At 43.3% G+C, this 1,037,499-nt stretch overlaps 9 protein-coding genes, 4 long non-coding RNA genes and 1 other non-coding gene across 28 annotated transcripts; 8 read left to right on the top strand and 6 right to left on the bottom strand.

The window, feature by feature from the left end:
- Positions 1 to 10,378: 10,378 nt before the first annotated feature.
- LOC132251439 (uncharacterized) lies at positions 10,379 to 25,392 on the top strand. The gene is made up of 2 exons (XR_009463497.1): positions 10,379 to 11,206; positions 23,430 to 25,392. It is a non-coding gene; the product is annotated as an uncharacterized LOC132251439 (long non-coding RNA).
- Positions 25,393 to 47,137: 21,745 nt separating this feature from the next.
- LOC102576310 (caspase recruitment domain-containing protein 8) lies at positions 47,138 to 82,203 on the top strand. 4 transcript variants are annotated; one of them, XM_059731088.1, is made up of 17 exons: positions 47,147 to 47,449; positions 57,658 to 57,689; positions 60,400 to 60,447; positions 61,265 to 61,312; positions 61,817 to 61,846; positions 65,017 to 65,064; positions 65,153 to 65,196; positions 65,309 to 65,358; positions 66,251 to 66,471; positions 68,238 to 68,488; positions 69,722 to 69,856; positions 71,412 to 71,550; positions 72,609 to 72,749; positions 76,735 to 76,788; positions 76,898 to 76,969; positions 79,379 to 79,651; positions 80,695 to 82,203. In XM_059731088.1, the coding sequence occupies exons 1-17, from the start codon at positions 47,412 to 47,414 to the stop codon at positions 80,712 to 80,714; spliced, it is 1,644 nt and encodes a 547-aa protein (XP_059587071.1). In that variant the 5' UTR covers positions 47,147 to 47,411; the 3' UTR covers positions 80,715 to 82,203. The 4 variants fall into 4 exon arrangements, with proteins under 4 accessions (XP_059587072.1, XP_059587071.1, XP_059587074.1 ...); XM_059731091.1 differs by having other exon boundaries at positions 61,262 to 61,312; XM_059731089.1 differs by lacking the exon at positions 69,722 to 69,856 and having other exon boundaries at positions 47,138 to 47,449; positions 61,262 to 61,312.
- A 3,224-nt stretch (positions 82,204 to 85,427) lies between these two features.
- LOC109284187 (uncharacterized) lies at positions 85,428 to 88,578 on the top strand. Its single transcript, XR_002091544.2, has 2 exons — positions 85,428 to 85,526; positions 87,936 to 88,578. It is a non-coding gene; the product is annotated as an uncharacterized LOC109284187 (long non-coding RNA).
- A 2,449-nt stretch (positions 88,579 to 91,027) lies between these two features.
- IL12A (interleukin 12A) lies at positions 91,028 to 94,504 on the bottom strand. The gene is made up of 5 exons (XM_006269629.3): positions 94,223 to 94,504; positions 92,414 to 92,521; positions 92,258 to 92,299; positions 92,049 to 92,153; positions 91,028 to 91,264 (listed from the first exon to the last, which is right to left on the bottom strand). The coding sequence occupies exons 1-5, from the start codon at positions 94,427 to 94,429 to the stop codon at positions 91,097 to 91,099; spliced, it is 630 nt and encodes a 209-aa protein (XP_006269691.1). The 5' UTR covers positions 94,430 to 94,504; the 3' UTR covers positions 91,028 to 91,096.
- Positions 94,505 to 95,184: 680 nt separating this feature from the next.
- Positions 95,185 to 126,560, top strand: LOC132251935 (uncharacterized). Its single transcript, XR_009463680.1, has 3 exons — positions 95,185 to 95,324; positions 96,831 to 96,958; positions 125,915 to 126,560. It is a non-coding gene; the product is annotated as an uncharacterized LOC132251935 (long non-coding RNA).
- Positions 126,561 to 137,109: 10,549 nt separating this feature from the next.
- LOC132251438 (uncharacterized) lies at positions 137,110 to 140,791 on the top strand. 2 transcript variants are annotated; one of them, XR_009463496.1, is made up of 3 exons: positions 137,110 to 139,758; positions 139,850 to 139,963; positions 140,178 to 140,791. XR_009463496.1 is itself a non-coding variant. In XM_059731087.1 (2 exons), the coding sequence occupies exons 1-2, from the start codon at positions 139,328 to 139,330 to the stop codon at positions 140,178 to 140,180; spliced, it is 639 nt and encodes a 212-aa protein (XP_059587070.1). In that variant the 5' UTR covers positions 137,110 to 139,327; the 3' UTR covers positions 140,181 to 140,791. The 2 variants fall into 2 exon arrangements, 1 of the variants encoding a protein (XP_059587070.1); XM_059731087.1 differs by having other exon boundaries at positions 137,110 to 139,963.
- Positions 140,792 to 155,872: 15,081 nt separating this feature from the next.
- Positions 155,873 to 707,015, bottom strand: SCHIP1 (schwannomin interacting protein 1). Of its 9 annotated transcripts, XM_059731077.1 has the most exons (10): positions 706,924 to 707,015; positions 617,687 to 617,751; positions 616,453 to 616,533; positions 603,228 to 603,378; positions 267,067 to 267,639; positions 185,073 to 185,191; positions 172,174 to 172,291; positions 170,764 to 170,961; positions 168,399 to 168,522; positions 164,598 to 164,695 (listed from the first exon to the last, which is right to left on the bottom strand). In XM_059731077.1, exons 1-10 carry the CDS (start codon positions 706,930 to 706,932, stop codon positions 164,598 to 164,600), a joined length of 1,536 nt encoding a protein of 511 aa, XP_059587060.1. In that variant the 5' UTR covers positions 706,933 to 707,015. The 9 variants fall into 9 exon arrangements, with proteins under 9 accessions (XP_059587061.1, XP_059587063.1, XP_059587065.1 ...); XM_059731078.1 differs by lacking the exons at positions 603,228 to 603,378; positions 616,453 to 616,533; positions 617,687 to 617,751; positions 706,924 to 707,015 and adding exons at positions 155,873 to 160,946; positions 344,541 to 344,726 and having other exon boundaries at positions 164,602 to 164,695; XM_059731080.1 differs by lacking the exons at positions 603,228 to 603,378; positions 616,453 to 616,533; positions 617,687 to 617,751; positions 706,924 to 707,015 and adding exons at positions 155,873 to 160,946; positions 297,970 to 297,994 and having other exon boundaries at positions 164,602 to 164,695.
- Positions 241,179 to 241,292, bottom strand: LOC132251950 (small nucleolar RNA SNORA17). Its single transcript, XR_009463695.1, has one exon. It is a non-coding gene; the product is annotated as a small nucleolar RNA SNORA17 (small nucleolar RNA).
- Positions 707,016 to 858,991: 151,976 nt separating the features above from the next.
- Positions 858,992 to 860,077, top strand: LOC132251924 (P2Y purinoceptor 3-like). Its single transcript, XM_059731863.1, has one exon. It carries the CDS (start codon positions 858,992 to 858,994, stop codon positions 860,075 to 860,077), a length of 1,086 nt encoding a protein of 361 aa, XP_059587846.1.
- A 4,136-nt stretch (positions 860,078 to 864,213) lies between these two features.
- MFSD1 (major facilitator superfamily domain containing 1) lies at positions 864,214 to 894,552 on the bottom strand. 2 transcript variants are annotated; one of them, XM_006276857.4, is made up of 17 exons: positions 894,393 to 894,552; positions 892,600 to 892,652; positions 888,575 to 888,687; positions 887,991 to 888,033; positions 886,683 to 886,750; positions 886,137 to 886,245; positions 885,360 to 885,462; positions 884,595 to 884,693; positions 880,762 to 880,873; positions 879,406 to 879,462; positions 877,616 to 877,772; positions 877,082 to 877,179; positions 875,912 to 876,024; positions 875,275 to 875,322; positions 873,161 to 873,221; positions 865,909 to 866,020; positions 864,214 to 865,565 (listed from the first exon to the last, which is right to left on the bottom strand). In XM_006276857.4, the coding sequence occupies exons 1-17, from the start codon at positions 894,547 to 894,549 to the stop codon at positions 865,506 to 865,508; spliced, it is 1,563 nt and encodes a 520-aa protein (XP_006276919.3). In that variant the 5' UTR covers positions 894,550 to 894,552; the 3' UTR covers positions 864,214 to 865,505. The 2 variants fall into 2 exon arrangements, with proteins under 2 accessions (XP_006276919.3, XP_014458358.1); XM_014602872.3 differs by lacking the exons at positions 864,214 to 865,565; positions 865,909 to 866,020 and adding an exon at positions 866,199 to 867,078 and having other exon boundaries at positions 894,393 to 894,547.
- A 9,112-nt stretch (positions 894,553 to 903,664) lies between these two features.
- LOC132251437 (uncharacterized) lies at positions 903,665 to 938,392 on the bottom strand. The gene is made up of 4 exons (XR_009463495.1): positions 938,349 to 938,392; positions 920,408 to 920,572; positions 907,346 to 907,446; positions 903,665 to 905,657 (listed from the first exon to the last, which is right to left on the bottom strand). It is a non-coding gene; the product is annotated as an uncharacterized LOC132251437 (long non-coding RNA).
- A 33,401-nt stretch (positions 938,393 to 971,793) lies between these two features.
- On the top strand, positions 971,794 to 986,065 carry RARRES1 (retinoic acid receptor responder 1). The gene is made up of 6 exons (XM_059731075.1): positions 971,794 to 972,108; positions 981,904 to 981,966; positions 983,084 to 983,258; positions 984,020 to 984,156; positions 985,303 to 985,365; positions 985,448 to 986,065. Exons 1-6 carry the CDS (start codon positions 971,866 to 971,868, stop codon positions 985,610 to 985,612), a joined length of 846 nt encoding a protein of 281 aa, XP_059587058.1. The 5' UTR covers positions 971,794 to 971,865; the 3' UTR covers positions 985,613 to 986,065.
- A 373-nt stretch (positions 986,066 to 986,438) lies between these two features.
- Positions 986,439 to 1,036,042, bottom strand: GFM1 (G elongation factor mitochondrial 1). Its single transcript, XM_014602826.3, has 18 exons — positions 1,035,905 to 1,036,042; positions 1,034,659 to 1,034,811; positions 1,033,927 to 1,034,059; positions 1,030,902 to 1,031,106; positions 1,029,791 to 1,029,907; positions 1,026,208 to 1,026,358; positions 1,019,254 to 1,019,408; positions 1,018,448 to 1,018,532; positions 1,015,270 to 1,015,407; positions 1,014,341 to 1,014,442; positions 1,013,515 to 1,013,571; positions 1,012,098 to 1,012,235; positions 1,011,255 to 1,011,337; positions 999,967 to 1,000,129; positions 996,015 to 996,159; positions 994,409 to 994,569; positions 993,005 to 993,058; positions 986,439 to 989,389 (listed from the first exon to the last, which is right to left on the bottom strand). The coding sequence occupies exons 1-18, from the start codon at positions 1,035,959 to 1,035,961 to the stop codon at positions 989,258 to 989,260; spliced, it is 2,229 nt and encodes a 742-aa protein (XP_014458312.1). The 5' UTR covers positions 1,035,962 to 1,036,042; the 3' UTR covers positions 986,439 to 989,257.
- LXN (latexin) lies at positions 1,000,299 to 1,011,229 on the top strand. 2 transcript variants are annotated; one of them, XM_006276858.4, is made up of 6 exons: positions 1,000,299 to 1,000,536; positions 1,002,706 to 1,002,768; positions 1,003,467 to 1,003,644; positions 1,004,857 to 1,004,993; positions 1,010,089 to 1,010,151; positions 1,010,929 to 1,011,229. In XM_006276858.4, exons 1-6 carry the CDS (start codon positions 1,000,408 to 1,000,410, stop codon positions 1,011,019 to 1,011,021), a joined length of 663 nt encoding a protein of 220 aa, XP_006276920.1. In that variant the 5' UTR covers positions 1,000,299 to 1,000,407; the 3' UTR covers positions 1,011,022 to 1,011,229. The 2 variants fall into 2 exon arrangements, with proteins under 2 accessions (XP_006276920.1, XP_019347241.1); XM_019491696.2 differs by lacking the exon at positions 1,002,706 to 1,002,768.
- Positions 1,036,043 to 1,037,499: the final 1,457 nt, after the last annotated feature.

Here is a 1,037,499-nt window from a genome sequence, read left to right as displayed (position 1 = left end):
TGTACCAACATGCAGAATTCACTAGATAGCATGGGAATCTTGACTCCATTTCTTCTATGCTGCTTCTTTTTTTTCTTCTTCATCTTCCCATGCCCTTGTCATTAACTATATGTTTTTCCAGAATCATGCACAAGCAATGGCTCTTCCCATTGCTGCAGCAAAGTGCCCCTTCATACAGATCTCACCAAGGAGTCTTCAAATGAGTAGGTGCTCCATTGTCTGCACTTCGTTGCGCTCACATATATTTGTCATTAGAGTAACCCCATTTGATCATGTTTGTTTTTGATCTTCCAGATTGTGTTTGCAGGCTATTCAGGCGTTGTCATGTTGGCCAGTCTGTATCAGCCCCCCTAAGAAGGTCCTCCTGGGGGTTCCAGGTCCATTTCAGAGCATCTGATCGCACGTAATCTTTCCTTCCATAATCTCAGTCGCACCCTGTCAGCTGTTATGTCCAACGGTGCAACACTGGTCATAAAATGTTTTCACACTTTAAGCTGTTTAGTTACTTCAGTGTGACCATAGGGTGGATGCCTGGGATCTTCCATCTGCCATGAACTTTGTTTTTGGCTCACTACCTTTCTTCTCATATCAGGTGGTGCAATGCCAGCCAGTAAGTACAAACTATCCTTTGGTGTTGGCTTTAGACATCCTGTTATTTCATGACAGCTGTTGTTTAGAAGTGGGTCTAGTTTCTTGGCATGAACTGATCATTCCCATACTGGACATGCATACAATGCTTGAATATACAGTGATCATATAATCACAACTATATATTTTTAATAGAACACTTTGTCATATTGTATATTCATTGGTAGCTTGTTATACCTACCTAATTTTAAGATTCCCCTCCTTTTGTTATAAAACAAAAAAACTATGTAATTTGATTTTGAGCATTGTTCATTTTTTTTAAAGCCTAGATTACGTGAATTAAAAGCAAGAACTTGAAAGTCTCTATTTTTTACTTTTCAAGCACATCTGTAAATCTCAAAAGATTTAAGAAACAAGAAGATGACTCTGCATATGTTAAAAAAGGCATTACCTCACAGTGCAAAAATCCCTACTGCCAGCAAATATTTTCTTGTAGACTACTAAAGAAAAAAAGAGGGAGAGACTCAAATACTCATGCATGATTGTGATTCCTTCCCAGACTAGGTCATTTCTGCTGCTTAACAAGTTTGGATGTTCTCCAGAAGCAAAATGTATTTTATCCAAATAAATTTAAAGTGGAAATATTGCAACAAAATTCTATCAATAGCAAGTGTGTTGTCAATGTTCTCAGTTTCCAAGAGATTGCCAGGTTGTAGTTACCATATTCCATGTTCTTCTTCAGAGTTTAATCATTAGGAAGATTTGGTAATAGTAATTTGGAATAATGCAGTGCAATTAGGATTTGATCCGAGGCCCACTGAAGACTCCCACTGATTTCCATTAATTTTGGAGCAGACCCTTAATGTTAAAAATAATAAAAATATCTGCTACGTATTGTCATCTAACAGGGAAGATTACCTAAGTGGCATTTCTCAGAAGCTAAACATGATTCCAGGGTTTATAGACCTGATTCAGTTTAATAGTAAGCCCCTGGAATTAGGGCTTGAATGCCTAAAATATTATTAGTGTTCTATATTAGCAATTAGAAATATAAATGCTAAAAAGCATCATACTGTAGCAACAAGTAAAAGTTAATAACTAAATTGTTATAGTTGGAAAGATCACGGCAGTGGTCTGCAGTAATGAAAAAACTATTTTTTTACAGGGGCAAAATTTTTCCAAACCACAGTCTTAGTTAGTCATGCACTTTCTCAAGAGGCAGTAATGATATAGTCATGAATTTCTAAGAGATGATTTCATTTCACTGTTATTTACAACTTAACCCAAAAGCTCACCCTCTTCCTATTATTTGTGGTTAAATATAGAAACAGATTCTTTCCCATTCCTTTTGCTCTAAGAGTGTTTTTTTGTTGGTTTTTTTTTGCCACCCACACAAAGTGCATGAGTCAGAAACCATAAGAATGAGTGGTTCCCATCTGGCCAGGCCACTTTTTGGCAGCCGTGTTGACTTTGCTGATTGTATTCACACTTCTCAAGGTCACCTCAAACATCAGGAGGTGAAATAATGTCTGTCTGCAACAAAATTGCTTTTATGCCAGAATTTCTGAAAGTAATAGTAAAAACCCAAACTGGAGGCACAGTCCTCTGTGTCCCTAATAAAGAAAGGTATCAAGCACATGCATGGGAAGGTGAAGAGCTGGGGCAAATTCACTTTGGCTGTGCCTGGGATATTTCAGTTTTAGTTTGCCTCAAATATTTTAGTAAATGAGCTTCACCAGCATGATGAATCTTAAAAAAAAATGAATTCCATGCTGGACCCTTTCACAGATCCCCCACCCTGCCAAGTGGACATGAGTTTCACCAGGCATATGAGGGCAATATATTGACTCAGGAGGAGTTCTGTACACTGTCCCTGAGCCTGCAAAGCCAGGGAAACTGGCTGTGGTTACTGTTTGAGATTATAAATGGCACTTGATGCTTTTGCAGTGATTAACTCAGCTATGGAATGATGAGTTTCCCATCTGGGATAATGGATATGGATATGTCTGTAATAAAACACAAGGCACAACTGCTAAGCAGAAGTTCTTTGGTGCCTGTGAGGCCCATGTACTTGGACAGGGGGCCTCCTGTATGTAGGCTGTCTATGTGGCATGTGGAAAGGGGCTGTGTCATCCCCATGTCAGTGTGTCTTTTCCCACTTCTCTGGCCCCTTCAGAACCAGAGATCCAGGCAATGGCCTGAGGGGAGGCGGTTGGGTGGATCTGGGGAGAAGCAGGCAATTGGAGGGCTGGCTGAAAGTAGATGCACCCATCCCATAAAGGTGAGGGAGGGGATGTGATTACCCAGAGACCATCCTACATCTCTCCATTTCCCTACACAGAGGGATTCAACTTCTGAGAGAGGAGTCATGGAAAGAACTGTTGTAGAGTAGGAGGTGTAACTCAGAAACAGCTAAAAGGCATAAAGTTTCTTCTTACATAGCCCTGGCTTCTGTTTTACTCACATGGATCAACAAGGCTTGGAGGCTCCTCTAGGTATAAGTTCAAATCTAGCCCCTACCGTGGGGGGGACTGAGAAGAAAACTGCAAAGATAACTTTAGAAGATTTTCTTTCATTTTAATTTATCCTTTGGCTATCATGGAAAGATTAGCTACACAGTCATCATTATCAGCTATAGTACAATTGACTGTATACATGACAACTTGTAGTTGTAAAAAATGTGACAGTTCTTGGATCATGTAAACCAGAAGCGTCAAAACTCCAGCCCGTGGAACTATATTATCCAGAGCACAGTGCTGCCCCCCAGTCCTGCATGCTGCATGCAGTGCATAGAGCTTGTCTAGCACAGGTTGCACATCTGCACATGGCACAAGGCCAGCTTGGGGCATGTGTTGCATGTGGCATCCACACTGGACTAGCCCTGCATGTTGGATCCAAGTCCAGTCTGGATTGGGCCCACAGACAGGCTGCCCTTGCCAGATCCAGCTTGCAGAACCAATCTGGCACAAGTCCTGCATGCAGTGTATGCCTCTGTCTGGCCTCATGCACAATATGCCATGTGCCATGTCTGGGACCATGTTGGGGATGGTGTATGCTGCAAGCAAGATGCATGGCTGTTCCAGGGCATGTACTGCATGCAATGCCTACATTGGACCAGCCCTATGGACTGGATCTGGCATGGGGGGGTCAGTCTGCGGGACCTATCTAACCCACAGACTGGCCCCACATGTCCCATCCATCCCATGGGGCCAATGGATTTGATACCCTTGGTACAGACCGTAGTCAGATTCTGCCCTCACTCACAGCTGAAGGCAATGGGGTTGCACAGTTGCCCAGGGAAGAGAGAATCTTTGAGTGCACATGTTTAAGAGGCATGACAGAGTGATTTGAATATCAGCAGTATTTTAATCCAGGTAACAACAGGATCTTGAGCTACAGTCTTTGTATAGCGTATGACTGGAGGGCCCTGATTACAGTAAGGGGCCCTTCACAGTCAACAGATATTCAGGGCTGGAGCAATCATTTTTGAAGGATACTGTAAACATATATGTAAACTTATTGCAACTATGAAGCCCAAAGAGGTGAAATCATGTCTCCCACTCCTTGCACACATACTGCATTGGAGCTGGGAGACACAGGTGAAACTACATTATAGCCTAGCCCTGTCTTCTCACTAGCATGTCCTGTTTTCAGCATTTTTTGTGGGTTCCATATGGCTTTGTCTTTGGTTCCTTCTACACTTATCTCTGAGTAATCTCATTCAAAAACCCTATTTTAACTACTATTTCTAGGTTGACAGCTCACAGATGTACCTCTGAACACCAGACATTCTGACCAAATTAAAATCTTGGACATTTCTTTGACATATTCTTCAGGATATCAAGCTATCAGTTGAAGCTCAACATGGCTAAAACAGACCTCTGTATCTTTCTTCCCTCTCAAGCTCTACTTCTCACTGTCTTTCTTCATGGAAAACAGTACCATCCTGACTGTAGCCTCTCTGCATTTTTGACTCAGACTTTTCTTGAGGTCCTCACATCCAGGCTAGGTCTAAATTTTCCTGTATAACATCTGTAAGATATAGCCCAGTCTTTCCTATCCATCTTGTCCATAAAGCTAGGTTTTCTTCCTGCTGTTACTCAGTTTTTCCAACTTCCTTGAAAGTTTGGCCCAACAATTTCATTCTTCCCCTGGTCATATCTATCCAGAAAGCTACTGCTGCTGTGAACATAATTTTCCTAGCTTGTCTTTTGACTGTCAGCCCATTCTGTGCAGCTCTCCACTAGTTAGCTCTTTACATATCCAACATAAGATATCATGAGAGACCTTGAAATTGAAGACATATCTTGTTATCTCTCCTATACTACCGAGGCATCAACACCCATCTCTAATAAGCCTACAATGCCTGCCTCCATCTGTCATTTAGTATATTTTCAGACAAGCATCTTTCTGCTTTTCCCATTCTGCTCTTCGCACTTAGGGGAACTCCCTGTGGACAGTGGGAAAGCCATTTCGTTAATCTCCTTCAAATCCCTCCTTAAAAATTCTCTATTGCTATTTTAGCTTCAAGAACATTGACAAGGGTTAGGTTGCTGTGCTGAGACCCCAGCCTGTCATGCTGATCTATCTTATTGCATGGTTTCCTACTCTATTTATATCCATCTAGTGTCTCCTGTGTTAGTAAACTTTTGGGTAAAAGTACCTTTTTGTTCTATTTGTGCAGTGACTAGCATAGTGGAATGACTGTTAGCATTCTTCATTATCAGTATGCTTGTAGGGTTTATTATTTTTGTGTAGATTTGTGTAAAGATTAGTTGTGTTTAGAAATACTGTGCAAAGCCAGTCTGTGTATGTCATTTTTCATTGTTATTTTTGCATTTCATTTCTAATAGATTGCTTTCTGGAGTCAGCATCCAGTATCACATGGATGGGAATCTCTTTAAGATCAACAAGTTATGTTCCAAATACAAGATAACCAATACCTTCATTACTGATCTTTACTATACTGATGATTGTGTAGTGTGTGCTCACTCAATGGAAAAGCTCCAGGTCACTCTTGATCACATCTGTGAAACATATTAAATGTTTGGACTTATTGTTAACTTCACAGAAACCAACATACTTAATCAGCCAACCAGCTTGTCCTCTACACATTACCATTAGAGCATAGGTGACACGTGCCTCCTGAGGCCGGGGGTTATGGTGACTGCCCTCAGGGGGTGACACAGGCGTTGGGGGTAAGGGTGGGCCAAGTGGGGACCATCCGCAGGTGGCCACAGTAGTGTTGGTGCTGGCAGGGGGGGTGGTCCCCTTGTGGCTGATCACCAACTGGGGGGTCGCCTCCCGGCCAGAAACTGAGCCCAGAAGTGCTGGCGGCTCTGCCTGCACAAGTGCTCTGCTTGCCCCCCCGCCCATCCCCTAAGCTGAGAGTGCTCTCTCTCAGGGGGGTCCACCAGCACTCTCAGGGGGTGCATGTGCAATCCTGTGCATCACCTATGCGTCGCCTATGATTTAGAGGGTAATCCTTGGAGAATGTTGATCATTTTACCTACCTGGGTAGTCATCTTTTCAAACAAGTAAACAGATGATTATAGTCAACACTGGATAAAATCTTCCAATGCTGCCTTTGGAGGTCTCTGAAGTTGTCATCTACAATCAAAATATCACATACCAAACTAAGCTTCTTGTCTGATAGTCTGTTTTCATCCCTACCCTGTTGTATGGGTGTGAAATTTGGACAGTATATCAGAAACACCTGAAAGCTTTAGAACTGTATTATCAGTGTTGTCTTCAGAAAATCCTTCATATCAATTGGAAGACCAAAAGAACAAATGGCAATATTCAGGCTCAAGCAAACACCACCAGCATTGAAGTAATGTTTATATAGCACCAACTGTTGGACAGAATGTGTCATAAGAATGCCTGACAACTAGCTCCCAAAACAGGTCCTATGCTCCCAATTCAATGATGGTGACTGATTTAGAGGTAGGCAAAAGAAGTGATTCAAGGACACCTTGAAGGCCAATCTGAAGAAATGCAATATTAATATCAATACCTGGGATACTCAAGTACTGAATCATCCCCAATAGCTCCATGATATTCAACAAATCATCGATCATATTGAGCAAACTCACCTCACTATGAAGGCAGATGAGAGACAAAGGGAAAGAGATGTGACCCAACATCACCAGCATCTACTGCTTCCTGCCAGAACTATTTGCCACATCTGCAGATGAACATGTAGATCTTGAATTGATCTTCTCAGTCATCTATGGACTCACCAATGACATCCCTATCTACCGGAAGACTGTCATCCTTGGAATGAGGGACTACCACCATTGCTGCATTTGCTAGGATGGGTCCTTGAAGAGTTAAACCCAGTGCCTGCAAGAGTAAAATTTTGGGCAAGGTTGTGGTTAAGCTACTGGAGAGTCTGGAAGGTTAGCACTAGCAGTTGGGCTACGTGGCCCCATTTCAAGGGAAGGATAAGAGACAGAGAGTCTTTGTCCGAGAAATAGGTTAGTGATGCCAAAGGAATAAACAGTGCAGCAGCCCACTTGAGTAAAATGAAGCTTAAGAGCACAGAGATGCAGTGGACTGGGACCCAGTACAGCAGTTTTTTGGGAGAGATCTACCAGGACTGTGACAGTGTGGAATGGGACCAGTGTTCTGCCAATACCTCTAGCCTATGTAATGAAACATCCTAATGTCCAAACCTGTCCATATGTCTTTCATTGGTTTTTGTGTGAGGGCTAAGAACATTTTCCTATATACTTATCAAATGAAAATCCACTAAAATCTCACAGATACAGATATATTTAAGCTTGACTTTCTTTTTCAGGTTCATTTCATAACCAGGAAATACTTAATTGTTGTTGCTCAGTAATTGTAAACTGTGTATATTTTTCATTAATCATTTCTTAATAACTGTGCTGAGTCTGTAACTTTGCTCTGTTACTAATTACTGTGCTCTGATTTGTGTCTTACTCAAAAGGTTTAGCATTCTTTCATTGTTTGATATCAACAGTGATTGTGGGTGCCTGGTCCTATTTAGGACCAAATCCATAGTTTTCAAACTGTTTTGAGCAACAGAAATTCTGCCTTAGGCCATGATCCAGCAAAGCACTTAAGCGTGTGCTTAACTTTAAGCGTAATAACAATCCCACCAAAGACAATGGACCTACCCTCCTATGTAAAGATAAGCAAGTATTTAAGTGCTTTCCTGGATTGGGATATGCATGTACTTAAGTGCTTTCCTGTTTTATATGAAACAGAAAAACTACCAAATTTCTATTTAAAAAAAAGAAAAACAAAAGAAAAAAAGGGAAAGTATTTTAAGAAGGTAGTGAATCATTTCCATGTTTTTTTCTACTTCCTCTCATCCTACGGTTTTCTCTATCTGATCAGGGAGCTGTGATCCTTGCAGCTGCTGTCATTCACAACTATCCTTCAAAGCTCAGGGTAAACAAAATTAGATTGCTTTTACTTTGTGTGGGAGCAGGAGCCCTGTGGGCCTGTAGGAAAGAAAGAGGGTGAGGTGGGAAGGAGGTAAGACAAAGAGATGAGATGAGGAAAAAGGAAGGGACAAAGGGTTTGGAAATTTCTATTTTAACTTCAGAGTTTATTTGCCATAAATAACCTTGGCCCCTGGCCTTGGAGTTTATTCAGCTCAAGACATAGTTATTACCTCATAAACAGGAAGCACTCTCTAGTTATCCTTATAATAACAAACATCTTGTTTTGTTTTATTGCTTAATCACCTCAACTGGTCAAAACAAATTGTATTACATTGTCTGGCTTTAATTAAGTACTCCCAGGATTAGTCACACCTGTGCAAATACATTCACCTAGGCCAAACAGATCTGATGTCATAAGCAGCCTCCTTTCCTTCCTTCAGTTTAATGCCAGTAACTGCTAGAGGAAAACAGCAGGGATAACATTAGGCACCAACAGAAATGACATTTGTCATGTGATCGGCCTGTCAAAACAATTCTAAAGTTGGGCCTAAACAGAAGAGCATGGATGCAGAGCCCTCTGATTGCATGACAAATTAACCCTCATTGTATGAGGGTTCAAATGAAGCCTCTCCTAAGTGGATAGACGTTATTCATTTCTGTCTGCTCTGGCTGCAACATAGCAAGCTGCAGCTGCTGTCTCTGGATGGGAGGGGGAGAAGGCAGGGGAGGGAGGTCTCTTCTGGGGTTTTCTCTGTCTTGCTGGAGTAGGAGGGCCTGTGGATTTCAACTCCTCACCTTGGGGGGGCTCCAATCTACTCATCCCCTCCAACTCCAGTGCACTGAGAAAAACCCAGAAGGGACCTCTCTTCCTTGCCTTCTCCCTTCTCCCACCCAGAGACAGCAGCAGAACTGGAAATGGGGGAAGGGGGGGGGGCAGAGCCAGGGAAGATGCAGCTTCTCACCCTGGATTAGCTGCAAATTGGAGCCATCCTCCACCCTCGCAATCCAGCAGCTAACATCTGTTAGATAAGAGGGATCAGTTTAACTCATAGCGATTTCTGTGAATTGCCATGAGTTAGACCAGTGTTTCCCAACCTTTTCTAGCTCAAGGCACACTTACATTAATACATTTTTTCTGCAGCACAACTGTTAAGACATTCCCCATCCTCATACCTATTGTAGCTCATTGCCATGGCAAAATTCCATGGCACACCTGTTCATTTCTGACAGCACACTTTTGTGCTTCAGCATACCGGTTGGGAAACACTGAGTTAGACCCAGGAGCTGCACTTTTGTCTGTACCTGGAGTTGTAGTTTTCTGTTTTTGCCATCTTCCCAGAAGACCCTTAGGTACACTTATGTGAGTGGTCTTTGTTGGATTTATTTTAAGAAAACTATTACATGGTAAGCATGAGTGTAAAAGGGCAAATACTCAGCATGGTGCCTAGATAAATAGGTCAGTCATTCCCATTAACCAGAGGTAAACTGTAGAATGACATAAATGGTTTGCAACTCTTCATATTACAACTGTATCATATTTTACAGTGAGCCATGGTAGTTATGAATGTTGTAGACTTCTAAATCAATCCTAATTTTCTGTTGCAGTATATCAGCCACACCTTATTATATTTATATATTATTGGATTTATGTTTATCAAATTTTGTCATATTTTATTTCAGTAAAATCTTTGCATGATATTTTGGATTTTCTTGTGTGGGGAGGAGAAAAAACCCACTGAAACCATGATTAGTAGGGCTCTGCAAAGCTTTGATCCCTTATTCAATCTGGCAGAGATTCAGCCCAATTTGGTGCCCAAATCTCCCAATCTGAATCAAATCAGAGGATCCTTTAATCTCTCTGAATTGATTTGGAACCCTTCCAAATCAATTCGGAGAGATTCAGAAAGATTCGGCGATTGGGACATAGACACAGCTTTAAATGTTTTTTCTACATACCTCTAGGTACCAGGAGGTTTGTGAATGCCATGATGCTGGGGCACATGGAGTGTCACACAGGAGCATGGGGGGTTCCCCAGGGCACTTGGCAGCAGACCCGGAAGTGGACCAGAAGCACTTTTGGTCCACTTCCAGGTCCACTGGGGAGCACACTGGGAGGCCCCCCCATACTCCCGGCTCAGCGACAGGTGCCTCCTGGGTGTGGCAGGGTCCCCTGGGGTACTCCCGTGGCCAATCACCAAGACTGGAAGTACTTCTGGTCCACTTCCAGGTTCACTGCTGAGCACGTGGAGGGCCCTCCTGCACTTCTGTGGGATGCTCCATCCGCCCCAGCATCGCAGCGTTCACAAGCTGCGGTGGTATCTCGAGGTATGTAGAAAAAACTTTTAAAGCTGTGTCTGTGTACGAATCGCTGATTCTCCAAATCAGCATTGAATTTTCAGATTTAGATTCAGCCAAATTGAATCAGGGACAGTGATCCGAATCAACTAATGGAATCATTGTCCCTGATTTGGGCCGAATCCGAATCAAATATGGCCCGCTTCGCATAACTCTAATAATTAGTTGTGTGTAGAGATCTGATTCCCTCTTCTCTGTCCTTAGCTTTTTCTCTTGAATTCTGCAATAGTCAGCTGAGCAAATAGGAATGGGAGGTGCAGACTAGGGTATATGGCTACAAAATTCTATTAAAGTCTGCAGAAAATATGAGTGTGAATGCACTGTGTGTTGAAACATTGCTTGATGTCTCTAGAAGTCAGATATTGACTGCCAAGTAGCTCCTTTGAAAGGGCTGAGAGCATCCTCCATTTTTATTTGTCACAGGTTTCAGGTCCTACAAAGTGTATAAGAAGGTACCCTGTACCCAGAAGCCTGAAGTGTAAGCACCTGAGTCAGTGAGGTGGCAGGTGCTCCTCAAGATGTGTGATGATGGTTTCACATTGGAATGGTCATACCTTGATATCCCCTTATTTTCAGGAAGACTCCTCAGATGATAAGAGAGTGCATGGGAATATGAATTGACATGAGTGATCATAAAACAAGTAACTGTGAGAGGAAAATTTTGGAAATTTTTGTTTTAACAGACTTTGGGCCAGATTTTCTTCTTTATATTTGAATGCAAAGTCCTATTTAAGAAGGGACTGAGAAGTCTTCATGTGCTGATCTCCCTACCACAGACCATGTGGAAACATGACCACAAAGTCCAGGATATTGATACCGTCTCCCACAGCATTCTCACAGGCAAGGTAAGGATATATGGGTTGGATGAATGGACTGTAAGGTGGATAGAAAACTGTCTGGATCATTGGACTCAGAGGGTAGCAATCAATGGTTTGATGTCTAGTTGGCAGGCGGTATCAAGTGGAGTGCCCCAGGGGTCGGTTTTGGGGCCGGTTTTGTTCAGTATCTTCATCAGCGACCTGGAAGATGGCATAGAGTGCACCCTCAGCAAGTCTGCAGATGACACCAAACTTGGGGGAGTAGTAGATATGTTGGAGGGTAGGGCTAGGATTCAGAGTGACCTAGACAAATTGGAGAATTGGGCCAAAAGGAATCTCATGAGGTTCAACAAGGACAAATGCTAGTCCTGCACTCAGGACAGAACAATCCCATGTACTGATACAGGCTGGGGGCTGACTGGCTGGGCAGCAGCTCTGCAGAAAAGGACCTGGGGGTTACAGTGGACAATAAGCTGAATATGATCCAACAGTGTGCCCTTGTTACCAAGAAGGCTAATGGCATACTGGGCTATATCCATAGGAGTGTTGCCAGCAGGGCAAGGGAAGTGATTATTCCCCTCTATTCAGCACTAGTGAGGCCGCATCTGAAGTACTGTGTTTTGGAATACAGTTTTGGGTCCCCCACTTCAGAAAGGATGTAGACAAATTGGAGAGAGTCCAGCAGATGGCAATGCAAATGGTGAGGGGGCTGGGGCTCATGACTTATGAGGAGAGGCTGAAGGAACTGGGCTTATTTAGTCTGCAGAAAAGAAGACTGAGAGGAGATTTAATAGCAGCCTTCAGCTACCTGAAGGGGAGTTTGAAAGAGGCTGGAGCTAGACTGTTCTTAGTAATGACAGATGACAGAACAAGAAGCAATGGTGTCAAATTGCAGCAAGGGAAGTTTAGGTTAGATATTAGGAAGAATTTTCTCACTAGGAAGGTAGTAACACACTGGAACAGGTTACCCAGAGAGGTTCTTGAATCTTCATCCTTGGAGTTTTTTAAGACCTGGCTAGATAAAACCTTAGCTGAGATAATCTAGTTTGGGGATGGTCCTGTTTTGAGCAGGGGGTTGGACTAGATGATCTTCTGAGGTCCCTTCCAGCCCTCATTTTCTATGATTCTATGATCTGAGTTTGGGAGAGGTTGGAAATGGGGTTAGGCAAGAGGCCTGGGGCAATTCAAAATGAGACTGGGGAACATGGAAATGTACCTCTTCCTTTTCTCCCCATACTACCACTACTGTTACTACTACTACTACTAGAGATGTAAAATATGTTATATGATTACTAATACTAGTAATTATTATTACTACTACTAATACTAGGAGTGAGGTGGGAATTGTGTGATGTGTTTTGTTGAACCTCCCTACCCAGTTCTGGGGCTTCTGGCCAATAGGAAGAATCTCATTGATCTTGGTGAAACAAAATTACTGGCTAATCCTCTGGACACTTGCACAGAAATAAGTTAGGACTAAAATACGCAATGAACTCACAAAATGAATTAGGTCAGAAACATTAATGGAATTACCTTCATATATTATAGACATTTTGGCCAACTTGACAAAGGTGCCTAATTATGTAGATAGCTTTCTATGGGAGTTAGGTGCCCAATAAGCTTAAGCACTTCTTAAACCATTTTAAAGCTGAATTACAATAGATAAATAATTTTAAAATATTCCTGCCTTAAGGTATTTTTGACAACTAGATGAAGTGATTTTAATTAAAAAAAATAAATTAGGATGATATGATGGAAGTAGACTAGCAGGCGGAGGTCTGATTGTTTCCAAAGAGACATTTTTATGGTTTTTAAACTTTTCTTTTCATTTGAATTTTGGACCTTTGAACTCTGAAACCCAGGAACTACTGAAATCCTTTCCTCTGAGTATGGTGTAACTGAGCTTTCTCTAAGTTCCCACCCCAGAGCTAAAGGCACAATATATAAGTTAGGCAGAGAAGCAGACTCCGTAGGAGGCATGATTGATGCTCTGCAGTCAAGAGACATTACACCTGGAGGTTCAAAATGAACCTTGGCTTGCATTTATGTATGTGGGAGCTTTTTGGAAGCAAGGAAAATGAAAAACACAAACTCATCAACCACTAATAAACATTGCTCCTTTCTGAGAAACCTCAGGAATTTTAAACAGTTTTATGTAGGGGGACAGTTTGAAAAGGCAGTTGTTAACTTCTTTCCCATGACACCCCCATGGTTCTCCCAGGGTCTTTCACATGATCATCAGGATCCTTCCTCAATGTGTCTGAATATTCTTTCAAATGATCAAGAGACTTATCTATAGTGTCAAGAGTATGTTTTAGAACTCTTATTTAATATCTTTGTTAGCTGCATTAGCACCCACATCACTCATCCTCTGTAGGCACAATATTAGACAGTATTATATCTGGAGTAAACAGTTTTTGGCTGCTACAATTAATGCAGGGGTTCACAATCTCACCTGACAAACAGTTAGACTGACTATGTAGAGCTTCCATATAATTTTTCTACTGTATATTGCATTTTCATACACACTGAAGCATTTTAAAAAGAAGTCCTGTACAGGTGCCTATGCATGAGCACAGAGGCTGCTCTGACTCATTGTAATTACAATGCATTGGAGCAGACTTGATTAATTAATTACCAAGCTTGAGCATGGTAATTACCATGCTCCAGCCAGCCTCTGTGTCTCATGTATCAGTGTCCCTGCGCTTCAGCTTCGCTGCCGGCAGGGGCGCTTTATCTAATGACCATCAAACAAGCTTTAGATAAAGTGCCCCTGCCACCATTTTGAAGTGTCCCCCCAAGCACGTTTGGAGGCCTGTAGTACCTAAAATTCACACTAGCTCATACAAGACTCCTGCAGTTTGTATGTCTAATTATCTTCAAAGTGGCCTCTTTCTCCTGAAATCCAAGATAAGGATATTAAGTGCTTTATGGATGAGTGTACAGTGTGGGGTAAATATGTAGTGACCACTGGGCATATCAGAGTGAGATGCAGGATAGCAGAAATAGAAACAGTGGCTAGTTGTCATAATCATGTCTCTTCTTACTCACTAAAAGAGGATGGCTGCTTATCATCATCCCTTTATATTATGAGAATATCAGAACTTTGCAGATTATAAGTATTTCTTTTCAGTTAAAGCTTTAAAGGTTTCTGGTCAAAGTTAGCCATCAGGAAAATCTAGTACTGCACCATGGTGACTGCCAGGAGCATAAGTAAGGATGGGAAAGTAGGGTGCCCGCCCCGAGCACTGACTTAGAGGGGGCAGAACGGAGTGCAGAAACAGCTTCTCATGCCTCTGGTGATAGCAATAACATTTTGTGATAAAAAGTGGAAATATTTTTGGACTATATTTTTCTGTCTTAACTTATACTGGTGCTATCTTACTTCATTTGTGAGCTAATTGAAATCAGTGGAATAGACTGTAAAGTACATGGCAAACAAACAATTAACGTAAGAGTCACCTTCCCGTCCAGTTTAGTGCTTATGAGAGTCCCCGACTCTCCAAAGTTCTGCCTAGGCAAGAACGTTCATAGCAAAGCAGCAGCAGCCTGTGCTCTCCCCACACCATGCACGGACCGCTTTACACAGCATGCCTAACTGGTGAAAAGGTGTTCACTGCCCATCTGGTGGTAACCACTTTGGACCCATTTACATGAGACATTTATTGCATAGCTGCCTAATTAGCTCCACAGTAAAGTCTCAGCATCTACTCCTGCATGCATCTAGGCTGCAGCAATATGTGCCAGAGTTTACTGCATCACATTAATTTCACTCATAGATGTGCCTTCTGTGATATAAATTGGTGATGTAGAGGGGGAAGGCTGGTTATCCTTTTACAAATTCTTTACTGCACACCCTAGGAAGGGAGGGAGAAGAGAGAGAGACATAAGATCTTCATTATACATAAATTTTAGGCACTGGTATAGCTACCAGCCTCAGATCCTGCGTACTAAGATACTTTGAATGGAAGCACATCAGGAGACAGAGAGAAGAGTACGGAGGTGATGAGGCCTGCTTACGGTTAGGGGCAAAAGCCTAGTGGGGAGCAGTCACAAACTGAAACAGCAGAAAGGAATTAGAAATGCAGTTTGTATTAAATTAAATTTCTGTCCAGACATCCCAAATGTGGCTGTTGGAAAAACATGCAATTTAAGAGTATATTTAGTTTCAAAAAAATTATCATGCCCCTTTCCCTTACACACACACACACTTGCCTTCTTTCACTTATCTTTTATTTTCAGTTTTTCCACATTTGGTCAGGTGATCTGGGCCTCTGCTATCACTCCTGCCACTTCCTGGTGCCTGAATTGGCTGGTCTCAAGACAACATTTCCTGTTTGTGACTGGTTACTGTTAAAGTTTCTGGCAGGGCAAGTTGTTTTTTTTCTCTTTCTTTTCCTTTGTATCTAGCAATTCCCTTTGATTTTCTTCCTGTTTTTTTCTCACTTCTGTTTTCAGTTTCCTCTCTCCCTTTTGCCATCTCTTTGGTTATTATTTTACTGTACTGCTTCAGTTTCCCAAATTTCATATAGGGGCTGACACTGCTTGCAGTGGATAGCTCTTCCCCTCTGGGATGGCCTACTAACTTTTTTGTGAAGAAAAAAACCCAAAAATAAACTTTGTATGCAGCTGATTTCATTTGTTAATGAACAGTGAGAGATAAACGTTTGCTCATCTGCTGGGAAACAGCACTGCAACCCAAGATCACATCAGTAGTTCAAATTTCAGATGGCATTTTTGGTCTGTATCTGGAGTGACTCAGCACGTTTTGGGTTACACAGACAATTCAAAAGGGATGAAGATTTTAACTTATATTTTTTATTGAACTAACTGAAAGCATTAAGGGGTAACACCAAACACTGAATAGTCTGTGTTTATATGTAAAATTCATTTGGAAAACCTACTGTAAAAATCAATTAATAGAAACTAAGAAAATAGATGTTCATATACAAATATACTAGATCACTATTTTAAGGTACAGTCCTTTTTTGTTCAGAGAGCCAATTTAACTGAAGGATGTGTGTGTAGACCAGTGATTCTCAGCCAGGGTCCACCAGCAACATGGAATGCTCTGAGATAAATTCAAGGGTACAGTGGGGTGCCACACAATGTTAATATTGTTAGGTTTACCAGCGTGATTCACAAGATGAACCCAGAGGTTTCACATAAAAATCCAAAGTTGTAGTTTTTCTGGGTTCTTTGCAATAGAAAAACTGCTCTATTATTTTGTTTGTAGGTAAAAAAGAGTGAAAGCTAAGAGCTAGCATTTTCCAAGGGGTACCTTGAGTCTATCTATGGGTGCCTCAAGTCTAAAAAGGCCATTTTGGGGACCTTTTAAAAAGCGTACATTTTAAAATATAGATTAAAAGGGTCCATTAACATTTGTAATGTCTGATTAAACCAATCTAATAAGATCAGTATAAAAGAAAACAGAACATTTATTTTAGCCAGTATGGTATCAGCCATCGCTAAAAAATAAAGGAAATAAAAATCTACCCTACTACAAAAATCTCTTTATTTCCTCACAAATGAATGTAACTTGTAAATAATTTATAATGTATCCACAAAGTAATGTTTCATTTTGTTGATGTACAGCTACTTGGCAAAAATCTAAGCAAAAATATATGGACTTAGTACTCGACTCTTAATAGAAAACTACACCTGATTTAGGCAGACAAGGTTCTTTAGGTAAATCCGATATCTGGGAACATTCTGGGACCTTACACCTGCACCTCCAGAAATGTAATATATCTCATCCAGTGCACTAAATGTCTTGATGGAAAATATGTAGGAGAAACCTAACAATAACTGCATACCAGAATGAATGCACACCGAAAATCTATCTGGCTTGTTATGCATGGCACTGTGATATTAGAAGATCAGGACAGTGGAAATCATATGCTCATAAAGCAGGCATTCAGGGGTATTGGTTGTAGCTGTGTTGGTCTGATACAGGCAGTCAAGATTCTTCGGGTAAATCTGATATCTTTTATTAGACCAACTAAAATAGTTGGAAAAATTCTTCTTTGCAAGCTTTCAGGCACAAACACCCTCCTTCAGGCTGAGGAAGTATCTGCAGTTTTTGTGTGCTCTTCCTGGATGGGATAGAATAGTATAAAAACCATAGGCCAGTATGCAAGAATGCCAATCAGTGAAAATGCAAATGGATTAATGGGTGAGAAACAGCTAGGGGCAGGGCTGACTTAGTCATAGGATGTAGCTAGTAAATAGTAGAGAGCTTACCTGTGGTATCAGATCATAGGAATGTTATAATGTGCCATAAATCCAATGTCTATATTTAGTCCATTGTTTTTTGTATCCAGTAGGTTGGTGAAGTGAAGTTCGTAGGCTCTTCTGTGAAAGGTGTTTTGTAAATTCCCTTTGAGTATTAGAACAGAGAAATTGGAGAGATTCATTGTCTTGTGAGAAATGTGCCCCCACAGGTCATTGGGAATTCTTGTCTTTGATAGCTTTTTGGTATGCATTCATTCTGGTATGCAGTTGTTGTTTGGTTTCTCCTACATATTTTCCATCAGGGCATTTAGTGCACTGGAAGAGATATATTGTATTTCTGAAGCTGCAGGTGTAAGGACCCAGAATGTTCCCAGAATGCAGGTGTAAGGTCCCAGAATGGTTTTATTGTGAGGTGTATTTATTGTGGGGGTGTTAGAGATGTATTGGCAGATTTTACTTTATCAACCTACTGGATAAAAAAGTTGTGGAGTAAATATAGACACTGGATTTATGGAACATTACAACCTGTAATGTTGTAATGTACCTGATACTCCAGGTAACCTTTCCACTATTTACCAGCTGCATCCTATCACCAGGTCTACATTCTCTTTCCCTCTTCCCCCAACTGTTTCTCACCCATTGACTACCTCAATTTGCATTTTCACTGACTGGCATTCTTGCATGCTGGCCTCTTGCTTCTATTCTATTCCATTCTATCCCGTCCAGGAAGAGCACACAACAACTGCAGGCACTTTCTCAGCCTGAAGGAGGGTGTTTGTGCCCGAAAGCTTGCAAAGAAGAATTTTTCCAACTATTTTAGTTGGTCTAATAAAAGATATCAGATTTACCCAAATAATCTTGTCTGCCTGTATCAGACCAACACAGCTACAACCAATAACCCTGAATGCCTGCTTTATGAGCATATGATTTCCACTGTCCTGATCTTCTAATATCACAGTGCCATGCATAACAAGGCAAGGACCCAGATGACACTTATAATACAGATTAAAGGAATAGTAATATTCCTTCAACAAACTCTCAAAGCAGATACTGACATTATGGGCTGCCAAAATATGGAATGGGCTTCCAAGGGAGGTGGTGCTTTCCCCAACCCTGGAGATGTTCAAGAGGAGATTTAGACAGGCATCTGGCTGGGGTTACTTAACCCCAGCGCTCTTTCCTGCCTAGAGCAGGGGGTCAGACCCGATGATCTACCAAGTCCCTTCTGACTCTAGAAATCTATGAAATCTATTATCCACTGAGTTGAGGAGTAAAAGGCAGGGCAGGGTGGCAAACCGAAGAGCATGTAGAAGTCAGGCAGAATTCCTCAGTAGTGATGAACTATCGCCATCTGCTGGGTACGCTTAGATATTAAATAATTGCTGTCCAGCAGAGTTACTAGTTTTATGTAACATAAAACATAACAAGAACCCTTAATAGTTTCCAGTCAAAACACAGAACAAATATGGGTGGGGAAAGAACCTGTATCTTGCTTTACCTTTTACTTCTGCTGGCACCTTAGCTAAAAGCTGCCTACCTTGCTTGTCTGATCATAAGTGCTCTAACTTCAGGCTTTCTTTACTTAGGAAGGATAAGCAAATGTTAACAGTGTGTTTCCCTTTGGTAGCATTGCTTAAGTTGCTTCTCTTGTGGTATTCTGGTGTTTCTCTCTGCTGCTTAACAAATATTAGGGTTAGAATGGATAGGAATGATAGTTTAGTCTGACTACCAGGACAACATAGGTCATTGTAATTCAGCCAATAATTTCTGCATCTGGCCCCTGACTTCCAGCCTTAGTTTAAACACTCCGTGAGGTGGAGGATCCCCACATAAGTAGAGAGAATGGATTAATTACCCCTACTGCCAAAATGCACAACCTGTTTCCAGTCTGAACTTTACTAGCCTCAATTTACAGTCATTGAAATCTGTTCTGTACTTGACTGCTGGATTAGAAGCTTTTGTTTTCAAAGGTTTACCCCAGCTTTTTGGAGAATATGCAACCATTGACAGTATAGGAGAATTTGATCTCTTAGTGCTGGCCAATGTTTTTATGGCTTCTACATGATATGCCTTGATCAAATCACTTTTTAACCTCTTATATAAGCTAAATTGATTGAACTTAAGTGTCTCACAGTAAAGCAAGTTTTCTAGATCTTGAATCATTTATGTAGCCATTTCTGAACCCTTTCCAATTTATCAGCCGAGCACAGTATTCTTGCTGTGCTCTCACAAATATTGCAAGCAGAGGTGAGGCAACCAACATCGTTCTACTGACATTTCCCTCCTTATACTTCAAAGGTTCACATAATCCCTGTTTAACATCCCATTGGAGGATCCTATTTAGTTGGTTCTCTACCATAAACCCTATCAAGCCTCCTGGCAAGCCACATCTGCATAGCAAGAAACTCAATTTTTGAATCAGGGATCAAATCTGTCCTTTCTACTTGCCAGTGCAGGGGGAGTTCTGGATCATGATCTTGGATTCCCTCCTGGACTAGCAAATTGAAAGCTAAGTGCCTGCAGCCTGGCATGACCTGGTGCGGTCCAGGGGCTGGGGCCTCAGCCTTGGGGCAGCCCTGGGACATGCCATACCTTCTATTGAAGATGCCATACAAACCAGTCATCAAAATGTTTTATGTTATATGTAAAACATTTGTATGTGTGGTCTGCTGTTTTATGGCACCTTAAATTGGGTGTAAATATAGCACCCTTGCCATTCACATCATGATTAACACATTAATTATAGCATAAATGTAATGTACAGAGGGGCTCTTAGTTATCCAGTATCTAATACACTGAATATACCTGCACTGGCTTGTGTAAAAAAAGGAAATGTTTACCAAATATGACATTTTAAAAGATACAGACCCTTGAGCACAAACTTTGCAGCATAACCTGAAAGCCAACTATTTAAACTGCAAACTATTTAAAGGCAAATTATGTAAAAGGGACATGGAGTCCATGGTGGTTACAGATTTCAGGATGAAGTACCCATCTTAATGGAAGCAGACCTTTTGGATCAGAATGGAGCATTGCCGGGCTATTGAGGACCTGATGTTGTACACGATGGAAGCAGCCTGCTTTTTTGTGTCCAAATGAAGTGTAGGAAAGTGAAGGGAAGCAAAGGGAAGGGAAGGGAAGTGCTCTGCGTTTAGATTCCTGTCATGTTGCCAGCATGGCTCTCAGTTTCCATATCTGGACCTTTGGATTCCTTTGGAGGTTTTAGGATGTATTGTAACAAACAGCTAGTCTACAGATTCTGCATATGAAGGAAGCTGCTCATACAAAAAGATTTTGTGAAATGAGAAGTCAGTGCTGAGTACCTTATGTGGAACAGCTGATTTTCTAAGCTATGCTGACCATATTTTTAATACCAACATTAAAGAGTAAATCCTGCAAAGCTCTTCCTTGGAGCCATGGCTCTAAACTTTCCAGTACTGTGGCTGTGTTCATTTTCTAAGATCTACTGAGCACCTCAGTTCCCATTGAGCACTCTGTTATGGATGCTCATAATCTCTCTGGATTGGGTCCTTTTTTTCAAAATGGCCAATTCCAATGCAAAGAGAGAGCAGAATATGTACATAATAAAAGCAAGACAAAAAGTAGCTTGCAAAATAAATAAATAAATAAATAAACAAAATGGGTTAGGGGAGGAGAGAAAAGAAAAAATAATGTGGAGCCCCCAAAATGGAAGAGAAAAGAAACAAAAGATGTACAAGTGTATCTGAAGTGTATGTGCATATGCATGCTGCTGGCCTCTGAGAAAAAGCATTTCTGTTATCATAAAAATACATTGTTTCCAATAAGATAAAAAATACTGTTTCATCTCAGCCACTGAGTACTTGGGGCTGAGTGGCCTGTAGCATGGAGAACTCTGTAACTGGAAAGGGTATTTGTCATGCACAGTGCCTTGCAGGAACCAGTTTGTGATTGAACAAATGAATGTTGTCACCCCTCTTGCCATGTACGGTAGGACTGAGGCACCTCCTTTTTCTTGTTTTTGTTACATCTTTTGTTTCCTGGCAATTGCTCCCAGTTTTTTTTAGCATATCCTGTGGCACATTGGCTTTCTAGTGCACACCTATCTCTATAAACAAATCTTGTCAGCTGCTTTGTTTGACCTTGCCACTGTCTACAAAGCTTCCCCCTAATGCACTCAGCATTTTTTGCTGTTCTTTGATATTCTCGAAGGGAGAATAGATCACAGCTTTCCTGAAAATCTGCATTGCTCAGCAAAAGACCAAGAAACACTTGAAGAAAAAGAAAAAAGGATGAGGTTCAAAGCCAAGTTGGGATGAAAAAAAAGAGAAGAAGAAAAGTCAGGGAACTGAAAATAAAAAGAAGCTGGTGGACAGGAAATAACAGGAACTGCCCCACCCTGCAACTCTTTCTAAGCCCCGCTCGCTGAATTGAGGTGCAGGGCTGGGAAGTGCCCCTGACCAGGACAGTGCTCAGCCTCTGCTTTGTGATCACAAATCTGCTCCCTGTCAGCTGGCAGGGTGGGGGGACCGGCTGGAGAGCTTGTTCCCTGCTCAACTCGATTGTGGAACTGAGTGGGGAACAGACTCCCCAGCACCTGCCAGCAGGGCCCTTCCAGTGTCAGCCCCATGACCGCAGAGCTGGCCCTGGGAAATAAGGATTCCTCAGCACTGTGAAGTTGGCATTGGGAGATAAGAATCTTCCAGTGCCGGTGATTGCCATCTTGGGGTGGGGGGCTTGCAGCTCCCTGCTGCTGGGGCAGAGTGACATTGTCCCTTCCTGGGCTCCGGTGGCAGAGCTTGCCACAGCAGCAGGCAGTTCCTGGGGGCAGGGAGCAATCCCCCGCCTCCTGGTGGCCAGCTGACCGGGAGCAAATAGTTAGGCGTCTACACAAGCACTACTGTGCAGTTAATAATTTCAAGTAAATTTGCATATGCAGGTAGCAAATTTACTCATGATTAGCAAGGTTTACTGTGCAGTAAGCATGTGCATGTGTAGACACACATGCTTACTGCCCATTAAACTATGCTACTTTGCAGTAAAGTGTTTCATGTAGATGCACCCAGTGTGCTTTATTTACATATAGGTGCCTGTCCTAGAGCAGAGGTGGTTACAAATTGTACTCAGGAAATTCCTTTCTTTGCAGATCTCAGCCCAAACTGGTTTACAGATTGAAAATTTGTCTCAAAAACTAACTCTAGATCAGGACTGTTGAACTTGAGGGCAGCCAGGGGCCACATACTGCATGGGCCATGCACTGTGAGGATGAGCTCCCAGGAACCACCCCCCCCAGCCATGTGTGTAGCTGCAGAGAGGTGTGGTCCCCCACTCTGCACTGTACAGGTTGCATGGGTGGTGTCCATTGCTAGGGGAAACCAGCTGCAGGCTGGCACCCAGCAGCTTGATTCTCCTCCCCACTGGAACCAACAATGAACCTCTGTTTGGTCCTGGGGATAGTTGTAACTCAGCACTCTTCCTGCAAAGTGTTCTCAGTTACAGCGGGGAGCTGCATGTCTGTCTGCACCCTAATATTCTACCCACTTTTGCAACCATCCTTGACCTCCAATTAGTCAATCTTTGAGGCTCAGATTATAGTTTGTGGACCATGCCAGAGAGAAGTAACTAGCACAATTGTTTTAAGACCATCATATGACATATAGACTGTTCACCACAGCATAAGTAAAGATTAAGATTTTTAAGGCAGATTTTGGGCCATGGAGGGAATAATTCCCTTGATTCTTGATTTTTAAAGACAGATCTCTTATATTCTATAAAGACTTCCAAACTTCCTCATTAAGAAACATAAAATGCTTCCTCTGAACTTGTGAGACAGCTACAGAGGTTATTTCATAAGTAAAACTGTGCAGAGTTCCCAGAAACTTATTCCTCTCCAGCAGGATTTTCCATTAACATGAAATGATGGAAGATTATACTCTTGAAAATTCCTCCAGAAACTTTTATTAGGTATATTTTATAAATTGATTGATTTGCTTATTTATGCAGTTATTAATATACTGAACTTTTGTATGTTCCTCAGTCATAAAGGTATCAATATTCATGGGAGTGCACTACGTATCCACATGCACCACTGGTGGACTGAAGCAGTCATGGAACCTCGATCTAGATCAGAGATGTTAACGGTCCAGCCTGTGGGCCAGATCCAGCCTGTGGAGCCTTATGGTGTGATCCGTGAGTCTCAGATCAACCTGGTGTGCTGCATGTGGTGCATGCCAATCCCAGCCCCATGTGCTGCACAGTTGTTACTGCACAGTCATTTAGTACTTGCATAACCAAGTACTACATGACTGCACAGTAACTGATGTTACTGCACAGTAGCATCTCTGCATGGCTTCCAGGTGACGCTGACTGCGCAGTAGCTTGTTACTACTACACAGTAGTGTTGCATCACAGTTCATGCCCCATGACGCTGCTGCGCAGTACTAATGGGTACTACTAGTAATTAGCTACTGTGCAGTAAGTGTTTCATGTAGATGCGACCATTGACTATTTAATGTGGCAGAGACACAGTGGAAAAGAGGCAAAATAAAGCAGAGGTATTCATTCTAAAGGGGAATACCTGGTAGCATGGAATTCACTTTGTATAGGGTTTATTCTGACATGGGTAGAATGGAGAATGGGCTGCATATATTCAGTGTATTCAGGTATAAAAATCTGATGTAAAGTATCAGATAAGTGCACACAAAGGTCTTCATCAAAAACATGTAGGTGTTAGGTAACCTTGAATCAACACATCCAGGCATGCTATGTTAAAACACAAAATAGCCATTGCAGTTAAAAAATGGATAGTACTAAAACTGATGGCTGTTTCTTTTCATATGAAGAGTTTAATAACAGTACTATAAATAACTAAGGATTTTTAGCTGTGTTAAGATCTTGTCTAGTTTGAGAAACAAGAACTCCAAGAGAATCATATTTTTTATATTACAGTAAAAATGGTGTGGGTAGCGCTGCAGGCATTTGTGTTGAATTACAGGGCTTTTAAGTGCATGATATAATAAGAAGTAAAAATGATCCCAGACCTAACAACACTAGCTAGACTCAGCTTCTGAGTATAACCAGTTAATATCTTAGGCGAGTTGCAAATGAGTTGCATTTAAAATACAATGACTCACTTGTCATTCGAATGAAAGGATCCTAGCTTTCTGACAGAACACATTCAGCAAGACATTGTGACATACTGTACCAAAGAGATGATTTAAGTCATGGTACTGATAAAGTGGTGAATTCTGTGAGAGGCCTAGATTTCTTAGGGTGATATCTTTTATTGGACCAACTGTATAGTGGAATAGAGTTAGACAAGCTTTAAAATGCAAGAGTTCTTCAGAAGAATGTCTTGCATTCAAAAGCTTGTCTAACTCGATCACAATCTAGTCAGGTCTGTTCAGATGCCTGATGAATCCACTTGTACGGAGTCCTGCAACCAGCACATCAAGACCTTCAACACATACACTTAGGCAAGAGTATGGAGGAGTAGAGCCTGTCCAAGACCTGCCATCCTCCTTTAGACCATTGAGACAAAATCCAAAGGCCAGACTGAGTTCAGGCATTCAGTGCCTCAATATTTGTAGCTTCTGCCAGAGAGCAACAGATAACAACTGCTGCTGACTACCTAACATTTCAGTAAGGATGCATTTCAGTCAGGGTGATGTCCCTTAGCCTTTCTCCAACCAAAGAGTATCCACAAAACAGTGGAGGCTAGGATTTTGAGGTGCCCTGTGCTCACTTTATTCTGAAGGTTGCAACATTGTGGTATTTTATAGGAGCTACCCCACAAAAAATAGCCCCACCACATTGCTGCCAGGCCACTCAGTCAGGTGAAGTTTATGGTCATACCCAGGACCAATGTAAACACAATTTAAATGCTGAAAAGTAAAATATTACATTGTTACTGTGTAAAGTGCCTTAGTGGAATCCTGGAGACTACTACAGCCCATTTTCCATGATTGTCAATTTGAATATTAAAACAAAGTTGAATCAGTTTTCTTTGTATCTACTTTCTGTTTATTTTCTGTATATTCTAGTCAGTAGATTTAGTGGCTAAAGCGGGGGTGGCAAAACATGGCTCAGTGGGCTGGATCTAGTTCACCAACTGATTGGATCCAGCCTATGGTTGGGTGCCCTAGAAGTGAATGGATCTAGCCCATAGGTGGGCAGCAATTCTGGCAGCCACATGGTGCCAGGCAGCCAGAGCTGCCTCTGGTGTGCCGGGCATGCTCTCTTTCTCTGGGCTGAGGCTACTACCATTGCGGAAGTAGAAGCACGAACCTGCACACAGCTATAGCCCACTGGAAGTCATGATGGTTTGGGTACTCTACCACCCCTGGTGGCATTTTGGCACTAATAAAAGATGAGGGTTCTACTTAGAACCGTTAGTAGTGTACATGTGGACACTTCTGTCCAGGGACAATTGTGAACCAACTCACAATCAGTGCCAGTCTTGGAACAGTTCAAGTGTTATGTCTGTCTGCACCCTAAGCTTCACTTTTATCAGAGAAAGAAGATGTCTGCAAACATACCAGGACAAAGAATAGTAAGTGTAACTGGCATAGGTCCCTTGACATCAGTGGAACTACTGTAATTTGCATCAGTCGAGAATCTGGCCCAAGAGCCACTAACTTTCACCATATTTTACATCCTGTATATTTTGTGGTATATCTTCAGAAACATATAACCTGTTTAGAGGAGTTACAGGATCAGGACCATAAATAGAAGTAAATCAAACTATTCATGTAACAATATGGGAATAGAAATTATTATATTTTTTCAAATTGGAAGCTTATATTCAGAATTTGCTTGCATTGTAATGTGTGAATTGCATATTTTTGAAGCTTTCAAATTTACTTTTCAAAATGTTGGATTCAACACTTTCAAGAAACGTTTGGATGCTTATCTTGCTGGGGTTATCTGACCTCAGCTGACTTCCTGCCCTTTGGGCAGGGGGCTGGACCCGATGATCTCACGAGGTCCCTTCCAGCCCTAATGTCTATGAAATCTATGATTGCATCTCTTTCAGTGATGTCCCAATGTTCGAGAGGCCTGTTGGAAAGCAGAGAGCCTGTCTCACAAAAGGAAAAGAAATAAACTTGACTTGTTTATCTTAGCAAAACAAACACTGAGAGGGGGTATGATTGTTCTTTATAAACAGATCAGGGATAGAGAAGAGCTGTTTAGACTAAAGGACAATACTGGCACAATAACAAATGGGTATAAACTGCTCATGAATAAATTTAGGTTGGAAATTAGAAGAAGGTTTATAACAATCAGCAGACTAAGGTTTTGGAATAGCCTTCCAATCCAAGTACAGGAAGCAAAAAATCCAATTTGCACTAGGGTAAACCCTGGTAACTTTATGAATCAGATTATATAACATGATTGACTGTGATAACAGAGGTTGGATTTGATGACCCTGAAAATTCCATCCCAGTCCTATATCATCACCTTCATTCACAGCTTATATGAGGACTAAGCAACATTTCTGCATCTGTTCCTCCTCTAAGGTCCCAGGGGTGGGCAGTTATTTGCATTGGAGGGCCATTTAATGAGTTTTATTGAGCTGTTGAGGGTCACACGCACACATACATGTATGCAGACACACAGGCACACACAGACACATGCATGCAGATACACGAGCTCTCTGTAGCTTTCCCTGTACCCCCTCCCCTTCTCTGAGTCCCTAGCACAAGGCCAGGTCAGGCAGGAGCTGCGCCAGCTGCACCACATGTCCCAAGGCAGCACATGGGAACACAGTGTGGCACCTGCCTGTTACCGTGTGAGAGCGGTAAAGTTACAGGGCTGAAGGGTACGGCTCGTTTGGAGTCGGAATGTGGGAGTGCGAAGGGTAAGTACTGAGAAGGACTTGAGACAGGTTTAAGTTTTAATTATTCAGGAACTAATTTACCACTCTTTAGATCGCTTGTACAGCTGCTTAACTTTCATAAATAATACAAAACACAACATACACAAACACACAAAACACCAAAATACGAGAGAAATTGCTGCTCCTGTTTCTGCTGATAGCGATACTACCAAAAAAAAAAAAAAAGGATTACAAGTACAGTTACAAGTTACAACTACCTTATTGATTTCTGAATTATTTATATTATTCATATTTCATACTTACCACACCAATAGGTGTAGCATACTTGGTTATTCTATTCTGTTACCGAGTCAGATGAAACATTGCTGGCTTGGTGTTCTGTGGCTTTCAGGCGAGACAACTTGTTCACTTAAAGTGAGATATTTGTCTCGGGGACTCTGCACAGTTGATCAGGCTGCAACGCGAACTACTTGTGATTCTTCCTTTGATGCTCTGCAAGTGAGTTCTCCTTCTAAATGGGATCGCTTATGCTCGGCTTATATGGAGTGAGTTGGTGTCGTGGCCCCCTCCTACTCTGCCTCGCCATAAGTCCCATATTCGGGTGCAGATGCAGCATCTAGCGCCCCATATTCGGGTGTGGATGCAGTGTCTAGTGCATGCCCGTTTCACTCCACTGACCCAGTTTAGAGCAATTTTTTCTAGTCCAAGCCGGCTTTTGGGACCTTCCAATTGCTGTAAAGTAACCCTGTATGCTTAGTACCTGATTGGTGCATTAAGTTTCATTCTGTTACTTAGGTTTCTTTCTATTATAAATCACTTACTTTGTTAGGTTTTGTTTCTATGTATTTATATACAGGCCTTTTCAACAATGGCTAATAGGCAACACACTTATTACTATGACACTGCCCAGCCCAGCTGCATGCTGGGGACTCGGGGTAGGGATGCAGGGAGAAGGGGGTCTGGAGCTGTGGGTTATTCAGGGTGGGCTGGGTTGGTGCCGTGCTGTGTTCTCCCCTTTTCCCTGCACCCTCTCCCCTGCCCCAAGTTCCTGGCATGTGTGCGGGGCAGTGTCATGGGGGTTGGGTTGGGGGGCATGGTAGGCCAGGCCCAGGGAGGGGATATGCTGCCTGACCACTGGAGCTGCTGCTGCTACTGCAACTGGCTACAGCACAGGGAAGGGAGAAGGGTGAAAGGTTGCTGAAAGTCAGGGTAGCCACGGGTTAGATACAATTCTCCTTCAGAGGAGCATCCCCACGCTGGCTAGAACCATTTGGTGGGCTGGATTTGGCCCATGGGCTGTATTTTGCCCACCCCTGGTCTAACCATTAATTGAGTTTCACCTTTCAAACCTTACTCACCTTTGACACAGTGTTGATAATTGTAATATATAGTTATAGTTATATATAGTTATAATCTGTTGAGATAATTAAAGGTATTTCTTCTTCTTTCATATGGCATCAGATATCAACTTCCAAATCTATGAGCCACTCTTGCATTATCACTCAGTGTGCAGACTCCATTCGCCCCATCTGGGCATTTGTAAAGACTGCATCTTTTGATTAAGGGCTGTGCTGTTTGTCAGGCACTGCATTCACACAGGGGGATGTCATAGAATCATAGAAGTAGGGTCGGAAGGGACCTTGTAGAACTTCAAGTCTGGCCCCCTGCCTGGGCAGGAGAGAAACTAGGCTCAAGTGACCCCAGCCACGTAGGCATTGAGCTGCATCTTAAAGACCCCCAGAGTAGGAGCCAGCACCACTTCCCTTGGAAGTTGGTTCCAGATCCTAGCCACCCTTACTGTGAAGTAGTTCCTACAGATGTCTAATCTGAACCTACTCTCCAACAACTTGTGGCCGTTATTTCTTGTTATCCCGGGGTGCACTAGGGGAAACAAGGTCTCCCCCAAACCTTTCTGGTCCCTCTTAGTGAGTTTATAGATGGTCACAAGGTCCCCCCTCAGCCTTCTCTTGTGAAGGCTGAACAGGTTCAGGTCCCGTAGCCTCTTATTGTAGGGTTTGTCCTGCTGTCCCCAGATCATGCGGGTGGCCCTCCTCTGGACCCTCTCAATGTTGTCCACATCCCTCTTGAAGTGGGGTGCCCAGAACTGGACACAGGACTCCAGCTGTGGCCTGACCAGTGTTGCGTAGGGGGGGAGGATCACCTCCTGGGACCTACTTGAGATGCACCTGTGGATGCATGATAGGGTCTGGTTAGCCCTGCCGACCGTGACCTCGCATTGTCGGCCCATGTTCATCTTGGAATCAATGATGACTCCAAGATCCCTCTCTGCCTCCATGCTCTCAAGAAGGGAGTTTCCCATCTTATAAGTGTGTTGCCGGTTACTACTGCCCAAGTGCAGCACTCTGCACTTGTCCGTATTGAAACGCATCCTGTTTTTGTCAGTCCACCCTTGCAACCTATCCAGGTCTTGCTGCAGTTTTTCCCTCCCTACTAGCGTGCCCACCTCACCCCAGATTTTGGTATCATCAGCGAATTTGAACAGGTTGCTTTTCACCCCATCGTCCAAATCGCTGATAAAGAAATTGAACAGTGCGGGCCCAAGGACCGAGCCCTGGGGGACTCCGCTGCCCACTTCCTCCCAGGTCGAATATGACCCGTCCACCACCACCCCCTGAGTACGACCTTTCAGCCAATTAGCAATCCATCTGACCACGTAGGCATCGATGCCACAGTCGCCTAGTTTTTTAATGAGGATGGGGTGAGAGACAGTGTCAAAGGCCTTGCTGAAGTCCAGAAAGATTACATCCACGGCGACACCTGCATCCAATGCTTTTGTGACCTGATCATAAAAGGCAATCAGGTTGGTCTGACATGACCTGCCCCTAATGAAACCGTGCTGGTTGCCCCTCAGCATCACCCCTGATGCTGGCCCATCACAGATGTGCTCCTTGATGATCTTCTCAAAGAGTTTCCCCAGGATTGAGGTAAGACTGATGAATCTATAGTTGCCCAGGTCCTCCCTCCTTCCTTTCTTAAAGATGGGGACCACATTGGCTATCTTCCAATCATCTGGCACCTGGCCCGAGCACCACGAGTGCTCGTAAAGCCGTGCCAAGGGCCCTGCAATAACCCCTGCTAGCTCCTTCAACACCCTGGGGTGGAGAGCATCCAGACCTGCTGACTTGAACACGTCCAGCCCCTCCAGAAGCACTCTAACCCGGTCCTCCTCAACCTTAGGTCTTGGGGCGTTCCCCTCGAGTCCGTCTTGAATCACGGTGGGGGAGTCCCGGTCCCTGCACATGTCCATGATGTTCATCTTGTGAAATGTTGTTTTGAAGCATCTGTATCTAGATCTCAGTTTGTTCAGCTTGACCCATGCTTCTCTGTTAAGGTTGTGTCTAATGGGGGACTTGTTTGGTGTTGGTATAAGATACTGTAGGACAAGGGTGGGTAAAATACGGCTCATGGGCTGCATCCAGCCCACCAGGCATTTTCATCCAGCCCCCGGCACCCACCAACAAATGGTACCCTGCCCAGCCTGGATCTGCCATTTTGTCCACCCTTGGTCTAATGGAAATCCTAGATAGGTTGAGGTATGCTCATGGGGAATGATGTTGTTGCTTACTCTGATACTTAGCATGCTCTTGGCTCAATGATTGTCCAGGTGGAAGAGTAATGATACTGATTTATTGACACTCAACTTTAAGTACCACTTGTGGAAATAGCCAGCGATGTGTTCCATGCCAGTACGCAGTACCTTTTCCAGTTCTGTCATGTCTATTCCCTGGGCTGCTATGGTGACATCGTCAGTATACATGCATTGTTCAAATGTTGTATGCTGGAAGTCTAAGATATATATTGAAAAGTACTGGTGCTAGCACTGACCCTTGGGGGACTCCATTCTTCAGAGTTTGTACTCTGCTTTTTCCTCCTTGGCTGATAGTGCGTTTGAATGATCGGCTGGAGATCATGTTAATGATGAAAGTGCATAGCTTGCAGTCAGGTATTATACAGTACACTTTATATTTGAGGCCTTGGGGCTATATAGTGTTATAGGCAGCTGTTCGGTCAATAAAGACTACACCTGTTTTCTGCCTTATTTCAAATCCATTTTTTTTCCAATTCCAATGCAGGTATATTTTACCTGGGTCTGACATAGTATTAGCTGAATTCCTATTTAGAAAGACCTAATGTTTCCCAATGAGAAACTCTTCTTTGAATAGAGGTCAAGAATGAAAAGCCTCAGACAAATCATGGGTCAAAGCAATCCATGATATCAGTGGTCATTATTGCCACTTCTACAGAGCCCTTGGCCTGGCTGCTCCACAAAAACACCCAGGCCATATTATTAAAAACAAGGATGTGATCTCAGTTGTAACAGTGTGTGTGCAGTGCCAGTCACCTCAGCTTGGAAAGGGTTTGGAGTAGGGTGATAAGACTAATCAATGTCAAGGAATAATTCTCATGTGAAGAGAGACTGAGAAGACTGGGATTGTTTATTTCAGAAAGGAAACAAATGAGAAAGAGCATAGTAAATATTTAAAATATTGAATGGTCAAATTCTAGTACAAACAGAGTCTCCCTGTCTTCCGGTATAAGAACACGGGAAATTCAATGAAATTAAGAGAAGGAAAATTCAAAACAATATTAGACTGGTCCTAACTGCCACACGGAGTTGTTTAGGCTAAGAATTAATCAAAATGCAGGAGGAGTTGGTCATGTATATTTAGATTAAGAATATCATGACAGTTAATAACATCATCATTTTCAAAGGTTTCCTAAACTGGATGATTCAGGGCTTACGTCACTTTCTACAGGGGACTAGCATGAGACCTAAGGGTGCAGACAAATGATCCCACATTTGCCTAATGTAGGGTTTTTACAACTTCCTCTGAGATTGACGCTGGATGGGATCAGAGATAGGATGACGACTAGGTAGACATTGGTCTAAGCCTGTATAGCAGTTCTTGTTTTCCACTGAAATCAGTGGGTGTCTGATGCTGACGATTGCCCACAAGAAACTTGACCCTGGGTTAGAAGTTTTTACATTCGATTGACTGTGGGCCTAATTCAGCACAGCAGCTGAATGGGATTATTCACATGCTGAAAGCAAACCCAGTCAGAGCCTGTGGGAACAGTTACCTTTATTTTCAGTTGCACAGAAGTGATGCATCACTAAAAAAAAAAGCAGCAGTGTTGGTTATCCTGTTACTTTTAGGTAACAGGATAAAGGTTTTGGAATAAAGCATTACAAAAATACTGCAATATTATATAGCAATGGCCCCAACCACTGCAGAGACACTCTTGGAAACTGGAATATGTGATGGTTAGTTAATAGCATTTGTTTGCTTTGCAATTTTTAATTCCTGAAATTAGAAAATGCTGACACTACCCTCTAGTCTTGTGACAAAATAAATCTTCCATGATTCTCATTTAGCCTGAGGTGTTTATGTGAAATAGCCACTGAAAGTTACCAAATACATCTCTGAAAGTTACTGCATTTATGTACTTCCTTTTGGATTCTCATTTCTTTTTCTCTCCTGCTCCTCCTCCTTTTTTGCTTTTTAAAAATATTTACTTTCCATTGAATCCTGTTACCCTTTGTTTTCACTAGCAGGAAATTGATATGCAAACTAATATCTTTGTTTCTCTTTTAGACTAGGGATTAAGTCCTTCCTGTTCTCCTTAGTGTATTGTTTTACACTGAGCTTCCTGGTACAAATGATTGTGGGTAGGGTGGTTAAATGTAGGGGATTGCTGTTGGCAATTGCATAGTCCATGTCATTTAAAAAAAAACCAAATCCTTCAGTGTTACTTTGACAACTCTTCTTTCTTAATAGAGGACATTTGATGGGATCCATTAATATGTGGGGGTTTTTACCCACCATTTGGGAATTTTGTAGATTTAGTTGCAGTCCAGTCGTTGTGCTGTGTTAGGTTCTAGAGGAGTTTGTTATTATTGACAGGGCATGCAAATTTTCTGGTTATATAGATACTTCTTTCAAGATATTTTTATTCTGCTTCTTGCAAATGTAGTAAATGACACAGGTAAGTAGTAGGATGAAACAGCTCCACCAGAGCATTAGCAGTCTAGGTTTATGACAAGATTCAATGAATGAATGGGGGCGAGCAGACAAATTGGCAGGAAAAGGAGTATGATTTCTGTATATTTCTCCTATCATATTGAACAGGACAGGATTTCAAGGCTTATGAGCCAATCACTTGGCAAAGCCGTTGGAACAGGGCTCACTCCAACCCCGCCTGTCTCTTATTACTTATCTTTGTGTTCTGGCCAAATGCCTAAAGAGTGTACACAGTAAGCAGCAGAGACTGGCTCTGAAAGAAACAGCAAAACGGTATCTAATCTTTACTGAAGATGATGTATGTGTAATATAAGCAGGCTGTATGTTGTAGACAGCTAATTCACTGCAGTGCTAAGTAGCTACAGAAGAAGGATTTGTGACAAGCTTTTCAAGGTCTGAATTTGGCCCAGAAATGTCAACAAGTAGGATGGCCAGTCGTTACCATTTATGGGTTAATGTCAGTAGGAGAAGAAGAGGTGGTCTTATGATTCATGCCCAGACCAATAAATCCAGAGACATGGCTTCTATTTCTAGCTCTGGCTGAGACACTGGGTGTGTTTACATGTTCATTAATGTGCCATAATTATGGCGCATTAAGTTTAGTACCTGTAATGATAGGTACTAACTTAATGCGCTGTAATCCGTGCTACTGAACATTAGCACAATCAAATGGACTTTTTGTGACATTAATGTGCAGTAGACTAAATCTACTCCGAATTAGTGCATTGATGTGTTTTGCCCGCCATGCTAATGCACAGTACAATTAGTCTACTGCACTTGAAATGTCTTATGTAGATACGCCCATTGTGTTGGTGATTTTAGGTAAGCCTCAGTCTCAGTCTGTGCACCAGAGTTATGAGGTATTCTAATCAATGAATATGCATATACAAAGTACACGGAGAGCCTGGGTAGGCAGGTGTTAAATAGCTATAATAAACTTAACTGCTCACTCTAGCGGTTGCCCTTTATTACACTCTAGGTGTTTGGCAGCTTTCCAGTACAATACAACGTGTCTAGGAGAGGGAGATAAATTGGTACATAAGAATGTATTTATTTTCCTCTGGAATCAGATTGTATCCAACATGCATGGGCTAAATAAGTAAGGATGGGTCCAGAGAGCTGAGTTTGCTGGGTGTGAGTCTGCTGCAGACTCATTCAGTTCGATCATGTTGGGGGACAGGTCACCAGCTGGGGAGATTCTGTGCAGAGGACAGTTAGCATGGGGTTGCACAGACTCCTGGGTCTCTAGAAAGAATGTGACATGAAGGCTATTAGTGGAGGAAGGTTTGGGACCTACTTGGTGTTGGAACCTAGGCAGCCTTAGCAGCTGAAGTATCTGACACCTTTGCCTCAGTTATGATGACTAGACTCTACTGGACACTCTTTGGAAACAGAGATTTGTGCCACAGCATTATAGGACCCACAGAAGACTTTACATGTACATTTTACAGGATGTGTTGTTACTTTAAGGCAGGGGTTCTCGATCTTTTAAGACTCAAGGCATCCCTCATTAGACCCACGGCACCCCTTTGAAATTCCAGCACTTAGCTTTCACTCATTTTTTGATTAAAGAAAAATAGTAGAGTAATTCTTCTGTTTCAAAGAACCCAGAAAGACCACAGAGGATCAGAACATGTTAACACTACGGATTCCTATCTGAAATCTCTGTGTTTATCTTGTGAATCATGTTTGCACGCCTACCAGTAGTAGCATTGCATGATATTCTGCACCACCTCCGAAAGGATCTCAGGGCACTGTAGGGTACTGTAGCACTCTGGTTGAGAATCATTGCTCTAAGGGCAGAATGCAGAGGTAATCAATGCTGATGTTTATTGTGTATAACAGGTACAGGGTTGGCTGCACCTTTGTGTCTTCCCTCACCAAGTGCATACTCTTCAGGTATCAGGGCTCCTGCCTTCACCTCTCCTGTGGTAGAATTTCACTCTTAGACCAGATCTTGGACTATGGTACCCTGGGCGCAGTAGACTAATTCTACCGCACATTAGTGCTGTGGGAAAAACCTGTGCTAATGCGCTAATGGCAGCAGAATCAGTCTGCTGTGCAATAGCATCACCTAAATTGGATGTGCCGGTGCTACTGCTCAGTAGTGCTGGTTATTACACATTTGGTTAGTACCTGTTATTTTAGTTTAGGTACTAAACTAAATGAGCAGTAACCACTCATGTTAATCCACGTATAGACATGTCCCCTGAGTATTAGTCATGCACACCAAACAGATCTAAGTAGGTCAAGCAGATCCCTTCCTTTTGGGATACTATGAGCAGTGGTGAACAGAGTTACCAGACATCCTTCTTAGATCAAATATTGTTGAGAATAAATGGTAAGAACAAAAAAAAATAGAAAAGAAATGGATTTTAAAACCACAAACAAACTCTCTATATATTTATCTTGCCTAAAGGCTTATCATTCTCCTGCTAGAAACCTAGGAAAGCCTAACATCTGTAGAGATCCACAGCTGGTCTCTGTGAATGTCAGCCTGAACAACTTCTTTGTTGCAACTGCTTGACCTCTCATCTGATCGGCCCAAATCCAACTTTTCTTTAGGCAGATAATTAGCACTTAGATGGCTAACTTAGCTGTAGATCCTATTCCCCCCTGTTTAACTTGCCTTCCCCTTCTGAGCATGCTATAAAGGGTTAATCGCTTTTGATCTGCTGCAGTTCTGTTCCACCAGGAAAGGTGCATAGACTCTGTGTAACTCCCCTCAAAAGATGATTCGTGATGGGGCAGTGAGACCTTCTTTTCTTTTAGCTCAATAGCTCAGTGGTTAGGGCACTTGCCTAGGGTCTGGAGTCCCATATTTTTGGCCACACTCAACCAGAAGGGAAGTGGGGGAGAGGTGGTTGAACCTACCACTCATGTCTCAACAAAGTGTTCAAACCAGCCTGTGGACTAGGCACTACCAGGAGCATATTCTAGTCCTCCTGTTGAAGCTGGCCTACTGAACAGTCAACAGGGGAAACTATATAGGAGACAGAAGTGGAGCAAGTCACAGGTGGCCTGTCTCTGTGGTTGAGTAAGGAGGACAATGTCTTGGGAAGAAGGATGCCTTGTATTTTGCTTCCAATAGAATCTCTCTATTTTGCAGTTACTAATTGCTGGATAAGATGGATAGACAGCAGTGAAATAGTTCCAATGGAAGCAGGAGCAAGATAGAACTCAAGGCACTCATCTTTGAGTTGACAATGTTTTCTTCTTCTGTTGTTTTACAACTTACGTGGAATTACACAGAAGTGGATCCAAAGGGGGAGCAGGAGCAGCAACCAGGGCTGCAGGGGTCACTTCACCCCCACTCCCAGCCTCCTCTCCCCTCTTCCCTCCACCAGGGTCAGCAGACTGCACCACAGAAGAAGCAATTGAAGGTTTTTTTAAGTGTTCAAAACAAGTAAGAACTCTTCCTCCCCTATTTTCCTTCCCTGCTCAGAGGAACCTCATCTGCCCTTCCTACCTTTCCCCTCCTCCATCTGCCACTGCTGCTGTCACTGTCTTGGAGGTGCTGAGAGCTCTAGGGCTGCTCCAGCCAGGCTGCATGGGGGCTGGACTCATGCCTGGACAGCAGCAGTGCAGTGGGTGGGTAGGTGGGTTTCCTGCAGCCATTACTTCATTAGTTGTCGTGTCACAGTCTCAGTAACAGGGGTTGGGACCCCTGTTACAATGGAAAGTGCCACATACAAGACTAATATTAGTTATGTAACTGGCATTTTGAGCTCCTTAAGATGGATTCTAGATTTCAGAGCACAGTCCATGGGGAGGCCCAGCAGATTGCATAATCCAGCCTGCAAACTGGCCCTGTGCCTAGTTCTAAGAGGCGAACTGCAGGGTTGTTAGCCTGTTAGTGAGATGCAAGCTGCAGGGGCAAACCACAGCCTGTAGCGCTGCAGTAAACATTGGGATAGAAGAGTAGCAGCATCTGGCCCCTGTTGTAAGGCGACAGGGTGTTGGGTGACTGAAAGAAGGAGTCAGGGGGATTGTGGGCCTGGCTGCTGGGCTAGAGAGTGGGGTCTGGCCCAGGTTGTGGTAGCAGGAGCTCCTTGAGAGAGCAAGTCTCAGAAGAAAGTGGCTATACTTGCATGTTTGCTTTTATTTGTGCTGGGGGACTTGGGAGTGGCGAAGGGGAGAAAAGGAGGCCGCAGTAGGTGCCAGGGAGGCATTCTGCATGTTGAGTTGTGGCCATAGGGGCCCAAGAGACCAGAGAAGTGTGAGGAAGGATGTGGCCTGTGGAGGGGCTGTTACTGTGCCCAGAGAGAGAAATAGAGATCTCAGCAGGAGTCCTGCAAGGGCCAGGGGGATGAGACGGAGGCAGAGGATGAGATGGAGACCTGAGCAGGCAGAGCAGGATTAATTTAGTTGCCAAGGGGCTCCAGGACTGCCCTCTGAGGTGAATCCTGTCTCAGTCATCTAAAGGTGGAGCTGAATTTGTCCCTCAGGTTCTTTTTAGCTGATCATAATTCTTTTGATCTGCTGGCTCTGGATTAGTGAAACAAACTCTGTAACTTGGCTAGAGCTCAGATATACATTCATCACAGTTAACAGCTTTGAGCGCTGTCCCTTAACATCTCTGAAGCAGTTATTAGGAGATAGCTTATCTTGAACTATTGTTTTACTTCCTGCTTGTTTTGTTTTTTTTTAACCAATAGACCACTATTATAATAACATATTCATACTGTAATCATCCCAATAATCATGTTATATAAATGTCTATAAATTGCTATAAGAAGAGTGTTTGGGCACAAAAGTTTGCAATTGAAGATTTTTTTTTTGCAGAAATCTAGTTGGTCTAATAAAGGATATCACCTCTACCATGAGTCCTGATTCCTTTATAAATTACTACAGAGCAGTCCTCCATCACATAGCTGTACAGTTACCACATTTGTGAAATGCCTGTGAGATATTTACATACCCATGACAGAATATATAATATGTATACAGTTATTTTACTCAAAGGGCCCTATAAAAGTAAGAGTTATACTAAATTTTTAAAAAACATGTTATCTTTTGACCATAACATTTTATTGGTAATTTTAAAGTAATGGCAATAAAATAAATAATAATCTGTTTATAGCACTCTGGCAAGGTTTTATTTTAATATATTACCAGAGCTTTAGTAGGCGTGGAGTGGAGAAAATGCTCTCATCAGCTATAACATCCTATTAATACTGGATAGTTCCTTCATTGCTGTTTAGCTCCTGAGCCTAATTCAAGAAATGACAAATGACTTTTGACACTCTACCTTTTAGTCTCTGTTCTGAATTGTTGATTAATTTATTAGATTTGTTATTGCATAAAAGATCATAATTCCCAGTGAGGTAAGCTCATGTGCCTTTCCGGTACCTTAGCTATTATAACATTTTAGCTTGACATTTTATTTTAGAATTAACTAATTAAGCAACAGATTCTGACAGGGTTAGATTACTCATGTTTGTGTAGTGTCTTGCTTTGGACATTATCCTGTTAAGTTCAGTGGTCCAATCTATGTCACAAAGTACAACTCAGTGGGTGCTTCAACATGAGACACTAACTACACAGTGGCCTAATAACACTGTGCAGTAACTTGCCAGGTGCAAATTACTGTGCATTGATTTAGTACTTAGTTAACCAAGTACTAAACTTAATGTGTAGTAATTACGGTGCATTAATGAATGTGCAGACCTGCCCAGTTTGAATAAAGGTTTTGAAATAGATTTCATAGCTTTTTAGGGTTGGAAGGAACCACAGTATGTCATCGGGTCCGACCCCCTGCCCTGGGCAGGAAAGAGCGCTGGGGTCAGACGACCCCAGCCAGGTGCTTGTCCCATCTCCTCTTAAAGATCTTCAAGGTAGGGAAAAGCACCACCTCCCTTGGAAGCCTGTTCCAGATTCTGGCAACCCTTACTGTGAAGAAGTTATTTCTAATGTCTAATCTTAATCTGCTGTCTGTTAGTTTGTGGCCCTTGTTTCTAGTTACTCCAAGGAGTGCCTTGGTAAACAGAGTATATCCTATTCCTTGCTGCCTCCCACTGACATATTTGTAAACGGCCACAAGATCACCTCTTAGCCTTCTCTTGTGGAGGCTGAAGAGATCCAGGTCCCTCAATCTCTCCTTGTAGGACCTTTCCTTCAGGCCCCTAAGCATATGAATGGCCCTCCTATGAACCCTCTCAAGGTTATCTACATCCTTCTTGAAGTGTGGTGCCCAAACCTGGACGTAATACTCCAGCTGTGGCCTTACCAATGCCACATGGAGGGGAAGTACCACCTCCTTAGACCTGTTCATGATGCACCTGTTGCTGCATGATAGAGCACAGTTAGCTTTACTGATCACTTCATCATATTGTCAACCCATGTCCATCTCTGAGTCAACAATGACTCTGAGATCCCTTTCTGCTGTTGGGTTGCTATGAAATCTAGCCCTACTTTTGATCACTGGAGTACTTTTTGGTTCTTTCTCTCCACCTGCCTTCTCTCTTATTCTTTTCTTCTCATCTTGTCAGCTTCCATCTTTTTAGTTTTAGTTCCATTTTTTTAGTTTCCCCTTTTCCTTGGCTCTATCCTTTATGCCCTTTTACTGAGTTTTGCTTTTCTTTTTCTCATTTATATTCTTCATTCTTTCTCTCTTCTTTCTCATCTTGCTTATCCATTCATCTTGTTCTTCAGCCACTCTGCTCCTTCCTTTCTGCCCCGTATCTTCAGTCTTTTTTTTTTATTTCAGCCAGTTTGGTTTCTATTCCTCGTGTGCTATCCACCAATTAAGTCATTGCTATACTCCCATATTCACCTTTTACTAGCAGAATTATTTACCTGTTGATCACTCATTTATGTCTCTATATGATCCTAAATGTATTTTGGGGCATTTCATTAGCATAAAGGTCCCCACATGCTAAACCGGAGTATTTTTATACAATTGTCAGGGTTTCCTTTAGGATGTTGCCACCCTATCATATATTTGCAAAGGTCACCAGGTACAAATCCATTTTGAAGGTAATGCTGCAAGTTGATGCCTATCTTGCTGGGGTCATCTGATCCCAGCTGTCTTTCCTGCCCAAGTGCAGGGGGGTGGACTCGATGATCTGTAAGGTCCCTTCCAGCCTCTAACAACTATGAAACTATGAAAACAAAATAGAAATGTCTCTTTTTAGGTTAATGAATTATACTAGTCTTCTTACCAACTGTTATGCACTTTGGCTTGTCTTCATATAATTTTTAGATTGCTGTGGGGAAAGAAGGAAAACCGGATCCCACTATCAGCATATAATATTCAAATATTAACCTGCAGCAAACTCAGCATGCCAAGTAATTCAAATACCACATCAGGTAAAAGGAATAAAATTGCCCCAACAACAATAGGATTAGAATATTCTGCAACAGAAAAAGTCCAATAAATATGTGTTGATTTAAATAAAAAGACAAAAGCTAGATTCCTGCTGGAGAGTAGCCAAGACAATAGATTCATAGATGCTAGGGTCGGAAGGGACCTCAATATATCATTGAGTCCGACGCCCTGCATAGGCAGGAAAGAGTGCTGGGTTCAGATGACCCCAGCCAGATGCCTATCTAACCTCCTTTTGAAGACCCCCAGGGTAGGGGAGAGCACCACCTCCCTTGGGAGCCCGTTCCAGACCTTGGCCACTCTAACTGTGAAGAAGTTCTTCCTAATGTCTAGTCTAAATCTGCTCTCTGCTAGCTTGTGGCCATTATTTCTTGTAACCCCCGGGAGCGCCTTGGTGAAGAATAAAACCTCACCAATTCCCTTCTGTGCCCCTGTGATGAACTTATAGGCAGCCACAAGGTTGCCTCTCAACCTTCTCTTGCGGAGGCTGAAGAGGTCCAGGTGCCCCAGTCTCTCCTCGTAGGGCTTGGTCTGCAGGCCCTTAACCATATGAGGGGCCCTTCTCTGGACCCTCTCCAGGTTATTCACATCCCTCTTGAAGTGTGGCGCCCAAAATTGCACGCAGTATTCCAACTGCGATCTGACCAGTGCCCGATAGAGGGGAAGTATGGTCCCATCTCTATTGAAAGCAGATGCTACATCTCCTACTGGATCACCAGAAACCTTTCATTCTGCTTTCCCCGTTACCGTACACTACAGAATTAAACTGAGACCTCAGGGAGATATGTACAGATATCTCAACTATGTTGTAAACCAGGGGTGGGCAATTATTTTGGGCAGAGGGCCAGTTACTGAGTTTTGGCAAGCCATTGAGGGCCGCATGACAGGCAGCCCAGGGCAGATTAATATTAATTTTCTAAATTTTTACGGGCCCTGCAGGCAAGATAGAATGGCCTGGCAGGCTGCATCCGGCCCCCGGGCCGCACTTTGCCCACCCCTGTTGTAAACATATGCATACATGTGTAATTCTTTTAGCTGGCAAAATCCCCTCTGCTGAGGGCTGGTCAGACCTGGTGAGGTGGGTAAGGCTGAGGTGCTGAAGGCCAAGGAGTTGGCCCCAAGCACATCTCAACTGGCTCTCAGTGGTCAAGCAGCAGATGGCAGAGAGGTTTAGGACAGAAGGGCATGCTGGAAGGTGTGGAAACACCCCAAGAGTCTCTCAAAGGTGCTCCTGGCTGTATCTGGGGTCAAGGTGTGTGTGTGTGCATCTCTCCCTCTCTCATACACCTGCATAGCCTGTTATGTTAATGTAAATCCAGAGAACGATTGGCTTCAGCATGCCATAATGTATCTTTAATTTCAGAAAGCTTTCTGTATCAGAAGAAGTTGCAATCCTTGTGGAGCAAAATACTTGCCTAACAGACATACAGAAAAATGCTCTAACGGCTAAATGATTTTGCGTTTATTCTTTTTTATAGCAGTAACATATAATGAATTCTAGCTCACCCAATTTATGTCTGGACCACAGTTCATTAGTCATTAATTTAGTGGAAGCTTTTCAAATGATATTAGTGAATTTGGGATAAAGTCACATGGTTAATTCCACAGCATTATCCTTAGTGCTTTGCTGTTTTACTTTTAACACCTCAAATGCTACACTTCTTACATTATACAGAGAGAGCCAAGTTCTGCGCTTAGTTACTGAAAGTAAATCTGAAGTAACTCTACTGACTTGAGTGGAACTAAATTGGGTATAAGTTATGTCTCATAACATTTATTTTTGTACGATGGTGTGTTGCAAGTCTGAATGTCCTTTTCTATTATTTAAAAGGACATCTGATATTTTTTGCAATATTTAAAATAAATTTTTAATATACTATTGTTATTATATCAACTATTTGAAAGCTGGAAGTGAAAAATCAATAACCTTGCTGTTTCCATCACAAGAGCACACTGGCTTGTTATTCCTCTCATGGGCTTCTGGCATCGGTTTTAAAAGAGAAATAATGTAGATTTACTCCAAAAAGTGCAGCATGGAGACATCCTGTGTCTTATTCATAGATTCATAAATTCATAGATGTTAGGGTCAGAAGGGACCTCAGTAGGTCATTGAGTCCGACCCCCTGCCCTGGGCAGGAAAGAGCGCTGGGATCAGATGACCCCAGCTAGGTGCTTGTCCAGTCTCCTCTTGAAGACCCCCAGGATAGGGGAGAGCACCACCTTCCTTAGAAGCCCATTCAAGATTCCGGCAACCCTTACTGTGGAGAAGTTATTTCTAATGTCCAACCTAAATCTGCTCTCCATCAATTTGTGACCATTGTTCCTAGTTACTCCAGGGGGTGCCCTAGTAAATAGAGCATCTTCTATTCCCTGCTGCCCTCCACTGATGACTTTAGAGGCAGCCACAAGATCACCTCTCAGCCTTCTCTTGCAAAGGCTGAAGAAATCTAGGTCCCTTAGTCTCTCCTCATAGGGCCTTGCCTGCAGGCCTCTGCCCATACAAGGGGCTCTCCTCTGAACCCTCTCAAGATTCTCTGTATCCCTCTTGAAGAGTGGTGCCCAAAACTGGACGCTGTACTCCAACTGTGGCCTGACCAGTGCTGCGTAGAGGGGAAGCAGCACCTCCCTGGACCTGTTCATCATGCATCTGCTAATGAATGATAAAGTGCGGTTAGCCTTGTTGATCATTTTGTCACATTGATGACTTATGTTCATCCTGGAGTTAACTATGACTCCAAGATCCCTTTCTGCTGCTGTGCTGCTGAGAAGGTCATCCCCCAGCCTGTAAGTGTCTTGGTGGTTCTTTTTGCCCAGGTGCAGCACTTTGCACTTATCTTTGTTGAACTGCATCCTATTTCGTTCTGCCCATTTTTCGATCCTGTCCAGATCCACCTGGATCCGTTTCCTACCCTCTGGTGTGTTAACTTTGCCCCATAATTTGGTATCATCTGTGAACTTGGACAGGGTGCTCTCCATGCCCTCGTCCAAGTCACTGATGAAAACACTGAATAGCACTGGTCCAAGCACTGAGCCTTGCGGGACTCCACTGCCCACATCTTTCCAGGTCGATATCAACCCGTCCACCACCACTCTCTGGGTGTGACACCTAAGCCAATTTGCCACCCACCTGACTGTGTAATCATCTACATCACAGCCTGTCAGTTTATTTACGAGAACAGAATGAGATACCATATTGAATGCTTTCTTAAAGTCTGGGTAGATGACATCTACCTCGACTCCTGCGTCTAAGCATTTTGTGATCTAGTCATAAAAAGAAACAAGGTTAGTCAGGCAGGATCTATCTGCAATGAATCTGGGCTGATTTCTTTTCAGCATTATTTCCCCTGCTGGGCTCCCACAAATGTGATCCTTAATGATTTTTTCCAGAGTTTTCCCAAGGATAGAGGTGAGACTAACTGGCCTATAGTTTCTTGGTTCTTCCCTCCTCCTCTTCTTGAAAATAGGGATCACCTTGGCCCTTTTCCAGTCCTCTGGGACCTGACCGGAGGACCATGAGTGCTTGAACAGCTATGACAGCAGCTCTGCTATGACACTGGCCAATTCCTTCAGCACCCTGGATGAAGTTCATTGGGCCGGCTGATTTGAACACCCCCTCCAGCCCCTCCAAGTGCCCCTTCACTAAGTCTGCGCTAACAGTTGGTGGGCTGGTGTCCCTCCTGTGTCTATCTATGATCCAGTTGGGAGATTGATCCAGTTGGGAGATTTGTCTTGGTCTGTGTCTTATGATGCTATTGTTTCTTGTTATTTGATTCCCCCTCTTAAAGCCCTATCTTCTGGAGTCATGTAATTATATGAGATTTTTCATTTTTTATGTGATAAAGGAGTAAGTTTCTTGCTGGGTTTTTTTTCTCTTTTTTTAGTTTCTAGCCCTTGTAATTAAAGAAAAACTTGCAGATGGAAGCCCTGGAAGCCCCAAAATGGGGCAAATGAAAAGCACCCACATTTTGTTATTTCTAAACCAATATAGCTCATTATTTTTTGTATACACAGGATTGAAAGTACTCAGGATGACATATATTTTTACATTATCCTTGACAAGTGAGGTCAGGTGATGAGCTCACAAATCTTTAGGGTCTCTCTGAGAACATAGACTCATAGGGCTAGAAGGGACCCCAAAGGATCATCGGGTCCAGCCCCCTGCATGAGCAGGAAAGACATCTGGGGTCAGACGACCCCAGCCAGGTAACCGTCCAGTCTTCTCTTGAAGACCTCTAGGGTAAATGATTGCACCATCTTTGGGGGGAGCTTGTTCCATAGTGTGGACACCCTAGTTGTAAAGAAGTTTTTCCTAATGTTCAGGATGAAACTATCTTCCAGGAGTTTGTGACCGTTGTTTCTAGTTTTCCCCCAGGGTGCCCTGGTGAACAGTTGTTCACTGAGCCCCTGATGTACACCTCTGATATAGCAGTAAGCCGCAATCAGGCCCACTCTCAGCCTTCTTTTCGTTAGGCTGAAGTGTCCAAGATCCCTCAGCTTCTCCTCGCATGACTTGTTATGCGAGTCTTTGATCATATGGGTAGCCCTTCTCTGGACCCTCTGGACATGAAACAAGAACAAATATTTTACTTAGCTTATTGAATAAACACTATTGTGCCCCAAACAGTTCAAAGTAGAACTCCATCCACTCCCATCCCATCCCTGATGACTTGCTTGAGGAAGGGGGTAGCTGGTATACCTGCCTACTTTGCAAGCACACTTGGGTGCCAGGTGTGAGAATGCTGCTCAGAAGTTTAAGGGGGAAATTTTATTTCCCCTTACTTCCCTGCATATAGGTTAAACTAGTACAGTCCTTGGGAATAAAATGTGATGATGGAACAAATTAGATAGAGCAAATTTAGGCTGGATATTCAGACTGTCTTCTTGATCCTTTGGATTTTTCAGTTTCCTAAGGGACATTGAAAACTAGCCTGGAAAAAGCACCAGAAATGTTCTGTTGGGAACAATCCTTCATTGGTTGGAAGAGAGATGGACTAGATCGGTTAGAAGGATGTTTGCTTCTCCAGCTTTTCCATGGAAAGAGACGCAAAGAGGGAACTGAATGCCTTTCTGGGTATAATCCTAGCCCAAAATCCAGTTCCTTATTCAGGTCCAGATATTTAGCACAGTGTCTGGGGGGTGGTGACAGTTGGCAACCTGGAGCAGCTAACCCGCGTCTTGGGCTGGGCAAGTCTCTGGTCAGAGGTGTCCAGGAGTGTCTGCCAGTGGCACAGAGACACGTTCTGGGGTGGTCCAAGAAGGATTTGTGTATAATCCCAGCCCAAATTCCAGTTCCTTGTTCAGGTCTATTAATTTAGCACGGTGGCTGGGGTGCTGTTAGTTGGCACCCTGGAACAGCCAAACTGCATTTTGGACTGGCCAAGTCTCTGGTCAGAGATATTCAGCAGTGTCTCCTGGTGACACAGAGATGTGTTCTGGGGTGGCCCAAGGATTTCTGGGTATAATCCCAGCCCAAAATCCAGTTCCTTATTCGGGTGCATACAGTTAGCACAGTGGCTGGGGTGCTGTCCGTTGGCAGCCTGGCACGGCTGAACTGCGCTTTGGGATGGGCACGTCTCTGGTCACAGATGTCCAGGACAGTCCCCCAGTGGCGCAGAGGTATTCTGATGGGTGGCCCAAGCAGAATTTCTAGCTATAATCCCAGCCTGAAAGCCAGTTTCTTATTCAAACCATTAGATTTAGTATAGTGGGCACGGGGACTGTTAGTTGGCAGTCTTGCATGGCCAAACCATGCTTTGGGCCAGGCGGGACTGTAGTCAGGGTTCTTTGGGGAAGTCCCATGGTGGCATCGCCATGAAATTTGGGGTGGCCCAAGAAGTATTTTGCCCCATAATCCCATCCTAATCTGACTTTTGTTTAGGGCTCTGTACTTAATGTGAGATATTATTTTACATATTAATTAGTATATATGCATAGCTAATGAATTTGTCTCTTTAGGATGTGTAATTCATTAATAACAGGTTTTTATTGGGTCTAGATTAGCTTTGAAAAAGGAACTGGGAACCGGGAATAAGGAACTCTGAATAAGGAACTGGGAATAAGGAACCAACTTTATTGGGTTTCCCTGCATTTTTAATCTAGCAAATGATAGGTGCTGCAGTCTTGAGAAACACGTGGCAGCCTGTATTATTAATTTATAGTAACTGGACTCCATGTCAGACTTTGCCAAGGCATGCAGTATGCGCAGCTTTCAGTACCTGCCAGTAGTTTCCCTTCTACTAAAAGGACTGAGCACCTAAATGGCAACAAACAAACAAGCAAGAAAGGAAGCTAAAGCCGGGGCCACTGGAAGGCTTGAAAGGCAGACGCTCTGCCAGCAGGAAGGCTCCATCCAAAGGGCTGCTTGTTATCAGAGCCGCTTGGCTGGCTCCTGGCGGGACCTGCTCTCCTCGATAACTTCCCGCTCCCAATGGGGCGAGGGGCCGGGGGGGAGCGGGCACCGGGCAGATCCCGGCTCAGCTCCTTGCTGGGTGGGACTTTGCGGGTGAGCCCAGGCCATGGGGGGCGGCTCCGCTCCTCCGAGGCATTCAGCCGCCCACTGAACTGTGCCTTCCTTGTGCCTCGGTCCCCCACCTACACGATGGGGATGGGGGCGGAGAGCGCTGCAGGCGATGCCGGGGCGGCGCCCATGCAGCCCAGGTGCCACCTGCTCGGCTCCCGCAGGCTTTGCGCGTGGCGGAGCTGAGCGCGGGGGTGTTGCCGGGGAGCGCAGAGCCCGGGCTGGCCGCCACGCGCCGCCCCGCCAGCATCCGCCCGCCCGCCGCTTTCGCGCCAGCCCGCCCCGCGCCCGCGATGAGCAGCCTGCAGCGCCCGGGGCCGCTGCAGCCCAGGTGAGCCGGGCCGGGGCGCGCGGGCACCGGGAAAAGGCGCCGTGGGCGGGCTGGGCGGGAGGCGCTTTGTCCCGGCCCCGACGCGGAGCGCTGGCGCCGCGCCGCAGGTGCCCGGGGCCTAAATGGCTGCAAACACAAAGGCGCGGGAGCCGCCGGGGGAGGGAGGCCGGGCCCCGGCCCGTAGCTCGGGACGGGACCGGGGGAGACGAGCCCGCGCAGTGATGGGGCCACCGCCCCCCCGACACAAACACAAACACAAACACGCGCATGCACGCGCGCGCACGCCCCGCCCGCGCCAGGGCGGGGTGAGGCGCTGGCCTGGGCTGCGGGGCACGTCTGTGCAGCGCGGGCAGCGGTGGGCCCCTGGGCTGGGCTGGGCTGGGCTGCGTGGTGTGGCTCCTCCAGCTCAAGGGGCAGGCAGGCAGATGGGCACCTCCGCTTGCCCCGGTGCCGCACGGGGTAGGGAGGGCACAGGCTACTGTCAGGTGTGGAGTTTATCCAACAGATGTGTCCTTAGATGGGCGTCTCTCTGCCCCAGGTGCTGCAGCACACGGGGGTACCGTGAGCTCCTTTCCAGGGTGCCTGGGGGTGCCACGCCATGTTACCGTGTTGAGTCACAAGATAGACCCAGAGATGTCGAGAGTGCTGCAGCCATCTGCCCGCTGTGGCCTGCTGGAGTTGGCAGCAGAAGGCTCGCTCTGCGGTGTTCTTATAGTCAGAAATGAGTGAACCCGAAGTGTGGACGTTTCCTGAAGCACTGCACTTGAGCCGTGTGACCGTGAGCAGCTTGGCTAGGGGGTGTCCCTGCCATGGCGGTGGCGTGTTCTGCCCAGGCGTCCAGAGCACACCCCGCCCTCCCACTTCTGGAGAAACGCTCCGACCCTCAAATGCACCAGCAGAGAGGCTCTGGGTTGTCTCCTGTAGCCATTCTTGAGACTTTGGCCTCTGGCACAGTTGAGAGCGGTTGCTAGGGATCACCCTGGAGCAACTGCACTGACAGGAACAGGCTGGTGGCAGCTTAGCTTTCTGTCCCCCGTAACACAGGACTTCACCTGCAGGATGGAGATGATCATTTCTCGCCTCACAGGCATGTTGTGAAGATAGATTTATTATTATGGGAGATGCTTAAATCAGTGATACTGCTTTTTTAATTGAATTTGTTTTTGTATCCCAAGCCAAATCAGACAAATCAATTCCAAATCCGTGAGTCATTCAAGAACTATATGTGGCCCTGCTACCAGCAAGCATCCTCCACCCCTACCTGGGACTTCAGATGCTTCCAAATCCTTCAGCAGGCATCCTACATGCAAGCCCAAACCCGGAGGCTGGGCTTTTGGATGCCCCCGAGTTTCGCTTGCCCTCAGCTATATGGCCGATCAAGCTAGGGAGAAGTCTCCCATTTCCATAAACTGGGCATATAGCCATGATCTTCCCACTGGAAGTGAAAGTGGGAGACTGTGCCTTACCTTGGTCAAGGTACTACCCCCTGTCAAGAAAGTGCTTAAATCAGTGATTCTTAGCCAGGGTGGCAGGGAACACTGGGGTGCCTTGAGATCCTTTCAAGTGTGCTGCGGGGTGCCATCACGAAGTTAGCACTGTTATGTTTACAAACATGATATATAAGATTAGCCCAGAAATGTCATTTAGAAATCCATAGTTATGGTCTTTCTGAGTTCTTTACAAAAGAAAAACTCCTCTATTATTTTTCTGTAGGCATAAAAAGAGCGGAAACCTAACAGTGGTGACATTTTTGACAGGATATCCTAAAGCCTAAAATGGTTGAGAACCACTGACTTAGATACTGAAATAGTGGGTACCATAAAAAATGCATGAAATCATATGGACACACTTAAATAGAAGACTAGTTTAGATTTAGGTGGGGAGGGTGAACATAGGAGTAAAGTTTATTTTACAGAAATTCAACCCTTTTTCTCCTGAGATAAATTACACAAACTATTTGCAGAAATAAATGAAGTTTCTGACCCAAAATGTTTACTTTTTAATGTCTTTTTTTTTTGATCTTGCAGAAAAAAAATCTTCAAAAACCATTAATATATATGTGCCTATACACATTTCTCCTCAAAATGTTAGTAAGGCTAAAAATTATATAACACTTCTATATTTCCAAAGAATATTACACATTTTCTCTTTAAAACTGGCAGGTTAATGTATAGATTTCTTCAATTTACTTATTTATATTTTAATTTATAAAAATTATTTAATTTTAGGGTTGTAGGTACACATATAAAAGCTATGACAATAAACGACTCATAACAAATGTCAGACTGAAAGGGCTCTTTCCCCTGAAGGTGGTGAATAACTTCGATCAGTTCATGCCTGTTTCCTGGTGTAAGAATAAGTAAATGGATGAGTCTTGCAAATATTGTGATTTATTTTTATGACCCAGTCTATCAACTTTTCAACTTAAACTAATAAAAATTTTACTTAAAAAAGAATGACCTGCCTCAGTTCTTCGTTGTTTACATCTAGCAACTGCTAATCAAAAAAGCCACTGCACAACGAGCAAAATGATCTTTCAGTTAGGGGTTTTTTTATATTATTTTCCAGGGCTTTCCTCCTTAAGAGTTAAATTTCATGGCCTGCTGTAGTGGCCAGGATTTGGTATTGTATATACTTTATTTTACAAAACATCAGAATAAGAGTTTGTAATAGTATCAACTTCAACAACTTAAAGGCATAGATATAAGATTTGTCTGCAAAGCTATTACATCTATTTAAAACTGTATGCAAAACAGTTTCAGTTTCTATTTTAGAAGCCAGAAGAGCAGAATGATCCTCTGGTTTATTTATTGAAGATGATAAAATACATGGGGCTGGACCACAAGAAATATAGTTGAAAACCTCTTTCTCCTCTTTCTGAAATAGCAAATGGCTAATCTTGGGGTAACTGCTCATTATCCTGAGCTCTTTAGATGTGTCTATTTTGGGGATATTTTTCAGATGGGTACCTTACTCTTCACTTTAAAAAGGGTGGGAGGATGCAGCAAAAAACGGGAACCTTGCAATAAATTTCAGAACTTACTTAGAGAAAACAGTGATTAGAGTCTAAAAATGAATGTCAGACTTGGTGCAGGGCCAGACACAGGCATGGGTGAACCGGACGACTTCCGGGGCCTGGACAGAAAGGGGACCTGAAAACGATAATTTTAAAAATTATTATTATTATCTCTGATGATGAGGGGCCCGATACTAAAAGTTCACCTGGGGCTTCCAGGAGTCTAGGTACGGTGCTGACTTTATGGCGTAATAGAATATGAAAACCTCAAATACCAGTTGAAGGGCCTATCAAGAAACAATTTTACCTTGTAATTATATAAGTGTAGGAACTGGTTATGTGACAATGTTTGTAACTAAACCACATAATGTGTATAGTTTATCCATACCCACTGCAACTGTGATTAGCGGAAGTAGTATCTAGTAGTTGTGATCCTGTGCTGGAAATAGATATGGGTGAGAGAGGGAGCTGGGAAGTGAATGAAAGTAATCAGTCCTATGGTAGATGAAGATGAAAAGGGCCACTCTTGTCCTCAAGCCTCATTCCTCGCTTCTCAGATTTACTTCACATCTGAATCTTTGCTGACAGATGCTTCATGCGAGCAGGAGGTGCTGGCAATCCTTGTTCTGGGTCTTTTCTCTTTAGTATATTAACAAAACTAAAGAGAATTGTATTGCTCCATTGAACTTCCCACCGAAGGGTTAACATACAGAAACAAGAGTTTGATGTGTGAAAGCTGCTTATTGCATAGGATATTTTGTGAAAATAATAGAGGGAAATGAAAATGCCTTGGGCATTCAGACATATTGGGCACGTCCACATGAGAGCTATTGCGCAGTGGTTATTGCACATTTATTTAGTACTTGTATAATCAAGAATTAAATACATGCGCAGTAATGAGTTATTGTGCAGTAGCGCCGGTGAACGCCTTTTAAGTGATGCTACTGCGCAGTCACCTAATATTACTGTATAGTAGCATATTAGCACTGTTGGTGCTGTGACAGTTATTTGGCTACTGAGCAGTTAGTGTATCATGTAAACTCCCTCACTGCATTTCAGATTTTACATTGATTTTGCCCTTTGTTTATATAATACACTGAGCAGATTTCTTGGGGTGTGATAAAGCTTCTATTAAAAAAAGTAATAATATTTTTAAAGAAAAGTCATGTTAGGTTTACAGTATAGATATGCCCTAAGAGATGGACTTTTTTATCTATCCACAAACCTAAAGCCTTCATCATCCAAGCTTTCATTATATTGTGTCTCCATTTCCTCACAGTTCTTTTCTTTGGCCTTGATAAATTTGATCTTGCCTTTTGCAATACCTGCTGGAAAGACTGTTTTCTTAGTCCATCACTTTGACTGTGTGATCCTTTTCTTTGCATCCCTCCATTGGCTCCCCTTCCTTTTTCGCATCAACCATAAGCTACCTTCCTTTCCTTTCCCAACTTGCCACACTTAACCAGTGATTTCTTATTCATTACCAAGATGCCAGCTCTCATTTCTGATTGGCCAATATCAGCCTCCAGATTAAGCCTTCAAACTTAAATGTCCGTTCTGTCCCTTTGGCTTAGTAAAGGTTTGTGGAAACATCTGCAAACCCACTTTACTCTTCTCCTTCAGATTCTTGTTTTTAAATATCACTGCCTGCAAAATCTTGATAGCAGTTAGATTGCTATGCTGACATCATTCCATATCATATTGATCAATATTGTGTCATATGAAGACTGGATAGTGTTTGGGCAGGGACCATCTCTTTGTACCATGTTTGTACAGTGTGTAGGTGTCTGGAGTCCTGGTCCATGATTATGGCTCCTAGGCATTTCAGCAGTACAAATACATGAAAAGAAAGCCCTGCCTTAGTTGAAAGTAACAAGTCTAGGGCATCTCAGCACATGCAGCTCAGTTGCTATCGCTTACAGGCAAGAGCACAGGGAAATGACTGTTAGATATATTGTACTCAGATGGTAAAGGGCTTATAGGTCAAAACCAATAACCAAAATGAGTTGGGAGCCAGTAATATATCTGGTATATTTAGGTAATTTGTTCTGAACATGAAATGCCTCTGAGTAAACCAGCAGTTGTATTCCAAAATATCAGGTGGAGTCAGAGGTAAGGTGCATTACGATAATCCAGTATCAAGAAGACAAAAACCTGGAAGAAAGTGGATAGGGGCAAATCAACTGGCAATGTTACCATTTTCTTGCCAAGTGAAATTGGTAGAGGGGGGAAAAAACTTCAAGAGAATCTGAGCTACTGCTGCAGTCTGCATGTCGAAACCACCCAGGGTAAAACAGAATTGCCAAAGTGAAACTAAATCACTGTCAGAGTGACAGATTAAATTAATTTTTCTGTTTTATCCCATAAAGGGTTGTGGTCCAGTGCCAGCTGGACCCAGGAGAATCAAGTTATGGACAGGACGTGAGGACAGGATAAGAAGTATTTGTCTTAAATTACAGCAACAGCAATTTAGGTTGAATATTGGGAAGACCTTTCTAACTGCGAGGGTGGTTAAGCAATGGAACAGGTTCCTTAGAGAGATTGTAGAATCATTCTCCTTGGAAGTTTTTAGCAGCGGGTTATATAAGCACTTGATTCATATAGTTTAAAAAGGGAAGATTCAGCCCTGAGCAGTGGATTAGATTATTTCCTCAGGTCTTCTCCATACTTATTTTTCTATGATTCTGTTTGATTTTGTTGTAAAATAGGTCTGCATATCAACTGCATGCTGTTGAGAATATCAGCCTAAGCACATTTTGTCAGCAATGTGTTAGGGTATTAGATTAGGAGCTGTGATGTTATGGACATTTGTGAAACTCCACAGAAGAAGGTGTTCTGGGCTGATGAATATTACCTGATAAAAGGTCTTCTTAAAGTGAAAAGAGCTGAGCTAATTAAAGACAATTCCACCTAACTAAGCCAGGTTCAGCAAATGCATCAACAGTTCTTTATGAGAAGTATCAAACTCATCTGAGAGATCTAGAAGAGTCATCTTTGGCTGCCTGATCCTTGGGCATTACTAGAAGGTGATTGTGCTGGTTTCTTTGGTACACAGTCTCTGTGCTGTATCCAACATAAAAAAGAGATTGAAAAAGGTCAAGGAAATCTAAGGACATCAATAGGATTATATTCTTACTCCTTTATTCTTCTGTCCCTTTGCTTTCTCCCAGGCTTCTTTCCTTTCTTAGCTATTCTCCTTATACATTTATGGTGCCATACTATAATTTTTTTACTGCTACTACAGTTTTGGGAAATATGTTAATCTCCCAAAAAGTAAAATTGATACTCTGAATGACATATTCTCTTCTTTCCATTGCTCCAGGCTTTTTCACTCTATAGAAGTAGCACTCTTTTGGTGCTTTTGGCTGAGGGCTGTGACTTTTATTTTTGTGTCAGTAAAATAACAGTCTCAACTAACAATCAAAATGTAGCATTACGTGTAAGGTCACTACTGCAGTGCAAAAATACTCAGCAAAGATCTAGTACCTGGAAAAGAGTATTCAGTTTCATAGACAACCACTACAACAAAACCAAACATCCCTGGCAACAGTAAGCAGGGAAGGAGGAAAGCCTGTGGTTTAGATTGTCCCTTGCGTTCCTAAGAGATCGATATCCATTATGATACTGATTATATCTGAGAGGACATGCTTTATTCTTTAATAAGTAAGAATTATCTTTACTTGTAGTTTCTTAAAACAGTTTGTTCATAATTTTAGTTTCTTATACCCTGAAAAGAACAGAGAAAATTGGACTTGTGGATTACAAAGGCATATATATAGATCTAGGGGTGTAGGTTGTAGCCGTGTAGCTAAGGACAGGCAGACAAGGTTCCTTGGGTGAATCTGATATCTTTTATTAGACCAACCCAAATAGTTGGAAAATAGTTATTAGGAAAGCTTTCAGGTTCAAAAACCCTTCATCAGGCTAAGGAAGTTTCATTTTCACTGACTACCTGTCTTGTGTGCATACCAGCCCAGCCGCTGGCTTCTTCACCTTTCATTCCATCCAGATAGAGCACACACCAGCTGCTGAAACTTCCTTAGCCTGACGAAGGGTTTTTGAACTTGAAAGCTTGCCTAATAACTATTTTCCAACTATTTGGGTTGGTCTAATAAAAGATATCAGATTCACCCAAGGAACCTTGTCTGCCTATATATAGATATATATATTATATAAGAAGCATATTTTGAACAATAAGTTTTCTATCTATGAAGAATTGGAAGTCCTTGCTGCACAGTCACGAAACTATGATGTGATTGGAATAACAGAGACTTGGTGAGCTCGCATGACTGGAGCACTACCATGGATGGATACAAACAGTTCAGGAAGGACAGGCAGGGGAGAAGAGGAGAAGGAGTTGCACTATATGTAAGAGCCATATGATTGCTCAGAGCTCCAGTATGAAGCTGGAGATAGGCTTGTTGAGAGTCTCTGGGTCAGGGTCAGAGGTGAGAGCAACTGGGGTGATGTCTTGGTGGGGGTCTGCTATAGATCACCAGACCAGGAACAAGTGGTAGATGAGGCTTTCTCCAAACAGCTAGTGGAGGTTTCCTGATCACAGATCCTGGTTCTCCTGGGGGACTTCAGTCACCCTGACATCTGGTGGGAGGGCAGTACAGCAGTGCACAGGCAATCCAGGAAGTTTTGGAGAGTGTTGGGGACAACTTCCTGGTGCTAGTGCTGGAGTGGCCAACTAGGCACTATGCTCTTCTTGACTTGCTACTTACAAACAGGGAAGAATTGCTGGGGAATGTAGTAGTGGATGGCAGCTTAGGCAGCAGTGATGACAAGATGATTGAGTTCAGGATCCTGAGGAAAGGAAGGATGGAGAGCAGCAGAGTAAGGACCCTGGACTTCAGAAAAGCAGACTTTGACTCACTCAGGGAACTCATGGGCAGGATCCCTGGGAAGCCAGACTGAGGGGGAGAGGAGTCCAGGAGATCTGGCTGTACTTTAAAGAAGCCTTACTGAGAGTGCAGGAACAAACCATCCTGATGTGCAGGAAGACTAGGACATATGGCAAAAGACTGGTTTGGCTTAGCAGGCAACTCTTCAGTAAACTAAATCACAAAAAGGAAGCTTATAAGAAGTGGAAACTTGGACAAATAACTAGAGAAGAGTATAAGAGCATTGCTTGGGCAAGCAGGGATGAAGTCAGGAAGGTCAAAGCGCAATTGGGGTTGCAGCTAGCAGGGGATGTGAAGGGTTTCTAGAAGTATGTTGGTAGCAAGAGGAGGATCAGGGAAAGTGTGGGTCCCTTACTGAATGAGGGAGGCAACCTTGTGACAGAGGATGCAGAAAAGACTGAAGTGCCTTTTTTACCTCAGTCTTTACAGGCAAGGTCAGCTCTCAGACTACTGCACCGGGCAGCACAGTTTGGGGAGGAAGCGAGCAGCCCTTAGTCGTGAAAGAATAGGTTAGGGACTACCTAGAAAAGTTGGACGTGTACAAGTCCATGGGGCTGGATGGGATGCACCTGAGGGTGCTGAGGAAGTTTGCTGATGTAATTGCAGAGCCATTAGCCATCATCTTTGAAAACTCATGGCAATCAGGAGAAGTCCTAGATGACTGGAAAAGGGCAAACATAGTGCCCATATTTAAGAAAGGGAAAAAGTAGGATCTAAGGAACTACAGAACAGTCAGCCCCACCTCAGTCCCTGGAAAAATCATGGAGCAGGTCCTCAGGGAATCCATTTTTAAGTACTTGGAGGAGAAAATGCTGATGAGGAACAGTCAGCATGGATTCATGAGGAGCAAGTCATGCCTGACCAACCTGATTGTCTTCTATGATGAGGTGACTGGCTCTGTGGATGTGGTGTACCTTGACTTTAGCAATAGCAAGGCTTTTCATTCAGTCTCCCACAACATTCTTTCAGGCAAGCTAAGGAAGTATGGGCTGGATGAATGGACTGTAAAGTGGATAGAAAACTGGCTGGAGGATCAGGTGAAGAGAGTACTAACCAATGGCTTGTTAGCAGCCAGTATCAAGTGGAGTGCCCCAGGGGTCAGTCCTGGGGTTGGTTTTGTTTAATGTCTTCAACAACCTGGAAGATAGCATAGAGTGCACCCCCAGCAAGTTTGCAGATGACGCCAAGTGGGAGGGAGTAGTAGATATGATAGAGGATAGGACTAGGATTCAGAGTGACCTTGACAAATTGGAGGATTGGACCCAAAAGAATCTCATGAGGTTCAGCAAGGACAAGTACAAAGTCCTGCACTTAGGACAGAACAATCTCATGCACCGGTACAGGCTGGGGGCTGACTGGCTGGGCAGCTGCTCTGCAGAAAAGGACCTGGGGGGTTACAGTGGACTAAGATGAATGTGAGCCAGCAGTGTGCCCTTGTTGCCAAGAAGGCTAACTGCATCCTGGGCTGCATTGGTAGGTGTGTTGCCAGTAGGTCAAGGGAAGTGATTTTTCCCCTCCATTCAGCACTGGTGTACTATGTTCAGTTTTGGGCCCCCTATTACAGAAAGGATGTGGACAAGTTTTACTACCCTCACTAGGAGGGTAGTAAAACACTGGAACAGATTACCCAGAAGGATTGTGGAAGCTCCATCCTTGGAGGTTTTCACTTTCAATGACTCCTGATTTGGTAAATTTCAAAGCTGTCAAACACCTTTCTTCTGCACTTTAAAAATTAAAAGTTTAATTTTTAAAATTTGAAACACTTGTTAGATGAATTGCAATTAAAATTACCAGTGGATCTCAGGGCTCAGACCAGCCACTCAAAGCAGCCTTCAAAAGACATTAGATTGATGACTCAACATCAGGGGTTGGTAACATAAAGTTCAAGGGCTGGATCCAGCATGCAGGGCCACTAGATCTAGCCTGTGGGGCTGGAGGTATTTGGTTTTGCCTGTGTCCATGCTGCGACTGAGCAGCAAGAAACTGTGTTAGGGTTGGGCAACTGGAAGCTGCATCTATATGGCCACCACTTCTCCATACTACCCAACCCCATTCCCTGGCTGCAATGCCAGGAGCAGCTTCCAGCTGGTGGGGATCTGAGCTGAGCTGGCCTTCTTCTAGCTGCACCCGCACTGCTGCCTGGGTGCAGGGAGAAATAGTGGCAGTGGAGATGTAGCCTCCAGCAGCTGCACATTTTTGTTTTGATTTTTGTGTTGAAGATAAGGCAAATGTTGGTTTTAGTAATATGTAAACAAAAATCACTCAATTGTTATTTTCTCTTTTAGTGGAGATGACACTTGCTTATCAGAAGAAAAAGGTACAGTAACTTTTCAAAATATATGGTAGTTTCAAGTAGATTTGTTACCAGAATAACCAATCTGTTGAAATAGAATCTTACTCCTTATTAATGCTTATTTTTACAATTATTTTGTAATTTAGCAGTTTTGTAAATAGGAATGTGTAGGATTATCCTCATTCTGATATTTTTCTTGCTGTTCCTATTTTTCAGTTATCTCCTTTATCTTAATTTATATAAAATTTAAATATGTCAAGAGGAAAGCTACTTTTGCAATACGATTCAGTATAATGACTGGCTATCCTCAGAGTATCACATTTCAAACATGGAACATTTATATAGTGTCACATCCTGCAGTCAGTCAGTTTAAATAAAAAGAGGCAGAATCTGACCTATTGTGGATTTATAATTTCTGTTACAGTTAACGTGAAAACCAAAACTCAGATTTTTTTTAAAATCACCATTATATGATAAAATTATGACCAAGAGAACTTGAAATTCTGATAAATACAGTAAATACAGGCTTTTTCTAATGGTTGCCCTAATGCGTTAAAATAATTGCTGTAATTGACCTGAAAATAAACAGATTTCCCATCATATATCTTCATTTACTGTACATCTTTTTTTCCCCACAGCATAGATGATAGCTCCCTCCTATTAGACAGGTGCTAAGGGGAAGAATAAATAATGAATCAATGATTCTGCTGTCATGGCGTCTGTCGTTTTGCTATGAGGGAAGAGTGAATGACTTCCTTCAGCATGATTCTAAGTGATTGTGCATCAGCCTTTCAGTGCACTCGCTGACAGGCGTGCCTGTGGCAGTGGTAAGAGTTACCCTCCTTCCATCTTGGAAGTCTAATATCTCTCTTGCACTTGAACTTGAGCTTTTAAGACTGAGAGCAGCAGTCTTGATACCAGTAACACATTTTGAATATTCTTGTAGGAGGATATTGTGCTTCCTTAATCCACAGCACAGGCAATTCTTAAAGGATGCATTAAATACTGAAGAAGTTTTTAAAAAGGAAGGTTAAATTAGCATGGTGGTCATAAATTGTAAAGGTAAATTGTAGTCAAGGCAGTAGCCAAGTTCTTTTCCCTGAAGAGGACTCAGAGGGTGTGGCCATATACAGGCGTTATATTTCTACCAGGAGTGTCACCACTCTCCTGATAGGAATTACAGAGTACAAGTATTCACTCAATTTATGCTGGGATAAGCATGCCCTTTCTAGGAGAAAGATCTTCCCAGTTTCGACCTGGAAAATGTCTTGTGAAAGAAACTCTTCCAAGAGAGAGAGTGCCTTTTCATTTGTATTCTCTCCTTCTGGTCTAGTACAGGCCCTTCCTCTGCCCGGCATGTTCCCTAGGGATCCCCAGTCTGGGGAACAGGTAGGGAGCTTAAGTGGACTGGTCTGTGGTTAGAGTAGAGCAGCTGCCCCTTGCCTCTCACCCACTTCCCAAACTGGGGTCCTCAGTAAGATCATCACAGTGAATCCCTACCCACATTCACTCTCTCAAGCACTTGCACTTGCCAAGTTTAGAAACGAGGTGGTGAAGCCATCTAGAGGGCATTCCCCACTGCCACTCAAGCATGCCAGTGAGAGCTCAAGAGCAATGGTGGGAGGTTTCCTTAGAGCATCCTCACTACTTCATTTCTAGGTTTAATGTATGTGAGCGGGAGCACCTCAAGAGTGGCCCTCCCTGGGAGTGCAGGGAACAAGGCGTAGCATACCCAGATGGTAGAGCTGTTTGTTGCAAAGCAGAGAGACACTGTGTGTGTTAGCTTTGAAGCACTGTAACTGCATGAGCCCAGGCGCAGCACTGTGCTAGCGGCTGAAAGTCACAAAGTATCTAATGTCACAAGTGACATAAAAATATCATAGGATGAAAGCAAACACATTTTCCACACAAGAAACTGGTAGACTTTTGAGACAATGTTGCTAGTGTTGCAATATTCGTACAAAACCCAAGTACACGTTTTGTTGTGCCTTGATATTGCTGTACAGACCTGAGAAATGCAGGAAGAGTTTAACATGTTGGCACACTGTATGTGGCTTGTCCCCTCAACAGAAATAATAATGGCAAGGGGAGCTGTCACAGAAGCCTCCAGGAGTAGGGAAAATTGGGGGTGGGGGATCCCAACATGAGTGGAAGGCTGTAACAGAAGAAACATAGAGTCCTTGCTGGGGATGATAAGAATAATAATAAGGGGAAAGAGGTCATGTGGGATCCCTGGCATGAGATGGGCAGCGTAGACTATAGTAGGCCTTAAACTACTTCATGATAGGATAGTATAGAATTATTTGTGTCTGCTTGGCTAATGCAAAGGAAATAGATGGATGAGATAATGTCACATGGAAGGTGACTTCCTGGGCGCCTCTACATGTGATGCTACATCCCCGTAGCAACATGCTACGGTGATGTCGTGTCCACGGGTGTCTACATGTGACCAGAAGCTACTTCACCATATCTGTGCACTCCCTTATTATAGCATGCTGCTATGGCAAAGTAACTGCTAAAAAAAATAACCATGTACCACACCTATGGCACAGTATAGGTGGTTGCTCTGCCATGCTTTAGTACTTCCAAAAGGAACTTCTAAAGTACGGCACAGTAACGTCACCATAGGGTAGGCCTAGGCCCCAGGAGCTTTGACTGCATGGCTTGAAAACTTCATTTTTTTATGTGCAGCATACATGTTTAATCCCCAACTGCCTTTTCCCCTCTAAATTAGAAAGTTACAGTGATAAGGAGGAGGACTCTGCTCAAGAGTGTAAATCAGGTAAGTGGCAATGTGTTATTTTTATCCAAGCTTATAGACTAGTCAACTGGATAGTCTGTATTATGACTCTCTATTCCTTTCAGGTGGGGGAATAGCTACATTTTGGTTGTCACCAGACATAGTACAGGTTCCCTGGTGTTCTTTGCAGTGTAAGGTCAATCGTGTTGCCAAAGTTTTATGTAAAAAAGGAGTTGCATACACTTGAAAGAGTAAACTTGATATTATCATTTTTAAGCCAAATCCTTAAATTATGTTTATTTTGTAGTGATGCTTTCTCTTCAAATTTCACATTTTTAGAAGTAAGTTGAGAAAATGTTTTGCAGCTCCCTGTTGAACACCACATCCTGGCTGGCCTGAGCGGTTATGCTGTGGGGGAGGGTGTGTGTGTAAGAAATCCTGTAAGTCCTTGTAGGCAGCCATAATTTAGGTGGTTGAACTGGGGCTCTCAGGAGTCATAGTGCGGTCTTGAAGGTGGGCAGGGCCTAGGATACTCAATGATGTAGTAACCAGTATGTTACAGTCTTGTTATAAATTACCAAGCAGCCAGTACAGAATCTGGACCACCAGTGTCATTTACTTCTCTTATAATACCCCAGTAATAGCATATCCAAAAACCAATGGGGGGTGGTATTTAGAGACCTTTGGTTCATGCTGTATGCGAGCTGCTTGTGAGCACTCTCATTCTCTTCTTCTGTCATGTATTTAACATACTGTTTTATATAATATACTTAAATACCTACATTTATGTTTTGCTTATCTGTGAAGTTATGTTATTTAATTATTTCTGTGGCTAATGGAATATAATTTTGTTAAGGAGATGACAGATCTGAAAGTAACTCTGAAAATGGCTCCGAAAGTGAGTCAGGTGAGTATTATGTTGCAGCATATCTATATTCTCTGACTCTTTTAAACATGTAGACTTAGATTCAGTTAAATCCTTAAATAACACCAGCTTATGTGACTAATTTAAAACCAGTTACATAACATTATTAATATAGTGGTTAGATACTAAAAAAGATGAATAATATTTATATGAACAGAATATTAATGTGGTCATTCACAAATGAAGATCTAAGCAAAGGAATGATAGAAAAACAGCTAATATTTTATTCTAGGTGCAGCAGTTTGAAAATTTCTTTTTTTGGACCAAAACAATAATCCAAGCACCAGGCGGTTATTAATATATTTGAAAATTGGTAGCAAAAGTGACAAAACACAACAAAGAATTAAAGGAAGTGTGTGCTGTTGCAAAAAAGCATGCTTTTTTTTCAAATGTGTGTGTCATATTACATTAGTCTACTAATAGCTCATACAAGTTGTTAGTATAGTTTGTATTTAAATAATTGGAAAGTTGTTTTTTTTCCTGCAGATAATGAACAGTCTGATACAAGACAATCAGGTGAGTGTACTTTCCTATTCCCATAAAAAGACAAGTTCCATATAAGTAATTTACAGAAGGCAGTGGGATGCAATAGCAAGCAAATGATGGAGTGGAATGCTGATAAAATGTGTAACATCACCTAGTTTTAAAGCATTTCTTCCTATAAAAATATATAGAAAATGGTTAGGGGGTGGGAAAGAGACAGAGAGAGAGAGAGAAAGACTGTGTATTTACAGATGAATAAAAAAAATAAAAAAATAAACTGTTAATACAAAGTTAAGGTTACCATTCAACCAGAGGTTGGGAAATGTCCAGACTAGGAAGTCTGTGCTTTAACTATGCTCCCTTGCACATAGACTTTCCAAATAGCTATGGGAAAAGTAACATTGTAACATTAGTGATGAGAGTTTCCTCAGGAATGGTTGCAAGTCTTTACTCAGGTATCCAAGTTGTAACTTTCATAGATTTCATAGATTTCATAGACATTAGGGCTGGAAGGGACCTTGGAAGATCATCGAGTCCAGCCCCCTGCCCGAAAGCAGGAAGTCAGCTGGGGTCATAGGATCCCAGCAAGATAAGCATCCAATTTACTCTTGAAGGTGTTCAATGTAGGTGCTTGAACCACCTCTGATGGCAGGCTATTCCAGACCTTGGGGGCTCGGACAGTAAAGAAATTCAGCCTGAAATGGTCTTGCAGTAGTTTATAACCGTTCGACCTCGTCATCCCTTGGGGCACTCTAGTGACCAAATGCTCCCCCAGATACTGGTGGTCAACCCTGATAAACTTATAGGTGGCTACCAGATCACCCCTGAGCTTGCGCTTTTCCAGGCTAAAGAGCCCCATAGCTCTCAGCCTGTCATTGTGAGGTCTGTTTTCCTGACCTCTGATCATGCATGTGGCTCTTCTCTGCACTCTCTCAAGCTTCTCCACATCCTTTTTGAATTGTGGAGCCCATAACTGGATGCAGTACTCCAGCTGCGGCCTCACCAAGGCCAAGTACAAGGGGAGAATGATGTCCTGGGATTTGCTTGAGAACCATCTATGGATGCAAGCCAGCGTTCTGGTTGCTTTACCAGCTGCAGCATTGCATTGAAGGCTCATGTTCATCTTGTGGTCAATGATGACCCCCAAGTCTCTTTCTTTCATAGTGCTAGCCAGCGTAGCACTGCCAAGCCTATAAGGATGCTGCAGGTTTTTCCTCCCAAGGTGGAGAACCTTGCATTTTTCAGTGTTAAACACCATCAGGTTCTCGTCCGCCCATTTGCTGAGCCTGCCCAAGTCAGCCTGGATCGCCCTCCTGTCTTCAGGTGTGGATGCTTTGCCCCAAAGTTTGGTGTCATCGGCGAACTTGGCCAGTCCGCTTCTGACTCCAATGTCCACATCATTAATGAAGATGTTGAACAGTATGGGTCCAAGGACAGAGCCTTGGGGGACCCCACTGGCCACAGGGCACCATGACGATTGACTTCTACCAGTTACCACCCTCTGGGTCTGACCACGGAGCCAATTCCCCAGCCAGCGGATCGTGGTGGACCGAAAGCCATAATTGGCCAGTTTTGCCAAGAGGTGATCATGGGATACCAGATCGAAGGCTTTTTTGAAGTCAAGATATATGACATCAATTTCTTCTCCCTTGTCCAGGTGGTAGGTCACCTAGTCATAGAAGGAAATGAGATTGGTCAAGCAAGACCTACCTGCAACAAACCCATGCTGGCTATCCCTCAGTATAGCTGTATCGGTGTAGAGGAAAAGGCAATCAGGGCTTGTGGTAGAGGTGATATCTTTTATTAGACCAATGAGATTTTTGCAAAAAACATTATTTAATTGCAAGCTTTTGGGCACAAACACCATTCATCAGGCATCAGAGAAAAGACTGAAAAGTTTTCCTGGGTAGAAATGAAAGTTCATATTTTTTAGGATTTCATAGACGAGTCAATAGATGGAAAACTTCTCTGGGCAGGCAGTTCTTAGCTGGTAAGGAGTCTCTCAGCTCTTGTGAGGCTCTGTGATGATGCAGATTACCTTAGAGAAAGGCAGGGCAGTATCTCAGGTTTCAGGTGGTCAGAGTTGCTTCCTCCTTGGGAAATTATGAAGATTTCATTAAAAAAATATAGGCTAAAATTCGATATCTTCCATGTATCAGGTATCCAGGTTGTAGCCGTATTGGTTGAGAGGAAAAGGCAATCAGGGCTTATGGTAGAGGTGATTATCTTTTATTAGACCAACAAAACTTTTGCAAAAATAATAATAAAACCATGTATACTGTTGGATTTCTTTTGCAACAGGAGCATGTTGTTGGTTCCTATTTATGCTCCACTATAGCTCTCAGGTCCTTCTCTGCAGTACTGCAGCCTAGCCAGTCATTTGCCAGTCTGATTTGTGCATGCAGTTATTCCACACCAAGTGTAGGACTTTGCATTTGTCCTTGTTGAATCTCACCTGATTAACTACAGGCCATTTTTCCCATCTGTTCATTCTGGATCCTAGCCCTGTCCTTCAGAGTGTCTGCAACTCTACCCAACGTGGTGTTGTCCAGAAGTTTTCTAAGCTTGCACTCAGTGCCATTGTCCAAATCATTAATGCTGATGCTAAACAATACTGGATCTAGGACAGACTTCTGGGGAACCTGACTTGATACCTCCTCCCAACTAGGCATTGAGCTATTGATGACCACTTGTTGAGCACAACGATCCAACCAGTTACGTATCCACCTTTCAGTACTTGCATCTAGTCTGCATTTCCTTATCTTGGGAGAGGCAAGGATTTCTTACAGTGATATCTTTTATTGGACCAACTATGGTTGCATAATTTTTGGACCATTCTGGCTACAACATCATGCTTACAGTACAGTGTCATGACAAACTGTGAAAAACTTTGCTAAAGTCCAGGTATATCGCATCCACTACTCTCCCCCCCCATCCACAGAGCCTGACAACTTATCATAGGAAGAAATCAGTTTGATAGTGCATTACTTTGAAATACCAGTGGATAAAGGAGTTGAAAAAACTCAAAATTCATGAAGGGAGGCTGGAATATCTAGAGTTGACTGGAGAGCTACTGAAAAGGTTTGTTCATGAAACCTTAGTTTCATGCACAAACTTCGAAAAGCAGCCCTTTTAGGTTGAAAAGTAGTTCGTTATACATGTGTATGAAATATATGTTTTATAAAAGCAATTATTTTTGGTAGATGAAGTCCTGGAGAAGGGAGAATTACTGCCACGTGGTATTGAATCAGGTATGAATAGCTATCTTTGAAATTGCTTATCTGATTATTTTAATTATCCTTCATTTCAAAGAAATGATTTTTTCCTCTCTCTTCGTAGAAGTTAATAGCCAATCTTGCTGTGAACATTGCAAAACTGAACATGTATGTATTTAAAAATCACATTCATTTTTTCTGTTAGATATTTTGTAAATTCTAATACCAGTATTTTAAAACTGTGTTTATTTACTTTTTTGTATTTAATATATTTTTACAGATTCAGAAGGAACAAGTGACTCCCAGAAGATTTTCCGGAGAACAATTTTGGTAAATATTGTTTAATGTGATAAATATATGTTTATATGATTTAGGTCAAACTTCTTTTTTTAACTGAATTACTTAAAAGATTAAGAGCCTTATATCTCCTGCTCAGTAATATGCTTGTAATAATGATAGAAGATGTACCAATATTCATTTAAAAATAAGCAGTATATTGCCACCATTATTAATAGTATATGACCTTCATGCACAATGCACCTAAGCACATTCTTGGCTTTAAACTTGGAAAATAATTAAAGTTAAGTAAGTGCTTAAGTGCTTTGTTAGATGGGGCCTCTATAAAGTGTCTGTTATGCTTTGTGAGAGCAGATGTCATTCCTTTTGATCATCTTCACTTGACTAGAAGTTAATTTTGTTTCCAACTGAATGTCAGCCTTACTGCATTTATTATGTTTTTCATCTTGGGATTGCATTGCTGTAATGCACTTTATGGCAGAATTAGATCTCGATATCACTTGCACATTTCATTCTAAGGTCTAATTCAGCTCCAATCTGAAGTCGGTAGCAGTTACATCAAGCCCCCACTTCAGAAAGCAGCTCTCTGCTTTACTTTAGTGGAAGTTTATGTGAATTGCATATTACATTTGCGTTCCATAGTCTGTATTGGTTTGGCCACTCTCCAGGTGCACTCATTTTGCTAGCAAGCTTTAAAAAGCCTCTGAGTTTCGGTCTAAAGTAATAAGTGCTAGACAAAAAGTTATTTGTATGATATTTTCTATGCTTGTTTGTTTGTTAATAAAGATTGTCATCGGGGGAGAAAAATCTCAAAAGCAAAAATCCTTCTTGAGGATAAATTATCTCACCTTTTAAAACATAACATTATGCAGTGTTTAATATGCAGGAAAAACTAAACTACATTTGCCACATTTGTGCAATGCAGGTTGAAGCTAGAAGCAGAAGGAAGTTACCAGTGTGCATTTACAAGCTTGATTTTTGAAGTCAGCAAGCCCGCTGAAATCAAGTATAACATATTGTCCTGGAGCAAATATGCTGATTATATTAAAAAACCGTGGATTGTTGGTGGGCCCCTCTTTAATGTCAGTTGTGACTCAGCCTCTGCTCTTACTTCGATTCAGTTCCCACATTCCCTCTGCCTACATGGTAAGTACTGTACATTGGGTTTAATGAGTGTATGTGTCTCCTGCTGTTCTTTAGGGCTCAGGACAGAAGTTATTCATAAACTGGTTTAAGTGATCAGAAATTGGTTTAAACTTGTAACAGAACATAAGTTCAGTGCACATAAACCAGTTTCAAAATGGCTGAAACTGGTTTAAGGTAAACTTGGTTGGATGTACTATCAGACTTAACTGATTTGGGTTCAACCAATTTATGCAACTTCTGTCCCAGACTCCTTCCTGGTTTAAGTTAAACCAGAGACCTCCAGCAGCCCAGATGCTTTGTAGCCCTGGGTGGGGCTGTCCTCTCTGCTCCCAAGAGCAGGGCTGGTCCCTCCCCTCTGCTCTCTAGCCAGAGCAGGGATGGGGGCATTGCTAGACACATGGCCCCCTGACACAAAAGGAGCAGGGAGGGGGTTTATTCCCCCCCCCGCCACGCTACTGGGGGACTCCTGCCCCTGTCAGCCATTTACCTACTTCCTACTCCAGTGGCAGGGGAGGGAGCATGGCTAGAGCCCCCGTCCCTCCCTGCCCCGAGTGGTGCTGTGTGGTGCTGTGTGGTGCAGCAGGAGTCGTAGCTACAGGTGAGGGGAGAAAAACAGCCCTGTCAGGCCTGGCTGCTTCTGCCCCGGTTGTGGAGCTCTGTCTGAAGCCCCTGGACACCTTCCACCCAGATGCCTTGGAAGGTGGAAGGTGTCCGGGTGGAAGGCATCCAGGGGCCACAGGTGGAGCTCCATGTGCAGGGCAGAAGCCGTGGGGCTGAAGCTTCCTGCCCTCCCCACCCAGAGTGGTGCGGCTGTGGCAGCAGCAGTGGTAGCTGGAGGCAAGGAGGGCAGAACAGCCCCCCTAGCGCCTTTAGCCCTGGGGGCTGCACAGCACATGGGGCATGGTGGCAGCAGCTGGACTTGGGGCTCACTAGCACCTCTGAGCTAGCCCAGGAAGCCCACTTGCCAGCCAGCCCCTACCTGTGCTGCTGTGCCGGGCTTTCACACAGCCCCAGCGGGCTGGGAAGAGCCCTGTCCTCACTGGCTGGCCCCGCAGGGCCCTTCCCAGCCGGCTTGGGTGCAGGGAGCCAGGAGCAGTCTGGCCGTGCAGCCCCTGTGGCCCCAGCCCAGGCTGCCCCTCTGCCCCTGCCCTCAGTAACAACCCGAGGCCAGCTGGGCTCAGCCCCACAGCTTCAGCTGCAGCCACAGCCCCAGCCCTGGGAGGCTATCAGGGCCATGCTGGTAGCTCTGGCCAGGCCCCTGCCACACAAGCAGGAGAAGTGGGGAAGCTGGGCAGACCTTGACTGGGGTCTGTGCCCCTGGGAGAGAGGGGAGTCTAATCCCCACCTCCTGCCTCCCATTGCCGGAGGCACTGTCTTGCCAGTTTTTGGCCTTGGAGACAAGCCTGGCAAAGGCTGCTTCCCCCCTACTCCTCCAGGCACAGCCTAACTGCGGTCCCTACAGGCCAGGGTGTCATACTTAGCCCCTGCAGGGGCCTGGCCACGCCCTGCAGGTCAGCTTTCCTCCAGCCTTGCCGCTGCTGCAAAGGGAAGGGAGGGCTGCTCTAGCGCCCCTGGCTTCTAGCCTGAGTCACTGCAGGCATGTGTCTACATTTCTAGAATTAAACGTGAATGTCTGTACACTTGCAAATCAATTCAGTCTTTGCAGATTAGATTAACCTTTAAAGAGTGAATCAATTCAGGCTCTGGCTTTTTGAATGTCTGTCCCTAGCCTACAAAAATGTTAATATTTCGGTGTCTCTTGGCAGATCATGGATCTAACATGACATTCAAAGTTCTACATATCAAAAGTACTGGTCCATCAATTGAACCCTCTGTTGATCATTCATCAACACATATCAAATGGCACGTGAGTTCTCTGTCTCCAGTGGGACCGGTCATTCAAACACAAGAGCCAGTTGATTATCATGGAGCAGTAATTTTATACAAAGTTGTTGATAATCATCCATCCTTGTCATTTCGTGTGTACATAGCTACTAATAATGAGTCATTTATAAAGGTAAGTTCCACTTTTTAAAAACAATAGCATAAGACCCAAATCAACATATGATCGTTAAAAGCATATTTTCATGTAGTTCAAGCCTATGATTTGGCATGTATCAAAGTTACTATATGACCAAGAAGTTGTAGCCAAAGAGAAACTGTTCTTTGATCAGGAGTTTTGCATTTAAGGCTTGAAAAGTCTCTGGAGATTCCATGCACAGAGGGCCAGAATGATTCAGCTGCCTTTTTAGCTTATACTCTGTCACTAATACCTTCAGTGGAAAATGGTATTAGAAGCCATTTTGCCATCAGAGTGATTGGAATACAGGATTTATGCCCTCTCTCTTTGCATGACCTCTCTCCTATCGTTTATGTTGACACATGTAGGCAGACCCTTGCATACATTATTTCAAGCTGCAAGTGACAAGTAATATAATTGAATTGCTTTTTTTTTGTGTTAGGCTTGCACTTTGACCCTCCCCACATCAGACAGGAAATTGCAGAATGATGTTTGAAGTTTGCAGAGAAACAAACAGCTGGCAGGACTTTCTCTGCAACAGTCAGCTTTGTAATGCTATATGGTAGGGAGGTGCCAATAGCTCTTTGCTTTATTCAGTATTTGACCATGCAGCCCCACAGTAGTCTAAATATGAGTGAACACTCAGGCAATTAGTACCCAGCTCTACCCCTATTACGCAGGAAAAAAATATTTTTTTTCTTCAATGAGTTGAAAGCACTTCAGAGGGCTGGTTCCAACAAAATGTGAGATGTAAAAATGGTTTGGGGGTGAGGGGTCCTTTGCTCAGGAATGCTTTTGGGATGAGGGGTCCTTTATTATTTTTTTTTTATAAAGTTTAAGTTGAGGAAAGGTACTTGTCCATAAATAAATATCAGTAATGGGCAGAAATGAAAGTTGAAAACCACACTGAAAAAGCCTTATGGTCAGTCAATATTTGTATAGTAGAAAGTTGTTTGCATACAAGAGCTGTCAGTTCTGCACAATGTGAGGACTCCATTAGTGTCTGATTGGACACACATGCTGGTTCAGCTGTGAACTAGAATATACCCCATGAACTATAAATACTTAAGTCAACCATTTGTGTTTCCAAGGAAAAACACCACAATCTGTTTATCAAACTAAAGACAGAGAAAACCACAAAGACTAGAGGCACAGTAGTAACTTGTTTGTGATTTTTTAAAATCTGTTGACGAAGATAAGTAACAAGTAAACTGTGTTTTTAAATTTTAGGACATCTCAAAAGCAATAAGACATTCTGATAAAAAATTCATTAAAATTGACAAGCCCCCTGTTTGTCAAAAATTACTACAAAATGGAAAGAGATATAGACTAATTAGTGAACCAGAAGCTGACATAATCCCTGAGGTATGTTCTTTTCAAATGCGTAATTGGATTGTCAATGTATGTGTCACAGTTTACTTGCAAATATTTTCTAAAAAAATAGAGATTTTATAATTTGCACTCCTGCTAAGATCAGGGCAAATAGAAGCATAAAAGAGTTTTGACACATTCCTTGATCTTCATCATAGAAAGTCTAAGCCTAACTGATCTTGGAAGTGCCTCAATTTAGGCATCAGCTCACTTAAAATTTAGGTGGCTAGCCTAGGAGGGTGATCCAGGACAAATTGTTAAATGCATAGGTTTCCCTGTTCACTGTAGAGCCCAGGTGGCTCCCAAATTCAGGAAAGCCTACAGCTACCACTAGGAGCTGCTAGTCATAGGGTTGTGTTTGAACCAGTGTTGCTAGATTTGAAAAATGGAAATAATCATATTGAACTTGAAAATTAACATGTAAAATAGTTAAGATTATGAATGTGTATGGGATTTACACGATCATATTGCTGCAAATAGCAAATATTTTTATTATTTTGCTTACTGTCTCCACTTAGAAATCATATTTCACTTTGGAGTCTCTGCTGTCAGCTGTAATGGTCCTATGAATGTAGATTGGCTGGGATTATTCTTTGAGGTTCTGAAGACCCAGCATTCGCAGCACTAGGTGTTTACCTTTAGAAGCATAACCATGTGTGTAACATGCCTCTGAGCAGATCCATACTTGGGAGAGGTGGCACAAAGGCAATTTAAGTTTGTGTGTAGATGAAAAGTTGATCAACTATGAAAAATTTATTTCAGTATACAAGTACTGTTTAGATATTCTAGAATCGGTGTACATTTTGACCACTTTTGCAATGATCTATTGTACACTGTACAAGGGTTGGGTTTATTGTACAGATATGTATTATTGTACCTATGGACGCACCAGTCTGAACTCATACTCCTCAGAACTAAGACTTAGAGTGGCCAGGGAGGCATTTGTATCATCTTGGGATCCTGAGAGGAGATACCTACCTGAACGAGAATGCCTGACCGACGGCAGCATTGAGTTCAGAGTAAAGCACTGCGCCCTACTTTCACATGAATGTGAGTGATAGTGATATTGTTCAGCTTTTGCCCAGTAGCCAACAGGCAAGAGCTTTTGACCAGCAATTGAGACCTAGATTCTAGGCCTGTCTTACTCTGACAGGGTTCAAACCCATATCTCCTACTTCCAAGAAGAGTTTACTAGCCACTGGGCTAGATTGAGAGGGGCTAAGGGTGCTAGATTCATGGGGCTAGAAGGGCAGTAAGCAAGAAGCAATGGACAAAGGCAGCCTTCTGAGGAGAGTAGTCCCTTGGGAGGTTGGGTCATGCAGCCAGGATAATTTCTGCTTTTTACTCAATGACTGCATGAACAGTTGTGGTAGCAAGCAGCAGTTATTTTGGACATAGTCTGGGAAGGGGGCAGCCTTTAGTATGAGTCCCTGCTGCTAGGCCTCAGCATTTTGCATTAGATGGTCTTTTTTTATAAGGTATTTTGATATGGAGTGTTTGTACAAAATTCACTAAAAGTTTTTTCTAAAGCTGAATTACATTCTTTTAGGAAATGCAATTTGTTGATGGCTCTCTCTTAAAATTAAAAAGTTATATTGAAGTCTATTTGGAGCAGCCTGTGGAATTTACATTATCTCTGGTTGAACTTGAGTCTGAAGTAATTGTATGGAAAGCGAAACTAAGAGAATGTAAGTATTATATGCTGCAGCTATGGTTTGTTTCTGCTGAAAACGTATATAATTTTTACCAAGTTCTGCCTCACATATATTTCTGTTATTTTCGCTCAAAGCTGCCAGGTCTGGAGCTGAAAGTGTCAAAACACCATAAAAGAGATCATTGTTGTTTCTCTGGATAGAAGAAGGAAAAAAATGAAATGCATATTACATAAAATGTACATTTTATATGTAATTCAAAATAATATCCCAATATTTCTTAGCTTTTATTACTTTAGTTGAACCAAGTGTTACAGTAGAAGTTCTAATATGATAGTGAAACAACATTAAAATGGGAGATATTTGTATGGAAAAACTTATTTTCAATTTGGTAAAATTAGATACATTATAAAATAGAAGGCTTGATATTTTTTCTACATGAGCAGTGTGTGTGTGTGCGTGCGTGCACATGCATGTATTTATCTAAAGCATCAGTAGGTCCAGGGCAGTGAGTACTCTGGCTAGTGAGTGATACAAAATGAAAAAAAATGTATTTTGCTGAAGAAATATTTATTTATACTGCAGTTATTAATGTTACATACACTTCCAGACAATCAAAATTAACATAGGTAAATAGTTGCTTATGAACCAGGTGTTGATGGCCCAGGATCAACATGCCTAAAAAACGCTCAATCCTTTAAACATAGGTAATTATGTAACAAAATCGTGCAACGTTGTAACACTATGTCCAGTGATAAGAAAAACAGTAAAGTTGGAGATAGACAACAGATTTTCAAAAGCTAGCAGTGCCTTTGGCAGACTCTACAAATGGGCCTGAAATAGTCAGTCTCCGGGCACAGACCAAAGTCAAGGTGTACAGAGCTATTGTTATTTCCACCCTACTGTACAGTGGTCAGAGATGTGGGGTGGAAAATTTTCCAGTGCTTTATTTTTCCGTAGGAAATTTTCCATTTCTAAAAATTAATAGTTCATAAAATTCATTAGTAACAATATGCCAATACAATGTTAGGCAAGCTTGGAAGTTTCAAAGTTGTAATTAAGAGAGTGACAGAGTTCCAACTATTGTATTCAAGGGATCGGTCAAGCAGAATCACTGGCTCTACTTTCAGAAGGATGGACTGATATACAAGGAAATCCTTTATTGAACATTATGTTAGCAACACCTGAACCAATGTTCCTGAAAGCAACTACTACCAAATCTTCTCGTCAAACAGGTGAATACATAGCCAAATTACTGAGTGAAGAGATTGAAAGTGCAGGTCCCTCCAGGGTACAAGCCCTTGTAACTGATAATGTGAGTAACATGAAAGCTGCATGGCAAATATTAAAGGCAACGTATCCTCATTTACTAGTATTTGGCTGTCTTGCTCATGGGTTGAATCTTCTAGCAAAGGACATAGTAAGTGTGAATACAATGAAGACAATATTGGCAAACTGCAAAGTGATTATGAAGGTATTCAACAATCATTATGTTGCTAATCAGACTTTGAAGAAATTACAGAAAAGAGAAGCAGGGGAAGGAAAGTGCACTTTTATTGCCAGGAGAAACTAGATAGGGCTCAGCTATGAAGTGTTTACATAGTTTGCTGTGCACAAAGAACTGTTTGCAGTGTGCTTCAATAGATGACACAGTATCCCAGATTATTCCCATGAACTTTTGGAAGCAGATTCTCGACAACAATGCCTTGAACTCGTGTTCAAGGAGCATTCAATTTGCTACTTCCAGTTTCAGTGGCTATTAAGAAACTTGAAGGAGATACACCAAGCCTTTCAAATATTCCAGAGATATTCAGACAACTGAATGAAAATCTAATTGAGCTTTTGCCATCTTCACCTCTATCCAAGAAAGAAGAAGCAGTAAAACAAACATTTACTAAGAGATTTGAGTTTTGCTCTCATCCAGTTCATCTGGCAGCAAACCTTTTAGATCCTCAACACAGAGGACAACATTTGTCAGAAGATGAAGTATCTACTGCTCTTAATACAAGTAGCTAAGAATGTCCCCAACATCGACGAACTAGCTATGATAGCAGACATTGCCAAGTACCGTGCAAAAGAAAAACTCTGGAGGAAAGACATCATTTAGCAGGCAGCAGAGAATATGTCTCCTTTCACATGGGGGAAGGGATACTGTAACACCCGACTGTTGTCCAGGATTGCTGTAAGTATCCTAAGCATTCCACTAACAGCAGCTTCTTGTGAAGGGAACTGGAAGGCTTTCAGCTCAATCAAGACAAAAAAGAGGAATAGACTAACAAATGAACGCACCACTAAGCTTGTTTCCATTTCTCAAAATCTCTTGCTTCTGGAGAATCAGTCAGAAGCACAATTAGTGAAGAAGATGCAGTGTGATGGTAAGTTGCCCTTGCCTGTAGACTCATTGGTAAAATCATCCCTTAGCGAAAGAGAATGAGGTTGTAGTAGTTCTGAATCAGATTTGCCTCAATCGGATTCTGCAATGGAACTAATCAGTAGTGCAAGTGGTTCTACAGATAGTGACAGTGAAACTGGAGGTGCTGCAATGACCTCAGTGGAAGAGTTAAACTCTATTGAAGTAGATGAGTGGACAACCATGGCATATCATGCACAGTTTTTTGGGTGTGCTAAAATTAGTGTCAACAGTTTTCAGCGCCTTCATTTTTTTTCTTGAATTTAAGCAAACAATGTAAGTGCATGCTATTGTGTATTGTCTTTACATTTTTACAAGTATTCCAATAAGAATAATTTCTTTCCACATAAAGCTTTGAATTTAACATTTAAACCATATTAAGTGTTCTGTATTTAATTTTTTTCCTAATAAAATATGTCAGTTCAAATACTTGTGACTATTCAGACTGTAATAGGGGGCTCTTGGGGCCGGTCTGCCATTGGCCCGCCCACTTGTTTCTGGGCCAACTTCCTGCCACGACTTGTTGTTTCTTAATTGGTTCTGATTAGGTGGGAGGCTACCCATGCTTGCCCCAATGCCAGGGGGCGCTATCTGCGGCTCCGTTCCTCCCCTACATTGCAGCCCAAGGCCTCGCAGATGGCATCTAGGTGACATAATGCTCCCGGCCTATAGCTGTACCAAGCTCAGCCCTCCTCGTCAGGCCTCAGACACACACATTCGTACCGCCCTCCTCTCACTAGGGCCTCTCACACTCCACCCCATCTCGCAGGGTCTCTTTCATGCATCAACAACGTATACCGCCTTGCTCCCTTTCGGAGCGGGTCCTTTTGGCCATAGGCTTTATCTAGTGCGTACCTTGGGTGGCAGACGTACTGTCTTTCGGGCTTCTCTTGCAGCCCTCACCTGGGTAGTGGCCAGCCAGTTACCTGACTGGGTCCAAGCTTGCCCTGGGAGGGGCCAGGAGAACTCTATACACACTCACACACACATACTGGGCTCCCAACCCTCTAGTTTCCCCCTCACTGGGGCTCCACATCTACCCCCTCACTGGAGCCATGGGGCTCTCCTCCCCAGTGGGGGCTTAGGTGGCTCCCTTGTACCCATTTCTGGCCCCCTTGTACCCACAGTATTGTGGGGACTAGGGGTTAAGGCACCCCAACCCACCTTTCACCAGGGTGGTAACTGGCCTGGCATTTCCTGGGGGCTCTTGCACCACTGGGAGCCCCACCAGGCCACCCACTCCCAGCAGGGTGCAGTTTTAGGTCATGCCCAGGACCAGGAGCCTCCAAGCCATCCCCCTAAGCTCCCACCCTTACCTCCAGGATGCTGCATACAGCCTTTCAGCCAGGTGATGTTTCTGCCTGGCCTGCCGGCAGCGAACTGCTCTGTTTATATGGGCGGCTGGCCGCCGCAATCAAGCACCTGCTGGCTGTTTGGCTCCACCCTTAATGTGGCAGGTACCAGCAGTGCCCTGGCACAGAGACATTAAATTAGCCTGGGGTACTTTTTTAGTTTTGTTTACTAAATATAAGTCAAATAAACATGCTAAATCTGATCACGCTCCATTTAAGGCATTAGGAAATTTTCCAATTCAAAATTTTCCGGAAAACCCACATCTCCGACGGTGCTGAGTCACGGGTCTTGTGTTGCTGCCACATACACTGCCTTGAGCACTTTCGTCAGTGCTGCTTCCGCACCATTTTCAAGATCTGCTGGCATCAATGTGGAGGTGCTACTAAGAGCCAACACCACCGATACTGAGGCAATTGGATGGATGACAGCTGCCGTTGATGTGCCAACTGCCAAAGACCGTGATGTGGGAAACATGACAGAGGGGCCCCATGCAAGCGCTTCAGTGACACTCTGAAGAGGTCCTTTTCTGCCTGTGGTATTGACCACAAACTGTGGGAAACACAGGCTTCAGATTATGATGCCTGGTGGCTCCAAATCAAAAAGGCAATACTGTTCTTTGAAAGTCAGCACAGAGCCAGCATCAAGGAGAAGAGGAGTAGGAGAAAAGATACACCCTCATCTAGCAGCAATCAGCCATACATGTGTAAGCATTGCAGCAGGATTTGCCTCTCTGCAACTGTACTGATTAGCCACCAGCAGGCCTACAAATGGTGTGGGCAGTTACCTTCCTAACATCTTCGTTCGTGAAGAGCTGCCAAGATGAAAGTTATGTTTTGTCATTTTTTTCCAGAAAGGTGTCTTTCTTGTTCATATGGAACTAGCTAAGTCTTTTAACAAGTTGCTACAAAAATTGGCAGTGGTATGCATCAACTTTGGTAATGAAATGAATATAGGATACAGTAGGTATTAGAATTTATTGGGTACTAAGTTTAAAAGAAGATGTAGGTGTCTGTCACCAAATGTTCTGTACTTGCCACACATTACATTAAAACAATACTGTAAGGAAACCTTATTCATGGATTATATTTGTTTCTGATGGCCAGATTTAGCCAAAGACTTGATACAAAGCCTGGTAAAATCTGTAGTAGTCCTTCCATTGACTTCCATGTTCAAGTCAGCAAACACTGTAAAAAATGAAGGAATTCCACATTGCAGAGTATATGCTATGATAATTTATTTTGGTTTGGTTCTAATTATTAAGGATGATACATCATGAACATGCTGTAGACTATTTGGTAAAAGTAACAAAATTATTTGATTGCAGTAGCCTGCTGTTAAATCTGTGCTGAGTAGTGGGAAGAGGCTAATAATTTTTCTGTGAGAAAGATTAATTGTATGTGTAGATTAGCAGTGAGAATTACTTTCATTTTCTCTGGAAAACATTTATGTTTTAACAGGTGACTGGACAAAACACAACCAGAACAACAATGAGCAGAAAAGAAAGCCAATCTGTAAGTAATTTCAAAGAAAAGTGTTTACAGCATATCTATTTTTATATTATTCAAATATGTTCCTATAGCACAGGAGAAGAATTAAAATCAGTTATCATATACTCCTTAGGTAGAAGACGGAGATCAAGCATCAGTTTGTCTGACGAAGAGTTGTGTAATAAAAGGCTAAAGGGCATTCCAGGTACAATTTTTATAAGGTTTAAATAATTGTTTATGGTAATTTTTAAATCTTATTTAATCAACTTTTGAAATGACTTATCAATTTGACCGTAGAATTTCTGGGGACAGATTGCTGCATTTTTTTGTGCGGAACTCACCAAGCTACCTAATTTATATGCACAACCGCTTGCTTGTATATTTGTGCAGATGCATCTGCAAAGAAAGTGAATACATTTAGAGAAAGAACTTGAAAATGCAGATCATAATTTTTACTAAACTGGTCACATCTAGACATACTCAAGACAGAATATCTGATTCTGAAAATGTTTTGCTGTAGGGTTAATGGTTTTTTTTTTAGAAGATCTCCCCAGTTACAATAGGAGCTGGAATTTCCAAAAGTTTAAATCCCAGATGGGCCTCAAAATATAATGACTGATTAGTGGCTCTAAAGGCTGTGACCCAACATTCCTAAAAGACATCTCCTCCCTTACTTTCTATCCTGATTCCTCTTGCAAATACTGTCTGTTGAGTTGCAAGTTTGTTCAGCAAAAATGCATGGGAGGTCGCTCTTTGTAGTCACTCCTTAGCTTTGGAACTCTTTTCTCTTGAGGCCAGTTGCAGCCTGAGCTTGGACATCTTTTGAAAGTGAAGTAAGACTTTTTATTTGGGCAGGCTTTTAATGAGAGGGTTATGTTCTGGGACATTATTTGGGGAATCTGTTTTATTATTTACTATTTTAGTTTAATATTTTATCTATTTTTATGACTTGTCTGGTTTTAATTTTAAGCTGTAATGAGCCTTTTGGGAGGGAGAAGGCAGCATGTACATCTAATAAACAAATGAATACATTTTCAAACAAGTTCATTGCCCTGCAACTGCCATTGAGAAGTCAGAAGGACTCAAGTATAATGCTTACATGCTTCGCTGAGTCAGGGCTGCAATTTAAGAGGCCTCAATATTCAATATACATAGTACATCTAATATTGCACTGCAGGGGAAGCTTCTGATACAGAGATTCCTAAATGTCTCTTAACTATGATTTCCTTCCAAAGACATTATCAAAATTTCTACCTTACTGACTTTCATATTAGTTGCTCTGAAAAATTATAGACAAAATAGGGTTTAGAACAAAAAATCATATAGGATCACAATAGATATTTTCATGGTTGAACCTTTGGTTCCAAGTTAAAAACTTTGCATACAAAAGTTTTAACTCATGCCTGTACATGTATGCTGTTTGCAGATGTTTAAAAAAAAAAACAGAACAATTTACTTTACCAGAAGAAGCAACATGTTACTTCAACCCGCCTCCACAGTGTCTATATAGATTGGGTGAGGCTTTTTGGTACTTTTTAGCTAAAGCTGATTCAACCAGCTATTCGATAAAAGCACCAAAAAAGCCCCACTAAAGCACCCAATCTGTACAGACATCAGGTGAGCCAGGTCCAGCTAACCCGCTGCCTCTTCTTGGCATGCGCAGGGCTTGGCATGGGAGGGTGCCAAGTTTAAAGCACCAAGTTTTTTTTTTCAATTGTCTGCAAGCAGCCTAGATTTTCACCTCACTTTAAAATGCTTGAATTCTGTCCATTGAAAGGATGCTTCTTTTGTGCCCACCAAGTACTTGCATGGCTTTTTCAGTTAAGAAAACAATTTTTTAAAGCTTCAATAAAAGTATATTCAGGAAGTGCTTCAGGCTTATAATGCAGAAAGCACCAAGTTTTACCTTCATGTCAGGAAAAAAGGCTGCAATTATTTCTGTGGCTGCCTATAGCCACTAGAGGGAGCCATTTAATTGATTTTGGCTTTTTTCTATGTAAGAGGATCATATTTAAAAGGGAAATATGATTAGTTCATTGAGGCTCGTGTTCAGGTTCTAGTTCAAGACAGCTCTTATTGTACAGGTTATGTCTTCTTAACTGAATTAATACGAAATAGTAAAAAAAAACCCCAAACAGTAGCATATTCTAAAAAGACAGTTTTGCTAGGGACCTGATATTTTTTTAAGTGACTGACAGAAGAAAGTGGGAGGCAGTTTAATGCTCCTACGGTTCTGCATAACAGCATATGTAGATGGTTTATATTCAAGCAGTTTTTTCCTGTTAGGCAAGTAGCTGTTTACAATGAGAAATGCTTTTAGTGGGCATAGGCATGACATTTTAAAACATGTTGCTGAGCTAGAGGGTCTTGCACTAGCTTCCCATATCTCCTGGCTCTTACCTTGCATCTGTTTTTGCTCCTTCATTGCAGTTTTCATTAATCAGCATGATAGCAGCACCAGTACATGAAGCGATGATGCAGTTTCAACTAACTTGTTAATATAATCACTTCCATTGTATGTCTCTTCTTGAAGTACACTGAAATAATAGAATCATTTGGTTATGAATCCTATGAAAAAGTAATAGGAGACCTGATTTGTTTTATATGTTTTTAGATGAAACTAAAGCTAAAAGTACATTAACTGATCAGCAGCTGATGACCATTGCACAGAAGATGGGTAAAGACTGGAAAGAAATTGCCATTGGATGCCTTAACTTAGAAATGAAAGATATTGATCAGATTCAGGAAAAGGAGGAAGAAGTTAACATTTATAAATTCAGGATGCTGAACAAATGGAGGGAAAGTGAACAGAATAATGGAACTGCACAAAATTTGTATGACAGTCTCAGGGATCACGTGTCATATGAAGTACAGCAAGTACTAAAAGGTAAACACCAGTTTCTCTTTATGCTTCATTATGTAATTATGCTTCAGACATTCTCATGGATTCAGTATCAGAGAATTCCTTAAACAAACACAGGGTGAATTTATGCTATATAAGTTAGAACAGTCTTTTCTCTAAATTAATAATAAGCATTTTTCATTCAACTTTATAATTGTGATACTTCATACTTGCTTTTTTAAAGCTGATATAAAGAAATATATAAACACCAGTGTTTGTTAGGGACTAATACTTAAAATATTGATACAGTTTCCCATCTGTCCATAGTAACCAAGACTGTTATACTCAAGCACATTCTTGTTTCTTATTATGGTGCTCAGTACAAAAATGTCAGTATATTTGTTCCTGTATATTTTAGTAATGTTAAAGGTATATCCTTATTCTAGAAAATTAAGGTCTTGATAATTTGACCCCCATAACATATATTTGGCCAGGTGCAGACATTACACTTTTATCGGTATAAGTGATCAGAAACCGGTCTATACTCAATTAACAGAAGTTTGGCGCACAGACTGGTTTAAAAATGGCAGAACCTGGTCTAAGATTCCTACCTCCCGCCCAAAGGGCAAATGTGTGTTCTGTTTGCTACTGATCTATACGATGCCACTTATAAAATACCACGTAACTTAGATCAATTCCACCTTGAGCTTTTTGAATGTCTGTAGCTAGCCTTCCTGCATAGATGTAACCTTTTTTATTTCAGTGGAACTACTTGTAACTCTAGGAATCAGTCACAAGTGTTTAGAGGACTGGGACTGTCCTCCAAACTGTTTCAGGAAAATACTGTCTGAAGAGGAAACATTAACATTCTGAGAATACATACTAGGCTTCTTCTCTTCAACTTTACAAAACTAGTTGGCATCCAAACTGAGAGCATTTGCTAATGTCCTTATATATTTGTTTTAGATAAATGCATATGTTTGATACATCATTATATTGTTTTGTAAAAAAAATAAAATAAAATTATTTAACTGGTTTGCAGTGGCATTTAAAGGTCAGACAATCCATATGTGTATTCATTTCCTCAGGTTTTTTAGAGCACGTATGAGTTCATGGCGAAACAGCAAAAAGGGAACTCAGCAACATTCATCTGAATACTGGTTAACCTTTTCGGACTGTTTAAATGGGATTTTATTGTGGACAATACAGTTTGGAGCTCAGGAGGTAACTTATGAAGATGCAGGCCATAAGCAATCTGTGGAAAACATTTAATAAAATACAACTTTGGGAAAGGACTGAGAGTGGAATTTGTATCAATGTAATGAATGTAACATGTTCAGGAAGAATTTTCTGTGTGATTGATACCAGTTATATTAACAGTCTATAGTGAAGACTTGCAGTAGCAATTGTAATGTAGTTGAAACTTGAAACTTCCATGAACTTCATGCCGTCGTTGACCTAGCACTTCAAAGTGCGGAGCATTGCTCAGGAATTTGAAGTAATCTTAACTCCCATGAAACACTGCTTGCCCTTTCTACCAATTTGGCTGTCTTTAAATATTTTATCTAATTCCATGGGGTTTAATCCATAACAATTAGAAAGATCTTGGAGACCTGGTTACAGTTATATCACCACATAAAATAATTCTGTTAATTGTAAATAATTCTGGGAACAAAATATTTCTCTGTATAAAAAACTTGATAAAAATAAAATGCTGGTTCTCCAGTGGGAGCCAGCAGTCCTTACTGCTGGGAGGGGAAGGTACTGGCCGGTGGAGCAGCACGAAGAGCAGCAGACAAGATGGTGGCTCTCTGCTCCTCCTTCCTCCTCCTACTGAGGCCTCTCTACCAATCAGTGCCAAGGGGTGGGGCCTCTGTGAAATACCTGTGAAATCGGCTCTGTGCACTGCAAGCAGGCCACAAAAAACCCTTTGTCTCGCTGTGATTTAAGTAGGTCCCTACTTACAATGGCAGGATTGATTTTCCTATCCATGTGCATGGCACATCAACTCTACAAGTATGTCCATGATTGTCATGTGTACATCCCTATGCCTGTGTACAACTTATGTCCATGATTGTCATGTATGTGCACCACTCTGTTAGGATGGGATTATGTTTATTCAAACAAGGTAGATTAGTTTCAGAGTAGCACAGAGTAGCACTAAAGGCAGCTTTGATTTTTCTCTGTGAGTGTCATGTTGGCTTCATGTGTCTATAACTGATTGCATGTTTCTAATTAGATGATTTTCTGTGTTGTGCACTTTTTGTTGTATTATACTTGGTTTAGAAATAAATACAGATTTTTATACTGTTTTTAACCTAAATTGAACTTTGTGATGACAAAGGCACAAGCTAAAAATAGAAAAGTTGGTGATATCTCAGAAAAGCAGGTGCCTATCACTGACTGCAGATAGAAAACACATTTTTAAGATTTTTAAGGTTTTTAAAGGTTTTAAAATATTGTTTTGTATTAGACAGAACTAGTACCTTTGTTCATGAGTGTGTAGTGAACATGCTAGGGATGTCTCTCTTTTACTCTAAATGTTTACTAAAAAAAATGTCTTTTTAAACAAGAATTAAAACTTGAAAATGCTTAAACTTGTTTGTTTGATTTTTTGAAGTATGAATATTGTATTCCTCAATCCAAATATTTACGTAAAAGATATCATATACTATTTTTTTTATCATTGTTTTTGTAGCCCTCTACTGGTTGAAGGTTAGATGTATATTAGGTTAGTATATTAGGCTAGGTAAGAGTAACTCTTATACTTTTTCTAGTTAGGAGCCTAATATACTTTTTCTAGTTAGGAGTCTTTGTAATCTTAAAACTTCAGTTCTCAAACTTTTGAAAAAGTTATGTATCTCTGTCTACCTAATCTCAGTCCTTCTAACAATGGATCACTCTCACCGCTTTTTTGTGTTAACTATATTATATTATTCAATGCCTTGGCTCAGTCTCTTCAGAACACTCTGTAAAGTCCTGTAGATAGATAGCCTCCTGGGATTCCAGACATAACTGTGAAATAACTAATGATGTGGCACCTGCCCAAAATATATACTTACTCAAGTAAATAATAGAACAGTAGGAATCTAATCAGGAAACTGTGAATAGTCATATACCATATTTCCCTAATCCAAGACAATTTCAAATTTAAGACGACTCCCCCACTAATTAGATTCTAGGCATGGAAAATTATAAATCTGTTATAACTTTCCCGTACAGACTCCAGTTATAGGAGGATCTTATTAAATTCACCCCTCACGTTGTTGCGGCAAAGGGGCTAACAGTGATAAAAGCAGCAGCAGGTGGGTAAGCAGCCTGACCCCCGCCTTTTGCCCCCTGTCACTTGCCTGCCCTTGGTGGTCCCCCTGCCTGGCCCCTGCTGCCTGTCTGCCCAGCCACTTGTGTCCCTAGCCACCTTATGCAGTGGCTCTGACTTCAACCTGGGTCATGGACTATCTGGTGGCTTCAGCACTGGGTAGGCAGTGGTGGCAGCTCCAGCCCTGGCCCCAGGAGCTGAATCCAGAGCTCCTCTGCCACCACACAGTCTCCCCTGTGCTTCCCCCAAGCTACACACTATGCTATTTTCCCTGTGATCCTTTCTCTGCACCGCACAATCTCACCTGCCTTTCTGTGCCCCTCTTCTTCCCCCACAGCTGCCTGCTGCAGGCTGGTACATGAATCCAAGACGAGGCCCCCGCCCCCCATGTCCAATAGGGAAAAAAAAACTTGTCTTGGATTTGAGTTAACATGGTAGTACAGATAGATTTTAGGGGCACAAGTTTTATTGATTCTATCTGAAGGTGGGAACTAGAAAACAAGCCATGCTATACATGAATGGAGCACAGCAACCATGGCAGTGCTCCTTCCCCTCGGTTTGCAACAGGTCTAAGAATCCACTTTTTGGGAGGAGGTAGATTGTGACTACTAGAGCAGCTCTGGACTGGTTGGGACATTAGAGGTATTTTCCTTCTCCCTCCCAAATATCTGTGCTGAGTGGTGCTCAGGGCAAGAAAGTAATAACAGCAATATTATGTTTCTATGGCTCCTGTTCCAAGAGGGAGTTCCCCTCCATGGGGAACCCCAGGGGTTTTGTCAATTGAAGAAGGATCTTCAGTGCCAGGTCCCAGAATGGTATATGCCATTCTCTGGTGGTTTTCTTAGTATCTGTTTAGAAATTTAAAAGCCCATATGGCAGTGGTTGCCAACTTTGAGGTCGGGACCTTATTTTGGATTGCAACAATAAAAAATGGGGTCACGCACTCCCAGGGAGGGAGGTATGCGGGGCACGTACCCCCAAGACTTGCGCGTGAGGTGGGGGTGGATGTGCGCTGTGGGCTCGAGTCTCCTCACCCTCCTGCCCTCTGCCCCAGGGCCTCCGTAGCCCAGCAGGTGTGACATGGCGCAGGAGGTTCGGGAGGCTCCGTGCCACTGCTGGGAGCTCCATGCCAGCTGCACTGCTATGGCGAGGTGCCCCTGCCTGCCTGGCAGCAACCGGGGACACAACTATCTTCAGTAGCTTTTAGCATGGGTACAGGGCTCTGCCTGAGTATATCTTGTTGGAGGATTTGGGCCTAAACTATGAGAAGATGAGAAATAAAAAATAAAGGTATCCTCTTTCCTGATAGTCACCTGAGGGACATAAGGGCAGAAACTAAGGTCCAGCTAGGAAGTGTTGGAGGAAAAAAAATCTGTTTCAAGAGTGTTTTAAGATATAGTCATTTTTTCCCCAGTTGTTGATTAAACAGTAATACTTTGGTTAATGAATCGTCTGAGAACAAAGCTTTATAACAAAGTCAGCCTTTTTTTTGCAAAAAAATTGAAATTTTTTCGAAGCAAACACATTATACCAGAAACCTGCAGATTTTGCAATTTTGCAATGAACTCCCTGCAGGCTGGCAGAGTTCCAGCCTGCAGGGAGCTGGGAGGGAGCGGGAGGAAGGCAGTGAGACAGGGGGCACCACATGCATGGATAGGCATATGGCCCCAGGCTGCCTGCAGAGCAGCTCCAGCAGGTATGTGGGGAAGAGAGGGGGATTGAAAGCCCTGTAGGAAGGGAACTGGGTAGGGCTAGGGATGCTGCTCAGCTGGGTGGAGCTTGGGGCCTGGGGCTGCAGTGTGTGGTTCCCAGTGAGGATCAGGGCTGGGCCATGGGCGGCTCATCCAGGGGAGGGGGAGGGCGGGATGGCTCCCTGCTGCAGACCTACACCCCCCCAGATCTGTATGCGGGGCAGGCACAGGCTGCAGGCTTGGGCTTTCACCCTGCTTCCCTCCAAAGGGACCTCCGCAGCCCAGCAGGCATGACCCGGCACAGCAGGGAGCACTGGGGCTGCACAGGGATCTTGTGCCTACGAGCTCCGTGCTGCCCTGGCGACGCACTCCCTCATGTGCCACTGCTTTAAGGGGCACAACCCTGTGCTGCTGCTCTCGTGGCAGCCTCACGCACAGGGGGCATGTTGCTAGGGCAGCACAGAGCTCGCAGCGGCGAGGAGATCCCTGCACAGCCCCATTCCTCCCTGCTGTGCCGGGTCATGCCTGCCGGGCTGTGGAGGCCGCAGGGGAGGGAAGCAGGGCAGGAGCCTGAGCCCACAGCCTGAGCCTGCCCCGCATATAAATCTGGAGGGTGCGAGTCCCCCTGCCCACTGGGAGTGTGTGTGGTGGTGGGGCGCCACCCCACCTGAACCCACGGGGGAGTGAGGGCAGGGGGCTGCAGACCTGGGTCCATAGCCCTGGCAGCTGGGTATCTTTGTGAGTATTTATCATTTATCTTTGTGAGTATTTAATGATATTTTCCTACTGTACTCCTCTTCTCTGAAGTCCTGGAACGCATCCCTATGCCTCCTATGTTATTTCAACCTCTGGTAACGAAGTTTCTGGGAACCAAGTGACGACATGGAACGCATTTACTTTGGCAACCGAGGTATTACTGAATTTATTTTATTTATTTTTTAAAAGTCCTAATCTTTTCTAATGTTACAATACTGGAATATTTGGGTTAGTTTAGATAGCACTGGCACAATGCTAATATGAGGATAAGAAAAGAGACCACCTTAACTGTATAAACAAGAGAAACTGATGGTAACAGGCATTTATTTTTCAGTTGTTAAAAATATTATTATGTAAGGAATGTTATATTGAGTGTTCTAAGGTTTTCTAACAGACTGGATGAATTTCCTCCAATAATCACAAAATAATGATATAAAAAGTGGGAAATGGGTATTGAATTTCAGGTATATTTTCAGGTTATAAGAAGGTTTCCAATTTGATAGTGCAGCACGTGGCTCCTTGTGCTGCACTATCAAACTGTCAGGGAAAGTGTAATGATATACAATATGAACTTTCTCCCATTTTAAACTAAATAATATTGTGATCTTTATATGAACAATTTACAGTGGTACCAACAGTAAATCCTGTAGCCAACACCACTTCAGGAATTGTAGTAGTGGCAGCACTGAGTCATTAGTATAATTGTACTGAGGGATTTCTCTCATGCTATGCTGGGAAGCTAAGGTTTGTTCCTGAGTCATGAAGGTTAGTGGAGGCGTTTTCTAGGAGGGTGAAAAAAAATAATTCCTCTCTGCATATAGTATTAGAGGATCTCCTTATAGAATTAAAAGAAAGCTGCTGCTTTTCTCTGTATTTAGAATTAAGAATATGTTAAGCTATATCCCACCTGATGTTATTAGCTTCTAAAAGGGTGGACAATTATTTGGGCCTGGGGGCCATATAGGGAATTTTGGTGAGTTGTTGTGGGCCAGGTCAGCACTCCCCCCTTCTTCCCCACTGCAACAACTCACCAAAACTCCTTATGTGGGATGGGACCATGAGCAGGGATGGGGCAGTGATGTTCAGAAGTGAGATGAATGGGCAAGGCTGGACTCATGAGGTGGGGTTATGGGGTGGCCCCTTCCCTGTGCGGGGGTGTGTGTGTGCATGTGTGTGTGTGTGGGGGGGCAGGGCTGCCTGGGTGCTAGGTCCTGGGAGCTGGCTGGGGGTGCGGTGAGGGAGAAGGGTGCAGGGGACACATGCAGCAGAGCTTGCCCAGGCAGTGTGGTCTGCAGCACTCTGCATGGTGCCAAGCCTCACCCAGGGCAGGCTGTGCTGCACTCCAGCCCACGCTCACCACCCCAGCCTGTGCCCACCAACCCAGCATGCACAGCTTACCAGCGGTGCGGCTCCCAGTGAGGCTGCTGCTCAGCTTCCCTTGCCTCTAACAGTGGCTCCTCGTGCTGCACTGCTCTAGGCTGGGAGGTAGCTTCAACTGGGTGGCTCCTGCCCCAATCCATGAGGCTCTGGTTCCAGGTCCGGGCTGCCTTCCACCCACTCTGGTTCCCCCGGTACAGGCAGCTGAGTGGGTGGAAGGCAGCTGGGAGCTTCAGTCTGGTGGCTCCTGCCCTAGTGTGTGGGGCTCTGGCTCCAGCTCCTGACTGCCTTCCACCCACTTGGCTGTCTGCGCTGGGTGGGTGGAAGGCAGCCAGGAGCTGGAGCCTGAGTCCTGCGCACTAAGGCAGGAGCCACTCAGATGAAGCTCTTCCTGGGTCAGAGCAGTGCAGCAGGAGCAAGAGAAATGATCGCCACTGGAGGCAAGGGGAGCTGGGCAGCAGCTGTGCTGGGATCAGCCCTGCTGGTAAGCTGTGTGTGCTGGCCAGAGCTGGGCCAGCAGGTGCAGGTTGGAGCATGACACAGGCTGACCCAGGGAGAACTGAGCCCCATGCAGAGCGCTCTAGGGGCAGCTGCGGGCAGGACCCAGTCAATTGGGGAGCACCCCCCTTGGGCTGGATCCAATCAGTTGGTAGGCCAGTTTCGGCCCATGGGCTGTATTTTGCCCACAGCTTTTCTAAACAGTCTCATGTGCAGAGTTAATTAACAATGTTCTTTGGCCAGATTATATTTTTGTATCTTAAATGTTACTTTTCCGATATGCTCAATAGTAACTCCCGAGTATTTGACAGTTCAGTCCTCTGTACAGTCCTTCAGCCCTGACCATGCCATAACCTTGAAGGTGGAGGCACTCAGCAAAATTCTTTTCTGCAATTCCCTGAAGTTGAGATCAAGAAAGACTATGCGGCTTGTACTGTCAATGCTTTGTTCCAACTTGTCTTCAGACAGTGAGGAGTTGGAAGCAGTCTAATTGAAAGGCAGAGGAGACAAGTATTAGCTTTTTTAGAGAGGCCCCTTTTACTTGTTACAGGTATTGCACAATTAACTGGTTACTTGTGTAATAACCTTAAGACCAGCTACAAGTGCAAAGTAGCTATCACACAATTAGCTCTAGCCAGCTATAAAAAGTTAGACCTTGAAAATGTGTACTAATTTTATTTTTATACAGGTCTTCCAGCTGCAGGGGTGTACCATGCCCAATGTGAAACCCCTGAGCCTTGGGAATTGTGGATACTGTGTTCTCCAAGATCTGGGGAGATATGAAAGCCCCAGACCACACAGGGCTCTCGGTTCCAGCCTCACATGCAACCAGTGTGGAGAGTCCCACAATCGACAGGGTTTTCAGTCCCCACTGCGCCTCACACACAGCTGAGACTGAGAGATCCACAGTTGATGGGACTCTTATGTAAAGCCAGGGTCAAAAGCCCCATCAGTTGTGGGACTCTCAGCCCCAACTGTGGGTAGCCCCTGCAGCTGGGAGCCTCTTTATCAAAGGGGGCTCCCAGCCATGGGAACCTGCTTCTTGACAGTTCAGGGGGAGTCCCCCCCCACACCAACAGTAAGGCACAATAGTATCTAATGCATGATCCCACAACCATGTCTCGTGCTTCACGTGTGTGACATGGCAAGAGGCACGATTGGGTAGATCATGAATTAGACCCAGTCATGCCTTTATGTGCACATGTAGAGGGGGCCAGAGAGAGATCAATTGCTTGTTACTTCTGAACTGTCAGATCAAATTTAGCTCATAATTTAGATCACTTGTGAGTCTCTATATTAAAATCAGGTGTCTTTTATACACATAGACTTTAGTGAAGCGGCAAGTTGTGGGAATTTGTATGTTAAATCGCATTTACCAGAACTTCTGTATTATGTAAGCACAACTTTTAAAGTGCAACAGGTTATAAATCCAAGAAAGGCAATCTGTCACCGAAGAGTGCACACTTCTAGCTGCCTTTCCATACTGCTTGGGGAAGATCAATTGATTACTGGCCAATTAACATCATGCTGAATTAACACTGAATTCATTACTCTATTAAGTAATTTATTAAATGATTTGGAAGCTGTTCAGACAAGCAATGGACTTTACTAGTATAGCACTAATAATTTAGCACTTTGGCAGATAGAAGTATAAGGCTATACAAAGCATACATTTCTTAGGCTTCTTCCTGTAGTTTCCCATTGGGGTTATGAAGCAGAACAGTGTCAAATCCAAAATCTGTTTCTAAATATGTTTGAGGACCTAATTTTATAGTGGAACTAGGCCATAGGCTAGAAACTGTGGAAAGCCTATGGCTTTATTCTTGGACCTTTTGAAAATCAATCTAAACCTGTTTCTGTGTGGTCCTTGGAAAGTGGCTGTTAGACAAGATATAATGCTTAAATAATGTGGCCCTAGCAAGAGAAGTATGCCTGATCTCTGCTGTACACTTAATTATTAGCTGAAGCTTCTGAAGTTGAACAGTGTCCTTCCACGCCTGACATACTTAATGCATTTTACACTAAAAAAGGTTTAGAAAGCTCATTTGCTTTTTCCATCTCATTCTTGTTTGCTTTCATTACAAATAAAAATAGAAGCTCGTGGGAACACCTGGATAAGGTCTTAGCATAACTATGCAATTTCAGTATAGCAACACTTAAGTTATGTAAGGTTACACAACTGACTAAATGTTATCAACATGCTGCAAACTAGTTACAGTAGTCATACAGTTTGGATGGTATGTCTGCTGCATTTACAGTAAAACAGTCAATTAGGGCTGCAGTGGGAGGTGGGAGAATTCTTAACTCACCACTAAGAGCATGATACTGTTCTTAGGAAGTAGGTAAGGAGGAGCAGAAAACCCAGCAGCTGAGTAGCCCACCTCCTCCTTCCTCTTCTGTGAACAACAGGATTGTTCTGCTTCTTCCTCCTGTTCCCAACCCCACAAAATCCTTTCCTACAACATCTGGCTTGGGAAGAGTGGGGGCAAGAACCCCCCTGGAGCTGTTCCCTTCAACCTGGGAAGGGCAGAAAGGTCCACTGAAGGCCAAGGAGAATTGAGATGGAGAATCTCAAAAGAAGGTGAGTTTGAGGGGTGTAGAGGGAGAAGGGTTGGTGGGAGACAAAAGAAATATAGGAGCAAAATTGGAGAGGACATGATGCGGGAGGATGAGGGGGTAGAGGCTGGAAGGATTAAACATGTAGGGGTAGAAACGATGTGGGATCAAAAATGATGGAATGGGATGTTAGGAACTGATTTGGGGCTGAGAAGGGCATAATAGATGTGCCAATAGATGGTTATAAATGAATTAATTGCTAGATGGGTTGGGAATAAGTGGGGAATAATGATAGACAAACCTCCCACCCGCTCTCCTGGCAGTTACTTTTTCAGACTACGTAAAACACTCAATTGAGGAGGTTGAACTGGATGAACCAGTGGTCCCTTCTACCCTTAAAATATATGAATGTATATCTATGGATCCTTGGCCAGCTAAAGTCATAGTTTTCATTCATTTCAGTAGCTCCAGGATTTCACCCTGTGACTTTATGAAATTGCCTGGAAACTGACTATAAGGATATAAAACTGACTAGTCTATTTTAATTGGCCATTTTGAGAGGGAAGCAAAAAAAAAACCACACATTGAACATAAATTGTGAGGAAAAATTAGATTAAAAAAATACCTTGCAATACCTTCATGTGTGTTCTTGATATGCAATTTACAAAAAAAAGAAGCAAAAAACCCACTAACAACATACTTTCTAATCAGACAGTATCCCTTTTGATTGGTTTTATTTCACAGAAAGAAAAAATAACCAGAACTGATTACACAAAATATAAATTTTATTAGATAATAAATATAATAAATAAGTCAGGAATATTATAACAAATAAGTTAGGTATAATATAAATAGTATATTTCAATGTATACAATAATTTAATGAAAAACACCACTGAACAAATAAAATATTCAATATAAATAAATTATACTTGAGTGTTTGGTAGTTTGAGAACATTTTGGTAAATTATAGCTTATTTTGTAAGAATGCAGGAATTTAGAATCTCAGCTTGGAAGGCACAGATAGCAATTTGTTCAAGAAGACTTGTTTCATAAGACACTTTGTAACATACATGCTTATTCCCTGAAGAGCTTTTGTAGCTATGTTATTATACCTTTAAATGCAGGTTCCAATCCTGAAAGTCCTGTGCGTCTACACGTTACACTGATTTCAGACACAGAGGTCTGGCAGTGAATGGAACCTAGCATAGTTCCCACCCCCCCACCCCACCCTGATACTTAAAAAAAGCTTTACTCAAATATAAATAGAGAAAGTGCATCTAGCTCTCAGTGCTTATGATGAGTTTTCAGGAGAATTCAAGTAGTTCATCATTCTGTTTATGGTCATAGCGCGAATAAGGAAAGCCTGGAGAACACTGCATAGCCTCAATCTATCGTTAAAAGAAGGCAATCCTGTGTTGGAAGCTGGTTGTGGCACACTCGCGCTGTTGATATTCAAAGCCTAAAAAACAAGGGGGCCAGGTGGATTAGATAATTTAACCATAACTAAATTAAAGTCTACATCTGTTTTCAAACATTTTAGCTTAATCAAAGGTAATTTATACAATTTAAAATGAAACGTTCCAGTAAAACAAACAAACATTAGTGTTCAGTAATAATGAAATGAGTAACATGCTGTACAGATACACTGATGCCAAAAGCTTCTTTTCAGTCTAGAAATACATCTGTATTTCAATATGCTATCTTTTATGAGGAAGAGCGGATTACTGTTAATTGGAGAGTCTATATTAATATAAAGCCCACTATTTTAAAATACAAACATGACTGCTAGCACCTATTAGTATGCTTTCATAACTGTGTTACAACTATTGCCCATTTCTTGTCAATATATTTTACTGTTCAGTCTTACCAACTGGATCATATTTGTGATATCTGAAATAAAAATCACTTTTACTCTTCTAAATCTAGCTTTTTTCATTCTGGCAAAAAATACAATCATTTCATGTAGATAAGGGATACCTAGTGAAAAAGTCAAATATTTTTAAATGGTATGTTCACAGTACTGACAGCTAGAATATTCTTTCGATAAGGCAATACACAGTATCAACCCCCTACTTCAACATTTCTAGCCTTGAGGAAAAACCCCATCAACAATCCTTTAAATTATCAGATTTCAGAAGAGCTCATTATTTGGCTAAGTACAGAATGGAACACATAGAAAAGAACTTCATTCAAGATGGAAATAATATCAAGTAATCATTTCTGTAATTGGTAGGGAGACAGACCTGCATCATTTGGTCAATAGCATCCAGTATCTTTTGATTACTGAAACTCCTGAACTCTCCCTTGTATAGCTTCAGGTCTTCAGAGATACCTTTCAGGCATTTAGTCTGCAGAAGATACAGGGATTAGGAAATATGGAAAGTGTTGTTTGACACTTTATAAAACAAACAAGAGGAAAATAAATTGCTCCCCTGAGAGACTGGAAATTTACCTCATCAAAATCAGCTTTTTCCAGTACTTGACAATTTCCATTCTGAAAAGCAAAGACATCAGACATGACATTTATTAAGTGATGATGGTATACCTATATGATAAATTGCATATGTTTCATATAATGATAAAACTTAATTTTTATTTATTGAAATACCTCTGAAGCCTCTGGTATACAAGCTTTTATTGTGTTGATTTGATTCTTAGTGATATCTTCAAGATCAACCTCTTCAAGGGTACATTCAAATCCTAGTGTGCCAAGACCCTGTGTAAACAAGAAGGATCACCAAGTAAATAATTGCACAGGATGTACTGAATAGCAGGTGGTCACTGGTAACTGTTGTTGCCACATTATATCCTTCTATATCTTCCCTCCTATAAATTCTACTCAGTCATTAAAGGGGAACAAATATCCAAGCTGTAAAACCAAAGTTAAAGAGATTTTTGCCTTCATCCTCAATGGGAACAAGTTGTGGCTTAAAACAGATTTCTATTTGTGGGTGTCACACAGGAGCATATTGCCTTCATGTTATAAATTACTTTAAAAGGATGAATGTCTGCCTTCAAAATACTGTCCTACACATTTACAATTTAAAACATTATAACTTTGTGAAAAACCAAATGACCTACTATTGTATAAAAACCCAAAACAAATCATCACAGAGACGGAAAGATACATAGTTTTAACACACTAAGAAGAGGTGGTGTATAGAGAATGCTTGGAACCAATCCCTGCCTTGGACTCTCCAGCCAGGGGGATCCAGGATTTGGCAAAGGGGGATGCAGGAGCAACCACCCATGCCATAGGGGTGTCTGCACCCCTGCTGCCAGCCTCCTTTCCCCCAAGCCAGATGGACTGCTGCAGGAGCCTCCAGGGACTATTTAAAGTTCCCAAAGCAGGTAAGCATCTCTGCCTTCCTCTGTGCTCAGAGGCATACCCTTTCCCACCTCTCTGTTCCCTCTCCTCCTCCAGTAGTGTCCCGGGTACACGGGAAGCTTCACAGAGGCTGCTGCCTGAGGCAGCCGGGCTACACAGGACCTGGGCTCAGCTGAGAACAGCAGCAGCAGCAATGGGGAGGGCAGGAGCATGGTTCCCCCAGGAGCAGGCAGGGGAAGCCACTGACACCGTTACTGCTCTAGGCGAGACCCCCGCTGGAGTGGGCAGGAGCAGCTCTGAGGATTCCCCTGCTCTCAGGACAGCAGGGAAAGCAGCTGTGGCAGGTGTGGGGACAGAGGAGGACAAGGGGACATGCCTCTGAGTAGGGAGGAGAAGGGGGATTCTCCTTCGCTTTGGGGACTTTCTAAAAGTCTGCAGAGGCTCCAGCGGCATAGACCAGTCCATAAGGTAGGTGGGGGGGTGCACCCCTCGGATCCAGGGCACCTACTCATGCTGCCCTAGCCATCACTTCTGAAGCGGGCCCAGTTAATTTAAGCACCTCAGTGATGGAAGGAGACTGGCTGAGCCCCCCCCTTGGGGAAGGGGTAGTTAGCAGCCTTTTTCTGTTAACGAAACGGAAGGCGACAAAACAACTATTTGGAAAAGAAAGGGAAAGAACAAACCACAGGTTAGTACAAAGCAAGGCAAAACCCAGGGAAACGGAAGTGAAGGAGAAACTAGAGCGAGTCTGGAAACACTAAAAATGAACACGGTTAAAGCACAAAGGAAAAAAGGACGCAGGAAGCGAATTTGTGAGGCAGCAGGTCCTGGCTCGGGACCCCGCACCTCGCGCCACATTGGCCGGCTCCTTCTCCCAGACGGGTGTCCGGGCGCCTGGCGGCAACATTTCTCCCCCCCCCCCTTTTTTTTTTATGGCCCAGAGCATCCCCGCACCAGGGAGCGCCTGCCTCCCTCGCTCCGCTTTGGAGACGGGGACTGCGCAGGGAGCCGTTCTGGGCCGGGCCGGGCCCGCCCCTCCCCTGCGGCCGGGCAGGCACAACACGGCTCGCGTGTGCCCCGCGGACCCACCTGCAGCTGTGCCAGCGACTCGTTGGCGGCGGCCACGAGCGCGGCGGAGGCGAGGAGGCAGGCGGGCAGGCGGCGCCCCGCTCCCGGCAGCGGCGAGCCCCGCGCCCAGCCCGCCTGGCCCAGGCACAGCAGAGCCAGCAGCCAGGCGGCGGCGGAGACAAGGGGCGCGGAGGGCGACCGCATGAAGGAGCCGGCGCTGGTCCTCATGGCGGGGCTGGATGCTGCCGGAGCCGGGACGCGGCCGCTCTTGTAGGCGCCTCCAGGACTTTCCCGCCCTCATCCCGGTCCCCCCCGCAGGGAATCCCCGCCCGCCCCGCGTCCTGCAGGACCCGGCGGGGCTGGAGAAACGCACAGGCTCCTAGTATAACTTCCCGGTGATGCAATGGGTAAGACCCTCCTCGGCAGAGGGCCGTCTACACGGTCCTTAACGCGCCTTAGGCACGGGAATCAGGACCCGCGGGAAAGGTGATCTCTTTTGTTGCTACATTTTTGCAATACATACATACATACATACATTCTTTAATTGCAAGCGCTGGGGCAATAAAAGAGATCGCCTCTACCACGAGTCCTGATTCCTTTTGCCTCTAGACCAGGGGTTCCCAACATTTATGTGCCCAAGGGCATGTTTGGATTTAGAAGACAAAGCGCCAATATGACAACATTTTTTATTGGACTCATGATTTTTGCTGATTGTGAAAATGCACGCGGGCACCTGAACAAACCTTGGGGGGTGCCATGGCGCCCGCGGGCACTGCATTGGGAACCGCTGCTCTAGCCCAATAAAGCACTTACTACATGCACAGTACTTAAAGTCACTGCGCAGCAGTGCGGGCGCATGGTTATTTAGTGATGCTGACTGTGCGTTGGCTTAATAACACTGCGCAGTAGGCTTTTAGGACAGTTTTTGCCCTGACACACTAGTGCCAATGCGCAGTAAGCATCTCGTGTATCTTGCAGGTGAATCAGGGCTTACTGAAGACAGGGGGCAAGGCTGTCCTTCTGTTTGCTCCAGCCTCAAACAGCAAAGCAACAGATGTAGAAGACAGGAAACTTTATTTGAACTCCCTATATAATCTTGCTCCTTCCTTGCTACCTGCTGAAGGTAAGTAATGGTGAAAGACTTCTGGTCACCTTGAGTCCCCATGACAGCTGGAGTCGTATTCATTTGTAGAGTTACTTAAAAAAGAAATCATTAAAGAGCTCTTGTCTGTTTTGGGGTTTGGACCACTGCGGGGGCCGTGTTATCTGGAAAAAAATGGTCTAGGGACAAAGCTGCTTGCATTTGGGAGTCAGTGCTGCAGTGAAATGGTGCAGGTGTCGTTAGATGCTTGGCATGAGGCTGTCATGAGCATCTAAGGAGAGATAAGAAAACTTCCATAGGTTGGAGGCACCTTCCATGTACACAGTGGGGATTCCCCAGACCAACTCCTGTTTCTTGAATTGCCACTGTATTGCTGTGTAGACTTGGCAAACCATTTGATCTCTCTTTATCTCGCTCAGTTTACCAATCTGTAAAATGCCTCCCTATTTCCTGGCGGTACTTTGAGTCTTAAATCATTAGTTTCTAAGCACTATGAAAGCCTGAGAATAGCAATCTCATTGCATTGTCACATAATACAGCCTTCAGTAATGACTATTTTATTAGGGGTTAAAAAGCCCCTCCAACAAACTAGAAACAAGCAAGGACCTGATTCTTCTCCCCTTAGCTTTAGGTGGAATAGCATCAGCCCCTAAATCTGATGTTTGCAGAAAATAAAGGATAGCATTTTTTGTCGAGTTTGACTGTGCCATGAAATGCAGCACCTTACTTCTTTTGCTAGCAAAAGGCAAAAGTAAACTTGTTTAATAGCAAATAGATAATAACAAATCCGGGGTTGGGGAAGGGAAATACTCATAAGGTATGAACAGCATAGTTTTTAAATATATATTTTAATCTTGGCCCTCACTTCAGCTGTTTATTGCCAGAACCTGAATCCTTAACATAATGAGGTACAGTGTTAAAAAAATTTAAGTAAATGTAATGCATCTAAATGAAAGACTGATTTCAGGTTATCAGTCTAACAATAGATTTTTTGATTGAATCTTGTGTGATCTGGGATCAGCTTCTGATTAAAAGGAGTTGCAGGGGGCAGCAAATAGACTTCTTAGACCCCTTTAAGGAATTATGCCTACTGCTGCTGATTTACTTAGCTGTCTATCAATTAAAGTGCTTGGGGCATTAAAAAGTATTTAGAGCTCCAAGCTATATCACTGCTGAGAATATCTTTGCTTAGAAGAATCCAGGTTAATGCCTAAAATCCTATTTAGCATAATGTCCTGAGAAATTGTTTATTCTGATGCCTTTAAAGCCAACTAGAAGAGAATTCTGCAAGCTGGAGTCAGACTCCCAAAAGCAGATGTCCATTATACCTCTCAGTGGTTTAACAGGTGTGCTGAGTAGCATTATTCATAATGGTTATGAACATTTTAGCACATTATGCCTCTTCAGAGGCGTTCATTTTACTTTGCCCTTGCTTTGACTGTGTTTGTTACTGCACTTTTGCTCCTTATAGTTAACAAAATATTTTTGTTCAGTAGATTTATTTTTTTCTCTTTGTCCATCTGCTAGGGTCCAGGCTCCTGCTAACCCTTATTGGGTTATTGCTTACTTGACAGTAATAGAGGACTTCTTGCTCCCTGGTTGCCATAGAACTGGACTCTGTGCCAACGTCACATAAGGCAGTCTTGACAGACAAGGTCAGTCGTACACCGCTACTCTTTACTGCCTTGCACAGTCATTCACATGCCCCTCTGCACATGGAGGCTGTAAAAGGCTAGCTAGTTAGAATGGTAATGCTTTCATAAATGGCTGCACAAGTTGTAAAAAAGTTGAAAGGGAGCCGCTGGTTACATACACTCCTGACTAGCAGTTATGTGGGGAGAACCTCTTTTTTTAGCTACCAGCTATGGGAGTGATGTCAGTGGAGAGCCTGCTCTTTGCCTGCAGATTAGGGGATTAGGGGCCGGAGAGGACTAGAATCCATTCTCCAAGTAGTTCTCTTTACAAAGCTAATTTACTTAAAGAACAGAGTAGGGCTGGGATGAACTTCCCACAGCCAGTGGAGATGAATGCTGAAAACTCGTGGCTGCTTTTTCAAACTAAACAACAGAAAAAACAAAGCAAAATCTCAGTGTGTTAAATGATAAATCAAAAGCAGACATCACAATGAACTACTACATGGTAAACTGCTGGGAACCAGTGGCTTGAGTTTCTGAACTAATATTCACGTTCTTGTTTGCTTTGTACCAACCCCCAGTCTGTGACTGCAGCTAATTCTAAATTTTCATATAAAAAATGTAAGGAGTAAAAATGCCTACATAAATTGCACAGATATAATTTTATTTTTCCTTTATTTATTTATCAAAAACTGTCACAAGTTACTGTGATGGGCTGTTATGGAATTATGAAAAAGCATACCTGAAAGCTATTTTGGTAGCTTGTACAGTCACATAATATCATAATACTAGATTATTGTGTATACATAGTCTGCGAATATGCTATGTGTGTCAGAGGTATAGCATTATCTCTTCTTGGTATTGGAGAATCTTTGGTCCATTCCTATTTTCAGTGACATCAGTGGGAGTTTTGTGATTATCTTCAAAGGGAATGGGATGAATCAAGAATCTTACACATTATATATTGAATTTCCAGATTCATACGCTTTCTTAATTGACATCTCCTTTCCCATAATGTGTTTGTGATACGTTTAGAGACTTACTTTGGTAGAATACCAATACTGTATAATTTTCCAGTTTTACTCTGTGTTTTCCACGTTTTGGCTAGTCATTGAGGTTGTGGGCTGTAGTTCTAATCTAGTGTAGGAGACTTTTTTTTTCACATGGAAGTGAAACAGCCTTTGGAAATGCATGCATGTGTGTGAGTGTGTGCATGTGTTCTTGAAAAGGCATTCATTAGACTTTCCAGGTTTCTCTGCTGGTGATATTAAGCTATATAATTGTCTTCAGCAATAATATATGAGGTTTCTCAGGACAGAGCCAAGCCAATATACTGTGGGGGAGAATTGGGACGATAAGTCTTTGGGCCTTTGACACCTTTTTGCCTCAGTTCTTGTATAAGACAGTACCCAACAAAAATATTTCACTTGACTGAAAAGGATAATAGTTTATGCAAATAGAATCTGTGTCTATAATGTCAGTAGAGCTTTGCACAGAATGCTTGTGTCTTTATTGCTCCATAGAGAGTCATCTATGGAGGCAGCCCTTTATGTATACTCCCCTCTCCTTATTGAAAGGAGATGCTTCTTTCTTAGCAGTGCCAGGTCCATGTGGGGAGGGGTAATGACCAATGGTAGGGAGTATGCCTCGTAACTCTTCACCTGCCTAGCAAAACTAAGATTGGAACTAGACTACAGCTTTGACAGAGGGAATCCTACTGCAGAGAGCACCAGAACAGTCACCAACTACAGGAGCTCTGTCAGTGCGACTTCTTTGGAGCCAGGCTGCAAGGGAGCAAGTAAGGAGCTACTAGAGACTGAGCGTCAACACAAAGGCACAGATCCCCAGGATGAATAGTACTGACCTCCTGCTAATCCCCTGTCATCTGCACAAATGCCACAGGATCTGTGGCGTTTGCGAAAAACTTCCCAAGACATGTTTTCCACTGTAGCTTTCTCTGTGGGATAGTAAGGTCCTTAGGGTACGCCTACAGTGCACCTGGGAGGTGAGATTGTAGCATATGTAGGCATATTCAAGTTAATCTAGCTAGCTCAGATACTAAGAGCAGTGAGAAGCTAAGACAACTGGGTTCTACGTAGCCAAGGTTAACAGGATGTCTGTGGCAGAGCTGGAAATAGAATCCTGATCTCCTGCATCCCAGTCCACTGCTTTAACCATAGAAGCATTCTTTTTCTCAAAGCATTATTATAAACATTAGTATAAGATTCAGTACTTGAGTTATAAGGGAAATTAAATGTGATTTTTATTTGGGAGAAAAGGACTGACAAGATATTGTGCTGATTACAACTAGACTTAGTAAAGTCTAGAAAAGAAACCCAGATGATATCATTGTCCTTGACACTTGACAGTTATCTTTGTGCTGATTATTATGCACATTTTCATCATGCTTACTAGAATGTCGTATACCTGTGCAAAAGCCTTCTGAAGTGATGCTTGTACTAGGGGGAACTGAAGGCCATGACTTCCATGTAATTGCATATTAGAACATTTTCTCAAACAACAGCAATGACATGATATAATCCTATTGTTAATTTTAGTGTTGAGTGAGCAGCTAAAGCCATTCACTCTGCCAGCAAAGGAGCTTTCTGTCTAGTCTTTACGTGGCTAGTCTCCCCAGGACAACAGGTAACATGAAGCAAAAGCTTGAGATGCTGCTGTGTAGCTGTGGCATTTGTGTTACTTCTGCAGTATATACTATGGCTGCTTGCAGATGTGGGGGGAAAAAAGCAACGCTTTACTTTAAACTCGGCATAAGCGCAGTGCAAGCCCAGAAGAGGCAGCGCCTTAGTTGCACCTGGATTTCCCAATATCTGTAGAGATGATGCGCTTTAGTGAGGATTTTTTGGTGCTTTTATCTAATACCTGATTGAATCAGATTAAGCTAATAGCACCAAAAAGCTCTGCTGAAGTGCCCAGTCTATACAGACTCTGTGGAGCCGGGTCAAAGTAACATCCTGCTGCTTCTGGTAGAGTGCATTTTTCCCCATGTCAGCGCACTATGTTACCCTTAAATTTACAAGGGATCTTTATTTGTTGGGCATTTAATCCCTAAATAGAAATCACGTTGTCATTAAGGTGGCTGTTTACACCTTTTCTGTGGTCCAGTGTATAATGTAATGCAATATTTTAAAACTTCTGTTTTCAGTAAAAATAAGTATTTTTCTTATTTTCTCCAAACACTGTTGCGAGGATTTTTCTTCTAGTTCATTAGTAGTTATAAACATATCTTTAATCTCAGAGAATGACATAACTGAAGAAATTGGCACTTATGCGGCTTGACAGGGCTGTGATATAGCTACTGTTATTAATCTGTCTTTCAGATTATACATGAAACTGAAGTCCTAACCACTTGTGGTTGTTAAAGATCCCTGGGCACTTTTCATAGACATATGGGTATTCATTCCAGAGATGTGTCAAAATTCTGGTTTCAATAATTACATTCTGCTTATCCAAATTCCCCCTGCAGTCTAAGTCCCTCAAATAGTTTCACTTAGATATGATGGGTTATATTCTGAGCTGCTGAAAAGTGCTGTAGCACTAGTACTTTTGCCAGTTTGGCTAGGTACAGGTGTTTGGAGAGGCTAAAGGGAGGGTAGATTATATTAAAAAATGGCCACCCAATCTTACTTAGTTTGCCCAGTTGCAGACCTTACACTGAGCTCTCTAGTTAAGTCAATCTAAATGTAAGCTGCACAGTTCAGGAAGGTTAGATCAGTCTAAAAATGGCTGACCCGATCTAATTTAAACCTACCTCAGAGTAGTCTAACTTAGATTGAGTCTGGCAAGAGTGATCTAACTGAACTTCTGAACTTCCCATTGCATCCCTAGAGCTGGGAAAGGCCAGATGCTGGCCCCTGCCCTGGGGCTATGCTTTTCCTAACTCTCCTTCCACTTACATCTGGGCTATTTGTAGCTCCCTAGCCCCTTGCCCCACCCCCAGTTTAACCTCCCCCCATTGGACCAGCCAACCCCTGCTGAGCCTGTCAAACTTCCCATCTTTTAAGCTACTCCTAGTGCTGGTTTTACTAGTGTTCAAAGGTTCTGGGAGCCGAGGAAATAAGTCGGGGGGGCAGGGTCTGGGGCGGGGGGGGGGGTTGGTTCACTGCAGGGGTGACCATCTGGAGGTGGGGGAGATTGGGGAGCTAAAAATTGCCTCTGAACCTTGTGGGGAAAGTGCCCCCTTGCCAAACCTTCTTTGCCCCTTCCCCTGCCCCAACTTGATTCAGTCAGGCTCCTGGGACCAGTGAATGCTGGTAAAACTGGGCTTGGGATTGGTTTGCAGGATTGGGGCCAGTTTGATGGCATTGGGGAGGGCTGGGGGAGTCCAGGGGGGTTGGTGGGATTAGAAAGCCTCTTCAATCCTGCCAGCCCCACTCCTGCCTTGATCCCCTCAAGCATTCCCATGGACCTGACCAGCCCCCTCATCCCTCCAAACCTTCTCAGACCCCACCAAACCCACGCAGACCGCACTACCCTTTCCAGTCCCTGCACAGACCCCACTAGCCCCCTAATCACCACAACCCCCATCACAGACCTCACAAGCCCTTCTGATCCTGCCAAGCCCCCAGGGAACCTTGCTAGCCCCTCAATCCTGCCAAATCCCCCTGGACCCTACCAACTGCTCAGAGGACTCTGCTAGCCCCTGCCAATCCTTCCAACCTCCCCCCACCCATGGAACCTACTGGACCCTGATCCCCCCCAAGCCTCCCTAGTAGCTCCTCCATCCCAATTTATCTTAGATTGGGTGGCCATTTTTAACTTGGTCTGACCTCCCTCTTACTTCCCCAAATGTCTGTATGTACCCCTCACACCAGTGCAAAATCTGTACAAATGAATTACTTTTCATCCTGCCTTAATTTGTGCTCTCATGTTACTCTACTTTAATTTGCTTGCATAATCATAGAATTGCCTGAATACCTTTCAAGGCTGAAAAAATATCTGTGTGGGGTCTTTACTAGTTTGTAAAGAAGTCTGAGGTAATTCAGAATATACAAGTTATTATTTAACAATTCTTGGGTATGGTTCTCTTTTGGTTGAAGAAATGTGCAATGTAGAATAATAATGTGCTAGAAGTTTTTCATATGTATGTCATCCAAATGAACATTTGTCTGTATATATGTATACAACCACAATGCGCTTACATACGATGACGTGATTAACAGTCAGCAATGTAAAATACCTGATGTGGAGCCTAAACATTCTAAAAAGAGCTAGGAATAATAGTTTACATTTACTTTACTGTTCGAACATTCTAGCCAATAGTTCCACCATTTTAAACAAAGGCAGACATTTATTCTATTTTGCCCTTTCATCCTCTTGCATTTGGCTACCATCATTTCATGTGGTCTAATATTAGGACAGAGGAGCCAGAAGTAAGTTTCTTGAGTTGTAGTCCAGCGCCAGTGACTAGTCTTGTGACCTTGGATCCTTAACCTCTTTGTGGTACAGTTTGTAAAACAGACTAATTTCATATCCCTTGATTGTCCTGTGTGCTTGCTTAATGAATGAGTACAAACATTTTCCAACATTCATTAATATGGTAATTTTTTTAGGATAGTTACCAAAGGGATATATGGACTGTGCTGCAAAGAAGTTATAATTAGGGGGTCTATTCAACTCAAGGAGATGGCTGGCTAATTTCATGGGGAGATCACAGGGCTGACCACCATTTTCTCAGGCTGATTGTGGTGGGGCTCTCCATGCCTCTGATTGGCTGAGGGGCCGTGTAGTCCACCATACATCCCCACTCCTTGCCATTGACTGGAGAGAGGGCTGTCTGTCATGCAGCCCTGCCCATCACCTCCAACTGGGGCCAGTCAGCAGCAAGGGCTTGGGGCAGTAGTCATCTTGGGCATCCCTTCGTGCTGGCAGCCCCCTTCACCCCCGGTGGGATGCACAGCCAGGCCACAGTGCCATGAGGACTGCTGGCTTCCTCCTAGGGAGTCAGCATTTTATTTTCAGTAAGTTTTTTTTCTGTGGATTTTGCAGGCATTGCCTGATTTTGCGATTTCTGCAAAATCCATGAAATCGCGATTGCAGTGGGTCCCTAGTTATAATCTCAAAATCACATATTTAATGTAGCATGTTACGTGTCTCAATCACAAGCAGTCATTTCAGCATGCAAAAGAATCAGTATTTTAGAAGGCTGAATACATACTTAAATAGATACGATTTTATTATGACATGAGATGCGTTCATTCTACATGTAGCACAAAAATGTAGATTTGGGTGCTTTGTTGTAGACTCAAGTTGATCATAAAGAATGTTAAGTCAAGGGAAAAATAAGAATTATTTTCAGGGCTAACTATCAAGCTATAACAATCCAGCAATCAAGAGAGACAGGGTGTCCTTGTTTACACAGATGTCAACCAAACAGTACTTTGTAACAATGAAAAGAAAGACAAAATAATAATAAAGGAAACCATATAGAAGCAACCAAAAACAAAAAAAAAAAAGCCTGAAGCCATAGTTTAATTTTGAGGACTAATTTGTGAATGCTGAGAAATAGGATGTTTTCACCCACAGGTTTCTAAAAAATTTAAACAGTTCCTGGAAATGTATGATGACATACTATCAGTCTGATGCTCAGGTAATTTTTTCATGGTTTGGGTACTGCTTGTCAGGTTATGAAAAGGAGTCTGATTTACTTTTTAATGCTCTGCCTTATTATCAACTAAATGAGCATCTTGTTTCTGGAGTTTTGCCACACAGGGAAAATAGCTGATGTGACCTACAATTCTCTTCTTTCTCTTTGTGGGTGCGTTCTTTCCATTTGAGATCCATACGGATTCTCAAAATGCCTAGACGACACACAGGAACAGCAAGCAACACTGAGTGTTCCATCCAAGTTTCTGTATTTAGCAATGTAGGAATTAAGGCCCAGATATTTAGGTATCTAATTCTCACTCGTATCATGGGGATTAGGTGCCTGCACATCTTGGTGATTCTGGGCTTAAGTTTTTTATTCTCTAGCGCAGACATTTTCTGGCAGAGTGCCTAGAATGGCCCAGCAGAAGCAGGCAGGTATTGCAACTCAGCCACTGCTGCTTCTTTCTGCTGCTCAGCTCTCTTCTACTGCAGCCTGTGCTGCCTGACTGGCATGGGCAGAACTCCCCCTCCACCACAGCCCCAGTTGCCTGACTGCCTCGTGATGTAGGAAAGCCCTTCTTCCCCCTGCTGAACACCACTGAAGCCATGGCAGTAAAGGCCAGATCTAAAGGTTCTGTGGACTGGACCTGGCCTGTGGGTTGCCAACCCCTGCTCTAGAATAAAATATGAAGAGCAAAATATAGGGCCCAACTGAAACTGTCATGATGCAGTTCCTTCTTTTCCTTAATGCAATTTGAATAGGTTAGTTAACAGCTGTAAAAGTGGCATTAGCAGAGTTATCATTTACAAGCTTCCATTGTATGTGGAATTTTAATTTAGTGTTAGGCTGGATGTCTCAGTGGATAGAAATTGGACAAGAAGGCAGATTCCCAGCTGGTGTCAAATCATGTCCTTCTACTGTAATCAGTGAAACTCCATCAATTTAAACTAGTTGAAGATCTCAAGTAAGGAGCCTTGCTTCTAAATCACTGGACCGAATCCAATTCAGTTAATAATTGACTTACAGTAAGTATTGTCTCGCGGTGTGATATGTGTTGCTAGTCTCAGCCTAGTCTCTAGTCTAGAGGACAGAAAGTTGCATCTCAAGAACCAGCAATGTGTTTGGGAAACATTTTGGTATCTTTAAGCATAGGCTTGTGCTAAGTCCCATTGATTTCAAAATTACACACATGTTTAAATGACCTTTCTAAATAGTGATGCTTTCCTGAATTGGGGCTTTAGTGAAGTCATTGATACTTTGGGGGTTGGAGTCTTATCTTTATCCTTCCACTGTCACACTTTATAGGTCTTCATCGACCACTATGGTTCCTTTGCAAAGATGCTTCTGTGAAGGTTCAGTGAACCAAGTTTCTGATGGGACTTTTCCTTCTGTTCTTTAATGCTACACTGCAAGATAATATCCACATCTCAGATATTAATTATGGTTGGGGCCTTTACCCTTTCCAGGCTTGGCTGACAGCCTGATATCTTTCACTTGTGATTATAATGCAGCCCAACACAATGGAAAGGCAATTTGAAGAAAAATTAAACAATGCCATTATAAACCACAGATTTAAAGTTTAAGTTTGTGTATAAGAGAATGAGCTTTATTAGGAAATTGAGGGAGTTGATCATGGCCACAGGGTAAGTGTCTTGCTGCTCAAATAAAAAAAAAAAGAGATTTGGTTTGAACAGTTGCTGTTGTTATAAGCCAGTATATCAAAACAAGCTCCTGTAACAGCAACCCTGAAAATGAGTCATGTGGAAGTTTGGTATTGAGTAAATCTGCTGTACAGTACTCAATTTTTTTTCCACCTGCAATTTTGGCAGAAAAGGCAAATCTGCATCAGACAGACCAAAAACGACTACAATGAAAAATAAAGCAGAGCCAGGGGTACATGTTTCAAAGATAAGGGTTGGTTATTTATGTTTGGAGCTGTCTCTATTCCTCCTTTTCGTTTTCTTTTTCTTGTATTGGCCTCTTTGAATAGGTTCATTTCTAGTGGTCCCAAATAGAAAACATATGTCCCAGATGTTTTTCTTTTGCACTACGTGCCAGTTGAATCTATTCTTATTTATAGTAGGTTTTATGTAAAAATTCTTGATAAAATTAGTTAAAATTATTATTTACACCTGATCATAATTTATGTGCAGTGTGCTACAGAAAAAACTTACACCTTCACAGGGTAAAATAAACCAGATCTTACCACCTTTATTCACATATGTATGGATTTTGTTATATGAGTATAGGTATAGTTTCATAGTTTCTAGGGTTGGAAGGGACCTGAGCAGATTATCAAGTCCGCCCCCCTGCCCTGGGCAGGAACCAGTGCTGGGATCATAATACGCCAGCCAGATATCTATCCAACCTCCTCTTGAAGACCCCCAAGGTAGAGAAGAGCACCACTTCCCTTGGGAGTCCATTCCAGAGCCTAGAAGCCCTAACTGTAAAGTAATGCCTCCTGAAGTCAAGCCTGAACCTGCTCTCAATCAATTTGTGGCGGTTATTCCTTGTTATCCCAGGTGGTGCCCAGGGGAACCTATTTTCTGCTGGTCCCCCCTGGTGAGTTTATAGATGGCTACCAGATCCCCTCTCAGTCTTCTCTTGTGGGGGCTGAATAGATTCAGGCCCTTTAGTACGTCTTTGTAGGGCCCGGCCTGCTGCCCCCTGACCATGCGAATGGCCCTCCTCTGGACCCTCTCAAGGGTCCCTCTTGAAATGCGGCGTCCAGAACTGGATGCAGTACTCCAACTGCAGCCTGACCAGATGCACGACAAGGTGCGGATGGCCTCACTTCCTCGCATTGGCAGCTCATGTCCATCCTGGAGTTAACAATGACTCCAAGATCCCTTTCTGCCACTGTGTTGTTGAGAAGGATGTTCGCCAGCCTATAGGTATGTTGCAGGTTCCTTCTCCCTAGATGCAGCACCTTGCACTTGTTTGTGTTGAATTCCATTTTATTCTCATCTGCACACTTCTGTAACCTATCTAACTCTAGCTGGATTCTGTCCCTCCCCTCCAGTGTGCCCAGTTCTCCCCACATCTTTGTGTCATCAGCGAATTTGGACTGAGCTTTCCACGCCCACCTCCAAGTCACTGATAAAGATGTTGAATAGCACAGGACCGAGCCCTGGGGAACTCCACTGCCCACATCCCTCCAGGTCGAAAACAACCCGTCCACCACCACTCTCTAGGTGTGACCATCGAACCAATTTGCCACCTATCTGACTGTGTAGGCATCAATGCCGCAGTTGCCTAGTTTTTTTTAATGAGAATGGGGTGAGAAACAGTGTCAAAGGCCTTCTTGAAGTCCAGGTAGATGACATCCACCTCCGTGCCCGCATCCAAGGACTTTGTGACCTGGTCGTAGAAGGAAACAAGGTTAGTCAGGCAGGATCTGCCCGCAATGAACCCGTGTTGGTTGTCCCTTAGCATTACTTCCCATGCTGGGCCCCTGCAGATGTGTTCCTTGATAATTTTCTCAAAGGTCTTCGCAAGGACTGAGGTGAGACTAACTGTCCTATAGTTACCCGGGTCCTCTTTTCTCCTCTTCTTGTAAATGGGGACCACATTGACCCTTTTCCAGTCCTCTGGAACCTGGCCAGAGCACCATGAATGCTCATACAGCCGTGCCAGGGGCCCTGCTATGACCTCTGCCAATTCCCTCAGTACCCTCGGATGAAGAGCATCTGGACCTGCTGATTTAAACACGTCCAGCCTCTCCAAAAGTTGCCTAACTAGATCGTCCCTGACCCTAGGCATGGTGTCGTGTCCCCTGAGCCTGTCTGTAATCCTAGTGGGGGAATTGTCCCAGTCCCTGTTCAGAAATATAGAGGCAAAGAGGTATTATATAGAAGTCCATGGGTCTTGCTCAAAATATTATTTAAATATAGTAGTCCCATGAAGTGATTTGAGGGAAATTGAGGGAACATAAGAGAGCATCCTTTTCCTGCTTTCATTGAAATCAGGGGCATAACTCTCTGTGGTCCAAACAGGCGTGTAACTTGTTTTTCTTAAAATATCATTGAATAATGGGAAACTCCTTCAAAGAGCAACATTATTCATGTGCAAGACCAGGTTTTGGGTCTTTGGTGAGAGGACTGATCAACGGAATGACTGTTACTGTCCTTTCACTTTCACTGTTCCCTTTGTAGCAGTTTCTCCTTCAACCTGTAGCTGTATCTTTTTCAGTTTCTGTTATTACTCTGTTCTCAGGGTAACTTTTCTACAATGTTTGGCATTTTCGCTAGAGATGTGCCCATACATTGGTTCAATATCAGATATAAAGAAAATTGACTGTATTGGAAATTGGCCTGATGTGGCCAATAATTTGGCCAATAAATGTCCACGTGTGCACGCAGCTGCAGTGCAGCATGTAGGCATCGAGGACCACAGCCTGGCAGCTTGGAGAGCTGCATGTAGCTGGTAAGTGTGTTGTGGTAGAAGGGGAGGAGGGAGGGAAGGGGCACAGGGGGACAGATCAACGATCCCCGTGGTGAGGGAGGGAGTGGTGCTAGGGCTGGGGCAGGCTCTGCCCAGCCAGGGCGGGGCACAGGATGCAGTGGCTGCTCATTTCGGGGGCACAGGGGGCAGCGCCTACTGCTGTGTGCACCCCGGGAGGGCATGGGGGGCATGTGCCCCCTAATCTGCACGGGGTGGGGCATAGTGGACTGCAGCTGCAGGCTGGGGCCAGGGCTGCTCCAGGCTCTTCCTGGTGGGGGATGGGCCAAGCTGTGCTTGGGGTGGGCAGCAGCATCTGTGGGGGGCTATGGCAAAATTTGGGGTGGCTGCAGCCTCTCCTGTAGTCCCACTCCCAGTGCCACTTCCATCTTCCTTGACCACAGCCCTGCCCAGCCTGCAGCTGCAGCCCACCCTGCCCTGCCCTGCCCCATGCAGATCTGGGGGCCCACAGGCCCCCCCTGCCACTGTGTCCTCCCAGAGTGTGCGCAGCAACAGAAGCCCCCCTGTATCCCTGGGATGAGCTGCATTTCCATCCCACACCCCCAATGCCTCTCCCAGCCCCTGCCCCACTTCTTCCTCACCACAGGGGCCTTGATCTGCCCCCCCATACCCCTTCCTTCCCTCCTCCCCATCCACCACAACACACTTACCAGCTGGACGCAGCTGTATCAGAAATCGAACCGGTTTTGGCTAATATGCCTCCTTAAAAATTGGCTATCAATATCAGCCCCCAAAATCTCTATCGGTGCACCCCTAATCTTCTCCATTCCCTTCTCTCTTTCCTTGTGTGTATGCTATATCCTGCCTTTCAGAATGTATAGATCTTTTTGTGATGTCACATGCGGCAAACACAACTATGTCTGAGAAGGATAATGAATTTATTTTGCTACTTTTTTGTGACATTTTTATGGATCTCTTTTCTGTTCAGTGTTATATCAAGAAATGCAGCTGCACACGTTTTATTGCAGATTCATATTTACTTGAAAGTGGTTTTAACTTATTTTGAAATTTTTAAGAGAAATGTTGCCCTTTGGACTAAGAAAAATGCAGAAAAAACACAAGAATGCTAAACAAAAACAATTAACCCAGACATCTCCTGAGCAGTAATCCCTCTGTTGCTACCTAGCATGCAAGCTATTCTATAAGGGTGGGTCCCTGAGCTCAAGTACGTGAGCTCTGTTGACAGTGTTGGGTCTCTGTCACAGGTGCAGGAATCCTGCCCTGCAAAGCAGCATGGAGGGTCAGAATCCTGATTTTTAAATAGAAAGACTATAAAAAGAAGGAAAAACCACACAGAACAAAAAAGAAACTAATATCAACATACACAGCTTTGACTGCTGTTGACTCAAATGGATATGTAATATGCATTTGCAGCCCTGTTTTTCTATGTTCCCTGGTGCAATATTATTTACTAAATGAGACAAAATCTTGGCTTGTGTTAGAAAGTTACATTATTCACAAAATAAATTAATCACTTTCCACAAAAACCCCAACCAAACATAGTGGGGAACCTGCAAAGTGTGTGTGGTTTCAGCATTGAAGTGTGGGAAGATGTGAAGTACTTTTAACTGCTTAGCACCTGAGCATTTCTCTTTAGTTCCTCTAAATGAATGGGACAGATTTTCTTGTGCTAGAATTGGCATGATGAGATACAAGATTAGATTTACAAGTGGGGCTTAGGCATGGTAACATCCAGCGTAGCCCTATTTTGCGCTTTAGGAGGGAGTGGATTCTAGTCTTTGATTTAATTGATATTCCATAATTTTTCTTAAACTGACATGAGACCAGGGATTGGAACCCAAGTCCCTCACAGATGCCTTGACCTTTTGTCAGTAGAGGCATGCTCATTCTCTGGCCCAATGAATATTTCAAGTGTGTTACAAAGTGAAACAGCTTTAACAGGGACTGAAGAAGCTCCCACTACTGTAGTCTGGTGTTTAGCACACTCTTCTGGGAGTTGGGAGATTCAGGTTCAGAACCAGTGTCTTTCTCATCCCATGTGGATTCTCTGAGAATAGAGGTAATTTGATAGGAAAGGTCATTTGATTCCTCTTGTTCTGTTTTGTATGGCGTTAGATGTAGTCTCAGTGTGTCTAAGACCTCAAGCCCCAAAAGTAAAAGAGGTTGGCAGGTGGTCTGGTGCCTATTTCATGTAGCCTGATGGGACTTAGGTATGAGATGAGCAGAATGCCAGCAGGAGAAACTTAGATGCATAGGAGACTTTACCCGTGAAACTTAGGCACTGTGGGATCCCACATGTCTTCTGGAGTTAGTGGGGATATGTGAATGCTAGTCGCTGGTAAGGTTTGGAGATGTAGGGGTCTTAATCACAGGAAAGTAAGGCTGGAAGTGACCTCGGGAGGTCATCCCTCTTTTCAAGGCAAGATCATTTCTGATTGAAATATCCCAGTGAAGTGTCTGTCTACCCTGCTCTTAAAAGCATCCAAGGGTGGAGATTCCACAACTTGTGTAGCCTGTTTCAATGCTTAGCCACTCTCATACTGAGCAAGTGCTTACTAATATCTAACTTAAATTTCCCTTGCCAGAATTTACAGTCATTGCTCATTGTCCTGTTCCCTGTAGCCACAGACAATAGTTTATCTCCATCATCTTTATAACCACCCTCAGGTATTTGAAGGCTATTATCAAATCTCCCCCTCAGTAAGGAGACATTAGGGCATCTGAGTCCTTCTTGGGAATCTAGCCCTCAGCAATATTTTTTCATCACAGTTATCAAGGAAATCTGTAGTAAAGCCCAGTAAATACATAACCAGTGTATTAGTCTAGTGCTTTAAACATAAATATATCTTCTCTCTCTATGATGCATGCAACTGTAATTTCATGATGTTGGCTTGTAACTTAAATTGAATTTAAAGTCTCCTAATTTCCCAGTATGCCTCCTGTCATTTGCTTTTATACCTTCTTAATTCAATGCCACTGATACTATGACTGTTGGAATGACAGCCAGTCCATTCATGGTGATAACTGTTGGGAGTGAAAAATTTGGGTGTAAACATTCAACTCACATTTTTGTAGCTTTGCTGGCAATAATTGAAATTAATTACTTAATATAAGTGTGAGACTATTTGGGTTCCATATAAATCATATCATTATCTTCAGAGGGATGATTTTTGTAAGTAATGATTTTTCAGGGAGTACAGATCACATGATTAGCCTTTAATGTATAAAGTAACCGTAAAATGTGAAGCAGAAGCCATAAATTTTCTTTAGTCATGTTGTCTTGTTGGCAGGAGTATAATTTATTAAACTCACCTTGATAATATCAGAAAAATTAAATATCTAGTAATGAAAAACAGAATGTAATTGAATTTTCAAAACTAAGTTAGTGTTGGCCTGTCTTTTTACAATAATTTTCAACTTGCCTCCTAAGTAAAAGTAGCAAAAAAATATTCTCTGAAGAAAAAAAGAGCTAAAAAAGCAAGGAAACCTTCAGAAACTGAAGAACCATAGTCTGATTTTTTAAATATATGCCATGTGTAGTTACTATGTGTACCACTAGCTGCATGGCAATAACTAGTTTCAAAATATGTGAAGTTCTGTTTATGAGACTTCTTAATATAAGAAATAATATATATACTGTGTGTGTGAGAGAGAAATATAATAGTGAGCAGTAGATTCAGATTTAGTTCAAGATAGTGTAAAAAATATTTCAGTTCAAGATACTACAAAAATATTTTCTACTACACTGTACCTTTACAATGAAGACTAGATTTTCTGAGAGTTGCTTCTGGTCTCTCATGATTCCATCATTTATCTAGATCAAGCTGTGATTTACAACTTTTGAGTGCATCTATGTGAGAAATCAAGGTAAAGCAATAAACTCTGGAGCTGTCTGAGCTGGAGTAAACTGCTCCAGGGTGTAAAGTCTACCTGTGTGCATGGGACATCAGCAATTTGAGCCAGGGCAGAACAGGCCTGGACTGGCAGGGGACATGGGGGGTCAGCCCTAGGCTCTGGGTGGTGGCATTGGGCGGCAGAAGGGTTGGCTGGGGCACAAGGGTGATGACCCTGCGGATCCACTGTGGAGTCTGGCCCCTGCTCAGTCACCATCTACGTGTGCGTTTAGTCGCAGTTAATCTGCCGTAAAATAGCACTGCCACTGACAGTACTATCTTATGGTGGAGTTAATTAATTTACTGTGCCCTAATACTGTTGCATGTGTAGATGGTGATGCTTTACTGCTGAGGTGATTAGTCTACTCCACAGTAAAGTGCACATATAGATTCATAGATTGTGAGGCTGGAAGGGACCTTGGGGGATCCTCTTGCACCAGGCAGGAAAGACAACTGGGTGTCAGGTGACCCCAGCAAGGTGACTGTCTAATTTCCTCTTTAAGATTTCCAGGGTAGGCAATTGCACCACCTCTGAAAGGAGCCTATTCCACAGTCTAGACACCCTGGCTGTGAAGAAGTTTTTCCCAGTGTTGAGCCTGAAATGGTCTTCCAGGAGTTTGTGGCCATTATTCCTGGTTTTCCCCAAGGGTGCCCTGGTGAACAGTCGTTCATCGAGCCCTTGATGTATGCTCCTGATGTAGCGGTAACCCGCTATCAAGTCCCCTCTCAGCCTTCTCTTCTTCAGGCTGAAGAGTCTCAGGCCATAGGTGACTGGTAGGAGGTGCACGGGAGTGCATGTGCCCCCCGGCGGGGCTGGTGCCCCCCTGACAGCCAACATTGATGCTGTCAGTAGGGCTGGTGCCCCCCCAACAGGGTCAGTGGCTACTGCAGGTGCCCCTCAGGTTCAGGAGGCACCAGTCAATCATGCCAGGTCCCTCAGCCTTTCCTCATATGGCTTGCCGTGCAAGTCTCTGATCATATGGGTGGCCTCCTCTGGACTCTCAAGCTTTACCACATCCTTGTTGAAGTGTGGCACCCAGTCCTGGATGCAGTACTCCAGCTGTGGGCTCACCAATGCCAAGTAGAGTGGAAGAATCACTTCTCTAGTTTTGCTGGAGATGCATCGATTGATGGATGCCAGGGTATTATTTGCCCTGTTGGCAACAGTGTCCCACTGCCGGCTAATATTCATACTGTGGTCTATTATTATCACCAGTTCTCTTTCATTCGTGGTGTTAGTCAGTTTGGTATTGCCAAGCCTGTAGGTGTGTAGGGATTTTTGTGTCCAAAAAACAAGGGTGTAGATGCACCCTTTTTGTTCTTTTATTCAAAGACCTATTTAGTGGCATGGTTTGAAAGTGCTCTCCTTTTGAGGCAGACTGCATACCATATGCCAATTTAAAAATAATGATTTGGGACTATAGCCTATACGGTTGCCTTCCTCAGGGGAGGCTTCAGTCTTCCAGTGAGGACAAGTAGGATTTAGCATTAGGAATTACAGATAAGAATGAAAAAAATACTGTTTGAAGGACAATGTGGTATGCAGATTTTACTGATTAGGGTTGTACCAGACTGAGTATGTGTAGGTACACTTTCAGGGACATATGCTTTGTGAAGGACCCTGTCTTTCTCCAAATTGTGTTTGATTTTTACACCCAGTTAAAGCTGCTTACTTAACTGCTTAAACAAATAGACTTACTGTTGTTTAAATCCAATCACAGTAGCATTATACTGCTCAGCTAGGTTTTTTCCAAAGATATAATTTGTATATCAGAGATGGTGCTGATGACAATGGGCTCGTAATCATATAGCTGCTCTACATGAACTTCCAGGTTCTGCATCAGTCTTTCAGGATCCAACTATTTTGGTGGTGATATGACAACACAAAATACCACGAATGGTGATAAAAATAGCTTATGGAAGTTTGAAAACAGGGCAAAGCTTTGAAAGCAGAACTTTGAAAGAGAAAAAAAATAGTTACAAAAATGATAATGCCAGAAAATAGAATTAATTTTTTTTAAGTATCCATTGTCAGAGGGAAGTTGCCCATTCCTTTCTGATATGATTAACATTGTCTGAATTAGCATAATACTAAGAGCAAGAGCATAAAATAGATAGTAGGAAAAGGACATATGGTGTAGTGATTTAAGCACAGAGCTGACTCATGTTCCCAACTCTGCTAATGATACATATAGTGATCCCAGACAAATGTCTTCTCTCTCTCTGCCTGTTTCTCCAGCTGTGTAACTAAACTAATCATATCCTTGCAGTGATGGTTTGAGGCTTCATTAATTAGAGTTTTTAATTAATGTGACCCTTGGCAAAAAGTCCATTGCTATTGTCTGGTACTACTACTGTTATATTTTAAATGCTATTTCAACATATATGTGAAATTATTCACTCATCCAAACTAATCTTTCTCATACTTTGATCTTACATTTTGTTGCCGGTACCAAAACACAGATTCTAAATTCCTAACGCCTTTAGTACTTTGTTGGTTCCACGGGCAGTATTTAGGGACCTCTCTGGTTATGGAGATAGGCAGAAAACCCCTTGCAAACATTTGAATAATTGTCCTTAGGTGACTTGTGTAAAACTAGCACCATCTGATGCATCCTCTGATGTGAATTTCTGATGTCCCTTAGCCCAGAAATTCAGGGAGTTCCATTTTATATGCTCATGGCATCTGAGTAATACTCAGTATGAGAGTCCAATTTTTATTATTTATCATTAATGCCTGTTTTATTGGCTTCCCCTGCTCTCATTACCTTAGTGTGCCTAAATATTTGGTGATTTTTCTGGTTGTTTCCCTCTATTGTTTTTTTTATGTATATAGGACTCTGTAATGCTACAAAGAAAATCCACCACTGCAGATAATGCAGACTCCAGAGAGCAGCCAGCCCCACTTCCTTTTGAATCACATGTGTAATTATGTTTATTTTGTACTTCAACTTAGCTGGGTGCTGCTGTACTTCAACTTAGTGTATGTCTGCCTCCCTTTTTTCATTTTTGGAGTGACACAAAAGCTGTGTACTATTTAATTAACTTACCGGGACTTGTGAAGAGTACTAATCACATTGGCCTGTGTTTGGGCCTCATGGCTTACCATAATGCAAATCATAATTTTACTACCTGGAAAAGTTTGGAGTGTTAAAATAATTTTTTGGCATATGGAAATACAGCAACTAGAACTCTGTTGGCATGACTGGCCACCAAGATTTATCATTTCTTGAGGAAATATCTAAACAGTGTACCTAGTCTTTCAGTCTGCTCTCCCATTGTCAGTCCTAGCTTCTCAAAGATATAGGACTATTGAGAAGTTAGGCCTAACTCCTAATGGATTCTGAAACATGCAGAAGAGGCAGTCTGAGGTCTACCTGAATGACCCTTAAGCCCAGCTCTTGAGATGTAATTAGTTGCTTAACTTCCTTTGAGCCTAGGTTCATTCAAGATGGCCTCAGGCCACCTTCTCCACACGCTTCAGAAATAGATCCATATCAGACACCTGTAAGCATGAATGATGTGTGCCACCAGCAGCTGGGGGGGTACGGCAGCAGCGGAAGCCGGACGGCGGTAAGTGTCAGCAGTGCCTTTTTGTAGGGGGTGCAGTGCCACACTCAGGGTGTGCATGTGCACCCACAAGCATCCCCTATGTGTTGCCCCTGCCTGCAAGGCTGTCTTTTGGAGCAATCCTCTCAGTTTTGTTTGGAATTACACCATTTGCTTGGTTGTAAGATCAAATGCTGGGTTTGAGGGAGACAGTATTAGAGTAATTTAGTTAGTTAGAGACAGATAAGTTTCTGAAGTTCCATATTTTAAATGGACATACAAAAAAATAGAACTCTTGGTTCCAAAATGATACCTTTTAGTAGACCAGCTGAAAAATGGCAAGGGATCAAAGTCCCTTCGTCAGGCTCTGGGAAAAGTGTAGATGGTACAAGATGGTAAAAAGTCCCCATAGGTAGGAAATAAACTTCATTTTTGCACAGGGGGAGCTGAAGATGGAAGGTTGTCCCTCTGGGTCCATGAGAGTGTCTTTGTGAGCTGTGTTGAGTAGCTCTTTGATGTGTTGATCTGGTAGAATTCCTTCCCTGGAGGTGTCAGATGGCAGGCAGGGAGGTAAAAAAAAACTTCCTTGTTGTTCTGCAATGAAGTTTAAAATCCCAAATCGGCTAAAATTCGGCATCACTGATGGCCAGTTGCTCAGTGGGACCTACATAGACAAACACATAAAGAAGACCAAACTTATTTTGCAGTAAGTGTGGTCCCGGGATGTGTTTTGCCCCTGCAAGGTTCCACGAGAACTAACCATCTTCACTTATTTGAGTTCTTCATTTGCCTAGATTCTGATTAGATGAGGAAACTCAGAGATACTGGGGTTGCTCTACTTTCATGCCATCTGGTATTGGACCTGGGGACATTCAGGACTCAAGACAATGAACATTGTTGTTCAAATATTCTGATCTTGCATGAATGAGATATCTATCTAGAGATGGATCCACATGGGAAGAAAGAAACATAAACTAACTTCAAGGTAAACAACTACTCTTCATTATTTCCTTCCCTCAGCCATTAATACAGATACATCTTCTTTGAATAAATCCTATTTAATTGGCAGATAATTGACTTTGGAAAACATGCTTATATAAGATCAAGCAGACAGTAGGTTGTCTTGTTCGACAGTTAGCATTTAGCTTATATTCTGGGAAGTACTATGTCGTAGTGTAACTGGGCAACCATAAAAACCTCAGTCTCAATGTAATGTACAGTGTCTTATGTCATAACATTGAATCTAGAGTATACAGATCGGATGTGGCCTAGCGGTTGCAGCAGGAAACAGGAAGCTTTCTACTTGACAGTGCAGGTTTCTTTACATTGTAAAAGTCCTATATACTTATAAGAACAGGACAGTAAGTGGTAGGAAATGAAACAGAACTTGTATTCTCTGGATTCATAGTTGAAGAGAATTCCAGAGCCTTGTTTTGGGGGAATTTTTTTCATGATGATGTGGGGGGCCGTTATGTGAATATGGATAAAGGATTATTTCAGCCTTTTCTTTTGTCACAAATGAAACTTGGACATCAGGCAGGCAGCATATTCCATTTTAAAAGTAGGATACTCTAAACCTTGACAGTGTCCTTTCAAAAGAGAAGAATAGAATGAAATGGATTTACATGCACCAGTGCCTTCTATGAAACACTATTTCTGAGAAAATCTTTTATAATGCTCCACTTCAAAGATGTTGTTATTAGATGATGCTAGTGTACCCCATTAGTATCTCTCGGTGCTTTACAAATCTCGTCAACAAAACACTTGTTCAGTTCAAACTTAAATCTTATAATGGGTATAAAAATGGTTAATATTAATAGATAGCTAGATAGCATTTATCATTTATTCATAGCTCTAAAATCTGTCTCTTTCTATCTAGAAATCCAGAAGTAACATCCAAGTTCTTTTCATATCACTCATAATCACCCTCCAACATCTGCTATAAACTAAGATAATTTTCCTTGTCTGGTCTGACCACATCATCTCTGCTCCTTGAAAGAATCCCTTTCCTGTGGATCAAGTTTAAGTTTCTGTGTCCTCTCCTTTGAGACCCTGCACATTTCATCCCTCCTTATTTTGTCACCTCTTTCATTCCTTCACTACTCCATGTTAACTTTGACTGCCTGTATTACATTCTTCTCTTACTAGCAGCCTTCCCCACATCACTGATGTTCTCCCTAATTGTATTGGAAAGCCACTATTTTCTTTTGCTTTGGACCCATCTTCTAGTCAGATTTTTGCAGTAATGCTGATAAATCCAAGTTAGTATTTTCCAAACTTTTGATACTTGAGGCATACAATTTTTTGGATTGAGAGAGAGAGAGAGAAAGATAGAGAATGTGTCTTGAGCTTAAGAAGGTATGCAGACAACATGAAACTAGGAAAGATTGGGAACATGTTGGGGGATGCTAGCACAATTCAGAAGGATCTTGACAGACTGGAAAGTTGGGACTTGGGAGTCTTGGTATACCACAGACTCAGTATGAGTCTGCTGTGTAATGCAACCACACAAAAGATGAATACAATTTTGGAATGCATCAATCAAAATATTAGATGCAAGACACAGAAACATTAGGTGCTCTCTGTTCGGTACTGATTAGGCCTCATCTGCAGTACTGTGTGCAGTTCTGGGCTCTACTTTTTAAAAAGGACATGGAGAAGTTAGAGAGGGTCCAGAAGGAGTCAACAAAATGATCAAGGGCTTGGAAGGCAAGTCATATGAGGAGAGGATGAAGGAGCTAGGCATGTTCATCTTGTGAAAAGGTGCTTAAGAGGGGACATGATAGCAGTCTTCAAATTCTTAAAGGGCTGTCGTAAAGAAGAAGGAAAGCACCTTTTCTTTCTTGCTGCAGAGAAGAGGATGTGGACCAATGGTTTGAAGTTGCAACAAAGTAAGTTTAGATTGGCCAACCGGAAAAGCTTCTTCACGGTCAGAACAGTGAGGCAAAGGAATAGACTGCCATGGGAAGTTGTGGACTCTCCATCACTGGTGGTGTTCAAGAAGAGGTTGGACAGCTACTGGTCAGGGTTCATCTCGGTGTAGCTATGCCTGTGTTCTACTATGGGTATTTCCTGAGCTTCTGGGCTTCCTCCCCGCACTTTTCTGTTCCATGTGTCAGGTGTTTTTAAGCCTTCCCAGAGATGTTGGATGGTGGGCACAGCCAAGGCTAAGGACTTTGTTTCGGGTGTGCCAGTGCTCCTGCTGGGACCAAAGCCAGAAGTTCCTGGTTAGAAGGTCTTGCCCCACTGCTCAGGGTCAGACTGATCACCATATTTGGGGTCAGGAAGTCATTTTACCCCATTGTCAGAGTGGGATGGACTGTGGGGTTTTTTGTCTCCCTCTGTAGTAGGGGGAGAGGGGTGGCCATGTACCTGGGATCTTTTGATCATATATTGACAACATTTCATAGGCTAAGGACAGACATTCAAAAAGCCCAAGCCTGAATTAGTTCAGTCTTTGCAGCTTAGTCTAACCCATAGTTTCTTAACCTGTGGTATGTGTACCCCTGGAGTGGAAGGCAGTTAACTTTCAAGGAAAATGGTCATTAAAATCTTTAAATCATTTAAAAAAAAAAATCAAAGGCATTTTCAGCAAATCTTTTGTTTTCAAGCTGGAGACTACTGCATCCTCAGAAGTGAAGTGGAAAGAAGGGAAGTTGCAAAGACACATGAAAGCGAGTCACAGTTTCAAGAAGCATGCATTATACTGCACTTCATTTGCATCAAAAGCAAAGAGAAACCCTGTGCTACTGTGTGTGGCAGGCCATGATAGTGAATTCAGTTTTGCATGAGTCACACGTAGACTTCTGCTAGCCTGCTGAAAAATAAAATAGTATTCATGCAAACACATGGATTATACCCAATGTGCACATTTGGAAGGATTGGAAAGTATTAAACAGGATTGAATTTCTAATAATTTTTAGGTGAAAAAGATAATTCCATGAATTTGGGGCATGTTTCATGATATCTAGATGTGTGGGGCTGGTAGTGAGATAGTTATTGTTACTACTGTTGGTATAATGTAGGGGTATCATCCCCACCAACTAGGTAAGTGTTGTGGGGCCAGTCCACAGGTCAAAGTTGGACCCCTGGTTCCCCTTCCCCTCCTGCATACTGGATCCAGCTCACATAGCGCATACCCTGGGATCTGTGCAGTGTGCATCCAGGACCATAGAACTGGTTGAGGGGGAGTGGTGCCACACATGTTGTATATCTTGGATTAGCCGGAACGGGTGTCACATGTAGTGTGGGTCCTGGGATGTGTGCTGCATGTGACACCCACTTCACCTGACCCAGCATCCTTGCTGCATATGGTCCTATTCCTGCTGGTTTGGGATATGTGCCACACACAGTGCCCCCCCCATTTCCAACCAGTCCAGGATGTGTGCATACATAGTCCCTACACAGTGCAGTTCCAAACTGGGAACAGGATATGGGGAGTGCTCTGTGCAGCACAGATCTCAGGTAGGCTGGATGCAGGCACCATGTGCAGTGTACATCCCAGGCCCTGTGCTTGGGTCCAGTCTAGCGGTGCTTGGGTCAAGTTAGACCCAGAGGCAGCACTAGGGCCAGAGAATGGGGCTCCACAGGCCTGATGAGGCCTGTGAGCTGTATCTTTGACACCTTTCATTTAGTGAATTTGGACTTCCAGGCAGAAATAGGGGTATATTAGTGTTAGACACTGTATATGGATGTATTATACATGTATATAATATACTCCCCGTCTCCAAGAGTTTACAGTCTACATGTAGCAATAGATAGCTACAATAAGGTAATGCAACTGAGTGGATATTTTCAGGGCTAATGCAATTTAACAGACTAAAGTAAGTTTGTTCTAAATGCTAGGGACAGATAATTTTCTCAAAAATGAATTTGACACTAACAGTTGTAGACTATGTACTGGGCATCTGTATGAATCACGTTTACTAAGAACTTTAAAAATGCCTAAGAAAGGGTATGTCATAACTGAAAGCTGGTGTACATCTCTCCCAATGATGCAGTTGTTCCAGTAAAAAATATCACCCACAAAAATCTTTGCCTCTTGCAAAAAAAAAAATCCAGGCTACTTGCTAGTTTTTTAGCCATGGATTTAGACATTTACTCCTAATCATGAAGTTATAAGGTCAGTCTCATTTGGGCCCTACTTTACCACTCACTGAAATTAACAGGAATCCTTTTCTTGACATCACTAGCTGAAGAGCATCCTTGGCTATCCTTTGTGAAATCAGTTTGACTACCTCACTCCATTTTTTTTCAGTAGACAGGGTCCACAGCCATAGTGGGGACCCTTTGTTTTGATGATTAACACATTAAAATTTATTGTTACATTAAAGCACAGTAAATATCCACAGACATGTTTTATGCAGGGACTATTTATCAGAAGTCATGCATCCTAAATTTGAGGTGAGATAATCTTGAGACTGAGAAAAAGCACAAGAACAGTGCTATCATTGCTAGCTGAACAAAATCCCATAATGCAGCTGTAGTACTAACTTCGGTTTACTTTTTTTAGATAAATTGTATAAAAAGGGAAGTACTTGCAGAGAAGTTTCATTCCTGCATAAACAGGAGTCCACATTATCACATACTGGTGTTGGCAGTAGATGGCATATTTTTAAAGAAAATAGCATATGTTAGATCAGCTGTGGTGGTAGATCTGTTTGAAGCATGGGAGGTCTTGAGAATGAGGAAGGGGCTGCTGGCAGTCTGTTTTCAATAAAGGGTGTTGGAATTAGAATTTGACTTCCCACCATTAAATTCCCAGTTGTTTGTCCTATTTATCCATATATTTATTTAATTTTTTAGATTCCAACCCTATTCAAAAGGCCCAGAGCAACTACTGCTGGTGCTGCTTGCAGGGACATTTATTCTGTAGACACCTGTACTCTGCTAACTAGACTAAGAGCTATGAACTTATTTCACCATTCCACTGAATAGCTCTCAGGTGGAGAGCTGAAAATGTGTATTTCTCCCCCACAGCCCTCATCTGGACTGTTAGGGCAGAATAGGCAGTTAGGCAGCCTCAAACAGAAATGCAAATGGCTTGAATATGAATTACAGACTCAGCAAATGGGTCAGAAATTGATCTCAGATCTGTACCCGAGTTTATTGTTTTCACTTGCACTGAAGCATCCTAGGGTATTTAATCAATTGTGTAATGCTTCAGATGGGAGAAAATGTCCTACCTGATCCTCATAGCTTAGGCCTTGAAGTATGGGATTTAGTTTATGACTATTATAATTCACAGTACATAACTACTAATTATTGGCCATAAAGAGACCCAGCCTTTTAAAAAAGGCTCAATTTGCTTGCCTTCATTTGATTGTGACAGAGATTTCCTTAGATGAATTTTATGAAAAATAAAAATATTACAGTTTCAATACTTTTCCAGGCATGTTTTAATTGTTCATGGACAAAATCCTATTGTCATTTTCCACAGAAAGCATATTCTCTTCCTGACTGTGCTCCTTTTGATCTAAATGGCAGATTTATGTATATAAAAGATTAATGGAGTTCAGATTTGCTTGTAGCTCAGAACAGAATTCTGCCCTGAGCCTGGAAAAAAGATGTAGAAAGCCTAAGGGCAGAGCTGTTTTAAGTTATTGCCTTATGCAGTGCTACTTCTCTGTCTTTGTGGTTTTGAGTGAGTGAAAAGTCGTATCATCTTATTTGCAACATTCAGGATACAGAAGAGATAATCTCATCTCCAATGAAACATGCAAAGCTTTCTAAAGCATGTAATCTTATACTGTATTATAATACCCTGCAGCCCCATAGAAAATGTACTTTGTATTGCATTTATGTGAGAATACATGCTGTCAATTTGTTAGGGGGTCTGATCAAAAACTGATTGTTATCAGTGAGAGTCTTCCCATTGACATTGATGGGCTTTGGAGTAAGCCCTGAGGGATAGGATCTGATTTCAATCATTCTTCTGTAAGCCTGTGCTTCACTGAAAACAATGGCCTTATTCTAGATTTGGCAGCACAGTGAGTTCAGAAACAGGCTTTACGTAGAAGAGAAAAAAGATTTTACAAGACCTGGTGGTTTTCCTTGTGGTCAAATTCTTTTTTCAATGAGGGAACTCCAGGAAGTAGCTGTGGGTAGTGGTGGGAAGGGAATGGGAGGGTGAAGATGGGCATAGTAACATTTGTAACTTGTAATCACTTCACTGTTGATGTTTTATTGATATAGCTACAGTGTTAAAGCAATGTGGAAACCTACCAGTGTCTCTTATCATAATAATAAAGTGAACTCTAAATATATGTTTCATGAATACATGAATATATATTTTGCTGCCCTCCCACAGGGCTATGGTCCCCCAACATGGGATTCAGCCCCCAGACAGGAGTATGGCCCTCACACAAGAGCTGTGGCCCCCAAACAGGGGCTATGGCCCTCCAAAAGGGGATTTGGCCCCCACACAAGGGCCACAGCCCCTGACACAGGGGTTATGGCCCCCCAACAGGGGATTTGTCCCTGAAATAGGGGCTATGGCCCCGCACAGGGGCTGCGACCCCCCCAATAGGGGCCAAATGGTCCCTGCAGGAGCTACCACCCCCCTCTGAAAGGCCCACATGCCCCACCCTAGCCCCAGGTTGCTGCCCCACCTGGCCCCATCCCCCACCAGCTGCTGCAGCCTCCCCAATGGCTGCCCCACCCATCCCCGCCCCCTGCTCCTCCAGACCCCCCCCAATGGCTGCCCCGCCCAGCCCCATCTGCCACTTGTACCCTGTGTCAGGGCACTGCGGGTGCCTGCCACTTTAAGGGCCTGGAGCTCGCAGCCACCAGGTGCCTGATGAGGGCAGCCATTTTGTAGTCAGGGGCTGTCTATATAAACAGGGCAGTCCTCCTGCCTGGAGTCCAGGCAATAACATTGCCTGGCCAGAGGGCTGCTGAGATCATCTAGAGGTAAGGGAGGAGCTGTAGGGGATGGTAAGGAGGCTCCTGGTCCTGGACATGACCTAAAACTGCACTGTGCCGGGAGTGGGTGGCCTGGTGGGGCTCTCAGTGGTGCGGGAGCCCCCAGGAAATGCCAGGCCAGTTACCATCCCGGTGAAAGGCGGGTTGGGGCGCCTTAACCCTAGCCCCCACCACTGGGTGGGTAACCCTGTTTGTGTGAAGGGCCCAGAGGGCAGACCCCTGGAGAGAGTGAGGGGCTAGAGACCCAACCCGAACGAGATAGTACCCTCAACTGGCCCATGCTGGGGCCAGGACCAGGACGGTCAAAAGGACCAGGGGCCCACCGCGAGGGACGCCCAAGAGCCGGGGGCCTGGGGTCCCGACTGGCCTGGAGGTGGGCTAGGGCTGGTAGCCAGAAGTCCCGGGGGGAACCACACCCGAGAGGGGAAAATAGTTTGGGGGGCTAGGTAGCCTGGATGAAGGTGGAGAGGCCGTCTGAGTGGAGGGATCATGGAGGGGTCCTGTTAGGATGATTCTGGGGCCCAGCGTGGGGGCCGGTGAGGATGTGAACAGCAAGATGCCATCTGCGAGGCTTGGGCTGCGGTATAGGGGAGGAAAGGAGCCGCAGAGAGCGCCTCCTGGCATCGGGGCACCAAAATAGGTAGCCTCCCGCTTAATTTACATCAATTAATGAATCAATTAACATCAAGGCATGGTGGGCAAGAAGGCGGGTGGTTGGCCCAAGAGCAGGTGGGCGGGCCACAGAGATCGGCCCTGAGTAGGCCCGCTGTTACACACCCCCAGGCCCCCATGGCTGCCCCCACAACCCCAAGTACCATCACTTAAAAAAAAGAAAAAAAAACAGTAAAAAAAGCCTCTACTTATCTTAGAAGCAGGGGCTGGGGGGGCTCCAGGGCCTCTTGGCAGAGTCTCCCCAGGCAGCACAGGGCAGGGGGGCCTGGGATGGGGCCACTGGGGCTGTCCCTCTGCCCCGTGCTGTGCAGGCGGGGCCCCAGTGATACAGGCGGCAGCTGGACTGCCGGTAAGTGCTGGGGGGGGGGGTGTTTTTTTTTTTCCTATGGGGGTGCTCGGGGGGGGGGCTGGGGGAGATGGGGCCAGGCAGAGGAGGGATCGGTGGAGCTTGAGGGGCAGGTGGGGGGTGGGGCCGGGCAGGGAAGTGATTGGGGGCATCAGGAGGGCAGGTGGGGGATGGGGCCAACAGGGGTCCCCCCCATAGTCCCCTCCCCTCTCCCCCAGCACCCCTGGTCCCTTACTTACTGGCACTGGAGACCTGATACTTCAGCACGTGGCCTGGCAGGCTGCATGTTTCAGCACCAGGGTGAGGAGCCAACCACAGAGATGCTCTGGCCGCCAAATTATCTCTGTGGAGGTCCCAGCCTCCAGTTGCCTCATGGCACGTGCCCTGCTCTGCTTTTTTTAAACTCCATTTTTTTTTTTTTTTAGACCCCTGAGGGCATACAGTAGGGGTGGGCAAAATGAAGACCATGGGCCATATCCAGCTTACCAGTTGATTCTTTCCAACCCGTGGGTGGGCAGTGTGGGCGGTGGCTCGGGCTCTGGCCTCTGCTGGCACTGCAGGGGACGCTGGGTGGAAGCAGCCCCACCTGCTTGGTACCGTACGACAGGCACTGGATGAGCCACACAGGCCCCAGAGCCCCTGCTTGGGTTGGGCCGGTGGTGCCCTGCCTGCCTGTGGGTCAGAGCTGGTGTGAGCTGTCCCAGGTGCTAGGACTGTGTGGTGGGTACTCCGCACCTATGCTTGGAGGTGGTAGAGCTTTGCCAGTGCCTCCCAGCAGGTAAAGCCCCAGTCCTGGCCCTGGCCCCATTTCCCATCTTGCCCCATGCAGTGCTGTGAGCAGCCCAGCCACCTGCCACGTCCCAGCTGCAGCCAGCACTGCTCTCATCCCTTCCACTCAGGTGAGGCTGCACCCAGTGCTCTGAGACTGGCACTGGGGCTCCTCCTGCAGGAATGGGGACCCCTGAGCTGTGGATGGGACCAGCCTGTGTGGCCCTGGTGGAACTGGTGCAGGCTGGAGGGGGCTGCTGGGCTTCTATAGGCTTTATGGGGGCAAGTGTGGAGGGGAAAGAGTGGGGGGCAAGTGGGTTTGGGGTGCATGTGGCTCTTGAGGAGTGTGATGGAGTGCAGGCTGAGTTAGAAGCTCCCTTGTGATTTGACTGGGGGTGGCAGAGCTCTTTTGGGGGTGGGGCAGGGGCATTGTCCCTTGGCTTGAATGTCCTGCTGGCTGGTTTTGGTTTGCTTGGAGGAGAGAAACTATTTTGAGCTATTAAGCAATCCTATATGCACAACTCAAAACAACATAAAGCAGGACAAAAATTATTTTTTGAAATAAATGCCCATTTATTTCAAAACCACCGTCGGGTTGTGACTGGAATAATCCAGGCCAGGATTAAGCCCACCGATTACTACCCCATGGTCCTAGTCCATGTGGGTACTAATGATGTGGCCAGGAGAAGCCCCGATCAGGAGAAGTCCCGATCACCTGATGACAGACTACCATGCTCTGGGCGGCATGCTGAGAGAGATTGGTGCACAGGTGGTATTCTCTTCTGTCCTACCAGTGAGTGGACGCGGAAGACGGCATGAGAACTGCATTAGAGAGATCAACTGGCGGCTTCGGCAATGGTGTCTCGAGGCAGGCTTTGGCTTCCTGGACAACGACCCGCACATCACGACAAGGGACATGCTCAGTTGGGATGGGCTTCACCTGTCCTCCAAAGGTAAGCATGTGTTCTCTTCTAGGTTGGCAGATCTCCTCCGGCGGGCTTTAAACTAGGCTCACTGGGGGGAGGGGAAGATGAGGGCAGGGGAAGCTGTGGACCACCAAACCATGTGGCACCCACAAGGACAGCCCAGCCTGAAGAAGGAGAACATTGGGAACCTGCAATCCATGGGACGGCCAGCACTACAGCACAGGTAAGCAATAAGCAGGCAAGCAATAAGGGGCCCTTTGGGAATCAGAGCTGGGGGTCAAAAAAGGCACCAGTCACAGGGCTCAAGTGCCTATACACTAATGCTAGGAACATGGGGAACTAGCGCTCCTGCTTGCAGAAAACACCTACGACTTAGTGGGGCTATCTGAAACCTGGTGGGATTCTTCCCACGACTGGGTGGTACATATTGAGGGTTATAGGCTGTACAGAAAGGACAGGGTGGGGAAGAGAGGGGGAGGGGTTGCGCTCTATGTCAATGAGCAATATACTTCGACCCTCATCAAGATGGAATTGAAGGAGGAGAAAGTAGGAGGATTGTGGGTTAAGTTACATGGGGGCAAGGAGAAAGGGATTTGGTGGTAGGGGTCTACAGACCCTACACCAGACCGCCACACCAAGGGGAAGAACTAGGTTCGGGGCTCCTGAGGCAGCTCTCAGAGACCATAAAAACTAAGGAGGTGGTAGTCATGGGGGACCTAAACTACCCAGACAACCGCTGGGAGATGCAGACAGCAAAGTCCCACTGTTTACGCACGTTCCTATCCTGCGTACAGGATCTCCACCTGACACAGGAGGTACACGGTCCCACTAGGGGGAATGCCTTACTGAACCTGGTATTGGCAACGGGAGATGATATGGTAGGGGACCTACAGATTGGTAGTCACCTGGGGGACAGTGATCACCAAATAATAGAATTCATCATAAGTTGTCGAGTGGGTAAGGTAACTAGTAGGGTGAAAGTGCTAGAATTTAGGAAAGCTGATTTCAAGGAGCTCAGGAGATTAATCAAGGACGCACTGCAGAGTAGGAGTTTTGAAGTGATGGGAGCCCAGGAAGGGTGGCTGTACCTTAAGGAAATGATCCTTCGGGCATAAAGGGAGACAATCCCGATGCTGGGGAAAAAGAGGGAAAGGGGCCAGGAGGCTTCCTTGGCTGACCAGAGAAATCCAGGGCAGACTGCGGACTAAAAGGGGAGCATATAAAAAGTGGAAACGGGGAGAGATTACCAAAGAGGAGTATACCTCCTCTGCTCGCACTTGTAGGGAGGCAGTTAGATGCTCCAAAGCTACCATGGAGCTGAGGATGGCATCCCAAGTAAAGGATAACAAAAAATTGTTTTTTAGATATATAGGGAGCAAAAGGAAGGCCCAGGATGGAATAGGACCCCTACTAAATGGGCAGAAGCAATTGGTGACAGACAGGGGGGACAAGGCTGAACTCCTCAACAAATTCTTTGCCGCAGTGTTCCTAAGTGAGGGGCAGGACAAGGCTCTCACTGGGATTGTAGAGAGGCAGCAGCAGGACGCCAGACTACCAAGCTGGCGGTCCAGTCCTGGTGGACTCCAAGATGAACATGAGTCGGCAGTGTGACAAAGCCATCAGAAAAGCTAATGGCACTTTATCATGCATCAGCAGATGCATGACGAACAGATCCAAGGAGGTGATACTTCCCCTCTATCGGGCACTGGTCAGATCGCACTTGGAATACTGCATGCAGTTTTGGGCGCCACACTTCAAGAGGGATGTGGATAACCTGGAGAGGGTCCAGAGAAGGGCCACTTGTATGGTTAGGGGCTTGCAGGCCAAGCCCTATGAGGAGAGACTGAGGCACCTGGACCTCTTCAGCCTCCGCAAGAGAAGGTTGAGAGGTGACCTTGTGGCTGCCTATAAGTTCATCACGGGGGCACAGAAGGGAATTGGTGAGGTTTTATTCACCAAGGCGCCCCCGGGGGTTACAAGAAATAATGGCCACAAGCTAGCAGAGAGCAGATTTAGACTGGACATTAGGAAGAACTTCTTCACAGTTAGTGGCCAAGGTCTGGAACAGGCTCCCAAGGGAGCTGGTGCTCTCCCCTACCCTGGGGGTCTTCAAGAGGAGGTTAGACAAGCATCTAGCTGGGGTCATCTAGACCCAGCACTTTGTACTGCCTATGCAGGGGGTCGGACTCGATGATCTATTGAGGTCCCTTCCGACCCTAACATCTATGAATCTATGAAATGTAAAATAGTTTATAGCAGATGTTAGATGTTTTTAGCCCATGGTTTGTTTTTTATTGATCATTCATTAAGAGTATATCTTCACCATGAATTTTATGTGTAGCCCTCAACAGCTTGCCAAAACTTAAGTGGCCTTCTAGCCAACATAATTGCCCATCCCTAGCATACAGTCACATTTCTGCTAACAAAAAGAAAAAGGAAACTTCACACAACTGGCCAATTCAAACGTTCAGGGACATGCTGTGTTTTTTAAGGCTTTTACCCCTATTGTGAAAGGTTTGTTTGAGGGTTGGCTAGTATTGCAAAACTTGCACAAGTTAGGTGAGAGAGGGAAATCAGGTCACTAGAGTGTGATTTAACATTTTCAGAATTGAGAGAGACTCTGGGGACTGCTCCTATTTTGGATTACTGATGTTTCATAACTGTTTTCACATAGGTTGCAGAGGCTAATGCTTGAAGTTTGGGGGCAGTAGTGACACCGCAATGCAAAGGACTTAAGAGAGTGGTGATAGTCAAAGGTCTCTTCAGCTATGATATTTCAGAACTGTTAGATATTTGGGGGTTGCAAAAACCTTAGACAAAAGTTTGTTTCTATTAGGGAGATTAAGCAAGGTAAAGACAACTGGTGCAGATAATGTGATACTTATACTGAGAGTCCCTGTGCAGCAACTGGGGGTTTACTGGTGGAACAGTTTTTGTTGATACTTATTGAGCATATTGTTGTTGGGCCTTTGGCCTGAGACAGGACAGTAACACAGGTTCAAAGTATTTCAGCAGGATTATGGAATCTACAAGACAGAGTACCCCCTCACAAGCCCCCAGTCTGCTGGGATCTTTGAAAGGTTCATCAGGCCTTAGGAGTTATGCTATCTGCATTTATACAACAGTCACCAAAGATACTGAGATCAGCATATCTTGTTCTTTCTTGGGGATTTATAGTACTGTAGTCAATGGCCATACATGTATTTACCAGGACTTCTTATAGGCTGGTATGAGCCAAGTTCCCTAGTAGACCTTGGGGTGGTGAATCAGTGATTATTTGGATAGTGATATGAAAACATTTGCATACTGTATATATGTGCATTATAAAACTTGTATCACTTGTACTAAGCATTTTTTTTTCTCTCTGCATGGGTATTTAGCCTGTTGCCCTTTCAACCCTCACCTAGCTGTCAACGATGTCCCACAACAAATGGGGCTAGTGTGGGTGTGGAGACATTGTTAAGATGATCACTGTCAGAAATTAAGCTCTTGAATGGAAACAAGTAGCTAAAAGTACCCATCTTCAAACCCCAAAAATATGAGCATAGCTCTCTGTCCAAAACAAAGGTACAGGCAGATCAAACGGGGTACTTGGCTGGGCAGCTTTGAGTAGGGTCTATGTGTGTTTGCTCAAGGCTGAGAACCAACCTGAAGCCACAGGCACAGAACAGGAAGATCCAGTGCAGCCTGAACAAGCAAAGGAGCATGAGCTGCTGGAGAGGCCTAGAAACAATGCATTGGAAAGTGCATTGAAAGTGGGTTTGGTGCTTTGGACAGGGAAATCTTTCCTGGTTGCTTGATTCTGCTGTATTTAAGAAGCCAAACATTGTACATTTTATAAATAAAGTTACCCAACACTATCAATTTCTCTATCAAGAAACTTGTTTTTGTCTAGCTCTCAGGTCAAGAGGGGTAATAATGATCTTTAGATAAACAAATAATTAAGTTAGTTGACAATGTCCTGTGAAAAGTAGATTTCCAGGAGTGACTTTACACATTATGATCTGTGAATGCTGTGGCAGGATAGTGGCTTATATGTACATTCCATTTCTCCTCTCTCTCTCTCTCTCTCTCTCTCTCTCTCTCTCTCTCTCTCTCTCTCTCTCTTTACACACACACACACACAGCTGTGCTGCGGCAGCTCAAGGAGGAAGTGAGAGTAGTTAGCTGTGAGAATTACTCATCCTTTCCCGGCATTCTCTGAAAAACTCAGCTTTGTGTTTCATCTTTTTCTGAGATGCAAGTGGGGCTCGATTTTTAGTTTCATTGCATTGCTAAGCAATAGGTTCTCTGTTACAGCATCAGTAAACAACCTCCAGGTCTGAAATGATTCTGACAAACTGCAGGCTCTTTGGTTCTTGCCAGTCTGAACTGTTCTTTGCTCACAGGTTGTGGCAATTCTGCAGGCTGTCACCTCTCCACAGCCATTGGTTTAATTGAAAGCAGTAGCAGCTTGTGCTGGCCAGTGAGGACACAGCTATGTGTCTTAACATCATTCCAAAAAAGTCAGATGCTGACACCAGTCTCTGAAAATTTGACTTGTGCACACACAAGGATTTTATTCTGCGGATTTTATAGATTTAATAGATTTTCAGGGTCGGAAGGGACCTCAGCAGATCGCTGAGTCTGACCCTCTGCCCTGGGCAGGAAAGAGTTCTGGGGTCACATGACCCCAGCCAGGTGTCTGTCCAGTGTCTTCTTGAAGACCCCCAGGGTAGGGGAGAGCACCACCTCCCTTGGAGCCAATTCCAGATTCTGATAACCCTTACTGTGAAGAAGTTCTTTCTAATGTCTAGTCTAAATCTGCTCTCTGTCAGTTTGTGGCCATTGTTTCTAGTTACTCCAAGGGGTGCCCTGGTACACAGAGTAAGTCCTATTCTTTGCTGCCTTCTCTCCCCCTCCCGCCCTTTTCCCACCCAACAAATTTGTAGATGGTCACCAAATCTCCTCTCAGCCTTCTCTTACAGACCCTCAACCTCTCTTTATAGGACCTATACTGCAGGCCCCTAACCATACGAGTGGCCCTCCTTTGGACCCTCTCAAGGTTATCCACTTTCCTCCTGAAGTGTGGCGCCCAAAAGTGAATGCAGTACTCCAGCTGCAGCCTTACCAGTGCTGCATGGAGGAGAAGTATCATTTCCCTAGACTTGTTAGCGATGCACCTTCCGGTTAGGGTGGTCAAAATCTAGGACCAACTTCCCAGGGAAGTGGTCCTCGTCCCTACCTTGGGCAAATTCAAGAGGAGGTTGGATGATCACCTGTCTGGGGTCTTGTGAACGCAGCATTCATTCCTGCCTATGGCAGGGGTCAGGCTAAATGATCTGTTCAGGTCCCTCCTGACCCTAGATACTATGAAAGCTGTTAATGCATGATAGTGTGGTTAGTTTTATTGATCATTTCATCACATTGCCAACTCATGTTCATCTTTGAATCAACTATGATTTTGAGATCCCTTTCTGCTGGTATACTGCTTAGAAAGTCCTCCCCCAATCTGTATGTGTGTTGGTGATTCCTTTTCTCTAGGTCAGGGGCGGGCAATTATTTTGGGCAGAGGGCAGCTTACTGAATTTTGGCGAGCCATTGAGGACCACGTGACAGGCAGCTAGGGGCAGATAATTTTTTTTTCTAAATTTTTTTAGGGGCCCTGCAGGCTGGATAGAGGCCCTGCAGGCCTGGTGGGCCACATCCAGCCTGCAGGCTGCATTTTGCTCACCCCTGCCCTAGGGGCAGTACTCTGCACTTAACCTTGTTAAACTGCATCCTATTTTGTTCTGCCTACTTTTCTACCTTGTCCAAATCCACCTGAATCCACTCCCTGCCCTCCAGTATGTCTGATTTGCCCCATAATTTAGTGTCATCCACAAATACGGACAGTGTGTTCACTACACCCTTTTCCAAATTGCTGATGAAGATGTTGAACAGCACTGGCTTGAGGACCGAGCCCTGGGGGACTGCACTGCCCACATCCTTCCACCACCACTCTCTGGGTGCAACCCCTAAGGCAATTTGCCACCCACCTGGCTGTGTAATCCTGTAAGTTACAGCTGCTCAGTTTTTTTATGAGAATGGGATGTGACACTGTATCAAAGGCTTTTTTAAAATCCAAGTAGATGACATCAACCTTGATTCCTGCATCTAAGCAGTTTGTGACCTGGTTGTAAAAGGAATCGAGGTTTGTCAGGCAGGATCTACCTGCTGTGAAACTGTGCTGGTTGCCCTTCAGCGTTAGTTTTTCTGCTGGACTCACACAAATGTATTCCTTAATAATTTTTTCAACTGTTTTCCCAAGGATAGAGGTGAGACTAACCAGTCTATAGTTACCCGGATCCTCCTTTTTCCCTTTTTTGAAACGGGGCCACACTGGCCCTTCCTTTTCCAGTCCCCTGGGACCTGCCCTAAGCGCTATGAATGCTCAGACAGTTCTGTCAGTGGTTCTGCTATGACACCGGCCAATTCCTTCAGCACCCTTGGATGAACATCATCTGGGCCTGCTGACTTGAGCACATCAAGCCCTTCTAAGTGCCCCTTCACTAGGTTGACACTAACCTTTGGTGGGCCGGCGTCCCCCCTGTGCCTGTCTGTAGTTCAATTTGGTGATATGTCTTTATTTTTGTTCAGGAATACCGATGCAAAAAAAAAATCATTGAAGAGCTCAGCTTTGTCCCTCTTATCCATCACTAAGTGCCCTAGCCTGTCCTGTAGGGGTCCTGTGTTACCCTGTGCACTCTTTTTGCTTCCTATATACCTGAAAAAGGACTTAAGATGAACACTGCATTGTATTATTATTGTGAGTGCTGTTCTTCAAACAGTACCTATAAGTTGCTAGGCACTGGACAGACTTAAATGAACAGCAGTCAGCACCCCAAAGCACAGTTTATAAATAGCATATATTATAACTGTTCATTATTGTAAAGGCTGATCCAATTTTGTGCCCAGGGTAGTACATAGTCATGAGCATTTTGCAATTGCCTAAGATGGGAAACAATAGTACCTGTCTCCTTATGGTAGGAACAGATCAAACATGGCTGGATTGATTTAAAAGGGAGTCCATGAGAGAATAACTCTAATTTGAAGTAGGCCAATTTCAAATTAAATCCTTGTATAAATTTGATTCTTCACATTTCATGCATAATTCTCATAAGGTGCAGATGAGTTACATAACTGTTTTAGCTGAACCTACTTCTCACTCTTTAGTCTGCATCGAATGGCATAGAACCTGAGCTGGAGCTACATTTCCTGAGTTTTGCAGCAAGCTGAAATTGTTGCATCATAAGGATCCAAAGCAAATGATACAGCATTGTAATTGGGTACATCGGATCAGGACTGCAGCCTTTACTCTCAGATCTCTTCCAATCAGACCCTCTCATTTGTAGATATTTTCCAGTATATTTTGGGCTGTCAGAGCATGGCAGTTTGAATGAAATTTGCTGGCAGCATGAAACTGCAATGTAGAAGCTGAGGAAGAGGATTTTTGTTCTCTGATAGTAATAGTTACCAGAGTATAGGGGAAGCAGATTTGGAGGTGTAGATTTTTAATAGCTGGGTGGGTTTTTGATAGCTGGTGTGGGGAAGTTTTCTTTTTCTCCAACATCCTGCACTTTATGAAATGTTCTTACCTTAAGCTCCTTTTTTTCTATTTGGGAAGAAGATGTTAGGTCAAGACACAGGGAGTAAGTACCTCCCCTCAACCAGGGCTCAGGAAACTCCATATAGCACAAACAGTGCTCCATGTAGAAAAAGTAGCACTCTGACATGGGTGCGAATTGAATGGGTGTTTCATGCCTGTGTGTTCATTACTCAAGCAAAACTCCCTCGGGAGTCGGCGTAAGTTTTTCCTAAGTAATGACTGCAGGATTGGGTCCCAATGTTTGTCATTTATACAGCTAGCATAGGCTAAAACACAGTTGGGAAAATTTATACACCCACATATTTTCTAAATGGTTTTCGTTGTCAAACAAACCATTAGAGAAATGATATGAGGGCTAACTGGAAATGCTGATTTGGGAGTTAGGTCACTATCTGAAACAATCTAAATGAAACTCTTCAATTTCCTTTTTCATATAATTTTATATATTTCACTTTTACTTTGAAGACATGATTCTTTCCCAGATGTTCTGTTCTATATAGATCCCTAATTTAAATGAATATGTGTAATAACAAATAGAACGCCAGTCTGTCTTTTCCTTCAGCTCCCTAATTTGAAGGTGCATTTTGCGGCATTAAATTGGGCTTTTTCCTGCAAAAGTTGTAGGATTATTCTTTTTGCCACTTAGTGTTGAAAGTTGTGGACTGGAAGCTCTAGGAAGGAGAAAGAGTGACAATAATGTACCAGCAGAGGATCTGGTCTGATTCCCTTTCATCACCAACCTCCTCACCCCCTGAGCATAGGATGAAAACACTTGAGGTTATAGTGCATCAGCATTTTCAAATGATGGAAATGCACACAAAAGCATGACCTTGTAATACAAGCAAGGTACCACAATTAAATAGTGGTTTGTCATAGACCGGACTAAAGGCACAATGGGGTTTTTCAATGAAAATCGAAGGCCAGGTTCAGTGGTGTTACCTGGAGCTAAAACTGCTGCATGTTGAGGGGTTGTAAATTAATTTGTGTAAGGTATACCAACATTACACTGATGCAGATCCAGAGTATTAAACACTCATTAGTGTGCAGTTATGCAATATTTACACTGATTGATAGAACAAGGACCAGTTTTGTGGTTTCCAGTTTGATGTTCCTCAGCAATTCCAAGCCCTGGCTGGGACTAGAAGCAGAACTGCCTCCTAATCCTGTCCCTAATTTGGCGTATTTTAGCCAATTTTCCAAGCCCAAAGCAGTTTGGCAGTTTGGGTTTTAGTGGATTCAAATTTCTGGTATTTTTTGATAGCCCCTGCCAGTATTGCCAGCTCCAATAGACCTACTTCAACTTCCCCTAGTGTCAAGAAAAATATATTGCCATGGTAGCAAGGTTGAGCCCTGTAAGAACAAGAGAAACTGAGTAAATGGAAGTCACTGATATTTTATGAATACACTGAATATTGGCAGATAATGTAAATATAAAAAGGTACTATTTTAAACATTAACAAACTGACTAGTATGTTGCTAATATTAAATAGTGTTAGAATTTCAAAGTGCAGTTCCTTAAATATGCAAGTTTGCATTTACAGACAGATCCTACACATACTTGAATGAGTGCTTGATTTTTCATGTTCACATGTATCAAATTCAGCTTGTTTAGGAACAAGGTGTGATAGGAAGTACAGTGGACAGTACTAAATGTCTGAGGGATCCAGACTTCATGACTACATTTTGTTTTACAATAACAAGGAAGAGAAACTTCCAAAGAGTTCTGCATTAATGAGTGTAGGCTTCTATAGGAAATTCGCCTTTTCAGACCGTAAGCCTCCTCCGCTGAATTTTTTTGGGGATGCCCTGTGCTAGAGCCTACTCCAAGGCTTAATCAGGACTGAAACCAAGACCTATAAGCTGTAGGACATTTCTGATGTTCTTAAATTTCTATTTAAAAAAATCCATTAGTAAATGAGAAAAAAATTATATTCTGGGAGATGGGGATGGAAATTTGAACTCCTACGGGCTGAAATGCAGTTCTCATACTAGGGATGGGTTTTGTTATTTTTGTTTTGTCTGTCTGTCTATCTATCTATGAAGGGCTTTAGTAGTGGCAACACCATCACATCACCACCTTTTCCAGTGGTGTTTTAAGAGATAATCAGTCAACAGAATCCAAAGGGACTACTAGTACTTCTTAAGCCCTTAAATGCAGCAAGGGTTTTGAACTGTCAATCCTATTCTCTACATAGATACCTAAGTAACTCATACTTTCAAATAGGCACTTAGCAAAAAAAAGTAGTGTTTCAGACACACTCTGGATAGTTTAAGCATTTTCCCCACCTTTGCTTGCTAAGGTCCTGGTTGTTAAGGACTCCATTCTGTGACGCCTGACTCATCCTGGGCACCTAACCATCTCTATTTCTCAGGAATCAGGGCTGGGGCTGCCACTTATAGGGCCAGGTACCTCCTAGTCAAGTGTCAGCTACTCGGTTTTACCACACCCATGTATCTAGCTCATGAAGACTGAGACCTTGGCTGAGAAAGCGAAGCAGGTAGTTTCTAAATGTTCTCTATTATACGTATATACTTATTATAGTAGGTCACATGAAACAAGAGATTTGTAGATAAACTGACCTGTGAAGTAGGGCTGTGTGAAACTTTCGGTGGTGATTTGATTTGGAAGAGATCTGGCCTGATTCGGTGGCCGAATCTCCAAACCCAAATCGAATCAGGGGACCAGTTAAAAGGTCTGAATCAATTTGAAGTTCTCTGAATCAATTTGGAAAAGATTTGGAGAGCTTTGGTGATTTGGGCAGTCTCCACTCGCTGCAGCAGGGAGCTGAACCCAGATTCCAAGCTGGTAGGTAAGGGACGGGGAAGGTGGGGCCAGAGGAGGGGGGAGGGGACCATGGGTGGCTCAATGCCAGGCTCCATCCCCTGCCTGCTCCCCCAGCCCCCCCAAGTTCCCCCCAACCCCTGCCCACTCCCCCAGCTTCATCCATGGCTGCCCCACCCACCCCAGCTCTGGCCTTTTAAGGAAACAAAAAACCCCCAGGCTCACCAGCTCCTACAGCAGCCTTGGGAGGCTCGTGGAAAAGCCCCCCACATGGCATGGGGCAGTGGGGATGGCCCCCTTGGTGGGCAGGAACCAGTGAGTTCAGGGTTTTGGGGGTTTTTTTTTTGCTTAAAAGGCTGGAGCTGGGGTGGGCAGGGCAGACATGAGGTGGGGAGTGGGGAGAGCTGGGGTGGTCAGGGGGCTCATGAAAGAGCCCCCCATGCAGTGGGGGGGCAGTGGGGATCACCCCTCGCCAGGCAGCACCTGGTGAACCGGGGCTTTTTTTTTTCAGAGCTGGGAGCTGGGGCGGGTGGGGCAGCCGTTGCTGGGCTGGGAGAGTACTGGGGGGGGGAGGGGCCTGTGTGATTCGGAGATTCAGTTGATTCGGCAGTGGTCAAATCTCCGAATCAGATTCGTCCGAATCGATTCGGGACAGTGATTCGAATCGCTGAATCATATCACTGTCCCCCGAATCGGCTGAACCCGAACCTGAATCCGAATCCAAAGTGAATACTAGCCACTTCGCACAGGCGTACTGTGAAGTTGCTTTTTTCAATCTGTCAGTAGAGAGACCTAATACAAATTACTTTTATTTGCAGAGGAGGGTAGAGGAAGACAAATACCACCCACCCATGCACAGGAGCAGATACAGGATTTAGCAATGCTGGGTGCAAGAGGGGCAGCTCACACTACAGGACTAGCTGTACCTAGCTTCTTCCACTCCTACTAGTGCAGGCAGAAATTTTCAGTCCCTAAACCAGGTAAAAATTCCCCGTCCATTCCCCTTTCTACTCAGAAGCATAACCCCTCTCCTTCCCTTTTTCTTCCCTCTCCCCCCACAGCTTTCCTGCCTGCAACTGCTGCTTTCTCTCCACAGCTCAGGGTCAGGTAAGCTTCAGAGCTAGCTGGGATGAGCAGGGGCTGGGCTCAGCTTAGATGGTGATAGTGGCAACAGCCCAGTGGGAGAGTAGTTCCCCATATCATGTCCAAAGCAGGAGTAGGGAAGGAGAACCCACCCCCCATCCATCCCAGCTGCCATTGTCCCTGTCACCAGCTGATGCCAGCCCCCACACAATGGGCAGGAATAGTGCTGGTGCTTCCCCACCCCCAGGGACAGCAGAGCAGGGGAGAGGAAAGGACAGAGAGAGAAGGCATGCCTTTGAGGTGGAAGGGGAAGAGAAGCAGGGATTTTTCACATGCTTTAGGGACTTCAAAAAGTCCCTGGAGGCTCCTGTGGTGTGTTGCAATGCAAAGGGGGGTGCAGTGTGCACAAGTGCACACTGCACCCCCTCTGATTCTGTCCCCTGCCCACATGCAACCCCCAAAAACAAAGTGAATTTTCTTATTTTATTTTTTATTTCACCAGGCTTTATTTTTCTAATGTGTTCATCAGAAACTCATGTTGCTAGTTAAGCAAAAGTATTTTTTTCCATAGAGAAAATGTTTTGTTGATATTTTTTCAATTGCCTCTTGTGTCAACAGAAAACTGAGACATGGATGCTGTGTCAGTCATAGTAGGAGCATAAGCTAGCCAGTTATGGTCAGACTGTTCCATGAATCCAGCCCTTCTCACTATGTCAGTCCTTTACTTGGCATCTGATTAATATCTTTGTGAAGAGGATGGATTATGAAGAATTTTTAAACATCATGAAGGCAGACAACTGCAGATCCAGGAACATTAGAATGAGGCACATGTCTGTTGGCTCTCCTGTTTTTGTTTACTAGGTCCTTTCACTCCAGCAATGGATATATATGATCCTATTCCCCTACACCCATTTATCAGGGGCTTTATACATTAGCCATCACATAATGAAATACAAACCATGCAGACACTGAGGGACCCATGTACCCAAACAAAGGGCAAATGATGAGCATTAGATAAAAGGCAAAATATCTATGGCCAGAAGAAGTGTCCTTCCTCCTCAACTGGTGCATGATGCTTCTTGATGGATACAAATAAGGAGCCCATGCTGTAATATCTCTTTGATCAGAAGTAGCTAGGACTGAAGTCTAGATAGTTGTAAACCATGAACTTAGAGGGGGTTGTCTGAATTTGAGAAAGTAGCTGTTCCCAGGCAACTATGTAAGTAAAACAAAGCAATGCAACTGAAATAAATATTATTTCTTGTATGTAAAAGAAAAAAAAAACCCGCACCAAAACACACAGCATAATTTTCACCTCCACAGAGGTGGCTTGGCCAAAGAAATATGTATTTGGAACCAGAGACAGCACTCTGAAATGAAGTAGGTGAAGAGATGCTGTAAGGAAACACTGAACTGATCCAAAGCCTCTCAGTGCCCCTCTTACCAACTGACTGACTGGAGGCGGCAGCGCTGGCAGCAGCAGCAGAGGAATCGGCAGCGGGGGCAGCAGCAGCTGATCCCCCGAAGGTAAGTGGGGAGGAGGGACCCAGCGCAGCTGAGCCGGATCCAGAGGGGAAGCCCCCTGGGTCCCATATAGCTGAGCCGGTAGGGAGCCGCGTTCCCGAGCCGCGCGGCGCGAACAGAGCGCGCAAACAGGTGTGCTCTGTAAGAGCATGCCGGTGTTTGCGCAGGTGTTCGCGCCGGTGGGCGGGCCGGGAGGGCCAGGAGTGGGACTCCTGTAGGGGTAGGGCGTAGACACCACTCAGGTCTACAAACAGCAGCTTATAGAATGGTGTCTACGAGGAGTGCTGCTAGGGCCTCTGCCCAGGGGGACAAGGCTACCCGGGGCAGGTCTGAGGCCTCCACCCAGACCGAGCCCATGGGGGAGCTGATGTCCCCCTACCTCCTGGCCTGTGGGGGATCCCCAGCAGGGCCGGGGGGGGCCGAGATTGGGGGCCCCCACACCTGTCTGGCAGGTGCCCATCTTAGGGCTCTGGAGGCACAGGTGAGGGAGCTCCGGGAGGAGGTTAGCAGGCTGAGGGGGATCAGGGAGGCGGAGGATGAAATTGACAGTTATTTCCTTTCCCTGCAGGCCCAGGCACCGAAGGAAGAAGCAGCCCAGGGAGTGCCCTCCGCAGCAGAGTGGCAGACGGTCACAGCCAGGACCGGAGCAGCTCGCAGCGAACTGGTACCAGCTTCTCCAGTCCGACTGGTGAACAGGTACAAGGCCCTGGCGACCCTGCAGGAGATGGAAGGGGAGGAGGAAACCCTTGGGCAAGAAGAAACACCGCGTTCTTCACACTCCGAACAGATCAAGAGATCCACGAGGACCCAGAGGAGGAGGCGACGAGTGCTCGTCATAGGCGACTCCATCCTGAGAGGTACGGAAGGACCCATCTGTCGCCAGGACCCCTCGGCACAAGAGGTATGCTGCCTCCCTGGAGCAAGGATTCGGGATGTGACGGAGGTAATCCAGGCCAGGATCAAGCCCACCGATTACTACCCCATGGTCCTAGTCCATGTGGGTACTAATGATGCGGCCAGGAAAACCCCTGATCACCTGATGGCGGACTACAGTGCTCTGGGTGGTGTGCTGAAGGAGTTCGGTGCACAGGTGGTTTTCTCTTCCATCCTACCAGTGACCAGACGAGGAAGACGGCAGGAGAACTGCATCTGAGAAACCAACTGGCGGCTTCGGCAGTGGTGTCTCGAGGCAGGCTTCGGCTTCCTGGACAATGACCCGCACATCACGACGAGGGACATGCTCAGCTGGGATGGGCTTCACCTGTCCCCCAAAGGTAAGCGTGTGTTTTCTACTAAGTTGGCGGATCTCCTCCGGCGGGCTTTAAACTAGGCTCGTCGGGGGGAGGGGAGTACGAGGGCAGGGGAAGCTGTGGACCACCAAACCATGTGGCACCCACAAGGACAGCCCAGCCTGAAGGAGGAGGACATTGGAAACCTGAAAGCCATGGGGAGACCAGCACTACAGAACAGGTAAGAAACAAGAAGGTAAGAAACAATGGGCCCCTTGGGACTCGGAGCGGGGGGGCAGCAAAGGCACCAGTCGCAGGGCTCAAGTGCCTATATACTAATGCTAGGAGCATGGGGAACAAACAGGATGAACTAGCGCTCCTGCTTGCACTAAACACCTATGACTTAGTGGGGCTAACAGAGACCTGGTGGGATTCATCCCATGACTGGGTGGTACATATTGAGGGCTATAGATTGTACAGAAAGGACAGGTCGGGGAAGAAACGGGGGGGGGGTTGCACTTTGTCAGTGAGCAATATACATCAACCCTCATCAAGACAGAATCCAAGGTTGAGGAAGTAGAAGGATTGTGGGTTAGGCTACATGGGGGGCAAGGAGAAAGGGATTTGGTGGTAGGGGTCTGCTACAGACCCCCACACCAAGGGGAAGAAATAGATGCGGGGCTCCTGAGGCAACTCTCGGAGACCATAAAAGCTAAAGAGGCGGTAGTCATGGGGGACCTAAACTACCCGGACATCTGCTGGGAGACGCAGACAGCAAGGTCCCATCGCTCACGCAGGTTTCTAACCTGTGTACAGGACCTCCACCTGACACAGGAGGTGCATGGTCCCACTAGGGGGAATGCCATACTGGATCTGGTATTGGCAACGGGATGACATGATAGGGGACCTCCAGATCGGTAGTCATTTGGGAGACAGTGATCACCTAATAATAGAATTGAACATAAGACGGCGAGTGGGTAAGGTAACTAGTAGGGTGAAAGTGCTAGACTTTAGGAAAGCTGATCTCAATGCACTCAGGTGATTAGTCAAGGACGCACTGCAGAGTAGGAGCTTTGAAGGGATGGGAGCCCAAGAAGGGTGGCTGTGCCTTAAGGAAACGATCCTTCAGGCACAAAGCAAGACTATCCCAGAGCGAGGCAAAAAAGGGAAAGGGGCCAGGAGGCTTCCATGGCTGACCAGAGAAATCCAGGGCAGCCTAAGGGCCAAAAGGGGAGCACATAAAAAGTGGAAACAGGGTGAGATCACTAAAGATGAATATACCTCCTCTGCTCGTGCTTGTAGGGAGGCAGTTAGGCGGGCCAAAGCTACCATGGAGCTGAGGATGGCAACCCAAGTAAAAGACAACAAGAAATTGTTTTTTAGATATATTGGGAGTAAAAGGAAGGCCCAGGGAGGAATAGGACCCCTGCTAAATGGGCAGAAACAATTGGTGACAGACAGGGGGGACAAGGCTGAACTCCTCAACGAGTTCTTTGCCTCAGTGTTCCTAAGCGAGGGGCACGACAAGTCTCTCACTGGGGTTGTAGAGAGGCAGCAGCAAGGCGCCAGACTTCCATACGTAGATCCTGAGGTGGTGCAGAGTCACTTGGAAGAACTGGATGCCTTTAAGTCGGCAGGCCCGGATGGGCTCCATCCGAGGGTGCTGAAGGCACTGGCCGACATCATTGCAGAGCCACTGGCGGGAATATTCGAACGCTCGTGGCGCACGGGCCAAGTCCCGGAGGACTGGAAAAGGGCTAACGTGGTCCCCATTTTCAAAAAGGGGAGGAAGGAGGACCCGGGCAACTATAGGCCAGTCAGTCTCACCTCCATCCTTGGTAAAGTCTTTGAAAAAATTATCAAGGCTCACATTTGTGAGAGCCCGGCAGGGCAAATTATGCTGAGGAGAAACCAGCACGGGTTTGTGGCGGGCAGATCGTGCCTGACCAATCTAGTCTCTTTCTATGACCAGGTTACGAAACGCCTGGACACAGGAGGAGGGGTGGATGTCGTATACTTAGACTTCAGGAAGGCCTTCGATATGGTATCCCACCCCATACTGGTGAACAAGTTAAGAGGCTGTGATGTGGATGACTACACAGTCCGGTGGGTGGCGAATTGGTTAGAGGGTTGCACCCAAAGAGTCGTGGTGGATGGGTCGGTCTCGACCTGGAAGGGTGTGGGCAGTGGGGTCCCGCAGGGCTTGGTCCTTGGACCGATACTCTTTAATGTCTTCATCAGCGACTTGGACGAGGGAGTGAAGTGTACTCTGTCCAAGTTTGCAGATGACACAAAGCTATGGGGAGAAGTGGACACGCCGGAGGGCAGGGAACAGCTGCAGGCAGACCTGGATAGGTTGGACAAGTGGGCAGAAAACAACAGGATGCAGTTCAACAAGGAGAAATGCAAAGTGCTGCACCTAGGGAGGAAAAATGTCCAGCACACCTACAGCCTAGGGAATGACCTGCTGGGTGGCACAGAGGTGGAGAGGGATCTTGGAGTCCTAGTGGACTCCAAGATGAACATGAGCCGGCAGTGTGACGAAGCCATCAGAAAAGCCAATGGCACTTTATCGTGCATCAGCAGATGCATGACCAATAGGTCCAGGGAGGTGATACTTCCCCTCTATAGGGCGCTGGTCAGACCGCAGTTGGAGTACTGCGTGCAATTCTGGGCGCCACACTTCAAGAGGGATGCGGATAACCTGGAGAGTGTCCAGAGAAGGGCAACTCATATGGTCAAGGACCTGCAGACCAAGCCCTACGAGGAGAGACTAGAGAAACTGGACCTTTTAAGCCTCCGCAAGAGAAGGTTGAGAGGCGACCTTGTGGCTGCCTTTAAGTTCATCACGGGGGCACAGAAGGGAATTGGTGAGTATTTATTCACCAAGGCGCCCCCGGGGGTTACAAGAAACAATGGCCACAAGCTAGCAGAGAGCAGATTTAGATTGGACATTAGGAGGAACTTCTTCACAGTTCGAGTGGCCAAGGTCTGGAACGGGCTCCCAAGGGAGGTGGTGCTCTCCCCTACCCTGGGGGTCTTCAAGAGGAGGTTAGATGAGTATCTAGCTGGGGTCATCTAGACCCAGCACTCTTTCCTGCTTATGCAGGGGGTCGGACTCGATGATCTTTTGAGGTCCCTTCCGACCCTAACATCTATGAATCTATGAAAGCCTGCTGGACTCAACTATGGTGAACTTTGGCTCCATTAAGTCTAGCCAGGAACCCATTTGCTTCAGTGGCTTTGCAGCAGGCCTATAGACAAGGTGTGTTTTTGTGTGTGTGCACATGCATGCACAAACTTTCCTTTTTCAAGGCTTTCCAGAGTTCCAGCATTCTTTCTCTATAGTTTATGAATTAGTGTATTAAGGTTTTTTTCCCCCTAAAGTTCTGCCACTTCAACACTTCATTTGAAAACAACATTAAACTATTTCAGTGGTGGGTAGCAAATTGGTTTTGTAAAGCTGCCTGAGCAGAGAGAAATGGAATGCAATCTATCTTTTTACTTAGTTTTAAGATGCAACCCCCCCCGTCCCAACTCATTGACTCATTCCAAATAATAATAATTATTATTATTATAAAAAAGCTGCAGGCTGCTTCAGGCATAACTTATTTTTGAGACGAACAGGCTTTGGACCTATTCCTCTGTGCTCTCTGATGAGCCATATTTTTTTTTAAATTTCTGTCAAGGTAGTACCTGTGAAGTTTCACAAGCCCTCACAATGCTGCCTGGGTTAGCCCATGGTAAGAAGACCAACATGATGGAGTTAGACAGCACTGATAATGCTAGGGGCAGGCAAAATATGGCCTGTAGGCTGAATCTGGCCCACCAGGCCTTTCTAGCCAGCCCATGGGGCCCCTAAAACATTTACTAAATTAATATTTATTCTCTCCCAGTTGCCTGTCCAAGCTGCCCCTCCCCCCCCCGGGCCCCCAGTATCCTGCTTTCCTGCCGTCACCCTGCTCTAGCACCATGTGGTCCCTGGCTGCATCACCAGATCGCAGAGCACAGGACCGCACTGGTACAGGGGGGGATGAAATTGAGTGTGTGTGTGTGTGTGTGTGTGTGTGTGCAGGCTCAGGGGCAGTGTGTGCATGCACAGGCTCGGGGACAGTGTGTGTGTGTGTGTGTGTGTGTGTGTGTGTGTGTGTAGGCTCGGGCAGTGTGTGTGTGTGTGTGTGCGTGCGCGCAGGCTTGGGGGCAGAGTGTGTGTGTGTGTGTATGTGCAGGCTTGGGGCAGAGTGTGTGTGTGTGTGTGTGTGTTCATAGGGTGAGTGTACACCCCACCATATGCACCCACACACCCCCTTGCACTGCCATACACAAACCCCAGACACCCTCCCCCGCACACAGACCTCATACCCACCCCCAAAATATCCATACCCACACGCTCTCTCACGCCACATACCCACCCCGCACAATATACAAGAGCAAGACTTCATTTAAGCTATTGTGCAATCACCTCTGTGTACACTACACAAACACATGTAAATCAAGACAAAAAACATTTTTTTTTAAATCAAATTAATGAATGCTGTAGGTGTTCGCTTTTTAGAATATAATTTGGTATATTTCTGGTTCCAAGCTGGCAAAACCACTTGCTGAAAGGAGTACTTCCAGGGGCAAGGGGAGGGACTTCTGGTGGCAAAGGTCAGGGGTTAGGGGTAGGACTTCCAGTTGCAAGACAGCGACCAGGGAGCGAGGTACCTGTCAATGGGCAGGGCTACCCATGCGGCCCTCGACAGCTTGCCAAAACTCGGTAAGCGGTCCTCTGCCCAAAATAATTGCCTGTCCCTGGATAATGTAACACATGAAGACAAGAACTGCCAATGCTTGTTAATTCAACAGTTGTGGAAGTTCCACATCAATACTTTGTGCCAGGACCACTTAAAACACTTAATTACAGTAGTTGTTTTGGCTCCAATACACAGATTTCTGTTACAGGCAATTATGAAGTAATTTCAGGCAGGGCAATTTTTATACAAATATTAAATCTAAGAGTAGATTACAGTTGCTCTTTAAATCACTGAAAAAGAGTTTGGCCATATGTGTGTGACATCGCCAATACATTTTATTTCTATACGATGGTTGTTTCATAACTTAAGCAAGTTATTTGTTGATGGTAGTCCAGTATCTTCTAATCACTTTTTAGCCAGGCAAGAAGCAGTGAAGGGTTTACTATGTGTAAGATACCTTGATGGGAAAACTTGCAGTAAACCTGTTTGCATTGAATATGGATATGTTTGCAGAGCACAGTGCAGTTAAATGAGATGGCTCCGGTCCCCAAAGCAGACTGCCATGTTAACCAGTCCCTCATATGAGAAGTTACCTTTTATAGCTAATGCAGTGATATTGCTTCTACTATTACTTGAGGTGGCTTAGGTAGCACTACACAGTACTGTAAATTGCCACATCAGCATAACCAACCCCCCTACTGCAGATAAGTCATTCTTTTCTGGGATGTCAGCCCATGACTTTTCATACTAGCACTGAATGGGCATGGATGGAACAGGGAGAAAAAAAGATGAGAAGCAGCAACCAGAGCTGGGAATGGATGCGGAGCTTACTTGTGAGCCATCAGGACACCTGGCTTCAGAGTCTTGCTGCTTTTTGGTATTCTTTAAAGCACCCTGTAGAGCTTTGTTCAGCTCCAGCACTGTGGGATGTCTTAGATGGATCTCAAAATGACAAGTGGCAGCTAGAATTTTTTTTAAGCCCTTGCACTTCAGTGTCATGTAGGACATGCAGAGGGCTCTTTTATTCAGCCAAATCCAGCCTTTTTTTTTTTCCAGTGGGCTCCAGAGCAGTTGCAATCCCTACATGGTTGGGAGGCAGCTGCCCGGTAGCCAGGACTGTTCTCTGAGCCATGTGGAGATTGGGTCACTTCCAAATCTCATTGTGGCTGAGAGGCAAATTCCTGCTGAGCTGGAACAGCTCTCCCTGCTCCTTGCAGACCTGTGCTGCCAGGGCTGACTGAGAGCAATTTTATGCACTGACAGCAGGTCATGGGGCTGGAGCCAGTGCCCACAGCAGTGGAGTTGTGCCCCTCCCCTGTTAAAATTTAGGCATTGTCTATGGCATAAATACAGGCCTTTATAAATCCTGGCCCTACTCATGTGACCTGAGGCAGTGCTGCAAGGGAAAGCGAAGCCTTTGGAAAGAAGTCTGACAGGATAGCAACTACCACTAGCTCCACGTATGGGAGAGGGGATTCATGGGCAGGTGAGGCTAGAACTGGGCAAAGAAAGAGCATGATGTTAAGAAAAAAAAAAATCCTTTCCTTTTGTAAGGAAATCTCCAGCAGGCAGAAGGCAAGGCCAGCCACACCATCACACCACTGCTCCCTGCCTCCACACTCCCTTCTAGTTGGCCTAGTGGTGATTGCTCCCAGTTGGGCTGATGAATGGTGGCTGCAGGCTCTCCATGCACACAGGTGGAGGCTATCCTCTCTTATTCCAACTCAGCAGATTCATATTGGTTATGCATACCATACCTCCTCTAATCACTAGTGAGCCCTGCTCCCCCTCACCCTACCTTCCATCTCAGTCCCTTCTCAGGTTACACTTGAGTACATCTTGTGTGTGTGTGTGTGAGATAGATGACTAGAGGGTCATAGACTGTATTAGCAGCTAGAGGAAGCCCTCCTAGGGTAAGTAGTATGGCAGTCAGTGGAACTGAAACCACCATCCAACAGCAAAAAGGCTGAACCAGCTTTTCCTGCTTTTGAAGTAGAGACTGGACAATTCTCTTTGGAGACTGACTGTGTTCAGCTATCATGAAGGTAGTTTTTCTCTTTTGTAAAATAATAGCATTTAGGTGGATGACTATAATAGGTTTCGTATAGTCATTCTTGTTCATGTGTGCACGCGCATGCACTCACTAATCTCATAATAGATACTGCTTATTAATATATGTGCTTATCTTGCTGTACCAAAAGAAACTTTCTAACCAAGAGCTCCTTGAATTTCTTATAGGGATTTATTTTGTTCACCCTGTTTAGAGTACTGATAATGTAAAGTCTTATGCCAGAATTAAAAATAAAAGTTCAAACCACACCTCCTGAAATAAAACTTCATTAGCTTTCCTTCAGATAAGTGCACCTGTCTGCTGTGATTCTGGAAACTTTATGTTGCTGCCACTGAAGTGTATGAAGAGGAGGGTATTGAGCCTGAATTTGTCAATGAATTGTTTTAACTTTTTTAATGAAGAATTTAAGTAGAAAAAAGTAAGCTGTCAATTTGAGCACTGAGAAGTTGTATTAAGTTTATGTAAAAATAAGTGTTCTGTACCTTCTCAGAGCTGAGTTCTGTCCGTACTGTGCCTGGAGCAGCTGAGGGAAGATGTATAGGTGGTTTGGTACCAGCTTTACACGCTATGCTTTTCTGGGTCCTGAGACTGGGGCCTTGTTTGGGCTCTAGTACAACTTACCATGCAGCAATCATAGTGGCTCTTTCTGCTCAGTCAGCCGCTTATTAAGTTCTTTACACACAGGAATTAGGGTGGTGGCTGATTCTTTCAGCTATCCCGAATCAATAGACACTCATGCTGCCTCCAGCTAGTCCTCAGGTAGCTGATTAAGATGTTCTTTAAAGCCTACCTTGTGTTGAAACTGACCTTACAGGGACTGTTGTTCAAAGGTGCTGAGGATTCTTAAATCCTGTTGATTTCAGTGGGAGATACTTAAATCCTGATGATGTTTTTTTGTTTTTAAAATCAGAAAATTGCATGCTGCAAGGAGCAGTATATCCTCTACAAGGCTTCAGTTAAATCAAAGGTTATGGATTTTACAGCCCTCCTTTATGCAGCGGTATAACCCAGAAATAAAGCTACTTAAATGTTTGTGACTTGATTAGCTCATTCCCAAATGTACTGCACACCTGAGATAGTAGCCTGGCAGACTGTGCATTGTGTTTAAAAAGGACTCATGATGGGAAGGATTTTGCAGGACCTTCTTCCTCTAATAAGTCCCATATTTATGGAGTTTGGGGGATGATGATGATGATAATAATATTATTTCTGACCACATTAGGTACTTCTTTGTAGTCTCAATAGGTATTTTTTTCTGAAGTAGGAACACTGCTCTGTCACCCAATGATTGGAACAAGGCAGTTTGTTATCGGAAGATACGAAACACAAAAATCAGTACTGTTACATAGATTCCAGGTAACCTTGTAGGTTGGATACTGATAAGAGAGGCAGAAATAGGCCTACCACCTGACCTCTTATTTGCTTTCACTTCAAAATGCAATAACAAACATAATTCTCAAAGTCTGTTTGGCTATCTGCAACAGGACAACATAGATTCTCACATAAGCTGAATGGGGAAACTTGAGAAATGAGAGGAGGGTGGCACTCAAATTGGCAGTAGGCCTTCTTGAATTTGCTGAATTTTTCAAATATTCCTCCAGCCTATACCCTATATTTATAGATAGCTGGTTCTAATATTGTAATAAATGATCTCTGATTAGTTTTATTTAAATGTCTTTGTTTCACTGAAGCTTTTGGAACTGAACCGACAGTTTTCTTGTATACACAAAAGATGTTGGTTAGTTGGGATTTATGTTACTGTGAAAATGACACTTCTAGAGGAAAGGATTCTTATCTCCTTTCTTCACCGTTACATAAAACTGCTTTCCCTCATCTTGTTTTTCTTTTCCCCAAAATTTATGGTCTTCCATAAACAAGGCTGCTTTGCATTTATTTTTTATTTTTTTTACAATTTATCTAGAAACTTAACAAATGATCTATCAGAGCAAAAAAGAACTTATAGCAAAACAGTATCTAATACATTTGGTTACTCAATTACTATAAACTATAGCTATGGTATAGTATATACTGTCTTTTTTCAGGCTTTATGCTCTGGAGATACAATTATACATTACCGTTTTAGTTAGACATGTTAATGACTTGCTTTACTTCACTGACCAAGCTAGTGGTCATGAGTTTGCAAAGGTTTACTCTTCAGTCTCCCAGAAATGGACTTTGGGGCCCTTCTGCTTAGCCACACTTCTGCAGCTTGGCCCAGGGCCCTTGAAAATGGTCACGGCTGGGAACAGTGTCTTGTGCAGGTTTATTCACATTTGCTGGAAGGCACAAGAGGAGGAGGAGCTGAAGATAAAATGGATGGGGATGAGAGAAGCCCCACTAAGTAGGTGCAAGTATGGAACAGAAAAGATGATTGAGCACACACATGGGATAGTTTTGTTTTAATTGCACATGGATTCTGGGCTCCACAATTCAGAAAGGACATGGAGAAGCTTGAAAGAGTCCGGAGGAGAGGCACACATGTGATCAGAGGGCAAGAGAATAGGTCTTATGAAGAGAAGCTGAGAGCCATGGGCCTCTTCACCCTGGAAAAGCGCAGGCTCAGGTGAGACCTGGTGCAGCCCATAAGTACATAAGGGGTGTGCATCTGTTCACCAGAGAGCCCCAAGGGCTAGCAAGGCCCAACGGTTATAAACTCCTCCAAGACTGTTTTAGGCTGGACATAAGGAAACATTTCTTTACTGTCTGAGCCCCCAAGGCCTGGAATAGACTCCTTCCAGAAGTGGTGCAGGCACCTACTCTGGACGCATTCAAGAAATGTTTGGATGATTATCTTGCTGGGGTCCTTTGACTCTAGCTGACTTCCTGCCCCTGGGGCAGGGGGCTGGACTTGATGATCTTCAAGGTCCCTTCCAGCCCTAATGTCTATGAATCTATGGATATGTACATCCCTAAACACACATTTATTTTAAGTGCCGTTTGGGTGCCACAGGGCATGAATAAAACACTCAAAACTTATGTTTGGGGGTTTTGTCAGTATTGAAACTATTCACTGGAATTAATGCAAAAATCTAGAACTCTTGGTTCAGAGATGATACTTTTTATTATAAAAGGTATAATCTCTGAACCAAGAGTTCTAGATTTTTACATTTTTTTTCTCGGACCAACACAGCTGCCAAAAACATCCCTGAATCATTGGAATTAGAAATTTTGCAGTCTGAAGTGCAAGTATATGATGTATCTAGGTTATTTCATGGATACCCAGACTTTGATTTCAATCCCATAAATACAGTAATCAACACTGTTATTGGTTCTGGGGCATTGAAAGCAGTCTAGTATTCTGCAAAGCCCATAAAAGACTAACATTGCCAAAAGTAATAGTAGTTTTGAATGGCCAGCTAGATGCACCTTTAGAACAGTGGGTACTCGGCACTTTCTGGGCATGGCTTGAGAAAACAATTAGCCCGGAATCAGATGGAAGAGGATTTTCCACGTGTCAAGGTGACGCACTGTAACTATTTGTTGCATTTGCTCTATGTTGCAGTAAGTGAAAGCTAAGCCTCAGTAATTTATCAGGTTTTGCCATTTAGAGAGAACCAGGCCCAGGCTAGCTTCCACTTACTGGTGAATAGAGTGGACGTGAAACAGTAATTTCAGATCAGTTAAATGTGAAGTAAATCATTCCCTCCCTCACTTAACTTGGTATAAGTCTTTAATCTAGCTGTACCTTCTGAAACTCAGTCACTCTATGGTCTTCAGTCACTAGTCACCTTGAAATCCAGGCCAGGGTCCTTATCTCCAAGTTTACAATCCTCATTAAGAGTGTTGGTAACTTGTTTTGTTTATTAGAGGAGGGGATAAAATAAGGGGAATCTGAATAAAGGTTATATGAAGAACAAGTGGTTTAGGCATGTGCGTATTTTGGTCGTGTACGTACCATGTATCTCATATACAGGGTCTTCGTAAAGTCCTTGTATACATTTAAACTTTAATAACTTAGGTTGTAGGTATGATGGAAACAATCTGTAAGAGATATTTAAAAGCATATTTGTTAACGTTTTAGGACAACTAGAGTACACAGTGCTAGACTTCAACATAACCACCATCCATCATGATGCAGCGGCAAATCCAATCTTCCAACTCTTTGAAAACGTTTCCCAGTTGCTTTTGAGTTACTGCACTAATTGCATTGGTGATCTTAGCCCTATGTTCCATCAAAGAACATCGTTTTGACAATTAAACCACACGTTTAACGTGTCCCCATCAAAAGGAGTCCAATGGCGACAGGTCAGGTAAATGAGTTGGCCAAGCAATTGGTCCACCTCTGCCTATCCACTTCTCTGGGAAAACGTCATTTAGGAACTGTCATACATTCAGAACATAGTGGCATGGAGCTCCATCTTATTTAAGAATAAATTTGTTATTGCTTATGAAGTCTAGCATTGTGTGCTCTAGTTGTCTTAAACCTTTAATAAATTTGCTTTTAAATGCCGTTTACAGATAGCTTGTAGGTATGACAGAAACTAAGTTATTAAAGTTTAAAAGTGCACAAGGACTTCATGAAGACCCTGTATTTATATTAACTCCATTATAGGAAGGAAAGCAGTAGATTTTAGGAGGGACCTGCATGAGGGGATGTGATGGCCAGAACCAGAGGGATTAATAAGCAATAAATAAGTACTTCTTGGAGGCATTTGGTATTTTGCCTAATAGGCAATATTAGCTAATATAAAGCTTGTACGTTCATAACCCACAACTGTAACTTGTCTGTCATAAATTTAACCAAAATGATAAAACTAACTGTTTGTATTAATCATGGAACTGACTGAGCCCCAAAGGCGAAGGTGTAGCTAGCGACAAGATTAGCTGACCTAATGGTTTTTGCTCAGGGTTCAGCCTTGACGACAAAAACTGGATCCAACTGCCTGGCACACCTAACACATTCCAGGAAAGCACGTCTCAAGAAAGTATATTCAGAAAAACCTAAAAGGGTTGGGTTTAGGAATGTTAATTTCAATCCTAAAAATGCTGCGTTATAATTTGCTTATTGGATAAACCCAAGTCTGGGTAGTAACCTTTTATGATAATTTTTAACATCTTTCAATCCCATAGGGTAACAGCTATAGGGCAAGATTGTGAGTGGCTCTAAAACCAACAGATTAGCATAAGACTAGGTATAAAAAGCGTGCGCGTCAGGTGACCAGCAGGAAGGAGGGAACAGAACAGTCATTGTTGTTCCAAGCCTGGACTCTGAACTCCTGGTGTGAGTGAGGATCGAATCCTGATCAAGGGATCTTCCCCAGTAATCCCTCCAACAGCATCGATCGAGGATGCCTGACTTCGCTGAAATCAGTTGGTGTGCACCTGGCATTGAGGGACTATCGATAAGTTGCCAACCCATGTCTGTCTATCTGTTGTTTTGAACAGCCCAGTGGCTGATACCCTCGCAGTGCCCAGTTGGCTTGCAACAGAATTGATCCATCTATCTGTTGTTATTATCTGTTATTATTATTTACTATTAGCTCTTTAAAACTGCATTATCTGCTTGTCGCATTTATTTTTCTGTTAACTGTTGTGTGTGTAAGCTATAATAAATTTGCCTTTGCTTCACCCCCAACTCTGCCTCCTCGATCCCGAACCAAACAGCCCAGTGGCTGAAACAGTTGCAGCACCCAGTCAGCCTGCAACTAAATTGATACACTCACAGTGCCTAGCTGGCCTGTGACAAGGGGAGATGGTATGGTCTCAGATAAAATGCAATGAAAATTAGATAGGCTTAGCAAACAGGGAGGCTAGGGATTTTCAGACTTAGGGACCACATGGAAGAAAGCACTGAAGCACAAGTAGGAAACAAAAGGATCTTTGAAGCTGCTGTCATTGTCAGAGTGAAGATACTGGGAAAAGTTAGGTTAGAGATGTAGACCAGGCACTACATTTTTGTTCAAGGGTAAGTTTACACAGTTACTCAGCATCAAGTTACACTGTTGGAGAGCTGACAGTAACATTCACTCCTACTACCATATTTACTTGAATACAAGATGAGGTTCTCCCCACCAGTGGCATGGGGAGAAGAGCCCCTTCTCTTATAATTGCATGTAAAGGAATCTCAATAAGTAATTCTTATTGTTAAACTGCTGCCAAAACCAGCATGTGCTCACTAATAGAAACCAACTGTAAAGTTAATTAAATACAGCTAACACTGAACATAATGAGAACCTACCACAAGAATAGGTTAGTGTGGTCCATCTCTATAAAACATATGGTAGTGCTCATTAAATGCAGTCTCTCTTACTGCTGACTTTTTTAAGCCATGGTGAGCCATGATATTGCACACAGTTTACCCAGAATCCCTCTGTCCCCAATCTCTCAGCCTGGCATGTAATGATTAGTGTGGCCCCATCCTCCATGAGACGAAGCTGGACCAGGTTCCCCTACACCTCATCAGCATATAAGTTTTTGGAGCATCCCAGGACTCGTGACAAGGACACCCAGCTCCAGACAGGAAGTTAATTAGCACATGGATCCTTTGTGGGGGGGCAGAGGTATCTGGAATACACATATGCAACTGAGCAGTGCCAAGCTGTGGGGTCAACTGGGCTTGAAATATTGTTGACTCTGGTGGGTCCCAGTCCAATAAACTGTGGAAAATAGTGAGTCTTTGGCTTCTTGACCTTTTGGCTAAGATCAAGGCAGAGGGCCATCTGAACCCGAAGGTCTCCAGGCCTACGGCTTACATGTAGGATTCCTGCCTGCCGTTGGGGAATATCTGAAACCCCAGACAGATGGGTCTGGGAGAGACACTACTTGCCCAGAGGTAGTGCCATACAGACTTGATGATTGAGCTCTGCTCAGTTGAGTTTTGGAACTTGACCAGTAGGCTTTGCCTAATTCAATTTGGAACTGATTTGGCCTTGAACAAGATAATAAAAAAATGCATAGTTTATACTACATATAAGTGGGTGTATCCACACTGGAAATTGCAGCACCTGAATAAACTGTGGAGCTTAATTGCTCCAGAGTTAAGTGCTCCCAGGTGCACCATTTAAACTTGTGCCTGGGTGTAATTAATTCCAGAGCAATAAATGCTGCAATTTATTCAGGCGCAGCATGCGGGGCCTGGACAGGGCAGCCCTGGCTGGCAGGGGGCCCCATGAGTCAGCCTACCAACCTGGGGCTGCTCCCCTGAGCTCAGTGTGCTGCAGAAGGGCTGGCTGGGGCACAAGGGAGATTCAGTGCAAAGCTGGCCAGCAGGCAGCCCCTGCACGGAAGCACCCTCATGCCCCAGCCAGCTGGGCAGCATCTATATGTGCACTGCTGTGGAGTAAATTAGTTTACTCCAGCCTAATAGGGAAACACATGTAGATGCCAAGATATTAACTGCACAACTAATTAGGCAACTGCACATTAAATGTCTTGTGTAGACATGCCCAGTAGGTGCCAAACTGCTGCTCAGAAGTTTCTATGGAGTATCTAGGCTAAAATTTACAGCAGTTTAAAAAGTTGACACACAGTAAGTCTGGATAAACTAAGTGCATAGCTACTATATGCAAATTTCTACAGTCGTGTTTAATTTCAAGGTTATTATTTTCATATTTGCTCCTCACTTCCATGTGCTCAGGGTGAGCAGAGTCTGACAGTAAGGAGAGGGGGAGGGGGAGTGGGATGCCAGGGGAAAAGTTTGGGGTGGGGTGGGGAACAGAGAGCAAAGGGCTACTTGACTCCCCAGATTTATTTTCCCTGTTGTAGCAGTGAGAGGCACACAAATTCAAGGCAACCCCCCAGTAATTAGATTCTATACCTGGAAAATGGTAACACATTTATAAAGTTTCCATATATAGAATCTAATTATTGGGGGGGTGGGGGTGGGGAGGGGCTGTCTTCAATCAGGACTGTCTTCTATTTGAGTAAGTTCAGTATTTCATAGACTCATAGAATAGTAGGGTTGGAAGGTACACCTCAGGTGGTCATCTTGCCCAACCTCCTGCTTGAGGCATGACTGTCTCTGACTAAGCTATCCTGGTCGTGTGTCTGTGTAACATGCTTTTTAAGTCTCCAAGGATAGAGGTTCCACAACCTCTCTGGGTCATTTGTTTTAAAACAGTGGGCAGTGAATGGCAGGGGTAAGACCTATACCTCTGGCCCAGCCAGTTAACATCAGGTAAAATTCTGGAGGGGTACAAAGGGACCTAAAGTGAAACGAGTCCTCCTCTGTAAAGTGCTCTGACATCTATGGATGAGACGTGCTATGTAAGAGTTGGATAGTACTATAATCCCTGGCTGTGGCAGAGACAGAAGCCCTAGCAAGCACAGCAAGGTGTACAGTTGCTTCCAGTGTGGTGTGTCGAGGAGCAGAACGGGCAGCTGTGTATTGCAGGCACTCTGTCAGCCTAGGGAAGTTTCTATAACTGGGACAGACCTTCGGGTTTCTTTGCCAGGCCTGCTTTGACCTCTGGAGCATGGGGAGTGATTTCAAACCCTTTCCCAGGCTAGGAGCAAACCCCAAGAAGTAACTGGAAGAAAAAAAGCTGTTGCAGGTTTTCACTTAGTTAAAGCAGAATTGTCCTTTCTTTTAACACCCAGGTTAAATTTTAATGTTTTAAAGCAAATCTTTATCCAAAATAGACAAAAATATGAATTTTCCCTGCTATTCTGTGCTGGGAAGTGGCTATTGTAAAAAAAGCCCCAGCAAGAACCACCAGCAAGGTTGAAACACCAAATGATACCCATTTTGACCACAAGGAGGCATAAGCATGCCAACATTGTGGAAGCCTGTGTAAGGTTATAGAGTATCACAGTTGCAAAAACTCAAAACAAACTTCTCTTTTAGAAATGTAATTTAATCCATTAATTCTACAGCATTGTCATCATACACATCAGCACAATACTTTAGTACATTGGACAGATATCCAAGAAAGATGCAGTAACCCAGCAATATTCTTTTGTTAAAAAACAAACAAAACTAAAGATGTAACAAGAAAAAATATTGGTAATAATTAACAGCAGGTTAATTGAATAAACACATTTCACTACTTTTCATTATCAAGTTAAAGGCACTTATCAAGTTAACAAAACTCCAATTTGTCTAGGCTTCCTGTCCCAAGTGCCCTAAAATCTAAAAATCTAGATTTGACTAAAGGCCAGATTTTGATCTCTGTTACACTGCTGTAAATACAGAGTAACTCCACTGAAGTCAACAGAGAACACAAGATAGCTAAGATCAAAAGGTGGTCCTTGATGTGCAAGCAGTGTTAAAAATTGTTAGCTCCTGCAAGTCATTTTGGTTAGAAGCAAATGTTTCTCGTCACAACTTGTCTGCATTGATAAGGTCAGCAAGTCTCCTGGCATTTGGATGGCATAGTGACTGCAAATAACAGGCCCAATTCTCCTCTCACTGGTGTCCACTTTGCACTAATGTAAGTCCAAGATAACTCTACTAAAATCCAAGCATTATATCAATGAAGCTGAGAGCACAATCAGGACCACAGTCTCTGGGTCAACAGCTGTGTCTGTTGCTGCTCCCAGTTGTCAATAAAACATGCTGCCTAGACCAGATGCATCCCCTTCCTCAAAGCAATGCACAAATTTTCATTTGAGAGCCCCTCTCTCACCTTTGTTCCAATTATCTCATAGCAATGAACCAAAACCAATAAAAAAGGGCAGGCTCGCTGTGTGTCAGTGCAGAGTGGATAGCTGTTGTGAGTGCTGCTGCACAGATTATGTTTTCTTCCTGCAGTGTTGAGTGCTATAGTGGGCCACATTTGGAGGGCAAGTCATTAGCTGCTGTTGAATTAGAGCCCAAATGCTCCCCTTAGGCACTCAGGAGGGGCACAGATTGTGCTTATTCTACAGGAGCCAAAGGGGAAAGTACCTGAATTAGGACTGAGTGAAGACTGAGTATTAACAGAGATCAGACTGCCCACTCCCTTATAAAGCCTTGCAGAATGGCCTGGGATGCAAGCAAAAACTGTGGGACGTGCCCCAAGATTTCTTACAGTTTCCCAAGGATTTCTGGTTGAGGAGATGGGACAGGATTAATTGACTAGCAAAAGAAAAGGGTGAGGGTGAGTGTGGTTGACTGCTAGGTCTCAATTCAGTCAGGGCCTCCCACCCCTGTTCCTAGACAACTGGGCTTCTGTGCAGTTAAGCTGATGCCTTGGATTCTGTTACCCTCTGGAACAATTAACTGGAGGGAGTTTTGTGGCCTTAGGCAGTATTAAGTTTTGAGGACATTTCCTGGCATTTCACTGGAAAGGAGGGGAGAGACTACAAGCATCTTCCTTTCTTATTGCATGCATAACTATGACCCTCATTAAGGGTACTTTGTGGAGTCAAAAACCATGCTGTGGCTGAAGTGTTTTTCTTCATCACCCAGTACTGGGTGGCAAAGTGAGATCTACCTGTTTCAGCAAACAGCCTAAGCATGGACCCTGGGATTTTCATCTCTGAAAGCCAAGACAACTCTGCACTTTGGATGGCTGGAGTGAATCAGAAATCTGAGATGGAAAAGGCCTGATAGGTTATGGAGCTCACCCACCTTTTAGGGAAGGATTGTTCCATATAATTTATTTTCTAGTGCACCATGAAAAAGCAAATGCTTTTCTAGAGTTGCTGGTTCTAACACTTGTAATCTTGGTGCTCCCTGCCTCTAACAAATGGAAAGAACAGAGTCCCTCCTAGGGATATACCTTTTGGTTTGACACAGGCTTGTGACTCCAATTATATTTAATAGCATTTGTGCATGTACATTGCAGGAAAGGCTGCCCATTAAATGTTCAACTCTACACCTAGCAGGAAATTAATGCTTTATAATAAATCAATACATAATGACTGAGGGTTCAATTTCTTCTAGAGCACAATAGCACTTGCAGTCAATTTGCCAAAGACATTCAGTTTTGCCTTCAAGTTCATCCAGCTACACTGCTCATGAGATGTAATTTGTTTCAACTGCACGTTAATTTTACTATAGCGTATCAGTAGTGTTAAATAATCTGAGAGTCTTATCACAAATGAAGTTGCATTTGTGAGGTATTCAGCACTACTGTGACATTACTATCATATGTTATTACACACACCTAGAACGTACCAAGGTTGTTGTTGTTTTCTTTTAAAGCTTAGGCCAACGCTTTTAAATTTGGGGTCTCAAACATATTATTTAAATCCACATTTAGAGTGCTAAATAAGTGGCCCAATTATTAAAAATGCTGAGTATGCACAATGTCTTTAACAGAAAATGGTGGCTGCTCAAAACCTTTAAGAGAGCGGCCACTTATTTAAGCAACTACATTTTGTGGCCCAATTTTGACAATTTTGGCCCTGGAGCACTGAAAACATGGACATTTTATAAACCAGAAATATAAAAACACCAGAACTCACAACAGTGTCAAGACAACCAAAAGACATAGGGAAATTAACACCCCAAATATTTTTTTTCTGCATAGATTCAAAGAAAGCAAAATAAATAATCTTAGTTTTACATTCCTATCTTATATGTATTCCCTATGCTAGCTCAGTGGTTCTCCAGCTCCTTATGTATTGTGGATCACTCCTTAATAGATATACTCCTGGAAACTTCCCCCTTAACCATTTTTTCATCTGAATCCCAATTCAAATTTTGATTAGGAGACAAAACAATCTCAGGACAGAATTACGAAGACAAAATGTTCTTGGCACATTTCCACATTTTGTACTTGTGCTATTCATTCCCTCTCTCTGGATACCCAGAAGCTGTGCAGAGGTGTAGTTTTCAAGGGAATCCAGTACTGGCCTCCCTCTGTTCTCATATGAATCAACAGGAGTAGTAGTAACATCACTGAACACTTCTACAAAAATCCCACTTTGTTTTTTCAGTTCTAAATCCCTCTTTGGTGCCTTTCAGCAGCCTTGACTTGCTTTCACCTCTCCAAGTGAATCTGCATTTTTGTTGCTGCTTTTCCCTGTATGCTGCCCTCCACATTCAGTGTCATCTTTAGCTTCAAACTCACAGCAACACCAGAGAAACAGCATCACAAAGTGGTCATGCAGAGTCTATATGATTATTCAGTTTAAAAATGAAGTTTTGGAGTAGACAACAAATGGCAGGCAGTGTCAGATATCAGGGACTGACAAGTGCTTCACCAGAAATAGGCAGCTGCACTATGTGATCCACAGAACGGTCTGAAAACCACTGAGCTAGCTTCAACTAGGTAAAAAAAATGTAGTGGCAAGTTCAGAGCAATGACATTCTTCCAGTTAAAGGAAAAAACTGTGAACATTTTCCTCATGGAAAGCTGCAGAACAGTACACGCTTTGTAGCAGTAAAATACAGAATGTGCACCAGTGCTGGGAAGTGTGAGGCATGGTATGCCTACTGGTGTAAAGGCAATTGCCAACTGGAGACCACACATACACCCCAAAGAAGTTTCTTACAAAAAAAGTGGGGGACTACAGCAAGATTTTCTTAAAAACAGGCCCAAATTCCATGAGTTCAGTGTTTCATTTGGGGACTGCATAATTTCTATGAAACAGAATTTTATAAAATACATTCTTTGTATGGGGTAAAATTGAATGTGTCACTTACTTCTATGAAAGCAACTTGAATATATTGTTAGACATAAACTTGACTCAAGAAAAATCTATCATAAATTAAAAAATAAAAAACGTAAAAGACAACCTGATTTGCATGATGTACATCGTAGCTTCTGGCTACTACTATCTACACTGGAATGGAGAGCCTGATGTGGTATTTGAGCATTAAATCAAAGTTCAAGAGAGAACAGAGTTATTGGCTTGCGTAGCCAATTCTCCTGCAAATGCAGAGTAGTGCCCAGGAAAGAGGCTATATAGCAGGTACATAGCTGAGGGAACAGACATTAAATGTGATCTTAGCCAACAAGGTAGAGAAGCGATCAGTTACCACACATAATACATTTAGTGTCGGTAAAAGTCTTAACACAGATTTATATATTTTTGACAGTTATATTAAAACAAAAACAACACCCCCCCCACCATGTGTGTCTGTTGATTCTAACAATAGTCACAATATTAGGTCTCCCAGTGAATGTTTTATATAAGAATATCTTAAGTCCATGCCATCCATCCTTTATGAACTTACAAATAGGTCTGTAAAATTCTGTCCTGTCTCCATACCTTTTTTATGTTATAGAGCCTTTTTTTGCCTTTCTGGTGATGAGAAATTAAGAACTGCACATTTAGTAGGATGAATATATTACTGGTGCATCACCGAAGTCAACCACTAGTGAACAAAAAGACATATCATATGAAACAATTTCTTAATTTTTATTTTACATATTTATACATAAAACTTTCAAGGTAACTCTTGAATCCAACTGAATGTTAATAGCACATCTAAAAATGAATGTCAGGTAGTCAACATTCACAAAATGTTGAAAACTGATTAAAATATATATATTACTGAAAGCTACAACTTCACTACGAGGCAGGCATGTATTTTTTTGACTTTTATAGCACCGTCAATTACAGTTTCTTTGTTTAAAACTACAGTGAAGAATAAAAAGTAGTCAATGGTAAAATATTGTTCAACTTAAAATCTCTAAACAGACAAAAATAAAAGTTAAACTACGCTCTCCTCTTATCCTTGACTTATTATAAGTACTGTACACTTTGTAATAATAATATTAAAATGCCTGATATTTAGTGGCACAAGTAAAAAAAAAAAATAAATAAATTAAGTAGCAGAGGCCAATCACTGGACATAAAGCTTCAGACATGATCAATGACTAACACTGATTTTCTTGTGCACCACCTTCAGCATCAGCATTTGTACAACCACAGAAGCAAAATCAATTCTAGCTTGCTCTCTAGTCTGATGGCTTCTCGTGTTATTTTGCTGGCATTTTCTCTGCCATGTGCTTCTGCTGACTTTCAGCATGTCTGGGGAGGGGAAAGAAAAGCTATGTTACTTACTGCCTGGGGGGAAAAAAATCACAGTAGATTAAGACGGATTAGTCAACATCTTAAATATACTCCAAACCAGCAAACAAAGAAATGGCTTCCCTCAATGAAGAAAAATACAGAAAGTAAAGATTCAGTTATTTAGTTAAGATTAACTCAGTATAACATTCCTTTGATAAGCAGAACACAATCCTGATGTGCACAACAAATTCAAAAGGAAATTTCTCAAACTAAAGGAAATTCTTAGGCGTCCTATAACACTGTAAGTGGGTTTTGTTTTGTTGTACTAACTTCCTCCTCTTCCCAAAGAATGTTTTTCAGAAACAATTCTAGGATGTGGCAAGGTGAAGTTAGCCCAGACACTGCATCCTTTATCTTACAACAGTATGTTGTAATATCTCAGACTGGAACAATGAAATACAGTGCACAGAAGATATCACACAGGTAAGGTGCCAGACAGTCCAAACAGCTTCCTTCAGTCATTATAGGCCTGTTCAAATCTGTTCACTGCAGGCATAGAGGTCTCTTGGGCAGGCATTGATTAACCAAGGAGGAAAGTGCCTAAAGGCCAAGTCCAAACCCTCCCCCTTGAAGGATCTCCTATCATAGTGGTGCTTACATTGGGTGGGAGGAAGCCTGGTATCTGTGAAGGTATAAAAAGGAAGTATGTAGATGGCACAGCCCAGAACCCTAATCTGAGGGAGTTCCCTGCAGCATGCAGGAATGGACCAGGAATCATCAGTAGGCAAGTTCTGAAAACGTGGAGAGTATAACAGTTCAAAGCTGGGCAGAGAATTTGGGTAAATAAAAGCCAGATTTTCTGCATAAAGATCCACTGTAATGCATTTGAGGCCTTAAAAAGACTAACTGGTGTGTCTCACAAAGGAGATATTTCTAATTGTTCACCTCTACTCTTAACCCCAAATCTGCCTCAGTTTAATGTTGATGGCCACATAGTAATTGTACACCAGTCTTATTTCATCATTCATGTGATGGCAATACCAAAAAAGCACACAGATGTGGCATAAAAACTGCTCCTAATCACATATTTGACTCAACTGTAGTGCAACCAATAGACTTCATTTATGACCCCAACTTTTCCCCTGTACTAGATCGCCCCATTTAATCAAATATAATGCAACAGAAGACATTTAAAAATGGGACATATTTTAGACCATTCACTCCTTCCCTACAATGTCAAAAAGGAATTCTGAAAAGAGCTTTTTAAAATAGGCTTGATTTGAAAAATGTTTAGACAATTTTTAAAAACTTTAATACAAGCAATTTTTAGCATCCCATAAAATTATATGTGGGTACTTTAATATTACAATTCAGAAGCTACTAGTTATGCTCCTTAGAGAATGGAAATAGAATTTTATCAAATACATTCTTTGTAATAATTCATTTTTTTAAAACTTTGTTATGTAAGCTTTCACATAAGAAAGTCTAGATGGACCTGTGGTCTTGACCCAGCACTTTCTTATGTGAAAGTGTCTGTCTGTCTCACAGTGGCAGAGAGTGGCTGCTAAGGGAAGGAGTATTTATGCACATCCTTTAAAATCTTTTAGACAATTACTCATGATCATAACATTGTACAGATTAGAAATATCCCTGACAGCATGTAAAATACGACAGGTTAGAGATAAATATCTTTTGGAAACAATGTATATTTTATGGCATGTTTTTTCTTAATCTACTACTAAACATTTAAAAACTCCTACATCCTTCCACAGTTTTTCTGATGGTTTTCCTCCTTTAGCTTGTATTTCATAAGCCCCAATATTGGCACTTGCTAAGGCTTTCAAATTTAGATTGGCTTTTGGATGTGTCAAGAGTTTGGATCGAAACTTTATGAAAAGCACTAAAACAGTCTCATAAAAGCTGCTATTTTTTCTCCAAACAAAATGAGAGCAGAGTTTTGGTTTTCAGGGATATGGAGGTGGAACTGCATTTGAAAAACTACTGATACTTCTTAGCAGAAAGTTTCTGAAAGTATTTGGGATTATTTGAGACTGAATTTCTTACCTTTATGGCAGAAATGGCCTTATAACACTAAGTTTATGAGGACTACACTGCAAAAAAGCATGGGAAAACAGTCTCATTGCCTGGTTTCATTTGTCTTTTCTGTGTCTGCAGGTAGAGTCTATAAAAAAAGTTTATGTGATATTATGCAAGAGGCAAGGATTTATTTGGGTGATGTCTTTTACTGGATCAGTCTGCATAGCTGGGATAGTTAGAGAAGCTTTTGAATGCAAGACATTCTTCAGTTCTGAGGTTTTTCTCCTCAGACCTCAAGAAGAATGACTTGCATTTTGAAAGCTTGTCTAACTGTATCTTAACTATGCAGGCAGGTCCAATAACAGACATTACCCAAATAAATCCTTGCCACTTACATAACTCCTAGACCATCACAGCTATGGCATCACTTTAATAACAGCATAACACAGAATATATGAAATCATTCATTGTATCTGCCAGGATGAGTAAGGAGGATAAAGCACACACTCAAAGTGATGACAGGATAACTTGGCAAATTAACTCAGAGATTCTGTATCTTAAAATATTATGGAGCATGAGTTGGGGTGAGGAAGCAAGAAGGAAAGTGCAACAAGAAATAAAGACAAAGGGAAAAGGTGAGAAGGGGCAGGGGATATAGAGAAGGGGATAGGGAAAGAGTGAAGTGAAGGGGCAGAGGGGTTATGAGGGTGAAAATGGTCAGAGCGATTAACCAGAGAGGAAAGACCATCCAGAGCCAGAACTGAGGAAGAAAACAGTATCAAATGATATGACTGATGGCTAAGGGGCTGAGAGTCAGTCCTACCCCCAGGAAGGAACTCGTTGTGTCCCTGTTCCTCCTTGCTACCTAAAGTTAACCAAATAGCAGTCAGTTCTGACGTGTTATTCACCCTGCAAGTTTTTTTTAAACAAAACTGGCTTGGTTTTAGATGTGAAGCATGTCAAGGAATAAGGAAAAAAAGAGCATTTTTATGGTGAATCACTAATCAAGAATGATTAAACAGAAGTTACTGCATTGATCTGTATTTGCTCAATTGTTATTTGTTGATTTAAGCAGTCAGATGGTTCCGACGCAAATTTCTTAACAAAATAAGTGACAGCATTGTGAATTTCAATACAAATATATAACTAGTGATCAAAGCAATACTTTAATTTTTTTTATGATATCTAAAAGATGTCTAGCTAGATGACCCACTGTGGCAGTGGTCCAGAAACTTTTTAAAGTTGTGGGCTAGACTGACACCATTCAGGTCAGGGGTATGTAAGGCAGGCTGGGATCTAGCCAGTACTACAACTTTTCCCTGTGGTGGCACAGGAAAAGCACCTACAGCCAGTGCTTTTCCCCCTGTGGTGGCAGGGGAGTGTGCATCTGCAGCTGAAGCCCCCTGCTGCTGAATGCCACTGGAGCCCTACGGCCAGATCTAATGGCCAGATCTGACCCAGGTGTGATAGGTTGCTGACTCCTGCACTACGATATTTGGCAGATGAAAGTTCTGTTCATAATGGCTGTTGTGAAAGAGTGTATGAATATATGGATTACCGATCACTATAAGCCAAAATACAAAACTTCAGTGCAGCAGTTGTTAGCAGCTGAATACCATAAGAAAATGTTACTTACCTGGTCAAGTCTTCAATGTCTACCAGCATTGCATCCTGCTCTGTGTGCAATTCATCTCGAATAAGTAGCAGCTGCACTAATTCTTCATTCAAGCCTGATACCAGAGAAAAAGGAATTTAATTTCATTTAACTGCATCCCTGTGAATAACAGGTGTGGAATGTGTTAGTTAGTCCTTTAACATAGTAAACAACAGCTCGGAGGGAGCAGCTGACGTATTTACCAGTTTTGGTCTGTATAAAAGAAAGCATGTTAGGTAATGCAGTAAAAGCAGTGGCTATTCTTATTACTAAACAAAACTGTAACAAATACGGAAGCGAGCCTTCTACCCCCTATTAACTATGATGGATCTCATGAAATGACTGAGTTTAGTATCCTGAACCCTAAGGGCCAGCTCAGTGATTCTCAACAAGGTTGCCATAACATCTTGGAATGCTGTGAGATCCTTTTAAGGGTGCCATCCAGTATCTGCACTGTTAGGTGTGCAAGCATCAACACATGATTAACAAGATAAACCCAGAGATTTCAAATATGAATGCATAGTGCCAAAACCATCCTGTCCTGTTGTGGTCTGAATTCTTTGCAACAGAAGAACTATTCTTTTTTTCCATAGTTAAAAAACCAGGGAAAGGTAAAAGCTGGCATTTTCTGATGGATGTCTGAGTCTAAAAAGGTTGAGAACCAATGGTCTAGCTAGTCTGTTTCCTTAAAGTGAAAGTCTACAAGGCTTGGGTTTTTGGGCAGAGTAAAATGTAGGTGCCAATAAAAAATAATTGGTTAGGACAAAGTGTGTGAAAAATTAACCACCACCAATTTAAAAAGAAAAATGTTAGAGCACAGTGGGCATCTTTACATGTGCTCCGGTAGGTGGGTGGTTTAATTACAGCAGCTCTTGGGAACCACTCTAATGAAAGTGCCTGCAGTGTCTTGTGTATTCAGTGTCTCATGCTTCAAAATGGTGGTGGGGGTGCTTTAACTAAAGCTCATTCAATGAGCTTTAGTTAAAGCACCCCCACCACCATTTTGAAGCACAAGGAGGCTGAATACACAAGAAGCCGAGGCTGCTAGTGAGCTAATTAGCATGATCCAGCAGACTCAATGAATTGAGTCCGAGATGTCCTGCACATCTACAGGTACCATTGGTGATGCGTAGGGGGTGCACGTGCACCCCCTGAGCTTGGCAGTGCACTCCCTACAAAAAGCGCTGCTGGCCTGCGGGTGCTTGCCGCTCGCCACCTCCCCCTCACCGCCGACGGAGTCTGTAGGTGGTCCCCAATCGCTGCTGGCCACCGCTGCTACTGGCGGCATCTGAGGGTGGTCACCAACTGCTGGTCGGCTCTTGTCACCCCCCCCCGCTGCCGACAGTGCTGCAGCCTCCATGCTCCTGCCGCTGACAGCGCCTCCACCGTTGCCTGTGGGAGTTTGCTATGCTCCCACACCCTTTGGGGGCACACAGTGTTCATGACAGGACAGGTACCCAATGCACTTCAAGCAACTCTCTCCTGCTGAATGCCACTGTGACTGCCCCATAGGGCTTGTGCTGTCCTTTTGCCCAGAGAGATCTACACCTTAATCTGAAAAAGGGTCTTTTCTGTTCAAAGTGTAAGAGGACAAATGAAAGAGTGAAGAAAGAGGGCAACATTTCAGATCTCTCAGGTAGCTCAAAGAGCTGTGCTTTAACAAAGAGAAAGCAAAGTAAAATAGACCTGTGGTAAGAGCAACATTCCTGAACACTGCAACAGGCTTCCTGAACTCTTGAAGTCTGTAATTAAAACCTGTGGTTTGCATGGTTTCAGGTCTAATTCCAGGGTAAGGATTTTACTGAATTTGAGCAAAAATAAGACTGACAGGCCACTGTAGTAGCACTTGGTAACAATATCAGATGTTCTGGGATAGTGATTCTGCTTTGCATGTAATGCAGGATACCATATGTCAGAATAGAGTGCAGGGTCTCACATATATGGGGTACTTAAATGTATCAGAAGCCAGAGTGTGACTTGACCATACAGTGACTACTCTGCACTAACTTCCCTTACAGTGCACTAAGTATGAGGTATTTTGCTGCACATTTAAAACTTTCTTCACAAAAAGAAGCTTGGGCCTTTTTGTTTTGTTTTCTTTATTTTACCTCTAAGATGCTGGAGAAACACTTACAAATGTGAAGGTCCTGTGGTGTGCAGTCTACAATAATAGAAGTTATGCCAAAATGCAATTTTAGAAATGAAAGCTATCAATATAGGTTGAAGTTCTACTGTGGTTCACAGAATGCTCCGCTCAGGAAACAAACGTAACTGAATAAAAGTACAACTAATGTTTAATTGCTATTATGTATGGCATTCTCAATGACGTGTTTTTATACATGTCAGCTGTTATCTGAGCCTATGAACAAGAATTCCAAAAAAACACAGCCCTTTTTGCTGGACTTCAGAGAAAAATTACTTGCACTTCAGTCAACTGCTCAACATCTTTAGCAGATGGCTATAGGGTCCCTTCATAAGTGACACTAATTAAAGAACACAGGGAGCTAAGGAACAGTACGGTAGTGCCCAAATAATAAATTTACCCTAAAGCAGTGGTTCTTATCTTTCTTAGACTTGAGGCACCTCTGGATAGACTCAAGGCATTCCTTGGAAAATGTCAGCTCTTACTTTTCTCTCATTTTTTACTATAGCAAAACAACAGAGTAGTGTTTTTGCTGCAAAAAACCCAGAGAAAAACTACAACTATGGATTTCTATTGTAAAGTTTGGGGTTTATCTTGTGAATCGTGTTTTCAAACCTGACAGTGCTAACATTGGGTGGCACCCTGTGGCACCTGTGGAAGGATCAAAAGGTACCCCAAGGGTGCCATGGCACCCAGGTTGAGAATTGCTGAACTAGAGCCCCCATAGCATCCCACTCCAATAGCAATTCATTCTGAATGCTAAAGGTTGTATCCAATGGACAGGCTAAGGAGAGATTAGGAGGCAGGGTACTGTCATCCCATGCTCATACAGGAACCCATTAAAAACAATGCTAAAGTATAATGTCTGATTAACAAAATAGGGGATGTATTTTGTTAATGTTTCTGGTGCAAGGCTGGATGAAGGAAGTGAAGAAAACAAGAGAAGAACATATTGGAAACAGTCGAACAGAAAAGGTTTGCACTGCATCCACTGTCATAGAATAGTGGCTGTTTACCCATATCCTGTACCACAAAACAGTTTGAAAAAGCACAGGTTTTCCTTTCCAGGTAGAGAGTCAAACAAACTACTCTCCATATAAAGAGTCATACACTTCATGCAGGTATCAGATAAGTTTGAAACAAATGCAAAGATTACAAATTAAACTCTTATGTATGGATTTTGAACCAAAACATCCTGCTTCTTCTGAACAGGTACTGGGAACCCCAAACTTTCCCTGACAACCAAGCAACCAGCTGGGACATCAGATCTTGCAATAGCTGTGCCCTACTTTATTGGATCTGGCCAACATTTTACTGGATCTCTCACTGTAGATCAGAAGGGAAAGAAAATTTATTTTTTTAACCTATCAAATCTTGCTTAACCAAATGAATTGACATCCTCAATAAGGCAGAATGAATGTGGCTCAAACTAATTTCAGGGACTATCCATAATGTACTAACCACTGCATTTAATTTTATCACAAAAATAAATATGACTTTTATTTATGAGTGTTATATATAAATGAACATAGACAGTATTTTCTTCCCTTCAATGGCAATAACCCCATCTTTATTCATATATTACATATACTGTAGCCAATTTAGGGGGAACTACAAAAGAATAAATACCACTTACTTTCTATCTGTGAATGGAGATCATTGACTATCACTTGTAGCTGTCCGATAGTCATATCTCTCAGATCTGTGGGTTTTAGACTTCTTTTCATCAGGCACTCACTTATATGAGGCATGTGTGGCAGCTAAAGATATGTGGTAGATTTAAAAAAAAAACTTTTAGGCTATTAGCACTTCAAATGATTCTTACTTTTTGATAAAATGATGAAAAATGGCTTACATTACATAGGACTCTCTCTCTCTCCAGCTCCCCCTTCCCCCCAACAAACACACACACACTACTTCATAAACTAATCTATTTGAGACTTCCAAAACAAAAATCTCTGATTGATGTTTAAAGCCAGCATTTCAAAACTCACCATCACAACGTAAAACATATATTATTATATTACATATATTATTATGTATTACGTTGTGATGGTGGGTTTTGAAATGCTGGCTTTAAACATCGATCAGAGGTTTTCACATATATTATATAATGACAATGTGATATAACTTAGAAAGCAATGATGAAGTTAAGTAAAATTATTTAAATACTGTAACATTATTCAGAATCATTTTTGGAAAGACCAAAGAAGAACTGATTGTTATATGATGATGTCCTAAATATAATCATCCTCAATGTAATCATAACCTTCAAGCTTTATCATTTAATTTCCTTCACAGATAGCACTTTATAAATGACCTAATAAAATGATCCATCATGACTCTGCAACTACTGATTGAAATTTCATACCTGAATCTCTTGGCTTGCAACCAGGGACATACAGTAATTGCAAATATACTTTGCCATATATGAATACTCTGGACTAAGCCATATCCAAAACACTAAGAACTAACTTTTACAAAATTATGTAAATACAGCTCAGTGTCAACACATTACCACTATATAAATTCTGATGATGCCTGAATGAGGCAGGCTTCAAATTAAATAGAAAAAAAAATTGAAGAAATGCATAGTCCTTCTCTTTTCCATGACTTAAGTGGCCAGTTATAAAATAAGATACAACTTTAATTTTCAACAAATTTCATGCATAACAAAAATGAGCTGGCTGACCATTCAGTCTTCACAGTAATTATAAAATACAGAATAGGAGACATTTATCTGAAAACATACAGAAACCATTTCTGGTTTATGCTTGTAGGTCTGGTATTAAAATATTATTACATTACTGTATCAGTTGGAAGAATGACTATAAAGTCTTTAAAACATGCATCCTGTCCTCAACCCACATTTTTTCTTTTCTTTTTTTGGGTGGTCTTATTTCCATTTCTGCTTAGCAGAATTTTGTTTCGTGCTGACTTTACTGTATCTTCAATAATAGGGCTGTATGTATGTTTGTGAGTACGGACAGTAACAACTGTATTTCTCTGTACAAACATTAATAACCATCTTATACAAATCCACTGTCTAACCAAGTAGTTCCCAGTCTTTTTGGGTTTGAGGTATTTCTTGCTGGACTCGTGGCACTGTTCCATAACTTACGTAAATGAAGTGGGAGCCGTTTTCAAAAACTAACATTGCTTGCTCCCTTGCAGAGGGGCTTCACAGTGGAGATGAGGGGTCCAGCAAGGCATGGACAAGCCTGAGCCTGCATTTAATTTGCTCATCTGCTAATACCTCACTTATCTCCTCACACCTTGGGGCATGCCCCAGGGTGCCACAGACCCTCGGTTGAGAATCATGGGTCTAACCCAGGGGTTGTCAACCGGAGGTACATGAGAGTGGGGCTGGAGTGCTGCCATCCCGTGCCGCTGCTCATCACAACCCTGCTCTGCATCTGGCCGCTCGCTACCTCCCCACCCCCGTCAGCATCCAGCTGCTCGCCCCACTCTCCCCCACTCAGCATCTGGCCGCTCATGCCCCCCTCCACCCAGGCTACACTTATTAAATAGGGGGCTTGCTGGGGATACACTTATTAAAAAAGGTTGAAAACCCCTGGTCTAACCTATGAGCAAAACTACAGTCAACTCTGACAACCACAAGATGGAACATCCTAATATGCCACAGATAAAGCAGGGGGGCCATGGAGACCAATTTCCTGCTGCTCCAAAGGTTGTAAAATACACTGGAGAGATCCATGGAAGGCCATGAACCACACTTTATTATGTGGAATGTATTTTCTGTACTTGTTCTGCCTCTAATTAATATTAAAATACTGACTTAAATGTAAGTGTATTAAGTGTATCTTTGTATATAAAAGTTTCTTTGTCAAACAGCTTTGGATGTTTGATGCAACGGTACAAAGTTGTGATAATAAGAAAGAATAGTTGAAATTAAAAGAGGACATGCTGGAACAGTAAAACAACAAACCATTAATATTTGGTGGCTATTTCATGCTTTTGGATCTATAATCCATACTTACAAGATCAGCTACTGGAGATTTTTTCCTGTTCTGTTTTTCCACTTCTACTTGCATTTTGGCCATTGGTTTTGCCATAGCCAAGGCCATTTTGGCTTCAGCTTGCAGTTTCTTTTGTCTAGTGAGGAAATCCATGTCATCTAGGGATTCAGATTCCTCTTCAGTAGTATCTCTATCAGAGTAGGAAGAGCTTTGCTTGCTCTAGGAAAGGTCACACAAACAGCCAAATTTTGAAATATGTAATAATGTTCACACCTCAATGCAAATAATATCACTGTAAAAATGTTTTGTTTTAGGTTTCAAAATTTTCATGCACATAAGAGTGAGAAAAATATCTTCTGGAGAAATGGAGATCATGTCATTTTATTTATTGGTTTCCTTCACTTTATGTGGGTCCTGTATGTGCAAATTCACTCTTATACGATGAGCCTTTTTATACCAAAAATTTGTTATATGCGAGGTAAATTCACTCTTATGCGATCGGTGTGGTGGAAGCCTGCAGTGAGCTGCTTTGTGCAGTGCACTGTAGGAATGATGTGCACTAAAATAGTTTCCTGCGTGGCTCTGTGCTCCTCATTCGTCTGCAACACGTGTTTTTGTAATTGTCATCCCTATTATGATAGTGCCCTGTGCTTGTGCATACTGTCCTGCTGTTGGTGAGTGCCAGAATTGTCCTATAGAAATTGTAGAAATGGATCTGGAGATCAGTATAGTCAAGGTCTTGGAACATATCCCTATTTTTTACATTGTAAAGCGGGTTCCCTTTATGCAAATTTGAGTTATGCACCATTTTCCAGGAACGCATGTACAGCATAAAGTGAGGGAAACCTGTATTTTATCAACAAGATAGCTTTTAAATATCAAACACAATTTTTCAAAACATTAACTTTTACAAGCTCCTAGCTCTTACAAGCTGCTAACAACTTGAGCATTTTTAATTGGAGACTGGAGCCTGACAGATTAGCAAGTGTTTGAAGGGAATGTATTTGTTCTGATTCTAGGAAATCCTGCCAAGGAACGAGGGCCCTCGTGTTATGTTTATATGTGGGAGCAGGGGAGAAGTCAGGGATCATCTAGTTTCCTTGATTAAGTACTCTTCAGAAGGAAGGGGTGTTAAGGTGATGCTATTCCACATCTTTCCCTTTCTAGTGTTACAAATCCATAAAAGGGAGAATGAACAATAGAAGAGGATTTATTCATGTCAAGTATATCTGAGCTACCTACGGGTAATCTGCCCACCTTACTCAGTAACTAAAATATTTTTACTGATGGAGTGTGTGTGTTTTTTTTAATATCCAGATTATTTTAATAGGTTTAATGACAAGCTTTTTCTTAGCTTATATTTTCTTATAACTTTGTGCTTTAAAACCTTTTTCTTCTTCTGCAAGGCCTTTTATTAGTTTTCAGAATTACCATTGGTGACAAAGGTGTATCCAAGCTTGTTTCAGTCTTGCTATCATCGGCATCACTATCCTTGTCACTGCCACTGTCATTTACAAAACAAATCTGCAAGTTCATCCCACTTTGTAGTCTGGGAAAAAATAAAGATAAGCATCAGCACAACCTATTTCAACAGCAAGTCCAAAGTACTTGTACGTGGATACCAATAATCGCTGCTTTCTTGACAATAACCAATATGGTGACTCCCACCTACACCCTCTTGTAAAGGCTCTTTTTATTTCTAGCAGGAACAGTAAACTCATTATAAATAAAGCTAAACTGACTTCATTGATTCTGGAGCACTGAAGAGAAATAAAGTACAATTAGTAAACAAGGAACATAATAAGCAAGTATATTTCTTTCACTTTTAGTAAATCTAGGGTGCCAAAGTAACATCTATAAAGCAGTATGTTTAGTATAGAGTGCTAGATTCCCTGATGGGATGTGGCTGAGGAAGTGCATGTTCAGCCCCAAAATAAATACAAGTTCAAAGGAGATCCTCTCATGTCATAAAACAAATGTAGAAGTGCTTTTGTCATCCTCCATCCCTGCTTCTTATACAACATCCATTGCATCCATTGATTCCCCAACAAGGTAAAGTTGAATTCCCAAATTCATCAGCCAAGTCAACAGCAAAGTCAAAAATAAGACCCATCTTTTTCAGCTGGTTGTCCTTTCTTCCAGCCCAGCACCAAAACATAATTTTAATGTTATTATTTTTTCAACTAAAGTAACTGCATTAAGCCTCTTTTGCTGTACAATGGAACTACGGACTCACATTGATTTGTTTGCTCCACAACCACCAAATCTTGGAAAGTAGACAGCGTTGCAAGGATGACCACACATCCTGTTTTCTCCAGGATTGTCCTGTGTGAAACATTTGTCCCAGAAATCTGGTCAGTTTGAATGCTTTTCTCCCATTTTCAGTTGGTATGCAGCAGTGGCTATGTTCTTCAGCCAGGGAGTGCAATAGAGGGTTGCCAGTCCTCCAGCATCCCTCACAGTGCTCTGACGCTTCTTTCTCCCACCCATCTCTGGTGCACTCACCAGCTTGGAGAGAGCTGAGCATGCCCTTAGAGAATGGGAGGGATCAGAGCATCCTGTTTCGAGACTCAAGAAATATAGTCACCCTAAATGTAGCTGTGTTAGAGTGGTCTTATGGGTATGTACGTTAAGTGCTCCTGAGAGCACCCCTGGCTGCTCTGGATAGCTCAGTATGTCTTCCCTAGCCTCATCATTATTGTATCAATGTGTCATGCAAAATTTATCAGCATCTATTTGAATATTTATGCTGTCTCAGATCACTGATGAAAATAATGAACTGATAATAATAACAAAGCTGGTTCCTGTAGATCTCCTCTACCAACAGCCTCACTGGGGGATGATTCTCCACTGACAACCACTTTTTGAGATGGGTCTATCAGCTGGTTACTAATCCATTTAATATGCATTTTACTGATACTGGTTTGTGCTAAAATAAAAAGTGCAATAAGTCAGCTGCCTTAGAACAGTCCAAGTACATTATATCCAGGTAGTTACCTTTGTAACCAAACTTGTGATCTCAAAGAATGAAAATCAGATTTGCTTGGCCAGGCTCATTTTCCACATAACTACGCTGATTATGCTGCACAAATTAAAGTATTAATTTAATGATAGGAATACAGCTGTCCACTGACTCCTGTAACAACTTTTCCACCATTTTACTCTAGTTTTCAACAGGCGATCCCACTATTCCTTTCCATAAGCCATTCCCTCTTCTAATCTTTTGCATTTCTTCAGAACTTCAAGATTTATTAAAAATTAAGATCAGCAGGCTAGAGGTCTCTGGAGACTTATTTTAGGACCTCAAGATGCAAATTCTACAGTGAACTTAAAACTTATAATTTAGGCATAAACAAAGAAAAAAAAGACAATAATTTATTCCTTTGAACCAGGACACCAGGGCACATGGGAATAGGGAAATCTCGTAGGAAATATTCTCTCTTTTATGTGCAAGAAACAATGGGTATAAGTTCCCCTGGCTCAAAATGGGAACGCACTATACAGGCAGAGGCCATCAGGATTTAAGAATTCTTCTGACAACAAAGTTCGTGTTGTGCTTCCAGAGGACATATAAAAGAGTCTAAAGGAAAAGCAAGGATGGCCTGGTCGCAGCGAAATGGGAAGACACCTGTAGAAAATGTATAAAATTGCTCTTAGAATCACTTTTACAATGGGCTTGAGGTATCAAGCCAGATTTGCCTTCAATTTAAGTACTATGCAAGCTGACAGCTGCTGTGCCTACTGCCTATACATATTTTACTAACCTAGAATATTATGAACAATAGTTCTCAGGAGTCCAACATGTAAGCTGTTCATCTTTCAGGGAGACATGAGGTGCTGTCCATCATCAGGACAGAAATATTCCATTGCAAGATCAGCTACAATTGCAATACTTTACACACAGGCGGGTTGAGGATACAGATCCACATAACTGAACCATTCCAAAATGTTACAAAATGGAACCATTTCACAATTGTGCATAAAATACTGTGGTTTGGGAGTGAACACCCATCCAAGCAGGCCTCACAGTGGGCTAGTGGGACAGAATGCTTGTACTCGTGCAGGTCTTGTAACAAGAGAGCCAAAGGCTCCTGTTATTTTAAGGGTGAAGGAGCAGCAGGGAGAGCCTCAGGCTCATTATGAGCCGACAGGGACCAGGTATCCAAGGATTTACCAACTACAAATACTTACTGCAGAACTAGCTGTGTTGCAGTGGCACAAGGGGATAAGAGCCCTGCATGGAAGATGAGATATTGTTCCAGCAGAGACCAGCAGCAACAAGCCACCCTGGGGCTGAGCCAGAAAGCTAAATCAGGAAACACCTGCAGCAGGGCGGGACCATGAGAGGCTGAGAGCTGCAGAGGCAAGAGCTCCAATCTGGCACTGGGGACTATCTTGAAGAAGGCAAACAGAGTGCTGCTGCCCTACAGAGAAACATCACCTGGGGCAACAGGAAGCCTTATAATGCAGGCAGTTATCCACTGTTTCTGTTTGGACCCAGAGGGGGCTTAGTTTGTATTCTAGCCAGAAGACCTACTCCTTGGTTACAGCTTCAATCTGTGGTTTGGGCGTGACTAAAAGAGGAGTGTGCAGAGGCCATGGAAGGGATCCTAAGAGGTGCAGGGTGGTTTAACCCACAGTAGGGTACCAGGGGCATGCCAATTGTTGGATCCCAGCTATGGGCCTTGATTCAGGGCATACTGTAGGCTTAGGCCCAAGAGGAAGTTTGAAGCCTAGAAAGAGAGAGGCTAAAGCCTAGCTTGGGCAGGAACTGGACAAGGGACAGGTAGCCCAGTGCACAGGAAGGGCAATGCCAGGGCCAGGGGGTCCTGTGCATGAAAGGGACAGAGACAAGGGCCAGGGGACCCAAGAGCCGAAGCAGGCTCAGCAAGTGTACTGCCCAGGACAGGACGACAACAAAGCCAGATTAGGTGGTCAAGGGCTGGAACCCAGAAGCCAGGTCAGTCACAGCGGCCTTGGGCTAAGGGAACCAACGAGAGAAAAGAGTCTGAGGCTCTGATAGGGGTGTTACTGCCTGAGGTGACCTGATAGTGGATTGGGGCCAAGTGCACACTGGAATTATTAAATTGTAACAGCTGTGAAGCATCAGCACTGCTGTAGGGAAGGTTGGCACTGTTATTAGCCCGTAGGGCTAAGAGGTGCCATGGGGTGGGACACTGACGGGACATCAAGGCCCACCCAGCAAGGGCAGGGTGGAGACTAGCAGAAGTTCAAATGGACTAGCTGGTATCTAGAGGAACTGGGGCTTACTCTAGGCCTAATTAGGCAGCTTCCCTTCCAATCAAACAATTACATCAAGGCATGGCAGGCAAGTAAGGGTAGGGCATCCTAGAGCTGGAGCAGGGTAAGGGTTACATGGCCACCAGGGCATGTCTCAGCCACCCCTGGAGCCCAAACAATGCTACAGGTCCCCAGTAGGTGGAGAAATATTTTTACTTTTCTGCTTTTCCTTCTTCTAAACATGAGCTCAGTAAAAGTTAATAGCTTGCAACTGTTCCAGCAACATTTGCAGGGTTTTTGCCTGACTGTAGAGAGAGAGAAGGTGCAGATGGGAGTACTGGGTCTTGCACTTTTTTGTTCCCAGGGACTGAGGAAGTATGAGGAGAGAACACGGTCGAGGATGCAGCTAGTTGTTAGAAAGATGCAAGTCCAAGGGAGCTCACTAATAAAAAGTGCCAACAAAAGGAAAAAGGGGGCAGCACTTGTGTACCAGAGTGGCAAGTGCAGCAGTGTGAGGGGGAGAGGAAACAAAGCAATGTGGGATGCCTGGAGGACTGTCACAGAACACTTGGTGCCACACAGAGCACTTAACCAGTTCACAGTGAAGAGGTTAAAAGCAGTACTTGATTTTTCCCTGAATACTTTTGAACCATTCCAAGCACTGATCTAAGAGGCTTTTATGTCTGTCTGCTTTAGGTTTAAACTTCATGTTAAATGTTTTCTGAACTACAGTCCCTATCTATTCTTCAGAACTCCCTGAAAGTTTCAGGTAGCTCTCTAAAAGAGACACAGGCTAGGAAGGTAATGAGTTATTCACGCTTTTCCCATTTTTTAGCTTACTCTTAATTTAAGGGTTACCGTGCCTTGAAGTACTGAATTTGATTACACGCACTGTAGTGTCTGCAGGGACAAGAATGACATTTAAAAGAAAACTAATAACTGGGCATGAGCTATGCATTTGTTCTCTCTTCTTCTAAGACACATACATAATTTCCAAGAGGAAGTGCAATTTGTAGAACTGTATCAAATTTATATTTTCTTATGTATTTCCAATAATAGATGAAGTAAATGTAAAACTGCACACCCAAGATGTATACATTTCACCCACACAAGCACTGGTGCAAGATATTCCTTTTCATGATTCCCAACAGATTTGCTTATATTACTACTTACTAGAAACTGTCAGTAAATTATTTTCTACTTATTTTAATAATTTTTGATGTATTATTAATATGCAATATATATATATTATGAATAATACTTTTAATACCATTTCTTGTGTTACATGAGATTTTCAATGGGCTTCGGGCACAAAGAAGCAATTATAGCTACTGACTTTTCAGTGTTTCCTACACAAGCATAAGGCTCTTTTAAAGTGAACTGTAACACACTCAAATACTGATGAGATATTTTTCATATTACAGCAGCACCTACAGCAGGGGTGGGCAAAATGCAGCCCGCAGGACGGATGCAGCCCACCGGCCCATTCTATCTGGCCTGCAGGGCCCCTAAAAAAATTAGAAAATTAGTATTTATCTGCCCTGTCATGCGGCCCTCGATGTCTTGCCAAAACTCAGTAAGCGGCCCTCCACCCAAAATAACTGCCCACCCCTGATTTACAGGCTTTAATAGGTCGGCAGGACAGCATATTAGGTGACATAGAAATATATAACAAAAACAGCCCTTCTCTGATTCTGCAAAGTTATGTACATGCTCAAATATACTAATGAATGAGACCATTCACAGTAATAAAGTTAAGGAGGCTTGCATACCTGTGCAGGATCACATAATAAAGTGGGAAGCAAACACCTAGGAGTACAACGGTAATGTGAACACCTGTGTAACTGTAGGCATAAAAGGTTTTTTGTTGTATTAATGGAAAAATATCCATGACCTGCAGTTTGTTTTGAATTCTTGTTATGGAAGTTTAATACTCCTTAAAAAGTGTCAGATGGACAAATCAGTTAATTCAGTCCTCTCCTGACCCTCAAAACAGGTACACTATGGGAAGAAAGTACAGAAACTTCTGGTCAATGCATCTAAAACCTGAAGTGAAAAAAATACACACAGGAGCTCAGAGGTTAGGTCAGTCTACGTTTCCAGTCAATCCTTGGCCTTCTGTGCATACTACAAGAAAGGTCCCTAGCTAGTGCTAACTGCAAGTGGTAATTTTTGTGGTATTATGGAAAAACATTCCAACAGCTGGACATCTGTTTAAAGGATAAGTTATATCTACTGGCATTATAGTAATCTTTTTTTACTATGGTTTTATTTCCCATATAACATTTCTTTCTTCAGTAAGAAAAAAGCCCTATGAAAATTCCTCCACTTCCTATCATAAAAACCAGTGTGTATTAATGTCCTGACTAGTGTATAAATATTAACAAATTTTCAAAGTATTTTAGTACATGTGGTAATTTCACTTAGTAGATCTGCCAAATTCTGCTTGCACAATGTTAATTAGATGATGTATAATTAGAAGATGGGGTTACTGGGTTTGCTTTAAAGGAAAATAGTTACTACAGGGTAATCTTTTTCCCTTTCAAATTATTTGAAATCCAAATCTGATTGTGTAATTGTAACCTCTCTCATATAATGATAACTTCTCTTCCATTTTTGTGCCTCTTATACCTTTCTTCTGTCACCACACCATGGCAAGATGTGTACATCTACTCTTAACAAGAGAGTTCATTCAGAAATTTCCGAAATGAAGACATCTTCTTTATGGGAAAACCACTGAGTCTATTCCTCACTTTTTGGATAAACCACAACTTCCGGAGTATTTTAAAACCTACTTTATACGATGGCACTGCCATTTTAGTGTAAGTACTGCAAAGACACATGGGAGTCCAGAACAAATATGATTTGATCCTCGTCTGCGGGGCAGTACACCTGGTGCGAAGGAAAGAAAGGAGGTTTAAAGTTCATTATTCCACTCTTTGTAATCTGGTGCTGCTCTGTGCAAAGCTAATATTCCTGGAGCATGTCAGAACAGCCAAATAGCTGTGCTAATGCAAGTCATCCATGACCAGAACCAAGATGCCAAAACAAGGATCAAATATGCAAGGACTAATTTGCCTACTAGTCCCCTTTCCTGTGCCCATGCCTCCTCTCTCTGCTATACAGCAACACACTGTACCTCATAAGTACCTACAAAATAAGTGAAGGGAGACAAGGGCTAGGGAGAGACATTCAAAAATCCTGAGCCTGAATTGATTCAATCTTTGCAGATTTGTTTAACCTGCAGAGCTTGAACTGATTTGCAAGTGGACGCACATCCATATTTCATTCTGGAAATGCAGGCACATGCCTGCAGTGGCTCAGGCCAGAAGCCCAGGAGCACTAGAGCTGCCATCCCTTTGCATCCACAGGGAAGCTGAGCTAGGGGTGGAGTGGTGCGGCTGGCAGGCCTGAGTATGATTGTGGAGGGGTTTAAACCCCTACCTTGGCCTGCAGGGTCTGGTGGATGGGGGATCTGGAAGCCTGGCTAGATGGGGACATGGCCAGACCTCAGTGGCAGGGGAGAAGGATGGGGGTAGAAACCTGCCTACAGCAGCGGCTCCCTGACAGCTGAGAGAAATCTGGGCAATGTCCAGACACATGAGCTACCGTGAGCTACCGTGGCACCTCCGAGACATCCTGGGTAGCCTGCTGCCTGGCCAGCCACCACCCATACATGCCAGGCCAGGCCAGGCTGTACTCACTGACAAGCCACTGGGGAGGGCCCTGCCCCCATGGCCCAACCTGGCCACATGCGGCTGCCTTGGTCAGGGCTGAGCGGGGCTGGGCTGGGCTGTGGGGGCAGAACCCTTCCCAGCAGCTGCAGCTCAGTGACAGCCTCTCCCCATGCACAGGCTGCGCAGTGCTGCGCAGAGCACCCCCCCCCCCCCAATTCCTGCCCTACAGGGGAGAGGAGGTGGCGGGGAGGAAGAGGGGGAAGAAGTCCCCTCTGGGGCCAGGCAGTGCTGCACAGAGACCCCCTCCCCACCCCACTGTAATCCCTGGTGGAGGGGGGGAATTAACCCCCACCCCTTAACCTTAACAGGGCCATGCCAGGACAGCTCCAGTCCCCGTTGGTGGGACAGGGAAGGGGGGATGGAATACATCCCCTCCTCTCATAGCTTCAGCAGTGGGGGAATAGCTAGATGCTATCCCGGCATGGCCTCATTAAGGCAAAGGGGGCAGGGAGGGAGTTAATTTCTCCCTCCTTCCCTTCTGCCCCCCAGGACCACAGCTAGGGTTTGCCAGCCCTGGCCTCCACCTCCGCAGCTCACTCGCAGACAGGCAAACGCTGGCTGTAGCGGAGGGGATGGAGGGATGATTTAATCTCTCTCTGTCCGCTTTGCTTAATGCGGAAATGCCCGGATGTATCTGGCCACACGCCTGTCCCTGCTCAGGCTAGAGAGCAGAGGGGCAGGTCCAGCTCTGCTCTCTGGAACAGAGTACAGCTCAGCCCAGAACTCCAGAGCAGGCTGGAGGACTCTAGTTTAGCTTAAAAGAGGAAGGGGTTTGGGACAGAAACAGCATAAACCGGTGTGACCCAAATCAGTTAAGTCTGATACTACATTCAATCAGGTTTGTCTTAAAACCATTTTCAGCCATTTTGAAACTGGTTTATGTGTGCTGAACTTATGTTCTGTTGCCAGTTTCTGATCACTTAAACTGGTTTATGTGTAACTTCTTGTCCCGAGCCTAGGAGAAAGGCTCCTATCCTGGCTTTGCATACATAGCACCTTCATGAGTGATTTGTATTTCAGCTCCTGTACAGAATATTAAAGGCTTCCTTAAAACAAGATTGCTAAAGTATGCACGAATTGTTGTTGCCCCAGGTCAATGCTAGCATTTTGGAAACCGTAACCATAATTCTTCAACCTCCTCAATTAGATCGTGTCTCTTAATTCCAGCTAGGGAACCACCCATGTGTTTTCCTTTTGCTCATTTCCTTTCTAGAAAGTACCTGCAAAAAAGTAATATATCTTAACAAGTACATTTCTTCCATTGCCCAGTTTTTTAATGACATGCCTCAAGAGAGACAAAAATCTGGTTCAGATTTTGGGAATGCAGACATCTTGGTGGAACTATGCCCACGGATATCTTGTAATATCTTGTGAGTGCTAATGCTACTTGCATTTGACATGAGAAGAAAAGCAGCAATATTCCTATTGTTCAGAGCAATGCTATTAATAAGGCGAACTACTGGGATGAGATTTGCATGTGATTTTTAATTTATTTTGGATATGCTCAGAAAAAACATTTTGATATTCCCAGAAAGGTCAGAGTAAAAAATGAATCAAAAAGAGAATTTTGCATATCAAGCAGCAAGTCATTCTACCACCATTCTGATGTTTCATAGTTAATCAGTGGATTCTTCCTATAGGCAGCTGAGTCTAGGCAATCCCACTAAAATCAGCAGAAGCTAATGTGTTGAAAATGTTTCCTGCTGCCTAGCTTCAGAAAAATAAAATGTGGTCAACACTTTAAAACAGAAATTCAACTTTGTGAAATGCCTGCTGGAATTATGTCAATTTCTGTATAACAGGGAAGATGGAGATAATTGTTTCAAAACTCTCAAAACTGAGCAGGCCAAACTATCTGACTCCCTAACTCAGGGGCCAGAAAAATCCAGCCTGCCAGGCAATTTCACTCGGCCTCCAGGTGCCCACCAACTAATTGTACCCTGCCCAGCCCACACACCTCACTTCTACCCGTGTGCACAGAAGGGCCTAGCCCAGGCGCACGCAGCTTCCTGGCGAGGTCACTGCTGCAGCCACCAGGGAACCTGCTTGGCTTCACCTGCATCCAGCAGCTCCTCCTTTTCTCCCTGCTGGAGGGCTCGCTCCAGGCAGCAGGCAGGGAAGCAACAGGGGCAGGGGAAGGGGGAGCTGCGGCTGGGTGGAGTGTGGGGCTGGGGGGAGTGCAGAGCCTGTGCCCAGGGGGGCAGCAGGAGTGCAGAGCTTGGGTGGGCAGGGTGTGGGTGTGAGGGAGGGTGGGGGCAGTGTGGGGAGCCCTCCCACACCCCCCCTCAATGGCACATAGCCCCTGCTGCCAGTAGCAGCAGCAGCAGGCGGCACTTGTGGCGTGGGCAGGTGCTGCCACCTGGCAGCACGTGGTTCTGGCCAGCGCTGTATGTGACGGCAAGGAGGACCCTATACCAGGACTCTGCCAGGCTCCCCTCCATTTCTGGTGGAGTCCTGGGATCTGCATGGCGGGGGGCGGGGAAGGCAGCCGGCTCTATTGAGTGGAGCTTCCGCTGAGGGTGCATGAGTGCCATGGGGAGCCCTGTGCAATAGAGGCGAGCCAGCCTGGCTGTGCTCTTTGCTGCCACGTGCAGATCGCAGAAATGGATGGTGCCATGTGCTGCAGGGTGGCAGCGCCTGCACAGGCCATGAGTACACCTGAGCAGGGACTGTGCAACACAGGAGGAGTGTGGGGGGGGGAGGGTCTTCACACCCACCCCAACCTTCCCTCACTCCCCACAAACCCTATACACCCACACACTGCCCCCACAACCACCCCTGACATGTACATCCTTCCGACATACCCTATGCCCCCCACACAGTCACACCCCCTCATAAGTCCCACACCCCACCATACACCCCCACAACCATACCCCGCATAAAACATAAAAGAGTAAGACTTAATTTTGAGTAATTATGCAATCATCTCTATATACACTATGCAAACACAAATCATGACAAAAATATTTTTTGTAATAAAATTAAAATATGTTATAGTAGATGTGTGACTTTTAGTATATGATTTGTTTTTTTCTGGTTCCAAGATAGTAACCTTCCCCTCCCAAAAGCAGAACTACTGGGGGCAAGAGGAGAGACTTCTGGGGACACAAGACAGGGGTTGGGGGGGAAGGGCAGGACTTCCAGTCCCAGTTGGTGCCTGACCAACCTAGTCTCTTTCTATGACCAGGTTACGAAACGCCTGGACACAGGAGGAGGGGTGGATGTTGTATACTTAGACTTCAGGAAGGCCTTCGATACGGTATCCCACCCCATACTGGTGAACAAGTTAAGAGGCTGTGATGTGGATGACTGCATAGTCCGGTGGGTGGCGAATTGGCTAGAGGGTCGCACCCAAAGAGTCATGGTAGATGGGTCGGTCTCGACCTGGAAGGGTGTGGGCAGTGGGGTCCCGCAGGGCTCGGTCCTTGGACCGATACTCTTTAATGTCTTCATCAGCGACTTGGACGAGGGAGTCAAATGTACTCTGTCCAAGTTTGCAGATGACACAAAGCTATGGGGAGAAGTGGACACGCCGGAGGGCAGGGAACAGCTGCAGGCAGACCTGGATAGGTTGCACAAGTGGGCAGAAAACAACAGGATGCAGTTCAACAAGGAGAAATGCAAAGTGCTGCACCTAGGGAGGAAAAATGTCCAGCACACCTACAGCCTAGGGAATGACCAGCTGGGTGGCACAGAGGTGGAAAGGGATCTTGGAGTCCTAGTGGACTCCAAGATGAACATGAGCCGGCAGTGTGACGAAGCCATCAGAAAAGCCAGTGGCACTTTATCGTGCATCAGCAGATGCATGACGAATAGGTCCAAGGAGGTGATACTTCCCCTCTATCGGGCGCTGGTCAGACCGCAGTTGGAGTACTGCGTGCAATTCTGGGCGCCACACTTCAAGAAGGATGCGGATAACCTGGAGAGGGTCCAGAGAAGGGCAACTCATATGGTCAAGGGCCTGCAGACCAAGCCCTACGAGGAGAGACTAGAGAAACTGGACCTTTTCAGCCTCCGCAAGAGAAGGTTGAGAGGCGACCTTGTGGCTGCCTATAAGTTCATCACGGGGGCACAGAAGGGAATTGGTGAGTATTTATTCACCAAGGCGCCCCCGGGGGTTACAAGAAACAATGGCCACAAGCTAGCAGAGAGCAGATTTAGATTGGACATTAGGAAGAACTTCTTCACAGTTCGAGTGGCCAAGGTCTGGAACGGGCTCCCAAGGGAGGTGGTGCTCTCCCCTACCCTGGGGGTCTTCAAGAGGAGGTTAGATGAGTATCTAGCTGGGGTCATCTAGACCCAGCACTCTTTCCTGCTTATGCAGGGGGTCGGACTCGATGATCTATTGAGGTCCCTTCCGACCCTAACATCTATGAATCTATGAATCTATGAAGATGGTGACCAGAGGGCAGGGCTCCTGTCAAGGGGTAGGGCTACCCTTGCAGCCCTCAACAGCTCACCAAATCTCATTAAGTGGCCCTTCAACTAAAATAATTGCCTACCTCTGCCCTAGCTCCTTCCATGCCAAAGACTGATTAACTTGGGGGTGGGCAAAATACGGCCCGTGGGCCAGATCTGGCCTGCCAGGCAATTCCACCCAGCCTGCATGCACCCACCAGTTAATTGTACCTCACTCAGCCCACACATATTGCTCCCACCCTGGTGTGTGGAGGGTCCTGACCCAGCCAGCATGCAGTTTCCTGGCAGGGCTGCCCCTGCCACTGCTGCAGCTGCCAGGGGAACTGCTCAGCTTCCCAAGCCTCCAGCAGCTCCTCCTTGTCTCCCTGCTGCAGCGCTCACTCTGGGGAGCAGGTGGGGAAGCGGTGGGGTGGGGGAAGAGTTGCAGCTGGGCAGGGGCAAGGTGCATGGAGCTTGGGTGGGCAGGGTGTGGGTTTGAAGGAGGGTTGAGGACTGCGGACCCCCGCCCACCCCCACCCAAGTTGGGGGGATGTAAAAATGATTCATGTAGGATAACTAGGCGGACTGGGTTAATTACAACAACAACCCTTTCAGTAACTGCAATTTCAAGGCTTTTTGTAAATTATTTACAATTTATGTGACAAACATCAAGTTTGTGTGGAGCACAGGAAACTGTGAGTTTAAAATGAGGGACAATTAAAAGATATGCCTGCCAATAAAAATCAAGGGAGGATACAGAGAAATAATGGTGTCTAAGGCAGCAAGGATCTTACCTAAATAATTCTCTGACAGGATTTCATGCTAGAGATATCACACATGGCATCCTTCAAGTTGATTTCCCCTCCCCCCCATATTTCTCTTTACACTCAGTTTGATGCTATGTATTTCACAAGTCAGAAGAATCAGAGAAGTTTCTTATGCCATTTCACTTACCGAGAAGAAAGGCTTGGCTTGCCGCTTTTGCTACAGCTGGTATAAATTCCTGGACCATCATCAAAGAAACTTCCAAGTGCCAGTTTCTGCCTGATAGATTCTCTCTCATTTTTCTGAGCCTAAAATGCAGGAGAACAAGAACGTATTATTGCATCAGTCACAATGAAGCTAATTTCTTTACCTGACTCAAACACAAAATTAGCTTTGCTCATATTGTGTATAAATGTTAAACCCATCACCACGCTCTTCTGGTATACTCAAACCATAGATGCTGAAGTCTCTAAAAGAGAACACTCAGGTTTCAGTTGCTCCTGCTGTACCATTCTACTATTTATCTCACACTTCTGGGCCCATTCAGCCTGAAAACTGCCTTCATACTGGTTGCCAACACAATATCCAGGGTGAAGACTAGATCATTTTTAATTTGACTCAACTTAAATATGGTTTTGTTTTTGCAAAGAAAGCCAAAGCAGAAAAAGGCCTAATCCATCTTCCTGTTCTCACCGAAGAGTCCCTCATATCAGTCAGCCTAGAATTAAACAAAACTCCTCCTTACTGTGGTGGGAGAGACTTGTCTAGATTAGAGATGTCCAGCTTCTAAGTGGCTGCAGGCTGCATGCCCACAGGGTGCTCTAGTAGGCCACATCACACGAGCCATGGGTACCCGGGCTTCATGGTGCAGGGGTGCCCTGCTTTGCTGAACCACATAGCTGTGGGCACCCCTCTTCCACCCAGGGCACCCTTCACTACTGCACCGCGTACCCCCCTTCTCCACTGCACAGGCGTGATTACACTACGCGCAGCACCAGACTCTCCCTCAGCTTCCCCTGGGGAGCTGGGGCAGAGGCAGGGGCAGGGGCAGGAAGCAGCAGCTGGGGGAGAGAGAGGGGGGCGTGCAGAAAATGTGGCTACTCTTGCAGTCAGAACTATGCAGAAAGGTAGCAGCTACGTTATCCCCTGGGCTCTCATGACTTACCACCTCACAGGCAGCCTGTGGGCTGCAGTTGGACAGCCCATGCTAGATAAATATTTATAGCAAAACAATTTACCAAGCAACAACATTCCTGTTTGAAAGTTTCTTTCTTCTTTTGTAAAATGAAGACATTAACAAAAATAGGATCATCTCTTACGGAGGCTGCTTGCATCATACTACCAAACCTTACTAGAATTTGGACTTTATTTGTAACTTGATCAATTTTTAAGTACCACAACTCTGACTTTAAGGACAGACTTAGGAGTCTCATGTTTTGCAAGGCAGATCCTCAGGTGGTGCCACTATTCACTGACTCCACTTAACATATATAAATATAGCCAATAATAATGATGATGTTGATAACGATAGACTCTCTTACTATAAATAAGTCTAAAACAATGGCTAAAAAAAGATACAAATAACTCCCGTACATGTAACCAGACAAATCTAAGTTTCACAGTCAATTTTTCTGCTTATATTTTCTTATGCAATTTTTTTTTTACTGCTATAAACAATGCATTAATGAGATAAAGAATGGCTATAAGTGTGTGTGTGCGTGCGCATGCACACACCATCTTCTATATAAGTTGCATTAAAAAAATTATGGCTACAAATTGATTTTTAAAAATAATCACCAATCAATGACTTTGGACCTGATTTTATATTGCAATAGCATGAATGAAAACTATATATCTATATTCAATATTAATATAATAGTGCATTAGAGGACTATAATGGTTGTGCATCAGCAGTGAAAGCAAATAAATCATGACCTCGGCCTTGGATTTTTAATGTTACATTATTATATTATTCATTATACTATCAGATCCTTCCTAGATTTGGGTCTTAATTTGGAACTGGATCCATCTTATTGATCTTCACAATAAGACTAAATATATTACAGGAAGACCTGGTAGCACTAACTACAGCTAAGACTGCATAACATTTTCAAATATAATTCACCATTTTTAGATTCTTAAAAAGCGTTTAGTCTAGTAATTTCAGAGAATCTGCTTAAGGAATGATAGCAGTTGTATCAATATTAAACTTTTTCTTCTTTGTTACTTACTTATGTCTCACTGGAATCATGAAAAATCAGAATCAAGCTGTACAAGAAACAGACTTGGAGATGGAGTCTTTCTGTGATGGATAGACAACTCCCCCTAAATCTTCTATATAAATATAAAAATATACCTCTTGAGAACATCCTTCTGCAGCCTCCAGTAATTACTAGTGGGCTACATCCTGCCACTGATTTTTATGTCCAGCTCTTATGTTATTTCTATGGGAGTTCCATTTAATAAAGGATGGCCAGATATGGCCTACTACCCTTTTTCCAACACAGAACTGTGCAGTCCTTTTGATTTCTAATTGTAGCAACATAACAGCAGAAAGAACTTATGGAGAAAGAGTACTAGAAAAAAAAATCTGAATGTAAATACTTAAAGATGTCAATGCAAATTGAACTTCAAAACCTTCATCTAGTGAAGCAAATAAAAGCTTTTAAGGCAAAGCACTTTATTTTTAAAACTTAATATTATCTTATTATATTTCACCACATGTAAGTGAAAGGTCAATAATTCCAGACTGTACAAATAAGTACAGGTTGTGGTGGCTCTAATAAACAACACAAAACATGTTCAGCTAGGCAACTAAATAGTTTGTTTCATAGAACACAAATATTATAGAATGTGAAAAACAGCCACCTTCAATTCTTTGGTTGTTTATCTTACTGTTTGTAGCTGACGCCACATTGTCTGCTTAGAAGTAATTGCATTAATCCCTTAGCTTCAGTGAAACCTAGTGTCTCGTGATTTCTGGTAGCATCATTAGTAGCACTCATTAGCAAATATAACTGTATTCTGGTCTGCATAGTGCAATTAGCTCAGTAAGTTCTACAGGAATATACTGACTTTGATTTATCTATTATATAGCATTTCTGTCTAAAACATGCAGAAGTAACAATGTAGCACTCCCCCCCACCAAAAAAAAAAAAAAATCAATAACTGTTAAAAGCACATTTACTCAACTTAATAAACTGGTATATTGGTTTTCAGTACACCAGCAGTGTGGGTAACATAAAACTAACTCCAAATGACTCCTTTAGATTTTTTTGTGCAATCTATTATATACTGACGATGCTTTCAAGCCTTAATCTGTAACAACTAGGTTTTCTAAACTCCTAACAATGTCAGTTTGAAGAGCAAATCAAGATGTGACAAAGGTATTTACTATAAAGTAATGTAATATTCTGTATGCTATTAAAAACCTTAATACAACAAACAGAGGCAAGTTCAGGCAGCAATAAAAATAAAAAGGATAACAAGACCGCATCACTACTTATCTGTCTTTGGTGCACCCTCCAATAAGAACTTTAGACCAACTAGGTCATGCTTCAATTCCAGCAGCCAGACCATCCCAGATACCACTGCATGTTAATACCTGGGCTAGGTCTGGACTGCAAAACTCTTTGGTGGGCCAGTCGGCGGGGGTTGGGGGGTGGGAACAGCCACTGCAACAGTGGTAGTGGGGCAAGCAGTTTGTGGCCAGGTGGCTGCTTGCTGTGATGGAGGTGGTGGGCTGAGCAGCTGCAAGGCAAGCAGGGCTGTGGCACAGCCCTTGCTCACCCCTCTGCTGCTGAGTTTCATGTCCACTGGGGCCCTCAATTTTCTGCTCACTGCTAGCCACAGCACAATATTCCACGGCCCACTGGGTCAGGTGGAGCAGCCAGATCTGGCCCACAGGCCACATGTTTGACATTTCTGCTCCACAGTAGTTGTAAAACTTCATTAGCTCAGGTCTGTGGAACACTTTGAAGATGAAAAGCACTAGACAGATAAGTGTCACATGAAAGGTAGCTATAATTAGTAGTCAACTACTCGGATGAAAGAAGCCAATAAAAACGCTACCACAGCATATGCTGATAGTGTGTTTAGCATGGGGTGTACACAACACAAAATTCAGTAAGTAAGTTAATGTAGAAACAGACATAGCGAGGGGGGCAAAGATGCCAATAGATTACCTAGCAGGTAAGCACTCTAATAAATATGGAAGGCTTCAGTAAGTAATTTTGCAGCAAGGGAGGTTGAGGGAAACTTTCCTATTACAAAGAAACTACGCACGCATGTTCTTCCTTCAGAATATAGGACCTTAGCACAGTAGTTAATAATACAACCCCCCCCCCCCAGAAAACCCCCTGGGTCCATAACCTTTGTAAATCTGGGATACATTTCTCTAAGGCATTACGTCCCAACAGTGGAACAACACTCATACCCAGCTTCTGTAAGGAGCAACATTTTCCTTTTTATAACCTGCCATTAAGCCTCTTCTGGAAGACAAAAGTGATGCTCATGAACTGATTGGAAATGGCATGAAAAACAGAAGATACTGCTGAATGCTAAATTTATTATTATTATATACTTACACAAAGAACCTAATGTGGATTTAGGCCCTATTGTCTCGGGCATTGCACAAGTGGAGAAAACAGAATTATTGCCCCAAACTGTTACCTAAAAGACACTGGGATTTTTTTCTTTAAAGTAGGTCTATTTTTAATTCCTCTCAATATTATAAATAACCTAGCCAATTCATTTTAATACATTACTTCAAATATCTGTACTCAACTATCTTATCGCTTCTCTCCAACTCACATAATCATTTCCTTATATTCTAATTAATCTATTATTTTTGTGGCCCATCACTGGATTCTTAGGTATTCTTGCAGAAGTGAGTTGGCAAAGATGTATGCCTTTATTGGTGACATCTTTATACACCAGCAAGGAATGCCTTTTTGAAGTTCTACTGTTTTGAGTTCATGTCCCATTTGTCAATGTACTTTTCTATCCACCCATCATTTCTTCTAGATTATTGGTACTTCCCTATTTTATATTTTATGTTGTAATTTTCCATGCATTTTTTCACTTATATATATTTTGTCCCAATTAGAATTTACCAAGTCTCAAAAGGTTCCAGACCATTCTGTATATTTGCTCTGTTCCTCATTGTGACTGCAATTTCTCCCAGTTTGATAACTGCACATTTGATCAATGTGTAATTTGATTTCTCCATAAGGTCATTACTGGAGATATTAAGTAATACAATTCCCAATACTGAGGCCACAATATCTCATTTTGTTTGTCACTCTCAGGATAATGACTATCAAGAAATCAATTGTACTATTAGTTATTATAAAATAGGGAACCATTACTAAAAAACATAATACATATAAGATTTAATGATAAATGTAGATACTGTAAAGGGTACATCAAATATTCTGAGACATATATTAAAGAAATATGAATTCAGATGGAATCCCATTCAGCAATTACAGTCTTTTGCTCTCATTTACAGTATTTTGCATATAAAATATCAACAAAACACCTCATATAAAAAGTTTAACAACAAAAATAAAGTACTGCATTATTTACATAAATAGTTGAATGCGTCTTTTGGTTAAAACTAAAGTGAGAAATATAGCTTCACTAGAGAATCAATTTTTTAGCTAAAACCAATTGTCTAACAGGTTAAAGACAATGCTCCTGCTACAATTAAAATAAAACATAAAGAAAAAAAAATACTTAGTAATGTTTCCTAGGGCTAGAGACATTACACATAAACTGGTTTAAGTGATCAGAAACTGGTTTAAACCTGTAACAGAACAGATGTTCAGTGCATATAAACCAGTTTGAAAATGGCTGAAACCAGTTTGAGATAAACCTGGTTGAATGTAGTTTCAGACTTAACTGATTTGGCTCAAACTGGTTTATGCAGAGTCTGTCCCAAACCCTTTGCTGGTTTAAGATAAACCAGACATCCCCAGCATCCTGGCATGCACTCTGTGCTGGGCAGAGCTCCCTAATTCACATCAGGCCTGGCCCTTCCCCTCTGCTCCCTGGGCAGAGCTCCTTTGGCACAGACTTGAAGACACAGCAGGGTCTGCTGGCTTCCCTGTGCCCCTCTCTCCTCTCACTACTTGCTGCTTAAGCAGGGATCCCTTCCTCCCCTCTCCCACAGCACAGACCATAGCCAGCATGTGGTATGCTAGCTAGTGGTTTATAAGGCTCTGGCAGAGACTGCTGACACAGCAGGGACTGCTGGGTTTCCCCTGCCCTACCCTCTCCTCCCCTTGCTGCTCAAGCAGGAAATTGTCCCCTCCCTCCCTCCTTCCCGCCACCCACAGCATGGACCCCAGCCCATGGACCCTAGGCATGTGGTATGCTAGCTAATGCCAAGATGTGTTTGTGTGTCTCTCTCTCCAATTTCATTGGGACAGGCAGACAGACAGAACAGGGCTTTTAGAGCTAACCAACAAGTCACCCTAGTAAGCTGTTTTAAGAAGAGTTTGTTGAAGTAATGGGAGAGAAGCTATTGTTTTACTAATCAGGTGATAAAGACTCTTATCATCTCCAGGCTACCTTGCTCCCCTGTCAGTTTGCTGCAGACAGTTTTACAAGCAGGGAAGGAGATTGAAAAGCTCCATATATCAACAGATGCATGCACTGCATGCCTCCCCCCCTTGCCTCATGCACTGCACCCCCCCGCCCCTTGCCTTGCTGGCAACGGTCTGCGGGTTGACAACTCTCCCACCGCTTGAAAAGCCAGCAGGAAAAAGCCTGGGACAGTGCAGGCAGACCTCCCTAATGAGAAAGTCCTGCTGGGCCTGGCCATGCCCCCCTCACCTCAACTCTGCGCAAGGGAAGGGAGGGCTGCTCTAGTGCCCCCCCCTTCCCCCAGCTTCTAGCTTGAGCCACTGCAGGCATGTGCCTGAATTTCCTCAGTCCATGTGGTTGGAAACCGGTTCAGCCTAGCCAGGTTAGACTAACCTGCAAAGGTTGAATCAATTCAGGCTCAGGCTTTTTGGATGTCTGTCCCTAGCCTAGGAGAACATAAAATGCCCCATTTCAATACTCTCACAAGTAATCTCTATTTCTCCCATACCACCTAGACTTTTCCTGAACCAAACAGATCTGAATTCCTAACTTTCAAATAATAAATGAAGTTGTACAATGCTGAGCACTACATCCTGCCAACAAAAAAACCCCCTAAATAAAGGAAAAGAAAAAGTTGCATAATCTTTTCCTCCTGCATTTGTTGTAGGATCTATTTTTAAACCTCAGAGCTAGAGATTAGAAGTTTGCATTTTAATAATGAGATCCCAAATAAGCGTTTATAGGAACATCCAGAAAAAGATATGTTGCATTCATCAGGAAATTTAGATCTAGTAACAGAATCTTCTACAATTCAGAGCCAATGCACAGGTCAATTTCTCAAACCCCTGAGTGTGCATGACCCCTGCCAAATTCTCAAGTTCCTAAAGTCTTCCTGAAAATTAAGTTTGAGGGCACATTTGACTGAACTAATGAGGTATCCGTGATTTATCAAGGACAGGCAAAGGCATGTGACAGCAGGAAGAGGAAGTGAAAGCTATGAATGCTATGAATCCTGCTAACAGTGATATAATTTTTTTGTGTGTCTACAAATGTATAACTAGATAATCTGATGTACAAATAAAAGGTGTACCTCTTATCAATTAAGGACAGACGTAAAAATATGTTATATTACTGTTCTTTGAATCACCACATCAAAAAGTACTAATTTCAATTCAGTTTATGAAAGCTCAAAAGTTTCTTTGGTAATTTACCAAGTAGACTGCTCTGACTGCATCATTATCATCAAATGTGATTGCATTCCATCATGCCACAAATGTACAAAATCATTACCACTTTAAATAAAGTGTTTTAGGTGCCTACAGATGTGCAGTGAGGCTGCTCTGATGTTGGTAATTACCGTGCTCCAGCAGACTCCAGTGTCATGTGTATCAGCGTTCGTGTGCTGAAAAATTGAGGCAGGGATGCTTTAACAAAAGTTCATTCAATGAGCTTTAGTGCCCCCACTGCCATTTTTCAGTGCAGGGATGCTGATTCACATGATGCTCTGGGCGCTTTAATTAGAGCAGCTCTTGGAGAACTGGCCTAATTAAAGCCCTCCCGCTCCTCCCCTTCCCCCCCCATGAAGCATGTCTATAAATGCCCTTTGTTTACCAACCAACAATGTGTTTAAAATAATCTCCACCCAATGCACCTTTTCCAAGATGAACATGAGTCGTCAGTGTGACGAAGTCATCAGGAAAGCCATTGGCACTTTATCGTGCATCAGCAGATGCATGACGAACAGAACCAAGGAGGTGATACTTCCCCTCTATCGGGCGCTGGTCAGACCACAGTTGGAATACTGCATGCAATTTTGGGCGCCGCACTTCAAGAGGGATGTGGATAACCTGGAGAGGGTCTAGAGAAGGGCCACACATATGGTTAAGGGCTTGCAGGCCAAGCCCTATGAGGAGAGACTGGGGCACCTGGACCTCTTCAGCCTCCGCAAGAGAAGGTTGAGAGGCGACCTTGTGGCTGCCTATAAGTTCATCACGGGGGCACAGAAGGGAATTGGTGAGGCTTTACTCACCAAGGCGCCCCTGGGGGTTACAAGAAATAATGGCCATAAGCTAGCAGAGAGCAGATTTAGACTGGACATTAGGAGGAACTTCTTCACAGTTAGAGTAGCCAAGGTCTGGAATGGGCTCCCAAGGGAGGTGGTGCTCTCCCCTATCTTGGGGGTCTTCAAGAGGAGGTTAGATAGGCATCTAGCTGGGGTCATCTAAACCCAGCACTCTTTCCTGCCTATGCAGGGGGTCGGACTCGATGATCTATTGAGGTCCCTTCCAACCCTAACATCTATGAATCTATGAAACATCTATGAATCTATGAACCTCTAGGGCTGGGCTGGTGACAAAAGTATAATCATGATGGCTACAGAAAAAACTTTTTTAATACACAAAAGCACAACACTATCTGCAGATTTGTAGCATTATGTAAATAAGTAATGCGTGTATCTTTCATTTTTTATTGTTTAGTTTTGGGGGCCACTGGGTCTTTCCAACACATTAAAAAGGCAAGTGTTGTACACCTGGAAGTCGGTGGATTGAGAGTTATGATATCAACTTCAGGGCTCCTACTCTGGCTAAACAGAGGTATAAAAGTTAGTCTGCCTATCCAAAAAACTTTTCATACTGATCACTGTGTTGGATCTGTAAGGCTGCTGACCAAATTAACATTACTATATAACACAGCATAAAGAATGTCACATGGGTCATTTACTTAGCATTTAAAAAGTTTAATTATGGTTATAATTAACCTACTGCCAAAACATCAGAACTGGTCTGAATAGCTGAGAGGAGCAACTTCTTTAGCCTTTAGCAGCTTGTTCTAGAGTCCTGTCAAGCTCACAAATATAATAATTTTCTTTGTTGAAGGGGGATGAGCAGTTTTCTGGCTGCTGGAATATCCAGGAGGATGACAAGACCAACCTGGAAAGAATAATGTAAGTTTCAGCAGAGCTACTGCATACTGCATCTAGTAGAAGTGTAAGTCTTCGTGATGTTTAGGCATGAAGAGAACATTTAGCATGTAGGAAGATGAAAACCTGTATGGCAGTCTTTTCCAGCAGAATGTGTACATATACAGGTTTTTGTAGTGCACCCCAAGAGGGTCCAGGGAGCGCACTGCACAATTCAAATTTTTTTTTCATGGTATAGCCAATCTTCGAAATATTCTATGTATCATTTTGATCCAACAGATGGCAAGATCTGTCACTGGTTACGAGGGCAAATTCTAAGAAACTCAACCAATGGTATTTATACTACCAAAACAGATAGTACAGTGCAACCTATTTATTCTCCATCCATGGTTTGAAAAACATATCTAACTATACCAAGGACCTACTACACCAAGGACTAAACAAAGTCAAAAATACAAATGCTGTCACGCCGCCTGTAATTAAAGGATAAAGAAAGTTGTGTAGATATTGCCAACAGCTTACTGAATATTGCCTTTGGTACATCTTTCCTTTTCTGGATTCACTACACATTTGAATATCCTTTCATTGCTTTAGTTTCCTTATAATGGGCTTTGGATTACCACAACAACAACAAGACAAATCCCCTCAATTTAAAAACAAACAAACAAACAAACAAACCAACCATTCAGTGCCATAATACTGCTATCAATTCTTATACCAATTACTTTCAAGTCTTTAATATCATGAAATTTAAACAATGAGAACAGGTAGGTTTATCAGACCAAAAAAAGGTCTACATACTCCTGAAAAAGGAGAATTTTAACAATCTGAAGACTGCACTGGAAGTAAAGGAGAATTCCTGAGTTCTGGTTTCAACAGGAACCTTTCTTCACTGAATGTTTCCAAGAGCACATTGGACAGCATTTACTGGACAAGCTTTTCTGCCCTGCTCAGTTTTATTGTACTTCATTATGTTGTTTCTGAAACATCACTGGCTTACCTCCATAATTTATACAGTATGTTATGAAGAGCCTAAGTACCACAAAAGCTACTTGGATCATTAGTTGATAGCTATCCATTGGTGGTAATACATTAGACCATTATCTTGTGACCAATTTTTATGTACCCTTTCTTCCACACGTAGCAAACAAAAACAGAGTGAACTGAAGTTTTAACAGTTTGTATATACTACACATTCTGCACATATGTATACATATACAGCATATTATTGCTAAAGTCATCTTCTCTTGGACAACAGCCTGAAAACATGACTTTTACCATGTAACAAGACCTTTCCTGCAGTAGGTATTAAATGTCTTTTAACATGGTCTCTCAACCTCAGACTCTTTTCCTTCTTGGCACTTAGACAACATTAAAAACAGAAGATGTAGCAAGCAAATAAACTGTAACACAGCAAGTGTCATTATCATCCATACAAATGACAAAAGTTCATGTTCATATCACCCAAGGAACGATCATTAGCTAGCACTGGTGTATTTGGCTGACTCAGAGTTCAACCTACTCTATTAATAGCCTTTACACATTAAAGATGCCATTTACAGGAGTACTTGTTATGAAAGAAAATGTATTAAAATAACATTTGGAACTAAGGGGTAACAACAAGGTATATTATTCTACAGTTATTACTAGAATCTTTAATTTAGAGATACAGCCAACACTGCTAAAAGATTAATTTATACAAAATGGTAGCAAATATTAGCCATTCTGCGATAAATAGTCCAACATAGAGAATTGTTTCAAGGTAAAAGTATTTATTCCTGTGACAGTTTAAATTACTGCTAGGACTACGGCAATTCTTTATTTGATTTTTACAGATACAACAACGTGATATATGTTGCAAAGTGCAGCCCTCTGCCTGAAGTTAGTGGAAGCTGAGGATGCTAAGCACTTCTCAGGATGTTAAGACTGGTATTGATGGAGATTTGCTGTACATATTGTGAGACAATATAGAACAGCACTTGCTTCCCGGAAAAAATGAGTAGCATAACATCCTGGCCCTCAAGGGACAAGCACATACTAGCAGTTAACATCAGGATTTCAACCATGCAACTAAAGCTATTTTTACCTAGGTCTGTTATTACCAGATGTAGACAATCACTATATTTAAAGTTCCAAAACTGTATAGGCCATTTTTTGAAAAGGATAAAGGCTGTTATAAAATTTTTGTAAATACTGTAACTCCAGAACACTTGAGTTTATATCTTTTGTTTCAAGATGCATTTATTACAAAGTACAAACTTAATAAAGTCAAACTTAATTTCTTAAGCTACATTGTACATTTGCCTCAGGAACTGGAGGGCCAAAAGGAATCACTTATTTCTGAAATGGTCCTTCTTCTGTGTAAAAAGTAAGTTGTACTTTTGAAAGCTAAATGTAGTAAACTAAAAAATATTGCAATAAACCAAAAACTGAATATTTTCATAAAAATTAGGTCTTAAATGTTAAATACAACAGACTGTTTCAATATTTTAACACATCAAGAACACACACATTAAAGACTGTTTATTTAGTTTTCAAGGGTACTGTGTATGGTATTTGGCAACCCTTCAAGATTTGATCTATTTCTCTTCTGCAAAAGTACAGCAATTGTTAGAAGACAAAAGCGTTCTTTTTGTCTCTTACCTTTTTGTAATTCCCCTCCATATCCAAGGTGGATATTTTACTGCTGATGTCATCCATTCCATCACTGTCCAAATTCATCCTTTAACTCTCAACCCCCCGAGTTACAGATAAAATGCTCCCTATAATAAATCACTCTGAATTGTATCCATACTCCATGGTGCTTTCTTTGGATTTCTCATTCTTTAAACTGCAGTATCACATGAAAACCTAAATTCAAGTCAGCGTCCTAGCTCTTCTTTTTTCATTCAGAGAAACTCTCCAGTGTTTATTCTCTGGTCTCCCTCACTTTGGAGTGAGGACAGTTGTCACACTGTGCAGTTAAAATTTGACGTCTTCCTGATACCCAGGCCTGTCAGGACTATACACTTCTCACCATCTGTTATCACCTTTCTCTGGATAATTCTGCTAGAATCCTCTCCAAAGCATGCTTCTTTTCCCTAATAAAGTCAAAGGCTTTCTCTGAGCCAGGGCCAGCTGATTACACTGAGTTCATTGCTTAGCAGTGTGTTGCAGCTACACGAGTGAGGCAGCAGTCTTCCTGCAGCCACTGGTAGTACAGGATAAAAATAGCTGGAAACTTGCCTAGCAGACTGTACCAGGGTAGAAGGAAAAAACTGGTGTCTTATGACAACATGAAAACAGTATAGTTTAGTTAAGGCTATGCAAGGCAAAGCAAGAGGCTCACTTCTGGGATCTTTTTACACAAACCCCTCAAATCAGAATGAAGCAGTCTTTTCAATATAGGTAGCTTTTGCCATTTCAGTATCCAGACTTCTAGTTTATTAGCAGATTTTTTTTAATACCTCTTTCACTCCAAACATGACAGACAGCAGCAAATTTAAGAAAAATGTTGTAGAACCTAGCTCCTCAGGGAGCCACCACATTCCCCACTCTGCCCCAGCTTCCACATCTGGAATCCTTTAGAATTTCATCAAGCCTTCTATTGAATCTAGACTTATGGGGATAGGAGTCATATAACGGTACTGCATGTGTGAAGCCACAGATCCTTCCATTTCTCCCTCTTTCTCAAACCCAGCAACTTTCCATGTTTTACCTTTGTTCAGATCTAAGATATAGCACTGTCATGAGATGAGATAGGTTGTTCAAGAGTGTGAAAATTTTGCTGTCTAGGGAAAAGAGAAGATGAAAGCATGAGCATAAGAATTTCTTTACATCCATTCTATGGGGAATGTGAAGATCTTGCTGAATGCAGCAGACTGGTGGCAAGGTGCTGCATATGTTCCCTTATGCAGGTAAGCTGAAAATTATAGTGCCCCTACAAGGAAGGGGTTACTGTTTCCAAACTCCTTAGGTAAATGAATACTGAGAAGACGGTAAAGAGGCTGCTATCAAGAAAAGGCTCAGGTTGAGACAGAGAAAAAGTGAAAGCATGAACAGAGTCCTCTTTTCCCCAGACGTTGTATGGGCATTAAGTAACAGGACTCTTGCATTTTTCTCAGCACTTCCACGCACATTTAAGATGCATCATCTCTCAGTTGTTCTCTATTTTCTCAAAGAGGAGAGAGAGGGATTGACAGTTGCAGCTGCTGGCACAGACAGCCGAGCCTAGAATGACAGGAGCGCACCAGGAATGAAGATTTCCTTAACCCCATCCCCTCTGTCCTCTGGTGGAATAGTGGACAGAAAATGCTAGAACAGGTCTGGAGTTAGGAATGCTGGCCACTCCTGGTGGGAAGCAGGCTATGTGCAATGACTACTTAGGACATTCTTCACTTGCCAGAATGATTTATCCCCCACCCTTTTTTAACAAGGAAATCTTTAAATTAGAGACTATGGCTGTGTGAAGCTTTGATCCTTGATTCAATCTGGCAAAGATTCAGCCCAATTCAGTGGTCGAATTTCTGAATCAAATCAGGAGACCCTTTAATCTCTCTGAATTGAATCAGAACTTTAGACACAGCTTTAAATGTTTTTTCTACATACCTCAAGGTACCACGTGGCTCGCTAACGCTGAGACGGTGGGATGGATGGAGCATCCCACAGGAGTGTGGTGGGGTTCCCAGCGTGCTTGGCAGCAGATCTGGAAGTGGACCAGAAGCACTTCTGGTCCACTTCCAAGTCCACTGGGGAGCCCCCCTGCACCCCTCTGGCTCGGCAACTGGTGCCTCCTTGGTCTCAGGGGCACCCAGGGTCCCCCTGAGGGCGATTGCCGAGCCAGGGGGTGCGGGGGGGCCCCCCTGCACGCTTGGCGGCGGGCCCAGATGTGGACCAGAAGTACTTCTGGTTCACATCTAGGTTCACTGCCGAGCACATGGGGGGGCCCCAACTGTGCTCCTGTGGGATGCTCCATCCGCCCCAGCATCACAGTGTTCATGAGCCGTGCCTGGTAACTTGAGGTTCGTAGAAAAAACATTTACAGCCACGTCTATGGCTGAACCGCCGATTCGCCGAATCAGCATGGAATCTTCAGATTCAGATTTGGCCGAATTGAATCGGGGACAATGATCTGAATCAACGAATCGAATCACTGTCCTCGATTCAGGCCAAATCTGAATCAAATACAGCCTGTTTCACACACCCCTGTTAGAGACCTGTGGGATTTTGGTACCCCTCTTACTTTCAAGTGCTTCACTCCGTTAAGCCTTCTGGAAAATCTGAGGTTATTTCTTATCAAAAAACTTCAAGCAAAACACTTTTGTTGTTGTTTTTAAAGGAAAAGCCTTTTCAAAATATTAGAGGAAAACATCAAACAACATACACGTGAGCATATATGCTAGGAAGAGGCATATAGTGGAAGAATTTTTAAATCATGATCATTGTTGCCTCCAATTACACAAATATATCTGAATAAAATCAATTTGTGCTAAAAACAATCTATTGGTGTCAAGAGCACATAGGAAATAGTTGAAGTGGGAATGACTTTAAGGAAGAACATTGTAGAATTTGGCATAAAGAGAAGGCAATCTTGGTTTCCAACAGAAGATAAATCTCTATCAAAGCCAAAGGCAAATTTAAGATTTTCTACAATGTAAAAACTAGACACTTTTTTTAGTAGTGTGACTGACACTCTCCTTTTGGACTAGTTTTAGAAGTATCAGAGGTCAGGAGGGAGATGAAGGAGCTAAGCTGTTTGCTAATGCTTGTTCTGAACCTATCACTTGGCTTGGCTCCCATTACACCATTAGTCTATCACTTTCATGAATGTCACTAAATTATCCCTACTAAAACCGTGATTCAGCAAAGCACTTGAGTCAGTGAAAATCTTCATGTGCTAAAAGCTACTGTGGTGGCGAGATGCCCCCACAGGCTCCTGAAGGGGAGAGGGCAGTCTCCGCAGGCCCCAAACCCCTCAAACAGCCCCCCCGTGGGGGGAACTTACCTCCCGGAGCGCAGCCAGAGCTGGAGCAGGAACCACGGCTGTGGCTGCACAAGCTGGTGTTACGTCAGCTGTTTAAATCAGCTGTTCCCCGGGTGGGTAAAAAGCTGAGCCAACTGTGGTGGCCGTTCCGGCTGCCGCGGAAAGATTTAAAAGCCCCACCGGAACCCGGGGGGCGGAGGAAGCGAAGAAGCATGCTGGCATGGAGCACACCAGATACGCTGAGGCTCCTGTAGCAGGGCAGAGCAACGCAGCCGGCTCAACGCGAGCAAGCAGAGCAGGGGAGGCGTTTGAGCCCCCTGTAGGAGGCTGGGGGGAAAGGAGGCAACTCCACACCCTTCTCCTCCCCAGGGGTCTATTTCTTTTGAGAGAAAAAAAAAACCCAAGAGAGAAGAGGCGCAAGACCAGAAGCACCCTACTCAGAGGTGCTGAAGTAGGTGCCAGACAACACATGTACAGCTTGCCAGACTCCATGGTGGGAAGGCTACTCGTGGTGGGGAGGGGTGGGCAGCTTGACAAGTGCCAACAGAACCCACCTGGACGTGGGGTCCCGTGAGTGAACGGGGTGTAGGGGAGACGGAGCCCCATGGAATATCGCACCCAAACTGTGAGTACTGCCGTCCCACTGAACCCTCCCTTTATATAATAACACCAAGTCGTGGCAGGAGAGTTGAAGGGAGGGGCCCCATGCCAGACGGATAGTGCATCACTCAGGGAACCCTACTTAAGGTACCTTCCGTCACAGCTACGTATACACTTAATCATGTCACTGGATAAAGGCCTACATTTCTAAAAGAAAAATCCAGGAAAGGGCAGAATCACATCCCAAGCTATAATGTTCATATATGTGATGGCAACAATGATCTTCAAAAGGTGGAACCTAAGCAATTACCATTTAGGTACACAGTGCAATGTGGCCGGGTTGTAAATTAGATTACTACTTTAATGTTCCTAAAATGCTTTCATAAAGGTCTTCTGAAGTACTAAAGTTATACTGACACATTTTCATCCATATTACATTTGCTAGTTATTTTACTCATTTTAAAGCTGAACAAATTATGAATTGTAATATTACCCTAACAATCTGTTCTGAAGTTTCAAGAAAAAAAATTAATAAATAGGGCATTTTAAGCTCAATTACTTTCTCAGTAGTCTGATTTGTAATTACTTGGTTGCACAAGGGATTTATACTTACATGCTTTATTATTTTTGGTTCTTCTCCAAAGCTCATGTTATTTCCCAGTGTTACTAAAAATAACTTATTTTTGCTTTTAATAGGGATTTTGATGTTTTGTTTAATTCTGACAACATAATTTGGGTTCCTCAATATATTCTTTCAATATATATTTACACCAGTCACTTGGCAAAGCAGAAGAAAAGTCCTTCACTGTACTGTAGTACTTTAAGCATAATCAAGTTTTTCAAAAAAGTGTAACTTTCCTGAATAAGTTTCATGAACTATACTTTGAAGTTATTACAGAATGTTCATGCCATATAATTTGATTATTCTTAAAAAGTACAAAAACGTATTTCCTACACATAACAAAGAGAGTCTGTGTGTTGGGGGAGTGGGGGGGAGGGAGAAGGCGGAGGAAGGGGGAGGTGCAGTCAACTGGTAGGAAAAGCTTTTTACCTCCCTCAATGGGAGTTAAAAGAAATCCATTACAATTAAGTGTGACATCACTCAAGGTGAAATCACATTTTACTCCTTTTTAATGTGCATAAATTTGGCAACCTACCCATTAATGACATCAAATTCTATAAAATGCCTATTTAGAATCTTCCCATTTGGATATAGAGCACTTGAGTTATAATCACTGCAACATTCTTTAGAAACACTCAACCTTTTAATAAGCAAACATGTCCTAAAAATTACTACATATTTTACAGTGTTTAAAATTCATTTTGAATAAGGGACATAATGCTTTGTTCAAAAAGTGCCCTAGGTTGTCCTACCTGAATAACACAAGATATTTACTAGATAGCATAAGATTCTTGGAATTATACCTTTAAATTTACGGAAAGTAAATAATTCTATCATGAAATGAAAGTCAATTTTAACTAAAATTTTCTTGGAAGCCCTCACTCTTCTTGTATACATTAAAATGCTGCATTTATACTTATATACAGAATAAATAACAGTTATACCAAATAATTCCTTACACTGCTGCTCTATCATTTCAATATAGATTCATCAGTATGAAGAGGTGGTACTTATTCAGCTATTCTGAACCTGTTTCCAGTGAGCTGAAATTAAACAGCTCACTGTTAACAATGATAACAATGATAATTACTGTTTCTTCCTGTTACAACTAATTCTCAGGAAAAGCCACCAAAACAGTTTCTACCCAAAATTAAAATATATTATCCATAGGACAAAATTCTGTTGAAATAACTAATGGATTGATTACCACTCCTATATAAGGAATGTGTTCATTTTACTTTTTCCAACACAGTAATATAATAAATATGAATGATTAAGTAAAATAAATGCCCTGGGAAAGGGCAGGGAACATTTAAAAAAGATTTATAGAGATCATAAAATGTTCTTTTGTAACATTTTCACTTGATCTGAGAGGAAGTATAATTTGTTGTTAAACCACTGGATTGAGATCTGAAAGGGTCAGTTCCTGGCTTGGTCACGAACTCCCTGTTTGACCTTGGGCAAGTCACTTATTCTCTGCATCCATATTTCCTCATCTGTAAACAGTCCTTCCTTTGTCCCATTATTTATTTGGTTGTTTATTTTGGCGGTGATCTATTTATAGCAAGGAGTCTCTTTTATTTTATCTATATACTGTGACCAAATAAACAGGTGTCTGCTGCTGTTGTACCAATAATAAATATAACCAATGTATTCAAGAAATGTGATGTTATTTATTTTACTTCAAAGTAAAGTCAACCTTTCTGTGTTTCATGTCTAAAAATTAAATCAAATTAAATCACACACAACTCCAGCTATATTCACCTAAGAATATTCTCTTTCTTTAATTAGATAAAAACATGTTCTACTGAAAATATACGCAAAATCTTTCAACTAAATTGCTTTCTTACCCTTCACTTAAACCTTCAGGCCAATTAACCTTTAATTTATTATCCAAGTACTGTTGGAGAACTATCTTTGCTAAGAATCTCTTAGGACTAAACTTGTGAAAAGAACTTCATAGAACAGTGAGTTATATTAGTTAATCATTCTAGTTTTGGAAAAACACAGCAATTAAAATCTTTTGTTCAATACCTTCTTTCAAAGCAAATTACATAAAAGGTCAAATCATAGTGCTAAGGTTGAGGAGGGTTTTTCATGAAGGTTCGTTTTGCCTAACAGAAATACCCCTCTGGGGTCACAATGCAGCCACCTCATACCATCCTTTTTCCGCAGCAGTTTCTCAAAAGCTCAGGGGACTAGGGACATGGTATAAAGATAGCTTTGCAGTTTGCATCTATTCCTTTACCAGTATCTAGGGTTACTCTGAAAACCCTGTGCTATAGCCAGAAGACAAATCTTTTTCTGGGTTGTCCCAATGTTGCAGCGACTGAACACTTTGTTCAGCTACTTTTTAAATTGTACTTTTTGGTGATAAGGGAAAACTGGAGATGATTATACCACTGCTGTTTGTTCTGTATCTATTCAGATAAATAGATCAGTCCCTCAAACAGTAACTCTGCCAACTCCTTATGTGCTCTAAATAGACACACTGACAACATTTGCTGTAGCCAGTTTGTTTAGAGAAAAATACTGTGCTACATAATAAGCCATGCTTAACTTCAGTATTAGGATGATAGGAAAGTAGGGCTAGAAGGGACCACCTAAGGTCCACCCCGTTCAAGGCACGATCATCCCTAACTGAACCATTCCAGCCAAGCGTCTGTCTACCCTGATCTTGAAAACCTCCAAGGATAGCAATTACACAATTTCTTTAGGTAGCCTGTTCCAATGACTGACCACCCTCACAGTCAGAAAGTTCCTCCTAATTTTCAACCTAAACTTCCTCTGCTGCACTTTGAAGCCATAGCTTTTAGCTCTGCTCCCTATGGCCACAGACAATAGTCTATCCCCATCCTCTTTGTAATTTCCCTTGCAGTATATGAAGACTTCTATCACATCTCCCCTCAGTCTTCTCTTCTCCAGACTAAACACCCCTAGTTCTTTCAGCCTTCCCTCTTAAGTCTTAATTCCCAGTCTAAGGTTTACTTTTGTGCAAGAGAATAGCTCACATCAAGCTTCATTAGCTATGAAACTTGAATCTACTGGTTACACCTACAAAAACTGTTTCTCTTTTTAATGAATTTATATGGTAGCATTAGGAGAGAGGTAGGCTAAACAGCTGGAGGTTATATTGCAGGCAACTAACAAAAACAAACAAACAAAAAACTGTAACAGTGCAGCTCTGTTCAATAATAATGATATGTATTGCCACAGCACCTAGAGGCCCTAACCTCTCCATGGACTGCTACTTTGACAGGATGGAGAGGAACACTGTCAGGAGTCTTGTACTCCTGGTAGGGTCACCCACAATGGCAAGGTCAAAGGTGAAGTATCAGATGAAGAGCAGTCCAACACAACAGAAACACCTCAACGGTGGAGCAGGTGGATGCAGAAGGCATACTTCTCAATGGCTGTGAAGGCAGATGAAGGCTGCAGTGGAAGAGTAACCCCAGTTATCTTGGATCTCCTTGCCACTGGACACAGGTTTCTCCTCTGCTGAGATCTGTGCGGTTGCTGGTGGCCAACGGCCTCCTCAGATTCTGCTTCAGCTTGCAATTTAAATGGCTCAGAAAGAATGAACGGAAGAGGAAGCAGAGACAGGAAGAGAGGAAAAGACTTGCCTACCCAGCTCAGAGACTGAATCAGGAACAGAACCCTTAAGGTCTTTCAAACTCCCAATTCAGTGCCTTAGCCACTGGGTTAGAAATAATTAACTTTTACTCATCTTTAAAATTAAAATTTTAATATTTGAATTGATTATAGACATGAAACAGCAAGTCCACTCTGCTATTATTTTTGAAAGGGTTACTATAAATGAGCAATGATATTGCAACTAAAATTTCACAGGTAGTTTAAATATGCAAATTTAACTATGCATTAAATTGTTGATTTGTATCAATGAAATTAACTGGACAGGTCCCTATTAATGGCTAGAAATAAAAAAAACCCAGACATTATTTATTGATCCAACTTCCTAGACACTATACATTATTTAGTCTGGGGCGGCCAACCTTTGGAGCATTTCACAAGTGGCATGGGCAACCTGTGTATGAGATGCATGACAGATCAGGGAAGGGACAAGCAACGCAGTGGCAGATAGGAAGAAAGCAGAGAAGCAGATGGGGCAGAGACAGAGCAGGAAGCAGAGCAGTAGATCGGGCAGGGGAAGGTGATCAATCAGACTTGGGGAAGACGAGGAACTAATCTGTGGCATGCCTGCCAAAAAAGTTGGCACCCACTGATCTAGTCAATTTATCAATGTAACCAAACCAAACCAAAGCATTTAAATATGCTTAAAACTTTCACCTATAGCTCTATGAAACATGCCCTCTGTAAACACCTTTTTTGATAGTCTCAGGAATTAAATCAGGGTCTGTTATACAGGCTCATAATGGTTTCCTTCGACCTTATAATCTGTGCATATAAGAGCGGTTGCTAGTTTATGGTTTCTAAATGGAGGTGTAGCAAGTTCTTGATACAGGAATAGTTTATAGACATTTCCTCAGCAGTCCCTCGATACGAGGATGGTAGTCTTCTAATAAATAGGGAAGTCATCAGGAAATATGAGGAGGCCAATCTGAGATCTACACATATGAGTGCAGACATGGTAAATAGTTCCAGAAGGAAGGAGTAGATCCAGGTGATGTTGGGTCACAGCTCTTTCCCTTTGTTTCGCATCCATCCACTTCCACAGTGAGGCAAGGTTCCTTGAAATGATCCATGACTTGTTATACATCACAGTGCCATTGGGGAGTCTCTAACATCTCAGGGTCAGCGCTGTGTGAGCCCCTCCGGGATTCAGCTCCGGGTCTTGCTAGGCTTCAGCAGTCCTTCACTAGTGAAGGTGTGCCAGCCTTAGTGGGAATGCCCACCAAAGGTGACTCCATTCGGGAGTCTCCCTGCACTCCTCAGTCACAGCCCTGAAGCTTTTTTCTTGGCCCCACAAGAGCTCTCCCCATTCCAGCCATCAACCAACTCCCCCCGCATACCTAATGAGGGTATGCAAATTATAGAACACCTTAGTGAGGCACACGACCAACCAGGCCCCTGAGCTGGGTTACATGCGGGCCAGAACGGGGGCATTTGTTCTTCTGTCCTTCCAACTGATATGAAGGACTTTCCAAAGACAACGCTAGTAGTAACGTTGCAAAGCTTTCAGGTGCTTCTGATACATCATCCAAATTTCATGTACAACAAGGTAGGGATGACAACAGTCTGGTAGACAAAACATTTGGTTTGGGTCCTGATATCACAGCTGTTGAGGAAAGTTTGGGAGGTGTCCAAAGGCAGGAATGGCACATTTTATTCAGTGTCGAATATTGTTATCTATGTTTATTTTTGGGAAAGGTGGCTACCTGGTAGGGGAAATCCTCAATGAGAATTTCCCAACATTGGGTAACTATTTAAGGAACATTTATTTTACTGTGAAGATCAAAACAAGCTACTGTGCTACAAAAGAGTGTCTTTAAACTAAGCCCTTAGGAAAGAACAAATCTGAAGGCTGGTCTTCATCTGCCTCCTCAGTCAAGACAGCTATGTCTAAAAGAAAATAAGAAAGCATTTCTATATAGTAAGGCACAGTTTCTTTCACACTTCCAGAGATAAAAGCCAGCCAAACCCATCCTTACATTTTAAGAAGTCTGTGATAGGATTCCTGCAACCCTAGGTCTATGACAGCAAAGCAGTTTGATTTATTTCACTGGTAACTTTTTTTTGATAATCATAACTGATGATCAGCACAGTCTGCTCCTAGTGTAATCCACTCATAGCATTTCCCAAATACTAAATCTGCTAAACAGCAGAATGACTTTCAATGGGAGGATGGATGAAAGTGACTGCCAGATTATATGGGCACAAAATTTTATCTTGAGTTTTGTGGATATGACTTTTCTTAACACTCCCCCTCCCCACTCCTACAGTCAACAATATTCTAGGGGTGCACCGATAATGTTTTTCTTGGCCAATACTGATGTCCAATTATTAATCAGCCATATTGGCTGATACCAATCCGATAGCCGATTTACAGGAATGCAGCCCAGCAGCTTGGAGAGCAGCCTTCTGCCAGTAAGTCTCCAGTCCTCCAGCAGGAAGCGGGGCTGCACCAGGGCTGCACTTAGGGCAGGTGGGGGGGGCAGGGCAGGCAGCGACGGCACTGGGAGGGTTGGCTACAGCCACTCAAAAATTCCCTGTAGTTCTCACTCCCAGCATCACCACCACCTGCCCCAGCCCCGCTTGCCCTGAGTGATGCCCTGGCCCAGACCCCCTACTGGGAAGAGACTGGCACAGCCCCTGGCCCTGAGCTGGTAGTTGTCAGCCTGCCCTTGCCACGTGCACAAATCCAGGGGGACACATGCCCCCCATGCCCTCCTCAGGGGAGTGCACAGTGGCAGGAAGCCGCCCCTCCCACCCCTCCCAAATGAGCCTCCCATGGCTCCACCCTGTTCCCAGGGTCACACTGACCACATTGGCTGGGCAGTGCTTCCCCTGCGCCACTCTTTCCCTCATTGTGGGGGCTCTATCTGTCCCCCCGCCATGCCCCTTCCCTCCCCTAGAGCCCTTCCCCCCCTCCCTCCCCCAGATTTAATGGCAGGAGGCTGCTCTCCAAGCCGCTGGGCTGCATTCCTGGCTGTGTGCATGCTGTGGCTGCGTACATACATATACCATTTATCGGTGACATTATCAGATACACTGGCCAAAAAAGACTTGCCAATAATGTTAATTTTCCTTTTATCAGTGCCAATCTGATATGCCACCAATATATTGGTGCGCTTCTACAATATTCCGTAAGAACTTCAACATTTAAAGAAATTTCTAACATTTAGAACAGGGATAGGGAAAGTTCAGCCTGCGGGCTGGATCCAGTTGGCCAGGGAGTCCATTTCCCAGCTGCCCCTGCCCGCATGGCTTGTGCCAGTCACCATGAAGATTTCAGTCATGTCGGCAGTGTGCGTGGCTGAGCAGCACAGTGGGTTGCTCCAGAGCTGCTGGGAATATGGGGCAGGGGCAGCTTGCTCCAGAGCCAGGGCAGTGCCGCATTCTGTAGCCTGAACGCTCCACTTTTTTGCCAGCTCCTTACAGCAGCGACAGCCTGTCTGGAGCCAGGTCAGAGCCACGATCCCCTGCATAAGGGCCCCTGTCTGGAGCACGTAGGCTACAGATCATGGCTCCAGAGCAAGCTGGCCCCATCCCACATTCCCAGCAGCTCCAGAGCAGCCCCCTGCGCTGCTCTGCCATGTGCACTGCCAATGCAGCTGAGGACTGGCACAAGCCATGCGGCATGGAGACTGGTATAAGCCATGCGGGCAGGGGTGCCTGGGAAATGGAGTCCCCGGCCAAACCAGTGGCCCAGAGGTTCCCCATCCCCGATTTAGAAGTACAGAAAAGGCCTGAAAGTACAAAATCTAAAGGGGAGAAAGCAAGAAAAAGGAGTCCAAATTTTCAAATCTAGCATTTTATAAGCCACTAGTTTGAAAAGACAGTGGGCAATCACTGACATCTGTTCCATAATGCTTGTGACCTGAGGTCCCTTCTTCATTTCCTGTTGACATGTCTTTGGTCTACAGTTCTATTGAAAAGATGCCTTTCAGAAAAATCATTTGTGGTTTACAAGCTAGTCAACTCCTTGTGAATATGCAGGGAAAAGGCACCCCCTCCCACCCACCTTCTATCACTTGCTATGATAATGCACCCATTGAGGGGTGCAACTGAGGGGATGACCTGGTCTTTGAGCATAAGCACATAACTGCAAATTCTGTTCAGTTCTATATGTAAGTTACATTATTCAATGAGATTGTCTGCGTATTTGCAAACAATCTGCATGCAACTTTAAACATCAGCTTAAGAAATCACTTGATTTAGTACTTGTGAAAGATGGTGAATTACTGTGGCAGGACAAGCCACATGTGTGAGCACATGTACACACCTTCACAGATAGCGCATTCTGCCAACACACTTCAAAGCTGACTGGAGGAAGAAGAGACATGAATGGCAGTATGATCTGGGATACAAAGCGTGTTGAGGGTTTGGCCCCCTTTTCAACTCATCCACTATTCCATTCTTTTTCAGATCCCTTGCCCCTGCTGATCTCTTTAGCCCCTTTCTTCTCAGATCCTCCCCTAATAAATGTTGAAGGAAATAAGATGAGAGTCTGACTAAAATGGAGGTCTGGCAGTATTGTCAGGTGGTTTAAATGAGCTGCTGCACTTCTCACTCACAGCCCAGCAGGGCAAGGTGGATTCTGTTGGGCTGCCGTTCGTTGTGAAACTTGACTGCCCTGCCTGTAGCAGCTGTCCACTAGACCCATTCCAGCCCTGTGATTAGGACCAGCTGGAGCATTCCCTCCTCCCCATATCTGGGAATGAGAATGAAAAGAAGCCACTGAATGCTGCTCTCCCTTTCCCCAGGATTTTGAAGTAGAGGTTGGAGGTTCCCTCTTCAAATCAACTGAGGCAGCTGCCCCCTATGCAAGGAGAAGAGACCTCTACATGTAATGGGATGGGAGATCATTTGGAAAGCACGGTTGGGGCAGGGGAATAAACGCTGAGGAAGAGGGATCTGAGAACTGAACCAAGAGACACACCAGAACCAAATTAATGCAGAGGGTGGGAAGGACCAGACCAAGAGCTGAAATTTCAATCATATGTTTTTTTAAATGATGCTGAATATATTTTAAGTCTGTTTAAAGATGCAGCTAAGATGGGTTTCAGTATGCACCAGTATTATACTTGTTAGCAACAGTTACAGTTCCTAGTGCAGACAAAACCATAATACCAGAAGTTATCCTCATCACATCTTGTCCCCAGTGAATTCTTGTACCCTGTGCCATTCCTGAGACACCTGTTTTTGAGCTAGTTCCAGGACTTCTAAAAAACAAAATCAACTAATTATTCATATAAGTTTCTTAAACCTCCTTATGTACATGAAGCCCAGTAAAATTTCCCAAGGTGACCTTTCAATTAGTAGAAACAGTTACATATCCAGATTGATGCTAGTCTGCATAACTGAAAATGGCTCCCATGGGCAATTTTCTGTTTAGGGACTATTATATTACACGGGGGTTCTGTCTTTCAGTGTTCTGGTGTTCGGGGATTTCTCAATTTTTAGAACATCAGAAATAAATCGGAGGTGATATTTAACACTGCATTATTAACTATTTGCATTTCAGTAACACCTAAAGGCTGCATTGTGCTAGGCACTGTACAAACATATAACAACGAGCTAACTCTGGCTCACAGGGATTAAAATAGTCCCAGTCATCAAGGTGGAGGGCACATGTAAGGACACAACACGTTTGACATCTCAGATTATTCCATCCAAGTAAGTACCTAAATGATTTAATGATGAACTGATCATAATGCAAGTTATAAATTAAAATCCTGAATCACAAATCAACACATTGAAAAGAAGTGCAGATAGTAAGAAAACACTGTCAGTATTTCCATTTCTATTTATCTAGCTTAGTTCACATTCTGTGTTTCTCCCACGTGAGTTGATGAGATTACAAATACCTAAAATACTTTAAATGAATGTAAAACCTGTTTCATGCCAAACTTGCAGGAGAAAAAACAGAACCCTATACACAAAAATAGGCAGACTGTCAGAACCACACTTATAATTTACTTTTAAATGTTACTGATTCATAATTTTCAGAGTACATCTCTATTTATTTAAATATCTCACATATTTTAAGTTTTTGATGTAAGTTAAAAAAAATAATTTCAATTGCTTTCAATCGTGCTGTACTGCAGAAGACTGACATGCCAATTCCAACATGTAAAAGGGTTTATGCCTCTTCAGTACTGATAAGGATGATAATGGTTTGTATGGCAGTTGAAGTAGCTACTACACAGACATTAGATGGTAATATCTTTTAGCCATTATTGACCTGGCCTAGATTCAAACTGATGATCACAAAATGAAAGGATTCATATCCCATAACCAAGACTATAAGCTATTCAGTTCTGTTGCAATAAATCTACTGTCTCCAATTTCTTTAAAAAATCCATATATTAAAATAACACAGGTATTTAGCCTTCAATGTTTTACTCATTATTTATAGGCTGTATTTAGACTGTAGATCTAAAAATGATTGCTAACCATGTAGCATTTTTGGAATCATTAGTTTTGTTAATTTAAAAAGAATATGGTTCATTTTCTCAAGAATTTGAGAAAGCAATAGCAACTGTTGACTTAAAATGTCATAAACAAGATTTGTGAGGCAAAATGATAGGAATAAACAAGTTTGTTTTTTTCCCACCCTAGGAAACAACCTAAATCCTCTCAATCATTCTCGCCTTTTGCTCTCATGAGGTCCTCTACAGCGTATGTATTATCTTGATACAGCCCACTGCACGCAAGCATCAGAGGCTGAACATAGACATTACATATTTCTCAGACGATGAGTACATCTTAAATTTTCTCTACACTCTGAAATATTTTTAGATTTTAGTGAGAGAGAGACACCAAAAAGGTATTGAAGCACAGATGTCACAAGAGACTACAGCAGCACTAACACCGACATTCTCCCTTCCCCCTCATAGGCAGTGCTTAGGGAAGCAGCCCTTCCTGTCTGGCATACTGAAATCCAATCATTTATGGCTTCTAGTTTGATTCTAAACCCTGGATTGGTGATCTCAAAAGGATTAAAACTTGACCTTAAGGTTAATGGGTTTGTGTTTTTCCCTGCTCTATGCAATGCAGCAGAAAGGTTTTTGAGCAAATGTATCTGAAAATACTTTAATGGATTTTTTTCTCCTAGAATGAAGATTCACATAGTACTGATGCTACATAGAATGTTTTGAAAGCACAAACTGTAAGCAAGAATAGATTTAAGTTATTAAAATGAAACAATATTATGATCATAAGTCAAAACAAATGCATTAATATGCAAGGATGCTATCCAAGCTCATATCAGGAGCCATTCTTGACTGTTCTCAGTCACTGTTCCCAGAAGACTGGCTTCCATTTGAGATGAAACAATACATGGCCTTTAACCCTCCAGTTTCTAGAACTATGCCAGCAAAACATTTTAAGGGACAAAACAATGATGCTATTTAATAAAGAGCAACAAAATAATGGCTTCAGAAAAACTGGGCCACTGAACAAAACAGACTTTGTTTTTGTTTTAAGAAAAGGGAAAAAAAGACTAAAATATTTTAAAACTATTTGTTGGATTAAAAAAAATTAATCTCTCCAAAAGTATAACTGTAACTATTCTATTTGACAGGTTGCTACTTTAGTATCCTTTCCCCTTTCTGCTGTATGTCACAGGTTTTTTGCTTACACAAGCATGGCATTAGAATTATTCATACTACATTAAGTGGATATAAGTGGATATAAAACATTGTCCCTTACAAAAGCCTACCTACCATTTCTTAACTTTCTGTGCATGTCTCTCTAAGTATCTTGTAGAATGCATTGCTCTGCATACGCATACATGCATTACCCAATTATACTGCACAGAAAACACACACACATGCATGATTAGTAACCTACCAATAGAAGCATGCTCCAGATGTGGAATTTGCAGCATAAATGTGTATAATACGGTCACTTTCTTCTTACAAAAGTGCAGTGATAAAAAATGAACTTCGAAACTCTTACTTTCCCCTACTATAATGTAATATATTGGGATTTATTACTCCCCATAATCAACTGATTAGTAATGCAGGGTACTGCCTGAAGATCTGCAATAGCACCAGGATCCTATTGTGCTAGGCACTGTACAAACATATAGCAAAGGCAATTACTGGCTCAAAATGCTTGAAATCAATCTATTTGTATTTTGATTATTCATCAGAAAAGTAAGCCATGTTGTTTAAAATAAAAGAGACACAGAAACTGACAATTACTTTTTCATGCATCTACCATATATATGAAATTATTGAATATGAAAGTAATTATCTTTTAAAATATTACAAGTTAGTAATAGTTCTTCAAATATTGTACCTCCCAAAGTGTAAAACAGCTATGTCCTATGAATAACTTAAATCAAAGCTCATGCTTCTAGTAACTGAGTATGTTTTAAGGCATGCCACCAGTAAAATTTAAATGAAGTTTGTCCGCAAATACTCAGATGAATACGTATCACTTCGTACTTTCTCCCATATGAACATGTCACACAACACTGAATGTGAGTGTTAAAATAAATTCATTATGGATCAAGTATCTTTTTATTTTCCACTCATTTTCACTGCATTAATGAGCATTATGTGCTATATACAAAAACTTAGGCATTAAACACAGTTAAATTAATGGTAGAGACTATTTTACAGATATTTCATGTATGATGCTATTTGTTCTATAATTTTGTTCACAAAAGGGTTTCTTTCTTATACCTTAACCAATTTTTCATTAAGAGAGTCCCTCCATCCATACAGGCAAACAGATAAGGACATAATATAGGTGCATAATTCACATTTTAAAAGCCAAGCGGGCATTATGCTCTGCACTGCTCATCAGATCTAGGATAACTATAGCATAAACAGGGCTATCTTATTTAGAAAGAAAAGAACATGATTCTAATAGCACCATAGGAGTCAAACATAGGCAACCTGCTGCGCTGTTAAAGGCAGGCCTTTCTCTTCCAAAAGGATGCCTACATTGTAACAGAGCTTTAATTCTTACCTGATACGAACAGTTTTCCTGGTGTACCATCTCAGTGCATCATACAGAGCAGACACCAAGTCAGGAATGTTTACAGAAGCTGCACAGTTAAAATTTACAGCATCTGAAGGAGAAAAGAACGCCCTTGTAAGGCGAGAGGCTTCCCGCAGATTAAAATGGATGCTGTTTCTGCTGTTTCAACCTGCGCAATGGCACTGCCTTTGCTAGTGAGAAGCGTAGCAGAGCTGTTCTCCTCAGGGAACCAGCAATGAGGTTTAATAACATGTAGCTGAGACTGTGATGGGGGAGGGGGTTCACTCATCACTAGCACAATCAGCCAATTATATTTTAGACACAAAGAAAAGGATCAGTCTGAGGCTGGTGTGACCTTCTGGTGCTTCATGAAGGCAGTTAACTGATGTGGAAACGTTCTAGCTCTCATTAAAAGGGAAAAAGGCAAGAAAAAAACACCCCAAAAAACAAATCAATGTTTCTCTTGAACATTTTTGACCTCTGGCACCACCAGTATCACTCCCTACAGCCATTCTTCGATTAGTGCACGTAAAAGATGACTTGAAATATATTTTACTCCTGTTTTAATACAGTTTGAATACAGCTTTAAAAAGCCAATCATAACGTTGTAGTACAGGAATAAAAAACAGCTGCCTTGGCACTTTAAAAAGGGGGCATCTATTTTAATCAGCGGAGAATATTTCACTTTGAACAAGTGTTACAGCTGAAGAAACCCAAACTTGTATTAACATTTCATCCAAAAGAGACTTGAGCTATGTACTTTCTTTTACCAAAACTTATTTAAGATATTGAATGATTAAATCAGAACTAGAAATGCATAATAAATATAACCTATAAACATTTTTACCTTGTTTTGGAGGAACGTTTTCTTTAACAAAATACTTCATCTTATATTTCCTGCTGATCATTACTCTAAAATGCCATGTTGTTAGATTTTAAGGTGTAATGTCTATTTTGGTCTGGAGTTTTGAACACAAATGTCTGATTTATGAAACAGTAAATGCCACCCATGGATTCAAATGAGACAAACATCTGCATTCTCTGCCAGAGTCCAAAACCAAAACATTACAATTGGGTATCCTATAATTTCCATAACTAAATTTAACTGATTGCAAGAAACATGAAGACAAAAGGAAATTGGGAAAAAACCCTTAATATTAGGGGTGCACTGATAGCGAATTTTGCAGCCAATACTGATAGCTGATTTTTAAGGAGACATATCAGCTAATTTCCGATACTAGCCCGGCAGCTTGGAGAACTGCCTCTAGCCGGTAAGTCTGGTGTGGTGGGAGCCGGGAGGGAAGGGGCATAGGAAGACAGATCAAGGTCCCCACGGGGAGGTAGGCATGGGGCTGGGGCTGCCCAGCTGGAGTAGGGCGGGACAGAGTGGCAGCTCATCTGGGGGATGCAAAGGTGGGGGAGTGAGGGGTGGCTCCTGCTGCTGTGCACCACTCATCCAGGAGCTGCTGGTCTGGCAGCTCATCTGACACTTGCCTGCTCATCCAGCAACTCCCGCCGCTTGTCTGGGGGGGGGGGGGGGGCAACATGCCCCCAGATCAGTGCGGGTGGAGTGGGGGCCAGGGTTGTGCCAAGCTCTTCCCAGCAGGGCAAGGTTGTGCTGGGAGGGGACTACGGCAGAGGGGAGGGGGAGGGAGGACTGCAGCCACAAATTTGCTGTAGCCCCTTCCCACCATAGCCTGTTCCATTGGGAAGAGCTTGGCATAGCCCCAGCCCACCCCGCACAGATCCAGGGCCACATGCCCCACCATCCTCCCGGACAAGCGGCGGGAGCCACCGGATGAGCAGATAAGCGCCAGACCAGTGGCTTCTGAAGGAGCAGTGTGCAGCGGCAGGAGCTGCTCGCCCCCCCGAAAAGCTGCTGCACTGTCCCGTGCCCACCCTGTCCCGGCTGGGCAGTCCTTGTCCCAGCCCCTGCCTCAGCCTCACTCCTCCCTTCCTGCAGAGGCCTTGATTTGCCCCCCAAATGCCCATTCCCACCCCCTCCCATTCCACCACACCAGACTTACCAGCTGGAGGCAGCTCTCCATGCTGTGGGGCTGTGCTTCTCGCCACCTGTGCTGTGCTGCAGCTGCGCCCATGCACCTGCCATTTACTGGCCAAATTATTGGCCTGATATGGCCGATTTCTGATATATTAAATTTTCTTTGTATCGGTGCCAATCCAATAATCGGACCAATGTATCACTGCACCTCTACTTAATATGCAGCCACGCAGCCTGCAGAACATTTGGAGGAACAATGGCTCAGTATCTTAGAACTGCACTAGGTTTCTGCTGTTTTAATAGTCTGTTACCAGAGGCATGAAATTCCTTAGAGCATGGACAAACATCCCAGAAGAGTGACAGTTATATAACCAAGAGAAACTAATTTGCACCATTTTTGGTAATATATTTTACCTCAACTAATATCTTGAGGACATACAGTGTTGATTGCTATTAGTGCAGGGGAAGCTGTAATTCTTGACGTGTAAAAAAAAGTGAATAATAGCAAACACTATATTCCACTGAATAATAGGACTACAAATGACAGTAGTGAAAGGAGAAATACATGGTTACTTTGTAATTTCTTTGGACCTACAATCTAGGTGTTTTGTTCTTTTTAAGCAAGTAGATCATGGATTTTAGTTGCTTCCATTACAGGGCTCCTTGTTTTCCATTTAGATCAATGGAAAATATTAGGAAGCGATCAGTAACATGCCATGTGGGTATTTATCTATACAACACTCCGGGCCAGACTGTGCCTGGATCCTGTGCAGATGACAGACTTAAAAGCAGTCCCTTCATCTTATGTTCAGCTCCTGTTGTCTCCTGACAGCAAGAGGATCACATGCCATTCAAAAAAAAGGAGGGGGAAGGGAGGAGAGGGATGAAGATATTCAGCTATCAAAAGAAGAGCACTCTGCTACAGAGGGGGAAACACACTGGCTGCAGTCTCCCCACCCCTCTACCCATATGCCGGAGAAGTCTAAGGTTAGGTACAGACATTCAAAAAGCCCAAGATAGAATTGATCCAAGTTACACAGTTTTCTGAAAGCAGCATAGTTTAGATCTGTAGCAAACAGAACACACATTCGCCCAGGGAGGGCGCAACTCTTAGACTGGGTTTTGCCACTTTTAAACCAGTCTGTATGTGCTAAACTTCTGTTCTGTTATGGATATAGACTGGTTTCCAATCACTTATACTGGTAAAAGTGTAATGTCTGTACCTGACCTAAGAGACTGGGATCACTTGGAGGCCCCTTCCAGAGCTCCCCCTGGGATGATGGGACTGTACCAAGCTGGCCTGTGCCTATCATGTGTAACCTAGACCTTTGTCAACAACAGGGATCCTGCTTTTATCTGTTTAAAAATCACAAATTGTCTGATTTAAACCCTCCCCCTACACAAATTCTTATTAAAACCCCTAAAATCTGTGATTAAAATGAAATGCCACTATATATATATATATATATATATATATATATATATAGTTTTAAAGCAATTTGGAAGCCTACTAGTGCTCAAGCACTATAATAAAATAAATTCTAAGTACCTATACATTTTGGTATTTGATTTGGGGGTTTTTTATCATGGACAACCCAGATTTCCCCCTGCCTGCTTTGCTCACCAGGATACATGTCCAGGCCCCTCACTCCCAAGCCACAGCCCTCAGCCCTGCCAGTGCCCCACACTCCTTACCCACAGCCCCCCCACTCCCCAGCAAGAGGGGGCCCCAACTGCTAGGGCTACAGGGCTTGAGCCTAGGGACCTGGGTCCACAGCCCCCTTCAGCAGCACTCAAGCCCTGGCTGTCGCCTGTGGGAGGCAGCAGCTGCCCATGCAGAGCAGTGCGTGGGGCCTGGCTCCCTCTCCCCCACAGGCAGCATGGCCAGAGTGGAGCGAATGGGGGTATAAGGGCAGGTGTGGGCTGTGGACTCAGGCTCCCTGCCTTGCTGCCTTTCCCCTGGGGCCTCCGTGACCCAGTGGGTAGGGCCTGGTGCGGCAGGGTAGAGTGGGGGCAGGTGGGGAAGTTCGTTGCCACTGCTGGGATCTTGGCGAGGTGCACCCTGCCTACCTGGCAGCTGTGAGGGGCACAGCTGCATACCACCACCCCATTGTTGCCAGTTAAAAGGGAAAAATCTTTGGGTTTTTTTTCCATTTTCCCATGGGGAATGGAAAACCTGGATCCCTGGTCAACAGAAACTTTCAAAATCTGTCATTTTTTGCATCAGGACACTAGATAGCTGCTGGCCTTGTCAAATGCCAGCACCTGGGATTTTCCACTTCATATCATACATATACTAGTCCAGGCTCCTGTTACCCCAAGTAATGAAGCACCCCATGAACCATATTTGTGTATAACCAATGGAGAACATGCTGACTTGAAGAAAAGCATTCTGAACAAGAAGAGCTTGTTGCCTGAATCCTTCTAGACTAGATGATTAGTAAAACATGGGAAAAAAAGTTAAATTTCTCAATTTTTTTTTCATTTTTGCACAATATTTTGAGTTAAGAAAATGACACAAAATACAACCTTGCAATAAAAAGAAACAAAATGCTTCTCCTTCCACAATTTTATATTTCTATTAATTTGACAATGCCAGTTTTAGTACTAGCAGATATTATTCATCCCTTCCTTTTTATTGGCAGCATTTCATAGCCAGAGAAGGTAGAGGTCACAAATATAAGTGTCTATGGGAAAATGGAAATCCTGAGTTCTCTTACAATGTTGTCTCAAGAGGAAAAATACTATCCCCCCCACACTAGATTCCTCTCTCAGAAATGGCCTTGCCCAGGAATCTCTCCACCCCCTTTTTCTCAGCGTTTTACTTTACAAATATGTACAAAGAGCAAGGGGAAATGTAGGCGGATGGAGATTCAGAGTTCTCACATAAGTGGGAGAGCAACGAGCTGAAGGGAAAAAAATCCACAAAATAAATCATATTCTCATTTTTTTTCTTTCAGCTACAGTATGTTAGCAGAAAAATTGGTCTGTGGTAGTCATCCCCTCAGTCCCCACAACCACTGAAGCAATACTTTACCTCTGCCATTTTGACAATATAAAGAGCCTCAGAAAAAAAATAAGGCTTTCCTCCATACCTCTGGAACCATTGCCTAGGATAGAAATGTTACATGGCTGCAGTTTGTATGGCTTGTGGGAGGAGAAAACCCCCAAAGGATGTTCTCAGGACTTGGAACTGAGCATAAAAAAGAGCTTTACTTTACCTTGAAAAGGAAGATTTCAGCAACCTGACTGCATACTGCACAGGCACTTGGCAAGGAAGAAAAGGCCTTACAAAGCTTTAGCAAAAACAAATGGGGAAGGCTGGTTGTTAGTATGGATGGAGAAAGAGAGGTATTCTTCAATGCATATCAACCTTTCCTTCCCCTCCTTGGCAAAGCTCAAAAATGCAAAACAGATGCCCAATAATGGCCAAACAATGGCTTCTCCAGGGGACTGATGTTTACTCAGGTGGAGAAGCTTTGGCTACGATCTATGTACCTGGGGCCTTGCTGTTCAACAAATCCTATGACATATTATCAAAGATGTTATCATAATCATCCAAATCTAAGATGCCCCTGACTTTAAGATGATCCTCCAATAATTAGACTCTATAAAAATTTACAGAATTGTTATACATTTTCCATTCATACACATTAATTATTGAAGGGTCATCTTAAATTCTCCCTGCCACTTCTGCAGTGGAGAAAGCAGTGGTGTGGGCCATGCAGTAGGGAAGAGGTTAAGTTGGGGAGGCAGTAAAGGGGCAGGCAATGGGGAAAGTGGTAGGGGGCAGGTGGTGGTAGGGAGCAGGTAGAGTGGAGAGCAGTGGGAAGCAGGCAGTAGGGAGCCAGGTGGTGGCGGTAGCAGTGGGGAGCATGTGAAGGGGGTGAACTAGCTTGTCCCCTGGTGCCTGCCACTTCCACCACCTGCCCCCCTGTAGCTTGTCCCCCTCTGCCACCATGGTTCCCCTAACCCCCACTTCGCCCCCTGTAGCCTCTGTCCCCCAACTCCTCCAGCTCTGAGGCCTGGCTGGAGCTGCTACCGCCGAGGCTGGGGCTGTGCTCCAGTCCCCAGCTTGAGGCAGAGACAGAACCTGCTGGAGCAAGGGTAAGGGGGGGTTTGAGGCTGCAGGGGGAAGAGGAGGCTCAGGGTCGGGCTGGGACTGCAGTGGCTGCCTGCCTTCCTCTCCCCTGCTGCCTCCTACTCGATTCCAAGACAAGGGGCTTCCTCCCCCCCAGTGTTAAATATGGAAGAAACCTCTTGTCTTGGAATCAAGTAAATATGGTAATTGCCATGAGTGGGATAAGCAGACTAAGGTGACTTGCAGATTCCAGCTTTGAAGAAGTTGTGAACACAGTCCTGTTAACAAGCTATGGCACAGGTGAGAAGAAGGGAATGATCCCTCTGAATATAAAAGGCAGCTCTTTGGAAGAAGAGCTGGGAAACCCAGGAGGGTGAATATCAGCCAAGGCTCCTTTTTTTGGAATCTGATTTTTCATTTCACAAATTGCTTTTTAAAATTTTAACCTTTTATTCTCTCCCACAGAATGCTTTAAAAACTAAAAGTCTTTTCTGTTCTGAAGAAACAGCCACTACTTGGGGCATAATGACTGCATCAGAAAAAAAAGACAGAGAAGGCTTTAGAATTTAAAGCTCTTTGTTCCTTGCTTCATTTTAATCTACCAGATGAGCAAAAACTGCCATTCAAATCGCAAGCATTTCCCAACATTAAAACAGATTACCATACTTCCCAATCTACTACGTGGATTTTGTACTTAATTTGAAAAAGGAATTTGCTAAATGCTGAAAGCAGCTTCCTAGGTTACATAATCTCCTGGTGACATTTATCATGTGTCTTAAGAAGAACTCATGAAATTATCCCACTTCACACATTACCAGCCTATCTATAGTTGAAGTGATTCACGGCTGTTTCCCACGGCAGATTTTTGACAAGCATGAATTTTGTTGAACACAACTTTGATGTAGCAAGGTGCAAACAAACTAAAAAACCCTACTCTAACAGCTTACTCATTTTATAGGAATTTGTATTTAACTAGTATAGGTATTTGTGAAAGAAAATTATTTTCTTTCAAAAAGGCTATTTTTTGTTATGCCAACAAGTCTGCTTGGCAAAAAGTTTTTACTCCTGCAATGAATCCTGTACAGACACAACCTGAAAGTCAGTAGAGACCAAAGGCTCTGCCAGGGCAGAGCTCACTGAAGGCTTAGATTCCACAGTAACAAAAAAACAAGAATCCCTTCAATCAATTACAGAAACGTTTAAACTGAAAATGAAGATCAATGCAGAGTCATGTGCACTGGGTTAAAAATGAGGGGGATAACCTCATTTCTACCTGTTTGGTTCTTTTCGTTATCAATTTGTGATTACCTACCCAGATGGCAAGTCAGACAGGTAGGTAAGGAATCCGGGTTTTCTGTTTACCGTGGAAAAACATGCATTTTCTCCTTTAAAGGAGAAAAACATAGGAAACAGCATTCCAGCCTGCAAGGGGCTGCTTGGGGCTGTGGGGAGCGGGAGGTGGGCAATCAGAGGCACATGGCTAGCAATACAGCCAAGCAATGTGGTGGAGAGCAGCTCCCTGCAGGTAAGTCTGGGGGTGGCATGGGGGGAGTCAGTGTGGGGGGGAGGTCGGGGGGGCCAGGGGCACAGGCAATGCATGAGTCACAGTGGGAGGCACAACTTGTGGAGAGACTGAGGAGGCGGATGCTTATGTGGTGCCCAGAGCAGGAGGGAATGTGTGGCCACAGAGCCCAGTTGGGGAGTGGGATGGAGCCACAGGCAGGTTCTCCCATTGTGGGGTGGGGGAGGGCTCCTGCCACTGTGCGTATTCATGGCAAGGAATTGAGCCCAGAGGCAACATATCGTAGGGAAATGGGGGGGGTGCGTAGGGAGTTTTGGGTGGCTGGTGAACTGCTGCACCAGAGGCGGGTGGCAAGTGGGTGCTGACCCAGCCTGCGACAGCTCATCAAAGCTCCCTATGTGGTCCTCAGGCCCAAATAATTGCCCACCCCTGATGATCTGACATAACTACACACAGGACTGCTATACTGACTGTTTCAGGAAGAAAGCTAACAGTGAAGGACGTGTGTAGACAAAATGGGGGACCTAAATTAAAGCAGTGGGTTTTAAAAAACATTGTTTCAATGTAGGGCTGATTAAACCTCCGTGTTGCACACACACCCCGCTGACTTACCTGCCTCTCCAGTGGGGAGGGGAGGGCAAGCTGCTGGCAGGCGGAGCAGTCCCTGGGCTGCAGGATGGGTTGGTGCTTCCTTCTATGGCAGCTGCGCCCCCCCCCCCGGTGGCACTCCCCCGCAGGAACCTGGATTAAGTGGTCCTGGGGGAAGCACTGGGCCCCCGCACAGCTCAGGCAGACAAGCTCTGGGGGGGGAGATCAGGCTCACTGCTTTTCTTGGGTGGAGCTGCTTTCCTAGGCTGCTGTAAGGTTGCCTGCAGACCTTCCTGTAGCACCATGAAGCTGCATGGAGGCCGGTGCTTTGCTCTGTGGCTGTAGGAGCAGCAAATTAAAACTCCTTGAAGTAATTTTTGTTTGTTGCACCCCAAGTTATTTTAGGTGCATTATGCCGCTGAATTTCCTACAGCGCCTGGAATTAATGTGCAATAGGCCACTGAGGTGTGCAAATACAAATACCATTAAAGCGGTGCAAAAGCATTTATCTCGCTTTAAAGTGCCGTGCACACATGCCTTGTTTCATTTATGCACGGCCGAAATTCTCAACAAAAGCTAAGACCACAACAATCTCTCTGCCATAGAGAGAGAAGCCATACAGTCCCCAAGATTGAAAAACAAAATAGTAATCAAATCAGCTGGCAAAGGTAGATCTACAGTCATCCTCAACTGTCAAGAGTACATCAATAAAGCCAACAGACAACTCTCTAACACCAAAGAACTTGGAGAGGACTCCATGTGAACATTCACTATAAAACTAGAAAATACAGAATCCTTCCCATACCAGATTCAGGAAAAAAACTACTTCCACTTATTCTCTACTCTCAAAGATTCACAAACAAAATAACCCTGGCAGACCCATCATATCCCACTGTGGCGCCCTCACTAAAGAGCTATCAAGATTCATAAAAACTAACATGAAACTACTCATCACTCAAAGAGCAAGTTTTCTACAAGACACCATAGACTTCCTCAACAAAACACAGAACATGGATCGCTTCCCATGGATGCCAGTCCTGGAATCATGGATCTCACCAGCCTGTACACTAACATCCCACACCGTGCCGGCATAGCTGCCTGCTGGAAATATCAGTGAGAACATGGAGTGCACTCAGATTTGCAATAACATGTTGCAGAAATCGTTCACTTTTAACCACAACACCTTAATTTTCAACAATTAACACTTCCTCCAAACCATGGGCAAAGCTCTGGGCACAAAGATGGCTCTTCAATAAGCCAACCTCTTCATATGCCACCTAGAGGAGGAATTTTTAGAAAACTGCATTCTACCTGCGTTACACACATGATCTTTTCATCATTTGGACTGAACACCTGGACTCATTAATTGACTTCCACACAGGTTTAACAATCATCAAACCATTACAGTTTACACTTGACAAAGATCAGACCTTGAGAGAAATATTCCCAGCTCCCCTGCTTCTGACTTTCAAACAACCCACTGACCTTGCCCAAGTCATCATTAGAAGCAAACTTTCAACAGACATCAAATGAGACACTTTGCAATAAATGCTTAAACTGTCAATTCATCTCCACTGCTACTACAGGGAGTTGACAGACATGCAACTCCCTGCTCTAACTAATAGCACTTTACAGGAAGCGCCATGAGTTAAAGCGACTCCCCCCCACCCCAACCCAACGGACATTTGCTGTTGGGTGGGTATGGAGTGGGGGCAAAGCTGAGTTCCACTTTGGAGCTGATCCAGTGGAGGAACTGCCTGGTTGCAGTCTCTTCCCCCTAGGTCAGCCCCCTCTCCCAGCTCCAGTGCTGTTTGTGGGAAGGGACAGGGGATGGGGGGAGGAAGCTGTGGGCTGGGGTTTGCACAGGAGGGGGGGGCACGTGGGGACTCCAATCCATCTTCTCGCCCCCCTCCCCCTCCAGCTCTGGCTGGGCAAACCCCAGCCCTCAGCTCCTTCTCTCTTCCCCCCTGCAGACAGTACTGGGGGCAGGGTTGGGCTGCATCACCCCATTCCCGATCACGTGCAGGGACTAACAGAAGTTACCCAAGGCACTCTGATTTGGAGTGCCTTCATCTCATCCCTCATTAGAAGAGGGTTAATTTGTTGTGAGATCGGCCACTTATAAAGTGCTCTGCAACTGTGCATGCATGTCACAACATGGCTGTCGAGCATTTTTAGGGGGTTGATTGAGCAAAAGATGTCAGTTCTGTCAGCATCTACAGCCAACACTCCTCACACCAAACCCATCAGAATTCATGGAGCCTGCACATGCTTTTCCTAAAGCGTGATGTACCAATGCATCAAATGCACTCACGGCAACTACGTGGGTGAAACTAAACAGAAATTATGCACTAGAATGAACTCTCACAGAAAAAAATGTAAAGGGCAGAGACATACACCATTAGAAGCACATTTCTCACAGAACAACCATTCCTCCTCTGACCTCAGTATTCTTGTGTTCAAGGAAAATTTACCTAACACCTTTAGAAGGTGAACTTGGGAACAAACATCCATAAAATGGATGAACACTAGGAACCAAGGACTTAATATTCATATTGGTTTTATGGGACATTATAATCTACCTGATTCCTGAATAGTTCCCACACTTGAAAGGTGATAGTGACCCCTTCTCCCTTTTGAGAGGACCTTGATCTCCCAGTAGTCAGCTTCTTTCCTTCTGCTAATTGTTTGTCTGCTTTTCTCTTCCCCGTCCATTTCACAGGTCTACTATTTTTTCACTATCGCTATGCTTGCTTTTTTCCCCTCAGACCTGAAGAAAAATGTCTTACCTTTGAAAGTTTCTCCAACTGTATTCCATTTTTGTAGTGAATCCAATTAAAGGCATCATCCAAAGCAATCCTTGCCTCTTGCATGATTCCTGGAGCATTCCGGCTACAAAATGATTCTAACTAGGGGTGCACCGACAGAGATTTTTGGGGCTGATACCAATAGCCGATTTTTAAGGAGGCGTATAGGCCGATACCAATCCAATTACCAATACACAGCTCTTCAGCTTGAAGAGCTGAATTCAGCTGGTAAGTTTGGTGTGGTGGAAGGGGAGGAAAGGGGTGTTGGGGGGGCAGATCAAGGCCCCTGTGGTGAAGGAGGGAATGGGGCTGGGGCAAGTGCTGTCCAGCCGGGGCGGGGAGGGGCATGGGACAGAGCTGAAAGTGACTCATCCAGGAGGGGGCGGAGGCATATGCCCCCCCAGATCTGTGGGCCACGCAGTGAGCTGCAGGTACGGGCTGGGGCGGGCACAGGATGGAGGCTCATCTGGTGCTCATCTGGTGGTTCCCGCTGCTACTCCCGCCACTTGTCCGGGAGGGCATGGGGGGGGGCATGGTGTGCCCCCAGATCTGCCTGCCAGGGAAAAGCCCGGCCCCAGCCTGCCCCATGCAGATCTGGGGGCACATGCCCCTCCCCCCCGTGCCCTCCCAGACGAGTGGTGGGAGCAGCGGTGGGAGCCACCAGATGAGCACCGGGCGAGCCACACGCAGCAGCACAAGCTGCCCCCACTTTCCTTCCCAGACCCCGTCAATGAGCTGTGCCTCCATCCTGAACCCACCCCGGCCTCAGCTGGGCAGCCCCTGCCCCAGCCCCAACACCAACCCCATACGCTCCCTCACCACGGGTGCCTTGATCTGCCCTCCCATGCACCTTCCACCACACCAGACCGACCAGCTGCACGCAGCTCTCCACGCTGCCAGCTCTGCTTCTCACTGCCTATGTGCTGAACTGCAGCTGTGTGCACACATGGGCATTTATTGGACAAATTATTGGCCACACTGGGCTGATTTCCGATACAGAAAATGTTCTTTATATAGGTGCCAATCTGATATTGAACCGATGTATCAGTGCACCTCTAATTCTAACACTACCATTCATGGACAAGGAAACTCTTATTAAGTACTCTTATTAAGTACTCATTAATTTTCTTTCTATTTTATAGGGGAAAAAAAGAAGAGAAGCAAGCATCTAGTTTACAAAAAGAATATGTGCCTCATGGGACAAAATTCTGTCTCCATGTAGAAACCATCTGACTTTCAGAAACCTGCTTACCAAAGTGGGAGCCTAGGTCCAAATCATACCATGGGGTCACTCATTGAGATAATGACCTTCTCTTATACACCATTCCAGAAGACTGAGTGGGATGTTAAAGAGGTTACTAAATCAACCAGACACCTAGGCTTGTACCAGCATAAAGAGCTCTACATTAAAAGCCCACTTTCAAATCTGCTTTTGCGTCTTTGGGAATGCAGAAAAAAGTGAAAAAATTCTCGAGGGTAAAGACTGATCTTTTGACAGCAGGTTTGGAAACTGATAAATTAGTTTCATTTATAAAGACTGCTGTGGCTGGTATGAGACACTAGAAGAAATCCATGACTAACTGGGTATTTTTTAGATAATGTTATGGATAAGGAGAAGAGAAAATCAGTTTCATGAATTAGGAGTAAATTTCAAAGGGATTGCCCTTGGGTCAAGGAAGCTTTGTCAGTATAATGATGGATGAGTATTCTCTGGTGAAGAAATCAGAGCAGTTGTATGAGCAAGAATTGGGAACTTTACCAAGAACATCAAACTTAAAAAGATTTTTTTATCTGTCCATCTACTAAAAGAGGAACATGACTTTGTTATTTTCGTTATTATCATTTGTGCCTTCAATGCAAAAAAGTAATTTGACAGGAAGGCCTTATTTTTAACTTCTAATCCTGTGTACACCTCTATGCCCTCTTATTCTCAAAAGGCATCAATTCCTTTAACAGTCATATATCGGGAATACCCTTTTTAAAGAATAAATTATTCTGCCCTGTAAACCACCAGTTAAACTCAAAGGAGCATTTTTGCATCAGTGACTCTGTAAAGGACTACTATGCTGCTCGGTAGATTGAATTTTTGCTTACATTTGACTACCACAGAGCTGGATTTACCACAATTTGTGCTAAACTTGTCAGAAGTTCACACTGCCTTAGCAGCCAACAATAGACTGGGGGATTGCTTCATTACTGAATCAGAGGGAAGAGTGCCACCTGCTGAATCACCCATACCATTTTCTACTGCACTTGTAGTGAGTGTTCCCTGAAGACTCCCCATCCAAACACTGACCAGGCCCAACCCTACTTATCCTATGAAATTATCTGAGATCACAATACAAAGTGGCACAAAGGCTGCTGAGCTGTTTCTGACCTGATGCCTCTTGGAATGATTTAGAGTCTGTGCAGACTCGCCACTCCTCCCTATCCTGGAATTCAGTTATGTCTTGACTTGAAAAACTTCAGGGCTCATTAAGCATCCGAAAGGCAGAGAAAGGGGATAACGCGTGGCAATTACCTATTGTTCTTTTTAAACACCTCCAGCTAGAGAAAATCCTTCATAAAAAAGCCTGCACAGTAAAACAAAACACTCGACAAGTTAAAAAACGTTATTAAAATATTGGAGCAGAATCCCAGAAGTAGTAAATCGCCTCCACTCCCACTTTTGTCACAGAATGGAAATGCAGACAGGTACCTCACACAAGAGCTACCCTGTCACCTCTATTATGTTTACTTTAGTGTATAATTTACTATATGATTTGGCTGACTTACACCACCTGCAAGAAACCTGAATTTGCTCACACTATTAAAAACTTTTTATCATCATGGTGCAAACACAAGGATTTTTATATACCTGAACTCTCCTCTGCTTTTTTTTTCTTATTTAATAAAACAAATGAAACAACAAAAGTCCTGGTCAGTGGCTGTTTCAGTATTTATCAATAACTCAAGTCTTAGTCCCACCCAACACTAGGTTTTCTGGTTCTAAACAGAAAACAAGAAGCTGTCTTCCCTACCCATGGTCATTCTGACAAAGATGTTGCTAAACATTTTGATGCCCCAACTTATTTTGATTATCTGGTACAACTGGCAGAACTCATCCTCATGCCGGTTAGTGGTAGAAAATGCTACAGTTAGTTTTAATTTTTTTTTTTTTAGAATTTCAAAATCAATATATACTCAATTCATTTAATGACCAAGATTAACATTAATAATGACTTTAATGAGTCAAACCATGTACTTCAGGAATAGGCAACCCCCAGCACGGGTGCCAGAGTGTGGCACGTGAAGCCATTTTGCTTGGCACATGCGCCTTGGGGAAGATGGTGGGAAAGGGGTTAGGCCTGCCCTGCCACAACAAGGATTGGGCCCCTTGCAGCTCCCCCTCCCTGCATCTGCCCCAGCACACCAAAATCTAATAAGTCAAGATTGCGGGTATTTTTGGCACTCTGCCCAAAAAGTTGCCAACCCCTGATGTACTTGTTGCTTGTCTGAGACAACCATTACTCAGACAGATGACATATTACATCTGCTATGCATACCTACCCATACTTGGTCACACTGCTTTTTTTATCCAGCAGTTGCTAGAGTTTCCACAAACACTAGAGACAGTGCTGTTTACATAAGTGACAGAAATGCTTGCATTAGCACAGAAAACTTCCAAAGAACTGTGAATGGGCATGTGGGACTTTATGGTAATCTGTTCATGATTTACTTAGTGTTTGGTACTGAGCTGTACTTTACATTAAGCTACAGATTTTTTAGGGTTTTACCAACCTGGGGAAAAAACCCCCAGAAGAACTGCTGAAAACTAAGTAATGCTAGTAATCTGTTTTTAGAACACTTCCTTGAAAACAGGAGTATTTCCTCAGTTTACTTTCAAAATTAATACTTGAGACTCTTTTAGTTTTTATATTACAATATGTATTATGCATAATATTTCAGAATATTTTACAGGAAAACCTCAAAAAGTACTATAGGTCACAAGAAACCTATAAAGGCAGAAGCTCATAAACGTGGCACTAAAACTTTTTGTAAATCTAACCACTCATTAAGTATAACTGCTGATCTAGCAATAGAGACCTCTATCTGTTTTCAGTAGTACAATTTAAATAGGCTTCACCATCCACAGTTCTAAAAAGGGGGGAAAATGTATGTACAATTATATGGTTATATTACCTGAACAAATCATCACTAAGAATATTAATTATTTATGCTTGTTCATTTGCACTGACTAACGAGTGGTGAAATGATAAGAGGAAACTGTGGTTGATGGTTTACAACTTTACTTCTCCAAACTCCAAAAAGTATTTCTTGCAATATTTAACTAGCATACAGCCTATATAAAAGGATATGGAGCACACATACTTTGTCCAAGACTACATGAAAATGTTGCTGCCTGGACTACATGAAAATGCTGCTGCCCTTTATACTTTGCCTCTTGGCCCTACAGCATTTCCCATTACACTGAGGTAGGAAATGCATCACAATTTTAATGTCTATCACAACGAGGCAATTCCAACATCTTTGCTGGGCACCTAGACAAAATATGGTTATTGAACCTGGACAGGCTTGAGAGTTGGACAGACCGAAACCAGATGAAGTTTAACTCTTCCAAGTGTAAGGTGCTCCATCTGGGGTCAAACAACCCTCAACATACAAACAGGCTCAGTGGTGACAGCTTGACTTGCACCATGGCCAAAAGGGACCTAGGGGTAATGACTGACCATCACATGAATATGAGCCATCAGTACAATGCGGTGGCCAGCAGGGCAAATAACACACTGGCATGCATCAACTGATGCATCTCATGTAAAACAAAGGAAGTGATACTCCCGCTGTACTCAGCACTGGTGAGACCACAGTTGGACTACTGCATCCAGTTCTGGGTGCCGCACTTCAATAAGGGTGTGGAAAAACTTGAGATGGTCCAGAAAAGAGGCACCTATATGATCAGGAACCTGCACGGCAAGCCCTAAGAGGAAAGGCTGAGGGACCTGGGCCTCTTTAGCCTAAAGAAGAGAAGGTTAAGAGGGGACTTGATAGCAGCTTACCGCTATATCAGAGGAGTGCAACAGGAGCTCAGTGAACAACTGTTCGCTAGGGCACCCCTGAAGAAGAACAGGAGCAATGGCTACAAACTCCTGGAAGGCCACTTCAGGCTTAATACCAGGAAAAACTCCTTCACAGTCAGGGTGTCCAGACTGTGGAATCAGCTCCCTCCAGAGGTGGTGCAGTCACCTACCCTGGAGGTTTTCAAGAGGAGACTGGACAGTCACCCTTCCTGGGGTTACTTGACCCCAGTTATCTTTCTGCCTAGAGCGGGGTGGGGTGGGGGGGGAGGGGGCTGGATCCGATGATCTACGAGGTTCCTTCCAGCCCCTAACAATCTATGAATCTATGAAATTTGAAGTAATATGAAAGCAGTTGTACTTGGGGATTAGCAGGCACGTACCAAAAGTCATTCAATCATAGCCTATTATTTATACATCATCCCATCTGAACCAGAACTAAACCTCTTTCATCAGCTTCTCCCTAAAGCCCTAATGCAAAAAAGCATCAAAAGTGTAAATTAAAACCAAGCAGCATTTATAGCTGGCTGATAGGCCAAAATTTACAGTTTTCAGCACTACATCATGCCAGTTGCACCAATATTTATTGCGTTTTAACAGAAAGAAGCAAGTCCAAGTCAAAAAAGCTATACATTTTAAGTGTCAGGAATGCAAGTTGGTTCCCATCAGGGTAACTGACCATTCAGAACCAAAACAGTAGTTCTGTTGCACATTTTAAAGAGATTACATAAAATGGAGAAAACAACTTATTAATAAATTATTTTCCCTTCGAAATCTCACAACAAATGCAATGCTATGCTGTGCCATCCCTTCCCTTAGCAGGGTGTATCAAGAAAGATTCTCTCAAAAAGAAATTAAAAAGTCTTAGATTGGAGTTGAAAACTACACAAGACTATATATGAACTTAAGACAGGAAGGAGACACATTATCATAGAAGTCAACAACTGAAACAAACCTGCAGCCTGTATCACAACAAGCAGTAAATTAGTCATATGCAACAAAAGCAATAATTTTTCCAATTGACGTAATAACATTACATTTAGTAAAATAACACCTTATTAGCAGGGGTTGGCAATGTTTTTGTGCAAAGTACCAAAAACACCTGCAACCTTGACTTGTAAGATGTTGGTGTGCTAGGGGTGGATCATGGATGGTGGGGGAGCCACAAGGAGTCCGATCCTTGTTGTGGCAGCACAGCTCCAACCCCTTCCCCACTGTCCATCCTGATGTGCGCTTGCCAAGCAAAATGCCTTCGTGTGCCATACTCTGACACCCATGCCAGGGGTTGCCTACTCCTTATAGAAAGGTGTTCTAAAGCTAAAGCCAGATATGTAGAAACACACTGCCCCAAAAAAGTTATATGGGAAAGGACTTAATTATATTCACTCTGCATTGGTGTTAACCTAAGAGCAGAAGAACATGCCTGTGTTCCTTTTCCTCTTTGTGAGGCAAGTAATAGGGGGATACTTAGCCAGGCAATTACACTAAGCCACTCAAAGCGTTGTTGAATGATTTACACGGCACTATCATCTTTTCCTATTACCATTATCATCTCAAAGAAAAATAATTAAATTGCTGAATTTGTAGAACAATTTATCTGAATAAAAATGGATGGCAGTGTACTGGTAGTCTGTGAAGTTCTTAAAAGGGGCCATAGTAAAACACAGAATTTGCAAAGCTGAAAAATGAGATAAATGACATTTCACATTTAGCAGAAGTAAATGGAAACAATATAGAGAGAAGGTGCAAAGAGATAAATGGCCCCTAAAAATTATGCTGAATTTTTTAAAGCATCCCAGTCTATCTTCCCCTAAAACTGGAACTGCCTTGGTGTTAAACTTCACAAAAGACTTCACAACTTACTTTTTTGCTTTTCTCAATGGGGTTGATTTTGGAAAGATCAATCCCAAATGGAAAAGATTTCTGTTTTCAAAGTCATATTTAGGAAAAATAATCTTCCGAGCACTGTACTCAACTTGCTCACAAGAATAGGGAAGGCTAGTGAAAGACAGAGGCATGACAGGGACAAATATGAGAGCTGAACATGACACCAATATGTATACATATGATTTTAATTTGTTAGCTGTAGTAGTATTTGGCTCAGGTCAAGAGCTAGGAATGCAGCCCTCCTCTTGTGCTCTAAAGAAAATATTTGAAACCTTAAAAAGAACAATGATGTTTTCCTAAATGGTTATCTGCATAACATTTTAGAGAATAATCTGAAATATTGCAAGCTATTCTGTTTTAAGTTTGTATTTTAAATAACATTTTTCATGCTTAGTATCAAATACATTTAATAGATCCAGCAGAGTGGCAAACCCTGGACTTAAAAACGAAGACTTTTAAAACTGGATCAATAAACCTATTTAATATTTCTAAAATCTCATTTTCTGAGCTGAACTGACTGCAAACACTGCAGCTGTATTTATTATGAATTACTGTGACTTTTTAAAACAATTCTTCTGATTGAATTTTTTCATTTTAAAAAAGAAATTCTGCTGGAGCTATAAATCCCTAAATCTTAATAGAGAACAGATTTAAGAGTCACTCTGTAATGGCAAGCATAATTTATTTTTTCCAACCTCACTCCCTAGTAGTGTTCACTGTTCCCAGAGCAATCTTTCCCTACATGAAGTGCTCTGGCTATTCGCCTAGCAAATGCAATACAGTTGGAATCTGGGAGGACTGGAGGTGCGAGTGAGGTCATGAACACGTTATCTGTCTTGAGAGAGGGGCTTTTGGCTCTGTCCTCCCTCCAGCACCATCCACTCTTCACTCTTGAAAGCTGGTAGATGGCAGTTCCTACATCTTAACCAAAACTATTGGAAAAAAGAAAACAATATGAAAACTTATTTCATATAAATGTGGGGTAGGGGTGATGGGAAGGAATTAAAATATGCATTTAAGATGATGCAAGGTGGTGTGGAAAAAAGTTGAAGTTTGGGAAAAAGACAACAAAAAATTGTTCTGGCTAAGGCAGAGAGGAACAGGACAGGGTGGACTTTCAAAACCCCCCAAAAAAGAACCCGCATCTGATTTAGTAAATCTGCTCGTCCCATTGACAAAGCATATACAAGAGATCTCTCACCCACATGCAAACATACCAACCATGTCCTAGAGCAGGTTAAGGGTATGTACAGACATTCCGCCTCTACCGGGAGAATTGCTACTCTCCCAGCAGAAGCCATAAGTGTGCAGACATTCAGACTATTTCTCCCAGAGCAAAAATGGCTGCTCTGGGAGAAAATAACCCAGAAACAACCAGGGTTAAATCACCTCTAGGACTAATTTAACCCTGGAGGAAAGTGCCTCCTGTTACTTCCTGAGACCAGGGTTACCCCAGTCTGGAAAAGGTATGGGGTGCAGCTGCTCCCCACCTCCCGGAGACAGGAGGGGAGGGGAGCAGGAGCCCTACCTGTTCCCTGCCTGCTTCTCACACCTGAGTCCCCAGTGTGAGAAGTGGGCAGGAGCTTTGCAGTGCTGCTCCCTGCTGGTCAGCTAAGCGAGGGAAGCAGCAATTTTAAAGTGAGCACAGCTGGGAACTAGAATCAAAAGGGCGCGTTCAGATGAGCGCGCACGTGCCTCTTGCCCCATCTCAAACCCCTTTGAGATGGGGCAAGAGGCATGTGGGGGAACTAAAGGGGTCTAAAAAAATGGAGTTTAAAAAAGCGGGGCAGGGCACAGTCCTGGACCATGCCATGAGGCAACCGGAGGCTGGGTCCTCCACACAGATGCTCTGGCTGCCTGTGTAGGGCAGGCTATGTGCTACAGTACCAATTCCTGCCCTGTTCAGCTCCATCCCCGCAAGGCCCCCGATCCCTGTCCCCCCACCCCAGCATCCCCATAGGAAAAACCCTCAACCCCGCCCCGCCCGGCACTTACTGGCAGTCCAGCTGCCGTATCACTGGGGCCCTGCCCACACAGCACAAGGCAGAGGGACAGCCTCAGCAGCCCCAGCCTGGGCCCTCCTGCCCCCTGCTGCCCTGGGCTGCCCAAGGGGGCTCTGCCAGGAGGCCCCGGAGCCCCCTTTAACCCTTGCTTCTAGGGTAAGTAGAGGCTTTTTTCATTTTTTTTTTAAAGTGACAGTGCCTGGGGTTGGGGGGCAGCCATGGGGGCTTTGAGGTGCAAGTGGAAGATGGGGCTGGGCAGGGCAGCCACTGGGGGGGTCTGGGGCAGTGGGGCAGCCATCGGGGGGGCTGCAGCACCTGGCGGGGGATGGGGCCAGGTGGGGCAGCAATCGGGGGACTGGGATGGGGCATGTGGGCCTTGTGGGGGGGGTGGTATCCCGTGTGGGGGCCATTTGGCCTCTGTTAGGGGGCCATAGCCCCTGTGTGGGGGCAGGAGCCCCTGTTGGGAGGGCAGTAAAATATATATTCATGTATTAATGAATTCATGAAACATGTATTTAGAGGTCACTTTATTATTATGATAGAGATACTGGTAGGCTTCCCCATTGCTTTAACACTGTAGACATATCAATAAAATACTGCCCAACTGATTGCTGTTTCTGTCCCACTCTCTCTCTTTATCGTGGTCTTTTGTTTTAATTGTGGAGGAACATGGATTTTGGCGTATTTTATAGAGTGACTTTGGGATTTTTTTTATCTGGGATTTTTCAGTTTTCCAATAGGGAACACCAGAATTCCTGCTAGGGAGGCCAGTGGCAGGACCCTGCCTGCTCACAGCTGGCACCTTGGACCCAGCTGGCTGTGGCTGACCTCCTGGCCAAACGGGGACAGGAGGACATGCTTTGACAGTTCAAAGCAGGCCACCACACCTGGAACATCTTCCAGGTGATAGCTGCCCAGATGGCGGGGCAGGGGCACACGTGGTAGTAGTGCCGCACAGAAGCCAACTGCGCAGAGGGGCAGATCCCCATCTGGATCTGGCAGGTGCGCAGCAGGTCACAGCCAGTCGGTAGCCCCTACTGCCAGACTGCTGCAATGGGTAAAGGGTGCAGGGAACTCTCAGGGCTGCTTCAGCAGTCCAGCTGGCACAAGAGGTAGTGTCCCCAGGTACCAATTGGCTGGGGCTGAGAAGCTCCTGAGAGCGAGTAGCCCTGAGGTACTTGCCAGGGCAACTTTTTGTACTGATGGGGCCAGAACAGGGCAGTTTTTTATTCTGCTGGGGCAACACAGTTGCTGGCCCCAGGCTCTAGCTCCCCCTGGCTGCAGATCTGGGAGGAGCCAGGCAGGGTTATTTTGCCCCAAATGGCACAATTTGCTTCACAACAAAGTGCATGTCCAAGCACGTGCGCTGAGGCAAAAAGCCCTGGCTCAAATTTGCACCACTTCTATTTGAGCTGCTGCAAGCGCATGTGCTTGCATGTGTGGACACACCCAAAGAGGCTTTATCACACCCAGTCTCCCTCCCCCCACCCTGCTACCCAGCTGAATGACAAAAAAATGGGGGTGAGGAATTGATGAAGGGAAGCTGGCTGGTGGGGAACCAGGCTAAGGGAGGCTCTCCCTGGGGTAGTAGTACAAAGCTTTCTTGCACTCCTTACATCAAAGTCCCAGGTATATGGAGTGGGCAGAGGCTTTGCCCCACTGCTATGTCTTGGCATCAGAATTCAAGCAGAGAAATCAGTGCTGCTTCTCACACTGGAGTTTCCAGAGTGAGGAGTGGGTGGCAGTTTGCCCCACTGCTCCACCCCTTGGAACAGAGCAGAGGAGCAGATGCTCTGGGTGATGGGCTTTTCCCTGCTGCTCCTCTCCCACCAGGGTGATGGGTCCAGGAGAGGAAGGAAGAGGTAAGGCAAAGCCCCCAACTCTTCTCCCAAACTGGGTACTGCCTGGCTTGGGGTAGAGGCTAGGAGCTTTGCCCCAGTGCTTCCTTCCTCTGTGGAGAAGGCTGCTCCCCTGTTCCTCAAACCCTAGTCTGGGACAGGTGTGGAGAGTCTTTCCCACTGCTCTACTTACCCCGGAGACTAGGAGGAATGAAGAAGGATCACCTCAGTCTCAAGCAGAGCAGTGGAGAGTTTGAAGACTGAATGTCTATACTGCTCCCTTTCCTGGAAGGATTTCTACCAGTAGAAATGAACGCCTGTTCTTGGCCCAAGTAAAAGCAATAACAGTGCAAGTATCCCACACTGGTCTGTCATGGAACCCAACCTAAAAGGCCCAGCTCTGAATACCACAGGTCAGATTTTGCTTTACTCATCCCCCGGTCACTGTGTACAAAATGTCAACAAGAGAAGCCAATTGTTTCCAAAAGAGATGATCATCTTAGATGTAGACACTATAAATGGAATATTTTCATAAGAGTCGGTACCATCAGAGAACTGTAGCATAGGTTTTTAGAGCTAGAATTCCAGGAACAGTATCTACAAAATTAATGAAAAAGAAATTTATCCATTAAATAAAGTAACATATTACAATGGAATTTTTTTTTACTTTGTTAATTCATTATTTAAGATGCTGCATAAAATTAGAAACATTCTCAGTATCAAATTAGCTGATTCAGTTTTAAGCACTAGAGGTCCCTGTGACACAGGAGCACAACACAAGTCCTTAATACGCTTAAGTAAAAGCAAATACTTTTAAAAAGATAACTTCATTAACTTAAATCATTAATTTCTTATGAAATATATGAGTTTTACTAATTGAAAACATATCTTCATTTTAATTAGGTAGCTTTATGCATAAGTAAAAACTCCCTTTCTTTCTTTTATGCTTGACTCTAGAACAAAACACACTGAAGCTAAAAGACCAAAAGATTTGTGTTCTGATCTAGTCTGCAAATACCCTCACTGACTTAAAAAACACTACCACATTCTTCAGATGAAGCAAGTGCTCAAGTTCTCTGTTGGACTAGGTCCTAGTTACTATTGACATTTGGCTAAACTTTTACACAAAATACACAAAACCCCAACTTACAATATTAACTATTACATATATAATGTATAAGAAGGCCCAAACCCTAAGTACAATACAGACACCAAGTCAGTTACTAGTCTGGGAGGCTATCAAGGTAGCCATAAGCACATTATGGATAAAACCATCAAAGGCCCTTTAAACGTAAATAATCTATTGCACACATACCTGGCAGTACAGAAAAACAGAAGTGTGTGAAAACAGGTTTGCATGCATCTGACCTATTTTCTTTTGATTAGGCATATGTCAATATGAGTCTGAAGATAAAAAATGCATAGCTGTCACACTGATTTTTGCAATACAACTAGTATCCATGAAGATGTCTTCATAGGCTCAATAGATTTTAGGAGAGATAGGCAAGTACAGTAGTGACCTTCACTACAAAACAACAATATACAATATTAAGGGAGACCAGCCCAAAAATATAGCCTCTATAAATATACTGCCTTTGTCTATTTTGAGTAACGAGCAATGTATTTCTCTAGCACAAAATGGAATTAGGGATTATATACATTTGAAAACCTAACATTATATACATCTGAAAACCTAAATTATATACATTCTAACACCACAATATAAGCACTCAATAGTAAATACTCTATCAACATAACTTCATACCAAAAACAAACCTAGAACTAGAGAAAACAGACTTGAACCCAGGCTAGGATCAGAACAAAATAAATGGAATATAATTCCTGATGTAATACTAGAAGTTTGATGTTCATATTTTAAATTCTGCAACACAAGCTGCCATACTAATATATATTTAGATGTTGTTTTAATATATGTCAACCCATATTAAATGCATACGTAGAACGTTTCATTACTCTATTTTTCATCAGGTATGTGTGCAATAGATTATTCTACTGCAGAGGTTTAGCACCTCCAATCTCAGCAAGCCTAAAAAAACTCAGTGAGCTACCGTTTACATGGATAGTCCTACTCTCTGTGAGCAAAGGAATCAGAATCTGTGCCTTAAATAACATATATTCTGCCTTTTAAGTCTTAGTTTTGTCAAAAATAAATGCAAGATCATTGTCCAATTTCTACATTCTCAAACCCAACTGTCAGTTGACAGCGGGGAATAAAGCATTCTTTTGCGTAACTTATACAATAAAGTTCTGTGTAAATCAGCCATCAGATTATTTAATAAATTTAAGTGTAACAAAGTTTCACATTTATTTTGAAACTGATGTTTCAAGCATATTTGAGAGCAATATTATTCATATTAAATGTAAACAACAACTCTCACTTTTTAATCCACAGCTAAATTGAATTCTTGAACTAAGAGAAACAACACTTAGTATGAATACAAGACTCTCAGGTTGATTCAAATCCATTTGAAATAACAGTGTTACATTATGGGAATGATGATGGAAAATGCTAAAAACAACAGGGTAAGCAAGGGTGGGTCTCAAGAGAGCCTTATGAGTCATGGAATGAGTGATACACTGGTTGCTCATTTGATGACAAAGCTCCATATAAGAGCAAGAGACAAGCTCTTTCTTCCTTCATTTTTTCTCTTCATCTAATTTGACTGGTATAACATTTTCCTTTTAGTATAAAGCTATTTGCCTCCAAGATGTGAGAAAACTTCACATTTTAGTATAAGGGTGCCTAAAAATGTTTACATACTGTGCTCTAACTCATATCACTTTACAAAGAGCACCATGAGTTAGAGCCCCTCTACCCCTGACCATACAGACATTTGCCAGTTGGGGAGGTGAGGGGGAAATCGAGCCTGCTTACACCAGCCCCTGCCAGCAGGTGGGGGTGCTCCAGCAGCCTCCAAGGAGGCTACTGAACTACCCTTCTCTCCAGCCCTGGCACTCCCCGGACCAAATTCTGGGGCTGTCAGCAGAGGAGGGAGAGGGAGCAGCAGGGAGCTGCCAGCTGGACTTTGCGTGGCTGGAGCTGGTGGCAGGGTATGTGTGGAAAAGAGCCCCCATGCCTCACAGACCCCCCGCCCCAGTTACCCCTCCTGGGGTATTTTGGGTATTTTGAGCTAGGCTCCATTCCACAACCCCTTACTTCCAGCTCTGGCCGTGGCAAAGCTGAGCCAGCAGCTCCTGCTGCTGCTGTCAAGAGGCCTGGGTGCGGGGTGGGGGAAAGGAATGACCCCTTGCCTCACAGGCCCAGCTCCCCTCTATATCCCAGCTGGGGTAGCTGGCGGGGAGAACCCACAAAGCAAAGGGGCTCCTTGCTACCCTGCTCCCCCTAGTTCTGGCCAGGCAATGCCCAGTTGCTCCCTCCCCCTCCACCTCCCTTTCTATCCCCTGCTGACAGCCCCAAAAAGGTACTAAAAATTAACCCTCAAAGGAACACAAGTTCCCCAAGGCACTTTGTTCTATAGGGCATTCAGCTGATTTGACAAGGCTTTTTTGTGTGATTGGCCACTTTAAAAGTGCTCTGTAGCCATGCACGTGTGTTTACAGAATCATAGCAAATTAGGGTTGGAAGTGGGTCAGGAGGTCATCTAGTCCAAATCCCTGTTCAAACAAGGACCATCCCCAACTAGATCATCCCAGCCAAAGCTTTGTCTAGGCAGGTCTTGAAAACCTCCACAGCCTCTCTGGGTAACCTGTTTCAGTGTTTTACTACCATCCTAGTGAGAAAGTTCTTCTTAATATCTAACCTAAACTTCCCTTGTTGCAACTTGAGACCATTGCTCCTTGTTCTGTCATCTGCCACCACTAAAAACAGTCTAGCTCCGTTCTCCTTCAAACCCCGCTTTAAGTAGTTGAAGGCTGCCATTAAATCCCCTCTCAATCTTCTCTTCTCCAAACTAAATAAGCCCAGTTCCCTCAGTCTTTCCTCATAAGTCCTGTACCACAGCCCCCTCACCATTTTTGCTGCCCACCGCTGGACTCTCTCCAATTTGTCCACATCCTTTCTGTAGTTGGGGGGGAGGGATCCAAAACTGAACACAGTACTTTAGATGTGGCCTCACCAGTGCTGAATAGAGGGGAAGAACACTTCCTCTGACCCGCTGGCAATACTCCTACTGATGCAGCCCACTATGCCATTAGCCTTCTTTGCAACAAGGACACACTGTTGGCTCATACTCAGCTTATTGTCCACTAAAGCAGAATAAGCTTTTCTGCAGGTTTGTTGCCCAGCCAGTCAGCCCCCACCCAGTACTGGTGCATGGGATTGTTCTGTCCTAAGTGCAGGACTTTGTACTTGTCCTTGTTGAACTTCATGAGATTTCTTTTGGCCCAATCCTCCAATTTGTCAAGGTCAGTCTGAATCCAGCCCTACCCTCCAGCTTATCTATGACTCCCCCCAACTTGGTGTCATCTGCAAACTTGCTGAGGGTGCACTCGATGCCACCTTCTAGGTCATTGTTGAAGACACTGAACAAAACTGGCCCCAGGACCGACCCTTGGGGCACTCCACTTGATACTGCCTGTCAAGTAGACATTGAGCCATTGATTAGTACCCTCTAAGCCAGACGCTCTAGCCAGTTTTCTATCCACCATACAATCCATTCATCTAGCTTGTATTTCCTTAGTTTACCTGCAAGAATGTTGTGGGAGACCGTATCAAAAGCTTTGCTAAAATCAGGGTATATCACATCCACTGGTCTCCCCGTGTCCACAGAGCCGGTCAGCTCATCATAGAAGGCAATCAAGTTGGTCAGGCATGACTTGTCCTTGGTGAATCCATGCTGACTGTTCCTAATCACCTTTTTCTCCTTCAACTGCTTAGAACTGGATTTTTTAAAGATCTGCTCCATGATTTTTCCAGGGACTGAGGTGAAGCTGACTGGTCTGCAGTTCCATGGATCCGTCATTTTCCCTTTCTTAAATGTGGGCACTATGTTTGTTCTTCTCCAATCATCTGGGACCTCTCCAGATAGCCATGAGTTTTCAAAGATTACAGGCAGTGGCTCTGCAATCTAATCAGCCAACTCCCTCAGCACCCTCAGGTGTAGCCTATTCAGCCCCAGGGACTTGTATATGTGCAGCTTTTCTAAATGGTCCGTAACCTGTTCTTTCACCACTGTTGGCTGCTCATCTCCTCCCCAAACTGTACTGCCTGGTGCAGTAGTCTGGAGCTAATCTTGTCTGTGAAGAGTGAGACAAAAAAGGCACTCCAGCCTTTTCTGTATCCTCTGTCACAAAGTTTCCTCCTTCATTCAGTAAGGGACACACACTTTCCCTTATCCTCCTCTTGCTACCAACATACATGTAGAAACTCTTCTTTCATACTTGTAGAAATGTATCCCTTGCTAGCTGTAGCTCCAATTGCACCTTGGTCTCCCTGACTTCATCCCTGTATGTCCAAGCAATACTCTTATACTCCTCCCTAGTCATTTGTCCAAGTCTCCACTTCTTATAAGCTTCTTTTCTGTGATTTAGTTTACTAAAGAGTTCCCTGCCTGGTTTCCTACCATATTTGCTAGTCTTCCTGTGCATCAGGATGGTTTGTTCCTTCACCTTCAATAAGGTTTCTTTAAAATACAGCCAGCTCTCCTGGACTCCTCTCCCCCTCAGACAGGCTTCCCAGGAGATCCTTCCCATGAGTTCCCTGAGTGAGTTGAAGTCTGCTTTTCTGAAGTCCAGAGTCCTTACTTTGCTGCTCTCCATCCTTCCTTTCCTCAGGTCACTGCTGCCCAAGTTGCCATCCACTTCTACATTCCCCACCAATTCTTCCCTGTTTGTGAGTAGTGGATCAAGAGGAGCATGGCTTGTAGTTGGCTGCTCCAGCACGTGTACCAGGAGGTTGTCCCCAACATTCTCCAAAAACTTCCTGGATTGCCTGTGCACTGCTATATGGCCCTCCCAGCAGATGTCAGGGTGATTGAAGACCCTCATGAGAACCAGGATCTGTGATTGGGAAATTTCTACTAGCTGTTTGAAGAAAGCCTCATCTACCACTTTTTCCTGGTCTGGTGGTCTATAGCAGACACCCACCATGACATGACCCTTGTTGCTCTCTCCTCTAACCTTACCCAGAGACTTTCAACAGGCCTATCTTCAGTTTCATACTGGAGCTCTAAGTAATCATATGGGTCTTTTACATAAAGTGCAAATCCTTTTCCTCTTCTCCCCTGCCTGTCCTTCCTGAACAGTTTGTACCCATCCATGACAGTGCTCCAGTCATGTGAGCTATCCCACTGAGTCTCTGTGTTATGTCATGGCATTAGAGTGCTTTCAGGGGCCTGACTGCATAAAAAATGTAACTTGCGTAAGCACCCCAGAGCTATTTGCCTGCAAGATGCCGGAAAACACTGACAAGATGCTATATTTTGCTCTGTAGTTTTCTACAGTTAAAAAATATCACCCACAAAAATCCTTGCCTCTTGCATTAATCCAACAGGTGATTAAATTTCAGGTCAGTGTGTTAATGAGAATAAAGTTGATTAAATTTTGTGAAAGTTGATTAAAGTATGTGCAAGTATAAAACTCATTTCAGTTTGGTCCACACTTAAGGTCGAATTCACACCTGTCCTTGGGCTTTAATCATCAGCTGCTGCAGACACCCATGGAAGGCACAATCTGGTGCTTTACTTAGGTGGGTAAGAAAGGGGAAGTAACAGGGTAAGATAGCTTAAGTTTAGAGGAAAAAAATGCAAATTATTGTTAAAGATACATTTCATCTTAATAATAGAATTTAGAGGTTTAAAAAATCTTCTCCAAACCTGATCTGAGGACAGCCTACCTGCAAAAACCTAATTATTCCCATTTCCACCTAATCCACTCTGCTTGCTCCTCGGTTTTCATAATTAAAGCAAGACACTCATTCCACATACTCCATCTTTGTTTAGCACAGGACCAAAAGGAACAGCAAAATAATTAATTGCCTTGTCACTGATGCAGCGCAGTAAGGTACAATCTCTCTTCATTAAAATCAGTACAAAAAAGGGTGCAGACCTGTGTTTACACTGACAAAGTATCTCCTAGAAAAATACTTGTAAAGCCATAATGCATGCTTTCCTAACCAAAACCTGGAACTAAAATATCTGAGTAAAACTACACATTATGAAGCTTCATTTTCATGGAAAATCTAGCTTGGTGAATGGTTCTATACTGTCTTCTAGTAGCTCAACTGATACAATGTAGCAGAAAGCTCAGAAGCCTGACCAAGGGTTTTTGAACCCGAAAGCTTGCTTAATAACTATTCTCCAACCATTTGGGTTGGTCTAATAAAAGATATCAAATTCACCCAAGGAACCTTGTCTGCCGAAGTCTTCTTAATCACTCACACGACTTCTTTGAAGGCATTTAGGTTGGGGAGGAAGGAATACAAATGTAAATCCTGTAGACAGTTAATAATATTACCCTACTAAATAATTCAGGAAATATATTCTGTCAAAATAACAACGAGCCTTTCAAAACCTAGAACTTGTCTTACACAGCATTACAATTTTGTTATTCCAATGTTTATTTGCATTTCAATATAAGGATCACCCAGAGTATGATATATTTGGATCTCGTTAAAGTACACTTTACTGTGCAAATGATCAGACAGGAAGACCCAAGGCTTTAAAAAGGGTCCCATATGTTCTTGAACAATTTACGGGTTCAAATATTACCAAATAAGACAAGAAAAAGTAGGAAGTATTACTGCAACAACCAATGCAGAAATACAAGATGGAAAAAATGAAAGCTGCTAGACAAACTGTGGTACAGAAACATTTTTACCATGACATAATTTATGGAACTATACATCCCGGGATTCCTGTAATTCAAATGTCCCAAATATGCAATTGATTCCATAAGGAACATATTTTCATCTCAAGGGTGTACATCCTCAGTTCCTCATCATGACCTTTCCTCCAAAAGTGCTTTTCATGTTCACACATCAAACCAGGATTATCACATTTCAATTATAAGAGCAAAATGTGGGACTTTGTACTTTGCAATTTTCTGTTAGCAACAATTGTTCTGTGCCAAAGGTAGCACCTGTGGTGCTGCGCCCCACTCCAGGTCTTGCACTTTCTGCAGTGTGTAGGCTGGACCCGGTGCCAGGGGCACTACCCATGGCACAGGGGCTGATCCTAGTGGCATGGGGGGCCGTTACAGAATGCACGCTGCTAACAAGCTCTCCCAGACCAGCACTGGCTTTGGCACAGCCTGATCAGACCTACGGACTGACCCAGAGAACCTCAGCTGGCCCATGAGGCTGGATGAGTTTGACACTTCTGCTGCAGAGGAATGGGAGGATTAGAAACTACAAATCATCCTCAGCTGACACACGCATACTTTTTCTCACACACCCTTCAGTTTCTGTTACAATGTCTCCTGGATGCCTAGCAAACCAGCTGGTGCAAGATTTTAACATTTTTGCCTGCAGCAGCTTTTAGGATGTAATGTCTTGGCATATGACAAAATAGGATTAACAGGGTACAACTGGCTTTGTATTCCATATTCTTAGTTTCTGTATTACCATCATGACTAGAAAGCCCCAGTCATGAAGCAGGACTCTGGAGTGCTAAAGCAGCCCATTTATGCTAAAATTTTCCACAGAAGTGATATGGGTTAGAACAAATGATAGCAGAACTATTTCCTATCTATGAAGAGTAGAAAGAGGAATTTGCCCTGAAGAAGAATGGTTGTTTGTGCAGCTATAAGAAAAGTCTCCATCATAGCAGCCATAAGGCTCTTGTAAAGACGGAGGAGGTAATTCAGAAACTCTGCCTTTCAGATGCAATGGTGACAGGAAAGGCGAGTCAGACTGATCTAATTTGTCCTTCTGATTAATTTTGGCACCTGAGGATACTCAGGGAGTGTGATGTGACTACCTACAGAATACCCAAGGGCTTATAACCTTGTTTCCATGATGCTTGGCTGTAAGATTGAAACCATTCTGGAGAAACTCTGACCTAGCTGAAATCAACGTTTTGTTTTGTGGTACCATGTAGAAGTTGAGGCCCTGAACACTGCCCAAAAAGGCAGTTTCTGCCTCAGAAAGCTTCTATTTGCTCTAGCAGCAGAAATGTACTTCTAATTCAGTGAATGAAATCTCCTGGTCTAGATACTAAAATATAATTTGTTTAATGGGAAAGAATCCATGCTAAACTAGAATTCTTTTCCAATGATCAGGATGCAATCTGTAGACTTTAGGACTAGGTATAACAGCCTGTTTCTTCTTTTGTACCATCTATGAAAGCTGTCTTAAAAGGCAGCAGATTCTTCTCTGCCAGGCATTATTTTGATTGCTCAGAGAGAAGTTCTACCTCTGGTTACTTCCGGATTTTGAAAAGGATTTAAATCTAGTCAGGTCTTTACCATAAGACCACTTCTCATGAAATATAGGGGATTTCCCTTGCAAACGCCACAATTGCCGACAAGATAGTTTTTATATCTTCTAAAGTAGCTGAAGTTGGCAAATGTGGATTTGATAGACCACTGGTTTATACCATATACTTATTCTTGTGTATTTTGGATGTTTTGTTGTTTAAAGCCACAGACAGATATGCCAAAGTGAATTGAAATACCCTACACATTTGCTTCCAGTGACCATGAAAGAGTCAGAAAACTGGTCCAAAACATGCTTTTATTCATCTCTCCCAAAGGACATTCAGATTTGATCCAAGAATGATACCTAATATCACACTGAATAAGGTACATGGTTCCATATGAGAAGAAGGAACTTCTGCTTCTACATTTCAGAAACCCACAGAGGGGATGAAGTCATGGCATCAACCCTGGCACCACTGAAGATAGTCGGCTAAGGATGACCACTGCCTGGGAACAACTGCTGCAGTGATGCTTGGATTTTTGAAAATCTTTGCCACAGTGGTAACACTAAAGTCATTCTTATGTTCTGAGCCTGGCATGAGCCATTCTCTGTACTGGGTGAAAAGGCTATTCTTGATTTTGAGGAACTAGTGGACATGAATCCTTTCCAGCTGTCCAGTTATAAATGGGCCTGTTGCTCTAGACTGGGCACTGACTGGCACATTGTTTTTGCTTTGCTATGATTATCACATGTTGCTTCTTGGAAATCTTGGTGTGGAAGGGTCAGAACTGTGAGCTTGCATATACAAATACCTATTTGATTTGTCATGTTGAGGCCATGGAATAAAATTTATTTGTATCTAGACTGCCTTGGAAGCATCTAGATTTTTTTTCTCCTTCTGCTGGGATAATAGTTTTTTCTTGGTGCTGGTAACAAACAATGAATTGCTGTCCTAGTTTTGATAGCAAGGACTGAAAACACTCATCTACTATTTTCTTTGCTGTTTTCCAAAAAGCTCCTTAACGGTATGGATATACAGATTTTATTTTTAAGGGTGAATACTTGTAATTGATAGATGTCACATGAATTCCATTTAGCCAAAGAGTTAAAAGCCATTATTTTTGTCACAAATCAGGGATTTGATCAGAACAGGACCCAAAACATCTTGCTCCAATAAAGCATCTCATACATAAATAATGCTGTTTTGTGACCAACTAGGCTTATCTTGTATACTAAATACATAATAGTTGTTTGTTCTAAATGGCTGTACCTGACCTTGAAAATTGCTATTGCTCTTTTATGGTTTTTAGGGCATTTTGGAAGAAAATCTTTCTGAAGGTGTTTTTCACTGGTGGAACTACTAATGCCCCAACCTTAGGTTAACAAGGCAAAATAAATTTTATAACCTACAACTACATTTGCTTTTGTTTTTAAATCAGAAATCTTCAACAGAAAGTATTTACAAGAAACAGTGTATGTAATAATACTTGAAAGGGATATGATTTATTATTATGTATGAGTTCTGTACATATCTGTCCTACAAAATCGCCAGCAACTCTTCTTTTCCATTAGGTGATATTTGCTTTGGCTGTTTATAGGAAGGAAGTAGCACATTCCTCAACCTGGCCTGGAGATCACTGAGCCAAGGTACAAATACCTTGGTTGTGACATGAGGCTTCTACATGCCCCCAAGGACCTGAAATGTTGTCTGCATGGTTCCCAAGCACCTGCATAAGTTTTGTAGAAGCAACCTAAAGCTACTTGGGCTTTACTTAGTAAGTTATGAGTTACCTGACATGTGAAAAGAAACCCCCGCTCCCCACTCTGGAATCTCTCGGTGTCTAGCTCTGTGGAATTCTGTGCCTGTGATCCAGTCTGACTGCCCAACATGTCACTTGCTTTAATGTGGAACCAGCCTGTGGAGCAGAGAGGGAGGAAGGAGAGGAGACGCACTCTTTCCCACCTTTCTGACTCTGGATACTTTCCCTGGCAGAGAAAAAAATTCATGACTGATGATCAATGGAAAAATACCCAATTTGCCATTGCCTGCATCTGAGCCTCATTCCTTGACAAAGTGAGGGTCTTGAAGGGGAAAGCCAGACAGGCACAATTACCATTACACTACAACCTGAGGCAAGAGTAACATGTCCAATCATGCTAACAGCTGGGGGAGAAGTGATGAGCTCCATAAAAAGCACTGCAAGGGGTATAATATAAAAGAAAGGCCTCAGATATTCTCTCAAGGAGTACATAGACAAAGGAGAACAGTCAACCCTACACAGTTCATTCCACATGATAGTTAACCTTTGCTGAAGCCATACAAAAATCATGCTTACCTTTCAGACCAGAGCCATTAGGGTCTGCAAGCCCTACCCCTAATCACCATGCAACTTTCCCTCAGATAGGACAAAGGAGGCTCTATGGGAACCCTTTTTTATGCAGCATGCTAGGGACCCACCTCAATGTGTAGGGACCCACCTCCATCTCCCAACATAGTCAGTTGTACTCCCAGCTTGCTGGATAGTTTCCTTATTCTTAAACTATCTGAAATGGACTGGACATTAGAAAAAAGTTCTTCACGGTCAGGGTTACCAGGATCTGGAATTGGCTTCCACGGGAGGTGGTGCTTGCCCCATCCTTGGGGGTCTTCAAGAGGAGACTGGACAAGCAGCTGGCTGGGATCACATGATCCCAGGTTTGGTGACCCTTTTCCTGCCTGCCAGGGGCAGGGGGTCGGACTACATGGCCCACTGAGGTCTCTTCCGACCATGGAATCTATGAATCTATGAAATATCCCTGATCAAACTGCGAGGCATTGGAGTCATGACATCTGGGGATTCAAGGGATCATAATGGGCTAACTCTGAATCCAATGCCCTGGCAATGCATGGGTTGGCTGGCTGCTGTAGCAACCTGCATGGAGCCTGCAGAAAGGAGCACAGGTTGTAGCATAGGGTGCTTTGGACCAGCACTAGAAGTCAGTCTGTATGCACATAGCTAGAATGCTAGCTGCAGCTGCAGTGTCCTTGTAAAGATTTCACTAAATAAAGAACCAATTTAGTTTTACAAGCATGAGATCCTTTCATATTATGACACCGTATGTGATGCATGGAACATCTGTGAAAAGGCAGGGCATAATTTAACTTCTGGGGAGCCCATAAATGCTGCCTCACATAGGCAACAATGCTTTGATTTAGCCGTGTTTGCTGCCATGTATTAGTTGTCAGAGCAGAATCCTGGACAGCAGACAGAGCCATGATGTATCCTGAATGACTGTGGCTAACTGACTATCAAAGCTGCCAAATACCTCAACCAAGGAGAAGAAGGAAGTTGGATAATCATTACTGCACAAAAGTGAATAAGACCATAAACATAAGAACTATGTATGAAACATACATAACATCAATATTCCCCAAATCTCACTTTAATAAATTCAATATGACAGAGTTACAGTAAATAAAAAGTTAGGATTAAATTTTTAATAACTCACTAAAAGCATTTCTATTCTCTGTGGACTATGCACATTACCACTGAAACAAATTTCTGCACATATAAAAATATTCAGGCCTTTATATATCATAGTTTCCTTTTTTCAGCATCACCAACTGTCCAACTTCAATTAGTAGCTAAGTTGTGTTTATTTACATCCTTCCATGATATTCTTCACCCTTGCTGAAACAGACATTTTTGTAGTTTGTATGAATATACATACCTTGAACGAGGAAATTAACATACAAAACCAAATTATTTAACAAAGCAGCAACCCAAACTGGGAGCACAGAAAAGATTTGCTACCTCCAAGACTTAGATTTACCATCACACAAAATTCACTCCATAATACGGAAATAGTAAACAACCAAAGACAAAGTGTACAGAATAATATAAATATTCAAAAAGCTGCAAACTCTTGGAAACAATAACATTTAGCACACATTGGGTCCTCCATAATATAAGTCAACAACAAAAGATCTGTGAAATCATAAGATACAGCACATATGCATCATAGTTGTCAAATATTCTTCTTTAAAGGTATTCTTCTTTACAACTACACAAATATTACTTACTGAAAAAATACTGTTAAACTGTCGCTCATTTACCTTAATCATATAGGGAATAAAAAGTTTAAGCCATGATGTAATGCAAAGACTAACTTATCTGAACATTCAAAACATTTTAACACCATTGCTAGGAAACACTAGATACACCTTAAAAAGATACTACTGTATCATGTAGCTGATGTCTACAGTGTGGCTATGTTTAACTAGAATGACCTCATCATAAGTGTCACGTATCCATAGTAACTCATGGTCTCCAGGGACAAGTGTCAGGAAACACAAAGATACTCGCTCAACAAGATCAGTTTAAATAATCATTTGTTTTCTAAAAGAAAACAGCTATACTGAGTTGCAAAGAGAAACTAGGAGTTATTTCCTTTCTATTATAGATATATGGAAATAATTGTTTTCCAACTAACTGGGAATCTTATGCAAGTCAACACCAGAAAGTCCTAATAACAGAAAAAAAAGTTTTTTCCCTCACATTGTTTCAATAAAAACATCAAACTACCAGCATGAATATGTCATAAGAAATACAGCTTATCCCTAGACTCAGATGGCTTGAAATAGCTTGTCTGCATTTGTTTAAAAAGATCCTCTGAAGTATTTGCCATTAAAAACAAAACCTATGATATTTTGAATATTTTCCTGCAATCAACTTTTATTTAAATTTTGTATTAAAATGTGATTTAAAAAAAGTCACATCCTCAAAATACTGAGAGTAATTTACTTTTTACAAGAAAGAAACTAATATAGGATTCAAAGGCTGCATTGATTAATCAGAAGAAAATAATCTTCCTTGTCTTATTTAAGTACTCCACATGGCCGCATTCTTTACTCAGATCAAAAAAGGCTATTTTACAGTATTATATGTTTCTGATTTGACTTCATTTTACTATTGCACCTGGAAATTTTATACATAAACACTATTCCCCTACTCCCCCAACTAAACAACAATGGTTTTGCAGGAATCTGTTAACATTCAACTTAGCACACATAAGCATTTACCACAAATTGGGCATCCAATTGTCACACCAGATTCCATGATAAATATTTAATCACTGTGCAGGAATATGGACATAAACTACAAATTCCTTCTCAAGACAACATGCAATTAATAGGAAAAAATGCATTCTGTGGTGCCATTAACTTTTTATATTTGAAAAATAACCACATTTAAAAATCACACAAATTAATACTATTTCATGCATTTAAAAAGAAATGCAACTTTTGTATATTCAGCAAAAGTAGTAAGGTTTTATTGAGCACCTGATACTGGAAAACGCCTACTTCTACGAATACTCCCTTTCTTCCGAAATCTTTGTTAAACTAAGGTTTGAATTTCTTCATTCAAAAAATGAATCCAGTTATTTCAGCAGGATGATTCAAATAAAGGTTTGAAAACTGAAGTTCTTATTTTTTTCTGTTGGAAGTTTATTTGGAAATACTTACAGAGAGATTAACTCTCACATCGCAAAATGGTTTGGGCACTTGCTAGGGAGAACTGTGCTAGGTATCTCTGCCTTAAATACATTACTTGCTTTTTCAAGAAGAGCAACTGCTCTCTTTGCTGTTCCCAAAAATGTAAAGATATTCATAACAGAATTAGGTGAGAAGTGAACACTAAATTTTCTTCATTCCAGAACTTAACTGCACAAAAATTTAGACTTTGACGGGATGGGATGCAGACAAGAAAAAAATATTGCTGCAGGCGATCCTGGGAAGTTCACTGTAACAAAGTATTCATCCAATGATCTGGTCTACTGAGGCTCTGTTTGCTTTCATCATTTTAACACAGGCTGAAGTATACCAGAAGGAAAGTTCATTACTACAGCAAACTGAAAGGAAAAATAAAAACCAAACCAAACCAAATTAAAAAGTGCCTCACTTTATGTAGTTTTTATATGCAGACTCTCTGTTCTCCTGTCTCTCCTTCTCTATTCTGCTCTGGTGAGGCCTCAGCTGGAGTACTGTGTCCTATTCTGGGCACAGCACTTCAAGGACATGGATAAACTTGAGAGGGTACAAAGAAGGCCCACCCATATGGTCAAGGGCATGGAGGATAGGCCCTATGAGGAGAGACTCTAGGAACTGGGTCTGTTCAGTCTGAATAAGAGAAGGCTGAGAGGTGACTTGATAACTGCCTACAAGTACATCAGGGGTGAACACCAAGATCTAGATGAGCAACTCTTCAGAAAGGCATGTTAAGGTAGGACAAGGACCAATGGGCATAAGCTTATAGAGGGTAAATTCAAGCTAGATATAAGAAAGAACTTCTTCTCTGTTAAGGTCGCCACACACCCAGCAGAGGTGGTACAATCGCCCTCCTTGGAAGTGTTCAAGATGAGGTTGGACAGGCACCTTGTTGAGCTTGTCTGACCCCAATAACTTCCTGCCCATGGCAGGAGACTGGGCTTGATGCTGACACAGGTCCCTTCCGGTTCTACGATTCTATGATGAACACAGAAACCTGTGCTTCAGGTTAACTGTAGCCCAAAGGATTCATTCAACATGTACTACCTCTCTTGTATTCCATAAATAAAGGAATTTGGGGAACAAAAATGGTGTGTTTTTTTTTAACTATGGTGGAATTTTTGTCAAAAAACATCTTGTACACAGAAAAACTATGCACCAGTTTTTCAGATATTATATAGATGTACCAGAGTAAGGAGTGGTCCATGAGTGTCCACAGGGCTCAGGAAAAATGGAAGAACAAAGAAGTTCCTAGTGTAGATAAGGCCAATGAATACAATTAATTTAATGGATAACATATATACAGCATGTGTCCTATCAGGCAAGACATTCAAGCTGATGACCCACACCTCAGAGATATGCAAAATCAGTTGAAGTAATTGCAGTATTGACCAGTAGGAACTCTCAGTGGAAAGGTATTTATATTTTCCAAATACTATAGGCCAATCAATATTGACAGAAACATATAGTCTAAGATGTACCCAAATCTTCAATGTCAATTTTCATCTCTGATTGGATCATCCTAGGATCTCATGGGTGGGGTAGACCTAAGGACATTATCACTTGAAGAAAGACATATTTTTCAGGTAAGTTTTTCAACTTTTCATTATGCTAAGGTCCAAAGATCTGCAACAGTTAGAGTCTTACATTAGCATATTTCTAAGGTAGAGAGATTGGATTATCCTTTGCTAAGACCATCAAACACAAGATATGTTCATCCTCTATCTTTCTGTTATCAGGGCAGTATGGCATGAAGATGACTGCTACAACAAACCAGCAAGAACAAACTGGGGTGTGGCAGTGGGGTATGGCAGTGAGCTCTGAGTTCAACCTCCAAACCTGAAAATTAATTTTTGTCTGGCCTCTACTCTTCAACTTGTCCTGAAGTAGAACTCCTGCCAGCACAGCTTACCAGGTGACAAAGACTTGCAAGTAGTCCCACTATGCCAAGTGCCAGTAGAAGCTGAAACTAAAGAAGCAACTTTAACTTGTGCAAGTTTTTGACTATAAAAGGTACCAGCCAAGGATAGAAATGACCTTATATGCAGATAATTTTTCTGTCCATTAGATTCTGAGACCTTATAAAGAAGAGGCTCTGCTATTCGACAGAAGTTCAAGTATTTCTTGAGACGGGTGACAAAAACTCCCTGCTAAATTAAAAATATAAATACTGCATTCTCTCAGTAGAAGCTTGCAACTTAAAAACTAACCTGACTGGAAATAGCAACTACTGAAACAATTATTTTACAGTTCAGAAGTTGAATGATGCCTCCAGCATATGTATATGGAGTAGTGCTGACAGACCAGGAAGAGGTTCAAAAGTTGTGCTCTGAATCCATGAAGTAGCCGGGCAATTTATCTAAGAAAACATTTAAAAGAAAAAAACTCTGCAAGTCTTCCTTTTTTCCTGACTATACTGACAACTTGGTATAGCAGACACTTTATAGCTAAGACACTCTTACCTGCCCATATTACAGACTTCCACAAGGAGCATATAAATTTGCAATGCGTTAGTTAAACCAGGGCTGTACAACTTGGGACCCACAGGCCACATATAGCCTATATAGGCTCCTGCCCAGCCACCTGGCATGCAGTTGTCCATCATGTTGTCTCCCTCTCCTCCCCTCCCCTGTTGTGCCTGCTGCAGCAGCAAAGTTCTCCAGGTTCCCTTACCTTGCTCCAGCTTCTACTTCCTGCCCCTGCTCCTGGGGACAGGGTGGAGCAGTGCAGCAGGAAAGAGTGGGGGTGCCCAAGCTGCCCACACTGCATATACAGCCCAAGGGAAGAGCCAACACCATAGCGAGGAGCCCTTGGGTACATGGCTTGCTGCTCATGTGGCCCCCAGGACTGTGGTCTGCCTGTCCAGAACGTGGCCCCTGGCTGTCCAGAACTTGGTCAGCTCTGAGTTAAACCCTGAACCTTACTTCAGCCTGTAGAATAAGCTCTGTTAGTTGGCTTCTTTCTAGGGTTCATACAATTGGCAATGTACACTGGGTGGGTCTGTAGTTTCTCTGGAGACCGCCATCTGGAGTATGAGTAAGGCCTTGGGATGTCTGTCCAGAGGTGGCAGGGGGGAAGGGAACTGGGGTTACAGCCCTACACTTCTCTCTCCAATACTGGTAGTGTTTAAAGTTCCCCCTGTTTGCAGTCCAAGGCAGGACTATCTAGATGTTGGCCCATGAGCTACATGAAGCCTGAATTAACTAACACCTGTCCCTTGGACTTTTCTTGGCCACTGCTCCTCCAACCATTCTTGCTGCAGCTGGGTCTCTGAGCTCATCCCCACTCCCCCAGATTCCTGGTCTTGGGCACAGTAGAAAATGAGAATGCATCTGGGCATTACCAATTTAACACTGGGACTGCTAATATGACTGCCTCCTGATTCCTGGGTTCTGAAGAGTCGGGGAGGTGGGAGGGGGATTCAGCAGTGGTCTTGAGGTAGCACTTTGATACTCTGCTGGATCTGCAGATTCACTGAACCAGACCTACTGGGTCTGGAGTAGGAGCAGCTGCCACCAGAGTTCTAAAATACCAATTCAGGAATCCATGGGATTTAGAACAAGCCCAGGCATTTCTGTGCATTTTACTAGCTTTTTCTTATCTCAGTTGCTTCTCTTTTTGCATTAGCTACAAGGGCAGTGACTAAGGCAATCCCACTCTGACTATTTTACAACATGGCACTCATATGTGAACTAGGAAAGCCAGTCTTTTTAGTTCCACCTTGTTTTTTTCTTATGCAAAGGCATTTGGGCCATCGTGACCCTACCTGAACTAGGCTGAGAGAAGGCAAACTGCATTCACCCCACAGAGGTAGCCAAGTTCCACAATTAGACACTGATATGGGGATACAGCAGAATAATACAAACTTGTATTTACCCTTTTTTAATTTCTCAGCCTAGTTCCTTCTCTGAAGATGTCAGAGACACCAGCTACTACAGCACATTCATCAGAAGGAAAGTGAAGTTGAGGTAGGGAAAACCTCCCAAAAAGCCAGCTTGGCTCTGGGACACAGCCAGGAATTAGATAGACATTTCTGAGCTGAGTTGTTAGCCAGAACATTGAAACTAACTTTTTTGATTTCCTTCAGAAGAGCTCTACAGCCTGGAGGCAAGGTCAAGACCCAAATGAAATGGAGAAAATTTCAAGCGTGGCAAATTCCTCTGTGATTAGGGCCAGCAGATTTATTCTAACCATAACGGAACTGACATATCCATAATAAAGGATCAGTGGACTTCATTCCTTTCTCATGTCCTTATGTGACATAGTATTTAGCAGAAATTGTAAATTCAATAGACTCTGATAGGACCGCACCATAAGCACTTCTACTACAGCCTTGAACTTACAACCTCTGGACTACCAGCCATGTAACATAGCACTCACACCACCCAGTTCCCTCCACAGACTAAAACATGTTTATTCATTGTTTAATCCTTACTATTATTTACACTTAAACTGGCATCAACATTTATTTTGTTCAGAGGTTTTTGCAATTAAAAGCATACAGTTATTGCTTTTCTAAGATAGCCAATTTAGAAATCTGACTTGACTCTGAAAAATAACAATACAAGCACTGCTGGCAAATAAATCATTGCCAGGAATCCTGATTTTTCCTGATTTAAAAAAAAATTATATATATAAAAAACCCCACAAATTCTCTGATAAAAATTTGCTAATTCTCTGATAAGCCCCCCCAAGTCTATGATTCAAATGAAAGCCACCCCACCCCCCAGCCCTGCTGGTGCCCCTCACTCCCCTTCCCCCAACCCCTCAGCCCTGCTCCTGCTCCTCACTCCCCTCCACAACCCTCCTAGCCCTGCTGGTGGCCCTTGTCACAAAACTGAAAAATTCGCAACAGAAAGTTTATCCGGTAAAATGAGAAATCCACGTTTGCCTCCAGTAAATGATAAACTTGGTTTACTCTGTTTTTTTCTGTGGGAAATGGACAACCTAGATCCCTGATCAACACAGGCAAGTTACTACAAAAATGCTTTATAAACTGTAACAGGGAAATGAGCAAAAATGATTGTTGTTGCTGCTGTTACTCTAACCTAAACCATGTTTGTTAAAGCTTTCAGGATCGGGCTAAAATCATTTAAAACTTTTAACAGAAAACCTGTCTGCTGGCCTGTGTCCTATTCTAGCAACTATGATTGACTAGTTTTGGAGCTACTGACTGTCCCATGATGCAATAGGGAAGAGTGGAAGAAGCCCTGGTCTTCTCCACTGAAGACCCATAACTCTTGAATGCTTGCTTTCCTTCTGGCTATACTCCAAAGTAAATCTGTACAATCCTTCTAACTGAGGCTAAATAGCAGTTTTTGATGGGAGATTGTTATATTTCATTTAACATAAGTGAAATAAGATTGTGAATTTATGTTTTGATTCTTTTTAGTATCTTTCTCTAGATACCTGTGGGTCATATTCCTTTTTGTCTGCGATATTTATTTTATTATATTCTGTTGCGTACCCAAAGAGTTTGGACATGGGAAGTCTTACTTTTTATTACTGAAAAGTTTTGTCAGCAGTAGTTAAACCATTTGCTGTGAGCATATCATTACTCCCATTACAAACCTAGCCTGTAATTTTGAATGTTTATTGGAAGTGCACGGATATATCAGTTGCATATGAAATCAGCAGCAATAAAAAGAAAATTAACATTACTGGCTATTGGCTCTTTTTGGCCAATGCAGCTGATAATGTTCACTGATCTATAATATGCCTTCTGGCCAGGGCTACCAGATGCCATGTGCATGCATGCACCCACATGCATGCACATGGTCAGGAATGCAGCTGGGCAGCGGGGAGAGCAGCACTCTGCAGGTAAGTCTGTGGAGGGGAAAGGGTGTGGGGGAGATCAAGGGTGTGTGCAGATCAAGGGCCCTATGGTGAGGGAGTGGGGCAGGGACAGGGGCTGGGGTACTCCACAGCCAGGGTGGTGAATGGGACCCAGGGGCGGGGTGGGAACCAGGATGGAGCCATGGGCAGCTTGTCGAGGGAGTGCCGGGGGGGGGGAGGGGGGGAGGAGCAGCTCCTCCCTGCTTCATGCACCCCCTGGGGGAAGCATGGGGGCTGTGGAAACGTGCCCTCCAGATTTGTGCATGGGGCAGTCGTGGGCTGCTAGCTATGGGCTTGAGGCTCTCCGCTCTCCTGCCTTTCTCTCAGGAACCCCACACCAGCCACGCATCCCCTGCCTGCCTGGCAACCGTGGGGACATCGAGCTGTGCCCCCCACTGCCAAGTGGGCAAGGGGCGCACAGCTGGTGCAGGGCCTCAGGGGCAAAGGCAGCGGGGTGGAAAGCCCTGAGCCCACAGCAAGCAGCCCGCATCTACCCTTACCCCAGTTAAAAGCATCCCCATGCTTAAAAATGGTGGCAGTGGTGCTTGAACTAAAGCTCATTTGGCAAGCTTTAGTTCAAGTGTCCCCACCACCATTTTTAAACACCTGGATGCTGAGTCCTTGAAGGAGCTGCCTGCAGCTTTGTCCAGTTCTCCTCCCTGGCCCCCATTCACTGCCCTGGCTGGGTAGCACCCCCAGCACCAGCTCCTACCCCTGCCCCACTCCCTCCCTCTCACCGTGGGGACCTCAATCTGCCCTTCTCTCACACCCCTTCCCTCTCCCCACATCCCTTCCCTTCCACAGACTTACCTACAGGGAGCTGCTCTCCCTGCTAACCAATTTACAGGACTGCAGCTGGGCATCAGATTGGTATCAGCTGATATGGCTGGTTAATATTTGGCTATTGGTATTGGCCAAGAAAATCTTTAGTGGTGCGCACCTAATATTTTTTCCTAGATGCAAAAGACATTTTAAGACCTCTTGCATGAACACATTTCTCTTATACTTTTCAACATACTAGCTTCTGCTTACAAAACATTTTTTAAAAGATACTATAATTTTCTGTAATGCCGGATGTTATACATAACATCCAATTTTGTTGAAAGGCAAAAAGTTACTGCTTCATTTCAAATTTTAAAATAACTGTTTTACATAGCAAGTGTCAGTTATGAGCATTAAAAACTGTAACCCTTTCATTTATTGCACCCAGTGCTCAAGTACAAGATGCATAAATAAATATCAATAAATTACTCTGATTTCAAGTGTGTATTTCTGCTGTCTACTGCTGTTTGCTTCTCTTTAAGTGGAAGTCTGAAGGAAACATTAGTGTTTTCTTTTTAAGACACTAGACTGCAAAATATCTTGGTGCCAAAATTAAGTTTTAAAGTAGGCTTTACCCTAACAAAATGAACCAAGAGAGCCTGATTTAGAAAAACTGTTAGTCATTTCAGCAACATATTAAAATCGTGTATTCTATTTTCTACACTGAATGTAAAGTACTCTATTTTTAAGTAGTACTGGGTTACTTAGCTTTCAGTAATTTCAGTAAAAAACAGCAGTTTCCAAACTACAAGCAAACATATTAAAAAGACACTTTTTGCTAGAAGCAACTCAAAGACTTTGCACAATCCAACTGTCTGTCTCAATTCATTTTAGCTACCCCTATGAAGTACATGAAACGTTTACTTACCCAACGATTATGAAGAGTTGCCAACTTATCCATAATACAGAACGCTTAACCTAACATGAATACATATGTACAACAGTCATTTATCAAAACTTTTAGCTTTCCATGTGGTTAGCACTTTCTTTAATGAAAGGCTTTGTTGCAGAAACAGAAAGTAAACTAAGGCAAATGTAATAACTAGAGTGGTTTTGCCAAGAGTGGTTTCAGGGGGAAAAGGATCATTCCAGTCTTTGTAAATCTAAATGGTCTTCAATAAGCACACACACTCCAAAGTGTGCATAAGAATGTTTTCTCAATAAATGACACTGCACACTTTGGTAAAGTCATTAATATATTGCCAGCCTCATCTAACCTTTGATCTGGGTGGAAAGTGGCCAAAGTACACTGCCACTTTGCCACATTAGTCTGTGAATGAATCAATGATGCATCAACCATTACATTACCTCACCTAAACTATTACAGCCAATTTTGTAGGAAAAATACACATGCAAAGCAAGCAAATTCATTTTTAAGTTGAAGTCATAATATTTTCTATGGTTAAGGAAAAATATTAATTTTTGCTGTCATCCAGAATGTAAATCAGATATTGACTATGCCTTGTAAAGCTCTCTTGCCAAAACAAATCATTTTTACCATTCAAAACAGCTTGCTAAATAATCTTGTAAAGAGTTAAAATGATTCAAATGAACTAATTTAATCATATGATAAAGCTCTGATCACAAAAATGATCAGATGAAAGATCATTCGATATTCATCCTTTCTTACTTGTAAACTGTAGGGACAACAAACATACAAAGTCATTCTAAGCTTAGTATTTTAAGGCAGATGCTCATTTTCAAAATGAACATCAAATACTGACTTCTCGGAGACCAAAACTGACAACCGTATGCTACAGAAGCATGACAAATTCTTGCCTGTTACTCTTATAACTGCTCCGTGATCTTCTATCAAAGCACAAATATCTCTCAAAAGAACAAAGGAACTCAGCACTCCAGAGAGGCAGAATTGTACTAATACTCTTATTAAGATTCAAAGATCTGCCAATGAGCTCATGCACAAGTGAACTTTTGCTGCCTATGTAACACAGATAACATACCAAATCAGATGAAAACTTCATTCATACAGCAATAATATTGTGTTAGGCCAAAACTAAGCTAAACCAACTATATTAATAAAATTCCAGTTCTCACTACTTCCTATCCCCCTCTGACCAAGGAAGGGCTCTAGAACACCTTGCCTGCAAAGTATACAGGAACACTTGCTTTACCTTTTCACGTGTTTCGAGACAGAGGCTTAATGGCTCCCTTAATTGCTTCTGCCAATCTTAACCTGCATGTGGGTGTTCTTCCAGGCAGTCCCCTGTAGCTTTAAAAGGAGGGTTGAAGAAACCCGCTCTTCACCTTGAACCCAAAGCCAATAAACTGTCAGATTATAACTCTACACTGCAGTCTCTCCTAAAAGTCTCAGTAACCAGAGTAAAAATTAGCAAGATGTGCATGTACAACCCCAACATAAAGGAAGCACTTGGTTCTATTGTCACAGACATGCTTCTCTCTCTCCCACAGGTTATGTTTTCCCTTCTGAAGGGGACCCTGCAGCCTCCAGAAGAAAGAAACTCTACTAGTTTATGCAAATCAAATATGACTGTAAGACCTGACTGATTTAGGAGGCAGATCATGGGATACACAAGATTTGGCCTCTTACTGTATAAAGCCTGATAAACTGAGTAGTAACCAAGAACTGTGCGTGTGTGAAGACTACTCAAAAGTCCGTAGGAAGTCAGCAGATGTGTATACCACGCTGTAAGCAGTGTGCTTCTTGACAGTAAAGCAGATGAAAATGAAGGCTGGGAATGGGAAAAAGGACACAGGAACTGCACCAGCCTCTTAACCTGACAGAAGGCTGCTCTAGATCAGGGTTGAGGAAGAATCCCAGGAGATGCCAAGAATAAGCTAGTATCACCACTGCCCACTTTAAACCGATCCTGAGGACAAGAGAATTATTACTGTTGTGGTGCCACCACTCTCCCAACTATCACAAGCACCAAAGTATTTTTTACAAGGTAGAAGTCATCTAGCTATGCCAGCTTTCTATTTTTCAAGTTTTTATGGTCTATGCAATGTGCACACATCAGAAAATATACTCCATTGATACTAATTATCATCCACAGAGGCATAATGAAAAAAACAGCATTAAGTCCATATTGCTGATTTTGTTAGACCCATTAGTGAAGCTGTGGATAGTAAGGAACTGCTTCCCATTCACAAAAGAAGGCTGTATTACAACAGATACTCGGTACATAAATCACGCCATGACACATTTGTTATTCCTTCTGACACAGCTAAGTCTCAGGACTTGAATAGAGAACAAGAAGAAATATTGGCAGCAAACTTCCAGCAGCTGGGTGATGAGATTAGCCCAGATGTATTTTCAAGGAGTATTCTGAGAATTAAGTATCTTCTGAAAAGATGCAATTTCTTCTTCATCAGCTAAAGGTTTAGGAAGCTGCAGAGGAGTCTTAAAGCAGCAGAAACCATAGCATGATCTATGCAAGTTAGAGCCGGTGTATAGGCACGTGGGCAGTCTCTCTTCAATATGTGATTAATGCTGTAGTTAGAAGTGCTGCCCCAAAAAGAAATAAATGTGTAAAATTTGTTAAGTCAACACTTTTGCATACATCCACAAATTAGCTAAATGTTACAAAAACTTGAGGGGAATTAACCTCCCAGGCCCAGAAGCAATGATAGTGATGCTGAAATTATTGAGCATATCATGCCAGGCTGACATCCTGGTATTTAAAGGAATTTAAAATTTCTTGGCGAACGTTTATTATCCTTTAAAGGTGTTCCATTATTCTTTAAAAGAACCCCCCCCCACCCAACTTGCCACTTCACAATACAGTCAAGCCAACACTTACAGATGTTTCAAAATGAGAAATCAAGCTTTTCTTACAATTGTGGAGAGCCCATGGACAGCACAAGCAATTGACCTCATCTCTACACAAAGCTGGTCATACTCTTAGCTCTGATAGACATGGCAGTTGCTGATTTTAAAAGTAGAGTAAAAGAAAGCAGTAATTTTAGTTAGTAAATTCAGACTGACGGCATTTCTAAAACTGTGGCTATCTATCAAAGAAAACATTTTTTCTTTCCTCCTGAGACACACACAGTGATTTACCTGTTCATCCACATGCCGAATATCTGATGGGGATCACATGGAAAAGCTGTAAGCAAAAAGATGTAAGTAGAGCAGACTCGAGCAGTAAATGGAGCATACTCTGGGGTGGGGTGAAACTGAGGGGCAGGGGAAAAATCTCTCTCTTTTTTCCTTCCATTACTATATAGATTTCTTTTAGGTTCTATTCTTGACCTTTTTATAGATTTCATAGACATTAGGGCTGGAAAGGACCTTGGGAGATCATTGAGTCCAGCCCCCTGCCCCAAGGGCAGGAAATCAGCTAGGGTAAAAGGATCCCAGCAAGGTAAGTGTCCAAACGCTTCTTAAAGGAGTCCAGAGTAGGTGCCTGCACCACCTCTGGAGGGAGCTTATTCCAGGCCTTGGGGGCTCACACAGTAAAGAAGTTTTTCCTTATGTCTAGCCTGAAACAGTCTTGGAGTCTGTGGCCATTGAACCTTGTCATTCCTTGGGACACTGGTGAACAGGTGTTCCCCCAGATCCTGATGCACACCCCTGATGGACTTATAGGCTGCCACCAGGTCCCCCCTGAGCCTATGCTTTTCCAGGCTCATATATATATTCTCATTTAGCATTTCACTACTACCATAACCCTCACACCAGTATTATGAATACCATATTGAATTACTACTGCCAAAGCAACTTTTAAAATCTAATTTCTCCTTTTATCTTTTGCATTTCTGTGAAGAGGGAGAAGAAAGTGAAGGGAACGTGCAGTATGCATGACTGATCTGGCTGGAAGCAGCTCACGGAGGCAGTGCATGGCAGATACTGCAGCACTTCCAGAGCAGCCTGACGCTCCGGATTGGCGGAGAGTGGATGCCAGGAAGTATTTCTGGCCCTGGAGAGGGGCAGAGGGGGTCACCTCATGACAAGCAGCACAGACGAGTGGCAGAGCAGTTCCTGGAGCAGGAGCAGTGCACGTTGCCTGTAGCGCTGTTGAGAAGACCTAGAAGACGGGGTGCTTGGAGGACTGCCTGCCCTAAGACACAGATACCATCAGATGCAGGAGCAGCTGCTGAGGACTGCGGCATAACAGATGGCAGCGATTCTTCTATAAGGTCAGGGGAAACCTTGGTGGTGGTCGATTGGGCAAGGGACCCAGGTGATGGGACTGCTCCTCCTCACAGTGTCATGCTCTGTTCCAGAGGGGAGAGAAGCAGAGCAGATAGATTAACAGGATCAGGGCACTGTGAGGTCTTTGGCTGATCAGCTAGGCCTCGAAGATAAGGACTAAGAGACTGTGGATTACTCTATCATTTATGTTGTTAGAAATCTGACCAAGGACCCTGGACTGTATAGTTTAGTGTAGACACAATCAGAGCCAGAATTATGGTCAGCCTGGTTACAGGCTGCTAGCCACTGACAGCTTTATATTTTGAGCCACTGGGGCACTTGTCATCAGGTCTTGGCCAAATTCAACTCCATCAAAGACTGGAGTGGTTAGGGGAGGTAAAGGGGGAATTTGGAGTCCCACAAAGACAGAGATTGGGACCAGGAAGATCACCCATGGGGAACTGTCTCCTAAGAAGTTATTACATCATGTCATGGCAGGCGAGAGAAAAAAAGATTACCCTCTAGGCAGGTCAGGCAATCTTACCCTAGGGTCCACCCTGCCACCACCTGTATATCAGCGGTCTCTTGGTAGGGGTCTGAGGCCATATAACACCTACAGCCGGTACAATTTCACTCAGCTTTGCCAATAAACTAATCAATTCCATGTTTGTTTAACGCTCTTTTTCTAACCAGTTTCACCTTGGGATTTTCACATTCAAAAAGAATGCAGAGACTGATCAAGTTTCCAGCTTTACAAGAGAAAATTTTATTTAAAAATCCCATGCACCTGACAAGATGGAAAAAACACAATACACATGATCTTGTTCCCATCTGATTTAGTCAATTCTTAAGGGACAGAATAATCCTATAGTCTGTGATCACTCCTCAGATTCTAGTTGGAATGATTATACTTGATGGTCCAGTCTGACTTTTGTAAACAACTTAGATCTAGTTCTGTCATATGTTATCTGAATTTTAATTAAAACAAAGGAAATTCTCATCTTTGTGGTATTAGTCTGAGACTCAGGAAGCTTGGATTCAATTCCAGGAAGCTTGGGTTCAGCTCTGCCACATACTTTCTGTATGACCTTGGACAAATCATTTGAACTGCAGTTCTTTACTTTCAGTAGCAATTCGACTTTAAAACGTACCCCCTCCCCACCACACCACATTTTCTGTATAATCAAAGGGAAGCAGACTGGAAGGTGTGGAATAGAAGGCACCCTTGTGCTCTGCTGCTCCCTCATCCTCTTAAAGAACCTAGGGAGATCGGGAAGATGCCTGCTTGCCCATTTCAACATGGAGAAATAAAGACCTGGATGGGGATCCTTAACTATCCCCTGCAAAAGGAAGGGGTATGTGAAGAGAAATACTTCTACAATCAGGTAGCATGGGGCGAGGGAGGGAATGGATAACCATTTCCTCTGCATGATATGAAGCAGTACAGGGAGGCTAGAGAGTCTTCAGCATCCAACAGTTAGCCGAGGAAGAACCTGAGATTTCAGCCTATAAAAAATCTGAATCATGGAGAGCCTTCCCTAAGCATGCACACTGGTATCTAGATAGATGCCAGCAGCCTTTTAAATTTCCCATGGAAAATGAAGAAGAGATACAGAATGAACACTGTCTGTTCCTGCACACCAACTCAAAGGCTGAATCCTTCAGAGGTACAAGGTTTAGTGGAGTGGAGGAGCACAGAACGCTTTACTTATCCCTTGTCTTCTACCAGGGGATCAGAGACCTCAGACAGCAAGGTTATGTACAGTCATTCAAAAAGCCTGAGTCAGAATCAATCTAAGTTACATGGGTTTCTATAAGTGGCATAGTTTAGATCAGTAGCGAACAGCACTGGGGAAGAAGGGAGGATTAATTCTTTCCAGCCTTCACACCTATCTGCATCATACCCAACCCCAACAAAGGTATCACAGACTAACTCTACTCTGAACAGCAAGAGTAAGATCAGATGTTTTCTCACCCTGCCCCTCTCAAAAGTGTGGGTCAGTAGAAACAGGAGTCTGTCTACACTTTAATCAGTCTGTAATACAATGAACTATGACTGTACAACAGAAATACTATTTAGAAGCAAGACATTCAGGGCAAAGAACCAGAAAAAATTCTTGCAGTAACTAAACAGGTTTATAAAGTTTGACTGGACATGTAGAACTGAAGAATATGCGCCAAATACAACACCCCAGAAAAAGGACTGAACGCAAAATCTTAAAAGGCTATATAAGATTACGAAAAATAATCTGAAAGTAGCCTTATTTGGATGGACTTTGCTCCCCAGTTGGGATTTCTCATAAATAGAGATGTATGGGGGAAGGGAGAGAGAGAGACCAACAAAGCCTATCATGACAAGCTACACATATCATCATTCCTTGGAATACCGAAAAAAAAATTGGAAGAGAAAAGAAAGGTTGTTACAGTAAGCATACACTCCGCCTGTGCCATGCACATTTGTACAGGGTGGGAAGCAAAAACTGATTGTGGACTTCCACTGATAGGCAACCCACTAATAGCCAAGAGTGTTTGTGCCGTGTCTCTGAAAGTATAAACCCAATCTTTGTGCATCCAAGCACTGCACGAGTGCCACGCATCCAAGTGCAACTTCTAGTAGTAAAACAGCAGCATGGTTTCTGCACAAGCCACCTAAATCACAAGATGTGTTACTCCCCCTCAAATCCCCAACATGCTGCTATTGGCTTGCCTTTAGTTTCAAATCTGGTCTTGAAAAAATGCTTTGCAAGGCAGTTGTCATGCAAATGGATTGGCCTTACTACAATATCTAATAACGTCAAAAAGATGTCTCAGAAGTCATTTCTATAGTTTAAAGAATCAAAAGGCATTTAAAAACTATACAGACAGCTGTAAGGGTCAAAATCTTTGACTGAACTCCTCTGGTTCCAGTGACTGAGGAAAGAGGGGAGTACCTAGTGTACACCCTACAGAATCAAGTCCTAGAAGAGTGAAGATGTAGGGCGAGATTAATTAGTGAGCCATACTAGTCCTGTCCAAGGACAAAGCAATAATTTGACATATATTTAGTGGATTTAGAGAGTACTTTTTTGGAATTTACATATTATGACATCTAATTAAAAATCTTGGTCAAATACCCTGCTGAGAGTGTATGCCCTGAGCCTTCGCTGTAACCTCTTTAGTAAAGAATACAAGCCAGGTTTTTGTCTTCCTTAAGGAGTCTATAATTCATACAGTATAGCATTTCCCAATATACTGCATTTGTGTTTCCATACAGTTAGTTTCTCAACTTGTTTGTGGTTCTTAAAGCTTTGGAGTACTGGGTTACAGTTGTGATTTATGCCATGGGGAAAAATGTGTTTTAAGTTTCTATCCCTAGTGGCTGGTAGATTTTGTTCATTTTACATGAAATAAGAAAATGTCATTATTCACTGACAGCCTCCACTTGAGAGGACAACTTTTTTTTGCTAGTCAGGCACACAATCCATTGAACTGTGCAGGAAACCTGCTTTCATCATATGCCTGGTACTAGTCAAGGCCATTTGGTCCCTCAAGACAGACACTTAAATTCACCCACGAGACAGCCTGGACAGAATATATAAGCTTTCCACCAAAACCTATGGCATACTTAAATGTCAGCATCTCTTACTGCCAACATTGAAAGTCACTGTACTGTTATTACAGCAGCAAAGACATACAAGCAAAGTTAGGTTCTTTAGCCTCGCACTTCAGAAAATCAGTTTTACGCAGTCCAGAAACAGAGCAGGGTGTGTTCCTCTGGCCCTTTCATTACATCCTATCTAACCAGGATAATTCTGGATGTTGCTTACAGATCTTTCCATGGCTGTACATATTTTCTGAATACTGATGGAAAGCTCCTACCATGCAGCAGCGATTAAAGGAAACATGTCTGAAACTCTCGGCAGGGAACCTGGAGGCGAAGGAAGCCTTTCTTCCCCCTTCTCCTGGCAGATGCCCTGCCCCTACTGCGCAAGGCTCTCAAGCCCGAGCAGGCAGCTCCGTTTCCAGTAGCCCGAGGTCCCAGATGCTGAGACGACACCCCGAGGCCAGGTCCCAAGACAAGCCTGCTGTCATGCCAGCACATGCAGCAGGCCGCCCTCCTCAGCTAAGGGACTTGCTCAAATGTTGGCCAGGGCTGCAACAGTTGCTCTGCTTCAGGAGACACCCCCCCCCCAAAATCCCCCCATCATCATCACCCAGCTGGGGATTTTGGCTGCCAAAGGATCCCTGCTTACGAGTCTCCCCGATGCCCCCCCAATGCCTGAGTGCAGCCAGGTGTCCAACCAAGCCAGCGGGCAGCCCCGGCCCCGGCCCCGGCCCCGGCCCCCGCCGCGCCGCGCCGCTCCCGCCCTGGTAGGGCCAAACTCCCGGCGGCGGGAAGTGAGTCACCGCCTCCCCCGGGCCCGACTCACCGAGGTGCAGTGCGTGCGCTGGCCCCGCGCCTCCTGCTCCCGGAACTGCAGCCCCGCCAGGTGCTTCTCCAGCGCCTCCCAGTCCATGGTGGGCAGCTGCAGCTCCGGAGTCCCCGCCGCCGGCGGCGGCCGCGCTCGGTGGCCGCCCCCCGCGCGGCGCCCCGTCCTGCGGCCGCTGCCATTGCGCGGCGGGTGCGGGTGCGGCAGCGGGCGGGGATGGGGCGGCGGGTTGCCGCTGGGGGCGGGCGGGGGCATGGTGCGGGCGCGCCTCACCGCCTCCAGCTCCTCCGCCAGCCCCCGCCTGCCGCCGGGCTGGGCACGGCCGCGGGCATCGCCGGCGGGGGGCAGCTCGTCCTCCTCCTCCTCGTCCTCCTCCTCCCACTGCTCAGCCGCCTTCCTCTGCAGCGCCGGGTCGTCATCCTCCTCCTCCGAGTCGCCGAGCGCGGCCAGGTCCAGGCTGCTGGGCGAGGACTTGCAGTCCGAGCAGGGCGTCGCTTTGCTGGAGTTGGACTCGGAGCTGGAGCGGCTGCTGCCGGCGTCGCTGCCTAGATCCATCCCATCCTCCCGGGAGTCCTGATGGAGACACGGAGCGGCGGGTTAGCGCGCGCGGACCAGCCGCCTCCCGCCCCGGCCCGGCCCGCAGCAAACTTCGCGGCGACCCTCCGCCCCGCCCCGCCCCAGCCCGGGACGCCCCTGCGGGGGCGGGCACCTCCCCTAGGCTTCCCTGGCGCGGCCCAGGGGCGGGTGTCCCCCTCGCGCCGCCCCGCCAGGGCTCCGGCAACTTCCCGGGGATAGGCCGGCGGTGCGACGGGAGCGAGGGCTCACACCGCCCCCTGCGGTACGGCCCGGCCCGGCCCGGCCCGGCCCGGCCCGGCCCGAGCGAGTGCGCGGGAGCAGGAGGGCTCCGGCTCGGCTCAGTCCATCCCCTCACACACGCGCGGCCAAGGGGCGGAAGGGCGACGCTGCTCTCCAAGGCCGCCTGTCGGGGAATGGTTGAGGGCCATCGCCGCCCACTGGGTATATTACACAGGCCTCTCCCTTGCTGTCTGTCCTCCTCTCCAAATAAAACCTTTTCCCCCCAGCCCTGACCCCCCCCCCCCGTTCCTGTTCCTCTCTTTGTATTTATACAGGATTTGAGAAAACCAATACATCTTTCGTGCCCGTCCCCAAGATAACATCAGAGCAAGTCTCCCAAGAGCCCTGCGGGCATGAACCCGTGAAAGAATCCTCACTAAAAAGATGCAGCAAACAGGAACAATGCTCATCTGAAGGCCTAGCCTAAAAAGAATTAACGTCCTATGTCTGACCTTTAAATTGGGGTTACCAAGTATATTGCTTAAAGCATTACGGAATTTACCATATACACATACGCATGCGTGCGTGCCACTAGGTCATTAACTGGTACCAAAGCTTCAAGTTAGCACACCAGTCCAAGCAGTTTAGTTATATTCTTGTGTCTTTCTTGGCCTTTTTTACTACAACTAAATTGAAAAAAGCACAGTTCAGCATATAAGACACAAGATATGAGTTCTATTCCCAGCTCAGTCAGGGATTTGTCTTGCAGGTTTTCCCCTCTGTTCCTCAGTTTCTCTACTTGTATGTCTATATTGTATTTCTTTACTTTAGCTCCTTGGAAGAAGAGCACTCAGTGATATACTATTTCATATGAGTGAAGTAACAGCTTTAGTGGTTAGTATCTTCTCTCACAGATTTGGATTTCAGCAGAGGGGCACTCTAAGGCCTTTTTAGTGTTCAAAGTTTAACCACATTGTAAGATTCCTAACTCTTGAGTCCAAAGATAAGTGCTTTTGAAATGTCTATGCTTTAAGTCGCTTAAGAGAGTAACTCCCATTTACAAAACTACCTAAATCACCTAGGCGCTAAAGTCCAACTAAAAGTCATTGTAACTTATATTGTGAAAGCTCTTTATTTTGATTGATACACATCAATTAAAACACTAACCCACCTATTCTGGGTTCTGGGCATCTTGCCAATTTTTTAATCACTTAGCAAATACAGCTCCAGCTGGTAACTCAACTCCCAGAATAATAATGTTCCTTGAACAGGTAGGGATTTGAGAAAAAATAATACAAGCACCTTCAAACAAAATATATCCAGCAAAGCAATTCATAACTTCCCCCAAACCTGAATGAATGGAGAGGTTTAGCAGTATGCCTACAAGCTCAAAGGCTAGAACCACTTATAAATCAAGGGACCTACAGCTAGGATGCTTTTGCTGGTCTCCACTGCAGCTATCATACAAAAATACAGTATCTCAGGTAGTTTACAACAAGCATTTATATCTTCATAGGTCAAACTATCTTCATAGGTCAAACATAGGTAAACACTACCACAAATCAGTAGATGGTAAGCATGGAATCTGGATCGCTGGCATGATGCGATAATCATGGAACAACTATCCAACTATCCAAGAATATGAAGATGTAATAATTTTATGAAGGGGTAAGTGGTAAGTGATCTTGTCTGTGAGGAAGAGTGACTTTGTAATATAGTGATTTATTGAAATTTCCCATATAACTATAAATATTCTGCCATGTGATGTGCTATTCACATGATATCATGTGATAATAACAGTATGCTATTTTATAGCTACACTGCTTGAATTCAAAGGGATCTCTACTGAAGACAACAGAATTACTTCCCAGATTAGGGGACCTTTTATGCATACTGTTATTATCACATGATATTTGTCCACAACAGTTCTCATTCAACAGTAATTTGCCATCCTCTGTGTGGACTATCAATAAAGAAGGATGACACAATTTGCAAATAGGTGTCAAAAGAGATTTTCTGACAAAAGAATCTGGTAATGGCGTAATTCAGGAATTTTATTTCTACCTGGTGAGGAAAGTGTGCTCTGTTGTGCACAAAAGACTGCAGGCACTTCCCTTCAAGCTTGACATCTGCACACCTAGAGCACATGTAGATGAAATGAGGAGCTTTTACGCTGCTTTAATAGCATTGGTGTTTGCATGTGTTGGTGGTATATTGCACATTAATTCCAGCCGCTTTAGCACAGTTGGTGGCATAATGCACCTTAATTGACTTTAGGGTGCAGCGATCTAAAACACCTCTGAGGAGTTTTAGTTTGCTGCCCTACAGCCACAGAGTGAAGCACCAGGTGGCCCAGGGGTTGTGCAGGCAGCCCGTGCAGGCAGCCTGGCAGCAGCCCGGGAAGGCAGGCTCCACTGAAGGAAAAAAAAAGCGGTGAGCTTGATCTTTCCTCCCACCCCCTGGAGCCCACCTACCTGCATGAGCTGCGTGGGCGCCAGGTCCTTCCCTCTGCGCCTGCAGTGTCCCCCAGGACTGCCCAAGCCAGATGCCTGTGGGCAAGTGCCGCCTGGTGAGGGGACCACTGCTGCCGCAGTGGGAAACACCAACCTCCACCCCCACACAGCCCAGGGACCGCTCCACCTGCTGGCAGCTCGCCCTCCCCTCCATGTCACCAGAGGCAGGTAAGACACGGGTGTACACGACATGGAGATTTACTTTGCCCTAAATTGAAGCAATGGGTTTTTAAAAATGCTGCTTCAATTTAGGGTGAAATAAACCCCTGTTTCCTCTACACAGGTTCCTAGCCTCTAGCTAAACATTGGTCGCATGGCCCAGCCATGTGCTCTGGCTCAGGGGACAACAAAGTGGCTGGTGTTGCAATCCTGCTGAAAGGAGACCGTGCGCCCCCTGCAACATAAAGAGATCGTTGCACGCAGGCTGCTACAAGCCACCCTGGAGACACAAGGGTGTCTCCAGGGTGCTTTTGAGCTACTAGCAGTGTATGCACTGGCCAATAGAGAGGCCAGAAGCCTGTTCCTGGAAAAAGTGGCCATCACAATGCCCACTGGCTGCTCAGTGATGCTCGTGGGAGATTTCAACTGTGTCATCAACAAGGAGGACAGGGTTAGCAGAGTCAGTGGGACAGGCATGGACAGATCCTCCAGGCAGCTAAAGCAACTTGTCCACAATCACAGCCTGGTGGACCCAGCCAAAGGCACCCAGGGACCCAGGGGACGCTTCACCTGAGTGGACCCCATGGGCAGCACCAAGTCCAGAATCAACTTTGTCTACCTCCCAACAGGGTGGAAGGCAGAGCAGGCCCGCTGTACACCTGTGTATTTCTCAGACCACTGCCTCCTCACCCTCTGGGCTGACCTGGGGAGACAACTGGAAGGAGGCAGAGGAAGCTGAACACCAGCCTCCTGGAAGACGAGCGGACCAGGCACAGCTACAGAGAGCGCTATGCAGGCTGGAGGACCCTGCGGGACCTGTACCAGAACCAGACCAAGTGGTGGACCAGCGTGAAAGAGGACCAGGGGCTTTTTCCAGCAAGCAGGCAAGCAGTGGGCCCTCTTCCACCAGAAGTGGCATGAGTGCCTGACCTGTAAGTTACAGGACCTGCACAGGCAGACAGTGGTGGGACGGGACATGAGGGAGGCCACTTGGCAGGTGAAGGCCCAACTCAGTGCCTGGTATCGGGAGGAGGCCAGGAAAAAGATCTTTCAGGCAAGGGTCCCCTGGATGGCGGAGAGGGAGGAGTGGTCTGCTTACTTCTCCAGGCTGAAGAAGAGCAAGGAGGAGGTCATGATGTGCCTGAGAGATGGAGTGGGAGTGGAGCACCAGGTGAAGGACAGCATGTTGACCGCAGTGGCCGCCTTCTACCAGGAGCTCTACACTGAGAAGCTGGTGGACCTGGAGGCCGTGCAGCTGTGCTTGCGAAGCCTCATTCGGACCCTCAGGGAGGATGAGTAGAGGCAGCTGGAGGAGGACTGGATGCCAGAGGAACTCAAAAGGACCCTCCAGAGTTTCAAGAACGGTAAGACTCCTGGGTCAGACAGCCTGCCCAAGGAGTTTTACCTGACCTTCTGGGAGCTGGTGGGCCCAGACCTGCTGGAGCTCTTCCTAGAGTGCCTGTAGGAGGGCCGGCTGGGAGCGTGGATGGAACAGGGCCTTGTGACCCTCCTGTACAAGAAGGGTCCGAGGGAGGAGTTGAAGAACGAGGCTGATCATCCTCCTGAACTTTGACTACAAGCTGCTGGTTAAAGTCTTGGCCAAGCGATTTAAATCTGTCCTAGGTGCCATCCATGAGGACCAGTCATGTGGGGTGCCGGGATGCCAGATCCACAGAGCCCTGGTGTAACTGAGAGACGCACTCCAGCTGGAGAGGGAGAGAGGGCAGAGCGTTGCCATCCTAAACCTGGACCTGGAGAAGGCCTATGGAAGTGTCCCACCAGTTCCTGTTCCAGATGTTGGAGTGGATGGGAGTCCCCCTGACCTTTGTCAGCTGGATCAGGATGCTGTACATGGAAGCGAGCAGCAAAGTGCAGATTAGCGGTTTCCTGAGCACCCAGATTGCGGTGGAGTCAGGGGTCTGGCAGGGTTTCCCACTCTCCCCGATTCTGTTCATCTGCACTATTGAGCCCCTGATCCAGCACCTGAGGCAAAACCCAGGGATCTGTGGAGTCCACATCTCGGGTAGCAGCAACTGAGAGGCCAAGGTCCTGGCCTACATAGATGATTTGAACATCCTGTGCCGGAACAAGTGGTTGGTAGGGAGAGCCCTGGGGCACATGCAGGTATACAACACAGTGGTGGGGGCCAACCTCAATGTGAGCAAGAGCACTTGGCTTGCTGTGGGCAAGCTCAGGGACCTGGAGTCCCTGGGGGTCTCTGTCCCCTGCAAGGGGGCCAGAATCCTCAGGATAGTTTTCGACCGCAAGCTGAGTGGCAGGACAGCATGAGAGAAGACAGAGGCAAAGGCAAAGCTGAGACTGTGAATGTGGCACATGCGCTCCCTCTCCATGGGGGGGTGCATCGCACTGGTGAAGGTGGTGTTACCAGTGCTTCTGTACACCACAGTGGTCTTCCCCCCTTCTGAGCATGTTGCCCACAGGATCCAGAGGGCCATGTGCATTTTATTCTGGGGCTCCAGATGGGAAAAGGTTGCTAGGAAGACCTTCTACAAGGACAAGAGGGCCGGGGGCAGGGGCATGCCAGAAATCCTCCTGTTCCTGTGGGTCAAGTATATGAGCCAGATCTGCAAGCTGGCGAGAGGCACAGAATCCAAAACCACGTGTAGTATTTTGAGTTACCGCGTGCAGTATTTTGCAGTAACTCACCCTGACAAACAACAAACTGTGGGTCATGGGCTCGCTGTGGTTCTATGAGATCCTAAACCAGTGCCGCAGCTTGTACAGCCTGCAGAGCACAGGCCCCACGACCATAAGCAACCACAAGAAGATCCAGGAGACAGTGAGGCTGAGGGACATGACGTCGCACGTGGATCTGCTCCCAGGTGACGGGTGCCAGGCTGTGTGGGAGCGCATCGACCACAAGGACCTGCGCAAAAATCACAAGGACCTGAACTGGCTAATAGCCTGCTGAGCCCTGCCAGGAAAGGCCAGGAGGCATAGAGAGGGTCAGCTGGGGAGACTCAGCTGCCCATGGTCCAACTGCCAAGGAGCCACCGAGACAACTGACCACCTCCTCTGGCTCTACACCTACACCAAGGAGGTATGGAAAAGGGTGAAGCAGCTCTGTGAAGCGGTGACCGGCATGAACCAGCTAACCAGAGAAGTGGTTCTGTACGGGCACCTCGCCAAACACCAGGGGAACCCATTGGCCCATTTCAACCAGTTTGCATCCTGTGTCAGGAGCACCCTGTGGAAGGCCAGGAACCTTCTGTTGTACAGGCACATGGGCGTAGAGGTAGTAGGCTGTGTGAAAATGGCACTAAGTGAACTCCAGTCCTACTACCAGAAATCGGTAGTGGAGGATGGAGAGGACGCTGTCAATGCCACCCGGCATAAAGACACATTGCACAGGATCTTCCAACTTCCTTCTAGGAGGGAAGGGGGTGGTAACAGCGAGGAAGAGGAAGAGACAAATGGAACTGGGGACAGTAACAGCGACAGCAGCAGCAGGTCTTCCAGCAGGAGCTGGAGTGACAGTGACATGGACACCAGGTGAACTGAGTATGTGACCCGCAAGCAGGGTGGGGATGAAAGGAAAGGGTTGCCTGGCCTGAGAGACCAGAGTTTGTTTGTGTGTGTAGCTCACAGTGCAGATATTGAAACGGGTGCGGATGGCCAGCAGGTCTTTGTATGGGTGTGCAGGCTGCACAGGTGCAGTTTTTGTAATGGGTTAAGGTTTTCACTGAGGAGGGACACTTGGAGTATATCTATCTATCTATAGATATAGATATACAAACCAAAAAAAAAAAAAATCCCTGTACCATTTCATTTTTCACCTAGCCAGTCCAAATCCCCGCTCCTCAGGCTTTGCATCCCAGTTTCCTTGCCAAGCTCACCCCACTGGACTCTCTATGCAAGCCCCTATTCCTACTCTATTTCCAGTCTCCTCTCTCAAACAAATCTCAGCTTTCCTTCCTTAGTCTCAGTCTTTTTGCCCAGTTACTGGTAGTTCCATTCATTTTTCCTTCCCTCTCTCTTGCTTTTAGGAACCTACAAAATAACTCTGACAAGAAAGATCCACAAAATAGGAGCAATCCTTACATGGTAGTCTAATACAGGGCTGTTCATTTGGTGGCCCATAGGCCACATGTGGGCCACAAGAGACCATGTGGCCAGTGGGCTCCAGGCACTGCTTTTCCTACTGCCTGTGGCACCACTCAGAGGGCAGGGGGGCACAGCGATGGGCTATGCTCCCCAGTAGTGCTCCCTGGAGGCGAAGGCAGGGTGTGGGTGGGAAAGGAAGCCATGAAGGGGTAGGGCCACGTGCTGGCATCACTCCTTGGCCTAATATATAAACTAACTCATATTTCTAACTTTTAATTCAGGATTAAACAACATATAACTTTACTATAACATTACTAACTTTTTAACATGGTGGGCTTTAAAAAGAGTCTTGATTTTTTTTTTTTAAATGGTAAAAGGCATATACAACTGAGGCAAAAATGTATATATACACATTTAAATCAAAGCAATGCCTTTGCAGGTCTTGCCATTCTTTTGCTTAATCTTGGATTGTGTATAATTTTAAATTAAGATGTAAATAGTGTTTAGATTGAATTGTACAAAAGGATGTAAATAGGAGCATCATTATAAATTATTCATTTTAGTAACTCTCCCCCATATATATCTGTGATTTTAATTATAGTAACTAATTAACAGAAGATCATAAATAATTATGTTAAAAGGCTAATCTGTTTTAATACTTTCTGCCTCACTGAACCCAGCTTTATTATACAAATTTGCCATTCCAAAAACATTTAAAATAGATGACTTTTATATAGTGTAAACTTAATAAATATTTTTCATTTCAAACACACTAGCACCCTCAAAATTAAATTTTTAAAAAATATTGTAACCCAGCATGGATTTATATTATGCACGATTCTGGGTAGCATTGACAACAATTTAAAGCAAGAATTCCACAGATGCCACACTAAGGAAGAACATAGGAGGTATTTCTTTCCAAGCCTTGAAATTTACTGGAGTAGAGAGTTGCAAAGGTTCTTATTTCTAATATGGTATTACATTTAATTGGACTAGAAGTATATTTAAATAATAGCAGATACCATAATCCAACTCAAAACTACATTCATACACCATTATTGCATATTTAATACCACAAAATCCTGAAATACAAAAAGTCATAACACCATCAGTCCTGATCCATGTTCTGTGTGATTCTTTGTATTATGGACAAACAATAAAACATATTTAAGTACCTTTAATACTTCTTATGCATAAGGTAGCTAGCAACACTGCTCTTAGGCTGTTCCACATTTGCTGACTTTAATTTAACTATGTAACTTCAACACATGTACTACATTTTCTAGTTTTTTAGCTTGCTTTTCAAGGAGGGTAAGAACAGAGAAAGAATGACCAAGAAAATTCTGCAGCTCTGGCTCATATGGCTTTTAAATTCTTTGTTATGCAGCTATTTATCCTGAGGAAGGAAACTTAGAAGTGTCTTTAAAAAATGTACATCATATGGTCTTGATTGTGCAAATACTTAGGCATGTGCAAAACTTTACACATGAGGAATTTGACTTAAACCATGTGCAAAAAATTAAGCACAATTTTGTTAGCTGTACTGTGGACTCATCTACACTTATATGCAAACATACCTCTGTTTAAATATGTACCCATGAATTTCTATTAATATTCCCTGGAGCATGTTCAGTATATAATTCTCAAACTATTATCAGAAACATTTTTAACTGATTGAAGACATAATATCTCAATCACCTTTATTAAGAAGCATACCTTAGCAATATTTGTCATTATTAATAGTTAAAATAAAAATATACTTTTCCATTTTAAAATAAGAACCTTATATCCTCCCCCTTCTCTAATAAAAAGCCCCACAGAAAATATTATTCCTCACGTTTCCCAGAAGAAAACATTAATCATTCCCAGCTAGAGATACAGTGGCTTTGAGCCAGTAAGGTGAAAGTTTTGGAAAGCTGAGTGTGTGAAATCAGAATAGTAATAGAAACTGTTTTGCAACTTTAGCAGTCACTATGAGGGATAATTATAAAAACAGAATCCAGTACAATGTGGGCAAAGGGGTGGACCGTGAAAAGCTAGAGCATGAAAAGGAAGTGCAAAAAAATGCAATTAAAATGTGTGAATATCAAAATGGCCTTGTTTTACATGTTACCGTCTCTCAGCTCCGACAGTTTTCATTAAGCATAGGAGAAATCTTTGCCTCACTGAAGTCAATGGAAGTTTTGCCAGGCTTTCATCTTTTATTTCTAACCAAGACAGCTGCAGAAAATCTGTAGAAATTCATTAATACAGCATGTCTTGCATTGCAAACTCACAATATTTTTTCCTGTACTGGATGTAGAGCAGGGGTGGGCAATTATTTTGGGCGGAGGGCCGCTTACTGAGTTTTGGCAAGCCATCAAGGGCTGCATGGCAGGCAGCCAGGGGCAGATAAGTATTAATTTTCTAAATTTTTTAGGGGCTCCACAGGACGGATAGAATGGCCTGGCGGGTCATATCTGGCCCACAGGCCACAGTTTGCCCACTCCTGATGTAGAGTCATCAAGGCGGGTATAGCTCAGTAGCTTCCACATATGGATTGTTAGTCTCTGGATGTGTCTTAGAATTACATGGTCAGCCAGGTGGTTATGCCATATGGTACTAAGTTCAACCAACCCCTTATAGCTGATCATGCTTTAAGTCTAGCAAGTGGGTGAGGGTTGGAAATGGGAGGATTGGACATCGCACCTTACACTGCCTCAGTGCCACAGTAATGTATGCTACCTCTAGGAACAGAAATAATGTGCATCAAGCACATGCTAACAAACTGTCTCTGTCTCTCACAAGCCCTTGCTAACTAGTATTAATGCATCTTTGAAGAGGAGAGAATGATAAATACTTTAAGCATGAACTCAGAACAGAACATATAATAAACAAGGACCAAAAAGTCTTCCATGTTAGGATAAGAATGTGGAAAAGACTGTGGCAAGAGAACTCTCAGAGAATCTGAACTCTCACAGGAAGCTCTGACTTCCTTACCTCTGGTCTATCTGGGAACAAATGCTGCTTTAAAATGTTAATTTGCTCTCTTGGAAATGGAAAAAGGACAGTGCTTATGTGGAGTTAATGGCATCCATGGTTGATCTGTAGTGATACATGAAGTCTTGTGAATTTTGTTCTTTTTTGGTGAACAGATCCCAAAGGTTGTTATTGATTATCACCTATTTTGCCCTAAGGAATCTCTCATGCAGAGCATTAAATGGTTCTTTGTTGTCACTTCTCTTGTTCACTGTGTTCTGTTAAGAGAATTAGTAAACATGATGACAACCTTCTTTATATCTCCATTTCATCCAGTTTATCAGATATGGGAGAGGGTCTCTCCTAATACCAGGAAGACATTGGGTTATACAACATAAGCCTCTCAACATGGCCTTCTTTAACCTCATAAAGCCTTTGACTGTCAACCAAGAAGCCCTGTGAAGGATCCTTCTGAAGTATGGATGCCTACTGAAATTCATCACTATTCTTTACCAGTTCCAAAATGATATGCAAGCAGTGGTTCTCAATAACGGATCTATCACAGATCCCTTTGAGGTTAAGACAGGAGTTAAGCAAGGCTGCATCATTGCTCCAACACACTTTTTCACATTCCTTACGGTGATGCCACATCTGATCATCAACAAGGTTCCAGTCGGTGTGGAGCTAAACTACCGAATGGATGAGAAGCTGGCTTTGACTCGGAGTTGGCTGAGATTAAACAAGACCACCCCGACTTCAGTCACAAAGCTCCAGTATGCTGATGATACTGTACTGTGTGCTCACTTGGAAGCAGCCTTTCATGCAACTGTCAATGTCTTTACCAAGACATATAAGAAAATGGGACAGTCCCCAGCTGAATGAAATGGTCATTCAGATTCATGGTGAGACTCTGGAGAACACCGAGTATTATTCCCTGTCCCTTGAAAGCCATCTCTCACAGAAGGCTGACATTGATGAAGAAATCCAACACTGTCTCAAATGTGCAAGTGCAGCCTTCGGATACCTGAGGAAATAGGTGTTAAAAAATCGTGACATCAGATTTGAAACTGTCGCAGAGCACTTAGGTGCCCTGCTTCTAAAGAGGGAAAAACTGCCCAGGAAAGAGCCCTGGCAGTGAATAAGGAGCCCAGCTGTGGGTTGCCAGGGCAACTGGAGCTAGAAGAGATCACACCTGCCAGTGGTCAGCTGATTGAAAGGGGCAGGGCCTGGCTCCTATATGAACTGCAAGCAGGAGGCCAGGCAGCAGTTGCTGATCAGCAGCCAACAAAGGAGAGGCCTGAGGAAGGAGCTGCATCAGATACTGAAGAGAAAGGAAGAATCCCTGTAGGATTGAACGTTGTTATGGCCGGGCGGCTTCTGTTTATGCTGTAGCTAAGAGGCTTGTGTTTGTGTTTGCTATTTGTTACATCGGTGGTTTGGGTGAGGCTATTAGGGGTTGGAGGAGGCCTCATAGGGGACCCACAGTAGTGTGGGGACCCCAGTGCCAGTGAGGGCACAGCATTTGGGGTGTACAGACCCCAGCCCCAGAGAGGGGGTGTTGCTAAGAAGCCCCAGTGTGGGCGTGGTGAGCCCCAGAGGAGGGAGCGGTGCTACAGAGAAGGCCCGGAGGAGGGGGCGGCGCTACAGAGAAGGCCCTAGAGAAGGTAGCATTACTGAGGAGCCTGGAGGGAGGGCACGGAGAGAGAGAGACAGGGCTGCGGAGAGTCTGAGTGCCAGAGAGAGCGTGAGAGAGGGACAGAATAACGTCCATTACATCTGTGAGGCTTGGGGCATGGTATTGGGATGGTAGGAGCCATGCATAGCCCCTAAGGCTAGGGTGCCCCTTACAGCACCATTTACAGAACGGGACCCCCAAGGGGTCTGGGAAACCACGGAGTCGTAGGATCCAATGAGAAGTGACCAAGAGGTCACAAAAAGGCAGCCTCCCTAACATATTTGAATGTGAAAGACGTGGTGGGCGAGAAACTGAGGGTGCCCTTGGGCCAACTTGGCATGGGAAGGGGCCTTGAGGAGATCACGGCCCTCCTGCAGGACCTTGCCGTGACAGAAACCAAGCTCAAGGTTTACCAAACAGTCATGATCCCCACCTTACTGTACAGACTTGATATATATACAATGTACAGGAGACATCTCGAGCTGCTGGAGAAGTACCATCACCACTGCCTGCAGAAGATTCTTCAAAGCCAATGGGAAGATAGACGCACCAACATTAGTGTCCTCTTGCAAGCAAAGACCATGAGTATTGAAGATCATTGGATATCAACTTCGCTGGGCCAGCCACATCATCTGACTATAGATTCCCAAAGCAGGTTTTATTCTCCCAGCTCAGTTACAGGATATGCTCAAGAGGAGAGCAGAGAAAGTGCTTCAAGGATGTGCTCAAGACCAGTTTGAAAAAAAATGTAACATCGACATCAATTTGTGAGCGATTATCGCTCATGACTGCCCCAAATGGAGGAAGTCACTGCTGCAAGGATCTCAGTACTTTGAAACCTTATGACGACAACAACAGGAGACAGAGCATGTGAGGGAACATATCAAGAACCCAGAGCCACCCACCTTGCACCAAAACATGTGCCCAAGCTGCAACAGAGTCTGTTGATCCTGGATAGGCCTCATTAGCCATCTTCAAACCCACAGATAAGACAATCATCCTCATCTACAAAGGACTGCCAACAATGATGATGATGATGAAAGATGAAAACAAGCTGGCTGAGATTCAATCCAAATAAAACAAAGGTCACTATGGTGGATTGGGGGAAACAGGACAATTTTTAGCTGAGATTATGAAGCCCTCCTACTTTAAAAGGTATAGTATGTTACTATTATTAACAATATGAGGTCATAGTTTCATTCCCAGCCCCTCTCAAGTGAAAAAATAGCTCTTTTCATCCTACTTTATTTGTACAAGATGTATTATTTTTTTTTCTTTTGGGATGTAGATTTTGCCACTGTAATCTCTGCCTTTGTCAGCACTAGAGTGGACTACTAAACTGTACTGTTGATGTACATAGAGCTTAAACTGATTAAAAAGCTGAACCTAAGTCTGTGTGAGGGAACTATCGGGGTACTGCCCTCCTTTTCATAGTAGGGAAAATCTTCGCCTGCATCCTCCTGTACTGTCTTCTACCTCTTGCTGAGGAAGTCCTGCTGGAAGTTCAGTGTGGTTTCACAATACAATTGACATGATCTTTTGTCACCTGTCAGATCCAAGAAAAGCATTGAGAACAATATCAGGACCTATGCCTTCATTAACCTGACTAAGGCCTGTGCCTCCATCAATCATAAAGCGTTATGGAAAGATCTGGATATGGAAAGACTGTCTAGATTTGGATGCCCTGAAAAATACATCAAGGTCCTGAGGCTTCTCCACAACCAGATGACTGTGACCATTTTTTGTACTGGATCAGAGACAGATCCATTTGTCATCTGAACTGGGTTCAAGCAAGAATGCACCATCATCCCAATTGTATTCTCCATTTTGTTGACCATTATCCTGATTCTTGTTAAGGACCTCTTCCCTTCTGGAATCAACACTGAATACTGAACAAATGGAGGGCTCTTCTATCTGGGACATTTTTGCTCAAAGACCAAAGTATTCAAAACCACCATCTTTGATCTTCAACATGCAGATAACTGTGCTACACTTCTAAACACTGAGGAAAACCTCCAGCCCATGTTGGATCTTTTTGCAGAAGCCTATCAAACTCTGGACCTCTCTCTCAACACTGAGAAGACTACAGTGTGGTATCAGCCTGCTTTAGATCATGAATGTGACTCCTGCCCTCCTCAAATTGTCACTGAGGAAATAACCTGGAGGTAGTATTTATGAGCCACCTCTCTCAGAGTGTAAACATTGATGAAGAGATCCAGCATAGAATCCAACGTGCAAGCAGTATCCAATGTGTATTTCCTTTAGGAAATTGCTCTGGTGCATTTTGATTGTAATCTCTGGAAAGACACTATGATCCAGGTCTACAATGCAGTCATCATCTCCACTCTCCTCTACAGATTTGAAATATGGATGTCCTCCTGCTGTCAAGAGCCTGGAGAAGTATCATCAGTGATGCCTCCAGAAAATCATATGCATCAGATGGGAAGATCACCACACAAATGCCAGCATCCTTCTTGAAGCCAATGTTACCAGGACTGAGTTGTTGATCCTCAAGTACCAGTTTGCTGGCAGACTCTCAACCTCCAAAACAAGCTCTCTGCTCTCAGCTTAGTTGCAGCCTGAGATCTTGTAGCTGCTCTCAAAGCAGAGAAAAGAGAGTAGAGGAAGGAAAAGAGAGAGAACCCCAGCCTATGGCCTACTCTTCCCTGTGGAAAGACCTGCAACTTCAGTGGATGGATCTGTGGCTCAAGGATTGGACTCCTCAATACACATCAATGAACCATGGTTACATCACCTCAAGATGCATCAATGCACCATGGTTAGGGACCTACCCATATCAAGGTGGCAGATGGGTGATTCTGCAGGCTGATGGTGACACTGGCTGCCATTTTTGCAGGGTTATTGCAGTAGGCCCTCCCCACACCTCTGATTGACCAAGGGGGGCCCAGCAGTCCTGCCCCTTCCACCGATTGGCTGAAAGGGTTGTCTGTCATGTGGATTCGATCACCCTCAAATCCAAGGATTACCAATGAGTTCAGTTGTTAGGTGGAGTATCCAACTATGAACCTTTTGTTCTTTCAGAGAGGCTAGATGCCTGTTGGCTTCTGAGTTAAAATAAAACCTTACATGATCTTGGATCATCTTCCCTCAAAAGTTACATTTGCTCTAGAGGAAAAGAATAATTTACTTGTTAGGATTCTGGTCTAAAACTTAAAAGACCCAAGTTGAATTCTCTGACAGATTTCTTGGACAACTTTAAGCAACTCACTCATTTTCTGTATCTTAAACAGATCTGTAAACATGGGGATAACTGAATTGCACAGGAGCATGGTAAGATGTAGCACTGATTGTGCAGTACAATAGTACCCTGCTCAGTCATATCAGATGGCTCTCAATCTGTTTAATTTGCAGTGAGTTGTTGAGTGAAGTACCACAGCCTGTTATCTGTGCAGCTGTTTGCTGTAGTTTTGTTTTGTTTTGTTTTGTTTTTTTCAAATGGCACCATTTTCCCCCCCCCCCCCCCCCCCTCATCTGGATCGCTGTAGCCACCCTCTGCAGCTGATTACTGGGACTATATTGCTTTGGTTGGTTTGCAAACCCTCACTTCACAGGGGCTGAAGAACATAACCCAGTAAAACATCCAGGCTGTACTATACAAACATACTGTAGTAATGGGGTCCTTATAAAAGTGATAAGTATATACTGCTACCATCATATTGCAGATGATAGAGGTGCTTGTCTTGAATTACCTGGGCGTGATTGATTCAATACCTCTGTGTTTGTGACTCTGCAGCTCAGTATCCATTTAGTCCCTTGCACAGTTCAGAGGAGAAAGCCTATTCTGCGTGCGTGCGCACCCCCCCCCCCCCCCCAAAAATGACTTTTGAACCAGTAATGAAAGAAAGCACTTGAGTTCTACAACTCTTATTTTGGAACAAAATAAGCCAGCTTCATTGCCACTGAGTCATGGAAAAAAAAACCCCAAACAAAAACCAGCGCTTTATCATTAGAGGCATCACGTTAGTTTGACATGGCTCCCCAGCATCTGTATAGATTGGACATTTCAGTGGGGGCTTTTTGGCACTCTTTTATTTAACAGCCGATTTTCAATCAGCTATTAGATAAAAGCAAGAAAAGGCCCCACTGAACCACCTGATCTATATAGATGTTGGGTGAGCTGGGTCAAACTAACGTGATGCCTCTTTTGGGTATGTGCTATGCGTAGCGCAGGGGTGTGCCAAGCTGAAACTAAAACTCCATTTTTGGGGGGGTTTTTTCATATCTGTAAGCAGTTACTATCAAGCCTCTATTTGTAAGCAAACATCTGAGGAGGTATCTGCTAGGAATCTGAAGGATAAACTGACTTTGTTTTGGAATATATTCTTGTGGATTGGTGGTAGTAGAACAATGCCAACTTTGTGATCTGCTTTGGTTGCTGCATGAAAGGACTCCATTTTTAGTTGAGGACAAGTCCCTTAGAGCCTAGAACAGGAACTCATATATGGTTGTTTAAATCCAAAGAAATAGAATATTTCATTGTGGTCTTATAAAAAAGTCATTTTGGGGAAATGGTATTAATCATTCTTAGACCATTTTTTCCATGAAAATTACAAAGCAACAGAGACTGTCATTATACAACTAACAAGAAGGCTAACAGAGGATCTCACACCCTTTCTATCTCTACCTCCACCCCCACCTACCCAGTGTCATTTTGGGTGAGACGTGGTTAAAATGAAGGAGCGAGACCAGTTAAGAAGAACAATGACTGCTTGAAGGCAGGTTTAAAAAAAATAGTGTTTTAAAGAAAGTGGCTGCTGTGGGGAAGACAGTCCTGCAGGTGGATATACTGGCAAAGGTTTGGCTTGCTTTCTCAAAGCAGCCCAAGTGAACTGGTATACCAACTATTCTTTGAAATTCCTCACCTGAAGAGGTGTTCATCAGGGCACAGTGCTAGACATTTCTAATCGACTATAATCATGTTTGTGTTGTACAACTTAATACTACCAGTACCTTAAAAACAAGTATCAGTTTAATAAAGCAAAAAGTTGCAGTATGGCTGGTTATACTCTGATAAACACAGATTTCATAAAAGAAAATCTTCATAATCAATCATTACACTCAGTGAGACACTATAAATAAAGCTGTCTGCAGCCTTCTCAGTATAATGATAACACTGTCCTAAAGATAAGAGAATTCCCATAATGCACAGCACATTTAATTTTAAATACAGTGCTTGTATGTAATCCATAGAGATGGCATGATAAAGAGTAGGTCTTTATTCTCCTGCAGCTGATGACACACACAATGGTCACCAAATTCAATTGCGATAACACCCATTCCAGATAAAGTAAGACCTTTATAGGAAATATATCACCAGTTCAATTCAATAGGAAAATGATTCTGTGGGTGCAGCCAAATGAAGCTCAAGTGTTTCTCAGTCATGAAGGCTCATCTAGATTTCCCAAGCCACATTTCAGCAGCTACAGATTACTCACTACCTGACATGCAGTATCATCCTGTCTTTCACTACCCCCAGCTACCAGAGATGGCCAATCAGATTCTCAAATACAACTTCAGATGAAGGGAGTATCACAGGTGTCTTACCTTACTAGGAAATGGCTTCCTCCTGCACTGACATAAGAATGAACATAAATCAGGGAAAAATTTATAAAAAAAAAAAAAAAATGTATGCCTAGCATACTTATAAAAAGAGAAGCAATCACTGAGAAAAAGATTGACCCATTTGGAATAGCTTCAAATTAGCATTATCCTTAGCAATTAAGACATCCTTCTACAAGGACTTGGTATAATGAAAACGGTGCAGCCTAAATGCATCTACACATTCAATTAATGCAACATGATAAAGTTTGGAGCTTTTGAGCCAGAGTCAACTGCTCCTGGGTGCAGCACCTACACAAGCACTTGGGACAGCAGCACTTTGAGCTGGGGTGGAGCAGGCCTGGGCTGGCAGCAGGCTCGGGGAGTCAGCTCCAGGCTCCCAGTGAGAGTGTTGGGCAGTGGAGGGGCTGGCTGGGACATGAGGGTGTAGAACCTGTGGAGCCATGGGGCTAGGTGGCAGGAATCTAGCCCCTGCCTGGTCATTTTTTACACACGTGTTTCAGCACAGTAATGACTCTGCTGTAAGACAGCACTATCCCCAACAGTACTATCTTACAGCAGAATTAATTAATTTACTGAGCCCTAATACTGGTACACATAGACAGTGATGCTTTAGTGAGGAGCTAATTAGTCAACTCTCAGTAAAGTGTATGTGTAGATGCATCCCTTTTGGGTTGATTTCAAGTTCCATTCATCAGGTTAGAGCGAACTGCCCTGCATGTATGAGTGTTGTTTAGGTAAATCTGCCAGTGAAAACCAGTAGAGGCAAGACTAAGATCTTCTTTGGCTATCAATACAAGGACGATGTCTGCTGGGGCAGGGAGATTATTGGCGAGTTTTAAGGTGGCTGAAGCATCTAATCTGTGCTCTGCAAGTTTTTCCACACATATGACTGGTGGTGCCTTGGGGCAGGGGGCACAGCTGTTGGCTAGGATGTTGTGTGCCTTCCTTACTCTCTGCCGTATCTCAGCTTCCTGAGCAAGACGGTTCTCTTCAAAGTGAATGGTAGCTTGATGTATGGTGCAGTGCCATTGAAACCTGTTACTAGCCAGCACCTCCCAGTTTGTTAGGTTGATGCCACCCCTCTTAAGGTATACTTTCAGGGTGTCCTTGTAATGCTTCCTCTGTCTTCAATGGGTCCTCTTACCATGACTGAGTTGAAAGACAAGGACTTGCTTCAGGAGATGAGTGTCAGCCATCTGCACACAGTGGCCAGCTGAGTGGAGTTGATGTTTTGTGATCTTGGCTCAATGCTGGTTACGTTAGCTGCAGAGAAGATGCTGGCATTGGTCTTCCAATCACATGCAAAGGATCTTTCTGAGGCAACGCTGATGGAACCATTCCACGTGCTTAAGATAGCTTTGATATGTCACCCAGATCTCATACCCATAGAGGAGTGTAGGGATAACCACTGCATTGTAGACCAGGATCTTAGTTTCCATCTTCAGATCTCGGTTGGCAAAGACAATGTGAAGCAGCTTTCCAAAGGAAATGCTGGCACAACTAACCTTACGTTTGATTTCTACATCAAGACTGACTGACTGGGAGAGGTGGCTGCCAAGGTATGGGAAATACTTAACGTTTTCCAGGGATTCTCCACCAATAGTAATTTGTGGGGGGAGAGGGGCAGCTTGTGCTGGGACAGGCTGATGGTGCACTTTGGCCTTCCCAATATTAAGGAAGCGTCCCAGGCTATGATAAGCACCTGAAAAAAGGTGAAGGATAGACTGCAGATTGGCCTCAATTTGCACAAGGATAACACAGCTGCCAGCATACTGAAGGTTGGTGATGCCATTCTTGCTTTGCTTTGCTGTGAAGGTGCGACAGGTTGAAAAGCTGACCATCCATTTGATACTCAACTCCAATTCTGGTAGGAAGGTGGTCACAGATGAGAATCAAAATCACAGCAAGATAGATGAAGAAAAGGGTTGGGGTGATGACACAGCCCTGCTTGACACCAGTATGGATGGTAAATGGGTCTGTCTTTGATCCATTGCAAAGACTGTGGAGTAGCTTGAGAATGCTGATGAACATCATTGGACAACCAAACCTAGCCAGCACCTTCCATAAGGCTTCACAATGGAAGTTGATGGAGTCGAAGGCCTTGGTTAGGTCAATGAATGACCTAAACAGCTCCTAGTGTTGCTTTCTACACATTCATTCCATATGGTGAATTTCAGTACTTTATTTTGTTGGTTTTAGCCACAGGTAGAATGATCCCACTGGATGCACCAATTCAGCCAGGGTGCAGGGAGGAGGGGTTGAGACAATCTGTTTAAGGCACCTTTTCTAGCCCCTTCCCCAGTCAGGGCGAGAAGAGGGGATCCTAAAGAGGACTGCTCAGTCATAGTCGTAAGTGCTGCATTGTACTTCTGTCTCGATAAGTGCAAAGTAACCATTACACAACCACCGCCTGTGTGCAGATATGTGACTAGGGACTGCCAGAGATCACTGTTCCTGTCCCCACTACCACTTATCTGTCGCCGCAGGACTTGGTTTGTGGAACATGTTAATATCCCTGGCAGAGGCCTGTGTGTGATATCTTTTAATGCGGGGAAACCAGTGCACAAGTGACAACCACACAAATTTGACAGGAAGGAGCCCTGAACCCAGAGGCAAGGATTCATAGATGCTAGGGTCAGAAGGGACCTCAATAGATCATCGAGTCCGACCCCCTGCATAGGCAGGAAAGTGTGCTGGGTTTAGATGACCCCAGCCAGATGCCTATCTAACCTTCTCTTGAAGACCCCCAGGGTAGGGGAGAGCACCACCTCCCTTGGGAGCCCATTCCAGATTTTGGCCACTCTGACTGTGAAGAAGTTCTTCCTAATGTCCAGTCTAAATCTGCTGTCTGCTAGCTTATGGCCATTATTTCTTGTGACCCCCAGGGGCGCCTTGGTGAGTAGAGCCTCACCACTTCCCTTCTGCGCCCCCATGATGAATTTATAGGCAGCCACAAGGTCGCCTCTCAACCTTCTCTTGCGGAGGCTGCAGAGGTCCAGGTGCCCTAGTCTCTCCTCGTAGGGCTTGGCCTGCAAGCCCTTAACCATACGAGTGGCCCTTCTCTGGACCCTCTCCAGGTTATCCACATCCCACTTAAAGTGTGGTGCCCAAAACTGCACGCAGTATTCCGACTGCAATCTGACCAGTGCCCGATAGAGGGGAAGTATCACCTCCTTGGTTCTGTTCATCATGCATCTGCTGATGCACAATAAAGTGTAGTTAGCTTTCCTGATGACTTCATCACACTGACGACTCATGTTCATCTTGGAGTCCAGTAGGACTCCGAGATCCCTTTCTGCTTCCGTGCTGCCGAGCAGGTCATTCCCTAGGCAGTAGGTATGCTGGACATTTTTCCTCCCTAGGTGTAGCACTTTGTATTTCTCCTTGTTAAATTGCATTCTATTGTTTTCTGCCCATTTGTCCAACTTGTCCAGTTCTGCCTGTAGTTGTTCCCTGCCCTCCGGTGTGTCCACTTCTCCCCACAGTTTTGTGTCATCCGCAAACTTGGACAGAGTACACTTCACTCCCTCGTCCACGTCACTGATGAAGATATTGAAGAGTATCGGTCCAAGGACCGAGCCCTGCGGGACCCCACTGCCCACATCCTTCCAGGTCAATACCAACCCATCTACCACCACTCTCTGGGTACGACCCTCTAGCCAATTTGCCACCCACTGGACTGTGTAATCATCCAAGTCACAGCCTCTTAATTTGTTCACCAGTATGGGGTGGGATACTGTATCAAAGGCCTTCCTGAAGTCTAAGTAAACGATGTCTACCCCTACTCCTGCATCCAGGTGTTTTGTAACCTGGTCATAAAAAGAGACTAAATTAGTCAGGTATGATCTACCTGCTATGAACCCGTGCTGGTTTCCCCTCAGCATAATTTTTTCCTGCTGGGCTCTCACATATATGAGCCTTAATAATCTTTTCAAAGACTTTGCCAAGGATGGAGTTGAGACTGACTGGCCTATAGTTGCCTGGATCCTCCTTCCTCCCCTTCTTGAAAATAGGGACCACATTGGCCCTTTTCCAGTCCTCTGGGACCTGGCCCGTGCACCACGAGTGCTCAAATATTCTTGCCAGTGGCTGTGCAATGACATCTGCCAGTGCCTTCAGTACCCTTGGATGGAGCTTATCTGGGCCTGCCGACTTAAATGCATCCAGTCCTTCCAAGTGACTCTGCAACATCTCAGGGTCAACGCTTGGTAGTCTGGCGCCCTGATGTCCAAGACAACTGGAGAGCTCCATCCTGCTACAGCCCTCATCTGCCTTCATAGCCACAGAGAAGCAGCTGGTCCTCAAGTATATTTGTTCTGTTGTTGGGGGTCTTCAGGAGTTTGGACCATGCTTAGTCTGGGACTTCACTCAGATCCGTTCACGAGGGGAGACCCTACCAGGGCTGCAAGACTCCAGATGACTTAGCACTGAAAGACTAAGAGAAAGACTTTAGAAATCAAGTAAAAAGAGCTGTTTATCTGTGTAACATGATTTCTCATTCCAGTATTTATGTTTCATATTAAAAGGTTCTGTCTAAATCCTTCTCTACCTGGATGTGCTTCTTCCACAAAAGATTACATTGCTACGTTATGTTAATGAAGATGCATGTATTTCATAATTTCTACATGTCCTCAGCTAGAAATGAAGATGGATGCCATCTTATTTAATCAGGTGACTAACACCCTATCTTTTTAATGATAAATATAGAATATTTCTACTTGACCCTTTACAAGAAGAAACCAGATATGGTTATTCAAAACACATATGTAATTTATCTCTTTTTACAAACAACATCAAATACGTCACTTTTCCAATGCAATAAGGAACTTGAAATCCATTTGAATTTTAAAGGGTGAAGTGTGAACACAAGTCCTTGTAAATGAAAGAATATGCTTTACAGTAATTTTAAACAGCACAAAGAGAGTGACTTCAATGCAAACAAGGCAGGGCAAGTTTATTCTGAAACTGAAGAAAATATATTGCAAAAATTAAATACTTTAGTACTTTCATCAAATAAACGTGTAGCCATTTTAAGTCAATTTGTTTAGTATTACAGGCTATTACATGTATTTCATTACCATTTTAGCTTCATTATAATCACTATGACCTCAGTGTAATATGCATTTCTATGTTCTCTGTCTCTCTCTCTCTAAATTCAGAATTTTAAGTTAAAGAAGCCCAGAACACAAAGGTAGTAAGGTGCAGGAAACTTTAACTGAGTATCCCTATCTATGCTATTTGATGCACCTTTAAGTTTATGAAAAGTACCACAGAATATCATGCAGAGCCGTCCTTAAGCAAAATGGTGTCCTGGGCAAACTTGTATTTTAGGCACCCTCCTCTCCCCGCTCCATGCCTGTACTGCCCAAACCAGCTCCTCCTGAGCATAAGCTGGAGGCTGGGGGCTAGGCTGAGGTGGGCACCGCTCCTCTTGCCTGGGACAGCACTGCTGTGAGCGCAGGCTGCTCATGTGTGCGCGTGTGTGTGTGCGCATGTGGTGCCCCCCAATCACATTACCCACCCTTTAAGGCCAACTCTATATATTAGCCAAATGACTCCCCCCATTTCTTTACTGCTAAGCAGAGTCTTTCCTGTCCCCACAAGTCCTATGTGATCTGGAACACAATCTCCCATATCACAGCTCACAGGTATAAAGATACCTACAGGCAGTCATCTGCAGCCACTGTGACACATCCATGATATTTTGCTAAGATATTACAATATGAACAAGATACCTCATAAGTTTCCTGTAAAAGTAAATTGGGTGACTTAAAATATTAACCATTCCTGTCTTTGAAAAATACTCATGATGTTCATCCTCACTGAGGACAACAACATAGGCTTGGTTTGGAGATTTAAAGCTAGTTTTTTATATTTTTTAAAAATGTAGAAGTTTCTCATTTTGAACAATTATTTTTCATAATTAAGCACCTTGTTTGAGTATTCTAATTCTTTTAAAAATCTCTTCTCTAGCAGATCACACATGACAAACACAGAAAACTAGCCAAAATTTTAGTAAAGCAACTATTGTTTTTCCATAATTATCACACTTGTTGCCACTTATAGTGCAGCCCATGGATCTCCTGAGAACTAAGTAGTTATGCTAACGGACAAAAACTGACAAAGACCTTTAAAGTCAGGCAGAGGCTTCCAATAGGCACATTTTTAATATGATTAAACAGCTCAGTTCCAAGCATTGATGATTGTGACTACTATGTTATTACTTGTGTCACTGTTCAGTGAAATGATGCAAATCTCACTGTGCTGGGATATTACAGGGATGCTCAGCTTCACCTGAACACTAGAGGTGTGCAAAACGGGCCCTATTCAATTTGGATTCAGATTTGGCCTAGATTGGGAACAGCGATTTGATTAGCTGATTCAGATCACTGTCCCCGATTTGATTTGGCCGAGGATAACACAGCTATGTTATCGGCCTGATTTGATTTGCCCTCCAGCACACTCCCTAGCGGACCCGGAAGTAGACCTGAAGTGCTTCTGGTCCCCTTCTGGGTCTGGTGCTGAGCGTGCTGGGGAGCCTCCTGCACTCTCGTGGGATGCTCCATCTGCCCCAGCATCACAGCGTTTATGAGCCCCTGCTACCTAGAGGTATGTAGAGACAGCTTTAAATGTTTTTTCTATGTCTGAATCACCAAATCTTTTCGAATTGATTTGGAGGGTTTTGATTCAATTTGGAAAGATTAAAGGGTCCTCTGATTCTATTTGGATTCGGAGATTTGGCCACTGAATCAGAATGAATCTCCGCTGAATTGAATCAGGGACTGAAGCTTCGCACAGCCCTACCGAACACTAAGAAGTCACACTACAATTTCTGGAAAAAGATTACACTGAATCTAGATTAATGGCTCTCAACCTATTTAGATTCAAGGTACCCCTTGCCAAATGCCAGCTCTCAGCTTTCATGTGTTTTTGTTTGTTGTTTTTTTTTTTTTTTTTTGACTACAGATAAATAACAGGGAATTTTTTCTGTTGCAAAGAACTTAGAAAGACCACAACAGGTCAAAATGGCTTCTCATGGATTCCTATTTAAAATCTCTGCATTTATCCTGTGAATCATATGTAGGCGTTTGCACGCTGAACAGTGCTAATATTGAGCACATCCCTTCAAAGGATCTCGGGGTGCCATGGCACCCTGGCTGGGAATCACTAATCTAGACAGAGATGACTTAACATTAATTCTTTCTTCCTGATACATTTTTTTTCTAAGCAGGCTGTATGTTTAATTGGTATCTCAATATTTGTATTCCCATGAGAAAGACTCTCCACACCTAAAAAACTGCATGTGTACAGCCAGCACTAGCATATGGCTGTTCTACATATTAAAATTCAGTGATACAGGATGGCATGCTGAGTGACTCTGAAGGTCTGCTATAGTAGTCACAGTAGCCTGATTTAGGGACCCATCCTGATCCGCCCTCCTTAAGCTGCAAGAATTGGATTTATCATCATGCACTTCAAAGAAATACTTGCTATTTGACCTAAAGAGTAAATCTCAGAGGAATTTTGGCCAAGTTACATGGTTCTTGCCTATAAAGTATGATCAGGACCATATTCACAGCACTGCAAACCTTGCCACTCTTAGTGAGTGATAACACATCTCACTTTTAGGTTTTCTGCCAGCTGAGTGAGGCATGGCCTCATGTACTGCATGTTCTCACATCTGCTAAATTTGCTCTCGAGAATTGTGCATCAAAATATAAAGCTGTCATTCACAAATTAATATTTTTTCAGCTCACACAGTTATTAAATTAACCCTGTAAATACAAGCCAAGTATAACACCTGTGGTGGTTCCTCCTCCCTTCCCCCCCCCCCCAAGTTTGTGGACAGCCTGAAACAATTATTCTGAGAAGGCTGAACTGCCTCACTCGTCAATGAGTTAACACTGAAACCCAGAAAATGTGTCTTAAAAGTATCAATTATATTAAAATATCCCCCTATTCATCAGTTCAGCAGAAATATCTTGTTAATGTGCCTACCTAGCACTCCCAAACTGCTTCTCATAGCTTTTCAGGTCCCTGGAAACTCAACTCTCCCGTTTTACTGCCAGAACTCCCAACTTTCTTCCTGACAAGTTCTATAATACAGTTATCTGCTGTGAGTACAAAAGAACCTGTGAATAAGGAAGCCTAAAAATGCTAAACCAGCATAAATTACATTGTAATTATACATAGCTCTCCCTTCCCTTCTGCAGGGAGCTGAGCTACAGGGGGAGGAGGGGCAGAAGGGGGTGTGGCCAGGCCCCAGCAGGTCTGAGTATGATTGAGGAGGGGTTTAACCTCCACCTTGGCCTGCAGGGTTTGGAGGCTATGACAGCTGCTATCCCTCCAAGTCTTACCAGGTATGGGTCAGCTACTGCAGGGGGTTCACAAAGGATTATGTTCTCCAGTTTTCTTTGATATTAAGTGAACCCATGGTGATAAGTACTTTAAAACACTTGTAATAGCATACAAAAACCAAATAAGGATGCATGAATTTTATTTTAGGTCCAAATTTCATATGTGAACAACATATGCCTAACATTGGCTGCCTGTAAGCACTTCACATCAGAACAATTTCCCTAATTGAAAGCAATAGGAGCTAGGGTTCAGACCTTATTGCCCTGGTTAGGGGAAACAAATTAAATAAACATCTTTGTGATTGGTCAGCCTGGTATCTACACAGCACTGCCCCCAAGTGTGTTTCCAACATGACTTCCATGCATCCAAGCCTCCTAAATAACTACTACAGTCCCTGTTTGCCTGCAACACATAGTAAAAATCTCTCTCCAAGGTCATGTGTTCTGCCAGATGGGATGTTCTAGCACTAGAAGTAAGAAACATCATAACCTGCGTTTTTCATATTTTTCTTCTTAGGTTGGTCTGTAATCAACCTTATTTAGCTATTTTAGTTAGACAGAGGCAGTTGATACTCACATTCAGTCTCAAGGACTAGGGAAAGACATTCAAAAACCCCAAGTCATAATTGATTCAATCTTGGCAGGTTAGTCTAACCTGCAGAGATTGGACCAATTTGCAAGTGGACAGACATCCATTTTTCATTCCAGAAATGCAGGCACATGCATGCAGGGGCTCAGACCAGAAGTCGAGGGGCACTAGAGTAGCCCTCCCTTCCCTTCTGCAGGGAGCTGAGCTAAGGGGGGGCGGGGGCGGAAGGAGGTGTGGCCAGGCCCTGGCAGGTCTGAGTATGATTGAGGAGGGGTTTAAACCTCCACCTTGGCCTGCAGGGTTTGGAGGGTGGGGGAAGAGGGATCCTGGCAAGACGGGGGCATGGCCAGACCCTGGGACAGTGGAGGAAGAGGAAGGGGAGAGCCCTGCCTATAGCAGCAGCTCTGACAGCTGGGAGCAATCCGGGTACACAGCTCAACTACCTGGCCCTGGAGGGAAACTTTTCCCCATCATCCTCCTCCCTCTCCCCCGCCACTATGGAGCAGAGAGGGGGGCTCTGTGTGGTGCTGCCTGGCCCCAGAGATGGACTCTTTCCCCTTCTTCTCCCTCTCCCCCACTGCAACAGGGTGTGTGGAGGGGGGCTCGGTACAGTGCTGGAAGGGGACTCTTTTCCCTCCTCCTCCCAGCCCCCGGTGCTGTGGGATGAGGAGGGGCTCTGTGTAGTGCTGCTTGGCCATGGAGGGAGACTCTCCCCCCACCTCTTCCTCCCCCCCCACAGGGTGGGGAGGGGAGCTCTGTGCAGCACTGCCCACCCCAGCCTGGGTGCGGGATGCAGCTGTCACTGAGCTGCCCTTCCCCATGGCTTGGCCCAGCCCCACTCAGCACCAGCCAAGGCAGCCACATGTGCCTGAGCTGGGTCACAGGGGTGGGGTCTTTCCCAGTGGCTGCAGCTCAGACAGGGAAGCTGAGCCCTGTCACTGAGTGCAGCCTGGCCTGGTGTGCACAGGTGGTGGCTGGCCAGGCAGCGGTCTACCCAGGCCAGCTCAGAGATGCTGGTAGGCCTGGAGCTTGGCAGCTGCCCACCGTGGGGGCTGGCTGTGGACACACAAGGTCCTGTGGCACCTCTGAGCCAAGTTGGATAGCCCACTGCCTGGCCAGCCACCACCCCTGCATGCTGGGCCAGACGGCAATCACTGGTAGGGCTCAGCTTCCCTGTCTGAGATGCAGCTGCAGGGGAGGGCACAACAGGGCTGGGCAGGGCTGCAGCAGTGGGGCCTTCACCAGTGGCTGCAGCTCAGTGACAGCCACTCCCTGTGCCCAGGGTGGGCCGGGCCAGGCAACGCTGCACAGAGTCCCCCTTACCCAACCAGGAGGGGGAAGGTGGAGGGGGATGAGTGCCCCCTTTGGGGCTGGGCAGCACCACACAGAGCCTTTTTTCCAGCTCTGTGATGAGAGGGGGGAGGCGGGTGGCTGATCCTCCCCAGCTGTGGTCCCCGGTGGGAGGGGGGGAATTAACCCCTTCCTGCACTCTTAGCCTTAACAAGGCCATGCTGGGATAGCTGTGGCCCCTGCTGGCGAGACAGAGACCGGGGGGAATAAACCTCCTTTTCCCATCTCCTCACTGCTCTAGCAGTGGGGGCATGGCCCCATTAAGGCAAAGTGGGCAGGGAGGGGGGTTAATTCCTTCCTCCTTCCCTATTGCCCCCCAGGACCACAGCTGGGGTCTGCCAGCCCCAGCCCCCCGCCTCCACCTCTGCCTGTGCAGCTTGCACGCAGGCAGGCAGACTCTGGCTGTAGTGGAGGGGAAAGGAGAGAAGAATTAGCACCCCCCTGTCCACTTTGCCTTACTGGGGCCATGCCAGGATGCATCTGGCCCTGCCCCGGCGAGACAGCAGAGGGGTTGGACCAGCCCTGCTCTCTGAAGGCTGCAGAGCATGTTGGATTGCTGGAAGACTCTGGTTTAACTTGAACTAGGAAGGGGTCTGGAACAGAAGTTGCATAAACCAGTTTGACCCAAATCATTTAGGCCTGATCAGTCATTCAACCAGGTCTATCTTAAACCAGTTTCAGCCATTTTGAAACTGGTTTTTGTGCACTGAACTTATGTTCTGTTACAGGTTGAAAACAGTTTCTAATCACGTAAACCAATTTATATGTAATTCTGCCCCTAGCTAAAAACAATCAAGAATACATATATGTTTCCCCACCCAATTTTATGCACATTTGAGAAGACAGGGTAATGGGAAAACTGGATTGAGCCCTGTACATGAGGCAGAGACCTAGCATAAATCCCTGTGAAAATTGCCTGGGAAACAGAACATATATGCATGCCCAAATGCCAAAGGGAGACAGTAAGCCCTTATAAAGGTGCAGCAATCTATGTAAAATTTGCTAATAAATCCTGAAGTACAGAAGTCTGGCCCTGTAGTACACCAGTATGACACACATCTACTGAACACAGTGATGCACAATTCTCTTTTTTTAAAAATTCTCTAACATTATTAACACCTCAGAGTCTTATTTTTGAGAAGTTCTAGCTCATGGGATTTTTTTTCCTTGGCAGCAGTCATTATAACACTTAACACAGATTTCTTGCTTCAGTTTGTCACACAATAAAGATAAAGATACTCCAGAGCTTTACTTCCCCTTAAACTATGAAGAGATATGTGAGCATTTTGCACAGACTTTCAGCTTTAGTGACTTTGAGGCCCAACTTAAGTCCTATGTGACCTGTGGGGCTAGGAGCTTACATTCCCATTCAGTCAGTCAATAAAACAAAACCTGAAAAAAAAAAAAAGTGACATTGCTTTGGTTTAAAAAGTGTTGTGTGTTGGGGTAGGGGTGAAAACAAAGGCTTTTATTTTGCAGATCAGCACTGAATATTTGCTATTTAAAAGATAAATTCTGTGCTAAGTTGGGTAGATAAATATTTTAAAAAGGATTACTGTATGTAAAGAATTTTAATACAGACTTACAGCTCATTCCCCTGCACACCAGCTGCAGAGAAATGGCTTGGTTGTAAATGATTTATGGCACCTGAATGCCACAGAAAATGACAAGCAGGATCCCAGGAAAATGTAAACATCTCTTTCTGTGTTTGAACTCCTGCTCTGCATTTCCCTGGGCTTCTTAACTGTTGATAAAGATGCTTAAAAGTTGTTATAATTTATAAAGGAACATGTACATTTTGTATGCAGTATACGGCTCCTGTGGGTGTGAGATGGACTATGTTTACATAAAATGTGGATTTACTCTTTTATATGCAAGTTCCATACTCAATAAAAATACTTTCAATACAGCCTCTAGTGCCTCAGAAACAGCTTCATGTTGGTTCCACAAGAAGTCAGCTGGCAGGAAAAGTCTTTAAAAAATGCTCTTGGTTGCACAAGTGACAAATAAACCAGAGGGACAAAAATGAATTGGGAGGCAAAATGAACTCCTAGATCCCAGGGCCACAGTTATTTGGACTATGTGGTCAATCCTGATTCATCCTTAACTGTTGTATGTGGTTTCTTAGCCAGCAGAATGTATTTTTCCTGCAGAACATATACTTTTCAGTCTGCACTGAGGTCATAGGATCCAATACTGCTTTCATTTAAGTCAATGAGAGATTTTTTTTTACTGACTTCAAGGGAACCAGGCTTATTTTGTTTTCTACTAGCAGCAGTGTATCAGCAGTCGCATAGAGGAATGCAGTGCCAACCTGCAAACCAGCAAGATTCAGACATTAGTTCTGACTGTCTGCAAACTTCCCTAGGAATATCTGCACACAAACAATGTCTTACAGCTAACATTCTCACAAAACTTTTTCAAGCTTGCTAAGCATTATGTCCTTTCATATCACTGACTCTGTGCTTGATTTAAACTTGAATTGTATCTGACATGAAATTCTCTGTCTGATTAATGACTGATTATTCATACATAAAAGGTACTTTGTTCCTTTTTAAAAATAAAATAAAATAAAGAAACAAATGAAATTATGAAGATTAGTCCTTGCTCAGATCAAACACTCTGATCCTATAGGTTAGGAAAATTGCCAAAAATTATGATTTTAATTAGAAAGTTAGAAAGACTGCTGCATTGCTACATGTTTCACTCTCAGCACTATTTCTTCTTATTGCAAGTTAGACTTCAGTAACAAAAAAAATCGTAACATTACTGGAATGCAAAAACACAGAAATGCCCTTTCTATTTAAACATTAACCGCAGCTAACAGAACAGATTAGAATAGAAAGCTTCAGAGCTCACCTGCAAAGCAGCAAGAGTCAGAAATTAGATCTCTCTATCTGCAAACTTCCCTGGGAATGTCTGCATCTTAAATCCCCTGATCTTAAAGGTACAGGACCCTTTTCATCCCGCAATTAACATGAGGGGAATTAAGCAGGCAAGACCCTTTGAGTAGATGTGATATCTTTTATTAGACCAGCTAAGTAGTTGGAAAAAAGATCTTGGCAAGCTTTTGGGCACAGTCACACTTCTTCAGGCATAGGGAGCCTCTGCTATTCTGAGACTCCAAGGAATGAGAGAAGCTAAAAGTGTGGCAGGGTGTCAGTGAGAATGTAAATAGGTAGAAATTAGAAAGACAAAAGATAAAGCAGAGCTGTATCTCAGGTATACTAAAGGATTTTTTTCTTCCCCCCACCCTTTCTTTCCCTTCCCTCCCCTGCTTTGCCTTTTGTTTTTTCTTTTTTGCCTATTTATATTTTCACTACATTCTCTTACACCTTAAGCTGATCTCATTCCTGGTTTCCTGATCTCCAACTATTTCCTTTCTCACAGGCAGCATCTTTTCTACCTTGTATTCTATCACTGTAATGTCTCCCTTTAGCCTTCCCCCCCCCCCCCCACTACTTGCTTTCCTTTCCCCTCTTTGCTTTACTTTTTGTCTTCCTATTTTCTACCTATTTACATTCTCACAGCCACCCTGCCGCACTTTTGCCGCACTTTTAGCTTCTTTCATTCCTTGGAGTCTCAGAACAGCGGAGATTCCCTGTGTCTGAAGAAGGGTGACCGCATCCAAAAGTTTGCTGAGAACTTTTTTCCAACTACTCAGTTGGTCTAATAAAAAATACCACATCTACTCAAAGAACCTTTCCTGCCTATGTCCTTAGATCAATACGCCTACAACCACAAACCTACTATGAGAGTTCATGTTTCTGCAATCAAAACCTTTTGTAATAAATGGTGATGAGTGTCTCTGTTTGAATATCATACATTTAAAACCTAAAGTTTAACAATTTAATCTCCTGTTTCAGAGTAATTGGGGGCAGCAGCTACCTGAACCTACTTAGTTAAAAATCTCCATGTCTCAGGTTGGGAAGGGAAGGGAGGAAACAATTGTCCTTGTTGACCTTCATGAGATTTCTTTTGGCACAATGCTCCATTTTGTCTAGGTCACTCTGAATCCTATCCCTACCCTCTAGTGCATCTACCACTGCCTTGGTGCAATCCATCCTGGGGCAGGGGGCTGGACTCGATGATCCTCCGGGCTTCCTTCCAGCCCAAATGTCTATGAAATCTATAAAAAGAAGACAGGAAGAGGGACAGCTGACTTGCATCCAGCCTTACCTACTCTTAATTTGTATTTACTTTTGTTGCACCCTTAGGCCACTGATTCCATCTAGCCTCAAAGAAAGCAGATTGACAATTCAAGCCTTAGGCCTTTAACTGCTGTCTCATTGAAGAGCTGGGCCTCCTTTTGTGGTATCCAATGTCATGGTAGCAATAGCATGCAGGGCCTTACATTTAGGTCAAAATTAAAACAGTCAGAAATGCGTGTTGCATCATGAAAGAGTTGATCAAAGCTTTGCTTTTTGCTTCTCTAAACTGTATGAAGAAAGTCTGATGTGTTTGTTTTTATCTATCTATCTATCTATCTATCTATCTATCTATCTATCTATCTATCTATCTATCTCTTGTTTTTTTTACAAATCCTGTCTTGAGCCTAAAAGACTCTATGAAAATTAGAGAAAAAATGAAATTAATAAAAAAACCAAACCAAAAAAACAAATGAGAAGAGAAAATGTTAATCAATCTTTTTTTAAACATGCTTTTGCTTGCTTCTTATTAGCTACTATTCAACTTCAAGGACTAATTTGCAGTTCACAAGTCCTTGCTAAAGATATAATACCCTTCTAAGTACAGGAGCTAACAATGTAAATCCTTTCAGACCTCCTAATAGGAGCTTCACAGCTAAACCAGGGAATACTGCAATGCTGCTACTTTGGCTGTTTCCAAATCAGGAGGGGTAGAAACAACAGGAAAACCATTTTAGAATTGCATACAAACACTGCTTAGGTTCTGAATTAATTATAATGGAGAAAGTAGAAAGGGAGCAAAAATAATTAATGTTTGTCCCAGATCATCTTTAATATGGTAGAATAAGAAGAGAAGGGTGGAATTCCACTTGAAATGCCCATGGCCCTGATATTTAGGTATCAAACGGGCCATTTAGATCATTTCAGTTCTACCCACTGCAAAATGCACTGATACAGATGCCAGAAGTTTTATCACTGCTGCAATGAGGTATGGATTAGTACTTGAATATATTTAAACTAAAATTCCGCTGAAATTGGTATAAAGCAAATTCTGCCTTATTGACTTAACAAAAGTATATTAATGACAATTATAAAAAATTAGACTTGAAGAAGTAAATTGGCTTTAATTAAGTTATTAGCAGTCCAGTATCCACATCCCCAAGGATTCCTACAACATTGGTTATCTTCACATAATTAATCTAGTTCTGTTTAACAGTTTCATCCACTGGCATCTCTTTTTTTTCCCTCAACAAGGTCTTTACATATCAAAAGCATAAAGTATTGTACATCATTGTAGCCTTCATTTTCTTTGGAGAATTAAGATCTACGTATGAATAAAGTAACTTTCAGTGTTGATGGTGGCTTTTCTTTCAGGCAAACCACCTTGTTTTGGGCTCCTTTACCATAAGATTTACTCTATTTACTCTATTCCAGATAGAACTATGCAATCATTTGTTCTCCTCTCTCATGCCTGATTTTCCCCATTTTCTCTTCTTGCTCTTCAGTGAATTTTTTCTCCTCCATTTCCTTTCCCAAGTACTCAGTCAGTATCCTCTGCTACCTAGGTCTTCTACAACCATTTGACATTTTCTACCCTGCATCCTTATTCCACTCTCTCCTGGGATCCTTTATCTCCACACACAACCCCCATTCTTTCTTTCCTAGCAGTTCCCAGATTCTCTTCCAATACCCACTGCCTTCCTCCCACTGCAGCACAGCCCATCTGCATGACACTTTTTTCTCTAGTCACCTTTGCTTCCTCCTTGTGACCATAACCACCTTTCATAATCCTTACTTTTTCTTGTGTCCTGGGAGGATCCTGTCAGCAATATGTAAGCGCTGACCCATACAGCTGGTCCTACTTATTTCTTTCTGGTGCCATTTTCCAGACCCACTCTGCTTGATGTAGATGCATTTGGTGAAGTGGGAAGCCCGATCATCTCCCATATGCTTATGTTTTTTCACACATGCAAAAGAAGACAGCTGTCTGTGTGGCACTGGTTATTGTGTTTCATAGGTGTGCACAGCCATATACCTTGAGCTAAAACTAACCAGGAAGTCTGAGAAATAAGCAGTTCTTGACAAAGCAGAAATGTGGATTTCCCAGATTCTACAGCTGAGGAAGATAAATGGGGTGAATGTTGAATCAGGAAAATTAAGTGTTTGCTGAAAAGGCTCACAGACTCTCAGCTAAACATCTGACTCTTTCACAGAATTATAGAATATAGAGAGATGAGGCTGGAATGGACCTCAAGAGCTCAGCTGGTCCAACATCCTGCTTGAGACAGGATCATCCCTATCCAAACCATCCCATAGAAACCGTAATCTAAATTCTACATAAGGCTACCGTCAATGCTGACACAACACAGACCAAACACCCTAACCTGCCACAGGTAAAGCAGGGGAACCATGGCGGCCAATGCCCTGCTTTTATGAAATATTGTCCATGTATGCTCAAGAGATTCTGGGCAGAGGGCTGTGCCCCCCACTAGAGGAAGACAAAATCCCTCAGAGTCCAGACCAATCTGACCATGGGATAAAATTCCTTCCTGACCCCAAATATGGCGATTGGTCTGACTACATGGGTGTGACCCTCTAGCCAGGAACCTCTGACTTCGGTTGCAGCAGGAGCACTGACATACCCCAGACAAAGTCCCCAACCTTTAGTCAACATCCAGTTGACTAAAAGCACCCTGACGTATGTAGCAGAAAAGAAGGGGAGGGGGGCAATGACCAAAGCATGGGAAATACCCATACTGGAACACTCACCTAGATGAAGCCCATTACTAAGCTTTCCTTCACAAGCAAGTAACATTTTCAGGGGTTTATCCAAATTTGGCAAGTTTGTGACTTCATCTTTTATGTTGTTGTCATTTGGTTAGGCCTTTCTTTCTTATTTTGATGCCAGCTCTGATTTGATAGACAGGAGGAGGGTCACTAGACATGCTTAGAGTAAATAAACATGGAAAACAACAGCAAGATCAATGAGCAAAATGCTTCCCAGGCTCTTGGAACAATCCCCTTTACTGCCAAGCAGCCTCTGGAATTTGGTGTAAACATCAATGCTTCAAAGAGCCCAGTTTATAAACTGGTTTCACAGGCACATTCGTGAGGTATGCAAGTGAGGAAATAGCTGAAATATTTGAAATGCATGAGTCCACAAACACTACTACATTATTTTAATATTTATATCAGTTACTTACAGGCTAAAGCTATTAACTCATGAATTTCAACATCATCACCAAAATTTACCCATTACTGTAGGACAGCAACACTAAGAGAGTAATTCTGCCTTTGATCCTTTGTATGCAACTTCCTCTGATGTTATTAAAGGCTAGGCTCATTGACTCACAAGCTGATTTGGGCAGCTACAAATCACTGGAATGGAGCTGCATTCCCCCTGCCTTGATAGTGGGGTTTGGGTTACTCCTCCATGATAGTGAATTCTCTGCAGGCAACTGCAGATAACTTCAGTCTCCTTCCCTTCCTGTGGTGAGGGAAGAAGTGAGGCTGGGGAAGGGGCAGTGGCAGGGGCTGGGGCAGGTGCTGCCCAGCCAGGGCAGGGCGGGGCATGGGATGGAGCCTTGGCTTGTCCGGGGGATGTGGGAAGGGGGTTGGCTCCCATGGCTGCATGCACCCTGGGAGGACATGGGGGTGTGTGCCCCTGGATCTGTGTGGGGTGGGGTGGGCTGCAGCTGCAAGCTGGGGCTGGGCCAGGCACTTCCCAGCAGGGAGCTGGGCCAGGCTGTGCTAATGGCAGGGGGCGGTGGCACTAGGAGGGGGCTATGGTGGTGGTGGGGGGCTGCAGTTACCCCAATTTTTACCGTAGCCCCCCCACCCTCCCTCCCAGCACTGCTGCTGCCCACTTGGAGTGCAGCCTGGTCCACCTCTGCCAGGAAGATCCTGGTGCAGCCCCTGGCCCCAGCCTGCAGCAGCAGCCATCCCTGCCCTGCTCTGCATGCAGATCCAGGGGCATGCGCCCCCCCCCCCCCACCTGTGCTCTCCTGGGGTGCGTGTAGTGGCAGGAGTCTCCCCCTGCTCCACACCTACCTGGATGAACTGTGTCCAGGGGTGAGCTGCATCCAGGGGTGAGCTGCAGGGTGGTCCCATGCTCCACCCCACCCCAGCTGGGCAGTGCCTGCCCCAGCCCCTGCCCCACTCCCTCCCTCACCGCAGGGGCCTCGATATGCCCCTCCCCTTCTCCCTCCCCTTCCACTACAACAGACTTAGCAGCCGGACACTGCCAGGCTGAGTATCGAAAATTGAACCGGTATTGGCCAATATGCCTCCTTTAAAATCAGCAATCCGTATCAGTCCAAAAAATCTCTATTGGTGCACACGTAGACCCTGTATCTGTGGAATTCTATTGCCCCAAGTGCTTCTTGTTAAACAGTGGTTATAAATTTGAGATTAAAACATCTATGCATAAAATGCTTTAAAAAGATACTACTACATCTTGAGTTAAGCTGAGAAATACTAATGTCCATTTAAAATGTTCATTTGTAACTGGAGATGACAAACATGGTAGTATAGGCCTATTTGTAAAACCATTTCAGTCTCAACTTTTAGAAGAGATTGTAGACTAATCCTGGTTTGTGATTTCCAGCCGTTTACCTGCCTAATGACTTCTCCTGATCAGACAGTTATTTAATGGATGGCCCAGGGCAAATAACTGCTTAAAACATTCTTTGTATATTCCTGGAAAATGGTGTCTCCTTTTATATAGAATCTTTCCTAAACTTAGCTCCTAAATTTTTAGAGGACTCAGGATTGCTTTGGAAAAATACCAGCCTATTTGAAAACTCATTCTGCAGTTTCTAAAAATGCAGAATATTATTCCCCTTATACATTTATGTTATTTAAATATGAGTTCAGGGATGGAGTCAGGCTAAGTACAGAACCACATTGATGCAAACAGGGTCCCTCCCAAGATGATATAATTCCTTGGATGTATAGGTATCACTGGGGCAAAGAAATCTATGAAGTAAGGACAAAAGGGGAGGACATAATACCTAGTATAATTGATATTTCTGTAGGCATGCATCTTCCAAAGAATGGGACAAGGACAAATCAGTCTATTCAATTATAGTTTAAATTTTTATCTGCAACTGTTGTTGATTCCTAGCTCCCTTTCAAGGGCAAATGTCATTTGTACAGTGATTCTCATAAGTTATTTTGTCGCTACATCTCTAGAAGCCATTTATGCATTTATATGCTATTCAAGTTTTACAGGAGTGCACATTGCCACTTTTTATTTCTCTAGTGACTTATGACACGTTAAATACAGCTGTTTTGTGAAATACAGGATTAACATTTCAGTACACTAAATTATTAATATACTGTACTATGCTTTGTTTGGTTTTAAATGACAGGGATACAATTGAATTTTCTGAGCTACATGATCCTAAGCTGCTTAATTTTTTAATTTTATAAATAAAAGACATTGGATGGAAAGTTCTGTAAGCCAAGTCCTGTGTTTATCTCTAGGAAGCGAAGAACAGAGTTTCCTGCATTAATCCAACAATGCATTTCAACAGAAGTACCACAGCTGGGATGTAAAGGGGGAGAGGGTTTCCATCTCCCTGCATAGATATAGGTTATTGCATTTTGAACCAGGAAGCTAGAGGTTGAGAGGTTCTGCTCTCTTGAGTCACCTGGATGACCTCTCTGCAGGCAAAACATATAACAAAAGAACATTTAAACTACTTGAAGCATGTACTCTGCTGTATCACGCACATTAGATCCTGCAGTACACAAAGTGAGGCTGAGCTGGGGAAAGATGCCATATCTAAAAGGGGGCAGCAATGATAAGTTCCATAAAAAACACATTGCTTGCTCCAATGCAGTAATACAGCTCTATCATACATGGCTCTCGTTAAATACCCAAGAACAAACACTATCCAAAAGGTATGTGCAGAAAGAAGAGCTGCTTGAGGGCAAAATAAAAAACTCACTTGTTCATCCTTTTGTGTCACTGAACACTAAACAGATTACAAATACAAAGAAAGAGAGGTAGTTATGTCTAGGTGGTCCTGTATGTTGAATACTGATATGCCATGACACCATTACCTTATCATACCTAATAGCTATGCAATCATTCAAAGGGTGATTGCTGTCTTTTCACCTGCTTTGCTTTACAGCTATGTTAAATGTCATAGGATATTTCCAATTTACTAGATTAAGACTCTATCACTGAAATGTGTTTTGCTACTACCTCTATTAAAATGAAGAAACCTGATGATGGCTTTAAAAAACTCAACATGATATATAAAGCTGAGGAAAATAAAATACATAGTTATGGCAAATATTTTTATATCTGTAAGTGGATAACATTTCTTTCCTAGGGATGGGTTATATTTTGCTTGCAACAGATGAAGCATTTGTTTTCTGCATAAATCTCTGTGTTAACCTAATAGCTACTGTAGGCATTTTGTTTTGTCTTGGTTGCATCCATCATTTCCCTTTTAGGCTGCTTTTAGAACATAAACCTTGATTCCTCAGCCCTTAATCCTGACTCACCTGAGCAGTTCCCCTGAAGAGGTTTTACAAAATCAGTGTGTTTGGCTCCCTACAAGCATTGTTTGATCCTGCAAACACTTATTCCAAGATGCTGAAATCTTATGTTTGATTACATATAGCAGCAACACATTGAGGAATCCTGCATGAGTAATACGAACTCAACTGTTTGTTTACTATGTTTCATAAGGTTCACAATGTTTTCTGGGTGCATTCAATGTTCGTTTTGCTAAGAACCTATGTGGTGCATAGTATTCTCTGTTTGGCAGTTTGGTGGGAACTATTAAGACCTACTTATCAGGGTTTAACATACAACACCCCTGAGGGCTAACTCTGTGTATTATGTGAAAAGGCAGCAGCTATCCTATGCTTCAGCAAAACTGAAGTGGAGAAGGAAGGATCATAGTTACACTTAATATTGCCTAAACACTCTCCTGCCTCATATGCAGATATGTCTATTATAAAGATCTTTGTTTTTTTTAACAGCTAAAGTATTCCTTACATTTAAAACTTAGTTTTCTGCATAAACAAACCCTGCAGATACTTTATATGCATACTGTAAACTTCATGTGCGTATTTGTATGGCTATTTTGATTACTGGAGAGCCAGTATACTCTAGTGACTGGGACACTGGACTCAGACCCAAAAAACCTCACTTCCTGGCCCTGTAATTGATTTGCTGTTTGATAGGGGTCAAGTTACTTCCCTGTGCTTCCATCTTCACGTCTTTCATGTCTATTCACATTGAAAGCTCCTGGGGGAAGGGCCATCTCTCACTATATGTTAGCCCAGTGAGATCCCAACTGAAACACAAAACATGCTATCATAATACAACTAACACCACCGCAGCGGGACCTTGTGGTTAGCTCAACACCAACATCATAGTTCCATGAGACATGGAATTTTCCACTGCCCCTTTCCACTGAAAAGATGGAGGTAGGAACAACTCTACAAATATCAGTGGCAACAAGAGGCATACCATGATTATATTTTTCCCCCTCAAGCTTGGCTTCAGACACAGAACTCCTCCTGATAGTACCAGATTTTTGGCTTGAAGAGGGTCTCATTCTCACAGAGCAGAGAGCACTAGGGCAGAGAAAGTCATGGCTCGAAATTGTGAGAACAGACAAATTCAGGGGAGAAACAGAGTCTAGTATTCATATGATGTTATTTTTCTGAGCTGACAATATAGCCAAACAACAGGGAACACCTAGGGTGGTTTGTTGGGGATGTGTTAGGGATTTGGCTGGGTCAGCTTCCCTTGGCTAGTTGAGTACTCTCCTATTACAGTTTTTATTATTAGTAGCAGCAGCAGCAGCAGCAGCAGCAGTAGTGCTAATATGAACAAGAGCCTGCTCTGTTACATCTATACAAACATAGAACAGAAAGATTGTCACTGCCACAAAGATCTTACAACTTAAGTACTTCTGCTAGATAGATTGCATAGGGCTTGCAAACATTGCTAAAAGTTGGTGTATCTCCTTGCAAAAGCAGCATTGGGAACAACAGAAGACGTATCCCGGGTACCACAATGATTATCTACAATACACTAACAGAAGGCTTTCTATGAATTATGATGGGCAGCAGGTTAGGTCCCAAGTCTCTGAAATATCTGTGTGCCTGCATTAAAAAAATCAAATCAAAATCTACATATTATTTGAGTGGTGGGATGAATATTTTGCAAGCTAACCCAGGAAAAAAGTTAAAATACAGGTATTGACTACAATTATGTTATTAAATTGTGAATGTGATTCTTCAGCTTTTTATAATCTCATTTAATGCTATTGGTGTCAAGCTACATTATTTTAAATTGCTATTACAGAAATATCTGATGCGTTAATTTCTTTCTCAATCCAAGTTTTTAGAATAGGGATGGGCAAATATAGCCCACAGGCCTCTTTCTGGCCTGCAGGGCCCCTAAAATATTTAGAAAATTATTATTTATTCACAGCTGGGATATGGCCCTGGAGCAGTGAGTGTTGGGGGCAGGGGGACGGGGAAGTGGCAGAAGGGCAACAGTGGCAGATGTGGGGGAAGAGGCAGCAAGCAGGAGCGTGGGGCTATACTGGTAACCCAGTGCCTGGGGCCAGAAGTGTCAGGAGTGCAGCACCCAGGCCTGAAGCAGTGTTGGAGGGGGCTCTGCTGCTGCAGGGGGGGGCTCTGTGGGCAAACCCTCTCCTTCACCCAAGCCACAACCCTTCCCAGCCACCCTCTCCCCACACACAGCTGTCCACAAAACCCACACCCATCCACAGTAGACAAGAGTAGGACTTCATTTTAAACTATGATGCTATCACCTCTATGTACACTACATGCACACATGTACATCAGGACAAAAATATTCCTTTAAATGAAATTAATGAATGTTGCAGTACACGTTTGACTTTTAGAATATCATTTTGTATTTTTCTGGTTCTGAGATGGCAAACCCCCTTGCTGAAATGAGTACTTCCAGTGGGCAGCAGAGTGACCAGAGTGACTGGTGGCTAAGGTCAGGGGCAAGGGGGTGGAACTCCTGGTCCCAAGATGGTGACCAGGGGGTGGGGCACCTATCAAGGGGCGGGATTAGCCCTTGATGGCTTGCCAAAACTTTGTAAGTGGCCCTCCACCCAAAATAATTGTCCACCCCATGCTAGCTAGTTGGTTAGTTAGAGAGAGACCAAGGTCGTTTCAGATCAGCACTCATTACACTTTGAGGCAGAGAGAGCTAATGAGTAGAGCTGCTCAAGCAACTTTTCCTAGCTCTTTTCTTTCTGGGTATTCCTTCCCTTTCAGAGTGCAGTTAATTGTAGAAATACCCTACCTAGCTTTAAACAAGCTAGCTTTAAGCAAGCTAGCTCAGGTAGTAGTAATAGTCTAACTGTGGGACCGCATACTTCTTCTAGCAGACAAAGCAATACACTTCCATTTGTTCCACTTCCAGGCTGGTCTGTTGCAAGTGCCCATTTTTAACGAAACTCAGTGCAGTGACTTGCTTCTGGACTTAATGTTCTGCCTAAAAACCATGCCATTTAATGACTAAAAACCATGCCAGATTGAACCATTTACAGAACACAAAAGTAAATTGGCAAGTATCACTGATGAACCAGCAGGAATACCAACTTGAAGTCAGTAGTCCCCTAAATTACCTAAATTGGGTAAATCTTCTTCTTACTCTTCCTTAAGCTTAAACACTGGTTATCCATAGTCAGACTCCAACTAACTGGTTTTAACTTTTTTATCTCAGGACATGTGCTTCCACTGATTTTCTACTAAGAACTCATTACCAACATGCCTCCCCCCATAGACTTACATTTCTTTTGCCCCTCTCCACCTTGTTTTCTAAAAAGGAAATGGTGAAAGCTTAGGTGCAACTGGGAAGGAAACAGAAGAAAAGTTCATTTTATGCCACTTTTCCTTCCCCCATGAAACTAGTAATGCTTTAAGACAGAAGCCTGAGCTCCTTGAAGCATTTCTAACTTACATTGCATTGTGAAACAAATACAAGTAAGGGATTAACCAGTATTTATAACAAAAAAGTGTTTTCAAGGCATCTCAAAATTTAAAGATGGAACAACAGTTAGTAAACTAAGGGCAATGAGTTATATGTAATAATAAGAATGGGAAAAGAGGCTTGAGGGAAGTCATTTTCAGTGTGCGGCATTCACAACTGAAAAAACACTTTGCATAGTTTGAAGTGTCAAGCACATTGAGTGTGTTCAGTAAATAAAGAATATGCAAACAAGAAAAAAGCACTATTTCTAGTAACACACACTAGAAATAGTAAGAGAGGAGGTATATGGAAACAGTCTACATTTTCTCTTACCCTTCTCCCATGAAGCAACCTTTCAGAATGGAAGCATATCATGCATAAACTCTTGGAAAACTGGATATTAAATAGGTTTTAAAAATTAAGTAGCCACACTTCAATAATATTCAGCCAGCCATTGCTTATAAATAAATAAGTTACTGGTGTATTTCTACCTCAGAACACACCCAGCTGGTTTTTATGCACCACATTGCCTATTAATGTAACTCTGTTATGGTTTATTGCTAGAGTAATAATCACAAAAAAACCCTACACTGAAACCTTAGATCTTGATTTTGATGGCATGTTCCAGATAGGCACTGAAAGACAGAAGTGCAGATTCTGCCACCTCTAATATTCACAGAATAAAGTCCCAGGGGCAGATTGTATCAAGTTCAGATGCCACAATCTGCCCCTAAATTGGGAATGTAATAGATTTCCATCACATAACACCACCATCTGGAAGTGCTCCATAGAGGGCTGCTAATGAATTGGTATTCTAAGAGAAGAATGGTACAGTCTCACTTCAACAGCTTTTGCTAGTTGATGCTCAGTTTGGCATGTAAGTATGTAGATTACTTTGTGGAACACGATTTGCTATCTGATTGCACTACTGTGGTCTCCAAAAGAAGCCAAAATTCTACAAGTCTTGCATAGTAAGTTACAATTCTTGCTTGGGTCAGAAAGCAGCATTTGAAGTGTCCCTTTACTAATTATTTCACCCTATTTTCAGTATGGAAGTGGTCTTCCCACATTTCCATTTTAATCTGAAACTTGCTTGAAGGTTCTGCTGGAGAATATTAAAAATGCCAACAAAGTAAAGACAGCCATGCCTGGGTGGATCTACATGAGATACTAACTGAACAGCAGCCCAGTAATACTGCACAGTAGTGCATCACAGCACAAACAGTGCTCTTACGCAACTACGCAGTATTATTAGGCTACTACACGGTAGCATTACTAAAAGCCAGTTACTGTGCATTAATTTAGTACTTGATTATACAAGTACTAAATTTAAAATGCAGTAACTATGGCACATTAATAAACATGGAGATGCACCCCCTATAAACATACTAAGCAACACTAGGTGGCTGTACTCCAGGATGTTCTTACTAGAGGTGACTATAGTATTTTTCATAGCTAGAATGAAGTTCTTTCCAGAAGACATTTTTCTACACGTTTTATTTTTGCAGTAAATATTCTTTATGAATCACAAATAACACATCCAGTGTGTCCATTTCCGAATGACTGTATTTTTAAATGCCTCCACAAGAATGCCAATTTGCTGTGAACACAGGTGGTATGCCTGTTCTTTTGGAAAGCGCATGACATTTCCAGGAACTAGTGGGTTTCCAAATCTCATAAAAATAAAAAAAGATGATTCTGCGTTACATGAAATCATGCTTGAGTTTCCATCTTGTATTGTACCTTGAAACAGAATTTCTTTGGTCACCTAAAATACAGGTATCTAATTCTATTGTGCATTTTCTAAGGAACCAAAGTTTTAACACTACAAAGTAACATCAGCATACCATTTTCTATATGAGGAATTTTACATTTGACACATTCATTAGCTATCCCAATGAGATAAGTGTTAGACTCACTTTACAGATGGGAAATTGAGGCTGAAAGCTAAAACAAGGCTGAAAGGTGGCCAAATATCAGAGGCATAGGTGGCATAAGATCTCAGGAGTTCCTGCCTCCCACTTCTATGTACATTATTACTTAAGACTGTGATACCCCTCCAGGGCAACCTCAGACTCTGATCTACAATTAGCTGAAATAAAAAAAAGAATCCCAGTGAATTGTTGAGCTTTGTATTAGGCCTACGGTGCTGTGTAGAAGATAATATCCCTCATATGGGAACCACACCTTTGCAGGTGAATCTCACACACAGTCAGACACCTCTGGCTCTCCAGGGACACAAACAATACACCTTATCTCTACTAAGAGGAAAAAAAGTATTGCAATGGGTAGAATGGGTAGGAGTATTGCAATGGGTAGAATTATACTTTTGTTAGATCAGTAGAAAATATTGAAAACTACCATGGTAAAGTCACTTATTTACTGCACTACAGTAAAAGAATTTGGGCAAAGTAGGCCTCAGAACTGAAGGAGAGAGAAGAATGAAACTGAAGGACAAAGTTGGCACAAGAACATAATGGTAAAAAGTGCCCAACAATAGATTGAGACTGGATATTAGAGGGTTTTTAACTATCAGAGGAGTATGGTTCTGGAACAGCCTTCCAGGAGAAACCCTATGTTCAAAGAAGTTTATGATGGAGGTTGATCAGTCTGTGAACAGGAACACATGACAAGGTTGTCTGGGATAGTAGGAGGCTGGACTCAATGACCGCAGGAGGCCACTGTTGCCTCATATTCCTAAACCAGTGCTTCCCAAACTTTTCCTCAGCATGACCCCATTTATAACCCCATTTCCTCATCATGACCACAGCATAGCCCCTCACTTCCAACCTACAGACTTCCACAACTCCAGGTGCCCCTCACTCCCCACCCACAGCCCCCCGCCCCCAAGTTGCCCCAGGGCCAGAGCCCAGAGCCCCTGCAGGAGGTGCAGCTGCTGTGGCCAGAGTGGAGTGCAGAGCCCAGTTTTCCTCCCAACCCTGTCCTCTCCCCTGCGGGCAGCACTGTCCAAGTGGAGCCCATGTGGGGTGGGAGGGGGGAAATGCATGCTGCTCACTGCAGGCTTGGGGCTCCTCACCCTGCTGCTCTCCTCCTGGGGGCTCCACAGCCCAGTGGGCAGGACCCAGCATGGGAGTGAGGGAGTGCCATGCCACCATGGCTGCCAAGCTGAGGCACACCCTGCTCATCTGGCAGCAGTGTGGGCACAACTCTGTGCCACTGCTGCTGCCGTGCCTCACCTTGGTGGCCATGGTGGTGCGGCACTCCCTCCCACAATGGGTTCCACCCACTGGGTCACAGAAGCAGCTTCTGCCTGGAGCTGGTCTGGCCTAGCTGAAGGGAGCATATTTCTCACAACCTTGTTTGCTGATGTTGTGACCCCATTTGCTCAAAGAGTATCCCTGACATTCCCTTTACCAGTACTGGGGTTCACTAAAAGCAGATTTAAGAATAATACCTTAATTCTTTACTGATGGGGTCTGGGAACCTTCCTGACCTGGACTGCATTTGGACCACAGCAAGCCCTGAATTCCTCTTTATAAGAACTGGGACTATAGGTCTACTAGTCTCACTCAAGACCTTTCTACAAATCCTGGAAGTTTATCTTAAGCAAGTAGGTGTTGGCCCCTCTCTTCCCAATTCAACCGTGCTTGATAGCTTTTCAGAATTATTTTCATGGTAAAAAAGGCTGCCACCATAACTGGGGGCTAATGGTTGAGGTTTTTCTTTTGGAACAACAGAAATCAAAGGGATCCCTTTAACATTATTTCTAGTTATCATAACAGTAGGCCAGAAGAACAGTATTGAACTCAATACGCAAGCTCCAGGAAAGGACAGTAAAAAATAGAAAGCAAGGAACCATGGCCTATTATTGCAAAAAGAAGGTCTATTTCTAATATATGTACTATCTAAATAAAGAGATGTCTAGCTAATCTCAAACTATAGGCTGCTTTACTTAGGCAAATTCTCATACATAAAACAATGTGATTATCAGTTTCTAATTGCATATTCATTGGTAACGTACTAAGGTGATGCAGCAGAAAAGAACTAGAGATATTTGCAGTGTCAAAGATGCCTTATGTAGTAAATTTTAAGATGTGTGGAGACTTCAGTGTGAACTCTCAGAGTATAAAAGCAATCTAAAGAAGACAGTGATGGGAGGGAGAAAAATTCCATGTCCTTTGAGATAAAAATGAACTGTTCTGCAAAATAAGTGAGTAATGTTATAGATGTGACAAAGAGAGATGAACAGACCAAATAGCATCCAAGACCTCACCAGCATAACAAACAAACAAAAATAAAACACTATTTCAGGATGCTGCAGAAAGAACAAGTATTCTTTTTGGCTAGAGCTAAAAATACTGAAACTCTGGGTATTCCAGAGGATAAAGAGATTACACATTCACTACAGCTTGTGGAAAAAGAATCTGAGGCTAAATGGCTGTGTCTGAATCTTGAGGAACATGTGGGCTATATCCTGAACAATGTGTAAGACACCATGACAGGCAATAGAGTAATTACTACTTTATTTGAGTGGAGGGGGCAAGGGAAAGACTCCTGTTTATAGCTATGAAAAAAGATAATCATTGACATAAGCTCTTGATATTCCCAGACCTAAACCCTGCAATGCAATAAAGAAGAAAAACACTCAATAAGATAAAGAAAGATTTTATTGATGAAGGCATCTCTGCTTCAACCTATTCCCAGCAAAGCTTCAAGTAATATACTCAGAAAAGACTTATTTGTTTTGGGATGTCAGCTCAGCAATGCAGTAATGAAAGAAAACCAAAGAGGAAAATATCTTGGAAGCAGATGGATCTGACACTTCAGTGAACTCTTGGAGGAAAATTAAAAGAAATGTAAGAATTTCACATGGTCTCTGAGCAGTAACTCTGTAAAATATAATGCTTTGAACTAAAACATCTAAAGCCCCAATCTTGCAAACAGTTTGAGCCTAATTCCTGGTTATCTTACATACTCTTTGCCTGGTCCTTGTTGCATAGACTCTTAGGGCACCTCTATATCAAGAGGTTCTCTGTAGGAGCAATAGAGCCTGTGCTGCAACTCCTTTCCCTCTTGCAGGGGAATTCTAAGCCAGGCTGAGATGGAGGATGTTGGTGAAGGAGGAAGAGTTCTGGAACCGCCTGCATTTCCATATCTATTGCCTAAGAAATTTCTTGACAAAGAACATAATTAACCTAGATTAAATGAAACATTATGGCTGGGGACAGACATTACATATAAACTGGTGTATGTGATCGGAAATTGGTTTAAACCTGTAACAGAACAGATGTCCAGTGCACATAAACCAGTTTGAAAATGGCTGAAACCAGTTTGAGATAAACCTGGTTACTTTTCATTCCATCCAGGAAGAACACACACCAACTGCTGAAGCTTCCTTAGCCTGATGAAGGGTTTTTGAACCCGAAAGCTTGCTTAATAACTATTCTCCAACCATTTGGGTTGGTCTAATAAAAGATATCAAATTCACCCAAGGAACCTTGTCTGCCTATGTCCTTAGACCAACACAGCTATAACCTAAACCCCTGTATCAGACTTAACTGATTTGGCTCAATCTGGTTTATGCAATGTCTGTCCCAGACCTCTTGCTGGTTTAAGATAAATCAGAATCCCCCAGCATCCCGGCATGCTTTCTGGGCTGGGCAGGACTCTGTTCCACAGCAGGGCTGGCTCCTCCCCTGTGTTCCCTGGCTGCAGCTCCAGAGACTTGAAGCTGATGCCCCCTCACCCCCCACCCCCAAACTAAGCAGGAATTCCCCCCTACCCTCTGCCTTGCTGAGGAGGTGTCTGTGTATTAGCTAGCAGACCATATGCTGGCTATGGTCTGTGCTGAGTAATCAAATAGAACCACCAGGCAGAATCAACAGGTAGCTGGTAATGTCCCTCTGTTGTTTTCTTAATGGGATGATAAACACTGAGTTAGGGGTGATAAACACTGTTATCAATTCCTTGCTGGGCTAATTAGAGCATCCTGCCCTGCATCCTGAGTGGCCATGCTCCCCACTCAGCTCAGCACTGTAGAAGGAAAGGAGGGCTGCTCTAGCACTCCCTAGCTTCTAGCCTGAGCCACTGCAGGCATATGCCTGTATTTCTGGGATGTCTATCTGGGTACAAAGCTGATTTAGCCTAGCCAGGTTAGACTAACCTGCAAAGATTGAATCAATTCAGGCTCAGTTTTTTTTTAATGTCTGTCCTTAGCCTATCATGTATCTATCCCTCAACCTCCTCTAATATCTGCCTCTCAAGCAGTATGCAACCTTAATTGAGACGACCAGTGCAACAGAATGCACAAACATATATTAATCAGTGCTTTAACAAGTACTTAGTATGGACCGCCATTTACATACATTTCCCCAAATATTACAGAACAAATCAGAACCAGCATTTCCAGTCTGTTGCCATGACTCACATAACACACCAAGAGAGACCTGTGTGAGAGATTATTTCTGAAAGCAGCACAAACACTACATTAATAAAGTGTAAATATGTTTAGAATACAAGAGTGTTGGTTGCTGGGGATGAGGATGAAGATATGTCAAGGGTTAAATTCCTTGTTTTTATAATTTGTGTTTGCTTTAATGTGCTACTTAGTTACCATCACTCAGAGTTTACTGTGTGGGGTGCCCCGCATGTAAAATGCTTTCAGCATCCTAACTGTAGTAGAAATGATGGAGTTTAAAGCAAACAATTCAGATTGATTAGCAAGTCTGGTTTTCTTGCATTCCCTGCAGTTATGATCTTTCATCTGCTTTAAGCTTCTTCTGTTGGGCAGCAACTCTCTGCTCCAAAGCTGAATTATCCATGCTTTGCTTCTAGGTCAGCTGTCGCCATTAGGAAATTTGCACGCTGTCTCTGTATTAGCAGTGATAGTACATTAAGGGCATTGTTAGAGAGATATTGCAAATTCAATATTCATTCTTCTTCAGCCATGTCAGGATAACATCTCAAATAAACTAGATCTAGCTATTTGAATGCTCTAATAATGAACATACCAAGTGCAGAAGTTCAATTATATAAGAATTGATACAATTTAATTCAGCTCTTGATGGCTTTATTTGTTTGGTTTACACAGCTGTTGCACGGCAGGAACTTCATCTTTCAACTACTCCCAAATTGCAAAGTAGGCATATTTCACATTTTTGAATGTGCTGCAAGAAAGCGTGATATCAACATTTGGAATCCTTTGTAAGAAAACTGTTTAGTATAGATGGGCACAAAATTATGTTTTAATAGTGCCTGATCCTACATTACGTGAAAGAGATGATGGAAGTCTTTATTTATTATCTGTCAAATGGTTAGGAAAAATGTAAAACACAACTGTAACAGCATTTAGGAGTGAATTATATATGTAATGTAACCAACAGATTTTTGTGGTGAAAAAATTGTATCATCTATCTATATATTAACTGTATGAAATGAACAAGATTCCCCCCCTCTAAGTCTTTCCTCAAAACCAGCATTATTCTTGCTCTGTTTGAAAGTGTCACTCATTTGAAATGGATAAGGACACAATGAGAGTGTCTCTATCTTAGGCTTTCTCTCCTCCCCCACAGTGAACTAGGAGTCAGAGATGCTCAGCACCTACAGTTCACACTAACTTAAACTGGAGATGTAGCTATTCAGCCTCTCATAAAATTAGGCCCTGCATGTGTAAATGATTTTTGAATGTGAAAAATAACACTTCAGGGAATTAACAGAGCATGCATCCTTCCACCCCCTCAGCTGAGGCTAGTACCATCTGAAAATGTTGCCTTCTGATGGCCTGTATGAAAGGAATTGGTAGTTTCATTCCGGTTCTTAGAGGATGGGAAACTAAATGGTAAATATCAGCACAATTGGCACGACTGAGTGCCATGAAAAATGAACTGTTTTCATCCCTAGCAATTTTCCTGAATTCAATGAATGATCATATTGTCTAGCAACACACAAAAAACCTTGTGTTGCTATTTCCAGTGTTTGTTCCAAGGGTAGCTTTGGAGTCTGAGGTCATAAACTATATTGGAGCCTTTCATTGGCAATAAAGGCCAAAGATCCTCTGGAGCCTAGCAGCCTATAGGGCTAGCCTGGTTAAAGCACACCTGCTGTTATAGCCAACAGCATATCAGTCCACCTTTGAAACTCCAGCCTGAATGTCCAATTACCATTTCCAGCTGGGTCTGGAGCCAAAGCAGAACACCTTAACTGCTCTACCATTCTGCCTCTTTATCAGCAATAAGTGGACCAAAACTAAATCAGGGAATACTGATCCCCATCCCCCAGACACATTACTGTTTACATATTGTCTTTTAAATACTTCAAAACAAATCTACATGACAATTAACCTGTGGAACTCCACAGAGATTGAGGCAAAGGGTCCTATAGGATTTTTAAATGATTACATGTTAAATGAATGGTAAAACCATAGGTATAATGCAGATGATAATACTAGATGAGGGTTAGGAACCTTTATGCTTTCATTTAGGGAAAATACCAATCACTAAGTGCCTGGACTGAGGAGGATTTTGTATTTTTAGATAGTCACCTTTAAAACAGCATGCCCTGAAGCAACTGGTACCAGCCATTGTCAGAAACTAGACTTGATGGTTTATATGAGCAATATCTATGTTACTGATCACTGAATCAGTGACTCATTGCAATATCCTACTGTGCAGTATGCTAAGGCCTCAACTTAGCTAAGTATTAAACACATTCTTAAATGCTCAGCTGAATCAGGACCTAAAATATCTAGTCACGGTAACCTGATTTAAGGTTTAAATAAGAAGTCTTAAGCCTAGAAAAGTACCTGATCATAGTTATTTTTACATAGGCATAGTCATATGGCACTGGTTTTCTTTTCATCTGAAAGTACAGATAGAGGTTTCTGAAAGGTATTAGAAAAATTCATCTGCCCTAGGTATTTGACAAAAGCATTCATTCTGCCCAAGAACAAACAAAACAGCTTTGCATAGACAGGCAGGATATATTTATGTCTCCAAAGTAAGAAGAAGCATTATCTGCACAGTCTGACTATCTTAAAATAACACAGACAGCTGGACATTAAGTACTACACATTAGTGGGACACTGAGTTACTGTACTAGAATCTAGATGTAGCACTAGTTAAAAGATTGCTAACTTGCAATAGATCCTGTTTAGATATTAAAATCTGGAAACCAAATAAACAACTGTTTGACTGAAAAAACATTATTTTATGCATTTAGTTTGTGTGTGTATATACAATATGCACAGACTGAGATTTTCAAATAAAGAAAATCTTTAATTTTAAGTAAAATGTATGTCAATGACATTAGATACACGAGTACCCAGAATATGCAAACATATTATTTTGCAATTAATAGACCAAATTTGAGTCATTTGTTAAAAAGACAACCTTAACAATTACATAATTATTCTTTTCTTAGATAAATGGAACAAATTTCTTATGTTATATAGATGTGCAAAGAGAGAGAATATCTTTTTAGTGAGACTGGATATATTTAGCTATTCCTGGAGGCAGGGTGAAGTTTTAGCCATGCAATCTTGCTATCCTAAAAAAAATAGAGAAAGACAGCTGAAAACATGAGAATGATGCATCATGTTGAGAGACTGAGTTGCTGAATATTATATTTACAGCTTATTCAAATGCGATTTTTATATTTCCTAGTATAGATAGTTTGACTGCAAACACAACTAGAAATTATTTTACTTGAAAACACTATACCAGAGATGCATTTATTCTCAACCTCTTTACAAATATGAGTGTATACATAGATGGAAAAGATACGAGTGGATGACATGAGCATATGAGATTATACTATATTCACATCCATTCTTTCTCAGGAAGCAGCATAGGAAGCAGCTGGGTGTCCAGGGCACTGGGGCAGCAGTAATCACACAGGTGTTAGCAACAGCCATTTTTTGCACCCTTCCTCTTCCCCTAAATCAGGGCAATTGGCCTGTTTGGCCCACCCTACTTATGCTACTTGTCTCAGGTCCTGCCTAATTATGACTGTGAGCAAGCATTACATTTGTAGTGTTAGCCCTTGCTGTGCTATAAAAAGCAGGTTTTTGTAGCGCTACAAAGATGGTGAAAGTACCACAAAATGGTACCTCTTTCAAAGTGGAACTTCTTGGTAACACTGCAATTTGTAGTTCCACATGTAAAATGTTTTGTTACATTTCTAGGACTCCCAGAATCCCACAGCCCTCCACTCTCTCTCCCTTGCCACTCTAAAGAAGCTGGAACACATGGATCCCTCCATAGCACTAGATTTTTGTACCGACACATTTTGTAGCCACACTATATTTGTAGATCTACAAATGAACAGTATGAGACATCTCTATTCTGCTTAAAAGAATTACATGACCTTCCCACCCAGCAGTATTTCCAAAAGTACAAGCAATTGCCATTTTGCCTACATTTAATTTAAAAATTTCCTCAGATATTTATTATTTGCCTCTTCATTTCTGAATTTTCTATTTACCTAGAATGCTGTTGTTCTGAATTCTTGATGTAATGCTTTGAATCACCAGTTTTGGTGATTTTTAGAGGCTTTTGACTTGGTTGATTGCTGTAGTGTGACCGAAAAACTGAAAATGCAGCAGAATGCAAAGAAATGCACTTAAGGTACATGGAAGACATAGATTCAATTTCTCAAATACAAGGTCTTTTTGGCCATAATTTTACTGTGGCATTAGAGTTATTCTGTGCGGGGGATCATATGAACTTGTCTTATTGACCAGCATGGTCATTTTGCAAAGCCATTTTAGGGCATAGGTGGTAGAAATTTTGCATCCTAAGGCTATAATTATTAATTAATATTGACATAGTCTTATAAATTGCAGATCTTTAGATTTTTTTTAAATGTACAGGTCTGCTACCTGCAGGATATCAGAATTTGGGAGGATCTAAGTATTATCAATCTGAACCAAACTGTAACTTGAGCGGCTTATAGTTTTTATAGGACATTTGAAAGTCAGTTTAAAAGGAAGTAAATAATCCTCTTATGAGACTTGATAGAGGATCAGGTAGTTTGCTTTTGCTCTAAATTAGAATTAATGGTTAAACCTCATCTGACTTTTTGATATTAACATTTGTGAGCAGAGAAACAATCATGTTTCAGAGAAGATGGTTCTTTACCTAAAAAAGGGGAGAGATGCTAAAATTGCTTAAAGTACTTATTCTGCGGCTCTCAAAGTGTATCATCGGCACGTGCTGACACACAAATCTCTGGCACAAATTTGTGCTGCTGCTACTTGACCTGCTGCAAGTGCACATGCCTGCATGTGTGGATGTACCTATGGAGTTCTTTTCAGTGCTGCAGAGGTGCTTTTTCCATAGGGAACAAACTTACGGAATTAGGGCAATAGAATGGGCATCGTGCATGAGGTGAATATGGAATTTTCAGAGCAGCTTTTTCATCTTTGGTTCTTCAATTTTTGTCATCAGCCACTTTAAAATTATTGTATTTGTGAAAACTAAAACTGCTTTACAGCATAACCACCTCTGACAGAAATCCTTGCCTCTCAACAAATAGTCAATCATTTTATACCAACAAAGTCATTATCAGTAAAGTTGAATTTACAGTGTATTGACACTACATAAACAATAGTTGTCACTGATAGTAATTTAGGTTATGATCTGGAAAATCCTCACTCAACAGATTTTAGACATGAAAATTTCCAATGCAGTTGGATCTTGACTCTGCCAGGTGGTGCTCTTGGGAAGTCCTCGGTTCTCCTCAACTGGTATAAATCATCATTCATCATCCATCCCAGATACAGCAATAATATTTCTCATCATCTCACCAAATTTATCTGCCCCTCCCTGACTTTAATTAGAGTTAGGGATACTGGATCTAGGCCTCAGTATCAGTTCATGGGATTGGCCCCTTTTTTCTTGTCAGGCTTATGTATAAGCATCCATTGATTTCCATCTATTTATTTGAGAAAAATAAAGAATCTTTTGCAAAGACAAGGGCAGGATTAAAACATTAAAAAGTGCAAGAGTGATGTTGTAGCTGTGATGGTCCAGAAATTATGCATGAGGCAAGGATTTTTTAGGATATCTTTTATTGGACTCACTATGTAGTTGGGATAAAGTTCAACAAGCTTCCAAATGCAGGACCTCCTGAGAGCTGCGGAAGAATGTCTAGCATTTGAAGCCTTGTCAAATTTTATCCCACCTACATCGTTGGTCCAATAAAATATATTACCTGAAGAAATCCACGCCTCTTGCAGTGTTAAGAAAGGAAGAAAACTAAAGAGGTAAGCCAGGGGTAGGCAAAATTCCCTTAGTCAGCTGGATCTGGCCTGCAGCACCCACCAACAAATTGTACTCCACCCAGCCATTCCTCCCATGAGAGTGGGAGCAAGGCACCCATGTATACACCCCCCCCCCCCCGCAACATACCTCATTGTGCCCCACTCCCAGTCTTGTGGGTGGAAGAGCTCAGCCCAGCTAGTATGATGTTTCTGGGCATGACTTCTGCTGCCACTGCTGCAATCACTGGGGGACCTGTTTGGCTTCTCTGGTGCCTCACTAGCTCCAGGCAGCAGGTAGTTGTGAGGTAGTGAGGAAGCAGCCTGAGCCGGCAAGAATGGCAGCTGGCTGGGAGGCTCCCTGACCTGACACTACTGAACCAGCAAGGTGGGGTGCAGCTGCAGATCAATGTTTTTATAGCCAAGGCTTCTTCTGGATTGGGGGAAGAGATGCAGCTCTGGCAGTGAAAAATTCTCCCACAGCTGTTCAGGAGAAAAGAGGAACCAGGGATCTGGAAGGCTTGGGGGGAACAGTTGGAACTGGAAGCAGCAGACACAGGGAAACAGAAGGAGCACCTGGCAGATCAAGGATGGCGAGCAACCAGTTCTGTCCTAGGCCATCGGGGCATCAGCATAGTCCCAGCAGCCAAGGAAGCTGTGGCAGAAGTCCAGCCTCATAGACTCTATACCAAAGAGAGAAGACAGCAAGCGAAGATGGTGGATCAGCCATCTACACACCCACTGAGTTAAGTAGTTTTTCCCTTTATTCACAATTGTTTCTTTTTGGGGGGAGTGGGCGATAGGGTGTTATTGGCCTGAATGTACCACTTTCACAAGTGAAGGGTAAGAAGTGGTGGGAAGGACATTAAATACAGAAAGCGTACTGACTTCAAGCCATCCAGGGCTCAAGCGGTCCCACCCTAAGAAGTCACAACTGGCTTACAGAAGGGGAATATTCTTTTGGTTTTGCTGAAGGAATTATCAGGTCTGTCAGAGCACTCAGAGACAGAGAGAGAGGGAGCAAATCGGAAAAGACCCAAGCTGTGCACAGAATAAGCTGGGTATAGTTTTGTTTTCTTGGATTTCTTTGATACGTCCTGGTGGAAGCCCTAGTGGGATGGTAACTAGCCTGGGAAGCATGGGACTCGAACTGTGAGCTGTGCCATTATATGAGAGTGGATGGGGTTGCAGAGAAACCAGAATTTTATGTTTTCTTTCATCATAGTTCTGCCTATGAGGTCTTCATCCAAGGCGAGATCTACTTTAAAGAACATTAGCATCCTATTGATGTGGCACGGTCTGGGGGTGTAGGGAAAGGAGGAGCCCTTAAAAGATCAGATGGAGAACCTTGGAACTGGACTTGTCCATACACTCTTCCTCCCAATTTAATTAAGTTTATCATCAAGTTGTGGCAGGTGAGAGCACAAGAGTAGTTCAACTGCAAAGTGGGATGTCTCAAGGACTTCTCATCGGCAATCTAGATCAACGGACCACGTCAAAGCTACAGACCTAGAAAGATCCAGTGAAGTTGTGACAGTAGAGAAGTGGCAGGAGCATGGGTGGGAGCTACAGCTGGGCAGGGGGCAGGGAGTGTGGGGCTGGGATTGGCAGCAGCACAGAGCCTGTGCTCAGGGGGGTGGTGGCAGTGTGCACAGCTCAGATGCACAGGGTGTTGGTGTGAGGGAGAGTGGAGGAGTGTGGGGACCACCTCCACACAATCCACCCCATGGTGCGCAGCCCTGCAGGTGGCAGTAGCAGCTGCAGCAGCAATAGCAGGTGGGAGCACTTGGGATGCTTATGCCCAGCACAGGTGCTGCCACCTGGTGGCACACAGCTCCATCCAGTGCTGCACACTGTGGTAAGGTGTGCAGCCTCCACCAGGCCCCCTCTATTGCTGCTGCTCTCTGCCACACACAGGCAGTCCCTGCACTCACACACCATTGGAGGGAAGCTCCATGTACTAGAGCCAGCTGCCTTTGCTGCTCCCTGCCATGCAGGTCCCGGGACTCCACAGGGAAGCAGGGGCTGGGGCTCCCCTCCAGCTTTGGTGGAGTCCTGGAACCTGCACAGCAGGGGGCGGTTAAGGCAGCCAGCTCCAGCATGTGGAGTTTTCCTCCAGTGGTGTGTGTGTGGGGGCTACCCATGCATGGTTTGGTGAGCCAGTAGGGAGTGCTCCTGCATTGAGTCACTCACCTCACTGTGCCTGACCAACTTTCAGACTTTGAGTGCCTCCCTGGGAATGCCTCATATCCAGCCAACTCCCTTCCTGGAGCATACCTGCAAGCCTGGGGGTAATGCCACCGCCATCCAGGGTTTAGACTGATCTTGACCCTGTGCCCCCTGGGAAACATAGGTCTAGTAGTCCTTCAGGGTACTTGACCTACTGCAAGAACTTGGGGTGCTTCCCTCAGTTTGAAGCATACATAGTGGTTTCCCTTAGTCAGCCGGACAAAGGCATAATCTAGACCTCTCCCAATAAGTCTCCCATGCTAGGTACAGAGGATAACTTTATTGGTTACAAGGAGTAGGTTTGGAATAGGGTACAGGGTAGAGCAGTATCAGAGAAATCCCTTAGAGCAAACCACGGCATGGTAGCCTTTAATTATGCATCTCGGTTACTGCAAGCTATATATCTAGTTAGATCTCAAGTAGCTTACTCACAAGTATCATCTAAAGGCAGGTGGAGATTTCCTTTGGAGGCAAGCAGTTTATTGACCATGAGTTTCAAGAGAGAGTGAGTTTCAGATCATCCAGCTTCTCTGAGAGTCCTCATCATGGTTGCTGCTCCTCCTCCTGGGCAGTCTTTAACTTACATAGACCTTATGACCGCATTTACCAGACCCAATGAAGGCCAGCAGTTGTTGGCTGCCAACCAACCAATTTGAAATGCATCACTGGTTGCTGGGTAGACTGGCAGGGTCTCTAGCCCCCTCCCAGTCATGATGACATTGCTTAAAACAATACGGAGTTTAAGCCCCCCAACCCAGGTGTGTGAGGCCAGTCATGTAGGCAGAGGGAGCAGGTTTCCCTCTCCCTCAGGAATGTATCCAACTCAAGTTAACTCAGGATTACTTGAAGAAGATGGGGCCAGGGGTGTCTGTCTTCTGCAGCAACCATGGTAACCAAATTGTTAGATAGGTCATCAGCCTAATAGCAGAGTTTGGGGAGGGACAGAGATGGCATTCTGCCACACTTCCCAACCCGCTTCCTTTAAAAGCTCTTGCACATGGCTTCACAGAGCCGTAGGTACAAGCATGTTTTGTCTGGAAGGATCACCTTTCACACAACACATAAGACTGGTCATAACAACAATACACATAGAACATCAAAACACACTGGGGAGCTCCCACACCAGAGCTCTCTCAGTTGGGCCTGAGTCCATCTGACCCACTACCCAGATTCATTTTGTGACAGGGCATCCACTATCACATTCTGGCTTCCCTTGATGTGTTCAGCGATGAAGTTGAACTCTTGAAGCTGCCAGGCCCATTGTTGAAGCTTGGTGTTGGTATTCTGCATGGTTTGCAACCAATGAAGTGGGGCATGGTGCAATAGGATGGTGAACTGCTGCCCCCACAGATAGGGCCTCAGCTTGTTCAGCGCCCAGATGATTGCCAAACACTCCTGCTTAATAGATGACAGGTTCTGCTCCTGAGGGATTAACTTCTGGCTTGAGTAAACCATGGGGTGTTGTGTCTCTTTGTGCTCTTGTAAGAGTACAGCTCCTAGTCCTGAGTCAGAGGCATCAGTGCATGGGTGACTGGAGCCGCCTTAGATGGCGGGGGTATGTGCCCCCACTGCAACCATTCCCGCCAACCAGGGGGGGGTCCCTCCATGGCCAATCTCACTGCCCAGGGGCACCCCTGTGGCTGATCCTGCAACAGCCTATCACTGTGGCTGATTGCTGCGCCTGTTTCTGGAAGTTACTGCAGCCGCTTCTGGGAGCAGATGCAGTGATCGGCTGGTGCTCACAGTGGGGGCACCGGCACTCCTGCCTGCCCCCCTGCCTGCCCCCCTGCCCATCACCTAAGCAGCAAGTGCAGCCAGTCAGGGGGTGCACCGGTGCTCTCAGGGGGTGAATGTGCACTCCCACGCACCCCTTACACGTCGCCATTGCATCAGTAACTACGTAGAAGGGCTTATCATGGACCAGTGCCTTCAGAATTGGTTGTTTGATCAGAGCTGCCTTTAAGGTGCAAACGCTTCCTGGCACCCTCTGCTTCCAGATCACTGGATTAGGGTAGCCATTCTTGGTCAGCTCGTGTAGGAGAGTGGCCATTGCTCCAAATCCAGGGACAAACCGCCTGTAGTATCCAGCCAGACCAAGGAAGGCTCTGACTTGCTTCTTGGTTTGTTGGGGCAGCCAGTCTCTAATGGCCTCAACCTTGTCCCACAGGGGAGCAATCTGACCTCCATCCACACAATGTCCCAAATATATCACTTCAGATAGTGCCAACTGGCACTTTTTGGCTTTCATGGTAAGACCAGCTTGCTTGATCTTACCTAATACATGTCACAGGAATGAATCAGGTTAAATGAATCAGGTGCAATTCAAAGTCCGGAATAAAGATGGTGATGTCATTGATGTAAGCCATGCCAGACTGCCCACATCCTTGTAACAGGTTATTAATCAGTCACTGAAAAGATGCGGGAGAGTTGCACATACCGAAAGGTAAAACAGTAAACTCATATAGTCCCACAGGTGTGGGAAAGGCAGACTCTGCTTTTTGCCATTTGCCAGAATCCTTCCTGGGCATAGGGTAAGTGTCAAGGGTGGTAATAGCATTCAGCATTCTGTAGTCCACACAGAACTGGATGGTCCCATCCTGCTTCTGGACGAGTACCACTGGGCTGGCCCAGGGACTCATTTGAAGGTTGGATTACCTCTAACTCCCTCATCTCTACAAGCTCCCACTTTATTTCTTGCATCACCTTTGCATTAACTGCATATGGTCTGGATTGGATAGGGTGATGACTGCCCCTGTCTACAGAGTGTACCACCAGGTTTGTTTTACCTGGTTTGTTGGAAAACACTGTCTCAAAGTCCTGGAACTTGTCCTTGTCATGGGAGGGCAGATGATCTGGCAGGCGGAGCTTCTCTATTCCTGCCTCTCTACCCCAGGCACCATACATGACCGGCTCCTCTGGGTTCTCAGGTGATCCTTCTGCTGAGGAAATCCTTCTGCTGAGGAAATCCAAAATACCACATCACTTCTATTAAAGTGTAGTTTAAGCATGTTCGTGTGTACTATTTTAGGCTTTTTGTCTGACCCACTCCTGGCCACCACATGTCACATTGTCCAGCCTGTCCAGGATGACAAGGGGACCTTTCCAAGCTGCTTGTACCTTGTCTGTTTTTAGTGGCAGAAAAACCATGTCCTTATTAAAAAGGTAGTAAGCGAGCCTTTTCATCATACCAGACACTTCACTTCTCTTGGGCCTGGGCCAGGGAGTTTCCTGCCACTGTTATCATGTCGGTTAGCTTCTGATGAAAGCTGAGCACATACTCTACCACGGAGGTCTTAGTGGAAGTGATTTTGCCTTCCCACTCTTCTCTCACAAGAGGACCCCTAACTCACCTTCTGAACATCAACTTGAATGGCGAGAACCAGGTGGACTCCTGGGGTACCTCCTGGTAGGCAAAGAGCAAATGCGGAAGTTTCTCATCCCAGTCATTGGGGTTAGAGACCACATAGGCCTTTAGCATACCTTTCAAGGTCCCATTGAACCTTTCTACAAGCCCATTTGTCTGAGGGTGGTAGACTGTGGCCTTCAGGTGTTTCACCCCACAGCACTCCCATAGGCACTTCATTACCTCAGCCAGGAAGTTCCCACCCCTGTCAGTCAGGATCTGAGGGGAAACCCAGCTAAAAGAAGATCTTGGTCAGGGCTTCAGCAGCTACAGGTGCCTTGGTGGGGGCCAAGCAAATTGCCTTTAAGTAGTGAGTTGCAAAATCTACTAGAGTCAGGATGTATTTCTTCCTTCTACGAGTCTTATGCATCAGTGGACCCATAACGTCTATCCCCACTCTTTGGAAGCGTTGTTCATAGATTCATAGATTCATAGATGTTAGGGTAGGAAGGGACCTCAATAGATCATCGAGTCCAACCCCCTGCATAAGCAGGAAAGAGTGCTGGATCTAGATGACCCCAGCTAGATACTCATCTAACCTCCTCTTGAAGACCCCCAGGGTAGGGGAGAGCACCACCTCCCTTGGGAGCCCGTTCCAGACCTTGGCCACTCGAACTGTGAAGAAGTTCTTCCTAATGTCCAATCTAAATCTGCTCTCTGCTAGCTTGTGGCCATTATTTCTTGTAACCCCCGGGGGTGCCTTGGTGAATAAATATTCACCAATTCCCTTCTGTGCCCCAGTGATGAACTTATAGGCAGCCACAAGGTCGCCTCTCAACCTTCTCTTGCGGAGGCTGAAGAGGTCCAGTTTCTCTAGTCTCTCCTCGTAGGGCTTGGTCTGTAGGCCCTTAACCATACGAGTGGCCCTTCTCTGGAACCTCTCCAGGTTATCCACATCCTTCTTGAAGTGTGGTGCCCAGAATTGCACGCAGTACTCCAACTGTGGTCTGACCAGCGCCTGATAGAGGGGAAGTATCACCTCCTTGGACCTATTCGTCATGCATCTGCTGATGCACGATAAAGTGCCATTGGCTTTTCTGATGGCTTTGTCACACTGCCGGCTCATGTTCATCTTGGAGTCCACTAGGACTCCAAGATCTCTTTCCACTTCCATGCCACCCAGCAGGTCATTCCCTAGGCTGTAGGCGTGCTGGACATTTTTCCTCCCTAGGTGCAGCACTTTGCATTTCTCCTTGTTGAATTGCATTCTGTTGTTTTCTGCCCACTTGTCCAACCTGTCCAGGTCTGCTTGCAGCTGTTCCCTGCCCTCTGGCATGTCCACTTCTCCCCATAGCTTTGTGTCATCTGCAAACTTGGACAGAGTATGTTTCACTCCCTCGTCCAAGTCGCTGATGAAGACATTAAAGAGTATCAGTCCAAGGACCGAACCCTGTGGGACCCCACTGCCCACACCCTTCCAGGTCGAAGCCGACCCATCCACCACGACTCTCTGGGTGTGACCCTCCAGCCAATTCGCCACCCACCGGACTGTGTAGTCATCCAAGTCACAGCCTCTTAACTTGTTCACCAGTATGGGGTGGGATACCGTATCGAAGGCCTTCCTGAAGTCTAAATATACGATATCCACCCCTCCTCCTGTGTCCAGGCGTTTCGTAACTTGGTCATAAAAAGAAACTAGATTGGTCAGGCACGATCTGCCTGCCACGAACCCGTGCTGGTTTCCCCTCAGCATAATTTGTCCTGCCTGGCTCTCACAAAAGTGAACCTTGATAATTTTTTCAAAGACTTTGCCAAGGATGGAGGTGAGACTGACTGGCCTATAGTTGCCCGGGTCCTCCTTCCTCCCCTTCTTGAAAATGGGGACCACACTGGCCCTTTTCCAGTCCTCTGGGACTTGGCCCGTGCGCCACGAGCGTTCAAATATTCCTGCCAGTGGCTCTGCGATGATGTCGGCCAGTACCTTCAGCACCCTCAGATGGAGCCCATCCGGGCCTGCCGACTTAAAGGCATCCAGTTCTTCCAAATGACTCTGCACCATCTCAGGGTCTACGCGTGGAAGTCTGACGCCTTGCTGCTGCCTCTCTACAACCCCAGTGAGAGACTTGTCGTGCCCCTCGCTTAGGAACACTGAGTCAAAGAAGTTGTTGAGGAGTTCAGCCTTGTCCCCTCTGTCTGTCACCAATTGTTTCTGCCCATTTAGCAGGGGTCCTATTCCTCCCTGGGCCTTTCTTTTACTCCCTATATATCTAAAAAACAATTTCTTGTTGTCTTTTACTTGGGTTGCCATCCTCAGCTCCATGGTAGCTTTGGCCCGTCTAACTGCCTCCCTACAAGCACGAGCAGAGGAGGTATATTCGTCTTTGGTGATCTCTCCCTGTTTCCACTTTTTATGTGCTCCCCTTTTGTCCCTTAGGCTGCCCTGGATTTCTCTGGTCAGCCAGGGAAGCCTCCTGGCCCCTTTCCCTCTTGTTCAATGAGAACGAGGGGCTATAGGGTAGTCTCTCTCTTGTCCCCACTTATGCCCATCTGCTGACATGTCTCACAAGATCTGCAGTAGTCTGTCACATTTTGGGCAATCCTGGGCCAATACAAGTTCTCCTGTGGCTGCTGGGATATCTGTTCCCTGCCCATGTGATCAGCACAAGGTAAAGCAATTGCTGTCTGAAGTTAAGAGGTACTACGAGCTGGTGACAGGGCTCCCAGGTCTCAGCATGGTTCTTCGGTACCCACAACTTATTAGGAGTCCCTTATCCCAGACCACCTGTTCACTCTTATTTGGGGTGAACTCTGGCTCTGGTTCCTGAGCCATCTGCCAGAATCCCTCCAAGCTGGGGTTCTCTAGAACCTCCTGCTTGAACCCCTCTTGTCCAGCTAAGCAATCAGTAGGGAATTCTGGTGCTCCTGTAAAGAGTACACCTTCACCCTCGGGGAATGTCCTCTAACTTCTCCCCATGAGTCTTGGTTTCCTCTTCAACTGACTGACTGGGCTCCTCCCTGGGGCTGTCACTGAATCCAACCTGCCCTGCAATACACCTCATGTATTCCTCTTCTTCCAAGCTCCATCGATGCACTTGGTTTTCAAAATTACCCAGAAACACCTCTGGATTATCCCCATCTTTGAGCTGGGGAAAGGTCAGGGTTTTCAATTTGGATGGTGCTGCTGGCACTGACTGAAGTGAATCAATCCGGCTTTATGCTGCTTTTGAAGTAGTTCAAGCTCATGCTCGTGCTTGAGCCTTGTCTCTTCAGCTTCATGCTTGTACTGGGCCTCCTCACACTGGTGCTGGACCTCCTTCTCCTTCAGCTCCACCCACTTCAGCTCTAGTTCATGCTTGAACTTGGACTCCTCAGCTTTTAGCTGCAGCTAGTACTTCCAGAAGTCTTACTCAGAGGATGGCCCCTCAGGGCCCTCATTGGTTGCTGGTTGGAGGTGCATAGGAGATTTTGCACCCTGGTCATTAGCGACAGGATCTTAATCAGGTCTTCTCTCTTTTGCTCCTTCCTCATTAGAAGCCTTCTCTTTTTCATCACCTCTTTCAAGTAGGTCGCAGTCATGTGGTCATACTCGTCAGCCATCCTAGATATCTACACTGTCCAGTTGACCCAATGCCAAATTAGAGATTGTTTCCTCAAGGCTCTATTCCTTTCCACAAATTATGCCTTCAAGACAGCAGGTTGTTGGATCCCACTCTACCACCACGTGTAGTGGGCCAGTAGGGGCGCTCCTGCATTAAGCCATGTGCCTCACTGCCCCCGACCACCTTCCAGGCCTGAGTGCCTCCCTGGGGGTGCCTCATGTCTGGCCGACCCCCTTCCTGGAGCACACCCGCAAGCCTGGAGGTAATGCTACCGCCACTAAGGGTCTGGACTCATCTTGGCCTTGTGCCCACTGTGAAACACAGGCCTACTAGTCCCTGAGGGTACTTGACCCACTGCAAGAACTTGGGATGCTTCCCTCAGTTTGAAGCACAAATAGTGGTCCCCCTTAGTCGGCCGGACATGAGGCGCCCCCAGGAAGGTGGTCGGGTGCAGCGAGGTGGGTGGCTCAATGCAGGAGCACCCCCTACTGGCCCACCACACATGGCGGGGTGTGTCAGCGATAGAGACACCACACCAGGGACTGCGCTCCTCACTGCAATGTTCAGCACTGACTGGAGCTGCGCATCACTGGGCAGCAGCGCCCGTGCCAGGCACAAGCAGTCCGAGCGCCTCTGCCTGCTGCTGCTGCTGCTGCCACCGCCACCACCTGCAGGGCTGTGCACCATGGGGGGGGGTCTCCCACACTCCCCAACCCTCCCTCACTCCCCACAAATGCCACACACCCACACTCTGCCCTACCTCCCCACTTATACACCCCCCAACATACCCTATTGCCCCCCCACACACAGCCGCATCCCCTCACAAATCCTCCCCCACCCCTCCATACCCCACCATACAAACACCCCTCCTCCACACCCCACCATATACGCACTCCCCCTCCCAAACCCCACCATACAAGGCTACCCATATAGCCCTCAAAAGCCTTGTTAAGTGGCCCTCCAGCTGAAATATTTGTCTACCCCGAGGTAAGCCTTTGAAAGCACATATGTATGATGTATGTTACTTTTACCTAAGTGTCTGATCAACAGGGTTTTTTTACAGCTTGAGCAAGAATAGAAAAGTGCTAACGCTCACAGGGCTATAATTTCATTTTTAAAAAGCAAAGAGCTTTGTGTATATAATTCTGGTGCACAAAGATGAGAATATGCTCATAACAGCTTTTTAAAACCATATCCAAACCATTAGAAAATTGCCATATTTTTGGAGCTAAATATTCACTAGTTGAATTCAACAGAAGTTAGGCACTTAACTTGCTCAAGTGTTTTTTAAAATCTCCCAAGGTGCTTAGTGCCTAACACTACCTGTAGGCATCGAAATTCTTTTGAAAATCTGGCCCTTAATCACATAGGTGCTTGTATAACAATCACATTTAACTATCTTCGTTGACAAAGGTAACATCTAACAGAGTTCAAGGAAATAAAAATACACAATGACAAGGAAATAATGTTTACACTGCAATTTTAAACATGTACTCTTACATCACAATAGGAAACAATTACATGAGCTCATGAGAGTTGTATAAATGCCCTAGTCACTTATTATGATGAGTGCTATTACTTTGAAGTGAGATATATTAATATGCAGTGCAGCTAAGCTTTAATTTGACTATCAACACTAAGTTATAGCTTCCTAATGCTAACTCCTCTGTAAAAACAGTGGAAGTAGTACTTTTAATATGAAAATGATGTTGATCTTTTAAAGAGCTTACAATGCGTTCTGTATTTATTTTGCCTCACAGATTTATTAACAGTAAGTTTGTTGTGTGAAATATCCTCCTGGGCCTTAAAATTTCCCTTGTTCTCCAAAACTAGAACATTTTTTTTAACTCATGATGTCAGCATTTTCCAATGACTTTTACTCTGCAGAGGGTATGAAAGATCCTCCCAGAGAAGAGCAGATACGTTATTCTATTAGTAATGTCCTTCTCCCCTATTCCCAATCCACACAAACACATACTGCTAACTTTAATGTATGCATAATGGCAATGGCCCAAACAATCAGATAATTCAAATTATTGGAAAGTTCATTGTGTATCTCAACATTTTACCTTAAGTCGTATTTACAGTTTATGACTTATTAATTTGTGACCACAAAACAAAGAGGTTTTTTTGTTTTGTTTTAAAGAACTCTGATAAAAGCACACTGGCTACACTATAGAAGGGACTGACCCTTTATGCATAAAAGTTACGATTCAATGCAGAATTGTGCATATATCTTCAAGGGGCACTCTCTACTAAAAAAAACCCTCTTTCCAGTGGATAGATTTTTTTTTCAAGTAACACCTACAATTATTATAAACAGAAGTGATGAGAGGGGTTAAAAACATTCTCTCTGTTTGTTCCTATTTATTTTGTTGTACTTGAAGGCACTGTAGCCACAAACCAAAACCTGTTGAAGTCCATGGAACAACTGAGGCTACAGACAAATGTCATCTTTGTGGTGCATTTACCTGTTCTGGGATGTGTCTTAGCCCAGCTGATCTGACAGATGGGCAGACAGACATCACCTGGGGCACCGACAGAAGTGACAATATTCACATGATCTGAAAATGCTCTATTTGATCATGGTTGTAGAAGTGCACAGTTGCACAGTACTTTAAAAGGGCCCAGTCCTGTAAAAATCTGAACCCTGATTGCATGAGGGTTCAGATGATGTTTCAAAACACAGCATCTTCAATAACTTCTGTCTGTGCTACCTCCCAGCCTGTCACTGTTTTTTCAGCCCTCATAGGAGGGTGGTGCCGGTAGACTGGAACCCCACCATGTGGGGGGGTGGGGGAGGTCCAATCCACCTACCTTGCCCTCCAGTGCTGACTGGAGAACCCCTAGAACAAGCTCCTTTTCTTCTCTTCCACTCTGAAAACAGTATTTGCTGGGAGGGAGGAGGGGCCATTGCTACCAGAAACCAGCTGCAGGCTCCAGCAGGTAGAATCCCCTCCCTGGAACCAACAGTGAACTTCTGTTTAGTCCGGGGGGATCACTGTTAGTAGAACACTTCCTCCAAAGTGTTCTGTGTTACAGCGCGGAGCTGCACTTCTGTCTGTGCCCCTGCTGTCAATGTTCCACAGGATCTGGCCCCTGCTGCTCCCAGGGCTTTAGCTCCCAGTTATCAAATGTGCTTCTAAGCTTATCCAACTCATCAGTGTTCCTTCTACAGCTATTAAACAAGTTCTCTGGCTCTGCAGCATGAAACACATACCCTGGGATCTTTTGCAAAGGAATTCCTGGGGCATGCACCTGCAAGCACAGAATAGAAGACCGCATGGTGTTCTCTGGGGTGCCCCTGCATCAGGGCTAGGGTCCAGCAGGATCAGGCTGCTGTGAAAAGGTTGTACAAAGTATCACTAAGAATCATTGTATCACCATTTAGGGCATGACAAGGGCCAGGGACATCTGTTGGCTCAGGTTTTGTGCCACCATAAAACGTTTTATGGTGGCACAAGGGCAATGTCTGTTTGCAGCCTGAGATTGCCTTAGATGAGCTATGGATGAACTTTGTGTCTTTTTGCTTTGTTTTCATACGGCAACATGGGAGGATAAAATGAAAAACCCAAGAAACTATAATTGTAAAGACCATAAAAACTGGTAAGGGCAGTGATGCCGAGCAGCAGTTCCTAATGCTTGTTTTTACGGGTTGTTTTTATTTGATATTTCTTTAAAGCTGTATTGAGCAGTATATGTCCAATGCACAATGTATCCTTAGTACGTGGGTACTTAACCAAACCTCTTAGGGTGCATTCAGATAAGGGTAAAAAAACCTGTGGAAAAAAATGTGAAGCAGCACATGCATGGGCAGCACGCACTGTCAAAAAGTGGAGCCGGGCTGCCTGGAAATTTGCTGCAACTGCCAGCTAGGCTCTGCAAGGCAGTATTGCCACTGCTGTAGCCCTGCTAGATTCCCAGGACCCCAGGTAAGGCTGCTGGGGCCTGCCCAGTGCTGGCCCCAACCTCCCCTAGTGCCCCCAGGGTAACTTGCTGTGTGCCAAAGGATGCGTGGCACCGGCATTCCCCGGGAACAAGAAACTGTGATGCAAGATGTTGCTACTTGTCCCCAGAGAACCAAATGTCCACACTCATCTGTACGCGGCCTTAGTGTTCTTTAACATTTTTTCCCCCTATGGGATTAATATTTGCTTTCTAAGTATTTAGGAGAAAGATATTAATAGAAGAGTTAAAATCAAGTTTACCACAGGGCACTTTCAAGGTAACATTTGTAATTTATATATTTTTCTTTCTTCACTATAATCGCCTATCCATAAACATAGGCCTGATCAAAACTCACTGAACTCAATCGGATTCAGATTGCAATAGATTCTGAAGGACTAGACTAAATTTACAACAGGAACGTTTTTCCCCAGAATCTGCTCCCTTATGTTGCACACACAGCAAGATTTCATTGAGTTCTAGGTCACAAGCATTCAGAGAGTTTGGAAAAACACATAATGGATTTCCAAGTAGATAAGAAAACAAGACAGGTCAAATTCTAAGCTAATCCACCTCATCAGTGTTCCTTCTGCAATTATCAAATGTGGTTAAACAAAAGGCACGTAATTATTACATTCCTATACAATTGAAAGGAGATTAGCCTCAAAACAAGATTACAAGGTCTATTAATTGAACAGGAATTAAAAGGCACACGGATTTCATAGATGCTGAGGGCTAAAGAAAGTGAGGATAATTGGGTGGGGGGAGGCAGACAAGAGGGGAAAATAAAGAATAAGGGCACTAGAACAGAAATTGAAGACACTAATAAAGAAGGAGAATAACTTTTTTCTCTAGTTAGAGAGAGCAAGAAATGGACCAATGGCTTGAAGTTGCAGCAACGTAGGTTTAAATAGGATATCAGGACAAATTTCACTATTAGAACAGTGAGGCAGTGGAACAGACTGCCTAGGGAAGTTGTGGAATCTCTTATCATTGCAGATTTTCAAGACGCATTTGGATAAGCATTGGTCAGGGATGATTTAGGCGTAGCTTTGCCTGGAATGCTCTGTAAAGAGCAATAGTTGAAAGTCCAGGAGCAACCTTCCCCCACCCCACGGGGAAAAGTGCTGTTTGCCACATAGTTGTCAGGAAGGAATGCTTTTCTTCTCTTGTTACAAGTGTGGGGTTTTTTGTTTTTCAGCTTCCTGAGGAGCACTAGGTATTGGCTGCAGTCAAGGTGGGGGATTTTGACTGTGGTGTACCAGTGCTCTTGTTGGGAATAAAACCTGGAAGTTCCTGACAAGAGGGTCTTGCCACTCTGCTCAGAGTCAGACTGATCACCAGATCTGGGGTCACAAAGGAATTTTACCCCATACTGGTACAGACTACAAAGGTTTTTGCCTTCCTCTGTATCAGGGAGCATGGACCTCTTCCTTGGATCTCTTAACCTTTCCAGCAACAGGATGCTGAGCTGTTTATAGATGTTACATTTGTCTAGGTTTAATCTGGACTACAGCCATCATTATATATATGTGGACATCTGCAGTGTGAATTAAACTTGGCTCCAGTCCAAATGAACTAATCCTAATTGAATGAGGAATAACGTTAATGCAGACTATGGAAGTCTGAACTAGGCAATTTAAATTATATTAATTAACATGTATATATGGCAGGTATATAAGGCTTGCTGTCGCTTGTGCCCACCACCAGCTGCCACCCACCATCTCTACTGCAGAAGTGCAGAAATGCATGAAAACCTCCAATGGTCACAGTTTACTATTAACCCTTAATTTGAATTGATATGGGATTTGTATGGGATAGGTTGGAAAGGGATGATTTTAGCGAAGGCAGGGGGTTGTGGTAGAAGCTTTCTAATCCTACTTTTCTGTGATTTTTTTCATGCTGGCACAACCTTGCCTTGCCATGCACTGCTTTTACATAGTGTTAGCTTCACCTTACTGTCTCCCTGTTAATTTTGTCTCATGAAACTGTATTTGGACTAGAGTTGGTTGAAATCTTTCTAACAACAATTTTCTATCAGAAAATCTGATTAAGTGAAACTGAAAAGATCTACAAGAACATTGAAACTTTCAAATGAAACCATGTAAGCCGCTTGGCTGACAGGCCAGTCAGAATGTCCTGCTCCTGGATTCACTTAAAAGTCCAAAACTTCTTAGCCATGTGGCCTGATTGCCTACGAATCGCTGGTTGCTTTACAGACCCCTTGTGGGCTATCAAGCTTTCTGGGATACATGAGTTGCTGAGCAGCTGGTCTGCTCAGCCAACAGCTTCTTAGACTACCAATACACTAAGAACAAAGGCTGGCTGCCTAGTTCCTGTTCATCTGGGTGTCTGGTATTGGGGGAGGCATGTGGACTGCCTTGCAAGGGGGTAGAGTAATCAGACTGTAAGGCAGTATGCCTGGCCTTGGGTGCTAGCTTGGCCACGGGGGAATCTGAGAATAATCAGTGGATTCTTGCAGTGGAGATTTTTAACCATGTGAAATGAAACACTGGAATTTCAGTTGCATAAAAATGTTGAGTTTTAGAGGCTTTTGCCCTGCTTCACAAAGAAAACCAGTCCAAAGCCTAAGCTTTTCATAAGATGGAAAATCTGTTTCCTAACCAGCTCCATTCTGAACGCCACCTGAGGATTAACCTCCCACCTTCCATTAGTTGTTGTTTACCCTTGTAGGGCTTTGTCTTAACAAGGCTACAATGTCAAGATGCAGAAAGGATTTTGTGATCCTTTCCAAGGGGTAGTAAGCATGTGCACTGACCTTCACAACTGTCCTCCAGGCATCTTACCAGGCCATTAATACAACATCACAGATGCAGCAAATTCACAATCTTTTCACCTTCAAAACCCTGCACATTCTAGTCTCCTATTCAGTCTATGCTCCCATCTCTTGTCATTGCACTCCCAGATAGACAGTTTCATGCCTCTTGGTGCTCTTTTCTCACTTGTGCTTCTGAACTTTCTTTTAGGCAGCTTTATATGCCCGGTACTGCTCTCTCAACTGCTATCTGAACTCATCTCTATCCATTTCTTATAGATCTCTGGAGTATCCCTGAATGATTTGCAGTGTGCATTGGAGCCTCAGATTACAAATGTGCTTTAGTGACGGAGCAACAAACTGAGTGTATTTCTGTAATACCACACATCTTGTAAGGTACTAATTCATCCCTTATTAGGTAGGGAAGTATTATGCCTCTTTTTTTTTTTTTTTTTTGCGCATGAGGAAAGTAAGGCAGAGAGAAATGTGACTTTTCCATGGTTACTTGAGGAGACTGTAATAGAGTCAGAATTTGAACTCTCATTTTTGGCTTTCAGCCCTATGACTGTTTCACAAACAGTACCATCAGTTTCTCTGCTTTCCCACTGCATCATGTGGGTGGCCAATTTTTCTCATTTCTCTGCTGTAGCACCACTCAGTGAGAGAGACATCAAAAAGTCACAGTATGAAAATGCTTCATTAATGTTCATAAAATGCAGTGATTTTCTCAGATAAAAGGTCCTATGTAACTGTAACTGATTAATATCACTACTTCTCCAGCAGGCAAGCACTCTGATGTTAGTACAGGTCTCCATGTTACAGATCTCAGCAGCATGCTCAGTTTTGGTTCACCCAAGTACATAACGGTTACATTTTTACACTTCTCTTTGAACAATGCCATATTAAGAAATTACTTCTGCTATAACCACCAAGCAACACACTCAGGTCCACACCTAGATGGGATGATCTCACTGTGATGGAATCATGTTGAAAAGACAGTGAAAGAGGGTCATTCTGACATAGAAATAGATTTTGTAGGGGCTAACAAGGAAGGAGACCAAGCTAATATGAGATGGGTACATAGCCAAACTGTTGTATTAATGCTAATCTGCTTCAATTTTCCTAGTACCCAAACCCTATTCAAAGCCTTTCCTTGGTTTAATTTCTGAAACTTAAATACTTGCACACAGGTTCATTATTGAATCAGAAGGACTCTTAGAATACAATTTTCAAGTAGCAACAATTTTCTAAGAGCAAACCACTTTGAAAACTGTATGACAATCATTACCATCATTTTTAAAAAGAAAATGCTGAATTGAACAGTGGTCTTCTAATACGCTCCTTTTCAGTTCCCATCTGGGTAAATAATTCACAACAAACAGTGCATCTGACAATTTCCCCCTTCTCCATCTCACAGAATATCCATGCTTAGATCATAATGTCCTCAAATGTGTTCACTATTTGAACATGTCTAACTTACAGACGTTCACTAAGAGAAGGGCCACATGTACATTGGTACGAATCACCAAACCAGCTAGTCAGCTGTAATAGGGATGTCTTACTTTAAAAAAACTACTCTTTTTCTTCTTGGAGATGCATAACAGCATTTCTCCAGCAGTAAAGAACTTTTCATAATTTTTAATTTGAGACGTATTATTGCTGAAATAGGAGGTAGAAAGGGGAGGGCATAACATTTCTGGAAGAAACAAATATCTGAGAAGGCTGCCAATTCTCTCCTTCCCTGGCCAAATGTGAGGAGGCTTATTGGAGACCTCTTATGATGTGCAAAAATTTGAAATAGAATAGACGGTACTCTCTTCACCCTGGAAAGATGAACAGGCACAAACAGCTCCACTACCTTGGCAGTGACTGAGGAACTGTTAGTTTGGTAATGTTCTGAACAATAGCACCGATTTGCTAGACCTATTTAGATCAGAATACCATTTAAGTGTTGCAAAGCATCTTTTTATTATCTTCATTGTCCCAATTCTCAAGCACCAGAAACAACAGTTGCTTTTTTCTGTTCATTTGGTTCACTCTTTCCACTGCTTCAGACTGACCAGTCAAGAATTAGATATAAATGAAGGGAGAACTGTCTCCTCCAGCTATTCCTATATATAGGCATATAACACAACAAGGACTAGAGGAACAGGAGCTACTCAACTGGCTTAAAAGGCAGGAAATTAATCACTTGGAAGTATATCCTCATCTGGCACCACAAGCTGCTCTGTCCTGCTGTACTTTTATATGCCAGTCAGAATTCAGTGCATTACATTAGTCGGGGCTGTCTGCTTCGCCACATGGGAAGAATGCTAACTTGATGGAGAAGGCATTTCAGACTTATGGAAGAGCTGGACAGGTTTAGAATTGGAAAGGGGACTGCTTACAGTTTCGAATGATCTCTCTGTTCTGTTTTTTGCTGTATGCTCAGATCATGTTGGCTTTCACTCCAGTTGTCTCATAATACTGATCTAATATCTATAAGGTGTAGAACAATGTCTTTCAGTAGCAGAGGGTACCACTGTACTGAGACTCTCCAGAGTCACACTGAAGGTTAGTATCACTCTGTTTGGGACGGAGAGTATCTCTTCCCTCACCTGCAATTCTAGCTGACAGTATCAAGTGAATCATAGCATCAGTGTCTCTTCCTGTTACACTTGCAACATTTTTCCTGTGCGAGTAAGGTCAGATGAATGGATGGCTTCTACACATTTGTTGTGTACCAGTTGCACTCTCCCTCATTGCTTTTAGCCAGGCTCAGAAGCTCTCTCCATTTGTTTGTCTATCTTATAGTAATTCAGTATAATCATCTGGGCTAAAGATAATGATGTTATATAAAAGATGGTTGCTTAGAGCTTGTAGTGCCAAATGTCTATAAACTACATGATTATGGGTAAGGGTCTACTCAATTCACAATTCTGGAAACTGCAAAATCCAAGGCTGTCTGCAAAATCAACTTAAAAAAAACACCTTAATAGAATAAAATGCTAACTCTCCAGTGGGGACCAGTAGTCCTTGCTGCCACTGTAGCCCAGCCTCACAGCCTACCCAGAGAGGGAAGGCCCCGGCTAGTGGGGCAGTATGAAGGGCAGCAGATAAGATGGCGTCCGCCCCCTCATCCCTCTATTCCACCAATAAGTGCTGGGGGTGGGGGAGGAGAGGAGGACAGCAGAGCACATCCAGGAAATATCTGCAGAATGTGTTTTTTGTGCTGTGACCAATCTGCAAAAACTGTGTAGGCTCACCGTGATTTAAGTAGGCCGCTATGAACTATAAAATATGAACTTTCATTTCTACCCAGAAGAACTTTTACAATTTTTCATTGATGCCTGATGAAGGGTATTTGTGCCCAAAAGCTTGCAATTAAAGAATTTTTTTTCCCCCAAAATCTTGTTGGTTTAATAAAAGATATCACCTCTGTCCATAAGCCCTGATTGCTTTTTATTTTATGGCCACGTTAACACTGAGCGGGAGGCAGGAGCAGGTTGTGCAGAGATGAAAGCATCCTTCTTAGCACATTAAGACTCTGTATAACAGGAGTGTCAAACATATGGTGCATGGGGCCCTATTATCCGGCCTGTGGTGTTGCCCTTGGGTCTGACTTCACCTGGACTGACTGTAGGCAGAGTCCAGGATGTGTGCCACATACAGTGCCATTCTGGCTGCTCCAGAAATGATGCTACACATAGCATCTGCTTCAACTGATCTGGGACCAGTGTTGGTCTTGGACTGGCTGTAGCAGGTGCTGCATATGGTGCAGTCCTCAACCAACTTCTGGGGATGCAGCAAGCTGCATGGATCTCAGAGTAGTTGGAACAAGCACCACAGGCAGTGTAGTCCAGGTGAGGTGAGCACTAATTGTAGCATGGCATATTACATGTGGCACCTGCCCCTGGTGGCTAGAGTGGGCACAAGTACTAGATTTGGCACTGGGGCAGGGGGAAGAATTGATGGGGGGTCTGGGGTCCTGGTCTGTGGGTGAGGACTTATTGACCCATTCACTTTCTGGGGTGAAAATATCCTTGTCTGCTGAATAAGGCAGGAGTCATGGGGAAACATGTAGTTGAAGATATAACCTTAATTCTACTGAAGGTTTCCTAACTTTTAAGTGTCTGACTTTGCAATGTTCTTTTAAGATAGCTTTTTGTGTACTATACACTACATTATATGTACTGTTATAGATGTGTATGTGTGTTTCTCTAAAATGTAGAGTGCATCTATAGATAACAATTTTCTCCTAGAAGATAGTAGCTTTCAGGACAAACAGATGCTGTTTGTAAAGGCAGGTTTAGCAACATGTCAAATGTCAACAATGGCACTTCCTAATCTAGTGGAAAGCAAGTGAGAAGCTAGTGGGAAGAGTAGGTAGAACAGGGATGTGCATCTAGGCTAAGTACAGACAGTCAAAAAGCCCAAGGCTGAATTTATTCAGTCTTTGCAGGTTAGCTTAAGCTGCAAAGATTGAACCAATAGGCAAATGAACAGACATTCATTTTTGATTCAGGAAATGTAGTTATATGCCTGCAGTGGCTCAAGCTAGAAGCCAGGGGGCACTAGAGCACAGCTCTCTGGCATGTAGCCAGCATGGGCTGTGTGTTCGCTTCCTCTTCCTGCTGCCCTTGAGCATGGGCGACTGGGGCCGCCATAATTAGGCAGGGCACATGCCCGCCCCCTGTAACCAGTCTTGTTGACCGGGGAGGGGGGTGGTCCCCTACAGCCAATCTCGCTGTCCGGGGGGGGGGACCCCCGCAGCCAATCCAGCTGATCATTGTGGCTGATTTCTGCAGCCACTTCCAGGAGTGGCTGCAGCCACTTCTGGGAGCAGAGGCAGCGATTGGCCGGCACTTGCAGGGGGAGCACTGGCACTCCTGCCTGCCCCCCCTGCCCATTGTGTAAGCAGCAAGCGCGGCCAGTCAGGGGGTGCACCGGTGCCCACAGGGGGTGCACGTGCACTCCTGTGCACCTCTTATGTGTCGCCACTGCCCTGAGGTCTCTGGGATTTGCAGTCCACAATCATAGCAGCAGGACTTTGCAGGGTTACTCATCACTGCCTCTTCTGCTTCCAGGTGCCTCTGGGATTTGTAGTCCACGGTCACAGCCAGCCCTAAGTAAGCAGGGCAGGGCAGGGCAGCTCCATACTCAGAGGAAGGGAAATTTAACCCCCCTCCCTGGCCTCAGACCTTAGCCAGGGTTTTGCTAGGGGGCCCAGTGAGCCAGCCCTGCCCAGCCCAGCCCAGGGCTGCAAAATGCTGGGATGCTAGGGGATTCTGATTTAATTTGAACCAGGAGGGGGTCAGGGACAGAAGTTTCATAAACTGGTTTGACCCAAATCAGTTAAGTCGGATACTACGTTCAGCCTGGTTTATCTGAAACCAGTTTCAGCCTTTTTGAAACTGGTTTATGTGCACTGAACTTCTATTCTGTTACAGGTTTAAACCAGTTTCTGATCACCTAAACCAGTTTATGTGCAACTTCTGACCCTAGCCCTGGTGACCTATGGGCTGCATGCAACCTACAGGGGTTAACATGTGGCCTTCAGTCTCTCACCAGCTGCTGCTGCTCCTATTGCTTCTTCTGAAGCAGCAGCTGGGTCTTGGGGCTTCCCCTCCCTGGCCCAGACCACCAGGCAGTACAGTGTAGCCCACACTGCTAGGGGCACTGTGCCCTGCAGTGCTACAGGGGACCTCACAAGGAGCTGAAAGTAAGGCAAGTGCATTGTAGAAAAGCGAGGAGCACCTGCTTATCTGGGCAGTGCAGTGTGTGTATGTGTGGGGTGGAAGAACCTGTTGGTGTGCAGTGCCGAGTTGCAGGTGGGCACCCACACACACAGGTGTGGGACATGTAGCCTAGAGGGCACATGTCTTCTGCTAGTTCTGCCCTGGCAGTATGTGGCCCCTGCTGGTGCAGCCCATGGGGCACATGGCCCCTGGCTGCTTTGAAGCTGGAGAGCTCTGAGGTAGAGGAAAATAAAATTTGTCAGAGCAGCATCCTGGAAGCTCTGGCTTTCCTTTTGCATCTGGCTTATTTTTACAGCTTGCTAGATGTACAAGCTGAACTATGTCTTGATCTACAATAGGCTAAAGGCAAGATTTGCATTTGGTCATGTGATCCAATTCAAATTATCCTTATCTCTGCATAACAGTTACAATTGCAGTGATTCCTTTTTTCAAGATTAGAATAGGACAGTCAGTGCATCCCTCTAGTCAGCTAGGGGACAAGTCACATTAGTACAATCTAACACAAAGGAATAGTCCTAAAACCTGATTTCCCTTTGCCCTTGCAAATTGTGGGTGAAATTTTGCTTATGCAGGCACAATTTATTCCATGTCAAAATCTATATAATAAGGGTCTCTCATCTAGTAATTAGGTGTCTAAAAACAATTTGCAAACAGAAATGATCACAGGCGAAAAGTTGCACCTATGATAATTGTCTCTTGTAAAATTGTGGCTGCAAGAAAAAAAAGACAAGCCAGTTACAAATCACCCCAAAGCAGCCTTGAAATACTATTTAGAAAAACCAGGCATGTAAAATTAAATAGATTCACTTAATTAAGATTTAGCCTGAATACAGTTTGTAGTTTTGTTTCAAATAATGAGTTTGTACAAAACATGTCTAACTTTTGGATCTTCCCAGTCTAACACTGTCTTGCTTAACATAATTAGAAATTGCACATATAAATGCTCAGGTCTACAGGGTGCTGAATTGCAGCTAGGAAGTTGATATTGATTATAAGCAACAGTATCATATACATTCTGCTATTTACCCTGTAACCTTGCAAATTACTCAACAAACAACCTGGGGTATATTTATTACCAGACCACCATTTTCTGAAGTTAGAAAAAAATGAAGTCCTTTATTATTACCTTAGACTGCTACAAAAAAATTTTAGAAATGCTGGTATACCTGTAATCCACTCATGGGTTGTTGACTTATTACTTTGCATATATGTTATATTCAGCAGAGTATAAACCCTAGGCTTTCTACCACTATTTAAACATTTTAAAGCAGAAAGGAAGAGCCAGCCAGACAGACAGACAGACACATGCTTTAGGAGGTTAGAGTAATAAATGCTCTATTTCAATACTCTCCTGAACTGTGCTTCTAAACAATGGGTAAATAGTTTAAGAAAAAGAAAATAAATATTAAAGCAGACCATGAAAACATTTCTCTCTCAGAGTACTCACATTCATCTTCTATAAACAATATTTCTTTTTCCACCCATTTTGTAAGAAAATCCCAATCATTTGTAGGATAAAGAAGGGTCCTGTGCTTTGTATTAATTGCCTTTGGTATTGCTCATTGCTTTCCTTTCCCTTTGGTAACCATTCCTTCAGGACTTGGAAGTTGAATTCAAAAATAGATTTTAATTCACTTGGAATCAAACATTCAGGCTTAACTCTTCCCAGCAGCTGTCAGACTCCAACTGAACTAAGCGCGGTGCCAATAGATTTCAATATAATCTTCTCTCCGAACGAATAGGTGGTGTTCTGTGTTGCCTGAACTTGTCTTAACCCTCCAGATGGATGGAGAGCTCTCTACAATGCTGAAAGAATGAGCTGATCTTTCCAAAAGCCTTCCCTTTTACATTCATCGACCTTGCAAGGAAAATTCTGTCTCATTTGAATTATTCATAATACTTTCTGTTCTGCCAGTTCCAGCATACATTTAAGTCATTAATATGTCATGACTTTTTCATTTAATCTTTTTTTCCTACATGACTTTCTTCTTTAACATTACCCTAACTGCTTGTATATTAATAATTAGCAGTAATCTAACTTACTAAACAAATGTGTTACCATCTCTAATGTGAATCCTTCACTTTAGGAAATATCACTTTAACTGTGCTGGCAATAAAGGATAGTGTTTGGAAACATTATACTGACTGGCTTTATTTAAAACAGTTCAGAATGTGACTGGGAAAACCCAGAATCTTGTCTTTTTTTGTAGCACTCTCAAAGCTTGTAAGCCTGTCTAACGCAGAAAACTGGGATGGATTCTTAAGCTAATAAGAAAGCTGCTTGATAACTGTGTTGTGAACTCTTCAAAGGAGGTTATTTTCTTAAGTAGTCACCAACAAATCACATATTCTTAGTCAGATTACCAGCATCTGTGCATACCCGTCACACAGGTGTTTGCCAGTGGTGGTCAGAGTCAGATCGTCACACTGGGGTAGAAACTCATAACCAATACATTAGTGATCTTCCTACAGAAACTTAATGGTTCATACTTGGACCCCAGCCACTATTCTCATGTGCAGTTAAACAAAGCATGCAGTCTCCTAGACTTACACAACAGGCTTAAAATAGGAACATCACTTATAAATTCTCCAGTTCATAGCTGCATATAATTCATGATATTGGTTCACAAATTTGTGCACAGTACAAACAGAGTATAAGAAGCTATCAGTTGTATTAATAGTTCCATCCTCTCTCTCTCGTAGATTGGCAGACAGCATCAAATAACAGACACTGTTCCCTGACCATGTCTTAGAGAAGACAAACTGACATTATGGTTCAAGGCTTGTTCAGACTTCATTACAAAAACCACCAAGAAGTCAGCAGATATATTGTGGACTGTTATCTTGTCTGAAATATTTAGGCAGCACCAAATTATGCTCCCAATTTTATTTGCAGAAGTGAGAGTAGGATTTGGCCTTTGAATTTTTTAGTAGTGTTTTGAGTTGGTCCCTGGTCCCAAGATAGTGGCCAAAGCAGACAATGAACCTGGATGGAATTGCCTGGAGCATCTCGATCCAACCCTAATAGAGCCTAGCCTATATCTCCTGGAGAATAAACCAGTCTCCATAGCAACTAGATCCTCATAATACAGCTCCACTCACCCCTCAAACCTTGTAAGTTTGTTCTCTTATATAGATAGCACTTATTAATTTAAAATCAGATCAAACAATTAGCTTGTCTACAGGAGACTAATGCCTCTTAAAATCCCTGCTGTTCAACTCATGACTAGAGGATTTGAAATTGCTGTCCTGTTATCTGAAGAGCTAAATGACATTTCACCAGCAGGAAATTCCTGCCAGTAAAATCACAGCCTGAACTCATAGCTTTTATTATCGCTTAAATTATTTTCTACACTTGATATGGATTTATTGATAAGTCTGAATTGCATACACAAGAGGAAATTGAGGTTTGGTTATATATACCAGGCCAAGCCAGCACCACAAAGTATAGCTGCAACATGAGTCTCATACCTCAGTCCACAGAACTTCTCATGTACATTCATTTATAATCATCTATTTAATTATGAATTACAATAAATGAAATACAACATGCAACAAACTGAACTAATGGGAGACGCTGGTTTTTGAGGACAGAATTTGGTCCATAGAACTGATACAAGCCACGGCTTCCCACTGTTTAATCTACCTACGTTTCCAGAATAATAATAAATAAAAACTGACAACTGGCCCAAATACTTCCGAACTTTGGAAAAGGTAGAATCTAGTTTCGAACTTGACAGATCACATGCACCTTCAAACCTTGACAGTTCACATTCAGTATAGCTAGAATGACAATGACAGCATTTTCAATTAGTATATGTTCTCTTATAATAATTGTGATTATTTATCTTTGGATGGTACCTTTGGATGGTGGCATAAATAGTTTTACCTGTGCTTTCTTTTAATCTTTTTGCTAGTTTTTAATTTAGTGTTCCCATATTACATATGGCATAGAGGGTAACTGTTGAAAGCAGTAACTGTTGAGGAGGAGGGAGATAGTTACAGAAATATATATGCAGATATATGTTATAGTTTTGTAGTATGTGTTAAAAATCTTCACAACAATTTAAAGGCCAGATCCTGGCTCCCATTTGGACTTTTTTGCTTTGTTCAAACTGTTTAAAGCACTGGGCTCCCTTTGGTGAATTTAATCTCCATCTTCTGCCAGTGGAGGGTGCTTAGGAGATGCACCAATTTAGCTTGTCTCCTGCTGATAGCTACGAGCATCCCAGAGGGGCCATGGCTGTTCTAGATGGGCTGCTCTAGATAGGATATCTTTCACTGCTCTAGTTAGAAAGCCCAGCTCGAGCAGGCAGTTTTACCAGTTCATAGCTGCAGGGCCTACCAGTATGAAACAGGCACTGAATCAATCTCTCCAAGTTTACTTTAAAACACTTTCATAAACCGTAGTTTTGAAATGTCCTGGAAATAAATTAAGATACAAATTGTTGCATTATGATAATTTGCCTTTTATCTGATATTAGAATGGTATGAATGACAAATACAACAATCCCTTAATGCAGTTATAGAAACTTAAATGCATGTTAATGTGTTTAAAAAAAATACCCTGAAACACTTGCTGCTGCTGATTGTGACAATGGCAACTCCCTATTAAACAAGATTCCTAGTCTGTGCAAACAGCCTGGCCATGACCTGGAAAACTGCACCAAGGGGGTGACAATCTGATATTTCAACTTGCATGCCACCTTGCCACCTCTCTTTCCTTGCTTTGCTCCCCTGCTCTTTGAGGCCCTAGCAGGAAGGATCAGCTGCTGAGAAAAAGCCACTCATACTGCTCAAAGAGAAATCTGGTCACAAAGAAACAAACCCATACTAAAGTGAGAAAGTGTTTTGATAGCTCCCCAAAGACTTGAGGGCACTTCTGCCACCTGAAGCTGTGCGTCAATCTGGGCCAAACTGAGCTGCCATAGGTTCAGCTCTAATCATCCCTGCAGCTGTCACCCCGCTGAGCCTTAACACATGCAGGGTCACCCATGGAATGAGTTTTGCTTGTCCACAGCTAGAGGTGCAGTTCCCCCCAAACCCCTGCACTGATCTGCTTGAAACCTGGCAGGCTTTGTGGCCTCAGCAAGAGCTACCATCCTTGCAGTTTTGACCTCTCTGTGCTGTAACACATAGATGTAACAGGAGATTTGCTTTCAAGAATTTGGGGTACAGTTCCCACAAAACCCCTGCAAAAATCTTCTTGAAACTTGGCAGGCTTTGTGGCCTCAGCATAGGCTACTAGCCCTGCAGGTTTCACTACCCTATGTTGTAATGCCTAGACATGACATGAGTTTTGCTTTCAACAATTTGGGTGGTTTCCCCCAAACCCCTGCACTGCTGTTCTTGAATCTTGGCAGGCTTCATGCACTCTGAAGAGTCTACTATCCCTGAAAATTTCATCCAAATCAGACAAAAAACAACAAAGTTACAGATATTTTATTGTTTCTCCATTATACCCTATGGCCGGATCTCCGAGGCGGCTCTAAAGCTCTTTGGAAGCTCCGAACCAGTTCAGAAGGCCTAATGAGGCCAGCGCTTCGACCCGGATGTGCTACTTTGGATCCCGAAACATCTGAATCTTCTCCAGATCCAAAGCTCTGTCCGAAGCCTTGCACAACCTTAGTTATGACTATATTTTTAGAAAAAGAGCCTAATTATCTCATTGCCTCTCTGGGCTGGAACTCAGGTGGTGAAGGAAGTGATCCAAAACATCCCTATACTTCTCCCCCCTCTTTTTTGTTGCGCCATAGTGACAATTTTTTTTCTGAAGGTGTTCTACTAATTCACAGATCCCTGATCCAAATGACCAATGTCTTGTAGAAAAGTTCTACTTTTGTCACAGACCAGCCTACCAGTTTTGAGGCTGAAATGTCTTTTTCTGTGGATTTTACACAGGAACCAAACTTGGTTTCATAATGGAAACAGTTGGAACCACTCATGGTGCAAAAAGTTTACCTCTGCACGGCCCTCTCACTCCACACAAAGGTCCAAATAATTACTTAAGCCCCCAGTGTAGTGAAACTGGTTTTTTCTTTGCTAGCTAGGAACAACCTACAGAAAATTTTATGCAGCCTACAGGAAATTCTACAGTGCTGAACAATTATATTAGGGCTGGCTAGCCTGCTGGGTAAAATGCTTACAAATGTCATAACATTAGACATAACAGCTTCCCAGGCAAACTTCTAATGACTATAGAGGCATACAATTAAGAATGTTATTTATTATGACTGATGCAGCTGGCCAGCACTTAATAGAGTCACAGAACCATCAAATATATATTTTGATTTTACTTAAAAATAGTCTGGCTTTAAAATCAGAAACAACTTTCCTGCTTTTCCATTTATCATCCAAGATACTAAGATGCATACGGTGTCCTATGCAGTCTAAAACAATGTACCAGGTTATAAATCATGGTTTTCAGTTCCCAGCATTGCTTCCTTTTTCAAGATTTGTGCTCTTCGGCATTAGGGCCACAGGCCAGACAGGCAAATGTACAATACGGTGAATTATGAACCCACTAATATTAATTTTGTTCTTGCAAAATGATGCTTTTGGTGTGCCATGGAACCACGAGACATATAAACTCCATTATCAGGGGCTTTATGGAGTTTTAATGATATCAGTTGCGTCATTTGCTGAGTGCACAGGATACCACATTAGACCAGTCTCAAGCCAGAGCCGAAATGTAGGTAAAGAAAATATAAAGATTGCAAAGCCCCAGTCTTCAACTGCTGTAACACACCAGAGGTATAGACAAGATTTTCATTTGTATATTGATTATTATTGGTTTTAAGTCCATAATGCTAGTAGTAATGGGGGCAGAACAATTTTTTTGTAATTGGTGAAAGAAAGAAAGAAATATGATTGATTCATAAATATCACAGATAGTTAAGTTTTTTTGGTTAAAGCTGGTAGGCAATCAGAAATTCATGGAACCAGGTAGACTCTTGTTAGTTCATACAGCTCTAAATAGCTGTACTCATTTGTTCATTGATCCATTGCAAATGAGAGAAGCGTGTTTGGTTACCTAACCTAGAGCTGAGTGAGTAATTTGCAATGAATTATTTATTAAATGAAGTTAGCTTCTTTTTCTTAGTGAAATATCCAGCAGCAGATTGCAATTTCCTCACATTCATTCATAAAGAAAGTTTATTTAGTGAATATCTTATCAATTGGCTTTTACCCTATGAAATATTTGCAAATATTTACAGTTTTGAGCAGTGTTATTTTCTGGTGATTGCCCAAAAACCACAAGCTATTGCTTCCCTGCCCCTTCCCCCCTTGACAGGATGGACATGCAAGCAGTTCATATGGGACTACTAGCAGCATGATGCATTCATTATCCAACTTTAAGTCATTAAGCAGATTTATACATAGAAAATTTAATAATGGAGGATCAACAGATTTATTTTAGAACTGTTGCAAACAGCTTGTATCAGAGGCCAAAGCAGCCTCATAGCAATTGCAAGAGATAAGAACAGTTTTTGGGGTGATATCTTTTACTGGACCAACTGCCTGGTCCAAGCTGTGCTCAAGGGGCAAATTAATCCTTGGCTTTCTTGTACTGGGTGATGATATTAGGACACTTTTCTAGTGTACAGGATGATATTGGGCTCTTTTCTAGTGTACAGCTGAAATTTTAGCTTTTAGCCTAATACACTTGCAAGGAATACCTTTCAAATATTTTATATAAATATTCCTTTAAAAGGAATTGCAAAGATTTACATTTACTTTCAAAATTATTTGAAAATTTGAACTTTTATGCATATTGATTGGGCACCATTTATAAGAATGTAATATTATTCTTCATAGGTGTTCAAAACCACTGATTTTTAATCTACAACTAAATTTCTAAAGTTATACCATAAACCAGTGGTTTTCAATCTTTTTTCATTTGCAGACACTTAAAAAAAACATGAATGGAGCTACAAACCCCTTTGGAAATTTTGAATGGATGTGTTGGTGCCTTTGAATCGAAAGTATGGGTATTCACATACTTTTGATTGATCATAGGGAGCTACAAAAATTGAAGCGGAAGTGTGCTGTGTGGTGGCTCGTTTAATCTTGCACTTTCCCCCATGTCCCTGCCCGCCACTGATTTGTTAGGGTGGTCCCACCACTTGCCACTCACTCCTGATTGGCAGGGTGGTGAAAACCATGCGTCACGGTGGGGTCCTTTCGGAGGGCCGTGATCTTCTCGAGGTCCCTCGCTCCGTGTCAAGGCCAGCCCAAGGCACCCTCTTATTCTCGCCCGCCACGTCTTGCTGGTAAATATAAGGTTGGGAGGCTGCCTATGACTCCCTGGGCATGGCTACTCGGGACCTCCATCCCCATGTGTTCCTGGACCCCCTGGGGTCTCCCGGTGTAATGGGTGCTCCCCAGGTACCCTAGCCTTATGGGCTGCGTGTGGCTCCTACCACCCCTAATACCGCGCCCCAAGCCTCGCTGATGTAATAGACGTTGGTGTGCCTGCACGCCCGCTTCCTGGGCCCTTCTTCTATAATCTAGCCCACTCTTGGGCCTTCTCTACAATAGGCTAGTCCCCTCTGGGACGTCCTCTCGATCCACCGGTCTTTTAGGCCCACCGCACCACTACCCTCTCTGGTACGGGCTCACCGCGCTGCTATCCCCTTTTGCCGGGGACAACCGCAGCTCCTTGCCCTTCCCCCGGGGCGCTGTGCTGCCAACCCCTTTGGTTTGGGTCCACCAGCACCCCTGCCCCTGTCCTGGGTTTTCCTGCAGTGCTAGCCTTCACCCGGGCTCGCTACGCCCGTCCTGGGCTCCTCAATATCGTCCCGCTCTCGGGCTCCTCAATATCGCCCCTCCCTGGGGCTGGGGTCTATGCACCCCGCAAGTGACGCCCTTGCTGGAGACTGGTGCACCCGTCCTGGGCTTTCTAATGTGGTGCTCCCCCTCTTTGGGGCTCACTGTGCCCACCTTGGGCTCCCTGATAAAATCACCCCTCTCTCTGGGGCTGGGGCTATGTACCCTGCACACAACCCGGGGTCTGTGTTCCCTGTCCGCAACCCACTGGTTGCGCTCCTCACCGCCAGTCACGCCTTCACTGGCGCTGTGAGAATAACGCGCCCTCCTGGTGCTAGACTGCACCCTCACTGACGCTGGGGCACCCCACCTCTATGGGGTACCTATGAGGCTCAGCCGCTCCTCTCTGAGCTTAGCTGACCTCACGACTCTGCCCTGTAACTCAGGGCCTAGTGCGCCCTCACTGGCTCTGGGGCCTCACACTCCCTTGTGAGTCCCCAATGAGGCCTCCTCCAACCCCTACAGCCTCACCCAAACCTCCAGTGTAATAAACAATCACAAAATATACTGCAAGCCTCCTGGCTGCAACTAAAACATATGGCACCCAGCCACTACAAAGTAAACCGCCTGGCTATAACCTAGCACCATTACTCCAACCTTCGGAGCGCTCATGAGCTGTACTGGCCATCGGGCTTCTACCCATCTCTCGGCCGAGGGAGCTCCTGCCTCTCCGGCTGCTAGCAGAGAGCTGCCAGCCTGGCCTCAGCCCTGGGCTTTATAAGGGCCAGGCCCTGCCCCCTACAGGCAGCTGGCTCCCCTTAGTTGCTCTGGCAACCCACAGCTGCGGCTGTTACTCTGGCAACCCCTCAGCTGGGCTCGTTATGACCTGCCAGGGCGCTCTCTCTCTCCCTGGCAGTTTCTCCTCTCTAGGAGCAGGCACCGAGGTGCCCTGCGACACCATGGTTTAAAATATGGTGCAGTTTTTGTCTTCCAGCCAGTCAGCAAAAAATGGTATGGCTGCTGGGGCTCCCTGGCAAATCAGTGGCAGGAGGCAAAAACCATGCCTTATTTTAAGCCACCGTTTTCACCTCCCCACTGATCAGAAGCAAACGGTGGGGCACCTCTGCCAATCAGCGGTTGGGGTGGTGCAGTGGACCACGGGGGGGGGGGGGTAGGAATTTAAACTGCAACATTAAAGGAACCACCATGCAGTGCACTTCCAGTGTGATTTCAGTAGTTCCCTAATCATAGTCATCTTTCATGGACCCCTTAAACATATTCTGGGGACCCCTACGTGTACACAGACCACAGGATGCAAAACACTGCCATAAACATATTATAGCTTGCTTTGTTGTCTACTGGTTAGAAGCGGACTGAAAATTAAAGTCCATCTCCATCACTGACTATGGAAGTGACTTTGGGGAAGTCACTATTTGTCTTTGGTTTTAATTTTCCTCTTTTACAAATGGGGAAAATGTGTTTCTGCCTCACTGGCGTGTTGCAAGTGTTAATTAAGTACTCCTAAAGTGTTATGGGTTCAAGATGAAAGATCCCATGACATTGTAAAGGCTTTTTTATTTTATACAATCTGCATTTGTGCTTTGTTATTTATAAAGCTTTGTTGAAATTCAAGTGTTAGATATAAATACAAACAACCAAGGAAGTTTTCCTGCCAACATGTTTTAAACATGATTTACTCTATTTAAATTCAAGTTGGATAATGGAATTGTGCTGGCGCTTGTATTTTTTCTTTGATGATTACCACTCATTTTGCTCTATCGGGTAGGCGATCTATTATATATTTAAGTGTATTTTACCATGCCACTAATTTATTTTGCTGCATGCAAGATGCCCCAAGATGAATTACAGTAACATAGAAGCAAAGGCAAACTACATAAAAATCTCTTTTAATAATCTTTATTTGCAACTGTGTTGAAACTCTTTCTGAAGCAATGCACTGAGCAGGTTGGAGGATAATGCTGTAGTCCTCTAATGAAACATATGCTTTCCATCTACATTTTTCTAAAAAGTAAATTCATGATTCAGATCCAAATTTAAAAATAAAGAAACTATATCTTGAACAATAATTAAATTAGAAATATGATCTGAAAAACAAAATCTTGTCACGCAACTAGGAACATTAATTAAAAGAATAGTACAGAACATCTCCAAAATGATTGTTCCTCATTCACGCCAAGTTGTTTAGCTCTGCATTCAGGCCAAGTTGTGGCCTATGATTAGGGCAGTAAAGCTGACATCAGGTGCCCTGTATGCCCCTATTACCATTCAGAAGGAACAAAGCCAGTACTCCCCTTCCTGCACAGGTAACCTCAGGTAGGACAGAGACTTGGTTTTTACTTCACCTTTGCAATGGATGAGCCAATACTAGAGGACATATGCTGAGGCTTGCACAGTGCGAATATATTGTCCTTCCCCGCCCACTCCAGTGGTGGATCCTGGGGGCTGCAGTTGCAATCTCATTTGCCACCAAGAGCTCTGGTCTTGGCTGTCAGACACATGCATAGTGAGCTCACCACCCCCTTTTCAGACTGTGGAATCTACTGCCCTGCTTCCCTGTTTGGGAGCTGTGAAGAACAAAAGAAGTCTCAAACCAAGCAAAGCCTCAGGAGACTGATTGTGAGAGCCCTAGATGATGTGTAGGTGGTGACAGTTGTGCGGCACAACTCTGTACTGCTGCCACCACCCTCACTGCTGCAGGGTGCTAGCATTGGCTGGGTTGCAGCCCTGGGCCACGTGGCCTGCTGTCAGCATGGAAGTCATGCTGCTGCCCCCACCCTACTTGCTGCTGAGCATCCGTGCACTCCACCGCCAGCACAGAAATCTGGCAGGGGAACGTGCCGCTCAGTGCTCTTCCCACACGTTGCCTATGGTGACAACATCATTCTTATTTTCCCAGTCTCCGTCTGAGGCAGGGCCATAACGTACTGCCCCATGCCCAGGGCTTGTTATAATTCACAGGTTTGCCCCTGGGGACACGGTGCAAGTGTGCACAGGAGCTGATATATTCAGTATTATCCTAACCTACGAATGCATGCTCCGATGCTTCTTCCATTGACATCTTCAAAGCAGGATCATTGCAGAAGATTACAGGATAACGTACGCATTATAAACACTTGACCTTATGACAACAAGATTATGTACAAGAAACCAGTGGTATTATAACAGTTTAAAAAGCAAGGGCATACTTATCTGTGCTAATATGTGAATACTATGTTGAGAACCTCCCTGTGAAATAGAACTAATCAACTCAGATTAAGAATCACACGTCAGTTATCAACTACAGAATTCACCAGGGATTTCAGCCACTCTCTGTAGGGATATATAAATGTGTGTGAATGTATACAACTCATCACAGAAAATAGGCAATTAATCAGTGAAAACCTGTTGCTATCATAGAAATGTATGGGACTCACTGTGTCTATGCTGCTATCATAGAAATGTCTATGTTTTATGTATGTATGGGACTCACTGTGTCTATGCTTCTTCCAACACATCTGCTGCTCCCTGCATTGCTCCTGCTGTGGCAGTGTCAGGATTAGAATTAGAGAAAATGAGGGCTGGAAGGGACCTCAGGAGGTCATCTAGTCCAAACCCTGCTCAAAGCAGGACCATCCCCAACTAGATCATCCCAGCCAAATCTTTGTTTAGCCAGGTTTTGAAAACATCCAAGGATGCTTCCACTATCTCTCTGGGTAACTTGTTCCAGTGTTTTACTACCCTCCTTGTGAGAAAATAATATCTTCCTAATATCTAACCTAAACTTCCTTTGCTCCAACTTGAGATCATTGCTCCTTGTTCTGTCATCTGCCGCCACTGAGAACAGTCTGGCTCCATCCTCTTTTGAACCTCCCTTTAGGTAGTTGAAGGCTGCTATTAAATCCTCGCTCAGTCTTCTCTTCTCTAGACTAAATAAGTCCAGTTCCCTCAGTCTTTCCTCAGAAGTCATGTCCCCCCCAGCCCCCTCACCATTTTTGTTGCCCTCTGCTAGAGTCTCTCCAATTTGTCCACATCCTTTCTGAATCCAATTCTCTAGATTCCCCCTCCATCTTCCAGCTTCTACTTCTAGTCCTTTCACTCACTGGGGGCTGGGTAATGCAGTAGAACGGGGCTGAGCTGTCTCTGCTGCATATGTGCAGCAGAGGCTTGAGGGCTGTTTTTGCCACATGCAACAAAAAAGGAGCAGGGCTTTGTATGCTGTCCATGCAGCAAGAAAAGAAGCCAGGTTGCTCGTGTGGTGGCAGGAGGGGGGTGGGGTTGCCTCATGGTGGGCCTGGCTGGGATGGGGAGTGAGGCTGCAGTGCACATGCTGCACACACAACAAGGGAAGGAGCCAGGCTTTGTCTTTTGTGCCCATGGCAAGAAAAGGAGCTGGGCTTCCAACACAGCATGCCTGGCAGGGGTTGTGGGGGAAGAGGGGTGGGGTGGGGCTGGGCTGGGCTGGGCTGGGCTGGCTGGGACGGCAGAGGGAAATGCATAGTGAGTGACCTGTATAGCCCCCCAAGAGGCCAGAAGTTGGACAGCCCTGCTAATCCAATAGAGTTTACACTACTTTCACAGAAATTCCTAATCCCTTCCATGGACAGGTAGGTTTCAAGGTCCAGAAGCTTTTTCTGATATTCTTCCCAATTTTTCCTCTTAAAGACTTCTGAACATATTAGATACATCTACATGTGCATTTTAATGTGCAGTAGCCTATTTTACTGCGCATTAAAGCATCCCATAAAAAACTGTTATTATGCTAATGTGCAGTAAATTAGGCTACTGCATATTAAATATCACTTAAAAACTGCGTGTATGTCTTACTGTGCGTTAAGACAGCCTAATGCTCATTTGTTTAGTGCCTCACATTGGAGGTACTAAATTTAATGTGCATTAGGAACAGTACCTTAATGCAAGTGTAGACATACCCATTAAGCAATATCCTTTTGCATTCTCTAAACAGTTCACTTTCTAAGCAATTTTGAGCACCTTAAACTCAACCCATATGTTGACAGGTAACCTTCAAGCAGGGTTTGAATGCATTTGCCCTGAAGCTGCTATACTCTGTACTGGCTTTGGCTTCAGAATAGTTTTAAGGTGAAACCCTCATGTAAAGTGCAGCACGCAGTGTCTGAAAGGAACAGTCACAGCCTTCTGATTATTCATGGCTGATTAAAAAATGCAAAAAAAATTCTGGCTGATACTGTTACCTTTTTTTTCTAATATTACCTAGGAATCCAACAGGTAAAGAAAAATGAAAAACGGGCACCCTCCTCAGTTAAAGGTAGACTTTATTTCATACCTTCCAATCAGCTCTGCACAACTTGTTGCCACCACTTACTACTTTGTTAAGGAGATAGCCTTGGATTTGTGGGCTTACACCTTTTTTAGGAAGACTGTTCTTTAAACTTTAAGGAGAGCAAACCATGTTGTTTATAGAGCAATTGCTGAGCCCACTCAAAGAGTGCTATAAGTCTGAGTTCAGAACTGGCTTACCCTGGTACAAAAGTAGAGGAAACAGCTACCAAAGATCAAGAGAATTAGGTAAACAATAGCAACATTTGAAGAGAGATTGAAAAATCTCATTGGGCACATCTACACATGCAGGCACATGCGCTTGCTGCAGCTCAAATAGAAGCAATGTAAATTTCAGCTCAGGCTTTTTGCCTCACTGCACGTGCCCGGACATATACTTTGGTGTGGGGCAAATTGTGCACTTGGGGCAAAATAACTCTCCCTGGCTCCTCCTGGATCTGCAGCCACGGGGAGCTAGAGCCAGCACCTGTGCTGTCCCAGCAATATAAAAACCTGCTCTAAAAAGCACCTCAGGGCTACTTGCTGTCAATAGCTTCTGGGGCCTGGCCAATTGGTATCTACCCCTTGTGACAGCTGGACTGCTGCAGCAGCATCCCAAATCCATTTTTTAAAATACCCCAAAATCCATATTCTTCCACAATTAGAACAAAAGACCACTCTACATATATGTCCTGCCTACAGCAGCAGTGCTGCTTGCCCCGCAGTGCCTGCAGAGAGGTGGCACGTGGTGGGACCTGGCCCAGTGCAAAGCCAGACTAGCAAGCCATGCTGGGCTGGGCTGGGCTGGGCTGGACTGGGTCTCACTGCGCGCCGCCGGCTCTGTGCTCCAGTCACTCGCTACCCCCTCCCCCAGCCCCACACAGGTTGATATGCTCCACGTTCCACACACCCGTAGGGATGGTTCTGGGGCTGCCACACACCTGCTCCCCAACCCGGTGGCCATAGCACTGGTGGCAGCAGGCAAGCAGGGCTGTAAGGGGCGGTGGCTATGCTGCAGGCACATCAGGCAGTGACACGGCACTGTGTGACCCAGGCTCTGTAGATGCTGAATGGACCCACCTTGGCTCATCCAAGGCCATGCACTAGAGGGCCGGGCTGGGTCCATTTAGCATGTACAGAGCCCATGTCACACAGCACTTTGTCACTGCCACTGTGCCTGCAGCAGAGCCACAGCCACACTGCCTGTTGCCACCAGCACTGTGGGGGCTGGGTTGGGGAGCAGGTGTGTGTCAGCCCCCTCTCAAGCCCCTCCACATGCCCACACACTGCAACATCCCCCCCGACATCTTCCTCCACTCTCCATAGCCCCTGACACTGCCCTCCACTCCTGACACCCCTCTGACATCTCCCTCCACTCCCCGACACCCCACTGCCACTCCTCACATCCACCAATGCCCATAAACCCCCCCACCCTATGTCCCTAACTTACTTTTAACAATGCTGGGGGCAGCAGGAGCACAACAGAGATGCTCTGGAAAGAAACCAGAGCGTCTCTCGTGGAGGACCGACTCCTGGGTTGCCTCCAGGCATGGCTGTGCCTTGCCACGCTGTTCTGTGGAACAGTTTTTTTTGACCCCTGGGTATCCAAGGGTCTAATTTTGCCTCCATGCTGCAAACTTGCAGCACGGGGAATATTTTTTTTGTTCCTGCACGTGCCTCTTTCAGCTTCTCAAAGGGCTTTGAGACACTGTAAGATGCATGTGCGCGCTCGTGCGGATGCGCCCATTAAGTCTACCTTAAGTTATGGTGTATCCTGTTCCATAGCCTGAATTACACATTCAGTTCTTCCCCCTCTCACTTGTATCAAGGGACTTTAAAGTTAACGATTTAACTGCTTGCAATGGCAGCAAGAGTCCCCCCTAAAGGGGGTAGGTAGCAGGGGAAGTTACTTCCTTTGAATGTTAAGGATTCTTAATCTAATCTTATAATGTAAAATAAATTATGACTGGCCTGTGGTAAAGCACAAATTATTTTCATAGCTTTAGTAATGAAAAAGCTATCAACCAATGTCATAGAGTCTGTCATATAGTAGATTAGTTATAGTAATTCACTCCTACAGCCATGTGGTTATGCAGAATAAACCAGTCCAAGGTTTATGAAGATGTACAGTGACAGCAATGTCTGAATATTAGTAAATTATAAATCTTGCAGGATCCTCCTTTTACTTAGGGAATACAGTGCAATTATCTTTATTCCCCATGCATCCGATCAGTCACAATACTAACATATAAACTGAAAGTATACAAGGACAATATGCTTATTTTAGCCACAGTCTGTACTTTGAAATCAATGTAATGTGATCCTGTTTCCATTCCATTCCATTAGTGCCCATAGTTCAAAAGGAATTATTGCTTCAATATACCAGAATTCTCTTTTGGTCCAGAGAAGCAGCACTATAATATACTTCTAAAACATAGGCCTTTGATAAATCTCTTTCATGTCAATCTCTTTTCTGAATTGTTTCTTAATAGAAAGATAACTCTCGTTTTGCCTTGTTATTTTTTATTTTACTCATATAACATTGTGGATCCTTACATAGAGCACTGTTAGATTTACAGTGGGATGAGCCTGCAGCTAGAATGCTCAGCCTTAAATTAAAAGGGACCAAAGCTGCAGATTTACATTTAAAGTGACACTCAAGGTAAATAAATAAATAAAAATCCTACAGAACATCCTCACTAATTCTTCTGACTTTGATGAGCTGAAGTTTTCAAACTCAACTAATATAAATAAACATAGCAGCTGTACTAAGGGTCTCTCAACATTAAGACTTCATTAGTTTTACAAAATAAACTATAATGTCTATTAACAAGTGTACTATGAAGCATTATAATAAATAATTACTCATCATCTAACTGAATTAACAAATCACTTTATTTTACACAGAGCTTGTTCACATTGATGATGGGTAAGTGTGGACAGTGGAGCGGCACAACTCTGTGCTGCTGCTGCTGAGCACTGGCTCTGACCAAGCTGCAGCCCTGTGCTCCACGGTCAGTGCAGAAATTGCACCGCTACCACTACCCCTGCTGCTGCTGGGCCCTGGCCTTGGCACGTGCTCCCTGTCCACCCCACTCCAAAAGGTCGCCAATGGTTGTTCAGATGCCTAAGAGACAGGGGTTTATGATCACAGTGGATTCTTGTGTGGTGGGCTCTTCAGAATTCAGATCTGTGGGTAGCTCCAGCTTCCAGGTATCCACTGCATGCTGGAGGGCACATATAGGACAGGCAGGCAAAGAACTGAGGATAGAGTCAGAGGATTTAAAGCTATAGAGATTCTCTTACATTTCCTGCAGACACGAAGGGGAAAGGCTGAAGCCGGGGAAGTTGCTGCAGGCTCAAAGCAAGCCTAGTGAGTGCAGAGCCCCGTGGAAAAGACTGTGCAGCTCTGGATGTGAAGGGCAGGAGGATTTGTCTAGACTCCATGTGGAATAAAAGACACATAGGTCAGCACTTATGATATATGTTTCTGCCAAGCACTTGGACCTGACCCTGCAGTATACTAACTGCACTCATCTCTACTTGGAATATGTACTAAGGACTGTACTAAAGGCCCTGCAGGATCTAGCCTTAGTGCATACAATTGGTAAACCTACAAGCTGGTTTCCACTGAAAGCATCAGAGAAGTTCAGGTCTATATGAGGGTAAAATATTTCTGTGATTGAGATCAGCAGTATAACTAGATCAGGGTGAGAGGGGAAGTAACCCTGGGCACTAACTTAGAGCGGCTGCCCATATGGCCCCTGCCCTCAGGAGTCTTTCCATGGTCTGCAGAGTGCTGTGCAGCCCAGACATAGGGAGCTGAGCAGGGACAGCACCTTGCCCAGAAGTGTAGGCAGTGGAATGATGTTCTTTTTTTCCCTGGGGGGCAGAAGCCAGTCCCATGCTATTAAAGCAGCAACAGCTGCCACTCCCCTCTCTATTCCCTGCAATAGTCAGTATAATTTTCCCTCTCCCTCTGCCACACACACACTGAAGAAGGGTGCAATGCCTTTGCAGTAAATATCACAGATATGAAGTGCATTTACATCCCTTTAATACCTGTTTGCTTGATATGGAGATCATTTACATTTTGCACTACTTCATTTATTTAATTTTGTGGGTTTGGGCAATGAAACAACACTAGGCAGTTTCTAGGCAGTTGCATTTGCAGATTGTCATGTACAGGCACAATATTATTGCATTTAAGCACCTGCTGCACTACAGGGGAAAGTTGAAATTATGACAGTCCATTTTTCATGTAACTTTTAAAAAATGGCTTGTAAACATTACTACTCATACTAGATTTAGCATTTTTTAAAGAAAAGCCTAAATTTTGGTTTCCAGCATTCACTTTAAAATGAAGTTTCTATATTGAGAGATTTTAGACTTAAACACAACCTCTGAAAGCTTAAATTATGTGCTGTGCTTGCACATTACTAGAATTGCTTGTGTATTTCCATATGTGGGATGTGGCATTTTAGAAGCTGGCACAGAAGTGTAGCTCCTTTGTGTAACACAATTTCATCCTTGCGTTGTTACATTTGCATTTGAAGTTGCTATTAGCCACCAGCATAATGAAGCGTCTTTGCAAAATTTGGAAAAAATCAGAAGGAAGGAGAAAGAATATTAAAGTAACTGAAAGAATGGCTTTAAACGTAAAAATTATGCATGACTGTGAAATGCCTCATTCACATCGAATGAACGCTTCCAGGAAGTATGAAAGTGCTGTACAAACAGAATTCACCATAATCTAAATGTTCAAGTGGAGAGAATGTTTTAGGATTGGGAATAAACTGAGATGGATGGGACCGATTATGAAAATAAATTAACAGGAATTTTAGTTTGAACCTAAATATGCAGACAAGAACAACTTTATTGTGGAAACTGCCTTTCAAGAGATAATTCACATAGACAGAATTGTACATGGGTCTTGTTCTGCCATTTAAACATAAGAAGGTTTTCTCACAGCTCTTACAAGGCACCAGAAGACTCAAAACAGAGTTGTGGTTGCGTATACTAGGGAAGGTTATGGGCCACAAATTCTGGGCTGTGCAAGAGGATTGGAAAGAAGTAAGAATGCGAGGGAGAATGGTTGGGAGAAGATGGAAGATGACACTTAAAAGTACAGAAGATATTGGAGGCTAACTATAGAGTGGCAGGGGAGAAGGAAGGTGTTATATCGGAATGGTTCTGGTACTTGTGCTAGCTCTGAATGAGCTGACATGAATGAACATGGTCGAGGGCATGGAGGATAGGCCCTACCAGGAAAGACTCTGGGAATTGGGCCTGTTCAGTCTGAGTAAGAGGAGGCTGAGAGGTGACTTGATAGCCACCTACAAGTACATTGTGGGTGAGTACCAAGATCTAGGCAAGCAACTCTTCAGGAAGGTACCTCAAGGGAGGACAAGGACCAATGGACATAAGCTTATAAAGGGTAAATTCAGGCAGGATATAAGGAAGAACTTCTTCTCTGTAAGGGTTGCTAGAATCTAGAACACGCCCCCAGCAGAGGTGGTGTAGTCACCATCCTTAGAGGTGTTCAAGAGGAGGCTGGACAGGCACCTTGTTGAGCTTGTCTGAGCCCAATAACTTCCTGCCCATGGCAGGGGACAGGACTTGATTATCTTACAGGTCCCTTCCGGTTCTATGATTCTATGGCCTTTAATGAGTCAAGCTCAGGTTCCTGCTGTATTGTGCAGTGCAGACACACCTTCTGTTGTGATACAAGCGCAGACAAGGTGCCAGAAATGCCAGACAAGGAACTGACTAGGTAGGATGTTCCCAGATGATCCTGGTATATGACACTTGCTCTGTGCTACAGGGGAGGGTTAAACCTCCTAAGATTCCTGCCAATCTGGCCTGGGCAAATGACTCTGACTCTGGCAATGACTCAGGCTGTGAGCATGTAGCAGTGGGGTGGGCAATTATTTTGGCTGGAGGGTCACTTAAGGAGTTTTGGTAAACTGTCAAGGGCTGCACACATAGTATCTTTCAGAAGATAGAATTTAAACAGATTATAGATTTAAAAAAATACTAAAAATCAAACATCTACTAGAACTTAATTTTATTTCAAAAAATCATTTTTGTTTTGATTTTTCTTGGAGTAGTATATATAGAGGTCATTGCATAATAGCTCAGAATATATGTCTTATTCTTGTATATTGTGTGGGGGGGTATATGTGTGAGGGAGTTGATGTGGGGTGGGTGTGGGGTGGGCATGTGTGTGGGAGGTGCGTGTGTGTGGGGGTACCCATGTGCTGGTCCCAGGAGCTGGCCGGGGGTGGAGGGAAGAAGAGTTGGGGGCTGGTGGAGCATGCAGCAGAGCTCTCCCAGGCAGTGTGGTATAGGTGCAGTGTCCCCCCCCGCATCTAGCCTGTGTCTACCCCCATAGCCCTCTGTATGGGGCGAACCCTGCACACTCCTGCCTAGGGTAGTCCACATTGCACTGTCACCTGCACCTGCCCTGCACCCACCAGACAGCACTGCCCCCACCCCAAACCTGGCCCTAGCCAGCGTGCAAAAATTCCCAGTGAAACTGCTGCTGCAGCTGTCCAGGTACTGCTCAGATCCTCCCCACCTCCAGCAGCTCCTCCTGCCCCTGCTGTGCCACTCTGGGCAGCAGGTAACACAGGGAAGCCATGGGGACGCATCTCAGGTAGCAGATGCCCAGCTAGGCAGGGGGGAGGCTGCAGGTGGGCAGCTCCTGCCCCAACACACAGGAGTTCAGCTCCAGCTGCTGGCTGCCTTCCATCCAGTCCACAGGGGAAGCTCTGTGCTGCCCCTGTTTGGCCACAGGAGCCAGGCAGCATAGTTCCTTAGCCAGCAGTGTATCTGGCAGTCAGGGGGTGGGGGAAGGGTAAGAGGAGAGTGAACAGGGTAAGCAGAATGGGGAGCTTTTGCCAGAACAAATGCAGCCATGCTCCCAATTCATATGTATGGGTTGGGAGGAGCAAATGGGCCACTAGGATCTGCTTTAAAGAAGACCAGCTATGGGAAAGCTGAACCTGATGATGCCAAGTGGTAGCAGCAACATCCTAGGCAGGTAAGACTTCCTTTTGCATGCCCTTCTTCCTCCCCTCCCACCCCATCTTCCACTGTCAACATACCCTCACTCCCCACACTCGGTGCTCAATGAGTTCACTTTGCCACTGTACATAGGGCTTTGGACTTTATCCAGTTTCCCAGGATTTGCTAAAAAATAATATTAGTGGTTCAAAGAACCCCTCAGCTAGTACCTTAAAGACTCTTGGATGTAAGTTACTTGGGCCAGTTGACTTGAAAAAGTCCAGTGATAGCTTCTGCCTCCCTTCCTCCCTCATATATGGTGACATTTCTGTCCAATCCACATCCTTATGATGGGTGCTCTTAACTGATACGACACTGAAGTATTGTTTTGGTATAGCACTAAAAAGTAGTTAAAATCTGAGCCAGTCCTCGCTGGGCCTTGAATTAGGTCACCCTTCTGTATATGGAACTAGTAAGATGTGGCCAAAGCCTACAGAGTGGTAATATACTCACAAGGGTATAGATTGTAGCTGTGTTGGTCTAAGGACATAGGCAGACAAGGTTTGGATTCATTCCATCCAGGAAGAGCACACACCAACTGCAGATGCTTCCTAAGCCTGATGAAGTGTATTTATACCTGAAAGCTTGCTAAGAAGATTTTTTCTAATTATTTGAGTTGGTCTAATAAAAGATATCAGATCTACCCAAAGAACCTTGTCTGCAATATGCCCACAAAGCTTTCCACTAGGGACTGAAGTCATTAGGAAAGCCATAGCAAAACAACCTGTGATGTTATGCCATTCAGTCCTAATGAATGAAACTCCTAAGGAAAGACAACACTTGGCATGCAAGAGGAAGAATAAAGTAATAAGAAACTCATCTTACTTGCAGACTACTGTAAGCAAATCAGATAGAAGGGTAAATAGGGGATGAGCTTTAGTGTTAACTAACAGGCTTTTTAGTATCTCTGACTCAGATCTGATTTAGCTGTAGTTCTGACTCCAGAGATCTCATGGCTGATGGGCAGAAGTCCATGATCCTTACTGCTCTGAGCCAGATTATGCAACAGGAAAGCATGCTACACAACCAAGCAAGGTTTATGGAGTGAGGTAACTAGTTATTGTTTTATCTGAAGCACAATACAGGGTGATTTATTCTAACAAAACTTCTCTGCTCTAGCACATTACCTGTACCTCATGATTATTGAAGCTAGTTAAGAGATGATATATGGGATGTAAAGTCTTCCCTGTTAACTTCACATATGGGTGGAATGATGAGACTATTACTTATTCTCTATGTATATATTTAAGTTGCTATTATTTGTATTATAGTAATAGCGTTACCATGTATTATCCAGTTTCAAAAAAGAGGACACCTGTTGGGGGCGGGGGGTGGGTAATATGATTTTGGGGGGGATGATGATAGGCCAATGCACTTCCCCCTCCTCTCATTCCCAAGCCACATTCCCCCCAGCCCTGCTGCTGCTCCTACAACACCTGTGCCACACTTACAGGTATTTTCTGTCAATTTTATTTACATTGACTAATACCTTAATTCCACATCCTGACCCACAGTATCCCAGACCATGCTAATGCCCCTCACTCCTGACCTATGGGGCCCTGGCACTGCCTGTACCTCATGCTTCCAACTCACAGTCCCCCATCTCCCCTGGTGCCCCTCACTCCCAACCCACAGCTCCCGCCAGCCCTGCTGGTGCCCCTTACTTCAGACCTACTGCCCCCCCAGCATCTCCTGGCTGCCCTGCTCCTGCGAGCAAGCAGCTCCTTGCTAGGGCAAGCTGGGAAGTGCCAGGAAAAACTTCAATGCTGAGTAGAGCCAATTCCTGGAAATTTGTTCAAATTTTAAACTGCCCAGATGGAGATGGGAAGACCCCAAAACAGGACATGTCTGGGAAAACCCAGACCTACAGTAACCCTAATAATAACATCTAAGATACATGAGCCTCTCTTGGGCTAGACACTACGCACACACATACTAAGAGTCTTTGGAGAAAAGAGCATAAGACCTAAATAGACAAGATCAAGTGAGAGGGAAAATGGGGGCACAGAAAAGAAGCAATTTAGTCATTCAGAGGATAAGCCCGTCTAGTGCATTAATTGCTGCAGTTTGACCTGCTATATACAATTCCCAATATCCCTCTGTTTTACTTCATTTCTCTGTTTATAAAGTGGGATTTACCTATCAAAGTATTATGACTCCCCTGGACTGCAGGTTTCTGCAAAGACAATTTATAGATAATTGTGATATATCACATGTGAAAAGTTCTCTAACAGGTTGCTCACTCCTCAGGCATCCTCCAATGGTGCCCTGTACATCCAGAATATTTTCATGTGAAACCAAAATGGAACAGCTAGGGTCAAGGGTAAAAATCCTACAGATGTCTCTGGAGGCATGATTTCAGTCTCAAAACTTTAAATTAACAATACAGAACAAGGCTACACAGATGTTGGAGTGACTGAAAGTCTGAATTGCAAGTTAACTCCCTTTGGTGGCCACTGATGACCGGGTCTAGAATTTTTAACTTGAGACTCATTAGCTTCCACCACCACCTTATTAACTTGTCCTGCTATAGAGAATTAATGGCTCTATGGCTGTTCTGCAGTACAGGGAGAAATAGAAAACAATCAGGTTTCACTGCATCCCAAATTGTATTTACACTGTAGAGCAACCCTATCCCTAATGCATGGTAGGTTTGATTAGATGCTTACATTTTTTTTTGGTTAGATGAAAGCTGTGTCTAGTTGCACAGCACTTTCCCCCACTCCTTTGAGTACAGCTCAAGCCAGGAAGCTACAAACCACCCACAGTTTACAGTTCTTACCGATTTCTTCTTGCTATTTTTCATGGGTGTCCAAACATTTTATTTTAACAACCCATGGTAATAAGCTTCAGTTCTAGTCTGGAACAGCAGCCAGATTCAAAACTGTCAAATGTAATGGAAGAGCAAAAAAGCACAAATTAAAAAATGGCCTCACATATTCTTCTCTGTCCTAAGTTTCACAGACCATTCTTGTTTAATCAGAGCTCAGTAAGGAGATGTTACTCCTATGCCTATTGCTATTTCTGTGTTTGCTGTTATTGGAATAGCAGCCATGCTATCTTGTGCTTAACAGTAATCAGTACAGGAATTGTATACCAGCCTGTGAACCACTCCCAAACAACAACTGATCCTCCATCTTTCACACATTAACTTGTATGTATGCCCAAAATTACACTACTCACTGATCGTATTGCATGGTCCTCACTGGAGCAAAAAAGGGCAAGCCTATTTGTAATAATTTCTGAATAATACAGGCTGGCCCTTGCCCTTCTCAGTGATTGTAGGTATCCCTCATGCCAGTGATTCTCAACCAGGTGTGCTGGCATCCTGGGGTACTATGGATCATTTTAAGGGCGCTGCACAAGATTAGCACTGTTAAGCATGCAGACACCTACACATGATTCAGAAGATAAACCCAGCGATTTCCAATAGGAATCCATAGTATCAAAAACATTCTGACCTGTTGTGGTCTTCCTGAGTTCATTGCAACAAAAGCATTGTTCCTAATTTTTCCATAGTCAAAAAACAAGTGGAAACTAAAAACTGGCATTTTCCAAAGGGTGCCTTGAATTGGAAAGGGTTGAGAACCACTGCCCTAGGTTTTGCAGGAGCATTTCACTGATGCTTTGATCAGAGCAATAGTTGTTATGGAAAACATTTGGTTCCTGGGCATACACAGGTGGGAGCACTCAAGGGATTAAGAGGCCTTTTTTCATTCTGATTCCACTGCTTTCATCTCCTTTCTTCATTTCTTTCACTCACATAGCAGGCTGTTTGGGTTAGCTGATTACTGTGGGCATGTTTCAGGAACATGCAGATACCCAGGCAGGCCTGGCTATGTCAACACTCGCAGAGCTCAAACAAAACAGTTTTTTTAAACTTCAATGAATCATACTGAGTCCAGCCTCAGTCAAGAGTTCATGGTCACACACACGTACACTTTTGTTCTAAAATGTATTTGTTCTGCTAGCACCAACTTCAATGTTTCTATTTAATCTTATAGTAGGCAGGCAAGGTGAACAGAACTGTAGGATAATCATATCCAACCCCCTGTTGAAAGCATGACCATCCCCAACTAGATCATTCCAGCCAAAGCTTTGCCTAGCCATGTCTTAAAAACCTCCAAGGATAGAAATTCCACCACCTCTATGGGTAACTTGTTCCAGTGTTTTACTACCCTTCTAGTAAGAAAATTTTGCCTAATATCTAACCTAAACTTCCCTTGCTGCAACTTGAGACTGTTGCTCTTTGTTCTGTCATCTCCCACCACTGAGAACAGCCTAGCTCCATCCTCTTTCAAACCTTCCTTCACGTAGTTGAAGGCTGCTATTTAATCCCCTCTCAGTCTCCTCTTCTCGAGACTAAATAAACCCAGTTCCCTCAGTCGTTCCTCATAAATCCTGTGCCCCAGCCCCCTCCCCATTTTTGTTGCCCTCCACTGAACTCTCTCTAAGTTATCCACATCCTTTCTATAGTGGGTGGCCCAAAACTGAACTCAGTATTCAAGATGTGGCCTCACCAGTGCTGAATAGAGGGGAAGAATCACTTCCCTTGCCCTGCTGGCAACACTCCTACTGATGGAGCTCAGTATGCTGTTAGCCATCTTGGCAACAATGGCATGCTGTTGGTTCATATTCAGCTTATTGTCCACCGTAAACTCCAGGTCCCTTTCTTCAGAGCTACAGTCCAGCCAGTCAGCCCCCAGCCTGTACCGGTGCATGGGATTATTCCGTCCTAAATTGTACTTGTCCTTGTTGAACTTCATGAGATTTCTTTTGGCCCAATCCTCTAATTTGTCTACGTCACTCTGAATCCTAGCCCTACCCTCTAGCATATCTACTACTCCACCCAGGTTGGTATCATCTGCAAACTTTCTGAGGGCGCACTCTATGCCATCTTCCAGGTCACTGATGAAGACACTCAACAAAACCAGCCCCAGGACTGACCCCTGGGGCACTCCACTTGATACAGGCTGCCAGCTAGACATCAAGCCATGGATTACTACTCTCTGAGACTGACACTCCATCCAGTTTTCAATCCACTTTACAGTCCATTCATCCAGCCCATACTTCCTTAGCTTGCCTGTGGGAATTTTGTGGGAGACCGTATTAAAAAGCCTTGCTAAAATCTAGTTATACCATATCCACAGGTCTCCCTGCATCCACAGAACCAGTCACCTCATCATAGAAGGCAATCAAATTTGGTCAGGCATGAGTTGCCCCTGGTGAATCCATGCCGACTTTTCCTAATCCCCTTTTTCTCCTCCAAGTGCTTAAAAATGGATTCCTCGAGGCTCTGCTCCATGATTTTTCCAGGGACTGAGGTGAGGCTGACTGTTCTGTAGTTCCCTGGATCTACCTTTTTCACCTTTTAAAATATGGGCACTATGTTTGCCCTTTTCCAATCAACCAGCACCTCTCCTGATTACCATGAGGTTTCAAAGACGATGGTCAATGGCTGTGCAATCTCATCAACTTACTACCTCAATGCCCTCAGCTGCATCTCATCTGGCCCCATGGACTTGTATAAGTCCAGCTTTTCTAGATAGTCCCTAACCTGTTGTTTCACTGTTGGCTGCTCACCTCCTTCTCAAACTGTTTTGCCTGGTGTAGTAGTCTGGGAGCTGACCTTGCCTGTGAAGACTGAGGTGAAAAAGGCATTAAGTATTACAGCCTTTTCTGCATCCTTTGTCACAAGATTGACTCCCTGTTCAGTAAGGGCCTGCACTTTCCCCGATTCGCCTCTTTCTATCAACATACTTGTAGTAACCCTTCTTGTTATCTTTCACATCCCTTGTCAGCTGCAACTATAACTGAGCTTTGGCCTTCTTGACTTCATCCCTCCATGCCTGAGCAATGCTCTTATACTCCTCCCTAGCCATTTGTCCAAGTTTCCACTTCTTATGAGCTTCCTTTTGTGACTTAGTTTACTGAAGAGTTCCCTGCTAAACCAAGCTGGTCTTCTGCTATACTTGCTAGTTCTCCTGTGAACTGGGATGGTTTGGTTCCTGCACTCTTAGTAAAGCTTCTTTAAAGTACAGCCAGCTCTCCCGGACTCCTCTCCCCTGGCTTCCCAGGGGATCCTGCCCATCAGCTCCTTGAGTGAGTCGAAGTCTGCTATTCTGAAGTCCAGGGTCCTTACTTTGCTGCTTTCCATCCTTCCTTTCCTTGGGATCCTGAACTCAAACATCTTGTGGTCACTGTTGCTCAAGTTGCCATCCAGTACTACATTCCCCACCAATTCATGCCTGTTTGTGAGCCGCAAGTCAAGAAGAGCACAGCCCCTAGTTGGCCGCTCCAGCACTTGCATCAGGAAGTTGTCCCCACTACTTTCCAAAAACTTCCTGGATTGCCTGTGCACTGCTATATTGCCCTCCCAGCAGATGCCAGGGTGATTGAAGTCCCCCATGAGAACCACGGCTTGTAAATGGGAAACTTCCGCTAGCTGTTTGAAGAAAGCCTCATTTACCACTTCCTCCCGGTCTGGTGGTCTATAGCAGACCTCCACCATGACATCACCCTTGTTGGTTTCCCCTCTAACCTTAACCCAGAGACTTTCAATAGACCTATTTCCAGTTTCATACTTGAGCTCTGAGCAACCATATGGCTCTTTTACATAAAGTGCAACTCCTTCTCCTCTCCTACGTTCCAGGCTCAGGAGTACTTGGCTCATGAATACAAACATTCTGGATTCCATTCATTCCCATGTGTTGGGATTCCCATGGGTAACCCAGTGTGGAGCAAGTGGAAGAGATGCATCTGATTTTATACATATAAACCTCCTGGACTCTTATGTTCAGTAGAGAAGTAGCCTTTATCTGACATAAAGCCTTTGTTAGACAGCCTGATGCTTAGTTCCGCTACTCTAAATGTCAGATGGCGGTAGAGAGCGCAGGAGTAGAATTGTCCCCTGGAATCATACAGGGGGGAGGGGGGCTCCTCATTAAGTAAGAGTATTTAAAATAAACCTTTAAAAAGAAATTGTTTAACAGACAGGGAACTCTCAAGCACTGTACAATGTGAATCCAGGTACTCACATGATTTTATTACTCTTCCCTTCTTCACTCTCATTGCTTGTCACATTTTCCTGTTACAACTTGTGTTTAATTAGAGTATACACTCTGGAGAGCTGGGACTGTGCAATATGTAGTGCAATGGGTGCTGTCGTATGACTGGAACCCTTAGGTTAAAAATTAATGATAAAGGTATAGTACCGCATGTTTGAAAATGTGGTTCTATAAGGAAGTCATAAGTAACTGTAAGGTAAAACCAGACAAAAACTTTAAGGATACTTCCTGTATTTGTAACTTCACCTCTTGCTAGGTTATGATTCAAGCCAGATTATAGAATCATAGTTTGTAAAACTAACTCAGTTTACATTTTAAAAAGCAATTAAATTTAAAATAGTGTGGCAATGGCCCATGATTTAGGAGTGGTATATCAGCTTTCTACCTAAACAGGGTTTAGTCCATAAATAAATTCTCTCTCAGGATCATTAGGCAATCCCACAAGCTCCTTTAGTACAGACAAGCAGGAAAAATACTTCATTATTATATGAGTATATCATTCTAGCCTATACCAAACGTGACTCGCTAAACCTAACACAACTTATATGGCCACAGCAGCTATTTTATTTGCTAAGTGTGATGCCAGCTCTAAAATGGTATATCTTTTTGGCCAGAAGAGTGGAAATTGAGGACAGACAGCTGTGTTGACACTTCTGACTCAATACTCTATACTTTATCACTCACAATAGATGTATTTACATGATCATTTGGCTGACTCAGTTCTTGCCCATGTGTTAGGATGGCATTTTGCCTGAGCACAAGGTGCTAAGTCAATTATACTAAGGCACAAGTGCCAAAGATGGGCAGCCTACACACTAGTGAAAATGTCATTTCTTCTGCAGAAACTGTGTTCTCTCTCCAAGTATTTCCTTAGAGATACCATATCTCTACACACTCAACTGTAGTCTTTTTGGCACTGTCTCAACAGGATTAATAGCTATTATCTGGCACCTTTGTACACTTTGGTCTCTTTTGCAATCTCATGATTCCTCAGCTCTAAATACTTGCTCTATAGAATAAGTGTGATGTGGGTAAATTCATTCATAGAGGTGAGGCTCCAAGATACTACAAGTAATGGATGCAGTACAGAACCCTATAAATAAATATGTTTTTCTGCTTTAAAAGAATAGTGAATAGACCTATCATGAAAATACAGATTGACTTGAAAAATTCAGCTTTAAAGTTTAAATTGCACATAACCACAGCTGTTGTCTTTTAATGTAATTTCCATTATTAATTTCAATCATAAAACACTCATCTTTGTATGAACTTATGCAGCTTTGTTTCTTGAGTTGATTTAAATATATAGAAGGGGAAAAGGATGCTATGGTCAAACAGGGTCTGTTATATTCATGATGGCTTTCACTTTTCCCACATATAGTTCAGCTGAATTCAGTGCGATCACATGTGGAATAAGGTATTAGTCAATGTAAATCAAATTGACAGAAAATACTCATAAGTGTGGCACAGGTGCTGTACAACATGGTGCTCTTTATAAATCAGACAAGCAAGCAGAGTTGCATGATTCACTTGCGTAGCAAACCTTTTTTATACCCACCTGGATTAAAACCCAGTTACATAGCAAGATAAATTATTTTTGTGGCTCCAAGTAAGTTACCAACAAACAAAACTACTGAGCAATCTGCTGTTTTCATTCAAAGATCAAAGTTAATTCAAACATGAAGGCAGAATTATCTTTTCACTCAAAAAAGAGATGGATTCCTTGAGGTTAGCTTGAAAGACATTGGCGGAGCAGTGTGAGAATGCAAGTTGCACACAGACTGTCAGCTAAACAGAGTGTTTCAGTCTCCAATACTGTCAATCTCTCACTTTTCATAAGCAGTAAGGAAAAAAAGATGGCAGAGTTCCAATATGCAGCAGAAAGGTTAGGACTGTCAAACATGTGCCACTGCAGTAAGAGTATAGATTATCAGCATGGAGCAATAGTTGCTAGCAACACCTGAGTGTGGGATTCCCTTGCTGACATGACTGGATCTATTATGTACAGTGATACATATTGTACATATGTCTATATACACCTCTACTACATGCAAATCAAAATAATAATACTAAAGAACCCAACAAAAACCAAAACCAAAAGCCAGCACAGAAATTCACAGTATAATCAGTACTGAATCAAACATGCAGTGCATTTATTTGTGTTTTAAGTGAAGGACTTTGTAGGTTTGACCTAGCATAAATTGATAGCTCAGCTTACTTGCTCTGAAGTAATCTGCATACATATTTTATCAAGTCACCTCTAAAACTGCTGAAACTGCTAGGTTTAAACTGTTGAAATAACTGCTGTGACCACTACAGGGTGAGTATCTGTGTAAACGTTAAATATCAAAACTTCATAAACAAACACCAGCACTAGTCTTTATTAGGCTTATGAGAATAGGGATTCCCCGCTCCCCCTGCCTGGCACCTGCATGGCAGCTGCCCCATGGCACTGGTTCAGCACGGCTTGGGAGGGTACTGCACGCTGTCTGGGAGCTGGGGCCAAGTGCTGCTAGTCTCCAGCTGCCCCAGCTCCCAGACAGTGTGCGGTGCCCTGCCGAGCCACGTTGCATCTGCACCATGGGGCAGCTGCCATGCGGGTGCCAGGTGGGTGGGTGGGTGGATCCCCGCTGCACCCTACTGCCCTGTGCTGCATGGTGGGGGGGGGAAAGGGGGGGGCTCTACCATGACCCCTCAGAGGCCCCAGTAGCTGCTGCTATAGCCAGTGATGGCGGGGATTTTTAATTTTTTTGTTTTTAAGTGCTGGGACGCTGGGGTTGGGCGGGGAATGGGGCTGGGTAGGGCAGCCATGGGGGCTTCTCCTGCAGCTCCCCTGACCCAGGGAGAGGCAGGCACAGCCAGAGGAGCTGTGGGGGAACCTGCAGCTGCCTGGCTGTGCCTGCCTCTCTCCGGCCAATCCAAATCAAATCCAAAGCCTCTAAATTGATTCGAACCTTTTAATGGGTCTCCCGATTTGATTTGGATTCAGATTCAGCTGCCGATCAGGCTGAATCTCCTCCATATCAAATCTGTGATCAAAGTTTCGCACAGCTCTTGTCTTTATCCATTAACAATCATGAAAATCTAAGAGATTTTGCTGCATACAGTGCTCAGCGATTCCATCAGTTCATTAATATCTGAGGTGCAGTTCTGGTAGCAAACAGTGTGCCTCATTGCAAAAGACACGACTCAAATGAAACAAAACAGGCCCCCTTTCAAAGGATATATGAGGATGTTTCAGAAAGTAATGGCAATTTTGAAATAAAACCATTTTGTGCAATGAGTGGGAAACCACAGAGGAGCATGGAACACTGATGGTGCCACTGTCAACTGCACCCACAGGCTTGGTACAGACATTCAAAAAGCCTGAGGCCGAATTGATCCAAGTTACACAGTTTTCTATAAGTGGTGTAGTTTTGCTTGCTGGTGAGGGGTGGGGAGGAAAATCTTAGTCTGGGTTCCACTGTCTTTATGCCAGTCTACTGTGTGTCAAACGTCTGTTTCATTATGGATATAAACTGGTTTCCAATCACTTAGACTGGTAAAAGTGTGACATCTGTACCTGACATCATTTACAACTGTGTAGAGAAGTGATGCGGACCAGTAAGTTGTCACTGCACACAAAATGGTTTTATTTTGAAATTCCCATTACTTTCTGAAACACCCTCATATATTTGCTCTGTCCTCACTTGCTATCACACATGCTGTCATTATCATGTGTGAACTTGCTGTTGTATGCACTTGACTCACCTGGCCATTTGTTATTTGTGAGTACTGCAATGGAACCAACAACCAGGAAGGTCAGAGATTTAACGTTTAGAACCAACAGAACTGTCAATTGACCTATGAGCAAAAACAGAGATCTAGGGGGTGATTTCCAAAGGTACAAATAACAGTTAAAGATCTAGTCTCCATTGATTTTCAATAGCAGTTGGGCACTCAATTATCAGTGGTGGCTTTGACAATCTGTCCTTTCTTTGATTAGACAAGGCATGAAATCATTTAGTATCTGCTATGGCCTTATAAGAGCACTAAATCCAGACTTTTTAGGGGACAAACTCATCCAAAGAAGGCTTTTTTAGGGGCACACCAAATATTGCAGCATCATAATATTATACTGGAAAGTAAACTCCATGAGAAATGTCTGAAGGAATGATGTATGTTTAATTTAGAGAAAAAGAAATTAAGTGGGAACATATCAGGTTTCAAATATTTGAAAGGCTGCCATACAGAAAATGGAGATATTTTGATCTCTTTTTCCACAGAGGACAGAGCACCTGCAAAGGTGTTTACACTGCTACAAAGCAGATTTACCTCAAGTCTCAGGAAAAATTCCTAACTTTATGAATAGCATGTCTGTTGTGGAATCTTCTCTCTTGAAGTTTTCAAGAAGAGGCTAGATAGTCATCTAGTTGGGATGGTTTAGGGAAGTGAATCCTGCATCTGTGCAATAGGATGGATTGATGACCTTTGACGATGACCAATGTGGCCATCATACACTTAAATGCTACTGTGCAATTCTGAAGAAGCTGCAAGGTAGCTGCTCTGCATTTTGCAAGGCAGTCTAGTGCAGTGGTTTTCAACCTTTTTGATTTGTGGACCTCTGAAAAATTTGAATGGAAGTGCAGATCCCTTTGGAAATTTCAAATAGAGGTGCAGACCCTTTTGAATTGTAAGTGTGAGTATTCACATACTTTTGATTGATTATATCATCTTTCCAACACTCTTCTACTGTGATGCTACATCTGACCACCAATAAGCTACCAGTTGGAGTGGAACTACAATTCTAAACGGATGGTAAACTGTTTAATCTCAGCTGACTCCAAGCCAACACCAAGACTGTACACGCTCTCTCAGAAGCAGATTTTCAGGCAATTGTTGACTTTTTTACTAAGGCATACAAGAAAATGGGACTGATACTTAACATTCAGAAGATTAAGGTCCTCCATCAACAAGCTCTTAATGAGCAGTCCCCAGCTCCGGTAATTCATATTTACAGTGAGGCTGGAGAATGTGGAGTATTTCCAATTCCTCGGAAGCCATCTCTCAGAAAAGGCTAGCATTGATGAAGAAATCCAATTTCACCTTAAATTTCCCAGTGCAGCCTTTGGACACCTGAGGAAATGGGTGTGTGAAGATAACACCACCAGATTTGAAACTATGTTCATACTTATCAAGCAGTTGTGATACCTACCTTACTGTAAGGATCTGAGATATGGACAACATACAGGAGATACCTCAAAGTGCTGGAGAAATACCATCAATGCTGCCTGAGGAAGATCCTTCAAACCCAGTGGAAAAACAGATGCACTAACATTAGCATCCTCTTGTAAGCAAACACTACGAGCATCACGATGATGACCAGCTGGCATCAACCTCACAGGACCAGCTACTTCATCTAGACTCCAGTTTCATCCAACTCTGGATTCCCATATTTTTCTACACCCTTCATAGAAACTTGAAACCCCTCAACCCAGTTAAATAAAATCATAGGCCGATATACTCTCTGGTTTGTAATGGGTGTGCTCAGCACAAGCTCCTGGGTGCTGAAGGAGCCTTTATGCCATCTTTGTGGCTTTTCAGTCCTGATGTTGGCTTGATCTTTCCCACTATATTGAGTCCAACTGCCTGATGACCCAAAGTATCCATTCTAACAGATAGCAATTGTCAGAGCTTAGCAGTGCTCTGACCACATTATTTTTCTCCAGCCATGCCAGGGCCTAGGTACAGGGAATGTGACCCCACATTATCAAAGGATGACTCAAGTCATAGGTCTAGACTCAAAAGAAAAGGTGAAATGGTCACCACAACTGATGTTATGAAGGGATCTTCTTTGGGTTTTATGTTTTTTATCCTTTAATTTTTCCTTTCTAAGCACTGGGTGGGCCTGTTAGTATCAGGTAGGCACATAACCATGTCAGTCTCTGGCAATGGCAGCTAATTGACATTGATGGACCACTGATGACATTTCTGTTACTCTTGATCTAGATAGATGGAATAATTATACTGATTTGCCATGGCTTACACTGAACTGAAGTAACTTTTTCTCTTGTATAACAATATAAATGGAATAGAACTACCGTAACATTTGGCCTTTTTCATTCAGCTTTAAAACTGTGGTGGTTTAACTATACCATACCACACTAAGACTGGACAGACAACATCACCTCACTCGGCATGTTCCCAAACAGTAAGCCTTCCAACCCCCTTTAAAATGGTAAATCAGTACATCTGTCAACAGCCTGTATCAGGTTGCTCAGCACAAGCACCTGGGTGCCAACAGCTTATATCAGGTATCTGGATACTCATTTTTTCAGGAACAACAAGGCTATTCCATAGGTTCTATAATCAAACTTAACCTAAACTCTACCAATGGCATCTCTTTCAACTGACAAAATTATAAGACATTTCTGATTTTTTTTCTTCAACTAATTTTTCTCCAGGCAGGTAGAAGCTATATTGTCTTCTAACATTTGCTAGATATTTTAAAAGAGCATAGAGAAAATGACAAATGGGAAGAAATGCATGTAAGTAACATTATCCATATTAGCCAACCTTTTTTAAAAATACTTATACAATGAAAAATATATATTTCATTGATCTTTTTGGAAAGAAAAATTTTGGCAAGCTTTCAGGTTTAAAAACCCTTCAGGGTTTTTTCCAACTACTTAAGTTGGTCTAATGAAAGATATCAGATTCACCCAAAGAACCTTGTCTGCCTGTGTCCTTAGACCAACACAGCTATAACCTACACCCCTGTATATTTTATTTAGAACTTCCAAGCTCCAACCCTCTTACACATACTTATTAGGGCTGTTCAGAATGGCACTGTTCCATTTTGCCTTGAGTTTTGATGGTTCGATGGAACAGTTTTTTCCCCTACTAGATCACGCCAGGTGTGGGAAGCAGCCCAGCTGGACTGACTTCCCATCCGCAGCCTATGGTCAAAACATGGACTAGCCTTGTTTTGTTTTGAGGCTATTTCGAGGGCCTTTGTTTTGTTTCGATTTTGCTGTTTCAACCTCGAAATTGGTCAAAACAGTGTCAAAACAAAACAGCCGGCGAAATTTCGCACAGTCCTAATGTTTGGTTGGTGAGATTCATTTTCAGCTTTTCCTGGGGAGATGAGACTCATTCCAAAATTTCGTATAATCCAGAATTCAAGCCCATTAGCTCAACCTCATAAATTAATTACCAAGTTTTAAATGGTTTCTTATTACACATATGTTGTAAAATTTAATTTATCAGATGAGATGCACAGAAAATCAGAATCTGTACAGTGTTTATGACAAAGTCCATGTTTATTATATCTTTAAGAGTTTTACAGTGTTAAGTGCTTTGTTGCCTCACAGTGTATCATTGTTCCAGCAGAGACCTTTTAAATATATCACTGCAGTGGCACCTTGTTTATTCCTTTGTTCCTGATTCAGTAAAGAAATTTATTTTGGTTGCATCTACACAGAATGAGGCAGAGAGGCACTCTGTATATGCTAAACCCGGAGAAGCATTGCCACCTTTCTGTGGCACTGTGCCTGGGCTAATTAGATTTGCAAACATGGCTACACAGCTGGTTTGGCATGTTGTGCTATGGGGAAATATCCCTGATCCAAAACACACTGAAGCTGATCTAAATTTTTCTATCGACTCCACCAAGCTTTGGATCATGCCCTTTGTATACAGGCTTGGAGGTTTCCAAGCAAAGGTTAGATAAACAACTGCCAGGAGTGGCTAGGGAGACTTAGTCACGTGCCCCTTCCTCCAAGCACTAATGAGACCTCCGAGCACTGATGAGGCCTTCAAGTCTCCCCTTATATCCTCATCCCGGCCCTCTGGTATAAGCCATAACACAAATACAAGCCCCTGGGCTACAACATAACAATGCTAATGGAGACTGTGTTCTGTCTCTTTAAGAGGGTAAAGCTTCCACCCTTAGGACAACACATCTCCTAGCCTTGGTACCTTAGACCAGTGTTTCTCAACCTTTAAATTAGCAAGTACCCCCTAACTTATTAAAATTTTCAGAAGTACCCTAAAACTCAATTTTCCAGGGGATTTTATATTACACACTAATGTGTGGTACATGTTGGAAGAAGGGCTGTGTATATAAGCCGTGATATGACTGATGTCCAATCTGGTGTGGGTAGGGTTGCCACCTTTTACACCAGGGGTGCACAACGCAAGTATGTACCTGGGCTAGAAGTGATGTTGCCCAAAGCTAGGAGGGCTGAACCCAGTGCCGTGGAAAGCGTGGCATGCCAAATTATTACTGGGGAATTTTAATGCACGCTGCACCAAACTTTGCCATAGTTTTGAGAGGAAAAGAGGGTGAGAGAAAGTGTTGGGGTACCCGTGTACCCCCTGTGTTTCACGTACACCACAGATTGAGAAACTAGGCTTTAGACCCCTGGATCCTCACTGTTCTTGTAGGCAGCACCTAGTCTCAGGTAGCTTGCTTGGTCAGAGGCTCCTTTCCTTGGTAGTTGCTAAAGAGAGAGAACGTGTCCCTGCTAGCTCCAGCCCTAGGCTCACGTCCCCCAGAGCCTTGCTTCCTCCTGGTCAACTGACCATCTGCAGATGCGGGCCAATTACCCTATTAGACCATTGCTTAGGCAACCCACAGCTGTGGAGCTTTGCCTAGGCTTCTGAGCAGCCTGGCTAGGCTGTTTCTGCCCTCTAAAGTAGCAGGCACATCTTGGTGCTATGCTACATATCTCCCTCCTTAAGACCCTGGCTCACCTGAGTGGGTCTTCGCTGTTGGCATCCAGGACTGTTCTGTCCATGGCTTCTGTCGTGACCCAAAGGGTATGATTTTGTGTGTGCTTCGGCACTGCAGAATTATTTCCCGCCACATGGAGCTTTCTTTGCACGGTGCAATTCTCAGTTGCAAAGAGAAAACCCCGGTGCAAAGGAGTTCCCGCCACCCATATGTAAATTTGTTTCCCATTATTGGCTGTTTCTAAATTATTCCCACGTGGCGGCTAGCGATTGGCTTGCTAGCCGTATAAGAGGCTTGAGCAGTTTCCGCCCAAGTGGGAGGAGGAGGACTTCACATCCATCTTGTGAAGAACTCTAAGCGTGCTGTGGAGCCTAACAAACTCCGTGTGTGCCTTAGAGGAGGATACAGGGGCCTGATCAACCTCTAGCCTCTCCCCATCGCCGCATGATCCCTCGACGTACCCTATCCTGCGCGCTCGTGGAGAGTCACCTTTCGGACTCTCGTTTCGGTCGTTCCATGGAGCCTAGCAAACTCTGTAAGTGGTATCCAGAGCTCTGTTCGTGTTTGTTTAGTGGAGCCTAGCAAACTCCGCTCGTGTGTCTTCGGTGGAGCCTAGCAAACTCCACATGTGTGTTTTTTTTTGTAACTGCAACTCAAGAAAGTTTTCCTGCCTGCACCGCGACCATCTACGGTGTAAGCAAAATAATCTTTAATCAACCTCTACGCGTCAGTGCCTAATTCTAGTTCGCTGTGCCGACCCTTTCCCTGGCCCACGTGCCCAGGCTGCTAGCCACAGCCCCTCGGCCCCAACATGGTGACGAGGATGGGATACGGGGAAAGCACGATAGAACTAGAATTAGTTGAGAACTGCCCTTGGCGAAGTGGGAAACGAGACGTAGCAAGCGTCGTGGAACTGGAGGTGCGTATCGCTTACCACCAGACGGGCGGAACGGGTGAAAGGTTTATCAGTGGACGCCTTTCGCTGAAGGGAGAAGAGGGAGCTTCCGAAGACGGAGCCCCAAGAGAGAGGGAAGTGTATCTTCACCCCGTGGCATTCGGGTGTATAATGAATAATGAACGGGTCCTGTTTAGGCCCCTCGACACTGTGTCCCTCGCCAGAGTCAGCCCGGCAGGCGCAGTAAACCCGACCCTCACCCAGGAGTGTGCCCGTTGCCTAAGATGTGCTTGGGAGAGTGAAGAACCGGTGCCAATCGACCGGTTCGCCCCCTTTATGCTGGCGTCTAGATTGAGGGGTCGCGAGCTTCCATCCAAGCTCCGCGAAGATCTGGAGACAGAGGAACACACTGCAGATGAGAGGGTAACCCCGAGATACGACAAGGGGGGAATGTTAACTGCAACTTTCTGTTCAGTAACTGATTTAATGCAAAAAAATTTAAGTTTGAAAGCCCAGCTGCGTATGGCTGTTCAAGCGGTCAAAGAGGCGGCTGCGAAAGAAAATCTTGAGATGCCACGCCAAGATGGCGCCAAGCAAGAGGGAGACCATGTGGAAGAACCGGAAGAGAAGGGTGGAGCTTCGGAGGAACCCATGAGAGTTTGGCTGGCGACCACACCCACCGACACAGCGTCGCTTCTGGCGACCACGCCTTCTTGCCGACGAAAGGGAGAATCGAGCGGAGGAGTGCATCCGCCCCTCCTGCCTGAAACAATAACAACACTGACTCCCGAAGTAACAGCTCGTCCTGTAGCCACGATCAACCCAATGACTGATGCACAGGGTGCAGTTTGTGCCGCCACCAGTCGCATTCGTGCTTGAACGGAGTTACAGGAGCTGTACAGAGAATCTGAAATGGAATCTGACGAGGCTATAGTCTCATGGCTGGGACTCATGTCCATGGAGTTTGAGTTTAACTAACCGCCCTATTGTGTGCGGGTTTTTGTAAATATTTTGATATGTTAACTTATTTTTTGAGAGTTTTGTTTACAGGTTCAGCACTCAGAGTGTGTGGCGGAGAGAAGCCCCAAGAAGGATAACATCATCGGCAGAAGTGAGGGCTTGACGCGCGATTTCGCCATGATGCCCGCTGAAGCCCTGATCGCACAATTTTTGTTATGAATCTGGTTATGTGTGTATGTATTTGTGCTGGCTATTATTTAATTCAATCCCTGGAGGACGAACTTCTTATGTTAGCTGATTTTGTGTTTACCCGTTTAGTTCAACGACCCGTTATAAGAGCTACTGGCGAACCGAGTGACGAGCATGTGGTATAATTCAGCTGTGCCTTCAGCAAGGGGCGATGTCATGACCCAAAGGGTATGATTTTGTGTGTGCTTCGGCACTGCAGAATTATTTCCCGCCACGAGGAGCTTTCTTTGCACGGTGCAATTCTCAGTTGCAAAGAGAAAACCCCGGTGCAAAGGAGTTCCCACCACCCGTATGTAAATTTGTTTCCCACTATTGGCTGTTTCTAAATTATTCCCACGTGGCGGCTAGCGATTGGCTTGCTAGCCGTATAAGAGGCTTGAGCAGTTTCCGCCCAAGTTGGAGGAGGAGGACTTCACATCCATCTCGTGAAGAACTCTAAGCGTGCTGTGGAGCCTAACAAACTTCGTGTGTGCCTTAGAGGAGGATACAGGGGCCTGATCAACCTCTAGCCTCTCCCCGTCGCCGCACGATCCCTCGACGTACCCTACCCTGCACGCTCGTGGAGAGTCACCTTTTGGACTCTCATTTCGGTCGTTCCACGGAGCCTAGCAAACTCTGCGAGTGGTATCCAGAGCTCTGTTCGTGTTTGTTTAGTGGAGCCTAGCAAACTCCGCTCGCGTGTCTTTGGTGGAGCCTAGCAAACTCCACGTGTGTGTTTTTTTTTTGTAACTGCAACTCAAGAAAGAAAGTTTTCCTGCCTGCACCGCGACCATCTACAGTGTAAGTAAAATAATCTTTAATCAACCTCTACACGTCAGTGCCTAATTCTAGTTCACCATGCTGACCCTTTCCCCGGCCCACGTGCCCGGGCTGCTGGCCACAGCCCCTCGGCCCCGACAGCTTCTCTTTACCATCCTTCAGCCTCATGATAACCCATGAAGTGTGAGGGCAAAGGCAAACAAGAGGTGCATGAACTCCATTTTTAATTGCTGGATATGGTCGGTTGCTGTGCATATCTCAGCCTCATGGTTGTTGGGGAGCTCTCCCATCTTTTCCATGGGGTGGATGAGTAGGAACCGGAAGGTTGTCCATGTCCTTCCGGTTCCTACTTATCAACTCATCCCATTTCTGTTCCAAGCACTTCACCATTGCAGATAGGGCCTTTTTCCACATGGGGTTTAGTTCTAGACCCAAGGGTCCATCTTCCACTGTTTCTTTCCATTGCAAGGCAGGTCCCGTCTCGTTTCCTAGGCTCAGGTATACAGGTAGATCTCTAGCCTCCTGGCTAGGCTTCCAGCTTTACAACTACTATGTGTTTTTCAGTCTTAATCAGAGACTCCTTCAGAACCTCTATCTCCTGGAGATGGTTCTGGCCTTCCGCTCTGACTGCTGTTACATACTCAGCTAATTGTATTTCCCATGAGACCATCTTTCTTCTCAGATGTTCTGTAATCTTTGGAAGCTCTTCTGCAGACAACACCAATCTGGTTTCTCCTCCTTCTCCAGAAGTCCCCGGCAGTATTTGCAGCTTCCCCTCCATCTTAGCAGGTGTGGTCCAGCAGTATGCACCTCTAGCCTCACTCTCCTGGACATCCTGAATCTTTCTGTTTAATTGGTTTACTATTTCCTGTAGAGGCTTAATGTCTTGTTCCAACAGCAGGATCTGATCTATTTTGGCATGTACACATGCCTGTAGTTGGTTTCTTTCCCCATACATGGCTGCCTCTCTTGCCTTGCTAGTTCTCACAAGGAATCTCAGAGATTGCATTTCTTTCTCCGATTATCCCTTTTTGACCTCTGCCTTTTGCACTTGAGCCCATAACCTCTCACACTGCTCTGCTTTCTCCTTCTTTTCTGCCTCAAGGGAGAGCATCGTGTCCTGACACATCTCCCTCAGCTGTTCGCTGGCTTTCTTTATTTCTGCTGCCATCACTTTCTCACTCTGCTGATTTGATCTGGAATTTAGCTGTTTCCTTTTGTACTGCTTGCGCAGCCTCTTCCAACTGGTGGTACTTCTGTTGCCAGCCCTCTAGGTCATTCTGCAACTCTTCTACCTGGTCTTCCTGATTCTGTAGTTGCTTCTCTATGGTCACTGAGAAGCCTTTTAAATCTTCCACCTGCTGTGCCAAGTCTGGCTTTTCAGTTGTCTGGGCTATATGCTTTTTGAGTAGTCTTGATGTCAAGACAACCATTGCTTTCTGCATCAAGTATAACTTCTCTTCCTACTTTTCTCAGCCTCATTCAGGATGAGCTGTTCCAGGGCTTGAGTCCTTTCAGCCTCAGCAGCAATCAAACGTCTGATCTCCTTTGACCCTCCTTCCTTCTTCCCAGTCTACAGACATAATTCTAAAGCAGCAACTTTTGCTTCAGTCTACTCACGTTTGGCCCTTTCCACATCTACTTCCCATTGTAAGTGGGTAGCTCTCTCTCTCGCTTCATCTGCCTGAAACTGCCAGGTGAGAGAATCTGGCTTCAGTTTTCTACCTTAGCCATGTTTCTCTCTAGTCCTTACTTTTCTTTTATTCCCCCTCCCTTGGGGAATAAGGGTCCACTGATATGGGCTTACTATCTTGTCCTACTCAGCCCCAGAATTCTTTACCCCATACACGGCCGTTTCCCGACCGATGCACCACTGTGACAGGGGCTGTCCAAAGGCCGATCCCTACGTCAGCCCTCCCACCTGTCCTGGGCAGTCCACCCACCCACCTCTCCTGCCATGCCTTGTTGTAATGAAAATAAATAGATGATTCTAGGCAAGAGGCTGCCTTCTTAATGCCCTAACACAGGGTGTACCACACAACTCCAACCTCCCCTTTTATTGTGTCCCAAGCCTCGCACATGTTACTTTGATGTTATCAACTCTATGCGCCCCCCTCAATGCCAAGCCCTCCAGCTCCAGTCTCTCTGCACTACGCGGGCACTGAGTTTTCTGGTGCCTAGCTTTCTGTGCCTCTCTCTGCCTTGCTCTGGCACCTGGCTCTGCGCCTCTCTCTCTGGTGACTAGCTCTGCGTGCTTGCCACTGGGCTCTGCCCAGATCATGTGCCCTTTTTTCTGAGTGCTAATGAGGCCTTCAAACCTCCCCTTATAGCCTCATCCCCACCCTCCGGTATAAACCATAACATAATACAAGCCCTTGGGCTACATCACAACAACACTAATGGAGACTGTGTTCTGTCTCTTTAAGAAGGTAAAGCTCCCACCCTTAGGACAACACATCTCTTAGCCCTGGCACCTTAGGCCCCTGGATGCTCACTGTTCTTGTAGGCAGCACCTAGTCTCAGGTAGCTCGCTTGGTCAAAGGCTCCTTTCCTTGGCAGTGGCTAGAGAGAGAGAAAGTGTTCCTGCTAGCTCCAGCCCTAGGCTTATATGTCCCCCAGGGCCTTGCCTCCTCCCGGTCAACTGACTGCCTGCAGGTGCAGACCAGTTACCCTATTAGGTTGCTGCTTAGGCAACCTGCAGCTGTGGAGCTCTGCCTAGGCTTCTGAGCAGCCTGGCCAGGCTGCTTCTGCCCTCTGAAGTAGCAGGCACATCTTGGTGCCCTGCTACACCCCTCATGAACGGAATCGGACAATTCTTTTTTTGAATGACAAGTTCCAGAATGCTAAAGATACGCTATATAATGGCCCAATAACACATTTATAAACTTAGAAGAGAAATATTCCATGATTTATCTAGATTCTTATACAGCACTTATAGCCATGGCTATATTCAGTGTAGTATTTTAGATACAAATAAGTTCTATTAAGTGAGTTTACTCACATAAATTAATACACTTTAAAGAAATTCCACAAAAGGTATTGATATTTTTTTCCTTTTTACTTGTATGGTGATCATTAATATTTTGTTGGCTTTGAAGATGTAGGTTAAATTTAAGACCTTTTTTCCAAATATGAAGGAAATTATCTTTGTGATGAGACACGAGGTGACCTTCAAGCTTTAAGAGTCTTGGATGAGTTCAAATTTGAACATTTTTGCATTCAAGACACCTGTATTACATCTGATTTTATTGATTTATATTTCATCTCTGGCAAGCATCAAAGAGCTTTGAAGAATTACAAACTCCACATACTGTGTAGAGGATCACTTCATTTCAGATATAACAGAAGTGCCTGAAGCTTCATTTTTACTCCATGTATGGCCAGAATCCAATATTTGCATTACTACTTTCTTCAATTAGTGTTGTTTCATACTGGTATAAGAATGTCGCTTACTGTTGCACAGTGTCAGAAGACAATTAACCCATCAACTCAACATGTAAAAGATATTCAGTGACAAAAAGAATAAACCCTACAAAATGTCTCTTGCTATTACTTCTTTTTAATTTATTTCCTAACTGCCAAAGCTAATTCTTTCATTGTGCATTTTTATATCCCTATTTGTCGTTTCATTTGTTCTGCCAAGATAAAAAGCAAAGGAATTAATTCTGGAAAATATATTACTTACCGTCTAGTCAAGCAGAAGCAAAAGCCTACCATCTTAGGCCTTTACTATTGTTGGAAGGTATATCTATTTTCTTATGTCACACTGGAGAACAGGGTCACTTGAACGCAATGTCTTTATCAATGTTTCTATATGTTTAAGGTTACTCTCTCATTTTTAATGTTATAAAACTGTGAGGGCTTTCACAGACAAGGTGATCTATCATGCAATGTCATCACCAAAGGGGAAAGAGCAGATAAGACAACAGGAAAGAAACTGAAATGTAGGTTAGACAAATATCTGACTTTACATACTTTAGGAGAAATATTCACAAAAGAAAAACCACAAGGATAACCATGTAACAAAGGAACAGAAAAATAATAAATGTTCCCCTCTGGTGCATTATGTATTTATTGGTAGTAGTAGTAGTATCACAATAACACCAAGAAGCCTCAATCAAGGATGAGAGTCCCATTGTGCTAGACACTGTACAAACAGTCTGTGGCCAAACAGCATACAATCTGGGTAGTCTATGCTTTCTGTATAGTCCATGGGTGGATCTAGGATTTTGAAAAGGAGGGTGCAGGTGGTGTGGTGCATTATCACTTATAAAATGATACATATTTTTCTCCAGTTAAAGAGAATCAAGAAGCTTTACTAATATGCCAGAGGCCTAAAACTATACTATTCAGTTTAACATCAAAGCAAAGCAAAAACAAATGAAACTTTATTGGAATGTGCACATTTTTGCTAGATTATATATTCAGTTTAAAAGACACAAGAAATTGGGCAAAAAATAATGATTACAATAGTCAAAAGTCATTAGTCCTGTGGTCATTATAGTTAAATGTACACCTCCTGTTCAAATTCATGAAACAAAATCAAGCCTTTTTAAGTGTCTTGGCAATGCCGCCAATACTTTACTTTTAGTCATTTCTACACCTGACTTAATAGGACCACAGCTAAAACAGCCTCCAGGGATGTGAAATAGAACAGAGATGTTACCAGAAATGGCTAACAGACAGCAACATTGCAAAAAAAGATAGTTTAAATAGTGGAACATCAAGACCATTAAAAAAGAAACAGCCATTAACACTTACGGAGTAAAGAGACATTAGCAGGAATCAGGTAGATTATAATAAGCCTCCATATGTCAGTTGACTCCCTCAGGTCTTCCTGAGTAGAAATGCTGCTGCCTCTCCTTGGCAGTTAGTTTTAAAGTTTGGGTGAAGCAGGAATCAAAGGTGGATACAACTGCACCATTGCAGCCTGCTGGGTACAACTGCACTGCTCTGCTGGATCCGCTACAGATGTAGTCCCCACAATTACCACTGATAACAATAGCGTGACCACAAGCAATTAAATCAAATTTGAAAAATATGTAATATACAATGGCACCTTTTCAGCCAAAATATGCCATCCGGGTCTCAGTCGCACTGCATTTTGTTCTATATAACTGTATTTTATGATGTTTCCTCAGACAACGCACAGCCTCTTTGTGACATATTCAGTTCTACAGACATTAACTAAAGTGAAAGTCACTCCTGTTCAGAGAATCAGCACAAGGTTCAGGCAGTGCCTAGGGCTAGCCCTGCATACAGAGGTGATTTTCATTCCCAGTGACCCCACTTAGATATTTTGTTGATTTTCTTTAGAAGATCCACAGAACGTTTGTCATGTTATAAGTGGACTGGCTTGTTATGGTAACTATATAATAAGGTATTTTTTCTCTCTGAGCTTCATTAAACTGATAGACTAAGCCAGTTGCTCAGCATGTGAATTTATCTTATTCCTACCCTGACATATTCACCTATGCCTGACTTTATGCCTTGTGAAATGAGCCTCTGCTGGTTCAGACAGTGTGTGAAACTTGCGGCAGGAGGTGTCTGATATGAAAGTTTACCATACAAAGCACATGGGCAAGGTGTCCTCTGTACACAGGTAGCTGGAACACTTATAATAGGATGCTACTAAGATGTACCTCAAGCCTGCTGTGATACCTCTGGCTAGCCCTGCCTGCAATCCAAGGTGATCAGTAGTGAAAATAAGCTGACATTTGGTTGAGAATTATTTTTTTCCACTGGGATGGACTTTGATTCCATGGTGATATCCTCAGAAGAGCTTCTACCAGAAATGGTATTTGCCCTGGGATAGAAACAAAACCAAGACCTGGAGAATCCCAATTATACTGGTAGGATTCTGCCTATCCATCCCTTCACCAAGGACAGAATATGGAGACTCACTGGCCAGGAATGAAGCCTCCGTATTGGACTGCTAGCATGTGCTAGCTCTTTATGTCTAAGTTATTTTTATTGTTTGTGGGAGGATGAGGAGGCCATCCAGAAGCAGAGAAAATGGAGGAGAATGGTACAGAAGAGTTACAGTAATGCATTATTTGCAAATTATGTGCAAAGAAAGGATTAGTCTAATGCCTCCAGTGCAAAATATCTTAGATATTATTCACAACATACTGGGTTCAGATTAATCAGGAACTTTATTTTAAAGATATTACCAAAAAAGAGAGACAATTGTGTGAAAGAGTTTAATTTTCCAAGGAAGGGTGAAGGACTGTGCTGACAGGTTGCTACTGTGCAAATCATGGTTGCAAGCTAACTGGTATTTCAATCCTGACACACCCACCACTAGGCTATCCCCATTGGTTGTGACTGAAAACCTAACAAATTTGAACACTGATTAAATTAAACAGTTAATTCAGGGGAAACTGTTTTCTTGATGGTTCTTTTCTTAGACAAATCATGCCAGGTAATTACACCACAAAATAGGGTTACTATATGTCCTGGTTTTCCTGGACATGTCCTCTTTTTGAGTCCTCCAACCTCCATCTGGGTGTATTTTTGAAATCTGGACCAATGTGTGGGATTTTGCCCTGCTTTGATGGTGGGAGCAGGGGGAGGGTGATTAGAGGCAGGGAGCACCACGTGTGTTTGTGCACACCTCGGCAGCTGAATGCAGGTAAGTCTGTGGGGGGGCAGGGGTTGGAGGGCCAGGGCTTGGGGACTGTCTGGGAGTGGTGTGTGCGTGTGTGTGTGTGTGTGTGTGTGTGTGTGTGTGTGTGTGTCGGGTGTATGGAGGGGATGGGTGTGTGAGGGGGCAGGTGCTTGGCAGTGCTGGGGGGTGGTGGCTGGGCGCTGGGGCTGTTGCAGCCCAGGGGGGCAGGCAGAAAGTGCCTGCCCTTCCAGCAGAGGAAGGGGGCCCTTTGATGACTGCAGGGAACTCCATAGCTGGGCCAGCAATACCAGGACTGGTGCCTGTGATTGTGGGGCTGGGCCAGCTGGGAGATGCTGCCTGGAGGGCGGGAGGGGGTGGTCCATGGCCAGGCCACCTGGTGTGGCACAGGAGCCACAGCCCTGGGTGGGGGGTGTCACAGGCCTCCCCTCCTCTTCCCTACCACCTGCACTGGGGCTGGACTTGCTCTGCCACTGGCCACATGAATCGGAGTTGCCATGCTCCAGCTGCATCAGGATGGGGGCAGCTGGGGGACCCCTCAGCAGGGCTGGGAGGAGCAGGGGGCTGCAGGTCAGAAGTGAGGGGCACCAGCAGGGCTGGGGGGGGAGGGGCTGTAGCTTGGAAGTAGGGGCAAGGGAGGGTCAGGGGGACTATGGGTTGGGAGTGTAGGACACTGGCAGGGCTGGGGAAGCTGTGGCTCAGGAGTGAGGGGCACTGGGAGGGCCAGAGGGCTATGGGTTGGGAGTGAGGGTCACCAGCATAGCCGGGGGAGCAAGGGACTATGGGTAAGAAGTGAGGGACAGCCGCAGTGATGGGGGGCTGTGGGTTGGGAATGAGGTGTCCTCCTGACAGGTGTCCTCTTTTTTGGAACTAGAAATATGGTAACACTACCACCAAACATAGTTTAGCACTAGATCCATTGTCCCAGAAGAATCAGGACAGCGTAAAATGAAACTAGATTTAGTGAAACATGCAGATGTTGTACCCAGGTCTGTTGAAGATGTGTGTATGATTGCCTTTTTTGCATAGTATCTTTTGTTTTATTTCATTCAACCGTAATTTTTCAAATATTAAGATTTCTGAGAATTTTTCCTTACTCACATAACTAAAATATGGTTGAACAGATTAATCAAAACTTTAAAACAACAGTTTTGCTGAAACCGCATAACAAATATCAACCCCAACCAAATTTATTTAAGAAAAGTATGGGAACCAAGTTAAATGGCAATAATCAGAATGTAATCTTACCTACAAAGCACTCAGTTTGCAAAAAACCTCTTCCTCCTCCCTACTGTTCTTCCTAACCTCTAAAAGCTTGGGTGAAAGAGGAGATTAAGAGCTATTCCATTCAATGAGAAAGAATGGCTTGCATTTAAAAGCTTGTCTAACTTTATCCCAAATACAAATACCCAATATACCCAATAAAAATATCATCCTTAGAAATCTGTTCAATAACATTTTGGACCACATTCTCAGGGCTGTGTTGTTATTTTGTGCCATGCTGGTTGCATAATACAGTTTAAGTAATTTAACTGGTCTAGATGGTGAAAAGGTGCAAAGCAAAAAAGTTCTTCCCTTCCTGACTGCCATCATGGTAGAAAAAAGGAAGCATATGTTAAAGATACCCAGGTACTGTATGCTGACACTTGGTTCAGTTTTTTGCCTCCTGTAGCCATTACAGCCCAATGTAAAGTCGGGTCATTCTTAATCTCCTTTAACTCACTACGGGGCTGCTGACCTGCACAGGGGACCAGGAAGATCAAAACAGCACAGTAAACCATTTTGCGCAACACTGCTGGCATGTGCTTTGTGCTGTTTAGTCATGCCCCAGGTTCTAGTTGTTCATCAACCTTAAAAACCCCCACAGAATTTGTGGTGTTTTGTGGTGTTTTTTAAATACTAACTCACAATCTGTGCCCTTGGAAGGATAATGCTAAGCAGCACTAAAAGCCTTTCTGTGGGGCAGATAATTGGGTAGACTTATTACCTTAAAGAAAGCAGTTCATGTCTCTAGAGGGAGAGATTAAAAATCTGGAGAGCTATAAAATATCCTAATCAAAAAGGATAATGTTAAAGAAAAGGAGGAAAAAAAATCCCCAAGCCTTCCATATACTATAGTGAAAAGCTAAAAAAAAAAAAGCTGAAGTAGCACTTGTCAGAACAAAACAAGCATTTGGTGCAGAGGGGAGGAGAGAAGGACAATAAACAGGCTTAAAAGGAAGAGCTGGATAACAGTATCAGAGCAATTAGAGTTAATACAGTGGTTCTGAGTTCTACCCATCATATTGCCCTCATGCCGTCTCAACTCTGCTATTGAACTGGGGACAAGTGTAAAGAAATACACGCAGAACAGAGCATTTCACCCTAGGCACAATGGAAATTCTCACAGAACCTCTCACTGCTTTTCGTCACATTGGAAACATGAAGTTAGGAGTTCTGGAAACAATAACATGGAACAGCCTAAAACTGATATAAACCTCTACCAGCAAAAAAAGCACTTGCTTATCTAATAGAAACTTCAAGTGTCAAAAAGCATACAGAGATATTGAATACAAATGCGGTGGGGTTAAGCATCTGCAGGTCTTGGGAGATTTAACTTATAAACCTGTTTTTTATTTCTCTGAGCTATTCTCAAGCTGTTTTCAAAATGTGTCACTTCATTTTCAATTCTTTTGTACTGCTTTGGGCTCTGAGCTATCTCCTTTTCCAGTTGAAGTTGCGCTTACTGTAAGTCATTCATTTGAGTTAAACTCACTTCCAGAATTAATGCCAAAAATACTTAGTTAATATTATCTTCATCAAAAGAGATCATTTGAGAAGGATCTTAATAATTCCTTGTCCTTTGTAAAGGTATTAGGATATAGAAGTATTAAACAGCAATTAGGTATTATCCAGTATGTAAACTGCTGTAATTTGAATTTATGAATAAGGTATGCTTTTAATGCAGCAAAAATGTAGAGACCCTTTAATAGTGCAGGTATTATAAACTGCCTATGATTGCATGGTTGTTAAATTTTATCACAAAGTATTTAAATATTTGGAATTCCATCAGAGACTGTCGAGAATGGTTAGATTGTTAAAGCCCCATACAGGCTTTTAGAATCACAATTCTTAAAGGTTTTAAAGATGGTAGACTGGAAGTTGACAATGGCTCTTGTTTATATGCAAAACCTATGTAGGTTATTTTAGATAATAAATTATGTCAAAGAAATATATTAATTGGTAGGACAAAACAAATGCTTCCCTAAGGCCTGATCTTCTAAATCCTTATATGGGCAGTCCTCAATTTACAATGTTTTGAGTTACAACATTTCGCACTGACAGGGAGAGCTCACACATGCAGGCATGTGCACTTGCAGCAGCTCAAATAGAAGTGGTACAAATTTGAGCTGTGGCTTTTTGCTTCAGTGCACGTGCTCAGACATGCACTTTGTTGTGGAGCAAATTGTGCCACTTGGGGCAAAATAACCTTGCCTGGCTTCTCCCAGATCTGCAGCCAGGGAGAGGTAGAGCCTGGGGCCAGCACCTGTGCTGTCCCCAGCAGAATAAAAAGCTGCCCTGTCCTGGCACAGTCAGTACAAAAAGCTGCCCTGGCAAGTACCTCAGGGCTACTCACTCTCAGGAGATTCTCGGCCCCAGCCAATTGGTACCTGGGGACACTACCTCTTGTGCCAGCTGGACTGCTGCAGCAGCCCTGAGAGTTCCCTGCACCCTCTACCCACTGCAGCAGTCTGGCAGTGGGGGCTGCTGCCTGATGCGCACCAGCCAGACCTGGATGGGGACTGCACAGCCAGTAGAGAAAACTGCCTCTTTGGACCAGCTGCCAGTGGGCTGTGGCTGCAGAGTTGGCCTCTGTGCAGCACTACTGCCATGTGTGCCCCTGCCCCGCCATCTGGGCAGCTATCCCCCGGAAGATGTTCCCAGAGTGGTGGCCTTCTTTGAACTGTCAAAGCATGTCCTACTGGCCCCAATTGGCCAGGAGGTCAGCCACAGCCAGCTGGGTCCAGGATGCCAGCTCTGAGCAGGCAGGGTCCTGCCACTGGCCTCCCTAGCAGGGATTCTGGTGTACCCTATTTGAAAACTGAAAAATCCCTGATAAAAAATCCCAAAGTCACTCTATAAAATACCCCTAAATCCATGTTCCTCCACAATTAAAACAAAAGACCACTATATATATAGAGAGAGAGAGAGCGAGAGACTGAGAGACAGCGATCAGTTGGGCAGTGTTTTATTAATATATCTACAGTGTTAAAGCTATTTGGACACCTATCAGTGTCTCCATCATCATACTAAAATGAATTCTAAATACCTATATGTTTTGCTGCCCCTCACAGGGGATTACAGCCCCCCCTCGACAGGGGCCACAGCCTCCCCCTCCCAGGGACTACAGTCCCCCCCAACAGGGGTTACACCCCCCCACCAAGGGCCAAATGGCCCCCGCAGGGGCTATCCCCCCTGCAGGGAGCACGTGCCCCACATGCTCCCAGGCCTAGTGCTATTGACCCTGCTGCTGGGTGCCTGGCTCTCTTGGAGTCTTGGAGGGGTGGAGAGCTGCCACTGCCACCACAGGTGGTGCTCCAGCTGTCAGGTATCCTCTATGTGCCATGCCTCCTTTGCCCAGGCCTTGTGGAAAAGCTCCTCCTGGGCTTCACAGATGTTATGCAACAGGCAGACTGCAATGGTGACCTGGAGGAGGTTGTCCTCATTGAACTTGAGGTGGGTAGTGAGGGTAGGCCAGCGTCCCTTGAGGTAGCCAAAGGTGGACTGCACCAGGGTGCAGATCTGGCCCGGGCAGTGGTTGAAGTGGGCCTGGTGGGGGTCCAGCAGGCCAGTGTAGGGCTTCATGAGCCAGGGCAAGAACAGGTAACTGGGTCCCCAGTGTACAGGGGCAGAAACACCATGGTGCCCAGCTGCAGGTCCAGCACTCCTGGAGGGAAGCACCCACTCTCCACAAGGCTCAGTAAGCCAGAGTTCCAGAAGATAAGGGAGTCACGGGCCCTGTCCGCCCAGCCAGCACTCACATGCATGAAGGCACCTTGGTGGTCCACAACTGCCTGGAGCACAATGGAGTGAAAGCCCCTCTGGCTGTAATAGAGTCGGTCTCCATGGGGCAGACAGGTGATGGGGATGTGGGTCTGGTCCAGGGCCCTAATGCACTGGGGGAACCCTTCCATCACCACCAGGGGGTCATGCACATACAGCGTGGTGCCCACCAGCATGTCCTGGAGGGTGCCGCACACCTCTAGGATGGCTTCCCCGGCAGTAGCCTTGCCTATGCCAAACATGTGGTCCATGTACTGCAGGCTGGTGGGTGTGGCCAGCTTGAGAGGGGCAAGGGCCAGGCGGGTGTCCGTGGGGAGGGGAAGCCACATGCCAATTTGCTACCACTCCAGGTACAGGCATAGCTGCTCCAGGAGGTCCCAGAAGGTGGCCCAAGTCATGCAGAAGGGCTCCAGCCACTGCTCATTGTCCCAGGTATGCTGGACAATGTGCTGCCACCAGTCCTGACTGGCCCAGTGGGCCCAGAGGCGGTAGGGCTGGAGGATCAGGAGGGCGATGGTGGCCCCAGTGGCGGCGCATGGTTGGTGGGCTAGTGGTTGCTGCATGTGGGGGAGCCAGGAGGGGCAAGATGGCCTTGAGCAGGGTCAGTGGGCTAGGTGGTGGTTGATGTGGTGGGCCAGCAGGGCCAGCACTGTGGAAAGCAGGAGCACGGGGCACTGGTCACCACTGCCAGGGGCAGGGACAGGGGCTGGAGCAGCCATGGTGCAAGGAGGCAGAAGTGGTGAGGAGTGTGCTGTTGCATGCTGTCCCTGCAACGTGCACACTGCTCCTGGCCAGGGAAGTTGCTAACCAGAAAGCAGAAAGCGGGGCTGGCTTTTGAAGAGGGCTGCACTGGCAGTCAGAGCCTGGAGCTCCTCCCTCCCTCCCCCCGTGGTGGCAGAGACCCATTGCAGGGCCTTGGGAAGCAGAAGCAGATTGCCAGCAAATCTGCTCCCACTTCCGTGCACCTGTAGATGTGTGCCTAGCACCATTTACTCACAAATAATTTACTCACTTGTAAATTGGTGCCACATCAAATGCACATGTGGATGTACCCAGTATGTCTTGGGTTGTGGACACATTACACAACCTATTCTATTCCACAGTCTTTTGAATCAAAACCAGAGGAGAAGTGGAGTGCACATGCAACACACCTGTTTCATCGGAGTAAATAAAACCCAGCCTCTGTGTTTTGCATCCTCTTCCCCTCTGAATGCTTCTGCTGGTGCTCATCATTTCATTAGGCATCAGTACAAAGAGAACTGACATTATTAGCTTGAGAGTTCAGTCAGCTGTTGACTGGAGAAGCTGTGAGAAGTTGCAGTGGCAAGGAAATGGGCTGCAGGCTCAGGAAGGTGACCTTGCACTTCTCTGCACAATTATGGGCTGGCAGCTCAGTTTTCAAGTGAAAACTTCACTTCTGTAGATGTGAATTGGCTTAGTTCTCCCCTCCCCTGCCCTCCCAAGAGGAAAAGATCCCCATCTGCAATGGCTGCATGGATTTTTAAGCCTTTGGTGCATCTGTATAGTTTACCAAACAGAAGCAGGTTTATGGAGTATTTCCTATCCACACTACTAATGGTTTCAAAATCTATTCATTACACTGTCAGCTACCTAATAAGAAGGCAGGGTACAGATGCACTTTCTAGACTAATATCAGAGGGACAAGGCTTCATGAACCTGAGCTCACTTCATTGGGTGCTGCGACAGGACTTACACAGAACTGTCTGAAGTCAACTAAATTCCTCTCTTGGTTACCTAATAAGCAATTGTTTTCCAAGCAACAGATACAGGCTCATTCATATTTACTTTATTAAGAACCCTGAACATAAAATAGTTTTATAAAGTCCTCTGGCTCTTGCTGCGCCAATACTTGTGCCATCCATGAATCTGTTGATAAATATAAATAAACCACTTGTTTACTGCCCAGACCACCTGGAGGTGATCCATCTGTGCAATCCAAGAGCCTTGCCCCTGCAGTTGCCTCCATGTGGTTTTGTTCCTTGCAGTGCCAGACATCTCATCTTACATCAGTGGGATTTCACAGAACTACAAGGATTGATCTACATGAATCTAACTGCAGGACACAGACTGGCTAAGCAGCTTCTGAGTCCTTGAAGAACAAAACTAAGGAATGATGGGGTATCTGAAAGCAGAAGCATTTATACCTTGATGCTATAAATTACATAGGCAGGCAGGCAGACAAAAGTGAGACTGTCATACTGGCATCATCTCTTAATTATCTTTATTTAAAAATTTGCAGAGCAAGATCCTCAACTGGAGCATGCCAGCAAAGCTCCTTTGAAGTCTACTGACGTCCTATGCTTTACATCACTGAAGGTTCTGGCCCACAGTACATAAATTTTAATCCTCTTGTACAACCTGTCCGCTCTTCTTCATTGTCCTGATTATGTTACATATGATCAAAAAGGTAGAAAACCAAATTTTTTCAAAAAGTGAAGACTGATTTAAGCATATTATATATTTGCTACATAAAAACATATAAAGGATCTAGCAGTTTATGATTTAGTTCCCTCTTTTTTTCCAAAGTGTCGATGATGGGATTTATGTTTATTAATTTCAAATATTTACCTTTGTTTTATATCCAGCTCAGAAACACACTACACACATCTTTTAGTGCATGCTGTCTGACTTGTAAAGCTTGACATCAGCTCAAGAGAGATGCCTTTCTGTGTTCCTACTGGTTGCCTTAAAGGCAAAATCGTACACAAGAACTTAAAAATGATACTACAGCACAGTGATACCAAGATATTTGGTAGTGAGTCTAGCCAAGTGAGGAGAAACCCCTCCCACACCCTCACTTGACTCTCTGGTACAAAGGCAAATTTCATGAGTAATTTAGGACATATGGCTATGGCATTTCCAATGTCTGTTAGTGTCTTTGTTTTTGAACAGAAAATGAATGCACAGCTAACATTTCTAACACTGAATGCAAATGAAAAAAATCACTAGCGCAATTGAAGAAAAAGGAATTATTTGACTACAAGATATGGGATACAAGTGCATCATAGCTATGGATAGGTATTGGCAGAATTAGTTTATTAAACAATACCAAAATTAGTGTTACATTCAGTAAAATAATGGTAAAACAAATAAAAAAATATGGAAGGGAAAGTTCAGTCTGCCCCTTGTCCACATAAGCACTGAAACTTTATCTAAGCATCTTTTACCTCCAGTACTATCCTGTAAACCTGTTGAGAACAATCTCTGCCTTGATATTTTAGTACTAAAAATTTTTAGTTTCAGGGTATAATCCAAAGCAAAGTCTCTCTCCTAAAGTACTTTAACTATTCTGGTCCTGCCTGAATCCATATGCATAAAATATCCTGCCAAAGTATTTTAAAGCCTTAACACTGTTCACTTTGATTCCAGAAATGAGCTGGAAGGAGACTGAGGAAGGAGTGGAGCATGAGTAGGAGTCTTGCTTGAGATGGATAGGAATGGAGTTCAGGAAAGAATGGATCTGCCTTTTTTTTCAAAGAGCTCAACCCATGCCTAATTAAAAATTTTCAAAGGCTAATTTGCTTCTGATTCACAATACTTAGGGGGCTGTTCTCCTCTTCAAATTCAAGTCGTTGCCATTAGTGTCAAGGAGAGTTATGCGCATGTATGGAGAGAAGAATAGACCCCGTGGTGTGCAATCGTTTAACAAATATCTGCCATCTGTGACTGCAACTATTGATTCTATTGCTGGAAAAGAAGTGCTGCATCACTATTATATGCACAATAACAGTGGAGTATCACTGTACCACAACCAGTTTTGGTTGTATACTGAGGTAGGCAGGGATTTTTAGCACCTGAAAAACATGATTACAACTCCATACCATACCCTGGAGCATATTAAATAATCCAACTCTACCATCATTTTCTGGATATTGTTTTTTAAAGTGCACTTCCTCCTTTGCCACCTCAAGACTGCCTCAGTCCTTCAGGGTGATCGACATCTAAATGTCCATAGTCCCTTTACATGATGTAAACAGTGGGATTTCAAATGCCTCTGGTCATCCCCTTAGACCATTTAAACACATTTCAGGTGTTAAATGGCTCTCGTCCTGAGAAAACATTTCCTAAACTAAAAATGAAACTTTAAAATGTCTAACATGGATGATAAGATTATAACCTGAATTATAGGAAATTCAAGAAGGTGACTGGTAGAGGCATATTCCTAAAAGAATTTTCCCCCAATGCCAGGAGTGATCCTATAAGAGCTTTGGAAGATTCCTTTAAATTAAAAAGTCAGAAGGAAATAAAGTTTCAGAGAAGTCTGCTTTTGTGAATGTCCTCCCTTGACAAGGTTTGTTGTGCCACTCTACAGCAGATCTGTAGCAGAAGATAAATACAATGTACTAGTATTTCCACCAAAGTGACATGGCTGACATTTGCAATGCTGGTATAAACACAAGCATGACAAGCTAAAACTTAATTTACTTTTTAGTCCATAAGGAACATTAAAAGAATTAAGAAATAAAAGCAACCAACTAACCAAAAGTCTCCATGTTTGTCAGATAAGAACAAGGAAAAAAATAATATCAAGAGGAAACTTTATTTTCACAGATCAAAGGCTTCTATCTTCAATTTGTTAAATCAGGTCACAAGTTTTGGAGTCCTCTAATGTTCCACACTATACTTGGACACCAAAATACCCATGTAGATTTCACCTGGTTCTAACCACGATGATCTATGGTCTCTGTCATACATTACTTGGTACAGTGCAGATGGACAACTGGCTTTCCCATTCTTGTATTCTTCTTTAACATCAAGGTGTGGCAGGTGAGTGAGGAAAAGGATAGGACCAGGGACATAAAATAGGCTGGAGCCCACTGAAGCACCCACCAACAGGCTCTCAGACTTAGAATATGTTTTATTGAGATCAGTGATTGTCAAGCAGTGACAATCTGGCTCCCTGGGGAGCCTTGAAATCTTTTGAAGGGTGGTGCAGTATGTCGCACAATGTTAGCACTGTTATGTTTGCGAATGAGATTCACAAAATAAATCCAGAGATTTCAAACAGAAATCCAGCGTTGGGGTCCTTCTGAGTTCTTTACAGCAAAAGACTTGGTCTAGTGTTTTCCTTTAGTCAAAAAACAGTGAAAAGTAAGAGCTTACATTTTCCAAGAGATGCCTTAAGTGCATCCAGGGGTACCTTGAGTCTAAAAAAGGTTGAAAACAACTCATTTAAATGGCTGAGCTGGGCTGGGCTGGGTGAGGTTTGGAGACCAGGAGGCTTGTCCAGGCATGCGTGGGGGGCTCCTGCTGCTGTACGCACACTGGTGGATTAGCCCCCCGGACTGAGATCAACTGTTAGGGGCTCCCCGATTGACCAGTTGGTGACCACTGATTTAGATAGTAGTAATCATTACCATACAATTGCTCAGAAAACTTTCTAACTCAAAGTAATGCTTACTATGTGTGGCATGGCACTGTTGGTACCTGCCACTTTAAGGGCTGGAGCAGGCAGCAGCCAGGTGTTTGAGTACATGGCCATTTTGAGACCCAGGATATATATAGGGTAAAGCAGCAGTTTGCTACTAGCAGCCGTGAGAGAAACATCAGCTGGCAGAGCTGAGGCTCAGGAACAGCTTGGAGGTTTGTGGGCTGGGGCTATGGGGATGGAGGAGGCTCCTGGTCCTGGGCATGACCTAAAACTGCACCCTGCCCTCATGGGTGGCCTGGTGGGGCTCCTGGTGGCACGGGAACCCCCAGGAAATGCAAGACCAGTTACCAACCCGATGAAAGGTGGGTCGGGGTGCCTTACTAACCCCAGCTCCCACAACCAGGTGGGTAACCATGTAGTAGAGCCCAAAAGCCTGACTTGAGGTACCCTTGACTGGTAAATGCTGGGGCCAGGACCAGAAGGGTCAAAAAGGCCAGGGGCCCACCATGAGGGACGTCCAGAGCCGAGGGCCTTGGGTTCTGACTGGCCTTGGAGGTGAGGCCAGGGCCTGTGTGGCCAAAGGTCCGGGGGGTGGGGCACGCCTGATAGGGGAAAAAGTGTGGGGAGCTAGGCAGCCCAGAATGAAGGCGCAGTAAGCCACCTGATTAAGAGGGATCTATAGTTGGAGTCCAGACTAGAGGGTTATGGGGCCCAGTGCAGGGCCAGAGATGTTAAGAACTGAGATGCCATCTGCGAGGCATGGGCTGCAGTGTAGGGTAGGTTGGAGCTGCAGATAGTGCCCCTGGCATAGGGGCAGGAAATGGGCAGCCTCCTACCTGGGTAATATCTTAATCATTTTTCATCAAGGCATGGCAGATGAGAGAGGTGGGCGGTTAGCCCAGAAACAGGTGGGAGGGTCAATTTCTAACTGGCCCCAGGAAGGCCCCTTGTTACACTACGATATAATAAAACACGTCCTAAATGTAACATGTGACAAGGCCCTATGATTTTGTAACACTAAGCTTCAGAAACTGCTTTTCTTTCAGAAGAAATGGTATTTACCTAAGAAAGCCCACCTGCTCAGCAGCACGAGTCACTGGGAACAGTTTACACTGAACATGCTACCCCTCTACAATGACTCTTCATAGAATTCGTTGTCTTGTCTTGATTTCAGAGTTCTGCCTAGTTATTGGCCCTGGCTATTTTCAGACCTTCCTTTCTTTGCAACAAATAATTTGAGCACTGACTATATTTAATTAGAACAATGAACCTGTCCATTAGTGGGAGGAGGCTCTTAACATTGGTAGGTAGAAACTTCAAGAGGTAAGTTCCAGTATGTCAGCAACAAAAGAAAGATCAGGGAAAGTGTGGGTCCTTTACTGAATGGGGGAGGTAGCTTAGTGACAGATGATGTGGAAAAGGTTGGCAAGGTTGGCTCCCACACTACTGCATCTGGCAGCACAGCTTGGGAAGGTGAGCAGCCAACAAAGGTGAAAAAATAGGTTGGGGACTATTCAGAAAAGCTGGACTGGATGCAATGCTCCCAAGGGTGCTGAGGGAGTTGGCTAATATGACTGCAGAGCTCCTGGCTCTTATCCTTAATCTCGGGGTGATTGTGTTGGGACTCAGAGGCCTTCAGGCCTGGGTTTGACCTTTGTGCTCAGCTCAAGCTGCATGCTTAGCTTGAACTGTGGTCAAGGCTTGCACCCAGTGAAAGGAGCAGATGGAAAAATACTGTCCCTAATTTAAAATGAATCAGGAAGTCGGCTAACTAAATTGAATAAATATAATGTGGGCAAAAGAGGAACAGTCAGAGCAAAACCTACCCCCACCTAAGAATGAAAAGATTACTTCAGAATAGAAAATTCCAGTTAAAGGTAACCATATTAGCAAACAGAAGCAAGATTATTAATATGCATTAGGAGGAAGGCTTAAGTTAATTTTATGTATTAAGAAAGGCAAGCTATCTGGTATATAAAGAGAGGTGAGAGAGTGTACTCTTTGGAACACTCCTAAAGAAAGCCTGAAGAGATCCTGTCACTGATCCGAGATCCTGTCTTGACACCAGACATGGGAGCCAGCAGCCCCAGACAAGACTTCACGGCCTGGCCAACCAGTGAAGTTGCGCTGGCAACATTTTGGGGTGGTGAGCATCTGCTCTGACTACCTACAAACCTAAATGTTTTAACTGCTACTGCTACTCCAATTTTAATTAGAACTGTATCTGTTAGGGTTCAATAAACTTGCTTTTAGTTTAGGACAACCATGTCTTAGTCTCCTTGCCTGATATAAGACCTGTTATAGTGTCATAGGAACGCATGGGAGAGGTCCTGGATGACTGGAATGGGGAAAATATAGCACCCATCTTTAAGAAAGAAAAGAAGAAGGATCCAGGGAACTACAGATTGGTCAGCCTCACCTCAGTCTCTGGAAAAATAATGGAGCAGGTCCTCAAGGAATCCATCTCTAAGCTCTTGGAGGAAAAGAAGGTGATTAGGAAAAGTCCGTGTCTCAATCAGTATAATAAAATAAATGATAAATACCTTTAAATGTTGGTGTTTGTTTTTGGGTTTTTTTTATCATGGAAAATCAGAGCTCTCCCTACCCGCTTTGTTCACTAGGACACAAGTCCAGCTGTGACTACCTGTCCCCTCCACTGCTTTGTGGCACTGAGCAGCCCTGATACGCCAGTGCCCTGCCCATGACATTGACTCTCATTCCCATCCCCCCAGCCCTGCTGGTGCCTCTCGCTCCCCACCCACAGACACTCCCCGCATCCCCCAGCCATGCTGGAAGGGGGCCCCAACTGCCAGGGCTAGGGGGCCAAGGGCCCAGGTCTGTAGCCCCCTGCCCCCCGCAGCAGCACCTGAGCCCTGGCTGCCACCCCCAGGAGGTGCTGGCTGCTGTGGCAGGGCAGAGCAGAGCAAAGAGCCTGGCTCCCCCTCCTCCACAGGAGGCACAGCTGGAGAGGAGTTTGTTGGTGGGGGAAGGTGTGGGCTGCATGCTGCAGGCTCAGAGCTACCTGCCCTGCTGCCCTCCCCCGAGGACCTTCAGAGCCCAGGGCAAAACTCTGCACCACCACCCCTGCTGCTACTGGGTGGGCAGGGGGCACCTCTCCAGGGTGGAGTGGGGTTTGCAGCAGTGGCACCAAACTTCCCCACCTGGGCCCTGCAGCTGTGCATTCCAGCCCTAAGCCCTAGACACTGTCCGGACAAGGCAACAGCCCCAGCTCTTCCCAACTCCCTCCCTTCCCTCAATATGGGGGCCACAATTCCCATGCCCCCCCCCACCCAACGCTGCCAGACTTACCTATGGATAGCTCCTCTCCAGGCTGCTTGATGGACATGTACACATGTACATGTGCACATGCACATGGCGTCCCCTGCCTGACCACCCTGCTCTTGCTTCCCCCAGCCCCTTGCAGGCTGGAAATCTGCCAGGGGAAACCTAGCATTTCCTGTGTTTTTCTCCTTTAAAGGAGAAAATCTAGGTTTTTCTCCTTAAAATGAGGAAAATCTTGGTTTTACCATATTTTTCCATGGTGAATGGAAAACCTGGATCCCTGCTTATGAGGAGAGGCTGAGGGAACTGGGCTTATTTAGTTTGGAGAAGAGAAGACTGTAGGAGGATTTGAAAACAGCCTTTAACTACCTGAAGCTTGGCTACAAAGAAGATGGATCTAGACTGTTCTCAGTGATGGCAGATGACAGAACAAGGAACAACGGTCTCAAGTCGCAGCAAAGGAAGTTTAGGTTAGAAATTAAGAAATACTTCATCACTAGAAGGGTAGTAAAGCACTGGAAAAGTGAGGTTGTGGAATCTCCATTGTTGGAGGTTTTGAAGACCTGGCTAGATAAAACCATGACTGGCATGATGTAGTTGGGGATGGCCCTGCTTTGAGCAGGGGGTTGGACTAGATGACCTCCTGAGGTCCCTTCCAACCTTAATTTTCTATGATTCTATCATACAGATATAGGATGCAGATGAAGAGAGACCGACCATCAACATCCACTCCATTTTTTAAAATGTACTTACACAGAGGAAGAAGAGGGATGTTATTGTTCCTCTTCCCTCTTGCAAAGGCCTCATATATAAAGATTATGGTAGCATTTGTCTATATGAAAACTTGGAATAGAACAGGCAAAATGTACAGAGGTAAGATAAAGAAACAAAGTTAGACAGAACTTAATTCACAGTCATTACAGCTCTCTCATTAGATCTAGGATAGCTGTGAAATACAAAGGGTCTTGGGTTGCAGAAAGACTCCAAATCATCCACCCTGCTTAAGTGGAACACCTCTCAATCATTTTAATGCATTTTTGCACACTACTGTGAGGCAGGGCTCCTACCCTCACTTAGAGATGGGGACAGAGAGATTAAGTGAACTGGTCACATGAACTAAGGTTATGCTAAAACAAGAATTTGAATGGAAGCCTCAAGATTAGTCAGTTTAGCATCTCAATCACTGGTACATTCTCCCTCTCTGTTATACTCACATCTAAGTCCTTCACTGCTGCTTAAGAAAAGTAACAAAGAAAAAGATAATGAATTATTAAACGTTGGGGAAAAATTAAAAATTGAAGGAGATACTGAAAAATTAAAAAAATAAAATAGAACTGTGCAAAGAAATATGTTGAGAGGATTGTCAGATACTAAGAAGTAAGATAATCTTAAGATAAGTAAATTATTGATATTGTATTTAATTTATTAATGTTCCTGTATTTTATGGCATGTTCCTGAGAGAAAAAGTGGGGCTAAAAATACAGAGAATTGAACATAGTCCTGAATAGAGAGGATGGAGAAGCTTAAAGCCAATGATAGTCCAAGAAGGTAGTAGCAGGATGATGCCATTACTTTCTTCACCCTTCCCACTCCAACAGGAGAGACAGGCATTCAATTAAAGGGTTTACATTAAAAATACCATACAAAAATAATAATATTATACAAAATTGGAAGCTTTAGGGCTGCCTCTACATGGGTAACATTGCCTTTAATGGAGTTGTTCTTGGTGTAAAAATAGAGCAAAATCAGACATCCTTTTCATACTTCTTTCAAACATGAATAGTTCATACTTGTAGTTTGTCCTTCTCCTGAGTATTAGACACATGTGAGTAAATGGCACAGATGAGTTATGAAGGACACTGATCCTCTATATACTCATTCATCCCTAATAATTAGCCATTTAGTAATTTTACATTTACTTGATTTGGAGCCAAATGTTTCTAAAATTTGACTGAATACAAAAGTTCATTGTTAAAATAATTACCTGCATAAATCCACGGCATGAATGAAATAACTTTCCATTAAAAAAAAATCATTCTGCTAAAAGATGTACACTAATGCAAGTCTAGACAGGTAGCTAGGCAGGTGCCAGAGACAAAGAGGATCCTGAGCTTAAGGCACTGCAGCTTGGCTCAGAAGATCTGAGCTCCATTCCAAAGTCTGCCACAGACTTTCTGTGTGATCTTGGGCAAGTCACTTAGATTCTCGACATATTTAGGCACCTACCTCCTAAACTTGAGCTTATTCTCCCTCTCTGCCTCAGTTGGCCATCCTTAAAAAACAGATGATAATGCTGCCTCACTCATTAGCATTTAATGGGTGCTCAGAAATGTAATGGTGATGTGGGCCTCTAAGTGGTTTAAGACTTAGATACAGGTTGGTGCCTAGTGGCCTTTTTGAACTTAACAACCAAGATTATTTACGATCTCAGTAGGAACTCTCCATTCCCAAAAGACGTAAAAAGGAGTATTAAATGTTTCTGAACTACCCATCCCCAGGGCTTGACTTCATTCTTGCTGACTGCCTCTGGAAACCTACTGTCATTGACAGTTTAGGAATGATATTGGGCTGAGCCTCAACAGTTAAAGGAATGTAGCCTTAAGCTACTGTCCTCTTGTTTGGTTGGTTTTAACCAGAGGAAGTACAGGAGGAAAATATATGTGATGGATCACCCTGAACATGACTGTGGAGAAATTACTTTATCTTCCTATTGACTTAGAATTTGTTGCCTCGTGGCCACAGATGAAAGACTGTAGTCTATGCTAGGAATTTGTTTACATAATCCTACAACTCCCTGCATTGGAGCAGATTTGGGTTTCTTTTGAGATGGGAGGGAGTTGTAAATGGGTCATGTCCCCCAAATAACTTGCAGGCATTGGCTACTGTCAGTAAGTACCATCAGGACTAAAACTTTGATATTGGATTTTTTAGGTTAACAGACAAAGCTATAAGAAGATCTAATGGCTGAGGTTTGGACTAAAACCAAGGTGCAAATATTTAACAATAAGAGTGACCAGTCACTGAAACAACTTACCAGTCATTGTGAATTCTGTAGTGCTGCTGTTTTTAAATCAAAATCGGAAGTTATTTTTTAAAAAAAAGACATGATCTTGTTTAAACTGGTATTAGTTCAGAAAAGTATATGGCTTGCTTTCCATTGGTAAGGTCAGATCAGATGTTCATAACAGCCTGTTCAAATCTTATAGATTCAGAATGATTTGCTGCTTCCTGGCCTTTGACTTTATTCTGAATTAATGAAGGTCAAGAAGTGTTCTGTTTCCTCCTTGTGAGAAATGTTGATTGCAATGAATTTGTTTGAGTTAAACTCTTTCCTAAACCTTGAAAGACTTTAACTCAACCTTTAAGATGCTGTTTTTGGCATAAAAAAAAAAAAAACTTGTAAAAATTTCAGTTCTAAGGTTTTGCTTTTAATTAAAAATATGAAACATTTAATTGAAAACATATATTTCCTAGAAAATTGTATGGATTGACTAAAAAGCCATGTTTTGAATCAAAATGTCAGCTTACACTCTCCTTCACTGTTGTAACAAAGAGCTGAGAGTACTGAGAAACATAAGGCTTAGCACCAGGCTCCTCCTCAGTGTACTGATTATTATTTCTTTGGAAGGGCTTAATGTCCTTTTTCTGCAATTTCCCTGCCTAAGAGAATCTTTTCAAGGCAAAATCCTCAGCCTGTTAAGTCAGTTTTGCCATTGGCTTCTACAAGTTCATCAAAATGTCATCCTCAGCCTGTGGGCCTCAGTTGCTTCACCTGTGGGCACAAGGCAAGGAATTCTAAGGAGACCCATATTGTTCAGGTCTAGCCAGAGTTGTCCAAAAAGCTCTTCATGTTCATACACAGGCTGACCATAAGGAAAGTCTGGGACATCTGGGACACTGCCCCCTTGCCCATGCTCTCACAAGTTGGCAGGAACAGGGCAGCAGGCTGAGCAGGCAGTGGTGCCTGTAAGGTGCTCCGCGCTGCTCTGACTCCTGGCCACAATGTATCCTGGACCCCCGAGTTTCTGGGACACCCAGTAGAATTAGGGATCTACACAACTCAAGGAGGCAGCCAGCCAATTTTGTGGGCAGATCGCAGGGTTGAGTACCATTTTCATGGGTTTATCATGGTGGAAGCCGCCACATGCCTTTGATTGGCCGAGGGCCCCGATGGCACTGCCCATGCTGTTGATTGGTGAAGAGGGATGTCTATCATATGGCCCTGCCCCTCCCCACTGATTGGCTGAGAGAGCTGTGTCATGTGGCCCCACCCTTCACCCTGATTAGTGAAGGGCAGTGGGACTGCATGACAGGCAATGCTCTCAGCCAATCAGTGGCAAGGGGTGGAGCTAGCCATCTTTCCTGCTCACCTTCAAGGCAGCAGTCCCCTTTGTGCTGGGCTGCATGGCTAGAGGCACTGGTGGTTCCTCCTGGGGAGCCAGCATTTTGTTTTTAGTAAGTCTGTCGTTGTTGTTTCCCTCCCCCCCATGGATTTTGCAGAGATCACCCAATTTTACAATTTCTGCAAAATCCATGCAATCATGATTTGAGTAGATCTCTAATTATAATTCTCAACCTCTGAAATCTGGGACTGTCACAGCTATATCATCATCCTTTTCAAACAAGATCCTATAGAACAGCAGACAGACAGCATTTTCACAAGTTAAATCTTCTGTAAAGCTAGTGTCTGTAGCCTGCCATAATTTGTGTGGCTTAAGTGAACTAATATTTCTTTTGGGTCTGCAGTTTTGTTTCTAGAGAGATTTGGCATGTATATAATGAACTAAATAGTTCAGGTTATATAGATGTGAGTGCCTATTAACCTAGTTGCAGCTATTTGGAATACTCCAATGCCACATGGTCTCATTTTCTGTTATAAAACTAAAAGAACAAGGAAAGCAAAAAACCAAACAAAACTACAATAAAACCAATGACCATACACAAACATAAAACAAAAGGGGCAATCACAATTAACTCAGTATGTGATGCAGGCTTTGAATCCACCTCATTTTATATTCATTAACTCTCTTCAGTGATCAGGCCCTTAGGTGATATCAGTGCCTAAGCAACATTCTTTTCGATCATTAAACAGCTTTTGTAGGACACATGATTTTATTTAATGGGGCAAGGGGAAAGCTATTAACATAGTTCTTGTTTCCTCCATTGACCCTTTTTTCTTTTTTTCAAGCTAGCTAGCAGCTGTTAAACACTGAATGCAAAGTCAATGACAGCACATACAGATAAACATCTACAAAGATGTGATAGGAGGAAGAGAGGTTAAGTGGGCCTGAAAGACAAGGAAGTGCAAGGGACCCTAATATCCTGGGGACCAGCTGTCCCCAATCCCTGCCCACTCTCATATCTTGTTCACTCTGGCTCAAATTTAGTAGCATTCTTGGAGAAGGTCCGAGCAGCATCTAGAACTTTGTGGGCTGAATGTGTATGAGAAAGCATATGAGTTTGCAGTCAATTGAAATATTTTTACGAGGAGCAAATTTAGGATGAAGCATCAGTTAAATTCATTTGTATCCCTCAGTTGAACCCTACACCTCCGCTCACTATTATATACACAAAACTATGTTTATTCTTTTCTAATAATTTGAAAAATGAACTTTACCACACCAGCCCACAGCAATTCTTGCTGTAGGATTGCACCCTTAAGAATCTTAAAAATGCAGTTCATGTAAATAAGAATAAAGGAAGTTTTTATCTTCCCAAGGTTCAGAGATCTAGATTCGCACCTCAAGCAAGTGAGTATTTTCTCCAGTTAAAGTCAGCTGATCTCAGTGAAGTTGCACTTGCTTATACAAGGGTGAACTTCACATCCATGAGTTAATTTAAGCATCATCTGGGTACTTGTATACTGCTTAGCATTGATTTAGCACTGAACACCCTACCCCCCTCCCCCAACACTGTATGAATTAGCTCTAGGAATTACTTGAGCATCACTAACATAAAGCTCTCATGTATTTGATACAAAGCAAAGAGAAAACATACACTTGTCCTTTAATGAAATCACATATTTGGGATGGTTTCATTGTACCCCCTCTAAAAATCAAATGCCCATGGCTGCAAAAGGGCCCCTGGGTTATAGCACATGCAATTTAGGTTCCAGGCTTACATTACATTTAAGACAAGCCTTTGGAGCACAGCTGGAATTGAGGGGCTCCACTATGCTCCCCTGACTGGGAGCTGTGTCAGCTGATCCAGGCTCCCAACTGCAGGAGCTTGCTACTAGCTGGTGCAGGGAGAGCCTGGGATGTGGATCCCAGGCTCCTCCTGCACTGGCAATGTGAAGCCATGGGATCTGAAGCCCAATTCCACAATCACACTTCCTGCCATGCATGTGTGGTGTGACAGGAAGTGCAACTGTAGAGATTGTACATCAGATCCCATTGTGCTTTTAACTGCACATCTCTCAGGGGCCTCATTCTACCAGGTTTTCTATAACATCCCAAAGTACATGAGTAGTGTCAGGACAGCCAGGTGCTGCACTTATTCAGTACTACTCTCATGCAGGCTACTGGAGCCCCACTAGCCAGCACCCCAGCCAATATTTCAAGTTACTCTCCTACAGCAAATTCCTAAAGGATCAGAGCAGGGCTTTTACTCTCCGGCTCTCATGGTGAATCCTTCCTCTCGCTGCTCTTGTGGACACAAGCTACAAATTCTGCATCTCTTTCCAAGTGATGGCTTTGCTACATTGCATGCCCCTAGGGGTGGGAGGTATGGCTAGAGAAGGAAGAAATTTCACTCACTGAAGAGGAGACACAGGCAATCCCCTACCTCCAGCTCTGCACACACTGGGCTGACATAGCTTTTGAATCATTTCTGTTTAAAACTGATCAGAGATCAGAAACTTTCCAACCAAATATTTTTCTATCAGAAAATGCAGATAAATCAGTCAGAATGTTCCATAGGAACATGTCAAATTCACCAATCTTTCTGTTGAAAAGTTGACTGATTGCCTGCCAGGGCACTAGAGGATAGGCTACCAAAGACCACAGCTTGTCTGGTAGGGAATTTAGGTTTCCAGGCTACAGAGGCTTTGGCAATTTGCCACTATGCTACCTAGGGAACCCAGCCTTAGGGGTTCCCAGGCTCTGCAGGCAGAAGACCTCAGAGCCTTCCCCAAGCAGGTGGTGCTCCGAATCAGAACCAATACTTTCTTTCACAATTTTTCTTGGGGAAGGAAGGCTATTTTCCAGCCTGCTCCATTAATGATATTTCTCTGAATGATGAGCATTTCATCATGTAATCATATTGAACTCCTGTAGCCAAGTAGTTCTTAACTTTGCAAAATGAGTAGTAAAAAACCAAGAGATCAGCAGAGCTGCGGCATATTGCTCTCCAGCCTCCACCATTTGAGTAGACTGGAATGCGGGTGCTGATTTCCCTGGGAGTAAGCTCTAGCCCTTAAAGCACATAATTGTGTCATTGTATGGAAAGGAATATTCTTCAACAATAAGTTTTTAAATCTCCAAGTTTTCCTAGTTCTTTACTGTACAGATTTATCATTACTCTTTGTTGTCTTTCTTCAGACTGAACTGAAGACAGAGAAGCTACAGACCATAAATTTCTGGCTTTACTACTAAACCTTTTAAAAGTCTCTGAATTTTGTTTTAAGAGTCCAGTACTTTCCACATACACACATAATAAACATAATCAGCAAAGCCTTGTCTTTCAGTGTCCTAATTTGCAATGTGAGATGACGGCACATTTTGACAACAACTAAAGTGATCTATAGTCATAAAGACAGAATCCACAGTTACAGAAGAGATTTATGATTCTGGTTATAACAGACACTTTACTCCTCAGCAGCAATAAAGGCATGGCTGAAAGCCCTACAAAATCAAAATAAATGCAGAAAATGAGGAAGCTTGTCAGGTAATAAAGGAAGCTCCTCCAATCAATGGTAAGTTTGAGAGAGAGATGGCTGAAGTTTTATAACAGGTGTTACATAAACCTGAAAGTACTTTATAATTTATTTCCAACATTGTGCACTTACACCTTTTTCAGCCTATTTGGGACAGTCCTCTATCTATTTTTCAAGCACGTTAATAGATTTAAGCTTTTGTAAAATAATTCTTCAGACTACGTTTATCCCCCTTTATTTTCTTTATGTTCACAGCAAAGAAATGAAACTGGCAATTTATAGCTGTTAAAAATTTGCCACCCTAGACCAACAAGCTAAAATGTGTATCCCTGAAAACACAAAATATATAGTAATTAGCCATTTTGAAAGGAAAACTTCATAATTTTACAGGAAGGAAGCAAAATTCAACACCTTGAGACCTGGAAGCTGACACCCTTGCTCCAGCCTTTTAAGAGCCAGTTTGAATACCTGAAAAACAAACTCAAAGTAAGAGAAATTCCTTGCTCAGGAGACTCTTCCATCACCCATCCTCCTGTGAAATATTAAACATTGTAACAAGAAAGAAGCATAATTCAACATCCTGCTTGACCTCAGGCACCTTTGAGGTAAATAGACTGCTCAAACGTTTATCCAAGCCTAATTTGCAAAAAAGACAATTGAACTTTTCTGTCTAGAAGATCTTACACTGCTCTCCTGTGAAATATGAATTTTCATGTCTACCTGAGAGAAAATGTACAATCTTGCATTCTCCTGTGCCTGAGGAAGGGCATGTGTGCCTGAAAGCTTGCAAATAAAGAGATTTTTTTTTTTGCAACTGTCTAGCTGGTCTAATAAAAGGTACACCTATTGTACACATATTAATCCACAGTTAATAATTCAAACAATGTTCACATGTTAATTAATACTCATCACCTCTATAAAGCTGGTAGCAACTTGCAGGTTCATCCCAATCATGCCAGTTTCTGCTAATAAATCCATGGGCCTCTGAAACTCCCACCTCCTTGTATACACTTTCACACTTTTGTTAAATCTCCTCCTCTTACTTAACCCCTTCACTTCTGCCATCTAACTCCACTTCCCACTCACTGGGACCCACCTTCTCCTCAACTTTCCCTATTCCTCCTTTGTAGTTTTTTTTATTTCCCTACTGCACTCTTGAGTCCCTGTATTCAATACTTTATGAGTTTAGGAAGGGAAGGAACTGCTCTGTTCTAGCAGTAAGAATGGATGTTAATTAGAAAACTCAAGGACACTTCAGTTGTTCTCAAAGCTGCTGTCCAGGAAGATTTCTAACTAAAATGCAATGACTGCCTGAGGACATATCTGTTCTCGTGATATTATTCCATGATGAACACATGGAAAGTAGTTAATTCCATCCTCCCTCTTTTGTGTGCAAAAAAAAATCTAAACTAAAATCTATTTTTGTAAATAATTCCACCATTAGCTTGCAATAAAACAACAAAACATTTCTGTTGTAAATTCTTCAGGTTAAGTCTTTGAATTTAAATGCTCGCTACTCTAAAAATATTAGTAATCTATCAACTGCGTAACATCTTCTAACCAATTTAATGAAAACTGGCATGTTCTTTATGGCCTCATCTATACTAGGGGCATCTTGGAAAAACTGTCCAATGGTGCTGGCATTGGATCATTAGACTCAGCATCATCAACAGCATAAAGAGCCCTAATGCAGCTGGGCTGTCTGCTGATGACATTGTTTTCAACACCATGGCATCAAACTTTGCTGAGAACAAGATTAATTGGCAAACTGATGAAATTTTGCCAAGGCGAATTAGCACAGGGTCTCTCTCCTTTGGTATTGTATTATATTCATATTCTTATATTGCTGTCATCATAGTACCATTTGAACACCTTGTTCAAATTGTAAACTTGTTTTCAATTTAGCAAAAACATGTTTACTTTCTATCATCCTTTCCTTCTCTCTGTATTCCTCTGTGGCTTTATCACTTTTACAATTTAGACTGCAAGCTCTTTTAGAAACATAGAATCACAGAAAATTGGGGTTGGAAGGGACCTCAGGAGATCATCTAGTGCAGCCCCCTGCTCAAACCAGGACCATCCCCAACTGGATCATTCTAACCAAGGCTTTGTGTACCCAGATCTTAAAAACCTCTAAGCATGGAGATTCCAGACCTCTCTGGATAGCCTGTTTTACTACCCTCCTCATGAGAAAGTTTTTTCCTGATATGTAACCTAAACTTCTATTGTTACAACTTGAGACCATTGCTCCTTGTTCTGTCATCTGCCATCACTGAGAACAGTCGAGCTCCATCCTCTTTGGAACCCCGCTTCAGGCAATACATTATTTCTGACATACACACCCACCCACACACGCACACCGTCTTAAATTTAGCTTGGACATTTCAGACAAGTTAAATAAGCCTTAGCCAGAATGTAAAAATAGTACTACAATACAACATAGCAGCTAAATTATCGATTAATGCACTGTCAAAAGAGCTGTTACCTATCTATTGCAGGGTATTCTAGGATAATTTTCTCTACATTATGGGCATGTCTGCATGTGCATTTATGCTGGTTTAAAATTGCTGCGCAGTAAGCATGAATAGGCTTAAAGTTAATCCCAAGTCAGTCCACACACACAGCGTTACTGTGCAGTAAGGCATCTACATGTACGTTACTATGCAATAACTAATCAGGCATAAATTTGATACCTGCATGATGCAGGTATCAAATTTATGCTCAGGTTGGTGTAAGTCACCATATTTATTGCACAGTATGGGCATGAACATGTAGATATGTGCCCATACTGCACAATAATTTTGGTTACTGCACAGTAAATGTGCATGTGTAGACATGGCCACTACATTTCAATTTGAAGTTAGAAGTAGTAAAAGATACTTTTCCTTTTAATTGAAGTACAACATGTATCTATTTATAAAGTTCTGAAACTCTACCCATTTCATTTGCCTGTTCAGGTACAAATTTAAATGCTATTTGACTTTCTTTAGTCTAACACACACAAAACCTGTTTCCTTCACTTCCTTCAAGTAAATCCTTCATTGCTTACCTCTATGGAAAGCTGGCTCTGTTATGTGAGCCATGTCTAACATGAAGCATTTGTAAAATTAAGAACTGCTATGCAGTCCTATTTTAGTTGTGGTTTATTTAAATATCAATTTTGACACTAAAACTGTTCTCCCCCTTACCCCTGTAAGATATAAAAGATGACAGTGGTCTGCATTTATAGCATTGCAGAGAACTTTACAAATGTCATTACATTTGCTTCACAGTGGCCCTGTAAGAAGCAGTAGATATAATCTTTTCAGGAAAGGTTAGCATTAGGGCTGTGCGAAATGTTGCCAGCAGTCTTGTTTCAACGCCATTTTGACTCATTTTGAGCTCAAAACTGCAAAATCGAAATGAAACAGAGAGCTTCGAAGCAGCCTCAAAATGAAACGAGGCCAGTCGAAATGTTTTGAAAATTTTGAAATATTTCAAGTTTTGAAGCTCAAGCTGGGCTTGCTTGCAGGGAAACAGAAACTAAAGTAAGGAGAGGGAGGGGGGAAGGGGGAGAGGAGTGCTCTCATTATTGACTGTGTAGCTGGCCAGTGACTGTTATCCTTCCCTGAGGTCTCTTCCAATCCCAGTGCTCTGGGGGAGGGATGGAAAAACTGCATAAAAGGCAGCATTGTTTGAACTGCCCTGCTTGCTTTCTGCCTTGGTGTCAGTTGAGTGAGGGTGCACTTTAACATGGCGGATCTCCTCCGGCGGGCTTTAAACTAGGCTCGTCGGGGGGAGGGGAGTACGAGGGCAGGGGAAGCTGTGGACCACCAAACCATGTGGCACCCACAAGGACAGCCCAGCTTGAAGAAGGAGGACATTGGAAACCTGAAAGCTATGGGGAGACCAGCACTACAGAACAGGTAAGAAACAAGAAGGTAAGAAACAAAGGGCCCCTTGGGACTCGGAGCAGGGGGGCAGCAAAGGCACCAGTCGCAGGGCTCAAGTGCCTATATACTAATGCTAGGAGCATGGGGAACAAGCAGGATGAACTAGCGCTCCTGCTTGCACTAAACACCTATGACTTAGTGGGGCTAACAGAGACCTGGTGGGATTCATCCCATGACTGGGTGGTACATATTGAGGGCTATAGATTGTACAGAAAGGACAGGTCAGGGAAGAAAGGGGGGGGTTGCACTTTGTCAGTGAGCAATATACAACAACCCTCATCAAGACAGAATCCAAGGTTGAGGAAGTAGAAGGATTGTGGGTTAGGCTACATGGGGGGCAAGGAGAAAGGGATTTGGTGGTAGGGGTCTGCTACAGACCCCCACACCAAGGGGAAGAAATAGATGCGGGGCTCCTGAGGCAACTCTCGGAGACCATAAAAGCTAAAGAGGAGGTAGTCATGGGGGACCTAAACTACCCGGACATCTGCTGGGAGACGCAGACAGCAAGGTCCCATCGCTCACACAGGTTTCTAACCTGAGTACAGGACCTCCACCTGACACAGGAGGTACATGGTCCCACTAGGGGGAATGCCATACTGGATCTGGTATTGGCAACAGGGGATGACATGATAGGGGACCTCCAGATCGGTAGCCATTTGGGAGACAGTGATCACCTAATAATAGAATTGAACATAAGACGTCGAGTGGGTAAGGTAACTAGTAGGGTGAAAGTGCTAGACTTTAGGAAAGCTGATCTCAATGCACTCAGGCGATTAGTCAAAGACGCACTGCAGAGTAGGAGCTTTGAAGGGATGGGAGCCGAAGAAGGGTGGCTGTGCCTTAAGGAAACGATCCTTCGGGCACAAAGCAAGACGATCCCCGAGTGAGGCAAAAAAGGGAAAGGGGCCAGGAGACTTCCATGGCTGACCAGAGAAATCCAGGGCAGACTAAGGGCCAAAAAGGGAGCACATAAAAAGTGGAAACAGGGTGAGATCACTAAAGATGAATATACCTCCTCTGCTCGTGCTTGTAGGGAGGCAGTTAGGTGGGCCAAAGCTACCATGGAGCTGAGGATGGCAACCCAAGTAAAAGACAACAAGAAATTGTTTTTTAGATATATTGGGAGTAAAAGGAAGGCCCAGGGAGGAATAGGACCACTGCTAAATGGGCAGAAACAATTGGTGATGGACAGGGGGGACAAGGCTGAACTCCTCAACGAGTTCTTTGCCTCAGTGTTCCTAAGTAAGGGGCATGACAAGTCTCTCACTGGGGTTGTAGAGAGGCAGCAGCAAGGCGCCAGACTTCCATGTGTAGACCCTGAAATGGTGCAGAGTCTCTTGGAAGAACTGGATGCCTTTAAGTCGGCAGGCCTGGATGAGCTCCATCCGAGGGTGCTGAAGGCACTGGCCGACGTCATTGCAGAGCCACTGGCGGGAATATTTGAACGCTCGTGGCGCACGGGCCAAGTCCCGGAGGACTGGAAAAGGGCTAACGTGGTCCCCATTTTCAAAAAGGGGAGGAAGGAGGACCCGGGCAACTATAGGCCAGTCAGTCTCACCTCCATCCTTGGTAAAGTCTTTGAAAAAATTATCAAGGCTCACATTTGTGAGAGCCCGGCAGGACAAATTATGCTGAGGGGAAACCAGCATGGGTTTGTGGCGGGCAGATCGTGCCTGACCAATCCAGTCTCTTTCTATGACCAGGTTACGAAACGCCTGGACACAGGAGGAGGGGTGGATGTCGTATACTTAGACTTCAGGAAGGCCTTTGATACGGTATCCCACCCCATACTGGTGAACAAGTTAAGAGGCTGTGATGTGGATGACTACATAGTCCGGTGGGTGGCGAATTGGCTAGAGGGTTGCACCCAAAGAGTCGTGGTGGATGGGTCGGTCTCGACCTGGAAGGGTGTGGGCAGTGGGGTCCCACAGGGCTCGGTCCTTGGACCGATACTCTTTAATGTCTTCATCAGTGACTTGGACGAGGGAGTCAAATGACACAAAGCTATGGGGAGAAGTGGACATGCCGGAGGGCAGGGAACAGCTGCAGGCAGACCTGGATAGGTTGGACAAGTGGGCAGAAAACAACAGGATGCAGTTCAACAAGGAGAAATGCAAAGTGCTGCACCTAGGGAGGAAAAATGTCCAGCACACCTACAGCCTAGGGAATGACCTGCTGGGCGGCACAGAGGTGGAGAGGGATCTTGGAGTCCTAGTGGACTCCAAGATGAACATGAGCCGGCAGTGTGACGAAGCCATCAGAAAAGCCAATGGCACTTTATCGTGCATCAGCAGATGCGTGACGAATAGATCCAAGGAGGTGATACTTCCCCTCTATCGGGCGCTGGTCAGACCGCAGTTGGAGTACTGCGTGCAATTCTGGGCGCCACACTTCAAGAAGGATGCGGATAACCTGGAGAGGGTCCAGAGAAGGGCAACTCGTATGGTCAAGGGCCTGCAGACCAAGCCCTACGAGGAGAGACTAGAGAAACTGGACCTTTTCAGCCTCCGCAAGAGAAGGTTGAGAGGCGACCTTGTGGCTGCCTATAAGTTCATCACGGGGGCACAGAAGGGAATTGGTGAGTATTTATTCACCAAGGTGCCCCCGGGGGTTACAAGAAACAATGGCCACAAGCTAGCAGAGAGCAGATTTAGACTGGACATTAGGAAGAACTTCTTCACAGTTCGAGTGGCCAAGGTCTGGAACGGGCTCCCAAGGGAGGTGGTGCTCTCCCCTACCCTGGGAGTCTTCAAGAGGAGGTTAGATGAACATCTAGCTGGGGTCATCTAGACCCAGCACTCTTTCCTGCTTATGCAGGGGGTCGGACTGGATGATCTATTGAGGTCCCTTCTGACCCTAACATCTATGAATCTATGAATCTATACACACAGTGTCACCCACCCATGTCACGAGTTTTGCCTGTCAGCAGCTAGAGGTGCAGGGCCCCAGAACCCAGACTCCCCCTGCACCTGTCTCCCTGACAGCTGGCAGGCTTCGTGGCTGCAGCAGGGCCTAGCAGGCCTGCAGTTTTCACCCCCCTGTGCCTCAAGACATACACAGTCCCACAAGCACCCAAGTCACGAGTTTTGCCTGTCAGCAGCCAGAGGTGCAGGGTCCCAGAAGCCCCTAAACCCATCTCCTTGACAGCTGGCAGGCTTCGTGGCCTCAGAAGGGGCTAGCATGCCTGCAGTTTTCACCCTGCTGCACCTTAACACACATTCACACAATGTCACCCATGTCATGAGTTTTGCTTGTCAGCAGCTTGAGGTGCAGTTCCCCCCAAATCCCTGCACCTGTCTCTGTGAAACTTGGCAGGATTTGTTGCCTCAGCAGGGCCTAGCAAGCCTGCAGTTTTGATCCCACTGTGGCCTAACACATACATGTGACATGAGTTTTTTGCTTTCAAGTATTTGAGGTGCAGTTTCCCTGAAACCCCTGCACCTATCTCCTTGAACCTTGGCAGGCTTCATGCCCTCAGGAAGTGCTACCATTCCTGCAAGTTTCATCCAAATCAGGCCAGAAATGACAATGTTACAGGCTGTTTTGAGCTCCCCCATTATAGCCTATGGGCAAAACGTTGAAACAGCATCGAAACAGCGTCAAAACAGCAAAACTGTTTGATGAAATGAAACAGAACAGCAGTTTGGAATAGAAATGAAATTTGAAATGAAACGCTTCTGTCAAAACTCAAGTCGAAATGTAACGATGCCATTTCGCAGAGCCCTAGTAAACATAGGTACAGAAAGGTTAAGTGACTTAATGGATAATGGCTCATTGGTGAGCTGAGAGTAGAACTCAGGAGTCATAATTCCCAGTTGCCTCTTCTAGATACTAAATTGCATTGCCTATTAAATCTCTAAGTCATAGCTGTGCAGAAAAATAAAACAAATTAGTGGGTATTGTAGATAGCAGCTCAGAAAAAAGCAGTGATAGTCCATCATGTCAGTGTTACACCAGCTAATTAGTCCCCAGAGAGACCATGACACAGGGGTAATTTTTCTTACTTGTTAGTTTAGTTTCTCCAGGTCTTCCAATGCCAGCCCAGATAAATGGGTTTGATCATCCCTTTCAGTGGGTGAAGATAGAAATCAAATAGAGCCATGATGCTGTCACGCCCCTTAAATAAAGGTGGCTGGTGTACTTCTGTTGTTGGTGCTTTAAAATAATTTAAAGAGAACTAAACAGAAGCAAAACTTCACAAGCTATGCAGTAGAGTTGTCTGAGATGCTATAAATACTAACATTTCAAGAAACATCACCCTTTTGCGAACATTTGTCTTATGCAAGACTTGATAAAAATGTGACTTTATGGCTAAATCTAGAGGAAGGATGGGCCTGTAGCACGGGCCCCTATTTTCAGTTATATGCTCCTTCACAGACTTCTCATGTGACCTTGAGTAAATCATTTAATCTCACTGTGTCTCAGATGCACATCTGTTTAATGGAGATAAATAGCATTTCCCTTCCTCCCAGAGGTGCTACCAGTAAATACAATAAATATTGCTAGGTGCTCAGATACAGCAGTAATGACCATACAAAAGAGCATATAAGAAACGTAGAAAGCATACCAACAAAATCAAGATAGCAAAATACTTAAATAATAGAAACCCATGGTGCTCTTTCCCACAGGCTTCATCTGAAGATGACATGACAGTGAGCTTGTTATTTCTTGAGAAGGACTCTAGTGAAAAATGCCATCTTTACTCTCAGGGAATAAAAATTTACGCCAGTCAAGGACTCATTATCAGTTATCCAGTAGGCTGCAAAAATACTATTCTTGAAATAACTATTAATTGGAATACAGTCCCCTAGGAATCCTCCAGTCCTTTCTGTTTAATAATAAAGAATATAGATAATCACTTCTTCTGTGTCTGAGATAAATATACAAGGCCTCCTTCTCAGTGTGGAACCAAGAAAACCCACTAGGAGCAGGCACAGGGGTGGGGATTTCCTGGATGAGGTGATACTGATAGAAGGCAGTGGTTGACAACCTGTTAACACTGTGGGCTGGTCTGACCCTGTTTGGGTCAGAGGCAAGAGGGCAGCCAGGCACTAGGATTCAGCCACTACTGCCACTTTTTCCTGTATCAGGATGGGAAAAACTTCCACCACTACCATTTTTTACTGTGGTGGTAGGGGGTGCACCTGGTGCTTTTCTCCTTGGCCTAAGGGAAAGTGACTGCTGTGGAAGCCCCCTGCTGCTGCTGAATCCCACCAAAACCCCATGTCCACAAACTTGACCAAAAGGCTCTGTGGGCTGGATCTGCCCATGGGCCATAGGTTGCTGACCACTTTAATAAGGCATTAAGCCAAAAACAGAATGATCTTGATTAGTACTGTCAAAGTGGAATGTCAGGTTGGGCTAGAAGTAATGCTTTCCTTCCCAAAACAAAGTATATTAAAGAAACCTCCTTTAGAAACAAGACATACAAGTGAGCATTTGGAAAAGGCATAAAAGGTGGCTCCATTAATGCATTTATTTCCATAAGACGGGACTCAAGTATGTACAACATACAGCACCCAAAAGAGTCTAATTCCATTGAAAACATCCCTAGCCTCTCAATCACTTGAAAGCTATGAAAACGATACATCAAGAAATGTGATTGCAATATTTAAAACTAACAGGGCTTTCTGCATAAAATATGGCTTTGTAGGGATATAATTTGTGAAGAAAGAAATTGATGTAACAAGTACCAATGCAAATATAAAGAAATGTTCCATGAAATATTAATACAGTAGAAGCCTAATTAGGCACAATCTAAATTGGTTTTTCAACCACACAGAACAGAACAGTATGGGGGGGGGAGGGGAGTAAATGCAGTGTCAAAGAGGATAAAAGAGCACAATAGGTCCTTGCCTATTTCTCTGTCTGAGCTCCAGAAAAGTGAAGAAGATTCAAGTTGTGCCTCCTTAAAACATCTTCCCTGCCTGGCTGATGCTCATTCACCTAGTGGTAAACTTGCCTTCAGGGAACCCTCTGATGTCATCACCAAGAATCCATTTGTGAATATAAATGGAGGATCAGAGTGCACACATTCATTATTTGTGCTTTAAGAAGTGCAAAATAAAAATAGCAAACACCAAATCTTGTTATTCTATTATTACATTTATTCTTGCAAAATATAAAACACAAATATTAAATTGTTATCTCTCTTAAGGTGCTATACTGTAAATGGTGTGTATTTAATATGATGCAGTTTAAATTCAAACAAAATGCATTGCACACCAATAAGGTACTGCTAACTGAGCATCCTGACAGAAATGCAGAATGTACTGATCCCCTTGCAGCGAGGGGAAAGGTTATGCCCTTCCAAAGGCAGATAAAGCTTCTCTCAAACTGCAAAAAATGCAGTTTGCCAACCTTCAGCACTGTATACATGTTTATGTGAATATTGAGAAGCTGGATACTTCTGAATTCTAGGTCTGAACACTACAGATAGCTCTGCCATACTTGGGTTTCTTCTTGCCATAGAACAATATAATGGCTCAGGTTTATTCATTGATAGGAATGGGTCAGTCAGGTAGAAGTAATCAGAACTTGTGTTAGAGGTGACATCTTTTATTAGACCAACTAGATATTTTGCAAAAAAAAATTCTGAAGTGCAAGCTTTCAGGCACAAGCACCCTTAATGAGGCATAGGAGAACACATTATAAAGTTCTCCCAGGTAGAAATGAAAGTTCATATTTTACAGGAGAGTTAAAGGTGTGGTGAAATCTCCTGTTTGGCACAGTTCATTTTATAGGTCATTCATACTTTAGACAAGAGAATGGCAACAGTCTCTTAAATACTCTCCCCTTTAATTCAGTAAACTATAAGCCAGAAGTGCTTCTGGTCTACTTCTAGGTCTGCTGCTGAGCATGCTGGAGAGCTCCCCCATGCTCCTGTGGGACACTCCATGCACCCCAGCATTTCAGCATTCATGAGCTGCCTGCTAACTTGCGGTGTGTAGAAAAAAAACATTTAAAGCTGTGTCTATGTCTGAATTGCTGAATCTTTCCAAATCTCTCTGAATCCATTTGGAGGGTTCCAATTCGATTCAGAGTGATTAAAGGGTTCTCTGATTTGATTCGGATTCAGAGATTCGGCCACCAAATTGTGCTGAATCTCCGCCAAATCAAATCTGTGATCAAAGCTTTGCATGGCCCTAATGCTCACATTTCTTTCTCTTCCTTCATGAACAATGGTTTTACTTTTCTGGCAAAGCACATACACACAACTCCTATGATGTGAGTGTTCACTAGAGAGAAGTGAGGCACTCTCTTATTTTATGGTCATGGTAGACTGTGTATATAAAATATTATTTTAGAGCTGAGTTCAACAAATATCTACATACCTGTCGTCAGAAACAGCATCAATTATTCAATTCCTTTGGATTAAACTTCTGGTGAGTATCTGCATTACTGAGCTCTTCAAGTATAAAACTCAAGATTGGATAGTCTACTTCATGTACAGCCAGTTACACTAATGAGTTCCAAGGCACTATTTTATTACAGAAATGTGTCAGAACCTTTCTGTTATTGCTTCTTATTTTGATGTGTTAGTGTTAGTTATTAAAGAAGAGCATGCATTTTTTCCCTTGACAGGAAATGGTGAGGACTATCAGTAGTGGGAACTAGGATATGAACAGCTGGTGTACGTTTAACGATGCATTGTTGCATTGTTAACGTAAAGCTGTTACATGCCTTGATAAACACATAATAGGCCTCAAGAAATTAAAAGAAAATTAAAATGTAAATGTTTATACAAGACATATTTCCACCGCTTTAATAAACAATCTGACACCTACAGCCTACGTGTAAATAAAATGCAAAGTCTGAATGATAAAACACTAGCTTTATCTTATTTGGTTTCAATGCCTGGGTTGCCAGAATCAGGCTTGAGAATTTATTTCTCAGGACTACTGATGTATAGGAGATAAAATGATACACATATGGTTAAAGCACACTCTGTGCTTTCTTTGCAATTAAATATACAACTTTAATGAGACATTGCCCCCTGCTTCTTGTTGTACTTTGAAAGATAGAGGGGTAAGAATCCTTTCTGTGTGCAATTACGACAAGGAGTTCATGACTGAAAGTTTACAAAATTACAGTGAAGATATTTGAAATGTGTTGCCCCCAATTAAGATACAAGGCTCTACAAGAAGAGTACACTACAAAATATGGCTTCCTCTGGTTAAAAGAAAATGCACTCCAGCCTTTTTGGTGTAGATGACTCCTTCATTAAACCTACACTAATTGCATTACTTGGAATCTTACTTGGCATGTGAAAGACAGGCTTTAAAAGAGCCAGTCACTGACAGATTCTACATTTAAAGATCCATAGTGAAAGAGAAAGCTCAGTAATTTTTTCTATATTTTCTTTAGTTTTTTTAGAGGCATGCACTACTGCATATGGGTGACAGACTGCTATTCACACACACATGCACAAAACAACCAGAGTTACCTTAGCAACCTCTACAGTGCAAGAGATTTTTCCATTTTCTGAACTGCACAGCAATTTCTTATGAAACACAACTTATTGGGCAAGCTTTTTTGAACAAGTCAATTAAGGTGTGAGAAGTGATGTAACAACCATGTCTCTCCTCTGTTAAAAAAGGTACATTAAAAACACTTTTATGACATTTGAACCCATTTCTTTCTCTTTAGTAATATTGTTTTTAAGGGTCTACAAACACCCAACCCTTTTTCCTCATTGCCACTATGGTCACTATGAGCTGCTCCTAAGCATAGAATCCTGATACAAGAGACAAACCTTTTGGCAATATGCTGTCTTTAACATGCACTGAAGCAAGTCTAATTCAAGCGAATAGATCTCAATAGATCAGTTTGGTCCGAGCTCCGGTGTGAGATGTGCAGGTGTGAGCCCGCTGTGCCCCTGTGAGCCCAGGGGCCCCCAGCAAGACCCCAGGACCCCTGACGAGCCCCAGCCTGCCCCAGGTAAGCAGGGGCCCATGGAGGGAGGGACCTAGCCAGCTGGGAGTGGGCTAAGTGGGCTGAGGAGGGTCACGCCCTCCCGGCTCCTACTTGGCCCAGCCCCCCAGGGAGCCACGCGATCGAGCTGCTAGCGTGTGAGCCAGGTTGGGGGGGGGAGTACCCACCTTTCCTTCCCTCAGTGGGGGGGAGGAACCCCCCTTAGCCCCTCTAGCCCCCCAAAAGTAGCAAGGCACCAGCTGGCCCTTCTACACATGCATGCAATTTAAAAAGGGCCCAGCAATGGCACAAGCCTCAGTTTGGTCCTGGCTCCAGTGCAGGATGCATGGGTGTAAGCCTGCTGCACCCCCGTGAGCCCAGGGACCCCCAGCGAAACCCCAGGACCCCCAACAAGCCCTGGCCTGCCCCACGTAAGCAGGGGCCTGTGGAGGGAGGGACCTAGCCAGCTGGGAGCGGGCTAAGTGGGCCGAAGAGGTTCACACCCCCCCTTGGCTGCTATTTGGCTCAGCCCTCCAGGGAGTCATGTGACTGGAGCCTTGCGAACAGGTCACGCAAACAGGCGCGCTTGTAGGCCCAGCACGCGAGTTAGCATGGGAGTTCACGCAGGAGGGCGAGTGGGAGGGCCCGAGGCCCTGCCTGTGAACCCCTCAGGGTAGACAGTCCCAGCCATAGTCAGCACGCCAGAGGCATGACATGGATAGGCATGCGCCGCACCCCTCAGGGTCTGTGGTCCCCCACTCTGGCACCTCAGAGACTGCCACTCAGACGGAGCCCATAGTTTCAAGCTCCACGCAGACGGAGCCTCTGGCTCTTGTCTGCAGGGACTGTCTGTCGCTTTTTCAGGCTCTGGGTCCCGGGAGCATGGGCACCTCCCCTTGTGAGGTCTGCTTCCTAATGGGGTCTCTGGCACGCCAGCTGGAGGAGCTCCAGGCCACAGTCCAGAGACCGCATGCCATCAGGGCCTCTGAGCAGGAGATCGACTCCTACTGCCAGGCCCTTCTCCCCTGGGAGGCAGAGGGTAGACCTCCAGGACAAGGGAGGACTCAGGGACCTCCCATTCTGTCCAGCCACGGGGTTGGACCAAGGTGGTCAAGGGCCCCAAGCCCCACTGCACCAAGGCCGCCGCCCCGCTGGAGCGTTGCAACAGGTATGAACCTCTTGCAGCCCCAGCAGAACCTGCTGAGTTGCCAGCTCCTGCAGGCAATACATGCACTACTGTAGCTATCGCCCCTGCTCTCCCCAAGACAAAATACAAAGTGTTTGTTGTGGGAGACTCTATCCTGAGGGGGACTGAGGGGATAATCTGCTACCTTGACCCCTTAGCCCGGGAAGTTTGCTGTTTCCTGGGAGCCCGCATCTGAGACATTTTGGAGAAGATCCCTAAACTCCTCCAGCCCACTGACCACTATCCCACACTCCTTATCCATGTGGGCACCAATGACATGGCTCAGAGTGCTCCCAGGCGGGTCATGAGGCACTACAGGGATTTGGGAGTGGGATTTAAGGGTCTGGGGGTGCAGGTGGTGTTTTCTTCGATCCTCCCTGTCTCAGGCTATGGGCTGAGGAGGGAGAGGAGAATCCAGGTAGTTAACCAAAGACTGCAGCACTGGTGTCATCGGGAAGGCTTTGGCTTCCATGACCACAGTCCTCTCTTTGGTGAGAGAGGCAGTGAGCTGCTGGGAAGGGATGGCCTCCACCTCTCTCCACTGGGGAAGAGCTTCGTCTCAGCCAGATTGGCTGACCTGCTCCACCGGGCTTTAAACTAAAGGGGGGACTACTGCCACTGCTGGCCTGCAGAGCAAACCTTGCAAAGCCAGCAGGCCAAGGCATTTAAGGGAACCCACCCGTGCCCCAGCCCTGGAACAATCTGTAGGCAAGGCAAGGGCCCCCAAGGGGACACTTGCTTGCCTATATACAAATGCCAGAAGCTTGGGGAATAAACAGGAGGAACTTGTCCTCCTGCTAAATGCAAATAACTATGATGTCATAGGGATAACGGAGATCTGGTGGGACTCCACCCATGACTGGGTCACAGGTATAGATGGATATACCCTGTACAGGAGGGATTGAGTGGACAAAAAGGGCAGAGGTGTAGCTCTCTACGTCAAGGAAAGCTATGCATCCCTGCAAGCTGACATTGGCACCCATGGTGAATGACTTGAGACCCTCTAGGTTAAAATCTGTGGGGAACACGGCACAGGGGATATTATGGTGGGAGTCTACTACAGACCCCCTACCCAGGGCCAAGACCTTGACCAGGAGTTTGCCAGGGAATTAGCTGAGGCCACTCACTCCCAGCGTATGGTTGTCATAGGAGACTTTAACTACCCAGACAACTCATGGGAGGAGCTCTCAACCAAATCTGAGCAGTCACAAAGCTTTCTCTCATGTGTAGATGACCTCTATCTGATGCAGGAAGTCTATAGGCCGATGAGAGGTAAAGCACTGCTCAACCTCGTACTGGTAACCGGGGATGACCTAATCAGTGACCTAACGATTGAAGGGAAGCTGGGTGACAGTGACCATGAGATGATCACCTTCACCATCTGCTGTAAAGCTGGCAAGTCAGTCAGTAATACAGAAGTCCTTGGCTTCAGGAAAGCTGACTTTGACAAGCTAAGGAGGCTTGTCAGTGAGGCCCTAAAGGGTCACAACCCAAAGGGGAGGGGAGTTCAGGATGAGTGGTTGCTCCTCAAGGGAACAATCCTGGATGCACAAGCAAAGTCCATCCTGTCTCAGAGGAAAGGCAGCAAAAGGGCACAGCAGCTCCCTCAGCTCTCCAGGGAACTGGTGGACCTCCTGCATCTTAAAAGGAAGACTTCCAAAGGATGAAAGACTGGAACCACCACCAAGGAGGAATACTCTGCTCCAGTTCAGACCTGCAGAGAGCAAACCAGGAAAGCCAAGGCTGCGATGGAACTTCAGCTAGCTACAAATATCAAGGACAATAAAAAGTCCTTTTTCAGATATGTGGGGAGCCAGAGAAAAAGCAAGGGCAACATTGGACCCGTGCCAAACCAGATGGGACAACTGACAACCAATGCCCATGAAAAAGCAAACTTGCTAAATGGGTACTTTGCGTCAGTTTTTCATCAGTCCCGTGGGATGCCCCTGGCCACTGTGGGTCAGGGAGGCCCGGGTGAGGGAGATTCCTTACCCTCCATCGAAGCTGACCTCGTGAAGGAACACCTTGACAGGCTGGATACCTTCAAGTCAGCTGGCCCCGATGGTTTACACTCAAGGGTATTCAAGGAGTTGGCAAGCATCATAGCTCAGCCCCTGGCATGGGTCTTTGAGAACTCCTGGTGCTCTGGTGAAGTGCCCGAAGATTGGAAGGCCAACATTGTGCCAGTCTTCAAAAAAGGGAGGAAAGTAGATGCGGCAAACTACAGGCCCATCAGCCTGACCTCTATCCTGGGGAAGGTCTTGGAAAAGATTATCAAAGAGGCCATCCTTAACAGACTAGCTGATGGCAATATCCTAAGGGATTCCCAGCATGGGTTTGTTGCGGGTAGGTCTTACTTGACCAATATTATTTCCTTTCACAACCAGGTGACCTATCACCTGGACAAGGGGGAAGAGATTGATGTCGTAAATCTTGACTTTAAAAAAGCCTTCAATCTGGTATCCCATGATCACCTCTTGGCAAAACTGGCTAACTGTGGCCTCAACCTCACCGTGACCCACTGGCTGGGGAATTGGCTCCATGGTAGGACCCAGAGGGTGGTGGTTGACGGAAGCCAATTGTCTTGTTGTGCGGTCACCAGTGGGGTCCCTCAAGACTCTGTCCTCAGGCCTATACTGTTTAACATCTTCATCAATGATGTGGACAGTGGTGTCAGAAGTGGACTGGCCAAGTTTGCTGATGACACCAAACTCTGGGGTAACTCTGGCATCCACACCTGAGGACAGGAGGGTGATCCACGCGGATCTTGACAGGCTCATGAAATAGGCAGATGAGAAGCTGATGGTGTTCAATACCAAAAAATGCAAAGTTTTCCACCTTGGGAGGAAAAACCTGCAGTTAGCTACGCTGGTTAGCACTACAGATGAAAGGGACTTGGGGGTCATAATTGACCACAAGATGAACATGAGCCTTCAATGTGATGATGTGGCTAGTAAAGCGAGCAAAATGCTGGCTTGCATCCATAGATGCTTCTCAAGAAAATCCCAGGACGTCATTCTCCTGTTGTACTCGGCCTTGGTGAGGCTGCAGCTGGAGTACTGCATCCAGTTTTGGGCTCCACAATTCAAAAAGGATGTGGAGAAGCTTGAGAGAGTGCAGAGGAGAGCCACGCTCATGATCAGAGGTCAGGAAAACAGACCTTATGATGAGAGGCTGAGAACCCTGGGACTCTTTGGCCTAGAAAAGCGCAGGCTCAGGGGTGATCTGGTGGCCACCTATAAGTTTATCAGGGGTGCTCATCAGGATCTGGGAGAACGTCTGTTCACCAGAGCGCCCCAAGGGATGACAAGTTCGAATGGTCACAAACTCTGCTGAGACCAATTCAGGCTGGACATAAGGAAGAACTTCTTTACTGTCTGAGCCCCCAAGGCCTGGAATAGACTGCCAGTGGAGGTAGTTCAAGCACCCACTTTGAACACCTTTAAGACACATTTGGATGCTTATCTTGCTGGGAACCTATGATCCCTTCTGACTTCCTGCCCATGGGGCAGGGGGCTGGACACGATGATCCCCCGGGGTCCCTTCCAGCCCAAATGTCTATGAAATCTATTAAATTAATTCTATACAGCTGGGGTTCCCAAGCTATGGTACATGTACCACTACGGGTATGCAAGATATCTCTGGGGGGTATGTGGGAGAAACTACATAATGGAGAATTTAATTCAATTGCTGGTTGTGTGCAGATATGTATGTTGGTCTGTGGGTTTCTTGTATAATGTGGTCTGTGTTTTACCATTCTGGATACCAATCATCATGTCTAATAAGGAAATGTTGGTGCTGGAGTATTCAAGAGATAGTTGGATGGAGGGATGATGATTGTTGAATTTCTGATGGAACTCAATCAGAGATTGCAGGTTTTCATTCCTAATGATGAAGATGTCATCAATATATCTTAAGTATAGTAAGGGTTTGATGGTGCAGTCCTTGAGGAATCCTTCTTCCAGGTGGCTCATAAAAAAATTGGCATACTATGAGGCCATTTTGGTGCCCATAGCTGTGCCCATGGTCTGAAGGAAGTGTTGATTATTAAAAGTGAACATGGGCAACTGGTGCCACCTGGGGCAGGGAGCGGTAGGTGCCCCCCCAGTGGCCAGTCAACAACTGGGGGGAGGTTCCCCGCGGCCGATCTCGCTGACCAACGGGGTACCCTCAAGTGTAAGTGACACTCCCAGAACAGTCATTGGTACATTTCCTGGCACCTCCACTCCCCAGTCAGCACTCAAGGGGGGGGGAGGGGGCACCGGTGCTCCCCACTGCCCCCCCCCTCCCCGCCTGTTGCCTAATCAGGGAGCACTGCCTGTCAGGGAGTGCACCAGTGCTCTCAGGAGGTGCACGTGCACCCCCTACGTGTCACCACTGGAATTGTTGTGTGTGAGGATGAAGTGTATGAGGTTAGTAATATCTTTGGGTCTGTACTCTGAGTTGTTATCTTGCTCTCGTAGGTATGTAAGGCATCCTATCCAATACATGAATAATGAAGATGCTATGAGTTCAGGACTACTACCGTTGAATCTGTCCTTTAAGTTTCATTTTCAGTCCTACCTCATCTGTCTAGCTCTACACCATGGGAGGAGTTGTCTGTTCAAAGGAACTCCCTCCATTTACTGGATCTCCCAGTTTATGGCAGCTTTGTACCAGGAGCCCGGTTTAAAAGTTCCTTAAAAAACCCAGAGATTTTAGTTGTGTAACTTTTATTTTCATCCTTCTGGAATATGGCCAAAACACTTGAGACCTTAAAGACTATTTCTTCAGGGACACAAATTAATAAGCAGGTCTCCAAGAACACAACTCAAATACATTGAGTTTAAGCTACTGCAGACTGTTTATATTTAAAATATTTTCCATAACTATTATTATAATTCCATATTATTTCATAATAATTGTTTTAAAATAATTTCCAGTGTAATCAAACCTATATCTATTAAATACATCTTAGCTTTCCTGTCCATACTCCATACAGCTATTGTGATTTGCACATAAGAAACTGCTTGAATGAAAACCTGCAACTCATAGTTTACCATTAAAGTTTTCCAAATAAGTATGTTTTTTTCAAATTATTAAATAAGGCAAAAAACTAATAAAAGTCGACATTTAATCAGCATGGGAACTAACCTACAATTCTAGAAAGCATAGTGAAATATGTACATATTAACAGTGACACTAGCCAGTTCTTTAACTGCATTTGGTTTTTACTATTTTGATTTGGAATCTCAGTAATTATTCAAATAAACAAGTTCAACCATATGTTCCACAAAGTCAAGGCAACTCCTGAACTCATCTTTTTAAAAAGCAGCTGTTCTGAAAGACATGCTTTTTCCTTTTCTTTAATCTAAAAGAGCTTTCAGTTGTAATACTTTTATGCATATTAAAATTATGTGCTATGCTTTTATAAATTTTCTTCTGAACAAGAATGCCTAATTCATTTGCACAGCAACATGGATAATCTTCGTTGATTATTGACAGCATGTGGATTAGGTTACAAAAATGATAATGTTTAATAATTTGTCTCAAGAGGTAAATGAGTTTGTCTCTTTCAGCTTCTATTATTTGCATCTCTTTAAATTAATATACTATGAATTGCTTTAATCCAATACATTGCTTGCTTTCTGCTATACTGTTAAGCCCTGATATTTACAACTGATAGTTGCTAATTCCTTCTAAAGCCTTTGTGAACTTACTCTGTGGTTACAACAAGAAATTTTACATTTTAGAACTAAAATTGAATGCTTGTGTACTTCATTTTTCTCTTGTACATTTGATTCGCCAAATTCAGCTTATATTTCTTTATGTTGTATCTTAAGTGCCTTAACAGCTGTGTAAACACCTGCTCCCTTAATCTCAGCATTCTGTCATAACAGTCAACCTTAATCTGGTATCCTACAGTATTGGCATGAGAATAGTGATAAATTTTTCTTATACACTAAAGCCAAAACTTGCTTGGAGACCTGTTCAATTAATGTATTTTGTGTATTTACTGCAGTGGTAGACTACCGTGCATTATTCTGATGCAATCAGTGTTACATAGATTTAGATTTACTGTAAAATGTCCCCCCTAGCCATGGAATGTAAAAAAGTCATTTTGCCAGAAACCTTTAGTAATAAGCAGTTACAGTTATTTTCTGCCTTTGATCTCAGAGATGCACAGTATCACTTCATCAAAATGCAGTGGTTTTTAGCAGCTGTTTAGGAAGGCACACCACCACTGAACCAGAGATGAAGCTAGGAGAATACAAGGAATATTGTCTGAATTTGTAACAGCAGGGATTCAGTAATTATCAAAATTTGAGTTTGGCTATGGTAATTAGATAGCATGCCCACTGTAAAGGTGACCAAAAGATTACTGTGGGCTGAAGAAATAAGTAGTTTCAGTTTTGATTAGAACAATTCATTTTCCAACACTAAACACAAATTCCATTCACCTTAATCTTGTTGGTTCTTTCTTTGCGACTAAACTAAAAAAATTCTACTCCAGCAAATAAAAATACATTTTCATTGTTGAACAAAATCAGAAAATAAAAATCATGAAAACCCTCAGAAGATTTGTCTTTTTCATTTTAAGTCTGCACATAAACTAACAAGCATTTTTCTTGCCCCTGCTCAGTAACAGATAAAATAAATCACCAATTGATTGTCTACTACACTACTGAGATTATATTAGAATGACTAGTAGTAAAGTGCCTCAACTTATCATAGGTTATTCAGTGCATGGGGAGTAAGCATTTTCTTTTACATTTTAAGCTAAATAAATTCAGGAAACAGTATCCTCTAACCTTTCAGATCTTTGGGAAGCTGGTAAAACTACTTCAACTAAGTTTACTTCAAAGTAATAATTGTGATGCATGCAGAGAGTACAAGGAAACCTTTCACTGTTCAACTGACAATTGCCAAGGACTGCAATTTCCAAAATGGGTATTTGGAATTAAGAGAAAAGAAAAAGATAGCTAGATTATTAAAAATGGAGAAAAAAAACCCAACCTCCAAAACCCATGTTATTTTTGCCCCTTCCTCAGCTCATGACTGATTCATTTTTTTACCCTAAATCTATTTTCCCAGAAACCTAAACTAGCAACATGATAGAGGCAGCTCTGCCCAGGCTATTCTATACACTTGCATTGATCAGTGCTCAATAAGATGATGTAGTTCAGGGATGTATCAAATAAAAAGATGTAATGAAAAATAATGAAGTGAAATAATTGGACTGCATCACATTGCATTCGCAGTTCAATTGAACCGTGGTGAACTGAACTATACTGCATGGGTCTACAGCCTGAAGATGGTTCCTAGTATTTCACTCCATCAGCTAAGAAAAACGTCGAATGTCACAGAGGCAGCACCGAGTCCCATTGGCCACGGGAATGCTTGGGGCCATGCTATGATGATGTAGTGGCTCATGGGAAGAGAAGCATGAGTTCTAAAAGGGGCTTACTTCCTCCTCATTTTTCTGTGAGTGGATGGACAATAGTCTTTTAATCTCCTGGAAACAAAATGGCCGGGTACTGTTGACTTTTTATTATGGTGTCTATTATTGTCTGCTTTCTGTATTGCTATATAAATATGCTGTGATAGTCATTCTTAGCAATGACTGAGAAGTCAGCCAAAAATAACCAAGACATTCCCTCATAAAATTCAAGTATATGAAAGGGATTTTTAAACTGACATACTGTATTGCATGGAACTATACCATTGCAGTCTGCTAGAGAGTTACTTACTTGGGCAGGTAAACAACTAACTGTAGATTAATTTGCTTAAATATTCTATTTTCATTTAAACAATGTTAAGTTTGGTTCAAATCCTGAAGAAGGATTACTCCATTAGTTCAAACTGATAACTTTCACAAGAGAGCACCTTTCTATATAAGGCAGTTAAAACATTACAAGCTTTTCTCTGCCCCCCCCCGAAACAGATGTATCAAGACAATCTTAAAACAATTAGACAGGGTTTTCAAGTATTCTGAAATCCACTGAAAATCATTTGGCATCTTTTTATTTCAGTCATCACTTTATATCACTATAAATTACTTTCACTCAGGTCTCTAATCAGTTAAACAAGATCAACAATACAACACTGCCAATCTCATATATGTTATATTAAGGACTCTACCTTTGAAAAATGTATTGACCTCATGTGATTGATTTTATTATAAAAATTATAATAAAAATCAGTCAGCGACTCAATCCTCCTGCCATTTCCAGAAGATCTGTTCATCACTCTATATATGCTGTACAGTACAATACTTGGCCAGAAAACAGGCAGTGCAGGTGGGCTTGAGGCTAGAACTTTTCTGTGATCACTCACGTTCAGGAGCATTTGGCTGGGCTATCCTTTGCTGGATCCCTAGTGGTTACTGTCTCATGCTTCCCTAGCAAAGAGATAATGTGGCAATAGTTTTTCCTTCTCCTTTTGAAGAGCAAGATAATCTAGGACTGACAGGATAACTCTTTTCTACTCTGGGGAAGAATGGTATGGTTAAGGCACAGGCCAGAAGTCCTCAGTTCTGTTTTCTACCCATGGGTCATACTGTGCAACTTTACCTCTCCATGTCTCAAGTTTCCCCACCTACAAAAGCCGGCTAATATTATTTTCCTGCCTTGCAGAGTGCTGCAAGTCATAAATCCTTCAGCTCATCAGGTGCTCAGTGGCCCCACTACTAGGGACTATGGAATTTTATAAAATAAGTGAAAGGAAGGGCCATTAAAAGGTTTTTTCCTCCATTTGTGCACGCATTTTAAGAAAAAACTTCTTTACAGTCTGAGTGTCCAGGGTCTGAAACAGACTCCCCCAGAAGTGGTGCAAGCACCTACTCTGGACTCATTCAAAAGGCATTTGGATGCATATCTTGCTGGGATCATTTGACCCTAGCAGACTTCCTGCTTATGGCAGGGGGGTGGGCTCTGATCTCACGAGGTCCCTTCCAGCCCCTAATGTCCATGAAATCTATCAAAGTCTACCAGGTATGGGCAGGGCAGGGAGTGTGCCAAGCACCATTCTGCTGGCTCAGTTTAGGACTGTACTTACAATGCTGAATCATTTAAAATCCTGTGTCTGTAGTGGAAATGGCTGTCCCCTCTTGGAATAAAAGTGGTAACTTCTATTTAAGATCAAAGGAGGATTCCTAAACTGAAGTCTACTGAGGCAGAAAGCCAGGTCACTTCTCTAGGAACAATCTGTTCAGTTCTGTCTACTCTCAGCACTGCCAGACTAAATAGGCACAGGTGCAAGACTCAACAGCAACTATAATAGATATTCCCACATTTATTTTCTTCATTTATAACATGCATCTAGCACCCAGCACCCTTTGGCTGCATGTAGACTTACATAATAAAAGACATTTCATTGATCAGGATCAACACACGGGCTTTCTGAGACAGATGGCTATATCTGCCCTCCTCCCCCACCTTTGTGTATCTCTATCCACAAAAATGCTGCAACTCATCTGGGGGAAAAATTACCGATTTCTGTGCAACCACAAGTGGAGCACAGGGCTTCTAGCAGATGGAGAAGCAACCCTGGAGAGCATTTGATAAATATCCTGTAACTGAACATGACCCAATTCTCTCCAAGGAGAAGACGCTGCTCACAAAGCATGAGATTTTAGGAGGAAAATAAACTCCTACCCCTGCTAGAAGCAGGGTTCTTTAATATCTGACAAAAAACTAAGTCTCTGGTCAAAACTTATGCTGCTTACCACTAAAAGTATGCTGCTTTAGAGGTATAATACTGGAGACCAACATTTTCAAACTTGGATACCTAAAAACCAATCAACTAAAATAGTGATACGATTTTTCAGAGTTAGTCAGCACATACAAATTCCACAGAAGTCAATAGGAACTGAAGCTGCTGAGCGCATCTGAAAAATCAGGCTAATTTTAGTGCGACTCTGTGTGGTTTCAGGTATTTAACTTTCAGTGCTCATAACTGAAAATTCAGAGGCTTTATCAGGACTGACCAGTCAGGGACTCACTGAACTTGCAAAGGTCTCGTGTCCTTGTGAAATACACAAGCACTAAAAAGTAAATTGTTTTGAACAGTGCTGACCTAATATGAGGAAGGAAGCTTTTACTACATATTCCAGACTGGTCACTTTGAATGAGAAGCAGGCATGAGACCATTTAGAAGCCATCTTTCTCTTTGTACAGCCACTGTTACTTCCTAATCTCCTTGTGGATTACAGGATCTGAAGGATTTTTGGTGAAAACTCCTTTGTCCTTGAAATCCAGCTTTCAGAAGGTAAACCAACAACTGAAACTAATTACCTTTCAAGATAGATGAATTTGTCTGAACCATTTGGCAGAAAAGTGGAATGATGGCTGTTAGCAGGGCAAGCCAGGGCTTCTTTAGCCTTCAGGGAGCAATCAGGCTTTGTCAAGTTGAGCTTCAATTTAAGTTTCTGCAGCAGCCTGTGAAGCAACAGAATCAGTCACCAGGTAGGGACTAAGGGCCAGAATTTCAAAAATATTTGAGCACTTAAAAATGTAGCTTGTCACCTAACAGGATTTACAAAAGCACCTAAACAGATTAGGCACCACTAAAGTCAATGGGATTTTAATATCATACCTACCTGGGGTTTTTTTATAAGTTGAACAAGGTACATCTTTCATTTCAAGTGCCTAAATGTGTTCTTGGTTTATCTTTATATTCATCCAGTGCACAATGGTGCATCCATAACAACCACCCACAACTAACTGGAGCATTGCTTGTGCTGAGCCGTGAACACAACTGAATACACAGACAGGTTTTAAGGATAAACAAAGTTATCTAGGTAGTTTAGTCCCTCAGAGCTAGACATTCAACACTCCCTGGTACAATCAGTTTGACACTCTAGCATACAGTTCAGTTGCTCAACTCATTTCTGTAGTTCTCGTATTTTTGTTCTCCAGGTCTCACTGTGAGACCTACAAGGCACTTGGTTCCTGACTGCCTCTTGCTAAGCAGCTCCATTTCATGTGCATGTTTGCAATATTGCGAATTCTCATGATTTTCAGGGTTGTTCTTAAAGTCTGTGCTTCAGGAATGTGAAAACCTTAGCTCTTTCTTTTATATATATATCTAAATAGTTTATATATATATATCTAAGTTTTTATATATATCTAAATATATATATAAAAAAAAGAGCTAAGTTTTTCACATTCCTGAAGCATAGACTTTAAGAACAATGCCAAAAGTCATGGGAGTTGGCAATACTGCATTTGCCTTATCATCATGTTAGTTCTGAACATGACTGCTCAGCTCAGTACTGAGGCACCCAGTAGGCAGGCAGAAGTCAGAGAAATGTGTGTTAAATCTTGCCTGTATTTAAATATCCAGCAGATAAGGGATTTCTCTCAGACATGGGAGGTAGTCAGGAAGAAATTTGATTTGGCTCCCAACAGAAAGCCTGAAGACATTTGCTGGTATAGCAGTCATCATATTAGGGAAATGGACATTTGCATCTTTTGATCAATTTACATGAAATGGGTGTGTCTACACATTATTAATGCAAAGCAATAAACTTGCACTCTGGGCGCACTGTTTGAACATGCACTTAGGAACAGAGCAGATTGAGCCAGGTCAAAGCAGCCCTGGCTGGCAGGGGGCTCTGGGGGTCAGCCTGCCAGCTGGGGCTGCCCCTCTCTGGCTCAACGTGCTGTGGAGGGACTGGCTGGGGCATGAGGATGCTCTAGTGCAGGGCTAGCCAGCAGGGGTCACAGACTATCCAGTGGAAATTGGAGTCAGGCTTATTTGAAGACAATAGCCATCTTTGCCTGAGCAAGATTAATGAAGAGCAGGTATAGAGAGGAACTGTCATACCCAGCTGGGTCTAAACGAACAAGCCTCAGTACAAGAAAAAGGTCATCTGAATTAGTGCAGCAGTGCGCTTGGGCCCTTTAGCCCTGCTGGCTTAGATATAGCATTGCAATGTGATTTGTAAAAATACCATTGATCTGTGAACACCAATTTTTTGGCTAATGCACAACAAAAAATTGAAATGAAATCTGAAAGACACAGGCACTGCTTTTTATATTTTGTTTTGAATTTTGAGAATACCTAATCCACTGCAGAAAAAAAGGTAAAAGTTTAAAAGGAAGTTTGACTTTGGAAGAAATAGATTATTTTAGTCAAAGGTTCAAAACATTGTATCTTGCCACCAAAAAAATTTTTACTTCAAAACATGTTTTTTATTTGAAACCAGTCATTTTACAGAATTTTTTTGGAAAAAAAAAAATGTAGTATAAAATGAGAAAGTTTGCATGAAATTTTACTGGGGGAAGAAGTTCCCTCTAATGTTTTATATGCCTCCCCTCTGTGTCACTGCATTTCAAATCAAATCCTTGTTATTTAGCCTTCTAGTGGAAAGGTCAGATTCAATTTCTGTAGGGTTCCATCACATTGGGTAACACAGCTTTATCTTGTAATTTGTAAAAAATATAATATTGCCCAATGCAACTCTTTAGAACTCTAATGGATGATGTTAGCACACGGAAGCAGATCAGGTAGCATAAAAGGTTAATTTAATTCTCAGTGATTGCTTTTGCACAAGTCCATGAATTTCTCTTTAACAATTTACTGGGTAAAGGAGCATTGCGCAGACATCTGATGTGTCATGTCTGCTCCTACAGTTTTGGAAAATTTCAGTGCCTTTGTATTCTGGTCAGGTACAAAGCCTCTGAGGGTCTTGTGTGACTTTGAGAGGAGCTTCAGCGGACATATTCCTTGATATAGACATAAAATTGGTATACAGGCTAAATGTACTAAAGTTCACATATCGGGCACAAAACATGTCCTACATTAAACATTTTAAAATTTTGTCATTAATCTACTGTGTTGCACAGTATAATGGGTCTATTCAGTCACTGTCTTTTGCTCTAAAATTAATTTAAACATAACAGATCTTCAAACCATATATTTCTCTCCCCACCATCCAATCAATTTAAGGAAGGAACAGTAAGAAAAGCTGGAAATGCACAGTGAATTTTTTCAGTACCTATTATTATATATAGCTTAGTATGACTGATCAATATATGTAAGCAAAATACATCAGTTTAAAAGAATAACATGACGAAAGTATGAGTTTGTGTATGTCATGCTAGTTTGTTCAGTTTCCCTGAAAGATTTTTTTACAGTTGTTATTCTGCATGATTTTATTTATGCCACAATAGATATGACACTCAGCACACTTAAATATTTCATGTTTAGCTTCACACAAAATGTTATAGCTGCCTGGAAAGACTCTACCACAATACACAGATATCTTGTTACTCTAAATGCTTCTCTAATCCTAATGGGTTGCACAGTATTTTTCCATGGACAGATTGCAAACAAGATATTTTGGATTTAAGTGTCTATTATTTTTTAAGTATGCATCTTACTTTGCTTAGGTAGATGTTTCAATTTAATTTAAAACTCAGAAATTCTTTTAAGTAAATTGCAGTGTACACGATAAGCAACCATATTATACAAGGCTTTAATTCCATTTACAGCCTTTGGCCACACCATAAACCAAGAGATTGGAGGTTAAATGGGTAGTTATCAGAACCCCTAGATGGAATTTCCTAGTAGTGCTTATTTACTTATATATTACAGAGCAGTGAACTATCACTCACCACTCACAGTGCAAGGCAAATCAACATCCTAAGCACTTTCTTTTCTTTAATAGGAGCTGTTCCCTTGTGCCATAGAAAAGCAACCACATAGGGAAACAGTATTGGGGCATTACAAATCACTGCAAGGGGTAAAGGAAAATTTAAATTAGAGGCAAGCTCAAACAAAACACTTGTAGAATAGGAGTAGCATGGAGATGAAGGTCAATCTTTCCAGGTAGGAGATTAGTATGTCTCTTGCTTTGTCCTAATAATAAGTTTAAGTACTTCAATTGGCTCCCCCATCTGCTTCAACTTACAAAACTATCTATCTTTCTTGCTATTTAAGCAATTGTTTTACTCACTTATAGAAAACAAAGGATTAACTGAAACACTGCAATTAACAACTCAGGCACATACCAGCAGGACTTGATTTCTTTCTGTGGCCTCTACCCATGTGTAGGGATCAGAGAGAACAACACAGCAGCTTGCTACTGAGATAAATATACAATGCCACATTTTGGTGGAGATTGCCTGCACCGGGCATTGCCAGTTCTACACGTTTCCCCCGCTTTATGCTATACATGCACTCCTGGAAAACGGCGCATAACTTGAATTTGTGTAAAGGGATCCCACTTTACAATGTAGCAAATAGGGATACATTCTAAGACCTTGACCGTGCTGACCCCCAGACCCATTTCTACCACTTTTACAAGACAGTTTTGGTACTCACCAGCAGCAGACAGTACACACAAGCACAGGGCACTATCATAATGGGGATGGCAATGACAGAAATGTGTCGCAGACAACAAGCGAGGAGCACAGATCCACACAGGATACTATATTTTGGTGCACGTCACTCCCACAAAGCACTGCACAAAGCAGCTGACTGTGGGCTTCCACCATACCAGTTGCATAAGAGTGAATTTACCTTGCATATAATGGTATAAAAAGGGTCATCGCATAAGAGCGAATTCGTACATACAGAACCTGCATAAAGTGAGGGAAACCTGTACTTGACTCTATTTCACTTGAGCTGTCACCTAGTCACCTTAGCAAAAACACCAGTAGATCTCAGTGTGCTTTCTTACCTGTCCACTTGTTCATAGAGTGCAGCAGTTTGGAGTATGTCAAATGCTCAGAGAACCCAGTCTCATTTGAATGGCAATGTGGGACATTTCTTCTCATGTTGATGTGCTTTTGATACCTTGAAGCCACTGCTACCATTTTCTACTCTCACTTATTGAAATCAAGTGTTCATTGGAGTACTGCAGGCAACAACTGTATCACATGTGAGCAGGACTTCACTTCCTCCTAGCTTTTTTTTCTGCAATCAACATAATGATTTCACATGAAAATAAAGGTGTGGCGCCATTCTACTGTCAGAGGTGGCATCTGCACAGGTCTAACACAAGTCCGAGAATTGCTTAGCTACAGATTTATTATCTCTTAAACAGCTGTCAAGAAGACAATTCTGGAGACAGGTATGGAAGCCATTTTAAAGTACAAATTCTCCCCTTTCCAAGTCTCCACCTTCCTGTGGTCATACCTGGTGCTCTTCTGCCTCTACTCTATCTCCTCTATCATGTTCAGTGATTTTCTCTTAAGCCAATCACTTAGAGAGCCTTGTCCAGCTGGGATCCTCCCTTCACTGTGCAGGAGAGGTTCAAGAGAGGTGCAGCCAGGCAAAGAGCTCCTCAAAGCTACTAGAACAAAGCCCCCTCTGGTTTTCCATGGCTCGGAACAGCTTTGCTTCTACCATCAGCTCAACAGGTTTGTGCAGTGCCTAGTACATTGGCTCTATTCTTGGCTGGCCCTTTAGCATGGTAAACATGAGAAGTTACGATGGATATGATAAATAATGATGTTACTCTTGTGTTGTGGTAAACATTGTGCTTTGTTTAAGGTTATTCTTATTTTCTGCCTTTTAAAAAATCTTCATAGCTCTTGAAAAATGGCGCCTAAAGTAGTTTGACAGGATTTATGAGAACTTCTCTTGACACGTCTATTAACAATTTCCTTTCATTTACATTTACTGAACAAAAAATGTAAAATAAGTGGGAGGGGCACGCTGAGAAGAAAATCATCTTATAGTTGTTTAAAAAAAAACAACCCTACTCTTATCTATAAAACTTATTGTTTGTAACTTAATTGTTAAGCTTAACTTTTTGTCTTAGAATCTCATCTGGGTCAACTACAGTCTGATCAAAGCACCATTTATTTTTATTATGTATTATATTGCTTGCAGCATATAGTCATTTGTTTCTTAGCAGTTACCTAGGCTTGGCCTAGATAAGACTAAATGGAAGCTTTATTCAAGTTAGTAACCCCTTTGATTTTAATGCAACTACTCTTATGAGTAATACCGTCATGTACTTAAATGTCTGCGGGATGAGAGCCAGGACATAGGACCAAATTCTGCAAACAGTTTCAATTCCCGGAGAAGTTAACAGCAGCTGAAAAAGCCCAGAGCCTTGCAGGTTTGATTTCCCACCCCCCAACCCCTTCTATACAAAGCTCACTGATTGGTTTGGTATCAAAGTTTCATCACTACACACAGAGTGTGAAAAATAATATGGTCACCATAAAAAGAATAGTTATCACATCCCAGCAGGAGAGAATTTCTTGTACATAGAGCACTATAAAACACTGTATTAGTTTAATCAGGCCAGGCATATATCCTATTAACTACGACCATCAGAATGCTTGATTAAAATTCCTTCTTCAATCAATGTGAAACCATTTTTTCTTATGGTCATAAGAGGGCAGTTAAAAGGTATTAGAGTTGCAGAAAAGATCAATTTGAAGCCAGACCAAGGAAGAAGACACTCTGAATTTACCTTCTGCTATGACATTTATTTTTGCTGCTGGTGCCAACAGGGCCAGTGTAATTATATCCGGTCACAGGAAATTCCTGGAGACATTTCTTTTTGCTGAAGTTCTAAGATGTACAGAGGAAGCCTATTGTAGTATTGTTTTTTTTGAAAGAAATGTGAAAAATGGAAAGCGCGCCATTGAACACAAGCTCCTGCCATGGCACCATTTTTGCCCTATTACTTCAGGCTAGTGCAAGTTAGGGTATGGACAGACGAAGAAATTACTGCGGGAAAAAATGGGTGCAGAGCTTTATCACGTGTCTGCTGCTCTATAATTACATATGCACGTGCTTTTACCCCTGTTAAATGGAAGCTAACTGCTGCTACCATTTTTTATTAATCCTGTCATTCTGTGTTAAATGATTCCTATGTCCATGCTGTCACAATGCCACAGGTTCCTCTTGCATAAGAAGGGAAATTTTACCTCAAATTATTCTGGGTTATTTGTAGGACAAAAGGTTCAAAGAAGAGACCCAGTGTTAACAGTGTCTACACAAAATCAAAACTTCTGTTTCATTTGCTCTGAAACTTATGCAAGACCTGATTTTCAGGAGTGGCTACTGATTCTAAGCATTGAAACCAGTTTTAAAGTGACTGAGCCTCTGCATCTCATATTCGCTTTAACTGGCACTTCCAGGAATTTGGCCAACCTGTCTCAAGCTGAACATCCAATACTGGCAGATACTTTATCAAAACATCTGAATGCAGGTGGATCAATGTTACCCATAATGGCTTGATTTACTGAGAACAGAACATAAGAAAAGTGAAGCATAAATAGATATTCTTTAAGATTTTGAAGGCATTGTATTACTCTGATTACATTATCCCAGACAAGAAGGAAGAAGAGAGAATAATGTCTTGAATTCTATCTGAATTATTGATGTTTAGTCTTCCTGGCTTGTGACCAACATAGAGGAGGGGGGAGCTCCCAACGCCTATGAAATCCTCTTGGTTGAATCCTTCCCAGAGTGGGAGATTCTTGTCTCCATCAACCACCACGAGGAGCAGGAATGGCTAGGAGGACAGGACACTGGGGAACTTTTAGGGTTATAACACTTTTCCAGACACTGATCCTAAACCAATCTAATGAACCAAAAATATCCTTTCATTACTGAACATTTCTACTGCTGCTATGAACTGAAGTAGCCAGCATATTACGGAATTGTTTTTCTCTCCAAAAGAAAATTGAGGGTGAATTGTGAATAATATCAAAACTGGTGTTAATCCAAAGATGGGATAATTTACACAATTTAAATGACCTTTATAAACAGTGGATCTGAACTAAATATTGAAAGGAAGAATAAGGTGGAAAAAAGGTGGAATGGTTTGCTCCTTAAGGTTGAACATAAAACAACTATTTTAGCAATATATTATTAAAGCTACTGCAGTTTACTTCTTTGTGAAATGAAGTATACAAACACTGCCTGCTGTGGTAGTTGATTACTGCTTGCTGCTAGTCTGTGCTTTCTCACACTTGTTTCTAATCTTCCAGTATAAGCCAACTTCTGAGAAGAAAGCAAATTAGCAAAATGCTAGTTTCTTGGATTATTTGGAGCTTGCATCTAATATTAAAAACCATTTGAGCCATGTAAAGGTTATTCAGGCTAGTAATAATTTGTTTCTTTTTTGGCAGGACCCAGTTACCATTGATTAAACGCTCAGCACTGCAAGAAACTGTTCTTTATGGACTGTTTAGAATTCACATTATGGCAAAGGCAGAAGTACATTTGCTAAGTGATACAGGCCTGTGCGATTCCACAAATGTTGCCGGTGGTCTTGTGACTTTCATACTATCTGTACAACATAATTCTTCCTTTTTCATTGTCCCATAATCAAAATTAGCAAAAATATTGTGAATCAGGATCCTTTTTAAAAGTTAACCATTTCCACAATAGCTATAATGAACACATTCATATACATGTTGCTAGAGAGTTTGTATAGACAAAATGGTATTTAGTGCAAGCAGGGATGTGAGGCTGGATGGATTAGGTGCTTCAATGGCCCAATTTTATAATGCAATAAAATTCTGATTTCAAACAGAATTTATCCTACAATATATGTTGTAATAATCAGGATAATTACCAGAAAAGTCATATTGTAATACACAGGAGAAAAAAAAAAAAAAAAGAGAATACATACTGCATATTCCCCATAGGCTAAAACAATCTATTCTTAGGTTTTATTGGATACATGTTCATTCTTAGTTTGCCTGGGAGTTTAGATCCCTGCTTATCTGTAAGGCTGATTCATCTATGAAAGTTAGACTATGCAATGTGCATATGTCTTCATTTTCAGTCCTTATCTTTAACTAACATTACTCAGCAGTATCAAGGAGAGCAAACTAACATTTTCATTCATGAATATTTGATAACTATTAAGGGAGAGCTATAATCCTGTATTAGTGATGCTATCTGTATGTAATTTTGTTATTGCTTAGTTATTGCAGTATGCTTGATTAACACATGGAAGACATAGCAGCCTTGATTCAAACCCATTAAGATCAACTGAAAGACTGACTGCCTTCAGTGGACTTTGATCAAACCTGGGGAAGAAGCTTAGGTTCGAGCAGAAAGCAGAATATAGCCATAAAGCATCGCTTGAAGATGTAACACTTTTAACATCTAGCTATTTTCCAAAAACAAACTGGATAAACTAAAATGCTACAGCTGCACAAACCATGTGTCAACATAACAGGGCTGATGCTAAATAACACAATACATCTCTGAAATATTATCAGCTTGGACCACAGCATTGTCATAGGAATATATTAAAGCAAATGCTGGCAACCTTTTTGCTACTGTGAGCTGCTACTTGCAACCCAGACCCTGCTGCAGGCTGCTCCCCTGCACCCTCACTGCTATTAGCAGAAGCTGTGAAGGGAATAGATTGAAAAAGACAGGCACTAGGACCCTTGGATGCCACCTCTGCTGCAGCAGAGAGAAAAAAACTAAGCACAGTGGGCAATAGGCCCCCGAGGACACCTCCTCTGTAGCCCTGGTTAGAGTATGCTGGGGATTCCTTGAACTGTCTCAGGCCAGATGCAGTCTCTTCAAGGGCCAGATCTGGCCTGTTGGCCTTGTAGATTCCTGCCTTAAAGTATTCCATTGCAAAGTTTTATTCTGTATATTATGGGAGCCCAGGTGACAATGCGATGGACCCACCTTCCAAGCATACAATTCTATGCATCACCATGATAGCACTAATCCAACTTGAGCAGCATAAAAATGCAGTCAAAATGGGTTCAAGTCATAATCACAATGTACTGCATCATGGCTACAAATGTTGAGGAACTGCCAGAATCAGCCGAGCTGTGCTGTAAGTTAGGCCAATTTACATGGGTTGAAGATCCTTCCCAATGCAGCTTGTTCCTGTAAGGGAGAATCCCTACACTATATTACTGACACCTGCGTGTGATTGATGGATTCTGAATGGAGCCCCTCTGTAGGCATACTCAGTCTCAAATACAATGAAGCATCATAGCACTGGGGATGTCACAATGCCGGGGAGCATTAGCATTCTGACAGAGATGGAAAAGCAAAACACAATCTTTCTCTGGCTGTGAAAGAAACAATTCAAGTGTTAGTACAGCCCTAACTACAGTATATTGCTGCAAGTGCACTGTTATAATAAGCATGATATTATTACTCTTGTTATAGCAAACTTTCAATGAAGCGAGGGGGAATTTAGCTTGAAGAACAGCTCATATTTGGCCCATATTATTTACAATTACCATATATACTTACTTGAATCAAAGATTAGATTTTTTTTCCCTATTCCCCATTCAGATTGGAGTACAGGCCGTGTAAGCAGCTGCTCTGGTTCTGGACAGGGCCAGGGTGGCTCATGCAGGAGACGGGGGTTTATGGAGTGGGGGGGGAGGGGGACATGGTGTAAGGGGGCACAGAGGGAGTGCATGGGAAGGAGGCATGCAGTGCAGGGGAGAGCACAGGGGAAGAGATGCCTGGAGTGAGGGATGTGCAGGAAAAAGGAAGTGGCTCTGGGAAGGGGGCATGCAGCACAGGGGAGATTACGAGGGCAAGGCTATGTGGTGCTGTGGGGAGCACAGGGATGGGGTGTGTGGTGCAGGGGGAAGCATCGGGGAGGGGCAGCATAAAGTGCAGGGAAAGCAAAACATGGAGCATGGGGAAAGGGTGTGGGAAAAGGGACACATGGAGTGCAGGCAAAGGACACACAGACCAGGGGAGAGTGCAGTGAAGAGGTATACAGAGTGGCACGGGAACTGCTGTGGTTCTAGCCATGACCCTGACCAGGGCTGGAGGCTGGAGCCAGAGCTGCTACTATTGCTTGGCCTGGCCAGGTGCTCTATGCCTTCAGTGAAGACAGATCCAGAGGAGCTGCAAATGTAAGGAGCAGAGAGGAAAAGCACTGGGCAGTGGTAGGGAAAGTTAAGGGGCAGGCATGATGGGGCAGTGGCAAGGTGGGGACAAGGGACATGTGACAGTCTGCCTACCCCCTAGCTGCTGCTTTCTCTAACTGCTTTCCCTGTGGTAGTGATGGAAAGGATGAATTTAAGAGGGCCCTCCAATAGCTAGATTCTAGACACGGAAAATTAAAAAACTTTATACCTTTCCATGTCACGAATCTAATAAATGGGGGGGGGGGGGGGAGAGTGTCTTAAATTCAGGGTCATCTTGGATTGAGGTACATATGGTATTTCATATTCTTCCTCAAGTAAAACAGCGAGGTTATTTTAGTTCATTTTTATCACCCTTTGGCAGTTTAAAAGAAATAACTACTGAGTACTTCTTCTGTTCGTATTTATAGGTAGAATCATTGCCATTTAAAAAGACAATCCTTCAATAAAGCCAGAAATTGATTTCTTTTCCCTACAATTCTGAAATAATTATTTAAACAAAAATGTCACATGCAAGCAGCAGCACAGAAGAGAGTGTAGGTAAGTTAATTGCTTGATCTGTTTCTGTGCATGTGATTTCAAATGGTAGCTGAACTTTTGGAACCTCTGTTTATATCCTTTGCAGATATTTATTAATACACTATATGTTACTTTAATGTGCAGTATACATTTTTGCCCACAGCATCTTAAGACCCAGTTCAATTACTCACATGAGCACATGCTACTCAGCATATGCAATAGATTGTAGAAAGTCCTATCCACATATTTAAATGGCAATTGATCAATCTTATAATACATTTTTCTCACACACTATTATATTTGTGCTTTTGTTTTACAAAGGTATTAAAAAGTTAATTAACAATAACATTATATGGAAAAATAAAGATACACAAACTATTTATGTTTCCTGTTCAGTAAATTCTCCATTGCTAAAAAGATGTTTCTAGCTAATATTCTCTTCTTGACATGAAATGTTTTCATCTTTGTGCTCCAACTGTGTTTGATATCTTCATCTATGTGCTCTAATTTTGGCAAAACAAGAAACTTGATATGTTGTCTGATCTAATGTTTCTGATGCAGCAGGATACAACACCACCTATCAAAACACTGTGGAAAAATGTAAGCAAATTAGAAGCCATTTTTAGTTTGTGTGGTGATTTGTAAGGTTACCATAAGTTTGGCAGTTTCTGTCTGAAACAGGCCCTTCTATCTGATCATCCCTAGGAAGGGTTACAATAGAAATAGAGAGGGAAGGAACTCTAGAGAGAGGATTTAGCAAATGGGCAGAGCAGCCAACATGGAGGAGCCATAAGAACAACTGAGCTTGGACCTGAACTTCAGCTTTATCTCACAGTGATGTCTGGGTTAATAAAACCAACCTCAGATACAAGAGAAAGGACAGGAGAAGACATGTTCACTATTAGTTTGATAATACTGTACTTAAGAGAACTTAAATTTAAAATTCTTCAAAATGACATTACTTATGTTGTTTAAAAGGGTCTACCTATGAAAGCAATCCCAGAACTAAAAGCAAAGCTCTTTCCTTTTGTTTGCATACCCTACCAGTGGTGTGACAAGTAGAGTTGGCACCCAGGAAAAACCCTGAGGGGTGGGAAAGAGTGCACGGGTGGGGTGGGGTGGGGAGTAGAGTACATGGGTTCTGAGGTCGAGAGGAAAGAGTACACAGTTCTGACAGTGGGGACAGAGGGTGGGGACAGTCTTATCCATACCAAGAATGCCTCTGCCTGCCCCACTCATCCTCTTAAACTGGCAGTAGCCAGGGCAGTTTTGAAGTTCCCAGCATGTGTATGCTGCAGAGTGTGGACTCTGCAGGGATGGGGGGGTGATTCCAGTGCCCCTCCTAACTTGGCACCTGGGGCAGGTGCCCCTTTTGCCCACCCCTAGTTACTCTACTGTACCCAACTACAGAATGACATACATTGGCCACCATCAGAAAGACCAGCTTTTGCCAGGTACCACAAGATGGTGTCAATATACCATCCCTTAGCATTCTGTTTACAATAGGAAATAATTATATATGATATCTGATGAAAAATAAAAATACATTTCCATCATCAGCCACTGCTGTTTAAATTGTCATATATACAGTTATTGCTTTCCAAATGTTTAGTTTATGGTCCATTTTATTATCCAGCTATAAAGGCCACAAACCTGTATTAAATCATGCATTCTTTGGTGGACAATTAGCAATAATAACAATCTAACATGCTTACAGATTTGCTTAAATTTTTTCCATTTTCTGAGTCTATTTTCTTGGCTACTTAGTTCATTCTGCTTCACACCAATGGCAAATATGGCTATATTTTTCACAGTTTTTTCTCCATCATATTGCATTTATTTATTGAATATTTTCTACAATACACACCAGATGATAGGTTACCCGTATTACTCATGTTCAAGAAATGCACCGAAACTTCTTACATAAAACTTCAGGATGCATGAACACAGGATTATTCAAATAAAATATAGGTTGAATTTTCATACATGTAGAGGAACCCAGGCTGAGAGGCTACATCAGGATGGGAACACAAGCCACAGGCTCAGCCGGTGTCTCACTCTCTTATTTTACTACCTTGCCCACCACAGCTTGCTGTAAATGAAAAAGGTGCATCAGGAGGTGATACGTGAATGAAGAGAGTCAACTGCAATCAGCATGAGTCTAGCTGTCTATGGATCTTCTGGAGGACTCCTCCTGTCCTACACCCCACCCCTTTCCACTCGGGTGTTCTGGTTGGTGCATGGTACGGATGTCTGGCTGTGCCAGGCATGCGACCTTGTTGCTTGGGCAGAAAGAATTGGTGCTGGAAATGGGACTCCGTTTCCTGGAGTCAGCCTGCCTTAGCTGCGCCTTCCAGACTCTGCTGCAGTTCCAGTGTCAGCGAGATTTGACTCATGTAAAAAACCCAAATAAACTAATCAACTCAAGTGGCTGTGTTCATGCTTGCTTTCAGCCTTCCCTCAGCCCGGTACGCTATCTCAGCCACCTTTCCTCAGGCAGCCCAGCTCTTCAGGACTTGCCTGTTATATGAGCTAAGTTTGAGCAGGACAGTCTGTCCTGGGCTGAACCCTTTGGGTAACATGGGGTCAGGGGTACCATGAACTCTGGAGCAGCTCCAAAAGGTACCCGACCTTCTACAGTTGAGTGTTGGTCAGGGTTTTGCCTGGAGAGCTGGAGTGGTCCTAGTCCTCGTCTCCTGGTCTTCTGTCTCCAGGGAGGAACATCACATGTGGTCTGGCCTGTGTCAGCACTACCCCTCTCCTAGGGTCAGCACCACCTTTCATAAGGAGTTCCAGGTTGGTCTGAGCCCATCCTGTCCCTTGCTCGCCCCCATGTGCCCTGCTGTGGGCAACAGGTGCTGAGAGCTTCAGATGAGCTCATTATCATCTATACCTGCTGCCTCCTGGCCCCAGGGGGTGCTTCCTGTGCCTTATGCCAGCCTTCTTCTCTGGCTGCCACTCATGCCCCCACAGGGCTAGGGTTATGGCCCTCGCCCCAGCCTGGGAGTGGGGCTTGAGGTGAGTCTGCTAGGCACCAGCTGCTTGTGGCAGAGCATGCCACTGGCGCATGGGTTCACCTTTCCTCCATGGGCCAGGCCTGAAACCTGCTGCCTGAGGAGCCTGCTGACGGCTATCATCCTGCTGAGTATGGGGCTCAGCCTGGCCCCTTCTACAATACAGCTTAATTAAACTGTAAAATCAATCATCATTATGGCTCATCCTATATTTCTGCATACAGAGAAGTGCAATTAAAACATTACATCGCATTAACTCAACAATTATGAATTTGGGCAATAAGTATGCACAGAAAAGGACCCTTGAGACATACAGTTGGGCCCAGAATTGGCTTTTCATTCAAGATGAGCTTTATCAACTTGGGACCTCTAAGAACAGAAGCAAAGCTATTGCAGTCAAGCTAATTACTTTAATAAGACCTACTTTATTTAAAAATAAATTAAAAACAGGCACTCAAATCAGGCCTCATGGCAATGTTTATCCTATACATGGCATTTTCTCTGCTCAACAGCGCTACACAGAATTGTTTATTTTACATATTCTACTGCTTTACAACAAAGAAGGAAAAGGTCTTTATTTAGTAGTTAACATAGCTACTTTTCTTAACTTTCCATGTTGCACTGCTTTAGGTATTTCAAGTTTTGGCTGAAGGGATATTTGAATTTAGACTTCAATTTGGATATTAAATTTCCTAATTTTTCTTTAAAGAATAGTGCACAACAGGAGTTCTAAAATAACTTGTGGTTTTACTCAAAAATGTCTCTAGCCTGCATGTTCACTGTCATGTATTGTTTATGTCTTTACCAAGGCATACAAGAAAATGGGACAGATGCTTAATATTCAGAAGACTAAAGTCCTCAACTAGCAAGCTCCTAATGAACAGTCCCCATCTCTGGTAATTCAGATCCATGGTGAGACTCTGGAGAATGCTGAGTATTTCCCATACCTCGGAAGCCATCTCTTGCAGAAGGTTGACATCAACAAAGAAATCCAACATCACCTCAAATTTGCAAGTGCAGTCTTTGAATGCCTGGGTGTTTGAAGATGGTGACATTAGATCAAACTAAAACCAAGAAGCCATGATTCCCACCTTGCTGTATGAAGCTGAGACATGGACAACATAATAGAGAGCTCTAAAGCTGTTGGAGAGTACCATGAACGCTGCCTGTGGAAGATCCTCCGAATCCAGTGGGAAGACAAATGTACCAATGTTTGCATACTCCTACAAGCAACACTAGGAGTGTTGAAGCAATGACCATCGAACATCAACTTTGTTGGGCCAGCCATGTCATCTGGATGTTCGACTTCAGACTCCGAAGGCAAGTTTTATTCTCCCAGCTCAGTCAAGGCCTACGCTCAATAGGAGGACCAAGGAAGTGCTTCAGGGATGTCCTCAAGGCCAACTTAAAAAATGCAATATTGATGTCAACTCATGGGAGAGTATTGTCCGGGACCACCTCAAATGGAGGAAGAGTCTGCTGCAGGAATCTCAGTACTTTGAAACCTCACAACAACAACAACAGATGGAAAAGCAGGAGAGGCAGAAATAGCGTGTCATGGGCCAAATCAAGAATCCAGTGCCACCCATCCCATGTGGAAACACATGTCTGAGCTGCAGTACAGTCTATCAATCCTGGATAGGCCTCATCAGCCATCTTCAGACACACAAATAAAACAAGTAAGACACACATCCTCAACTGCAATGGATTGCTGAAGAAGAAGACTGTCCTGTAGTCACAACATGGATATAGTAGCCTTATCTCTCCTCTCTATGTGCTGGAACTTGGTCAGGGTGTAGGCTGCTTGGTATGAATTTGCTAGAGCTAGTGCGGATGACCTATATTGAAGAGGAATAGAGCCTCAGGAAACCATGACTGTGGACCTTGCAAGATCACAGAAGATGGCTAGATGAGCAGTTGTACTCTGAGCAGGTGTTGTTCGTCCTTTGCGGGAGAAGATACCTGCATCCAGTGCGGGGGGAAGAAGAGAGAAAAAAAAAAGGGAAATAAACAGGGAGGGAGAAAAGGAGGGAAAAAAAAAAAAAAAGGAAAAAGCAGAAAAGAGAGAGAGGAAAGAGAAAGGATGGGGATGGAGGCTAGGATGTGTGGGTAAATAGGTGACTTATAAACCTCATCTTTTCCTTGAACACTCTGCTGCAGCAGGGGCAGGAAAGCGATGAGGCAGGAAAGCAATGAACAGGTGACTGTCAAAACAGCAGTGTGGGCTGCCATTTTTATTGCATCTTACCAACTTTCAGATGAAATCTGCTCAGTTCACGAGTAAAAATAGACTATTGGACTAACTGTCCTACAATACTAAACTCAGAATTTATTCTTCTGTTATGTAACCCCATAATGTAGGACCCAGACATGAATCAAGCTCCAATTCCCATAGCCATTTTGGCTGCATTGAGCTAACAAGATTAGTAGATGGTAAAAACTTATCTTGGTCAGTAATATCAGCAGATATTCTGAGTACACATATTGGGTAGGTCAACTGAGATGCAATTGCTACATATTTTTTCAGAACAGAATTTTAATCAGTCCATTTATTTTTCACTCATATTTGTCACACTCTAGGCAGCATAGATCCACCCAGAAGCAGAATAGAAAAATATATAACCAATCACCATCTGTATTGTAACTGCATCAAAGAGCGTCAGAATCTGAAACATACTTCTAGGAAACAACATACAACTTTAGTACATGCCTCTTATTTGACTAACATGACTTACTTGTATTGCTTTCTTGGGCTTATCTAAAAACTTTTCATTGCAGGTTTACTCATACCTTGCCTTTCCTTCAGGTGATACAGCAGGGTTTGTTGATCTATAATGCTTCAGATCTAAAAAAATACTTTATTGTCACTTGTAATAAGGAGAACACAAATGGCCAGGGGTATTGTGTACCACTGTATTGTGAATAGTTTTTCCTTAGGATGTTGGCTAAGTATGTAAAATTGGAAAGGAAGGCTACAATGTCCTAAAAGCTGGGTCAAGGATTGTGTTTCGCTACTTTTGTCTCCCCCTTTTTAAAAAAAGAGTGCACTAGATTAATGCAAAGGCAAAGCCACATAACCTTTTCTACTCTAACAAAATCATTCATATATTAAGAAAAAAGTCCTTCAATATTTAATGGAGAGAATAACTGTATAGCAAATCACCCCATTAATTATATTCCTCAGATTTCCCTACAGATTACTATTAACTATGCCTTTCTTAAAAGGCAAAGAAAAATGTCCATCTGACAAAGACAATTCAGTTATATGAAGATCAGTATTAATGTTCCCTGTTATAACCCACTGTACCTATATATTGTTTTTAGAGGGTGCAGATAGGTTTCATGTTAGATACCTGTGGAGTTATTTGCTCATTTCCAAATTACAAACATTTTGCTTTCTATAGGTTCACCACATTCTAAAATCTCCAAGTGTTTTATAAACAACTGATTCAGTCTTTCACCTCTCTTTGAGGTAAGTGTGCAGCATGAAACAAATTATGCTACATGGTCAAAATCATAGGACTTAGCAGAGACAGGAAATACTGACTCCTATTTTTTCTGCTGCACCATGAGAATAAACTGAGTTTATAAAGATGATAGTTACATAGTGTATTTTTCCATGGCTTCATCCACCTCTCACTGAATTCTATATGGGTTGATTTTCTACTGCCTTCTATCTTATTTACAGAGGTAAGTCATGTTAGTCCGAGGTCGGGCAGAAAGGTAGGGCTGGGTCGCACCTTAAAGATTCTGAACCAGTTAGTTTGTAAGGTGCCACCCTGCCCTACCTTCTGCTTATCTCGGTTAGTAGCATATTTCCATACAGAGTCAGTGCAAACTCATACAGTATATATAGAACACAACATTTTACACTTGCTTTGCCCTGTTGGAAAGTGGGGCCCATTGGTGAGGTCTCACTTGGAATTTTGTGTCCAGTATTGGGCCCCCCCACTTCAAGAATGTGGACAGACTGGAAAGAGTCTAGCACAGAGCAACAAAAATGATTATGGGCCTGATAAGCAAGACTTACGAGGAAAGGATGAAAGAACTAGGGTTACTTAGTTTGAAGAAGAGAAGACTGAGCGGGAATTTGATAACTGTCTTCAAATACCTGAAAGGCTATTATGGAGAGGAGGGAGATAGGCTTTTCTCTATGACCACAGGGGACAGGTTTAGGAGCAATGGCCTCAAGCTGCAACAGGAGAAATTTAAGTTGGAGGTTAGGAGGAACTCTTACTGTGGGGGTGATTAAGCACTGGAACAGGCTACATGGAGAGACTGGAATTTCCAACTTTGGAAGTTTTGAAGAGCAAGTTACACTGACACTTGGCTGGGATTGTTTAATCAGGGATGAATCTTCCATGAGCAAGGGGCTGATCTGATGACTTTGTGAGGTCCTTTCCAGCCCTATGATCATTTTATCCTATTGTAGATGAGTGTGCAGGATACAGAACAGTGGAGAATCAGGCACCAAAGAGAAAGGGCAGGGCCCTTGGATTATGGTGGTAGTGCAATATGTCATTAGTGGTCTCTAGCTGCTTATTTAAACTAAATATTTAAAAACCCTAACACAATATTAATGGCACTATGCATGGGCTCAACTGTGATGGAAAAATCCATTGGCCATGGCATGGAACTAATGCAGTGATATTCATGCAGGATGCCCTGGCACATTGGGGTGCTGTAAGATTCTTTGTGGGTGCTGTGAAGTTTTTACAGTGGAAGGTATGTAAACACCTACACATGATTCACAAGATAAACCCAGAGATTTCAAAGAGGAATGTATAGTGTCCATTCTGACCTGTTGTTGTTTTTCTAACTTCTTTTCAACAGAAGATTTGCTCTATTATTTTTCCATTGTCAAAAAAAACCCAAGAGCTGGCATTTTCCAAGGGATGCCTTAAGTCTAGCAAGGTTGAGAACCACCGGAGCAGTGGAATGAACACACAGCCCTCTGATGGATGCCTCAGTGGAAAGCATAACACATGCTCCCTCTGCCTGGAGGCCAGCTCTGCTGGCCAGTGTGGGGCACAAGAGGAGGTGCTGGGGGATACTGTTATTTTACAGGAGAATTTATTGTACTATCAGCAAACTGTTTGGCCCTATGTGTGAAATCAGATAATTTTATTTCGCTGACACTATATAAGCTTAACAGTAACACATTATGGAGTAACAAGTCTCTTTGCTATGTGTGGTAGGTTTCCAGTGTTACAAGTTGTATCTCTAGTATTATACTATGTTATTTACAAAGGATGCTTTCCTACATTGGCATCGATTGACAGCTGTTTAATGAAACAAGCATTTATCAATTATATACTAAGGAGAATACTGTTATTCAAGCATCTAAAGAGTAAACCTCCTGTCCTAATCTTAAACATGTGCACATTCATCTAGGAAGTGCACGTGCAAGATTTCTGAAGGTACAAAGTCAAAGTAGAAGCTCCATTTCACCATTTTTGTGAAATAGCAGCTTGTTTTTCTAGAGATGTAATTAAGTTTTCGAGTCTGAATTATTTACAGGGATAATGTTATGTGATTACTATATTGTAAAATAAAAGAAATGGAAGTATCATAAGACATTAAAACACACATCTAAATTATTCAGAAAGTAACCCTCCAGGGTAGTGTGTTTTTACATTGATACAGCACCTAGCAAAAGGAGGCCTGATACTAATTGTATTCAGAGAGCATTACTGCAGTAGGAGTAATTAATAATCCTAGCAAAAATGTAGACATGCTTTCTTCCACATGTACACCTGTTACTACAGCTTTTGCTGAAGTCCTATTGAGCACTTTTTCTCACAAAGTAGTAACACCAATGACAACAGCCAAATTCATTGTTCTGTAACATACAGTAAAGCAACATGGCTCCTTTCATTTTTTATTAATAGACTGGAAAACATGCAGAGTGGAACGTGGATAAAAACATATTTTGAGACAGTGGACTCTACTTCTAATCTTGCCAATGCTATTTTTTAACATTCTTCTCAGTATGTATGTCCTTAATTAATAAAATATCAAACGCATCTAAAATACTGTGCATCTAAAAATATCTGTAGTTGGATTTTCCCAAAACACCAGTAATGAAAGATATCATGTGTGCTATTAAGTGGATTGAATAAATGCAGAAAGAGTTCAGGTCTGCTTCAAATCCCTGTTTCTAAACCATGTAGGTACATATATTTGAACTTGATAGAGTAATTGCTCTTCCTTACCTTTCTATCTCTGGGGAGTGTGAAGAATAGTAACTAATTTCACATTACTTCTAGAAGGCCACATAAAATAATCAGTACTGCAGTTTTGATTTTCTTGTACTTAGAACGTACATCCATCTTAGTTTTCACAACACTTGAAATGCTCAGTAGTAATAGTTTTCATAACACATTCATAATAGCATTTCATCCAGTGGAATGATTTTGTCATCTGTAATTATTAATGTAACACCATGAGAAGAATAAAATTCAGGTAGTAGATTATGGTGGTGTAGTAGTGAAAGCATCAAGAAGGTTGCACCAGTTTCTAGTTAATGGTAAACTGTTCTTTTCTGCCTGTGGCAGAAGGCCACCTCTGTTTCTCCCCAAAAAACTCTGCTCTGTGACAATTTGGTTAGGATGGGCACAGCAGAGGATACACCTGAGCTGGATACATTCCTGAGGGAGGAGGGAAACCTGCTCCATCTGCCTACATGACTGGTATCACAGACCTGGGTGAGGGGCTTGCTCCCTGGGGAGCTAGGAACTGCCAGTCTGCCCAGCAACTAGTGATGCATTTCAAATTGGTTGGCTGACAGCCAACAGGTGCTGGCCTCCATTGGACCAGGTAAATGAGGTCACAAGGGCTATATAAGTTAAGGACTGCCCAGGAAGAGGGCGCAGCAGCCATGAAGGAGACAGAGAGAGAAAAGAGCTGAACCATCTGAAACTTGCTCTCTCTCCCAAAACTCATGGTCAAGGAACTGCCTGCCTCCAGAGGGAATCTGCAACTGCCTGTGGATGATACTTGTGAGTAAGCTACCTGAGATCTAACTAGCTATATAGCTTGCAGTAACTCAGATGCGTGATCAAAGGCTACCTAGCCATGCCAGTTTGCTCTATGGGATTTCTCTGATATTGCCCTACCCTGTACCCTATTCCAACCCTACCCCTTGTAACCAATAAAGTTTTCCTTTGTACCTAGTATGGGAGACTTATTGGGAGTGGGTCTAGATTATGCCTTGGGGTCCCCTTGGTTCAGCTGACTAAGGGAGACCACTACTTGTGCTTCTGACTGAGAGAAGCATCCCAAGTTCTTGAAATGAATCAAGTACCCTCGAGGGCTACTAGGCCTGTGTTTCCCAGGGTGCAGAGCCAGAATCAAGCCCAGCCCTGGGTGGTGGCAGTTGAATCCCCAGGCTAGCGGGTGTGCTCCAGGAAGGGGGTCGGCCAGACGTGAGGTGTCCCCAGGGAGGCACTTGTAGTCTGGAAGGTGGTTGGGACCAGTAAGGTGGGTGGTTCAACACAGGAGCACCCCCTACTGGCCCGCCACACTGCCTACACACTATTTTTGTGGGTATACCCCTAGTTTATCCCAGCCTATTTGGGAATCACAATCCTGTCACCCACTCTATTCTCTCTTGCCTGTAGAGTCATTCACTTGTGATGTCATTACAAGGGGTAGACAAATTTGTTTTTTCAGATGTATTTAAAGTTCCATTTTGAAAATCATGGAAAGATTTGGATGATTTGCCTGCTCTTGCCAGAGTCACCCCTTCTCTGGAGTCTGCTTGCATGTGTTTGCTGGGTGCTTAGTTATAGGATAGCATTTTCTCTAATTGCATTAAGAAGTAAAGGTTCAAATTCCACAAGTATCTTCCCACCAAAATTCCCCAAGTACATGAAATTCATAACAAGTTGGGAAGGAAAAATACTGTAAGTTTCTCTTGGGTACTGACTAATTTTGAATCCACCAAGTATTGTAAGTTTAAAACATCAGTATGGAGGAGGAGAAAAATTATAACCAAAAATATAAAACTGGGTTTCAGAAGAGGTTTTGAACCCAGAAAGTATTTTCAATCTTTTTTTTTACCCTTTTTAAGAAAAAAAGGGTGTAAAATTACAATAATGCAAGATGTTCAAAAAATCTCTGTGAAGCTCATCCACTCTTAGTTTCAATCCTCAGCTGTCAATCAGCTATATTCATAGCAGCAGCAGCAGCAAAGACAAAGGGAAAAGTAAGGGCCTTGTTACACAATAATTTTAGTCAGTTACTGGAGATCTTAACACCTTTAAGTGGCTTAAAGCACTTGTTATTTAGCTCAAAGTTATACCACTCCAGGGCAGGATTATCTCTGATCTGCATAACCTTGCTCCTGTTCCATTAAGATGTAGCCACTCCCCACAGCTATGCCACTGAAATTGAAGTCCTTCAATATCCCAAGCCCCCAGAAAAGCTCCCCTACCTCCCCACCAGGGCAGTCAGATCCTGAGGCTCCCCCCTTACAGGCTCCTGGCTATGCAGCTCTGCCATTGGAGGCAGGAGCTGGGTGGGCACTGACCTTCCTGCACAGCCCCTCTGTTGAGTCCATCAGCCTCTCTCTTGAGGAACCGCACCATGCCACCATCCCCTCCCCTCCCTGCAGCCTAGAATGCTGCTACTGTGGCTGGCCAGGGACAGGTGAAGCATAGAGGCCTTTAGTGGCAAGTCACAGCTGTGCAGGTAGGGGCCAGTCAGAGAAAGTTTCTAAATTAAAGGTGTGACTGCTCCAAACTCCAAGCTAGCACTAAGACAATCAACAGTTGTGCATCTTACAGTGTAAGGTATAAAAAGGCCCTAATATGTTATTGCTGTTGATGGAATTGGTAAGATTCTATAACTGTTGATAAAATTAACATTTCATAGGATTTTCATGAATAAATACTGGCTAGTGTTAGGATGTAAAATAAATCAATGTTTTGATCAACAGCCTTTTGCACAAAAAGCATCACTGCTCATTTTAGAAGCAAAATAATTCTTCAGGAGGTGCTATCTTGTTCCATATTTTGGGAGCAAGAACTAGGTGTGCCTGCATCAAAGTGGTGAAAATAACTAGTGATAATACAATAAACTAATGTGTGAGAAAGGCCAATCAGTAACTGCACTTTCAAATGAATATATACTTACCATATAATCTATACGAATCATTTCCAAGGTTTGACATTGCACATGTGGTACTTGCCAATGAACTTGAATCATATGGTTGTCAAAAAACAAAAAATAGGTTATCTACAGAAAATACAGTAAAGTGAATGTACAAGATGTAGTATAATTTGCTTTAAAGTATTAATAAGACTTCCCAAAGGACATATTTTCCTGTCAAACAAATCCCTATGATCAACAACCATACCTGAAAATGTGTCCAGGATTTCTTTTATTCAGTTTTTCTTCTTGAATTTCTATATCCATTCCCTGCAGAATAACAGTAGTTTCTCTGTAAATCGACAGCATGCCCTATATTTAAAGCCTGGTCAGACAATAAAATGGGTAATGGTGCCTTTTATGAAGTCTACACCATTGCTTTATAACAAATTCCTTTATCAAAGAAGCAAAAGTAATGTTTTATAAATGCAAGAGGTGTCCTGCATAAGTTTCAAGCTTTCTTTAAGGAAAGCAGGCATTTATAGAAAGAAGCTAGTCCCAAAATATTTGAAGACTCACTTGCTGCTGCTCCTGTTCTGACTTTTCCTACTGCTTTTAGGAGTTTAGTGTTCTGTATTTGTCAAACATTAACCTTCAAGAGGAAAGGTAAAGTCCTACAGAAATGTGAAGTGATATATGGAAAATAGAAAGGTCAGTTAATCTTCCTTTAAAACAGCTAATTTTGGGATGATATGTAGTAACTGTTTAAACCCTGTTTGGTTTCAGAGGAATCCTGCCATTGAAGACTTTCCAGTAGACCTAATCAGAAATTGTTAATGATAGTGTTTCATCAGAAAATGCTATTTCTTCAAAACCAAAGCTAATCTTTGGACTGGAGCCAGCTTTGATGAAAGTTATGTCAGATGCCCTAGTATGCAACTCGTGGAAAGAGAGAAAAAGATGGCATCTCTTTAATTCACCAGGATGTAGGTGTGGGGTTAAATCTCCACTCTCAATCCACCTGAATCGCTGGGCTGTAGTGTTTCCTCCTCAGACTCTACTACTGGAACCCTTCTTTTTCATATAGATTAAATATTCATAGTCATGGAAAAAGATAAAAAGAAATATTCTATCACCCAGTGGTTACAACATTCACCTGTATGTGGGAAGCTCAGGTACAAGTACCTGAGCCCTAAAAAATATTTATTTATACAATGTAGAACAGCTCCAGCAGGAAAAACTGAGACAAACCCACCCCAAAACCCCAATAGGTTTGTGGACAGAGCACTCAATGTTGCAGAAGCACAGAGCAGAAGCTGAATCTAGGCTCCCATGTTCTATGAGTACTCTAACCACCCAGTTATTAACCACTTGTGGAAAGAGTACTGTTGCCCCTGTTTTCTCCCCACCTCACTTTTCTCAAAAAACCTTTGAAAATTCTTAGTTTCAATTGTGCTGCAGTTTTGGAACATTTCTGAAATCTCAAAAAGTTTTTTGGGACAGGAAAACCATTTTCCATACAGTCCTAATACTCAGGGAATACTCCAACTATTCTAATAGTTGGCCCACACCCTTTTTTTTTGGTGCCCGTCCTGGTTGGTTCCGGGACTTCTGGTGGAGGAGGAATGTCTGTCCCTCTGGGCCTGCCTGGATGCCACTTGCCTTTTGTTGATCAGGGACAATGTATATGTTTATTTTTCACCCCATGACAGCTACCCCGGTGTTAGCATCAAGTATGTCTTTCTAGTAGTGGGGAACTTGGAGAGAACAGTCCTTTGCCAGGCCAAATGACTGTGCTGTTTTTATACATTTTACTAGTAATGCCAATGAGGCAAAATTACTAGGCCCACTATAAATTTCTCTCTACCCAGTCTAGTGACAGTTGGCGTCTAAGGTGTGATTTAAGTGCAGGAAACCAGAGTTTGTGATTTTGAAATTCGAGATAAATCCAATACTTGGCAGGAGGAAGCTGCCTGATTCATTAACATACAGAACTACAGTTCTCCCAGATTCTACTAAACAGACTAATACAATCTGTTTCCCTCTTAAAGAATTTAACTTAATAGACTAAGCATCAGGGAACACATTTTAATGTCATGAATACTGAAAGTAAATATGGGGTAGCTACAGAAATGTTTCACATAAGATCACATGGTCTTTCTAGTCCATATGAATGTTTCTAAGTCTTTACCAGGACACAGATCACCAAAATATCAATCTATACTTTTTTAGTATTATTATTTTTAAAGAAATGTTGTAATGTTATCCTCATTTGATCTTTTTTAGAAGTTGCAAATGATTTCCAATGAGTCTTATCTAAATTACCATTTATGTGTAATGGTAATCAGTACTTAAATTTTTAACACTTATTCCTAGCCATTTAAAAGAAGAAAATGAGGCAGAATCAGATAAGTATATCCAATATAAAACAACGTATTTTCTCACATACAATATGCAGTTTCCCCAAAAATCACCCCCCCCCCCCATTGGGGTGCATCTCTTAAGTGGCAAAGCTTATTTTTCTGCCTAGAATAGACTCCTCCTACCTTAAGTCCCACTCCAAAACCAACAGTGCTATAGGAGCAGTAGAATTTCTTTTCAGATGCTTGAGGGAGTCAACTCACTCCATGTGTTAATGATTATCTCCCCTTTTTAATGGTCTTGATAGTCCACTAATCAAGCTAACCTTTCTTCTGGCAATTTTGAGATTGTAAACTATTCCGGGTCTCTCTCCTCCTACAGCCCTGCCTTGCAGACTTTTTAGTTCTGCCCTTGTTCTATGCAGCCATAACTCTGGAAATAACTTGTTTTCTACATTCTGCCTCCCCAAGGTACATGTTTTATTCTGGGGCATGTTGTATGAAAGAAGATATGAATGAATAGAATAGCATTCTATTCTGCAACTCAGTCCATTATTTGTCAGTTTGGCCCTCATGTAGATATACAGGTTGGGAAGTTACATACAGACTTTCTACAGGCAAAGGTCAGGCATAGTCCCTATGATGTGTAAAGAGACTCATTTTTCAAGGAGCCAGGGAAGGGAGAGAAAGCAGCAAGATGAATAAAATATATCCAAAAGTGGGGAAGCAGAGGAGGAACATCCTCTATATACTGGAAAGCTCCCATGGTCTTGTAGCTGTCTATCATGCTCTAAAGAGGCAAAACAGAACCCAAAGCGGTCTGGTCAAGTGTCCATTCTACCCACAACTGAGGGCATTTTAATAGCAAGGTATTTAACAATGCAAAACATACTTTTGTCTTTGACTAAGGGCCAAATTTTTTCTTTGCAACCAAGGACAGGTGTGAGCACATCTGAGAGAAAGGAGAATTTAATCTCTGAGAAGAGGCAGCACCTGACAAACAATTCAAGGTTGCTCACTGTGTTACAAGGTATAACAAATATATGCTGCTGAAGCCAGCCATGGGGAAAACACAAGATTTATTGTGCTTGTAAAGATCAACTGTTTGTTCATAATCTAAAATTCCTCTTCAGAGCCACTGAGTGCCAGCTTTCATGAGGAGGAGCATTTTAACTCTTTCTGAGCCAAAGATCTGGGCTAAAACCCAACTTGTTTAAACTCAGCTGAGTCTTGAATTATTTTTAGTCCCTTCTATTTAAAGGAAACATTTAAGCTACCTTGGCTAAAATGTCATCTACACATCAACATTTTTATGTAGCTGTACCCACTTCCTAGCATGTAATTGTCTAAAAAACACAAAATACATTAGCTAACACTGAATACAGAAGCAGAGTTGAGATGTTGTTCCAAGAAGAAGGACTGCTAGGAAGAGATGGGATCCACCTGATGAAGTGCGGGAAGAGCATCTTTGCAGGCAGCCTAGCTAACCTAGTGAGAAGGGCTTTCAACTCGGTTCACAGGGGGATGGAGAACAAAGCCCTGAGGCAAGTAAAGTAGCAGGGGACCTGGAGGAAGCAGAAGTCAGAGGAGGCGAAAGGGGAGGCTTCATTTTTTCTGGCAAAGTAGGGAAATCAGCTAGTCACCTCAGGTGTCTGTATACAAACGTATGAAGCCTGGGAAACAAGTAGGAAGAATTGGGAGACTTGCATAGTCAAGGAAGTATGATGTGGTAGGAACAACAGAGACTTGGTCAGATAGTTCGCATGACTGGAACACTGTTATGGATGGGTACAAACTGTTCAGGAAGGACAGGCAGGGGAGAAGAGGAAGATTTGCGCTTTATGTAAAAGAGCTGTATGACTGCTCAGAGCTCCAATATGAAACTAGAGACAGGCCTATTGAGAGTCTCTGGGTTAAGGTTATAGGGGAGACAACAAGTGAGATGTTGTGGTGGGTGTCTGCTATAGACCACCAGACTGGGAGGATGAGGTAGATGAGGCTTTCTTCAGACAACTAGTGGAAGTTTCCCAGTCAAAGGTCTTGGTTCTCATGGGGGACTTCAATCATCCTGATATCTGCTGGGAGGGCAATACAGCAGTGCACAGGCAATCAACATTTTTATGTAGTCTGTACCCACTTCCTAGCATATAGGAAAGCTAGTAGCACCCCCCAATATAGGGTAGGTCCTGGGGCCAGTTTTGTTCAATATCTTCATTAATGATCTGGAAGATGGGATGGATTGCACCCTCAGCAAGTTTGTGGAAGACACCAAGCTGGGGGGATAGCAGATACATCGCTGGAGAGTAGGGCTAGGATTAAGAGTGACCTAGACAAATTGGAGGATTGGGCCAAAAGAAATCTCATTAAGTTCAATAAGGACAAGTGCAAAGTCCTGCACTTAGGATGGAAGAATCCCATGCACTTGGGGGCTGGTCCCCATACAGCCTGGGGACTGAGTGGTGAAGCAGCACCTGTGCAGAAAAGGATATGAGGTGACACTGGACAAGAAAATGCATATGAGTCAGCAACGTGCCCCTTTTGCCGAGAAGGATAACAGCATACCGGGCTGCATTAGTAGAAGCATTGCCAGCAGATGGAGGGAAGTAATTATTCTGCTCTATTCTGCACTGGTGAGGTCACATCTGGAGTACTGTGTCTGGTTTTGGGTCCCCTACCATAGAAAGGATGTGGACAAGTTGGAAAGAGTCCAGTGGAGGGAAACAAAAATGGTGAGTGGGCCAGGGCACATGAATTGTGAGAAGAGGTTGAGGGAACTAGGCTTATTTAGTCTGGAGAAGAGAAGACTGAGAGGGGATTTGATAACAGTCTTTAACTACCTGAAGGTAGGTTCAAAAAAGGATGGAGCTGGACTGTTCTCAGTGGTGGCAGATGATAGAACACGGAGCAATGGTCTCAAGGTGCAGCAAGGGAGGTGTAGGTTGGATATTAGGAAAAACTCTCTCACTAGGAAAGTGGTGAAGCACTGGGACAGGTTAGCTAGGGAGGTGGTGTAATCTCCTTGGAGGTTTTTAGAGGCTCAGCTCAAGAAAGCCCTGGCTGAAATGATCTAGTTGGGGATGGTCCTGCTTCGAGCAGGGAGTGGACTAGATGACCTTCTGAGGTCCCTTTCAATCCTAATTTGCTATGCTTCTATGTTCTATGATTCTAAGATCATATCCCCAACTCCACTATGGTTAGTCATTTTGGATTTTTAAATATTTTGTAACTTTATTTCCCCTGATTTTATTTCCTCTATAAGTATAGGCTGATAAAACTAACCCATGTTCACAACCTATAGATATATTTTTAAATTTGCAGTAGTCCTATATCTAGACACGCAACTAAATAAACAGATGAGCTTGGATAAATGAAAAATCAATAAACTAGCAAAGGCTTCTCTCATTCAATTGATCCAAGCCCCATGGGTAATAGGAGTAGCAGAATGGGAAACGATGTTAACATGGCACACGTGTAAATTCCATTTACAGGAAATGAAATACAGTAACAAAAACTAATAGTTGTACAAAGACGGTCCAGAATCCCATTGATCTTTACACATTAGATGAAAGCACAAGATAATTTAATAAACAATAAAGATCTTTTCACTACCATAGCCCATTGTTGTAATTTTTAAATATACCTTATTTCATCACTTTACCATTTGGAATTGCATGATATAATGTATCTCATTATTCAGTGTGCATTTAATATCCTTTGTCTAAACAGTGATCTACAAACTATATTTGGGCTTATAAATCTTGATAGAATTCTCCTTGTAGCTTTCTTAGAGTATTTCACACTAGATATATTGCTGAAATTTCATTGTTACGTAATAGACATTCACTGTAAAATTTTGCAGATCCATATAGGCTTACCACTGAAAAGCAGCTTAAATGACATCTGTTGTGGACCAAACCCAATGATCCATCAGTGAAAGTACATATGTTTAGCTCCAATTTTATAGATCTAATGCATTTCAAATGTTGGCTTTCCAAAGGGAGGCTCAGTATGGAGTCCAAGAGGCAGTCTACAGATGATATATTATGTATTAAAAGTGCTGACTTGTACCTAATTAGGCTAACGATTGCACACACTTTAAAATTCATCACAGTTGGCAAATTTAGTAGCATAAAACTACTAGAAACTTAAATAGAGATGAAAGTCTATTCAAACACACCCACACAAATATACACCGACCTCTATGAAAATACAGAAATAAGCACGTCAAACTATTTTAAAAAATCCGTTCATTTTGTGACCAGATGGACTTCCGCTGAAGTTGGTGGCATATTTACCATTGATTTAAATGGGAGCAGACCTACTAAGAACATAAGAATGGCCATTTACCAGATCAGACCATAAGTCCTAGCCCAGTATTGTCTCTCACTGCAAAGAATGGATGCTGAAGGGAAGAGATGGGGTATGGCCAGAATTTTCTACCCTCTTCTCCTTCTCTCCCCCAGTTGGATCCCAGCTTTCAGAGCTTTCGAAAGTTCTGAGTCAGGAGCTGCAACCATATCTGAAACTTTCATTACCCCCCTGATAGAAAATTTCCTCTAAGACTCACTCCAATCCCTTTTGAGTTAGGTTAACTAAATAACTATCAGCTTTTACAATGTTTTGTGGCAATGACTTCTACAAGTTAATTACAGGCTGTGTGTAAAAGAACTTCTTTTTGTTAGTTTTACAAATGCTTCCTAATAGTTTCATATCATGCCTTCTAATATTTTGAGAGGCAGTAAATAATAAATACCTATTTACTTTCTCTGCACTATTTAATGTTTTGTATACCTCTATCACGCCCCTCCCTCCCCACTCAGCAGCTATTTTCCAAGCTGAAAAATTCTAGTTTATTTAGTCTCTCCTCACACAGAAGACTTTCCATACCTCTAATTATCCTTGTTGCTGTTAGCTGCATCTTTTCTAGTTCTGCTATACCCGTTTTGAGTGGGGTGGGGGAGAACTAAAACTGCGCACAATGTTAAAATTTTGGAAAAACCACAGATATTTAAAAAGGGCAGAATGATACATTTTTCTTTGTTTATAATTCCATTCTTAATGATTCCTAATATTTTGTTTGCCTTTCTAACAGTGCTGAATTGTGGTATTAACCTTAATATTAAGCATGCACATACAATTATTAAAGGATATATCAGAGGTACTGGATTTAAAAACTATTGTTGATACCTTTTATGAGTTTATAAAAGTTAAAAACTTCCCACAAAAATACATAGTGAAAGTATTTATTCACACATAAAAGGGTGAAGGTACATATGTATTTTCCAAAGATCTGAAGTTATTATTTTTGTAACTGTAGAGGAGATTATTTAAGAATAATTAATGTAAGAATTATATAAAAACAAAAGAAATTAAACATACTGAGCTGACACAGGAACAAAATGGTTCAAGGGGAAATTTTGACTCCACTCAAGTCAATGGCAAAACTCCCATCCAAGATTTTACCCTAAAATTTTAAAATTTCTAGTCTTCACTCACCTAACTTCACTAATGTTCCCAAAGACCTCAGTCCCCTGAAAGACTGGTGTTATGCAGAATGACTCCTTTGCTGCAAAAGGGTCTCACTGAAGTCATGAACAGCACATGCCCCTGGCGGTTGGGGGGGGCATGGCTGCACTGGCAGCAGCAGGAGCGTGGCAGCGGGAGTGGTGAGCTGGGAGCTCCTGCAGACACTGCTGGCACTGTCGGTGGTGTGGGGGGTGGGAGGGTGGCGAGTGCCAACCAGGGGTTGTCGACCACCCACAAGTACACTGGCAGAGGCGGCGGCCAGCAGGGATTGCTGACCACCTGTAGATGCCGCCAGCAGTGTCGACGGCGGGGTGGCGAGTGGCGTGCATCCCCTATGCATCACCACTTACTGAAGTAAGTGGACTGAGTGACCCACTGTTGAGTGGGTCACCATTTTAGATGATAAACAGCAAATTTCTGGGGCTAAGTTCAGACAGTCAAAAAAGCCAAGGGTGAATCAATTCAGTCTTTGCAAGTTAGTCTAAACTGCAGAGATTAAATGAGAAGCAAGTGAACAGACATTCACTTGTGATTCAGAAAATGCAGCCACAGGCCTACAGTGGCTCAAGCCAGAAGCCAGGGGGTGCTAGAGCACACCTCCCAGCCTGCCAGTCACTGCCAAAGGGAAAGGACAGAAGCTTGAGTGGAGGGGGTATGGCCAGGCTCCAGCCCAGGGCTATCACACTGGAGGGTGAGGGATAAAATCCCCTCCCCGGCTCACATGTGTCTCCACCCAGGTCTGCCGGTGGCGGGCAGTGCCTGCCAGGCTTCTGTCCCTGCCCCCTCAACTCAGGAGAGGGGGGAGGTAGGACAGCCTCTGCCAGGCTGAGGACAGGGTGGGTGGGGAAAACGGTAGGGGCATTAAATTCATAAAAGCTTGAACAAGAATAGTGCTTCCTCTGAAGCGAGCATGTACTGAACACATATTTGCAACCTCAAGCACACAACAAAGAACAACCAAAAATCTCTGTCTAAGCTAAGATACAGCTCAGTAAAACACAGTGAGAGCACAAAGAACTTAGTCTAACTTAAAATGGAATATGGTAAAACCAAAAAGATAAGACACAGCCTTGCATAAGTCTTAGGTAATCCTGAGGGCAGAACATCCCCTTACAGCCAGGTATTCAGAAAGTCCTTCTTGGAGAATCAGCAGATGCTTTTAGGTGTTGGAGTGAGGCCTCATCTCTACTTGGGTTTTTACAGGCACACTTGCACCTCTTCTCCCCCTTGGGTGCCTTGACATTAGTATGCTTGTCACCTTTGGCAGGACTTTCAAGCATTCAGTGTCTTTTGTCTCTTAGACAGACAAGGTTCTTTGGGTAGATGTGATATCTTTTATTAGACCAACTAAATAGTTGGAAAAATTGTTCTTTGCAAGCTTTCGGGCACAAACACCCTTCTTCAGGCATAGGGAAAGTCTGCTATTATTTTGTATTCTCCTGGATGGAACAGAAGTCAATATACAAAATGCAGATCTGTGAAAATGCAAATGCGTGGCAGGTTCAGAGGGAATGGGAGACAGTAGATGTGAGATGGGTAGGTGGGGGAGGGAAAGGGAATTCTCTTTTTAGGTATTCCAGTCTGCCACCTTTTACAGGTTCTGTATTATAATATAAATGTAATTCTCTGCTTTCTTTGGTCACACCAACCCAAGCAGTCTGGGACCCTTTCTTGTTCGTTTAGCTCCATCTTCAGCACATACCTGTGATGATTGTGCCGGGTCTTTGCCAATACCTCCCACCTCTCAGTTTGGTCAAGCAGGGCTTGGCTCTGTACTCGCAGGTGGCAGGAGACCAGTCCCTCCAGCCCTGGTTTCCAGGCTTCTTCCTCTTCCCCCATAGCCTGGGGAGCTGAGGGGAATTACACCCCCTTCCTTTTCCCCTCCCCTTCCTTTATCAACTGCTTGCTTCAGTCTCTGTTAGAGGTGGGAGGTGGTGGAGTCTGCTGCTCTCCTGCCAGCCTCCTGACAAGCAGACCTTGACTGGGGTCCCATGCCAGTGGGAGAGAGGGTTTAAACCCTACTCCCTCTCTGGGCCTGCTTGCCCACACTCCCTAACCCCTCTGCTCCAGGGGGGAAAAGTCTGGCAAGGGATGCTCCACCCCTCCAGGGGACCCAGCTGTGGTCCCCAGCTGGGTTTCTCACCCCCACCCCCTTGTCAGCCATCCCTGCTCTCTAGATCACACAGTATAGCTCAACCCAGCCCAGAGCTGCCATGCATCCTGGGATGCTAGGGGACTGATTTAACTTGAACCAGGAAGGGGCCTGGGAAAGAAGTCCCCTAAACTGGTTTGACCCAAATCAGTTAAGTCCCATACTACATTCAGCCAGGCTTATCTTAAACCAGTTTCAGCCATTTTGAAACTGGTTTACGTGTACTGAACTTCTGTTCTGTTACAGGTTTAAACCACTTTCTGATCACTTAAACTGGTTTATGTGTAACTTCTGTCCCTAGCCTGGAAGTTTAAGTACCAATAATTCTAGATTTCAAAGATTTTATGCAAGCCTCAAAATGCCCAATCCCAAATGTGTGGTATTCCCAAAATAATGTCAATTTTCCATCTTGGAATTGAATATGCAAAATATTACTTTAAAGACTAACCAGGAAAAACTGACCCCCTTCCAGCTATCAACCAGCCATTTTTTTTTTCTTTTAATCTGTTGAATTGTAACATGGGATCAGATCTTCAGATATTTTAATTCAACATGGAATCATTGAATTTACCTTTGCTGGGAATCTGACGCAGTGTTTCACAAAGGGTAGCCTATTGCACAATTGAAAAAATGACACTCATCTGAAATGATTCACATGAAAACAAAAGTATTTTTTTCCTAAAAGTGTGGTTTAGAGAATGCATAGTTAATATATTTTATTTACATGTTAGTCCCAGCCACAATACCAGTTTTCATTTCCATTCTAAAACACAATGATGTATATTGAGATTTAGTGTTTACTCTTACCCTTCCCTTTTTAAAAAGCCTATTAACAAGGGTTCTGGAGTTACACAGATTTAATTTTCTGACACTAAGTACTGTACAGCCTTTAAGGTTCCTTTTAAAGTTATTTTTATGCAGCAAAGCTTCATTTTCTTTCTAGCAAAAGTGAAAACAATGACAAATCATATGCTGTACTGTTAGCCTATAATGAGAAGCCAAAAATAGTAAAAGGGAGAAAAATGAACATGCATTTCATTAACATTTTTTGATTAGCAATTCCTGAGCCATAACTTAAAATGGTGGTAATTAAATCACTGAGCTCTAATACAGGCATTATAAAATCACTGATGCACGCTGGGGACTAAATACCTAGGACAGCAACATTTTTATGCAGCTGGAATTTTTAAGATGTTGTAAAGAATGTCAAGGAACAATAAACATGATTGAATGGCTTGTTTGCAGGAACTGTTAAAATGCTCTCACCATATTGTGAACAACAAAAAGGAAAACAGACTTAATTGTCTTCATTATGACTATCAGACAGACTAGCTACTCAATAAAACCACATACAGGCTGATATCTTCTAAGATCCCAGTAAAATATTGTAGTAAGTCTGCTCTACTTAAGTTTTCAACTGGCATTTTGAGACTAGAGGTTTCCAAGTTCAAGAAAATCTACATTAATATCATGGCTTGGTTTTGTACCACTTAGATGTACACATTTCTTCCTTATATTATGAGTTCTCAATTCCTTGATGCAATCTCCTCTTTAAGGACTTTCTCTTTCATTATGGAGCAGGTTAAAGTAAGATGTTCAATGCCATCTCTGTTCTTCCAAGTGATACAAGCTAAAGCCAAGCCCCTCGCTCTATTTCACTAAAAGGTTTTGATACATGTTAGTGAACTGTGTTCCAGAAAAAAAATATTTAATGATTTAGAAAAATCACTATTCTACCTTTTGTTCCATTGGAAAGTATTTGGAGTTCTGCAAACTCATCAGAAAGTTTCTATACATCCTATTTTGGACTGGGGAACATTTCCAGAGAGGTAACAAATCAGAGTATGTCCAATTATGAGACAAATCTTACAGTCCTAACTCATTTTTTACAGTCCTGAACCCAGTAAAATTCTAGGAAATTCAATCTATTTTGACTTCCATGAGAATTCTGCCCAAGTGAAAAAACTGTGCAAGTGCTGTGGGACCTGAACTATAAGAAATCAGAGACTACAATTAATTTAAGTTTCATGATATTTATTTAGCCATTATAAAGGCAATTTACCAGGTAAGCATATATTGCCAACAGATACTTTTCTAGGAATACAGGCAGTCCTTGGACTTACAACATAATTGGTTCCTGAAAACTGAGTCTTAAGTCAAAACGTTGCAACTCGGAACCAATTTTCTCATAAGAAACAATTTTATAAATGGGGAATTGGTTCCTGAACCAAGACCCAATACCCTATTTTCACCAAAAATACCCCAGAATTTTGTACTCTATCAATTACAGATGAGTAATATAGCTACATTAATGTATTTATATTGTAAAAAGCAATCATATTAATTTGGAAGGACTTCTTTGAGGTGACTTTGCTGGACTTTTTGAAGGGCTCTTTGTTGAACTTTTTGAAGGGCTCTTGGCTGGAGTCTTTTCAGGAGTCTTGGCTGCTTTCTTAAAGAAAGTGTCCAAGGAAGTCAGGATAGATGTTTTCCAGGGAGATGGGTGACACAGCGAACTTGTTCACTGGCGTGGCGCCACATTGAATCAAGCATTGTAAAATCGAAAGGTTGAAAAAGGGTGTCTATTTATAAACATTGTAAGTGCAAAACATTGTAACTCGAAACGTTCTAAGTCGAGGACTGCCTGTAAATCATTTGGTGGCAAATTTCTATAAGCTTGGAACTATGTATTCAGCATGCTGTATTCCTACTTGGGTCAGCTCAAGTAAAATGTTCAGACTTCTGGCAACACTTGGAATGGGTTGCATAAAATGTAATATACATCTAAGTGTTCAAACCTTAATCTTTTTTTCCTTCCAATTCTTCTTCCAAAGTTTCTTCCAAAGCAAAATTTCAAGTCAACCATTTACTCAAAATAGCTAAATTGAGTATAACTCATTCTTTCTGCATGACCAATTAAATAATATTTCATTGGTGGTAAATTTTATATCATGCTTTGCTAATTCATTAAAATAATTACTGAATATTTTCTTTGTCTTCCTAATCTATTTCAATTGTTTGCTGGGTGACAGAAATTGAAATCGTTCGTTAGTTCAAGTTATTTTTTCCCCTCCCCCCACTATGGAAGAAAATTCCCCTCTCCTACAGTGTAAAAGTCATGTTGTAGCTGTGATGGTCCAGAAATTACTCGAAAGGAAAGGATTTCTTAGGGTGATGTCTTTTATTGGACTAATTCTATCCCACCTATACAGCTGGTCCAATAAAAGGTATCATCCTAAGAAATCCTTGCCTCTCTCCTACCTTGTAATTTCAAAATTGCTATTGCTTGATTTTTTTTTCAGGCTACATCAGGAAGCATTCATTGTCTTTTGAATTACCTATTCCAACTCTCTCTTCCTAAAAGCTGTACAAAATCCAGGTGAGACTTAGTCAGACAAATTATTTTTAGATTATTCCAGGCTATTTTTGTATCTATCATGGAACATTTTGAACAGTAGTGTGTAATACCCATCCTGCATTGCTAGCATTTTAATTTTAGATTTGTAAAGAGACCTGGCAAACTGGTGAGCATAGGTTCTCCCAACAATGAACACCATCTATTAAGATAGGAGGGCAGCTCTTTCAAAATACTGTTCAGCTCCCCCTTCTGTTGACAGCATGGAGACTCAGTACTAAGGGTGTGAGAAGCTTCAGTCGCTGATTCAATTTGGAGAAGATTTGGCCTGATTTGGAGGCTGAATCACCAAATCCAAATCAAATCAGGAAACCAAAAAAAACCCTTCAAATCAATTCGGAAAAGTTTTGGAAAAAGATTTTGCAGTTTGGAAGGCAGTCTTTCAGGGAAACAGAAACTGAGAAGAAGGGGGGAGTAGAGGGGAAAAGACATCTGTAGCTGGCCAGTGACTGTGATCGTTCCCTGAGTCCCCTTCCAATCACAGTGCTCTGGAGGAGGGATGTAGAAACAGCATAAGCCTCTGTCTGCAGCTTTCCTGTCTCTTTTGTGAGCTGTTTCTGCCTGAAGCAAAAGAGGGGTGGGTGGGTGGAAATATAACCAGCACTGGGAAGGACCCCTGTTACAGGCTACCATCCCTGCTGTTTTCAACCAAATCTGCCAAAAAATGACAAAGTTATAGGTATTTCAGTGATTCCCCATTATAGTCTATGGCTGAATCACCAAATCTCCCCGAATCAGCGCCGAATCTTCCAAAGCTGATTCGGCCGAATCAATTCAGACCAGTGATCCAAATCTCCAAATAGAATCACTGTCCTCTGAATTGGCCAAATCCAAATTGAATACTTCCCTGTTCACACAGGCCTACTCAGTACCTTTACATTTCTTAAGCTTTTCTTGACTTACTGCTCACAAGCCACATGTTTGAGACTATGAAGGTGAAAGGTAACCTGGTTGACAGGTACCAAGATGCTAAAGAAGGAAAGGAGGAGAGAAGCTAACAAACTGAGGGAACTGGTGGGCAGATTCCTCTGGGAGAAAAGTCTGAGGGGAGTCCAGATGAGCTGGCAGTATGTTAAAGAGGCCTGCTTAAGGCCTCAGGAGCAAGCTATCCTAATGCGACACAAGAATGAAAAGAAGGACAAAGATCTGGTGAGTGGGGAGAAGGAGGAGGTGGCACCAGACCCCTGGGGCCCTTACAACAACATGTGAGGCAGAGAGGGGTGATGCTAGGCCCCGGAGTTGGGTCCCACCTATGGACCAATCCTATGCCACTCATCTGGCTGGTGGGACCAAAAGGTTGAACACCACTGGGCTAGAGTACTAGAAGAGCAGGTTAGGGATTACTCAGAGAAGCTAGATGTTTTCAAGTCAGCAGGGCTGGATGGGATGCACTCTAGGGAACTGAAGAAATTGGCTGAGGTAATTTCAGAGCCAGGCTATCCTTTTTGAGAATTGTGGAAGATGAGTGAAGTTCCATATGGCTGGAAAAGCGCAAATATAATGCCCATCTTTAAGAAAGGGAAGAACTAGGATTTGGGGAAATAAAGACCAATCAGACTGACCTCAATACCTGGAAAGATCATGGAACAGGTCTGGAAGGAATCTACTGTGAAGCAGCTAGAAGAGAACAAGGAGATCAGGAATAGCCAGCATTGATTCATCATGCCTGACCAACCTCATTTCCCTTTTTGGTAAGGTGACAGGGTTGGTGGATAGGGGAGAGCAGCAGATATTGTACACCTTAACTTTACCTAGGATTTTGACGCTATCGCCCATGACATTTTTATTAACAAGCACAGGAAATACAGTGCAGATGAAAGTACTTAAGGTGAATACATAAGTACTGGGATCATCATACTCACAGAGTAGTCATCGATGGCTCAATATCTAGTTGGAAAGAGGCATCGAGTAGGGTTCACACCAGGTCTGTCCTGTGTCCAGTATTGTTTAATATATTCATTGATGTTATGGACAATAGTATTGAGTGCATGCTTAGCAAATTTGTGGATGACACCAAGTTGAGTAGAGATGCAGGTACTCTGGAGGGTAGGGTTAGGAACCAAAACATCCTGAATGGACTGGAGAAATACTCTGAAATCAATCAGTTCAGCTTCAGCAAGGACATGTACAAAGTTCTGCACTTGAGACAGAATAATTGCATGCACAAATACAGATTGAGGAATGATTGGCTAGGCTGCAGTACTGCAGAGAAGGACCTGGGACTTGTAGTGAACTATAAGCTGAATATGAGCTAACAGTGTGCTCTTGTTGCAAAAAACAAAAAAGCAAACAAAAAAACCAACAACAAGAACGAAAAGAAGCTGACAGCCTACTGGATTGTATTAATGGGAAATCAAGTTGCAAATCAAGGGAAGTGATTCTGGTGTTCTACTCAGCATGCGTGAGACCTCAAAAAGAAGTGATTTACTCCAGTAAATATGATCATTGCACACAAAATGTTTTTATTTAGAAATCACCATTAGTTTCTGAATCACTCTTGTACAATTACAACTCATCCTACACAATCAAAATCCCACTGGCAAAAGACAGAATAAGAAAATGAGCCCTGTTTCAACCCCCTAAAGTCAACAATGATTGATAAGGTCATTTCTTCATGGTGGGAAACTGGGTGTTTTTATGGTCTAACATGATGCAACTTCTCACATTAGTTTAGGAAGTGTAGAAATTATGTTGTAGTAGTGATGATACAGGAATCATATGAGAGGAAAGGATTTTTGTGGGTGTTATCTTTTATTGGACCGACTGAATGGTTGGGGTTTATTTATTTACTTATTTTTTATTTATCCCAACGATACAGTCGGTCCAATAAAAGATAATAGCCCACAAAAATCCTTGCCTCTCGCCTTCATTTAGGTAGCAATTTTAGAGATATTTCCACAGCACAAATCCCCCAGTTCAGCCTATTATCTATACTTCCATATATTTTCAACCTATATTCTATTCAGTTGAAAGTAATTTAAACTTATGTCCTACACCAATGCAAGCACCTTTTGGCTTCACAGCATAATCCCACTGACTCTACAATTCTGCTCTTCTTAATAACATTTACCATTCTCAGTGAGAAGTGGATATGTTGCATATGCTAATATACATATAAAACCAGAAACATACATCTATAGGGAGGTTTCCTGTAGGAAGTATCGATTGTATGAGGTAAAAATGCTCATCAGGTTTTAAAACATCTTGCTATTTTTTCATAGGAATTTGAAAAATTTAGGGTCTGATCCCAAGAGCTTTTGAACCACCAAAGCACTCACAGCATTTCTCAAGATTAGTCCTCTAAGCATGACTATTTTTAATTGAAAACAAAAATTACTATTTATGGTACATTTAACATCAGAGCACCAATCAGCATCTTCACTTCCATTACTGAAATCACTAAATGGGTGAGGAGGTAGCTAGCATCACAGGGGATCAACCCATTAAATCCATAGTGGTACTCTATCAGATGGAAAACAATTGCTGCTTATGCCTTATAAAATACAACAGGGTTCCCTATTAAGGACAGTGCACTACTAAATCATTACACCAGTTAATGTCGCAAGGTACAATATATGCTAATATTCAGCATTTACTATTTTCACTCTTTTTCCTTTTATCACTGAAAGTCATAGTATTAATTAAATGTACTTACAGGTCTACTGATTAAATGATAGCTGCATATATCATATAAAAAAACCTCCATCACTCAAAAGTTTCACTATGGGACTAAAACTAGCACTGAAAGTAAGAGATCTAGGAGATTAGGGCTCTGATTCTCTTTATCTAGAACTATAATAGTAATACCACAATTAAAATTACCACATTATTTCCTAATTCAACAAATGTATTATAAACAGATAGTTTATTCCTTAACATCTATAAAAAATAATAATTCAGTTTTAGGAACCAGCATTTAACTGGCTCAGAACAACATAGCTGCATTACTGCTTTTCCATGATTTGAGAATCTGGCCTATAATTTTGAAGTAACTCCTACAACTGAACTATTGCCCATGCTGGTTATGTTAAAATAACAGTAAGTAGGGAAGACAACTAGAAAATATTTATCTGGTAAAAACTTTTATTTAGTCAAACTTTTTTAGCTGATTTTCCCTTAAATATATCTATTTTGGAAGAAGGCTTAGAAAATTGAAGAGATCTTTTTGCTGAAGTAAAAGTAAAGAAACCTTTAGCTGTCACAATTTCATGGCAAGATGCCTGGATTCAGTAGAAAATTTGCAGCCAAGTCATTTAATTTAAAATAGGAGATTTTTAATCAATGTGAAAATTAACATAAAATCAGGAAACTAGTTCTCTATGCTATTTTGGTATTAAATTCTGCACTCTGGAAGCAATCTAGGACTGGGGGAAAATGTATTTATTAGATATTTCTTCTCCATCGATTTGCAAGCTAGAAGAAGTATCACTTGAACAGCCACCTCTAGGTTCTACAGATAATCTAATGCGAGTTTGCAGCTTGCATTCTACCATTTAAGGAAGCCTATGGGTTTAAAGAGGCAATGCAGCATTAGTTTGCATTTGGGTCACATTTCAAGGTTTTCATTAATGTTATCAGGAACAGAAATGTTGTTTTTCAATTATGTACTTTGTCACGGCAGGGTCCTGCAGGAGGGCCGTGGTCTCCTCAAGGCCCCTTTCCCGTGCCAAGTTGGCCCAAGGGCACCCTCAGATTCTCGCCTGCCATGTCTTTGATGTTCCAGTATATTAGGGAGGCTGCCTTACGTCTTCTTGTACATGGTTCATTGTAACCTCTGGCCCCGTGGACACCCGGACCCCTCGTGGGTCTTGTCCTGCAAATGGGTGCTTTGGGGCACCCTAGTCTTATAGGTTATGCGTGGCTTCTACCACCCCAATACCACACCCCAAGCCTCGCAGATGTAATGGACGTTATTCTGTCCCTCTCTCTGTCTTCAGTAATGCTGCCCCCTTCTCTGGGGCTCCTCAGCAATGCTGCCCCCTTCTCCGGGGCCTTCTCAGCAATGCTGTCCCCTTCTCCAGGGCTCACCATGCCTGCACTGGGGCTTCTCAGCAACGCCCCCTTCTCTGGGGTTTCTCAGCTGCCCCTCTCTGGGGCCACGGTCTGTGAACCCCAAATGCTGCACCCTTACTGGTGCTGGGGTTCCCACACTACTGTGAGACCCCTATGAGGCCTCCTCCAACCCCTAATAGCCTCACCCAAACCACCGGTGACAAACAGTAACACAAACACAAGCCCATTGGCTATAACATAAACAGAAACCGCCCGGCCATAACAATGTCCAAGCCTACCGTGGATTCTTCATCCCACAGCAGTGTCAGCCGCTGCTGCTTCAGTTAGGCTTCTCCTCTCTTTCATGGCAGAGAGCTCCTTCCTCCTGGGCTGCTGGCAGGAAACCGCCTCTGGCCTCAGCTCCTAGAGTTTATATGGGCCAGGCCCTGCCCCTTACAGTCAGCTGACCACTGGCAGGTGTGGCTCACTTGCTGACTCCAGTTGCCCTGGCAACCAACAGCTGGGCTCTTTATTCACTGCTAGGGCTCTTTCCCTAGCAGTTTCCCCTCTTTAGGAGCAGGGCACCCCAGTGGTCTGTGACATACTTATATAAACTTGCACTTCGCGAGCGTGTGTGTGTGTGTGTGTGTGTGTGTGTGTGTGTGTGTGTGTGTGTATATGCACACCTTTCATATATATATATGAAAACTCAGATGGTGGACTTTAATTTTATGTGAAAAGACAGCTTGCGTGGTGAATTCTGCAACCCTGAAATCTGTCTATGGTGCTTTATACCCTATATTTATACCCACTGGTAGAGGGCTAAACATGTGGAACATAGTTCATTCATTTGGAGTAGGAATTTGTTGAGGAAATAAGAATCAAGGGTTATTAAAACAATGGTTTGAAACTATCCTTTAATTCCTACTAGCTATTATTTTATTTTCTCAATTACTTCTGTTTGAAGAACAAAAAAAGACTTGAAACTGTTCCTGCTCCTAATTAGCTTCACTTTTAAGAGTCACATAACAATGCAATTATTTACCATTTGTTTTCCAAACGCTGTAGGGGAAAAGCAAATCCAAACAAATCATCATTTTTATTGGAATGCCACTAACCCATTTCTGCTGACCTTAGATTATGTGAAATTTGAGGATATGAATTGCCTCCCCAAGTCTTTTTTCTAGATAGCTTAATTGGGACCTAATTTAATTGGACTGAGAGAAAGTCTATTTAGAAGTAAAGAACTACACATGACAGTGTGTTTGAAAGAGAAAAATAAACTTGTAAATCATCAAACTAAAGTTAAATATTACATTGATTTAATCTTTTTAAGAATAATATAATAGGACTAGAGTAATCTGATTTACAAGAAGGTTCAACTAAAGACCAGCCTATAACTTTTTAATGGACCTCTCTGTTTAGTTTAATGTAAAATAACAAAGTAAGTATTGACAGATGCTGACAGGACCATAGAGGTTGCAAAGATTAATAGCACTTAATTATAAATAAGCAAGCAGCTCATTTATATTTTTCCTTTCCTTTGATCTACAATTTGATTTTATAAATGGTATCTCCTTCTCAATATATTTGTCCTGGGAACACAGAATTAAAGACATGAAAACCCAGCGCTGTTGAGGTCAATGGCAAAACTCTTCATCTGAGGTCCCTGCTTTAAGGAGCATATACTGTAAGAGCCAGATCTTGCAAAGACTTGTGCATGTGTTTATTCTTATGCATTGTGAGGAGGAAGTACAGACAATTAAGTACGCATGGCAGTTTTTCTAGGATCAAGTCAGAGGCTAGTTTTAACAGCTAACAATTTCACTTGGTGTATCACTTTAGGATTGATGTATTTATCAAAATTATTTACAAAAATAAATAGTGGTGGGGATACTCGTGGCAGGATAGCTCCTATCAAATACCACAATGTTGTAGCCTCCAGAGTAAGACGAGTATGGGGCACCTCAAAATGCATTCCCACACTGCCTTGTGGATCCTCCTTGGCTAAGAAAGGCTAAGTGACATCACCCTGACAGAAATGCACCCTTGCTGAGGCATTATTAGGCAGTCAGCAGAAGTTCTTATCTGTTGCTCTCTGGTAGAAACTACAACCATCGAGAGACACAATGTCTACAATCGATCTGGCCTTTGGATTTTGTCTCAATGGTCTGAAGTGAGTGGTAGACCTTGGACAGCCTCCACTCCTCCCATACTCTTGCCTAGGCCTACGCATCAAAGGTCTTGGTATGATGATCACAGGACTTCATACAAGCAAATTCATCAGGCACCTGGACTAGACTTCTTATGTGTACACCATGATCCTGAGGATCAATGGTTGGCTAAATAAACCACTCTAATGTTTCATAGCAAATTAAGACCAAATACTTATATGTTGATTTAGTTATACTAATATATTTATAAAAAAACCCTTACAGACAAAATAGAGTTCAAACACATGGAACCTAGTGTACTAAAAACTTAACTACCAACATCCATGCTGAAAAATTCTTTGTGAAATAAAACAGCGTTATATAAATGAACAACAGTAAATTATGGCAAGTTACAACTGCGCTTCATGAATTGATAGCCATTATAACTGGAACTTTCATAATGAAACATTCAATAGCCTTACAATAAAAAAATATTAAGATGCATCTAAGAACCATTCTCAAAGCAGAGCTCATTTGGAGAATTTTACCATTTCTGCTTCACTTTGCAGCTCTCCAGAAGATTGTAAGTCACCATGAATGCTGTTCAAACCTTCATAGCAGTTTGTGACATGTTATCACATTTCCAATGGGAAATTCACAGCACTGAGACAGCATTAAAAATCTCTCATGTCTAACTCCTGATAGCAGTGCTATGAATGAGGCTGGCATTCTCTGACAGTATGGATGGCTATTTTAGGCTTAGGGGAAGAAGCAGAATACTCCACAGATGCTGACCTCATTACACAAAATGATTGATGCTCAATCAGTGACTTAGCAGGAAGACAAAGGGAATGACTTTTTTCACCATCTATCACAGCAAGCAAGTACAAAACCTTTTTTGTCTCTATTTGAATGTAACATGTAAACAAGTTCTCATCAATATGATGGACATTTTATTTCAATCAACAGATGTTCCTAATCTAAGGTTGGTACATAGCTGATTAACATTTTTTGTGTGCGCAGAACATGTGCTGATTTATAGCTTATTCCCTTAACATAAGTTAATATTGTACCTACAGTGGTTTTAGCTCTTGTTTGTATTGACATAAACATCTTAAATCAATCTGGTAGATTTTGATATACTCCATACAGTTCGATACTCTCACATTAACATAAACTGACTTAATTAGGAATTCACAGTAAAAATTCTTTATTGCCATTTTTATGTCCAGCTGTTAAAAATGTTGATTGAAAACATGGTCATAGGCCATGCAATTTAATAATGTGCAGTAAAATAAAGTTGGAGACATTTAAAAACTTCCTAGTTTAAGTGGGACTTAAAATAAATAATAGTGCTTGTTTATACTATAAAATGCTTGCAAAGGGTTTTACAGATGTTTAATTCAGTATCAAGTCCTCTTTGGGATAGGTGATGTTATAGCCATTTTATTGATTGGCTCGCTGAGGCAGAGGAGTTAAGTCTCTTAGCCAAGATCAAACAAGAAATCTTTTTCAAGTCAGGAAGGATTCCAAGAGTCTTAGCATGCAGTTTCTAACATGATTGTTAGGCAAACAGATTTTCACTTGCAAAAGTATTGTGATACTTTAATTGTTATACTACCCACTTCAGAAGGAAAATTGTATCTTTTGGGGCACCTAAAACTAAAAGCTGCTTGGAAGTTTCCTTCCCACTTCTGCATCTGCCTGTTAAAGGCCAATAAAGGAGAACAGCAGCGCTGCTGCCAGTTACCAACACAAAACAAAAATTTGTCCTCTCAAGCACCAACAAAAAAGGGATAGCGAAAGGCAAGACACAGGTGATACTGCTTCTCAAAGTGGTCGGTAGGAAAGACAGAGGCTGGAGGGGCCTGCATGCTGTCTGGGTAATCTGCTCAGGAATATATTGTATACCAGAGACGATTATCTTCTTTTGCTGTTTCTGGAAGAGGAAGGACTAAAGATTGCTGAATTTTGAGGGTATTTTCCCAAAATATGTGTCCATCTACACAAGTAAATGTTGTATTTCTCTGAGGTGACTGGCTATGCAGGCCTGTACTTATCATTTACAAGCGTTTACATGCTTGTACAAATTTCACATCCAAGCATACCCTCACAATTATTATATTTGGTCTCGAAATATATGTTATGCTAAACAGCACACATCATTTAGACCAGAAATATGACATTTGGTTAAATGGCCAAAATTATTCTCCAGAGGCAGAGAATGTGCACACCAGATGAATGCATGGTACAGCAGTGAAGGTTGGCTTCCATCCTCTTTATGGGCCTTGCATACTTTGGAGAACAAATTTCAGCATCTGCTAACAGGCAATGGGGTTGGCATTCTTATGAGAGAATATGACCTTCATAACCAAGACTCATCCAGCCCTGTGACTACTACGCCATGCTGCTCACCCATGAGCCAAACTGTTCTCAGTTAGTGGCAGATAACAGAACAAGGAGCAATGGTTTCAAGTTGCAGCAAGGGAAGTTTAGGTTAGATATTAGGAGTAAGTTTCTCCCTAGGAGGGCAGTAAAACACTGGAACAGGTTACCTAGAGAGGTAGTAGAATTTCTATCCTTGGAGGTTTTTAAGACCTGGCTTGACTAAGCTTTGGCTGGGATTATCTAGTTGGGGCTGGTCCTGCTTTGAACAAGGGGTTTGGGCTAGATGACCTCCTGAGGCCTCTTCCAACCCTCATTTGCTATGATTCTAATCCAGGGTTCCTGCATTACAAATATTTGGCAGTTTTAAGGACTGGCTCTTCTTTCCACTGCTAATTATGCCATGACTTTTTCCATTTTATGATACAAAATTGATTTGTATTTGTTTCTTTCTATTTTTCAACATGACAGATAAGGAAGTACTCACTCGCAATCATAATAAATAAATAAATAATACCATAATTGCAAATTTTGCAATGTGCATAGATTGCAATCAAGAATGAACAAGGTGTTTTTTTTAAATCTACTGATTCTAATTTATTTCTGCAAAGCTACATCTAATTTTCAGGAGAAATTTTATTCCACAATTTCAATCTAATGGAATCACCAGAGAAGTTTGAGTCTTTTTTTGAGGCTTACTCTATCAAAACCTAAGTAGATTTGGGGATCTGAAGGTTTTGCTTTTTAATACTGTTAATGGAAGAGGAACAGCAAATTCAACTTTGCTTGTGGTGAAGATAAGGAAATGATCAAACTGTCTTGACAATTTATAATGTCCAGCTGCATGTATTCTAGTCCAAATACAACCAAGTCAATCAACCATCTTGAAGAGTGAATTCAGCCCAACATTTAAAGTTTTCTTGAAAAACTATGTTCTGCCTCTTTATATAAAATCCCACTCTTTTGAACTTTCCATACATGAAGCTAGGCTTCTCTATGAAAGGTAGCACAAACATAGCTCTTTTCTAAGACTTTTAGTGCATTTATAAGTGCACAGAGAATCTTCACTAGTAGATATTAGTGCGTCTGACATGGACACTAGAAATGACTTGTATGACAGACCTAACAGATTATTTCAAACAGGAGAAACATACAGCAAGGAACTAACCTTGCCCTAAAACAGGTTTAAAATGAAACAAAAACAATGCATCTTATGTTGATATTTAAGATCAAGACGCTTTGGCCCAATCTTTAAGAATGATTCTAATTTTACTGGAAGTAGCAGCTGCATAATGTAAAACACACTTCCTGGGGTTTCAACCATGAGTGCTGATGTGTGTAATGTGCATTCGCATTAAGCGTAAAAGGTTAAGGCTTGGGAATTTAAGATAAAACCAAGATAAACAAATTGGAATCCCAAACTGGGTGAAATGCACTATAGAAGTATCACCAGTGTCCTTCAGATAGTAAGGTTCTTCAACAAGGAACTGTGAACATGGACTAACACTTCTGGAATAACAAAGACCCTGATTACTGTTCCCTGATCACCAGTTTCCTTTTCTTCTGGTCATTTCACTAGCCAAAACTCTTAGTTTTACTATGAAAAAGTCCTAGATACTGATTTTAAAACCCTATGCCATCCCATCTCCAAGTTTCCTAACATTGGCACTTGCCAATTTATCAGACATAATGAAAAAGCTCCTTGAAAATGGACTATCTTCTCTGGAAAGGCTCCTATCACTAAATAAGTTTTTATTATCAAGGCGTTATCTAATCAGGTGATAATATTTCATATAAAATGAATGGAGAATTGGCCAAACCACACTCATTAATAGCTATTTTTGCCCCTCTTTAATGAAACATACTACATAAATAAGCTGTGTTCATGCATGTTGCAATTATACATTTTCATCTGCTTAAAACAAGAGTGCCTTTTGTTAATCTGACTTTGGCGATTTATCTCCAACAGACCAGGGAAGCAAGATTATCTTTCATAGCTGCCATCACAAATGTAGTTTGCTTCTATCCCATAAAAGCTCCCTCTATATAAAACCACTAGAGGTGACGTGGAAGCTATGGCTGAGCTATAATCCTTCGGCTTGATATCTGAATGAGATGGGATGGTGCTTTCACATAGTTGTAGTTCCCCACACAATTCTAGATTCAATTCTAAATTCTGTGTCCCACCCTTCTTACTCCTACTATTCCATTAAACACTTTGCAGTCTCTATCTCCAAAGCCTACATTAAGCTTTCTAGATTTTTAGATACTAAATGTTTTCCCACAGGGTCTTCCATGCTCATGTCTCATTCTTGAAAGTCCCTCCACTTTCACTTTCCTAGGAGTGGACTGGACCTCCTTGGGAATGTACCAACTCATTCTTTAGTCATTAGGAAGTTTTTGTGGGAAGAGAACATGCTCTCAGGGCAGCACATCTAGAGCAGGGGCAGGCAAAATACAGCCCGTGGGCCAGATCTGGTTATGCAGGCATTTTCATCTGGACCGTGGTGCCCACCAACTTATTGTATCCTGCCCAGCCCTTCCACTCACAAGGCTGGGAGTGAGCCGCCCACTATACATATCCCCTGCCAACATACACTATTGTGCCTCACTTCCACCCTCACGAGCACAAGGCCCTGCTCCATCCAGCATGCAGCTTCTGGGCAGGGCTGCTGCTGCCACTGGGGGACCTGCTCAGCTTCCCTGGCATCCCACTCACCCTGGACAGCAGGTAGGGAAGTGGCAGGGGTGGGGGTAGTGGGGGACCTGCAGCTGGGTAGGAGCGCAGAGCATGGGGTTGGGGCTAGTGGCAGCACGGAGATTGTGCCCAGGAGGGTGGCAGCAGCGCAACACTTGGGTGGGCAGAGCATGGATGTGGGATCCCCCTTCCATACTTTCCCTCATGTCACCAGAGCCTGGCAGCGCATGGCTCCAGCCAGCATTACACATGCCAGTGAGGAGTGCAGCCCTGCTGGGCTGCCTCTATTGCTGGGGCTCCCTGCTGCGCATGTGCAATGCCTGCACTTGTACACCACTGAAGGGAAGCTCCACGTGTTGGAGCCAGCTACCTTCACTACTCCCTGCCACGCAGGTCCTGGGACTCCATGGGGAAGCAGGGGCTGGGGCTCTCCTCCACTTCTGGTAGAGGCCCGGGACCTTTGCAAGAGGGAAAGGCAAAGGCAGCTGGCATCCAGTGGGTGGAGCTTCCCGCCAGTGGCACAAGAGTGCGGGAGTTACGTGTGTGTGGCAGGGAGTCCTGGCAATAGAGGTGGCCTGGCTAAGCTGCGTTCCTCGCCCCCATGTGCAGCGCTGGCCGGACCTGTGCACTGCTGGGCACCAGTGCCTGTGCTGGGCACGAGCGCCCCTGCCTACTGCTACTGTTGCCACTGCTGCTGCTACCACCTGCAGGGGCTGCATACCATGGGGGGAGTGTAGAGAGGTCCTCACACCTGACAAATGCCACACACATTCACATCCTGCCTGCACAGCCCCCCCCCACCACATATAGACCCCCCAACAAACCCTATTGCCCCCACACAGACAGCCACAAACCCTAACAACTCCCCCACACCTCTAAGACCCTACCGTATACATACACCCATGCCCCCCATGCTCCACCATACACACCCCCCAACACTCCACTACACACATACCTCACACCCCACCATACACACCCCAACCACCCCCCCCACAATATATAAGACTAAAATTTATCTTTGAGTTATTATGCAAACACCTCTATATACACTGTACAATCACAAATCATGACAAAAGTATTTTTATAATAAAATTAAAATACGTTATAGTAGGTCTTTGACTTTTAGTGTATGCTTTGGTTTTTTATCCGGTTCTAAGATGGCAACCCCCGCCTCTCAAAAGGAGTATTTCAGGGGAACAAGGGGAGGGACTTCTGGTGGCAAAAGGTCAGGGGTTAGGGGCAGGACTTCCAGTCCCAAAATGGCAACCAGGGGACAGGGGAACTCTCAAGGGGTGGGGCTACTGATGCAGCCCACCAAAGCTCAGCAAACCTTGTTAAGTGGCCCTCCAGCCAAAGTAATTACCTGCCCTGATCTAGAGAGAGAGAATAGTCACAACATACAAGTTTCCCATATGCTAGTGCCCCCTTAGACACACACACACATGAACTTTCACATGCAAACACCCCAAGGGCTAAGTACAGACATTCAAAAAGCCCGAGCTGGAATCCGTTCTATCTTTGCAGGTTATTCTGAGACACCAGAGCAAGACCTGTTTTCCCCCTAGCAGTGGCCAGAAGGTTGGAGCGAAGCTGAGCTGTGGGGAGGAGGGGCATGGCCAGGCCCAGCAGGCCACTGACTATGATGGGGGAGGGGTTTAAACCCCCACCCTGGCCTGCAGCGTCCCCAGCTGGGGTCTGCCTGGCAGGGGCACAGCAGCACCTGTCAGACTTCCCTCACCTACCACTCAACAGGTGCCATGCATGGCCAGATGCTGGCCCTGGACCAGCCCCCTGAGCAAAAGTGGAGGAGGGAGGGGGACTTAATACCCTGCCCTTCCTCTCTCCCGCCAGGCGGCCTCAGCTGGGGTTTGCCTGGTGGGGCAGTCCCTCCCAGGCTTTTGGCCCCCATATCCTGCTCCCCGCTTGAGTGGAGAGCAGGGGGGAGGGGCCACACCCAAGCCAGGGGCCCACAGGCTGAGATGGGGAAGAGGGGGTTTAAACTCCCTCCTGGGCCCTGAACTCCTGCAGGGTTTGCCTTTGGGGGATGGCAATCATGCTCATGCCATGCTTCCCACTTGAATGGAGAGCAGGGGGCATGGCCACACCCCAAGCAGGGGCTCCTAGGCTGAAGTGGGGAGGGAGGGGTTTAAATCCCCTCCCTGGCCCCTGGCCCCAGACCCCAGCTGGGGTTTGCCTGGGGGGGTAGTCCCTCCAAGGCTTCCCTCCCTGTTTGCCACTTGCTGCTTGAGTTGGGGGAAGGGGGCAGGGCACGGCTAGATGCCAGCTCCCCTTCACTTCAGGCAACAGGCCTGGAGCTGGCATCTGGCCATGCACCCCACTGCTCAAGCAGTGAGTGTGATGGGGGGTAAGGGGGAGCCTGATAGGGGCTGCTACACCCCAGCTGGCAGACCCCAGCTGGCATCCCATGTCAGTGGAAGAAAGGAGGGAGTGGGATTAATCCCTCCTCCCTCTCCCTGCTTCACCCCAGGTGACCAGCCCAGAGCTGTCATCTGCCCACACCCCCCAACGCTCGAGCGGGAAGCCTGGGAGTGACTGTCCCCCCAGGCAAACTCCACTGGATCCTTGGCCAGGGAGGGGGTTTAAACCTCCTCCCTTCCTGCCTCAGACTGCAAGCCCCTAGCTGGGCCATGGCCACACCTTCCCACTCTTTGCTTGAGCAGGGGGTGGGGGTCTGGTAGACAGTGCCCCCCCAGGTGGACTGGGCTCCATCCCCAGCTGGGTTTCCCACCCCACCTCCTTGTCAGCCAGCTTTCACTGCTCCCGCTAGGGAGCAGAGCTGCGGGGCCAACCCTGCTCTCTGGAGCAGACAGGAAAGCCCAGCCCAGGGTTGCAAAGTATCCCAGGTGCTAGGGGACTGTGATTTAACTTGAACCAGGAAGGGTCTGGGACAGAGGTTTCATAAACCAGTTTGATCTGAATCAGTTAAGTCTGGTACTACATTCAACCAGGTTTATTTTAAACCAATTCTGAATAGGTTGAAACTGGTTTATGTGCACTAAACTTCTGTTCTGTTACAGGTTTAAACCAGTTTCTGATCACTTGAACTGGTTTATGTGCAACTGGTGTCCCTAGCCAAAGCGAAAAGCCACCAGCCAGTTCATAAATAGTGTATTGCTTTAAAATGTAGCCCACTTTTCAAAACAAGAGCAGGAGACAGGATCCAGGATTTTACCTTAGGATAGAGACACTTATCTTCACTTAGCAATTCTCACACCATGCAAATGTGTAAAGTGGCTGTATTGATCTTGCAAGGAATGCTGAAGGCAGTTCACTGATATACAGACATGCAATTTAAAGGCCATTTTCAATGAACCTTGGCTGAAGGAGTGAGGCATGTTCTTGTAAAAGTAATTAAACAACTCTGGATGGGTAAAGTCAAATGCATTATGAAGATTTCATTTAAAAAATACAACCTGGATACCTGACACATGGAAGATACCAAATTTTAGCCTGTTTTTAAAATGAAATCTTCATAATTTTACAAGGAGGAAGCAAGTTTTACCAGCTAAAACCCTGCTCCTGCCTTTACTCGAGGTAATTTGCACCATCACAGAACCCCGAGACCTCACCGCAGAAGAAATTCCTGCCCAGAAGAGCATTGCATCCTTCTTCTCTGCTGTGGAACATGAAACATCAGAACCAGAAGGAATCCTGCTTGCCACCAAACAACTTTGAGGTAAACAGACTATTACAACTTTTCTCTAAGCCTGTTGTTCATCCTTTGTGGGCAAAGACGACCGCATTCAGCAGGGGAAGTGGAAGGACAAAGAGGGAAAAGAAGTGGGAAAGAAAAAGGGAAGGAGAAAAGGGGAAAGAAGGAAAATGAGAAAAAAAGGGAAAGGGAAGGGAACAAAGAGGGGTGGGGGTTCGGTCACATGAGTATGTAGGTGACTTATAAGTCCGATCTTTGCTTTGAACAATCTGCTGCAGCAGGGGCAAGACAGTGATGAGGACTGGATATGGGAGGTTATTGTTTTCATGACTGTGTGTTTCTTCTTTGCTTCTGCCATGTGTTGCTGTTCAAAGGCCAGTGCTCTGTTCTGGATTTGGGACCTCCAGGATGGACGATCATGAGCGATTTGCTCCCACAACTCTGGGTCAATGCTGAAACTCTTTAGGGACACCTATAGGGTGTCCTTGTACCACTTCTTTGCTGCACCGTGGAAGCGTACTCCATTTGACAGTTCACCATAGAAGACTTTCTTGGCAGGCGAGTGTCAGGCATTCTTGAGAGGCAGCCAGCCCATCTTAGCTGTGCCAGTTTCAGCAGGGTGTGAAGACTGGGGAGAGTTTATCTTCCGAGCACCTCGGTGTCCAGAATCTTGTCCTGCCACTTGATCTCTAGTATCTTTTGCAGGCAACACACATGGAAGTGGTTTAGTTTCTTGGCATCATGCTGGTAAATGGTCCAGGTTTCACAGGCATAAAGGAGGACCGGAAGAATGATGGCTTTGTAAACCTTCAGCTTTATCGACATTCTGATGCCTCTGCGTCCCAGACTGACTTACAGAGTCTGCCGAAGGCTAGCTTTCGCTAATCTCACATTGACTTCATCATCTCTGAGCCTAACCTGCATAAAATGAACTGTGCCAAACAGGAGATTTTACCACACCTTTAACTCTCCTATTAAACATGAATTTTCATTTCTACCTAGGAGAACTTCAAGAATCTTTTCTCCTATGCCTAAGAAGGGTGATTGTGCCCGAAAGCTTGTAATTAAATATGGGGTTTTTTTGCAAAAATCTGGTTGGTCTAATAAAGATATTGCCTCTACCACAAGTTCTGATCCCTTCACAGTAATGGCATTTTTTATAATCAGAAAAAAAGAATAATTCATTTTGTCAGCTTCCACTTCGTCCTATACTATCTGACAATATACCAGTCAGGCACAAAGCCCTTTCAAATGAGAGATGGCAGGTTTATGGAAAATTCCTCTAAATGCATTTGAGTAGAGTCCAACGTTCTTTCTTTATATTATTCATGGTAAGCATGATTTGTAGCTCTCATATTGTCAGATTTTTCTATTAATTGTTAATGAAACAGATCTCTTTGGGGGTTGTGGGAGGTGTTATTTTCTAATTTTTCAAATCAAGAATATTGTAATAATCCCTCATTAATTCAATATTTTTTCTGTCAAGTGAGTACTATATAATTTAAGGGGTGAGTTTTTAAATAAAGATCTTGGCAAAACCATCAGGCTGATTTTAATATATGTTTTCTATTTACATGAAAGTAAGAAGCCTAGAAAAAAAAAGAAGCCAACTTGTAGAAAAACCAAAGTTATAGACCTCTAAAATATTCTATAACTCTCTAAATGAACAGAGGCACTTTTACAATTTTGAAGAATATTAAGCCTACTGGAAAAATCAGTTAAAGTCCCCTCTTTTCAGATAATTCAGGTTTCAAATAACAGCAGGTGGGAGATGTTAATTTTATATATAACTGGTCTGAGTTGCATTATTTAAAAAACCTTTGTGCAATTCATTTTTTTCTTTCTTATACAGATTTTATGTACAAATATGGAATTGAGTCATTTTCAAGCCAATGGCTAGAACATACCCTTATAGACGTAGCTGTGAGCAGAGGCTGATGCACATGCTGCCCACACAGATGGCAGTCTAAAGAGCCATTCTGATTTAGCCCTTGCCTACATTACAAAGTTCTGCCGTCAGACCTATGTCAGCAAGCAAGGCATGTAAAAAGATCACAGCCCGTCATCCATGGAACTCTGCCAGCAACTTCCCCAGTGTGGCTATGACTTTGCTGATTAAAACCACTTTCTGCTGGCAGAGTTTGTGTTTGAGAGAGATGGCAGAAGAAAAACCCTCTATTGCCAGAGCTGTATCTATAGCAGGGGTCCTGGTTGCTGTGGCACAGCCATCATAGTTAAAGTAGAAACAGTCCCCAGAGTGTCAATGCAATGTCAGGCATGCTTCTAGTGTTAGATTCTTCCCTCTTACTGAGTAGGGATGACAGGTGTAAAATGCCTGTCATTCCCTATGCACAAGCTCTTGGTAGCCAGCCTGAGAATGTCAGGATGGAGAAGTCTTATTGCCCTGGACATGCATATAGTCCAGATCACAGACTAACTCAAAGACATTTGAATACAGAGGGACAGAATACTTCATGCTGCACTAATAAAGGTCTCTATACTGCAAACAAACTTAGCTTCACTCATGTGCGTAGTCTATATGAAGTCAGTGGAGGCTCCATGTGAATACACCTAGGCAGCAATCCCAGTTCTACAAAGACAGGCCCAGAATCTGTAGAGTCTTGATGGAGACAGCAAGATATTTCTGGCGTGCTCATTTCTAGAAAAATACGGGAAACCCTCACTATTTGCAGATTTGCGATTCATGGTTTCAAATATTTGCGGTGCACTCTGGTGATACTTTTACATTCAGTAAGCTTGCGAGGAGACTTAGAGCAGCCTCAGTAGGTGGAATGTGTGGCATTAACAAGTCCACTGTGCGATACATTAAGAAAAAAGTCTGTCTCCACACTCCCACCCCTGCCAACAGTGCCACCGGTGGCAGTGGGAGCTCCCAGTTTACCGCTGCCTTTTTCCGCCAGCTCAGCTGTGCCCCGCCAGCTGCCGGAGGCACACGCTGTTTATGTGTCTCCAGCCTGTTTATCCTATTTATCCATCCTGTTTATCCTAGCCTATTTGCAGATCCCAGTATTCGCAGATTTCCCCATTCGCAGGGATCTCTAGAACATATCCCCCGCGAATGGTGAAGTCTCCTGTACAGTTTTTTAAAACTGTACACTAGGTATCTTGGAGCCAGACCCTCAAACAGGCTTAGATGACTACAGTTGGATATAGGCAGAGTGCAGGCACCTGTGTAGACAGAAACGCAGCTCTCAGCTGTAACTCAGAACCTTTTCTGCAAAGTGTTCTGAGTTACAACGATCCCCAGACCAAACAGAAGTTCACTGTTGGTTCCAGGCAGAGGGGAATCTAGCTGCTGGCTGGAGCCTGCAGCCAGGTTCCCATAGCAACAACCCCAGCCTCTCCCACTGCTCCTGTTTTCAGAATGGGAGGGGGGAAAGGCAGCTGAGGGAGCTAGTTCTTGGGGCTCCCCAGGCAGTGCAGAAAGGTGAGGTGGGTGAATTGCACCCCCTCAACTGGGGGGGATTCCAATACACCTGCCTCACCCTCTGTGGAGGATGAGGGTGAAAAAAATCCCAGACTGAACTTCCTCTGCTCCCTTCCCCCCCTCTCATTCTGAAAACATAGGCTGGGAGCTCTGTAGACATGTTACAGAAAAAGCTAACATTCTGAAACATCTTCATTTGATACCTTTTGCAATGAGGGGTCAGATTTTCACCTGTTTGGCCATTTCTGAAGCAGTTTGCAGCCATGTACTTGTGTTTGGTCATAGCTGTAAACTGCTTTCTGTGGTCAGATCGGGTGGAAATTGTCACTTCTGTCTATACCCTGATGAAATACAAAAGTAAGATATTCAAAACCTCACCCTAACCCTGCAGACGCATACACTTTCATCACTAAAGTTGCCCAGATACCTAAAGTTCTGCTTCTGCAAATGCCCAGAGCAGCCGAAGTCTTGCCAGGGCCAAGCAGTTTGGCACATAACATGCCTTAAAACAAATCGGTGTCTTCCAGTTTTGAGTCCCTTCCCTACCACATCTGTTGAAGGGCCTAATCCAGCAGGAAAGCTCAGAACACACTTACCACACACTTATTAGATTATGCTTTGCAGCAAACATGGTGGCAACCACAGCAACTTCATTCAAAACAGTATACTCATGACCTTTTTGAGATAGTAACCCAAGTGTTAGAGAATCCACCCAGAAAGGAGGCACGTGAAGCTGTTTCTTTCAAAAATAAAAGGAAGGCCACTCCCTTTTATAGGATGTGGAAAGCAGGAGATTTGGGGTCTACGCCCTCCTCAGCCACACAGGATTCAAACCATCTGCCATATCCTTGAAGGCTGGAGGTATTCTATTCCGCTCAACCTGGAGAGAGGAAGAGAATGTACATGACTGTATTCTAATTGCGAGGGCACCCTCATGGGAACCATTGAATGAATACGTGGTAAGTCCTTGGAGCAGCAAGCAGAACGCTGGTATTCCAGGGTGGATAGCCAATGTCTCACTCATGTTGTCCCTGGCCCACTGACCCTTGAATTCTTCTCTGCCCAGTGACCTGGCTTCAAATGGACGACTAGAGAATTTCTCTACCGCACCTCCTTGTAGCCTGTAGCCCAGTTTCTCCTGGCTGGTGGTAAATGGTCTATTTCCTATACCATGATACATAAAAGGCAGCACCATCATCATCAATACAATATCTTACCATGTTTTAAAAGAAGAGAGCAATCCTTCCTTGATTTTTGAATGAAATAAAACATAGGCACATACTTCCTGGGTCACATAGCCAGAGGAGGAGTAGGCCACTTCCCGGAACAGCCAATAGCCTACAAGTTGGCTTCTTTATTAGTTACTCCAGGAGATGGTTCTAGGACTGTGAACCTGTTTTGAAATAGGGTCCTTCCTGCACATGTAAGCAACACCCAAGACTCTTTGTGGAGCTAACCCTTGTTCCTTAAAAAAAAAAAAAGTAATCTCTAGACATGCATGTGCAGACTTTAGATGCCTACAAGGCTTAAGTACTGTAAAGATGGCCTACTGGGTGGAAATGGCTCTTTATAGACACATTTATAGGTTTGTAAATTTGTATTTTATATCTCCTCCAAAACAGAAAACAATCTTTCTCTGCTTTCAATCTGGGTACATTCTCTGCTTCTCTGATTTCAATTCTCTGCTTTCAATCTGGACACATTTTTTTGCAAGTCTAAAGATGCTTCCCAGCATTCATGTCTAATCACAAACATGTTAACATGACTTAGTTTGGCAGGACAGTCACAATTATGCCAGGAGGCTTTAGGTTCATGTCACAAACAATAGCCTGGCATAAATGCCATGAGTATGCTGTACCCAAGCCAAAGGCAAGATAAAAAAAAAAAAAAAAAAAGGAAACAACTCTCCCTGACACACAACCTCCTTTTTACTGTGAAGATAATGACAAAAAAATGGAGCTGAAGTCTGTATGCAACAAAAATAACAGCTCAGGTGAGTTGAATTTGCAAAACAGCATGGTTTGGCTTCAACACAAAGACTGTAGGGCAATACCAAAAACCTTGGAATTTAAGACATAACGGTCTAAACAGAATTAAAAAAACCCATGGTATTGTTTGGGGTTAAGACAACCAGAGTTAGATGCTAACATCCTTGCCAACTTCACTTTCATTAAAATATTTGACTTTCTTACACTATGTGTCACTGCTGCTGAGCACATAATGGATTTTCCATTTGCCTCTCAGCCATTATACTTTAGCATTCAACTTAGTTTGGAAATTACTTTGACACATCTTAAGCTCAGAAGACTCCAAATACACTGGCCCCATTAAAACCTTTGCAATGTTGCCTTTCGTCTAATTCATGAACAGTTATTTTAAAGGCTTGCATGGCAAGTGCCATAAAACCAAATACTAATTTTCAAAATATTTTTGCAATGGAATCAGCTAAAATAGTGTAATTTACTAAGTATTATTTATTATATTAAAGTAATATAATAATGCAAGGCATACTATATATTACAGTAGAATAAATAAATTATGTATCATAATTCTCTATTGAGAATTCACAGAATTGTGCAAATATTCATTAATTTACACCTTGAGTGGAAAATGAACAGTATTTCTATGCTATAAAACTTGAAATTCTTTCAACTACAAAATAAGGATTTCTGAGAAATACTTTAGACAGGTAAGGTCAGCACTGGAAGCAGTGCTAATATTTATTAACCTTATCTCACAGAACTGTTTTAAATGAACATGTAACATTCTGGACTGTTTCATTCTACATTATTCCTCTAGTGAAGCTTTCAGCCTCGGTTGTCAGATTGTATCACTTAAGGAACATACTTAGGAGGCTCTTATCATGCAAACAGGAATAATCTGCTTTACCTCTGTGTAGCTTGGCTGGCTGTGTATATCTCACCAGAATGGTATGCTTCAGTAAACCTGGCTCTTATGAAAATTGAGTCAGATTATAGAAAATTATTTCCCCTTTGGAATATCTCTAAGGATTCAAATTAACTACTTTAAAGCCCAGCAAAGTGTGCCTTAGATTTGATGCTGGGTTTTTTTTCCCCCAACCGGTAACACATTTTATTCTTTAAGAAAAACCTTCATTAAATTTCTTTTTAAAAGGCAATATTTCTGAGGAGATAAAATATCATCTTTTAATAAGTGTAATTAAGTGATAACCTGGGGGAACTCCCCACTCATGAGGCAATGATTGTATCATCTCCTAAATAAACTCTGGGGCTGAAGAGCCAGAGATTCCTAGTACAGGATCCAGCTGTTGGTTAACAAGGAAACACCCTCACACAAAGCTGGTTATGATTTTTTTAAGTAATTTTTTGTAGGAAACTCAGTTCGTTGAAATCAAAACTTTTCACAGAAATATATTTGAGTTTCATCAGGAAAGTGTTTAATGTTCCCAATGGGGCTTCTGGTCAAAACATGAGCAAGTAGACTCCCCCGTACATCAAATAGTGAATAGCCAAGCAGATAGGGCACAGCCCTGAGTTCCATGTTCCCCTGGCGTGGATCTCTCTCTCTCTCTCTCCCTCTCTCTCGAAATATTCTGGAAGGTCTCGTTTCTATTCCAATGTGAAATGAAAATGTAGTTTGAAATCGGGAATGTTTTCAAGGAGCAGAATTTTTGTTTTCCAGCCAGCCAGGCTCTCAGACATACATTTTTGTTATACTGAAATGTATTCACACTCTTGCTCAGCTCACCCATGGGATCTGATTAGCTCCTCCTATCCATAACCTCTTCTCAAATCTAACTTTGTTTGCATAATTGTTCTGCCCCTGATCCTCTGTCCAAGCCTCAGCTTTGGTCCCTGCACACACACAGTCACTTACTCATGAATGTTCCTTTTCTATATGAAATGCAATTCAAAATCGTGGGTGAGATAATATTAAACATCAAGGAAGCTTCTGAACAAGCAAAACTCTCACTAACTATGAAAAGTGTAGCCTCTTAAAGAGGTGTGATGTAAAATAGTTAATTAAAGCAGAGAGATTTGCCTAATCATTAGGTATTCACTGAGAAACAAGCAAAATGTTTAAGCAAATCCCTAGCTTCTAGAGAGAGCCATTTTAAAGTTAGTCCATGTACACAAATATGCACATCCATGTAGCTGATGAGCAAACCTATGAGAACTCCTGGTCACACTAAAATGAACTCGAGTTTTGTCATCAACATCAGTAGGGCTAGTTTTATTTATAAGCCTTTACACAGCAGAACCCCCTCAGTCAGGGAATCGCATATTAGAATTAATCTAAATATGCAGTGACATGTCATTAACTATATGGCACCTCTGCAACTGACTCAGAGAGACAATAATGTAAGGCAATAGATGACCTAGCTAAGCAATGCTTTTCAAAGAGCATCTTAAGTTTGCATAATCATTCTGTAAAATTACTGCAGGTTGTGATACAACTCTCTTTGTTGAACCTCTTTCTGTTTCTCTCTGAGGCAGTACAGAAAGGGCTGGTCATTTTAGTGTGCTTCATCAATTATTTTTTAAAAATAAAAAGGAATATAAAGCAATTTTAAGGTAATGATATTCTATAGGGCATGTCCACACATTTGCGGTACCCAGTCTATGATCCCATGGCTTCCTTTAAGCCATGGGGTCATAGATCAGGTCTGGCTTGTGTCCATGTTTGCTGGTGACAGGATCTGCTCCTGGAACAGGAAGCTGGGGTGGGAGGAAGGGCGCTAGTGGGTCTGCATGGGGTTTTGCTGGGCCTGGAGTGGGAGAGTTATCTATCTGGAGGCAGTGAGTTCGGGAGAGCTAAAAACAGCCCAGTCAGAGTGGAGGTAGGTGTAGGAAGTATGCAGCCACAGGTCTGGGGTGAGCAGCTGGGCTTTCCTAGCCCTGACACTGCTCTCCCTAAGTGTACAGGTGTTCATTAGATTGGATTAACCTATTTCCAATCTAATTTAGTTCTCTCCTGGATGCAGGAAGTTAGATTGGCCTGGCTCTGTTTTTTGTCCGATTTAAACTTCCCGAACATCTGTACAGGTTGGAACTTAAACTGACCTAACCCTAGTTAGATCGCTCTAACTGTAATGTCTGCACGTACCCATAGAGCTATACTAATGGAGGTACTAACGGAGCATATCATATTTAATATTGATAAAAGAACAGAATACCCTTTCCTGCGGCTACATCAAATCTTAAGTTGACTAAAACAGAAGAGTAGTAATGCATGTACAGAAGCAAAAAAAAAAAAAAATCTGTATGCTACACTGAATTTCAAATGGATTGGCATTAGCCTGTGCTGACAACGGCTTACTTATACATGCCTCCAAGTCAATGGCTCTGATTTTACAAGGATTTTTTGATTTCCAAAAACAGCAGTTATTGATCAAAATGTTCTAAATCAGTTCAGCTACAAGAACTCTAATGTCAACAGCACGGGAAAAAGTTAGAACACGTTTCTTATGAAATACAAGCCACTGTTCCACTGAAGCACTAGATGAGTGCACTCTCACATGTTTCTTGTAAGGCTTTCTGCTTTGCTTTTAGCTTCCACAAATACCAGTTCTCCAGGATGAGGACTCAAAATCTGGAGTAAATCTCCAGGAAAATACTGGATCTCTACAAAGTGATGTTTAAAGCGCAAGTTGTTTCAAAGGAAGTGTACAGACACTAGTTAAAATATAAACTAACAGCTAATGATAACAGCTTTGGGTTAGAGATTATATTTAAGATTAAACCATTTCCAAGGCATAATTCCTCAGTTCCTTTTTTCACCAATTTATGCAACTTCTATCCCCCTTTCAGCATGGTACCACAGTCTATCAGTATGTCAGATGACCTTTTTGTTACATACCAAACTATATAAATGAATCTCAGTACTGTGTTACCCATGATACAATGTATTTTCAGCATATAACTCATCCATCAATAGATCCCATTATGTCTGCCTAATCACCTCATTTTCCTGCATTCATATTATCTGTTATTGAGAGTAACTAAGCTACCATATATCAATAAAACAATTTCTATTGATATGGTGTGACAGCATGCCCTTCCTACCATTGACTGACCTTAATTTGCATTCAACGCACATTAATATTAATTACTGCTACATATATGGACTGAGGGGCAAATTACGGTTTTAAAATTCAGAGATCTTACAAGCAGTTTACTGAACACCTACATGGTGGTTCAGAAAATTATTTACAACATTAATGAAAAATGAAGAACTGTAAATTATGGAAATTTATGTCTTGCATAAAAATGCTGAGGAACAGAGGAAGTTGCCAGGGCTTTTGTTGGAAGGATTCACAGATTCACAGGAGTTTAGGGCTGGAAGGGACCTTGTGAGATCATCAGGTCCAGCCCCCCTGCTCTGGGCAGGAAAGACATCTGGGGTCAAATAACCCCAGCAAGGTGCGTGTCCAGTCTCCTTTTGAAGATCTCCAGGGTAGGTGCCTGCAGCACCCCTGCTGGGAGTCTATTCCAGTGTCTGGTCACATAAACAGTGAAGAAGTTTTTCCTTCAATCCAGTGTGAAACCTTCTTCTAGGAGTTTATGACTGTTGCTCTTGGTTTTCCTCTGGGGCACTTTGGTGAATAGTTATTTGCCTAGCCCCCAATGCTCGCCCCTGATATATTGGTGATAGTGCAACCTGTTATTGAGTTAAGGCAGGAGCACTAACACAAAGAGCCCCTGATACTCACCCCTGTAAGCTGCCACCAGATCCCCTGAAGTCTTCTCTTTTCTAGGCTGAACAGTCCCATATCTGTCAGACTTTCCTCATATGGCTTGCTCTTCAGGCCTCTAATCATACAAGTTTTTCTTCAGGCCTCTAATCATACAAGTTGCTCTTCTCTGGGCTCTCTCAAGTGTCTCCACATCCTTCTTGAAAGATGGCTCCCAGAACTGGACACAGTACTCCAGCTACGAGTTTGAAATACACACCAAATATTGTCAAATTGATAAAAACCAGGAGCTACTGAAATTAATATTCCATGAATAGGATGGAAGGAAGGATAGAGACTAAAATTCATCTAATAGGTGTTTATTCACAAATTAGGATGAAAAAGTATATCAGAGGTTAGGGCTTTGTGAAATACTTGCTCATTTTTGTTACTGATCATATTTTGTAAATTTTTGCATAGTAACTTAAGCACAATAAATGGCTTGATTCCCCACAATGGCCAACCTCTGCCCAGTCAAAGCAGAAAATGAAGACCGTTGGGTTCCCTCTCACTCAGCTGCCCACATTCCACTCGAGGGAAATCTGCAGGGGGCACTTTAGCTTAAGTTGCCTCATGAACATGAGCCACCTCTCCAGTGAGAGACCTGTGGCCACTTGCAAGTGAACTTGGTGGACAGAAGATTCTAAGCCAAAGACTCGATCCTTCATCTAACACTCGGGGTTGTTGAGCCGTCTCATTTGCAGGGATCCAGGTTTTCTGTTCACCACAGAAAAATGTGGTACAACCCAGATTTTCTCCCCTTTAAAGGAGAAAAATGAAGGAAACGATGGGCTTCCCCTTGCAGGCTGGCAGAGTTCCAGCCTGCAAGAGGCAGGAGGGAGTGGGAGGAGGGCGGTCAGGCATGGGGCCCCATGTGCATGTCTGCATGTACAAATGCACGTGGCCACCAGGAAGCCTGGAGAGCAGCTCCCATCGGTAAATCGGGGGTGGGGGAGATTGAGGCCTTCACAGTGAAGGAGGAAGTTGGGCAGGGCTGAGGCTGAGTCCCCTGCTCAGTCCTGCTCCACTTGGGCAGTGTGTGGGGCTTGGGTCCCAGGGCCAGAATGCATGGCTACAGGGCCCAGGTGGGGAGTGGGATGGGGCCACGGGCGGCTCATTTGGAGAGTGGGAAGGGGGTGCTGTGTACACTTCTGGGTGGGTATGGGGAACACACGCCCCCAGATTTGTCTGCGGGATGGGGACAGGCTACCCTATATATAGGTTCAACTGATACCTATACACATGGTTAAAATGAAACATTTCATTTTAACCATGGAAAAATATGGATTTGGGGGTTTTAAATCAGAGAGTTGGAGGGGGGTGTTAAAGTCAGAGAATTTGTGATTTTTAAACAGATAAAACCAGGATCCCTAGTCATTTGTTATCGTAGCAAAGAGCATGGCTGGAATGTTTTGCATTCTGCTTCTGATACGTCTAAACCACAGTTTCTAATGTTTACCACGAGAACATTATATATTGTATTCATCTCCCAAAGGAAAGTTGCATATGAACTTTGTTTAATAGTAATATAATATGAATATAAACAAATCCAGCAAAAAGTGTTAGTTTATCTCTTTTAAGGATAAAAAGGCACTGCTTTTAAGGAGTGCCATATCCAAAACAACAAAAACATCCATGTATCCAGTCAAGGTTTTCTGCAGTAGGATCAGAAAATTATGCACCATTTAAACTAAAGTGATCAGTTCTTACTGACACTAGATTCAGAATCCCACTTGAGGTTTCTCATTTTGAAAATCTTGGTTCCAGGTAATGCTTTGAAAATAGCTTTGGTTGTTATGCTAAATTAAAGCAGCCATGATAGGCAGAGTGGAAAAATTGAACTTTTCTCATCTCTGGATTATCTCACTGACAGCCCGTGGGCCACGTCCAGCCCATGAAGTGTTAATATGCAGTTTGCAGTTTCCTGTTTGGCTGCTGTGGCAGCACTGGCCAAGGTCTTAGGTGCAGCATGGCAGGAGGCCTGGTGAGCACACAGCAATCCCAGCGGAGGGGGGCTCAGGCAGGGGTGGGGAGGCAGAATTTCTCCCATGGTTGTGGCAACAGTGACTCACCTGCACAATGACAGAGGCGGGGAGGAAAGGCAGCAGGATGGCCTGCACTGCTCAAATGCTGGGAGGTGGAAGAGCTTCACACAGCAGAGGTCCTGGGGAGCCTATACAGCTTGCAGCTCAAAGAGTGTGACCCAGGGCCCATGACCTGTGCGGCATGTGGCCCAAACTACTCTGAATTTGGACAGCCCTGGCTTATCTCATTTGCTTGTTTCCAATGGCAGTCATTTGAAATTGTTCAGGGATTTGGAAAATGGCATTAGGTAGCAGACAGTGCAAGTGAAATGGTCACAGGTACACAGAAATCGCATCCATTTTTAGGCACATGTATTATATACACTCATTATGTCTGCAGGCATGTTTATATACACTACAGTAGTGTAGTATGGTAGTACACACACTGCATATTTCCATGTATTTAATATATATCTTATGAGTGGTATTATATCTTATAAGTACCATGTTTCTATATAGATGTACCTTAAACAGGAGACTATGTGAAAGGTCCAAAAACTTAAGAGCAATATACATTTGTGTTCCTTCCACATAAATCTTCCTCCCCCCTGTTTATAATTTGGAGTTCTTATCTTTCTCCCAAATTTCATATTAATTTTAGTTTTCCTCAACGTTCTTGTATGGTTTTGCATAAAGCCATCATATCATAAATATTTGTTAACATAATGGTTTTAAGTTGTTTACAAACTAATTTAAAATTAAAGCTCATCATCAATATTTGACTATTTGGCTATTGTATACAATATAATCACTCAACTTGAAATGTTACAGCAGTCTTTTACTGTCACATTGAAAAGTGATTTAAGTGTCAGTTTGATTTTTTTACTACTGCAATTTCCTGCTGTAATTTATTTTTATTTCTTAATAACTGGCAATTAGAAATATCAACTGTTTTCCTCTTTTCTTTTCTCTCCTAGCAGTATGTACTACAATGGCAGAACCAGAGATATGCCTGGACTTTGCAGCCCTTTCCCAATTATGGGCATTTATACACATACTTTTCTGTCCCACGATGTGCTGGAGATCCACCACTTCAGAGCAGACTTGAGTCTGCTCTGCACGCAAGCTGAGGAGAACTGCATTGCGTCACATGAAAATGGCAGCAGCGCGCTTCTGAACTAAGGCACCTCTGGTGTGTTTTATTCAAAAGTACGCCACCATCATTTTCTCAGCGCTGATGTGCATTTCACCACAAATACAACTGTAAGCGTCACAGTGCCAGGCGCTTTTCAAAGCACCCGGTGCTGTAGCGCTTACATGTGTAAAAATGCCCTATGTTTCTCTAAACAGCACCAGAAGTATATCCAGGAGCCTTAAGACAAGAAGATTTATAACTTATTGTTTTAACTTTGTCAGTCTCTTATTTTGTTAAATTATAAAACAAAGGTAATATCTGTCATAGCTGTTCATCTCTCTCTGTTTAGAATATCTTATTTTAGATTCAGGTCCACCTAGGTTTTCTGCTTCGGACACATTTTTGAGGAATCTGGCAGAGAGCAGCAGTTAAGGTTTTGTAGGATTATATAAACTACTCAAAATGCATTTTTAGATTTCAACTTAGATTTAGAGGATTTTTTTCCTCTATTCTTTTCTTTTAAGCAGGTGATTTTTTAAAGTTCACGCACAGCCATATTCCATAAAAATACTGTAAAATAGGGAAGCTAGTCCCAGTCTCCAGAAGGCGAGAACCATGCTTTCTGAGCAGCCCAGTCTGATGTATATGCAAATAGTTCAGGCTTTTCAGAACAGCATAAATCCTGTAGTCTGCAGTTTGATGATTAATGGCTAGGTGTCTATGTAATCCACAGTGAGACTACTTTTGCAGCTTGGCTGTGGCACCAAGAGCTGAATTCACGAGTATTTCCTGGCAGCCCCACCCCCCCAATGATTAGCAGAGAGGTATATACCATATAATTTAAGAGCAAATTCCATGGGAAGTAAATCATACTATATAATTTATTATTTTATTATAAATCTAAATATTAAATTTTAATCTAAATTTATATATATGATAAATATAAATGTATATACAATGTGAATTATAATTTATATAATCGTAATTCATTATTATATGTACCATTCTACAAAAAGTTTAGAAATACTAATTAATGCTAACCTTAAGAGAAACATTTTCACTTCACTGACTGGTGCCTTCACATAGTCTATGTTACTAGCACACAGTGGGCATGTCTACACATGCATTTACTCCAGCCTACATTTACTGTGCAGTAAGATACTGCACAGTAAGGGTTTTTAGGGTAGGTGTCTACACATGCAGAGATTAGGGTCGCCTTTGTGCATGGTGACCCTATCCCACCTGCCCACTGCTCTCAGGCCACGCACGCGTGAATGTGTGTGTGTGTGCAGGCTCTTTCCGACTCTACTGAGGACCCTCCGCGACCCTGATTTGGGTTGCGGCCCAAGGTTGGGAACCAATGGTCTACATGAACACTACAGAGCTGTTACTAATGCCAAGTAAATTTGCTATTTGCATTTGCAGGTAGCAAATTGACTTGAGATTAGGGAGATTTACTGTGAAGTAACCATGTGCATGTGTAAATGCATGTGCTTATTTCACAGTAAACTATGGTAATTCACCATTAAGTGTCTCATGTAGACATGCTCTGTAATTCTCAATTACGTGATCTATGGCTATAGTGATTGTCACATTGTCTTTGTATTGCAGTAATCACTGGGACATTTTAAAATGGTGTATTATGTGAATCATAGAATAACAGAAAGTTAGGGTTGGAAGGGACCTCAGGAGGTCATCTAGTCCAACCCCCTGCTCAAAGCAGGACCCTCCCCAACTAGATCATCCCAGCCAAAGCTTTGTTTAGCTGGGTTTTGAAAACCTCCAAGGATGGAGCTTCCACCACCTCTCTGGATAGCCTGTTTCAATGTTTTACTACCCTCCTAGTGAGAAAATTCTTCCTAATATCTAACCTAAACTTCCCTTGCAGAATAATATGCTGTGGTGTTTTTTAAGTTGATCTTGCAGTAAATTGTGGCCAGTGCAATATTTCCTGGCACTCAGAGACAACACCATTTTTGTGGTTTCCTTGAAAACCATGAAATTGCAAATTAGGTAGATTCCTATTAGTTGCATATATTCTTACCTACCTTACTGTATCTAGTTCTAGTCAGACATAAGAGGTGCTATCTCAAATTACCATTAGATTGAGTTTATCATGAGAAATTTCAGATCATTTTTTCAAGTCTGTACTCAGGTAGTCGACAGATTAGGGCTACAGACCAAAGACCAAGAAAATAGGTCACCAGAAGTGAGCCTAACATTTAGAAGTTCAGTTTAGAGGTGTGGCTGGAGGTCAGGCATTCACATTGGGATGCAAATTTCAAAGGTTCTCCTTCAGGTTTCTATACTATCACCTTCCGGTCTGTGGCAGAGGTGAGCAATTATTTGGGCGTACATGACACATAGGGAGTTTTGGTGAGCTGTCCCAAGCTGGGTCAGCACCCCACTCCCCCCATCACAGCTCACCAAAACCCTAAGTGGCCCCTGTGTGCAGTCAGGAGGCTGGGATGGGGCCATAAGTGGGTGGGGAGAAGTGTTCAGGTGTGGGACATGCAGATGAGACCAGGATCATGGGGCAGAATTGTTGGGCAGTGATAGTGTGAGGCTGAAGCCAGGGCCATGGCCAGCACAGAGCCATGATCAGCTGCCCACATGGCCCACAGGCATGGGTTCCATGGGCAGAGGCATGCAGGAAGCAGATAGCAGCTTGGCCCCAGCCCTGGCCTTGCTCTGTCACCACCCCATGATCCTGGACCCAGCCCTGGACGCAGCTGCCTGCCTGCCCATTACCCCATTCTGTCTGCGCCCTGCCCATGCATGTCCTAGCCATTCTCCACAGAGACCCAGGGATCATTGAGCTACCAGGAGTAACTAGAAATAACGGTCACAAGCTGGCATAGGGTAGATTCAGACTAGATATCAGGAGGTCCTACTTCACAGTCAGGGTGGCTAGGATCTGGAACCAACTTCCAAGAGAAGTGGTGCTGGCTTCTACCCTGGAGGTCTTTAAAAGGAGGCTAGATGAACACCTTGCTGGGGTCATTTGACCTCAGTGCTCTTTCCTGCCATGGCAGGATGTTGGACTTGATGATCTGTCAAGGTCCCTTCCAACCCTACAAACTATGAAACTATGATCATGGCTCTGCCCCAGCCCTGAACTGTCATGACCCCATGATTGCACCCCTTGAACCATGCTTTGCCCACCTATCCTGCTCCTAAACACCACTCCCTGCCTGCCTACGGTCTCATCCCAGGTGCCCAACCACATGTCCTGCCTGTTTGGGTCCTGCCCCCAGGGGTGATGGGTGTGGGATGGACTCACTGGGGTGTGCCCAGGCAGGAGAGCTGGGTCCAATGGTGGCAGAAAGAGTCACTGCCAGTGGGGCTGCCAGGAAGTGAGTCTGGTTGTCAGGCTGCCCTAGCCCCACTGCACACACAGGGGCAGTGGGACCTTCCACATGTGCCATAGCCTGGGCTGCCTCTGGCTCCTGGGCTGGGGTGGGACTGAGGGACCTACTGCGGGCCAGACAAAATCTCTTGGCATGCCAGATCTAGCCTGCAGGCTGTATTTTGCCTACCCCTGGTTTGGGGGCTGGGCACAGGCACTAAGGCACACAGTTGATGGCTCAGAAGTCACAAGTTCGAAGCAATAGAAGAAGCGCTCATGGTATGGCCCTGTCCGATTCCAACAAATCTGTGAATTCTGCTAAATACCTTTTCACAAGGACAGAAAAAAGGAAAGGACCTTTCAGTCTTCTTAGAAATATCATAAATATCACAGACCATTATTTCTGGCCCAGCTGGAGCCAGGAAATGTGAAGCTGAGCTAAGTGAAAGTCTGATGTTTGGAGGTTGTGTGAAAATGGAGCTTCCAAATTTTTAATCTTTTAAATTCAGTTTCTCATCTTCTTATTAAAACCTAAATTGAACTCCAGAAACACATAATGTACTCTGCCACAGACAGCCTACACATCAAATATTTAAACAAATACATTAATTAAAAACAATTGGATAGAGAGCATAAACATTCAATCACTAAATACTAGTAAGTGTCATTTAAAATATTCTCTATGCTTCATAGACTTCATAGACATTAGGGCTGGAAGGGACCTCGGAAGATCATCGAGTCCAGCCCCCTGCCCAAAGGGCAGGAAGTCAGCTGGGGTCATAGGATCCCAGAAAGATAAGCATCCAGTTTGCTCTTGAAGGTGTTCAATGTAGGCGCTTGAACCACCTCTGGTGGCAGGCTGTTCCAGACCTTGGGGGCTCGGACAGTAAAGAAATTCTTCCTTATGTCCAGCCTGAAACGGTCTTGTAGTAGTTTATGACCATTCGACCTAGTCGTCATCCCTTGGGGCACTCTGGTGAACAAATGTTCCCCCAGATACTGGTGGTCACCCCTGATAAACTTATAGGTGGCCATCAGATGACCCCTGAGCCTGCGCTTTTGCAGGCTAAAGAGCCCCAGGGCTCTCAGCCTGTCATCATAGGGTCTGCTTCCCTGACCTCTGATCATGCGCGTGGCTCTTCTCTGGACTCTCTCAAGCTTCTCCACATCCTTTTTGAATTGTGGAGCCCAAAACTGGACGCACTACTCCAGCTGCGGCCTCACTAAGGCCGAGTACAAGGGGAGAATGACGTCCTGGGATTTGCTTGAGAAGCATCTATGGATGCAAGTCAGCATTTTGGTCGCTTTACTAGCCACAGCATCGCACTGCAGGCTCATGTTCATCTTGTGGTCAATGATGACCCCCAAGTCTCTTTCTTCCATAGTGCTAGCCAACATAGCACTGCCGAGCCTATAATGATGCTGCGGGTTTTTCTTCCCAAGGTAAACAATGATGATCTAAATCTTTTTGTTATCTGGAAGCAAGTCAGTCACACCAAAATGGCTGAGATCTATAGCTTTGCATCTTCATTCTTGCAGAGTTTTTATCATGGACCAGACAAGGGAAAAAAAAAAGCAAAATAATCCCAAAAGCAAAATGTGTTAGTATATTATATTTAGATTCAGTTTGATTGAGAGAAAGTAACTTGTCGATCAATGAATTTTTCAGGTTTGGGTTTATTTCCTTGAAATTATAGTAGCCCTGCATTTAAGTGGCAGTGATCAAAATTTACATAACATGGTTTGTAATTTTTACTATGCTTATATATCTAGCAGTGCTATTCCTTCACAATCAACCATTTAAGTTTTTCTTCAGCAGGCCTTTTAACAACATGACACATTTATCCAAAAACAAGCTATGTATAATGTTAGATTAGAGTTGACAAATATAACGCAACAAACCTGCAGCAAAGTTGTGCATTTTATCATTCTATTAACATTAAGAGAAGAGACAGATTACTAGTTCCTGGCAGAAAAAACTAAAAAGCTCTGTACAAATACTTGGAACTGCTACCAGAAGTTTGCAGACAAGAAGCCTTTTTATAGGCAACCTGGAGATAGAGGCATAACTTGAAATTCTGGAAGGTGCAGGCAGGGGGCTAAGGATGAGAGGCAGAAGTAAGCACTCTCATGAAGGGGTGCTGCAGTTGTGGTGCCAGTGTGGGCTGTTGCCTCCTCATCACAAGCTCCAGTACAGGGGCTGCAGCAGCTATGTGTGCCCCTGAGCACTGGCTTTCTTTCTGAATTAGCACCCAGGGCTCCTGCCCTGCTCATCCCCCACCCCAAGTTACACTACTATATGCAGACATGACTGAACAACCCAGCTATTCTTCCACATGTACAGTATAAGCCATTAAAAGCCAACATTTTTCAAAGGTTACCAAAGATGCCTCTAATGAAGGATGTCATGCTTTCAAAAGCTTGGCTAACTATCTGAACTATATCAGTTGGGCCCAACAAAGATATCAGTCTGAGAAATCCTTGCCTCTTGCATAATCTTGGACTATCCCACTACAGCATCACTCTACCAGAGAGATATTTACTAAGAAAAGCTCACTTTTTAATAGCAACCACTGCAGATATACAATACCAACAAACCATCTCAAGGAGGTTACTAGCCAGAAGACAAGGCAGTTACACGACAATTTGTTATCTTGACCTAAACCTAGCTTAGGAATGGGGGCAGTGTGCAGTGAGTAGGATCCTATTGGCCCACTGAGCCCATAGGCCCTTGAGTATCATCAAACTATAGACATTCTTTTGCATCCTTGTCTCTATTAAACAAAATTCTGCAGTGGTTTGGCAGAGACCTTCTGGATTTCAAGCAGTAAAGCACTCAATTTTGTTCCTATGTTCTCATAAAATCCAATGGAATTTTATAGAAATTTATACTTCCTACAGAAGCCTTTAGGATGGTTTTAAAAAGTCTATTAAAAGGATATCTTTCTCTATTAAATAATTTTTAGGGCCCTATTGATTTCATTCCTTTCTAATCTAATAGAACTTTTCCACATGGGATGGAGCCACTAGGAAAAAATGCCATTGACTTAAATGGAAGCAGGATTGTTGAAGACCAGAGAAATTTAAATACCTTGCACTTCGTTGTAGCAGTTTATAATTAGGGGCTTACTGAACTGAAGGACTCAGCTGCCATCTGATTTTGTGGACAGACCCTGGGCTGGCCTCCATTTTCACAGGCTAAGTGTGGTTGCCCCTCATCCCCCATGCCTCTGCTTGGCCAAGGGGCCCCAGCAGTCCTGCCCCTCCCCAGAGTTTGCCACATGGCTTAAAACCTTGACTTAAATTTGGGGGATTAAGCCCACAGAAGCTATTAATTGATGTGTTATTGAGCAATCTAAGTACTTAAACTCTAAAATGAAATATCTTATTAAAATAAAGCTATGCATAATATGAATTATAACTATTACCACCTATATACACTTTATTAACTTATACCATCTAACCATTTAATTAAACTCTAAAGTGAAATTAAAGCTATTCACAACACTTTAGTAACTAATAGCAACTATATACACTTTATTAAAGGACATTATAAAAAGGATTTTACTGAAACTGAATGCTAACCTTGAGACAGGCAATTCATGCTAGCTATTAAATGTGAGCATGCTGCATCCAGCTGCAGTTGCTGCAGACATTCTCTATCTCTGTGGGGTGAGCACATGTCCAGACACTGAGGTGGCATGTTCAACATCCACTGAGTTCATTGGAAAGGTGAGGCAATGTTTTGCCAAGGTGTAGAGATGTGGAAACTAGTCACAGACAGAGTCCTAGAACACAGGCACAGGAATATGGCATTCTTTGACACAGTTCACATAAGCAGCACATTTGTACTCATACTCTTTCTGCCATGAAGGGATTGCTTTCAGTAGCTGAGGGTCACAACTCAGAACAGGCATCTGACTGGGGTCCGAAATGTGAACAGCACTAAGGAAGGAGGCAGCTGATTGTCTGAACTGTGGTGGCAGTGACGGGGAATACCTATAGTATTGATTAAGCTTCACAGCTATTTCCTGGAACAGTTCGGTCTCCACTGGTTTTCACAAGAACAGCTTGAGAGTTTTTGTGATGCCTTGTCTTTATCCTAGCTTATTAAATCCATCAGCTTGTTAAGTGTGTGGTGGATCACAGCCTGCTGGTCTTCAAACCATGTTATAAGCTCCATGAACCAGGTGGCATTGTCAGCCACAAACATCACTTGATGTTGAATGTTACCTGACCTTAAGAGATTGTGAAGCATGCATGCACTGTGTGCTGGGTGTGATTTCCTGCTCCTTGCTCACAAACTGCTGGCAGTATGGCATATGCTTGGCATGGTAATAAACCATATTGAACCATGAATTCCATCTTGTGAGCACAGGCTCTGGTGTCAGCAGCACAGTGCCACATGAGTCCCCACTCTGACTGGCAATGGTTTCCATGTACTGGACCTAACAGCTTGGACAGTGTCTGAAAGCTTTCTTGAAGGAAGACACCAGGCTATCCATGGTCCTTTTAAAGAGCGAGGACATGGTTATTTGTTTCTTGCTCTGACCGTCAGCCTTTACAACGGCCTTTTGCTTCATGTCTCAAACTCTAAGTGTCGATCTATAGTGGGGTTTTTTTGACACATCCAGAGTTACATTGTAGGTACAGAACAGTCTGTCTCCATCTGTGTGGAGGTCTCTGCAGGATACTGTCTTACACAGTCCAGTGCTGAAATGTATTTGGTTATCTGGGAGGATTTCTTCTCAAGCATGCTAAAGGATCCTCTTCAGGTTGCAGCAGCATGCCTGTGGGCGCTTTAAGAGTTGGTGTCAAAACCCTCCCACTTCCCTGACTGGCTCCAGACCGACTCCTGAACTAATCCTACAACACAGACTCAGCCTCTAATTTTCCCTACCCCAGCCCCTTTGCCCCCCTCCCCACCATGCTTCAGAACTGTAGGGCTTCCCACCCTTTTCTCTGCTTGCAGCTTTTCTTTTCTTTTTTTTTTTTTGCAGCAAGCCCACCAAAATCATGGAGCTCACTACCTTTTCACAGAGCCTGCCATGTTTTGCAGAGCCCGCACAAATATGTGGTTTCCGTGAAAACTGCACAATTGAGAATTCAGTAGGTCCCTATTTATAATACTATCGTATGTGAAGCTCCTGACAATGTTGCTGTCAGGAAAGGAAAAAGTCACTTTAGACAAGGTTTACATACAGCTCTGAGCTTTTACAGTGGCTAAATAGTTACCTGAGAGACCTAGTTAGTTGTGTTAGTCTAAAGTTAGGTAGAAGGCAGGGTACATTTGTACCTTATAGACTAGGGACAGAAGTTGCACATAAACTGGCTTAAGTAATCAGAAAGTGGCTTAAACCTGTAACAGAACATAATTTCAGTGCACATAAATCAGTTTCAAAATGGCCAAAACTGGTTTAAGATAAACCTGGTTGAATATAGTAGCAGACTGAGCTGACTTGGGTCAAACTAGTTTATGGAACTTCTGTTGCAGGTACCTTCCTGGTTTAAGTTAAATCAGAGTCCCCCAGCATCCCAGCATGCTTTTCAGTCCTAGGCTGGGCTGGGCTGTCCGCTCCAGAGAACAGGTTTGGGCCCGCCCCTCTCCTCCCTAGCCAGAGCACTATCTCCGCTCTGGCTACCTGAGAAGGAGCTGGAGACTGCAGGCACAGCAGCATCTGCCTGGCCTCCCCCTGTCCCACCCCTTCCCTTGCTGCTCACTACTTAAGCAGGGATCCCCTCATCCCCTCCCCCACAGCACAGACCCCCAGCCACATGGTCCCTACCACACATTCATGGTCATGCTACCCCCATGCTAGTTAATGCTGAGAGGGAGGGTGTGTGTGTGTGTGTGTGTGTGTGTGTGTGTGTGTGTGTGTGTGTGTGTGTGTGTGTGTGTGTGTGTGTCCAATTTTACTGGGACAAAAGGTAGACAGAACAGTGTCCACTTAGAGCTTTGCTCAACAGATCAGCTGGTAATGTCCCTCTGTTTCTTCCTTGGAGAAAGCTGTTTAAGAAGAGTTTGAACTAATGAGAGAGGCTTTTGTTTTCTTGATGGACTGATAAACTGTGTTATCAGCTCCCTGCTGGCTTGCTTGCAGTTTGCTGCAGACACTATAAAGAAACAGGGAGAGGGAGACTGAAAAGCTCCTATCATCAAAAGATGCATGCACTCTGTACAAGCAGTCCTCCCCCACACTTTGCCTCAGAGTGCTAGCCAGAGGCTGGGGTCTGGCAATACTCCCACCCCTTGAATGGCAAGCCAGTAAAAGCCTGGTGAGGGCTGCTTCCCCCTCCCCCTGCAGACACACCCCAGCTGGAGACCATGCAGGCCAGGGTGGGGGTTTAAACCCCTCCCTAATCAAAGCATCCTGCTGGGGCCTGGCCATGCCCCCACTTAGCTCAGTTCTATGGAAGAGAAGGGAGGGGAGGGCTGGTCTAGCGCTCCCTGGCTTCTATCCTGAGCCACTCTAGGCATATACCTACATTTCTTGATTCTAAAGTCTATCCACTTGCAATTTGGTTCAAGCTCTGCAGGTTAAGTTAACCTGCAAAGATCGAATCAGTTCAGGCTCGGGCTTTTTGAATGTCTGTCCACAGCCACAGACTTGAACCATTCTGAGTATTTCTTACTAATACAAAGTAAAAGGAGCAAGCTAACCAAGATTTACGGATCCACAGAGAGCTATGCTATGCTAATTAAGAATGAAAAAAGCCCTAATCAAGTTGTTACAAATTCATTCCCTAAGAAGACCTAAAAAGTTTACATTTATTTATTGTTAGAGTGCACAGAAAATAATGAAAATCAAAGATATCTGCCAAAGCAAATTTTAGAACATGCAGCATGCGTATTAAATCATCATATCATTCACTAAATAAAATGTTCAATATAAGAAGTTTTGAAATAGCAAAAATAATTCCTTTAAAAATATACCTTGCCCTCTTAAAAATAATTTTTACTGGCAGAGAAGGAGAACAGGTCTACTCTAATGGAACAATTTAAATGCATAACTGTTAAAACAAACTCTTAAACTATTCTCAACATGTCCTAACATTCATCATGTTGACTAGTGAGATATCACTTTTTCATAAAATACTGTGTAACTGAAAAGGAGAAATTTAAAGGAGAGAAAAAATTAAACTGTCTGTTATAGGCAGGTCTATAATGATTTCTACATTTAAAAGTGTGATTGATTGCATGAAATGTGGAAGTGAACAGCACTTCAGAAAGTTACAGATTTAGTTCTCTATTCTGATTTTGTTCTTATGCATATGTAGCTTCCTTTAGATAGCTGCATGGCAAATGAGCAACAATGGCTACGCTCTTGGCCTACAGCTCAAGGAGGAGTATGTATATCTATTTCTCTCTTGCATAAGTATATGCTAAGCCATATGCATTTTAAATATTGTACTTGTCACCAATCCTTATTTGCCCACAGGCAGCAGAACTAGCGTGCCAGCAAGCCATGTATTCTAAATTCTTCACTGGCTGGATTAGCAGTGGATAGGTCAGCCTAATGCTCCCTTTTCCTTCCCGCAAATAAGCCGAGTCATGCTTCTCAGTTTCTAAGAGAGAAAAAGTGTCTATTTACTATCCTTGATTGAAAATCAATTATATTGAAGGCTGTTTTGCACAGGAGAGCTTTGTTTTTTTCATGGGCGACTGGTGCCTCCCAAGTCGGGGGGGCACTTGCCCCCCCTAGTGGCCAGTCAGTGACCAGGAGCGGGTCTCTCTGTGGCTGATCACTCTGATCTGGAAGTGCCAGTGGCACTTCTCCTGGTGCCCTCCACCCCCGGACAGCACTCTCAGGAGGGGCATCAATGCTCCTGCCTGCCCCCCCTGCCTGTCACCTAAGCAAGGAATGCTGGCTGTTAGGGGGTGCACCAGTGCTGAGGGGGTGCGCGTGCACCCCCATATACCCCCTACGTGTCACCACTGTTTTTTTTCCCATGTCTTAAAGTAATTAGGGGAAAGCCCATATAGGTCAAATTTACCACATGTGCAGCTCCTGAGAACAACTTTGGTCCTACATGAAAGGGTTAAACTTGAAGTTCTGAAGGGATCAGTATCTATACAAATTTACCTTTAAGGATGCATACTACCAAGCTAATTTACTAGTTTTACTATGCTAATTAAGGATGAAAAGATATAATGATCACAATTAAGAGTGAGTAAATAAATCAATAGATTCAATTGACCAAATCTTCAGAATAATACATCAGACAACCAAATCACATTATAAAGTTGACACTTGAAAGAATTATTTTGCAGTCACCTTATATTGAGAATATGTAAGAAATATGCTACACTTCAGACTAAGTCTAACTAGTGTTCTCTCCCATTATCATCACTGGGGAAGGACTCATACCTGGAGGAGCCCATTCTGGTCTTCCACCTTTGAGAAGGAAAGCAGCAGCCTCCCACTGCAAACAATGAGGTTGCTTAGTTAATCTTAAAGAAGTGAAGCAATTTGAGCACACATAGTGACTTTCCTTTACTGCTTCCTCCATAAATCTCACTCTTGTTACATGCTGTCTGGTGCTGTTTTTAATTCTACCCTCACCACCTACAGACTTCACCCAGAGTTGCTGATTAAATCATCTGTAATAGCTTTGAAATTATATTATTTTTCAACCCAGAAGAATCTATAGTGACAATTACTCTTAGGAAATGAGTAAAGGTCCATTCTCTTTCCTTCTCATATGCACATGCATGTACATAAATCACGGGGAAAAAAGGGAGAGATGAAGGTGTCCTTGCAAAAAGAAAAGGGAAAATAGAATTCAAACTTCTGCTTTGTTTCTTGTAATCTTTAATTAAGGTGATTGTGGCTTGTTCTGTTACCACATGGTAGAAGCTTGAATAATAGAGAATAGATCCTTCCTTAACACAGTCATTAAGTACATTTATGACAGTGGACAGAGCATAGTATACATACCACATTTCTAATATTCTTCCACTAAAACAGAGGTGCCAAACATATGACCTGCAGTCCGGATCTGGCCCACAGAGGTCAATCATCTGACCTGTGGGGCTTTGCATAGCTGAACAATCCACCTCCCTGGGTAGATTCAGCTCACAGAGTTCGTCACCAGATCCAGAAGTTACACATAAACCAATTTAAAATGATCCAAAACTGGTTTAAACCTGTAACAGAACATAAGTTCAGTGCACATAAACCAGTTTGAAAATGGTCAAAACTGATTTAAGATAAACCTGGTTGAATGTAGTATCAGACTTAACTGACTTGGGTCAAACTGATTTATGCAATTTCTGTCCCAGAGCCCTTCCTGGTTTAAGTTAAACCAGAGTCCCCCAGCATCCCGGATGTTTTGCAGCCCTGGGTGGGGCTGTCCTCTCTGCTCCAGAGAGCTGGGCTGGCCCCGCCCTCTGCTCTCTAGACCAAGCTGGGATGGGGGTGTGGCACATGGCCCCCTGATGCAAAGGGAGCAGGGAGGGGGTTTATTCCCCACCTCTCCCCTACTGGAGGACTGTGGCCCCTGTCAGTCATTCTCCCCTCCCCACACCAGTGGCAGGGGAAGGAGCAAGACCAGAGCTAGCTGGCATGGCCCCCACCATGCACCTGCCTCACCAGGAGCTGGGGCTGCAGGGCTGAGGCCAGCCGGTCTGCGAGTGCTGCTGAAAGCAGAAGCAGAGGGGCCAGCCAGGCCTGGGTCACTGGGGCTGGGTCCTTCCCAGCAGGCTGCAGCTTGGGCTGGGGCTGCAGGGGCTGCACAGCTCCTCACACCCAAGCTGGGCAGGGCTGTCACGCAGTCCTAGCTGGCTGGAAAGGGGCTGCGTGACAGCCCAGTCTGGCAGCATAGGCAGGGGCTGGCTGGGGAGTGGGCTTCCCCAGCCAGCTTGGTTGCACCAGTGTGCCCCAAGCCCAGCAGCTGCTGCTGTACCCCCTGTGCTGCGCAGCACCTGGGACTGCAGGTGCACAGCCAGCTGTGGGCTGGCTGGGGTCGGGGAGGGGGGCTGTTCTGCCTCTCTTAACTCCAGCTGCCGCAGACATACTGCTTTGGGTAGCAAGGGTGGGAAGCTTCAGCCCCGTAGCTTCTGCCCCATGCATAGAACTCCCACTCCAGCCCCCGATGCTTTCCACCTGGGATGGGCTGAAGGAAGCTTCCCCCACCCTAAGTGGTGCTACATGGTGCAGCAGAAGCAGGAGTCACAGCTGCAGGTGAGGGGAGAAAAACAGTCCTGCCACGCTTGGCAGCTTCTGTCCCATGTGTGGAGCTCTGGCTGCAGCCCCTGAACGCCTTCCACCCAGACATCTTGAAAGGCAGAAGGTGTCAGGGGGCTGGAGATGGAGCTCGATGTGTGGGGCAGAAGGCGCAGGGCTGAAGCTTCCAGCCCCCCTCCCCCGAGTGGCACAGTCACAGCAGCAGCAGCTGGAAAGGAGGGGGGCAGAACAGCTTCCCCAACCCCGGCCAGCCTTCAGCTGGCTGTGTGCCTGCAGCACTAGGTGCTGCACAGCACAGGGGATGTAGTGGAGGCTGCCAGGCTCAGGGGCTGCTGGCACCTCCGAACTGGCCCAGGAAGCCTACTCCCAAGCCAGCCGCCACCTGTACTGCTGGGCCAAACTGCCACACAGCCCCAGTGGGTTGGAAAGGGCCCTACCCACATTGGCTGGCCCTTCAGGACTTCCCAGCTGGCTTGGGTGCAGGGAGATGGAAGCAGTTTGGCCGTGCAGCCCCCAGGACCACAGCTGAGGCTGCCCCTCTGCCTCCACCCTCAGCAACACCCACAGGCTGGCTGGGCTTAGCCCCACAGCCCCAGCCCTGGATGGATAGCAGGGCCATACCAGTGGTTCTGGCCAGGCCCCCACCACCCAAGCAAGAGCAGCGGGGAAAGATGGGCAGGCCCCGAATGGGGTTCCATGCCTAGAGACAGGGGAGTTTAATCTCCAAGCCCTGCTCCCCTTTGCCTGAAGTACTGCCCTGCTGGTGTCTGGCCTTGGGGACAAGCCTGGCAAGAGCTGCTTCCCCCTTACCCCTCCAGGTACAGCCTGGCTAGGTCTTTACAGGCCAGGGTAGGGGTTTAAACCCCTCCACAATCATACTTAGCCCCTGGAGGGGTCTGGCCATGCACCCCAGATTAGCTTCCCTCCAGCTTTGCAGCTGCTGCAAAGGGAAGGGAGGGTTGTTCTAGTGCCCCCCCGGTTTATAGCCTCAGCCACTGCAGGCATGTGCCTGCATTTCCAGAATTAAACATGAATGTCTGTGCACTTGCAAATAACTTCAATCTTTGCAGGTTAAACTAAGTCTCTGCAGATGCAGTGTTAATCCCCACTATTCTACGCAGCTTTGGAACCCAGGGAGTTAACACCACTTGCCTCCCCCTCCCCTTTACTTACTGCTGAAATTGGGGGTTTTAGTCAACTTCTAGCAACTGAGATCAGCAACAGGGAAAAAGGAGGGGCAAGAGTCTGCACTGAAACAGCAGCTCCCAGAGCTGATTAAAGCTGCCACTGCTACTCATAGTTTGTCCACCACAGGAAGCCCTGTGGGGTCAAGCAACCCTGCCTGCTCTAAAATATCCTCTACTTACCACCACCACAGATGGACTATTGGGCTAGATGGACTTTTGATCGGACCCAGTAAGGCAATTTTTATATTAAATCCTTGATGCATGCAGATAATCTCATGAGTCTGTAGACTGGTAAGGCTAATCTTGCTAGTGACTCAAGTCTTTCATCTCTCCTGCTGCCCATGAAAGGCAGCCCTTAACGTAGCTTCAGGTTTTGTTAATAGTACAGGAGCACATGAGAACTGCCTTTCTTCTGCACTGTGTCTTTGTTTTCATAGACATTATGTCCCAGTTCCTCTAGCTCTGGTAACATCTTCAAGGTTATTTAGATTATGGCTATCCAACTTCTAAGTGAACAGGAGCCACAGCTCCCTACACAGGCTACACCAGGAACCACACACCACAGGCTCTGCACTAGCCTGAGCCATGGACCCTCCCAGGCCTCACACTGCATACATGAGGGCCCCTTCATCTGAAGCACTGCATGTGCACAGGGCACTGCAAGCAGGTACTTTGCCTCACTTTCAGCTCCCCAGTCACAGGTTCCCCTGTTGCACTGTGCCACACACACACTTTATGTTGCCAGGTCCCTTAGCATTGTGGGCTGCACTGCACCACCCTGCTCCAACCCTTGGGGCAGGGGCAGGGCATGGAAGCCAGAGGAAGGATGGGGAGCCAGGCCCTGCTGCAGAGCAACAGAGGGAGCAGTGGTCAGGTGGAAGCCCAGTTGCTGCATGTTAACCTCTTGGGGCCCACATGTGAACGGCCTTGATTTAGGTGAATCCAAGTGTTTAGGATAGTCAATATGGTCCAATCCTCCTACTGTGGGAAATATTTAAGTTGTAGGTAATAGTGGAAATGTCCAATACTATGAATTTGAACATTCAGTCTGAATTTTGAGTTTGCAAGGTCAGCTAGGTTGGTGGCAGATCAGATTCATAGATTCATAGATGTTAGGGTCGGAAGGGACCTCAATAGATCATCGAGTCCGACCCCCTGCATAAGCAGGAAAGAGTGCTGGGTCTAGATGACCCCAGCTAGATACTCATCTAACCTCCTCTTGAAGACCCCCAGGGTAGGGGAGAGCACCACCTCCCTTGGGAGCCCGTTCCAGACCTTGGCCACTCGAACTGTGAAGAAGTTCTTCCTAATGTCCAATCTAAATCTGCTCTCTGCTAGCTTGTGGCCATTGTTTCTTGTAACCCCCAGGGGCGCCTTGGTGAATAAATACTCACCAATTCCCTTCTGTGCCCCCGTGATGAACTTATAGGCAGCCACAAGGTCGCCTCTCAACCTTCTCTTGCGGAGGCTGAAAAGGTCCAGTTTCTCTAGTCTCTCCTTGTAGGGCTTGGTCTGCAGGCCCTTGACCATACGAGTTGCCCTTCTCTGGACCCTCTCCAGGTTATCCGCATCCTTCTTGAAGTGTGGTGCCCAGAATTGCACGCAGTACTCCAACTGCGGTCTGACCAGCGCCCGATAGAGGGGAAGTATCACCTCCTTGGACCTATTCGTCATGCATCTGCTGATGCACAATAAAGTGCCACTGGCTTTTCTGATGGCTTCGTCACGCTGCCGGCTCATGTTCATCTTGGAGTCCACTAGGACTCCAAGATTCCTTTCTACCTCTGTGCCACCCAGCAGGTCATTCCCTAGGCTGTAGGTGTGCTGGACATTTTTCCTCCCTAGCTGCAGCACTTTACATTTCTCCTTGTTGAACTGCATCCTGTTGTTTTCTGCCCACTTGTCCAACCTATCCAGGTCTGCCTGCAGCTGTTCCCTGCCCTCCGGTGTGTCCACTTCTCCCCATAGCTTTGTGCTATCAGATGCTCTTCCAAAACATGAAAAACAGGATATATGAGTCTTTGCTAGAAAGTCTTTTGCATCAGTCTTCTGGCTGAATGAATGGGTATGAAACCCCCAATTAGCATACATTTTCCTTATGGCAAGTACTTCAATATTATGAGACTGCATTATTTATTTATTTATTTATTTATTGGGGGGGGGGGGGGGTTCTTAGATTTATATCCCACCCCATCCAAAAGACTCAGGGCAGCTTTCAATAAGCAAACCATCCACAAACTTTTTAATGACAAAGAACTGGGTAATTTTGTGACTTTTGACTAATAGCTTTTTACTTTAAAAAGCTGCTTTTACATTTCATAAGGTAGCAGGCCTAAACCATGTTCATCTACATGTATTTTATTAACTGATGCCAACACTTGTAGAACTATAAAATTAAAACACCCCAAAATAGTTCACCTAGGACAAGAACACTAATAAACAATCTATAGTAAATTAAACATTTTCTTGTAAATGGAGATCATGAAATAGTTTAAATTGCTTACATGAAAGCTACACTCATTTGGCAAGTTTATAGCACAAATGTGGCTAAAATATTAATGACTTAAAGTTACAGAACTGCAGAATACTTTGAAAACTGCTACCATCCACAAGGTTTACATCACAGTTTTCTCTCATTGCTAGTCGGCTCAGCTGCTGAAGAAAAACCGCAGATGGTTTTAAATAAGGTCCTATCCTCTACATACTCTCACAATTTATCATGGAATACAAAAGAACTCCTCTGACACAATTGTAAGAGTGCAAAATTCTGGGAGCCCAGATGTTACCAGGGGCTCAGATAAGATGTGATGACTGAAATTGGAAACATGTCAGGCTAAAAACATCTCAAAATATTACTGATAGAAAACAGGGAAACTGACAACTGTTCTTTTTGTAACTGTAATAGGGAACAAGTTGGAAAAAATAAGATGACAGACATCTCTATCTATGGGTCACTAATGCCACCTGAGTTGGGGGGCACATGCCCCCCCCCCAGTGGCCAGCCAGTGACTGGGGGGGGTGTCCTCCCATGGCCAATCTCGCCAACTGGGGGAGGGGGGAGTCCCCCCACAGCCAATCGCACTGACTCGGGTGTGGGGGTCCACCTCCTGGAAGTGCCAGTGGTGCCTCACCTGTTGCCCCCTCTCCCCAGCTGGCACTCACGGGGGAGGCACTGGCACTCCTGCCTGCCCCCTGGCCCATTGCCTAAGTGAGGAGTGCTGCCTGTCAGGGGGTACGCCAGCATACTAAGGGGTTGCATGTGCACCTCCGTGCACTCCCTACGCATTGCCACTGTCTCTATCTAAAGCCTACTTGTAAGTAGCAAGTTAGTCTCTCTCAGTTTCTTCCAGCTTTGTCACTTACAAAAAAGACTGAAACAAGAGAGCTCACAATAGCTGCACTTGCAAAGCTGCTGCTTCACTAATAATTCACAAGGAAATAATTTGGCATGGTATTTTTTTCTTTGGAGTAGGTGGTAATTTAAGGACAATGTTGGAAGTTGATACAGGCAAACAGGATTAGAGAAATCTCTGCAGTATTATGTTCAGTCACTTACAGAGGCAGAGATCATACCATATTGGACTAAACGAAGAGCCTCTCAACTCACTGAACATACTTCTTTTGCATCTCCAATAATATTTTGAAAATGTCCCCCTGTATGTAGAAAACCCCTATACAGTGCTAATATTTTTATATTAATTAAAGTTAAAATGTACTATGTTGACTCACTCCAAACACATGCAGAGGTTCTGGTGCAAGTATTTAAAAACTTGGGTTCAAAACTCCCTTGACATGGTACCCACATAATTTGATGAAGGTGGCAGTTATTTTTTAAAATCACTGGTGGTACCAGGTGCCTCAGGGCTTGTTTGTTTGCTTGATTTTTCTGGAGTGTCCAACTTGAAATACCTTAAAGCAGCCTGATTGTTCAGACAGTGCTAGAAAGCCCACCCGTCAGAAAAATCATGCTCCTTTAATGCTCCCCAAGTAGGGCACCATCACCTCCCCCTCAGCCCTGACACCAGAGCTCCATCAATGAGGCATCCTAAATGCTGACTGTGAAACTCAAGCTGAGCTGGGCCTACTCACTAAAGTTAAAATAGAAAATATTGATGACAACTGCATATAGTGCAAGAGGATGCAAGTTTGAGGCTGGACCTTCTAAAAACAAGTAGTGAAGCATCACCTCCAGCTTATCTTACATTTATGATTTTCAGCAGGCTCCTATTTGTCTGGTATGTAACTGTGTGAAATGTCTATACCTGATTTATTAGTATAGTAAATATTTCTTTGCAATTAACTCCGGTTTATGTGTAGGAAGAGACATTCTCCATATGGGCTTTGATACGTGTCTCCTCCTGATTTACTTTTGTGTTGCCTCAGCGGTTCCCTTGATCTTCCAAGAATGACTCCTCAAAAACCTCGTTTTTCCTTGTTATTAATCAACTTCTTGATATAGTCCAACTTGAAGAAATTGATAACCTCTTCTTACTGAGGAAGGCAATTCAATCAAAACTGGGACTTTCTGATAACCAATAATGAACAGTTTGATTAACAGGATTTTCCTCTTAATTACTGCTTGGGATTCTCTCTGGATATACACAACTACAAGAATGCTTTGAAGATGCTGAGCTAAGGTGTATAAGAGAGGAACAAAACAGCTAACAGGGCATGTGCTTCAAGAATGAGAAATCAATCTGACAAGAACTGCTACTGCACCCAGCTGATCTTCAGGTGAATGGATTCACGCCTTGAGAAGCTGACAAGACTGAGACCACCTGTTGCCTGCATTTCTAAGAAACTATCACTTTTACAACTAAATATACTGGACTTTGCTTTAGGCTCATTTAACAGTGAATACTTGTAGTAAATAAAGCCTTTCTATCATTTACCAAATGAGTTGCTGTGTCAATCCTTTATACACTAGTTCTGAATCGCATTTCATCACCTAACAATAAATCACTAGCCATTGTGAAAAAAAAATCTTGGGATACATCTAACTCAAGATTCCCACAAAAATTGACATTTTTTCCTGCCCTTCTGCTTCCATATGTAGTTGCAAAAGTCTTAGAAACTATATATTCTTACATTACAGGGAGACATGCAGTAGGTTTGTGACCTAGACAGTTATTTAAATGCATCAATGTACAGCCTTTGTCTGTCCACTTTGCACTTACCCATCTATCACTAGTCTCTCCATCTACAGCATGGGCAGACATTTAACACATTCATCAATATTATGAATATTAATCAGCTTTCCACCACTTTTGGTTTTCCACATAGTCTTCACTATTATTAACAAAAGCAACCCCTTTCACTCTCCCTTTCCTAGTGTCCAGAACACCATTTTCTGATAAAGGCTGAAAAAATAACTAGAGATAGCTTTATATTTTTAGTCTTCCTTTCTTTTAGCGAGTAAGATCTCACCAGCCCTACTCATGCACAGTGAAGGGATCTGGGAAATGGGAAAATTAATAGAATGGGATGAACCTTTCAGGAGGATCAGCTATTGCAACACCTAATTGCCCAGATGTCTCTGTATAAGGCCCATCCTCTCTAGATACCTGTAGTAGAGAACAATCTGTTACCAACCCCTGCTGCCTCAGGAGAGGGGAATAAGGTTCTAGAAAGGGACACAGTGTCAAATCAGGCAGTCAAACTATGTGAACTGTGTTATTTCCTCACATGCCACAAGATTTAATGCATCATTGCTGTAGACCTGATATCCCTATTCCACCTTGCACAGGCACAAATGTCCTTTACATACTCATACTTTCTGGTTTCTTTCTACAGCATCTATTCTCTGTTAAAAGAAGACATCCATCTGCGTGAACTATCATATGGCTTAACCAAAGTCAAGGTATTTCTCATTACTTTCAGAAGGTGGCGGGGGAGGGGGTTTGGTCTCTTCATTGCTGACAAGCAAAACTCCATCTCCCAGCTGAATATATTTCCCCTCCATTATGAACATGCACTCTGGCTTGCTGTTGGTAAGTTTTCTTATACTTATTGTGTAAGTGCCTAAAAGTCCCATTGTATCAGGCTCACCAACAAGTGCACCACTCTAAGCTAAGGGCAGAGACTAAGTAGATAACACAAAGGTTATGTGCAGAAATTACATTCAGACATTACATTTAGGGTTAGGCTGATCTAAATGCCCATCTATGAAGATATCTGGGGGGGTTTAAACCTGAGGTGAACTCACTTAGATCAGGAATGAGTTAACCTGATTCAGCAAATATCTACACAGGCGCTTGTACATGTGATTAAATTTGCCCTTTCTTGTGTTCCAGAAGCCCAGCTGCTTGCCCCAGCCTGGGGCTGTGCTCTTTCTATCCTCCCCACCCTATGGTCTATTTTTAGTTCTCAGACCCCGCTTTGGACCCACCAATGCTTCCCCCCTGTGCAGACCTGCCAGCACCCCCTGATCCTGCCAACACCCCCCTGGACACACAAACCTGTCCCCACAGACCTGCTAGCCTCCCAATCCTGACCGCTCCTCCCCCACCTCAAGTTATTGGCATGGCTCCTGGCACCAGTGAACACCTGTACACATTGCTCTCAATCTACAATCATGGGGCTTTAAGTAAGCTGTGCAATCATAGAATAGGTGTGGCAAACATTTGTACACACTCAAAGTGTTGAGGAAGAAAACAGAATACAAGGAATTGAAATTATTTCCCCAAGGTTACACAGCAAATTATTGGCAGTACCATTACAGAAACCCAGATATCCAGTCTCCCACTGAAGTGCCTTAGTGCTGGCCAACCAGCATGCCAGCTAGTAAACATGTGCAGAGGGACAGAAAAAGAGAGGATGCTGGGGGCACAAAGGGAAACTTGATTCCTGTTTAAAAGCAAGCAGATGATGAACAACTAACTCAGAAAAACAAAGCCTCTCAAAAACTGACTAATGGAATGCAGGGCATGAATCTGATCAATACAATTTACCCATGAACTTTTACTAGCAAGTGAAAGAGACAACATCAGTCCTGGGGAAACTACCCACAAAATATGGGTGGTGTTATTATTATTATTATTATTATTATTTAAAGGCATCTAAGTTGCACTGGGTATTTTAACAGGGAAGAGCTCCTATAAAAGTAGATTGCTTCAGACCAGAAGTCAAGACCTCTAGTATTTACCTGGACAGCTTTCGTGTTGCCAATAATGTTATGGGCTAAGTACAGACAGTCAAAAAGCCAAAGGCTGAATTGATTCAGTCTTTGCAAGTTAATCTAAACTGCAGGGATTGAACTGACATGCAAATAAACACACATTCACTTCTGATTCAGGAAATGCAGCCACATGCCTGCAGTGGCTCAGGTGAGAAGCCAGGGGGCATTAAAGCACACCTCCCAGCCTGCCAGCCACTGCCAAAGGGAAAGGACTGAAGCTCCAAGGCTTTTCCCCTCTCCCTCCTCAAGCGGAGGGGTCGTGGCCAGCCCCCAGCCCTTGCTCTGCCTGGGTGAGGCTGGGGAGGTAGTTGCACTGAATTCATAAAAGCTTGAACAAGAATAATTCTTTCTCTGGAAAACTATAAACTGTAATGCAGCCTGGGTTGTATATTTGCTTACTCTTCCTGCTGCCCCCAAGGTCTCCTGGATTTGCAGACCACAACCATAGCAGCAGGATGCTCAGGGTTCCTTGTCACTTCCTCTTCCTGCTTCCACGTGCCTTTGGGATTTGTAGTTCACAGTTGCAGCTGGCACTAAGTTTCAGCAGGGCAGCTCTGTACTTGGGGGAAGGTGAGTTTAACCCCCTTCCTTGGTCCCAGACCCCAGCCAGGGTTTGCCTGAGAGGGCCAATGAACCGGCAACTGAGCAAGCCCCCATTGCTCCAGCGAGGGAGCAGAGGGGTGGGGCCAGCCCTGCTGTCTCAAGTTGACAACTTTGCAGAGCCCAGCCCAAGGCTGAAAAGCATGTGGGGGTACTCCGATTTAACTTGAACCAGGAAGGGGTCTGGGACAGATGTTGCATAAACCAGTCTGATCTAAATCAGTTAAGTTTGATACCACATTCAACCAGGTTCATCTTAAACCAGTTTCAGCCATTTTTAAACTAGTTTATATACACTGAACTTATGTTCTATTACAGGTTTAAACTAGTTTCAGATCACTTAAATTGATTTATGTGTAACTTCTGTCCCTAGCCATGCTGATTATTTGAAGGAAGCATGTTTAGTTCCATCCCAATGTGATAGATATTCTAGCTTCAGATTGCTGGGATCATGTTGTGTAACAGTGACAAAATTTCAGTGCAAAAGTCACAAATATTCAAAGGTGATTCATTTCTTTATTGCACCTGAAGTCTTCCTGATATATTATTTCTACAGTACATAACTTAAAGAATTAAACAGGGAGAATTTCAGGTCTTTGGTATGCAAGTGAACTTGGATAGTAAGTAAAGGATATCCTTCCAATCATAGCTGAAGAACTGGATACAACAGACAAGATCAGATTGAAATATTTGTTGTATGAAGTATTTGCACTGAACACCTAAAAAAACCCCAAATCAGTGCTGGAACACCACCATGATAGATACAATAGATCCAAAAAGCTTGCTCTATCTTGCATGCAAAATACTCTCCAAAACTGACCTGTCAGTCCACTACCCTTCTAGCAATCATCCCTCAAGACTTCTGACACTTACAAATAAGGTTACTGTGAAAAAGATGCAGAGAAATGCTACCTCTGGCTGAAGGCAACGAACAGGCCTTTAGTACTAGCTTGACTGTGCAGTAGAAAAGGGTGATAAGAAAAAATATTCAACATTTCATACAATATCTAGCTTCTAAGCATATACCAGACATAAAGGAGGTTAGACCAGTAATGACCAGAGATTGTTGATCAAAACATTGAAAAATGAGTTGAATGTTTGGTCATGTTGAATGAAATTAAAGTGTAATGCCTCTTATCTAACTTCCAATTAAATGGAACTGAACCATATCCTCAAAAGCAATGGGCACCATGTATCACTCCATTATTTATCTGAGTCCATTTTCAAATAAGTTTCAAATTGCAAAAAAATTTCCTTTGGAAAAACATGTTCTCTCTTCCTGTCCATCTGCACCACTTGCTCTTCAAATCATTTTGCCATTCATTAATAAAACGCACCCTGTAACATTATATTGCAGCCCGCAGGAATTTACAAATCAGATTAAAGCTTTAAGTATCAGTTAGAAGAATTAAAAGTAGTTATTTCCAGTAATTACAAATGATATCAGTCAATTTTATGCATGGGTAGTTAAAACACCAATGGCTATAAAATCATAGCATGATAAAAAGAACAGTCCTAATGGCTTTTATTTATTGCCTGTGCTATCACTGAAGACCACAACCACCATTATAAATGCGTAAACAATACCAATGAAGGCTTAATGCATTTTATCACCCATCTCCATTGTTTGGAGCCTACCAAGAGGAAGCTTTGTGCTCAGTGTATTGTGTAATTAAGATTCTTTTACTGGAAAGTAAAGCTAACACGGTTATCAAATACTTTATGTAGAAAATGAGAAGTATCTAAAGCAATAAAACACAGTGCAGTGGTAAGAATTTTGTTAATATTAGATACTCACATTAATTGCCATCATGACTAGCAGTCTGCTCAAATATATAAAGCCAGTATGTTGGTGACAGCAATATGAGTCATCATGGAGCTAGACAAATGAGGTTTAGAGCCATCTCAAATTGTTTGCTTCTTTGGTTTATTGACCAATTTGGCTCAACTACTCTACAAAGGGACTGGGCATGTGTTTTAGGGAAAAAGTGATAGCTGATTCACTTAGATTATGATCAAGAAGCCATGAAAGAAGGGAGAGGACTTGGGGCCTCGACAGAACAAACTCATGGGAATAAAGAAACCCTCAGCAACCGCGTTATAGCAGTCTCAATCAGGGCCAAATGCAAGAACATTATGTTACTGTTGAAGGTTGAAAGAGTGGGAAATGTCTTTAACATGAACATAAATGGCACATGCCACCTGGCACTGGGCAGGATGGAGATGTCCAGAAAGATCAGGCAATAAATTTCTCACTCAGCTGGCAGGTTGTTTTCTCCAGCCCATCCTTATGCACTGTTGGAGTGGCCAGTAACAAGGTGGTATAGGGAATACATTGAGTCTTTGTCACACAATCCTTGTGGTGCTGAAGGAGGACAGAAAAGTGGAACTTTGAAGCCAAGGGATGTGCACCCATGGCAGAAAAACTGAGTATGCAAACAATACCTAATTCAAGCTCAGCAAGCCAGACATTTTTACTATGCAGCATTTTGAGGTAGTACTGCAAGATTATTTTTGCTGCCCTCCCTGACCCCAGTCTACCAAATTCTGTTAATCATTATTACACTACCAAAAATAGCACGTTTTTAAGGAGGGACAGTTAGAAATATGAACCTTTGAGGTGTACTTGTAATTTAACAGACTCTTTTTATCCAAAAAAAAAGTGTGTCCTGGGGAGGAGGGAGAAATTTAAATTTCCCCACACTCCAGTTCTGTTGCAGGAATAAAATTCATCTTTTTTTTTCCTTCCTACTCTGGTGTTTGGTTTGTTGCTTCCAGGCAATCTGTGTAATAAAAAAAAGCTTAGGTGATTGAAACATTATTTGGGGCCTAAGGGGTCTTTTAATAAGAAAACAGCTCTCACAAGCCTCTTCAAGTTCCTAACCTGAGCCCTACACAAATGCACACAAAACACGCAAATAACCCTTTAAGAGATGAAGGCAATGGGCTGATCCACCAGTCTCGTCCATATCCAACTGGGGTGCAAAGAGGAGCTACATTTCAGGAACTCCTTGAAACAAAATACAGCTGCATCATCCATTATGGTTTTCCTCATGTTATTTGGGTTTTTTTAAACAAAGAGTCATTTTGTTCAGATTAGTCAGTCTAGAGAAAGTCTGCTTTCTAAAAAAGATTTAATAAGGGAACATATTTCACACACGCTGTAAATACTGTACTCTAAATGCCTTTGGGCTAAAAATTCTTGAATTAATTCTGTTACATCTTTTCTGGTTGAACTATAATTATTGCTGCAATGGCAATGAGTCATCACTAGTAGTAATTTGTCTTCTAAAATATAGTGTATACTATATCTAATATAGTGTGTACTGTAACTAAACCAGCTACTTACTCTATCATAAAAATGTGTCCAAGACTGTAACTATGTCATTCTACATACAACTCATGACATAAACCTTTTAATTTACACATTTATTATAAGAACTATAATAAGAGTTTTGGACTTACATTTAACTAACTCTATATACTATATTATATATATATATACATATATACACATACACACACACACACACAGACAAAGTCAAGGAAAAAGTTGTTAGCTTTTTAAAGCAAAATTTGCAGATTTTCCCAGGTGTTAAAGTGTTTTAAGTCAGGGGGCAGCAATAGCAGAGCAGAGTTTGGGCTAGGCCCCTTACTGGTTGCCATTTACCTGTCACTTCAAAGTATAAATGTTTCTCTCTCATCAGGATTCCAGCTATCCACAAGTACCAACTGCTTCCAAAGGTCAAAAAAACCTTAAGAGCTACTGAGATAGAAACTGAAACATCCCAATCCTCTGTAGAGAATCAACCAGGGCCAAGAAGGAATGGTTCATGGGCATTTTGTACAGATAGTAGAAGATTAAAATTTTAGGCATTATAGTTCCTAACATATAGATTTCCATATCGCATAGTGCTCCACAGATGTCACTACCACAACTGATAGCTCTTTAGGGAGTCTTAAAAGACGGAAGGGCAGAAAATAGAAAGAAATTGACCTTGGGATGTGGTCTTTTCTAGATCAAAATAGGTCACGTAGTAATAATTTGCACTGCTCTGAGGATATAGTTTCTAGACCAGGGGTCAACAACGTTTTTGGGCAGAGTGCCAGAAACACCCGCAAGCTCAACTTGTAAGATGTTGGTGTGCCAGGGATGGACAGCAGGGGAGCCATGAGGGTGCCCAATCCTTGTTGTAGTAGTAAAGCCCCAGCCTCTTCCCCACCATCTGACCCAAGGTGCGCATGCCAAGCAAAATGCCTTCATGTGCCACACTGGCACCCATGCTGGGTATTGCCTAACCCTGTTCTAGACCCATGGCTAGGTAATATCACAGATTAACATATATGTTATGAGATCTTGAGCCCAGCTCTGGTCTCCTTACACTGAGAAAAAGGGCCAGGGCCACATATCTGACTGGGGAAAGAGCCCTCAGTGCAGGCACTGCGAGATTAGCATTAAGACGGCTTCTAAAAGATCACCTCGAAGCCCTACCAGAGTGTCAGTGTGGTTGGATGCAGCATGGAGAGGGCCTCACACAGCCTAATAACTCTGGGTTCCAAAGGTGCCTTATAGCCATGGGACTTATAGTCCCCTCTCCTGGATGCAAACCCTGTGCTAGACTTTCACTGAAGAAGTATGGAAGCAAATGACTGAAAAGTAAGGAGGGCAAGATTTATCACAGTAACTGCTCCATGCATGCTTTTAACCTGCAGCCAATGAAAGATAGCCGATGATAGTTTTCCCTCTTCCTCTGAGGGGCAGTACAGCATGTTGTACTAGAACATGAAAATAAAACAGAGAATAGAAATTACTCTGCTTGAGAGGATGGTGAAATGGATCTGAGAATTAAAACCAGAAAGGACTTATCTGAATGTTTACACATTTCCTTCGGGGGCCTTGGTCAGCATGGTGAAGCCCTGTGTTCTTCCAATAAAGAGCTGTGCTTGGTAAGCTTTATTTTCAGAAGTGTGTGCACGCACACTCCAGTGAAAGTGAGTAGGAGCTGTGGGTTCACATTAGCTCCTAAAAGAAAAAACTCAATGCGCGCCATTCCGTTTTTTTCAGTAGTTCTAATGTCCTGGTTTCATTTCCTGTTGAAGCTTTTTAATTGAAGTCTCTCCTGTTTTGTTACATTAGGTTCTATATTCTAATTAACAGCTTGTACACTTGAGAAATATAACCTCTTGTTTTAAGAGTAATGGCTCTTTTCTATTCCAGATTCCCACTTAATTTGTTCTCTACCAAAGACTTTAGAGATAGCAGCTTTTAATTACTGGAAAAAGGTATGTCTTCAGTCACCTAAGCCATACTTGTTAAAGATTTCCTTGACCAAGATTATCTTTCTGGCTTTCTACACTGAATCATACAAAGATCTTCTGCCACTCTTAATGGAGTAGGCAAAGAGGTATATCTAGGTGCATTTCCATCTTTGGTATTCTCACCAAAATTAATTTAGAAATGACTGTTTCTTTAACAGCAGAACTGAGATGTTATAGAAGGACACAACATAGCTAAAGGAAGGTTTTAGAGAACCTTTTTTTATGTCACTAGTTTTCTCCAGGTAATTCTGTCTTCTCAAAACAGAGAGGTACAAGAGTAGTTAAGTACAATGGAGCATCAATATTCATATGATATGAGTGAGTTTACCATCCAGAGCTGGTGTGGATTATTTGCAAAATAACTCTCTCAGTACCACTGACCCAAAACTACAACCACATCCAAATACCAATACAGGACTCCCCTTCTTCGAATCCAAGACTATTGCATTACTAATTCTCAAAAAAACACCTGCTACAGTAAGGCATCTTAAAATGAAATGACTCCATTTTAGAAATCAATGGAGTTGTCTCGATTCTTTAGAGGTTATTTCAGTTGAGACATGGATGTGACCATGGCAAAGTAATTATTTAAAGCATCTTTCCTTAAAATAGACTGTTAAAGTGCCTTTGAATTACACATCTTATCAACACAAATCTGCCCATTTTAAACATGCATACTCTTCACTGATATATATCTATATAGATAGATTATATTATATTATTTATTTATTTTAATTTGGCCATTTTAACAATCTCCAATTTGACAATTACTGTTTGAACTTTTGCAGGCCACTTCATCTCAGCAGGTTTGTTACCTGTCATACTCAATAGAAGAGAAAAGAATAAATGTCCAATATAAGTTTGATTTAAATCTTTGGAGAGGGTTCACAATTTTGCACCCATGCATGCTTTTGCTTGGTAAAGATTGGGTTGAACAACACCTATCACTTTTACAAAAAATCACAAACCAACTGATCTCAAAGAGGGAACAATCATCACCTTAGTTACAGAAGTCCCTGTGATAAAGAGTTCTAAGGATATAGAGCCATAAACTGAAGGGAAGATGGCAGTCCACTGGCAACTAGCTGTCTCACCACACACATATGAAAAGAGCATATTAACAGGATTTTTCAGAAACCTATTTGTTTGGCTATAGGTGGAGTAAGGGCATCTCATGTCTGCTTATTCTCCTCTGTCATTAAATTCAACATGGCCAGTGACCTCTGTGCTCCCCTCTTTAAAAAGTCAGAGGGAAGAACAAACTACTGTTTTTATTCTTCATGATATAGTTGCCTAGATAAGCTTATTCTCCATGTCTACAGCTCCTGGCCTCTTACAATAATTTCTCACTCTTTTCTTCTTTTTTTTTTTTCTTTTTTTTTTTTGCAGAGCTACCTCTAAAAGGTGAGGTTAGTTTTGTGCCTTCCACTTCTGCTATTGATTTTTGGAATAAATCTCAAGCCCACTCCTTGTCAATTCAATCAATCTTTTTTTATGATTGCCTTAGTCTCATTATTTTTCTCAAACTTCAAAGCAGCAGTGACATAAGATGACAGAAGTAAACAGATGCCTGCCAGCAGGCCTTCATCCTGCCCAGAGTACCACTGACTTCAGCATATAGTAATTTTCATGGAATCAGTGCAGGAAGAAGGGTTCATATATTCATAGCATGAACAAATCAAGAACATGTATCCAGCCCGTGCTGCATTTATTTTTGGAAAGTGACAAATAACCAGTTTCAGCTTCAACCTGTAAAAGCATCTCATTTCAGAAAGATCTGTAATGACATAAACAAAGATCTGATTTAAGCACAGACTGCAGACAATCTAAAGTTCAAATGCTAATTAATGATGAATCTGTCTAGCATTTTAATACTGAATATTTTCAAACAATAGACATTACAATTTCCTTTTTTACTATGCTATAATGCCAACAGGATGCTCATTATCAGCTGTATTATACAGCAATACCTTTGGAGGGTCTTGTTTTCAATACATTATTTGCTATTTCATACAGCAAAAATATTTTTTAAATTAAAGTAAATAATGAACACAAAATGTGTATGACGTATGTATCATGGGGACTGGATGAAATGTTATGCCAAGTAGTTGGCACAAAATATTCTAAAAGCGGTAGGTTTATCACACCACTAATTTATATTCTCAAGTAAAAATCTATATAAGAACATGAGAAAAATAGCTTGACTCACTGTTGGACTGCTTGATCTTGGGGGCACAGGCTGTGTCAACATTTCTTAGTTGTATGCAAATAACAAAATAAAACCAAAATACTTGAAAGCCTGAAAATTCAGAGTTAAAGGTTTGCAAAAAAACCCTTATTTGATCCCTTAAGCTTCCTACCCTTCTCTATAGAGATCTGAGTTATGTCAAAACGTTACTAACATTTTGTGGTCATTCATTCTAAGTCTGAGGCAAGAAGCAGCAAACTGGTCTTTTCGAGCTTGATTTTTCCTTATATTTACGGACCTACTGAAATCGCGGTGTAAGTGAGCTGTGCTGCGGCTCCTTTAATCTCATAGTTTCTTGAATGTGCCCCCTCCCCCCAGCCACTGATTGGCAGAAGGGCCTCACCATTCGGTCCTGACCAGTAGGAAGGCGAAAACCAGTTTTAATTATGGCAGTTTTTGCTTCCCAGCCAGTCAGCAGCAAGCATCAGGGCCACCAGGGCCCCATGGCCAATTAGCAGCAGGAGGCAAAAACTGCATCATATTTAAAACTGTGGTTTTTCCCTCCTCGCTGATCAGGAGTAAGTGAAGGGGGCACATGTGGGACACTGCAAGATTAAAGGAGCTGCTGTGCAGCATACTTCCACCGTGATTTTGGTAGGTCCCTACTTATATTAATTCCACCCTGGAGAACCCTGTCAGTGTAAGGGGTCGATTTATCAGAGGAATAAATTGTATTTAGAGTGAATATGAGCAAAAACAAGGTCTTTCACTTAAATAGTGAAATTCACTATTCACAGAGAATAGTGGATACAGATGGTTTCTGTAGTGTATATAGGAAAAAAAAGGGGGCAAGTTATTAGGATTTGTATCAAAAGCCATTTAAAATTGGTCAGATTTCAGATTGGCTTCCACAGTACAATAAGTTCTGAAATGTATATTTATGCAATTAAATATGCATCCTGATTTTCAGCCAGGCCAAGCATCAAGAACCTCCTCCTGTGGAGGACCTGAAACCTACAGTGTACTTCATTTTAGGGAAATCCACATGTCCTATGTGCAACTTGCCAACAGCAATCTTCTGCAAATGCTAAGTACAGCTGAATAAGATCTTAGAAACATAGCAGGCAGGGCAGACAAGCTTCTGTTTTGTCTGTAATTTGGTAATATGTACAAGAGAATAGGGCCACTTAAAAAAATCTTGGCACCAAAGATTTTTATGCAGAGATTAACAACTGGTCCATGAGAGGCAGATGTTAAAAATAAAACTTAATAAAAAAAAATCCATCATACTGTAAAAAATTGCATTTTCCTTTCAAACATCTTGAAGATCCTGTTTGTCTTAGGCATTGTGCAGGACATGACACCCCCCCCCCCCTTATGTTGAACGTCATAAGGTTTTGATCTGCCCACATTGTGATCCTGTCCAGATCAGCCTGCATCCCCAGCCTATCCTCCAGCGTGACCACAGTCCCCCATAATTTGGTGTCATCTGAGAACTTTGCCAGCCCACATTTAATACCTGAATCCAAATAGTTAATTAATATGTTAAAAAGCACCAGTCCAAGTACTGAACCCTGAGGGATGCCACTGGTCACCAAGTACCATGTTGACTCAGTTCCATCTACTATTACTCTCTGGGACCTCCCCAACTTTACCGTGAGCACGTTGTGGGAGACCAAGTCAAAGACTTTTTTAAAATCCAAGTGTATGATGTCAACCTCATCAGTCTTAGCCAGGTAATGTGCTATCTGGTCATAGAAGGAAATGAGGTTAGTCAGGCATAACTAACATGGCTTCATTGTGGGCAGGTTATCTATTACAATGTTGCCTTCCATTAACCTATTGCTAATGGATTCTTTGTTAATTTTTTCCAGGATTTTTCCAGAGATTGAGGTCAAGCTGATTGACCTGTAATTCCATGGATCCTTCTTCCTTCCTTTCTTGTAGATAGGCACCACATTGGCCCTCTTCCGGTCTTCTGAAACCTCTCCCAAGTGCCACGAGTTCTCAAATAGTTTTGCCATGGGTTGTGCAATGACATCACCCACTTTTCAGCACTCCCAGGTGCAGTTCATCTGGTCCTGCTGACTTGTAGATATCCATCCTCTCTATATGTTCCCTCACGAGATCTTCACCAACTGTTGGTGGGTGATTGCCTCCACTTTGATCGTCCTGTATCTTGTTAAGCAGGGTAACACCCTTGGACTAGTGGACTAATACTGACACAAAGTACGCATTTAGGAGTTTAGATTTCTTCTCAGTGTTAGTTGTCAGCTGTCCCATTTTGTTCAGCAGGGGTCCAATGGTTCCCTTATTTTTTTTCTCCAATTTATTATGTATTTGAAGAAGGACTGTTTATTGTTCTTGATATCCATTGCCAATTTGAATTTATTTTTCACCTTTGCTTTTCTAATCTTCTCCCTACAGGTGTGGATTATTGCTGTGTGCTCTTCCTTGGTCATATTTCCCAACTTCCATCCCTTATAAGTTTCTCTTTTCAATTTCAGGAGGTCAATGACTTCTATTGAGCCAAGGAGGTGTCCCAGCCCTTTTGCTACCTTTCTTGTGAGCTGGAATAGACTTTCTTTGTGCTTCAAGGAACAACTACTCATCTTGGACCCCCCTCCCTATCAGACTATGGTCCCTCAGGGCCTCGCAACCAAACTCCTAAGCTTGTGGAAGTCAGCTTTCCTAAAAATCAAGGATTTCAGCTGATTTCCCTGCCTTGTGATGGATGGAAAAAGTGATCACCTTGTGATCACTGTTGCTTAGTTTCCCTTCGATCATCAGGTTGCTCACTAGATTGTCTCCTTTGGCCAGGACCAAATCCAGTAGTGCCTTACCCCTTGTCAGTCTGTAGACTTCTTGAGACAGATAGAGCTCATCAATTCAAGTGAGCAACCTTTGTGACTGATCAGATCTTTCTGAGTGCTCTTCCCATGAGATGAATGGGTAGTTGAAGTCACCCATGATGACCATGCTTCAAGAGTGTTCAGTCTCTACCAGTTCTCTAGATAACTCCTGATCAAGATCTTCCTCTTGGTGTAGTGGGCTGTAATGAACTCCTACAGTTATATCCCCTTCACCATGTTCTCCCCATATTTTAACTCAGAGGGTCTCAAGTTGCTCTTCTTAGAGCTAATCTCTGCTTCTAGGAATACGTACTAGGGGTGTGCAAAGCTGGCTCTATTCAATTCAGATTTGACCCGAATCAGGGACAGCGATTCAATTCATTGATTCAGATCACTGTCCCCAATTCAATTCAGCTGAATCTGAATCTGAAGATTCGATGCCAATTTGGAGAATCAGCGATTCAGACATGGACACAGCTTTAAATGTTTTTTCTACATACCTCGAGGTACCAGTATGGCTTGTGAACACTGCAATGCTGGGGCAGATAGAGCACCCTACAGGAGTGTGGGGGGACCCTCCATGCGCTTGGCGGCAAACCTAGAAGTGGACCGGAAGTACTTCCAGTTCACTTCTGGGTCTGCTGAGGAGTGCGCTGGTCCCCCTCCCCCCCCCGAGCCTCCCTGGCTCGGTGATTGGACGTGGGGGGACCCCAGGTACCCCCCCAGACCCAGGAGGCACCAGTCACTGAGCCAGGGGGGCACAGGGGGTCCCTCCAGTGTGCTCCCAGGCGGACCTGGAAGTTGACTGGAAGTGTTTCTGGTCCACTCCTGGGTCTGCTGCTGAGCAAGCTGGGGAACCCCCTGCACTTTTGTGGGACACTCCATGCACCCCACCATCTCAGCACTCATGAGCCGCCTGCTACATACATACATACGAGGTATGTAGAAAAAATATTTAAAGCTGTGTCTATGTCCAAATCGCTGAATCTTTCTGAATCTCTCCAAACCAATTTGGAGGGTTCCAATTCAATTTGGAGAGATTAAAGCAGGGGTAGGCAATGTTTTTTGGCCAGAGTGCCAAGGGAAATTTAAGTCGTGTGCTGAATGGAAAGGGGAAGTTAAAACTATATGATGCAAAGAAGGCGTAAATGTTTAATGCCTTTTCTTACTTTAGTCTTGTCTTGAACTACTGGATGGCAAACACAGTTATCAGAAAGGAGAGGGGAACAGTCCAGAGTACAGAAAGATGGGGTTAGATATTACTTAGACCAGCTGGAAGTTTTCAAATCAACAGGACTGAATGAGTTCAAAAGGTAATTGCAGAGGCAGCATCTGTAACTTTTGACAACTCATGCAGGTCAGATATATTCCCAGAAGACTAGAAAAAAGCAAATATAATGCCCATCTTTAGAACAGGGAATAAAGAGAAGACTGAATGTGATTAAATCCTGCAACAGATTACACAGACAGATTACAGAATCTCCATCACTGGAAGTTTTGAAGGGTAAATTACACAAAAATATTTGTCCGGAATGGTTTAGACAGGGATGCTTCTATCTGGAGCAGAGGATTGGACAAAACGATACCCTGAGGTTCCTCCTAGTTGGAGTTTTCTATGATTCTCTAACCAGGGCCTATGAGAGAAATTTGGGGGGCTGGTACATTCTGGATACCCACCCCCCTTCCTGTTATGGAAACAGAAAAAAAAAAAAAAGAGTATGATCTGATTTTGGGAAGCCTGATATAACTATACACTATTCCCTCCCTCACATAGGCCCTATCTAACAGTAAAGCACATGAGGACAAGATGAAAAGGTTGGGGTGGTACTGAGATAGCAACAGTGAAAAGGCTATTTGTTTGTTTGTATAAGCATCACCAAATCATCTACAAACCAACCATGGGTCACATTGAAGAAAGCTCCTGCTGGCTGATGGCATATCAGAAGGTCTCTAGCTCCATGTCCCTAAATGTGGATATATCCCTTCCTTCCCCCCTTCCATTTATATCAATCTTTTGCTTCCATCACATTACCTGGGTTACTTTCCTTGCTACTAAATGACCTGATCAGTACAACTCCTTGATTTTTCTCATTATTTTTATCTAACTTGGTCATATTTCATACCATCATTTTCTTTTCCTATTTAGTCCAAAAGACTTACTTGAGCAGAATAAGTCTAAACTAGAATCAGTCTGATCTATTAGAGCAGTTACTCCAAATGGTCCAAAGCAGGCATATTATTCAGCATCTGTATATTTAGGTAACATTTATTTTAGAGAACTAGAACACTAGAGTATTAGGTCAATCATAGCAAAGTGCAACTGTTAATTAGCTTAGGATAATCAAATTACATTATATTAGTTACAAATGCTGGCAGCTATATAGTCATAGTTGACTACTGATTTTCTTCTGAAAAACTGAAAAAGTGGATTTTGATTGGTTTTCATCAGTGGCATAACTTGAGGCAAATTAACTTTCAGTTTGGCTTTTGATGGATGTACAGTGGATTGTATTCAGTTAGAAAACGTTGTGCTATTTTTCATTCCAAATGTCTTTTGGAGGTAAGTTTGACAGGTTATTAAGATTTTAGTATCACTTTGGAAACATTTTTCCAGGTTTCAGTTATGCTTGTGTCTGGGGTTCTGAGTGGCTAATTAAGCTTCTCTCTTCTTCAACTATAATATCTAGCTTGGAGGTCTACTAAACTGGTTTCAGCTTGCACAAAACAGTGTATACAAATTAAGTGCCATATGTGGTGATTTCTGATTTCTCTGACCATGTTACCAAAACAGGCTTAACATATTCAGAGAGTATGATAAGAGAGTAGCTTCATGGAAAAATCCCCTGCAGTTTCCATAATATGTAATAAAATCAAATGAAATTTAGGCTCAGGTTGGATCACTGGGGTAAGAAAGAAAAGGAGAAGAGAAGGCAGTAAGATGAGGAGTGCGAGATGAAGTTAGGGGAAGGAAAGTACAAATGCAAGAGAAGAAACTACTTCTTCCTAGCATAAAGAACTACCATCAACTTCTCCATTATGACTTTTCCTTATCCAGTGTCTCTAGGGAATGGAAAAAAAGTGAAGAGTAAAGGCTCTGTCTTTTTAAGCACATAGTAGAAGCAGACAGCTTAAGTGTTAGCTTTACTCAAAGCAAGCCTGCACTACCTTCTGTGTACCTCTAATTTAAATAACTGCTGAGTATAGTCTTTAGGCAGCAGGATTGCAAATGCCCAGCAACTTCTCTCAGACAGGAGTATGATACAGGCAAGAGATGGGAAATCCCCATTAGAAGGTATAAGACAAAGCAAGTCCTTCCTAAGGAAAAGAGAATGGTTGTGTCCCTTGAATGGGGATTAAGTACCACAGCTGCTGAGCTATTGAGCCTCAGGAAGGATTTCATAATCTGTATCTACGGAAATCGAACTTCAGATTTCTTAGAAGAACATCAACTGATCATACATAATATCACCTGCCTGCATGTTAATAACAAGATAGCTAGATCAGAATAGTGTGAGCAACAATCATCTATTTCCTGCTGTCATAGTAAGCATGTTGTGCTTCTCAGCAAAAGATAAATCCTGGTTTCTGACTTACAGTGCCATTGATCTGTGCTCTTTTTCTCATTTTTTTATAAAACAGAATATTGGACTTTTTACTACTCTTCTAATTAAAGTTCTTTAAAACTTTCCATACACTTTTACTTCTCTTAAGGACCCATTTTACACACCCTGATACTCTAGATGGAAACTTCAAACATCCCACACTAAAGATATTTAGAATGTGCAATGACGACTTTTCAGTTTTCTGCATGAAAGCTTTCATAAACCCTACATCATTCATGCCAATCTATTTTAGAAACATTACAGAAATATACACCATACACCGAGAAGGATCACTGCTGTCACCAATGGGAGTTGGCTATTCTGGAAATGGGATAAAGTAGTCTTTATAAAAAGACCAATTTTATGGACAGGAAAGTGAAGCAGACTGCCTTTACCTGATTAAGTGCACAGAATGGAAAACGTATTAAAAACAGCAGACAACATCTAATCTCTGTGCCTTTAGAAAAAGGAACAACACCTTATGTATCATTATCAGGAATGCCCAAACTATCCTAAATTCACTGTAATCTATCAGATGAGTTTATTTCAGATGCCTGGTTGGACAGGTATCCAGATCCACTTATCCCCTGCATCTCTGTCATAATTTACATTAGACTTACATTTCTTCACTTGTTTCAAATTCCAGATTGGGAAATAATTCTTGTTTCTTTCCTTCTCTGCACCTGAATATACACAAAAGATTATAACAGGGGCTAAGATTATCTGGCATGCGTTGTGGCACTGCTAGAAGATAAAGGTCAGAACAGTTAATCTTACAGTCTGATCCACAGTGGATTATTCCAGACAATCCTTCCAAAAATGTTACAGTCATTCTGACATGCATTATTCATATAACTTCATGTGATGATAAATACTGAAGATTCAGGTTCTAGCCAGAGTGTCAGGATACTAGCAAAGCTGAAGTACAGCTATTTCCTCTGGCATGAATGCCTATTACTTTGCAGTGCTTCTTCCATCCCTCTGAAAGCATCGTTACTCAGTAGGGCTGTGCGAAGCTTTGGGTGCTGATTCAATTTGGAAGAGATTCAGCTCAATTTGGTGGCCAAATCTCCAAATCCAAATTAAATCAGGGGACCAATTAAAAAGTACGAATTGATTCCAAGCTCTCTGATTCGATACGGAAAAAGATGCAGAGAGCTTTGGTGATTTGGGCAGTCCCCACTTGCTGCAGCAGGGAGCTTAACCCAGATTCCAAACTGGTAAGTAGGGGGCAGGGGAAGGGGGGCTAAAGAGGGGGGAGGGGACCATGGGAGGACCCATGCCAGGCCTCTCCTCTACCTGCTCCCCCAGCCCCCCCCATGTGTCCCCCCCAACCTCCACCTGCTCCCTCAGTCCACCCGTCATGACTGCACCACCCACCCCTGCTCCAGCCCTTTAAGGAAACAAAAAAACCAAAAAACCCTGACCTTACCAGCTCCTGCAGTCGCCTCGGGGGATTCCCCAATGTAGCATGAGGCAGTGGGGGGCAGCGAGGATGGCCCCCCCGCTGGGCAGGAACCTGTGAGTTTGGGGGGTTTGGGGTTTTTTTTTTTTTTCTTAAAGGGCCAGAACTGGGGTGGGCAGGGCAGCCATGAGCGGGGTGGGGAGAGTGGGAGGGGTTGGGGGGCTCATGACAGATCCCCCCATGCTGTGTGGAGCGGTGGGGGACTGTGGGGATCACCCCCCGCTGGGCAGCACCCAGTGAGTCGGGGCTTTTTTCCCCAAAGAGGCTGGAGCTGGGCTGGGCCGGGCAGCCATTGCCATGGCTGGGAAAGCAGTGGGAGGGGGGTGGAATGGAGCCTGTGTGATTCGGAGATTCGGTTGATTCAGCAGTGGTTGTATCTCTGAATCAGATTCAGCGAAATCGATTCGGGACAGTGATTCGAATCATGGAATCAAATCACTGCCCCCCTCACCCCCCCGAATCAGCCGACTCCAAATCTGAAGCGAATACTAGCTGCTTCGCACAGACCTATTACTCAGTTCTGTGACAGAGAGCCAGTGCTTGATAGATGCTCCTTTTTGGGGTGTGTAGCAGGATGGGGTACCTAGGGTGGCCGTGTTACCCCCAGGTCCTTAACCATGCCAGTCTTGCCCTATAAGCAACCTCGTTCTCACCCGCCATGTCTTGTTGGTATGATAAATATAGGGAGGCTGCCCTTGAGCTTTAGTTTTGGACACGGCTAGATCCTATTAACCCTGTTTCAGCCCCGCTTTTATGTCCCGCTTCACTGTGTATGGCTCCTGAGTCTCCCAGCCTTATGGGTCATATGCATGGCTCCAACCACCCCTTTGCCATGTCCTAAGCCTCGCAGATGGTATTGGCGTCATCTTGCCTAGGCCTTGTTACAATTTGGCCCCTTGTCCGCGCTGGGCTCTCCACAGCCCTGTCTTAAGTGCTGCGCCCTCTCTGGCGCTGGGGTCTGTTCCCCCCAAATGCTGCAGCCTCTCTAGCACCAGGGTCCCCACGCTGCAGTGGGCCCCAATGAGGCCTCCTCCTTCCCCAACTAGCCTCACCCAAACCACCGATTGTTATCCGACAGCACACACTCAACTGCCAACCCCCATGAGTCCCTGGGCTGTAACTTAACACAGAACTCACATCATGCTCTGCCACTTTAAAAGAGTAAAATTCTCTCTCTGAGGCTCGGTGCCTAGTAGGCAAGGATACCTTATGGGCTCCTGGCGTCCCCTTTGTTCTAAGGGTAGCGCATCTGCCAGCTACCACATCTCTGGAACCTTCTTTCTCCTGGAGGCTCCTTCCTCTCTGGCAGCTGGTAAGGGACTAACTGCCTGGTCCCAGCCCTGGGGTTTATATGGGCCTAGGGCCCTGCCTCCTCCGACCAGCTACCCAGGTGTAGGTGCGGCCAATACCCTCATTAACCGGTTGTCCTGGCAACCTGCACCTGGGTTCTTATCTCTGGTCCAAGAGGATCAGGCGCCTTAATGCCCTGCTATAGGGCATCTAGTTTATTTGCTTTCACCATCCTGTATAGCTGGGGGGAGTTACTGAACAGTAGTCATTCTCTAAGGAGAGATCACCTCCAGTTCACTGACCCCTAACCTTACTGTATCTCTATGTGCATCAGAGAAAAAGGAATGAAGCAGTCCCTGTGCTCCCCAGAGCTCAGGGACTGGATTCCTGTCAGGCACATCCTGACACGGAAGAAAGAAGAAGAACATTTCTGACATAATGCTTTACTGCAAAACTGCCCAAGAGCTGGAAAAATACGATACCAAGAGATCAACATTTTGTAATTTTTTCTTCAGCTAAAGCTGTATAGAATTTTGCTTTTCTAGTTTTCTCCATCTAAGATAGATCACACCCATATGCAGAATTACATAAATTTTCAAGATTTTGCTTAATGAGTAAATTGTATATAGAACCAAGAACTTTCAGTCAATGGTGAATTCCACCAAAGCATATAATAAGAAGTCTAGCCCCTGTTCATATATACATGGATGTTAAGTTCAGATAGATAATTTAGTCTGAGGTCCTGAGTTGGACCTTACTTAAATGTTTGCCTTTTATGTTGACCAGCTATCTATCATCAAGTTTATGGTCCTCAGGCAAATATATATAAACTGTTATCAAAATTGCCTTTAAATCTTTTCTCGGATATGCTAGACAGATTGAACACTTTGAGTCTTTCATCCTAAAGCATGCTTTCCAGTGATTCTTGTAGCTCTTTACTGAACACCCTAATTTTTCAGCATCCTTCTAGGAGTAGTCACACTGATATCCAATACAGAGTTAACATAGAGTGATTCTTCCCTATATATACACCTAAGGATTACATTACTTTGTAAACTACAGCATCACAGTAAGGGAACATCCCCACATGCAGGCGTGTGCGCTCACAGCAGCTCAAATAGGAGTGGCGCAAATTTTGTGCAGGAGATTTTTTGCCTTAGTGCATGTGTCTGAGTTGTGCCACTTGGGGCAAAATAATCCTGCCCAGCTCCTCCCAGATCTGCAGCCAGGGGGATCTAGAGCCTGGAACCAGCGCCTGTGCTGGCCCCAGCAATATGAAAACCTGCCCTGGTGAGCAGGCTACCTACCCTCTGGAGCTTCTGAGGCCCAGCCACTTGGTATCTGGGGAAACTACCCCTTGGATCTGTGGCCCCATGGCTGTGCTCCTGCCAAACCCCATGGCTGTGCCCCACTCTGCCATCTGGACAGCTATCAGCCAGAAGATGTGCTCCATGAGGTGGTCTGCTTTGAATTGTCCAAGTGTGTCCTCTTGGCCCCATATGGCCAAGAGATCAGTCACCTCATCTGCCCTCCAGCTGGGTCCCCAGTGCTGGCCCTGGACAAGCTCCTCTGCCCGGATCTTGCCACTTGTCCCACCAGCAGGGATCCTGGTGTTCCCTGTTTAAAAATTGCAAGTACTCTGATAAGAAACCCAAATTCTCTCAGTAAAATACCCCAAATAGTGTTTTTCCACTATTAAAATGAAATGCCACTGCATACAGAGAGGTCCGTTGGGCAATGTTTTATTGATATATTTACAAGTATAAAGTAATTTGGAGGAGAGCTATTGGAGGAGTTTGTGGGTGGGTGTAGGGTTTGTGGGGATGAGGTTTGGGGTTTGTGGCTGGGTATGTGGGCGAGGGGTTTGTGGGGTTGGCTTGAAACAGAGCCCAGAGTGAGAGAGACTGCTCTTAATGGGCATAACATCTTGTTCAGAAGGGCTGCACAAACTTATCTTTGTGGTAGGTTCACATCAGCATATTTGCCCATTGTGGGCCATGTGTTTTATAGTCATACTCAGTGTTGGCTGCATTTAATCATAATTAATTCATAATGGTTTTCCATTGCTGAGCACACACTGCTTTTGGCAGCAGTTTAATGATAGACAATGTGTTTAATGAGATTTCCTTGTATCCAATTACAAGACAAGGGGCTTTTTCCTCCATACCAATTGGAGGTGGGTGGGGGGAGGCAGGGAGGAGGAGCTCATCTTGTATTTGAGTAAATACGGTATTTAGAAGACAGCTATAAACATTCTGAAAAACTTTAATGCTCAGCATGTTGTTCTCATCACTGCAAATATTTCCATGTTAGCATTTTCAATGCATGCTGGTGACATTTTACTGCTGTACATTTTAGTGCGCTTAATAGCTGTTGGAGAAATACTTGTGAACAAAATGTCATGGATACTAAGACTATTTGTTTACCTGAAATAATTATTCTGTAAGGAGGAACATGGCAAACATCAGTTCAGCATGTCAAGTACCAAACTATAAAATGAACCAGACTATCAAGCAATGTTATTGGACCAGATCAGTAGGATGGTATTGTTATATATATTTAAAACATCATACAGTATGGATAGAGTTGGTGTGTTTCAGTGGACATGGCATCTGAGGATTCAGGAGATCTGGATCTCTCCTTGCTTCTGCCATAGACCTGCAACATGCTTTTGGGAAAGCCATTCCATCTCTTTAACACTGTTACCTCTCCCAACTTTAGTGCATTTTGTGTATTTAGATTATAAGTGCTATAAGGATAGTGATGGTCTCATACTATATGCATGTTGGCAGACCAACAAAGTATACTGTGAAAGAATTGGGACAGGGTTTACCTTGAAGTAGCTGGTTCACTGTTACTCAGGGGTAGGAAAAATAAAGCCCGCAGGCTGGATCCGGCCCACCAGGCCATTCTATTCAGCCTGTAGGGCCCCTAAACAATTAAAAAAATAAATATTTATCTGCCCCAGCAGCCTGTCAAAGCTGACAAGAGCCAGGTGCAGTAGGACCCAGGGGGAGTCTCAGCAGGACTGAACAGCCAAACCCAGCCCTGCACACCCCTATCCATTTCACTCCCTTCCTGCCCCCACCCTCCTCCAGCACTGCCGTGTGGCTGCCGGCTAGATCACTGAACTGTGGAGCATGGGGCTACACCAGTACAGGGGTGTGTATGTACTGCACCAGTACATAGGCTGAGTCCCACATGCACACCCCAACATACACATGCACCCACACCCCCTTCGCACTGCCATACATGCAAACCACCCACATCCCCTCACATACCCCAGGCACCCAGCCCCCACAAACTGCATACCCACCCACACCCCACATATCTACACCCACATGCTCTCTCACCCCACACACCCATAGCACCCCCACAAACCTATACCCCCCCTACAACATACAAGAGTAAGACTTCATTTTAAGCTATTGTGCAATCACTTCTATATATACTACACAACACAGGTAAATCAGGACAAAAATATTTTTTGAAACCAAATTAATGAATGCCATAGAAGTTCACTTTTTAGAATATAATTTGATATTTTTTTCATTCCAAGATGGCAAAACCTCTTGCTGAAAGGAGTACTTCTGGGGGCAAGGGGAGGGACTTCTGGTGGCAAAGGTCAGGGGTTAGGGGGCGGGACTTCCAGTCATAATATGGCAACCAGGGGTGGGGCATCTGTCAAGGGGTAGGACTACTAATGCAGCCCTCAACAGCTTGCCAAAACTCAGTAAGTGGCCCTCTGCCCAAAATAATTGCCCACCCCTGCTGTAGCTGCTTCATGTGTTTGGTCCATCCTCTAGGTCAATGGTTATTAAAATTTGTGGCTGAAGGCATGCCTAAACAGGCTCAAGGTGCCCCACAGAAATGGCAACTCATGGCTTTCGCTCATTTTTTCAATACAGAAAAATAATAGAGCAATTCTTCTGTTGCAAAGAACTCAAAAAGCCCCAAAACATGTCAGAATATGTTTAACACTATGAATTCCTATTTGAAATCTCTGGGTTTATCTTGTGAATCATGTTTATAAACATAACAATGTACACTGAGTAGTACCTCACAGCACCTTGAAGGCTATCAAGGCACCCCAGGGTGCTGTAGCACTTTGGTTGAGAATCACTGCTCCAAAAAATGGAAGATATCTACTAAATAAATGCAGTGAGTTTTACTCAGAGATAAATTGCCCCAGTTTAGATTCTGCTTTTCATGGGATAGAGCAAAGGCACAAAAAGTGACTGCAGAACAGCTGATGAGCAGCAAGTTTCCCTTTACTTTTAACTTGGTACAATTTATTCGTCTTTCCATAGCCTACATCTGTACAACACCTAGTACAATGGGCTGTGGTCTTAGTTCGGCTTTCCAGCAGTTACTGTAATACAAATAGTTGTAAATGACAGCTAAGCAATATGGGCTTAGAGTGGAATGCACTGAATGCAAGATTGAGATAGGTTCGGCGAGAATGCTCATTAACAGCCAAATGGTGACTTCTAACTATTATGGTCAACCTACAATGTATTTGGGGCAAGAATCTCAGCTGGTGTCAATCAAAATATGTGGGCTGGAACAGGGGGAGGGAGTGGCCGTTTTTCCACTGATTTCAATAGTGTACACCAAGGTGCACTTGAGAATGTGGCCTTGTGAGCTAGGTTAAACAACATTTTCACCAGTTACATATATTTGTACTTTCCTGTCCAAGACCTAGATGAAAACTGAAAATTAGGATTGAGTATTTGACTGGTCAAATAAAGTTCGGCACTGGTCAAATATCAATAAAAAATTGTTAAAGAACTGCCAATAAATCCAGATAATACAGTAAAAAAGCACATATTTCCCATTAAGAAATGTGTCAAAAAGCAATAAAAATATTTCTGTCAAGAAAACTACAAAAATGTAGGGTTTTTTTGGTAAAATGTCTACAATCTTTGACTGATCAAAAAATATGTGGTCAATTGAATGGTAAATTGACAATATTTGATGGGTCAATCAACCGGCTTGCCAAACGTACTGAAAATAGAACATTTGGAGCCCTGTTCTGATGGACAATTGTCAATAACCTATTCCATTTAAGGCACTTAAGTTCAAGAAAGGGAGCAAAACAATTTAAGCATTCAGACTCTAGGGCTAAGTACACATGGTCAAAAAAGCCTGAGGCTGAACTGATTCAATCTTTGCAGGTTTCTGTAAACTGCCTAGGTTGAAATGATAAGAAAGGGAACTGATGTTCACTTTTCAAACCCAAAAGGCAGCCAGACCCCTGCAGTGGCCCATACCAGGCGCCAGGGGGTGCTAGAGCATGCCTCCCAGCCTGCTGGTCACTGCAGACACCTGGGAGACAGGTGATTCCCCAGCCATGCCCTGTCTTCAGCCTCCAGCCAGCTGAGGAGGGGGCTGGGGGAAATCCTGCCCCCAACGGTATCCCAGATGGGGTCTCCCTGGCACTGGGGAAGGAGTGAGGGAGTAAGCCACCAATGGGGGATTTCTCCCTCTCTTTCCTCATGCCTGGAGCTGGTCACCCTAGCCACACACTCTCTTCAGTCCAGGTCAGCTGAGAAGGGGGCGTGCAAGGAATGCCCCCCCCACATCTGGTACTGGACCCCCAACCAGGGTCTCCCCAGTGCAGGGGGAGAGGGAAAGCCCCCAGTGTGGCACTTCCCGTGGGGGAAACCCCTCCCCCCTCCACTTGACACTAGCCCCCAAGCTGGGGTCTCCCCAATGCAGAGGGATAGGGGGAGGGGGAAGCCCCCAGTGGGCATATCTTCCTCTCTTCCCTCCCTCCTCCCGCCCCATGTATCCAGAGCTAGGGCCAGGCCACTCACTCAGCCATGCCACCTCCCTGGCCAGCGGAGGAGAGAGTGGGGGTAGGGAAATGTCCCCTCAGTCCAGCTCTGGACCACTAGCTGGGCTGTTAGGCACAGCAGGGAGGGGGAAGCCTGCACTGGAGGGTGTTTTTCCGCCCCCACTCCCTCCTCAGCCGGCACCTGCCAGCTGGAGAGGGGCCATGGCTGGGTGACTGCCCTGGCTTCAGGCTTGGGCAGGGGGATAAAGCCCCAACTGCAGGCTTCCCTGCAGCTGGGAGCCAGGGTGATGATCACCCAGCTATGCCCCCTCTCTGGCTGGTAAGATGGCAGTGCAGGTGGGGGGAGGGATGGCCACCCCCTCCCCTCTGTTCCAGACTCTCAGCTGGGTTATGCCCAGCATGGGGGTGTGGGGTGTGGAACCCACAGTGAGCGCTTTACTTTCCCCACCTAAGCTGGGATCCAAGGCAATCACTCAGCCAAGTCCCTGTGCTGGGCAGGCTGGCTGAGGAGGAAGTAGGGGGGAGGGAAGCCACCCCCCAGCTCCAGACCAGCAGCTGGGCTGTGCCTGGCAGAGGGGGTCAGAATCTGCAGTGGAGGCTTTACTTCTCCACCCTAGCTGGGACCTAGGCTGATTCTCCTGGCTGACAATTCCCTGACAATTCCTTCCTGACAGCTGGGAGCAGGGATGGAAAAGCCCCCCCGATGGCTGAGGGCAGGGCCAGACCTGCTCCACTGGAGTAGAAAGCACAGCCCAGGGCTTCACAGAATCCTGGGATGTTGGAGGACTGTGAGTAAAGCTGAATCAGGAGGGGATCTGGGACAGAATTTCCATAAACCAGTTTGACCTAAATCAGTTAAGTCTGACACTATACCCATCCAGGTTTATCTTAAACCAGTTTCAGCCATTTTCAAAGTGGACTAATTGCACTGAGCTTTTTTTGTTACAGGTTTAAACCAGTTCCTGATCACCTAAACCAGTTATGTGTAACTTCTTTCCCTAGCCTCATCGATAAATAAATATTTTTCTAACACTTTACAAAGGAGTCAATAGATTTTTTTTAAAAGAAAACAAAGTGAAAGACAGGGTAGGGAGTAGTTTCCCTAGACAGTTCTAGAATAGTTAGCAAGTACAAAACTAGTTTGCTTCTAATAGCAAAGTTCCTTTGCTTACATTACTCTGAAGAAGTTATCAATTTGGTATATGAAGTAAGGGGTTTGTTTCATAATTTTACTTTATTACTGAAATACTTTATGCATATATGCAGGGTTGGAAGATGTTGCCAGATGGATATTCAATAGTTGTGGAATTCTTCCTGGCATTTTTGACAGAATATGTAATAGTGAATGGTTTTATGCTAATACTTTGCACTGGAATACATATTTTATAGCTACTTTGAAATGCAAATTTCAAAGAGCCAAAAACTTTAGAAACCTTACTCCATAAGAAATGAGCTAGCTTGCAAAGAGGTTGTTAGCAACATTAGTTACAACATGTTGTCATAGCTAGTAGGAGCTGGTAAAAGCATGATTTTTACATGGGTATAATCTATGAAGCTGCAGCCTTACAATTCCACTTGATTTGTAGGACATTTTTTGTTCCGCAAAAAATGTACTGATTTCTTGGGGGGTTCTGAAAACCCACTCCTTTTCTGCAGGTCAGGTAAAATATTAAGATTCCAGAATCATACGTGTAAATAAACAAAATGTACGAACACATTAATTTACCAATATATAAACAGTATTTTGATGCTAAGGTCCCAGTCTTGAAACTGGTTCATTGTGAAGGCAGGCTTGCCCACAAGGTTCCAGGTGCCCAGAACTGGATACAACAGTCCAGCTGCAGCCGCACTAATGTTGAATTAAGTTTGGAATATCAAGTTTGGAATATTTTTAAATACAGCTCTGTCTTGTCCAGCCTTCTTTGCTGACCTGTCTCCTAGGCAAACTGTTTAAGTTAATGTTTTCCTTGACCATTCAAATGATATTTTCTCTAATGTACGTTAAGCTTCTTAGTAATTATAAAATGAAATGATGATCCCAAAAGCTAAGCAGAGACAGTCAAAAAGCCCAAGGCTGAATTATTTCAATTTTTGCAGGTTAGTCTAAGCTGTGTAGATTGAACTGATACACAAGTGAACAGACACTCATTTTTGATTCTGGAAATGTAGCCACATGCTTGCAGTGGCCCAGGCCAGAAGCTGGGGGGCCCAAGAGCATGCCTCCCTGCTTGGTGGAGTTTGCAGAGGAGGTGCAAAGCATCCTGGGATGCTGGGGGATCTAGAACAGATGTTCAATAAACCAATTTAACCTAAATTAGTTAACCATCCAGGTTTCTCTTAAACCAGATCAGGCCATTTTGAAGGTGGTTTACGTGCACTGGACTTCTGTTGTGTTACAGATTTGAACCAGTTTCCAATACTTATATGAGTTCATGTGCAATTTCTGGCCCTAGCCAAAGAGGGTGGGAAAACAAAGGCGCTCTGTGTACTAATGATTAAGGTTCCAGTGCCACCCTCTCAACTTTGCTTTTTCCACTTGTCAAATACTGATTTTATTAACATCAATCTAATGTTATTTAGGGAAAATATTCAGCTTCTACCATAATAGGGGTGCTTGTAATGACTACAGTGGGCTTTGGTTCAAACCAAAATTGCTTCATTCTGCTGAGTTGTTATGCCAGAATCACTGACTTTCACCACTTACTTTCTATGGCTGAGCCAAGATAAAAAGTACAAATGAGGTGTTTTATTTTAGTTCCTTAGTGGAAAATTATTATTTGTTTTTAATAAAGGTTGGGGCTACATAATGTGATGCTCCTGTGTGAGTCATGAACATGGAAGACTGAACCAACAATTTTTGGTTCTAAAAGCACAAGACCTTATTGCCTGAAAGTAAAAAAAGAGATTTATTCATCTGTAACTGCTTCAACCACCTCTAAGTATGGCACAGCATGTAGGGGAGAACAGAGCATTATTCTAACAAGATGTGGATTTCAGCTACCTTTTCAGAAGAGCTCAGCTTCCAACAGCAACCAGTTTTTCCTCCTTATCCTCCTACGGTCATCCTTATTTTAACATTAGCCAGAATTTTAAAATATTAAGTAAAAAGCAAGCAGTTAAGCCCCCATATTCTGGCATAACAATGTACATTTTTAAAAGAAGCTGAAGATAATCTAAGATTTAAAAGAATATTTGAGCTGATGTTTAAACTGGCGCTTTGTAACTACAGTAACAGTGGCAATTTGCAATCTGCTATTGTAGTGTAAAACCACGTTTAGATTCTCAGTCTAATTTATCAGGCAAGTACTGTACTAGTCTGTGAGGTGCATTTTACGTGCTGGAAATCCAAATGCATATTATGTGTCTGATTTTAAAAACAATTATACAGTGCTTAAGTATGGTACCAAGCTTGGTTGCCAGCAATCAATAAGTTTACTGTCAGGGAACAAAAACACACACAGAGAAAATTAAAAGCCAGTAAGAGCCAGCAAAAATAAAAGAGTAACTGGAAGTGACAAGCTCCATCAAACAACTTGTCTCTGTTCCAGCATATATTTCCCAATTATATCTTTTTAAGGCTTCTTTTTTTTTTTTCTGAAGATGACGTAGTGAACTCTGTATGACCATAAACAGAAGTTGTACAGATTGTTTTGAAATTGACACTTGCAAATGATGAAAGTCCTTCTTATAACATCTAGTCTGGGTTTGTATTTAGAACTTTGACAGCAAAAAGTTGGAATCTCAATTAAATTGGATTATTGTCAGTAAAAAACTTGGCAGAGAAGGGCTGATATTTCCAATGCCAATATATGGGTAGAAAACAGAAAGGAAGCATAGTACTGTAGATGCTCAGTGGCTACATACAGTACACAGCATTGCTCAGGCTTTCACAGCACTCCTATTTAATGAATCGCCAGTGGTCATTTTCTGTTCCCAAATTTTCACAGAGGATAGATGCACAGAACTCCCATTAATGTATAAACCCCCCACAGATGTCAATAGAAGAAAACGTCCACGTGTTCATTTCATGGGGAAGTGATGATTTGTCGAATTATTTTTCACAGCAAAACCATTACTTTGCACATCTGATCAACCTCAGCTAATCAGAAAAGAATCATGTTGCATCCAACACACTTGAGGTAAATTAGGAATCACCATCTGGCAAAAAGCTTCCCTTGAAATTGTTCTCCCTTTTTAATTAAAATATGCTTTAATGAAAAAACAGGCATGTCAAGAAGCACTAGGTATCAATTATTTTATTGACAACATTCCCCATTTTTGCTGGAGCGTATGCATCAGAAAAGGATTCCAGTGTTTATCTCCTGGGTAATAATGTAAAAGATATGGGGGAGCACCAAAATAACATGTGTGTACTCATCTTAAGCTTCATTAATATAATGCAATGTGAAGCCAGTGATCATTTTGCCAGAACAAAAACTAGATCAAGTAAAAGGAGAATTATTTTTAAATTTTGTTGCTTTGCATTATGGGGAGCAGCGTGTGATTCTGGTATCCTGTGCATCAGTTTTAGAATGTTTTGGACACTGTCCCAGAACTCAGGTAGAAAAAATGCATTTAAACACAAATTATGCACAATAGCTTCGTAACTGTGGCATATTCACAGCAACTGAATTTGTCTTTTATATATCCGGCTGATTGTTTGCATGCGCACACGGACACTGCTACATAAAATAACAGGGCTGTGTGAAGCTTTGGTCCCTGATTTGATTTGGTGGAGATTGGGCCCAAATAGGTGGACGAGTCTTCGAATCCTAATCAAATCAGGAGACCCTTTAATTTCTCTGAATCGAATTGGAACCCTCCAAAACAATTTGAAGAGATTCGGACATAGACACAGCTTTAAATGTTTTTACTACATACCTTGAGGTATCAGGTAGCTCATGAATGCTGCAATGCTGGGGTGGATGGAGTGTCCCCACAGGAGCACAGGGGTCTCCCTAGCACGCTTGGCAACAGATCCAAAAGTGGAGCAGAAGTACTTCCGGTCCACCCACGGGTCTGCCAGGGAGCCCGCTGGAGGGCCACCCTGGACCCCCCCAGGTTGGCAACTGGTGCTTCCTGGGTTGGGGGGGCACCCGGGGTCCCCCCGTGACTGATCACTGAGCCAAGGGGTGCAGGGGACCCCTCTGCATGCTCCCTGGCAGACCCAGAACTGGACTGGAAGTACTTCCAGTCCACTTCCAGGTTCACTGCCGAGGATGCAGAGGGGCCCCCTGCGCTCCTGTGGGATGCTCAATCTGCCCCAGCATTGTAGGGTTCATGAGCCGTGCCTGGTACCTTGAGGTACGTAGAAAAAACATTTAAAGCTGTGTCTATGGCCAAATTTCTGGTTCTCTGAATCAGCATCGAATCTTCAGATTTGGATTTGGCTGAATTGAATCAGGGACAGTGATCTGAATCAACTAATCAAATTGCTGTCCCCGATTCAGGCTAAATCTGAATCCAAATCAAATATAGCCCATTTTGCACACCCCTGCAAAATAATAACTAGACATGTCAATTATACATACAAATGCACACATACATTTTGACGGATGTAATTTTCAGAGAAGTCTGTTCTATTATGGCTGAGGCTTTGCAAGGCACAGTCACCTGAATTTCAGGCTGTCACATGATGCTTCAATCTGGCAATTTAAAAAAAGTAGAAAATCTTTTTGGCTATAATACAGTACATTTTAATATGAGAATTATATTTGTTGATGAATATAGTGATATTGAATCAATTAAGTTGGAATACAGCCTATGATGCAATGTCTTATTTTCATTGCATCTGGTCAATTACTTGCTAATTTCCAAAATTTGCCATGTTACAGTCATCTTATATAGTCTGGTATTTAAGATAGGGTTGGCAGCACCATTTACTTCAAATATCATTCCCCATGTCCCATTTGTAGCGGGTCTGGCACTGGGTCTGCAAAGTCGTCCCTTGGCAGCCACCTGGACCCCACCTTGCTTGCCCCCTCTGGCCTCTCAGTGTCCCATCTGTTGTCTCACTTGCCACACCTTGATGTTATGATTGGACAGGAAGGTTGCCCCTAGAGGGCAAGAGGGTTTTGGGTGTTAGGTCTTGTCTGAGCTGAGGCCGCCTGACCTTGGAACACTTTACTGTAGCTAGGCCCTTCCACCTGAGGTCCACTCTCAGGACTGCAGCCTCCCAACTCCCAGCTCCAGCCCTGCCATCACAGGCTCTGGACCCCTCAGCCCCTGGTTTTGCCTTCATAGGGTTTGGGCCCCTTGGCCCCTGGTCTCACCCTCACAGGCTCTGGGTTTGTGCCTCCTGTCTTTGCTGCCCAACACCACAGTCCTTCTGCTAATAGCAGTGCTAGACCCATCAAAAGGTCTAGGACTTGTGGTGCCCTTGGCAAACTTCTTGATGACTTTCTCCACCCCCATAGTCAAAACCTGGTCCTTCAGTATTTAAACACAAATGGAAAGATATGAGCATCTGCTCTCCAACAGAAGTGGATTTTTCCAATATTCCAGATCATAGATGCGCCCTTTGTGTAGAAACATTATAGGACAGTTTTTAGTTGCATGATCACCTAGTTTTTTTTCACACCCTGGCTCTGATAGCATAGAGGTTGGACTGATTCAAATGAGAATGAGACAAAGCTGTACAGAAAAGGAGGTTGTCATTATTTCCTTGGAATGGAATATTTTGAAAATAGTTAAATGCAATACAGAGAGAGTGAGGGTGAGAGTGTGAATTGATCACTCACAGCAATTGTTATGGCACCTGAACTTCAAAGGAAAGACAAGTTTAGTTCCTGATGGCAAATGGTTATAGGAATTGGGTACCAGCTTATGTAAATTTATACATAAAATACCTTCAGTCATACAACTGTCCAAGATCCCAGTCCCACAATGTATTATGCTGACTCCCAAAGCCCATGCTGAGCCTTACTGTGGGGTCCATCTGTGTGACATGCACTGTAGGATCAATCCCTCAGTTTCATATTATTTTTGTTAAAACGATTTTAAAGCAGATGCCTTCTTTTTTGTCCACATTGACATAAATCAGAGCTCAGGAAGGCTGAAGGATAGTACACAGCCATTTAAATATCTTCTGTCTTGTAGTTCATACCTATGAAATGCCTCCTTCCAGATAATGTTTTTCTGTGGTTTAGGCCAGCTTTCCTCCCTCTTCTTGTTTCTTTGGCCTATAGAAGTTAAACTCCTTAGTGATAGCAGTTCATTTTGAGAAAAATAAATCCAAATATCCTTAAGTCCAGTAACAGTTTTATCTGTGACATCACAACCATAAAATGAGGTGACCTAGATATCAGAGGCATGAAACAGATCTTTAACAGCTGGCAGTTAAGATTTATTCATTCATAAAATACTGAATTAGAGCATTTGAAAAAATGACAGAAAATATTAAAATCTGATTCATCTAGAACAGATACTGTTACAGGCAGCAAATTGGCTAGTAAATGATTTTAAAAATTCAGGGTTTTAAAAAATAAAATATTAATATTAATTCATTACCATTTTACAGTACTGTTTTCATTGTGAAGTTTATTTATTCAAGTATCCTATCAGTTCTTAGACAGCTTCTCCAGGTCTGCAGTTCCCCTAAAACAGTCTCTTCTTTTTTGAGAAGAAAGAAGGAAAAAAATGTTCCATGGTCAGTCACTAGTTTTGAAACTTTCCATATTTCAAGAATGATTTTTGCTTAACTAGTTTGTATATAGCCTTGTCACTGTCTTGCACTGATCTCCTTTAAAATCAGATGCCTATGGGTGAAATCCCACGAGAGGAATCTGCAGCAGAGGAGTGGAAGACTGTCACCTCCGGACCCAGGCAGCAGGAACCAGTGTGCGCATCCCCATTATGTCTGGGGAACAGGTACGGGGCCCTGGCAGCCTTGGTGGAAGAGGCACTGGAGGAACATTCTCCAGCAGAGGAGGTGGTCCCTGCAACACACCCTGGGCAGGCTGGAGGACCATTGCCCAGGCAGAAGAAGAAATGCCAAGTGGGCGACTCAATCCTGAAAGGCACGGAGGGGCTGATCTGCCGATCAGATCTCATGGTAAGAGAGGTCTCCGGCATGCCTGGAGCAAAGATCAGCAACATCACTGAAATTATTCCTGATCTCATCAAGCCCTCTGACAATGACCCCATGGTCCTTGTTCATGTGGGCACTAATAATGCAGCTGGAAGTAGTCCTGACCGCATCATGAAGGACTTCCATGACCTGGGAGTCGGGCTCAGGAAGTCAGGGGCACAGGTGTTATTCTCCTTCATCCTTCCAGTTGGCAGCAGCTGGAGGCACCAGGATGCCTGCGTCAGGGTAGTCAACCAGCAGCTCCAGAGATGGTGTCTTCGGTAGGGCTTCGGATCCTACAACCATGATCAGGACTTCCTGGGATGGGACGATCTTCAACTCTCTCCTAGAGGTAAGCATCTGTTCTTCTGCAGGTTGGCGGATCTCCGAAGAGTTTTAAACTAAGTTTGACAGGGGACAGGGAACCGGTGGTCAATGACAACCCAGGATTGGAAAGCCACAAACAAGGCACTGGACCTAACCAGGTAAGCACTAAGGGGAACACAAACCATCAAGGCAAAGGAGCACTAAGAGCATCCATTGGGGGGACAAAATGTCTTTACACAAATGCCAAGAGTACAGGGAATAAGCAGGAGGAGCTCACACTCTTGCTTGCCAGCACACAGTATGACCTAGTCATCTCAACTGAAACATGGTGGGATTCTACGCATGACTGGGCAGTGGGAATTGAGGGGTACAGGGTGTGACAGAGTGGGAAAAAGGGGGGGTGTAGCTCTTTATGTTAAGGAGCAGTACACATCTTCCATCATCAAAGCGGGGGTAGAGGAGGGGAATATTGAGGCATTGTGGGTCAGGATCCAGGGGGGACCAGGGGAAAAGGACTTGGTACTGGGGGTCTACTACAGACCTCCTCACCAGGATGATAAGCTAGATGAAGTATTCTCCAGGCAACTCTCAGATGACATACAGGTGAGGGAGGCAGTGGTCATGGGGGATCTAAATTACCTGGACATCTGCTGGGAGGAACAGACCAAAACAAGCCGCTCATGGAGGTTTTTACAATGTGTGCAGGACCTCCACCTAACCCAGGTGATGTCCAGTCCCACCAGGGGTAGCACCTTGGTAGAGCTGGTCTTAGCAACTTGGGATGATCTCGTGGGGAACCTGCCAATACACAGTAACCTGGGAGATAGTGATCACCACCTGGTAGAGTTCACTATCCAGCAAAAGGTGAGAAAAATATCCAGTGAGGCTAAAGTGTTAGACTTCAGAAAGGCCAACTTTAGTAAACTTAGAAGGCTAGTTAGTGAGGTGGTGGAACTCAAGAGCATTGAGCAAATGGGGGTCTAGGAGGGTTGGAGGTTTCTCAAGGGAGCGATCCTTGGGGCACAAAAGGAGTCTATCCCCTTACACAGGAAAGGGGGAAAGGAGATAAAAAAGCCCCCTTGGCTGAACAGAGAACTCCAGGAAAGACTGGGGGCAAAGAAAGAGATTTATAGGCAGTGGAAGCAAGGGCAGCCACCAAGGAGGCATACACCTCCCTGGCACGCTATTGCAGGGAGTCAGTTAGGCAGGCCAAGGCAGGACTGGAGTTTAGGCTGGCTTCAACAATTAAGGATAATAAAAAGTCCTTCTACAGATGCATAGTAGAACAAAAGGAAAGCGCAGAGTAACATAGGAAGGCCCAGGGAGGAATAGGACCACTGCTAAATGGGCAGAAACAATTGGTGACAGATAGGGGGGACAAGGCTGAACTCCTCAATGAGTTCTTTGCCTCAGTGTTCCTAAGTGAGGGGCACGACAAGTCTCTCACTGGGGTTGTAGAGAGGCAGCAGCAAGGCGCCAGACTTCTATGCGTAGATCCTGAGATGGTGCAGAGGCACTTGGAAGAACTGGATGCCTTTAAGTCGGCAGGCCCAGATGATCTCCATCCGAGGGTGCTGAAGGCACTGGCCGACATCATTGCAGAGCCACTGGCGGAAATATTCGAACGCTTGTGGCGCACGGGCCAAGTCCCGGAGGACTGGAAAAGGGCTAACGTGGTCCCCATTTTCAAAAAGGGGAGGAAGGAGGACCCGGGCAACTATAGGCCAGTCAGTCTCACCTCCATCCTTGGTAAAGTCTTTGAAAAAATTATCAAGGCTCACATTTGTGAGAGCCCGGCAGGACAAATTATGCTGAGGAGAAACCAGCACGGGTTTGTGGCGGGCAGATCGTGCCTGACCAATCTAGTCTCTTTCTATGACCAGGTTACGAAACACCTGGACACAGGAGGAGGGGTGGATGTCGTATACTTAGACTTCAGGAAGGCCTTCGATATGGTATCCCACCCCATACTGGTGAACAAGCTAAGAGGCTGTGATGTGGATGACTGCACAGTCCGGTGGGTGGCGAATTGGCTAGAGGGTCGCACCCAAAGAGTCGTGGTGGATGGGTCGGTCTCGACCTGGAAGGGTGTGGGCAGTGGGGTCCCGCAGGGCTCGGTCCTTGGACCGGTACTCTTTAATGTCTTCATCAGCGACTTGGACGAGGGAGTCAAATGTACTCTGTCCAAGTTTGCAGATGACACAAAGCTATGGGGAGAAGTGGACACGCCGGAGGGCAGGGAACAGCTGCAGGCAGACCTGAATAGGTTGGACAAGTGGGCAGAAAACAACAGGATGCAGTTCAACAAGGAGAAATGCAAAGTGCTGCACCTAGGGAGGAAAAATGTCCAGCACACCTACAGCCTAGGGAATGACCTGCTGGGTGGCACAAAGGTGGAAAGGGATCTTGGAGTCCTAGTGGACTCCAAGATGAACATGAGCCAGCAGTGTGACGAAGCCATCAGAAAAGCCAATGGCACTTTATCGTGCATCAGCAGATGCATGACGAATAGGTCCAGGGAGGTGATACTTCCCCTCTATAGGGCGCTGGTCAGACCGCAGTTGGAGTACTGCGTGCAATTCTGGGCGCCACACTTCAAGAAGGATGCGGATAACCTGGAGAGGGTCCAGAGAAGGGCAACTCGTATGGTCAAGGGCCTGCAGACCAAGCCCTACGAGGAGAGACTAGAGAAACTGGACCTTTTCAGCCTCCGCAAGAGAAGGTTGAGAGGCGACCTTGTGGCTGCCTTTAAGTTCATCACGGGGGCACAGAAGGGAATTGGTGAGTATTTATTCACCAAGGCGCCCCCGGGGGTTACAAGAAACAATGGCCACAAGCTAGCAGAGAACAGATTTAGATTGGACATTAGGAAGAACTTCTTCACAGTTCGAGTGGCCAAGGTCTGGAACGGGCTCCCAAGGGAGGTGGTGCTCTCCCCTACCCTGGGGGTCTTCAAGAGGAGGTTAGACGAGTATCTAGCTGGGGTCATCTAGACCCAGCACTCTTTCCTGCTTATGCAGGGGGTCAGACTCGATGATCTATTGAGGTCCCTTCCGACCCTAACATCTATGAATCTATGAATCTATAGGGCCCCTGCATGACAAATCAGGACAAATTGGTGGTTGACTCAGCGAAAAAGGCAGAGTTCATCAATGAGGTCTTTGCTTCAGTATTCCTAAGTACTGACCAAGACAATTCTCCTACCTTGAGCATAGACAGATGTCCAAAAGGCACCAAACCAGCAAAAGTTAGTGCTGACTTAGTTAAGGAGCACTTGGAAGGGCTGGATGGGTACAAGCCAGCCCGGATGACCTCCATCCACGGGTGCTGAAGGAATTGACCAGTGTCATAGCTGAGCTGCTGGCATGGCTGTTTGAGCACTCATGGTGCTCTGGCCAGATCCCTGAGGACTGGAAAAGGGACAACATAGTGCCCATTTTTACGAAGGGGAGAAGAGATGAACCGGGTAACTTTAGGCCAGTCAGTCTTACCTCTATCCCTGGGAAAATACTGGAAAAAATCATCAAAGAGCACATTTGTGAAGGCCAAGGAGGAGAAATGATGCTGAAAGGAAACCAGCACAGGTTCGTCACAGATAGATCCTGTCTGACAAACCTCATAGCTTTTTATGACCAGGTCACACACTGCCTTGACACAGGAGCTGAGGCTGATGTCATCTACCTGGATTTTAGGAAGGCCTTTGACACAGTTTTGCATCCTATTCTCATAGGGAAGCTAGCAGGCTGTGGAGTAGATGCCTACACAGTCAGGTGGGTGGCCAACTGCTTTAGGGACTGCACCCAGAGAGTGGTGGTGGATGGGTCGTTCTCAGCCTGGAAGGAGGTGGGCAGTGGGGTCCCGCAGGGTTTGGTCCTTGGACTGGTGTTATTTAATATCTTCATCAGCAATTTGGATGAGGGTGTGGAGAGCACTCTCTCCAAGTTCACAGATGATACCAAGTTACGGGGCAAAGTTAACACACCAGAGGGCAGGAAGCAGATACAAGCTGACCTGGACAGGTTAGATCAACGGGTGGAATGTAATAGGATGCAATTCAACAAAGATAAATGTAAGGTACTCCACCTAGGAAGGAGGAATCCCCAGCACACCTACAGGTTGGGGATGTCCTCCTCAGCAGCTCAGAGGCTGAGAGAGATCTTGGAGCCATAGTCAACTCCAAGAAGAACATGAGCCGGCAGTGTAACGAGGCCATCAACAAGACCAATCGCACCTTGTCGTGTGTTAGCAGATGCATGACCAACAGATCAAGGGAGGTGCTGCTCCCCCTCTATGCAGCGCTGGTCAGGCCACAGTTGGAGTACTGTGTCCAGTTTTGGGTGCCACACTTCAAGAGGGACATGGTGAATCTGGAGAGGGTTCAGAGGAGGGTCACTTGCATGATTAGTGGCCTCCATGAAAGACCCTACGAGGGGAGATTGAGAGATCTGGATCTCTTCAGCCTTCACAAGAGACGTCTGAGGGGAGACCTTGTAGACACCTATAAGTTTATCAAGAGAGGACAACAGGGAATTGCTGATGCTCTATTTACCAGAGCACCCCAGGGAGTAACTAGGAATAATGGGTGCAAACTAGTGGAGAGTAGATTTAGGTTAGACATTAGGAAGAATTTTTTTTTTTTTTACAGTAAGGGTGACCAGAATCTGGAATGGGCTTCAAAGACAGGTAGTACTATCACCTAACTTGGAGGTCTTCAAGAGGAGACTTGATAGTCACCTGGCTGGGGTCATCTGACCTCAGTCCTCTTTCCTGCCAGGGGCAGGGGGTCGGTCCATTGTGGTCCCTTCCAACACTACAATCTATGAATCTACAAATCTAATATGCAAGCAGTAATGCACCAGTGCTTCTAGTTCCTCAGCTGCTCCACATCTCCTTCTGAGTGCAGTTTTTGTCCAGGATACAATTTATATCCTGATAAGAAGTATTATAAGTAGGCATTTACCCACTGTCTTTACTGTATTTGAAAATGAGGACTATACCAAAAAAAAAAAAATCACTTTTCTGGTACTAGCTTCTTTAATTCTGGTAGTCTGGGGGCTTAGACTATAATATATATGGAAAGAGAGATTATCTAATGAGTCAGAATATTTCCTTAAATCTGTACAGGGAAAAAATTCTCAAATAGTTTAATGTGAGCCACATTTAAATTCTTAATCACATAGAATGTGTACTATGTTCCCTGACAATATACAGTGGATACAAAGAGACTACGAAAAACTTTCTACAGCATTCATCCTACATAAAAAGAAGAAATGGAACAAATTACTCCAAGAACAAGCTCCCCAGCCACAAAACAACCATCAGAGGAACAAAACCAACACCTTACAACATTCCAACCTCAGACTTGATGAAACTGAAAGCAGCAACCAACCCACAAATATTATCAATCTCTCCACACACATGCTGACCAAAACTGAAAAATCTGTCCTTTCTAAAGGCCTAAATTTCTGTCCAGAAAAACACCCTAACAAAATACTTCAATGTGGAGAACTAGAAGAATTCTTCCGACACCTGCGCCTCAAAGAATATATCCACGACCAAACTGAACCCACTCCCAACAACAACACATCCTCTGACAACATTCAGGAAAGGATCAATGCCAAAAAGCCCCAAAAAACATCAGATTGGACACCTCGCAGTGGACAAAACCCTAACCTTGACCACTACACTGACTACTTCAGGGAAAGAATGAACAATGAAATAATCAGCAACACACGCCACCACAACAACCTCTCTCTACCAGAGAAAAAGGCCATAGAATCTCTAAGAACTAACCACCAAATAGTAATAAAACCAGCAGATAAAGGAGGAGCCATAGTCATCCTAAACCGTGAGGATTACATAAAGGAAGCCAAGAGACAGCTCTCTGACACCACCTACTACAAGGAACTACAAGAAGATCCTACTCCCCTTTCCACCAAAAAATTCAACAATACCATCAAATCATTTCCATCAAGACTACAAGAAAAACTACAGACCTTGATCCCCCCGCTACCTAACCTGGGGACTTTTTACATGCTCCCTAAAATCCACAAACAAGGGAACCCTGGCAGACCTATCATATCCAACCATGGGACCCTAACTGAGGAAATATCAGGTTTCGTTGAATCGATCCTAAAACTGCTTGTCACCCACAGAGCAAGTTTTGTACAAGACACTACAGACTTTCTACGGAAACTTAAAAACATAGACCACCTTCCCAGCAACACACTCCTAGCCACCATGGACGTTACCAGCCTATATACCAACATCCCCCACCAGGATGGCATCCAAGCCTGCCTTACATATCTACAGGAACAAGATTACAACTCAGAATACAGACCCAAAGATATTACTGACCTTATACACTTCATCCTCACACACAACAATTTCACTTTTAATAATCAACACTTCCTCCAGATGATGGGAACAGCTATGGGCACTAAAATGGCTCCACAGTATGCCAACCTTTTTATAAGCCACCTGGAAGAAGACTTCCTCAAGAACTGCACTATCAAACCCTTGCTATACTTAAGATACATCGATGACATCTTCACCATTTGGACTGAGAACCTGCAATCTCTGATTGAGTTCCATCAGAAATTCAACAGTCACCATCCCTCCATCCAACTTTCTTTAGAATACTCCAGCACCAGCATCTCCTTTTTAGACACAATGATCAGTATCCAGAAGGGTAAAATACAGACCACATTATACAAGAAATCCACAGACCAACATACATATCTGCACAGAACCAGCAATCACCCTAAACACACCAAAAAAGCTGTGATATACAGCCAAGCCCTCAGATACCACCGCATTTGTACTGAAGAGAACACCCGGGATTGCCACCTCACCAATCTTAAAAAGGCTTTCACCCAGCAAGGACATTCCTCCAGAGAGGTAGATCGCACATTTGAAAGAGCCACCTGGATACCACGTGAAGAACTGCTGCAGTACAGAAACCCCCCCCCCCCCCCCACAAATCGCACACTGCTGGTTATGACGTATCACCCCTCCCTTGAACCTGTATGGAAAAGCCTCAAAAAATTGCAACCCATACTAGACAGAGACCCTATTCTTAAAAAGATCTTCCCAGAGCCACCCATCCTAGCCTTTAAACAAGCACCAAACCTTGCCAACCTCATCACCAGAAGCAAACTTCCTCAAGCCCAGAACACACCAAAAGGATCCAGACCATGCCAGGACAAGAAATGCAAAACCTGCCAACACATCTCCACCACCCCCACTATTACTACACCCCACAACAGAGCCATCAGCATCCCAGGATCTTACAGCTGCACCTCCAGGAATGTAATATATCTCATCCAATGCACCAAATACCCTGATGGAAAATATGTAGGAGAGACCAGACAACAACTGCGCACCAGAATGAACGCACACCGGAAATCCATCAAAGACAGAAATACCCAATTACCGGTGGGGGCACATTTCTCACAGGAGGGCCACTCTCTCTCCAATCTCTCAGTCCTGATCCTCAAGGGAAACTTACACAACACTTCCCAGAGACGAGCCTATGAGCTCCATTTCATCAACCTGCTGGATACTAGAGATCATGGACTAAACATAGACATTGGATTTTTGATACATTATAATCTGCCTGGCAACTGACTCCCCAGCCCAGCCTCTGGCTTGTTTACTTTTCATTCCATCCAGGAAGAGCACACACCAACTGCTGCAGTGTCCTTAGCCTGACGAAGGGTTTTTGAACCCGAAAGCTTGCTTAATAACTATTCTCCAACTATTTGGGTTGGACTAATAAAAGATATCAAATTCACCCAAGGAACCTTGTCTGCCTATGTCCTTAGACCAACACGGCTACAACCTAAACCCCTACTCTTCCCTCTGGCAGGTGTGCAACAACTCCATGGCTACTAGGGCTGTGCAAAGCTTCAGTCCCTGATTTGATTAGGTGAAGATTCCGCCCAATTCAGTGGCCAAATCTCTGAATCCAAATTGAATCAGAGAACCCTTTAATCTCTCTGAATCAAAATGGAACCCTCCAAATCAATTTGGAGAGATTTGGAAAGATTCAGCGGTTTGGACATAGACACAGCTTTAAATGTTTTTTTCTATATACCTCTAGGCAGCAGGTGGCTCGTGAATGCTGTGATGGTGGGGCGTGTGGAGTGTCCCACAGAAGCGTGAGGCACTCCCCAGTGTGCTCAGCAGCTGACCCAGAAGTGGACCAGAAGCACTTCCATTCCACTTCTGGGTTCAACAGAGAGTGCACCCCCCCGCACCACATGCACCCCCCTGGCTCAGCGACTGGTGCCTTCTGGGTCTGGGGAGGGGGCAGCTGGGGTCCCCCCACACTTCCGGTCCACTTCCAGGTTCACTGCCCAGCACGTGGAGGGTCCCCCTGCACTCCTGTAGGACGCTCCATCTGCCCCAGCACCGGAGTACTCACAAGGCGCGCTGGTACCTTGAGGTATGTAGAAAAACATTTAAAGCTGTGTCTGTGTCTGAATCACTGATTCTCTGAATCAGCATTGAATCTTCAGATTCAGATTTGGCCGAATCAATAAATCGAATCACCATCCCCGATTTGGGCCAAATCTGAATCAAATAGGGCCTGCTTTGCACACCCCTATTGGCTACTACAGTATAGAACATTCATTTTCTCAAAATGCTTGTTCAAATATTCAAGAATGTGCTGGATTGCCCTAACTTTCAGTTAATTCTGTGCACATCTAAAAATATGACATGGCCGATATGCCTTTTATTTAAGGAGTTTAGTTGGGGACATAGCTAATTTTTAACATCCTATTGGAAATGCCTATGTTAGAATAAAAATGCAGACACAGAACTGTAAGTGAGGTTACCCTTCATGCAGCATATAACTTTGACAACAATGAAATTCCAAATATTTTGCCTCAGTCAGGCATTGATCCAGCATTTGAAAAATGATATAAATCCTGGGTCTCAAATATTAGTAGCTTTATTGACATTCACCAGCACAACTTAACAAACCTGTAATATTGACACGTATACTGTAGTAACACATAGCAGCACCATGATACTTTGCACTGTGCAGACATAGAAAATGACTGTTTATGTCTTAACTAGGTAAGAAGTAAAAGCTGAATTTAACTTTTAATATGTGTTTTTTCTCCAATTCTTGTGTCTTCCACCTAGGTCTAATCCTCAATGCTCTGATGAGCTACAGGGCATTCATAAGATATGAAAGAAAGAACAAATACCACCAGCTGGCATTTTTTGATGCACCCGCATGTTTGATGCTGCTGCTTTTATGCATTATGTGTATAATTTGTCTGTGAAATCCTTTTGCACATTGGATGTGAGGTAGAACAATTTGCAGCTGCATGACACCAGGATGGTAAAAATAAATGCTGCCAAGAAAGTTATTTTCAATCTAATGTGCTACTTGTCTTAAAGCAGTAAAATCCTCAACCCTCAAGGCTCTTTTCACAAGAATTAGCCCTGACCCATTCATAAACTGCAATTTCCTATCATTTTTAACAACTGTTTTGTCCCTCAATTTTTGTTGGTTAAATACAGTGTATGCATTTGGTGCAGCATGCTACTACATGTAAAAAATCCTTTAAAACACAGCAGCCACAGTAGCAAAGGAACTGTGATGCCTGAACCCTGGAAATATATTTAACCTTGTTCTACCATATCAAAAGGGCTGTCAGGAATTCACATACAGTTGTCTATCTCTTTTCTATATGAGTGTTTCAAGGGTTTGGCTTTCACTATTTCTATGGCAACCCCTATGCACAATTCTGGGAGCCTTGATAAATATGATCATTGCAGTAAGGAAAAATGCATAATATTGTAATAATTTTGCAATGACATTTCTCTTTTTCAGCCAGGTTGTAAAGAACTCTACTAAGATACAAAAATCTCTAGAGTTCTATTTACTTTTTCTGATGGTAGTACCAGTCTATAATAGACAAAAGGGTGTTATAAAGGTATTCTACTCTGTATTAACTTTTGAACCCAATATTTATCTGGATAATTTGTGGCAGTAAAAAGCTGGTGTTGAGATAAAAGATAAACAATGATTTAGATACACCAATTCAATTGTTTTATCAGCATGTGGGATTGGGTCACATGCTAATTTTAAGTTTATCCTCAGAATAAAAGAATAAATTCTGCAGGTTTAAAAAACTCCCTCTCCATATACATATGAAGAGAGAGAGAGAGAGAGGGAAAGGTCCCCTACTTAGAGGGCTCCCTTCTCAGTCTGGTGCCTACTCAGCTTCTATTCAGCCAGCAGCTTTTTTGCAAGTCCCATTCTGTGATGTGTAACATGCTCCCTCTGCATTTGTAGACCAACCAGATCAACTAACTCAGGACTGTGAATTCCACTAGGATGTCCAGGCAATAAAACATTAGGCACTGCAGCAATGAGCCTCAAAAAATCCATGTCCCTTGTGGTTCAGGGTCCAATTGGCATGGATGTTAGGGTGCTGTCATTAACACTCTTACAAACTGGCATTCTTGTCCGCAGTCTCAAAACAGAGAAACCAAGGACTAGATATGTAGTCCTAGGGCTGCTTCTGTTCAACCCATCCCAATGATTATAAGCAGGTTCAATCTCAAAACCCATATACAAGCTGCATCAGCAGAACTGGAGATGCATTTCCTGAAGGGTTGAAAATTAGGCAGGTAGGCAGCTCTTTTTTAAGTTATAACTAATACCACTAAGGAAAAAGGGACTAGCCACCAGCCTAGTGCTGCATGCTTCCATTTATTCTCTAAAAAGCTCAGAAACAACAATCAAGTCAGTCAGCTCTCTGCAATCATAGTAACATCAGGAAACTGTGGGATACACTCCTTTCCCTTGGGGAAGCTCAAAGGGTTATGATAGGATAGGAAGGATGGGAATGACAGAAGCTGCCCCTTTACTAATTGAGTCAGAATTTAATTTATGCAAAACCAAACCTCCACGTTAAACCCCATGATGGAAACATTCTTACCCTGTATGTCTTTAGGGAAAACAAGGAATCAAAACTCACGGAAGGGGCAATATCTTTTATTAGACCAACTAGATATTTGCAAACAAGTTATTTTAAATAAAATTTTAAATAATTATTTAAAATAATTGGTTTGCAAATGTTTAGTTGCAGTAGTGGCCTTAGGGGAGGGGAAACCAGACAACCACTTGAGGCCCCACACTTCATAAAAATAAAAATTAATTACACTGAATATTTGTATTATCAATATTGTATTAAGATACTTTCATTGCAGTTTCATGGATAGGGTAAAGTGAAATTGAAATAAAAAATGTCCAACTTGTTTACAGGTCAGCAAAATTGAGCCTCTAAGTGGCCCCAAATGACTCTCTTGCCCAGGCCCCCAACAACCCTGAAGCCACCGCTGCTAGCCGGTCTAATAAGAGATATCACCTCTTCCATTAATTTTGATTCCTTTTGCCTCTAGACCAATACAGCTACAACCTGGATACCTGACACTTAAGAGAAAACAGACTTTTTAGATGAGAGATACCGTTCCCTTTGGTAGAATGTTCTAAATTTGTAACAACTTTGATAATTCTAAATCAGCCCTGCAGATAAGCAACTCATCTGGTACGTTTTGTAAAAAAAAGGAGACAAAATCTAAAATGATTTGAGTCTCCTTTAATCATGCAGAGACAGACTAATTACAGAATTTGAAATATATGTCTATTAATATGAAAATTCTGCATAATGTTATGCCTTAAAAATTATTATTCAGTTTAATAGCGCATTTAGTGGAATTCAAGTAATTAAGACAGACATTTGGTGCTGACACTAGTTAATGGGGTATTGGTTTAAGGTACAGAGAGGCATTTCTTGTACAGTACTTTCAGTCTTCTGCTTCAAGAATGTCAGTATTCTGCCTCTTTACAGCAAAGTTAATGAGATACACAAAGGACCAAAGACATGAATACAAACAAATATAACACAAAACAACAAAGAAGGTAACTTTAAAAGGCTGCAATACTAAAGAGTATATTGTCACATGCACCCACATGGACTAAACTAAGTCTGCATAGGCAACCTCAATTCTGAGATATCCCTACTTCTAAGTACTTGGCTTTTGCATATATAACAGCCTTTAAGTAGTTTTTAGACCTGCTTACTTGTTTGTTTAACATAATATGTTATTTAATGTTAATTAGTGTAAACAGAAGACAAAAGATTTTCAAGAATTGTGAAAAGGAAAACTCACAATCATCAAGACATCTAATATACTCTACTTCAACTCATCAGCCTTCCAAGTGCCATATTGTACAGCCAAGGCTTGAGGTGAGACAGAAGTGATGTAAAGTTATGATTAGAGTTTTCAAAGCACCTTAGTGTTTTAGCACATGAAGCCTAGTACAAAACAATGAGACTTGCATTTGGGTAAGATTGATCAATAGCATTTAACCTCTCTGGCATGAACATAAGACCAAAAATCTCAGCTTTCTGATGTAAATTCATTTTAACATATGAGATAGATTTTTGTGAATAGCAAAGAAATTCAGGTCTTACATGAAGGATACTCACTATCACAGACAAGAAAAGGACATTTTATGGACAGACTGTATAGGAAAGAAACACTTGTACCAGTTATAGTATACAGGAACAAAGATCTATACCTACTCTAAAATCCCAGGCAGAAATTAATATTAAAAGTTTTCTTTAGAAGTTTAAAACAAACATATTTTCTTCATTGACAAATTGGGAATAATCCTTAATTTGCTATATTATTAAACCTTAAAGACTAGCTCCCCAGATCCCTAAGAGATAGGTTAAGGCAGCATTTTTAGATATTGTTTTAGTATATGAAGTTTGTTTTTAGAAAATTAAGAATGTCTATTGATTTGACATTTTCATTAGGATTTGAAAGAAACTAATCTTAAACAACAGTCTCTTTTGAAATGAGGGTCACAAGTAGAGTATAAAAGAGCAGTCACAAAATTCTATCCAAACTATGCTAAGGATCATCAAGGACCACTGATAAACAGAATCATTAAACAAGAATGAAAGAATTATTGTAAATATTTTTGCTGACTGAATACCACAGGATTATATCAACTGTTTTCATAAAAGTAAAAGAAGAAATCTGACAACTGTTACAAAGTGAAAACAAACCTGAAGCTTTACAACGTGTACAGTCACAATCTAAATCCTTTTGAGCCTTGCCAATTTGAAGAATATTACTGCTTTTGCAAAAATCAATGTTCAAACTCTTTCTCACTCAAGTGACCCAAAAGTCAGCATGAGAAAAACTCAAATGGCAGCCCACACCCGCTTAATAACAAGAAGCAACATAATTCTGCTTTACCAGGAATACCACCAGACTTAAAAATTTGTCAGAACAAAAAGTAGAAAATATCTTAATACCCACAAGACAGCTATACCAAAAATAAATAAATAAATATATATTTTTAAAAGTCTATACCAGCTTTACCAGTCTTTAGCACAGAAGCCTAGGCCCTAATTTTCAAATTGCACTGTATAAAAATAGGTTTCAAAATTAAATTGCATAATTTTCAAAGATACTGACTCACACATTCCATTCTAAGCTGGCCTGAACATTACATTTAAGAGCCTAGCTGTATTTCCACTTAGTCCTAAACACTGTTTGTTTGTCATCCACATTTTCAAAATATGCATGACAAAAATGATTGACTATCATGACAACACCTCTGGGTCACCAAATTATCAGGATTGTATGCAATTTTTTTCAATAAATTAGTGTAAATCATGTCATATCTTACAGAGTTCCAATATAATTAACATGCAAAGTAATGTTTCGTGCTAATTTACTTATCACTGCTGCACACATTTTGGAAAAAAAAAAAAAAAAAAAATATATATATATATATATATATATAAATAACTGTTTTATTAACAAAACATAGAGAAAAATAAGTTATTATGTTTATTCAGCACCTTGCACAATACCTAGGACTTCTGGACAGATAAATGTAAATAATATCCTTTCTAGTTTCCAAAAGTATAAAGTCTGTTTGAATATGGAAGTTTTATCATTTAGAAGATTTAGTTAAACATTTAAATATATCTTTATGTCACTAACAGAAATGTTCTTGGAGTCAACTCAATACAAACATACCAAGAAAACTCTTCAAATTCCTTATTATACCCGCTACCTGAAAATCTATTTGAAAAATACTCTACAGTATTGAATTTCTGTCTGAAACAGCTGATTTAAGCAGCTGATAGAGTATGGCAGGTGCCCCATTCATTGTGTTATCATTTTATACAGTCTGTCCATAAAAACCCCAAGAGAAGACTGCAATGTCTGTCCATGAAAAATAACCCACTGTCTGTGGCTTATGGAAACAACAACAGAATTTTAAATACCTTGGAAAAACCAAGCCTCAACCATTTACATTATTCTAGCAGCACTTTTCTAGCTGAATGGCCATATTCATTTGCACAATGAAAAAGACTAATGCAATTAAACAGGCACCATAATGAGGAACTGAAAGCACAGGTTTTTATTAGTTCACAAAACAAAAGCTTCTAAATTTTAAAATAATGAAGTAACATGGCTCCCGCACATGACATGAAGAATGCATTATTAGATACAGTAGTAAATGTCAAATATAATATAGTACAGCAATATCCTTCAGTTCAACTATGGCTCTTTTATTTCTTGTTCTTGTGTATCTCCTGCTGTTAACTGTTCATCACCCATCAATTTTGCTCTCATCAGCAATTGCCCTGGTCAGTCAGAAAGACTGTTTTGGTCTAATTAAATGATTCCCCTAAAGAGGCACAGCCAGACAAGTTCAGGCTTGCCTCAAGCAACAACTATGGCACATGAGCAGGTGGTGGAAAACTGTAAGTAGGGCATTTAGAATCTAGTGGAAGAGTTAGAGTGGGATAGAAGAATCTTTTATGTAAACTGGCAAACAAGGTGAGCAAAAAATTCCAGTGGTGAACTCCTGATTCTTTAAGAGTTCAAGTCAAAAGGCTGACAACTATATTATATGACTAGTTAGATAAGGAATGGGAGTCTGACTGCACAAAGGGACTGGAAGCGGGAATGACAAAAGTAGACCATCTTCTACTTTAACAAAATGAAACACTGAGATCAAACATTTATCATATAACATGAATGTGCATTATTTAAACTATTAATAGAAACTAAGCATGTGGATACTAATGATAAAAGTTAAGCATTTAAAATCAAGGTTTGCTTTACATCTAAATCAGAAAAAAGAGGTAAATCAATGCATCTAGTATTCCAGGAAAAAAAGAAGGATTCAGAAAAAGGTAAGTAATACAGAAGATTGGACAACAGCCAGCTTTATTGGATCTAAAACACCTTTCCTGCTTCAGAGGGCACCTAAACTGAAGTTCCATTGAACTTCACACTAGAGTTGTTAAAGAAATACCAGAGTCTTTGGATCTTATGGACAACTGGTGATGTTCCATGAACTTATGAAAGGGCAACCAAAGCTCCAATCATTTAAAGCGGGAAAAAGGAGAATTCAAGGAATTTCAGACCAGTCAGCCCAACTTCAAATCCCCAAAAGATACTAGAACAAATAAGCAAAACCATCTATTTAAAGCACTTAGAAGTTGATACGTAACTGATAATGTGGATGTATTAAGAACAAGGCAAACCAACCTAATTTCCTTCTACAAAAGGGTCTTATAGAAATGGAGGATGTTATATATGTAGGCTTTAGCAGAGATTTTAACACTGTCCCGCCTCCTACTTCATATCTTAAAGCAAACTGTGAAAATATGAACTAAAGGAAGATATTCCAAGGTGGCACAAAACTGGTTGCAAACCTACCCTCTTAGGCTAGGGATAGACATTCAAAAAGCCTGAGCCTGAATTAATTCAATCTTTACAGATTAGTCTAACCTGGCTAGGCTGAACCGGTTTGTAACTGCACAGACAACCCCTCTGGACTGAAAAAATTCAGGCACATGTCTGCAGTGGCTCAGGCTAGAAGCTGGGGGGAGCTAGAGCAGCTCTCCCTTCCCTTCCAGTGCTGAGCATGGGGGGGGCATGGCCAGGCCTGGCCAGGATACTTTGATGGCCCTGCTCCCCTCTCCTCCCCCCCCCCCCATGTCCTGAGCAGCCCAACAGGGAATGTTTATCACCCCTACCTTAGTGTTTATCCACCCATTAAGAAAATGGTCTTTCACCAAGCCAAGGGGAAAACAATGCCAGCTAGAGTACAGGATGAGTACAGTAGGAATAATCACCTTCCTACTATTGCCATAGAATCAGTTTATGACCAATTAAAAAAATTAGACATATACAAGTCAGCAGGACCAGATGATCTTCTTCTGAGAGTGCTGAAGGAGTTGGCCAAAGTCATTGTGGAACCCGTGGTGAAACTCTTCCATGACTCGTGGCACTCTGGAGAAGTCCCTGAGGACTGGAGGAGGGCCAATGTTGTGCCCATCCATCCACAAGAAGGGCAGGAGGGAGGCCAATCAGCCTAACTTCCGTCCTAGGTAAAATCCTAGAAAAGTTATCAAGGAGTCTATCTGTGATAAGTTTGCAGAAGGTGAAATTCTGAATGACAACCAGCATGGCTTTGTCACAGGCAGGTCTTCCCTTACCAACCTCATCTCCTTCTATGACCAGGTAACTCGCCCCCTGGACACAAAAGAGCAGGTTGACATTGTATACCTAGACTTCCAAAAGGCCTTTGACCTAGTATTCCACAATGTCCTGACAAGAAAATTGGAGGATTCTGGGCTTAACTCCTAGACAGTCAGGTGGGAAAGAAACCGGCTAGCTTTCCGAAGGGAAAACTAGGAGTAATGGTCACAACCTGATGGTGAGAACCTGATGGTGTTTAACACCGAAAAATGCAAGGTTCTCCACCTTGGGAGGAAAAACCTGCAGCATCCTTATAGGCTTGGCAGTACTACGCTGGCTAGTACTATGGAAGAAAGAAACTTGGGCGTCATCACTGACCACAAGATGAACATAAGCCTGCAATGTGATGCTGCAGCTAGTAAACCGACCAAAACGCTGGCTTGCATCCATAGATGCTTCTCAAGCAAATCCTGGGACATCATTCTCCCCTTGTACTTGGCCTTGGTGAGGCCGCAGCTAGAGTACTGTGTCCAGTTTTGGGCCCCACAATTAAAAGAGGATGTGGAGAAGCTTGAGAGTCCAGAGAAGAGCCATACACGTGATCAGAGGTCAGGAAAACAGACCTTACGATGACAGGCTGAGAGTTATGGGGCTCTTTAACCTGGAAAAGCACAGGCTCAGGGGTGATCTGATGGCCACCTATAAGTTTATCAGAGGTGACCACCAGTATCTGGGGGAGCGTTTGTTCACTAGGGCGCCCCAAGGGATGACGAGGTCGAACGGTTATAAACTACTGAAAGACCATTTCAGGCTGGACATAAGGAAGAATTTCTTTACTGTCCGAGCCCCCAAGGTCTGGAATAGCCTGCCATCGGAGGTGGTTCAAGCACCTACATTGAACACCTTCAGGAGTAAATTGGATGCTTATCTTGCCGGGATCCTATGACCTCAGCTGACTTCCTGCCCTTCGGGCAGGGGGCTGGACTTGATGATCTTCCGAGGTCCCTTCCAGCTCTAATGTCTATGAAATCTATGAAACTCCTGGAAGATCAATTCAGGCTCAACATTATGAAAAACTTCTTCACAGTCAGGGTGTCCAGACTGTGGAATAAACTCCCTCCAGAGGTGGTGCAATCACCTGCCCTGGAAATCTTCAAGTGGAGACTGGACAGTCACTTCTCTGGGGTCACCTGACCCTCAGTTATCTTTCCTGCTTGGTACAGGGGACTGGACCTGATGATCTTCCAAGGTCCCTTCTGGCCTTAGAATCTATGAATCTATGAAAAAACAAAGACTCTCTCCTTTAGTTCAAGCTCTTCTTAAACAGCTTTCCTTAAACAGGTAAGGAAAGACATTACCAGCTACCTGTTGATTAGCTCCAAAAAGCCTGTCTGCCTTTGTCGGCTCCCACAACATGGACTGTAGCCAGCATGTGGTCTGCTAGCTAATGCTGAGAGGTATAAGGCAGAGGGGTGGGGAAATAATCCCTGCTTAGCTGGGAGGTATAAGGCAGAGGGGTGGGGAAAAGTCAGGCAAATGCCTGCAGTCTTTGCCAGAGCTCCATCAAGGAAGCAGAGGAAAGGAATTCCTGCTTGCAAGGGGGTGGGTGTGGAGAGCAGCCTGAAGTCTCTGCCAGACCTGAAGCCAGGGAGCAGAGGGGAGGGGCTAGCCAGGCTGTAGAGCAGAGAGCCCCACCCAGCCCAGACAGCATGCCAGGATGCTTGGGGAGTCTGGTTTATCTTAAACCAGCAAGGGGTGTGGGCATTGCATAAACCAGTTTAACCCAAATCAGTTAAGTCTGATACTTCATCCAACCAGGTTTATCTCAAACCGGTTTCAACTATTTTCAAACTGGTTTATATGCACTAAACATCTGTTCTGTTACAGGTTTAAACCAGTTTCTGATCACTTAAACCAGTTTATGTGCAATGTCTGTCCCTAGCCTTAGAGAAGTTAACAAAGATTCACTCCAAGCTGAAGAGAAGTTCTATAGATGCCTGTCCTGGTTCTCGTACTTATCAATATTTTCTTTGATGATTTGGATTGTGGCATAGAGAGTACGCTCATTAAATCTGGAGAAAATACCAAGCTAGGAGGGGGTTTATAATTATAATTCAAAATAACATAAAAAATTGGAGTTAGGTTCTATAATAGGATTAAATTTAGCAAAGGCAAGTGCAAAGTTCTTGGTAGGGCTAATCAACCAAATGGGAAATAACTGGCTAGCCAGCAGTTTGGCAGAGTGAGACCTGAGTCAGAACCATCATATTACTGCCCCAAACATCAACAGCTTACTGAGATGTTCAAAAAGAAGTATTACATGCCAGATATGTGAAGAAATCCTACTACTCTACTGTTCAGTACTGCTAAGATTTTGGCTGGAATGCTATGTCCAGTCTGTGGCACGTCTCCAAGAAAGAGGTAGACTAATTGGATGCAGTCCAGAAGTGATGAACAAAAATTATCAGAGGTCTATCAAACATGACCTAGGAGGAAAGATTGAAAGAACTGGGTTTATGTCAGGAACCTTAGCAGTAATGCCCAAGTCCCAGGCAACCTGACTGGCTAGCTGGGGTACATCAAGTCAGCTACACCTATGCACTACCTGACTGGCTTGGAATGGCAGCTGGTCCCCTCATTTAAGCACATCTGTAGCAACTGACCACAGGCTGCTCAACTCACACACATATCCTGAGTGTGCCTGTTGCCCTGCCTCCTTGAAAATTTATAAATCACATTCTGGAAAGTGTATTGGCACTATCAAATTTATTAAAGCATTAGAGCAGGGCTGTCACTATAGCAGGGCCCCTGGCACCATACAATCCAGCCGTTGGGTTGGTGGACCAACCCCAGGAGCTGGCCCCTACCCTGCATACTGTATGTGACATGCGGACTGGAACCCATGCCATGTGTGCTGCTGGCAGCACAGGGAGTCAGTCTGGGGCCTGAATCACATCCTGCACCCTGAACCCCATAGCATGTACAGCCCACACACTGTGAGCAGGGTATGCCCCATGCCAGCCCCTCCTGCCATGTGCAGCATGCATCTGCCCTGGGTTTCACTGTGCATGCAACCCCTAAAGCTAGACTGGGCTGGACCCAGTGCTGTATGAAGCACAGGGAGTCTGGAGTGTGGGCTGTGCTGCCTGTAGCACTGGGTTCAGCCCACAGACAGCATGTACCCTAATACCAGGCTTGGGAGCTGGTGTGTACTGCATGAGGCTGGATCTGGTGCCACAGCTGCGTTACAGGGATCAGTCCCAGTCTAGCATGGAGACCCACTTAGAGATGCTCTTCTGACCTGTGGGGTTAGATGAGTTTGACACCCATGCATTAGCTGGTAATAAATAATTAATGATGGGCTAATTAATTAAAAGCTCTAATGGCTCAATATTACAGTGACCTTCTACAACACAAAATGTAAATCAAACATTTTAAATATAAAGTTAGTGCACTGGGGGAAGGGTTTAACTTAAGATATTTAGACTAAAATGAAAAAAAGCACAGTCCAAGTGTCATAACACTGCTTCAGATACCAAATTTGTTACAGTTCTACAGTTTAGCTTGGGTATGTTCAACTGGTTTGGCTCTGCATACTGGCTGAGAGGTATGGGGCCAGTCCACAGGCTGGATCCAGGGCAGAGCCGGTTTGTGGGTTGAATTCAGGGCACAGAGCTGTATCATTTGGCTTGTGGTGCTGGAATTTGGCAGTGGCAGCATTAATTGCTACATCTTCTGTAAGTACAGAAGTTGATACTGCTTCTATTGCCTAATTTCCAACCCCTCTGGCTAGATGACAGAGTTTCATTCTATCGGGCCTATGAGACTTCTCACAGGTCTGGAAATTTTGTGGCAGGACAAGAGGCAGCAGTGTTAATTGCTGTGGCTCTGGGTGTCGCAACAAATTATGCAACCCCTGCTCACCCGTCTGTCAAATTTCCAGACCCACTGGGAGCCCCATGTGCTGCATGACACAGCTCCACAGAGTAAAATGTATTCTTCCCTTATAGAGGAATGTATGTAAACTTTGGTGAGCCAGACTAGAGTTTTTAATAGTTAATCAATGTTTTTGTCCTTACATATGAAGGAAATAAATATAATTAAGGACACGTCATAATTTGCAGTCAAACTTTGCTTTTATCATAGAATGATGATAATCACATATGCTATGTTCTAATACTGAATGTTCTTGTAGGTGGGTGCCGGCTACCCACTCCTTTTCCCCTTAGGACTCACCTGCCACGACCATGGAGATGGTGGTAAAAGAAAAGATTGGATGTTACTCCCCGAGGGGAGAGGGAGACAGGCAACAGACTACCCAGGCATTAACTCAGCCAGATATTGGCCTTTACTGGGGAGGATACAATGCAGCGAACCATGCTAATTGCCTCATTAGCGCAGAAGCGGATGTTCTGCTGCTCAGCTGACTGCAGTTTCTCTCATCTTCTCCTGATCGTGGCTGTTTCCCGGCTGTCCCGGAGGGCAAGTGTGTGAACTCTGGCTCCGCCTTTTACGTGTGCCGGTGGCCCTCATCATCCTCATCCTCCTCCAGTGTGCTAAACCCCCCACTGCTAAACCCCCCTCAGCTGAGTGGGTTCCCAGCCACAGGAGCTTGCTTCTTGCTGATGAAGAGGGAACCCAGGATCGGACTCCCTTTACATCAGCAGTAAGGCATGATGGATTGAATGCATGATCCTAGAATCATGCCTCCTACCATGTACATCTGGATTGGCAAGAGGCACGATTGTGTGAATCATGGATTAGATCCTATTGCCCCTTTACTTGCACATGGAGACAGGCCCTTAGATTACTTTAACCCACATTAACCTCAACAGTGGAACATAGCAGTATTTCAGTCAATGCAGTAAGGGTTTCCAAGAAGCCAGTGAAGTTAATACAAATCTTATTAATTTAATCAACTTGGGATATAGCTTTTATGCTCATTCAGTCATTACAGAAAGGAATTTCCAAAGCAACCTAAAGAGTCCAAATTCCACTGAATTTCAACAAGTCAAACTCTTAAAACTCTGAGGTCATTCTGATAACCCCACTCCCATATCTGGACCATTATTCATTCTCACATAAGTAAGTCATTGTGTTTTCAGATGAGTGACATGTATTACAAGAGACTGGCACACAAACAATGGATATGTATAAATAGGATAAGCTGTGGAACACTTACCTTATTTTTTGAAGCATTAAAACATTTGTTCATTCACATTTATGCTCTACCTGCACACTACATTATTGCTACCCTTTGAAAATTGAGAATGAAAGTATATTGATTTGTTTTTAAGTGTCACCATGTAGCACAAAGTTAAACATGTAGAAACATGCTGTTAGCTAGATAGGTTAAAAGACTGTAACCTCTACCGGAAATCTGATGCATCACAATGATATAAAAACGAAAACAAAAAGCAACAGGATATAGCTAGCAAAGGAGGAGGAAATGAAGCATGACTTTGATGAAAGCCATTAGTGATTAGACATTAGTGTGGCTGTAGTGTCACTCCTCCTCCTGTTATCTGATCAGGACAGAAGATTTTAACTCCTAACATGCCACAAACATTTTTTGTGGGTAACTTTGCTCCCAGATATTTAAACCTCAAGAGACTTCAATGATTTTTAATTATTACAGGAGTTGTTAAATCCATCCATAAAAAAGAACACATTTATTCTAGGCTGGGGGTTCTTTTTCTTCATTGACTAGTGGGACAATGAAAGGTAACTGCTAAGGATTAGGAGAGACATGGTTCTTGAGGGAATTAATTTTATCTTCAAGTGGAAGAGACCACACAGAAGTTTTTCTCTGTCTGGAATATAGGATAAAGGGATAGTGAGACTGCTGGCCACCATTTTTGTATAACCTTTGTGCATGATATCACGCTAGCTGTTTTGTCACACATTCTATTGCACAGAAAATAATTAGGAACAAGTTTATTTATTATTAGAATTTACAAGTTAATGTTTCATTATGTTTCATCATTTCTTCAATGCCTGTAAGAAAGCTATATCCACACAAAAAAACCCCAAAAGGACTTTAGAAAACATACTAAACTACTGTCTCTTGACTAAGAATCCAAACCATAGAGTTATAAAGGATACAGATATAGAGTACCTGTCAAATTCTACAGCTGTGGTACTGGATTTTTATTTGCTTCTCAGTCTTATACTTATAACCATGTTGAACATTTATTGTAGGACTCCTTTGACCTGCATCCATAAATTTCATGGGAACTATTCTCTTTTTCAAGGCCCAGAGTACAATGGTTATACTTTTAGATAGGTGGAAGTCAGTGAATACTCAACTTACAAATCCATTAAGCAAACTACTTTAGTGGTTGCTACTACAGTTAATAGCTAAATAGCATAATCAATAGCATAAATATGTAATCTTATATATACATATGCAGTTCTGTCAGGTACTATATAAAATTTGAGACTTGATCATACATTTGCTAACAAATTAGTTGGTGGAGAGGCCAGTCCTTTATTTCTGGTAATAGAGGTTTGTGTTTTTGGACCTAAATTCTGTGAATTATGAAACACATATAAAGGTAACTTGTAGTGAAGAAGTAACCAGAATCCACTATTACAATATGATATCTTGACTACATTTTGGGAAATGTAGTTTGACCAAAAGTTCAAACTGGTTTATAACTTTCAAAATGTTTTCACTTTATTTTCCCCCTACCCCAAGTCCATGCATTTCTTAATATGGCTCTCATGCATTAGGCAATTTTATTGTTTCAGAAAAACTGCCTATAAAATACCATTAAAATAGTTTGTCTTTCTGCACTAAATTCCTTTGGCAGAACTGTTCAGCATGTTTTCTCAAGGAAAAAATTATAATTTTCATATTAATAATGAACTATTTTTAACCCTAAGACGTTTCTCTACGCATGTAATAATCAGCTTCACACACATGTGCACACATGCATGCACACACACATACACACACTTACTTAAATAGATTTAAAGTCTCCTGGAGACAAGGACAACATTTACAATTTGACTTCTTAAAATAACTACAGTAGAATGGGCTAAGATTATTAGCACTGCTTCACGTAAACATTTACTTTTTTAAACTACACCTAACTACCCAAATATGTTTCTTAATGACAAAAATAAATAGCTTTCTCCCTTGGAGAAATGTGTACTGAATATAGTTGAAAAGATGCACTCTTCTTCATGTAATAGACATTTGTAAAATGATGCAAACACATTGCAATGTTGGTATGGCAACTAGTATAATTAGACAGAACTCTCTTTGGATATATATTGTAGTTAGAAGTATTTTAATAAGCTTTTCCTGTATATTAAGAATATTTCCATTATACACATTTTTTAAATTTAAATATTATTGGTCATGTTAATGGTCACCACATTTCCTCTTTCATTATCCAGATTTTCCATTTTTTGGAAATGCTAAAGTATAATTAATTCCAGGAGGTGGAGTTAATTACCCCAGGGAAGTGGAAACCTGCTAGTCTCAAATAACCTAGAGCTGAAGACAATCTATTATGTGCTCTATTCCCACAACCAATAACTAGAAAAAATTAAATGGCAGCAGAAGTTACTACAAGAAAAATATTCCAAAAGATTTTTCTGTTCTGTAAATAATTTTTTCAAGATTGTCCTCTTTCCTCCCACTGCTACAAAAATACTATACTGCTACAAATTTGGCTGTGTCTTGGAAAAATGCAGAAGACAACTCAAATTGTGCAGTTTGATAGGATGTATTATTACATGGTAGATAGTGGGACACTGGTGGGGGGGGAAGGGGTGGGAACAGAACAGCATCTCAGCTCAAGCTTCATTTTACCTCCTTATAAAGTTAAAACCAGCTCTTACTGCCACAGTTACCTGCAAGTCTCTTTCTGCAGCTTCTTGAATAGGCAAGCTCTGACCCTCTAATATACCATACATATACTCACAAACAATAGGAGGGAAGTTGTCCATGTCCCTTAGTGTCACTTTTATGTATCCTGTATTGTGAACCTAACCTTGATCTATCTGGGCCTTAGGGGAGCATCCAAAAATAGAAGCATGTATGCTTGCAGCTGCTCAAATAGAAGCAGTGCAAATTTGAGCCAGGGCTTTTTGCCTCAGCACACGTGCTTGGGCATGCACTTTGTTGTGGAGCAAATTGTGTCGCTTGGGGCAAAATAACCCTGCTTGGCTCCTCCCAGATCTGCAACCAGGGGGAGCTAGAGTCCAGGGCCAGCACCTGTGCTGTCCCCAGCACTGGTGAACTGTCAAAGCATGTCCTCCTGGCCATATTTGGCCAGGAGGTCAGCCACAGCCAGCTGGGTCCAAGGTGCCAGCTCTGAGCAGGCAGGGTCCTGCCACTGGCCTCCCTAACAGGAATTCTGGTGTTCCCTATTGGAAAACTGAAAAACCCCTGATAAAAAAAAGCCCAAAGTCACTCTGTAAAATACCCCCAAATCCATGTTCCTCCACAATTAAAAAGAAGACCACGAGAGAAAGAGAGAGAGCGAGAGAGAGTGACAGAGACCATGATCAGTTGGGCAACATTTTGTTGATATATCCACAGGGTTAAAGCAATGTGGAAGCCTACCAGTGTCTCTTATCATAATAATAAAGTAAACTCTAAATACATGTATTCATGAATTCATGAAACATGAATATATATTTTGCTGCCCTCCCACAGGGGCTACAGACCCCCAACAAGGGCTACGGCCCCCCACACAGGGGCTATCCCCCCTGCAAGGCCCATATGCCCCCCCAGCCCCCCCGATTGCTGCCCCACCCAGCCCCAACCCCCGCTCTCCCAGATGCCCCAGTGGTTGCCCACCCAGCCCCAGCCCCCACTTGCACCTCCAGGCCCCCATGGCTGCCCCCCCCAACCCCAGGCACCATCACTTTAAAAAAGAAAAGAAGAAAAAAAGCACCTCTACTTACCCTACTTACCCTAGAAGCAGGGGCTGGGGGGACTCCAGGACCTCCTGGCAGCACAGGGCAGCAGTGGGTAGGAGGGCCCAGGCTGGGGCTGCTGAGGTTGTCCCTCTGCCTTGTGCTGTGTGGGCAGGGCCCCAGCGACTCTGATGGCAGGTGGGCTGCTGGTAAGTGCCGGGGTTTTTTGTTTTGTTTTTTTTCTGTGGGGAGCTGGGGTGGGGGGGCAGGGATCTGGGGCCTCAGGAGGCTGGAGGGGATGGAGCCAGGCAGGGCAGGGATTGGGGAGGTCTGGGGGGCAGGTGAAGGATGGGACCAGGCAGGGCAGAGATTGGGGGCCTTGGGGGAGCAGGCGGGGGGTGGGGCTTGGCAGGGCAGAGATCAGGGGTCTTGGGGAGACTGGGGCCAGGTAGGGCAGGGATTGGGAGCCTCAGGGGGGCTGGGAGGGATAGGGCTGGGCAAGGCAGGGATCAGGGGTCTCGGGGGGGGCAGGTGGGGGAAGGGGCCAGCCAGAAAAGGGATCAGGGGTGGGACCAGGCAGGGCAGGGCTGGGGGAGTGGGCGGGGCCAGCGGGGGTCCCCCCTCCCCTCTCCTCCAGCCCCCCCAACCCATTACTTACCGTTACTGGAGCCCTGGTGCTGCAGCATACTGCCTAGCAGGCAGCAGTGCTTCAGCACCAGAGCAAGGGGCCAACTACAGAGATGCTCTGGCAGCCAGTGTGTCTCTGTGGAAGACCCAGCCTCCGGCTGCCTCAGGGCTCTGCCCCAGGGCTGCCTCAGAGCTCTGCCCCACTTCTTTTAACTTTATTTTTTAGACCCCTGGATATGCAGGGGTCTAATTTTCTCCCTGCGCTCAAAAGGGGTTTGAGACTGGGCAAGAGGCATGTATGCGCTCATCTGGACATGCCCTAGGAATTACAACGGCAGGAGTTTAAGGCACTCTGTCCACATCCCTTTGTTCTTTCCTAAACTTTGGCTTAATTACAAAATGCCCACTGCTTAAGGAGTTCAGAGCATGGCTGGCTGAGGATGCTTTACCAGGTCCCAATCAGCAAACAATTTTTTTTGAAAATGCAGGGACCATTTCCATTCTCTTTAAATTCTCTTTATGCTGCCAAGGCTGCATAATGTGTCTTTCATGAAACAGAAGCTAAGCTCATTAAGCATTAAGATCCAGACAAAAAAATTTAGCAAGATTATAACTGTTAAGAAGAAGACCCCATAAATGTGAAGTAGGCAGTAGTACCTAGCATAAAGAGCTGTAGTCCAAATACAATTTTGTGTAGAACTTGAGCTCATTATCCCACAACTTTGCCAGACCCTGACTTAGTCCCCCGTAAGATATGTATTTACTAACAGAATAGCCAGCAGGAAATGCACTGATATCTGAATAGGACTAAAAATAATAAGAAACACACACTCCTACAGCAGAAAAATGATATCTAGTAGTAGCACAGTATTTGCTTCATAAAATGGTGTCTTCAAAAAGTGAGCTTGGGACCAAAAATTCATAAAATGGTTGGATATCAAGAACCAAGGCCTAAACACAAACATTGACTTCGTGGCTCATTGTAACCTACCCGATTCCTGCTAATCTGTCTTCTCTCCACAGGTATTAACAACTCTCTCCCCTTTTTAATAGTCTGGATCTTCAACTAAGCAAACTACCTTTCTTCTGCAATCTTCTTGTTTGGTAGCTACTCCTGGGAATGTCTGTCTTTTAATTTCATAACCTTGCAAATAGTTTTTAGCATTAACTTGTGCCTGCTTCTTCCTAAAACCTGAAGAAGAATGCACTTCATTCAAAAGCTTGTCTAAGTTTATCCCAAACATGCAACTGGTCCACTAAGAGATATCAACTACAGAATTCTTTGCTTCTCACATATTTCCTGAACTATCATGACTACATCATTCCAACACTACTACAGTTGAAACATTTATATTTTGTAACTACAGATGTTCTTTTAAATGATTTTTTAGATATTACTCAGAGACTTGGAGCTATTTAATCAGAAACCTTTTTTTGCACGGCCAATTTATGGTCCTGTTTTAATCCTATTTGACTGCCAAATCTTTTTTCCTTACATTGCTTTTCTTTTAAGGATCTAGCTCTGCCATGTGAGAAAATAGAAAGTTTTGTGGGTTCTCTTCTAGGACACAACTAGAAACTATGAATACTACATAATCCAGAGGCATAACTGGGTGGCTGTGCAATTTGGGCAGCTACAGCACACAGGACCATGGCTTCAGTTAGGCATCCAATACAGGCACAGAAGCAGGAAGAGCAGTGGTAGCTATTTTTGCACAGCCCTCGCAAGCTGATGCCCAGGACTGGTGCCTCTGTTGCACTCCCATAGTTAAACTACTGATATCATCACTGTAACATTCCTTTAATTATTCAAGTTTTTACAGGATTCAAATAAAATATGGGTCTGATTTTTAGGGGTGCTCAGGGGTGCCCAAAAGTGTAAAAAGTTTCTGAAGCACAGCACTGCCAAAAACAAATCTTATTTTAATTCTCCTTATGCCAGTTGTGAATTATTACTTGTGAAGACAAGGTTCACATTCAACCCATATACGTAAACTGCATATAGAAAGGAGGTTTCCTTTTTTACCTTCTCAAGCTAGATTACCCCACACCTTTGTTTCACCAGAAAAGAATGTTTAAAGAATGCCTTGTTCACCATCTTGTCTTGAATTAAAATCATTTCCAAAATTACTGCCTTCACTGGAAATATATCAAATAGACTAGCTTTATCAATATTGATGTGTAATATAGGCAAACGCACACAAATGCGCATGCGCACGGAAACTATTGGCATCCTACTACCAGCAGAAGAAAAGCACTGAGTCCTAATTTTTCATGAGTGTACAAAAGTGAGTTTGTATACAACACAATAACTTCTTCTATATAAAACACACACTCAAAAGACAAATGTCAGATTAAACCCAAGACATTCCATACACTGTATTTATATTCAGAACCAAATTATCTGAAGCAAAGTAACTGAAAATTACATTTGTTTCATATTCACATAATTGCAAGTGTTATCTTAGAGCCCACACCCGCATTACTGTTTCTAGTAGAGTCATCAAATATTTGATTTCTAATTACGCTCTTTTCATTCCAACACTGGACTTCACTTCCCATCTTAAATTATGTATCTATGTATGTTATTCAGAGCAAATGCAAAGATTTGCATTTTTACATTTTATTTTACTGAACTCAGATAATAAATATTTAACAAAGGGAACTCCTTCCCTTCTGTCCTGTCCATAGATTTATTAATCTAATTACATTCAGTGAGAGAGAGAGAGAGAGAGAGAGAGAATGAACATTTCCTTTAATTATGCTCCTATTCTTTTGTAGATATTGCTTTGTGCATAGAAAAACATTGATTTCTTGAGATAACTATTGCATAAATAACTATGCTTTATTCTACCACATACTCATTGCTGCCCCTGCATGTGAAAAGTATGGCACAACCATACCAGCGCTCATGTAATGTTAAGCACCTATATAAAAGAGAGATTCCATTGGCCAGTACAATATGAAGCATTTGCAGGTTTGGGACCATAATACTTAACAGTAACATGCAGGAGTGGATGTGGGGGGGGGGGGGTGCAGTGGTGCAGTTGCCCCCCCGCTTTGATTCATGCTCTACCCAGACATTAAAATCAATTGCCTTGGAGAAGCACTGGGTTTTCTGTTCAAGCAGCACTAAGAAAGTCAATTGACCTCATGATGTATTATTAGGGACCTACTCAAATCGTGATTTTGTGATTTTCATGGAAACCATGAAAAACAGCAGTTTTCCTGTTGTTGTTGTTGTTGTTGTTGTTGTACACAATTGCTGGAAAAAACTTACCAAAAATAAAGTTCTGGCTGCCCAGTGAGAGCCAGCAGCCATTGTGGCCCAGCCTTGAAGCCCACTGGTGAGGGAAACAATTGGCACAAAGGGTACAGCCAAGATGTGGCCACTCCCTCCACCACCAATTGGCTGAGAAGGCTGCTTTTCATGTGGCCCTGCCCCTTCCCACCAAGTAGCAGTCAGGGGTAGGGCAACATGAAGGGCATGCCTCTGTCAATCAGTGGTGAGGGGCAGAGCTGCACAAAAAGGCAACCCTCTCAGCCAACCAGCATCGGGGGGCCATTGTAATAAGCCCACAAAAATGGCTGCCAGCACCACGACTACCCCATGAAATTGCTTATCTGCCACCTTGATTTGGGTAGGGTAGGTCCCTACTTATTATCTTCTCCCTGATTCCTGTTAAACACTCTACTCCACAGGTGTTAATGACCCTCTGTCCTTTTTAATGGCCTTGATATTTCACTATTCAAACTGTCCTTTCTTCTGTAATTTAGCTGTCTGTTAGCCATTCCTGGTAATGTCTCTTCTATTTTACAGCCCTTCAGACTACATTTAGCTCTAACTCACGTGTGATAATATTAACTCAGGTGTAGAAATGACTGATAGGGAAGCATTTGTTTTATGAATCTGAATAAGAGATGTACATTTAACTATAAAGACTACAGGACTAATGTTGCAATATCTTTAGATTATTTTTTTTAATTATTTTATGTTTTTCTTTTAAACTTAGATATAACTTTAAACATACTCTCGTACATTAGTGCACACTCCAACAGTTATATTTTTGTTTGGATCTTAAACTATATAATATAGTGCTAACCCCCTGCCATATTAGTAAAGTTTCTAATTTCTCTTTAACTGGTGAATAAGGGATGTTGTCTTATATGTGATGAATATGATGATGTGCCATGCTGTCTGCACTCCCCTTTTCAAAATCCTAGATCTGCCCACGTTTATGTGTATACACCCTGGCTGAATTTTAGGGGTACCTTAATATGTCACTGGGCAAACTGGACTCTGCTTAAAATGTCATTTGGGAACAGTTAAACAAACTGTCTTATCAACTAAAGTGTCTTAACCCTATCGTTCCCACCCTGTGGTCTTCCCTGCTATCCTATTACCTCCCTATTACATAATGTCTGGCTTGACTTGTTAAATTTCTTGAGTTATGTATTGTGATACCTCAGTAGTCTTTTCTGGACTGATAAAAATAATAATTCCTCAGTTTGGGGATTCCAGAGCAAAATACTTCACTGCAGAATATTTTTTGTCCGGATATTGTTATTCTGCTGCAGAAGATTGATTAGTAAAGTATATTAAATAAAATCATAATTCTGTTTAATATTTCAGAAACTCTTACAATTGTTTGTGACACTGTAGTACATAGAAACAAGTTATATAATCTTTTATATACTCCATAGGAAATAATTTCATTAATATGCATAATTTATAGTAGCACATGGAAGTTCATTTTAAATAAACTATGTTTTTAACATTAATGCCTATGAATTATTACACTTGGGCACACAGTAAGAGTCCATTTCTCCTTCCTGCACTAAGTGCTACCTTAATCCATGAATAGTGTGTTTAAAATTATGCTGGATTACTAGGGCATACTGTAACAACTGCTGTTAACAACTTAATATTTGTCATTGATAGCAGATAAAAATATTGGAATAGTCAGGGTGAAGTAATCCCTGAACAGGGTGGCATAATTAGGCTACAATTAATGAGTCAGCGTCAAGATAAAGTCACATTTTCTGTGCTGGTTCTCCCCACCTCCCTCAGCTGCATATTATTTTCTCAAACATATGCTTCCCACCCAAACCATTCCATATTTGATCAAAACCAAGATATACATTCTTATTGGAAAAGCCTAAGATTACTTAAATAGTTCAAATATGGAAGCACACACTTTTGTCATATACTCTGATTTTTTTTAATGTATTCTGATAACCCAAACAAATTATGCTCGATACTTCAGACCTTGCCTGTTTTGTAGGGATCATTATGATTTAAAAAAAAAGTCAAGTGTGGATATAGCTAATATAGAACACTAGTTTTGTGTATTAACTGTCAGCACATATCACACACCCTCCCAGGGGCTTCCTACTTTCCCACTTTGTACTTCCAGTGTTATAAAAAACATGACCATTAGCTATACCAGGGAAGAAGATGGATGGGACATGAAGCTTTCATTGCTGTAACTTCAACTGAAACTTCCCAGATTTTTTTTTAAGTTTAGCTGCTGTCATCAAGAGTGAAGGGAAGTTAGATTCTACACACACTAGATAACAGCATCTTTGACACTACCACAGAGCTGGGCAAAATATGGCCCGCAGGCCAGATCCTTCAGTCCTGCCTTGTCCCAGGCCTTTATCTGGACCACAGCAGATCCCTCAGATCCCTCAGCCCAGGCACCGCTCACCCATGGTGCGTCCTGCCACTCCCTGGACATGCAGCAGGGCTGGGCAACCCTGCAGCTGGACTGCCTTTCTAAGCAACCCAGGCAGCAGTGGCTCCTTTTGGCTGCTGTTGCTGCTGGCCCCAGCCCACGGAACTGGTGGGCACCTGACGCACCTGCGCCTGCTCTGGACTTGCCTGTGCTGAGTAGCAGTGGCAGCTGGACAGAAACTGTTGCTCAGCATGGGAGAAAAGTGGCTCCTCCCCCTTGCTGCTGCTGAGGGCTTCCTGCTGCAGCCAGCCAGAGCCCATGCCCAGGCTGGCAGTAGGGAGGTACTGCACATTGCCCAGGCTCCGGGCTGTTGCAGGGCAGGGGTGGGAATGGGTGCTGGCCAGCTCTGGGGGGCATATGCAGGGGCTCCCATGCACACACCACCATACCCACAAACCCTCTCCTGCATACCCCACAACCACACCCTCCCCCCCACACAATCCACAAATATACCCACAAACCCACATACTCCACAAACACTTCACCCACTCATACCCTCCCCCACACCTCCCACAAACCCCACCCCTCTCCCCACATGTACCCCCCACACACACACCCATGTGCTTCTGGGGGGAGCCCCACTCACTGCTATGTGCACCTCCCCCACACTTCCCCCCATGCACACACCCCTACACATCCCCAGGAGGGTGGCCATCATAGAGGACATGCTGGTTTACTGCTACTCTGTCCTCTATTGATACAGAACTGGACACCTTTATGTCCTCTATTTTTCTCTTCAAGAGAAAAATCGGGGACATAAAGGCATCCAGTTTCATATCAATACACGACAGAGGACAACTGGACTGTCCTCTATGATGGCCACCCTAATCCCCAGCCACCCTTCCTCTCCACACACCCCACAGCTCCCCACAAACCCCATAACCACCTACCCCCCCACATCCTCACAAACACACCTGCCACAAACCACCCATACCTACCCACCCACATCCACACATGCCCCCACACCCTCCACCACACACACACACACACACACACACTCCCCCAAAAACCCCAGACCCACCCACCCATACCCCCCATAGTCTTTCACATGCCTCTGCAATATACAAGAGTAAGACTTCATTTTGAGCTATTATGCAATCACTTCTATGTACACGATGCAAACACACACAAACCAGGACAAAAACATTTTAAAAGAAAATTAAAATATATTATTATCAATGTTTGATTTTTAGTGTATAATTTGTTTTTTTCCTGGTTCCAAGATGACAACATCCCTTCCCAAAAGGAGTACTTCTGGGAGCAAGGGGAGGGACTTCTGGTGACAAAGGTGAGAAGTTAGGGGCAGGACTTCCAGTCCCAAGATGGCAACCAGGGGGCACGGCACCTGTGAAGGGGTGGGGCTACCCTTGTGTCCCTCAACAGCTCACCAAAATTCATTATGCAGCCCTCCAGGTGAAATAATTGCCTGCCCCTGAACTACCAGTTGGAGTGCTGAGCCGATCCATCAGCAAATCAGGAGGTTAAGAACCTATCAAAAAGTTTCATCTGAGTACAGAACATCACTTGGGTGTTTGAAGCCTCCAAATTAAACAGTTTGATTTATTTAAACCTGCTTTAGAACAGCTTTGGCTTTGTGTAGATTTTCCATCTATATAAAAAGAAGTGGTAATTTTGAGATCTGTAAAACCTGTAAAGGCATTTTCTCAATTACTTATTTAGACTCTCAAAAAAAACCTTTTTTTTTTTTTTTTTAATTGAGGAGCGGCAAGAGATGATGGAAGGGGCTGCCTTTTGCAACTTCCAGGCAATTTTGTATCTAGAACATATCCAGCAACAAAATTTGAAACCTCGTTCACCTTAGAGTGAGAAAACATTACCTTTTGATTGCTTTTTTAAAAAATCTGGCAGTTTCTGATGCCTTTCAAGCCAAGGCAGATTTTTCATTCTTATTATTTACCTTGTAGTATACCTAAGGTCTCCAATTATAGGCCAAAGGTCCACTGAGCAAAGAAATACACAAAATAAAAAGACAATCTCTTCTTTGAAGAGTTTATACCATAAACAACAAGTGTAAGCATGCAAGGAATGTAGACACACCCAGTACCCTGGCAAGGACGTTTGGCACCCACGGCAAAGCCCACAGTGGCAGCCCACCCTCATCCCACACACAGATCCAGGGGGCACATGCCCCTCCCATGCCTGCCCAGGAGTACATTTAGTGGTGGGAGCTGCCCTCCTCCTGTCCCCGGGCCCCCCCAAATAAGCCCTCACAGTTCTGTCCTGTGCCGTGCCTGAGCTGGGCAGCGCCTGTTGGTGCCCCTTCACTTGGCACCCAGGGCAGTCACCCTGCATGGTCCCCCCTTGCTATGGCAGCACTGGACAGACCTAACAACAGTACAATTCCAAAATGTCACTGATTAGAAACTGGTTCATAATTGCCACAGGTCATTATAGTAAGGGCAGCTAATGAGTTCACAGAAAAGTGCAGAATAAAAAAGTTCTCTGCACGCAGGAGTCAAAGCAACACGTCTAAGTCAAAATGGAAATAATTGCTAGCATCTTTAACATCTGAAGTCTATGAATATGGATGTTGATTTCCAGTTCTCTGCTTTAAACACCAGTGTGAAATCTTGGCCCCGTGAAATCAGTGAGAGTTTGCCTTTAACCTGACTCCACTCAAGTGTCTGCCCCAGACCTTGCTTCCTCCTTCTAAATACAACTGCATTGCAGTACGCAAAGCCAGGTTCACTTTAACTAACACAGACAAGATATTTCGATGCATTACAAGACTTTTTTAGGTTAAGGGAGTGAATTTTTGGTGAAACACATTAAGTATAAAAATGTATGGCACTGCACAGGACTTTTAGAATACTCTGCAGTTACAAAGCTTAACACAGGAAAATGCTGCACTGCAGTTTCAAACCACAGTTGGAGACAAGTATTAAATGACAAAGTCTGTAGTAAAGGGGTGTACCTTATCCAAATCTGAAATGGTATTTAAAAATAACTCCAATTAAATGCCTGGCACCGGTTGAAGGTGGCACCCAATAACTTTTAATTAAGTGATAACTTTGACAGTATTTTTTGGTGTAGCTATAAAAATGGACAAGTTATTTGGTAAATGTTCTGAATAATATATTTGCTATATAAAGATACAGATCGCCTGACAAAGGTTTACATGTTATAAATTTGATGGAAAAATCTCAGCAAATGGAAACATAATCATTCTACTCTTTGTGTAAAAATATACATAGAGTCATTATACAGGTAACTATATTTGAATAATGCAAAATATTTAGTATTTCAAATTCTGCAATATAGAACACTAATCCTCATGATGTGAGGGGTAAGCCCAACTATTTTTAAGTTGATGTTTAAAAACAAAACACTTTTAAAGAGGAAAGGGAAATTTCATGTCTTTATACCAAACTGCTTTATAAATTTACTTCTCCCAGTAGCTACAAAAAGCAATTATTTTATGAATTTTAAGTAAATGTAACTGATTTACTTGTGCAAAAACACCAATACAAAATAGGAAATTCAGATGGTTAAGTGACCCCAGCTGCTCAGAATTTAATTTCTGTGTTATTTTCTTCATCACTTTTATTTGATAATATTGTATCGCCCATTAAACCATTTTTTTTTATTTTAGTGTTTACTTATAATGTTACAGAGTAATTAGTAAGTACTGGCATATATAGCTCAGAGTAATATTAGTCACATATTTTTATTGCCAATAATATTTTATACAAATAATTAGGAATCACATTTACTGAGGCATCATCTTTTACTTTAAGAAGAAAACTATCTTTTCAGCTTTTCTCACTAAAAAGATGGTTGAGGTTACTTTTTATAACAAAACAAAAGGTAAAACGTCAATGATCACATTACATTTGATAAACGCTGTCAAAACTGCTTCCAATTTCCTTAGAAATCTAAAGGTAACAGATTCCATTTCTTATAAATTCCACTTGTTCCATTTCTGCATGTATATAGGTTAAAATGATCATTCCAAAGAATCGCTTTTTATTATGTCAACACAATATCAAAAGAACAATTATTCTATTGTAAAAATACAGGGCTTTACATTTTTTTCTAGATAACAGTGAAGTGATTAAATTAGGAATGGAGCCATAATAAAATACATTAAATCTAGTTTCTTTCCAGTAGTTAAGAGATTCCCAGTTCTTTTTCCTAGACTTGAGAGAAACGCTTAATACTAGACATTGCCTTAACCTTCTCAATTTGTTTTATCACAGGCACATGAAAATATTAGGCAATTAGAAATACAGAAATCTTACGTTTGCTGAGTGTTTGTCACTGCCACACTCCCACATGATTGCGTGCTGCCCAGACCTGTCCACGGTAGCGGAGACCTAAGCATGCCCATTTGAAAGTACAGTTGTTCACTCTAACTCTATTGAGAGAAATCCATAAACTGTGTAATAAAATTCTCTAAAGATTCATGCACACAGAAAAAAAATAAATTAAAAAAAAGAGACGTACAGATTCCCGTCAGCTATGAAGAGGTAGTTTGGAAAGGCCAAGAAACCGGAGAGGAGAAATCTTGGAGCGTTTATGAAATGTGGAGATAGGAATGTCTATCGACTGAGTTTTGTCAATTTCCTCCACAGAAACTGTAGCACACGGAGACTCGGCTGCTGAGGTGAAATATATGATTCCAGACAACTAATATAAAATCGTGCACACAACAAGCTGCTTCTGCCCAAAGAAATTAATTAATTTCTTTCCCATGCCTATGGCTCAGGGTAAAGCAAAACAAAAATAATCCAGGATCCCATATCAATGCTCCGAGAACTCAGGACATGGGTATGTCTTACACCAGTATAAGGTTGTCTGTAGAGGATTATCATAGCAGAGAGCGGACTCTGTAGCTTTTACAAATTATGTCTTTGAGGCTGAACCATTTAAAGAGCCACATGACACTAAATGATGTCATCACTGAAAAAGGTTACAGCTGCAACCGTATGTAAATTCAAGTTTTTTCCACATTTGACGATAACATTATTCTTTACAAGAAACTACATAAAAATATTAGCTTATCAAGAAACGTGCTCACATCCAGAGATCAGCTTCCAGAAGGGTAATAAAAGTTCATGTCATTCTTACTTGTTAAGGTAAATAGGATTGCTCCCAGAAGTAAATTCCACTTATGTGATAAGGTACATGGTTGATGCCCAATTTTTTTGTAATTGCATGTTCAAAAGGTTCAGCTTTGAAAACACAAAGGATATTTGCTCTTTACAGACAACTATTACAGTAAAATGAAACTAGTTCAAATGCAACAAATTATTTTCAGGGTAGTTCACTGCCCTTGCTCCATGTTTCTAAACTTTGTTTCATTCTATTTCATTTGCTATTTGTCAATACGGCACAAGCATTGTAGATGCATTTGTAGTGTAATAATTTGTCAAATGTTCAACAGATGTTTCCAACTGTACCCTGTAAGAAATAATTTCTAACAGTATCTAGAATTTTCACTGGAGCTTAAAGAAGTTAGGGGCCAAATTCTTACCAAATTTCAGTGGAACGTGGAACTCCTTTGAAAGTCCCATGCAGTGCCCAGGATATTTTAAATTTAGCATTGCAGTCATTGGTGAATGTTTGTATTCTATTAAAGATAACAACTGTATGGCCATAATGAGTTTGTGGCTCTAATTCCCAAATGTTATTCATTAACACAAATGTCAATTGCTAAAAAGATTATAATTTTACTAGTGAAGGCTTTAAATACGTGCACAATCACTTCTCCCTAATCGGGGGGGGGGGGGGGGGGGGATTGAGAAAGACCTCTACATTTTCCAGGAAACATATCCTACATGAAATATGTATGTTGCTAGCCCACCACATACACTGGTGCCATAGGGACTGAGTTCTCAGACTTATCTTACCTTCTGACTAATGCATTTAATCCAGGCAGTTCAAGGGTACTGGCCCAGGCTGGGCAGTTTCAGAGGTCCTAATAAAGAAGCACAGTCATTCATATTGGTTTAAAACCTTGGACTTATTTGCTGCCTCTGGCCTTTATGCCACATGTTATGGGCTGAATCTTGCTTCACTGAAATCAGTGGGAATTTCATTGCTAGCCTACAGTTGAACTAGACCAAGACACATAATGGTTTTTTGTTTTGTTTTGTTTTGGTTTTTTGGGGGGGTGGGGGTTTGGGTTTTTTTTGTTTTTTTAAACAGTTGGGGCAAGGTACACAAGGCAGGAGTAAGAAAATACTTATGATCCTAGCAGGCATATTCAGGGTTAATCTGATCACAAATATATTTTGGAGTCAGGAATGCTTCAAATGCTCAGGGAAAACCCAATTGCTAACTGCTTGAGCCACCTGGCTATTTACTTCCTTGATGCAGTTTCCAAGGCAAAAAGATAGTGGCAATGAGTTGAGGACGTGTGTGTCTTAGGGAAGTAGCATTGTCCAGGAGCATCTTTACAAGCAATTTATTTGTTTGTTTGTTTTATACATTTTCCTTCCCAACAGAGCCTTAGGGAAACATAATAAATTGGAAAAAAAAATCTTTCATCCAGGAAAAATGCTTATTAAACAGGAGAAAATATAAAATCCATAAAATACTACACCAGTCCAGCTTTGTTGGCTAAATGTCTGCCTAAAAAGGAAGGTCTTACAGTGCTTCTAAAAGATGCCCAAGCTTGGGCTCTGGTGGGCTTCAAGAGGGAGGGGGATCCAAAGCTGAGGGATGACTACTGAGAACAACTTCTCACGCATTTTTGCCAAGTGGACGTGGTGCATTCATGGTACCTGCAGAAGTTTGCTCTTGGCTTACCTTAAGGATCGTAATGGGGCAGAAGGGAAAAAGTGGTATGTAGGACCCACACCACTTGGAGCCTTATAGGTCAAAACTAGCACACCAAGATGCACCTGGAAAGTTATTCGGAGCCAGTAGAGACTCTGAAGCACTGGACTTCTGTGCTCCTGGCAACCCACTCCTGTCAGAAGGCAGACCACTGTGTTCTGCACCAGCTGTAGCTTCTGGATAGTTTTCAAGGGCAGCCCCACATATAGTGCATTGCTGTAGCATAGCCTTGAGATAACGAAGACAAACAGGAAGGACTGTACTAAATAACATAGGGCAGGACTTCCAAGCAGATGATCCCAAAGTCCTGGGATTGTGTTGGGGAAAGAAGTACATAAAAAGTAATAAGACTTCCTCAAATATAGGAAGAGACCTTACTGCCAGGCACCAGCATAATATTGGCTATCCCTTGATACAAGGATGATGTCTGCCACAAGTGGGGTTACTGGTGCGTTTTAAGGTAACTGAGGAGTCTAATCCATGCTCTGCAAGTTTCTCCACAGAGATGGCAGGTGGTTCCCTGCGGTGGGGGGCATGCAAAACTGTTAGCCAGGATGTTGCATGCTTTCCTTCTTCCTCTGCCATTTCTCAGCTTCCTGAGCAAGATGGTTCTCTTCAAAGTGGGCTGTAGCTTGATGTATGGTGCAGCACTAGTGAGACCAGTTACCAGCCAGCACTTCCCAGTTTGTAGGGTTGAAGCCACCCTTCTTACAGTATGCTTTCAGGATCTCCATTGCATCACTTCCTCTGTTGTCCACAGGTCCTCTTACCTTGACTAGATTGAGAGAGGAGGACTTACTTCGGCAGACAAGTGTCAGTCATCTGCACATAGTGGCCAGCCCAGCAGAGATTTCATACATTTCATAGACATTAGGGCTGAAAGAGACCTCAGAAGATCATTGAGTTAAGCCCCCTGACCCAGGGGCAGGAAGTCAGCTGGGGTCATAGGATCCCAGCAAGATAAGCATTCAGATTTCTCTTGAAGGCGTTCAAAGTAGGTGCTTGAACCACCTTCAATGACAGACTATTCAAGACCTTGGGGGCTCGGACAGTAAAGAAGTTCTTCCTTATGTCCAGCCTGAAACAGTCTTGGAGGAGTTTATAACCGTTCAACCTTGTCATCCCTTGGGGTGCTCTGGTGAACAAACGTTTCCCCAGATCCTGGTGAACACCCATGATAAGCTTACAGGTGGCCATCAGACCGCCCCTGAGCCTGTGCTTTTCCAGGCTGAAGAGTCCCCTCATCCTAAGGTCTGCTTTCCTGACCTCTGATCACGCATGTAGCTGTCCTCTGGACTCTCTCAAGCTTCTCCACATCCTTTTTGAATTGTGGAGCCCAAAACTGGACACTGTACTCCAGCTGCAGCCTCACCAAGGACGAGTACAATGGGAGAATGACGTCCCGGGATTTGCTTGAGAAGCAGCTATGGACGCAAGCCAAAGTTTTGCTCACTTTACTAGCTGCAGCATCACATTGAAAGCTCATGTTCATCTTGTGGTCAATTATGACCCCCAAGTCCCTTTCGTCCATAGCGCTAGCCAGAGTAGCACTGCCGAGCCTGTAAGCATGCTGTGGGTTTTTCCTCCCAAGGTGGAGAACCTTGCATTTTTCAGTGTTAAATACCATCAGATTCTCATCCACCCATTTCCTGAGCCCGTCAAGGTCAGCCTGGATTGCACTCCTGTCTTCAGGTGTGGATGCTTTACCCCAAAGTTTGGTATCATCGGCAAACTTGGCTAGTCCGCTTCTGATACCAATGTCTACATCGTTAATGAAGATGTTCAACAAAATAGGTCCAAGGACAGAGCCTCGAGGGACCCCACTGGTCACAGGGCACCATGACGATTGACTTCCATCAACCACCACCCTCTGGGTTTGACCACAGAGCCAATTCCCCAGCCAGCAGATCGTGGTGGACCCGAGGCTGCAGTTAGCCAGTTTTGCCAAGAAGTGATCATGGGATACCAGATCGAAGGCTTTTATAAAGTCAAGATATATGACATCAATCTCTTCCCCCTTGTCCAGGAGATAGATCACCTGGTGTCAAAACAAATAGATCCGTGATAAGTCTTTAAAGTTAAAGGTATAGCTTCAGTGGGAGTACCGATTAATTAGATTGCTTGATTAAGCTTCTGCAGCCTATATGGAATGCATTATACCACTAAATATAAAAGCTTACATACAGCAGGCTAAAATTTTCTGCATTTTACCTCATATCATTCACACTGTAATCTATACTGTGAATGTACAAGACCTATAAATTATAACCCTCTACATTTCATAAGGTTAACATCTCATGTCTGCTTATACCATAGGAGCCCTATACACATGCAGTGCAACTATTCTGGCATGCTGTAATGCGTCAGAGCAGACTTAATCAAGTCTGCTGGAGCATGGTAATTACCATGCTCCAGACTCCAATATCATGCGTATCAACATCTCCACACTGAAAAATGATGGCAAGGGATCTTTAACTAAAATTCATCAAATGAGCTTTAGTTAAAGTGCCCCTGCCGCCATTTTTTAGCATGGGGATGCTGATACCAGTGATGCTGGAGTCTGCTAGAGAGCAGCAATTATACTGGAGTCTGCACCCATAGACACTATTCATAGCCATTTTCTGTGAAAATTACAAATGTAAGTACCTGCACACAAACTGTTACCATTAGGGGTACACTGATAAAGATTATTTTGAGCCGATACCTATCAATGGCTGATTATTAATAAGCCATATTAGCTGATACCGATCTGATTGCCAACAGGTAGCCTGGCAGCTTGGAGGGCAGCGTCCGACTGGTAAGTCTGTTGCGGGGGAGGAGGTGGAGGGGAGGGGAGGGAAGAGAAGAGGCATGGGGCGGCAGGTTGAGGCCCCAACAGTGAGGGAGGGAGTGGAGCTGTGGCAGGGGCAGGCACTGCCCAGCTGGGTGGAATGTGGGACTAAGCTATGAGTGGCTCATTCCAGGAGCATGGGGAGGGAGGGTGGCTCCTGCCACTGCAAGAACCCCCAGGGGAGGCAGGGGGGCATGTGCCTTCTGGATCTGTGCACAGGGCAAGGACGGACTGCCACTGTGGGCTTAGGCTGGGAGCTGTGCTGGGCTCCTCTGGATAGGGGTTTGGGCTGGGGCTGTGCTTGGGGTGGGTGGTGGCAGCAGCACTGGGGGGGGGTGTTACAAGGGCTATGGTGAATTCAGGGATGGCTATAGCCCCTCTATAGCACCCCCACTGCCTGCCCTGAGCACAGCCCTGACCCAACGCCCCCACCAGGAAGAGCAAAGCACTGCCCCAGGGCCCAACCCACAGCTGTAGCCAACCCTCACCACACACACAGATCCAGGGGGCATGTGCCCCTCATACCTCCCCCAGGGATGCACACAGTGGGGGGAACCACTCCCCTGTGCCCTTGGATGAGCCACTCGTGGCTCCATCCAGCACGCCACTCCACCCTGGCTGGGAAGCACCTGCCCCTGCCTCAGCCCTACTCTCTCCTTCACTGAAGGATCCTCAATCTGCCTCCCTCACACTTCTTCCCCCCCAACAACCTTACCAGCCAAATGCTGCTCTCCATGCTGCTGGACTGCCCGCATGCATGCTGCAGCTGCATGTATGCACGCGGCATTCATTGGCGACATTATTGGCCACATCAGCCAAAAAAAGCTGATTGCTGATAATGTCAGTGCTGATATGATATGGATCGATGTATCGGTGCACCTCTAGTTACTATTTAACATTTATTATTTATAAATGAACTTTAAAAATTATTATTTGAGAAGTTTACAGAAGCCATTGATTTCTGACTACCTGTAACATGCAAATTTTGACTGTTCTTAAAAAGCCTAGGGCTAGGTCCCTAGTTTCATGAATTATTATTCTAGCTAGCACCTGATACAAGAAAAGATCAGGACAAAGATGTTAGTAGTCCAAAAAATAAATGGGGGCTTTTTGTACCATCTGCCACTTATGAGGCAGTCAAAAGAAAGGACAATACACACCTGCAGGCAATGGTATTGAAATGCCATTGAGAAAAGAAGCCCAGGTGCTAGTGACAAGAGGCCTTATAAATAATGCCTGCTGCCTGGCTTAGGATAAAGAAAGATTATTATTTGCTTTCCATTAGTATCAACAATAGGCTAAATGCTGACTATGCACACAGGAAGATCCTGTTCACTGTAAATTCTATGGCAAAGCATATAGTTTCAGAGAGTATAATCCAGAAATATATCATTTTTATATCTATTATTTCCTATAGCAGGGCTGTCCAACTTCTCAGCGGTGAAGGGCCTCACCAGCATGGGTTGAATGGATCCCCATACCTTGTTGCAGACTGCACCTGCATGAGTGCCCCCCCACCAGTGCAACAACCTTGTGTTGATCCTCCCCTGCCCCTCCCTTCTCAGCACACACCTGTGTGGGTACCCCATCCCCACCATACACTGTGGGGCCCTGGTCTCAGTCTCAGAAGTCACAATGGGGAAGGGAAGCCTGGAGACTCTGGCTGTCATAGGGGAAGTGGCAGTCAAGCGGTAGCCTGGGGGCCACAACTTAACCCCTGATGGGCTGCACACAGCCTGGAGGCTGCCAGCTGGACAGCCCTGTCTTAAAGAAACAATGATCAGACTAAGACTTCAAAAATCACAAGTGTATTCTTACCACTGTAGTAACTTTCCTTCTATATTACAAGTTTGGTATCAGTGCTGGCGCAGAACAAAAGTCACTGGGTAGAATAAAGCATTTTAAACTGTGATTTGTCGAGTCACTCCAATTCAGAGCCATGCAGCCTCTGGACTGAAACGGACTTTGCTGAAGGCAACTAGCCTAAGCCACAGCTATTAGAAGGCACATGCTTATAAAAAGTGTACGGTCTGCAGCGAGGTAAGGAGGGTTCACATCACTTTAGCTCAGTGAATTGGTAATCAAACAGCTGCTGACATGTCAGAAACTTCACACTAGCCAGGGGTAAATTCAATTTTACTAGCTATCCCCAGATCATGAAACCCAAATATCTTAAAGTATAAAAAACCTAAAAATTAAAGTTGATATGACTGACTGATGCAAATTACAACCCACTTAATAAGGGTTAAGGCAGCTGCTTTGGAAGAAAATTAATCCAGTCATGCCCTCTAAATTTATATAACTTATTCATAAAATTATTTTTAAATTGCTTTGCATTTCTGTATTTCTGGCTTTGGCTGGGACCAAAGGAAAATACACTAGGTGATAAATTTAGAGTTCAAATATCTGAACTTCTGCAGCTCACTTCTGAGTTCAAACTATCACTAGTCATTTTCAACAAATATACATTTTAGATGTATCCACTGCAATAGGCATTGTGTATGGCGGGGTCAGCAATTATTTTGGCTGGTGGGCCACTTAATGAGTTTGGGTGATCTGTTGAGGGCCACGCATCTTTTAAAAGATATCATTTTAAGTTATAGATAAAAAAAAATAAATCATTTATTAAAAACCAAACATCTACTATAACATTTTAACTTTATTTCAAAAAAATAATTCTGTCCTCATTTATGTTTTTTTACGTAGTGTATACAGAGGCAATTGCATAATAGCTCAAAATAAAGTTGTACTTTTGTATATTGGGGGAGGGTGCGTGAGGGGGGTGTGGGGTAATGGGGGGTGGCTGTGCATGTGTGTGGGGGGGCTGCCTGCATGCTAAGTCCAAGGAGCTGCCAGGAGTGGAGGGAGGGGAGGGAAGAGGACTTGACAGGGGACATGTGCAGCAGAGCTCACCCAGGCAGTGCAGATACAGGTGCTGCTCACCCCTGCCTGCCCCACATCTAGCCCACAGCTACCTCCATGGCACTCCACATGGGGCCAAGCCCCATCTACCACCTGCAGATGGCTGCTCATCGTACCAGGCAACCAAGTGGGTGGAAGCCAGCAGGGAGCTGGTACTGGAATCCTGCATGCTGGGACAGGAGCCACTCAGCTGCAGCTTCCCCCTTGCCTGGCTGGGAATGACCGCTGCCACTTCCCCATACTAACTGCTGCCCAGAGGAGCTGGTGGAGGCAGGGGGAACTGAGCAGTACCTTGGCAACTGCAGCAGCAACAGGAGTAGCCCTACCAGGAAGCTGGGCACTGGCTGGGGGGGAGCCAGGGCCACCAGCCAGCATGGGGCAGGTGTGGGCTGGAGCACCTCAGGGGCAGACGCAATCAACTGGCAAGCCGAATTTAGCCTGTGGGTGGGATTTTGTCCACCACTGGTGTATAATATGCAATTAGTGCATTTGCCACAGCCTGGGCATATCTTGACCTGTGTTTCCCTTTGATTATGTAGCCTTTCCAGCAGACTGTAGTTTCCATATTTTGTACTTACTTGTTCCTGGCTGGTGCCCTCTTATGTCTCATTTTCAACAATGAAATACCCATTTGACTAAAGGGAAATAGGCCATACAGAAAAAGGAAATGCCCACAGTCAACAAACATGCTCTTAAACACATGGCTGGTTTCAGCCTTTTTCCGTTTGTGGTTTCCAAAGACTTAAGTGCTACTTGGTTCAGATCTCTCATGGATCTGGTTGGAAGGTACATCAAAGACCTGCTGTTTTAACCATGACTGGCCAAACTTCAGACTGCTGCACATAAAGACCTGCACCTTTGCAGTTCACTCTGGAGCTCAGCTCAGATGTCAGGTGCTCACTTGCCATGTGGAATCTTCCAAGGTCCATTCCACCACCACCACTAGAGTTGCCAGAATTTTTTTTTTCATTTGTGCATTTGGTGCAGATACAGCATTTATCTACAGCAAAATATGTCTTTTCCCCCCCTTGTACAAGGGATGTTCTCTCTGTCTTTCTCATTTTTCAGGTAGCATCTCCCTGCCATCCTGAGAAATTAACCTGTGGCCCCCTGAGTTCCCAGTCTGGGTGCCATTCCATTCCATCACTCTCCTGCTGCCACCGCTGCAGCTCCAGGCTCTCCCTCCCTCCTCCAGCTTCTGTTTCCTGTGCCTGCCCCTGGATTTGTGGGCAGTGGAGGCAGGAATCAGAAGTTGGACAGCCCTGAGTTAGGTCATCCCTATCTCAAAAGGTTTGGTTCAGGAGTTTTAGCCAGATTAGGACCTGGTAGGTTCCAACTCCACTGTTTTCAACCTGGGTCTCTGGAAGTGAAAGTGTGCCAAACATGCAGATGACATATGATTTTTTGATATGAACAAAACTCACCAAACTCCTTTTTTCATCTATTTTGTACCAGATGGGAAAACCTATCTGAATATTCCTTAGTCTCAGTTGCTCCAGTTCTCCTACTGTTTTTCTACTACTATCAACAATTCAAAGTTACTTGTCCCCATTTTATGTAAGATTTATCCTACTCATAACTAAAACAGTTTTTTTAAAGTATTAGTACTTCAAGGTAAATCAGAAATCAAGTGAACTTTGCACTCAAAAAAGGTGTGTGTGGGGGGGGGGGGGGGGTTGTCTTTATATTATTTTTCCAGTATTCTTTAGACCTTGCATTAAGTAAGTGTCTGACCAATGCACAGAACTAAACTCTCTTGCTTTTTCATGATGTACATATACACATTATCTGGATATTCTTTATTAACAAACAAATGCATCAAGAGAAGGACTAGGTCCAAATAATATGCAACTAACCACTAGAAACTATAGGTTAATGGGCTGGTCTACCTGCTGGGGAAAGTGAAATAATGACACAAAGAATACTCCAGTTTCTTTGCTCAGTTAAATTAGAAGCAAATATTTAAATAGTCTCATTGCCTCCTAAGGGTCTTAAGAACCCCTTGTCTGCAGAGATTCCCATCCCTGCTCAGGTAAGTCTCCCCCAAGCCTATTCCGTGCAGGTATCCTTCATCACAGACCTCTTGCTTAGTTAGTCTGAAAGGTTTCCTTTCATTTCCCTGCTTAAGAGACAAAGCCCTGGATACTCTTTCCTGTAGGAACATGATTAGGAGCAACCATATGATCTCCAACTATAGCCTCAATGTTTAAAGGGTGCCCCAAAGACCTTATTGGACACATCAGAGTGCCTGTGTGTGCCCCAAGATGCAGCACCCCATTACAAAACCAAACAACACCTTCTACAAGTTGGTTGTGTAGAAATTCTACAGCCTTCATCTGTAAGGAGCTCAAGAGGTATGCAAAGTATGTAAAACAGGCAGATATTTCTTCACCTTCAGAAGGATTTCTTTTTTTCTTTTTGGGGGGGGTGGGGGTTGAAGAAACATCAGAGTTAAAGAAGATGTCTTTATTTTTCTTTAAACAAACTTTGGCAAGAATACTGAGGTCTGAAATCACAGAAGTAAGATATTCTTACAAACAAACAAAATTGAGACAAACTTTTCACACAAAACTGTAAACATGTTCATGACTTTAAAGAACTGAAAACAGTTTGAGAATATAATTTCCCAATTTAAATTACACTTGGTGAAAAATATAAAATTACAGAACTATCAAAACCATTCAAGAGAGACCTCTTGTGGTGCTTAAGCATATGGTAAACCATGATAAAGAAACCAGTATAAAAATCTATAAACAATATCCAATCAAACTCCAGTGTCACACACAAACAAATCCTAAATGTATTCTGCTAGCAGGAGGATCTTGTCCTATTTAACAGACATTACTTTCATAGCCCAATAATCTACTATAGTTTCTAATATTAAGAAACTAGCCTCCAGCTATGAACAAAAGACATGCAAAAATAAACCAGTACACATTCTTCCTCAGTAATATTTTATTGAATGCTGTCAAGTCTAATGTAACCTAAGAAACCATCACAGAAGACAATGTCTATAAGAAAACTGCTAATTTAACTTATGCCTATCTGGGAAATTTAGTTGGATGGACTGAAAAGGGCCAGATTTTCCTCTATAGAAGAAGTGTGAGATTAACTGATATTTTGTTGTATCTATGCAAAAGTAGCAGGTCTTACACAAAACACTCATATTTGATTTCTAGGCTTAGAGCTCTAACTGTTAACTAATTTCCAGTTTTGCCAAAGATGGTGACCATAGTCACTGAATAATATTTTTTACTGTAGAACTGATTTATCAACTGCTTTCCCAAATTTCTAGAGAGCTATTCACATTGTGAGTCAGTTCACAAGGACAGTATTTGGTAACTTCGATGTACTTGACCAACATATGACATTGCAGTAGGGTCTGTGGCATTCCACTTTGTAGGCGGCATGAAAAAAACAGCCAAGAACAAGAATGTCTTTTGCTTTATTTGAACAACCTGCAACATAGTTCAGCTCTGTAACAGTTTGCTCAAAATCAATTTATTTTGTCAGAGAATGAGAATAATATTTAAATATTAATATATCAATTTAATTAATTTTTGGTCTCAAAGAGCTCTAGAGATTGCTTCTAATCCCCATGTTTTCAAACTCTAGATTTTGCATATGGATTGTAGATTTACTAAAATGATTAAAATCTCATGCCACTAGACAACTTTTTATTCCAATTTCTCTCTTCTCAGAGGGCACAGATATTCTTTCCAAAATCAAACATAATTTACAATCACTAAACTGGCTTAAAGTGAGTCTCCTTTTCAGAGAAGGTACAAGTCACTTATTTTGCGGATCAGTACCAAGTTCTCCCATCTTCTTGTACAGCATCTAACAAAGCAAACCAAGGACTGCTTAACCAAGGACCCAAACTTTCTCTAGGAGAAGAAAATACCAGTGGAAATATTTTGTCTTGTAGAGGCTGCTGTTCTCGCCTGAAATGCTTATGACCTGTTCTTGCTAAGATCTGTATGATCCTAAGAAATGTCGGCTGTGCAGCTGAAATCCCAGAGGGCTTTATAAGAAACATACTTGCTTTAAAGTACATTTGAGAATGCCTGAAATTCAGTTCTTGAAGAACTAGCAGTATAATTAGCCACTAGCTAAATTTCTCCTGACTGACTTGAATAGTTCATTTATACTACTTCCTGCTCTGAATTTGGCAGAAAGAGTTAACGTAAGAGAGAAGCAGTACTTACAGGAGTGCTGCCATTGGAAAAAGTGTTCATGCTGATGGAACTGCTCATCTTGTCAGAAGACAAGGAAGGTGGTGATGGACTACGCTTCTCCAGGGGGTCTTGGTGTAACATATCCTGGCGCTGTAGGTATTCACGCCATGCCCTCTGAATGCTGAATTGGAAAAACAGGTGAATATATATAAGCAACTGACTTTCAGCAAAATCCAAAAAAACTACAGGAAACCCTTACCTCAGGGGGACTGGGTTACCCAAAATGTATTTAGTCCAAGCTGACATATTCATTTATTGACTGTTTTCACCACACACATGACTGCCATCGATAGTTCTTAAATGATCCACTATGAGTAGGTAATTGACTATTTGTTATCTGTAGTATGTAATTGGCTAACTATTGTTTCTGTTCTTGATGGATAACTGAAACTCTAAACAGAAGGGAACTTTTCAGTCTTGACTAGAAGATATGCATATTCATATGCAGACTTTTTCACACATGAATTCAGGTATTCTCACATAGGACTGCCATTGATAATTCTCTTCCCACTTCTATTCCTAGGGGTGTGCGAAACAGGCCATATTCGATTCGGATTTCGCCTAAATTGGGGACAGTGATTTGATTCATTGATTCGGATCATTGCTCCCAATTTGATTTGGCAGAATCCAAATCTGAAGATTTGATGCCGATTAGGAGAATCGGTGATTCGGCCATAGACACAGCTTTAAATGTTTTTGTTTTTTTGTTTGTTTGGTTGGTTTTGTTTGTTTGTTTTTTACATACCTCAAGGTACCAGGCACAGTTTGTAAATGCTGCAATGCTGGGGCAAATGGAGCACCCCACAGAAGTACTTCCAGTCCACTTCTGGGTCTGCTGGGGAGCATGTGGGGGGCCTCCCTAGACCCAGGAAGCACCAGATGCCAAGCCACTGAGGCGCAGGGCTTCTGGTCCACTTCTGGGTCTGCTCCTGAGTGCACTGGGGAGTCCCCCATGCTCCTGTGGGATGCTGCATCTGCCCCAGAATTGCACTATTCATGAGCCGCCTGCTACCTTGAGATATGTAGAAAAAAACATTTAAAGCCATGTCTATATCCGAATCTTTACGAATCTCTCCAATTTGGATTTGCAAATTTGGTAACTGAATCAGGCCAAATCTCCACTGAATTGAATCAGGGACTGAAGCTTTGCACAGCCCTATCTATTCCCTTTTCCCTCTCTATACCAAAGGACAGATTCAGGGAAATGTCTATTAGTAAGTAAACAAGAGCATGTTCCAGTATGGTTGGATCAAAGAGCTCTCCAGTGAACTGCCACTGTAAAAAAATAATCCATAGTCACTCAGTTCTGATAGACATATTTGATAGAGGGGAAATATATGCATTTTAAAAATACAACTGGAAACTATTTTTGTTTCAGAATCCAGATTTTTTGTTTCAGAAGTTATTAAATTAAATCAACCCAGGTAGGTTGTCAGAAACAGATACCTTCCCAGAGAAACCATGGACTTCAGAAGCTCATTTTTAACTTTGTTAAAAAAAAGTCAGAGGCCAAGTCCTGATCTGTGCTAAATTCCCTCTATTCTGATGTAGCAGGGCAAAGGGGACTTAAACCTGCATTAGATAAGCAGGCAAAGATCCTCCTAGCATAGGAACATTTTCACTGTCACACAGCCAGGTCTATGCCACCTTTTTCTGAAGAGAAAGCAATGCTGAGACCTGTCTGAAATATACTATGCTCCTTTGACTCTCTTAAGAAGTATTTTCCTTTGGCTTTCTGTGCAGAAGGGGAAAATAATGACCTATGTGAAGATGAACTGTGACTGCAACCTCATCTTAATTTGAAGTCCCAGTTCAGCTAAACCATTTGCATGATTGGAATGAGAAATATTTTCTGCGCAGCAACATCCCCTCTATCAAAGATACAGACTCACTGTAACTTCATATGACAGTCTCAAAAGCAGTTTAAAACACTATCAAGGATATAATGCAAACAAGTGAAAACTAAAGTCAGAAGTCAAAGCTTAATTTATCTTTAGAAAAGTAGCCCCACACTGGCAGACTTCTCTTTCTTCCGTTATACTTAGTGCTTTCGTTCCAAACTTTAAACTTGGAGTAACTTTCTAAAGCCCTATATTAAGCCCAGTATAATAAAGAAATGGGTGTTTTATACAGAATACTTAGAACCTTAACTTAATACATGCTCCGTTATTTTATGAACTATTCTAGTAGTGCTCAACCTTTTTGGCCAGTGGGTCAGATGGGGAGTGTACAGGCTTTCTGCAGGCCAGAACTGTCCAGTGTTCCTGATCAAGCTTTCAGGGTGATCACAGCAGTACTCCATTTGGCTGTGTGGAGTGGTAGTGGGGGCAGCCCAGCCCCACAGCAGGAAAGAAGGTTTGACACGGCCCCATGGGGAAAGTGGGGGAAGAGAGAAAGGGGCCTTCACCCAACCCAAACCCAGCCCTACAGGGGGGAAGGGAGCATGACCCAGCTCCGATTCAGCCATGGGGCAGTATGGGGGACAAAGGGGCATTGCCCAGTCCTGATCCAGTTGTAGGGAGTGGGGCAGGAGGCCTGGCCCCAACCTGCCACACAGGGTTTGGGGAATTTGGCAGTGGGGGAAGAAGGCAATATTGACTGCCGCCACTCCCCCGCTACCCCGTGGAGAGCCCTGCAGGCCAGAAGTTGGGTGCCCCTGAGCTATACAAATATAAAGAAACACAATATAAAAATAGTTTTTGAAATAACTTACAACTGTACAAACAAAATATCACTTTGGAAAGCAAATATACTGATTGCATTCTCTTAATTTCATTTCTGGTAATCTTCTCATCACTAGATGGCAGCATAGTATCAACTATGCATTTTCAGAGGCGGCAACAGAATGGTAGATTGGTGAAATATGTACATTATTTATTAAAAATGTGCCTAAAACTGCACGGACTTTACCATGAATTAGTTGGCCACAGATAAGGTACAATCTGTGATTCACACCAGTAAATTTGATTATAAGGCTCCCAATTTCTGTGTCATTATTTTAAGTCAGCTGTGTCAAACGCAAATTGGTCCAGTCACCATTTTCTCTGCTTTGCAGGTGCTTGCAGGCCACACCCATTCTGGCCTTGGTGGACTCTGGTAGCTACACAAAAAGCCCTGACACTGCAGCCAAAGCTGCTGCTGCAGAGAGGTTTTGAAGTAGCCAGCAACCAGGTGATTAATGTGGATTTGCATCCTGTCATAGCCTCACACTGCTGTGAAGGGAGGTACTGGCACAGTCCCAAATGTAGCTACCACTGTTTACCCCTATCACCAAGTGCCACCAAGTCCCATGGCCACCAGCTATAAGGAACAGAATATTTAGTGGCTGATACAGATGATGTCATGTCAACACCTCCCCCAACAGCAGGATGAGGCTGATGAAGGAATGTGAACCCTATGAGCAGGTGACTCTTGCCCCTCTGCTCCTTCATTTCAGCCCTGGGAAAAGATAGTGGCTCAGATGATCCACCTCCGCAGGCTGTATCCAACCTATGAGCCATATGTTTGATCTTAACTTTGATCATTTTATTGACAAGTAAATACAGTAAAGACTTTTCAAGGTTGATGCCTCAGAGTTTTGGTTACAGAGTATACAGGCATTCAGTCCTTTGCCACCTAGGAAAATACACACTGAAGAGATGAATTTTGGGATTAACACTTTAGAGGCTTGTTCCTTTTAACAGTCCTCTTCCATATTAACAGGAGGATGACCAAATCTGATGTCCTATTTGGAGGAAAGGTGTGTCTTCAACTACTCAGGTCCATTCTTCCTCCTCCTTCTGCCTGTTCCTACAGCAGTGTTCCTCTGGGCTTGCCTCTGCTTAATGTTTTCATTATCAACCTTGGTGAAGGGACTAGATGCATGATTATGAAATTTGAAAATGACACAAATAGGAGATAAACTGTCAATATGGAGCAGGACCAAAGTATTATATAGGAAATATTAAACAACCTGGCAGAGCAGAGCACTAGAAACGGTGGAAATTTAATAACTTTGGGAGCACAAAGTTATGTTTTTAGGGACAAATAACATAAATTTTTACACAATGCCTAAATAATATGTGGAACTAATTGCCACAGGATATTGTGGAGCCAACAGTGTAGTCGGATTTGTAAAGATGCCTAATTCCTTCTCAGAGAACAGGTCTGTCTGTGACTATTAATCGTAATAGCTAGGACATAACCTACTGTGAGCATCTGAGAGACTCTCACATGTTAGATGACTCTACATCTGGACTATTTGTATTACTCTTCCTCTAAAGCATCCTTCACTTGTTACTATCAGATACAGCAGGGGTGGACAAAGTCTGGCCCATGGGCCAGATCGGGCCCACAGCCAACTACATTTCCCAGCAACCCCTGCCCACGTTGCTGCAGCCAGGTTCCATGGAGACCACAGCAGCAGTGGGGTTGTGGCAACTTGGGGCCAGGGTTTCCATTGAGACCTACCCTAGGCAGGGGCAGGCAAGCAGCAGATTGTGGTTCTTTGCCATCTCCGGACCACACTGTCACCACTGCAAGATCTCAGCCCTGGCCCTGGAGCAGCTCCCCACCCAACCGTGTGCCCTGCCAGTGCTGCTGGGGTCAGTCTCCATGGAAACCCTGGCCCTGCACTGTCAAGGCCCCACCACTGCTGGGGTCTGCATGGAAACTGGTCGCAGTGATGTGGGCCGGGGCTGCTGGGAAATGGAGTCTGGTCACCAGCTGGATTCACCATTTTGCCCACTCCTGAGATACAGAATCCTGGGATAGATGGACCCTTGCTCTGACCCAACACAGTCATTCTCATGCTCTAAAAATAAGGATTCATAAACTGGAAGCAGAAGGAGAGAGAGACCTGAGTGAACTGGTTGATCATAAGGTCACCATGAGCCATCAGGGTGATCTGGCCGTGAAAAAGGTTATTGCAATTCTAGATTGTAGGGTGTATACAATATACACAACAGTACTTAAATACAGTCTATACAGCACAAGAAAATACTGGTATCACTGTATAAGGCACTATTCCCATTTAGAATAATGTGCATAGTTGTGGTCACCTATGTTTGTAAAATACAAGACTATAATCTATATTTACAGAAAGAAAGAAACTAGGATGACTGGGGGAATGAAGAGCCTATCTTATGATACAAGACAAGAAAGGTTAACTTATTTCGCTTAGAAAAGCGGCTTTGTTACAACTTAAAACTCAATGTCTCATATCCTACCCTCTGGGGGTGCATCTACACATGAAATTAATGTGAAGCAATACACTCCGGAGCAGTTGAAGCCAAAATAAACTGCTTCTGGCCACAGTCTCTACACATGTGCCTGGGACAACAACAATTTGAGCCAAGGTGGAGCATGCCTAGGCTGGCAGGGAGTATGGGGGTCAGCCCTAGGCTTCTGTCCCAACAGTATTATCTTACAGTGGAGTTTATTAGTTGACTGTGACCTAATACTGGCACATGGGTAGATTGTGATGCTTTACTGCAGAGCTAATTAGTCTATTCTGGCACCCTGTGACAAGGTAGGACAGTTGTTCTCTCTCTTCTTTATGGTAGACTTTCAAATAACTGATAACTGCTATTGTGTGCTCCTTCAGTCTCCCTTTCTCAAGAGTAAACACACCTAGTTCTATCAATCTTGCTTCATACAGCCTACATTCCAACCCCTTTAATCATCTTTGTTGATCACCTCTATGTTCCCTCCAGTTTGTCCACTTCCTTTCTAAAATACAGTGCTCAGAACTGGGCATAATATGTCAAATGAGACATGGATTAGAGTGGTACTATCACTTCCCATGTATTGTAATATTTTCCTAATGCAGCCCAAAACGGCATCTGCTTTGTTTGCAACAGCACTACACTGCTGACCCCTGCTGAGGTTATGACCTGCCAGAACTCCCAAACCTATTGAACACAAAGAGCTTGAATACAATTCTGTGACACTAAATCTGGCCACAGAATCACATGGCATATAGAGAACCGGGTATAAATATTTCTTAGATACAGACATTATGTTACTAACAAATCATTGTCTCCAAGAAACTGTGCTGATTAGGGGGCAAATATGATAAAAACTTTCTCTAGGAAATATTTATTTTAGAAGCAGCAGAAACAGTGCTACTTTCTTTCTGACCACACTTCCTTTGAAATGTCTGGAGAAGCTCCCACGTGTTAGTGCCGACAAAGCACAAGAAAACTTGGTTGCAATTTTGAACAAAAGCACTAGGCCTATTTCTTCTTTATTCCACACCCAACAGGTGACTGTGAAGGGGGAAAAAACAGGAAAAAAACCACACTATAAAAAGTAAGCAAATAAAGATTGTTAATAATCTTTGGCAATCTAATACCAGTTCTTAATCTCTCTTGTTACCTGTTTTCTTCCTTTCACATGTTTTTTACTTTGAACTCTGAAATGAACTGAGCCCCCAAATCTAACAAAGCACTGAAACACATGCTAAACTTGGAGTATGTAAGAGTTCCATTGAAGACAATGGGGCTACTTGTATGCTGGAACTTAAATCAAATCTTTTTTTTCTTTTTTTTGCTATTTGACCGAATTTCAACAGGAAAAATATTCACCCAGATTAAGCCTTAGTACATTTAAGCCTTAAATATTTCCTCTCTACCAATTGCTTCATAGACTCACAGAAAAAGGATATAGGAATTAAGGGAATGGGGCAGACAATAATTCAGAGCAGCAGTTCATAGACAACAAAACTTTAAAAATAAACTTCGTAGGGAATAGCAGAACAAGAAATCACTCACAGCCTGGATTGCTTTAAGTATGGTTTTAAAAGGACTATCAATTCTTATTCCATTACCTGGATTAGTTTTTTATAAACCCTATGTCCCTCAATGGGTTAACTGCTTTTCTCTCTCTCTCCTGCCCACCTTGTCTCTCAACAGTGCACCCTCCCCTTTTTCTTCCCCCTTCTCCCCCCTTTGTATTCCAGTCACTGCTTTCTATTTAACAGCTCTGCTTCCTGCAGTCCCTTCACAGCATTTGCTTAGAAAAGCTTATGTTATACATCTCTGATTTAGTTAGTCTATAAAATGCAAATCTACCTTACCTGTTGCATATTAATCAGAGCCCTCTCCTGGAGATTTAAGGTGAACATACAAATCAGACTTAGTCCATATGAACGAGGGTCTACCAATTAAAGCTTGTTAACTACTGCTAAGTGCCCTGTGAGCATCTCAAAGTTAGGTCGCTTCAGGTGAGGGTTAACTCTGGGTTGTGATACCTACCTTGTGTTAAGGTATCTCCAGTCTGCTTTATGAAGATAAAATGAGCAATTTACAGTCCTCCACCATCCCAAGATGCACAGCCTCCAGCCTCCCTCCCCAGAGTCCAAGTATCCTGGTTCCTACCCAAGCCCCTGGTCACCAGCCCTCTAGTGGCAAGTCAGAGCTGTGCAGGCAAGAAATGGTATTAACCCTTGACATGTAACTACACACAGCACGTTCTAACTTTAACACAGGCGAACAGTCCACAGATTCAGTACTGTCAAAGTGTAATGTGTAACTTCACCCTTACAGATCAGTATGAAAGTAGGATTATAGTGTGAGTATCACACCAGTACTAGCTTTTATTCTAGCTAGCCTGGGTAACAGTTTTACTGAAGGCATAGTAGCATGAGTAGCACTATGGGTTGCAGAAGCCTTCTAGGTTGACTCAACTGCTAGTGCTTGCTAAAATTCTAGTCATTACATTGGGGCGAGCAAAATACAGCCTGCAGGCCGGCCATTTTATCTGGTCCATGGGGCCCCTAAAGAATTTAGAAAATTAGTATTTATCTGCCCCTGGCTGCCTGTCAATCTGACAGCAGCCAGGGCAGTAGGACCAAGCAGCCGCAGAAGCAAGGCCCTGGCCCCACCCTCCCCTCCAGCCAGAATCCACATGCTGAGCAGAGGATTCTTGCCTGGGACTGTGGAGCTGTTTCTGCCCCCATGTGCTGAAGAGAAATACAGATAAGAAGGTGGGGGAGGCAGGAGAGGACCGTGGGCAATCGCCCCAGTCCTCAAGGTTGGGCTGAGCCAGCTGCTGCAGTCTCAGCCTACAGCTGAGAACCACATGGTGCCAAAGTGACCAGCGTGGGGTGGAGAGGAGCAGCAGAAGCCGCGGGCAGGGAAGCACTGAAAGCGGCAGCAGGCTGGGGGGGAAGGGGCAATGAGCAGGAACATGGAGATCAGTGACAGCTGGGCAGCAGGGCAGGGCCCATGCAGTGTCCCGGGGCCAGGGCCAGTGGGGCCCAGAGTGGGGCAGCAGAAGTGTGAGGCCTCGGCTGGCAGGGGCTCTGGAACCTGGCCGGCTCTCCCTCTCCCTGCTGGTGCAGCCTGGCCTGGCTCCATAGAGGCCTGCTAGCCTGTGCCCCGTGCTCCTGCCACCCCACTCTGGGCCCTGCCAGCACTGGCCCCAGTGTACCACACGGGCCCCACTCTCCCACCCAGCTGTTACTGCCCTCTGCATGCCCACTTGCTCCCACTCACCAGCACCTGCTGCAGCCATTTTCCCACTGCTGCCAATGCTCCCTTCCACACCCCCACCATTTGCTCCAGCACCACATGGTACCTGGCTACAGCGCTGGGCCACAGGACACAGCAGGAACTGGTCTGGCCCCTGAGATTCTCAGCTGGCTCTGTGAGGTGCCAGCTGGCCTGGTCTAGCTCCTGCTGCATCCTGTAGTCTCCACTGTGCAACTGGGACATGGTGCTGGAGAGGCGAGCTGGGGGGGAAAGGGAAGTAGCAGAAGGTCAGTAGTGGCAGATGGGGGGCAGAAAGTGGCAGCAAGCAGCAGCACAGGGCTACACTGGTGCCCCAGGGGCAGGAGCAGCAGGATCATGGAGCCCAGTCTTGGAGGAACACTGTGGGAGCTCTGCCTGCCACGGGGAGGCTGTGGGCAAATCCTCCCTCTCCACACCTGTCACAATCCTCCCCAACCACCCTCCCTCACATGCTTACAGTGCCCCACAAACCCCATATCTACCCAAACCCCACACACCCACATGCTCCCCCACCCTACATACACACACCACCCCCATGCCTATCTACCCCACACAAACCCACACCTTCCCCCACATAGCCACACCACGAACCTATACCCCCCCCAACAATACACAAGAGTAAGACTTCATTTTAAGCTATCACCTCTATGTACACTACACAAACATGTAAATCAGGACAAAAATATTTTGAAATCACATTAATGAATGTTGTACTAGATGTTTGATTTTTAGAATATAATTTAGTATTTTTCTGGTTCTGAGATGGCAAACTCTTGCTGAAAGGAGTACTTCTGGGTGGGCAAGGGGAGGGACTTACAAGGGTAAAGGTCAGGGGTTAGGGGGTGGGACTTCTGGTCCCAAGTTGGTAACCAGGGGGTAGGGCACCTGTCAAGGGGCAGAGCTACACTTGCAGCCCTCAGCAGCTTGCCAAAACTCAGTAAGCAGCCCTCCACCCAAAATAATTGCCCACCCCTGCATTACATCTTCATTACAGTTATTACATGTGCTAGCTAGATTAAAGCTAGGGCTGGTATGCCTCCTGTTTCAGATACTTTAATCTGACTCCTCATTCCCAGAGTAAACTGTATAGGAAGGAGCACCCTGTGTGCATTACTCTAAATGTCCCTTGTATGATATTTTTCAGATACTAAAAGCAAAAAAGCACTCATCATAGAACTGTGCATTAGATCATAGAACAAAGGCTCACAGTCCTTTATTTACTTTTCCCTGGGAGCATTTCCTTAATTTACCTTTCTTCACAAGTCATGTAACTTTTTCCTCCAAATTCAGACCCAATTGGGAAAAAACATGTTATAACTGTAGGGCTAAAAACTACAAGCAGCAGCTATTGGTATATTGTATTTCAAGGACTTGATACAGTGCAGTAAATGCCTGGAAGTGACTGACAAGCAAGGAAAGTATTTCCAGAACCCACTTGGTCATAACGTTTTTTCTCCATTGTAGCATCACAGAAGAGAATGTATGTGAGATTTCCTGGGTTTTTTTAAATTCTCTTCTAAAATATGCTTCAGATTTCTAGAAGTCATGGCCCCTAATCCCAGGGCTAATGCACTTGAATAGACAGTTGCAGCACTGTGTCTTTAGGACCTAGCCTCCTACTTTATAGCAACTTCCATGTTCTGCACTTTTCTTTGTCAAACACTTGTAGTTAGAAGTCACAATCTAAGAAAATGCAAGATGAAAACTGGACACCGTATCACTACCCAACCAGTCACAGCTACCAAGATTTATGCAGCCCCACATATGACATTTATGAAAACCATTAAAAAACTATTTTGTATATTTTAAAATAAATGATATACCTCAAATGTCAGTTTATGTTCAACACAATCTTTCCCAGGCAGTGATGAGGACAGACAGTGCAGCACAAAAACTTGGCATATATGAAGCTAAATCAAGTAGGAAGATGGAAGACTATTGAGAGGCTCTGGGAAAAAGATGCATACGTGCAGGTCTGTTATTGCTAGTTTGACAGGGAGGTGGGACCTGATTTGTCCAGAGTTGCTGAGGTGCTATATTAAGGGGTGTCTGGAATAGGAGAGTAGGGAGATAAACTGCTCAGACATGACAGCATTGGTTACAATATTGTTGTGGCACCTGGCCTTGCCAATTCTTTGTTCATGGAAGGAATAATAGCTCTTATATGTAGGTGATAGCTTCTTGGATTCATTTTTTGGGTATAATCAGAAGTGGGGATAATGGCCCTAAAACAACATGAAACATCCACTACCGGTAGGGGTATGCAAAGTGGGCCCTATTCATTTGGATTTGGCCAAATCAGGGACAGTGATTTGATTCGTTGACTTGGATCACTGTCCCCAATTCAATTTGGCTGAATCCGAATCTGAAGATTTGATGCTGATTCAGAGAATCAGAGATTCGGACACAGGCACAGCTTTAAATGTTTATCCTACATACCTCAAGGTACCAGGTGCAGCTTGTGAGTGTTGAGATGCTAGGGTACATGGAGCATCCCACAGGAGTACAGGGGGCCCTCCATGTGCTTGGCTGCAAACCCAGAAGTGGACCTGAAGTATTTCCAGTCCACTTCCAGGTCCACTGGGGAGTGCGCTGGGGTGCCCCCCCCATGCCCCTCAGCTTGGCAATTGTTCATGGGGGGACCCTGGGTGCCCCCCCCCGACCCAGGAGGCACCAGTCACTGGGCAGGGAGGTGTGGGGTGAGGGGCACCCAGTGAGCTTCCCGGCAGACCCAGAATCAGAATCAGAAATGCTTCTGGTCCACTTCCAGGTCTGCTGCTGAGCACGCTGGGGAGCCTCCCCGGCCTTCTGTGGGACACTCCATGCACCCCAGCATCATAGCATTCGTGAGCCACCTGCTACCTAGAGGTATGTAGAAAAAACATTTAAAGTTGTGTCTATGTCCAAATCTCTGAATCTTTCCGAATTCATTCAGAGGGTTCTGATTAGATTTGGAGAAATTAAAGGGTCTTCCAATTCATTTCAGATTCAGAGATTCGGCCACTGAATCGAGTCGAATCTCTGCCCAATCAAATTAGGGACCAAAGCTTTGCACAGCCCTACTAACCAGGGGATTAACTCTTGACCCAATGCCCAGTGAAGTCAAGTGTGATAGGTGTCTGGTTACCACCAGTAAGAGCCAGAAAGTAACATTTCCCCTTCCCCGCCATTAACAGTACTGGCTTCTGGGTTTCTATTTTGCCTTTCCTGAAGCTTAGGGACTCTGGCTGAGGTGCAATGAGGTGCTTCCACCAGTAGCTAGACAGCCCAGAGATCTTGACTAAAAGTTCCTGCCCTTCTACTCAGGGTCATATTGATAGACAAATTTGGAGTCAGGATGGAGTTTTTCTTCTAGGTCAGATTGGTAAAAAGCATGGTGGGGGGTTTGGGCAGGCAGGATGGGCAGTATCACAGGGAATTATCCTTTTCCTAGAGTCTTCTGAGCATTAATTAATCAATTAATTCCATGTAATTGTGATGGTATTGCAGCAACAATACACTGGCAGTTTTTTTTGTCTCTTCTGCTTTTACCTGCGCCCTGTTATATATACATAATATTCAGGTATTGTTCCTTGTAGTTGTATGTGAGGATTTCAAATCGGAATTTTGCAAATTCCTTGGGTAAATGGCTACCTGCAAATAAAAGGGACTGGAACTGATGGCCCAGGAAGCACCTTTCAGTCCTGTTTGCCAAGTCAGTGGGAATTTGAGTCCTAGGTCAGGGCCAAAACATACTGCCCATTTTGGCACCCCTAGTTTCTAAATGCTTTGGCATTAGAGAGATAAATATAATTGATTTGGAGTTTAGAAACTCCAGCACTCGTAAAATGATTCAAATACTTTCAAATCTGAATGTTATTCAAGAAGATTTCAATAAATGCCTTTGTAAAAGTTATTATTTAAAAGTCATAACTTCACATAAAACATTTATATCTTATTCATATTACTCATGCATTTTCATGCGTTTTATTTTTTTAACAAGAAAACACATTTACATGTACTTCCCCTTTTTAAAATCATAGCGAATAAGGTTTAAAAAATACATACCTTCCAGAAAAAACTTGGAAATGTATTGATCCATCTAACCAATATTTGTATCATTAAGAGAAACCTATTAGATTTTAATCTGAAATTTCATAGCCTTTAATATTTTAATGTATTAATATTTCAATATTCTCTAAAACACATTAGGTGTACCTTGCTAACAGAAAGAGAAAACCAATACAGAATGTAATAATGAATAAAGTTCTTTATGTAAATGCACAGTAACTCATACATTCACATAAGGTGTTCATTGAGGTTACTTGACACAACATTAAGGTAACCACCCATTTTTTCTACAGTGTATTTAAAAACAAAACAAAACAAAAACACCCAAAAGGCTTCTGCCATTCCCATGTTTTCCTTACTTTTCTAGAATGTCAGCATTTTTAAAATACACTTATTGGTCAGGTTCTAAAATATTTTCTTAATTTTATGAAGGAAAAAAACCCAAATATCGGTGCAACTGAAACAAATACAGTGTAAAAGCCATGACTCAGTGGAACTACTTGTTTGAAGACAGACCTCAGTAAAATAAGTAAGCATACAGTTAGGACCCTTCAGTCAATTTTCAATTGCTTGAAAATCCAAAGCTAACACCACAAAAATTTGACTCCATGGTCTCACCCATGTTTAAATATATAGCATTTTATATGACTTACATTTTCACTTTTGTTTCCAGAGGCTGTAAGTTGTCATGGTATTTTTCAATGTTATTCTCTACGTCCATGGCAAGATGATGGCTACACAAAAAGAAATAATCTGTTTTAACCTATTTCAGCATACCATTTTTACAGTAATTCTGACTTTATATTAATTTAGAAATTGTGACAAGTGTGTAATAGAGCTACTTATTTAAACAAGTTTCTGTCTAGGGTGTAGATGCAAGCCCTGGTCTCCAACCTCACTTAAAACATTAACTAAAGCAAGAATTAGAATTTCAAATCAGTCCCAACCCTACAATGAGCTCCATATGGACTTCAACACAAGGCCTTTTCATTTTAGATGCTACTAAAACAGACAGACACACCCAGGAAAGGACCTGTTGCCAATAAAACACTACAGCAATTATAATCCACATTCCTGCTAATTTAATTTTCATCCCAGAGACTAACTTTTCAAAAGCTGAAGTGTAAAATGAAAACACTGAATGGCAAGTTAATCACGTTGGTAGAAGACAGACAGAAACATGAAAAAGAGACTCTTTGCAAAAAGATGGCCAACAAAAGCAAGCTATATATCATGATCATTTTAATAAAACCATCTGCAAACACAAAAAGAAAAAACTGAAGATATTCACAAGATAGGTAAAGTCATCTAATGGGATGTAGGTTTGCATGAAACTAGATGCATGTGTACAGACTCTGGTCAGAAATTTTCCAAGATTTGTCCTCCAACCTGCTATTATTTTGAGACCTTACTTCATTTGAACACCAGAAGTTTTCAGAAGTTATTCTCTCATAATGATAAATAAGAATAATTTTTATGGAAGAGGTGTAAGAAAATCTTCAACCTATTACTTAGTAAAAAATGGAACGTGGACAAGAAAAAAAGGATGACTCCACATAAAGTAGAAAATACAGATCAAAATAAAACATAGTGTACATTTTGAAGCACTTACCATTGCTTAAAGAATCTGTTAAAGCATGAGACTATACCGTCTTCCTCATATATGTTTTTGTATTTGTCGTTCTGTAAATTACATCCAAAATACCAGCTCCCAGGATTCAGTCAATCCAGGTACTAGCTGTGGCATGTACATTCAAATTAGCCACTATCAAACTGTACAGTCCCAGTTGTACTAGCCAAAAATATATCTATTGTCAATATCCAGGCAATTTCCTGTTATCACATGTGCAGTGATATGGAAATCACTCCAAACTTTTCCATCCTTACCTTTCAAGTAAATATTTGCCATCATTAACTTGTTCCAAGGTATGCTGCAGCCTTTTGAGTTCTTCCTACAATGAGAGAAATAACATTTCAGCATATCAACTTTTATTATGATTAAATGATTATATCATGGCAATGCCTAGAGAACTCAGCAAAGTCCAGGCACCATTATAGAAGGCACTGTATAACAGTCCCTTCCCAAAAACATTGTCAATCTTGACTTTATCAAAGCACTTAATCTTAAGCTTTCTAGCTAGCCACACATTAGATTGCTCAGCAAAGCACTTAAATACATACTTATCTTAAGCATATTAGATGTCTCACTGACTTCAAGCAACTACCTGCATGTTGAATTTTAAGCTCTGATAGACTGGGCCCAAAATAACTTATAAGACCAAATCCTGCAAATACTTATTATGGTCAAATAGTACGTACTACAGGGAAAAGTTCCTTCATATGTTCAGGAACATGTACTGCATTTGCCAGTTTTCCAGATCATGCCAAAACAATATCTGACAAAGTCTGCATGCACAGCAGTTAGAAAAAATGTTCCCTTCATGAGTATGTAGTACCAACAGCCATTGATCTATGATACCAACAACCTTCAACCTATTTTGGTTACCAAAGAAAATATTGTCTAAAGCATAATGTGTTATTAAAGTGTTTTGTTCCTTGATTTTTGCATTTGTCAAAAGTACTGGCTTGGTGGCCATTAGGAATGAAACTTTCATTAATCCATGGGAAAGATACAGCCCAGGAAGTGATGGCACAGACTTTCTCTCATTTCCCTGACACTCCCACTAGCAAGACAGAAGAAGAATGAGCTGTTTCCCATGAGTGCCTATTAGTGTCAAATGTAACAGATAGCTTGTGTGATTTAGACCCCTGAGATCAAAGTAGAGCTTGCACATGCCTCCAATCAGAGATCAGAAGCAACAGTGGTGACACATAGGGGGGGGTGCACGGGGGTGCATGTGTACCCCCTGACAGCACCAGTGCACCCCTTGACCTTGGAAGTCCATTCCAGATTATGGCAACCCTTACTGTGAAGAAGTTCTTTCTAATGTCCAACCTAAATCTGCTCTCCATCAATTTGTGGCCACTGTTCCTAGTTAACTCCAGGGGGTGCCCTAGTAAACAGCATATCCTATTCCCTGCTGCCCACCCCTAATGAATTTATAGGCAGCCACAAGATCACCTCTCAGCCTTCTCTTGCAAAGGCTGAAGAGATCTAGATCCCTCAGTCTCTCTTTGTAGGGCCTTGCCTGCAGGCCCTTGACCATACAAGTGGCCCTCCTCTGAACCCTCTCAAGATTCTCCTCATCTCTCTTGAAGTGTGGTACCCAAAACTGGACACTATACTCCAACTTCAGCCTAACCACTGCCACATAGAGGGGAAGCATCACCTCCCTGGACAGTGTTGATCATGCATCTGCTAATGCATGATAAAGTGAGGTCAGCCTTGTTGATCACTTCATCACATTGACGACACATGTTCATTTTGGAGTCAACTATGACTCCAAGATCTCTTTCCGCTACTGTGCTGTTGAGAAGGTCACCCCCCAGCCTGCAAGTGTGTTGATGGTTCTTTTTGCCCAGGTGCAGCACTTTGCACTTGTCTTTGTTGAACTGCATCCTATTTTGTTCTGCCCATTTTTCCAACCTGTTCAGATCTGCCTGGATCCATTTCCTACCCTCTGTTGTGTTAACTTTACCCCATAACTTGGTATCATCTGCAAACTTGGAGAGGGTACTCTACACGCCCTCATCCAAGTCACTGATAAAGACATTGACTAGTACTGGTCCAAGAACTGGGCCTTGCAGGACTCTACTGCCCACATCTTTCCAGGTTGACATCAACCTGTCCACCACCACTCTCTGGGAGTGCCACCCACCTGACCCACCCACATGATGTGTAATCATTACATCACAGCCTGTCAGTTTATTTATGAGAACAAAATGAGATACCATATTGAATGCCTTCTTAAAGTCTAGGTAGATGACATCTACCTCAACTACTGTGTCTAAGTGTTTTGTGACCTGGTCATAAAAAGAAACAAGGATAGTCAGGCAAGATCTAACTGCAATGAATCCATGCTGATTTCCTTTCAGCATTATTTCCCCTGCTGGGCTCCCACAAATGTAATCCTTAATGATTTTTTCCAGTTTTCCCAAGGATAGAGGTGAAACTAACTGGCCTACAGTTTCCCGGTTCCTCTCTCCTCCCCTTCTTGAAAATAGGGACCATTTTAGCCCTTTTCCAGTCCCCTGGGATCTGATCGGAGCACCATGAGTGCTCAAATAGCTCACTTCCAGCCCACAGCTCCCCAACCTCGCAACCCCATCTGCTTATGTTGTGACCCCATTTGGAGTCACAACCCACAGTTTGGGACCTGCTAGGCTAGAGTTAAAAATTGGGTGGACAATTATTTTGGCTGGTGGGCCACTTAATGAGTTTTGGTGAGATGTAGAGGGCTGCACACATAAAATCTTTCAGAAGATATTATTTTAACAAGTTATAGACAAAAAACAAATTATATACTAAAATCCAACACTTACTATAACATTTTAATTTGATTTCAAGAAATATTTTTTTTACATATTGACAGTTTAAGCAGTGTATATAGAGGAGATTTCATAACAGCTCAAAATAGTTTTACTCTTCTACGTTATGTATATGGGGGGAGTATGTAGGGGGTGAGGATGGGATGGTGCAAGGTGGGGCTGCCTGCATGCTGGGTCCCAGGAGCCAGTTGGGGGGTGGGTGGGAGGGAAAGAAGGAGGGGGACAGGGAGCATGTGCAGCAGATCTCACCCAGGCAGTGTGGTGCAGGTGCATTCGCCCTCCCCCGCCATTTAGCCTGTGGCTGCCCCCAAAGTGCTCTACACATGAGGCTGAGCCTCACCCACTCCCACCTGGAGCAGCCCACTCTGCACTCCCACCTGCACCCACCAATGGCACTGTCCCAGCCAGTGTGCACAGCTTCCCAGGGGGCCTGCCTCACACTCATTTGGTCACCCGCAGGTGGCTGCTCATAGCGCTGGATGACCAAGTGGGCAGAAGGCAGTCAGAAGCTAGAGCTACAGCTAGAGCTGGAGCCCCACAAACTGGGGCAGGAGCCACCCAGCTGCAACTTCCCCCTCACCTGGCTGAGTGTGTGGTGCCTAGCACATGTCCTCCTGTCCTGCCATTGCTTCCTTATGCTAACTGCTGCCCAGAGACGCAAAGCAGGGGCAGGAGGAGGAGCTGCTGGAGGTAGGGGGAGCCAAGCAGCCCCTGAATGGCTGCAGTAGCAGTGGCAGCAGCCCTGTTGGGAAGCTGTGCATACTGGCCAGGGCTGGGACTGGGGCTGAGGCCAAGTCCAGGGCAGTGCCATCAGCAGGTGCTGGGGGGGGTGAAGGTGGGACTTGGCCCCACGTGGAGCACCACAGGGGCAGCCATAGGCTGTATACAACCAATTGGTGCGCTGGATCCAGTCCACAGGTCATATTTTGCCCACCCTTGGTTTAAAACAAACCACCACCCAAAATGCCCTTGGACCCATTGCGTTCCTATAGATGTGCTGGACACCTGCTCCCACATGCTATAATTACAGCACATGGGAGTAGACTCGATTAATTAAATCTAATTAGCATACTCCAGCAGCCTCAGTGTCTCATGTATTCAACATCCCCACACTTCACAATGGGAGTGGCAGTGCTTTAACTAAAGCTTGTTAAAAATGCTTTAGTTAAAGCGTCCCCACTGCCATTTTGAAGTGTGGGACACTAGATACACAAAACGCTGTGGATCCTTTAATTAGAGTGGCTCCTGAGAGCTGCTCTAATTAAAGCCCCCTCCCCACCCTGAGAGCACATGTAAAGATGCCCATTATCAGTCACCCAAACAACCTATTCTCCAGTCGCTAAGGTTTGTGGTAGAGCCAAAAATACTGTGTGTGATATCCATTTGTTTTTCTGGCTCAGCTAATAATAAGCTAGGGAGAAAAACATTAAGATTGTAAGCATTCTAAGACTAAAAACTTTACTATACAATTAAAGACAAACAAACACAGAGATATACTTTTACTTTATGCAAATCCATATGTGTTTCAGTAAATGAACAGAATAAAACTACCCACAAGGAACCATACATCTCAAGCCTTAAGGAATTTCAGATGCTCTGTTCACAACAGCCGAAGGAGTAACCTATGTGCTTTACCTAATGCTTTACTGTGTATAGTAACTACAGAAAATAACATATTTTAATGGTTTACAGAGTTAACAGCTCTGGTAAACATACATCTCCCAAACTGTGCACAACTCTAACAAAATTTTAAAATCAATGAAATAACCAATTCCCTCAAAACACGGAGATAAGTTGTGTGTGAATTTCAATATCAGCACATATTTCTTGCATAAGTTGGAGTTTCATAGATTTTTACCCCTTATCACTGGCAATTTTATACCATATAGGTAAAGTATATAATGAATGAGTGTGCCCCCTTCATACTTTGAGTGAAACTCAAACTCAAGAGTATCTCATCTGGGGTTAGAGATTTTTCATAACCCTCGAAAAACTGTAACTGTTTATCCAGAATGTTATATCCCATAAGATATGCCACATTCAATTAAATTTGCACATCTAAGAAAAAGCTGGGAGGAATCCAATACATGTATGTTACCAGCAAAGCATTTACCTGATTTGATTAAGAAAAAGGTAGCCCCTGACAATAAGCAGAAAACCAGCAGGAGTTCTTACATTCAGCAGTTTCTTTTTCTTCTAGTACAGAAAAATGCTTAATTCTCATAATTATGCAGTTTACCAGCAGCAAAATTTAGCCCATCTTTACCACAGTACCAGCATTGTTCTGTTTTTGTAGAAGATGCTAACAATTTATCTTAGAAAAACCTTGAAAATATTCTTTAAATTCAAACCCCTCACCCATCCAACTCACATTTCAGTTAATGGAGGACCTTCCTGTGTCATTTCAACAGGAACTCAATCTGCCCATGAATTGAGCAAATGCTTAAAAAGCAGAAATTGAGTCTGACTGACAGGGTTTTAGCTTCCAAAGACTAAAAAAAAAAGGTAAGTTAGATTTTTAAAATCCTATTACTATAATAAAATTGAAGTTTGATATGTAACTAGGGAGGAAATCTGTTCAAAAAGGAGATACAAAATATGATTTTTAAACCTGATTGTGCTTAAATTTCATTTATTTACCTGAAATATAAATCACTAACAATGAGTTGTTGAATAACTCTGGGCAGTCCTGTTGGTCCTCAAGAGACCAATTTAAGCCTCTGTATTGGGGTCAGCAGTGTATGGCCCATGGGCCAGATCCAGTCAACCAAGCTCTGGGACCCCGGTATAGAAGAGATGCAGCGTTGCAACAATTCTAGTGTGCAGCGCTGCCATACGTCATTAGCTCATAGCAAAGTGTGTAGGATTCAGACAACAACTGAGGCCAAAACACAGCAGTGCACTAGGCATTGTATAAACAGAGCAGATTGTAAGCTCTTTGGACAGAGCTTGTCTATCTTTGGTAATGACAAGATGATACAGGTAGATAAGAAAAACAAGGAAGTGAGAATGAAAACAGACAAATCCGAGCACATTTTTCAAATAGTTTGGTGCACAGTATTTGCCATTAGCAGCTGGCAGTGCTCTACAGCCATTCCAGTAGATGTGGCTGTAAAAAAATTTTGAAGGACAATAAGGTGACAGCTTTATAATCTTCCTGGGATATTTGTATCACAAGTAAGGGTAAGCATGGCAAAATGCGAATAGGAGCTTGTTTCTTTTTGTGTGTGTGCTATGAATGTGTTTCACCCAGAGGTATAACTTGGCAACCTGGGCAGAACTGGGGGAAAGTGATGGGGAAATGAGCACTTGCCTCCTTATGCAGGATCTGTTGTAGTTGTGGCAACAATGCAGGCTGCTGCTGCTTCAGTGCAAGATCCTCAGCACAAGCTATTGCAGTGGCAGTGGCACCATGGTCTCACTGGGGGATGCCATTCTGGTGTCGCCTTTGAGTTGGTGCCCAGGGCTGGTACCCCACTGTCCCCTGCCCTAATTATGCTATGGCTTTCAGCTAACCCAGTCCATATTTGTTTCTAAATGATGGTTCCTGCTGCAGTAAATAAAAATGGGAAGCTTCCTAAAGGATAAGTCTGGTATCGTGGGACTCGCAAGCGTGCCTCATTGGTAGATGCCTGCTTCTATAATGGATGCTAACTCATACAATGGCTGTGCATCCCTGCTGAGGAAAATGGAACTGCAGCCTCACTATGCAGTTATCTGTTCAAAAAGTTCTTCCTATGCAACCACTATTTGTGGTTTGCTCTAGGGGAAGTGAGTCTCAGTTTCAGGGTCTTCTATAGACATGTTCTTATCATTAAAATTAAAAATTATAAAAACAAAAGCTCCCCAAAACCCTGAACATAGACTATTCCTATAATTTAAAATTAAGAACAGGACAGGAGAATTTTCTGGCAGAAGTACTCATAGATACAGCTATCTCTTGATATGTTTTGGAGTGTGTTTTTGTGCTTTAATTCCTCTATAATTGAACATACCCAGAGAACCTGAAAGCTATTCAAGAATCTGAGAAGTTGTTTAATGTCTTCCTTCAGTTCATTCAGTTCAAAATGGGAAGTATAAATAGAAACCAATCAGGGGAAAGAAAGGAGAGAGAATGGACTTTGAATCTTGCTTATAAAAAAAGGCTTCTTCCAAGGCCAGGAAGGTTAAAATCATTAGAAAAGACAAAATGAGGAAATTTGCACCATGCAAGACCCATCTTTACCCTTCCTGATGTCAGGATAAATCAAAGAATTTTGGTTGCAGTAAAAACACTGCCATCTTTATAAGCAAAACAACTCAACCATTCATACCCTCTCTGCTTTCTCAAACAAAGTCTATATATTGTAGAACACCATGGTACTTTTTAGTCTTGTGCAAGAGGAGTGCATAGATCGTGTACCATATAACATGAAACAGTATCACAGTTGTAGTTGATTTACTAACTTTCATATCCTGGTAGACTTGGAAGCATTACTGCAAAATACATAAACTGAATTTTCAAGACAAGTTAAATTTTTCCTCATAGATGCACACAACCTCACTACTACCTACCATGTAAGCAAGCAATTTGAGATGGCCTAGTCCTGAAATAACTTTCTATTCTTGCTTCACATTTTACCCTGCTCAGAAGCATATCCTTTTTTAACATATGTTAGAGCTAGAAACTCCCTCAATTGTTCACCTCTGAAGTATGCTTGAACCCCAAAGATAACCTTTTTGTTTCCTGAATCACGCCATTGGTCATTTTGGTTTCAACATATCCCCAAGAAACGTAAGGTAATTTAAAATGTGAAAACAATTTGCAATTTCATTTGTACACAGCGGTAGGTAACAAAACCTGCTCAACTTACATAAATCATTTTTGTGTTTGACTTCATTTTATATTAACCTAAGGGTGAAGACTTAACGAAGACTAAAAAACAAAATTGGTTGTGACACTTTTGACTATTCAATCATTCAATTAAACATCACTGGACAGTCTTTATGGAAGATGTAATAAGGCAACTACAAAAAGGGGCCAGTAATGTTTGCATAATTTGGAAACATAGAAGACATAAAATCTATACTAATTTCAGTTTTGCGTCATTAAACATGAAGTATTGATTATTGCTCCTTGCAACAAAATTTATGAAGCTAGCTATGTTGCTGTGTCCACATAAAGTGATTCTGATGTTTTGCCCTCAGACCCCAAGTGTTGTAAATGATGGGTTACAGTGACAGCTGGGATGCTGTTGTTCCAATTCATAGCCTTAGGAGATACATTTTACAGATTACACTAGAAGTGACCCAGCTGCAAACTCTAACTTCAGAAAATTAAATTGGAAGAGATCCAAACTTCTGTTGGAATACCCAGTGAATTACAATGCCTTTTAAACCTTGTAATAATGTAAACATAGTGTAAAATTTACTGCAGTTTTCTTTCTTCCTCGACTGTTGAATATGGACATTAATAGTAATCACTGTATAAACATGCAATAAAGGCTGAGAATGCAAGCTTGCTTTTTTAGAAGCAGCAGCAAAAATCTTTTTATCCAGTCATTTTAGTACCTAGGTCACCCATCCTGTTGATGTATTAACACACCCATCTGTAGATCTGCATTGATACTAACTCGTTATTGTACAAGTACATTATTTGAAAATACCGTAGCCTTATCATAAAGAAAACTATTTAAAGGACTTCAACCTGGAGACCAGAGGTGTCAAAGATATGGCCTTATCACCTAGCCTGTGGATCTCATACTGGATCTCGCATTGCATGCAAGACTGGCCCACCTGATGCATGCTAAGCCCTGGCCTTAGCCTAGTACACTCCCCACGGCACGTTGGGGCTAGTCTGGTGCACGCTCAGGGCCGAATTAACACACAGGCAAACTAGGCACATGCCTAGAGCCCTAAATTAAAAAGAGGCCCAGTTGTGCTTATTTTACATATTATAATTATTGAGTGAAAAAAATAGGTGCCCATGAGTTTATTTGCCCATGGTCCACTAAAGGATAAAGGATTAATCCAGTACTGTACATGCTGTGTGCAGGGCCAGGGCTGCTGCATGTGTTGTATGCAGCACACAGGATCATTCCAGGGCAAATGCTGCATGCAGCACGCATGGGGTTGGTCTGACAGTCCAAACCAGGCCCACTCATCCAGCCTGCAGGGCCTGGTGTGCTTGATACTCCTGCCATAGACATCTCATCAGCATGACATCCACCAAGAAACACCAGGGATTAGGTCATATTTACACACCCTGCTAGCATGTTCAGAAGGCATTACAGGAACTTTATTTTTTCCAGTTACAGGAAGCCTCACTTCTGGAGCAATAAGGGGTAGGGAGGAGTCTTATTTCTATTCTTCACTGGGGCATGAGTATAGCCTGCTCTGCACAGCCAAATGCATGAGGGCACACATGTAACCCCCAATTACATTTTGCTAGACTTTTCGCTACCTTGTTTTGGACTCATACAGACAGAGACATTTAAGACTTGTTGGCCAATCTGATCAGATGAAAAGAAGCCAATGGATAATGTATTTAGTGGAAAAACCTGGTGTTTACCAGGTCTGCCACGTCCCTTGGCATCTGGTAAATTCAATCAGTGCTACATTGCATCTGGGCCATAAGGGCAGCATTTCTCCTTGTGTCCAAGGGGTAAAAACACTGCCAAACCCAGATTCAGAACTCAGAGATGCAGAAATATTTTTGGTTCTTCAATTATTAGTTCATGCTCTATAGAAAAGAGCTGCAGAAATCTTAAGATGCAGCAACTACTGCCACAAAAGCTGGATAGTATATATACAGCTTCACCAAAAGAAGGGAGGATTTCCCCCCATTTATTAAAAAATAAGAAATCTGTAGTTTTCTTCTTTATATTCTGGGTTCTCTTTTCATACAGAATAAGTGTAACAGGGTCGCATCTCTAAGGGTGGCCATGGAGCCCCTGGAGTCCTTTCACCCCTCATTATCTGGGTAATCACCCCTTCAGTTGCCCATTATGTTCTAAATAAGAGGGAGGCTGACCCAGGGCTTCTCAAGCTGGTCTAATGGCCATCAAGTGTTTGTGGTTCTCATCTTAAAGGCTAATTGTGTGGCTCCAATCCTCCCCTACACCACGCCACGTGCCTTACAGTTGGTATCACTCCTTGATGTTCACCTAATCTCACTCAGCTCTTCCCCAGGCTCTCAACACAGTCAAGCCTCTCTATAGGCTCTGGACCTGATCTGGTCCTACACAGCCCCCTCTGCTCTATCAGACCGCTCTGGTGTCTTGTCTCTGATTTCTCTGTCTGTCCGTCTCTAGCTTACCCCCAGCTCTCAGATTCAGGCAGGAGCCCTGCTGCAAGCCTGGTGTCAGGAGCTCCACTGCTTGTGGCTCCCAGGCTTAGGCTGCCTGACCAGGTCATGGGTTTATAACTTAACCCTCTCCTGGTCAGGTGATGCCCTCATTAACTCCCTTCTACACCTGCTGGCTGCTCTGCAGGCTGCTCCTCTTTTTAAAGTGACAGGTGCACCCGGGACTGTCAGAGTAAGGTTCCCTAAAGGGTTAATTGTTCCTTGTAGTAGTGCTTAAGTTGCCATGGTGATGGTTCATCAGCAGAGATCGACAGGGTTCTCCAAGTATCCAAGTCCTGCACAGATCACTTATACAGCAGACTTGGGTACCTGCAAAAAGAAAAGCTTCCTTTTACATTAAGGAAGCAAAGAGGATAAGAATAACCATGGCAGGGGCCAGCAACAACAGTAGACATGCTGAGGGCATAGCGCTGTGCTGACATCCAGGGAGCAGCATTTTACTTTATCAGACCAGGAAGCATGACTGACTTAGTTAATTATCAAGAAGCAGCCAAATGATTTACTCCATATAATTAGAGAGAAATAAGTAAAGGGTTTGGCACTAATTGAGAACTTGCCGTGGGTGGGAAATGACACTCTTGGAACGTTCAAAGAGGCGACTTAGGCATAGAAACATTTAGGTAAGAAAACATTTCTTGAATGTTTCTAGGCCATGGATTCCTTTGGGAAATAAATATTCAAATATTAAAGGAAATAGTCTCTCAATTTCATTGGAGGGGTCTGTTTTTAAAACCAGTTATTAATATAGGTTAAAGAAAGACCACAGTCATTAAGATATATTACCTTCAAATATATATTTATGTAAAGAACAAGAATCAGATTCGAATCTCATCTGTGTTCAAGTAAATCCATTCAGGTCTATAGAGATATACCCACATTTACACCAGGGCAGCTAAAATCAGGACAGAGGCCAGGTACTAAAAAATAATTTTCAAAACCTATCCTGTAGAAAAGTACATACTTATTTCAGTATTGCTGCTGTCTCTTGCCATGTTAAGTAACACTTTCTGGTACTACCCAGAAGGTCAATGTGATGTAGATTAGAACGGAAAGTTCAGGATCCACTAGAAACCACAAAAATTAGCCAGCTAAAAAGAAAAAGGCGAGGGGAGGGGGGAGCATTATTTTTTGGGACTTTTTAAAAGAAATGTTAGCTAAACCAGCTGTTAAATTATTCAGAACAAACGAGATTTGTTTTAAGATAAATTCTGTCAAAGTGACAACTTACATGGAGCACTAACAGGAAAACTAATTATAAGTATTGCTTTCATCCATTGTACTTTCATTCCTTACCATATTACTTTAGCAAAATGAACAAGCATCTCAAGTTAATGCCTGACAACCTTTAGACTCCAGTCCAGTTGGAAGTGTAACAACCAGGGTCTGTGACTCGGAAGGCTATGGCAACTGGGCCAATGGCTGCCATTCTTGCACTCCCTCTAAGTGGGCACTGATAGTGCCCATTTGTTACACTACTGAAGCCAGTCCCCATTCACTGCTTATGCAATGTAAAAGAGACCCAATTTACTATGGAAGAATTTCCCCAGCATAAGTGCTATACGGAAGCTACTATGCTGTCTTGTTTCCTAGGGCATGCTACCAATAGCACTAGGAGTAGCAAGAGGTAAATCAGGTTCAGAAGGTGTTTATGCCCAAAGTGTTCATCCCTCCAGTGACTTAGAACTACAGGTTAGCGCACAGACACCTGAGTGCCCGAGTGGAAGCTGAGCCGCTTTGCTCCCTGAAATAATCGGAAGATGAGAGGGAACAAATGCAGCATAACCTGGAGTACAGATACATGCATATACCAATGTAAATTACTCTGGGCCTAGAGCAGATAGATGAGCATCTTATACTGTAGTAATAGGCTGTAGGTGTCTATTACATAATCTTACCAGCGTGACAGAAAATTAGATAATACCTTGAGTAAATTACTACCCTTGGATAGTCAGCTGAAGCTGACACAAGCAGACATAATATGTATAGGGTAACCATATTTTTCAAATCTCAGAATAGGACATGCCCCCTACCACCACCCCCAGCCCCCAATTTCTCCAAACTCAGAGCAGATATTTTTGACTGATCTTAGGGAGAGATTTGTTAACTATTCAATAACTTGGTTGGAGACAGAGAAGCTTTTTACTAGTGTCTACCAGAGACAATTGTCCAATGCAGATATTCGTAGCATAGTGGTCTGGTTCACTGAAACTGGAATTGGAAGCGGACTTGAGCAAAGATCTCCCTAAAGAGGTGTGAAATGGTGTTGGGGCTGTTGATATCTAGTACAGTGAGGAAAAAAATCCCCTTTTTCTCCAGCCCTTTCATTCTCATGAGAAAGCTTAATGTTCAGTTGTGGAAGACTGCCGTCAATCCCCCACCAGGTGGAAACAATCAAGGAAAGAGTGAAGACCTGTATTGGGTGAGTAAATTCTAGATAGTTCCTAGATAAGTTACTAAAAGGTATGCTTTAACTATAATAACTCTTCCATCTTGTCTTTCTTTCTACAGATGAGATAAACAGTTGCACAAACTACAAAATCAGTGATGGCTTATGATCAATGCTTAACAGAGAAAAAGTGCTTAGCCCTAAAATATAACATAGCCCTAACTACCTAACTAGATGACTTGGGGGGGGGGGGAGGGTTAATCCAAGTAATTTATTTCCTTCACTATAATTGTGAAATTTTGCATTATCTAAAAATAAACCTTACTAATGATTTCAAGCAGTGTCTTACCTTTAAAGGGCAACTTCAAGATTTTTTTTTTTTAAATGTTTACAAAAACATTTTTCATAAATAGCTTTTTTGCCAATTTTCCTAGAGACAATGCCCCCTCCCCCCGCCCCAAATTAATTGCTATAAAGTCAAGATTTTAATCTGACAAGGTCTGTTAAACAGAGTTTTAATTATGCCTCTGACGGCATACAGTGAGCCAGGAGAGGGTATAAAAATCAGGATCCTTCACACAAAGACAAGTTTTATTCACCACAAACATGTGCTTTGTGAAGCCATTTATGCAGCCAACAGAAGGTACTTCTGTTTAAACTGGATAACTTGTACCTGCCATTTGGTGTAATCTTAGAATCCACTGGAAGGTTTTCACTTCTACCCACTACCACAGAAATCAATTATCCGGTACCCAACATAACTTCCAAGTAGTATGTGCATATCTAGTGCAGAAGTTTATCACAGCTAAGGGAGAATACTTTTGAGGAGCTATGATAGCTGTTGATTACTGAATATAAATTCATGTTTTAAGTGCAAACACATTTAATGCAGCTGGACAAATGTAATTTATTCCAGTAACTGATGCAAAATAAAATTCCAAACAGCATAGGATAATCTATTGCCATTGGGTATTACCATGAGCTCTGATGATATCAATGATGACTTTTCTCAGATCAATGGACAGAATGGCATTTCACATGAAATCTAGCTTTGTACATAAGGGTTCTACTTTACGTATATACCTTGACAACCCCAATCCTTGTCAATCACTTTCGAGTTATGGAACAAGAAATCAGAACATCTGAAATTAGTTCAAGGATCTCTTTCCTCCAAAGGCAGTTACTCATGTGCCTCCCTAACGATTCTACCTCATTACTGCCTAACAAGAGTTTACTCTTTTGTTAGAGGTGATAAGTATGTATACACTTTATATGATGTGTGCTTCCATCCACACATTTGTCTTTATAAATAAGCCAAAAAAGTGGCAATCAAAAACCAAAGATGGTCCAAAGAGAGGAAATGTCATGTTAAACAGAAAATCAGGCCAAGAACAAGACAAAGGGCAGACATAATAGAAGTATTTAAAACTGGAAACAGGTTACCCACTAATTAGAATACCACTGGGATAAGCATTAAGCATCACAACTGTTTAGTGCAAGTGACTAAGTGATGCTGTTACAAGGGAGATTTCTAAAAAGCTGATAAATAGAACACTTAGGGGAACAGTAGCCATTAGGCAATTAACTCATGCTGTTTATTGCTTGTGTTTTCATTATTCTAGATACTAAGAGATACTTCACTCAATGAGTATTCTTTTATTTTATTAAGAATCGAAGTTTCACTTACAGGGTAATAATTGGCAGGATTAATTTTCTTTAACATACACATCACACAGACCAACTTATTTTGTATGTGTTCAAGTTGTCAGACTACTTCCTGATCCGCTTTGTCATTACTAATTTCATTTATGAGATTTCAGTGGCGTTCTACTAGTTCTTTTGGATGCCTATTTTTTTAGAATGTCATTGTGCCATGAAAGTCATTTTCACCCCTAAATTCCACTTCATTATGGTGAAACATCAGCTACAAGATAGTTGAGGTTGAGGACCACTCTCTGTTTAAAGGTCAGCTTTTCTAAGAGTTCTAAAAATCAGCATGCCCACTAATATTGTCATTAAATTTGGTGTGCCCCAGGGAATATGCATACCAGTTAGTGGCCCAAACGTGGGCTTAGCTGAACCGTTCCTAACATCCAACCCTTTTGGGGAAAAGAAAGTTTATTGACAATTGTATCAGTTTTTTTCTGTGCAGATCTGGGAGATCAAACCATGACTCCAACTGTGTCCCAAATTATTTCAATTGCTATCTACCTCAGAAAAATTCTACACATAGAAGCAAGGCTATGTTCATACACCACACAGACTACAATGCAATTGTGTGGTAGAGTGCCCAAAAGCTTGTTAGCTTGCCAGCATTCAGATTACCTGGGTAGCTCAAGAGGACACACTGTGATATCTGAACTGGGCATTTTAAGTGTGAAACACCTCTTGGCTGAAATCAGAAAATGAATTGTAAGCATGTTGCTAAACATCTGCTCCCATCTTAGGATGAGAGAGAGTTATTTGGGGGGGAGTATACTCCGAAGACAGCAGAACATTCAAAATGCAGTCAAATTATTTTCAAAAAGAAAAGAGGAAAGAAGAGAAGGCAATCTGGGTCTGTGGTAATGGAAGGGAAATTATGAAGAGAGAAATGGGAGGAAGGTCAATGGCAAGACTCCCAGCTCTGCATGCTCACTTTCCAGGTGGGTAACTACACCAGGATCTGTTCGCTTCTGAACCCATCTGCTTTGTTCCATGTGTGACCTGGGTGCTATGTGTCTCTCGTAAAAAATCAAGACAGTACAAGATCCTCCAAGAAATTATGACTTGTGATAAGTAAACAGAGGAGCGGAGAAGATGACAAGGGCTCTTGGGGAAAAGGAGGGTGAGCTCCAAACAGTGACAGGTAGTGGAGAAGATACACACACACACACACACAGAGGCACTTAAAATGATAATGTAATAAAAAGACTAAGTCCTGGGAAGCAGACCATGCATGAGAAGTTTTGTGCCAGCCCTGTTAGCCCCTACACTTTCCAAAGCACAGGCATGATCTTCATTCCACCATAGCCAAGTGTACAAGAATGGGTAAGACAGGAGGAGCACTTAAGAATCCCACAGCAACCTTTATTACCTACTGAACCCAAAAGCATCTCAACAAGGATAACCTACAACTAGGTAAATCATCACTAAATTACAATCAAGTCTAAACACCAAGGAAACACAACAACAAAAACAAATCAAGGGGGATGTAGTTTCCCAGTGCCCTCCCAAAACTTCAGTTTGGGAAAACAAACTTCTGAAAATCAGAAAATTCAAAGTTACAGTAAGCACCTATGAAACCTAAAGTCTGTCCTGACTAAGCCATGTGCCATTACATCCATAAAACACAGATGCACATTCTGCCTTTGTATGGTTGACACCAGACTTTCCTTACAGTCAAACACTTAGCATACTGGACAGGAATGACACCACATCTACTACATTTTATGGTCCATTTTCTTTTACATGCACAATGCAACCCACAGACAACATTAATACTTTCATATTAAACTCATAGACAACATCCATATCCTAACTAACTTCTGACAACCCCCATGGCAAGATGATCCTAGTGTACCATCACTGACACAAACTACACAGTTTAACTCTGAAATGAGCCTCTCCTCTTTCCTCTCTGATCACACACACGGCAGGCAGGCCACCCTGCCACAAGCCACCTAGCTCCTGTTGATCACTTCATATCACAGCTCTGCCAGGCTGCTCCAGTTCATCTTGCCAACACCCAACACAACTAATGCAACAAATACAGCTGGAGTGCTTATTTATAATTCCCATTACTTTTTGCTAACTCCAGAGGTGCAGAGTTGAGGTTGCATTGAGATGTACCTTAAATCTGTATTTCCTGGGGTTTTATTTATTATTATTTTTAGAAGTCTATGTTTTATTGAATTTGATGTTCAAAAAGAGCACAAGATTTTCAGTATAGAAGACAGTCATAAGTCCATATCCCTGCCAATGCTTAGCATCATTCCAGATCTCCCAGTTGTCCCTGCTGCCTATCTAAGTAATAAATGATTTTTGCTTGGTGTTCATTATTTTCATATATTTGCAAGTCAGTTATGTTTTCTCATTCTTAGCTATCATGCATTCAAAATACAACCCTAATAATAGCTTCCAAGTCAATCCCCTTTAGCAGTGGTGCTCAACATTTTTGCCCCATGGGCCAGATGGGTGGTGCCAGGTCTCTCTGGCACATGAGACGGATTTGGCAGGGCCTGATACAGCAGTGTGGAAGTGGGTATGGGGCAGCTTGGCCCAAACCATCTGTGCAGGGTGGAGAGAGTGTGGCCCAGACGCAACCCAAACAGAGGAAGAGTATGTGGTCCAGCCCTAATCTAGCCCTGGGGACCTCAGGAAGCTGGGGGGATGGAGGGGAGCAATACTAATTGCCACTGCTCCCACTCCACTAAATTTCCCAACCTGTAGAGCCCTAAAAGCTGGATGCCATGGCTCCATGTGTCACATTAGGCCCACAGACCAGGGGTTAAATACTACTGCCCTTCACCCTTTCTGTTCTATGGAACAGGGGCTCTCTTTTTAAGTACAGTATCTATTATAAACACAATTTGGAACAAGCAAGCTAAATGCTTAGGCACTGTTCTAGCTCAAATAAGTATTCATCTCTCTCTTGTTTATTATCAGCATCTAATGACTCCAGGGAAAGAGAAAGATCAAATTTCTGTTGCCTGGGTGTAAACCACTAGAATCAAAATGCAAGGAACACACCTCATGTTAGTTCTCCCGCGTCATTCTCTCTCAAGATGACCTACTGCGCCCTGCTCCATTTTCTGTGATATTAATGCATTGTTTTTTTTCCTTCCTTCAGCTTTGCAGGCAAGAAGGAAGAAATATATTGCCATGCTACTACAGTGCTTTATTCCAAACTTGCAACAATTTTATAAGCTTTGCACAAAGGTGACATGCTCCTCAAAGCCATGTTAGACTCCCTTTTAACATCAAAAAGAAGAGCATGTTATTGGTGTGACCAGGGCTTTCAGTAACACAATTCCTCTCAGAATAGACAAGCATTTAACTTTTGTTAAGGTGGTGAAACAGATAAAATAAAATCTCATTAGATTTGTGCTTTTCCATAGCTGAAGTGCTGCTGAAAGCTACAGATACAGTACAGACATTGAGGAAAGGGTCCAAAAACAACAAAGGACTCAATTCACACTAGTAAAAAAATATTAATTACAGCATCAGACCAAAAAGAAAAAAAATATATTTTTAAAGGGTTAGATTACACTACTGTAGATATCCAGTTGTAGAATCAAGGTAGGAAGGAGGAAATGAGTATTAGATCTAACATGAAATACTCTGTCAGGGAGAAAAAACAACTATAAAGGAAATGCTAGATAACAACACTAATGGCTTTATAGCAAACAAGCTCCTCAATAAATGATTACAGGGTGAGATTCTATAGCCTGTGATATCCAGAAGGCCAGGAATGTGTGGTGTCTCACATAGGTTCTTTCCAGCCTAAAAATCACTAATCTGTAAAATGGATGGATTATTTAAGACAAAAAAATGTAATAGTACACTCTTTAACTGGATGTTGACCTGCAATAAGATTAGACTGCAGACAATTTACTCAATGTGTTCATTCTGGAGTGTGTGGTACTATAATTACATTTCCAGTTTAAAGTGATATAACTCAGGATTTCTGTTTAAATTTACAAATATAGACGCTTATAAATGCATTGTCTTGCAGTTTTATAGAATACTTAATAAAATCTACAATCAGCACATACATGCGCCTTGGATCATTTTCTTTCATTCATGCAGAGCACCTCTGTATTGACACATGACTCAACATATATATGTAGGAGCTACCGTATGGCCTCTCTGGATATCACCATCTATTGAAGAACTGAATTTTAAAAAGGAGAGCTTGAAAAACTTGCTTGCGTTAGCATTTATGTATTCAATGCAGGGGTAGCTCCCTCTGCCACTAAGGCCTTAGAAACTTCTAGGGTGAAACAGCAAATATTTTACAATACTCAGCAAACATTAAATAGTTAAATTTTAGAATGAGCAGTGACCATCACCATGTAGAGCAGGGGTGGGCAATTATTTTGGCAGGAGGGCCACTTAGTGAGTTTTGGTGAGCTGTTGAGGGCTACAAAGGTAGCCCCACCCCTCAACAGGTACCCCGCCCCTTGGTCACCATCTTGGGACCAGAAGTCCTGCCCCTAACCCATAACCTTTGCCACTGGAAGTCCTTTCCCTTGCCCCTGGAAGTACTCTTTTTGAGGGGGGAGGTGCCACTTTGGAACTGGAAAAAAAACACAAATTGTCTACTAAAAGTCAAACATCTACTATAGCATATTTTAATTTTATTTCAAAAAATATTTTTGTCCTGACTTACATGTATTTGCATAGTGTACATAGAGGAGATTGCCTAATAGCTCAAAAATAAAGTCTGGCTCTTGTAGACTGTGTGTGGGGGAGTGTAACCTGCAAAGATTGAATCAATTCAGGCTCTGGTTTTGTTAATTTCTGTCCCTAGCTCAGGAGATAGAGAGAGAAAAAATTGATTCAACAAATCCATCTCCTAAATTCCTAGTGAAGTTTCTTTCTTTTTTTGTCACTTTCAAAAAAAACCAAAACCCAGCAGCTCTTTTTATAGCTTGTGAGCCTATTACTCCTAATGACAACAACAGCTGCCTGTTTTAAAACTGAAAAAGAAGATGATAATCCAATTTTCAGCTTTTCAGCCTGAAGTTCTGTTTCTTAATTTTCACAAAAGAGAAGTTCAGTGAACAAGTTCAGGAAGTCAAGAGTTCTTTTTTTAACAGAGTCTCCATTTATAATCAGTTCTTTTCTACACAGCTCAGGGTGGTATCACACATCCACTTCCAACCATTCCAAATCATTGGAATATAGTGACCCAGGGTTTTATTAGATGTTACCCTTCCAAAGTATTAAATGAACTTAAGACAGGAACGTCTGCACATTAAGGTAGGAAAAATGAGTGAAGCATCGTCTAAGAATCTCAAACTTACTCTTCAGGCAGAGAGTATCTCCAGCAGGTGTTACGCAGCTTGTGTTGCAGTCATGGGGCAATCTGTCGTCCTCCAGCATACCAGGATGTACTGCTCCCAACCCACTTCCCATGTGGACAATCTACACTCCCAAACGCTACTTGCTTGAATGGATAAAGAGTCAAGGAGAGATGGGAAGCTGTGAGGGACTGAAGAGTTGGGCAACGGATGGTCACAGGAGATGGGAGAGTCACAAGACAGACTTGGGAGCTCCTAGCCAAGCCCCTGCTTGCTAACCCTCTCTGACTTTTGGATCTCCTGAAGCTGCTTAGCTCCCCTGCTCTCCCTGGTGCTCCATCCATCCAGGGCAACAGAGAGAGTGCAGAGATCAGGGAACAGGTCTTTCAGCATGCATTGCTGACACGATGAGCAACAAGTGAAGGTTTCAAAGTGGCTTGCTCAAACATGTAAGAAATTGGTTAGGGCCCTCTCATTTTCCGTCTTTCTGAACTGCAGCACAGGCCTCAGAAGGGTGTAGTTTCCTTTTCCTCCTCTTCCATGTACAGAAAGAAGGGTGGAGCATTGGGCTCAGGACTGAAATAGCAAAGGATGTTGCAGGTCTAATTTAAGCTGTATCTGAACTGCGGAAAGAAAAAGTGGCAAAGCCAGCTGGAAGGTCTGTGACATGGAAGGCACTGTGTACAGTCTCTCTTTAGTTGTGCAAAGCAGGAAGCCATACCCAATGGACATATTAGCTAGGGCCATGCATAAATCTAGAACTCTTGGTTCAGAGATGATACTTTTTATTAGATCAACTAAGAAATCACAAAAAAAATGTCTTTTTCTGCAAGCTTTCAGGCTCACACTCCTGTCATCAAGCTCAGGGAAAATTAAAGATGGGAATTTTTTTACTTTGGCTAGGGACAGACATTCAAAAAGCCAGAGCCTGAACTGATTCAATCTTTGCAGGTTAGTCTAACCTTTAGTTGCAACTAGATAGACATTCACTTTTGAATCAGGAAATGCAGGCACATGTCTGCAGTGGCTCAGGTTAGAAGCTGGGGGTGCTAGAGTAGCCCTCCCTTCCTTTCTATGGTGGTGAGCTGAGGAGGGGCGTAGCCAGGCCCCAGCAGGATGCTGTGATTCTACTTTCAAAAGCTGATGCTATACATTTCTGATTCGGTTAGTCTAGAAAGATGCAAATCTACCCTGCCTTCTATCTGACTCCAAATTAACACAGCTAATTAGCTGTCTCTCTATAGCAAAATGCATATAAAGTTACAGGAGTGTCATTTGTTGAGGTTATACTGTTTGAAAATGCATATATTAGTGGTGGTCTTGCCAAAAGTGTCAACAAGCCCAGATCCTTACCCATTACCATTAGCAATGCTCCACCCAACTTAAACAAAGACCCCTGCCGGCATGCATGTGCAACATTGGGCAGACTAAAGGTAGAAATGCAGGAAAAACATGGATTAACTTTATCACTGTTAATCAATGTCTGGCATTGTTGTTAAATAACTAGTGAACATTAATCAACCAACACCATTAACTGCCAGCTCCAACAGCTACAAGAGCTGCTGCTAATACAAATCAGCAACTATTAAAATTTTCTGGCCAGTAAAATACACCTTGGCAGTCTCTGGCACAGCTTTCAGAAAAGCCAGTCACTGTCTTACTGTAGGCAAAGAAGCAAATGAGGGACAGCAGGAAGCACTGCTTTTTCCACTTCTGAATTTGGTGAATTGAGGGGTGAATACATTGCACATAAGATTAAAAGAAAATTACTTTTTCTTCAATGATGTCTGGAGCATGTAGGATTACTGTCACACTTTGGTGTGTGGCCTAATATATTCAGAGCATGCATCTCCCAGTAAAAACATTCATCAGGCTGTGTAGCTTTTCCAATTTTTAATGCTGCTCTAGTATACTCAGCAGCTGTGATTGAAGCACCATGGAGGCTCTAGCCAAATCAGGAAGCTGAGACAAGACTCAAACTTTATCACTTCATATAAATCTTCTGAATTAGTCTTCCCACTCAGGATAACCTCCCCATATGTAACAATTGTTTATATGATGGAAGCTTTATCATCAGCTATACTATCAAGGGAGCAGTACTGAGTTCTCAAAAGGTATATCATCAATTCTCAGCTAGCTTCATGACATAGAAGTGCCATCCCAATCTGCTCCCATTTTCATGTATTTAAGGCATTATCAGCTAACAGAAGAGAATTTAAGCTGTTTAACACAGGATATTACTCATATAGCATCTGGTTACAGAACAGCCAATGCTATCGGCACATTCAGGATCCTCTGCATCAGGTATAGCTTGAAGATTAACACTTTAAACAGGTCATTAAGCACCTTTCCCACCATGTATGAAATATCACAAGTGTTCCCAAGTCATTATCCTCTCCTATAATTAATGCCTTAGTAAGGTACGCAAGGAGCCTATGTTAAAGTGAGCTATAGCAGAGCTGTTGTTCATTATGTGACACCCGGAAATGCTGGTGGAAAAGCCCAGGGGAGAGAAACTGCAGCTTGATATTTTTAGTTTTAAATGGATCATGTGCATTTGTATGAACAATAATTCCTATATTATGATGAGCTACAAACCAACCTGTTTTTATTAGGGCCTTAGTCTTTATGTACATCATAATATCCACTGAACAGTCTTATGTTTACCCTCAGCATGAAAAACTGTTTCTCCATGTAGATAGTAATGAAACCACTCACTCATTCTGATGACTTTAACTGTGCATGTACCCCAAGGAGCTAACCATTAATAAGAGCAGATCACATCTTTGCTTCTCAGAATTGGTAGCACAACTTCTGCTATACTCCCTCTCCCTTGCTAACTTCCTTCTAATTCCTTGCTTCTCTTGTTCAAACTGGGAGATAGTTTCAAGCACATGAAAGAAACACAGCATCTGACACTGTTTAGCCACAAGTACCATTCACAGTGGCAAATATAATTTTTACAGAGTGGTGCTGAAACACTCCAAACAGAAAATCCTTCAAGCACTATCACTGCACTGTGCCCATGGTGAGTGATGCTGCTCATAAGCTGCTTCAGAGACAATGTTCTACAAAGTTGACAGTAACAATAAAGCTTTGTATTTTCTATAGCACATCTAATCAGAAGGATCTGCCAGCTCTGTAGAAACATAAAGCCTTTTCAACATTCATGAGAAACAAAATTTGCATTATATGCATTTTACAGATTGGCACAATCAAACTAAGTCACTTGCCTGGGTCACATAGCAAATCAACAATAAGGTCAGTCTATACAGACCTATCAAGTCTTAAGTATACATCAGGCCCCTTTCCTTGACTAGGGGATCCCACTATTGTTAACACTGTTACACCATACTAGTCATCTATCCAATGCCCTGAGCAATTCCTCTGTGATGACTAAATATCTCTAGAATAGAGACAATGCTGTTTGAGTTACCATACAAGGACAAGACTGCAGATCCTACATAGGTTCACAGTTGTAGTTTATTTCGTTTAAACTTCAGGTCAAAGTAATCTTGAAATAGAAAAAAAATCAAAATGGGACCATTTAAAAGGCCCCAGTATTGTTGCCAAAACAGATGGTAGCAAAAGCAGAGGGTTAAATATAAAAGTAAAACAATGTAAAAGAGTGCTCTAGTCTCTTATTTAAATGGACTGCTCCTATAATACTTGAATAGTGAAGTAGAACCATTTATAAAGTGAATGTAGAAAACAATTTCTTAAGCAGAAAATGCCATTCCAAGCACATACTAGTCCTACAGACTGATTGTTATTTATTGTACAGTGAGGCCACTGACAAATGCTCATTTAAAGGTACAAAGATCTGATGCCTGACCCCAACAATTGTGCCTTCTGTCATGCCACACACACATGACAGGATGCACAATTTTGGGATCAAGCATCAGATCCTAATTACACCCTACTTGCCAGTGCAGAGAACCCCAGAATCATGATCCCAGGCTTCACCTGTGCCAGCCAGCAAGTTGAAAGCCAGGTGTCCAACAATCAGCTGATTTTCAGGTAGCTCTGGGACTGCACTGGGGCTCTAACTGGTGCTGGCAAAGTCCCAAGAGTCAACTGATGATCAGCTGATTGTTGGCTGATATCAGCTGGGGCAATATCAGGGCCAGTTGGAGCCTTGGTGTAATCTTGATCCAGCTGACAATCAGCTGCTCATTGGCCAGCTCTGGAGACTGCACTGAGGCCAATTCAAGCCTCACTGTGGTCCCAAAGGCAGCAACACTGGGGCTGATTCAATCCCTAATGTGGTCCCAGATTAAGGCAACTTTACTATACTCTGACTCTGATCATTGGCCAGAAGGGACCACATGGGTCCAGATCCAGCTGACAATCAACTGATTGTAGGCCAGGGGGGATGCACTAGCTGGTGGGGAGATGGTTGGAGACCCCAGTGCAGTCCTAATCTGCCACATGTTCACTTTATGTGAACATGTGGCTTTCATGACCACAGCCCGCTCTTTGGTGAGAGAGGCAGTGAGCTGCTGGGAAGAGATGTCCTCCACCTCTCTCTCCTAGGGAGGAGGCTCTTCTCAGCCAGACTGGCTGACCTGCTCCACTGGGCTTTAAACTAAGCCCGCTGGGGGATGGGGGCACTACTGCCACTGCTGGCCCGCTGAGCAATCCTTGCAAAGCCAGCAGGTCAAGGCACTTAAGGGAGCCCACCCCTGCCCCAGCCCTGGCAAAATCTGTGGGCAAGGAAGGAGCCCCCCAGGGGGCACTTGCTTGCCTGTACACAAATGCCAGGAGCTTGGGTAATAAGCAGGAGGAACTCATCCTCCTGCTCAATGCAAATAATTATGATGTCATAGGGATCACGGAGACCTGGTGGGACTCCACCCATGACTGGACCACGGGTATAGATGGCTATACCCTGTACAGGAGGGATCGTGTAGAGAAAAGGGGCGGGGGTGTAGCTCTCTATGTTAAGGAAAGCTACACGTCCCTGCAAGCCGATATTGGTGATCAGGGTGGACGGCTGGAGACCCTCTGGGTTGAAATCCATGGGGAACACGGCACAGGGGACACAATGGTGGGAGTCTACTACAGATCTCCCACCCAAAGTCCTGAGCTTGACCAGGAGTTTGCCCGGGAACTGGCTGAGGCCGCATGCTCCAGGACCATGGTTGTCATGGGTGACTTCAATTACCCGGACATCTCGTGAGAGGATTGCTCAGCAAAATCTGAGCGGTCGCAAAGCTTCCTCTCGTGCATGAATGACCTCTACCTGACTCAAGAAGTCTATGGGCCAATGAGAGGCAAAGCGCCGCTTGACCTGGTGCTGGCTACTGGGGATGACCTAGTCGGCGACCTAATGATCGGTGGGAAGCTGGGTGACAGCGACCACAAGCTGATCACCTTCACCATCCGCCGAAAAGCTGGCAAGTCAGTCAGCAACATGGAAATCCTTGACTTCAGGAAAGCCGACTTTGACAAGCTCAGGAGGCTTGTCAGTGAGGCCCTAAGGGACCATGACCATGGGGAGAGGGGAGTTCAAGAAGAGTGGTTGCTCCTCAAGGGAGCGATCCTCAATACACAAACTAAGTCTATTCCATCTCGGAGGAAAGGCAGCAAGAGGGCACAGCAGCCCCCCTCGCTCTCCAGGGACCTAGCAGACCTCCTGAGGCTAAAAAGAAAGGCCTACAAAGGATGGAGGATGGGAGTCACCTCCAAGGAGGATTATTCTGCACTGGACCGGTCCTGTAGGGAGCTGACCAGGAAAGCCAAGGCTGCAACTGAACTCCAACTAGCTTTGAGCATCAAGGACAATAAAAAGTCCTTTTTCAGATATGTGGGGAGCCGGAGGAAAAGCAGGGGCAACGTTGGACCCCTGCTGAACCAGATGGGGCAACTGACAACTGACGCTTAGGAAAAAGCCAACCTATTAAATAGGTACTTTGCGTCGGTCTTTCATCAGTCCCATGGGACGCCCATGCCCGCTACGGGACAGGGAAGTCCGGATGAGGGTGATCCCCTGCCCTCCATTGATGCTGACTTCGTGAAGGAACATCTTGAGAAGCTGGATACCTTCAAGTCAGCCAGCTCTGACAATCTTCACCCCAGGGTACTCAAGGAGCTGGTGAGCATCATAGCCCAGCCTCTAGTGCGGATCTTTGAAAACTCTTGGCGCTCTGGTGTAGTGCCCGAAGACTGGAAGAAGGCCAATGTGGTGCCTATCTTCAAGAAAGGGAGGAAAGTGGATCCGGCTAACTATAGGCCCATTAGCCTGACTTCTATCCTGGGGAAGATCTTAGAAAAGTTTATCAAAGAGGCCATCCTTAATGGACTGGCCGACGCCAACATCTTAAGGGATAGCCAGCACGGGTTTGTTGCGGGTAGGTCTTGCTTGACCAATCTCATTTCCTTCTACGGCCAGGTGACCTATCACCTGGACAAGGGAGAAGAGATTGATGTCATATATCTTGACTTCAAAAAAGCCTTTGACCTGGTTTCCCATAATCACCTCTTAGAGAAACTGGCCAATTGTCACCTTGGATCCTCCATGATCCACTGGCTGGAAAACTGGCTCTGGGGTCGGACCCAGAGGGTAGTAATTGATGGAAGTCACTCATCGTGGTGTCCTGTGACCAGTGGTGTCCCCCAAGGCTCTGTCCTTGGACCCATACTGTTCAACATCTTCATTAATGATGTGGACACTGGAGTCAGAAGTGGACTGGCCAAGTTCGCTGATGACACCAAACTTTGGGGAAAAGCATCCACACCAGAAGACAGGCGGGTGATCCAGGCTGACCTGGACAGGCTCAGCAAGTGGGCGGACGAGAATCTGATGGTGTTCAACGCCGATAAATGCAAGGTTCTCCACCTTGGGAAGAAAAACCCGCAGCATCCTTATAGGCTCGGCAGTGCTATGTTGGCCAACACTATGCAAGGAAGAGACTTGGGGGTCATCATTGACCACAAGATGAACATGAGCCTGCAGTGCGATGCTGCGGCTAGTAAAGCGACCAAAACGCTGGCTTGCATCCATAGATGCTTCTCAAGCAAATCCCAGGACGTCATTCTCCCCTTGTACTTGGCCTTAGCGAGGCCGCAGCTGGAGTAGTGCGTCCAGTTTTGGGCTCCACAATTCAAAAAGGATGTGGAGAAGCTTGAGAGAGTCCAGAGAAGAGCCACGCGCATGATCAGAGGTCAGGGAAGCAGACCCTACGATGACAGGCTGAGAGCCCTGGGGCTGTTTAGCCTGGAAAAGCGCAGGCTCAGGGGTGATCTGATGGCCACCTATAAGTTTATCAGGGGTGACCACCAGTATCTGGGGGAACGTTCGTTCACCAGAGCGCCCCAAGGGATGACGACTAGGTCGAATGGTCATAAACTACTACAAGACCGTTTCAGGCTGGACATAAGGAAGAATTTCTTTACTGTCCAAGCCCCCAAGGTCTGGAACAGCCTGCCACCAGAGGTGGTTCAAGCGCCCACACTGAACACCTTCAAGAGCAAACTGGATGCTCATCTTGCTGGGATCCTATGAACCCGGCTGACTTCCTGCCCTTTGGGCAGGGGGCTGGACTCGATGATTTTCTGAGGTCCCTTCCAGCCCTAATGTCTATGAAATCTATGAAATTTAAGATATGATGAAAACTAGCCACAAAAATATTACACATTTTTGTGGTTTGTTTCCATTTTTTGTGGTACCAAGTTACAACACTATTAACAGACTAGTTGCATCTTTATTGTAATATCTACCAGGGACTAGAGCTAGAGTTTTAACAACCCAGGTCCCTTCAAAATAGAAATGTTACTATGGAGATACAAAAGGACATGGCACTGTGACTGTCTATTCACTGGACTGATTCCAGGTAAAGAACTGGGGTTTTGTGAGGTATGGAACAGAACTTTAGTTGCATGGGTTCTCACACAGAAAAGAAATAGACACACTTCACCTTCTACTTCTGTGCTCCCCCACTTTGCTAGGGAAGGCTTTACAGGACATTGCAGTGACTCTGACATCTGAGGTGTATTTAAAATGGATAGTACAGAGAGTCTCAACTCACTTGATCTTCTTTCTGTAGTCTTCTTATCAAAGATGTGCACTTCTTAGTGATGCGTTTGTCATTGTCAACATGTGGAACCATGGTAGGTTATTAGCTTTGCATTTGTCATGTTGTACAAACAGAATAATCAAACACTATTAATCTTTCACAAATTTAATTGTGTGGTTCAGTACAAGGTTTTTCTTTCTGTCACATCTTACATAGGGTGTATTAACACTAAGGAGAGAGTGAAAGAGTGCAGGCCATTCTCCAGCACACTGTATTAGAATTAGATTGCGAATTCATTAAAGCTGAGACCTGCTGTTTGGTAAGACACTTATGACACACACCATATCCCATACACAGTACAACATCACCTTGTTAAATATTTAGCTGCTTTCAAAAGTGATTTACAGAGAGAGTTTCATCCCAATGCAATTCAAAATGGCCAAAAATAAGTGACAGCAGCTGAAATGCTGACAAGTTCTTAACTTTTGTGGCACTACTGGGGACCACTATAATATGGAACCATACTAATTAGATGTGTAATAAAAACGTTCCACATGGCAATCTCACAGGTAAAATAATCTCATCTTTACTATACTCTGAATCCATAGTTAATGACTTCATAGCAGTCATTAACACAATTGTTCAGTCTACTGTAGTCTCTTTACAACCTGTTTATAATTTACTATGCCATAAAAGAAGATGGCCACAGATTAGTCTCAGAGGCAAATTACAGAACTATTCAGTTGCATTTTTACATCTTGGCTACAGTTAAATGAATCCTAGAAATATTATGGAAAGTAACAGGTTTAGGAGAACCAATCTCATCAACCCATCTAATTTCCTGTATAAAAATTAAATATAATTGCAAATTGTAGGGCAGTCTGTTCAATGGAAGAGAAGCCATGTGGACTTTTTTATTCCATGAATAGGAACAAATGGCAAATAACAAAATAGCACAAAAGATATACAAAGTTCTTTGATTTAAAAGGCTAGGATTTAGCTACTTAACAGCTTATGCTAAATTTCTGCTGCCATTAAGTATTCAGGTTATTTCTATTATATAATTTGAGGTGGTGGTAGATGCTAAGCATTCAGTGTTTTCACAATAGCAGAAAGGGTGAAGGCACTGAACCTTGCAAAGATGTAATGAAATAAAAGTTTGCCTTTTCATGCACTTCTACATTTCAAGAATTAGCTTCTAAAATCCAACAGACAGAGGTTTCGGGCAATGAAGTGCAGGATATTTTATTTAAAAATGATTTTTAAAAGCATATAGCAATTTCCCTCAATATTCATGTCTGGTACAGCTTTTGTTTAACACCAACTAATTGTTTAACAACATGTTATCTTTGGGGCCAACCCTTCACTTTCAACTACATTTATGAAGTGTCATGAACAATAGGGCCCCAATAAAAAAAACCTGCACACACTTATAGGCTTGACACTACTATGCTTGCCAGTACCACGACCGAAAGAGATGCGGGGGTCACGACTGACCACAAGATGAACACGAGCCACCAATGTGACACCACAACCGGCAAAGCAAACAAAACTCTAGCTTGCTTCTACTGATGCACCTCAAGCAAGCCCCAGGAAGTCATCCTCTCACTTTACTTGGCCTTGGTGAGACCACAGCTGGAATACTGTCCCCAGTTCTGGGCTCCGCAATTCAGAAGGGATATGGAGCAGCTTGAGAGAGTCCAGAGGAGAGCGACATGAATGATCAGAGGACAAGAGAACAGGCCTTATAAAGAGCAGCTGAGAGATATGGGATTCTTCAGCCTGGAAAAGCACAGGCTCAGGGGTGACTTGGTGGCAATCTTTAAGTACATAAGGGATGTGCACCAGGAACTGGGAGAACCGTTCACCAGGGCATCCCATGAGAAGACAAGGTCCAACTGTCACAAACTCCTGGAAGACTGTTTTAGGCTAGACATAAGGAAAAAGTTTGCTGTCCGAGTCCCCAGGGCCTGGATTAGATTCCCTCAGAGATGGTGCAAGCACTCACTCTGGATGTTTTCAAAAAACACTTGGATGCCTAGCTTTCTGAGATCACTTGACCCCTGCTGGCTTCCTTTGGGCAGGGAGCTGGACCTGATGATCTTGTGAGGTCCCTTCCAGTCCTAGTATCTATGAAATTATGAAATATCTGTTTGGTCCTGATGGCATTACAGAAATAGTTCAGGGAAAATATTCCAAAGAAGCACACAAGAAGCAGGCAGCTAACTCACTAACTTGCAGTAGAATTCAGGCACCTAAAGCCCTTAAGCACTTCTGAAAATCCCATCATAAAAATATAATCCCAATATACAATGTTATTCATATAAATTATTTCACAACATAAAAAATGGGATCTTGCTTCTACATTTTTACTCTTTCCCAATGCTTAATCATCACTTCACAATACCAGGTGTTTCCATTTATTTTTAGCTTTTAAAAACAATAAACCAGCTAACAATGGAGGAAATAAACTTGTTATCAAGTGGGGGGGAAAAGGTTTTTGCTCCAAAAAGAAAGTAAAATATTCTCATTTTTTTCCTCTCTATCGATATCAGGGAGATTTGGAAATAGTGAGGTAAATAGCAATGGCATCTTATTCCCCTGTAATATTGGTACCTTCTTTCCTATCCCTGAGAATTAAACTTAATAACTCTTCTGGAATCAGGGGGCATGTCCACACGTGCAAGCACATGCGCTTGCAGCAGCTAAAATAGAAGCAGTGCAAATTTGAGCCAGGGCTTTTTGCCTTAGCGCATGTGCTCGGACATGCACTTTGTTGTGGAGCAAATTGTGCCACTTGGGGCAAAATAACCCTGCCTGGCTCCTCCCAGATCTGCAGCCAGGGGGAACTAGAGCCTGGGGCCAGCACCTGTGCTGTCCCCAGCTGTATAAAAAGCCACCCTGTCCTGGCCCCAGCAATATAAAAAGCCACCCTGGCAAGTAGCTCAGGGTTACTAGCTCTCAGGAGCTTCTGGGGTCCAGCCAATTTGTACCTGGGGACAGCTGGACTGCTGAAGCAGACTTGAGAGTTCCCTGCACCCTCTACCCACTGCAGCAGTCTGGCAGTGGGGGCTGCTGCCTGGCTGTGACCTGCTGTGCACCTCCCAGACCCAGATGGGGACTGTGCATCCAGTAGAGGCACCTGCCCCTCTGGGCCAGCTGCCAGTGGACTGTGGTTGCAGGGTTGGCCTCTGTGCGGTACTACTGCCATGTGTGCCCCCTGCCCCGCCATCTGGGCAGCTATCGCCTGGAAGATGTTCTGGGTGTGGTGGCCTGCTTTGAACTGTCAAAGCATGTCCTCTTGTCTCCATTTGGCCAGGAGGTCAGCCACAGCCAGCTGGGTCCAAGGTGCCAGCTGTGAGCAGGCAGGGTCCTGCCACTGGCCTCCCTAGCAGGAATTCTGGTATTCCCTATTGGAAAACAGAAAAGTCCCTGATAAAAAAAAATCCCAAAGTCACTCTGTAAAATACCCCAAAAATCCATGTTCCTCTGCAAGTAAAACAAAAGACCACTATAAAGAGAGAGAGAGAGAGAGAGAGAGAGAGAGAGACAGAAAGAGAGAGATCAGTTGGGTAATGTTTTATTGATACAGCTACAGTGTTAAAGCAAGTCTCTTATCATAATAAGAAAGTGAACTCTAAATACATGTTTCATGAAGTCATGAATATATATTTTCTGCCTTCCCACAGGGGTGATGGCCCCCACACCGGGGTTACAGGCTCTCAACAGGGGATTCAGCCCCTACACAAGGGCTACAGCCTCCCAACAGCGGCTTCAGCCCCCCAACAGGGGGCCAAATGGTCCCCACAGGGGCTACAACCCCTCCTTCAAGGCCCACATGCCCCACCCCAGGCCCCCAATTGCTGTCCCACCTGGCCCCATCCCCCACCAGCTAATGCAGCCCCCCTGATGGCTGCCCCATCCAGCCCCACCCCCTGCTCCCCCAGACCTCTCAATGGCTGCCCCACCCAGCGTCACTCCCCAACTGGCACTCCAAGGCCCCCACGGCTACACCCACAACCCCAGGCACCAGCACTTAAAAAAAAAATTTAAAAAATGGAATAAAAAGCCTCTTACTTACCTTAGAAGCAGTGGTGTGGGAGCTCCAGGGCCTCCTGGCAGAGCCCCCTGGGCATCACAGGACAGTGGGGGTGCAGCAGGGTCTGGGCTGGAGCTGCTGGGGCTGTCACCCTGCCCTGCACTGTGCAGGTGGGGCCCCAGGCAGCCATCCAACTGCCAGTAAGTGCCGGGGGGGGGTGTTTTTTTTTTTTGAACTATGCGGTGGGGGGGCCGGGACTGGGGGCTTGAGGGGATGGGGCCAGGCAGGACAGGGAGTGGGAGGGGCTGTCAGGATACCCCCCCATGGTCCCTTCCCCAACCCCTTACTCACCGGCACTGGAGCCCTGGTACTGAACACGCAGCCTGGCCAGCTGCTTGTTTCAACACCAGGGCGAGGGGCCAACCACAGAGATGCTCTAGCAGCCAGAGCGTCTCTGTGGAGGACCTAGTCTCCGGTTGCCTCAGGGCACAGTCCAGGGCCGTGCCCTGCTCCGCTTTTTTAAACTTTGATTTCTTTAGACCCTTGGATATCCAGGGGTCTAATTTTCTCCCTGCGCTGTGAACTTGCAGCACCAGGAACATTTTTTCATTTCTGCACATGCCTGTTGCCCTGCCTCAAAGGGGTTTGAGACGGGGCAAGAGGCACGTGCGCCCTCGTCTAGACGTGCCCAGGGAATTTAGAGACATTTGTTTAACTGTTCAGTGAAGCTCTTCCCCAAAGAATATAGACTGATCTGCACTTTTCCTGGACTCCTTACCAATGAGAGAACAAGGCATGATTGGCCCAGTTGTGTACAAGAAAGGAATGAGCAGGAGGGGTGAATGTAAGGAGGCATGGACGAGCTATCCAATATTTATAGGAAGCCAGAATGAGCACATTTTTCATTCTCCAGTTATTTATAGGACTAGAACATAGAACCAATAATTCCCCTATGACAGAGGTACTCTCAGGCCTTTGCTGCTGCTACTCTCTCCCCAGGAGGGAAGTTTCACTTCTGTGAAATATTTCAGCTACTTAAGCTAAAGTTGAATGTCTTACAAGGGATTAGCCATGCTGGAAACTATAGAGAGAACTTTCTAGCTAGGAATGATTTCTGAACAGCACAAGGAATTAGGGCTGAGCCAAACCTATGTTTAGTTTCATATCTTACAATGTTATTCACATAAACCTTCTGAGCATGGAGAAAGCAAAAAATGGTTTATATCACAGAGTGACAGATGAAGTCACTTACTCTCACAATCACCCAAACCTCAACATTACATCTTACTCCCCTTTGTACTTGAACAGTAACTTGTTTGTATCATAACAATGACCACAACATTGCAGATTAAACTCTTGATTTTTAAGATATGAATGTTTTTGTCCATCCCTGGCATTTTTAAGGAGGTGTTATACCCATTTAAATGCTGATGCCTTATTTTTGTAACCCCAGACGGGGATCAGCCCATACGTAGCTCACTGCAGGATCAGGACCTAAATCTATTCCAAAAAGGACTCACTAGTTAAAAATCTGCTCTGGATCAAGACTTTACCAAGACTCAGTTTTGTCTAAGCTCATACTTTAGGAACTGTGAGGACTGAACCATGTTGTTTCAATCCCCATGCTACCCACTTCTTTCATTAGTGAATATCTATATTCCCCACCAACTTCCATAACCAAATGTGTCATTAGAAAAGTTACCTGACAGAAGAACTTAAGAAGAACCATACTGTGTCAAACTAATGATCCATCTAGCCCAGTATCCCGTTTCTGACAGTGGCAAAAATGGATGCTGTAATTGAACCAAATATATCTAGATTGACCTGTCTCCTATGTTCAACACTTACTAATAGCTCTCTCATCCACAAATGTGTGTAGTCCCTCTTTAACCTGGTTATACTATCTGCCTCCACCAACTTTCTATGATAATGAATTCCACAATTTAAATGCACACTGCATAAAAAAAGTACTCTCTTTTCTTAGTTTTCAACATGTCTCTGACTAATTTCAGTGAGTTCCTCCTAGTTCTAGTATTCTGGGACTTGGCAGCTAACAGTTTCTTGTTCACTGTGTCCACACCATGATTTTATAGACCTCTACCATATCCCTCCTCATCCTTCATCTTTCCAAAATGAAAAGTCCTATCTTTTTTAATCTCTCCTGGAAGAGCTGAAATGACAATTCACTATCACTCTGAAGTCCAGGCAGCACTAAAACGTGAAGTTCTTGTTACTGCTGATGGAAAGTAAAAACCACTTGTGTGGAGGAGAGGTACTGCATGCTTCGGTTGTTCGTGAGGAGTTAAAGTCTCATTTCTCAAATGCTGCAGATATTTAAGAAGGATTTTTTAAATGATTGAAAATGGTTGCCTAGCAACTTCATCCTGCACTATATGCTGCAGTTATGATTTACACATGCCACAGATAAACAGCAATAAAACTTTGCAAATCTGAGTAACAGCAATAGCTGCCTGCAATAAATAAGCCAAATGTTTACTAGCAGTTACCTTTCCAACCCAATACCTTCATACACAAAAGTATGCAAACTCATTCTTGGCTGAAAAAAAAGCTATTTTCTTCCTAAATGTACTTCAATCAAACTAATGTCTAGTAACTGGTGCTTATCAGGAAAAGAAATATTGATAGGATTTTTTTCAATAGAATTATTTTACTGCAGTTCAATATATAGAGACAAAATATTAAACTATTTGTAGCGATCTCCGTAAATCACAATTGAAGTGCCGCCTGCAGTGGCTCCTTTAACGTTTCTCATTTCACTGCTTACCTTCCCCCATGCCCTGAATGGCGGAGAGGCCCCACCAGCTGGGCCATTTGCTGCTGATTGGTAGCCACAGTTTTCACCTTCGTGACAATCAGTGACAAACCACCCAGCCAGTGGGGCCCCTTTGCCAATCACGGGCATGGGGGTGGAAGGGAGGGTGAGCAGTGAAATGAAAAACAGTAAAGGAGCTGCTGCAGGAGGGGCACTTCCAGCATGATTTATGGAGCTGCCTAACTATTTGGTGCCATGGTCAGACAATTGCTTGAAATGAGTTATAGCCATCCGAAAAGTATCACGAAAGCAAATTTCTAGCACACAGAGACAGCAAAATATTTCCTGGTTACTTCTGTTACTAGACAATATTTATAAAAATTCAGCTAAAATTGTTTTAAAATAGTCGGCTGGTACAGCCATAAGTAGGAGAGTAGTCAACTTCCAACATCCTTACATCATGATGTGAATTTTACTGGTGAAGTTGAACACATGATTAACTGATCAAGGCCTAAAACAATCCAACTCTAGATAAACCTTCAGGGTTTGGAAAAGGATCATAGGAAAGTAAGGCTGGAAGGGCCCCCACAAAGCCATCTAGTCCACATCCTGGTCAAGGCAGGATCTTCCCTGACTAAATTGTCTCAGGCTAGTGTCTGTACAACTTGCTCTTGAGAATTTCCATAGCTTTCATAGACATTAGGGCTGGAAGGGACCTCGGAAGATCGAGTCCAGCCCCCTGTCCAAAGGGCAGGAAGTCAGCTGGGTTCATAGGATCCCAGCAAGATGAACATCCAGTTTGCTCTTGCATTTCCATGGATGAAGATTGCACATTTTTCATAGGTAGCCTGTTCCAACATTCAGCTAACTTCACAGTCAGAAAGATCCTCCTACTCTCCAACTTAAATGTCCTCTGCTGCAGCTAGAGGCCATTGATCCTAGTCTTGTGCCCTATGACCATAGAGAATAGTTTATCTTGAACCTATTTATAATGGCCCTTCAGATATTTGAATACTTATCAAATCCCCCTTCCATCTTGTCTTCTCTAGAAATAAATAGTCTTCTCTAGACTATTTCTTTCAACCTTTCATCATAAATCATGTTTCCTGTACCTCTAATCATTTTGATGCTCTCTGCTGAATTCTTTCCTATCTGTGCACATCCTTCTTGAAGTGTGAGACCCCAAACTGAGCACAAGACTCCAGGTAGGACTTCACCAGTGCTGAACAGAGTAAAAGAATAATATCCCTTAATTTGCAAGAGACACTCCTGTTAGTACAACCCAGGATACTGCTGGCCTTCTTTGTAACAGCAGCACACTGTTGGCTCATATCTGTCACAACCCAAGGGTGTGATTTTGTGTGTGAGAGCTTCGGCACTGCTAAATTATTTCCCGCCACGAGGAGCTTTCTTTGCAGGGTGCATTTCTCAGTTGCAAAGAGAAAACCCCAGTGCAAAGAAGTTCCCGCTACCCGCATGCAAATTTGTGTCCCACTATTGGCCAGTTCTAAATTATTCCCACGTGGCGGCTAGCTATTGGCTTGCTAGCTGTATAAGAGGCTTGAGCGGTTTCCGCCCAAGTTGGAGAACTCCAAGGAGAACCCCGCAAGGGAGGACTCCACAACCATCTGGAGGAAGAGGACTTCACGTCTCGTGAAGAACTCTAAGCGCTGCGGAGCCTAACGGACCCAGCATGTACCTTAAGAAGGCTATAGGGGTCTGATCAACCTCTGGCCTCTCCCCGTCGCCGAACGATCCCTCGACGAACCCCTTCCCTGCGCGCAAGTTCCACGAAGCCTAGCAAACTTCGTGTGAGTGTATCCAGAGCTCTTCTCCGAGTTGTTTTCTTCGGTTGACGTGACGGGCCCACGGTTTTAGAGCCTTCAGCCGGATTGGGCTAGAGTTTGCGAGAACTCTTGTCCGCTCTTCCTTCCTACCTGTAACTGCAACTGAAGCAAGTTTTCCTGCCTACAGCGCAACCATCTACGGTGTAAGTAAAATAATCTTTAATCAACCGCTACATGTCCATGCCTAATTCTAGTCCTCCGGCCTGCATTCCCCGACCCACGTGCCAGGGCTGCTGGCCACAGCCTGCCGCGCGCCCCCGAGGGCCTCGGACCGCTCCCGGCCCACACAATATCCAGCTTATAAATTATGGTTCCCTCTAACCCCCAGGTCCTTCTCTGCAATACTGTAGTCTAGCCAATCAATCCCCAGTCTGTATTTGTGAATGGCATTATTCTATCCCAAGTGCAGGACAGAATAATGCATTTGTTCTTGTTGAATTTAATCTGGTTGATTTCAGACTATTTCACCTGTCTATACCCTAGCCCTATGCTCCAGAATGCCTCTACCGAACTCCACCCAACTTGGTGTCATCTGAAAATTTATTAAATATGCACTCAATCCCATTGTCCAAATCATTAAAGAAGACATTAAACAAGGGGTGCCCTGGCATCATGAGTCAGAAAATGACAGTGAAAGGAGCAGTGGCAATTAATACTGCCACCTCTCCCCTTTCAAACTCTAAAGCCCCATGCAGCTGGGTCAGGGCCAAATCAAGTCCCCTGCCTGACTAGAGCTGGGCTGCCCCTCCTCCAAGTGGCCAGATTAAGTCCTGCCATGCCTGCCCCATGGACCAGATTGGGCCCACTAGCCAGAGCAGCCCACAGACGTACTGGGCCCCATCCATATAGCCTGAAGGGCAATAAGTTAGGCACCACTATCCTAGGGAGTATCCCATCTGGCTCTGCTTACTTGAAAGCATCTACCTTCTCTAAGTAATCCCTAACCTGTTCTTCCATTGCTCTAAACTATATGTCTCCTTCCCTTTTTCTGCCAACTGTGCTCCTCACCTGGTAGCTGACCCTATTTGAGAAGACTGAAGTAAAAAAGGCATTCAATGGCTTCAGCGTTCTCTGCATCATTCATAACTAAACTGCCTTCTGCATTCTGTAAGAAATCTGTGGTTTCTTTGGTCTTCTTTTTACTCTTGACATACTTGTACAATCCTTTTTCATTGCCGTTATGTCCCTTGCCAGGTGCATCTCAAATCCTGGCTTGTCCTTCCTAGTTTTCTCCCTACATGTCCATGCAATACTTTTATACTCTTCTCTATTGATAAGACCAAGTCGCCACTTTTTGTGGGATTCCTTTTTGAGTTTTGGCTTATTGATGAGATTGCTGTCTAGCTAATCTGGTCTTCAGTTGCACTTCCCATTCTTTCATTCAATAAAGTTCCATTCATGTTCCCCATCAGAGCAGAGCTTGAGTGAGTGAGAAAAAGACTCTCTCATTACTTTTCAAGCCACAACCAAAAAACACAATAGGTGGGTTCAAAACTCCTTGTTGAATAAGGGACTGTAAAGCCTACAGTATTTTACATGTAAAAGGCTATCCAAAAAAGCATGTGCTGCTCCCTGTTTCAAAAACCCTCCCTTGTGTTGGTTTGAACATACCAGAGAAGCAGACCAGGACTGAGAGAAAACTTCCCTCACAACTAAAACCACTCAATCCTGCAGGAAGATCAGAAGATTCAACTATTCCAAGTCAGAATCCAGAAAGGAAAGTGTGACGTGTGGGGGTATTCTAGCTGGCTCCTTGGAGAACATGCACTGTGTAAGTTGAGACATATATTGCTGTCTACCTGACTGCGGGATATCCGAAACCAAAGATTATTTCTTTGCTATTACTTCCTTCCTTAGGAAAATCCCACTACTCAGGCTTCTGCTTTAGCATCTACTTAACTCTATCAGAGAGCAGACTTTAAATACATATTTAAGTGTTATTATCCTGAGAAGGGGCAAACTTAAGCATGTGCTTCAGTCTTTTTATTTTAAGTGGACCTACAAGCGAGAGCCTTAATTATTTAGCTGAAGACCTACAGCCAAGGATTTACATGCTCCTGCCTGGGTTGCACCAGTGTTTTATGTAGTAAAGTATAATGTTCTTTTGCTCTGCAGGAACTCATTATTCAACCATTACCACCATGGTGCAGCTAACAGGATACCTAAGAGAGTACTGCCACACCTTCTCTCTCATTGCTTTGGGCTAATCCTAGACTCTCCCCACCAGGCTGTGGTTACATCCTGCTGCTTCTGCCACATTATGGAATGCCCCAAATACGAAAGTCTCTACAGTTCTCTTGTCCAATTAACCCTGTGTTCATTATGCTCTCTGAAAATCTTAATAGTTTTTTAAGAACTTGAAGGAAAAAATAATTAGAGCTGAGAACTCAGCTGTGGATCTGTCTACAGATTCAGTACTATGAATACAGAAGAAGGTCAGGTAGAGATAGGGAGTTGGTGCCTTTGTATATCAATTTTCAATATTATTTCTTAGCCTGTCTGCTTAGAGGCAGGTGAGGTCACAATGCCCAACAGATGGATGTACAAAAGGGAGGAGGACAGTTATAAAATAATCTTAATTTGGCAAAATAGCTAAGAAGATCATACGGAATATTTTATTCATTGAAAATAAGATGATGAAAGGCAACTTTACTGGTAACTGGAGCATCAATAGCAAGATGCTGAAACATTCAAGTGCAAGTTTTGTTTAGAACAACCAACAGGAAAATATTTCACACAGCACGTAGCCAGAAAAAGGAATTTGCTACGGCAGGTGGTCATCTCATCAAAAATACTGGAGCTGGATAATTGCAACCAGAATTTGTAGTTATGCATGCTGAAAAGGATAATCAACACTCATGCTTCAGGGTGCAAACTGCTCACTGCAGGGGTCAGGAAGAGGTTTTCTTCTCTCTTTTCCACTTTCTAATATAAATCCGTGGATAAGATCAGCTACATGCATAGGGGGAAACAAAGTGTTTAACTTTCCTGTGAAGAGTCAAAAATTTGCCAGAGAGGCAGGATAGCCAACGTAAGCTGCTGGCCTGATCCACCATATTCATCTAGTGTTCCTATTTGTCTTATACAATGTTTGGCATGTCAAGGTGCTGGAGACTCATGTAACTAAATGCACGACATTTAGCTTTAAAACCAAAAAGGTATTTCCTTAACATCAGGCACTTCAGTTTCAGAGTAAAAGTGCAGAACTATTTTCAAGGTTTATTAGCTCTTTAGTTACTACATTCCCCAGTTTCTCTGGTTTATTCTCCCACAATACCTTCGTTTGCTATGTGAAACCTCAGAATTAACCACAATGAAGCTACTTAATGTTTGGCTGATAGAATCCTGCAGTATCCAGCAGCGTCTTTGAATAAAAGGCACCCTATAAAAAAAACCTTAAATGCAAACAAAAAAGCAGCATGTGAAACCACATGATAGAAGCTGGTTGAATTCAAGAACTGAAAGCAAAGAGCTACAGTTTATATGAATAATTCAAAAACAGCCTCAGACAAATGATCTCAGGTCTATATGGAAATAGTAAAACCTCTGGAGTCTGCAGCTCTTTTTATTATAGCCTGGTTCATGCTGAATACCTTTTTCTCTGGGGTTATTTTTTATTTTTATTTTTTATATCAACGAGCAGTCAGACAGGATATTGAGATAACACTTACACTAAGCTCCACAGAGAAATATATTAATTTTATATTCATTTCTGACTTGTAAATTATTCATTAACATGGATCATGCAGTTGAGTAAAAATTAAAAATTAGCAAATTAGTTTTCATTTGTTTCTGTTAATTATTTAGTGTTCTCCCATTTTACTAGAAAACACATACACAAAGATTAGTCTTGTTCTGAAGATTTGTGTTGGTTCCCTAGATAACATACAAATTAGCACTGCTATGGCTACTTTTATATTATGTTTTCAGAAATAGGATTCCAGTGCCCAGACTGACTAACACATTGTAGCGTATAGTATATTTCTAAATTACAGAAGTGCCTTTGGATATTGCTCACCAACATTATGAAAAAATTGGTTTTTAGGGCTTTATTTATAGAGGAACTAGGAAGTTTCAATAATCTTTTCCATCACCCATTAAAAATTAACATGCTGCTCCCCAAAGTGTTCCTTATCAATCTTTTATTCAGCAGCATACTTAGCTTTCCAGTGAATGTTGAGAACATTTCTGCTATATATTGAGAAAGCTTTACCCTTCAAATTAAGATACAATCATCCTCTTTTGTTATCCTGACTTCCATATTTTTTTCTTCATTTTTAAGCATGTATTATAGGATATAACCATCCATACAAAAGCTTTGAGTATTAGTCACTACCATAACAAATAAAACAGTGGCCTGAAAAGATAAGCTGTTGTGTATTCACAGTATATTTCCCAGGCAGTTTTTGCACATTTAAAACCCAAGACCATTAGGCACACAATGTCAGTTGTTTCCCTCTAAAGTGTCTAAAGACAACTCTCTTCAGAAGCCCAGGAGTTTATCTTACTGTGCTATTAATAAAATGTTGCAATTCAGTGATGGCTGCAAATCTGACCTCTCCTCTGGCCTTTCCATGCATATCCAGCCAGGCAGGTGACAGGCTGCGTCTTTCCCCCACCCTGCGTGAAACCCTACGATTAAAACAGGTCCCCATGCTACCGTACCCCATATACAAACTATGATAACTTACCTTGTGTGGCTGGGCTTAGCTGTCCAGCTTTGGAAGCCAAGACTAACAGTGAACACACCAGCCCCAAAGTGCCTTTACAAAACGAAGTATGGTTTAATCATGAAAACAGAAAGTTTTGATGCACAACAGAAGATCCATACAACACATCTGTCTTACCTATAAGCCTTATAGACTACTTTACCCTAAACACCACAATCTGTATAGTAGGGTTTAGTCTGTTCCCCTGTAGTCTCTTCTATAGTTCCTTCCTATCCTTCAGGTACTTAGTCATCTACCCCAAAGCTGTTTGTTCTAGTTCTTCCCAGTTGGACTTCACACTCTAATGGTGACAAGCCAGACCACTGCCCTCATCATGGTTAGAGGTAAAGCTTCAAAAGATATCAGCAAAAAGACATACATCCCCTTAAGTAATAGTATGCCAGGGACATACGCTAGTAACCCTGTGTGATTTACTGCTTCAAAAACCACCCCACATTATTCACAAAATATTAATAATAAAAAAAAATCACAACAAAATAGTAATACAATGGTACATATCCACCTATCCTTCATTATTGAACTTAAACTTTACGGGACATAAATAGTTATCTACATTTGAAAAGCTTTTAAAACAACAATATTTTAAGTGAAGCTAAGCTTTACCCCAACCGCGTGTTAAGATAAATAGTGGCATGAACTCGTATATAACAAAACAAGCATGTGTGCAAATATTATTAAAATTTCTGGAGACATGATTCACAACAGAAAACCTGAAGTTATGGCCAGACACAAGAGGACAGCTCTGTGCCCTGGGCAGTGGTGGTGGATGGGGCAGCATGGCTGCTGTACTTGCCCCGCTGCAAAGGTGGTGACCAGGTAACAGCCCTACCTCAGTAACTGGTTATGACTTGTGCTTTATATTTTGACTTGGAAGATTAGGATAGAAAAATAAAAAACCCCAGAAAACAATATCTACTTTCACATGAAAGGAGGAGTAGATGCCACCTCTGCCTATCTTCTCATGACTTTATAGCTTCTGCATAGCTTTAACACTACTTTATTTTTCATGTGTACCTGTCTGAGATCCTTCCAGTTCCTAATCCAATGCATTCTTCAAATGTTGGTAACAGGCCACAGCTTGTTAAAGTACAGCTTCATTATTCCTATACTGGCAGACAAGGTTCTTTGGATGAATCTGACAACTTTAAGTTGGTCTAATAAAAGATATCAGATTTGCCCAACGAACCTTGTCTGCCTATGTCCTTAGACTAACATGGCTACAACCTACACCCTTATTCCTATACTGACTCTTAAAGCTTGTTACAGAAAAGTAGAAAACACACATACTCAAACACACTGCTGGATACCTAAGAACTCTGGATTCAAAGTAAATGCTACATGATGTACACAGCTCTGGGGTGCTGAAGATGGATTAACAATATAAGACTACAACTGATTAAAAAGCCTAGTAATGGACACCCTAACATGACACATCACTCCATTGCCCAATTCTCACAAACTTCTAGAAAATGGCTTAGCAGAACTTGTAATCAATAAGAATAATTTTGGGCATAGTGGACATAATTTTGGGAAACATGCCTCTCATTTTAAAATTAATTGCCTGTAATTTTATTGTAATTTCTAGTAAATCCTTGCAACCTCACATTCTTCAGTGGGCTTGTGTGAGTGTAGCTCACTGAAACTTAGTAAGCTACACTGCTGAGGATACACAAAAGGAATAGATTCCATCTTGTTTTTCTTTAGCTAGCTTTGCTGACTCAGAAAAATAAAATGTAGTAAAATTAACTACACACAAGCAAACGAGATTCAGAATGTAAATATTTAATGAGTAAAAAGGCACCATATATTATGTAACAATCACCTTTAAATGAATCTGCAGACCACTTTACTACCTTGAAGTTCTCCCCTTCTAAGTAAAGGTGTTATCCTTTAGCCCAAAGATAAAGCTTCAGAACAAAAAAATTCCAGTGTTTTTATCCATCTGAAATTAAGGGAATTAGTTTTACTGTGAGAGATGGAGTAAACAGTATGTGCAATAAATAGTGCTTTAAAATACACTGTAGATCTGAATTAAAATTTACTTACTTTTATTGAAAACAGAAGTCTACTTTTATTTAGTGAGGTATTAAAAACAGGTTTCCTCCTTGACCTGTGCTTTACACAAACAAAACAGATTAAAGTTACCATGAGAAACAACACCCAAGTGTAAATTTAAACTGTTGATTTATGATTTGCTTTACATAGTCACACTGATTAAAGTATGCTTGGCTAAAGTACACCAGGGGCTTCCTCACTGAATAAAGAATCTAAGCATTACTTTGACATCCTTTCCCTCAAGTTGGGAATGCGCCATCCCTAAGTAAATCCTGCAGTTATGTTATTCAAAGCCATGTGACAAATCACAAATTCTCCTCTGAACCTGTAATGGAGGGAAACTAGAGAGGCAAGGTAAAATATACCCTGTTATTTTCAAGCAAAATATTGTAGATATATTAAAATGAGGAGATATACAAGGTAGCTGCTGAGCATCCATTTATTTCAGTGGCAATATTAGCACTGACTCTGGTAATTGAATAGATCCTGTAATTCCCCCATCATGTGAAAGGCTGCTGCTGCAGAGGAATGGTTGGGTATCTAATCATTTACATTTCTACTATCCCATTCTTGTTCTCTTCCCAGGGCACTGAAATTGTACAGAGCCTTATGAGTACTGCAAGTTTCAACTCAATTTCCATCTGTAAATAAACGATAGCTACTTGTACTATAATGCATTTGTCTGCAAACTGATCTGAGTGCTCCCAAACTTGTCACTCCTCATGGGGGGGGGTGGGGGGGGCAGGGGAAATGTCTGTTTTCAAAGAACCTCCCAAATTGTATTATTTCACATTACAAAATTTGCCATACCAATATAAAAATGTTAAATGACCAAATTACAACAAATCTTTGTTATATTTCATGGATTTAGATGGAGGTACCATAATCAAGAGAGCTTCTCCCCTTGCCCAAACCCAGCCAGACATCTATTTGTAAACTCTCCAGAACGTGAATGTATAAAATATCTAGCACAATGAGCTCCCAGTCCATAGGACTGGGATTAGCATCTACATGGGCCATTTACTCCAGAGTCAACTTATTAGTTCCACAGTAAAACATCACTATCTACACATGCGGTACTATTAGGATAGAGTAAACTATTTAACTTTCTTGCTAGTGCAGGGGGAGCCCAGGATCGACGATAAGGCATGATAGGATCTAATGTGTAGTCCACACAATCGCACCTTGTGCCCTGCATGTGTGGCAAGGCAGAAGGCACAATTGTGTGCATCACACAATAGATCCCATTGTGCCTTTATCGGCAAGTGTAGAGAGGCCCTAACTATTTCTCCTGAGACACCATCAGTTCAAGGTCTCAAACCTGTTTTTCCTCAATAGTGACATGCTGAAGTTCCTGAATCAACAGTGGGCAGTCTGGGCCTCTGTTCACTTTTCAACTAATCCAATTCCAGGCATTAGTAAATGAAACAAAACTGAGCTTTTAACTTCATTTTTAAATAATATTTAGATCTCAAGATGAATGAGGATATTATTCAGGTCTAAGAAGCAGACTAGAAGTTACCCTGTCTCTTAACCTGGCCTGATACAGTTGGTGGTGTGCCTTGGGAAAGTCACACTCCCATGGACAGACCAATAAGTAGGACCAGAGATGGGTTGTCACCAGTGAAAGATTCATGGTATCTAAACTACTGGGGTAGGGACAAAAGTTACACAAACAGGTCTAAGTGATCAAAAACTGGTTTAAGTCTGTAACAGAACTGATGCTCAGTGCACATAAACCAGTTTCAAAATATTTGATTCGGATCAAACTAGTTTATGCAATTTCTGTCCCAGACCCCTTCCTGGTTCAAGTTAAATCACAGTCCCCCAGCATCCCAGCATGTTTTGCAGCTGGGCTGGGCTGGGCTGGGCTGTGCTGTCTGCTCCAGCCAGCAGGACTGGCCCTGCCCCTCTGGCTGGAGCATGTTCACTCAAGACCACTTTATCCCACTTCGTAATAACAAATGTGGCAGCACCATGATCACTATTTTATAGTGTTAGAATTCTGTGGAAATTATTTTCATATGTTGGTCCAAAACTGAGACGGGGTTAAAAAAAACTCCATACCTCCCAATATTCCATATAATTCTATATAATATATTCAGCAACCATAATAAAGACACTAATTCCCATACTAGAAAAGATTTTGCAGCTTCTTGGAGGCTTCAAACCGGGCTTCTAAGTAAATATGTATGCTGTTGATGAATCAAAACACAACAAATACAACAACATTAATGAGCATAATCTCATTTAGATGCACATGATCTACAGTGAGGATTTACTGTTTCATTATTCCTGGCTTGTTAAAAGAAAGGTTTTCATAATCCAATATCTTGTATGTGTTTTCCCCCACCCTCTTCATTTTGTCTGTATCAGAAAGAAAATCACCATAGCAACAATCCAAAATAATTCAGCTACTGTGTTCTGGATGTTGCTGCCTTTTTCAGAGGTCAGATTTCAAAGAAAGCAAAAGACTGAACACCTGCTGGATGCATGTAGCCTATATATTTCCATTAGCCTGGTTAAGATCACTGTAAAGAACAGAAAGATCTGTGTATTTTAAGCCTCAACTGAAATAGCTGTGAAAACAGCACTCTACAGTTTGGAGACAGCTTTAACCACCTGTGCATATATATATATTTAAGTGGGAAAATGCAAACTGCTCTGCAATAAATTAAGAAAATGAATTCTAAGCATGAATATGTAGCTTCTGTTCTTTGGCATTTCAGATGTTAAAGAAAAAGTTCACCTATTTTAAAAGTGAGTTAGAAATATGGAGTACAGGTACCCTCCAATACTGTAAACTGACATCAGTTCCCCCATTAAAAATGAGGCCCATTAGCTTTATTAACATTGTATAAACAAAATAAACAAGCATATTTCAGATGGGCATTTTTTTCAGATTTGCTTAACTCATTAAAGACAAAAATGTGTTTACTTGTAGATACAGATTGTCTCTTTTTCACTGACATCCAATTACACTAATAGAAGGTTTGGGGGATGAGATTGGAATATATGTTGCAGATAGATCATCAGGATGGAGCAGGAAAATGTTTTTACCTTGATGATTTTTACCTTGCTGATGACAATTCATAGTAATTTACTTTAAAAATAGTTGTAATCAAAGTGTTTTTCCCACATTTTATTCACTTTGTGATCACTGTCATGATACAAACTACTAATCAAGGAAGACAGAAAAGCAGGTTTTCTTGCATGAGTTACAAAGTTTCATCAGGCAGCAGATACGTGCATGGCAGTCAGACATGATTTAAAGCAAGACAGGAGGTTGTGCAATGTTTAAGATGCAGCAAAGGACTAGCATGAGGCTGGCTATTTTTTGAGGCTCTGGCCCTGACATACTCTGATATCACCCCTCTACCACTGAACTGTGGCAGCAGAGTCCAATCCATGAAAAACACTAGGGAGTAATTCAAGAGACCAAGGGACCCAAATTTAAGAAGCCTATAGCAAAATGCTGCCAATACTAAAGATCCCTAAGTTACCTAGATTGCACCCAAATGAAAATAGGCATACTGCCATAAAATAAGTCTCACCCCCTAAGACCTACTTCACATTAGCCATGTAAACAGATTGGTACAACCCCAAAATTGCACCCCCTCCTTATGCTGTGCAAGGATAAAACAACCACAGGCAGTCCTCAGACTTACGACACAATTGGTTCCTGAAAACCACATCTTAAATTTAAAACGTTGCAACTCAGAACCAATTTTCCCATAGGAAACAATGTTATAAATGGTTCCTGAACCAAGGCCCAATACCCTATTTTCACCAAAAATAACCCAGAATTTTGTACTCAGTCAATTATAGCTGACTAATATAGCTACATTAATGTATTTATATTGTAAATAGCAACCATATGGGCAGGTGGCTGCTGTAGCTTCGACTTCAGTGCTGCAGCCTCTGCCCTGTGCCTCCCTGCCAGCCCTGGCCCATGCCACCTACCACCCTTGCACCCCTCCACCATCTATACCTCCTTCCCACTGCCACCTCTACCACCCTGACCCCACCCTGCTGGTACTTTCCCTCCAGCTCCAGTCCTGCTCCAGCCTGGGACATGAAAGATATCATTGCTCTGGCCACAATTCAGCCATGCATCAGCTGTTATGGCAGCAGCTCAGATAAATACTGTATCTATTTTGAATGCACTGAGTATACAAGTCATTTCATTTTTTCATGGTCTGTGTTCAATATCTTACATTTTCATGTTTGAGCGTCAAGGAAAGATGCAAGAGTTTTGGCTATAAAAGTTGGATGCACTTTGTCTGGAACATATGTTTGATCTGCCAGTATTGTAATGAGGTACGCTTTCGAAGTCAAGTCACCTTCAGTATAGTGGAATAATTTCAAACATTAAATCAATGTTTTTTAATAGGAATTTTAATAATTTATTATTTGGATTACCGGAATAGCCTTATCTACACTCTTGTGTTAATAACTCTTAATGCTAAGCAAACTAGCACCATACAAGTCATTTAAACAATTTCATGCCTCATATTTACAGTTATAATTGCAAAATGGAAGAGCTCATCCTTCATTCTTTGAAAGTTCTATGGAGTAATTTCATTTATTTAAATAAATACTGGTATTGAAGTTCATGAATTTCTATCTATAAGTACCAATTTTTCTAAGCAGGAAGTAAAGTTCCATTCTGTACTTTTAGAAATGTATTTTCTGCTCTAATTTTATTATGAACGTCTCTTTAATGAATATGCACCCTACAGCATCTTCATAATCTACAGAGAAACATAATATATTCATTATTTTACTTCAGTCTTAATTTGAAAACTTCAGGGCCGTGTTTAGTGTCTGACCTATGACCTTCTAATGAAGCTATGGAGGAAATAACAACATTTCTTTCAGCACACTCTGCTCTGCTTCCACCTGTCTGAGCATCTCCCAAGCAGCTCTGTTCCTTCTTCAGCTCCCTCCCTGGTAGCCAGCCTATGGGCAAGCGTATATAGCATGATGAGTGCTGCACTGGGGATGCTCCAAACTCCCTCTGTACCTGGTGACTTCTCATCCAGGAGTGGTGTAGCTACACCAATAAGCTCCATCTCTCAGCACAGCACTACATTGTTCCTCTCTGAAACCTATTCCCTTCTGCTTTTTTCTGTCAAGATTTCTGCTCCTCAGGTCAGGTTTTATTTTTGGTTGTTTTTTAAGAAAGGATAGAATAAGATAATATCCCCCAAATAAGACAAACATCAAAATGGAAATATCTTTAAAATGTTTGAGACGACTCTCAAAAAGTAGTTAAAACTGGACTAAAATTAGCCTATAGCTTGTTCCTGATCATCACATTTTGCATGGAAAGAGGTTATACACAAGAGCTGCATTAACACCTCTGGTGTTTATTGCCAGAACAGCTTGGTACTTCAATTAGAATGACGAAAACAGGAGAAGGAGGCCAGAAATGGATGAATAACTACCAAACAAAATGAGCCTTCCATCATACCCTGAAGGCTGGTCAAACTGTCCCTGATGGAAAAAACAGAAGAGCAGATTCCAAGATGAGGAAACCTGAAACAACAAATGGAAATGTTCAGCAAGTTTGAACAAACATCTGATTCATCTTCTGATCAAAGAGTATATCCTATTTCTTCACCTCATCTTTAGTGAAGTAACCCCTTCCAAATCATACTCAGAGGGTGCATCTACATGTGTGTTGTACTGTGGAGTTGACTAATTAGCACTGCAGTAAAGCATCACAGTCTATATGTGCACTGGTATTAGGGCACAGTAAATTAATTAACTCCACCAAAGGACAGTACTGTTGGGGACAGTACTATCCTATGGCACAGTAATTATGTGTGCTGAAACACGCATGTACATGGTGATAGGGGCTGGCTGAGACATGAAAGTGCTGAAGTGTGGGGGCTGCCTGCCACCTAGGCCCGGACTTTAGCTCCCTCATGCTAAACTGCACCGGAGTTTATTTTGTCACCTTAATAGCAAGTATATATTCACCCAGAGAGAAAAATAAAACCAACACCACCACCCAACACACACAGACATTTCTACAGAAGGGGAAGACAAAATAGAGTCACAGCACTACACACTGATGCCGTAATGGTGGGCTAGTACAAGGAATCAAAAAGATCAGATAGAAGACTGTTAAGGGCTGTCCCATCCAACTTTTCCTATAAAAGAAAAACATTCTAAACAGACAGCAATTTATTTTATTAATCTGTCACTATATTGTACACTGGCATGACTTCAAAGTAGTAATTCTATATACTTATTAGAAGCAAATTTAATCTTCTCAAAATAAAATAAGGATATGATTGCAATGAAATTACATTAAGAAGAGAACTTTCCTTTGTACCATTTTCATAAAAATACAGGAGAGCAAGTAGTTTATCATAGAGTATATTTTGCAACCAAAGCAATGTTATTGTATTGATTTTTTAAATATAAAGTCACAACAAGCCCATTCATTTTTATTTTAACTCCAACTTTCAAAAAAGAAAAGGACTTTATTCTCTTTATTTGTCATTGATAAATCTGAATGCTGATATTAAAGTTTAAACTCTTTGTTCATTTACTTAAATGAACTGAGGTAGGATTAACCCACATGTTGCCTTCAAACATCCTGGATGATTTGGAAGGGGTTACTTCAGTAAAGATGAAGTGGAGAAGTAAGATTTACCCTTAGATCAAAAGTATCAGATGTTTGTTTGGACCTCTTAATACTTCTTAATCATCATGTTAATAGTAAATACATTCCAACTCGCTACATTTCATTTCAGCATGAAAATCAATTGTTAGCAACGAGGTATATGGAAATGCATACAGATTGCATTTTACTTGTGAAAATTACAGATATGGGTATTAGAAATGAATCACTCTTTCAGAAGACAAACGTTATGTACAAGAGTTGTGTACATAAAGTCTGTTTTATTAGGATGGTTGCTGCATTAGTTCATACAATGTAACCTGAATATCTCACTCGGCATGAGGTTGGATCCATCCACCTTTGCTTGAATTGCCCAAGTGATTGTAGAAACTGGCTAGTGAGGTCAGTGGAAAGGAGAACTGCAGGGCGGATCCTCTGGTCAGTCCTGGTAGGAGAAAAGCAAGGGGAAAAGCCTCTGGATTCCTGCGGGGGGGGGGGGGGAGGGAGTCAAGAAATAGATGTGGAATTGATATTGAACTGTTTTACTACATTTGAAAAATGAACCATGCCCTGAAGGAAGCGCCTGAAAAGACTCTGGACATAATGTTAATATTTCCTAGGCTGGGGAAACAGGCAAACCAGCGACACTGGATTTTCATGTGATGACAGGTTGCTTAAGTTCTTAAATTTCAAGCTGTTGAGTGGAGATATATGGATAGGATTCCAAATACTCATTTTATGGATTCAGTCTTATGCTGGGTTTGTTATTCCCACCTGCAGTATCAACTATGTCACCTGTGCCTTGTGAATACTCTTGTGTAAAAGTGGGACTTCATTATTTACTGTCACACACAACAAGTATCAGGAATCATGAAGTACATATTCCATCTCCTGTTCTATGTTAAAGTTCAGAAGCGCCTTTAGGCAACGTTTTGTTTAATCAGTCACTAAATAGTCGTGTGGAATTTATGCTTATATAATTTTATATCTGCATAATCACACAAAAGACAATACAGCATACAAAGTGCTAACATGCATTGGCAGATAATGCTGAAAGAGCTCATGACAGCACGAGAAAAGTTGCTTTTCACAATGTGTTTTTTCCGTAACTATATAGGAGAATGATACATGAAAGGGTTCAGATGTAAGCTCCTAACATATCCTGTGTAAAATCAGCATGCCCATCATGAACCAAAGACAGAAAAACTGGGGGGCGGAAAAGGATTCTTCTATAGCTTCAGAAAATCCTTTCCCTTCCTTAAAATATCCGCTGACACAAAGATCATTGCCAGGCTGAAACAAAGAAAAATATTTGGGGCATTGTGGGTTGAGTCAGTGTCTGTTCACCTTTTCCTTGACATTTCTTTCAGCACACAACCATACCATTCACAGACAAGTCAAATCATTTTGTTATATATATCAGACCAAAGTATAGACATTAAGTATGTTGTGCTCAAAATGCTTAAAAAAATATAAGCTACTTTAGGGGCAACAGCAAGCCTTTCCCTTAATCGATGATGATTCCAGAGTCCTAGTAAAGTGATAAGGGCAAGTCTTACCCCCATGTAAAGTACATTCAGAACCCAAGTCTTACAGGCTAAGGACAGATAGTCAAAGAGCCCCAGGCTGAATCAAATCAATCTTTGCAGGTTTCTCTAAATTGCGTAGACTGAACCGGTAAGCAAGGGAACTCATGTTCACTTTTGAAACTGGAAAAGCAGCCAGACCCCTGCAGTGGCCCATACCAGTAGCACACCTCCCAGTCTGCTAGCTGCTGTCGAAGGCAGCCAAGCAGGGCTCATCTTTGATTGGGTGCCAAGCACGTGGCCCCCAAACTCTTGTGGTCCCCCCTGCCAGGGAAGGAACAGTCCCTCCAGGTGGCTGGCTGCTTCCCCATCCCTTGCAAAATCCTGAGCCCAGCCCCCAGTGCAGAGGGGATTCCTCCCCAACCCTCCCCCATTACCAGACTTAATATTAGACTTTAGGGTGGGAAAAGAACCACCCAACCCTGGCCTGGCACCAGACCCCCAGTCAGGTACTGCCTGGCGTGGGGAAGGGGAGTGGGAAAAGCCCACAGCAAGGGCTTGACTCTGCTCAACTGAGAGCCACTGAGAGCCAGAAGCTGGGTTGGAGTCCCCAAGCTATTCCCCCTCAGCCCCTGGGCCAGCTGTGGCGGGGACCTGCCCCTCTGGCCTGGTTTTCAATCCCCAGCCACGTGCTGCCCAGCTCAGTGGGGAGTGACGCCCACAGCGGGGCCTTGACTCCATCTCCCTGGAGCTGGGAGCCAGGCTGGAGTCCCCCAGCCATGCCCCCTCCTCAGCCTCCAGACCAGCTGAGGAAGGGATGGCGGGGAAACTCACTCCACTCCAGCTCGACACCAGACCCCCGAGCCGGGTGCAGCCTAGCATGCTGTGGGTAGGAAGCCTGCAGCAGGGGATTGACTTTCCCTGCCTAGAGTTGGCCTGGAGTCCCCCAGCCATACCCCCTCCCCAGCTGGCCTAGAGGCTGAACAGGGAGCATGGCTGGGGGACTGAGTTAGCTGAACAGGGGGCATGCCTGGGATGCTAGGGGACTGAGTTAGCTTGAACCAGGAGGGAATCCGGGACAGAAGTTCCATAAACTGGTTTGACCTAAATCAGTTAAGTCTGATACTACCCTCAACCAGATTTATCTTAAACCAAGTTCAGTCATTTTGGAAGTGGTTTATGTGCACTGAACTTCTATTCTGCTGCAGGTTTAAAGCAACTTCTGCTCACTTCAACCATTTTATGTGTAACTTCTGTCCCTGGCCAAGAACAAGGAGTTATCCTGTTATACTACTGTCCTGGACAGATTTTCCAGGCCCTTTACTAATTCATATGCATCTGCAGTAAAACACCTGAGCCTCACCAAATCAGGCAGGTAAGGCTCATGGCTTCAGTGTCCACTAATAATCCTAATAATATATTCTCAAAGAAACCTGGCTGGTCAGGAGGAGGAGAGAGACAAGAAGTCTTTGCTACAAATACATAAGGAAGGATGATCCATGGGACAGGTGTCAGGGATTGTTTTCAAATGCATTCTTCTGCTGGGACTACTGTTTAATTCAACTGTGAAAGATGTAATATGGCTAGTGCTTGCAAACTGTGTTTGAGTGCTTGCAATTGTTTATTTGAGTTTCTGGAAGGCAACAGCAAAACATACAGAAGGACCTTTCCTTTAATCTTCCCTCACAACCTCCACAGATAATCTGTTTGGTTGTGCTGAGGCTCACCTATCTATATTATATAAATGTTAACCTGTTTTTATCTTAATCCAGAGTTCCATGGCCCTCTTTCCCCTGAACAGAACAAAAGCAGTTAAAAATGCTTCCTGATAGAAGAAAAAGCATACCATTTACGGACAAGAGCCAATTTCATCCAGACATCTGAAATCAAGTAATGGGTTCTAGATTTAGGATGTGCTGGTTCCAATATTAACGTTCCCCAAAGCAGGACTGCATACTTTTGAACAGATATAATTTGGTATGCCAAGAATTCCCGGCAAGAAGAGTTTCCCCTCAGATTTTTGTATTTCAAAGCCTTCCCTCCATTTGAATCTAAAATTACTAAGTGAAAGAAACATTTATAAAAAGCAAAAACCAAACTCCCCACAAAGTTCAGAAATTATCATTTTTTTCAAAAAGCAAAATTAAAATCATAGTTGTATTCTTCTTGCACTATAGTTTTATAATGCTGATTCAGTCTTCTCTCACTTTTCTGGCTATCATCTGCCATTTAAGCCAGTCAGATATATCACATCACCCACCCCCAGTGTTGGTCAGGGACCAGGCCAGGACCACTCCCAGCATCCATGGTGCCTGCCCTGGCCTGACTGGATTGAGACACGATGGGTAAGGAATGCCCACTCTGTCTGGTCCAAGGCATGTACCACATGCAGCATTGGACCAAGAGTGGGGACTGCATCCATGCATTTTGGGACTGATCAGAGCAGGCACTGGATGTGGCAATTGGGGCGGGAGGGGAGACAGTGCTTCTTGGGTCCCACTCATGCTGAATCTGGCACCAACTCTGGCCAGGCCAGGGCAGATGCCCACAAGCCACTCACGTCCCAATCTAGCCAGGGCAGGTACCACATGTGGCACAGTCCTGGACTGGCCAAAGTGAGCACCACTGGCACTGGATCCAGCATGCAAGTGATGAGGAAGAGAGGGGTCTGATCCAGCCTAACAGGCCAAACCCACACCATTCATCTTACCCATGGACTCCTGGGCCATTCATTTGGCCTGTGGGGTGAGATGAGTTCGACATCTCTGCTCTATACAGCTAGGCATAAAAACGCCATGTTATTTCTCTTGGTGACATGAGAAACAGTGAAACCATAAGACAGACCCACTGCCAAATTTAAAATAAAGTCTATAAAAGCAAGCTATATTGACTCAAAAGCTGAAGAAAGGGTCAGAAAAGCTGGTTATACAAGATCATAACCTTCCTTACTGTGAAGGTGGGGTGAAGGTATGCTAAAATGTTATATAAATGTTGAAGTGAGAATGCTATGTTAATTCTATGCTTTGTAGCCTTTAGATTGCAGTGGTAACAGACTGCAACTGTCATAATCTGAAGATCCAGAGTACAAAAGGTTAGAGATGGGTGTTCATATGCTCCAATTGTCATGGATTCTCAGAATCAGGAAGTAAAGGTCAAAATCACTCTTTCCAAAGAATACTCCTTACAAGCGAGTAAGCTTTAACCATAAAGAAAGGTTAGATCAATAATGTTATGTAACCTCCTTCAGAAGCAAGTGAACTTTAATCTTTTGAAAGATTGCAAAGGTTCATTTATGGGTGATGATGTTATGAGTATCACTGGCTACCGGCAGCATGAGTAGCCATACTTTTCATTACCAGTATTAAGGCTCAGAACATGAATTAGATGTACTCTGGTTCTGATCACTATCTGTTGGGTTGACTTTTGCCCTGTGCATGTTATAGTGAATGGTTCTCTCTCAAACTCTTGCCCAGAGCATTTTTTGCTGCTATAAAATGCATGGTCCAAGTCTCCTTTTAGAGCTTCAGCTTAAGCATATCCAAAATGCTATTTATGCTTCTACAAATGTTTGCAAAAAACTAAATAACATTTCTGTATGCATTGTCCAGCTTGAATAAGACAGACATTTATTTGTGATAGCCATTCATATATCATTATTATGTACCATAATGGAACCATTAAGACATTTCCCCAGATCACAGCAGACCAAATGATCTTTTTTAACCAGGCAAAATTGCATACGTTCATGCAGACAAGAAAAAAGACATTCTATCCTCCGATTAGAAGGTGCTATACACCCAGGTAAGTCAAGAGCAGAATGGACATCTGAAAGCTAACACAAATAGGACACCTTTAAAAAAAAAGATGCTGTTGACTACCTTAATATACACACTTTTTCCCCTTTACCTTTTGAAGGATGGTATTTAAAAAGATGTTCAAGAGGGATGGCAACAAATCGCTATTTTACCATGAAAATGAACAAATAGTCTAAGCATATTCATGTTTCCACAAATTATAAAATCAGCCCATTCAAAATATTTAGTAAGCATGCACTACAGAACGTACAAATAACTAATGACAACACAGATGGATGAAAATTACAGTTGAGTGATATGCATTTTTCCCCACACATTATGGCACCCAAGCCTCAAGAGAAACACATTAAAGCCCACCAGTTAATTTCAGAATAGTGTATGAGCATCATTTTAAGTCCTTAAGAAGCTGCCTGGTTAATGTTAGATAACACACCTTATTTATTGAGTGTACAACTGTCACTTCTAATCATTTTTGACAACAGAATGCAACAAATATACAAATGTTTGAGTCTCCATCACACAAGTTTTGCCTCCAGGGTTTCAAATTGTGTGGTTAAAGGAAAATAAATGTATTTCTCAGATAGATTGCATACCTCAGTTTTTTTGCCTACTCAAAAAAAAAAAAAGTCATTTTCATTCCAACCACATGCTCTCACTTGCACACTAATCACCTCCTAGCATACAGCACCTAGGATAGATGACCATTTGTTGTTACAACACAAAATGATACTGGCAAACACTTTTTTTCTACAAAAGATTGACCACTCAGAATGAGCCACCAGGAGGAGGAAGTATATTGTGATAAGCAACAAGAACTTCGCCTAGGTACAGACATTATACCTACTGTGCTATAAGCATGCAGAAAATGCTCTATAGTTATAACAGAACAGATGTTCACAGCTCACAGAGTGCTTTAAAAATGACACATCACACTCTAAGTTAACCCTCAATGGATGTGCTATCAGATGAAAGCACTTTAGGTTAGAGAGCTTTTTTCAATGTCTGTGCCACATCCCATGAGGTGTTAAGCTAGGTCAGGTTCACTAGCATTCCAGGGGCCCTCTGCAGGGCAGCGTACTCATTTCAAGCACAGTTTATATGCTGTGCCTGAGCGCTGGGCTGGTCCTGCACCATCAGCTGTCACTGACCTGAGTGACAACCTCTGATCCCAAGCCCACATCCTCCCTCTGGCCAGCTGTGAGCCACAGCCTGGTCAGCAGGGGGAAGATGTGTTTCTGTTCCCACAGCTGCCCCTTGGCCCCTGGGGTTCACCACAACCTGGCATTGCTTTCCCCCAGCTGCAGCCAGGAGCTGCAGCACAGCGCCACTTATCGCTATGCCAGGAACTCTAGTGGCGGGGAAGGGGGAGGGAGCCCCCCTGCCAGACACCTCCCCCCACCCAGCTTCCAGCTGAGGTCTTGGTGGGGACCAGGCTGAGTCCCCCGTGATACTTTCCCCCAGCTGCAGCCAGAAGTGGCAGCATGGGGCTGCACTGCTTTTCCCTGCACTGATAACTCTGGCAGGGGAGGGGATGTGTAGAAAAGGAGCCCCACTGCCAAGTGGGTCCAGCCTGGCCCCCACCAAGATCTCAGCTGAGAAGCAATGAGAGGGCCACCGAGCAAGTGGGGCTCCTTTTGTACTGCCCCCATCCCCACCAGAGTTACTAGCACAGCAAAAAGCAGCACAGACCTATGCCGCTGTTTCTGGCTGCAGCTGGTGGAAAGTAGCCCTGAGTGAAGGGGGGGGGGTATATTTCTCTGTGTGGGGGAAGGGTGCTGTTAATTCAGTTCTTCCATCACATATTTTACTTTATGTAAGCATTTAAAACTGGTTGTGTGCTCTCTGCAAAATGCAACAAAAAATGAAGAGTCTCTTCCCAGAAAAGCAGATTCAAAAGGCAGGACTCACTGGGAACCATCAGATTTAAAAATCAGATGTGATGCTGACTAACCATAAAAAATTACAAGCAAAACACACTTATTTTTTTTAAACACAAAACACAGATGATCAAGTGATTCAAAACCTTCATCAATCCACTGATCAACCTATAGATTCTGCTTTATTCTTTATAAATTTTTTCTAAAGAATAAAAAACAACCAGATAGATTTGCCCTCAAAACTCCCATTTGACTGTCTACATTATGACTAAGCCTCCTCGCAACCAGTTGAAAACAGTGATTTGTTATAGGTAGTTTTCAGTCCATGTATTATTTCCTACATAACATTCTCCCTGCCACAAGACTTATTTTTTTCCCTACATCATTCAAAGCTTCACACAGGTGGTCTCTAAAGAAAGCCCTTAGTTTCTAGTCCAGTAGCTCAGCAATGCAGGAACCTAATCCCACCCGTGTTAAGTGTTTGCTGGAAAGAACAAGCCTCTTAAAATATCAAGCTGCAGAAATGCTTTTGCTCACAGATTTGTAATTCCCAATTTGACCTTGGAAAGTGAAGCTGTTGTTGTGATGTCAACTCTATAGGAAGAATGATTGTTCTTTACAAGTTTTAATACAGTCTTAAATCCATGGTTAAGATCAGTGTCTTACAAACACTGCTGACCCATTTCATTAAAGAGCAATTTATTCAATCATAATGTAATGAGACAAGGCACTCCAAGCTGCCTTGCAAGTTATGAGAGTAGTAAGCAATAAAGTAGCTGTATAAAACATTTATCCCTACGTCTCTCAAATAATTAGAAATACATGTAATTGCGTTCTATTTTTTAAATGGGCTATAGTAATAGCTCGTGGGAATACAATTCAATGACAATAGTTTATCATAGTAAGTCAGCTCAGTAGGGTTACAGTATGCTGAGTCTAAATGGGAAGCATTTGTTTCACTACTGCAGTGCAGTAGAATCTGGTCTACTTTTTATGGGAGCATCAATGGTCTCCCACTGTTATTTTTTTAAATTAAACCCCATGCCTACTGAGTTAATAAGCATGCAATCAGTAAAATCTTTCTGTAAGTTCCCAGTAATGGTACACACAGTATTTTGTCATAACAGATAATAAAATTTGACAAACTATTCTGTAATTACTATTCTGTTTTATACAATATTGCTAGCACATGCAACATGCAACTTGATCTAATGAATGATCAATGGATAATAATGCCTGGCATTTTCCTAAACTGAAATCACATAATTGCAACTGAATTCAGTGTACTCTTCTGATTCGTAATACTTAATCAGATTTGCTGAAAGGCCAAGAAGGATTTTTTTCTCCCCCTTTTTGTACCTAGTGAGAAGAACATGACACGCTGTCAGTTGTAGATCTTGCTACATACAGCAGCATCACTTTAAGATTGGCTATTGCATCACACTGTATGTGGGGCTAACCTTTCGGGCCTTTCAGAAGTTGAAGGGAGTACAGTACCTACTTATTAGGCCTGTGCAAAGCGGCTAGCATTTGCTTCGGATTCGGACAATTCAGGGGACAGCGATTTGATTCAGTGATTTGAATCACTGTCCCAAATCAATTTGGTCAAATTTCTGAATCAAACAGGCCCCAACCCCTGCCCACTCTCCCAACCCCAGCCTCTTGGCTCTTTAAAAAAAAATAAAAATGACTGACACTCAGCAGCTGCTCCCAGGTGTGTGTGTGTGTGTGGGGGGGGGGTGATCCCCACTGTTGCCCCACTGCCCCACGCTGCATGGGGGCTCTTCCACGGGCCCCCACCCCTTGCCTGCTCTCCGAGCTCCCCCCAATGCCTTCCCCACCCAGCCCCAGTCTCCTGCTTTTTAAAAAGAAGTGAAAAAAGCCCCCACTCACTGGCTGCTGCCAGGTGAGGTGACAATCCCCAATGCCCCCCACTGCCCCAAGCTGCATGCGGGGGCTCTGCCATGAGCCCCCAGAATCCCTGATAGCCACTGCACCAGCCAGTGAGTGCAGGGCTTCCCCTCCCCCCCCCACACTTTTAAATAACTAGGCACTGGGGCCAGGCGGGGCAGCTATCGATGGGGCTGGGAGAGCATGTGGGAGATGGGGACTCATGAACAGCCCCCCCATGCAGCACAAGGCAGTAGGGGACAGTGGTGATTGCCCCCCCTCCTCCGGCAGCAGCCAGTAGGGGCTTTTTTTTTTTGCTTTTTTTTTTTTTTTTAAAGAACTAGGAGCTGGGGCTGGGAGAGCAGGCAGGGGTCAGGGGATGCTCAGGGGGCCTGGGGGAGCAGGCAGGGGATGGGGCCTGGCAGGGGTCCCAATCCAGTCAGTGCTGCTCCAGAATTGCTTCAGTCAGTTCTGGACCTGCATTACACATGGCACTCCACCCAGGTGCTCCAGGGGAGAAAGTCTGCATGCAGCATGGATCCTGGACCAGCAGGAGCAAGCGCTGTGTGTGGCACACATCCTGGACTTTCCCTACATGGGCGCCACATGTGGCACAATCCCCAGCTGGCCAGAGCGAGTGCCATATACACTGGATATGGCCTGGGCTGGTGAAGGAGGGCAGCTCTGTGGGCCCAGCCCTATCATTCATCCAGACCATGGACAAGTCCCACACTACTCATGGGCCAGCTAGGATTGATACCCCTGCCTTATGATATAGAGAGAATCAAGGGGGAAAGGGCAGGGCTCCACCCCAATCTATAATTGCCAAGAGAGCTTTTGTCACATGATCAGCCCCCTGAAAGCACTCTGCAGCCATGCCCTGACAGAAGTGCATGACTGCAAAACGCTTTAAAAGTGCCCAAACATGCAACAAATGAACCTTTATTACATGAGGATTCAGATGAAGGTGCTCCAAAGTGGAGCACCTTCATTGACTTCTGTCAGTGCCTACCTGAGAGCAGGGCTGGGCTCATGCAGCCCAGCACCACCCCTGATGCTGTCTTCAGGATGGGAGAGGAAGGAGGGGAGGGAGCTCAGTCTGGGGTTTGCCCAGCCTGCACTGGAGTTAGAGAGGTGGGAGGGCTCCAATCCACTCAGCCCTCTTCCAGCGCAGGCTGGGCAAACCACAGACTAAGCTCCTTCCCCTCACTTCCCCTCCTCCCAGCTCTGGTCCTGTCTTCAGGAGGGGAGAGAGGCAGGGCTAGAGGAGAGAGGCTGCAGACATGCAGCTGGCTCCAAAGTGTAGCTCGATTCCCCACACATCACCCCTAGAGCCAATGGAGAACGTCTGTTGCATCAAGAGGGTCACTGTAACTCATGGCACTTTCTATGAAGCATTATGAGTTACAGTGGGGAGCTACATGTCTGTCAGTGCCCTGCAAGGCATTTTACTTTCTTTAGGCAAAATGCTTCCCCAGAAGCAACATCTTATTACATGCTTGTTAAGTAATATCAGTCATCGCAAGTGTCAGTCTACCACTCTTACATCAAGCAACAGCTTATTCTGGAAGAACTCCTATTTCATCATGAGTAAGAATGGTAGAATCAAGCCCTATATACATTTTCTGGGGTTGATGGGGGGTGGGGGGGCAGAGGGCCCTTTAATTAAAGTGGCTCTGAGAGTCACTCCAACCGCATCAGAGCAGAGGTCTGTCATGTGTATAGGTGGCCCAAGGTAGCAATGACCCATTTTGTGAACCTTTCAATAGATCCTTGAAGGATTATAAAGGTTTACAAAAGGGAAATGGATGGTCCCAACAAGTTCTTTCCAATTATTTTTTTTTCTCGGTTTTTGTGACTACTTGGTCAAAATAAGAAAAAGGAAGCATTTTACATTCCCAGAGCCTGTGCTTGTACCCAACAACATTACTTTAACTGGTTCCCAAATGTATTACTCTTTGCTTGTTCTGAGGTTATACAAATCATTTCGGCCTTTTAATTTTATATGTATGTATATATTTATTTATATTTTCTTTTATTTATATATTCTAAATTCCCCAAGAGTTCTCTTAGCTTATTTTTTTACATAATTCTTCTCAAAATACTGTTAGGTTTTCTAAAATTCCCCCAGCTTTTTCTTTTTAGTCTTAAGCAGTATGTCACTGATATAAGCTTCCCAGTCCCTTTAACTAGTTTCCAAGAAGCTATTATTAATTACAGCATAAAATCTGATTCTTTCATTCAAAATTCCTGTGTGCTTTGTCATTTAAGTCATGTACAATTCAGCATCAATTATACCACCCTACAACTAGTTATGTTTTTTGTACAGCTATCCATATAATAACTTACCCAATTTCTCTTCAATTTGCCCTTTGAACAAGGTGAAAGCAAGCTGGTCAACACTTGAAGGAAGCAGAGTAAGATGGATCAGATATCTGAATATTGCCACTGTTTTCATTCCTGTAGGCTCCTCCCCATTGTTATCTCAGACTTACTTAAAAGTCTAAGATAAAGGACTCACATATTTACTAAATTGTAAGTTTTATTCATTTTTTAATTATTTTTAAATAAAATAAGAATATATCCCTTTTCCAAAACTTGCTGCATTTAACATTGAATTCTGTGTCAGCTAGGCAGTTGTTTGAATTGTCATGCCAACCAGAATTGCTGCCTTGTCCCAACCTGGCAAAATTAATAGTTCAAGAGAGGCAATTTTGCCATCTGGGGGAGTTGTATTCATGTTTAAATTTTTTCTTGTACAACAATTACTCTTATTTTGAAGCACAGCATGTGAATTTAGCACAGCTCCTACAGTATGATCAAAATAAAGTAGCCATAAGGAGTCTAGGTGGATGGTAGTTGTACTGTAATCACACTGTAATTTTAGGTCCCAAATTTTGCCATCTTTCTACATATGCATTTATCATTGGCTGCAGGAGAAGTTATACCCTTACAGGATGGATCAGATCCCAAATTACACCCACATGTATACAATCTAGTCTCAAGTTTCTGACTAGCTCTAGAGCTTTTCATAGCGCTTTCTATTATCAGCTCTTCCTTGCTATTGCTGAAGTACATACTAACCAGCATGTAGCTGGCCATGGTAAGCCAGAATTCTTCAAATGAGAATCAACTTTAAAATACTCATTTTAAGTCCATTAAATTGTACTGGCTATTATGGAAGAATAGCTTGGCTACTGAATAGTAGTATCTGAATAATTATTCATAGAGTGGTTGCTTGTTCAAGTGTTTGGTTGTTCTGTCAACATTTTCTCCCTTTTCAATAATATTCAGCCCCTCATATTGCCCCAACAGATTTTGTATGCTTAACATTTTCCAGATGGTGGATTCAGCGCAGACTAATTTACATAATTTAAATCTGCTTACTTGCATAAATTATATAATGAGCGTATGTGTGCGTGCGCGCGCGCACACACACACACACACACACACACACACGTTCTTCTCTCAGATCCTACATGCCTCCCACTGAAGTCAGCGTGATATGCAGCTACACCAGTGGTTCAAATGTGGCCTCTCATGCATACCAGAAGGGAACTGAGACCTTCATGTCTGAAGTAAAACAAACAGATTTCAACTATCAGACCTATGAGGAATTTTACAGGTGTAAGAAAATTAACCGGGCAAGATTTCCCTATATGCTATGTTTGAGTGCACTCCAAGCAAGAGGATAACATGAAAATGAACTCTTATTTATTTAAAAAAGAAAAACTTAACCAAATAGCTATTTTGAAAGAAGAAGGTCCATGACTGTGTATGTTTACTCATCTAGCTTTTCTTTCAAGGAAAAATACAAAATACACTAAGTGTTCCAAATAAGGCAACATAAAGATGCATGGTAATTATCTTCTTCCTTAGCATTACTACACAAAGATTTTATTTGATTTTTTTTAAGCACAAGAGATGGGAAATTTGAACACTATTTATTGACTCCTAGGACAGCTCCGTACACTTCCTAGCAAATATTTTGTCACTGCAACCTGACAAACTAAATTATTCCCTACCAGTTGAACCAAATGCGTTTAGCGTTTTTGTTTAGTAAATATACATTGTTAGAGCTTCAGTGAACACAGAGAAAAGTGGTAAGCTATAACTGTGATTTTAGAGAAGTGATCAGAATATTATTCCAGCTGAGTTCAGAGGGAGAAGGAACCTATATTAGGATCAATGTCTTTATTCAGAACTTTATACTTCACCCATCCAAATATTCAGGCATGAATACAAAATTTATCCCACTACAAACTAGTCAATAAATACTAGGCCTGTGCGAAGTGGCTAGTATTAGCTTCAGATTCAGCAGATTCGGGGGACAGTGATTTGACTGGGTGATTTGAATCACTGTGCCAAATTGATTCAGCTGAATCACCCAGCCCCAGCCTGCTCCCCCAGCCCCGGCAATGGCTGCCCCACCCACCCCAGTTCCAGCACTTTGGAAAAAAAAGCCCCAACTCACCGGTTCCTGCCTGGCAGGGGGCGATCCCCACACCACGTGGGGGGCTCTTCCACAAGCTCTCTGAAGCCGCTGCAGGAGCTGGTGAGTCCGAAGGTTTTGTGGGGGGGGGGGTTTCTTAAAGAGCCAGAGTTGGGGTAGGCAGGGCAGCTATGGTGGGGCTGGGACAGCGGAGGGGGGGCGGAGAGCTCGTGCTGAGCCCCCCATGCAGTGTGGGGCAGTAGGGATCGACTCCCGCCCAGCAGCACCCAGTGAGTCAAGGCTTTTTTTAAAGCACTGGAAGCTGGGGTGGGCAAGGGAACAGGCAGGGGATGGGGCCTGGCAAGGGTCCCCCCATGGTCTCCTCTCCCAGCCCCTACTTACCAACATGGAGTCCAGCTCCAGCTCCCTGCTGCAGTGACAGGGGACTGCCCAAATCAAAGTTATCCAAATCTTTTCTGAAGATTTGGAGAGCTTCGAATCAATTTGGACCTTTTTATTGGTCCCTGGATTCAATTTGGATTCAGGGATTTGGCCACCAAATCGGGCCAAATCTCCTCCGAATTGAATCAGCACCTGAAGCTTTGCACAGCCCTAATACATACTACTAGAAAATCCAGATAACTTCCCACCTCAACAGCATGTCTTTAAAGTCCAATATGATCTATGCTAGTTTAAAACCAGGATTAAATCATGCAGGATCTCAAAGGCCATCCAAGCCTTGCCTCATTAAGCAATAAGCAGGAGAGTTCCTTCCACCAAAAAAGCCCTGTTGACCATTTAACTGTTGGCAAAGATAACAGTTTTCACACTTCATATTGACTGGAAAACATGGGACGCAGCAGTTTGAGCTAGCCAGGTCCAAAGCCATTTATGACTTAACAGTTTTAACAATTAGACCAGAAGTATCCACTAACTTTGGGTCCCCAAACAGAAATGCACAAGAACCAGTTTTTCAGAGTACATAGTGTTATATAGCACTATATTTACAATTGCAGCTGCGATTGCTCAGCAGTTCTGAAAGTCAAGACCCAGAATCTCAAGTGGGACATCTAGAAAAAAAAGATGCATCATGACCACTTCTGAAACATTTGATTTAAATGACTTGCCTGAATGCTGTGTCAAAGGTGGGGATTGAATCGCATTTCCCTAGGTAGAATTCAACTGTATTAATCCTGACATCATTATTTATTATCCAACAACCACTTGTCTTACCACACACCTTCTACAACAAAGGTAGTAGGGGCCCAGCAAACAGCAGCCCAGAACATTTAATTTTATGTACTGAATGGGGGGAGGGGAGGGTAAGGTAATCTGGAAGGACAGTGACCATAAACTACGCCATAATACAGATATGCAAGATTGCACAGATACCTCAATTCTGACACTCCCTAGCTTCTGGATCCATGATTTTGCAGCTTTAATAATATCGAAGTAGCTTTTTAATGTTAAAAGTAGCTTCTTTTAAGGTAGCTTTGCCACTGAGTTAAAGAAATACCTGGCGGCAACAGTCATTTGTTCTTCCCCATAGATCAGCACTAGAGATGTGACACTTTGCCAATGGGTTTCACATACATGTGTTGATGGCTGGAGAATGGTGAAACTCAGGAATCTTGGGCTCCATTCAAGGCTCTAGACTGGAGTGTGGTGGAATGAACACCGCTTAAAGTCTTAGGTTTGGAAGGCTCCCCAAAGGTCATCTGATCTCATGCTTTGCACAGATGTAGGATTTGTTGTTCTTAAACCATCCCAGACAAATGTTTATCCAGCCTCTCCTTCCTCAGAAGGTTTTCAAGAAGATTTCACAACCTCCCTAGCAGTTTCTTCCAGTATCTTACTGTTCTTACAATTAAAAAGTCTTCAGCTCATTCCCCTTCAAGCTAAACTCTTCTAATTTCTTCTGTTCTAGTCCTGTGAGTGTGCAGGCTTCTCATGTTTGTTCCAGCCTCTTTACTTGCCCTGTCCCAGTTCTTCCCCTCATGTTTCCATGCCCCCCTGTCACGGCGGGGTCCTATAGGAGGGCTGTGATCTCCTTAAGGCCCTCTCTCCATGCCAATTCGGCCCAAGGGCACCCTCGATTCTTGCCCGCCATGTCTTTGCTGTTTAATATATGTTGGGAGGCTGCCTTACGACTCCCTGGGTACGGATAGCTGGGACCTCTGTCCCCGTGTGTTCCCGGACCCCCTGGAGGTCTCCTGGTATGATGGGTGCTCCCCAGGCACCCTAGCCTTATGGGCTACGCGTGGCTCCTACCAACCCCTAATACCACGCCCCAAGCCTCGCAGATGTGATAGACGTTTGTGTGTCTCGCTATACATACACTGCCCCCTTCTCTGGGGCCTTATCTCATAAGGCGCTCCCCCTCTTCGGGGCTTGCTGTGCCCACCTTGGGCTTCCCAAAATGCTGCCCCCTTCTCTGGGGCCTTTTCTAGCACTGCTCCTCTTCTCTGGGGCCTCCCCTAAAAGTGTCGTCTCACTCAGGGATGCTTGCTCGCTTTGGGACCCTGTATCGAGCCTTTGGTCTTTCAGGCCTACCGCGCTGCTTCCCCTTTTCCAGGATGCTGTGCTGCTATCCCCTTTCCCTGGGGGACCACCGCAGCACCCTGTCCTTCTCTTGGGAGCACCGTGCTGCTAACCCCTTTTCCTGGGGTCCACCGCAGCACCCTGCCCTTCTCTTGGGTTTTCTGCAGTGCTAGCCGGTTACCGGGCTTGTCATGCCCCTCCTGGGCTCCTCACATATTGCCCCTCTCGGGCTCGTTGTGCCTGCCTTGGGCTTCTTAATAGTGCCGTCCCCTCTTTGGGGCTCGCTGTGCCCACACTGGGCTCCCTAATAAAATCGCCCCTCTCTCTGGGACTTGTGGTGCCCACACTGGGCTCTTTAAATGCCCCTCTCCGGGCTGGGGTCTACACACCCCGCAAGTTACGCCCTTACTGGCATCAGGGTCCTCACACTCCTGTGAGCCCCCCTATGAATACGCGCCCTCACTGGCGCTAGGGCCCCCACCCAACTGGGGTCCCTATGAGGCCTCCTCCAACCCCTATAGCCTCACCCAAACCACCGGTGTAAAGCAACAACACAAACGCAAAACACAAGCCTCTAGGCTATAACATAACTATAAGGCGCCTGGCTATAACTTAGCATCATGGCTCAAGCCTCCAGAGCTATCATGAGCTATACTTGCGATCAGGCTTCTACCCATAACTCGACCGAGGGAGTTCCTGCCCCTCCAGCTGCTGGCAGGGAACTGCCAGCCTGGCCTGGACTCTTGGCTTTATAGGAGCCAGGCCCTGCCCCCTACAGGCAGCTGACTCTTATTAGTTGCCCTGGCAACCCACAGCTGTACTCCCTAATCACCGCTAGGGCTCCCTATGCACTGCCAGAGCTTTTCCTCTGGCAGTTTTCCCCTCTCTAGGAGCGGGGCAGCAAGGTGCGCCGTGATACCCCCCCTCAAGTCAACTGACTCTTAGTTCTCTCATTTATCTCGTGGGGGCAGGTGAGGGATCCACCCCTCCCAAGCAGTCCACACACACACCATCCCAAACTATCCCCACAAACTTCCCACCCACATGCCCCCCCCACAAGTTCCATGCCGCCTGACAAACCTCACTCCCACAAACCCTACACCCATCTATAAACCCCCCAACCCCTCCCAGAACCCCCTTTACCACTTCCCTCCCAAACCCCCCCATCCCCTCCACAAATCACACCTAGCATGTTCAGCTGCCAAATGGGATGGGACAGGACCTGCTGGTAGGAGCTGCAGCTGCAGGGGCAACTGCCACACTACAGCCCTGACCTGTGCCCACACCAGCACTGGGACATGCAACATCAGCCTGGGGAGGCTTCTGGTCCCAGGAAACACTTGCGGGTGTGATGGGCTGGGGGAAGGGATGGAAGTGGCAGCAGGGATGTGTGCAAGAGAAAGAGAGAAAGGAGAGAGATGGGGACTGGGAGTGGGGGAGGAGGAGGAGAGACCTCCAAAGCTGGGATTAGAGCCCCCTGCCCCCCTAAACTACATCTCTACACCAATAATCCAAAGGAATTTTGAACCCTGTAATGCCTTCTAATTAAATGAGAGAGAGTGTGTGTGCAAGCACATACACACAGCAAGGAATTACTAGTGCATAAAAGGGGCATAAAGTAAATGATGGACAGTCTACTTGTTTAGGGGTTTAGGGTTGGTATATGCCCTGTTTGAACAGGTCACTCATGTAAAAATGGGTCACCAAGAGGACTGATTTAATAACCCCACACCTTGGTCAGGCAGAGTGGGGAAAGTATTAACTGTAATTCACCACCAGCAAAGTCTACTCTCATCAACCAACTCATCAGATTGTTGAAGAAAGCTGAAATTTGCCTTAACCTATGAGAGACAACTACAGTCCTCCGACCCCCCCTAACCCAGGTAGGGAATAGCCAGAAGCCCCATTCTGGGTCTTGTGCTCCTGTTAATCCCAAAACTTAGTTCACATGAGATCCACCATATTCCCACATCTCTACATCAGCTAAAGTTATAATGAAAAATGGTCCCTTGTTCCTGAGGTAATAAAGGCTCCAGAGTGTGGCATGTCCTGTAGCAAAATTTCTTTCTGATCCTCAGAGGGGCACTCAGTTGGGCCCACAGCATACCCTGAAACCAAGTTACTGCAACACTGCTACTGGCAACAGAATAGGGGTGTGCGTCAGGCAGAGCACCCACGTGGTGATGCCATGTGTCAAACCAAGTCAATAATTTAGCTTGCAAAATCTCCCACTGGGCTCTGCCTCATCCTGTCTCCCTCCTGGAAGCAGCAAACATATTTCTGTCAATTAAAATGAAAACATTTGAAACAAACATGCTAACAAGTGTCAAATGCAAACTTATTCAGCTTATGAAGGGTCTCCAAATTTTTAGAACATAAGTTTGAGTTTCAAAGTACACCTAGTGCCAACCACTCACACAGAACACACATCTTGCCCCACTTTGAGCAATTTAGGAATGTAATAAAACAATTAATAATTAACATATGCACTATGTATTATGGAAAGCCAAGATTTAACATTCTTTTGTTAATTTGGCTGAGGGAAAAGATGCAATGAGAGAGAACACTACAGTTTGCAGTCATTTGCAATGCTGAAAACAGTAATAAACTTCAAAAGTGTCATTATTATACATGTTATCGCTCCTAGCAAGCCTATGTCTTCAAATATTTATGCCTTTTATACCCAAGTTAATGCCTCTTAATTTTTGTAGGGAGAAAAGTAAATGTTTTCAGCCTTCTTTTCCCATTATATGACCATTAATCTTGTCCACCAGTTCAAGCTCCAGAAGTACAATACAATTTACATAGAGATCACTAGGTAAGTCATAGTAAATTATAAATGTAGGATGTTAAATTACTTAATGCTTGTATTTTTAGGGTTATGATAGGCACCAGCACTAATCACTGTCTTAGACCATTTTATCTCTGTACAAAGAATACCTCTGTATACAGAGTTTTATGGGGCATATCTATCATTGAACTCACTGCTTTGCTTATAAAATGAATGCAAAGTTACTCAAAGGACAAGAAAACCACTATTTTAAATTAAAATTCATGTAAGAATATTCATTTGCTTCTTAGTGACAGCTTCTGTCACTGAGGTCTATATGTAATTGGTTCTCTCCCCCCCCCACACTCACACACTTGAATATGTTTGCTGTCCTAATGATAAATCTACAGTCTATCTTCTGCCTAAGAAAAATTACATAGACTTTTCAGTATGCTAGCACTGCAGGTCACATCTATCATCCTCAGGCCTCTGTTTTACTTTTAATTACAACACTTCACTCAAGAATGTTACTTCAAGTCATAAACCTAAGGAGAAAGTAGGTTTCAATTTGCAGAACAGCAGTTAAATCCTCTGCTTCAATGACATTAATTTGCTGGTGTACTTCTTACTAAGCAAAAGCAAAAAAAACATTAACTTGCTTTCATGATTTAAGTCTCTGAAAACCTAAGTTTTGCTCAGATTGCAATACCTCCCCTTGGTCACCACATATTTTCTATGGCAGGGCTGTCCAACTTCTAAGCAGCTGTGGACTACAGGTCCTGTTGGCCACACCAGCAGGGGTCACCCATCACACAGGCTGTGCCAGCATGATCCAATGGTCCCCTGGGCAGCATGCTGCATGGGTGCCCCCCCACACTTTACTGCACATATACGTGCACCCTCAGGCAGGAAGTGGAAGCTGGAGGAAGCCTAGAAACCCCAAAAGGTACTGCAGCTGGAGCAATGTGGGGGGAGCAGCAGCTGGATGGGAGTCTGGGGTCGCTACAAATTAACCCCTTACAGGCTGCAGGCAGCCTGCAAGCCACCCATTGGACAACCCTGTTCTACAGTACCTCATATTAATCCAACTGTCCATAAAAGAATCATTTTCATATGGCATTCTGGCAGGATATTGCCTCAAGAACTGCCTTTGACAGACATTTAAATGAAACATTTCATTTTTCACTTTTACTGATTTCACAGCTAAGCAGATCCAATTTTTTGTGAAACCAAATAAATGAATCTGTTGATTCCAGTCAATATGGTTGCTAAGTCAAGTACTGAAGAATAGATGTAGGAAGCATGTACTTTGCTATCCTAAAAGTACGTTTACTTCTTTGTTGTGTGTAAAACTCACCAATATTTCTAGTCAAAGTTACCCCACCTTGTGAAAAGACATTGTCGACTGAGATTTCACAGTGATCACACAGTCAGCCATTTATAGATCAATATCTGTCACAATAGGGTTTCTTTTTTATGGAGAAATGACAGAGCAATCATTCCCGATCTTACACGTTGTTTTTTTATTTCCTCTAAAAAAAATAAGACATGCTGCCAACTAGATTAAGGCTTTGCGTTTGCAATATAGTATTTCTTCAAAATTCAACAACACAGAAGTGTTCTCATAGATACTTTTCAGGAGAAAAAACTTAGTCAAATTTAAAAGAACCTCACTGAAGTTCTGGAAACCTTGAAACGGAAGGGCAAAGTACTAGTATGTTAAGAAAAAAACTGATTCATCTCCTATAACTTGTGTATTATAGTAGTGCTAGAGCCCCCAGGTCCCCCTGTATAGTGCAAGCAGTGATGCTGTGACAGTCCTCAACCCAAAAAGCTGTTCTCATCTGAGATAAGACTACAAAAATCAGTTGAAATTATTGAAATGAAATCCCTTAAAGGGATGTGAAAGACTACAAGGGCCTTTGTCCTAATATTTGTAGTACCATGCGCCTTTCCTCAAGGGGAAAAATATTCTCTCTCCTGTAATCAAAATGTTCTGTATTTCTGACAGAGAACTATTATGTCAACATACCAAATAAAGTGCACATGAAGTGGTACAGAGACGAATATTTAAAGCTACACATATGAATTACATTTTCAAAGACACTCAGATGATCTAATTGAAAGTCAAAGGGGTTTGGGTGCTTCTGAAAAGATTATCCATAAATTTAGTTTTTCTTCAAATGGGAAGCAATGAAGTACATTGTTGCCTACAAAAGACCATGCCTCTGAACAAGCTACTTTCTTGCTCCACCCACACCTCTTTAGTGGTTTCACAGCAACTAATGAGCGAAATCTACAGGAAGTATAGATGTTTAGCACTTTCCATACCATCTCACATTTTCTAAGTATAGGTCAGGCTGATGTTATTATTCAACAGAATAGGTAAGTGAGGGTATACTGACTTTGTAAGTTTAGAAGTCTTGCACTTTCACTTACCCTTTTTCTCGATTCTTTGCCAAAAAAAGCACAAGAATAACACAAAGTTGACAATGTTTCATCTCTATAAGCAGAGTAACCCAGATGTTATTTAATTTACAAGAGAAATTTGAATCTCAAGTGCAATTAGGAGGGCAAATCTTTGATGCCTTCTTTTCTGCTACAAAGATTTCCCTGGGTTATACTGGATACACAGAACATAATTTACAAAGCTCTCAGCATTGACCTAATTCTGTTCCCATTACACTCAACCGAAGTTTTAACACTACCTTTAATAAGAACAGTATTAGGAAAGCTGAGCGTTTTGAAAATCCCTTGCACAGAACAAAAACTTTTCCTATCACATATGCTTTTTACCTCTCAAAATATTAGACTAGCAAGGTAGATTGCTGACGTAACTGGGCAGTAAAGTGGTATACTACACTTGGAACAATAATGACTTGTTTTCTAAGTGAAGTGCATTTACAGGAATGAGGTACAGTACCGAGCCTATTAACCCCAGCAGACAAGCATGTACAATTTCAGTAAGGATTTCTATTTACATGCTGAATATGGCAATGTCTGCCTTATTTACAAGAAGTCTACACACTGAATAGGTGTTTTCTTATAATAGCAACAGTGAAAAGCCAATTTCTTTCTACATAAATCAAAAGTTGTCTATCTAAAAGGCTTGTATTGCTTGCCTTTGTGCTGAGAGCTTCTTGCATGAGAAACCATCTGAAATGCTAAAAACCTAGTAATATTTTACAACATTTAAGGTATCTGCCACAGAGTGCAAGCATCACCCAGAATCCAATTTGGATCTGTAAATATATATTGTTAGAAAAAGCACAAATTTGTTTAAACACTCATATTCCTGCCCATGTATTTCTGTAGTCATACTGTTTACAATTTGTTTGTGGAAAAACATAGACCCAGACACCTTAAATGATTTTTTTTTGTGTTAAATCTTGGTTTATTTAAAAATATTCTAATACAAGAGAAAAAGGAAGTGCAAAGCCATATAAAGTCCTATCATGTTAAAAGAAAACCCACTATTGGGATTTGTGCACTGTTAAGTCATTTTAAATCATGGCACCATAAAGGTTCTATAGGCCTAGCATTTACTTCATATATTCATTATCTAGAAAAAGTGAATGATTCAGTTATTTATCAAAGTCTAAACGATTCCAAGCGAAACTTAGAAAAAAAATCTGATCTCGTGTTCATCTAAATGTAATGCTGAGTTATGAAAACTAATAAAAACTGAAGGGAAAGAAAAGAAAGATTTACACCTACACCTTGCTGGATTCTAAATTAAAAGTATCAAACCAAGAAAGACACAGGCACTTGTGTGAAACAACCTAGGTTGCATACAGTTGTTCACCACACCAGGTCTGCATTCACGCACTTACTTTAAGCTGCATGAACATAGACTGGGAGCAGCATGTGCAGCCATTGCTCAGAGCTGCACAGGGAAACCAGTATAAGTAACTTGGGGTGGAGGGAGGGGCAGGCGGGATGAGGGGGTGGGGAGGTAGCAGGGGGATGGGAATAGCACAGCCCTGGGACTGGGGTGAGCAGCTGGGCTTTTCAGCCCGGGGCTGCTGTGCAAATGTGTGCAGGCATCTGTGAGAGTGGGTTAACCCAATCTTGATCTAAATTAGTGCACCTCCTCAGGTGAACTAATTTAGATTAAGTGCACCATTTGGGGTGATTTTAGCATTCTGACCACATGTACAATTGGGCATATAGATAGACCTAAATCCTGGTTAATGTATATAATGTATCTGTATATAAACCTTTACAGATGCTACTGTTGACATTACAGCAGTGGTTTAAGTAACAGAATAAATAAAAACCCTAGCAAACAAAATATTATGGAATATACTGTAATTTTTCGCTTAAGCCAGGGCTGTCCACCTGGCAGCCTGTGAGGGATTAATATCCAGCCCATGAATTACTTCCTGACTGCTACTCTACCCCTTCCTCTTGTAGCAGTGGCAGCTGGGGTTTCTGGGATCCCCCTCCCTCCTCAGCTTCTGGTTTCTGCCCCTGCTACTGGGGGTGGGATAGTACAGTGGGAGGAGGCCAGGCTGCCCAGCTGTACACTCAGGAGACAGGCTTCCTGTGCTGCAAGTTGGCTGCCTGCATGATATGTGCAGCCCGGGGGGAGGGAGAAGGTCATAAGTGGTGGAAGGCCACAGCTAACAGGATTCAGCCCCCCCCCGAACGCAAGGCAGTGGGTAGGACCACAAGACAGCCTGGGCACGGGCTCCAAGTAGCTGCAGCAGGGGTGGGTAGGGATGCGCATGTAGCCAGGATCACAGTCCAATGTGTGGATCACTGGCTGCCCAGCAAGGCAGGCAAGTTCCAGTCGATTACCGTTCCTTAAGGAGATGATCCTCCAAGCCCAAAGGGTGACGATCCCCACATGGATCAAAGGGGGCAAGAGTGCTGAATGAGCCGCCCAGCTCCTATTGCCCCACCACCCAGCCAACCAGGGCCCCATTCACCCCAGCCCCTGCCTCCACCCCACTGCCTCACTGTGGGGGCCTTGATCTGCCCCACCATACCCTATCCCCTTCCCCCCACCCCTTCCCCCATAGATGTACCTGCTGGGTGGGGTGCTCACATATGGCAGGGGTGGCCAGCCCTTATGGCATGCAGCCCCCTGGGCTGTGGCCTGCAATGTGTGGCTCCCAGCTGTCCAGAAATTGGACATCCCTGATATAAGTCAATAGCACTTCCTTATCACTGAACACTGGATCAAGCTTTGGTCACCCTGTTTCACAAAAAGCACAGCAGATTCAGAGACAAGAAACAAGAAAGATTTGAGAATTTTTTCCAATTCCCACGGAGAGAGAGAAAGGGTTAGACACATGTTAAAGAGGAGACAAAAAAGAGGATATATGATAAAATGAATGGAGAAAAACAAATCAGCAACAGCTTAGAGTAAGCCATCCCTTTTTTCAAAATACAGGAACAAAAGGGACATTTGCTGAAACAGAAAGGTGGAAAATTCAAAGTTGATAAAAAAAAAACCACCCGCTTTCACACAATGCACAATTTGCCAAGGAACTCATTGCCAGAGGCTGTCAGGGAAAGAGTTTAGCAGGATACAAAGTGTCCAAAAAGGATTAGATATCTATATAGAGTCATAATGAAAAGACAAGCAAAAGCTTTGGAAATTATATAAACCGTTCTGTCTTCAGGGCATAACCCAAACCTTAACTATGGAGAGACAAGGAAGAGGGTTTTCTTGACAGGATGTTATCCAGAAACTGATTACTGCAAGTTTTTGTTTAGGTGGTTTTTCAAGCAATCCTTTCTGATATTGGCCATGTCAGTAATGGGTCTACATGGAGTACTGATCCGATCCATCATGGCAGTTCCTCTGAACATGTTAGATTAGGCTTGTTCCTCAGAAAAGGAGTCATGCATTGGTATATGCTTAACATTGCTCCCTGTAAACAGCTTTGTTTTTCTGGACAAAAGTCCATTGTCATCTTTGAAAAGTCAGTAGCTCTCCAGTAAAATCTAACATGGTACCTGTTTAAAACTCTCCTAATAATGTTGATCACAAGCCAAGAAATGACAAATCTGCAATGCTGCCACATAACAAGGAATCAAAAGTAAATGACAACTAGAGAAGACCAGGCAACAAAGAACTGACTTAGTGGAGCAAAATCCCAGTGACAAATCATGGGCTTCTTGATAAAACTAGAGAGGGCTACCCAAGAGTGAAATGTGATCATTTAGAAGCAAGACAAAGAAAAATGATACTGGAGTCTGTGCTGCTTCTTGGGGTTCCAGAAACAGAATGCTGGAATTTCTCATTCCTTAGATTTTTATGAATTCCAGTAAAATATTTATATCACATTTTTAAAATGCTTTTTGTTAAATCCAATTCTAAGTTACCTTTTTTCTTCACCCAGATATCTATCTGCTTCCTGAACTACAAAGTCAAACAAGAACTTTTCTAAACATAAAAATCTGTCCTTACTATGGAACATTACTGCTCAGCAAGGAAGGAAGGTTCCCTCAACATCCAATTCCACTAACACCCCTAAGTTGTGGCAGAGGTAACCTTTCATTGTGTCTGTTGTATCCGAGTTAATAATTGGGTTTCCTATGTACTACAGTAATACAAATAAGAATGAAATGTGCATAAACAAGCATGATCACTGACATCTAAAGTTTCATAGATTTCATAGACATTAGGGCTGGAAGGGACCTCGGAAGATCATCGAGTACAGCCCCCTGCCCAAAGGTCAGGAAGTCAGCTGGGTTCATAGGATCCCAAAGTTAATCATGTACAAAGGAATTTTCAGAGCTGAACCCTTGATTTTTCTAATAAAATGCAAATTTCAGAACATGAGAAATAGAATCAAAACACAGACCTTTAGGCACTTTGTTTATGCCCATGAAAAGGAAGTAATGGGATAGTTGCAAAACACTAACGGTAACAAGCATATCAATGAAGCAAAAATAGATGCTTTTGTTTTGGGTTATGGTTTCTGGTTTTCAGTCTCTTCACAGAAGAGGTTCTGCATTCCCCACTTTCTTGCCAGAACTCGCATTCAGGCACACGTGTCAGCATGAGAATTCAGCCTGAGGCATGACAAAAGGCAGCTTTGTAAGAATGGAAGCCACCTCGTCCTCCTGCTGTTATGCAACATAGAATGATAAAAATAGGGGTTGGAAGGGACCTCAGGAGCTCATCAGTCCAACCCCCTGCTCAAAGCAGGACCCATCCCCAACTAGGTCACCCTAGCCAGGGCTTTGGCAAGGTGGGCCTTAAAAATCTCCAAGGATAGAGATCCCACAACCTCTCTAGGTAACCTGTTCCAGTGCTTCACCACACTCTTAGTGAGAAAGTTATTCCTAATATCTAACCTAAACTTCCCTTGCTGCAACTTGAGACCATTGCTCCTTGTCCTGTCACCTGCCACCACTGAGAACAGTCTAGCTCTATCCTTTTTCAACCCCGCCTTTCAGGCAGTTAAATACTGCTATCAAATCCCCTCCATCTTCTCTTCTCCAAACTAAATGAGCCCAGTTCCCTCAGCCTCTCCTCAGAAGTCGTGTGCCCCAGCCCCCAAAACCATTTTCATTGCTTTCTGCTGGACTCTTTCCAACTTGTCCACATCCTTTCTCTTGTGGGGGGGAGGGCAAAACGACACAGTATTCCAGATGTGGCCTCACCAGTGTAGAATAGAGGGAGATAATTACTTCCCTCAATCTGCTGGCAATGCTCCTACTAATGCAATCCAGTATGCTGTTTGCCTTCTTGGCAACAAGGGCACTCTGCTGATTCATATCCATCTTATTGTCCACTGTAACCCCTGGGTCCTTTTCTACAGAGCTGCTGCTTAGCCAGTCAGTTCCTGGGACGTAATAGTATTTGGGATTCTACCATCTTAAATGAAGGACTTTTCACTTGTCCTTATTGAACCTCATGAGATTTCTTTTGGCCCAATCATATGATTTGTCTAGGTCACTGAATATACTCCATCTTTCTCCCTTAAGGCTCAGGGTTGTATCTTTACCCTCTCTGAATTCCCCCTCTCTGAATTCCATCTGCTAGAAATAACAGGCAGAAGCTGCCCTGCTGGAATCCCTTCTGACTATCTACCTCAATTACATCACTTCTCTCTCTCTCTCTCTATATATATATATTCCCTTCCTAAGGGAATACTAGGCTTATCGCCAGGTCAAGTCAGAAAAATGCATCCAACTGACCTAAATGAGCCTAACTTGGTCCATTTTGAAGAAGACACAGGAGTTGGCAGACTGCAATCCTACAAGTGCATTTCTCTGCTTTTAAAAAAGTATTCACAGATGTACAGATGAAAATACTCCAGCACACTGTCAATGCACATTGTATGCTGGATGAAAGAGCCTGTGCATTTTTCTTGTGTTCATCTGTACTTACGTACTGAAATAGTCTGTAAGGTGCACATTTATCTGACATTTACAGTATCTGCAGCCATTTTGCTGCTGTTGTCTTTTACCACTGATTTAATCCAACCGTTTGTTTTCTCACTCCTAGTCTTCATGCTAAATTTTCCCATGTTTAGCTCATTTTTGTTTGGAGGCATATTAGAAAATGAAACTTCCTGAACTACTGTTTTATAGTAGAGCCACAGCACAAATTCTAAGTATGAATTAAACAAAATAATTGTACAACAGTCATCACAGGGAAAATGACAGCCTTATGCCATGAGCAAGCAGAAAGGTAGGCATGGCCAGCACAGCTGAATGCAGTGATGGGCTGTTCACCCGTTTATCTTGCTACACCCCCCCCCCCCCAATCTAGATGCACACACCCCCACCCTACCCTCAGTGTAGAATCAAGCATTTGCCAGCATTAAATCATTATGCTTACCCATACCCTAAGAAACACAAGACTAAATGAAAACATGATTGGTCACATTTTATCAAACACACACAATCAGTATTTATTGAATCAAGAGGTGGGAGAGGGGGACATTTATTTCTCTGTTATATTTTAAAAGCAGTATGAAAGCACATGGCACTTGAAAACAAGCTCAAAGCACTACACAGCATTAACAAAGATTAAGTTACTCTGGAGAAATAAGTCCAAATCTGCCTCCAGTAAACAGACTTAGAGCACCATTCATAGGGCTCCAAGAAATTGCAGACAGCAACTTCTGTTGTCTCTGTTCTATAAGCAGTGCAGTCGCCTTAAGTCCAAAATGAGAGAACTGCAGGCAGCTCATGCAAAGTTCCTGAGTTGCCTATTGCTTGGTGCAAGTTCATGAGCAGCCACAAAATTCAGCATGAAATGACAATACTCACAAAAATTTCACAAGTGTTGGCAACTCCAAGCCACTCTTATTTTCATAGGAAAACCAAGATCTTGCTGCATTACAAGAGGAAATAAACAGAAGGAAAACTTTTTAAAAGTCTGTATTCTGCCAATGCAACGTCTAACATCTAGAAAATCTAGACAGTGATACAGTGCAACAAATACAGTTAAAAGTAAATGTTATCATCTACTGCATTTTATATAAAGGACAAGGAATTCCATCCCTAGCAGTCTGCATAAAATGCTGTAAATGCAAGGCAGAGAAAATGAAAGAAAAATACAATTAAAGCCTTTTTGGTGCGTTCTTTTATCTTTGCTTCTTGTTCTTTCTGAACACAAAAAAACTGTCTAAGAAAATTATGAACTAGATAAACTAAAATGTATGTGATTTTTAAATCTAACAATTTTTTTTACACTTTTCTAAATATACCCATTTTTAAATGAGCCTGAATACCAAAACTGCAAAATTTAGGATTCTAACTTATGAAGTATGTAGATTTGAATTGTAGTCCTATAGTGTACAGAATTGAAAAATCACATTCCAATAAGTCCTTAAGTAGGCACTGAATTGTACTAAATATTTTTAAATTTACTTTCCAGTTTTTGAGCCTTTAGAATTCACATTGGCAAGTCTCTCCTTGCAACCACAAAATCAAAATACTTGTTTTAAAATTAAGAAATCCATGATTCTTGCATAATGAGAACTCCAAGAGCTGGTGTTTTAAGAAAATCAAATATCAGGAGATTCATAATAAAACTTGCAGGAGTTTGGAACAGTGCACCTGAAAGAAAAGGAGAAGTTGTATGTGTCACAAAGCAATGGTGTTGCTAACTGTAAAAATTCAGGCTAAAAACACCTGTCCATAAAGTCTATAAATAAATTTAAGCCCTCCATAAAAACAATCAAGCTCTGGCTGCTTTGTGAAGCTCCCTCTCAGACAGAAACTAGATAGCTGGATCTTGATTGAAGCATACACAGAGCAGAACAGTGTCACCTGGGGCTGAAGCAGGAGTGCAGCACACAGCAGCAAACTTCTCAGTGCTTTGTAGACCCCCTCCCCCTCTCGCTGTGCTGCTACTGCTTCCCATCCTGTAATACTTCTGGGTTGCAAGTAGACTTCTTTGGAGGTCCATGCTGGGATGCGGGGAACTGGGTCAGCAGGGATAAGGCTGGGATGGCCAGCATGGTGTAGGGTCAGTAGGGTACCACTGTGGTGGGGGTAGCAGGGTGTAAGGCCATTGTTGCAGTCACACAGGGCAGCCAACCCATGACATTTCTTTTTTTTACTGACAGTAAAAACACAAATCCGTAAAAATACTTTGTCTGTCAGTAAGCTTGCATGTTTCAGCAATAAATAAATAAATAAATAAATCTTGGATTGGCAACCATGCCTAAAAAGAAGTCAGAAGTAGGTTTAGATAATCTAGGATAAACCACGAACAACGCCTAATACACCCCTGCAGTCAGAAATCTGTGGGTGCCTATATACCTGCAGTGAGGCTGCTCTGATGCACTGTAATTACAGCGTTTTAGAGCAGACTTGATTAACTGAGTCTCCTGGAGTGCAGTAATTTCCATGCTCCAGCAAACTCCAGTGTCATGCGTATCAGTGTCCCCGCACTGAAAAAAGGCGGCAGAGGCATTTTAACTAAAGCTCATTGAGCGAGCTTAATTGAAGTGCCCTCACAGCCATTTTTCAGTGCAGAGACACTGATGCAAATGACATTCTGGGCTAATTAAAGAATGCACACCCCAGCCCAACTCCTAGAGCAAGTGTATAAATTCCCTGGATGACCAGATAGCTGTATAAAACCCTTATCAAATCTATGGCCCCTTTCCCTATATCTCCCCATGTCTTAAATGTTGCTTTCTATCACTCTTGATAACTCTGAACTCTTGTATCAGATTATCTGGTCGTGACCAACATCCTGGTTTGTAAAATGAGGTTTGAAGTTCTGATTGTTCATGTTGATTGTGGAATTTTGGCAAGTGTTTATATTTCATGAATAAGGTGTTATAAGATTGTTTTAAAAAGCAGGTTCTGCATTATGGTAAAAGTTCTTGGAAATCACAGTTTAAAATAAGGCAGACTGCAGATCAGATTCTCTTTACAGACATATGCTCCATAGTCTTCAAATTATTCCCTGACCCTGACATTTGTAATTTCATTGCTTTCAATTAAATTGACAGTTTAATGGAGAGGAAACTTGGACCAGCAATTAAAACTTAGTTAACAATTCTGTTAATTATGCGCAAGTCAGAATAGATTGCATGTCAACCCCCTTTGGAATAACTTAATGCTTAATTATAAGCACCCACGGTGTGCTAGGTGCTGTACAAGATTTTTTTCACCAAGAAAAAACAAACAAACAAAAAAAGTCAATCAATTACTGAACCACACAAGTAACATACTTTTTGCTGAGGTAGAAAGTGGCTTTCCAGGAAAAAAAAGGGGGGAAGGGTAGGATTAATAAAATCATATTGCCAGAACAGCGGTTTTCAGAGCACTGTGCTTTACTAAGAGTTCAGGTACACCACCTCCTTACTAGATCTGCCCTTTCCTAATTCACTCTTGAAACTGTCTTTCAGAGATGATAGTGTTTACTTGCAGCATCTGACATCCACTGATCTTTGTCACTGCAGCTTCAGGCTAAAAAGCCGATGAAAATAAAGGTAAAACCATAACATCAGAGAGAGTAATGAAGCTTATTCAGTGTGGCTTGGTGGCAGGTTATATTTGAAACAAGTTAGGGCACAGGATTAGGATAAAACTGAGAAATACCCTATGAGAGTGAAGTGAATAAAACCACCATTTGACTAAGCCATATAGCAAGAGAAGTGCATCAATAGGCAAGAGCAGGTGAAGTTGGACATGCTCTTCAATCCAATTCCTTGAAGCTCTTTATGAAGTGTGTCCTATTTCTAAACACCCAGAGAAAGAATGAAAATTATATTGTCAAAGTAATTGGCAAGAAGAAAATTATTTTACAGCTAAGATAAGACTATCCAATACAAAGGTCTTTAAAAAGGACTTCTCAAAGATCTTTACAATTAAATCTCATACCTCCCAGGATTACAGCATGGGGAAAGGAAGGATATTCATTAAGAACTGCAACTTCCCACTCTACAATGCTGCTGGGCTGGAATCCCCTGTAGAATAGCTATGACTTAGGACAAGCAATGATCAGTCATAAGATGAAAGAGTAATACAGCCCCAACTGGCTTTTGTTATTTTGCAGCCACTGCTGTCCCTTTACCTTTCCTAGCTTGATTTGTTACTAGCACTTTGCTCCTGTGTGTTTTTACAGAAATGTCTTTCCTATATTCAGTAATGGGGTTAGCAATATCTTACCCTACTGGAATTCCACTTGGATCCCAATGCTTGCAAAGCTGCTCTCTGCCTCATTTCTGACTATTACTGGAGGTACCAGTAGATGCTGAGATGGTAACTGAACCAACCAGAGAGGCTTTAAACACTGTGCCTTTTATGAACGGCACTTGAATAATACACAAGTAGCTTGTCTAGAAAATATCCTGATTATAAACACTTCTCTAATGAGATTAAAAAATGAAAATTACAAGAACTTAAATTAAAAAAGAAGCCATGATCAGCTGTACTTGTTTTTTTATTCCTGAATAATCTATTTCCAAATTGACATGAGTTGAGTTTATTAGTCCATTTGTTGGGGTGTGGACATTACTTTTTCCATTTCCTGGCAAGAGGAATGTTGGCAAGTAGCTAATATAATCAAAAGTAATTTCTGTTGAAATAGTTCCAATCCTAATGTTTCTGGTATTATGCCCAGGATGGCAAAAGAAATATCAGGCTCAGTTACCTTCAATGCTGCAGAAATTGATGCAAGAACATCTGCCAAACAGTTCTGATTCAGGGCACGACCAAAGGAGATATGTTAGCATGACCTCGTAGTTTTAGGCTTATCAAAAATAAGCAAGAAGCACTGAGTATAGTGCAGCTAGAATGCATCAATGCAGGTAAAGATACAATAAAACGTGTGTGGAAAAAAATTAGCCCAAAATCTTCACCACTTTGTTCATACATCAACTTCTATTTTCAGTGTGTTAACATGTTCTTATTTTCCTTATGCAGATGATTAATCCAGTATGTTTGTATAATCTTTTCAAACATTCCTCATTAAAACTTTGCATGTATCAATAGCACTTCCTCAAAAGTGCATTATTGAGGAGCAGATCAAACACTGGTATCCTAGTACTTGGTTATGAGCATTACTTGCATATTTTGTTTGAAAATCTCATGTTGTCAGGTCCCATTTAGTTCTGAAGATTATTTTTTAAATTGAACTTCAGTATATATATAGTAGAATGTATCCCTCAAGAGAAATAGAATTTTAAAGGGACAGGATTAATATATTTAGATAGGCCATCCATCCAAAGGATAAGGTATATTACAAATTATCATCAAAATATATAATGGCTTGTTAGTATTGATGTCAGCAGGATGGAACTGATAAGAATAGTTGGTTTACCTATTCCTGTGGCAACCATCAAACCTAAATTCAGCGACTGTTTCACAGTATAGCAACACTAGGCAACAGTTTAATACAGGAGGCAAAGAATATTTTATCCTGAAACTTCGGAGCATAGGGACATGCAACAGAATCAGCTAAATATCACCATCATGCCCCTTAACTCTTCAAAGTGGGTCACTGTATCTTTTATTGCTACAAGGCATCAAGGCATCTTACTTTTCATTCAGTGACAAACTCCTCTACCAGCAGAGTGCCTTCAGTCATCCAACTAGTTCAGCCCTGACTGACGGTACTTCTACAGTCACTCTGACATCTCTTTCTGCAGGGCCTGAATATTTCCAGGATGCTCTATCTACAGGTATTGAGCACCCCAAATACTGGTTGGATTAAAGGACAAACTGGAGTCCATAATGCTATGCCTGTACCACATCCTGCTTATGGACAAGGTTAAAATACTTCATATAATTTTCTACAGTCTGAGGCCAACGTGAACATGAGACCTGTGGGGAGACGAGGGGACAGAATCACTGGCGTTTTTTGACTTGGTGGAATTTTTTTTTAGGTTGAGGGAAATTAAATCTCTGCCACCATAACTAGGTAGTCAGGGACTGAGGTTAATTAAGTGGTTTATACTGTGTTCTTCAGAACTAGGAAACAAATATATCAAATGCCTGAAATACAATGTTTCAGCAATACCAAAACATGAACTGTTGATCAAGCAAATTCATTAAAGCTCAGGATCAGTAATCATTTATGGAGTAACTAACAACATTTAAGTGCACTGACAAAGTAAACCAGCTGTGGATACTGACTTCAGTTTAAAATCTCAGAATAAAGAACAGGTCATTAGACCAGAGGTTTACCAACTATACTAAATGGAATACTAGTAGTCACTGCATAAATAAAGGTTACTGCAGCCTTTTTTGTTTCCTGGAAGCATGTTCTACCAAGCAAGTCTGTAACAAGCCTTGCCTTCGTACTGAGGTTCTTCCTGAGTGGCAAGACAAAATACCCAGCCTTTTGCTCTGGAATCTCCATGAGAGTGGACAAGTCTAGAGAAGGGAAAGCGAGTGCGCCGTTTTTTCTTCTCTCCAAGACCCTGGGGACATTTCCCTTTAAAAACTGCTAGATTTCTTCGTCTTTGCACTAGCAATTTCTCCTCTTATTGAAAGAATACAACACAGACAGGCATGGAAGGAAGGTCCCTTTCTTCTCTAAATAACTGTAGCAATCACATTTTCCAATCCTTCCACAGATCTGAAAAACACACCTTTTTTTGGCTTGTATTGATTCTCTATTTAAGTGTGTACCTAAAATTAAGATAGGAAGCCATGAATGGAAAGACTAAGGCTTAGTTTTACTTCCCTTCCCTGCTCAAGAAAGAAGAGGCTCTTACCTGATTAGGTGGGAAGGGAAAAGACATCTCTATGTTAGTTCATGTGAGAGAGAACAAGAGTATCTCTAGACTCTCCTTGGTAATCGTCAACTCCTTGGTAATTGGAGTCCATTATCTCCAGCTAGCCCAACTGTGGTTAATTTAAGGTGTCTCAAGTGCAACAGCATGGGTTCTTCTGTTACTGCAAACTGTGCAGCAAAAGCTTGATTTAGTTTGGGGTTCCTGCTCAAACATGATAGAAGAGTGAAAATAAGATCATCTAGCAATAACCTCAAGAGCAGAAGTGAGAAGTAGAGCAGGCCCTCACCTTTCTTTGTGACCTGAAATTAATTTAGTAAATACCAGTTATGTACTTCACTTTCCCTTGCTCAGTCGCTATTTAATGATACTGTTCTAGTTTTCCAGTGGCAAGAAGATTTTGGGAAGTGAAAGTTCAATAAATTTTACTTATGGGATTGAGCTTTAGATTGATGTGATTGTGAATCATATAGATCATTTAAATTGTGTTAGAACATTCTTTATTGCTTTCCTATAACTTTCAAAAAGTAGTAGTTCAAATCTGTCATACAGCTAACCTTTAATAAGGACAAGTGCACAAAGCAGTGCTTGGAAACTTTTTTTTAATGACTTTGGACTTGAGTAGTTTAACCTTTTCAGGTGTTTCAAATTCTGCAGAGGATTGGTTAGTATTCACTACATCCACACACATCTTAGTTTCCAGATTACTAGCCATGGTTCTTGGACACAACAGTCACAGCCTCATTCAACCCCCCTGTAAAACTTTCCCAAATCCTCCATCTCTCCTTTTTGATCTCCAAACTTCTTCAAGTTGCTAACTTAGTGATCCTTGTATCTGCTGCTCTCAACATTTGCAGAAGTTATTTTGAAATGCATTCCCTCCAGATAGGAGTATTTGATGCAGTATCTGGATACCATATATGTTACATTTTATAGAAAGAAAAATCACAAATTACTTTTTCTTATAGAATGTTACACTTAGATAAAAGTGTGCGTCTGTTATCATCTTACCCATTTATCCTACAGCATATTTCCTATGCTTTCTCTAATCTAGTTTCTTTGTTTTAAGGTTACAGTCAGTACTCTATAGACCCTATTTCACATGTTTATCCCAGGGTGATAATGAGACTACAGCTAAAAAAAATTCCCAGCATTCAAATTAAATATCATCATATTTATTTATATCACCCTAAATAATTTCTGTCCATTCCTTGAATTTACATTCTTCAGGTTTTGGGAACAGGTATGTTTCCTACTCTTTGGTGTTAAACAAACTATACACATTTAGCTGTTATAATCTTATCAAACCAGCTCCTTTAGACCAGGGGTGGCCAAACTGTGGCACAAGTGCTACAAGTGGCACAGACAGCCTCTCTGTGTAGCATGTGACAGATCAGAAAGGGGACAAGAAGTACATTGGCAGATAGGGCAAGAAGGAGAAAGCAGAGAAGTAAATTGGGTAGGGAGCATACAGCAAAAAACAGAATTGGAGCAGCAGATTGGCCATGGAAAATGGATTGTAGTGGTATTCAGGGAGGGCTAATTTGTGGCACACCTGACCAAAAGGTTGGCCCCCTCTGCTTTAATCTATCATTGCTCTTCTCAAAGCTCCCTCCAATGGACGTGTATCTTTCTGAAGTTGTCATCTGGAACTGAATGGATTTCCCCCTGTGGTCTTACAGCAATCATCTATAGCAATGGTGCTTAACCTTTTTCCCTGGGGTCAGATGGCTGGTCCGTGGGCCAGATCTGGCTGGTAGTCCCAATCCAACACTTAGGGCAAATGCAGTGAGCACTATCCAGCCACAGGGAAGAGTGCAGGGGGCAGCCAGGCCCGTCAGGGGAAGATGACTTGACCCAGCCCTGCAGGAGGGGGACAGGGGTGTGGCTCCATTCCATGGAAGGAAGGGGGTATGGCCAAACGCCAACCTGGCTCTGTGGGAGAAAAGGGGGCATGTTCCAATCCTGAAGGAGGAGGAAGAGAAGGGAAGGGGAGGTCCATCCCCAATCCAGGGTCTCATGGTGAATGGGCATGACCCAGCCTCAACCAAACCCTATGGGGAGGGGAAAGGGGTGTGACCCAGCCCCAATACAGCTGCAGAGGGAGAAGGTGTGGCCTGACCCACATGGGGGAATGATGTGCAGCCTGGCCATGTATAGCTTGGGGCTTGGGTATCTGGCAAGAGGGAGGGTGGCTGTATTAATGGCCACTACTCCCCTGCTACCAATTTTCCTGACCCATAGGGAGCCCCATGGCCCAGATGTGATAGCTCTGTCCATTTGGCCTGGGGGCCAGAGGTTGAACACCCCTGATCTAGAGAGTTTATCCCCTGTTTGTGTGATGCAGCACAAAACTGCAGTTACTGCCTACCCAGCCATAATGCCAGCAAGCAACTAATTTATTTCCTCCTATAATAATCTAGGTCTCTCACAGTAGTGCTTCATTCCAATTTCCTTCCTACAAAAGTTATTTAGATTCTTGCCCTCACCAGATCAGCCTACTGTTTTATGCTGGTCCATGTTTCTATCCCTAACCATGTTTCCAGGGTCCATTTTATTCTCTCTGTCCTTACTGATGCTCAGACACCTCTAAATTCCTTTTACTTCCTCTTGCTGATAAATTATATTTAAGAACATAATGTCACTACCATAATCTATCGAATGCCTTTCCTTCCCACAACACTTTTTGCTAAGTCTTCCAGCTTAAGAACCTGATTCTGTAAAATACAAGTGTTTCCATATGCCACTGAAGTCAATGGAATGGAAGTCATTTCACACATCTCAGAGCTAGGGTCTAAATGTCTTAAGTGTATTTGGATGTTGTTGAATGCATTGATTCAATGATTGCCTGGGATAGTTAACATTAAATGGCATGCTTTTAATATAAGCTTTGTGCAGAATAAGTTTGTTACGAGTCTGGGAGGGGAGGTGGGGACCATGAAATGACAGCAGTTGCATTTCAGGAATCTAATACAATTTGACTAATGCCAGATTACTCAAACCATATTTACTTTTCCACACATATTGCATAGGACAGTATTCGTAATCAAATTACTATATACTTTAATGTTCATTTACTTGTAGTGTATACATTAGAATTCTATTAAAACTGGGGTTGAAAATGTCAGAAAAAATTATGCAAGAAATCTTGTAAAACTGTATCTTGATATAAGAATCAAAAATTTAGTAAGAAACATTACAATGGGTTTGGGTCATTACCGCCACATAGCAAATTATATGAACTGTTTTCTATTAGTATTGCAAATATTGTCAGATTCTTAACACTGCAGAATTCACTCCTAATAGTTCACATATACTGAAGCCAATAGAAACACCCCTAATGACACAACTGAGAGCAAAAGCAGATTCAGTGTGTAAGATGTAGCAGATGTGCTGCAGATCAACAGTATATTGGTTCCCCAACAGCCACAGGCCTGTATTAGCTTCTGGAGGCCAAGATAAATTGATCAGACCCTCCAAGTTATTTCCTGCCCAGATACATGTAGAAGACATAGGATAAAGTAATTCATATAAAATTATGAATCATCAGCCAGAGTATCCATTTTCTATTGTGAAACATTAGTTTTCTGCACAGCAGTTTATTATTCATATTTTGAAATAAGATGAACTCAGCTACAGGAAGACTACAGGCACTAAAAGTTAATTAATGCATATTTCTTAGAATTAAGGAAAATTGCTGTAATTGTAGAGCGTCCTTAATTTGATCTTATTTTTGGACTTCTAGGCTAAAGAAACTTTTAACATAGAAAAATGTATGACTCAAGCCTATTACCACTGGGCATGTAAAATAGTTCCATTGACTTAATTTAGATTAGTTTGAGTGCGTACACTTCTGGAGTAACTTTGCAGGATTGAGACTTAAAGTGTGTAACACCCCCCCACCCCAGGATTTGAAAAACAAGGCCAAGCCTCAGTCCTATACTTGTATGCATTTAGGTTTTTTTAAGAAAGTCCCATTAATACTTTACCTTCAGCAAGAAAAGCATCTTAACTTCAAGCAAGCTATGAAAGGAGTCAAAAAGAGTCAAAGTATGTTCAGCTCTACGTAAATTAGTCAGCTCTAATATCTTCGAATTCTAATATAGATCTTTTCTTGTGAAATTTAGCATGTTGGTTTATAGTTGTATTTATAAATTGTCCTAACTAATGCAGAAGCTCAGATTAATGTTTGTCATGCAATATTTGCTTTCTCCAATTTACCCATGCTAAGCCCCATATCCTCTATACCATGGCAGATATGTCAATATTAATATCAATATGTGAAGCTTGATCTTTCTCCCACTGAATTAAAAGGGCCCAAAGTGAAAAAACAGTCAAGTAAGAACTGAATATGCCTGCATAGTTTATGTACCATTTTAACCTGTCTAGTGAGAATCCTCAAATGAAATATCATTTACAGTTAGGGTTAATGCCAATTTATTCTCAAATGGTTATCTATACCTAACATAGTCAGTAATACTTTGTTGTATATATTAGCTTATATTGCCTAGACACTTTATTTCAAAATACCTTCAAAATACCTCATTTGAGATGAGTAGTTTTTTAAATTATTTTTTTTAGGATTTAGACAAATATATTACCTGGTCTATTTTAAGATGAGAACTGAGAAGGAAAAAAAGCCCTGTGGGCTATTTCTAAAAGTATATCAAAATAATGTGCAGTGGAAAAGTTATAGTTTATAACAGTTGTTTGCAAGCTTTGAGTATGCCTCTCCTTTCTGAATGTATTTTTAAACAGGGAAGAAAATAAAATTAGTTCTGATAATAGCAACCTTGAACTTGAAAGCTAAGAACCTTAGAACTAAAAGCACTAGAACTACTGAACTATTCCCTTGAGAATGCCAAAAAATCATTATGGAGTTAATCACTACATTATTTATTTATTTATTTGTTTATTTTTACTAAAGCCATAATCACAGATTCATACTGAAAGTATATTCTGTTAGGCTCCAATGAAATCTATTAGAGATAGCTATTTTTATTGTATTTATATATATATATATATATATATATATATATATATATATATATATACACACACACACACACACACACATATGATATATATACACACACATATATATACACATCTCATATACATATATGATTTTTTACATGTTGGCAAGCAGCTGAAGTCCTGGCCACATAAGATTTACATTGATCTACTTATTATTCAAGGTCTACTATTTAAAATAGCTAAAATGCTTGCTGAATACTGAAGCTTAAAAGCCCCTGTAGGGTTACTATGAACCATAACCACATTTTTTCCACAGTAATTGCAGAGTAAAAATAAGAAGGCAGTTTAAAAACCTAGAGAGACATTCTGAAACAGCAGAAGGACGACTCTTCTGGTAGAAGCTTGTGAATCTTTAGGAATTATTTTTCAAACCCTGTTGTCAATCTTTATTACAGTAAGACAATTATCTCATTCCTGTGCCCACAAATGGTAACATGAAAAATATAGTTTTAAATTTCAGTTTACCTAATAAACTTACTAATGCTTCTACATATTATACATTGCATCTGTTAATCTGCATTTGTACAAGCCTGCATATCTAAAGACAAAGTGCTACTTGAATTAAGATTCCCTTTAGGAAATTTGCCTATATATCTTTGACTGACAACTAAAACAAACAGTACTGGGGTCCTAGAAGGCAGGCCCCTGACATCTTCACATTCAATTAGTTAAAAAAAAAAAAAAATCCCAAAAAACCAACCTAGACAATCCCAAAATCCACACAGCCTCACCAAAATAAATAAAGTGGTTTCTTTAGAAAATGAAATACGTTACCAGACGCATTGTGAAGTTTCTGAATCACCTGCAGGGAAATCAGACCAAATCTGATGCTGATACAGTATTCCTTAGTGTTACAGAGCCCGATCTGACTCTTACAGAATATCAGGCGAGAGTGAGGCTGAAAACCTTTGAGTTGAGCTCACTCTATAAGCATCAGAAAACCTCAAAGAAAAAAGGAGCAGCCCACAGACAGCTAGCTGAGAAACTTCTGGCACCTCTCCAGCTCAGGAATGAATTCACTATAATTTGGAGGTGTGCAGGGATGGAAATAAGGGAAACTTGGATTCGAAGATGGATTTGATCCTGCCTCACTTGCTCTGCAAAAAAATGTGTGTAGGTTACAGCTTGGCTCATTCTAAAATGCTCATTCAGGAACAAAACTGAATCAGAAAATAACTAGCATGTGTACACCCCCTACACATACACTCTCTCTCTCTCCGACCATCTTCCCAAAATACACACACAACTCCACATGCACCAGCACTTGGTCAGCTCCCCCTTCCACTCATAACCAGCTCTGACCAGCTCCCCAAGATACTAGTGTAAACTTCAAATGGATCATTCCATCAGCTATTTGCTGTGAATTTTATTAATCCCAGCACAGAGGTACAAGAGAAAATCTAATTCCTTTTATGTATCAAAGTGGATTCATGGCTTTTTATAATGCACTTCGGACATATAAACAGATTTATTTATGTTTTTGTTGCTTGTGCAATATCACCAGGCAGCTAAAATACATTTCTAAAACATAATTCACAGCTTTTCAAGCACGTGGGAAAAAAGTGTCAGAGCTTTGAAACTGAATTTGTCCAAATATTTATTGTGTTTTCAGCAAACAGCATCAAAAGAAACAAATAAACAGTTCAAGTCCTGAACTAGAAATATTGCTAGCAACAAATTCTGTATACACAGGTGGGAAGGTTGTGTAAAGACATAAATAACCAAGGTCACTATAAAAACCTATTTCTGCCAATTCGATTTTAAAGATGTAAAATCTGCACCCTAAGATATTGCTAGCTAAAAAGATAATTCCAGTACTTTGCACTGCACGTTTGCTTTAAATTGTCTAAGTAACATTCAGATTGGTATGTTTAGATATCATCCACTCATGTATGCACAGGGAGTATCAGCACAGAAAAATATATTTCAAAGTAAATACCAGCTCAGCAGTAAGGAAAATTGGAAGGAGTCAGGTTCAATAAAGAGTTATCATGATTAAATTGCTTTTCTTAAGTTAGTATCTTTTATATCCATACACAAAAATAATTTAGTAATACAGAGTCTAGTTTCAGGTTCACCAAGTATTTGGTTTAAATGATAAATAAAACTACTAAGCAATTAATGATAGCCTACACACGTTAGAAATGTGGTCCCTGTAGTTTTGTGTTGCATTTAACTAACAAACAAGTTGTTAACAAGTCTATCCAGGCTAAATAACTGGAGGGCTTCCAAAGTCTCAATCTTATTTTATTTTTTTTAAATTGAGTTATTTTGGGGGAAAAAACAGTACCCAGGATCTAGCAGCAAAAAACAGAGGGAAAAACAAAGTCTGTATATTAAATGCTGTCTAGGGAAGCTGAAAGGTCCCAAAAGGCAGGGGGCAACTTGATTTGGATATATAAAAACAGAAATGTATTTAATATCAGGGAAGCTGCAAAGTTTGGATCTGAAATTAGGATTCCTCAGAGTTCTGTGGCTTTCTGGTTGGGCAATGTCACTCATATCCATCTCTAATTTTTAATATGTCATTACCATTGGAGTAACTGAAAGATGGCAAATGTGATCATAGTTAAATTGCATGTGTAGATACAACCCCTCTTGTAGATGTCATTTGCAATAATAGGTCCTGCAGTTATACCTTAGAAATAACTATGCAACAAGAACCCAAAACTGGTGAGTAGAGATTAGACTGGACAATTTATCATCTGAGCCTGTAAAGAATCCACATTTGACTTATGAAAGGCAGAGCCTGTGTTCCGTTCATTGCTACGCTATAACTATGTCTTCACTGGCAATCGCTGACCATGCCCATACTAGGTTCCATCACAATTTGTGACAAAATAGTCTGTGTTCAGATGCTCATCCTTCTGATTGGCATCCTTTTGTCTGCAAGAGACGGTGGATATTGCAGCCTATGGCACAGATGGTTTGAAGCGTTTCATGTGACTGAATAGTCCCATCTGAGATTTGCATGATCTGTGACAGCGTACAATGATCTGAAGAAAGCTCTAGGCCCTACTGTCAACAAGGTTGCCCCTCTCAAGTTGTGCAGCAGTGAAGCAATTACAGATAGAAGCAAGTAGATGCCTTGTTGGGTTGGAACACTACTCAGAGCTGTACTCACAATTAAGAAAGAAACATTACCAGCGAATCACTGGACCAAATACCAACTCTACGGGTCATGCCAGAGTTAGATATGGAGCCCATTGTAGAAGAGTTGATCAAGGCAACTGATTCATTATCAAGTGGCAAGGCAGAGTATACCTACTTGGTCTGCAGTTGCAGGGAGGCAGTTAGAAAGGCCAAAGCAGAAATGGAACTTAGGCTGGCAACAAAAATGAAAGACCACAAAAGGCCCTTCTTCAGGTATATAGGGAGTAAAAAGAAGGCACAGGGTAGCATAAGACCCCTACAGGACAAACCAGGGCAATTAGTGACAGATGGCGGGGCAAGGCTGAACTTTTCAGTGAGTTTTTTGCTTCTGTATTCCTGAACACGGATCAGGACATATATCCCAATTGGATCATAGACAAGCACAAAAGGGACACCAACCCACCAACTATTAGTGCCAACTTTGTGAAGAGGCATTTGGAAGGACTGGATATGTTTAAGTCAGCAGGCCCGGATGACATTCATCCAAGGGTGCTGAAGGAATTCGCCAGTGTCATAGCAGAGCCATTGGCACAGCTGTTCTGAGCACCACAAGTGCTCAGTCAGGTCCCAGAGGGCTGGAAAAGGGCCAGTGTGGTCCCTATTTTCAAGAGGAGGAGGAAGAAGAATCTGGGTAACTATACAATGGTTAGTCTCACCTCTATGCTTGGGAAAACCTTTGAAAAAATTAAGGATCGCATTTGTGGGATACCAGAGGAAAAAACCATGCTAAAGGATAATCAGCACAGATACATAGCAGGTAGATCCTGCCTGACTAATCTTGTTTCTTTTTATAACCAGGTCACAAATGCTTAGATGCAGGAGTTGAGGTAGATGTCATTTACTTGGATTTTAAGAAGACCTTCAATACAGTATCTCATCTTATTCTCATAAATAAACTGAGCAGCTCTGACGTAGATGATTACAGTCGGGTGGGTGGCAAATTGGCAAAGGGCTCGCACCCAGAGAGTGGTGGTGGACAGGTCAGTATTGACCTGGAAAGATGTGGGCAGTGAAGTCCCACAAGGCTCGGTCCTTGGACCTGTGCCATTCAATATCTTCATCAGTGACTTGGATGAGGGCGTGAAAAGTACTCTGTCCAAATTTGCAGATGATACCAACTTATGGGGTAAAGTTAACACACCAGAGAGTAGGGAATGTAACCAGGTGGATCTGGACAGGTTGGAAAAGTGGGCAGAACAGAATAAAATGCAGTTCAACAAAGATAACTGCAAAAATAAGTGCAAAGTACTGCACCTAGGGGGAAGGAATCACCAGGCTGGGGGAGGACCTTCTCATCAGCAGAAAGGGATCTCATCATTGTTGACACCAAGATGAACATGAGTCGTCAATGTGACAAAATGATCACTAAAGCTAGCCACATTTGATTATTCATTTGCAGGTGCATGACGAACAGGTCCAGGGAGGTGATACTTCCCCGTCTATACGGCATTGGTCAGGCTGCAGTTGGAGTACTGCGTCCAGTTTTGGGCACCACACTTCAAGAGGGATGTGGAAAACCTCGAGAGGGTTCAGAGGGCCAGTCATGTGGTTAGGGGCCTGCAGGTAAAGCCCTACAAGGAAAGACTGAGGGACCTGGATCTCTTCAGCCTCTGCAAGAGAAGGTTGAGAATGGTTCTTGTGGCTACCTACAAATTCATCAGGGGGACAGCAAGTAATAGGAGAAGCTCTGTTTACCAGGGCATCCCTTGGAGTAACTAGGAACAATGGCCACAAACTGACAGAGAGCAGATTCAGGTTAGATATCAGGAAGAACTTCTTTATGGTAAGGGTCACCAGAATCTGGAATGGACTTCCAAGGGAGGTGGTACTCTCCCCTACCTTGGGGATCTTTAAGAGGAGGCTAGACATGCACCTGGCTGGGGTCGTCTGACCCCAGCGCTCTGTCGTGCCTGGGGCAGTGGGCTGACTTTGATCTACTCAGGCCCCTTCTGACCCAAACATCTATGAATATATGAAAGGCTATTGGAAAAGATGTCATCCCAGCAGAAATTCTCAACTTCAGGAAAGAAAGCTGTCTCGGACGGCCAAAGCCAACTCGAGGTGATTCAATAATTACTCGTTCATCGAGGCGGGCTGGTGAATAGAGAGGCCGAGAAAGCTTTACGGTTGTAAAACTTTACTTACGTCGCTTGCTGTTGCGATGAAAAACGGTCCGGTCGTCTGAACAACTACGTTAGTTGTTCCAGCTGGCAGGGCTCAGGCCAGCACGTCCATCTACAAATCGAGCTGGCAGGGAAAGGGATACGTCTGGGATTGCGCTCGGCGACGGGGAGAAGAATCGATAGGTGGTCAGTCTATCGATCAGCTCAGCCACGAGTCAGATCTCTTCAGAAGCACTCTGCAGCGTGCTCAAAGTTCTCCGACTTGGGCGGAAGTCGCGCTAATTTTTAAACAGCCAGCAAGCCAATTACTAGCCGCCACGTGTGCATAATTTAGAACTGGCAAATAGCGGGACACAAATTTACATTCGAATGGCGGGAACTCTCTTGCACCGGGGGTTTTCTGCAACAACAGAAAGCCTTTACTTTGCAAGAGGCTCTCATGTGGCGGGAAAATTCCACCGTGCCGAGGCACCAAAATCACTGGGTTGTGACAAAAGCCTACTACCATATCTTCATCAGCTGCTACTCAAAGGCTGGAAAGAGGGTGAGGTACCACAAGATACACATGACACAAACACTGTCACTGTATAAAAATAAAAGAGATAAGGGTGACTGCAGAAACTACAGAGGTATCTCACTACTAAGTACAGAAGGAAAAGCTTTTGCAAGGGTTATCTTGGTGCACCTACAAAAGCTGGCAAGTCGTGTCTACCCTGAATCTGCACTGAGATTCAGGGCTGGAAGATCAACCATAGACATGATATTTTCCCTGTGGCAATTTCAAGAAAAGTGCACAGAGCAAATACAACCACTGTACATTGCCTTCATGGATCTAACCAAAGCATTTAATGCCATCAGCAGAGAAGGTCTATTTGCAATCCTAGAAAAGATAGGATGCCACCAATCCTGCTAAGTCTTATACATTTCTTCCACAACAACGTGAAAGCAACTGTTCAGTTTGATGGGCCCACTTCCAACAGCTTCGAGATGAAAAGCGGAGTGAAGCAAGGATGCGTTCTTGCCCCTGCACTCTTTGCAATCTTCTCCTCAGTACTCCTAAACTGCGCTTTTAAAGACATGGAAGGTGGAGTGTACCTTCACACAAGCTCAGATGGGAAGCTCTTCAACCTATCATGACTTAAGGCAAAGACTCATAAGACTACTTAACCTGTACATCTCTAACTCAGGTATTTGTGAAGAAAATCTTCAAAGGGCAGACCAACTTTATCTCATGCAGCAACATCTGCCTAAGTTTACAGAAAGCACAAACAAGAGTTTTGAGATCCTTTTGAAAAGCTGCCCTTTTCATCTCAGTGAACTTTAAAATAGGAATGTAAAATGTGAATATTTTTATTCTTTTCACTGTTGGCTCAAGCCAGCAACTAAGTAAAAGGACACTCATACCAAAGATAGGAAACATTTCTACTAGGCCTGTGTGAAGCGGCTAGTATTTGCTTTGGATTTGGCCGATTCAGGGAACAGCGATTCAATTCAGTGATTCAAATTGATTTGGCTGAATCCGATCTGGAGGTTCAGCTGCCACTGAATCGGCCAAATCAAACAGGTCCCATCCCCCACCCGCGCTCTCAGCCCCATCAATGGCTGCCCCACCCGGTCTCAACATCCTGGCTATTTAAAAAAAAAAAAAGCCCTATACTCACCAGCTGCTGCCAGGTGGGGAGGTGATTTCCCCTTCCCCCCACTGCCCCGCACTGCATGGGGGGCTCTGCCACAACCCCCCAGAAGCCCTGACAGCCACTGCAGCAGCCAGTGAGTGTGAGGCTACCCCCCCCACCGTGACAGAGCCCTCCCATGCCATGCAGGGCAGTAGGGATCACACCCCTCACCCCCGCCTCCACCTCACAGCAGCCGGTGAGTGCAGGGCTTTTTTTTTTTGCTTCTTTTTTTAAAGAACCGGGAGCTGGGGCCAAGCTAGGAGAGCAGGCGGGGGCTGGGGGAGCAGTCAGGGGATGGGGCCTGGCAGGGTGCCCCCCCCACACGCTTCATCCAGCTCCCTCCCCACCCCCCCCCAACTGACTGCCATGGAGTCTGGGTCCAACTCCCTGCAGCGGTGAGCGGGGACTGGCCAAATCTCCAAATTGGCCTGAATCTCCTCCAAATCGAATTGGTACCCGAAGCTTCACACAGCCCTAATTTCTACCACTACCTGGAAAAAAAAATTTCCCACTTTTTCCTTACAATCATAAGAAGCCAGAGTTTTAAGGAACCCAGTAGAGTCCATAGCACATACAAATCTCACCTTGGGGAACCTTTCCAAGGAGCCAAGCAAAGTACACGTGGTTATTTGGACAACATTAGGCAGAAACTTGGTCTGTGGGAGGAAGTTGAAGGGCTATCCTGCTCTTTCAACCCTAATTTTTCCCTACGACTCAGTAAAATTAAGCATGATGCCTCCAAAAAAATATATTGGGAACCTAATTTTTATAAGATAAGTACTAAATCAAGAATGAATATAAGATTCTTTAGCACATGTCTCAACCAAGTAACTCATTACAGTAATAAAAAATTATTATGCTGAGGTGTTTCCCAAAGAGGAATAATATATAATAACCTGCAAGTCTCATTAAAACAGTCTGGAAAGATATTTTCTTAATCATCACAATAGTTAAGCACAAGAATACAGGAAAGACAAAAACAGACATCATGAAATATCAGTGTGCCTTGGGCATATAGATTCATGAGTATTTAAGCAAATATACAAGCATATAATAGTGAACATACAAGAGGCAGGAGTTAAAGAGCTGTAAGTGAAAAACTTAAATTTCCTCATATATAGCATGTAAAGTTATTGTGTGGCTTTAATGCAAAGTGTTGCAAGAACATAAGTTCTAGAACCAAGACTGAAGTTCATTTAAGAAAGATAGACTATTATTACTGAAAAAGTTTTATCTACCCACGTTGTAAAAAAACTTCTGGTAAGCTCAAGTCACTAAAAAGCATAAACTGTTACAGAGCCATACACGGGAAATTTCACCCTTTATGCTTTACAGTCTGCATTCCACTATCCGGTACCCTAGGACAGTTATAATAAGATCTATTTAGAAATTCCTCTCATTCTGAAATTGAGTTTTTGAGAGACCTGGTAGAGTTGGTAGGATATTCTCAATCAAAATAGTTATCTGGGTAGGAAGTTTCTGGTAACCACTCAATCCCAAAACAAAACCAGCAGCCACAGCTGTTCTGTGAAGTGGGTTTTCTATCAGTAGTTGACTGGCAAAAATCCACGGAACTGTAAGGGTAAAGGCTGCCCAAAATGTACTACACAGCTGTTAATATAAATCCCATGTGTTTTCCCTAAAGAATGAAAAAGTGGCACTAGTACACAGCCCAGTATATAAATCTTTCCATTTGTACAAAGCTAAAGTGTGCCTCTCTGACTAAACAGGGAAGACAAATATTTCATGCCATTGAGAAGTATCCCAGATAGCACTTATTTTTGAAGGACAAAGTATGAAAATTATGTGATGATTTGGGAAGTCTATGTATCTATAGCATATGAATTTATTTGACACCATGGGCTTTGTGTCGTTTCAGCTGAAAACTCCATTTTGAATGTAGGGCTGGTTGCCTTCCCATCTCCAAGTTGGACAGTAACTACAAAGGATGGGGATACCATCCTGATACTAGGAAGTTGTTAACCTGAAAGACTCCCATTTGATTGGTAGCATTTTGTAACAGTGTGATGGCTGAAGACTAGGGAAACCAGTTTCCTCCAGCTTCTCCACAGGGAAAGTTTACCCAGAAGCAGAACTGATGCCTGTCATTAATGTAGAACATTACAAAGTACCAGCAGAGCCATGTTGGCTGGAGGTATAAAACAAGCTACAGAGGTGACTTCCCGCCCCCCCGGTAAAACCTTTGGTGTGAATGCACACCTGCCAGAAGAAGATGGCTTCTGTTAGCCTAGCTGCCTTAGCTTGGGGGAGCTAGTGTAACTCTGGCGGTAGCAAAATTTCCACCAGCAAGACTTTTTACCCCTGGGTTCAGCTGCTACAATGTCACAGACACTAAACAGCAGCAACCCCATAACATAATCATTACTAGAGTTCAGGAGATGGATTACAGATATGAAAGCTTGGGCAGGAGTAAAATAGGGGTATTATTTCATAACAAAAAGGGTCCTGTTCAACTTCTAGACCAGGAGAGAGAGAGATACACTTAACCCATTGTTTGGTAAAGAAGCCATACATAGGACAAGGAGACCTGGACTCCACATGAGATTTTGACCTAGGCTCCAAAATCAAGTGCTGGGGGAGGAGTGGAGGGGGGGAAGGGGGAAGAAGGAAGGGGAAATGAAACAGAGAAACCACTTGTGTGTTTATTATTTTGCCTGAATGTGTGCCTTTCTTGTGCCAACTAAAGGAAAAAGGAATTGTATTTAAGAATTCTTACATATGCCTATACCACAGATGTAGCGTGTCTAAGTCTAGGAAGAGCTACTCCTGAATACCGCAGCCACAGGATCCCACATACATTTGCTTGTACCCAGAAATGTGGCAGCTAGGTATGTCCCATATAACTGCTCTCAAGGGCTAGAGACAGACATTCAAAAAGCCCGAGCCTGAATTGATTCAATCTTTTCAGGTTAGTCTAACCTGGCTAGGCTGAACTGGTTTGAAACCAAACAGACAATCTCTCTGGACTGAGGAAATTTAGGCACAGGCTAGAAGTCAGGGGGCACTAGAGCAGCCCTCCCTTCCCTTCTGCAGAGAGCTGAGCTGAGGGGGGTGTGGCCAGGCTCTGGCAGGACTCCCATTAGGGGTCTGCCTGTATGGTCACAGAATTTTCCCCACTGGCTGCTCAAGGGGCAGGAGTATTGCCAGCCTCCAACCCTGGGCTAGCACTCTGAGGGAAAGGGGGTGGGGGTACAGTGCATGCATATCTTGATGATACAGAGCTCTTCAGTCTCCCTCCCTGCTTCATCATACTGCCTGCAGCAAACTGACAGGCAAGGAAGCCAGCTGGAGACTGATAGTGATAACAGTCTTTATCACCTGATTAGCAGAGCAATGGCCTCTCTCCATTACTTCAAACTTCTTAAACAGCTTACCAGCTGACCTACTGATTCATTCCAAACAGCCCTAAGCAGTCACTGTTCTGTCTGCCTGCTCCAGTGTAGTTGGGGAGAGACACACACACAGACACCTCTCAGCATTAGCTAGCACACCGCATGCCTTTGGTCCATGGGGCTTGGGTCCATGCTGTGGGAGATGGGAGGGAGGAAGGGCAGGGGATTTGCTGCTGGAGCATTGAGGGGGAAGGCTGGGACAGCAGGAAGCTAGACAGATCCTGCTGTGTCTGCAATATCTGCTGGAACCTTACACCACATTGCCAGCATACCACGTGCTGGCTATGGTTCGCGCTGTGGCAGAGAGGAAGAAGAGATCCCTGCTCAAGCAGTGAGTGATGAGGAGGCAAAGGAAAGGGGGTAGGGGTAAGCCAGCAGACCCTGCTGTTCCTGCAAGTCTCTGCTGGAGCTCTGGCCAGGGAACAGAGGGGAGGGGCCAGCCCTGCTGTGAAGCAGAGAGCTCCACCCAGCCCAGAGAGCATGCTGGGGGAGTCTGATTTAACTTAAACCAGCATGGGGTTTGGGACAGACACTGCCTAAATCAGTTTGACCCAAATCAGGTAAGTCTGATACTACATTCAACCAGGTTTATCTCAAACTGGTTTCAGCCATTTTCAAACTGGGTTATGTGCACTGAACATCTGTTCTGTTACAGGTTTAAACCAGTTTCCGATCACTTAAACCGCTTTATGTGTAATGTCTGTCCCTAGCCAAGTAAAACCGTGGGGAAGAATGAGCATGGAGAAGAATAAGCCAAACTTGCAAGGAAGTCTGAGGTGTCAGCACTAGGCTTAGAGGCAGCTGAGCCATGTGGATGATTTATGTGATGGAATGTAACCTGCCCAGTGTCTCTGTAACCTACTCAGACCAAGTTCAGAGCACTTGTGTTTAGCACGTGTCCCATGTGCAGCAGCCTCATGTCCATCCAGGAGAATACTAACAGAGCTCTGATACCTTCAAGCACTGGCAGTCAACCTCTCACCACCCTCCATGCCCACCCCACGTCCCCCCAGATCCTCTCTCACCTCACAGGAACAGACCCCATAGTGTCAAGGAAAGAGAAAAAAAATCTAGAAACAAAATCAAATGATTCCTTTTCAGGTACTACAGACTTGGAAAGGAGTATGTTAAAAAAAATCAGAATTTGGGACATGAACAAGACCAAACATTAGAGCTCTTGGAAAGAAATGAGCTGACACAGGAAAACCAATGGAAATGTGATCACTGGAAATACAAGAGGCCATAAGCATGGACAGACAAATAATATAGAAATAAAAAGTCCCGAACTCAAGCACCTGTAAAATACACAGAACAATATGCAGTGGTGAAGAGAGCTCAGTTGCAGATGCCCGAATCTTTGGCTTCATCTGTGTTGGCTCTGATATAACTAAAAACAGAAAGGACTGCTCTAGCTCATGCCAGGTGGTAGCATTCCCTACAAAGCCATCTGCCAGCTAAGACTAGCCAGAGAACATCAGCACTCTGGCCATGCCTTGCAGCTCTACACCTAGGATTTTCTCTATGCCAACATTATTCCTAGATAAGGATACTGGCCAGTTTCAGGTCCTGGGCAACACCAGAGTGACATGAAGGGGCCAGAGCAAACCAAGCAATCCCACTATAGCACTTCCATCTGTAGATCTCAGTTATCAACCTTTCTTTATTATTTATTCAGTGTTAGATATGTGCATACCCAACACCTGCTCCAACACATTCCAATCCAAATGCATTGAAGCAGCCTCAGTGTTATATGTATTCAAGTCCCTGCACTTCAAAATGGCAGCAGGGGCGCTTTAACTAAAGCTCATTTGATGCTCATTAGTTAAAGCACCCCCGCTGCCATTTTGAAACAGGATGCTGAACACATGAGACACTGTGGATGCTTTAATTAGAGTGGCTCTAATTAAAGTGCCCTCTCTTACCCGACCCTGGAGCTTGTGTAAAGATGTCCTAAGGCACAGAGCAAAAAGAGTTTAAGCAGCTTTCTCAAGGCTATTTAAATCGATGGCAGAGCTGGAAATTGGCTTGGTGTCTCCCAATGCTGTGAGCTAGCTACTGGACCATGCCCAATCTCCCTTCAGGTATAAGCTTTCCTTCCTAAATGACCATCTTCTCCTTTTGAAAGGCTGAACAACAAAACTGGAGACTTTTTCAGAAAAAGAGGTCCTTAAAAACTGCAGTGACACAAAGCTTCTGAGTAGCTATAAACCCCATATATTTGGACAAAGCAAAATAGGGTTTTCAGCATTCTCTCTCCAAGGCTGTTAAAGGCAGTTGTTTAAATTATTTTAAGATATGAATCAATTCCACTAGGGGGTTATGTTCTTACCCACAATAAGCAATTTTATGTCCTGTACTTATTGCTTTGAGTCAGAGAGAAGAAAAGGGCATTGGTTGCCCTGGCTATGTTCTAACTCATCTCTACTCTGGATTTTGTCAAAATCCATGTTTTTACTAGTTTCACTGCAGAGCCAATGAAGCTGTGGAAGAGAAAGCTGTATTCTATTCTGCCTCATAAATCAATAAAATTGCCAGCTAACTTCTGCTTCTGGAATTTTTATTGTTGGTAATGATGTATGAAGCAGAAAAAGTTTTATTTTTAAAGACTAGATTGAGCTTGCAGTGTTTGCATTTAGAACGATCGTATTTGGACTTGTACCCTGGGCAGACAACAAAAGCAGTGTAGAAATCATTGAGAGAGACTTAGCTACAGTGCACATTCTCCGAAGTCCATCTTCAGTCACTTTTCTGACAAGCTCACTTTAAAACCAGAATAATCCTGTTGCTTATAGTCACAAGACCAGCAATCTTCTGACCACTAAAACAGTATTAAAATGGGGCCAAGTTATCAAACAATCCTGCCTGCTGGACGGAAGATAAAAGGATGGATAACAAAGGAAAAAGGACAATAAAATACCTCTGATTATGTAGGACAATGTGAAATTGATTCACACATCCACTCTGTCCCAGTTTTGCTTTTACCAGCTGTTTTAGACTAACAAATACTCTTTCCTGTCATTTATTCCCTCACTATTTTCCCTTCAACAGTTCAGATGTCTGCTTGTCTGTATTTAATCCCATATTTCTCTCGTATGTTTTCCAGTGTGTTTTTGCCTTCCCTTGAATTTCTCTCCCCTCATTCTTATTCTGCAGTATTTTTTGTTTAGCTGTTAATTTACATTGCATTTCCTGCATTATTTTCATTTTTTTAGCCTGTACAATGCATTTTGCAAGCCACAACAACTCACTCCCCCACCAATCCTTTGTCCCTCACTCCCTCTACAAATTCCTTCCAGCCAGCTGAATGTCCCACCTTTCCTTCCGATTTATGCTCCATTCCCAAAATATCCCCTTTGCTGCAGACCCCCGTTCTCCATCTCCAGTCTCCACAAAAACTCAGCCCTTCTGACCCTAAGAGTCCTCTATGGTTTTCCAGAGTCTGAAGAGAAAAGATCAGACTGGATGAGTGCTGTACTATGTTTCTCTAGCCTGCTTGTGTCCCATTCTGATTCTAGGAGCACAGAAGTCTCCAGAGCCAAGAACAAAGAACTTAAATTTTAACAAGCCAATTCATGCTACATACAGCACCTCACAAAAAACAGGTGAAAATGCATGTCAAGGCTATGAAAACATTTCAAATCTGTACCTGCCTCAGAATACATGAGAACAGAGATACCTGGGAACAGATGGGATTGATCCATCTGTGCCACTGCAGCGTATGGGGCATTTATGGTATCACGGTCTTTCCTATGAGATGCCTATGGCACATGCAGCAGGTAATGTTTCTGGGAAACGGAAATGCTCTGGTCTAATATTTTGGGGCTTAATATAGGGACATATAACAAACTTTATGACCTATAATACACAGGAGGTCGGACCAGATGGTCCTTTCAGGCCTTAAAAATTATTTTCTAGAGTTTATTATATTCAATTTGAGGAATACAGTTGATTGTACATACATTTCTTTTTACTGTATAAGAACATAACATTTTTTTTTTTGCCTGTTTAAGAAGTTTATCCCATGTCCTCAAGGCTGAAAAAAAGAAGTTACTCTATAGAGACGATTTTGATTTCATGCAATTCAGTTAAAAAGATGTTACTTGATTTTATAGGTAGGGAGCTACCAAAATCACGATTTCATGATTTTCATGGAGACCACAATTTTGGGTGGAGTTCTACAAAAAAAAGCATAGGCTCCGCACTTTTGGTAGACTCTTTGGGGGAAAAAAAAAAAAACTTACTAAAAATGAAGTGCTGGCTGGCTCTGTCTGGGGAGCCAGCAGTCCTCATGGCCGCTTGGGGGAGAAGGGGAATGGGGGCTTGCTGGCATGGCAGGATGGCTGCCGCACCCCTGCCCCTCACTGCTGAGTGGTTGTGAGGGCTGTCCGTCATATGGCCCCATCCCTCTCCAGCAATCAGTGGCGAGGGATGGGGCCACATTACAGACATCCCTCTCAGTCAATCAGCAACAAGGGGCAAGGCCACCAGGGCACCTCAGCCAATCAGAGGTGTGAGGGGGAGGGGGCCTGCACTTGGCCTGTGAAAATGGCTGCTGGCCCTGCGATCTGCATGCTAAATTGGCTGGCAGCGACCTCATGTGTGGTAGACCTCTATTCATAGGTCCTTTTACATAGCCAGCATGGGACCTAGGTAGAACATAGTATATAAACCAGCATCTAAGATCCAAACATGCAAACCCATATCTGCTTGGCATATACTGAATGGACACAGTTGGAAAATGTCTGTCCCCAAACTGTGTTTCATTGCTACATTTGTACATTTAGAAAACCTATTTAGGTCAAATGTATTGGTATATGAAAAGACATACATGTTTTTCCGACTGGGAAGATGCTGAAACTGTCATAACCTATTAGGTGTTGGGTATTCCATGGTGCTGTGCACTAGACTGGAAGATAGAGAGAGCCAGTGTGAGAATATGATCTTCATAAGATCCACAGTACAGATAATTTGGGTTCTAAGTTACATACTGCACTGTAAGCCTAAATTGTATAACACATTCAGTGGGATTTTTAATTTGTCCTTTGTCTTCTGATGACTGAAGAGAGATCATTACCAATAGGTAATGAAAGCTGTAAAGCTGATGAAGCATGTTTTGCTTGGAGCTAATATCATTTGAGTATTTTTTTGCGGTTTTTCTATTTGCTGTATGACAGCCTCCTGCATACATCACTTATCTTATTCGATGTATCCCAATAACTACACCAGAATGGCAATAATTCATGGCTCCTGCACTTGCTCATTTAGGTTGACATGTAATTATTTTCTTGCAGCAAGTTAGACAGAATTCAAGTCACCTCAGAAAAAAGTGTGTTATATGAAATTCTTTTATATGAAAGTGTGTTTTTCTAAAATACATCTTAGCTACTCCATAAAGTTTGTTTCAACCCTCAAATTATAAGGGTCAAAATTACCACATGAAAAAACATATAAATAGTTCTATTTCTTCAGTCATTAGCTAGCTTTTATCTCCATTACACATAAGTAATGGAGACTTTAAATAACTATAAAGGTTAATGAAAGAGAATGTAATAAAATTAATTTTAAAAACTGTCTTGCACCTGACCTATTAAGTAGTTAGATTTCTATAGCATTCTGAGTTACTGCTTTTAGTTATAGTCAGACCACACCAAGGCAAAATATGAAAATTTACATTTAAAGACAAAACCAAAAATACCTACAATTAACTTCCTTCAATTCTGCAAATTGGTTGCACAGAAGGGTTGCCAATGTTAAAAGAGTCTCACGCATGCTGGGAACACATCACTGAAGGGGTGAATGCAAGTCAGAAGAGGTCTAATATGGGGTGAATGCAAGTCAGAAGAGGTCTAATATGGGGTGAATGCAAGTCAGAAGAGGTCTAATATGACATGATTCAACCCAAATCATTTTCCTAAACCTAATAAGCTACATACTTTTCTGTGCATAAACACTGTTGAAATCTATGGAACTGCAGTGATTTAAAGGAAAAGAGAATGGAGTTTACCCTATTACTCACAAAATTATTTGGGCATTATTTGCCTAAAAAGTAAGTATCACAGATGACAAAATTCCTAAAACTAGAAAGCTTTCAGAAAAGTAGTTCAGTGAAACTATTCCATTAATGACTAGGGCAGGAAGGCATAATTTAGCTGTCTAACAAGAAGTTAGTAATCCTATGCTTTTTTCGTTACTGACTATAGAGAGTCAAAAGGGATTCTCTCATAAATGGAGTTTTAGCAGATATTCCATCGTCCAAAAAAAATGTCCAAAAATGAACAACAACAACATTTGGAAATGCAATAGTTTGAGAGTGACTCACCCATTGACTGAAATTCAGAGCAGCCTAAGGGCAAAAGGGGGGCATATAAGCAGTGGAAACAGGGAGAGATTACTAAGGAGGAGTATACCTCCTCAGCTCGCAGTTGTAGGGAGCCAATTAGAAAAGCCAAAGCTACCATGGAGCTGAGGATGGCATCCCAAGTTAAGGATAACAAAAAGCTGTTTTTCAGATATATAGGGAGTAAAAAGAAGACCCAGGGCAGAATAGGACCACTACTGAATGGGCAAAAGCAATTGGTGACAGACAGGGGTGACAAAGCTGAACTCCTAAATGAGTTATTTGCCTCAGTGTTCCTAAATAAGGGGCAAGACAAGTCTCACAATGGGATTGTAGAGAGGCAACAGCAGGGTGCCTGACTACCAAGCATTGACCCTGAGATGTTGCAGAGTCACTTGGAAGGACTGGATGCCTTTAAGTCAGCAGGCCCGGATGAGCTCCATCCAAGGGTACTGAAGGCACTGGCTGACATCATTGCACAGCCACTGGCAAGAATATTTGAGCACTCGTGGTGCACGGGCCAGGTCCCAGAGGACTGGAAAAGGGCCAGTGTGGTCCCTATTTTCAAGAAGGGGAGGAAGGAGGATCCAAGCAACTACAGGCCAGTCAGTCTCGCCTCCATCCTTGGCAAAGTTTTTGAAAAGATTATTAAGGCTCATATATGTGAGAGCCCAGCAGGAAAAATTATGCTGAAGGGAAACCAGCATGGGTTCATAGCAGGTACATCATGCCTGACTAATTTAGTCTCTTTTTATGACCAGGTTACAAAACACCTGGACGCAGGAGTAGGGGTAGACATTGTTTACTCAGACTTCAGGAAGGCCTTCGATACGGTATCCCACCCCATACTGGTGAACAAATTAAGAAGCTGTGACTTGGATGATTACACCGTCCAGTGGGTGGAAAATTGGCTAGAGGGTCGTACCCAGAGTGGTGGTGGACAGGTTGGTATCGACCTGGAAGGACATGGGCAGTGGGGTCCCGCAGGGCTCGGTCCTTGGACCGATACTCTTCAATGTCTTCATCAGTGATGTGGACGAGGGAGTAAAGCGTACTCTGTCCAAGTTTGTGGATGATACAAAACTGTGGGGAGAAGTGGACACACTGGAGGGCAGGGAACAACTACAGGCAGACCTGGACAGGTTGGACAAATGGGCAGAAAACAATAGAATGCAATTTAACAAGGAGAAATGCAAAGTGCTCCGCCTGGGGAGGAAAAATGTCCAGCACACCTACTGCCTAGGAAATGACCTGCTCGGCAGCACGGAAGCCGAAAGAGATCTCAGAGTCCTAGTGGACTCCAAGATGAACATGAGTCGTCAGTGTGATGAAGTAATCAGAAAAGCTAACTGCACTTTATTGTGCATCAGCAGATGCATGACGAACAAAACCAAGGAGGCGATACTTCCCCTCTATCGGGCATTGGTCAGACCGCAGTTGGAATACTGCGTGCAGTTTTGGGCACCACACTTTAAGAGGGATGTGGATAACCTGGAGAGGGTCCAGAGAAGGGCCACTCATATAGTTAAGGGCTTGCAGGCCAAGCCCTATGGGGAGAGACTGGGGCACCTGGACCTCTTCAGCCTCCACAAGAGAAGGTTGAACGGCAACCTTGTGGCTGCCTATAATTTCATCATGGGGACGCAGAAGGGCATTGGTGAGGCTCTACTCACCAAGGTGCCCCTGGGGGTCACAAGAAATAATGGCCACAAGCTAGCAGAGAGCAGATTTAGACTGGACATTAGGAAGAACTTCTTCACAGTTAGAGTGGCCAAAATCTGGAATGGGCTGCCAAGGGAGGTGGTGCTCTCCCCTACCCTGGGGGTCTTCAAGAGGAGGTTAGATAGGCATTTGGCTGGGGTCATCTGAACCCAGCACACTTTCCTGCCTATGCAGGGGGTCGGACTCGATGATCTATTGAGGTCCCTTCTGACCCTAACATCTATGAATCTATGGGTTTCCAGGTTACACTCTGGTTCTTAAGAAACACGATCACCTTTTGGTATACTAGCCATGGAAAATATAGTCCATCTATTGAGCTCAGGCTAATAACACCAATGAAAATATTTCCATTTTCAGGCATTCAGGTTTTTGACATAAAAAAATATGCTTTTCCATTAAAAAGCAGATGCTATCCAAAAATGTTAGCTGAAGACCCAATTTTCTAACTAAAAGTTTAAATAGGAAATATTTTTACTAGAACTACTGCTGATCCTTATGCACTCGCATGAACCTGTCCAATTCCACCAGTTCAAACCCTAAGGGCAAGATTTCATGTTACAGTTAGCACATTCTAAACTCTAAGGAATGTTAGACCGTGTTCATTAGCACACGCTCTGAGTAGTTGCACGTTAAGGATTGCTACCCTCTCTGACATGCACAGCTCTGACCTGTTGCAAGAGGGCTGATGAGCAGTGGCATAGCTAGGAGCTGAAAGCATGCTCTATACTTGCCCTGCTCACTGGCTCTCTAGCTGCAGTATAGACTGGAGGGGGGGGAGGGTAAAGGGGCCCCCAAGAACATTTAGATCACCCCTTAAATCTACCTAGCACTCTTGAATTGCCTGCTTCACCCCCACTGGCCCATGCAACCCCAATCCCCGCACACTGTCCAGATCACCACTCTGCTGCCCCAATTAGCCCAAGTGATGGTGGCAGCAGCCCTCATGGCTGCCCTCCAGCTTCCCCTCCCTCCCCACAACTGCCATTACCAGCATTCTTGGGCTAATCAAGTTGGTGCTGAAGCAGGGTGGCAGTGAAGCAAGGTGGGCGATTCAGGGGTAGAGGGGCTAATGGGGGGTAGAAAGCGTGACCAGGGGAGTGATGAGGAGCTGGGGGGAAGGCATCCAGCAATCCTAGGTGGAAGAGATTATTTGGGGGGGGGGGGTGAATGAAGTGGCATCCTGGTAGCTTCCTGCCCACCTGCTTCCCCTGCCCCCTCCCTCTGGCCCTCCTGATTCACTTCACCCCTTTCCCCTCCTCCCCATTCACCAGCTGCCCTGCCATCCCCAGCTGTCAGTCCAGGATGACCATAGCTAGTCCACCTAGGAGTAATGTGTCCTAGGATAATGGAGGATTACAAATTGATGGCTTTCCCTCAGGTGACTAGCAAGAAGTTAACTTAACTTGATCTGAGTAGCACAGCTCAAAGATGATCCTTGCCCAAAGTGGTGTAACTTTAAGATGCCTGTCTACACTGTTGCTGATGCAAAGAAAAGTGTAGATAAGAAATGAATAAAACCACCAACAGAACTTGTTTGTGTACTGTTAAACTGCATCCAGCTTATATTCACAATCTTTGCCATTTTACCAGCTTTGCCCATGCTTGTGTTAAATTCAGTTCAGACTGCATAATCCTCTCAGCACCATTTGAATCTAACTTGCTGTTTTGAGGTTTTGCCTAACACCTTTTTGAATGCTCAGTGCAACCTGAAAAGAAACATGATACCAAACCAAACATTGTACTATGACCTAGCTGACTTCTGTGACTAAGTCCACTTGGTTTCTAGTGCCTATCAAAATGAATGTGTTACAGACTTCTGCATTTTGAGTTCCAACTTGGCATTAGATACTATAGTGACTGGTGCTTTATAAAATATGCTAAATAAAGTACTGATACGGCAGTGCATGAAGACCCATCACGAGATTTTAGCAGTTTTCCAGACTTCCAAAAGGATAAGAATTCTCTCTTTTTTAAAGCTTATCTAGAAGCATATCTTTTGATGTTTCCCTTTCACTAATACCATAATTAACTTTGTATACTTTAAAAAACAGGAGGAACAAGATATATCATATTGTAGCAAACCCCCCAGGTTTTTCCTTTCTTTTTTTTTTTTTAAATGTAAAAACATATTCCCTCCCCTTCCCCAACCATTTCTGACTCTTCCTCTGCCCCCTCTATCCTTTATAAGTAATTATAGGTAGTCATAGGTAAGCTAAGTTCTTGTATGCCATTATTGTAGCAAGCCCTTTTTTATATTGTAAATAGTGTTCAGTTATTTTTGTATTGATTTTTACTGTTTTATATTGTATTCCTATTATGTTTGTATTGAATTTTACTGTTTTATATTGATATTGTATGCTTTAGGCCTGTTTATGTAAAGTTAGCCAAAGTAATGTCAAATCTCCATCTTGTAATGTTAAATCTCCATTTTGTGTCCCCTACCCCAGCATACCCTATTGTAATTGTGTTGTAACTGTGACTCATACCTAGCCCTCCTATGTAAATTGGTTCCTGGTTAAATGAGAGTGAATGAGGGTGCTTGAGACATAATGGTAGCAGAACTAAAAATAGCTCCTGCTGAATAACCAGGCCATCAACTTAATGACCGGGCCATCAAATTAACAACTGGACCATCGCCTTGCATTGACTCTCTCTGAAACCACAGACCTACTCCCAGGACTTGAGACAAAATCCAATATTTGAAAGACAAAGACCCTCCAAGAAACCAGCAACATGGAAACAAAGAGCAAAATAGAAACCGGCAACTCTACCTGGAACTGCATGACCTCATATGAACAGGACTGGCCCTTGCCTGGGCATGTCCTTCCCATTGGAGTCACAGGTAGCCCACCGCTATAAAAGGGGTGGTAGAGTGTGACCTCCTTAGGACGCCCCCTCCATCTGGACCAGCATTACATTACACCACCTATCCACCCAGAGACCCTGCCAGTGACCCTCTCTGGACAACACCTGACTTGAGAAGACTTTGACTGACCATTGAGGACCAACTCGCAGCCTGGATAGGTAGCTATCACCCACCTTCCTCCCCCAAGCAAGGGACCTGAGCTCTGTCTCTGCCCACCTTGACTTCAATCCCTCCATTAAGCCTTTCCTCTCCTGCTACCATTATGCAAGCGTGCGTGTGTGTGCAAATAACTTTCTGGGCTGTATAATGTGTTGCCTGTTTAATAAAACTGTTATCCTGGAATCCTGAATTGGGTTTAGTCTTACTGACCACTTGGCCATGCTCCAATTTCTGCTCTCTGCCCCTCTGACCTTCCTCCCGTCTCTCTCTCTCCGGCTCTCTGATCTTTCAACCCCCACCATATCCCAGCTCCTCCCAGTTGTGCCCTGTGCCTCCCAGCTCTCTGCAACCCTGACCTGCCTCCCATCTTCATCCCCGGTTCTGCCCTCTGCCTCCTGGCTCCAACCCTCACCACCTCCCAGCTTCTCTGTCTGCCCCCTGCATCCTCCCGGCTTCTCTCTCTGCCCCTGAAGCCTCTGGCTTCTCCGTCTCCTGGCTCCTTACCTCCCAGCCTCCTACTCCTCCTCCAACTTTTACCTCCCAGCTCTTGGCTTTTTCTTCCACTGTCCCTCACCTCACCTCTCTGCTGCTCCTCCCGGCTTCTTTAGCCTGATCAGCTCATTCTCTGATGCCCCGGCTTGATCCCCTGGCTCTGCTCCTTCACCTCCTCTGTTCCCCAGATTTTCCTTCACCCCTAAGTAACCCCAGGGTTTGTCTAATCTTCTCTTGAAAACTTCCAGTGAAAAGGATTCTACCATCTCTCTAGTTAATTTATTCCAGTGTTTAACTATTTTCATAGGGCACTGACTGATGTGGAAATAACCCCCCCCCCCAAAATGTGCTTTACTGAAAGCCACAGTGCATTACTTTGACCTGGCTTTGCAATGTCTGTGGAGATCGGGCACTTCAGTGGGGCTTTTTGGTGCTTTTATTTAAGGCTGAGTGGCAAAAAAACCCCACTAAAGCACCCAATCTATACAGATGTTGGGAAAGTGGCATCTAACTAACACAATGCCTCTTCTGGTTATGCACTGGGCTCAGCACAGGGGTGTGCCAAGTGTAAAGTAAACTCCATTTTTTTGGAGTTTTTTTCCATGTCTGCAAGCAGCCATAGTTTGGAAGTTCTTCCAAACATCCTACCTAAATTTCCCCTGTTGCCATTGAAGACCATTACTTCTTGTCCTGTTCCTCTGAATAGTTGCCACCATCCCCTTTTTAATAACCCCTCATGTATTTGAAGGCTGTTAGAAAATCTCCATCAGTCTTGTCTCTAAATCAAATAATCTTAGTTCTTCTAAGATTTATTGTAAATCATGTTAGACTAATTCTTGCTGCTTTTGCCTAGACTCTTTCCAATTCATGTTTTTCTTGAAATGCAGTGACTACTCAAAGCTAAAAATAATTCAGCTATTGACCAAAAGATATACATGGACAGAAATGTTTCTTTTCTCTTACCAAGAGATTAAACACTATAGAGCAGGCTCTACCACCTTCTTTTAAAATGAAAATTAAAAGTAGCTTTTCAAAGAAATACAGTTATGTGAAATCTCTGATGGCGATCCTACTAATCTTCCCTAGAAGATACTGAATCAAGTAAACTGGATATATTTTCCTTAAAGAAAAAAAGCTACTACTGATTGGAAAAATCACAGAGTTGAATGATTCCTTTTTATTAAAACAATAATGCAGTGTTAAACAAAGGTAAGATTTTATTATTCCATTAAATAAACAACTAACAATTAACTACAATTTAATATAATTTAAAATAGGCTAATTACAGATTTATTCTGTAATCTGATTTATTTTTTATGTATGCACAAGGTACAATCACATGCAAAACAGACCACCTCCTCTCCTTCCTTTTTCTTTGAAATGTTTCTAAGTATTCAAGGTCAAAAATAACTTATGCATCATTTATTAAAGGATTTGTAGATGTACTATATGTCGGCCTCTCAGACAGCCATCTTACAAACACAGAAAGGAAGGCTTCCAATGCTATCACCACTTGTATATTCTACAAAAGCCCTTTTGAGCTCGTAAGCATCAGGATTAGGATAAGGATTAGGATATGCATATTTAGATGGATCTGTACCATATTTTTATAGCTACTACAAAGAATATGATTTAAAAAAAAAGAAAGATAAAGAAAAGAAATGGCTGCTCTCATTGCTCCAGCAGTGCCTCAGCACTTAAGAAACTACAGAAATTGAGCTAGTGCCCTGCTTTTCACTGACAGCATTTCAGGGCAAAATGAATTAAGCCTATGAGTTGAATCCCCAGGTGAAAATAATGAGAAGGTGCGTCCAAGAGAGCTAGTACTGTCGGATACGCTAGTGTCACCAGTTGATAAGTGTGCCTTACATGTTGTGCTCTTGCACAGTGGACAAAGAAGCTCTCATCAGAGTGTTTGATTCTCCACATCAGGCTGTGGAGAATCTGCTTTTAGCTGTGAAGGCCCCTCATTAAGTGCTCAACATATTGGCCAAAATGGCCATTATCACAATATCAGGTGTGAACAGGCTAGCCCTTCTTGCTTGGAGATAGGCAACTTTGTATTAAGTAATTTTACTTCCATATCCAAATTCAGCAAGCGTACAGTACAATACCACATAGATAGAAGTAGATTGTTATGAAACATTTTCATATTCAATCCCTAATTTTAGGTTCCTATATTACCTCATCTTTTGAGCCTGGAACTTCTCTCACTATCCGACACAAAGATTCTTTCTAACTTACATGGTCAGTTGTAGTGGCCCTTCCCTGTATTTCCAAAGATGGACTGCCTGAGAGCTATATATAGTAAACCATGGTCAGATTTCAATAAATTGAACTTGAACAGCAGAGAAACTGAAGGAAGAAAGACTCAAATACTGGCAACTGCAAATTAGAACAGGAAACCAAGTTAACCACAGCTGCACCTATTAAAGCTAAAGGCAATGAGATTTTATGAGGAAACAACATTCGCTTAATATCTAATCTGCATATCTGGTTATATTATATGTTTTATTTGCACAAGTTTCATAGTTGGTAGGGTCGGAAGGGACCTGAGCAGATTATCAAGTCCAACCCCCTGCCATGTGCAGGAAGGAGTACTGGGCTCAAATGACCCCGGTGAAGTGTTCATTCAGCCTCCTCTTAAAGACTCCCAGGGTAGGAGCCAGCACCACTTCTCTTGGAAGTTGGTTCCAGATCCTAGCCACCCTGACAGTGAAGTAGCGCCTCCTGATGTATAGCTTGAATCTACCCTCTTCCAGCTTGTGACCATTATTTCTAGTCACTCCTGGTAGTGCTCGGGGGAACAAGGACTCCCCCAATGCCTGCTGGTCCCCCCTGACTAGTTTGTAACAGGCCACTAGATCCCCCCTCAGCCTTCTCTTGTAGAGGCCGAACAGGTTCAGGACCCATAGCCTCTCCTTGTAGGGCCTGCCGTGCTGACTCCTGATCATGCTGGTGGCCCTCCTCTGAACCCTCTCCATGTTGTCCACATCCCTCCTCAAGTGCAGCGCCCAGAACTGGACGCAGTACTCCAACTGTGACCTGACCAGTGTCACATAGAGGGGGAGAATCACCTCCTTGGACCTGTTTGAGATGCATCTGTGGATGCATAACAAGGTATGGTTGGCCTTCCTGACCACATCCCCACGCTGTCGGCCCATGTTCATTTTGGCATCAATAATGACTCCAAGATCCTTTTCCGCCTCTGCACTGACAAGAAGGGAGTTCCCCAGCCTGTAGGTATGTTCATAGATGTTAGGGTCGGAAGGGACCTCAATAGATCATCGAGTCTGACCCCCTGCATAAGCAGGAAAGAGTGCTGGGTCTAGATGACCCCAGCTAGATACTCATCTAACCTCCTCTTGAAGACCCCCAGGGTAGGGGAGAGCACCACCTCCCTTGGGAGCCCGTTCCAGACCTTGGCCACTCGAACTGTGAAGAAGTTCTTCCTAATGTCCAATCTAAATCTGCTCTCTGCTAGCTTGTGGCCATTGTTTCTTGTAACCCCCGGGGGCACCTTGGTGAATAAATACTCACCAATTCCCTTCTGTGCCCCCATGATGAACTTATAGGCAGCCACAAGGTTGCCTCTCAACCTTCTCTTGCGGAGGCTGAAAAGGTCCAGTTTCTCTAGTCTCTCCATGTTGCTGGTTCTTCCTCCCCAGGTGCAGTACCTTGTTCTTGTCAGTGTTGAAACCCATCCTGTTCTCATCCGCCCACCCCTGTAACCTGTCTAGGTCCAATTGCAGCCTATTCCTCCCTTCTAGTGTGCCCACTTCCCCCCACATCTTAGTGTCATCTGTGAATTTGAACAGGGTGCTTTTTACCCCCTTGTCCAAGCTGCTGACGAAGATGTTGAACAGTGCGGGCCCAAGGACCAAGGCCTGTGGAACCCCACAAGAAGAGCACACAGCCTGATTGCCACAATTTAGGATTAACAAGTCTGCAATTTAGAATAAGACCTAAGATTTTAAGAATTGCTATGCTCCTGGCTGCCACTAATGCATCCCAGCCTACTGTCCAGGCATTTCTGGCTGCTTGTTGACCTTGACTGGATAGAGGGCTGCAATTGAGTTGTCAGCCCCTGTTGCTGACTCCTGCCTAGGGAAAAAGGAGAGGTATATGGCTGCTTCTTTCAACTACAGGATGTTTGATGGGTTGCTAAACCCTGGCTGAAGCAATAAAGTCAAACATCTTTTTGGATGTCTGACTGCCTTTCTTCTGACAAGGTACCCTTCTGCTCCCTAACCATAGAGGTTCTTCATATGGCTTTCTGGTTGCTACTCACAAGTCTCCGCAGCTAGGGACATATGACCAGTCTCACATTACCAATACATTGAGTCTACACTCATACATAGGTTGAAGAACCATAATCTAAGTTACACGTCACTAGCTAGAGTAAATGCAGGTATTCAACTTCTCTTCAGGAATTTGAAAGTCTAAAGACAAGCCATTAAAAATTCAGCTAAAAACAGAGGCTTTAACAGGCTACCACAGATCCAAGGTTTCCTCCCTCCCTGCCCCCTACCCCATCCAAGCCTCTGTAGCCCATACAGACTGCAATCTCTTATTTATGTGTTTATTTATTTATTATTACTTAGGGGGAAATACATGTAACAAAGCAAGGAAGGGTGTTGGAAATCCAAAGTAAAAGCCCTTGAATGTGAACACAGTTGTACACAAGACTGGAATTTGTAGGTGGCCTTTTCCAATCCACATAAAATATTTGTCATCTCAGATCCAACATGACTTTACAGGGGAATTCAGAAATTATGACTTGGTGCCCCAATGCCAAGGATGACAGGATTGAATCATGCTAAGTTAATTAAAAAATATTTGCCAGTCAGATCTCATAGACATAAAGAACCGGAACTGAACAAAAACAACCAAGAGAGGTTTCCTGGCCTGTGAAAGCTGAAGACTTAGGGCTAGATCCACAAAGGAGATGGTGGCATTGCAACACCGAGTGCTGAGCTTCCCAATTTGCTTAGCTGTGTAGCGAAACTCAGAACTTCCAGGTTGGATATTTGGACTCCTTGTGCAATGCCTGGGGGGAGTTAAGTACCAAAGAAGGGAATGCACAAAAAGGAGCATGCTGAGCAGGGACTTTCTACTCAGCAGAGTGGGGAGCTACCTAAAATATGTTGATGAAAAGAGTGCCCTAAGAGCCAGAGGGACAGAAACTTATTTCTAACCCCTGTGCACCCTGTTAATCATGGGTTGCTAAGCAAACACCTACTGGTTTGGAGTCCCTGAGGTAAAATAAGTAGAAGGTAACCTTGCTTAGACAAGGCTTAGGTATCTGAGAGGTCCTGAGCTACTCATTCCTGTCCGAAGACTAAAGTACTTCTGGACTTTCCCAAAAGCAGACCTTTTAGCACCTCAGGAAGTTAAGTGATTTTAAAAAGGAATGTGAGGGATCTTTGGAGTTAGGCAGAAGCCAAGTGAGAGTCTTGTGCATCTAAAGTTTGGATCCATAGCATCAACCAGGTTCCTAACGTCCATGACAGTTCCTTTGTAGATCTAGCTCTCCTGGTCTTGCAGCCTTTCCTCTCAGAAAACTGCAATGTAACCCAAGTACTTTGAGTCATCAGGGATCAAAATGGAGCATAAATGAAAGCCTTCGAGGAATCAGGAGGGTAGAAAAAGCATAGTCCTGGGGCTGAGGCAAGCAGCTGGGCTTTCCCAGCCCCAGGACTACACTCCAAACATATGTAGATGCTGAATTAGGCTGGTGCAAGTTGGCCTGATCTATATAGTGCACCTCCTTAGGCGAGTCAAATTAGATTAGACTGGCCATTTTTTTGCCCAGTCTAAACTCCCCGAACATATGTACAGTTCAGCACTTAGATCAACTTAACTGTTGGTCAACCATAGTTAGGTTGATTTAAGTGTAATGTCTGCAGGTACCCTAAAAAGCCAGCTCTGCAGATACTACTACATACAAGAGGTATCACTGAATACTAAAAACTGCACAAAATTTAAAATGGACCAAATTATTGTAATTCAGTTCTTCAGTTTTCTCCAGAGTCTACCCCTATTACCGCCCTGTCATCTAAACTGCAGCTTTGTATCAGCATAGCCTCACTGTTGTATTAACACTGAGCCAGACACTCAGCTGAAGGAAAGTGAGCAGAGCACAACTGTTTTCCACCAAATAAGGATCTGACACCACAGTGGTCTCTCTGTGCTACAGCACATTTGGCAAGAACCCCTACCCCCCCTCATTTTGAAGCATCAATTGAAGTGTTAATGTATCAATGCAAGTGGTTTTGCAGTTTATCCTTGACATGCGAGATGGAAGGAGAACAGATTTTATTTGTATTAGCATAGGACATACAGCTTCACAGGACTATAATGTTTAATTGTTTTGATGATTTTACTCAGTATAAGACTTAACAAGCAAGCTTTCAATGTAATTTGACTTAAACGCCTTGAAAGGATGACTCAAATATGCCCATTGTATATTGAAGAAATTATATCCTATAAATAGCATATTAATCATTTATAGCTATCAGCTAGGGATTCAGATTTTAAACAATACACTCCTTGAATGTCAATGGAAAGGAAAAGGCAAAGCTGGCTTCTCTGTTCAAATATCTCACCTCGTGGGAGCTAATTAGTGTAGAAATACTTTGCTGAAAAATTTCAGCAATCTAGCTCCGTGTCTGTTTGTGATTTCAAATCTTAGATAATACATCAAAAACTATTGAACAGCTCAAAAATCCCTTTATTTCACCATAAAAAGTAGATTTTGTATTTAAAACACCATTATTCTACTATTTGCATAATTAACATATTTTTGTATTGAAGAAGTTCCTCTTTCCAGATAAAATGTAGTCCTCTTTGCAAGCAATTATCCAATATTGGACTGGGCCTGTTTCACAGGAGCAAAAATACTTTTTCTGAAAATGCCTGACTCCACTTTCTAACAGGATAATGCAAGTTACCTAAGTGCATGAAAATGGTTAAATATTTTTGTTTCACTGAAGCAAGTATCCCGGGGAGGGCAGTTACATATAATCATCCAAGGTCTTTTTAACATGCACATAGGTTTGGGCTCTTAAAACATATCATGTCTTGTTTTGTTTTAAGATGTATGGAAGATTTGGCAACTTTAGAAAAGAAGAGCTAGAAACAACTTTAGAAGAGAAGAGCTATCCTCAGAACAAGACATTTGCTCTCTGCCTTGAACTCCAATTACAGTTAGTTCTTGAGGAAGAGTTGCCAAAAGGGATTGATTATTTGTGCAGGGCTAGGGTTTGCAAAAGAAGAGGCTGTTCATTTCAAGACTAATGTACGCATGTAAATACAAAGTTATATTTATAATACAATCAATCAGTCTCTGAACCACTGACTTCTGCTCCCTGCAAGGCCTGAAGACACATGCTACAACTTAACAGAGACACTTGATGTCAGAAGAACCAATCAAATTAATGAATAGCTATCTGGTAACATAGCACACCTGTGCACTATTTAAGTAAAGAATGAATATGGTCCACATTTATACAGAAATAAACTTGGACACTAAAAACATGGATAAGTCATAGATTCTTAAAATAAACCCCAGGTCCAATCCTGCCAAGAGCACCGTTATCTCTTCATAGGCGACGTTATTTGAGGGTGCTGCTACATATTATGCAGTCAGTGATTAAGTTCTGTTTTCTGCAACTTTGAGCTTTCGTTGCGGCATCCAGAGAGCAAGGTTTTCAGGTCAGGGCTTCTGTTTCTACCCATTTCTCTTCGATAACACTTGGATTAAAATTATTTTTAGCATATCTGAGCTATTTCTATGGAAAGAGGGAAGTATTTACACTTTTGAACAAATGAAGACATTTTTTACAAAGAATTTTATGCAAACTAAGGAAGGCTATTAAAAGCGTAGAGCCCAATACAGTACTCAGAGTATCTAAGTTTTAAGTGGGAAATGGTTTTATTCTCCCAGCAGACATTGTCAGTATTACATAGACAGCACACATATTTTTTAGGAACACTGGTAAGTGATTCATTAGTTACTAGTAATTCCCCACTGGGTCAATTTGAGTTATAGTTGATTGATGTGCATATAAAGATCCACAATGCAAAGTAAAGAATAATTGATTAAAATGAAACTCCATAGCATTTCAGGATACACTGCATGCTTAATGAGTTGCTAGAGAAAATTAATTTCTATGTTTAATAGATGCAGAGGTTATAAGGAAATCTTATGATTTAATTAATCACAGCATAAGAAAGTTATTGGGCATAATTTGTAAATAAATAGTGCTAAATTATTCTTATAAACACCACACCTAATGCAGAAGTGATTTCTTCCAATAATGTTCCTGCTTTTGTTTGCTGTATATTTATTTATTGGCCCAACTACATTCTCCACATCTGTATAATATATTGGTACATTTTCAACAGATCAATTCCAAACACAACAAATTTGTAGCGCACAAAACTTGCCAAACCCCAGAGCTGAGCAGTGAATAATTAATTATGTAAAGAGGGTTATATTTTAAACAAAGCAACATAGACTCCCCCTGTAAGTACAATAATTTCTGTCCTCATTTGCTAGGAAAGGAATAGAAATAATTAAGATTCTCACTCATTTTTCTTGTAACTCAGTTCTGTCATTCATATCCCTTTATTAGCTGTCATTTATAATTAACTAGTCTGCCCAAGATCTAATTCAACTATATTCTCCTTCCAGTTTTATTGGGAACCATGCTTTATATAAAGCCTACAGTGATTATTTTTATTAAATAAAAAAGCTGCTGCTCAGAGCAATAATTAAAAGTGCTTTGACTGAAAGCTGCATGTTATAGAACAGTCCATCTCAAAATGGTCTATTCTTACTGCTTTTACTACAGCCCAGTGAAACAAGTGAAGGCTGCTATAGTGTTCTTAGGCCATCTCCACAATGATTCCACAATCATTTTAGGGCCCTATCTAACTCCTATTATTTTTAATATAAATTAGCCAGGCCTTCATGCCATACTTGCAGAAGTAGAGTGAATCAAATGCCTTTGTATTAGATCAATTTAAATTCTTTGAAAAGCCCTTGTCCTGTCATACTGTAACAATTACAAGGGAATTATCCAATATTTATGAGAATAAATGTCTTAAATTGATAGCAACAGTAAATGTTGAGCTACAAAAGCCTTTTAAAATTACATCAAATACAAAAAACTGTTTATGGAGTGAGTGGACTCCTGTTGCTGCACAGACCCTGTTTCAGAATCTAAAATTGCATACACAAAAGACCTTTATATTTGAAGACCTACTTCAATTTTACACAAAGTGTACACACTATACTCCTTGGTAACACAGGCCATGACTCATAAAAATAGTTTAGCATGTGTTTCAGTCTCTCTCTGTTTAAGAGAACTTGAGCACATACTTGCATCCTTTGAACTATGCTGCAGGTAATATTAAAAATTACCAAAAATTCAACTTAAAAAAAAATCAAGCATTTTATTTAGATATTAAGCATTCATTTGTCAAATGTGAAGCCAGAAGACAGCGGTACTTTCTGCGTATAGTGAGAAGGACTACAAAGTAGGTCAGGGACATGAGAGAAAGCCAAGCTAAGAAGGATCTCAAGCCACTTGACAGAAAAAAAACTCACTCACAGACTAAAGATGCATAGAACGCTGGGTTTGAGAAAGACCCATTACCAGAACAGACTGAATATATTTGAAGTATGCACTATATGCTGAGAAACAGAGCATCTATCCTAGAAATATTGATTAGTTTAAATCTGAAGTCTCATTGTTGAATGTCACCACATAAGCTGACCTTGTTAAGAACATTATCTGAATCTTCAACATCTCAGGCACTAGATACCCTCATCCATGGACTTCTTCAAGCTTGAGTGTGAATGTAAGCAGTCTATTTGAACTCCCAGATGCATCTATCAGTAGTCAAACCCAATTACTGCTAAGCACACCACAGTGATTTTGCAGGTATCATTGGCTTCTAAGAGTGGGGTTATCTATCATTATCTACAGCTAACAGTTGAATCCCACCCCACCCACTGTTAATTTTGGCTATGAAGACCTAAGAACTGAAAACTTCAGAATGCAACTATGTGGAAGGTAGGAATGCCCTGGTAAACTTAGTGTGTATGCAAGCTGTATGTTTGCTATTCTATGGGTATAGTTGCATGGTACAATTAGCACATGCTAACTCTAAGGAATGTTAGGCTACATTGAAGTTAGCATGTACTGTGAGTTGTCAAATGTTAAGGAGGTACAGTAATACCCTCTCTAACATCCACTGCTCTGACCTGCCCCTAGAGGGCTGGTGAGCAGGCACATGGCTCAGTACTAGGGCTGTGTGAAGCTTTGGTTGCCGATTCAATTTGGAGGAGATTTGGCAGCCAAATCCCTGAATCCGAATTGAATCAGGAGATGCATTAAATCTCTCCCATTCGAATAGAAAGCCTCCGATTCAATTCAGAAAGATTTGATGATTCAGACTTAGACATAGCTTTATACGTGTATGCCTAGATTGGCTCTCCAGCCACCCCAGATCCCTGTTCACCCCCTCCTTACTTTGGTTTTCCAGCAGCATCCTGCTTAACTGTAGCTTCCAGCACTACCCTAGAACAGCAAGCAGGGCAGGGGAACCCACCTATCCACCATCACTACTCTCCAGGCTGGGTTGCTTCCCTGCCTGTTTCACTGGGGCAAAGCCAGAAGGCACAGGTAAGTGTGGAGATAGGGGATATGGGGATCAGGTGGTGAGCTGCAAGGAATGGGAGGGGTCTAGGGAGGTAGGGGGAAGCCTAGAATTGGACTTGTTTGGGGAAGATGTACCTCAGCAGGGAGAAGGAAGAGGAAGGGATTCTTACATTTAGGACTTTCCCAGCTTCCAGCTTTCCCCACTGTCACTCTGGGGCAGGACAGAGCATCCATGTGGGGATGGGTGGAAGCGGTACCTCCTGGAATGCTGAAGGACAGCTCCCAACTTGCCTTGGCCCTGTGGTGCAGTCTAACATGACCACAGCACTAGCTGCCCAAAATGAGCTACAGATAATCCTCACTGGAAAAGGACCATCTCCAAGACACTCAGAGGGCACTTAGCTTGTCTTTTCCTGCCTTAACATGTGGACACTCCCCACGTAAGAGCACTTGACACAGCTGAAAAGCAATGTGTAACAACATTGTATCGTACCATCTCTGCAATGCTTTGGTTCTAAATGAATAGATCCTTGCTCTGTGATACTGGTTAGTCACTGGCTACCTGGGTTACTGTCCTTCAAGAGGGAGGAGTGCTGGAAGTGCAGAAAAAAGCTCAAATGTACTGGGCTAATTGCAGTGAATTTGAAGTGTATTGCAAAATAGGAACTTGGAGCAGAGGAGGAGGAATGAAGCTTGCCAGGGCAAGAAAGATGTAGTACAGATTCCTGACCTAGGTAAGATGTCCTTGAACAGACCACAATGAGGGAAGACACACAGGTACCCAGTGAACTGCAAGAAAGTTATCCAAGGGCGATACCTGAAGGCTGCAAGTTTGATAGAAAATTAGACATTCTACATCTATGGCATAAGGACAGGGCATCATTTTTGTGAGGAGATGCCAAACTACACCGTTGCTAAAAAAAGAAAATCAAAATCTTTTCAAACACAGAGCAATGAGTACTGAAGAGAAGGTCACAGTAAATTAGGACACTCACAGCTCTAAACTTCAGATGCAGTATTGATTTGGAGGCCCCCAGAATACATCTTGATTGCTGGCACATTTTTCAAGAGCTGCGGGAAGCCCCAGAAGCAAGGGCTTTGTTATATCTGCATTCACCTGAAACAAATGCCATGGCATCCACAGTTTGTATCTAGTGAACAAGTCTCTAGCACAGACCACAGAAATCAATATCTGGTTTACAGCACCATGCAGATTTGTCATCAACAGAGCAATAGGAACCAGCACCTTTTTTGCAAATGCACTGTCTCGCTGGCAAAATGTAGCTGAACAGTAAAAAGGCCAACTACAGATACCTATAGAATCCCATGGATTATGTCAATATAAAGAACAATAATCTCCTTTTGTAGCAGCATGCTGCCAGTTAATAAATATGACAATCAAATCTGTTCAAAGCAAAGCTAATTTGAGATGGGTCAGAAAATGTCTGTGATCAAAAGCATTTAGGACAAATAGACATGCCAATATTCCAGTTTAAACGAATAACAGCAAGCAACTAACCTCATCAGAAGTGCGCTCTTGTTAGCACCTCAGCTGATGTAAAAATTGATGCATCTCATTTGAATTCAGTGGTGCCCTGAGCAAGTGTTCCAAAAGGTGATTTTTTTTCTGCTGGGGTAATGGTATAGAAGTTAAAAATACAAGTTCAAATAATCACAGCAGAACATACAGTAAGCTTACTATAATAAAATTCTCTGAGCTAGTATGTCTGTGTACACTTACAGCACAAAAATATTATCTGCAAACCTCCGTAGCAAATTAGGATCCAATTAATGAAAACAGTGATTAGTGATTACTGGTGCAGTGGGAATAACTGGCTATAGTGTGCTCGCTGTTCTGAAAAATATTGGGTTGAAACATTTTAAAGCTTTGTAAAATGTTTAAAAAGCAGATGAAGGTCAATCTAGAATCAAAGCATTATTTGGGTTTGGAAAAAAAAAAAATCAAGGCATTTTATTTTGAAAAACATCAAAATTAAAAAATTTCCTCAACCAAGCCATTCACCAAAATCAACATGAATTTGCAAAATATTTCAGGCAAATAAATCTGCATTACTTCAGTGAAAAAGAAAAACAGAAGCCAAATAATTTCACTCAGTTTATTGACCATATTGATTAATTCATTGTGATCATGAAAAAATAAACAGGGGGTAGAAGGAGACAGAGGATTTTAACATTGACCCGTTTCATTTTTGCCCCACAGTTCACAGTTTTAGCATCATCCCCTGAACCACCCAGGTGAGAGTAAAGACAGGCATTGTGGCTCTATGTGAAATGTTATGTTCACAATATGCTGAATGGGAACAATTTAAAATATTCCTTGTTTTACACACACACAATATATATATTGAACCCATATACTCATTTTACATTTGCACTTTTCAAGGAAGACAGGGGATAACTAATAAATTATTAATTTTCTGAAGGAAAAAATATTTTAAGTTCTTCTTAGAATTACTTACCTATCCCATTGCATGATGCCCAACAATCCTTTATATTTAAAAAAAATCTGCAATTTAACTGGTTCATCTCTCATTTGATTCAAATGCCCCTTTTAAAGATTAAAGAGATGTCAAATCATTTCTGGAGTATGCTTCTATGCATTTGTATTGTGGCAGATTCTGGAAGGTCAGCATTTCTCAGTGAGGGTGTCATGGAAATCAGGGTGTTGTGGGGTGCCACACTATGTTACCAGTTTGCAAATCTAACACCTAAAATGTTTCACAAAATAAACCCATGGAGTTCAAAAAGGAATCCGTAGTATCAAAAACTTTTTAACTTGTCATGATCTTTTTGCAACAGAACAGATATTCTGTACTTTTCTGTAAGGTGGAATAAAAAAAAAAACACCCAATAGTGAAAGCTATGAGATAGGATTTTCTGGAAGGAGTCAAAGGTAGAGAACTCCTGGAGAGGGTACAGCGAAGGGCAACTCGTATGGTCAAGGGCCTGCAGACCAAGCCCTATGAGGAGAGACTAGAGAAACTGGACCTTTTCAGCCTCCGCAAGAGAAGGTTGAGAGGCGACCTTGTGGCTGCCTATAAGTTCATCACGGGGGCACAGAAGGGAATTGGTGAGGATTTATTCACCAAGGCGCCCCCGGGGGTTACAAGAAACAATGGCCACAAGCTAGCAGAGAGCAGATTTAGATTGGACATTAGGAAGAACTTCTTCACAGTTCGAGTGGCCAAGGTCTGGAACGGGCTCCCAAGGGAGGTGGTGTTCTCCCCTACCCTGGGGGTCTTCAAGAGGAGGTTAGACGAGTATCTAGCTGGGGTCATCTAGACCCAGCACTCTTTCCTGCCTATGCAGGGGGTCGGACTTGATGATCTATTGAGGTCCCTTCCGACCCTAACATCTATGAATCTATGAATCTTAGGCCATGTCTATACTGCATCTCTCCCAGACCCAGGACTGCCATGAAGGAAATAACCCCCATCACTCACTCCCACTCCACATTTGCCCAAGCAAGTGCATACGCTAAGAATCATTCCAAGTGAATGGAGTGGGGGGAGGTTATTTCCTTAGTGGCAGTCCCAGGCTCAGCAAGGAGGCAGTACAGATATAGCCTTACCCAAGAAGAAGCTCCATTCCTTCAGGAGTTTTATTATATACACACCAGGAGGCTATCATGCTCAAAGCAAGTACCATTAGATTAGAATTCAGGCACATGTTAAAGGCAATTAAAACAGTAAAAGAAGTCTAACTCCTTGACAAGTTCAAGTTTAACATTTTTTTATTGTTCACACTCATTATTTCCTTTGTGCATTATTAGAAGCTTGGAAAAGGAAAGTAAGCTAATCAGCTTAATTTTCATTTATAGTGAGCTACTATTAAAATTTCTCTTTCTTGGACTTAAGAAGATGCTGCAGTTTTTAGGTTGCAGAGCTTCAAGAGAAGCTTACATCTCCAATAACAAAATGTTTCAACTTCTTTAACAAGTCACAGCCAATTTTTGTAAATATCTAGTGTTGAGGTCACACCAGAGCAGATGGTTGCTCTTCAAGGAGGCCTTGGAATTTGAATTATTTAAATACTAGCCTCTATGAAAAGAAAGTATCCCAGTTATCTCATTGAAGCTTATCGCAGGGTGTTTTTGCTAATGCTAGTTCCAATGCTTGCTAATTTTGCTGTGTAGCAAAGGCTGGGATTGCGATTTAAAAATATTCTAGGAGAGAAAGAAAAGCAGTTGTGTTTTGGAACAGTAGGCAAGAAGTCAAACTTGCTTTGAAGGTCACCGTCACTGCTCTTTATCTGAACAGTGCATTAAAACATGTTTACTTCTTCTTCCTTATATAGGACCCAAGTGCTGCTTTCACCGAGAGATGCAGCTCTGCTTTGTCACATGATTTCCCCCTTAATTGCTACAATTCTATTATCCCACCCATTTACAGGAATCTCTCTTCCCTAATGATTTGAGACTCAGATTTTGTGGGTAACATTGTTGCTGCTTCAAATGGAACACAAGTAATTGAACCAATTTAGCCCCAAGCATCTTGAGTCACTATTACTCACACAGGCTCTCATTTTCCAGAATTGCATCCTCCCCATGGCTACTATTTTCATGTGTGTAAGAAATGTGCCTTCTAATGGTAGGGTGGGGGGCAACTAAAGTTTCCACTGTTCCAGGATACAGAGACATCCCCTTAATAAGAATAAGTGATAAGGAAAAAAAAAATCTATTTTCAACTTCAGATTCTTCACTAGAGATGTTATGAGCACTTTCACCTAGCAGGGAATTTTTTTTTTTCTGATATTAAAGTTTTTACTAAGTTTGAGGTGTGCCACTTTAGACAGCAAATAAAATCCTGCCACGTTTAAATAATTTCACTGTTGTGTACCAAGGATCATTTGAAGGAATACAAACATGTCAAAGTTCAAAAGCCTCTTCTGTAGAAACAGCAGGAGGGAAGCCACAAGACATTTTTTTTCCCCATCAAAAGGCACTTTTTTGTTATATTTTGTTATAGAAGATTGCAGGTGATGAGGGTGTGGATTTGGATAACTGAATCCAACCTATATTCTGCATGTTTGGACCAACAGAAGTAATCTCTCCACTTCTTGGCTTACAGACCCTACAATGAGATGGCTTCATACAAAATATTACAGTTAAGAACTCTACTCTGCTAACAACCTATGTAAATGTAGGATCCCAATGGTGATAGATCACCTTGGATCTGTCAGAAGCCAGTCAGTTAAGCACTGGCTCCACCTTTGGCAGCTTTTTCAAGTCATGCATGCTTCCTTAGTCACCGACTCCTTCCCTACCCAGCACAAAGCTCTTCTCTGTCCCAAGGCAGCAGATTATCTATGCTGGGGGGAGGGGAGGAAGGCAATTCCTGCCTCCCTTCATCCAACCCTTCTCTGCTGGAGTAGGCAGCACAGCCCAGCCCAGCCCTAGAAAGCATACTGGGATCTTGAGGGACTGTGATTTAACTTAAACCAGGAAGGGGTCAGGGACAGAAGTTTCATAAATTGATTTGACCCAAATCAGTTAAGACTGATACTATATTCAAACAGGTTTAATCTTCAACCAATTTCAGCCATTTTAAAACTGGTTTGTGTGTATGAAACTTCTATTCTGTTACAGGTTTAAACCCGTTTATATGTAACTTCCGTCCCTAGCCATGATGTCTACCATCTTCCAAATCAATACTTCCCTTCCAATTGTTTAATGGCCCCCACTACCACAAACCCAGGACTTTATTTCAAATGGGCTACCCAGAGTGAAACTTAACCCTTGTTTTCCCTTGCCTGTTTCTGGAAATGTTGCTCTTATACAAATTTTTACATATTGATTTTCTCACCGACACAGAACACTGCTGCTCTGCGATACAGACTACGGAGTTCAGGAACCACAGAACACTGCCTAGTAAATGAAAAGCAAGATTTGTGGCCTCAGAAGTTATTAATAACCAGAAAGATATTTTTACGGAAGTACAAACAGGGGCAAGGAGGGGAGAATTCACTTCAGTGTTTTCTATCAACCTAAGGTACTCTGCTCCCTGGTCATAGGATCCCACAGGATTGTGCAACATGCTGCCTACCAGCAAGACAGAAATAAAAACAGTTTAACTTTCAAAGGCTCCAGCCTAAAGATAGACATCTTATTTGTATGGAATTATTTTTTTAATAACTTTGTTTGAAAGAAGCTTTTTCCAAGACTCCTATGATAAAGGACACCAAGCACTATATAAGTATAAAATTATCCAATTTAAAAATCCTGTCTTTCAGGTGGAAAAAATGCAATGACTACTCTAGATATTCCCCAAGGTGAGACAAGGAATATAATGCACTGACTGATATATAATAACTGTCTTGCACGCAAGGAGTAAAGAGCCATTTATGGCTCTTTCCATTTATGGTATTTTAGTATGGTGGAGCACTAATATGTCTATTAAAGGAAAAATGTGAACTTCAGGTCTCATCAGGGACTCATTTAAATGCAATTTTGCTAAATTAGCTACAGTAAGGAGCTAACTGTAAACTCAGATAAAATAGCACTTCTTTGGTAAAGGCAATTCATATTAAAGGATTCCAATGATATCAAAGTCAGTAAAGAAGTAAATATTTTTACTACAGTATATCCTAAAACAAGTTCAGATTCAGTAGTGATATCTTGCTGATCAAGTTTTCAGTTGTACCATATGCTTGGAAAACAACAAATGTAGTACCCATATTTCAAAAGTGGGGGAGGTGGGGAAGAAGAATGAGTGAGACAGAAATATTTGGGCAACTACAGGCCATTACAATCTCAAGGGTATTCAAAACTTTAGAAAAAATATTAAAAGAAAAGAATAATTAAAGAAAGAAAGAAATGTAATATAGGATAAAATGAAACAATTATACCAAAGGTAGACCATGCCAGGCTGACCTGGTATTTTTATAATTGATTCTCTAGACATACGAAATGCAGTAGGTCTGTACTCCATACAGACTATGGAGTTCAGGAAAAGCATTTTCTCACATGGGAAATTAGTACTTAACCTGGAGAAGATGGGGTTTAGTGAAAGACTTGTATAGGGAGTAAAGAACTGGGTAAGAAATAAATGAAAGAGACCTGTTAAGTCAGAGAGAAGTTACTAAAGGAGTTCCTGAAGGTTTGGGACCAGTTTTATTAATGGACTGACATCTTCAAGGCACGGGCATGACTATCGGCTGGCTGCAGTTCACAAGTCTAGCCCCTAAGACAACCAAGGCCCTCTTAAAGAAGGAGTACAGCCATGTGGTAAGATGAGAAGAGGTAACAGGTACCAAGGAACAGGCCACCCCAGCTTCCATAGACAGCCTTCTCTTTTATACAGTTAACAAGTTATGGCATGCAAGAGATAGGAGGTGGAGAAAGTCAGGGAACACTGACAAGCCAGTCTATCTACTAGAGCAGGGGTGGGCAAGATCCAGCCCGCAGACCAAATTCAGCCAACCAGGCAATTTCATCTGGCCCACAAGGATCCACCAGCTAATCGTACCCCACCCAGCCTGCACACCTCACTCCCACCCTGGTGCATGGGAGAGCCAAGCCGAGTCAGCACCTAGCTTCCAGGCAGGGCTGCTGCTGCCACTGCTGCAGCTGCCAGGGGACCTGTTCGGCTTCCCCAGCATCCAGAGGCTCTGGCTCACCTCCCTGCTGCAGCATTTGCTCTGGGCAGCAGGTAGGGAAGGGGAGGAAGAACTGTATCTGGGCAGGAGCATGGGGCTGGGGCTGGTGGGAGTGTGGAGCCTGCACCTAGGGGGCCTGCAGGAGTGTCAAGTTCAGGTGCAAAGTTCAGGTGGGCAGGGTATGGGGCCTCCCATACTGCACCCCCCCCCAGTGGTGCACAGCCCCCACCACCAGCAGAGCAGCAGGCAGTGGGGCCTCAGGGCGCTTGTGACCCATGCAGGTGCTGCTACCTGGTGGCATGGAGCTCTGGCCAGAGCTGCTCATGGTGGCAAGAAGCAGAGTAAGCTGACTCACCTGTATCATGTGGGGCTCCCTGAGGTGCACTTGCATTGCCCAGCACTTGTGCATCACTGGGGAAAACCCCATACAATGAAGACAGCTGCCTTCTCCTCTGCCTGCCACCATTTGCAGGTCATAGAATCATAGAAGTAGGGTCGGAAGGGACCTCGTAGATCTTCAGGTCCGACCCCCTGCCTGGGCAGGAAGAAAACTGTAGATACACAATAAGGTCCAGTTAACCGTGCAGACTGTGACCTCGCATTGTCAGCCCATGTTCATCTTGGAATCAATGATGACTCCAAGATCCCTTTCCGCCTCCGTGCTCTCATCACTGGGAGAAACCATCAGAAGTGGCAGGGAGCCCCGCCCCCTGCTTCCTGGTGTAGACTTGTAAGTTGAACATGGCAGCAGGCAGCAGGGAAAGCACCTGGCTCCATCACGCAGGGTTTCACCAGGTAGCACACAAGTACTGGAAGCTACATGTGCAACATGGAGAGCCCCACACGATAGAGGTGGACCGGCCTCGCTCTGCTCCTTGCCACCATATGCAGCTCTGACCAGAGTTGCACACTGCCAGGCAGCAGTGCTTGCACAGGCCATGAGGGCCCACTGCCTGCTGCTGCTACCAGTGACAGGTGCTGTAAGCCTGTGGGACAGGGTGTGGAGGGTGTCCCTACACCGGGAGAGGGGGCAAAATGCAGTCCATGGACTAGATGCGGGCCACCAGGCCACTATCTGGCCTGAAGGGCCCACTAAAAAATTTAGGAAATCCATATTTACCTGCCTCTGACTGCCTGCCATGTGGCCTCAATGGCTTGCCAAAACTCAGTAACCAGCCCTCCACCCAAAAAAATTGCCTGCCCCTGCCCTACACCCTTCCACCCTTCCTCACACCCAACAAAACCCACCCCCCTCACCCTCCACCCCCAACAGCATATCCTATTCCCCCCACACACAGCTACATTCCCTCACAAACCCCACACACACATGCACACCCCCACCCTCACAGCCCCCATCATACACACACACACCCCAATACACAATATACAAAGTAAGACTTTATTTTTGAGCTATTATGCAATCACCTCTATACACACTATGCAAACACAAATCATGGCAAATACTTTTTTTGTAGTAAAATTAAAATGTTACAGTAGGTGTTGGATTTCATAGATTAATAGATTGTAGAGTCGGAAGGGACCACAATGGATCGTGTCCGACCCCCTGCCCCTGGCAGGAAAGAGGACTGAGGTCAGATGACCCCAGACAGGTGACTATCTAGCCTCCTCTTGAAGACCTCCAAGCTAGGTGATAACACCACCTCTCTTGGAAGCCCATTCCAGATCCTGGCCATCCTTACTGTGAAAAATTTCTTCCTAATATCTAACCTAAATCCACTCTTAACTAGTTTACACCCATTATTCCTAGTCACTCCCTGGGGCTCCTTAGTAAACAGCACTTCTATTCCCCGTTGACCTCCCCTAATAAGTTTATAGGTGGCCACAAGATCTCCCCACAGCCATCTCTTGTGAAGGATGAAGAGATTCAGCTCTCTCAACCTCCCCCCATAGGGTCTATCACGAAGGCCACTAATCATGTGAGTGGCCCTCCTCTGGACCCTCTTGAGATTCCCCGCGTCCCTCTTGAAGTGCAGCACCCAAAACTGGGCACAGTACTCCAACTGCAGCCTGACCAGTGCCGCATAGAGGGGGAGCATCACCTCCTTTGTTCTATTAGTCATGCACCTGCTAATGCACGACAAGGTGTGATTGGCCTTGTTGATGGCCTTGTTACACTGCTGGCTCATGGCCTCCAAGCTGCCGAGAAGGACACTCCCCAACCTATAGGTGTGCTGGAGGTTCCTCCTTCCCAGGTGGAGTACCTTACATTTATCTTTATTAAACTGCATCCTATTTCTCTCTGCCCATTGATCCAACCTGTCCAGGTCGGCCTGAATCTGCTCCCTGCCCTCTCCGATTTGGTTCTTTTCTAGTTCCAAGGTGGCAATCTTCCCCTCCCAAAAGGAGTACTTCCAGGGGACAAGGAGATGGACTTCTGGTAGCGAAAGTCAGGTGTTAGGGGTGGGACTTCCGGTCCCAAGATAGTGACCAGGGAGCAGGGTACCTGTTAAGGGGTGTGGCTAGCCTTGTGGCCCTTAACAGCTCATTGACCAAAACTCATTAAGTGGCCCTCCAGCTGAAATAATTGCCCACCGCTGCACTACAGGCACCAGACTCCGGGGTGGGAAGTCTCCCAAGCCTGTGTCAGGCAGGATACCTGCAGGAATTTAAGAGGAAGAGAGAAAAAACAAAACAAAACATATTATCGTGCACTGTTATAAAAGATGAACTGTGACATTTCTGACACCCTGCTACTGAAAAGAACTGCAGAGCAATGCATGTTTCATGAGTTACCTGGGACAGGAAGCAGTACTCTGGAAGAAAATTACATTTTCTTTTGCCAGTCTGGATATAATTTAATTTCAACTATCTCACACACTAAAGTTGGCACAATGTTCATAGTAAGTACCAAGAAAAGAGAGAGGAAATTCTAGTGTTACACATGGGTAGGGTAGATAATAACTAGAACTAGAAAGAAATGCTTAATATCAGGAAATTTGTCTCTGCAAGGAGATTGTATTCTTTTAATGTCTCTACACCACATTTGACCATTTTATTGCACATGCTTGCAGCTAATGGCTTGGAACTCTTAAAATTTAGGCTGATCAAAGTATTAGAAAAAGAGATAAACTTTAGTGGACAGTGAAGGATTCAACTGATGCTGCAACTAAAAGATGTCCCCTAGCTGGAAACTCCTAGCTAGCTCAGGTGTAATAAAACAAGCTTCATCTACCAAAATACTTGCTTATGGTCTCAGGCAAGCTTACTAAAACAGGGCTGAATACCATGGTACCAATGCTAGATTAGTATAGCACCCAAGCTAGCTAGTCTTGAGCTACCTCAAGCATGCCTACATCTGCCACATTCACACTTTGGGGTTTGAATGTGGACATAAATTTAGTTAGTTTCTCCCCATTAATTTATTGCACGTTACTGGGCATGTCTACACATCCATTAATGCACCTTTTCTAATGTGCATTAAATTTAGTACCTCCAATGTGAGGCACTAAATTAATGTACATTAGGCTGCCCTAATGTACAGTAGTGCATTTGTACATTTTTAAGTGATGCTTAATATGCAGTAGACTATTTTACTGTGCATTAGCTTAACATCATGGCTTATGTGACACTTTAATGAACAGTAAAATAGTCTACTGCGCATAAAAGCACACATGTAGATGTGCCCACTGTGTTTTGCACAGCCATATAATCCAGGTAGACTGTAACATTTTTCTAAGCATTCATTTATAAACTATTGATATAGATTTTAGCCTCCATGAAAGCTAGAATCTGATTAACTGAAAATATTCCAGGATCTTGGCTATTTACCAGTCACCTACTAAAATTATTACCAGGGACAATTCTTTCAACAGAACAGGGGAAAAATATGATTTCCAGCCACTAGATGAAAGTCAGATTACTATGAATGTCTTTGCATATTTTATTTGTGCATGCTCCAGACTAATTAGTCATATCAGAGGCTGCTCCAAGCTGTTCAGTGGTTCTGTCTTTGCCCACACAAATCTCAACTCCCCAGCTAGCCATTAGAATGCTTGACAGGTTGCAGGGAGACACTAGCCATGAAACCAGTGATCTCTGGCTGCTTGCCTTTTTAGTTTGCTTGCTCCAGGGAACTGTAATGCAGTCTGCTGGCTCTTCCCACTCACAAAAAAATTAAAGCTGACAGCAAAAAGTTTGAATGAAATTCTAAATAATTTAATAGTTTAACTGGGGAAAAAATAGTAATTTTTACTTGCATATAAAAAATAAAATGCCTCCCCAAAATCTAGCCTCCAGATCACTGCATCACACCAAAACACGAAATCCTGAAAGATCTAAGTGAATTTCCTCTGCAAGTATTTGTCTATGAAGGAGTTCCCCACAGCTCCAGGTATACAATAAATACAAAATATGCATTTTTTTGTACTATTCAATCCTGATGTACAGGAACTGCAGAGGGGAACCTGCTTACGGTCATCATTCACATTCTCAATTTTGGGTACTAAACCAGATGTCCACAGAGCATCAGGCTCTGCTTTCTCAGCAGTTGGTTTACGAAACCCCATCTTATAGTCCATTGGAGCAATTTCCAAAAGAGTTGCTTTAGCAAGATTACATTAAGATGGCTAAAACAGGTGCAGCGTACCTTTCAAATGGCTGGAAATGTATTGAGCAGACAACTATGGAACACAAGGCAAGTTAACATGGGGGAGACAGGAAACTGGAGAATTGTCTTGTTAACATGGATGTGGAGAGCTGTTGACAGGAAATTCTGCTTTCACAACAGCAGAATTAGTTAATTAATTCTCAGAATTAGTCATAAGCAGGGATCCGGGTTTTCTGTTCCCCATGGAAAAATGCAGACAAAAGCAGATTTTCTCCTTTAAAGGAGAAAAACCTGGGAAACCGCAGGTTTCCCCTTGCAGGCTGGTAGAGTTTCAGCCTGCAAGGGGCTGCTTGGGGCTGGGGGGAGCAGGTGGAGGGCAATCAGAGGCAGGAGGTGCCATGTGCATGTGTACAGATGCACGTGGCTAGCAATACAGACAGCCACCATGGTGGAGAGCAGCTCCTGCAGCTAAGTCTATCGGGCAGAAGAGGCAACATGTTGGGGGGCACAATCTATGAGGAGATTGAGGCAGTGGCTCACACAAAGACCACACAGGGTGGGAGGGAATGGGGCAAAGTTGGTGACTAGGACTGGTAGTGCTGCCCAGGCAGGGGAATACATGGTGCTTGGGCTGGGGCTGGAACAAGCAGGAATGCAAAGCCACAGGGCCCAGCCAGAGAGTGAGCTGGAGCCATGAGCTCGTCCTGGGTGGGAAGGGGGGGAGGGTCCCCACCACTGTGTGTACTCACAGAGAGGGGCTGAACCTATAGGAGAGGTATGGGGCGAATGTGCCCCCCACCACAGATTTCTGCACCCACAGCAGGGTGCGCGGCTGCAACCTGGCTGGACTGGTACCAGGGAGGAGCCACCTCTGTGGCCCAGCAGATAGGACCCAGCATGGGAGAATGGATATAGGCAAGGAGCCTCAGTCCTTGGATATGGGCAAGAAGCCTCAATGCCAGGAGTGCCGCACTGCCACGGCTGCCAAGGTGGGGTGCCACAGCAGCGACATGGAGTTCTGCCTTCACCCTCACTGCAGTGGCAGGCAAGGGGCACCTCTCCTTGACAGCCATGGCAGCACGGCTCTCCTATTCACAGTGGCAGCACCAAGCCTCCCCATCCTGCTGTGCCCTCCCATGCCGGGTCCTGCCCCTGGACCACAGAGGCGGCACAGTGTCCAAAATATATTAAAACTTAATGCTGGGAACACTAAGAAACCAACAGGGCAGTTATTAATGATAATCACAGAAAATCAAAATTTCAGTGTAATTAGCCAATGACAGTGTAATAAAACCCCCAGGTCAGATGGCCTCCGAATGGAGTGTCAGAAGAAATTTGTTAATTATAGGAACAACCCTCGGATATGTACACCTTTCTTTCTAATGACACTGCATAATTCCAGATGAAGCAAGAAACACCCTAGTCAATTTTACCCAACTGAATGAGAACTTTTGATCAGGAGTTTCTATGCACCAGCTTGCATAAATGACATCAATAAAATAAACTGGGCAAAATCTCTCCCTAGTGATCTAAGGTTAAAAGTCAATACTGTCATCCACATGGCTCGATCTAGCTAAAGGTATAGAAACCCCCTTTGTACATCACAAGACTGCTACCAGTTTTCCCAAAGGCAAGACATAACTACACCATGAGATGCCCAAAAGGCCCTCAATTCAACTGAATGGGCTATATGAAGACAAGTAGAGGCCTACTTAATATTTGCTGTTTTAAGAATGTATTTAAAATAATACTTGGACCCTGATGCTGCAATTGGATATCCACACGAGCATATTCCTCTGTGTAGAGTTGTCTGAAGTCAGTGAGGCTCAGCACAGGTGTTGGATCTGTGGACTTGAGCTCCACTTGGAAGAATAGGAACTTTATATAGTATGAACTTTAAAAAAACAACAACAACCCACACCACATGGAATGGAACATGCACCTTGCACATCTTCACCCAAAGGAATCCTTGGAGCCAGTACATGTCTAAATTTTGTCAAATTATCTAGGGCAGTGGTTCCCAATCTGTGGTAGGGGTACCACTAGTGGTACACAGACAACCTGTCAGTGATATGTGTTAACAGATTTATTATAATAAATTTATATGACAACATTTTTCTGGTGGTACTTAAGGTTGAACTGAAAAATTTGCTGGTAGTACTTAAGGTTATATCATTTTAAATTGGTGGTGCACAATCTGTCAGATTTGGGGAATCCCTGATCTAGGGGAGTTCTTACTGCCTGTCCATTCCGACCAGTAGTTACCAACCAGTCGATCGCGGAGTCACTGACAATCGATCTCAGTCTGTCAGAGGCTCCACGATCAGGAGTGGCAGGATGCATGCAGCTGGACTGAGCCACGCTCCCCGCTGCCCAGGCTGGGCAAGTGCGGTCAGAGCCTGGGCAGCTTGTCTGGGAGGTGGGAGGGGCAGGGTAGGGGGGACAGGGGCAACAAAGGCAGGCAGGGGGGCCTGGTAGATCCTGGGGTGCCAAAAAGTGATCTTCACCATAAAAAATTTGGAGACCACTGATTCAAACCGAGTGGCTGGGCAATGGAAGCTTTTACCTGACTTTAACATGACTGAGAGGAATACTTTTTCCCCAAGGTTATTTATACACTGAGCTACAAAATGCAATTTGGGTTGCCAACAATATGTTAGGATTGAAGTAAACATAGCCAGGAATTTACCAGCTAATGCAGTACTCCACTGTGTAGAACCCTTTCAATAGGAGAGGTTCTTGTTTCATGAGCAAATGGTTTGCTATTCAGAAGATTCTACATTTTCTCAGCTTGAATTTCATAGAAAAAAAATGGCAGAGAATGTTTAAAATTATAAAACTACAGAATAGCTGAATTTTAAGCTATTTAAACAGATTATCCCTGACTGTAGTAGTTGGGGGGGGGGGGTAGTAGATATGCTGGAGGGTAGGGGTAGCATTCAGAGAAACCTAGACAAATTGGAAGATTGGACCAAAAGAAAATCTCATGAGGTTCAATAAGGACAAGGTAAAAGTCCTGCACTTGGGACAGAACAATCCCATGCACTAATACAGGCTGGGGACTGACTAGCTAAGCAGGACCTCTGCAGAAAAGGACCTGGGGGTTACAATGGACAATAAGCTGAATGAGAGCCAATAGTGTGCATCTTTGTTGTGAAGAAGGCTAACGGCATACTGGGCTGCATTAGTAGGAGTGTTGGCAGAAGATCGACGGAAATTCGAGGCGGGGATGGTCCTACTTTGAGCAGGGGGTTGGACTAGATGACCTCCAACCCTAATTTTCTCTGATTCTGTGATTCTATATTTTTATCCTACTGAAATGTAACTATGCATGTTACATGATCTATATGAACACCTCATCCTCTTTTGAATCCTAGTGTGCTTTTGATGTCTATCATTTTGCAATTGGTTTCAGAGCATACTTATTTGTTTTATTAAAACTACTTAATTATACCAGTTTTCAAATGGATCATGGGTCTTTCATTTAATTGTCTCTTGATCTTATAGACTCTTATTTGTCTCCTCTGTAAACAATAAGGAGATATTGAAAAGACTGGAAATCTTTCCTTGCTTCCAATTTTTCAGCATCCGCTATTTCCCGACACATCTTTTTGTGCTAGGTAGAGATCAGAACTGAATGCTGTATTCCATATTAGGGTACAAATGGACTTGTATAGCAAGCTGCAAAACATTTGGTCACATCTCTCATAACAAATGAGGAAAGGAAGATGCGATTAAAAATGAAAGACAATACATTTAAAACATTTTTTTTTAAAAAGCCTTACCAATTTATTTTCAAGGACAAGAAACTAGAGCGCCCCAAAAGTGCTATCTAAGGCTGCTTCCTTTTCTACACATCTAAGGAGCTTGTACATGTGATGGGGGTTTAGTTCTCAGGGCTTTATTCTATACCCCCCAAATTGGAATGGAGCATTTTTAATCGAAACCCACCATTTCAATTTTTCTGTCATATTACGATGAGTAACAAGTGGCCACTGAGCTGCGGGAGCCCTAGTTGTTCCCTCTATGGTGGCAGCACACCCTTACCCCTCCTTGCCCCAAGGAGGAGGGCTGCTAGTGGGCTGGATGCTGCCCCAGCTCGGAGGCAGCACCCAGGCTGATTCAACTCTTCCCTGACCCCGAGATGGGGCAGCACCCAGCCTGCTAGCAACCCACCCATGCTTCCAGCACCTTGTGCACCAATCCCGCTGCCTTCTCTGGCTGCCAGCAAACCCAGCTGCCCTCCTGCTGCCTTCCCATGCTGCCCCAGGGGCAAGCAAGCCCATCCCTGGGCGGCCCCAGGAGTCCTGCCAGCACAGGAGCCTGCAGAAGGGAAAAGCTGTGAGGAGCCCAATCCTTTTTTTCTGCAGAGCCTGCCCACCTCTCCCAAGGCTGAGGTGTAAGCTGAGAGCTGCATCATTGCAATTTGTAATGTAGTTTAGTTTGCAATAATGCAAACTCATTTAAATCCCCCCACACTCTTGAATGTGTACAGTGTGACACCATTAAGCCACACAAAGTGACATTTTTATCACATGTACATAGAAATGGCATCATGTGTACAAGCAACCCTAGGAATTAGAGAACCCATGTCCAAATCACCTGTAATAAGAGTCCTGAAAATGTTAATATGGATGTGTATATTAAACAATGCTACAGAGAGTCCGATGCACAGCTGTTCCATTAGAAATAGTCTCTACTAACTGTTTACAAATAAGATCACTCTTCCGGAAACTGACAACAGTTCTAGTTCTCACTGTGAAACAGCTGCTTGCAAAGATTCATTTTTCAGAATCAAAATGGTAGCTATTTTTTGGCTAATACTCATATGCATTTGTGTACTCTTAGTTGTTAAACTACCAAGTTGCTTTTCATGAAAGGACACCAAGCCCAATGCCCTATTTGTTACCAAAAACTCTTGAATTCTGCCCCCTCTACACATTATGACTAGGGACAGACATTCAAAAAGCCTGAGCCTGAATGGATTCAATCTTTGCTGGTTAGCCTAACCTGGCTAGACTAAATCAGTTTTGTAACCAGACAGACATCCCAGAAATGCAGGCACATGCCTGCAGTGGCTCAGGCTAGAAACCAGGGAGTGCTAGAGCAGCCCTCCTTTCCCTTCCACAGGGCTGAGCTGAGGGGGGCATGGCCAGGCCCTGGCAGCACACTGTGGTTAGGGAGCCCCCCGCTATGATAACAGAGCATTTATCAACTCTGTTATTAGCATTTAACACCTCATCAGAAGACAAAGTCTCACCCATTACAAGCTCTTCTTAAACAGCTTTTCCAAAGAAAGGAATGGAGGGACATTACCATCTGAGCTGTTGATTACCACTAAAAAGCCCTAAGTGGACACTGTTCTATCTGCCTTACACAGCATTAGCTAGCATACCACAAGCTGGCTACAGTCTGTGCTGTGGGGGAGAGGAGGAAGGGATTGCTGCTTAAGCAGCGAGTGGTGAGAGGAGCGGGTGAGGGGGGCACAGGGAAGCCAGCAGACCCTGCTGTGCCTACAAGTCTCTGCTGGAGCTCCAGCCAGGGAGCAGAGGGGAGGGGCCAGCCCTGCTCAGCACAGAGTGCATGCTGGGGTGTCTAGTTTAGCTTAAACCAGGAAAGGGTCTGGGACAGACACTGCATAAACCAGTTTGAAGCAAATCAGTTAAGTCTGACACTACATTCAACCAGGTTTATCTCAAACTGGGGTCAGCCACTTTCAAACTGGTTTATGCGCACTGAACATCTATTCTATTACAGGTTTAAACTAGTTTCTGACCACTTAAACCAGTTTGTGTGTAATGTCTGTCCTTAGCCCAGAGGTATTGTGCAATTACCTTGAGACCAGCTACTCATGCCAAGTAGCTATCACATGACAAATATTGATTAGAATCTCTGTCTCGGCACCAATCTGAGGCTTGAAGTCTAGAGCTGATTCCAGCAGTTAGTATCAGGATTAAGTCTGGGTACTCTAGTAACTGAACTACCCATTTCACCCTTTCTACCCCTCTCTACTACATTGTCTACACTGGGTTATCTAAGACCATGCCTCTAAACACCTCCTTTGATGTTCTCACATTATAGGAATTCTCGTTTAGTTTAGGGTGCATGATTCAGAAGCATAACCAAAGAATTCATGAAAATACAGCATAAAAGGTGAATTATTAACTGATTGGCTTGTTGAAACCCAGAATCCACACCCTTGGTCACAGCCTCAACGGATATTAAGTGGGCAGCAGGATGAGAGACTCTTTTGCCCATCTGTTCCAGTCCAGTAAAGACTGCACACATGTTCTGCTCTGATCTCTAGCTATTCAGTCTTGTCTCAAGAGGTCTGCCCCTTCATCAGATCCCCTGCCCTTTCCAAAAAATGGCTTTCAGGGTTGTAGTGTTGAATTCGGTTTCCTCGCAAAATCAGAGTCTACCTCTTAACTCAGGGTGACTAATTTATTACAAGATGCATCTTGCCCAATTAATCTGCCCTTTCAAGAACACATTAACAAGTGCATGAATAAAATCAGAACAAGATAAGGTACCAAAAATCCAGATTAGCATGTTACAGTACATCTAGGGGCAAGGAAAACTATAATTTACATTAACAGAGTCTGTGAATTGCTGACTTTCCCCAGTGGGAGGAATAGATGGTTCCGACCTGCAAGCCTTCAGGTTTTTACAATTCAGAAATATCAGCCAAGCCCTCTCAAAGCATGCCACATCCCACCCACCTCCAACTCTGAATTCAAGACTTACTACAATGCACAACACACTTATACCCAGGCTCCACATCAAGACTTTTTTCAATTTTTACATGGAGAAATTTGTTATAGACAAAATTCTGATTCATACAAGCCAGCAGGCTGTGAAACCTGTGACCTTCCACACTGACAAGATATACAGAACTCTTAGAACACACAGCACTGTTACATTTTATGACCAAAAAATAAGTGTCGTGTTGACACTAAATCCATGGCTGGTTAACCGCTTACAAACTATTACTGCCACTGCTGGTGACAAGTTTCACAAAACAGACAAACAAGTTCTCTTTTTGTTTTAAAAAATATTTGTTTCCGTTAAAACAAAAGGCAAGCCCAAAAAGTAAGATTGCTATAAACTTAAATCTTACACTTTCTTTCTTTATCCAGCCATACTCTAGAGAGAATTTAGATTAGTTAATTCCCTCCTGATGGGATATTCTTCAGTTCTGTACAATCATTAGCTCTTCCGTCTTTATACCAAGCAGGAGGCTGCAGGACTATCCAACAAGGTTATTTCTGTTCTCTTGGAAAGAGAAGAGTCATATTTTTGGCTCATGGTACTATTCTCCTATTAAAATTTGGGTGGCAAGAGTCAAGAACTGCTGTTCTTATATGCACTATGGTAAAATTGATCTCTGTGCAGTCAATTGTTTTGAACACACAATTGACATAATATAAACAATGAAGTAGGTTAATCCATCGTCCTAAATGCAGAAGTTACTATACACAGTATATATAGTATAGTTGTATACACAACTCATGGTGAGTTTGTATCTAGTCTCCCTATTTGTCTCTCCCATCTAATATCATTAATATTAAATACATTTTGCCCCTTCTGAGATGAATTACACTAAATTACATATGGACATGCTGATGCATAATACAAAGCATGGTCCATGTTGACACTGATGTACAGTCCAATTCTATATTGTTCTGATGAAATATTTGAAAGTAGGATTTGTTACCATGGTAAAATACAATATGTCAAAGCTACTGTGCTTAGTGTTATACATCAAAGCAATGGAGCTTTAATATTCTGCACCTCATGTTACTCTAAAATTTGTTGCGACAAAAGCTGCTCTATGAGCATATTATTTCATTTTAGTAAGGTACACCTCTGTTAGTAGGAACATATATTAGAGTCCACATCAAATGGACTCTTAATTCATTCAATCTTACTCCCATTTTAGATAGAAATAATCTTATCAGTGCTTTATAGCAACAGTCCAACACTTTGTTCATATAAGCTTTAATGTACGAATCATGATGGCAGAATAACGTAACATTTTAGTAAGAGTAAGCAGTTGATCTCCTTTTCCAAATGATAAAAAGCACATCACTGCTTGTGTAGTAGTGATACCAGCACTAACAAGGTTGAACAACTGTAATTTTAGTCATTGAATTTTTTCCCTGTTGGGCTCTTCCCCATTCAGGATTTGGGCTGATTTCTTAAATCACATCTATTTAATAGTGATAAAATAATCTAAAACTGCATGAATAAAGCTTTATTATGATCAAAAGTAAGTCATAATTCTAATTTTATTTACTTAAAATATTTTTTTAATCTTATTGGTTTAGGATCACATTAGCTAGAGTCTGAACTATTGTCAGAGTAAAAAGTAGTTTGGGGTCAGAAGGGACCTGGACAGTCCATCTAGTCTGACCCCTCGCCACTGGCACGAGCACATGCTGGGATCACATGACCCCAGACAGGTGTTCGTCCAACTTTTTTTTTTAATTTACCCAAGGTAGGAGCGAGGACCACTTCCCTAGTAAGTTGGTTCCAGATCCTAGCCACCCTAACAGTGAAATAGTGCCTCCTAATCTCTAACCTGAACCTATTCTCCAGCAGCTTCTGGCCATTGTTCCTCGTCACCCCAGGTGGTGCTATGGGGGGAATAGGGCCCTTCCTATTTGCTGCTGATCTCCCCTAACAAGTTTGTAGGCAGCCACCAAATCCCCCCTCAGCCTCCGCTTGCTGAGGCTGAACAGGTTCAGGTCCCTCAGCCTCTCCTCATAGGGCCTGCCCTGTTGCCCTCCAACCAAGTGGGTGGCCCTTCTCTGAACCCTCTCAAGGCAGACCACATCCTTCTTAAAGTGCAGTGCCCAGAACTGGACGCAGTACTCCATTTGTGGCCTGACCAGACCAATGTCGCGTAGATGGGAAGTATCACCTCTCTGGACTGGCTTGAGGTACATCTTTGGATGCACAACAAGGTGCAGTTGGCTTGCACAATTCATTTCACTTCCCATCCTTCATGTAACCAATGAGCTCTTTAGAATAGGGAATATTTCTTAAAATGTTTGTACATCACCTAACCCTAATGTCAGATATGATAACAGGCACAGATGGCCCTAACAAATAAGTGAGACCCTAATTTGAACAGACATTTGCACACTGTTCTTAAAGTTACCTGTAGTATTCCTGATTTGGTCATCGCGTGCACAGGTTACAAGGAAGAAGTCGCCCTCTCTGCATTGCGGACCCCTGGCATGGCTTTACGAGCACTCATGGTGCTCTGGCAAGATGCCAGAGGACTGGAAAAGGGCCAATGTGGTCTCCATTTTCAAAAAAGGGAGGAAGGAGGACCCAGGAAACTACAGGCCCATTAGTCTTACCTCAGTCCTGGGGAAACTCTTTGAGAAAATTAACCAGGTGCATATCTGCGAGGGACCAGTAGGGGAGTTTATGCTTAGGGGCAATCAACATGGGTTCATCAGAGGCAGGTCCTGTCAGACCAACCTGGTGGCCTTCTACGACCAGTCACAAAAGCCTTAGATGCAGGTGTCACAGTGGGCATAGTCTCTCTGGACTTTAGGAAGGCCTTCGACACTGTCTCTCACCCCATTCTCATTAAAAAATTAGGCAACTGTGCTGTTGATACCTACATAGTCAGATGGCTCACTAATTGGCTGGAAGGCCACACCCAGAGAGTGGTGGTGGAGGAGTCATTTTCGACCTGGAGAGTTGTGGGTAGTGGGGTTCCTCAGAGCTTGGTCCTTGGGCCTGCACTGTTCAACATCTTCATCAGTGACTTGGATGAGGGGATGAAAAGCACTTTTTTAAAATTTGTGGATGACAATAAGATGTGGGGAGAAGTGGGAACACTAGAGGAGAGGGACAGGCTGCAATCAGATCTGGACAGGTTACAGGGGTAGGCAGATGAGAACAGGATGGATTTCAATACAGACAAGTGCAAGGTATTGCACCTGGGGAGGAAGAACCAGCAGCATACCTACAGGCTGGGGAACTCCCTTCTCATCAGCCCAGAGGCAGAAAAGAATTTTGGAGTCATTATTGACTCCAAGATGAACATGGGCCAACAGTGTGGGGATGCAGTCAGGAAAGCTAACCGCACCTTGTCATGCATCCATAGATGCATCACGAGCAGGTCCAAGGAGGTGATCCTCCCTCTCTATGCAAAACTGGTTAGGCCACAGTTTGAGTACTGCGTCCAGTTCTGGGTGCCGCACTTCAGGAGGGATGTGGACAGCATCAAGAGGGTCCAGAGGAGGGCCACTTGCATGATCAGTGGGCAGCAAGGCAGACCCTACGAGGGGAGGCTATGGGACCTGAACCTGTTCAGCCTCCACAAGAGAAGGCTGACAGGGGATCTGGTGGCCATCTACAAACTGACCAAGGGGGACCAGCAGGCAATGGGAGAGTCCCTGTTCCCCCGAGCACTACTGGGAGTAACAGGGAATAACGGCCACAACTTGATGGAGAGTAGATTCAGGCAAATGTTAGGAGGCGCTACTTCACAGTCACCCCAGCATTCTTTGCTGCCCATGGCAGGGGGTCAGACTTGTTGATCTGCTCAGGTCCCTTCTGACCCTACTTATGAAAAAAACATATAAATCACATGTTGGACATATTTGTACAATTACAGTATTCAGATACATTTAAGCTTCCATTCTTTGGAACAGTTTTATTATTTCTCTTCACAGAGACATAGCTAGTAAGTTCTGTGCCCTGGACAGAGCTGGTGGGCACCAACATCTACTACACATGTCCTTCCACCTCTTGATTTATGCCCAACAGATCTGAGAAATGCTGAGCAGAGGTCACCTTGAGGGCAGCCCCTCTAAGTCAATTCCTGGGGCTTGTGCCCTGCACATCCACCCCTAGTTATGCTACTGCATCTCCAACAGGTCTAAACATGCATGTATTTGTGAACCACTCTGCCAGCATCTAACATACTTGTGACCACACTGGCTAGTATGGGAGCTAAAAACTATTGCCAGACAAGTTACATGCTGCCAGAGGTTCAACTTTGGACAACAACAAAAAAAATGGGATAAAAAACTTCAAATGAGAGAATAAAAGGAAATAAATGCAAAGTTCTTAAGACAGCATTATCTTGGTCCCCTTCAGCATTTGGGTATTTGATTGCAATCATGTAGCAGCAAGTGATAACACACAGGTAAATTTAGAGCTCAATGGACAGTTTATGCCACAGATTTCCAGAACCTAATTAGATGACAGCATTCAAACAGCATACTGTCTGGTAGCTTTGTTCTGTAGAAGCAGCTTATTAAGTTTGTTTGGATAAATGTTACCTGGTACTTCAAAACAAAAGAAAATGTGGATCAAAGTGTAGAGAAGCATCATTAAATAATGGGTTAATATATATACAGCAGAAAATCAAGGTTTCTCCTGAGTTTTTTTCATTTACAGCTTAAAATGTAAACTCATGCACTACAAAGCAAGGACTACATTTCTATTTTATCAGTGTCAAGGTGAACTTCTTTTCACTTTTGAAAATCACTATTGTTTGCAGTAATGCGAGTTGTAAAGATCTGTACACTGACCTGTAAGTGTCTGAAAAGTAATAAGATATGCAATAAACTGGTTTAAACAATAAATCTCTAAGCTGATAAATGACAGTTTGGCTATCATACATTAAATTGGATTGTATAAACAGAAATGCAGCTATGCTTTAACTGCAGTATGTCACTAATAGATGTAGCTATACTCAAATTTGTTTCAGTTCACTTGGTTCTGAAGTCGGAAGCAAAGATTGAAAGATTCATGCCAGTATTAATCTGGATTCTGACAGGCTAGTTTATTGAGCAACTTTCTGCAAAAACAGTTCACCAACTCTTGGCATCTCTGCCCCTGTCCAATTCCTATACTTCTCTGTTCTGCTAACATTTATCAAGCATGAAGATTCAAATACCCACCCTAAAGTGTTTCCACTCTTACATGATGCTGTCCTGCTGTAGACCAAGGATACAATAATAGCTAACCCCACACCCAGGGTTCCCCAAGTCAAAACACTCTTTGCATAAGCCATGACCATGAAAAACAGCAGAGAAAACACATTTAGACTGTACCTTGACATATGATATAGCCGCTTATTCAGCACACTACATTTTATCTTCAGACCAAATGTCTCATAATACCTCCTATGAAGCTATTAAAAATTCCAACTGTATTTTTCCTGAAAAACTGAAGATGTTCCTGTTGCATCACAACAGGATTCAGGAGTTCAGCTATGCACTCAAGCCACCACAATTTTCATGCAGAACCTGATGACCTAACCCTATCTTCCAAATTGTTTGCATAATTTTGTTTGCAAAGCAATACAACCTTCCTACCCTTTGAATTTCACCTTCATATGCACTCCTATATAGGTCCTTAATTATCATTCCATCCAGCCATAAACATAAGGTTTAAATCTTTGAAAATTTCTTCAAGGTTTTTGTGACTGAGTAATTATTTTAGGGAAAAGAAATGCAAAGAAAATAGGGCACTGGGACCTCTATTAGTAAGAAAAATAAATTACTCTTTTTTTCATAGTCTCTTGTTTTAGATTTAAGTCATATTTTAAGGAAGGAAGAAATACATTATATGTACATAGGCAGACAAGGTTCTTTGGGTAAATTTGATACATTTTATTAGACCAAACTCAAATAGTTGGAAAAATTCTTCTTTGCCATGTCCTTAGACCAACACAGCTTCAACCTATACCCCTGATTATATGTATGTATCCACACATGTATACGTATGTATGTATGTGTAGATGCATTCTGGTAAAACCTTAAATATTAAAAAGTTAACACTAGATGAAGAGTTAGGGCAGGGGTTGGCAAAATTCAGGCCACAGGCCAGAGGGTCTTTGTCTGGCCCACAGCGAGGTCCCTCAGTCCTGCCTGGCCCAAGCCCCATCCAACCCATGGCACATCCCACCAGCCTTGGGCATACAGAGAGGCTGGGGCAGCTCCACAGCTAGACTGACTTTCTAGGAAGCCCAGGTGATGGCAACCCATCCCCCTCACCACTGCCAAGCGGTTCTTGCTGCAGCCACCCTGAGTCCACACTTGGGCTGTCCTGTGGCTCCTCTGCACAGCAACTGCTGTCCCATGAGGGGGCCGAAAGGCAGCGGTCAGGCTGGCAGAGAGGAGCTGCTGGACAGCCTGGGGTAGGATCCAGATCGCTGCAGCAAAAACAGCCTGTTGAGCAGCAGCTACTGCCCAGCTACTGCTGCTGCTAAGTGTGGGTGGGCAGTGAGGAACAGGCACAGGGCAAGCCAGTGTCAGAGCTCTGTGTGCAGGTTTCAGCTGGTCCGCTCTGGCTGGGGTCAGTCTGGAGCAGGTGCGAGCCATTCTGGAGTAGGGGTTAGCGCTGCACGTTGTTGGAGGTGGCAGAGAGGAGCCACAGGGCATGTGGGCTCTTGGGAGGGGGGTGCTGACCAACTCAGCAGGGGTGCACCCACTGGCTTACTTACATGCCTGTGGCCTCCCCTGGACCAGCAATTTTGCATCCCTTTTTTTGCATCTCTTTTGCATCCCTTCTCCTCCACATGGTGAAGACACACTAATCCTGAGGCTTGGGTGCAGTGGCCCCAGAAGCTGGCATACACTTACCTCTCCAGCCCTGGCACTGTAGCCACCACCACTGCTGCAGGGGCCTATTGGCTTCCATAGCAATGGCAAGGGAAGGAACATGGCAGGCCTGGGCCCAGGCATCCCTGGTCACTAGGGAAAGGCAGAGCGGAGGCTATAGTAACCAGGGCTGCAGGTGCTACAAGCCACTGCCAGCAATAGCCACAGCCCAAGGGCTCAGGGCACCTGTCTGCCCTGCTCTGCATGCAGGGAGGTCTGTCACCCCAGGGTACGTGTGCATGTCCCACACACACCCCGCTATTCCCACACATCCTCCCACTCAAACTCCACAACCACACCCTCCCCCACACACACTATACAAGAGTAAGACTTTATTTTAGGCTATTTTGCTATCACCTCCATATATACTATGCAAACACATGTAAATAAAGACAAAAATATTTTTTTGAAATAAAAATGTAATAATAGATGTTTGATTTTTAGTGTATGATTTGGGAGGGTGGAGGGGTTCAAGTTCCAAGATGGCAAACACCTCTTCCCAAAAGGAGTACTTCTGGGGGAAAAGGGAAGGACTTCCAGTGTCAAAGACCCGGGGTTAGGAGCAGGACTTCTGCTCCCAAGATGGCAACCAGGGGGCGGGGCACCTATCAAGGGGCAGGGCTACCTGTGAGGCCCTCAACAGCTCACCAAAACTCATTAAGCAACCCTCCAGTCAAAATAATTGCCCGCCCCCGAGTTAGGGGTTGAAGAGAGGGAAAGCTGCACAGAAAAGATTTGTTTTTAAGTTCAACCATAGGAGCAAGCTGAAAGAATAAAAATATGACCTCTTACAGACTGCTGAAAGACAGGCAATTGTTAACAATATTGTTACCATTTCTTTTCTTCAGTATAAAAATGCAATTGAATTAGATTCCAAAGAACAGCAGTTAAGAACTGAATAGCTTAATAGAAGAATGACAAAGATAAATGATTCTAAGTAAGTTCTTATGCAAGAGGTGTTATAGAGTAAAACAATTGCGTTATACAGTAGGCAGAGTCACATGTAATCCTCAGATTCTCAAATCTCAGCATCAGAATCCACTTCACTATTCAGTTTCATTTGACTGAACAGATACGAGTGAGGTAAGTAGTTGTCTTGGCAAGCCATAGTTCACCTGATGGCAGCATGACATAGTAGTAAATGGTTAATGCTACATAGGGTCCTGATAAAGAATGCACATGTAAAAGCTTTACTCTAAAACTGCACAAAGCTGAGCTGGTTACAATGATTAAAAGATACAACCCTGTTCTAAATGATATTCTAACAAGGTTGTAAAACTATCAGAAACTGAATTGACAACTCAGATAATGAGCTCAAATTAAGAAATAACCAAGTCAAAAAATAGGAACAAAGACAGGAAAGAAAGTTTCCCCTTCTTCATGAATTATGAATATGCTCAGGACCAATCATTCCCAGTTCAGCACATTGCTCAGTTTATTTTACCTCAGAGGCAACACTTTTCTTATTAATGAATATATTATTTTTTCTGAAGGTGGTTTCCACGGGCCAGGATCTATTCAATCATGAAGGATGACGTGAACCAGACCCTGAAGAATTCACAATGCAAGGAGACAGGCAGGTAAAAGCAGAAGAACAATGTGACCTCTTACAAGGCAAATAATCGATATTCTCCTCTCTAAGCTAAATAACCCTAGTTCTTTCAGTCTCTCCTCACAAGTCTTGCCTCCAAGACCCTAATCATTTTTATTGTTCTGTCAAAATTGTCCGTATCCTTCTTGAAGCGGGGGGCCCAAACTGGACAGTACTCCAGATGAGACCTCACTGGTAGTGAAGAGAGCAGAAAAATCACTCCCCTTGATTTGAAAAGCAACAGTTCTGTTAATACAACCCAGGCAGGTGCTGGCTATTTCTGCAACAAGAGCACATTGTTAGCTTATATTCAGCTTATGTTCCACTGTAACCCACAGCTCCTTCTCTACAGTACTGCAGCCGAGCCAGTCTATCCCCAGTCTGTATTTATGCACGCAGTTATTCAGTCCCAAATGCTAGACTTTGCACTTGTCCTTCTAGAATCTCATCTCACTTATTGCAGCCTATCCAGATCGTTCTGGATCCTAGGCTTGCCCTCTGGAGTGCCCACAATTCCACCCAACTTGATGTCATCCACAAATTTGACAAGCATGCACTTGATCTGATTATTCAAATCATTAAAGATTATGTTGAACAATACTGGACCAAGGAGTATGCCTTAAAAATAGAAGAGAGTCTGGAATAGTGCAATTTTGGTACCAGTTAGAGGACATAATAAATTTTAGGACAACAAAAGAAATCCACATATTTCAGCTAATGTTTTATACTTCAAAATACATAAATTCTGACAAAGGGTATAAAGTTACAGAATTGGAGGGGCTCATTTTAACATACATTGAAAAAAGATTATTTAACAAAGACATTATCATCTTTGCATTGTTTTTCCCTGAATTAAACATGGCAAATTGGAACCTATAACACAAGCCACATTTTTAGACACTGCAAGCACTACATAACCAGTTCTTCACTGATAAGGCTAATGCTTTGAGTTTGTAACAGCATATTATTCCTTTTATGCAAAACATTCCTCCCTCTCAGCATACTGAAGTGTAATTACTCAGTGATGTGCTGGAGGGGGCTCATGGGAACACTATGTTAGTTTTGCTATGAAACTAAAGGGAAAGCTTGTTTAATTTCCAGCCTCTAACAGAAGTTAGCACATTTCTGGATAATACTAATTCATACCCGATTTTCTTTGCTTTTAGACTGTACTGAGCATCAGACATTTTCCAAGAGATTACAAGACTTGACCAACTCCATAACCCTTTAACTTAAGTGGCAGGATTTGAACGAGATGGTTTACTCAGGGATGTTGTTACAGAAGTATAAACACTCTGAAATGATCTCCTCGCTCAGTCTAAGAGCCCAATCCAAATCTCAGAGAAGTCCGTGAGAGGCTTTCCACAGAATTCAGTGGTCTTATGATCACAGCAAATGGTATAAACAGATTTCTAAATTATGAACAAATATTTAGATTCTCCCACAGTAGTTTTATGTTAGTTCCCTCTGCTCTGGTTCTGTTAATTCTGCACCCTGAAACAGGTGTAACTGGGAGCTTGAGCGCTCTGGGCAGCTTCCACACACAGGGGAGCATCAGTGGCTTCAGTGCTAGTGGTGTTGTGATGGCTGTACCAGCAGCACGGCTACTGTTACCTTTGCAACCCCACCAGGGTCAGTGCCTGGGGCTTGTACCCCCTGCCCTTTTCATTATGCTACTGCCCTGAACATTTCTGAAGCATTTTGTGTCTTTATTGTGTTTTTCTTCTAAGCTTTGTCTTCTTATTGGCGACTTTCATTTTTAAAAGTGGCAACAACAAAAAAAATAAATCAATAAATAAATAAATCAAAACCTGACTTTTTTTGAACTTTCAGTCTGATGAAAGGTTAGGACATATGTCGCATACAAATTCATATTCTAGCTATACAAATCAGTTTGCACATTTTACCACAAAAAACTGAATACTAAAAAATAAGTGGACAGAACAACTGCAGCACGTAGATCCTCTAACTGTATATGTTGGTGGTGATGTTGATACCGTACAATATAAAATCATCATTATTTCTGGAATCACCAAATGTCTGTATGACTTTAACAGGGAAAAATTATTTCCATATTAATGAGCTCTCTGTTCACAGTTTCTTTCCACTGTTTTAAGTCAATCATTTTTGTCAAGTTCTTTTGATCTGTCTTCACAATTATACTGTACACTACTGCACACTCCACTGCACTTAGCTACCTCATTGTTCTGCACTGCTCTTGTTTCACAGAACCCCTCTAGCTTTTTTATATATAGCTTTTTAGACAGTACTACACATGCCTTCTGAATTCTGCAACACTGCCTCAAATGGAAGATTTGGCAGAAACAAAATTTCCATTTCATTCTCCCTTCAATTAAATTTAGGACTTGAGATACACCCTCTCACAGCTTGGATCTCATATTTTTAAGAGATCTTGAAGCCTGAATCATCAAAACTGTGTTTGCTTCAATATCTGTACTTGTATTTTTCTCCCAGTTGAAGAGCATTCCATTTTTTCTCCCTAAGAGGTTAACATTGCTTTGCCAAGTCTTCATCCAGAGAACCCCCTCTAAAGCTTAGGTGGTTTTCAAACCAACTGCATGGCAGTCAACAAAAATGATTTTCCCCACAACAGAAATGGTAATTGCCAGTGCAATAAAACAAGAAGTGAAAAAGCCTATTTGAGCATTTTCAAGCTTAAAACCTAAAAAGCCTCAAAAATGTTTCCTTTTCTTGAAAAGGAAACGCACACCACTAACAGGAAAGAGCAACATGCTATAATGTGTTATTGTTGGCACTGAAGAGCGAGTACCTAATCATTATTCAGAAACCTGTATGCAGTTCCTCATCAGAACATCTCATCATCTAATACTATAACCCCTGTGACATTTATTAGCTTAGTGGATTGAGATATTATCCCTTCACATGGACCTCATGTGGATTGTAATATCTATACTATTGCTGACAGGCAAAGTCCAGATCCAATTTAAATGAACATTTCATTCAGAGATCAAACTGCTACTTTGTGTATTCAGTCTGAAGTGTTGCAGGTAAACACCAGATAATTTCTTGTACAATCATAATGTATTTACATGTACATAGCAATTAGAGATGACAAGAACCTCCCCAAGTGTATGGAGCTGCAGGAATGGACAGTGCTGTATAACTCATTGGGGCATTTTCTGTGTTTTTCCCCTAAAGAGGCATGGAACAGAAGCTGCAAGGAAACGGGTATTTTTGCTTTGTTTGAATTCTGGGGGCTGCAGAGTCCAAAAAGCTGCTAGCATAAATTAGAAAAATACAAGCTTGAATAATTTCTGTCAGCTCTCTCTACAGCTGTGCATGAACTACACTGCAGCTCCAAATATCTATAATGCTAGCCATTATTGGCACACCCGTCTCAGTGTGGAAGGAGGGACTAGAAAAGGTGGGAAAAATAGGAGCCCCTATATTTGGGGGAAATTATCCTCTGATCCTTTGAATCTTTGTCCCAGAACACCTTGTGTACAGCTTCTTTTAACAGTATATAATATGGAGTAAATAACAGAAAGTGTGTATTAGTCTATCCCACTTGCAAATATCAGTGAGGGAAAAACATTCAGTAAGCCTTAGAAAAGTAGACAGAAATCAAGATCCAGCTTGTAATATGGATACTTAAAGACTGGGAAACCAGTAATATAGATATGTATATCAGCATATCAAACATGAAGTTTAACTTGTTACATGTGCAGTGACTGCATGTCACACAGCAGAGTTACAACAATCCTCCACGTACAGCTCTGATGCGACTACATATAGAATTGTGCATTTATTTCTGGGCATCTCAGTATCCAGTACTGACAAACTGGATGTCCCATTAGAATGAAAATTGGAAAGAGAGGGACTGTTTGTAAGAGAAGGAAGAGGTAATGAAATATCCTTTACCTAAGAAATTGCCCCATGCTAGCAATAGATTCATAGATGTTAGGATTGGAAGGGACCTCAATAGATCATCAAGTCCGACCCCGTGCATAGGCAGGAAAGAGTGCTGGGTTCAGATGACCCCAGCTAGATGCCTATCTAACCTCCTCTTGAAGACCCCCAGGGTAGGGGAGAGCACCAGCTCCCTTGGGAGCCTGTTCCAGACCTTGTCCACTCGAACTGTGAAGAAGTTCTTCCTAATGTCTAGTCTAAAACTGCTCTCTGCTAGCTTGTGGCCATTATTTCTTATAACCCCTGGGGGCGCCTTGGTGAATAAAGCTTCACCAATTCCCTTCTGTGCCCCATGATGAACTTATAGGCAGCCACAAGGTCACCTCTCAACCTTCTCTTGAGGAGGCTGAAGAGATCCAGGTGCCCTAGTCTCTCCTCATAGGGCTTGGTCTGCAAGCCCTTAACCATACGAGTGGCCCTTCTCTGGACCCTCTCCAGGTTATCCACATCCCTCTTAAATTGTGGTGCCCAAAACTGCACGCAGTATTCCAACTGCGGTCTGACCAGTGCCCAATAGAGGGGAAGTATCGCCTCCTTGGTTTTGTTCGTCATGCATCTGCTGATGCACAATAAAGTGCAGTTAGCTTTTCTGATTACTTCATCACACTGACGACTCATGTTCATCTTGGAGTCCACTAGGACTCCAAGATCCCTTTCTGCTTCCATGCCTCCAAGCAGGTTATTTCCTAGGCAGTAGGTGTGCTGGACATTTTTCCTCCCTAGGTGCAGCACTTTGCATTTCTCCTTGTGGAATTGCATTCTGTTTTTTTCTGTCCATATGTCCAACCTGTCCAGGTCTGCTTGTAGTTGTTCCCTGCCCTCCGGTGTGTCCACTTCTCCCCACAGTTTTGTGTCATCTGCAAAATTGGACAGAGTACACTTCCCTCCCTTGTCCAAGTCACTGATGAAGACATTGAACAGTATCGGTCCAAGGACCAAGCCTTGCAGGACCCCACTGCCCACGCCCTTCCAGGTTGATACCGACCCATCCACTACAACTCTCTGGGTACGACCCTCTAGCCAATTCGCCACCCACCAGACTGTGTAGTCATCCAAGTCACAGCCTCTTAACTTGTTCACCAGTATGGGGTGGGATACCGTATCGAAGGCCCTCCTGAAGTCTAAGTAAACAACGTCAACCCCTACTCCTGCGTCCAGGTGTTTTGTAACCTGATCATAAAAAGAGACTGGATTAGTCAGGCATGATCTACCTGCTACGAACCCGTGCTGGTTTCCCCTCAACATAATTTTTCCTGCCGGGCTCTCGCAAATGTGAACCTTGATAATTTTTTCAAAGACTTTGCCAAGGATGGAGGCGAGACTGACTGGCCTATAGTTGCCTGGGTCCTCCTTCCTCCCCTTCTTGAAAATGGGGACCACATTGGCCCTTTTCCAGTCCTCTGGGACCTGCCCGTGTGCCATGAGTGTTCAAATATTCCCGCCAGTGGCTGTGCAATGACGTCAGCCAGTGCCTTCAGTACCCTTGGATGGAGCTCATCCGGGCCTGCCGACATAAACGCATCCAGTTCCTCCAAGTGCCTCTGCACCATCTCAGGGTCTACGCATGGTAGTCTGGAGTCCTGTTGCTGCCTCTACAATCCCAGTGAGAGCTTTGTCTTGTCCCTCGCTTAGGAACTCTGAGGCAAAGAACTCATTGAGGAGTTCAGCTTTGTCTCCCTGTCCATCACCAATTGCTTCTGCCCATTTAGTAGAGGTCCTATTCCACCCTGGGCCTTCCTTTTACTCCCTATATATCTAAAAAACAATTTTTTGTTATCCTTAACTTGGGATGCCATCCTCAGCTCCATGGCAGCTTTGGTCTGTCTAACTGCCTCCCTACAAGCGCGAGCAGAGGAGGTATACTCCTCTTTTGTAATCTCTCCCCATTTCCACTTTTTATATGCCCCCCTTTTAGCCCATAGACTGCCCTGGATTTCTCTGGTCAGCCAAGGAAGCCTCTTGGCCCCTTTCCCCCTTTTTCCCCGCATCGGGATCGTCTCCCTCTGTGCCCGAAGGATCATTTCCTTAAGAAACAGCCACCCTTCCTGGGCTCCCATCTCTTTAAAACTCTTACTCTGCAGTGCGTCCTTGACTAAACGCCTGAGTTCATTGAAATCAGCTTTCCTAAAGTCTAGCACTTTCACCCTACTAGTTACCTTACCCACTTGATGTCTTATGGTGAATTCTATTATTTGGTGATCACTGTCCCCCAGGTGACCACCGATCTGTAGGTCTCCTACCATGTCATCCCCCGTTGCCAATACCAGGTCCAGTAAGGCATTCCCCCTAGTGGGACCATGTACCTCCTGTGTCAGATGGAAGTCCTGTACACAGGATAGGAACCTGCGTGAACAGACAATCTGACATTAATTTAAGGATTTTAAAAGTGAGAAGTCCGAAATGGGACAAGGGCTTAGCCAGGAATAATATGACAGAAGTTAAGCAAAAGACGTGCTTTCTAAGGAAAGGGTACCTGACAATATGGTTGAGGAAGCAGCACATGTGGGGAGCTGAGGGGGGTGTTGTTCAGAAAAGTGACAGTGGAGGTTGCGAGGAAATTGAGAGAAAGAGCACAATGCAAAAACATGGACAAGGATGGGTGAACAGAAGGGGCAGAGATAAGTAGACCCCAAAACAAGAAACATGAGCTTGACCTAGGGGACGGACTCAAAAAGACTGGAGTAATAAGAAAAGGCTGAAGATCTTAGCAGCTGTGTTGGTCAGAAATAACGGCACTACATAGATGTAAAGGAGACTTCTGATACAGAGGTTACAGTAATTAGGATGTAATTAGGCCATGAAGGAGTGGATGAGAGCTAATATGCTAATAAAGAGAAAAAGTTCAGATATTAGAAAGACTACGGAGTTTTACATGTGGCTCTGACACTTTCATCTCAATAGGGCACTTGGTTTGCGCCCTTTAGAAAAGGCATAGACAGCTCCCAATGCTTGTGCCTGGACTTGTGAGAAAGATAAAGGTTGAAGAAATGTGGCTACCCTATTCTTGGTTCCTAGGAGTCTCTTCAAAAGGGAGAGGGTCACACAAGGAACATCAGAGAAAAAGAAATCAACATGGCACACAATCAAAAGGGACTCAGGGCTGTTTTCAAGTGAACTGGATGATTAAATCAGTAATAGTCTGTCTATCCTACACAGGAAGCCCTATTTAAAAACAAAACAAAAAACAAAAAAAAAACCCCCAGTTGCTTACTAGCCATTCAAAGTCAAAGGTACACATGTGACAAAAGCCCTATTGAGCTCGTATTGTTAAAATATACCCATTTTGGCAGCCAACAGCACATGTGAGATGCTGGTGCCCTCTGGTTTCCCCACCCAGAAGACCTATTTACAGCTGGGTCAAGTAGAAGTGGGAGTCTAGAGCAGAGTTTGAACTCGTGCTTACATAGCAGCAGTGAGGCACCTTAGCCTCACTGCCATCACATCCCTTAACAGCAGTTATTCTTGATCATTTAATATATTGCTCCACACCAACTGAGTACATATAACTCCACAGCCATGGAACATTTTGTGCACTTATGGGATGTATGCTATTTTTCAGACCCTATACTATGTAGCAAGTGTCCATACCTTTCACCCTCAAAGCTTCTCCTTTTATGAGATAAAATGGGCCTGGGAATGACTTTTCACTGTTTTAGACAGGCAAATATAAAAAGATGCATCTTTAAGACTTCCTCTCAGAGAGTTAGTTACAGGGCTCTACAGGTTTGTGTTGATCTTTCATTCTTGATTTTGCTTCAGAGCCCAACTCAAAATCTGACTTTTGGTGGTAGAAAAGAACTAAAGGATCCTTAGAAAGAACGTAGTATTTATACTGTCAGCCTATGAAGCGAAGCACTCTGGGAAACTGGACACACACGTACCCGACAATAGCTGCTTCAAAAAGTTCCATGCCCGTTTCTTCCTACAGGAAGACTCCTCATGAAACACCAAAATTAAGATGTGCCTTTATTATTACAAGTATGTTCGTGATGACAAACTTTCCTTCTTTCATGGCATTGCATTGTTGGTAAAGAGCCATGGTAATAATTACAAATACAAGGAATTCTGATCAGTGAAAAATGCTTGATGCTGGTGTTGTAGCAAAACCCCCCAGTTTTTCTTTTTTAATACACACACACACACACACACACACACACACACACACACACACTCACGATAGATATGCATTCCCTTCCCTTCCCCAATTATTTCTGGCTTTTCTTTCTCTCCCTCCCTATAGACAAGCATAAGCAAGCTCAGACTTAGGATAAGCTTTAACATTTTTATTTTGGTAGCAAGTTTTTGGTTTTGGATATCCACTGTTTTATATTGTATTATTATTAGGTTTGTATTGATTCTTACTGTTGTATATTGTATTATTATCATTTTTGTATTGATTTTTATTGTTTCATATTGATATTGTATGGTTTAGGCCTGTGTTTGTAAGTGAACCAAAGTCATGTCAAGTTTCCATTTTATATGTCAAGTCTCCACCTTGTGTCCTTTGCCTGGGCATCCCCTGTGCTGCAACTGTATGATTCACGTATCCCTCCCATGTAAATTGGTTCCCGGATGAATGGGCGATTGGAAATGATTGAAATACAATGGTAGCAGGCCTCTACTGAATGGCCTGTAATGACTGGGCCATCAGCTCACATGGATTCATCCAGTAACCACGGACCTCACACAGGAACACAGACAAGAACCCAGCATTTGAAAGACAAAAGACCCTGCAGAACGAGCAACTCTACCATAGCACCCCACTATTACAAACACCCAAAACTGCACATCCCTGCATGGAGCACACATGCTCAGTACGCCAGGGGCTGACCCTTGCCTGGGCATGCCTCCTGTCACTAGGGTCACACAAGGTCTGCCCCTATAAAAAGGGGCAGTGAAGACAGACCCAGTGGGACGCCCTCTCCATCTGGACCAGCACCATACCACAACACCTATCCACCCAGAGGCCCTGCTGGCAACCCCCCTCTGGACAACACCTACTGGACAAGGACCCCTTTCCAGCGTGAGTGAGTGAGTGAGTGAGTGAGTGAGAGAGTGAGTGAGAGAGTGAGCCAATAACTTCATGGAGCTGTGTAGAGTGTTGTCTGTGTAATAAAACTGTTATTTGGAAGTTGGGTTTTACTTTACTATGGTTTGACCCTGCTCCAATCTCTGCTCCTCGCCCCTCTAACTTCTGTCTCATTTCTCCCTCTCCTACTTCTGGCTCACTGCCACCTCCAACACCTGTCCCATGGTCCTGTGGCTCCAGCCGTCCTGAGCTCCTCTCTGCCTCCAAACCCTGTTTCTTTGCCACTGTCTTATCCCTACTGCTTTTTCTTTTTCCCCAGAGCAACCAGGTTTCTGCCTCAGTTTCTTTCCTGGCTGTCTCCTCCTTGCCACCACTTATCTGCCCCCTCCCCCACCCCACCCCAATATCTCAGCTGTCTGCCTCAGTTTCCAGCCCCAGTCTACCTTAAGTAACCCCAAGCCTCAGTTCCTCAGCCAGCTTCTCTGTAGTCCACCAGCTCTAATCCTGGTCCTGGCAACTTTCACTCCCTACACTTTAACTCTCTCGCTCTCACCTGAACCTTCCCCCCAAGTATCCCAGGTACCCCAAGCACACACATACACACTGTACCATCCAAGCTAGGAACTTACCTGTGTGTGTGTGTGTGTGTGCGCATGTGATATACGAATTAGTGATCTGTGTCTAACTTTTGGGTTGTATAGTGTATGTGCTTGAATTGGTGATAGGTATGCATGTGTCTACACTGGTTTGGATGTGTATGTGCCTGAGCTGGTAGTGTGGGTGTATATGCACCTAATTGAGTTGTGTGTTTGTATATGTGCAATTGTGTCACACACCCCTGTCTAACAGCACAATATTGAGATCCTGAGAGTTGGCCTGGATCATGAGAGTTGGCCTGACCCCACAGGGGTAATGAAGCTATGACAAGCACATAATTAACAGGGAGTGAAATAAGCTATAAAAATTATTTACAGGATTTCTAGAATCTTTCAGTTAAAAAATTAACTTGCTAACATTTTTTTTAATCTTTCTCCTCCATTTGCCCAGAACAGACAAGAAAGGCTCTCTGGTGGTTTGTTCTGTTCAGTGGAGCTTTAACACCATGAAAACAAATTAAGACCATTACTTTCCACGTTTCAGCACTTCAACAGGTTCTCTCTTTAAAAACTAAGCATGTAATTGGGTTTTTGTACTGTAATTACTGAACTCAGTAAAAAGAAATTTCACACGTCGCCAAGTTAGAAGTCAGTAAGGGAGATTGAATATGGTTAACTCAGAAACAGTTTTCTTGGTCAGCTATTTTTATCCACACTTAGTAGGACACAGATACCTGAAATAACTGCAATCTAATCTCATTGATAGAGTTGAGAATAAATTTGAAACAAATATAGTATGCACAATATTTATTCTCTTTCTCCTCACACAGGATCTGCAAGCCCACAGTAGTTCTCAGATTTAGTTGGCTTTTTTTTTTTGCATCTGAATAGCTTCTCAGGTTTTATTAATCTTATTAAATAGTGATACCTAAAAACAAAAGAATGAAATACTAAACCTTTCTCATATAAACTCAAAATAAATTAAAATAAACCTCCAGAAAAGTTAACTTAAGTTTGTGGTTACAATTTATACTGACATGTTTTTTGTTTCCCATTTCCATTCCATTCCCCGCATTTTTTTTCCTTTCATTCCTCCATTTTATGGAAAAAGCAAGAGGAAGAAAATGACCCAATACATGTTGGGTTTTTTTTATCATAAAAGAAAAAAAAATTAATGTGGGGGGAAGAGACCTTTCAGATGAAATATAAAAGATTGATAGATTTTTTAGAAGTTGTGCAATGAAAATGTCCTATTTAGCTCATAACTGCACTCTGTTAATTCATTGTAAGGTCACCTAAATCCCACAGTATTGTGGTAGTTTCCTAGTTGCATCAGTGCACAGCTATGCTCAACAATGCTCTTCCATTGGAAGTAGAGGGTAGAAGCATAGGATGCAAACAAACACAAAGATAAGCTAATTAAATATATGAACAAATAGATGGAAATTCATTTTTGTCATATTTAGCCTTCACCTTTTAAAGATGCATGGGAAAAGTGAGGGAGGGTAGTCACATAAAATAAGCAAAAGCATTTCAAAATTATCCTAGTAAACATAAATATGATATAGCATTAGGGGGCACTGTATTATCTACTATTATCTTATTTCAGGCATTATGGAACCCTACCCTGGACTCAAGGGATGTTCAAAGTCATGATTCTTCAAAATGAAACTTTTTAGGGTCAATAAATCAGCATTGTTTGACAAGTTTTTGCTTAGTTGGAAAATTTCTGACTCCCTCTAGTTATGAACGTTCTGCTCTTGGAAATGAGTAAAAACAGTGTCTCTTTCTCTACCCATTTGCTGCAGCTAGATTGTAGAGAGAGAAATTTTAACATCAACATACAGAGATGTTCTAAAATTCCTTTTCAGCATTAGAGGCGTGACAAATTATCATTGCAAACACTGCCATTTAACAGCTGAGGCAGCTTTTTATCAGACAGATTGAAAACTGCATATGAAGCCGTAACATTTCTTTCATTTTGAAAGAAAAAAAAAAAATAAAAAAAAAAAAAAAATCAGTGAACTGTCCTTGACTACAGAACTCATTCACTCTCAGAACGATGTCTCATCGTTGGCAACAACAACAAAAACATATTTCCAGTCCCCTATTACAAAGCTCAATTACGCTATACCATAGCAAACCTAGTAGAAATGCATCAACTTCAGTTCTGATCTCATAGGTACCTGTGCAACTCTTCTTGAGGTCATGGGATTTACTCCAGATTTACACGGATATGACTGAGGTCAAAACATGACTTAAAATGTTACCATTCCATTCAGCTGGAACATCTTGAGGAATTTAGTAATATTTCACAAGGTAGCAGAGATACAAAAAGGTAAAGCTTTGAACTTGATAAGTTATGATATACAGCTTTGCTCAGGACTACTCAGTGAGTGATCTACTTTGGTAAAACTTTGATACTACGGCATCTTGCTGAAGCAAAGCTATGCTTTTATGACCCCTTATTTAGTGACTAGATTTATGAGCACCTTGAGCCTTTGTCTGTGTCACAAGTTTATACGTATTCCAAGTTTACCAATACTAAACTTGCTGAACACAGTTGCTGCAAATGTAGGATACTTTCACATATGCTGTACTTTATATCAGAATCCACTTGAGAGAAAAATCAAGTCTAGTTATTGTCACTGGAAACTGTGCCGGGTACCTGTCTAGAAACAGTTTAAGTAAGGCCCACACAGCCATATCATTTGGTCCATGGGGCTGCTTGTGGGTTTTGTACTGGACCCAGATGCCACATGCAGTGCACACAAGCTAGACTTCATGCCACGTGCAGTATGCACCAGCCCTGACCCTGTACTCTGAATACAGGGTCAGTTTGGTGTGTGCTTCATGTAGCATGCAGTCACAGCCAGTGTGTGCATGTTGCTGGGGTCAGCAAATATACAGCATGCAGTAAACGGGGCCCATCTGTGTGCCCAATCCAGCCCAATACCAGCACTATATCACTCATTCAGTTCATGGGGCCCGAAGAGTTTGACAACCCTGGTTGAAATTAATAGGAAATATAGACTGTTGTGCAGCTAAATAGAAACAGGAAATTGTGTTTTAGCATAAGCTTCAGTCATGGTTTCATAGTTTTTATGTAGATGGTCTACTCCAAATTGCCATTATGTTCCTTCTAGGGGTGTGCAAAGTGGGCCCTATTCAATTCAGATTTCGATTCAGCCTGAATCAGGGACAACGATTCAAGTTATTGATTCAGATCACTACCCTCGATTCGATTCGGTCAAATCCAAATCCAAAGATTCAATGCTGATTCAGAGAAGCAGCGATTCAGACATGGACACAGCATTAAAAGTTTTTTCTACATACCTTGAGATAGCAGGCTCAGCTTGTGATCCCTGAGATGCCGAGGTGCATGGAGCATCCCACAGGAGTGCAAGGGCCCTCCATGTGCTCAGTGGCTAACCTGGAAGTGAACCAGAAGTACTTCTGGTCCACTTCCAAGTCTGCTGGGGAGCGCTCCTCCCTGGTTTGGCGATTGGCTGCAGGGGACCCCAGGTCCCAGGAGGCACCAGGTCACTGAGCCAGGGGAGTGCAGAGGGGCTCCACAGTGAACTGGAAGTGCTGCTGAGAGTGCTGGGGAGCCCCCCATGCTTTTGTGGGACACTCCATGCACCCCACTCATGAGTTGCCTGCTACCTAGAGGTATGTAGAAAAAACATTTAAAGCCATCTCTATGTCCAAATCAATTTGGAAGGTTCCAATTTGATTCAGAGAGATTAAAAGGTCCTCTGATTTGATTTGGAGATTCAGCCACCTAATCGGGTTGAATCTCTGCCGAATCAAATCGGGGACCAAAGCTTTGTACAGCCCTAGTTCCTTCCCCTTATTATAAATCAGTAATGCATGATTTTATTAAATTCTATGTGCTGTTCTCTATTCCCATGTAGGGAAAGATTCCCACCTGGAAACATTCTTCTTAAGCTACAAATTATTGGCACCCCCATTAAAGTGCATGTCTCCCCCACCCCCCCATCATAATGCATTTATCCCATTTTTGCTCTAAATTCCAGCTGACAGACCACATAAAAATGCTAGGATATATAAATTTGATTTAAAAAATTGTGCATGTTTTAAGATAAATTCACTTCTGGACATGGGTTACACAGGAAAGTTTCCTTGTTATGGTAGAATTCTTATTTGTAATAAATGAAATAGCTCTGTTCATATAAGCTTATATCCTCCCTTTCCCAGATTAAAAAAGGGAGGATATATAAAAGGGAAGCCCTTGACTGAAAAAATCCACATTTCTTGAATAGGCTCTCGATTTCCACATTGCCACTTTTGAGACACAAAAAAGGAGTAAAAGTCAGTCAACACAGCTGAATTGTGGTCTACCAAATATGCAAAACCACTTTAGAGATATGATGCTAAATTCCCATTCAAATCTGGTTATTTGGAGCATTTGACATATCCCAGTGTTTTATTTTACTTAAACAGAGAGAACTGATGGATCACTATTTAAACCCACATTCTAATTGTTCATTGCTTACTAAAAGATATATGATTTATTGTAAGTGAACTGAGACTTACTAAGGAATCGTGCCAATACTTTTTGTTATTTAAGTATTACACTTAAAACATGTCTGGCTTAGTATTATTTTTAACGAACAAACTAACAGTCATTTTTTTTGGATGTGAATAGGCGGTCACGCACTTGAAGTGTTTTACAATTAAAGAAAGATTTTGTTTTGTATGACGCAGATATACTCCAATTGAATCACTGCCAAATTTTAATGATAATTTCTCTCAAGGGCTACTTAACAAGTTAGAGGTGAAGGCTCACTCTAACAATTCAAAGCAAACCAGATGCCATGTGCACATTTTTATATTTCAATTATATGTTTTGACCTTTGCCTGTTACTTGTTAAAGGTCTCTTAAAATACACTGTTATGCCACTGTCACTGGACAGTAAATCAATATACAAATACCTGTGCGAGTCGCATGATTTTAGTTTTAACTTCTCAACTATCCTTATCCAAACACACTGAAAAAAAGACAGAATAGCAAGCACTAATATATATTAAACAAATTTTAAAAGGTCTTCCAGGCAAATCACGCTCAGGGGACCAAACATTCACTTCAGATAAATTTAACTTTAACTAAACGTATATCTATGTGAGCTTGAGAGTCAGAAGGCATAACGCAATTACAGGTAACAATGAGCGCAACTTTTCAAGTTACGTACTGACTGCTCCGAGTAGCTCCATTCAACAACTCACCACACAAAGGGGATGAACAAATGACATATTTACAGCAATACCACTTGCATCTATTTTGTACACCAAAGTAAATTATACTAGGATTCAGAGCAGGTGTACAGCTCTTCCAGAATAACTGCTTCCTCAAGGCACTATTAGAGCCTCACAATGCCACTATGTGGCAGGGAAAACTCTAAATCACACATTTGTCTATAGTACATGACTACCCTAGGATAGCTCTGGACACACAATACCTACACCAATGCAGTTTACACTGAAGTCATTTTCTTTCTCACTTTTCCTGGGGTAACTCCATACCAGATTGAAGAAAATTACGCTGATCTAGAGGTGCACATTGTACAGATGCGCAAGTGTAAACATGCATGTATACAAGCTCTACACTGCTCAGTTATCTTAAGCAGAGTGCTATGCCAACACAGCTAAGCTAGCTCTCAGTGCTTTTCTGTGATATTTTGGACAATTGTCAACTCTGAACTGAACCAAGCACTGAATTTGTTTACTGCAAAATATTGGGCAGCCATCAACTGCAGTGGCACAGGCTAGAAACTGGGGGGCACTAGAGCAGCCCTCCTTTCCCTTCCATAGTGCTGAGGTGAGGGGCCAGGCAGGAATTGATAACACAGTGTTTATCACCCCTAACTCAGTGTTTATCACTCCATTAAAAAAATAACAGAGGGATATTACCAGCTACCTCTTGATTCTGCCTTTATCCCATCTGCCACAGCATGGACTGTAGTCAGCATGTGGTCTGGTAGGTAATGCTGAGTGTAAGACAGAGGGGATGGGGCAATCCTGCTTAGCAGGGAGTGGGGAGGGGAGGAGCAGAAGGAAGCCAGGCAGATACCTGCAGTCTCTGCTGAGCTCCAGCCAGGGAGCAGAGGGGAGGGGCCAGCTCTGCTGTGGAGCAGGTAGCCCCACCCAGCCCAGAGAGCATGCCAGGATGCTGGGGGCATTTGGTTTAACTTAAATCAGCAAGGGGTCTGGGACAGACGTTGCATAACTGATTTGGGTCAAACCGGTTTAAGTCCAACACTACATTCAACCAGGTTTATCTCAAACTGGTTTCAACCATTTTCAAACAAGTTTATGTGCACTGAACACCTGTTCTGTTACAGGTTTAAACCACATTCTGAGCACTTAAACCAGTTTATGTGTAATGTCTGTCCCTAGCTATGGGCACAGCTCTACCAGGTTTGCAGCTTGGGAAGCAGACAAGAATACAGCCTGTACCCTTCTCACAGGACTCTGCTAGGCCTCTGCAGTGACCACAGTCTCAGGATTTCTGGCAGCAGAACTGCAAAAAGCATGTTTCATAGTTGGGTGGCTTTGTCCAATTTCAGGGCCACAGGAGAAGAGAATGGGTAAAATAACTGGCTTTTTCACCAGATCCAGTTAAAATGTTTGTTCTTAATCCCAAGTCATATAGAGATGCCAGCTATGCAGAGTAGTTTCTCTCTTTTTTATTTCTAGTCATAAATGCTTTCCATAGCACAAAAAAATTGTTCACATGCTAATACTTCAAAACAGCTCTTTATTGGGTTATAGGTAATTAGGCCATAGCAGTATTTTGCAATGAAACATGTCATTGCATTTTATAGCTAGCAAAGAGGATCAGAAAATCTGTTTCCAGAACAAGTATTAGTCAATTTTTGCTGGCCTTTTTGCAAGGTTGGGAAAAGTAGGAAAGGGCTTTCCTTCTGTGCCATGCAAGTGTGAGGAGCACCCACGATACAGACTGCCCGGCAGGGGCTGCACTCCTCACTGTGCTGGCTGGAGCCAAGCATGAGTGCTCCCCCCTGCAGTTGCCCCCACTTCATGCCAGGGCTCCACACCATTGTGGGGGAGGGGGAAAATGAGAGAGGGGTCCCCATACCCCCCCACATCCTGCCTAGCCAAGCTCCACACTGCCCCCCCTACCCCCTGGGCATGGGCTCTGTGCTGCCACCAACCCCAGCCCCATGCTCCTGCCCAGCTGTGGCCTTGCCCTAGCACTCCCCTAGCTACTGCCCAGAAGTAGCAGGATGTGGGGGACGACTGCAGCAGCATCTCCACCTGGTGCTAGTGGGGCCAGGTCCTTCTGCCCACAAGGGTGGAAGTGAGGCATAATAGGGTATGTTGAGGGCAGATGTAGGCACCTCGCTCCCATCCTCATGGGTGGAAGGGCTGGGTGTAGTACGATTCGTTGCAGGGCACCACAGGCTACATGAAAGTGCCTGGCAGGATGGATCCAGCCCATGAGCCATATTTTGCCCACCCCTGGCCTAGATGAATAGATTTGAAATCATCTTATTAGGACTGGTAATTTGGCTACAAACAGCATCCAGGATGGGGGTTTTCTTACTGCCTATGAATCTGAAAGAAAAAAAAAAATACCACAGTCCAGTGTGAGCCACTGACATCAAGAGGTTTGGAAAAGAAAATAATTATACCTGGAGGAGTATGTTGGAAAGCAGGCAGTCTATGAAACAAGTGCTGAAGAAATGCTATTACCCATGAACTTTAGTCTGATTTCAAAATGTTTGCACCCTCTTTGCAGGTATTAAGCCCTAGAATAGAGGCAATTCCTTTTTTCAGCTATATTGGAGGCAAGGTTGAATGCTTGAATGCAGTAGGGAACAGCTACGTGTTCTACTCATTGTTGTACCTACATTACAGTAACTGCCTGCAAAAAGCTGGAGTGGTAGGGAAAGAGGAGCATGCTGTGCAAGAGTTTAGGTAATACAGCATACCTAGTGGATTCTCAAAGTACACTAGAGTCAGTCAACCTGTGTTCCTTTACTTCCATAAAGGAACAGAGAAGGGGATGGGAGAAAAGTCATTCAGTGAATTGTGATGGCTTCTTTTTGCACATCCCCAGTTAGCTGCCATGCACCAAGTTCACATCATTTACCACCTGGTGGACAGAAGTCCATTAATCTCCTGGATTCATTTAGGTCAGGAGTGGCCTATGTGACACAAGTATCCTGTGCGTGTGATACAGGGCAGACCAGGGAGGGGACAGGCAGCACAGCATTAGATAGAGAAGGAAGCAGAGCAGGCAAGAAGCACAGTGCTGGGGGAAGAGAGCAGAGCAGCAGGTGAGGCAGAGGAAGGGGACTGAAGTGGCACCTAGGGAGGGTGTGAGGCTAATTTGTGGCACACCTGATTTAGGTCATGTCGTCACTGCCAGCTTTCACTTATTTTATTTTGACTCATTTGGGAAGTGGTAAGATACCACTTAGAAACTGGTATAATAGAAACTGCTATTATCTAAATCAGCTTACCTTGTATTAAGTAAGTGTTTAAGAGTGGGGGGGGGGGGGTGAAGGAAATCAGTAACCGTTAACCAAAATTAAAAGAGCATATGGAACAAGCTAGTAAGGTGGGTTGTAAGCCCAAAAGCAAAGTCCAGATCATGCTCAACCCAGAGTAAGGATGGCACAAGGTCTTTTCTTCCCTCTTTAGGCCAAAGGGATCTCAATTATACCAGGCCATGAGGCAAAAACCTACTGTCTTCTATATAGCTGTAAAATTCAGATGACCTTTTGCATAACTTCCTATGATGCCAAAATGCCTCTACCTATACCCAAAATATGTACTCAACTACACAGACTCAAGACCGATTTAAATATCTGCCCACTTGCTAATGAATTCAGGGAAAAGTTAACAAAAAGTATCAAGTCAGCCATGAAAAGAAAATAAAGGTAGTAAACATTCAGGACAATAAAGAGGCAGCAGTAGAAATAAGAAATTTAGAGTAAACAAAGTGGGTTCATACAAACTCTTGTGCCCTGGGAGGAAAACATTGCAACTCTGTTCTTCCCAGAAAACTTCAGCAATGGACATAGCAGAATGATAAACAGCTCTGCTCAGTTATTCTGTTTGATGAAGAGAATGTGCTTAGCTTGCCCCTTCCACTTTGTAGAAGGTTTCTCAAGGAAGATTTGCATACAAACATGTACTAGTTTGCTCTTCAGAAAAAAAGGAAAAAAGAAAGAATGCCCTAGAGTATGCTGAGCTGAAAACAAAATTCACTGCACGGAATTGAAGTCAACCACATATTAGTATAACGTGAAGATATTTAAGTGACAAAGCACACAGAGCTGGGGTCACCACCCCACCAACAAAGCCTTTGTGGCAGGAGTAGTAATGCCAACTAATGGAAAAAAAAAAATCACAAGACTCCTGATTTTAAGTTAAATTAACTCTGACTCATGATTTCCTGATAGAGAGATCAAATCTCAGGATTTTTTTCTCCTGGCACATGTAAAGAGCGCCAAACCAGTAAGTGTGTGGAAGGGAAGGGGCAGGGGAAGAGAAGGAGGTAGACTGAGGCCCCCAAGAAAGCACAGATTAGCACAGGGCCCCTGCAGGACAAATCAGGTCAGTTGATGGTTGACACAAAGAGACAGAGCTCTTCAATGAGGTCTTTGCTTCAGTATTCCTTAATACTGACCAAGACAATTCCCCTACCTTCAGCATAGACAGATGTCCAAAAGGCACCAGACTGGTGCTGACTTGGTTAAAGAGCACTTGGAAGGGCTGGATAGGGACAAGTCAGCCAGCCCGGATGACCTCCATCCATGGGTGCTGAAGGAATTGGCCAGTGTCATAACTGAGCTGCTGGCATGGCTGTTTGAGCTCTCATGGTGCTCTGGCCAGGTCCCAAGGACTGGAAATAAGCCAACATGGTGCCCATTTTTAAGAAGGGAAAAAGGAAGGGGCTGGGTAACTTTAGGCCAGTCAATCTTACCTCTATCCCTCAGAAAATACTAGAAAAAATCATCAAAGAGCGTATTTGTGAAGGCCCAGAAAGGGAAATGATGCTGAAAGGAAACCAGCACTGGTTCATCACAGGTAGATTCTGCCTGACAAACCTTATAGCCTTTTATGACCAGGTCTCACACTGCCTTGACAGGAGCTGAGGCCGATGTCATCTACCTGGATTTCAGGAAGGCCTTTGACACAGTTTCACATAGGAAAGCTAAGGGGCTGTGGAGTGGATGCTTAGTCAGGTGGGTGGCCAACTGGCTTAGGGACTGCACCCAGAGAGTGGTGGTGGATGGGTCATTTTCAGCCTGGAAGGAGGTGGGCAGTGGGGTCCCGCAGGGTTTGGTCCTTGGGCCCGTGTTATTTAAGATCTTCATCAGTGATTTGGATGAGGGTGTGGTAAGCACCTCTCCAAGTTCGCAGATGATACCAAGTTATGGGGCAAAGTTAATACATGAATGGGCAGGGAGCAGATACAGGCCGACCTGAACAGGTTGGACCAATGGGCAGAACGTAACAGGAAGCAATTCAGCAAAGATAAATGTAAGGTACTCCACCTAGGAAGGAGGAATCCCCAGCACACCTACAGGTTGGGGGATGTCCTCCTCAACAGCTCAGAGGCTGAGAGAAATCTTGGAGTCATAGTTGACTCCAAGATGAACATGAGCCAGCAGTGTAGAGGCCATCAACAAAGCCAATCACACCTTGTCATGTATTAGCAGATGCATGACCAACAGATTGAGTGAAGTCATGCTCCCCCTCCAGTTTTGGGTGCCGCACTTCAAGAGAGACACGGAGGATCTGGAGAGGGTTCAGAAGAGGGCCACTTGCGTGATTACTGGTCTCCATGAAAGACCCTACAAGGACAGGTTGAGAGATCTGGGTCTCTTCAGCCTATACAGAAGACAGCTGAGGGGTGACCTTGTAGCCGCCTATAAATTTATCAGGGAAGGACAGCAGGGAATTGGGGATGTGCTGTTTACCAGAGCGCCCCAGGGAGTAACTAGGAATAATGGGTTCAAATTAGTGGACAGTAGATTTAGGTTAGACATTTTTTTTACAATAAAGGTGGCCAGAGTCTGGAATGGGCTTCCAAAAGAGCTATCACCTAACTTGGAGATCTTCAAGAGGAGGCTTGACAATCACCTGGCCCTCTTTCCTGCCAGGGGCAGGGGGTCAGACCCAATGATCCATCGGGTCCCTTCTGACTCTATAATCTATGAATCTATGGTGAGGGGAGTGGGGCAAGTCATGCAAGGGGGGGGGCTGCACATGCCCCTCACTCCCAAGTCACCCCCCACCCCTGCTGCTGCCCCTCACTCCTGACCCACAGTATCCTGCCAGAGTATAGGGGGACCCCCCCTGGCTCCAAACCTCACACACCCCCACAGCCCCCCACACCTTCCCAAATACCTGTCCCATCCTCCCCACACACGCTTGGAAAAAAAAAAAAATCTCATTATCTACATTCCAAATCTCTTGATTTTTAAGAGTTTGTCTCATGATTTTTGACAGTGGGGTTGGCAATAATGCAGGAGGTTCTGTACACTGAAAACAGGGAAAACAGCCCTCCTATAAACAAATTATAGGCATTATGAAACCAACAACCTTCTCTTTTTAAGTAAGAAAAACAAGCTACCAGTTTAATAAAAAATAATGCTTAATTGCCCCATGCTATTTCTGATAAATCAACCCGTATGTCCATTTATAATCAAGAATTCTGAATGAAGCTAATCAGCAAGTCTTTCTGGTGCTCCATTTGGCAATTCTCCAAGGAGCTCAGCAAAAATCATCTGATATTTTCAGAGAAAAGAATATCAGGAACCTGGTGCTGTGCTAAATGGATGCTAATGATTGCTGGGGGTGCTAGAAAAGAGTGGGGTTTTGATCCCAGCATGCATACTGGGAAGGGAAGGGAGAATAAACTTGTGACCTGGTCTTGAAATCTGGAAAAGCAGCAGCTGGGAGGCTCAGCAGAGAGGGGACCATTCACCCTGTGGTTCTTTGCTTAAATTGGATTGAGTGCTGTTTGATCAGCCCAGTGTGCAAGTGAAGAATCAGACTTGCTACAGCCTTAGCAATTGAAGCCATAAGCCTGTCTGCAAGCAGCCATATTTCAGAACCACATTCAGCTTATATCTATGTGCCCACATGTGCACTGGTACTACAGTTACATGGGTTTGATATGGAAATTCAACACAGTATCCCACTGTACTTTGAGCTAACTTGGTTACATTAGACTTGGCTCCTGATGTACCATGGGAGAATAGCTCTGTCTTTCTTGGGTTCCTGAGCAGAAATGTTTTGTCCCAACTAAGTAGGTAGTCAAGATACTTTCAGTTCTGCCCATTTCCATTTGCTCCTGCTAGCATAAGCAGATGGGCTGCACCTGTACCTAGCTAACATGCATTTTTACCACAGCCGATGGGACTATAGTTTGATTTATTCCCTAGCCTCTTCCAGGAAATAACAACAAACATTTCATTTTCAGCATGGCATGATGGAAGAGAAAAGCAAGTTCCTGGCCACCATTTCAGGATGTACAAGGAAGGTCCAAGGTGCTAAGGAAGCCTATATTTACCAGTTTAGATAAGCAGGGCTCTTTACCTCCGATCACTAAGATTGCTTATATCAGTATCTGTACCCATGTTCTTTTTAAGTGATCTCACCTACCCTCTGAATTTACAAAGGTTAGTGCATTTAGTACCCACTACTCTAATGTTTGATAGTAGCGTATTTTTGTACAATTATGAGAGTTCAATAGTTTAATGAAAAAAACCTTTAATGCAGTTTCTCAATTCTTCCTTCTGATCAATGCACTTAATAATGTTTTTTAATAAACGTCTTTAAGTAATCAAAACCTTTCTAGCCATCACAGCTGCCTATCTAAAAATAACAATTCGCAAACATAAAAAGTTTTGCATAAAATAAAATGATAGTGGAGGATAACCTCCTCCTTCTCACTGATAAAGGTACAAAGCTTACCTCTTGTTCTCTTTTCTTCTCCTTAACACATGGCAAGCCTGCTGTATAGCCATACAAACATACTAAATAACCCTACAGCATATAGCACTCACCTCCCTGACTGCTTGGACTCCTAGGGCATGAGAACCCAGGAAAACCTCACTTTCCTGCTAACTAGAGCAGACACATTTTTTTGCAAGCAGTTTCTTTACCAGGACTGAAGTTTTCATCATCCCAGGGATATTCATGGATTCGAGTAGAACTTACTGAAAACCATTAGTTTTATGTGGAAATTATTTTCAAGGTTATATTTACAAGACCAACAGAGGAGAAGGGATGATGGCATCCACCAGTCCATAGGTCATGACAGGTGATTCTGATTTACCAGCTCCTGATACCCTAATATTGTCCTAAAAGAACATAATCTATTCATGGGAATAAAGGTATGAAAATCTGGACCCTGGCAAGTGCAAGTAAACAGTCTAAATGCTAAAAGGAAGGGCTTTGTTGTTGGGGGCAGGTATTCATATAGCCATATTTTTAAGAGGAAACGCATCCTGTTTTTTCTTTATGCTTTTCCTTTAATGTGTTAACAGGAAGTACAATGCACTTCATTGGCCACAGCAGTGGATGCCTAATCCTGCTGTCATTGACAATGAGAGTCTGGTCTGAACTCAAGACATTAGCATAGAGATATACACATCCAGGATAAACTGCAGCCAAAGCAAATATTTTGTCTACCAGTTCAGTTGTCACACTAACTTCTGTGCTGGGTTTTTAATGCTGACAGGGAAACTGAAGTACCTTAAAAGAAAGAAAGAAAAACAGACAAACGAAAGCATCTATTCTTTTGTCACAGTCCTCCTAAAAGCACAGGTACTGTGGTTCTGTTCCAACATCTGCTTTTAATTCTTCCATTCAAGGAACTAACATTCAGTAGCATGCCACTGTCTATATTGCTAGCAACAGATGCACCAAAAACCCCTAAGTGCCAAGAAATTAATGAACTTCCACTGACATTTTCTCATTAGAAGCAGGATATGCACTAGGGTTTTCCTGAAATACTTTCACTAATGCTCAAATCAATCTGTTACCTCTACTGTACAGTATTGCCATTTTAGAAAAGTTGCAACAGAATTCTCCCAATTTCTCCCACCCCTGAAGCCATCTCTGATGCAGCAGAAGAGGGGAGAAAGTTTGTAATTAAAAAAAAATAAAAATCACTTAAGTAGCAGCTCTTCATCCCTCCTGGTTTTGAAAGATTAGTACTATCCCAAGAATGCTGGGCACTGCTAGTCCATTATAGCAATACTCAGGCTAATCTGTCTTTCTGGAAAGATAAACATGAAGGTGTAGTAGAAAGGTAATCCAAGGGCCTCTGATCATTCAGAAGTAGGACACTAGTCTAGAACCTGGGGCAATCCATGTTAAAGGCCCTGCTGTGCTAAAGCCTTCCTATCCAACCAAGAGCTAGTCGCTTATCCTAAACCTAGTGATTCTCAGCCAGGGTGCCATGATTAAGCCCTCCACAGCAAACAGCACACCTGGTTCTAAAAGAGTTTAATATTCAATGCATGCTCTTTTACAATAGTATGATCATCATTTTAATGTCAAATCCTGCATTAGCTATACCGAGAAAAGTTGCCCACTGGTGTGGAATCAGAAAAAAATATATGCCTTAAACTTTGATTATTTTAGTTATAAGATGACATAACCGCTTTGTGGAGAATTGCTGGCTCTGTATAGTAGAACAGATAAGAGAAAGTGTTTGCTCTTTGTAACTCCTCTGCAACTGCTTCACTCACCGCGGCCTTGAAGATAGCAAAAAAGTATGTACAAATCTGATTTTCAGGTGCAAGAAGGAGGTTTGTGAACTAACCTCGCCTCCCCCATTAGTTCCCATCCTGATTACAGCAAAAAAAATAATGAAGTAATATTATAGCCGCTTTTCATGCAAATTTCACTATATGATCACGTGAGTTGTAAGCAACGGTTAAAAAGTATATAAGCCTCCTGATTTTGCTCTTGGGGGGGGACCCCTTCCAAGTGCTTGGGAAATCCATGTGACTTTGGAATCCCCCCTACAGCTGTAGTTTCTTTTGAATAAAAGCTTCTGCTGACCTGACCCAAAAGTATGCTGCCTGTGTTTCCACGACAATTCCTGGTGCTGTGACTCGGATCCAGAACACAGGCTGAGGAAGGAGGACTGCAGACTGCTCCCCCCGAACCCCGAGGTGCCAAACTTGAGAGGTAAGAGACCTAATTCAAAATCTCTATTGGGGTTTCGGAGGAGGGCTGCCTGTAGGCTCCCAACTTGGCCGTGGTAACTGGATCTGAACCTTATTAAAACAGGTCAGTCTGAACCTTACTGCCAGCTAAAATTCTCTGTCTGGTAAAGGATCCCATTTTGTGTCTGGTAACGTACGTTTTCTTTAGGGAGAAACTGTTTGAGGCACCTTCATCCAACAGCACATCGGGCTTGTAGTTAATTAATTAAGGCGGTGTGGGGGAGGAGGTCTGGCTGACTAAATGAATGTGCGTGTGTGTGTATTTAGAAATATGAGCCACTGACCAGGTCTGAGACTACGGTTGGGTTCAGACGCCCCAATTCTGCCTGACAGGGCAGTTTTGAAAGCAAGAGGGCCCAACTGGAACCTCATGACCCAGTGGACAGGGGTTCCGAGTGATTTTGTCTTTTTCTATCTGGCTATTGAATAAATGTGTGTGTGTGCATTTAGAAAAATGAGCCACTGACCAGGTCTGGGACTAAGGCTGGGTCTAGCCGCCCCGATTCTGCCTAAAAAGGTAGCATCAAAAGCAAGGGGGCCCAGCTGAAACCTTGTGACCCAGTGGACAGGGCGTCTGAGTGATTTTGTCTTTTCCAAACTCCTTGTCCCAGTAGCTTCTGCCGAGAACAGGAGTAAAAGGATCCCTCTTGTGTTTCCCTCCCCATTTCCATTTTATGAGCTGGTGTCGGGTCAGAAGCCTTTTGTCTGGGTGGTGAAAAACTGCGGGGCAAGGCACTGAGCGGCCTGGACATCCTAAATAAGCCTCTCCTACGTCTCCCTGTGTGACTGAAAATGGGAACAAGTCAGTCTAAACAAGTTCCTGTCCCCCCTAAGGGGACTCCGGCGTACTTTATGTACATACACTATTCTCCCAAGGCTTGCAAGTACCTGGATAAGTGGAACTGGTATACTAGGAATGATCCTGTAAAGCATTTTCCACAGGAAGGAACATTTGATCAGGATAAAATAGTGCACTTAAGAGGGGCTTTAGAGTCCCGTGGATCCAAAACACCACAAAACCAGTGGAACGCGTTCTTTTATTGGTATGATGAAATATCCAAAAGGCGGACAGAATCTCAAACTAGGAGCCTAAAAGACTCTCAAAAAAAATTAAAACAGCAGTTAAAAGCTGTTCTGGAGAAATTGGCTGCTCCCCCAAATTACACGCCAGCCACTGCTCCGATGTATCCAGCACTGCCCGGGGCACCCCCACCACTGGAGCCAGCAGAGGATATCCTTGACCTTTGTTCAAACCCTGCTCTCCTGGGACTCCCACATCAGCAACAACCGGTTCAACATCAGGCTGCAGCCCAGGCTAGTAACCCATTAGCTGAAGCTCCTTCAGTAAATCCATCCACGGAGCTTAATAGTCCGGATTCATCCACCATATCTGCCACTCAAGCATCACCAGTGTGGCAATTTACTCCCGGGTCACAACCCACCACAGGTGTATTTAGAAGAATGGGAATAGGCATGGAAAGATCTCCCATCAATCTTAGATCCCGAGCTGCACAAGTTTACCCCCTAAGACAAATGCCAGGCATTGGCACCGATGGACAAAATATAGTAACTGTGCATGCACCCTGAACTCCAGGTGATCTCTACAATTTAACTCAAAAATCCCCAAAAATCAGGGAAGACCCAGAAAAATTTCAGAAAGAATTGCAAACTGTTATAAATTGTTATAATCCAACATGGGCTGACATTAATCAGTTCATGCGATCGATTTTGCCCAAGGAAACTATGCTACGTCTGTACGCTGCCTGTACTTGGCCAGATCAAAACCCAGGGATTGGCCAAAACTTTATTGACAAGAAAAATGCTTTGGTTCAGGCAGTTCTCACAGTTTGCCCAAAAAAGGCAGACTGGACCAAAATAAATACCTGTAAACAAAACAAAAATGAACACCCCAGTGACTATTTAGAACGCCTCAAACAGGCATTTGAACGATACTCAGGAATGGATAACCCAGTCAGAAATGCTAAACAAGCAATAGTGGCAGCATTCGTCCAGGGACTTAACCCTAAAATTGCTGAGAAAATTCAAACAGTAATTATTAGCTGGGAAACTAAAGATTTGACTGAAGTCCTTGCTGCGGCTAACCATTTTCATAACAAATTAAAACGGTCTAAAAACAATGCCAAGTTTAAGTTAATGGCCTTACAAATTTCTCAGTTTCAGGGTCCAGGTAGAGGAAGGGGACGAGGATGGGGAAGGGGGGGCCCGGGTAGATTCAAGGGAAGAGATAGATCCTTGAGCCCACAAAACCCAGGCTATGGGAACCAATGTCATTATTGCAAGCAAGAAGGACATTGGAAATCAGAATGCCCCAACCGCCCCGGCCAAGGACCCAGCCCCCAGCCCCCACCTCCACTTCCTGTCAATTTTCCCAGTGTTGAATAGAACAGCCTGAGGGACAGTAACATCATCGCTCCTTTGCTTGCTACTGACCAATCTGGTCCGTTTGTTGAATGCCTTATTTCTGGTAAACCTGTCTCCTGTCTTGTCGACACCGGAGCGTCCCGCTCCACGCTAAAGGCTTCTGAGTTTCCTTTTCTACCTTATTCTCCTGAAACTGTAAATGCTGTTGGTATAGGCAGACAACCTATCCCACATCCCGTCTCTGAACCTGTCTCCATCTCTACTGGCCCTTTGTCTGAAAATCATGCCTTTCTTCTTAGCCCCTGTGCACCTGTCAACCTTCTTGGTAAGGATTTGCTGTGTAAACTGGGACGCGTAATTTATTGTAGCCCAGATGGTGTTTACCTTAAGGTACCGGAACATAGGGAAACCGAGCTTGTGGCTTTGCTAACCCAGGAGTACTCCGATCCTAACACTTCCTACTTGCAAGAGGAACTGTTGGCATGAGTACCTCCACAGCTGTGGTCCACCCATGCAAGTAAAGTGGGGCACATGCTGAGTGCTGAACCAGTGCGTATCATCTTAAACCCTGCCAAGCCACTTCCTCATGTCCCACAGTACCCCATCTCAAAGGAAGCTGAGGAAGGGATCAAGCCTGTCGTTTCCTCACTCCTTGAGCAAGGGATTATTGTCCCAATACGCTCCCCTTGCAACACACCTATCCTACCTGTCAAAAAACCTGGTAAAGATACGTATCGCTTTGTGCAAGACCTTCGAGCTGTAAATGCTGCTGTTTTATCCGCTTTCCCCATGGTCCCTAACCCTGCCACTATTCTTTCCTGTATCCCTTCAGATGCTACATATTTCACAGTAGTGGACCTTTGTTCTGCTTTTTTCTCTATCCCTGTTCATAAGGATAGCCAGTATCTGTTTGCATTTAATTATCAGGGATTTCAATATACCTGGACAAGACTCCCTCAGGAATATACAGAGTCCCCAACCCTGTTTTCCCAGATCCTAAAAAAGGATTTGGATCCTATCATGTTCAAAGGGGGGTCCACCCTTGTTCAGTACATTGATGATCTATTGTTAGCCTCACCTACTTTGGAGGCCTGTAAGCAAGATACTTTGACACTCCTCACAACTTTAGCTCAGAAAGGCCACAAGGCCTCAAAATCTAAATTGCAGCTCTGCAAGTCTAAGGTACATTATTTAGGGCATGATATCTCAGCAGGAGAACAACACCTTTCCCCTAGTAGAGTTGAAGCTATCCTCAACATTCCCAAACCTATGACTAGAAAACAGATGAGGGGATTCTTAGGTGCAACAGGTTATTGTAGACAGTGGATCCTGGGTTATGCTGCTTTCGCAAAACCCTTGCAAGCATTCACTGATGATACCACCCCGGAACCCCTCCCTTGAACTCCTGAAGCTGAACAAGCATTTGTGGCCCTTAAGCAAGCCCTCACTCTTGCTCCTGCTCTTGGACTTCCTAATTATAAGAAACCCTTTACCTTGTTTTGTCATGAACGGGAAGGAATCGCTTTAGGAATACTCACTCAGCTGCATGGTAAAAAGCATCGCCCAATTGCATATTACAGCTCTTCCCTTGATCCCATAGCTGCGGGACTTCCTCCTTGCCTCCGTCCAGTTGCAGCTGCTGCCTTGTTGGTTAAAAAGGCAGATTCTTTAGTTTTGGGATACTCTTTAACCGTTGCAGTTCCACATGCTGTGATGGCCCTTCTCCTCAAGGGCAAAACTCAGCACATTTCCAATTCCCGTCTTACTAAATATGAGAAACTTCTACTGTCAGCTGCAAATGTAACCTTAAATCGCTGTTCAATTCTGAATCCTGCGTCACTTCTGCCTATTGCCTCTGATGGTGAGCCTCATGATTGCCTGTCTATCACAATTCAATTGTTAACCCCTCGAACTGACCTCAAGGACATTTCTATCCCGAACTCTGACCTTGTTTTGTTTGTTGATGGTTCCCGTCTTAGAAATGATGCAGGCAAATTACTTGCGGGATATGCAGTATGCACTCAGTATGCTGTTTTGGAAGCCTATTCTTTACCCCAAGCTCGTTCTGCTCAAGTTGCTGAACTCATTGCTTTAACACGTGCTTGCATTCTTGCAAAAAATCAAACCACAACCATTTATACTGACTCTAAGTATGCTTTTGGTGTTGTTCATGATTTTGGACAAATCTGGAAACAAAGAGGGTTCCTCACTTCATCAGGGACCCAAATCAGTCATGGTTGTTATGTCAAAGCGCTCTTAGAAGCTGTTCATTTGCCTCTTGCTATTGTTAAATGTAAAGCTCATGAGAAACCCTTTGATGATGTCACACAAGAAAATGATCTGGCAGACCGTTCTGCCAGAAATGCGGCCCTTTCTGGCCCACAGGCTCCTAACTCTGTTTGTTTGTTTTTCAGCAAACCAGTCTCCTTTGGCTAGCCTTTCAAGTCTGGCCCTTCTTCAAAATCAGGCCCCAAAAAAGGAAATAAATGACTGGCTGCATGCAGGATGTTCACTGCACCCCGACTCTCTCTGGCACTCCCCGGACGGCCGCCTGGTGGCGCCTAGAGAGCTTTTGCCACATCTTGCTCGTTTAACCCACTCTGTGGCCCATACGAGCAAAGGGGGGATGATTGCTACAGTACAAAGAAATTGGTTTGCCCCAAATTTTCCTTCCATGGCACAACAGTACTGTAGCTCCTGTCCCATCTGCTTAGCTCACAACATTGGGCAATGGGTAAAAACAACACCCGCAGCCCATCCCCCTCCATGGGGACCGTTTGTAAATCTGCAAATTGATTTTGTGCAGCTACCTAAGTGCTGTTCTTATGAGTACATTCTTGTTATTATTGATGTGTTCTCTGGATGGGTGGAAGCCTACCCATGCGTACATGCTGATTCCATCACTGCAGCAAAGAAATTGCTCAAAGAATTCATCCCTAGATTTGGATTGCCCCTCACAATAGATAGTGACTGCGGCACCTATTTCACAGGACAGATAGTAAAAAACATCTGCCAAGCACTCAACATACAGCAACACCTGCACTGTAGTTATCATCCACAATCAAGTGGTGCTGTAGAACATAAAAACTCTGATTTAAAAACGCGCATTTCGAAGATTTGTGCTAAAACAGGCCTCAAATGGCCTGATGCACTGCTCATTGCTCTTATGCACATTAGAAACACTGTTAACAGAAAACATGGCCTAACCCCTTATGAAATACTCATGGCACAACCCATGAGGATGTCAGCTACACCACCTGGTGCCCCACACCAAACAGACCTCCAATTAACTGATGAAACTGTACTAAATTATTGCAAGGCATTAATGAAGTATGCCAGGTCTGTTCATTCACAGGTCCAAGAAGCTTTACCTCAACCACCGGATGTTCCCTGTCACAACCTCGAACCAGGGGATTGGATCTACGTAAAGCGTTTTTCCATTGATAGACCATTTCAACCCAGATGGAAAGGACCTGTCCAGGTACTTCTGACCACTAATTCTGCTGTTCATTGCCAAGGTCACCAAACGTGAACTCACGCCTCGCACTGCAAGAAGGTATCACCTCCATTGGACCCCGAAGCAGCTGTATTCCAACCAAGGTTGGGATCTTTCCCTGAGGCCAAGGACAAAAACCCTCAGGACCTCACTCAGGCAAGTGAGGAGCATCAGGGTGCAAGTGCTAGTAACCTCTCCCCTGAACCCAACACCTTAGCCCAGCTGGATTCATCAGTTGAACAACGAAGATATCATCTTCAGCCTCGAAGAAAGTGAATGCTCCCATTCGAAAGATCACCACCTCAATCAAGTCAAAGAGCCGACATAATCAGTCCTTTAGGTAACTTGAGCCCAGAGGACGAAGAAAGACTTTGGCTGCCATCCTGGGTTTGGCTGGTAGTGTTCTTTTTCTTACTGGTGCTGGTTATGTTTGTTGTTAAGATTCTTTGTCCCTCCTGTATCTAAAAATGGCACTGATATCCTTATATATCACACTTGGGTATCTCAGTATCGCCCAAGGGGGGTGGAAAAAAAATTTGTACTTGCAGATCTCCCATACGGTGGCTCAAGCTGGAAATAAAAGTAACTGCTGGATATGCTCTCACAGCCCAGCGCACCTACACCAAGGAATCCCAACGATCGGAGTACCAATATCCCTCCAGCAATGGGGAACAATAAATGGCGGCTTCGTTAGACACTACTCGTTAGCTGCCCATCGGTCCGCTCCTAAAGAATGGAGGGCCACCCCTGCTAACTGGATAATCTCCCCAAGAGTAGAGGCGCCTTTCTGTTACAGATCTAACAACACCGGAGCTTATAATAAAGCCACACCTGTAGGACACTACCCTCATTGCCTAACTACTCTAGATTATAGAGTAAGGCTGAACTCCTCAACGAGTTCTTTGCCTCAGTGTTCCTAAGTAAGGGGCATGACAAGTCTCTCACTGGGGTTGTAGAGAGGCAGCAGCAAGGCGCCAGACTTCCATACGTAGATCCTGGTGGTGCAGAGTCACTTGGAAGAACTGGATGCCTTTAAGTCAGCAGGCCCGGATGGGCTCCATCCGAGGGTGCTGAAGGCACTGGCCGACATCATTGCAGAGCCACTGGCGGGAATATTCGAATGCTCGTGGCGCACGGGCCAAGTCCCGGAGGACTGGAAAAGGGCTAACGTGGTCCCCATTTTCAAAAAGGGGAGGAAGGAGGACCCGGGCAACTATAGGCCAGTCAGTCTCACCTCCATCCTTGGTAAAGTCTTTGAAAAAATTATCAAGGCTCACATTTGTGAGAGCCCGGCAGGGCAAATTATGCTGAGGGGAAACCAGCATGGGTTTGTGGTGGGCAGATTGTGCCTGACCAACCTAGTCTCTTTCTATGACCAGGTTACGAAACGCCTGGACACAGGAGGAGGGGTGGATGTCGTATACTTAGACTTCAGGAAGGCCTTCGATACGGTATCCCACCCCATACTGGTGAACAAGTTAAGAGGCTGTGATGTGGATGACTGCACAGTCTGGTGAGTGGCGAATTGGCTAGAGGGTCGCACCCAAAGAGTCGTGGTAGATGGGTCGGTCTCAACCTGGAAGGGTGTGGGCAGTGGGGTCCCGCAGGGCTCGGTCCTTGGACCGATACTCTTTAATGTCTTCATCAGCGACTTGGACGAGGGAGTCAAATGTACTCTGTCCAAGTTTGCAGATGACACAAAGCTATGGGGAGAAGTGGACACGCCGGAGGGCAGGGAACAGCTGCAGGCAGACCTGGATAGGTTGCACAAGTGGGCAGAAAACAACAGGATGCAGTTCAACAAGGAGAAATGCAAAGTGCTGCACCTAGGGAGGAAAAATGTCCAGCACACCTACAGCCTAGGGAATGACCTGCTGGGTGGCACAGAGGTGGAAAGGGATCTTGGAGTCCTAGTGGACTCCAAGATGAACATGAGCTGGCAGTGTGACGAAGCCATCAGAAAAGCCAATGGCACTTTATCGTGCATCAGCAGATGCATGACCAATAGGTCCAGGGAGGTGATACTTCCCCTCTATAGGGAGTTGGTCAGACCGCAGTTGGAGTACTGCGTGCAATTCTGGGCGCCACACTTCAAGAAGGATGCGGATAACCTGGAGAAGGTCCAGAGAAGGGCAACTCGTATGGTCAAGGGCCTGCAGACCAAGCCCTATGAGGAGAGACTAGAGAAACTGGACCTTTTCAGCCTCCGCAAGAGAAGGTTGAGAGGCGACCTTGTGGCTGCCTATAAGTTCGTCACGGGGGCACAGAAGGGAATTGGTGAGGATTTATTCACCAAGGCGCCCCTGGGGGTCACAAGAAACAATGGCCACAAGCTAGCAGAGAGCAGATTTAGATTGGACATTAGGAAGAACTTCTTCACAGTTCGAGTGGCCAAGGTCTGGAACGGGCTCCCAAGGGAGGTGGTGCTCTCCCCTACCCTGGGGGTCTTCAAGAGGAGGTTAGACGAGTATCTAGCTGGGGTCATCTAGACCCAGCACTCTTTCCTGCTTATGCAGGGGGTCGGACTTGATGATCTATTGAGGTCCCTTCCGACCCTAACATCTATGAATCTATAGCCCTAGTAGCACCAGTGGAATCCTGTTGGGTAACGTACCCTCTCTCAATTGTACAGGATTCATGGTCTACAACTTTTCTAAGGAACCTCATGTTGCTCTCATTGCAAACAGATCGGAATTTTACATTGACTCCAATTTTACTTCTTGTAATATATCTCGGTCCAGCAGGATAGCAGCTGAACGTGGTCCTTCCTATACGATGCATATCAATCGAAAGTGCCGGATATGGCACAACACCTGTCCAGATTTGAGTACCCTTTCTGCCCCAGGCCTTTACTGGCTCTGCGGAAACAGGGCTCATAAAATCTTGCCCTGGAATTGGGTGGGGGCATGCACTCTTGGACGTGTTATCCCTGGTTTCAAAATGCATAGTGCAATATATCTGGAACAAGTAAAAAATTTCAACCATCACATGAAAAGGGTGGTTAACCCCTTAGCTACCAGAAACACGGGGTTCCATCAATTTGTGAGAACCTTCATAACGTGGCTTGGAATTAAAAAATTGGAACTAGCCATAATTAACATTTCAGCCACAATGGAAACTATGCAAAATGCCACTGCAGATGCAATTCAGGCTCTGCAAGAAGAGATCTCCCAGATCTCGCAAGTAACTATACAACACTGCATAGCCCTAGATTACCTATTGGTATCCCAGGGAGGAGTATGTGCCTTAGTAAACTCCACCTGTTGTGTCTATGTCAATCAGGACATGCGAATCAAAACTGACATTCGCAAAATCTGAAATCAGTTAAGGGTCTTACATCAAGTGGCCTCAAAAAATACTGACTGGGGTCTAGAAGAAATGTGGTCTTGGCTAACCTCCTGGCTTCCAGATTTCGGGGCCCTTGGCAAGAAAATCCTGTATGGAATATTGTTTGTCTTGATAGTTCTGATAATGTTTTATGTCTTAGTACAACTGATCCTCTGCTGCGTGAAAGCCAGCAGGAGAAGCTTTAGCAAGGCAAGAAAACCCACAGCAGAGTCTAGAATAATGGTGTTACAAAAGTGTGAGCAGATTGAAAGAAAACATGAAAGGCTGCATGATGAAATAGAGGGGCTCATGAGAATGGAAGTTTAAGGCTAAAGTGAGACTAAATAGTCTCAAAGGGGGGGGCTGTGGAATCAGAAAAAATATATGCCTTAAACTTTGATTATTTTAGTTATAAGATGACATAACCGCTTTGTGGAGAATTGCTGGCTCTGTATAGTAGAACAGATAAGAGAAAGTGTTTGTTCTTTGTAACTCCTCTGCAACTGCTTCGCTCACCACGGCCTTGAAGATAGCAAAAAAGTATGTACAAATCTGATTTCCAGGTGCAAGAAGGAGGTTTGTGAACTAACCTCGCCTCCCCCATTAGTTCCCATCCTGATTACAGCAAAAAAATAATGAAGTAATATTATAGCCGCTTTTCATGCTAATTTTACTATATGATCACGTGAGTTGTAAGCGACTGTTAAAAAGTATATAAGCCCCCTGATTTTGCTCTTGTGGGGGGGGGGGGGACCCCTTCCAAGTGCTTGGGAAATCCATGTGACTTTGGAATCCCCCCTACAGCTGTAGTTTCTTTTGAATAAAAGCTTCTGCTGACCTGACCCAAAAGTATGCTGCCTGTGTTTCCACGACACTGGTCTCTCTTAAGATGTTATCACCATTTTTGCCTGCTTTTTAAATCTAAAATAATATATAAAACCTTTGACTCCCTCACTATCTCCCAAAACAATGTTTTGATGGCACAACCTGTTTAGAAACAGTTTGCACAGATAAACTGGAATTTTTCATGCACTGCCTTTCATTTCCACATACAAGTGATAGGTTTATCTCACAGAACAACATGCGTTACAAGAACCTCCTAGGCATACAAAATGGTAACTGCTAGCAACTTGTTTTCAGCAACAAGTATCTTCCAATATCCTTTTGGGTTTGCAATATAATGCATGAAACATGGTCAGTGAATAATTTTCACTTAAGTTCAAAAGTAAAACAGAGTACAAGTTTTCCATAAGTCTTGTGACAAATGATTGCTATAAATTCAGAATCAATTAAAATGCATGTCACCTGCATTCTTAAAAGTTGCTTGCTACCCAATTTATTTTCCCCACTTAGTTTATGTCCCTTTAAATCAACAGCTTTAAAATTACAGCTTTCCTTCAGGCACATAGCTCTCGTAAATTTCTGACTTTTAAGACTACTTTATTTCAAGAGTGGCAAACTGTACGTTGCCAGAGCAAGTAATTAAGAAAGTTATGTTTGCTGTCACAGCACCATGCTGATAGTATTTCTAGTGTTTGCTACCTACCTGTTGTATTGGACAGTGGACACTGGTGTCAAAGAAGACCAGATTGAATTTACAGTGTATTTCCTTCTGGAAGCAGCTGTGTCCGAATGAAATGTTACATTAATTATTTTCACACGCTTCTGCCATGGGACATAAGAAATAGGCTCAAACTATGGCTAGTCCTTCTCAAGCAGTAGGACAGATTTGTGACAAGAAAACAGAAGTGGGAGGTGGAAGGTCTAGGTTATATTCCTCTAAAAATCTGACCCTTGACTTATCAGTGCCTTCCATTTTCCTATTGATTCAAAAGCCTACAAGGAAACTGGGAGCATTAGTTCATTAATGCCTGTAATATACCCTGGGGATCACTGAAGAAAAGACGCTACAGAAGCACAAGATTTTATTTCTACTCCTGTCACATGCAAGTGGGAGACAGAAGGCATAAGGAACTAGCTAGTAGGCTGAAGTTTCTGACTACAGGCCAATCCATTGAATTCTTGCTCATAAGTCTCCATGGTAGACAGGCAGTGCGTTTCACACAACAGGATCAAGAACTCACCTAGTACAGACTGAAAGGTCTAGCACTGTTAGGAAAAGGCACAGTCAGACACCAGAGGAAAAATTACCCCAAATAAACTGAGCATGCCTGAATGAATACATGTCTACACCTTTGACCACCATCTTCTCAGACAGGCTGCCTAGCATGGAAAATAAGGGAAAGAGCAGATGATTCTCATCATTCATGACAGAACTAGGAATGGAAGTGAAAAATAAACTGCCTTTCTTCAATACCCTTTTCAACAGCCCATCTTGAAACCAGAGGATGGTTTTTAAGCTGAAAGCTGGCAGATGAGAGCAGGTTGTAGGGAAAATACTGGAGATTAAAAATAATGTTTTAAGATACTTCAGATCAAATGGTGAACATCTTTAAGAAAATGCAAAGCCTTCCTCCTTGAACAAGTTTTCCAAGGATAACAGCAATGACAATCACTGCAACCATCCCCCTGTTCCCTACCAAAACAAACAAAAACCCCAGATAAACCCCACCCCACGAAGAGCTTCTGTGAAATTGGGAAAGAGCCCCAAACTCCATGGATTTAACTTGAGACTTCACCACATCCAATTTACTTAATGTTAAGACACTCACATTTTAGAGAGCTGAGTGGCAGCGCAAACCCTCAGAAAGATTGCGTTATATTAGGCCAAGGTTTTAGTCAGCATTAACCATGTACTAAATTTATGCTGGAATCTTTTGCTTTTCTAACTCCAGTGCGTTATATTATGTTACGTCATGTCATGGCGGGGTCCTTGCGGAGGGCCGTGATCTCCTTGAGGCCCTCTCACCGCGCTACTCCGGCCCGAGGGCACCCTCCATTCTCGCCCGCCACGTCTTGATCGAATATGTAATAGGGAGGCTGCCTTGTGTTTCCTCGGGCCTGTCAGCTCCTGGACCCCTCGTGGGTCTCCCTATACAATGGGCGCTACCCAAGCGCCCTAGCCTTATGGGCTATGCGTGGCTCCTACCAGCCCCTAATACCACGCCCCAAGCCTCGCAGATGTAATGGACGTTGTCCGGTCTATACGCCCGCTTCCCGGGCCTCCTCTCTAATGTGGCCCACTCTGGGCTCCCTCTCTCATGCCCAGCCTCTTGCTGGGACTCCCGTCTAGCCCACTCTGGGCCTCCCCTGCCGGTGTGGTTCCGCTCCGGGACTCTCTAGCGAGCCTCCGGTCCTATGGGCCAACCGCACAGATACCCTCCCTGACTCTGGCTCACTGCGCTGCTACTCCCTGTCTTCTCAGGGGCAACCGCAGCGCCCTGCCTTGGTCTGAGGGGTATTGCCGCACTAGCCTGCGGCCGGGCTCGCTATGCCCGTGCACCCACACTGGGCTACTGAGCAAAGCACAATGACGTTCCCCCTCCCTGGGGCTCGCCGCGCCCGCACTGGGCTATTCAATAATACACCATGGCGTTCCCCCTCTCTGGGGCTCACCGCGCCCCTTTCCTGGGGCTACTCAGTAATACCGCCCCTTTCCTGGGGCCGGGGGCTATGTTCCCCCACACACAATCCGGGGTCTCAGTCCCCGTCCGCAACCTACGGGTTGCGCCCGCGACCCACTGGCTGCGCTCCTCGCCGCCAGTTGCTCACGTACTGGCGTGCGAGCTGCGCCTTCCCTGGCGCTATGCAAATAATGCACCCTCTTGGCGCTAGGGCACCCCACACTCTCTGGGGTCCCTATAGTTGAGGCCTCCTCCAACCCCTACAGCCTCACCCAAGCCTCCGGGTGTAATATACAGAGCCAAACGTAAACTAGAGCCTCCTGGCTATAACACAAACCTAAAGCCCCCTGGCTAAACCATAGTGCCCATCCTCTCAGGGCTATCACGAGCTGTACTTGCAAGTCATGCTCCTTTCCATATCTCAGCTGAGGGAGCTCCTGCCTCTCCGGCTGCTGGCAGAGAGCTGCCAGCCTGGCCTCAGCCCTGAGCTTTATAAGGGCCAGGCCCTGCCCCCTACAGGCAGCTGGCTCCGCTTGGTTGCTCCGGCAACCCGCAGCTGCGCTCATTACCTGAGCCAGCCTCAGCTGGGCTAGTCATGTCAGGCCAGGGCACGCTCCCTTGCTCCCTGGCAGTTCCTCCTTTCTAGGAGCAGGGGTACCGAGGTGCCCTGCGACACGTCACTATATAATAATTCAGTCCTGTCCATGAAGGCCTAGCATTGTCTTAAGTTGAAAGATGGCTTGACAACATGGAACGTTTTTGAAAATCTCATCCTTCTGCTGAAAACTCTTTAGGGAAGGGGCTGGAGTTTTTTGGGAGGAGGGGCTTTGGGGGGGCTTTGTTTAATGTATATTAGGGCCCCACTGTCCCATGCACTATTGACTGGACTAGAGGGGAATCAATTCAGGAACTGCAGCTCAACAAAGCCTCCTAATTCAGGACAGTGCCTGCATGACACTGAAAAAAAAATACTATAGAAGTTGCTTATGGATCTCATTCCTCTGTTTTATGTTTATACCAGCTACAGAATTTTAAGCTAACTAGAGTTACAATAGAAGAGAAAAAGACCATAGCAGCATAATTCTACCAGGCTATTTTACTCCAATTACAATGTGACAAAAAAGAAAAAAGAAAATTGCTCAATACACAGGGCCCTGATTACATCCATGATTTTATATTCAGGTAAGGCACGTACCGCCTAAATTACTACGCTCTGCAGTTTCTCCTTCTGAAAGTCTTGACCTCTAGAAGTCAAGCACTGTGTCATTATTATTATGCACCTTGCAGGGGAAATGAATCACCTCTCCTTATACCTGAAGCAAGTACTTTGTTTTTAAATCCTTAAATCTATTTAGTTTTCTGCTGAATTTTAATGGACTTTACTGTATTTATTCTATCCATTTTCCAGGACTTTGACACCAGTCGTCAGAGGGATACTGCATGAATATTGGCATTCACTGGGCACTTCATAATGTATTCATCTCATTGTTTGATAGTGTTATAATAATACATTCGCACTAGGGGAATGTAATAGAATTTCTTCTCTAATAAGGTTAAGGGATATCTTTTTATTAGATCAGATGAAAGTACAGAAATAGTCACGTTTGTATGTTAAAAAACAACAACAACAGAATAGCCCAAATACTTGCATGTAATACTAGCATGATTCACAAGCTTAGTGGTATCAGGTGGGTCTCCTTTGTATATGACCTTACCAGATGCTGCATGAAGAGATACTAGTGGGTTAGGGCACAGAGATAGATTTCATGTTAGTCTGAAATCAGGCAGAATGCAGGGAGGGTGGCACCTTAGAGACTAACCGGTTCAGAGAGACATGAGCTTTTGTAGGCAACAACCTACATCAGATGCTAACCCCTGCACTAGGGTTTCCAGGGAATTGAGTCAGTGGCTTAAACAAAAAAAAACTGAGCTGAGCTGGGTGTAACTACAAAGAAAAGAGATTGTACCCTGATCATATGTGACTGGCAGATTTCCACGTCCTTCTTTGGCATGTCCGTAGGCCAGTAATCATGGAAGCCATATTTGGGAAGTTGTTGCATTTAACCTTTCTGGGTGGAGGCAGAGTATTTACAGTGTAAGTCATTAAAGTACAGGTCACACATTGTATATTTTTTCATGCAGAACATTTAAGCTTATTTTGGACACATTAAGATATGCATTCTGTTTCAAGGTCTTCCCCACATAGACTTTTTGCTAATACTTAGTTTTTTAAGCAACCTGAAAAAAGTAAAATGCTCTCAAAATAAGAGCACAATAAGTAACTATTGTACAGCAGAGCTCTCCTAAATAAATGTCTGTTTAAGGAAGAATCAAAGTACTCATTCTATGCACCAAACCAAGGCATACAAATACTGTATATTCTCGTGGCAAAAAATTTAAAGCATTAAAGATGAATGCTACTACCTAATATCTACTTCATACTAGAGGAAGAAGAGACCAACTGACATAATTCAGTTCATAGTGTCACCCTCCCCCTTTTAAAAAAACAAACACCCCTAAATCTCCAAATTCAGCAAGACCCTGTGGGATTCCACTCTTGCTCATGTGAGCAATTCCATTAGTTTCCATCCATCTATATTTCTGATTAACTACCAGCGTAAGCCAGGAACTCAGAATCTGGCCTGCTTCAAACAAGAGAGTCATCAAAAAGGAAAGCCTACTTAACTGACACACGACCCAGACAGTCAGATATTCAGTGTTGGCCACATATGTTCAGTCATACATGAAGCTATTAGACCTTATAGATTCCATAAGGAACTAACACAGGAAGAGAGACTTTTAATGAGATTTAATTTCTCATCTCATCCATCCGCTCCTTCCACAAACATTCTGAAGCCTGAGCTACCTCGCCTCTTCAAAGCTAGCAAGAGGCATGTTGCTCAGCCGGTATTACTTAAAGATTGATAAGGAAAAAAAACCAACCTGCTGTAACACAGTTTTTGCAAGATTTTCCTTAGTGCATTTGAATTTGTATCTCTAACTTGTTTTTCCCTGGCCAGAGCAGGCCACGTGAAAGACACTGACTGTCATCCATAGACAGTGAAACAATAAAATATCCAATCCTTTTGCCCACCAAATATATAGATCGTTCTTTGAGTAATATCTAGCAGAGAGCTTTTGCCAACAAAAGATTAGCAAAAATCATAATGCAAAATTTGACCAATCAAGGCTGCAATTTAGCAAGGCATACAGGAACAGTCACAGCTTTAAGCAGATGAATAGCCTTATTGAAGGCAAAGGAGCTACTCCTATATTTAAAATTTACAAATCAGTAAATAGGTAGAGCAAAGCAGCAGCAGACTTATGTCATTTTGCCCTTTCCTTTAAATGTAATAAAGGAAAGTGTAGATTTATCAGTATTTTCCTGAACTGACAATCCAGTAAATCAAGCTTCTGTTAGAAATAATTGTTGGAGACTCTCCTATTCTGCAAAACCACTTAAACTTCATCCTGTTCTTTAAGCAGCTTTTATGGGCTTCTTAGTTTTCACCATCAATTATGGTTTGTTTGGGGGGTTTCCCCCTCTCCAAGCACAGGTAAAATAGAATCAAGGCTTTAATCCCCCCCATTTGCTACAATTATTGCAATATATTTCATACACTCCTTTCCCCACAGGAGCTAAACAACCATAATTCAACAAATAGGTTGGATTTGCCTGAGGAGGCAGGGTAAGATCATAAAGGGATGCTGCATCACAGGTCTCACAATTCTGCTCATTATAGACCTATATAGGCTGCCCTACTTACCTCAGCAACAGGGCTTACCAGGTAGCTTCCTTCTCCAGAGACCATACTATCAAAGGAGGTTTCTTTGCCCAAGAGCCAATACAGAAAACTAGAAAGCATAAATTCAAGTGCCACTCTGAAAATATTCTGGAAGGGGTAATATCTACATCTCTCTTTCAGTAAGTGAGAGAAGGAGAAAGGACATTCAATGCACCTTGGCAAGGCCTCACCAAAAACCATTTCTGTCTCAAGTCATTAAAAAGAGACACCCAAGAGGCCTAAGAATCAAAATTCATAACTACTAAACACACACACCTGAACTCCCCAAATGCTCTCGCTATAGACAGGGCAGGGAAAGTTACAGCTAGGTACAGACAACTTCTGAAAAAGTCACTACATATCACTATTGAAAGGATCTCTTAGGGTAAATAACACCACCTCTTGCATAGCAGGCCATTTATCACTTAAGACCCTTTCTGCCTGTAATTTTTAGGCATGTTCCTTTCAGGGGAACAAAGTTCAAACTCAAATCCCCAAGGAGCCCAGCCTTGGGTCTCTCCGCCATGTTGGATTCACAAGCCCTTGGCCTCTCTACCCTCAGCACCATTTTTTCTGTAGGGAAGAAAATGAAGTGAACCCCCCTCAACACACTCCCTTTGAGTTGCATCCCAACAGCCCTTTGTCAAGCAGCAGAGGCACCTTTTCTTCCAAGCCCTTACTGCTTCCTACTTTTCCTGCTTGGCAGCCTTTCTAACCTGTCTCTTCAAATCAGATTGCAGTCACAGGAATGCAAGATTGGAAAGGGCCTTGAAGGCCATCAAGTCCACCTGTGTCTACCTGGCTGCTTAGTCACAGCTGCAGAGATAATGAGGATCTTCATTTACCCTTTCCAGACTGCTGCTGTGGTAGAGAGGTTTCTTTCTGGATGGATCTGAAAAGAAGAACTCTTGACACCTCTGTTCTTTGGAAATGTGACTTTAACATTATTTTCTTGTAAAACTTCTGCCAGTTCAAGTTCAAATACTTGTTGGAGCATGAAGAATATATCCTATAATGGTTAATCCAAAACAAGTGAAGTTGTTCTGGATGATTTACTGTTATCCATTTAACAGAGCCACAGAACACTGTCTAATGTTTTAACACTTATGGTGAGACATGATACATGCTGATATGAGCTGAAGATTATGATATAATAGTATAAAGTCTTATCAGAAAGAGAATGAGACCTAGAAATCTTGATTAGCAATCACTACTACCTTGTAATGAGTTTCTGGACCAGCAGGGGTGAAATTGCATGCCAGAATTGCAGATAAATTATTCCCTATTTAAACACAGACCTTGTGATACTGTTACCTATTTCCAGGTTCATGGAGTTTAACTTTTCAAATGAATTGCTGAACAAAATCTTGCACTCATTTTGTGTAATGCACTTGACTGTGCTTTAATAATCACTGAAGTGAAGTTTCAATCAAGACTTCACAGTTCAGTAATGGAGAAGAATGAGCAAACTTCATATATTACCTGCTGTGTACAAGATGTTATTGTTACAGTATCGGCCCATATGTTACAGCATCAGCCTATCTTAATAATGGATTCCATTACACTAGGTAGTAAAGATTTCCTAAGTTGCTTTGAACCATATCATTTGTGTTGATATAATTCATTTGGCACCACTCATACCTTTGAACCTGAAGGTTATAGATTTAGATAGTGAAGGATCTCAACATTAAAGCAGATTTCCACAATCAAACAAAATTCCTTCTCAACTCTCTTTCTCTCCCTTAAAATGGGTGCTATGCAAATGATACAGAGAGTTGCAGGGAGGTTTGTATGAACAGGTCACATTGGTTCTCTAACCTCCCTGAAAAGTAAGGTCTGCTTAGATTTATTTATTTTTTTGTATTCACAAACATCAGCCAGATGGATAGTTCATGTCCATGTGCAATGATCAATAAAGACTAGGAACAACCCAAATCCAGTTTCATCCAAGGTCTCCCAATAAGGCAAAGGCACTCCAAAGCTAGTAACCGCCACCAACCGGTTTGCTGGCACCCCATTCAAACAAACCTCAGGGGTCCAAATTACCTACAGAATCCTGCACCTTTTCCTAGGCCTGTTTTTAGGAGGGATCCAGGAAAGACTCCGCTGTACAAGTTACAAATTAGAATTATTTGGTAGGTCAGTATGATGCACAGCATTGCTTCAATCCATTGTAGAGATGACTGGTTTAATTATTCTTGGTTGCCTTTTGACTGCTTCTGTACCCTTTCATGTGCATGGTATGAGACAAAATTCACCTCTGCTGATATTCATACATAGTTCAAATTCATCTCACCAAAACATGTGAGAAATGAATATAAAAAACATGCAAAGTGAAGGGAACAGTCTTGTGATAAGGCACTAGACTGGGATACAGAGGCTCTAGATGAAGCTCCCAGAACGTCTATGATCTTACTGTATGACATTAAGAAAGAACTCGATTCCTTTGTCCCTCTGTTCCCCATCTGCACTGTTGGCTCTGTTGGGGAGCTCCCTCCTAGCTTCCTATTGAACCACAATAGGAGAATCTTACCTAAACCCAAGCAGACCACAGCACACACCCATGTCCACTACTCTGCCTGACCTAGGCAAAAATAGTCTGTTATACACGTGGGCAACTGGTGCCTCCTGTGTCTGGGGGAGGGGGGCACCAATGGGGCACACCTTGGGTGAAGGTCCCCCAGCAGCCAAGCCAATTGGGGGGGGGGGCACAAGTGCTCTCTGTGCTCCACTGCCAGCCGGAGTGCTTGCTGTCAGGGGGGGCAGCAGAGCTCTTGAGGGGAGTAACTGCCCCCTTGTGCCCACTCTACGCATTGCCTATGGTTATACTGCTCACCAAGGGGATGATCTCATGCAGAAAACTTACAACCCTAATTACAATTACCAAACAGCTCTATTTTACTTGTCTTAGCTGACCCCTCCAGAAAGGGTCACTCTGTATCCACAAACTCCCTGATGAGTGCAGTAACCTGACCGAAGTTCCAGTCCCGGGGCTCCACTCAGCAATTGCTGGCACTGAACCTAGGCCCAGTTCCTGAGTCAGAGTCCCAAGCCCCATGCTGGGCACCAAATTGTTGTCTCTGGATTTGGGACCCAGATGCCTTGTTTCATGGGGAAGCGGGGAGGGGAGTGGAGGATGCCGAGCCCGAGCCTGAGCCCTCCCCCCAGTGGGGTGGATAAGATGGCCTGGTGGTGTGCCCTCTGTCCATGGTGGCCTTGGGAACCCTCACAGGGAACGAGGACAGGGACACCTCTCAGACAGGAGGATGACCCAGGAGAGACGGGGAGGGACCCTTTGTTACTCAAGTCCTCCTTTTATATTCTCCTTTCCTCCCAATGACTCTTCATCTGATTGGTCTCGCTGTGTTCATCACACTGTCCATGTAGTTCATCACATGCACACATCCTAATTTGGGGTTTTAGCAGTGTCCTCCTAATTTGGTCTGTTCCCCCAAAACAGGAAAGTTTAAGGCTTTTTGCAAGCCAGGCCTATCTCTATTATGAAAATAAAGTTTGGATCTTTTCAATTACCCAGGATGTGTGGCCTTGCTGTTTTCCTGCCTGGGTTAGACATAGTGTCTGCTTCTGAAGGCTGGGAAACCTGCATATGAGACTCAGGTTTTGGGGTTTTTTTAAATCAATTAACCTTTACTGCTATAACCATTATTCTAATACATATATATTACCTATAAGCCAATTTCCAAAAACAAACCTCTAAATATCATTTTCAAGTCAACATGCACAGCAAAAATACTTCCTTGTCTTGCCTATTTTCATTGCAAGCTTTGGGGGCAAAGATGGTCTCTTATCTGTATAATGTCTAGCCAAATAGGATCTTGATCTCAGTTCTCTCTGTCACACAAACATTTGCTATCAGAAACATACCTAAAATACCCCTGACCAACCTGTGAGAGATACTTACCATTTATGCAGTTCTGCCACGTGTTCTCAAAATGGTGCATAAACATGAACTAGTCCGCCTCAAAATCCTGTGTAGTACATTTAAGTCTTGTCCCCATTTTACATAAAAGGAGATTGAGAGACTCTCTCAAAGTTAAAAAAAAATGAATCAGCAGCAAAGCCCATATTTCAGGGACTCTTGGCCCCATGTCCCATGTTTATCTAGCAGTCCACGCTAATCACATGATACTTCTAAAAATATCATGTGTATTTTTCCAGTCACCTTATGATCCAGCATCCCATGTCAAATCATTGACTTCCAAAGGGACCAAGAGTTCATGCCAGAAATTCTGATCCTCTGCCCAATGCATTATCTACCAGAAAACATTTGCCCTTAAATATTCTGTTTTGATTTAAGCAATGGCCTGGATCAGACTGTGTTGGTTGCTGGGACCTATATTTCAGGAGATATTACTTAAAGGTAGGGGGAGTCTTAGTTGCAACTAGCGTTGAATCTCCAAGACCATGGGTTTGAGCTGTTGTAGTTGTGAACACACCTTTACATGCCTATTTTATTTAGCCGTGTCCAGCTGTCAGCTCCACTGCTGCTATAATCCTAGCATATCACAGAGAAAAGTGGCTGCAATCTTCTCCATTTCAACCAAATTAGGTACAAACTGTGCACATAGTACACTGCCCAGCCCCTCCCTCAGTCGGATAAAATTCATACTGGTCTGAAAGTAGTGGGCCTGAACTGTGTCAAAGACAGAGAGCTAGTCTTAAGTTACTTTAATTGGACAGAATTAAAGAGAAGACAAGCGGACAAAAGTGAGAAACATTAGCATGCCCTGCTAATTCTACAGTTAGAATTAAATACAGGACGTACTGTACTTCTACGCAGTGTTACTATGGTGATTTCACTAAGGACAAAATACCACAGTGTTTATTACAGCCATGGTTATAAACCAAACTCACAAGTGAGATATAAATCTGATCATTAAATCGTCAAATAGCAGGGATTGCAAATAATCATCAAAAAGCAATTTATAAGGCAGGCCATCTGAATTCACCCCACTAAGCATGAAGATCAAATATACTTTATTAACTAGGTGTTGGCCCCTTGAAAAACCTGAAACCTCATGTACAGAATCTCTATTACTTCTGGTTATATTTCCAACTAAAATGACTGCCAGTACCATTTCATTTACTTATACCAACATACTAAGTATAGCATAAAAACTGCATTAAATCAAATGCAAAGTGTTTCCATGTAATACATCTGATAAGCATAGGAGCCTATTAGGCTGTAAAGGAATGCATAAGCTTTAAACGTACTTTTCCCTGTTCCCTTAGATGCGATGAATTTAGTGGTTACCTGTACCTAAATGTACCTATTTTGCCAGATAATGCTTTAGAGTAAAACTCTTTCAAGCATATGCCATTTATTATAGCTGGACCTCTGGTAACTCTATGGTTCGGGTTGCAGTTGGTCATAAATTTTCAGGGGCATTACCTTTTCAGCTGTAATGTTTGTTGTTCATCGAAAGGTGAAGAGTTTGGGCAGAACTCTGGGGTCTGATATGTTCAGTTTTGACATGACCTTTCGATATAAAGAGTGAAGGTAAATTTTATTTGGTATTGCTGAGACCAGACTTCATTCTACTCCACAGAATATAGTCCTGGGAGATCTTAAAACAAGTTTTTCTGCTGTGTAAGTAAATAAAAAGTAATTAAATAGAAACTAGAGACCAGAATTTCTGGTAGAGCAAAGAGCCTGTTTGCTAAATATAGGGAGGAAAGCTTTCCAGCCCCATGCCTTCAGGCCAACTAGAAGGCTGGGCAGGCCCCTGACATAGATTATGTTGAAGATCATCTGAGGACCAGGCAGCCAGTCCATATTCCCTTCTTTCCCACCATGTCCCTATACACCAGGTGCCAGAGGATGGAGTCACAGAGTAGGCGAGGAACCTCCATTGTGTCGGTCCTCAAAACAGGACTTTGTAACAGTTGCACGAAAAAGCAGCTCCAGCATGCCAGAATCTGAAGCCTAAGTGTTGCTTCCTTGTTTGTCTAGGAGGAAACAAGATCATTAGAATGAAGTGAGAGAGACAGATTCTCAGCTTCTAAGGGACTGTTTTTTCATTAAAAAATGGAAGTATCCAAAACAGAGTGCTCCATGTTACAGGGTAGAGCATACATATTGCAGGAGTAGTTATAAGCACAAATCTTCTGCTTCTGCTAGGGCACCGAAGCAGGATTTTATCCTTCTTGGTGCACATTATTCATATCAATGACATACTCCAAGAGATTGAAGAAGTAGGACAAGCAGAAACCCCCTCACCACCACCCCTGAAACATACCGAGGGAGGCAACAGACAAATAGCCAAGCAGATGCATTGTTCATCTATGTGCCCATGATCTAGAACTGAAGGAGAATGCTTGTTTGATAGCAAGTCAAACAGAAGACAGACAAGCATTTGGGGTGACAGCTTCACTGGTGTGGTCACATGTGAAGAGTAGTATGACATCTTTAACAGGGAAAGTATGACAGTCTTGGAGTTTGTGTTGACAAACAAGGCTAGGCTGCAACTGTCCTTCCCCAAGTGCACAACCCTGAGAAGGAGTATAAGGATCTTCTACCCTTTCCCTCCCACTAAACACAGACTTGCCCATGTAGGAGGCTGCCAGAGCATGGCCAGAGGAGTAGAATGGGCAAGGCCAGGACCTCCTTCTCCAGCACACTTGCTGCAGCCAATAACAGATATAGGTGTTAAACACATTGTACCTTCCTAATGAAATCACAGATGTCAAGTGACTGTATACAGAGGCTCTCTTGCCAGTATTTCCTGCGATATTCTGCCTTTGCCTATTTGGGCAGGCCACTGGAATTAGACCTTTTTGTACCTAAACTCCATAGCACAAGTCACATGGTTCACAGGTATCAGAAGTAATGGGGGTTTCCCAATCTACTCCTTAAGAAAGGCTCAGTGAAAAAGAAGGGCATTGACTTTGATACAGCAGATTTCTTCAGTTTTCCTCTCTGAATCTGTTGTGGTAACACCAAGCCATTGGCAAAGTTCAGCCCTAGCATTAGGATACAGCACTCCATTGCATCCAGGTGTGGTATATTTAAGAGGGTTGTTCTGAAGTAGCAGAGAAAAATTATAGGACTTGCTGGACTTTCTCCTAATTGTAAAATGAGGAAGACTCAGCACAAGAGACCAGTATATAATATTTACACACATGCATACCTCTCAGACTCAAAAAATAAATGTATTTGAAATTTTTGGTAGTCGTCCTCTGTAAAACTAATAGATCAGATTTTAGCTGCTAATTAAATCAATCAGATTTCAGACTCCAGATTCTCAGTGACATCACATCTTGAACAGCATGTAGATTTCTGGCAATGGAACTCTCTCTTGTCAATGTGTAGTGCAGCTTGAACCTGACAGACTATTTCATTGCTTTTTCCTGAGAGATAACTCAATGATTCAGAATATTGCATTCTGGCAAGTGCAGCTCAATCACAGCAGCTTGATTCAAGCACTCACAAATGAACTCTATGGGCAGTAAATCCTGAGCTCCCCATGCACTGGAGAAAGCAATAGGGCTGCTGCTAAGCACCAGGAAAGAAAAAAATGCTAGTGAATAATTTCTGTCTTGGTGGCATTAAATCATTTCACTGCATCACAAAAATGGTCAGTTTTATAGTATTCCACAGTTAGCAGATTTCTATTAATTTTCCATAATATCAAAAGCACAAAATTATGTTAAGCATCAGACTGAGAGCATTTCGAGAAAACCATAGATAAAATAGTGACTAATGGTAGAAAATTCAACATATTATCAGTTATGATTTGTTCACTGCAGTATAACTCCATCTCTAATGGGTGGAAATGCTGTGGTATTACCTGTAACAATTGAATCAAGGGTTCAATTTCAACTTAAGTGTAATTTAATTTAAACTTCTTATTGTAAAAAAAGTGTTTTGGGAACAAGCAAGCCTCCCTGTTAAAAAGACACAAATATACTATCATCAGACTCCTAAATCTCCTTTTTCTGCACCTTCCTCTTCTTCTTGCCTTTTATATTTCTATCCAGCTTTGCAGAAGGCTTTAGGGAACACATGGTTGCTGTGGAGATAGGGGTTTGTAAAGGTGCTAGAGCTGAGGCCATTGTTTCCTCATGTGTAATATGTAGCTCAGTCTCTTTTACAAAACACTACAAAACAGAAAAGTGAAAGGCCTGAGCAAATATGAACTCCCACAATCTCCCAGACCTCAGACCCTCTGATGCATGCGATATCCTGATCCATCCAGCATTTGTCAATCATTCACTTTAGCTTCTATGTATGTTGCAGAATAAAAACCAACTGGGTTAAAGTATATGGTCTGACCTAGCATGCAACACTCCCACTGGAGTCACTGGACAAGTTGTTACCCCACCCCAGCTCAAGTAGGCATTTGCTGTTTAGGGCAGCATTCACCCCTGAAGGAGTGTGCTGACAGCTCTGTTCTTGTCTGGCAAGAGTAGCACTGAGTAGCTCCATTCAAATTATAGAACCTACCAAGAAAATGAGCATGTCCTATTCCCCAAACAATCTGTCTGTTATGAAGTGCCTTCTTTTACATCCTCCCCATCATTAGTCTACATTTACCTTGCTAGCAGCATATGCCATACCCTGAGACACCGGAAAGACGGCAAATGCAGATGGTTTGAACCACTAAAACTCATTCAAGGCTCCTATAACTAGCCTACACCACTGGACTCTAGGAAGTAAATCTGGTGTAATGAATCTAGGACTGTGCTTATAAATTGCATGATTTTAGTATTTAGTGGGAAATAAAACAGAAGACTCAAGTCACACCTGCTTGGTAATAATAAGCATAGTATCCCCGATGATTTACTGCCTAACTAACATAAACCAGGAGCAGCGATATAACACTAGTTCAGTTACCTGGGGCACTTAACTGTTATTTTTGGTCATTCACCAGATAAACTGAACTTGATCCTGAAGTGTCTTAGTATCATAAAACATTTAGTAACACTAAATCTATTTGAGAAAACCAGGAAACATCAACAAAGATACTGACAAATAGGAAAGGATCGGGGAAGGATACAATGACGGTTGTATCCCTCTTCCCCTGATGTCCCCAGCTGGCCTAGACAGAGGGGGACCTCCTACCCTGCTCCAGCCACAGGCTACAGGGAGCAGCTGCACAGGGAGCCAGGTTCAGCTACAGACAGTGGTAGTGGCAGCACAGAGGTTCTTCTTTCCAGCCCTGTGACAGCTAAAAATTATGTCTGTGTGGTGAAGGTGCTTGCTAAACGCTCTGTGAAGATTAAACTAGATACCCGTACAGATTCAATTAGGTAAAAGTAAGAAGTCAATCAATATGCTATTAGACACGAGTGCCCAGATTTGCATTTTAGATTCCGTGGATTAAAAGGGGAAAAAGGAACCCCTTGTCAAGTAATTAGAGTCAGCGGCACTAGACAACCAAGACACCTGGTCCAAGCAACCTTCGCGGTACCTAATGGCTCTAAGGTAACAGCAGCAGCAGTAATACTTAAAAGAAGACGAAGCTTACTAGGACTTAATGTACTAAGAGGACAGCGGTTTACCCTTGGGCAAAAGAATTGGCAGTTTGGGTGCACAATGCCTCACCAGAAACCTGAAGAAACAGCTATAACGGCTGTAACTTGATGTAGCATAACCCCATTAACCCTGCCTCCCGTAAAAGGAGTACACCGGCCCCAATATCAAACTAAGCCTAAGGCCATACAACCTATCCAGTATATTATAAGCCAGCAATTAGAAGACAGAACTATTATCCAAACCCACTCTCCGTATAACAATCCAGTGTGGCCAGTGCATAAACCTTATTCTTATGTGCCGCACTCACATGTCGGATGTGTAGAGAGAGCTCATTTTGGGCTAACTTCTACAAGGTCTTCCATTGCTTATGGCTCTAAATGTCTTGTCTTTGTTTTTTAACATTTTTTTTGTTCTATAGGGGTAGCTATTTAGTGCATCCCTCCACCACCATCCAGGAGTTGCTATTAATGTAAATGGGCTTACAGGACATGGATTATTTAATAATTCCTATTCTGCCACGGCAAGCACTGCGCTGAGCTTGGCATACTGCGCGTTTTTTCTGAGGCTTTGTACCACTACTTGCTTGCCGTCTCGAACCTTTAAGGCGACTCCCCTCCAGGCACGACCTCAAGCAGACTTGTCTGTAAACTGGACTTTAACATTGGCTGAGGCCTCCATCTCAGGCGAGAAAGGTAGTGCTTTCTTGATGGGTGAAGGTTCGCTGCAGCTTGTTTTGTCGGGATAAATCATACTTTTTGTGACTCTTTCAACTAACGCAGGGCATCTCTTTGGAGTTACTCATTGGACTTGGTTTAAGATGTAATAAATTTACTTTTGGACTGTGGTGTCTTGGGCTCTTCTTCTAGGTGGCAGCTGGCAGTCTGACAGAGCCATTTTGAGGACAGGTATCGGAGTAGTGATGACTGTGGGTAATTCACCTCCTTAGCACTTCTGTGGCTTCAAGGGCCACTGCTGCTGCACTCATTTGTTTTAAGAGAGTATACTTTGCTTCCACCCCTCTCTAGCCTCGGCTCTAAAATCTAAGGGGTTTTCTTTTTGCCTCTGAGGACTCCTTCTGCCACAGGCTCCAATGTGGTCCCCCTTCCAAGACACTTATATGGAGCCAAAGCTCTACTTCTGGATGTCATGCTGCTAGGGAGGCATGGACAGTTACTGCTTCTTTAAGGGCCCATAAGGCATATTTATGCTTAGGACCCCATTCCCATTTAGTCTTCTTCTTACATAGGTTATACAAGGGACAAGCTAATACGCTAAACTTAGGAACATGCATACGCTAAAAACTGAGTGCTCCCAATTGGGCCTCCAGTTCTTTTATATCAGTGGGGGTCAGGGTTTCTACTATACTTTGCAGTCCTTCAGTTGGTATTGTGGGCCTCCTATTTTGCTACTTTATCCCTGGGGCTTTATTTCTTGGACTTTTTGATCAGACAGCGTAAATCTGAAGGTACACACTTTCTCTTTTAATGATTTAAAGGCTTTGGTGGCAGCCTTTTGGTTTTGACTGCTTACTATGACATTATCTATATACTGCTACATGCGTACGTTGGGGTCCTTTTTTTGGATTTCAAGAACTACGGTAGCTGGAACCCCATGAGCCAGGGTGGGGCTGTGTATCTACCTTTGGGGCAACATGGTGTAGGTATATTGCTACTTTATTCACGTGAAAGCAAACACTGGCCAGTGACTTTCATGGATGGGAATAGCAAAAAACATGTTTTTGATATCAACGGATCCTATCTATGCAGGCCTATAACACTGGATGCTTTCTGTCAAGGCTGGTAGTGACGGGATGGCAGCCATCAAGGGGTCAGTATTAGCATTTAAAGCTCAAAAGTTAATAGTCAGCCATCTCAACTATAGCTATCATAGTGCTTCAGCAAGCAAAAGGTAGAGTGTGACAGCTAAAAATTATGTCTGTGTGGTGAAGATGCTTGCTGAATGCTCTGTGAAGATTAAACCAGGTGTTTTTGGTTGTTTATTTATGTATAGAGCTGCGTGTTGCCACTAAAAGTTTAATTAAAGTAAAAGATTAGTAAAGCCTTGTATATAGTGAAGCCTTATAAGATTAGTGAGTCCTTAAAAGTAGTAAGGCCTTGTATGTAGTGACACAATTAAAATTAACCTTATCAAAAAAATGCAAAAGCTTGTACTGCTATTAGTCAGTCATAAAGAAAGTTCATAGTGTAAGAATGTAAGTGGCTGTAAGTCAACAGCATAGCTCAAAAGTTATAAATTAGCTAGCACATCTGAAAATTAGCAGAAGGAAGACGCATTATAAAAAAATTAGCTGCTGACCTAAATTCAATAGGCCAGTAAATCTCAAAAAGCCAAAAACTAAATACCAGGGTCCTTCCCAGTACCCCTCAGACAGCACAAATCAAAAATGCCTAACTTTGCTAAGCTTTATAAAAAAACAAACTTGTCATACATCAAGCATCAGAGGGGACTGCCAATAAGTTGCCAACGCAAATTGTTATTATCTGTCATTGTTGTCTTGTTATACTACGCGTAGTTATGTATTTGTTAAGTCAATAAAACCTTTCTTACCTTTTTACTCCCAACCACTCTCTCAATCCCAAACCCTCCCACTGGCAGCTGGGACACAACCCCGACCATTGGGGATGGGGAGAAGGAAAGGCAGGAAGGAAGAAGCAAGAAGGAACCTGAGCATTGCTACTGCTACTGTTCCCAGCAAAGCCTGATAATCGCTTCCCAACAGCCTGTGACTGGAGTGGCCCAAGAACTGCTCTGCCCCCCTCCCAGTACCATAGCAAGGGGCAGGGGGTGAGCAGGGCAACCATCCCAGGAGCTAAAGTGAAGGGGAGTCAACAGGCGCTGCCCAGCTGGGGTGGGGTGCGGCGTGGAGCCACGGGCAGCTTATTTGGGGGTAGGCGGGGGTAGAGTGGATCCCACCACTTCCGCATTCCAGGGCAAGCATGGGGGACATATGCCTCCTGGATCTGTACATGGGGCAAGGGCAAGCTGCCACTGCAGGCTTTTCCCCAGGCACCAAACTTTGTTGCTATAGGGACAGAAGCAGCAGGTGGGTTCCCCCTCCCTTCTGCACCCACTCCCTGCCCAGCTTCCAAATGTTCCCCACCAGCTTGGGAGACTCCAATAGCACCTTGTTCCTGTGCGGGCCGGGAGCGGTCCGAGGCCCTCGGGGGGGGGGGGGGGGGGTTTCGCGCGGAGGGCAGTGGCCAGCAGCCCAGACATGCCGGGTCGGGGAAGGCAGGCGGCACGCTAGAATTAGGCACGGAAGTTTAGTGGTTGATTTAAGATTATTTTACTTACACCGAAGATGGTCACGGTGCAGGCAGGAAAACTTGCTTGAGTTGCAGTTACAAAACAAAACAAAACAAAGCTCGAACCTGCAGAACATGAGGGTACGTTGCAATGGGGTTTCGGCGACGGGAAGATAAACCTGCAGGACTCGAAACTGGACAGAGCTCTGGATACACTCACACGAAGTTTGCTAGGCTCCGTGGAAGTTGCGCGCAGGGAAGGGTACGTCAAGGGATCAGGTGGCGACGGGGAGAGGCGAGAGGCTGATCAGACCCCTATAGCCAGCTCTAAGGTACACGCGCTGGGTCCGATAGGCTCCGCAGCGCACCTAGAGTTCTCCTCAAGATGTTTACAGAGTCCCCCCTTGCAGGGTTCTCCTCCGGAGATTTCCAACTTGGGCGGAAACCGCTCAAGCCTCTTATACGGCTAGCATGCCAATCACTAGCTGCCACGTGGGAATAATTTAGAACTGGCCAATAGCGGGACACAAATTTGAATACGAATGGCAGGAACTCCTTGCAGCGTGCATTTCTCCTTTTGCAACCTAGAAATGCACCCTGCAAAGAAAGCTACGAGTGGCGGGAAATAATTTAGCAGCGCCGAAGTGCACACACACACAAATCACACCCTTGGGTTGTGACAGTTCCCATAATCCTCCTAGCAACTGAGGGGCAGTACACCACACCACCTTTTAGGAAATCCTGGATCCACCCATGTGGATAAATTATCCAGCACAGGGACCAGTCTACACCTTCTGGAAAGTGTATGGCACATTTCAGGGTGCTGTAAAAGTAATAAGTAATAAAAACAATATAATAACCATTTGATTTACCTCAAATAGATTGAGCTGCAACTGTTAAAATTTGTAACCCTAAAAATATTATATTGCATCTTAAAATAGCCAGGCTTACTTCATTAATGTTTGTAAAGCACTTTTAGACCCTGGCATGGAAGTCATGAGAGAAATGAAAAGTTGTCTTTATTTTAAAAGCACTAATAACTGTGCAGCCTTGAATTAGCAGGGGGCAGCAAATTCCACATTGCACTAGAAAATGAAGAAAGATATTTTTCCAGCGTCTTTTATTTTTAATAATTGAGAAAAATACAAACTAGAGATAAAAATAAAGCAGCTCTTCTTAAGAAGATCCTGAATAATTCTTTTTCTCTAAGGAAAAAAATAATCTGCTTCCTAGGACTGGATTTCCTATCAGTCTTGTCAGCTGGAATCTCTACAGCAACACAATACTTGAGAAAAATCGGTTCCTGAGGGACTTGGAAAGAAGGGCTGGCTTCATGAGCGTTACCTTTATTTGCTCAGGTTCATTTTCAGTTCCATTTTCCTGCTTTCATGCTTGAGTTCCTTTATCAATTCTTGCAGTCCACGTATGGTGCCCCTGAGCATGATAACATTGTCTGTGACCAGAGGTGGTTCTTGCTCCTCTCTGTGATCCCACGTCCTTTTATTTTCTAGTTCAGTGTCTGGGAAATCTTTCCATGACAAGCTGTGAAGGAGATTTGTAGAGACAGCACTGCCTCGTCTCTCTCTTTTCCAAAGTTGAATGAACCTTTGTCTATGCCTGGACTCCACAGACTCTTATTACTGATTTTTTTCCCTTCTTCGCACAGAAATGTTAGCCTTGTCACAAATGCCATCCGCAATGGTGGGTTATACCTGTTAACTTTTTTCAGTTCATTTAACGCCTCACAAAAATTCTGCTTATGGTACATTTTTGTGGAGGGTTATTATTTGAGAGTGTAAATCATTTACTTCCCATATAATTAAACTACGGAGGGCTGTTGGCCAGAAGGCAAAATGCCACGTAGCTCACCTGGTCCTTTTGTCACATTATTGTTGTCATTGTTGCCAATAGTGGTATAGTTGCTCCACGCGCAGACCTGGATTCCACTGTGCTAGATACTAAAAACACAGAACAAAAAAACCCAAGGACCCAGGTATATGGAAGAACTTTCAGGAGACTCAGAAATCCTGAGTCCTTTTGGTTTTCCAACTAATTTTCTGGTATCCTACATAAAATGGACGAATAATTCAAAGTGAGCAATCAGTAAATTAACTGTTTCTGATATCTTGGATTATGTGTTATTCAGAAAAAAGTGATTAATTCCTAGCCTGGAGATAATTTACACCAAGTTTATTGTGAATATTCAAAATTGGATATTCACACTATGTTGGCTAGTCACCTGCTGCATATTACCACTCCTAATAGCAAGAAAGAGCAGAATCAATTGTGAACTGCATATTCAAGCCCAAAATCTGCAATTCAAAATACGTGTTTCATGGCTGGTTGTAAAATTTGAAAGCAGATGTTAGAATACATGCTAAAACTTTCACTTTGGGATTTTTGCATCAAGATTATTATGACACTATTTGCTCAAAATGATCGCAAAAGGGGTGCACATAGACTCCAGCAAACCACTTAAAAAACTGGAACAAATATATCAGACACCACAGTTGGCAGTACTCATCCAACCCTATTCCTCAGGAAGAGAACCTCATGATGAGATTACATTAGGATCTGCTATTTGAATTTTACAGAAATGGAGCAGACAGCTCACTGGCATGTGAGTTTTAGGTAAAAATAGGAATTACAGATTTACTATTTGCAGATGGTTTGGGGAAACCGGAAATATTTTTTAATGTTGGCAGGGGGAAGGTTTAAATTAATTTGTAATGCCAGTTACAAGTGCCAGGTTGGCAGCCCTGTATAGTGAAGTCCTCTGCGTACCTGCAGAGCACGTGTAATGCAGGCAGAGACAAAGCATAAGTTTCTGTATAATTCCCAGCCAACGTGTCTTACTGCAGAGCAGTACCTAGCACCTTTATAGATGAAAGGGCAGTTCTGTTTCCATGCCACTTCAGCCTGCCAGATAATACCAGCTGCAGTGTGGACCCTTGGGCTCAGCCCCACAAAGATATATCAGTTTCTGAAGCTAAGTACTTAAAAAACTATTAGGAGCCTGAATACCTTTATGAATTGGATTCTTCACTACTAAGCCAATATAATTAATTTCATCTGGTCTTCAGAAGAAAGTATCCCAGGCAAGATTACTGCCTCCTCAGTCTTTCAGTGCATCTTCAGAAGTCTTTTCTATCCCATTCCTGCCCCACCCTTCCTACAGGAAATGATGAAGCCATTCCAGTTCCTGATATAATAGCATGAAAATTGTGGCCTGAGGATCTGATTCAAGGTCCATTGAATACAGGAGACCTCAGAAGACTTTGGTTCACTGTAAACGATTTCAGGGCACAAAGGATGTGTCCATATGACACAAGACAGTGCCTTGCTGAGATACCCCCCATTAGCCCAGTTTGCCCTAGCTCCAGAACTAAAAGCAGCAGAGGTCTGCTAATTTGGCACTCGGTCTAGCTATTAAGCCCTGTTTCCCAATAGAGCTAATTTATCTGAGTAGGTTACCACACTGATGCAGCTCTTACACTTCCAGCTCTGAAGCTAGTCAGCCCAGCATGCATGGTTATGCTGCTTTGCACTACATTAAAAACCCTGTTGCATGAATGGGGAGTAGGGGGGTGCCCGTAATCTAAAAATGCTGGTTACCTGGGACATAGGGGTTTCTGGCTGGACGCAGAGCTGGGGGGGGTGGGGGCGTTTGCATGCAGGCTGGTGGGTAGCAGTGGCCACAGGCGAGATTTCCCACCCCACATCAGGCCAGGCAGCCAGAAATTCTGGTCAATAGAAATGCCCGTTAGTGAAATGCCAGATAACAGGGCTTTTACTGTATATAGAAATTGCACAGCTGAGACAGGGCACAGGAGTTACCAACTTTCCCTTCACTACTCAGATGCAAAAAAAAATTGCAGCTAAATTCCTGAAAAACTGACCATGCTGGCCACAGATCTCTCACAAAATAATCAGCTACTTTATTCACTATTTGCTCTTGGTAACATCTTCACCAGATCAATATAAATATCATTCTACAAGTCTGCAAGTAAGTAGACCACAGAAAGATGAGTAATGTCCTCCCTTATATGCCTCAACCTTTCGTGTGTATGCAGGAGAGAGAGAGAGAGAGAGGCCCTTTTCTTGTATTGTTGCATTTGCAAGGCAGTCTCCTCACAAATATTTAGCTTGAGATGAGAGATTGCTTTGGTACAGAAACCTAGATGAGAGATTTCTTTACTCATTTTTTTCCTTTAAACCTTAAAGAAAAGTCACATAGGGTAAAGATACCACCTTTAAATGCATACAAAAAAGTAGCACTCTTGGTACCAAATACCTTTAAATGCAGCATTTGCAGATTGCAGGTACACTATGATGGTGCAAAAATCACTCCCATGTTAAAGATTGTCAGCTTTAAAATGGAGGGCAAAGGCCTTCAGAAGCTCTTACCAAAGGGTTTTCCTCAACCGTTTTGTGACAGCTTCCCAAGTTTTGTGACACTGCTTAAAATGTCTGTCACCTTTTGTTTGCTATGTGTGACCTTGATTTGACCTTGTACAGTATTTTACTCTTTAAAATGAGAAGCAAAATATCTAATCTCTCAACATGGTCTTGGACAAATTTATGTATCTGGGCTGAATTTTCTTTGAAGCACCGTCTGCAGAGTCTTCCAGTTTTAGCCATTGTTTTTTCAAAAGTAATTAGGTTTTTTCTATTAATGAGTCTGATACCACAATCAGAATTTCCTACTTTCCACCAGTCAAAGATAAAACTTCACAGCATGTCTTAACCAGAGCAATTATCCCTCTTCAAGTATTTCTTCACCAATCCCAGAGTCCTGGACCCAAGTACTGCTAATAACAGTATATATTCTCTCTCTAGCATTTTGCACATGCCATAGATTCTTCCTACATGCAGAATCAAATTATAACAGTAGCTAAATGGCAAACACCATAAATATGCTTTCATTTTACTCCAAGGTTTCTTAGTTAGGCTGGGACAAATGGCAAAAGGGAGCATTATCTGAAAGACTCTAACACAGATAGTAAGCTGGTATAAACAATGCCCTTCCCAACCAGTCTTTCACATGGTAAAGAATGGCATTCTCTCTCATCATTTAATGGATCTACAGACACTCACAGATGCCGTGGATTTTACCCAGAAACAAACAGAAAGACATTGCAGAAACTTGAATACAGGTTTTATATCCCAATCTATAACATGTAAAAAGGAGGAAGACATATTTTGCATGTGGGGGCTTCCAGAAAAGTATACTGCGAAAACAGAAAGTAATAATACCAATACCTGGAAATAACAAGAATATAAATGACTAGTGTAAAAAGAGTATTTAAGGAGGTAGCAACCCTAATAGGCAGTGAAAGACATAATCCAAGAACAATGATGGCTTCAATAATGAGTAGAGCGAATAGGATATAAACTTTGACTAAAAGGAGAAGGGAAACAATCTTTTAATAGGTGGTGCATACCTAACTACCATTCATTCCTCCAAGTGTTTCCACTCAAAAATAAGCATGCCTCCAATTTCATACTGGTTAAAGTTTAGAACTCTACACCCAAAGTAAATGAGCAGTGCAAGGCAGTGGAGAACTAGGTATCTTGTGCTGGTTTATTCAATAGTTATTTTTTCTTCCCCATCTGATCCTTTTATCATCGTCTCTGTATTGGTAACTGTCCTTCTGTCACCCTGTATGCTCTCTTATGTATACTTATACTTATCTTGTGTATATTTACATACTTACCTAGTTCTCCACCAACTCGCATGCTCATTACAAGTGTGTTTCACTTTCTAGCCATAGCATTTCCGTGTGTTCAAAATAAGATATGACAGTGTTGCCCGCCCTTTTCCTATGTTACAGAATTTCATCCTCTGTTTTATGAAGTCACTGGCCTGTACCTGAGCGTTCTAGCCCTCACTGACCTCAGTGGGAATTTTAGTCATGCGGGAAACGTGTTGAGCACCACTGTCCCTTATATCCCCTCCAAGTAAAGAGGCTGAGACAGGTATCCCTCTTATGGGTAGTGGTTATGAAGAAGAACATTACAAAGCTTTCTGCTTGCTCTCAGCTTGAATAGAAATCAGTCAAACAGCAAGACTATCATCATTACCTCCACATTTCTTCAAAGAGTGTTCTTACTGTACCATTAATGCATGTCTACATTGCCTCTGACTGCACCAGAGAGCACTGTCATGAAATCATGCCCCATTCCCTCACTCCTACTCTGCTGGCAACAAGTACAAGTACGAGGCCCTGGCGATCCTGCAGGAGATGGAAGGGGAGGAGGAAACCCTTGGGCAGGAAGAAACACCACATTCTTCACACTCCAAACAGATCAAGAGATCCAAGAGGACCCAGAGGAGGAGGCGACGAGTGCTCGTCATAGGCGACTCCATCCTGAGAGGTATGGAAGGACCCATCTGTCGCCAGGACCCCTCAGCACGAGAGGTATGCTGCCTCCCTGGAGCAAAGATTCAGGATGTGACGGAGGTAATCCAGGCCAGGATCAAGCCCACCGATTACTACCCCATGGTCCTAGTCCATGTGGGTACTAATGATGCGGCCAGGAGAACCCCCAATCACCTGATGGCGGACTACAGTGCTCTGGGCGGCGTGCTGAAGGAGTTCGGTGCACAGGTGGTATTCTCTTCCATCCTACCAGTGACCGGACGTGGAAGATGGCAGGAGAACTGTATCCGAGAGACCAACTGGCGGCTTCGGCAGTGGTGTCTCAAGGCAGGCTTCGGCTTCCTGGACAACGACACGCACATCACGACGAGGGACATGCTCAGCTGGGATGGGCTTCACCTGTCCCCCAAAGGTAAGCGTGTGTTTTCTTCTAGGTTGGCGGATCTCCTCCGGCGGGCTTTAAACTAGGCTCGTCGGGGGGAGGGGAAGATGAGGGCGGGAGAAGCTGTGGACCACCAAACCATGTGGCACCCACAAGGACAGCCCAGCCTGAAGAAAGAGAGCATTGGGAACCTGAAAGCCATGGGGAGACCAGCACTACAGAACAGGTAAGAAACAAGAAGGTAAGAAACAAAGGGCCCCATGGGACTCGGAGCGGGGGGGCAGCAAAGGCACCAGTCGCAGGGCTCAAGTGCCTATATACTAATGCTAGGAGCATGGGGAACAAACAGGATGAACTAGCGCTCCTGCTTGCACTAAACACCTATGACTTAGTGGGGCTAACGGAAACCTGGTGGGATTCATCCCATGACTGGGCGGTACATATTGAGGGTTATAGACTGAACAGAAAGGACAGGGTGGGGAAGAAAGGGGGAGGGGTTGCGCTCTATGTCAGTGAGCAATATACAGCAACCCTCATCAAGACAGAATCCAAGGATGAGGAAGTAGAAGGATTGTGGGTTAGGCTACATGGGGGGCAAGGAGAAAGGGATTTGGTGGTAGGGGTCTGCTACAGACCCCCACATCAAGGGGAAGAAAGAGATTCGGGGCTCCTGAGGCAAATCTCGGAGACCATAAAAGCTAAAGAGGCGGTAGTCATGGGGGACCTAAACTGCCCGGACATCTGCTGGGAGTCACAGACAGCGAAGTCCCACCGCTCACGCAGGTTTCTAACCTGTATACAGGACCTCCACTGACACAGGAGGTACACAGTCCCACTAGGGGGAATGCCATACTGGATCTGGTATTGGCAACGGGAGATGACATGGTAGCGGACCTCCAGATCGGTAGCCATCCGGGGGACAGTGATCACCTAATAATAGAATTCACCATAAGATGGCGAGTGGGTAAGGTAACTAGTAGGGTGAAAGTGCTAGACTTTAGGAAAGCTGATTTCAATGAACTCAGGCGATTAGTCAAGGACGCACTGCAGAGTAGGAGATCTGAAGAGATGGAAGCCCAAGAAGGGTGGCTGTGCCTTAAGGAAACAATCCTTCGGGCACAAAGCAAGACGATCCCTGAGCGAGGCAAAAGAGGGAAAGGGGCCAGGAGGCTTCCCTGGCTGACCAGAGAAATCCAGAGCAGCCTAAGGGACAAAGGGGGAGCACATAAAAAGTGGAAACAGGGTGAGATCACTAAAGATGAATATACCTCCTCTGCTTGTGCTTGTAGGGAGGCAGTTAGATGGGCCAAAGCTACCATGGAGCTGAGGATGGCAACCGAAGTAAAAGACAACAAGAAATTGTTTTTTAGATATATAGGGAGTAAAAGGAAGGCCCAGGGAGGAATAGGACCCCTGCTAAATGGGCAGAAACAATTGGTGATGGACAGGGGGGACAACACTGAACTCCTCAACGAGTTCTTTGCCTCAGTGTTCCTAAGAGAGGGGCACGACAAGTCTCTCACTGGGGTTGTAGAGAGGCAGCAGCAAGGCGCCAGACTTCCACGCGTAGACCCTGAAATGGTGCAGAGTCTCTTGGAAAAACTGGATGCCTTTAAGTCGGCAGGCCCGGATGAGCTCCATCCAAGGGTGCTGAAGGCACTGGCCGACATCATTGCAGAGTCACTGGCGGGAATATTTGAAAGCTCATGGCGCACGGGCCAAGTCCCGGAGGACTGGAAAAGGGCCAACGTGGTCCCCATTTTCAAAAAGGGAAGGAAGGAGGACCCGGGCAACTATAGGCCAGTCAGCCTCACCTCCATCCTTGGCAAAGTCTTTGAAAAAATTATCAAGGCTCACATTTTTGAGAGCCCGGCAGGACAAATTATGCTGAGGGGAAACCAGCACGGGTTCGTGGCAGGCAGATCGTGCCTGACCAATCTAGTTTCTTTTTATGACCAGGTTACGAAACGCCTGGACACAGGAGGAGGGGTGGATGTCGTATACTTAGACTTCAGGAAGGCCTTCGATATGGTATCCCACCCCATACTGGTGAACAAGTTAAGAGGCTGTGACTTGGATGACTACACAGTCCGGTGGGTGGCGAATTGGCTGGAGGGTTGCACCCAGAGAGTCATGGTGGATGGGTCGGTTTCAACCTGGAAGGGTGTGGGCAGTGGGGTCCGCAGGGCTTGGTCCTTGGACCGATACTCTTTAATGTCTTCATCAGTGACTTGGACGAGGGAGTGAAATATACTCTGTCCAAGTTTGCAGATGACACAAAGCTATGGGGAGAAGTGGACACGCCGGAGGGCAGGGAACAGCTGCAGGCAGACCTGGATAGGTTGGACAAGTGGGCAGAAAACAACAGGATGCAGTTCAACAAGGAGAAATGCAAAGTGCTGCACCTAGGGAGGAAGAATGTCCAGCACACCTACAGCCTAGGGAATGACCTGCTGGGTGGCACGGAAGTGGAAAGGGATCTTGGAGTCCTAGTGGACTCCAAGATGAACATGAGTTGGCAGTGTGACGAAGCCATCAGAAAAGCCAATGGCACTTTATCGTGCATCAGCAGATGCATGATAAATAGGTCCAAGGAGGTGATACTTCCCCTCTATCGGGCGCTGGTCAGACCGCAGTTGGAGTACTGCGTGCAATTCTGGGCACCGCAATTCAAGAGGGATGCGGATAACCTGGAGAGGGTCCAGAGAAGGGCCACTCGTATGGTTAAGGGCCTGCAGACCAAGCCCTACGAGGAGAGACTAGAGAAACTTGATCTTTTCAGCCTCCGCAAGAGAAGGTTGAGAGGCGACCTTGTGGCTGCCTATAAGTTCATCACGGGGGCACAGAAGGGAATTGGTGAGGATTTATTCACCAAGGCGCCCCCGGGGGTTACAAGAAATAATGGCCACAAGCTAGCAGACAGCAGATTTAGATTGGACATTAGGAAGAACTTCTTCACAGTTCGAGTGGCCAAGGTCTGGAACGGGCTCCCAAGGGAGGTGGTGCTCTCCCCTACCCTGGGGGTCTTCAAGAGGAGGTTAGATGAACATCTAGCTGGGGTCATCTAGACCCAGCACTCTTTCCTGCTTATGCAGGGGGTCGGACTCGATGATCTATTGAGGTCCCTTCCGACCCTAACATCTATGTATCTATAAGTACTTGCAAAATGTAACATGGATGTTGCTTGGTACATGCCCAGCATCTCAGATGTGCTTAGTGGCAATGCATGCTGGGCTGTCCCCATGGTAGCTACCATTTTTTGGTATATGGTACGCAGAGAACAGGAGATGATGAGTACACAGGGAAATTTTTCATGATGGCCTTCCCTAGCTCAGTTAGAGACCCTAGGTCAGAGGTAGGCAACTCCAGGCACACATGCCAGAGCACAGCACACAAAGGCATTCTGCTTGGCACGCATGCCTTGGGGCAGATGACAGGGGAGCCATGAGGGCCCCGATCCCTTTTGTGGAAGTGCAGCCTCAGCCTCTTCACTGGCATCTGCTTCGAGGTGCATGTGCACCCACTACTGCCAATGAGCTGGGCTGGGACTCTGTGGGCTCTGCTGCAGCAGCTTGCAGCCTCCCCACCACCTGCTGCAACCAGCCCAGGCTCTGTGACAGGCAGCAGGGGCTTTCTGGAGCTTGGGCCAGCTGTGGCAGGCAACCAGGAAGCTGCAAGCGGCTGCCTCAGCCCGGCTGAACGCTGGCAGCAGGTACATGTGTGCCTAAGGGCAGATGGTGGGGAAGGGGCCGGGGCTGCACTGACACAAGGATCGGGCCTCTTGTGGCTCTCCTGCTGTCCACCCCTGGCATGCCAACATCTTATAAAAGTCAAAGTTACAGGTGTTTTTGGCACTATGGCCAAAAATGATGCTGGCCCCTGCTCTAGATGCTTCATTTGGACACAGCTAGATCAGCAATAAGTTAGCAATACAAACTACTTAGTTGAATATGCAACTGTCAAATGTCATGGTACAACTAGCCACTTCAGGACTGGTCCCTTGCCCCAATGAAGCCAATAATAATTTCACATTTGACATTAGCAGTAATATGAGCTGGCTCTATTTGAATGAACCTGGGTTCAATACGTCTTGCTAGGTTAGACAGGTTTTTTGCTTTCTCCAGCTGGACTGATTTTGTCCTATAGTGCCCAGAACTTACATGAGGCAGTTAATATTTATCCAGAATTAAGCAGAATAGGACTCCCGATGCATGAATATATTTATTATTTTTATATTTAAAGGTTATTAATTTAATCTCATTTAAATGACTGTGCACTGCCAGGCACAATTACTATAATTTATTAAGATAATTTCAGCATTTTATTTCATTCTGATATAACCTTGTAGAAGGTGTATGTTGCTTTTAGAAGGCTCCCATCCTTTGGGGGGGGGAGGGGGGAGGGAGAATAAAAAGCCTGCAACATTGTTAAAACGATATGGCCAATTATGTTTCCTGTCAGATAAAACCGTCTCATGTTAATGCCTGTGAAAGACCCTCAGCACACCAAGTGCAGCAGAAAGCTATAGGTGCACAGACTCCAAAGGGCTGAGGTAAGTGAAAAGACTCCCACTGATTTCAGCAGGAGGAGGAAAGACCACACTTCAAGTGAGAATAAATAGTTTGCTATCTTTCTCATTCAGCTCCTGTCCTTGGTCACTGCCACTTTGCTTCCATGCTGATATAAGAGAACTAAGTAACACATCACAGAAAATTGCAGCTTTTATTTTTTGCCCATAGAGAAGCTCCAGGTCCTTTTCTTTGCTGATGTGGTTGTGTCATTAGCTTTAGGGAATAAACCCAGGTCTTTGGCTCTAAAATGCACAAGACTGCTGCCTGGGCTAGAAGCCCCATCTTTGTTGTCAGAGTGCAATGGCAGACTCTTAAACTCTATGTGGTCCCAAGTGCCATTCTGAGAAAGTGGGTTTCACTGGGACTGACAGGAATCCACACCTGGTCACACAGCTGGAAGAACAGGAGCTAAGCCCACCCCCACCATTCATCCAGCACGTGCACTTTGCGAAGTCATAGAATCGTATGATTCTGTGACATCTGTCTGTGCTCTCACTAACCCTTTGCACAGCCTCCTGGCTGACACTGGATGTCGACTGGAACATTAGGTGGTAGAAGGATGCAGCAGAACAATTACTTCGGGTCCACCACAACAGTAATACAGATCCTGTCTGATAGCTGGGGCTAATTGGTTTAATCTTGCTGTATCTTAACTTATCCATTAGGAAGCCTGAATTAAACTGCTTGAGAAGGTGCACCTTGCAACCACCATTAGTCAGTTCCTGGACCCAGTTTTTGTCCCCAGAGAAAGCCTTAAGGACCATCACCGGCTGCATCTTCCAGCTGCTAACCAGAGATGGCTACTGCCTGATGCTCATACAGTCATGTTATTTACTGTCTGGCAAAATGAAAAGATGGAAGAACACAGGCTTCCCCCTTACACTGGAGAGAAATCCTTCTTGCCTGCCTTCAAAAATACCATGTATTTGCTTAAAAGCTGCAGTTACTATTATTATATTTAATTACTGCCATGAGGGGCTCAAAATGAGACAGGCTTTTATGAAAATAACTATTCCCCTCAGGACTTGCAATGTAAAGGTGCAATTACCTTAAGAAACGCTGCTATTCACTAAGGACAGCTTCACTAAATACTGCATGGCACACTGTTAAGTGAAGAGCTGGGATATACTACAATGTTCCAGTTTTGCTTTGACTTGAGCCTTTTCACTTCTCAGTCGCTTACTTTGTCTGCTAGTAAAGCGACGGTGTTGAAACTATATAAAGGGTCAAAATCATCCTGGGGACAAACCCACCAAAACTGCAGTTAGAATTACTTTGCTCCATAATATAGTTCTAGCAGATGTTAGAAAGATAGTGTACACAGCATCTAGCTGTTAGAGAACAAAACTGGGAATCAAGAAACCTAAGTTTTAATTGTATTTCTGACGCTCACATCTTTGACCTTGGGCAAGTCTCTGTGGCATCTGTAAAATCAGAATCCAAAACCAATTGAGGATCAATGCCAGGTTTAAATCAATCAGTGCTTTTGAAGTACTATCTATTTGTTTCTGCAAAAAGGCCCACATCTATTCTATAGGGTGATGCAGGAAAAAAAAAAAAAGAGCATTACTTTGAAACAGACCCTCCAAGTGAGCAGCAATTGACTGGAATAGCTGCATCAGTACTGTACTACTACTGATCCTCCCCCCCCCAAACTGACTGTACAGTATAAACTCATTTGAGCTGAACTGCTTAATCAAAATCTCCCAAGAGTAAATGGAGCCACAAGATAAAGGCCAAATTTTTTTAAATAAAAAAAGTGGGGGAAAAAATCTCCTTTGAATGAAGTGAATGGCTCTCTAACAAAGAATGCCCTGGAGACAGAAAGACAATGCTTTTTGTTTGATGCTGCAAAACTGTAGTTGAGATTAATGGTTGCACAGTTAAGATTTTATCCCAATTTTAGATCTTCTAGACTAGAGCATATGACATTTTGTTATAAACAAAATAACTTTTAACATTCCTTTACCAAGCTGGTTATGACCAGAGATCCAGGTTTTCCATTTGCCATAGAACAACATGGATTTTCTCCTTTAAGGGAGAAAAACCCAGAAAACCACAACCTTGCAGGCTGGCATTGTTCCAGCCTGCAAGGGGCTGCTTGGTGCTGGGGAAGCAGGATGCAGGGGGCTCCACGTGCGTGTGCACATATGCGTGTGGCAACCAGGCAGCGTGCTGGTGATCAGCAAGGGTGTGCGAAACAGTCTGTATTCAATTCGGATTTGGCCCAAATTGGGAACAGCAATCCGATTCGTTGATTTGGATCACTGTCCCCGATTTGATTCGGCCAAATCTGAATCTGAAGATTCGATACTGATTCGGAGAATCAGCAATTCAGCTATAGACACAGCTTTAAACGTTTTTTCTACATACTGGGAGGTACCAGGCACAGCTTGTGAATGCTGTGATGCTGGGGCGGATGGAGCATCCCACAGGAGCATGCGGGGGTCCCCCCACATGCTCGGCAGCGAAACCGGAAGCGAACCAGAAGTACCTCCGGTCCACTTCTGGGTCTGCCGTCGAGCGCGTGGGAGGAGAGAGCCCCCCAGCTCAGCAATCAGCTGCAGATGGACCCCGGGTGCCCCCCCCAGACCCAGGAGGCACCAGTCATCGAGCCGGTGGAGTGGGGGGGCCCACATACTCCCCAGCAGCCCTGGAAATGGACTGGAAGTGCTTCTTGGTCCACTTCTGGGTCTGCTGCTGAGCACACTGGGGAGCCCCCATGCTCCTGTGAGACACTCCATCTGCCTCAGCATCGCAACACTCATGAGCTGCCTGGTACCTTGAGATACGTAGAAAACACAGTTAAAGCTGTGTCTATAGCCGAATCGCTGAATCTTTCCGAACCTATTCAGAAGGTTCCAGTTCAATTTGGGGAGATTAAAGAGTCTCCCAATTAGATTCGGATTCGGAGTTTCGGCTACTAAATCGGGCCGAATCTCCACTGAATCGAATCAGGGACTGAAGCTTCGCACAGTCCTAGGGAGCAGCTCCTTCAGCTCCCTCTAGGTAAATCTATGGGAGAAGGAATGGGCAGGGCCCCACAGGCACCATGTCACAGGAACATGCCTCCCCTCCCCCCAATTTCTGCACCCACAGCTGGGCATGGGGCTGCAGCCTGGCTGGACCAGCTCTGGGCAGGAGCTGCCTCCACAGCCCAGCAGGCAGGACTCAGTGCAAGAAGGAGCACCATGCTGCATGGCCTCCAAGGTGAGACGTGTTGGCAGTGGCTCAGAGTTAACAGAGACTTGTTACTTGAAGTTAACTGCTAGTTTTGTTAGTAATCAAATGCGACTTAACCTTAGAACATGCGATTTTCTTCTGGATATTTGGCTTAGCAAATCCAGAACATATCCAAGATTTTTGACACCTGCTGCACTGTTATTATAAAGACAATTTCAATAAACCTCAAAAATTGATACTGTAAAGACCTGAAAATATATGATCTAATTAAAAAAATGCTGGTACTTGAAAAAGATCTACAGTGGCCAATCACAACTGGGGAATTGCTGTAATTTATAAACTTTGGTCCCCATAGCAAAGCCATTTAACCCAATAATAAACATCAATCACCAATCTTTATTGCAACATTTTGCAGTCTGAGCAGAAACCTTTGCTCTTGAAGACAAAAGTATGCACCCAAAAGTGATTTCTGCAAATAAATATTAATTGTAATATTCAGTTGCAATTCTAATCAAATCAATTCTCTATGAATCACTGAAGCTAGAAAGAAGTTTGTAATTATAAAAAAAAAAATCCACGAGAGAGATTCATGCCACAGAATGGCATCTGGTGATTGAAAAGCCTGTTTCTCTAGCAGATCAGTGGCAACATGTACTTTCATTTATGTATCCTACAGTTGTCACCTGAAAAGTTATTGTGCCCAAATATCCTGCATGACAGTCCACATAAAACCCCCCATTAAAATGATGCAAGATCCTATTATGTCGACTCTCGTTGGCTCGAGGTACAAATTCACATTCTACCAGAATAGCAGAAAAAAATCTAATGGTCAGACATAACATGTTGGGCCAGTAACAAATTACCAGAAATAATACCAATAAACCAGATGGAGCCCATTAATAGATAATGATATCCAATCTACTGTTAATTCAGATACTTTTTCTAAACCCAGAGAGCTATTTAAAATAACTGCAATAATTATTTCCCTAGGATAAATCAAGTATGATCAGTGTTTTTGTAGTCATCAGGCAAAAATTATTTCAAAGAGCCATTTAATATGGTTTTCTGTAAATTAATGAGGTCTTTTAAGATAAAAAGTTTATATATATATATATATATATATATATATATATATATATATATATATATTCTAGAGTATTTATAAAGATACAATTAAGATAAAAATTGAAAATGAAAAAACAAAACACAGCAGTTCAACGAAAATGTTACCTCGAGCATGTAATGTACACAAGGGTGAAGCCAGTGCTCGATGATGGAAGAAATGGACAAGCAGATTCAGAAATCTGCTGGCTAAACTTGTTCTGGAAGTCTGGAAAGATGGATTGTATTTCTCCTGCACTATTTATCAGGAAAGGTAAGTGACATTTATGATTCACTGCTTGAAATGCACCTTACTGAGATGAAGATCCTCTAGAAAACATCATTCATATTTTTACTGATCACATTTCAAAAATAAATAAATAGATCAAATAAAGACTCCAAGGTAAGAAACGCTTGTCTGCAGGCAAGTCCCTGGTGAGACACTGACTTGATTACCCAGTTTTTGGAGCTAGCACTCACATGAGAGGCTGAGGGCTTTCATCAAGATGCAGGTTTCTAATTCCTGGGGCCTGTTCCAGAATGCACTAAAGTCAAGCAGGATCCTGTATCTGGACAGACATTTAAGCAGTCAAAGAGCCATAGAATTGATGGAAGTTTCCCCAGCATGGTAAACAATGTATGCTAAGGAACAAGGAGCAGGAGACCAGAAGGAAGAGCATTCAAATACACCCTCCAGGCAACACAAAAAACAAATTCACAGATATTCTGTTGCTACTGAAGCATCATAAAAAAATAAAGAGAAATGATTACATCACAATAAGTGATATAAACCTACCAAATAGAAATGCATTCTTCAGATTTGGGGGTCTGGCACCTCCAGATACAAAGAATATGTTCTCTAGTTAAATTTCAAATCAAACAGCATATCTTGATTTTCTTTAAATATCTTTACTGTTCATACTTTACTCCACAGAGAGAGTCTTACATGGAAAATGTATCACCTTTGGGTCAGGTATGTAGAACTTATAAAAGCACTTGAATTCATATGTGCAGAGAAGTGCAAAGCTGAAAGGTGTTTCAGTTATTGGTAATAAATCCAATCTTGCCTGATCTACTATTGGCACACTTAAAAATTTTACTAATAAACTAAACCTCGTGAGGCAGTTTTAAATATAGAGACTCACATCATAGAATATTTGTAAATGCTGCTTTACTTTAAAACCAAACAGTTGCTCTCAGGACTGAACAATGACTTATCAACCCATTATTAAAGGAATAAATAGAGGATTTAAAACCAATTTTGTCAAGGTAGAAAAAGCACGCTTTTTCCCCAGACAAGATATGAAGTTCCTTTGGAGGCCATTTACTAAGTTTTTTATTCAGGTGATGGATTTCAAATGGATATTCTCTGAAAAACAGTACAGTAAAACCTGTGTTAACCAGCATTTTAGTAACCAGCATTCCCGGCTGCCCTGTCGGGTGCGAGGGGAGAGCAGGGAAAGCTCGCATGTGGCAGTGGCTGCTGCCACCCCTCCCCCTTCCCCCTCCTCACCCCCCACATCTGGCCGAAAACCCCTGCTAGGATTTTTATATAACCAGCATGTCACGTTCCCCATTCATGCCAGTTAACACAGCTTTTACTGTATTTGCATCCAAAGACACTAATTAACATCATAAAGTCATATGACTCATCTACATCAAGGAGCAATACGCATCCTCATCTAGTAGCACAAGGTCAGATGAGGGGCACACTGAAGTGCTCTGGGTTAGAATACAAGGAAGTCGAGGGGAAAGGGACTTAATGGTGGGGGTCTACTACAGGCCACCCAACCAAGGGGAAGAGCTAAACCGGGAATTCTTAAGTCAGCTCACGGAGGTAGTTAGGTCAAAAGAAGTGGTCATCATGGGTGACCTGAACTTTCCAGACATCTGCTGGGAAAAGCAGTCAGCCAGGTCTGACTGCTCACATAGGTTCCTAGCCAAGATACAGGACCTCCATCTAACTCAGGAGGTGCACAGTCCCACCAGGGGAGACGCCTTGTTGGATCTGGTGCTGGCCACAGGTGACAACCTCATGAGGGGGCTGTGGATGCTCGACTACCTGGGCGACAGCAATAATCGCTTCCTGGAATTCACCATTCAGCACAGGGTGGCAAAAGCCTGCAGCAAGGCAGCAGCCCTGGACTTCAGGAGGGTGGATTTCAATGAGGTAAGAAGAATAGTTGGGGAAGTACTGAGGTCCCGGAGGGGAGGGGAGTCGGGTGTCCAAGAAGAGTGGTCGTTCCTTAATGAGACGATCCTCCAAGCCCAAAGGGAGGTAATCCCAACAAGGATCAAAGAGGGCAAGAGGGCACAAAACCCCCCAGGGCTAACCAAAAGCATATGGGAATGTCTCCTAGCTAAAAGGGAGGAGTACACACAACGGAAGGGAGGGGCCATCACCAGGGAGAACTATACCTCGGTTGCTCGGGGCTGCAGGGGGGTGGTAAGGAAGGCCAAGTCGGAGATGGAACTGGGACTAGCTACCCGGATCAAGGACAACAAGTCCTTTTTTAAATACATAGGGGGCAAAAAGAAGGTACTGGGTAACATGGGACCTCTGCAAGACACACTAGGAAATCTGGTTGTCGCACCAGATGACAAGGCTAACCTATTTAACGATTTCTTTGCCTCCATTTTCCTGAGCAGGGACCGGACTAGCCCGCCCCCTGGGACCCCCTCAGGCCCCAGGGGAGGCGCACCCAGGCCTAGAGTCAGAGAGGATCTAGTCAGGGAACTTCTGGAAGGATTGGACGTATTTAAATCAGCTGGTCCTAATGAACTCCACCCCAGAGTGCTGAGGGAATTAGCAAAGGTCATTGCGGGACCCCTGGCACAGCTTTACGAGCACTCATGGTGCTCTGGTGTGGTGCCAGAGGACTGGAAAAGGGCCAACATGGTTCCCATTTTCAAAAAAGGAAGCTACTTCACTGTCAGGGAAGCTAGGACCTAGAACCAACTTCCAAGAGAAGTGGTGCCGGCTCCTACCCTGGGGGTCTTTAAGAGGAGGCTAGACGAACACCTTGCTGGGGTCGTTTGACCCCAGTACTCTTTCTTGCCATGGCAGGGGGTCAGACTTGATGATCTGCTCAGGTCCCTTCCAACCCTACCAACTATGAAACTATATCCACAGCTTACATATGGTGAATGTGAAATAAAAAGGACGAAATAAGGGATCAAGCCAAAATTATTTCACACGAAAGGAAATGATGATTTGCCTACATACCGCACCTTTCAACCAAGAGCTGACTTTTATATTTACACCAGTGTACATAGGGAATGGACACACAACAGAGCCTTACTCTAGTGTAGCCTACTTGGATCCACTGTACAGTAACAGTAAAGAGAAAAATCAGGGTAGCTACTCAAGTGTAAATTGCACCAGTGTAAATGTGTCCTCACATTCAGCCCAGGGTAACCATCTACAGTAAGCAAAAATGCTATCACCACACCCCTACCCAATGATGAGGGGCTGCAATAGTGCTTACTGTGAAAAACTGTGCTGCTTATGACTGATATAACTGGTACTCAGACCTGGTAACCAATGTGCAACATAAATATAGTATCTTTTGGAATAAAACATGTGCTTTGTGTTTTAAATGTAGTTAATATACCCTCAACGCAAAAATGGCCCAAACACTAAACCAGGTCATCTTAATTGTTGCACATCCCATCCTTACTTTGGTGTCTGGTACTGGTCTCAAACACCTTCATTTACTGGCCTTGTAAGAAGCCTACGCAGATTTAGATGCTGGGAAAATTAGGCTATGCCTTACATAAGCAAAATGTGTAAATGCCTAGTTCAGTTGTTAGCTTGACCTACTTTGGTCAATACTTTTAGCAGATCCTTTGACCAAGTTGTATATACACTGGTTATTTTAATCCAGGAGTGGCCAACCTGCAGGGAACACATGCCCCAAGTAGCACGGGCAGCCTCTCTGTGTGACACACAGCAGATCAGGGAGGGGACAAGCAGCACAGTGGCAGATGGGGCAGGGAGCAGAAGGTGGAGCAGCAGATCAGGCAGGAAGCACAGGGCAAGAAGCGGAAAGCAGAGCAGCAGATTGGGCAGGGGAAGGGGATTGGAGTAGCACTTGGGCAGAGTGTGGGGTTAATTTGTGGCATACCTGCCAAAAGGTTGGCCCCACTGTATGAATCCATACTCGAGCAAGGCCTACAGTCATGCCCCATTATTTACTGTAATGCTGTATAATCCATTGAACTTAAATCTGTTAGTTTCTCTCAAGGCACTGGGGTCTGGGACAGACATTACATAAACTGATTTGAGCCAAATCAGTTAAAGCCTGATACTACATTCAACCAGGAAACCAGTTTTGGACTTTTTCAAAAACTGGTTTATGTGCACTGAACATCTGTTCTGTTATAGGTTTAAACCAGTTTCTGACCACTTAAACCGGTTTATATGCAATATCTGTCCCTAGCCTGGATGCACAAACATATTCCTGCAGTGCAAGCAAGGGTCAGGATTTAGGGCAAGTCAGGTACTTCACAGTAACTGCCTATGTATACACTCTTACCCCATGATAAATTAAAGCTAATCCTTGAGTTTGCCCCTCAAGGAAAGAGATATTCAGATCCCCACAGGATTGAGCAGTATGGTTTCCTATGCATCAGCATCACATTGCAATGACTCCCAGTGGACATATGAAACCAAAAGACAAGCAAAGAGTCAGTGGTACACACTTTAAATACTCCTGTTCAAAGTCAGTTTCCTGCTCTTTTATCCTGTACAAGCATCCCAGCAGGTCAAAATTTAAGTGAAATGCAGACTGCTTAATGTCTGGATAAAAACTGGAATTGCTGTAAGGGCAGAGTTAACAAGATAAGTTACTGTGAGCCTTCAATACTTTCAAATATTTGGGGTTGTTGAAAATTAAACTTAAGTATTTTAGTCTTTAGTGGTGATTGGTTTTGAAGTCCTCTTCCCTCTCTCCCCACACAACTTTTGGCATGAGATGTAACACTATTATCCAGATGCTAACTTAACAAGTAAAGATATGTAGTCTAACTCAATTTCACTTTCATGAATAGTTTTGACCTGAGAATTCACATTGTGATGAATATTTTATCCACAGTATTCCACTACCCTCATATGCTCAAATCCTCTAGGGATTTTATGGCCTATAACCAAGAAAAGGTCACCTTTGTGGTTGTCCATAAGGAATATTGCAAAATAATTTTAAAAGATATTCATGGGGGTGGCAAGAAAAAGGTTAATTTGATCATATTTTCATGAGTTTCTTTTTTTTCCTTCAATAAAACAGCATTATATATCAGCACTAACAATGAGATTTTTTTTTCTTGAGTCAGCTTAAAAAAAATGTTAATGTTATGGTCAATACATTATAGATCACTGTATTTACGTCAGAACTTATTTGCATAAAATAAATCAATAAAATAAAATATTTAAGAAGAGGCTTTGTATTTAAATTAAACCTTACAAGCCCATCTCTTTCCTTCATATTTCACTACCTTCTCTTATACATAGCATTTCTAACAGGTTTTTAGAGACTGTGATATCAGACTCTATTCTCACCAAAAATGATTTTTAAATCAGTTTTATACACAAAGACAGACATTCTGGTCTTTTTACACTTTATTAGCCATGCAAATTATTACAAATAAAGACACCCTTAGGATTAAATTAATTGTGTATATCAAAACCACAGTAAAAGTATTTTCTTAACTCACGTGAACCAATCAAGTCAATTAACTTAGATTAAAGTGGCAGTGAGGATGAAACAAGCTAGGTTTTAACCCAGGAGAGCAGCTCAAGTTAATGCTTACACCAATGGTTCTCAGCCATGTTAAGGTCAAGGTACCTCCCCCCCCCCCATTCCTTGTTTTGATTTGGCAGCACCTCAGTTGAAAACCACTGGTGTACTGCATCAAGCCTACCTCAGTGGCTCTCAACCAGGGTAATGCCAATTCCACAGTCAGGTGAAGTTGCCCTGTGGGTCTCGCACACCGCCAAATGAGCCTGAAGTCTGTCCCCCTCATGCTCCTCCCAGAAGCAGAAATGCACAGGAACTGCCCTATGTTTCCAAAGGGGGGTGGGAGGTTCGGGCAGTGAAGGTCTGCAACAGGATCAGGTGGTCCTGGCAGCTTTCAGCTTAATTGTAGGGGATTTCCACCTGGCCTTGGCAGCAGTGCCTACACTGGAGCAACCATGAAAGAGTCTTGGTGGCACGCCAGTTGAAAACCACTGGCTTTAACTTCAGCTGCTTATCCAGTTTGCCTCATTGTCACTGTTAGTTTAATCCGTGTTAAGAATATAGCTTTTCTTGGTTTTCAACCACTGTGACAGGAACACTGTTTTTCTTAATTAGCAGTTTAATTAAATTAAAATCCAGAAAAAAAACAAACTATGAAAACTGTTTGAGAAACACCCATTGCATCTTCTGCATTTCAAAAATGAATGCATGGAGCCCATAGGGTTCATTTACTTAACATTAAAAAAGGGTTCATTAAATGAAGAGTTTAGTGCCTTTTCATAGCTGGAAAAAACAGGTAACATACCTATATTTTACTCTTACAAACAAGATCCATAGTGTTTACCCTATATGTACTTTCTTTGTTTGAATGAAATGAATACACATCCATAATTTGACTAACCGTACTGTTGCCAATTCATATAATATTTCTGCCTAACCTGGAAATAAAAGCAATACATTCTTTAGTTTCTGGACAAACAAAAAAGTCACGATTTCCTCTGCTTCAGAAGAAAAGTTCCATATAGGGAAAGCCTGAAATCAGAGCCTGATCCTGTAAGTTGCTGAGAACCTTTAAGTACTGATGATGCTAAATTCCTGCCAACTGATCTCACAGGAGCAGGCCCTTAATTTGCTTCATGTCATGGTTATTCAACAACTTGGTCTCAACCCTGCCTGCAACTGAAAAGAATTAAAGTGCTAAGAAAACAGTATCTTACCCAGCCAGCTGCTCAGTGCCTCCTGATGCATGCAAAGCACAGTGTAATTGCCAGCCTGCTCCCTGCTTAGTGGAATTCATGCCAGAGTAAGTAACCTGCATGCTCAGCAGTACTCCTGGTGGCTCAGCACTAGTCCTACAGCCCTTATCTGCACTTCTGGAAGATCAAACCTTTTAAGTGTCAGCAAAGACTTAGTGAATCAACTGAATGCTCGGTGTTTCTGAATCCTTCTAGGTTAGGGGACATATTTGCAAGTAGGCTTGCATATAAAACAGGCTGCCTTGATTATTGACAAAAGAACCTGGATCTGGTGGGATGCTCCATGTAAAGAACTCCTGCAGAGATCCTACATACAGAGTGCCACAGGATTACATCTAAAGTTACTTTCACTTTGGACATAGAAAGACCAGATGCTGCTGTCACTTTTCATATACTTTTCATTCCTGATAAAGTCCATGGAGAGTTCTTATGGATAATGTGTACTAGTCCATAAAGCAGAATTAAGCAGGAGTCACTTACAATAGGTATATGGGTAATTTCAAGGATCTATTTTTCTGTGTTTGCAGCAGGCATGAGTTTAGTAACATCTGTCAGCAGGGAAACGTAGTGTGGTCCTTTTACTTGCTGGCCAACTTTAATTTGAAAAAGGTCAGTTATGCCCTATCACTGTCAACTACTGAAAGAGGAACGTAAGATGCCGACAGAACCACTTTTGTATTATTAAGGTTACAGCTGCCCAGTATCTCCAGGAACAGGCTTTGTAAACAACCTATGATGATTATAGTATTACAGTACAAGTTATTTTAATAATTTAGGAATACAACACTGTATTTACAGTACTGTACACATATATGAAAATTAAAGAGATTAAGGGCAAAACTGTCTTCTCTTATAGAGAAACCAATGGTCTTCATGTTGTTTGGATAAGGTCTCTTCCCTTCATCTCACACAAACCTGAAGAAGAATTAATGAGATCTTAACAGTACAGATGTCAAAAACTGCTCCCACAGGATGAGGCTTAATAAGCGAGGCACCCAGGGCAGCTGCAACGTACAGAGGCAGCAGTGACTTCTGTCTGCCACCGTGTTGACCGAGATTGCGCAGCTGTGGTGGCACTTGTGTTTTTTGCCCAGATCCACGAGACGACAACAAAATTTGAATGACACGGACAGAGCAATTTTAATGAATGACTGACCGAACAGGAATGCTTTGCTGACCTTGGAACTTTGCAGCATATCCTCCCTGCCAGCAGGACCTAAAGAACTAAAAGGTCAACTTGAGAAAAGACTAAAAAAAAAAAAAATACAATCCATAATGAAAGCTGGCTATCCTAGATCCTTCCAGCTAATATACAATATGGAAAAATGGGACATTTACAACCCTTCCCTCCTGAGAAAGGAAGGAAGTTATACTGTTGTTGGGACCAAGAGGCCTTCAGGCCTGGGTTGCCCTCAATTCAAGCTAAGCATGCAGCTTGAGCTGAACACGAAGGTCAAGACCTGCATCCAGTGAAAGGAGCAGATAGAAAAATTTTGTCCCTGACTTAAAGTGAATGAGAAAGTTGGCTAACTAAATTGAATAAATATAACCTGGGCAAAAGAGGAAGAGTCAGGGCAAAACCCAGAGATATGGGGCAGAAAATATCCCAGTGCTTTATTTTTGCATGGGAAATTTTCCTTTTCTAAAATTCATTGTTTCATAAAATTCATTAGTAACGATGAACAGATGCCAATACAATATTAGGCAAGCTTGGCAGTTTCAAAGTTGTAATTAATATTTTTCAGGTGATTATCACTAGAAAGTTAGAGACAGAGTACATAGATGTTTTATTGATTTGTAAACAGGAGGGTAAATACACTCACATAATAATCCAAACCAAAAACCAAGTTATGAATTTACCTAATTGGCTGTTCAGGTGAAATCAAAACCAAAGCTAAAATTTATTTCATCTCAGACTGCAAGTGAAAGCAAAACCAAACCTAAAACTGTGATTCATTTTTGTTTCACTTCCAGTTCAGCAAACACACATAACAGTGTCTCATTTCTTTTCTTGAGCTGAGGAAGTTGGAAGTGTTTGTATAAAGTCTGTTAGTTTTTTAGTGCATTTGGTTTGAAGTAGTTATAATAATGCCTAATCAAGAAAAAAAAAATAGTGTGTGGCACCATTCTAGTGAAGTTCAAGACACTGAAGGAAGGAAGAAAGTTGGTAGATTTAAATATTACAGGCAGGAGTATGCTAACAAGGCAACAAGAATGAAGAAACATTTAATAACACATAGAAATTGTCCTGAAAGAGTACAAGCCATATACAGAAAGCTAATACAACCAAGTGGTAAAACAACATCATCTGAGAAAAGTCTACTTCAGGAATCCTATGCAAGTAAACAAATTCATGTTAAACAACATACAGTATAGACTAGCATGTATATTGTTTTAAAACATTATAAATTTTAAAAGTTGCTAATGCAACTCTGGACTATTTATTTATTTAAAATATTTGTATCCTGCTTTTCTGCTTGCACTAAGCACACAAAGTGGCTTAGGCTTAACAATATATATATATATTTTTTAAAATTACATAACAGACAAAGAGTTAACTATTTCAACCCAGCAGAGCAAGCTTAGTCCTCTGGCTGATGGCAGAGGCGAGGCTATGCTTCCCTTTGGCTCTGCAGTCCCAGGGCAACTTAGCAGCAAGTTGAGCAGCAGAGTGCACTTTCTGGCAGGGATGGAGGGAAGCAAGCTCCCTACCGCTTCTTCTCCTTCTGTTGGATAAGGCCAGACTAAAATAGGCTAAAATAAGAATCTTTTCCCCCTTTTGTTGCAGGAACTTGGTAGCTCAAGTGAAATAGCAGATTTGCAAAAAATGGAAGTGTTGAGCTGCCAGGTCTGGGGGAAGAAGCGGCAGGATTGAAGATCACCATCACCAGATATGCAAACCACCATGAGTAGCTGTTCAAGCTTTTTTAATCAAGCTTTGTGGATAAAATGTCAATAGAAGATGAAGAAAAAGCAGATGAGATATTAGCTCAAGCTGCATTTTCAAGAGGTACACCTCTTTCCATAACTGAAAATCAATACTGGAAGGAACATTACAAACTAATTCACCCATTATATAAGTTACCATCACGTTATTGCTTATCACATTCCCTCTTAGATGAAGAGTATGACAGAGTTCAAACAATGGTTTTTCAAAGGATTGGCCAAGCAGAATCACTGACTGATGTCAGAAGGACGGACTGATATACAAGGAAATCCTTTATTGAACATTATGTTAGCAACACCTGAACCAATATTCCTGAAAGTAATTACTACCAAATCTTCTAGTCATACAGGTGAACACAGCCAAATTACTGAGTGAAGAGCCTGAAAGTGCAGGTCCCTCCAGGGTACAAGCCCTTGTAACTGATAATGTGAGCAGCATGAAAGCACCATGGCAAATACTAAAGGCAAAGTATCCTCATTTACTAGTATTTGGCTGTCTTGCTCATGGTTTGAATCTTCTAGCAAAGGTCAGAGTGAGTGTGAATACAGCGAAGACAACATTGGCAAACTACAAGGCGTTTCTTGAATACCTTCACAATCGTCATGTTGCTAATCAGACTTAGAAGACAATACAGAAAAGAGAAGTGGGGGAAGGAAAGTGCACCTTTATTGCCAGGAGAAACTAGATGGGGCTCAGCTACAATGTGTTTACATAGTTTGCTGTGCACAAAGAACTGTTTGCAGTGTGCTTCAATAGATGACACAGTATCCCAGATATTCCCATGAATATTCAGAAGCAGATTCTCGACAATGATGCATTCCGGGTTCGAGTTCAAAGAGCATTCAATTTGCTACTACCAGTTTCAGTGGTTATTAAGAAACTTGAAGGAGACACACCAAGCCTTTCAAATATTCCAGAGATAATTCAGACAACTGAATGAAAATCAGATTGACTTTGCCTTCACCTCTATTCAAAATAGTAGTAAAATGAATGCTTACTAAGAGAGCTGAGCTTTGTTTTCATCCAGTTCATCTGGCAGCAAACCTTTTGGATCCTCAACACAGAGGACATTTATCAGAAGACAAATTATCTACTGCTCTTGATATAATTGTGTAAGTAGCTAAGAATGTCCCCAACATCAACAAAATAGCCATGATGATAGGCATCGCTGAGTACTGCGCACAAGAAAAACTTTGGAGCAAAGACATAATTTGGCAGACAGCAGAGAATAAGTCTCTTCTCAGGGCTGGACTCGATGATCCTCTGGGGTCCCTTCCACCCCAAATATCTATGAGATGGGGGAAGGGATACTGCAACACCCGACTGTTGTCCAGGATTGCTCCAAGGATCCTAAGCATTCCACCAACAGCAGCTTCTTGTGAAGGGAACTGGAAGGCTTTCAGCTCAATCAAGATAAGAAAGAGGAATAGACTAACAAATGAACGCACCGCTAAGCTTGCTTCTATTTCTCAAAATCTCTTGCTTCTGGAGAATCAGTCAGAAGCATAATTAGTGAAGAAGATGCAGGGTGATGTGATGGTAAGTTGCCCTTGCCCATAGACTCATTGGTAAAGCCATCCTTTAGCAAAAGAGAATGAGGTTTAAGTAGTTCTGAATCAGATTTGCTTCGCTAGTTCAATTTCAGAATCTGATTAAGCAGTACAAGTGATTCTACAGAGAGAGACAGTGAAACTGGAGGTGCCGCAATAACCTTAGTAGAAGAGAGTTTAACTCTGTTGCAGTAGATGAGTGAACAACCATGGCATATCATACACAGTTCTTTGGGTGTGCTAAAATTAGTGTCAACAGTTTTCAGTGCCTTTGCTTTTTTTCTTAAATTTAAACAAACAATGTAAGGGAAGTACATGCTATTATATGAGGTATATGCTATTGTGTATTGTCTTTACATTTTTACAAGTATTCCAATAAAAATCATTTCTTTCCACATAAAGCTTTGAATGTGTTTGAATGTAACATTTAAACCACATTAAGTGCGCTGTATTTATTTTTTTCCTCATAAAATATTTCAGTACAAATACTTGTGGCTATTGAGACATAAAATTAACATGGAGGTACTTTTTCAGTTTGGTTTACTGAATACGAGTCAAATAAACATACTAAATCAGATCACGCTCTATTTAAGGCATTGGAAAATTTTCCAATTCAAAATTTTCCAGAAAACTCACATCTCTGGCAAAACCTACCCCCCACCTAAGAATTAATAGTTTACCTCAGAACAGAAATTCCAGTTAAAGGTAACCATATTTAGCAAACAGAAGCAAGATTATTAATATGCATTAGGAGGAAGGCGTAAGTTAATTTTATATATTAAGAAATTCGAGCTATATGGTATATAAAGAGGTAAAAGAGTGTACCCTTTGAAACACTCCTGAAGAAAGCCTGAAGAGATCCTGTCACTGATCCAAGATCCTGTCTCAGCAGCAGACATGGGAACCACAAGCCCCGGACAAGACTTCATAGCCTGATCAACCAGTGAAGCTGTGTTTGTAACATTACGGGGTGGTCAGCATCTGCTCTGACTAGCTACAAACCTCAATTTTTTAACTGCTAATTTTGCTTCAATTTTAATTAGAATTGTATCTGTTAGGGTACTTGCTTTTAGTTTAGGACAACACTGTCTTAGTCGCCTTGCCTGGTATAAGACCCAGTATAGGTGTCATAGGGACGCAAGAGTGTACAAAGCAAAACAGATGCACATCTGAGGGAAGGGGATGTGGGGAGGCTAGGCAGCTTATTTGCCTCTGTTCAACACCGTAGCCCATGCAAATGACAGGACAGGTGCAAAAGTTGGGAGGGGAGTATCTGAAAACCAACTGGAGAGCCCAGCTCTGATGCTTACTTGTGAAAAAGAAACCAAGTTTGAAAGTTTTAGTATAGGTTCTAGAAGCTTATTTTGAAGCCATGCAATGTGAAGCAGGTAGCATAAAGCTGGCAGCCAGGAGGAAAGAGAATGAAGGTACCTTGCCTCAGCTGGTAGAAAACTTGTAGAGACACTACTAATGATTTCCAGGATGCTCATCTAAACTTAGACTTCCAGATCAATATCTCCTGGTCTTGCAGCAATACCAAAAGTCTGTGGAATGGTTTTAACGTGGAACAAAGTTAAGAAAAACAGTATTACACTTGAAGCCATGCAGTCTCACGATTTCATCGCAAAACTTCTATTTTCTGCTCTTTCCTGTCTGGCTTTCTTTTACAATTTTATTTTATTTACCTCACTACCCAGATTTGGTTTTACAAGTTAGCCCACACAGTGGATGCTGCCTGTACCAGAAGCGTGGATACGTTTGGGCTAGGAACCAAGGTCAAGAACTGTTAAATTAAAAAACAAAAAACCCTTTGTTTTTAAAAAGATTTGTTCACTCATCTCAAAGCTCTTGGTCCTACAAAATGTTGAGTAGTGGCAGCTTAGAGTACTCGGGGCCTTTTTTTCCACCTGGCATTTAATTCTTTTTAATACAGGTGAATGAAAATGGGGATCTCATTCTTGATTTTCACTCAGAGAACAGCACATTCTTTGCTGTGATTTCTCCAGCCTGCACCTGTGTAAGTCTGCATATGTAACACTTCCATATTAAGCTTTTTCTGTGTCCAACAATACTTCCTGCTGGAAAGCATAAAATAGGTTTTGAAAGGGATACAAAATGACCATGTTTTCATGTTTAAAGCTATCCACTAACTGTTAGGAAGATGAAAACTTCCTGGGTGAGCACATTATCTCAAAATTGCCAATGTGGTGTTCTTTACACATTCCTCTGAACCAGCTGCTGCTGTTGGAGACAGGTTAGTCAACTATATGGTAATATCTATATCCCCATAAATAGTGAGAAAGCAAGTTCCATCCCTGTTAAGCCTACAAAAATTAGAGCTGGCCCAAACCACAAATCCCTTGAATACCAAATAACCAGGAATGGTATGTGGCCAAACTCAAAGAGTGATGACAGCCATAAAGCTGGTCACAAGGACTTTGAAAAGGCACCTGAGGGAGCTTCCTTTGAAAGTCTCACCAGCTAGAGCTGATCAAAAATATTAAACAATACATTCAAGACATTTTTGTTGTCTTCACTGAAATCTTAAACAGAAAGATAGTGGTACTTCTTCCTATCCATTCAATTCTGAGTGTTTGAAATATTTGACTAATTCTGATATCTAGATTTGTCTAAATCCCTACTAAATATGAAGTTCAGTCCAGATCCAATTCCAATCTACAGCTATGAAGCAATTTGTTAACAGAACAGTCAATGAATGAGAAAGCATTAAGAGATGCATACAGCTAAAGGAAATCTAACTATTCTCTGATTTCTTGTCCCATCCCTTGTCCTTGAGTTGGTTATTTTTTTGTGAAGAATAACAATATAGATAGTATGAGGTAAGAAAGTTTTATACCCATTATTATTACCAGTGTAATATTTTACATACTTCTTTGACTGCAAAAGATACAGCCTGTTCACAAATATTTTCAACTAACAGTCAAGTATAGGTCCCGTAAATTACAGTCAGCATATCTAAGTTTTCATACCACTAACATGCATGTTGGCTAACTAAGCTCAGGAAGACATTTTGGTTTGTTTACTTCTCCACCTCATTTCCTTTGCAACAGGAAAAATAAAAGTAAAAAGAGCTAGTTGCTACTGAACGTTATTGGTGTCAATATTTTTTGAGTCTTCAGAATCCTAGCTCTTATAATATGGAAGTAAGTGAAGCACATGGAGCCTTTGTTCACTGCAGCAATTACAGCCTTAACAGAAGTAACTATTGGCAGAGACTCAAGTAAGTCTCTTGTCTCTTAATGCAAAGATATATTTACTGTATATTAATGGAGCAGCAGTGACATCCAGTGGCTTGTTAGTAACAAAATGCATAGGTATTTATTAGAACTACTGGCACTTCAGAGACCTTCTAGTGCTGTTAAATTTTCTAATCTAGAAACAGGCTACTCTCATCTGCCTTATGAATATAGACAAACTCCGGTCATTATGTGCGTCCAACAGTTGGTCTGTTTGCCGTTTATGGTAAGGATAGCAGCAAAGGAATTCTATCATCAAGTCTTCTTCTCCATGGAAGGTAGTATTGGAGTTGATCAGTGGGAAATGCCTGTCTAAGTGAAAATTGAGGATGCAAACACACTTAGTCATCAGCAACAAGTTATGGAGGACTCAATACCCATCTCAAAATCTGACTAATAAACCCGATTTCCAGCATGCTTTTCACAATGTTGCAAAAAAAACAGCACAAGCAAATAATACCATTTTAAAGCAAACAACGTTTTTTGTATCATTATATTGGTACCCAAAAAGTTCATATTGGTCAGAAAGACATTTATATCAATCCCTATAGCAGGGTAGATGCTTTCTAGTCATTTAAGAATAAACAATCCTTGCCTTGAGAAGGTCTCTCAGTCAGTGGTAAGAAAAGGGGAGCAACAAATAAGGATTTAATTAAGACAGTAGATGTGCTCCAGGCACCATGGCAGAGGAGGGCGCTTACATGAAGGTCCAGTGCAGGTTGATTATTGATATTACAGAGCTCAAAAAGAAGAAACGGACATAAATATGAGCACAGCAGATGGTGTATGGAACACTACACAAGTTGTCAGGGGCAGTGACAGAAACTTAAACAGGGCAAAGATAACAGGGTAACAGAGGGAAAACTGCTAGAAGAACTCAAAAAGAATAAGTGACAATCACACCTACAAGCTAGGAAGATGCATGTGGTAACTAATTATATTCTTCCTTTGGCTATCCCTCCATATGAGGATAATGTCCGGGGAGGAAAGCTTGTTCCCTAGAGGCCCCCGGCCCTGCAAGCCACAGGAACCTGCTAAACAGGCAGAAGCAACAAGGGGCCTGATCCTTTTTTCTGCAGAGCCTACCCGCCTCTCCCGCAACTGGGGGCAAGCTGACTAATGGCTGCAACATTCCAAATTGCAACACTACATCCTGATGTAGTTTAGTTTGCAGTTTAGTTCGCAAGGATGCAAACTCATTTAAAACCCCCCAAAACCCACATACATATGTGTGACGCCATTAAGCCACACAAAAAGGAAGATTTTCATCACACGTACAAGTGCCCCAAGTTTTTCCACAGATACGACAGGTGGTGCCTTAGGGAAGCACAGCTGTTGGCCAGGTTGTTGTACACTTTCCTTCCTCCTCCCCAGTTTGTCTACTTCCTTAGCAAGACAGTTCTCTTTAAAGTGAGTTGTACCTTGTGTCACAACCCAATGATTTTGAGTGCCTCGGCACGATGGAATTTTTCCCGCTACATGAGAGTCTCTGTGCACAGCAAAAGTTTTCTGTTGCAATAGAAAACTCCGGTGCAAGAGAGTTCCCGCCATTTGTATGCAAATTTGTGTCCCATCATTGGCCGATTCTAAATTATTCCTACGTGGCGGCTAGCGATTGGCTTGTTAGCCGTATAAAATTCTGTGCGACTTCCGCCCAAGTCGGAGAACTTTGAGCATGCTGCAGAGTGACTTAAAAGAATTCCTGACTCGTGGCAGAGCAAATTGATAGCCTGATCAACTATCGATTTTTCTCCCTCTCACCGAATGCTATGCCTCGACGTAACCCCTTTTCCTGCCGGCCTGGTTCGTGTACGGATTCGCTGGCCCGGGTTTTTGCCAGCTGGAGCAACTTGTGTAATTATTTAAGCGATCAGACCACCTGCGTCGCGGCTACTAGCGGCGTAAGTAAAGCCTTTTTGCAACCAATACGTTTTGTCTGCCTCTCCATTCACCAGCCCACCCAAAGACCGAGCAATTTGTAGATCGCCTCAAGTCGGCTCCGACCGTCTGAGACACCTTGATGTATGGTGTGGCGCCACTGAGACTTGTTACCACCAGCACTTCCCAGTTTGTAAGGTTGATGCCACCCTTCTTAAAGTATGTTTTCTGGGTGTCCTTGTAGCACCTCCCATCTTCCACAGGTCCTCTTACCATGACTGAGTTGAGAGAAGAGGACTTGCTTCAGGAGACAAGTGTTAGCCATCCACACATGGTGGCCAGCCCAGCAGAGTTGATGTTTCACAATCTTTGCTGGTTCAGTGCTGATTACGTTAGCTGCAGAGGAGGTGCTGGCACTGGTGCAGTGGTCTTCCCCTCTAATGCAAAGGATCTTTCTGAGACAATGCTTATGGAATGATTCCAGGTGCTTAAGACAGCTTCAATATGTCACCCACATCTCACACCCATAGAGGAGTGTGGGGATAACCACTGCATTATAGACCAAGATCTTAAGTTTCCATCTGCAGATCTCAGTTGGCAAAGACAAAGCAAAGCAGCTTTCCAAAAGATACACTGACACTGCAAATCCTATGTTCAATTTCTACACCAAGACTGACTGACTGGGAGAGGTGGATGCCAAGATATGGGAAATGCTGTATGTTTTCCAGTGGTTCTCCACCAATGGTAATTTGTGATGGGATGGGGGCAGCTTGTGCTGGGGCAGACTGATGGAGCTCCTTGGTCTTCCCCAATATTAAGGGAGTGTCCTAGGCTATAATAGGCACCTGAAAAAGGTCAAAAGGTGAACAGCAGATCGATCTCAATATGCACAAGGACAACACAGTAGTCAGCGTACTGAAGGTTGATGATGCCGGTCTTGGTAAGTTTTGCTTTGCTGTGAAGGCTTTGCAGGTTGAAAAGTGGATTTGATACTCAATTCCAGGAGGAAGGCAGTGACAGATAAGAATAAGAAAAATCACAGCAAGATAGATGGAGAGAAGGGCTGGGGCGATGACAGCCCTGCTTGACACCAGTACAGATGGTAAATGGGTCTCTCTGATCTATTGTAAAGAACTGGAGGTCACCCCATCATGAAGTAGCATGAGGACACTGATGAACTTCAGTGTTCAATCAAACCTAGCCAGCACGTTCCATAAGGCTTCACAACTGATGGAGTTGAAGCCCTTGTTTAGATCAATGAATGCCATAAACAGCTCCTGGTGTTGCTCTCTGCACTTCTCCTGGATCCATCATGCAACAAAAATCATGTCGGTGACACTCAGTGATGGTTTAAAGCCACACTGGGGGTCTGGAAGGACATCTTTGACAAGGAGGAGGAGGCAATTCAGAAGGATGCAAGTAAGAATCTCCCTGGCAATAGAGAAGAGGGCAATGCCTTGGTAGTTCCCACACACTGACTTGTCCCCTTTCTTGAAGATGGTCACAATGTTGGCAGTCCAGTGCAGCTTCCTTGTTAACCCATATTGTGGTGAGAAGTTGGTGAAGTTTTTGTGCTAGTGCTGTTCCACCAGCTTTGAAGACCCCTGCAGGTATGCTCTCTGGTCCTGGTGCCTTATTGTTCTCGGTCTGAGTAATGGCACACCAGACTTCCTTGAAGGATGCGGGGGCGGGAAAAAATCAGCAAGAGATTCTATTACTGGGTGTTAAGCCATGCACTCGATGGTGGCAGCTGAGACCTCAGATTCACAGACACAATCACAGCTACAAGCTAGTAAGATGCATGGGGTAACTAAATTGCAATGGGGTGGAAAACAACAATGTTCTTGTGATGATAATCTTCCTCCTTAGCTTCTCAGACATGTGTGTTATTGTGCTGCCTAGAAGCCCCAGTCTTGAATTGAGATCTCACTCTGCTGGGCACTATATAAAAACCCAAAAGGAGGTGTTTCAGTTCTGGAACATGCAGCCTTGCTTACAGCTATATCCCTAAACAAGTGGGAACCCTGAGTAGACATAGGTTAGACCAGTGGTAGGCAACCCGTTCCAGCTGTAAGCCAGAATAGCCCACCTCAGGTGAGAGGTAGGTGCTAGGACCCATCCATAGCCAGCACTTCACCCCACGGCAGCATGGGGAGAGCATTCACAGCAGGCACTGTGGCGGGCCAGTAGGGGGTGCTCCTGCATTGAGCCGCCCACCTCACTGTGCCTGACCACCTTCCAGGCCCTGAGTTCCTCCCTGGGGGCGCCTCATGTCTAGCCGACCCCCTTCCTGGAGCACACCCGCTAGCCTGGGGGTTCCACTGCCACCACCCAGGGCTGGGCTTGATTCTGGCTCTGTGCACCCTGGGAAACAAAGGCCTAGTAGCTCTCAAGGGTACTTGATTCACTTCAAGAACTTGGGATGCTTCTCTCGGTCAGAAGCACAAGTAGTGGTCTCCCTTAGTCAGCTGAACCAAGGGGACCCCAAGGCATAATCTAGACCCACTCCCAATAAGTCTCCCATGCTAGGTACAAAGGAGAACTTTATTGGTTACAAGGAGTAGGTTTGGAATAGGGTACAGGGTAGAGCAATATCAGAGAAATCCCATAGAGCAAACTGGCATGGCTGGGTAGCCTTTGATCACACATCTGAGTTACTGCAAGCTATATAGCTAGTTAGATCTCAAGTAGCTTACTCACAAGTATCATCCAGAGGTAGGTGGAGATTCCCGTTGGAGGCAGGCAGTTCCTTGATCATGAGTTTTGAGAAAGAGAGCATGTTTCAGATAGTCCAGCTCTTCTCTCTCACTCTCTCTCTGAGTCTTCCTCATGGCTGCTGCCCCCTCCTCCTGGGCAGTCCTTAATTTATATAGCCCATATGACCTCATTTACCTAGTCCAATGGAGGCCAGCACCTGTTGGCTTTCAGCCAACCAATTTGAAATGCATCACTAGTTGCTGAGCAGACTGGCAGTTCCTAGCTCCCCAGGGAGCCGAAGCCCCTCACCCAGGTCTGTGATACCAGTCATGTAGGCAGAGGGAGCAGGTTTCCCTCCTCCCTCAGGAATGTATCCAGTTCAGGTTACCTAGAGATAGGGTAAGGTGTGTACCCTCTGCAGGGCCCATCTTAACCAAATTGTCACAGAGCAGAGTTTTTGGGGAGAAATGGAGGTGGCCTTCTGCCACAGGCACTTCTCCCTACAGTGGCACAGAGAAAGTAATTGCAACAAAAGCCTCACCTCTGCAGGCCAGATCCAATGACTTCACAGGCTGAATCTGGCCCATGGGCTATAGATTGCCAACCCCTCACTGAGACTACAGAGTAGGTATGTTTTGTAACAGAATAAAATAAGGAACAGATTATTCTCATGAAGGTCATATTCCACATGCTAAAATGAGTGTACAGTTCAACTGACAGTGGGCATGTACAAAGGCTCAAGAGATATTAAGGCCCACATGGACAACTATCACATAAAGTGACTGCACAAACCCATCATGTGAAAGCATTGAGTTGAATACAGGTTTTAATATATATATCTGTACCAACCCATTTTTAGAACATTTTGTATATCAAATAAATGACTAATTTATAAAAATCACAGTAAGTATCACTATTTGGGGCTAACTGTACCAGAATATTAGCAACAAAACATATCATTCATAAAACTGCCAGCATTATTACTACAGAAAAAACAAAACAAAACAAACCACTAAAAAGCACTGTGACTTTGGTACTCAATCAGTTGAAAGTGAATAAGCTCTCCCCTAATGAAACAAAAAAAATGCATCAACCCAGTCTAGCTTCGTACTGTTTGAGTGGTGTCTTTATAATTAAAAGCCCCTAAACAATGCACATCCCTTGAATCATTCAAACATTTTGCTTTCTTATGGTAGCATAGAGGTGGTGGTATTGTCATGGTAGTCCAGAAATATTCAAGAGGCAAGAATTCTTGTGGGTGATATCTTTTATTGGACCAACTGTACGGCTGAGAAGCTTTCAAGTACCCTTCCTCAGGCATGTGCCTCCTTCAAGAGGCTTGAGGTACTATGCTACATGAAAGCCTGCCTATGTCTTTCCCAAATATGCAGTTGGTCCAATAAAAGATATCACCCACAAGAATTCGTGCCTCCTACTTTTTATGGAATTCTAGAACTACCATATTCTCTCGTATACAACATAAACTGCCTTGCCCTCCGATAGAATAGATAGACAGATAAATAGATAGATGTCCCAAAATTGGGATGTATGTAAGCAGGGGAGCCTATTTGCTGCCCAGGGTTGAAAGCACTCAAGTCTGATTCCTCAGTGCATCAGCTCTGGTATTATTATTCAGGCAGCTGAGGGAGTCAACTGACTTAATAGCTCGGTGTTCTTCAATCTACAGGTGTTTTTTTTTTTAAAAGATATTCCACTAATCAAGCCAACCTTCCTTAGGACAAATTTGCTGTCAGCCAGCTGCACCGGGTTTATTTCACAGTTTCTTTAGCACAGACTCTTTAGCTCATAATCAGAAAGTCCAAGTTCAGATGAGCATCATGGAAATCCTTATTGCCGCCCGAATGTGCCAGGAACACAATCCTCCACAGGTTCTCTACCAGTTGAAACAAGGTACCTTCTTTCCCTTGCCCTCATGGCTGTCAGCTTGTTACCAACTTCAGATTGTATAGGTTCAAAACAACCTTTAAGGACCTATGCCAAATCTTTAGAGGGTTTTTTTTAAACAAATAAACAGAGCTGGGCACTCCAGTTGGCTTCTAGACACTCCCCTCCCAACCTTTTCATCTGTCATTTCATTTGCCTAGGCTAGTGTTGAACTGAGCCCAATAAGCTGCCTAGCCTCCCCCCATCCCCTTCCCTCATACATGCACCTGTATTGTATTATGCACAATATAATGTCTCTCCTCTCTTAGGACAGAAGTCCTGTAAATGTAGACTTTTCCATATTAGATGTACTGCCGCCAGGTTACCCAGCTTTCCAAAATCATAGACCTACCCATAGACACTAGTCTTCAGTAGCAGCTAAGGATTCAGCTATAGTTAAGCAGGAAAGGGATATAAGGTCGTCCTTGCTCTATGCAGCCACATCTCTGGAAAGAGTCTTTTTTCTTCATTCCATCTTTCAAGGAGGAGGTACGTTATACTTGAGGGCATGTTGTATCTAAGAAAAATATGGTAAATTAGAGATAAACTATTGTCATTAAAAACTTTTTATTTAAGCTTTCCTAATAAGATATTTTCAAAGAAGAGGCAACTAAGCAGAGAAACCAGTCACTTCCAAGTCTGTTCACCAGAGCACCCCAAGGAAAATCCAAGGATCAACGGTCATAAACTCCTACAAGACCGCTTTAGGCTGGACATAAGAAAACATTTCTTTACTGTCCTAGCCCCCAAGACCTGGAATAGACTCCATCCAGATGGGGTGCAGGCACCTACTCTGGACTTATTCAAGAAACACTTGGATGCTTATCTTGCTGGGGTCCTTTAACCCAAGCTGACTTCTTGCCCCTGGGGCAGGGGGCTAGACTTGATGATCTTTGAGGTCCCTTCCAGCCCTAACATCTATGAAATTTGTGAAATCTCCTTAGGAACCAACTCCTCTGATATAAATCATTTTGGGGTAGTTTGAATGGCTGTTTCTGCACTGTGCAGAAATCTTCTCTATCCCGCAGGTCTCTGAATTTATTTCTACAGCCCTAAAACACTACCACCTGTGGTTATCAGTCAAATTTGTTTTCTATGTCAAGTCGTTGCTATGGTTAATCTGCAAATTTCCATCCTGTATCAAACAAATTGCCTGTAATACCAATACAAAAACAAATCAGAAATCTCAAGCAGGACTTTATGCAAAAATATCTGTGCTCCCATCCTCCGCCCACTCAACAGCATCCACTGTCCCATAACATGTTGTATTCAGTAGGGCACTCTGTTGCCTGGTGCCAAGATCATCTGGTACATTCCAGTCCCAAAAATACCTTCAGCGGAGAAAGTTAGCCGCGTAAAGAATTCATAGCTCTGCAGAAAGAAAAGGATTTCTCCCACATGACAAAGGAGTTGTGAGTAATGTTATAGCTGATTATATTAAATAACTGAGAAGCACTTTTAAGTAGATCTTCAGCTAACACTAAAGGTCAAAGCAGAGGCCCCTTGTTTCAGGATACTTTACGTGTAACATGTATTACATGTTTCATGTAATAGCCTTTACATAATACTAGCGGTGTCCTCATGCATCTTTCAAAGTGATTTTGTAGCAGTTGCTACTTAGTTTGAAACCAAGTGATAAAATAACAGGTAGCACTTCTATAAGTTATAGATCCTCAGAGAATTTAACAAGCATTAAGTAAGATTTTGAAGCTTGAGACAGCAAGAGGCAATGACAGTGGCGGCAGCAGCAACAATTATTGCTTGTGCTTGTTTCTATTTCTGGCAGGCAGAGGACTTGATCAGAAAGCAGCAGCAAAAGCAAGATGTGGCAACCCAGGCGGCATCCAGGAATGGAGAGGCTGAAGGCAACAGTGAATGGCACCTCAGAAAAAGCAGTTTGCCCCCTGGTAGAGAGCTATAAGCACATTTTACTACCCTTTGCCTACAGCTGTGTGTTTGTGCTGGGGCTGCTCCTAAACGGTGCCATGCTATGGCTGTGTTGCCGCACTAAAGAGTGGACCTGCACCACCATCTACCTGGTGAACTTGGCAGTGGCTGATCTCCTCTACCTCTGCTCTCTGCCTCTGCTTATCACTAGTTATAGCATGCAGGATACATGGCCCTTTGGAGAGTTCCTCTGCAAAATGGTGCGTTTCTTGTTTTATTGCAACCTCTATGGTAGCATCTGGGTGTTAACTTGCATCAGCATCCATCGCTTTCTGGGAGTTTGCTACCCCATCCGTTCACTGCCTTACAGGACCAGGAGACTGGCTGCCATTGGCACTGCTGTGTGCTGGGTACTGGTATTTCTACAACTCTTCCCCACTTTAATCTATGCTCGCACTGGTACCATCAATAACCACACAGTCTGCTTTGACATGACTAGCCCCGACAACTTTGGCAACTATTACTCCTACGGCATGGCTCTCACTGCATCTGGTTTTGTCCTCCCCTTTGTCATCATTTTAATCTGCTACTGTTTGATGATCAGAAGCCTGATTCAAAACACTGGGGAAACCAACCCCCTTCCCAGTGCTGTTCGAGCTAAATCAATCCAAACTATCCTGCTCGTGTGCGGTCTTTTTGCAGTTTGCTTACTTCCATTCCATGTTACTCGTGCTGCCTACCTTTTCAGCCGTGTCTATCGAGTGACAGACTGCCGCCTCTTACAAAGCATCAGCTTATCCTATAAGATCTGGAGGCCACTGGTGAGTCTCAACAGCTGCTTTAACCCACTCCTGTATTTTCTTTCTGGTCAAACTAACAGAGCCAGACTCATTCTGGAACTGAGGCTACATAAAGGGGATCGCCTTCCCAAGCAAGCTGTGAAAGCAAAGGGGACAGGTGCACCTCATGGGACTACTCCTTCAGGTATGGGAGCAAAGCCTGGAGAAAGTAACCTCCAATAACTTCCTGTCATTGCAGTTTTGTTCCAATGAAGAGTGAATATAGCAATTTAAATGACTGGGTGCATAGCTTTCAAAAGTCAGAAAACCACTCACCTACACCAATAAAAGAGATGCCGTGTAATTAAAGTTTTTCTTGTCACGAGAAAAGCTTCAGTGAGGACAGACTGGGGTTATTTATAAGGAAGTATTTATGAAGGACTTTGAGGCAAATTGTAAGCATTTTGTATGTCAAGCAACAGCAACAGTAACACTAAACCTCCTCTTAGCTCTCTTTCACCAAGGAAAGGGGAACTGTGAACATGTACAAATTGGAATGGGTACAAGGTGAGGAAGACTGAGGTTGAAATGGAGGTAAGCAATTCATTACCTCCAGGTATAAGTTAGATACTAAAACCACTTTACTATAATTTTAAAGCATCTTCATTCGCATTAAATTTTTTTTGAAGCAAAGAAAGACCTGTCTGTTGCTGCTTCATTGACTGCACTTGCAAGAGGAAAGTTGGTCATTTCATTTGCTAGCCAGGGCTGCTGAGCACAGGACGTGATCAGAGGGTCTGGTCTTGACCTTAGAAATGTCAACAAGGTAAAAGTATTTCAGAGAAAATGTTGGTTAATTTAGTACAAACACCTTATTTTTGATGCAAGTCTTTCTTTTTGCTAGATTCTTGGTTTACAAGAATTTTTCTTCAGGTGACAACCAGCAAGACCTGTGTGTCATTATTTCCTAGGAGTCAGAGTTCTACAGCCCTAAAACAACATTTATAATCACAGAATGACCAGATAGCTCAGCAGCTCAGAATGAAGGGAGTTACCATTAGGCCAAGGATCTGGCCAGCAAGCTGCCACAGATTGTTGTTCTATTTCTAGTTGGATGTTGCCACCAAAAGACAATTTTTCAATGTAGAAATGAGCACATGACATGGTTTCAAGTTCACATGCTGTACAGAACATGTTTTAGCACTACAACAAAAAAGTGTATTTTTTTACCCATCTTCACCAGTCACATTTTGTATACATCTTAGATCATGAACTCTGGGACACAGGCAGATTTTATCTATTAACACACACAGTTAGTTACCTCAGTAGAATTAAGTATATTGTTTTATTTGTGCAAGATATTAACGGATACCAACAAGTGTACCTTTGTTCTGTAAGCAATCCTAGTCCTCGTTGCAACTGATGAGGATCCCACTTGCCAATCATTCAGGCTACATGGAAGCAGCAATGAAGCTCTTTTATGGAACAAAACCCTGAAATAAATAGAACCCAACACCCCAGACACTGGGCAAGTGAGGGAGGCCTGAGCAAGGATCTACTCATGGACAAGCAGATGGGTCAGTCCATAGGGACTGTTGTGCTTCCATAAGTGGCCTACAAGACAAAGAAGAATAAATAGAATAGCACCAAATAAACACCTCTTCATTTTATCAATTTGTTCTTCCATATGCATATAGGGAATTTCAGGGCCCTGCTGAATTAAGATGGCAAAAGTATACAGTATCTGCAGCCTGACATCTTACTTGGCTACTATAGATGGGATTGACAAGGAATGTGAATATTGTATTATTTCATTGTGGTGTATGTTGCATATCCAGTAGCACCCCCAATGTGCTAGGTGCTGTACAAAAACTGCAGTTATCAGGATGAATTTTAAATTCATGTTTACAATTTTACCCTTTTTTTAGATTTAAATGAAAGCTAAAAATCAAGAGTCACCTATTCACCTGCCTGGATACTCAATTTTACAACTGCAGAAAACACTTGGCATACTTAACATACAAGCTAATGCTTCAGTAAAATGTTAGCTCAGCCAGCAGATAAAAACTTCTTCCACCCCTCATTCCCTCAGCACCTCCAGCCGTATTATTTCATTGGTCTCCAGACACTCTGGCCAATGGATGAGTTTTGTGGCATACCTACTTTTAGAAGAGCTCTGGGTGGAATTGCACATGCCCTCTCACAACACTACTCATGTACTGAAAGTGAGAATAGAGAAGTTTCATGCTGTTGGGAAAACAAGTATATTAAATTTGACTCTAAATTAAGCAGCTCTATCAGGCTACTACATTTATTACTATTACTTTTACTCCTTTATTCAGTAACTGATGGAGGACTGGCAATGGGATATAGAGATTTAAAATTTCCAATATGTTCACTGAAATTGAGCCCAGATTGTTAACAACTGAAAGTTGCCACCATCTGACAGCCATTTAGTGGTCAAAGTAGGTTTGGTTTCAAGGTAGCTTCTAGTAAACGACCCAACAAATCACCACTTCCAGCACAGGCCAGTGATTAAATGGGTCTGGAGGCAAAAATTCTTCCTTACCCAGAAGTACCATACCAAGACAATGTTTATGTCACCTCCTAGCTGCACCCAAGACCGCAACCAAGGCCCCAGGCAGAAATTAAAATAGCGGGATTAGAATTAAAGGAATTTTATGCCCCATCCCATAAATTGTGCATTCTGCATGTTACACATATGGCAGGATGCACATTAGGGCTGAGGTATAAAATTCCTTGGATGCCAATCATGTGACTGCAAGGGCCAAACTGAGACCCAGGGCTGCACCCAGTCCAATCCCACAGATAGGACAGCATAAAGCTGCATCACAGACCCAATTCTAAACACCCAGCTGGCCGTTGGGAACAGGCACAGGGTAGCCCAGGGCCCCATGCCCAATCCCAATACTCAGCTGGGAAAGCCCCTACCCCCATCTCAAGTTCCCATATCCTGGGTTTTTAAATACCATGTGTGCATCCCAGCTGGGCTGTATGTGCAGTTTTGAAAAGCCAAGGGTGCTGGAGATTAAACAGGGGGCAACTGTGTCCTTGACCCTAGAGCTGTCTCTTGCCTCAGTCTAATACTCAGCTGAACATCGTGGTGGCTGGTTTGTACTGCACCTTAAACAGAAGATTTAACAGTTGTCCTAGAACCAGTACTGCCCAGAGCCAGATCATAATACCCAGGTGAGCTTTGGGTGGGATGGGACACATGCTACATGTTTAATGTAAGGTAAAATATAAGCCAACGACAACAGTGTTCTACATTTTTGTGCCATAAATTGACATTCTACAATTCATGGTGCTGCCATAAAATGTAAACTCTGCCAGGGCCCCAAGAAACAAATCCTGGCCACCTGCTCCTGAGCGGTCATGTGGAGCATACTACTGGGAAGGATCCAAAGTACACACCACGACACTGGGCTCAGGCTTTTCACAGAATACACACATTATGCATGTTACTTCTTTCCAAGCATTTATAGCAACAAAATAGTGAAGATGGTAAGCAGTGTACTTCTGAGCTACTGGAACTGCTCAGTTATGCCACTGCAAGTGCAAGTCCTATACTCATGCTAACATCCACATCCAAAGTAACTTGTGAAGAATTCTGTGAACAGGAGCAATGCACCATTAGCAGGGCTTTTGCTCCCAGGGAAAAAAAAAAGGAAAAAGATGTTTAAAATGAAGCCTTATGCAGAAGCTGTTCAGAAAGAAATAGTTTTCAGCCAAAATGGACTGAAGTCATTTAAGAGTAGATGTTAACAAATACATACTAAGTTACCCTCCAGCGCCACTTGAGGAATCAATCTATCCAATGGCCAAGGCCTGCAAAACATTCTCTTCTTCCCAACACTTACTTTAAAAAACTGTTTGCCTAAGTTCCTTCTTCCCACCTCTACAAGCAGATTTTCACGAGAATTTCTATTTTACAAAAAGTCTCCTCTGTTCCCACCATCAGCAATGCCACACTATAGCAAAAACATGACAACTTCAGTCTGAAGCAGAAGAGTTCCAGGCAGAGCACTCACCTAAGCCTGAAGCAGGCAACTCAGCAATGGAACTACAAAGCCTTGTGCCGCCACAAGCCAATCAGAGGGCCAAGGGGGCAGAACCGGCACACAGCATTGATGGCTTCATGACCAGAAGTAAATTGAGAAAGCAGCAGGAGCTTTGAACTGAGGGGTTAGAAGTGGGAAAGATGGGGGTTTGGAGGTAGTGATGTTACTTAGTTGAGGAGACAGAGATCAGTTCTCCTCTCCTGATGGAACACAGAAGCAACACTTAAAAAGGCAAGTTAAGTAGTAAAAAAAAAAAAAAAAAACCCCACAAAAAACCCAATAAGTTATGGAGTCAGATGCCCTTATACATTTAGTTTTATTTATTACAAAAGACCAACATTTATAAGTCCAATAGAAAAAGTCCAAAGTAAACAAAAAGACTCACTCCACAAAGAAACAAACATCTGTTGTACCCATTCCTTCCATTCTGAAGGTAGTATAGAAAAATAAAACTGAAACCATGTGTCATGGTAATTCTCTACAGCACCAAAAGGAAAGTTTCTTGACTAATTTTTCCTGGATTAAATTTCATGAGGATCAACCATGACAGTTCTTGCTTGATATTAATACTGTCTTTGGTAAAGTATGTACAATACTCTCAATATAGTAAAAAGAAAAAAAAAGGGGGACTTTAAGGGTTCTATGAATGCAAAGATGTCAATTTCTAAAAACCAAAAGATGAGTGTTTTCCCTGTCTATTTAATTAAAAATATACAAATATACTTAATTAGGAAAAAGTAAACAGTATAATATAATAAAAACCAGTCCTGCTTGGATGCAAGCAAGTTTTCCCACTGTTATCATGGGTACCCACATCTCTTTACGATGAAGCTGGTTTTAAGACCAATATCATCCCAGCAATTGAAATATTTCACCTTAGACCCATATATAATTCTTAAAACCCATACTGGTAATTATAAAATTAATTTGCTGTTGTTACAACAATGTATCAAGAACCATTTCCATAGGAAAAGAGCTCAACCTTGCTTACAAGAGGCACAAAGCCATATAAGAACATCATTAATACTAAAATACTTCTGGAATTCTCATTTTTTGAGCACAGCGCATTCATTAAAAATCACAGGAAGAATTTCTTAAAAAGAGGCTTCACCTTAGTTTAGTTTCTATGCCAACATTTTCTATAGGAAAAGCAGCACTGAATTATTGCAGTACATTAACAAGGTTGTCCATGGTAGACTGTAGCATAGCCAACAAGAATCAGCGTGTGAGAGTATTATAGCTCAAAGCTTCAGATTCCATTTTGTAGAGCCCACAGAAGTTAAATTTCAACACTTGACATTACAATAGAATCCACGTATTGGGAACAGATTTTTTAAAGGTAAAGTGAAGGTTGCAAGTGTCAGCTTCTGGGTTCAAACAGAGCCAGATGATTCATTATTTACCCTTGGGAAACACGGACTAACCAATTAAAAATATACATCAAAGAAACCCAGTTAGGTTTTGTATTAGCAAAAGAATAAGATACGTTAATTTGCTTTCGTTTTATGTTCTCAACTACTGAGAGCAAGGTTGCCTGAGTGTGAAGTTCAGAGAGTTTCCACCTCTTGACAAACTTGGGCTGCAGGATGTTATTTCAGCACACTTCTGTGTGCCAGTGTAGATAAGTGGGAATAATAGTTAGCTGGTAGCTGCAAAAGTAAAAAAAATAAAAATAAAAAGTGAATCTTGTCAAAAGCTTACTGCTCGGCATACCAGTTGTCTGTCAGGTTAAACTATTCATTTAGCTTTTACCTCCTTAAAATCTATTTTTGGGGTTTTGGGTTTTTCTTTTTATTATAGTCATAGGTGGGACATTTCTTATGGCCATTGCATAAAATTTTAAGATCTGCCTCCCCCCATATATATAAAAAACACAGCTTTTTAAACTGATAAACTAACAACATTAACTTGCCAAAATACTTCCAGGTTCAGTCCTTAAAACTAATGTTTACCATCCTGTACTCTTCTGTGTTAAAAAAAACCTACTAATACCTGAGCTCCTAGTCTGGAGAGGTATCTATTCCTTAAACTAATATGATCCTTTGGCCGTAATTTGGCCAAGTCATCTTCATTCTGACGTCTGAGTTTTTCTTGTTCTTCTGCTCTGGAAAACAAAATCCAAAGTTCTGCATTGAGATGTGCAAACCAGAACATATTCCAACCCATTAGTTACTGCAAGTAAAACCGAGTTTAAAAGTTGTCATAAATGAAGACTATGTCATGAGAAAGATTAGAAGCAGATTTAAGACACATTAATTTGATGTGCAAAAAGAAGGAGAGACTTTATTTTCTGCAATATTTTTTATTTAGCGTGGTAGGACTGTTTTAGAAAGCAAGATATCCAAGGAAAATTTATACAAATTATAACATACTCAGTCACTTCCATAACAAAATTTAGTCTGCTTTTAATAAACAATATTTTATCCTTTAAAATGAATTAAGATTACAGCACAGAGAGGATAAGTGGTCAAACACCATACTAAAGAGACTGCTTAGCAGTCTGACATAGTAAAGAGCAACCAGGATTTGGTTGTACCAAAGATTAAAGATCCCGTACTCGGCCATACAGTACTTTTCAAAAACTGCTCTGACTCCCAGCCATTTTCCATGTGAGCCAGTTGCTTAAAAGAAGAAAAAAAAAAAAAAGTCTTGGAAAGCTGAACTGTTGTTTTATTGCTGTAAGTGTTTAATATTAAATGAGACAAGTTAAGCATTAAGGAGAAAGCTCTTAACAAGTTTCAGAAGTCAGTGTTCCCTGAAGTATACAAACTATACATAATCATAAATAATTGCTCAAGTTAACATCATTAAGAAAAAAAACTCACAAAAAAGTTTTTTTATGTAGCCTTCATTATAAAGATATTGGCTTCAGACTGCAAAACTCCTTTTCAATAGCACAAAGCTTCAATTCAGATGCTATAAACCAGCAAAAGTCAAGTGCTTTGAGAGAGAAGAATGTTTGGCAGATATGAACATTTGCCATAAAACATAATTTTAGTCATAAAATAGTTTACTGTAAAATCCTCAGCATGTTAGTTTTTCAGTTAACTAATGTCCAGTGCTAAGCATCAAGCTTTAAGAACACTATAATTCTTCAAGTTGACATGGTGTTGTTCAAACGTTCCCCACTTCTGGATGATATTTGCTATTCAAATTTCTTTTCTGAAAAAAACATTGTAATGAGAATTATTGAAAACACTGCTACAAAGAACCATGGCATGCAAGGGTCAAAGCAAAACCACAAAAACTATTCTTGTCTTTCAAGTGACATTCTGCATTGGACAAAAAAAAAACAGTATGTGCAAGCACAAGTATGAAGGTTTCGGTATTTTTTGTTAAGTTGTTTGCTTGTTTTTAAATAAACATCAAGCCACATTAACATGGCTCAGCCCTGAAGTAGGCCACAGCCGCCTGCCTTGCAGCCTGCCCCCTGCCCTGTGCCACTGCTGACCCCATCCAATAACTGCCACAGACCAGATCTAGCCCATAAGCCACAGGATAGCATTTTCTAGATATTTTAATCTCCTTTCCCTCATAATTCCCACTCAAAGAAACTCCATATATGGCTTCCAGATATTTTACATTCAGGGGCTATACTCCCAAAAGCATACAAGTTACACAAGTGAGATTTTAGCTGCTCATTTCCTCAGTCACATTCAACCCAGGAGAAGAGGAGGTGCAACCACACTCCTTCTGAGTAAGCAGTGCACAGTGAGCTCTGAGCTCTCTGGTTGCTCAGCATAGCTGCTCCCGCAGCTCCATATGTATAGTGCGATTTGAGCAGCTGTCTGAACTCGCTGTGCTTTGGCAGTACCAGCACTGACCAGCCAGTGAGCCAAGAGCTCACTGTGCACATGGTACACAGCCAAGAGTGTGGCTGCACCGCTCTCCCCTCCAGATCTGCCCTCTGATACCACCACAAACTAAGAACAAATATGAATATGCCACAGGAAGCCTGCACAACTGCAGGAGAGTTTGTTTTGGCTGGTAGTTTTCATTCTTAATGACAGAACTGTGTTTGTGTCTTAAGAAAATGTTTTTTCCTCCATCCTTTGCAGAACAGCCAGACTAGTTAAAGTTCATACTAGATGCCACAACAGCAAGAGATCTATGGGCAATTCACTACATACACATTATGAAATCTGCTACCCTGCTACTTGTACACAGAAGAGTAATAAATCTAACTACATATGAGGTAATTGCATATGTCTAATATAAGCAGTATCACTGGAAGTGGGTAAGAGGGTTTTCTACCCTATCAGAAAAGGGACTGAAATTTTAGAGGGTTCTATACTAAATTTAAAATTAGGTCATTCAGAACAGGAAGTGTAGTGTATCACCAAGAAAGTTTCATCTTGATTATGCACAAGAACATCGCCAGTTTAGAATTCCATCAACTAGAATATCAAGACATCACACGATAATAATAGGAAAATGAAATGGAATTTCTATGTTATAAAAGAGAAACAACACTACGCAAGGGCATTTCTTTTAATGACTCATCTGTGCCACCTGAAGCAGCATGCAACTACTTTTCAGAATCCAAAGTGTAGTGAGAGCCATGGAATATTTATTGTGCATCTGCATGCACATAATGAACAATCCTGCAGCTTTTCATCATGAAAAAAAATCAACTTAAAGAATTATGAAATACAGTTTATTAAAATGACCTGTAGCTAAGAGCCAAGGTAATAGTTGAACTAAAACTGGTTTTAGTTAAAAGTATCTCTGTTAGTCATCGCTGTACCATCTGACCCCCATCAACTCACTAACAGATTCCATTTTCACATAATTCTCATCTTAGAGATGACTAACCCCATTCTCGGAGAACTGAGGCACTAGATGAAGTTTTTTGCCTGTTGCAGACTTTGGAAAAGCTACTTAACTGGAGAGACTAAACCACAAAAACTGAAACTTCCCTTCCTAGCTCAAACTTTTACTAGTTTAAGAGTTCAAATTAATGGACTTAAAAAATGGCTGTACACAAATGTGCTGGGAAACAAGAATGAAGAATCATAAGTCCTCACACGGTCACAGAACTATGACATGACTGGAATAACAGAGCCTTGGTGGGAGAGCTTGCATGACTGGAGTAGTCAGGAATGGATGCAAACTGTTCAGGAAGGACAGATGGGAGGAGAGGAGGTAGAGTTGCTCTTTACGTAAAAATGCTGTATGACTGCTCCAGTATGAAATTGGAGACAGGGCTCTTGAACATCTCTAGGTTATGGTTAGAGGGGAGAGCAACCAGGGCGATGCTGTAGTCAGGGTCCACTACAGACCTCCAGACCAGGAGGAAGTGGTGAATGAAACTTTCCTCAAACAGCTGGCAGAAGTTTGCAGATCACAGACCCTGGTTCTTGTGAGGGACTTCAATTACCCTGACATCTGCTGGGAAGGCAACACAGCAGTGCACAGGCAGTCCAGGAAGTTTTTGGAAAGTGCTGTGGACAACCTCCTGGTCCAAGCGCTAGAGCGGCCAACTAGGGGTTGTGCTCTTCTTGACCTGCTGCTCATGAACAGGGAAGAATTAGTGGGGAACACAGAAGTGGGAAAGCAACTTGGGCAACAGTGACCATGAGATGATCAAGGTCAGGATCCTGAAGAAAAGAAGAAAGAAGAGCAGCAGAATAAGGACCCTGGATTTCAGAAAAGTACACTGTGAATCCCTCAGGGAACTGCTGGGTAGGATCCCCTGGGAGGCCAGTCTGAGGGGGAGAAAAATCCAGGAGAGCTAGTTGTACTTTAAAGAAACCTCGCTAAGGGCACAGGAATGAACCATCCTGATGGGCAGAAAAACTAGCAAGTATGGCAAAAGACCGGCATGGCTAGCAGGGAACTCTTCAACGAGCTAAAGCACAAAAAGGAAGCTTATAAGAAGTGGAAACTTGGACACATGACAAGGGAGGAGAATAAGAATATTGCTCGGACATAAGGGGATGAAATCAGGAAGACCAAAATGCAACTGGAGTCGCAGCTAGTAAGGGATGTGAAGGGTAACAAGACGGGTTGCTACAAGTATGTCAGCAACAAAGGGAAGATCATGGAAAGTGATGGGTCCCCTTACTGAATGGGAGGGCAACCTAGTAACAGAGGATGTAGAAGCTGCTGAATACTCAATGCCTTTTTTACTTCAATCTTCACAAGCAAGGTCAGCTCCGAGACTACTGCGCCTGGCAGCAGTTTGTGGATCGGGGAGCAGCCAACAGTGACAAAAGACAAGGTTAGGGACTATTTAGAAAAGCGGGATGTGTGCAAGTCCATGGGGCTGGACACTGCACACAAGAGTGCTGAGGGAGTTGGCCAATGTGATTGCAGAGCTGCTGTCCATTATCTTTGAAAACTCATGGTGGTTGGGAGAGGTCCTGGACAATTAGAAAAGAGCAAATACAGTGCCCATCTTTACGAAAGGGAAGTAGGAGGATCCAGGGAACTACAGACCAGCCAACCTCACTGCAGTCCCTGGAAAAATCTTGGAGCAAGTCCTCAAGGACTCCACTTCTAAGTACTTGGAGGAAAAGGTCATTGGGATCCGTCAGCATGGATTCACCAAGGGTAAGTAATGCCCGACCAATCTGATTGCCTTCTATGATGTGATGACTGTCTCTGTGGATGCAGGGAGAGCAGTGGATGTGATGTACCTCAACCTCAGCAAGGTTTTTGATGCAGGTCTCCAACAACACTCTTGCAAGCAAGCTAAGAAAGTACAGGCTGAATGAATGGACTGTAAGGTAGATAGAAAACTGGCTGGATTGTTTAGCTCAAAGGGTCACAATGAAGGATTCAATGGCTATTTTGCAGCCAGTATCTAGTGGAGTGCCCCAGGAGTTGATCTTAGGGCTAGTTTTTTTAATAACTTCATCAGTGACCTGGAAGATGAGATAGAGTACACTCACAGCAAGTTTGCAGATGACACCCAAGCTAGGGGGGAGTAGCAGATACACTGGAGAGGAGAGCTAGGATTCAGAGACACAAATTGGAGGTTTGGACCAAAAGAAATCTCACACAGTTCAATAAGGTCAAGTTCAAAGTCCTACGCTTCGGACAGAACAATGCCATGAGCCAATACAAGCTTGGAACCGACTGGCTAAGCAGCAGCTCTACAGAAAGAGACTGGGGGGGGGGGGGGGGGGGTGTTACGCTCAGCTTATTGTCCAATGTGAGCCAAAAGTGCACAGCCTTCTTGTGAAGAAGGCCAACAGCATACTGGGTTGCGTAAGCAGCAGTGCTGCCAACAGATCGAGAGAAGCGATTATTCCCCCTATTCAGTACTGGTGAGGCCACATCTGGCTTAGTGTTCAGTTTTAGGCCCCGCATTACAGAAGAGATGTGACCAAATCGGAGAGAGTCTAATGGAAGGCAATGAAAATGGTTAGGGCGCTGGGGCACATGACTTGTGAAGAGAGGCTGAAGGAACCGAGCTTGTTTAGTCTAGAGTGCAGAAGACCGAGGAGGGATTTAATAGCAGCCTTCAACTACCTGAAGGCAGGTTGCAAAGATGATTATGAAAACCAAAAGCTATTTTTCCAAAGTTAGAATTTTACATTTTTATCTGAACAAGCAAGTTTTAATACAAAGTTCAGTTCCACCATTACTGCAGCGATTGTTCATGCTATGCTGTCATACCTACCACCAGCAAGTCCTTCACTTCAGGTTTCAAGTTTAAGTATCAACAAGACAACAAAGGGCTTGCTTATCTTCATTAAAAAGGGGATTGTATGCAGAATAGTAAGCCTTTCTAGTGTGCATATAGTCAGTAGCTGTCTGGCATCTACACATTTAAGTTGCCTCCAAATGATTTTTTTTAAAAGAAGGGGAACAAACAGGAACCTTTAATGGACAGCAATGAAACACTACTATGCAGCTACTGTTTTGTAGAGCTTGAAAGAGAGGCAACTAGATTTGTTTTGTGGGGAATGCTGTAGGCTCATAACTTCTCCATTTTAAAACAGCAAAGAGCCCATGCTCAAGAAAAAAGAAATTAACAGCAAGTTTCCTACAATAAAGAAAGGAAGTTTCAAGACAACACACTGTCAAGTCTCAGCTTCTTAAAATTCCTTTCAAAAAGTGGGGGGGAACCAGCAAAGTATTCTCCTCTGGAAACAAAAGTTTCTATTCAACTGAATCTCTCTACCTTATGAAATCCTTTCAGTGAAGTCAAAACATGTATACAAAATTGTGTATAACAACTGACATGTGAGGAATTTTCAGTTAACTGTACTAGCACTAGCTTCACTTTCACACCTAAACCTGGATTAAAAAGACAAGGTTCTGAGATATAGGAACCAAATAGGATGCTGAAAACCTGAAATAAGTTACATAGAGGATGAGAGAAGCAGTAAGATTCAGGCATTTAACTATGATTTTTAGAGGCCTCACCTCACTTTATTTAGTCTTAGTTTGTGTGACTTCTGACATAAGACCCATATACAATTTTTTATTATTTGACACAGCAGCCTGAAAATTACTCTGCTCTTTATTCCACTCTCCAAGTGGTAGTTAGAGGATGCACTTGCAGAGAGCCTTAGTGAAGAATGACAATGTTGCTCATACTTTTTTAGGCAGAGAGATACCTGCAAGAATGGTACTAGTTCCAGGTCTAAAGTCAGCAATGGCTGTAAACTTTTTGGGGTTTTTTTAATACTGTTGTTTCAAACTTCATTCAGCTGGAAGGCTATTTGGGGGGAGGAAAAAAAAAAGCACAAGGCTGAAAGATGTATTTTCAAGAGTTAGGACCAAAGTAGGTACAGGCTCCACTCAAAAAAAAAAAATCCACAGGAAGAACAAGCATGAACTTCAGATGGAGACACCCACCTGCCAATGCATGGTAAAGATGCGACAAAGAAAGAATAAATTCATCTGCATAACTGCAAGTTGTCACATGTTCAAAGATAACACCAACAAAATTTTACATGCTACTGCTTCAGTTTTATGTGCAACTTTAGATTTTAGGTACCCATCTTTGGAAACTTACAGCTGGGGCTCCAATTTCCAGAGCTGCTGAGCATCTACAGCTCTAACTCCCTGACTAGGTATTGTAGTAGATAGGTTTGTGAAGGACTTCTATGTTCAAGTCATACCCTAGGATACAATGTTAATGCAAAATCTAATACTGGAGTTCATTGCAGTTACCTCTTGACAAAATAAATGCGATTATAAGAAAAAGTGGCTATGCGCCAGATGTATACAGAAGCCATTATTTCAATAGCTTTCAAGATGGTGATCGTTAGTTCCTTATACTTACTCAGCTGCTGCTAGTTTTTGCAATTTCTCCCTTTTCTTGGCAGACCAGTTCAAATCACCTCCTACAACAAAAACAATATTGAGTTACGAATCTGAAGTTTGTTTCAACTATAATGCCATCAACCTAGCTCTTTGATCCATGGTGCTCTCATCAGAAATTGGCAGAGCATTTAATTAAGGCTGGTATCATCATTCCAGTTTTAAAGATACTGGAACTAAATCATGGGGAGAAAGATCAATTTACCAAAGGTCACCCAACTGACCAATGACAAAATGAAATAGGTTGGGTTTTCCAAGCTGTAGTCCACGGCACCATTATCAGACTACATTTCTACATAACTTGCCACCCTAAAAACAGTTAATGAAATTTAGGCCACACAAATAAGATATGCCACAGAGCCAGGAAGTAATAGAACAGGTGCAACCACAGCTGCAATACTGCATTCAGCACAAAGCAACAAAGTGGAGCAAGTTCAAAGAAAAAGAAAGCTGATTAGGACAGAATTGAAGATTTTTAGTTAAATATGCACAGCTTTGTACTGCAGCAGCAAGGATGGGAAAATCAAATATCTAAAGGGATGCAAACACTATTACAGCAGAGGAATTTGAAGCGAGAAAACTAGGGATTGGAGGGAGCAGGTATGAAAAAAAGCAGGTATGAAAAAAGTAGAATTAGGCAAGTGAGGAAAAAGTTTTGAGAACTTGACACCAATGGAGACACTCTAGTTTGGGACAACAAAGTGCAGCTGAATAAAAATGCCAACATGCTCTGTAAGAATAATTTTGCATTCCCCATTAAGGAACTAAAAGGTAACAGCTGTTCTCCAGCTCCAACTTCGTTGTTTTGACTCAGTGACCAAAACATAACAGTTCAGAGATGTGAAAACATTAAGTGAATTAACTTGTAAGAAATTCTGAGACTATGCATTTGTGCATACAAAGATTTTTCTCCTTTAAATAACAATTCAATGCTTTCCAAAGACTGTCAAGGATACGAGTACGGTCTTATTCAACATCTACTTACACGCCTCATCCATTTTGTTTTGTTTTGATTCAACCGTAATGTATACACCAGGTATTAAAATTAGCTCAAGTTAGTTGAAAGTACAGGTGTTTAATCCTCTGCTTAACCTGACTAGCATACACATTCAGTATATCATGAATTTTGGCAGTTTCCTTTACCAATGGATATTAAGGTGGTTTAAGAAAGAATCCCAATTCTAATATTATAAAAGCCTTAGTCTATCCATAATGCTTTATTCGCACTCCAGTTGGTTGCCTTGGCAGCTAGAGTGCTCTGTACAGACAGACACACAGCAGAGCACTGCCACAACAGCAGGGACTAAGAAGCTAGAGTGGGGGGATGAGGACAGCACCACTGGCCTCACCTGCCCCCCGCCAACCTGCTCCTTGGAGGTGGCAGCGGCGCAGGATGCTGGCGGCAGTGCTGGCCTCATCCCCCTACACAGCAGAGCACCACCATGACAGCGGTGACTGAGTGGCCAGAGCAGGGAGCTAGCCCTGTTCTTTGGAGCCAGGGGCCAGAAAGTGTGTGTGCCCGCCCCCGCCAGCCAGCAGGGAGGGGAAGAAGGAAGAAGGGGAGCAGTAAGGCGGGGGGTTACCAGTGGCAGGGCGCAGCCGCCTGCTGCATACAAGCTCCCCTTACCCACCCACCCACCCACCCCCCTCCCCCCCCCCCCCCCCCCCCGAGGCGGGAGCACGCTCAGGCCTGCACCTGAAGCAGTGGGGGAGAACTGGACCCAAAACGGCTAGGGGGAAGGGGGGAAATGAGCCCAGGCCCAAAGTGGCTGAGGGGAAAAGGGGGAGAAGCCAGACCCCAACCTGGGGGGGGGGAAACGACACGCACGCGCGCATGGAGGAGGCGTTCAACACAGGCCTCTGTCCCCACCCCCCATAGTCATGCTTGATAGGTAATTTGCTAGTAAAAAAAATAAATTTTAACATCCAGTAAATGCTTCCATTACATATTTTGAGACCTATAGCTTCTGGCATAGTATTATATAGGGCATCTTGAATTTGTCCTACAGAAGTCAGTATAATTACCAACTCAAACAGAACAGGTGTCATGTTAAAAAAGTCTGAACATATACTTACCTGTGAGGCGATTCACAAAATACAGCATGACTACAGCTATTAGTGACACTAGAAAAGAAAAAAAAAAAAAAAAAGGAAGAGAGTTAGATAGTTAGCACAGCTGTCCCAGAAACAGAAAAAAAGATTACCCTAAGATGCAATAGTATTCAAACCCTTTGCTATTAAAGAGAAGACAGGATTTTAAGTCATCAGCCAAGTGATCTGTCAGCATAAATCCTTGTCCCCCTGTATCACTTGGTCACTTTTCAAAATTCCATTCGGGGGGCTCAAAGGAGGATCGGGAAAAGGGTTTATATTAAAGATGCTTTTATTTCGTAAAAGACCCTCTTGCCAAAAGTAAACATTTTGCAACATTACCAAGACAGACTGTGACTACACCTAGTATCTGCAAGATATTAATAATATCCCTCACATCCTCAACACCATTACAAACCATCTTTGTTGCATAACAGTCTCTTAAAAAGGAAATAATAGTCCTATGAGTACAAGTTACTTACAGTTTATGCACACATCTAATGCATGAACAAGTTAACTCAACTGATCTACTCCACAGATTAAACTGACTGATGTGCCAGCACAAGCATTAAGCAACAGTGACAAGGGCTCTCTTCCCATACCAGTCATACATGGTACTTACAGCAAATACAAGCACTGAAGAAAACTTCTAGAAACAGATACCCTCGAGAATCCAGTATCGTGCCAGCTGCTATGGAAATTATTGCCAAACCCAAATTCTGGATGGACTGCATACTAAAATATGGATAACAAAGATTTAATTTATATTAGCTGCTCTTCACAGCTTACACTGTATTACATTGTATAGTTTTAAAAAAAATGCAAAAGCTACAATCAAGGCCCAAATTGCTGTCTGCATGCCACCATATGTTATGGCGCCTCTAGATTTTATTTACTGTGGGAATGTATGATGCCTGTACCCCAAAGGCTGAGTGTAGAATTACATCCTGCACCAATGATCCTAATCTGAATAAAAATGAACTGTTCCAAACAGGCAGACATGGCTCTTTGGGTAAAGAATTTTTCCAACTAGTTGAGTTGGTCTAATTAAAAGATATCGGATTTACCCAAAGAACCTTATCTGCCTATGTCCTTAGATCAACACAGCTACAACCACACCCCTGTTCCAAACAGGAGACTATACCACACCTTCAACTCTCCTATGAAATATGAATTTTCATTTCTAGCTAGGAGACCTACAATCTTTTCTCCTATGCCTGAAGAAGGGTGCTTGTGCCCAAAAGCTTGCAAATAAAGAACTTTTTTTGCAAATATCTAGTTAGTCTAATAAAAGATATCACCTCTACCACAAGTTCTCACTCCTTTTGCCTCTAAATTAATAGCTACAACCTGAATACCTGACATCCTGCACTAATGGTTATTTAAAAAAAACTTACTTTTTCAGAGGAATCCTTTAACATGGAAGAAAAATATTTAAAAATATGGCACAAAAACAAAACAAACAAAAAGAACAAGGAGCATTAAGATTTGTCAGTAAAACTAGTTCACCTTGGAGAATAAAGACTACTCCACATCTAGGAGCAATTTTGCAAGATACGACAGCATTAGAGCAATATTATAGCCATGAATTGAGAAAGAAAATTTTTTGTGTGCGTTATCTTTTATTGAACAACTATATTAGTTGTGATAAAGTTAGACAAGCTTTTGAATGCAAGGCATTTCCAATAACACCGTCTGCCATTACTCTAGTAGTTTAAAAATCTCAATGCTTCTTTACCGTTTGGAAGTGCTCACAGCAAGCCACCACTGAAAGATAAATACAAATACTTACAAGCCGTAAGCAGTTCCCAGCTGATGCTCTGGTACAACAAAGGCCACCATTGGCCACAAGGCGCAGGCTAGTAATGAATAGGCTACTCCTAACATACACTGTTGAAAGCAAGATTTGCATTTTTGAGAACCATAGTTAAATAAAGTTAGCTCTCCCAAGAGAATAAAAATATATTTAGAAACATAATAGGATAATAATTCTGGTCAGTTTTCCCCAAGACTCGTATCAAATGTTACACAACTGAGGGTACAGCATATTTTCACAGTAAGTTGTTGAATGAGAAATAGATGCAAAGATTAAGCTGTAGTTGGAACACATTTTTTTAGGTACAACTTTTTACAGTAAGTCTCTTTAAGAAGGAGGTAACTTGTTGGAGTAGTTGGCCCCTGACAGACAGTAATGCAATTGGGGCATTTCATCCTGGATCCCAAAATATTGGGTATTCTGCCATGCTAATGATAAACATTTAAATCATGTGATATCTTACTGTACATGGCTATCATCAAATAAGTCATTGTTACTAGTAATACTTACCATTGCAATCCAAGGGTTCCAGAAAGTAAAGGCCAACATGATATGAGAAGCAAGTGTAGTCAGTACGGCACACAAAACCCAGATAATATTCTTTCCAAGTTTATCCACCAGGAATCCAAACACAGGGGACATGGGTGCTGATATGATATATACAATGCTACAAAAAAAGAAAACAATTTTCTTTCAAGTTTTTGAAGGCTTAATTGTTCTAGGGTGATTAAGGATATAAATCCATATCCGACATTTAGAGCAGGGGTGTCAAACTTGCCTGGTCCCACAGACTGCATGAGTGTGAAAAAGGTCCAGGGACTGGATGACTGGTGAGGCTTGTAGGCTGGACACCCAACCTTCAACCCATGGGAGATCCAGAGCATGCAGCATCTACTCCAGCTGCTCCAGGACCCAGTGAAGAGAGGCCTGGCATTCCAGGTGCTAAGCTGCTGCCCTGGGAGTGAGCCACGGTGCAAGCCACAGCTGCTGAGGCTCCAGCACCACTGCTCTCACCCAGGTGCTTAGCAGCACAGCATCCAGGGAGAGCAGTGGCACTGGAGCCCAAGTAGCATGATGGGAAAAAGCCCGGCACTGTGGCTTGTTTCCAGAGTGGCAGCCAAGTTCCTCAGGAGAGAAATGCAGCGGTGGAGGTCTAGCAACACTGCAGGAAGCTCAGAATCACGCGTGCTTGGCTGCTGTCAAAGGAACAAAGCCATGGTGTGCTGGGGCTCCAGTGCCACAGGTCTCATCCAGGCACTTGGCTGCCACTTCCGGAAGGTCCCCCATCACACCCGGAGTCAGGGTAGAAGTCTGCATATCTGACACCCCTCATCTAGAGAAATTTAATATTTGACACCTTGATTTATAGATCAGCCTCACAGAAGGGAAGCCCAGGGCACTTAAGCCACAGGAAGACAATTACCAATTTGTAGAATTTTAGACAGACCCAACACACAAGACACCCAAGTAGCTACCATGTGTTCAGCTGGTTAAAACAGAACTGAGGATGTCTATATTTCTAATGAGACAAGTTAAAGGACCACCCTCAGGTCCACCTAGCCATACAGTGATCCCCCTCCCATCCCCCAATCTATATGACCTTGATGCTCTTTACCACACAAAGCGGCAGAGGTTAATGCAGCTGTCACTTGCTGTGACATCACCAACCCAAATCCCCAGCAGGGCTCTGTACTCCATAATTCGGTAAGCTCCACCCCATAATTCCCAGCCCCTGGAGGAGTCCCACAGGCTGGATAAAACTGCTGTGTGGGCCATGTGTTTGAATATCCCTATTCTAGATGATGGTTACCATCCCAGTTCATGGTTGATACCCTTCTACTTTAATGCAGCAACATCTTTGTGCAACCAGAAGCAAGCAAGTTGGCAGTGTTATTTAATAATACCAGTTAACCCATCCTGGTGCTGCAACAGTACTATTACACTGTACAGCAGCAAGGAGGAACTGTAAACTAAGTTCTCCATTAGCCATTATCATCAATAACTTTCACCATTTGAATTTTCTGAGAAAAACCCTCATTTTTATAGCCCTCTCTTATACCCAGATGGGCTTCTGGAACAGTCAGTTCATCACCCCCTCTCCCTGATAAGAATAACCTATCCAGGGTTTAAAAAACCAACCATCTAGAATAAGTCTCCTCTTAAAACCAATCTGACTGAAGATTAGTAGGGAGTGGGCGGAGGAAGAAGGAAAAGGAACAACTCCAAGTGAACAGACAAAAATGACCATCATATTCTAAGACTTCAGGTTTTTAACCAAGACAGTAAACTTGCAAGAATACCTGTTAATTGCACTTGCTTCTTGAGGAGAAAATTTAAATTTCTCGATGAAAAAAACCCTAAAAAGAAAGATTTAGACTACATTTTACATATGTTTATTTTATTTTTATTTTTTTTTTACAGTATTTGTCATGCATCAAGAACAGAAGATTGTAGTTTACTGAGGGGTTTTAAAAAACACATTGTTGGCATAAATATGATGTACAGGAATAAGGTTTTCTGCATAAGATACTGTATATACAAATATGTATATAAGTACTGAGAAAGTTCCTATGTGATTTTTTTTTTTTTTTTTTTTGACAAGTATCTTATATCAGTTCAAATTATATTGTCAGTTGGTCCAATTTGAAGTGCAACTTACTGGCAGCAAACCCAGTAATGAGTGATAAATTCAGTGGGTTACAGCAGCTAAAGCAGAACCTTTTCACAGGACGCACAAGAAAAAAAAAAAAAATGAAGCAGGCAATTGTGCCAGCCTGGAGATTCATGTCGTCAGTGACTTCCAATTTTCCTCTCACTAAACATACATACAACTAAGCATTTAGCTTTAAACAGGTACCACATTTCTAACTCAAGTACAGATCCATTATAGAATACCAACTAGACTATTTTAGTCAAAACACAAGATAAGCATGCATATATTATATGAAGCAAATTGAATGCAATATTAATAGGGCATCCTGCAACTTGAAACTTCCACTACACTTAGGACCATAACACTCATTTAGAGGCACTATGGAATCTGATCCCCACCCCCAACAATCACATCTTCCATCATGCATATGGGGATAGGATCACATCTCAATTGTGCCCATTCTACTTGTTGGTGCAAGGGGAGCCCTGGATCATGGAGCCTTAAATTGGATGGATGCATGCATAGCACCCTTACCATTTAGCAATTAACACGTTAATTCTAGCATAAATGTAGAGAGAGGCCCTCAGTTAAATCTTCTCTTAACCAGCACGAGAGCATTTAAAAAGGAACTTTATGGCAAATATCCATGAATCTTAAAGATGTAAACAAATGTTATGCTCATAGCAAGGTTTAAGTAACACGTAACAAGTATTATGTTTTTGAGATCTGACACTGATAACCAGTCGTAAGTTAAATTTCCTAAAAACTAAAATATGAAAAACTATCACAATCTACAGTGGATAAGAGAGAGTACAAGCGAAGTCAATGAAAGAAGCAGACTAAAACTTTTGTAGCTATTCTATCTATTCAACTAGATGGTCTGGAAACAGATTTACTTGCAGGTATAGTGTAAGTTTAAGAAATAAGAGTCTTGGTGGTAGTCTATCACATGGCCATCTGATCAAATCGGTTTATATTTCATTTTTAAATGAAAGGTACTTACTTTCCCAATCCAATGAAAGGAAACACAGCTGCATAGTAACACACACAGATTATAAATATGAGCCATAAGGACAATGAGAAGTCCTTCACATCAGTTAATTTAATCACTTCACCTTGAGGGGAAAAAAAAAAAGACAGAAACATAAGATTACTGCACATTAGCTAGATACAGTTCACATCTTTGGATCTTAAATGAAAATCAAATGCACTATATATGTGAATGCTCATGTGGCTGGATCTTATATCATCTATATTCTCATGCAGATTCCCTTTAGGGAGAGAGCAAACTGAGGAAAGTACAAAGCCAGGGGGACAAGTTAGGCGTGGAATTCTCAAGACAGCTCTCAGAGGCAGCGTGCTCAAAGGACCTGGTCGTCATGGGTGACTAACTTCCCAGACGTCCGCTGGGAGAAATAGGCAGCCAGGTCTGTCCATTCACAAAAGTTTATAACCTCCTTACAGGACCTTCACCTATTGCAGGAGGTATGTGTTCCCACTAGGGGAAATGCCTTACTAGACTTGGTACTGGCCACAGGGGACAACTTGGTGAGGGATCTGCAGGTGCAAGGTAACCTAGGGGATAGTGACCACCTATTGATAGGGTTCACTATCTGGAGAAAGGTGGGGAAGGTAACTAGTAGTGCAGAAGTGCTAGACTTCAGGAAGGCCAACTTCAACAAGCTCAGGAGATTCGTTTGGGAGGGACTGACTGGTAAAAGCCTTGGAGAGATGGGAATCCAGGAAGGGTGGGCATTTCTCAAGGGACTAATCCTGCAGGCACAAAAAAGGAGCATCCCAGTACGCACAAAAGGGGGCAAAAAAAGTAAAGAAACCCTCTTGCTGGAGCAGAGAAATCCGGGAGAGCCTGGAGGGAAAAATAGAGAGGCCTACAGGCTGTGGAAGCAGGGGGATGACACCAAGGAGGAGTATACCTGCTTGTTTCGAGCTTGCAGGGAAACAGTGAGGAGAGCCAAAGTGGAAACAGAGCTTAGGTTGGCAGCAAAAGTTAAAGAATGACTTTTTGTTATCCTTAAGTACATAGGAAGCAAATAGAAGGTGCAGGGTAACTTAGGGTCCCTTCAGGATGAACTAGGGCAACTGGTAACAGACAGAATGGCCAAAGCAGAGCTTCTAAATGATTTCTTTGCATCTGTGTTCCTGGACATGAAATACACATGGAATACGCCTGGAAATACAAATACGCATCCCATTAGGACCTCAGGTAAGCCCAGTATAGATACCAACTCACCAACTGTTCGAGCTGACCTAGTAAAGGGGCACCTGGAGGGTTGAATGTAGTTGAGTCAACAGGTCCTGATGACCTTCATCCTAGGGTACTTAGGGAATTAGCTGGAGTCATAGCAGAGCTGCTGGCACAACTGTTTGAGCACTCATGGTGCTCAACAGGTCCCGGAGGATTAGAAAAGGGCCAATGTGGTCCCTATTTTCAAGAAGGGGAGGAAGAAGAAACCAGGTAACTATAGGCTGGTTAGTCTCACCTCTATCCTCAGCAAGACCTTTAAGAAAATTGTTAAGGATCACATTTTTGGGGGACCAGCAGGTAAAATGATGCTAAGGGGCAATCAGCATGGGTTCATAGCAGGCAGATCCTGCCCGACTAACCTGGTTTCATTTTACAACCAGGTCACAAAATGCTTGGATGAAGGAACAGAGGTAGAGGTTATTTACTTAGATTTTAAAGAGGCCTTTGACACAGTGTCACACCCAATTCTTATAAATAAACTAAACAGCTGCAATGATGATTATTACAGTCCAGTGGGCAGAAAATTGGCTTATGGGACACACCCAGAGAGTGGTGGTGGACAGGTCAGTTTCTACCTGGAGAAATAGGGGCAGCGGAGTCCCCCAAGGCTCTGTCCAGGTACCAGTACTATTCAATATCTTCATTAGTGACTTGGACAAGGGAGTAGAAAGCACCCTGTCCAAGTTTGCTGATGACAACAAACTATGGGGGGAGGTACACAAACTAGACAGCAGGGAGTGAATCCAGGCTGATTTGGACAGGCTGGGGAAATGGGCCCAACAAAATAGGATGCAGTTTAACAAGGATAAGTGTCATGTGTTGCACCTGGGGAGGAAGAATCATCAACAGTCCTACAGCCTGGGAGGTACCACTCTAAGTAGCACAGCTGCAGAAAGGGATCTCGGAGTCATAGTCAATGCCAAAATGAACATGAGTCACCAGCGTGATGAAGTAAAGTTAACCGCACCCTTTCTTGCATAAGTAGGTGCATCGCAAACAGGTCTAGGAAGGTGATACTACCCCTCTATGCAGCATTGGTTAGGCTGCAGCTGGAGTGCTGCATCCAGTTTTGGGCACCACACTTCAGGAGGGATGTGGATGGCCTCGAGAGGGTTCAGAGGAGGGCAACTCGCCTGGTTAAAGGCCTAGAGAAAAACCCCTATGTAGACCAACTAGGAGACCTGAACCTCTTCAGCCTCCACAAGGGGGGGGGAAGGGGAGCAGGCAGCAAGAAATAGGGGATACAATGTTTATACCAGGGCACCTGACAGGGTAACTAGAAATAATGGCCACAAACTGGAAGAAAGCAAATTCAGATTGGACATCAGGAAAAAATTCTTTACAGTGAGGGTTGCCAAAATATGGAGTAAGCTTCTAAGGGAGGTGGTGCTGTCCTCTTCCTTGGAGGTGTTTAAAAAGAGATTGGACAGACACCTGGCTGGGGTCACCTGACCCCAGCACTCATTCCTGCCCAGGGCAGGGAGTCAGACTCAATGATCTAATAGGTCCCTTCCAACCCTAACATCTGTGAAACCATAAAACTAAAACATAATTTTTTCGATTGAACTTCCCTTAAGCCTAGACACCTTTCAGAAGTGAAAGGCAGTCTAATGCATTTCATGGCAAGTTGAACTTAAATTCTAAAGCACATCCCTTGGAATCTCTGGTAGTCTGGTGCAGCACAATGAACTAATAGCGGCAATTTCTTTTAACTAGAGGTTTCCAATCACTCAGCGAGATTTGTCTGAAGCCCTGAATTACAAGGCTGATCTATATATGCCTTAAAATTGTGTGGGGGAACCCCAAAACTACAGACTGACAGATATGGCAGCCTCTATATTTTAGCACCTTCGCAGAAGAAAAACAGGGGATATCTGTATCTGCAGAATAATGAAATATGGTAATATAGAGGAAGCAAATTAATGGGATGTTTCTGTAACTGGCACCAGTTAAAAGACTTATTACTTCGAAGTTTTAGTGGTGACCTGCAAAGAATGAGGCTGCATTCGGTATTCCTGCAAACTCCGATAGGCAGAGATGATCCCAGCAGGGTGCGAGGCCCAGGGCAAAGCAGCCTGCCCAGGCCCCCCCCTCGCCATCCCATGGTACACTCATGCTAGGGAGTGAACGCCCTGGCACACTGGATGCAGCAGGACGGGTGGCAGCCGGAACAGGCAAAGAACCATCCAACCTGCCAGGCGGGCTCTGCAGCCGTGGCCTTTCCACCTGGTTCTGCGGGCCCCCCCAAGAGCACGAGGCCCAGGTCGGTTGCCCCAATTCACCCCCCGCCAGGGATGGTCCTGCTGATAGGAAACATTACATCAATTCACACCGTGTTAAAATCAGGAAGGCTGGAGAGTTCTGTTCTTAAAATTAAGTCTACGATTCCTCACCAAGGAGATAGTAAGAAAGATTGGGAAATCAAGAATGACCCAGAGCCTTGGTAAAAGACCGATGAGAGAACTAGAATGTAAGCATACCAGATGAGTTTGTTTGTTGTACAGTGAAGTCCCAGTAACCAGACCCAAGTCTGGGTACTAGTCATACCTTCTGTCTTAACTATCACTCACCAGTTTTTCCTTGCTTCTTGCAAAGGAGCTTTTCTGCTCTCTTGTCCAGGTAAGCAAGAATTAGTGCACAAATCAGTGAAAAGATACAAGTTACACCACCTACAAAAAGACAGAAGTTCACTGTACAGCAATATCAGATTGTCTTCCCTGTTAAAAATACAGCCATCCCTTCATTTCTAACCAAATCTCACAAGTCCAATAGTCTGAACATATTGACATGAGTTCAATTTACTTAAAAGAATAAAGTAGCTGTCATTTAGAAAATCAGGTGTAGGTGAAAACTGCACTGCAATTAGCAGTGCCTAAAGCTTGCAAGGTGGGGAAGTAAGGGCTTCCCCCCTTCCCCAGCTTTACTTAATTTACAGAAAGAAAAAAAAAAAATCCTTGATATACAAAATGCACATGCACACACCTCTACCTGCTGCCTTTCACTATAAAACCTCCCCATCCCAATGTCCAACTATACATGCGCAAAAAGACCTTTGGTTGCCAGCCATACAAATCAAATAAATAGTCCAGCAAAAGACAGTCACTCTATTAACAGCTGAAAATGTAGCTATGGACACACTGATTTAGGTTTGAACAGAATATATAGCTGCAGCAACTTATTTTCTAAATTATGAATGTTCTTCTCAAACAAATCTGCAATTTAAGTTTTCAAATGACAACCACTTACATTTTTCATGTGGGTGTGGTTTATTTCACATTGTGAATGTCTAAAATGTTATACACAAAGTCAATTTATTAACTTATTTATTTACTAACCTATCATAAGTGTTAATCCAAGTGTAGTGTGACCTGTAGAGCCCAGCAGATCTTGAACTCTGGAGTATACCCATCCCATGATATTCATATTTACTGTGCTTCCCTGGAAAGAAGATATTGGAATGAAGACTGTAATAAGGATCAGTTGGGGGAAAAAAAAAAGTTTTAAAGTTTACCAATAGCACAAAAAACATCAATGTAAAATGAAAGTTTAGAAGGATGGAATAGAAAAAGCACAACTGATTTTCCCACCCAAGTAAGCTGAATGTATATAGGACATGCCATTCAGTGACAGCTATGCTAGGTAGCGTTTCATAGATTTTATGTAAATATATCACAGCACTGCCACCCGGAACAGTTGTTAAACGTTTCTCAATCCGATTTACACAGTTACCATAAAGTAAGCCTGATCTGGCGAAGCTACCCCAAGGCATAACCAACAGTGAAAATCTGTTGCGTAAAAAAAGTCACTCTTGGGACAGGAAGAGCATTGAATTGACTCATCTTCAGATATAAAATTAGTTTACACCAAGGTCTCTACAAAAATTTAGAATAAGTCACCACAAAGAACTACACTGTCAACAGATTTCCCACAATGTATAGCGAGTGCATAATGCAAACTATGGCAACCCCCACCATCAATTTTGGGGGTTGTAATGCTATCTTGAATGGCGTTTTGGCTACTTTCCACTTGCATACTGTGGCCTTATTACAGAGTCTGAAGAAATTGCAAAGACAGATTTTACACATGAAGAGTCTCTCTTAAAAAACACTTACAATTCTGGCCATGCTAAGTTGCAATCCAAAGACAAGATTTAATTCCTTGCCTTTAAACCAACTGACAGCATAGGTGTTTTGTGCCACTGCTAAGGACTCTCCACCAATTCTAAAGATGCAGAAGAGAAACCAGTTAGCCACAATTTTTTAAGCAAACTCAAGAAAAAAAAATCTGAACGCCCACTCTGATCTAAATGAGACAGCACAGAACTGGCTCCAGAAGATGAGTACCAGCAGTGTTAGAAGCAAGCACTTTAATAGACCAACCTTAAGCAGTACTTGTTGATATTGTTAGGTATGGTTCCTTATTGTTTGAATTCAGTAAAGATATTACTAATGCAATACACAAACATTGGAAATTTAGTCCAATTTTGTAATTCTTAAATACAGGAAGGCAACTGCAACCCTTTACAGGACTTATCTTTATGTGCTTTTTTCTCTCAAAGATCTCTATTTTGGGAAAGCACTAGGTACTGTTCAAGACACCCAGAAAGATGGTCCATATCACAGGGTACATATTCAGCACTGATCTTCATTAAGACTTACCCAAATACAAATCTGCCAGCATCCATTAGCCAAAAAGCATTAAATAGAGCTCCCAAGGCAAAAATCACCTGTGAAATAAAAAAGTAACAACGTCACATAATAAAAGCACTAACAAGCAATATTTTACACCATTTTCCTCCTAACAGAACCAGCAAAAAACAGCATGTGGAATTCTGCAATATTTTCATGCCCATTAGCACTACATATTTGTGGGCAATGGCATTCAGAATACACACAGGTGCTTGTTGGTCAGTACCTTCCATTATTAACCAATACTGGTTCCATTAAATACAGAAATGCACAACAAACAAGTGCCCATAAAGACTTCTTACAAGAAGTTATTCACGCTTCATGTTGAAACCATCTCAAAATTGAATGAATTCTACAACACACAGAATGGGCCATTATAATTATAATCAGCCCCTCAAAAACGTGTTGCATATACAGGACATTGATAATATTATCTAGTATAGGCGTGGGCAATTATTTGGCCTTGAGAGCCACTTAACAAGTTCTGATGAGCTGTTAAGGGCTGCACACCCCCTCATCTGTTGAGAGCCACCTGCATACAGCCCTCAATAGCTCACCAAAACTTCAGTGGTCCTTCAGAACAAATAACTGCCCACCTTGATCTAATTATAGCTGTGTCATTGAAAAGAAAGATATCAATAAGCTCTGAAACCACTACAAAACCCTCATGAAGTCTTTCTAAAACTTGACTACATGCACACAGATCTACCGTTGTTTATATTATTATTATTACCGCCACCACTCACTCTCTTTGTAATAAGGTGACTGACAAAGTACATCAAAGCCACGCTGATACTGATATGGGAATTATACCGAGGCACATATACTGTGGTATAACTGAATGTCTCGGATATAGACTATATATAGCCTTCAAATAGAAAGCTAAGAATCAGGACAACTTATGTCTGGAATAGGAATCTCCTCAAAAAAAGTATTTACATACAAGCAAATACCAATATCAACAATATCTCCCTTATACAGGAGATACAGGATGGCAAGAAGGCCCATAACTCCAGACCTAATGTAAGGGGCAGCACAAACTATGTAGCCAATTTCTGAAATAATGAAATGTGAATGATATAGGTAAATATGCCTGAGAAAGTACCCGTGGGCTTCATAAAACAACTTCACCATTCATCCCTACATTGGATTTTTGCTAGGTTTCTCTATACCCTTTCCCCTTCCCCTCCCACTCCCAACACGCAGTGCATCTTAATATATTTTTGTTCAGGCACTCCAAACAACACTGCCTTTTTATGTCCTCTTGTTTGTACTTACCTGTCCAACACAAACAAAGGTGCCAAATATAATGGTGCCCAACCTGTTAAACAAAAACAGTTTGACCCACTTAAAACCTTTAAAGCCACATGTACTATACAATATTTAAAATATTTTACTTATGTTAAACATTACTGCACAATTAAAAAAAAAAAACAAGAGATACTGAAGGCCTGGTGTTGTAAATCAGATTACTAAAACAACTTTTCTACCTATTCATGGCAGGCTTACACTGCCCATGACAAGCAGAGATTCTTTAGAAGAACAGGAGCACCCTGATCCCCAAGGCCAACGTAAGTGTAGGCTTCCAGCTCTGTTTAAGAGAAACTACTAGAGAGCTACATATTAGCCTGACGCCATGCAAAGGCTCCCTCTTGCTAAGTTCAAAATTGTCTGCATACGCAAAAGTGACAGCTAATAAGCTATCACACTTTTGCAAGTTTATGATTTCAGCAGAGTGGCCTCACATCTTGGAAGAATACGCATCGAACTTTTGGATGGTAATAACCACTTACTGTTACATGGCAGATGCAAATCCCCTGCTATCCTTTCCAAATGTAAAAAGGTACTGTGGTTATGCTTACCGTATTCCAAATACTCTATCTATCAGAAAGCCTCCAAAGAAACAGAGAACAACATTGGGCCAGGAATACCAAGCATATAACGACATGAACTGAGCTGTGTTCACCTTCATATCCTACGTAGGGAAAAAAAAGTTTGAAAGAAAAATTATTTAGCACTGCAGTTATAGAGACAAGTGTCAATTATCATAAAGATATAGAAATAAAATCTTCCTTTAAGGGAGCATACATTCATAAACAATTCATCAGACGTTTGGGATACCAAGGGCAAGATTTGATAGAAGTCATCTGTAAAGGTTCATTTTTTCCACCCGCAGATGACGAACATTGCTACCAAAACACGCGCAGAGTTAAGAGAATCTTTTTAAAAAAAAAACAAACAAAAAAACTGAGAGGCCTTCAGCTGCTTTTTACTTCCACTGGGAACTGGACAGTTCAGTGCCCCTTGTACTTTTGAAAAAGTGTCACTCCCAACTTTTTAACTCTTGTCTGTATTTGAAAAAAACTAAACAAAATTTAAAGGCAACCCAAAGGTAATCAGAGAGAGTTAAATAAAAATCTTGAAACCCATCAGATTCAAATTCCATTTGTGACCCAGAGAGCTAGTTTTTGTGGCCACAAATACATCCTCTTTTTTTGTCTCCAAGTGCAGTCCTGAAAGGGGTCCACTCTCTCATTAAGACAAAGGCTGCATTACAACTGCTACTCATTATAAGATGCCCAAGCATTTCTACATATTTCTGATGAGCAGCACTCCAGAACTGTTGCAAAGTTTATTCCATTAGAGGGGGACAGTTGCCAATCTTCTGTATCATCTCCTACAGCACTAGATTTTCTCATGAAAGCAAAAAAGCAACCCAGAGAGTGGGGTGCTGGTTGTGATCTCACAGAAGGCTAAAATCCAACTAAACTCTAAACTACTTTCTACACCTCTTTGGAAAAACAACATTGTTAAAGTGTTAATCCCTCAGTTTTCTTAAACAAAATTATGGCAGATAAAGAAACAGTCTAAAATAGGAAGGCTTCAACATGAAAAACTCAAAAGATTTTACATGCAAACTGATTTCTGAGAAAGCTGCTCAAACATAAATAATTGCTCTAGCTTCTAGTTTTCAGAGAGCTCTAACTCTAATGAATAGCGTTTATACAAAGAACATTTCTGCCCAGGTGAATGGGCCCACTTGTGTTCAAGTCTTGCTTAGTCAAAGTAAGGCTTATCTTTATTTACTTAAAAAGGGTTTTATTTTTTGCATTACACACAAACTCTTCCTTGCTGCAGGAGAATTGCATTTTCAGGTTACTCCCATTTCTCTAAAGTTTGCAAACTACCTGGAGAGCCAATAAGTGAATAATGATTTTAGCACAATTTTCGGGTTTGTGTTTGAATCTAGAGGTAGCTGAAATAGTGGGTTTTTTCATTGTGATCAATCTGATGGTTTTTCACTGCTAACAGGGAGTAGCTGGTGGCATAACAGTCTGCAAGAACTATCTATGATCACAGTGATCCCCTAATTTAGGTTTTTTTTAAATTAACAAACAACAAAAGTTGAAAATATATTATTCCACAGAATAACTATATTTCTGCCATGTTGAACAGAATATTTTGGTGTTACTATCACAGCCTAAGGCTAATATACTTCCAAAAAGCAAACTCTCAATGTTCAAAATATTATACACATATATGCTATGAATACCTTCCTCCTTATTAGAAGTGCACGGATATAATTGGTTGCATATTGGATCAGCACCCATAAAAGGAAAATTAACATTATCGGGTATCAGCTTTTTTTGACCGGTGTAGCGGATAATGTCCACTGATAAATATAATATGCCTTCTGGCTGGGGACCTCAGACGCCGCGTGCATGTGCACAGCCGAACACATGCACGCGGCCAGGAAGGCAGCCGGGCAGCACCCTGCAGGTAATGCTGTGGAGGGGAAGGGGCATAGATCAAGGCTCCCATGGCAAAAGGGAGTAAGGCAAGGGCTGGGGGTGCTGCCCAGCCAGGACAGTGAATGGGACACCTGGGGCGGGAGCAGGATGGAGCCACAAGCGGTTTGTCCGGGGGGAGGCTCCTGCCACTGTACGCACCCCTCAGGGGAGGAATGGGGGTGCACGTGCCCCCCAGATTTGTGTATGGAGCAGAATGCAGGCTGCCCACTGTGGGCTTGGGAATCTCTGCTCTGCTACCTCTGCTCCTGGAGCCCCACACCGGTCATGCACCTGCTACCTGCCCAGCAGCAGTGGGGGCAGCAAGTTGTGCCTCCAGTTGCAGGGCAGACAGGGGGCACGTGACCAGTGCAGGGCTCCTGGGGAAAAGGCAGCGCAGCAGAGAGCCCCAAGCCTGCAACAAGCAGCCTGCATCCACCCTCATCCTGCTCAGCTCTAGTTAAAAGCATCCCCATGCTTAAAAATGGTGGCAACAGTGCTTGAATTGCTCATTTGACAAACTTTAGTTCAAATGCCCCCGCCACTTTTTTTAAGCGCCGAGATGCTGATCCTCGGGACGAGCCGCCCCCAGCTCTGTCCCACTCCCCACCCCGGGTCCCATTCACTGCTCTGGCTGGCCTGCACCCACAGCTCCAGCCTCTGCCCCACTCCCTCCCTCACCATGTGACCTCAATCTGCTGCCCCCATGGCCCTTCCCTCCCCCTCCAAAGAATAACCTGCAGGTTGTTGCTCTCCACACTGACCAACTGTGTTCCTGTAAATCAGCTGTCAGATGGGTAACAGCCAATATGGCTGGTTAATAATTGACTATCAGTATTGGCCAAGAAAATCTTTACTGGTGCACTCCTAATCCTTATTAATAGTTCAAGCCACTAATATTTAAAAAGAACACATCAACTTGGAGTCTAGTTTAATGCAGAAGTACTACACTTTTTGCCAAGTCTTTCCCCAACTTACAGCTAAAATAAAAGTATTCCCTATTTAAACACAGATCTCCTTCCTCTCCCCAACACCACCCACCTACCCCTGTGTTGTTAATGATACCTCTCACCAGTACTTACATGCAAACAGACAGTATAAAACAGGGATGGGCAAAGTCTGACCTACAGGCCAGATCCAGTTGGCAGCGGACTCCATTTCCCAGCTGCCCCTGAGCATGGCTGGGGGTGGTCTCCATGGCACTGTGAAAGCTCAAGGCTGGTGTTGCCATGGAGACCATTATCAGCTGCACCAGCAGGACACAATAGGGAGCTGCTCCGGAGCCACTGGTATCTTGAGATGGGGGAAGCTTACTCCAGAGCCTAGGAAGGGGCGAGCAGGCAGGAAATCTCACCTCTGCCCTGACTCCTTGCAACGGTAAAAGACTAGTCTGGAGCAGCAGCAGAGCTATGATCCCCTGCCCGCGTGCCCCTGCCTGAAGCATGCAGCCTACAGATTACAGCTCTGCTGTGGCTCCAAAGTAAGCTTCCCCCCATTGCAAGATCCCAGAGGCTCTGGAGCAGCCTCCTGCCCTGCTCTGCTGTGCAAACATGCCAGCACAGCTGAGGCCGGTCTCCATGTCAACCCCAGCCTTAAGCTTTCACAGCAGCTGGGGTATCCATGGAGATCGGCCCCAGCCATGTGGGCAGAGGCTGCTGGGAACTGGAGCCTGGCTGCCACCATTTTGCCCACCCCTTAAGCTAGAAAAAACAGACTGTATACAAAGTTCTACCAAATGTTTGAATTGGGGTTGGTCTTAGAGCATTTATACAGAAATGGAATGAGATCACACATAATAGATTTTGTAGAATGAAGGCCATAGTTGTAGTAATATTGATACTTTATTAAGCACGTGATTTTCAAACTGAAGTCCAATTTTATGCTGAATGGCTTTCAAAAAGACAGCAGGCAAGGGCCACATTTCAATTAGAAAACAAAAAATTACAAGTTGGAACCTAAATTACAGTTCATGGTATTAGTTTTTATAAACCAGAACCATTCAAAACATCTGGTTAAAGTTCTCATTTCTCTCGATGCAGATAAAACAGCATATTATTGGAAATAATGCTCTCTCTTCCCCCAAAAAAACAATCACTTACCCCTTGAACTTGAGTCTGGAGAGCTGCTGGATTGTCATAGCAAAAATAGCTGCCTATAAAAGGGAACAAATAGAAACAAAATAAGCTAAAACTACCTAGAAATATCAAAGCAAAATGGTATTTTACCCATCTCAGAATAGGGGTATCAAGATGATTTGGCCCCACTGGCCAGATAAGTGGCATGGAGCCAGCCCACAGGCCATATTAAGCCCACAGACCAAGCCCTTCCCCTCCTCTAACCTCAACCGCATGCCTGATCCAGCACAGGAAACATCTGCCTAAGCTGGTCTGGGATGGCAACAGATGTCCCAGGCACTGCACACAGAGATGGTCTGGCATAGCAAGAGAGGCTGCATTATGGGGCTTCTGTAGGCTGGATCTACCCTGCAGGACATACATTCTGACATCCCTGGATAACATTCTACCAGCAGACTAAGGAAAACGAAAGCTTATTTGCTTCCACAACTGTCTACTGAATGCATCTCTTTGAACTTTATGGAGAGCATAGGACAGGCTTGAGATAGAGGACCTGACCAAAAAACCCCAAAATAAAACTAAAAAAAAATTAAACTTATCGTTTAAGTGGATAGTTTTAACTTTTTTTCCTTCTAACTGTAAAGTATTAGTCTTCCTGGTAAATTTCCTACCAGATTTCAGATACAATTCCAAGCAAACAGTTATCTTTATTTGTATCTAAAAGTATCTTAGTCACTAAGTTCCACTGATATGTAAAGCATTTGCAAAGTTTAATATTAACAAATCATATCAGTAGAGACAAGTTCCCATTCACGTTAATGCACGACACAGCTCTCTAAAAGTTAAAAGAAAAAAAATAGTTTAACACCATGAAAGCAGCAAGATACAGAGCGTAGGGTGTTCTACAAGGAAACACTTCTCTTAAATCAAGATTGCTTCTGTAGAACTTCTGCTGCTGTCGCTTTGTGCTGACTGCACCCAAAAATCATTATTACAAGAGATGCCTAATGCTCAAAAGGGAAGCTATTTTTCTTTTTATGAGGAACTTCTGCCTAATAAAACAACTTACCCATCAGCTGTCTACCCATTAAATTAAAGTTTGTTTAATAAGCTGGGTATCCAGGTTGTAGCCATATTGGTCTAGAGGCAAAAGAAATCAGGACTTGTGGTAAAGGTGATATCTTTTACCAGACCAACTAGATTTTTTGTTAAAAAAAAAAAAAGTTTTTTTTTATTTTTTTGCAAAGATAAAAAAAAGTTAAAGAATTTTCTTTTTAAATTAAATAACATTATTTTGCAAAAATCTAGTTGGTTTAACAAAAGGTATCACCTCTACCACAAGTCCTGATTTAATAAGCAATGTATTGTCCCAAGATGTATTGCTGACCGGTTTTATTTTAAGTGAAAAGAAAGGCTAAAAAAGGCCATTTTCTTGGGGGGGGGTGAGAGCCTCAAGGATGTTTTTGGATCTAAGCGTCCTTGTGCTGCGTTAACAGCCCAAACGCTGCAGCGCTGCACGAGCACAGGACAAGTGAAGCCAGCCTGAGCTGTACCAATAACCGCATTTCAGCACCGACCAGGAAGTGAGTCTCCGTGTTGACAACGTCAGGGCACTTCAACGGAAAGAAGGGAAACAAGACTGCAGTCCCCGGCCCTCCGCCAGCTCCACCTTCACCCTCTCCCTAGAGATGCCCGCAGCAATGCGGCCGGGAAAGGCCCTGACTGTGCGGCTACGGGAAGCAGCTCGGCCTCGAAAAGCGGCAGGGGAGATGCGCACCTTTACGAACCGCTCCCTCAGCAATGTAAAAGGCACTCACCGAAACCCAGGAAGCACATGAGGGCCAGCACCAGGAGGCGGTGCGCCAGCCGCCGGGGGTCGCATAGCGCCGGCAGGGCCCGGCCCGCGGGGCTGCCCCCGCCCGCCGAGTCGCCGTCCAGCAGCGCCCGCTCCTCCTCCCCGCCCGACTCCCCCATGGCGGCCCCGGCCCAGGCGGCCGCCCCCGGCCCAGCAGCTGAGGCGGACGCGGCCACGTGACGGCCAGTCACGTGACTCCGCCTCAAATGGTCACGTGAGGAGGGCCGGTCTTACCCACCATGCACCGCGGCCCAGGCCCTGGCGTTGCCCGGTGACCATGGCAACGCGCCCTAGGCACTCCGCGAGGGCGGGCCCAGCTCTTCCCCGCGGGGCTGCGCTGCGCCGGCTTCGCGCGTGGAGTGGCCGGCCGGCGGGCGGGGGGGGCCTCAGCCCTCGCCGTGCCCGGCCCCGCGCGACAGCCGCCTCAGCAGAGTGCGGGGCAGCTGCTCCCCACGTGCAGCGCCGCCTGCAGCAGAGCTGGCCGCGGGGAGGGCAGGGACTGTCGGCCCGGGGCATTGCTCCTCACCCCGCACTCCCACCTCACACTGGAGACGTCCAGGTCACAGGCTTAAAAATGAGCAGATTTTGAAACACAGTGATTTGGGCTTGGTTCAATTGGCTTTGCGGTCCCTTCGCCTTTCAGGCTCCCTGTTTCTGACTTGCATTGTCAGCCACGGCGGCTAGAAACTTGTAGAAAAAAGGAAGGGGGGAGCTGAGCTCCTCTGACATGGAGGGTTTGAGACGAGCACCAGTGACACGTCACCCCACCGAGTAAACATTAGTTCCTGAATGGCTGAGCTGTAACATGCCGAATCCCCGGCACCGAAGTACAGCCCAGAGCAACCGGCTGGGGGCATTTCAAGCTTAAGGTAAAATATTCCTTTAGTTGTTTCCTTAATTAAAAAAACAAAAGTGGAAACATTAGACATCGCCACCTGTTAAGCTTATTGAGTTAGGTTACTGGTTAGCAGTCCTGACCATACGTTAATAGGGCAGTTTTATGCACCTATGAAGAGAAGATCTGGCCTCACACACGAGGGCTGTTCAAAAAGTATCGAGACTGATGCTGTAAGAAACAAAATATTTTATTTACAAGGGTTTTGGCTTAATCTCCTTCGAAGTATGCTCCTGCAGCCGTGCACTTCTCTCAACGTTTCTGCCATTGCTGGAAACACCTGATAAGCAATTTGTGGAATCGCTAAAAGCTGCCCAGTTGCATTTTGTTTTATGGTTTCCACATCACAAAATCTTCTTCTTTTCAAGGTTTTCTTAAGTTGAGGAAAGAGAAAAAAAGTCGCGTGTGGCCATATCAGGAGGCTACGGCACTTGTGTGATACGGTGTTTGGCTAAAATTTGGCTAAAAGTTGCTTCACAAGCTGTGCTGAGTGGGCAGGCACGTTGTCATGGTGAAGCATCCAAGAGTCGGACACCCACTTTTCTGGTTGTTTTTCTGGTCATTTCATTCCCAAATCGCCTGTTAGAATCGAATGACATGAACCAACAGAAATTCCAACTTCTGCTATCTTTCGGGCAGTCAGTCGCCTATCATTTCAAACCAAACTGCAAACCGCTGCCACATTTTCATCATTGAAGGGTGTCTGGAACGCTCATCACTTTCGACTGATGGTCGTCCTTCTTTAAACCAACGATACCATTCAAAAATTCTTGCACAGCTCATAGTGTAATGACCCAATGCTATTTTAAGGCAGACAAGGTTCCTTGGGTGAATTTGATATCTTTTATTAGACCAACCCAAATGGTTGGAGAATAGTTATTAAGCAAGCTTTCGGGTTCAAAAACCCTTCGTCAGGCTAAGGACGCTGCAGCAGTTGCTGCATGCTCTTCCTGGATGGAATGAAAAGTAAACAAGCCAGGGGCTGGGCTGGGCTGGGCTGGGCTGGGGAGTCAGTTGCCAGACAGATTGTAAAGTATCAAAAATCCAATGTCTGTGTTTAGTCCCTGATCTCTAGTATCCAGCAGGTTGATGAAATGGACCTCATAGGCTCGTCTCTGGGATGTGTTGTGTAAATTTCCCTTGAGGATCAGGACTGAGAGATTGGAGAGAGAGTGGCCCTCCTGTGAGAAATGTGCCCCCACCGGTAATTGGGTCTTTCTGTCTTTGATGGATTTCCAGTGTGCGTTCATTCTGGTGCGCAGTTGTTGTCTGGTCTCTCCTACATATCTTCCATCAGGGCATTTGGTGCATTGGATGAGGTATACTACATTCCTGGAGGTGCAGCTGTAAGATCCTGGGATGCTGATGGCTCTGTTGTGGGGTGTAGTAATAGTGGAGGTGGTGGAGATGTGGGGGCAGGTTTTGTTCAAATGTTTCACTTGCTGTTTTCCTGATTTTCATGCAAAATTTAATGCGCACACGTTGTTCTGGACACTGACATAACAAAACGGGATGTGAGACACAAACGATCTTACTTCAACTGGTGGCCACAGAAAACTGGGGAAACACCATATGCTGCAAACCTGTCCAGAGGAGTCTCATCATGCCAAGACATGTTCAGCAAAGTCATACCCCCAACCCAATACTTTATACTACAAATATACCTTCAGTCTCGATACTTTTTGAACAGACCTTGTATACCAACACCCTTAGCTTTCTTAAGCCCAGATGCATGAACACTGAATTATTTGAGCTTTTGCTTTACATTTCCCTGTAGAGATCATAATTATGTTTATTATTGTGCAGGCCGGGCCCCGATCCCGCCCTCGTTGCCATGGGCGGCGGTGATTCCGATCCCATTCTGGCCGCCATGGGCTAGCCGGGGGCGAACCGGGGTCGAACCGGACCCGTCTTCGGTGCACGCGGGCTGTGGCCAGCAGCCCGGGCACGCGGGGTGGAAGAGAACCGCGGGGCAGTTTAGCGCATGCAAGGTAGAATTAGTTACGGAGGCGTAATGATTGATTGAAAAGATTGTTTACTTACACCCAAAGATGGTATCGGTGTAGGCTGGACAGGTTTCCAGGCACAGCTCCCGCTTGAACCCTCGTTGGAGGACTCTGACAAATCGATTGCTCCCACAGAGTTTGCTAGGCTCCACGGAGTCCGAAGTTACAGGAAAGGGATACGTCTAGGATTGTGCTCGGCGACGGGAAGAGGCTAGAGATGCGGTTCATTCTTTCCTCCGGAGTAGTTAAAGCTCCGTGGGTTCGGTTATTAAGCCTCTATTGCCTGCTTAGGGGAGGCACGCCGGGTCCGCGAGGGTCCGCAGCGCTTGGAGATCTTCACACGGAATCTCTCTCGTCCTCCCTCCTCCGGCTTGGGCGGAAGCTACCCAAGGCTTATGTACGGCTAGCAAGCCAATCGCTAGCCGCCACGTGTGCCTATATTAGGATTGGGCCAATAACGTGGCGTGAATCCCAATACAAATGGCGGGAACTTCTTTACAATGTGTATCACTACGGTGCAAGAAGGAGATGCACACTGCAAAGAAGCTACAATTTGGCGGGAAATCCCCCGTTGCACCAGAGCTCTCTCTAGCAGCAGAGAACTCTACCATGCAAAGAAAGCGACAAATTGGCGGGAAATAATTTAGCGGTGCCGAAGCGCACACATAAACAAAAAATCACAACTTTGGGTTGTGACAATTATATGTTCAAATTACTGAATGTCCTGTAATGAACCTGCTACACTGACAGTCCTTGCTTTGCCTTCGCCTGGAAACATGGGCGACTGGTGCCACCTTGGGGGGGGGGGACATGTGCCCCCCCCCCCAGCAACCAATCAGTGACTGGGGTGGGGTTCACCCACAGCTGATCGTGCCCACTGGGAATCAGCTGCAGCGCTCCCAGAAGTGGCCACAGCGCCTCATCCTGTGCTCCCACTCCCTGGCCAGCGCTCACAAGTGGGGCACCAGCGCTCCCGCCTGCGCCCCCCCCCCAACAGTCCATCACCTAATCGGAGAGCACAGCCTGTCAGGGAGTGTACCAGTGCTCTCAGGGGGTGCATGTACACCCCTGTGCACCCCTATACATCACCACTGCCTGGAAACATTTCCTCCAAAGATATGAACAGGACACACAGCTGTTATGCTTTTTATTAAGTTAAACTCAAAGAGTAAAAGAAAACAGGCAATAATAATACCATTTTGGAGAGAATACTGGCAGCTGGCAAGAATGTACTTTAAAAAAATACCTCATCAGAGAACCCAACACATGCACAATCTGCACCTTCATTTGAGTCTTCGTGGGACCTGCTGACACTTACATTATTTTACCAGATGATGTCACTCTAGGATTGCATAAGGATACGTATGTAAAGAAGGTAAAGAGCCCAAAATAAATTATTACATTTTTTTTTTTAACAGTAGAGCAGTGGTTCTCAACCTTTTCAGAATCAGGACACCCCTCCACAACCTTTTTGAAGGTGGTGACATCCCTGTGAGAACCACTGTTGTGCTCAGCTCACCTCAGTGCTCCTCAATGGGGTTGTGCTGACAGGTGAAACTGCCCTGTGCACAGAGCTGTCGCACATGCATGTTCCTCCTGCATTAGGGTTCTCTGATCAGCCTAAAGCAGGCAGGAGAGCTGGTTTGGGCTGTAGCTCTTCCCAGGCTCGTTCCCCTAGCATTTCTCCAAGAAACAGAGGTGCATGGGTCAGCTCCCCCTAACCCAGGCTCCCCTGTTTCCAGGAAGTGCTGTGCAAGGTCATTCTGGGAAGGGCTGCTGCATGAGCCAGCTCTCCTGGCTGCTTTAGGCTGATCAGAAAACCCTAAAGCAGGAGGAAGGTGCATGTAAAAGGCAGTTTTACTTCCCAGTTGTGATGGTTGCATCTGCATTTCATATCCCTGAGGGAGTCTCACAGCACCACAGCTGAGAACCACTGCTGTGGTTCAAGAAAGCTTAAAATCAGACCTTCCATTGGGAATCAGCTTTTAGAGATAAAGAGCAGGCCCCACATTTGCTTCATTATACTTCTGCTATTGGGAGATCAAACTGAGGGTTTTTCATTCATTCTGCTTTGATGCATCATGAACTGATCTATGGATTCCTTCTTGAACTACTGAAGCTTAGCCCAGGAATAATTCCAAAATTGAGGAGACAATTAAGGGTACAGTAAAGTCCATTAAAAAAAACCCCTCAGCAAACAGGCAAAAACCTTTCTGAAACTCCCTGTTTTATCTATTACTTAATGTGCTTGAAGACATGTATAAAAGATACAAATAATGGACAACAACCATCATAAAGCCAATACAGTATTCCTTAACTTCATAAAAATCTGACGGCTGAGGGCTTACTTCTTTTGTATACTTCATTTCCATACTCACATAATTCCATGGATTTCATTGAAGATATTTGTGATTTCCCCATCTTGATATTCAGTTTATTCCTAAATATCAGAATTTGGCCCTAAATGCTATACAAGCAATTAGTCAATGCACATACACTATTATTTATTTAAAGTGAGCAAAATAATAAAGGCTCAAAGGCAGCAGAGATAGTGGCACGTGGGAAGCTACCAGGCATCAGGCATCAGCAGGCTACCAGGCATCAGGCATCAGCATTTGCTGAATATGTGAGAAATGTAATGTTTCTTTACCCACAAGCAAGTGGCCAGTAAGAAGGCTAGCCCAAGAATTCAATAGGAGGGTGGCCAGCCCAAGAATTCTTTAAAATTATAATCTGCAAGCTTTTTATTAATACCCAAACATTTTTACTGACATATGTTTAACATAATGTGAATGTAACCCTTTTGTCAGCCCCTGGACAACAGTAACAAGGACCGTGTTCAAATTTAGGGGTTCAACACCAACCATGGATAAAAAGTTTGGTTGTCAGCAAAAGTTTTCAGGTTGTCAGTAATATATATATATTGACTGCAGCAATGGCCTTACACGGTGCTGCTCCCACCCTAGGAGTCCCCTCCTCACCCCTACACCCTAATACCCCTGGCCACACTCTGTATTGTGCTGCCCCCTCCAGTCAACTCTCCAGCCTTACCCCAGCCAGCCCTGCTCCCTCATCCTGCCATGGACCTCCACCTACCACCTGTCTGACTTCCCTGCCCTGAAGCTGTGTCCTGACTGAATCACTCCAACCCTGTCCTGCCAAGGACCACACAGCTATGCTATCTCATAGCTCTGGAAAAGGCAGGGAGACTTCTTGCTCTCCAAAGGGCTTTATTACAACAACACACACATACAAATATGTCTATCAACTTCCTATTGATGTTATCATGTCAGACCTCAGGACTCTTACTACCACATCCCCCTCTCAGAAGAAATTTGAAGATTTCCAAAGAACTGCAAAATCATCTTGAAAAGAGAAGTTACAAGCACATCACTTGCTTGTGAGTCTTTACCACTCACTTCCCTACAAACAGAGGGTAATCAGAACAGAAGTATCAATAAGCTTTTTCATTTAAAGCAGATGTATTCACATTCTAGTCTACCTGGTGGCACTGATGCATGTCCTGACCTAGTGTAGAAAACAGGTGGAATACAACTGAGATGCTCTCAATTCCTACAGAGAAGACTTCTAGGTATCTACACCCAATATGAACAAGGAGTATCTGCCCTAGCATGGAGAGTGTCTTGTACTCCTGCATCTGGAATCCAAACTTCCCGCTGTGAGGAAAGAGCAGGTACATTTCCTGAGGCCTGATTTTACAGTTCCATCTCTGATAGTCCTTTATCAGTTTATTTTTCCCACAAAATTCCTGTGCATCGACAAGTTTTGGAACCAAGTCATCTATCACAGTTGGCAGAGTTGTAAGGAGTCAGCACCTCATTAGCAACTCAGCAGGATGCCATCCATGCTCTAATGGTGTTGAACCATGTATCAGGAGAGCCTTATAGAGAGATCTTGTTTTTTCTGAAGCAAATTTTTCAGTCTGCACTGCATGTTCTGCTTCCCCATTATTATGTGAGAAATGTGGACTGTTGGTGATATGCTGAAAGTCATACTGGCATCCAAACTGATTAAACACAGCTCCAGAAAATTGTGAGCCATTATCTGTTCCTAAAGCTGAAGGCATGGCCTGGCACACCTATATATTCTTCAGCACCATTATAGCTCTCTGTTGTAGTATTCTGTAATTTTGCCATCTCCAAGAAACAGGAGTAGTAGTCGATAACAACAAAGCAAACAGAACCCTTCTGGGTTAGTACATTGGCTCTCAGCATCTGCTGTGGATAATTAAGTTGTAAGACTGGTTTGTGTTGAGCACAAACCTTACAACTAGTCACCCAGTTCTGTATGTCATCACTGATGGAGGGCCACCAAACTGTCTGACAAGCCCTGGCTTGACATCTTTTGTACTACCATGATGAGCTTCTTGAATCTTCTTTAGGATCTCCTAGTGTAGAGCAGAGGTATCAGTACTCTGTTGTGGAACATGACTAAATCCCTGACAACATGGAGATTTCGTTTCTCTTGTTGGTACTTCACCAGCTCACAGTCTTTGAATCTTACTTGAGGCCATCTTTCTAAGCAGTATTTCTTTATCTTTTGACAGAAAGGATCAGTTTCTTGATCCTTGATCCTAGATCCTTGTCTGTAATGAAGCAGAAAGGATCAGTTTCTTGATTCTAGATCCTTGTCTGTAATGAAATAGATATGGGTATCCACTCCGCAAAAAGGTCCACATAAACAGCCACATCTCACTCTTGGCAGTTTTTCCAGAGACAGTGGTGTCTGTAATGGTGCCCTGGAAAGAGTATCACCTGTCTGAAACTTTTTTCTAGGAATGTGCGTAATATAGGAAAATTTCAGCATTCCGAGGCAAAATCTCTGGATGCTCAGTTGGAGTTCATTGAGAGGTTTACCTCCAAACAGGGACACAAGTGGCTTATAATCCCTTTGTTGAATTGAACCTTCTCTTTTTTAGGCTGAAGAGGCCCAGGTCCCTCAGCCTCTCCTTGTAAGGTCTGCCTTGCAAGTCTCTGATCATACAGGTGGCTCTTCACTAGACTCTCTCAAGGTTTTCCATGTGAACTGGACACAGTACTCCAGCTGCGGTTTCACCAGTGCTGAGTACAGTGGAAGAATCGCCTCCTTGTTTATATATGAGATGCATCGGTTGATGCATGTCAGAGTATTGTTTGCCCTGCTGGCTACAGCATCACATGCCGGCCCATGTTCATGCAATGGTCGATATTACCCCTAGGTCCCTTTTGGTTGTGGTGCTAGTCAAATTGGCGCCACCTAGCCTGTTGGGGATTGGGCATTGTTTGCCCCCAGATGGAGCACTTTACACTTCTCAGTGTTGAACTTCATCTGGTTCTGATTCGCCCAACTCTCCAGCCTGTCCAGGTCCACCTGAATCTGCAGCCTTCAGGTCTTCAGGCGTGACCACACTCCCCCATAACTTGGTGTCATCCGCAAACTTGGCCAGTGAGCTCTTCACCTCTACACCCAAACCATTGCTAAAGATGTTGAAAAGCACTAGACCAAGCACACACCCCTGATGGACGCCACTGGCCACTTCTCGCCAGGATGACAGATCCATGCGTAAGAACTCTCTGGGTCCTTCCTTGCAGCCAGTTACCTACCCACTTAACCATCAAGCAGTTAATCCCACAATCTTCCAATTTTCCCGTGAGGATATTATGGGATACTAGATCAAAGGCCTTTTGGAAGACTAGGTATATAATGTCGACCTCCACTCCCTTGTCCAGGTGGCGAGATACCTGGTCATAGGAGATGAGATTGGTAACATAAGATTTGCCCACAACGAAGCCATGCTGGCTATCATTCAGAATCCTACCCTCTGCAAGCATATTGCACATAGACTTCTTGATGAGTTTTTCTAGGATTTTCCCTGGGATAGAAGTTAAACTGATTGCTTTATAGCTGCCCGGGTCCTCCCTCTTTCCCTTCTTGAAGATGGGCACCATATTGTCCCTCTTCCAATCCTCAGGTATCTCCCCTGAGTGCCATGAGTTTTGGAAAAGTTTCACCAGGAGTCCTGCAATGACCTCAGCCAGTTCCTTCATTACTCTCAGGTGAAGTTCATCTGGTCCTGCTGACTTATAAATGTCTAGCTTTTCTATTTGGTCATGCACCGGCTCAGCATCAATGATCCTCCATTGAGTAATTAAGAGTGCTTATTTGGTAAGGTTCAGACTTTTTGTCTAGACCTGACTCTTCCCTGAAGTGGTTAAAACATCGGATCCATCTAGGCCACATTCCAGGGTATTGGAAATCAAACTATATTGGTGGTGTAACTTTAACTGCCTGCATTATTTCCATAGCCAGCCTCTGCCCTGAGGTGGACTCAGCTGTTGCTGGAGCTTGGTTTGTCATTTGGTATCCAAATTTGGTATCCAAATTTGTCATTTGGAATCACCTAATCGCTGACTGGCATTTGGTGGCAGGATTTAGCCACTTCTGACACCAGGTGCTATCTCATAGCTCAGGAAAAGGCAGAGAGACTTCTTGCTCTCATAAGGGCTTTATTGCAACAAATAACACGCAAAGATGGCTGACAATTTTCTGTTAATGTCCTGCAACATCCAGACTCATTCAGATGACAGAGCATCAATCGATCTCATCGTTACTGGGTTTTGGGGAAGGGGGTGCTGCAGGGGGTGTTTATGGATAGGGCCGCCTTTTTTTTTTTTTCCAGACTTTACAGATAGATGTTTTTAGCCTTTTTTCATGGACTGTCTGTACATTTACAGTCAGTTGGCAACCCTGCTCATTAGTCTCATTTCTAACTAGATAACATCTCTGTTCTACCAGTACTGCTACTTACAGCAATAATTCGGTATATCTGATTCTGCCTATCACTGCCCCTTTGATGGTATCAAAAACTGTGCCTGAACCAAATATATCAATGCATTTTAGTATATTAAGTGTCTCTAATCAGCAAGGACAAGATACAAGGCCTACATATGAAACTGAAAACACACTATTGTGTTATTTAGCTTATTTTATTTTACTAGAAAGACTTCCATCAGTAGGCCTATTATGATCAGCTCAACAATGAATCCCTTCACAAAGGAAGAATAGCTTTCTTGCCATCAAGTATTTTACAATATAAAACCCAAGCAAAACTTCTTTTTCCCTGAAACAGGTTTGCCTGGTTTACATACTATCCAAGTATCCATTTGGACTTGAGGTTGCTAGGTAACAAACACAGCTAGCAATTCTTTGCCCTGATCTAGTCTCTTTTCTTCCGCTGTGAAGTATGCCAAGCTTTCCCTTCATGTGGTCAGAGCTGACTTTTTTATATATGGGTTTTTTGTTAAAGTTTTCCTTACTCCTCTTTTCAACCAATATATACCAAGAAAGAAAAATGTTAAGGGCCAGATTATGATGAGACCTTACACAAGTATGCAGGAGAGTTCAAGGACTTGTAATATTTGCCCACATCCCTCATTTAAAAGAAAGAAAACTACTGACATCCTATAACAAAGTATTACATTTCTGAAATGTATCACAAGTTTACTCAATCTGATTGCTTCCCCAAATGTCCATATTGGACCAATTCAACCAAATTCATTATTGGTATAAGAAGGGGCAGCTTTCCTGCTTCACTGGAGTTGTATTCACTTACACTGATGATGACTTTGGCTTTCTATGCATATCACTAAGTGGCAGATATTAGTCTGGGACTATTTCATTTTCTTGATGTTGGAAGAAATGCTTATGCTAAAATATTTAATTACAGTCCCTTTTCAGCATGAGGGAATGAAAAATGTTTAATTTACCTTGTACACAATGAACCAAGAAGTTCACTTTCAGATTACACTCCCATTTACCTGATTGGCAGCCATTCAAGACAACGAAGACAGACTTTCAAAAGGTGCTGATATCACCAGAAAGGCTGAAATTTCATCCAGTGGAATTCTGCAGGTTGAAATACTAGCTGATATGGCTTGATTCTTCCTTTCTTGTTATCCTGGCTATTCTTCATTAGCTCTCAAATTAAGTAACAGTTTAGCTATCTGCAAGATAAGTATCTTTGATGTGCCTCTGCCAAGTTTACACAGAGTGGAAACTTGTCCAAGAGGTCTAAACTGAGTTAGGAATCCTGTAGACACTGTATATATACACACATAGTAAGAGAGCGCTCTTATACCGAAGAATTTATCCTCTGCATATATAAGAGCAAGATAGGGAAATGGCATACAAACTGAAAATGGGAACAAAGCTCACGGAGTTCATGTGACTTGACTGAAGTTACATATGAAGTCTTTAGGAGAGCCTGAAACTGAACTTTTCTTCTGAATCCCAATCCAGTGCCATAGCCACAAATCTGTTCTTCCTCCTGAATAAGGAAGAAATGCAGGAACAGTCAGTTTTCTAAAACGTTTTTGCCACAGTTTCCCTATTAAAGATAAACCATGTTACTTGCTTTGTAAAACTAGCAATAAGAGTATTTTCTACAGTCTGGGACAGTCTGTGGAGAAATAATATGGAACTTTCTATTTACTAAAAATACATTTAATTAATTGTGTGAGATACTGGGTGTACCTACACGAGCACATTTACTGAGCAGTAATCTAAGTTACTGCGCAGTAACTGAAAATTACTGTGTAGTATGGGATCGTGTCTATATGTGCACTCCTGTAGTGCGCATTAACTATGGTGGCTTATGCTGATTTGGTCTTAAATTTTCTACCTGCATGATACAGGTAGCAAATTTAAGCCCAATTAGATACTACACAGTCATGCATGTGTAGATGCATTACTGCACAGGAATGCAGGAGATTCCCGGCTGGGTCTGCCTAGCCACTAGGGGGCCAGCTGGAGCCCAGCCGGAGCCCAGCCCCAGGGCTCCTGCCTGGCCCCCATCCTGCTGCTGGACTGGGCTGGGCTGGTCTGTCAGCCCCTAGCTGCAGAATATAAAAGCCTGCAGCCTGTGCCTTGGGACACAAACCAGAGGGAGCCAGCAGGGGAGTGCTGCAAAGGGCTGCAGTTTGTTGCACCCCTTGCCAACCCTGTGATCCCCGCAGGGCTCCTGGCCCTGCTGGCTGTGCCACCAGGGCCAGCACCTGCTCTCCACTGCTGCTCAGCCCCATCTCTCTTTCTTTGCAGGACCATGGTGAAGCACCTCAGCCACTCAGCTGCAACTCCCTGGCCATGCCCCTGTCAGGGGTGCTGTTGCCAGGTGCACGGGGGCCCAGTCAGCTGGCATGGGGCATGATGTTGTCTTTCTCCCCCATGTCTAGCCCTGGCCCCATCCACATGCACCCTCCTGTCTGGAGCCCCAGAGGATGTCCTGAGGCAGCTTGCCCAGGGAAGGCACTTGAATGACCACATTTATGAGGCCCTGGCAGCTGGGATGTGTGCACAGGGCCACTCCCAGTCAATGTGGCAGTGCCACATTAAGGTCAAAGGCCTGCAGGCCCAGTGGGTGGCTGTCACCAGACACAATTTTGGTCCAGTGGAGCCCCCAGGATCATGGCCTTCATGTGGTAGCTGATCCACATTCTGGTGCCCCAGAAGCCCACACCCCACCCTGACATCTCTGGTGACATGTCACTGGAGCAGGGGCCTTGGGCCTTCAGCACCCTGCACTCCTCCCCAGCTGCTGCACCCACTGGCAGCCCAGGGAGCCTGGGCCAGCAGCTGCCTCAGCCTTGGCCCTTCCCCATAGCTGCTCATGAGGAATGGCCAGCCATGTCACCCCTCAGCCACCAATAGCACCAGCTCTTCTCAGCACTGGCCCCCAGCCCACTGGAGGCCATGGACACCTAGCAGTGCCAGATGCTGCCAGACATAGGGAGCCCTGTGCCGAGCTGCCAGCCTTACTGGCCACGGACCTGTAGTAAGTCCTGCACGGGGGGTGGAGGATAGGGGGTGGGCCCTCCCAGTCTCAGTCCCCACCCCTGTCCCTGCCCCTGGCCCCAGACCAAGCCCTGACCTCAGCCCCCACTCCTTGCCCAGCCCACCCAGACTCCCCTGGTTCCAGGGTCCCCCCCACAGCACACAGAGGTGGGACGCAGGTCAGACCTTTATTGAGCAGCTCATGTCCCTGCAGTTGGGTGGGCACAGGCCTCTCACACGTCGAGGAAGTCTTCAGTCTCATCAATTATCACCTTCTCAGTGGGAGGCTGGGGACAGAAATGTGTAGTGCTGCAACAGATAGCCCTCCAGGCAGTGGTGGAGGCTCCAGGGCAGGCTGGGCTTGCCCCCCATGCCGTTGTAGCTCAGAGTCCAGATCCAGGGCTGCAGGTATGCCCAGGGCACCAGCAGGATCAGCAGCAGCAGGGCATAGTGGCCCTGACAGCCCTCCACCTGCACAAACAGCTCATTGTGTGCCGCCCACGGTGGTGGCATGCTCAGAGCACAGCAACGGTATGGTGGGTGCTGACCCCCAGGCATGTCCCTGGAGGGTCCCCAGTGGGGAGGGTTGGGGCACAGCCAACCCCTCACCCCAGCTGTCCAAAAGCCCTGCACACCCCAAGCTTGGGTTCCAGGGGCCAAGTGGCAGCGCAGCAGAGCGGTGGGCCTGCAGAGGCAGGGCAGGGGGGCAGCAGGGTCTGGAGCCACAGCCTGTCCTGGCCCTTGGAAGGGGGTAGGGGAGGCAAGCAGCCTGCAGCCAGCCCCCAGGGAGCAAGCAGGGATGGGGGCTCGGGTGGCACACACCAGGGTCTGGGCCTCCCCAGCCAGCTTATTATGGTCTCTGGCCACCTGCACATGGCCAACCTCCAATCTAAAGCCAGGCAGCACAGGGCCTCTGGAGCAGAGCATCATATCTCTCACATGTTGAAAACTCTCACAAAAGCCTTCTGTCTCTTGCCTCTGCAGGGCCAACATCTGGACATGGGGGAGAGGTCACAAGGGCCTGCACAACCACTGCTATGGCCTCACCGCCCCACCTGCTGCTGGAGCTGCCCAAAGGTGCCAGCTATACCAGTGGTGCAGCCTTAATGCTCCAGCAGCTGGGGGTTGTCATGGAGGGCTGGATGGTGGACTAGCTGGCATGGAAGGTAGAGGACCTCACCTGGGAGGCCTCCCAGGAAGGGGAACAGCAGTGGGCCTGTGAGGCCCAATGGGCTAATTGGGAGGCCCTGGAGTGGCAGCACATGTCGCTGCTGGAGCAGCAGTTGGCTGCACCCATGCCCTTGGTCCAACCTGCCACCCCGCAGCAGGCCCCTGGCAGCAACCTGGAGCAGGTGCTGCAGCACCTACTAGCTGCAGGCATCCCCAGCCTTCAACATTTCCCTCAGACCCACAGGAAAACCATCTGTGGCTGGGATGCTGGCCACCTGCTGCCAGACTTTCTACCTTGGGTGGCCCCAACTCTCAGCCCTGCACAGATGAACTCAGGGACAGGGCCGGACAGGTGATATGTTTTAAGTTTAGGAAGCAGGGTTTTTATTGTTGGTGGGTGGGGAGTGTAGAGGGGCACTGTGGGGTGGGGGGGGGGTCTGTGTTTGTTGAGGGGGGAGGGAGAAGAGATGGGGGGGTTGGTTTTTTAATAAAGCTTGTACTATTTGACCTACGTGTGTGTGTCCTGGGGTGGTGCTGGGGGTGGGCGGTGAGGGGGCGGGTGTGGGATGTGGGGCAGGTGGGCTGGAGCAGGGAGTGCAGAAGGTGGGGGTCAGCCAGAGCCTCCTGCAGCCAGTGTCCTGGGCCCGGCTGGTGCGTGCATGGCTGTCCTGGGGCCTGGGCAGGGGGTGCCCTGGTGGGGCTGTCCGGGCGAGAACCATGGACAGCAGCAGTGCAGGGCACTGATTATTGCTGGCAGGGGCTGGGCTGGAGCAGCAGGGCACCACTGGCAGAGGCAGAGATAGGGGTAGCATGGGGAGGCAGGATGGGCAGGGAGGGAACTGCCATGTGCTATGCCTGCACTGGGCACATAGCTCCTGGGCAGGGAGCAGAGGGCAGGGCTGTGCTTTTAAGATGGCCACCAAGTGCTGGCAGCTCCCTCTGGCCTCAGCATGGTTGCCAAGTGCTAGCAGCCAAATGACCAGTAAATAATGGGCATGTCTACACATGCATTTATGCAGGCTTAAATTTACTGTGCAGTAAGTTACTGCACATTAAGTGGGAATAGGCTGGCATCTGCACATGCACATGATCTAGGACTAAATGTAGTCCCAGGTAAGAGCAGCCTGCCATGTGCCCTCAGGTGGCCACAGTGGAGCTCCAGCCTCTGGCCACATGGCTGCCAGCCCTTGGGATTAACTTTAGTCCCAAATTGAAGCCAGGAGAGGTGGCCAGCCAGGAGCCCTAGCACTGGGCAGACCCAGCAGGGAGGCCCCCTGGGTTACTGTGCAGTGTCTACATGGGTGTTACTGCTTAGTAACTAATCGGAATTAAAATTATGATGCAGGTATCAAATTTACATTCAAGCCAGTGTAAGTTGCCATATTTACTGTGCAGTATGGGCGTGTACTTGTAGACGTGCACCCATACTGCTCAGTTATTTCAGTTACTGCTCACTAAATGCACATGTATAGATGTACCCATTAAGCGTCATTTTTGTGCTGTCAATCTGCCAACCTCTAAGAATATCAAAATTTCATTTTCAAAAAATTTTATTTCTGTACCTAAAAAGAACTGATTTTTCTAACACACACGTTCTATACATAATAATGAAAATACTTTATTGGGCCAAACCCTAAGCTGGTGAAAATCAATGTAGCTCATTTTAATACAGTGCAGTTTCCCAATTTACCTTGGCCTTAATGCTCACTTTTTCATAGCAAAGCATAAGCAAATATTTACAACTGCCAAACCACTTGAGGGAGCCAGAAGGTAATTTGTGGCCAAGCATTTTACCTTAGGGGTTTTAGATGACATAATTACAGATAGGTAGTAGATGTGGAGCTCCCTGAACATGCAGCTGTGAATCTGCTCCTAAGGTCCAAAAATGATTTAGGAGAGTAATATGCCTACTAATAGAAGAAGACTGCACTATTTTTCCCACCCCCCCCCCAACTCTGCAAGCAAATGAAACCTGTTTTTTTGGATCTTCTGTCATTTAGTGCAGAATAAAGAAAGTATACCTCCACCATATTGCCCATTTTTTCCATGCCCTCTGGAGGGTGATGCTACAAGGGAAAAATCTGGTACTGGACAGCAATATTTAAAGAAGTAGGGACAAAACCAGAGAAGGTCCATATTGCTCCCCAAACTATGCTTACAGCATTTGCTAAGAAAGAAGGTAACACCTCATTGAATATTATCTTTCCCATACAGCACTGCCCTTTAAAAGTAGGTCCTGTGAGCCAGTGCAGCTAAGAAAATTTCCCAGTAAATAAGCACCAATGCACTACTCTACAAGGAAGGGAGGAACACCACAGAGAGCATGGATGCTTGCCAATCCAACAAAACAATACAGGAGAAATTCTCATGAGATCCTTGCTGACTTTTCCTCCTTTTGTCCTTCTCCTAGATTTTACTACAAGAGGAAAAAAGTAGCCTACTGACATTGAAGTATAACAGACTTTAGAGTACTTCCTAACACACTGTTTATTTTAATATTAAAATAGGTGCAGGACAGAGCTATGGAGGCCAAAGCTGCCTGTTTATCCAGAGGCTTAGCATGAGAGAGAACAGAAAAATAAAATTCCCTCAACATCCATGATTATCCCTATTCTGAAAAGGCCACCACTAGCAATGGAAAGGTAATGCCAACCCTATCTGCTGACTGGCAGTTCTGGATGTTTAAATTATGTGGATCCTTGTCCTCTAGGAGTAAGACTGACACAACCAAACCCATGTCAGATATTGAAAATCTACTCTAAAACAAGAAAATATATTTTTATCTTGGAATATTCTACTAAAGTTTTCAGAATCTCTGCAGTTCTCAAGCAACCATAGTGTTATGCATAGCCTGTTACTACTCATGTACTGTACTACTACAAACTGTCACAACTAAACCAATACGTTAACTGCATAAAATACCCTCAATCATGGTAAATGTATTTTTAACTTGCACCAAGAGACAGTAAAATCAAACCCACTCTAAAGGAAATGTAACCAATATTTTTTTTAGATATATTCATTCTAAAGTGGATGAATATAAAAAATGCTATTATAAAAGACAAATGAGAAAAACTATTCCAGTCCTTCCAGAAAGACACTATCAGACTGCCTGATTCTTTTTAGCTCTCTCTCAGGTTCATGAAAATTGTATAATTTTTATATAGCCCTTATTTCTTATCTCGGCCTGACAGCTTTTAGAATTGCAAATACAGGTTCCCAAGGCATATTACAGTTCCCATGCTACCCTTCTCTCTTTCTCAGAACAGAAATGGGTGGAACCATGAAGAGCCAGCTTCCCTCATCACTGGGTCATTTGGGTCAAGGAACTGTAACCAGTGCTTGAGTCAACCAGAAATAACAATACTGGCTCCTCTACTAGGTCTGCCTGCTTTCGCAAGACTACTTCCTCTTCCTCATAGGCTGTTATCTTATCCACAAGGTTTCATAAAAGTAAATTAGAACATGATGTTACTGGCCCAAGCGGGTTCCCCCTAATAAACAACAATGGGACTGCACACTATTATGCAGAATGATCCTGTTACATTTTAAACAAAGATATTGTCTGCAGACAACATGTTATTTAATATCTTCAGACATCTAGAACTTGATAATCAAATATACATTGTTAATTGCCATGTAGTTAGTTTTAAATATTGGTTCAGAAGTTATTGGTAAATATAAAAGAAGTTATTTTGTAAGGTCTTGGAGACAGGAAATTGTAAACCTATGTGTTGAGGTGTCATCTTAACTATTGTAAGATAACCATAAGTGACAAGTAAGAAAGGAAAGGTAGTAACTTTGTCTTCAACAGTAATGCATTATGTAAGTTTAAATCAGCTCAAGTGTGAAATTAATATCACATATGTACTGAACTGCCACCAATATCTTAATAAGGGACCCCATGAATATTCTCTCCCTTACCCTGTGATAGGCTCCATGACCAAGGTTAGGGAGAGAACAGACTGGAGAACCTATAGTTTCTATTTTTTCTTTCCCCATTAATCCCCCCCCCCCAAAAAAACTTCTTATAACCATAACCAAATAAAAAGGTAAAACTTACCCTGAGGTAAGTGGGGAAGTGGGTGACACAGAGGAAGCACAAGCAGGAGTGGGCAACAGGAGAGACCTTCTCATTCTTCCTGAGAAAGTAGGGCAATTGGCTAGTTACCTCAGGTGTCTGCACGTGAATTCATGAAGCCTGGAAAACAAGCAGGAAGACTTGGAAGTCCTTGCACAGATGTGAAACTATGACATGATTGGAATAACAGAGGGACGTGGTAGGAGAGCTCACATGGCTGGAGCACTGTCATGGATGGGTATAAACTGTTCAGGAAGGACAGGCAAGGGAGAAGAGGAGAATGAGCTGGGCTTTATGTAAAAGAGCTGTATGATTGCTGAGAGCTCCAGTATGAAACTGGAGACAGGCCTGTTGAAAGTCTCTGGGGAGAGCAACAAGGGTGATTTCATGATGGGAGTCTGCTATCAACCACCAGACCAGGAGGATGAGGTAGATGAGGCTTTCTTCAAACAGGTAGCAGAAGTGTCCTGATCTGGTTCTCATGGATCTTGGTTCTCATGAGCGACTTCAATCACCTTGGCAGCTGCTGGGAGGGCAATACAGCAGTGCACAGGCAATCCACTATGTTTTTGCAGAGCACTGGGGACAACTTCCTGGAGCAAGTGTTGGAGAGACCACCTAGGGGCCGTGCTCTTCTTGACCTGCTGCTCACAAACAGGGAAGAATTGGCAGGGAGTGTAGAAGCAGATGTCAACTTGGGCAGCAATGATCACAAGATTGAGTTCATGATCCTGAGAAACGGAAGGAAGGGAAACAGCAGAGTAAGGACCCTAGACTTCAGAAAATCAGACTTTGACTCACTCGGGGAAAGCTGGTTGTACTTTAAAGAAGCCATCCCAATGTACAGGAAGACTACCAAGTATGGCAGAAGACCAGCTTGGCTTAGGATCGAATGCTCCAGTGAGCTAAAACATAGAAAGGAAGCTTACAAGTGGAAACTTCACCAAACAACTAGGTTGGAGTATATCAGTATTGCTCAGGCATGTAGGGATGAAATCAGGAAAGCCAAAACACTGTTGGAGTTACAGTTAGCAAGGGACATGAAGGGTAACAAGAAGGGATGCTACAAGTGTCAGCAACAAAAGAAAGATCAGGGAAAATGTGGGTCCCTTACTGAATGGGGGAGGTAACCTAGAGACAGATGATGTGGGAAAGGGTGAAGTACTCAATGCCTTTTTCACCTCTGTCTTCACAGGCAAGGTCAGCTCCCAGACTGCTGCACCTGGCAGCACAGTTTGAGGGGGAGGGAGTAGCTAACAGTGATGGAAGAACAGGCTAGGGACTATTTAGAAAAGCTGGATGCAAGCATCCTATTAACTCCTAAAGAACTACTTCACTGATGCTGGGATTTCTCCCAGGACATTTTGCTGCAATCTTTTGCTTTCCAAAAGACAAGAAAATGTTGTATTTCTAAGTGTCTGAGATAAAAATTACCTCCACCAAGTATGGTGATATAGGATTCTAGGAAAAGTGAATATCCATCAGAAGTAGGCACATCATTCTAACTTTACTGGCTATGTTTGGTAGCAGAATTTTACTAAAGGGGCTCCAGTAGCCTTCCAGAGTTGCTTTCAAACCAGACACATCACTGCATACTGATCCTGACAAATGTACAGACTGGAACTATGAGGAAGCTTCCTTTGTTCTCTTTATATGAAGATGCTTGTTCTGAACATAAAGACAGTGCACTGATTGTACTCCTCCCACATCCACCCAACTATTGTTTAAAATATTTGGATTACCCGGAGAAGCAAAAACCTAATCTTAATAACCGTGTGAACATGACACTATAACCTGCATCCTTCCTTTCCAATACACAATGTGCCCCTAGTGCCTCTTTGCCACAGTGGAGTCAGAAATTTTTTTTTTCTTAAAACGTTACTGAATCACCTCTTCATAACAAACAAATGTATTATCACTACAAATGCAAACTACTGATATAAATTATTTCATTAACCTCTTCATACACCAATTCAGTGAGTATATGTTACATACACATCACCAAAATCATGCAACAATATACAACGATACAAAGAAGAGAATAAATTATTTTAAAATCCATTTTATAGCTTTAAAATTACTTACATTATTATGAAGCTGACTTCACCCATGTAATATATTCAATTAAAGATAAGAATTGTAAATCCAGTGGTATGAGAACTCTCCCTGGAGCACCACCATGCTAGACTAAGTAAAAAAAATCTTTATCTTTATTGTATCATGGAGGAGCCTTGAAACATAAGTGATTTGACTATATCCATTGTGAAGAAACCAGTGTTTTTCTTTTCATGTTATTGATGTGTATCTAAGATTATTCTTCACTGGCATTGAAGTTCCAATGTATATTTTTAAATAAAATAGACTATGCTTTATAATATAGTAAAATATAAACACTATGCTCAAATAGTTGAAATATCAAGAGAAATGGCATTTTTTTTCATCTTTAAGTTCAAAATATCTGCCATGCTACCTTTTACTTTTTATCCCCATCACTATAGATTTCACCTTGGGGATGACCTTGTTCTGTCTGAAGCTTTATGTCTTTAATGTACGGTGTGAGTTAAATCTAAGATGATTCTCAAATACATTGCAGGTAAGTGTTTATGTCACAAATAAATACAGTAGATTACTCTCAAACCTATACATTTGGAGTGTTTATTACAGATGCAATTGCTATCTTACCATAAATCAAAGTACTTAAAGTGCCATATGATACCAAATGTTTAGTTTAACAGCATAAAATTGAGCCAAACTGTATGCAGCACTTTATAGGTGCTATAAAATCCTTGTGCTTGTGGCCTCACTTTTTGTGCATTACCTTGATCAATCAAGCCCACTGAACATTCTGGATAGTAAATACCAACATGAAACAACGATTAGCTTTCAGGGTTTAGTTTTCTTAAATTATTGCTGTCTCCTGTGAAAATTTCAAAATATGACAAAACCCCAACTGAGGCAGGGCTGGTATTTAAAGCCATTGGATTTACTTCCCCTTTATTAAGTTTTCTTCTATTATCCATTCTCTCATACAACGCTCTTGTACTCTCAGCTACACCAATAATTACGAATCCGTTATGAAACCCATTATGAACAGTTTTAGCCATTTCACTATAAGAAATGCTTTATTTTATAGATCTATGACAGTGATCTTTCCTTTTCCTTTCCCTGTCTTAAAACTTAGCAGATTTATATAGCAACTGTGCTGGTTAGGTCTAATTCCTTTGTTAATTCTTTTACAGCAGCAGTGGCCAATTACTTCCTGGGAGGTTTGAGAATGCAACAAGTAGTATTCCTCAGCTCACTCTACTGTGCAGCCCACATAGAATTCAAGTGCCTTTATGCAGTACCTTAGAAAAATGCAGCTCAAAGCAATCTGAAAGACTGGATGTTGAGCCTTTTAGTCTCTATGAGCTACAGCTCCATACCTAAGATAAAGGTGACTGCAGTCTGCTGCATTTTATGCACTTTGAGTAAACTCTGACACTCTAAGGGAAGTACTAGCATAAGACTTATGCACCACTTTTTTCCTTCTGTTACTGAGATACCCATTTTACAGATGACATAACTAAGGCACATAAGTGATCTTGTTGTTTAAAAGACACAAACATCCCGATGTCCAAGTTGGAGATAGAATTCAGACATTCTAGCTCCTAGTATTGCACTTGAACCACTAAATGGCATTTCTCATACTGCCCAAAATGCACTTTTCCCTTGGTGTCTTCAGTATTTTTCCTCAAAATATGCATATTTCTGCAAAAGGGTACATTTACATCAATGATAGTCCACTGCTTTAAAAAGATTTGTAGATACTTGGTTAATCAAAGATGCAAATGTAGAAATTGAAAATTAAAGTGAAATATTGGAAATATGGATCATTAAGTAGTGCTGTAGTGCTGTGCACATGAAAGCTAAACAGAGCAATTTACTAATAAAAAGATGCATTTCAGTAACATTTGTTATTTTTAAAAGTTTACTTTTTATTCTACATGTAGTAGATGCAATATTTTACAATTAAATCCAATTATTATCAAGGAAGTCTTGATTTTGAATAAAATGCTCAAGGGTTTGTTCACCACCACACAACTATACTTTGGCCTAAATGCCTTGGGAATGAGGGAAGTTCACACCCCTGTCAAATGACATTGTTTCACTCAGTCTGGCTGAAGGCCAAATGAAAGCAGTGCAAAGGCTCTCTTTGTAACCAAAGCTAGACATTTAATTCCTTTTCAAATGAAAACATATAGAAATGTAGAAATGGATGGATGAAAGAAACTGTTTTCGCTGACTCCATTACAGGCCTTACAGCACAACTCTCAATAGCTCTGTAAATATATACAACAAAACGCAGCACACAAATATCATTCTCATCTTAAATTCATGTTAATTAGTACTTTCCAGTTACTTGGCTAACCATTATCTAACATTTCAAGTATTCAAAAGGAATAGCCCCACTCATTAACTACGGTCTAAACCCTTGTGGTTTCATTATTTAAATCCATATTTATCCACTTAGTTGTATTATTCCAAAAGCAGATCTCCTTTCAGCTTTCTTTTTTCAGGGCTGCGTATTTTATGCACGTCAGGCAATCCCTCAGAAACATTCCCTCCATCCTCAAGTTACTGTTGTTGTACTTTTCTGGAAGGTTTCCAAGCCACTGATGAGGTTTTTTTTCTAGAATTGAGCCCAGGATGGAGCAGAGTATTCCAAGCAGGTCCTGAAAAGGGCCGCATTCAGTGGCACCATTTATTTCCTGAACTTTGTAACAAATTCCTTTTTTTAATCTATCTGAGCATTGCCTTGCTTTCCATGCAGTTATTACATATTGTACCATCCCGCCTTTATGCAGCTGCTTACCACTGTCTTTCTCAGATCCCATCTTCAGCAGTTTCTTTTGGCTCTTTGCCCTTACATAAACATTTTAAATTATTGTGTGTTCACCTGAAGCATGCAACCTTTGATTTGAGATTGTATCTAGACAAGAACTAAAAGTCTCAATACCATTACTGGATTTTCTCCTGACAACACTCTGGCTAAGTACAGACATTCAAAAAGCTGAAGACAGAATTGATCCAATCTAGGCAGATTTCTCTATGCTTAGATTAGATCAGGAGCGAACAGAATGCACATTCGCCCTTCGGTTGTGGGGGAGTGGGCAGGCAGATGCCTGCACTGACTGAGGCCAAAGGTGCGGGGTACTCCCTCACACCTCCAGCATGCCAGAGATTGCTAAGGGCAGCCAAGCAGGGACCATCCCCGCCTGCCTGTCAGGCACACACCCCAAGCTCCCTTCTCAGTCCTCAGCTTCCAAGAGAGCCCCAGAGGGAATTATCATGGCACATGCCCCCATCACTGCCAGCCAAATTGCCAGGTGTGTTATGGCAACCCCCCCTGGGGCTCTCCTGGAAGTCTAGGGCTGGGCACGTGGAAGGGTCTGCAGTTGGGGCAGAGGGTTGAGGCTGTGTGCCTGACAACTAGTCAGGGATGGCTCAGCTCTGTGGATGGAAGGATTGGGTTCTGGGAAGCCCAATCCTTCCTTCTATGGATCACCTGTTTCCCTCCTGCCCAGTGCAAACCTCCCAGGCAGCCTGGCATGTCTTGCCAGCTGCTGCTGGTGCCAAGCTCTGGTAAGATGTGTTCGGCAACCCAGGATACTTGTGCCAGGCAGCAGGGCCTCTCTCTCCTTCCATGGAGCGCTTGTGTCCCAGCTGCCTGGTGCAAGCCTTCCAGGCTGTTTGGCGTGTCTTACTTGAGCTTGGTACCAGTGGCAGCCAGTAAGATGCACCAGCAGAAGGATATGAGTGAGTACTCTATGGAGGGAAGGATTGGGCCCTGCTGCCTGGCATAAACTTTTTGGGTTGCCCAATGTGTTTTGCTGGCTGCTGCTGATGCCAGGCTCCGAGGGGCATTATCCTTGCTTGTATAGAGTGCTTGTATCCCTGCTACCTGGCACACGGCTCTCTCCCTCCCTCCCTTGCCCCAACCACCCCCCACTGCCTGCCTGCATCTGTGCTGGCTTGGGTATCTGACAGCTCAGAGCAGCTAAGCACCCGATGAGTGCTAGCTTGTCTCTCTGCAAGGGGGAGCTAGTGCGGAGGGGGCCCCAAAGGCCCCTGGCATGCCTGTGGGCAGCAACCTAAGTTGAGTTGGGAAGGGATCTGGTACTGAAGTTTAATAGACTGGCTTAACCTAAACTGGTTAAGTCTGATACTACATCGATCCAGGCTTATCTTAGACCAGGATCCACCATTTTTAAATGAGTCTATATGCTCCAAACTTCTGTTCTGTTATGGGTATAAACCACTTTCTGACCATCTAAACCAGAAAAAGTGTAATGTCTGCACCTGGCCTCTGTGAGGTAGGTAAGTATTATCTTCATTTTACAGAGAATCTTATCAGCTATTCTTCTACTCCAGAACATATATTATCAACAGTTCCTGATTTATGTTTTACCCACATCTACAGTTTTTAAAAATTATTTTGAACAATTCTAAGAGATTAGCATAGTGTGGAGTTAAGTTTATCTGTCATCGCAATTTTCAAAGCTCAGCATCTTCCAGGACTGGCCTCTGCATAGGGAGAAATAATTATACTAGATAGTATGCAAGAAATCAGCTTCTGATGCAATGACATTCTGCTTATTATTTGTATATATGAGAAAAATCTCCATATTTGGCGCACATGTGAATAAGCATTCCCATTAACTTATTCATATTAATGTTTCAGAATATTGCATGGAACAAAACAGAGCCAGTGGATTTCAATCAGTTTTGTGCCAAGTTGCCTTCATGTATTCACTTGCATCTCTAACTGTGTAACACAAAGGTTTTCTTGTAAGAGAGAATTTGCTGGCACAAATACAAGGTTTCACAAGTTAAAATATGTGACCTCAAGAAAGGCGTATTATTGAAAAAGTCACAAGCAAGCAGGATGAACATTTAGAGAAAGAGTTCAATCATTTCCTTATTGAGCAATGAAATGAAAACTAGCAGCTAATATACCTGGAGAAGGGGTGAGAACTGGCAGCAGAAATTGATCAAATGTTAAATAAGGAACAAAAATTCTGCTTATGCAATTGCTCAGGAAGTGCAGGTGAATTAAAATAATACAGATACAATTCTCATTTTAAATTCCATGAAGGAGTAAATGAAAAATTCTTCTGCACAGTAACGAAATTACTTGTAAAATAATTCATAGAAAATATTTTCCTTAAAAGCATTTGGCTCAGCACCCAAATTTCAAATTTTTGTTCCTTAGAGATTATTATAGTGCTTTGCATTTTTATACTTCCCAGTCCATAACCCTGTGGCTTAGAAGCACAAATAACTTCATAAATATTACTCATTGCATTAGCAAAAAGCCAGATGTACATCCACATTTCTCCCTTTAAAGGGTAAGTAAATAACTATGGGTTACCCAGTGAATGAACAAATAGTAATATAAGAAAAGTATTTCCTGGAATTCTGAAAGTAACACCATTGACGTGCACAGAGGTAATTAATACAGAGTAATGAGGTGCAGCATTTGTGATGTTTGAGTGTCAATATTAACACTATGACAAAGTCTTGGTGACAGGCCACATTAGCTCTCTGTAGTTTATATATATTACTATATATTACTTCACATTATGAAGTTTCAATTTTTAGGTGCCTTAAAGCACCCGGTCTTTTTGTAACAGTGTGTAGAGGGAGGCAGGGTTTAGAGGATTCCACAGATACGAGTACTTTTTTCCTTGATTCTTGAGCTTTTTATTCTCACATTTATATATTTAAAATATAAGTTTTTTTCAATTACATTATTCATATTGCCCATAAAAGGTGACATTCTGGGGTTAGGTGAGATCAGAAGGTATAGTACTTTTCCAGACTTCTGCACCAAAATGGGATACTCTTGATAATAGATTATGCAGGCATTCAAAAGACAACTGTGCATGAGATCTGGTTCCTTTGGGCTGCTCTTATTGCAGTATAAGAATGGCCTTCTTGTTTTTTTGGTTTACCTTTTGGGTGCCAAGTCAGTCGGAGTGACAGCAATTCCCATCCACACGGCACAAATGCAAATGAACAAACAAGATGCCAGGCAGCAGGCTCCAGATCTGGCAGCTTCTAATGATGGCTGCAGCGTACACAAGGCCTTGATCTCAAGATGCAGTTCTGCATCTGTTCTAAAAGAAGAGAATATGCAAAAGCTCCAGCGCCATTTGTCTACAAGCAGCTGGACTTACGTTTTTAAAAGGCATGAAAAGTAACAAGGACCATAACATAATTTCCACCACTTGCAAATAAGGAAAATCCTGTGTGACAGATCTGGCCAAGCACCTCTTATTTAACATCTTCACATTGGAGCTGGGGCTCAGCTCTATCTAGGCTTCAGGCTGACTCTTACCCCCCCCTCATCACAGGCTCAAACACCCTCACCTAGAACTCACCAGTGACAGGTCTAGTCTTCCGGTTTACAGTTGGATAACTGTTCATCTGTAAGCAGACAGATGTAAGGAGAACGGTTTTGCACCATGTTTCTGGGTACACTAGTGCTCTTTAGTTTAAATATAAAAACACAAGAGAGTACAGATTCCCTAGAAAACAGCAAACATCCATAATGTGAGGCACCTCACTCAGATCCATCTTTCCCTTGAAGTCCTTGGGGATCCAACTCTCTCCATGAAGGCAGGGCTCACAGCTCATTGGACACCTGTGGTAACTGCTTATCTCGAGTTGGTGAAAATGGCTCCTCAAACCCTCTGTGTGGCCCTTAAACTTTATCAACATTTTGTTCCTCCTTTCTTAACTTCCTGCTGCTCTAGTCTCAGGCCCCTATAGAGACATTTAGAGGAAACTCTGCTCGGGTAACCTTTTTTAGTATATCCACTGGACTACCCAAGTGGATACATTCAGATCTTTAGCAGGTTTAGTAGTCCATTCATTCAGTATGGCTCATGCAGCCCAAGACGAAATGGGCAAACCAAAACACAAATAACATTTTCATACAGTTAAGGGGGAAATTTCCTCACATTCTCCACAACAGATAAAACTTTTATGCTGGATAACAAAACAGCAAAACATGTCTTTTTAATGTGGATCACATGGCAATGTCAAATACATGAGGCAGCAATGGATGTGTTCATTCTACTTGCATATAGCAGTTGTGGGCCCAGCCTTGTAAATACAATAGCCGGTAATCCAATTGTCCTTAACAAAATAACTCACAGTAGAAAACCCAGTGTTTGTCCGTAATCCAGTGCTTTTCTGTACTAAGCGCTTTAGAAGGAAATGATAGAGAAAAGGTGAAAGTCTCTGAAAGGAAGTGCAAAGATCACCATGAGAACATTTTTGTGTTGTGCAGCCAATGCACATGATGTATGCAGAAATGGGATCAGTAACTTCAAGGCATTTAAACTAAAGCCAATAACAACATTAACAATTGTCAACATTATTATTAACTACAGCTACATTTTTATTCCAAATAGCTGTAACCTTAAAGTGCTGCCCACACTGAGGCAAGGCAGGCACATGTGTAGGGGTGATTACATGAACTATGACGCTTAATGTTCTGTTTCTTTCATCTCCTGGTAGCCCTGTTAACAAGACAGAGAATGATGAGTGGGATCTTCCCTCAGGCTGGGTAACCTGCACTGCTACTCTTTAGATGTGAGGCATGATAGCCCAATGGGACTTTTCCATGGCCTGGACTGTTGAGCTGCTCTGTCTTGTTATGTGGGCCTTCACCATTTCTGGCATAGTGATGCATATTTTTTCTAGGACTGGTTTCTGCTTTTCTATTGAGTCTGTCCCACAAGCAAAACCAAGAACTACTTTTTATAGCTCTGTAAATGCTTTGTATGGACAAGCAAAACTAAGGCTAAATACAGCAGTGCTCTTTCCAGAAACTTTATTATCTTTATTTCTCATGGCTGTTTCCCAGAAATGCCCTCATCCTAACTGAAATGCAATGGTTAAAAGCTGAAATACGATTTTAGACTGATAGTGTCATACGTATTAAAGAGCAAAAAGATCATCATGGTCATTCGACCTATGTATAATATGCCATAAAATTTCACACAGCTATTCTCATTTGAATCCTAGGCCCCTTGACACATGAAGCTAAAGGTATGATGGGATCTAATGCATGATTCACACAGCAGTGCAAATCCCATGGCGCCTTATTGCTCATACAGGGAGAGCCCAATTCCCCTGCCCCAGGGATGCGTGAAACCCCCAGGGCTGGAGGATTGCCACAGGAATGATCTCCCTGCCCCAGGGGCATGGAGAAAACCTCAGGGCCAGAAGATCCCTGTGGGCACAATATCCCTGCACAAGGGGTGCAGGGAAACCCCTGTGGCCAGAGGATCATGGTGATCCTCAAGCCCCGAGGTTTCATGCAACCTCAGGGCCTGGAAGATTACCTCCTGGCCCGAGGGTTTGGAGAGGCATGCTAGGGGGACCTAGCATCCACAGATGCTGGGGCTGAGAGTCTCCAGCAGTTGCAGGACTCCTAGCCCTGACTAGGCAAGGTTCATCCCTGCAGCTGGGAGACCTGTCAGCAGACAAGACTCCTAGCTGCACAGAGGACCCTGCTGCACGTGCAAATTAAAACTTGATAGCAACCAGCTATAAAGTGAGTACACATTTTCGAGATCTAACTTTATAGCTGGTTGGAGCTTTTTATTGTGATAGCTACTTTGCACATATAGCTGGTCTCAAGGTAACTGTGCAATTAACCAGTTAAATGAACAATACCTGTAATGTGTAAAGGGGGCCCCAGTAGCTTAGGGTACATGAATATTCTTCCAAGAAGAAAAAGGAAACAGTGTGATTTTTTAGTTTTTCCCAGTTCTCTCAGGACAGACATGAGCCTATGAGTCACTTTCCACAGTACGTATCCTTTAAAGAAATGAATAGAAAAGTAAACATACTAAATAAACATATTTTAAACACCAGAATTGTAAAGGGCTTTGGTCTGCAGTCATACCACTGGGAATTATGCTATAAGCAGCAAAAGGTGTGGCCACTGCTTGAATGGAGAAAGGATATTTCAGCCGCTGTGTCACAGAGGATTTTTCCTATACCTAAGAGGTGTCAAAGAGTCCATGGGCTGGATCTGGACCATGGACCTCCATTATCCAGCCCCTTGTGCTGCCCATGGGTTCAGAGTTGACCAACACATAGCACATGGCATGCTCCAGACTGATCCCATGTGCAGGGCCCAGGACACACTGCACATGGCATCCACCACAGCGAATCCACAACTGATCCACAACACACACTGCAAGGGGTACCTGCCCCATCCAGCCCAGGACTCACTCCAGGACCCATGCTGCACATGGTACCTCCCCAGATGCTATGAAGTGGGAATTACATGCAGCATGGGTCCTAGACCAGTGGGAGCAGCTGTTATGTGCAGCACAGTCCCAGACTAGTCAGATCCAGTATGAAGAAGAGGGGTGGAGGGCTGTGGGCCTAATCTGGCCCACAGGACCATCCATACACCATTCAGCTGGCCATGGACTGGCCCTACCCCATTCATCCAGCCTGTGGGGCCAGAGGAGTTTGACACCCCTGGTGGATGCTTTATGCATGTTACAGTTTCTCCTCCATTTTTGGACACGACAGACTCACAAATAGAGATTTCACAGACCACCTGTCAAGATATCGTTGCAGTATGAAATATTCTTTTGTACAAGTTCTATATTCTCCACCTATCATCTACATTTACTAGTATAGTAATCCAGAGGGAGAGGATGGTCTTTATAAAACCTAATAGAATATGTGGTATTCTCCGTATCAGCAGTGATCAAATGCTCCAAGTAACTGGCAATTTGCAGTTCAAATTTTGGACAGGACAACTGATTGTAGTTGTTAAAAAATCTTGCTCAAATTGCTATCAAGCCAATATCAGGGCTCATGTAAAACTGCTACCCTTTAAAATAAAGTCAAAATTGAAAATTTAAAGGCTTTTCTGATTAGTAAAATGGGCTAAATGGAGAGATTTCAGTCTTGCAATCAATATCACATCTTCTAAAGAAGAAAATGAATCCAAAGTGGACACTTTGGATAGATTATGCACAGCACATTCCCAAATGAAAATAAAAAAAATCTGTTACAATTGTACACACCTGGCCTATAATAATCTGGATTGTAGATTTAGAGGAGGAAAAAAGATCTTTTGTTCCTGGCTCACAAACTAAAGAAATTGGAATAAGAAAACCATAAAATTCTCATCTTTCTAGATGTAGGTCCCAGAATACAAACAAAACAGTGGGAGCTGTTTCTCATTAATAAGTATCTTTACTGTATCCTGCCAAGTAAGGATCAGATACAGGCTCCAGAAACTAATATTGTAGGACAATGAAAATGCTATGGCCTTGCTAAATCATTCAAAAGTCCAAACAACGCTAAGGTTATTCAAGGCAACTTTGAAGAAGAGGAGAAATACTACAAACATGTAGGAGATGTTTGTTTGGCACAGTGCATATTACTCCCTTCTTGTAACATTCTTTTGTTACTTCCTCAATTTATGCTGCTCCACACTCATATGAATTTCATAAATCTCCTAAAAAATACTCACCATCTCAGCAACATTTCTAACAACATTCAGAAGGGGATTAAAAATTATACTGGTTCAAAGTCCAGGACTTGCTCCAGCAATTAAGTCTTTGATTAGTGCCAAAATAGCACTGCTTGTTTGCCAGATATAAAACTATAGTAATATTAAGCATTAACATAGCAGTTTTCTTTAATCCACCTCAAAGCGCTTTACCAAGCAAGGCAAGCATGAGTGTCTCTATTTTACATATGGGGAAACTAAGGCCTGAGAGGCTGATGATGTACCTCATGGTAGAATGATACTAATCCATACTCCAGAAACCATTTTCATTTTCCAACACTGAGGGATAGAGGAAATACCAAGCCAAACTGAGAAATTAATACCTGTTCTTCCATTTTGGTCCCAGCTCACAATAATACTGCATTTTCTCACATACAACACACACCTGAATTAAATATGCCCCCTATTTTCGGAGGACCCCAAGAAGGAAAAAAGATCTTCCCCTGCTGTACGGGTATGGATCTAAGATCTGGGTTCTCCAGGGCTTGGGGCTGCCCAGGGAGGCTGGGGGCTTGGGAGCCAGGGGCCATGCGCCAGGAAATCATGCCAGCCCCAACCCTGCCTCTGTGGGCTGGCTTGATCCAACTGCATGAGCACTGGGGCTATATCCAGCCACAGTGGGGCTGGGGACCACACAGACGGGCCAGGTCCAATCTAGTCATGACAGGGCTGGGAGCTGTGCAGCAGGGTCAACCCTGCATACTGACTGCAGAGCCACATGCCGTATCTGACCCATCTACAGTATATGTGGAGCTGCTTAAGACCCAAACAAGCACTGACTTCATGATCAGCTCTCATTTGTATACTTGAGAGAAACTAATTCTGATCAATTAAGCAAAGCAGAGAAAGAATCCAGCTTCTTTTTCAGCCTACTTTTATTTTCCCCATGTTTAATTATGTTCAATGAGCATGCAAACTATAATTGCTTTAGATGAGCAGCAGCATCAGTGACTCAAGTCTCCCCCATAAATTAGCTGACAAAAACAACCAGAGCTGAAGTACAATATTTTCCCTAACATTTTGCAGAACTTTACAGCTAGCATTCAAACACAGTGTGAATATGTTAATAAATTATGTCAAATCTCTGCTTTAAGGTCTAATAATACATGACCTTCTTGAGCTAGAAGTGCTGAATCAATGAAGAGAAACAAATATCTTTTATTCATAATTTGATACACTAAATTCTCATCATACCAGCTTTATTGCTCATAAGAAAGAAGGTAAATATTTTCAGTTAAGAAGAACATACTGTTTGGTTACATAGAACAAAGAGTATTATCTTTATCTATAGACTTAAATACTAATCTGAACAGAGTCTAAATGCTGAGATAAATGCTCCCGAAGCTAGCATGCCCCATAGGACATGCCATTTCTAGTTAGGCCCACTTGTTCAGAGTGGGCACGCACTTGCCTCACAATTATTCCCCTGAATATCAACTTCATTTTTTTTTTAAACTTAGGACTTGTTTGCCTGGGAGATTATAATGGCACATTTAAAACTCTATGACATGCATACTCTTATTCCAGGTTAAGACTCACTGGGAACATCTACACAAGATGCTTTACTGCACAGTAGATCTAATTACTGTAAATAAGTGTCACCGTCTATGTGTGCTGACCCTTACCGCACAGTAAATTGTGCTAATAAAAAGTAAATTTGCTACGTGCAAATTTACTTGCGAGTAATTACTGTGCACTACAGCATGTATAGACATCTGACTCAGAGCAAATTTGCTCCTGGTCAGCCAGGCAGCAGGGGGCAGGAGATTGCTCCCTGCCCCCAGGAGATTGCTCCCTGCCCCCAGGAGATTGCTCCCTGCCCCCAGGAGCTGCCTGCTGCCAGGGTAGGCTCCGCCACTGGATCCCAGGTTGGGACAATGTCCCCCTGCCCCGGCTCATGATCATGGAGCGGGGACTGGGGAGCTTGTTCCCAGCCCCAGCTCTGTGATCACAGTAGGGCCTGGGGACATTGTTCCCAGTCCCTGCTCCATGATCACAGGGCTGGGAACAATCAGGCAATCAAGGTGTGGGGCTTGGAAAGAGCTACAGGGGAATCCCCACCCAGCTGGGGGCTCGCTGCTAGCTGCCCCACTGGTGGATTGCAGCAGAGGGCTAGGACCTGCCCCTCCCCTGCAGCTCTTTCCAAAACCCTTGCCCCCAGTTGGGGAGCTGGGGCCAAGAGCTCCCTGCTGCAAGGGCAGGGGGACATTGTCCCCACTCAGGCTCCAGTGGTGGAGGCTGCCATGGAAGCGGCCAGCTCCCAGGGTAGGGAATAATCTCCCAGCCTCTGCCAGGAGGCAGTCATCTCCTGGTCCTGTGCTCCCTGGCAGCCCCTGGGCTAGCACCCCCTGGCTGCTGCAGGACTCCCCCTAAAGCTCCCCCCGGCTGGTGCAGGGTCAGAGGGGAAGGAAGAAGACTGCTGCCAGGAGAAGCAGATCTGCTCCTGTATCCTCACTCGTCTAGATGCCTACCTGGGATGGGCTTACTTGAGTAATTGGGCACTTGTACACATGAGAGGGGCTTAGTCCTTAGGTTGCATTCTATGCACTCTAAATCAAAACAGTGGGTTTTTAACTGAAACCCACCATTTCAGTTTAAGGGTTTCTTTCATTGTTATGGTGAGGGGCCTGATCCTTTTATTTTATTTTTTTTGGTGGAGTCTGCCCACAGCTGCAGGGCGAGCTGCCAGTGGGTTGAGTGGCCCCTGAGCTGCTGGGGCCCTGGTCCTTCCCTCTGCAGTGGCAGTGCCCCATAGGGCCACCCAGGCAGGCTGCTAGAGGACTGGGTGCTGCCCCAGCTTGGAGAGAGCACCTGGCCAGATCCAACTCTTCCTTGAGCCCAAGCTGGGGCAGCACCCAGCCCACTAGCAGCTCCCCCACCCCAGGCAGCTTGGGGGGGGGGGGGTACCACTACCACAGAGGGAAGGACCAGGGCCCCCCACAGTTCAGGGGCTGCTCAGGCCACCAGTAGCTCATGCCCTGGCCACAGAAGAGGTGGGCTGCCTCTGCCAAAAAAAAATTTTTTTAAATTGGGCCCCTCTCCACTTCTGCCTTCAGCAGGCATCTGCTAAAGGCAGAAGCAGTAAGGGGACCACTCCTTTTTACTGTGGAGCCTGCCCATCTCTCCTGCAGCGGGGTGGGCAAGCTGACCAATAGCTTCAATGCATCATTGCAAACTAAACTACATCAGGATGTTGTTTAGTTTGAAACAATGCAAATTCATTTTAAACCCCAAAACTCCTGCATGTGTACAGCATGATGCCATTAAGCCACACAAAGTGACATTTTCTTCACATACACGTGGTAATGGATCACGTGTCCAAGGACCCATTTACTCTAGAGTAAACTCACCCTGCAGCGTTTGCACATGTAGACATGCCAACTTTTCCAATGTAGTTTAATCTGCTTCCAAACTTGCACGAGCTACATTGGGAAAAGGCCTTCATAGCACCATAAGACAGCCAAAACAAGGAATTGAAGTGATATTCTTACCTTATACTTGCATAACTTACAATGTAGACAAGCACTGGCTGTTATAGCTGAAAGAAAAACCTTGAAAATGTGATTCAGTGACAGTAGCATGAGTTTGCAGAAATACTGAAACTATAGCTTAATGGTACGAACTACTACAATCACTTCAATAGATGCTAGCTCAGGTGTCAGTGATGACACTTGCTGTGTCATTTACTATTTTACTAGCCATTAAAATATGTAAGGAAGGAAAAGAATCATCCTGCAAAAAATCAACACAACCTATCCTGAGCAATCCTGATTTTAGCTAGGCCTTTAACAACACATGACAAAGGCAAAGAGGTGAGTAAGTGCTTTAATTTTCCTGAAAAGGGGCTCAGTTTTCACAAGTGGGAGAAGTCCCCTTCTAAAGAAGGCATGCTATGATGCCATACTAGCTCCCAGGTACCATACTTCCAGGCTTGAGAAATTTCATTATAAATTAGGGGTGAGACAAAATAGCTAACTCAGCATTATCTATGGTCCTCCTACCACACTGCATAACAATATAATTCCTGGAGCTGTAGATAAAAGGCTATAACCCCATATGGGAGTTCCACTGCTTTAAAATCTGTCTGTTCAAAATCAGAACAGCAGGCATTCACTAAGTTCTCAGTCTCATCAAAGTTATATTACAAATATCTCAATAAACTCAGATTATGCAAACCTAAAAGGAATAATATTTACATCACTTAATAACTAGACTTCATAGGGAAAGGAAAGCTCAAACATTATTTCATAATAAAGTGATTTTCCATACCAGACTAAACAGAATAAATGTTTTTCCCATGCTTTTCTCTTGAAGAACCTGCTTCTGTTTATGTCAAAGATGTATTATTAATAAAAGAAGGACATAAGGATATAATTATATTTGATCTGTGGGTATTAGTCTTATTTTCCAGTAAATCCTAAAAAAAGTAGCAAAGCATGAGATCATCCTGATTCAGGCTACCAACTGCAGTGAGAGCTATTCATATCCTTCAACAACAGAATCAAAACAGGGAAAAAGTTCAACTGATGTCACTCAAATTATGTTTGCCATGTAGAGATGTCTAACTATTCAAGGTGTGGACAGGTGAAAATATTATATACAGTACAAGCTATTATGTAATTGGCTGAAAAACCAATTTCCATCTTACATTTAGCAAGTTCTTAGTAACAGGGGTGGTTAACCCTGTTAGTTTGAAGTCAGACAGACAGAAGGACAGAGTGGTACCAGAAGGTAGGGTGGCTTGGGGGGGGGGGGGGGAGGGGGCGGGGCACAACACCTTAATTAAAGTGCCCCTTGGGAGCCACTTTAACTAAAGCATGCTGCAGTGTCATGTGTATTCAGCATCCTGTACTTCAAAATGGCAGCAGGGGAGCTTTAACTAAAGATCATTCAATCTGCCACCATTCTGAATCGCAGGGACACTGAATGCACGAGAGGCTGAGACTACTGCAGCATGCTAATTAGCATGCTCCAGCAGACTCAATTAATCAAGTCTGCTCTGATGTGCTAATTAGCACACCTTGGAGCAGGCATCAGGCACATGTATAGGTGCCCTTCAAGACTAACTTGTTCAGAGAGGTAGGAGCTCTCACAGACAGCAAAGCAAACTACTTGTAACAAAAAAGAATCCAGAAGGCCTGAATCTTAGGATATCATCATCAAAAGCCCATTTCCACAAGGTTTTGAACTTCCTCAACTACTGTTGAACCCAATGGGACTGAAGGCTGTTTGACAAATTCCAGTATTGGTTCCTAAATGGGAAGTGTAACAGAGAACCTGGGGCTCCCAATTACTTTAAGATAGAGGCAGCCTGGGAGAGACTCCCCAGCAAGCCAGCTTCAGCCTTGGGCTTATAAACTCCGAGGGCCTTGCCCATATCCAGTCAGCTGACCATCTGCAGGTGCCTACTAATAGCCCAGTAGCCCGTTGCCCTGGCAACTTGCAGCTCCTATGCTCTGCCCTGTCTGCAGAGCTCCCTGGTTAGGCTGCCTTTATCTTAAAGTAACAGGGAGGCATGTCTTCACTTCCACATAGTTTCATTAACCATTACTGAACTGATCTTATAGATTTTGTATGCCTTTAATAGGATCAAATACCACTGGTAAAGTAGTTTTATGAGATTTGATATTACTATTATAATGGTAACAGTGGTTGTAATACCTTGTCCTCAGAGCAGTATAGATTTATAGAAGCAGGGGTTAAGTTGAAAATTTTGGATGTGGATTTCAAAAAACAGTACTAATAATACTCAGTACTTTGTAGAGCTAAGTGAAATCCAATATTCTTTGTATTATCCCCATTTTTATGGATGACAACATGGATGAATGGATACGTACAGGTTAAGTAACTATCCAAAGTGACACAGTGAAGCACCGATGGAGCTAGAACTCTCTCCTACATTCCAGATTTACACTTCACTGACTATGAGGATAATAGCCATTTGCAAACTTGATATCTAGACCCTGACTGAGCTTTCATGTACCCACAGAGCTGGAGAATGGAGGGATGAAGTCCTGGCCAAAATGAAGTCAAGCGGGAGGCAGGGTAGATTTGCACCTTACAGACTAACTAAATCAGAGATATATAGCATATGCATTCATAAGCAGTGGCTCACTTCATCAGATGCTCTGAAGGGACAGTTAACAGTTTGTCAGTGTCCCAGGGACAACAAGCGAAGCAATCCGGGAACCGCGCTCACGGGACCCGGCAAGGACAGATACAAAAGGAAAAATAAAAATGGTTACTTATCTGTAGGGGAGATAATGCCAGAGGGGCGGAGGAGAGAGCCTGCACGGTTCACAACCCGTGCCTTTATTCAATTAAGGCCGGCAGGTGACATTAGAGGGAATCACCAGCCAGTGAGAATAAAGGCAGGTACTGGCAAAGAAGCTGGGGGAGCGAGAGAGGCGGCAGAGGCTCCTCACGCCGGTAGCACGCTGCACCGGTGCAATCAAAGGCAACCCAGGCAGGGAGTGGCAGCGGAGGCTGTGGGCGCTCCCTGCACCAGTAGAAATAAAACAGAGGACAGGGAGAGAGCTTGGGGCAATGAGCTCTGAACACTGTCGAGGGAACACAGTGTTGGAAGCTCCGGTCAGTGGAGAGACAAGGACAGAGACCTGGGGAGAGAGGCTGCATCCAACCCTGGGGATACGGAAGCTCATCCGCCTGGTCGCTCCCAGATATTGGGCTGTGAAGACGGGCTGGGGATAAAGAAGGAAGGGAGACATCAGGGGAGTGACATCGGGAAGAACCTTGCTGGGTACCGGCAGGAGAGCTGAGTGGATCGACTCCTATGACCCGGGAGTTGCGGGTCTTCTTTTCTTTTTCCCTTTTTTTTTTTTTTTTTTTTTTCCTTTCATTGGTGCAAGGGCACCTGAGTAGGCCTCAGGAACAGAACCTGCCAGTAGCAGGGGACTCTGAACACAGAGGCCAAGCTAATTCACCGTCCCGCTCACGGGAGGTGAGGGGACAATAGCCTAGAGCCTCAAAGAAGTGACAAAGCTCGGGAACACCCACGCTGGAGGAACGGCCGCCTTAAGACCCGGTGTCCCATCAGAGGTTGGCATGAGGTTTGGGGTATAGGGGAGGTGGAGCCCCATAAACATCCAGCTGGCGATGTGATCACTCCTGAGGATCCTTCGGAGGCTAATCCCTCCACTGGTGTAATATTTAAAGTCATGGCAGGCGAGTTTGTGGGTGGTCCTCAAGGCAACCAACACCCACCTCAGGGGCTTCACGAAGCTGTCGAACGCATACCCCTTACGACACAGACTAAGGCAGCGCATGAGAGGGCATTTGAAGTCAGACAGGTGCAGTCAGTAACTTCAAAGAAGCGAGGTTTGCATTGTAAGAATTTTAGTTTCACATCATTGCTAATATTTTCCTGATGGTCCTCCTCTATAGTTTTTCTAATTTCTAAATACTCTTTTATCTGTGAAGTAGATGTCTTTCAAACTAATATATTCTTTTGAACACATGTATACAGCTAGGAAAAAAATAATGTAAAACAAATTTAACCATTAAGATTGTTTTAGTCATACTAGAATAATGTACCAGTTGATTGTATCAGTACAACTGAGAAATTTCAGAAGCAATGAAGTGCACTGGATTAGGGCCTGAAAAAGAAAAAAAAAAAAAAGAAGAGCAGTAGAAAACCACAAGTAAAACTACGACCCTAGGCACTCAAATGTTCCAGTAGTTTATTAGAATGAGCAGTCAGGTACAACAAAAACCACATACACAGCCACTCAGATTCTGTGCACGTTGTTGGTTATAAAAGTATATCACAACAAGATCTCAAGCCCTATTGAGATGGGTAGTCTACTCTTTTCGCTTTCAAAGACAGAAAAGAATAAGATCATCTAATCAGACTTCTGACATATCATAGACCCTTAAATTTCACCCCATTACCCTTTGTGAATCAAATTACTTGTGTTTGACTAAGGCATATCTTCTAGAAAACCATCCTGACTCCAGAAGAGTTCAAGATTGAGCTGATTTTGTTTTATATTTAATGTTGAACATCCCTTATTCAGATGCAATTCTTTGAAAAGATGGTAACAAACCACCAATGCCAAGCCGCATTATCAGACCTCTGGGAAAAGAAGCAGCTAATAGTTTTGAGTACTTAACACTGTTTTTCTGAACTGCCTTGTCCAAAGCATTACTTATCATGAGAACCCTCTCTCTTATTTGCTTTCAAGATCAGCCCCTGGTACTGATTCTCAACTGGGTTTTTTTGTTATTGTTTTGTTTGGTTTGGGTTTTTTTGGTGCTTTGCTATCTATAGGCCCAATCCAAAGTCCACTGAAGTGAAAGGAAAGAATCCCATTGACTTCCATAAAATTTGAATCTGGCCCAGTGGCCCTTCATAAGCGTCTCAGCTAATAACAACATCTATTTAACACACTTTATTTGAAATAAGTAATGGCTTTGATCCTACAACTGATAGCATGCAGGAGGAGAGATGTCTCTAATGACAGCCCATTGCTAATGGGGTTTGGGCCTTGGTGGCAGTCCACTTGTATGCTATCAATTACAGGGTCAGAAACTAAATAATTTGTTATGGCTTTTATAACTTTTGCTGTGACAAAGGCATGACTGTTCCCAATCAGTCCTGTCTATAATCTGTAAACAATCAGTCCTGTCTATAATCAATCAACACTTCTTGATCTCCTTCCCTGTTGATTTTACCAACTAAACAGCTGATTCTTCCCCCTTCCCAGTTTTTTGGATTTTAATTTAATTTCCATAGATCTAATTGTATGATGTGCTATTTTATTTGTTCTTTCCTATATTCTTGGTAGTCAGAAAATGTTTTGTCCCCAGGCTTGTTCTGGACTTTCTCTGACTCCCTGAGAAGACCAAGATAATCTGTGGGAACCTTTGACCGAGATCCACATCCAACTCTTTCTGGATCAATAGTAGTCTGCCTCCATCCTCCTAAACTATTGATTAGGGTAAAGATGGAGTTTCAGGTCTCTCCTACTTATTTATTTATAGCATCTGCTTTGTTCCCAAAAAGTGTGTTTTCAGGCCTGAGGGAAAAAAATTTCCTTTGTAAACTACACATGCAAAAAGGCAAAGTTACTTTTTAGAATAAAGATGGTTAAAAGAAAAAAAAAAAATGTAGTTTATTAAAAATAACTACATAAATAACACAGCCATAGATTCTGTTCCTGTAGGATTTGGTGTGTCTTACATCAGCAGAGGTGCATATTAAAAATGTTTGTATTTGTCAATAGAAGTATTGGAAGATAGCAAATGATATCTGAATATTAATGGCAGTTGAACAAATCAGATGGTGCAACTTCCATTTCCCTTTGTATGATTTGTGCCACTATTTTTTTTAAATGATTGTAACCAGCGCTCCCTCTAAGTTGCGCGGTGTGCACAGCCATGCAGGTGCTCCTGGCAGCGTGGCATGAGCATGACTGTATGGTTGTGCACACCACACAGCTTAGAGGGAACACTGATTGTAACAAGTGGTCGACCCAGGGCCAGTCTGAACATTGGCCAGGCCACTTGTTTTAGGTCAAATAGCCTGCCTACCTCGCCTGCCACACCTTTGAAGATATTAATTAAAAGATGATAACAAGGAGGGAGGCTGCCCATTTACTTGGCCTGATGCTGATGGCCTATATAGACGGTTCCAACCTTCCCTATACCATGTCCCATGCCTTGCAGATGGCATCCATATTACTCCAGTGCCCCACACTGGGACCCTCACTCCAGTGCCTCACGTCAGCACTCTCATGCCTTTCTACTGGAGCTTGCAATCCCAATGCCCTCACATCGGGACTCTTGGTCCCTGTGCCCTCGCAGTGGGTTCCCAAACTCTCCCACTCAGGGCTCCCAGCCCCTCTCTGTACCTCAGGACCCTCTTAGTCCCCTCATTCTCCCACACTGGGCCCTCACAGTCCCCTTATCACCATGCCCCAGGAGCTTCACATCTAGCTCCCCAGTAGGCTTAGGACCCCACACTAGACTCCTTCATGCACCTCAGAAATCACAGTGAGCCTGGGCACTGCCTCAGGTCCCTTACTGACCTGAGCCTTGCCTCAGGACTCACTGTGACCCCAGGCCCTTGCTTTCTCTTCAGGATGTGCTCCCCTAGTCTTTCCCTTCCACGGAGTAACCCACAAGAAAGCAGGGGCTGAGGCTTTCTGGCACCCCAGACTCATCCTTCACTGGGGAGGCACAGGTGCGGCAGTTCCTGGAGACTGCCTCGCCACCAGCAGTCCCACCACACCATCCTGCCTCAGCAGCTTGTAGGTTTAGGTTATGCCCCTGAACCAGGAGCCTCCACCTTCCCCATAGCTCCTTCCCTGTACCTCCAAGATGTTATAAGCAGCAGCTCCAGATGGGTGGTGCTCTCTCTCTCCGGCTGCTGGCAGCATACTGCTGGCTATACTGCTCAAAGCCCTGCTCTTAGGAACAGCTAGGCCTTGTTCCCAATTGGGTAATTGTGCTTGATTAGGAGTACAGCCACCTGTAAGCTGCTCTGCTGCTTGTTCATGCCCCTCTGAGTAACAGAGCACACCCTGTGCTCTGTTACATTGATATACAGAATTTGGTCCTGATTCTCCAACCAACTCTGCATGCGCAGGTACCCATGCCTCCGACAAGGCAGTTGCAGAATGCAGGCCTGTTAACTGGCCAAAATGACAATTTTTTTCTTTTAGCTTAAGGCTAAATCAGTTCCAAATTGCAAATCAACTGAGCTGAACACAGTCATTCAAGTCTGTGTGGCTCTGCCACTGGGCAAATCTCCTTCCTCCCAGACCCATCAATCTGGGACTTCAGATACTCCCCAAATCCACAGCAAGCATCCAGACATTCAAAATGCCTGACCCTTAATTGATTCAATCTCTTCAGGTTAGTCTAGCCTGTCTAGACTGAACCAATTTGCAAATGAATACACATTCATGAAATGCAGACACATGCCTGCAGTGGCTCAGGGCAGGAGCCGGGGGCACTAGATCAGACCTCGGCTGCACGGAAGTTGTGCTGGGGGGCTGTGGTCAGCCCCAGCAGTAGCCTGGAGTAAACTGGCCAGGGAAGGGGTTTAATTCCCAGATGGAATGGCCCCTGAAAAGGGAGGCACGGAGGGGGGTTATTTGCCCCCTCCCTCCAGTGTCTGGCAGAGGGAACTTATCTTGCCACTCACTCTCTGCATGGAGAGAGTGGCAACAGTGGTCAGGACAAGCAGATCCCGCTGTGGTCCCCTGGGAGCAGAGGGGGGGAAATAGCCACCCTCCCTACCCCCCCACATAAGAGGGCCATGCTGGCTGGCCTCTGGCACCGCCCCTGCCACTGGAGCAGCAATGGGGGAGCAATCCTGGTATGGGCTGCAGCCCCTGTCATGGGGTCCTGAAGCACAAGCCTTTTCCTCATGGGGGGGCCACGCTGTGGGCAGAGGCAAGGCGGGGAAAGCTGCTGCAGGCAATGGTGGCAAAGCTAGGGGATCTTGAGGGGGCTATGCCCCACTCCGAGCCCCAGTGGCACTGCTCGCCACAGTCCACGGCAGCTCTGATCCCTATTTGTGGCCCCCTCACCAGGAAGAGGCTTATACTCTCCACACACCAGGACAGGGGCTGTGGCCCCATCAGGGTCCTGCCCCCTTGCCGCTCCAGTGGCAGGGTTGGAGGCCTGGCCAGAGGCCAGCCAGCAGGGCCCCTTAGGCAAGGGGGCAGGGAGGAGGGTTATTCCCCACTCCCTCTGGTGTGTGGTGGAGGGGGCAGGATGGGGCTCATCCCATCACTAGTCCTGTGCAAGGAGTGAATGGTGGTGGTGGTGGTCAGGGCAGGCACACCCCGGCTGTGGTCCCCTGGGGGCAGTTGCGAGTAGGATGCCTACTATGGATCTGGGAGTATCTGAAACACCAGACTGATGAGTCTGGGAGGTGGGATACTTGCAGGTGGCAGCGCCACATAGATTTGAATGATTGAGCTCTACTCAGCTGAAATTTGGAACTTAATTCACATGGCCTCCTCTGCCTTAGGGAGCCATGCCAGCCATGCCATTTGGCTGTGACCCCAGCCCCACTGGTGTAGCAGCGAGGGGGGAGCACCTGGCAGACCCTGGCTCAGGTCCATGCTGATGGGACAGGGAGAGGGGAATTAAACCCCCTCCCTGGTCAGTTCACTCCAGGCTACTGCCAAGGCCTGGCCACACCCCCGCTGCTGGAGCAGCTAGGGGAGAAATGCAGCACCAGTTGGGCAAGGGAGAGAATAAACTTCTTCCCCGCCCACTTCCTGGCCAGTCTGGCCAGGCCCCTGTCCCTGCTCTGGCTGGGGAGCAGAGGGGCAGGGACACCCTGCTCTGCTGGAGCAGAGAGCCCAGCCCAGAGAGCATGCCAGGATGCTGTGTGACAGGGGGGGCCTCCTGGGGCTGAACTCTGTGGCCCGCCTGCCTGTCACCGTGATAGCAGGCCTACTCAGGGCCGAGCTCTTCGTGGCCCGCCCGCCTGTCTCTGGGCAACCTCCCGCTCATCTCGCCCGCCACGCCTTTGATGATAATTAGTTCAATTAAGATGATAATTAAGCGGGAGGCTGCCCTTCGACTGCCCCGATGCCCAGGGGCGCTCTGTGGCTCCGACCTCCCCTAATACCGCAGCCCAAGCCTCGCAGATGGCATCACGGTGTTCTTCCTCACCGGCCCCACACTGGGCCCCAGAATCTTCTATGCAAGACCCCACTATGGTCTTCTCTACTCAGGTGGCCACTCCACCGTCATCAGGGCTACCTCACCCCCCCGAAGCTATCTTCCCCTCTCAGGTGTGGTTCCCCCGGAACCTTCGGCTACCTAGCCCTGGCCCACCTCAAGGCCAGTCGGGACCCCAGGCCCCGGCTCTTGGGCATCCCTCGCGGTGGGCCCCCGGCCCTTTTGACCCTCACTGGTCCTGGCCCCAGCATGGGCCAGTTGAGGGGACTCTCCCTTTCGGGCTGGGTCTCTCTAGCCACTCACTAATACTGGGCCTCACTGTGCCACTACTCCCTTCCTCCTAGGAGCCACCGCACCACCTCGCCCACATCACTGCCACTCTCGGGGTCCGCCCTCTCTGGGCCCCTCACAAACACTGGCCCTCTCAGCCCTCATAACACTGGCCCTCTCAACCCTCATCCAACTCAGGGGTCACCCACCCGGTTGTGGTGGGAGCTAGGGGTTAAGGTGCCCCAACCCTCCTTTCACCGGGGTGATAACTGGCCTGGCATTTCCTGGGGGCTCCTGCACCACTGAGAGCCCCACCAGACCACCCACTCCCGGCAGGGTGCAGTTTCAGGTCATGCCCAGGACCAGGAGCCTCCTGCCAACCCCTTGCAGCTCCCCCTTACCTCCAGATTGATCACAGCAGCTCTAAGGCCAGGCAATGTTGCTGCCTGACCTCCTGTAACCAAACTGCCTGGTTTATATAAGCCTCAAAATGGCTGCTGCAATCAGGCACCTGGAGGCTGCCAGCTCCTGGCCCTTAAAGTGGCAGAGACACCCTGTGCTCTGCCACACTCCTCCCCTCCTTAAATCTTCACCGCCCCCTCACTGGGGCTCACTCATCATCGCCCCCCAAGCTGGAGCCTCCCCATATTCGAGCCTCCGGTCTTTTAGGCCCCACGCACTACCATCCTCCCAACTGGGCTCACCGTCCTGCTCTCTCCCTTCCCGAAGCTATTTCCCCCTCTCGGGTGTGGTTCCCCCGGGACCTCTGGCTACCAGCCCTGGCCCACCTCAAGGCCAGTCGGGACCCCAGGCACCCAGCTCTTGGGCGTCCCTTGTGGTGGGCCCCTGGCCCTTTTGACCGTCCTGGTCCTGGCCCCAGCATGGGCCAGTCGAAGGTACTCTCCCCTTCAGGCTGCTACCGCAGGACCCAGCCCCCTCGAGGCCTATCATTGTGCTGGCCTTTTACTGGGCTTGATGTACCGCCCCTCTCGGGCTCCTCATCGGTGGCTCCCTTCCCACTGGGGCCTCTCCCACTACCGCCCCCTCACACCGGGGCTACGCAACCCACTGGTTGCAAATGGCAGGCACACACCGTGCACTGCCACACACCTCCCCCCTTAAATGGGGCTCACATCACCGCCCCCTCTCTTGGGGCTGATTTCACTAGTGCCCCCTCACTGGGGCCGGGGTCACCGTACCCCGCACACAAGCCACCGGTTGCACTGTGTTACTCTGATTTAACTTAAACCAGGAAGGGATCAGGGCCAGAAGTTGCATAAAGCAGTTTGGGCTCAATCAGTTATGTCTGATACTACATTCCACCTGGTTTATCTCAAAGTGGTTTCAGCCATTTTGAAACTGGTTTCTGTGCGCTGAACTTATATTCTGGTACAAGTTTAAACAAATTTCTGATCACTTTAACTGGTTTAAGTGTAACTTCTGTCCCACCTCCCAGACTCATCAGTCTGGTGTTTCAGAAACTCCCAGATCCATAGTAGGCATCCTACTTGCAAGCCCCAAACCTGGAGGCCTTGGAGTTCAGAGCCCCTTTTCAAATTGCAACAGGATACATAATGCTGCTGAACTCTTGCCCAAGTGAGGCTGAAATCTCTTTGTGGTGTAACCCGGGCAGTACTCCAAGAGGAACTCCCTCTCCAATTGAAGGGATCAAAGCAGGTGCACAAGCGCTGTGGGAGATGTAGGGACTCTCCTCCCCCTATAGAGCAGAGCTAAACCACCAATGGGCCTTAACCATATACCTTTTAATGAAAGAACAGTACTGGGAACATAGGCATAAACCAGGGGGTATAGGGGACACTACAATGCCCCAAGGGGGCAGGATTCAACAAAGGTTAGACACTTACAATCATTGACAAAAGACAGGGTTAACAAAATATAAAACACAAACAGCAGAACAAACAATACTGGTTGGTGAAATATAAAAAGGCACAAAATATAAAATGTCAAATGACAAGGAAATATAGGGCCTACGTACCTGGAGGGAGAGAAAGGGGAAAAATACAATGGCCTCTTTCCACTGCAAGAAGACTTTCTCCTTGTTAGCTCACTTACCCTAAATCACCCCAGCTGTGACTTAAACTCAGATCTCCCACATGGTAGGCAGAAACACTGCCACACAGCCACCAGTGCTGGTACTGCCCCATTCTGCTAGGGGTCTTGACCTTCACAGAGCCCTGGCCTCATGTGGAGCTGCCTGGCCTCTTATTGGAGGAGCTGGAAGCAGGGCTGGCAACCTCTCAGGTTGTTGCTCAGATCTTGCTGGAGCTGGGGAGCCTCTCCTGCTGGCCACAGCCTCTTGTAGGGGATCCTGGAGCCCAGCGGGGAGCCTTTTCTGCTGGCCACACGCCGTGCTGCTGAGGGTCCAACTGCTGCCTGCAGGTCCTGCTCCTTCAGGCTCTTTTGGTGCAACTGTTTCTGCCCCGCTGGCCCAGCTCTTGCCAGCTCTTTGAAGCTCCTTCCTTGTGTTCCCTTACTGGTCTCTCCTGAGTCAGCTGCACTGCCCCTTTTATCCCCCACCAGGTGACCCAAGGGGCCAATCATGGGACACGGAGGGTGAGTCTCTGGGGCCTGATTGGTGAGGAAAGGGAATCCCAAGTCCTCCAATCATCTTTTACCCCTTCAAAACCCCTGGGCCAAATCATTACCAGATTGGTGAGGAAAGGGAATCCCAAGTCCTCCAATCATCTTTTGCTCTTTCAAAACCCCTGGGCTAGGTCACTGCCAGCTAGCCCGTCACAGGGGATAAAGTAGAGGTATCAAGTCTCCAGCTTCCTGTTTGCCTGCTCCCTGACTGACAAGTGTGCAAGGTGCAGAGGGTTGTATAAGGAGACACGGATTGAGCGGCACTCAATAATGCAATCCTCCTAGCTTTCAGGTAAACATTCTCTTCTACGGACTTTCTCTGCTATTTGCCCATTATCACGTTGTTCTTTGCACTAGTGTTATGTATAGAAGTCTGCCCCTGCAATTTGCACAGGCTCAGCCTCTGTATGGAAGAAGGGCACTATGAGTATCGAAATGTTTGAGATCCCTCCTTCTCCTGCTGTAGTGGCCTTACCCGGTAAAATTTTAAAAAAATTGAATAAACACGTGTAACTTTCCAAATGTATTCTGCAAATAAACTGTAAGGCAAAATGCTTATGTACAAAACATTGGATTGGATTTAGTATTTTTGAGGTGGTAAAGGCAAACAAATGTACTGAAATGTAATTTCCTATTCCTGTTAAAAATCAGTTGGGCATGGGCACTTCTAGTGATGATTGTATGCAAAAAGCATTAACAACACTTCATAGTTTGTGATAAATTCAGTCAGAAAGCCATGATCCTGGGTAAATCCTGCACAGTGAGAAATACGCACACTTCTGAGGCAGGGGGTGGAGGTAGTGAAATGTCTATACATTAAAAAGTGTACCTTAGTCTCTAGTACAGGGGTGGCCAACCTGTGGCTCTGGAGCTGCATGAAGCTCTTCAGAAGTTATTATGCATCTCCTTGAATCTTTGCACAAGCACATGGTGGCCACCTTCCATAGCTGTTACATCACGTTGTGTGCTTGTGCAAAGATTCAAGGAGACGCATAGTAACTTCTGAAGAGCCACATGTGGCTCTGGAGCTGCAGGTTGGCTACCCCCGCTCTAGTAGGAGTGCTTCATTGCCTTCAAAATGAAACCACAAACATTTTAAAATCAGATTATTTTATTGCAGAAGCTGCCAGAATGTGGAGCTGAAAGGGTAGAGTGTAAAGATGATTAGAGATTTTGGGATGAAGCCAAAAAAATTGCAACCCTGTGGGTTGGGTAGGAGAAGGTCCTCAGCATTTCTTATTATTGTGCCTTAAACACAATGAAGTTATTTTGTACCTTGCTTTTCCATTCAGACATGGAGATGCTGCACCTCACTGAAGACTGTTTATGAGCCAAGTTTTAGAATTTAGCTTTTGTTTAAAAAACTCAAAAAAAACTATGTGGCAGTGGCATCTTATACTGGGGAAAGTGCAATTTTTTTCTGCCTCCTATCTATTGAAAATGGCTGAATGGATTTTCCTTGGACTTTTATAGAGCTCTGTTTGGTTATGACCAAGTATGGAAAAAAATCTCATCTTCAGTGAAATATCTTTCTGAAAGCTATGAGCAAGTGAGATCAAAGTGTTATAAATTAAATTGTAATTATATTTACAATATGAGTATTTTTTTCAGAAATATACTGCATACAATGTATTATAGTATTATATCCATGTAGTAACTTCATCCCTAAGCATATTACAAGCTTGAAGCCAGAGTTTAAACCCACTTAAGATACTGGAATGGGATCAAGTTCTTGAGCTGATCCTCTAACAGCACACAATAACCTCATTCCTAGTGGAATTGCAAATACCTCAGTACACAGTGACACTATGTTATAAGCCAAATGCACCAGGATGGAAAAGGAAGAATGAAATTCCCCAAATTAAAGTTTGGCCAGGATACTCAGGGGAATTTCATAATTCTTGGAAACAAACAGACAATCTGGATCTCAGTCTTGCACTTCAATTCAAAACCTCATCTCAGGCACAACCATCCAAAACATCCTGCAGTACTAAGTCAGGGACTTTCTCAATACCTCTTCTTGGAAGTTTCTTAACCCAATGTTGACCAGGCTCAGCCCTTTTTAAAAAGCAATTTTTTTGTATGCTGGGACTTTCCTTTGTAGTAGATTTCCTGTAGTTGTAAAATCTGGGAAAATTCTAGTATCTTGCATTGCCATGCAGGTGATGGCAACACTAGGCTTCTTTTTGGTGTGGGCAGAAAGCAGACATTTCATGCAAAACCTCAGTTCACTGTAAATATTCTCATGTTGTTGAGTTTTTAAAGGCACAAAAAAAAGAGTTTGTGTGTGGCTAGAGCTCATTACCCCAAAGTGTTTTATTAAACATGAAAGCAGGAGTAAAAAAGAAATAGGAAAGTGTTTTGGCTATTGGAGGAGTTCACAAAACATGGTCAGGCAGAACTTTTGTTCCCAGGACTGCATATAAGGATTTATCAGAAAACCCTTTGCTCAGAAACATGTCTGAACCTAGGCTTTCATTGTTAATGTATTAGTGTCAGCAGGAGAAACAGATCTGCCAACATATAATGTCAAATTTGCATCTTTGCACTGTAAAATATTAATCTGGTTCCTGCTGTAGTTGCATTGAAGGCTCTGGAGGGTATCAAACCCAAATTCTTGACATTTCAGTTTTATTTAGTGAAACAGCAGGACAATTTAACAGACCACATTGTATTCACTGTTGAAAGGAACTCCACTAATGAATTAGCTGCATTTTGTTGGTGGTAACACAACCAATGTTTGGAAGGGCTGCTTGCCAGGTGAAAAATAATGTGTTCTACAAATTGCAGGAGGAACCTGGCGACAGCTAATGTGCACTGGCTGTGCTGCACAGATTGTGCACAATGTCATTCTGGCTCGGGCCAAGGCCTGCCAAAAGAAAATGTGGAAGTAACTGTCAACAAGGTTTACAGTGACGTTTATATTTGTGCAGCCTTAGCAGAGGGGATACAGTTCCATGATTTTCGTTGAAGTTTGGCACAAACAGCTACTGATCCATGGCAACATGCTGTTCATTGTCAGAGAAAGAATTTTACATTGATTTTACATCATCCTTCCTGACAGTAACGTGCCCAGACCTAAAAACCCTCTGGCATGTAAAATCAAAAATCAGTACACAGATGCATGCAGAAAGGTCTGAAAAATTAGGAACATATGAACAAATCAAACTTATGATCAATGGACAAGTTTGATATGAAACAGATAGGTTTTTCAGACCAGAACTTAAGCTCAAACTGTCTATAGGACATTAAGCAATTCCCATTTTTCCTCTGAAACTTTATAATGAAACATTTTTAAGACAAAAAACAAATGCTAGCTTTAGTCTATCTTATTTTACTATATTCTGAATATAAAAAGTTATATTAATTATTACACTTGTTTAAAAGCATGACAATTTGAACAGAAATATAATGTAAAGGAAATATAATACTAATTAGATGCTGCAAAAATTAAAAAGCCAGGTAAACAGCTAGTGAAACCTGTTACCACTCCTTTGACTTCAGCTCATATCAAAGATGTTTGGACAAGTAACACCAGCTAAGTGGCCTTTAGGCCTGTTTCAATACAAATAAAGGTTGAAAGTTAACATGTTTTCCTGCCACCAGTTTTCAAAGCTGTGATGTTCAGAACTTAATGCATGTTCTCAAGGAAGTGCTTCACAAAATCAACAATTGAATTTTGCTTCAGCTGCATCCACAAAAATATTCAGTCCTGACATTCAGAAATGGATACTTTTCTGCTCATATGTGAGCTCCAAGACCATGAAAATGTAAGCTAAATTTTTCAAGTGATATTTTTTTTATGCCTAACAAAATATGTTTTAGGTATTTTGAGTCAAGTACTCATATTATGACACCCAAAATCAGAAGTCACCTCTGAAAATGTTAGCTTTATAGAAAACAAATTGGTGAGGCCAGCATCAGAATAGTGAAAATACAGGTTCCCAGTTGCTTATTTCAAACCACTAGATCATATTCCTTTAATATAATCCTAGCATAATGTTGATGCTGCTGATGTTTTTTCTGTTGACAAAAATCCTCCTTGCATTTGCATCATTACAAATCTGGAGCAACTTTGGGAGGTGGGCTTATTTGCTGGAAAAAATATAAAAATGTACAGAATTTTGACAGCTAGACTAGGCAGAAAGCTACTCCATATTTAACTTAGTGTCAGTGAAAGCAGAATTCAGTCATGAGTATTCAGATAGAATGAGCAATTAGTGTAAATATGTCAGTCATCAAATACACAAGAGTGTGGATTCCATGGACACACTCTCAGTACTAGATATGGCCCTTAAGACATTCACTCCCCTAATTTCAGTAGGAGTGGAGCATTTAATGGGCACGCGGAGTTCCAAACTCTTCTACCAAGATGTTTTTCTCTTCCATATACCCTCTACCCTGCTCTGCCTGACTGCCAAGGTCACTTCTGAATCTGTTTCTCAACACCCACCCTCGTCCTCCCTCCCGTCCACCAACAGAACCCCTCCACCACCCTCCCCACCTACCAACATAAAAAACTGCTTGCAAGTGGAAAACTATATACAAATGGAAAACTATATACAATATTTCAAGTCTTCAAGCCCAGTGGGGGGTCATGGGGGGGAGAGCGGGGCTAGGGGGCAGTCCCAGGGTAGGTGCCCAGCACTCCAGCCTCTGGATGTTCTGCCACAGGTCTGTGCACCACGGAGACCCCAGTGCGTGGTGGCCTTGTACAACTGAGTCTTCAGCTGTGTGGTAAAAGGGAGAGCAGCAGGGCTGGGCCCAGGCAGGTGGTGACACGGCTGGGCCCAGGCAGGTGGTGGCAGGTGGTGGCACGCCTGGGCGCTCCTCCCAGGGCCAGGTGGGGGCCTGCAGCAGAGTGGCAGGTGGGAGCCAGGAGCCCTGTGAGCGGGGACCAGGTAGTGGGGGATATGGACTTGGCTGCCAAGGCCAGCAGGGTGTCTGTGGCCTGGTGGTCAGCATCCCCCTACTGCTGGAACAGCTCCAGGGCCTCCATTCAGGTCCAGTGGTCCCACTGCGCCTAGTCCTGCACCTCTGCCTGGCAACATCCTCCACCCACCAGGCCTGCTCCCGGGCCTCCGCCCTTGCTCCTGCACCTCCTGCTCCCCTGCCACCACCACCAGCCGCTGGAACAGGAGGGTCCAGTCCCTGGTGCACCACTGGCACAGCTGCACATCCAGACGGCTCCAGTGCCTCCAGGTGGTGGCAACCCAGAGCCCACATCTCCACATGTGGCCTCTTCCCCACATTCAGATGTTGGCCCTGTAACGGCAAGAGACAGAAGTCTTCTTTGAGAGTTTGCTACATTTCAGAGATAAGATGCTCTGTACCAGGGGCTGTGCACTGCCCAGCCTCAGATCAGGAATCAGCCATGCACAGATCAGGGGTCAGCCAGACCCCACGCCCCACCATTCTTTCCCTGCAGGCCAAATGCTCTGCCACATTGTCTCCCAGCCCATGGCACCCAAACTAGGGGTATACGGGCTCCTGGAAAATTTGGGAGAGGGGCTGGCTGTGCCACCACCCTCCCCACAGGGGTCCTCTCCAGTCGTCCCCCCCACCCCGCACTGCCATTGTGCCCTGGGTGTGCCGCTGCTGCGCGTGCCCCGGCACTGCGTGATGAGCTGCTTGTGCAGGCAGAGCGGTGCCCAAGCCACTATGCCCTGATGCTGCTAATCCTCCTGGTGTCCCGGGCACACCTGTACTCCTAGTTCAGGACTCTGAGCTATGATGGCATGGGGGACAAGCCAAGGCTGCCCTGTAGCCTCTGCCACTGCCTGGAGGGCTACCTGTGGCAGTGCTATGTGTTCCTGCCCTCCACTGCCAAGGAGAACATTGCCACTGGCATCAACACCTTCCTCAGTGTGTGAAGGGCCCATGGTCACCCAACTACAGGGACACAGTCTGCTGAATAAAGTTCTGAACTGTGCCCCAACTTCCGGTGTGCTGTACGAGGGGGTAAACTGGGGCCAGGGAAGTGTGGGCAGCCCAGGGGCAGGGTGCAGGGGCAGGGGCCATGGACTGGGACAAAGGACAGGGGCAGGGAGTGGGAGGGCCCTCCTCCAGTGTGGGACTTACCATGTGCCCAGGGCTAGCAAGGCTGGAGGCTCAGTGTGGGCCTCCCCATCAGCGATGGTGTCTGGCTGCGCCTGGTGTCTGCAGCCCACAGTGTGCGGCAGTCCAGGACCCAGCAGGGGAGCCCCTCTAGCGAGGGGCTGGTGCCGCTGGTGACCAGTGATGTCATGGCTGGGTGCTCCCCATGGCAGGGTCTCGGGCTGCACCGAGGGTGAGTCAGCTGCTGGCCAGGGCTGCCTGAGCTGCCAGTGGATACACCAGCTGGGGAGGAGGATGGGGCAGGGTGCTGAAGACCCCTCCTGCAGTAATGTGTCACTGGAGGGGTCAAGGCAGGGCAAGGGTTCGGCCAGGCCACCCCTGCTGGTGACACTTGAAGGGGTCTGGCCTGGGTCCTGGTGCACCAAAATATGGGTCAGCTCCCACAAAGGCCATGGTCATATGGGCATGACTGGACCAACGATTGTACTCAGTTATGGCCATCCACCTTGCCCAGAATGCCTTGACCTTAATGCAGCACTACTGTGCCAGCTGAGAGTGCCCTCACTCATGCATGCTGCCTAACAGGGCCTCACAAATGTTGGCGTTTGAGCGCCCACCCCGCATGAACTGCCTCTGCACATCAGCCCAGTCTCAGAGTGCAACAAGGTCACCAACCTCATCCTGGGACCAGTTGGGAGCCTGGGTGATAAGCACAGGCATATGCGTGTGAGCAGGACCAGGGCTTGACAGGGAGGATAACAAGCATGACATTCTCACCTCACGCCGGCTCTCTGGGCCCCCATGCAGCTGTCCCTGTGCTGCCAGCCCTGGACAGTGCTCAGGAGCGCTCAGCAGAAGGGCATGGCCACGTACTAGGAGCTGCATGGCAGAGGCGCTTCACCATAGCACCTGCAAAGAGACACTGCTGGGGGTGAGCAGCAGCAGGGAGCAGGTGCTGGCTCAGCAATATGTGTACATATACAACCAGCCAGCAGCCCTGGGGGAATCTCAGGGCTGGGCAAGCTGCACCCCTTTGCAACACTCACCTGTGGCCAAGCAGAAGCTCTGCAGAGGGAACAGGCCAGGCAGAGGCAGCCTGTGGCCTGTCCAGGGGGGCACATGAGGTCTGCTGGGCTCCTGGACAAAGAGCAACCTCCCTCAGCCTCCCTGTGCTGTGCACCCCAAAGCACAATATGGCTGCTGGCTTTTATACCTTACATCTAGGGGCTGCCAGAGAGCAGCCCAGCCCTAGAGCAGGACAGGCTCCCAGCCAGGAGCCCTGGGGCTGGACTTAGGCCAGTCCCCTAGTGGCTGGGTAGAGCCTGCATTAAAATTAGTGCCAGTTTGTGTCTACACATGCGTTACTGCGCATTAATTAATCACAACTAAATTTGATGCCTGCATTTGCAGGTATCATATTTAGGCACGATTAGCCTAAATTACTGTGCAGTAAAGGCATGCACATATAGATGTATGCCCATACTGTACAGTAATTTAGGCTAAGGTGCATTAACACTTCTCATGTATACATACTCTGTGTATCCAAGTATCAAACACAAACTGTGTTAGTAACATCCCTTTCTCAAAAGGCTGAGAATTTGGCAGATGGAAGGAAAAACAGTGAAACAATGACTCTTAATAATGAGTATAATCAGAACCAAAAGTTTTAGATCATTGCGAGACTGAGTCATGAAAAGAAAAATATCCAGTACTAAAGAAGATGGCAAATGCTAGTTCTAAGGAAGTGAGAAACCAATCCACTAATTAAAAACAGACGTTCAATGATGGATTAACAAAAGGATTGGTACTTACAGGCCTCCTTCAGTATACAATTCCACTGCAGATTTTATTTCTACTCAGTTTAAAAGATAAGGAGACTCAAGTTATAAATCTAATTTCATTTTTATACTAGTTCAAAAAGAAAGCTTTGTAACCAATGTAACCATGAATAGCGTGGGGTTTTATGTTGATCTGTACCAGGCATGCTTAGGAAGGGTTTATAAAGATAAAAATTTGCCTGTATTTTTAATAAGTGCTTCACCTTTGAGGGCTATACCATCCTCTGCAGCAGTAAAGCTTGCAGGAAAATATAGGAACCAGGAAACTACAAGCTGCCTTCAAACCAAGCTGTGGGTGCTGAGCACTGTTGAGAAACAGAACACTTGTTTGATACGTTACATACCAATAAAGAAAGCTAGCCCTCTATGCGCCCACGTTTTTAAATGTTGACCTAAGTTTCAAGATAGCCTCACTTGAAGATAATGTTTGAAGTATGAAATAATAAATTCCCTGTGTGTAAGAAGTGCCAGCTTGCAATAACAGTGCAAACAGAGTTAAGAATCTTTTTCATCATCTCAATATGGTAATACAGACCTGACACCTACTAACTGTCCAGCACAAAATGACCAGAGGATCATTGTGGCAGGATTATTCAGCTCATGTGCTTTATTTGAGAAGTCCAGTGCCATAGGTTAGAGGAAAAAATATGTTATTTGCTCATCCTTCTGTGTGCCTCTTGAAGCTGAGCTCAGATCTGTTCCTTGCAGTCTACCCTCCTGTCAGTAGCATAACTGGGGAGGGGGCAGAAGGGGACCAGCCATGGGCACCAACTAAGAGGAGATACTGGGATGAGCCCTCCCTCAGAGTCTTTGCTGCATCAGGAGTAGCAGTGTCCCCTGTGGCCATAGGAACAGAGTTCGAGAAGCCTCACACCATGTGACTGTAGGAGGTTGTGGCCCCACAGCCTCCTTCTGCTGTGCTCTGGCCCCACCTCCTACAGCCCCACACCATCTGGCCGTAGGACATGGAGACAAAGTACAGCAGAAGAAGCCAGGTTGCAGAAACTCTATGTTGCCTGGCCAGGGACAAAGCAGGAGCAGCAAAGGTCTTTGAGTCCCTAGTGCAGGTGAGATACTCCTATGGCCTGGTGGTGCAGGGCTGCTCTTGCTGTGTCCTGGCACTCGAGTCCTACACCTGGGTGGCACAGAGCTTCTTCAGGTGGGCTTCTATGGCTCTAGGAGGCTCAGGTAGGGTGACCACCCACCCTGAATTGGGTGGGACAGTCCCAAAATGTCAACATCCAGTCCTGGGCTAATGACTGTGGGCCACCATGTGTCTTGGATTCTCCTCAGCACAGTTTAAATTTACCACTTAGCAGTGGTCAAACTATAGCAACTATAGTGCAATGCAAAGCCCTGCCCCTACTACCTCATTCACAACTCTTACACAGCCCCAGAACGATTGACATATGGTGTAGCCAGTCTAAGACAATTTATCACCTCAGTATTATGAAACACCTCATGAAACTAATCTGCTTTGGCGATGCAAGTTCCTGGTATCTGCAAGATCTGGTAGGAAGTCCACATTTAAATCAAAATGAACGCTGCTGGTTTTATTTTTATTTTTTAATTTGTTTACATTTGCCAGAGAACTGTACCTCTTTTACTGCAAAAAAGTGAACTTTTGAAAAAAAATCTGATGGATTAAAATCTAGTGAAGAACAAAACACATTGTTAAGTTCATATTTAATTTTATTTATCATTACAGGTTTCCCTTGTCAACCGCTGGGGTTAGGTTCCTGAAAGTTCCCGTGGTTGGCAAGACAAGAGGCTTATGGGAAAAATGGCAGGTGGCAAGCTGATGTGCAGCCACGGAAAACCGTGGTTACTCAAAAGTGTATACTGTGGTAGCCAAAATGGTACGTAGAATATTAAGCGTGGATACTCAAAACTGTGGTTGGCAAAACCCTGGTTGGCGAGGGAAACCTGTATTAAGTATAGAATATAAAATGTGTACATACGCAATACCCCGCCAACGGCATGTATTCTGCTTTTGCGTTTTGAAAAAGTGGTCAGTCACCCTAGGCTCAAGGGTGCTCCAGATGCAACAAAATAATGCTAGTCCTACCCCCCACAAAGTTTTGCCCAGGGAACCAAAATTTATAGTTACTCCTCTGCCTCCTCTTCTTTGTTCATTTTAGTTTTAAATTATTCCTGTGATGTAGCTACCCCCACTTGGGGAAATACCAGTGTTCCTGGTATTTCCTTTTCTTAATTTCAGCCAACAACCTAGGCCTAGAAGTAAGGCAGCAGGAAAGAGCAGAAAAAGACCGTAGTCTCAAGAAGCAAAGCAGTCAGTAGGGAGAAGAAACAGAAAATGGGCAGACAAACCACCAGAAAGGGAAGAGAAGACAGGAAGACAGTGAGTGGAACATGACTAGCTCAAACCCCACCACCTCTTTTCTCTGACCTCTCTTTAAAATTTTTTTTTCAAAACCAGAGTTTGTGACACATCACAGTGGGTGCCAAGCTAAAGAGATTACACACTTGTTTTCACCTAATTTTAACTACTAGCTGAACAATCATCTCCTTATTGCAGTCAGATCATGCTTAAATTTTGTGCAATAGGGCCTGCAACTCACAATTCAGTTGTTGCAGTATGTCCCAGGGGTGCCGGGGTTGCAGGAGAGCCCCAACCCAAAATGGAAGGCAGCCCCCAACTTACCATCTGCAGGGGTCGAAAGGAGTGAGAAACCACCCACGTGGCTCATCAGCCGCGTTCATATTCAGCTGGGGCCAGGTGACGTCAGCTGGAGACACCACCCGGTGGAAACAAAAGGCGGCCCCAGAGGCACAGGAAGGCAGCTGGGGAGCGGAGGCTCGACGAGGAAGCCTACACCCCGAGGGGCACAGCCGCTGCATCGGGTAGCTCGGGACGGCGGGGGTGGAGCCTGGGGAGGCACTGACAGAGAAGCCAGCAGCAAAGCCAGTGGAGGCACCAGCAGCGGAGCCTGGGGAGGCACCAACAGTGAAGTCGGCAGAGAAGCCGGCAGCAGAGCCAGCAGAGGCGTTGACAGTGGAGCTGGCAGCAACACCGGCAGAGGAGCCAGCAGAGGTATCAGCAGCAGCACCAGCAGAGGAGCCGGCAGCAGCAATAGCAGAGGAGCCGGCAGCAGCAACGGCAGAGGAGCCGGCAGAGGCATTGGCAGCAGCACCGGCAGAGAAGCCAGCAGCAGAGCCAGCAGCAGCACCGGCAGCGAGGCCAACGGAGGCAGAGGCAGCAAAGCTGGTTACAGAACTGGCGGAGGCACCAAATGGCAAGCCGGCGGAGGCACCGACTGGCAAGCCGGCAGGGAAGCGCAGGAGAGGAGGTAACAAGGGCAGGGCTGACGGAAACCCCCAACAGGGATAGCCGCGGGGTGTGGCAGAAGACCCCAAGCAGGGACGGTTAAGCGGCAGATGGGCCCCACAACATCCCAAGAACAATCGGCCGAGACGCCATACCCAAGTGGGGCAAGCAAATGGGGCTAGAGCACCTAGGCACAGGGAAAGCACGGGGCCCATAGATTAAGGGCACTCTTTATTCCTTTGTGGTCCACTGGTCGCATTGCTTCGGCAGTCACAGTGGTGGGGATCACACGCTACATCACAGGGTGGTTGGAATAGGGCACTAGGGATACGGGTTAGTCGGATCCAGGTCCAAGGGCCTTGAAGCCTTCATGCTCGAGCCGCAACCCGGGGACACCAGGACTCGTGGCTGGAGGGCCACAGGAGTCTGGGGAAGAAGCCGAGTGGAGCCAGGGATGCCAAAGGGCCAGAAGACCTGCGACCCAAGGTGGCGAGTGGCCAGCGTGTAGGGGAGGTCGGAGCCCCGTGAGTGCCCGCCGAGAGGCATGACAACCCTGGAGACTGCCTCGAAGGGGAACCCCTCCACTGAGGTTCCATTCGAAGTCGTGGCAGGCGAGTTAAGGGGCTCCCCAGACGTCAGCCAGGGTAGCCTTTGGGGTCCACTCGCAAGCCCGGGACAGGCAAGATTGATAGTCTGGGCTAAGGCCGCACGAGAACACCTGGTAGAGCAGAGGCGGGCACACAGTAGTTATTTAATAAAAAGCTTTATATGCTGGAGTCCCAGGATAGCAAGATGACAAATGCCACTTTTCAGCAGGCGATATCTGGCACCAGACTGCGGGCTCAGAAATGCCATTTTGTTGTAATCTTTATGCTTAAAGGCAATAAAACCTAAAACATTTCCTGATTTGCTTTGGGAAACATAAGAGGCAGTTTTTCTTGACAACTTCTTGTCAGATTTTACTTCCACAGATCAGGAGCTCTTGCTGGACATTTTTGTTTGGAGGAAAGCTGTGTGGGGGAACAGTCCTGTCATCAAGAATCTCAGCTCTGCCCAACCTTTATGCTCAAATACCAGATACTACAGTGATAATCATCTGCAGGACAAAACCCTGAAACAGACCTGTTGCCATATTTCTCTTGAGCATTATTTGTGCCTTTAAATGATTGCTATCCTTTTAATCTGTTTTTATTTTTAAGGAGTTAGTGAGACATTTGTTTTACAACTCTTCTGCCTATGACAACATGGAAGAGAAAACACTGCAAATTGTTATGGATTGCTGTTGGCTGCCATAGCTGGGTGTCTAAATTCTAGTGTGTTTTGTTCACTGGTGACTTGTGTCTTATTCATACACTTGAGAGATCTGTTTGGATAAAGCCAGTCTACAGGCTGACATTTCTCTGAAGGAAACTATAGGTCTTTTATTTATTACAAAAATGCATATCATCTGATGAAGAGCAAAATGATACAAAAATAGGCTAGTAATATGTTCTGTACTAGGAATAAAAGGGTGGCAATTGGTAGCAACAATATACTCTTCTTGTTCATAATATCTGGAATGTAATTTAGCAACTGTAGATAATTTCATATTTCCATTTTAATTATTCTTAGTGGAAAGTACTAGGGCTATGCAAAGCTTTGGGTGGTGATTTGATTCGGAGGAGATTTGGCCCGATTTGGCAGCCAAATCTCCGAATCCGAATCAAATCAGGAGACCAATTAAAAGGTCCAAATCAATTTGGAAAAGATTTGGAGAGCTTTGGCAATTTGGTCAAATGTAGAGTTTCTATTACCAGTGACCTATGTTCTAAAAATCTCTAATATGAGCTCATCTTACTTTTAAAAATGTAACCTTCTACCCAACAAGCAAAGGAACTAATATTACTAAAACCATCCTACAAGGATTTCACCCTTCCACCCTTTTCTTTCTGCTACAGGGAACCTTAGTATGTCTTCTATTAGTTGTGCATTTGACATTGTACTAGGATCAAGACACTAATGAGAGTTGTAAAGATGGTGATTCTTAGACATATGCTGAGGCAGAGTTGTGTGCTGAGCGGTAAAAGCCCTCCAACTAAATATACCATACTGGAAACAGACTCTCTTAAGAGTCTGGGTTTCAAGAGAATGTATCAAATTAGTAATCTTTAAAGAGGAAAGATTCTGTCCAGTGATATACAAACTTTCATTCCAAATTCTCCATGCAGGTATGCTGTTATTAAACAAACAGGAACAATGACCTCAAATTACATACATATAGCATTTTTAGAACTGATGCTGAAGAGGATTTTATAGGGATTACTATTTAATGTACGAATTACCTTTTGAGACAAAAGGAAGAGCTTGTTAAGGAAGAGTTTAAGTCTGTTGCTAAAAACATGCATGTCATCTGACCAAGAATAAAATGATCCAAGAGTAGCCTAGTACCATGGTCTGTACCATGTTTTATGCTAGGAATCACTAACATTTTGATCCAACAAATGCCTGGATATCTGAGTAACTTCAAGTTAATCACACTGCACAATAGAGTTTACAAAGTGTTTGTCTATATTACTATTTGACATCAGTCCTTAACTAGCCTGAACCACATGAGCTGACCCTCCAAGTTTATATGCTATGTTGCTTCAGCTGTTCATCAAACAACTCAAGCCATACTAAGAAACAGACTGCCCCTATGTCTCTCTTTCCATTGTAGCATGTTGGGGTCTCGGGGGCAGCCATGACACCCCGCTGGTGGCCCCTCAACCCGTGCCCTGTTCTGCTTTTAGAAGACCCTCCCTTCTGTCATGCCTGCCATGCCTCAGTGTAATTATTGGATTGAAAGGGAAGCAGCCCTGAGAGTCCTAAAGTGAGCCTTATTTTATCCACTAGCCAGGAGGTCCCCCCTGAACACTGCTGGCCCTGACCCAGTTCCTGAGCTGCGTGGATGCTCTCTGCCTGTCTGTGCCTCAGGGCACATATAAGTCTTAGGACCTCATTATGTGGCTCCGTCCATCCCTACACCATGTCCCATGCCTCCTGGGTGTTGCTGTACCATCACTCTCTGTTGGGGTTTCAGCCTTCTCAGCCTCTACCCCCTTTCTCTGGCTGGACCTTCCAGCCTGTGGCCACTGTACTGGGCCTGGCTTCAAGGCACCTACTCTAGTCTTGCCCTCTTGGGCACCAGGGCTCTGAGCAGTGTGGCCCCATGCTCTACCCTCAGCACTCACCTTGCCTTGAGTCTACCCCCAGCAGGGCTCAAGGCAATCACGTGCCTATAGAACACTAATGGGACCTCCATATACCATGCCTCACAATCCCAACCCAAACCACCGGTACTAACTGTAACCAAAAGACAAGCTCCTGAGCTATAACAAACTCTCCTTTTTGAACCCACCAACATAAACAAAAAGGAAAGTAGCACACCACTCCTTTTAAAAAGGAAAACCTTCTCCCATCTCTGGTACCAAGATAACCTCCCAGGTCTGGGTTATATCCCTGTAGCTCCTAGAGTCTCACTGGTAATCCCAGGCACGTCAGCAGTTCATCTGGCACTCTCTTATAGCTTTCCTGGCCAGGAGCTCTTCCCACTACAACTTGAAGGGCTAGACTGCCTTGCTTGCTCAGGCTCTGCACTTATATGTCTCCCAGGCCCTGTCCCTCTCTAGTCAGGTAACTCTATAGGGTTGTCTGCAGGCATAGGCAGAGGGAGAAAATATTATTGCGGGGGTCGGGGGGGAGGGGGGAGTTTGTAAAACTTTAACTTAAAAAATACTTCTGCACACACACACATGCACACCACCCAGAAGGTAAGTCTCTGAAGGGGAAGGGCAAGGGGTATGGAGGAATGAAGGGGAGGGAGGGGGGCAGATCAAAACCCCTGCACTGAGGGAGGGAAAGGGGCAGAGGCAGGTGCAGGGGCTGGGATGAATGGGGCCCAGGGTCAGGGCCAGTGGTGGGATGGTTGGAGCCCAGGAGGCTTGTCCAGGGGTGTGGGGGGGGGGGGTCCCACCACTGCATGCACCCTGGGGGAGGCACGGGGGGCACATGCCCCCCGGATCTGTGCACGGGGCATTGCAGAGGCAGGCTGCCACTGTGGGCTGGGCTCTGTGCCTAGTCCCATGACCCACCCCGGCCTCGAGGCCCCATTCGCCCCAGCCCCTGCCTCTGCCCTAATTCTTCCCTTATCACAGGGGCCTGGATCTGCCCCCCCCTCCCTGCCCCTTCACAGACTTACCTGCTGGGTACTGTGATCCTGGCTGCATGCATGCTGCAGCTGCATGTCTGTCTGTACACACCCCCCCCTCCACCACCACCCCCTGCTGCAGCCATCTAGAGTCCACAGCCAGGCTGCCCTGCAGCCCTCTGCGCTGCCACCACTGCCCTGCGTTTGGGGGTGCTAAACCCCATTAGTCCCAGCCTTCCGCTGCCTATGTGTGCGGGGGCTTCTGGTTGGGCCTCTGAGAGTACTACAGATATACTTGGAGATAACAGAATTGAGCAGAATCAGGGTTTATATTGTTTTGGTTTGTTGCTGCTATACGGGATTGAGAGAAACTTCAGAGACCTTTAAACTATTAGAGAATGGAAAGCACAATAGTGGGATAAAGATAATGGACACTGGCAAATACAGTTACTGATGGTTTCTGAATTAGCAGATCCTCCAAGGAAAAAAGAATCAGAAGTCCTCATAGATAAATCAGTTACAAGCTTGCCCTATGTGCCACAGCAGTTAAAAGACAGCCCTGAAGCCTAATCATGACAATTTCAATTTCACAGGATGCTAGAGCACATTTTAAAAGGGACATAAAACACAGCAAATATTATAATGAGATAACATCAATCAGTTCATAGATTCACAGAGTGTGAGGCCAGAATGGATCATTAGATCACCTAGTTTGACATGTAAATCACAAGCCCTTAAATTTCACCTGGTTATCTTTGTATTAAGCACCATCATTTGTGTATAATAATTTGTAACACTTCCAGAAAGCCAAGCAGTCTTGTCTAGAATCAACTGAGATGAAGAATCCACCATTTTTTTGGCTTTTTGTTCCACTGTTCAGGGGCACCCCCTGAGCGTGGCAGTGCACCCCCTACAAAAAGGTGCTGCTGACACTGTCAGTGGTGCCCGCGGGCGGTCACCACTCCCCACCCTACCACAGACACCACCACTGGCGCCTGCGAATGGCTGCCAACCCCTGATCAGCACTCCCTACCCTCCCCTACCCCGCTGCCAACAGCACCGGCGACATCTGCAGGAGCTCCCCGTTTACCACTGCCACTGGAGGCACAGGTCCTTCCTGCTACTGTTTATTTACCTTCACTGTTCAAATTTCTGCTTTACAGCTAGTTTGAATGCATCTGGCTTTAACTTCACCCTTTTCATACCTTTCTCTACTAAATTAATGAGACCTTTTATTACTTTTATCTAAAAGTATGTTCTCCCTGTGAGGATGCAACTTACACTCCTCCTTATGAAAAGCTAAAAGCTAAAATAAGTATTTAAGTCTATCCTGACCTTTTCTCCAGAATATTTTTGTGGCTCTTTTTTGCATTCTCTCCTGTTTTCCACCGTATTTTTAAAAAAATAGACGTCAAGGCACCTATACTGTACACCCGCAGCGAGGCTGCTTTGACACGCTATAATCAATTAAACAAGTCTGCTAGAGCGTGGTAATTACTGCACTCCAGCAGACTCCAGCATCTCGTGTATCAGCATCCCCATGCTGAAAAATGGCAGTGGGGGTGCTTTAGCTTAGGCTCTTTCAACAAGCTTTAGTTAAAATGCCCTCACTGCCATTTGTCAGCACGGGGATGCTGATACCTGAGACCCTCCGGGTGCTTTAATTAGAGCAGGTCTCAGAGCCACTCTAATAAAAGCACCCCTCTCTCCCCCCCACCTCCTGGAACACATGTATAAACACCCCAAAATAGTAACAACAGTCCAGTATCAGTGTCATTACTTCCATATTGAAAGGAAAAATCACCTCTCGGTTCATCCTTGCTACTCTTTGATTTGTCGGATTTCACTAGCCCATTTTACCACAGAATTGCATGGGGATCTCATGATGAGTTGTCTGTCTGATATGACTCCTAGATTTTTTTCCGAATGTGGTCCCCCATTCTATAAAGATGTCGTTATTGCCCTTGTTTCTAGATCTATAACTTTCCATATAGCCATTAAAATACATTTTGTTTGAATGGACTCAGCTTGCCAAGTAATCCATATCATATTGTGTGACCGCCTTGTCTTCATTATTTGTTTAGCATTGTTCTAATCTTTGTTTTGTCCCATAAATTTTATCAGCAGTGATTTTTTATTTACTTGATGGAAGTGCTGAATAGTAATCCCTGCAGATAATAGCAATCCCCATAAGATGATTCCCTCCAGCAGATAATTCCCTATTGATAATGCTTTATGTATACTATCAGTCAATTCTTAAGCCATTCAATCTGTGCTCTATTCACAGTGTATAGTGTTGATTTTTCATTCAGAATCTAATGTAGTATTATGACAAATGTCCCACAGAAACCTAAATGTAATTGCAGCTACAGTTAGGTTTATCAACCAATTTGTAATCTCATCAAAGAATGAAATCAGGTTTATTTGACAAAACCTTTTTTCATAAAACCATACCGATTGGCATTAATGACCTTCCTGTCCTTTAATTATTAGTAATCAAATCCCACATCAGCTTTGCCATTAATAGTGTCCAGGACTGATATCATGCTACTTAGTCTATATTTACTCAAGACATCCTATTTGTCCTTTCTGTATTTTGACACATTGGCAGTCTCCCTATTCACCTCCAGTGTTTTTCTTCTTTCCGCCTTCTCTTATTCATGGCACCAGAAGGATCTCTAAAAAACACCCAAGTTACTCTGACTTTCCTCTTCTTCAGCTCTCATCAAGCCTCCCTGAAGTCTTTTATAATATGTGTAGTTCCATGTGATGCATGTAATGAATTCTATCACCCATGAAGTCTTTCCTGCCTAATCTTGCCATGACATTTTATATTTTGGTGCCAGGGACACGGGATACTGTCCTGTTGCATTTGGTCCTTTGCTGAACTCTGTCCATGTCATTGATGATGACTAACTGCCTTTTTTAGGATGAGAGAACTGTGTCCTGTGGTCGCATCCAGCTTTGTGCAAGAGTGATACCCATCAGATGAGCTTTCTGTAGCTGTCTGTTTCAGAAATGGGTTCCTTGGCAACTGAGTCTCTGATAGCCTAATAGGCATTCAGTTAAATGCCTCCTGGTTCTCCTTCTTCTCTTGGTCACAAATTGCCCATCAGTTCTCCAGTTTCTATACTCCCTGATTCCCTTATTAACCCTTCTTCCCTCTGTGGTATATGAGGCAGTGATTTCTGAATTTGTTTATCCAACACATCTTCTGAGTTTTTAGATAACTAAATTGTGCTTTATGTTATCTTGCAGGATGTCCACCACCTTGCACTTGATGCACTAGAAAATCTTTTCTGCCCTTCACAGCATATCTGAGGTAGGTTTCAATAGGTGCTCCCTTATCATTAGGGATCTCTGTAAATCATGCCGGAAGTGCCTCCTCTCCACATTGAAGTGGCTTCTTCAATGTTTTTCATTATGCCACTTACCCTCACCACTCCCGCCTGCCCAATTGGCAGAGGTTTTCAATATGCTGCAGTTTTCGTTTTCCCAGAGATCAGCAGCAAATAGCCCAGTCTGTGGGGCCCCTCTGCCAATCAGGGGCATGAAAGCGGGAGCAGTGAAATGAAAAACATTAAAGAAGCCGCTGCAGGAGGCACTTCCAGTGTGATTTATGGAGATCCCTACTTATCATCCATCTCTACAGCCTCGACTAAACCAATCTTAAATGAAAGGAACCATTCTGCTAATCCAAGCTTTATGCAGAACTCCTGCAATGGCTGCAACTTGTTGCCTGATTCGACAGCTTGCCTAGAAACTGAATTACATACTAAATCTTGCTGCTTATCACTGACAAAGGGGGTTAGTTACTCAGAGTCTTCAAATGCTAGATTGGATCAAAGGGCTCAAGCCTGCAGAGTCCTTAGGGAGACATGAAAGAATGCTTTCTCACTTGGCCTGTTCACCTGCCTGAGTATCTAATTTTGATTACCACTACACACTAACATGAAGCAGAAACCTAAAAAGATCTAGCTGATGGCAATATCCTGAGGGATACCCAGCATGGGTTTGTTGCGGGTAGGTCTTGCTTGACTAATTTCATTTCCTTTTACAACCAGGTGACCTATCAGCTGGACAAGGGGGAAGAGATTGATGTCATATATCTTGACTTTAAAAAAGCCTTTGATCTGGTATCCCACGATCACCTCTTGGCAAAACTGGCTAACTGCGGCCTCGACTTCACCATGATTTGCTGGCTGAAGAATTGGCTCCGTGGCAGGACCCAGAGGGTGGTGGTTGATGGAAGCCAATCATCTTGGTGCACAGTCACCAGTGGGGTCCCTCAAGGCTCTGTCCTAGGGCCTATAGTGTTTAACATCTTCATCAGTAATGTGGACACTGGTGTCAGAAGCGCACTGGCCAAGTTTGCCAATGACACCAAACCCTGGGGTAAAGCATGCACACCTGAGGACAGGAGGGTGATCCAGGCAGATCTTGACAGGCTCATGAAATGGGTGGATGAGAACCTGATGGTGTTCAACATCAAAAAATGCAAGGTTCTCCACTTTGGGAAGAAAAACCCTCAGCATGTTTATAGGCTCGGCAGTGCTACGCTGGTTAGCACTACAGATGAAAGGGACTTGGGGGTCATGATTGACCACAAGATGAACATGAGCCTTCAGTGTCATGCTGCGGCTAGTAAAGTGAGCAAAATGCTGGCTTGCATCCATAGATGCTTCTCAAGCAAATCCCAGGACATCATTCTCCCCTTATACTCGGCCTTGGTGAGGCCACAGCTGGAGTACAGTGTCCAGTTTTGGGCTCCACAATTCAAAAACGATGTGGAGAAGCTTGAGAGGGTGCAGAGGAGAGCCACATGCATGATCAGAGGTCAGGAAAACAGACCTTATGACGAGAGGCTGAGAGCTATGGGACTCTTCAGCCTGGAAACGTGTGGGCTCAAGGGTGATCTGGTGGCCACCTATAAGTTTATCAGGGTTGCTCATCAGGATCTGGGGGAACGTCTGTTCACCAGAGCGCCCCAAAGATGACAAGATCAAATGGTCACAAACTCCGCTGCGACCGATTCAGGCTGGACATAAGGAAGAACTTCTTTACTGTCCGAGCCCCCAAGGTTTGGAATATACTACACTGGAGGCAGTTCAAGCACCCACTTTGAACACCTTCAAGACACATTTGGATGCTTATCTTGCTGGGATCCTATGATCCCTGCTGACTTCCTGCCCATGGGGCAGGGGACTGGACTCAATGATCCTCTGGGGTCCCTTCCAGCCCAAATATCTATGAAATCTATGAAATCTACAGCAGGCAGCAGAGATAATTAAAGTGCAGGTACAGCGCAGACAGAAGTGACCATTCTTGCCCAATCTGGCCTGTAAAAGTGCTTTATAGCCATAACCAAGCAAGTCTGCAGAGTATTTTAAAAGTACTTTAAAAGTACATGGCTGCAGAGTACTTTAAAAAGGGCCTGATCCCATGACAATCTGAACCTTCATTACATGAGAGTTCACATGAAGGATCTCCAAAGAGAAGCACCTTCATTAACTTGTGTCTGCACACGCTGGGAGCAGGGCTGGGCTGAAGCAGGAAGGGGGGAAGGGAGCAGAGGGAGCTCTTTTTGGAGGTTGCCCAGCTAGCGCTGGAGAGTGTGGTAGGTGGACTGGAGTCCCCCTGAGAATCTCCCTGAGGTGGGGGGGTTCCAATCCACTCCCCCCCCCACTCCAGCATGACTAGGGAAACCCTATCCTGAGACAGAATAGGAGGGAGGGTGGGGCAAAGCTAAGGGAAAGGGCTCCTGAGACACAGCCTTTCTGGACTGACTCCAAATTGGAGCTTGATCTCCCACCCTCCCATCCCAACAGCTAGTGTCTGTCAGGTTGGGAAGATTAGTTTAACTCATGGCACTTCCTTTGAAGCACCGTAAGTTAGACCCTGGAGCTGCACTTCTGTCTGTGCCTGCAATGAAAATTTGCAAGTGCTACAGTTATTTAGCCTGAAGTATGAGGAGCTAATGGGATTTAACTGAGATAATAAAATTAAAAATATATGTTTTGTTAGCCTTTCTACTGAGAGCCAGGGGTAGATCAATGAAAATAAAGGGCAATAAATATAAAGCCAGTACAAAGGAAATAATTATTTATGGAATGCCTGTTTAATCCTAGGAGTTTTCTATTGCAAGAAAATATTCAGAGACACTGTTGTAGTTGAGATTTTTCCTTAGATCAAGAGAAAATGTATTGGCAAAGAAATACTGAGAATTTACACAAATTAACATTCAAGTTTACCTTATATACAAGTTATAACAGATTATGTCTAAGCTAAATATTTTTCATCCACAAGTAGCAGAAGTAGGGTTCCTGAAAAAAACTTGTTTCAGAATCCTGCTCCTAACCCCTAGCTTTCCCATAACATATGAGTCAAGAAGTAAAGACTAAATAACAGTTTTTCTTCTTGTCTCAAATTCAGGTGGGGAGTCTTACATCCCAGCAATAGCTGCTTTACTGAAAGAACAGTAGACTAAAAGACACAGTGGCCTGGTACTGCTTGTTCTAGTAAGTATCCACATTCTTGATTCAAAAGCCTTCAGTGGCTCTCTCTCAAAACAGAGATATGAATAAGAAGAAATGGAAATATATCTAGTGAAGCTTATCCATGTATTTGCTTTGCTAGTCAATACAAATGAAATAAATAGGTCTGAATGAAAAAAATAAAAAATAAAATAAACACTGGAAGGTGTTTTGCCTCTTCATATACTAGATACCTGGGAAATCTCTCCACAGGATACACAAATTCTACGTTCAGCTACACAATTTTCAACATCTTTTACAGAATTATAAACCCCACGAGCAGTTTTTTTTTCTTTTAGAAGACTCTGCTAATGATGTTCTGCCCTGAAGAATAGCCAGGGATAGATAACTGGTCATTGGGCATTAACGCCAAATGGATCAGAACATAGTGGGACCAGTTTTGGAGGACAGGTGCAGCCTGTGACAACTTATCTATCAAAGGCAGATGAAATGTTCATTGTAAGAATTAATGAGGGGTTGGATAATTGGATAATTTTCTAAACACTTATATTTGCAACTATAGGAGCTATAGTATAAGTACACTGTGAAATCTCATGCTTTAGGCCTGAACCCCACCAACTGTAAAGGTCAGAAAAGAATTTGTCCTTCTTATGTGCGACTAATGAGTATGCTGTGGAGATAACAGATAAATAAGGTTTGCCATCCCATAAAGGATCATGTATCAGTCACTGATCCTATCAGAAAATGTTATCTACTGTTATTAAGCAGCATGCATGTTTGTGTATCTTGCCTAAAATCTAGCTATTTCCCGATGGCTAGGTAGGGCTAATTTCTTCAGACATCCCAGAAGGTACCTTTATTTCATCCTCATTTCCCCAAACAACCTCCCTCCTCTTGACAGAAATCTTTAAAACTACTAGTTTTTCTGTGCTCCACAATGTTGTACTTCCTGTACAATATCAACCCTGTAGGATTAATAAGAGATTGAGGCAATTATCTCAGAGGCCATTGTTGTACTATAGTTCTCTAACAACCCTCTAGTACTTGCTGAGAAGTGACTTTCTTAAAAAATTATTTCCTTTCCTGCTTGTTTCCTTAAAATTTCCTATTCAACTAAACCAATATATTCATACAGCAAACTTTCCTGTAACCATGTTAATATAGAGTATGTATAAGTTATTACAAAAGGTGTAATTCTTTTAATTCTACCACGTACTATCTTAAAATAGAAAAGACATTATTTACTTTCAGTCCAACCTCCTTTTGTACTCATAGGGTACCTGTAGATGTGTGGGGACACTGCTTTAACGCACTGTATTTACAGCACCAATTAACGCGTTCCAGTAGTCTCCACGTCTCGTGTATTCAGCGCCCCCCATTTCAAAATGGTGGCGGGGACACTTTAACTAAAGTTCCTTGAACAAGCTTTAGTTAAAGCACCACTGCTGCCATTTTGAAGTGCAGAACGTTGAATACATGAGATACTGTGGGTATTTTAGAGTGGCTCTGACAACTGCTCCAATAAGGCGCCTCTCCTAACCCCAGAGCACATGTAAAGATGCCCATATATATTAGTTGTACATTTCAGAGCAATTACATCTTAATTATGGTTCAATGTGGTTAAAATTTGCAAAAGCCCTTGGGTTTTCTATTACCTGAGTCTAAGAGGAATGGAATCAGTCAACTCTACGTATGGTTACATGCATACATGCAGGGTGCTTTAAAAAAAATCTAACCCCAAAAGGCTTTAAAATGGTTGGTTAAAGACCTTTAATACCATTAATTATTTTTTCCTTGAAAATTACTATTCTAGTGATAAATATGTTTTTGGATTTTTTTAAATCTGAACTTACCTTAAGCAAATTCAGCCCTAAAATAAACTAAAAGATCAACAATTCAGAACTTATTTATCACACAAATTTTGGAGATTACTAAATCAAACCCCCCACAAACCTCTGCATATAATTATTGGACAGAAAAAATAATCAAGGCAGAGTGAGTGGAGAAAACAAAATGTCGTGAGTGATTTACTTTAAAATCACATGAAACCATAAAAAGTGTTCTAACTGCTATGAGATGCCAAACTCAGAATTTACTGCAAAACTAAAAACAAACAAACCCCAAACAGAATGCTGTCCAAATTCACTGCATTACATTACAGAGGCATCTGTTAGTGATTATGAGCCATGGAGGTCTTCTGTGAAATCTTTTACGAAGGATGTAGGAATATCCTTCAAATGTGATAATAATTAAAAAAGTTCTAGCTGCTAAACAAATATGAGATGTTGGAGAAACATGTTGTTTGAAAAGGAAATTTTCAGAATACTCTATGCACTAACAGCCCAAAAATGCTACCTGCAAAAAAAGTTTGCTTCCATTGCTATGGTTGAAAATCCCAAGGGATCAAAATAAGAAGTTACATACGTGGTGGTGTAGATTGTTAAACAGTAAACAGGAGGAAAGTTTCTGTAACTTACATTTGTAACAGAAAAGCAACCAATAGTCAAGTAAAAGGTAATACAGACCCTGGCCCTCCAGCTTTTTTAATTGTTTTTTTTAGACTTTCTTATGCTATCCATACAACTGCTTTTCAACATCTCTCTTGTATGTCCGTTGCTTTTTGTTCTAGTGTCTTGGAAAGTTCTGTATATTCTTACATCTCGCACACTTATGCCCATTTATTAACATGTAACTTATATCACTATTTATGTCACCTCTAAATTTAGACTAAAACTTGGAAAAATAAGACAAATACATTATTTTAACAAATACGAAGTTGCATGCTCCACACCTTAATATAAACACAAGGTGGAGTTTTGTATATAGCTTATTTTTATTCCTAATATTACTCTTTAGATGGTATTGGGTTTCCTTCTAATCTTCACCAAACAGGCTGAAGCAAATGAACAGACTCTAGGTACCCTCAGCTGCTATAGAATGCTCTGTTTCGAAGGACCACTTATCGGAAAAAAGGACCTAGAGTGAGGGCATTTTTCTCAGTTGTATAAAAGATGGGAATGCTTCCATTTCTGTGTATGCAAGCGACCCCCCTCAGCACTAAGCCTGATCCAGACCAGTAAATGGGCCCATCTTTCTACCCATATATTCCCCCCAAGCCAGAACACTTTGCTGATTGAGAGTCAAGATTGTTCAGGTGCCAATTTCATCATCATAGTCTCTAAATATGTAAGAAATCACCACTGAAATTCCTCCTTCTTCCCATTTCACAATATAGAGCAGGGGCGGGCAAAATGCGGCCCATGGGTCGGATGCGGCCGACCAAGTCATTTTATCCAGCTCATGGGGCCCCTAAAAATTTAGAAAATTTATATTCATCTGCCCCTTGCTGCCTGTTATGCGGCCCTCAATGGCTTGCCAAAACTCAGTAAGTAGCCCTCAGCTCAAAATAATTGTCCACCCCAATATAGAGTCTCTGCCCTTTTCATGCCCTAAGCCATCAACTGCTCACCACACAATGTTTCCATCAGACTCTGGAGCTAGCTTGCAACCACACCTCTAAAAACAGTGAGGTTAAAACAGCACATAGTAGGCAGGATAGTATAGAGGAACTAGAGTTGTGCAAAAGAATGGGTTTGAGGGCCAACCTAGTGATTCTGTACCAAGTCATCAGTGACTTTAAAGCCTCCACAGTGGTAGTGACTGATCTCATGCATTAGTCAGCAGTGCAATGGGAACCCTAGGCTGAGGATCCCAGACACAATCTGGAGCTCATTCCTTCCTTCCCACGCTTTACTGTTCCCCTGACACAAAATGCACTTGGAGGCCACCAAACCATCCCTGATCAACTTTCCAGCTTCCTTTAAACTAGAGGTGCATCAATACATCAGTCCCATATCGTATCACCACTGATATAAGGACAATTGACATTATCAGCAATTGGCTATTTTTGGCTGATGTGGCCAATAAAGGCTCCTTGCCTGCTGTAGCTGCAGCACAGCACGCAGACAGCCAGGAGTGCAGCCTGGCAGTGTGGAGAGCAGTGTCCAGCTGGTAAGTCTGTTGTGGGGGAAGGGGTGGGGAGCAGGGAAGGGGTGTGGAGGGGTACAGATCAAGGCCCCCTCGGTGAGGGAGGGAATAGGGCAGGCACTGTCTAAATCCCTTGCATCTGTTACAACAGACAGATTTCTCAGCAGAGCCTGGACTTACCTAGCTATACTGAATGGAGACTTTAAACTTAATAGGAAGGAATAAGAAATGACTTGATGTTTGCCATAAATTATACTATTTCACAGCATACCAGTTTATTTAACCTGGCATCCAAATCTGGCACAGCTGGGGCAGGGCAGGGCTTGGGACAGAGCTGCGGCTTGTCTGCAGGGGGCACGGGGAGCTGGGGGCAGTTCCCACCCTATGCATGCCCCAGGAGGGCATAGGGGCATGTGCCCCTGGATCTGTGCATAGGGTGGGTTGCTGCTGCAGGCTGGGGCTGAGTCGGGCTCTTCCTGGCAAGGGTTGGGCCCCTTCCCTCCCCCCAAAACAGACTTAACAGCCAGATGCTGCACTCCCTGCTGCCAGGTCACATATTGGCAGCTGGATTGGCATCAGCCAATATGGCTTGTTAAAAATCGGCCATCAGTATCGGCCCAAAAAATCTCTATTGGTGTACCCCTACTTTAAACACATGGCTTCCCTAACTGTTTCTGCCTATCCTGCTAGTGCCATTTCTGAGAGAAATGAAGTGGTACAGGCAAGTGGCCGTGTGGCTTTTTGGCACAGCACAGATTACTTACACCAACAATTTCTGTGCTTCAGTTTTAAGAGTTTCCTGTATCTGAGGTGTTGCCAGGTATGAGGTAAGGGAAAGTTGGAAATTGTGGGAATTGCAACTGTTCCTTTAGGAAACCAAAAGGAAGTATATGACAAACTCCACAAATACTATTTTTTAAAGGAACCTTTTAGAATGTTCTTTACTCAAAAGTTGGTAAATATTTTACTCTGAAAAATTATTGTGCCAGATTTGGATGCCAGGTTAAATAAACTGGTATGCTGTGAAATAGTATAATTTATGGCAAACATCAAGTCATTGGTTATTCCTTCCTATTAAGTTTAATGTCTCCATTCAATATAGCTAGGTAAGTCCAGGCTCTGCTGAGAAATCTGTCGTAACAAATGCAAGGGATTTAGTCAGCATATGTGGCTACACACAGACCAAAACTTCATTTCAAAGAAGCCTTAATAAAATGCTCTCTACACGAAGAGTAAAGGACAAAAATGTAATATGTAGTTTCTACCTTATACATTGCTTTGCCATGACCCTTCCAGCCCTTGATTTCTATGATTCTATGACTAATAGAAATATACTGGTGGACTGCCTCCATTTAAGTAGACTTATAGAAAAAGATTCAATTGCTTATTACCTGCTCTGTTGCGATGACTAGATTACCATCAGGAGGATGAGGCTGGTTACCATTCCTCATTTCTTTTTTAAAGGGATTTAGCACACTCTTAAAAGAAGTAAAAATTATTATAAATGGAAATAAGTATATAAGCTGTATAGTTTATCTTTTACTGGTTGGTGATGAATGTACTGAAGTCAACAGAGATATAATAGCAGAAGTTAATCGACGCCTGCTCCGGCCTCCCGTGTGGCCGCCGGAGCCGAGCGGGGTCCGGGTTGGAGCCGCACTGGTGCGGAGGCCGGAGGACTCGGGGCTCGTGGGAGAGGCGATTGGTCTCTTCTGCTAGACCAGCTAGAGTTCTGCAACAAAAATGTCTTTGGAGGAGAGGGGACACACACAGCTAGGGTGGCCATCGTAGAGGACAGTCCGGTTGCCTTCTGTCCTCTATTGAGACGAAACCCAGTGCCTTTTTGTCCTCTATTTTTCTTGTCGAGAGAAACCCTCGCTTACGCTCTTCAAGAGAAAAACAGAGGACATAAAGGCATCAGGTTTTGTCTCAATAGAGGACAGAGGAGCTGAAAACCAGACTGTCCTCTATGCTGGCCACCCAACAGCGCTCCTGCCTCCTGGGCCAGGGGAGCCATCTGCCCTGCTGCGCTCCAGAGGACAGTGCCAACCCGCGGGGCCCGTCAGGGAAGCGCTGCTTTTCCTGAGCTGCCCAGAAGTCCAGCCCTGTGGCACGGCGCCCCTTGTGCTGCTCCAGCTGCCCTGCCTCTTGTGTTTGCTGGTGCAGAGCTGTCTTCCTCTCCAGGTGGCTACTTCCTCCAGTAAATGGCTTCGCTTGCTGCCTGCCTTTTGATGGGAAAGAGATGCTTTATTTTGTTACAAGTTTTCATGCCTTGGTGCTGCAGTATCGGGCACCTTGTGCTGCACAGAGCCAAGGGTTTGGCTGAGCGTCACTAGACAGAACTAGCAAAACTGGTGAAGATTGGCGAGAGTGAAGAATCAACCTTGTACTAGAGGTATTGGAAGTAGACACCTATACAAGACACGTAGAGGGGCAGAGTGAATCACACTACTTCACTGTAAAGCTGGAAGTGGCCTCCTTCTCATGGAAACAGGAATTAGGGCAGACAGTTGACCAAACAGTACAGGAAACATGCAAACCCACAAACCACAGCTGGCCTTGTTACACAAAAGCTGTTTAGCAACATATAGGCAGATGATAATGATCCATGGTTAAATACTGGAATATGGGAGCAATAAAAGACTATTTTATACGTAAAGAATTAAAACTTTTGTGGGGCAGTGAGGGCAAACATGACAGACAGCTTCCTTATCTGCACGTCCAGTTCAAACCTACAGACAGTTGCCTTTATTTTTAGAGCCTCCTACCTTTCAGTAGATCTGAGAATCATATCAATATTTCCTAAAAGCTGTTGGAGAAAGCAAGAGCTCGGAGAGAAGATTCAAAAGTACGCTTACCACCTGAATCATAGACAAGGAGCGTCCATCATGGATCAGGGAGGACCCTGCAAGGTACCGTAGAAATGCATTAACACAAATGGTACCCACCCTGATGAGCTTACAATCTAAGCATATGATAAAAGACAAGAGGTAGAGAGAGCATCTAGTAGCATAGGTTACGTTTACATCGCAGTCTAGTCATATATACTTACCTGACCTAGTTATCGTAGGTACCAATAACTCTAGTCATGGAGCTCATCCTGGGCTAGGTGCATAAATATTTACCCTGGGCTGCAGGTGAATTTTGCAGCCCACAGTGAACCATGTGCTGTCAGTGGCTAAACTATTATTGGTACCCAAAATAACCAGTTGAAAGCAAGTTTACCTTAAACAAGTCTATACAGGCTGCAGTCACCTTGCTTGAAACACCCACCAAGACAGTTCAGGTCATCAAGAGAACCAGCAGTCACATCTCATAAAATGCCTGCCCTTGATTTTTTGCAGGCATAATGGCAGATGAAAACCTTGAGATCGGAACTGAAGAACAATGAGGTGACTCCTACTCCTAAGGAATGGCATAGGAAAAATACCTTGAAATGTTTAAATACTTCAATACATACTGTCAGGTGATCTGAATCCAGGTTATCCTGCTCAAAACAAATATTAACATTATCAATCAGGTAGGTATCAATAATTTAATTATATAAAATAGTAAAAAGCCCCAATTTGACAGATCAGCAACTTCTAAAGCTAAATAGATTGATGAATGCAGGTTTATGAAAAGATGCTAGCAAACCTCCCTCCCTCTTTTTGGTCCTCAGGACACTAGCAAGCATGCTTGCCATCCTCACTTGCACCAGAAGCATTTCTCGTGGGAACACAGTATGTGGTACCAATGTGCAAGTATTGGTTCATAAAACTATGAGATTATAGTGGTGGAGATGCTAATTAATTTATTATCAGTCACCACTGTAAGCCAAGCAGGTGGATATTAGTATAAGCAGTTATGAATACATTTTAATGTATCTGGCATGTGTGTTAGAGGCATGATTCCAGGCAGGAACATCAAAAAAGTAAAGCAGACACCATTAGTTAAAGATGCGCATCAGCTTTAATTCAGGTCTGAGCTATTATAATTTTCAAAAATACATATTCCTGAAATGACTATGGCACTTAATTTCATAAGGAAAATAGACAGAATTTTGTCGGACAGTGGAGAGAGTCTGTTATAATCAAATCCCTTCTCTGTGTTCAAGTAATTTTCTCATTTATCCTACAATAGTGTTTCCTAGCCTGTTCAACCAGCCGTGTCATCCTAATGCTTTATGTGATCTATGTTTGGGTAATGACACCTTTGTCTTAGTTCCTGAAGTACCATCCAGTGGGCACATCTACACATGCTAGTAATGCACAGGAATAAACTCCAGCACGTTGCACCAGAATTTATTGCTCCCTGGCACCATGTTTGAATGTGCTCCCAGGACCACAGCGTGTTGAGCTGGGTTGGAGCAGCCCCAGCTGGCAGGAGGCCAGGAGGTCAGCCTGCCAGCCCAGGGGCTTCTCCAACCTGGCTAAAAGTGCTGGGGAGGGGCTCGCGGGGCACAAGGGTGCTCCAGCGTGGGGCTAGCCAGCAGGCAGCCCTGCACTAAAGCACCCTTGAGCCCTAACCAGCCTCATCAGCCTCTACACGTGCATTGCTGCACAACACATACCTCCACTGCTGGATAGTACATGTATTTACAAGTACTAACCTGTGGCAGTTAATTAGTTTCCTGCGGCATGTGTAGATGTAAAGATATTTATTGCAGAGAAAATTAGGCAACTGCAGTAAATGTCTCATGTAGATGCACTCGGTAAGTAGCAATTTCTAATCTACATTTTTGCTGCCAAGATCTTTTTTCCTACTGGGGCAGCAGCAGATGTTGATAACTCCCCTTCTACTTTCCTAAGGACCTAGATTATTTCCCCTGGACGTTGTTCCTTCCACAGCATCCTCTATTTTTGGTTTCTTTCTTACAGTCTCCCTTCCCCCTGCTGCTGCTCTGCTGCTTTGACAAAGCTGTTTTAGACCTCCAGTTCTGGCCCATTCCTCCCTTCTCACTGCTACACTCCTTTCTGATCCCATGTACACCTCCTACAAAAGTATCCCAAATGCAAATGTTTGCATTTGGTTATCAACTTAATTAGAGTGGTTTTTTTTCCAGAAACCAAAACTGGCCAGTGTTTGGGTGAAAATAGGCCCTCGTTTTCAAGTAGATGTGGCTTTTACAGAGAGTACATGAAAAATTTTCATTTTCACAAGTTATTGATGCAAGAAAATGACAATAAAGGGAATGTCTGTGTAAAACCACACTGAGTGAAAAAGCAACGTAGATTAGTCTCACAGACACTGCACTATTTCATCCTTCCTCATGACTTCCTTTGCTTTTCATTTCCAAGTGTGGCTGGAAGTGGGAGGGGGGAGAGAGGAGAGGAAAAGGTAAAGACAGAGGCGGGCGAAGGGGTTAGGGTGGCGGCTGGGAAGGGGCAGGGGGAGGCGGTGCGGGGAGCTGGAGGAGGGGAGAGGCGAGCAGGAGCAGGAGCAGGAGGCTCCTCGGCACTGCCAGGGCAGGGCGGGCCGAGCACCGTGCACCTCGGCCGCACCATGCGGGGGCTCCTGCTGCTCCTGCTGCTGCTGCCGCCGGCCTGGGCGGCCGCGTCCTCGCCCTCGCCCTCGCCCCCCGGCCGGCCGGGCGCGGAGCGGGAACGGGCAGGGGCGCGGGCGCTGGCGGGCTCGAGCCGGGCGGCGGGGGAGGCGGCGCGGGCGGCGCTGCACTACCTCAACTCCCGGCGGGCGTCGCCCAGCGGGCTGCTGGCGCTCGGGCAGGTCAAGAAAGCCACGCTCAAGGTAAGGGGACAGGGGCTGGGGCGGGCTCCGCTCGGGAGCCTAGCTAGGAGCAGCGCCGTGCTCCCGGGGCTCCGCTGCTTCCTGGGGGGTGGGAAGCAGGCGCGTGCAGCGCGGCGGGGCCGCCTGGTGACCCCCGCCGCCTCGGGACCCCGCGCTCCGGGCGCCGCGCCGCTCCGCTCCGCTCCGCCACGGCGGGCTCCGGGCCGGCCGGCGCCGCCTCCGGGCAGCCCGCGGGGCGCAGCCCGGGAGGGCAGGACAGGAGCAGGGCGCTTGCGAGAAGGGCGGCGGAACAAACGCAGACCCTGCGGAGGAAGAAGTCGGATGTGTTCTCCCAACGAAAGGGGAGAAAGGGAAAAGGGATAAAGGAGTCAGGGAAACGGGACACGATACAGAGCAGAAAGGCGAGGAAGTGAAGATGAATGAGTCGCTGCATCAGCAAAACAGAGCAAGCCCTAAGCTTTCTGTTCTTAAAGGCTTCCACTTGTTAAATAAATGTCACATTTGCCAAATGAATGGTAGAGAATAGTTGCCCCTTAGTGCACCTGTCTGGAAAGTGTCCCAAGTACTGCCAAAGCCTCAGACTGCTGCAGGGGTGAGCCCCCATAGGAGGCGAGAGCGAGGCAGAGAAACAGAGAGAACTGAGTCAAACCGTTATCCATTTTTTGAAGTGCATTTTTCTCTCCCCAAACCTCATCCAGGCTTTTTGTTTTTTACATCCAGCTCCATCTAAGCTTCAAGTTATCATCCTCAGCAGAATGCTTTTGGTATCACTGCACAGATACTCATACCCCTATGTGGATGTCTCAAGCCAAGGGTGGGACTCTACATAAAATTATCTAACCACACAACAGATTGCTTTAAAAGGGGATGCTCAGAGGTTCAAAAACAAGGCACAAATGTTGTTTCCCCCGTTACCCCCATTTCTTTAGTGACTACTGGACCGCTGAGCTATTGAGTGGAAGGGGTGGGAGAGACATGGCTGTGTCTGTAAAAAAAGGAGCAATGGTCCTAGGTTTTTTTAGATAAAAGACTCACCTTTATCTTCAGGGTTTCCCTATTAGGTAGCTCTAGGCTGCGTGTTTCGTGCTTGCCCCGAGATGTGTTCTGGATTCCACCCCAGGGGCCAAGCACCCAAACTCCAGATACTAGAACAATCACTTTTGTGGCGTTTAAATCCTTTTTTTGGCTCTGACCCTTTAAATCTGGAAATGAGCTCAAGAAATTTCTGTTTAAAATGTACTGTTTGGGAGAGGAAGTTTTAAGCCTGTGAAAAGAGTTTGAAATGAGGCATCTTTTCAGTTACTAAAGTGCTGAACTTGAAACTCAGTCTTTCATAGCTTTGTAAGCACTATCTACAGGGATATTTAAAACCAGATGACCAAAACACAAGATTCAATAGAGCAGAATTTGGCAATAAGATTTTACAATATATTACAGAATTCATAGTTTTGCTTTGTGCATTAATTAACTGAAAGGTGGCTCTAGTCATTACCAACCTGGATTATTAAACAACAATGCAAGTGTAGCGTCCTTTATATAAATTACTTTAATCCATTAGCCCCTCTTTGATTATCCTCTATTACTCAAGGGCGCACACTTTCACACTCACACAGTTCAAAAATGCTGAAGATGGATGTGCCTAGTTTTACACAATTGTTTCATTTCCGTTTTTGGCTTGCTGCAGAAATGAATTACAGTAACTAGCTTTGATAGTCAATACAGTTATATCAACACACTTCTTTTGTGAGAACTCGGTCCTCCCACTGCGCTCATTGGGCACCGGTGCCTATATTGACAAGCATTTAAGTGCTTGGGCTTTTCTGGAAGAAATAGAAAAGCAAATTCAAAACACTCACTCTGCTTTCTAAGCATGATAAAAGCTTTGGCTGGCAGTTTTTTCCCTTCTGGTTCCTCTAGGAGCAGCAAGTGATGGAAACAGTACATTCATCTTGTAAAGGGAATGAACTGTGGGTCACTGTCAACAGTTCCTTCTGCTGCACAACAGCTACAAACGCTATTTTCTTTGCATGGTATTTTCAATTTGAATTGTGCACAGACTACACTGCATGCATAGTCCAAGTGGTTTAATGTTAAGCTGCTCCAGGCTCTGCTCTCCTGTTGAGTATTAAATCCTAAAGGATATTCAGAATTTTTTATGAAAATTAAGTATTGCTTAAAACAGATGACAAAAGCCTACTTACTTTTCCTTTTCTTTCATGGGGTGTTGGTAAATTAGCGGAAAAGAAGACTACATGCTGTCTATGGTATTTATAAAAGACAGGACAGAGCAAGCATGCAGATAGGTTAAAGGTTTCAACCTTTGGACTTCATTAAAAAAAAGGTTTTGAAGTTGACTCAGCTTGATCTAAGACAGCTATGTCGAGGGGAACCAGAACTTTGAAAAAAACAGATGCGTTTCTTTCCCCTCAAAGAACTCGCTTTGGCTGCCTTAGAGTCTGATCTCAGCCAAATCACTTCAGGTTCAAAAATGTATGCGTCAGGGCAGTTAATTCTCAGCAAGGGTGCCATGGCACCCCAGAGTGCTGTGAGATCCTTTCAAGGGTGCCATGCAAGATTAGCATTGTTATGTGTGCTACACATGATTCACAAGATAAACTCAGAAATTTCAAATAGGAATCCACGGTGTCAAAACCATACTAACCTGTTGTGGTCTTCCTGAGTTCTTTGCACCAGAAGAATTGCTCTATTATTTTTCTGTAGAAAAAAAAAACTCTTTTGGAGTTCCTGGCATGGGTAGGCCATGGGGCTGCTCTTGCTGCCATATTGGAGACTCTGCAAGGGTGGGGGGCAGTTCTGGTGCCCCTCCTGACATGGCGCCCAAGGCAGATGCCCCTCTTACCCACCCCTAATTATGCTGCTGTGTACAGGGCTTACCACCGTCAGGCCCTAGAATTTTGCTATTAATTTTAAAGAAAAATATTCGTAATATAAAGTAGCAATTGAAAATGAAATAAATCTTTAAGAGCTTACAAGTCTGATCATATATTGATCATCTTTTATATTAGAATTAGACTCTTTAGTGGACATCAGGTCCTTATCTAATAAATAGTATCCTAACCTGTTGTCGCACAGGTTATCTCAGGACATACAGTTTGGGGTCTCCTGGCTGTCTACATGTTCTTCTGCTTTCCTGCACACAGAAGGCATGCTGTTATCTTATAGCTACTGCATGCATAAACCCTAGGTTACACTCTGCTGCTTGTGACTTCACCTCTGCAGTAGATGGAAGATACAAAGAAACCTGCTGGTATATTCCCTCCCCACCTTCTCAATAACTGTCCACAAGTATGAATAATGAAATTTTTTTTCTGGGAGTAATTTATTATCTAATGTACATGAAAGAGAAAAATGCTTTGATTTAAGAAAACTAGTTATCTATCGGTCAGTGTGTTCCTGACAAAAGAAAATAGCTTTTAATCACTATGATAACTCATGAATGTTGCACTTATAAACCAATTGCAGAATATCAGCAATGATAGATATTAAGAACCAGCGATAATCAGAAACAGTACTGGAGACAGAAGTCTCCAAAACATTGTCAGACCATAAACTGAACCTTGCAACTAGTTTAATTGTTTTCCTTTGTTGTTATAACACTTAAATGTGTATTTTCTGCCTCTGTATATCTTCTACCAAGAAGCACAATGCATTTCATAAGGCTGCTTATAACAGACAAAATTTAAAAAATAAATAAAAATAAATAAAGTGTTAGACCATAGTCGTTCCAAGAATGTAGAATTTAAAACCAGCAGGGACAGGCTCTCAAAACAGCTCCATAGCCATTTCAGCTCTGAGGCTAAGCATCATCCAAAAAAACCCTGGCACCCAGGGAAAGCTTTGAGTCGATTTTAGAGATAATTCTAATTCTTCTGCCTAGAGTAAAGAAAAATAAGGAGACACTGAAACAAGGCTAATTCTCCATTCTAGATCATTAAAATGGCCTCCGCTGTTGTTTAGATAACGTATTGGACTGGCATTTGTTATTAATACACTAAGAAAATGATGGATACGAATCAGTCAATTTCATACTTGAAGAACAGTGGACTCCTAGTTGATCCTCCTAGCTTGAAAAATACTACAGTAATTTAGGCCCCAAAATATAATTGAAAAGTTTTTCTATTACCTATTAGATTCCCAGTTCATATTAAAAATAAGTGTAATTTCAAACGATGTACATAACTTCAGATATTTCCTCCTGTATTTGCACACCATGAAGTACAACATAAATGTGCAGTTACATTTTTTTGAACCAGAAAGTGATAAAAGTCATTTGCTGACCAACCTGTTGCTAACACTCATGTCTGACACTATGGTAGTGCATATCTTATGAGTTAAGATCAGAAACTTTAGTGCATGGCCCTGAATAGCATAACTTATTTTGTTAGAAACCTATGCCTTAAATGTAAAGAAACAGAAAAATAGTTCATGTTTTAAAGGCTTCCTAGCCCTAAGAGAAAGTTTCCTATTTTTTCCCATCCTTCTAAGGATGATAATAATCCATATAATAAAACTTCATTTGAATTAAATCACTATAGGTCCGATCCAAAGCCCACTGAAATCAAAGGAAAAATCTCAGTTGACTCCAGTGGTCTTGTGTCAGGCCCTGTGGGTTAATCTAGATAGAGGGGTGGTAGCTGAAGTGGTGGGATTGCATAGAGAAAGCCAGGTGAGAACGCCTGGAAGAAGCTGAGATAAATATCAAGCCCCTCTCACTTTCTGTTCTCAGAGTTGCTGCTGCCTTTACTGCTAGCAGCATCTTCCTGCTGGGATTCAGCAGGAGCAAGGGAGACAACACTGTGGATGCTTGCAAAGCAGGCTACACAGCACTCCCACCTAGGAAGAGCAACTGCAGGTCCTGTGTGACATTTTAACTGCTTTGCAGCAATAGTGCAGGGCTGCCAGCTGGGTGTCACACAAGATGAGAGACCCCTGCTGGTTTTACAGTAGTTTGTGGCAGCCCTGACTAAAATGTTCTGAAGAAGCTCTTCTTCTGGTATATAGAGAATCAAAAGTCCATCAGAGAAGTGAATGAACTTTAAGCCTAGAAAGGAGCTGCATATTGCACTTGCTCAGACATTGAACAGAAAAATAAGTTAAACTCATTGACCTGGAAGATGGCATGGAGTGCACCCTCAGCAGGTCTGCAGATGACACCAAGCTTGGGTGAACAGTAGATATACTGTAGGGTAGGGCTAGGATCCAGAGTGACCTAGACAAATTGGAGAATTGGGTCAAAAGGAATCTCATGAGGTTCAACAAGAACAAGTACAAAGTCCTGCACTTAGGACAGAAGAATCCCATGCACCAGTACAGGCTGGGGGCTGGCTGCCTGGGATGCAAATCTTCAGAAAAAGGATCCGGGGGGTACATGTGTTCCTGGGAAACTGCACATAAATTGAATTTGCATAAAGGGAACCCAGTTTATATAGTAACAAATAGGGATACATTCCAGGGCTGTGCAAAATTTCAATGAGTGTTTCGTTTCAAAGCTCTTTCGACACATTTCAAGCATGAAACAGTGAAATAAATCTAAATGAAACAAAAGCCTTTGAAACAGCTTCGAAAAGAAATGAGGGCACTCGAAACATTTCAAAAATTTTGAAACGTTTTGCATTTCAAAGCAGCCTGGTGGCGGGAAGCAGGGGAGAGCCAGGGCTGCGCTCCAAGCAGCTCTGCCAGCCCCACGAAGCTCAGCTCAGTGGTGGGAAAGCCAGTGGTGGAGGTGCTCCAAGCCTCAGATCTGCTCACGGGATGACAGGAGGCTGCTACTGCTGCCTGGGGCCAGTGACAGCACCAGCCTTCTCGTCGCTGGACGCGGGCTGCGCCCAGCACCAGTCCCAGGAGGCAGCCTCCTGTCAGCCCAAGCGCAGATATGGGGGCCCGCACCCCCAGGAGGAGTCTAGCACAGCCCCGCAGCCCTCCTGGGGGTGCGAGCCCCCAGATCTGAACACGGGATGGCAGGAGGCTGCTGCTGCCAGCAAGCGACGTGAGTTTTGCTTTTTGCAGTTTGAGGTGCAGTTTCCCAGAAACCTTTGCACCTATCTCCTTGAAACTTGGCAGGCTTCATGCCCTCAGAAGGGGCTAATATCCCTGCAATTTGTATCTGAATCAGGCAATAAATGACAAAGTTATAGGCATTTTCAGGATTCCCCTTTATAGCCTATGGGCAAAACATCAAAACGCATTGAAACAGCAAAAGAGTTTTGATGAAACGAAATGGAACAGTGCTTCGAAATGAAACAAAATGATGCAACAAACCACTGTCCCTTCGAAGCGGCAAAACAGAAGTCAAAACGAACCGTCCCGGGATGTTTCGAGCAGCCCTAATACATTCCCACGGCAGTGAGGTAGGGAGGGAGGAAGTGAGACTGGGGCGGGGGGAGGCGTGCAGTGAAGCCCAAGGGCTGCAGGCAGGCAGGTGGTCTGCTCCCAGGGCTGCAACAGGGAGCAAAGCAGGAGAAACTGTCAGTGGGTGCAGGGCTGGGGACACAGCTCCTGCTGCCACGCACACCCTGGGAGGTGTGTGTCCTTGGATCTGCGCAGAGGATGAGAGCAGGCTGCTGCTGCGGGCTGGCAGCAGCACCAGGCTCTTCCTGGTGCTTGGGATGGGCCCCAGCCTGCTCTCATCCCGTGTGCAGATCTGGGGGCACATGCCCCCCAGGAAGAGCCCGGCGCAACCCGCAAGCCAACAGCACTCCCACGGTGTTTGTAGCAGCAAAAGTCATGCCCCTTCACCCCGCACCCACTGACCGTTCCCTCCACAGCTGGCGTTGGCCATTCCCGGAGCCGCTGCAGTATGGGCTGGGGTCAGTGGGAACAGGTAGAGCCCCAGGAGGTACGGGGCACGGTGCAGCTGCACTCACCCCAGCCCTTGCTGCAGCAGCCCTGGGAGCGGCCAGTGCCAGCTGCCTGTAGATGCTGGGCAGCGCCATGCCCCGAACCCCGCAGGGCTCCGCTTCTCCCCACTCACACCAGCCCCTGGGCTATGCCATGCCATGGTGCAGGCAGGTGGTGTTGGCTGTTCCCAGGGCTGGTGCGCCAGGGGCTGGAGTGAGTGGGGGCAAGAGGAGCCCTGGGGGGTTCGGGGCATGGCTCAGCCCAGTAGCTGCCAGCAGCTGGTGTCAGCTGGTCCTGGGGATGCTGCAGCAAGGGCTGGGGTGAGTGGGGACAAGCAGAGCCCTGGGGGGGTTTGGGGCACAGCACAGCCCAGCAACTGTAGGCAACTGGCATCAGCCGCTCCCAGATCAGCTGCATCAGAGGCTGGGGTGAGTGGTGTCCCGGCCCCACAGCCCTTTCCCCTCCCCCCACAGACTTACCTGCTTGGGGGAAGGGAGAACGCACCTATGCCAATGGCATGAGTGGATTTACTGTGTGTATAACGAATTTTGTGTATAAAAAAGGTCGTTGCATAAGAACAAATTTGCATATATAGAACCTGCATAAAGCAAGGAAAACCTGTACTGTGTTCAGTTTTGGGGCCCCCACTACAAAAAGGATGTGGACAAATTGGAGAGTCCAGTGGAGGGCGACAAAAATGGTGAGGGGGCTGGAGGACATGACTTATGAGGAAAGACTGAGGGAACTGGGCTTGTTTAGCCTAGACGAGACTGAGAGGGGATTTAATAGCAGCCTTTAACTACCTAAAGGGGGGTTCGAAAGAGGATGGAGCCAGACTGTTCTCAGTGGTGGCAGATGACAGAACAAGGGGCAACAATCTCAAGTTGCAGCAAAGGAAGTTTAGGTTAGATATTGGGAAGAATTTTCTTACTAAGGGGGTAGTAAAACACTGGAACAGGTTACTCAGAGAGGTGAGAGAAGCTCCATGTTTGGGAATATTCAAGACTTGCCTAGACAAAGATTTGTCTGGGATGATCTAGTTGGAGATGGTCCTGCTTTGAACAGGGGGTTGGACTAGAGGACCTCCTGAGCAGAGATGTGGGGCGGAAAGCTTTTTTTTTCTGTGGGAAGCTTTCCATTTCTAAAAATTCATTGTTTAATAAAATTCATTATTGTAACAATGAATGTGCCAATACAATATCAGGCAAGCCTGGCAGTTTCAAAGTTATAATTAATGTTTTTCAGGTGATTATCCACAGGAAGTGTGTGAAAGAGTACATAGATGTTTTACTGATTTGTAAACAGGAGGGTAATACACTCACATAATAAACCAAACCAAAAATCAAGTTAGGAAGTTACCTAATTGGCTGTGCAGGTCAAATCAAAACCAAATGAATGCACTGCTAAGCTTTGCTTCTATTTCTCAAAATCTCTTGCTTCTGGAGAATCAGTCAGAAGCACAATTAGTGAAGAAGATGCAGTGTGATGGTAAATTGCCCTTGCCTGTAGACTCATTGGTAAAATCATCCTTTAGCGAAAGAGAATGAGGTTGTAGTAGTTCTGAATCACATTTGCCTCAGTTGGATTCTGCAATGGAACTAATGAGTAGTGCAAGTGGTTCTACAGATAGTGACAGTGAAACTGGAGGTGCCGCAATGACCTCAGTGGAAGAGAGTTAAACTCTGTTGAAGTAGATGAGGACAACCATGGCATATCATGCACAAGTCTTTGGGTGTGTAAAAATTAGCGTGTCAACAGTTGTCAAGGCTTTCGTTTTTTTCTTAAATTTAAACAATGTAAGGAAGGTATATGCTATTGTGTATTGTCTTTATATTTTTACAAGTATTCCAATAAAAATAATTTCTTTCCACATAAAGCTTTGAATTTGTTTGAATATAACATGTAAACCACATTAAGTGTGCTGTATTTAATTTTTTTCCTAATCAAATATTTCATTTCAAATACTTGTGGCTATTGGGACAAAGTTAAAGTGGGGGTACCTTTTTTAGTTTTGTTTACTAAATATAAGTCAAATAAATGTGCCATGTCAAATCACACTCTATTTAGGGCAATTCAAAATTTTCTGGAAAACCCACATCTCTGGTTGTGTATAGTCACCCATGTTCTAAGCATGCAATCTCCTTGCAAAAAATAAATACAGAGGTTGGTAGAAAATAAGGGCTTAAACTAGTGAAGTAAAGAACAGGTCATGGAAAAATTATCAGGTCTCATGCTTATTACCTTGAATTATTGAGACTATTTGTGGCAGTTAAGAGTTTTACTGGATATGTCTCTAAAACATTAGCTTCTGTGCATTCTTAGTGTCCTTGGAGCCAGGATATTCTGAGGTTAAGGCAAGCCACATCAAAATTATATCTTTCTATCTGAAGCATTTCCCTGAGGATCTGCTGAGGAATCTTGCTGAACAATTTTGATCAATAAACACCATCAGGAAAGACTGTTCTGCTAAGTCATAGAGAAAAGTTTTAACGGATCTGGAAAATGGCAAACATGGCTCAGGTTTTCTGGTTTTCAAAGGTTGACTGAATCTGTACACAGTAAAAGTGATGTCACTGTTAACTTTTGTTTGCCATAAGGGTTAAGAATTGGTCTTTAGGAAAGAAACCACAAATTACAGCTGAAAAACAAGACTCAGATTTAATTCTAGGATTCCTGCTGATTTAAATCATAAATAAACTGCCCCAGCCACCAGGCTTCACAATACAACAGCTCCTTCCTAGTTCTGCACTGAAGTGATTAATTTGAAAACAGGGGAAAGCGTGGGTGTGAGCTAACATCTTACCACCTGAATCACCTGTTTAGCAAAAAAACAGTAAAGTTTCCAGGACTGACCTACCTATGCAGCAGGACTGCCACAGGACAAAATACAGAACATGCTTCCATTTTTTTTCAAGGTCTTGTTTACTTCTTTTCCAGCCTGTCCTAGGAACTGGGCATAAGTACTACCTGCAGTTCACCACAGAGGACTACAAAACTAGGGTAAGTTTGTAATGCAAGACAGTTTTGCTACATTAAATGGTATACTTATCCTTGAAACGGGACTTACTTCAGTGCTATTATAAGTAGATCCCGGTGGAGGGTTTACTTTGCTCAATGCCTGAAAATGGCAATCATAGCCCTGAGTCACATTATGCTATAAAGCTTTTAAGTCAAACTTCCCACTGATTTTAAAATGAATGGCACAGTATGACCCTTATTATTCAAATGCATCCCCTGTTGTGTCTACACTCCAAAATCTGAATAATTACTTGACAAATTTATTGAAATTATAACCCACACTGCACATGTGCTTTACTGGGGACTTCTAACTTGTGATATCACCGTATCCACCTGATTTTCCATTTTATTCAGTTTCTACACAACATAAAATGATTTTCAGAGTTTTAAAATGAATCTCTACATCTATTTTTTTTATAAAGTCCATATTATTATGCAGTGAAAATCCATTTAAAAGACCATCCTTATAAACTAAGCTGAGATTATTCCAAAGTATTCCTCAGTATGTATTTCTCATGTATGACTGCTCCACTTTTACTAGAAGACTAGTAAAGTCTCTCTCTGCTAATTTTTGCCAGTTTCTCAAAAGGAAACTGTATACTTGTTTTAGATACTGTTTACTTAAAGACATGCAAAAGCAACCAGAAATACAGATTTTTGCTTTAACACAAATAAATGACTTTCTAGATCTACTGAATTCTGATTATACATTCCATGTTCCAAAGATAAATTTAATTGGGGTATATGTAAAATTTGTTTTTAACATAACAGCTTTTACTGTACATATATGCACTATCTGGCATCCCCGGGGAATGGGGAATGCTTGTTAATCAAATATGCCCTGTCTGGTGCACTCCCTGGAGTCAGTGTGCCAGGGGACAGGGAGGGAGGCACCGTGCAGGCTGCTTGGCCATGGTCCACAAGGAAGAAGTGAACAAGAACTCTGCTTACGCAGCGAAACTGGATGTGGGACTTCCGGTTTTGCTTTTGCCACGTCCCTTGTGACAACTGCTAGTTAGTGGCGCTTTCCGGTTGGTAAAGTGCCAGATAACACGGCTTTTGCTGTATATAAAATATCATGATCTTTTTGTCTTTTAAGGAAAATGTTGGGACCTGTCTTGCTATTGTGTTCTACCTAGAGAGGAAACCAACACCTACTGTTAATATAAAATGCACATATACCAAAGATCAGAAGGAAGTCCAAGAAGATGACCAGAGATTTTACCAAAAACTAAGGCAACAAACCAAACCAATAATTGGAAGCTATATTCCAGGTAACTTCCTTTTAGGATTTTTTGTGTTTCTGTATTCATTTAGGAATTATATTTACTTTTATGTTCAGTTTAGTAACTTTAAAAACACAAGCAAACATACATGTATTTTTTTTTAAATACGTATTTATTTGGACTATAATAACTTTAAAAAAGAAAATCATTTTCCTTCCTTCCCTTCCCCCAAAGAATCTGGATTTCCTGAAAAGTCTTGGAAAAATGTGTTGTGTTTTGCAGCAAAGATGGAAGGGAACAGAATGAAGCAAAGATGTCTATAAGATTACAAAGCAAATATATATTTGCAAAATTCTGCATTTAAAAAAACATTCATTGGCTGTGTTTAGGGAAGTTGTAGCTTAGCAGCAAATGTCTTAATCCACTGAGGTTCCTTCAGATAGAGGAATCTCATGTGGGACTGTATAGCAACATTTTTATGTAACGTGTTTTTGGCTACTCATCAACTATGTGTCATCTTATCACTTCACCACTTTCATAACGTTTGGGTGGGGGTCCAGTGGGTAAATGAGAGTTGCTAATCTGTTTCACTAGGGTTAGTACATGCTAACTGGACTTTTGCAAACACAGTTAATTTATCATTTGCTCATTACCCTCCCCAGTCAATACTGCAAAAGTGTTCAAAGAAGCAGCTACTTCCCAGGAATACCCTGTGGCAGGGCCAAAGCATTTTACAGTTTACTGCTTGTCTATGAGAAGGCCAAATTATTACATCTATGTATGTTCCCCCACTTCCCTTCTATTTTCAGACAGCTATGGAAATATTGAACCGGCCTTTGAGTCAGCATGGGCCTTGGCTGTTGTTGGCAGTAGTTACATAATGTGGGAAAAGTCAACAGAGAACTTGGGTTACTTCATGGCACAAGTCAAGCATGTGAAACAGTGGGTAAGCGAAGCTGAAATTAAATCTGCATTAGGGAGGCAAAGGCAACATTTAACAATAAGTAACAAACAATAAAAGATACAATAGCAATCAGCAGTTCATAGTTCCTATCCACATCTGATTTGGATACTAAATCTGATAGTATCACTGTCCAATACTAAACTGTGGGGTGAAGTACACACTCTGGAGGGTAGGGAACGATTCCAGGCAGACCTGGACAGGTTAGAAAAGTAGGCAGTACACAACAGGATGCAATACAACAAGGACAAGTGCAGAGTGCTGCACCTAGGGCACAAAAATATCCAGCACACCTATTGGCTGTGAAGTGACCCTCTCAGAAGCAGAAAGGGATCTTGAAGTCATAGTGGACTTCAAGATGAATGAGTCATCAGCATGAAGAAATCATCAGCAAAGCTAACCGCACCTTATCATGCATTAGTAGATGCATGTAAAAAAATCCAAAGTGATACTTCCCCTCTATGCGGCATTGGTCAGACCGCAGTTGGAGTACTGCGTCTACTTTTGTGTGCTGTACTTCAAGAAGGATGTTGATAGCCTCAAGAGTCCAGAGGAGGTTGTCACAGTACAAAATCTGTAGTCACAGGCTTTATATTTCCACCTTGTATGACTGAATTTCCACGTTGTATGATTGAATTTACTATGGACCATATTTATATGTGGGTGAATGCATAGATGTATTTGAGACAAACTCAAGTCAATGGAAAATCTGGCCCTATAACTGATACAGAAAGTTCTTCTGAAGTCATTGCAGGTATTGCACTCAATAGTGGAATTTTAGTATAAAGAAATACTGCTGTGTAGCAGTGTTTATATTCTTTTTGCTCTGCAGACATATTATTCATAGGAAGCACTGGAACAGCCCCTAGAGAGGTTGTGGAATTTCCATCCCTGGAAATTTTCAAGAACAGGTTAGACAACCATCTAACCTGGCTGGCTGGTTTGGTCAGGGATGATCCTGCCTTGAGAAAGGCCTAGACTAGATGACCTCATGACATCCTTTTCTGCCTTATTTTCCTACGATCCTACTATTTAGATAGATACGCATTACCAAACATCCAGCAGTCACTTCTGAATATTACGATAATTGTGACTGATCCTCTTCATTGTAGTTTCTTTGTGTGTGTGCAGATAAGTAAAGATGATTCGATTGACTTTGACTATGCTGTCCTACTTCACGAAATACCAACCCAGGTAAGAAACATATATAGTCTAAAACTGCTTTCTATCAACAAGGAAGAAACACAAAGGTAATCTTTCTTTGTCTACTTCCCAGGAAATGATTTTATGCCACATGCGTGTCATTTGGATTCCCAATCATCCTTTGAAAGTGAAGTACTTCTGCTCTTCTGAGAATCAGTCAGCAGAATCTGAAGATGTATCTGGTATGGAATCTGGATCAGCTGATGGAATATTAAATGAAAGAGAAGCAAATTTTTAAAAAAAGATCAATTCCAGTTTATATAAAGATTTCAAATGAAAGAAACCCTTGTATTAATAGCTCCAGTCAGTTTTCTGATAACTCTTCTGCACAAATAATATTGCGATGAAAGTGATTCCTTTTACTGAATAGTCAAACTTTGACCCAAAACAAATCTCTGTATAATTTCTTGAAATGCAACAACTCACACATTCTAGATACGTACCTACCTAAAACTTGTATTACAAAAAATGTATTACATAAACTGATTTTATGTCACTAAGTTACTGTTACATAGAGTGACATAGTATGTGAACAAAGTTAATATATTTGGATAAAAGTCTTGATAAAAGTATTAATCTTCCATTTCAGTAACATTTATTTGTCTACTAAATAATTTTGATTTTTTGAACAGGAATATTATATGCTAATTTTAACTTATATCTGCAGTAAAATAAATACCATTACACATGGCGGAATTTGGGTTTTATTTTTGCATGACATTCCTTGTATCTATCAACTTTCAACCCATGACACTGATTCCAAATCCAAAGCCATTAGATGCAGCAGACCCCAGCAGACCGATTTAGTGACACAGCAGAGAGAAATGTCCTACAAACAGAAAAACATGTGCCAACAAGTGGAAACCAGCATTTCCCACAGATTTTTCACTGCAGAAGACATTCTGTGAAACCAAGTTGTGCTCCCTTATACAACACTCCTTTCTCTGTTTCTAGCTGTCCTGGTTTATGAAGACGACTCTGAAAATGAAGAAAACTTTCCTTTCAGGACAGCCTGAAACAACTTGTCGCAAGAGAAAAATTAAAAATAACACAGACGACAAAGAGACCTTAGTGTGTTTTTATTTACAATATGCACAGAGTTCCTGTCATCTCCTTAAAGGTGGACAGAACAGCCAAGGCCTTGGGGCTTTGTACAGAGGCTTCTCCTGCATCAGAGCTTCAGGAAAGAAAAAAAAAAATTGTTATTTTCAGAGTGCCCAATCAAACAACTTCATGCCAGACATTCTTATCAATTGCTTTGTCTGTATCCCATCCTAAGCGTGTTAAAGTCTTGTTGCAAGATGGTAGTGTTCTAGATTTAGGGCAAATGAGTTGCCCCTACCATCCTTCTCTAAGTCTAGGCCCATTTATTTGGAATTGTCTTAAAACCAAGGAACCATTTTAAACTAATACCAGGTTAAAGGAACCTCTTTTAGTGGGAGAGACATTATGGTTTAAATTATGGGACTAAATTATTTCAGTCAAATCTTTTCATCTCAGATTCATTAAGCCATGGGTTGAGATATGAGGGCACCTTAAATTAATGTCTGTCACAATAAATAAGATATTTCAATAATTTTCAAAGCTTGTCACTTTGTTAGAAAAGACCAAAGCAATTCTTCTCTTTGATGAGCTGTCACATACGGTGATCCCTAATTTGTCCACTGAATGCCATCTGACCATTTAGCTACTGGAGATAAGGGAGCACTGCTACTTTTTCCATTAAAAAGGTTATTGGTGACAGATGGAAACTTCTATAATTGCAAACAAGACAACAGTTACCCAAGGAAAAAACAGACACTAAAGGAACACAGTTACCCAAACTCTTTACACAAGAGTATGTTACCAAGTTACAGCTCCTTCGCAAAACATCCTCTTAAGAAACCTGCCCCAGTCACAGAACCTGAAATTGTGACAAGCCTGATAAATATTTCATACTGGCTTGTAATGGCATACCTCAGATTTACATGGTGTTAGTCATATTAATAATAGTATGAGAGTAGAAGTAGGCTTCGAGTTCTGTCACACTATTGTTTGAAGGCTGCTTCCACTGAAAAACTCTTTTCAGTCCGTTCAGTGACCACAAAGATAGGAGCTACTGTATTCCCCATCAGTCCTGTAATGGAAGCGATTCTTCACATGATTTCATTAAAACCTTTGGGACTTTGAAAGCAATACATCTGTTTCCAATACATACTTGTTAATTAAAGCAATCCTTCAAGAAGTAGACTAATTAGAACCATGAATATAATGAAAAAAATAATGCTGTATCTCTTCAAAAGTTTAACATCATCACTTTTGTATTGCTGCTTTTTTTACAGCAAAGTGCTATAGAACATTTTTCAATTGGAATAAAGACTGCAGGGCACTCATAAAAGCCAAATTCAGCTGATATTATTCACAAGGCATTAAAAAATGAGAAGGGAAACAAACTTTTGTCTTAAATGGCACACATCTAATTTGTGTCTGAATGTACCTGGCATATGCCTGAAATTGTTTAAAAAGCAAAAATGACCTATTATAAACCTCTTCACTACTTTTGCTTAATGCAGTGACAAAGTAGATGATATTACAATTCTGTTCCAGGGCTGTTGAACATCTCCCAAAATCCAGTTGCAGGAACAGAGTCCCAAAATGCTTCAGTGGTTTTGATCTCAAACTCTAACCTCACTATTACTGCTATGGCGCACACAGTAGAAACTGCAGTGGGTCACGGGAGAGTTAGCACAGGTAAACATCAAATTCTTTTGATAAGGTAGCAACAATTTTTAAAAAAGCAACAATATCCTTACCTCCTCAACTAACTGTAGCAGCTTGCCTCTCACTGTAGTGCCCTCAAGGGAACTGTTGATCTCAGTTTCAATGACAGAATGACCTACCTACTTGAATGCAAGATTTTTGGAAAGATTCAGCCAAAAATTTGTTTTTTGTCTTTGGTGTCCACAAAGGGATCCAACTGGGAATGTGAAGAACCTACTGATGAGCACACAAATGAAACAACAGCTAAATCCATATAAAATTGTAGCTTACAAAGACCTCTAGTTTAACGAAAGGTTTGTAAAACTAAGTTCTCAGTGGACGCATCTACATATGTCCCTACAGCGCCTTTGTTACTTCCTCTTGGAAGTGCTAAATGACAGCACAGTAACAGCCCATACTGCACTGTACATGATGCAGTTATTTTTAGCTGCTACATTGCTGTAGCATCGCACAATACCAAGGGAATGCATTGCTACAGCAATGTAGCAGCGGCATCACATGTAGCTGTGCCCAGTAACTCTTTCCATATTTGTTATAGGGGGATCATCTGTTGTGAGCAGAGCAGGTGAGTAGCAAGTTGTATTGACAAACATCTGAAAGAACCTATAATTCAGTTTTAGGACCAGAAAGAAATTAATATTTATGTTCACTTCCTAAATGGGTACTGTCACTGAACAAGTTGTAGGAGCAAAGGGATCTGTTCAGGAGCAGATTTTAGAGGGTAAATATTCATTGTGTTGGATGACAACTCATTTACAAACTAGTGGCTACACGAATTTAGTCACTCAAATCGGCATACTGGACACCTCTAAAAATTAAGGGGCAATAATGTCTTTAATCAGATCCCAGTATTTTCTCAAGTAAAAAATAAAACTACTTCATCATTTTAAAACAAATGGCATAAAACAAGAACTTCAACAACAAATTATGATTATTATATTACGATTTTTTGCTAATGAATGGAATTTGTACATGACCATTTTAGTAGTGACCTCCTGATAATTTCTGAGTACATTGTGAATGAAGACAGTTTTAATAAAGAACAAGTCCCAACTAAGTCCAATTTCAAAGCCTGGCTAGAAGATTGTGAAAAACTGTTCAGTGAAGTTCAAGAGGATGAAAGTCAGCCCTTAGCCTTGCCCTTCTTTGCAGGAAGTCTTCCTGTTGCTTCTAGATGTTTGTTAATTAGCTCTTCCTGAGTGCTAGGTGAACATGGCTGGTATCTACTATATTCCATTGTATATTCACCCTTTCCCTAAGGAGGAACAAAAGAAAGTTAGGCACACTAAACAAATACTTGGCAGTTAGACTGTACATTAATCTATAGTAAGTAAAGCAAGGGTTGGCAAAATGTGGCCTGTGGGCTGTATGTGGCCTGCTGGCTGCCACCACCAGGAGCCTCAGGAGGGAGGGCTGTGCCCCACACCGCTCCACTGCAGCCAGGGCCAGGAAGCATGTAGACTCCTCCGCCACCTCCACATCTATCCCGCCCTCCCCTGGCTTCTGGTTGGCACTGCAGCTGTGCAGTCCTGGCACCGAATACAGGATGAGGCACAATGCAGCACACTGAGTAGCTTTTCTGCCTGCCTGCCATGAAAAGCCATTGCCACTGTGGTGACATTAGTCTGTGCCAGCCACAGGGGTGGCCTGGCCTGGGCCAGCTGCCCCTGACTTTCCTGGTGTGGTGTGGCAGTGGCTCACTGCAACAGACGGGCAGGTGGAACAGCTACTCGATGCTCTGTATCACACCCTGCCCAGTACGGGCCCAGTTACCACAGTGACAGAACTGCACATCGCCAACAGGAAGTTGGGCAGGGGCAGAGATACGAAATGGATGGGGCATAATGAACAGTGGAGAGCGGGGTGGAGAAGTGTGCTCCCTGTGCAGCCCGTCCTGGCCCCAACCAGGACAGAGCAGAGTGGTGTGGGGCTGTAGCCCTCTCTTCTCAGGTTTGTAGCAGCAGCTGGTAGGCTGAATAGGATCAATTCCAACCCCCGCCCCAGCCCTCCACAGCTCACCAAAACTCGTTAAGTGGCCGTCCAGCCCAAATCCTTGCCCACCCCAAAGTAAAGCATGCAAACAGTTTACACTGAAGCACATATAATGCAAAATAGGATTCTTCACAACAATATGTGACTAGTGTTTTTTAAAAAGGAATTCAAATAATTTTAAACAACCAGTCTGATAATGTGGGATTATCATTTTGCTTCCTCCTTCCACCTTTTTTCAGGGCAGAAGAAAAGAACAATAATAGCAGTAATAATCCCCACTCACTGGTACAAGTACTGGAAAGTCATAGAAGAGACTACGCTGCTATTTTTGAGTGACATATGGCAAGAAAATAATTCCTAGATTTACTCTTCTCGTCACTCAACATGCAACATTAAAAAAAGTGTACTGTTCAAGAAGTAAATTCCATTTGCTTAACTGCCTTCAAAATCCCCACTAATTACACAAATATGTGCAACAGGAAAGCAGTTTGCATGACCAAGCTTTTCTAATCTGATATGCACTGGCGCTTAATTTATCTTTCATTACTTAAGCTTTGGAAAGAACTGTTTCTCCGCCAAAACAAAAGAATATCAGTCTGATGTGACACACCAGATATGCAGGAAGCATCAAAAGTTAGATACTCGTTTTCAGTAAGTAAATGGTTATATACATCTCTTCTTATATAGGAGATAGATGTGCTGGGACTGGGTGCTAGATTCAGTGCGCAGCACTTGGGGCTGCCTATGGATCTAGAGATTTGGCAGCAAGGGAACCATAACACCACTTCCCTGCTGCTAAATTTCCAAATCTGTGGAGATTCCTATAGGCTAAATGACATGGTGCTGCAGGCCCATGTGCCAGAGGTTGAACACCTCTGGTACAGAATATATAGGCTACAACAGGGGTGGGCAAAATGCCGCCCGTAGGCCGGATGCGGCCCGCCACGCCATTCTATCCGGCCTGCGGGGCCCCTAAAAAATTTAGAAAATTAATATTCATCTGCATCTGGCTGCCTGTCATGAGGCCCTTGATGGCTTGCCAAAACTCAGTAAGCGGCCCTCCGCCTGAAATAAGTGCCCGCTCCTGGGCTACATCTTTGCAAATCCCTGTGTCCCATGTCCTATGACACAATGTCAAGTCCACCAAGAAGGAAAGAAATTCTTCATTTCCTCTACCTTTAACCAAACTAAGGAGTTTTGGCTGCCTTTCATCAGTTGGTATAAATCAGTGCAACTCCACCAGGTTCAAAATATCTACATTGCTGTAACATTGGCTAAAAATCTGTCCATATATTTCAATCTTCCAACAAGAATAAAAGATTCCCAGTCCCAAAATCCTAAGACTGCATTCTGAAGGTTTTACACTGTTAACATTTCTGCAAACAGTTATTATGTTAAGAGAAGGTAATGCGACAGGAAATTTACATGCAGCGAAATTCTGTTAACAATAGACAAATAAATACTCTTGCAAATATATTGTGCAGGACTCTAGTCTTTTGTTCTCCTTACAGTTGACACTGCTTCTAAAAGTTACTGCTATTATTAACTTCATAAAATTACCAGCGTAATATATTGTCTTCTGCTGAAAATTACTATCCATCCTAGATGGACCGAAAGGAAAAGGTCTTTCCAAACTCGGTTAATCTGATTGACTCTCCTTTTGAAACACAAGTAGAAGTCTCAGCTGAAATCAAAGCCAATTTTTCCCCTAGTACCAAGTTAGATATTATTGTAATATGCCACACTGTGCTCAATTTGTGGTTTACTGGACTCGCAGAGTGATCTGGATGCTTCAAGGACAATTTGTCAGGCTATGCCATTCCTCTTACAGTCTGTTATCTGAAGCTACGCAATCTGCTTGGATGTCTCTGCTTTTTTCCACGAATGAAACTCCCCTCCTAATTAGAGCCTTCCAAGTTTCAACCTAACTTAGTTATTATTTATATGCTGCTCTTCCCAACAAAGGCTTAGGGCAGCTTATAAGAAGAAAAAACAACAGCTTAAAAACTAGAGTGACAAGAGAACAAAAGCAACTTAGAAGGGAACTAGAATACCAAGATAAAACAAAGACCCCCTAAACCATATTTCAGCCTAGTTTTATCTGATAAGCACCTGCCAAAAAGGAAGGCCTTTCAGCGCTTCCAAAAGACATCCAGGCTCAGGCTCCAGTGAACCTCAAGCAGAAGGCAGTTACAGAGCTAAGGAGCAATTGCAGAGAACAACCTCTCAACTGTTTTTGCCAAGTACCAACGGTACTTGTAGGAGGTTGCTCTTGGCTGACTTTAGGGATCATGATGGGGCATAAGGGAGAAGGTGGTCCCTTAAGGCCCTAAATGGTCTGGGCCCTATGTTCTTATAGGTCAAAATCAGCAACTTGAATTGTGCCCAGAAAGCTACTGGGAGCCACTACAGACTTCAAATTTCTACTAATATTTATCTTCTCTGTTATCCCAAAAGTATTCCAATAATATAATAATGAAAACTCCCAAACATACCAAGAAGATATTCACTTGCTTAAGTGTGGTAGTTCCGTGATTATTTTGCCACAATCCAGTCTTTCCTTACCCTCCCTTCCCTCACCACCAAATATTTCCCTGAGTTACAATCATCATGTGTAATACTAAATGACTTATTTTTTTCCCAAGGAATGTCTAATGTGTTTTGGATGCTGTAAACATTTATAATGAAGTAATTCAGCTCTTCCTACATCATTATTATCAATCTCATTACATTATTTATACTCTACTCATCTACTAGATTCTCACTTCAAACTTCCAATCGGAAATACAGCCCACTGGCAAATATACAGACATGTGCTTATTTTTGTAAATCTGTTATAAATGTTGCTAAAATAGCCAGAGTTTATCTGCTGACTAACCTCTGTGCAGGATCTCAGTTCAGTGGAATATCCAAACATCTCATTCAGTGGCACCTAATAATCAAACATATAATACACATTATTTTTGTAGGACTAAGGAATTTTTCAATGTTATTTGGCATTCAGATTCAACTAATCTTTACTAGAACCAGTTAGTAACACTTTTAAAGTTATGCTTTGTATTTAGGATTGATTTTATCATCTGCTTTTATAAAGGAGGTTTATTTTAAAGACATTTTCATTATTTATCTACAATAGGATAAATATTCTCAATATTGGAGCATGAGGACATTCCTAATTGGAGCATCTCTGACCCTCAATATTGGAGCATCTTCAACACATTTAGCAGGCCAACCTCAAGAATCTGCACTATATCAAACAAGAGGTTCCAGTGTGGGAAACACTTCAGGGCTACAAGTTTTAAGCACAGTTTCTGAAAGAGCTATTAACAGAATTCATCCCTGGCTCAACTTGCAGCTAAACCACATTCTGCAATGATTCAGCTGCATGTATTACTGACACCCTGTCAGCAATGCATTTTTTCCCTAATGAAGACAAAGCAATGAGTGGGGAGATAAAGAGATCTTGAGTGGTAGTTGAAATAGTTTTCGGAGAACTTTGGGAGTGGCCATGAAAATTTACAACTGGCTTGCCAGAGATAGGGAGTTAGGCTGCATTATTTTAGCTGCCCAGAACTCTTAGAAACATTTTTAATCTGGCCCAGCAAAAAGTAATACATTTTTAAAAGGCTGTTGCTGTATCTACAAACATTACTGTAATACTTCACGTTACTTGAACCAAAAGAAGATAGAAGAAATATTTTTTAGCGACTTAGATTAGCTTATTTTGTGCCTCCTTCAGCACTTGGGTATATCTGGTTTCCCTGTATGGTCACGGAATCTTTCCATTGCTGAACAATCTTTTATAAACAGCAGGGGCAGAAAAAATCTTTTTTCTTCAAAAAAGAATTTAATATTTAGATTTTACACAGCACTGTCCATCTGCTTCTCTCCAGCACAGAGGAGGGGAAGTATCATTAGCCACACCTTAAGGAAGGAACTGCTGGGCACAGAGAAGCTAAGTAGGGTACTCAAGAGATCATAAAATGGCAGCAAATAGGAGGCAGGTCTCCCAAGTCCCACTCTAATGCTTTGTACACTGAACCACAAGGCAGTCCTACAATGTGTGTGTTCTATGCCAAACACTGCCATGTAGTGACATGTAACTTGTTTCACGGTGTCATGCATATCTTTTGCATATGTTTAGCTTAGCTGCAACTATGCAAATACTAGTAAAATAAAAAAGGGGAGCAGGCAGAGATTTAATAGCTAGTACATAATTGCCTAAATATTAAAATAAAATTATCTGATTGAAAGGGGAAAGATTTAGAAAAACTCAACTCACATCAGCATACAAAGTAAAATAGTCCTCTACACCATCTTGTCCTGTGATCACTCCATGACGGCGATTAATTCCTGCAATCACAGCTCCTTGGAATTCATTTGGTGCTACAATTTCCACGGACATAATGGGCTCAAGAATACACACTCTTCCATTTTCCATAGCTGGTTAAAAATGAAGATGAATTAGAATATTTGCATTGTTATACCTCCCAAGCTACTCATATTAGGCATTCTTCAAAAATTGTCTAATTTCATCTTGCAACTTTCTTTTCAGCAGCTAACCCAAAGGACTTGGTATAAAGCCTGTTAAAATCAAAGTGATCCACTGACTTCAAAGTTCTTTGGCCACAGGCAGAAGTGACAAGGAAACGATCATCATTAGAGGAAGGGGTAGCCAACAGAACTCTGGTGTGTAGATTTTCAGAATAGTTTAACCAAGTTGCTCTTAATTGGAAAGTATATTTATTGTGGTATTTCTCTTCTAAGTGGCCTGAATCTATGTTAGGTTTAGCCAAATACTCCCTCAGAAATTTTGAAAAACTCAACTTCCTTGGAGAATTCTCTGCTGTTCAGACTGAAGTCAGAAAATATCTGACAGTGTAATTTAGAATTTCTTCAATAAAAATATAAATCCTTCAATCCTGAGGAAGTACAGATTTGATTATGGACACCAGTGTCTTTCTTGACAGAGCTCAATTAATCAAATGTAGTACCAGACTTCTGATCTGAACGATGAGGGCAAGTTCCTATGATACACATTTTATTATTTCTTTTCACTCATACGTTAGTGAAAAGTTAACAGCATATCAGTGCTGGTGGAAGACCGGCTTCAAGATAGTATTCTTTACCAGCTTCTCAAAAGGGGTCAATCCCCAGGCCTAGCTGATCTGTCAGGTATGCTCACTGCTAAAATTTATACAAGGGGAAGACTAGGATTAAGGTTACAACAGCAGTATTGGAGCATATGGTCTTTTAAATACGAATGTATAATCCCATTCTGTTAGTGCTGCATATGAAACCCAATGGACAAATCAGCAGGTATTTGCAAATACAAAAATACTGAAACAGATTTTTACTTCACTTCCATCACTTTGCTGGAAAAGTACAAACAGTATCTGAATATAAGCTAAGGTCTAATAAAGGAGCCTTTAGGAATTTCCTGTTTGTTCTTTAATTCTGTATTTCTGAGAAAGATTATTTCCAGATGAAACAAGAACTTCCAAAATATCAACATTTAGTTCTTACATCACTAAAATAATCTGTTCCATGCTAGCATCTACTTGGAGGACAGTAACGACATTTAATCAGGCCTTCCCAAATGTTATAGGTTTCAAAGATTTGGGAGCAGATAGCTCCTATTAAGACTTAAACAGAAAATCTACCATCTCCTTTCCATAGATCTACAAGTTAAGCCATATTATTATAAACTTCTGTGAACCTTGTCTGTCTGCTACGGCACACAGATTACATTTGGCTAGTTACCTTTTGTTGGAAAATTATAAATAAGCAAACAAATAATGGGCACAAAAATGAAATTGTTCAAACCAAGTTAACCTATGAATCTACTATACGTTAAACAGAACATCTTCAAGCTGATTGATTCATACCTTGTTTGAGTGCACCTTCCCCTGCTCTGATGAAAGAGAATTCATTAGAATCCACTATGTGATGTGCACCATCATCTAGGACGAACCGGACTCCAGATATCTTGTGACCTGTCAGAGGACCCTTTTCACATGCACTACGGAATCCCTGTTGAAAATTGTCCTGAGATTAGTAACTGCAATCCACCCTAAACATCTTTAATAAGGACAATATTCAATTCAGTATATATGGAACAGTTAATTGCACAGAATCTTTTGCAAACAGAAAGAACTGTTCACAGTCAGCCAACTCCTACATCAGAAATGTTATTCCTACTACTTAAGAAAAAAAAAAGATTCAAACCATAACATAATGACCTAGAGAATACCTTCCCTGTAAGTGTTTGAAAGGTGCCACTCCCTGAGATTTCAGTTTGATATCACTTTGGGAGCCCAAGTTAGGTAATCAGGATTGAGAGTGCAGGAACAAACCACCCTGATGTGCAAGAAGACTAGCAAGTATGGCAAAAGACCAACTTGGCTTAGCAGGGAACTCTTCAGTAAACTAAATCACAAAAAGGAAGCTTATAAGTGGAAACTTTGACAAATAATTAGGGAAGAATATAAGAGCATTGCTCGGGCATGCAGGGATGAAGTGAGGAAGGCCAAAATGCAATTGGAGCTGCAGCTAGTAAGGGATGTGAAGGGTAACAAGAAGGGTTTCTACAACGGTAGCAAGAGGACAATCAGGGGAAGTGTGGGACCCTTACTGAATAGGGGACGCAAACTTGTGCCAGAGGATGCAAAAAGGACTGAAGTGCTCCGTGCCTTTTTTGCCTCAGTCTTCACAGGTAAGGTCAGCTCCAAGACTACTGCACTGGGCAGCACAGTTTGGGGAGGAGGTGAGCAGTCCTTAGTAGTGAAAGAACAAGTTAGGGACTACTTAGAAAAGCTGGACGTGTGCAAGTCCATGGGGCCATATGCAATGCACCCAAGGGTGCTGAGGGAGTTGGCTGATGTGATTGCAGAGCCATTGGCCATCATCTTTGAAAACTCAGAGCGATCAGGAGAGGTCCTGGATGATTGGAAAAGGGCATACATAGTGCCCATATTTAAGAAAGTGAAAAAGGAGGATCCAGGGAACTACAGACCAGTCAGCCTCACCTCAGTCCTTGGAAAAATCATGGAGCAGGTCCTCAGGGTATCCATTTCTAAGCACGTGGAGGAGAAAAAGGTCATTAGGAACAGTCAGCATGGATTCACCAGGGGCAACTCATGCCTGACCAAACTGACTGCCTTCTATGATGAGAAGATTGTCTCTGTGGATGCCAGTGGATGTGGTATACCTTGATTTCAGCAAGGCTTTTGATATGGTCTCCCACAACGTTCTCCCAGGCAAGCTAAGGAAGTATGGGCTGGATGAATGGACTGTAAGGTGGATAGAAAACTGGCTGGAGCATTAGGCTTAGAAAGTAGTAATCAATGGCTCGATGTCTAGTTGGCAGCCAGTATCAAATGGAGTGCCCCAAGGGTTGATTCTGGGGCTGATTTTGTTCTATGTCCTCACCAACGATCTGGAAGATGGCATAGCACGCACCCTCTGCAAGTTCACAGATGACACTAAGCTGGAGGGAGTAACAGATATGCTAGAGGGTAGGGCTAGTATTCAGAGAGACCTAGACAAATTGGAGGATTGGGCCAAAAGGAATCTCATGAGGTTCAACAAGAACAAATGCAAAGTCCTGCACTTAGGACAGAACAATCCCATGCACTAGTACAGGCTAGGGGCTGACTGGCTGAGCAGCAGCTCTGCAGAAAAGGACCTGAGGGTTACAGGGGACAATTAGCGGAATATGAGCCAGCAGTATGCCCTTGTTACCAAGAAGGCAAATGGCATACTGGGCTGCATTGGTAGATGTGTTGCCAGTATGTCAAGAGAAGTGATTATTCCCCTCTATTCCATACCAGTGAGACCACATCTGGAGTACTGTATTATTCAGTTTTGGGCCCCCCACTACAGAAAGGATGTGGACAAATTGAAGAGAGCCTAGTAGAGGGCAACAAAAATGGTGAGGGGGCTGGGGGACATGATTTATGAGGAAAGACTGAGGGAACTGGGAGGGGACTTAATGGTAGCCTTTAACTACTTGAAGGGGTTCCAAAAAGGATGGAGCTAAACTGTTCTCAGTAGTGGCAGATGACAGAACAAGGAGGAACAGACTGAAGCTGCAGCAAGTGAAGTTTAGGTTAGATATTAGGAAGAGTTTCTCCCTAGGAGGGCAGTAAAACACTGGAATAGGTTACCCAGAAGGATGGTGTCGAAGCTCCATCCTTGGAGGTTTTCAAGATCCAACTAGACAAAGCTTTGGCTGGGATGATCTAGTTGGGGCAGGTCCTGCTTTGAGCAGGAGGTTGGACTAGATCAGCATTTCTCAACCAGTGTGCCGCAAGGCACGTCCAAGCATGCTGTGGATTTTGGGGCTGGAGCCATGCCCCCCGCTGGCTGGAGTCACAGACAGAGACCAAGGGAGAGGGGGAATGGCTCCAGCCAGTGATTTGCATCCGCACGCTGTGTTCAGCTGTGCCTCCTCCCCCCCACATCACTCTGCATTTGGCCGGTGTGCTGCGGGATGGGAGAGGCCTGGTAAGTATGTTGCTGGAACCAAAAGGTTGGGAAACGCTGGACTAGATGACCTCCTGAGGTTCCTTCCAACCCTAACTTTCTATGATTCTAGGACAGGGGTTTGTCAACCAGGGGTATGCGTACCCCTGGGGGTACTTGGGATGGCCCCAGGAGGTACACACAGCAGTGTGGGGAAGCAGTGCATGGCTGTGGTGCGGAGTGGTGAATGGCAGGGGTGGCCACTGCATGCGAGCTCCCCTCTCCCCGCTGCTGCCATTCACCACTGTACTGCCGCCCCCTCCCCACCACTGCTGTTCACCACTCTGCACCGCTGCTGCTTCCCTGCGCTGCGGGCTTCACACCCTGCCAGCAGTTAGCCCTCCCCTCACCCCATCTGGAAAGGGGTATACTCCAGAAGGTGTACCCACCAGAAGGGGTACACGCCATTAAAAAAAAAAAAAAAAAAAAAAAAGGTTGAAAACCCTAGTTCTAGGACATGTTAAACATACCTATTTAGGCATTTTTAGGTTGCACATGATTGTGGTTATGTGAATCAGTGTTCTACATAGAAAGAATACATACGTGATACCAGAAGCGTAACGTTTTAATTTTTTAAAACAACACAAAATTTTTCTAAGTAGGGTTTTTGGACTGGCCAGAATCTTTCTTTCTTGTAACCCTAAGCAAAGATTGCAAAATGGAAGTATTGAGAGAACAGTATGAGTTGACACAATTAACACGATTCAGTGAAATGTGCTAACAAAGTGGTCCAGAAGTACTCTAATGGAGATATTTCCATTAACCAGCTAACAGTAAGAGTTTTATGCACTAAAATACATAAGCTCATAAACAAGCAGAGACACAAGGAAGGCCAATGTGAAAAGACTATTTGGGTAGTAATTCATGGAAATCTTTTTAATGGCAGTTTCCTCCATATAAGGGTCCTAGAAAAGTCAGTTTTCTAAACCTGCTGCTTGGACTCCAGCATGGTGCTAAAAGGGAACATTTGTGAAAGGGAATATTAAAACCAGCAGCAATTATTACTTTAACAAATGAACACCAATGTGGGTTTTTTTGTTTTGTTTTTTGTTATTCTGGTTGACAATGAACATTACATGCCAATGAAGAGGAAAAGAAGCTCTGTATCCTACCAAAGAAAAACATAAACAAGAACTTCTAAATTACATGGAGACCAGGGAATTTTAGGAATTGAGCAAAACCACATCCAGCCCTCGCTTCTGCTCCCGTTGCTCAAAACCCTCATTGCAGACCTGGCAGCGCTGCCCGCTCGGGAAGCTCACATCAGCGCGACGCTTGTGCCACAAACACAAACCATCTGAAAATACTTGTCACCTTTTCGACGGCGGGTACGAACGGCTGCGGGACGTTGGTCCCCACGGTTCTGTCCTTGAACTCCAGCTTGGTGAAGTTCTCCGGCTCCAGGGGCTCCAGGACCCCAATCACCTTCCCATACTGCCCCGCCCCACCCGACTGCTTCTTGTGGGTGTATTCAAACCTGGGAGAAAGCGGAAAGCGCAGTTATCCCCTGGCTCAGCGTAACCCTGCCCCCTGCACGCGGCGGCGGCGGCGGGTCTCTGGGGAGCCTGCCGGGCCCCGCCGCGCACAAACACACCAGGGCGGCCCCAGCCCCCGTGAATACACCGCCGGGGAGCAGAAGGGTAAGGCCGGGGGGGCGCCCGGGCCCGGCGGGGTGCGGCGGCGGCAGGGAGCGCGCCCTGCCCCGCCGCCACTTCCTGCTTCCTCCTGCCCGGCTCTGCCTGCTGGTCGCGTCGCATGGAGCTACAGCCCAGCCATTACCCCGCGCGGCGGGCGGCCGGCGTGGCCTCGGCCTGCATCAACTACCGGCGCGGCGGCCCCAACCGCGTCCTCGCCTTGTCCAACGTGAGGCGCGCCCAACTCCAGGTGAGGTGAGGGGAGGGGAGGGGAGCCCGCGGGCCGGCACGGGGCAGGGGGCCTGACCACACCCAGGTGCAACCCCGGCGGGCGGTGCCACGGACCTGCCAGCCGCCCCCTCCTCCCGCCGCGGCCGCGGGCCGGCGTTTCCCTTCCCCGGGCTCGTGCAGCTGCTGCAGGCTGAGACCCCCCGCCCTGCCGCCAACCGCCGCTCCCCCGTTTAACATCTAGTCGAAAATGACAGGGCTTTTTTGTTATTCTGTCCTTGAGATTTGTCTCCCAGCAAAACAATAGTAGGGGTTAGTAGGAGTCTGGCCAAGGGAGCTGTTCTCGGCATCATTCAGGGTTTTCCTCCCCGGACTTGCACCGAGACCAGCGCCCCTGGAGCTGGCGCGGAGCAGACACACCACAAATGCCCACGGCACAGTTCAACATTTCCTTCCTTCCTTTCTGATAGGGATTTGTGGCCTTTTTCAAGTCAAAGAGGATTCTGTTGGATGGTTATTACAAATTCGTGCCTAAGCAACAGACCTCAGGCTTTTTATTTTCAAGCCTAAATTGCAAACCCCACCCTTATTCTCTGCTTAAGACCACTCTGTGTAAGATTTCCAACTACTGGCTGAAAATCACCTGCAAGGCATTCAGTAATTTAGGTTAAAGATTAACCTGCCTAGTCATAACTGATGCTGCTATTAAGATACATTCATATATTTTATAAGTAGGCAGAAGATCACTGGACGGTGCAGGTGTCTGATAGCCAAGTAACTCTTATCTAGTGACTATTGCATTATATTGCAAAGAAGTGTCTTGATGACAATCTCCCAGTGCTAAACTGGAGATAATTCTTCACCAGATCCTACTGAGGATCAGCTTTTTTTCCAACTATTTAAGTTGGTCTAATAAAAGATATCAGATTCGCCTGAAGAACCTTGTCTGGGGTTCATGGAGCATTTTGAAAATGGAGTGCAATGTAAATTACAAGAGTGTTACAAATAAGCCCACATGTTCTGGTTTCTCTCTGTACTGTACTTGCTGTTGTGTTATCTTGCTGGCACAAATGAGTTCAAGTGCATCTGCACAGACTGCTCAAAGGTGGGTTGATGAGGACAAGTGGTGATATAACCTGGAAAATGTTAATTGGTTTGTTCCTATTTTGCATGCAGTGTCCTACGGAGAGAAAGCTGCCACTGTATTTGCAATGCCCTCCAATAAGGTCCTTGTATAATCACATCAAAACAGCATTTAAAGCAGTGCAGTATGCCACAAATTAGCACCCTCCCCAAGTGCCACACTGATCCCCTTCTCAAACTGCTCCCTGCAAATCTGCTTCCTGATCTGCCACACAAAGGCAGCCCACAGGTTAGCCACCCCAGAGCTAGAACACAAATAACCTAGTGATTGTGAAGTGGATGAGTAACTTCTTGCAGCAACTGTTCTATTGAATATCTTCTATACTGCGCAAATATTGAGCCAGATCCTGTTCCATCTTTTAGGTAGAAATAAGATCCTTTCCCACCCTGCTTAAGTGCCTGCAAAACAGTTTAACACAAAAAAAGTCCATGCGTCATCTTGCTGCTTTTTGTGACAAAGAATTAAGGCTAAGACAATGGCATGTCACAAAAGTAGGGCTTTAAACAGGATGGGACAGAATCACACTTGCATGGTTAACAGAATGAAATCAGGCCCATTGTTTGGAGCTGGTGCTGGTTACAATGCAATTATAATACAACCTGAGGAAGGGCATTTTGTTTTAGGAAACTTGTCTTATTCTTCTACCAAGTATGTAGTTGGTCCAACCAAAGATATTACTAAATAAATCTTGCTTCCCACATTAAAATCTGGTTCAGTCACATCAGGTAGAGGTTCAGTCCTTCCATACTGCACAACAGCCTTGCTTGAGCACACCTCCACTGCAAGTCTGAAATGTGTTCAAGAGGGAAGGACCTCTGGTATAACTGCACCCCCAACACTGTCATTTCTAAAATACACATGGGATTTCAGTTTGCCCACACCAACTGAGGAATCAGTTGGTCAGTGTATAAGAGAATAATACGGAGTTGTATGGGTACTGTACAGAGTGGTATTCCTTTGTCATAGCTCACAGGACTAATTGGAACAGTTGACAGAATGCATGGACATAAGAGTTTTAAATATTTTTTTTATATTGCCTCACTTTAGGACATTCCAGGGACTGGACATAAATATCACCTTGAATTCACATTGAAAGACACTGCCCAGGAAGTGAGTTGTACTTCATTTGCTTACTTGGATTGCCAGTTCTTTGAAGGAACCATTTCTTCATTACATACCACTATAAAGGCTAGCAGAATGGGGACCTTGTCTTGCTAGGAACTCTAGGCACTACCAGTTAATTGTCTGAAAATGATCTGCTTGTAAAATTGGTGCACAATACATAAGTTTTGGCTTTTTTCTTATTGCCAAGTCAGGCTGGGGGACCAGTTATCACCTGAAAGTAACCCATGTTTTTTCAGCTTAAAAGCTAAAAAGTCTTTCTGCTGAATCTTAGCAGATATGAAAGTTGAGAAATGGTAGTTGACCTAAATCAAAGATGTTTCTTATTTCATTTGCTTCCCATCATGATGTAACACCTCCAAATTACAGAAGTTATGTTAACTCTTTTCTCTGAATAAATAATACTGCGTACTCTCTCAAATTACTTTTTCCCCTTTTAAATCACCACTAGACTTTCATTTTTTGTGTAAGCTACCCAAAGTAAAATGTAAATATATTTTAAAATTAAGACTGACCCTGCACAAAATATTCTAATAAAACATTCTGTCTTTACTTTCACCAATTCAGGGAAAAATGTCTAATGCAGAAAACTGTAAAACTGATACAGTATGGTTTTTCTAAATACTAACTCCTGTCTTTTTTTAAACTAAAGCTGGATTAAATCTATGAAATTACTTCTGTAACAGGGTCATGCAGTTAATTGCACTGCTGAGGTTCTCTACCACCTGGGCAGCCAACACAGTGCTCCAGAAGTGCATTTCACAGTGGAAGGAGAACTTGGGAAGAACCCAGATGAAGCAGATAACAAGTTTTACAGCAGAATTAAGAGCCTGCAGGAGCCACTAGTTGCACAAAATATTCCAGGTACAAAGATGAAAGGAAATGGGTTTTGGAAGAAATGTCTGCCCTCCACAGTCAAGTTCTAGCCAATGCCAGCTGCACTAAACTAATCTTAAAAAAAAAAAAAGATTGTTCTTCTTTGTTTGTAGCTCTGAGCATTAAAATAGCTCCCAAATCCAAAATGAAAATGGGATGTCATTATAATAGACTCTATACTTTACACTAAGGCTGTGTGAAGCTTCAGTCCCTGATCTGATTCGGCGGAGAGTTGGTGGCCAAATCTCCAAATCAAATCAGAAGACCCTTTAATCTCTCTGAATCAAATTGAAACCCTCTGAATCACCTGTCAGCGAAAGAGATCAAAGAGATTCGGAAAGATTTGGCAAGTCAGATATAGATACAGCTTGAAATATTTTTTCTACATACCTCAAGGTACTAGGCGGCTGGTGAATGCTGAGATGCTGAGGCAGATGGAACATCCCACAGGAGCGCAGGGGGCTCCCCAGCGTGCTTGGCAGCAGATCCGGAAGTGAACCAGAAGCACTTTCGGTCCACTTCCAGGTCCGCGGCTCAGCAACTGGTGCTTCCTGGGTCTGGGGGGCACCTGGGGTCCCCCCATGGCCGATTGCTGGGAGTGGGGGCGTCACATACCCTGCCCCAGCATCACAGCGTTCATGAGCTGTGCCTGGTACCTCGAGGTACGTAGAAAAAACATTTAAAGCTGTGTCTATGGCCGAATTGCTGATTCTCTGAATCAACACTGAATCTTCAGATTCAGCTAAATCAAATCGGGGACAATGATCTGAATCAACAAATCAAATCACTGTCCCCAATTCAGGCCGAATCCAAATCTGAATCTAATATGGCCCATTTTGCACACCTCTACTGTACACCTATAAAATGATCCCTCTATTGAAGAGTTTACTGTCTACGTACACAAACCAGATGAAATATAGGAGTGGAAAGCAAGATCACAGAAGTGAAGTGACTTTAAGGTCACACAGTAGATAAGTGCTCAAATTGGGACTAGAACCCAGTTCTCCCAAACCAGTGTCCTATGTAGTAGTAGTAGGTATGTTTCTGTCTTGCAAGACAATAGAATTATACCAAGTGAGACATAAGTTCACTGAATGTAATCCTCACTTGAAAGATAAAGCGAAGCTGCTAGGATGAGATTAAATATGTTTTACATCAAATGAGTTAAAATCTTGATTACTATATTTGTTTTGATCCTAGACAGTTTTGGCATTGTGCCCCCAGAAATGGAGCCCATCAGACATCTAGCTTTCTCTGCCTGTGATTACATTATATGGCAGAACTCAACTGAAAACACATGGTACAACCTAGCCCAAATTCGAGATGTTCGACAGGTGGTAAGTAGCAATCAGTGCACCAATCAGTGCTTTGCAATTAAACTGCTATTTAAGGATATTCCAAGATATTATGGATTGTAGAAGAATCAGTACACAGATGTATATAGTGCTACAGAATCTGTGAGTCCTACTGAGACTAGGATAATCCCTTATTTATTTTAATGGGTCCTCTTTCCTCATTCTCAGCAAAAGCTCATAGACAATTTTCTATTCCAGTTAGGGGGAAGTTGCAGCCTGAAAGTGGCACATATTGACTAATGCATTTCTCATCCTTTCTCTTTCCCCACCTTGGAACCACAATTACTTTTGAAAGTAGGCATTTGGGGCTTCATAGACATGCTCCAGGAGGCGGGGCGCTTTTATTAGCGAGCTGTGCTAATTAGTCCTGCCCTAAAAAAATGGTGGCAGGGTACTTTGAACTAAAGCTCATTTGACAAGCTTTAGTTCAAAACAGTAAAACTGATACAGTATGGTTCATTTCTGTGTTAATTTCTACACTCCAGCAGACTTGATAAATTAAGTCTGCTCTGACACTCTGGATTTACAGCACATCAGAGCAGCCTCCCTGCATGTGTGTAAGTGCCCATGGTTATAGATTCATAGATGCTAGGGTCAGAAGGGACCTCAATGGATCATCGAGTCCGACCCCCCATCTGCTGATGCACGATAAGGTGTGGTTAGCTTTGCTGATGATTTCGTCACACTGATGACTCATGTTCATCTTGGAGTCCACTATGACTCCAAGATCCCTCTCCGCTTCTGTGCTGCTGAGAGGGTCATTCCTCAGCCAGTATAGGTGTACTTCTTGTACTGCATCCTATTGTGTTCTGCCCACTTATCCAACCTGTCCAGGTCTGCCTGCAGTCATTCCCTACCCTCTGGAGTGTGCACTTCCCCCCACAATTTAGTATCATCCACAAACTTGGACAGAGTACACTTCACGCCCATATCCAAGTCACTGATGAAGACATTGAACAGTACAGGTCCAAGGACTGAGTCCTGCGGGACCCCACTACCCACATCCTTCTAGGTCAATACCAACTCGTCTACTACCACTCTCTGAGTTCGAACCCCAAGCCAATTTGCCACCCACCGGACCATGTAAGCATTCAAGTCATAGCCTCTTAATTTACGAGAATGGGATGAGATATGGTATCAAAGGCCTTCCTAAAATCTAAGAAAATTACATCCACCTCTACTCCTGCGTCTAAGCGTTTTGTGACCTGGTCATAAAATGAAACTAGATTAGTCAGTCATGATCTGCCTGCTACAAATCCATCCTGGTTGCCCTGCTGCATTATTTTTCCCACTGGACTCATGCAAATATGATCTTTAATAATCTTTTCATAGACTTTTCCAAGGACGGAAGTGAGACTGACTGGCCTATAATTACTCGGATCCTCCTTCCTCCCCATCTTGAAAATAGGGACCACACTGGCCCTTCTCCAGTCCTCTGGGACCTGACCCGTGCGCCACAAGTGCTCGAACAGCCGTGCCAGTGGTTCTGCTATGACATCAGCCAGTTCCTTCAGTACCCTTTAGTATTATGTATTAATACTAAAAGAAAATTTGGAGGGCAGTGAAATGTGTCTCAGTACTCATCACCATATCAGTTCTACACATTTCAGAAATGCAATATTCAGTGGTCCTATGTCACATTCATATGTAACTGCGTGATTTTAGGTCATAATGGAATCACCCACATAATGGATGCAATTAGAAGTAGCTAGCAAAGGGCATATGAATTATAGGCCAAACCTGCCCAAGTCTCAGCTTCTTATCTAATATGCCAAGGGAACTGCTGCCTCCCAAAAATTTAAAAGGTTTTGAGGTGCATACCAACCTAAAACTACGATTCCTAAAGCCCTTGTGAAAAGCAAAGCCTTAGGATTTAATCAATGGTCATTTGCTTTTTGAATCTTTCTATGGATTTCTTATTTTTTTGCACTTTAATAAATTCTTTCTGGTTTAGTAAAAGAAGATATTTCTTCTTACTGAACTGTTTATGTAGATAATTCCTTCCCTTTATTAATTTAATTTTACTTGATTTTTTTTTAATGCAGTGCCTGCATATTCTTGGAGACAATAGCATATCACATGATTAGTCAAATGCTGCGATGTTTCATCTCTGATCTGATCACTTTATTTGATTTGGGTTTTATCTGATTACTTTACTTCCCTAACTTTGTATGTTCTTTCTTCTGCACACTATTTTACTTATTACTACTCTGCTTTATCTTTCAACCTACACCACCCTCAAGCCTCTAATTATCACTTGCTGATCTCTCTCTACTATGTGAGCTGACAGAACAGCGGTCGGCTGCATCTCAACTCCAATACAAGTAAATCTATGTTTCTAGCATGCTGGTTTTTCACTATTTGTTAATTTATTTAAAGGATATTAAAGCAAGGAACCAAGTCTCAATTTAATCTTTAACAAATCCAAACATTGTTAGTTTTTACTTTGGCTTTGCCTAATTTACTTTTATTCATGAATTCCATTTTGTAAATATTGTAAAGGGACACGGATATTCTTGCTTTGGGAAAATTGTATAGTGGAGAAAATACCCTCTGGATTTTTCTCTTTTAAGACTGTAAGACTGAAAGAGATTGCAAGAATACTTGCCTTGGATGCTAATCAGTTATCCAGCTGGCTTAGAACAGCATGCTTACTGGTTAATGTTCCCAAATACATACTAGCATGGTCATTGTTGATAACATTTATGGTTATCTGCGCCCCTATCTGCCCTCAGAAAATTTATGTAGTGGTCATTAAAAAAAGGGAAGGGAGAAATCCATGTAGAAAAAAGATAAGACATTAAATGTCCTTCCTTCCTTCCCTTTAAACTCTTACTGGTATATGCTATGTTTAGCAATACATGACTAAGGTCAGTAACAGCTAAAATAGTCTTTACAAAAATAACCCAATTTTTGTGACCAAAAGGCCATGTGGATTTCTGATCTGGGAAAGGTTTTACTTAACATGGCCAATAACAAGTTTCCTCAGCAAAAGAATACATGGCGTTCATGCCAGTGGAATTCTATGGACTTCCTCAATTAACTGCCTTTTTTAGGATAACAGAATTTTTTGGTGAAATTTTATTCTCTTGCAATTACTGCAAGCCAAAACCACCAATTAAAGGAACAGTTGTCCAACACAATAAGGCTCAATACTGAAACGTAAAACAACAACACTTGACATTGAGAATATTCACAACTGACACCATTTAGGATTTAGGCTGTCAAGATGGGTCCTCAGCTGTTTAAAACAATCTTTCAGAGTGCAAATACCAGAGTAGTTAATGCTCCCAGTGAATTCAAATGAGGCTTTGAGTGTGAAAAACTACAGCTTCAACCTGGGAACAGGATTTATTAATTTTTGCTCCCATCAGTGGTTGTCTTAGAGCAGGAGAGGAAGCAGGTCAGGCATGAACACATGAACACTGAATTTTAGAACTGTCTGCAATGGGCAGGATGAATCGTCACCCTAGAGAAAAGATAACATTTCAACCGTGTCAAGTTTCAGGCCTGTACTAATTGTGTTCCTTTTATACTGACCCAAGACAGAGAGTTGGGCAAAGCAATGTTCCATTCTCACTTTACCCTTTACTTTAGTCTTTGCATTCTACCTTCATAAGGTATTAGGATGGTGAGACTTCTCATGGTTTCTTGCAAATCTTTCCCTATTTATAATCTAGTTAATTTCTTCTCCTTGTTGACTTACTGTACAAATTAAGATTTGTTCTTCTAACTCACATATATTTGAAAATCCCACACTTATCCACAGTTGTCGGAAGCAAATGCATATCTGCAGAGAAGCAGGCAAGAGAAAAAGGGACCCTACTGGCTCTTCTTTCTACAGAAAAAAAAGGGGGAAGAAGGAGACCCTTGCTGAATGTGTAGAACTGTACAGGGAAGCCAGCACCTTTTCCCACTTCCTAGGGCCCCCAAGAAACCCATCTGGCAATGCTGTGGGGGTCAGAAACTGCCCCCCACCTTCCTTAAATATGCAGTCTGTTAGTATCCTGCATATTGAATCTCATAGTGCTGGATGCCCAGGATATTTATGTGCAATTCAGTCTCTCTGTAAATTATCCCTTTCATCTTAGGTCTGTATTTGAAACATGCACACATTATGTAAAGCAGGGGTGGCACTGGCAGCCTCTGTGTGTAGCTCATGGCAGACCACAAAAGGGAAAGGCAGCACAGTGGCTGAAACAGCAAGGAGCGGAAAACAAAGCTACAGCTGAGGCAGGGAGCCCAGGGAAGGAAGTGTTAAGCAAAGCAGCAGATTAGGGTAGGGAGCAGAAAGCATTATGTTTGAACCAACAGCAAACATGAGATGTATAATAGGAAGATTTAGTACTAACAGGACTGGAACAAACTGGCTCCCTGGCAAAGAGTAATGGCTAACTATAGTTCCTTCCCCACCCCACTACTTATGAAAATCACTGCCCATGGTTGGCAACTCATCCAACTGTACTGGTGGTAGTGTCACTAATGAGGTATCTGTACAGCAGTATTTGCTTGCTCTAAAATACAGACTAGTTTCTGCTGCTTACCATTTCCTGTGTAACTAGGTTTTCCTAAATGATAAACTGGTCAAAAATGCCAAATAGGACAAATTCTAAATTATTTTGAGTAAAAGAAAACCTAAAATCTAGAGCCAAAGCAAAGAGTCTCCATAGGGACATAAGTAAATAGAATAAGAGAGTCAGCAATAACAAACAAGTAGTTTGGAAAATAAAAGCCTCAGTATTTCCCCTGAAAAGAAACACTACATTAATCAAGCTTAACTTTTTAAATAGAGCTGTCTGAGCAACCCATGTGGCTTCAAACTGTGTTTTCCCTTTCAGATGCTTTCTGGAATCACATGAAGTGCAGCACAGAGCAAACCCAAGTTTCATCTGTTTACCCACTAATATCAGCTACTAGCAGTTTGGTCTGCAACATTTCACAGATTTTTTTTTTAAACTATGGCCAGCTGCAACTGCATGATGGGTCTTAATGGGGAGGTGGAGGGGGTAGAGGGAAGTGAAATCAAAAAGCCTCTGAATCTTAGTCCTCATTGTCTTATCTTTTATGTTCTTTCCAGAGAAGAAATGATGATTATCTTGAATTTGACTACACAGTCCTGCTTCATGACTTTGTGTCCCAGGTAAAACTTGTTTCATTGCAAAGCAAAAGGGGTATTTTTATAAATTTGTGAATTGCCTTTCTGGTACCAGTGGCAGCAGCATCTCAAGTTCCTCAAATGACACCATCATAAACCATCCTTCACTGGACAACTAGGTCTCCTGTAAACATTTTATTACCAGGAAACATGCATTTGATGGAAAGAGAGAGGGGAGTTTTAGACCTGCAGCTCTAGATACCACAATCTGCTGTCAGAAATCGTTTATCAATAGTGAGGAAGGATTCCTCTCCCCTTCCAAGTGTTGGCACTCTATATCCTCCTGCACTTTCAGTAACTTTTATGTATCTATGGTACCATTCATTTTAGTGGGAAGCAACCTCAATTAACTCTAGAACAACACACAGGCTTATTTCCCTACCAATACACTTGTTTGGGATTCTAAGGGCATGTTTACAGTGCAATCCAAGGTCTAACAACAGCTAAGATATTTCCAGCTGGCCTTAAACCAGCTAATTTGCGAACCAGTAACAGTGTAGTTATGTCAATAGGAGCTTAGCAGACTCCAGAATTCTCTGCAGACCTTGGTAAATGCAGGGCAACTAGCCCATCTTGACCTGTGTTCTCAGTACCTAATCTACTTAGCTTAAAGTCAGTTCAGTATATCTGCATAAGTTACAGTTAGACCTGTGACTGCACTGCAGACATACACATAAACAGAAGCACATATTCTAGGTCAATATTGTCCTAAGGAAGTAATCCTTCCATTTCTTCAACACCTCATGTACTTTTTATCCACAGGAAATTATTCCTTGGCAAATGCAAGTTCTCTGGCATCCGCAGCACGGTGTTAAAGTAACACAAAACAGCCGTCAGCCAAAACAGGAGGACTAGTCATCCAGTACTTCAGTAAGAGATGCTTTGGTGAGAGAAGGGTTATATAAGCAAACAGGTATATAGGATTCGAAGTAAAAATATGTTCAGTCAGTTAAACTTCCTTCTTTTTTTTCTGTTTTATCTTGACCAAACAAGTCAAGAGAAGTGTTATATTTCTCTACAGTGTAAATCTATAACAAAAACAATAAATTTAGTGCAAGGCTAATTTGGTATATTATGCTAATACTTACGGTACAGATGCTGCGATGCTCTCTCTAAAGGCAACTTTTGGTTTTCCCATTGTACAAGGACAAGCATATTCTCTTTCCATTCGCTGCAGAAACAGTAAAAAACAATTAGAATCATTTCTTTGTATAGGCAATATCTTTATTACTGAGACGTTAAATGTGTCGTGTTATATTTAACAATCAATCAATCAGAATAGGCTTAAGTTATTGCCCTCCCTTCACTCCCTAACAAACCTTCCTTTCAGTTAGTTTTACAATCCATTTTCCTTTACACTTCTTGATTTTTCCCCCTAGTACTGTGGGAAACCCAAAAAGGAGGCAGTATGGAGAGAGGGACAATATTTATTATGATCTACTGGGGGTTTCCCTTCCCTGCCACAAGTTTTTTTTTAAAGACATAAATTTAAGCAGATTGAAAAGAAAGAAGAAAGAAAGTAGTAGAAAGAAAAGAATCCCAGAAACATTAAAAAACATACAGCTCTCTAGATTCAATTGTTCTTTAGTAACCATCATTAGCAGCCAAAATTATTTACGCAGATACTTTTAGCAACTTATAGTGTAAAGATTTCTATACACTTAAAAATAGTGGCCTCATGCCTGCACTAGATCTGCAAGAGTGGAATTCTGTGTCTCTGAAAATCCCTCTTAGCTCCATATGACCCCCAGGCATCCAGCTGCCAAACTGGGCCCCATATATTGGAATCATTTAACCCTTTTACATGATTAAGTCAGCTGTCTTTAAAAGTGCATAGCAAGTAGCAACACATCCAGTATCCTAAGGGCAAAGTTAGGAGGAAGCTTTCCCCAACCCATAGTCCAGCTCTCAGATTCAGCTTTAATAATCACCTGAGCATAGATTTCCAAATGTAGTTCCCCCATTCCAGAAACAACGGTTTCCTTGTTCTCATCATCAAAGTGGACTCTGAAGGTGGGATCTTCTCTTGTAAACCGGTTCAGTCCTTTTGCAAATTTATCCAAGTCATTCTAAAATAATCCAAACACATGTAAAAAATATCAGTTTTGTCGTCTAATATTCAACATGCAACAAGTAACAAGACAGGTAGAACCGTTTCCTTGCAATGAAGTTCAGAGTTGCCTCCCCAAACAGATTACTGTGTTACTTGAATCTAAGATGACCCCCCAATAATTAGATTCTATACATGGAAAATTTTAAATCTGTTATAATTTTCCATGTATAGAATCTAATTATTGGAGGGACATCTTTAATTCATTCCCCACCCCCCACATTGCTGCAGGGGGGCAGACAGTGGGGAAGGGCAGGTGGGAAGGTCAAGCACCTTGCTTTCTGCTTGTTTGCCCTTTGCCACCTCTGTCCCCTACCTGGTCCCACTCAGCCCATCCCCCATGTTCCCCCCTCCCCACAAGCCTCTCTGCTCCCACCCCCCCCTCCATCCTTACCCTTGCTCCATTCTGGCAGACTCTGACCTCGTTATAGCGTGGGGCACTGGGCACGAGGCCCAGGCCAGCCCCAGAAGTAGCCACACCAGCCCCTGTAGCAGCCATGTGGGCTGCACGCCACTGCTACAGGCTGGGCTGGGGCCATGCTCAGTAAGCCAGGCTGCAGCATAGATAAAGCTTGCTGGCACAACCGGGGGGGGTGTGGGGAGATAGGGGCTGCATGGGAGGAAGGGAGAATTGTGGGGTGCAGAGGCAGTGGGGGTGGGGGACAGACAGCAGCTATGGTCCTAACCCACCCTGGGGCTGGAGTTTGAGCCACACACAGCAGCTTCCTGCCTCCCATTCCCCACTGCCCTCATGCAATTCTAAGACAAGGGTCTTCCCCCCAAAGTTAAATAGGGAGAGCCCTTATCTTAGACTACCATATTTACTCAGTTCTATTTATAACAGGACTTACTCCCCAAAAGATAAGGTGAACAGTCTGTACAATACAATAAAGAATATCTATCCTACCAGGAAAATGTCATAACTGAGGTCAAGAAAGAAGCCTGGAGTCAGCTGTTTTTTAACTCAGATAGAGAACTTTTATCATGATTTAGCTGCTTAAAGCTATGCCAACAGGGAAAGTCTTCTTAATTTACAGAAACCCCTACAGTTAGTCACGGCCAGCTAACACTTTTATACATACGCGTAAGCAAACATGTAAGTTAACACACTTTAACACTATATTCATTTTTCCAGATTAGACAAATACAAAGCATTTCCCTCAAGTAAACTGCTAAACGGCAAGGGAAGGTAACTTGGACAAGAAAGTTTTCTATAGGCTTGTTTATACTTATCCTACCTTGTTGGAAGGCTTCATGGCTACAGAAATGACAGAATCAGGGATATGAATTGATTCCTGTAATGATTATAAAGAGTTATCAAATAACAAACCTGCAGTAGAACTGAAGTTTTGGGTTCAGAAACTGTGGATTCCCACAGCATAGTTTTCATGGTGTGGCTTAGTTCAGCCTTATATCGAGTACAGTAAGACTGCAAAATTATGTAATTCATCTTGAGATTATACTAGGACCTTGCCCTAGTACACAAGGTAATTGCAGAATATACAGTTCTAGTACTGTTGCTTGGGTCTGCATTCATGTTCCTAACACTGTTATATGTATAGATACAAAGTTGTCTTTCTACCCAAATGCTATTTGGAGTGTGGGCATACATACCCTCTCTGTATTAACCTTTTATGCTTAAAGAAATAGTAATCATGTCCCTTACAGCTGAAAATATTTGGTGTTAAGTGTGTTACTCTGTAACATACTATCTGTCTATCTACACACACCCCAACTTTTTTTTATATTGTTATAGTATAAAGTGACCCATATTCTGTGGCCCAGGGGCTTGTGTGGCAAGCTAGGGACCATCAAGCTGCAAGTTCAAGCCTGTGTGTGAGGCTCTGAACTTCCCAGCTAGAAATGGCAGCCCTTGTAGGCTTGAGAAAAGTTTTAGGCCTGTCCCATGATTCCAAACCAATATCACGTTTCCTCAAGTAATTTCTAACTGTATGTCACTTACCTAAATAAACTGAGCTTTTAAACTAAAAAAAGGATTAAGAATAAAATCCTGATAAACCTACAGTGTGCAATGAATCAGGTGTTTGAAAAAGTTATACTTACCATGGAAATGTGATTACAAGATTTATCAGAGAATGTATCCCCACTTGCACAATCAATTCCAAACAATGCACATATGTCTCCTGCATAAACTTCATTTACATCCTAAAGGAAAACAGCAAGTTTAGCTTTTTGCATGGTACTGAAAGGAAGCAACAGAATGTATTTAATGCGCACAGACAACTACATCCAGTTTCAAACAGAAAGAACTATGATACAAACCTGAGCTTAAGGAAGTTGAATGCCCAACTCTTTTCAACTCTTTAGAAGACTCCAGCTTTGATTGAAATGTGTTGTACATAGGCAAATATGATTTTTTTTCACTAAGATTTCAATGTAGAAGCATGTATGGGGGTTTCAACTGCAATAATAGCTTGCCAAAGAGAAACAGTGCCAGTATCACTTTCTAACTTTCATGCAGTCTTGACCCAGCCATGGAGTTAAAATGACAAGAATTCCAGAAGAAAATCCAGTTGGCTCCTACAGGAACATCTTTTCTAGCAGGGACAATATTTGTAGCATTTTGGGAGACATTTTATAGTTTTAATAACTCTAAAAACTCATTCAAGATACTTATTGTAAGAAGAAGGAAGACAGTCTTCATAAAGCAGATCCAAGCAAGGAATCTATAGGGAAAAAGACACACCTGGCTTCCTTTATCCCAAAGCCAACAAACCCTGTTGCAGGATTTGGCACCAAATGTGTGTGGAAAATCTTCCTGGTTCAATGGAAAAAAATAATACAAAAAGAATACTTCAGTATCCAGTTATACCTGTGAAGCCCACACTACAGTAACAGGGCCAAGTGAGAACAGATCATCTCTACCATCTCCAACTAATGTGATAGGAAAGTAGCACCTCACTTTTCAAACCATGCCTCAAAAAGGGATAACGCCATCCAAAGTTTGTCCTAGCTCCAATTTCCACACTCACCTCCAGTGTGTCTGCATGCATACGAACCAGTCTTTGCACGCGCACCCTCTTTCCTGTCCTGGTGTTATATATGTATTCAGATTTCTTTAGCATCCCCTGATAAACTCGAACATATGTCAGCTGCCCAAATCGGCCAGCCTGAAAATAGCACACAAGTTAAAACGTGTTAAAAAGAGACTTTAAGGTTACGAAAGTCAAAAGCTCCACCTTTCTATGCATGCTTTATACTGGCCCATGTTAAAGGATTTTTAATTTGAGTTCAGCAGTTTGAACTCCTACTTCCAATTGCTAAATAGTCTCAATCCTTCTCTCAACTCTAAGTTGGAATTTAGTATCTCTTAACAAGTTTCTTTATCTCCACAGCTCCATAATGCACCAGCCCTCAGCTTTGCTACATAAGACATACAAATAGAAGGCTCAATCACTAGTCTGCATCTAAGGATGCCACCAAATTTTCACTCACTTTGTTCAGTAACATTTTCCTCAGTAGGTCTGCAATAAACCACCAAGACAAAATGTACTGCTTTAGTTCATACCAGACACGGAACAAAGGCTGTGTACAGACATACATTTCTACCAGAAGAAATTTCTTACAGTAGAAAAACAACTGAGAAGTGAACTGTACAAGCCCCAGCTGGAGAACTTCCCTGCCTGGGAAGGGGGCAGGCTATCAAGCAGCAGTTGGCAACTATTGAAAAGCAACTGCTGCTACAGGCAGCCAGGAACGGTTCCAGCCCCTGGAAGAATGCCCCCGCATCCTGTCAATCATCTGATTAGCAGGAAGGGTGTACATTCTCCCATGACAGGAACCCTCCTGGTTCTCTCACACAGGAGAATAGCTCCACTCCTTGCACTCTTCCAGGCTTAGCCGGAGGAGTGCAGGGAGCAGAAGGGAGTACTCAGCCACTGCAGCAACACTCTGGGAGTCCTTTGCCTCACCCTGCACTGTCCCAGGCTGAGCCAGAGCAGTGCAGGGTGAAGCAAAGGTATTTTGCTGCAGTGATAAAGCTCCCAAGCCTTGCTGCCATCGCAGAGCAGCTCGTCTCATGCAGCAAAGGGAAGTCAAAGGGGCTGGGAGCCAGGCTGGTGAAAATCTCTGTACATCCAGCTCCCTGCCCCTCCAGCTTGCTCTTGTGCCTTGCTACTCAGCTGAGCAGTAGGGGCAGCAATTTAGAAACTGGAGCGGCTGGGAGCCATGCACACAGAAGCTTTCCTGGTGCCCCAGCTCTGGCCACCAACTTTTAAACTTGCCATCCTGCTGCTCAGCCAAGAAGCAGGGGCAAAGAGAAGCCAGTGGAAGTTGGCAAAGCCCCCTGCCTCTTCCTGAAACTGGGACTGTCTGGTTTGGGGAAGAGGCAGGGAGAGGTGGCTGCTGCTTCCCTCACCTCTTGGTTTATGGGAGGAGCAGAGCAACTAGCCTGCAACACCGTCTCAAGACCAGGATGACCCTGCCTTCTCAGGAAGGCAGGGGGCCTTTCCCCCGGTTCCATGAATCCTGGTCCCCAGGAAAAGTTAAGCTTGTGTAATGTATAGAAGTTCAGTCACCCAGGTTATTTTTCTTCCAGAGCAGCCATTTTTTATTTAAGAGAAAAGCAATTATCTCGGTAGAAGCTGAACATCTGTACCTGGCTAAAGATAACACTTTTCAACACAAAAAGTAAAAATCAAGCTTCCAAAAATACAAAGGAATACAAATATTGTAACTCTTCTAAATTCAGTCATGTTTTGATGCATTCATATACAGCAGAAGATATCAACAAAAGTTCTGAAGGAAAGTTACTGGCAGATTTTGTCACTACTGACTAGATCAAACAGTAAAAGTCTCCTGGTGATTAAAGGATTCTAAGGCTTCAGAGAAGGCTGCACAATTCTTTTTAACAGAACGATATAAAATTGTCTTGACATGAAAATCAGTGTCCATAAATGGGATGACTCATTTTGATTGGACTCTTAATGGATCAAAGTTAATAACTGCTTTGTTTATTCCTATGAGAGCTCAATGTAGAGTGGAATTCCAATTGGGCTATTGTCAGTATATCCTCTTCACAGCCATCACCACCTACTTCTCTGTCTCATCTTTCTTCTTGCTTTTCATCTACTAACTACTAGGGTGGCGCAAAATTTCGCTGGCTATTTCGTTTCGACTCATTTCGAGGTCGAAACATCAAAATTGAAATGAAACAAAGGGCTGCAAAACAGCCTCGAAACAAAATGAGGCTAGTCAAAATGTTTTGACCACAGTGCTGGGGAAACGAACTCAGTCCAGCTGGGCTGACTTCCCATCCCCTGCGCTAGATGGGAACGGAACAGAAAAGCTGTTTCAAACCGAAATTAAATTTGAAATGGAAGGCTGTTCCCTTGAACTGTCGAAACTCAAGGCAAAATGGAATGGAGCCATTTCGCACAGCCCTACTAACTACTATCTCTGGAAAAGTACAGCAGTACAAGTGAGAAGAATCAATGTCTGCACCTACAAGGTTAGTTCTTTATGCTGGGTCATTTATCTTGGTCATGCTCATTTAAAACCCAACACCTAGGATTCAGTGTACACTGAATGCTAGAGATAAGTGCTTCTGCTAGCCAGCACAGGTGCTGTTTGACTCACAGTGCCACGTACTGTAATATGCAACTGCTGCGTGAAAGAAAGGTCTATCCCATGCAGAAAGAAAGAAGCCCTTTAAAATTTGGTCACAGTAGTTCCCTTGGTTGGATTTGCTGTTTTCTATGCCTAAGGAAAATAGGCATGGTATAGCAATACTGTGGTTAACACCACATGCTGTATTCAGCTCTCTAAGCCAGCCAGCAGGAATTGGATATTAGCAGCATTAGCACAAAACATTTAGAAACAACTGAAGCAAGTCAGCTGGTTAATATACTCGGCATCTGTCCTGTGGAGACCTTTACTTCAGCCACATGATGCGAGCACTGATGAAGTAACAAGTTCAGCATATGCACAAACCTTTACAAATTTACTGAAAAACTTAAAAACAGAAGTCTAATGTGTTTCATTCATAAAACCAGTAACAATTCCTGCAAAGGACACTTCCTGGGGATTAATTACCAATGGCCCAGTGCCAATAAACCCTACTTAGCTCATTGGTTATTTATATAGCTCAGGAAATGCCCTGTATTTTAACTGTTCTTGCTTAATTATGGAGAAAAAAAATTAACAACCCACCTCCAGCTTGAAAGCCAGGCCTACAAAAGGCTGGGAGTTGTCTCTGACTGAGTTCAGCAACAGCTTGGTTTTGCCCTCAGAATCCCTTTTTTTAAAGGAAAAAAATGTAAAGAAAAGTAAGTAATACAACCTTTCTTATATAAATGGAGGGTCATGAGGGGAAGGAGGTTAAAAAGGAAGGAAAGGAGTCAACTGAAAAATGTTGGCACTCAGGGAAAGAGTGTAAAACACATTTAGTGGTCCCACCTCTACCTCTTTATGTTTTAACACTGTAATTATCACTACAGTATTAGAGTAGCTCAAATATAGCAAGAAAAACCTCAAGATAATCATTTCATCATTACTTGGATTTGTTTTTATGTAAAGATGTATCTGATTTTATATGTCCAAATGTACTGTGAATTACTCAAATCACTACTTATATAAAGAGAGATATAAACTGGCTCTCTGAATGTCTGGACTTAATTTTTTTAAACTGCAAAAGCATGTTTAAATTTAGACTTGTTGCAATTAATCAGGTGTTTAAACATATTTTCAAATGTGACCCCCTTCCTAGTCTAGACAGAGCCCGAGGTGCTGCCGCCACTTTATCACACAGACAAATAACCACATGACCAAATCACTGTGTCATCTCACCCTGACACAAGTCACATAATTCTTTGAAGTGACTGGTAAAACATACTATTAATGCATATTGCTACCCACATTTCCTCCTTCATTTTATATCTATTTAAAATCTTAATCACGCAAACATTTTTTACCTCCATATATAAGTGTCCTCCTACCCTTGCTCCTTCTGTACTTACTCCTGGTTGAGGATAGCATAATTCTTGACTTCAGATGGATCTGGGAGGTACTCTAAGACAGCATCCAGCAGTGGTTGCACTCCTTTGTTTTTCAGAGCACTTCCCATAAGTACAGGGGTAAAAGACTTTTTCAGTGTTGCTCTTCTTACTGCAAGCTAGAAAAACATAGATGTGTTATTTCGGCTCCCATAGTGACTTCAATATTTTACACGTACATGAAAGGCACTGCCTTCAACAAGAAGTTTAGACCATTAGGACAAAGTGTGAGTTCCATAAAGAACAAAAAAATAATCATTGCTTAAAAAAGAAAGGATTAGACTGAAGGGATAAATGGAAGTGTCCATGCTACAGTGTATGAAGTGTCACTATTGCAGAGTTGCTCAGTTTTCTTTTTTCTCACTTAACATTGGCTAGATTTCAAATGGACAATAAACCCATTATCTATGTTGATGCCTCAGCTGTTTAAAGAAGAAATCCCAAATATTTTCAGTTCACTAGCCCCAACAAAAGTGCCTGAAACAGGGAGAGCTTAGATATAGTCTAACATTCTAATCAATCCCTTTTCAAGAGCCAACTTCTGCTTGCATCAAAACTTCCACCGAGAGACTACTTCTAATAGATCTATCCTTAAATTTTTCCCTCTATATTCACTTTCCACTTTCCCACCATCACCCAAGTTCTCCTAAAAACCAAATACACGGCTCTAGATGAAGCTTTTCTCTATTTGAAATTTGATACTTGATTCCTTTGCCTATTTGTAGTTTTAACATTTTCTTTGTTGATTAGCCAAACTGCAACTCAATTTGTTTAATCTCTCTCACAAGTTAAGTTCTCCAGCTGTCTAACTATGTTTGTCACTGTTCTTCTAAATTTCATTTTGGGATAAAGGTGCTCAGTACTGGATATAATACAGCAAGGACAGCTGCATACAAATAGACAATCTACTCCATTTTTCTGAGCAGGGACCAGGTCACCCCCCATACCAGGACCCCCGTAGGTCCCAGGGGAGGCGCACCCAGGCCCAGGGTCAGTGAGGATCTAGTCAGGGAACTTCTGGAGGGACTGGATGTGTTTAAATCAGCAGGTCCTGACGATCTCTACCCCAGGGTGGTGGGGGAATTGGCAGAGGTCATTGCGGGACCTCTGGCACAGCTTTACGAGCACTCATGGTGTTCTGGCGTTGTGCCAGAGGACTGGAAAAGGGCCAATGTGGTTCCCATTTTCAAAAAAGGGAGCAAGGAGGACCCAGAAAACTATAGGCCAGATAGTCTTACCTCGGTCCTGGGTAAGGTTTTTGAGAGAATTATCCTGGCGCATGTCTGCGAGTGGCCAGCAGGAGAGATTATGCTTAGGGGCAACCAACATGGGTTCATCAGAGGCAGGTCCTGTCAGACCAACCTGGTGGCCTTTTACGACCAGGTCACAAAAGCCTTAGATGCAGACATTACAGTAGACGTAGTCTTTCTGGACTTTAGGAAGGCCTTCGACACTGTCTCTCACCCCATTCTCATTGAAAAAATAGGAGACTGTGGCATCAATACCTACACAGTCAGATGGTCACTAGTTGGCTGGAGGACTGCACTTCAGGAGGGATGTGAACAACATGGAGAGGGTCCAGAGAAAGGCTACCCACATGATCAGGGATCAGAAGGGCAGGCCCTACGAGGAGAGGCTAAGAGACTCAAACCTGTTCAGCCTCCACAAGAGAAGGCTGAGGGGGGATCTAGTGGCCATTTACAAACTAGCCAGGGGGGACCAGCAGGCATTGGGAGTCCCTGATCCCCCGAGCACTACCAGGAGTGACAAGAAATAACGGTCAAACTGGCAGAGGGTAGATTCAGACTAGACATCAGGAGGCGCTACTTCACTGTCAGGGTGGCCAGGATCCGGAACCAACTTCCAAGAGAAGTGGTGCTGGCTCCTACCTGGGGGTCTTTAAGAGGAGGCTGGATGAACACCTTGCCGGGGTCGTTTGACCCCAGTACTCTTTCCTGCCATGGCAGGGGGTCAGACTTGATAATCTGCTCAGGTCCCTTCTGACCCTACCAACTATGAAACTATAAAGATTTGATGCCTCTGTTTATACAGCCCAAAAATGAATTGGTCTTTTCTCATGTCCCATTTGCTGTCCATTATCACCTTGCAGTTTCTGTCAATAGTACTTCTATCTAGATTTCTGTGCCTCCAGTCCATTGAGATATTAAATTCAAGTTGATTCTCTATTTCCTATTTTTGTTCTACATTATTAATTTTTTCAGATCCCTAAGTATTATCCCACATAGCCTCAACGTATTTCTAGCTGCTCTCAGTTTAGTGTCACTTAACAATTTTTATGTTTCATTATTAATGAAGATATGAAACAAGAGTTAGCTTAACACCTATCCTTGCAGTAATCCCCTGCAATAGATTCTTCCCCACAAATTCCTCCTCTGACCCAAATATTCAGCTGATATACGCTGGACTTCTATCAGTCAAGGATCTGACTGTCTGCAGTATCAGTATCCTTTTTATGGTCCTTTGGGCAGTTTCCTATTCTTCTGATGGTGCTCCTATACCAAGCCCATTTAAAAATAAAGCTTTATGACAATCCAAGAACCTACAATGTTCATCTATTGCTGTCCCTTCATGCACTGTTACCCATTGTAAATGCACTGCACAATCTTTCAGATAGAAAACTGATGTGTAGGAAGGTCAAAATGACCTAAGCCACACTGCAACAAACACAGAAGATCCCACCTCTCCTGCTCCCTTACCCTATTCTTCTTCAATTACAAGATAATTTTTTACCCTTATTTTTCCCTGCTCACCTATTAGGGACACAATGTCAATAACAGGTAAAATTTTAAACCATCTGAGAATCCACTATACATGTTCAGAAAGACTCTTGGCAAATGGTATTTCTGCAAGAGCCTTGCAGAGCACAGAGATAATACCAAAATATCTTTGCAGCCCACTTGTCACCAACTGCAAAAACTCGACACTGGAAGTTTCTCACCTAATGAGCAGGGCACCTGCTGACAGCATTTCAAGCACTACCTAGTTTGAGAGGTAGTAGGCAAGCTGGCCAAAGAGGCTGGCTTCAATATTGCAAAAGACATTTATCAACAGAAACCCAGGCAATAGCAACAATTTGGCAACTAAAGTGCTACCCTCTTCAGCCTGGAGGAAAGTGTCTGGTCCTCAAGAGTCTAAAGAGCAAGAGCCTCCACTGCACTATGCCTCATGCTGTAAGAGCCCAGAGGGCACAGCCACAGCTATCACAGGGGCAGAGCAGTGGCCCATCCGCAGCAGTAATAGTCACACAGCCAGGGAGTTCCCGATCCTGTAGGGTAGTGTAGGGTAGGAGCTAAGGAAGAGAGGCTGGGGGGAAGAGTGGGAGAAGTAGGGGGAAGAGTTTTCCCACCTTGCAAAACTGAGGTTCAGAACATTTTCCCCCTTCTGAATTGGGTTAAAAATTAAAATATGGAAAAAAGTGCATGAAGAATAACAATATTGTTTTGAGAATTCCAAACCCTGTTTGTTTGAAGTTTGTTTTTTTTTTAAACTATAAATTAAATCCAAATTTTGAAACAAAAAAAAATGGAGCTTCTAAAAACTTAAAATCAGGAGGGCTTTGTATATTGGAAACATTTTTCATTTTTTTTTTTCCAAAACAGAATATTTGCTGAAACTTCCCCTTCTCACAAAAGTTTCTGTTTCAATGAATCACTATTTTCTGATGAAAAGCATTTCAGTCTGCTCTACTGAAAAATCTGTTCACCATTCCTTGGCACATCTGAGTTTCTTTGACTGTCTAGGGCATCCCCAAGGATGTCAGGCTAAGTAGGGGGGGGTGGGGGGGGGGGGTTAGCCTTGTGCTTATGCAGTGCCTTTCATCCTGAGTTCTCAAACTGCTTTACCTGAAGAGTCAAGACCTGACTGCTCTACAAGGTAAACAAACAGGATCCCCATTATAAAAAGACAGAAAAAAAAAATCTTGAGGTACACCTGATTTAAACTGTTTGCCCAAAATCAAACAATTAATCACTGATTATCGGCTATGGAACTTAAGATTCCTGACCTTGACTCTTCTATCCAAACCACTAGAGGATGCTGCTCTCTACAGTTACCAACTTAACTACACAAGAAAGAAACTGCTGCCTTCTTTGGATAAGGAAGTTATTTAAAAAGTTCATTTGTATTCTCAGTGATGGTCATTAGCTATGAATAGCTCACAGGGTTCCTATCAGAGGTTCCTATCCTTTCAGGGATTTGGTTTTCAGTATTCCCTTACATGCTACCATCTAAAAAAAAATCACTAAGTGAAGGAGCTAACAAAACAATTTCCAGAAGAATAACAGAAAGCCATTTGGGGCTTTCATTCTTTTTTAACGACCTATATTTCCTAAAAAGTTACCAGTATCTTCAGTACCCAGCTGAAGACTTCACACAGAGATCTGATTTTCATAAAGCACAGACTGCTTATACAGACACATATTAATCATTAGTCACTTATGAAAATACTAGCCTAAAATCTTTAGGCTTAGGGTCCAAACTCTCGTAGAAGAGGACTTGAGTTTATCTGCACTAGTCAGGATGGGGCATTAGCTATAATCAAGGAGTTCCTATGCAATCAGTATATTTACAGATATCCTAATTACTCACTTTACTTGCAGAAAAGCAGCATTGCCTCCTATACTAGACAACCATTTTATTTGCTTTTTTTTAATTAGTGCAGAAATGTCAATTAGTGCAGAAACTTTTTTGAAGTTACACTTAAAATCTCTTGATTGAAAGACTTTTGAAATTGGCAAAGAATGAGTTTTGAAAGAGCAAGTTAGTCCATAAGGAAAACACTGGAAAGACTTAATGGTTATGAAGGCAGAGAAGAAAACTGGCTGGAAGGTTTTAAATTTGATTATAAAACCAAACTTCATGCACAAAACCCCCCCCAAGACACCACTATCCTCTTCTGGGGTCATCTTGTCCATGTTGGTGTGTGCATGCACAAGGGTACTGAAAATCTAATTACGTTAATGCCTAGGGTTCCTACTCTACCAGAAAATAAAACACTGTCAAAGTGTGTCTCCCATCAATTCCATCAGCAATCATTGTAAGAGAAATAGAAATATTACTTTCATGCCATTGAGTAGCTGGGATACATCAAACAAACAACTTCTCATTCCATATGTTTTAGGGGCAGCAAACCCTGTCTGAGCCCTTGATCCTTAATGAGCACCATCCACTAGAACTGTGACCTTCAGGAGTGCTATCTAACACGAGTTCCATGAAAAAATATTTTCCACAAGAACTTGGCTGCCTGCCACTGAAAGAAAATCCATCTTCAGGGACAAATTAGTTCAAATAAAGCTGCCTCTGCACTGCTACAGCTTAAACAGCTGTAATTAATTGGCTTTCCGGAGATAGGGAAAAAAAGTAAGGCCATTCTGAATAGACAAATTTCTTTTGCAACCAACCCTCTTCCCAGACTTCTCAGCAGAAGCAACAGATAACAGCTTCCTCCTAGAATCACTCTTTCCCCACAACAAACAATAGCAGAATACATAGTGCACTTCTCCAGCAGCACTCTTTGTTCTGCCCTGGAGGACACTCTTCCACCTATAACCACTATTAAATGCTGCCTTGAGCAACCAGCAGAGCAGGTGCTTTATGAACAGAATTGTTCTATTCCTGTATTCAAGCCTCATAAAAATAAGAGCCTGAAAATTAATGATGCCAGGTACCCAGAATTACCACTGAAGTCAATGGTAATCGCAGCTGCTTCCCACCTCTTTTAAAAAAAAAAAAAGCTTTCCCTCCCAGTTTAGGTATAAGAATGCCTGAAGCTACAGTCCATGCTGGTCTGCAGAATCAATGCTCTGTGTAGCCATCCTAACATTTTGTTACAATATTAAAAGACCAAAAAAGTCAGCTCATGAGAAGATTCAAATAAAGCTTATGGACAAACCCTTACTGCAGTCTTAACTTTCACTGACCAGTCTTCTTTCAAAGATGGAGCACATACAGCAAACTGGGCATTGCTGCTTCCCTACAGGATGAGTGCAGTGCAGGAAGGAGAACAGAACAGAAAACACGATGGCAACCACCTACTGGCTCCAACAATTTCAGGGTGTATCAAGCTGTTGAATCTGCTCAATGAAAGTGCCTACTTAAACCACCAAAGCTTAAATTGATGCATCTTTCTTGGATGTTGAAAACACATTCCAAGAGTCTAGTTGGAAGCAAAACACAAACAAAAGCAAATGGTGACCAAAATATTCAAACAGACATCCTTGTGAATCCCTTTCCACCGACATCTCCAAAGACAGATAGCTCCAACTTCAACAGTTGTGCTGGTGAGAAACGAGTCTACAGATTCCAGCTCCCCATAACAGATCTTTAAAACCTGTTGCTGCTTTGTTTGTCACACCTAGCAGCTGGTTGTCTGCAGCAGTTTTGATCTTCAGCCTATTTGTAACCACTCAGTGGTAAAGTTTTCTTGCTGCTGTCAAGGGAAGTTGTCACAACAAAGAGATGGCACAAACTATCCCTCAGTTTGAACTGAGCATGAACTTAGGACACACAAAACTCAGGGTTACCAATTCAAATCTTCTCAGGGTTGAAAGTGACCAAATAATTATTATAAATCAGTGATTCTTTGCTGGCCTCAGCCTAGTTTCCAGTCTATTTTACAAAGCCCACCAGCACGAATGACACACTTGCAGAGGCTGAGTGAGAAACCAAGGGTTAAACATAGGCCTGGAAAAGGCAGTGAAATGATCATGGTACTCTAGCAAGGTAACTGTGCAAAGCTGTTACTGACCCTACAATTCATGGGGCCCAGCACACCTGGGTGCTATACAGGTAGCATTTTTTAGGGAAGCGAGTGCCCAGAAACCAGCAAAAGACTCTGAAACATCTCACTTCTAGCCAGTAAGAACTATTTCAATAGGAAAAAGAACCATCAGACATTACCTTTAAATCAGCTACTGTAGGGATCTTTTCTTCCAAAAACAGTTCTCCAAGTTGCTCATCTGAGTTAGCAACACATTCAATCAATTCCTGACGTCTGTCTGCTGCCTCAGCTCTAAATTCAGCTGGGATTTCATCATATCGAACCTTCTGCCTACAAATATACAGGACAGAAACAGTGTAGTTAGTTTGATGGACAACCATAGGAAATGAAATTTGAATCAGCTAAGCATCATGGTTGCTACAAAATTCTAAGCCAGTCCAAACATTAACTATCAGTGTGAATAAGTGATGGAGGTCCATCAACTTTGATCTCCAATGCCACATCAGTGAGGAAGTGCATCAGCTGATAGCAGGGCTTGGCAGTGCAGCAGAACAACCTATTCCTCCACCTCAGTCCCACTTCACATTTACCCTGGCACACTTAAACCAAATAGGCATATCATGAGATATGGCCACAAAGCAAGAGACATCCTATACTTTTCATGCTGAATGCAAACATGGCTATATACATGCTGCATCCGGTATTCAGCAGTTAAGTTACCAACTGCACTAAAACTAGTCCTACAGCATCATCTCACGAAGATTCGGCATTATAGCAAAATTAGGTGTCTCATCCCCTATTAAGTCATGGATGTTTGATATTTCATTCACAAGCAACATCCTTACCTTTCCTGACCTCCCAAGAGATAATAGGAGGTATTGCTCACAGCACTGAAGTCAATGGGAGCTTTGCCGCAACATGGCAGGACTTAGAATCATAGAAAATTAGGGCTGGAAGGGACCGTAGGAGGTTATCTAATGTAGTCCAACCCCCCGCTCAAAACAGGAACATCCCCAACTAGATCATTCCAGCCCCTTGTCTAGCTGGGTCTTAAAAATCTACATGCATGGAGACTCCACAACCTCACTAGATAACTTGTTCCAGCACTTTACTACCCTCCTAGTGAGAAAGATTTTCCTAATATCTAACCTAAACTTCCCTTGCTGCAACTTGAGACCATTGCTCCTTGTTCTGTCATCTGTCACCACAGAGAACAGTCTAGCTCCATCCTCCTTAGAACCCCACCCCACTCCAGGTAGTTGAAGTCTGCTATTAAGTCCCATCTCAGTCTCCTCTTCTCCAGACTAAATAGGCCCAGTTCCCTCAGCCTCTCCTCAGAAGACATGTGCCTCAGCCCTCCAATCATTTTTACTGCCCTCTGCTGGACTGTCTCCAATTTGTCCACATCCTTTCTGTAATGGGGCCCAAAACGGGACACAGTACTCCAGATACGGCCTTGCCAGTGCTGAATAGAGGGGAATAATCACTTCCCTTGATCTGCTGGCAATGCTCCTACTGATGTAGCCCAGTATGCCATTAGCCTTCTTCACAACAAGGGCACACTGCTGGTTCATATTCAACTTATTGTCCACTGTAACCCCCAGTCCTTTTCTGCAGAGCTGCTGCTTAGCCAGTTAGTCCCAGGCCTGTACCAGTGCATGGGATTGTTCTGCCTTAAATGCAGGACTCTGCACTTCTCCTTATTGAACCTCATGGACAGGTCCCCACATGCAGGGACATGCACTTGTAGAGGCACAAATACTAGCAGCACAAATCTCTGCTAATACCTTATGCCCCATTGCATGCCCCTGCACATGCGCTTCAGTGCACAGCAAATTGTCCCAGGAAGGGGTAGGGGAGGCTGAGGCCTACACCTCTGCTGGCCCCAGCAGTATTACCTGGTGTCCTGGTGCAGCAGGGATGCAGATCTGGCAGCACAAAGCCTGGCCAGCAGCCAGAACATTGCTCTGGACAGTCGGCCCTCCATTTGTTCTGGTGCACACTGACACATACTGACGCTACCTTCCCCCCACCTCCACCCGAGTTTTCTTTTTTAGCTACCAGGATTTCCTGGTGCATGTTTTCATGTTTCCCACATGTAGTCTGTGGTGCCACAAAGTGGTTTGTGGCGCCACAAGCCACACGACCCTGCACATGGGGACCTGCCCAATGAGATTTATTTTAGTTCAATCCTCCAATTTGTCTAGGTCTCTCTTCTAGCCCTACCCTCCTGCATACCTACTACTCCCTCCAGCTTGCTGAGGGTGCATTCCATCCCATCTTCCAGGTCGCTAATGAAGATATTGAACAAAACCAGCCCTAGGACCAATCCCTGGGGCACTCCATTTGATACCAGCTACCAACTAAACATTGGGCCATTTACTACTAATCTCTGAGCTCAATGATCCAGACCGTTCTCTATCCACCTTAAAGTCCATTCGTCCAACCCAGACTTCCTTAGCTTTCTTGCAAGAATTTTATGGGAGACCGTATCAAAAGCCTTGCTAAAGTCAAGGCACTCCACATCCACCAGTCTCCCCACATCCACAGAGCCAGCCATCTAGACATAGAAGGCAATCAGGTTGGCCAGGCATAACTTGCCCTTGGTGAATCCATGCTGACTGTTCCTAATGACCTCCTCCTCCTAGTACTTAGAAATGGATAACCTGAGGATCTGCTCCATGATTTTTCCAAGTACCTAGGTGAATCTGATTGGTCTGTAGTTCCCTGGATCCTCCTTCTTCCCTTTCTTAAAGATGGGCACTATATTTGCTTTTCCAGTCGTCCAGGACCTCTCCCAATCACCATGAGTTTTCAAAGGTGATAGCCAGAGGCTCTACAATCACACTGACCAACTCCCTTGGCACCCTCAACCTGTGCTGTCCACCCCCACAGACTTGTACATGTTCAGCCTTTCTAAATAGTCCCTAACCCTTTCTTTTCCCACTGTTGGCTGTTCACCTCCTCCCCAGACTGTGCTGCCAGTTGCAATAGTCTGGGAGCTGACCTTGCCTTGGAAGACTGAGGTGAAGTAAGCATTGAGTACTTCAGCCTTTTCTGCATCCTGTCACTAGTTTGCCTCCCCCATGTAGTAAAGGACCCACACTTTCCCTGATCCTCTTTTTGTTACTGACATACTTGTAGAACATCCTTCATGCTATCCTTCATGTCCCTTGCTAGCTGCAACTTCAGCTGCGCTTTGGCTTTCCTGATTTCATCCCTGCATGCCTGAGCAATACTCTTATACTCCTCTCTAGTTGTTCGTGCAAGTTTCTACTTCTTATAAGCTTCCTTTTTGTGTTTTACTGAAGAGTTCCCTGACAAGCCAAGCTGGTTTTCTGCTGTACTCGCTAGTCTTATTTCGTTCAACAAGCACCACAACTGACACTTCAGTAAAACAATTAGCTCTATATGTCTGTCAGACATACGGTCTAATCCTTTCTCGTGCTCCCCCTGCCCAAAACTGAATAGATCAGGGATTCCAGACCTCTGCAATCAAATCCCACTACCAGGCTTCTGTACCTCTAGGACACAACAGTGCTGGTTTTCCTTGTTGGCCACATTAAGTTGTTTGTCAAAGGGATGCAGCTACCCTAAGTTATGCACCAAAATAAGGGCCTCTGTAGACAGCCCAGCCTCAGCTCTAACTATAACATACTGTCAGGATTCTTTCCTGACTACCAAAACAATTTGCTACTCCATTTAAGCATTCTTCATACCGGGAGTAACTTTATTCTATAAGAAAAGACTTCAGCGACTTACCCAAAATCACCATCAAAGTACATGGCCTTTTCTTCAATAAGATCTATAATCCCTCTGAAGTTTCCTTCAAGACCAATGGGAATTTGAATAGGGGCTGCATTGTAATTTAACTTGGATCTGAAAAATTTAAAAATACAATTAGTTCTCAGTAAAAAACAAGGAAGTTTTATAAAATCACCTGTCTCGACCTATCCTTGATTAGTGTCACTAATCCACCCTGCCATTACTAACATTAAAAGTTTCCTTGACTATCTGAAAGAACTCTACTGAAAACCAACTGCTGACAGAACATCCAGGTATATTTTTATGTATTTGCTGGATTAAATAATTTAATCTGAGGGCTACTTCTCTCTCACATGTTTTAGTACATTTGGAAATGGTCTACTCTTCTTTGTACTCTTCTTTGTTTGTAAGAGGACATTCGCAGGACATGAGAGATAGAGAGAAGGAAGCATCCGATTATGAGAGTAGTGAGGCATAAAGACAGGCTACCTAAAGAAGTTATGGATTCTCCACGCTCAGAAACTTTCAAAAGCAGGTTACACACACACTTGGCTGGGATGGTTTGGTCAGGAATGATTCTGCCTTGAGCAGGAGGCTGCACTAGATGACCTTGTGAGGTTCCTTCCAGCCCTACTTTCCTATGATCCTATATAACATACAGGTTTTATGTGATAGAACCCTCCCCTGTCCTACCAGAGCAGTGCACTGCAGCATGTCTATCATCCCTGTAGTGAGGAAGCTTAAAACAAGACCTTTTCAAGCAGCTCCATATATACTTGTATTATCATAAATAAAAATGAGCCATAAACCCAATTCAGCAGACATGAAACCATGCTCCTTTGGAGGGAATGGAAGTTTCCTAATCTAAGGGAACTACCATCTGTTTTGTCAATGAGAGTTATTTTGGTATCCTCTGCTGGTGTAATTAGAGAAGCGCTGTTTCAGCTACCCATCTGATTTAACTTAAAACCGTGCACTGTACCACGGGGCTGTGACTCCATCAGATCGCAGAAGCTCAGCAGGATCATTAACACCTACTCAAAATATCAAGAAACATTATGCGAATGTCTAGGAACTGCACTGCAAACAGGCTAAAAATAGTAGGTACCTCAGTTGTTGCACAGCTCTGGTGGGACTTGAGCCCATTCTGTCCAGCTTATTGATGAATGTTAGAAATGGGACATTATAACGCTTCATTTGCCTGGTGACTGTCATTGTTTGGCACTGAACTCCTCCAACAGCACAGAGCACCAGGACAGCTCCATCAAGAACTCGCAGTGCTCTTTCCACTTCAATTGTGAAGTCTACATGCCCTGGATAACAAAAACAATTATTTCTGTGATGGTTTGAACAGCAGCATGGTTTGCTTCCCTTCTGTATTCATGTGAATTAGCCTTCAGCTATGCTGAAGGAACCTAAATCAGACCTAAATTGATGAAAAAAATTAGTTTTGAAAACAAACATTTTCTTTAACTTTAGGGTCAATGACAACATTTGCAAAGTTGTTTTTGAGGGCATTTCACTAGAAAGAGCTTTCATTTTCAGAGAGAAATCCTGACAGTGACAGCAAGTCAAACTCTGCAATATTAACCTACTGCAAAGCAGCCAGAAAGCGACATTTACTTAAAAGGATTACTATATAAACTAATATATGTGTATATTATTTAATGGTCAAAGGCAGTAAAAGTACAAGCTATACACAAACAACATAAGGAATGAAAACTAGCTAGATTTTCATGATAATTTAAATTTTAACAATCTGAACTATTACAAATAGCAGAATCAAGGGCACTGTTCTTGATTTTGTGATTTCCAATCTAGCAGTGCTCCACACGTATTTATGAAGTACTATTGAGGTACTAACAATCTTCTGACTGTCCCATAAAAGTGGCATGAGTCACATTTATCAACATATTCCTGTGTTTTGGATGAATCAAAATAAGCATGGTGATTCTTTGCCCATGGCCATTCAGTCCTTGGTCTATCTTCTGATACTCCCAGCAAGTGCAAGATATCCCACACTATCAACGCCTTCACAAATATTTACTACACAAACTAGGAACATTTCACACCAAACCCCGATGAGAGCTAAAAGGTTATTCTCTTACTTGGATCATACAGGCAACAAAGGCTCCCTTCTTGCAAGGAGCCTCAGGTGCAGAACCCCTGTCTTGAAGCCTGCCACAAACCCCACACCACAGACTGTAGGGTTTGTGTGGTATCAGGCAGATTTTCTGTTGTTTATTTCACTGATACAGTATGTGTGGTTTCATTGGAAAACAAACGTTACATTGTATCCATTTATGTCACTTCTATCATGGCATGGGTTATGTTATGCTGGCTGTATGTATCTTTATGATTTTGGATCTGGTTTAGCAAAGGGAACTATGGGATGCATACTTAAGGAAACGGAGTGGGCAGAACTACTAAATCTCTTTTGCTATTGTGATATTAGGGCAAGGACAATTGCCGCTCCCAATCACAGACCAAAGGGGCCACCAGTGGGAAGGGCCATTGTCTCCCTAGACACCTGTGAGAAGTGGCCCATTAGCCAGCAGAATGCCAGATGTCCTCCAAGTTTTTGGAGGATTCTGGAGACTCATGATGAGAAATTAGGACAATACTGCAGATGGTGGGCATGGTAGGAGATAGCTTGGAGGCATTAAGGGCTGTCTGTAAGGGTTTTTACATTTTTCCCAGGCTGGAAAAAGGTCCAAGGCCTCAGCAAATAGGGCTAGTAGGGTCAGCAAGAAGGCTGAGTCCTAGAGATACTGACAGGACTTGCAGGGGGCCAGGTGGCAGTCAGATTAGAGGGTAAGAAACTTTACTTGTCTTTTGGATCTGTTTTCAAACATATGGTCAGGTTCACTTGTATAATTGTTTTCTCCTACATAATGAATGCTTTTATTGTTTTGTCTCCTTACTGACTGCCTGTGGTAAAGCATGTGCTGGGCAAGCAATATTCCATGCTAGCCCATTCTACAGAAGGCAGGGCCTAAAAATTTCTTCCATGACCCATAGTGGAGGCCACCTAGGGCCGATAGATGCCTCTGCTCTATCTGTGAGGTCTAGCATAAGGGCAGTGAAGCTGAGGCTTGCAGGGATAAGGAGTTACCCCAGAACAAACCTTGGTCTGTTCATTGGATACATTTGTGGCAAAGCCTGCTGCAAGGAAGCAGCTCTACAGGTGAAATATGCTGTTTTAAGCCATTTCTGCTCCAACTGAAACAAATCCTTGGTCCAGTCACACTAATAATCTGTAAACCACATTCTGTGAAAGATGACTGTCCTGAAGAGCACCTGGCACAGGGGTGGAAAGGATGACAGACAGAACCTGAATTAACCCGAACTGATACTCAGTGGTGCATCACAGTTATCTCCGTTTCATCCAGGGGGGAGTTGGTACAGAGTGGGATGAGTTATGACATGATACTACTGTACGTCATGTGTCCACCCAATTTTTATTACATGTTTAAGCCTCTCAATACACTTGATCTTAACCAGAAATCCAAGCGTTATGTCTGTCCACACCCCAAGTCTGCAATTTATTTAATTTTTTTACTACACACAGGCTTTGAAAATGTAAACTCTAGTAAAACAGCATGTGTTACACAGTAACCCAAGTATGGCAGAATCACAGTGTCATATGCTTTTGAAAGATGCTCCCAAGAATGAAGATTTTTAAGCTTTATATTTTTACATTTGTCAGGTGCCATAAACGTTCATGTACAGACACACAGAAGACAATAGTCCTGCCTAAGGAGCTTAGTTTAAAAATTCTTGAAGTTTAAGAATTAATAAAGAGTTGAATGGATACATTTTGAGCTGAACACAAAGTGCAGAACGAAAGGTGTACCCATAAAGACTCAGTTTATGAGGCATACAATGGTCCTCAAAATGAACTGAATCTGGATTTTTTCCTGTGCAGTTACAGCCTTAGTCTTCCTCAGCCACTCAAACATGCACACGTTTTCTATTCAGGTCAGCATTTTTGTTTGAACAGTTCAGATAAGCGGTTGCATCCCTGCTGTCATTTGAGCAATATGTTATCAGGAGGGGGGTGGGTGGCATTCATTAGACTTGAGATATTTTGGTTGGACATAATACTTCAAAAGACCCGGAGTTCACACTACCTGGTGTATCAATGATGTTGATATTAACATCCTTCCACATAGTATATGTCGCTGCAGACTGAATTGTGATACCACGTTGTCGCTCTAGCTCCATAGAATCCATGACAGCCCCAATTCCATCTTTGCCTTTTACCTAAATGCAACAAGCAAATCATGTACTGCAGGAAATTTCTTGCTGATTTTTATCTAGAGTTTTGCCTGCGCAAGAGCTACAGGAGTGGTGCTTTATATGGAGAGCAGCATTTTTCAAGCAGCGCATGAAAAATCAAGCTAGTTAAACAACAAGAGCTCACTCTAGAACCTGAACTCACTTTGCCCTTTCATTTGCAAGATGCTCCTGAACAAGGCTGTGTGCTCAAAAATTCATTGTAAACAGATTGCATTTTAACTGGAATTTAATACATCTGGTTAAATGTGACATTTCCCCCCAAAATTTTGCACAGTCAAAGTGACTGTGACAAGAAATTTTCTGTTTGTTATGGTGGGTTTGTTGTATGTATGTGTGTGGGGTAGCCTGGGTTTTGATTTTTTTTAAAAGTGGTGGGGCATCCTGAAGCAAGTTAGGCATGAGGCAATCACCTCAATTATTCCTATTTGCCTGTATTTCAAAGTCTTACTGAATACTTCTACTTTCTTATTCAGTGCAACATCCTTTGTTATTCTACAAAGCCAAAGAACAGAAAGACTGAATTATGGAAATGAGCATTCAGCACCAATATTTCAAAGACCCACCTCATGCATCTGTGATATCCTGCCAGTATAGAAAAGAACGCGCTCCGTTAGTGTTGTTTTCCCCGAGTCTATGTGTGCAGAGATTCCAATGTTGCGGATCTTTTCGTTGGGAATGATTCCTGAGGAACATTGTCTGCAGCTGGTCCACAAGAACTGAAAGATAAAACTAGAATGCAATTCTGCCTCTTTTGTCAGGGTCAGAACAACGTTTGCTCCCCTAACACACCGCTCCAAGCAAGCTTCAGGTCAACACACTTTTTCTTTCTGACAGTTAACTTGAGTGACCTTTCTATGAATCTACGACCCGAGCTCCTGAGCAGCCCAGAGACCTCTGCTCCACAAGAGTAGTGGATGGCCTCTAATCCTAGTTGCACTCTCACCACCCCATTTTAGCTTCCACCTCCCCTTTGACACCTCTCTCTGCTCCGCATCCAGTTCTTCAAGAAACTGGTTCCCTTTACCTTCCTGCTTGCTAGGATAAGGGAAGAGATTGCTCATATCCACAGACATCCTGTAAAGTACCAGTTTCTTACCATTCCTGCCATTTACCAGCTGTCAATTCAAATACATGACTTTGCAGGTCTCCTACTGCAAGCAGTGCTGAATTAAGAGGACTGCATGAGAAAGCCTAGTAGGAGCAACACAGGGACAAGGGACCCCAGAGAGACTGGGAACATCTGGATGCAAGTGGGCAAAAAGGACACGGAGCAGAGAGCTCATCTCCTGGAGCACTCAAACCAACCCCTGTGGGTGGAAACAAGGACTTGGATATTTCCTGGCAACAAGGGTATCAAACTCAGGTGGTCCTGCAGGCTGAACGCATGGTGCAGGCTAGTCCGTGGACCAAATCAGACTTGGGGACCCCACTCCCCTCCCCCAACGCTGGACTCGGCACACGTGGCGTTTCCTCTGCGCCCACCAGTCCAGAACCTGCGCTACGTGCGGCGCCCCCGCCGCTGCTCTAGCACTGCCCTGCGCCCCGTACCCATCTCCGACTGCTGGCAGGGGGCAGGGGGCACTGCACACAGCGCAGTCCCAGACTGGCCCGGGTGCGTGACTGGGGTCCTGGAGCGGGGCGAGTCCTGGGCCCCGAGCCAGGGGCACCGGGTCTGTGACACCGCTGCTGTGGCGGCTCCCACGTCCTTGCCCTCAGCTTTCCCCACGGCCGCCCTCAGGCCCGGGCGCTGCAGGGACATGACCCCCCGGCCTGGACGCGGTCCCACCGGGGCCTGGGGCCGCCCAGCACCTGCTGCCGCCGCCGCCTCAGGCCCAGGTCCACCGCGGCCCGCAGCACCCGCGTCATCCCGGCACGTGCAAAGGTCGCTGAGCGGCTCGGCAGCGACTGTCCACCGCCCCCCAGCGCTTCCGGTCCGTGCCGGCGAGAGAGCACTTCCGGGTCACAGCGCGGCGTGGGCGGGACCGGAGCGCCCCCTGCAGGGCGGAGGCCGCCGGGCCTGGTCCGAGGCGCCGTGCCCCGGCTGAGCGGCGCGGGAGGGACAGCAGCGCCCCCGGCGGCCGCTCCGCGCCTCTGCGCCCGCGCAGAGCCCGGCAGGGGAGCCCGGCCGCGTGCTGGTGCCCGCCCTCGGGCAGGAGGACGGGCCGCTCCAGCCGGCGTCCCCCGCGCGTGGAGCTGGCAGCGGGGTCCGGCTACAAGCTCCGCGGCCAGTCTCCTTGGCCTCCGGGCTAGGTTTGCGGAGGGCAGCTGCGGACAGCGGCGCCTCTGCCCCCCGCACCCTGCCTCCGTGCCTGGCCTTCCGAAACGGATGGTAATTTTAGCTCTGTCCTGAATGCCTGGGCTGGTGCCGGGGTACATGCAACCTCGGAAGCTTTCAGGCAACGTCCACGTCTGGGAAATGCCTTTGATGGGAGCCGTCCTCAGCTGCTACAGCACAGCTGTCGAGTTGCAGGATTGATTGCCTTTGAAGTTTAACATGTGCCGAAGGGGCCCGCTGCCCCGCATCGCCATCCGGCCCGGAAAGCAAAACCACCTTCGTGGAAAACAAACGGCGAGAGCCAGAAGCCCCGCTCTTGGCGCTGCCCCGCGGAGGCAGCGCTGGAGCCAGGTGCGGTGCGAGCCGCCCCGCGAGTCACTCGCCCGCCTTGCTGGACCTTTGTCCTCTTCCACCCTTCCTCCAGAGCCTGCGGCGCCAGGGCAGGCTCACACTGTTTGCACTGAGCAAAATACACCTTGGATCTTGGTATATAGTTGGGGTGTTGCTCTATTAACAGCCTTCATCTAGTCAAGCAGGTACAGTGTGCTTAGAATGACATCTGAAGTGATCATCCACCTACTCGGCATGAAGCACTGACTTCAAACGGGAACGCTTTTATAAGGGCAAGCAAAATCAGGTCCTCTAATAACAGGTTTCTTAGCATGTAAGTGGTTTGCAGTGAAGTGGATTTGCCTCTACCAATCCACTGTAAATTTACCCATGCTCTAAAATGCAGGGTAGGTGGACAGCATTCTGTACCTGTTCACACCTGAAGGTTTGATGCTGGACAGTACAGTTGACAGATCAGACTGAGGGTATTGCAAGAATCAGGGTCTAAGAACCCTACCTAATAAGAGGATAATGAACACTACCACCTGCAATACTTGTGACACCCCGAGGAAATAATTAATTCCTTAATGAGACTTTTGCAACTTCAAGCCACCAACCAGGCTTTAGCCATGTGGAAGAGCTGCTTTCCCTAATGATAGAGGAGAAAAGATTCACATGGAATATTTCAAATAGTCTGTATATAACCTAAAGTGATGGAGGATGCGGTAAAGATGGCTGAGAACATGCACATTAAATTACTGCTCTTTATACCTAAAGTCAGGGGTTCTCAAACTTTAAT

This window comes from Alligator mississippiensis, chromosome 7 (genome assembly GCF_030867095.1).
Source record: "Alligator mississippiensis isolate rAllMis1 chromosome 7, rAllMis1, whole genome shotgun sequence".
Lineage (NCBI taxonomy): Eukaryota > Metazoa > Chordata > Crocodylia > Alligatoridae > Alligator > Alligator mississippiensis.
Note: the sequence above shows the minus strand (reverse complement) of the source record. Positions and strands in the feature narration are given on the sequence as shown.

Coding starts and splice junctions, on each gene's coding strand:
- LOC132251438 (XM_059731087.1), top strand. CDS start 139,328: ATGGTGTCTACGAGGAGTGCTGCTAGGGCCTCTGCCCAGGGGGACAAG.
- GFM1 (XM_014602826.3), bottom strand. CDS start 1,035,961: ATGACGCGGGTGCTGCGGGCCGCGGTGGACCTGGGCCTGAGGCGGCGG. Junction 1,034,812..1,035,904: donor TGAGGCGGCGGCGGCAGCAG/GTGCTGGGCGGC, acceptor TTTATCTTTCAG/TTCTTGTGGACCAGCTGCAG. Junction 996,160..999,966: donor TCGTACCCGCCGTCGAAAAG/GTGACAAGTATT, acceptor AATTTTCAACAG/GGATTCCGTAGTGCATGTGA.
- IL12A (XM_006269629.3), bottom strand. CDS start 94,429: ATGAGGACCAGCGCCGGCTCCTTCATGCGGTCGCCCTCCGCGCCCCTT. Junction 92,522..94,222: donor AGTCGCTGGCACAGCTGCAG/GTGGGTCCGCGG, acceptor TTGTTTACACAG/GGTCTTGGCACACTAGGATT. Junction 92,300..92,413: donor GTATACCAGAGGCTTCAGAG/GTATTTCAATAA, acceptor TTTGCTTTTCAG/AATGGAAATTGTCAAGTACT.
- MFSD1 (XM_006276857.4), bottom strand. CDS start 894,549: ATGGGGGAGTCGGGCGGGGAGGAGGAGCGGGCGCTGCTGGACGGCGAC. Junction 884,694..885,359: donor TGGATTAACACTTATGATAG/GTTAGTAAATAA, acceptor GTCTTTTTGTAG/GTGGTGTAACTTGTATCTTT. Junction 876,025..877,081: donor CTGGGAACTGCTTACGGCTT/GTAAGTATTTGT, acceptor TCCATATTTTAG/TATGCAGTCCATCCAGAATT.
- LXN (XM_006276858.4), top strand. CDS start 1,000,408: ATGGAGCTACAGCCCAGCCATTACCCCGCGCGGCGGGCGGCCGGCGTG. Junction 1,000,537..1,002,705: donor TGAGGCGCGCCCAACTCCAG/GTGAGGTGAGGG, acceptor GCCTCACTTTAG/GACATTCCAGGGACTGGACA. Junction 1,004,994..1,010,088: donor TTCGAGATGTTCGACAGGTG/GTAAGTAGCAAT, acceptor TGTTCTTTCCAG/AGAAGAAATGATGATTATCT.
- RARRES1 (XM_059731075.1), top strand. CDS start 971,866: ATGCGGGGGCTCCTGCTGCTCCTGCTGCTGCTGCCGCCGGCCTGGGCG. Junction 972,109..981,903: donor TCAAGAAAGCCACGCTCAAG/GTAAGGGGACAG, acceptor CTTCTTTTCCAG/CCTGTCCTAGGAACTGGGCA. Junction 983,259..984,019: donor AATTGGAAGCTATATTCCAG/GTAACTTCCTTT, acceptor TTCTATTTTCAG/ACAGCTATGGAAATATTGAA.
- SCHIP1 (XM_059731077.1), bottom strand. Junction 267,640..603,227: donor TTTCCAATGGCAGCACTCCT/GTAAGTACTGCT, acceptor TGTCTCCATCAG/GACTCCCGGGAGGATGGGAT. Junction 172,292..185,072: donor AAGCCAAGCCTTTCTTCTCG/GTAAGTGAAATG, acceptor ATTTTTTCCCAG/ACTACAAAGTGGGATGAACT.
- LOC132251924 (XM_059731863.1), top strand. CDS start 858,992: ATGTGGCAACCCAGGCGGCATCCAGGAATGGAGAGGCTGAAGGCAACA.
- LOC102576310 (XM_059731091.1), top strand. CDS start 47,412: ATGAGCAGCCTGCAGCGCCCGGGGCCGCTGCAGCCCAG. Junction 71,551..72,608: donor GAAAGCGAAACTAAGAGAAT/GTAAGTATTATA, acceptor ATTGTATTCAAG/GGATCGGTCAAGCAGAATCA. Junction 76,789..76,897: donor GCAGAAAAGAAAGCCAATCT/GTAAGTAATTTC, acceptor TATACTCCTTAG/GTAGAAGACGGAGATCAAGC.